This window comes from Mustela lutreola, chromosome 15, assembly GCF_030435805.1.
Source record: "Mustela lutreola isolate mMusLut2 chromosome 15, mMusLut2.pri, whole genome shotgun sequence".
Taxonomy (NCBI): domain Eukaryota; kingdom Metazoa; phylum Chordata; class Mammalia; order Carnivora; family Mustelidae; genus Mustela; species Mustela lutreola.
The window spans coordinates 36,034,281-37,187,713 of NC_081304.1; the positions used below are offsets into that span (position 1 = coordinate 36,034,281).

Here is a 1,153,433-nt window from a genome sequence, read left to right on the forward strand (position 1 = left end):
CCCCTGTTGTGACAAGCAAACATGTCTGCAGACATGGCCACATGCCCCCCCCCCCCCAGGACACAGTTGCACAGTTGATCCTAGTTGAGAACCACTGCTCTGGAGCCTGGATCTGGAGGACGACAACCCAAGTTCAAATTCTGATTGCCATGTGACCTTGGGCAAGTTCCTTTCCCACCTGAGCCTCAGTCTCCTCGTCCAGAAAGAGGGTTCACCCTACCTTCCTGAGTTGTGCCAAGACAGGGCAACGTGAGCTCACTCAGCGCCCCCTTCACAGTGATGCTCAGTAAATTGTAGCTCCCTTTTCTCTGTGGAATGAATTTATCTTGGAATTTTGGTGGGGATGTCGGTTTAGAAAGACATTAAAAGAGCTGAAGATTGCTCTCAAGTCAGAATTTTTTGTCTCAAGGAAGAGGAAGAAACTCTTCTGTAAAACTCTACAGATCTCTCTACCACATCGGGCCCCTTGAGCTGTCCGGCCTCAACTCCCACACAGGTTCTGACTTCTCCTGGCACAGTGCAGCTTTGGGCATGTTAATGGCCTCCCCCATCCCTGCTGCACTCCTGGCCATGGGCCTGATGTGGTTCTGAATCTTGGCTACACCGTAAACAGGCTTGAGGGTGTGCATGGCAGTGGCGGCGGTTGGGGTGGGGGGGGGCACCTTTACTGTTCCAGATGCCCAGAGGCATCAGGCTAATGCGATCAGAATCTCTGTGGAAGGAGACTGGTCCCATGTTTCTTCAAGCTCCCCAGTTGATGTGTGGACACCACCAATGTGCTGCTGGGGTCAAGAATCACTGGTTTTCGAACCGCCTTCTCATGTCTAAGAAACCTCTGTCTAAATCCTCTGCCCCCGTGCTTTTGAGCGCACGTCTGAAGGTTTGGGCCAGTTGACCTTTCCTCTGTCCCTAAGGTTGTCAAGGAGGTGCTGGGTTCAGCCCCAGTTCCGTGGCTTCTGGCCTGGACAGCTTCCTAGCATCTGTAGGATGGGGATAGTGCCCTCAATGCCTGCTTCCGCTGGCCCCTCCCCAACCAGGATCTGTAGAAATGAAAGTTTCAATAAAATGCATTCTAGACACCCAACCACTGCTCACCCAGGACCAGCACCTGATAACACGACGTGCATAGAACCGCTCAGTTTACGTGTGGAGTTGCCCGGACCACGGGATCCCTAGGTAGTTCGGTCACATGTTACCGTGAGTGTTTCTGTGATGGGGTGTTTGGATGAGATGAGCATTGAAGTTGAGGGTGCCTGTCTGGCTCAGTTGGAAGCACATATGACACTTGATTTCAGGGTTGTAAGTTGGAGCCCCATGTTGGGTGTGGAGATTATTAATAAACAGATTACTAATAAACAAATTTTAAATTGGTAGATTGAGTGAGGCAGAGTGCCCTTTCCAGTGTGGGTCGGCCTCATTCAATCAACTGAAGGCCTGAACACGGGCCAGAAAAAAAAAGGGGGGCGCTGGCTGTTCCCTGACTAAGAATTCTTCCCTCCCTCTGGAACTGAAACGAGCTCTTCCTGGTCCGGAGCCTGTGGGCCTTCAGATGGGAACCACATCCTCGCTCTCCCGGGGCCCCAGCTTTCTGACTCACCTGGCAGAGCCGGGATTTGCCAGGCTTACAATCCCAGGAGCCAAGTCTTCAGAATAAACGAGCAAGCATGTGTACACGTGGATGGAGATAGGGGTATAGATACACACCACTGCTCAGCTCCGAGTCTCAGGAGAATCCAGACTCCTGGGCTTGAAGGAAACGAATGGAGATGTCACGGTACAGGTACACGAACAGCACAGAATCGAGCTCTGCTCTCTACGGCCAAACCCAGCCTGGAACCTAGATGGTGAGGTTGGGACTCTTCGGGGTTCCCAGCCTGCTCTCCTGCCCACAGACTCCTGTGTAGTGTCTGGATCAAACCAGCTTTGGGCATGCTGGGTTCATCAGCTTTCCGGTCCCAGGAGTCTGAACCATCTAGAGGGCCACTCCCAGGGCTACCAGCCATGCAAGGGGGGCTCTTACTGCTTCATTCCCTGGGCCAGCACCCTGGATGGCCTCTGGGAAGGCAGGTTCACTGGAACCAAAGGGTATTGAGGCCAGAATTACCCACCGAGCACTCATCGATATGTAATTCTGTAAACCAGGCATGAAGGCAGAGAGAAAGCACCTGAGGCCCCAAGGCCAAGGATGGTGGGGATTTCCTTGGGGTGGCCTCCGGGGCCTGCCACAGAGTAAGCATGGGGCGATACACAGGCCCCGGGGAGGCTGTGGCTCCCGCTATGAAGGGGGACTGGCTGGGGGCCTATCCCCTGGAGGCCATGGTCAGGATGAACCCAGAGAGGAGTAGGGGTGGTAAAGAACAAGACCCTGGGTGGTAGTGCTTGCTTTGAGCTCCAACTCTGACTTGCTAGTTGCATGAGTGTGGACATACCCTTACCTTCCCCGAGTCATTATACTGGGGTGTGGACTCCAGGAGCTCGCGCACGCCCGGTCCTGGAGGAGTGGGGCAGCTGTTCTTGCCCCACCCGAAGGCACTGGCTCTGCTGTGCTACCAGCCTGGCCTCAGTTTCTCCAGAGAGTCCAGGGCCTGTTCCAGCTGCAACACACGATTTACCCCTGAGAGCAGCTGGAGGGAGTCGGAGAGAGGAGGGAGTTAAAATGGCATTGGCAAGATCTTCCTTTTTCGGGGCTCCCCAGCCAAGAGGGGAAGGGGCTCAGAAGGTTGGTATTCCAGAAGAGCCGAACTGTGGCCAGTACCTCCAGCCCCCTGCAGGGCTGGAATTATTTTTATTTTTATTTTTTGGCAGGAGGCTAAATTGCCAGCTCCCTCCCCCAGGCTGAGGTCCTAAATGAGACCTTCCCCCATCACTCTGGCAGGGCCAGGCGCCAGGGATCCCCACAGTTTGTAAATGTAATCAACCTTGAGGTCTCCCGCTTCCACAGGTGCAATTAGCATGCCCATCTGCTAATCCCTGATTAATGATGTTTACAAACATGGGACTCCAGTCCGCTTTGCTGTCGGAGCTGCTCAGCCCCTCCCTCCAGGACCAGAGGCAGGGGTCCTCCTAACAGCACCCCCCCCCCCACACACAAACACACACTACTTTTAGGCCAATGTCCCTCCCTCTCCATCCCCTTCCCCAGGCAGTGGGCAGAGCTGGAGGTCCCTCCTTGGAGCGCCCTGGCCCAACTCTCATTGCTCACAAAGGAGAAGAGGACCCGGAAAGAGCCGGCTGGGAGAGTATGAGGCTCAGTGGTGGGACTAGGATCCTGCTCTTCCCTCTTTCTCCCTGGTTCTGGAATCTCTGGATACAGGGTGGGCTCTCTGCCTTTCTTCACCACGCCAGCTCTGGCTCAGGTGCACACACACATACAGGCCTCCCTGCATGGAGATGGGAGCTCCCCACACCAGGGCGTGCCCCCCCTACCCCCTGTCCCAAGGGTTGGGCTCCTCTGTTTCCAGACAGGGGAACGTTACTACTCAACCCACCTTCCTACTGAGGACCTCGTGGGTCCATGCCCAAAGGTGCAGTAGCAAAAGCAGTTAGAATGCAGATTTCTGAGTCAGACAGTCCTGGGTCCAAACATTAGCTCTGCCTCAGGCCAGTCGCTTAACCCAGTGGAGCCTCAGTTTCTCCACCTGTAAAATGGAGACAAGGATGGTACCTACCACACAGCTCATTGACATAATTCATTACTGGACTTAGGAAGTGGACTTTGCACAGTGCATGGGACACAGTAGGTGCTTAATAATGGGAGCTTTTCACTGTGGTGAAAATGATGATGATGGTAAGATGGTGATGGTGATGATGAAGAAGGGAGGCCTCTGAGGCTACAAAGATGCCCAAGAGCTTCCTCTTCTCCCCGCACCCTCCTCTCTGGGGAGAAGGGCAGGTCCCAGCTCATTACTGGTGGGGGCTAGGGTGGAGGTGTCAGATTGGAATCACTCCTGGGTCTGTTCACAGCTTCTCTGTTTCATTAACACCTCCCTGGTGGTCTTCAGCTCATCCTACTGGGGGAGGTGCTCCAGAAAGTTCTACCTGCCCCTTCTTCAGCCGGAGCTCAGTGTGGCCCTCTCGGAGGTCTGGACTCCCATGCACACAGAGAGGGTTTTATGTGGCAGAGAGGTGGCCACTGGCCAGGAGGCTGTCACTGTCCCCCCCACCCCCATCCCCCACCCCCCAGTCCTGGAGCCCTGGTCAGGGGACACAGTACCTGAGGCTCCCCCTTTCTTTTCCCTCCCCCATCAATCTGTCCCCCAGCCGCAGGGCATCCTGATCTGGACACTTTCTTCCTTTCAAACCTGTGCCTCTAGGTGAGCAGCACGGTCTTGGGTTTTAATCCTGGTCCGCCTTTTCCTAGTGGAATGACTTCTTCTCTAGCACACGCAACTGCTTCTATCCAACAGGGTTACCATCCCTGTGGTGGGGTAGCACGGGGCCCAGGAAGCTGTGAACGCTCAATCATGGCAGCATTGTTGCTTTGCAAACACACCTGCTCTCTGAATTATCTTTCTAAACCGCAGAACCTTGTTTAGCCGCCTGCCGGTGGGGGTGGGGGAGCCGCCACGTTTAGAGAAGCAGGAAAGGGCGAAAGCTCTGCCCCAGTTAATTGTCCCAGTTTCTTCCCCAGACTGGGAAAAGGAATGGGGCTGGTCGGTGAATTAGGACCAGGAGATTTAGATCTTGAGCCCTGGGAAGGCTGCTTCTAAACCAGGTTCCCCCTCCAGACACTCCAAGAAGGATTCTTATGGAAATGGCAGTCCTTCGCCCCCCCACCCCCGCTGTGCCCCCTCAGCCACCATATTCCATTTCGAGGACACCCTTTACCAGCTGTGGGCCAGCCCCTCCCTCCCTGCCCCGCCCCGCAGCTGACTGAGCTTGGCCCTCCCTGCTTTCTCCTGCCACCTCTACCTCTCCCCTTCCCTTCAGACTCAGGGGCTTTTTTCTCCCCCCACTGAGGTTTGTGGGTGTCTGAAGAGAGATTCCATGAAAAGTGTCACCTTTTGTAATTGATCCATAGTCTCAAAAAAATATCAGTGGGCTGAGCAGTTTCCTCTGGAAAGGAGAAACCAAGGCACAAGTCCGCCAGCCAGGAGGGCGGCAAGACGGTGGGGCTTGGTTTCTTCTTGCAAGTAGCCCTTTGACCCCCCTCAGACCTCTGAAAGCCCCTCCAACCTCTCGGAGCCCCCTGCCCACTCCCGTCCTTTACGGAGCCGGGCAGGAATGAGTTTTCCTCCTGTTATATTCCCTGGTGCCTGCCCAGGGCCAGGCACACACAGAAGGTTTAAAAATCACAAATGAACACGGGAATGGGTCCTGAGGTTGGAGATGAGCTGCCTGCCTTTCTTCCTCTGTTGTCAGCTGCGGACAAATCTTAGCACACCTCCAGCTGGCCCTCCCCTCCCACTTGCGGAGAAGGCAAGATGCAAATGGTTCCCCAGCCGCAGCTGCTCTTGATTCTCTGAAACAAAGGAGCTAATGGAGAGCAAGGCGATGCTCTATGGAACCCCTTGGCCCTTGGCCCTGCTGAGACCCATCTGTATCCGGGTCTTGCACAGATGCCCTTCCCGTAATGGGGAGGACTAGTGGTGGGTCAGGCACAGCGAAGGGCTGGATCTTGTTTACATCAGAGTCCTGAAGCCAACACGCATACTTCCAACAGTCTCACTGTGGCGGGTATGGGACCCTGAAGCTGTGCATGTGCAGCAGGATGATGATGGTGATGGGGACAGTGATGGTGCTAACGTTTATCACGTACTTACCATGTGCTAACGATTTTACAAGCCTCGTCTCATTTAATTCTCATGAAGGTTTGGTATAAGCACTGTTACTACCTTTGATTTATGGATACGAAACTGGGGCCCAGAGAGGTTAAGTAACTTGCCTAAACTCACGCGGAGGCAATCAGAAGGGTTTGGAGGGGGTGGGGGATGGAGGGTCGGGAGCTGGGCTTGGCAGGAGAGGACCTCCAGCTCAAGCATCCACCAGGAGGCCTACAGCTGGGGAGGCCAAGGCCAGTCCGCACACAGTCCGCACACAGTCACCCTCCCCACCCCCCTACCACACCCAGCCTGCCCCCCCTGCAATACCCCCAGCCCCTCTCCCTGCTCCACCTCTCCCGAACCATCCCTACAACTCCCCCCACTCAGCTGTGGGGTATATGTCCCAGCAGGGAGGCCAGAATAGGCAGCTTGGAGTACCAAGGGGTGCAACAAAAGAGCCTGAACTCTCAGAGACCCCAGAGAGGTTTTAATCCTGGCCCTGCACCCAAATAAAGGCTCAGGCCTCGGTCAACTTTCTTAACCTCTGAGCTTGGTGTCCTTCCTATAAAAAGGCATCAGTAACTTTTCTCCCAGGGTTGTGCTGGGGTTTGAGAAAAGATGCTCGTGGTACATAGTAGGCCTTCAAGGGCTCTTCCTTGTCCACCTCTTCCTTGCTTCTCAGGGGCCTCCCTTCTGGGTCTGCCTCCTTGCCCTTCCTAGCTTGGGATCTGGAGCCCCTCTCTCAGCTCTGCCTGTTTCTTATGATCTCTGGACTGTATGCATGTCACTGGGGGCTCCCTGTTGCTGCTCCCTTTCTGGGGCTGTGTCTCCATACCCTGTCTGTCCCTCGCCTTGCCTCTCCCCTGGCTTCTGATACCCTGGGGGCTGATCGATGGCAGCCGCTGGTTATCGATTGGGGTGGGCGTCCAAGTGTGGCTGCTGGAGGCCGATATTGATGGACAAGATTGGTGCCTGGGCTGCTTGGAGTGGCAGTTGGGGAGCCTGGGGCTGCAGGGGACGTGGGGCCTCCCCTCCCCTGCCAGGACCTGGGAGTGGGAGTCCTTAAAGCTGCAGACCCCACCAGCTAGGATGTGAGTAGAGGATGGAACAGAGGGCCTCTGAGGACGAAAGGCCAAGGCTTGGCTCATGCTGTCACGTAACAAGATTTATTGAGCACCTACTATGTGCCAGCTGGGGCTACAGCAGTAGCAAGTCAAAAATCAATAAGTAAAATTATATAATGTGTTATGCAAGAAATAGAGCAGGGAAAAAGGGATGGGAGTGCAGAGGTTGGGGGAAGGTGACATTTTAAATGGGTTCCTGAGGGGTAGGGTTCCTTACAAAGGTGACCTTTAAGTAAAGACCTGAGGAGAGGGAGGGAGTGAGCCATTTGAGAGCATTCCAGGTGGAGGAAACACCAAGGAAGAGCAGAGACCCTCTGGCAGGGCCTGCTTAGTGGGCAGTGGGCTCCCAGAGAGGCGAGTCTGGTGGGAGTGAGGTGAGGAATGAGGAAAGCAGGAGGGAAGGGGTGTGAGATGGGACAGGAGCAGGGGCTGTCCAGGGCTTGGGCCAGACGGTCAGGCCCAGGCTGACAACTGCCCCAACTCCAGTCTGAGAGGCCGGAGCAGCTTTCACCAAGGGAAGCTTCTGCAACTCCATGCCTAGAGTTTCACACCAACGTCCTAGGCCCTTCACTGCTTTGTTAGTGAGAGAATGCTCCCAGTAACCTGGTTAGATTCTCTCACTCCCTGATGTACAGCTGAGGACGATGAGGCTCAGAGACATTTGTCAACCTGCCCCAGGACACACAGGAAATGGCAGGGCTGGGATTCAAGTCCAGTTCTGTCCGCCTCCAAAACCATTGCTCTTTCCGTCTCTTTTCATTACCGTCTTAACCATTTTTTTTTTTAAAGATTTTATTTATTTATTTGACAGAGAGAGATCACAAGCAGGCAGAGAGGCAGGCAGAGAGAGAGAGGGGAGGAAGCAGGCTCCCTGCTGAGCAGAGAGCCCGATGCGGGACTCGATCCCAGGACCATGACCTGAGCCGAAGGCAGCGGCTTAACCCACTGAGCCACCCAGGCGCCCCCATTTTTTTTAAAAGAATTTTATTTATTTGAGAAAGGCAGGAAGAGTGTGTGCAGAGGTGGGTGGGGAGGAGCAGAGGGGGAGGAGAGCGAGAGAATGAATCCCTGAGATCATGACCTGAGCCGAAACCAAGAGTCAGACCCGTTCAACCAGCTGAGCCACCCACACACTCCTTAACCATTTTTAAGTATAGAGTTGAGTAGTTTATTCACACTGTTGTGTAAACAGACCTGCAGATCTTTTCCATCTGAAACTGAACAGAAGCTCTACATCCATTAAATAGTGACTCCCTGTTCTCTCCCCCAGCCCCTGACAACCAGCGTCCTGTTTTCTATGTATCTATGTACACGACAACTTCAGATACTCAGACAAGTAGAATCATTTGTTTTTTTATGACCCGCTTGTTTCATTTGGCCTAATGCCTTCGAGGGTCATCCAGGTGGCATGTGACAAGATCTCCCTCCTTTGTCAGGCTGAATAATAGTCCACGGCATGTATATACCACATTTTATTTATCCACATATTGGCGGATGGACGCCCGACTTACTTCCATCTCTTGGCTTGGTGAATAGTTCAATGAATGTGGGAGGGCAAATCCCTCTTTGAGATCCTGTTTTCAAGTCTTTTGGGTATATACCTAAGAGTACTGCTGGGTCATACAGTAATTCTATTTTTTTTTTAAGATTTTATTAATTTATTAGACAGACAGAGATCACAAGTAGGCAGAGAGGCAGGCAGAGAGAGAGGAGGAAGCAGGCTCCCTGTTGAGCAGAGAGCCCGGTGCAGGGCTCGATTCCAGGACCCCAGGATCATGACCCAAGCTGAAGGCAGATGCTTGACCAGTGGAGCTGCCCAGGCGCCCCTCTATTTTTAATTGTTTAATAAACCTCCATATTGTTTATATATTTTATCCTTCTACCAACAGTGCGCATGGGCTCCAATTTCTCCACAACCTCCCCAACACTTGGACTTTCTTTCTTTCTTCTTTTTTTTTTTTTTCTTTTTGAGAGCACAAGTGTTGAGGGAGCACAGAGGGAGAGAGGGAGACAGAGGGAGACAGAGGGAGAGAGAGAATCTTAAGTAGGCTCCACACCTACAGGAAGCCTGATCTCAGGACTCTTGAGATCATGACCCCAGCTGAAACCAAGAGTCAGATACTTAACTGTCTGAGCCCCCCAGATGCTTCAACACTTGTTACTTTCTGTTTTTTGTTTTGTTTTGTTTTGAGAGTAGTCATCCTAATGGGTATGAGGTCATATCTCGTTGTGGGCTTACTTTCTTTAATTACTAGTGGTGCTGAACATATTTTCCTATGCCTGTTGGCCAAGCGTGTATTAACCTTGATGAAGGTTGAAGAAATGGTTATTCAAGTACTTTTCTCAATTTTTTTCTTTCTTTGTTTTAATTCCAGTAGAGTTAATATACAATTTTATCTTAGTTTCAGACGTGCAATATAGTGAGTCAACAATTCCATAATCACCAGGTGGTCATCATGACGAGTGCCTTCCTTCATTCCCATTGCCTACTTCACCCATCCCCCAGGCCTCTCCCCTCTGGTCGCCATCACTTTGCTGTCTATAGTTAAGAGTCTGTATCTTGGGGCGCCTGGGTGTCTCAGTCAGTTAAGTGTCTGCCTTCGGCTCAGATCATGATACTGGGTTCCTAGGATCGAGGCCCATGTTGAGCTCCCTGCTCAGCGGGGAGTCGGCCTTTCCCTCCTGCTCTGCTGCTCCCCTGGGTGTGTGTGTGCACTCTCTCTCTCTTTTTTTAAAAAGATTTTATTTATTTATTTGATAGAGATCACAAATAGGCAGAGAGGCAGGCAGGGAGAGAGAAGAGCAAAGAGCCCAATGTGGGGCTCGATCCCAGGACCCCGGGATCATGACCTGAGCTGAAGGCAGAGGCTTTAACCCACTGAGCCACCCAGGTGCCCCTCTCTCTTTTAAATAAATAAAATCTTTAAAAAAAAAGTTTATTTCTTGATTTGTGTCTTTCTTGCTCATTTTCCCCCCTTTGCTTATATGTTCTGTTTTTTTAAATTCCTCATATGACTGAAATCATATGGTATTTGCCTGTCTCTGATTTCTGTCACTTAGCATTCTGCTGTCTAGCTCCATCCATGTCCTAGCGAATGCGTTCGTACAGTTTTTAATGGGGTCATTTTTTGTTGTTGTTTTCTATTGAGTTGTAGGAATTCTTTATATATTTTGCATATTAACCCCTCATCAGATGATGATTTGCAAATGTTTTCCCTCACATTTCCCCCAGCCCAGCCCATCACGGAGAAAAATCAAATCTCATTAAAGGCCATTGATTTTCCTCCAAAATGCTGTGAGTACACTTTGAGGCTTCTCAATGTTACTGCTGGGCTTCTACCTTCAGCCCCTCAACCGCCACCATAGCTTCCTCAGGGAAATTGAGTAGTGCGCGGCTGGGCGGCCATAAGAGTCTGCTGGAGCCCCCTGCCCACTTCGGGCCTTCACGCCGCTGGACTCTGGACATGGAGCTGGATTCTGGGGAGTGAGTATTTCTCTATCTGGCTGTCCCCTGGTTGCAGGGCCTATGCAGGGGGGGATATGTGTTTCTGTGTGTGTATGTCTGTCCTGGTGTGTTGGTATGTGATTTTGTGTGTCTGTGTGTGTGTGTCCATGGGTGTCAGTGGTGTGTCTTTGTGCACCTGTATGTACTTATCTTTGTATATGTGTGTGTCTATAAGCGTGTGTGTGTGTGTGTATTTGCATGAATGCAGTGGGGGCTGGGGGTCTTGGTTTGCATTTGAGTTCTGGATATGATGCTGCCCATGAGACAGCCAGCCTGGGGAAGAGGAGGGGGCTTGACTTAGGATAAACCCAAGATCTGGTTCTCTTCCCAGGGGCCAAGGGCTGGGTAGGCTTCTGGAGGGGGCACAGGCTTCTTCACCCTCTTCCACTTAGCCCTACAGCCCCTTGTCATCTTGGAAATGGGGCATCGTGGGGAGTTGGTTGCAGTATTAGGTTTGGGGTTTGGGGGCTGGAGAAAAGATTCACAACCTAATGTTGGAGGGAGGTCGTGAATTCTGCCCCCGCCCCTCCAGTCTGAACTAAAAACCCCAGGGGGGTGTGTTTAGAATTGAATCAATGTATATTCATCTGGTGAATCTGGAGAGAATAGGTTAGGAGAGAAGATTGGCAGTGAGGGTGTCAGGGAGGGCATGTTCCCAGCATAACGTCAAATATCAAGGTCAGCCTTAATGGGGAAAAAATGTCACAAACAGGGGCCTTTTGGCTTTTGTGGGGTGAAGTGACTTTCGGCCTGGTCATAGGCTGGGCCACTTGCCTCCAGCGCACCTGCCAGGGCAGGAGGTTAGCCATGATGCCAGACCGGCCTTCTAAACTCTGGGACACAGCTGAGCTACCCCAGGGAGCAGCCTCAATGAGGCCTCTGATAAATTTGGGGGTGGGCTGGTCCCTGGGTATGTGCCCTCAATGACGTCTTGCCTACCGCCCCTACCCCAGTCCTGCAAGGCCTGTCATGTTCATGGATGTGAATGCATGTTCTCCCAGAGGCCTGTGCTGGGTAGCTGGGAGCAGCTCTCCGGGTTCTGGGGACAGGCCAGATTTATGGCGCTGGGAGAAATATTTAGGCCTGAGACAGTTTGGTTGTGTTAATTATGGAAATCTAAAGATAATCTATATTTAATGCTGAATTTTGTCAAATTTGCTAAAGAATTAGGGGAGCGTGTGCAAACAGTGACACTTCAATGAAGAACAAGGTGCAATTAAACTCTGAAATTTACAGTGGAATAATTGGAGAGCATGACAAATATAGTTATCAGCGGCAACTAATTAGGGGTCTGCTCGAGGTTTCTGGGCTTGATTAATCTCGCCTGGATGCTAATAAGTTATGCTGGGCAGCTGATACCATTTGTCGCCTCCTACTTTCCACCCTCTCCCCAGCACACTTGGAGGGTGGGGATGTGGCCAGTTCCTTCCAGGCCTCTGTACAGCCAGGCCTGAAGGGGAGAATGGGGCCACCACAACTCCTATGCAGAGACTCCCCTCCAAGTAAGGATGGCAGGAATACCTTGACCCGCCCGTTCAGGCATCCTGGGCTCTCACTTGAGGCTTGCTGGGATTGGGGGGACAGAGGGTTGGGACTGAGTTTTGGGGTCTAGCTGAGCCTCAGTGGGTCAGGTTTGTTCCCTCCCTATTGACATATAGCCTGATTCTGCCTTTCACTCCACACCTCATGGGAAGGGGCACTGAGCCCCTGACTCTGACCCAAGAGAGATCCATACAACCCTTCCTTGGCCAAACGCCCCCCTCTTCTTTCCCTGCCAGGTCTCGGCTCATGTTCCTTGCTGCTGTTTGTGGTCAAGCCTTAGATCCACGGATCTAAGTTTAAGGCGCACTGGCGCCATCACCCAGCTGGAGTGTGGCCGGTTGATACCCTGGGAAGGGTCCGGCTATGAAGCCTGAACCACCCCTTTCCTCTCTCTGTCTCTCACCTCATCTCGGATTCTGTCTTCTGACCCAGAAACCTCCCTCAAACCTGCTGCCCTTGTCCCTGCGCCGCAAAATCCCATCCTGGGAGTCTCTCTGTGACTAGTTGGCAAGAGGGAGTAACCCGTCAAGATCTCTCCTCTCCACTGCCCACCTTTTGCTCAGAAGTTCTCCAAACTGTCAAGTCCCTCCTCCTGGGGACCCCCAGGGCTGGGGGCATCTGCCGGCCGTGTGCACCGGCCCCATCCTGAGTGGTCCGCCCTCAACCCCTGCCTTTGCTCCATGTCATTTGGCACAGCATGGGGACTCCAGCCGGCAGCCTCAGGGGAGGCGAGTGAATCTAAAATGGGCAGTTAGAGGAACTGCTTCCTTGAGAATGTCCTCAGGGACATTCCTCATCACTCGTGCCCCCTCAAAGCAAGAGTGTGAGTGTGTGTGTGTCATGGAACACTGAGACCTTGATGTGGTTGGTGGAGAAGATGGCTGGGAGGGGTTGCAGGAGGAGGACAGGGGCTTCCAGAAGGCCTCTCCCTGGTATCTGAGCCAGAGTGGTCCTACTCCTGGAAGAAGGCGTCATTGCTTCCCGGAGACTTAGTTTCTCTTCCTGCTTGTGGCCTGAGGAGCTCTGAGATCAGACTCACCTGGGCTTGTGTCCTGGTCTAAGGGGCCTTGGGCTGTTGCCAACTATGTCAAGTCTTGAATTCCTCTTTGTAGAACAAGAATAATTACTTCAGGGCACTGATCCATAGGGTTACCAGGACCTCTAGTGAAAGGCTAGGAGCTGAGCAGGCCCTCAGGGAATGGGACTCCTTCCTTGTCACCCCTCTCCTTCCTTCTCGCCTCCCCCCACCCCCCGCACCTGCCCTTCTCCACCCCTTTCACTCCCTTCTGAATTCCCTGTGGTTTGCACAGTTGTCCCAGTGACTGTGTCAAACTCCTCCACCAGAGGGCGATAGATACCGTGGGCACAAGCAAAACGGACCCAGAACGGGGCGGGGGCATCCTCCTCGGGCCTCCCTCTGCTCTGCAGTCTCTTGGACTTGAGGGCTGGAGGATTGGAAGTCAAGGAGCCTTTTGTTCCCTTTGCGGCACAGATAGCACCGTTCGAGATTTGGGTGAACATTAGAGAACAAGCTTCTTATGTTGGTACATTGCAGCTCCCTTCCCCATCACCACTGCCGTCCCAGGCCCTGAGGGCAAGGCTTAGTTGGCCCATTTTACAGATGCGGAAATGTGTCTTGGTCATTGCTTACTTTTGCAGAAACTGGCAAGTCACAGGTGCAGAATGCATTGGATAAACCAAGGCTTGGAGCACATTTGGCGAGGGTGAAGTGGCCTGGGTGGGGTGGCGGGGAGAGTTGGGACACAAACCCAGGCTTTCCTGACTTCTCAGTTAGCAACTTCTCCTCTGCCCCAGTTTTTCCAATCAATCAAGAACCTGGTCTTGATTGTCACGGTCACAGCTCCTGGTTCTGAGGCAGCTGCAAATGGGAACTTAGGCTTCAGATTCCAGCTTCTAGATCTTTAGGGGCTGTGTGTCTGTGGGTAGATCACGAGCTCCTTGGAGCTGCTGTTTTCTGGAAGATGGTCAGGTGATGCTCAGTCCCTTCTTTCATGGTGATTATGGGATGAAATGAGATGTTGGATGCAGGGGCCCCTCTCCCTTAGGATGGGCTCCCTGTGAACCTCAGCTGGAGGTTCCCCCCAGGGACTCTAGGTTTGTCACTTGGAGCAGGGAGGGGGAAGGCAGATACCTGAAGGTCTTGTTCAGCCTCTCTCTGAGGGGAGAAGAGAGATCCGGGGGTGCCTTTCTTAGGAACCTCCAGCCCTTGCAGCTGCTGGAAGTGATCGGGCTCCGTCACCATGGCAACACGGGCCAGCCGCCTGCAGAGCCTTCCCGTGCCAGCCGCCTTGACCTCACTTAGGATGATTACCTTTCGGCAAATAAAATAATTGTGTTAATAAAGAGGCTGTTCGTCCCCTCATCCCCCACCCCGGTTGGCCTGTTCCCCATCCCTACCCCAGCCCCTGGTTTCCCCCACCCCAATACCCCTAGCCTGTGGGATGCCTTACTCTTAAATAAGTTGTTGACGGAGATCCTGACTGGGTTTTAATTTTTGCTGATTTTAAACCATCTCCATCCTCCCTTTCTTGCCTTCTGCCTCCTTGCCCCGGACGTCTTTGTTTAAGTTGCACAGCTGAGATAATACGACTCTTCCGTCTTCCTTCGACGTGGCTTTGAGCACCCACTGGGCCTCCCAAGCTCACACAATAATAAATTCCACTCACTGTGGGCCTGCTGTGTGTTACAACCTTTACAAGTTCTTTCACAAATGTCCTCTCCTTAATCCCGGTGACAGCTGTGCCAGTCAGAAGAGAAGACTGAGGCCCTGGGAGAGAAAACTACTTCTTTCTTTAAAATTTTATTTGTTTATTTTTAAATTGGAGTAGAGTTGACACACAATATTCTGTTAGTTTCAGGTGTGTAGCATAGTGGTTTGACATCTCTGTGGGTTACGCTGTGCCCACAACAAGTGCGTCTGCCATCTGCCACCACACTAGTGTCATACCACTGACTCCTCTCCCTGCGCTACACCTTTCATCCCTGTGACTTATACATTCCATAACTGGAAGCCTGTAGAAAGCGTTCATTTTGACAGGGCCAGAAACCTGGTCAGGCCTCGGAACTGGAGAACAGGCTCTCCTACCAGTGTGTGGCCAATTGGCCTGGAACATACAGTTCAGCCCCTGGCTGGCCACTGGGCTGGGCTTCCAGGGGGCCAGGGAGAGAGGGACTTAGCCACAGAACATGGAGCTGCACGATGCCTTGTGACCCGCACTCAGAGAGCAGGAGGATGATGGACAACCAGCTCGGGGTGCTGTGGAAGCAGATGTCACGACGGAGACCCCAAGGGGGATGAGGAGGACAAGACTGGCGGTTGGGGGGCCTCTGGTAAGCGGCTGCCACTTTGGCGAATGCCTCATGTTTGTCATCGCATGGGAGGCTCATTATGAGCCCATGTTACAGACGAGAAAAGTAAGGCTCAGAAAGCTCAGGTGAACTTTACCGGGTCACACAGCTGGTAAAGTGCGAGGACAGAAGCCCAGATTTGCTTGACCTTTCTGCCCATGCTCAGTGCTTGTTTTACTCTATCAGGCCGCCTGCCAGGTGTGGGAAGGAGGGGGAAAGAGAGAGGCAGGGAGGGAGAGAAGACCACAAAACAGGCCGAGCAAGCACGGAGCATAGTCACCGTACACGGACGGGGCCGCTTGGATGGTTGATGATGCTTTAGCCACCGTTGGACAGTTTAGGTTCTTGTTACTATACTTGCAGAAGAGTGGTTAACAAAGTTATAGCTAGGAATAGTGTCGGCAGTCTGGATTTGAGGCCCTTCGTAACTGTGAGTCCCAGGCTAGAAACCCTTCCTCCTTTTCAGCCCCTCATTCCCCCCAGAGGTTGTGCCCCAGACAAAGTGAGCGGACTGGCCAAGGCAGGTGGGGGACAGGGCGCACGCCGAGCACACTAGGTGGCGCTCTGATATTGGTCAATCCTCCGAGTGCCGGCGGGCAGGGCCGAAGTCCCTCTCCCTGGACCCAACAGCGGGGGGTGGGGGTGGGGTGGGGGTGGGGGGGGGTACGGCTGGATGGCCAGTCGCTGGAGAGGTCAGAAGCCAGCCTGGGGGGTCGGGGGCACTGTTCCTCCCAGTCATGACTGCTGGTCATTCCTGGGGCCTCAAGCAGGGGGCCTGACACAGTAGCAGTGGAAGGGACATAGGGACCAGAGGGGCTGTGGAAAGGGGACGTGGGGGTGCTGGTGATGGGGTGCAGCTTGGCAGTGTGTGGGTGACCCTGAGCCGCTGGGGGCACGGGGAAGGCTGTCCTCTCATTGACCGCTAAAGCCCAGGCTTCCAAACCCAGGGTCCCCCTAGAGATGGGACTTGCCCAGATCACCTGCCTTTGGACCGTGGGGCCAGGTTCAGAGGGAAGCTGGGGACACCAGGTGTGTGTAAGCCTCCAGCTACTACTGAAGGAAGCCTGGAGAGATATTGGCAAGACATGAGCCCAGGCCCCAAAGACCTGGTGTCCTTCCCATGTGACCGTGGGGGAAGTCTCAGGTCCCTGCTTCATTCTTGGTGACACAGGCATTATTTTCCAAGTTGCCGGGACACACTGAAATGAGGTCATACAGGCACTCACAGCGCCCAGCATGGGGCATCTCTCTTGTCTCCTCAGTTTGTGGAAGTGGCATCTTGGGCTCCTCAGTGCCTGCAGGCTTGGTCAGTTCTCAGTGATGTTGACTGGTTAATGTCTGAGGGTGAAGGCAGCTGGAGCTGCCAGTGTTCCAGAGGGGGCCTTCAAAATCTCACCCTGTGGGAGACCATCTTCCAGAGACTTTTGCCCTCAGATTTTTAGCATTCCCCTCCCCCCCCTTGCAGGCCACTGGTATCTCCCCCCGCAATCTCTGGGGGGAAGGAGGGAGAGGGGCAGACTTGCCTCTGGGCCTCTTTTCCAGGGCTCCCCACTTCCCTCCTAGCTGGTGCAGGTTGGGAAAACTGAGGCAAGAGGGAACCACGGAGACAAACCACAAATCCCTGAATGCTGGTAGGTGTGGGGAGCAAGGGGCTGAATGATGTCCTACCTCCTTGGGGAACTCCAGTGGGGGTGGGAGGTGGAGGGTTCTTCACCCTAAACTCCCAGGAAAGAGGTGTCAAATGGTTGGCCTGAGATCAGCGAGGCGCTTGGAGAAAGGATAGGAAGAGTCTAGGAGCAGTAAGTCGAGGGCAAGGGCAGTGGGGACAGACTTCAGGGGACAAGCATTCTGCAGATGTTCATCGAGAGACTTTATGTGGGCCTAGGGCTCCTATAGGGGCTGGGGGCTCAGGGGACCCAGCCGGACACAGTCCCTGGGGGAGGGTCCAGCAGAGGGTCGAGCAGAATCAGGCTGCTCGAGGCTTGACTCCAGGCACTTAACACCCTGAAGTCCCTGTTTCAGCGTCTGTAAAATGGAGATCAAATGTCTTCCTTGTGGGACTATTGTGGATGTTGGGCACAGGTCTCGAGGGGTGGCACATTTAATGGTGGAAACTGCTGAGCTCTTGGTTGGGACGAGGGCAGTCCCTAGCTCAGAGACTGGGACCGTAAGTAAGTTGCTCACCTTCCTTGAACCGTGGGTTCCTCCTCTAAGAAACGGGTTCACACCATCTGCCCTGCCCACTGCACAGGACCCTGTTGTGGGGCCGAAACCCACTGAGAGGATGCCTGGGAAGGATGCATGTAAATTGTGTGTGTGTGTGTGTGTGTGTGTGTGTGTGTGCGTGTGTAAGATCCCAGAATTTGTGCCCCGTCTACCCTGCGGGCTACCCGAGTGGGGAGAGTTGACTGTGGATGTGCAGTGCCCTGCCGGTTCGTGTCAGGACGTCTGTTCTAGATCACCAGGGCTAGAACTGAGGCCCCGGTGGAGACGTGGAGATGAGAGCCAGCCTGAGAATTTGCAGCATTTCCCCCCAAAGCCTAGGGAATCCAGAAGTAAATCTCAGAGATGGAGATGGGATCACCCCTCCCCCCACCCCAGCTCTGGGCTGAAAGCTGGGCAGGACTGTCTGCTGAGGTCCGGAGGGGTCCTCTCTCCCTCTCTGGGTGTCCTTTTCTCCGTGGACCCTTCCCTGCCAGGCAGAATTCCTGCTGCCTAGCTACAGAACAAAAAGGAAGAAATAATACAGTGGGCTTTATCCCAGAGGTTTTTGATGTCTGCCTCCTGGCTTTTCACATAGATGAGAGGGTTCCTGTCACCTCTTTGCCACATTTTTTAGTGCCTGGGGCTATCCAACCCCTACCTATCCCACCTGCCACCCAGCTGGCTGAATGGTGGCCCTGGCCACGGTTCAGCTTGACTGGGACTGAAGAAGGAAAGAATCCACAGAGGAGACTCCCATCTGAGAGACTTAGGATTGGGGGCAGCCCCCCCCCCCCTCCGCCCCTTTCCGGGGAAAAGAGCTGTTGGAGGCAGTGTGGTCGAATGGGGAGAGCCCGGCTGGTGGGGTCAGGGAGCCTGGGTTCCAATCTCCACCAGCTGGGGGGTGTCTCAGACGAGATGACTGGATGACTGGAAATAGGACTCACCCTAGAGGGTGGACAGGCAAACATGCATGAGATCACCAGAGTGAGGGGCCTTCGACTGTGAATTCTAGCATCCTCGAGAAAAGGTCCCTTAACTGGAATTTGGGCAATTTTGTGCCCCCCCCCCACCATCAGCTGCTTTTCTCAGCTCATTGACTGATGGATTAGGTGCAAGGCATCACAGGAGCCAGCAAGGTGCCATCCAGTTGGGGGATAGGATGTGAGTAGAAAATCCCAGAGTATGCTTCCTTCCCAGGACAGCATAGGAGAAAAGGAGCTCTTCTAGCTAGGGGATTCCGAAAAGGTCTCATAAAAGAGGGAGTGTTTCTCAGATGACTCCAACTGCTTGACAGGTGGAAAGCCTGGGGCCACAGTCAGGAAACTGAGAACAGGCTGCTTTCCTAGAGCAAAGTTTAAGTGACGTGAAGCTGAGCGGGAGTTGTGGCAAATTCCCGGATTATTAAAACAAGAGTGCACTGTGTCAGGGAAGAGCACCGGAGGCTGAATTATTTGGAAAATTACTAAAATGTTCTTTCAAATACCTGGATCCGCTCTGCTCCCTCAAGGTGTCCCACTTCCTTTTTCCTTCCCTTCCAGAATAACAGACTTTAAAAAAAAAAAAAAAATCTCTTCTTCTTCCCCCTCCCCCTTGGCTTCCCATCATGTCCTTAACCCCATTTCCACACCTCCAAGAAAGAAGGTGGCATAAGAGGAAGATTGGGGGGAGGGTGGAGATAGGTGGTCCCCAAACTGTCCTGCGAGAATGAGGAGGGGTTGGATTGGGTTGGAGGTGTCCGAGCCACATTTCATGCTTAGGGCCTTGAAGGCAGGTACCTGTGGGGAATATCCTTTTCTCTGCCAGAAATTCTCAGGTCAAGTAATTTACATTCAACTGGGCTCACAACACTCTTCGTTCTTTTTAGGATACCAAAGGAAGGGGGTGGACTTTGGCTAGCAGAGGTGGAAGAAAGAAGGGGAGGAGGAGGGGGAGGAGGCGGGCCAGTAGCCTGCGGGCAGAGCTGCCCGCTTTATTTTTCTTGTTCCTGGAGCAGGGTGGGAGAGCCTGTCCCTAACCCCCAGCAGGCAGCAGGCAAGAACACAGGCTCAAGTAAAAGGCAACTTGGACCCTTTTCCCTCCCTGCTTCTGGAGCCTTCTCCCTCTGATTCCCAAGGCAAGTCCCCGGGGGACTCCTAGGGGACCCCCTGTGCTTCCCATGAGTTGCACAGGGTTGGGGGGATTTTTGTTTCTTCTCATTTTAGACTGAGCTTGGGACTTCTCATGCACAGTTCCTGAGTGTGGCTTTCATACTCTTTGTGGGACATGGGGTAGGTAGAGAGCCCACATTCCTCTCTCTCCTTTCCTTCTTCCAGAGCCCAGCTGGTCTTGGATGGGCTACCAGTCCTCTAAGGGAGCCTTCCAAGGGCTAGAGCCTGTCTTTCCAAACGAGGTCCAAAAGAATCTGAAGAATTTAATTTCTACATGTTCACATTCGGATCAGTCCTCTCTGAGGTATCACTGCCTTCAGGGGCATTTTTGTTCCTGAGTACCTAAAAGGTCCTGAGCACAGGGACCTGATTTGAGCCTTTTCTCCACCCCTGCAGTCCTACTCCTATTTGGAGTAGGACTGCAGATCTCCCTCTACAAATGGAATGCCTGAGGCTCCTGAACACACTGTTAACCACCAAGGCTGGATTAGAACCCAGCTCCTCCCTTCTCTGATGCAGGGCTCTTTCCCCCGGGGCGTTGTGTGCCCTGCCTGCCCATCCTCTGGGTTTCCCGCTTTCCCCTCTCATCCAAGCCCATCGTCTTGTCATTTTAATGGCCACATGGTGTCCCATCATGTTGCTGATTGTCACTTTGGTCACTCTTGTAGGGTGAGAGGTGTCTGATTTCCTGTGTAATAAATACAACTGCTGCACCTTTCCAAATTACATTTATCATTTCTGTCACCCCCCCACCCCAAGTTTCATGTGTAGGTTCGGGATTGGCGCAGGCTCTGCCTCTCCACCAGGGCTGGGGTGGTGGTTGGTGCTCGGTGTCCTGACCCAGAGTGTGCCCAATGCAGAGCTGGCTGGCAGCCCTCTCTCACGGCAAAGTCACCTGCACCCAGAAGAGCTTACAACCACCCCTCTAGGAGCTGGCGTGCCCTTGTGGTATAGCCTGGACCCACTTCCCCAATAATAGCGAAGCTCCTCGGCATTTCTCGGAGCCAGCACCGCATTAAAAACCAAGGGCTGAAGTGACCCTGAGCATAAATCTGCCTCAAACACTGGCCAGGAAATTTAACATTAGCTGAATGGCCAATGTATCAATAGCAGGCTTAACTCGGAACTGCTAATGCATTTCCCAAAACAGGTAACAAGATTTAGAGACGGAACATGGTTAAATGGTATAACCATAAAGTGTAGTCTTTAGCCATAACGAATCTGTTTGGTCTAAGGCACACATTTTATGAACCACGGAGGGAATTTGGGCAAAGGGATCTGCTGTAGGAAGAGACCCTCATTTCAGTTCAGCGGAAGGGAGGGTTGTGGTTCAGGTGGCGGATGGGGTTGGGAACACTTCTGGGGTGTGAGGCTCTTATGAACTGGCACAGGAGGGAAGCAGAGGACACTGGTCACTGTGGACGGATGAGGAGGGGGCAGATCTTCCCAATTCAGGGGGAGGTGAAGGCATAGAGCAGAAAGGGACGTGCCTGGGGTCAGGAATGGATTCCCGTGGAGTTCCAAGCATCTGAGCCAGGCTGCCTCCTGGTTTTGCAAAGCATGGATATTAATAAGGGTGATTAGTAATCATGACGTGTGAATAATAAGGGGATGGTTAATTGTCCCGGTTATGATGAACAGCAGTCACTGGGAGAGGGTGGGGGAGTTAGAACCCCCGACACACACACACAGTCACATGTGAACTGTTCTTGGCTGCTGCTTCTCCGTCCGCAAAGCCAGCAAGCTAAAGGAGTATTAGTATTTTTAAAAAACGGAACATAAGAAGACAGAATTTTAAAATTCATTTATAATTTCCCTTTATATAATATAAAAGGATATATATTCCCAGTAGAAAATTTGGAAAATACAGAAATACCACGAAGGAAAAAAAAACAGTATAAATATCTTGATGTCTATTCTTCCAATCTTCTGTGTGTACATAAATATAGCCATAAACTATTTTTTAAAACAGAACCAAACACAATTGGATATTCTGCATGGTATTTGGTAACTGCTTTTTTTTTTTTTTTTTAAGATTTTAAAAATTTATTTGACAGTCAGAGATCACAAGTAGGCAGAGAAGCAGGTGGCGGGGAGGGTAGTAAGCAGGCTCCCTGCCCAGCAGAGAGCCCAATACGGGGCTCGATCCCAGGACCCTGAGATCATGACCCGAGCCGAAGGCAGAGGCCTTAACCCACTGAGCCATCCAGGCGCCCCATCTTTTTTTTCATGTGGACTTCCACATCGGATTAGTCTTTGAGAATATGATTTTTTTTTTTTTAATGAAAGGAACAATATTTTGGACAAGGAAGATCCCATTTGAAAAGAAGTACATCCTTTCCTGTCTCTTCCAATTGGAGAGGCTGGGAATCTTCAGGACTTGGGGGAAGGAAATAGTGTAGGGCAGAGTAGCTCAGTGGGGCCCTGTGGGGGGTGCAAGAAAAGGGGCAGTGCTGTGTCAGAGCTTGAGCTAGGAGGAGGAAAGTCTCTTCTGAAAACATACAGGACTTCTGAACTCCAACATGGGGCCCTGCTAGGGAGCTTCCAGACGCCTAGCTGGTGTCCCCATGAGGTAAGGTCAATTTTGTTGTGGCCTCAGAGGTCCTGTTCTCAAGAAGAAGCTTCCAGAGGGAGCCACAGACTCTCTGCCCCATGACTGGGCCATTGGGGAAAGAACAGCTTCTGGTTTGATGGAGATGGGAGATTGAGTGTGATTTCACCCTTCCTAAAAATGGGAAAGCACATAACAACAAATGTTGGCCTGAGCTCCAGGGCTTTCCCACCTACACCACAAAGCTCAGCCCCTTCCCCAGAGCTCTGAGGCCATCTACTGCTATCTCTGCATTGCTTATGAGCCCCAACCCCAGCCTTCGTGGACGGAAGGAGAGGGATACCACAGGACCACTGCTATGCATACTTGGCACTTTGTTAAAACTCTTATACCATTTTCTTTTTCTTAAAGATTTTATTTATTTATTTGACAGAGAGAGAGAGGGATCACAAGCAGGCAGAGAGGCAGGCAGAGAGAGAGGAGGAAATAGGCTCCCTACCAAGCGGAGAGCCTGATGCAGGGCTCAATCCCAGGACCCTGAGATCATGAGCTGGGCGGAAGGCAGACGCTTAACACACTGAGCCACCCAGGTGCCCCTCTCATGCCATTTTCATTCAGTGTTCATCCACTCCATAAATGAGTGTTAGCCACTATCTATTTCATGAGCGGCATTCCCAAAACCTGCTGGCTCTACGTCCAGGCGCAAGGTGCTCCCCCCTCCGTCCTCCATGTCCTCATCTGTCAAGTGGGGCTCTTATAATGGTACATATCTCATAATATTGATGGGAGGAATAAGATGAAATAGTAACTGCAAATCGAGCTTAGAACAGTGCTTGGGACAGGTGCTCAGTAACTATTAGGTGTCCTCACCACTGCTCCTTCCGTTCTGTGTCAGGTGCTGTGGATAAACAGATGACTAGGATGGGGGCACCTGGCTGGCTCAGTCCATACAGCCTGAGACCCTTCATCTCCAGCTTGTGAGTTCGAGCCCTACACTGGGTGCAAAGATTACCTAAAAATAAAATCTTAAAAAAAAAAAAAAAAAAAAAGGTTGGGGGGCACCAGGGCGGCTCAGTCAGTTAAGCACCTACCTTTGACTCAGCTCTAGTCATGATCCCAGGGTTCTGGGATCAAGTCCTGTGACTGGCTCCCTGCTCAGTGGGGAGTCTGCTTCTTTCTCTCTCCCCCTCGCCCTCTGCCCTTCCCCCACCCCCTCTCTCCAATAAATAAAATAAAATAAAATAAAATTAAATTAAATAAAAACAAAGCTAAACAAAAAAAGAGATGACTAAGATGCCCGAGACACAGGTCCTGCTCTCAGGGGGTACAAAATGAGCAGTAGGAAAGCCCTCTGGTCTGAACAGTGGGCTCTGGGCACCCCAGAAGATTGTGCCTCTTTCCGGGGGAGTAGGGTTTTGACAGGCAGCCCCCGGCTGCACCCCCATGCTCGCTCCCAGCTGTGGTTCCCCCCACACATGGCTCCCCAAGACCCGACCCAGTGGGCAGCTTTGTCCAGTCTTTAAAAAGCAAGGCCAGCCCCTCCCCTCTAGGTGCCCTCTGCTGTGGCAGCACGGAGGTTGTTTGGAGAGGTGACAAAAAATTAAAATTAAAGCTAAATTAAAAAGAAGATTCCCATTTCCTCTCCCCATCGCACTTTCCACCTTAATTTTATCGCATCTTCCTTCTCGTTTTATTGACTTTTAGAAGCATTGCCACAAGATTTAGTGTGGAGCAGGAGGGGAGGTAATGAATGTGGAACTCCTCTCGCCTCCAATCTATGCCGCCAGGGGGGTGGGGACTGGGGGGGAAAAGGGGGGTCGCCTCTGGGTGTGAAGTTCCTAGGGGCAGGGACCCTCCAACACCACAGAGCTGGGGGAGAGACCCCCCTAAGGTGGGGGCGATGGTTGCTTTCGGCTTTTGTCCCTTTCCTGGGCCCGTCTCCCAGTGACCCACAGAAAGAGAATCCGTCCTAACTGTTCTAATCCGTGTGGAAAATAGAAATCAGAATTTACAGTCTCCCTGGGCGGGCTTTACAAACAACTCCAGAAATCTCCCCTCCCTCAAACTCCACCCATATTTCCTGGGACGAAGATTCCCCACCCACCAAACAGATCTTTATTTAATTTAATTTTATTTCATGCTCTGTTGGTGCAAGGCAGTTTTTCCTCCTCTCACCACCCTCCTTTCTTCCTCTATTTATTTTTTTGCTGCCCCCCTCCCCAATCTCTACTATCATTTTCACCCACCCACAGCGACGCTGGGTATTTTCTTCTGACCTTAATGGCCCCGGTTTCCCCTCAGTATTTAAGCAGAACAACATAGAGGTAAGTGGCAAATAAACAGCGGTTCCTATTTACGCAGGCAATTTCGGTTGATCGTGGAGAGGCTGCCTTGAAATTAACTCCGCCGCTGTCTGCCGCGGAGGAATGCCGGCTAGGCTCGGAGAGCCACGGGCTCCGTACCTCCCATTACAGTCCTTCCTGGTTATATGCCCAGGTGCCACTAGAGGAGTGGGTGGGTGGGTGTGGAGAGCTGGTGCCCAAAGGGTTTCTTTATTATTTTTTTAACACACCCCTCCCCCTTCTTGGCCTTGGCCTTTCACCTCCATAGGCTGGAGGTTCTCCAGTGTGGTCTTGGCCAGCAGTATCAGAGTCACCAGAGAACTTGCTAGAAATCCAAATTCTCCAAACATCCCATCCCAAAAAACTCTGGAGGCCGGACCCAGCAATCTTGTGTTTTTTTGTTGCTGTGTTTTTGTTTTTAAAACAAAAATAAATAAATAAATAAAAATAAAAATAATTTTATTGAAGTGTAATCATAGACTATGAAATTTACCTGTTTTAAGCATACTGTTCAATACCTTTTGAATAAATGCACTGAGTTAGGCAGCAATCACCCCAATCCAGTTATAGAACATTTCCATAACCCCAATAAAATCCCTAGTGTCTGTTTACAGTTAATCCCTTCCCCACCCCAGCCCTAGGCAACCGCTTATCTACTTTGTGTCTCCAAAGATTTGTCTATTCTGAGAGATCTTTTCAGTCTGGCTTCTTTTACTTAGCATAATGTTTTGTTAATTGTTAACAGCTTCATTGAGATATGATTCACATTACCATACAACTCACCCATTTAAAGTGTACAATTCAGTGGCTTTTAGTATATTCACAGAGTTGTGCACCTTTCACCACAAGCAATTTTAGAACATTTTTCATGACCCCAAAAAGAAACCCTGTACCCCTTAGCTGTCACCTCCAAATTCCCCTATCCGTTTGCCCTAGGCAATCGCTAATCCACTTTCTGTCTCTAATAAATTAGCCTATTCCATGTTGTAGGGCCTGTCAATAGTTCAGTCCTTTTGGACTGCGAATAGCATTCCATTGCATGAATAGGCCACGTTTTGTTTACCCATTCACAACCTCATGGACTTTTGGGGTTGTTTCCAGTTTTTGGCTCTCCTAACAATGCTGTGAAAATTCGGTGCATCAAGTTCTGTATGCCTGACCATAAGAAATCTGCATTTTAATCTGATCTTGCTGAACTTGAGAACCACTGTGCTAGGCCTCCTCCCCCATCTCTCTTCTAGATCTTTCCTGTACTCTCCCATCTTCCTCCACGAAGTGCCCTTCTTCCAGGGGTTTCCTTTTCTCATCCCCCAAGCAAACATTCATGCAGCACTTACTAGGTGTGCCTGGTTTAGGTTAAGGTGGGCCAGAGGCTAACAGGAAAAGAGTAGACGGGCGCTTTCCTCCTTCATTCCCAACATCCTGCAGAGCAGGCCTGGGACCCCCTCCCACTGGAGCCCCTCCCGCAGCTCAACTCTGTCCATCCACCCATGCCCCTTCATAGCTCCTCAGAAAAGCGGAGTATGCTGGACCTGCATGCTGGGTCTAACCTACTTGCGCAAGTGTGATTGTGTACATTTCCTTGACCTCTGCTGCCTCTACTTGCCCAGCGGGTAAAATGGGCACACTAGGGCTGACCTGCAGGGATGCCCGGATCATCACTGGATAGTGTGCGGATGGGGTCTATTGCTCCCCATCCTCAAACCCACTTTTCCACTGAAAAGTAGTTTGGGGGTACTCAGGAGGTCAGAGGGTCGACTTGAAATCGCTCCGGCTTCTACATCCTGCCTTGTCACCTGCTCCTAGTCCTTGGTCCCGCCCTGGAACCCACTGCCACCTCCTCACTTCACCCTTCGGCAGCCGCCTCCAATACCGCCCTGTTCCGGGCCCCTGCGCCTCAGCGCTGCCGGCTTCCCGCCACCCTTCCCGGGAGCTGGAGCCACGCCTGGGCGCGCGAGGCCGTGGGCTCTCCTAAAAAAATTTTCCAAAATACAGGGTCTTTTGGAACCACCGGGTCCAGCCAGGGCTTACCGCGCGGAATGCGTCTCGGCCTGGGATGGGGCCCGTGTGCCTCCACTGACCGGTGTCTCAGGAGCCCTTGCTGGATGCCCAGACCCCCTCCCCGAATGTGACAGTGTCCAGTTCTCTCGGCCGGTTGTGAAACCAGCCCGCGTCCCGCCCGCTGGGACGACGTCTCCATCAATGGGTTCCGCTGCCGGGGAGAGGGTGAGGGTGGTGGGTGACCTTGGCTCTCGCCCCTTGCCCCTCGGTGTTTGTTGCTCCCCTACTCCTTGCCCTTCGGACCCCCTCTCAGGGATCGCTCCTTTTCCTCCCAGGCACCCCGCCTTCCTCCTGCGCTCCCGGGCGGCGAGCAGAGCGCGCGGGCCGCACCTCCCGCCCGGCCGTAAAGCTTCTCATTAGCGTGTTTGTTTTTATTGGACGCACAATCACCGTAATGGGCGCCGGGCGCGCTCTCTAATTACAGCTATGAATATTCATAGCGCGGGGGGGGGGCTCCCAGCGGGGACAGGGAGAAGCCCGGGGGAGACGCGCGCGGGGGCCTGGGCGCCCGCGGAGGTGGGAGGCGTTGGTCTCGGGCGCCCCAGAGCGCAGCTCTGGCTTCTGAGGAGGGCAGAGCCGGGAGGGTGCGTGGGATCACAGCCCCGGCTCGCTTCAGGCGATCCCCGGAGCCCCCAAACCAAAGCACCAACATCCCCCACGCGCAGGGTCTTTTCTTAATTTTCGTTTCTTTTCATTTCGGCTGCTTGGCAAAGTAAGGATCTAGATTTGGGATCTAGGGATGACCCCACCGCACACTGCGGACTCCTTGGCGCTTCCTACTTCCCTGACCTCTACCTAGGTCAGAGGGTTCTCTCTGTCTCTGTCTCGGTCCTCTGTGTCTCATTTTGTTTGGGCTCGGTAAAGGGGAGCGTGTGCCTTGTGAATTAAGAGATTTAGTCACTTGTGGAATGACTTTATTTTATAGCGACTTCCTCCCCGACTGAGTGATGTTGCATGCATTGGTTGTATTTATAACTTAATAGCTTTTCTCAATTTTATTATACTTTTTATGATACTTGTGGCTTTATGGGACTTCATAATTTTTCTCAGATTCATTAAATTCAGCTGAGGGTGGAGCTAATGACAAGAAGCAGGTACGGGATTACAAGACGACAGGCTAGCAGGTAGGGTGCCGCCCACCCTCTCCACCCCTCCCCTCCCCTCTCCTCCACTCCCCTCCCTTTCCCTCTTTTCTCCTCCCCTCCCCAAACACTTGGCTTTTGCTGGCTGCTGGTGGTGATGGTGATGGTGATTGGTCTGTGAGGTGATCTTGGCTTAGTTTCTCATCCGGGGGCTGGGATTTTCGAAGAGAACATACCTGTAGAGCGCCCTGTCCAGAGTTAGCCCACCTCTGCTCATGGACTGTGATCTGACTTGGGTCCTCTCATTCTTTTCAGTGCTAATTCCTAGAACCAGAGACACTTCCAGCCCAGATGGCCAACCTTCCCATTTTACAAGTGAGGAAACTGAGGCCCAGAGAGAGGCTAGTGCAGAATTAGGAACGGCAGACCCTGGTCTCCCTAACTCCCAGCCCAGGCCTCTTCCTTCTGGTGGTCTCTTCTGACTCAGCAACAGCTTCACACTCTTGAGTTTAGCTCCCAATTTCCCTCCTCCTCCCGAACAATACCACCTGTTAAGAGCCTCAGAGAGAGAGTATCATTCTAATAGTTAACAATGGGGAGCACATGCCTTCTGTCCTTGAGTCCTCACAGCGGCCCCCACTACACTAGCTACTATATTTATTTCCATTTTACAGATGAGGCAGAAGAGACACAGTGAGGTTAGAGTCCTTTGCAGTGACCACACCTGTGCAGTCAAAGCTCAGTAGATTATTTACAAATTTTTCCTGATGCCTTTTCTTTTTGTTGAGAGGAGGTGGGCGGGAAAAGCAAGTAGTCTGCTAGGCCCTCAGGACCGGCTCTCTTCATTACTGAGCTGTGATCTTGGTGGAGGGAAGAGGTGGCAGAGGAAGAGATAGGTCAGCTGGGGGTGACCCCAGAGACCCCGCCCCATGTCTCTGTCACTCTGGGAACCTCTGGCATCTAGGAGGGTAGCCGCTACTCTTTGTGAGACAGAGTTCCAGTCCCCAGCCCTGCTCGCAGACTCCCCGGGGGGCCTGCACGCCTCTTCTACGGTCAAAGCTCCAATACACTTACATATGAAGAAATGCTGAACATGGTGGCCAAAGTGTCATCTGATTTACATTCCACAAGATAACACTTCTAACTCACAAAAGACGGTGCGTGTAATTGTGCCTCTCCCAAAAGTCATTTCAAGACTGAGCAAATGATGAAGGTGAGATAGGCTGCATGACATCAGGCTTTCTGTCCCTTGGTTTGTTCCCCGCTGGAGCTCCAGACTGGAGGGTGGTGCTTGGCACACAGTAGGAGCCCCAGCGTCTTTGCTGCTCCACTGATGCTGGAAGGGTATCCCCACGGCCCGGCTGCAAGGGGCCCCAGGGAGGCTGTAGGAGAAACCCCTTCTTGAAACCACACTGCAGAGTCCCTGTGGCTGTCAACGTATTCCATCTAGAGATCATGACAGATTGAGACCTTTGGTGGCTTTGGGGCCGGAGTGCTGGGGCCATGCTGCCCTGCCCCCTGCCCCACCCCACCCTGCCTCTTGTCCCATACCAGCTTTGGTGCTGCACACTGCTTTACTTCCCTGCCCTTCTTCGGGCAGGATCTGCCTCCTTCAGGGAGTCTTCCTGGACTGTACCTTGCCAACCCATAAACTCCTGACCCTGTTGCTCAAAGAGCCCCTCTCGGTCAGAGTCTCCAGACTCTTGGACTGTGGACCTCAGTGGGGGAAGGAGCCCAGGAATCCTTGCAGAGGGACCTTCTGATTCCCACACATGTCTACTGTTGCAGCCAACAGAGATTCAGTCTCGTTTATGTCTATGTTTTTATTTTTTTCCCCCAAGAATATGGTGATGAGTGAAATTAAAATTCCTTTAAAAGTGTGCCTGGATTTACCATAGCTGTGAGCCATTAGGCACTTTCCCAGCTTACAGACGTTTCAAGGTAGAACCACGAGTGTTCTTTTGAAGCTGGTGGGGTGTCCAGTAACTTTGGGATGCTAAGGAAGATCTTTGGAGTCTGGAACGGTGGACGGCCCTGCTTCAGAGGATGCTGTCTTGTTCTGTTCGCACCCGTCTGGCTCACTACTCACGGGGCATGGCCCCGCTGAGATTTGCATGCGCTCAGAAAGCATGTTTGGTTTCTTGGATGAAACTAGCAGAAATGAGCCCTTGGAAGGCAGTGAGTGGAAAGGGTGTGGAGTCAGGGGGCCTGGGTTCGAATCCCTGCTCTGTTAACTAGTGAGTCATCCTGAACCAATTCATGGCCTCTCCAAGCTTCGGTTTCTTCGCCTGTAAGATGAGTGGAATGAAACCCAGCTCCAAGGGGTGGTGATAACTTGGGGGGGGGTGGGGGAATCTTATAAATTATAAAGTGCCAAATCCAGTGTCATGTGGTAACCGTCACCCTTAACGATTTCTTCACATGCATGCCAGGGACACTCTGCAAGGCCGTTGGATGAAATAGGAAACATAGACCAACCAGCCAAATGGAAAATGAACGGGTCCCCCCTCCCCCGCTCCCACCTTGCCGCTCCCCCGCTCCCTCCCCCAGGCTGGAGCGAGAGAGCCCAGCGTGCCCCAAGCCCAGCTCTGCTTGGTGCCTCCATTACAGACCTCAGGTACACGGCCCTCAAGATGCATTTGTAATTTTTATTGTTATATCTTTTAATTTTATTTTGCTCTCCCTGCTGTCTTGAGCAGGGGAGATAGGGAGCTGGTATTTATGGCTGCTCCTGCGACCTACCTCTTAGAATGTATGTATCAGTTAATTTAATCTCTCCTGGTCTTATTTAAACTGTTTTCCTGATTCACTCTTCATTCTCCATCCGCAACCCCTCCTCCCCTCTCTTCCCAGCCTCTTTTCTGTGGCTGTTTCTGGGCTCTGTCCCTTTCTTCCTCCTCCTCCTCCTCCTCCTCCTTCTCCTCCCCTCCCACTGTCTTTTTCCCCTGCTCCCTTCTTTTCTCCCTCCTGCCTTGACTCTGGCCTGAGCCTTTCCAGCCCTGGGTTCTGGAGGGTGAGGAGGCCTCCTACACTGAGATTTGCTACAGTATTTTTCTGGTTTTTCTCTGTCTTGGTCTCTCTCTCTCTCTCTCTCTCTCTGCCCCGGTGCCTGATTGACATTTACAAATTACCCAGCTGAAAGTGTTCAATCCCTGACCCGCCTGTTTCTGTTCAGCAATGAGAGATTTGCAAGCATTTTGTCATATAATTACTGCAAATCCCTTGAAAATTTCCACAACAAGGGCCAGATGAATGGTAATTTGGGGGCCTCCAGCCCCCAGTCGCTGCTGCCAGACCACAACGGTCTGAGGCCAGAAATGCAAACCAGCCCTGCATGTGTGTGTGTGTGTGTGTGTGTGTGTGTGTGTGTACACATTTTGGAGGGGGTTGGGGGTGGTGGTGGTGGTGGGGCTCTCTGGTCATTTTGTTTATTTCCCCTAGAGATTTCTGGGAAAAAAAAAACTTGAACGGCACAGACACACACGTTTCTCCACTTTCTTCCTTGTGGTGTGCCTGCTGTAAAATATTTGGATTGGGAGATTTATTTGCTTTACACGGGTGTATTTGTGCTGATTTTATTGTATTGACTGGGTGCATTTTTTCTGCGTTCTACTACAGTTTTATTGTGTGCCAGTCTCGGGCATACATCACCTGCATTGTTTTCTGCAAAAATTACACCCCGTTTCACTGTGTCTTGATAGGACTTACTACATTAGTACCTAAGTGGGGAGATTTGCTGTTGCCATAGCTGTCTCACCGCCTCTGCCCTCCCCCGACCCCGCATCTGGGCAGCACCAGGCACTTTGGGCTAGACACTTAGGCACTTGGCTTTCTTTGGCTGCGCTGTGGCCCCTGGACCTGGGCTGGGGGATGGACAATGGAGGAGGTGATTGAGTTGGCCATGGGGTCATGTGGTCATGGGGATTGAGGATGGAAGAGGTCATGCCGGGCACTTTGAGGACCCCATCCTCAAATAGGAGGACCCCGTTCATTTGTCTGTGGTTTTTGTTGTTGTTGTTGTTGTTGTTTTGTTTTTAACCAGGATTTGTTAGATTCATCCCTGGAGGGTGTTCGTGGGCCTTTCATGGTCTCTCCTGGGGATGAATGAGCATGATAGAGACCACGAGCTCCTTGCATAGGCATAGGGTTTGCCTGATATCTTATGGGATAGTTGTTCTCCCTAGTTTACGGATGGGGAAATAGTAGCATGGAGAGACTGTGGTGCCTGGCCCTAGGCCACACACCCAGCAAGTGGTGGGTGGAGATTGGAGCCCATGATGGCTTAACTCCAGGGCCTGCTTCTTACCCCTTGTGGAGTCCCAGGAGGAAGGAGGCGTGTACCTGGGACAATGACTTAAGGCAAGGAGGGTTAAAGCTGGGAAGGATCTTAAAGCCATCTTCTCCACCTTCCTGAAAGATAGGGAAACTGGGGCATGGGGCCGTTTGTTGGTGGATTAAGTGGAGGGGCTTATTTTCCTTCTCCTGGGACTGTGTATAGGGTTGGGGACTGACTTCTGTGTTTCTGTCTGATCTGCCTGCCCACTCCATGGTGTGAGAGTGTGTGTGTGTGTGTGTGTGCGCGCGCGTGCGCATGCACATGTCAGGAGAGGGCAGTGAGAGCACTCCATATCCTAAATCAGCGAGTGAGATAGGTCACCCCTGCTGTTCCCCAACGTGCCTGTGGCCCTCCCTCTCAGTTTCCCTACCCTGTGGGGCCTGAAGCCACCTCTTCTGTGACAGTGTTTTATGGGGGGCTAGTGGATAGATTAGGGTCTGCCCTGTTCCCAGATGTCTTCTCATTTGCACCCCCTTGCCCTGGTGGTCTGTGAGCACAAAGGAAATGTAAAGGATTGATTCTAACATCTCAGCCCCTCCCCCCACTCCATACTACCTTTTTTTTTTTTAAGCCAAAGATTATATAATTAAATTAAAAGAAAGTGTGTCTTCTCACAAACTGTATTTCCTCACGGTAAAGTCCCATTTTTGAGGCGAGGTTGTAATATCATATCTAGAAATGTTTTCCTTTGGGTATGAGCTGTCTCTTCCAGTTAATTGTTTCTACCAGCATATTAGGAGCTGGGAAGAGCCGCGCCCCCCTCCAACCCCAGGCAGCACCTTCAGAAGGAAGCTGCTCACAGCACAGGCTGGGGCTCGGCTGAGGTTGGGAGAGGTGGCCGTCCAGGGGGCAGCCCTGAGAGATGCTCTGGTCACGGGGACCCCAGTGGATGGGGAGACCTCTGCTCCTCGGCCCACAGAGCTGCACTCTGCCCTCCTGCACACACCTGCCTCCATGGGTGACGCAACCCCATGCCAGAGACATGCTCGTACCCACAGACATCACAAACAGGGAGGCAGACGAACTGCCCATTTTAGACACTGATTCAGTTATGCAAACAAAGGCACACAGGCCCTTTACATGGAGGGCATTGTTGCAAGTGTGTGTGTGTACATATAGAAGATAGATTATATATATATCTATATATATATATCTATATATATCTTCCTATCAAATTGAAATCAGGTCCTGGCTTTGGAGTCAAGAAACCAGATGCCAGCCTTCTGTGTGACCTCAGGCAACTCCTTTCCCTCTATGGGCCCAGTTCTCTCTCAGTAGGGGATTCACTGGCCCCAAGTCCCTGTGACCCTCCTCTCTCTACTAGGTTGTTTGCTTCTCTCTCAGGCAGAATGTGTCTCTCCCTCTTCCTGACCTCTAGCCCCTGCTCTGTCTTGGGACACTCAATGTGGCCACACTTCCTCTGACCAGTCTCAGTCCCCAAGGCCTTTCCTCCCAATGCCAAGAACCCTGTGGTGTCCAGAGGAGAGCCCAGCACAGGCCATGAGGCTGGGAAAGTAGGCTGTGGGTGAACTGACCATGACTCTTCTTCTCGACAGCTGCCAAGGCCATGAGCAGACAAGCCTAAAATCTGAGTTTGGTCTAGAAGCTGTACGGGGTCTCCTGGGTAACCCCACTTCACTCCTGACCCTCCTCTAAGAATCTCCATGCAGTGGAAAGGTGAGATATCTCATCCCACCAACTTGGAGCAGAATCAGTAAAAGTCCCAAGGTTGGCCAAGGACAGAAACAGGAAGGAGGAGTGAGGCTGTGCAGGAGGCAGGACCCACAGGAATGTTGGGGGTTCTCAGCCAGCGGGTCACTTGCGCCTCCCTTAGGATGAGGTTCTTGGTCAGTTTCCCTTGACCTTGCCAGAAGTGCAAGTAGGAAAGTTCAGGGGCAGGTATTTGTATTTGTGTACTAGATGGATTTATATAGCATCTCCTTCTTGACTCCCCCCTAAATCACACCCTCTGTGGTATGGGGGAGGAAGGAGGAGCTCACGGTGGTAACCAGGGGCAACCCCTCTCTCCCTCCCTCATCCTGAGTTAGTGCCACTGAAGAGCTCTCCAGGGCCAGCGAATCACCCACATAATTATCCCTGGAGGTAATGGGCTTGGAGAGGTGGGGGTGCAGGCTAGGGTGGGAGGGAGCTCAGGATGAGGGGTTTGTTGAGGCTGAGGGAGCAGAGGGATCCGTGGGAGGTGGACAGGGATAGCATCTGGGAGCTGGGCCGGTGTGAATCCCAGCTGCTAAGCCCTCCATTCCCTGCTCCCCTAAGAATCAGATTTGAGGACCAAGTTTGTCTTCTGTTGTGTGGTTTGAAACCTGATATGTGTGTGTGTGTGAGAGAGAGAGACAGACAGACACACAAAGAGAGAGGTAATGAAGGGTTAAATTGAACAAGGGCTTTCCAGGGCTTTCCAGGGGAGGGGGTGATCTTTGAGGATGGAGCTAACTTCTGAACACAGGCCCCAGATTACAAAGCGAGACTGGGGAGCGGGGTCCAATGGCTGGTCTATGTCAGCGTCTGGATGCTTCTCTGCCTCCCGCCAACTCAACCCAGCTCCAGCACAAATTTGCATTTAAATAGAGATTTTTTTTTTTTTTTTTTTTTTTTTTTTTTAATGAGAAGGACCCAAGGGAGCCCCCAGACTATTAAGTTTTCTTCTGGGAGCTGTGCAGAGCCTTCTTCATTTGCCCCTCCGCCCCAGCCTCCCAGCCCTCCTCCCCCAATCGTCATATTATTCTGCGGCCATATATTCTGAGGGCCAGATGAGGCCCGAGCTCTGACAATCTGAGGGCACTTGTGGGGACAATGCGGCTGGTGCTCTTGGGAAGATAGAGGACGCGTAGTGCTCAACCCGATACCCCTTCTTCTTTGTCTGCTGGGGCCTGAGCACCCCACCCTTTAATCTCTCTTTGCTGGCCCTGGGGAGGGGAGGGGCCTGGCCTGGGGGGTCCTGCTGCAGGCTCTGGGCTGTAGGCCTCGATGGCAGAATCGCGTCTTCCTTGTATTGGGCAAGGTGCGTTAATTAGGAGGCCAGAGACCTGGTTTGAGTCCTGGCTCTGCCATTCCCATGCTGTGTAGCTCTGTGTAAGTCACTCAACCTCTCTGAGCCTCAGCATCCTCATCTGTGGAATGGGGCTAACAATAGAAGCTTCCTTCCAGGTGAGTGTGAGGTTGAATGAGATAATGCGGCAACGGGCTAAGCATCGTGTCTGGCACCGGGTACGCCTCCAGTGATCACACTGGAAGATTTGGGTGGAGGGAGATTTTGAGGAGCAAGTCGATGCTGTGGAGAAAGAGAGGGATGTAAGGTTGAAAGATCAGTGTAGTTTCTCCTGCTGCTCTCCTTATAAAGTGTGAGGCTCTCCCTGCTCTGTTTGAGATGTTCTCATCTGTAAATTGGAGATTCTGAGTTAAAACCCGCCTGAAAGGGTTCTCATGAAGGGTAGGTGATCCAGCCAGGGCTCAGGGGCCCCTGGCACCCAGTAGATTCTCAGTAAAGGTTAGCTCTCTTCCACCTTCCTTTCCACAGGGTGGGTGAGCCCAAAAGGTATTCCGGGCACTTAGGAAATGTTTGTGAGGACTGGGGCCAGGGCAGGCCTTCAGTGGTCTGAACCTTGAGAGGAGAGGCCCTCGGGTGCCCATCTGGAGCTTGAAAGCCCTAGATGAGAAAGGAGGCCAGCTCTGCCCCACCTTCCCTCCTCCCGGGGGATAGCCCCCGATGGTGGGGACATGGCTTTGTGTGTTTAGGGGGTTCATGGGAAATGAAGTGTCAGTGTGAGTGTGGCTGACGGCTAAGGAGCTCGGGAGGGAAATCAAGGGAGAAAGGTCAGTTTTGGCAGGCTCCCTCCACCCCTGGCTCCCATTCCTAGTTCCAGGGGAAGGAAATGAGACATGACAGGTCCCTGGCCACCTGGGATGGGCTGAGAGAGGTGGGCATGGGAGAGGAAGTATGGGTGTATTACCTGTTAAGCCCAATTCACTTCTTGCCCCCAACCCCCGATGCTGACAGGCCCAGATGGGTCCTGGCATCTCAACTAGCAGAGTGACAGTGACAAGTTCTTTGATTAGAAAAACCTCTGAGGATGATTCCCCCACCCCCAGACTCCTCCTCTCCCTCTTCCTCTCCTTTCATTTTTCCTCTCCTTCCTTCCCTTCCGCTTCCTCTTTTTCCTGTCTCTGTTTCTATTTCCTTACCTCTCTCTTTAAAAAAAATTTTTTTAAAAAAAGACTCTATTTATTTGACACAGAGAGAGGCAGTGAGAGAGGGAACACAAGCAAGGGGAGTGGGAGAGAGAGAAGAAGGCTTCCCATCAAGCAGGGAGCCTGTTGCGGGGCTCGATCCCAGGACCCTGAGATCATGACCTGAGCTAACCAGGCACCCCAATCTCTTTTTTTTTAATTTTTAAGGAAATAATGTCTCACAGGCAGAATTGAAGAGCCTTTCGGTCAGGCCTGGCTAGCTCAGAACGTGGCTCTGTGAGAATCAGGAGAAGGTGACCCCTTTGGGAAGCTCCAGCCCCCAGCCTGGTGGGGACCATCCGTGGAAGTGGAGGCTGCTTTCTGTGAACGAGGCATCCTTCTGCCTGGTGGGCGCAGCCTCCTAGCAGGCCGTGGCTTGGCCAGGGCGGGGAAGGCTGGACTTCAGCCCTCACTTGTCCCCTTGGGCAGCAAGCGACCTGCATCCCTGCCCCCCTCGGGGGCCCTCCTCTGTCTTGATAAAATTGTGGTACAATTCACATCCATGGTTTGGTATTTGCTCCCCTTTCTTCCTCCATCTTCAGTTCCTTTCTCTTATCTCTTCCCCTTCTCCCGTCCGAGCTCATCTCCTCCCAGAACAAGTCTTACACCTGTCTTTTGCATGTCTGTGCATCTTTGTGGGGCGAGTACAGTTTGTGTGTACCTTACATCTCCTCTTGGGATGAGGGTCTTCGTGTCTGTCTCTGAGGGCTTGGCGTGTCGGAGGTGCTCAGGATCGTGTGACTGGTCTGTGTGTGTTCCTGGGTGTCTCTGTGTATCTCAACTCTCTGGACCCCCAACCATTCCCTGACTGGAGCTTAGAAGGGAGAGAGAATTAGAAGGGGACCTCCAGAGCTTGAGGCCTTATGCCCTCCAGTCCCCTCTCAGTCCCTTCCTAGCCCATTGGGTTGATTAGTTAGAGTTCCTCCATGATACTCCGTCTTCCACAGAGGCCGTAAGAAGGGCAAACTGAGGGCCTGCCTTTCCCTGCCTGCATGAGCCTCCAGGTAGGTCCCTGTCTCCCTCCCTCCCCAGGGCTCCTAAGGCCTCAAACACCAGAGATGCTAGGGCTGGGGCGGGGGAGGGGACAGAGAGGAGGAGGTGAGGGAGACTGCGGAAGCTGGGCAGAGGCTGGCGGCCCCTGGGACCCCTTTCCACAAGGACAGAGGCGGCACCAGCTGCTCCACAGAAGAAATATTCCCCAAAGTCAGAGTGGTCGTCTCGTATTTTAAGTGGTCCTTATTTATCACCATCCTCCTGGGCTCCCTTTCGTGGCAAATGATGATAAAAGACAGCAGTGAGGGGGGCGCGGGGGGCTGTTCCCGGCCGGCCCTGCAGCTGTCGGAGGTGGCAGCACCCGGGGAGGGGCAGAAAACAGCAACACATGGGCACAGACACACACACACACAGACACACACACACACACACACACAGATTCAGCTACGACGATGACATGCCACACAGGCTGTCTGCACACCCGTACACCAGCGACACGAAGAACCGTGAATGTCCATGGTTGGACATGCCCAGATGCAAACCTATACCAACACACAGGTCCGGCGGTGGACACACGCCAGCACGTACTCAGGTTTCACACACGTGCACGCTGCCTGAGACAAGCATGTGCCCATGTGCCTGCCCTGGGGACTCACACACACCTTGCACCCACTGTGTATAGATAGTCGGGACCTTCAGTGGGTCCCTAGGCTTCTATGCCTTAAGCAGCCTCTGTGTGTGCAACTGCAGAGTAGGTCCCTTCCACACCCTGGCAGACGTGTGTACGCACATGCATTCACGCACGTGGATGGGCAAATACGCTCACATCAGATCTCACCTCACACCGTGCACAGAAGGTAACTCAAAATGGAGCATAGACCTAAGTGTAAGACCGAAAAACAGTAAAGCTTCTGGAAGGAAACACAGAAGAAGGTATCCGCGATGTTGGGATAGGCAGAGCTTTCTTGGGTAGAACACGGTGATGGCTGGCGTGGGATAGTTTTAAGCAGGGGCTTTGAAATCAGAAAACTTCTCATTGATCCCTGTTTTATTACATAGTAGGCTGTGTCAACCCTGGCAAAGTTACTTGCTTGCTGCTGGTCGGATGCCCTGTACACGGAAGGTATTAGTCCTACCTGCCTCTCTGGATGCCTGCAAAGCCTGGAGAACTAAAATGAGTGAAAATGAAAATCTGCAACCCGCCAAAGATAGGCTAAATAGAAAAAAAAAATCAGTTTTGTTTATTGTAATTATTCACACACATCTACCTAGGCACAACTCCTAACCAGCAGTCCATGACCCTTACACCTTCCAGCCTAGGTGTGTGTGTTGGGGTGGGTGCGGGGAAGTGGACCTTCTCCCTACCCAGGAAGGCCCCCTCCCTGTCCCACACCTTTCTCCATATTAGCCTCACAGTTGCCAATCAACCTCCCTCCCTAGCCTCAGCCCATTAGCACGGTTCCCTGGGGGAATCTATTTTTTAAAGGTTATTAGCAGATTATTGGTTCTTTATCAACCTCCGGGCCCCAATCTCCAATCTCCCAATGAAGCCATTGTCGCCTAATAAGATGCACTTGATGATCTGGCGTGGAGGTAGTAGAGGGCCCGGTGGGGGTGGGGCAGCCGGAAGGAGGGAAGGGTTAACAGCACGGCCCCAGCCCCCCACCCCCTTGGTCCTCAAATAGCTGAACTACTGTATGTTGTAGTTTTCAACTGCAAATCATCTTTAATAGCAGACATCACGGGATGGCTCATTACATTAAGCTATTTTTCATGCTATCTGCTGTAATATCCTCTAATCCAATGCGTTTCAAATCACCTCGGGCTAAAATAAGAGACATAGCGATGTAATAGCCTAGTGTATTAGTGGGTTAATTGCCCTGTTGTACTCTTTCTAGTAGCTATCTCTGGAATGACTTCTATATTAATTGTAAATTGCTTAATACATTTAACTCCTTGCCATCGCCCCGTCCCCTAACGAAGGAGGCCACTACCCAGTTGCTCCATGGGAGGGTGTGTGTGTGTGTGTTTTGTGGGTGCTCCTTTCCAACCCTGGCCCACCTCTGCCTTCACAGCCCTTGCTGACAGAGCAGGCTTGGAACACACTTCCCAGGCTGATGAGGGAACGAGACGCAGTTACTGAAGGCCTGCTATCAGCCAGGCCCTGGGCTAGGTCCTTTCACCAAATGCGGTCTCCTTGGAGCCTCCTAAGACCCTGAGCAGTGGCAACCTTCTCTCCAGAGGTCATGTGACTCGTTCAAGGTCATAGAGCTAAGACCTGATGAAACTGGATCTGTGGTCAGACTTGAGGGCTCCTAGAACCACAGTGCTTATGAGCGGGACAGGACCCTGGTAGGGCTTTGAATACTATGTCAGCTGTGGTCAGTAGGGTCCTGGGGAGGACCCTGTGGTCTGGAGGGGAGACACACTGCCCTTGACCTGAGGGGGTCCTTCATCTGATGGACGAGACAGAAGCCTCTGTTTGGGGAGCTCCTGTCTGATGGCAGAACAAGATCCCTTGACAAAGGAACATTCCCAGACACAAAGGGGACACAGCCCATTTTCTGGGGAGCCCCCATTCTGATGGGAGGGATACAACCTCTGTCCTGGGGGCTCTTCGGTCTGATGAGGAAAGCAATTTCTGTCTCCAGGGGAACCCTCGGTCAGATGAGGGGCATGCCGGTACCAATCCCACTCATCAACACAGAGCAAGCAGAGATAAGGTACAAAAGAATAAATCCGAGGCCAAGGGAATGGCCATCGCCAATAGTGTGCTCTGAGGATGAGGGCAGACCTGGGTGGGCCCTTTGACGTGCCTGGTGCTTCAGACCCAGACTGGGCAGGGGCCCTCACGGTGGAGGAGTGGGGGGGGGCAGTGAGGGGGTGAGGATGTATGTGTCTCAGCTCAGTGCCTTCCTCTCCTTTCCAGGGCAGATGTTCTCCTCATTTCCCTCTGGGCTGACCCCCTCCTGTGACTGACTGGAGGGTGGGGGGTGCTGCGTGGAGACCTCCTCCTCTCTGGTCCTAGGTGCCAGCAGCCCCCACCTGCTCCCCCTTCTCCAAAGAGGCCTCAGATGTCCTGGGCGTCCTGCATCTCCCCCCGCCCCTCCTGCCCTTGTTCCCTCTGGAGGGAGGACCAGGGGAGATCCCCGAGGGGAGGCAGAGGAACGAGAGAGATCAGGGAGGGGAAGGGGTGAAGGAAGGGAGCGGGGCTAATGCAGCCATGTCAGAACAGAGCCACTGAGATGGGTTAAATGGTCGCCTACCGCAGAGTAGCACTTTTCCCACACACACGCTCGCTGCGTTGTGAGTGACATTCAGGAGGGAGTTACTGGATCAAAACCTATGCACGTTCCGCGTGCTCCCCGCCCGCGGCGGGGCGGAGGGACCCACCCGGAAAGTTGCTGTCGCACAGCAGCCACCTTGTTCCCGCCAGTCCGGGCGTCCTGCGGCCCCGCTCTGGGCTGCGCCCTAAGCTGGACGCTCGTGCTGAGTTTGGAGCGGGCACTGTGGCCGCCCGGTCCCCAAGATAGGGCTTTGGGACAACAGAGAGAGTGAGAACGAAGAGGAGGAAGGGGAAGGGGCGTGGAGAGGAAGGCGGGGGGTCCGCCGAGGGGCCGCAGGCGTGCCCTCCTCGGGTCTTCCCGGTGGCGGCGGGGGGCCGGCGGCGGCTTTGTTGGCGGCCTCTCGGGAGCAACCTTGAGCGCGGGCGCTGCGACAGTGATTTAGGTGCTGGCATTGGAGCGTGAAGGTAAATGGCCACATTTCACCGTCAGAAGGTGAGCCGGCGGCGCCCGCCCCTGCCCTTCCCCCAAGGCCCCGGCGGGGTGCGCGGGTGGGCGCTCCTGCCCACCCTCCCTGGACCCGGCTCCAATCCCCAGGCTGCCGCAGGAGGGATCCCCGTCGCCCCAGCCGCTCCCCTACCCCCACACTCCTCCGGGGTCGGGAGGCTGAGTGCACCGAGAGCCCAGAGCACCTAGGAGAGGGCTTCCTTAGCCTGGCATCCTCCCGGAGCTGCGGGAGGGAAGTTGAGAAGAAGGCTTACAGCCCCGGCACTTTGAGGGCCCTTTGCCTCTGTTGGGCGAAGGGTGGGTGGGTGCTGGCTGATGCGCAGGCAGCTCACATACTCTCCCTTAACTCCTCCAGAGGCTCCGGAGGCAGGGCCTGCCTTACGTCCACAGTGCAGATGTGGAAACTGAGGCTCAGAAGGTTAAGGGAGCTGCTGAAGGCTGTGCAGCTGGGAAGGGGTAAGGAGGCTGGGGGCTCAGGTCCAGGGGACTTTTGAGTCCCTGTGGAGCCTCTTCTCCCCCAGTACATTGCCTTCAAGAGCTCTGGGATCTAGAGGAGAATGCAGGAAATGAGGCGTCCAGCCAACCTTCTGCTGTTTGGAGGTGTGGTTATAAAAATTTACTAAATTAACTAAATATAAAATTAACTAAATTAACTAAAAATTAACCTGCTATTTAAAAAATCCAGAAATGTGGGTGAGATTAGGTAACCCTTCAGCCTGTCCCCTGTACGCTTTTTCTCTTTTGGACCCAGATTTTCTTGCCCCTCCCGCCTCGTGCTGCCACTTGAGCCCACCAGTTCTGAGTCAAGCACATCTGAGAGCAGTGCTGAGATGAGTAATTTATTCACTTTGCTATCTTGCTGAAAAAAGAGAGGGAAGCAGAAAGAGGACCCAGCGGGGAGTATGTGGGCATTGTTTGTGCTGGGGCATAACATGGCAGGAGAGTTCCCAGTCCCTCACTTTCCAGACTTGGGACAGGGCTGTTGAGTGAAAGGGAGAATGGAGGGGAGCTGGGGGAAGAGTAAGTCCAGGGCTCAAGGTCTTGGCCAGGGAAGCCTTCACAGAGGCCTCAAGCCAGTGGACGGGAAACAGCTCCCTGGGTTCCCCCTCTCTCCCCGGGGCAGCTTTGGTTATTATTACCCATAATAGCTGCTTTCTGAGGGCACCTGCTATGTTAGGTATGCCTTTAATCATGCCAGCAACTCTGTGTGACAGTTCCTATTGTTATCCCCATTCTATAGGTGAGAAGACTAGTCCCTTGTTCTAAGACTCCATTGCTGAGAGGTGGTAGAGCTGGGATTGGACCCCGGTTCCATTAATCCTAAAGACTCTTCTGTCTGTAGCCCACTGCCTCACTCCTCCACATCTGTGTCATGGGGGTTGGGAGGGGGCACCCACCCAGAACCTAATGGGAAAGGAAGCTGGCATGTACCTTCTGGTCAGGGCAGAGAGTAATTGGGTGAGGTCTGAGTTCTCAGGTGCTCTCTGGGCTCCTGCTCAAGGGTTACCCTTAACCCTGGGCAGACAAGAGGCAGAGGTGAACAGAAGAATAGGGTCTACCGGCTGTGACCTGAGGGGCTGTAGTTTCTGGGGTCTCAGGAGAAGATGTCCTGGAAGGAGAGAGAGAGGTTACCATTCATGGTCTAAAACACTGTCAGAGGGACCAAAGAAACCAAGCAGACCTCCTATGGGGGTGGAAGGCTGGTGTAGACATCCCAGGGAACCCATCCTCCCTAGGTTGGGTAGGAGTCAGACTAGCCACAGGACCCAGCCACACTGCAGGCTGAAGTCAGGCCCAATCTCAGAAAGTTCTAGTTCCTCAGACCCCAGTGACTATGACAACTTTTACTAGCTATCATTTATTAAATACCTACTATGTGCCAGGCTAAGCCTTCCCTTAATCCTGACCACCCTTGTATGTGGTAGGAGCTATTGTTCACCCCATCTGACAGATGAGTAAACAGAGGTCAGCCTCCTATCAAGCTGCGACTCTCCCCAGTCTGCTTTCAGTGCCCATGGGGGTGGGCAGGAGGGCGGCATGTAGAGAGAGGCTTCCAAACCCTTTTAATCTCAGCACAGGGCCTGGCTCCTGGACGCCCTCCGCAGTTACAGCTGTTACTGGTCTTGGCTTCAAGTGGGCCCTCTCGCCTTTCAGCCCCTTATTTCTGGGCTCGGCTCTGAGTGCCTGGATTCCAACTTCCTACTGGGGTTTCAGGGTATAACCTCTCCCTCCCAACTTTTTCTCAGTCTGCCTCTGTGTCCCCATCTGGCCAGGATCTGGGGAGACACATGTGGGAGAATGTGGGAGCGTGTAAACATGTCAGAGAGGAAGTGGGTGGTTTGAGACGTGTCGCTTGTCCTGAGAAGGAGGCCAGGCAGAGGGCAGGGATGCGTATTCCCTGGAAAGCCCTTCCCAGGGCAGGGTCTGATCCTAGGTCCAGGATTTTCTCAACTCCCACCAAGATTACCCCAACCCCATCACATGGAACAGTCACATGGATGGAAGTGGGCTGTGTCAGGCTAATTTCTGTTTTTTTCATTGGTCTTCACATGGGTGATGAGACCAGGGCTCATCTGGGTCCTCAGCTCCCTGCTGGGCCCACTCTGGTCCTTAGAATCCTTGATTTACCCCATGCCACATTTGTCGGAGATCCAGACTACCGCTGGTCCAACCCGATCTTTTGAGAGATAAGGAGAGGGAGGCACAGAGAAGGAGAGTGATTTGCAGAAGGTCACACAGCGAGTCAGCAGCAGGTGTCCAGATGATGCTAGGGGAGACAGCCAGATGAGAATCTCATAGGCCCTCACTTTGGAGGGGTCCTGAGTATTGAAGGTGCCCCGCCCTCCTATTTCCTGGGGTCTTGTCAGCTTGGGCCCTGGCCCCCGCCTCCCTCTCCCCACATACCAGGCGAAATTGTCTTAATGCAGCAAATTGTTCATATGTGTGTAAGCAAATATCTCCTGAAATTATCTCTTATCACCAAACAGGCTGCGATGCTCACCGGCTGGAGGGCTGGGGTTGTCTTTCAATCCACTGGTGCCGGAGAGGGGGTAGGGAAGGGGGGCTGGCTGACACCAAAAATAAACCAGCGGAGCGGGGATGGTTGTCGCGAGGGGCAGAGCGAAGTTGTCAGGCGGCGAGAGCGTGTGAGGCGGCAGGACGATAATGTGGCATGACACTTCTGAAATGAGCGGCCCGTTGCCATGGTGAGCAGCCAGGAGGGACCGGCTCTCCCGAGGCTGAAATAAAACACGCTTTAAATGATGTTTGATTAGAATTTAGATCATGTAACCGAATACCTCAGTCCTTCTCTTCCCTGTGCTTTTCTGCTTTTCTGCTCAGTTCTATCTTTCTTCCCTCCATCCCCTCCCCTCCCCCACCCCAGGGCAGAGAGAGAGAGACACACACACACACAGGCACACACACACATGCAGTGTGCACACACACGTGCACACACACGCACCCACACGTCCTCCTCCTCCTCCCCCTCTTCTCCTCGGTTGTTCTACACCTTGGCAGACCTTGTTTCAGAAAATCCAGCTCAGAGCAGATGCCGAGGACCCCTGGGGTGGCGGGGGTCAGAGCGCTGGTCTCAGGGTCACGGGTGTGAGTCTCTGCTCTTCTGCACTAATGACAATAGTCCTGCAACAATTCGAATGGTCTAAGCCTCTTGGCTGTGCAGCCCTTTATCCTCCACAAAGCTCTTCCAAATGCAAGCGCACATGTTATTCTCATCACAGCGCTTTGCCTTGCTGCGATCATGCCCATTTTTGAGATGAGGAAGCCGAGAGGCCCAGTGTTTTGTCCAAGGTCACACCTGGCGGGGGTGGAGCCCAGCGCTTCTGTAGGCTGTCCTTTGGACTCTTAGGAGAAAACCCTACAGGAGGAAGGGAGCACAGCCTGTGCTGTCCTCTGGGCCCTCAAACCTTTGCTGGTCCTATGAGTCTGCTGTTGGTTCTGATCTGTGGGAACCCTCTGAAGGACGGGCAGAGAGGTCCCAACCTGATTCTGGAGGAATTTGGGACATGTTTTGTGACTTTCTGGCCGTGTGTCCTGCTTTTTTGGTTTGGCAACAGATTGGTTATCTATTCCTAGTGTTTCTTCCAAAGTATGCTGCTCGTGAGGGGCAGAAAGCCAGTACTGGGGCTGCTCATCACCTAGAGGGGGACATGGAGGGCAGGCTGGCACAGAGAGACATGGCAGAATCCACATCGTCTCGCATCCCAGACCTCCTCTGAGGCCCTGGGCAGGTTATCGGTTTCCTATTTCTGTCTCAAAGAGATGAGGCTTGACCCAGTGTTCATTTTCCCTGCCTGACCAATGTGTCCTGATCGTCTCCCGTTATCAGCCAGTCCACCCATCCATTTGGTCCCATAGCCCTTGTGGACTGTGTCAGCACCAGCTCTGGGCCAGGACTCCTGCCCCAAGGACAGGCCTGGTCTCCACCCTCATGAATGTGGGGCTTTGTAGGCCAGGGGCAAGGTGCCTAAAGACAGACACCCAAACCTGTGCACGCGCACACACACACACAGACACACACATGCATAATCAACCCCCCCCCCCCCAACACACAGAGTCTCCTTCGGTGCAGAGTGTGAAGAATTCCAATGGAGGAGGGAGCAAAGTGCTCTGGGAATGTCAAAGATGGGTGACTCCTTGTGTCTACAGGGGATCCAGAGGGCTTCTCAGAGGAGGTGATGTTTGAAGGAAGAGTGGGAGTTCTCCAAGGGGTCAGACAGCCCAGGAGAAGAGACCTCAATGTGCAGAGATCCACCCTTCCCCAGCAGAGTGGAAACTCCCTGGAGAGACTGTGAGTGTCCCACAAGATTCCAAACTTTTGGAAGGTAGAGACTGAGCCCCTGCACACTTCTCCCCAGACTGGGGGTTCCCTGAGGGTGCGGCAGTATTTTCTATTTCTTTTGTCTGTTGCTCCAAAGAAGAAAGCATTTATATCTTCGTATCTTGTTTGCTCTGCAAAGCTGGGATCCTGCCTTAAATGTGTAAGTGTCTGGCCTCCCTAGTGCAGGGAGTGCCTTCCTAGGGCAGCAGATGACCCGTTATATACAAATGACGTGACATTTACCGAGTACTTATTGTGTGCCTGGCATTGAGCTAAATGTTATTAACTCCTTCGATCCTTACAACAGCCCTTTGAGGTGAATACCAGCATTGTCCCCATTTTACAGATGGAAAAACTGAGGGCCTGGGAGGTGAATTAACTTGTCCAAGGTCACACAGCTTGTAGGGAGGTCGAGTCTAGATCCCGACGTAAGCAGTCAGACTCCAAAGCCCACACCCTAGCCTGAACTCTTACAAATAGATTTTATTTACCTATTAAACCCGTGAGCTCAGTTTCCCCTTGTGAGGTGGGGGAGTGGTACTTGACCAGCAACAGCAACTGCCCAGAGTTTCAAGGTCAGGAAAGAGCAGCCTGCTCTGGGGCCCCCTCAACATGACCTGGTCCCAGACTACCTTTCTGGCCTTGTCTCTCTCAACTCGTCCCGTTCCAGACCGGTCAGTTCTTTTTTTTTTTTTTTTTTTTTTAACAGTATTGTTTGTTTGTTTGTTTTGAAAGATTTTATTTATTTATTTGAGAGAGAGAGAGAAAGAGAGAGAATAAGATAGCGAGAACATGAGAAGGGGGAGGGTCAGAGGGAGAAGCAGACTCCCCGCTGAGCAGGGAGCCCGATGTGGGACTCGACCCCAGAACTCCAGGATCATGACCTGAGCCAGAGGCAGTCGTTTAACCAACTGAGCCACCCAGGTGCCCCATTAATTTTTTTTAAAGATTTTATTTATATATTTGACGGACAAAGATCACAAGTAGGCAGAGAGGCAGGCAGAGAGAGAGAGAGGAAGCGGGCTCCCTGCTAAGTAGAGAGCCTGATGTGGGGCTCGATCTCAGGACCCTGGGATCATGACCTGAGCCAAAGGCAGAGGCTTAACCCAGGCACCCCCAGACTGGTCAATTCTTGCTGTCCTTTCTTCTCCACACCTGGGCAGACTCAGAGTGCCCTCTAGGAGTGCTCTCATTCATCCCCTAGCCAAAAGCCTTTTTTTTTTTTTTTTTTTTTTTGGTGGGCTGAGCTCAAGTTTTCCCCATTCTGGAACACCCTCTCTGACCAGAAGATTATGTCTTAGTCAGCTCGAAGTGCCTTACTGGATACCATGAACTGGGTGGCTTGAACAATAGGAATTTGTTTCTCACTGTTCTGGGAACCCAAGGTCAAGGCACCAGCCTTGACACATGGTGAGTGTGTCCACTTCCTGGCTTGAAGAGGGCTGCCTTCTTGTTGTGTCCTCCCGTGGTGGAGAGAGCACTCTGGTATTGCTTTGTCTTCTTCACATGGCCTTAATCCCTTCATGGGGTCATACCCTGGTGACCCCATTAAGCCTAATTACCTCCCCAAAGCCCCACCTCCAAATACCATCACACCAGGGATTAGGGCTTCAGCACACGGATTTTGGGTGGGCACGGATGTTCTGTCCACACAGCATGTCTGTCATATGTCACAGGGACCCATTCAGATCCCCATGCTGACCAGTTGTTTCCAGATATTTCTTGAACTTGGCCGTGAGCAACTTGAGGAGCAAACTACAAGGCCATCGTTGTGTGCCTGTGTACCTGACAGGAACACCCACCCACGACAGGACCAAAACAGTTTACCCTCAAGGATTCCCCAGACTTTACCCTTCCTCTGCCGCCAGGGGAGTTTCTGTGTGTCATTTTCTTTAGGCTCCAGTTGCTCTGTCCGGGGTAGTGGGTTGGAAGGGAAATTGAAAGAAGCCCAGAAATCTCAGCTTAACTTCCTTCAGAAGAGGCAGAGCATCCCTCCTGGTGAGAGGACAGAAGAGAAGACAAGGGGGAGAGCAAGGAGGGGCAGCCACCTGCAGGGGGCGGGGCTGGGTGAGCCTTAGGGGAGACTGAGGCACCACGGCTGAGCTGCAGGGGGCAGTGGGCGATGGGGGAACAGGGCTCCGGGAAAGGCTACTTCATTTGAGGATTTGGATTTGGATTTTGAGATCCTCAGACCGCATTTCCATGTGTTTTGGCGATGGATCGCTGTTTTCCTCTGAAGACCACACCATGTGTAGACCTGCTTCAGGGAGGCCCGTGGTTAGCTGGGTGATGCTGTGGTTTGGAGACTACACGCCCTGGGGCCAGGAGCTACCTTTCTCTGGATTGTTCCCAGTTCTCAGAGCAGCACAGCAAGGTCAGTGAGAGGAGTGATGAGAAAACTGAAACACTGAGGGGAGAGAGAGAGAGAGAGAGAGAGAAGGGGGCGGTTCTGGCCCTGACTTAGACTTTTAACCCTTGACCTCTAGCCCCACAGTTCTATTGTAGGATGGGGCCACCGTGGCCCTGAAGCTGTGTTTTGTGGGAGATGTAGTAGGTTCATCAGGCTAGAAAATGATTCTATCAGTTCCACTCTGTCTGCGGGGTCAGAGGGGGCCCAGGCCCACGTCTCTGCAGATGTGAGAGTCCAGATGACATGGGACTCACGAGCATGGGAAAGCCCTTCTGTGAAGCCTGAAATGGGAAAACGTGGAGGCTGTTCTGAGCCATGTGCTGAGGGAGAGACTGGGCAACTGGGTTACAGATCATGAGGTCCTGTGGCCGTGAACAACCTTGATTGCATGAGGCACTGTGTCAGCAAGCCTCGCCTGTTAGTGTGTGGGACCCCTTTGGGAAGGGGTAACCTTATAACTAAGAATAACTTTATTTGGGGGTGAGAAGGAAGACTTGGTTCAGCCTACTATGGGAGGGATGGCCAGGGCTTGGAGGTCAGCAAATCTAGTATCTAGGACCCCCAAATTTGGCTGTAGGAGAGCCCTGAAATTTTGCTGTCTGCCTTGGTTTCTCCACTGGTAAGCTGTGGAAGCATGAGCCCATGTTGCTCAGCTCAGAGGATGCCGCGGAACTGGTGGTGATGAGGTTTAAATTAAATGTGCAGAGATCACAAGTAGGCAGAGAGGCAGGCGGGGGTGGGGGGAAGCCGGTTCCCCACTGAGCGGAGAGCCCGATCCGATCCAGGGGTCAATCCCAGGATCCTGAGACATGACCTGAGCCAAAGGCAGAGGTTCAACCCACTGAGCCACCTAGGCGCCCAGCTGGCTCAGTCAATTAAGCATCTAACTTTGGCTCAGGTCATGATCTCAGGGTCCTGGGATCAAGCCTGACATCAGGCTCCCTGCTCAGCGGAGCTCTCCTTCTCCCTCTGCCCCTTCTCCTGCTCATGCTCTCTCTCTCTCAGGTAAATAAATAAAATCTTTATATTTTTAAAAAAAGATTTGGGGCACCTGGGTGGCTCAGTCCTCAAGTGTCTGTCTTTGACTCAGGTCATGATCCCAGGGTCCTGGGATCGAATCCCGTGTCAGGCTCCCTGCTCAGTGGGAAGCCTGCTTCTCCCTCTCGCACTCCCCCTGCTTGTGTTCCCCCTCTCTCTGTGTCTCTATCTGTCAAATAAATAAATAAAATCTTTAAAAAATAAATAAAAAATTTAAAGAAGGGGTGCCTGGGTGGCTCAGTGGATTGGGCTGCTGCCTTCGGCTCGGGTCGTGGTCTTGGGGTCCTGGGATCAAGCCCCGCATCTGCCTCAGCATCCCTGCTTCCCCCTCTCTCTCTGCCTGACTCTCTGCCTACTTGTGATCTCTCTCTCTGTCAAATAAATAAATAAAATATTTTAAAAAATTAAAAAAAAAAAGATTTTATTTATTCACTTGAGAGAGAGATTGAGCACAGAGGGAGAAGCAGACTCCCCCATGAGGGAGGAGCCCGATGCAGGGCTCGATCCCAGGATCCTGGGATCATGACCGGAGCTGAAGACAGATGTTCAGCCAACTGAGCCACCCAGGCACCCCAATAAATAAAAACTACAAAAAAAAAAAACTGATGGTGATTTAAGAAGTCAAGTTTACTGTTCTCATGTAAGCTTGGTACGGATGGGGTCACTGTAACTCTTTGGAGGACTGGCCCATCACAGCCTCACCCTCGGCATTTATGGCCCCATTGGGGTGAGTGTCATTAATGAGATCTCTACAGGGACAGGAAGGGGACCAGACATAGTTGGAATCCGAGGAAAGACAGAGCTGGCAGAGGGGATCCTGGCTGACACGGGCTCTCATCCCTGCTCTTCAAGACCCTGTGGGAGAAACAATTCTTTGTTACCCTCTCTGCTTCTGTCAACTGACTTGGAACCCAGTAATGGAAAGTAATAGTTAAAAAGAATCGCATCTGGGGCGCCTAGGTGGCTCAGTGGGTTGAACCTCTGCCTTTGGCTCAGGTCATGTCTCAGGATCCTGGGATTGACCCCTGGATCGGATCGGGCTCTCCGCTCAGTGGGGAACCGGCTTCCCCCCACCCCCGCCTGCCTCTCTGCCTACTTGTGATCTCTGTCAAATAAATAAATAAAATCTTAAAAAAAAAAAAAAAGAATAGCATCCATTTATTGAGGGCTTAACATATGTCAATCTCTATTCCAACCACTTTACCTGGATTGGCCCATTTCTGCTTCAGGACAATCCCACGCAGAGGGTATATTTTTATCACCACTACAGGGATGCAGAAACCAGAGCAGCTGAATAACTTTCCCGCAGTCAGAGCTTGGAAGTGGTGGAGTCATGACTCTATCTTGGGTGGTCCAGGGGGCGTGCTGAGCTACGCTGTCACGAAGTAATCCTCAATCCTTTACACATCTGAGCATGGCTGTTCAGCTAGAGGGATCTCATTTCCCCCCACATGCTAACTCTAGTGAGAGGCTTTCTCCACTCCCCCAAATGGAAGTCCCAGACTGGAGTTCCCTCGGGCTGCTGCTCACTGCTTACGTATTCTTGGGCAAGTAAGCGCATCTGTAAAATGGGTGAGCAAGCATTTGTTGAGTATCTCTTATACGCTACATTTAATTTAAACCTCATCACAACCTTTTGAGATTGGCTGTATTTCCTCTGGTTTATAGCTGGGGAAGCTGAGTCACAGAGGGCTTCAGCAAAATTACCCAAAGCCACGCTAAAATAGGCTGCAACTGAACTTAGTCTGTCTGAATCTGGAGTTTAGCTTTTTTTAAAGCTACTCTTCATTCCTCAAAGTGTGATTACAAAGCCTCAATTCCTGGGGTGCCTGTGTGGCTCAGTTGGTTAAAGCGACTGCCTTTGGCTCAGGTTGTGTTCCTGGAGTCCTGGGATCGAGTCCCATATCAGGATCCCTGTTCAGAAGGGAGTCTGCTTCTCCCTCTGACTCTTCCCCTTCTCATACTCTCTCTCTTTCACTCTCATTCTCTCTCTCTCAAATAAATAAGTAAAATCTTTTAAAAAAGAACAAAAAACCAAAAAAACCCCACCAAAGTCTCAATTCCTGGGGCGTCCATAAATGTTATGTAAAAAAACCAAACCAAGCCAAAAAACCCAGAAACTGATCAACTGTGTTTAGGGAAGGCTTTTGTCTTCCTCCCTGCCTCCCATTCTTTCTCTGTTTCTTCCCTTCTTTCTCTTTGTTTTTTTTTTTTTAAGTAGGCTCCACGCCCAACATGGAGCTTGAACTCTCATAACCCTGAGATCAAGAGTCACATGCTCTACTGATTGAGCCCGTAGGGAAGGCAATTTTCAATAAGTTAAATAAGTCCTTTGCAGCAGGATGTCTCAGTGCCTTTATTATATTGATATGTATTGGGTCCTTCCCGGAGAAGAGCAGAGTTAGTATCAACTTTTTTTTTTTTAAGATTTTGTTTATTTATTTGACAGACAGAGATCACAAGTAGGCAGAGAGGCAGGCAGAGAGAGGGAGAAGCAGGCTCCCCGCTGAGCAGAGAGCCCGATGTGGGGCTCAATCCCAGCACCCTGGGATCATGACCTGAGCTGAAGGCAGAGGCTTTAACCCACTGAGCCACCCAGGTGCCCCTAGTATCATCTTCTTTGCCATGAAAAATTTTGTTGAGGAGAATCTTGTGGGAGAAAGTTTCCCTGGACCTCATTTTGGGAAATGCTGTGCATCACCCTACTAACAATAGTGACGACAATAGCAATAACAGTAACCCCATTTAAGAGCTCATCACTATCATGTTAGCTATTTCTCAACTGCAATGATGTTTTTCTGTCCATAATATTTAGGAGCTTTTTCAGAAAATGGCCCTTCTCATTGTCGCCCCTCTTGCCCCCAGACCTAAGCACCCTCCTTCCTTTATTGAGCTCAGGCAGTTCAAGCCTGTAGGGGCTCATTATTCTTTGTCCCGGCAGCTCTTCTCACCTCTAAGCCTTTGCCTGGGCTGTGCCCCTCCGTAGTCCTCCTCTTCCTCTCCCCTCCTTCTTGTTCACAAGGAAAATGAAAAAGGCTTGAAGAGGGAAGAGATGTGGTGGTGGGGAGGGGCGTGTAGTGAGATGGGGACCCTGCTGTCCCCTGCATCCACAGCTCACCTCCACAGGACACCCTTCTGAGAGGCTGATGGTCATAGGTTCATCCCATGGCCAAGCCCATGGCTGCACAGGGACTTTCTCCATCCTGTGATAACCTAGTGTCTATTGTATGCTGTGCAAAGCCAAGGAAGGGCTTTCTTTTGGCCTACTGTGTTGATTTTTTTCAAAAACAGGTTTACTGGGGTATAATTTATATACTGTAAAATTTGTCCATTATCATGTTCATTTTAAATTGTTTATTATAATTTTTTACATAAAGAGCACAAATCAGTACACAGAGCGATGATTTTTTACACAGTCCGAACACCAGTGTGATCTCCGCTCATCTCAGCAGCAGAACACCTCCAGCCCCCAGAACCTTCCCCACGCACCCCCCACTGTCCCTCTCCTAACTTCTAACCCCACAGAGGTTTGGTTTTTCAAAACTCACCAACCTTTTCTTCTCCCTTTGTTTCCTTCTTCCTTCCTGCCTCTCTCTGCACTCCCTGGGTCTACTTCAACTTGCCCATTCGAGCTCTCACCCAAAACACACAGTAAGAGAGAACGGGAAAGCCTGCCACATGGTGCCCAGTGAAGCCGTGTGAGGCGGCGTCATGACGGCAAAGGCCTGGACCCCAGACTGGCCACTGCCAGTTGTGAGGCCCGGTGCTTGTGACTGAACCTCTCTGGGCCTCAGTCTCCTTCTCTGGGAGATGGAAAGGTTAAATAAGGTATTTTTACCTTATGCCTAGGAAGTATTAATGGGACGCCTGCTTGAGGGAAGTGTCAATAAGGTTTTGCCGCATAACTACATTTCTTTTCTTCTTCTTTTTAAAAAAGATTTCTTTCTTTCTTTCTTTCTTTCTTTCTTTCGAGCTCGTGCGCGGGTGTGCGCATGCCCTTGTACAGCAGGGGGAGGGGCAGAGGGAGAGAATCTCAAGCAGGCTCCCCACTGAGCATAGAGCCATTCGCTGGGCTCGATCCCATGACCCTGGGATCACGACCTGAGCCGAAACCAAGAGTTGGGTGCTCACCCGAGGGCACCCATAGATTCCCCCCTACGTTTCTTACTGAGATGAGACTTTGTGGCCCTGACGTCCACTGCCATTTATGGAACAACCAGTGTGTATTAGGACTTTGCCTCTCATCTGCGCGGCAACCCTGCAAGGAGAGGTTTCCTCCATTTTCCTCCACAGATGAAGAAACAAGGCCCAGAGAGGTCAGTCCTGAAGACGTAACCTGGTCAGTGCTGAAGCTGGAGCTCGAAGCCAAGGAGTCTGGTTGGCGTGCCCTTGACCCTGACACCTGGGCCAGCCCATATGCACGTCTCCTGCGCTGCGGCCTTCCACAGCCTCCTCAGGGCTCTCTGGAACTTCGAGCCAGGTACCATCTTTTGCTGTGAGTTCTTTAGTCAATCACGGGGTTGCCCCCCTCAAAATGCCGGCAGTCCTCCTGGGTTGAGGTGGAGTTCTGGGGAGGGGAAGCCCACCAGTGCAGTGCCTCGAGGGGACTACCTGGTGGTGGAGGGTTCTAACTGCCCTGGGTGTAGGTGGTGCCTGGGCCTCCTAGAACCATGACCTCCAGCCCAGGGGAGACTCTGAGTTCTGGGCAGGGGTTGGCCCCTTGGGGTGGCTATACCCCAGTCCTGGGGCACTGGAGGAGGGCAGCCCAAACCCTGCAGACCCTCCTTCTGGGGCCCTGTCTTGCCAGGTGGGCTTTTTTGGGGTTGGGGACACGGGGGTGGCCAAGAAGGCCGAATCGGGGGGGTGGATCTCCTTCAGATGGGAAGGGACCAAAGTGGTGTGATTTGTCCTCGAGCCCTGCTGAATGCTCAGTAAACAGCAGGTCACGGGCAGGATTCCTGCTACATTCCCTCCAACAGAGGGAGGGCTGGCCAGGCAGGGGCTGGTCCTGGAACCCTGAGGCCTCCTTCCCACCCAACTCCTAGAACTCCTAAAACTGGCCCCAGGGTGGAGGGTAATGGGGGCCTCCCAGCCTGGTGCGTCAGCCAGCCCCTTCCTTCTGGCTGGGCTTGGTGGGAGTGCTGACGTCGTCTGCCCGCTTGCCGGCCCCAGCTGTCCCTGTGCTGACCTCTGGGTTCCCTGGGGCCAGCCCGGACATCTGTATCCATCTTGCCCCAAACTCTGGAGATTCTGACACATTTCCTTTCATTGCTTCTAGCCATGTTATTTAAAGTAATTAACCTTAATTTATAAATTTTTATATCAAACTGCCTTTTAACTTTTAGAACTGGCAGGAGCAGCCTTATCCCTGGGCTCCTAATAGTTCTCCATTTAATCAAAATTCATCCATCAGGTTCCAGTGTTAAATCATCTTTTAATTGGGAGTTACATTCTGGTTAATAGTTTTATAATTCGCCTCCTCTAATAGTTTTTACCACAGGGATCTCTACTCCATTTTTCCTCACTCTGTTATTGCGGCTGGCGGTTCTGCGGGGATGGCTTAGCCGGGCCCCGCCTCTCTGGCCTCTGCTGGCCACCTCTTTTGTTCTTGGTGGTCTTGTTAAGTTAATCCGGAGAAGAGTTCTTGGGCCTCCTCCTTCCAGGAGCAGGACTGCTCTCCTCACGAGGGGTGGCCCTCTTGCTGCCTGCCGCAACCTTTGGAGCTGTGGCCCCTGTGACCTCTCTCCCAGAGAAAGCCAGAGACCCAGACCTGGAGTGCGAGAGACAGAGACAGAAAGGCCTAGAGAAAGCCCAGAGAGACTCTGTGGAGAGGAAGGAGGGTTCTGGAGGCTGGTGGGTCCAGGCCACAGTGGGCAGGCCAGACCTTTGATGGGGAAAGAGAAGCAGAGGAGTTTGCCAGTGGACATGGCCCTGGCTTTGGCTCTCTCCTGGCTCCACCCGGGGTGGCTGGGGCTGTGGAATTCCTGAAGGCCGGTGGGGAAGTCCGGCCTCGCCCATTCCCTCTGGGCTCCTCCTTCAAAACTGTCACAGAGAAGCCACCTCCTGCCTGCTGGCAGGTCAGGGCCTGGAGACCACGGGATGGGTGTGGAGGGAGACCCCCTGAAAGCGAGGGAATGAGGGCAGACTGAGGAGCATTGTGGAGAAGGCGGAGAGAGGTCCTCTGGTCAGGGAGCCCTGGACTGCGAGCAGACACACCTGTGCTCCCACAACCCACAGGTTTGTCCAGGCCTGAAACAGACCTAGGAGAGGCTAGTGCTGGGTGCTGCCGGGCTGGGGCCCAGGCGAGGGGCCTGTGGGTGGGAGTAGCTGGCGGGGGGGGGTGGTGGAGAGAGGGGCCTGGGAGAGCTGGAAGCTGGGGACCCGGGGCTTGGGCTGAGGCCACAGCCGGGGGCTTCCCTGGGGAAGGGGGATCAGTAGGCTGGCTGGACCCTACCGAGTCACGGCCTGCTGGTTCTCCCTCCTCAAGCCCCTTCAGTTGGCGACTTTCCATCTCAGTGGATCTTAGCCCTGAGTCACCTGGAGTCACCCGGGCGAGGGGAGGGTTTAAAAATTCCAGTGTCCTGGCCTGCCCTCCCCCACACTGTGGGTTTTTGAAAATATTATCCACAAATCCTTTGAGACTTCTCCCTTCTAGAGATGGAATCCAATGCCCTTTCCCTAGAGTGTGTCCTTCCAACAAACAAAAGAAACGCAGAAGTGACAGTGTGCTTTAGCAGGTGAGGACCTATAAGTCACTGTGGCTTTCTCTTCACACGCGCTCCTCAATCACTGGCTCAGGGAGAAGCCAGCTGCCATGTGCCCAGGAGGGCTATGCTCAGATTTTTAGCCCATTGTGGCATTTAAGCCTCATCACAATGAGGATGATTGATCCCATTTTACAGATGAGGAAACTGAAACTCAGGAAGGTTAAGGTACTTCCTTGCTCTGTGTCACACTACTGAGGGATACAGAACCAGCGCTGGAGCCCAGGCCCAGTGACTGCAAAGCCTGGGCTTTTTCATGGGTGCTTGAGGGCTGGGAGAAGTCCATGCTGTGGGCCCTACTTGCTCCCAATAGGACCCTTGACGTCCTTTCTTTTTCCTTCCAGAAGCTGTCACCAGGGGAGAGGTGGGTGTGAAAGTGATGGTGGTAGAGTTAGTGAGAGGTGTCCAGGAGCACCCTGGACCTTGAAGGATTTAGGCTAGACTTTCAGGAAGAACACGGGTCCTGAATGCTCAAGGGGGCTGCAGGGAGCCTTGGGGACTTCTTCACTGGGGCCCTTGGGGACTGTGAGGAGCTAGGCTCCCCTCCCACGCCATTGGCCCGAGCTTGGGAGGAGGGCAAGGGTTGTCCTTTGGGGAGGCAGTGGTGTTGTCAGATGGACCTCTGCAGGGACCCACCAGCCTATATTTACATGGATAGGCCACCTCTCCTTTGGCTGGTGCAACTATTTGGTCAAGTTCACAGGCGCCATATCCTGGAACTTCTACTCCAACCCTCAATGCTTGTGAGCAGCATGACTTTGGACAAGCTGCCTGACTCCCTGTGCCTTCGTTTCCTTATCTGTAAAACACGGAGAAGAAAACCTCATAGGTAGTGTGAGGCTTAAATGAGAAAAACCCTTCCTAGCGTTTAGCCAGGTGCTTGACATGAGAAAATTCAGCCAGCACGTGGTAATCACCGTGAGGAATTACCTGAGAAGGCAAGAGAAAGCAGCACACACCTTCAGTCTGGAGTCCCACCTGGCAGAGCTGAGTGGCCTGTCTAGTTCTGCGTCTCCAATTCTGTGAGATCTTGAAAAAAAAAAATGCATAGAATTTTCCTTCGTTTCCTCAACTGCCAGATGGGACCCAAGTCCTGCCCTCCTCTGGGGACAGAGAGACATCAGTGGCCAGAAATGTGTTACAGGGGCTCTGGGTTGGAGCGACAGAGCCCACCCCTCACCCTATTCACATGGCATCCCTTATGGGGCTCCCCGTAATAATCCTTGTCCTCACCCCCTAATAGTTTGAAGAACCATCAGTTGAACTCCCCTCCGATGCCAGTCTCTGTGCCCATGTTACCAGCAGCACTTGTCAGGGGTTAGCTCTGTGCCCATGTGCAAGGCTGTCCGAAACCTGCAGAAACCTGGGGGCGAGGACGATGAAGGCTCCCTCTGTAGAGAGGACTGCGGTGACTCCCCTAAGGTCGCAGAGGAAGGCCGGCATCCACCTCTTCCTGTCTCCAAAGCTCCATTTCTCACTCCCTCCAGCCTATTGCCTCCCCGCCGGATCCCCATAGGGCCCTCCTGGAAGCTCAGGGTTATTGTCTTTTCTACAAATGAGCAACCACGATGCCCAGAGAGTCAGTATCTTGTCCAGGTCCTTTCCACTGGCAGGTGGCCAGAACTGGGTGCCTCTGACCCCGGTGCCCTGCTCCCTCCTGCCCCAGGGATTCCTCACCCCTGTGGGACACAGAGGCCTTTGGTCTAGTATCTAGTTTCCTGTTTTCTTTGCTACCCTCTGTGTCCCCGAGCAAGCCTCTGATCTCCAAGGTTTCCTCTACTCGGGGAGCTTCGTAACTTACCAAGTTGCTGATGGAACAGTCCTGGCCTGGGCCCGGGTCCTGGGAAGACCTCTAAGGATTGTTGAAGGAGTCATAGTCCCCATAGTGCCTTATCCAATCTTGGCCCTTACCTTTGACACGTAAACTCTCACTGAGCCCATTTCACAGATGAAACAGCTGAGGCTCAGAGATCCTGAGCCGGACCCTGTTGTTCAGGAGCCTGACCTGATGACCAGGGGGCCTGGCCGGCTCCTGTCTCAGGCAGAATGAGAGGTGAGTTCAGGGACAGAGGGTGGGGGAGAGGGCCTGGAACAAGTGAAGCTCAAAGGGGAGCTAGCCCTCAGGCGGTTGCAGGACCCCCTGCGTGTTTGTAGGGGTCTGAGGAGGGGATGGAGAGATCTGCTGGTCCTTCCAGTGCTCTCAGCTGCTGGAGCCAAGCTGGCGTTCCCTGCTCAGCACCAGTGGTATCGGCCGGCAGCTGATCAGCCTCCCTGCCCACTTTGCTACCTTCCTAGCAGGACTGTCCCTGAGCCCAGAGGTGAGGGAGTCACCGCGGGGACAAGGGGGACCTAAAGGAGAAGGGGAGCAGGGGAGAGAGGCTGTTCTCTTGAAGTCTGTGGGCTTTTAGCAGGGCCCATGGGGGTGGGGGAGGTGTTCGGTGCCCTCCAGCCCTTACAGAACAGAGGGTTTCTTTTCCCCAGTGGGTGAAGCAGGTGAGGGATGGCATAAGGAGTGGAAACTTGGAGAAACCCAGGGATAGAAGGAAAGAGACCAGGGAGGCCAGCGGCAGCCTGACCGGACGCTGCAGAAGAGGCGAAACCAGCGTCTTGGGAGTGCTGACGAGGATCCACGGTCTCCATTTTTGTGGGGAAGAATTTGGACTCTGCTGCAGGGAGAAGGTCGAACTTTCCCTCGAATCCCTTTTGGGGATGGGGGGGGGCAGCCTGACATACGAGGCCCTGGTGGGTTTGCATAGATTAGGTTGGGCTCATCTGAACTGTGATTGAGTGGTGACATGGCCTGGAGTCCACTGATGCCAGGTCCTGGATGGGCTGTGGTCCTAGTTATCCTTCTTGGGGGAGAGGGGCATATCCGAGCCCCCTTTTCACCCCAATATCACATAGGGGACTTTCTGGGGGGGGCAGTGAGCGAGGCTAAGAGGCAATGGCAGAGTGGAGGAAGGGCAGGATGCATTTATCAGAGGCCCTCTGGGGGCGGGCATTTTACGTACCTGCCTTTTTGGTTCATCACCATCTGCAGGGCAGAAATTATTGCTCCCATTTTTTCCCAGAGGCGAGTCAGACTCGGAAAGGTTAATTAAATGGCCCAGGATCACTCAACCAGTGAGTGATAGAAAGCAGGATTCGAATCCAAGTCTGGCTCCAAACCTGGGCTCTTCCCAGGCTGTCTTGTGCATGGGATTTGGAGTGGACTTGTGGGGGTGGGGGGCTGGGGCGCAGCTATCCTCAGACTGGGACTCCGGCCAGGCATGGGGGGATTGCCAGCATGCAACAGGGTGGGGAAGGGGGCAGTGAGGTACTTTGTGGTCTCAGACCTGGAGAGCCTCTGCTAGAATCCTGGCCTTGCCCCTGCCCTTAGCTATGTTTGGTGGGGTGGCACACTTTTTCTGAGCCGCTCGTAAATAGATGGAGTGTCTGTGAGGTGTCTTCCAGATGTTTGGTAAGTGAGTGAATGAAAAGGCAACTTAAGGTATGAGGAGGAAGCCCATTTATTCTAACTTGGTTCGAAGGCTGGAATGCCACCTTTGAGTGGGGACAGAGCCCATGCAGGGTCCCATCCCTGAATCTCTGTCCCTCTCAACCCAGCTAAATTGGGGCCCCCCAGCCCTCTCTGCACGTCAGGGGGAGGCCAAAAGACCTAGCTGATGGGCGGTAGGTGGGGGTACACACCGGCGGCCCCAGTGCTGGTGGCTGCTTGTCACCCTATAGCATCCCCTTCCCTTCGAAGTCACCCTGAGATCTCTCTTTCTGCGATAGGTTAGTTGCTGTTAATTAAACCAATTGTTGGACTTAATGCCCATCCCATTAACATGTCTCCTAGACCCATTAATCACCCACCAGTGGAGGAAGGGGATGGGAAGGGTGTGGGGGGGGAATCAAAGGGAGGGTCCTGAAAACAGAGCCAAGTAGCCTTAGGAAGAAAAGGGGCCCGTGACTCAAGCCCTTTTCCCTTTTGGGAGTCTTGGGAGCTTCATTCCAACCTCTGAATTCCCAGAAGCCTGCTGCTTCTGCATCTTGTGAGGTCTAGCTGAGGCCTTTTGGTTGCGATGACCTTTGGGATTTTACCATTCGGCTTCCCTGGACTCTTTGGGGCAAGGGTATTGAGAGCGGCCGTGACTGCATGGGTTCAAGGTGGGGGCAAAGCTCATTCTGGAGGTTGGGAAGGAAGGCTGGACGGAAGTGAGAGTTCCCACTGGAGAGCCGGGGTTCTCCCCTCTCCACCCATATGCATCTGTCCCAGCCCTGTTCCCTCGGCAACCCCTTGGGGCCAGGTGGGGCTCCCCCAACACCTTGCCTCTCTGCTAGGCCGTCCTGGGGGTGGGTGGACTTAGAGGCAGGTGCTGGGCCCACACAGGGATGCTCAGACATCTGGTGGGCCTCCCCCTGGTGCCTCTTTCCTTGCTCGTTCCCTCCCAGTGGACCCTGCTCCCCTCTGGGCAGTGTCAGGGGCCAGCTGGGGCAGGGAGGGATCTCGGGTGGGGCCAGCAGAAGGTGCATAAATCATTATCGGCGAAGACCTCAGCCCTGAGCCGCCGGGTGGAGGCGGCTGCTCACGGTTCAGGCCAGGGCATAAATCATAATTCCCCTACAATAGATCCTTTTGCAGCCGCCATCAGGAAAACTGTGTTGGTTTTATCGATTTTTTGACACGGGGGCCTAGGCAGCGGGCGGCTCCTGAATCATTATGAAATGAAACTGATTAGGAATTCATGGAATACTAAATAAACTTTACGAGCCCGTTGTAAGTTTTTTGATGCATGGGGAGCGGAAAATGAAAACTAATGATATAAAAATTACACAGCGTGCTGAGTATTATTATACTGCTATTGATTTGTTTCAAACTGTACATCAAAATCGAAGAGGGCTGGGGCAGCTCCCGCAGTGAAGCTGGGGATGTTTGGGCTAACCGGGGCTAGAAGACTTTTTTTTTTTTCTTTCTGTTTTTATTTATTTATTTTTTTCTTTCTCCTTCCTCTACTCACCCTGCTCTGAAATCTGACTCCTTTCTCCCCACCCCCATTCTTCCAGGGAAGACTGATGGGGGTGGGCAGTGTCACGTAGCCACCCCCCAGCTTCCGTCTCAGCTTGGAACCTGTACCCTGGCTCAACTTAAATTCCTGGTCCCCGACTGCTTTTTTTCTCTGGAGCTGCATTTTCAAACTATGAGTTTTTTCTTTTTCCCTTCTGCCTTCCCTTTGTGTCTCTGGGGGAGGACGGTAGGCTTCAGGGAGAAGAGCTGAAGATCTTGTTGGCATCTTGCTGTGTGACCTTGGGCATGTCACTGCACCTCTCTGGACATAAAAAAGATTGGACTCCTTAGATTGGGTTTCTCAAAGTATGATGCATTGACCGTCCACATGTCATCCTCAGGACTTGTCAAAATTACGAATCGCTGGGTGCCTCCTTAGATGCACTGACTCCTTGGGAGGAGGATCTGGGAATCTGCCTTTCACTAAGTACCCCATCGATCTGAAGTGACGTGTCTGACCCACTTATCCCTTTGGTTTGTCAGAAGTGGCCTTAAAACTGTGAAAGGTGCCCTCTGTATTAGACAGTTTTTGCTAGTTTATGATGCAGTAAGAAACAATCCCCAAATCTCAATGGCTTACAGGAACAAAGTTAATTTTTTGCTTATGGTACATCTGTGGGTCATTTGTGGCTCAGGTTTATGTATCTTCATTCTGGGGTTCAGACTGAAAAAGCAGTCCCAATCAAAGGCAGGTTATGCCAGTGGCAGAGAGACCCGTGATGTTCTTGAAGTCTTTGCTTGGATGTGGCGTATGTCACTACTGTTTCTATTCCATTTGCGGAAAGGAGTTGTATCCTCAAGTCCAGTGTCAATGTAGCAGAAAGCACACTTCTTTCACGGGAAGCTGGGCACCAAGGAAAGGCCCCAGAGGGACAGGTTGGGAGAGGAGGCTGTGGAGATGGTAATATGTTATACCACACCCTCCTGGCTTGGTCTGGGGTCCCGCGTCTTATTTGGATGGACCCGTGGGGTTTTGCCCAGTGCAATTAGGACTCAAACCGCTGCTTTACAAGTATGCTCATTCTACACAATCACGTGTCTCTGGGACAATGTCCGTGGACTTCTTCCTCTGCCCACTGCAATCCTGGCCTTCCTCTCCGGGGTCCTCCGTGGACATGGCTTCAGCCTTTTGTCTCTCTCTTTGTTTCCTTCATTTCTGCCCCCCTGCTGGAGAGGCCTGTACACCTGGCCCTGGCTCCTCAATGGAACTGCTCTAACAATTAAAATCCTCTTATAAAAAATATCCTTTAACCTCTAAGTTCAGGATGTAAATTTAGATTTTATGTATTGGATTTTCTTAAAGTGGAACACACAGTAGCTTTCTTTTTCACCCGCGTCTGACTTTTTCACAAGAGATACTCATGGAAGTTATCTCTTTTACTAGTGCTGTTCTTAGTATGGCTAAACTTCATATCAGCCCAAGTCTCAGCAAGGTTGAACCCTTGCCCTGGACACATGGTGGGTCATGGCCAGGATCACATTATTGCCTAGCTCTGGGCATGCCCTGAGTGACATTCTCATGAAACCCATCTATACTTGCTGTGCAGAGATCACTTGGGGTGGGGTTGGGGGACCCCACTGCATTGACTTGGGTCCAGGAACTGTCAGGGATATGAGTGGTACAAGTTTGGCCCTTGGGGACCTCAGTATCTCTCTGAGGACACAGAAGCACCCCCCCCCACACACACACTCATACTCAGTATGTGTACACTCTGCATACAGACCTTTTAAGAATTAGACAAAATGGATCACACCATCTCCAGAAAGGACATGGGAGTAAGAATCTCAAGGTTTGAGTTCAAATCTCAGTTCTGCCCCTGTCTCAGAGGCTTTGGAAAAATGACTTTTTTTTTTTTTTTTGAGTCCATGATTCAGTTTCCTCCACTGTCAAAGGTGGATTTGCTTAATTCATCTGAGATTCCTTTCAGAAGATTAGAGTGGGCAAAGGTTAGCACACTGGCACAAATTCCACAAGATATTGATACCTGTATCAGTCCCAGCTCATTTCAGTTTGGGGAAAGAGGCTGATAGAAACTCAAGCTGGCTTAAGCAATATGGTCACTAGTGCAGTGTGATCCAGAAGCTCAGACCACATTATCAAAGATAATGTCTTCTCTCAGATTTTCTTGTCTTTCTTTAGGCTAGTTTCTTTCTCAGTCATGCTTTCTACTCCTGGTGACAAAATGGCTGCCAGTAGCACTGGGCCCACATCCTAATGGTTCAACAAAGAGAGTATCTGCTTCTCAATAGTAACGGTATAATTCTCAAGACTCAGTTTCATTGGCCCAGCTTAGGTCGCATGCCCACTTATGCACCAGTCATGACAGCTGGGGGCAGAGGGAGGATTTCAGGCCCATGGCTATCCCTGGGGCCAGGGAGTGGGTTCTGCCCCCGTAGAACCATACGGTCTCATTGTGGGAGACGAATGCAGGCTTCCAAAGAAATTTGAAGTACAGTTTCAAAACAGAGATTCTGGGCAGATAAATGCCATAGATGTCCCCCGAGGTCCCTGAGGTCGGGGGCAGTAGCGGTGGGCAGGGTGAGGGCAGAATAGGTGAGGCTCTTCTGGTCTAAGTCACGTCTGGAACTTTGGAGACAGCTGGATAAAACCCGAGGCTGGGGTTGAGGAGGGCTTCACATGTCAGAGGCAGCTTGGAGACATCAGAAGAGCATGGGGGTTGTCCGGGGCAAAAGGTGAGAGTGCCCCATTTTTACCATCAGCATCCTCGTTTCTTTGAAAGCATGGTTGGTGCATTGTGAACAATGTGGGGCTCTAAGGATCCACACCTGGGTTCACCTCCCACTCGACTTCTTCCCAGCTGCGACCCTGAGCCAATCCATCCCTGACTCTTGGAGCCCGGTTTCTGAGGATCCAGCGAGAAAATATGAAGTGCTAGCCCCACCCTGCCTCCTAGAAGCTGCTCAGGTAAGACTCGTTTGTCCTCCAGCCTTAGACCTTGCGTGCAGAATTCTTCCGGGGGTTCTCAGTTGGTTTGTCTGCTGTGTTCTCCTCTCTAGTCTTTGACAGAGAGCAGGACCCCCTCACATTTGTGCTTGTTACCAGCCTTGGCGCTGGGCCTGGCTCATGACCTTAGCAAGGAATGGCCATGGGGCAGAGTCATGAGGAGCGTCTCATTGGGCGATCTTCCACGTGTGGAGCCTGAACGCAGCTGGGCCCCATCAGTCTCCACTCTACCCCTCTACTCGTGCTGCCCCGTGTACCGCGTGTACATCCCGTTCCCAGAGTATGGGTGAGCAGCGTGGATTATCCTGTGGTGTTCATGGGAAGACAGGGGAGCAGGTGACATCACATACCACACCCCAAACTAATCATACCATTCACAGGGCTTCTCTCTTCTCTTCCAGATACCACTCTTCCCTTCTTCTCCAGTTCTGTTTCTTTAAAAAAAAAAAAAAAATCAAATTCAAAACCTCTTTTCCTATGCAGCAGCAAAAGAACAGGTCACCTGGCCTCATTCAACCTGCTTCACCCCCTTGTTTGCACTGTGGGTGCAGACCACAGGCTTCTGTGTCCCTGTGTGCCCAACAGCCTCTCAAGCTGTCCCTCATGTTGATTCCCTGAGGCTCAGAGAGGAACGTGACTTGCCCCATGTCACCCAGACCTTATGCAGGGTTTCTCCTGCTGTGCCCCAGGCTCCATTTTTTTGAGGGGGTCTAGGTTTGGCTCCCTCCCATGCCTACTTGCTCCCAAGTGTGGGGGTGCTGTGTAGGAGGGCAGGATTGCTCCTGGATGGCTCCTGTCCTGCTCTTTGGGGTGATACACGGAATTTAGATGTGGCTCTGAGAAGCTGTTCATTCATTCCCGACCGTATCGACTACAGAATTGAGTGCTACAAGTAAGAAGGAGTTTAGCTATTATTCTCCTACTGATTTGGTTTAATGTTTGGTTTATTCTTGTCCCTGCCCCACTCCTCTCCTCGTCAGTTTGACATTTGCATACAGTTTCCCTGCAGTTTTGTCGAACACATGGTTTTTCTGGTAACTCCCTGCTTTGGCTTGAATGATTTTATTCGGGGGAGTTTGGAGCCCACTGAGGCATCTTCTTGCTTCACTACCCTGAACTTTCTCCTTCCACCTGCTGTGGGGAGGGGCACATGAAAAACCGGATTTCTCTAGTTCTTGCCAGGATTCCCGCTGCCTAGCAGGCTTTGAGTGTTTGAGTGTTGGCGAGGGAGGGGGGCAGGGGGGCATTAACCGCCCCGGCACTGGGTGCCCTCTGCCCAGGTACCTCTGCCAGTGCCTCGAAACCCTCAGGGTGCTAGAGCTACCCCACAGTGAGGTCTCTTTTGCCAGCAGGGGTACCACAGCAGCGCTGCTCTACCTCGGGATTTAGGGAATACCTGGTTGTCTTAGTTTGCTCTCTCCCAGAGGCAGACCTCAAGACAAGGATTCAGGTTTCGGGGAGTTGGGGGATATGTAGGGAGCTGACTTCAATCCCACCCCAGTTTTTCCAGGTTGTCCAATATGCCTGACTGCAGGGGATGAGGGAGAGGTCCCCAGGTCACCCACTAGAAGGCTGTTTAGCTGAGAAAGAGCCAGGCAGGACAGCGTGATCTTCAGCAGAAATCTGCAGATTCTTGGGTTCTAACTCTTCTGTGCAGCCGGCCTGAGCTGGAACCAGTGAGGTGGGGGTGCAAGGAGGCAAGGGGAACAAGGGGAGGCCGACACACAGGCAAGTGCCTCAGCAATAGGATAATTAACAGTGACCAAGCAGAGGTCGAATGATCGCCTACTCAGGGATGCCATCTGCAGAAGGCAAGGAACTAGCATGCATTAGACACCTACTGTGTACCAACCCTGGATATATGGGGCTAGAATGCAAGCTTCTTAAAGCCTGGGGCCCATGTCTTATTTCCCGTTATAGTCTCAATGCTCAGCATTGTGCTTGGCTTCTGATCAGAAAATCAGGAATAACAGTAAAAATAGCTACCATTCACCTATGAGGTACTAAGTGCCTTACCTTCATTGTACTGAATCCTTATGACAATCACTCATGGTAGGTACTATTATTCCCATGTTACAGGTGAGGAAACTGAGGCACGATGGGGTTAAATGACTTGCCCAGGGCCAGACATCTAAGTGGCAGAGTCTGGATTTGAACTCAGGTCTGTCTGCCTTTTAAGTGCCCGATTTTCCCCTCCTATGCGACATGTTCCTGCACGGGGATGGAAATCAGAACACAGACGTCCTTGGAAGGTCCTCCAACCTCTGAGGTCCTGTCTTGTTAGCTGCCATCCCCCTCGGCACCCCACCAACCACAAAGAAAAGGAAAAGTCCTTTCCTCCCCCTCAGGTGGCTTGTGGCGGATTACTTAGCGCTTGACATGGTGTGTCTCTGTGTCAGTGTTCCCGGGCGGAATTAAATCAGGACGGGAAAATATTAATTTGGAGTTGGGGATGGAGGCCGCTCCTTTCCAATTACTCTCCACCCCGTCAGGCTTATCCTGGCGCAAACAAGGAAGGAGGCTGGATTAATTGCTTTGGACTCTGCCCCACTCCAGTCCCAATTACTGGGCCGCCTTGGCTCCCAGCGTTATGAAGCACACTGCTGTGCGGGAAATTGTGTGAAATTTTAAAGGATTTTCAGGCGCAATAATGGAGCACAGGATTCGGGCCCAGCATTCGCTGGGCGACTGGGCCCTCTGTGCCTCAGCTGAGGTTAAGCTGTTTGGGGTTTCTTTGTGTATTCACGGATCATCTGGTTAACCCCAAAGCCCACGGCCACCAGAAGCGTTCGGACCCTGACCCTGCAGAGGCAGGGTGGGCTCCTGGAGGACAAGGAGGCCCATTGCCTTGATAATAACACCACTGTCTGAGCCTCCGCATGTGGAGGTGCTTATCCACAACATCTGTAAGCCTCCTCCCTTAAAGTTTTTTCTCCTCTTCATCTTCTAAAGGAGGCAAAGGGGATGAGAAGAGGTTAAAAGATTTGCACAAGATTGCCTTGTGAGTTAGTGGCGAGGTCAGCATCGGAACCCATGTCTGTCTCCGAAGTTACCCTGTTATCTGACACCTCTGTGCCTCCTGCCTCTTCTTCTCTCCCTCCGCCTCCTCCCCCTCTCCCTCCTCCTCTTCCTCCCCCTTCTTCTTCTTTTTCTTCTTCTTCTTCTTTTCTAAAAGATTTTATTTATTTGACAGGAGAGAGATGACAAGGAGGCAAAGAGGGGAGGGGGAGGCAGGCTCCCTGCTGAGCAGAGAGCCCAATGTGGGGCTTGATTCCAGGACCCTGAGACCATGACCTGAGCCAAAGGCAGAGGCTCAACCCACTGAGTCACATAGGTGCCCCTCTGCCTTCTTCTTTAGGATGCATTATACACGTGTCTCTCCCACCACCCCACCCCGGCACTGGAGCTTGCAGGGGCCAGGGAAGTTTCTTAGCCCGTCTCTGCATCTTCAGCCTTTGTCGGGGCCTCTGGCACACAACAAGAGGTTTTTTGAACTGCCCTGAACTTGGCTGTGCACCAGAACTCCAGGATTTGTTAATGGAATGAAGAGGGTGGGCTGGGTGCAACCTGGAGACATCCCCAGATCAGGGAGAACTAGCCCCATTGGAGCCCATCCGGAACCCTCAGGAGGGACAGCATCTCCAACCCTGCCATGTAACAGGCGCAGAGTCCTTCCTGTGTAGAGTTTCTGTTCATCTTCACCATAACCCTTAAGAGATAGTTGGCGACACCCACATCCGAGAGCTATAGAAATGGGGCTCAGAGATGGGAGGAGACCTGTTTGGGGTCCTCCAGCTAGTAAAGGAGGGCCCGAGGTGCCGAAGGCCAGAGCCCCATGACTCTGGTTTGTCTTAGGGCTGGAAAGGCCTGGGGCATGGGTTTCCACACCCTTTCAAGCCATGGCACCTGTGGCTTAAACAGTAAACAAAATTCTACCCACAGGTTCCATATGTCAAGCTAGTAAAAGGGGAAATGCTCTGGTGAAAGAGGGATCCTGGGACCCTGTATGGCTGAGAAGCAGTTGGATGACGAGGACAGAGTTAGCAGAGGAAGGAATGGTGAGATAGAGCCTAGGGACCTGAGCGCTATGCAGCTCGCAAACAGGACTCTGGCGGGGTTCTGCGTGGAAACGGAATCCCACTTGAGTTGGTGGGCCCGAAGAGAAGGACCCTGCAAGACGCTAAGGGTTGCAGGGCAGTGAGGGCGAGGCACGCCATGATCATCATTAGCTGTCCAGTTCTCACCTGTCCCTTTTAGCAAAAGGAGAAATAATTATGCGCAGGGGGTGCCCCCTTGATGGCCATCATTTAGTTTAAGAAACTGGTGTCTCCGCTTACTCCTTCAGCCAGCAGCACCACCAATGGCGGCCTCATTGATTCATGGCCTCCTAGATACAGGAGAACTGTGGTTCTCAAACTGGAGCTTGCCTCAGAATCTCTTGGAGGGTTCATTAGTGCATGGTTTGCTCAGACCCACCCCAGGGGTGTGTACCATTATTTGCGTTTCTAATAGGGTCCCAGGTAACGCTGTTGTCACAGGCCTGGGGAACATACTTTGGGAATCGCTATGGTGGTGTCTCCACCATTACAGCACCTGAGAACCCTGAGCTTCCCCCAGCCCAGGGACCCTCTGAGCAAATGCGGGAAGGATATAGCCAGCTCTGACATTTTGCACTCCCCAAGCCTCCCCTTCCCTCCAACGATGTGTAAGACAAATGCATTTCTGCTGCATCTCCATGGCCCCTACCTGGGCACTTCCATTCCAGAGAGCAATGACGGAATGACAAGGGTTCGATATTCTGACCAATGCCCCTAGATGGAGACCCTCCTAAATGGGTTCTGAGGACACACTCTTGCTTCATCCCCAGCCCCAAGCCCAGAGGGGCCCAAGGGAAGCTGGGCCCTGTCTTGCAAGCCCTTTGCTCCCACCACCGGGTGAGAGAGGTCAGGCAGTGAGCATCTCAGGGGGGCCTGGCAGTGGCGGGAGGGGCTGTGATTGTGGGCTTGATTGTGGCCCCAGGACCTACCCCCCAGCCCCCACCCCATTGATCCGACTCTGCAGGCTTTGCAAGGACTACCATCCAGAGAGCCCGCTTGCACCTGTGTCAAGGCAACCCAATTAGATAGTTTGGTGTTTTATAATTAGGTCCTTTAAAAGAATTCATCGGTGGTGATAATAAGCCATTTAGAAATCTATTAAGCTTTGAGGGTAGTTGAAGGGAAACTTTGTAACCACATGCCCACTTGGGTTCTTTTCTCCCTCTGTCTCTCTTCCTTCTACCTTTCTTTAGTTCTTCTCTCTGCCTCTTCTTCCTGCCCTCTTTCCCCGTCTGCATCCGCAGAGCTCCTCTGACTCCTCCACTGGGCTAAATGCTGAGACCTTTTGATGGCCCCTGCAGTGAGGCAGTGGCACACACTGATTGCATCAATCCTCCCTGTGGCCCTTGGAACCGGATATAATCATTATCCCCATTTGCTAGGCGAGGGGACTAAAATGCAGAGAGGTGGGACCGTCCCTCTGAAGCTCCACGCCCTGAAGTGGCGGAGCCAGAAGCCGAGTGTGGACAGCCTGGCCTTTCATCCCTCACAAAGGCACGCTTTCCTTGGCCTGCATCGCCCTGTCCATCCACAGCCCCCGTCCTCCTTGTTCTAGTGCTCCCACCAAGCTGGCGGAGCTGAAATTTTACAAACCACATTCCTATTTTCCCAGAGTTGGTGCCAGTAGTTCAGAGCTAACTTCAGATGGGTTTGTAATGGACAATGGCTTCTAATACGTTTTGCCTCTCTAGCAACTCTTCCCACTTGGGTTCCTGCCAAGGGAGTGTGGTGGAAGGAGCAGGTTGACTGTCTCTCTTCGCCTCTCCCTCCCACACTTTCTTCCTTCCATCCTCCTTTCCTTCCTTCTCTGTGCTGGACCTAAGGAGCTAAAGATGAATTCAGTCAGCTTCTAGCCAAGGAGACTCCGTGTCTGCGTCAGAGACTCCACCTCCGTCCCATCACCCTGTGTGTTTCTTTCAAAGCACTTATCATCACAGGAAATTCTCTCCAAGATTTGCTCACTTCTTCACTTACTTGTTTATTACCTCTCTGCCCATCAGAATGCAAGCCATCAGGGCGGGGGTGGCAAAGACAGGTCTATCGGTATCTGAATCCCTGGGGCCTGCCTTGGTTCCTAGCACAGAGCAGGACTCAGTAGTTTTGAACCCGATCTTCTGTTTCCTTATCTATAAAATGGGGATGACAATGTCTCCTCTACAGGGCAAAGAATTGTCTCATACACAGCAGGTGACCTGCAAATGTCAGGGCTCTCCCTCCACCCGCCTACCCTCCTTGATAAGCCTTGCAATGCCTAGAGAAGTTCCGGTACTTTAAGAACTCTGACGATTCTTTTTTTTTTTTTCTTAATAGCACAAAGAATTTTTCTGTAAAGCAAATGAGCCCTCCTAGATTTATCTACTTTGGAAATTGGGTGTTTTTGTTTGTATTGGGCTTTCTTAAAGTGGGCCAACTGAGTGTGTATAACTATAGAAACATACATGTATGTATTAGTACCTTGTTACTATAATTCATGATTATGCAGATTCTGAGAGAGCAGGCTCAAATTATGCCTCCTGGAAGCATCACCATGCCTGCAGAGATATAAAAGTCAGACCCAGGGCTGAGGCTCCGGAGTGTGGCTGGTGGAGAATTTGCACTGACACAGACCCGGGGGCCTCCACTTAGTAGTTGTGTGACTGGTGGGCACATTTCCGAATATCTCCAGGACTAACTTTTCTCTACTGTGAGCTGTGGAGGAGGAAATATTTATGTCTATCTTATGGCATAACAACTCTATTAAATGAGGCCATGAGATCAATCATTTATTGAACGAAAGCTTATCGAACAACTTCTATATATGCCAAGCACTGTTCTGAGCTTTGGTGATTCAGCCATGAGAAAGAATCCATGGCCCCATGGGGCTTACAGTCTAGTGGGAATAATTCATGTGAAACTCTTGGAACGGGGCTCAGGGAGTGCTGGCCAGGAAGGTGGCTGTGTATGGAGTGGTTCTGTGGTGACATGGTTTGCAGATCTAGGTGCACGTCTCCTCTTTGTCTGGGAGAAGAGGTACATGTGGCCGGATTCATCTCCCTGTAATTGACCTGTGGTGGGAGATGGACTTGCTCTTCTCTTTCATGAGGCTGGGATTCTTTGTATGTGTATATTTGGGGAATGAGTGGGTATTGGGGAACGTGTGCCATTCAGTGAACAGTTCTCAGTCTTGTTTTAGCTTGCTCCCCGCCCCACCCCCCTTCATGCACAGCTTACTGCCCTCTCTCATATGCACACTTCACCTTCCATGCTCTGGCTCACCCTGTTCCCTACTCCGAGACCACTTTCTTCCTGACTCTACAGATTCCACCCATCCTTCAAGGTCCTCCTTCATGAAGTTGTCCCTGCATTGTCAAATGGGAGGTATCCCTTCCTTGACTCTCCATCTTCCTCCTTTCCATGGCTTGTGTCCCTTTCCTCCCCAATGTCCCTTGACTTGTTTCTGCTACTTGGTGGGGTGTGAACTCCTTCAGGGTGAGACCCTGTTCTGTTCATCTCTGTGTCCTCTGTACCACATCGCTTTACTTGAAGTAGATTCCCAGCAAACATTTCTTAGGCAATTAAACAAATGTATGGCTCTGTGGATTTATTTAGCATCAACAGACTTTACTCTTTCTGGGGGTGGTAGATCTGAGGCAGGGGCCTTTTGGGGAGAAATAACAGCCTTTTTTTTGGTTTTGTTTTGTTTTTGCCTGTGTGCAGAAGCTCCCATGTGTACGCTGCAACCTGCCTCTCTGTGCACTCTTCACATGCGTCCACAGAGCCTGGGCAGTTGTCTTGGGTGTGTATGTGGGGGGAGCATGTGGTGGCAGCCCAGTGCCCAGTGATGGATGAGGGGGGTGGAGGTGACTTTCCCAGGGGAAGATTAGCGCCTGGCAGCTATGATTTGTCTCATGCCCTCCTGTCCTTTTGCTGGGCCCCACTGCAGAGTCATTCATTACAGAGGCCGCTGTCACAGGGCTGGGGGCAGGGGCTGAGCAATGTGTGGATGTTGAGGGGGTTGGACCCCTCTCCCAGAGAGACTCATGCCAGAGACCAGAGCCCTCTCTGTGGCCCTGCAGCAGTGCTCTGAAGTTGTGAAGAAAAGGAACAAGTTGCAGTTCCCCTTCTCAGTTGTACCTACCTCTACACTCAGGCAACATGATGTGATGGGGAGGGAGGGGTGCTTATTCGTTCATTCATTCATTCACTTGGCAAACAATTTCACTAAGTGCCCACCAGACCTTCAAGGAACTCACCATTTCTGAAGGAAGGCGGGAATGTAAACAGGTAGTGTAAGGAGGGTAGCCGTCTGCTGAGACAGGTGTCCTCCAGCCTGTGGGACCGGAGGCCAAGGGAGAGGCCACAGGGGATGGTGGAAAGGACACTGAACTTGGAGGCTGAATACTTAGGCCTGAGTCTTGGCTCTATTACTTTACTAGTGTTATCGGCTTGGATAAATCACTTCACACCTGCTATAAAATAATGTTAATGCTTAAGTTTTTGTGTCTACATCTCTAAAATGGGACCAATGATAAGTCCTCCACCCATAAGGCTGTTTTAAAAGTGAAAATGCTATCAAAGTATTTTTTATATTGGAAGGTACTATATAGATATGTGAGATCATTTCTTTTACCATTCTGCTACCAGGGTGGGGAGGGGCAGGAGGGAGGTGCAGGGAAGCCAGACAAGACTATAAGAAAAAATAATACAATACCCCCTTGTATTTATACAACCCTCTACAGTTTACAACACAGTTTTACACTCTTATATTTCTTGATCCTTACAAAAACCTTGAAAGTGAGGTCAAGGCAGGCATTATTAACTCATTTTGCAGGGCAGGAAGAAGCTCAAAGAGGATAAACAGCTTGCCCAAGGTCACTCAGTTGGTAGGTGGAACCTGGTTATTTCTGATACTCAGGACTTGTGCTCTTTCTGTTTCTACACACCAAGGTTTCTCCTGTTTGGTAGCAACCTCCATTCATCTCTGCTCCATTCCAGGTGGCATTACCCCCACCTTATGAGACCCTCCTTCCATGAATGGATGTAGCATCTTCCCCATTTCCGACACTTCCATTGTGCCAACTCATGACCACTTTTGGACACAGCTGTGCCAGGGAATGGGGGAGGAACAAAGAGGGATCTGTAGGTTTGAGAGTGTTAGAGGGGGAGGAGAGGGCAAGCTGAGATTTTCCAAAAGCCCTCATCCAAACCTAACATGCCAACTGCTACATTTGTATGGTAAGGGGAGGAGAGTGCTGAGAGAAGGAGGAAGGAAAGAAGAGGCAAGAAAGAGAGAGGGAAGTGGAAGTTGGGTTGGAGAGCATGAAGAGGGATTAAGGGGAGGGAGAAAATATAAGAGAATGGGGAATGAGACAGAAAGGAATCTGGAAGACATGAGGAAGGAAGGGGAGAAATGGGGAAGGACTGAGGCCTGAGAGGCTGAGAGGGCGTTGGGGGAGGGCCAGCACAGCTCTGGCAAGGGGTGGGAGATTGAAGGCTGAATCGCAGCAGGCTGTGGAGGAGAGGAATAAGTCATAAACGCTGTGGGAGCAAAGGTCAAATATAGACTGATGGCTCCATTGTTTCCCAGCCTGTGAGGAGGACCCTTTTGGGGGTTGCTAGGATGCTTAACCCTTCCCTGCCCAGGTTTTGATGGTGAGGCTGGCTTGGGGATGCAGAGTGAGAAAAGCACCTGTGTATCAGGGGTGAAGATTGGGGGGCTGGAATTAGGTTTGGACAAAGACCCCACAGGTTTGGGACTCAGTCTTGGGAGAAGGGACTCAAGGGTCCTCTCCACCTCAATTCATAGGAAGAAAATAAAAACACACCAGTTCTCTTTTTCTACTAGTAATAGTTCTCTTTTGCATCCCTGTAGGGGCAGGTTTTCTAGGGGAGAAGAAAATTAGTGGAAAATGGCTCTTGAATAACACCTATCAACAATAACAATGACAATAACAAATAGTATTAATATTACAAAATAAATATTTGCTGTACTATATCATAAAAACAAAATTACTATCAAATAGTATTTATCATGAGCCCATTAATATGTTGTTATATGTGCAGTGTTTATGGTTTCCACTAACTTTAACAAACATAACATGATTTAAATGTGTGTGATTGGCCTTATCAGTACTGTTTGCCACTGAAGATACTGATGCTTGGACTTACCCAAATTATGACAGTTAGCAGCTTTTCAAATCCTAATCCTCGGTCTTTCCACCACTCCACAACATTCCTTGGGCAGTATCACATCCACTATAGAGGGGGAGAAAGATGGATTTTGAGGAAATATTTGGTTGTGAAATGTCTCTTGCCAGTTGGGAAAACCAAATGTAATTTAATCTGTTAGAGATGGGGGAGATGTAAAGTCCGTTTGCGGAATGGGGCGTCAGCACCATGGACAGTTCCAACGCTCGGCTGCCCTGACCCCTCTCGCCAGTCACTTTTCCATAACCCCGATCTTCTTCCGGGGAGGGGTCTATCGCCAGACCCCTTTGGCCCTCCCCTAGAGAAGAGCTGGGGGGTGGGGTGCTGGATGTGGACTCCTCAAGCTCTGTAACCACCCCCTGCACCCCCCACTTCTGCATCAATGATGTATAGACTGACAAAGGACTTAATGCTGTGAATACATAAAGCGGCCGAGGCTTGGGCGGTGGAGGGTGACAGCTGCCCTTTAATGCTTGGCTTTTTAAAGATCATGGTAGAGTTCAGAAAGTATAGTCATGAGGTTTAATGATTTAATGGGGACGACTGGGGAGCAAAAATAGTTACTGCGCCCTGGGGAAAAGTGACTCCTCATACATATTACTTTAGCCTAATGGCCTATAACGCCCTCCCCCCGTGCCCGTGGGGGGAGTCACGCTACATAGCCGCTGTAATACCGAATGGCCTGATTAAATGCATATTAAACAATACTAAATTGGGAAAAAAAAAAAAAGGCAGAGGCGGTGTTAAATGTATTTATTCCGTTCTGTGAGGGAAAGATGTGACTCCTCTGGTGTTGGATGAAGGAGGTCCTCCTACCTGAACTACTTCTTAAAAGATGGTGCCCCAGTGGGATCCCGGGGTAGGAAAAATCTCGGTATTCTGGGAGGAGCTTATGGAGGGAGACACCTCCAAAAATGGGGGGAGATATTAGGCATCAAGGGTCTGGAATGCCAGGAGTGAGTCACCATCTCAAGAGACCTCATGTGGGAGACTTGTCCACAAGATATGGTTTGATTCAAACCAGTCATTTTTTTTTTAAGATTTTATTTATTTATCTGTCAGAGAGCGAGAGAGCGAGAGTGAGCACAGGCAGAGTCAGAGGGAGAAGCAGGCTCCCTGCGGAGCAAGGAGCCCGATGTGGGACTCGATCCCATGACGCTGGGATGATGACCTGAGCTGAAGGCAGCTGCTTAACCAATTGAGCCACCCAGGTGTCTCCCAAACCAGTCATTTTTGAGAGGCTGCTTTGTTTGTAGTCCTGGAAATACTCTGGGATTCCTAAGTCCACCGGGGTGGAATCTTTACCTGTCAACCATTTCCCCACAACGTTGCAACCAAGATCACCAGTTTCTAAGATCTCTGATTAGGCTACAGTGAGAATGCAGCTTTAGTTCTCCAGTGCACCTGGATTCTATAGACCATGAATGTACGTTAGAATCACTTGGGGAGATTTTTAAAATGCCAGTGTCTTGGGGTTATATCTCAAGAGATTCTGACTCAGTTGGCCCTAATGCAGCACAACTATTGGTGTTTTATAAAACCTATCCAGGTGATTCCTGGCCAACCCATTGGCTTGAAGAACATGGACTTTGGAACCAAGCTACTTTGATTTAAATCCTGAACCTGCTATTTTTGACTAGTGTAACTTTGGGCAAGATAATCCCTACGTGCCTCAGTTTTCTTACCTACAAAATGGGGATGTAACAGTACTGATTTCCTAAGGTTGATGTAAGGATTAAGTAAGTTAATGCATGTTGAAGTACTTAGAACAGTGTCTGGTATGTAGTAATTGCTATGTAAGTGATATCTACATTGATTTAACATTTTAAATGTGACTCCCTTGAGGCTCCTATCATAGACTGCAATTCATTAAGTTATTTGTGTATTTATATACGTTATTCAAGTGCCTTAAGGATGGATTCTATGGTCTGTACCTCAGGGATTTTTTTTTTTCTCTTAGGTCCTGAATGGCTCAGGTCCTGTTTGGGACCCAGATAAGTTCATATATTGCCTTACCCAAAAAGAAAAAGAAAAACTTTGAAGCTTGGATGAGGATAGGGTAAGAAAGACAGGAATATAGTTATGTAGAAACCTAATTGCCAGCCAGATTCCGAATGAAAGCTCTGCCTGTCTTCTTGGAATATTTGAAACACTTGAGAGAGAGTACCTAAGTAGATGAGTACTCTTATTTGATGGCTGCTACATTCAGAAAATCTCACTGGTGGGTGAGTATTAAATAGAGCTCTGCTTCTGGCTTCTTGTGGTCATGTGGGGATGGAAGGTACATGAATGTACATTCATCTTTTACTTGCCTATAGGGTAACTTTGTGGAGGTGCAATATTATCTCCAACCAGGCTACTGGTTTGCCTAGCCACTGACTAGGATGCAGTGGTATGGACCCAGAAACTATCCAAGGCAGGGGCTATAGTCCCCAGTGCTCTTCACCTGCTCCTGGAAAGCACCCGCTCTTGTGTGTTGGGAAGAATGAGGCAGGAGTATGGACTGCAGGGAAGATACCATCTTCTCCAACTATCTTCTGTAGCTTTAGATGTGTGATATACAGGACTCTCTTAAAGTGGCTTTTCTAATCTCATCATTAATAATGACCCTTTCCAAGCCTTTTGTCCAGAACAACAGAGCACTGTCCCTCATTCATGTTGCCCTTAGATACCTCCCATCTTGGTTCATCCTGTTCCTTTCATCTGAATTATTTCATGTCCAAATTCTGCCTACCCCACAAAGCCTCTAGCAAGGCTTGAATGCCATCACCTCTAGCAAGTGTCCTCTAATGGAATGGGCTTTCTCTGTCTTAACCACTTTACAGCTTTTATAGTTCCCTCTCTCATTGCCCTTATTACAAACTGTGTTGTGCCATATTTACCTGGGCTCCTCCTGGCTCAACCCCTGTACTATATGGTTCTGGAGGGTATGGGGCCTTGTCTAACCAGTCTGTGTGTGCCCCACTCTCTAAAATCTAATGCAGGATTTATCTCAGAATTGGCATGTATTGTTGAACAGATGTATGGAGAATTGAGTGAATGAGTGAGTGTTCTTACCTATCAAACCTCACATTAAGTAAGAATTCACAAGTAAACTTTCCTAGACCTGGTCAGAAAGGCTTGGAAGGGGTGGAAAACATCCTGTTGGGGGAGTGAATGTTAGAAAGCCCACCGTTCCAACCCTAGACTCTTCCTTTTGGGGGAGGGAAGGGGAAGAGAAAACTGATTGATTCCTCCCTCCTATTCCACAGACACTCCTCCACATACTCACACATTGTCACACACACAGACCTCACTACCTGCCTTCCTGCCTTTTTTCCTCCCTCAACTGAATTTTAAATAAATGCCCATTAAAAAAAAAAAATCCTCCTCTTCCTGTCACTACATGAGCCAGACCCTCCCACCCCCAGGTCCCTGACGCTCTTAGATTTTCCTGCCGCCACGTTCCACCCTGAGCCATGTCTTCTAGTATTTTGCTTTCAAATTGTGTCTCCTGCCATTTGTGCCACATTTAAAATGCTAACAGTACAGAATGTCATTTACAGAACCGGGGCGTTTGCTCCGGAAAATTAATTTGACTTATTCCTTCTGCCTGTTCCTATCTCCAGGCCAATATTATGCTACTCATTCTACAAGAGTAATACTTAATGAATAGGACTATTAATAATGTCAAGGTCCGCGGGGGCCTGGCGGCTAACGGATAGGCGTAGACGGAAGGAACCCATCACCTGACTCCTGGTTTAATGTCCCATGAAAATATCAGGCACTGCAGTGTAATTATGGAGCAGGGAGAGGCGAGTGGATGACGACCCAGAGTTTCTTAAATATTTTTCAAATTAGTTGATGCTTTTCCTTTTGGGGAGGAGGGTTCTTATCCCCCCCCCCCCAACCATTTAAAATTCTGGTATAGAAAAGGGGGTGGACCTGTTTTTATTAAACACACATATACACACACAGGAAAAAAAATGTAAAATACAGAGATACTAATAGCTGTTCTCACCTCAACATGTTGAAACACTATTGGGTATGAGAGAGAGAAGGAGGGCTTAGGTTTTTGTTTAGGGGAAAGAAAAAGAAAAGTAAAATCAGAAAATCTGATTTACAAAGGGTACCCCAGTGACCCTCCTTTCCTTCATTCAGCTCCCCATTTCCCAGTACATGCAGAATCACAGAGACAGAATGTGAGTCCCCTGGTTATCTGCAGGCCTAGACCCTCCCTCCCACTGCACCATCCACTTCCCCCCACCCCACACTGCCCAAAGTCCTGAATACTCAAGGAAAGGGAAGAATGCCTGCCCCTTGCTGTACCACTTCTTTGCTTGAAGCCTGATTTCTTTCAAGTCCTGAGATTATGGCCCTGAGTTGGTCCACATGGCTGCTTTTATAGGAATGGATCAGCAGGAGTGTGGGGGAGGGGAGTGGGGGAGGCCAGGACTGAGAGTGAGAGACTTGGGTGTCAGTCTCATCTCATGTGCAGAGAGGGGATAAGAATATCTGTCATGCAGGATGGTGGTGACGCCATGAGATAATGGGTATGAAGGACCCAGGGCTCTGGCTGGCGCATGAAGGAGCTGATAATGTTAGCTTCTTTTGTCCATTTTGCAGATGGTCTAGTCAAGCTCAGCCAGGTAGGAACTGAGCACCTCTCCTTGGAGCAGGGGTGAATAAAGGATACACACCTCTTGCCCTGAGAAAGATTGATGAGTGGAAGCTTCCAGTGCAGTGGGAGAACTTCTGCCCTTGAGGGGTCCCCATACTCCTATGAAGAAGTCATAGTCCCTACCTTGGTGGTCCCTAGTCTTATGGGAGACTCAGCCTCTGATCTGAGAGAGTTCAGGTTTGTTGACAGAGAAAGAAGCTCCTATTTTGAGGGGCTTTCAAGGAATCATAGTGGAGGAAAGTATCATAGTGTCTATTTTGGCGGGGGGCAGTCTTATGAGAGAGTTCCAGCCTCTGGTACTAGGGGGACAGAGAAACCCAGCTTCTGATTCAGGTGGAGGGCTTCTAACCTAGTTAGGGAAGCTGAACTCCAACCCTTCAGGAAAACTCTAGTCTAATAGAGGAGAAATAGCCTCTGGGAGAGGGCTCCCAGTTTGCTGGTGGAGACAATTCTTACTCCAGCAGACCTCTAAATCTGGTGAGAGATGTCTAATCCTGGCTTAGTAAAATCCCAATCTAATGGTGGAGACAAAGCATGTTTTGGAGAGATTTTAGTCTGATGAGAGTAACATCCCAAAGAAGGTACCTCTGATGGGAGTAGCAAAGACCATCCTCAGGGAGCTCCCAAATTACTGGGGGACACAGACTTCTTGGTCTCAGGGAGTGCCAGTATAATCAAAAAGAGGTTTTTTCCTGCAGTGACAGATCTCCCAGTCTTATTGAAGAGACATAAAACCCACTCTGGGACAGCTTTACCTTGACAGGGATGGTAAGGCAAGTAAATGCAGGCAAACTGCAGAAACTCCAAAGAAAGGGAGACACACACCTTTCGGCTCAGTTGGGGAGAAATCAACCCAAACCCATTGACATGGCAGATACTCTGGGATGCTGGGCCTGGCTGGCAGATCCCCTTCCTACGGCCTATAGCTCTCCCAATTCAGCACCACGGCCAGCGGGGCCATGCTGCGCTCGTCCTCCGCAATTACTTTCGTGCCGGCCAGGCTTCGTGGCTGTAACGGCCCCATCTGCATGTCTCTCCATCCACAGGGACCCTGGACTTGAGGGGCAGGCGGCGAGGGCGAGTGAGAGGCGACGGGGCGCCTCCCTCGCGCGTCTCTCCGTGAGTATCTGTCTCCCCCATGCGTCCGCAGCTCCTTACAGAGGTGTCAGGAGTGTGTGTCAGGGTCTCCCTCCTGCGCGGCTGGGTCAGCTTCTGATCCTGTGAAGAGGAGGGGGACATTTTCCCTACCTCCTCTGCCACTCCAGGGTTAGGAAAAGGGTCAAGGCTTCCTTTTGGGGTCAAGAGGAGCAGGACAGGTTTCTCTGAAGGTCTAGGCGTGTGAGGAAGTGATGTCACTTTGAAGGGGTCATCTTAGTATTCATGTGTTTTGGGGACACTGCGCTGCCGACTAGGAGAGGAATAGTCTCCTTTTAAGTTCTGCTTGCCCTGCTCACAGGGTGGATGTCAAGCCTGGGTCTGCCTCTTTTCTCAAATGCTCCCCTCCCCCAATCAGGAACTGTGTGTCAGGAGGAGAGTCTTAGGAAAATCTTGTGCAGGACACTTGGCTTCTGCGAGGGACCCTGAGGGGCTCATTGTGTGCCAATTTAAAATCAGTTACTCTGTGCCCAGCCCTTCCCCTTCATTTTCTCTCCACTACATGGCCCTTACCATCTTCCACAAAACACCTGTTCATGGCCCCTGCTCCTTTTTGCATCTGAACTTTGGACAAGTTGGTCCAACCAGACCCCTATTATTTTACTCCTCATCCCCCAGCCTCTCAGAAGAAAGATAAAGTTTGAAGGACCTGGACACATAGAGACACCCCCTTCTCCACTCCTGCCTCCATCCTCATAAAAGGCAAATACAGAATCAGCAAAAAGGGGAAAAAAACCCCAAAAGTAATAAAGTAATCCAATTAATAATTATTCTGATGGACTCATCAGAATTCGCAGCTCGGCCAAGGAAAGGGTAGAAGAAGGGGGTCAGGGAGGACAAACGTGGGGGACGCCTTCTTGTTCCTCACCCTCAGGTGAGAGTAAAAGAGCCTCCTGCCAAGTTCTCGTTTTCTCGCTTGCTCCTTTTTTTTTTTTTTTTTTTTTTATGGGGCATCCTGAGTGTAAAAAATATGACTTGCCTTTATGGTGCTCCAACAGGAATGAAGCTATAAAATTATGAACAGTTTTTATGACGGCTATTCGGGGGATGCTTTTATATTGATGGTATACAGCCTGAATCTGTCTTTTTTGCATCCCACCCCCCTTCCCTGGGTGGGGAGGGGAAGTCTGTGTAACTATTTTTCATGCATTTAATATATTAATTATCCGGTAAATGCTCCCCAGGCTGTGCTCAGGACATTGGAGAGTGACAGGTTCTCAGTGAGCCTCCAAAGGCAGCGCATCAGCCTGCAGTGTATTATGTCGGCGAGGTCAGGGTGGGGTTAATGTAACTTTTTATTTGCTGATTTTTCATAGGCGGGAGCAAAGCTGGGATGGAGTGAGGGAGGGAGAGGGAGTGGAGGGGAGGGAGGAGAAGGTGCCAGGAGAGCAGAGATAATGGTGAGGCAGATCTCTCCACCCCCAATTCACCTCTGTCAATGCCAGGAGGTTTGATTCGGGAGGAAAGGAGCCGTGGCCTCTCCTGGCTGGTTCTGTCTCCCAATGACACGCATCCCCGGTGACACTTCTGAGTGCTCCCTCTCTGCATCTTGCACACTAGGATGTGGGCTCAGTTTCACTGCTTGACTCCTCCCCACCCTCTGAAAACAAGACCCGGGATCTGGGGCCTGGAAAAAACCAAAAGGTTACATGGAGAGTGCCTGGCTGACTTGCATTTGCCGTTCTCAGTTGGGTATGTGTACCCAGACACTCGCACATGCCGTGTGGACTCGCGCTCGGGCAGGCTGCCTTTGTCCTGTGGCTCCTGTCGTCCCTCCTGCATTCTTGCATCCAATTGTTATGTAGCGCTCTTGCCCATTCACGAAGCACAGCTTCTGTCCATTTAATAAGGGGAAGAAATGGGTCCCACAGGCCATGGTTTCTCATCTCTGTCATGACCCCAACCGCCTTGTGTCTGGAGTTGTGACACTATCTCCCCTGCAAGAAAGGAAAACCACCAGACAGTCAGCTAGCTCATCACTGCCAGGGCAAGGGGCGGTCCATGAAGCCAAGTGCCAAGGTTCTCCTTGAACCTATGTGTGTTCTGGGTCTTGAGAAGGTGAAGGTTGCTGCTTAGACCAAAAGGGGACCGCTCTGTCCCTGGCTTCTTGCCCCTGCCCCTCCATCTGCCAGCCCCAAGAGGGCAGCACAGCTGGGTCTTCTCTGCTTTTACTAGTCTGTGATCCTGAGTGCCTAACTCCTAGTCCCCCAACGTTTGGAGCCTCCTCTATTCTTACTTTTGTATATTTTTTTCTATAAAAATGTTGTTTTGTTTAGATATAGATTTGTTTCTGTATTATTATTATTTTATTGGTGTAGATAATTTGTGGGTCAAGGCAGCACAAGGGCTATACCTGCCAAACCAGGAGCCCAGGTGTTGAGGTTCAGGACCTCAGCTCTGTTTGGATATATTGTCTGATGCCCTCTTTTCCCTTCACCAAAGAAGGCAGCAAATACCTCTGAGGCCTCGCAGAGGCTTATCCATCCTTGCCCATGGGTGGCACTGAGGCCAGTGTGTATGTGTGTGTGTGTGTGTGTGTGTGTGTGTGTGTATGAAGGAGCTGCATCCCTTTCGAAAGGGAGAAGTGAAGAGTTTGAGACCTAGAAACATAGGGCTGGGGCGCCTGGGTGGCTCAGTGGGTTAAGCCGCTGCCTTCGGCTCAGGTCATGATCTCAGGGTCCTGGGATCGAGTCCCGTATCGGGCTCTCTGCTCGGCGGGGAGCCTGCTTCCCTCTCTCTCTCTCTCTCTCTGCCTGCCTCTCCGTCTACTTGTGATCTCTCTCTGTCAAATAAATAAATAAAATCTTAAAAAAAAAAAAAAGAAAAGAAACATAGGGCTGAGTTCAGGTCCTTGCTCTGCCACTTCCTGCTGTGTGATCTGGGGAGAGTTTCTTCATTGCTCTCAGACCTCTGTTTTCCCTATGGTTATTGGGGGGTAGTTATATTGGAAATGAAGCCTTATGGAAATGTTATAAACAAAGAAGTTAATACATGTCAGGTGCTTAGCTCTGTGCTTGGTACAGACCCTATTGCTGTCTTCGTGATTATGATTTAGATTCTCCTCATGCCTCCTTACCCCTGTTTTCCACAACCCAACCTCTGTGAGGCACCTAGCCCTCCACAGGTGTGCAAATTCTGCATTCCAAGTGGCTATTTCCTCTAAGGCACTTGGTCTGAATTGTGGCATATTGCGAAGAGGTGTGTGGCAATGTCTGGTTATGGTCCAAACATCCAAGCAGGCTTAGCATGTGTGTGCCTTTTTCATCTTATTAGCTAGCCAAAGGAGCAGCATGGAGAGAGCCACCATCACGGGCTCCTAGTGAGCACTGAAGGTGTCACGTGCATCACCTGGTTTTTCCCAAGGACCAGCTGAGGTGTCTAATACCATTAAACCATCTCACCGAGGAGCCTGTGGATCAGGGATGTTCGGTCGATGACAAGCCAGCCTCAGGTCACCCAGGTGGTGAGAACCTGGGTCAGAATTCAAGGCCCCCCTACTCTGAAGCTTGTGTTCTTCCCATTCCCTCAGGCCGCCTCTCGCTCTGTTTTAAAATGATACATCAAACGTCAAACGAAAGCAGTGATAACAATCTGCCAAATCTATCTGGCAGGCACTGGGGAGGGGCTCCCAGGAATGAGATGTTGCTGCCCCGGTGGAGTCTGGAGGACCTGGGGGAGATAAGACATTTAGTAATCCAGGTCGCTGAGGTGTCCCGGCTACTACAGTGCTACTCAGAGCACTGTTAGAAACAACCCAGAATAGTTTGTGCTTACAATGCGTCAGGGCACTTTCCCCAGAACATTATCCCACATAAGCTCATTTTATCCTTATAACCTCACAGGATAGGTACTGTTATTACCTACTGGTCTGTAGATGAAAGAAACTGAGGGGCAGAGAAATAAAAGCACAGAGAACTGGACCAACTAGCACATGGAAGGTTCTGGAACTGATCCTAGAGGTGAAGCTCTTAAGCTTGTAACCTGTTGTGTGTGTCAAAGACCTGCCTTTTCATGGCTCCCTCACCAGTTTGGGATCCTCGTTCCCATTTAAATGTATATACATTTTTGGCCCTTAATTTTTTTTTTTTAAATCTTGGTGCACGTATTTAATGAAGGTGTTTTAAGTGCTGTGTTTCTGATCATAAGAGTTCTAAAAATGGTAGTTAACATTTGAGGGCTTCCTATGTGCCAAGTTCTGTGTTAAGGGCTTTAGCTACATAATCTCATTCAGTTTTCTCAACAACCTCAGGAGGTGGGTACTATGATTATACCCATTTTACAAATAGGGAAACTGAGGTTTTGGGGAGGTTAAGTTATTTGCCCAAAGTTACACAGTAGGTGGTGGACCCAGTATTTAAACCCAGTCTGTCTGTCTCCAGGACCTGAGCTATTAATCCAAAGCTCTTAATAATGAGAAAGAAGCTTGTGGAGTCAAAGGGATAAATCAGCCCCCTGATGCCTCCCTCCATCTCCATCACACACTCCCCCACTCCCTCTCTCCTCCTCAAAGAGCTATGAGGTATGATTTTCCCAGAATCATCTATATTCGTACAGATTTTTTCCTGTGAATGTGATCATTTTGTTGTACAGTGCAATAGCTTCCTTCCACCCCCATTTGATGTCATGTATATTGATCTATTTTTTTCTTTTAACTTCTGCCTAATGTTACACAAAATGGATTCACCCAAATTCTCCCATTGATGAACATATGGATTGTTTCCAATTTTTAAATATTGAATGCAATTGGCAGTGCTTTTCTGAGCATTCTAATACAGGCCTTTTGTGTCCATGTGCTCGGTATCTAGATGTGGAACCGCTGAATAGAACAGAATGTGTCTTTAAAATGTTTATAGCTGGGGCACCTGGGTGGCTCAGTGGGTTAAAGCCTCTGCCTTCGGCTCAGGTCATGATCCCAGGGTCCTGGGATCGAGCCCCGAGTTGGACTCTCTGCTTGGCGGAGAGCCTGCTTCCTCTCTCTCTCTCTGCCTGCCTCTCTGCCTACTTGTGATCTCTGTCTGTGAAATAAATAAAATAAAATCTTAAAAAAAATGTTTATAGCTGTTGCCAAACTGTCCTCCAAAAAGGCTGTATGCTTCCCATCTCCTTGGCATGAATGGCTATCATACATCTTTTTTTTTTTTTTTCATTTTTGCTTAGGTTGATATAAGAAAAAAATCTCTTTGTTGTTTTAATTTCCTTGACTACTGCAGAGACGGAGGAACTTTGTATTTATTTGCTATTTTTTCTATCTTCTTTGCATCTTTACTTTTTACATCTCATCTATGGCTATGCTTTACCCATTTTTTTTTTTTTAATTGGATTGAGGACTTAAAGTTGTGGGTTTTTTACAAAAAGATTTGTTTTTAGATTATTTTTATTTATTTGACAGAGCACAGAGAGAGAGGGAACACAAGAAGGGGAGTGGGAGAGGGAGAAGCAGGCTTCCCGCTGAGCAAGGAGCCCGACATGGGACTTGATACCAGGACCGGGAAATGATGACCCAAGCCAAAGGCAGACACCTGTGGACTGAGCAACGCAGGTGCCCCTAAACAAAAGATTTTATTTATCCATTTTTTTTAGAGACAGAGCATGCACAAGTAAGGGAGGAGCAGAGGGAGAGGGACAAGTAGACGCCACGCTGAGCACAGAGTCCCACGTGGAGCTCTGTTTCATGACCCTGAGATCATGACCTGAGCCGAAATCAACTGTCCCACACTCAACCAACTGAGCCATTCAGGCGCCCCTTAAGTTTTTTTATAACATTATTTTTCTGAGTATAAATGTAACACATTCTAAATGAAGAATATTGGAAACATACTATCATAAGAGAAAACTAGATATCACACATCATCTTACCACCCTGAGATCCATTTTTGATGCATTTTTGCCCCGTTTTTCCCCCCCTAAGCAAATACATGTGCTTCCTATCTCCACTCTTTGCATAGCATGGTATATACAGTCTTATACTCTTTTTCCTACTTGACATTATAAAGGATACATTTTTCTGTGTTACTAAATATTTTATTTTTAAAAAGATTTTGTTTATTTATTTGACAGACAGAGATCACAAGTAGGCAGAGAGGCAGGCAGAGAGAGAGAGAGAAGGAAGCAGGCTCCCTGTGGAGCAGAGAGCCTGATGCGATGTGGGGCTCGATCCCAGCACCCTGGGATCATGATCTGTGCCGAAGGCAGAAGCTTTAACCCACTGAGCCATCCAGGTGCCCCTATGTTACTAAATATTTTAAACACAATTTTTATGTTTGTGGGTACTGATCACATTGACATGTCAAAACTTACTGAGCCATTTTTCTAATTGCTATTTAAGTTGCTTCCAGTTCTTCACTATTATAAATAATGCTACAGTGAACATCTTTATACATAAATCTCTGTCCACAGCTCTGATTATTTCCTTAGGATAGATTCCTTGAAGTGGAATTACTGGGTCAAAGGGTATAAATTTTTAAAGATTTTTGATCCATATTGCCAAATTGCTTTCTAGAAGGGTTGTATCGATTTACATCCCTCTAACCATGTAGGAGACATTCATTTAAGTGCACACTTTATAATTAAAAAACAAACTTTTCAATTGGGAAGTAATTGTATCTCATTATTGTCTTAATCATCATTGTCTCTTGCCCTGATGTTAAACATATTTTCTATACCTCTCAGCCATTTGTATTCAGCCATGTCCATGTGCTTTGCCCACTTTCTCCTGGACTATCTATCTTCATTATTTATTTATTTAAACATTTTATTTATTTGAGAGAGAAAGAGAGAGGGAGGGAGAATGAGCAGGGGGAGTGGCAGAGGGAGAGGGAGAAGCAATCTCCCTGCCTGAGTAAGGAGCCCTATAGGGGGCTGGATCCCAGGACCCGAGGACCGTGACCTGAACCAAAGGCAGATGCTTAACTGACTGAGCCACTCAAGAGCCCTTCCCCATTTTTTAGACAAAGTCTGCTGTTTTGGTAAATGAAATTATTGGAGCCCAGCCACGCCCATTTGTCCTCTCATCGATGGCTGCTGTTATACTACAATGGGTGTGTCTGATAGTTGCAACCAGACCATGTGGCCCACAAAGACTAAAATATTTACTACCTGGTTTTACAGAAATATTTCGCAGAAAATGTTTGCCGACGACCCCTGATCTAAGCAGCGTTGTATGCCACGTTTAGGAATAGCTGCATTTAAAAAAAGAAAACAGCTGAAACTGATGTTGAGTATATTTTACTTAACTCATTCTAACCAAGATATTATCATTTCGACATGTAATCAACATCAAAATGATTAATGAGATGTTTTACATTTTTTTCTACTGTCTTTGGAATCTGTTACGTATTTTGCACTTAGAATGCATCTCAGTGTGGACTAGCCAGATTTCAGGTGTTCAGCACCTACCGATGACTAGTAGCTCACCACATGGAACAGTAGAGCCTGAGAGCCCAGTGGCTTTCCATTTGTGAAGCAGACAATGCTAATATCACACATGTTGCAGGACTTGAATGAAAGCCTGTATGTGCGCGCAGTTTGCTAGGCATTACACACATGCAATGGGTGCTGATTGTAATCATGTGCTGGGGGGGAGTCTAGGATGATTTATCTTACTTGCCACAGGATGGGTAGGGATTTGATAGGCAGTGAAGGTAGTTGTAGCTGAGGACCATTCAGATGATTGACCCCTTCCCAAATACACACACCCTCCCAATTTTGTTTCTTCCCTTCACCGGCTCAGTGTCTCCTGAATAGTACCTGGGCCCCAAGAGGGCAACACTTATGCTCACCCAATCTGGGAGAGATTATTCCATTCATTTCTTATTAATTCCTTCAATTTCCCATCATTTCCCATAGGCTCTGTCTAGAGCCGCCGGAGCTATCTGTCTCCGAGTCACCCTACTTGGTATCCAAGCGGAGTTAAAATTTGGCTTTTGAAGACTTACTCCTTTGTTCATTCATCAGACACATATTGAATAACTATTGTCTACCAGCTTCTGAGGTGGGAGCTCTTATTTCACAAAGCATTTTCTCAAGAGGTACATTTGCGAACAAAGTTTATTGAAATGAACGTGGAAAAGCAATGAGGTAAATGCATTTAGGTATAGAACCACTGTAACCTGAAATCACGCTCTGAGCTTCTTGGCAACCAGTGCAAAAAGGGAAATATATTGGATTGCATCATTTCCAATCTGGGAGGTTGGAATTCTGGAGAAAACAATCGGCTGAGCCAGTTTTGTCAGGGTGAAAAAGTATGCCACTGTTTTTCAAGAGAAACAGACTGTTCCCTGGTATTACATTTAAACAGGCAGGCATCACCCGAGGCCCTGCTCAGGGACTTGGAGCAGCATAATGAACAAAGCCTTCCCTTGCTGATTTACAGCAGGTGCGGTCCTGATCTTCTTGTGGCTGTTTCTTGTATCTGCCCTCAATAAAAGCCGAGGGCACAGCGTGAAAGCTCAGACTCAATGAAGGTGATCCTGCAAGAGGGTAACCTAATGTGGTCCAGGTATGTGGTTTTCTAGGGATTTAGCTGGAAGAAGGAAAGGGTTAGAAAGCCCACTGGAGCGTATGCCCCGCCTGTCAAATCCAGTCCATCCTATTTTCTTGGGATGGATCCTCGTCATTTCCTGCCTCCTCCCTGGTCTGCCTCCGGACTCTCCTCCACCTGGCAGCCTGTCCTCTTTTTAATACACAGACCCCATCATCACCCCCATACTCCACAGGTTTAAAATCCATCAGTGACCCAAGCAGTGGCATTTGGGGTGAATTTGTTTGCTCTCAGCTTGGACATTGTAGTCACTTTTTGAATTCTTTATAACGAGTGTGGATAATGCTCACAAAATCAATAGAAAAAGAAGTCTGGATCAAGATGCCCAGATGTGCCAAGATTCTGGGTAGGGGCGGGGGAGACTATGATTGTTTTCTTTGTTCTCTATACTTAAATGTGTTTTTAAAGTAAAGAAAAAAAAAAGTCATAAATGCTTTCACGTTGCCTGGCGCCCACAACTCCTTGAGCTCTCAGAGCTTCTTTTGCCTAGAAACTACATTTATTAGGTGCCTAATGTGTGCTAAGCACTGTGCTAGGCACTTTAGAAAAATGCAGAATTACCGCATTACCAGGTGTTGGGTCCAGTCCATGGATGAAGAAGTTATAGTTAGAATTACAGAACTTTTGTGGGGTCACCGGTGGGAGCAACAAAGTGTGATTAGAACCCCAGGCAGCATGAAGCCAGCGTCTGAGTTTTCCTTTATGTCACTTTTCTTTTTTAGTGTCGTAAGTGTTCTTACCCTCGTGTAGTACTTGACATATTCTAGGTGTTTAATAAAGGTCTATTATGAGATAAATGTACTTCCTAAATACCATTTCTATGGTAAGATATTTTTGAAATGTTTATTGATCTTTTTTTTTTTTCTCCCCTCATAACCGCCCTTCCCTCCATCCCTCTGGACCATTGCCTCCATGGAGGGCTGGGGCAGGGCAGAGAGTGGAAGTCATGAGGCTTTGGCCTTTGGTCTTCAAACCCTCAAGCCCTCAAGGGAATGGACAGCATTTCCTGGTTAAGAGTTTAGGCTTTGCTTTGCCTCAGAAGATGAAGCCCGAGCCCCGGCAGAACCCTGAGAGCTAAAAGTGCTTGGCTGAGAGGTGGGTCTGGGAAGTTGGCATCTAAAAGGCTTCATGAAGAATCCCATGCCCAGATAAGAGGACTGGGATCACGCATATGCCTTCCATCATGGCCTGGAAGAGCACAGAACTGAAGGCGCTTCTTGGACAAGAAAGAGTGTCCTCTTTGGGGGTGTCTGGGTGGACAGATACCATGGTGGGGTGGGGGGCACCCCCTTGGCCTCAGCACTACGGAGAGCCCCAGTGACTCAGAAGTAAGTCTAGGATGAGGGCAAGAGCGGGAGAAAACCTAGAAATGCCCGAGACTGAATTTTTTTCCACTGCCTGTGGAATGAGGACTCAGAATGGAAATTATATTGCATTAAAGAAAAATAGAGTTTTATCTTACACTTTATTTGTTTTTTTAAATAAACTCCATGCCACACATGGGGCTTGAACTCATGACCCCAAGATTAAGAGTTGTATGCTCTACCGACTGAGCTAGCCAGGCACCCCATTAAAAAAATTTTTTTTTAAAGATTTGTTTATTTTAGAGAGAATGAGAGAGTGCTTGTGCATGAGAGCAGGGAGAGGGGCAGAAGGAGAGGGAGAGAGAATCCTCAAGCAGGCTCCCTGTTGAGCACAGAGCCTGAGGTGGGGCTCTATCCCAGGACCCTGAGATCATGACTTGAGCTGAAATCAAAAGTCAGCCACTTAACCAACTGAGCCACACAGGTGCCCCCAGCCACCCCATTTTTATCTTACATTTTAGGCTGAGTCTTGCGACTGAGATGCTTACTGACTGCCTTCAGCTGGGTATCTGCTTGGGGTTGGAGAAACACATTCCAAGTGTGTACTATTCTCTGAACCTGCAGAGGGAAGCCTGAAGTGTCAAATCACCCGCTGAGGGTGGGGAGGTTCTCTGGCTTTGGAACCCAGAAGTGTGGAAGACATCCTAGGACAAAAGATAAGGAGATTGGTGAATGTTCTCCCCACCAGGAAGGTCTCCCTTCCCTCGTGTGCAGGTGGACCAGAGGGCCCCCTTGTGGGAAAACTCAGGGTTTTCCCTCAGATAGATCTTTCTTGTACCATCATGCTTACAAACAAGAACTTGATTTAGACCTGCAATTCCACACCATCAACCATGATAAGAATGATCTTGGCCTGAAAAACTTTCAGAGCAGATATGACTGGTTGCCCATATCTGCATCATTAGTGCCCTGGTGGACTGTCTCCTTCTGAGCAGCACTGCTCTCTGGGGAACCCTCAAGATGAGTGAGCCATGAAATGGCCACCCGGGGATAAAAAAGTTGAGGGGTATGCTGCGGAATGAAGTTACTTACCAGTGACCCCTTTGCATTTGAGCCTACACCTAACAAGAACAATGGGCTTGCCATGGTTGATGCTTCCAGAGCTTGGGCTGGGGGCGGGGGTGTGGGGAGGAGGAACTCTACCAGTGGGCCAAAAGGGTGGCTGCTGCGTAGTGAGATGTCATTTCCCTGGAAGGTCTGTTTCAAGTTTGAACTCTGCTCCTGCCGGCTTGGGTGAGGCAACCTTCCTCCCCTTTCCGAGCTTTGGTGCCCTCATCTGTTAGAAAGGCCTCCCTCATGTGGCTGTAGGGAGGGCACTCGGGAAGCTCTCTTTGGCTTCCCCTAAGGATCTCTCAACCTCTTCGATTATGGCTGCTTCATCCAGTCTTAGTGGCAACCCCAAGTCACACGTGGAAATACCATTATCCCATGAAAATGGTGTGATTTAATACAATTAGGGTAAGGACAGACTTGGGGGTGGCCACTAGTGGTTATGCTGCAGGGGGCAAGCAAGTGGCCTCTTTACTACTAAGAAGCCCTGGGTGTCTTCCACCCTGGCTGCTTCCCAGGCTGGTGCTAGGTCTTCTGCTTGAACCTACAACTCTTACAAAGCTAGGTATCCCATATTTCAGGCAAACACTTCTATTATGCTCTTCCCCTGGGGTGTGGGGAAGTTGGCCTTACTTGTAGGACAATTCAAAAAAAATTGGCTTTGAGCCTAGGAATCTCTTGTTTTAGTTGGAATTTTCACAAGAAAGCCACTCGGGTGACAGCCTTTCCTGTATGTTGTCTCTTTTGATCCTCAGGACGCTCTGATAAGGTAAGCTGGTGAGCATTATTTTACCTTTTAAATATCTCTCTGTCTTGTCCACATCTCTTCAGTGCCTCTGCTACCTTCCTAGTCCTGGCCACTGTCCAATCTGTTTATTAAGGTATTTTTTTGAGGTATAACATATTTAGTAAAGTGTAAAAACCCTAAATGTGCAGTTGGATGAATTTTTCCACAAATGTGACCACTATCCAGATAGAGATAGAGAATATTCCCAGGTTTAGGGCACCAAAGATTAAGTAACTGATGGGAGTTCAGCCCAGGTCCTGATTTCAGGGTGGTGAGTTCTAGCCCTGCGTTGGGCTCCATGCTGGGTGTGGAGTCTCCTTAAAAAAAAAAAAAAAAAGAATATTCCCAGCTTTACAGCAGGTTCCCTTCTCCTCCCTCATAGTCATTATCCCCCCAAGGATGACAGGGATTCTGACCATTCTTCATATAGAAGTCCTTTGCCTGCTTTTGAGCGTCATATAAATAGATGTGGACAGTCTGTCTTCTGTTGTGAGATTTGTCCGTATGGTTGTGTCAGTGGATGGTTATTTTTCATGGCTGTATACTGTTCCAGCAGGTGGCCTGACCACAGTTTGCTTGCCCTTTCTGCAGTTGTTGGGTATCCTGGCTGTTCTCCACACTTTGCTATTAGAAATAAAACCCACGTCTTTGGGTGGGCCTTATTCTGGGCCATAGGGTGTACTTACATTTAACTGTAATACCTATTACCAAATATTTTTTTTCCCAAAGTGGTTGCACTAATTTGCATTCTTACCAGCAGTGTATCAGAGTTCCAGTCACTTGACATCCTCCCTGACCCTTGGAACGGTCACTCACGGCCATTCTGATGGCTGTGTAGTAGTCTCTCATGGTGGGTGTACTTTGTGTTTCTCCGATGATTAAAGATGTTGGGCCTCCATTCATTTGTTCATTGCAAGTCACAGTTAACGCTCTCACAGAGCACTGGGAAGGACTCCTAACAGACCTTACTGTTTTTGCTTGGGGCCTCTCTAATCTCACCTGCCCAGTATATCTGCAGTGAGTGGTGTTCCTAACATGTAAACTAGATCATGTTTCTCTCTTGCTTAAAGCCCATCTGTGACATTCTCTTGCCTTTTGGTTTTTTTTTTTTTTTAAAGATTTTATTTATTTATTTGCCAGAGACAGAGGGAGAGAGAGCGAGTGAGCACAGGCAGACAAAGAGGCAGGCAGAGGCAGAGGGAGAAGCAGGCTCCCTGCCAAGCAAGGAGCCCAATGTGGGACTCGATCCCAGGACGCTGGGATCATGACCTGAGCCGAAGGCAGCTGCTTAACCAACTGAGGCACCCAGGCGTCCCTCTTGCCTTTTGGATCAAGGCAGGCCAAGCCTCGACCTGTCTGCACCTGCCCAGAACCACTGCCCATCTCTCCCGCTTCATCTAGACCATTCTTCCCCTTACACTCCAGCTGCCCTGGCCTTCTTTGGGCATGTGCATTGTCCAGTTTTTGGCTTTTATAAATAAGCTCATGTCTTTCTCCTTCTCTGCATTCAACACATTCTATAATTATATACTGGTGTGACTATGTGATTGACGGCTGTCTCCGCTACAAGACTGGAAGCTTCATAGGAGGAAGCCTGGCACTTGTCTTGCTCATTATTGTATCTCTGGTGCTTAATGCAGTGCCCGATATATAGTAAGTCCTCAATTTATAATTGTTGAGTGAATAAATATGGTCTTAGCTTACAGACGAAGCGGCTGAGGCTCTGAGAGGAAAGGTGGCCACGGGTTGCACACCTGAGACTAGGAGCCAGGTTTCCTGAAGATTCCTTGCTCTATCCGCTGCCATGCCTCACTGCCTTTGATGAAACAAAGCACTTTCTGGTCACTTCTGCACAATTCTAGTGGAAGGAGTACTATGTTATGATTGTTGTTGTTGCTGTTGTTATCAGCTCCCCAGGGTAGCTCCCAGGAGGTGGTGATGGGGTCTGTTTCACTCACCGCTGGATCCGCAGCACCCAGTACAGTGCCTGGAGTATCAGAGATGGTTAACATCAGTTAGAATGATGGCTGACTATTGCTAACCTTGAAGCATGGTTAGTAAGGACCAGCACAGAGAAAGATGTCAGCACCTGCTAAAAGCAGATGCTACGGGACTGTCTTCATGTTTTCATTCCGTTGGGATTTTTTAAGACTGATTATTGCTCAAATTGGGAAACTCGGTGGCAGTTACCTGGAAATCGGCCACTGGCTAAAACGGCATTCACGCCAACCTCAATCATCTACCGCTTCCTCTGGCTGCACCCAGGCAAGTCTGCTTTCATTTGGCCTCTTGGGAAAAGAGTTGGCTTGTACCAAGAAGCCAGAGACAGGAGGGCGCTCCAAAAGCCACGAGGTACCTACCAAAGAGAATTAGGACTTTGCTCATTGTTGGCAAACAAATTGATGCTGCTCATGGTAAATGGATCTTATTTGCTCACCATCAAGTCTTATCTGCTCATCCAAGCGGGTCTTGCTGCCGTGCTGCTTGGCGGCAGATGGGTTCTGGGGATGGCAGCTCCATGCAAGTAATAAAGTGGCGTTTCGTTTCCAATTGTCTCTCATTGAGACCTCTTGCTAATTCGGATCGATCGTCCTGTAGTCCCACACAGGGACTGACTGAGTGAGGTTTGTCCAGGCCAGGATTTCTATCACTGTCTCAGGATCGGAGTGATTCACACAACAAGGGTGGTCTTCAGCTGCCCAGGGACCCTGTCCTTTCCAGCCAGGGGCCAAGACCTGCGTGTGGGGAATGTGAGGAGACAGTGGAACCAGGCATCTGGACTCTAGATGCATCCCCAGGAACAGGTCTGGAACAGTTCCCGTCTCCCTGTCTCTGCCAGGACCATGGTCCTTTTAAAATTCCCAGTTCCCAGGGGCTTTGGTCTTTGTCTGCCGTAGCAATGGCTTCTCCAGCCTCTAAGAACCGCCCAACTGGGAGTCCTAACGTGCTTCCAGCCGTGTGGTCCCCCTGCTCCTGCTGTGGTCTGGCCCAAGCTCCGGGTGCTGGCCTCCACTCAGGCAGATGGCAGGAAGAAACAAGAGCTCCTTAGTCCTGAGCTGTCTTGTTTTTAGGAGCAGGGAGGGGAGGCAGTAGCTCTGCGGTGTGGAGGGCGAAGCTGGGGTCTGACGGGGAACTGCATACCCCCTCATGCCAGCAGCTGAGCCATCAGCCAGAATCTCTGCTCAGTTCCGGACCCTCTGGAAAGTCCTGTGTTTAAAGGCCCAGGGCCCTGCCTGCCCCTGGGAACGAGGTCAGCCTTGTGCCCCCTCCATCCCCCTTCCTTTCGATTTCTGTGCATTTTCAGTTCTCCTCCTGGTCCTGTCTTTTCTCTCACCTCCCCCACTTCCACAGCCCCATCCCCTCAGACCCATCTACCCCCCAACCCCATCCGACTGCCAATGGAAAAGGCCTGGAAATAATGTGAAATAATATAGTTTATCACCCAGAGGCTGCTGACAGGCAGCGTGGCCACCTCTGAAAACAGGCAGGGAGGCTGGGAGGGCGAGGAAATTATAGGCTGCACAAAGGAGAAAAAGTTAAAGTGAGAGCTCCATAAAAGAAAGTGGAACTATTATGCCGCAAAATGCCAACTCATTACAAAGCGGCCAAATAAGAGAGAAATACGGCGCTGCCTGTAATAGCAGTTTACAAGGGAACATTGTACAGCAACAGAAGAGACGCTGCTATAATTTGCTCTAACAACTCCAATTATCCCTTTTATTGATTTGGCAACACATTTAATAGGAGTAGCCACACCTCTTCTGTTACAAATCATTAAAGGTGTTGAACGGTGTAATTTTAAAATTGTCCTCCTACGGTTGTCAGTATGACAGCATAATTCCCCCTGATTTCGGCTATGTAAACACCGAGGCACGGTCATTTCCCCCTTACAAGGCCAGAGAAGTTGTCAGCCTGGGGTTTTTGTGCAGAAACATCCATTTAATACATATCTTTTTCCCCCAGTCCGCTCGCCTAATTGCAGAGAGCTTTGGTTTAGTTTTTGTGTCCCCCGCCCCCCACTTCTCTCTTTCTCTCTGACGCTTTCCAAGTAGGAGGGTGTCTGTGTTTGTGTGTGTGTGTGATGGGGATAGTGGAGGGAAGGAAATAAACAGGCTGTTTGGCCTTCCCTTTCTTCCTAGGCAGCCTTAATCGCTACTTAAGTCTGGGCCCGCACTTAACATCCGCCTTGAGCGCCCGGCACATCGGGAGGCCGCGCGCGCCCCCAGGAGCAGAGGCGCGCGCAATAGCTCTGGTCAGGACCAGCGCGCCCCCCGCGGCGGAGCTGAGCCGCCCCCAGGTGTGGAAGGAGACCTGGTGGAGGCCAGCTGCGCTGGGTCAGCGCGGGTGTCTGGGTGTCGGGGCCAGGGTCTGGGTCAGGGTCGGGGTCGGGGTGGGATAGAGGCCCACGGGCTGCACGAGGAATCACGGCGTCTGAAGGGCTGCGGGCTAGGGATGCCCCAGCAGGGAGGGTGGCTGGTAGGAGAGGGCATCGCAGAGGGCGGGGTGGGGGAGTGGGAAGGTAGCCGAGAGGCCCTGGACATTGTCGGGAACGGAGGAGAGCGGGGTGGGGTGGGGTGTGTGTGTCCGTCGCCCTCCTCCATCTCGCGTGCGGTGCCCTGATGGAGCCCTCAGTGGGATTCTTATCCTGGGTGGGTCTCCTTCGCCCACCTACCAGCTCCTTGCGGGAGTTTTGTGGGTTTTGGTCACCAATGCATCCCAGTAAGGAGGTCGTCAACAGATGTTTGTTGAATGGACAGGGCAACTGGGTGCCCAGCAGGAGTCCTAGCAAATGTGGGGAGGGAGGGCTCAGGTGGTGGGGGCTCAGGTGGTGAGTAAGGGGCAGGATTGCTTGTTGGGTGTCTGACCCTGTGCCATAAGGTGGGTTGTGTGGGGTAGCTGGAGCAGGCTCATGTCCTCCTTCTCACTCCTAAGACCGCACCCAAACCAGTTCCTGTCCCCTGTGTGGGGGCTTTATCAATGTCTGCCAGGGACCACCTGTTCCTACTAGGAACTATGGGCCCGGTGCTGGGGGGAGGGATGGGTTGCTACTTCTGGTGAGTGCCAGTGGGCCAGGCTTCTAAGCCAGCGTGGGAATGAGGTAGAAAGCCTGCACACACCTACCCTGTGGCCTTGAACTCTGCTCTGAATCACTGGACTTGGACCTAAGCTGTAGGAGGAGGGATTTAAGTTAGACCCAAAGAGTGTTGGCTCTAAGGGCTCCGTGGTTCGAGATCAGGTGACTGGGGACTTTCTGAAGGTCAAGAGAGCTCCATACTCTGCCCTGGGTCAACTGAGGGGCTCTCCATTTGGGGAAGGGGATTGCTGACTCAAGCACGGTGATCACGGAGACTCTGCAGGAGCTGGACCCTCAGCCTTGGCTCCCAGGACTGTTGGGGGATGGGAGGCAGCCCCAGCAGCTGCCATCTCCCTGTCCTCGGGCCACACATCTGCAGACCTTGTTTGCCTTCACGAGGGCCTGGCTCCACCCCACCCCCCAACCTGAGCCTGCTGCACCCATGGAGGAGAAAGCTTAGCTCTCCTTAAGCCCCACTCCCACCTCCTCACAGGAGAAAGCTTTGGGTCTACGGTCTGCACTCCTGCAAGGCAAGGGCGGTGGCGTGTGCACGGAGGGGCGTGTGTGCGCGTCCGTGTCCATCTGTGGCCGCCTCCTTCTTGTGCTCTCTCTAAGCACTTCTGTGTATCTCTGCTCCTGCCTTCCTCCTCAGCACCTCTGGCTTTCTCTTTGTGTCTTTTCCTCTCTGGCTGTCTTTTTGTGCTTTTCTGGGCTTCTTTTCATCTTGGTGTTTTTTTTTTTTTTTTTTTTAATTTTTTATTTTATTTATTTGACATAGAGAGAGAAACGAGAGCAAGCACAGGCAGACAGAGTGGCAGGCAGAGGCAGAGGGAGAAGCAGGCTCCCTGCCAAGCAAGGAGCCCGATGTGGGACTCGATCCCAGGACGCTGGGATCATGACCTGAGCCGAAGGCAGCCGCTTAACCAACTGAGCCACCCAGGTGTCCCATCTTGGTGTTTTTTTGCTCACTGTATTGTCATCGCCGTTTTCATGCTGGCTCTCTCCCACCAGACCGTGAGCTCTGTGGGGGCAAAGACGGACTTTTATCTCCCTGTGCTTACGCGTAGTAGGCACCTCATACATTTCTGTGGAATAAGTGGGTGGGTATTGGACTCTGCCCAAGAATCCTTTTGTGTATGCTTGCCCCCTTCTGCATCTCTGCAAAGCTAGTTTTGTGGCTCTGTTTCTCAGGCCTATGTGTATTCCTTGGGGGTATTTCCCCTCTCCTGGTCCTTGTCTTCAGGTCTGCTGGTGTGCCCAAATGTCTCTCTGCCCCATGCCTGCTGCTCACTGACACGAAGCCCGAAGGGTGCTGTGTGCAAAGCAGGTGTCCTCCCTGGGCGTTCCCATTGGTGAACTGGGCTTCCAAGTCTGCCCCTCTCTCCACCTGAGTGAGCTTCTCTCAGACTCTTTATCACAAGAAGCTGTGACCACCTGAAACTGCTCAGCTCCCTCTCAGCCGTGGATGGAGCGAGCTGGGCTCCTCTCTATCTCCTCTCACCATGACCCCAATCACAGCACCTGCCCTTCTCTAATTGGCCCATGTCAGTGGAAGGGGGAAGGGAAGGCTGATGTCCAAGGAGGAAATCCCATTAGGGGAGCCAGAGCCAAGTTATTAGTGGTTAAGATGTAATTGGAGTTAGTGAATAATCTCATTCGATTCATCCCATATTTATGGCACACCCAGCTGTGTGACCTTGGGCAAGGTGCTTCACCTCTCTGATGAAATAAGACCTCAGTGTTTGCCAAGGACCTCTGGATTTCTGGCATTCTGTCTCTGCAGCTGGAAGGAATCTGTCTCCCCTGAACTCTGGTAACTTGCTGCTGTCCCTCTCTTGGAACAGACTCCAGTCTTGTCTCTGAATGATTTGTGCGGTTGCCTGAGTTCCCCTCCAAAACTCTGCACTTCTCTGTACTCCTTATCTTGCACAGTTAAGTGCCTTGCACCCAGTGGGTGGTTTATCAGTGTTCTGAGTGGGTGACCAAATGATTGCATAAGAAGCGCTGTGATTAATGACAAAGAAATAGAATTCCAAGACCCTGCACTTAAGCAACTCACAGCTGGGTGATGGTGGGTGGGGGGAGGACACACCCCACCCATGCTAGCTTTGTGAACTGAACTGAATTCCGCAGCTTCTTTGTGCCTCTATTTCTTCATTAATAATAGACAAGTAATAATGGCTACCATACAAAGGTTTTATGAGGGCTAGATGAGCTCGTGTGTGTAGTTAACTCCGTGATGCAGTGGTTGGCACTTAGTACATGCACGTTCTTGCTCTTTTCCTAAGTGGAGAAGGGACACTAACCCCACAGATATCAGTAGGAGAGAAATCAGTGCTGGGTGGGTTTTTGGATGGAGGCTGGGCGGGGGTGGGGGTGGGAAGATGCCACCACCACCCCCCATCCCCCCCCACCCCGCCAACAAATTGATTTAGAATCTCCAGGCTTGGGTTCAGAATTCAGTATTTTTTAAAGCTGCCCAAAGGATGCCTGGATGGCTCAGTCGGTTAAGCCACTGCTTTCTGCTCAGGTCATGATCCCAGGGTCCTGGGCTCGAGTTGCACATCGGGCTCCTTGCTTGGTGGGGAGCCTGCTTCTCTCTCCGCCTCTGCCTGCCAGTCTGCTGCTTGTGCACATGCGCTCTCTCTCTCTCTCTCTGACAAATAAATAAATAAAGTCTTTAAAAAAAAAAGTTGCCCCAAATGATTCTGACATGGACAGTTTGGGATACCCTGGCCTAGGACATAACCAAGGTTATACATATTTAAGGTACATTAGAAAATAACTGTTATCTGCTTTTAAGATATAAACACTAAACCTTATCATCTGAATATTGTTTACAAAAATGTACGTGCACACCCTGAGTTCACTTCCATGTCTCCTCAGCTACAACCGGGGGTCATTTTCAGGGTAACACTGCGGTCAGGGTAAGGAAGGATGAGTATTGAAGTGAGACTCGGTATTGGAACTAGAGGGAGAATTTAGTTTGGGTCACAGACATGAAAAAGGTGATGGAGAAAGCGAGCAGGCTGGGGGTTCTCGGCAGAGCTGTAGGCCTTGGAGCAAGTTACTAGCCCCCACCTCCTAGAGCCCCCAAAGAGCTTCTCCAGAGCACCCCCTCACCAGCCTTGGCAGGGGACACAGAAGCTGGAAAAAGCAGCTTTATTCCCTACAACTTGGCTGGGCTAAGGTAAAGGGCAAAGGTAGGATGAGTAACTTAAAAAAAAAAAGTGAGTGAAAGCTTCTTTGTGGAGATTTGAGATGTTTTTGTTTTGAGCATTGCTGGTTTACTGTGTCTGTTACACTTGTCATTACAAAGCTTTGCTTCTTCCACTCAGAGTGATCAGTACATAATGGGTCCCTACCGTGTGCTAACTCCACCCTGTAAGGTACAGATCATTATTGTTTCCATTAAACAGATAGGGACCGAGGCTCAGAGACATTGACCTACTTGAGTTTACATAGCTAACAAGAGGTAGAGCCGAGAGGTGACCCCAGATCTTCTGACCTCAAGGCCTGTGCTTTTGCTTCATGCTTTCCTGGAAAGGACCCAAGCCAAGGGATCGGGGAATTCTCTCAAGGTGGGCTAAGCTCCAGCAGAGATACAGCTGGCTGAGTCTAGATCACTGCCTTGGTTCCCTTCACTGACCAATGGCTCTGGCTGGTGGAAGCTGGGGAGAGAGGACCCACTCTTGGGCCAACCCCATTCCTCTTCTGGGACCTCATACCCCCATCCTTCTCCTGAGTGGCCTCTCTTCAAGTGTGTGCCTGGTGCCCACAAAAGATCTCTCCCCTACTCTCTTCCCCCGCCCTATTCCATTTGACTTAAATCATTCATTCATTCATCTCTCCACCCACAAAATCACTCAGTAAACATTCACCCAGCTTGACAAGGCTCTGGCAGGGGCATCCAGGACTGGGGAAGACCTGGCCCTGGCCCTTTAGGCACTCTGAAGCAAAAAAGGGTAGTGTATTCAATGCCAACACACTGGGGTTGGCACCCTGCAGGAGACACAAGGGCGGAGGAGGAGGAAGCAGCTTCCAGCGAGGCCCTATGAAAATTGGTCTTTTCATGTTGCTCTGGACCACGGTCCAGCTGGAATGGCTAGAAGTGGCCACAGTGTGGCACTTGGGGGACACGGGCCGTCTGGATTTCCTTGAGGATGCCATCTGGTCAGTGGCCCGGACCACTGGCTGCCCTGGGTTACAGGGACCCCACCCCCCCAATCTATCCCTAGTGCCTTTCAGAAGGATTACTTTTGGGCCCCTCGAAATGATCTGTCCTTTGAGAAGGGCTTCTTCTCCTTGTAGGCTGTGTCCTTCCCTAGAATTCTGTTCTTCCGGTGTATATGCCGATGTGTGTGTGTGAGAGACAGAGTCAAGGAGGGAGAGCAGGAGGGAGAGAGAGGGTGCACCTTCTGCATCCCATCTCTGCTTCTCTCCATTGCTGGTCTTAGGCAGTCGATGGAGAGAGCTGGAGCCCCCTTTCTAGGCAGAGAGCCCATCCCTGCCCTGTGCAGGCGCACAATGGCCCAGTCGCAACAGTAGATCCTTCCTCCATCGGGAAGCTTGCAGTCCTGTGGGCAAGGGAGGACATACTCATTTTGCTTGACTTGAGAGCTCCCCTCAGAGCCTAGAAGGAGCCAGGGGGAGGTGAGGCAAGGATTGGTGGAGGAATAAAGAAAGGCCTTAACTGGGAAGACCTATAGAGGAAGCACGGGATAAAAGGCCCATCAATGGCTGTCACTTCTTGGAAGACAAGGACCAGGGACCTTTGGCAAGAGAAAGACTCCACCTCCCTCCCCTCAATGGCTGCATCTCCAGTGCTGGAGGTTAGCTGAACCAAACCAGGTCTAGGCTGTGTCCCCCATCGGCCTGCATGGGTGTGGGGGGAGTTCTGAGGTCTCAAGGCCAAGGGGTGAAGCCGGCAGCAGAAAAGTTTGTGGTGTCAGCCCTTTCCTATCAGCCTCTCCCCTGTCCTGCACAGCCCCCCCACCAGCCCCCACCCCAATCCTCCTCCTGTCCTGCTCCTCCTCCCTTTTCCATTTGGAAGAAGGAGGCTTGCTGTCTTTGTATTTTAACTGTAGCAAAAAGATTAAATTGTTTACGAGCCGGGAGCCTCGGCTGGCTGGATGAGCCGGAAGAGACAAAGATAGACATTCTAATTCTCCCCTGTTCTCCGGGCCTCCGTCCCCCTGGCTGCTGCTAATTCTTTTATCTGCCCCCAACACTCCAGGCATTATGTGCATTCATAAAAAAGGGGGGGGGGAGTGGAGAGAGCCCTCGCCGAAGCCAGCAAAATTACTGTTCTCTGCGCGGATTCTCCGATAGCAATCTCTTGAATGCTGATTACTTTCTCCCCCCTCTCCCGTGCCCCCTCCCCCCTTCCCCAGCACCCAACATAAGTTGGTCTTTAACCCTTTATCTTTAGCAAGCAGAAAGACACGGAAAACATCTCACTCAGTGGGTGGAAAAAAAAAAAAAGCAAGAAAGGGGGGGGAGGGAGAGGAAAAAAAAAAAAAAAAAACCCAGCACGGAGAAGAATTACTGTTATCTTCCCACCAGAAGAGGAACAGCAGAGATAAGGGAGGCCTGAAGAATTAGAAGAAACGTAGCATTGGGGGCTCTAAATTCACGCCGAAGCTGGTTGTATTTGTCTGTCACGGGGGTTCATAATTTTCCGAGGTTGTTTTGATAGACTTATTGTGCGGACTGCATAGAAAACTCATCAGCATTTGTTGCCTCTGAGCATTATTGTCAGAGGTAACTGCGTGTCTATAGACTGGGGGAGATAATGGCTGAAGTAGAAAGCAGATAAAGCCTGGGCCCTTCTCATTAAGGACTATCTCTGCCTCCACAGACCGGCTGGGATTGAGTGACTGGGGCGGTAGCTCAGGGCATACATTATGCCAGCCAAAGCGAAAGGCGGCGGCAGGACCACGGGTAGCCCAGTGTGCGCAGCCTAGAGGGGCTCTGTCCCCAGGGCCCCAGCCTCCCCGGGCACTCGGAGGGCACCCTCAGCGCGAGGGGGTGGCCCAGGGCTTCCCGAGCTGTAGGGGTTTGTGGTACCGCAGTGTGTGTGTCTATGTGTGGGTGTGGGGTTGGGGGGGGGGGAGGGTGGAGGCAGTGCTATGGTTCAGATGAGGTCCAGAGAAGGAAACCTGTGTGCTTGAGGCCTCCCAGGGAGGGAGGGCAGAGCATTTCTGATTCTGGCAGCTTCTACCTTGGTCCATGCCTCACACAGGGAGCCTGTGAGAGGCAAGCTTCCCATAACCCAGACCACTGTCCATGCAGGGAGGTGGGGGGTGCTTATACTCTCTTAGCACTTGGGACCTGTGGGCCTTTCTCTCTCTCTCTTTCTCCTCTCCTCCCTGCCTCTAGCACATTCTTTTGGAGTGCCCATGAGGAGTCAGGGGCTGTAGAATGATGCTGGCGTGTTTTGTGTGTAAACCCATCGGCCATCTTCTTCCCTCATCTACCACGGAACTCCTTCTACCTCCCTCTTTCCCAAAAAAGCCAGTGAAGGGGAGCAGACACATCTAGGCCGAGAGGCTCCCATATGTCCTTAAGCCAAGTCTTAAAGCCAGGTTGGGATCAAGCCATATACGGAGAGTGGAAGCTGGGGTCCGTGGAAGAGGGCTCTGTGTAGCCTGGGATGGAGCGGGGAGCTCTCTCTCTCTGGCCCTTCTCCCATCTGTGAAATTGTGGATAATAATGTCGCCCGCCTCATGAGGTGGTTGTAAGGACTGATGAGAATACTTATTTAAGAAAGTTTGTTAGCACAATGCCTGGATATGCTCAGTGCTCGGCAACCCTGGTATTTCCTTCACAGTTGCTGTCCCTCTGTGTCTCTCAGGCCTGGGGCTTCCTCCAGCATCTGGCCAAGACTTAGGAAGCTCTGGGGAGAGGTGTCTAGGCTGTAAGTGAATGCTTTATCCTTGTCTCCTGCTCCCAAAAAGGTGAGGCCCTGGTGTTTCCTGAGCCCACTCTTCTCAGTTGGCGGATGAGAAACAGGCCCAGAGAAGGAAGGGATTGGCCCAGGGCACACAGCAGGTCCCAGGCAAAGCTGAACAAAGGACAAAAGCTCATAGCTCCTGGGGAGTGGCTTCTGTTTCTGCCTGGGAGGCTGGCCAGGGAGGAGAGAAACCTGGTGCTTGTAGCCATGGAGGGTAGAGAGGACACAAGGCCCTGGCCCTGGCCCCAGGGGCCCTGAACCCATAGCTGAGGCCATTTGGGTCTGCAGCTCGTGTGCAATGATGTGGGCCTGGCCCAGGGATGTGAACACTTTTAGCAGTTGATTGATCTCCTGAGTTTGGTTGGCTCAGGCCAACGGAGAAGAGTCAACAGCACAGGGATTTGGTGATGGGGGACAGGCGGAGGTTGCTGTCGGGTTAGGAGGAGGGGTCCCAGGTGGGGTATACTCACAGGGGAATATGGTCACCTCAGGAGCGCTGGTCACAGAGTCTGCAGTGTGGACAATGGGGAACCACCAGACATGGCTTCTCCTGGTATAATGGAGCCCCAGCATCATCCCACTCACCCCTCCTGGGCACTTGGCCAGAGTCAGGAATGGGGCAGAGGGTAGGTTAAGGGCCTCAGCATCCGTCAAGCACTCCATACATGCCACATGTCCTACCTGTCCTCTGTCATCCTTACTAGCTTTGAGCCTCCTTAATGCCCTAAGAGGAGGGTGTCATCACCTCCAGTTTATAGTGAGAAAACCAAGACCCAGAGAGGCATAGAACAGGCTTAAATCTGGTTCTTAAATCAGAACCAGAACTTGAACCCAGCACTCCCTGACTCCAGAGTCAGGATTTATTACTCTCTATCCGCCCCATATCTTCCTTCTAGGGCCAGCAGGTTCACACACCCTTCCGTCCTCTCTTCCCTCCTTCTTCCTGCTGTTAGGCAACACTAGCCAAGCTCCCATCACTCCTGAGGCACGCTGTTGGGGAGATAATACACTGCCTGGCACTCTAGGACTAGCGGGGAAGACTGCCAGTGTCAGTTAGGAGAGGGAGCCAACATTGTCAGGGTAGGGAAAGGGGTGTCCAGGGGACAATTGAATCAAGACTTCAAGATCAGAAGGCAGGCAAGGTGGTAAGAGCACTTTGAGCAGAGGAAACATCCTATACAAAGACCTGGAGGCAACGAGGAGCGTTGAATGGACGTTGAGCTGGGAGCTGGGTGTGGGCGGTGGGCAGGTTGGCCTGGGTCTTAAATGTCAGGGGAAGGGGATGGGGCCTTATCCAGGATGTTGCTGGGAGTCCCCATAGGTTCCAAATAGCTTGAAACTCTCACCACCTGGAAAGTCAGGCTCGGCCATTGACCCCATCCCTCATCAACCATGCCCTCCTGTGAAAGACTGCGACAACAGAATTTGGCAGGAGGGACAGAATGCCGAGTAGAAAGAACATAGACTCTGGAATGCCTGGATCTCACGGACACAGATTCAGACCTCCACCTCAAGCTTCACGGCCCTGGGAGCCAGGAGTGGAATCTCTCTGGACTCAGTTTTCTAATCTATAAAGTGAAGACAACGTCTACATCACAGAAGTACTGCGAGAATTACCTGAGCATGGCATAATGGGCCTGGCATGTGGCAGCCTTGGAGGGTAGCCATTTCTGCCTCCCTCTCCCCCAACCGCACATGCTGCTAGCATTCTGGCCGGGGCCCGGTAATGTGGTGCCTCTGTTCTTGCCCTTCTCAGGGGCACTCACACTGCAGGGCTCCCCCTCCTTGAGTCCCCAGGAAGTTCTATGGTGTTGATCACTCATTGTTTCCCTGCGTCCAAGCACTCCTACTGCCCTTTCTTGCTTTTGCTGGCGATGACATCCTGGCATCCATCCCGGCCTGCCCTCTTTGGCAGGAGAACTTGCATTTTAAAAATAATTTTATTTTATTTAAATTCAATTAATTAACATATAGTATATCATTAGTTTCAGAGGTAGAGGTCAGTGATTCATCAGTTAGATGTAACACCCAGTGCTGATTGTATCACGTGCCCTCCTTCGTGCCCGTCACCTGCTTACCCCATCCCCCAGGACACCTGGCGTTTGCACTCCGTCCCTGCTCCCCAGCACAAATACCTGTCAGCTCAACTCTGCTGTGGCCAACATCCCTGGACATAGCTTCACCTGCCTGGACCTATGGGCTATTCCCGGACCAGACCATCCCTTGTCCACATTTCAGTTTTGCTCCTTGTGACAGAGCTAGCTTCTGGGCAGTCCTGGCACCTGGAACACCTTAGAGGAATCCTGCAGCTTAGGTAGGGTGGAGGGGTAGATTTAGGCCATGCTGGTGGCCAGTGGGCTCTGAATGAGGCAAATGGGTGGGGCAGTTCAACCCAGAGGAGAGAATTCTAGCGAAGAATCAGGAGACTTGATGGAGCCCCCACTAACTGGCTGTGTGTCTGTGTTAAATCACCTGCTCTCTCTGGGCCTCAGATTATTAACCTGTAATTGGAGATGATCCATCTCTAAAGCCTGGTCTGGCTCTAAGGATCTGGGATTCTATGGGGGAAAGGCCAGAGCCCACAGCAAAGGTCGCAAGCCCCTTCCTCTGGGGCAGTGCAGGGGGCAGCGGGGGAAGCCACTGGCGCTGCCCCCAGCTCAGCCCGCCCCTGCTGGCTCTGGAGACCGCTCCCTCCGCGGGATTTACAATGGGCTGAATTCATTTGCATGACAAAATTGGCTCGGGTATCCAAGTGTTGCGAGAAGACAAGTGTAACATTACGCAGAACAAGCAGCCGGGAGGAAGGTTACCGCTGCCTACAAAGAGGGAACAAGGCGCCCGCCCACCCGCTGCTTCTGCCAACCTTTCATCCGCTGGCAGAGTGAGGGGCTGCCCCTGGGCGGTGTCTGGGGCGGGGGTGGGGGAGGGGAGGAGATGGCACCTGCCCAAGGATCCGGGGTGGGGGGTACTCCTGCTTCCAGTGTCCTCCCACCATTAGGGTGAGGAGGTTTCTTTGCTATTTCTAAATGCCTACACCCTTTCATTGGTTTCTGGGTTAGTTCCTGGGTTATCAACTCTCAGGACTTGATAACCTAAACATTTTCTTAACCATTATCCATGCCATCATCCACTCATTCACTCCCTCCTACATCCATTCCCTCACTCATCCACACATCCATCATCTACCCATCCACCTAGCCATTCATGCACCCACCCTTACCACTCATCCATCCATCCTTCCACATGCCCACCTACCCCTACCCACTCACCCTACACTTACCCATCTACCAACCTGTCTGCCTACTCCTATGTATTTATCCACTCATCATTTTGTTTACCTGCCCATTCATCCTTCCATCAATCCATTCATCCATCCATCCACTCATCAATTCACTCATCCACCCACCCATCTACCTACCTATCCATCCATCCATCCATCCATCCATCCATCCATCCATCCTCCCGTCCATCCATCCATCCATCCTCCCGTCCATCCGTCCATCCATCCATCCATCCACCCATCCATCCATCCATTCATCCATCCATCCACTCATCAATTCACTCATCCACCCACCTACCTATCCATCCATCCATCCATCCATCCACCCACCCACCCATTCATCCATCCATCTATCCACTCATCAGTTTACTCATCCACCCATCCATCTACCTACCTATCCATCCATCCATCCGTCCATCCATCCATCCTTCTGTCTGTCCATCTATCCACCCTTCCACTTATTCATTCATCCTTCCACACGCCCAGCCATCCCCACCCATTCAGCCACCATCATATACCCATCCCTCTACCCATCTATCTGCCCATCCATCCATGCATCCATCCACTAATCCATTCATTAACTCACCTATCCTTCCTTCTGTGTCTCTAACAAAAACAGATATTGGACACTTTTTATGTGTCAGGTAAAGCTCCAGACATTTCTCTGTGCCTCAGGTTCCTCCCCAATAAAATAGGGATAATAATAGCATCTACCTTACAAGGTTGATCCTGGCCCAGAGTAAGTGCTATGTAAGTGTTTTCTACTATTAATCTCATTCTGCACTGGAGATCTAAAGGTAAACAAAACATAGTTGCTGCCCCAGAAGAAAATCAGGCTTTCATGGGGATAGGAGATACCAGAAAATTGGTGTTACAGTCCTGTGTGGGATGTGCTGTATCATAGGGACATATAAGGGACTGTGGCGGGTCAGAGCTGTGACATCTTGTCTCATCTTTGGCTCTGCTTGCGAGGTAGATTGGGGCAGGAAGTATTGTCATCAGTCTCCCTGTGTGACAAGCAAAGAAACTGAGGCTTACGAAGGCCAAAGGATTGCCCATGACCTCACTTCTGCAGAGCCACCAGGACTGAATGCTGTGTCTTCTGATTTGGGGACATCCCAGCAGCCTGGGCCATGCCCTCCCTGTCCCCTTCAAGCAGCCAGATGAATCTGTTCCAAAGCTGACCCCTAGTGCATGAGCAACACCTCGGGGTCCAGATCCCAGAGGAATAGAATGGCTGAGCACTGAGGTACCACTCAGAGCCCCCCACCCATTCTGAGCCCCTAAAATATGGTAAAGAGGGACAGTGGCCAGATGAGATGGGCTAGCTCAGGAGACCAAAATGGGGGAGGGGAAGGTAGACGTCTGTTTGGTCTTTGGAATTGAAGCCTGAGCCGTGAGTTGCTGGCTATGCTGTGGGAGGCAATCCCAATGGTTCAGGAAGATCAACCCATGAAAGCCCAGAGCAGCCTGGTTTGATCATTTGTCATCATAACACTCAGACCTTAACAAGCAGAACTGCCCCTGGCCAGGTGGTCATTTCCTTCTCCCAAAAAGTCTGAAAATACTGGAGAAAGCAGAGTGTGGTAGAAGGAGGGTGACTTTTGGAGTGTTTCAGACCTGGATTCGAATCCAACATCACCTAACGCTATCTGAATGGTCTCAGACAAGTCACTGAGCTTCTCTGAGGCTGGCGTGAAAAATGAGAGTACTACATCTCCATCCCGACGTTCTGGGACAATTAAGTCGTAATCGCCAACACTTGTAATGTACTTACTATGTCTTTCTTGCAACAAACTCATACGATGATATTCTAATTTTTTAAAACCCAGTTTTTATTTTGGAGTAATTATATATTTACAGGAACATTGCAAAGATAGTACAGAGAGTTCCTGCCAACCTGCCCCCATTCCAGAAACACTGGATTGGTCCTGGGCTGCAGGCTCTCTCACAAAATGGTGCCAGTAGAGCCTGGTTCCCAGCCTCAGCATCCACATCCTCCTCTGGTCAGGGTCACAGCCAGGAGCTAGTGGGGAGGCAACTTTTGGAGAGTGCTTTGTACAGAGCGGAGACTGAGGGAGCAATCCTGGGTGGTGACGGTTCTGTTTGGCCTAGATGACTTGTCAGCGCTTACCAGCAGGCACACAGTAGGTACTCAATAAGAATTTTGTTAAATAAAGCATATATGCGTGACTGAAGTACAGGGCATTCGGCTTTGTGTAGAAGATTGAATTTAGGCACTTCTAGGAGCTTTTCCAAATCGCAAACTTGAGAATTCTAAAATGATGGGTCTCCTCTCTGGCCAGGCTCCCTTTTCCCTTGAGAAATGCCAGTTACCTGTCTGTGTCTTGCATACAGTAGGTGCTCAGTGGAGGATACCCATGCTGATAGCTCTATGCACATTTTCCCTCAGTCTCAATTTCATCTCCACTTATGTCAATTTTGTTTTACCTTATTGTGGGTTTCTTGCAAGGTGCCTCAGATCCTTATGGGGAGTGAGTGTGTGTGTGTGTGTGTTGGCTGTGGTACATAAAGGACCCCATGAGTCAATCACGGATGGTAATGATGGTCGCATGAATTGTAGGCAAAGTTGGTGGGAGGTCCCCCACCTCAAGATTCTCGGGGCCCCTCCCCCTGAAGGTCCTTTTTGGTCTGTGTGGTTACTTGGTCTACACACGTGTTAGGCACCACCATGTGAAAGCCCCATCCTGGAGACACTCTACTCTCGGCAGCTCAGCGCCTGGTGGAGTGGTCAGCAGAGGCCACAGCCAGTGACATCAGGCATGGTAAGAGTCTCTTGGGACCTGACCTGGGGAGCTCCAGAGGAGGACACCCCCCCACAATCAAGCATTTGGGTCTCAGTTTGGAACATCCTACCCACTTCTCTCCTTTGAAGTCCATCTTGTCCTTTAAGGCGAACCCTGGTCTCCTTCTGACTGTCCCTCATCTCCTTGTTGTCCCTGGGCAGCCCCAGGCTCTCTCCCCTCCCCACCCCCCCATCCCAGTGTCCTGTCAGCCTAAGTCAGGCCTCCTCAGGCCTCTCCATGGGTGAGTCCGGCTCCTCCCCCAACAAGACAAGAGAGTCCGTGAACAGGAACAGGGCTCCATTTTGGGCTTCTTGCCAGTGCCCAGCATAATCCCCAGCATGTGGGAAGCACACAGATGATGCCCTGCTCTCTCCAGCACATAGCGTTTGGGTGCACAGCTGGGCTCAGCCTCCGCTGGCCAGCAGCTGGCATGGGTCTCAGGTTACTGGTTACAGGGTGCGAATTCCAAGTGGCTGGGCCCAGGAGGATGGGCTAGAGCTGGGAGAGTCAGATCTGGGGACACTACTGGTCTCACCTCTTCTCTGGTGACCCAGAGAGCCCAACAGTGGGCTGGATTGTGTTACCCCAAAAGGATGTGTCCAAAACCTAACCCCCAGCACCCGAGACCATGGCTTTCTTTGGAAATAGAATCTTTGTAATGTAACGAATTTAAGATCTTGAGATGCGGTCACCCATAGGGTTGGCCCCTGAGCCAGTAACTCGTGTCCTTACAAGAAAAAGAAAGAGATGTGAGACACAGAGAAAGAAGGAGGCAGAGGTTGGAGCGAAGCTTCTGGAAACCAAGAGTTGCTGACTGCCACCAGAAAGTAAGGAGAGAGGCATGGTGTAGACGCTCCTTCAGAGCTTCCATAAGAAACCAACCCTGCTGACACCTGCGTTTCAGACTCCTAGGTCTCGAACTGTGAGAGAAGACATGCATGCCCACTGTTGGAGCCACTAAGCCAGTGGGGATTTGTAACAGCACAAGGATGCTAATATGGCCCCTTCCCCAATCTCGTTCCACCCGCCTCCAGCATGACTTTTTGGCACCCTCTTAGGACAAAGAGAGGTCATCACCTACACTTGACCTTCAACACAGGGGCTGCAGGGAAATCTCACAAGCAGCATTGCCCACCCAGATGCTGGCGACTCCCAGCGTGCGTGTCTCTGGGCCTCAGTTTCTCCATCTGATGGGGAATTGGACAAGCTGATTTCTAAGACACTTTCTAGCTTTTAGAGCCATGAATATGGAAGTCAGTCTTTTTTTTTTTTTTTTTTTTTTTTTAATGTTCAACCTTTTCTGTTTCCAGGAGTTGGAGGGCAGGCGGTAGTGTGGGGTGGGCACCAGACCTTTTCTTAATGGTGGTTCTGTGCTCTGCCTCCTCTCTGTAACCCAGACTGTGACCAGGGAGCCTCTGAAACCCTGCAGTCCATTCCAAGCCCACGGGAAACCCCATCCTGATGCCATTTCTGCGGTTGCTTCATTAGGTGAGCAGGAGGCAGGGACACTGCAGAGAGCTGCCTCAGTGTCTGTGGGCTGGAGGGATGGGTGATGCTTGGCAATGACTTTAACTCGAAGCCTTTGCCTCTGCTGAGCCCCCATGCTTTCTCATCTCCCCTCCCTCACCACACCTTACCTACTCTTTACAGGCTCCTGTTATTGCTGCTTGTTTCCCCTTTCCCTGCCTGTGGGCAGGTGAGGGACTGCATCATGACCTAGCAGTTAAAGCAGAGCCCAGCTGCTGGGGTTTGATTCCCCACCTTCTAGCTCTGTGGCTTGAATGAGTTTTGCAAAGCTTCCTCCATTTTCCCATCTGTGAAATGGGGATGAGAGCTCTGTCTCACTCACAGACTCTGTGAGGACTAGCTGAGCTCATGCATCGGAAGAGCTGGGGACGCAGGAAGTTCTCTCAGCAGGCAGCGTTGGCCTTCATCAGCATCATGGTTTTGCTGTCATTGTTATTATTACTTCTACTGTTACAATATTGACGATAAACCGAGCAATGCACTAAACGCTTTATTATCTCATTCAATCCACACAGCAGCCAGAGGATGGGAAGACGGAGGCTCCGAGAGGTCACGTGACCATTTTTAGGTTAGGTGGTCCGTCCACGGCCGAGCCCAGAGCCACATTCCAGGCTGCCTGACTCCCCAACCTAACCTGAACCCTGCACAGCTTTGCAAAGGCAGAGCATCCAGGTGCAGTGGGAGGAAGAAGGAAGCAGGAAGTGAGCACCTGCTGCGATCCTGTGATCAGATTTAACCTTTAGAGCTGGCCAAACTGGCTGGTCTGATTATTCCCGATGAAGGAAGGGGGATTTCAGAGAGGATCGTCAGCGTCCTTACTGTACCTGGTAGGGCAGGCCTGCTACACTGGAGAGATTACACCAGCAGAGCCAGAACCTTCCCAGACTGGAGCTCTTTTCCCTGTTAAGTGTATGTGGGGGGTAGGATCTGGCTGCTCACACCTGCCCTGTTGTGTGACTCCGTGGGTGTGTGAGTATGTGGGAGCAAATGTTTGCCTCCTTCTTCCTACTGACCCCAGAGCAGCTCTGCTCAGCTCTGAGCAGTCTGAGGGGAGTAGCCAGGCTGTGTGTGTGTGTGTGTGTGTGTGTGCGCACGCGTGTTTGGCCAGGGATGGGGGTCTTTGTCTCCTAGGCCCTGTACCCCTGGGAGACTGGTGGTGGTGGGGGCGTGGGGCCACCTGGGAAGGCGCGAGCGCTGGGAGTGGAGAGGAAGGCAGGGTAGCCCATTAATGCTGCCCTCCTGGTGGGGGGAGCAGATAAGTGGCCCCAGGGGGCTGTGCTGAGGACCCTCTAACTAGCTTGTTGCCATGGGGACACTGGCTATGAATACAGGCCTGGAAGTCCAGCTTGAGCCTTCCAACTCCTCCCCTCTCCTCTTGAGCAGGTGGAGACCCCCTGCTGGGGTGTGTTTGTCTGGGAAGGGCCCAGAGGGCCATCCCATCTACCCCCTCTGTTATTTCAAGCAAAGGCCTCCATTCCTTCTCCCATCTCCTCTCCATAAGAGCTCTCTTGGGTCAAGGAAGAAAAAGACTTTCTCTGACTTCCTGGGGAGCAGGGAGCCTCAAGATTTGGGGTTAGCTTCCTGTTTCCTCAGGTCTGGCAGGTAGGAAGAGAAACACCTGTGGTCACACAACTACACGTGCCTTCCAGACAACACTGCCAACTCCACCTGGAGCCCAGACCCCTGCTCGCCCCAGAGACACTGAGGGGCGTGGGACTTGGCCCAGTTTCTCTGACAACCGCCAACTCTCCCATCATGGGGTGTGGAATAAGAAACACTGGGGGGTGGGGGGAGATTGTTAATGTTTTTAATTTTGAAAAATTTCTAACAGTAAATACCAGAGAGAAGTTTCACGAATCCTAAGTGCCCATCATTCATTTACAACAGTTATCAGCTTTGCCCATTTGCCCATCTTGTTTCAGCTGTCCCTTCTTTTTCTTTTTTCTTTTCTTTTTTTTTTTTTTTTCTGGGATAGTTGAAAGCAAATGCCGGAGAGCTGGCTGTTTCATGTGGAAATACTTCAGAATGTACTTCTCACTGATAACTGACCATGCCACGATCACATCTAACAAAATGAACAGTAACCACAAAATGAACAGTGATGACTATCCGAATCTTGATCTAACCTCAGGTCCATCATTAAATATGTGGACCCATGCTCCGCAGGAAAATGGAGACCATGCAGCAGGGGCGGTTCTGGGCTATAGCTGTGGAGTCCCAAGAGAGTGATGGGTGAATGCCTATGGCTTTGGCAGGCGGGTTATTTTGCTTTATGGTGCCTCAGTTTCTCCTATGTCAGAGGAACTTGCCTCTCCCAAGGCTGTTGGGGGGATCAAATGAGATTATATGTATTATATGTATATGGTATGGGGCAGACAGTGGGAACTCGCTAAATGATGGCAGTGATCATGGTGCTTCTAGAGAAAACTGAAGTTCAGAGTGACTTGCCCAAGGTCACACAGCTCAGAGTAGTGAGTCTGGCATGGAAGCATAGATCTAAGTATGCTAGGATGTCCATTCAACACAGGCTCCTCTAACCCCACCCTGACCCCACCCCTGCTCATTACCAGCCCACACTACATATGGAAATAACACAGTGGGTGACTTCAACAGGTGCCTTTTTTTTTCTTGAACTAGTGGGTTAGTCATGGTATAAGCCAAGCTAGTCATGGGATGCCAGCTGACCTAGCTCTAAGACACCTAGAACAAGACACTTCCCCTTCCTGGGCCTCAGTTTCCCCATCTGTACCAGGAGGGCACTGACCTCTGCATGGTCTCCAAGAGGTCTTTCAGTTCTACTTCACTCCCACCAGCGTTAGTAACCCTGGGGATGTGGGGGATATTTGAGATTGATGGAGGCATTCACAGCAGTTCAAGACCCAGGCTGCAGGACTGTGGGGCGGTGGCAAGGGAGAACATTCTATATTGGGGAGCAGAAATGGGATGGCTCAGCTTGAAGTTGAAATTGAAATTCTCCCCACTTTCTGGGTTGTGGGCCCCTGAAACTAACTCTGTGACTTGCCCATTTTAAGTACCATATAGGTGAGATATACTGGTATAATGGATAGAACTAGATAAAAGATCAGCAAGGAAACAGAAGGTTTGGAAAATACTTGAAACCACCCAGGCCTAACAGACACTATTTTTAAATAGCGATCTGCTAAAATATTCTACCCAACAACTGCAGAATACATATTCCCAAGTGCCCATGGAATGTTTTCCAGGAAAGAGCATATCTTAGGTCACACATCAAGTCTCGATAAGTTTAAGATGATTGAAATCATACAAAGTACATTTTCGGACAACAGTGGAATAGAATCAGAAATCAGGAACTGAAGGAAATTTGGAAAATTCATGAATGTGTGGAAAGGAAACAACACAGTCCTAAATAACCAACGGATCAAAGAAGAAATCACAAGGGAGAAGAGAAAATACTTTGAGATGAACAGAAACAAAAATATAGCATTCCAAAGTTTATGAGATGCTAGGAAAGCAGTCCTAAGAGGGAAATTTATAGCTGTAAACACCTACATTAAAAGGGAAAATTTCCCATCAATGGTCCAACTTTCCACTCTACTAGAAGAAGAAGAGCAAACCAAATCCAAAGCAAGCAGAAGGATGAAAATCATAAAGACTGGAGTGGCGATAAATGAAATAGGGAATAAGAAAAAATAGTGAAAATCAACCAAACCAAATGTTGGTTCTCTAAAAAGATCGACAAAATTGACACACCTTTAGCAAGACTGGCCAACAAGGAAAGTGAGAAGACCCAAATTATTAAAATCAGGAATGGATGTAGAGACATTACTACTGACCATACAGAACTCAAAAAGATGACCAAATGTTACGAACAAAGAGCTTCAAAAGAAGCTGTACGCCCTTTCTAGAGATATAGAGAAAATGACCAAGAATGGTCATCAGTAGTTGCTTTTAGGGGGGCAGGAGGGAGAGGAATGGCATTTACTTTTCATTATAAGCCCTCTTGGGCTGTTTCTGTTAAATGATTTTATGGTAGAATATAACATATGTACAGAAAAATGAATAAAAAGAGACGTGCTCAGCTCAGAAATTTATCACCAGTGCAGCACCCATGGAACCACCACCCAGGCAAGAATTAAAACACTGCCTTCTGCCCAGATGCCTTCCTCCTATCCTCATCCACCCCACGTCCCTTAAAGATCGCCACCATCTTGACTTTTATGGAAAGTTCTTCCTTGCTTTCCCTGATAGTTTTGACATCTCTAAACAGTATAGTTTGGGTCAGTTCATGCTTTGGGATTTGTGTAAATCATACTACACAGCAGGACCTCTTTTGGATCTGGCTTCTTGCATTTAACATGATGTGTCTGAGATTTCCCCCAGTCATCACATGCAGTAGTGTGTTCCTTTTCTTTGCCGTGTTGTATTCCATTTCAGGAGTGTACCACAATTAATGTGTCCATTCAACTACTAATGGAATGGGATTTAAAACAAAAAAACCCACATACATGAAGATAAATCGACAAATATATTTTCAATAAAATACAAATTAAAAATGGAACTCCACAAACGTGAGTTTAATTGTCATTTATGAGATTCTCGGTTTCTTTTTCTGCTCGAATCAGTCATGAAGCCAGTGTGGGAACCAGAGAAAAGAGGCCACTTAAAGAGGAGCCCAGGGGGACAAGATCCAAGAGTTATCACGTGCCCGTGGGGTCCTCTCAGGAGCCCTCCTCTCCGATTTTCAGTTTCAAAGGGGGTAAGTCACACAGATGAAGCCAAGACGACTCCGTCCCTTCCACCTGAGACCTGCAGTTTCCCAGTGGAGCGGGGGCACGCCTGCAGAAGCTGGGCAAGGGGCAGACACACGCGTGGGCGCGCACGCACGTTCCGGAGGGGGCAGCGCCGGCAGGCACCTGACCAGCGGGCGAGGTCTATGCGCGGAGTCGTTGGTGGAAGAAGAGGAGGAGGAGGAGGAGGAGGGGGAAAAATCCCCTCATTTCTGAAGAAATGTCCCAGATTAGATTTGTAAATCAAAAACCAATATATAACATGCAAGAATTGATCTGTTTTATATTCCTCAGTTACATTTTTGTGAAGCACATTTAGAAGATTTAGAACGTATTTGCGCCTGCTGGTTGGGCCATTATATGCTTGAGTTCATACATCTATTTGTGAGGCTATAAAACAGGCATCGACTACCATGTAAATTGTGTTCTCCACAATAAATTATATGCATACTTGCAAAAATACATAACTGCCGTGGCTGGGCCAACGCGGCCAGAATACTAATGAGGGCAAAAGTTGCTTTGTCCCTCTCCTCCGGCCTAATTTAGCCTCTACATCAAAAATTATGTAGGAAAAATCACTTTATCCTCTCACTGAGAAATAAAATAGCACTCACGGGCACCCTCATCTCTTCCCACCACCCCCCTTTCCTTTTAACCGAACACCGCCATTTTCATACTAATTTTAGCGGCTGCAGGTTTACCGGGAAGTCAGGTTTAATGGCTGAACCCAAGCTGGGGAGTCGCGAGGCTTTCTGTGCGCACGAGAGGGCTGTTGGAGCTGGCACACGTGCGCGCACACATGTGCACACACATGCACGTGCATACACGGGCACGTTCCCTTCTCCCGATGTGAATTCACTCGGACCGGGGCACGGTCACAACGTGCAGACAGACTCACATGCAGACATGGAGACTGGCCCCAGACATGCCTGCTGCCGACACTCGTGAGCCTTCATCCACGTGGCACACGGGCGTTTCCTCTCCCTGGTGCAGACGTGTGCGCCTAGAGACGCGCTAGGAAGAACTCAGTCCACTTTGGCTGAATTCAGTTCAATCCGGTTGAGTCCAGCAAATGTTGATTGAGCACCTACTACATGCCGCAGACTGCGCTTGGCACGGGGAGTATTGAAATTAAACATTGAAATTAAATATTGAAATGAAAAAAAGACAAACTCTCAGGTTACAGTTTGGGGGTCGTAGGCAGCCTTTTACGCAAATGCAGCAAGTCAGCATGCTGGGGGATGTGGGAAGACTCATGGGCACCTGCTGACACTCACACTGTTCACATGTACATATAGACACATCTCTGCACTCACACAGACATATGCCTGCATGGGGCCTCACACAGCCACCACCCACACAGGCTCACACCTGCCCGCATACCACACACACACAGATGGGCAGGTGCGAGCCATCAGCATAGCCACCTTCCCATTCTTTTTTTTTTTTTTTAAGGATTTTATTATTTATTTGAGAGAGAGAGAGCAGGAGCAAGGGGAGGAACAGAGGGAAAGGGACAAGGGACTCCAAGAGCAGAGGGCCTGACATGGGGCTCGATCCTCACCACTCTAAGATCATGACCTGAGCCGAAATCAAGCATTGGATGCTTAACCGACTGAGCCACTTAGGCCCCCACCACCTTCTCACTCAGTGATGAGTGCCAATGCCTACCTGGCTTCTGTCTTCTCCTTGAGCCTGAATTAATCTTGTCTCTCTGGCTTACCCAGTTCTTTGGGTTTGGTTGCAGTCTGTACTGGAAACAGCCCCTTCCGACACGCAGCTGGCATTGCTCCCACTTCCCCCAGGGACCTCTCCCAAGATTCTATCCTGGAGGAATCCCGGAGGGCTTGCAGAGGGAAGGGAGACACAAAGCAGATCTTGCTTCCATGATCTCACGCCAGTCCCCGACTTGTCCTGAGCTTCAGTTTACCCATTTTTAAAACGTAGCGATTAGATAGTTTCTGAGGCCATCAACCTGCCGAGATCCTCAGTTTGTTGGTGACGCTTGGGCCTCTGGCCAGGTCAGAGAGTCTGAGACAACTACAGACACAGCCCCACCCTGGAGAAGGCTCAGCCCAGCTCTGAGCTTCTTGCACAGGAGGGGTACTAGCCCTGGGGGCAAGACCAGAGGTGGCAGCCTCACGAAAGCACATCCTTGAGAAAAAGAGGGCAGTACATGGTGGAGAAGTCTTGGTGGGGCCAGGACCTGATGTAACCCAGCTCAGATATTTGTAAGTGCCAGACAAGGTTCTAGTGGTCTTTTGTTCTGCCCTCAAATACCTGATGGCTGCCGGGGGTAGAGGAAGGAACTTCAAGGTGATCCAACTGGTAGAACCATCACAGTGGGAATGTGAGAAGAAGCTCCAAAGAGACAGACACACTTCAGTTCAAATAATGATCAGTGTGATTGTGTGATTGTGTGTGTGTGCGTGTCTGTGAGTGTGCTCATGTGTGTGAGTGTGAATTCTCTTACTGCATTCGTAGTTTTCCTGTAGTCCTTTATCTTATCTGCTCCCCTATATCTCATCCTATTTCTTTTTCATACTGTACTATTTCCTCTTTATCTCAGCCTGCTCTTTGAGTAGAAAATACTTTCTTTTTAAAAAGTAAATAGTATTTTTATTGTGGAAAAAGTACTACGTGCCCATGATGAAAAATTCAAATTGGTCAAAGGTGTGTAGTGAAAAGGAGGTCTCTCTCCCTGCCCAGCTCCCCAGGTTCATTGAAAGCTATCAGCTTTGCTCTCCAAAAACAATCACTGTTACCAATTTTCATGTTTTCTTCCGGAAATATAATGTATAGTCAAGCATGTATCATTTCTATCTATCTATCATCTATCTATCATTTTCTCTCTCATCCCCTTTATTTTAACACAAATGAGGGCATACTCTATGATATAATGTTTCCCTCCCCAACCGGTCCCTCAACCTAACCATGTAGCTTAGAAATGATGTGTAAGACAAAGTTTCCCATCAGGCAGCATCTGGCAATGGAATGCATCGTGAGTCCCCAGACAGCAAAGATGCAGGAGCCCAGGCCAGGTGACCACAAGGAGAAAGGAAGTGAGAGAGCTGAGTCCTTGACAGGGGGAGCCAGGTCAGACTCCTGCCCTTTAGGGCTCTATCCCTCAACGAGTTTCTTGCATACAAAGAGATCAGCCCCTGATCTCACTCTACCCTTTTTCCACCACCTCTCGCAGCACCCCCTCACTCACCCTGACCCTGCAAGCTGGCCATGGTCACCAGTGCCTAAAGCTGCCCGACCATGGCTTCCAGCCTTCCTGTAACTGACAAGAACCCCCCAGAGATAGCCTCTTTCTGTGCCAGCCACATGCCACTAAACTCCAAATTAAGAGGCCCAGCTGAGATTTTTCTCTTATTCCACCCATACCCCTGGGGCCAATCCTCTCTCATTTCAGGAGGGGAATGGAACTACAAGTTTAGATTTGGGAAGGGGGGCAGAGGGGGCTCACCACCAAAGCTGGTGCCTCTATGCTCCAGAGAGATGTGCGTGTCCTACCATGCAGCTTAAGACTTCTCCAAAACACCGTCCCCCCAAATCCAATAAAATTGCAAATTTCACTGTATTTCACAATATCCTAAATAAACATGAACAGCATGCGTTTCTCTTCCTTGCATCAAATATTAATCTGCCCGTGGCCAGCGCCCGTTCCCCCGCGTGTGTGCGCACGCTGGGTAAACACCGGGGAGATTGTGATGCCAGACCTTCCCTTCTCTTCCCCAAGTCGAGAGCATGACAAATTTTTCTCCTAATTACACCTGCCACTGTTTGCCTTCTAATACTGTAAATCCTCCATCACATAGTTTTTCAGATTCAGGATTAGGTTCTCTTCCTGTCGTACAAATGATTGGAGGGGGCAGGGATGGGGGAGTAGGTGGGGGGTGGTGTGGGCTGTGTGGCATTGCTTTTGGGGATTTCTCCATGGGGGTCCCTGAGTTGGGCACGGGGCAGTGTTCCCAGGCTTCTGACCCCCTGCAGGGTGCAAAGGAGATTTCGAGGGAGAGGGCAGTGGAGAGATGGAGGGTAGACCCATGCTTGGGAGAGGAGAACCTGTTCGCCCTCGCTTTATTAGCTCCCTGGTTGCCCCCAAAGCCTGGGCATAATAAAAATCCCACGAAGAAGGGAGAGGATGGATGAAAAGTGCCCAGTGCAGTGGCCAGCACATAGTAGGTGATCAATAAACCATAGTTCCCTCCCCCTTTGCTCTATCTCTTGGCTGAAGCCATCATCACCTCTCTCCTGGACCATGAAACCTGCCTTCCCACAGGTTTCCCATCTGGCCTCAGCCCTCCCCAACCAATGAAGCTGTTGTCCCCCAGCTGCTGGAGTGTTCTTTGCAAAACATGAGCTCTTGCCTTGCAGGCCCTGCCTTAAACCCCCATGACTTCCGACCCTGTTTGGATCACATCCAAGCCTGGCAGGTAAGGCGCTCTGCTGCTGGGCCCACCTACATTCTGTGGCCTCATTCCCAGCCCTCCCCATGCCCCCGTGCTTCTGCGCTAGATTGAGGCTTCGCTGCTCACCATTCCCTGCAAGTGCGGAGCCGGTTGCCACTACCATTCCTTTGTTCAGGCCACTCCCTTAGCCTGTTGAAATTTCAGATTTCTTTCCAGCTGTTCATCCCTGATGACAGCCCCTCCTTGAGTCTTTTCCTCATCTCCCAATCAGTATAAATCATGGCCTCCTTTATAGTCTCATAGGGCTTCGCACCTACCATGTTTTGGCCCAGACCTTCACCTTGTCTGTCAGTGGTGTAGGAGGGTCTGTGGGTTCCTTCGAGGAAGGCACCAGGTTTTAAGCATCCTCTGTCCCCTCAGTGTCTCTCTTATTCCCGAGCCTTGATGGTGCAGGGGGTGTCACTTGATGTGTGGCTGCAGGAAAGGAGTTTCCCATTGCCCTAAATGTCTTGACCAAGTCAACAGCCCGCTCCATGTACTACAGGTGAGAATGGGGTCCCCAAGGCCAGCCCCTCCCTGCCTCTAGGAGCAGCCATCTAGCCTGCTGGCTGGTGGAGATAGCATGGGGACCTCACCAACACAAGAGTTTCAACCTCTCAAGACCAAGGTGGCAGAGGAGGATGGAGACTGAAATACTCCCCTCTCCCCACTCCAGTGACCAGACACCCTCCCTAATTTCCCTCCCTGAGCTTGAGCTGGTCTGGTGGCATGCCCTCCCGCTCACCTGTGTGTTTGGAGAGCCAAGCTGTACAATCAACACCCAGATCACTCTTTTTTTTTTTTTTTTTTTTTTTTTAGATTTTATTTATTTATTTGACAGACAGAGATCACAAGTAGGCAGAGAGGCAGGCAGAAAGAGGGGAAGAAGCAGGCTCCCTGCAGAGCAGAGAGCCCAATGCAGAGCTAGATCCCAGGACCCTAGAACCATGACCTGAGCTGAAGGCAGAGGCTTTCACTCCCTAAGCCACCCAGGCGCCCCCAAAATCACTCTTGTGGGCTTTAGCATAAGTGATATCATTGGCCACTTTTGTTTGGTGGGATGGTGCAGAGAACAGCTTTGCCCTTCTTATTCTCCCTGGTTCCTAAAGGCCCTCCTGGCACCAGGGATGTCCCAGTCTATCAGCCAAGGAGGGGACCCTACCTTTTGGGGCTGGAGGCCTAGAGCTGGGCTGAGGAGGGCAGTCTTGGCCATGGTCAGATCTACCCTGGTCAGGTCTCCATCCTTCCAAAGTTCCCTGGAGTTGTTCTCAGAGTCAGCTTGCTCAGCTTGAATAATAAGTGTCCCTGGCCCTGGCCCCGCCCCACGCATTTCACCTTCAAAGGGCTGGGAGAAATTTCCCTAATTAATTAACTCCTCTGCAGCCTGCCCTCCATGTCATTGGGTGATTAATTGTCACTGTGCCTTTAAATCCAGAGGCGGAGGGAAGGTGGGTAGAGTTGGCAGGGGTGGATGCCAGAAGCCGCTGTGCTGGGGTGAGGATGGCCCGAGGGCTTTTCCTGGGGTTGGAGGACCCCTACCTCCACCCCCCTCCATTCCTGTCCTTGCCCAGGGCCTGACTGAGAGGCCCCAGAGTCAGACCACAAATGCATCCGTCAATAAGCAATCAGTGAGTCTCAAATACGAGACTGTGGGAACTGGGGCATCCCGGGAGAGGCAGGGTGGGGGTACCTATCCTAAAGGCTGCAAAACAGGGTAGCAATTCGGGGCGTGGGCTTTGGGGTTGGGAAGAACTGAGTTATAATCCTGACTCTGCCTCTTCCAGCCATGTGATCATGGGAAGAGCTAAAGCCTGAGCCTCAGTGATCTCACCTACAAAATGGGGGCTGGGAATAGGACCTACCTCCCAGGCTAGCTGGGAGGGTGAAACAAGACGAACGCAGGCAAAGCTCTTAGTGTGATACAGGGTATACAGCAAGTGCTCAGTAAGGGTGGTAGCAGTCGTCATTATGAAGGGGCTATAAGGCCATACGGGCCATCCCAAATGCCCAGTGAGGACCTTCCCTCCCCTGACTCTTTTCTTAGAAGCATCCCTGGGGCTTCCCTGTGCCCCACCCACTCCACCTTGTGTGGAGTCGCTTGACCTAATCCCAGCAACAGCCCTCACTTGCTCCATGACTCTGACAAGGTTCTTAATTCCCTAAGTCTTCACTTCCTGATGAAAATGGGGATAAAGCGACCCTATCCTCCTGTGTGCAAGGCACTGGGATACAAACAGGGATAAGGTCTCACCCTTCCTCCAAGAAGTTCCACATGAGGAAAGACAGACGGGAAAAGACATCACTGCAAATACGGTGCGAGCTGTGGCAGAGGAGCATGGCCATTCAGCAGGTGGCAGGCAATGGCATCGAGGGCCCAGCGTGCAAAAGGAGACGACTGGGCGTATAAAAGCCCTCCCGCAAAACCTGTTCTCTTCTCCAGCCTTCCCTTTCCTCTCGTGGCCTTATTTTTTAGACTCTGCTGCTTTTCACCCTATGTCCCAACTTCTGTCTTTTCTGCTGAGCCTGGAAGGTCTGGGCAGAAGGTGGATCCACTCGGGGAAACCCCTCCCCCGCTCAGCTTCGCCCCCCCCCCCCCGGCCCCCATCACCAACGTTAGCTAACATTTATTGAGTGTTTCCTGTTGCCAGGCTCTGGGCAGGTGTTTCCAACAGCCCCATTCGTCAGTGTCAGCCCTGGAGGCTGAACCAGAACCTTAAAAGGGAAAGATTGGGGGATAAGCCCATGTGGGTTTAGTCTGGAGCGGGGAAACCACAAATTGGAAAAGTGGGCGTGGCCACGGAAGGTGGTCCTATCAGAACCTATCAGAACGTGGCAAGTGACCAGCCCACAGTCTCCAGGCCGGTGGCTTTCAGGTGTATTCACTTCATTCACTCATTCACTCATTTAACGGAGCTGTACTGGCCTTGGTCTCTGTAGCAGGATGGAGTCTGGCTAGTCCAGGGCCCACCTCTTCTAACGGCTCCACCCCTATGGACTGCAGAAGTGGCCTTCTGTGGTGGGACTGTGGTGGGACCCTTGGAGTGGCCCGTGTTCCTCCTCCCTGGAGAGGACAGGTGCCCAGGGCTCAAAGCAGGCCCAGATGGATCTCCGAGAGCTTCTAATGCAGCCCGTGTATTAGCAATGAGAAATTAAGTGTGTACTGAGAGAGTAGAGAGGGGGCAGGAACTAGTGGGACAACGGTATTCAGGAAGTCAGGACGCCAGACTTACCCAGCACAGGGCGAATCCAGCAGGCTTCAGAGTAGACATCAGTTTCTTTTTCCCTTATGCCAAGCTGTGTGACCCTGGGCAAGTTACTTCACCTTTCTGAGCATCAGTTTCCAAAGTGGGCAGTGCACAGCTCACAGAAAGGCTAAGAAAAATGTCAGGGTTTGCTTATTTGTTTGTTTTCCTTTTTCTCCCTCTACTTACCTCTTCCCTGGGAACTTCATCCTCATTCCTGGTTCCTGGTAGATTCATTTATTCGTTTGATAGAGGGCTGATTAGGTACAAGGAACTGTTCTAAGCACTAGGGGTGAGAAGTGAACAAACAGAGGAAAATAACTGCCCTCACGGAGCTTAACATTCTGGCGGAGGGAGAAAGACAGGAAGCAGCATCAGGTGGTGATAAGTGCGGTGGAGAAAAAGAGGAAAGGGGGAGGGGTGACAGTGGGTGCGTTCAATTTAAAACAGGGTAGTCAAGGAGGGCTTCACGGAGGAGGTAACATCAAAGCAAACACCTGATTATGTGAGCCATACAAAATTCTGGGGGAAGAGACTTCTGGGCAGAGGGAATGGCTGTGCAAAAGCCTTGATGCCATTTGGGGAGCATTCAAGGTGAGGCAGGGAGGCCAGTGAAGCCAGTGAAATGAGAGAGGGAGGGCATGGTGGGAGGTGAGGTCTGAGAGGAGAGGGCAGGGGAGCCCATAAGGTAGTCTTGGTGGGTCACTGCAAGGACTTTGACTTTGAGAGTAGTTGGGAGCCACAGCAGGGGTGGAGCACAACAGGCATTATTTAAAACTGTAGCTCTCTTCTCTGACTTAATGTCTTTACTTGGCACTTTGTCACCAGTTTTTATATATTTTACTTATTTTGTGGCGTGTCTGTCTTCTTCCATTAGAGTCTCAGCTCCGTGAGGGCTGGGACTTTTTTTTTTTTTTTAAAGATTTTATTTATTTATTTGGCAGAGAGAGAAATTACAAGTAGGCAGAGAGGCAGGCAGAGAGAGAGGAGGAAACAGGCTCCCTGCTGAGCAGAGAGCTAGATGCAGGGCATGATCCCAGGACCCTGAGACCGTGAGACCGTGACCGGAACCAAAGACAGGTTTAACTCACTGAGCCACCCAGGCGCCCTTGGACTTCTTTTTAAATTATTTTTTTACTGTAATAAAATATACATAATACTTGTCATTTTAACCATTGGTAAGGCTATATGATTCAGTAGCGTGAGCTACATCTGCTGTGTTCTGTAACCATTACCATGGTCTGTATCCTATACTGTTTCTTTTCTGAAATCCCAGTATGATTAATGAAATCCCAGTGTTATATTAGGACCAGGTGGACACTCTGGCGCCTCAGCAATTCTCTGCAGTACTCAGTGCCCGTCACAATAAGCGTACTCTTCATCCCCTTCTTTGTTCTGTACTTTTTCTCTGACATAAACTCCATACCCGTCAAACAGTAACGCTCCCTCTTCTCCTCTCCCAGCTCCTGGTATCCCCTATTCTATGTTCTGTCTCTGAATTTGCCTCACCTGGGTACCTCCTGTAAGCAGAGCCATGCAATATTTTTCCTTCTGTGGCTGGCTGATTTCACCGAACGTAATGCTTTTAAGGTCCATGTATGTCGTCGCGTGTGTCTGAGTCTTATTCCTTCTTATGGTCGAATAATATTCCGTCGTGTGTATACGCCACACGTTGGTGATAGCGTATGCTCGGGACTGGCGTGGTGCCTGACTCCTAGTCCATGCTCGGTAAATATTTGTTGAATGAGTGAGAGATTAAATGGAGGAGTGGTGAGTCTTTATGGTTTTGCTTTTGTTTTAGAATCATTGTGTTTGCGATCTTAGAGGAACATTCAAATAGAGATGACAGTGCGTGCCCCTGGGTGTTGAGGATGAAGGGGGCCAAGCACTAAATGGGCCACTGGGGAGATGAGTCGGGGTGCAAAGGGGTTCCTTCTACCTCTAGGCAAAGCAGCTCTACCTTTGCTTCCTTTTCCCGGAGGAGACTAAGTGAGGGGAGGGAGAGATGGTCTTTGGTGGAGATGCCATTTAGAGCTCCCTGATGCCAAGCTGATCTGGCTTTTCTTCTTCCTATGGGGTGCTGTGGGGTGCTCTCTGCCTGTGGAGGGGGGACCAGTTCCGGCCCGCTGGTGATAGTGTCCCTGCCAGGCAGCTATCCTCGTTCTGCGTGTGCTGAGGGTCTGAATGCACCCGTGAGAGGGTCCAGATGTCCAGCCTCATCCCTGCTAATTAGCGCAATTAATTAACAAATGGCTTTGTCTGATGGGAGTCCTGGACTCCTTTGGCGTGCTGGATGAGGGGGCAGCCCTGTAAACAGGTGGTGGGGGCCTATGAGGGGTGGCAAAGGAGATAGGACTCCAGGCTGACCCTGCCTTGTGCAGAGAGCACCCCCTCCCTGAGTGATGTCTCTCTCTCTCTCTCTCTGTCTCCCTCCCTCCCTCTCTGCTGGGCCCAGGAAAGCTACAGTTGGGAAAAGGTGGGATCCAGGATGCCGAAATGGAAGGGGGTTCAGCCAAGCTCCACTGGGGGAGGCCCAAGTCCCACAGACGGAGCTGTATCAGGAACAGGAAGTGTGGTATTACCTGTTGGGTTTGTGGACGAGACCTATGGCTGCTAGGGAGATGCAGCCTCTGCCAGGAAGTCTCCTTCATCTCATGTGGGAGAAGGGCCCTTTCCTGGGAGATGTCTCCAGTCTGATGGTGGAGTCACAGCTGCTTCCCTGGGCAGAGCTCCTAGCCTGATGGGAGAGACGCAGCCCCTGGTCTAGTGGGGGAGTGAAATAGAGCTCTTTGAGTGGAGCAGGGGTAAGCGCCCAAGGAGGGTGTTCAGAGATGGGAAGGCAGGCCAGGTCCTGGGGGATGTAGCTGCCCTAGAAGGAGTAGAGAGGGGCTGAGGACACTCAGGCACATTCTCAGCCAGGATGCCCTTGGCACCTCTTGAGGACAGTGACCTGCAATACTGAGGTGGGACATGGGCAGGCTGGCAAATGACAGAGCACTCCCGTGGAGGAGGGCATGGCCGCGGCTGGGTCATGTCCTGGCACGCAGCAGCCTTGGGGCTTCAGGGTAGAGATGGTGGGGATCCACAGGAACGGGAGCCAGAGGGGTGTTGGGCTGGCTCGAATGGTGGAACCGGAAGGAACAGAGGCTGTTTCTGGAGAATGTCATTATGACCAGCTGGCGCTGTGCAGGAGAAAGAGGATGACCAGGGAGAATAAGCTTGGAGGGAGGCATGTGGGATAAAGTGATGCATCTGTTCAGCTGACCGTTTGCTCTGACTTCTAGAACCACTGAGTCTGAGGTCTGGGAGGAGCATTCAAATAGGGATGATGAGTTATTTGGAGGGTTGGCCAAGGAGCGGGGGCGGGGGTCAGACAGAAGTCAGGAGTCAAGGCAGCCTCAGCACCTGTGCCTGGGCAGGTTCAGTGTTAATAAGTAAGCCCCCGTCCTCAAAGTGTGGGCCATGGACCAGTGGCAGCAGCTCCCACAGCTGGTCAGAACCGCAGGCTCCCTGACCTCACCCGGGACTATCACTCAGGATTAGCATCTAAACAGGGCTGTCCAGTGATCCGTGTGCACACTGGCATTCCAGCAGCTCTGTTCCAGGTGCCATGACTATTTCCCTCATTCTAGGTTGAGGAAACAGGCTCCCTGGTGGTGAGGCAGGCTGGCATGGGGAGGTCAGGTGCTGAACGGACCTGGACTTAAGGCACTCATGAGGCCTCAGGTTTCCAGCGGGAGCAAGGAATGTGTAGTTGTGCGCTGGTGAGTGTTTTAACAGTCGGCTCCCAGGAAGAAAAGTTCTGACTTTTCGCCAATTTCCATGGTGTAACTACTCCCGTGCCTTGTGGGGTTTCGGCTATCAAAACATGGACTTGGGAAGAAATGAGTGTAATCAGCCCTTGTGGGGGAGGAGCTGACCCCAACGTGTGCACGTTTCTTTTCTTAGCCTGAGAAGACCATCAGAGGAAGCAGGACCAACCCATCTGCCCCCAACCATAACCTCCTACCTTTAACCACTTCCTCCTACCTTTAAGTGTGGAGAGGTGGCCAGAAAGACTGACGGACAGATGATGCTATCCTTCTGCATGTTTTTGGCCATAGATGCTATATGTACATGTGTCCCCTTCTTTGGGACAGCATCCATGATGTGGCCTCTGACCCAATCCTAGCTGAATGTCACCCCCCGCCTGCGTGCCTTCCAGCAAGTTCTCTCCCTGGGCATGTAGAGCCAGGGCAGCGATCAGTAGCCAGATCTGCCTGGTTTCCTCCTGATTTCTGCTGGGACCCAGGTTTCCGCGTGGGAGCAGCCTGAGCAAGCAGCCCCATACCCACAGGAGCCTGTCTGTCCCATGCCTCCTGGACCCCCTGGTCTGGGCTGCCACCCCCTCTCCTGAAAAGCTGCCTGGGCAGAGCGTCCCAAGCTCTGGGTTCCAGTTTTATCATTGCTGCTGCTCCACAGTGACCCTAGGAACAGTTCCTGTGCCATTTCCACTCTTAGGTAGGATGCTTTTTTTGTTCACAGGGCTCTTGGACAAACATTGTCTCATCTCCTGACGGTCCTGTGGACAGGTGCTGCGTAGCTGAGGGTGCAGGAGTTTCGGGGCACTAGGGGAATTACCCGAGGTCGACCAGCTGGCAAGAACAGAGCGGTTCACTATAGGGCTTTGGGAACCCCCCCTTCCTGTAGGCTCCTCTTCTCTCCTAGGCCGCCCCCTGCCCACCTGGAAGTGGGTCGGGGACTCTATTCTCTCTGAAGTCTCTTCCAGCTCCAGTAGCCCAGACATTGGAGGTCACGAGGGGAGAAATGCCAGGGACTCTTTAATTATTTATTTTTTGTAGACAAACCTGGAAACTCTGCAGAGTGACCCAGGTGCAGGTGAATGTGTGGGTGGGGAGAGGTGAGTGCATATGTGTTCTGAGGGTACGCGGGTGTGGACGGGTCTGGGTGTGTGAGCTGCATGGGCGTGCCACTGGGTGTTGGATGCTGTGAGCCCAGGGACATGTGGCACGGGAGTGAGTGTGCAGGTGTGTTACAGAGAGCGTGAATGAGTGAGTGTGTATATGTGACTGAGTGTGGCATAGCAGGTGGATGTCTATCTGTCTGTCCGTCTCTCCTAGAACTCCTAACTCTTCCTTCCCACATTCTAGTGCCTGTGGTCAGCCACTCCACAAAGGATTTGTTGGGGTGTCAGAGCTGAACCAGACCCTGGCTGCTCCCTCATTGCAGGCCAGGACCCCCCTCCCGGCCCTTTCCAGTAGGCTGGTGCCTACAACGGGTGCTGGATTAGTGGATGAGTGAGACAATGGGCACATATGGTCCCGAGTGCCGGGTGCAGCCCAGGGCCCCTTACTCAGCGCCACTAGGATTAGACCTAATGAATTGGAAGGAGTTAACAATGCTTCGGGGCCCAGCAGAGCCCAGGAGGCCTGCTCAGGCCCTGCGCTGTGGCCGCCTTTCACCACTGAGGTGTAATCCGCTTTGAAATCAAAGGTGGTACAAAGTATGAATTTAAATTTGACATTTACAGCTCCGGTGAGGTGACGTATTCTGGAAAGGTCTCTTCTTCTTTAAGGGGGCTGGGGTGGGGAGAGAGGAGGAAGCGAGTGGAGGAGAGTGAAGCCATCTGCTCTCAGAGGAAGCCCAGCCTGGCTCAGTCCCGGCCAAGTTTGCCCCATGCCTTGGGCCCGGGGAAGGTCGGGGGGACTTGGGGGCAGCTGGCAAAGAAGTAGGGGAGAGTACAATTCATTCTCCTGCTCTCATTCAGAGGGTCCGCCCAGTGCAGGGCTCCCTTGGTCTTAGAGCAGTCCCAAGAAGACAGCTAAAACAATTCTTGTCACAGAGGTACTTGACCTGATTTGTTGTTCTGTTGGATTTTTTTAAAGTTTAAAAAAAAAAAAAAACTGTGGTAAAATACACAACATAAAATTTGCCGTTGTAACCATTTTTGAAGTGCCCACGTCATTGGCATGAAGGTCACAAAATCATATGACCATCACCACTCTCTCTACTGGTACCTCGCCCCAAGCAGAAAGGCTGCACCCTCTAAGCAGTAACTTCCCCTTTCCCACTCCCCACAGCCCCTGGGTACCTCGGCTCTACCCCCTGTCTCTATGCCTTTGCCTGTCCTAGATATTTCAGATAAGTGGAGTTGGACAACAGTTACCCTGTCGGTGTCTGGTCTCTTTCACTTACCACCATGTCTTCAGGATTCATCTGTGTTGTTGCCTGAGTCCTAACTTTGTTTCTTTCTGTGACTGAATAATATTCCCTTGTATGTCCACACCACACCACGCCGTGTTTATCTAGTCATCCCTTGGTGGACTCTTGATGGTTTCCCTCTTCCTGGCTAGCGTGAATGACGCTGCAGTAAACACCGAGATGTAACTCTCTGGTTGAGTCCATTTGTAACCCTTTGGGGTTCATACCTAGGGGTGGCATTGCTGGGTCATTTATAATTTTATGTTTAACTTTTTGAAGGCGCTCCGAACTGTTTTCCATAGAGGCGGTACCATTTTGGTTCCCACTAGCAAAGCACAAGGGCTCCAGTCATCCTTGCCAACATTTATTTTGGGGTTTCTTTTTTTTTTTTTTTAATTATAGCCATCTTACCTAGGGTGAAATGGTATCTCCTTTCCCTGATGATTAACGGTGTGGAAAATCTTTTCTTGTGCTTGTTTGCCACTTTATGTCTTCTTTGGAATCTGGTCCCATTTTACAGATAAGGAAGCTGAGGCTCTAAACTCCTGGTGTGGTGTGGCATTCTAGGCCCCGGCCCCTTCAGGCTCTCTTCCCTCATACCCCTCCCCTGCATCCACAAGGGACCCCCAAGATCCCCAGACTCCTCTGGAACTCTGATGAGCTCTGGGCCAGACAGAAGGAGAAAGGGGAGACGTCTGCTGTGTGCCAGCACTGGGAGGGACCTTTCCCTCTGGAGAGGTCCCCTTTCCTCCACGCCCCACCATGATGACTTCCTACTCATTCTTCCAATCCAGGTCAGACAGCATCTCCTCTGGGCAGAACCATCCTCCTCCTCTGGGTTCCCAGAGAACCCTGTCCGTGTCCCAACAGTGAGCTCCTCATGGCAGAAGGTGAGCATGGGGTTAGATCCATTTTCAGGGACCTGCCCCAAGGACAAGATCCATGCCCCCTCCATGGGGCAACAGAAGAACACCCATACTTCATGACATTTATTGAGCATGTCTGTCAATATGCCAAACTCTAAGCCAGACCACACTAAACCCTTATATAATTTGTCTCGACTTCACAACAACCCCATGAGGTGGGGACTTTTATTCTGTCCTTCCTACAGAAAGATTCACGTCCTTGCAGGAGGGCGCAAGGGTGTCTGTTTCTTATTGTCCTTACATCTTTGATGGCCAGCTTCTGCCCCTGCCGCCAACCTTCCCTACTCTGGCCCAGGCCTTCTGGATCCTCCTCCCATTTCATCCCATGCCCTGGATTTGGATGGAGGTGATCATCGAGCTTGGTGATGAGAAAAAACTGTCTGTGCCTTTATCCACATGTCGGCCTTAGGGCTTCCCAAGCTTGCCTGTAGGGATTAGCTCTTTTCGACAAGTAACGTGGGTGTTATTCTCTGGTTGTTACAGATGAGGAAATTGAGGCATGGAGAAATGAAGTAACTGGTCCGGTATTGCCGAGATAGTGGGGATGGAGCCTGGCCTCCATTTTCAGATCTTTTGTTCTCAAATCCAGAGCTCTCTTTCTCTAACCAAGTTGCTTCTTTAGATCCAAGAACTGGTTTCATCAACCTGTAACTGACATTTTAAAACACAGCCCCAGCCTTAGGTTAGCTTTCCTCCAGCCCTCAATTTTCCCATCCCTAAAATGGGCATGATGAAACCTACCTCTCACAGCTGTTGGGAGAGGTTATAATGAACGAACAGCATCTCGCATGATGCCTGGCCCGTAGTAGGTGCTCCACGATGACTTCCCCTTCACTCTTCGGGCACATAGCACCCTTTTCTTGGGGGTGAGGTGGGTATGCTGTGGTGGGAAATGAGAATTTCTGAGTTGGGGGGTAGTCGACTGTGTTTGAAGTGACAGTGACAGATGGGTGCGGTGGCTCTCCCAGGCGCCCGGCCAGCCCTGCGGTGCGTGTCCGCCAGTCCCCGGACATTTCCTCCCTCCTCCTGGCCACGATGAGGTGTCATTTGCCGCCTGTCCCTTCTCGTCATCGATTTCCAAGTCGTTAATTAACGGGGCTTGTCAGCTGGGAAGATGAATTCTGTCCTCGGCTCTCGGGGCCTTTTGTTTTGGGATTGTAAATGTTATAGATCTCCCATGATGGAAGGCCATGGGGTCAGGGGGCGCCGGGCTGCCCAGTGGGGGTGGCAGGCCAGGAGAGGAGCCTATGGGCTTGGCAGGACTCTGCTGGCCTCAGACAAGCCCCGCAGTAGCCCTTCACAGTGGCCTCTCTGGTTTGGCTCCCTGGGGTTGGGGTGGGAGGAATAGGGGTGTTTTTCCGTTGTCTAAAACTTGATTCCAGGAGAAGTTATCCTATGCCAAATGGTGTAAATTTGGCTGTGCTCCGGATGGGGATTGGCTGGAGGGGGATACAGAACCTACTCAGTCTGATGGAGGAGACAGCGTTATCCTCCGGGCGTAGCTAGTCTGATGGGGGAGACATATTGTTGTCTTTGGGGAATAACCAGTCTGATGAGGGCGCTCTGGCTTCAGAAGACCCTCGGTCTGATGGGAAGAAGACACAGTTCCTCTCCTAGTCTCCCATAGCACTACCTTGGGAATCCCGAGTCTGATGGAAGAAAGACAGACCCTGCCCTGGGGGAGTTTAAGGCTTGAAAAAAAAATATTTGCAGACAAAGAGCTACTCAGAGCTTGGCTCATCTGGGTTTGGATCGTGTTTTCCGTATCCTGAGGCAAACCACTCCACGCAGGCAGCTGCCTGCCTTCCTTGTGACGACTTAGGGCAAGCAAACAGTTTCACCAACTGCTGAACTGAATTCCAAGTGGGCAAAAATGATTCCCGGGAATATAGGCTTATATCAAAATAAAAGTTGCACATTTGGTTTTTGATGATAAGAGCCCTGAGATTTGTGTTTAAGGAAGAGCTTATCGACTACTGACCCACAGCCACGGAGCTGCACACACATTGAGGAGAACTAGTTTCTCTTATAAGGAGAGGCCGAGGACAAGGGTTGTCATGGGGAGCTGCTCTACCCTGGGGCTCACCATGACTGACGGACTCTGGACCGGAGCTCAGACTTGGCCCTTGGAAGACCCAGTTTGAGCCCCAAGAGTGCTTCTGTCTTTCTGTGTGGCCTTGGGGAATCTTCTCCTGTTTTTGGGCCCTGCTTCCTGTAAGAGGAAGCATGCAAAGGTGTTACGCCCTCTGATGCGGAGGGTGGTCCATGGTACTCGGACTTCTGGCCCTGGTCTTACTTTGGCCAAGCAGTCAACCCTTTTGAGCTTATTTCCTTATCTGTTGATTGGAGGATGGCTCACAATTCTTAGGATGGCTGAGATGGCTAAAGCAGCTGTTAAGACCGTGCTTGGCTCAGTAAGGTAGCTGAAATCCTTACCTGCCCAGGAGACTCGAGGAATGGGATCAAGCACTGCTTTCAGCCCCCTGAGCCTGTGTGTAGACTGCAGTGGTTGCCCCTCCTCCTTCTGATCCCTGGGACTCTGACAGAGGGGACGCCCCCAATATCCACCTGCCGCTTGGCATGGGCAGAGGAGTTTCACCAACCTAGACATTTTGGAAGCTCCAGGCTCCCAGGTTCCTGCTAGAGCTGGAGGAAATGCAGCCTGGTTGGGGCAACCCTGCCTGGGAGGGGTGGGGGTGGGCACAAGAAGCCCCAGATGATGACTTCAGCCTCTGGGTGACTTTGAGAGGGACCCAGAAGGGGAAGTCCTACTGGTGCGGGCTTCCAAGAGCCTGTGCCCTTATGCTGAGGGGAGAGGGGCCCCTTTGCCGTGGTGATAGCCCTGGGTGTGAAGGGGACACATAAACAGCTGCTGCCCACCCTCTCTATCTTATACACAGGTCCAGGACAGCAACCCCACCCTCAGCTTCCCGCTAGAACTGGGGAAGAGGAAGGGGCAGGGTAATATGACTTGGGGGCGGGACTGTTGCTTGGGGACCCAGATCAGTGAATGCTCTCCCAGGGCACGAGGTAGATCTGGGATGAGAGGCTGTGAGCCTTCCCCATTTCGGAGTGATTCCCCAATAGTCCCTTTGGACAGATGGAAAACTAGAAGTCAGGAGCAGTGACTGTGGAATGAGCTTCTGTGGGATGTGATGCTCCCTGTCTTCCCAGGGAGCCTGGTGGGGTGGGCAAGGTGATGGGGACCCCAGCTGGGCAGCCAGAGAGCCAGGCCTGAGGAGGGTGTTGGTGGAGGGCTAGGGTCCCTAGCCCAGCCCTCGGGTGAGGGCAGCCCTCTGCCTGGGCTGTAGGTGTTTGCTTCCATCCTGCAAGGCAGCTCCTCAGGCTCAAGCTTCTCTCCCTCTGTAAATCAAGAGCTAAGGGGCTGGAATCTGGGAGGAGGAGCCGGGCGGGGCGCTGCTGGGGAAATTTACAGCGGTGATTTTCTCCTCCATGTTTGGAGCTGAGGGGGCTGCCGAGTTGCTGCTTTCGCTCCTTATAAATATCCCCAGTGTCCCCTAGCCTGTGCTCCACTTGCCACACATGGGCAGGGGTGAGACTCGTGCCAGGAGGATGGAAGGGGTGAGGCTGGTGATGGGAGGATGGAAGGGAGACTTCAACGGGAACTTCCCAGACCCTGGGAGGGTCAGAGTATGCAGAAACGGGTGACTGCTGGAAGCTGCGGTGTGCGGAGGCTGGGGGATGGATGCGATGGCCCAAGGGGTAGCACTCGTCCATCTGACAAATATTTAGTGGGTGCCTAGTATGTGCCTGGCTCTGTCTGCCAGGTGCAGCGGAGCATGACAGACCTGAGCTAGAGCCCAGAGGTGAAATGACCTGTCGTTGAATAACCCCACAAGCACATCCTCCTGGGGGTGGCAGGCCTGCCTGCCGATTCCTTATGGACGGAGGGGATCCGAGGGAATCCCTGCCCTCTTGTGTCTGGGCCAGGCCTGAGGCCCTGGGAGCCTCCTTCTCTGTCCATGCTGACCTCCAATCAAGGTCTTAATTACGGCTGCCCTCCCTGCTCTGGCCTCTAGTGGTGACATCTTCATATGGCCCCGGACTATCGAGTTGCCTCATTGTTCCTCCCAGTCTCTTCCAAACAAGGCTCAGGGATCCCAACCTTCCATGGGGGTCAAGGCTGGCCCTAGCCAGGCTGGGCTGTGGGGCTAGCCCTGCCGCTCTCCCTCCCACCCCTACTTTTTAAAATGCCCAGAGTTGCAGGACTCAGGAAAAAGACACTTCTTGAGCAGGGGAGGTGAGAGCCGAAGGGAAAGGGAAATCAGGAAGTATGCTAGACCTAGAGACAGCCTGGGGAGGAAATGAGCACCCTGATCCTTGGCTTTGGTGACCTTTCCACTACCTAACGTGGAGGAGGTCACTCAGCCTCAGTTTCTCATTTGTAAAATGGGGTTAAACACACCCAACATAGTCATGAGAATTAAGTAGGAAGGTTGAATTTGTAAACTGAAGGGGGTACATAGTCAGGCGGCATAGGAGACAAGATTAATAAAAACAGACTTGAGCGTGTACCTATGCTGAGCCAGACATCGCATTGCTCAATTCTCACTGGAACCCAGTGGGGCAGACATCCTTATTTTAGCATTTTGTTGGCAAGGAAGCCTCGGTTCAGAGAAGTCCAGCAACTTGCCAGTCTAGTGAGGACTGCAGAGGGAGGGTGGGGCCTCACACATTGGCTTCCAATGCCTCAAACCTCTGTCAGGCAATGGGTGGGCACATGGGGTGCCCTGATCTCACCTGAGCCATGTTTGCCAAGGAGGGTAAGAACTAGAACTGTCTTTTTCCGAAGTATTCTACCTACTTCTACTAGCTAATGTATGTGCCAAGTAAAGAATTCACAAGCACAAGTGGGCGAGAATAGGGAGGAAATCTTTTGCCTACCTGTGCACCCAACCCCACAGTTGCCCTCCTTGGAGACGATCACTATTGCTTGTTTTATCACATTCCCTTCCAGAAAACGCTTATCTGTGTATTTTAGGCACATATGTGTTTATGTGAAGATTTATATATATTTACACGTTAAATTTTTTGCAAAAAGAGACATATGCTAGGGGCACCTTATTTCTAGGAAGAGCTTCCTAACGGTCAGAGCTGAGTGCCCTCATATGAGGGGTGTTTGGGCAGATGCTGAGTGACTGCCTGGAATGTTGCAGATGGCAGCCCAGCATCAGAGGGGACTGGTCTGTGCTTTTGTCCTGAATCTTCCGTGTCCCTACATTCTGCAGCAGTGGACATGAGGTGCGGGGAGGTGAAGGGACCTGATCTGTCTGTGGAAAAACTGATGAAGACCAGGTGGTTGAAAATGATGCTGGGGCCAAGTCCTGGGGGTGATGCCCAGTGGTGCTTGGGTCCAAAATCAAGGCAGGCTGGGGAGGTCCAGCATACCTTGGAGACGATGAGGGAGGGGGGGCAGCATATGTGTCCCCCCTCGCACCCCCCAAACCCACAGCCCTCATGTTTGTTTGTAAAGGCTCAGGCAGGAATCTGCCCTTGTGATCCTGAGGCTTCGGGTTGCAGGGCTCAGAGCTCCCCTGGGGACAGAGTGGGGGCAATTGGCGTCTGACCCCCTAAAACCAGTGTCTCCATTGATCGCCCAGGCAGATAGGGGGCAGGTCACCCACTGACCTTAGGCTTTGGGAGTCTCGGTGGGGAGGGGATGATAGTGCCACAGCTAGGGAATCCTGTCCCCAGAACAGGAAGACCTCAAAAGCATGTCTTGCCCATTCTTTCCCAAACTTTGGTTGTTTGCATTCCCCTTTTATAATGTTGGCCATTTCTGAGTTTCCTCTGTATCTGTAATCTTAAAATGCATACATCTAAAGTACACACCTTGGGCGCCTGGGTGGCTCAGTGGGTTAAGCCGCTGCCTTCGGCTCAGGTCATGATCTCAGGGTCCTGGGATCGAGGCCCGCATCGGGCTCTCTGCTCAGCAGGGAGCCTGCTTCCTCCTCTCTCTCTGCCTGCCTCTCTGCCTGCTTGTGATCTCTCTCTGTCAAATAAATAAATAAAATCTTTAAAAAAAAAAATAAAAAAAAAATAAAGTACACACCTTGATTGGTTTTCACATATGACTTTGCCCTGACCCCACATGGAACATTTCCAGCACCTAGGAGGCTCCTTCTTACTCCCATCCCAGTCAGTACCTTCCAGAAATAACCGTAGACCAGTATTGTCTGTTTTGAACTTCATGTGAGTGGACTCGTCCCCTAGGTCCTCTTCTTTGTCTTGCTCACTTCACTCAGCGAGCATCTTCCTTGTGCGCCCCATTTGTGTCGTTGGGTGAACCGATAGTCGGCCTTTTTCACATGCTGTGTATATTCAGTTGTATTAATATACCACAATGTAATCGTCTAGTCTCGTGGTGATAGACATTTGAGTCTTTTTCTGATTTGGGGCTATTAAATAGTGTGCTGCTGTGAACAGTCCTGTACGGGTCTTTTGGTGGACACGTGAACATGTTTCTGTTGGGCATAGCCCTGGGGAGAAGATGCTGGATCGTGGGGTTTCGCCCTCTATTACTGAGTATATGCAGTATTCTTAATGGACCTGCTGGTTTTATTTATTTATTTATTTATTTAAGATTTATTTATGTATTTGAGAGAGCGTGTGAGTGAGTGGGGGAGCAGCAGAGGGAGAGGGAGAAGCAGACTCCCTGCTGAGCGGTGAGCCTGACACAGGGCTTAATCCCAGGACCCTGGAATCATAACCTAAGCTGAAATCAGGAGTCAGTCACTTAACAGACTGAGCCATCCACGTGCCCCTGGACCCACTTTTATGTAAAATTTCACCTGCCAAAAACTTACAACTTACAAGTGAGTATCTGTCTCACTCAGATGAACTTTTCCCAAAGTGAACACACCTGTGTGACCAGTACCCAGAATGAGAAACAAAACATCATCAGAATCCTGGAAGAGCCCCCCTGGACTCCTTTATAGTTAGTCTCAAACCCCCTCCACTGGGAACAGCTCTCCTGACTCCTAACACCATAGATCAGTTCCGTAAACTTTTTAAAAATGGAGTCACACAGGATTGACTCTTTGGTATTGGCTTCCTGCACTCAACGTGATGTTTGTGAGAATCGTTCAGATTGTAGGTGACATTACTTTTCTGTTTCTCATTGCTGGATGCGACCCCATTGCGCGGCTACATCACATTGACTTTATCTGCTCTTCCCTGGGTGGACATTCAGCTATTACTGGCAGCAGTGCTCCGAAGGGTCTTGGATAGGTCTTGAGGATACACATGACCCTGTTTTTAGAAGTGGAATTGCTCGTGGACAAATTTCTTAGGCTTAAAAACATGAAATTTATTTAGTTTCAAATTCATAGACTTTACGTTTTAAGAGAAAATTTAAGATTACAGAAGAGCTGAGCAGAAAGTGCAAAGGGCTCCCACATGTAACCTTTCCCTTTGCCCATGGTTTTCCCTGATAGTAACACCTTGCGCTGCTGTGGCCCATCTATGGTAGTTGGTCAGCCAGTACTGATGTGCTATTATTAACTGATGCCTATAGTTCATATTAGGATTCTCTATTTGTGCTGTATAGTTCTGTGGGTTTTGCCAAATGCGTAATCTCATCTCTTCACCTTTCACAATATGACATGGAATTGTTTTGCTGCCCTAAAAATTCTCTGTCCTTCTCCTATTTATCCCTCCCTCCCCTAAACCCCTGACAACCATTGATCTTTTTGCCATCTTTATAGTTGCATCTTTTCCAAACTGTTGTATCATTTGTATCATGCAGTGTTTAGACTGGCTTCTTTCACGTAGCAACGTGCATACATTGGGTCTGTCTTTTCATGGCTCGAGAGCTCATTTCTTTTTAGCACCGAATAATATTCCATTGTCTGGATGAGCCACAGTTTGTTTATCCAGTCATCCTTTGAAAGGCATCTGGTTGCTTCCAAGTTTTGTCAATTATGAGTAAAGCTGCTGTATACATTCACGTGGGGGTTCTTGTGTGAACATGTTTCCAACTCACTTGGGTTAATTCCAAGGAGTATGCTTGCTGGATTATATGGTAAGGATATGTTTAGCTTTGTAAGAACCTGCCCAACTCGTCTTCCAAAGTGGCTGTACCGTTTTGCATTCCCACCAGCTGTGTATGAGAGTTCCTGTTGCTCCACACTGGATATTATTAATATTTTGGATTTTTGCCATTCTACTAGGTCATTAATGGCATCTCCTTGTTTTTAACTTGCAGTCCCCTGATGGTGGTCCACATACGTGGACCATCTTTTCATATGCTTATGTGCCATCTCTATGTCTTCTCTGATGAGGTGGCCATTCAAATCTTTTGCCACTTTTTGCATTGTTTTCTTGTTGTTGAGTTTTAGACTTCTTTGTATATTTTGGATACGATTCCTTTGTTGCATATGTGTTTTACAAATATTTTCTCCCATTCTGTGCTTGTATTTGCATTCTCTTAAAATATATTCATTTTAAAATAAAACTTTATATCCCAGCAGTAATGGGGGAAACCAGAATCATTTTCCATGAAAGAAGGGAACCATAAAATAAATAAAATAGAAAGCCCCACGTTATTCCATTCTAGCGAGTCCTGCTACCGACTCCAGAGCTCTGAGCCTGGGACCTAATATTCCTGTTAAAAAAGGGAGCTAACAGTGGTAGAGAGGTGCACGCTGTTCTAGCACCAAACTGAGACTCTCTCCTGGTCAAAATCAGACAGTTTGAAAACTAATCAAAGGAAAAACTTTTTTCCTCTGGGTAAGAGATGTTACTTAATGCTGATCAGTGTATTTCCTAAAATAATCTTTGGGAATCCCTGATACAGTCTACCCCTATACCCCTGCAACTATGCATCCGGTGCTAAAATCCTTTGATCTTTCACCCGTGTGTGCACACCTCCAGTGAATGGGAAACCCCTCCCTTCCCAGGCAGCCTGTCTTTCTAGAGCCAGCTCTAGTAGGAAGCCCTTTATTGCACCAAGCCAAAATCTCTCTATAACTTCCCCCACTGGTCTGACCTCTCCATCTTTGGGATCCCAGGATCAAAACTAATCCATTTGCCCTAGAGAGCCATTAACCTATCAGAGCCTCAGTTCTATGCTCAGCCCTATGCCAGGTCACCAGGGAGGTGGGAAGAAAGAAGCCCTTCTGTTGATTCTACTGTGAATTGTTTCACAGGAAGGTGGGGAGGGGTTGGTATGGTTTGGTCTAGGAATGTCTTAGCATAATTGAAAGGGGCCAGGATCTGAAAGTCTGGGGAGGCTCTGCCAATGGGAGACTGGGTCTTTGTCCTAATAGAATTGTAGGGGTAATCGGACCCAATCTCTTCATTCCCTACAGTTGAAGAATCTGGAGATTAGAGAGGCTGAGATGTTTGTCCAAAGTTACATGATGAGAGGCAGAGCAGAATCCTCTGTGTAGGAAGGACCACTGAACTTGGAGTCCTGAGTCCTAGCTCTGGGCTGGTAAGCTTTGTGGATATTTTACTATGTGACGTGGGATAAATGTTTTTCTTTCTATGGTCTCAGTTTCCCACTTATAGAATAAGGCATTGACCTAAGTGATTTTTGAGGTTCCTTCTGGCTCTAAAATTCTGTGATCAAGGAATTGGTTTTTGAACTTGAAGGAAGGGTAGGATCAATTTATCTGAGAGCTAAGGGCATCCAGATGGGGAAAACAGTACAAGCAAAGATTAGGGAATTAACTGGATGGGACATTTGAGGAGATGAGACCCCAAAGCATTTTAAGTATACAGGAAAGCACTTAGCATGGTATCTGACTCCATAAATCCCTTCTCCTTTCTCTTAGCAAAACTTCCCATTTTTACAGCTCTACCTATCTATTTCTACAGCTCTACTTCCTTAAGTAGAGGATAATATTTTTAAACCAAAGGCCATTCTCCTCTTCTTCCAAAGCCATAATGTTGTAGGTTGGCACATGGTTACCCAGGTAGGGACCAAATTCCCTAGCCCCCCCTTGTAGCTTGGTGTGGTGACATGACAAAGTCCCCACTAATGGGATGGGAATTCAAGGGATATGTTGCTACTTCTGGACCTGGCCCTTAAAACACTTCTTGTGCTCCTCCCACTTTTTCTCCTTCCTGAAAATAAGAAGGAGATCACCAAGGCCTAGTGAAGAAAATCTTATGGAGGGAGCAGTTTCTCCTCTAGCTCTGTGCATCCCTCCTATTTATTCCATTATATAAGAATGTGGTAACCATTTCTGTCTTTTTTTTCCCCCTCAAAGATTTTATTTGACAGAGAGAGAGAGAGAGAATGCACACAAGCAGAGGGAGAGGGAGAAGTAGGCTCTCTGATGAGCAAGGAGCCTGATGTGGGACTCGATCCCAGGACCCTGGGATCATGACCTGAGCTGAAGGCAGATGCTTAACTGACTGAGCCATCCAGGTACACCAACCTTTCTGTCTTTTATAGCAGCTCAGCCTTTTATCAGAACTAACTCAAAGTTTCTTGGTGATCAAGGACAGAGGGGAGACCAGGTGACTTCTGAGTGTTGTGTTTGAGAGTTTCTGATGGCCAGCTTGCTGCTCTCATGAAGAGCTCTGTTGTTTGGCCTTGGAGGATGGCTATAAGCCCATTAAAATGAATGGAACGTCTCTATTAAAAAAAAAAAAAAGATAGAAGGAAGGGAGGGAGTCAGGAAAATACAAGGCAAGTCAAACAGGAAACCAAAGAACTCTAGGGTCACAGAGACCTTAGAGACAGTTTTGTTCACCTGCAGCCCTCCCAGCTGCCTCCTCCTGACCCTTTTACAGAGGTGGACATCAAGTCTCCAGAAGATACAGTTCCAGCATAACTGAAACATTTGAGAGCGGAGGAGGGCGTGTGTGGTGCTGTCCCTGGTGCTGAAACCTCTCCTACTCAAAGTCCTGACTCTCTCCCACTCTGGAACACTGATTCCTGTTAATTTTCTTCTAGGAATTCTGAATCAAGGAAGGGAAAAGGCCGTATGTTGGGAGAGTGGTTCATGGGCCAGGAAGGAGGTCCATGAAAGGGAGGAGCATAGTGACAGAGGCTACAGAGAGGCATAGCTGTGACAGACTCTCAGGTCGAAGAAGAAAGAGTTTTATTTTGACATTGTCTTCAAACAACTACAGTTACCTGGAAAGAAATCAGCCACTACCAACTGTATGTAGCCTAAATATAAAATGACTAAAGAAGAATAAGCACTATGTCTCAGGTGACGCAAAGCTGTGCATGTGTCAGCATGAGCAAGCTAATTCATGTGGGTATGCGGAACACAAAGGGGAGGGGAGATGAGGTTGAATGTAGTTATTCTTTGTTTTTCTTTTCTTGCCTGATGAAAAATTAGCTATTTTTACACTGTCACAGAGCAATCAAAACTGTGATTATGTTTCACAATTTTGACAGCTAGTTTCATGTACTTTAAGTAGTTCTATTGTGTTTTAGACAATTTGAACAATTTGCTCTTCTCTGGAAAGTTAAGGGAGTACTGCACGTGCCTCCACTTCCTACTAAACCTGTGTGGAGAGCAAGCCATCCAGTTGGCATTTGTTGAGCAATGCGCTAAGTGTGTTGTGCATATGAACTCATTTATTCCTCGTAATGACTCAGGAAAGTAGGTACCATTACAGCAGGTGAGGATGCAGAGGGACAGAGTGGTAGGTACCTGGTCTGAGGTTACTAGCTGGTACACGGCAGGCTGGAATTTGAACCAGGTGATCTGGCTCCATACCCTGTATTTTCAGCCTTCAGCTAGTCCAACCGCTGATATCTTACCTGGCAGTGGCAGAATCATACGAGACTTACTGATTTCCAGAGTTGAACTTTCTTCCCCACCATCTCCATGTAGGTCCATCATAGAACCAGGGCTTATTTGCGAAAGGGAGATGCAATGGCAAGGAGTTTTGTGGATCTGCTCTGTGATCGAGGCACAGGGCTGTTCTTAGTGGGAGACCTGGAGAGGAGAAAGTAGAGTTCTGCTGAGACTTGGGCTCCAGCATCAACCCCTCCCCCCCCCGCCCATGCCCCGAGGGAACTCTGGCCAGGGAGGAAGATCCAATTTCCAGACATGGTTGAAACCGGAGCTGGGTTGCCCCCTCATGCTGGCCTCCTGTGTCCCTCCCCTATGTGTGCTGATGTGGAATAGGCTGAGAGCACAAGGGGAAGTATTGTTCCTGCCCCCACTTTGTGTGACCTAGCTCCCAGTGGAGCGTGGAGGAGTTTGTGTAACTAAACTGGGGGTTAAGAGCAGGTCAGCACAGGGCGGCAGCCCAGGCTACTCTCCCAGCAAAGGGAGCCTTAGGCTAAGCCAGGCAGCCCCGTGGGAACAGCAGTGCATACCTGCTGCCCATGCCCTGAAACGGGAGGGCAGCTCAAGCTGCTGGGCGTGAAGGCGCAGACCCCAAACACCCAGCTTCCCTCCTCCCAGCCTGAGCCTTGGGCACAGAGGCAGATCACAGAAGCCAGAACTGACAGGGAGCCTAGAGACAGGCGGCCCCAGTCCCACATTTGACAGGTAGGCAGACTGAGGCTCAGAGAGTAAAGAAGAACAAACACGAGTCCTACACCCTATGGAGTGCCATTCATTCCCTCCTTCATTTATTCAACAAACACCTGTGGAATGTTAAATGTGGACACTATCCTAAGAGGTTAATTAGAGTTCTCATTCAGATGACATCCAGGGGAGGAAACAGAGGCTCAGAGAGGACATGAGATCTTTCCAAGGTAACACAGCTGGTTGGGGACAGGTCTGCTGAGAACCAGCTCAAGATTCTCACCCATGCCCCAGACACAACGAATGTGCATAGGTGGTGCAGAGGAAGTCAGGGGGAGGATGAACCTCTCTGATTCATTTTCCTTTTTTCCTGGCTAATATGACAGAGTCCATTCCACTCAACAATTTATTTGGTGTCTACTCTGGGCAAAGTGCTTAATTGATTCTCTTCTTCTGGGAAGATTTCCAGGAACCAACTAGCCTCCTGCATTGGGAAGTTAGTCCTGATAAAATCTTCCCTTCTTTAATTTAAGCCATGTTCCCATTTGTCATACACAGGATGTGAACACAGCTTGTGTTTCAGGTAGAATTCTTTCCCAACGCAGGATGAGTGAAGGCTGGAATGTGATCACGAGTGGGGAACTGCAGAGGCATGCGCACCCCCCCAGCCCCTGGTGGAGTCAGTCGACGAGGTGGGTGGGATGGATGAAAATGTGCACAGAATTCCACATTTAAGCATATCTTGAAAAGTTTACAGAGAATGTTCATGTATATATATATGAATATGTGTGTGTGTGTGTGTGTGTGTGTGTATAAATATTCATTCTCTCTTATGGTCCACAAAGCAATCCTGGAAGATGGGCATTTTATCTCCATTTCATAGACAAAAAGGTGGGGCCCAGAGGGTCTAAGTGGTTGGCTGAGAGCCACAGAGCTCATGAACCACAGGGATGGACCTGCACCCAGGCCTCTTGATTCCTAGTCCAGGGCTGTTTCTGTGATGCCATGTGACTTAGGTACCTGCGTATGGTCCTAATGGGCTGTGTAGTGTAAGGATGGTGGCTGGTGTGCGTCTAGGGCATTCTTGCAGAGAATGAAATGCTCAGTTGGGCTGGCAGCCCAGTTTCTCCCTCCCCCGGAGGGGGAGTAGAGGTGGAGGAAGGGCCTCCGTCCGGCCAGATGTGTTGGAAGGGAGAGCGAGTTCATGGCTTAGGTTAATGATCCCTGCAGCCCACATCACTAGGTGGTGGGAACAGGTGGCCAAAGCCGGGCTGACCATTTAGGTAATGGGTTGGCTGAGTTCGAAGGCACCGGTTGTCCATTTCCCCTAACCCCAGGAGGTCATATATGGGGTATCTCATCCTACCGTCCCATCTTAGCTTAGCCCCTCATTGGCGTGTGTCTGGACCATTACAACTGCCTTCCCAACTGGTCCCCTGTCTCCAGCCCCATCCAGTCTCAGGCTTCCTCCTTGCTACTGGCAGAGTACTGTTTTTACAGCACAGATCTGTTCATGTTACTTCTTGCCAGAGAATCCTTCAATTCCTTCTCCCGGTGCAGAGCCCCAAGCAGGCTCTCATCATTTAGCCCTAACTCTTCTAAATTTGATCACAAAACTCCCCTTTTTGCACCTTGTGCCTTCACAGAGGCTTCCTACCCCCCACGCCTTTGTCTTTGTTGTTCCCTTTACCTGGAATGCCCTCCTGGTCAGTCTCTGGCATTGATCTTGCTCTCTTTTCAACTCACAACTTAGTTTTTCTTTTGTGACACTTATGACCTTCTTACTTCTGTTTCTGTGCATATTGTTTCCTGCCCTGGACCATGAACTCCTCAAGAGATACCTCATTTAGTCCCTCTGTCTCCTGGCATGTCACTTAATCATGGTAGACCACAACAGGCATGGGCTGGGGGGTGGAGGGTGCTCACAGTGCAGGATTCAGAGCCAACTTTGCCTGAATTCAAATCGTGACTATGCTAATCATTACCTGTATGACTTTGGGCCAGTTGTTTAACATCTGTGCCTCAGTTTCTTCATCTGTCAAATGGGGATAATAGTATCTTCCTCGTGGGATTCTTTGAAGATTAAATGGGGTCATAGGTAGAAAACATTCAGAGCAATGTCTGGCACATAGTAGTCGATAAATTTAGAAATTATAATTTAGTTACATCCATGAGCTAGATGATATTTTACTGTTAAATGAGAATTTAAAATGGTGAGTGAGAACCAACATTTATTAAGCATCCGCTGTGTACCAGGCAGAGTGCTGGGCATTTCCACATGCTTTTCCCCATTCAGTCCTTACAGGGATCCTGGGAGGAAGGTAGTATTCCCATTTTTTGTTTGAAGAACCTGCAGTTCAGAGACTAAGTGATGGGCGAGTCGGCACCCAGATAGGAAACAGTAGAGCCAAAGTTGAACCCAGAACTCCGTGCTCTGACTTTCTTTTTAATTGTTTAAAAGATTTTATTTGAGAGAGAGAGAGACAGAGATAGTGAGAGAGAGCAGGAGCTGGGAGGAGAGGGAGAAGCAGGCTCCCTGCTGAGCACAGAGTCGGACCTGATGTGGGGCTCAATCCCAGGACCCTAGGGTCATGACCTGAAATGAAGGCAGACGATTAACACCCGACTAAGCCACCTAGGTGCCCCTGACTTTTTCTTTCTATCTAACCCTATTGATTTGGGATTCCAGAGGAAGACCCCTGTGACATGATCCCTGAAAAGAGGCATAACCCCCTGTTCACCCCCCAAATAGACATCCTGCCCATCCCCTTTCCAAGGCCCAGCCCTCCAGAGAGCTGTGAATTGGTGCTGAGGTCAAGGTGGGGTACCAGGGTATGGGGAACTTTCCTGAGTCCCTGTGGACCCTCCCTCCCTCTCTTCTGGTCTCCTCCAGTAGCTGAGCTGGGACTGCCTTCTGGGCTCAGCCTGGTGGGCTCCATCCAATTGCAGATGCCACACATCAGGCCTGGGCTCCCAGGAGGCTGCAGGGTATGGACAAGGTGCCTCTTCCAGGAGCCTTCACAGAGGTGCCGTTGGACCACTTAGCCAGGTCCCAGATGGAGGACAGGAGCTCTTTGGAACCTGACCTACCTGGGCTGGAATTCTGCCTCTGGAACCCCACAGCTGGTGTTGGGCAGTCTACTTAGGGACAGAGGGACTCAGTTTCCCTACATTCAAAATGGGGAGAATAATTCATACTCCCCAGGTTGCTGTGAGATTAGTTCAGATGGTAGGCTGAAAGCACTAGTACCTGGCAAAGGCTAGGCACTTAGGAAACACTGGTTTCCTCCCTCTAGAACTCCACCAGGACCCTCCTCTGAGGCCCTTGTCTAATATGTTTCAGAAGGAGGTCTGTCTGTAAGGGCCCCTCCCCCATTGCATCCAGGGAGCCTGTACTGGGTACCTTCTGTCTGAGAACCTGGTCGCTTTAACGGTTCCCTCCAGGTGGGGTGTGGGGAGAGGATTCAGCCTGGCCCTGCCTTGACCACTTTTCTGTCCCCACAGGGTGCCAGTTAACTTCTCCCACAGGCACCCTGGCTGACTGGGGGAGGGGCTGCCCTGGGCCCAAATATAGCTTGTCTGTTGACCAGATTCCTGGCATTCTCACTGTGGATCCTAGGAACCGACCTTATCCTTGCTTCTGTGAAACCTCAGCATCTGCACCCTTCCCCCCAGTTGTGTACCATTTGGACCCCCGTCAGCCAGTTGTTTTCTCAGCTCCATGCTCTAGGGCCCCTGTAGAGATAACATACTTATTCACAGATGGAGAACTTGAAGCTTGGAGAAGTTAAACAATTGGCCGCCCTACTGGGAAGTGCCAGGACTAGAGCCCAAGTCCCTGGTCTTTCCCCACATCCCATTGCCTCTATGGATGCTGGCCCTGAGAGGAAACACTGCAACTTCACCACCTACTTAATGTGGCCTTTGAAGGGCTTTTCTTCTCCTTGCCTAGAACAGACTCCCTTTGGTCCATCCCAGAGAGGGGGAAAGAAGAGGTGATGAGTTCCCTGGAGGGAGGTCAAGAGACTCTGAAAACCACAGTGAAAGGAAACGGCCAGGAACGCTGAATGATTAACGGTGCTGGCTTTGCCCTGGACTGGCCTCAATGGCCAAAACCCCCTGGTAAACATGGAAGATCCTGGAAGAAAGCTGGCTGCCTGTTGTAGAAGTAGAAGAAGACAGGTTAGGGGATGCTTTTCTGGCTTTAACTTGTGTCGGCTTGCTGGACTCCTTTAGTTGCCTGTGTTAACCCTTCATCACACACCATGCATGTATGTTAGGACTCTTGGTTGCAATGACAGGAAACCCTCCTAAAGCTGGCTTCAGAAAATGAGGGGAATTATTGGCTCTCCTAATGGAATAGTGTTCAGGTATAGGTGTGACTTCAGGTGCAGTTTGATCCAGGGCCCAAGTGATATCACCAGAGTCCATCTCTCAGTCCAGTTGTCCATGGTTATCTCCATTCTTCAGCTCCATAAGGTGGCAGAAATAGCTGTTCTGCCCTAAGACAGATACCAGCCCCTAGAGTGGAGAGAAGGGCACTTCCCTCTCCCAGAAGCCCCAGCATTTGATTGGTTCTGATTGGTTTATATGCTTACCCTTGAATCAGTCACTCTGGCTGGAGGTAAAGCTAGGGAGGCAAAGAGTAAATTAATCCAAAGCCCATTCCTGAAGCTGTGGGTAGTACAGTCTCATCAGACCACCCAGGGGAAAGGGAAGGAGTAGTGTCCCAAAGGGAGTTTGGGCTTTGGTTGGAGAATGGGCAGTGAGCTGGGCAGCAATATCCCTCATACCATCTCCCGCAGCAGAGACTAACTGCCCTCCTCAGTCACTCATTGGTTATAGGCTGCACTAGGCATTACCTTGCCTATCTTTCCTAGGCAAGATAATATCTTTTTTTTAAAGATTTTATTTATTTATTTGACAGACAGAAATCACAAGTAGGCAGAGAGGCAGGCAGAGAGAGAGAGGAGGAAGCAGGCTCCCCGCTGAGCAGAGAGCCCGATGTGGGGCTCGATCCCAGGACCCTGAGATCATGATCTGAGCCAAAAGGCAGAGGCTTAACCCACTGAGCCACCCAGGCACCCCTAGGCAAGATAATATCTTAGTGGAGGCAGCTCTCATTTGCCAGGGGTGCCAGAGCTGGGGGCAGCTAAATCTCCTAGCAGCAAAGAGGACTTGGGCAGACCATCCAGTCAGGCTCCTTGTCTTACTCTTTAGACAGGACAGTTAATCCTGTTTTCTTGGCAATGACCTAATTCCCTCAGTGACCCCCTAGTCTAAATCCCCTCCATACTCCTCTGGTTGCTTATAAATGCTTCTCCAAGCTTGGCAGATGTTAGGGGCTTCCTACCATTGACACTGCCCCTAAGGTGGCTCATGCTCCTTCCTGGTCCCCGGAATGGGAACCAACCAGAAAGAACTGCCCTGTACTGGGGTCACCCCTGCAGCAGGAGCAATGTTCATAAGGGGCTGCCATGGACAAGGGCACAGTCCCTAGCCTCCTCAGTTCCTCTGCTTCTCTCCTTTCTCATCTGACCTTCATCTGCTTCTTCAACATTGGGCTTCCTGGAATATCTCCTACCCACTTCTAGTAGTTGCAGTTGAGCCTGCATCCAAGGTGGTCAATTCTCTCAGCCCTTCGAGTTCCCCAGCCCTGGATTCTTCCTTAGGTAGCTGATCCCCTCTGACAAGAGAAGTTAAAGTCAACTCTCTTGCCAGGTACCAGCTGTTTCTGAAGGCCTTATACTCTGCCTTGTTTGGGGACTTTGCTTATCAGGATTTTAAAGATGGCCACCCTACATAAATTTAAAGGACAGATGACAAATGTTTGCAGATATATGACAAAGGGTTAACACTGGAATATACAAAAAGGTTTTATAAATCAATAACAAAATATATGAATGCTGCAATTAAAAAATTGGTCAAAGGGCTTGAACAGGCAATATTACAGAAGACAAAGTAGAAATAGTCAATATGCATATGAGAAGGTGCTTGACCTCACTGGAAATCAAAGAAACTCAAATTAAAGCAGGGACACGGGATCATTTTTTCACTTTTCCAATTGGCAAATATCCCAATAAAGGTATAGAGAAATGGCTACCCTCTTGCCCTGTTGATGAGACAATGGGAGGAGGTCCTGTTGGCTGGAAGGCAACCGATTTCTGGAAGGCAATTTAGATGCCCTTGGCAAGCCTTAAAAATGTTCATAACCTTAGAACTTACAATTAGACTTTTTGGAATTTATCCTAGGGAAACAGTGGAGGATATGCCCAAGGATGTATGTACAGTGATGTTTACCTTATGCTATTCGTAATAGTAAAAAAAAGGGGGGGAGGGAATAACTTAATGACCCATCAGTAGAGAACTAATTCCAATCAATGATAATTCATTCATATAATGGAATCTTATGCAGCCGTTAAAAATGATGGTGGACATCTGCATCCATTGACATCTCAAAAGAGCCCCATTATCCATTACATTAAAAAAAAGTTACAAAATATCATGTAGAATATGCTTTATGCTGAATTTTATACCCACACATGTCCATAGGCCCAGAAGTGTCTGGAAGAGTGTTCACCCATTACTGGGTGGTAAGAATAGTAGGTTCTGTGGTTTGTGCCTTTGGGTAATGTGTGCCACATGACCCTCTGGGTTTGCTACTCACCCCTCTTCTCTTTCTGGTGGAGTTGACTCACCCTAAGGTCGAAAGACTAGCTATGCTCCCAGTGTAGGCTCAAGGGGGTTGACCATGGAGACCCAAGCCAACGTGGATTATTCTGGAGCTCCTGAAAAACACCATTACATAACAAAGCTACCGGTGTAAAACAATCATTTTGTAACAGATTCCTTGTTGGGAATTTGGAGACTGCACAAGCAGAATGGTTTATCTGTGCTCCTGCAAAACATGGGCCCTCAGCCAAGAAGTTGTAGGTGGCTTGCATGACTGGCATCCTCTGGAGAGTTCTTCACATACAGGTCTGACACCTGCAATGACTGGAAGGCTGGGCTTAGAGCTGTTGGCCGGAACACCTGCTCATGGGCTACAGGTGGCTGCTTCTTCAAAAGGAGAGACTCTAGAGTGTATTTCAAGAGACAAAGGTGAAAGTTACAACAGTGCTTCCAAATTAGCCTCAGGAACCATACTGGCATCATTTCCGTCACATTTTGTTGGTTACAAGTGAGTCATTAAAGCCAGCTCAGAACCATAGAGGAGGGACATTAGACTCCACGCCTTGATGGGAAAGTGTAAGATTATGTTGCAGAAGAGCATGTATGATGGGAGGTCTTGTAGCCTCCTATGGAAAAGACAACCTGCCATCAACAGTCTTTCTTCTCTGCTAGATTCAAAGCTCAGAGACATGAGATTTGGAATAGCTGCAGCCACCTTGGACCCATAAAGAGGAAGCCTGTGCATAAAGGCAACTTGGAGGAGAGCCAAGGGATGCAGAAGAGCAAAAATGGGCGGGGGGGTGCAGAGAGAGAGAGGGAAGGTCTAGAGGGCGTCATTTGAAGCCAGCCCCACCCCCGGCTCCTTAGTCCTGGGAGCCAATAATCACCTTATGCTTAAGCCAGTTTGAGCTGGGTTTTCTATCTCTTGTAGAAGAGACAGTCCTAATCAATATAAGGGGATTTTACTAGAATCTTCCTCTCTTTTTTATGCTTTTCCACATTGCTTGAATTTTCTATGGTGAGTCTGTCACATTTTCAGTGTTTTAAAAATTTTAAACTAAACAGCCATCTGTGAGTCATCAATGGCAATGACCATGACTTTAGTAACCCCACATTTTGATCAACAGGAAGACAAAAGTCCTTTGCCTACCATTATCCTTTGTTTGTCAGAATGTGGTATCCACACTCCGATCCCAGCATCCTTCACTAATTCCTAAGTTTTCTTTCTTTTTTTTTTTTTTAATTCCTTAGTTTTCTTTAAGCTTCAGGCACCTTCTAGTTATTCCATTCAATACACAGATCATTCTGACCAAGGGCCGTAGGTGTTAGAATGGACGTTATCATGTGCTGTGGGAGATAACAGAGAAAGAGAGGACAAGTCTCACTAAAATGGAGATGAAGGGCGCATTCCCGGCAGAGGGACCAGCTTGAGCAAAGGCCTGATGGTGAGGCCACAGGGGCTGTATGGTTAGCCTAATACAAAGCAAGTGATTGCAAAACAGGGAGAAGACAGGTTGGAGCCTAAGCTGGGGAGGGAGGGCCTTGGATGCCAGGGTAAGGAGTTTGGACTTCAACCTGAAGATGACAGGGAGGCACTGGAAGGATGCAAACAGAAGTGTCATCCTGAGATTTTGAGATTGGAAGGTATCTCTGACGATGGTGTGGATAATGGACCACATATGCAGACTGCAGTCATCCAAGCCATCAGTAGCGAGGGCCTGAGTTGCCTTGCATTCATATAGCTACTCTGTCCGAGCCCTACCCAACAGCAGGCTTGCCTTGCTGTTTATATCCAGGACCTGTTCATGCAGGGGAGAGGTCGCTCCGGTGCCATGTCGCACCCTTGGTCAGAGACCTTGTGCTGCCAGAGCCCCTTTCCTTGGTTTCCCCAATATACCCAGATCCTGGCTCTAGTTAGGGTAGGTGGGAGGCAAGGGGTGTCCCATATCTTCCCTCATTCAATCCACCTGGCTGTGGAATACCCAGATTAGAAGCAAATCTTCAAATAATAACTTTAAAATATAGTAAATCAAGACCAGCCATCACGGACTACAAGACCTTAAAACACTTGACCTGGATTAGCCCATGTAATACTCTCGGCAACCCTGTGAGGCGGATTCCACGGCCATGTCCACATGACCAATGAGAAACCCGAGTCTCTGCGTCGTGACTGCATTGACGCTGGCGCTGGAGGCCCCCTGCCCGAAGTTGGCCTTCCGTTGGGCACTGCCTGAGGGTTGCACCCCCAGCTGCGAGGAGGGCCTCGGTCTTCACAGCTGGAACGCAGCCGCCTGCCTTCTACGGCTGCTCATGTGTCCGAGCTCAGCAAGGAGGTTCCCTAGTCTAGGAGGTCTCCAAGTTCCACTTCGCCCGCATCCGCACCCCTGGCCAGGGGACAGGGGTGGCGGGGGGGGGGGCAGCTTTCCTGCTTCCTCCTCTCCCTGCCCAGCATTCATTTCACCGCCCTGTCGTGGTCGCCCCACTGTACTAGAAGCTAGCTCCTCTGGGGTCAGGCAGGCAGCTGTCCCTCACTCTGGGGTCGGGATGGGAGCACAGAGCAGACTTGCAATAAAAGGTCGGACGTTGTGCGGAGCCGTGAGAGCCTCCCTGCTTCCCCGCCCGGGCGGCTGCAGGACCTCCTGACTCTCCAGAGGAACGGCTTCCTCTCCCCGGACTCCCCAGGTACCTGCCCCGAAACCCCGCGGAGGTCGGAGGAGGGTCTGCCCCAAGCTGCATGTCTCCTGTCATCTGCCACCACTTCCCCACTGTCTTCGCTTTTCCCAGTAAAGATCCCGTTTCAAAAGCAGATCATCTCTAAAAGAGGAGAGGGGGGTATTGGCGCTGACTCCTAGACCCAGGTGCCCACCCTGGAAAGAACGAGGAGAGGAAGATGGGGAGGGCTGACACAGTCATTGGGCTGGAGGAGGACGACAAAGCCAGCCAGTCGGCTGCCCTCGCTGGAGTCAGGACACTTGGAGATGGGGGAGTCCAAGCAGCCTCAGCAGACGGAAGGGAGCAGTTGTGGCGGGTGGTGGCCCGTGGTCCTTTCGCGCAATAGCTGATCTAATCACTACTCTCGTACGTACCCTGGGAAGCTTTTTGCAGCATTTTAGCACAGAAAAGGGCTGCCTTTCTCTCTTTTGTGGCTCGAGCTGCTATTTAAGAAAGAAAAAAGAAATCGATATGCCTTCTCTGCCTTTCAGTCTTTCCCCCCCCAAAAGGTGTTTCTTTGGGGAAGGGGTTGGGGGGGGGTGGTGAGGAGCGTTTTTGTCATTCATAAGCTGTGGTGACAAATCCTTGACATCATTCGCGGTTCCTATCGATCAGCTCCATCCGCGGCACCAGAGGACAAATAGAAATCATTTGTCTGTCTTGGCTCCCAAACAGCCCGAGACAAAGGGCTCGGCCAGCAATCAGCAGCTGGAGGTATTAGCAGTGGGTCAAGTTCGGAGGTCAGAGGTCAAACAGGTTGTCATCAGTTTCTCACAGCTATCAGAGCAAGGGCAGGGGAGGGGGCAAGTAAAACCCACCACCAACACAGCTGGTTCTTATTAGCCAAATCCTGCCTGCCTGTAAAAAGAGATGGGCCAGCCGGGTCCACACCCACCCCAGGGACACCCTGGGGTGCTGGGTTTCATGGGATGGTGGGGGCCTGGGGGTAGTGAGGGGCCAGGAAGAAAAAAAGCAAGATCTGAGCTCTGCCTGACACTATTCATCCTTCCCTTTCCCAGGGGAAGCCCTGAGTTATTCTGTCCTGGGCCCTGGAAGAGAATGAGAGAGAGAGAGACAGACCTTGGGTTTCATTGGGAGTCTGGGCAAGCAAGTTAATCCTATAAAATTAGAAGTGGCTTAGGTGGTCTGGGAAACACGGGAAGCAGCCAGGAGACAGTTGAGTCATTTTAAGTCCCTGATTACACACCACCTGTTTTGGTTTCTGCTCCCACCCTTGGAAGGAAGAGCCCCAACTCTTAGGGGAATGAATCTAGAAAAAGATACATATGGTAAGAGGAGGGTGACAGATCCAGCCCCAGGGAAGTGACACCCATAGGAGGTGACCTAGGAATGCAGAAGCATGACTAGAAGGGTGACAGCTAACCACCCATTTCATTGAACACTTAGCACCAAGGGTCTGGGCCCACTGCAGGGGTGATCTTACTTAAGCACCAAGAGAGCCCTGTGAGGGCTTATTGGTCCCATTGTACAGAGGGGGAGACTGAGGCTCAGTGAGATGAGATCACCTGTATCATTGATGCCATAAGGGATCCCAGCATGTATCTGAGAAGTGGACCTCCGTGGAACAAAGGAAGGGGGCCCTTGAAGTGGGGGGAACATTGTTCAGGGAATACAAGTGCTCCTGATGGGAACATGGTGGAAGCTGTGGGTTCCTGATCCTACCCACTGCTCCCTTGGCATGTCCCAAACACCCGGGGCCTGTATCGTCTTCTGAAGACAAAAGCACCCAGAACTGGAACTTGCAGCTTCTGAGGACCCCCACTCGGAGAGAAAGGTGACTCAGGAGCAGGGGAGCTGGTCCAGACTGAAGGACAGGGATTGCCCCTACTCACTGGTGCTAAATCCAGCTCTTGGGGGCCAACCATCCCTTCCAGTCATGGAGCGAGCCTGGCAGCTTCTCTTCAGTAGCACAGAGTCACAGAGAGGGCAGGATTCGTGCACCCTGAAGAAGGGTGACTTGCCGCCCAGAGGTCTCTGCTGGAATAGGGATGCTGCTGGAAGCCAGGGGCCTCCAAGAGACCTGGGGACGTGCTCTGATGGAGCCAAGGGGGGAATTCTCTGACGCACCTGTTACTTGTTCCAGCTCTCTGGGGATCTTTAATGAGAAAGAAAGGTAAAGGGGTAATAGGGTTGGGTAGATAGGAAAGTTTGAAGGAAACCTCAGTGATTCGTGGGGGAAATGTCCTTCTGAAACAGGAGCGCTTAAAAAGAACTAAGGGCTCCAGGCGCCTGGGTGGCTCAGTCGGCTGAGCATCTGAGTTTTGATTTCGGCTCAGGTTATGATCTCAGGATCGTAGGCTCGAGCCCTGTGTCAGTCTCCCCACTCAGCATGGGCTCTGCTTGTTCTGCTGCTCCTTGCCCTTCCCACCACACACACTCTCACTCTCTCTCTCAAATAAATAAAATCTTAAAAAAAAAAAAAAAAGACTAACGGTTCTGGCTATAAAATAGACACATGCATGCAAAACCGGTGAACTCTGAATAGGGCCAATGGATCGTAAAAATGACAGTTTCCCAGTTGGGATATGGTGCTGTTTGTACTGGTAAGATATTACCATTGGGGGAAACTGGATGAAATGTACCTAAGACCTCTCAGTGTTATTTCCTACAGTTGCATGCCAGTCTAAAATTATCCCCCCCTCCCCCCCCAAAAAAGTATAAAAAGAGGAAAAAAATAGTATGGAACATTCTGTTCCCTTAACAGATTTCTGTTCTCTGCTGTTCGACAGCAGCAGGGAAAAGCGTGGGCAGAAAAGAAGCCTCCATCCATCCAGAAGCTCTCTCTGTGTAGAAGACAGATAAGAATGGTCTACCTTATATTTAATCACCCATTATTATCCCATTTTTGAGGGGGAAACTGAGGCTCAGGACAGTGTGTTCCTTGGCCTGCGGCCACCGTGGCTAAAATGGCATCCCACTTCCAATTGGCTGGCTAACTCTGAAGTGTGCCTTTTGGGGCGCCTGGGTAGCTCATTCAGTTAGGCGTCTGCCTTTGGCTCAGATCATGATCCCAGGATCCTGGGATCGAGTCCTGTGACAGGCTCTGTGCTCAGCGGGGAGCCTGCTTCTCCTCTCAGTCCACCTTTCTCTCTGCTTGTGCTCACTTGCACATGTTCTGTCTCTCAAATAAATAAAATCTTTAAAAAAAAAAAAAAAAGTCTGCTTTTTCCCTCCATACCCCTGAGTCGGTGGTGTTCTATTTCCAGAGCCCCATAAAGTGTGCTCTCCAAAGGTAGACTTAGCCCAGAAAGCAAACAGTGCCAGTACCACCAAGTATCCATTAAGCCCCTGGCCACCAAGATTATGCAGTCAAAAAACAAAAACAGGGACCCTGTCCTCAAGAATCTGACTTGGCAGAGACCAACACACATAGGGATGAGCTGGGCTTAGGTAAGAGGGACACAAGGGGCAGAGAAGGGGAGCCCTGCAGGGAACAGGTGGAGATGGAGGGCCTCTTGGAAAGGGGCAGCTAGGTCTTTATCCCTGGTTTCTTCTCTATTGTGGTAAAATACACATAACACAAAATTTCTTACTAATGTTTCAGGGTACAGCTCAGTGGTATTAAGGACATTCGTGTCGATGTGTGACCATCTCTGGAACTCTTTGCATCTTGCAAAACGCAACCCCCGTGCCTATTGAACAAAAGCTCCTCCTCTGCCCTCCTCCTGGCCCCCCACAATCTCCCTCTACTTTCTGTCTCTAGGACCTTGACGACGGGCATCATACAGTGCTTGTGTTTGCATGACTGGCTTACTGCATTCAGTAAGGGCCTCCAGGTTCCTCCACACTATAGCGCGTGTCCCTATTTCCTTCCTTTTTAAGGCTGGAGGATCATCGCTTATATAGGCGTACCACGTTTTGCTCCTCTCTTCATCTGTTGATGGACACTGGGGTAGCTTCCCCGTTTTTAGTGATTGTGAATAACACTGCAATGAGTGAGCACGGGTGTGCAAGTATCTCTTAGAGACCCTACTTTCAACTTTTGGATGATATATCCAGAAGTGAAATTGCTGGATCCTATGGTGATTCTATTTTTAATTTTTTGAGAAAATGGGGCACCTATGTCTTAAAGATCATAAGGTTTTGGGTTTTTTGGTTTTTGTTTTTGTTTTGGTTTTTTTTTTTTTTTTTTTTTTTGCTTTTTAAAAAAAATAAGTAATAGGGGCACCTGGGTGGCTCAGTGGGTTAAAGCCTCTGCCTTCAGCTCGGCTCATGATTCCTTGAATGATAAAGAATATATATGAAGGCACGCCTGGGTGGCTCAGTTGGTTAGGTGTGTGCCTTCGGCTCAGCTCATGATCCCAGGGCCCTGGGATTGAGTCCCATATCGGGCTCCCTGCTCAGTAGGGAGCCTGCTTCTCCTTCTCCCTCTGCCTACTGCTCCCTCTACTTGTACTCTCTGTCAAATAAATAAACAAAATATTTTTAAAAAAGAATATATATGCAGATTACTATAACCAACACGTATGTTGCCATTATCCATCATTAGCATGCCAGTAATCCGTATATTGCCTCTTAGCTCCAAGTCTACCATTGTTTGCCCTGCTTTGTGGTTCTGGAGCTAGACCCTGTACGTAGAGAAGTCTCTTATGGGCTGGCATGGTGTTCCGCTCTGTGAGGAGAGAGCTTGAAGGGCACTGCACGGCATGGTGGGAGATGGGGCAGGGGACTTCTCTTCCTGGTTCCTGTGTGCAAGTCTCACACCCAACTGCCAACAGCAAATGGGAGACCCCGTGATGCACCCTCCCATGAGTTACGCGGCACCTCTGTGATCAGGTGCCTGCCAGCCATAGCCTGCCCTCTGTTGTCCAGCTCTGGTTGAAATACGACAGTGAACTTCTCAGAGGTCCACAGCCACACCTCCTCTCAGGCCTTTTGGGGGTCCCTTTTCCAAGTATGTTTCCAAGTGCTCTCTCTCTCTCTCTTTTTAAAGGATTTTATTTATTTATTTGACAGAGAAGGAGAGAGAGAGATCACAAGTAGGCAGAGTACCAGACAGAGAGGAAGGTGCGGGGCTAGATCCCAAGACCCTGAGATCATGACCTGAGTCGAAGGCAGAGGCTCAGCCCACTGAGCTACCCAGGTGCCCCATCCAAGTGCTCTCTTAACCCTAGACATAGTAGCTTCTCCCCAAGTTTGTTCCTTTAGAGATCTCATTTACTCCTCTTAGAACTTAACCGCCTTTCACTGGTCAATTTTTTTATATTAAAATTTCCCCATGTAGTTCCTACCTCCTGATTGGACCCTGACTGATATATTTAATATTTTTGTCATATTTGCTTGCTTTTATTTTAAGTAAATGACACACTGCAGGTGTGAAGTCCCTTTTTATGGACATTTCCAATTCTATCCCTACCCTTTCTCCAAGAGGGAACCATTATTCTGAGTCTGGGTGTCTCCTCCCATTAAGAAGAATGTTTATATGCACTCGTATGTACTCATATATACATATAAGTGGTATACTTTCCATACCATTCTGAATCTTGTTTCTTTTTTTTTAAGATATTATTTATTTATTTGACAGAGAGAGAGAACACAAGTATACAGAGAGGCAGGCAGAGAGAGAGGGGGACGCAGGCTCCCTGCTGAGCAGAGAGCCCAATGCAGGGCCCGATCCCAGGACCCTGAGATCATGACCCAAGATGAAGGCAGAGGCTTAACCCACTGAGCCACCCAGGCCCCCCTGAATCTTGTTTCTATTCACCCAATAGTACATTGTCTAAAACTATTTATGTGCATATATATAGATCAAATTCATTCTTCTTAAACTTTGTAATATCCCATTGGAAAACATACGTCATTAGTTCATTCCCCCATAGATATTTTTCCCTTACAGATACTGTGTCCAGTACTTGGCCCCTTGTAAACAGTAATGTGGTGTACACCTGTGTATACGTAGCCCAGAATTTCTCCAGGGAACATACCTGGAAATTGAATTTTCTGAATAGGTCATAGACTAGATACAGTTTTCAGTGTCATTAGATGCTACTTGTTTGCTCTCTCCTTGACAGTATTTACATTTCTGCCAGCCATATAAACAGCATTGTTTTCCTCACATGTTTCCCAACATTTTGTATTATTAGGCTTCTTAATTTTTCCCAGTGTGATAGGTGAAAAATGGTATCTCACTTTTCTTTTCATGGCTTTAAAGGCCATTTAAAGATCCTCTTCTGTGAACTGTTGGTACTGTTTCTTGCTGTTCCGTTAAGTTATTTGTCTCTCTCTCTCACAGATTATGGGCGTTCTTTATATATTCTGATGGATACCTTGTATATTACAAATATCTCCTAGTAAATTGCCTGCTTTCTTGCTTATGGTATGTTTTGCCGTAGGTAAAATGTAATTTTAATACATTTAAGTAAATCTGTGTGTTATTTTATAGAGTATTCTTATTGGGTCTTTCTGGTTTGGGAAATCTTTCCGTATCCTGACATATGACAATATTATCCTCTAATTTTTTTCCATTTGGGTCACTCAAACATCTACATTTTCACGTTGTGAATGATGTATCACTGCTCTATTATTAAATAGTCTTTCTTTTCCTTAGTGATTAGTGGTGATATCTCTAACATAGACCGTGTTCCCATATATAGATATGAATATGTTCCTGGGCTCTCATTTCTGTTTTATTGGTTGATTTATCTATGCCTATGTTAATTAGGATTTAAAAAAATAAAACGAGCTGCTGTAACAGGAGTTCCAACGAAATTTCAAGAACAAAGTTTCTATTTTATGCACATAATAGAAGGTGTGAGCTCTGCTCCACAGAGCCATTCAGGAGCTCATGCTTGTCCATCTTGGGGCTTGGTCATTCCCTGTTGAAATCTGGGTCATGGCCACATTTGGGTTCCAGTCTGGAGGAAGGGCAGAGAAAACACAGAGAAACCAGTCCAGCAGCTTTAAGAATCATAGTCCAGAAGGGGGAATGTGTCACTTCTGCTCATGTTCCATTGATGACAACATATTCTTATAGTCTCTCCTAACTGCAAAGAGGACCAGAAAATATTCAGCACCCAGCTGGGCTGCCATGTGACTAACTACCGCTCTACTACCATGCAAAAATAGGAAATTGAATTTTGCTGGGCAGCTAACCCCTCCATCACAAACTCTGGCCAGTGTCACACTATTTTAGTTACTATCATCACTTGTTAGCTAGATCCCTTTGTGTTGGCAAATGACTACCTTGGCTCCAAGCATCTTGTCCTTATTCACTGTTCACTGGTTATCTATTACTGCATTATGAATGACCCCAAAACTCGGTGGCTCAAGTAATAAACTTACAAGTGAAGATGGCAGAGCAGAAAGATGACGTCACTGAGCCTTTGAATTAACTAATCCTGCCTCAGAACATCTTGTTGTAGCAATAATAAGTGCCCTTCATAGTTTAGGATAATCTGAGCTAGGTTTTTCTCTTACTTAATAGCTGAAAGCAACCTACCTCAAGATGGACTAAATTATGCTTCTATAGTAACCAGCAAAGTCCCCACAGTTGAAACTAAAAAAGGCTTATTTCTCTCTCTTACTGCTAGTCCAGCCCAGGTTGGTTCTAGGGTCTCTGGCCATTGCCATGCTTGCTCTAGGCCACCAGCTAGTGGAGCAGCTGACATCTGTAGTGTTGACAGTTGCAATAAATAGTAGAGAAATATCCCTGGATGGTGTTATTCCAATAATGAAATGTTCCCTCCTAGAAGTGACACAAACCCCTTTAGCTCATAATTCATTGGCCCCATGTAACCCAAAAGAGACCAGGAAGCACAGTCTATCCTGTGCCAAAGCACTAGAAGTATCTGGTGAACAGCCCTAATGACTATGACACATGCATCGAGGTTTATAAATTTCCCTCTAAATACTGCTTTACCGGCTCCTTACGAATTTTACTTAGGACTTTCATCATCATTCTTAAGTAAACTTTATTTTACGTGTATACTAACCCACGTGTGCACACTCATCCATATACATACATAGTTTCAGATGTATGGAAAAATGGTGACAATGGTACCTAGAAGATTCCCATGTATCCCACACCCCTGTTCCCCTATATCATTATCCTGCATTAGAATTGTATATTTGTCACAGTCCATGGACCAATATTGATACATGATTATTAACTGAAGCCCATGCTTTATTCAGATTTCCTTACTTTTGACCTAATGTCCTTTTTCTGTTCTGGAATCCCATCCAGGACACCACATTATATTAATCGTCATGTCTCCTTAGGCTCCATTTGGCTGTGTTTCTCAGGCGCTCCTTGTTTTTCATGACCCTGGCAATTTTAAGGAGGTTTGGTCCGGTATTTTGTAAAATGTCACTCAACTGGGATTCGTCTGATGCTTTTCTCATGATTAGACTGGGGTATGGGTTTTTGAGAGGGTGTCCACTGAGGTAAAAGGCCATTCCCATCAGAACACACCAAGGATACACATTATCAACATGACTTATCACTGCTGATGTTGACCTTGACCACCTGGCTAAGGTAGTTACCCTTTCCTTCTCTCTTTCCCTATTCTTTGGAGGGAAGTCACCACACTCAAGAAATTAAGCTCCACTTCCTGGAGGGCAGAGCATCTACACAAATTATTTGGAATTTTTCTGCACAGGAGATCTGCTTATTCTCCCTGTTAATTTATTTATTCAGTAATTTATTTGTATCGGTAAGGGCTCATGGATATTTGTTTACTTTGGGTTATAACCCAATACTGTGTTATTTGTTTTGTTGCTCAAATTGTTCCACCTTTGGCCACTAGGAGCTCTCAGTTGGCTCCGGTGTCTCCCAGACATTCCTCCATCCATATGAATTGTTTCCTATTTGGTTACTTTCTTACTCTCTGGCACTGCAAAATGCTCCTGGATCATCTTGTATATTTCCTGCCTGTGTTTTGTCCTAGAAGCAACCATTTCTCCAACCCTTGTTCCTTTTCTTGAAGAATGGTATTAGAAACCAAGATCTAGGTGCCAGGCATGATCGTTGCTCCTGGGATCCTTCTTTCTAGGTCCTCTCAGCTAGCCAAGCAAGGAAATAGAAGTGTGTATACTAACCCACGTGTGCACACTCATCCATATAAAATTCTATATGTAACCATCTGTATTTATAGTAAACTAAGTATAAGTTCATTCAGACAGCTCAAACTCTAAACCATTACCAGGTGGATCATTTTAATCTTAACCCCTTGCTTATCTATAACCACCTACTACAGCAGTCAGAAGTCCATTTACCTAAATGTTCAGTTCCGGCGTACATGTATAGTGGTTTAGAATCATTAACCCTTTCACATCATTTAATTCTAAATATTTAATTAATATTCATTGATTTACTCTTAAATCATGAATTATTTAGAAGTTGGGCTTTTCGTTTCAAGACAGAGAAGGTCTTGTTAGCTCTCTTTCTATGGTGGTTTTCTAATTTTCTTGCTCTGTGGTTGGAAAGCATGTCCTAGATAATGTTGATTCTCTGGAATGTTTTGAGACTTCCTCTGTGATCTAAAATACGTTCAATTTTGGTAACAGTTCCATATGTGATTGGAAAAAATGTATAAATTTTGTACATCTACTCTATGCCATTAAAAACATCATTATGAAAATGCAGAAAGTATACAAATGTTTGAGATAATGTGAAATGAAAAAAAAACCACTAAACACATGCTACGTTTGCAACAATGTAAACTATTGAGGCATAAAAACGAAGACTGGAAAAGAATAAGCAAAAATGGAAAGTATCCACTATTATGGGGAGAGTCTAGATAAAATTTTTTCTCTTCTCAAAGTTGGTTTAATATTGTTTTATTTCTATAATTTATAAAACTCTAAAAAACATTTGTCCCAGAAAATATTGGTTTGATAAGTCAAGAAAAGATGAAAAGTGTTTAATTCAACAGTGTTTGAGACCCTGCTATGTTCAGCACTGTGTTGGATCCCAAGGATCCAGGAATGAGAGGTCAAAATCTCACACACACACACACACACACACACAATCTCACTGCTATCTACCTATCTCTGTACTACTTACCCTGTGAGGCCGATGTTACTGTTTTTATACCCATTTTTACAGAGTTGGAAATTGAGATTCAGAGAGATTCAGGAAAGCAACTTGTCTAAGGTCACACTAGTGACAGAGCCAGGACTCAGGTATGAACTGTCCAGCTCCAGGTGGGGGCTCTTTTATGTAAACCCCTTGTAGAAAATAGCTCCTTTGCAATGCACTTAGTGCCATAAGGATGAGAAAAAATATTATCAAACATCCTCTGGAGGGGGAGCTACTGTGAAAGCAGAAATTGAGGACCAGAAGCCTAAAGTAGACGGGCGGCTAGACTGATACAAAGCCTAGTTGGATGTTTTGTGCAGTTAGATTCTTGTCCGTTGTTCATCACAGGAAAGATCCATCCAACTGCCCCAGGGGTGCAAAACCATGAGGCTGGGAGCTCAGAGCCACTGCCACTCATGCTAGTGGTTCAAGGCGGGTGACAGTTCCATATCCAATTAAAAAATATAATGTGTGGGGGCGCCTGGTGGTGCAGTCAGTTAGGCATCGGATTCTTGGTTTTGGCTCAGGCTGTGATCTCAGGATTGTGAGATCGGGCACCAAGTGCCGAGTCTGCTTGTGACTGTGTCTTCCTCTCCTCCGACCCTCCCCGTCTCAAATTAAGTAAATGAATCTTAAAAAAAAAAAAAAAAATTCCAGTGTATACATTTTGGTCCATTAGTGTATGTCAATACAATATATAAATTTAAAAGGATTATTTAAAGATCAGTAAGACTGGAAAGGTGGAGAAGGTGCCCAGGAGAAGAGCATTCCAAGCTGAGAAAGGGGAATGTGTGAGGCCTTGGGAGAGAAAGGAGCTGGGACTCTGAAGACATTGAGAGGCCAAAGCTGGCCGGGTGGTGGGAGCCAAAGAGAGGTGGAAGCAGGGGCCCTGTGGTGGTGATGGTGGGGGGTGGGCAGGGCCAAGTCATAAGTAAATAAAATAGGGATGAACATAAATGAAGAATAACTGAGTTGCATTACAAAAGCCAATAATTACCTCCAGGCTGCTAACCCCCACCCCCTTCCCCAAAAGTCTGGGGCAGCATAGACTTCATCCCAAGATGCTCTGGGGTGGACCACTCAGGAGGGGCCAACACACCACATTCCCTGATTCCCAGTGGCCATACTGGATTCCTTGCCTGTGGTCTGGCCACCACCCCCCCCAAACCGTGACCTCACCCAGGGGCCAATAGTGTCAAGGCTCATGGCCAGGAGGCCAGCCTCCTAACAGGTGTGAACACCTGCCAGCGCCCAGCCTCTGGCCTTGCTTCTGGGGGGTCTTCAGCGACTTGGGGCGCTGGGAAGTGATGGTCCAGTGAGGTGGTGAGGACCCATCCCCGCTGAGGTGTGTCTATGCCTGGGTGGGGGTCCCGCTGCACTGTAGAGGTCCCTGGGCCAGCTGTGATTCTGGGGGTCTCCGTGTGTGCACCGGTGAAAATGGGGAGGACCCCTGGAGCCATGGGGGGGGGGGGGACGGGCGGTGCTAAGTATGAGAATAACTCATTTTAAGCACCTGGCAGTGAGCCGGGCGCATAATAAGCGCCGCATAACCGTGCGTGTCCTTTCTACCCCGCTACCAATGCTGAGTAAACGGTAACCAGGACAGGACAGGGTCGGTAACCGCTGGTTGGGGACATCCGGGGTGCGGTCCTCCCCCCCCCCCCCCCCCCCCCGCCCCGCGTCCCCATCCCTCCTGCCTGGCCAAGGGCAGCGCCAAGGGCGGCAGCGCAGGGAGCAGCTTTGCCGGGCCGGTGTAGAGCGCCACCCCCACCCTGTGGGGCGCGGGTCCTCCCGAGCATCCAACTTCATTTCCACTTCAATTCTATCAGCGGCCCGGGAGCGGGGCAGGAGATAGGAGACCCTCCCGGCACGAATTAGCCCTGAGATTGCCTGATAGGCTCGGCCCGGCTCCGTTGCCCGCGCGCTTGCCTCCCTGGCTGTCCTTTGTGTCCGGCTGGCCTCTGCCGGCCTTGCCGCCCTCCGCTCTCGCTGCCCCGCCCGCCTGGGTTTGTTTGCATTTGGCCTCATCTTCCAGACCTAGGCGGGCTCGACAGGGACTCCCACCCGCGCAGGGCCAGACAAGGTCACCCTGGGGCTGCTAGGTGCTGCGGAAGCCCCGCTGCTGTCCGCGCGTTGTCCCCAGAACCCCTCTTCCCCTCCCGGGGAACCTGGCCCTGTGTGGGGCCTCCTACAAGCCATCCCATTTAATCTTCCCAAGAACCAGGAGCAGCCGCGAGGAGCAGAGAAAAGGAAACTGAGGTTCGGAGAGGCAAGGAGACTCGCTCAAGGTCACGCTGCACCTGAGTGGTCTGGCCAGGGTTTAGACTCAGATCTGTTCATCCCAGGAGCCTTGGTGAGGGGTGGATCAAGCATATTTACACAGTGGCTATTTCCCCCTTTTTTTCTACTACAAAATTCTGGGGAAATTCAAAGAAAGGAGGCCATGTGAGATTGCGGGGGAGGGGGGGTCGTGGAGGCCCTCAATTTCCAAAGGGGGTAGGGTAATGACTTCTTCTTACTCCTTCTGCCCTCACACCCTCCCCCAAGACCCCTCCCCACTTTCCCTTAGGGCCCCCACCTTCACTCCGGGGTTGACCTGGAAGAACACTTTCCTGTGTTCCATTCAGCTAGACTAATGGCAGAGGCCCAGCTCCTGGCTCTGGGACCCAGGAGATCCCTCTCAGCCCCTTCCCAGGGCCCAGGGGGAGGTGAGGTGAGCCCTGCCCTGCTCCCCACCTCCATTTCCGGGGTGTTGCTGGGGAAAATTTATGCCCCTCTCAGGTTTGGGAACTGATCCCACACTAAAAAGAAAGAAGAAAGAGAGAAAGAAATGATTTTAATTTTTTTTAGGTCCAGAAATGAAGCAGAAGTGAGTAAATTTTAATGAAACGGTGCAAAAATGACATCATTTACTCAGAAATCATTAATTTGTCAGCATTAATATTTCAGCTACAACATTGCCTGTCATTTTGTGCCTGCAATGACTGATAAATCTATAAAAGCGTGCTGCTAATTTACTGAATATTTATGTGCAGTGTCATTTGCAGAGTAAGAATGGAATTTATTTCGTGCCGAGTTCTGCGGGAGAACATTCCCCACAAACCTTCACCCTGGGTGGGTGGGGGAGGGCAGGGGGAGACTCCAAACTTCCTGGAAAACTGGTGATAGGATGGGGACCAAGGGGGACCCCAGGGCTCAGTGCCCCCCAGCTCCAACGCACTTGGGAGGGACTGCCTCACCTTTGCTCTGATGGTGCAAACACTGTTGTAATGCCCTTCCCTCCCCACATCTTGGCAAGTCCAAATTTGACCTCTCCTTCTGGTTCTCTTCTGGGATGTTTCTGGATTCCGCTGCCCCCACACTGCAGTGGGGTGGGGCTGGCCCTTGGTAGAGGGTATGGCAGGGCAGCTGGGCTCTAGGTCCTGGATGAATTATCAGCAGAAGGGATCAGAGAAGAGGTTAAGTGCTGGATGTGGGAGTTGGACAACCTGCATTCCAATTCTGGCTTTGTGAATGGTCTCAGAAATCTGGGTCTCAGTGTCCTCATCTGGAAAATGGGGATGCTACCAGTATGCTTGTAAAGCTACTAGCTGAGGACCTGGGAAGCATCAGCAGCTGCCATTGTTGAAGGAATCACTGCCACAGTCCCTGCTCCCGAAGAGCCCCTTTCCCCATATGGGAAGTAGGAGGCCCTGGGACCCCAGGCCCACAGCCCTGAGAGAAACACAGTCCTCACTGGACTCCTAGCTTCCCCCCATGGGTCTGCCTCCCCAGCCTCACAGGAGAGCCCATCCCCTCTCCCCATGCCCTCTTTGCTTCTGCATGCTTGAATGACTAGAATTCTGGAGTATCTGTCCAGAAGCAGCTTCCTGAAGCCCCCAGATGGTGTTTCCCTGCCCTGCCCCCGGGAGCTCTTTGGTGGTGGGAGGGGGGAGGAAGAGCTGTCCTTTGAAATGCCTCCATTTTACAGGAAGCAAAATGGAGGCTGTGAGAGGACCACCAGAGCCTGACGACCCCTTGTCCCCATGTTGCCATCCCCCATCCCAACAAGAGCACAAATCAGGAGACTTCAAGTTTTGCACAATTTTGCTCAATTTCCTGCCTGAATGGCACAGGGCCTGACCCTCTGCAGGTGCTCAGGAAATGTTCATGGAATCAATAAAGAGCAGCTAAATCTCCCATCTTCTGAGAGCTCTTTGTCTCCTCCCTCCCTCCTGCTCCCCCACACTCCCATCACGGACCAACTCCTGCGTCCTTCTCTGTAAAGTCTCTCAGACTGATCCTTTTACTTTGCCAGTGCTCCAGCGGAGTCCCTCATTAACGCTTACCTGGACCACTGCAGTAGGCTGCTCACAGAGCTCCCTGCCTCCGTTTCCCCTTCTGATGCTGTCAGCACAGAGCTGCTAGAGCTTTCGATGGAGCAGTCCAGAGAGTGCCACTCCCCACCTCAGAGAGCTCCCAGGGCTCCCTGCTGCTGGGGTGGGGGAAATGGCATCCAGCGCCCCCCCCCCCCCCCCCCGCCAGTCCATCCTGCCCTGTTCCTCCTCTTAGCTCTCTCAAAGACCCAGCTCGGTTTTGAATGTAGGCATCCCACGCTTTCCCGTCTCCAGTCCTTTATGCCCCCTCTGCCCATGTCCCTTTATTCCTCATGGCCAAATCCAATCTATCTGGCAAGGCTCATCCCAACCACCCGAGAAAGCTTCCTGATCCCCCTTCAGAAGCAGAACTCCTCATTCCAAGCAGGGCCACTGCACAGGGGGCCCCACTTTCCCTCCCAAACTGGTCCTATCAGCTGGAGGAGGAAGGGCTGCCCATTGTCTGAATCCAGGGGAGGACACGGGACCCGCAGTCAGGGGACCTGGGCTCTCATCTCACAGGGAACCTGTGAGTGGACTTTCCTGTGCCTACTTCACAGATAAGGAAGATGAGGCAAAAGGCTAAGATACCTGCTCAGTCCTCACGCCTCTGCTCTTAGCTCCAAATCCAGTGCTCTTCCTGCTTTCTTAGACCCCCAAGGTCTCTGTGGCCCAGAAGTCCTCTATGACCCTCTCCAGGCTCACTCCCTGCTGAGTCGGAGCCACAGTGACCTTCTGACTGCTTCTTGGACACTCTAAGCTCATTCCTACCTCTGGGCCTTTGAACTTACCGTTCTCTTGGCCTGGAAAGTTCATCCTCATCCTGGTCTCAGCACTAATGTCACCCTCTCACCGAGAGCTTCCTGGCCCACCCAAACTCAGATAGGCTTCTTATCTTATTCTGACACCACATGAATAGGCTTCCACATCTGCGTGCTCCGTGGTGGTGGGAACCTTAGCAGCCTGCAGGCCCAGCGCCCGGCTCAGAGCGGCTGGTGGTGAGATAGAGCTACGCTTTGTTGCCCTGCCCAGATGCAATGAACTCTCATCTTCTAAGATGGGGGGGGGGGGGTGAAGTTTCTGGGGCCGGTGAAGAGGTGAGGGTGGTTGGGGACAGGGGTGTGGTAGGGAGGGGACACCAGGAATAGAAGGTGTAGCCTGCTACCAGAAGCTGGATCCAAGAGCGGCTGAAGCAAGGAAGTGCCCCCCCATCCTTGTCCTCACCATTTTGCCTCCCCCCAGACCCCTCCCCCGCCTGTGCCTCACACTCATTTCCTTCCTGGAGTCAGTCTCATTTGCTTTCCCTAAAAGCTGCTGGAGGAGCCAATATGTACGTGATGAATATTTCATCTCCTGAGCGTGGGTTTGCGGGAGAGCTGTGATCACCTAGGGAGGGAGTGCTGCCCAGCCGTGCCTGGGAAGGAGAGGCCCCGGGAGGGGTGGGGAGGGGGAGCGCTGGCAGTGGGAAGGGTGTCTCAAAGATGCAGATTCCCAGGCCCACCCCCCTGCTCCTGGAGACAGCCTTGGCATTGGGAGGCTCAGAGTGGGTGGGGCAGCTGTGAATCCGGTGCAGACACCTCCCGCCTCCTGGAGCTCTCAGCCCTTTCTTGGCGTTCACCTGTGGCCAGGGCAGACTTTGCCAGAAGCTCAGAGACTCAAGTTGCTCAGCCCGTAGGTTCCACTGGCATGGCAGTGGGCGAAGGTGTGGTCTGTCCCGGTTATGCTATATAGTAGCTTCTCAGCTAAGATCCTGCAAATGACCTCATCCCAGGGACTGAGGCTGGGCAAGGAAGGAGCACACAGGTAAAACGGAGAGCAGTAGGGAAGAACAAGGAACATGAGCAGCCACGCCCTCCTGTGCCCCTCTTCCCTTGACCCCTCCATGGTGCTCTTCCCTCAGCCTTGACCACGGCATCCCTGTCCCCGCAGGGAGGGTCAGCCGAGCTGCTCCCGTGCCGGAGTCTGATGGTCCCAGCTGCCAGTCCTCTGCCCTTTCACCAGTGGAGTGATCTCTGAACTGCTCTGAGCCTCAGTTTCCCCATCTGAAAAAGGGTGTCGGTCACGTGACCTGACAGGGTGATTCTGAGGGGTGAGCAGAGTGCCTGTGTGCACACCCCTACACACGCACACCCACACTCACCCACCCACACACAGTACCACCATTACCCTTCCTCTCGCATCTACCTCCAGCCAGAAAACAAAGGACTATTCATTCCCTCCTCCTTCACCGGGAAACTCTCTCTTCTCCCTGCCACCATGCCACTCCACAACCTTGAACCTCTGCTCCCTAAGGAACTGGAGTTGGGGAGGGTTGGTGATGGGGAGAAAGGCACCTTGCCTCCTGGGCCTCAGCCAGCCCTAGGTCCAGATGACCCTGGCTGTGGACCTCGAGCCCCTAGCCACAACCCTCTGCAGCCAGCTCTGGTCCCTCCCCCACCGGCCAGGAGCAACCCCATCACTCTCATCCCCACCCACCACATTACCCTCTGAATACTCTCATTATACCATTACTAATTAGGGCTGCTCAGCAAATTGGCGGCTGCATTAGAGGGAGACAGTGTGCGGGAGCATATGGCATAATATCGTATTAATGAACACTCTAAATTCAAACCCGGGTCAGCTGCTCGCTTCTCGCCGGTGTCACCCACGCTAAAGGGGGGGGGGGGGTGGAAAAAGCAGTCAACCTTTCCCTCGCTTTCCTTGCCTCTCTCCAAACACACATTCCCCAGCATGGGCTGGGCTGCCGGAGGTTTTTATCATATCTGGCCAGTGGGGAGACAAGAGATTGTGGGGTGGGCCTACAGGGGGCTACAGAAAGGACCTCCCTGTCTGCAGTCATATACAAGCACATGCTTAGCTTGGTCTTGAAAAATAATAATTAATAATAATAATCATAAACCAGGGCACGTGGGCAAGCTTCACACCCGGATTATCTCTCTCTCCCAATCCTTTGCAGGAGGAGCACAAGGAGCGGGGGCAAACTGAGGGCCACTAAAGGTCATCGAGCTTTCTCCAGGTTGGAGAGTGGCTGAGCTGGGGAATCCAGAGGAAAGGGACTAGTCTGAGGAAACTCGGGAAAATCCTGGAACAAGACCCAGCCCTAGGGGCGCCTGGGTGGCTCAGTGGGTTAAGCCATTGCCTTCAGCTCAGGTCATGATCTCAGGGTCTTGGGATCGAGTCCCACATCGGGCTCTCTGCTCAGCAGGGAGCCTGCTTCCCTCTCTCTCTCTCTTTCTGCCTGCCTCTCTGCCTACTTGTGATCTCTCTCTGTCAAATAAATAAATAAAATCTTAAAAAAAAAAAAAAAAAAAGACCCAGCCCTAGCCACACCACCCAGCCCAGTAGCACCCACAACCCACAGAGCCCTGAGGTCAATGGTTTTCCCTGGGGGTGAGGGGATCTGGGAGGTCATCCATGAATTCAGAGACAGGACTCAAGACACAGGCTTCCCTTATTAGTATTTTTAAAGTAAGCTCGGGGCCCAACATGGGGCTAGAACTCATGACCTGAGATCAAGAGTCATGTGCTCTACTGACTGAGCCAGCCAAGCGCCCCCTCCCCACCTGCGCCAGGCTTCCTGGGGCACTGCTGGGAATCCCATCCCCCATGTCCAGCTGAGAATGTGGCTTCTGGAGCTCAAACTGGCAACCCAGGAATGGGCAAAGTTGCTCCTCTCTCTCCTGACGCTGTGGTTAGAGGAATACAGAATGACAAATCCAAGGGCTGGTCGGTGAGTCTTGGAGGGCCCCTCCTGCCTCCCAAATCCTGGGAGGAGGAGGGGAGTGGGGACATATTTGTGAGTGGGGGCCCTGTTGGGGTAGTCTGAGGCCGCCTCCAAGGCTCCTGAGTGGAACGGAAAGCCCCAGACTAAAGCTGCCTTCTCCTCCTTTTCCCTAGCCAGGGGTGGAAGGGGCAGTGCCGTGCACCCCGATTCAGGGTACAAGACACCCTGAGAGGCAGTTCTTAACCAGGCATGAGCTGGAAGGACCTCCCTCTGCCATCCGTCTCTAGGCCCAATGGGGTGACCTTAGCGATCCTCTAGCAGAAGCCAGTTTCCTGAGCTCCTGATTCTTCACTTCTCAGAGTGAAGAGCTATTCCATCCCTGGTGCCTGCTGAGTCCAGACACCGGGGAGGCTGGTCCTCTCAGGCACAAGTCGCCTATCTTGGCAGCTGGTCCTTCTTGCCCTGTTCAAAGCATCCCTTGATTTTGCCTCCCCTGGGAAGCTTTCTCTAAGATCACAGAGTCACTGACATCCGAGAATATCTTAGAGATCCATTTTATGTGATGTCCCCAACTGAGGACCAAGTCTCTCTCTCTCTCTCTCAGAGAACGGAAGAGGGGGGAGAGCCTGGTCAGATTCCAAACAAAACAAAACACCTCCTCCTCCCTCTGCCCTCCCCACCCCTGCTCTGGGAGCCCCATTTCCTAGGATGAGGCATCATTTGAGTGTCAAGTATGTGTATGGGTTCTCCAGGCGGGGAGACAAGATGGATTTCAACTCCAGATGAGTCATGGTGCAGACCTCTTTCGGCACCTTCTCTGGTTTCAGTCTTTGTGAATTCTCTTTCTGACACCCTCGCTGTCTTTCTCACGTCAGGGGATGTGAAGATCTGCAGATGTGCCCTGTCCATGAAAGGGCCACATCGTTGGGAGACCCTTGTCAGAGCACTGGACCCCCCAAGAGGAGGCTCTCCTCTCCCAAGTCTGAGGGGGACCCAGAGTTCCTATCCATGTTTGGGTATATGTGATGTGCGTGTTGGGGAAAGATTAGGGCTGATGGCATCCTGACTTCTTTCGAGGACCCCAGTGGGGAACTGGGGTGAATTCACTTGAGCTCTACCACCCACACTACTGCAGAACTCCAGGGAAAAGTGAACTTTCTGCTTACTTTTCCATCTGTTGAATGGGTACATTAACAGTAGCTTAACCAGGATTGGGGATGCTTCTGTGAAAGCTTGAGGCTGTGGTGCAGCTGAGTACCACCCCCTACCTCCCCATCTGGCTCCACTGGGGGAAAAAAAAAGCAATCTGGACAAGTAGCCACCTCTCCACTGTGCTGTTGGGCAGGGCAGAGTCGGGGACACCCTTCCGGCGCTACCCCGGACTAGCAGGTTGCACAGCTCCTAGGACCAACAGAGGATGTGAGAGCCTCTCACCCCCAGACCTGCAGCCCCCAGGAGAGTCGGCCCATCCCCAGGGTTGGGGGGGCACTAGTACCCCTTTCAAGCAGGGCAAAGGGAGTGGGACCCAGGGAAGGCAGGCCTGCAGCCTTGGCTCCGTGGGCGCTCTGGCCCAGGACCGTCTGCTGGTCTACCCCCTGCACCCCCACTGCCCGCAGCCCTGGCCATCCCAGGCCCACATCACCCTGAGCTCTCAAGTCCCCGGGCATCACCCCCACCTCACCCGCCATCATGCTGTGGTCATAGGATCATTTCCTTTATCTCTAGAACCTGCAGATGAACTCACTCCTCCCCATAGCTCTCCCGGCAGGGGAGCCCAGGAGGAGTAAATAATTGTCACCCCTCCCAGGCTTGACCAGCCAGGCAGAACCCAGGATGGGGAGGGGCATCAAGCCCTAGATGCCAATTACTTTATCTGTCCCCCTCCCCAACCCATAACCACCACCACCACCCACTGCAGCCAGAATCCCCCACCCCTAGGAGAGAAGGTAAGCCCGGGAAGGGTGTTGGCTGGTCTCTGGATTTTAGAAGCAGCTGTGGAGACTTGCCTAGGCCTGGAGCTGCCCCCCACTCCCTCTCTCCAGAGCCAATACTGTAGATCTGTGTTGAGGCTCCAGCTGGGCTGTGCGTGTGTGCGTGTGTGCGTGTGTGTGTGTGCATGTGTGCGCCAAGATTCCAAGGACGTTTGGACTCTTCCCCAGGGAGAGTGGCTGAGCTAGAAAGGAGCTAAGAAGTCATCTTTTTAGAAGCCTGACTTGGGACCAGAGGGTATGGTGACTTGCTCTGGTGACAAAGACAGCAGGACAGAGCCCCAGGTCCGGGTAAAGTGGACTTTACATAGGTAAGCCCTATCGCTAGGGCTCTGCGCAGAACCCCATACTTCCCCCGTTGTATACAGCCTTGTCCCACTGGCCCTAGATCAATGGCCAGAAAAGAAGGACCTGCTATACCGTTTGGGGTGACTAGTGCAAAAGGAAAATGCAGAGCCCTTGTTCCAAATTGTGAAGCCTTCCAAGATGGCGGCAGAAGAGCATCAAGCCATTAATGTTTCTAAGTGCAGAGCCCGGCACGCATATCCCTGCCCATGAACCAGGCCCACTTGCCCTGGACTAGGACCTTGTCAATCTGCTCCCTCGGCAGCTGTGAAGGCCTTGGGGAAAGCCCCAACACACATTCTAGAAACCTCTCTGCCTAGAGTCAGGGTTCTGTAGCCACAGTGAACCTACCACAGCCCTAGCTAGGTGCAGTCCGCCTAGCAACTCCAGCCCTGGGATGGGAAACTGGGTCAGCAAAATCCTGGGTCTGTGCTGACCGCCCCCCCCACCCCGGAACCCGGGGAAGCTGGCCTGGGGGCCAGATGGGATCTGGCTTTGACAGGGGACAGTGGGCACAGGCTCTGGCATCCAAGGGAGAAGCTGCCCAGAGCCCAGACCCTGTGGATCTCAGGGGCAGGCAGGGCCTGGGGCTTCCTGGGGGCTGGGGTGCTTCATGGTTCCCAAGGGTCTTGTGGAGAGCGTGGGCTGTGTTGCTGGGATTTCCCGCTGCGGGTACACAGCATTGCGTGTGCAAACAGTGCCCATGTTGGGTGTCGCCCACGTTCACAGGCTGCATTTGCACTCGCATTTGCACACTCAGAGCCCGCCTGAGTGCGGGGGCTCAGGCTTACCTCCCACCCCCCAGCCAGAGCTGCCCCTGTGGGTGCCCTGGCCTCTGTTGTGGAGGGCATGTTCCTATCCCCGGGCATTCCACATTGGAATTCAGGCCCTTGCCAGCCTGTTCCCTGCTTGCTAACTATAAACTATCTGATTTATATTCATTAACCAGTACTAGACAGCGGCGGGCGTAGCAAACTTCAGTGGGGGACATGCCTCCATCGACAGGCGGACTGCACTTCAGTTAATTAAGGGGCTGTAATTGTCGTCCAGGACAAGGGTCCCCAGGGCACAGGCTTTGTAAATAACTACCCTTACTGCCCCTACCTCTCGCCCTGCCCCTCCCTCCCTCCTTTCCTCCTTCCCAGACCTCAGGAGCCAGGTAAAGGGAGCTGGGGCTGGAGATTAGGGGTGAAGCCCGGGATGGCGGTAGGGGGAATGCCTCTCCCCCATCCCTGCCTCACAAAGGCCGAGAAAGTCTAGGGCCTCAGCTGGGCTGCGAGGAGTCCTGGGCAGAGCATGTTGAGCCTGGGGGCTGGATCATAGCAAGCTGGATTTTACCACCTGGACTGGCTCAGACCAGGAAGGCAAAACCCACCTGGCACCCATGGCCAAACACCCCTCCAGGCCAGTCGTTTATGCTGTCCGTCCTTCATCTGCCTACCTACCCACCCTGGGAGCTCAACCCTGGAACCTGAGCATGGGGCATGCCTTCTGGAATCTGTTGGGTGTTTGGGGGCTTTGGGGGGACAGCAGAGAGCCAGACAAAAAGGAGGGGTCACATCACTAGTGCAAACAAATGGAGGACTTCTTCCAAAATCTAGGGAGGAAGACTTGTCCCCTGTGGGGCTCAGAGCAGCAGGAGAACATCCAGTCTGACAGGGGAGGGAAGTGCAGTCCAGCAGCCCCCACTCTGATGAGAGAGGGTCCCTCCTCTCTAGAAGTTCCTGGTCTGATGTAGAGTGGGGAGCACGGGGTGGTCTGGGAAGACGGAGGTCTGATGAGGGAGGTGTTCATAGCAGCCAGTGTAAATAGCTCTCCTACCGGGGAGTGGGAAAGAGCAGGGTAGACATGGAAGGAGACGGTCTTGAGCAGGGCTTTGGTTTAAGGGACGATCAGACCACAGGCATAGATGAGCTTTGCCAGAAGAGGTGGATTTCTCAGCACCAAGAAGGCCTCTTTATCTGGACGTCTCCAAGAGCCCACTATGTGCCAGGGCTAAGATGCAAATAAAGGCAGCACGTTCTTTGCCCTCCCAGAGAGCAAAGGGATGGGAGACAGTGTGTGCCCACATGTGTACACAGGTCGTATGTGTGCATATGTGTGTGCCGTTTGTGCATATTTTCTAGATATCCGTATTTTAATTTGTGTGTGTGTGTGAGAGAGCGAGCAGGGATGGAAGGGCAGAGGGAGAGGAGAGAGAGAACACCAAGCAGGCTCCACGCTCAGCTAGCTTAGCGCAGAGCCCAGCTTGAGGCTCGATCTCACAACCGTGAGATCACGACCTGAGCCGAAACCAAGAGTCGGATATTCAACCGATGGAGTCACTCAGGAGGCCCTCAGAGTATCTACCGGATGCTTGTCGCATTTCCAGCGCAAGTATTAGGCACAGGAGAAAACAGCAGGCAGGACCATGTTTCTGTCTTCATGGGACTTAGAGTCGTGTCTTTGTGTGCGAGCATGGGGGCATGCGGTACGTGCTCAGACTACTGAGGTGCATGTGCTTGGGGCCCTGAAAGGGAGTTGGCTTTCACGCACTCAGGACTTGAACCAGGATTCCTATGACCTTGCCATCCTACTGCCTGGGGACCGTTCCCAACCAGCTCTCACAATTATTATCCTGTGACATTTGGCACCTGTGATGGCTTCTACTTGCACCCCTCACCCCCCACCCTTAACCCCCTACCCCATGCTGGGACAACCCACCCACATGCATTTTGTTTCAGCCTCAAAAGGTATCAGCTGCCCTTAAATCACTGAGTAATCACCCGTAGGCAACTTAGAATTGATTTTTGTGAATCTCGCTTGCAGTTTGGGGTTCTCTGTATGCCTCTTCCAACCCGTCCCCGGCCTGAACCTCAGGGTTGACTGCAGCCTTTTTAAAGTGACTTTTGACAAGATACCCCAGCAACTCGGTATTTCGCTTGGATCTCTCTAGATAGTCAGACACAGAAGAGAAAATATGTTTCCTTGTCCCTCCCGCTGCAACCCTGCTCCCCCCACTTCCACCTATCAGCCCTTATCTGAAAGAAAAATTAGGGAGTTATTAGGAGTTTCATTAGAGGTGAGCAGGTTGGTAATGAAATTACATTCCAGCTCTTTCTCGGGCCCTGTAAGTATTAAGTGGGTTGATCAATGGTGTTCACACAATTAATTCTGCCTGATTGCTGAGAGTGACTGTATCGACAGTTGGGTTTCACACCTCGAACTTCGTCTCTTAGCCCAAACGTGCCTTCAGGAAGCTTGGAGGGGTCGGGGGAGGGGATCCCTGTCCGTGAAGGCCTTTGTTAACTGCCACATTCAAGCTCAAAGAGGTGATTTTTTTTTTCTTCTTTAAGCTTAAAGGAAATTTAGGTATCATACCAAAAGTAAATTCGTGAATTCTAGACCGGGGGAGATGGCACACATACCCCGCCCTCTTCTCCTGCCTCTTGCTGACCCAGGGGACCAGCATTCCTGGGGAACCCGTGTCCACTCTCAGTGCTCACCCAGGGCAGACTTTCTTCCGGGGACAGGGAGCTCTGGCTTTTTCCCTCCACCTCCCCTGTGTGTTACCCCAGGCTGTCAAGAGAGCCTTCCCTGTATCCTGCTCAAATCTCAGCTGCTTTATTTTAATCCGCAGACTCTTGTTAGGTCTTCAGGGAATATGGAGGGTTGCTGATCTGCCCCTTTGCGAAACAGCTCTACTCGTGACAAAGGTGGTGTTCTTGAAGCTGGAGAATCTCCTGGTGCTGGGACCCTGTCCTCCAGGGAACTGTGTCCTTCCTGCCGCCCCCACCGCACTTCCCCATGGCTTCTAGACACACTGCAGGGCAGGGACCTGGTGCGGGGTGGAGACCCGGTGGTGGGCGGTGGAGGGGGGGGTGCCTAACATCAGGGCTCCCAGTTTGTGGTGGCTCTTCACGTAATTCCAGCTTAAGTCCTACCTCTTCGTAATGTGTCCCGCGGCAGAGCCCAAGTTTAGAAAAATCGTTGGTGACAATGAGACGCTGGGAAAGGGGTAGAAGGAGAGTTTATAACAGAGGCGGCGGCTACATTCTCTGAACCTCACTGAGGGGCGTATGCGGATTTACAAGCACGTTTTCATAAAATCGTTCCAACTGTCCCAGGAAGCATGTGCGCTTTTATCCCCCCCTTTTTAGCAGATGACGAAACTGAGGCTCCCACAAGTTGGGGTCTCACCCAAGGTCCCACCATGTGGAAGTGGTAGAACTTGCAGAGAGAATGCTGGAAAAAATTCCATCTTCCTCACTCAGCTGGGCTCACCCTATTGCCTCAGAGACCACCTCCACCTCCAGAAAACCCTCCTCCAGCACAAACAGAAACAGAAAGAGGGCCCACAGCCCCTGAGCACCCCCATCTCTCACCCCTGCCCACACTGTTTTTCTCAGTGCCACAAGGCCTCCGGTTCTTGCTGGCCTGTCTGCCTGTGTATCATGAGGGTTTCTGTTGGGGCACTTGTCCGGTTCTGACAGCAGTGGGCAAAACAATGGCCTCTGTCCCCGAGCACGGCAAAGGAATGGTTAGCAAAGGAACGCTGAGGAAGAAGAAGATTCAGGGCTCCCTGACTAGCAGGAGATACTGAGTGAAGAGGCCGGCTGGTGAAAGCTTTACGTGAGGAGTGGCCGTTCATCCAGGGGGCTGGAAAAGGAAAGGAAATGGTTATTAGACCCTCCTTCTTTAGGACACCAATTTGCAGACATTTGTGTGATGGGATATTATGAGGCCACCAATAACATGTAGGAACATGGGGACATCAGGCTGGGGCATCCCAGGACATCAGGGGCAGGGGAAGTCAGGATGCAAATAGTACACATCCAGTTGAGAAGAAGTCTGTGCGTGAGACTGTGTCAGGCCTTGGTCCTGGGGCAGATTCACACCCTTCTCGCTTCCTCCTCCTCATAAACCTGTGGGGGTGATCATATTTTTTTTTCGTACACATTTGGAAACTGAGGCTCAGTGTGGCGAGGTGGCTCAGCCAAGAGTGCACAGATAATACCTGGAGAATCTGGGACCGCATTCCAGATATGGGCTCCAGCCCCTGGGGCCCTGAAATGCTGCCCTCTAATGATCATGCGTCACTGGCCAATCTCCTCCACGTCACAAGGTACTTTGATGTTGAGGATTTTTTTTTTTAAGATTTTATTTATTTATTTGACAGAGAGAGATCACAAGTAGGCTGAGAGGCAGGCAGAGAGAGAGAGAGAGAGGGAAGCAGGCTCCCTGCTGAGCAGAGAGCCCGATATGGGACTCGATCCCAGGACCCTGAGATGATGACCTGAGCCAAAGGCAGTGGCTTAACACACTGAGCCACCCAGGCGCCCAGATGTTGAGGATTTTTATAAAAAGATCCACAAATGGGCACCTGGGTGGCTCAGTGGGTTAAGCCACTGCCTTCGGCTCAGGTCATGATCTCAGGGTCCTTGGATCGAGTCCCGCATCGGGCTCTCTGCTCAGCAGGGAGCCTGCTTCCCTCTTCCCTCTATCTCCCTCTCTGCCTGCCTCTCCATCTGCTTGTGATATCTCTCTGTCAAATAAATAAATAAAATCTTAAAAAAAAAAAAAAAGATCCACAACTACTCTCTGAAGCACCTATTAATGAGCCCATTTTAGAGATGAAGAAACTGAGGCATCGAGAAGTCAGAAGGCTTGCCCAGAGTCACAGCCTGAATCCACTCTAGCAAAAGAAGGACTCCAGCTCAGGTCTGTGAAGCAGAGACCTGAAAAGGGGGAGGAAGAGCATTTGCCTGCCTTTGCCTGTCTCTGGTCAAATGAAAAGGGGGAAAAAATCATTTTAAGCAGGTGCCTTGCAGCCTTGCATTTAAGAAAAATGCATGGCATTAAGTTCCTTTAAAAGCTAGGAAAGCTGAACCAAACCATCACCGGGGCTTGAAATGAGATTTCATGTTTTCCCTGTTCTGGGCACTGAGCCATCTGTGGCGCCACGTGCCAGGCTGGTGAGGACCACTTGTTCCTTAGGGGCACCAGGGGCTGGTGGCCGTCCGCCCAGCCTGGCCCAGCCTGGTTCTACCCTGGTGAGTGCCAGCTGCTTGTGGGCACGGCCAAGGGCTGGGCTCAGGGAACAGCCACAGGGGTGTTCTAGCTCTTTGCCGCTCCAAGTGTGGTCCACAGACCAGCAGCATCGCCTGAGAGTTTGTCGGGAAGGTAGTGTCTGACCCTACCTACCCAATCAGAATTTGATATTTTAACCAGATCCCGTGGTGATGTGTCTGCCCACTGCCACTTGGGAAACCTTGCTCTAGCTGAAATCGGAAGGGAGGAAGAACAGCCCAGGTCTCAAGGGCCCAGGATCTTCCCCTGCCCTGGGCTCCCACAGACTCTAGGATTGCTGAAGCCTCACCGTGGGGGGCCCTGGGCATGGTGGGGCTGGGGAAGAAGGGAGGGAGGAGGCCCTCCCCTACCTCAACTGCTGGAGGTACCTGCCGCCAGAGCCAGACAGGGTCGGGGTGGGGGAGTTTGTCTCAGTCAGCAGATCTTTCTGGAAGGAGAGTCAAGGTGCCCCTAGCTCCCTCCCCTCCCACGTGGGGACGGAGTGTAAGAACACAGTGTGCAGGGACTCCGTGGCAGGTGGCCAAGGCCACTGGGTTCACCTTCCCCAAAGACACCACTGTTTCCATGGGCTGGTTCTGTATTCCCAGAGCTGGCACCAGAGGATCAGACCAAGGAGCTGCTTCTCTCCAGAAGAGGGGGAGATCTTGGTCCTCGGCTCCCTGCTGCTGCTGGCCTGAAGCAGTTTCCCTTCCTCTCTGCCTGCCTTTGGACGTTTGCCTCCCAGGCTCCCGCTGAGGCACCTGTCCCTCCTGAAGCACTCTCCAGGCCACCTGGCCCACAGGGCTGGGCCCTCTGCTGGTTCCCCAGGCACCAGCTCCTTAAAGAGACAGCTGCTCTGCATCTCTTAGCACAGTAACCGCCCCACTGGTCTCTGAGCCTGGGGAAGAGTATGAGTTCTAACCTCAGCCCCTGAGGACTGGCTGTTGTTGTGCCCAGGGGTTCCCAGCACAGACACTCCCTTAAATCACATAGGGAGCTGCCCAGCCTGAGCCAGTTAAATCAGAATTTCTTGGGCTAGGTGAGGGAGGGGGGAGGAGGCATCACTATTTTTAAAATACTGACTGGTGTGCCAGCCGGGTCAAAAAGAACCTCTGAGCCAGTGCCAATGAGGAAGCGGGGCCCGGATAGTAATAGCAGCGCATCTGCCTCCCAAGAGAAGGGCTCACTCTGGGTCCACAGAGGGAGCCACAGCCAAACATGTTGGGCCACACAGAGTGGGCGCCGCTCACTAACAGGCCTGCTAACCTTGCAACTGTGTGACCTCGGGCAAGCCACCGGAACTCTCTGTGTGTTTCCTCACCTGTAAGAGGGGGATCCTTGTGTCTACATTACAGATTGTGAGGAGGACGCCTGGCCCACGTAGGTGTTCAAACCACTGTTGCCTGCTAAATGAATGAATGGACGCTTGGGTTGTTCCCTGGGTTAGGCATGGGGCGGTCCGCTTAGTCTTCTAAGATCTGCAAACCAATCCCAAGAGAATCCTGGTTGTCCAAGGTTCTAGAACTTTTGAAAGTTCTCCTGGGAGGGGTGGAGGCAGGGAACCAGGCTGTAGGTGGCTTTCCCTAGAGGGGCAGAGTTGAAGCCCATGTGAGGCCCTAGGATTTCAGGCCAGGGTGTGGGCAAGTTGACAGAATAGGCTTCTCAGCCCTCTGCCAGCCGCCTCCTGCCCCAGCTCTGGCCCACTGGAGCGGCTCCGGCTCCCTTGTGGGAGGGGCTGGGATGCTCACTTTCCCTTCACCCCCTCACCCCTCCCCCAGTCCAGCCAGGGCACCTGTGGGATCATCCAGATGCTGGCTACTGGCTCCTGGGGTGAGGGAGCTGAGCAGCACCCCCCTCCTGTGCAGACCAGGGTGAGATCTAGCCAGGGAAGAAAGAGGAGGGGAGGGACCTCTCAGGTCTGGTGACAGGGAAGGGGCCTCCTACGGGGGCTGGAGGAGGGAAGGGGAGGAAGGGAAGTCCCTCTCAGCCTCCCCCACCTGCAGGCCCCAGCAGGCACCTTTCTTGTGGCGCTCCCATCCAATTTCCTGGTTCTCAACCCTGTCCTCACGCTCTGCTTCACTGCACCTCTCCCCCTCCCCTTGAAGCAGCAGTTCCTGGCCTCCTTTCCTCCTGGTTCCCCAGGTCCCCATTCCTGCCGCTTGTCACCATAACCCCCAGGGTGGCCAGGCCCCCGGTGAGCCAGGGCAGGGCCCACCCTAATCAGTTAATCCATCACTGCTTTGATGAGACAGAATCCTGTGGCTGGAGAGGGTAAACGGACTGTATTGGGGCGTGAAGGGGGCAGGGAGTATCTCCTGGGATCTGAGCTGCCATCCTGGGGCAGGAGGGGGCACTGGCTTGTTTGCCTTCCTTGAGCAGGTACAAAAGAAGCCACAGGGACACAGCCCTGCCTTTGAAGCACGCCTTTGAAACCTGGACTCTTGGGTCTGAGCCAAGCAGGCCCAGACGCCTCCGGTGCCCTTGCCCCCACCACCCTGCCCAGCCCCCCAGAGATGCTGCTTTCAACCTTGGGAGATCAAAGGGGCCTGGCTTTCTCCCCACTGTGTGGTTCAAGTTCTGAGTTGGGGGTGCCTGTCAGGGTGGGATGCACAGGGTGCCCTACAGGAGTTGAAGCTCAAATTTCGAACTCCAAAACCCAGATGCTTCTCGACACCTCGCGGGGTGTCTACACCTGCAATGAACATCCTCTCTTCCTTACAGATACTGTGTCCTGGGGCCCATTTCATAGAGACTTCGAGAAGTTATGTAAACCTATTCATGGAGCCCAAATCCAGGACTGTCTCCCCGCTGGAAACTCCTACCCCCACCATCCCAGAGATGAAGATCACATTCAGCATCCTGTCACCAGCCCTGTTGTATACTTTGGCCCCCAAAGCCAACAGCTCACAAAGGGCTGCCTCCTGCCTGGTTCCAAGTGCACTCACTGCAGCGGGCCTGTTACCTTCTTCCGCCACCTGCACAGGCAGGATGGACAGGCAGCCAGGGCTCTGTCAGTGAGCCCAGTCTCCCTTCTCCTCCAGGCACATCAGCCTTCACTTTGACTTTGTATTTGCCGTATGGCAGCAGGGACTGGAGAGCTGGTCGTAGGGCTGACCAGGGGTACCCAGTCTCATCACTGAATGTCCCCTTAGAATAATGGTGGGCTGGGAGGGGCAGGTCCCTAGGCAGGGACTCAGCTCTCTCTCTGATGGAGAGAAGCAGGTGGAAGAACCCTCCACCCCATTCCATTCTAGCTCTCTCTCTCTCTGTGTGTCACACACACACACACACACACACACGCACGCACGCACGCACGCACCCTACTCCAGCCCTACTCCAGCTCCAACGACTGCCTCTCTCGCCACTCACCTGGCCCTCTCTGCTTCCTCCTTCCTCCCATCACCCTCCCTCCCGGTCCCTCATCTCACTACAGACTACCTGATCAAAGGCAAGAATCTGGGAGCTATTAATGATCTCCGCTTCCTCCTCCTTCCTCTGTTTCCCCTCCTCACCCCTACCTCTGCTCTTCCTGCCAGGACACAAATAACTATTTCCTGAGGTGGAATGAGACTGGGTCAGAGAGGGAAGGGCCTTCCCCATCAGCTCTCTCATTTTACAGTCCAGTGGGCTGAGGCTTGGAGAGAGGGGGACTTTGTTAAGGTGACACAGAGAATTAGTGGCCGAGTTGGGACCAGGGCAATGTTTAGACCTCTGGAAGACTAAATAATGGAGAGATTTTGTTTCTCCCCTGGCACAGGTGTTTCAAAATAGAAGCAACATGAAACTGTAAAACATAGAACTAGTGAAAATTAGTACCGCCCAGTAAAACTTCTTGCAGTGGTGGAAATGTTCTATGTCTGTGCTGTCCAATATGGCAGCCAGTGGCCACATGTGACTCTTCGGCTTTCGAATTGTGGCTGGTGTTACTGAGGAGGTGAACTTTGAGTTGAATTGAATTGAATTGAAATGGACTTACATTCACATCGAAATAGCGGTGTGTGGCTACTAGCTGTTGAATTGGACAGCTCAGAGTTTCCATGGCTTTCTAGATTTTTCCCTGGAAAACTCATCAAAGCTGAACTTTCCTATTTGGGTTTTGTTTTGGTAGCACCCTAAACCCCTCACTCTGTCTGTTGAGTAATCTTGTCCTACCTAGAAAAAAAAACTGGGGCCTGTAAAAGGCGACAAATAGTACAAAGAAAATTCTGTGGGCTGTCAGAAGAGGGACAGATTGCATCCAGTGTGGTAGGGGGACCCCTTGAGGGAGAGCTTCATGAAGGGGGCATTGAAGTAGACCTTGAAGACTGTGGGAGCGGTTTAAGCAAAGGCACAGAAGTAGGAAACACAGGCTGTGAGTCAATGTATCAGGATCAGTATTCAGGGTCCACGTCCATATTCAGTCAATGTCTAGTGCACAGTCTGTATATAAACTTAGCAGGACAAAGATTTCCCAGTCTGAGCTACAGTCTCTTTCACCTTGTTATGTGCTGTCATTATCCAATTTTCCCAGGGGGCTATGGTGGCCTTGTGTGCTGAAGGAGGGCCCCATCTGAAGTGATGGGAAGGGAAGGGAAGGGAGAAGCAAGGGGGGAAGCCATATAGCTGTGAGCTCAGCCCTGGGTCTCCGCACCTGCACCCTAACTCTGGCAAAGACATCATACAGATACTGAGGCCATTTTGAATCCCAGCTGAAAGACTCTTAGCATCCTGAACTCCCCACCTGAGTTCTTTCTCCGAGGTCCTCAGTAACAGGCTTCTATTCCAGAAGAATGAGAGCGAGAAGATTAAACATGCAAGGACAGGGAACAGAAAATACAAATAACCACAAGTTAGTATGACAAAGAAAAAGAACTTGACAGAGAGATGGGCAAAAGATAGGAACAGGTAATTCACAGACAACCCAGATAAATAATTGATGAATAGGAAAAATGATCAACTCTTGACATGTGGTACACTTTGCTTACACAAAGTTATACATCAGATACATCACAAAGCCCGGGGAAAAAAGTATAATCAAACCCATTAGTGATCAGGACCATGTAATTCAACAATACAGCAACATCATTTCACATCCATTCGATTGGCAAAAGTTAAAAATCTGGCAGTATTCATGTACTGATGTGGCGTGCTGAACAATCCAGATGCCTTCAGGAGGGGCCTATGTAAGGGTTGGGAGGTTATAAATTGATACTACCTTTGGGCAGCCATTTGGTGATATCTAATAAAGTTGATGATTCCATGCCCTGTTGTGGTAGACCATCAGCAGTCCCCAGGGAATCCTACCTCCCGAACCCCACCCACCACCACATTGAGCTCTCAGCGCCTGGCCATGAGACTTGCTTTGGCCAATGGGTTATTAGCAGGAACAAGGCAAGCAGCAGCTTAATAAGCACAATATGGCGTGTCCTTGGCAATCCTGAGACCTCTTTGCTGTGGGGAAGCCCAGGGTAGCAACAGGGAGAAGCTAAGTGGGAGAAAACTGAAGAATGTACCTGACCGCGCCACATGTATGGACCCCATTGAACTGTCCCAGACGTCCAGGCTGCCCAGGCTGAGACCCAGAGCTTGTAGAAACAGGTAAGCTGTCGCCACGGGGCCATGCGTGAATGCCTAACCCATGGAACTGTAAGCAAATAGAAATGATGTTGTCTTAAGCCACTAAGTTTTGGGGTGGTTTATGATGCAGCAACAGAAAATAGACCGTCACCAGCAATTCCGTTCCTGGTCATGTGCTCCTGAGAAACCCTTGCATACGTGTGCACGAAGATAGGTACAATGATGCTGATTGCAGCCGCTATCAGTAAGCGAAGCATAAATGGAGGTATAGATCTGTCCTTCAGTGAGTGTAGCAGGGAGCTACGTGTAACAACAAGGATAAAATCAGAACACGCTGAACAAAGCTCCCATGGTGCGGTGGTTGGTGCGGAAGTTTACACACAGGTTGCAAATTGTATGAAGTTTAGAAGCACGCAAACCCATACGATACAGTGCTTATGTATTTATAATGTGTCCTTAGAAGTTTCATGGAGGGATACCTGGGTGGCTCAGTCGGTTAAGCGTCTGCCTTTGGCTCAGGTCATGATTCCAGGGTCCTGGGATCGAGCCCCATGTCAGGCTCCCTGCTCAGCGAGAAGTCTGCTTCTCCCTCTCCCACTCCCCCTGCTTGTGTTCCTTCTCTTGCTGTGTCTCTCTCCATCAAATAAATAAAGACATAGATAAAAATCTTTAAAAAAATAATAAGTTGCATGGAAAGAATAAACCCTAAATTCAGTCGGGTAGGTTCCTCTGGGAAGGGTGGGAGGAGAATAAGCCTTGGGAGAACAGACCAGGGGGTTCTCATTGAATCTATAGAGTTTCATTTCTTTAAAAAGTACAAATCTGGGGGCCTCTGGGTGGCTCGGACCCATATGATGCAGTGCTTATGTATTTATAATGTTTCCCTAGAAGTTGCATGGAGGGGCGACTGGGTGGCTCAGTAGGTTAAGCATCTGCCTTCAGTTCAGGTTGTGATCCCAGTGTCCTGGGATCGAGCCCCCTGTGGTGTCGTGCTCAGCAGGGAGTCTGCTTCTCTCCCTCCCTCTACCCCTCCCCTAGCTTGTGCTCTCTCATTCTGTCAAAGAATAAATAAAATCTTTTAAAAATAAATAAACAAAACATATACATCTGAAATGCTTAGATTCAACAAGGCTGAGCAGAAGATACATGGGCGTTCATTGTATTACTTGTTGTTTTCTGTGTCAGAAATATTTAATAATAAAAAAGATAATTTAGGGGCATCTGGCTGGCTCAGTGGGTTAAAGCCTCTGCCTTCGACTCAGGTCATGATCCCAGGGTCCTGGGATGGAGCCCCACATCGGGCTCTCTGCTCAGGAGGGAGTCCGCTTCCCTCTCTCTCTGCCTGCCTCTCTGCCTGCTTGTGATATCTCTCTCTGTCAAGTAAATAAATAAATAAATACAATCTTAAAAAAAAAAAAAAAAGAAAAGATAATTTACAAAATATGAACGAGGGTGGGAGGCCCTGAATGGTGAAGGATAATTTAGGAGGACATAGAGAGGGAAAGAAGATTCTGATACCTCCTTGGCCTGGTCCCACCACCCCCTTCCCTGGCTAGCTGTCGGTCTGTCTCTGGGTTCCCCAGGTCTTCTCCAGACCCTTATCACAGAGAACCCCCTTTCTACTAAAACTTCAGATAGTGGAGCTGCTCTGCCTGTGGGGTTGGGCGCAGGGGAGCCAACTATTAAGAGTGCCCCTGACCAGGACTTAGGAGGCTTGAGCATGGGTCCCAGCTCTTTCATGACTGCCTGTGTGACCTTGCATGAGGTCTCTCTCTGCCTATTCCTTCCTCTACAGCTTGAGATTCGTGCACAAGATCAGCCAACCAGACAGAGCCTTCTGAATCAACACTTGCCCCCTCACACCCAGCCAAGGAGATGGCGGTTTCTTGGCATTCGGGATGGGAGAGCAGGCATCTGAGGAAACCCCTGGGGGGTTGTGGTTTCCACAGCTGGTTCTCAAAACCCTCCAGTCCCAGCATTGTAGGGGACTTCGGTGTGGCAGGCTCTGTCCAAATTCTCTTAAGATTGTCAGCAAAATGTATAGGGAACATCTGAAGTGTTCACTGTACATGCTTCCTCTTGGGCTAATCTGTCCATCCATCTATCCATTCAAGAAACATTTATTGATGAAAAGAAAAAAATTAATTCAAAGAAATACCTTTTGAGTACTTACTATGTTCCAGCCACATGCAAGGTCCTGGAAAACTCAGCAGTGAACAAAATACATGTAATAAAAATGAAACCACAAGTCTCAAGCCAACTTCTTAGCCCTTTACATTCATTTACCTTTTAATCCTTATAACAGTTCTATGAAGGAGGCACTATTATTGTACCATATTACAGGTGGGAAAAACCAAGGCACAGAGTGATTAAGTGTCTTACCCAAGACCAACAGAGACAAGACGGGAAGTCCGAGGTCCCATGCGGTTAAGCATTTGGCAGCATCACCCTCATGAGCTCTTCTGGCCTCCCACTCAGGTTTCTCTTCCCAGGTTTTCTTTCCACACCTCTCTATACAGAAGAGCACCGTTCTGTCATTCCCTACTCTCCATCCCAACAGGCCTCAGGTGCTTTCTTGGGGCAGAGAGGAGAGCTGTGAGCAGCACAGGGACCAAGCAGCCCTGCCATGTGTTGGGAGGCAAGAAGCTTTGTCTGTTGGGTTTGAGGTGAGAGAGGGCTGCTCAGCTCCTGCACAGAGATGTGAAGGCAAGCCTCTGATTTGCTATGGGCAGACCTCAGAGGATGGGAGGAGCTGTGGCTTCATGGGGGGGTGTGGGGGGTGGGACAGTGCAACATCATACCCAGAAGTCATCAGTCATAGTGTAACTACCATTTACTGCATGTCCAACTGTGATTCATGGGAGTGTTTGACATGAATGAGTCATATTTTAACTTCACAATCTCCCATAAGTTAATAATTACTACTCCCATTTTATAAGTGAGGCAGCTGAAGGGTGCCTGGGTGGCTCAGTCGTTAAGCATCTGCCTTTGGTTCAGGTCCTGATCCCAGAGTCCTGGGATTGAGCTCCAAGTCGGGCTCCCTGCTCAGCAGAGAGCCTGCTTCTCTCCCTCTTCCCCTCCCTTCCCCTCTGTTTCTCCCTCTACTCATGCTTTCTCTCAAATAAATAATATATATTTTTTCTAAATAAAGCTTTTCAAACATGAGGCCACATTCCAAAACTATGCATCTCACAAGGAAATAAGCCACCATGAGTGAGAGTCTGCCAAAACCATGAGCACCAGATTTGGGTCTCTGTAAATCTCATCTCATGGAATTATCAAACAGAGAACCAAAATTACATGTACATTTAACATGTTTAAAGAGATATGAAAGGGAATTAAATATGACTAAAGAAGGTGACACTGGATTGGCCAGGGAAGAGTGTTTGAGGAAAAGGCTTTTAGATAAGACTTGAATGTGGGGAAGAAGACAGCCATGCAGAGATGACAGAGAAGAGTGACCCAGGCAGAGGAAACAGCAGGTGCAAAGGCCCCAGGGCAGGACTGAACTTGGCCTGTTAAGCTACAAAGGACCAGGGTACTGCTGGGGTGCGCTTGAGGGGAGTATGACACAGGATCGTGGTGCTGGGCAGGCTCTGCAGGTCCTGGCTTCTTATTCAGGGGCAGGTAGGAGCCTTCAGATTTTAAGCAGGAGCTCTCCAGGTTCTGATTTGCACTTTTAAAAGATCACTTTGGTCACCGTGTAGGAAAGGATGGTGACAGGGTCCATGTTAAAGCCTAAGATTCCAACTCTAATCATCAGCCAAGGAGGGGTCCTTGAGGAGTATATGGGGAGTACGTGTATGAGATGACGGGGTGGGCTTTGATGGGGACTGTTGCGGGGTAAACTCAGTCCAAGAAGCAGAAAGAGCTTGCTGAACCTGGATAGCCCACTCTGACCAAGCCCCATTGCCCAAATTAATGACTTAATCCGTTGATTCATTGATTCAGTAAAAATGCTGTCAAGTGGGCCAGGTAGTAGGTTACCCCTGTGGATGGGGAGCTGAGGGGCCCAGCCTCTGACCTGAAGGAGTTTGTAGTAAGTAGACAATGATCGCCCATGGGGGAAGGTTTAGGCCAGCAGGAGCCTCGCCGGGAGGAAGGGTGAGAGCCTGTTCTCAAGGAAGGACAGTGTCAGGAGTAATTTCTTAGAGAAGGTGACATGAGCAGTTCCTTTGCCCTCTCTCCCAGGACCTCTGCGTCTCCAGCTGAGACTTCATGTACCTCTGTCTCTGAAAGGCAGAGTGGAGGGTGGTTGTACGTCTCTCCCCGGGAGCCCCCAGTTGGAGGGAGAACTCCCCTGTGGGCCCTGAGGAAGGAGGAGAGGAGACAAAGACTAATGACACTGACCCTGAGCCTTAGATCTGGGCGTCCAACATGTCCATTTCCTTGTTGATGTCAGCAGGGCAGGATCATTACTCCCATTTCACAGATGAGGAAACTGAGGCTCAAGGAAGCTAAGTGCCCGACGACCTCACAGATAAAGTGTAGCTGAAACCACCCTGGTACTAGATGCTCTGTTCCAGTGCTTCCAAGAGGACTGTCTCTGTGTGGCTTTCCTCTGGGCCCACTGCCTGAGCGCACCTCCCCTCTGCTCACCTACATGGCTAGGCAGTGAGGAGTGACAGCCAACCTCTGGCCAGGAGCAGGGAGAGCCAGGGCAGCCTCTCCAACTCCCCATGCTGGGCATCCCAACTTCTCTATAAGTTCCCTGGGAAGAGTCCCCCCGAATGGGGTGCAGAGAGCGAACTTTATAAAATTCTCCACAACCAGCCAAGCGGAACCCATTTTCCCTCACAATGCAATTAACGGCACCAACATTTACAAAATATGATTACAAGCGCTTTGGTTAAGTAGAGGAAAGTATATTAGATAGCAGCGAGGGGTTGATCTTAATGTGCATTTTTTCGAGAGACTTGCATTTTCTTTGTGCAAATAAAGAGGCCCTAAATTCTCCATAGGCACTAAAATCAATGCAGTGGAACCATGATAACAAACACAGGCTCCACTTTTTGCTACATCCCCCAATTAATTAAGCCTTTCACGGGCATGTAATTAGGAACATTAGCAAGTCATAAAATTGCCGTGAGTCTTTAAATTATGTGCTGGCCCTCAGCAATTTGTTTTTAATTCCTTCTGAAGACAATGGCACTGTGGGGCCCGATAGATCTTCCTAGCGGCCTACTGTGCTCTCCTTTATGGTGGGAGGGCCTGCCTGCCTGAGCGCCCCTTCAGAGAGACAGGGTGCCTGGAGTTTGGCTCCAGGGCCCAGCTCTTTCCTTTCTCCTCTTCTTTGGTGTTACTTCTCCCTTAGTTCTCCTTTCTCCCCTCCCTGCTGGTTCTTCCTTCTCTTTGCTGCTTTCTTCTCTTCCCCTTTAGGTCCCCTTCTTTTGCCTTCTCTCCTTCCTCGTCTTTAACCTTCCACTGCTTTCCTCTCTCACTTCCCTCTCCATCTCCCCCTTTCCCTGATTTCCCCTTCCCCTCCCCCCCTTGCCACTCCCCTGGGCCCGGCACCAGGCTCCTCCCGGCCTTTCCCATGATCCCTTGGGAGCTGCTACAGCTGGGCCCCCAGGGCCGCTGCCCTTCCCTTGCCCTCCCACAGGACCCAGCTCTTGGCCCCTCCATTCCCATCCAGCTGTGAAGGACCTCAGAGGTCACCTCGCCTGACCTGCCACCTCCATGATTTGTGGCATCAGCTACACGCCTTGGGAGCCAAATCCTGGAGCTGTCCAGAGGTGTTTGAGGGAACAAGGGGCAGGGGTTATGACCCCACTCCCTCCATTCCTCTAAGAGACGGTGGGATGGGAGGCAAAGCAAAGGGCTGGGGGGTTTGCCCCGCTACAAAGTGCCCCTGAGAGGGTCTGCGCATTTCACTCACCTGCCAGGGTCTGCCCGGGGACCCAAGGCAGTTGGAGAACCCTGCTCCCCATCCTTGCACCTCCCAGACACACCCTGCCCCCACACTGTGGCCCTTCCAAGGCTGTAGTTACTGGCTTTGGGACTTAGTGGGAATTAGATCTTTAATTCCAGGCTTTCTAACATACCTCTTCCCTTGTATCTTCCACCCAAGTCTTCCTTTATCTGCAATCAGAGCTGATTAACTTACCAATCCAGATCTACTAGAAGATCTTGGAGTCTGGAGTGGCACTCCACAGGTCGATTGGCACAATCCAGCCCTCTTCCAAGGTTGCCTGCAGTTCTGAGTTGAGAAGGACTAACCGCTGGCTGGGGCCCCCTTCCCCTTCCTCCATACTAACAGCATCTCCTCCCCACTCCCCAAGATCACTTTGAGAAATCTCAGAATCCCCAAGGTGTTGAACCAGGAGGAGCATTACAAAAGAGCCACTGGGCGCCACACCAAGGCAGAAGCCAGGAGCAGAAAGACATGCTTGCCCAGCAGCCAGCCATGATGACCATCTCTGGTTCATGGCCACTGTGGGCTCTGGGGTTCTTGCCCTTCTCCATCTTTTTCTCAGCTTCCCTTTCACGGAGAACTAGCTCTTGCTCTCTGTAGCTCCAAAACGCAAATAGACATTACCAGCACTCAACAGTATTTGGCCTTTGTGGGCACTCAGGAAATTCCTGCCCCACTGAGGTGGGCAAGGCCATGTGACTTATCTGGGCCAATGAAATGTGAGCAGAAGCGGTGTGGGTCACTTCCGGGTTGAAGTGTCTAAGGGCTGATGTACAGTCCTGCATGCCTCCCTCCCTGATCCCCACAGAAACACTTGCTGGTATGGAGGTGCTGTGGGAGAAATGGCCTGGAACATTCACTTCCATGGGTTCCCCAGACCCAGTGAGGAATTTGCATGAGCAACAGGTAGACCTCGGTTGTGTTAAGCTGCTGGGATTGGGGTGGGATCTGAGGATGTTTGTTACTACACCATAGCCTAGCCTGTCCTGACTAATCCACTGAGAAGAGCCTCTGCCTGGTCCAGCCAGTCTTTCTGCCCAGGCCAGGCTGTGAATTGAGCCAGGGTGGGATTAGTTACCTTTGGGTCTACCGCATCCCCTGCCCAAACCAGGGACAAGTGTTCTTCAATTATAAGTTTTCTGTACTTAGTAAAACAAGTGTTTAATCTATTGTGGCCTGCTACGCCGTCCATGGGCCGGCCTCTGCCTGCCTCTCTGATAACATTTCCTGCAGCTCCCAACCCTGTTTCTCATCCCCGACCCAGAGACGCTAGGCTTCTCGCTCCCTCAACACATCAAGCTGGGCACAAGCCATCGCTTACATGCTGTTCCCTTTGCTGAAAAGGCTCTTCCACTCACATCCTCCTGAGGAGATTCTGCTGACTTTGAAAGTCCTGGGTCAAATATTACCTGTTCTTTTAAGTCTTCCCTGGTTGGTCCTGATCTATGCCCCCCACTAGCACTCTGCAGGACGTCTATCACAGACTTATCCGGTGAACTTGTACTCCCTTGCTTCTCTGTCTGTGCCGTCAGCCTCCCTAGACTGCAAGGTTCTCATGACCCCGCCAGCGCCTCATTCATCATTTGGTCTCCCCTCCTCATGCCAACATGTGGCCAACAACACATTGCCTGACAACTACAATGAGGCCAGCATTTAAAAAAAGAAAAAAAAAATTATTTATGAGAGAGAGAGAACACAAGCAGGGAGAAGGGCAGAGGCAGAGGGAGAAGCAGGCTCTCCACCAAGGAGGGAGCCCCTCGTTTCAGGACGCAATCCCAGGACCCCAGGACCATGACCTGAGTCAAAGGCTGATGCTTAACCTTTGGAGCCACCCAGGCACCGCTGAAGCCAGCATTTTTGATTGCTTACCACTGCCCTGCCCTGGGCTACACACCACACCTTAGCTGAGCTCTCGGAACAAGCCTTTGGTTATCTTTGTTTTACATTCTGAGCCTCCCCTCACGGTCCCGCCCCTCCTCAGTAATACTCGGCTGCTCCTGTGAAGTTAGTGAATGAATAAATGAATTCTGACGGACACACCAAGAAGAGGCCAGGACTTCACGGGACACACCTGTGCCAGCTCACCCCCCACCCCTGTCATCTGCCCTGCTTCATAAACTGCCCAGGGGCTGTGAGCCTGTCTGCAGGTAGTCCGTGTGGACTGTCGGGGCTGGGAGTGTCCCCAGGCAGAATCACCCGGGTTCCTCCACCCCAGCCAACAAACACAGGCATTCCTGGTCTCTGGAGACTTCCAGACTTCCCCTGGGGGCTCCACACCAAGGCAGACAGGGTGTCTCCCGGCACCCAGCTTGGGGCTCTGCTGGACCCATTTTGAGGCAGCTGCATTCCCTCAGGGTGGGGAGCTGTGACTGGGAGCCTGGTGAGCAGAGCCTAACCTTGAGTGTTTTCTCGTAGTCATCTGCAGATCCAACGCAAACCCTGCCGAGAATACGCGGTGAGGACATATATTATACCCGGAGCTTTTCATCTTGCACATGTGAGCTGCCCATCATGAGCCGCAGGTTTTATTCTTGCTGGTGGGACAAAAACCACCTCCCACTGCAGCATATATCAAGGGGAAGAATGTTGAACTTTCTTTGCATTAATATAAATAGCTGTTTAGGCCTCATTCCCCAGCCCAGGACCCTCGGTGCACCTGTCCTTCATCTACTCTGTTTGGCATCTGGTTCAAGTTTGGTTTATTTAGGGCTCAGGTTGGCGGGCTTTTACATATTAAAGGTGCATTTTAAAAGAGCATTTTCTATTCTAATTTGGGGGAGCCAAGCTCTTTAGGGCTTTCGGGAGCGGTGTCCACCTGATTTACATTTCCCCCACTGGAGCTGAGCCACAGACGCACATTAGAATGTAAATAATAGTGATGGATACATGTATCTTTAAAGATCCATTTTCTCGCCATTTTTTCTCTCTTTGCGGGGAGGGGGCAGGCCAGGGAGGGATGGAAGTACCCAGGCTGCGGGGGCAGAGGAAAGCAGGAGGAAGGAAGGAAGGATGTAATGGGTTTCTCCGGAAGGGTGGCTCTGAGGGAGGAGAGGCAGCAGTTCGGGTGCCCGGCTTTCTGCTTGATGTGTTCAGCGAGCTCGGCAAGACCAACCCCTTCTCCATCTGGGGAGAGGCTTCTGTGTCACAGTCAAGCCAGGGGTCAAATAGTGGCTCCAGTGTGACTTTGGAAAATTCACTTTGCTTCTCTGAGCCTTAGCACGCTTGGCGGGCGGCAGGGATCATCACAAGCACCCTCATCGAGGGCAGCCGGGAGGACTAGAGGAGATGACACTGGTAAAACACATGGCTCAGTGCCCCGCACCCAGTAGGCGAGCACCTTAATACACGTGAGTTGTTGGTTGTCACAGTCCTCGACAGTCTTGCATTCTGTCCCCGCCCCCCAGGCCCTGCACAAGGCAGACTCTTAATTAGCCTGCGTCCACTCATCGTCGAGAAATTTACTGGTTTCCGTTCTGGGCTGTGCACATAGCACAGGACCCTGGGGAAAGACGATGACTGGGCTACGGTTCCTCGTCTCTACCTACCCAACACTCCTGCTAAAGTCTCCTGTCCCACCTACTTCTTCGGGTCCCCATCTGAACCGTGCTTGCTCAAGTTTTCGATGCGTTCAGCCCAGGTCCTCCTCTCCCCTCTTCTTCACCCAAATACATCTCCTTCGGAAGCCTTTCTAACTCTCCATGCTGGGTAAGGTGCCTTTCTTAGGGGTCCAAGGTGCCCCTCCCTTCCCTCTGCTGCATTGCTTACCATTGCCCGTGACAACTCTCTTCTGGGTCTGCATCCCCTACCAGAGTGTAAGCCCCAAGGGGAGAGGAACTGTGTCTCTTTGGGCCACCATCGTATCCCCAGCCCGGCGCCCTGTAGGGGCTCAACAGATGTTCACTAAATGAAATGTTGAGGTCGATGCTGTCAAGCAAGTAAGTCATGGTCTCAACAGGCATGGGCGCACGTACACGTTGTTACAGTGCAAAATGCTCTTAGAAGAGTCAGGTGGGTGAGTCAGGAAGCCCTCCCAGAGGAGGGGGCAGTTGTGGGGGGCCTTGAAGAATATGTGGGGGTTGTTCACAAGAGAAAGGAAGAGAATTTGAAGGGAGCAGAGATTTTGACGGAAGAGAGACACAGCATGGTAAGAAAAAGAGGTGGAATTCTTTTCTGGCTCTTGGATCAGGGTGTTCTTAGACACGGGATAGGATGGATCCCTCTGGGGGTGTTTCCCCAATGTGGCACTAGGCAGAGCTCATTGTAGGGGTCCAGGGGAAGGGGAGGCCAGCGGGCAGAGGAGGTGCCATAGCTGGGAAGGACAGGCAGAAGAGAAAGAGAATGCCCACTCCTGAGTCCCAAAAGGAGACCTGGCTTAGGTCTCCAGGGCCAGGGTACACACCCAGTTCCCAGATTCTCAGAGGGGCCAGGATAGCAAAGAGGGAGGAGGCGATGAGAGGTGGGGCCCTCCTGGCCCCAGTTTCCCCAGCCAAGAAGTTTTGGTTGCTGTGATTGTTTCAGAAACCTACAGGAGGAAGCGTGGGGCCTGAGCTCATGAGCCATGATGGGGCAATAGGGACCGTGTCAGAAGCAATGACAACAAAGAGGGGAAAGAGAGTTGGTTGCTGGAGATGCTACCCATCCAGAGAATAGAAAAGTATGGGGAGGGAGTGGCTGGTGGGACATCGGGGACAGGGACGGGTGGGGGGGGGGTGCTGCGGGACAGGGGGCTGGAAGGAGGTTTGATTCTGGCAAGGGCTGGAAGAGGAGAAAGAGCAGGGAGGGAGAGGGGAGGGAGGAGGGATGACGGGAGGCGGAGGAGATGAAGATGTTCTTTCATCTTCTTCTTGGAGAGAAGGGGCCAGGCTGTGATAGGGAGAATGACGGAAAGTCTCATTGGAGCTGTTGGTTTGAAAGAATTTGTCTTTGGAACAAGCTTTTTATCAGTCAGCTTTAAAGATCAGGATTCCTCGCAGGCAGCTCCATCTTCCTCTCCCTGAGTTTCTCTCTGTCTTACCTTCCTCTCCCTGTTCCCTCTGTCTCCCTTCGCAGCTCACTCCCCCCCCCGCCCCCCCCCCGCCCCCCCCCCGTGCTGTCTCTCTCTGTCCGTGCTTTTTTCGGTTCCTGGGGATGCCTCACCATCTTTCTCTGCCCTGCTCACCAGCTTGCTGATCACAGACAGCCCCCCTCAGAATCTCATGAAGCCCCGGAGGCAGAGAGAACCATGGTCAAGGCTACGCTGGCAGAGCCTCTATCCATGCTGTGTGTCTTCTTGGACCAAATCATGGAAACTCTCTGAACCTCTGTCTCCTCCTCTGTCAATGCCATTTTGAATACTGAAGAGGTAGGAAAGGCAGGTATAGTCCTCAAGGTGGTGAGAATGGTGAGAACCCTGAGGCTGTTGGGGAAAGGGGAGGCCCTTAGCAAAGGAGGGCCTAGGAAAGGGGGTGGCCTGCTGTGCTGGCTGACATCCAAACCCTGCCCAGCACTGCCTGTGATGGGGCGGGAGTGGGAGGGCATCAGGGGCCCAGTAAGTCTTTTAGCCGCTCCTTCCCAAATGTAATTTTATTTTTTTTTAAGATTTTGTTTATTTATTTGACACAGAGAGGGAGATCACAAGTAGGCAGAGAAGCAGGCAGAGAGAGAGGGGGGAAGCAGGCTCTCTGCTGAGCAGAGAGCCCAATGCCGGGGCTGGATCCCAGGACCCTGGGATCATGACCTGAGCCAAAGGCAGAGGCTTAACCCACTGAGGCACCCAGGCACCCCACCAAATGTAATTTTAAAACCAACCACTCAGTGATCGATAGATGTAAGGAAGGCCAGCAGATACCTGAGTCCCCCATGTTAGTTATATGCTTTCTTGGGAAATATTAAATTCTTTCCCAAACTGTGTTTCATATGGCCCCACTTTGCTGGGGTGCTCAGTATGCGCTTGGCCCGCACTTGGCCTGCCTAATGCATCACCCACGATCCATCGGAACATATCAAACCTGGAGACTGTCGGTGGGCCAAGGGCATAGCTACAGAACCCCTTTCCAAGCTATACCGGAGGCAGCGGGGTTGGGGCAAAGGTGGATAGGCCCCTCCTGAGGGAGATGCACTCTGGGCTAACCTGCCAGGCCCTGAGCCCCAGAGAGGAAAAGGAACGGAGACCGCCTACAGGCCACAGGTCCCTGAGTAACCCGCTCCCCTGCCCCCCGACCAAGCCAGAGAAAGAAATTGGTCCTCACACATCCCGGCCCCCAGTCATATCACACCAGCAGACCTAGAAGTGGGTGGATGGCAGGAGCTGGCTTAGAAAGGGGGCCATATATATATACATACATATATATATATATATATATATATATAATATCTATGTATATAATATATATATATAATTTTTTTCCCGTGACCCTTGTTTTTTTCCATGACCCTTGTTAAAGGTGGTAAGGCAGACTTGAATCAGAATCATCACAATGAATATAGGGACCCCTGCTATGGGATTTTGTAGGAATTTGGGGCTCAGCTCCAAATACATCGTTAGCAAGTGGGACTTTATAACCAAGAGGGATAGTGGATGGAAAATGACCAAGGAGAAGCCTCAGCGGTGTAGGGGGTGGGGTTCTGGCTAAACTAACCTCTTAGGATTCTTGCTTGAAGACAGGCCAGGGGGGATCAGACATCATCTGAAGTGGGGGGCACCCGATCAGATATCAAGGGCGGCTCTTGCCAAACCGACTTGGCAGGGTTCTTGCTAAAACCAGATTTTACAAGGAAGGGCACAGATGGGCCTCAGAGAAGTTTCAGGAGCCTGACTGCAGTTTGGTCAAGCAAAGAATCTTTGCCAAAAGGAGGGAGGACTCGGAAACAGCGGGGAGCATCAGCAGTGATGGAGTGCTCTCCCCGCGTTAGTGAAGGAGACTTGTGCCCATTTGGCTGAGGGGAGACTGAGGTGCTTGCCCTGGGTCACACGGCAGGTGAGTGGCATCCAGACAGAGCCTCAGCAGGAACAGTGGCTGGCTTGTGGACAAGAAGGAAGCCGACCCAGAGAAGGTGAAGGACTGGGCAGCCTGGCTTTTCTAGTTGCCTCTCCTGGAGTATTAACATTTTCTATTCCCCACCACCTTTATCCAAGATAACCTGGCTCTTACTGGTGCCTTGGCTCAGGGCCTGGAGGATTCTCAGCTTCTGCCAGGGGGTGTTAATGCTAGAACCTTAATGATTTGCTTTTCTTAAGAGGGCTTGAGCCTGGGGTCGGCGGCTCCTTGGTGCCACTAGAAGCTTCCTCTGCCTCCTTACAATTTTGACACAGGGCCCAAGGGCCCCCTGCCCCGGAGGAGGAGGGATCCCATGGTGGCCGGGGTATCAGACCTGAGCTGTGCCCCTCCCTGGGGCCGGCAGCTCCAAGCCAGCTCTGAAGTGCCGGTCTGTACCCCACCCCGCAATGTTTGGGGGTGACCCTCTGAGGCACCCGTGTCCCCTCCCCTTGTCCAACCCTCCTTTCCCTGCTGCCTGGGCTGGGAGGGAACTGCGCTGGGAGGGCAGGGAACAGGCCAGGCTGCGGCTGCTGCGCCCAAGGAGAGGCCTCAATTTCACAGGGCTTGCTCCTGAGTGAGTTTCGCATAAAAGGATTAAGGCGAGAGGAAGTGCAGAGGAAATGGGATGTTGGACACCTTGTTAAAGGGGCTGTCAGGGCTCCCAGAGCGTGGGTGCTAACTCTATTCCCTGCCTCCGCTGAGAACAGGCCAGGCCATTACCTGAGTGATCAAAGATAGGACAGCGTGAGTCAGCGCCCAATGACCCAGGCTGGGGTGGATGGGCCAGAGGGGGGAGCCCCCCCCCCCGCAATCCCCCACCCCTCTCTTTCAGGCTTCATTTGGGAGGGCATTCCAAGGGGTCAGGGAGAAGGAGAAATGGAGGCTCAACAGTCTTCCCACCTGGGATGGGGGCTGGGGGGGTCTTCTGACTTAATGGTGTGCGGATTATCATTTCCTCCTTATCTTAGCACTGAGGGACATTCTTTTTCCTGAGCCCAGGGAATTGGCTCAGTTTGTGAATGAGTCTGATCAGATCAGCACTTTTCCTAAAGAGATAAGGGGGTTATCAGTATGGGGGAAGTACTTCGGGAGAGGGGGTAGAAGGGCCCCCTAAGGACTTGAGGGTGGAGTGGGGGAAGGGAACGTGTTGTGGGGAGGGTCCCAGTGGCCTGCGGGCCTAGGCAGCTCACACACCCGAGCAGGGTATCCCTGCCTGGACCATCCCCCTGCCCACTTAACCCAGGTGGTTCCTCTTCCTTCTCTAGAGGACTGATGGCTGGGTTGCACATTCAGGTCACCTGGGAGACTTCAAACACTTACCCATACCCAGCACCTACTGGGGCGGGATGGAACCGGATTCTCGGGGTGGGGCGGCTCAGATATTGGCTTGATTTCCAAAGCCCTTGTGGTGATTCTCAAGTGTGGCCTGGGTTAAGCTTCCTTGGCCCCAGAAGCTCTCCCTCAGGTCCCCTGCTGGGGAAGATACCTACCCTCTCTGTCCCCTCTGCATCCTAGGGCGTATGTCTGCGAGGCACCCTTACCCCATGGTGGTTTTCTGTTTACCTGTCTATCTAGACCTCCCACCGCAGACTGTGAACATCCTGAGTGTAGGGGCAAGGGGCATGCGCCATTGTTGTCTGGAGCTTAATCCTGTGCGAGGTGGGTGGTCAGGCTGTAGAAAGCAGGACCCAGTCTCTTTCTATCTCTACTCCCTATGAAGGGGCTGATGAGCTAGTGCGCAACTCTGGTAACTGCGCTTTGAGCACATTGCCCTCCAAGATGTGTGGATGTGGACAGAGGTCACAGACAGTCCCTCCTCTTGCCTCTTGCTGGGGGGGCTTCAGAACAACGCCTCCTCTGTTCCCCCACTACTACCCGTTGACTTTTAAATGGGTGAAATGAGAGTTCAAATCAGGAGTTTGCAAACTTTTTCTGTAAAGGACCGGAGCATAAGTATTTCAAGCTGGGCAGGCCACACAGTCTTGGGCATCATAGCGCAAAAACCTCAGGGACACATAGCTAAGTGAGCGGGCAGGGCTGTGCCCCGATGACCTGTACTTACAGACTTACAGGGTTCCCACTTCCTATGATGTTCACACGTCACAGACTTTCTTCTGGTGACTTCTGCAGGATTCAAAAAGTCATTCCTTGCTAGAGACCATAGAAAAATGGGATGGGCAGGCTGGATTTGGTGCTTAGAGGCTGACGTTTGCAGATTCCTGATTCAGAGGATATTGGCGCTGGTGGTTTCCCAATTGCTAGCTTGTTGTTGAATACGGCTCCACACCCACACGGTCCTGAGCTCCCCGGGGCCCCCAGGGCCATGCTAGCTGCCGGCCCCCCCCCACCCCTCCACCCCCCCACCCCCCCCACCCCACGATAAGATAAAGGTGTGTGTGAGGGGATGCAGCCGGGAAGCCCTGATCCCTGCGGGGAAGGGGGCGGGAGCGTGAAGGCTGTGAATCCCAGGGACACACTGATAAGTAATGTGGCTTCACTTCAGGTCATTTCCTGAAAGTCAGATCCACTTTGCACGTAAGGACAAGAGTGGGGGCTTCAGAATTCACTCTGGGGGCCTCCAAATTAAAAGCCAAATAGGATGTAGCTTTTGCTGGGGCTGCGTCTTCATCTGTCAAGAGCAGTTATCTTCACGGTCCTCCCCAGGGGCCTGCTACTGTCAGTCACCCCGCCAGGGGCCCGCATTGTTACCTCCTCCGAATGGCACACCCAGCAGGGGCCTGTGTCCACTGCTGGGCCCAGGATCCCAGTGCTATTCACATGGGGAGGGAGGTGAGATTGGGAGCCCCAGTGGGTCTTTCAAGGAAGCTCCCACTTCTGGCCCAAACTCCCTGCCACTCCCTGGAGGTTCTCTCTGGAGAAAAGGTGGGGGGATTCTCCATCAAGGCCCAGCTCTCTGGGGTAGGGAGGGCCACACTGCGATGCCCAAAAGCTGCCTGCTCCAGCCCCTGGAAGAGGGATGGAAGGGAGGCAGAAAGTTAGACAGTGGCACAGAGAGGACCCTAAGAGCAGGGGACTCCGAATTACCCTCTTGGTTCTAGTCCCAGCTCAGACCTCAACTTGCTGTGTTAATTCGGTCAATCGTATCACCTCTCTGAGTTTCGGATCTTCAACTTGGACAGTCTTAGCAGCCATGCCCCTCTCGGGATTTTGTACATTTTAGGGCTAACAGGAGGCCCCAGAGAGCATCGCAGATGCCTCAGAGTGCCGTTCCTTTTCGGGGCTGTGAATCAGTGTGACCTGCAAAAGACTCAGGGAATAGTGGGTGCCACAGCAGGACAAGTTCACAGGGGCCTGGCTTTCTCTCTGCTCTGTCCCAACAGCTCTCAGCGGGACGAGGCTTGGAAGCTTCCTAAGGGCTGTTGCTTTGTCCCCCTCACGACCCAGAACTCTCACTCGTGTGAGCTCTGGCAAATTCCCCTCTCTGAGCCTCGAGATTCTCCTCTGTAAAATGGAGATAACATCTCACTTGGGCTGTCGGTGCCAAGTCTTGAGGAATGTGAAAGTACTTTGCAAACATCATGGGCCACACGTCATCACCCAGATTTCTACATCCCTGCCTCCCTCCAGCCCCCCACGGGGCTCTCACCCAGTCCTAAGGCCATCATCCCCCAGCCCACCTCAGCCCCAGACCCTTTGTCAATGTCAGAGTCTACCCAAGACTTACTAGTCTTGATTCACTGGAAATGAGGGCTCTTTCCCCACTGATTCAGACCATCCTGGGGGGTCCTCACCAAGCGAGGCCAGGATGCAGCTTCCAGCCCTGTTCTCACTGCCCAACGACCCGGCCCATCACCTCCACCCCCATGCTGTCATCCAAGACCTTGAACCTGGCTCCCCTACCTTGCTGTCTGACAGCCCCATGCCCCCAAAGCTATTGAAGTTGGATCAGGGAGAGAACAGGCCTTCACCCCACCTTCTCCCGAGCCTCTTATTTTTTTTTTTTTTTTTTTAGAATTTTATTTATTTATTTGACAGACAGAGATCACAAGTAGGCAGAGAGGCAGGCGGAAGGGGGGGGGGGAAGCAGGCTCCCTGCTGAGCAGAGAGCTCAATATGGGGCTCGATCCCAGGACCCTGGGATCATGACCCGAGCCGAAAGCAGAGGCTTTAACCCACTGAGCCACCCAGGCGCCCCACCCGAGCCTCTTATTAATGGGTACCATGCCTTCCTGGTTAAAAAAAAATAAAAAATAAAAAATTAAATATTGTTTAAAAACTCACAAGAACAAAACATACTCCTTAGGAAACTTTAAACACAAGAATGTACAGAAAAAGAAAGGAAGAAATGCCCATGGCCTTCCCCTTCCCCTCCACCCCCATCTCTGTGATGTGCCCAGACCTGGCCGTGCGGGAGCCCACCTGGCTCAGCTCCACTCCCAGCTCACAAGCAGCAAGGTGCAGGGTGCTGTGCCCTGCACACAGTAGGTGCTCAGTACTTACATGCCAACAGTCGAGGGTATATTTCCTTGGACTTAGGTATAATTTTGTTGAGAACAGGAGGGGTATAGTTGCCTTGTTCTTGGAGGGCCAACAGGATTGAGATACCATTAGGGGTTCAGAAATCAAGATGGGGAGTGGAATAACTCCATGTCAGCCAAATAACAGTCCTTTAAAATGATGAGATGAAGACAGGGACTCGCAGGCCCCGGTTCTTTTCTGGGGGTAGAAAGTGGTACATTGTCTGTTCCGCATGCAGTTCTCATTCGTCCATGCACTTGGCAAATACTCACTAAATTCCCACCGTGGCCAGCCTCCAGGAGCGGGAAGTGGAATGGGAAGGATGGTGAAAGGAAAGAAACTATTAAAAAGTCAGGACTGCTGACTAGAGGCTGAGTGGCTGGCTCTTTCCGAGGGTGGGCGAACAGTATAGGCAGGACCCTCAAGCTGCCCCATCCTGCATTCCCCCCAACCGTGCTCTGCACCCCCACCTCACCCCTCCCCTCTCCTACCCCTGCACTCTAAAGGGTCCTGGTGGACAGAGAGTGTGGGCGAGGCCCATACTCAACCTCCCTAACCCTCCTTAACCCGTTTACTGTTCCCTTTGCTGATCTTCTCCACATGGCAGCTGGTCTAGCTGCTGGAAGTCTGCTGGTTGGCTCCCGACCCCCAGTGATGCTGGTAGGAGAGACCAGGGAGGTCACTGGTTTGATCTGAGTTAGCCCCTCTGGCCCTGGAAGGTAGGTGAGACAAAGAGGGAATGTAGTTTAGGTTAAAAAACAAATACCTTTGTGGCTGAGAGTTCATGACTAGAACAGCTTGATGGCTGGGCCCAAAACCAGCAAGCAGAGTGACAGGCAGGTCCCAGAACCTTCTGTGCCCTGAAGAAGGCTTATGGTGGTGGGGGAAGCTGCTGTTCCCTCCACAGGCCAGCCTCCTGAGGCTACTAAGTCTGGGGTCTCAGAGAGAGGAACTAGGCCTGGGAACTTCCAGAATGGGAGGGGGTGAATTCTCACTGCATAGCCCCCCCCCCCAGGCCTTAATGTCTACTGCCCCCAACCTCTGCCAGGCAGCCCCATGCCAGTTCAATGCCAGCACGAGGCACTGAGAATGAACAGACGATTAAGTAGGTCCTACCCCTGTGGACCTCAGCAGGACACCAAGACTGTTCAAGGCAGTATGAGCAGTGCCGTGGAGATCGTGTCTGCAGATAGGCTGTAGGCTCAGAGACAGGAACGGTTCCCTCTCTCTGGAACTAGAGAGAAGAAGGGGGTATCAGGAGCTTGAGTAGGAGCTTGCCAGGCAGAGAAGCGGTGGGAGGGCATTCTTGGCAGAGACAAGCATGAGCAAAGCATGCAGGGGTGAAGGGAGCTGGGTTTGAGAAACCATGAGGCCAGTGTACAGAAGTGAAGCCGGAATGCCTATGTTTGAATCCAGCTTCACTTTTGGGCTGTGTGCCTCTGGGCAGTTTGCTTAACCTCTCTGGGCCACCATGTTCTCATCCAATAACAGGTGCTTATAGTAGTTGTAGTAATCATTAATGCGGCTTGCCAGACAATTTTGGTTATCTCCCCTTTCAGGCACAGGTAGGACTGCGTGTTCTGTGGCTCCTGTGGTTAGGTAGGGTCACGTGACTAGTCCAAGCCAATGAGCTATGAGCGCAAGTGTCAATGCTGAGCCTCAATGTTAGCGGGAGAATCTGAGGAGCGCTCTCTCTCTTTTCTTCTGGCACAGTGTGGTGCCCACGAAGATTGTGATGTGGTTATCCCCAGGTCTCCCCAGTGAACCAAGTCCTTGACAATGCACACTGGATACATAGCTTTAGCAAGACATGAGCCTTGGTTGTTGAAGTTGCTGAGACTGGGGAGCTGTTTGTTACCACAGCACAGCCTAGCCCATGCTGACTGGGGTTTGTGACAGACACGTGAGTTAATAGAGGGAAAGCACCCTACACGGAGCTCTGGGACTTTACACGCAGTACAGGGTAGCTGCTAATATCATTAGTGTTGCTGGAGAGGTGGAGTGGAGTGGCCGCAGAAGATGCCACAAAGGGAAACAGAAGGCTACTCATGAGAGTCTTAACTACACGGTCCAGAAGCTTGGGATTATTCCTGGAAGGAGTGGGGGAGCATTAGAGATTTTTTTTTTTTTTTTCTACATAGACCCCATGCTAGGCGGGACTTGAACTCACAATGCTGAGATCAAGACCTAAGCTGAAATCAAGAGTCAGACACTTAACTGACTGAACCACCCAAGTGCCCTAGAGATTTTTTCAAAGTAGAAGAATGACATGCTTTATAGACTGTTCATGCCAGGACCTGGCAAACAGTAGGCATTTAATAAATATATCTTGAATGAATGAATGAAGCAAGCAAACAAGCAAGCTTGGAGGAAAAGGAACCAGGGAGGAGGCCATTTCAGCAACCCAGGTATGCCCTGGTGAGGACCCAACCCAGGCAGGTGCCGGCAGCTGGGTGGGACCCACAGCCAGGCACTGGGCCTCCATGCCCACCCCCACTTGCCCACCCCCAGCCCAGCCGGGGCCGGCAGCTTCGTGGGCTCTGTGGCTGGTGTGCGGAGCGCACAGTGGCGCCTCATAACTCACTGTGGTTATGATGAAGCAGAGCGCTTGTTTGGGAAGACAGCCACTCTGACACCCAGCAGCCCCCAGGGCCATTGCTGATGTTCCTCCTCCACCATCCATGCTCAACATGCCAGCTCCTTCCCCCACACCCTACTCCACACACCCCCCATGGCACCAATCCCCCCCCCCCCCGACCCCATGCACACACCCCTCCGCCTGCCTCTCCGGCGCTGCAGCCACGAGAAATTTATTGCAGCCCCAGACTGCTATGGGCAAATACTAATAAAATGCTGTTTTGCTGCAATTTGTTTAATTGGCCACAGAAGAGATGTCTGGAACATGTGCAGGCTCTGCCCACACCCGCCTGCCCGCCCGGCTCGCAGATGCGCTCTCATCCCTGGGTCTTGTCCCCCTGGCTGTGACCACTGAGCGTGGGACAGCGGGAAGCAGGGAAACAGGAGGAGATGCAGGAGGCTGCTGGGCTGGGGAGGGCAGGGATGAGCCTACCTCTGCTTATTTTTACAACCCTTTCCTGGGCTCTCCACCCACAAACCTCGGGATCTTTGTGATCAGCCGGACTGCCTGGGTTCAAATCCCACCACTTCCTCTTAGCTGTGTGACCTTCGGCAAGCTGCAGAACTTCTCTGTGCCCCCTCATCTGTAAAATGGGGGTGAGAATAACAGCACTGTGAGGATAAAGTGAGCTTATCCATATGAAACACTCAGAGCAATGCCTGGTCTGTAGGAAGCACAAAAGGAATGTGAAGCATTTAGACTGCTTGGTTTCTAATCCCAGCTCTGCCATTTGCCAGCCATATGACCTTGTGCAAATTACTGAAGCGCTAGGGAGCTCAGTTTCCTCATCTGTGAAATGGGGACAATTATTACACCTGCCTCCACTGTCATGTAAAGAGTAAATGCATTAATTGACTTAAAGGGGTTAAAACAGAGCCTGGCATGTGGTAAAGCTACAGAAGTGTGGGGTGTTGCTATTCAATGGACTTGGCAGTAGAGTGAGCTGGTCCTCTGGGCTAGGGTGCTTAGGAAGCCTTTGGAGCTCATGTTCCTTCACTGACGTGAGTACTGACTCAAGGGTAAGTCTCAGCAGTGGGAATTCCCAATGGTAATAAGTTCCACCTCTTTCCCGGTGTTTTGAGGCCACGTGACGTGGTGGGCAGGGTAGTGGAAGACCCTCGCAGAGAGTCTCAGGAGTTGGGGGGTGCACTGACCCTGCTGCAGCTCCTCAGACAGAGCCCCCTGGGGCTGGGCTGCCACTCGTGGGGTCCGCCCAGCCTCCCAGTTGCTCCCCCTCTGGCCCCTGGCACCCACCCCCCAAGGGTGGGCACCTTGCCACCCACCAGATGGCACCACCAGAGGCTGGGACATGGGGGTGGGGTGGGGAGGGTTAGGCCAGGCTATGGGAGCTGGGCACCCAGGTCTTAGGACAGATGGGCTCATGTCTCTTCCTAGCAGGGGATTCCTGGGGACAGGTCCGGAGCAAACCCTGCGCACGACAGAGCTGGGCTTCATGACTTCCCCATGTGGGGGCCAGAAGAGTAACGAGTCTGGAGTCCCCAGGCGGGTTCCTTCCCTTCTCTGAGTCCGTTCCTTATCTGGAAAAGAAGGGCTTGTGCTAGAGGATTTATCTGATAACCCCGGTCCAACTGCTAGCCTGACTCCTGGAGCACAGTGATGCCTCAGTGGGTGGGTTCTTGTGGTTATTATTTCACGACAGACAAAAGGTTGAAACTGTGGCCTCAGGGGTCAGATAACCTGAGCTCACATCCTGACTCTACCACTTTTTGGCTGTGTGACCTTGGGCAAGTAACTTAACCTCTCTGTGCCTTGTTTTCCATCTGTAAATGAACTAATGATGCAAGGTACCCCAGAGGGTGTTGTGAGGAGTAAACAAAACAATATTGGATCCTTACTTTGTGCCCTGTCAAGTAGGTACTATTTTTTTTTTCATTGTTCAGTTGAGGTGAACCCTCTTGCCCAAGGTCTCATGTCCATGGAAGGGGCACTCCGGTGGCATTCTCAGCCACTGTGGTCCAGTGTTCTCCATCTAACCCTGTCTCCCCCTTACCCGGGGCTCCTGGCGGCTGGCTCTCTGCTGCCCAAAAGATGCGTGCATGGATGGTCATGTACACACGCACACCCACACACATGTGTGTTCCATGTGTCTCTGGTAGCCTTGGCCCAGCTGTCTCAGGAACCTTTGGCCAGAAACCAACCCCCACCCCCACCCCCAACCTTGAGGTCATAAATGCTGGGGTGTGACCCTGGTCCCTGGAAGGAAAACAGTTACAGGAGGCCTGAACGTCGGACCCCCCTGGGGTCGGAGTCTGATGGACAAGTTGCTTAAACTGCTTCCCTCGCTGGCAGGATGTGGAGATGGGGTTTGAAGAGACAGCAGCCCTGAGGCATCTTTCTCCAGAGGGCCCCGGGGGTTGAAGGAGAGCCCCAGGGCCAGGCAGCCGAGTTTGAATGCGGGCTCTCCTTCCGGGAATCCAGCGGTGTGCTCTTGGACAGGTAACCTGCTCTCTGTACCTCACTTTCCTTATCTGTAAGATGGGGCTGATGACCACAGGGTCTGCCTCGCCAGGGTGCTGTGAAGGTTAAAACTGAGTTCATCCCTGCCAAGTGCAGAACGGGGCGCAGCACCCAGGCCTTTCCTGTCTTTGGGCCGCCCTATTTCTCCCTCCCAGGGGTGGGTTCTGTGACTCTGCTGGACTCTCAGCCAGCCAGGGCAGAGGCTTGACTCTTTCCAGTGCCCAGGAACCACGCACTGGATGCTTGCTGCTTTGTGGAGCAGACAAGCAGCCTGAGCTGGGCCTGGCCCACCCACGTAGGGTTCCATGGAGGACATTGCCCTTGGCCGGGTCAGAGGCAGCCCTGTCCTCGCCCTGCCTCAGAGAGGGGCGCACACTGCAGCCTGGTCAGGTGCTCTGTGCTTCCCGCCCCTCCAGACTCTTCCCACGGCCTCCTCCCTGCAGCCCCCCCGGCCTCCTCCCTCCCCAGTTCAGGCCTGATCTCCTCAAGCACGCCCCCAGTGTCTCCCCCAGTTCCTGGCCCCCACCAGCCTTTCCCACGCCTCCCTGGGGATGCTCAGTGGAGTGCAGACACCCTTTCTGGCCAAGGCCTTTCCCCACGAGGTGAGAGCCTTCCTGAGGCAGCCTCCATCTCACTGTCTGGAAGAGAATAGGAGACCCCAGAAGGGGGAAGGGGGCCACCTCTCAGGGTCCCGAGTGAAGACAGCGGGACTGGACGGGGGTGGGGGGAGCTGGGGCTCAGGAATTCAAGAAAGAAAGGAGGCAGAGACGCCCTCCCTCTGGGCCCAGAACCGAGCAAACATGTCCTGTCCGCAGCTGGGAACATCACCCTCTTCAAATCTCGGGCATGAAATGGAGTGGGGATGGGGGAGGGCAGAGTCTGACGCAGCCAGCTGTGGCGAGCAACAGCTGGGTACACACCCCAGGATGCATGGTCCCACGCCCTCTGCCAGGGCCCAGCAACTGCCAGGGGGGCAGTGCAGGGGCTCATGAGCTGGGGGCAGGGATTGCTGGAAAGTAGAGGCCTGATGAGCACTCAGCTAGCCCCACAGCCCCAGGCCTCCTCCACCAGGAGGCCACCTGGACTTAAGCAAGGACGCCCTGTCTGGTGACTTTAGGATTTCTATAGAGGCAGCCTCATCTGCCACTCTCCATCTCCCGGGGTGGGCTGCCTGTGTGGCAGCGGGAGGTGGGGAGTGGGTATGCCCAGGCTAGGACAGGCCCCCGAAATGGGTGGGAAAGATAATCCTTAAGAACAAGCCCCATCGAAATAACAAAAAACCAGAAACAAGCGAAGAATGAACATAGAAATTGTGATGTGGCCCTACAGTAGAGTACCATGCATGCTTTAAAATGGAGAGATCAATGTGAGTGACTCTCGGTAGATAATGTCCAGTTTTTAAGGAAGTCACAAAAGAATTCACAAAGTATGACTGCCATTATAATTAGCTAAAAAATATGTGAAATCAAATGATATGTTGTTTAGGACTTATCCATATGTGACAAAACAATAAAGAAAATAAGAACAAAATTAAGGAACTTGGTTACTTCCAGTGAGAAGGGTAAATGTGGTATGTCTAGGAGCTTACACAAACTTTGGAGTTCTGGAAATAGAGTATTCTTAAAGCAGATGTGAGTACAGGGTTACTGTATTATTATGATGATTATTATTATTCACACAGTATATGTATATTCTTCACATTTTTGTACTGATATATTTCTTTTATAATACAAAAGTTAAAGGTTTAAAATGTGTATCAAGAATATTACAAACATTAAAAGACAAAAGTCCAAGTTAAAAAAAAAAAGAACAACCAGGATGGGCTCTGTGACCTCTGTTCCCTGTCCCCAGCGGCTCTCGGCCCAAGTCCCTATGAGGAGTTAAAGGAATCCAGGAAGAGAGAGGATGTTGTCAAGCACAGGTTTCCTCACATTCACTGAGAACTAGCCTCAGAAAACCAGAACACAGGGGCATCTGGGGGCACCGTCGGTTAGGCATCCCAATTCTTGGTTTCGGCTCAGGTCATGATCTCAGGTTCGTAAGACCGAGCCCCACTGAGCATTGAGCCTGTTTGAGATTCTCCCTTTCCCTTTGCTTCTCCCACTCCTGCACCAAGTAAATAAATGAATCTAAAAAAAAAAAAAAAAAAGAAAAAAAAACATGGGGTGCCTGGATGGGTCAATGGGTTAAAGCCTCTGCCTTCAGCTCAAGTCATGATCCCAGCATCCTGGGATGGAGCCCTATATCTGGCTCTCTGCTCAGCGGGGAGCCTGCTTCCCCATCTCTCTCTCTACCTGCCTCTCTGCCTACTTGTGATCCCTGTCTGTCAAGTAAATAAATAAAATCCTTAAAAAAAAAAAAAAAAAAAAAAAAAGTGGAACACAGGTCTTGCCTTCATGGAGCGTACGTATAATGGAAGAGACAGACAGAGGCAAGTTTCCAGGCAGTTCCAAGCCCATGTGGTAAGGACTATCACAGTTGTGTGCAGAAGCTCGCACAGACAAGCGGGGCACCTAACTTGGTAGGGGTAGAGGTCAGGGGAGGCTCCCTGGAGAAAGCAGCACCAAACTGAGACCAGGAGGATGAGGAGGACCTGGCCACGAAAGGACCTAGGGCAAGGAGGAATGTTCCCGACAGAGGTCGGCACTGGCAAAGGCCCGGGGCACATCAAGGAGGGGCATCCCAAGGAGTCCAGAGTTCAGGGTGTCCAGGAGTGTCTAAAGATAAGGTTGGAGTGGTGGACGGAGCTAGGTCACTGGGGAATTAAGACATTGGAACTTCATTTTGAAGACCTTGGAGGGCCTGGAAGATTTAAGCAGAGGGGAGACAAGTTCAAGATCACTCTGATTGCAACGGGAGAGCTGGAGCGGTGGTCCCGTGGGTGACAATGGCAACAACACAAGGCGTCCCTGTTACAGGGACAACACAATCTGTCCCTGTCAGAACTTGATTTTGACCAAGGCTGTTTTCAAGGGCAGTGAAGAGTTAAGGGCCACAGGGGCCGTGCCCATGCTAAACAGGTCAGAGGAGAGGGAGCACCCTCCTTCTTGGGGCCTTGAGAATGTTAGCCCTCAGAGCCAGGGCACTGGGTTTGAAGTCCAGCTGTGCCCTAACATGGGTGCTGTCACCCAAAGGTCTGTATCTCTGCACTTCTGTTTCCTTGTCCATAAAGTGGGAACAAGAATAAGGCTCCAGCTCTCCATCCCCCAGGCCAGGGTGGGATCAACGGATGGAATAGACCCGAACCATCACTGAGAAGTGTCATTCCTTTGCCAGGGTTTGAGGTCCACTGGGCCCTGGTCAGAGGATGTGTTCTAGGGGCTCGTGCTTTTGGGATCAGGCAGACCAGAGTTCAAGTTCTCATTCTGCCATTTCCTGGCCAGGCACCTTTAGGCGACGGCATAACCCATCCAGGCCTCAGTGTCTGGTAAACAGGATGCATGCTCCTGCCCACAGGGTGAAGGAGATCACTGTCTGGGCCTGACAGGGGCTCCGGCACTGACACCCGTGGCTGTGGGAGTGGCCCTGAATCATTTGGTCAAGTTCGTCCCCGCCCCAGATGCCCAAAGGCCCTGGCCATTCTTAATGACCATCCATCTTCCCAGCCTCTCAAGAGATCTTCATTGCCCCCCCACCCCCATCCCTTCCATCCTGCAGCTGCCCTGTAGGGGAGGGGGCCCCAAGTCCCCAGCCGCTCAGGCCCAGATAACACACACACACACACACACACACACACTGGTGGGGACACTGGCCCGCGGAAGCTTCCCAGATAAACGCCGCCTGCCCCAGATAACCGAGGCCTATCAGCCTGTCATCTTGTTCTCTAAAACCACGTTGCTGGTGATAAAAGGATTGTGTGGGGCTGCATCTGCCCGGCCCAGGTGGGAGCTTCTCGCAAGTTTTTCCCCACCCCCCCCCCCCCGCTCCCCCATTAACAACAAATGTTTGGCCCCTTCTGGGACAAATCAGTCCTCCAGTGGCCGGTCTCAGCCAGTCTCCCCACTCAGCTTCCCCGCCCTCTCGCTCTAGCATCCCTCTGCAAGAGGGCCATTTGTCCCCTTTGTTGGACTTCCACAGGAAGCGAGGAGGGGGGCCGACACGGGATGAGGCAGTGGCAGACAGGCAAGCTCTGTTTGGGAGTCTGTGTGGTTCTGAAGGCATGGCGTGCGTGCCCTTGTCAGACCCCGATACCAGCCAGCATTTACCGAATGCTCACCAGGTACTAGTCTGGCTTACTGGACCCAGTAAGGCCTATAGTCTCCTTTGTTTGCATTTCACAAGTAAGGTAACTGAGGCTCAGAAGGTCACAGACACAACCAGTACATAAAGCTGGAATCGAAGACCAGGTCTGAAGGCTCCAAACCCTGTGCTCTTGCCCTCTCTAGATTCTTCCTGAAGTCCATGCCTGCAGTTGGCCATTTCTGAAGCTGGGGGAGGAAGCAGGGGGCTGCTCTCCTAGGCACAAGCAGAAAAGTCTGAGCCACAACTGGAATCTGGCTTTGGGCCGAGGTTACCTGGGCGTGAAGGAGTCCTTCTGCCCCCACCCCCACAACCCGAGGGTCTTCCCGTCTTGGGGCTGAAACGGCCCTGGAGGTCATCCAGTGCAAGGGTCTCAGAGAACGGGTGGGAGACGGAAACAAAAGGGAGAGGTGGTACGTGCCCAGGATCGTCCAGCTCAGTCTGATGACTTTAGGGTCATGCAGTCCTAACTCATGGGAGGCCCAGAATTCTGCCCCAGAATGACTTAAAAAGGGCTACATAGGTCATTCAAGTAGAGCTGCAAATAGAATCTATCTGTAGTGAGGGCCTTTCCATTCTCCCGTGTTAGACAGTCTCCGCCAAGTCCAGAAACTCATATACAACATAGCCACAGGCCCTCAGGAACCTGGAGACGCTGAAAGATAAGCCCAGGGCCGCCCCAATGGGCGCAGGATTTGCACACACTTCCTGGGACACATGCTCACACCGACACTCCCTGACACTCCGTGGGACCCACTGGCCACCTCCCCCACCCCAGACCCCAGGGCTTCTCACTCTTTGCCCCCATCCCTGCCCACACCCCACCTCCAGAATCACACCAAGCCAGGGAGCTCCACGCTGGGCTTCACAAGGCCCTGAATTTTTCATCCTTAAATGCTGGGATGCTCTTGTCTTCCCGCTTCGCCCAAACCCCTTGGTGGAAATGGATGGGGGCACGGAACACAGTTATCAGAAAGATTAAGCCAGGACTTGTCATTTTTTTATATCATGGAGCAGTCAGCCCTACGAGTGATGTCCTCCACTCCGCCAGGATGAGTCCAGAACCTTTAGTGCCAGTAGTAAAAAAGACTATAAAAAACACCATCGGAGAAAGGGTAATGATGAAATTTAACTGCTCCCGATCACACACCTGGGGTCTGCTCACCGCAGAACCGGGGGGTTCGGCCACATCATCCTTTACTGCTGTGTCCTTGTCTCGGAGTTTAAGGTCCTTGCGCTGAACCAGAACGTCGTGTCCACTGGCGAGACCCCAGGGCCCACCCGTCCCTCCCTGCCCTGCCTGGCCAGGAGCACAGAGAGAGGGAAGCCGTGGGGCACACCCCGTCCTGGGAGGCCCCAGGGTCTGTCGGCCTGGCCAGCGAGTCCCTCGGAGCTGGACCCGCGGGGCTCTGTGGGAGTGCTCCAGGAGGCTAGATGATGGCTGGCTCCAGTTTTCTTTCCTCCCTTTCTTCTTCCACCCCTCACCCCTCCTCCACATCACTTAGATGTGCCAGAACTGTGTCACATACAGAATGGCTCCCAGGTTCTCTCATCGCCCTTAGGACCTGGCACTCTGCTGAAGTCATTTCCAGCCATCCAGCCACCCCTCCATCTGCCCCCACAGTCCTGTAGCACACTGCCCTTTTATCACTCCTGGTGCTCTCTTTTAGTACTGACATCCTTCAAAATAAGTGGCTCTCTCCAGCCTCTGGGCTTTCACACATGCTGTTCCCTCTGCCTGGAACACCCCAGGCTAACTCCCACTCATCAGTGCTGCTTAGCTGTAACTTCCTCCAGGAAGCCCTCCCTGCCATTCTCCAGGTCTGCATTGAGCCTTCTTGCTAAGAACTCCCTTGACTCCCTGCATTTTCTCTTCAAAATATGTATCCTCATGGTGTATGGTCATTGTTTGTTTAATTGTAAGGTCTGTGAGGGCCCCTGTGGAGGACACTATTCTGGGTCTGGGGATTTAGTGGTGAACAAAGCAGACAAAATCCCTGGCCTTCTTGAAGGTCATGTTCCAGTCAAGGGAGTACAGCAGGACTGTCTATCACGTTCAAACTTCGTGGACATTCACTAAAGGCGGGGTTGAGTTTAAGCCTCCAAAGGTAGGTGGTGTTCTCCCGATTACAACCAAGAGCCCTCGGGTCCCCAGTGAGGGAACGCAGGGCCACGGCTTAAACCCAGGTCTCATGGGCACCTGGGCTGTGGCGTCTCCACTACTGCCCCCTCCTCGCTCACCTCGCTGAGGCCTCACCAGCCTCCTGGCTAATTCTTAGCACACTAGGCATGCCCTCGCCTCTGAGCCTTTGTACATGCTGTTCCCTCTGCCTGGAATCCTCTTCCTGCTGATAACCTTAGGCTCACACCCTCACCTCCTCCAAACCTCTGCTCAGATGTCATTTTCACATGAGATTCTTCCCTGATACAACTGCACACACACACACACACACACACACACACATACACACTCTCCTATGCTGCATACTCTGTATATCACTTCGGTGTCTATACTTCCTAGAGTGTTAGTTCCCCGAGGCCAGGGGTTTTGCCAGTTCTGTTCATCATCCCACCTAGTACCTCTCCTAGGTGCTCAGTAACTATCAGCTGGATGGATGGATGGATGGATGGATGGATAGGGATGGATGGATGGATGAACTGATGGGTACAAGACACATGGAGCTGAAATAAGGCTGATCTCTGCCCTGAAAAGCAGCAGAGTCCAGCCACAGGAGAGGGACTTCGTCATCTGAGTGGGGGGCATATTCTAACAGAGGTGTGAGCAGAGGAAGCGGCACCCCCAACACCCGTCCCCTCCTCACCTCAGGACACAGCCCTCTTGTGAAACTCACCCTTTCCCTGAACATCCTTGGCTGCCGGTCTGTGGGCAGGGGGTGTCAAAATCGGCCCCGGGGGGGGGGGCAGGTTTGGAGGGGGCTGTGTGAGCTGGACTCTGGCATAGTCTCCCACCTGTTCTGGAGCATCTCTGGGGAATCTGGGGAGAGGCAGAGCAGTGAAAGCACAGGATAGGGCGCCATCCCTTCCCGGGACCGCACCCCCCCACCACCCCGGTTCTCTGGTGGCAGCAGCTCTTGCAAACAGAGCCTGCAGAGGGCCATTCCCCAGAAGCCAGAAGGCTCATGGCCAGCCCAAGACCTCACCCCTGACCCACCCCCCAAGGCCTCTTGAGCAAGTAGCCTTCCCTCTCTGAGCCCCAGTGCTTCCTGTCCTATAAAAGGAGACGATTTGAATACACAAATCACTCCAAGACTCTTCAAGTATGAGCATCCTCCCAAAATGTTTTTACTGAATCATGTACATATGAAAAAGGACACACATATTCAAGGGTTTTTCTCAAAGTAAACACATTCATATGACCAGCACCCCGACCAAGAAATAAAACATTAGGGGCGCCTGGGTAGCTCAGTCATTAAGCATCTGCCTTTGGCTCGGGTCATGATCCCAGGGTCCTGCTTCTCCCTCTCCCACTCCCCTGCTTGTGTTCTCTCTCTTGCTGTGTCTCTCTCTGTCAAAAAAATTAATAAAATCTTAAAAAAAAAAAAAAAAGAAAGAAAGAAAACATTATCAGCTCCCCAGATAGACCCCTGGGGCTCTTCTCAGTTCTTGTGTCCCGCAATGGTTAAGATTCTCCTGATTTTTAACGCTATAGGTTAAGTTTTACCTGGTTTTTTGTTTTCCTTTTTTTTCTCTCTCTTTTTTTTTAAAGATTTTATTTATTTGTCAGAGAGAGAGAGGGAGAGCAAGCGAGCACAGGCAGACAGAATGGCAGGCAGAGACAGAGGGAGAAGCAGGCTCCCTGACGAGCAAGGAGCCCGATGTGGGACTCGATCCCAGGATGCTGGGACCATGACCTGAGCCAAAGGCAGCTGCTTAACCAGCTGAGCCACCCAGGCGTCCCATCTCTTTTTTTTTGAACCACAAGGATCTCATTTCATCCTTTACAAAATCGCTTTTGATTTCAAAAGTATCTGTGGTAGCTGGTCTCTAAGATTACCCCCAGTGGTGCTTGTTTGCTGGTATTCACACTCTTGTGTGGTCCCCTTCCACACTGAATCAGGGTGTTCTTTGTGACCAATATAGCAGAGGTGACAGTGTATGGCTTCTGAGGCTAGGTCATAAAGGGCGTTGTGGCTTCAGCCTTGCTCCGTCGGATCACTACTCAGAGGAAGCTAGTTGCCATGTTGTGAGCCATCTTGTGGAGAGCTCCACGTGAAAAGGGACTGAGGCCTCCCACCCACCACCAGCACCAAGGCGCCAGCCATTGGAGTGCGCCATCTTGGAAACAGATCTTCCAACTCCAGTTAAGCCTTCAGATGGCTGCAGGCCAGGCCAACATATGATGGTAGCCTCAGGAGAGAACTAAGCCAGAATTGCTGGCCAAGCCACTCCTGAATTCCTGACCCATAGAAACTGTGAAAGATACTAAAGTTTGTTATTATTTTAAGCTACTCATGTGGTGGTGGTGGTGGTGGGGGGGTAATTGGTTCACAGCAATAGACAAGGAATGCAGTCTTTGTGAAGCAAATATCCAATGAACCAAATCTCCCAGGCTTTCAGTAACCCTTTACAGGAATCCTTTTAAAAATCATTTCAATGGCATCTATTCCCACTTGAGAAAAGGACCTTTGTTGCGGTACGTGACAAAGACTTGGTTTAGGCTAAGGACTGCCATGATTTCGAGATCCCTCTCTGGTCTGAGGACCATGGGATTGGGCCAGGTTTGGGTTTAGGAACCCATCTCTCAGGAACACAAGCTTGGGGGTCAAGCAGGCCTGCTGTACTCATTCGAATCCTGGCGGCCCTTCCAAAATCCTGTGTGACCTCACATGAGAAGCTGTACTTCTCTGAATCCCAGTGTCCCCATCAGAAAACTCAGAGATGAGGTGACTTGCTCGTAGGTTGTTGCAGAAGTGGAAATCAGGTGTGCCTTGTCACCGCCACACTGGACACACTCAAGAGGCACGGCCCATGGTCACACCACAGCCCGGCCAGCCCTCCTGGGGGTGTCGTGGACGGAGGAGGCTGAGGTTTGGCCCTGTGTGCTGCCGCACACCCTCCTGGCGCACCCGAGCCCTGACAGTGCCAGAAGGCCCAGGTGAGCCTAAGGCTCGTGACAGAACGTGGCGGGACACGGGGCTGCTTCCTCTCCCTCGTTAGTGTCGCCCAGGGGCCTGCACCCTCCTTAGCAGAGGCCTGGGTAACGAAGGCCACAGCCTATTAATTGCGGTGACAGTGATAAAGGAAGGAGAGAGGCCGCTATTTGTCTTGCCCGGAACCTCTCGCATCATTCCAAGATGAATGAAAACTCATTTTCTGCTTTGATTCGGTCTAATTTCTCCAGGCCCCCTGGGCCTCCTTGGGGAGGGGAATGGACTCTCAGCCCCCCGCTGAGAAGGATTTGAAGAGAGGAGGAGGAGGGGTCAGGGGTCACGAGGGAGGAGGACAGGCTTCGCTGAGGGAACCAAGAGCTTGTGGGGGCCAGTGGTTGGAGCATGGATTCGTTAAGCTTGGGCTAGCTGATGGGATTCACAAACTAATCCCGTGGAGGAGGGAATCTGCTTTACCCATTGCACCAGTGAGGCAGGTGGTAGCGGAGAGAATGTGGCTTGCAGGAGGTCACACAGCTGGGAGGGCCCCAGGGGGCTTCAGCAGGGAGGGTCCGTCCAGAACCGACCAGCTCCGGTCACTCATCGCCTTGCCTCCCACCTGGATGAATGACATCATCAGCATGGAAGCCCTTTGGAGGGGTAAGGGGCCTCCAGGTGAGGGAACTTCCACCCCCACCCCGACTCATCCCCTGACCCCGCTCCCAGGGCTCAAGGAGAGGAAAGAGAGGGAAAGGGAATGAGGGTAGACCTTTTTTTGCACCAAGGAGCAAAGACCGACTAAGAGCCTTGTTAGAACAGCAATTTTCTCTTTTGGAAAACGGAGCAAACCAGGCTGCCTGCCAGGACTCCAGAAACTGGAACAGTTGCAATTGGGAGGGAGTTTTAGGCGGTGTGATACCTGAGTAAGAATGTGCGCTCTGTGTTCAAGAGGTTTGGTTAAGTCAGTCTGCTGCTGACTGCTGTGTGACGTTGGTTAAGTTGCTTTGCCTCTCTGGGCTTCGTTTCCCTTATCTACAAAATGTAGTATCCATAATCTATAATAGTGGTGCACCCCTCCTATGATAATCAGTTAGCTTATGTAAAGTAGTGTGTTGATCGCCTCTTTCTGCGGACAGGAGTGTAGGGACTCAGAGAGGCTTGCAGCAGGTGGCAGAGCTGGGAGGCACAACCACGCCTTGCTCACGCCAGAGCCCAGCTCTTACCCTGCAAAATATATAGGAGAAATGAAGCCAGTGAGTCAGGAACTATAACAAAAGTATAAAAGGAGCGTCTACAGAAGGCTGTTCATTCACTGATATTTACCAAGCACCTCCTAGGTGCTAGGCACTCAGAGATAAGAATGATGATGACAGTAACACAAGTGTTATAACAGCAACGTTAATGACAGTAATGATGTGAAAGTCATTGCTGACGTTTCCTGAGCTCCTACTATGTACTTGGCACGGAGCTGGGTATTTTGTATGCAGAGCTCTAGTCCTTATAGTAGTAGAGATCACACTGATTTTATGCACCTGAGTGAGAATCTGAACCCTGGCCTGACTTGGAAAAAAACATAACAACAATGGTGATAGCTATCCTGGTGTGTGATGAGTGTTTTCTAAGTACGGAATGGTTTGCTAAGCACTCCAAATAACATCAGCTTGAGGAGAAGTGACAAGCTGTAGCCTCATTAAGATGATTCATTCACCTGCTTCCAAACTCACTGGGAGCAGAAGGCCTGGCTTTAAGCCTCTCCCTGGACCAGAGGCTGCCTGCAGCGTTAGGCAGGCCCGGGTTCAAATCCCGATCCCACCTCTACTGTGGGAGCTGGGCATGTTGCCATGTCCTTGTCTGTAGAAGGGGAAAATTCTACCCAAACCACAGGATTGTTTTGAACATCTGGAACATACCTTGTTGGGTGGGACTTTTTTTTTCTGCCACCAAATTGTAGACAAGGACATAGCAGATGCACTTGGGGTTTCAGGTCAAGGGATTCTGAGACAGAGAAGCAGGAAAGGGGGAGTCGAGTGAAGAGAAGAGAAAGAAACCAGGAAGGATAGGAAAATGAGATCAGATGGGGGGTGGGGAGAGACAACCAACAAATCAACCCAGAACCAAAAGATTGAGACACTAAGGGACACAACAGATACAAAAATGGAGACAAAACCCAGAAAGAATGAGAAAGAGGGAGATTTATCAGAAGCTGGAAAGATGCTGCCACAGAGAAAGTGAGTCGGAAGGAAAGGGTCCCTCAAGCCACCGGGCAAGGACAGAGACAAAGCTCAGCCGCCCCAACCCTGGCCCCCAACTGAGCAAGGCTTTCAGCCCAGCTCTGCTGCTGAGAACGAAAAGCCTCTTCTCCCACATTCGAATGAATTTGATATTCAATCAATGAAGATTAACTTGCCCAAGGTAAGGGGGTTTTTACATCCGTAAGGAAGTCAAATACGATTATGCAGATGAGAAAATTATCCTGAGACGAAGAGCGGCTCATATATGGTAATTCTGTGCAAGGGAGACTCCCACGCTGATTAGCATATCTTCAGGACCAGAATGAGATGCAGGAGGCGAGGACCCAGCAACGGGCCCCTGGGGGTGGGCTGACCAGGAGTCCCACAGGGAGGAGTTGCACCAAGGTGTCTGCTCCCTGAAGACCTTTTCTAGAAATGAGATTTTTGGGGGCATCTGGGTGGCTCAGTGGCTTAAGCCTCTGCCTTCAGCTCAGGTCATGATCCCAGGTCCTGGGATCGGGCCCCGCATCAGGCTCTCTGCTCAGCGGGGAGCCTGCTTCCCCTTCTCTCTCTGCTTGCCACTCTGCCTACTTGTGATCTCTCTTTCTGTCAAATAAATAAATAAAACCTTAAAAAAAAGAGAGAGAGAGAGATTTTGGTCAGTGAAACTTTGGTCAGTGAAGACCTTAATGAGAGCCTTGATCCTGCTGTGTCCCTTGCAACTACCTAGACCTTGGCTGCCTCTTCTGTCACGAGACAGTGCCCCAGAGCAGGGCCTCTCAAACTTCGAGCTGAATACAAATGGCCCGGAGAGCCTCCTAAGATGCTAATTCTGCCTTCCTGACAAGTTCCCACGTGATGCTGATCGTGCTGGTCCCCTGGCCACACTTTAGAGGGCCCAGGGCGGTGGTTCTAGCGTTGATGTTAACGTGTAGACAGGGCTGACAACCTCTGCCCCAAATGATGCCTGAGGTCTTGAGAAGTCCATGGAGCCGGTCCAAGTCTCCAGTCACCCAGATGCCACAGACCTGGGCCAGGGGCCAGGATAGGGTCCGTGGAAGAGGGGCAGAGGAACAGAAGGTAGCGTGAGTATCCCAAAGTGAGAACGGGCCGACAACCCTGTTCTGGGGCTGCTGGGGGCCCTGGATGGCAACTGCTGAAAACAGCTCTTCCTACATCGAGGTGCTGTATATAGACTCTCCCCAGCCCTTAGGTGGAGAGATAGTATCATTTCCATCTGCCACACAGGAGATGAGGATCAGAGAGGCAAAGTGATTTTCCCAAATTTGAGTTCAGATTGAAACCCGGCTTGGGCTGAGCCCCTAGAGCCCAGGCTCTCCACCTAGCCATTGCCCCCTAGCTCCTGAGTGAGCTCATCCAAGAAAATTAGTGGCTGGACCCTAGAACCTAATGCCTGATCAAGGCAGGGAGTCTCCCCTTGCCTGCTGCGCCTGAATAAGCCTGACCTCACATGGTAGACGGGAGTGTGTGAGGGCTTGGGAGCTCAGCCGCCCTGGGTTCAGATCCTACTTCATGAACTCTGTGACCTTGGGCACATCCTGTTCCTTCTCTGATTGTGAGAAAGACACCCCTCTGGCCAAATAGGGAGGAGAAGACCGCTCCCAGGGTTGCCAAAAGAAGGAGGGGAGGTCAGGTAGCACGCATCTGGCCTAGTGTTCAGATGGAGTCAGTTTTCCCCTTGCGAGAGGACAGAGGCAGGCTGAGCCACAGCTCCAAGATTCTAGAACTTGTGACTCTTTACTTCCACCTTCAGGAGCCCAGAACCTTGGCCGAGGGACCACAGGCTCCTCCTCCACTTTGTAGGTGTGACCAACCCGGTGCTTCCAAGTAATGCATCCCGGCCTGACCCGGGCCTGTCTGGACTGAGTCCAGGCTTGTAACCACAGTGTAGACAGCAGGGACCTCTGCCCCAGGACTCCACTAGGGCAGATCTCCTCTTCCCTCCCCAAGGAGACTGGCAGGACTGGTACCCCTCCCATAGCACGTGTCCCATTGCCTGCTGGTGAGCACAGGTGAAGCCCTTGACTTTCCCTCTGGAAAGGGAGGCAGTGGGGCCTGAGCCATGTCCAGGGAAACTTCTAGCATCAGGCAGCCTTCCTTTCTCCCCCAGAAATTTGCCTCAGATTTCACCCTACATGGGGGGGGGGTGCATTTCTAAGTGGGGCTGAAATCCAGCCCCTGATCTACTTACTAACCAGAAGTGGGGGGTGCCCCCATCCTTACCCTATGCTTCTTTTTTTTTTTAAGATTTTATTTATTTATTTGACAGAGAGAGATATCAAAAGTAGGTGGAGAGGCAGGCAGAGAGCTAGAGGAGGAAGCAGGCTCCTCACTGAGCAGAGAGCCCAATGTGGGACTCAATCCCAGGACCCCGGGATCCAAAATCATGACCTGAGCCGAAGGCAGAGGCTTTAACCCTCTGAGCCACCCAGGCGCCCCTACCCTATGTTTCTATCTCCATCTTGCTCCCCAGGATCTCCCGCGGCCAGCCAAGCTGAGCAAGGATGGGTGTGGAGAGAGGCAGAGAGACAGGAAACAGAAGGGGTCTGCAGTAGTCAAAGTCAGAGCTGCTGGCCGCGTTCATGCTCACGTGTCTCTGTGAATGTGCTTCTTCACTGACGTGTCTGTCAGTCTGTATGGTCTTTCATTCTGTCTCTGGGCCACGCACGTCGGGTACTTGTCTGGGTCCCTGTGTGTGGGTGTCTGGGGGTCACCATGACCTGTGTGTGTTGGAGACATCTGTGTGTCTCTCGCTCTGTGGGTGTCTACCTGTCTCTGATGCATGTCTGGATGCGTGTGTGGTAGTCGGGGTGTGCCCTGTGTACACGTGTGTCTGAACAGGAGTACATGGTATATGGGGGTATGTGTGTGTGTTTGGGTGTGTTGTAGCAGTGTATATCCTGGCGAGACTGGGTACTTGTGTCTACGTGCACTTGTGTGTATGTGTGTGTGTGTGTGTGTGTGTGAATACATGTGGTGTAGAGGTATCTTTGTGTGTTTCAGCATGTGGGGAGTGTGTACATCTGTGTCTGAGTGTCTGCTTATCGGCATCTGGAATTCAGGGCGTGTACTTCTGTGTTGGTGTGGGCTGTGTCCATGTGTGTGAGCACAAGTGTCCGTGCGTGTGTCTCTGAGCATCCGTGCACACGTCTGTCTGTCTGCGCATCTGTGCGGGTCTGCACTTCTCCCAGCATGGCTGGGCCCAGGCCCTGTAAATCCATCAACTCCGCGTGATTTTGTCAATTCTGACAGCTAACTTCAACATGACGACAAATCTGGCCCCAGAGGATATTAAGCAAAGACACATGAGCCTATAATTTTCTGCTTCCACGTGTGAGATGCTATAATAATCAAAAGAAAATGAGTTTCTAACTACCCCCGTTCTTTGTGCTGTTGCCTTCACGCCGGCTGCGCTAATTGAATCACCCGGCACACTGTATCAATGGTAACTTGGGTATTGGGGGGTAATCAGGCGTGCGGGGGGGACCAGCTTGGAGAGGTGCGGGGCTTTTGTGAAGGTCCCATCTGCCTCATGCACCAAAGCCGCCCGCCGCCCGCCCGCATTTGGCTGGACAAGCGAGCGAGCGCAGGGCAGCCCCTCACACAGGGGAGGACCCGGGAGGGGGAGACCAAGGGGAGGGGACACCTGTGCCCAGATGCTGGGGCCCAGGCCCCTGGGTCCCAGGAGGAGAACTGTGCCAAAATAATAAAAGATCCAGACTCTAGAAGTGGGCCTACCTGGGTCCAATCCCAGCGGATGGCCCTTATGTTATTTGACCTCTAGGGCTTGGTTTCCTCCTGTAGCAAATGGGACAACCCCGTCTACCTCACAAGGGCATTCCAAGAAGTGCAAACACATGGATTAAGCGCTTGCGGTGGCCTCAGAGAGAGGAGGTCCTTGGAAGTTGCCGTTACCAAATGTTTACAGGGCTTTCCTGTGCCCTGGCTGGCTGTCTCGTCACAGCGGGAGCTAGGGCTCCTTACCCATTCCGTACCTGAAGAAACAGGCTCAGGGGTGAAGCCACTTGGCCACCCGTGACACAGCTGTCTCTAAATACAGTTGTGTGGGGCACCTGAGTGGCTCAGTGGGTTAAAGCCTCTGCCTTTGGCTCAAGTCATGATCCCAGGGTCCTGGCATGGAGCCCCACATCGGGGTCTCTGTTCAGCAGGGAGCCTGCTTCCTCCTCTCTCTCTGCCAGCCTTTCTGCCTACTTGTGATCTCTGTCTGTCAAATAAATAAAATGTTTAAATAAATAAATAAATAAATACAGTTGTGTGTGGTGATTTGAAGCAGGATGTGTGTGTGTGTTTCCAAAGAGGAAAGAGGAACAGTTTCTGGTAGCTTCTGGAGGTCCTCCCCACAACAGTCCTGTGACTCAATAAAAATAATAAGAGTTGCTCACCCTCGTGTAGCACTCACCAAGGGCATTTATGGTGTACGAACTCGTGTAACCCTCACACCGAGTTTATGAGGTACAAATGCAATTACCTGTTTCACAGATGCGACGACAGCACAGAGAGGCTGAGGGACTTACCCAAGGTCATGGGGCTGGCAGGTGGTGAAAGTGGGCTTCAAGCCTAGGAAGTCTGTCTCCACAGTCTTCATTTTTTTGCCCACCACCAGTTCTTCAAAGAGCCAGCTATACCCCTGCACCCTCTTTTGCCCCTCAAAGTCTTCTATACTGAATCCCTCATTTGTCTCCAAGAAACATCTTCTCTGCCTGCCCAAGGGACCATTCATCTTAAAGTGAGTCTCTAGAGAGGAACGGAAATTCCCCCAACCCCGATGGCCCTGTGCCCCACCCCCGGTCAAGGTGGGAGATCACTCCATGTTGCTCTCTGTTTGCGCTTTGCTTCCAATTAGACAACAGATTTCCTCCAAGTAGCAGCCATGTTCACTGGGAAGGTAACTGGGGGCTACAAAGAGGAAATTATGATAACTCTGTATATGTGTACAGTACTTTACTAGTGTTTGCAAAGCTTAGAGCAGTAGAAAGAGCACAGGCTTTGGAGCCAGACCGGTCTGAGTCCTGATTTTGGCACTGTCACTGTCTAGTGAGGGGTCTTTGGACTTGTTTCTCAACACCTGTAACTCGATTTTTTCAACTAAAGAACTGAAGAAATTTCCCCCTAAGATTGGGAACGAGGCAAGGATTTCTGCTCTTACCACTTCTCTTCCACACTGTACTGGAGTTCCTGGCCAGTCCGAAGAAGAACAAATAAAAGACATATAGATTGGAAAGGAGAAAGACAAACCATCTTTATTCACAGACATGATCATCTTCACAGAAAACTCAAAGAATCAATCCTCCCCCACAAAAAAAAAGTCTTCCCCCACCTAGAACTAATAGGTTTAGTAAAGCTGATGGATACAAAAATAAATTGTATTTTTACATACGAACAATAAAAAATTGAAATTAAAATGGGGACGTCAGGGGTGCCTGGGTGGCTCAGTCAGTTACACATCTGCCTTTGTCTCAGGTCATGACTCCAGAGTCCTGGGATCAAGCCCTGCAGCATCAGGCTCTCTGCTCAACGGAGAGCCTGCTTCCCCTTCCCCATCTCCCCCCCCCCCATGATCTCTCTCTCTATTTCTCGCTCATTCTCTCTCTCAAATAAATAAATAAAATCTTTTTTTAAAATGGGAACATCAGTCCCACATCACAAGATCGCTGAAAGGAATAAAATGAGGCAATGGTTATCCAGGAGTATCTAGCTCACCTGTTTCCTCATCACTTTCTTGAGAGAGGAAAAAAGAAAGAGGCTGGTAGAGAATCACACCCAATACCCACATCCCCTCTTGTCTGTGCCACAACCACCGGGAGTATTTCCAAGATATCCTTAGTAGTTGTGCTGGTTACAAACCTGAGGGCTTTATTTATGTACAAATTTGGGGAGCTGGGGAGGTGGTTCGCCAGAATCTGGAGGCTCCCTAGGAGACATGTTGTCATGAACATGTGATCATTGTCCATCACATGGGCTGCCCAGAGAAAGGACTAAGAGCCACAGCCAGTGTGCTTCCTTCCCTCCCTTCTTCCCTCCACCTGTCCTTCTCAATTTTCTATCATTCCACACTTGTGCTAAGCCTGCCCCAGAATGTACAATGCAATCTAAATAAATCAGCCCAGGGGCACGGGGAGGGCTCAGTGGTTAAGCGTCTGCCTTCGGCTCAGGTCATGATCCCCGTGTCCTGGGATCGAGCTCCTTGTTGGGTTCCCTGCTCAGTGGGGAGCCTGCTTCTCCCTCTCCCACTCCCCCTGCTTGTGTTCTCTCTCTCTTGCTCTCTCTCTTTCTCTCTGTCAAATAAATAAATCAAATCTTTCAATCAATCAGTCAGCCCAGATCACATCCAAAAGGAATCCTACGAGCTCCAGAAAGGACTGATTTGCAACAAAGCCTTTACTGAACTCTCTTGGACAAGCAGCAAAATGAGGAAGGAAATTACATGACTCAACAGACAGCACAACTCTCTCAAAATTAGGGCACCTGGCTGCCTTAGACAGAAGACCATGCGGCTCTTGATCTTGGGGTTGTGAGTTCAAGCCCCACAATGGGTGTAGACATTACTTAAAAATCTTTTAAAAAAAAAAAAAAAAACCTCTCTTAAAATCATCTTTAGTCCTATCTTTCCCCCAAAGTCTAATAGGTCACCATACACTCACACCCCTCTTCCCTTTCTCCTTTGTCTCTCCTGAAACTCTACCTCTACTTCCCCTTGCCACCTCCACTTGCCAACTGGATCAATTCTATCCTTTTTTTTAAAAGATTTTATTTATTTATTGGAGAGAGAGAGAGAGTGAGTGAGAGAGCATGAGTCAGGGGAGGAGTAGAGGGGGAGGGAGAAGGAAACTCCCCCTGAGCAGGGAGCCCAATATGGGGCTCAATGTGGGGCTTGATGCAGGGCTTGATCCCTGCACCCCAGAATCACGACCTGAGCCAAAGACAAATGCTTAACCGATGGTCACTCAGGTGTCCCGGGATCAATTCTATTCTGATCCAGCTTTTGCCGCTGAAGACTTCTTGCTCTTTTTGGGTGGGAAGCTCGTCCACCTCCATATCAGCTCAGGGATGAGCGGGCATTCATTCGGTGGGAGGACGGAGAGAAAGGGGAAAGAAACAGGCAGTTACGCATCCTCTGACACTTTCTCTCCCGCCCACCCCCGGCAGTCTTGTGAGGCGGGTGTACATGAATATTCCCACTTTACTGATTTGGAGATGGAGGTCTCACATGAAGAGATTGATCTTGTCAAGGTCACCCAGAGAGTAATCAGCAGAGGTAGGATTGGACTCTGGTCTGCATGGCTTCAAACGGTGAGCAGGTGACGGGAGAGGAGAAGACGAAATACACCCTGTGTGGGGAGGGTGGGAAAGGAGGCTCCGGCCACTGAGGCGTGGTAAACCTGTGCGGATCTGCAGGTACCACTGATTGTGCGCAAGGCAGGAAAGACTGTGTTTGCTGATTTCTGCACCATAGACACCCAAGAATACCCAAGCATCTGGGAGTGTTAATCACCCTTGGGATGGAAGCTGGGGGCTGTAAGAGCCGCCGGGGGACGGGTGCAAGCGTGGGAGGGAACCACTTCTTCCCATGTCCTTTCTATGCTTTATGAAACTTGAATTGTGTGAATGTGTCAGTTACTCAAAACATAAATTGTTCTTAAAGGAGAATACACAAATAAGTAAGAGAATAAAGCATTATGCGGCAAGTTTCAAAAATGAAACAGTGCCCAGACATTGACCGTGTACCTCATGAGTCTGCAGTGGGTTGCCTCTGGCTTCGGCCCTGGTGGTGAAGGGATGCGTGCGGAGGGTCAGGGAAGAAAGCCCCCTGCGAGGTTGGGGCAACAGTGAGGCCCTCTCAGCGCCTGATGAGTGAGGTCCTGGCAGAGGAGGGGGGGGCGTGCAGAGAGACGTCGGAGATGGGACGGGACATTTGGGCAGTTGGGGCCGATTTGTCGCTCATTTTCATGGGCAGGCTTGGGAATTAAGTGGCATGAAATTGAGCACAGACCAGGGTCCCCCCAGAGACAGGGCAGCCCTCGCCCTGGAGGGGAGAATGCCGAGGGGGCGGGAGTGGGAGGGGTGGCCCATGCCACGCTCCGCTGCTTCTGGGTGCAGATGGAGGGAGAATGGAAGGGGGCTGAGCCAGCTCCTCCTCCCCAGCTCCTCCCTGCCCTCCTCTCTCCTCACACAAGCAGAGGGTCTGCCAGACCCCAGTGTCAGGCTGAAGCCTGGGCTGGCTCCCTTGTGCCCACGGACCCCAGAGAGTTGGGGATGGGGGTGGCAACCAGGCCAGAGCCCCGTTCAGGGGGCTTCTCAGACCATTCTGCTTATCTCAGCGTCTCTGCTGCCATTTTTGCCCAGTGCCCGGAAATGGGGACTAAGAGGAGGCAGAGAATCTACCCTTGCTGCTTCTTGCCTTATTTCCGTGTGGGACAAAGGCATCAGTCCAGGAGCTAACGAGGGCCAGGGGTCCAGCTGGAGTTCCAATAGTATGGTCTGGAGTGAGCCACTTACCGTTTTCTGAGCTTCCATCTCCTTGTCTGTAAAATAATAATAACACCCAGCATATAGATGAGGCTGACCATGTGCTTGGTCCTGTTCTAAGTGTCTTGTTCGTTTGATCTCAGAAATACGTTATTGGTGTACTGTGGTCAGTTACACTCTTGTACAGGTGAGAAAACAGATCCCCCGACCAGTGAGGGATGAATGCAAGATTTGCTGTTTACCCTGCTGCTCCCTCAAGGAGGCAAGTTCACTAAATGAGATAGTGAACATTGACGGTGCGGCACCTGGTCCACAGGTGACCCATGTTGGTCCCCGTCATCCCTGCTGCATTTGTCCTTTAGCGGGAAACAAGGGGCTCGGATGCAGAACATCAGGGCTGGAAGGAATGGTTCAGATCACCTCATTCACACTCGCATGGGTTGGACATGTGGAAATTGGAGGCCCAGGGAAGGGAAGGGACTTGCACAAGGTCACATATCAAGAGGAGGCGGGGCTAAGATTGTCGGGGTGAGTGACCCAAACCCTCGATCTTCAGGGTCCTGAGGACAGTCCCTGGGGCTTTAGGGGCTGGGCAACTGACTTGCCTTTCCCATGAGGAGAGACATCAGCCTGGAAATCTCAATCCTCGTGGGCCCTGGGGGCTCTAAGTCCTCCCTCCTCAGGTGGAGTGAAACCAAGCCACAGCCCTGGTGGGAGTGAGGGGAGTAGACGGCTTCGGTCTGCCAACCTGGACACCTCCTCCTGGGCAGAGCTTTGCCCTACAATTAGGAAGGCTGTGTTTGCCTCCGCGCCAGGCCCAAAAAGCCCATGAAAGCCATGAGGAGCCCTGCAGGTGGCCAGGGGGAGGACAGGCCCCATGGTGCTTAATAGGACCTAATCTCTGCCAGTGTTGTTGGAAATGAAAATGAAAAACAGCCGTGATTTTGTGGTTTAAAAATTAGCATGTGTGCCTACATCGTAAGCCCCTGGCTTGCATTACCATACAGATTTATCCCAGGCCCAGCACGCGGCCAAAATATGTAATTACACACAGGCTCGAGGTGGAAAAGTTGCTCTCCTCTTTGCTATCTGTAGAATATGGATTTTTTTTTTTTTAAATGAGAGAGAGCTCTGGAATTTTGTGAGGGCCCTACTTCATGAGGGACGCTGCCTGTGGTGGATTTGGAGAAAGGGAGCGTCTCAGCCGCATTTGCTGGGGTGCTCATGGGTGTATGAACTTAAGAGCCATCTCCCTGGGCTGGGGTGGGGAGAGAGAGGGGAAGGAAAGACTTGCTATGAAGTACTGCGGGCTCTATGTGCCAGGTCGCATTGGCTGCTCCCGTCTATATTCTTGCCTTTAATCTGCACAGGAAACCAGAAAAGTAGGTATTCTCACCCCCACTTGAAAGATGAGGAAACTGGGGCACCTGGGTGGCTCAGTGGGTTAAGCCTCTGCCTTCGGCTCAGGTCATGATCTCAGGGTCCTGGGATCGAGCCCCGCATTGGGGGTCTCTGCTCAGCAGGGAGCCTGCTTCCCCTGCCCCTGTCTACCTGCCTCTCTGCCTACTTGTGATCTCTCTTTCTCTGTGTCAAATAAATAAATAAATAAAATCTAAAAAAAAAAAAAAAAAAGATGAGGAAACTGAGGTATTTGGTGAAGTCCTGGATTCCAACAAACAACTCCAGAGTCTCTCCTCTTTCCAGCATGCTCCCAACTTCATTAGGCTCTCTTCACCTGACTGATGGCCATAGAGCTAGACTTAAGTCATTGGGAGCAGAAGAGTGGGGTGCGAGATGCAGAAAGGTGGGTCAGTCTTTGACTATGAATCCCGAAGGGGAATTGGGGTCTTCACATGGAGGCTGATGGCAGGAAGAGAAAAAAAAAAAAAAAAAAAAAAAAAACAGAGACCCTAACCATTAGCGCAAAAACTTGACACACAGTAGAGGTAGCAAATGAATGATTGATGGCATAAATGGACCAAAGCCCTAAAATAAAAATCAGTGTCTTTATTCAGGTTTGGGTCGTAGAAAATATCCAGATACTGAGAGTGGAGAATCAATCAATGTCCCAATATGGGATCAATGCCTCAGTGCAGAGTTGGATGGGAAAGGAGTGCACATTCCAAAGTAGGGATCAATACCCCAGGGAAGATTTGGTTGATCAGTGTAATCTGGTAATCAGGGTCCACTTCAGGAATCAGTGTCCCAATAGAGTTGGTTGAGAGGAATCAATGTTCAACCATAGGAATGGGTAAGGGAATCGACATCCCAGTGTCTAGATCAATGTCCCAATTCAGAGTTGGTTAAACGGAATCAATGTCCCAGTTTGAGGATCAATGGCAGGCAGTGATATACGACAATTGGTGTGACAGTCAATGTCCCAATTGAGATCAATGATAGCCCAAGTCCTACTGTAGGAATGGATGGGGGTTCGTGTCCCAGTGGGCACACCAGCTTGCCAGTATGGAAAACAGTACCTGTTCAAGCCCTCTACGCCTTTCTAGGCGGCTTTTCCTTCTCTTATTTGATTGGCACTTACAGTTCCCAGAACTCCCTGGGCCCTTCACCATCCTGTCTAAGTCCTCCACTGCAGAAAAATTGGGGATGGGGTCGGTGTTCTGTCTGCAACTTGGCCCAGTCTGGTTATCCACAGCAGTTCTCCTTGGAGGACTCCTGTTCCCCAATCTGTCTCCAGAGCCAGCTTGCAAGTACGTCCAGAGCTTTCCAACCCAGAAGAGGATTATTTCCCGCAGGAAGACCAGGCCTTGGGCTCCCCAGGGCTGAGCCCAAACTCATAGCAGTGAGATGCAGTCACAACCAGTCAGTTCTGGCCTCATCAGTCGGACATGTGTGGAAAAACCTGTATCCATGTTATTTAACATTATATCTGTCATTTGAATGATTGCTTCCCCCATTTAACAGATGAGAAAAGTAAGGCCACAGAGAAGTGGCAGAGACAGAACTAGAAGCCTGATTTCCTGCCTGCCAGCCCAGCCTTTTTCCAGCTACATCCCCTGCCAATACCACCACCCCCTGCCATAGGTGGGCTCTGGGAGTGTATCACACAATTTGGGCAAAGGGTTTGAAAACATCCCCAGCCCAACCCTTCACTTTCCTACATCTTCCCCGTTACCCTTCAATTCCCAAAAGCTGGCGGGGGTGGGGGGGCAGGATGAAGGCCCCTGTTGCTTTCCAGAGTTGGAGATGGAGCCACAGGGTGAGATGGGTAAGCCCCCCAGCCTCAGCCGCCGCAGGGGCTTAAGGGGAGGGTGTGATTTTTCTCTCGCTCAGACAAAAGCCTGGCCGTGGCATCTGTCGGCTGACTCTTGTGTCTCGCAGCTGCTCAACAGTCAGACCCAAGGCAGGTGCCAGTTTCGGGAGGGAGGGGACACGGACACAGGCACTCACACCCCACTTCCTCCTCTCCCACACTCCCCTGCACATGCAGTCCCTCCTGTTGCCCATCCCACCCTAGGAAACTCACCAGGCACCTCTAAGACCCAGGGCTTACTGGGTCTTAGAAAATCTCCTATCCTTCATGGCCCCACTGCCCTTCCCCCATGTATGTGTCCTGCCAAGCCTGCTGCCAGCACCCTTGGGCGCCTTTGCCCAGCCAAGGAGGAGCTCAGAGGAGGGGGTGTCTGGCAGAAGACAGGACCCTTGTGCCTGGTGGGATGTCTCTCACTTAAGCTACTCTTCCTGGGGCCAGAGGGCTTCCCAGAGACCTCCAAGGAGGCTGGAGGCTCCAGGTCTTCAGAGCGGGGAGGGTGGAGGCCTGATACAGGGGCTCACTGAGATGGGCAGACACTGATGGCAGCGGGGAGAAAGGGAGGGTGTGGTGTATTGACAGACAAAGCAAAAAGAGCAGGGAGCTGTGTGTATCTGCGTGTGCAGCAGTTATCCCTGTGAGAGCGCACCCAGACAAACATGTAGACGTGTTCATACATACGTGTGCACGTGTATACACACACAGCCATGTGACAAGTTGGAAAAGTGTTTCAAATGCCCGAACGCTCAGAACTCTGTGCTCTCCCTGTTTTCTAAAACATTTATTTATTTGTGTACTTATGTATGCAAATTGCGTTACCACCCACGCCCCCTCTGGAAAGAAAAAATGTGAAGGCAGCTGAGACCCCTCCATTGAGGCAGCTAATTGTAAAATCTATTTTATTGTCCACATATATATTTTTTTAATTCTGCGGGCAGAGGAGAGTGTGGTAAGGGCAGTGGGGAATGGGGGTGGTGAGGGGTTGCCCTATTAAGAAGATGATACAGGAGGAGAAGAATATTTCTGTGAAAGCCACTCAGAGGGGGAAAAAATGTGTAAATTTTATATGGAGATGCTTCTGGACCCCTCCCTGGTGCAGTCCTCTTGACCTCTTCCTCCCCACTCCCAATCTCCCGGCCGCCTCCCTCTTCTCCTCCCTGCCTGCCCAGGCTTTGCCTTCCTCCCCACCCACCCCCCCGCCATGCGGCCCCCACCTTTCCCCAGGGCCCCCTCCTCAGATGCAATCCCCCTGCTGTAATTTCTGGGGGAATTGCTTCATCTCGGGTGCAGATATATTTGTGTCAAGGTGCAGCTGCACAGATAGCCTTCCTCTATGCATAGTAAGAGGGTTTCAGAGAGAGAGGTTGTGCCCAGAGCAAGGCCTTATCAGAGCAAGCTGCCTGCCATTTATCTGATTCCCCATCAAATAGGAAAACGGGCCTCAGGCTGCTGCTTCCACTTTCCTTGGGAAAGCCATGGGGGGAATAATAATTTACTCCAATCTTTTTGTTTCCAGCACTCACCTTCAGCCTGACACAGCCCGGGGTCTCTCTAGCACCCCCTGCACCCAGCAAGGCTAGCCTGGGAGTCCGGGGTTGGGCCCTGGGCCCCAAGGGCCCACCTCGAGACGCCCCCCAGAAATGCCCTTGCTGGTTGAGTGGACCTTCATAATGGATTGGCACGAGCTGGAGAAGATAGCCTTTGGCATCAGGGAGTGTAGATGCAGGAGCAGAGAGGCGGGGACCCAGTGGGGAGTGGGGGAGGCTTGGCCTGGCTGCGGGGGGCCTGGCTCCCTTCCCAGCCCCCACACATATGCAGATCCCCCACGAACACTCCGTGTATGTATGTGTGTGTGTGTGTGTGTGTGTACACGTGCATGTGTCAGACTTGACCCTCTGAGCGTCCCCGTAGGAGGACCTACCGATGCCTTCATCTGTGCGTGTCTGTCCATCTGGCTCTCTGTGTCTGGGGCAGAGAGGCCGAGAAGACCGCGGGCAGTTTCTGTTCTGTGTCACAGACTCTGACCTCCCACCTCGGTTCACAATTCCAATAGCCAAGAACAAGCCCAAGATAGGATGACGGGCGTTTGCCGGCAAGCGGGTGGGCAGTGGGCGAGGGATGGGTCCGAGTGGCGCCCGGCGGCAGGCCTCTTGCCTCTCCCTCCCCGGCGGAGCTTCTCCGGGGGCAGCAGGCCTCCCATCTGGTGCAGGAGCTGCAGAGAGGTGGGCGGTGGAGTGGGGGCCTCTCCCCACAGGCTGGCCATAAATCACAGTTATGTGGCCAGGGAGCAGGGGGTGGGCAGAGGCCAGGGAGCAGCCGCAGCAACACACACGGGACAGGGCAGAGAGGCCAGGGTCAGGTGCAGCTGTAAATTGTCACCTAAATGCTTGCAAGCAAAGGCTAATCAGGGCGCTGTGACGGAACGCACCTGGCCCTACCCAGCCCCAGTGGCCATCACGCTTCTGTCTGGGCAAGCATACACACATGCTCACAGATACAAAAACACACCTGGTCATGTCCCGCATGCAGAGCTGGGTGCGCAAAGGGGTCACACCTATACCTGGAATCACAAACACGCATGCACACACCAAACTTACCGCTGCCGCATGCGAATACATAAGTGCGCGCGTGCACATGCACGCACAGCCAGGCAGCTCTGCGCCCACTCATACTCGTTCAGGACCAGGGATGCAAAGATCTAGCTAAGATGCCTCAGCGTATGCATACACACACATGACCGGGCATGCCCAGCGCTGGGCAGCCGGACAGCACAGAGAGCGAGTACATCTTGGAGGGCAAGCCCCCTGCAGGAAAGACACGTGAGAGGAGAGAGGGAGACCTGCCTAGTGGAGCCGTGCCACCCCCAGCCCTGCACCCCGTGCCTGGATTCACTCTCCTCCCAGCCTTCGGAAGTTCAGCCCTCATCTGTCAAGAGCGCACACCCTCATTGGGGCTCTCCCTGCACCCATCCTTTACCAGGATTTTTAAGCACCAACTGTGTTCGGCAGAGCGTACCATGCTAGGTTCTGGCAATAGGATCATCCCCACCGTCCAACCTAAAACCCAACAGAGAAGCGAGGTACATGGACAGACAACGACAGCACTCAGGGTTCCTTGGCTACAAGAGAGGCTAGCCCCGGGCAGTGGGGGCGTGGAGTGGGGTATCCAATACAGTGCGAAGGGGGAGAAGGAAAGCTTTCTGGAGGAGGTCGCATCCCAGCTGAAGCCTGATGACAAGGAGGAGCTGGCCAGGTAGAGAAGCAGAGCGGAGGAAAGGATGTGCCCAACCCCCGCCAGAGAAGGGCAGTGGCAGTGCGTAAATGCTGGAGGGGACGGAATGGACCCTTGACCATGTGGTGGGCCACCCCGTAAGGCAATTTCTCCAGAGCCTTCCTGCCAGCAGTGAGACCTACTGCATTCTGTCACCAGGAGAGAACTAGAAGCTGGACCCAGCCTTCCCAGCAGGTGCCACAGTCAACGTGTATATGGGCTGAGGGCACGGGGCTCACAAGGAGGACTGAGACCGAGGACACTGAGCCCTCCCTCCCACTCTCCTTGCTCAGGCCTTCTGGTTCTACTCAGATTCATTCTCCACTGTGGAGGCTCAGAACTTCTCAGTGTTGCTCCGTGGGTTCCATGGAGCCTTTCCTAGGACCTGGGGGGTGATACAGACAGAGGGTGAAAAGCAGGATCCTGGAACCTCCCATTCTCAATCTAACCAATTATCTGCTTACCCTATTAGATAGACTTCCAGACAGGATCTCATTTGAGCAAAGGACTCCAAGTGTGAAGACAGTTAATCCCTAAAACAAAGTCCAAAGTTAGCTTGGGATTCAGAACCCTCCTCAACTTCTCCTTGCCCAGCCCCACTCCCCAGATGCAGCCTCCTGCTCCCCCAGCCCACCAGCCCGCCACACCACTATACTCTTTCCTTAACTGACTCCTCCCTGAATACCAGCTCTGTTCTCTCTCCTGTCCAGCCACCCTGCAACTCACCATTTTTATTTTCAAACCTTCCTTGAGTGCGGGCAACATAGCCATAGACACATGACCTCGTTTCATCTCCTTTATAAAATTCTGCAAGGTGGAGCCTCATTTTACAAGTAAGGAAACAGAGAGCTTCGGTGATCTGCTCAAGGTCATTGTCACCTTGAGAAAGACAAGGGAAAGGTCATTCTAGGTCCAACCTTAGCCTCCAGGCACAGGATCCCTGCCCCTCTCTTCCTTCCCATCCTACAATGACAACAGAACACGGGGCCTTCTGTCCTCAGTCTTACACCAAGACCACAGCAGAAAAAAAAAAAAAAATGGCTTTCTGGGGGATAAAGTGGCCAGAAGGAGAGGAAGAGGAAGAAGAGAACCCAGGCATCCTTAGAAGCAGAGAGAAGGATAGGCAGTCCTGGCCGAGGACAGTTGTGGGCAGAGGGTGCTTGAGGGTCCCACGCTTATAACTGGAGGCTATGCCTGGTTACATCTTCAGGTGTGTCTTGTCTCCTTTCTTGATGGGGTAGCCTCCTGAGGTCAGGCATCAGTGCTTTAGGGCCGCAGAATAGATGAGAAAAGAGCCAAATCTCTGGGCTTTGGCCATGCTTCTGAACTTCTTAGACCCTCAGTTTTCCCATCTCCTAAATGGGGATGATAGTGTCTGTCCAAGATTGTTGCAAGAATTAAATGTGACTCTGCCAGGAGCCTGCGCATGGTAGATCTTCCTCAAAGACCGACAGCTTCCTCCTACCCCCAAAATCACAGGGTGGGCTGCATGCTGACTGACAGATGGTCATGGCTGGAGGGGGAGCACCACATCTCAGCGTTGCTGGGACTGTAAAGGGCCTCTGGTCTGGGCCTGGCTTGCAGGTGACATGGTGGGGTGAGGGGACAGTAGCTCATTTTCCCTCTTCCTTCCCCACTGGCCAGCCTCTCTTGCTCTAGGAAAGTACCAGGTCCCTTAGAGCTGAAGCAGATTAATAGATCAAGAACATTGGGGCAGACCTCTCCTGGAGGAGTTCATCTGGTCAAATGCCTATCCCCCCATGTCAGGCTGTTCCTCTGCCCATCCCATAGCTGTACAATGGCCTCTAGGGCCTGGGACTTGCCCCCCCCCATCAGCTTCTTTGCTAAAGAAGCCAGCTCAGCCAGCAGCCAGTAGGCACCCAGGTGGGGGCTGTAGCCTCAATCTTCTGCCTTACCCTGCCTCAGAGCCCTGAAGAGTTGAGGGCACCGAGTGGGCACAGGTGTGTAGGGAAGGCAAGGAGGGGTGGGGGAGTGGAGGGGCGAGCAGCTCAGCCTCAAGCCCAACTGGCTTCACCACCCCCCCTCCAGCCCAGCGAGTTTTCTTAGTGTTGAGAAAATGGTCAGCAGCTTGTCACAGTCCACTGGCTCCAAACAGCTCTCTGGAAACATTGTTGAATTTAAATCCAAACACACAGATAGCCACATACATGCCTGTCACTTCTCCTGCTCCTTCCTCAAACACAAACATAGTTATCTCATGGCTACACACACACACGGTGGGATTCAATTCCATCCAAAAGCATTTATTGAGTACCTGTATGTGCCAGGCACTGCAATGACAAATAGCTTCAAGCCCTAAAGGAACATTAAGATGGGGGACAAATGTGGAAAAAGGTCACTCACTATAGGGCAGGGGAACAGGTGCACTTAAGGAGTACAAGCCAGATACAGAGGAAACAGCAATTAACTCCAGGGTCAATGGAGGGCACTTTCTCAGCAGGGTTTTTAAGGATGAATAGGAGTTTGCCAAATGGACAGAAGGGCAAAGAGATTGTCATGATTGCCTGCCTCCTGCCATCTCTGGCCACGCATTGCATTTCTCATCATTTTGCTGATTACGCACTTTCTGTTAGGAGTTTCTGTTACCCCAGCACTCTCTGTGCTGTTCCAATGGCCTGAAATGTGCTTCCCCTCTCCCCATGACTGTTCTTTATTCAACCCTTAAGACTTGCCTTAAAGAACTATCCCTTCCTCTGTGAGAGCTACAGCCCCCTTCTAGGGCTTTGGCCATGCTTCTGAACTTCTTAGACCCTCAGTTTTCCCATACTTCTTAGACCCTCAGTTTTCTCAGTTTGCCATACTGTCCTATATCTCCCCTTTCCTAGTTTTCAACACACGGTGTTCACTTGTTCGCTTCATGAGGGCAAGGACTTGCGGTCCCTCTAGCATCAGAGACGGTACCTGACATATTTCAGGAGCTCGTTGAATGGGTGGGTGGATTGATAATATAGCTGGCTGGCTGGCTGGCTGGATGGATGGATGGATGGACTGACAGAGAAATGAATGGATGGACAGATGGATGGATGGATGGATGGATAGGAAGATGGACGGATAGGTGGATGGATGGATGGATGGATGGTTGGATGATTTGTTCCAGGAGCTAAAAGTAAATGAGAATGTAGGACTGCAGAGGTGTATGGAGTACAAGGGGTGAAGTGGGCGGGGGAGGAATCATGGGAGATAGAAGGGGAGAGGCTGGCAGGAGTGCACACGTGGAAGACCTTTGGCCCATGCCTAGTGCACGTGAGCGTACAGAGTGAATTCTAGAGCATTTTCAGTACAAGACCCCTTTGAGATAATATAGTCCTAACCTTCGTTTGACAAATGAGGAAGCTGAGGTCCAGAGAAGTGGGGCTTGCTCCAAACCACCCAGAGGATAAATCTGTGGTTCGGCTGTGGTTACACACATCCCTGGTTTAGGGGGCACTCAGTCTCTTATACCCCTGGAGGGGTCAGGAGGTGATGAGGCCACGTCACTGGGGCCACTGCTAAAGGACATGTACTGAGTGCAAGCACACACAGCACCTGGGCCTATCCGAGTGAGCGACTGAAACCCACGTCCCTCTCACTCAATCCCAAAGGGCAGGTGAAAGTCTCACTGAGCCTTTACCCTCCACTTCTCTCTAGGTGCTGACCACATGCTCCCTCCTCCTGACAGGCTTCCTCCATGTTGTGGGGGGCAGCGTGAAGTGTGGCCCCCTTGTCCAGCTGATAAGAGAGGGAGGGGGGATCCTGGCCTGTCTGTGTATCTGGGTGGAAAATCCCAGCTCAGCATTGTGAAGGTCCGAACCCTGGGGTCAGGAAGTGGGCACAGTAGGGCTGAGTAAGTCTGGACCTCACGTCCCTGCCGGGGAGCAGAAGAGGGCATAGCACAGGGACTGACAGCTCATCAGGTGACATGGAAAGGAGGGGGCCATACTCCAAAGGCGAGGGGTGCTGTTACCAGCAAACAGGGAAGGGATGCTGAGCAGTCAAAAGTGACAGATGGCCACAGCAGTACTACCACAGGACTGGACAGCTGGGGCCTATTAGAAAGAGTACTTAGAAATAATAATAACAGTGACAAGAGTAATAATAGTTTCGACTATGCCACACAAGTACTCAGCATATATTGTCCCATTTACGCCCAGAATCCAAGACTCAGGTTTGAGGCCCAACTTGGCGATTTACCAGCCCAGAGGAACCCTCTGAACCCTCTGACTCTGTTTCCCATCTCTAAATGGGAAAGAACATAGCCCCTCTTCCAGGAGCTGTTGGGGGCTTCTCTGTCAACTCGGAAAGACAGAGAGGTAGAAGTTCTCGGTCCTCTTTACACACTGATTCCAAGTAGAGACAAGGAATAGGGAGATGCTTGGAGCGAACCAGAAGGTGTTCAAGGCCAAGGAAGCAGCAGGCTGGCTTCCAGTCTGACTTGGCAGCAGGAAAAGGCCCGCCTGGGGCACAGGAAGCCCTGTTCTGGGACCACCCCCCTCCCTGGCATGGCCACTCTCCCCGCCCCCTCTGGAAAAGAGGGTGAAAAGAGGAGTTAATGGATTACAGGGCCAGGCAGGAAGAAGAGAGGATTTTTCATCTTAAAATGTTCTGAAATAATTCATATTTGCTTTGCAGGACGGCATTGTGTGCTTGTCAGCGCTGTAATAACTTCTGGGCCTTTATTTATTGTTTTGCCTTAATGATTTCGTGTTGCTCTGGTGTGGAGAATTTGCAGTGTCTTGTAACACATAATGGCAGAGAAGGCCTGGCCCGGGCAGGCCCTGGTGGGAGGGTGTCATCCCCTCCTGCTCAGCTCCTCCCTCTCCCCCTGGAGATGGCAGAGCCTCCTGCAGGAGACAGCCACGGTCAAGGTCTATGGAAGGTGCTTTGTCCTGGAGGGCCAATTCTCAAACCCCCTGTGGAGCTGATCCTGTAATCCCATTTTACAGAAGTGAAAACTGAGCTCTAGAGAGATTGCAAGGGTTGCCACCTGACTTTGTACAAGCAAGCTAGGATTTATACACGGGGTTGGGAGGCTTCTGGCGGGCTCAGTCCATGCAGCGGGCGACTCTTGATCTGGGCCTTGTCAGCTTGAGCTCCATGCTGAGTGCAGAGATTACTTAAAAATAAAATCCTTTTTTTAAAAAAATAATAATAAAACAGGGTCGCCTGGGTGGCTCAGTGGATTTAAAGCCTCTGCCTTTGGCTCGGGTCATGGTCCCAGGGTCCTGGGATCGAGCCCCGCATCGGGCTCTCTGCTCTGTGGAGAACCTGCTTCCTCCTCTCTGCCCACCTCTCTGCTTACTTGTGATCTCTGTCTGTCAAATAAATAAATAAAATCTTAAATAATAATAATAATAATAATAAAACACAGGTCTGTTGTTTTCCAGCCTTGTGGACAGATCCTGGTGGGTCTTCAATGGTGGGATGTGTAGGAGTCACCTGGGGAGGATTTCTAAAATACAGGTTCCTAGGACCCAACTCTGGAGATTGGGCTTGAGTAGATCTCGCATGGTGCCAGAGGCTCTGTATGTACCCAGCTGCCCAGATGAAGCCCAGCCACATTGGAGGACTCCACTGGTGGCTGAGGACACACTAGTCACACACTTGGACCCTTTTCCTCAGGAGTTGCAGTCCCACCCTCGTCCGGCTCTCTCACAAACATTCCCATCAGCCGCTCCCGTTTGCCTGTCATTCTCCATCCTGTATCACTGAGACCTCGGACTCCCCACCAGACCCCTAGCCCCTTCAGTGAAGCCAGGAAAGGAAGGGGAGGGGAGGAAGGGGAGGGAGGAGAGGCTTTCTTGGTTGCCATGGTGATTCTCCTCCTCCCAGTGTGTGGGGGGAGGCAGTTTCATTGTGAGCCTCCAGCCAAGGCCTGGAGGGAAGCAAGCTGTCCTGGGCAGGGAGGAGGCAGAGGGGTGGCAAGAAGGCTCCAGTTGCTGGGGAGAGGACAAGAGGGGAAGGAGGGGTAGGGAGCAGGGTTGGGGACCCTGGGCCCAGGGCAGCCAGAGCAGAGAGCCAGCCCCTCCAGATGCTGGGGTCTCCAGACTTCAGCTGGGGGGAGGGGGTGTGCAGGAGCCGAGGCTGACAGGGCCTGACGCTTCCTGAGCCCAGAGCTGGCAGGAGCTCCCAGGCAGGTGGTGACAGAGATGCAGGGATGGACGAGACAGCCAGAGGCTGGCACAGACCAGAGTCAGAGCCGCAGGGCTGGGGAAGACCGGGGCTCTGAAAGCAAAGAGGGGATACGGAAAAATCAAACGAAGTGACAGAGCCCTTTGCAGACCCTGGGCTGCAGCCCGCTCCTACCCCTAGGCGGGCCAGGGCTGGCACGGCCTGGGATCCCAGCCTGCTGGGCAGGGCTGGGCTGGGCTGGGCTGGCAAGCAGGATGGCACAGGCTGTGGCTGAGGCAGATGGAGCGAGGAGGGGGCCTGACCCCAAGCCCACCAGGGAATAGCTGGGATTGTCTGTTCTTTGGAGCCCTCCCTCTACCCCCCACCCCCAAACCTCCCAAGCCTCTGGGAGCGTGGCTAGGGAAACGGGAAAGAAAGAAGCCACATTTCAGAGCCAGCGTCTCTACCTCCTCCTGCTCCCTTTGGCTTTCTTTCCCTGCCCATGGCACGCACTGCCTGCTCCCAGCCTGGCTCTGGCAAAGACCAGGATGCTGTGGGGTGCGGAGGGAGCACAATGGGGCGGAGAGGGAGGAGGAAGGACAGAAGCCTGGAGCCGAGGAAAGAGGCTCGGGGCTTGGAGGGGGGGGCGCCAGGCCCCTCACCACCACATGGTCGTACCAGGCTCCATGGAGCACTTTACCTGTATTCACTTACTCAGTCCTCACCACGGTCCCAATGAGTGGTGCTGTTCTTCTCAGCCCCGTCTTACAGATGAGCAACTGAGGCAGAGATAGGGGGAGTGACCACCCTGAGTTAGTGAGCTGGGAATCGGCAGCGGGAGGGTTCAACCCACGAGGGGTTCAAGTTCGTGCTTAGCCCCCTCACTCTGTCGCCTTTTACCCCTCCCTCACATTTTTAGTCTTTACATGTCTTTTTCCTTTTTGCCCTATCTTTTCTGGTCGTCTCTCCACTGAGTCGTTCTTCCCTGTGACAGCACTTTCTCGTCAACCAAGGTCACCATGCCGATGCTACCATATGAATGGCCTTAGGCAGACAGTCATGGGGACGCTCACCTGTGTGACCACTGGGGAGTGCGCTGGCATGTGAGCAGATGTGCATGCCTCTCCACGGTAAGCACACACCTCCATGGGTCTGTGTACACACTCACAGTCCTTTCGCATGTGTTTCCATCGTATGCCCCATACCCTGGGTAGGTCTTGAGTGTTCTCACCAACAGAGCATTAAGTGTGGCAAAATAAACCCAAACAATAGTTGAGCCAGAAAAAATCTGTTTGGCTTTGCAGTAAAGAGCTGCTTGGCATATGGGGTTTTTGGCAATACATTTACCTTTCTAGGTTTAGCTCGGGCTGATGTGACTTCCCGAATGTCTGCGGCTTGGCAGGCCCAGGTTCTGGGTAATCAGCCCCAGAGAACTTGCCAGATGCCAGGTCCACAGCAAGGCACCTACCAGACCCTCTCGCCCATCCTCAGAGCAACATTCGAGGCAGGTCTGGCTGTTCCCATGTCATAGGTGAGGGCCCGAGGCTCAGTGACTTGTCATTTGCTCAGTCACACAGCAAAAGGGGGGACTCGAACCCCAGGTCAGCCTGAGGGTCTGTAAAGCTTGAGTGCCTGCAGGTGGGTTGGTGAGCCAGACATGTGACTTCCCAGGCGTGCTTCATCCGTCTGGAATGCGGCTGCCTCACCGTCTGGTCACGTCTGGGCCCCTCTTCTGCGGCCAGGCTGGTGGGCGTGGATGGGCGGCTATGTGCTCGTGCTGAGCCACTCTCCAGAAGGCCCCACACAGGCTATGCGCAAGTAGAGCTGCGGAAGTCTTTCCCCACTGCTGACGATGAGGGTGACAATGATGGCGCAGATGATACAAACGCTGGACACACTTACCCACCACCTAGACTTAGGCCTATGCATTCCTTTAGCATTTCTTGAATACCTAGTATGTGTCTGACACTTCCCCAAGGCTCTGAGGACAATACAAACAGGAATCAAGCGTGAACCCTGTCTTCCTTCCAATAGCTTAGGAGAAGAGTTTTCAGGTATGGAAATGGCTTTATTATCAGGTTCAAAGAACCTATGCGCTGTAAGAGAACTGCAGATAAGAAGTGAGAGACCACTTCCAGCTTGAGGTATCAAGGATGCCCTCCTGGAGGAAGAGGTGTGTGATGAGGCTTAAAGAGTGCCGATGACTTGTGGCCGTGGAGGAGAGCGGTTCTTGATTTCCCAGGAAGCACAGTCCTGGGCACAGCGGGGACAGCAGCAGGTGGGAGAGCAAGTAGTTCCATTTTCCTGTGGGGAAGACGAGGAGCGAGGAGCAGGGAGGGGTGGGAGGTAGATCAGGGTCAGATAACAGGAGATCCTGAGACCAGAACAGGGAGTTTGGACTTTAGAGACAATAGGGAGCCATCGAAGATTATTGAGTGGGGGCGGGGGACGCGGGGGAAGGCCTCAGGAACTAGGTTTATCTGGGAAAACAAAACCGCAATTGTGAGCAAAGTAAATCGGAATCGTGCATGTATGTCGGCATACGCATACGTGGGCATCCCAGGACATGTACTGATACGAGTGTACGCAAGTGGACAGACCCAAAAGATTTCTATTTTTTTTTTTAAGATTTTATTTATTTGAGAGAGAGACAGAGATAACAACAGAGATAGCAAGAGAAGCAGGATCCCCACTGAGCGGGGAGCCTGATATGGGGCTCGATCCCAGGACCCTGGGATGGTGACCTGAGCTGAAGGCAGGCACTTAACCCACTGAGCCACCCAGGTGCCCCCCAGCTCCTTTTAAATTGTGAATTGTATTTGTTTATTTGAATAGGTAGTACTTTCGTCTGACCTACAATTAAAGGAATCTAAGAGAATACACTGAAAAGTAAAGCTACTCCTAACACCATCCTCCACGATCCCAGTTCCTCTACCGAGAAGCAAGCATGATGGCTGCCTTGGGAGCTTCCTTCCAGAGATGTTCTTAGAGAGAGAAGCAAATATCTAGATGTGCTCTTATTATGCACATTTTTCTACACCCTGCTTTTCTCACTTAATAAGATTAATATCTTGGAGGTTCTTACGGATCGGTACATGGAGAGCTGCCCTGATCTTCTTAACACCAATATACTATTCCATGGTAGTTAGACATCTACATTATTTCTGGGTTTTGGCTCTTACCAAAAATTTTGCAACAAATAACTTTGAATATGTGTCCTTTTCCATATTCATTCATTCATTCATTCATTCAGTAGACATTTTTTGAGTATCTACTATGTCCTGGGCAGCCATCCAGGTGCCAGAGAGAGAGAAGTGACAAAATAGGAGAAAGTTTCCGCCCTTGTTGAGCACATCTTCTGACCTGCATGCGTCAGTCAGTCTGCAGGATACATTCCTAGAGGTGGAATCCCAAATCAAAATGTTTCTGCATGTTTAAATTTTAGCAGATAAAGCCACATTTCCCCCCAGAGAGATTTCTCCAGTTTGCCCCCACAATATAGGAGAGTGTCTGTTTCCTTTCCCTTGACTGACAGAACGTTATCACACTTTTTGATCTTTGCCAATGTAATGTGACAGGTGAAAAATTCTGCATTACTCTTATGATGAATGAAGTTAAACATCTTTTCATATATTTAAGAACAATTTTCAGGTCCTTCTCTGTCAATTTCCTGCTATCCTTTGCTCCTATTTCTTTCAGGTTGTAGATCTTTCTCATATTGATTTGTGGATTCTCTTTATCTATTAAGGAAATTAGCCCACGATATGAGTTACAAATAACTTTTCCCCAGCTTATCATTTGTGTTTGGACTTTGTTTATGGTAGGATTTTTTGAACAGACTTTTTTTTCCTTGTTTTAGAGGGAGAGTGCAAGCAGGGGGAGGGGCAGAAGGAAAAGGAAAGAGAGAATCCCAAGCAGGCCCCACGCTCAGCACAGACCCCAACTCAGGACTCAATCTCATGACCCCAAGATCATAACCTGAGCTGGAATCAAGAGTCGGATACACCCGACTGAGCTACCCAGGTGCCCCTTGGCAGACTTTATTTAAATGTAAAACAGAATTTAAGAAGAATTTTGCCCATTCCCCACTTTGTCTCCCACGGTAAAATGTTTCCTAGGGTTGAGATATGGGCCCCAATAACGTGGTCTTGGATTCCAACCCAGATTCTAGGTTCTAGGCAAAGGAAGGTGATAGTCTTATCCTGTTCCAATGCCGCATCTCAAGAGGTTTTTGGACAAAAGGGAACAAGCGCAGGGAGGGCAAGAAAGAGGGTGAAGAGGGTTGAAATTAAGTCCCATGAGGGATGGTGACAGGACTGTGTCTTTGTGCCTGAAGCAGATTCTCTATGAATATCGTCTTGGGCAATGGGCCTGGCCATATGATACAGAACCTGGGTGGCTCAGTCAGTTAAGCATCCAACTCTTGATTTCAGCTCAGGTCATGATCTCAGGGTTGTGAGATAGAGCCCTGCATCAGGCTTACTGGAGGCGGGTGAAGATTCTCTCTCTCTCTCTCTGCCCCTCCCCACAACTTGAGCATGTGCACATGCATGCTTGCCACTCTGCCTGTAAAAAAAGAAAGAAAGAAAGAAAATTTCCAGGCTGATTATAAGGCAGAGTTGGGAGAGAGGGAAAGGTGTTCCAAACAAAGGGAATAGTATGTATCAAGTTTTTGAGTCTTGAAAGACCTTCCTGTCTTCAGAAGCCCAAAGCAGATGTAAAAGTCTTGAGTGTAAAATGTCAGGGTGGTGGGCAGCCAGGCAGGAGGTGAAACTGACAGCCAGACTTTTAGGCAGAACATACCAGGTTTCCAGATGAATGGGGTGTTGGTGTGCACTAGGATTTAGCAGGCTTAGCAACCTTCTTTCAAAGCCGCGCCCCAGATTGAGAGCTGGAAGAGAAAAGTGTGAGCTATAAATCCCCAGCTCCTCCTGCTGTGCCCAGTGCTGCAGAGCCGGGAGTCTCCACGGCTCTCCAGTCCCACTGCTGCGACCCCAGCTAATCCAGCCTCCTGGCCCATCTGACACACACTTCCACTTAACATTTTGTTAGCGACTCTATAAACGAGCTCTCCCTGACCTTCAATCCCTGGCTAATTGCTGGTTTCATGTACAAGACTAGCTTAATTTTACGTGATAATTACCTGAGAGTGGCAATACATATGGCATTGCATGTTGGAAATGTCAGGCCTGGGAAACTACCAAGTGGCCGTAGTCGGGGGCAAAAGGAGGAGGCAGCTGGGTGGCGGGGGCCTCGGAGAGGCAGCCAGGGAACAAGGCCACGAAGAGAGAGAGGGAAGATGCCGGGTGTAGTCTGAGCTCTGGAGAACCGGGACCCCAGCCTGCAGTAGGGCTCAGAACCCACTGCTGGCGTGGGACATCCAGGGGCACAGACCAAAGGAGCAACTTATGCAATGCTCAGTCACACACACATACACACACACACACGCACACACGCACGCACACACGCATGCACGCACATCATGAACAAGCACCGACCAGATTGGAGGCACCACACATCCACACTCAGTCACCCACTCAACAAAGGCTCATGGAAGACCTACCATGTGCCAGGCAGTGTGTGGACAGTTGGGCTGGTTTCGAATCCCCACTCCACTTGGAAGAAGTTGGAAACAGGAGAAGGGCGTGTTTGAGTTGTCACTGTTATTTGGAGATATGCTCCTGGTATTAAATAAGCAAGACAGGAATGCTCAAAAGACTTGCAGTTCCCAGTAGAGTGTCATCCGATAAAGAATTGGCCCACCCGAACCTAGGTAAGAAGCCCCACAGCTAAGCCAGGGCCACAGCCCGGAGGAAGCAGAGGGGACTCCGCCCTCTTGGGAGTTTACAATCTGGGGAGCACAACCTTGCCAAAGGGGTTGCTGTGCGTGGGATAATTGGAGTCAGGAAAGATGACTCAGAGCATTTAGCAGGTGAACCCACAAAGTCCAGAGCTCAGAAAAGACCTTCTTCAAAAGGGGCCATGCATGCCCCCAGTGTCTCCAGCTCGTGCCTAGAGCAGTCCTTGGCATACCAGTGGTGTCTATACCACAGGCCCTATGCCTGGGTGCACACACATTCTACAGAGGGATGACCTGGGTTCCCTTTTTTCTCATCACCCCAGGGTATGGGGCAAGGCAGGTGGGCTCCAGGGCCCTGGGGTGGTGGGACAAGGGAGTACAGGCTGAGAAGGAGAAAGGGTATCCTTGGCCAGCCAGAATGGCCCTTCCACAGGAGGAACACGTGCCCACCCACTCATGTGCACACCCACTCACACACACACACACACAGGCCACAAGACAAAGCGAGAAGCACACTCTCCAGATTAAGGCAAGTTTTAAAAACCCCTTTTGCCTCCTCACCCATAGAATTGTGGACTCCTGAGCTGTGTTGGAGTAAATTACTTGCTTAATGAGATTTCAATTAACAAAAACAAATTAAAATCACTTTGGTAATTAAGCTGCTGTGAACCTTGCCAGCAGCTCTCCCTCAGACCTCAGCTTTCCATGGGGAGGGAGCTGAGAATGGGGGATCCACTCCACAATGCTGCTGAGACTGAAACAGGGCCAGGAGCTCCCTGCCTTGTGGACAACACCCCAGGAGCCACAGCTTCCTGGAGCCATTCTATGGGCACCAAAAATGTGGGTGGGAGACAGAGGCAGCACAGAGCAGCCAAACTTCAGTTCAAATTGTAGCCCAGCCACTTGGCTGTGTGAGCAGGGACATGTAATTGACCTCTCTGAGCCTCAGTTCCCTCATCTGTGAAATGGGTATAATGATGCCTGCATCATTAGGTTATAGGAGAATTTAGTGAATGAATGCATATACCCCAGAGGCTTTTAATCCACTTTTTCCTTTGTGGGGGGAAAGCCTCTCACAGGGCAAACTTTCCAACCTTGCATTTGCATTGTCCTGAATCCCAAAACACTCCCTCCCCCGCCTCCTTGCCCCGTCCAGTCCTGTTTTTCTCTGTTTAGGTAAGGAAGGATCTACCACCAAGGTCCCCTGGGAGGTGAGGTGAGGATTCTGCCAGGTTCTGTCCCATTCAGGCCCTTATCTTTTTACATCAGAGCCAATAGCTAGGATCTGGGAGTTAGAGAGTTAGGGAGACATTTCTTCTCAGGTGGCCTGGAGAATACTCCTTTCCTGGGGTTACCAAATCACCCACACTTCCTACATGAGCAGCCTAGAGAGTTAGTACAAGTACCCATAGCCACATGGCACAGATGAGAAAACTGGCTTCAGGATGTACCCAGTAACAGTTCTCAGTGCTGGCAGAAGTATACATATTTAGTCTCATGAATTTTTAATAATAAACTTGTAGTTTTAATTTTTGAGTCACTGTTTGCTACCTCCATTCAGAAGAACTGAAACAGACATTTAAATTAAAACAGTATTATTCGGGACGCCTGGGTGGCTCAGTTGGTTAAGTGGCTGCCTTCGGCTTGGGTCATGATCTCAAGGTCCTGGGATCAAGTCCCACATCGGGCTCCTTGCTCGGCAGGGAGCCTGCTTCTCGCTCTGCCTCTGCCTGCCACTCTGCCTGCCTATACTCATGCTCTCTCTCTCTCTCTAACAAACAAATAAATAAATAAATAAATAAGCAGTATCATTCAACGGGGCACCTTGGTGGCTCAGTGGGTTGAGCCTCTGCCGTCAGCTCTAGTCATGATCTCAGAGTCCTGAGATCAAGCCCCGCATCGCATGGGGCTCTCTACTCAGCAGGGAGCCTGCTTCCCCTCTGTCTCTCTGCCTACTTGTGATTTCGCTCTCCGTCAAATAAAATCTTAAAAAAAAAAAAGTATTATTCAAAATTCACAAAAATAAATCCACAATAGATGTAAATAATGAAAGTTTTAAGTGATTTCTTTGATTTTTAAAGTTTGGAACACATACTTTTGAAGTTGTTAGAGCAAAAATAGCATTAAGATTTGGGGATAGATATTCGTGTTACATGAGTGCATTTGATATAAATAACATATTTTATTTATACACACACACACACACACACACCCCACAAATGTTGTTTCCTCTGTGGTGGCTGAAATTAAAGATGGCCTTGTTGTATGTGTTCATTCATTTGTTCAACAATTTTTTTTCGTCCCATGTATTATTTAACTCAACAGCCGCTTGTTTAATGCCCGTGAAGTGCCACAATGAACAAGTCAGGCTTGAACCCTGGTTTCAGGGAACCTGTGTCCTGATGATGAAGATGGACATGGGACACAATGCAGTGAGGTGAAGATTGCAGAAAAGGAAAGGTAGGGCCTTGGAAGCTTATTACAGAAAAGGCAATCTTGGATGCGGGGGCAAAGGGGGAAGTCTGCCGTAAACACTTAATTTTTTGTAATTGGACTAAAAAGAATTTACATGCATACTTTAATGAATCCAAGAGTTTCATAGCTAGTTAGTAATAGAACTGAAAGTAGACTGAAAAGCCTTATGGTTCCCAGGCAAATGATTTTTTTTTTTTTAATCTGACACCAATCCTCTGGATAATTTGAACAGCATCCCGGTCTTGAGTGAGAGACATCCTAACATGGGCAAAAGAAATCGGAAATCTCTGACTGAGATGGTCCCACCATCCATGCATCCGTCAGACCACGGAGGTATCCCCATTCATACATCAATGTCAGATAGAGGAGGTCAACCTTGACATAACTTTGTTAGATGGAGGAGGTCAACATAAACATAACTTTGTCAGATGGAGGAGGAGAGTGTGTGTGTGTGTGTGTGTGTGTGTGTGCGCGCCTGCACAAACACCAAACAGGACTCGGGCTGATGGGTGTCTTAGCCTCCAGTATCTTTGAAGGAGAGGCTTAACACTGCTTGGTCTCAGCAGCTGCACCCTCTCTGCTAAGTGGCTAACCTCTAGGGTGCCATTTCAACCCATGCTGGGAGCCAGGGCCAGGGGAGAACCTCCCAACAATCAGACTCTCTCACTAACCTCACAGCCCAGACCCCTGCATACCCCTCTGCCCCTGGGGATGGGAGAGGACAGGGTGCCATCCTTCAAACACCCAGCTTGGGTGCACCTGGAGATGTCTCCATAAGGGGAGTCCTCTCCCTGCCCAGACTTTACATGGTGTATTTTACGCTGACTTCAGGCAACCAAGGGAGGAGGACACAGAGTTGTACTTTCCAAGTAGCTGGAAACCCTTAATCAATGTTAATTGGTTCTAATTAGCATATGTTAATTAATGATATTTACTACAAATTAAAGGTATGAGTGTTCCCAGAGGGTTTCCTGTTCATCCAATTAGTGCCAATTAGTTGCAATTAACACGTGTAAATGAGATTCCATTGAACCCAAAACAAACAGCACAGAATCTCTCAGATTCCCTTTTGCACCTTTTCAGTCAGCCAAGGAGCTGGGGGTGGAGGGTGAGAAGTGAGGGTGGGAGTGGGCAGAGAGACCCTTAGGCTGACCTGGAGGGAGATAGTGACTCTCTCTGTGTACCAAGGAGGAGAGAAGGAAGAGCCAGGCAAGCTGCTGGACCAGCTTGGCTGCTGAGGCACTGACCATGCTCCCAAGTGCCAGGGGCCATGCCTTGCGCCTTCCTGCACCTGCCAGGACCTAACCCAGTGCATGGCCTGTAGTAGGTGCTCAGTAAAAATTGGCTGAGTAAAAGGTTGGTGCCCTTGCATCGAGGGCCAATCTCTGAAGTCATAAAACTAAAGGATGAATTGATTAGGAAAACGTGTGAAGTTCTCTTCTCCACAAGTTCTTCCCAGGGGCTCTCCCAAGGAGCAAGATAGTATTTCCCTCTGTGACATCATCTGAATGTCTACAGAGATATGACTCTACCACCAGTGTTGCCATTTCTGCATTTTAGTTCCTTTTCCCTTAACCACTGAGGCCCCAACCTCTGGCATGATGGTAACTGGATAGAAAAACAGCCAGAAAGGGCTCCCCGGAACAAGGAAATGCTACTCCAAATTCTTCACTGTGCAGAGCCTTCTGTGAAACTGTGATGTAAGATAAAGCCCTCAATAAGTTTATTGCTAACCCGCTTTTGCTACACCAAACCTTCCCTCCAAGTTGACATTCATCATTTAATAATATTTATTCATCACTGTGTACTGGGCACTATTCCAGCGACTGAGGATAGGGCAGTGAACAAGTCGTCCGCAAATCCCTGCCCCTCAGGGAGCCCATAATCCGTGAATTATCACGGATCCAGGGTCAGACACACTTGGGTTCCTATCCTGGTTCTGCCTCTCAGCAGCTGGGGAGAGGGGAAGGCTGGGTAGAGAATCTATCTGTGCCTCAGTTTATTTCCCTGTAACATGGGTAGAAGAGACCTGTCAGCTATCTTGCAGTCATGTTGTTAGGAAATTAAGCTTCTTCCCTTGTCCCATCTTGGTAGGCGTGAGGCAGAATTTGGAGGTAAGCCACAAGGAAGATAGGAGAAAGGGAAGCAAAACTCCCTCAGAGCCTACAAAAGCAGAGTTTGATTACATTATCTCTATATCTGGATCTCTACACCCAGGCTGGCCACAAAAGTCCCTCCAACCTGTATGTAGCACGCCATAGCTTGTGGCCAGCCCACTCATCACCCCGGGGCAGGGAAGCAACGGGTACAGGGAAGGGAAATGCTTCTAGGGTCATATACAGCTGCCTTGGCAGGAGCCCAAACCCTTGGCTCCTTTGGCACAATGTCCTTTATCCATGGCCTTTCTGAGTGATGAGAGACACAAATGGGGTCCAGAAAGGGTCACTCCAGCTGGCCAGGAGCAGGGACTGGTCCACCCCTGCCAGTACATGCCTGGCCCAAGGTCAACGTCTGCACATCCAGGCTCCCGCATGCCAGCTCGGCCAATCCCCCCGGCCAGAGACCACAGCACATATAGCTTGTGTCTCCTCCCTCACCATCTGGACTCTGCGCCTCCATGGACTCTCAGGCAGGGTGTTTGATGATCATTTTACACTGCCTCAGGGTCCCCTTTATAAAGCCAGAGAGTCTGCCTAGATAGTTCCTAAAACCCTTTCAGAGCTGCGGTTCTAGGATTCTGGATATCCTCCAAAGAATACAGGTCCCACGGCTATAGTATATGCCCCGACATTCACAGCTGATGGGCAACAGAATCAAGCCATCATTTCCCTCTTCCTTTGGGGATCCCTCTCACCTGTAATGGCCTCATGGGTCCCCCCAACGCCACCTCCAGGCCTGTGCCATCACTCTCCATCATCCTCCACCTCCATCCCAACCTTCTCCTGCATAGTGATGAACCACCAGACATGGTCCCCAAGTCACCAGGCCTTGGAGAAAGTTCTCCTTCACTCTGATCAAATCTGAAGTCAGTCTGGAGGCCAGTGGGAGGAATGGAGCTGATTGAGTTTAATAAAAAGAGCTCAGCTGGGCGATCTTCCGGGAGGAGTGTGTGGAAATGGAAATCTGCACTGGGGCTTCCTGGGGCTCTGTATGTCTTTCCTATCACTGCACCCCACCCTGGGGGCCAGCGGGATATATTGTGGGGGTGGGGGTGGGGGTTCTGGGAGCAAGTGGAAAAGACTTTCCTGACTGCCCTTCCTTCCTTCCTTTTATTTTTGGACAACACAGGACAAAAAAATTAAAAAGCCAAAAAATAAAAGCCCCACTCTTGTGTGCCCACCCTGCGCCAGGCACAGCGCTAGGTCATTTACTCGACTTATCTATCCTGAGAGAGGAGGGAATTTGCTGAGATCATCTCCAGGGGCCCTGGGCATCTTGGGCAGGGTCTGGCTAGTTTGGGGACCAATAATCAGACAAACTTGGCCACAACGAAAGGCAGAGCAGATAGGTTGGGGTGAAAAACAAGGAAAGCGCGGGCGGCTGCATCCCTTGGCGCGCACAGACCCCTCCTCTCTCTCCGCCAGAGGGACACAGGCTTTGGGAACCCACAGGGGACATAGACCCCGGGGAGGAGGCTGACACTGGAAGTTTGACTGCAAGAAGCCAGAGGTACAGTGAGGTGAGGTGAATTCTCTGCTCTCAAGGACAAGGAGAGTTGCCTACAAATCGGAGTTGTGGGGGCCCCAGAAACTCTAGGATGAAGCAAAGGGACATCTGCCCAGTGTCTCCTCTTTATCCCACTAATACCTCTTGAGAAGTGATATCTCTCTAAAGCCAAAGTTTCTGCGATGAGGCTTAACATGGCCACTTTGGGTGGGGGTAGGGGGGAGACCTCTGCTCCAGGAGTGTAACAACAGAAAATAATTAAGGTCTAATAAGGTCAGCGTTCCACCTTAACACCTTTTCAGTTCCAGTTAAAACCTCTACTAATTTGCCAAGAAAAGCCAGCCTCACTGGTGTCTTATTATTTGAATCACGTCCTGTCTCTTAATTTAAACGAGAGCCTCACATAAGGATTTTTTTTATTTTAAATTACAATGCCGACTTTCTTCCAGTTGATTACGGTATATGACTCTCTGTTGGAAGGCCATTATTTTTTGCTATGATTTACAAAGCATTTAAAGTGAAATCAATGTAATAAATATTGAAGTATTGTAATAGATAATTCCATATATTTAACTAGAGACACAGCACAGCCCTGGTCTGGGCAGCGGGGAGAGGAGCAGGGGAGAAAACGGGGTGGGAGACTGACCTGGTATTAATGCGAAGGGTGATGTCTCTGCTTTTCTCCTGGATTCAGTTGGCAGGATTCACTGAGTGCTCCCTGAGGTCCTGTACACTGGATGAAGGACTGTGGCGAGTTGTGGGGTGCCCCGGCCATGTCCTCCGGGCACCACAGACTCTGGAGAAATTCCCCTGCAATGGAGGGGACCAGAAGTGGAGAACATCAGAAGCTGTGTGAGAAGCTTGGGGATGGGAAGGGGGTCAGGAAAGGCTTCCCAGCTTCTCCCCTTCTTCCCATTCCCTACTCAGATTCTTCCCTCTCCTTCCCCATCCCCGTGTCCTGTGTTGTCCTTCTTTGGGTGGAGCTCTCTCTAGACCTCTGACTGTAGCAGAGAAACAATGCAGCATTCACAGCCCTGAAAGCTCAGGATGAGGGGGGGGATGAAAGGGGAGAGGGTGCACCAGTGCTCACCTCCTGGGACAGACCCTCCAGCAAAGCGATGGCCACGTGCTGAGCGAATCAGCTTTGCAGCTGCTTGCTCCCTGTCCTCAGGGAGCTGGGTCGGAACATAGCACCCACAGTACAAGCCAAGGCAACTTCCCCAACTGGGGCCTACTTCACCCAGGGACAGGAGCTTTGGTGTCTCTTAAAGGCAGACATTAAGCTGTCCTCCTACCTGCGTCCCCAATTGCAAAAAGTACCCACAAGCAGGTTCCTTTCCAGCTGCCCCATGGGGAGCCCCCTGCTTCTTCCCATTCTTGGAGGGTCACACATCTGCTCCCAGGAAGGCTCTTGCTCCCAAGTTCCTGGATTGATTCAGAAATTCACACAGCACCGGTAAGGGAAGCACACAGGGGGCACCAGCCTGTGGGTTTGTCCCCATCACACACCTCAAGTGCAGGTAATACACTCTGTCCACAGAGCCAGTCAAGTGCCATGGAGGTCTTAATAAAGATTTTGCGGTCTATACGCTGCAGGCTTGCGATGGAGCGTGGCTAGTACGCACGCACGCACACACACACTTGCACGTGTAGCGGGTCTCAGAGGAGGAAGATGTATTGCCCCTTGCCTTCCCACCCCAAGCCTGAACCCAAGCCCCAAGTCCCTAGCTCTGAACATTTTCTACCATAAATCCCAGGAAGGGACATGCAAAGGGAAAGGGAGCAGAGAAAAGAGATTTACAGCAAACTTGCTTCCTGACACCTCTTTGGCCCATCCCATAAAATAACAATATCACCAGATAAATCACACAGAGTCTCGGGAGACCTTACCCTTGTCCTTGTGGGGTCTTTGGAGGGAGTCAGTGGGTCATGGTCAGAGGATCGTACCCAGCTGGGTTCTCCTTGGCAATATCAGCCCTGTACAGCATGGGGCAGGGGTGTGGGGGGGTGACTCAGGTCTAATCCCTGGAGCATTGAGGGGAGGGGCTAGAGAATAGGGTGAGGGTAGAGAGCATTGGCTGTCATCATCCAAGAGAGAATGTGGCATGAGCAAATCCCATCTCAAAACCCTAGCTGTGTGACTTTGAGTTAATTACTTAATATCTCTGGGCCTTGATTTATGTCTCTGTAAATGCAGGCCATAGACTATCCCCCAGACAGGATATGTATGAGGAGTTATCAAGAATAATATACCTCAAAGTTGCTGGCATACACTCAGAATGTAGTTAACTATTGGAATCACAAGTGTTTTCCCTCCGCTAAGATGCAAAACCCCGTGGCGGTGTTCCCAGCAGAGGGGATCAAATGTTAGCCCTCTCCAGAGAGACACCAGGCTGCCCCCAACCTTTGGCTGTTGTTTCCATGTTTGCCTGCGATATTGGAAAGGCAGGGCTCCCCGTTAACTCACAACGTGACTGTGAGCAAGTTTCTTCCCATCTCTAGGCCTCAGTTCCCCACTTGTAAAGTGAAGGGGTAGAAAACACTCGGTCTTGGGGCACCTGGGTGGCTCAGTGGGTTAATTCGATGCCTTCAGCTCAGGTCATGATCTCAGGGTCCTGGGATCGAGTCCCGCATCGGGCTCTCCGCTCATCAGGGAACCTGCTTCTCCCCCCTCTCTCTCTCAGCCTGCCTCTCTGCCTACTTGTGATCTCTCTCTCTCTGTCAAATAAATAAATAAAATCTTTAAAGAAAAAAAAAGAAAACACTTGGTCTTTAAGGTCCGGTCCGACATCACATCACCAACAATTAGGACCGATTCCCAGTGGGCACTGCAGCCAAAGAGGAGCAGGCAGGACGGAGGCTAGCCGTGAGGCCAGATGAGGTGGGCATGGGCATGTCGGCTGGGAAGAAACAGTCACCACTGTGTGGGAAGGAACTAAAGGATTTCAGCAGGTTGGTCATCGCAGCCCTGACCATCACGAGCAGGAGACCCCCTGATTACAGCCCAGAGCACCGGTCTGTGTCCATGGCCTCCTACTGCTTAGCCTTCAGCCTGAGGGAGGGCTGAGTTCCCAGAGGTAGACCTAAGTGGGCAGGAGGCCCCCTCCAGCTTCATCCCACACACGTGGGGAGACCTGGGCTTTCCTGTATCAGGGTAGCCCCCCCCTCCTCCAAACCCCAGCCCCCAGCCCCCAGCCCCCAGCCCCAGTCTGGCTCCCCAACCTCTTAAGCATCTCCCTAGGAGTTCTTCCCAATCCTCTGGCCCCAGCATTCCCTCCTCCTTTCCTTCCTCTCCCTTCTCCTATCCCAGGTCCCCTCTTCTCCTCTCCACTGCTGCTGTGTGGCTTTATTTTTCCTCCCTCTTCTTCCGCCCCCCTCCTTTGTTCCGTTCTCATCCTCCTCCTGGTTCTCCTACCTGCTCCTTCCTTCCTTCATTTTCTTCCCTCTGATTCTCGTTCCTGGAACCAAAGGTGCCACTATCCTGAGGGAGTGACTCCCTGGGGGGCTGGGGAGCTGGAACAGGGCGTGCTCTGGCCTGACCGACCCCCCACCACCACCCAGGGTCTCTCCAGCGGCAGGAGGATCTGGAGTTCACCCGCAGGGCAGCTGTCAGCCGCTCCAGAGACGGATGAGTGAACGTGTAGGGGGTGGGGAGGCAAAGGTGCTCTGGAGGGAGCCATCTTCAAATAAAAATGTGAAAGGAACATGCGGGATGAAATGATGGGCTGTTTTATAGTAAGCCCTGCCCAAGGCACCTCTGCCCTAAGACCCAACCGTCCTGCCCCTGTCCCTGGCCCTGAAGTTTCCCTCAGCACACAGGCCCATCAGTGTCCCCAGTCCTTTGGGTAGGCCAGAGAGCTGGAGACACCCTCCCCACGCACACACACATACACACAAGTCCCCAGACCGTTGCCCCTCTCCCAACTTCCCCATCTTCCACTGAGGGACGGGGATGATAGGGAACCCTGGCAGCCTGTTCTCAGAGTGATGTCTGGGCTGATGAGCGCCCCAAGGCTGGCAGGCCTGTTAGGAGGCCTTTGTGGGGGAGGAGGGAGGAGAAGGGATTTTCCATTCTCTAAGCAACTGGATTACACAGTCAGGAGATCAGGGAATAACTTGCTGCTTAAGCTGCCTCTTCACAGCCCAGCCTCTGCCCTGGCTCTCACCCTCCCATTCTCAGCAGGGATCTTAACCAGCCTAGCCTTGTCTGCTTTTGAGTTGTCTTTTTCATGGTCTGAGTCAGCCTTAAGGGCAAAACCAAATCTCATCTCCTCCTACCCCTCAGAGCTATGACCCCACAGAGGAGCTCAAACGGGACCAGCTTGCCACTACCTCCACCACCAACCCTCACCTTCCATGAAGATCTCAGGTCTAAAGATGGATCCGGAGAGTGTGGCTCAGAGAGGTAAAGTGACTTGTTCTGAGTCACACAGCAAACAAAGGGCAAGGTTTCCAGACTATGGCAGGATTTATGGGAGCATGTTCTCTGCAAAGTGAGACAGGTCTATGCCAGGGACTGGAAGGAGCTCTGGACTCTGATGTTCTTACTAGAAGGAGGTTTACTCCTGAGCTTTCCTGAGCCCCTACCATGAGCTTTAGAGGGGTGGGAGCCCAGCTCCCATTTGGTTACTTTAGGACCAGACCAAAGCAGGTGGTGGAGGGGAGAGGAGGTGGGAAGGAGATTAGGTTTAAAGAACGCAAAGCATTAAGATTTGGCTCTATCCTTACCACTAACTTGCTGTGTGGCCTTGGGCAAACCACCTCCCCTCTCTGAGCTTCAGTTTATCTTCTCTGCAAAATGGCAGTAACTTCTCTTTCAAAATTGTTTTGCAGGTACTGGAAGAGATCAGGCTTAGCACCTGGTATCTACTAGCTGCTCCAAGTAATGATAGGAGCAAGACTGTATTTCCTTTATCCTGAGCTGTGCCCACTCCCCAGAACAAGGAGCTCCACTGCACATTCGAGCAACTGGTTCTTCCCACTGGGAGGGCAAATCCATCATGTTCAGCAAACTAGTGCCCCACCCCGTGTAAGGTTATTGGGGGGTCATGCCCCCACACCCTGTGTCCACTTTCTAGAAAGAGGCCCAAAGATCCCCACCCTAGCTCCATGTGGCACCTTAGACGCCTCTTGCTGACAAGAGGGTCATCTCTGACCTTCCTAATGGCCGACGTTCCTGCCAGCCAGAAAATTCTATGATCCTTTGACCTCTAAAAGCCCTGTCCTGCTAATGGTTTTATGATCTTCCCTAGGCATCCTCTCTGTGCCCTCCCTAACCCCCAATCCCCTTTCAGTAGGTCCTAGTCAAAATAAACAACATTTATGACCAGAGCAGGATTCAAGGTCTGCATTGCAAACAAATGCGGAGCCCTTTGAAGGTGCCTGGGGAATCCATCACATCCTGGGGTGTGATGCTCCCCAGGCCCAAGGGGAGGTAGGCCCTGGGAAGGGGCGCAAGCGTGGGAAGCTGGGCTCTAGCTCTGCATAGACGATCTGAAGATCCTGTGCGGTGAGTGGGGCTCCCTCCCTAGCAACAGGCCTGCTGTCAGTGCAGGGGAGGTGAGGGGGAAGGAGGAAGGGTAGCTGCTGGGATCAACCACCTTTAGCACCGTATGTGAAGGCCTCTCTGGGGGCCAAGACCTGACTTGGCATGTCAACAGGGGGGAAGGAGACAAAACAAAAGAAGGGGGGGGGGAGTCAAGAGGCAAATGGAGAAATAGCACACGTGGACAGGAGACGTTAAGCTGAAACCACAAGGGTCTCAGGCCCCATCGCAGTGCCCACCTGGCACACTGGAGCAATTTCCCTAAAGAAGACTTGTCGGGGGCACCTGAGGGCCTGTCAGTTAAGCATCTGCCTCCGGCTCAGGTCATGATCCCAGGGTCCCGGAATGGAGCCCCATGCAGGCTCCTTGTTTGGGGAGTCTGCTTCTCCCTCTCCCTTTCTCCTGCTCTCTCTCTCTCTCTCTCTCAAATAAATAAAAGCTTTAAACAAACAAATAAATAAATAAAACTCGTCCAAACACCTTCAGGAGAAAATCAACCCAGCCGAGCCTGTCTCATCAGCCAGCTGGTGGAGCTGAAGAGAGAGAAAGAGTGGGAAAGCGAACCAGCCACGGCTGATTTTCTCTGGGGGCAGGCACCCCAAACATCAACTCTGGGGAGTGATAGCATAGAGGCAGAAATGGAGGCTCTCTGTCTAGAATGAACCCTCCTGCTCCACCACCCCCCAGGTGGAAGGCTGAACCCCTGCCCCTACTCTCGTCATCACTCCCCAACCAGAAAAAGGGCCCCCCAGGCTGGCAGCCCATTCTGCCCAGCTCTGCCTTCCACCTGCCACGTGGATAAGACACCCCAGCTGGGCTCAGCCTCCTTCGGCAGGTGTGGGGCTGCAAGCCGATGTGTTTTCAAGGGGGGCTGGCTCTGTCTGGTGAACGGCTGTTGGAGAATATTAAGGTAGGATTCCCAAAGGCCCAAGTCTGACAGCAGCTTTCTAGGACACGAAGCTCAAGGCTTTCTTCAGCCACCTCGCCAGCCTCTAGAACTGGGGCATGGGCCGAGGGGTGGCTGTTCCCAGACTCAGAGCTGGGGGAGGGAGAAAACATTCCCCCACCCCAACCCTCTGGGGGCCTGTGCCTTAACATCTACCCTACTAAAAATACTCTGCCACCCGCCAAGTTGGGTGGGAAACTAGACATAAAATATGGGCAGGTAGCAAGGTTTCTATCACAGTGATCAGGCGCCTGCTTATAGTATTTGCATATATGGCATATAATTAATGTTTGATGAGTGAGGGTGTGAGAGATGGGGCATTAGAACAAAGATAGAAGGAAACAAAGAGACAACTGGAAAGGCGGACGTGAGTTTTTCCAGGATAGGTAGTTTGCTCAAAAATTTTCCTTCTTGGGGCGCCTGGGTGGCTCAGTGGGTTAAATCTATGCCTTTGGCTCAGGTCATGATCCCAGGGTCTTGGGATAAAGCCCCACATCAGGCTCTCTGCTTCCTCCTCTCTCTCTGCCTGCCTCTGCCTCCTTGTGATCTCTGTCAAATAAAAAAAAATAAATAAAATAAAATCTAAAAAAAAAAAAATTTTCCTTCTTGGGGTACCTGGGTAGCTCAGTGGGTTAAAGTCTACCTGTGGCTCAGGTCATGATCTCAGGGTCCTGGGATCGAGTCCCGCATCGCATCAGACTCTCTGCTCAACGGGGAGCACGCTTCCTTCTCTCTCTCTGCCTGCCTCTCTGCCTATTTGTGATCTCTGTCTGTCAAATAAATAAACAATTTTTTTTTTTAATTTCCTTCTTCCTAAATGGAAAGAAGAGTGATTTTAATGGCTTTGTAGGATCTTAAGTCAGTGAATCAGAACTTTCAGCAGAGTGCCCTGGTGCCCTGAATGGTGCTTTATATATTAAAAGGTCCTCCAGAGCACAGAATTTTAGGGCTAGAAGGGCCTTGGAGAGTATCTAGGCCAGTGGGTCTCAGCATTGGTTGAATATAGAATCACCAGGGGTGCTTTTAAAAAAATAAGATGCTGGGCACCGCCCTCCCCCCAAGAGAGTCTGATCTAATTGGTCTGGGATGGATCCCAGGTGTCTGTATTTTTTAAAAAGCTCCCCAGATGATTCTACTGTGTACCCACCATGGCTGAGAACCACAGGTCAGGGCCAATACTTCACTTTACAGAGGCAGAAAGTAAAGCCCAGAGAGCAGGTTACCTAAGCTCACAGACAAGTGGCAACAGAAACAGGACCACAGAAGCCACTCAGGTATCCTGACATTTAAATGAGCAAATATAAGATTGATCTTCTTCTGGAGGCATCCCTAGCTGCAGAGACCAGCTACGCAACCCCTTGTCCCATCCCCTGGGGTTTCATGTTATTTTCATCAGAGGCCAGGCAGGCTGGCAATGTTGACCCTGTTCCTTCTGGCCTTCCATTCTGGAGGCCTCAGGGCTCATACAGGGCAAACACCCAATTCAAATACTGTCCCCCAGGTCTGGAGCCTCTGAGAATAACAAGGCAGCTGGGACACTGTGGCCATATGGAGCTTGTCAATGGACACCGCAGGTGTAGGAGGACGTGTGTACAAAGGTGCTCACGTACACAGATGCACACTCAGGTAGGAGCCTCCGTACAGAGGTGCTCGCATGTGAGAACACTTGTATCTGTGCATGTAAATATCACATCTGTGTAATGTAAATATCCACCCATGGGATGGTCTGCATGTTCACAGCAGCATCCGTTTACAGAAGGGTGGGAGACCCAATGTGTCACTCTAATATGCGGGTGTGTGTGTGTGTGTTGTCGTGTACATGTGCATAAACCTGGACCTACACTTATAGCGTCAATGTTTACACCTACCAGTGGAGGCCCACCTGTGACAGTGTGTGTGTGGCCAGCCAGCCCTGGAAATATGTAGGACTGGCAGCCTGTGGGTGCAGGGGGCAGGTTTACATGGCGAGAGAAGAGGTGTTTCTACTGCTTCCATCACATTCCTTCAAGTAATCGCTGAGAAATACATGCATCCAAAAACTCTATCTTTCATGCTTAAATATATCTCGGTGTATATAAATGAAACACGATATTGTGCCAGCTGAGATACTACCCATTAATATTGTTTATCATTGATAGGATTAAATAACCCATGCAAGGCCCAGTAGCATTTCTTACAATTTTATTTAACACTGTTTCCGCCAAGTGGCATTTGGCAAATTCCGACCTATACACTTCAGATGACTGCAACCAGTGCATAATTTGCAGACCTTCATAGACAACACATAAGAAGTATAAGAGAGGAGGGTCCCCCAACATTCTGACCATCCCCATCTTTCTTTGAGCTGACTTGTTCCCTCTGCTTCCCCAAACCTGATTAAGACCCCGCCCTTCGCACTTCCCTAGGAGGTCCCTGCCTGTGACTTAAAGACAGATAACATGGAGGGTGAGGATTTGGGGTAGGGGAAGAGATAACACTCTAAGCCCAGGTCTCTGGAATGTCTCTGCCCCTCCCCGGTCTGGGTCTGTCAGAGGCAGCCCCAGCCCCAGAATGTGTTAAAATCGGGAGACCAAAGGAAGCATTTTTATAGGTTCTGCAGACCCTCGGGGTTGACTGACAAAGTTATTCATTCAGAATGAGGGAGAAAAAGGGCACTGAACTTATCAAATTAGTAGTAAACCCTTCATTAAAAGAGTCACAGAAATGCTTCTTTTTTAAGGGGAAGCCGTTATCATCCCTTGAGCCCAAATGAGAACCAACTCCAATGTAGTTAGGGGCCTGCCAAGCTCTCCTTTCAAAATGTGTGCCGCCCCCTGGCCTAGGCTGTTGGCTAAATTATGGATGGCCTGAGGGAAAAGAAAACTCAAGACCTGGGAAGTCCAAACTTGGAACATGAGCAAGAAAATGGCAGAACCCCAAATGAAGCTCACGGAGGCCGAAAATGCGCCTACCCAGCCATTAGGCAGTGAAAAGAGGTTGCATTTACTTCCCAAAGCTGATGAATAAATGGAATTTGTAGGTGTCCCCACAGCTTGCTAAAGTCTTCTCAATCTCCCAGGAACCAGGGCCAAGATCCCACGTGGAACATCCAAAACGGCTCTGTAGGATCTCTGTTTACCATCCCCAGGCTTCATTTTGGCGTGGCACCAAGACTGAGCCAAGGAACTCCCTACACCTGCTTCCTGTGTTCTAAGTTTCTCCCATTTCTCCCCTACTGAGATCCCCAAGGCCTGTAAGGTAAAGACAGCCCAAAGGAGTTGAAACAGCAATTCACCCAGCCCTGTTCCCCAAATCCTCTGCCACCCACAATGAAGCAACCATCAGAGCTGTGTTTCCATAAGCCCCCGGCCCCTTTCCACCAGCAGGGATATCAGCCAACCTGCTTGGGGGACAGCTGCTTGCCGGCACCAAAAACGTATTAGACCATCTTCACATCACTGAAGTCAAGAAGTTGGCTCTCCAGAGCCTGATGTCGTGGGCTGCTTCCTGAGTTAAATACAGAAAAAGAAGTTTCCTAATGTTTGGATTTAGAAGTAGGAATGGTGAAAAGCACCCATCAATGTTTGTGCCTCTCCCCAACAAAGACACACACACACACACACACACACACACACACCCTGTCCATGCAGACAAATCGTAAATCATCTCCGTGGCTGAACATTTTAGCGTTCAACAATATTCTCGGAGGTCCGAGGTTTTCGGGCAAATCCCAGGTCTGTGCACAAGGACACTGCATAAATCCCTCCCCTTATGAAAGGCCAGTCTGAGCAGATGGGACCAGTCTTAAGTAAACGGCAGAGCCCTCCCTCCGTCCACCTCAGGAGGAGCGGCAGGGGGCTGGCCCTTCCAGCCCTGGAGAGCAGAGTGGCCGAAGCTGCTGGTTCTGGGGCTCATGCTCATATCCCCAACTTATCTCTCAGAGGGAATCGTCCATTTGACCACACAATCCTCTCCCGCAAGGGGAAATCAGACCTTGAAGTCAGACTAGAGGAGGCCTTCGCAGACCAAGTGGTGGGCAGAGTTAAGAAAGCAAACCTGACTGCTGGAGAGATTGGCAAGGGCTCGGAGGAGGGAGAGGCAAAAGGGCCCCCCTCGTGCCTGGTGGCTCTGCACACTGAGTGTGGAGAAAATAACCTCATAGCTCCTCCACTTTCTGATAATCTGCTTCATTAATATTTATTAAACAAAAGATTAAAAAAAAAAAAAAAAAAGGAAAGGCCAGATAATTAAACACCCAGTGGCGGTAGAGGATTCCTCCACTGTGTTCTCTTGCTGGCCCCCCACGTGCGGCCCAGGCCAAATGTGTGCACTGTGCCATCTTCCTCTTCAGCCCTGCCCATCTCCCCAGGTGTGTCAAGAAGACAGGAGGCTGGTGGTTGGAGAGAGAGACAGACCCGGGCGCCCCAGGTGCTCACCAGGAAATGCACGGACTGTGAAATTACACCAGGGCTGGGCAACTTACCACTAAACCGGAACCCTTGGGATACTGAAATAATTAACTTGCTAATCAGCTACACCTTGCTCTTTCCTTTCTTGCTGGAAAAAAAAAAAAAAAAAACAATCGCAGATCGCCTTCACATCAGGTTCTTGTGTCAGTCACTTGGAGACAAATGATGCCTGAGAAAAAAATACACTCTCAGCCTCCACGTAGACTGTAGTGGGTCATACTGAGTCAGGCCTCCTCTTCTTCCCCACCCCTCCCACCAGGCACCCCGGGAGGCACCCAGACACAGAATGTTTCTGGAGATGCAGGGTGGTTTTTTTTGTTGTTTTTTTCTGTCCACACCACAGAGCTTTTCCATCTCCGCTAAGCTCTCTCGCTTTCAGCCCTCTTTAGCCTGCTTGCCGGCGCTAAACAGCCAAGATCCATGTGGAGAAAGGAGGATTGATTAGAATCGTAATAATAATCCCTGGCATTCGTCTGGCTTTAGCATTTACAAAATGTTTTCACACATTATCTCATTCGGTTGGAGCTGGAAGGGACCTTAACAATCGCTTAGCCCAAGGCGGATGAGGAAACTGAGGCCCTGGAAGGTTAAATGACTTCCCCAGAGGCCCCAGCTATGGACAATGTGTGGTCGCCCCCCCCCCCCACCGTGTTCATTGTCTAGAGGTCCAGTGCTGCCTCTCCTCCCCTGAAAAGAGGAAAAGAGCATAATCACCACTTTGGTCCACAGTGGTTACAGACCAAGAAATCACAACCTTAGAAGAGGAGGACCTGAGAATGAATAGAGCTCTTGGAACTCTTAGAAGAAAGGGTTTGGGGGGCTGGGAGTAGGGAGACTAGTCCAAGTCCTGAATGGCACACATCCATTAACACACTTCCCTTTCTCTCTTTGTCCCCTCATCTCCCCCTTCTCTCTGGGTTCAAAAATATGAACACTGTGCAGTTTGGGATCTAAGGCTTAATTCAGCCATAGGTCCCAGGAGGAAGCGGGGAGTGGGGCATGTTTCTCGGACTCCAATCTGGCACCTCCACTCCCAGGATTCTCAGCATGACGGGCTCACGTGTGCATATGTGTGTCCACCCAAGACATTGGATTTAGCAGTGAAAAACAGGCATCTTGATCCTTTCACAGATCAGATGATTTGCAAATTAATAGCTCTTTCCCCCCAAGGCTCTAAGGAGATGGGGAAAAAAAAAAGATTTCTGGTGAAGAGAGGGAAGAAAAGGGTAGAAAAATATAAATCGGGGAAAGAAAGCACAATGACAGTGGGTTCTGTAGGAAAACACTTCCTCGCCAAGGTGCGCGTGTGTTTGGATGTGGGTCTCTGCTTTTCCACCAGGCCACCTTGCCCCCCGGTGCCCCAGCCTGTCGGAAAGGAAGCGGCTCCTTTGTGTGTTCATTTATTTCTAAGCCCAACTCTTTTCCCTCTAAAACTCCTTCTTCTCCCTGTTGAGCTGACCATGCTTCTGGATTTATGAAGAGAGATGTTTTAGCAGAAATCCCCCAGAGTGTCCCATCAGCCCTAAATCCCAGGCCCGCTCACCCCCCCAAGACCCCATGACACACAGCATGCCAACACGGCCTCCTCTTGCCTATGCATTAGCCATCCATTGTGGTAACCTGACATCTCTCACACATAAAACCGTAAGAGAGAAATAAAATATCTGTCTCTTGGCGAAAATAAAGCTTTGCCTCCCTCCTGATGTATAGGATATAAAATAAAGCCGCGGCTTCAATAGTGGCTTTTCCTTATGCCGGAGTTGCCTTTGCACACACGGAGACAATGAAGACCGATGGTTTGGGACGAGGCCCAGCCTCCTGGGGCCGCCTTCACCCTTTTTTATTAGCACGTCTCCCGCGGCCCCATCTCTCCCCACCTTTTTCTTTCTTCTTCACTTTCTTTCCTTTCGAGTTTGGATTTGCCTTTTATGTGTCCTTCTCTTTCTTTACTCTGGAACTTTATTCCTCTTGTTCACTTTCTCTCTACGGCCTGACAGAGACAGGGAGAGAAGAGCCAAGTTTCTCACCTTCTCAGACATGCCCGCCATGTCTCCCCGCCTTCCCCCTTCCCAGACCCCTAGCTCTCTCAGGACTGCCAGCCCCTATGACAAATTTTGCTGTTACTGCTTGGGGATTTGCTTTGGTCAAATGTACAAATGTTCCCAAGGGACAATTAAGAATGTGTTTAGTGGGGGAGGGAAGTGGATTTTCTTTCTTTTTTTTTTTTTTTTTTCCCCCTGGGGAGCTTCCCTTCCCTTCTCCTTCTTCTCCCTAGGCTAAGTGGTTTATGGATCTCAGCAATTATTTATTTAGCCTCGGTGGAGGGCAACAGAGCAGAGCTGCCACCTCAAAGAGGTGACAGTTGACATTCACCTCCCAAACCCAAGCCTCGAAGCTCCATCAGCAAACCAACTGTGGGGCCTTGGGCCCTTTCTGGCCAGCTCAGCTACCAGGGAGTTGATCCAAGACCAACACCCTCTTCCCTGCCTCTTTCTCCAGTCCTGAGAACTGAGGGTGCTGTGGGAGAAAATAGGAGGGTTCCATCCCCATGACAACACACAGAACTGGCCCCCTCAGGGTCACTGAGACGGGTCATCTGTCTGCCCTCTCACACACTTGACATTGCATGCTCTCTACTTTTTTTTTCCCTCCTCTGTCCCCGGGAGGCCTCACTCTTGCCAGGTGCACTGCTCTTTTCTGTGCTTCTGTATCTCTCCACCTGTGCATGAGTGGGTTTGTTTCTAGAAGCTTCTTCCCATCCTTGCTGTGGCCTCATCCCTTCTGAAGCTTTCCCTCCTACCTACCCAAGGCTGCTTCCCAGCCCATTTGCAACTTCACCTGCTCTATTAGGGGCTGCAGAACACATCCCGGCCCCAGGAAGGCTAAGTCATGACTGAGAGGAAGGGGTGCAGGGGCTGGGCTCCTGGGGAAACAGCAGGGAAGGGGGAACTTTGCTGTTGCCCGAAGGTGGGGCACATCCAACAGAGGGGCAGTGGGTGGCTTCTAGTCTCTGAGATTGATGAAAGACTTCCGTGTGTACGTGGACAGTTCCTGGTCATCTGCAAGATCAGGAGATCTTAATGAATACAAACATGGAGAGGCTGGTGAGGCAGCAATATCTATTGAATCCTGCCCCCCCAAAGGGGAGGGGGGCTTAGAGCTGCCAAGTCCAGAAAAAATTTAAATCTCAGTCCCAAACATGGTTAGTTTTGGGGGTCTTTCCCCCACATCTTTGCTATCTCTCCAGATATCTGCAGTGACCACTACCATTAGGTAAGGGGCGAGAGTCAATTAGTGAGAGGATTAATTACTCTGAGGCATGAGCCCCGTTTGTCTTCCTTACCGGGTGTGAGTGTGTGTTCAGACGGAGGAACACGGGCACGCACCCAAATACACATTGTTGTCACGCCGTCTTAGACGTTTTATTTATTTGTTGGATTCCTGCCCAGAGCCGCTTACACGCTTTTCCACGGGCGCTGAGTCGCCCACCAAACACGCCGTCTCCTTTTCTCCCGCCTACAAACGCAACTGTCACACACGCGCGCGCACCTTCCAGTCCCGCCAGATGTCCCCCCAGCGCCTGCAGGGTGCCCGGTTGTGCGTGTCTCCCCGCCGGCTCTTACATTGCTGGGTATCTTTCTGGGGCTCTTCTGTTTCTCCTCCTCTACTCCTCCACGCATTTTCCCCAATGCGTCTTCCCTCCTTTCAGCCCTGCTTACTTTTCGGCATTCCTTTTTTCCCAATTGGTTTTCTGTCCTTATTCCCTTTCCCTGTCCCTCTCCCCTTACTTCCCTCTCTCTCTGTCTCTCCTGCCTCTTCCACTCACCCTCTCCTTTCTGCGTCTACCCACACCGCTCCCTGCTCTGCGGGGCTGCGGCACTGCCTTGCATCTGAGACCGCCACGCTTGACCTTCCCCCCTTTCCAAGCTCAGGGTCCACCCCCGCCCCCAGTCCCGTGGGAAGCCAGCCTTGTTTACCCAGACGCTGTGCACACCGTGAAGCCCCAGCCGGATGCTGCCCTTTCACGGCCTCGAAGTCTCCCACCCCCTCCCATCCCCAACTTGGAAACTACTGCTGGGGCAAAGTACACAGCGGTGCAAGGTGACAAGCCCCCACCCCAATTTCTCACCTTCCACATTGCACTGGCCCAGGGATCTCAGGTCAACTCCCCTAACTTGGGTTTCTTTTCCAGGGGAAAAAAGGGGGTAAGACCGACCCCCCTCCCCGCAGTGTGATTCAGGGGAGACAGTGATATTAACTGTAAAGTGGTGCACACAAGTAGGTCATTTCCAGGAGTGAGTGATGGAGTGAGAATATGGCAACCTGAATCAGGAGCAAAAGCAAGAGGGAAAGGAGAGAGAAAGATGCAGGATCAGATCCTAGGGCCCAGGACCAAAGTCTACTGCATTGCATCTGCTGCATCAGTCTACGGAGTCTGTCGGGAGTTTATGTGGCCTATCGGACCCCTCGAGAAGACCCGCTCGCTCCCTCCTCCCTCTCCCTGCACCCACGAGGCTGGCAGCCCCCGGTGCCTGAAGCCCCGCGTTGTTAACCGCCTAGAGTCTGCTCTGTCGCAAGCGCCTTCTTCCACGGCCTCTCCGTGCTTTTCTCGGGGTGGCGGGCTGCATAGGAAACCACTGGGTGAGCAGAGGAGCCGCCACGGGCGGTTGCCGCTCTCGCATCTACAGCAGCTGAAGGTGCCAGGCCAGCTCTGGTCCTTGGGCCACGCAAGCCACTGGGCAACATGAGGGAGCAAGGCGATCTGGGGCCGAGAACTACGGAGATCGCGGGAGGAAATCGGATGCAGGAGAGGGCGCCATCAATCCCCTCCCCCCAACAGCAGGGCATCTGGGGAGGGCTAGCAGAACCCTTCTGCCCCCAGTTCACCAGCAGGGTGCTGCCTCTCAGGACCCTTAGGGCGATTCTTAGAAAGGAAATTTCCTATTGTGAAAGACATTTCCTGGCCCCTCTGGGGCCTTTTCCAAGAGAGCCTGGGCGTGAGGCGGAGAGGATTCCGTGGCCACAGAGGGCAGACTCTGCTGGGAAATTGATCTTCACAACATCCCGCCTAGAGCTTACTTGCCCTAGGGGAAGTGTGTGTGGCTGTGGGTCTGTGCTGCTTGGAGGTCCTTCCATAGGAAAGCTCCGTGTACTTCTGGCAGTTAAGTGTGGCACTGAGGATGAGAAGGGAAGGTTGGAGCTCTTTGCCCAGCAGCCATTGGTTTAAAGGCAGAGCTGAGAGCTGAAGGAGCTGGAGAGGTGGCTAATTTGGAAAGCGGCGTCAGTTTTCTCTCCATGACTGTGCAACCAAATACATTTTAAAATAAAAACTCAATGGAAACGGGGGAAAAAAACATTAATAGAGTGTGCTGTCGCAGTGGAGGCGTTAAATCTGGACTTGAAACCTATAATCGAGCCAAGAGGCGTGCCTAGAGCTGCGCTCCAGGACTCCCTGGTAGACGCTGGGGTTGGTCCCCGCAGGCGGGTTTACTGAACCATCTGGACACAGGGCAAGCAGAGCCTGATGCCCCAGAGCCGGCGTCCCGTTCTCGTCCTCAATTCCCCTACCGCGTGGGTCTGCCCGCAGGGAGGGGTCCTCTTTCCACCATGTCGAGGTCCCAAGATCACAGCACCCCCAAACGGGTGAAGCAGCCCCCTCCTGTCCACCGGAAAGAAGGCAGCGGGCCTTGGGTTCAGGAAGGGCCCGCAGCCGGGTCCAGCTGTCGCCCGGTAGGTCCCCGACAACTGCCCTCCACCCCCGCGGCCCCTCTGCTTTGCATGAGAAGGAGCCCAGCTGGGACGGGGGCGGGGGTTGAGCCACTCGGGACTCCGACGGCTTTAGATTCCAGAAAGGGGCGGTTGGGTCGAGGGCGCTAGCGGCGAGAACCAAGACAGCTGGGGGCGGAGGGGGGGAGCATGGGGACCACTTGACTGGACCAGCCCCTCCGCGCGGGTCTCACTCAGCGCAGGGGGCTCGGGAAGCACCTCGGGCTCCGGGAGGAGGGGAGGGGGTCCCCGAGCCAAGCAGCTCCTAGCGCCTCCGCGGGAGCTGGAGTACTGGCTAGGGATCGACTCGCTCCTCAGAGCTTCTGGTCAGCAGCAGGCGCACAAAAACCTAGTCGGATCTCGCGAAGTCGGCTGCTGGGTTGGAGAACCATCCTCCCCATCTTACTCCTGACCTGAGCGGAGCCCTCAGAGAGGCCCACGGAGGGGGCTGATTCGAGAGAGAGAGAGAGAGAGAGAGATAACTAGTCTCAACACTCCGCCCGCCCCGCAGCGGGGACCCCCAGCCCAGGTGTTTTTGGAGAGGGTGCAGAGAAGATGTTAGAGGCCCCGCACCCAGAGGTCAGGATGGGCGGAGCACCAAAGAAGCGCACGCGGGACCTCGGCTTTGACTTCCAATGAAAAGGTGATGTAGAAGGCAAGGTGGAAGATGCTGGCGGCCTCGGGGTTGCAGGGTGGTTCGGGCAGAAGCTTGAAGGCAGTAAAGGGGCGTTGGCAGAGCCCTAAAACTCCACTTCCGTTGAGCGTAAACCAAATTTTCTGTATCGGCTTCCCGGTTCGTCCGAAGAGGGTATTCCGTTTGCCGAGAGCTGGATCCCCCGCCGGCTCAAGTTCATCGCAATTACGTTTCAGCGCGCGTTTTTCCCAACTTAGTCGCGGGCTCTTGTGTGGGATGTCTGAGTGTCGCACCATGAGTGGGATCAGAAGGCCAATTCCAAAATACCAGCTAGACCTGGCTAGCCACCCAACCTTATTTTCTTCCACACTAAGGTTGAATTCGCCTTCTTAGCACACACTCCCCGCCCCCAAGCAAAAAAAAAAAAAAAAAAAAAAGAGCAAAACAACACGGCCCGCCTTGCCACCTTCAGACCTCAAGAGAAATCCCGGTTTAGCACAGAAATGGTGCTATCAAAACGGAATTCGGTATTTGACTGGCTTTAATCCAGGAAACCAGAGTAACTCTTGGAGACGAGGATTCTCAGGACCCGGACCTGAACTCCGCCTTTGGAATAATCTGCCTCCAGGCAGTGGTCCCGACGTTATATTTGGGATTAGGGAAGTAAGAGCTCCCTGAGGAGAGAACTACAAGGGGGTATGGTCTGCGGTTTGTGTCCGGAAGGTGTTGATAGCCCGGAACCTGGAACAGGGGAGGAGGAGAAGCCGAGCCCACTCAGCCCGTACGTTGCACAGCCGAATCCACTGCAGCCTTTCTGTGGGGCCCCAGACGTCCCTGCTCCCAACGGCCACTACCTCCACCCGCCAGCCGCCACTGATGCCCTGCGGTTTCCCGCCTAGTCGTTTGTTTTTGTATGTAAAAGGTGTCTCCGGATCACAGTTTTCTCACAACTTCTCGCCGGGGTTGCAACTCCTCACCCGTGGCGCTTCCCCACCCACTCCTTTCCCCCTCCCGAGTGCCGCGCCTCCGGTCTCCCCCGCCCCCATCAGGAAAGCGCCGGAATCAACTTTCCAAGACCGCGCTGCGGAAACAGACACCCAGGTCTCTGGGAGACCGAGACCCTGTGGACTTTGGATGGACTGGGGGAGGAGGAACGGAGGAACCAGAGGAGGAAGATCCTGTGGCTCTCCCTCCCCCACTCCCGCTAAAACGCGCGCTGTGCTCGGGACAAACTTCTAGGCCAAGAAAGCACGAAGAAGGGAAAACAAAAACAAAAACAAAAACCAACACCCGCTGAATTGCAAAGTCAAACAGTTCACAAGGGCTCCCGGACCCAGCTGCACCCGAACCTTCAACAAGGCTCCACCTTGGATTAATCCCACCTTCCAACAGTACTCTGCCCTCCGCCTGCGCCTTACTGCCGCGCGCTCTCAGTCCTTCCCATCGAAACCGAGGCCTTACCGGAGCAGGAGGGGCTCGGGCACCTCGCTGCCCGCCGCCCGCACCGCGCCGGGCGGCGGATGCGGCCGCCACTGATCCTCTAAACGCGGTCTCCCGGCACTCTCCCCGGCCGGGGGATGCAGAATGGTTTACAGAGGGACCGCGAGCCGCTGATTGGTCGCAGGCTGCGGTGACGTCGGCGGGCGCTGCATTAAGGCGAGGGGGCTTCCAGAGCTCAGCCAACAGCCAGGAGCAGTGACCGAGCCGCTGGAGCTGGGGAGAGACGCGCCTGGGCGGCGGACTGGGCCAGGAGACCAGGGACAGAGGGACGCTTGTCCGGGGACAGCCAGCAACGAACTGCGGCCTGGGCGGCGACAGCAGCGGCCCTTGCTGAGCTGTTCCAGCCGCACAGAACTGTAGCTGCTGCACCAGGACGTTTTTTCCAAGCTCTCCAAGCTACTCCCCCTCCCCCCGACTCCTCCCGCTGCAAAAGAAAAAAAAAAAAAAAAAAAAAAAAAAGGAAGGAAGGAAGGAAGGAAAGAGGCTAGAAAGGAAACCCAGATTTGCCACCACAGCGACAAAAGGGGGAAAAGGAAAAGAAAGTCCAGCGACTGTGGGGTTGGACGCAGGCCCCCGGAGCGCGGGCCGAGCGATGCGGGACTGCGCGCACAGGCGGCCGAGAGTTGTGACTGGAGCCACGATGCACGGCCAGGCGCGGTGAGGAGCCAGACCGTTTCACCTCCCTGAAGGAGTCCGGGAACAGGGAGGGCCGTCCTGAAAACACGGAGGCCGCCAGGCAGGCCACGGGCCGAGGTGACGGGGCTGGGGAGGTGGGGAGCAAGCAAGCGCACCTGGCTGCGTCCGCCTGGAGTTGTCCCTCTGCGTTCACGATTGACACAAACACTTCTCCAAACGGGGGAAATTTAAGCAGCAACAACAATCAACAACGAGATCTTCCTCCTGCCTTCCCCTCCCTCCCTCCCTCCCTCCTCCCTTGGCCTACCCCCTCCCTCTTCCCCAGGCCCGCGACGGGCGCCCTGCGAGTCCGGACCCGCTGCGCGATGCCGGCAGTGTAGGATCCAGAGCTTCTCCACTGGTTTTGTTCTTTTCTTTAAAAAAAAAAAAAAAAAGAAAGGAAGGAAGGAAGGAAGGAAGAAAAAAAAAAGAGGAGGGGAAATCCCGGTCGGTGGTAGGCAGCCTGGTACACACACACCCGCCCTCACACCCCGACAAAAGCAGATGCACTTTGACTTCTGACAGCTCTACCTCAAGCCCAAGAGAACTCCACGGCGCTTTCCCTGCAACCCGAGCTCGCTGCGTCCTCCTCTTCTTTCTCCGAATCCGTTTTATTTATTTCGGTTCCCGTCGCCGATCTCGGTGACCTTCACTCCTCCGTGGGCTCTGGGCAGAAGAGTTGCGTTCTCGCCTGCCCAGACTCTTCTTCGCCCCAGGAGCTGCGGCGGCGCTGCTGTGTCCCGGGGCCCTGGGACTCCCAGGCTGCACAGTCCACCGAGGTGCCCTCTGCTCCCCATCAGCCTCATTTTCACCCCCTTTTGATTTCCTGGTGCGGGTTTTGGCTTGCACCCCCAGTGTGTCTCCTCTTTTTGGAGGGGCTGAGGAGCTCTTGCTGAGGTCTTCGGGAGTCATCCCCTAGGCTCTACCTGCTCTTCTCTCTCCCGGCCTCACCCGACCAAACCAAAGACCATGGTGCACTGTGCCGGCTGCAAAAGGCCCATCCTGGACCGTTTCCTCTTGAACGTGCTGGACAGGGCCTGGCACGTCAAGTGCGTCCAGTGCTGTGAATGTAAATGCAACCTGACCGAGAAGTGCTTCTCCCGGGAAGGCAAGCTCTACTGCAAGAACGACTTTTTCCGGTGAGTACTTCCCTGGTGCGCCTCTGCTGCTCCCTCCCCGTGGGCTCTTCCCGGCCAGCTTGGGATCAGAGGTCAGCGTGGCCGAAGCAACCGTGGTAGGAGCAGCCTTGGAGAGGGCAGCCAAGTCCCATGGGCACCCGCCTGTTCGCCAGCTGGCGCGCAGTGCGCAGGGGACGCGGCCCAGCTTGCGTCTTGGAAATTGTGGGTCCCGGCTTAGCTGCACGTGCCTGGGGAGAAAGGGTGTGAGTCCGCTTGATCCCAGAAGCCCAGAAGCCCCTCCAAGCTTAGAAGGAAGCAGCACAGCCCTAGGACGTTGTAACCCCAGCTCTGTCTTTACCGGGCTAGATCCATGCCACTGCCTTTTCCTCTCCAAAAGGTCTTGGGGGGAACCGCGGAGGCTTTTGCGTTGGAGTGTTTTGAGTCCCTCGCTTTGGCGGCGAAAGGGAAAAACTCTGCCCTAACGCCTATGGTGCACATTCCAGGGTGTTCTTGAAACCCCGACTGGCTTCCAAGCGCCGGCCTGGGCACAGTGAACCACGCCTGTGAAATGCCCCCAGGACTCCAGCCTCCGGGAAGACCTTTTCCCTCGGCTTCCCGGCTGCTGGGTTGGCGGGAGTATCTGCCTCCGCCCAACGCGAACCTCGGCTTTGTGGCGCAGGCTCCGCTAGGAGCTCTCCCAGGCACTGCCCGCCATCCCCTTGCCCCACCTCCCTGCCGAAAACGGGGAAAACCCAGGCCCGGCTCTTGTGAGCCGGCAGACTTCTCCAGACGCCCTCCCTTCGTTTAGCATTTTAATGTATTCTCTCGAACGCACTGTCTTGCCACGAAATCCACACAAACAGGAAAGTCAACCGAGAAGAAATAGGAGCAAATGCGAATTTTAATTCCTCTGTACTGGTTTGAAACCTCCCAGTTTACTCGGTTGACTTGCTCTCTGCTCTCCTCTGAGTTTTTGGTGACCGATCAAACTGGGAGTGGGAGTGAGGGTGCGAAACCATCCGGGTCGCTTTGCTCAGTGGCCCAGAACGCGCTGCCCCAGGAAGCGTGTCTCTGATTGCGGGGAACCATGGAGAAAAGCGCTGTGAGGCTGATATCGCCGGGAGGAAGCGCGGGCTGAGCCTCTGAACCTCGGCCGGCCGCGCCTGTTGTTCCCAATACTGGCTGGAGCCGAACCCGAGAACAGCGAACGGTGCCAGCTGCCAGCGGGCCCCAGAGGCCTGGCTCCCGTAAAGCGCAGCACGGCATCTAGTGCCCCGCGGTGGCCAACCTGCCCGGCTTTCGGCTTGAACGTGGTGGCGGACCAGCGGCAGCGGGAGGCGCGCTCCGCGGCTGTTTCTCTACCCGCGGCGGGACTGGACCTTGCCAACCCTCAGCGTATGCGCGGGTCCTTTTGCAGTGAAAGGTGACGCTAGGAGAGAAAAGCGGCGCTCGGGACGCGTTTACATGGAGCTCTGATTAGATTTTGAATGTTCTCCGAATCTAACAGGAAAATAAGTGCCTCCCTTCCCCTTCCAATCGCCGCCTTACCGTCTTCCCAAGGCGCTCTTTTCCTCTGGGACAACCCTGGGCATGAGGCGGGGGTGGGGGCAGCTCAGGCCCTTCGCTCTCTCATTCTAACCATGTGTCTGACTTTTCACTGGTGCCCCGCGCCCTCTCCTGCCTTCTTGACGGTTCCATCCGCTGTCTCTCCTCATTTTTCCCCTTCCACCTCTTCTTCCTCCACTTTCTTTTTCTCTCCTTCTCTGTCGTCTTTTTCCTGGCCTCCGTTCTCCCCTTGCCCCTCACCAACTGGTCCTCTCCCATCCCGCAGATGTTTCGGTACCAAATGCGCTGGCTGCGCGCAGGGCATCTCCCCTAGCGACCTGGTGCGGAGAGCACGGAGCAAAGTGTTTCACCTAAACTGCTTCACCTGCATGATGTGTAACAAGCAACTCTCCACTGGCGAGGAGCTCTACATCATCGACGAGAACAAATTTGTCTGCAAAGAGGATTACCTAAGCAACAGCAGTGTCGCCAAAGAGAACAGCCTCCACTCGGGTGAGGCCCCAATTCCCAGCTCGTTAGGGGCGGGCGGGTCCTGGGGGAAGAAGGCCCTGTGAAGCCGCTGCTCACCTGTCCCTTCCCTCTCCTCAGCCACCACGGGCAGTGACCCCAGTTTGTCTCCAGACTCCCAAGACCCATCACAGGATGATGCCAAGGACTCGGAGAGTGCCAACGTATCGGACAAGGAAGGGGGCAGCAATGAGAATGACGACCAGAACCTGGGCGCCAAACGACGGGGGCCGCGCACAACCATCAAGGCAAAGCAACTGGAAACTCTGAAGGCGGCCTTTGCTGCTACTCCCAAGCCCACGCGCCACATCCGGGAGCAACTGGCTCAGGAGACTGGCCTCAATATGCGTGTCATCCAGGTCAGGGCGTGGGCATCCCACTCAGTCCCACCCAGCATCCAGACCGACATGGCTCCGCTAGGCCAGCACCCAGGCCAAGCTGGGGAAACCCAGCCTCAAGGAGGGGAGTGAGTCCTGGGAGGCTGGAGCAGGGAGGACTGGAGAGGCCCAGACACATCCCTACCCTGGTGTCCTGTGCTGTGCTGCCCCGTTGCGGAGGGCATCTGGAAATCCCTAGGCTCCCTCCATTTCCCAGTTTGTAGCCGGTGATGGTCTTGGCAGAGGGGGAGGGATGGGGAGCTCAGCCTGAAGCCAGAGGAGGGGACATCGTTGGATGCCACTAGGGAGTTGGGACCCTTTCTTCTGCAACACTCACCTTTGGAAGGAGCCCAGAGGTCTCTGAGCATGCCAGAATTAATCAGTTCCACTGACTTCTCCACAACATAGATCTCCCTCTGTGTCCCCCACCTACTTTGTGGGTCTCTTACTTAAGTTAGAAAAGCCCCAGAGCAGAGAGATGGACATCTTCTCCAGAGAGAGATGGGGCATCCTGGTTTGAAAGGGGAGAGGCCCCGGGCTGGAGTCAGCTCAGGCTCTGGCAGTCTAGAGTGGAATACGGAGGCGAGGTAGGTATCTGGGCATCTGTGCCACTGTGTTGTGAGGACTTGGGGCTGCATGTGATTTGGGCCTCAGTATCCAGCCCACAGTGAGGTGAGTGGTTCACTTGCGGAGGCTCTGCAAGGATGTGCTGGGTGTGCCTGGAGGCTGAGTGTGCCAGGGAACACATATGCAGGCTGCCTTCCAGGGGAGGCCTTGTAGCCCCTGGGAGGCTGTGCCAACCTGCAGTGAATGGAGGGTTGCATGTCTGTGTCCTTGTCAGTGAGAGGCTGTGGACAAGTATATTTTGCACTGGGAGATTTGCATGGCTGTGAAAAGGAGATTGTGGGTTTTGGTGTCACTGTCATTGGTAGACCGAGCGTCAACAGGAGACTGTTTAGTTCTCTGTCACGATCATGCCGGGGGAGGGAGCTGCCAGGGACCGTGAATGGGAAGCTGTGTGTGTCCAACACTATTTGGGGAGGTTGTCTATGTGTGTAGAGCCCCCAGGAGCTGAAACTGTGACAGTGTGACTGTTGGAAACAACTCCAACTGCTTCACGTTGGGCAGGGAGGCTTGCCCAGGTCCCCAGTCGGGAATCCCGTATATCATTGGCTCTGGGGCCGTCTTGCGCGGCCCACTCAGAGACATAACCCCCACCCCCACCCCCCCACACACAACACAACACAACACAACACACAACACGCACACACTTGGGAGACACGAGTCTTGCTAGCGGTTGGAGGGGTTCGGGACCATCAGCCGCGCACCCGAAGTTGGGGGGAGGGGAGGGTCTCCGGGGGCCTCACCTCGCCGGCCGCGTGTGTGCTTCAGGTCTGGTTCCAGAACAGACGTTCCAAGGAACGGAGGATGAAGCAGCTGAGCGCGCTGGGCGCCCGGCGCCACGCCTTCTTCCGCAGCCCGCGCCGGATGCGGCCGCTGGTGGACCGCCTGGAGCCAGGCGAGCTCATCCCCAACGGGCCCTTCTCCTTCTACGGAGGTGAGTGTGCTGCCGAGTGGCAGGGAGCGGCCAGCCGGGATTGGCTTCGTTGGAAGCGGGTGGCAGCGCGGGAGGCGCTCCCGGTTTTCTTTAGAGGAATGCCGAGCGGGAGAGAGGTGGAGAAGGCTGGGGAGTAAATCAAGGGTCGATAGTCGGCACCGAGTGCTGAATTCCTGACCGTGAAGGAGGCGAGTGGGCTGGTAGGGAGCAGCTCCAAAGTTTGCACCAGGCAGCCCCCCTGCTGCCAGCCCCGCAGGGGAGCCCCCCAACAGCGAGTTCCCCCTATTGCCTTTCTCCTCGTTCCTCCTCCGCCCTGACATCTTCTTCCCTGCTGCTCCGCAGATTACCAGAGCGAGTACTATGGGCCCGGGGGCAACTACGACTTCTTCCCGCAAGGCCCCCCGTCCTCGCAGGCTCAGACGCCAGTGGACCTGCCCTTCGTGCCGTCGTCCGGGCCCTCCGGGACACCCCTGGGCGGCCTGGAGCACCCGCTGCCCGGACACCACCCGTCGAGCGAAGCGCAACGGTTCACTGACATCCTGGCGCACCCCCCAGGGGACTCGCCCAGCCCAGAGCCCAGCCTGCCCGGGCCTCTACACTCAATGTCGGCTGAGGTCTTCGGGCCCAGCCCGCCCTTCTCATCGCTGTCGGTCAACGGCGGGGCGAGCTATGGGAACCACCTGTCTCACCCCCCCGAAATGAACGAGGCGGCCGTGTGGTAGCGGGATCTCGCACAGTCCGCGGAGTTCGTGGTTGTACAGAAATGAACCTTTATTTAAGAAAAATAGAAAAAAAGAAGAAAAAAAAACCCATAAAAAGCAAGTCACCCCCCCCCCCCACACACACACACACACTTCCCTCAGCCTCGGGGACCATTTTCCGTCTGGGGAGTCCGGATGGGAAAGGGGGACAAGAAACAGGATCCAAAACCGCCTGGAGGCAGAACTGAGATCCATGCGCTGGATGGCGAGGTACAGATTTGGGGCTCCCGAAGGGAAATGCAGACCTCTCCCCATCTTCCACCTGGACCCGGATGTGGGGACAGACGCCCCAAGTGTGCACGCCCGGCTGGAGGACGGCACAGGAACACCCAAGGCGGCCTCGGGGACGCTCGGCCAGTGGTGACGCCGGGAGCCGCAGGGAGGGAGGCGGAGAGGCACAGCCGGTTGAGGGAGGTGGAGCAGCCCGGGGCACTCCCGGGCTAGCCCGGAGGGTTCTGGCTCCGGGAAATGTCTCACTAGTGTTGTCTCAGTGTTCAGGAGCAGCGACAACAAACTCTTATAGCTTCAGAAACGCCGACCTGCTGTGCATCAGGTGGGACTATATATATATATTTTTTGTCTATCTGGGTTTTTGGTTTTTTGTTTTTGCCAAAATAGCAAAATTCTAAATGTAAAGCCCTCAGTATCAACTCTTCTACCTTCACAAAGCTCTACACACACACAGATACACACAAACACCCTGGATAGTATGGTCTCCAGCCAGACCTCTCAGTAAAATGACTTGAACATCAACTGTACAAGAAAGTATTCTACCTTCACACATACAAAAAAAAAAAAAAAAAAAAAAGTTAAAAAAAAAAGACTATTGAACTAAAAACAGTCAACTGTTTACGTATAATGTTAAATTCAGGAGTTCAGTGTTTTATTAATATATCCTGTTTTGAAACCTCTTGTTCAAAAACAAAATGTTTTGAGCAATCAACCAAAATTGTTCATTTTCTTTTCCTGTAGATGTTCTGACAGATTTGCAGGGCTCGCAGCTCACTGTGCTAGTATGTAAAAAGGTGTTGTTTACACAAGGCAAAGAGAAAACATGATATTCAGACACTTGCCAAATAGAATAATTATAGCACAAATACTGTAAAGGTGCCTAGCACCACAACCTGAGAAAGTGTTAAAAAAAAAAAAAAGTGTTACAAGGTTTAAAAAAACATCTTTGCTAATTTTTAGTCCTGTTGAACATTCATGGAATTGTTAATATGACTTATATAGACCCACACAGGTTTTATTTTTGTGTCTTTAAAATAAAAGTCCAAAATATTTAAATTTTATGGTCAAATATGCAGTCAACAGCTGCTACTTTTTTCTTTATATATTAAATTTCTCATATGTCTTTTATTGTTCTGATAAACCTAAGCTTGTGTGACCTCCAGTGCATATTAGACCATTCACTGTATGAAAGAAAACATGTTGAATAAATTTGTGAGTTTTTAATAAAAATAGAAAATCTGATGTTTAGATAATTGGTGTGTTATTTGATGTTTTAACAAGTAGAGGGGAGGCTGGTGGGGAGCTGAATGGCCCCTCAGAAGCCAGGAGGAAGAGAGGCAGGCCTGGGATATCTTTTTACCTTGGCTGTGGCTGAATCCCCTTGCTAATGCCAGCCTCGCTTTTCTCCGTGGCTTCCTGCTGTTATTAACTACGAATTTGCATTCTGTGGCTTTAACTGATATAGTTGAAGAGAGATTTGCTGATAAGTTAATATAGAATTTGAAATAGAAATCAAATCCAGGGCTAAAAATGAGTGTTCCCAGTATGATTAGGCATGAGATCTCATGCACTCTCTATCCCCCATTCTGCACATTCCGAAGGTGGGACTTGTGAAAGTCAGTTACCTGTAAATATATAGTTAGAGGTGGTCCTTTTCAGTTTCAATTCACTTCCCATAGATAATCCTGCTCTTTAATTTGACGGTTTAAAAGATAATGTAAAATAGTTGTACAGTACAGCTAGAAATTAAATACTTTAATCCTTTCAGAGAACTGACGGTGATGGTGAAGGAGTTGTTTTACAGTGTTTGTTACATTTGAAATTTCCCAAAGGGAAAACTATTTTGCCTGGCACAAGATACATACCACCTTTCTCTGACAGATGAGCAAAAAATAACCAATATAGAAATCAAATTTCATCTGGGAGCTGCCAATAGGTTCTGAAAAGTACTTCAATCTCTCCCAAGCCTTCATTAAACATGGAAGGAATTTAAATATTTATCTACTATGGAATACGTGTGTGTTTAATATAAGATGCTATTAGAGTACCAGAATTTCTAGATTTCAGTCTGGATTATTTATTTCGTTTTAAAAATCGAAGGTTTTACATTAAATGGTATGCGATTTCCAATGTCGTTTTCATATTTTGTTAAGATACAACCAAGTGTATCTTTCCTGCAGGGAAGGCTCTAAAATGAGCAATATTTCACCACATCCATATGATGGTTTGTCTAATGGGGAGGACTATCAGGAAGGAACCTGACAGTGTTCTTTCAGAAATCCAAATTTATGAAATACGGAGAGACTTTTGAAACTCCTAGCTTCTGCATGCAGCACAATTCTTGACCTGCTTTTACGCAATCCCTGGATTAGGTGTTTTTGCCCTTTTAGCATGTATATACATTAAATCACAGCCAACTTATTCATTATAGCCACCCCCTTTAAAGACATTCATTTAACTGAACGGGAAGCTGCATTTTCCTATCAGGGCTGCTGAATTATTTAGCAGCTTTATTGTGGAATCCGGTACTTGTTAAGAAGCGTTTTGAGTTGGGCGCTCAGTGTGGACTCCTTTCCTCTCGCTGACTCCGTGGCAGCGTAACAGTCTTTCCCTGTTGAACCCAAAGAAATACCTGAACAGGTGGCAAAGCTTAGCAGTCAGATTGGGAGCTGCCTGAGAGGAGGAGGTCTAGAAATATCAGGGACTATTCTTCCTAACAGAGCAGCGCTGCCCACCTCCAGCCCTAAGGTGCAGAGAAGTGCAGCACCATCAGCGGGCAGCCCGCTGTCTGAGAGCTCCCAGGAGAGGCTCAAGGGCCACAGGGAGCACAAACTATCCCCTCCCTCCGAGAAGGGCAGTCTCCTCTCCAGCTAGGCTTGGCAGTTACCTTTCTCCCTGCGGCCATCTTAAAGCTGCCACCTCCGTGCCTCTGCCATCTGCCCTCAGGGTTCCAGCCTGCCCTGGGCTAGGGAGTTGAAGCTCACCCTCCCAATTTCCCCAGGCTGGAGGAGACTGGGGGCTGCTTTCAGTCAAGGTCAGGAAGAACAAGCATGGAGAGCCAAGACAGACATTGGCAGTGACCTGGGACAAGGGGATTGATGCGTCTGAGAAGAGAGGCAGGCAAGAACCTGAGTTCCCTAAACTCCTGAAACACCAGGTCATAGGACAAGATGATTGGGACAGTGGTGGGGGGGTGAGGGGGTAATCTAATGTCACCCCTGCCCATCAGCTATTCCTACATCTGTCTCTCACTTTGCAGCCCATAGGTAGCAGGCAGAGAACTGCGAACCAGGAGACCCTCTGACCAGCTCTGGAGAGGACTATTTTTTTGGAGAATGCTCCCATTTATTCCCATCCCTCTGGTCATCAAATCTGCTTAAGTTTCTTGTAGGAGGCACAGTCTTTGAAATATCTTCTCTTGTAGTTCACCCTCCATCTCCAGACCCTTTCCCAACAGGAAACCCCTCCTTGAACACACTAGAATGCAAGCAGGGAGGGCCTCATAGAGAGAGCATTTAGGAGGGTGCTTCCCTGCCCTGTGCCTCAACTTCTCTCAGCTGCATATTAAGTCTTAGAATTCTTTCCTCTTGCCTCCCCCCAACCCTTAGTATGGGGTAAGAAAGCAGGAGGAGCATTTTGGGGGCCCTGGGATGTGTGTGACTGGAGTAGAGTAGCCTTGATTCCTTCCTCCAAAGGCTTCCCAAGTCAGTGGGGACCAGGATAGAGAAGGGAGAGTAGGTAAGCAGAACTTGGGCATTTTCTGCCCAGAATCATCCACCAGTGTCCTCTTTACTTGATGGTTTAGAAGTGGTCTCTGAACTATCTTGCCTCCCTTTCCATTTTCTTCCTTTTCTTTACCCTGAAGGCAAGGATTCTAAGTACCATTGTTCAAAATAGGAAGGGAAGAGGATTGGAGGAGGTAGTTTCCTAAATGCGGATAGAAACATTTTGTCCTTTGAAGCCCAAGGCTAAGGCTCCTGTTGCAGCCTGAGGGGCCTGCTTTGCTCTGCCCCCCCCCCCCCCCAAACTGCAGGCACCAGACTGCAATTACAGGGGATGTGTTAACAAAAACAAACAAACAAAGCTGTTTTCTAGCCTGAATTCTCTTACTGCTGGCAAAAAAAAAGCAGTTTTCTTTTGCCTTAGTCCCCTGTTTAGGGTGCTTCCATCCTAGCACCCCTCTTTCCCTTTCATGTTTGAGGGGGTCTCCCCTATGATGGGTTCTCCTTCCCCTTTGCAGCCACCTAGGAAGGGGACATGAAGCAAACCTCACTAAAGTGATGGCCTCTCATTGCTCTTGACCCTGAGGGCATATTAAAACTGTGAAAGTCAGGGACCCTCACTTCTCTTAAATTCTGCAGGAAAGCGCTGGTAAGCTGAGAGTTCCTAGGCTGTTCAGCTGTGGGATCCAACTGGCCCGGAACCCTTAACACTATTTTCTGGACTCTTTTTTTTTTTTTTAAAGATTTTATTTATTTATTTGACAGAGAGAGATCACAAGTAGGCAGAGAGGCAGGCAGAGAGAGAGAGGAGGAAGCAGGCTCCCTGCTGAGCAGAGAGCCCAATGTGGGACTCGATCCCAGGACCCTGAGATCATGACCTGAGCCGAAGGCAGCGGCTTAACCCACTGAGCCACTCAGGCGCCCTTTCTGGACTCTTTTGATGCAGTTTCTGTTTATGGGGTTCTAGGTTACTACAGGTGACCTCAAACAGATATTGGAAGGATAGACCACTTTGAACTCACCCTTATCATCCCCTTATTGCTGTTTGTGTTTACAAGTTTGTCTGGCCCCCTGGGCTGATCACTTTCTCAGGAGAGAATTTAACTTACTCATCTTTGTATCTCATCTAGCAATGCCTGCCACACAGCGGGCAGTTAAGGAATGCTTCATAAAGGGATTGTATCTTTCCGTGTGGCTGGGTGTAATTAAACTGATCCTATTAAGTCTTTATATTCTGAGTCTCCCTGTGCCCCTCTAACGGTAGACGTTGAGGTTTTCTGCATCTGTGCACCAGTTTCAAGTGTCTAAGTATGCCTTCACCTTTGAAGAGATATCAGTAATGAGTGTATGAAGTAATCACCACCACCCCCTTTTCCCTAAGACAAGGCTACTTGGAGAAACCACAGAATTGATCTTTATTTATCAACAGTTGGAGCGACTTCTAATTATTCCTATTAATAACGACACCAACAGTTTGCCGTACAGTTACACATGCACATCCCTGACATAGGTTTCTTAAATCCTGAACACCACGGGGTCACAGGCATGTGCCTCGCCCCCAGACTCCTCCTTAAATGCCCAACCTGTTTTGGTCCCAGTCTCTGTGTGCCCCAAAGCGCACCTGAGGCTGAAGAATCTTATCGTTTACTCCCTTCTCTTTTTCAAATCAGCCACCATAGGCCACGGCCACCCCACACTTTATTTCTAATCGAATCTCAGACAAATCTTGAAGCATATTTTATGCAAGGGGACAAGGGCCGCGCGCACTGCAACGTTTGTTCAGCGCGAAAAGAGGCCACATGCCCTCGCGCGCTCCCGGACCTCCCCACACACCCCCTCCACGCACGCGCACGCGCGCCGGGACCGCGACAGTCCCTACGGCCTTCCACGCGCTTCCGCCTTCTTCCTAGCAACGCCCGTAGTGACACGCAGGCTCCGCCCCCTCCCGCGCGCCTCCCGGAAGTGGCCCGCCCCGAGCGAGAGCCGGGTTCTGCGCGGTCCCTGGCTGTTCTGGGCGCTAGTCTCCCGGCAACAGGGCCCCGCGGGGAGAGAGCGTCCAGGCCGGGGCCGCACACCGACGAGCGCCGCGCGGAGCGAGACCTGGTGACGATGGCGGGACCGCTGGCGCTGCAGCTGGAACAGTTGTTGAACCCGCGCCCGCGCGAGGCGGATCCTGAGGCGGACCCAGAGGAGGGTGAGGCCTGACTGGGAAAAGGCCACGTGCGGAGCTGTGGGTCCGGCCCAGGGCAGACCCGGGCGGCGCGAGCGGGGCCGGCAGCTAGGCCTCGCCGCCTGGCCTACTCGGCTGGCCCTGGCGCAGAGGAAAACAGCCTCCCGGGAGGGTTGCCCCGGGCCCGGGAGGTGGGCTTCCGCTTCTTCCTGACCCGCTCGCTAGACTTGGTGCTGGGGAGGGCGGAGCATCCCGGCGACTCAGGCTTCAAGGGCTGTTGGAGGCTTTAGGGTCCGGTAGTTGGCTGTAAGTAAAGTTATCTTTCAGAGTGCCATTACTGGTATTGAGTTAGACATGAGAAGGGCGTCTCAGCTGTTTTTTAAGTCGGCCTGCCCCTAAGAACTTACTTGGAGATTGAAGGAAGAAGTGGGATTCCGTGGTGCTGTTTAAGCCTCCTTAGGCCTCAAGACACTTGCTCAGGGGCTGACAAATGAGACTGCTGCTCTGTAAGCTGGTGTTCAAGGTCTAGTTGGGAGTAATCCCGCTTTAGACCTGAATCAGAGAAGTGTGAGGAAGAAAGAATAAGGAAGGATAAATGTGAGTGCTGGACCGTGTCTTAGGAATATCAGTTGAAGGAGCTGGGGCTGTTGAGCCAGGATAAGCAAACTCCCTTAGGGATGGGATGGAGTGAGGAGAGATGGTGGACTTACCATATTTGAGCGACTGTCACAAATGGAAGAGGAATTCGGTTCGTTTTTATGATCCAAGGCATAGAAATATTTCCTACTAGTTAGTGCAGAGGTCAGCTTTCTGTTCAGGAACAGCAGTAAGGTAGTGGTCTTATCTTGAGAGGTAATGAGTTTCCTCCTTCTGGAAGTTGGTTGGGATTTTGTAGAGTATGAGTTAAAAGGGTTGGATAGGGTTACCATTAAAGTTCCTTCTAACGTGGAGATTCTGATTACTTTTCCCCCTCCTCTACAGCCACTGCTGCCAGAGTGATTGACAGGTTTGATGAAGGGGAAGATGGGGAAAGTGATTTCCTGGCGGTGGGTAGCATTAGAAAACTGGCATCAGCCTCCCTCTTGGACACAGACAAAAGGTATTCTGGCAGGGCCACTTCTAGAAAAGCTTGGAAGAAGGACCATTGGGAGCAGACTCTGCCAGATTCATCTGGTAAGTAGACATTTGCATGGTACTTCCTATTTCTTCCCTACTTTTTTAAGGTTAAAGTTGTGTTTTTTTATGGGTTTGGCTTTTTTTTTTTTTTCTTTCGATGATCTCTGCAAGACTAGTCTGTGTACCCCCACTTACTGTCCTAGGAGACACCATGATTTTCGCAGCACAAAGGACATTAAGAGGTACTTAATTTCAGGTCATAAGCAATCTAAAGTTCAGAGCTATTAAGTTTCTGTAATCCTTATGTTTAGCCTAATGGTTCACCCTAAAATGGAGAGAAAGGCAGTGCATATTAGATATTGGAGAGGGCTATGTGTTGAAAAAGAATTACATCTGATGGACATGCTACTCATGGATTTTGACCCCTTTCCTTTGGTTTTTCTAGTCTTGCATTGGGTCACTGTATAATGATAATAGGTGAAGCTCGTTTTTTGCCATTGTAAAAATAGCATAATCCTTCCCTCTTCCCTTCAAGAGCCTTAGGAGGATGTGAGGACACGAGCTTATAGGGAATAAGGGAGGGACTGGATATGGTGATTACTGAGTGCATGCCATCTTTTTTTTCCCTTTAGAGAGGTGCCATGTTGAGAATCTATGGATAAGTATAAAAGAAACCATCATGCAGGTCTTGATACCCCTGATTTGGCCCTTGGTATAGTTCTGGGGGCTCCTAATAAGCTCATTTCACATTCTTTGTCTAGAGAGTGATAAAGGGACCAATCATGAGACAAATGTTATATTTATTGGCCTTTCACCATACGTCAGGCATTGTGGTAAGCTCATTAAGTGCTTAGAGACTGGAACACAGTAAGCTTCAAAGGATGTTGTTACTGTCATCATTATGTGTATCATTTCATTTGGTACTCCAGTAGTTTATAAAGTTGGTAGTATTTATCCCCATTTTACAGGTAAGGAAATTAAGGGACAGTTTGGTTATGTAACTTGCTCAAGATCATACAGCTAGTGAGCAGAAGAACCAGGATTCAAATAAGGCACTCTGACTCCAAGATCTATACTCTTAACTACTATTCTATGAATATACCTTAATCTGAGAAATGGCACACATTTAAAGAACTTAAGTGATTAATTTCTGCTTACTATTTTTGCACTTGTGGTTTTTTATTTATATTTTGACAGCCCTCTGTATGTCTTGAGTTTATATAGTTCTTTAAAGCAGTACTGAGGACCTATCACATAAGCTGTTACTTATTTTTATTTATTTTTAAATGTTTTTAAATTTTTTTTAAAGATTTTATTTATTTATTTGACAGAGAGAGACAGTGAAGGAGGGAAGACAAGCAGGGGATAGCTGGAGAGGGAGAAGCAAACTCCCCAGTAAACAGGGAGCCTGATGTGGGGCTTGATCCCGGGACGCTAGGATCATGACCTAAGCCGAAGGCGGACACTTAACGACTGAGCCACCTAGCCGCCCATTTGCTTATGTTTAATCAATAAAATTATAATGTCTCCTTCACATGAAGCCAGTTCCTCACCTTTTCAGGAGAGTTAGATGTATCCTTTTCCATATACTGTGTACCAGTGACACTCTAATGATAATAATGATATGAATGTTGGCATGCATATCTACCACTCCCACCAGGCTGTGAACCCCTCCCCCCAGGTATTAACATTCTACTTGTCATTTCTTAGCTTTTTATCTATACCTGGCTCATAGTAGGTGCTTAATTTTAATTTTAAATTTAATTTTAAATCCCTTGCCCCACACTTAAAATTTCTCCCTTCTCTGGGTTATCAAAACTTTGTCAAGTCTTATCTGTGTTACAGTTTCGAAGGGACTGTTTTTCCCACTAGAGCCTTTCATTAAGGTGAAACCCATGTTTTGTTCATCTTTGTTTTCCCTTTAGCATTTTAGAGGTAGTAGATGTATAATAAATATTTGAATTGAATTGAGTACAATAATAAACTTTATTTTTGATGGATGCTATAGTCCTTTATTTGAAGTGAAAGATATGGCCAGTGTTTGTCTCAAAGTGATGTCCATCTTTTTTCCTTCTTTCTTCTTTTGTTTAGACCAGGAGATACCTGATGAGGAAGAGTCTGGAGATGGAGATTCAGAGGGGCTGGGTCTGGAGGGATCCGATGAGGATGCCATGAGTGCTGCTGAGGAAGAAGAGTGTAATGATGACAGGGATAGTAGTCTGGCCTGGAAGAAGAGCCAAAACCGCGCTCAGAAAACACCGGGTTTTAGTGTCCAGAGCATCAGTGACTTTGAAAAGTTCACCCAGGGAATGGATGACCTTGGTAGCAGTGAGGAGGAGGAAGATGAAGAGGAGGAGGAAAGTGGCATGGAAGAAGGGGATGGGGAGGAAGACTCTGTGGGTGAGAGTGAGGAAGACAGAGCTGAAGACAGGAATAGTGAAGACGACGGTGTCGTGATGACGTTCTCTGGTGTCAGAGTTTCTGAGGAAGTGGAGAAAGGAAGAGCTGTGAAGAACCAGATAGGTTTGTACATGGTTTTGCTGTCGGCCTATTTTTCATAGTGTCTGCTTTTGATCTCCTGCTTGTGTGTTTTGGCTGTTCCCTCAATCCTGTGTCCTTCCAATTAATTTGTGAAATGCCTCATCTACCTAGAGGCCTAAAGCTCCATTCTTTTGTGCTTAGCCAGTCATTTCTGCACTGAGCTGCTTGGCTGGTTCTGTCCTAGTACTTTGGCAGCTGTGGGATATTGAAGAGAAAACAGTTTTCTTTTCTCTTTGGACTTAAGCATTCCCTGTCTTGTATAGCAAATATTGGCTTCCAAGATAGTGAATTTATTTTTCCTAATGGCGAGTATTTTCATAGTAAGAAGCTGTGATAAAGCTGTGCTTTGTAGAGACTGGTGTGATTTCCTATCCCCCCAAGTCCCCAGCCCAAGAAGATTTTGTAACAGGAATAAAATTCTTTTTCCATTCTCAGCACTGTGGGACCAGCTCTTGGAAGGAAGGATCAAGCTACAAAAAGCTCTGTTGACTACCAATCAGCTTCCTCAACCAGATGTTTTCCCTATTTTCAAGGACAAAGGTGGTCCAGAATTTGCCAGCGCACTAAAAAATAGTAAGAATACTTATGCCAGTTGGGGATACTTAGAACCACTGGGATACATTGATGTACATTGTATTTGTAGCACCACAGAGATGAAGAAGAGAAGATTTGATTTTAGTGATAATGTGGTACAGCATAGTTTCTACCTTTAAAAAAAAAAACTCAGCAATATAACTCCTATCAAATGAGGACAATTTTGATTGAAATTGGTTGGGTACTTGAGTCATGTCTATTCCAGTTTTCTTTCTTTTCTTTTTTTAAAAAATTTTATATATGTACTTATTTGAGAGTGAGAGAATGGGGCGGGGGGAGGAGCAGGGGGAGAGGCAAGCAGACTCCCTGCTGTGCATGGAGCCCAATGCCAGCCTGACCCCAGGAGGCTGAGATCATAACCTGAGCAGAAGTCAGGAGTCAGACGTTCAACTGATTGAGCCATCCAGGTGCTCCTGTTCCACTTTTCTCTTACCTGCCTTCACTTTCCTCCTCCCCTTTCCTTTGGCTTTCTGAGTTACTTCTTTAATGCTCAGAGAATTCTTATTTGCAAACCTGCTGGTATAGAACAAAAGAGAAAGAATGGAGAATGGTTGATTCTGTTCATTTTGGTAGTATCATGCTTACAGGATGCTTTTGGGGGTTTGTAGAAAACATGCTAAGATGTTCTTATTTATATCTCTCTTTGGGTTGCAGAGGGAGGGAAGGTGATGACTGCAGAGGGAGGAAAAAGTTTAGGGAGAGAATTGCTGAGCTATAAAGCCCAAGAATTGTAGAAGAGGGATTTAGAAATTGCTTGGTTTGCAGTCCCCTTATTTTACAGATGAGAAAACCAGGGCTCAGAGAGAATGAGTTACCCAAAGTTCTAGAGCTCACTCATGCAAAGCAGACCAAGCTCCGGCTTTCCTGCCTTACTGTTGAGAAGTCTTTCTTCCATACCACCTAGCCCTCTGTGGGCTGTGTGCTGTGTGTCCAAGGGCACCAAAGGATGGGGGCAGAGGGAGATTTGGGCTTAGTGCACTGTGGTTAGAATTGCTATTCCTTATTTGCATGGGGAGACCTAAGTGTTTTCATTTGTTCTTTAAAAAAAAAATTTTTTTTTCAAAGATTTTATGTATTAGAGAGAGCATGCACAAGTGGCAGGGAGCCTAGTGGGTGGGCAGGGGAGTGGCAGAGGTAGAGGCAGAAGCAAACTCCTTGCTGATCAGAGAGCCTGATGCAGGGCTCAAGCTCAGGACTCTGGGATCATGACCTGAGCCGAAGGCAGATGTGTAACCAGATGAGCCACCCAGGCGCCTCAAAACTTGTTTTTTATTATATTGTGGAGTTAGAATTGAAAGGAATCTGAGGAGGACATCTGCCTCCAGGTAGAATCACCTCAAACTCCGAAGTAAATATGTAGGATTTCTTGTGGGAAAATACCTGCTTTTTTTTTTTTTTTAAAAAAAAAAAACAAAACATGGACTCTGCCACACATGGGGCTTGGACTCACAGTCCAGAGATCAGGAGTCGCATGCCCTACTGACTCAGCCAGCCAGGTGCCCCAGAATATCTGCTTTAAATAGGAATTGCTTCCTAGGGTCCAGCCTTTAGATTTTATGTCCTGCTGTACTTGAAGTCAGGAACTCTGCAGATATTGTGAGCATAAATCTTTTATATCCCCTCCATTAGTTTTTCTCCCTTCTTAACCTTAAATAAATGATGGTTGGCAGTTTTCAAAATTTTTGAGATTTTTGGGGCACTTAACTGCTATTTCCTTCCTTCCTTCCTCCCTCCCTCCCTTCCTTTTTTTCTTTTTTTACTCTTTTTTAAGTAAATTCTTTGCCCAACTAGGGGCTCAAACTCACAACGCCAAGATCAAGAGTTGCATGCTCTACTGACTGACCGAGCTAGGCATCCCATTTGTCTGCTGTTTTTAATGCCCTGCTACCCTAATTCTTGGTATGCTTTGGAGTGAGACCTAGACTGCTCTAGGTTAAATGTCTGAAGTATTTCATGAGGAGACCTTTCCCATCTTGTTATTACTCTTCTTCTCTTCTTGCTTGATACTTTTCTTTCCTTTTTTTGATTCATCTTAAAATACTGCCTTTTTTTTTTTTTTGATTCACCTTAAAATACTATTTTTTAAAGGGTTAGTCCATGTCAGTTAGACATATTCTTGGGTACAAGTTTCTTTAGCTACTTTAGTATTATTTACTTTTTTTTGCAATTGTTCTGATCTTCTTATTCTGTGTGTGGGGCGGGAGGGGAGGGTTGGTACTTAACCAATTCTCTCTTTGTCTCACTAGTAAACTCCAGTTACTGTGACAGATGTCTGTTATTGTCTGACAGGGTGGAGGAGGGAGAAGAAAAGCATGTTTGTTTAGTGTCACATATTCTAAGATTGGAGAGTATTCTAATAAGTAGCATTTCTGCGCACCTAAAGGGTGGTTAATTTTTTTTTCTTTAATATTTCTTTTAAAGATTTATTTATGTATTTGAGAGAGAAAGCATGGGGCGGAGGGCAGAGGGAGAGGGAGAGAGGGTTCCAAGCAGACTCTACGCTGAACGCAAAGCCGAGTCTCTCAACTCTGAGATCATGACCTGAGCGGAACCCAAGAGTTGAACACTCAACTGACTACGCCATCCAGGCATCCCTAATGTTTTATTTAAGTCATCTCTGCACCCAGCCAGGGGCTCAGAACTCATAATCCCAAGATCAGGAGTTGTATGCTCTACCAGTTGAACCAGCCAGCTGTCCAGAGTGGCTATTTTTTGTTTGTTTTTAATCTTCTTATGACAGTATGACATAATATGTTGTATATCTCCCTGTGTTGGTAAACAGTTTAAGAAAAACTGGGCTGCATTACTCAGGATACACCATTTATACTATGTTACAAGGCTGGTATGGAACCCAGCCAGAATTTGTACTGACCCCAGAACACGCACTGGAACTTACGGTCTTTGATTAAGTTTCTTGTCAGTTTGCTGGGTCTTTGTTTTGTTTTGTTTTAAAAACTTTATTTATTTATTTGAGAGAGAGAGAGAGAACATGAGAGGGGAGATGGTCAGGGAGAAGCAGGCTCCCTGCTGGATAGAGAGCCCAATAGGGCTGATCCCAGGACCCTGGGATCATGACCTGAGCTGAAGGCAGACGCCCAACCAACTGAGCCACTCAGGCGCCCCAGTCTGCTGGGTCTTAAAGGAATTAAAGTTATACCACCTGGCTTTAGATTCTATCTCAGTAGTGGATTTACTTAGGTGACTTTGGGCAGGTTACTTAACTTCAGAGCAAGAGGGCGATAGTATGGTTGTGAGGATTGAAGGACAACTGTCAGTGTAAGGCATTAGCACAGTCTCTGGCACATGGCACCCCACAGATGTTAGGCATGGGTGTTTTTCTGTTGATAGAGGCATTTGGTAATGATCACCCATGTGAGTGATGGCCATCAGTGTAATGACCATCACCCCCACTGTCTTCAGTGTTTTTTGACTTTTTATTAGTATTCAGATTCCTGTATAACTTGAATTAAGCATTTGTTCTGGGAAGTGCAGTATTACATTCTTTAATGCTTATAATTCAGCTTTTGTCTTATAACTATGAAAAGATGACCAGAGATTTCTGTAAAGTTTTTCCGGCGAGATAAACACAACACCAGGCAAAGTGGGTGCAAGGCAAGATTTATTAAAAACACTCTACGGCGAAGTTTCAGGGCTCAGGAGAGGGAGAGCCAGGAAAGTTATGCCGGGAGGAGGTGGGCACCCTCAGGCGAGGTTCCGTGACTCTGGAAATCAGAGTGGCGGAAGTCGCGCCCAAGGCAGGGAGAAGGGGGCTTTTAAGGGGCCTCGACGGGAGTTCAGGGGTCTTCTGGCAAGTTTTCCTTATTTGGATTTTTTGCCTGCTCATCAGGGTCCCATTGGTCCACTGGAACCCGGGGTGGGGGTCTAGATTCCCGCTTGTCAGGGTCCCATTGGTCCACGGGAGCCCGGGGCGGGAGGGTTTTCAGATTCCTGCTTGGGTCTTTGTTCTCCTGTCCGAGCTCAGGTTTTGTGGCGGGGACTTTAGCCATCTTAAGTAGCCCTTTCTTTCTGCCAGCCCAACAATTTACTTGCCACCAAAGCTAGCTTCTACCTCCTTGAAGCATTCAGTCTTTCCTTGAAATATTTGCCTTTGGCTTTGGTGACACTAGAAATGCTGTTTGGGTTCTCATGCCTCTCTGATTTCTTCTGGTTTTGGACTCCTTTTATCCTCTCAATGTCCGTTTCCTTTCTTGTGGGATCCTGTTCTGGGTTTGTGTTTTCTCGATCTCTTCTCTCTTTGTCACTGCTGTTTACTCTCATAGTCCTAAAATAGCCTCTAAAGAGGCAGGGTTTAACCACAGTACACTGATGAGCAGCATGCCATTCTAACGTTAGTATCCTAAACTCTCTTTTTGAGAAACTACGTAGGCTTCCCCAGCGCATGTGCACTGAGTTCTCAGTCGCCTCACCTTGGTGTTACATGTTGGTAATTATAACTCTTGAAGTGTTAAGTAGTTTCAAAGACATTTTTTGATATTTTAGTAGTTGTTTAAGTGGTAAGTCATGAAGTAACCTTAGCAAAATTAGGGGATTTTTCTGTGCCAAAGGCATTTGGCTTACATTTCCTCTCTGTTTTTCTTTTCTTTCTTTTTTTTTTTTTTTAAAGTTCTATGGGCCTAGGAAGCCGATCTTTTATGTTGGTGGCAGTAGTGTATAAGGAAGAAGGGAAGTTACTTCAGAAAACTGGAGCATGAGTTATATAAAAATTGTCATGATGGACTATATCAAACATATATATAAAAGCATGGAGAATTGTGCAGTGAACCCACTTGCCTTTACCAGTGAAGCAGTCGTCAGCTCCGGCCAGTCTTATTTCATCTGTATTTATACTAGCTCTCTCTCTACTTCTGGATTAGTTTGAAGCACATAGTAGAGATTCTGTAATTTTATCAGTAAATCAGCATGTATCTCCAGAAGGGTTTTTTAGGGCCACCTGGGTGGCTCAGTTGTTAAGCGCCTGCCTTCGGCTCAGGTCATGATCCCAGGGTACTTGGATTGAGCTGGAAGCCTGCTTCTCCCTCTCCTACTCCCTCTGCTTGTGTTCCCTCTCTTGCTGTGTTTCTCTCTGTCAAATAATGAATAAAATCTTTAAAAAGGGGGGGTGTTTAAAATCACAATACTGGGGCGCCTGGGTGACTTATTTGGTTAAGTGTCTGGCTCTTGATTTCGGGTCAGGTCACGATGGCAGGGTCTCAGGCTCCCTGCTCAGGGGGTAGTATACTTAGGATCAGCTCTGTCTCCCGCTACCCCTCCCCCCGCTCATGCATGTACGTTCTCTATCTCTTTCGCTCACTTGCTCTCAAGTAAGTCTTTAAAAAAGAAAAAGAAAAATATCACATTGCTGTTATTTCACATAATAATATTAACAGTGATTTCTTAAGCATAACTGATTTTAATGGATGGGAGAATTGAGAGAGCATTTCTGTAACAGGTGCTCTCTACTATCTTTTTCAGAGTTTGCTCTATAGCTTTAAATGAAGTGATTAAAGGAAAGCCAAACTTCAGCCATAATAAGTTGACCTTTTAGTGAAATGCATGTTATTAATGTATTTAATGAGATGCATTACAAACTGCAGTGAGCACCATGTTTCATTACAGGTCTAAAATGCAGTATCATTAAAGACCTTTAATAGAAACAATGGTTGACATTTTGCTATTTCCCATAAGCAAAAGAATCCACGCACATAATATAATGTAATATAAATATAGAGGAAGTGTTGAGAGTCTTTCCTTGCCTATGAGTATAAAAAGAAATTCCACTATTAATAAATTACATTGTATTTGCTCTCCTCCATCTTGCCATTTCTAGTTCATATTCACCCTCTCCTCCCTCTGTGGCTCTTTTCCCAGTCCTTCAAGAATTCTGACTTGAATAGACTACAGTTTTTGTTTTTTTTTCTAAAAAGACACTATTTTTTTAAAAGATTTTATTTATTTATTTGACAAAGATCACAAGTAGGCAGAGAGGCAGGCAGAGAGAGGGGGGGGGGAGCAGACTCCCTGCTGAGCAGAGAGCCAGATGTGGGGCTTGATACCCAGGACCCTGGGATCATGACCTAGGCCGAAGGCAGAGGCTCAACCCACTGAGCCACCCAGGCACCCCTAGACTACAGTTTTTAATGCTAATTTGATCTTAGCACCAGTAGACATCTTAAAAATAAGTTTTTCTTTTCTTTTCTCTTTTGGTTATTTATTTTGAGGGAGTGCAAGCAGGGGGAGGGGCACAGGGAGAGAGAATCTCAAGCTGACTCTGTGCTGAGCGTGGAGCCCAACACGGGGCTTGATCTCATGACCCTGAGATCCATGACCTGAGCTGAAATCAAGAGTTGGATGCTTGACTGAGTCACCCAGGTGCTCCTTAAGAATAACTTTTGGGGCACCTGGGTGGCTCAGTGGGTTGAAGCCTCTGCCTTCGGGTCAGGTCACGATCCCAGAGTCCTAGGATTGAGCCCCAAATTGGGCTCTCTGCTCAGCGGGGATCCTGCTTCCCTTCCTCTCTCTCTGCCTGCCTCTGCCTCCTTGTGATCTCTGTCTGTCAGATAAATAAATAAATTCTTTAAAAAAAAAAAAAAGAATAACTTTTTAAATTTTGAGTTAATCATGGGCAGTCATGGAGTTTTTATAGATAATGTTTCGTATTATTTACAACAATTTATTATTTATTTATTTATTAAAGATTTTATTTATTTATTTGTCAGAGAGCACAAGCAGGGTGGAGCAGCAGGGAGAGGGAAAGGAAGGCTGAGGGAGAAGCAGGCTCCCACTGAGCAAGGAGCCCAATGCAGGGCTCAATCCCAGGACCCTAGGATCATGACCTGAGCTGAGGACAGACGCTAACCTAGAGAGCTACCCAGGTGTCCCAAAATTGAACTAATTAATTAATTATTTATTTTAAAAAGACTTTTATTTATTTATTTGACAGAGAGATCACAAGTAGGCAGAGAGGCAGGCAGAGAGAGCGGGGAGGCAGGCTCTACGCCGACCAGAGAGCCCGATGTGGGGCTCGATCCCAGTACCCTGAGATCATGACCTGAGCTGAAGGCAGAGGCTTAACCCACTGAGCCACCCAGGCACCCCTCTTTATTTTTAGAATAGGCAGTAGATTCACTGGGCTCAAAATGCAAAAAATACCAAACTCTCATATGGAAAAAATTTTGTTTCCTCCCCTTGTGCTACTCAGGAATTGCTACCAGTTAGTTCCCAGTCCCATAGACAACTAGTATTATCAGTGAAATTCTCTCCTTTTTAAATTATTTAGCTGCCTTAGGTGACAAATGCATGAACATCTATTTCTGTGTTCTCTCATTTAATACCTTATGGGTTCAAGGCAGAGTTTTCACAAATGATATGTCGAACCCTGAAACATTCTTAATTACTTGGAATAAATTTAAGTATAGCTTGGGACAGAGGTATTTGCAAGCTTCGCCTTGTGTAGCATTGTGTGGGATTAAAGACCCTCATTACTGTAGACTTCATCTAGCAAAAGTGATATAAGATCAATCTTTTTGTTTTAGCCAGTGTCTCATTTTTAAAAATATCTTTACTATTTTAATTATAAAATTATGTCATGCTTACTTCAGAAATTCAGAAAATACATAAAAGCATAAAGAAGAAGATAAGGATTACCTGCAGTGCTACTGCCCAGAGGTAACCACAGTTGTCATTTTGATGAATAATCTTTCAGACCTTTCTCTGTGGTTACACACACATACACATGCTCCTTTGGGGGGTGGGGAGGAATATTATAAATATGTACTATTTTTAAGCTTATTTTTCCTACTTAATATTTCATTTCACATCTGTTTATTTAGATATACGTCAGCATTTTCAGTGGCTACAGAATATTCCATTTTATAGATTTACTGCAGTTTATTTAACCAGTCTGTATTGATGGATGCTTAGGTTTATTCTGGCTTTTCACTTTCATAAAGCATACCTTGTTAACATCTCTGTACAGACATATTTGTGCAGTTTGTCTAAAAGTAGCCCTTCGATAGAAATATAATGTAAACCACATATGTAATTTAAAATTTTGTATTAGCTACATTAAGAAAAAGCCTAAGAAAACACATAAAATTAACTTTTAGTATATTTTATATTTTATTTAACCCCATGTATCAAAAATATTTTAACATTTAGTCAGTGTACAAATATTAGTGAGGTATATTACGTATCTTTTTTTCATATTGAATCTTTGAAGTCCAGAGTATAGCTGATGTTTACAGCTCATCTCAGTTTGGACTAACCACATTTTGACTGCTCAATAACCACATATGGCTAGTGGATACTCTATTGGACAGCATAGATCTGTATTTCCTGGAAGTGCAATTGCTGGGACAAAGGGATTGTGCCACCCTTTTTCTTTAAACTTTTGGAATACATTGCCAAATTGGTTCTTAAAAGAATTGTAGCAATTGAAATTCTCATCTGTGACTGTTGTTTTCCTACTCTTCTGCTACCTCAGAGCATTATTGATCTCTTATTTTTCCTAAACTGTAGGTGGGAAACTAAGGCAGTCATTTTATGATAACTTTCTGTTTGAAATTTACATAATACCTATTGATTTAGCATTAAAATATATGCTGTGTTTTTGTATATTTATTAGAGAATGAGTTTTGTGTAGGAGGATTTTTGGTCCCTGTTGAGCTGCTTATTACTTAATTTGTCCAACCTGGTTAATTGGCACTTACATCTCTGGATCACAGAGCAAGTGCTTTTCCAAAGTAACTGAGTGGTGGGACCAGGAGGAGAGTGTCAGCTTGTTACCCAATGACCACCTGCCTTGAAGAGACAAGTCCTTGGTCACAGAGCTGTGGAAGCATGAAAACAACTGCAACCAGTCTAGTCAGAAAATTTGGATTATTAGGGGGCGCCTGGTGGCTCAGTGGGTTAAAGCCTCTGCCTTCGGCTCAGGTCATGATCCCAGGGTCCTGGGATCGAGCTCCGCATCAGGCTCTCTGCTCAGCAGGGAGCCTGCCCCCCCGCCCCCTCTCTCTGCCTCTCTGCCTACTTGTGATCTCTATCTGATTAAAAAAAAAAAAAAGAAAGAAAATTTGGGTTATTGGTTTGAGTTTCTTAGGAACTAGACTTGTCTTTGGCCACAGAAGCAAGAAGCCACCCTGACTTGGAGGAGCTTGTCTTGCAGTGGTTCCCTAGTGGGATTAGCCGACTGCTGTATTCATGGGAAAGCCGTGTGGGTCATCCTGTGTTGTCATATGTTAATAAAAGATCTACTGGAACCAGGAACTAGGAACTAGGAACTTGAACTACACTAAGAACATTCTTCTTCATTGAGTGGCCCAGGAACCATGACTCTGAACACAGAGGAAACAAATCTAACTCTCCAGTTCTTCCTTCTTTATGTGGACGTTTAATTAACCCACTTTTAACTATAGACAGAGTGGATCTGGTGTTTAAACTTACAGCATGGTCCCTACCTGTAGTCATTTGCAGCAGTGTTTAATGGTGAAACTAGCTGTGTGCTCTGGAGTTTGAGGGGAGGAACTTGCTGGGTCCAACTCGGGGAGAGACGGTACAGTACTGAACTGATGATAGGCAGTTTTAGGGATTTTCAAGTTTTGTCAGAACTTGATTTTTGCTTTATGCTCAAGCTTGAGAACCTAACCATTGCATAAGATACTACTCTCCTTTATTACTGTTATTCATGTCTTTAAAACCTGTGCGTAAATCACTTTATTAATATCGTACAGGAGTATAGTAAGAGTACCAAGGCATTCCAGAAGACAGCAGTAACCCTTTGCCTTACAGTTAGTCTCATTCTATTTCTGTTTTATTTCTATAGTTGTAGGTAGTTTATTTATATCTGTTTCTTGATTCATTTAGTCTCTGGTCTGAAAGATGAGAGTGCTACTGACAGGCTAAGTAAGCTGAGAATTGACCATTGAATTTATTAGCTTCATGGTGGTCAGCTGTGACCTTGGTGAGCAATTTTGTGGAGTGGGATACAGGCCTGACAGGAGTGGGTTTGCATGAGGATGGGAAAAAGGGATTTGAGAGAGTGAGTGTAGACGGTTCTTCGTAGGGATGTGGCTTTGAAGGGGAGCAGAGGGATGTGGCATTAGATGGAGAGGGATGTGGAGACAGAATTGTTTTGGTCATTTTGATTATTTTGAGACATGAGAAGTAAGCTTTGTATATGTTGATAAGAAAGGTTTATTTGCTGGAGCAATGTCCTTGGGTAAGTAAACGGACATGGGACCAGTGCACGAGAAGGGTGGCCTTTGATAACAGTGTGCACAATTTAACTGTTATTGACAGTTGGGAAGGTTGTCTACAAATAGACACCAATAGGTAGGAGTCTGTGAAAACACTTTTTTTTTTTTTAAAAAGATTATATTTATTTATTTGACAGAGAGAGAGAGAGAACAGCAGGGGGAGCAGCACACAGAGGGAGAAAGAAAAGCAGGCTCTCTGAGCAGGGAGCCTGATGTGGGGCTCAGTCCCAGGACCCTGGGATCATGACGTGAGTTGAAGGCAGACACTTAACAACTGAGCCACCCAGGTGCCCCTGAAAATACTCTTTTGATAGTTCTATTTTCTTCTAAATAGAAACCAAGGTCATAAATTATGAATGAGGAATAGGGGATGAGATAGCAGATATTTGGAGGAAAACATACACGGTAATCATCCCATTTCTTTCTGCTGCAGTTTTAGTCTGCCCTGCCACTACCGACCAGGAGCCCAGTGCTTTACCCCTGCCTTGACCCCTGGAGTTGAAAACCTATAAATTGCATGCATAGTGTTATTACCATGTAAATAAGGTGTAATAGCCAGGCAGGGAAGAACTGGAGAGTTACACTTCTTTCCTGTGTGTTCAGAGTCATGGTTCCTGGGCCACTCACTGGAGAATGTTCTTACTGTAGTTCAAGTTCCTAGTTCCTTGTTCCAGTAGATCTTTTATTAATAACCCTGCATCGGGGGCGACTGGTTGGTGCAGTCACTTGAGCATCCGACTCTTGGTTTTGCCTTGGGTGAAGATCTCAGGGTCTTGGGATGAGCCCTACCTTGGGCTCTGGGCTCAGCGGGGAGTCTGCTTGAGATTCTCTGCTTTTCCCTCTCGCCCTCCCCCTGCTTATGTTTGCATGCACTCTCTCTCTCTCTCTGTCTTTCTCAACTAAATAAATAAATCATTAAAAAAAAAAAAAAAAAGACCCCTGCATCAGCTGCTTAAAACCATGCTGTATTTTTGTTTGCTTCACATTCAGACTACTAATCTATTCTGTCATTTTCCCCTTAGGTCTCTAATCCCTACCCCTACCACCCCCACTCCATAGCTCAGTTTTAGCTCAATCTTTTTCCCCCCAAACTTTAAATCATGCCATCTTTTCTAGTGTGTTTTCCTAGTTTGAATTGATTGTTTCCTGGGACTAGTGCACAGTTGTACCCCTGGAAATTTCTTTTCTTTTTTTCCATTGCTCTTCTTGGAGCTATTTTTGGGCTCTTTTGTCTTCCTTAATCTCAGTTTACTTTGTCAGTTTGTTGCCCAAAAATGTGTAGGGAGTAAATTATTTGAGTTCTTTTTTTTTCTTTAAATATTTTATTTGTTTGTCAGAGAGAGTTTTAGGCAGTTTTAGGGTTTCAGAGTTTGCGAGCACAAGCAGAGGGAGAAGCAGACTCCCAGCTGAGCAAGGAGCTGGATGCGTGCTCGATCCCAGGATGCTGGGATCATGACCTGAGCTGAAGGCAGATGCTTAATTGACTGAGCCACCCAGGCACCCTTGTTTGAGTTCTTGTAGATTTGAAAATACTGTGCCTTCATTTTTCGTTGATATATTCTTAATTGATTGGGTATAAATTTCTAGATTTCTGGTGACTTTCCCTCAGAATTCGAACGTACTGCTCTATTCTAGTTTGCTGTTTCTGTTGCAACAAATTGCTATAAGCTTGATGGCTTCTGACAGCACATGATTATTTATTTATTTGTTATTTTACAGTTCTGGAGTTGGTAAGTCCTAAAACCAGGGCATCAGCAGGGCTGTGCTCCTTTTGGAGGCTCTAGGAGAGAATGTTTTCTTGGTATTCCCAACTTCTACGAACTGCCCACATTCCCTGGCTCATGGCTCTGCTCCATCTTCAAAATCAGTGTCATCCCTCCACCCTCTCTCTTTCTGACCCTGACCCTACTACCTTCCCCTTACAAGGACCTCGTGGCTACATTGGGCCCACCTGGCTAATTGAGGATACTCATCTTACCTAGACCCTTAACACACGTCTACAAAGCCCTTTCGCCATGTCAGGTAGCATATGCACAGGTTCTGGGGGTTAGGACGTGAACTTCTTCGGAGGGCCATTCAACCTACCACGTGCTCTATTTTCTTTATCTCAGTGTTTTTAGTGAGGAGGCAGTTGCTCCTCTAAGTTACATTCCTTCGTGGATGGCTTGTGTTGCTCTCTGGAAATGTTTAGGAATTTTACTTTTGGTTTTCTCAAATTGCCTGAAAAGATGTCTAGATATGGGTCCTTCTTCATTGTGCTGAGTGCTTCCTGGACCTGCCCTGTTTGCCTTAAGACTGGGTTCCTTCAGTTTGGGGAGATCTCTTCTAATATTTCTTTGATTAATTTCCTTCCCTCTGTTTACTCTGCTCTATTTTAGATACTAAACCTAGGTTAGGATTAAGTTGTGTCTCTTAGGTGTTTCTTGTCTAGCATTTTCCATCTCTCTGTGATTTTCTGTGTCTTTCTGATTTCCAGTTTTTCTTTTTTGGGGGGGGTTATCATTTTATCTGTGAGAGGCCCTTTGTTTTCTGAATATTCCTTTTCTGTATAATTAATGTATTTAAGTATATTACATATACTTACAAATTTTTGGTTTTGTTTCATATTTATTCTAGTTCCTAAAATTGTTCTATCTCCACTAGCTTTTCTGTTTACCTTGGAATTTTTACTTTTTTTTTTTTTAAATACTTTATGTATTTTTTTATTTTTATTTTTTAAGTAATCTCTGCACCCAGCATGGGACTCAAACTCATGACCCCAAGATCAAGAGTCAACCAACTCTACCAACTGGGCCAGCCCCCTTCCTCTTTTAAATTTTTACCCAAGTTTTATATGTATGTAAAGAGTCATTTTATAAAGCATTATAGGAAAACCAATATCTACTGCCTATGTACCACTACTCCCTTGCCAGAACCTACTGTCCCAAAGCAACAATTTTATATATATCTTTTTTTTTTTAAGATTTTATTTATTTATTTGACAGACAGAGATCACAAGTAGGCAGAGAGGCAGGCAGAGAGAGGAGGAAGCAGGCTCCCTGCTGAGCAGAGAGCCCGATTCGTGGCTCAATCCCAGGACCCTGGGATCATGACCTGAGCCAAAGGCAGAGGCTTTAACCCACTGAGCCATCCAGGCACCCCAATTTTATATATATCTTTAAGATTTATTGATTTGTTGGAGAGAGGGAGAGCATGAGTGTGCAGAGGGGAGGGGGGCAGAGGGAAAGGGAGAGGGACTCGAGCAGACTCTGCACTGAGTGTGGAGCCTAACCTGGGGCTCGATCTCAGGACCTTGAGACCATGATCTGAGCCGAATCCAGGAGTCAGACATTCAACTGACTGTGCCACCTAGGTGTCTTAAAGCAGTAATTATATTTTTAATTGTTTTGTTGTTTTTTTTTGGAATCCACGGATTTCTCTCCATATCTCTAATGAACAAGTTTTGTTTCTACTTCATTTTTCAGTTTTGGGCATTATCTATTGGTGCTTCATTATGAAAAGGAGGATTTAGCTCTTGTTCCTCCTACACTCATACACAGTTTCTATCCCTTCGTGGTTGTATATTATAATTTGGTTAGATCAATAGTCCGTATTTACATTATTATGTCTATGTAAACACCATTCCCAGCTGAACCGTGTACTATATATACTATGATTATTTGTCCTTTCCCACACATCATTTTGTTTTCTAGAGTTAATCATTGTTACATTTCTGTTTGTATTGTTTTCTGTGCAGTTATTTAAGCCCAAACTTTTCTCTAGTTGTCTACATTTCCCTGCAAGATTTTCAGTTGCGTCAGATATTCTGCCGGTTTATTTTCCTGAATAAGTCTGTTTCAGAGGCTTTTGACCTGCTCTAATCTGGACTCTTCACCTTTTCTGGTGCCCAGTTATGATGCTGGCATCTCCCTCCATCATCCTGGGGATTACCTTAGCTTCTCACTTCTGTGCATCTCCTATTCCAGGATCTTTCTTGACTTAACTCCCTTATTTTGGAGCAGTATATCCGTTAGTAGTTTGCTGAGAAATGGTGCAGGAGATGTAAACTGTTTTGACCTTGGTTGCTGAAAATGTCTTTATTCTGTCATCATGATTGATTGTACAGAATTCTATATAATGTAGAATTGTGTATAGAATTCTATAAAATATTCCTTTGCCTTCCACTCTCTGAAGTTACTCTTTTTTTTTTTTTAAGTTTTTATTTATTCAATTGACAGAGAACAAGCAGGGGGGGGGAGAAGCAGACTCCCCGCTGAGCAGGGAACCCGACACAGGGTTCCATCCCAGAACCCCAGGATCATGACTGTAGCCAAAGGCAGATACCCAACCAACTGAACCATCCAGGCGCTCCCAGAATTGCTCTTGATAAGTCAGAAGCCATTCTGATTCCTGATCTTACTGTTTTTTCCTCCCCTTTTGGAAACTAGGGACTTCTCTTTGCGGAATTCTGAAATTTCATGATGCTGCACCTTGGTGTAGATCTGTTTTAGCCACTGCGTGGCATACTCGCAAGACCTTTTTTACCTGGGCACCCATCTTTTAGTCCTGGAAATTTCCTTGAAATTAGTTTGTTACATGATTTCCTCTCTGTTTTTTCTTTCTCTTTTTGGAAGACATGTCATTTGATGTTAATCTGTCCCTCTGATTCCCTTCTTTCTTCCTCTTCAATTTTCCATTCTCTCTTTCTTTTCTTTTAGGAGTCTACCTTTTTTTTTTTTTTTTAGATTTTATTTTTAAGTAATTTCTATACTCCACTTGGGGCTCAAGTCACACATTCCATTGACTGAGCCAGACAGCTGCCCTGGTTCTACTTTCTAAGACACTTCCTCAGCTTTATTTTCAATCCTTCCATCGGGCATTTTTATTTCTTCTATCATTTCAATATTATTTCTCTGAGGATATACATTATACATATTTTCTTAAGTGTTCTTCTTACATAGTTTGTTCCCTTCATGCTTTTTTTTTTTTTTTTAAGATTTTATTTATTTATTTGACAGAGAAAGAGATCACAAGTGAGCAGAGAAGCAGGCAGAGAGACAGGAGGAAGCAGGCTCCCTGCTGAGCAGAGAACCTGATGCAGGGCTCGATCCCAGGACCCTGAGATCAAGACCTGGGTGGAAGGCAGAGGCTTAACCCACTGAGCCACCAAGGGACCCCCATGCTTTTTTTTTTTTTTTTTTAAGTTTATTTTTTTTCCAAGATTATATTTATTTGAGAGAGAGAGAGAACATTAGCAGTGGGAGAGGCAGGGGGAGAAGCAGACTCCCCGCTGAGCAGGAAGCCAGCTGTGGGGCTGGATCACAGGACCCTGGGATCATGACCTACGCAGAAGGCAGACGCTTTCCAACTGAGCCATCCAGGCACCGCGTTCCCTCTTTGTTTTCTTTTCTCTTGTTTTAACCCCTGTATAACATGAAAGATGTTTTTCTTAGATGTTTGGTAATCATTTCCATCTCTTTTGACTTTTAAGAGTAGGGTACTAGGGTGCCTGGCTGCTTGTTGGAAGAGCCTGCAACTCTTAATCTCAGAGTCAAAAGTTTGAGTCCCACGTTGGGTGTAGAGATTACTTAAATAAATAAAACTTAAAAAAAAAAATAGGGTACCAAAAAGTCGATTAGAAGTTTTATATGTTGAGATAGGGCTCTTTTCTGTGTTTCCCATTGTGAAGTGATCTGTGTGGGCCATATTTGGGAAACCCCAGTGTCAATATGTTTGGCTCTTTGCTCTTTATGGGATCATAGTAGCTAGAGGAATGCCAGCATTCTAGTAGGCGGGCAGGCTGGGGGTCTGAGCATTCAATCTCTGGACTTCAATTTATTTCCTCTGTTTTTAATATTATGGCCTTTGCCCTCCACTCTCTGGTGTCCTCTTATCTAGAGACGCTCTATGTAATTCTCTTCAGCGAATAAAGCTCTCAGCTTCTGCCTGTGGGAAAGGTTCTGATATACTGACTGCTTTAGCCCCTTGCTCTCCTCTTCTAGAGGTGCCCAGCACTGCCAGTTCCTGAATCTCCTGGGGTTTTGTTCATGGACCATAGGGGGACTGCTTCTCACTCTTCTTCACTGCTAACACCAGAGTCAACCTGCTCAGGTTTGTTATGTCAGTTATTAATTTGTCTGCTTTTTAAAACCTGGTTTATTGAGGTATAATTGACATACAGGAAACTGTATATGGACCATCTCATGCTTCCCATTAAAGCCACATCCCTAGAAAGAGTTGTCTGTATTCATTATCTCAGATCCCTTTTTCCTGGTTTCTCATGAATCCATTCCAGTCAAGCCCGTATCTACCATTCAACTCAAACTGCTTACTAAGGTCACAGATGTACCCCCCCCATGGCTCCTTGCTAAATGAAATGTTCAGTTCTTAATCCTCAGCTTGCTTAATCTGTCAGCATTTGTACAATATGACATGTATACACCCTTGAAACCGTTATCACAATGAAGACAATGAACATATTCCTCATCCCCAGAAGTTTCTTCAGCTTCTTTATAATCTTTCCTTCCCATCCCTCCCTGTCCCTAAGCAACCATTAATCTGTTTTTTGTCACTTTAGATTAGTTTGTGTTTTCTAGAATTTTATATAAATGGAATCCTACAGTTTGTACTTTTTAAAAATCTGTCTTTCACTCAGTATAATTATTTTGAGATTCATCCATGTTTTTGCATATGTCAGAAGTTCATTGCCTGTTACTGCTGAGTGCTGTTTCATTAGATGGATATACAGAGTTTGTTTTGGTTCCAGTCATCAGCTATCACAAAGTTGTTGTGAACATTTGCCTGCATGTTTTTATATGCATATACTTTCATTTCTCCTAAGAATGGAATGGCTGAGTCACATGGTTAGTGTATGTTTAACTTTTTTTTTTTTTTTAATTATTTCTGTTTTTTAAGTAATCTCTACACTCAGTATGGGGCTCAAACTCACAACCTTGAGATCAGGAATTGCATGCTATATTGACTGAGCCAACCAGACACCCCAGTATATGTTTAACTTTTAAAGAAACTGCTCAGCTGTTTTCCAGAGTGTTTATACCATTTTATAATCCTACCAGCAGGGTTGTGTAAGAGTTCCAGTTGCTCCACATGAATATTTGGTGTGGTCATTCTTTCTTTCTTTCTTTTTTTTTCCCCAGATTTTATGTATATATTTGACAGAGAGAGAGAGATCACAAGTAGGCAGAGAGGCAGGCAGAGAGAGGGGGGGAAGCAGGCTTCCCACTGAGCAGAGAGCCCGAAGTGGGGCTCAATCCCAGGACCCTGGGGTCTGGATCTGAGCCGAAGTCAGGCACTTAACCAACTGAGCCACTCAGGCACCACTGGTGTGGTCATTTTTTTTAATTTTAGGGATTTTTTTTTTTTTTTTTTTTTTTTTTTTTTTAGGTTTATCTGAGAGAGAGAGAGTGAGCATGTGTGAGAGAATACAAGCCAGAGGAGGGACAGATGAGGAGGGAGAAGAAGAGAGAGAATCTCAAGCAGACTCCGTGCTGAGCATGGAGCTAGACTCAGACCTCCATCCCATGACCCCAAGACCAATGACCTGAGACAAAACCAAGAGTCAAGACACTCAACCACCTAAGCCACCCAGATGCCCCTAGGCATGCTAATAACTAGATCATTGACTTTTTAGCTTAAGAAACTGAGTTGCTGTCATCTGTCTTATACTTTGTCATCTTTGTGGGTTTATTCCTTTAAAAGTTACTTAAATCAGTGAAATAGAATAGAATCAGAAATAGACTGACACAAATCTAGACAACTGACTTTTTATAAAGGTACAAAGTCAGTTCAGTGAAGGAAGGAAGGAAGGAACATATATTTGCTGATGTCCAGCAGAACAACTTAGATGTTTCAACTAATGGTGCTACAACAATAGCATATTTATTTGTTAAAGAATGAACTACAACCTGTAGCTTATACTCTGTACAAAAATTAACACAAAATAGATCAGTGACTTAAAAGTGAAGCAGAACTATAAGGTGTTTCGAATAAAACGTGGGAGGAAAATCTTCATGACCTTGGGTTAGCCAAAGAGTTTTTAGATATGACATCAAAAGTGTGATCCATAAAAGAACAAATTGAGGGTTGGGCTAACTCAGAATTCAAATCTTTTGCTCTGTGAAAGATGTGTTCACGGAATGAAAAGACAGGTTACAGACCTAGAGAAAATATTTGGAAATCGGACACATCTAACAAAGGACTTATGTCTAGAATATGTGAAGAACTCTCAAAACTGAAAATAAAAGGGGGACAAAAGATTTGAACAGGAACTTCCACAAGAAAAGTAAATACTGGCAAAGAAGCACATGAGAAGGTATTTAACGTAATCATTAGTGTTGAGGGAAATGAAGATTAAAACCACAATGAAATTCCACTGTATACCTATTAGAATGACTAAAAACAAACACCTAACAACACCAGGTGACACCTAGGATGCAGGTCAATCAGACTTGCAGACAGTACTGGTGGGAATGCAAAGGAGTACTGCCACTTCGAATGAGAATTGAGTAGTTTTTTATGAAGTTGAACATACATTTGCCGATGTCCAGCAGAACAACTTAGATGTTTACCATAGAGAAAGGAAAGCATATCTGCACACAGAGAATTGTATATGCATGTTTCACTTGATCTTAGCCAAAAGGCCGAGAAGCAATGTATATGCATGTTTATAGCAGCTTTATTTACCATCATCAAAAAATAGAAACAGCCCAAATGCCCTCCAGTAGGCACATAAATAAATTGTGGTACCTTATTCAGCAATAAAAAGGAGCAGACTTGATAAATGCAAAAACGTGGATGAATTTCAGTGGTCTTATGCTAAGTGAAAGATGCCAGTTTCAAAAGATTATGTACTTTGCAGTTTATGTTGCCATTTTGGAAAAGATACAACAGGGATAGAGAACACATTGGGGGCTGGCAGAGGTTCCAGGTGGATGAGAGGTTTGACTGCAGAGGGGCAGCAGCCCTGTTCTCTTTGTTCTGGAAGTTTCTGTTTTCCTTCGAGTGTTTCCCACCTGTTTTTCCATAGTTCCACTGAACTCTACAGCTTGGCTTGATTGTGGACATTTTGCTTGGATTGAGGGGGTGACGGGGGGATAGTTGTGTGCTTATTCCCAGATAAGTCTAGGAATATTTCTTATGGTAATGGATACATGATACAGTACTTCTAGGGATGGAGGAATGGGCTACATCAACCTATAGTGTCATTTTTTGCTTGAAAAATATATCTTTGGTACTAAAACCTTACCCAGAAGAGAATAATAGATTGCACAGAGCTTCTAGATTTTGATGTGGGTTAGAACTGAAAAATGAGATGTCTTTAAACTCTTTTTCCTTCTCTCTTTGAAGTGATATAATGTGGTTTGGACACTCAGAGATTCCTGAGATTCCAGGTTCTGGTTGATGATTTACTGCAAAATTGCTTATAAATTGAAGTAGAAAATGTTTTGCAGACCTGGCAGCTTTCTGGCTTCACACCCATTTGTCACCCAGCATTTCCCTTTGTGTATAGAACAAGAATTAATTAGGCTGCACTGCAGGAAAAGTTTATGGCTATAATTTATATAGGATGAATTTCTTTTTAAAGAGACAGCATTGTTTTGTTATACCTATATACATATAAGTGTGTATATATATAAAGTGATTTTTTTCTCTTAAAGCAGCATCTGTGTGCTTCCTGAGTAAGCCTTCATTTTTCTGCTTAGTGCAAGACATTGGTGGACTAGATGCTTTTATAGTGATTGCTTTCTGATCAAACTGTTGGTTTTCTGTTTCTTGTTTTTAAATTCATTGTGTGCTAGTGAGCGGTACTCAGTTGTAAGTTTGCATTTTAGACATCGGTCAGACTCGTCTGGTTTCCAGAGCTTTGTATTCTTTTGGTCTCTTCGAAGACTTAGGATTCTGTCTTTTTTTTTATAGGGTCTTGCTCATTCAATTAATGTTTTCATAATCAATGCAAGTCAGAACTTGCAATTTGTTCCTGATTTGCACATTAAAGAGCTCCATTAATTAAGGATCCTGGTGTTTGGCATGTTCCCGCAGGATCTGTGCATTATTTACACGGTGAAAGTGCAAGACGCACGCTTCGCAGTTGTAGTGGCAATTGCAGTTAATCCTGCTTTTTCTCTTTCTTTCTTCTTTTTTTCTTTTTTGCTCGTGAATAACAATTAATTCACAACTCATTGAAACTCCTAAGGGATACATTGGACCAAAATAGGAACAAGTGATCCATGAGGGGGCCACAGTGGAAGAGTAGAAAGTAAATCCTTTGTTTAAAAGGGGAAAATCCCCCTGGAAGACACAGAGAATTTATGTGTTTGGTTTTTGTGGGTTATTGCACTTGGCTGCATATGAGAGGCATAATGGCATTAAGTTGTAATTCTGTTTACTCTGATTTTGCAGATTTGTTTCCTCTCTGTAATAATAGTTGTACTGATAAATGAAATTGCCTTTCAGAACCCAAATGACCCCAGAGGTTTAGACAGACATACCCCTATGCTTATGTCAAGTAAGCTGTTTCACAATATTCCTATTTTTAGTTGCTTTTTCATGGAATCCCTTCCCGGAGTGTTTGGGTTCTGTTACCATTTCTTTTGGAAGCCGAGTCTAAGGCCAAGGTGTGTAAGAGGGTGTAAAATGTTTGGAAACCTGAAATCAGATCACTGGTTCAGCAGGTTCCTCCTTTCTGGTCTCAGCCATGGCTAATGCTTGTCTATTCCTGATGCATTTTTCCTAATAGTAGCTAGTCTGTCTTTAAAAATACTATGAGAAGCTGCAAAGGATTTTCAAGAGTGGAGACTTTTTTCTCTGATATTTACGAAACTTCCTAGGGATTTTGTGGGACTTAATTTGCCCTTATGTTCTTCTGCCACGATAGATATAAGTATATAAAATCCATATATATCTTTATATAAGTATGTGTATATATAATATTCACTGTAAAAATAATAAATACAGTATTGACGTATGTAAAGGAAGAAGTAAACGTTTTCCCACTTTCCCAAATCCCTGTACTTTCTTCTCAGAGAAAACAATGTGAGGTGTATTCTCCCAGACACTTTAATATGTATATATTTTCTTCCACTAAATATATTTTTTCCACTAAGTTTTGGTGGAAGTTTGATGAGGGGAGGGGATGGGAAGACCAGTCTGAGAAAAAAAAAAAGCTATACATTTGCTTAAGAATTATCTTAGAAAGAATCTGAATGTCGTGATACCTTTAAGACATAATTCTCTGTTGATTATTATAATTGTTGTATTTATAGTCTTACCCCAAATAAGTTTCTCCATATGATTTGCTTTGAAAGTTTATTGTACTTGGATTGCACTTGATTTTAGTTTGAATTCTTTGGTAATTTTTAATTAACTTTCATATGATATTGTTTGTTTTGCTTGTTTAGTTTCAGATCTGTCACATGCTGTTTTTCTTGAGGCATTTGGATAAATTAGCCTTTGGATAATACCTAAAATGCTACTATTTTGAGAAGAGTTTCTAACTAGCTATTCATACAAGGAAAATTTTTATTATTATTTTGTAAAGAATCTCTATGCCTGGTGTGGGGTTTAAATTTACGACCAAAATCAAGAGTTGCACACTCAACTGACTGAGCCAGCCAGGTTCCGCCCCACAAAATAAAAGGAAAATTTTTATGTATAGACAAGCTGTGTAGACGGTCTTAAAGATTCTTACATTCTCAAGATGGTACATGAATGTTATGTAGTGAGGGTTAGGGGGAAGGGCAGAGACAGACGTTCTAACTTAAGTTCTAATTAGAAAGCATTCCTGGTGTCCTCAGTAAGACTTACATGGTAAAAGAATATGACTGAAAAGAAATCAAATGTGATAATTTGAGAATCAGGATGATCAATTTACTTCCATCTCAGTATTTTCATTGTGTACGTACAATGTCAGATGCCCTTATTCTTAGAACTAATAAAAATAGCTCTTGTTTGGTCCTCATGCACTTCTGTCCAGGCACTGTCTGTTAAGTTGTTCACAAATGTCTCTTTTAGTCCCCACAGCAGCCTGTGAAATAGGTGCTAATACTGGCACAGTACATATGGAGACGTGAAGCCTTGGAGAGGCTTAAGGAACTTGCATACAGTCACATGTTGGTCACATGTTCGTTAGAGGCAAAGTCAGTGTCGCTACTGGGGTCTGCCCCACTACATAACCTCTGCTTTTGGCCATACCACGAAACCACTGTGCATGTACTTTAACTCTTTTGTCTGTTGGGTTTTTTTTTTTTTTAACATTTATTTATTTATTTATTTGAGAGAGTGCTCCTTTGAGCTGGGAGGAGGGGCAGAGGGCAAGAAAAGATCCCAAGCAGACTCTCGCATTAGTGCAGAGCCCACCGACCCCAGGCTCAATCTCTGAGATCTTGGACTCTGAGATCATGACCTGAGCTGAAATCAAGAGTCAGGCACTCTACTGAGTCACCCAAGTGTCCTGCTTTTTTTCTTTTTAAAGAATGTATGACGGTGTTGGAATAATTGCCAGAGCTTGAAGAAGTGAAGGCAGGAGCAATATGGAGATGAAGTTCATGTAAAACAGGTTTAGAGTGAGTAGTAATTGTATCCTTCAGTTTTTCTAAGATCTTTCCCCCATATTGCCTTTCAATAGGAGAGCTAGAAGGGCCCTGGAGCTCAGCTGATCTACTCCCTTCTCCTGTAGGCAGATAAGCCTTTTTTTTTTTTTTAAAGATTTTAATTATTTGACAGAGGGAGACACAACAAGAGAAGGAACACAAGCAGGGGAGTGGGAGAGAGAAGCAGGCTCCCCGCCGAGCAGGGAATCCGATGTGGGACTTGATCCCAGTACCCTGGGATCAGGACCTGAGCCGAAGGCAGATGCTTAACGACTGAGCCACCCAGGTGCCCCAGCTTTTTCTTAGATGATAGAGAAACCTGTCAATAGGCTTTTTTTCTTATTATAATGATGATAATATTCCTTAAATAAAATCTGGTAAATGGCCAAAACAAATGTAAAGAAGTAATCTTCCCTAATCCCAGCAGCTCGAATTAAGTACTTTCAATACTTTGTTGTATGGCATATATCTTTTCCGATTTTTTCCCCACTATGAGCTTGTAGTTAGAACTAAAATGGAACCGTATTCTATATTCTGTTTAACAGTCTGTTTTTTTTCCTACTTAACAAAGATTATGGATATTTTTCCATGTCATTAAATATTCTACAGAATTCTTTTTTTTTTTTTTTAACATTTCATTTATTCACTTGATAGAGACACGGGGAGAGAGGAAACACAAGTGTGGGGTAGTGGGAGAGGGAGAAGCAGGCCTTCTGCCAAGCAGGGAGCCCAATGTGGGGCTTAATCCCAGGACCCCAGGATCATGACCTGAGCTGAAGGCAGACGCTTAACTGAGCCACCCAGGCTCCACTCTACAGGATTATTATTATTATTATTATTATTTGAAGATTTATGTATTTATTTACTTGACAGACAGAGATCACAAGGAGGCTGAGAGGTAGGCAGAGAAAGGAGAGGGGGGAAGCAGGCTCCCTGCGGAACAGAGAGCCCGATGCAGGGCTTGATCCCAGGACCCCGGGATCATGACCCAAGCCACCCAGGCGCCCCTACAGGATTATTTTTAATGGCAGCGTAGACTTTACATCATAGGGATAGTTTAACCAGTTCTTTATTGTTCAAGATTTGGATTGTTTCCATGTTTTCATTTTCATAAATAATGTAATAAACATCATTGTTACTAAGTCTTTACTTACATCCATGATTATGTGTTCTAAGGTCATGTGAAATTTTAAGGCTTTTGATCTGTATTGCCAGATTGCCCTCCAGAAAGGTTATATCACTTTACATTCTGATCTTCTTTATATGAATATCAGTTTTATATGAATATCAGTTTGTTTTATCCTTGTCAACACTGGATTTTGTAATTTTGTTTCATCTTTGTCATTTTGATAAATGGAAAATTTATTTTAGTTTTATTTGTTTATTTTAGTTTATTATATTTTGCATTTTACATTTTTTGGATATTTATACTTCCCAGTGTTTAATGGGGGTAAACACTTTTTTCCTTACATTTATTGGTCCTTGGCATTTCTTTTGTGAATCACACAGGGGAAATTTTAAACTAGTTCTGGGGATAGACGATTTCCTTATCAATCAAACTTAAGGCCACCTCTAATTTCTCCTGCCTTTGTTTTAATCTGTTTCTCCTTGTTTGATTTTCTGTTGACAGGTAGAATTCTACCTCAGAAGACCTTTTTGTGTTATTGTATATGTTTAATTTTAATTATTACTTTTGTTAATAGTCATGAAAATGTAGTTTATAGTAAAAATACATTTTTTCAAATAGTATTGTTCCCCCTCCTCCCCAGTGGTTCTGAAATGTAACATGGATTGTGAGTCTTCTTTTTCCCTACTGTAGATGGCATTCTTCAGAGGTAACCATTTTTAGCAATTTGGTGTGTATCCGTCCAGATACTTTGTCAGTTTAAACTTTTTTTAAACCATAAATGATAGGGACGCCTGGGTGGCTCAGTTGGTTAAGCAGCTGCCTTTGGCTCAGGTCATGATCCCAGCGTCCTGGGATTGAGTCCCGTGTCGGGCTCCTTGCTTGGCAGGGAGCCTGCTTCTCCCTCTGCCTCTGCCTGCTATTCTGTCTGCCTGTGCTCTCTCTCCGGCCCCCCTCTCTGATAAATAAATAAAATCTTTAAAAAAAAAAAAAACCATAAATGATATCACACTTTATCTCTTCCCATGTTAATGAATATAAATCTACCTTTTATTTCTTTTTTTTTTTTTAAGATTTTATTTATTTATCTGACAGACAGAGATCATAAGTAGGCAGAGAGGCAGGCAGAGAGAAAGGGGGAATCAGGCTCCCCGCTGAGCAGAGAGCCTGATGTACGGCTTGATCCCAGGACCCTGAGATCATGACCTGAGCCAAAGGCAGAGGCTTAACACATGAGCCAACCAGGCACCCCTACCTTTTCTTTAAAACAAACAAACAAACAAACAAAAAAACCCTTGACTTTGTTTTCTTTTTCTTAAAGTATTTTAAAGTAAATTACAATCATCATGCCAGTTTGCCTCTAAATACTTATGTAAGTGGCTCTTAAAAAATGAGAATTAGGGGCGCCTGGGTGGCTCAGTGGGTAAAGCTGCTGCCTTCGGCTCAGGTCATGATCTCAGGGTCCTGGGATCGAGTCCCGCATCGGGCTCTCTGCTCAGCAGGGAGCCTGCTTCCTTCTCTCTCTCTCTGCCTGCCTCTCAGTGTACTTGTAATTTCTCTCTGTCAAATAAATAAATAAAATCTTTAAAAAAAAAAATGAGAATTATTTCTTACATAACACTGTTGTCTCACCTAGCCAAATTAATACTTCCTAATGATCCTAATAATATATCTACTCCATATTCTGATTACTTCAGTTGTCCCCAAAACTATTTTGTAGTTTAGTTTATTCAGAACAAGTTCCATTTATAATAATCCTTTTCAATAGCTGCATAGAAAGTTATCTGGCTAAACTAATTTAACCAGTCCCCTGTAAATGGGCACTTAAGACATTTGCAGTTTTTACCAGTTATAAACAATGCTAAAAGTAATGTTTTTTGTACCTTTCTCTTTGCTTTCTTATCTGATTATTTTGTTAAGATTAATTTCTAGAAATGGAATAGTAGGGTCAGGTGGTATGCATGTGCAAACCTTTGATACATTTTCCAGATTGCTTTCTGGATATGTTGTGCTAATTAAACTCTTATCAGTGTATATGGAAAGTGCCCCTTTCCTCACATTCTTGCCAGCATCAAGTAATATCAGAAAAATACCCCATTGTTTTAGGCTTCTTTTTCTTTTTCTTTTTTTCCTTAAGTGAGGCCAAACGTCTGTTCTGATGTATTTGGCTGTTTGAATTTTGGAGACTGCTGATCCATTTCTTACCATTCTTTTTTTCACATTAAGTAAATATACCTTCATTTTGCCTTACCAGGACTGCCTTCTGTCTATATGTATTTGGGCTTTTATTTTCCCCACTTCGTTTTTGCTGGTGTGGGAACCAAATTTGCACATAGCACTCTAACAGAGCCTGACTAGTACTGTATTTTGTTTTAGTTTTTGTTTTTACCATGTAGTGGTGTTAGAGGGGGAGGGCAGTTTTGCCTTTTTTTTTTTTTTTTAAGATTTTATTTATTCATTTGAGAGAGAGAGAGAGTGAGCCAGCATGAGCAGGAGGGAGGAACCGAGGGAAAGGGAGAAGCAGACACCCCGTTGAGCTGGGAGTCTGATGTAGGACTCGATCCTAGGACCCTAGGATCGTGACCTGAGCCAAAGGCAGACATTTAACTGACTGAGCCACCCAGGCGCCTGTGTTTTGTCATTTCTTATAATTGAAAATGTCATTGTACTTTGCTTTCCAGATCGTTTTGATACCTGACTGTTTAAGAATACATTAATGAACAATATGTAGTTCTTTCTAAAGCTTGTAGTAGTGTTCAGTTTTTTTTCTTAGTATAAGTACAGTATAATAGTACCCACTTCTGAGGAATTGAGAGGATTTAAATGACTTATGTAATACAGATAAAGTGCCTAGGCTAGGTCCTGCCACTTCATGGGTTCTTCATGATGACATGATGTTAATAGTGATAGTATGGTCTTCTCTTAGGCTGTAGCTCTATGGCTACTGTGTGTGTTTCTCCTTCATAAAAGGGTTATGTAAATGATTACCAATACTATACTTCTTCAAAGATTTGAAATGCACATAAAAGAGCACGCCAAGAAAATTATTACGTTGCCGTAATTATTCAGTTATTCATTCAGCAGCCTGCCTTTTGCCAACACCAGGCATACCAAGGTGAATTGTTCACAACCGTTATCTCAAGGAGCTCATAGTAAGGTGTGGAGATAGGTAAACTACTTCCAAGGCATAAATATTTAAGTGTTTTAACATGAAAGCAACCTCCCAAAGTGTTTTCATTTGGGGTAAGCATTTCATAATGCTGTATTTTTTAATTTTATTTTATTTATTTATTTGACAGAGAGAGAGAGAGAGCACAAGCAGGGGGAGGGGCAGACAGAGGGAGCACAAGCAGGGGGATGGGCAGACAGAGGGAGGAGAAGACAGAGGGAGGAGCAGGGAACCCTATGCAGGACTTGATCCCAGGACCCTGGGATGATGACCCGAGCCGAAGGCAGTCCCCCAACCGACTGAACCACTTAGGCACTCCAATAATGCTTAGTCTTACTAATACTAAAAGAAACACAAAAGCGATCTTATTTTCTGAGCTTCAGTTTATCCATCTAAGAGGTAATGATGATTGTGTCTTCATGTGAGTGCATTGTAATGTTTGTAAGTTCTTAAATCTGGTAACATGGTTTTGAGACTCTTAGGAGTAGCCTATATATGTTAACAGTTACAGGAAAAAGTTAAGTTTGATTACTTTGCTTTTGTTAACAAAAATTAGCCTGATGAGGATACATACTTGTTGAAGTTCGTGAATATGTAGTTCACATTTTGTCTGGTTGTCAGCATTTACCTTTGGAAATGATAGTGTAATTAGATGTTCTGCCATGTGGCAGAGGCATCATTTCTCTGGAACAAACATATATCTGTAGAATACCTTTTAGGGCACAGGTGATGGGAAGGCAGAGTGACAGGATGAGGTCTCTGCTCTCAAGTAGCTTACAACTAGCGAAATCAGACGTGGTACAGTATGACAAGTGCTGTAGCAGTGATGTGAATGATGCTGAAAAAGGAGTGATCAATTCTGCCTGGGAATCCCCATTTTGCAGATCCACTCTATAGAAAGAATTTGGACATTTAGGTTAGGAGTAGTTTCATTGCCTAAGAGGCTGTTTGTCTAAAGGCTTTTTAATAAGAAAGGATCAGGCTGTTTTATATGAAACAAAGGGTTACTTGGATTGTGGTTCTAATTTTATTTTGAGTAGGTTTTCTTCAAAGTTTACTTTAAATTTTAGTAATATTTTATTATTACTTTTTAAAGCTGGGTTTTTTTGTTTGTTTGTTTTTTAAAGATTTTATTTATTTGTTTGGCAGAGAGAGAGAGACAGTGAGAGCAGGAACACAAGCAGGGGGAGTGGGAGAGGGAGAAGCAAGCTCCCCGCTGAGCAGGGAGTCCAATGTGGGGCTTCATCCCAGGACCCTAGGATCATGACCCAAGCTGAAGGCAGACATCTAACGACTGAGCCACCTGGGTGCCCCTTAGTAATATTTTAAATTATAAAAGTAAAATATGCTTATAAAATATTCAAACTGGCCAAAAGTACATCAAATAAAAATGAAAGTATCTCTTCTTTCCCTGGGTAATTCTCATTAGTTTAAACAATTACTTGTAAATAACCTTGGGTTTTAAGCACCTCATATTCTGAGCACTTATTCTGTCTGTTCAAAGAGGAAAAATACATTTCCTTTTTTAGGGAAGTACCTCGGAGCAATGGAGGTTGTCTGGGGCCTGTGAAGTGGAAGGGAACTATAGTGGATTTCGGGAAGTACATTGATCAGTTAGATTGCTGTGTCCTATAGGGCTTTTTAAGGATTTATTGACATACTTCATCAAGGTATTTGAGGGAGTATTCAGGGAAACCTAAGAAGTTCTGCAGTTCTTTTCCCTTTCTTATAAATTCATGCCTGGTCAGAAATTACAGCTTGAGTGGGATGTCCCTCCACAGAACTCAAATGCACGCTATCTATCATGTTACTTAGTGTGGCAGTAATGTAAAATGGTAAGGATTTTTTTTTCTTTTTGCTTCTTTCTGTGAGAGGGCTCACCCAACATATTTTATCATATGCTTCTTCATCTCTCCCTTATTTCAACTTCCACTTACTCCCCCAATTCCCCACATCATTCTCTTAAGAGAAAAAAATAAGTTTTGTCCACCGAGTCCTCTTTCTTACTTGATTTAATATGTCTTGGGTTGAATGTTTCTCACAAAAACACTTTGCATTCAGAATTAGCCTATCAAACCGTTTCCTCCACAGACTCCCCCGTAGACTGCATGCCTTTCACTGTGATGCCCCCTGAGGTATGGAAACCCAAGGCTGCTTTTGGCTTAGCCATCATGATTTTAGAATATCAGTCCCCATGCTCTGCTTTGAAAAGTTATCCTGGTGGCTATATTGTACCATTAAAAAAATTCTGCTTTCAGTCCGCGGAACCAGCCAACCAACACACGGAGCCAGAACTCTTTATCCTGTTCCAGTAAAACCACAGTCCTCATAATAACACATTCACTTATCCGAATCTGGGAGTCCACAGGAGCACACACCCGTATATGTGTATGTGTACACAGATGTATACAGATGCTTGCTGGACACACATTGGGGATGATAGCAACTCATCCATACGGTTGGTGTTCGGGAATTTGTAACCTGCAGTACTCTTTCTTACTGGTAACACCATTCTGCTTGGGGAATATAGAACAAGCCCAAACAGTAATACTGACAGAATTCGGAATTATGATACAGTGGAGCCTTCACGTAATTCTTTGTTGAAGAAGTTAGGGCCTAAATGTTAAGGCTTATTGTTATTCTGAGTTGATAATCTCTGCCTTGCTTTAATAATTTTTCCTCATGCCTGGGTAGCCCGCGAGTTGCACAATAATCACTCACACAGCTTTGTAATCAATGCCCAAAGTAATAGGATTCCTCTGGCCACCGGCAATTAATAAATTTGTGTCTTTTTTAAAACACTAGCAAGTCGGGCCTGAAATACGACTGACTGGCTCTCCTCATTTGCATATTTATTGCAGTGGAAAAATTCTTACCAGATGATTGATGCTGAGCCTGCCTCTTGAATTCCAAGCAGCACATTATTATGAAATGAAAAATGCCGGCCATACAGTTGATTAAAGTTGAAGACAGTGGAATCGGTGTTTTTTAAGATTGTGGGAGAATTAAAGGCATATTTTAATAGATGTTGACAAGAAGTGAACTAACAAAAGCAAAGCAAAGGATTTGCTTGAAAAGATTTAATCAAACGTCTTTCTTGGGGGATTAATTGCCGGGGATGACTAGTGCAAGTGGCAGGCTTGTGTGGATTTGAATGAAAAGTATTGTTCTCAGGCCAATATATCGTGTGTCATTTTGACCTATAGTTTAGCTCTGGTTCTAGAGTTACTTTTGAAGGAGAAAAAAATGCTCTTGTAATCTATACATTCTACTTCATTGTATTTATCTGGCATGATAGGAATGTGGAAATTTATCTTTGCTTGTACATAAACTATTGTATGTTTTCATGTTTATTTTTAAAAAACTGTATAGATATTTAAAAACTGATAAGGTAAGCTTTATTTTTGTTATAAATTCACTGTCTGCGTTCCCCTCCAATCCCCTTGCCAGAAGTTATACTTATTGGTTTATAATCTAATTAATGAACTGTGCCTATGTCCAAACTTATTCTCTGCCTACAATTTTGTTTATGTTGAACAACCAAGATGAATCAGGGAGAAAAATAAAGCTGTTAGGTGAAAATGGTTTTTAGATTGGTGACATTTTATATATAGAATGCTTGCATATGGGTAGCATGTAAATGAATACTTAATACAGGAATCTATGAATACTAGTTCAGTCCTAGCACTGTCGATCAGTACAAGCAGAGCCTGGGATTTTCACCATGTGAAAGACGATGATTTTTTTGATTGTGATGTACTTTCTATATCTCACAGCATTTAAAAATTAATGAAATTCCTTAATATATAAAAAACATGTTTATTATTTTTCACCTAAATTCTGTGAAATAAGCAAAGGATTATCTACATTTTATAGAGGAGAATATTGCAACTCAAAAATTAAATTGGTCTGCTCAGTAAAATGACTAGTTAGTAATAGTGTCAGTTAGAATACAGGGCTCCTGACCTCTAGTAAAGCACTCTTTCCATTGATTCTCTACTTGGAAAATTATTCCTAAAGCCAGTGCCCGGATGCTGAGGTTGTATCTTGATAATATGGTGAGGCATATGTCCTTCTTAATCTCCTCTTAAGGGAAAGGCCTCTGGAAATGGACCATGTAGGACAAAATAAACATATATATCCTTGACAGTCTCCATTTGTTTTGTGGCCACGTGCCAAGAGGGAGAGAGAAGAGAGTGTATGCTTCTCTGCTATTTTTTCAACTTGTAACTGACAGTAATTAGGAGAAAAATGAACGGTGAATTAGAAACTGTTGGTTCCATTCTCTTCATTTTTCATAGGGTTAAACAAATAGAACTCAGTCCTATATGAATGATAAATAGAAGTTGGGTTTGGTTTGGTTTTGTATTTTGGCTGAGAAGAATCCGCTGTTGGAGCTGAGTCTCCAAGAGTCTTTCCTCACTCTTGTCAGATGTGGCTTTGAGGAAGCTTGCTGTATCCAGGAAAGCATTGTCTGGTCTCTTCAGATTTTACATAACATCTCAGTGGAAGGAAATGTGTCCCTTTTCTCAAAGAAATGAGAATTGCATTCTTTCTTCTATATCTCTTTATAGGAAGCTGTCTGAGTGTTGGGGATTGGTGACTTTACTTTGATAAACATTTTTTTTCTTTTTCTTTTTCTTTCCTTTTTTTTTTGTGTGTGTGAGTGTGTGTGTGTGGTTAGAAGCACAGAATTGCAGATTTCATCTCTGGTAGGTCTCTTGACACTTTGATGCATGGTGGTGCTATCCCTGAATGGAGCTTAAATACTTCAGGGCTACTTTCTGACTGGGTGAAGGGGTGTATAAAATGAGAACATATGAGAGAGTATTAACAGAAAGGCACACTTTGATTTACTGATATTGGCTCTCTGCTTTCTTGTTGGATTGATATGCTGTCTAATATATCTGCAATGGATTTTTTTAAACTGACTTGAACAAAATAAAAAGGCTTGTATAGCTACTTGAAAGTGGCCCTTAAAAGTAGTAGTCTTTTCATTGTATGTTTTCACAGTTCTTGGTTCTGCCACATGTGAGTCACATTATGACTTGTTTGCTGGGGATAAGCAGCTGTGAACATTATAGACTGCTTTGCAGACTGGCGACCCCCCCCCCCCCCCCCCGCGCACATGGTTCCTGATTTCCTGGTTTACCTCAAGGATACATGGAATCTACCGGAAGTAAGGGACGGGCATCTGCTTTTCTTCTTTTGAATTTTTTATTGCGGCAAAAGAAACATGAAACCTAAAATTGACCTAACATAAAATTTATCCTAACCGTTTTTTCCATTTTCAAATTTATTTTGAATTTTCATCCTATGTAGTTAACATACAGTGTTACATTAGTTTCAGGTGTATAATAGGGATTCAAAAATTTACCCTAACTATTTCTAAGTGTATAGTTCAGTAGTGTTAAGTATATTCACACTGTTGTGTTACCAATCTCCAGAACTTTTCTGTCTTGTAAGAGTAGAACTCTATACCTGTTAAACAGGCCTCCATTACCCTCTCTGCCAAGCCCTGGTAACCCCCATCCTACTTTCTGTCTCTGAATTTGACTACTCGAGGTACCTCCTATAAGTGGAATGATATAGTACCTGTCTTTTTATGACTAGCTTATTGCACTGAGCATAATGTCTCCAAGGTTCATCCCTGTGTTATAGCCTGTGTCAGAATTTCTTTTTAAAGGGTGAATAACATTCCTTTTTTTTTTTCCTGTTCTTTTTGACTAGGCTCAAGATTGAACATTATAGATGATTTTTTTCTGCACAGAGATGAACTGGGATGGTAGAATTATTCATTATGCCCTGCTTTGGGAACACTTAAAGTTTGTGGTTCTTTTTTTTTTTTTTTTCCAATTGTGTTAAAATATGCATGACATAAAGTTGACCAGCTTAGCCACTTATAGAAATATAGTTCAATATTTTTAAGTACATTTGCATGGCTGTCCCAGTATCCCCACTGTCCATCTCCAGAACGTTTTCATCATCTCATTCTGAAGCTCTGTATCCATTAAACAGGAACAGGTGTCCATTCCCCTCTCCTATCCACCCCCCCTGCCATTGTTCAGCTTTCTGCTTCTGTGAATGTGCCTGTTCTGTGTCCCTCATGTAAGTGGAATCACACGGTACTTGTGCTTTTGTGACTTGCTTACTTAGCGTAAGATTTTCAAGGTTAGGTCTTGGGAATTTTGAAACCTACTTTGCAAATGCAAAATTGGTTTGTGGTTTCACTTTGGAAAACATGGGCTCTCTTTCTTAAGATACAACCTTTTCTAGAAAAGGCACTAAAAACCATGGTTAACGCTGACTGAAGTTTGTGTGAGCTGAAGTCCCTATGGAATATAAAGTAAAAATGAATGTAGGGTTTGCTAAGTGAAAGTAGGGGCATTTGTGAGAAGGTTACAGTTATTTAAGGGAAAGGGGGAAGGTGTGAGAGAAGCATAGCCAGAGATGAATGGACAGCCATTACTGATAATAAGAATGGAAAATCACCCGATTTAGCAATGGATTAAATATATAGAGTAAGGGCACCGAAATGTCAGTGATCGCCTATGAAAACACATTAAACGGAGAAAATCAGACAAGGGAGAAATATTAGGTAGGAATAACAAAGTTCTGTTTCTGACATGGTGTATTTGGAGGAGTGATGGAGCATCCATGTGAAGATTTTCTTGCAGTTGCTGGAAATGTGGAAGCTCGATAATAGGAGAGGCGTCTGAGTGCTACCAACGCATAAATAGTGATTATCGGTGTCTAGTTAGCCCCTTTAGCAGGATTAGGCTGATAAAGAAGGTAAGAGTTCAGTTCTCAGAGGGCCAGTTTTTATCCTGAAAGTTCTTAGCCATAGTAGACTATACTTAATCCTGACCTGCTTGATTACAAATGCATGCTGTTGGCTCTTTAGAGAACCAGGTAAGAACATATTCTCAATGCGCAGAGTTTTAATACACAATTCAGTACCACAAATAGGAAGTCATTAACTTGGGGGTTTTCGTACGTGAACAACAACTTTTCATAGGAGAATGTGTGGAGAAATTGTATGTATGAGGTGGCAGCTCAAACCAGAGGCAAATGAGATCTCCTGAGGGAGGGCGATGACGGCAGCAGCAACATCACAGTAGGGATCCCAGGACAGAGCTGTGCTCTTCAGGAGAGGAGGGATTGCTTAAGGAGTTGATTGATAGAGGGATAATCCAGGAGGTCGGTGGGTTACCTGTAGAAGCTAACACCATAAGGAAAAACTATTGGTTATGATGACAGGCAGGGTACAAGTTGGTCAATCTTGCTAAATTTAAGAACTCAAAATTTATTGCAGAGCCTTTCCTACACACTTTACATATGTTACCTCACTTGTTCCTCACAACGAGCCTGTGAAGTGGGCACTGGCATTATTTCCTTTCAGGAATTCTGTGTTTCAGAGAGTTCTTAGGCCCCAGGTGCCCTTTGCCTACCCCCAACCCCTGCCAGAACTGCCCAGGAGTCATGAGTTACAATCATTGCCTGCTTTGAAGAATTGTAGATAATTTATTGTTCCTTCTCTGTGCTTCATTTCCCAGGTCACAAGGCCCTTAAAGCATTGTTGAGGTCATTGGCAGATCTTCAGGAAGAGTTACTTTTCCAGTACCCAGACACTAGATATTTAGTAGACGGGACAAAGCCCAAAGCAGAAAGGTAAGGAAGGAATGGAGCTGTGGTGTTGCTTATTTTAATCTGGGTAGTTACCCATCATTTTTGAAAAAGAAAGCCAAATCATCTGCAGGCAGATATCATACTTATTGTTAGTAGTAACAGAAAGACCTTCTTATATTTACCTGGTGGCCAGAATGGCACACAAATTAAGAATTAGGTTTTCCTTTTTTATATTTACTTGTGCCTGCTTTTCTTTGTGGGCTTCTGCAAAAGGCTTGCCTTTTCGTCTTTAAAAGAAAAAAGAAATTAGGAGATGAAAGCTCATTTTTAATTTTAATTCTTTTTAAAAAAATAATGATTTTATTTATTTATTTGACAGTGAGAGAAGGAACACAAGCAAGGGGCTGGGAGAGGGAGATGCAGGCCTCCCGCCCAGCTGGGAGCCTGACGCAGGGCTTGATCCCAGGATTCTGGAGTCATGACCTGAGCAGAAGGCAGGTGCCCGACACCTGAGCCATCCAGGCGCCCTTTAATTCTTTTTTAAAAAGATTTTGTTTGAGAGCAAGAGAGCAAGTGAGTGTACGAGTGGGAGGTGTGCAGAAGGAGAGGGAGAAGCAGGCTCCTCAATGAGCAGGCAACCACATGTGGGACTCCATCCCAGGACCCTGAGATCATGACCTGAGCTGAAAGCAGGCACTCAACTTACTAAGCCACCCAGGCGTCCCTTAATTTAAAAAAAATTTTTTTTTTTTTAAGATTGTGTTTATTTATCAGTAGGGGGAGGAGAGAGAGAGAGCACAGGCAGAGGGAGAAGTAGGCACCCTGCTGAGCAAGGGGGTCAATGCCGAACTGGATCCTCAGACCCTGGGGTCATGACCTGAGCCAAAGGCAACCGCTTAACTGACTGAGCCACCCAGGTGTCCTTTAATTTTAATTCTTAATTAATGTTTATGCAGCAGTTTGTGCCAATACCATGGAATTGCTGGTCACAGCCATCTCCTTTTCAGTGAGGGAAGAAGTAGTTATTTTGAAGGATGGAAAATTTTCAGAAAGGCATGGAATATATTTAAACATGTTTACTTTTTCTGAAGTTGTCACATTTGATGAAGGATTTCCACAGAACCCCCCTACCCACCCACCTGTTTTTTGAGCCTGCTGTATATGGTGCCTGCTTGCTTTTTTCCCTTTGGGCTTATCCTTTGCTCTATTTGTTTTTAGTTGGAGGGACAATAGTAAGCTCACATTTATTGAGCACCTACAATGTGTTGGGGTCAGTAGTCCAGTGAGTCTAAGTGGCTTGCTTGATAGAGGCTGTATTACTTGATCCGGACAGTTGCCTTTATTTCAGTGTAGTTCCCGTCCTCTTGCCCACTGCTTGGAGTTTCCTTCACATTCAGCTCTTTTCCTTTGATTCAACTAATATTATTCTGCTTTCCTGAACAATTGGTTACAGGGAGACACATTTCCTTTATTGATTTGGGGATTAAGGTCATAAAAATATGATTATGTGTTTAAAGACCATCTTGTAACAGTATAGGCCTGGTTCATATGCATTTCTAATAATGTTTTTACAACCTCATTTATTTTTACGGTTTGCTTACCTTTTAAAAAATATTTCTAAGCCAGTAGTTTTTATATTTATTTGAAAAGTTACATGAGTTTTTGATTGAGCTCACGAACATTCTTTTCAAACAAAAAAAGCCATCCTCCCTCCCATCTGTGGTGTTTTTTAAAATGTAGACAGAATAGGGAAGGCCTGGGGTGTTTGGGTTGTCTCAGTTGTTAGGCATCTATCTGCCTTCGGCTCAGGTCATGATGCCAGGGTGCTGAAATCGAGCCCTCCACTTTGGGCTCCTTGCTCAGCAGGAGCCTGCTTCTCACTGTCTCACTCCTCTGGCTTATGTTTCCTCTCTCTCTCTGTGTCTCTCTGTTAAATAAATTTCAAAAATCTTTAAAAAAAAAAAAAGAATAGAGAAGGCCTAAGTACTCTCAACTTCATGTGAGCCTAGCTTTTTACTTGGGTGGTGTTTGTGTACATTGAACTTAATGTGCTTATTGATTTTACAGTGAGGAGGAGATTTCCAGTGAAGATGAAGATCTATTAGAAGAGAAGAAGAAGCAGAGAAGGGCCCCACCAAAGAGGAAGCTGGAAATGGAGGAATATCCCAGCTTTATGGCAAAGCGTTTTGCTGACTTTACAGTCTACAGGAACCGCACACTTCAGAAGTGGCATGATAAAACCAAGCTGGCTTCTGGAAAACTGGGGAAGGCAAGTATGTGTGTGTTTGTATGTGTGTGTGTGTACATGGGTGTAACAGAGTTTGTGCCAACCTGAAGCAGTTTAAAGACATTGGAACTACAGCTCATTGATACAGATAATGTCATGATGTAATAGTAATCAGTCATTTCTACAGAAAAATGTACTGAACTCCTGCCATTCAGTCCTGGGATTTTAATTTTATTAGAAGGAATATTTTGGTGACACCTGGGTGATTCCGTTGGTTAAGCCTCCAACTCTTGATTTCAGCTCAGGTCATGATATCAGGGTAGTGAGATCTAGCCCCGTGTCAGACTTTGTACTCAGCATGAGTCTGTTGGGGATTCTCTCTCTCCCTCTGCCCCCTCCCCCTGCTTGAGTGCTCTCTCTCACGTGCCTGCTCTCTCTCAAATAAATAAATAAATAAATAAATAAAGTTGTTTTTTGTTTTTTTTTTAAAGAATATTTTATTTTAGAAAATTATCTTGTAAGTGTTCAGATGTTTGGGAATACAAAATACTGAAAGAAGTGGATTTTTCAACAGTTACGGAAGGTGTGAAAGTTAATCTCTGGGTATAGGAACGCCTTCAACTAAATTTTATTTTTTCCATTACAGCCATTCACAAAGTCAGTCTGTAACACAAAGTCCCTCTGAAAGGAGGGTTGTCTATTTCTTTGCTGACACAGAAAGATAGAGAAACCAATGTAGCTGCCTTCAGCATAGACTTTCTGCATTATCTGACACTGGTTAATGTTGTTGCAGGGTTTTGGTGCCTTTGAACGCTCAATCTTGACTCAGATCGATCATATTCTGATGGACAAAGAAAGATTACTTCGAAGGACACAGACCAAGCGCTCCATCTACCGAGTTCTTGGCAAACCTGAACCAGCAACGCAGCCTCTCCCGGAGAGTTTGCCGGGACAACCGGTAAGAGGTCTGGGATGCTGGGTGATTACAGGGAGCAGTTTCTGTGAGGTTCATTAGCTGAAAAGTCTGATCACCTGCTTGTAGGTATTACCCTTGGTATAAGGAGTTCATGAAAGAAAGGGGAAAAAGCACTACTTTACTAGATTGTAAATTAACTAGAAACTGAGAGTTTGTGGGAGGAGAAAATTCTTTTAAAATGGAGCTATTATTAACTTATGTGTAGTCTTCTCTTATTTTTGAGTTTGACGTGAGCCTGGCAATGGAACCATTCGTAATCCAATTTTTAAAAATTCAATTTTAGAGCTGCTTCTCTAGCAGTATCAGTATGGAAGGAAGTGTGCATTTTATGTCAGACGTTTAGATACTATAGAAAAGGATCCATATCTGGAGCACATTCTTTTGTTTAAAGAAACATTTATTTATACAAATATATACTTAATAATTTTTTTCAAAGTTCAGAAGAATTTAAAATGAAAAGTAAAATTCTGCTTCTTCGATTACACCAGTGTTCATTTGTAACTGTAACAAGACATTTTCTATTCATATAACTATATATAGATATAACACATGCATATATAGAAACATGTTCTGTTTTTTTCTAACTAAATGGGATGATTTGTGTGTTTATATAAAGTATTAATACACTATATAAAATCTTAGTATTTTTTTAATTTAATTTTTCCTGGACACTTTTCTAAATCATTACATAGGGATTTTTTATCTCATTTTTCCCAGTACTAGGCTATGGTGTATTCCATTGTAGGCGTGTACTATAATTTATTGAAACAGTGGCTGTTTATGTTGTCTCCAGCTTAGAAACAGTGCTATAGGAAACATTCATGAGCATTTATAATACATGTATTTGTGTGAACATATGGATAGATTTCTCAAAGTGGAAATGTCAAATCAAAGAGAATACACATATTAAATCCTGATAGATGTTACTGAGGGCCTCCAGAAAGGTTGCATTAATTTCCGTTTCCATAAGTTCTGTTTTCTGGTACTGAGTGTTGCCAGGTTTAGAGCTGAAAAATGGAGTCTTCTCATTTTAATTTTCATGTATTTAGTTAGAATGAGATTAAACATATTTTTATATGATTATTGACGATTTTTTGTTATTTTCATGTTGAGTGCCTAATTAATGTCTTTGTCCACTTTTTTTATTGGACTATTTTTGTTCTTTAGTTGTAAGAGCTCTTTATATCTTAAGGAAAGCTGCTTTCCTGTTCTACACTGTTATACTCATTATTTGTGGTGGCTACATTACTTTGATTACTCTTTGGATTCACTCCTTCTAGGAGGTCCTTCCTCAAGCCCCTGCCAATGCCCACCTGAAGGACTTGGATGGTGAAATCTTTGATGACGATGACTTTTACCACCAGGTGTGATTTTTACACTGTTTTCTTTTGTTACAGATCAGGTTTTAGCATTTCAAAACCGCTCATAGAACTCTCTGACCAAAAGGTGGCTTACTTTGGAAGGAGGATAGAGTCAGAGAGTTAGAACTGCTATCTTTAAGATCGACTTACTGTGTAATTCTGAGTCTGTTTTGGTTTTTCTTTTTTAAGAGTTTATTTTTTTTAAGTAATCTCTACACCCTGTGTGGGACTGGAATTCACAACCTAGAGTCTTATGCTCTACCAACTGAGCCAGCCAGCTGCCCCTGTTGTGCTCCTATGTTGTATTTTTCCTTTTGAAATGAAAAACTACTGCAACTACTTTGTTAGTCACTGCAGAGTGTGAAGTATCTGTAAAAAAGCTGCAACTTCCTTGAGTCGGGAGGTTTATTTTTTCTCAACCATTTTTGCTAATATTTATAGAGGATTTTTTGTTAGTTGTTTGGTTTCTTGTCCTGTTGCTATTAGATTGGGATGTGGAGCTAAAGGGTTGGACTCCCAGAGTCCTTGAACTGCATTTCTGGTTCTATTGCTTATTAAGTGTTTTGCCTTTGGGGGATGTGTGTGCGTGTGCACGCGTGCATGCATGCATGCGTGTCTGTTCACATCAGTTAAGTATGTATTGAGATTGTCTGCTACTATTGATTATAACAATAATGTAATGTTTTGAAGACAGAATTGGTAGAGGTTGAAATGTGGCCCAGTTTTGATATCTCTTTCCAAATGTACGTCCCGTCCCCCCCCCCCCCCCCCCCCCCCCCGTCTTTCCCTGACATTATTCTCTGCTGGCATGCTGCTCTTTTGTCTTTTTTTTTTTTTTTTTTTTTTAAGATTTTATTTATTTACTTGACAAAGATCACAAGTAGGCGGGGGCGGCGGGGGGAAGCAGGCTCGCTGCTGAGGGACCCTGAGATCATGACCTGAGCCCAAGGCAGAGGCTTAACCCACTGAGCCACCCAGGTGCCCCCATGCTGCTCTGTTTAATGATGCTAGTGACTGTAAAGGTAGACTAAACATTTGTGCTGTTCTAGAGAACTAAAATAATTTCCTGTAATCCTGGGTCTCCTGATAAGCCATACTTAATGAAGTGCGCTTTGGGATGTACCCTTTCTAGCTTTGGAGAATCAAGGATGCTATTCAGCAGTGACACACCAGCTTTTGTTTAGCCATTATTTATCAAGATATTCTTTTTTTCTCAGCTGAATTTTTAGCGTGTTGACTTTTGCCAAAGAATTTGCAACTGCTTGTTGAAGGTTTAGCCATGATGACTGTATTATGTATTTGGTATATGGAGGAAAGAATATGGGAAAATTACACTGTGAGGCCAATAGAACAGGTGATTGTGTACAGGGGATAACTTTGAGTCTTTGCCCTAAGAAGAGAAATAATCTTTCTATTCACTCTGGAATGTTCAATGAAATTATTGCCATAAGTGAGCCTTAAAAGTAATGATGAGAGGGTATAGGAAAGAGGATTGGTGTGTCCTCAGGTATTCCTAGTCAGAGGTCCTGATTCTTTTTTCCATTTCTTCTTTATTATATCCATTTGTCAGAAGAGTAGGGAACTCTATTTTGTTCTAGGGTGTCTAAGGAAGTACCTGATATGGGATATTAATGCTGTGTAATTGTGTGAGATCATGGGAGACAATCAGAAATGCTCCAGTCTTCATTAATTGAAGTGTACATTGTTCGATGGAAAGTGCATCATAAATTAAATAGGCTTTATAAAATTAAACAAATTACTGAGGAGAAGTTGCTTCCACTGGCAATCCTTAGTCTGAAAGATTTTTTATTTTTTTTATCTTTTTTTTTTTTTTTTTTTTTTTTGCCTGGAGGTCTGTTTAAAAAGAAGTAGCATTACTTGATTGGCCCTTCATCCCAATTAATAATTTTACCTTCGATAAATTTTGATTTCAGAGTTATGACTAGTCACATCTTAGCTTTTCCCCTTGCTGGTTAATTGGGGTGCTGGGGTTAATCTAAATTAAAACTTAAACTAATAGAGGTCAGCAAGGCAGCTGAAACACCTGAGTGAAACAAATGGGGCTGCCAGGCGCAACTTTATCTTGGCTGTTTCCCAAGAGGGAAGTGGCAGCAAATTGGAGTTGTTTCAGCCTTCTGTAAAGGTGAATGATGGGTGACACTTGTTAATGTACAGCCGCTCCGGAAGCATTCCAGATTGCTTTGCTGCTGTACCAACTGCTGCCATCCATGCACAGTCAGTAGGAACTGGACCAGTTGCCAACATCTGGCAGCACAGCAAGGAATGGGTGCAAGTCTTGAAACCCCGCAGATTCTAAATATGGTGCTTAGAACTGTGCAGGCTTTAATCACTTACCACTCTTTGGCAGCGGGCTACGACAGCTTATCCTAGCCTCGTACATCACATCCCGACATCTGCTGAGCCTTGAGGCAGCTGCACATTCATTTTCTTTTCTTGCCTTTTCTCTTTGCCTCCTATTCCTCTTCTTCTCCCCACTCCCTCCCTCCCCGCATCCCCCCACCCCTCCGCCTCCCTTCAGTTTTCCTCTCCCTCCCCAATATACTTCTTGGGAGAGATGATCTGTAAAGATTACTGCTTCATTGTGTGCAAGTAATTGTGGTGATGCCAGGCCCTTGACAGACACAGCGCAGCACCTGTTCTGCTGACCTGGTTAATTTCTTCTGTTGAGTGGGATTTGCCCGAGATTGGAGCTGAAGCCAATTCAATGATAAGGCTAAAGAAAATGGCTGTATGTTTTCTGTCACCTCCCAATTAAATTGGCTTCATAAAGTGCTTTCCTTTATTTGTCAGGGTAGTAAGCCTGAGCTAAGTGTTGCATTCAGAAGTGGTACAATGTATTACAATGGGCCTGTGAGTTTTCATTTGTGTTTTTTTTTTATGTGGTCATATGGAAGTGCTGGGTGGTGAATATAATACACTTAGCCATTTTTTTTTTAAACCATACTTGAAGCCAGACTCTTTGGGTCCATGTTTTGTAAGGAAGAGATTATAGCCACATTGAATTTTAATGTTTCATTGTAAGGGTTTAAAGGCTTACTTGGTTAATTCAGGCTGTGTAAATGCCCTAACTACTGAGAATGATATTCAGGGTCACAATACCCAACATACACACACATTCTCCCTCCCCCTCTCTCTTTCCCTTTGTTTCATAATGGGCCTTAAATTACTGTAACTTTCAAAGTATATCTGTATTATTTAATAAAGGTACATATATAGGTATGTACATGTGTGTATATATATACATAGAGAGAGGTATCAGATATCATAAGTAATCATAATTTTTTGAGCTGAAAAGAACTTTACAAGAAACTGCATCCCTGAGAAGTTAAGTAACTTCCTAGAAGCCATATACTAGATGGCAACACGAATACTTGATCTCAAGACTTTTTAGACCAAGCCCTGTTCTTTCTGTACCTTTATTTCTTCACTATTTCATTCTTGAGCCTTCAAAAGACTTCACTATGGTATTACATCTTTCAGTTTGTAAATAGGCTTCATTTTATTAGAACCAGGAGAAATATTATTTGTGTTAGTCATTTTTTTTTCTTAGAAGGCAGATGATTTATTGAACTCCTGTTACTTAACAATTCTAATGAAAAAAATTAGCTTTATAGTTGTGCTACTGGTTTGTTTGGAAACTGGAATTGCTGAAAGCTTGAAGTATACCCAGTGGGAAGATTTTATGAGAGAAACTGTTGACCTGCTGTAGGCATTTCGGAGTTTCCCTCTCAAGTGGAATTAGTTTGCATTTGGCCTATTTCTTGTCAAAGCTCATCCCTAAAAACAATTTCACAAAATAGGAAGGTTGTAAATGACCACAAAGGATGAGCCATTCAGAAACGTTTTCAGTATCTGTTTTTCATTTTCATTATCCTATTTGCTGAGTTCTATGAGCTGTGTTAACTATATGACTGTGTAAGGTTTTTCTTTTGTTTCGACTTGATTTTTTAAACCATCAGTTAATCTTTGACTTGAAAAGCCTGCATTCTTAAAGATTTGAGGAAGGACTAACATTTACTGAACACTAGTTATGTGCCAGTTCCTTGGCTTAGTAGATCAGTGCTTGACATACATCTTTATTTAATCCCTACAAGATCTCCAGGTTGAGATACGACTGCACTTAGCAATGAGCAATAGAAAGTGACTGCTTTTATTCTTTTCATATCCCAGACCTCGGACTAGTTTCTTGTTAGTTCATGAGGTATTTTGTTCTGAAAGGACTAATTGAGCTTAGATATTGATAAATCGATACCTGGATTTCTAAGGGTTCATTAGGATTTTGTATGTTGCATCTAGCTCTGTTTAGTTTTGATCTGGTTTGTCCTGTCACTTTGAATTTAACCAGGAGTGTCTAGAGAAAGGGATAATAGGTTTTGCTCTTTCGATGACCACTTTGATGGGTTAAATTTCTCCTTTCACATGCCATCAGGGCATGGCTATAACTGACCTTGCCACATGCTGGACTTAGACATTTGATAATGCCATAAACAAGTAATTACTAATTCAGTGAACTATTAAAAGTCGATAATGTTAAGAAATAAGGAAGAGGCAAGCTTTCTGACAAGGTGGTTTACTAATTAAATTGGTGAGTGATTAATATGGACAGTTGATGTGATGCTTTAATTGCATACATTTAGATCTCAGTGTGAATAAGATGTTTCGAGCCATTCCTGTGGTTAATGCAAGTATCCTTACTGTTGGCATATATCTTTCCAGTGGTTCAGTTGTTGGTTAATAATATATTTTAAAGTTTGATTTGAACCTGTTCCTTTTAATTAGTTGTCAAAAAACAGATACCTTCTGGTTCAAAGCAGTATTTCATTTTTATTTTGTTGCTGTTACTTGAGATGTGGGTTGTTTCTTAAAAATTTGATAAAACTTATTACATGTAGCCCTGTATGATGATTTTAGAGAGGATATAGATATGTAGTACATAAACTTGAAGTTTGAAATTATGGCAGAAATAAGGTTTAGGTTTCTTGAGGCATAGTAGAGGTTTTAAAAAACAACAACAACAACAAAACAATCTGGGGCATCTGGGTATCTTAGTTGGTTGAGTGTCCCGCTCTTGAGTTTGGCTCAAATCATGATCTCCGTGTCGTGAGACCAAGTGTTAGGTTTCGCACTTGGGCAGGGAGTCTGTTTGGGATTCTCCCTCTCCTCTGCCCCTTCCCCTGTGTTTTCTCTATCCCTCTCCCTCTTTCGAATAAATAAATAAATCTTAAAAAACAAACAACAACAAAAACAAACCAATAACCAATTAAACTCCAGTTTTAATAGTTACAAGATTATTTTGTGTACCACATGTAAGAATTTTATTTGAGATATATTCTAGCTTCTGTGCTAGAATGTGTCAATGTTTAGACCCAATTTCAGCATCAGTATTGGCATTTGACTGCTAGCATGGACTTGCCCTTGTGCAGACTGCATGGGGTAAGAGACCCAAAGCCGTATTTTAAACGCAAGGTCCAGAAATTTCATCCAACAGTCGTGTCAAGGGAAAGTACACGTGGCTGGCCCTCATTTCTTTCAGTTTCCTCACTTTAAAAAACATCAGAGCATGACTTCAGTACTACTACCTCATTTAACAAAAGTAAACCTCAGAACAAAGCCTGAAGCAGTACATTTTATGGAGCCAGCTAGGAAAGAGATAAGAATTGGCTTAGAAATGTTAAAGAAACTTTTTCAAACACAGGTGATACCCTGGGAGTATGCTAGGCAAATATGTGGCCAAAATTGCCTTTTCTATACTAATAAGCACAATGTCAGCCGGCTGAGTATAAATCAAACACAGGACTCCAGCAGTATTTTAGTGGCCCAGTGTGAAGATTTTGGTACTTCTCAGGAATGGGGAATGCTACCTGTTCCCTAAAGTAAATATGATGTCTTCTTATTAAATCATGCTCCTTTAAAGTCAATGATAGGGAAAATGATTTGGCGTAGAAAGGAGAGGTTAGATAGCATCTTTGAAGAACATCAAGGCCAGACTGACTTTTTGCGAACTGGAGCCTAAAGCAAGTACATGACTAGTATAGGATCACCCCACTTAGTGAGTTGGGGCATGGAAATCCAAGAATTCTTGCTCCTGGTTTGATTTTCTTTCCAGCATATTAAGCTGCCCTTTGATCTGACATGTTTGAAAATCCATTTGAAAATTTCCTTTTCAGAATAAATCTGTTTAGGATATTGGACGTCCAGTGAGTATATCTGTTTGCACTCTGACGCTTTTATGCAGTTATGAACTTCATTCAGTTAACACTTACTATACCAGATGCTAGGTTTATAAAGACAGAATCCCTGCCCAAGGAATTTGTGTCATCCCAAAAGGAGTGAGATTCTCTCTTAATTTGTATGGTCACATAGCTTCTCCTTAAGAGTGTGACTTCATTAAAACTCGTGTGGAGAGGGACGCCTGGGTGGCTCAGTTGGTTAAGTGGCTGCCTTCGGCTCAGGTCATGATCCCAGGGTCCTGGGATCAAGTCCCACACCGGGTTCCTTGCTCGGCGGGGAGCCTGCTTCTCCCTCTGCTTCTGCCTGCCTCTCTGTCTGCCTGTGCCCCCTCGCTCTCTCTCCTTCTGTCTCTGACAAATAAATAAATAAAATAAAATAAAATAAAATAAAAAACTTGTGTGGAGAAAGTAAATGGTGAAAGAGAGTAATTGGGTCCTTGATACAAAAACATACATGTAGTTGTCTGGTGTCTGCACTGATTAACATACCAGTTTCTCTCCCAGCATATACCTGATCTGATTCCCAAAGTCATTTTCTGTAACTTCTGAAAGACTTTAAGAGGGGTGCCTGAGTGGCTCGGCCAGTTGAGCGTCTGTCCGACTCTTGGTTTTGGCCCAGATCATGATCTCAGCGTCCTTGGATGGAGCCCCTCTTGGGGCTCTGCACTCAGAGGGAGTCTACTTATCTCCTTCTTCCTCCATCCCTCCCCCAGCTTATGTGTGAGGGCACATACTCTCTCTCTCTCTCAAATAAAGAATGAAATCTTTAAAAAATAAAATTAAATAAAAGACTCTAAGAGATGTTGTTTGATATAAACTCTGGATAATATAAAATCCCTATTTTCTAAGAATGTAGTAATTGTTACAAGCTCGATTGCGATGCCAGTAGCCACTGAAACTTACTTCAGGCTAGCAGAGCCTTCATGTTGGTGATAGGTATTAGAGGGTTCATTTAGCTATGGCCTGCTTTTGTGTATTTCTGAAATTTTCTATAACAGAAAGTTAAGGAGAAAAAAAGCCTTCAGATTTCTATCTTCCTTGCATCATTCATTCAATAAATATTTGCCTGCCTGCTGTGTCTGAGTAACTGCTATTTTAGGCTGTGCTGTGCTATCTAATGCAGTAGCTGCTAGCCACGTGTAGCTATTTAAATTTAAGTTAATTAAAATAGATTACAGTTAAAAATTCAGTTCCTCAGTCATACTGGCCACATCTCAAGTGCTACGTGGCCACATGTGCTAGTGGCTACACTACTGGACAATGCAAGTATAGAACTTTTCCTCATCATAGTTCTTTTGGAACTCTGTTAGGGGCTACGACAAAGGCAAGTTTTGTTGTTGTGAGCCTCCATTCTAGCTTAGAGCTGGGATGAAAAGGGAAATGTATAGTGACTGTATAATAAGAAATTCTAAAACTGGGTATGGGTGAAGGGAATACTAGGGTAGGCATGGGATGGTTGCTATTTTTGTAGGAAATTCAGGGCATAAGGCTGTTCTTGAGCAGAGACCTGAAGGAAATATATTGCAGCCATGCAGGTGCCTGGAGGAAGAGACTTGGGGACAAATGGAATGACAAGTGCAGAGCCTCTGAGGCACAGTGGAGAGTGGGACGCTGTAGGAAATCCAAGGAGGCCAGTGTCTCCGGAGTGGAGTAGCAAGAAAGAGTGATATGAGAAGAGAGAAGAGAGGTAATGCAGGGCCAGGTACTATAGATCTTTGTAAGCTACTGCGGCACTGTGGCTTTTATTGTGGCTGAAATGGGAAACCACTGAAGGGGTTTGAATAGAGGAGTTGCATGATTGGACTAATATTTCAGAAGAATCTCTCTGCTGGCTCATGTTGAGAATAAACTGTAGGGGGTAAGGTGGCAAAGACAAAACGAGTTAAGAGTCTAGTGATAATCAGTCAAGAGATGGAGGTAGCTGGGACTAGGGTGGTTTGCAGGGAGTGCTAAGTGGTTGGATTCTGAATTTTTGTTCAGGGTGAACCGACAGGATTTGCTGTTGGATTTAATACGGGATGTGGAAAGAGAGGAGTCCAGGATGACTTGAAGGTTTTTGGCCTGAGCAATTGGAAGGACGAAATTGCCATTTACTGAGATGGGGAAAGCAATGAGAGAAGCTAATTTGGAGGTGAAATCTGGAATGTAGTTTTGGTTTTATTAAGCTTTTTTTTCCTCTGTGGACCTGTTTTGGCTTTAATTATTTTGATCATCTATTACATTAATTTTAGATTACCTCAAAAACATTCATTTGGAGTTCTTGAAGAGGTTAATTCTATCTGTAATTTTGGGGTTCATGGGAAGGTCTGGGCTTGACTAAATTTGAGAACCACCAGCATATAGATTATATTTAATACCAAAAGGCTGAACGAGATTACATAGAGAATGAAGGGAGAGAAAATAGAATTGATTCAAACCCTGAGACCTGGGACATTCAGACATTTAGAGGTTGGGCAGATGAAGGGCAACCAGCAAAGGTGACTGAGAAGAAGCAAAGTAAGTTAAGAGAGTGAGGGAAGAGTGATTTCCCAGGTTCCATGTAAAAGTGTTTCAAGAAGGAGGAAATATAGTATCATCCTGATACCCAAACCAGACAAAAGCAGCACAAGGAAAGAAAATTACAGACCAGTGTCTCTTAGAAATATAGATGCAAGAGTCCACAGAGTACTATTGACTCAATCCAGCAACATATAAAAAAAAGATTATGTACCATAACCAAGTTGGATTTAACCCAGGAACACAAGGTTGGGTTTAACATCAAAAATCAATTAATGTTAATACACCATATCAATAGAATAAGGACAAAAACCACATGATCACCTTAATAGATGCAGGGGGAAAAAAAATTAACCCTTTTGTGATAAAAACACACAGCTAAAAAAACAAAAAACACCACCACCAAACAGGAAATTGTGAATAGAAGGGAACTGTTTTACTTGCTAAAGAACATCTATGAATATTCATTTTTACCTACTCAGTGGTGAAAGACTGAATGCTTTCCTCTAAGATTAGGAACACGACAAATAGTCTATGCTTGCCACTAACACTTAACATTGTACTAGAGGTCCTAGACAGACAGTTAGGCAAGAAAAAGAAATAAAGGCATCCAAGCTATCTCTTATGTGCAGATGGCAGGATCCTATATATATCTTATACATAGAAAATCCCAAAGAAGCCACCAAAAAACTATCAGCTAATAAACGAATTCAGCAAAATTGCAAAATATATCTCCAAAAAATCAATTGTGTTTCTGTGCACCAGCTGTGAGCAATCTGAAAAGGAAAACTCTTCTATTTATAATAGTATCCAAAAGAATAAAATACTTGGGAATAAATTTAACCAAGGAGGTGAAATATTTGTACATGAAAAACTAAACATTGTTGAAAAATGGAAAGTCATCCCATGTTCATGGAGTAGAGGAGTTAATATTCTGAGGGTGGCAGTACTCCCCAAACTAATCTTCACATTCAGTACAATCCCTATCAAAATCCCAATGGCCTCTTTATAGAAATTGATAAACTGATAATTCATATGGAAATGCAAGGGACCCAGAAGAGCCAAAACCATCTTGAAAAAGAACAATTGGAAGACTCCTACTTCCTAATTTCAAAACTTACTACAAATCTACAGTAATGAAGGTGTTACAGTACTGGCATAAAGTTAAGTATATAGATCAGTGGAATACAGAAATAAACCTTTACATTATGGTCTGTTGGGTACGGGTGCCAAAACAATGCAACAGGGAGTGAACCATCTTTTGTCTTTTCAATAAATAGTGCTGGGACAAATGGATATCCATCCACATGTAGAAGAATGAAGTTGATGCCCTCCCTCATACCTACACAAAAAATAATTCAAAATGGATCACATACCTAAATGTAAAAGCTAAAACTATAAAACTTTTAGAAGAACACATAGGAGTGAATCTTCCATGAGCTTTGGTTAGGACTTCAAAAGTGCAAGTGACAAAAGAAAAAAAATAGATAAATTGGACTTCATTGAAATAAAAAATCTTGGTCCTACAAAAGGTACCTTCAGGAAAGTGAAAAGACCTACAAATATTTGTGGGAGAACATATTTGCAAATCATATGTCTGGTAAGAGACGTATCTAGAATATATAAAGCACTCTTACAGAAGGTAGAGTATATGGTACTCTTACAGGTAGATACAGTGGAAGCATGTGGAAATTATCATTTGGGTGCTTTTTTTGTTTTGTTTTCTTATACTTTATGAATTAGGAAGCCATGAGTGAGAAGATGTGGCAGGGGCTGGAGGTTTGAGAAAGGAGGAGGTATGGCAGAGTCCCCTGACAGAGGGGAAGAATGAGTGGAGGGGAAACCTGCCGGGGAATTGTCAGGTAGCACCGAAGATCCATATGAGCTCATGCTGATGACTTGCGATGGGGGAGACCAGTTCCCACAGTCTTGTCTTTCTCTCCAGCCAGTTTAGCCGCATGGATGCAGGTACTGAGATTTAACATGCTTGGGGATTTTGCCAAGGGAGTGCAGGCACATAATCCCTTTACCGTGTTTCTGAAGTTTAAAAAGTTAGGAAAACTCATGGTTTTGTGTTTTGCTTTGTTTTGGTTAAGTTTGTCAAACTTTTGTGGTGGCAGCATCTGATGTAAAAGGTCATAAAGCTATTATAAACCTGTAAGGCTTTATTTATCTCACCTAGTGGGGATGGTTCATACATTTTGCTGCAGAAATATTCATGTGTTTGACGTTAGGGTGCCATCCCAGACTCTGCTGGGGCATTTGTATTTTATACACTGTCTTATCCTCCTAAAATGCTCAAAATTCTGAATTCCAAGACCCATCAATCCCCAAGGGATCTGACTCTGTTTGACAAAGGGATATTACATCTTTCGAGGAAGTTGAGAGTGTATACCAGGAGTGATTATCCTGATGGACTGTGGAGTCACTGCCACCTGAGGAAGGAGGGAATAAGCACATGAGGGGAAGAGGCAGGATGCTGCAAAGGTCTCAGGATCAATGGGTTATTGATCTGGTGGGGCCGAAGAATTATTGGAGTCTAAATGCTAGAAGGAGAATGTCGGAAAGACAGGGAAAGGTTTGTTTCACTGGGCTTTTCATCCCTACAGGACATCATTACAGAGCACAAGTTAGTACTACCCTTCTGGTTTCTTCCTTGTGAATCCTTTCAGTAAAATTTTCTCTAGTTCTGAATGACTTCCTCCTTATTCTTCCAAGACAAAAGATACATTGTTTGATGCCATGTAAAAAAACATTGCCCAGGAATGCCCAGAAATAGTCAGTGACTGAGCTGGGGTCCCAAAGGATAAAGAAAAAAAAGGACACATACCAGGACATCCATCTGGCAATCGAGGGGCAGAATACTGGAAATGGGGACTGTTGGAAATTCTGAACAATAGAACTCTCTCTCTGTACATTGTTACTTTAGTATGGATTAGGAAGAATGGCTAAATGCTGTCACTTGATTTTTATAAAATTGTTTTTATTTGTAAGAAAAAGGAAAGGCAAATTGTCAAAAGAAGAAGTTCTTTAGTATTCGAATGCTTAATTCTTAACCATGTCTGCACACATCAGGGCCTACCTAATACTGATGGTGATTTACTTACATTCCCAGTTAATAATTAGACATTGGGAGACATTATATATCATGCCTAATGGAATATATGGGATCTGATGAGAAAGTTTTCTGTTTTGACTAATAAATTTTAACCCAAATGGCCAAGCCTAGTGAAATATTACGGCCTTTGAAATATTTTAGAACTTGTGCAGAGAAAACAATGTTACTTTATTCAGTGAATGAATTTATCATCCCTTCGAAATTGTAGGCCTTACTTGGCTCTCACTCTGGAGTGGAGGCATGGTGTAGCACTGAATCAGAAAGTGGAAAAACTAATCAAATCCTTAAACACCAAAGTCAGCGAGGCAGAGTCAGGCTGACTTTTAGTGGTAGCCTCCAGGTATACATTTTCTTATTTTAGTAACCAAATGTGGGTTATTTGTAACGTCAGCGTTAAGATGCTTCTTGAATTTTATTCACACCTCCTGATTTCTCTCCATTCTTCTATTTCTCTTCCTGTAATTATTGTACTTGCCATTGCAGAAGCTAGATGCTGTTCATCTCTGATCACAAGATCTAGAAGAATGCTGGCTACATAACTCGTTTTAGAAATGGTTTTGAATAAGCGCTGTGTACAAGGCAGAGTGCAGAGTTCTGTGGGAGGTGAGCATTTGAGTCAGACTCTACCCTGCCTTCGGGATGCTTACAGCCAGGTAGACGGGATGACAGAAATACAAACAAACCAACATGGTTGGTGAAGAGGTATGAAAGAATTAAGAAGAGAGAGAAATTAATAACAGTTTGGAGGAGTTCGAGAAGGCTGCAGGGAAGAGGAGATGGCATTTGATCTGGCCTTCAAAGACGGATTGAGGGGCCCCTGGGTGGCTCAGTGGGTTAAAGCCTCTGCCTTTGGCTCAGCTCATAATCTCAGGGTCCTGGGATCAAGCTCTGCATCGGGCTCTCTGCTCAGCAGGGAGCCTGCTTACTCCTTCCTCTCTCTCTGCCTGCTTCTACCTACTTGTGATTGCCATCTGTCAAATAAATAAAATCTTAAAAAAAAAAAAAAAAGAATGAGATCTTTTAATTCATTTGGATTTTTTGTTTTTTCTTTTAAAGATTTATTTATTTTAGAGAGAAAGAGGGAGCATGCATTGGATGGAGTGGGGGGGGAGAGAGGAAGAGAGAGAGAATCTCAACCAGACTCCCCACTGAATGCAGAGCCTGACAAAGGGCTCAATCCCATAATCCCCTGGAGCCAAAATCAAGAGTCAGATACTCATAAAGAAGATGTGATATGTGTTGTACACATACATACACAGACACATAGAGTGGAATACTATTCAGGCATTAAAAATGAAATCTTATCATTGCAACAACATAGATAGAACTAGAGGGTATTATGCTAAGCAAAATAAGTCAGAGAAAGATTATTATCATGATCTCACTGATATGTAGAATTTAAGAAACAAAACTGAGGATCATAGGGGAAGAGAGGAAAAAATAAAACAAGATGAAAACAGAAACAAACTATAAGAGACTCATAGTCATAGGAAACAAACTGAGGGTTGCTGGAAGTGAGGGGCAACTGGGTGATAGACATTAAGGAGGGCACGTGATGTAGTGAACATTGGGTATTGTATAAGACTGATTAATCACTGACCTCTACCTCTAAAACCCATAATACATTATATGATAATTAATTGGATTTAAATTAAAAAAAAAGTCACACACTCAACCAACTGAGGCACCCTGTTTTTGTTTTTTTTTTTTTTTTTTTTTTTTTTTTTTTTTTTTTTTTTTAAAGATTTTATTTATTTATTTGACAGAGAGAAATTACAAGTAAGCAGAGAGGCAGGCAGAGAGAGGAGGAAGCAGGCTCCCTGCTGAGCAGAGAGCCCGATGCGGGACTCGATCCCAGGACCCTGAGATCATGACCTGAGCTGAAGGCAGCGGCTTAACCCACTGAGCCACCCAGGCGCCCTTGTTTTTGTTTTTTTTAATTCAAGCTCTTGGAATAGGTTTTTAAGAAGGGTAATTTTTTTAAAAAAGATTTTATTTATTAGAGAAAGAGAGTGTGGGGACTCGTATCTAGAATACATAAAGAACTCTTACAGCTCAATAATAAAAAGGCAACCTTATTAAAGAATGGCCAAGGCTTCTCTGAGTAGACATTTCTCCAAAGAAGATATACAAATGACCAGTAAGCACAAGAGGATGTTCAACCTCATTAGCCATCAGAGAAATGCAAATCAGAACCACAGTGAAATAATACTTTATACCCACTGGGATGACTGTCATCAAAAAGTCAGACAATAACAAGTGCTGATGAGGATGTAGAAAAATCGGACCTGTCCAGCACTGCTGGTGGGAATGTAAAATGATGTACCTGCTTCGGAAAACAGGCTGGCAGTACCTCAAGGTGTCAGACCTAGAGTTACTATGTAACCTAGCAATTCCACTCCCACGTATTTACCTGAGAGAAATGAAAGCACCTGTCTGTACAAAAACTTGTCATGAATATCCATAGCAGCGTTATTCTTAATAACTATGAGGTGGAAACAACTCTGATATCTCTCAATTAATGAATAGGTAAAATATGGTGTAGCTCTGCAGTGGAGTATTCAGCTGTAAAAAAGAAGGAAATACTGATATATGCTATAACATGAATAAACCTTGGGACTTATGTTAAGTGAAATAAGCTAGTTATAAAAGACCATAAATAGTATGATTGCATTTTATATGAAATGTCAGGAATGGGCATATCATAAAGATAGAAAGATTAGTGATTGCTTAATCACTAATTGTATTGGAGTTTGTGGGTCGGGCTTACTGGGAATGATAGCTAATAGGTTTGGGGTTTCTTTTAGTGGGATGAAAATGTTCTAAGATTAAATGTGGTAGTGATTGCACAACTCTCTGAATTGACCAAAATACACTGAATTATATACCTCTTGCATGGGTGAATTAATATAGTAAGTGAATTATATCTCAATAAAGTTGTAAACAATTGCTTGGCATTATCAGCATCAAATCAAAATAAGTGTTGTTGTTGTTATTTCTAGGGTGTTACCATGTTTGTTTGTTTGTTTTCAGGAGCAGGACAATGTAAGGGCTTTAATCAATATATCCTTGAACCTCCTGTCTTTTTCGCCTTTGGACATTACAAAATTACTCAGTGTGAATTTGTAGACTGGCAAAATTTTTCAGAACACCTATAGTGGTCCCTCTCCATCGATCCACAGGTTATATGATCCAAAACTTTCAATGGATCACTGAAACGGTGGATAGTACCATGCCCTAAATACACATTTTTCCTGCACATACATACTGTGAATAAAGCTTAATTTATAAATTATGCAGAATAAGAGAATAACAACAATAGCTAATAATGAAATAGAACACTTGTAACAATATACTATAATAAAAATGTGAATGTGGTCTTTTATCTTATTGTACTGTACTAGCCCTTCTTGTGATGATGTGAGATGATAAGATGCCTGTGTGATGAGACGTAGTGAGGGCAATGACGTAGCCATAAGACATAGCGTCAGGCTCCTGTGGACCTTCTGAGGACCCATCAGAAGGAGTACCATCTGCTTCTGCACCGCAATTGGCTGTGGGTAACTAAAACCAGGGTTGAGGCGGGACTACTGGATAGTCTGGACATTGCCAAATAAATCCTGACATATTCTTCTTGGGTCACGTATTATCCAAGATATGATAAAGCGTTACATTGCTGAGAAGCTTTGGAGGGCAAAAACTTCCAATACTTTATTTCGGTTTTTTTTTTTTTTTTTTTTTTTTTTTTGACAGACAGGGATCACAGGTGGGCAGAGAGGCAGGCAGAGAGAGAGAAAGGGAAGCAGGCTCCCTGCTGAGTAGAGAGCCCAGTGTGGGGCTCGATCCCAGGACCCTGGGATCGTGACCTGAGCTGAAGGCAGAAGCTTTAACCAGGTGCCCCTTTATTTAGGTTTTAAATAGTAGGTTTATACTACTGTTTTATCACGTTCAAACATTTATCAGATCATCTCTTGACTTCCCTCACAGTGGTGAGGTGTGGGCCTTCCTAGGCTTTCTGCCTCCACGCTTCCCGTTCTCCATACCCCTGGTGTACTTACTGTCATGGTTTTGTGAAAAGTCAGTTTTTATGATATTACGACTAAGTAAATGTACTATGATTATATTTCCTTAGATGCTTGTTTTTTCCTAGAGCTAATAATGCCTTTTTCAAGATCCGCTTGGTGTTCTGTATATCTCCTGCTGTTTTTCCCCCACACAGACCAAATGCCTTGAATGCATAAATTAACCTATCATTTCCCCACTCCCTCTACCTTTTCCAACCCAGAGACCTCATTTCTAGGGCTCTCCGGACTCTTCCTCTCTGGAACAGTTGTTCTTTGTGCCTCCGCTGTCAGTAGTCTCAGGGCCTGTTTTTGCTGCTTTCCTGAGTTGGACCTGTTTTCTGACGTCTCACGTCTTCCTCCTTCTTGTCACACGCGCTTATGTTACTGAGGCACATCTTCCTGTGAAGGGGCGCGTGAGGAGTAAACCATTGAGTCTCTTTACACGCATGAAATGTCTCCGTGTAACTTGCATACTTGGTTAATCCTTTGTGTGTGGAATTTGAAGTCGAAAGTCCTTTTCCTCAGAATTTTGAAGGCATTGCCCTGCGGTCCTCTGCTACTTGATATTGCTACTGAAATGTCTAGTCCCACTTAGTTTTCATTTCTGAATATGTAGGGTGACTATATAATCTCTTGCCAAAACTGGGACATTTGAGGTACTAGCCTGAAAAAGAATACTAGGACAGCAGGCGTAAATCAGGACTCTCTGGGGTAAACTGGGACATACGGTCACCCTCTTTATATGTGACCTATTTTTTCTGTAAGCATTTAGGATCTTCTCTGTACTTCCAGTGTTCCACATTTCATGCTGATGTGTCTTGGGAAAGGACTTTTTTTCATTCATTGTACTAGATTTTTTCAGGCTCATTCCTGTCCTTCGATTTGGGAAATTTTCATTACTGTTTCTCTAATTATGTCCTCCTAGCCTTTCTTAGTCAGATGTTTGACATTCTGGATTGTTCTCTAGATTTTTTTCTTCTCTTACAAATAAACAAGGGTCTGTTATCCTTTTGCCTTTTTGTTTTATAGCTGAAGGGGTTTTGTATATTTCTTTTCCAGTTTATTGAAATTTATTTTTTTCTGTTTTGTATTTAATTTCTTGTTTTACTCTTTACTCACATCCTCCTGTTCTTACAGGAATATATCTTCTTTTCCATTCTTCTTTCTTTCTTTTCTTAGGTTTCTTTTGTTTCCTTTGTTGTTCTTTTGGGTCCCCTCTTCCCTATCTGCTTTGGTCTGTTTGAGCCTTTCCGCAGATGCCAGTGGTCCTTAACTCTCTTCATATTTGTAGTAAGAAATTCAGAGTACCTCTGAAACCTGAGCAGAGCTTTTTGGCTCCTTTAACTATAATTGCTCTGTGAACTAACATCTTGTTTGGAATAGTCTTCAAATGTCAGAACTTGGAGATATTTTCTGGGGAGTGGAAGGATCAACCATGCAGTTTCTCTGCTCTCCTGCGTGGGAGATTTTGTGTCAGGGTGCTGGCATTCTGTTTGTAGGGTAAGGGAAGCAGGCAGAAGTTCCCAGGGACTGGCATGGCACCTTTTTCTTTTACCTCATTCCAGCCTCCTGTGCCTCAGAGCCATCTCTCTGGAGCTTCTGGGGCTCAGTTTTTCCAGAGAAGAAAACTTGTCTCCCTGTGAGGGGGTGGGGGAAAGGGTAGAGTCACTTGTGGGATAATGGAGAAGGCCCAGTGGCGCTGTCCCCTCCCACTTCTCCCTCTTTGTGGTAACTGCCACTGCCAGAGCTCCTCCTACAGGGATTCTGTGGGCCTAATTAGTTCCACCCTCACCTTTATTCCCTCTGGGCACTTGGGTGATAACTGCTTTTTACTCTTCCGTCTCCTGACTGTCTTTGAAAAATTTATGAAAATCTGCTCTCATTAACTCTCCCTTTCTCTTCTTTCTCGTGGGTTAATACATTTGTTTTATTCCTCTCCTGTCTTTTAGAGGGCTTGAGAAGGGAGAAGAGATAAACTAATGTGTTCAATCTGCCATTTTTAACTGATTCTGGCGTGCATATTTCTAGACAAAGTATTATAAATGCTGATTAGATGCTGAACAGTACCATCAGCGCTATTCCTCATGTATGTTGTTATGGGTTAAGTAGGTTTTTGTGGGCTGACCTGGAAACCTAACATCTATGATTTTCCCCTGGAACTAGAGAAACAATCAAGCCTTTGTGAGCTGACCCTGGGATTAAAACAGACTAGAACAAAAATATTTCACGCATGTCTCCATTTTCCGAGTCACAAAGAAAATTAGAAATACTACATCATTATTGTTGAAAAGAAAAAGCTCCACTAACTGTAACAGAAACCTGTATTTAATAGAAAAGTTTATTCATAAAGTTAAGCTATAAAAATTGAACTGAGAAGCAAAATTAATTCTTCAGCAATATTCCTAAAGCTTAGTTTTTCAGTAACTTTTTTGAAAGCAGTTTTCCTAATTAAATTAAAACCCAGTGATTGTGTTAGCTGTGGGAAATAGCAGTAGCCATGGGAATAGTTGGTTTACTTGTATTTTCTGGCTACTTTTTTTTTTTTTAAGATTTTACTTATTTGTCAGAGAGCGCAGGAGCAGGGTAGAGGGGCAGAGGCAGAGGGGGAAGCAGGCTCCCTGCTGAGCAGGGAGGCCGATGTAGGGCTCAGTTCCAGGATCCTGAGATCATTCGGTCAGATACTGAACCGAAGGCAGATACTGAACTGACTGAGCCACCCAAGCATCCCTTTTGGCTACTTTCCTTTCTTTCTTTCTTTCCTTTTTTTTTTTTTTTTAAGATTTTTTTAATTTATTTGACAGAGATCACAAGTAGGCAGAGAGGCAGGCAGAGAGGCCGGCAGAGAGAGAGGAAGGGAAGCAGGCTCCCTGCTGAGCGGAGATCCCAATGCAGGGCTCAATCCTAGGACCCTGGGATCATGACCTGAGCTGAAGGCTGAGGCTTTAACCCACTGAGCCACTCAGGTGCCGCCCCCTTTGGCCACTTTCTTATTCCTACCTTGCATGCAACAGGATCTTCTGCCTCACTGGACTGAATAAAGTAGACTTGGCCAGATTGACCAGTAAAACCACCTTCCTTGTTACAAATGACTAAGGGTAGCTGTGCAGGGCACTTGGGTAGTGAAAATGAAGCCCAGAATATGGAAAGTACAGAGAGAAAATGCTGCACCAACTCAGTGTTTGAATGGAGGGACCACTGCAAACGTAACAGACCCACCATAGTCGTGCGGCTTCAGTCTTCGGGAAGGGCATATGGGGCTTTCTTGCCGAGGATCACCCCTGTTGTGCTAGGGCAGACTCCCATGAGCACTTGCTCCCCATGGTCCTGACAGCCCCAGTCTCAAGGGATCAGAGGCGATTAGGAAAGCCAGGAACCGTTGTTCCAATCTCTTCTGTGGCTGGAACAGGTAAGGGCAATGAGATGTAGCTGCTTCATTATCTCCCGACCCTTTTCATATTTTCTTTCCCTTCTTTTTCTTCTCTTTCTTCTGTTTTCCTTATCAACCTCTCCTCCTTTCCACCACCGTCACACACACACACCCCAGCCATGCTTCTGACAGAACATTGACTAGGAACCAGGAGCCCATTTTGGCTCAGCCTTCAGGGCAGCTGTTTACAGAGTAGCAGTGCTACACGGGTTTACTGTGTCGTATGTCTGTGTAACACTGGATTTGGATCTTGTATTTAGCTGCCAGAAGTGACTGTGATGAAGTAGGAGAGATAAACTGATAGATTGGCTGCCAGAAAGATGTTGGGAATCAATCAGATAAACAGTGTAGAGAAATAGCTTGCTGTTTTCTAGTGATAATAAACCAGTGGCCTCTGGTCCCCGCATTTTTAAACGTAATTGCTCTAGTAATAATGTCCAAAATAAGCAAATGAAGAAACCTCACAGGAGGGTTTTTAATTGTGATTGAAATATCCTTTTCCCTTTTGCAGTAAAGATTCATCTTCTATGGAAATGAACATTTCTATAAATTTGTTTTACTTCTTCCAGTGCCTACTTACATAAACAAATGAAAATCAGAGAGTGAACTACCTTCATAGAAATTTGTTCCTCCTCATCTATCCTCCCACAGACGTCAGCTGTTTAAAGTGGTGAAATATCTGTATTGCTACTATGCCTCGCCTACAGAATCATTACTTTTTTTTTTTTTTTTTTTTTTTGAAACAAAATTTAAAGTCCAACCTGTTTAATTGACAGATGATGAGCAGGATTATTTTAGTGTGTCCCCTTATATTTCTCTCAGACTTTTGGGATTTCAATCTCTGTTGCTATTTCTCTGCACACAGCACTTGTATGGGAGAGATGTATCCAGTTTTATTATCACAATTTAAAACTCTCCTCCTTTAATGTTTAACCTTTCTTTATTCTTAAGCAGGCCCCACACCTGTCGTGGAGCTCAAGCTCACGACCCTGAGATCAAGAGTCACACGCTCTACCAACTGAGGCAGCCAGGTGCCCCTAATACCTAACTTCTCAATATTACTTCTCTTCACCTAGGACTTTAAGACCCAATGCAAATTCTTAAGTCTGTGTGAAAGGTACCGGTTTACACTCTGGTTGTGTGCAGTGGACCGCCCAGGACTAAGAGGAGAGTAGGAGAGTCATTTAGGGGGGCCTATGGAGTTCGTTGTATGGGACGAGAGACTGGTTCTCTGTGTTGTATTTGCAGTCCACACATATGACTTCTGTCAGGATCCCTTTTAAAATTGTCATGGCTTTGACTGTGTTGGTGTCATATGTGGTTAAATCTCTTCATAGTAAGCTTGGGGGAATACCAGCCATGGAAAGCAAGAGAATGAAGTTCGCACTTTTAATTATATGTAATAAAGGCTTTTGCCTGAGGAAGACCTTCCTGACTATTGGAGGTTATAGGTCAGAAGTTAACCATGTACCATTATCCTACTGGTGAAGCTGATGCATTTTCCTTTTTGCCATACAGCCTTTCCCACCTGACCTTTTAAAGATTCTCCATTGGTGTAGATGAGATGGACAAAACTAATCATAAAAACAATGAGGGGAATGTTGCACACTCATTGATCCATTTGAAATGAACTGCAGTACAATAAGTCTTCCAAATGGACTTCTGTTCTCAGCTATTGCTGTAGCCACCTTTTTAAAGATATATAAATATGAAAGGGTTAATGGGAATTCAGTCATGCTCTTGCCACTGGGTTGTCCCTTATTGATTGTAGTTTTAGAGCTGTCACGGTGCCATTCAGAATTCCTACTGTGCCCTTTTAAAGTCACTTGGTGCTGGGAGATGATAAATAAATCCGTCGCTTTCCTTTTTCCCCTAGCTCCTTCGAGAACTCATACAACGGAAAACCAGCTCCTTGGATCCCAATGATCAAGTGGCCATGGGAAGGTAATTTAGATATGGCTTTCTGTTTGTACAAGCAGCCTATATAATAGTTTCTCCCTTTGAGTCCCCTTAATTCTGCCTCAGAGGCAGCGATTGGCTCCGTAATTGTAAATGTTAAGCAACATTAAAAAAAAAAGTTAAGCAAGACAAGGTGATGGAAATCCTATACCTTGCCTTAAGAACAGTTGAATAAGAGATAATAAAACACCTATGTCTTTGTTTTAGGGTTTGTTTTTCAAAGTCCTTCTTATGGTCTTTGCTCCCTCATTTGGGCTGTGATTGTATCTATATCGGTCTCTGACCGCTGGATAAAAAGCAGCCACCCAAATGTGTGCTCTCAGCTGTCAGAATGTGGCACTGTGCACAACAGGTTCCTTGCTCATAGTTGAATCTGCTTTGTTCGAATCTGCCCTAATTTAGACCTCCACCCCTTCAGTAAAAGCCTCAGCACAATTAAAAACGGAATGTGGCAGCATTACCCAGATGTCAGGGTAGAATGTAAAGTAGTGAAGGAAGGCTCGTGTGTATGCTTCATCCTGTAGTTGGAAAATAAAAAGGGCATTTAGAGTGCTACCTAATGAATAGTGTACATTTAAATAGCCATGAGCCATAATTTGCAAAAGCGTGAAAGGAAACAAAAGCTGCAAGTACCAGAATGGGATTCTGGGCAAAGCAGCATTTTGAGAACGCAATGAAAAATTTGTGTTGATGAAATAATTTTATTTGAGTAAAACATTATTTGGGTTTAAGGATAGGATATTGTTGATATTTTGTGTATCTCTGGAATGCTATAGAGAGCTGTTCACTATAAATTTAATGTGACACAGCAAATTGCATGGTGATTATATTGTACATTTATCTGACTTTACAATAAAATAGATTATGGTAATTAAGATTATATTAAGATTACAGTAATTGGATTTCCCTAGATTATTTTTTTCTGATGTTGAGTTTTCGTTGTATAAATCAGGTAAGATGACTAACTGTTGCTGTTTCTCTTTTTTTTTTTTTCCACATTTGTTCATAAGAGGAATTTATGAAGATTTTTCTTCGCCAATATCCTTTATTTGAAAAACTAATTCCTTTTCATCTGAAATGACTGCAGAATATGTGACTCTTGTTTGGATCCTGATTCAAACAAACTAACTGTAAAAGTGAGATGATCCAGGAAATTTGAAGACTGACTCAGTATTTGGTAGTAAAGAATTACTGGCAACTTTTTTTGTAGGTGCGACAGTCGTATTGAGACTGTATTGGGGGGAAGGAACCCTTACCTCTCAGCAGCACATTCTTAAATACGACAGATGAAATGAAAATTAAATACACAAAATGGCCGCAAAACTAATGTCAGTGGTGGGTAATTACAAAAAAATTAGCAAATATTGGAAAGTGCTAGAAAAAGCACTTGGTATTAACAAAGGGAAAATTGAAGAATTCCTGTATTCAAACTGAACAGCAGTTGTAGTGTTAGTAATAGAACATCCTGCACAGCTGTAAAACATTGAAAGCAAACAGCTCTCTACTCAGTTTGCTGGCTTTTCCTGTGGACTGCAAGATTTAGTGCCTGTCACAGGAACTCTAGATACTAAGGAGCATTGTTAACCAAATTCGCTGTAGAATTTCCCAGATGCCATTTGTTTTTTTCTCATTGCACAAATCTTCTTCAATTGATTAGTCGCTTTGGCCCCAGACTATCTTGAGGAACTTGATGTGGGTTGATGATTTCTTTCCGCAGTGAGAAAAATTCCAGTTTGTCAATAAGTATTACTATTTCTGTTAGTGATGATACATAATATTGTTTGTGAATTTCCCAGGCAGTGGCTTGCGATCCAGAAGTTACGAAGCAAAATCCACAAGAAAGTAGATAGGAAAGCCAGCAAAGGAAGGAAACTCCGGTGAGTTACTTTTTAGAAAAGATTTTAACATGTTACAGCTCTTACATTTTGGCTGTTATGTCAGTTCTATATGTCTTCTGATGATTCTGTTTTTAAGGATCAGAAAAATAACAAAAACAGTGTCTGTGGCTTTTGGGGGACTCCATTTTTCTTACTCTAAAATGGAAATGCGTAGTTCAGTTCCTTTTTGTTTTGCTGTTGTAAGGGGATGGGTTAAATAACACCTGCATTTTCCTGAAAGAAAAATAAGAAGAAAAGAAGATAGTTGAAATTGTCTTAGTTTTTTGTTTTGTTTTGTTTTTTGGATTTTTTTTTTTTTTTCTAGAGCGAGAGAAAGCAAGAGTGGGGAGGGGAGAGGGAAAGAGAGAGAACCCTAAGCAGACTCTATGCCCAGCCTGGAGCTTGGTGTGGGGCTCAAGCTTACGACCCTGAGCCCACGACCTGAGCTGAAGTCAAGAGTCACATGCCCAACTGACTGAGCCACCCAGGCATCCTGAAATTGTCTTAGTTTTAAAAAGTGATTTCTACAGAACAGTACAGCAGTTTTACTTTGGATGCTTGTTTAGAATAGGATTATATTGGTCCATTTTCATGAGGCCATACATGTATACACTATGCTAAGAATATATAAATGAAGGATTCCAGAGAATGTTAACAGTGTGCTTAAATGAAATGAGAAATACATTTTTTTAAAGATTTTATTTTTAAGCAATCTCTTCACCCAACATGGGGCTTAAACTTAAACCCTCAGATCAATAGTCACACACTCCACCGACTGAGCCAGCCAGGCTCAGTCCAAGAGAAATAGAATTTTTATGAGAAAACAGATTCTGACTATAAGAAACCTTCAGTCCTGTATATGTTGTATATGTATGGTATACAGATAGGTAATATTTTATTTTATGTCTGTTGTGTAGTATCATTTGCACAAAGCCTCCTGTCAAAGAAACTACTTATAATTGAGGTGCACATGGAAAAAAAAATCTTCAGCTCATTGTGTTATGACAGTTTAGGCAGATAGCGAATTCTGCATCCTTATTAGAGACTGCCTGTCATTGAATTCCCTTTAGACAGATGTGGATCTGTCTCATATTTAAGTAACTTCAGAGAATCAGATTTCACAACTACTTTAACTGATCTGTTTTTGTTTTTAACAAACTCACCAGGAAATAGGTATTTCTCTCTAACTTTGCAGAAGTGCAAAGCAACTTTTCACCATCTTTTTATTCAAAGTCACTTTCTTAAATCTCAGGCTAAGTTGTTATAATTTGTTTAACTTTTTTCATATTTGGAATTTCCATGTCTTCACACTTATCCAGGTTTGTTTTTAGTGGGATGGTTAAGAGCATAGGTTCTAGGGCCAAACTTACTCTTTAATGTTGAGAACAGATTTTTCCCTAGTGCTGTGCTTTCAAAATTGTAGCTTTATGAGATGATAAATGTTCTCTAGAGGGAGAAGCCTGGAATCCTGGGAGGCTTGGGTTCAAATTCTGGCTCTGGCTGTATGATTTTGGTTGTTCTTTTATCTCTGTGACTCACTTTTCTCATTTACTAAGTAGTATAATAATCCCTACTTCACAGATTTGGTTTGAGGGTTAAAATGATGTATTAAATGTCTGATACATAGTAAACATTCGAAAGTGTTAATTTTCTTGGTTTCTCTTGTTTACCTATTGGTATTGCTGTTGCAAATATACTATCTTCAGAAGAATTGAGAGAGGACAAAATCCCTTCTCTACATTATTGTTAGGAATTTTATATTGGGGCAGGTACCTACATGTGTGTGCCCCTTGAGGGCAAGAATTGTGCTCCCTTCTTCTTTAAGATAACTCCAGCCTTTTATTAGTCAGCCAGAAGATGTTTTTGGATGATTATGTCATTAAACTTAACATGTTCACCAGGTATGGAGAAATGGCTATACTCTTAAACATAATGCAGTGTAAGAAGCTGGGTGAATGTTGGAAAAGGGAGTACTTCTCTAGCATGGCAAGTTACTTAGGAGAACATGAGTCTGTTCTTTCCCAAATCAAAACATACTTACCATGGTTATTATTTATGAAGTTGAAAGAAAAAAAAAACAGGATTTTGTTTTAATAGTAAGTTTTTTTCTTACATTAATTTATTTTCTAAAAGATTTTATTTATTTATTTGACAGAGAGCTAAAGGGGGAACAAAGAGGGGGAGCAGGAGAGAGAGAGAGAAACAGACTCCCCACTGAGCAGGGAATCCTTACATGGGACTTGGTTTTAGGAACCTGGGATCACAATCTGAGCTGAAGGCAGATGTTCAACTGACTGAGCCACCCAGGCATTTATTAAACTAACCTCACTAACCTGTTCATTAGAGGTTTGGTCACTGCGAGTATATATACCTGGTTTTATAGCATTTTGATAAGTGATTTAGAGTCACACATGCCTATAAATCCAAAGACATTTAAAGTCTTATTCTGGCAACAGGCAAGCGAGAGACAGACATTCTGTTTAAATGGAGCTAAACATTAAAATGTAAGGCATGGTTAATTAAAATTTTAAAAGGAGGGGCAGCTGGGTGGCTTAGTCAATTGAGCTTCCCACTCTTGATTTCCACCGGGGTCATGATCCCTTGGGTTGCGGGTTTGGGCCCCGAGTCAGGCTCCCTGGTCAGAGGGGACTCTGCTTGGAATTCTCCCCCTCTGCCCCTCCTCCCTGCTTGTTCTCTCTCTCTCTCTCAAATATATATATATATTTATTTATTTATTTTAGTCCAAATAAGATTCCTTCTGAAGTTCAATGAACCGTATTGGGTGCCATGTAAGACCCATTTTGCCCTTCAGGAGTGTGTCCTCAGGAGAGGGTAGCAGTGGGGTGCTTGGCTGGCTCAGCTGGTTAAGTGTCTGACTCTTAATTTTGGCTTAGGTCATGATCTCAGGGATGTGAGATTAGACCCCCACACTGGTCTCCACACTGGGTGTGGATTGTGCTTAAGATTCTCCCTACCTCTCCCTCTGCAACCCCCTTCCTGCTCACCCATGCGTGCTCTCTTTCTCCTTAAAAATAAAAAAAAAAGGAGAGGGCAGCAGGCACAAAGCAGATGCTGTGTGGGAGGCCCTGTGGTGGAGGTTCTCCTGGTGGCCCGGTCACCTGAGTGCCCTTGGGGGAGCGCAGGCTGCTCAGGAAGCCTGTGTCTGAGACGCCATCCACATTCCACACTAAGCAGACTAGAAGAGTCAGCCCAGTGAAAGGCCACAGAGAATAATGGTTTTAAAAACATAGACTTGAGAGTGTACGTGGCCATTTTGGAAACTGTGATTTAATTTGTTTTGGCAAACACTTAAAATGCATAGGGGGGAATGGCAGTAGATAAGGCTGTGTCAGTAGGTGAGTGCTAGGTCATGGCCATGCTAAGAATTTGGGCTTTATTCTGTACACTGTAGTGAGTCATGGAAAAACAAAGGAAGACTGAAGAACTGTCACAGAGTGAAGGAGACATCACAAGTAGGTACAGTTTGGGGTCCTAGATTGGAGCCTGGAAAAGAAAAAGGACACTAGGATAAAAATGGGTGAAATTTGAGAGCTGTGTAATTTGGATGGTAGTATCATACCTGGGTTCACTTCCTGATTTTGATAATCACACTGTTTATGTAAACTGTTAATTCTAGAGGAAGCTGGGCAAGGGTATTCATGAACTCTCTCTATTATTTATGTGGTTGTTCTACAAGTCTAAAATTACTACAAATTAGTTGTTGAGTTAAAAAGTTTGGGACTGCGGTTCCTGGGTGGCTCAGTCGGTTAAGTGTTCGCCTCTTGATTTTGGCTCCAGTCTTGATCTCAGGGTCGTGAGATCAAGCCCCATGTCAGCTCTGCACTGGGCATGGAGATGACCTGGGATTCTCCCTCTCCCCACCCCACCCCGCGCCACCCCACCAAAAACAAGTTTGGGGCTCCACACTGGGCTTGGAGGCTACTTTAAAAAAAAGTTTTATTTTATTTTTTAGATTTTATTAATTTATTTGACAGAGAGACACAGCAAGAGAGGGAACACAAGCAGGGGAAGTAGGAGAAGGAGAAGCAGGCTTCCTGCAGAACAGGGAGTCCGATGCAGGGCTTGATCCCGGGACCCTGGGATCATGACCTGAGCCAAAGGCAGATGCTTAACAACTGAGCCACCAAGGCACCCCTTGATGAATGTGAGGAATGTGGTCAGAATGAGAGGATGGTCTTTATTAATAGCAATAGTGATCACATTTATAAAACTCTCACTGTTAGGCACTGCTAAGCAGTTTATGTGCAGAGAGAACAAAAACCACACTCTGGAGCTTCCTTGTCCAGGTTTGAAACCTGACTCTGCTACTTACCGCCCCCTCCACCCCACCAGGGACCTTGGGCAAATTAGTTTACTTCTGTGCTTCAGTTTCCTAACCTGTGAAACGTGTATATTCCTAAAAGTCCCATCTCAGAGGGGTATCAGATTAGGTGAGCTGATTCCTGTAAAGTGTTCTGAGAAGGGAAGCAGCTCACACAGCCTGCACAGAGGTGGGAAGTCACAAATTTGGATTTGAGCTAAGTGGTCTGATTGCAGAGCCCATGCTTCTGACCTGTGGCCTGTTCGTTTCTCTCTGGGCAGGACTTACTGGCCTCTGCAGGCACCAGAATGACATATTGGAGACATTAGTGTTCTGCCCCGAAGGATTAAACAAGTGGCCCGGCTAGATGAAACTATTATAAATAACATCCTTAAATGAGACCTCAGGAAGAGCTGATAGATATGCCAGCTGTCATCACCGATACTGGGTTCCACTAGTGAGCAGTTCTGCTCTTTGTTTGCCATGAGTTGGAAAGAGAAGATTTCCAGAAATGTCATAGCACAGACGAACGATCATTTAAATGATAACAGGTTAATGGCATCAGCCTGGTCAGACTGGACATGGCAGCTTGTTAGTTGGATGCTAGAAAATAATTTATTTTTAGAAAAGGAATATTTGCGTTTGGGGAAATAATTATCGCTATTGATTATTTTTACTTAGCATTATATTTAAGTAGATTTGATGATGATTTAATCAGAATTCATAATGTAAGTGAATTAAATTTAGTCTTTTAGTAACAGGATGTCTTACTGTGTTTGTCCGTTCTTCTTCAGCAAAATACCATTTATCTTTTCTTAGCATGGTTGTTAAAAGGTGTTTTAATACTAAAACATGCATCCATCCTCAGCAGCACTGAGATTAGATGAAATCTATTGCATTAAGTACACATTACTAAATTGTCTTTAATGTGATTACTTCTTAGTCTGTCTTTCGTCATGCTGTTAATAGTTATTGAATATATTGTATTAAAATGTAAAGGTATTCCACATAGCAGCACCATCCAATAAAAACACGCATTACATATGTAATGTTAAATGTTCTAGTGGCCACATAGTAAAAGGAATCAGGTGGACTTAATAATATATTTCACCTAGGGACGCCTGGGTGGCCCAGTCAGTTAAGTGTGTGCATTTGGCTCAGGTCATGATCCCAGAGTCATGGGATCCGGCTCTCATCGGCTTCCCTACTCAGTGAGAAGCCTGCTTTTCCAGAACTCTGCCCTTCCCTCTGCTCATAATCTCTCTCTCGCTCGCTCGCTCAAATAAATAAATAGTCTTTAAAAAATACTTCATTTAACCCAATATATCAAATATTATTACCCAGTTTTTCAATAATTTATTATTTTAAAATTATTAATGGTATATTTTACGTTCTTTCTTAAATCCTGAATCTTCAATCTTCAAAATCTGGTGCACTTAACTTGGTCCATCCACAGCAGTCAGACTAACCATGGTTTCAGGGGCCTACATACGTAACGGCACATGGCTAGTGACTACTGAATCGGATAGTACATCTATGGAGTAGAGCTCATAGTCTTTGTCCAGAGAGTGGATTATAAACCTCTCTTTGGATACAGCCAAGAATAGTGTTCCTTTTTTCAGATGGGCACCAAAGTTTGGTGAAGCCTCAAGACATTAAAATGCATTTATTAATAATACTTATGCTTTATACTTAAATTAAAAGGTTATGTGACTATTTATATTCTCATATATTAACATAACCTTTGAGAGGTTATTTTGGTTCAGTCTTTCAATTTTTAATATGTTTATCTTTGGATTCACCAGCAATTTCACATTTTAAAAAATTTATCCTGAAGATATATGTAAACAAATATGCAATAATTTATGTATAAGAATCTTCACCTTAACACTGTTTGGTACTGATTTTAAAGGGGAGCAGTCTAAGCTCTGGGTACCTGGGTGGCTCAGTGCGTTAAGCCTCTGCCTTCAGCTCAGGTCATGATCTCAGGGTCCTGGGATTGAGCCCCACATCAGGCTTTCTGCTCAGCAGGGAGCCTGTTTCTTCCTCTCTCTCTCTCTGCCTGCCTCTCTGCCTACTTGTGATCTCTCTCTCTCTCTGTCAAATAAGCAAAGAAAAAAATCTTTAAAAAAAAGGGGGGGAGCAGTCCATATAAATGCCCATTAATAGGAAATTAAATAAATTATAATACATTGAAACAGTGGAATATTCTGCAACTATGAAAAAGAATAAACTGTGATATGGTTCAGTGGGGAAAAGTGTATAATGTAGAATATCAAGTATATTACAACCTCCCTTTTATGTGAAAAATGTGTTAAGTTTATATTTGTCTTATATATGGAAAATGCTACAGCCACACTTAACAGTTTTAGTTAACAGTGATTATTTCTGGGGATAGGACTGGAGGAGCCTTGTCAGTTTTCTATACATTTTTGTATTTGAATATTTTTTTATAAGAATTGTATATTACTTTCTATAATTAGGAGGTAGCAGACATTTAAAAAAAACACGTATGCACAGAGTTTTTGTTTTTGCATCTTACGAAACGTGAAGAATGGGAAGCAATATAAATGTTCAAAAATGTATTATACTGGGACGCCTGGGTGGCTCAGTTGGTTAAGCAGCTGCCTTCGGCTCAGGTCATGATCCCAGCGTCCTGGGATCGAGTCCCACATCGGGCTCCTTGCCCTGCAGGGAGCCTGCCTCTCCCTCTGACTCTGCCTGCCACTCTGCCTGTGCTCTCTCTCTCTCTGACAAATAAATAAATAAAATCTTAAAAAAAAAATGTATTATACTATTTCCACTCCTGGGATTGTATACAGCTATCCAGATATTGTTATGGGACATTACTTACAATGCTGCTAAGTGAAAAAAAGAGAATACAAAATTGTGTGTGTGTGTGTGATATTTGTAAATAACAGGATTACTATGAAGACAGACTAAGCAAAATGTTAACAGCTTTCTTTAAGTAGAGGAACTATACATTTTGTGTGTGTGCTTTGTTGGTTTCTTTTCATATTTTCTATAATGAATTTATACCTTTTCTATTACTCTTGTAATGGGGGAAATATCATCACTATTACTCTAAAATTCATTTGTTAAAAAAAGGATAAAATTTGGGAGGCTTAGCTGTGGGTGGTACCATAGAGAATCAAATTACTCGATATGTGTAAAAATGTTTGTAATACTGTAAAGCTAATATTATGTACGTGAAAATATCATATTTTTGTTTGCAGATAGAGTTCTGCCCAAGTAGAATTTTGTGGGTTTTTAAAAAGATTTTATTTATTTTTTAAGTAATCTCTACCCTCAACATGGGGCTGAAACTTACAACCTGGAGATTAAGAGTCACACAATCTACTAACTGAGCCAGCCAGGCACCCCCACCCCCAATAGATTTTTTTTAGTTAGAATTTTATAATATGCGTATTGTCATACAGCCTCTTCTGTTATAATGAACAGACGGGCTACCTCCTGTGGATTCTCTTTGGGTAGAATTTGGTCCATATAAGGTCATATGGTTGTTCAGCTCCTTTCATTAGAGGATCTCAAAGCACTTTGTGCAGAAATACCCTTTTTTTTCTGTTGGTGGGAAATGGAAGTGATAATTTAAATTTCCATAACACCGTGACTTGAAGAGCTAAGGATCAAACTTGTTATGTCTCAGATGTACTCCTTCATTTAAAGATGGGTGAAATGAGAGCCTGGATCTAGTGAATAGAGATGATGTGGAATTCTAGAAGCCTTTTCTGACTCAGGGAACCAGTGCTAATGAGTGATGGTGATGTGAGGCATTGTATTCGGGTGTTGCACCACTACTGTGCTTACTACTTTCTAGTAATGACATAGAAAAATGATTAAGATGTACTTAGAAAGAAAATGGAGTACTCAAGTCCTCCTCCTCTTCTATCTGGAATAAAGTTTAAGGGTTAGTATATTGCTCAAGGGCACAAGAGTGTCTACTCTTTTTTGAGACTATGGTATAAATGGATCTGTGTCAAACTACTGTCATTTACAATGTGCTTTTATAAGACTTTTATTCTGTTAAGGGAGATTATTAAGGGAAAAGAGGGAAATACATTTGTGATTAGTGTGTGCTTATGAATTGTTCTCCATTCCACTCTGGAGTCATGCGTTCCTATGATCAGTTCTGGACTTTATTAACTCATGGAATGTGTTTCGTTTTCTGGGTTAATAGTTACTAATGTCACTGCCTGTTTGTTTCCTGCTTTATTTAGGTTTCATGTCCTCAGCAAGCTACTGAGCTTCATGGCACCTATTGACCATACTACAATGAATGATGATGCCAGGTGAGTAATAGATTAATTATGTGTCTCAAATGGCTCCATGACAGCTTGATATTGACCTGTTCTACAGCCTGTCGCCCTCTCCATTTCTTCTTATCAGTTAACCATTTGTCATTGACATCATAGTAAGGGTCCTTGTCACTTTTCTTCACCCCATAATTACTGTAGAACCAAACCAAAATTTCTGTGAATATCATTGCTGCCTCCGGTGGTTTTTTGTTCATTTTGCTGTTTGGTTTTTAAACTTTAGCCACCTGCCAAGGCATCTAGGCCTTTCTCTAATATGGAAAAATAGGTCAGGACAGTGCATGTGCATGCTTTATGTGGCTGGGGGGTTTTGTGCATATGCTCTCTTTTTTAAAATGTCTCTATAGAGATTGTCACTCTAGAGATGTGTGTTATGTTGTGTTTGTTCAGGCTGCTGTTGAGGACATACTCATTTTATAAACTGAAACAAGACAGAAATGTATGGGAAAATATCTCCTTGTAATATTACAATTAATAGCCATTTTTCAAAGACTCACTTCTTCTGTATTAGCTAGCATTCTAGCATTCTACTACATTGTAATATTTCCTTATTACTTATTTAGCCCTTTCCTTCTCTTTCATTTATTTGCCATTCATTTATATCAGTATGAACTTTTGCTTTCCTACTTTATTCAGTGAATTATAACCTATTACTGTCATTATTTTTTATTTGAAATTGTTCTATGTAAATGGAAGCTCTTTCAAGCTGGCTTGTGTCCTTTTGGGATGTCTCCATTCCTTGAGTGTGTTCTTACTTTCTGGCACAACAGGGTATTCTAGGCTTGTCTTATAATTTCCCTGTTTCAGCCCTGGAGTCAGTCTTTCTCCAAGGAGCCCTGATTCCTTTTTGTGTATTGTGGTATTTAGAAGCCAAGATCTGTGTGCTAAGGGTGTTCATCGTCATGGCGTTTCACTGTCCTAGGCGCTGTCAGTGTAGGGAGCTGGGAAGTATATGTGTGTTAAATATACACACATGCAGGAGAGAGCCACTTGAGGCATCTCTGACCGTTTACTTTCAGTCCTTTTACCCCCCCCAATTTTCCTAGACATTTTATTTATTTATTTATTTATTTATTTATTTATTTATTTTAATGTACTCTGCACGCAACGTGGGGTTCAAACTCATGACCCTGAGGTTAGGGGTCACATGCTCCACTGACTGAGCCAGCCAGGCATGCCTCCTTTCAGTCTTTATGAGTTTCCTTTGAGAATGTTCTCGTTTTTCTTTAAAATATAATTAAAATTACATTCTATGGGAATTTTTTCTTTAAATATTTGTATAGTGTAAGCATTTTAATGTCAGTAACAACTCAAATTTTACATGACTTTATAATATTTTTATATTGCTTAGTTAGTCATTCACTACTTGTTGGACATTTAAATGATTTTTAATTATTGTAAATAATGCTATGGTAGACATTTGTAAACATGAATTTTTACCAGGTGAAATTGCTGGTCGTAGGGTAAGCATGTAAGGGTTTTGCCAGCTTTATATTTCAAAGTTCACTTACTCTTTTTATTTGAGAGTATTTGATCTGCTACTAAACTTCATCAGATTTTCTGTCCTGGCCTAAAAAATAGTAGATATGCAGGTTGAGGTGAACATATGATTACTTCTATTTTGTTTGCTTTTGTTTAGTACTTTGAGTGCAAAAGAGCATATGGAGGGTTCTGAATAATTTGTACTCAGAACGTCGTGACTTCACATGCTCTCCTGCACTTTGTGAGTGATTGCCTTTGTCCAGCTGGGGGGTTTTGTTTGTTTGTTTCCACTTATTTCTGGATCTAGTGTGTTTTTTTGAAATTACAGAGTAAATTGAGTGCAACTTACAGTCCCTGTCAGGACAACGTGGAAGATTATATCAAAGGAAAGGAAAACTAGATGTTCAAAAATGAAGACAAACCATTAAGGAAACATTATTACCCCAGGCATAAAGTGTGAAACCCAGTATATTATTGGTGGCATCTACAACTTTTTGTCCTTTGTAGTTAGGATTATTCTTGAATCACCTAATATCCCAGGGGCACTTAGTTTTCCTGAATCTTATTTATTCACTTAACAATCTCTGAGGGTTGCTACCAAATGCTAACCAAAGATGATTTAAAACTGAGTGTATTATTTAGGATTATGTTGGACTTGGTCTGCAAGAATCTTAAAACCTATCTACAGAGATATGAGCAAATGAGTTTATTTTTTGACAAAAACTTTAGGGGTAGCATGCAATTATTGGCAGTGGTTTCCCCTTCTCAATGATAAAAGGGCGAACTTCTCTTAGTCTTTCTCTTGTGGTCCCAAGATGGCGGCTGCAGTTTTAGCCATCAAACATGTTCATGGTAGGAAAAGAAAGTAGTGTCAGATATATCTGAAAGTAGAGAAAAGAAGTAGTGTCAGATATATCCTCTTTCTTTTATCAGAAAAGTAAAAGCTTCCCCAGAATCCCCTCCAAATGTTTTATGTCTCAATTGTTAGAACTGTGCTACCTTGCTACTTGAGGTGGAGGAGCAGGCAAGGGAGAGGGGGTTGGGAATGTTTGTTGGGTAGTAGTCCTTCTGCCATTCAGTGTTTGTGGGGGGAGAAGGCTGTCCCTTGTAGACTGATTGCTTATTATCAGCATTGTTCTCCAGCTTGTTTAGCCCACTTAAAAAGGAATTTAATAAAATCTTGTAGCTGGAGAACTAAGCATGTGTTTTTCTACCGTGCACTCTATTCCCATTGTGTTTCTTAAGGAGAAGAGGCATTTATCCACATTATTGCTTGTGCTCCATAGTCTGAGTAAGCCAGATTAACTGTGGATGGAGGAACTGGGCATTTGCTCTCTCTGCTTTTAGTATCCAAACTCTCAGGGCAGAATGAGGCAGTCATAGACCTCTTTTGTTTTTCTTTAGGTAATTCCATAATTGGTGACAGTCGGCTACTGTGTATTTTGTCTCCTACTTTGTATATCACAAAATATCACTGAGGAATTGGAAACTTTCATAGTTAAAATATCTTATTAGTACATAGTACTTTTCCTCAAATGAATAGTTTTGGTTTTGCTAGGTTACAGATTTGTCATTCTTGGTGTGCATATATGAATAGAGAATGTTTTTATGATTTTAAGATAGACAAGAACTTTGTAAGCATGACACCAAGGCCTGCAGCCATAAGGAAAAATATTAATAGATCTGACTACCTAATCGCATTGAAAACAAAGTGTTAAGTAAATGACAGACTGGCAAGAAAAAGTTCAATATGTGACATTTTACTATGTAAAATACTATGTAAAGACTTTTTACAAGTCTCAAGAATCCCAATAAAAATAATGGGCAAAATATGTCAACAAGCAAACTTAGAAATCATTAAAAAAAAACTCATATAGCTAAAAAAACAAAGACTGTCTGTCAACCTCATTAATCAAAGAAATGCAAATTAAAATGAGATTTCATTAAATTACAAAATATTAAAAGATTGGTAACCTCCTGTGCTGATGGTGTGGGGAAACAGACACTTCCATGTACCATTGTTGGGAATGGAATTGGCGAAATGATTTTGGAGGGCTATTTGGCAATGTGATCAGGATTTTAAATGTATACTTGGGCGCCTGGGTGCCTCAGTGGGTTAAGCCTCTGCCTTTGGCCCAGGTCATGATCCCAGGGTCCTGGGATCCAGCCCCACATCAGGCTCTCTGCTCAGTAGGGAGCCTGCTTCCCCCTCTCTCTCTGCCTGCCTCTCTGCCTGCCTCTCTGCCTACTTGTGATCTCTCTCTCAAATAAATAATGAAATCTTTTTAAAAAATATATACTTGGGGCGCCTGGGTGGCTCAGTGGTTTGGGCTGCTGCCTTCGGCTCAGGTCATGATCTCAGGGTCCTGGGATCGAGCCCCGCATCGGGCTCCCTGCTCCGCAGGAAGCCTGCTTCCCTCTCTCTCTCTCTCTGCCTGCCTCTCTGCCTACTTGTGATCTCTGTCTGTCAAATAAATAAATAAAATCTTTAAAAAAAAAAATGTATACTTATCTGATGACTCAGAAAAATCTACTTCTAGGAATTGACCTCAGGAAATAAATATGATCTCATGGGTTATGAGACTGATAGGCACATCTGGGTCCATTCTCAGCAGGGAGTCTGCTTGAGGGATTCTCTCTCTCTGCCTCTCCCTCCCAGTAACCCCCCCAAAAAATACATTTTAAAAAACTACTTCAAAATGAATAGATAAGTAAATAGGAAATGTAGAACAAAACAAGAATCTTTGTTGTAACATGGTTTATAATGGAGAGAAATAAACAATCCTAGTGACTTCAATAAGCAACTGTTAAATCACAGTAAGATCATTCGTTGAAATTATAAACAGCTGTTAAAGGATGAAGTGACACTGTATTAACATAATGTTCAGCTACGAAATATTTTTTAGTATTATATATTATACATATAATATGTATTTTATATATAACATATACATATTATAATCCACATTTTGAGTAAATAGGTGTATAGGATGGGGGGAAAAAAAGTGATATCTTTTAAAAAATGCATTATACTGTCAGATTTCCAGGTTATTTTGTTAACTAGAAAAAGAAATGTTGCTTGTAACATGATCAACTTGTATTTTGACAGTAGAGATTAAACTGGCATATATATACACATATGTAAGTGTATGTTACAGTGGTTAGGGAAATGTCTGGGAAGACTACACATCATAATATTTACAATGTTTACTTGTAGGGAAGGAATGACATGAGGGAGGGGGTGAGGGAGGCTCAGTGTTTTGTTTTTTATGCTTCTAATTTGGTCCAATCTTTCGCCATATATTCATAGAAGTTATGTCAAAAAAAAAGAAGTAGTAGTAGTTACATTAAAAAATAAGATGCTCTGAAAAAATGGACATCAGACTCCACATACTTACTGCTGGCTGGAGGGGAGTAGAAAATACAATTTACTTTCTAGCTTCTGTATTTCCATAGTCTTCCAAATTTTTCTACAATTAAACTGCTTTTTATCAACAGGAAAAAAAAGATCTTTTCAGTTTGAAAATTATATATATAATACACAGAGGAAATGGGAAGGTGGTGATTATTTCTGTATTAAAGTAAATGAATGAAAGCTCTCTTCCTTATGGTTTCCGTCCTATGGGCCATATGGATAAAACTGGTTTTTTAGTACCCGGCTAGTGTCTCTTCCCATTACCCTCTGCCCCGCCCCGCCCTTTTTAAAAGATTTTATTTATTTTTTTGACAGAGAGAGACACAGCGAGAGAGGGAACAGAAGCAGGGGGAGTGGGAGAGGGAGAAGCAGGCTTCCCACTGAGCAGGGAGCCTGATATGGGACTCGATCCCAGGACCCTAGAATCATGACCTGAGCCAAAGGCAGCCACTTAACGACTGAGCCACCCAGGCGTCCCTCTGCCCCCCTTTTTTTTTAATCATGGTAAAATACACATACATTTTCTAGCACTTTAGATTTCTTATTTCCAGAGGTAGCTCCACCTATGGTTCCTACCTTAGCCAGGTCTGCAGAGAGAACCCTTCCTCTTTGTTCCTTGGTTCCAGTGTATTGTTCTACACATGCCTAAGTTCCCCCAATGCTTAGGTTTTTTGGAGGAGAAGCAGGACAGAATCTGAGTGCTCTCTACTTGTTCTTGAATCCCCAGTTTGAGCTAAAATCATCCAATTGGAGCTAAAAAAAAATTTGTACTTGGTCAAATTGAATTTAAACTGGAACATAGTTCTCATTAAGGGAGAGAAGAGAAGAGATCTTTAACATGAGGTATTAAAGTACCCTAAATGGAGAGAGAAGTGCTATCATCTTTAAAAAGGGGATGGCAGGGGGGCGCCTGGGTGGCTCAGTGGTTTGGGCTGCTGCCTTCGGCTCAGGTCATGATCTCAGGGTCCTGGGATCGAGCCCCGCATCGGGCTCTCTGCTCCGCAGGAAGCCTGCTTCCCTCTCTCTCTTTCTCTTTCTGCCTGCCTCTCTGCCTACTTGTGATCTCTGTCTGTCAAATAAATAAATAAAATCTTTTAAAAAGGGGGGGGGGATGGCAGGGCGCCTGGGTGGCTCAGTGGGTTAAGCTGCTGCCTTCGGCTCAGGTCATGATCTCAGGGTCCTGGGATCGAGTCCCGCATCGGGCTCTGCTCAGCAGGGAGCCTGCTTCCCTCTCTCTCTCTCTCTGCCTGCCTCTCCATCTACTTGTGATTTCTCTCTGTCAAATAAATAAATAAAATCTTTTTTTTTAAAAATGGGGGATGGCATCCTCATTTTGTTTCTCCTGTGATGTGGTCTGTATATTGTCTGTTTAGTTAATTTCTGCTGATACATACTCTTTTCTCATGCTAGGAATTTTCTTCAAGCCATCTCTTTTTTTGTTTTTGTTCTTTAAAAAAAAACCCAAAAACCTTTTAAATGCAAAGTTTCCAGTTTGTGTTCCCATGTTTACCACATTTCCTTTTGGGAGCCTTTCTTTGTAGATAAACTTTGGATACTAATTTGAATGCCTTTTATGTGCTTTCAGGTTGCCTATGTTAGTGACAGTCTCATGGAACCCCTGATACTTGATTTGTGCTGGGCCAGTAGATCTTTACTCCATCCATTAGGAGGTGGGCGGGTGGTTTCTACTGCAGACCTGCTGAACATTCCCAGTATTGAGAGAAAACCAAAGAAACCTCCTTTCTTTGCCCATGTGTTACATGTTTACATGCAAGGAAGGAGATTACCAGGAGCCTAAAGATGATCACTGACTTGGCCAAGCCCTGGATACTCTTGGCTCAGGGCAGCTCAGCTCCAGAGCGGCTACTGTTTGACCTTTGGAGTCATCTTTGCTAAGGGGGCACAGTAGCGTGTGATACTACTACAGAGACAGGGTTATCAGGGAAGAAAAGGCTTGTTGTCTGTTGGAGAGAGAATCCCTCTAAGCATCTTGTTACCTCCAAGAATAGGTCAGTGTTATATTTGCGTGGTTAACAGGATTGCTGTTCACTTGTCTGATGGCTGAAGTTAATCTAAGCTCATCAACATTTTAGAAACATTGCTTACTTTACATGGTGTGACTCCCCTGGGGTACTTTTAGACCAGAGAGAGTCTGAAATAAAAATTCAGGTGATCTCTTATTATGGTTTTAAACAAATTTGGAGGTTGTGGAAATAATCATCTGGGGGGTTTTTGCCTGTACTTTTGAAAGACCCTCTGAGGCAAGACTTTTTCTTTTTCTTTTTTTTCTTTTCTTCTTTTTCTTTCTTTATTTATTTATTTGACACAGAGAGAGAGATCACAAGTAGGCAGAGAGACAGGCAGAGGGGGAAGCAGGGTCCCCATGGAGGAGAGAGCCCTATGCGGGGCTCTATGTCAGGACTCTGAGATCGGTACCTGAGCCAAAAGCAGAGGCCCAACCCACTGAGGAGGCACCCAGGTGCCCGGAGGCAAGACCTTTAAAGAAGTTAATTCTTCCTCATTTGTTGTGTTGATGTAGGTCAGAGAGAAAATGCTGGTGTGACAAACAGGAGAAGCAAATTCTAAGACCTCTGAGACAGGTCAAGATATGTTCCTAACTGGTGGCAGCAGCCTCAAATTTGGGAATGGAGTCCACGTGGGGGCTCCGTGCACTCTGTGGGCATGGCATGCTCCTCCCCAGAGCATTTTGGCTCTTGGCTGGGTCAGGGTGTCCTCGCGACAGCTTGCGGCCGCGAGCCCAAGAGCTGTGGTCCACCGCCCATGCACCACTGCTTCAGACTGCATCTCTTCTAGAAACCCAGTTCCTAGACTATCCGTTGTGAGGCTAGCTTATTGCATTTTCCTTATTACAAAAATGCTGGCAGTATTAGCACTTTATAGGTACCCCATTCCTTTGCAAAGAACTTAAAGAAATTTCTCTACAGAAACAGTAAGAATTTCCATATTGGCTCTCCATTTCCCCCTCACCCCCACTATTAAAAAAAAACAAAAACAAAAAACCACTTTCCCACTCCTTCTCTGAAGCTGCTAGCATTAAAAAAGAACAAGGAGAGGATCCTTTAATGATAACCACTAAGCACCAAATACATTATTGTTTTACATCTGGAGTTTTAGAAAGGAAATGTACAAAGGTAATCCAGCCTTGTAAAGTGCTTTGTCAACATCACTGCCATGTTGTTCTTGAGGTGCCTTGGTATAATAGAATTCATGCAGGCAATTTATCTTCGGCTTGCCATTTTTGTGTGTGGGTCTACACCCTTAATATGGGCACATTCTGCCACTCTCCTGATGATAATCTTTTCCCCCAGTTGGTAATCCAGAGGTTAACTTAGGCTGTTTTCGGCTCCATTTGCCTCCTTTACTCCTTTGTTTAATAGAGGTGTGCACCGCATCATGGTGAAGTATTCTGGTGTAGTTGCTCGGCATTTGAGAGCACATCAGCTAATAGCACATCAGCTAATAATCCCAGAAGTACCCGCCACAGAGCATTTGTCGTTGGTTTAAAAACTTGCAAGCTAGAATGGTTAAGATACAGATGCTTTCTCTGAGCCTTCTTATCTCCTAAAAAGACACAGGTCATTCTGACAGGTGAAACAAGTCTGGGCAAATATGCAACATTGATCTAATCAGCAGGAAGGAGAGCAATATTTTCACTGGTGCTGCCTTTTACCGGCGTCATTAAAGGCTCGCATTACTCTTTTATTAGAAGTTCCCTCTCTTCCTTATCAGATTACAGAATGAACATAACTCACAGCAGTGATTTGATCTCTTGTTAAAGAGGATTACAGCTTTGCATTAACTCGGATTGACACAGTTTATAATTCGCTTGTTGATACTCAGGCGGGCGGCATCCCGTGTTTGACCCCCCAGCAGTGCTGAGGGGAAAGGACCCCCATATATCATCATTAAAGATGGCGTCCAGCACAGAGATAGGAGGCATGGGGCCTTCCTCCTCCTCCAGTAATGTCAGAAAGGACAAAGGAAACATTCTCAAGTTCAAAGCTGAGATGTGGGCCAGAGTGTTAAAACTGGATTGGAAACTGTGATTGTTTCTTCTGTTTTTCCTGATTTGCTGCTGTTCGGTCTTACACAATTCTGGTGAATTTGCATTCTTAAATTGAAGCCTTGGTTCCAAGCAGTATGTAGAGTGATAAAAGCACATCTTCTAGAAGGAGACTGTAGATGCTGAACAGATAAATCTTTCCTCAAAATGGGGCTTCTTGACTAAAGTTCTCATTTCGGTTAAATTCCTATCATTTCTTCAAAGGATTGTGAATCCCCCCCCACCCAAAAAGGATCTTTCACATTCTTTAAAGTGGATGTAAATATTTCTCTTAAGGACTTTACTGTTTTTAAGTTCTGGCATTTTATTATTACTGCCTTTTAAAATACAGTATCATAGAATAATGTATTAATCACAGCCAAATATCCTGCAAGTGGGTAGGCAATAGCTAAATGTTTTTTACCTTAATTTAGATTAGGTCCTGCATTTCCCACAATGATCACTGAGCCAACGTAAGGTTGCTATGATATGTAGACCATTTCTGTTTCTAAGTGCCTTCATCCTTTGCTCTGAGTTATCCACCCTAAGTCTGCTATCCTGTACCCTTCATGTACCTTTTTCATAATCCTTAAACCACTGAAGTGGTTGACATTATCTTCCTTTTATGATAAGAATACTGGGGCATAGGTGCGCCTGGGGGGGCTCCAGTGGGTTAAGCCTCTGCCTTCTGCTCAGGTCATGAGCTCAGGGTCCTGGGATCAAGCCCCGCATCGGACTCTCTGCTTGGCAGGGAGCCTGCTTCCTCCTCTCTCTGCCTGCCTCTCTGCCTACTTGTGATCTCTGTCAAATAAATAAAGAAAATCTTAAAAAAAAAAGAAAAAGAATAACATACTGAGGCATAGAGCAATTAAGTAACTGGCCCAAGTTAAATAGCAAGTAACTAATGGAGCTGGTCTGTGCATTTGGGAATGTGAATTCAAACCTGCTGCTGTTTCCAAAGCATCAGCAAGCTTTTAGAAATGTCTAGAATGATGTGCCAGAGGGAAACTCCTTCTCCCCATCTTCAATATACATATAAGAACATTTTCTTAATTAAAAATTTGTTTTGGGGGTGGGCAAGAAATACTCATTTGGATTAAAACAATTTTTTCTTTTCCTTTTCTTCTTTTAAAATAGAGAAGCTTTTTAAAAGGCTGGGGGTTGCCTAACAAGTCATTCACATCTTAGTATGAATCACTGAACTTCCGGACCTGCTCTTATGCTTACACCGTTCATCTGATTACAAAGACCCTAAACTTTATAGGCAGCTTTGAAAACCAAGTTAGAGTATTCAGGTAGCTTGCCCTTACAGTTCTCCCTCTGCCATATTCGGGTACTTGTCACCTTCCCTTAGAGACAGTATCTTCTTTTTTTTCCTGTAATAAAAACAATACATGCATATGGAAGGAAATTTAGAAAATACCGAAAGGACAAAGAAAAATTCATCTGTTATGTGCTGTTGAGATTGAATGTTAATACTTTATGTTTTCTTGCAGAATTTTTGTGTGTATGTGTTTTATAAAGGTCTATATCTATTTATATATATATGTTTGAATCCCTTTTCCTGGTTAACTTTATGTTATAAGCATTTTAACACCATTAAGTTTTTTTAAGCTATTATAATAACTTTATAATATCCAGTTATGAAATACTGTTGGACATTTAGGTCGTTTCTGTTTAAGTAATACTGCAGTGAACATATTTGTACAGAAGTCTATATTTTAAGTCTTGCTGTGTCTTTAGAATAGATTCTTAGAAGGGCAGTTCTAGGGTCAGGGGTGTAACTTTCTCATGATTCTCGATCAGTTGTACTAATTTACATGCCTCTGCTCCCTTGCCAGCTGAGGCTTGTCATTACACCTTTAGTAATATGGAGGGTTATGTTTCAAAAGTATTTTCTGTTTTGATGTGCTAAAAGTTACTTACTTTTTTGTAAGTTGATAACAACTGACAGACACTTTACTGACCTACGCTGTGTTAGGCACTGAACTAAGTATCTAATGATTATTTTCTCATACAATAGTAAACTTGAAGAGTCCATGTATTTTTTAATCATTCATATTTCTGCTTTATCATTTCATTATTTTTCTTTTGGGTTTTAGTTTTGCTTTGCAATTTGTATGAATTTTTTTTGTTATGGTTATGTGTTATGCTTCATATTTTTTGAAGATTTTTTCCCATTTTGCTTGCCTGTTAATATATGTTCAATGGTGTGTACTGACTGTCTCTCTTTTTGAGTCAAACTATTTTTTATACTCCCCACTTGGACTGTTGCACCAACAGTCTCTTAACCACCCAGTCTGATCTAATCAGGTGTGTGTGTCTTGCCAGGTAAGACCTTCCTAGAACACCGCTTCAAGCATGCTAGTCCTCATTGTCTATAGAATTGAACCAGTACTCTCGACCCTGCGCCTCAAGGCTTTGCTCTCTTTGTCCCCTCATCATGTTTCAGTATGCACCCTTGTGCTGGCCCCACAACACCTACCCCCCAGCCGCTCCTTGTACTTTCCTCTCTTCATTCTGCTTACTTAACCCGCTGTCTCCTCACCCCTTCCCCACCTTGGTCCCTGCCTGTTGGGATGTTCATAGTCTTTGACAACACCAGCCTTTCCTGGGAGATTCCCCATTTCACTGAGCTGGGGGGCTCACACTTCCCTGAACCCCTACTTTATTTGTTCTCCATTAATGCTATTATTTATTACAGCCCACAGAAGCATTGATGGGGGTTTTCTTCTCACTAGAACACTAAACTTATGGGGCCCCTGGCTGGCTCAGTTAGAGAGCATGTGACTCTTATTCTCCAGGTCATGAGTTTGAGCCCCACATTGGGTGTAGAGATCACTTAAATAAGTAAACTTTAGGGGAAAAAAAAAAGAACATTTAACTTGTAAGTCAAAGTAGTGTGTATATGTTTACTGTAATCCCATATTTGGCTTTGTATCAGAGTTTAATGCTCATACATTTGGAATAATTTATTTTTATTCTAGTTCTATCTTGCCTTATTGTATAACATTTTGGTAGCACGAGTATTATTTGCAAAACCATATAATGTCCAGCTGATGTCAGGCTCTCAAAGATAGAGAATTTTGCCCTGGCTCTCAGATGGCATGATGCAGAGGAGGGTTTCCTCTGTGACTTTGTCTCCTTCTTTACGAAGCCAAAATAGTCCTTGCTCATGAGAGTCTCGAGGACAAAATGTTCTTTTTTTTTTTTTTTTTTTTTTTTTTTTTTTAAAGATTTTATTTATTTACTTGTCAGAGATAGAGGGAGAGAGTGCAAGTGAGCACAAGCAGACAGAGAGGCAGGCAGAGGCAGAGGGAGAAGCAGGCTCCCTGCTGAGCAAGGAGCCCGATGTGGGACTCGATCCCAGGGTGCTGGGATCATGACCTGAGCCGAAGGCAGCTGCCCAACCAAAGAGCCACCCAGGTGTCCCGAGGACAAAATGTTCTTTAAAATTTTTTTGTTTCTGAGGACTATTTTAAATGTAATCTGTTCAAAAATCTAAATAAAGAAAATGTATGTTGACACATGGGTAAATACTGTATCATCCCTTTGCCTTCAGCACAAAAATACCCATTTCTGTGCAAACCTGAAAAAAGTTGGCTGTAAGTCTTCTGTCTGAAATGTCTTTAAAGGCTTTCAGCTTATAAGTCTATTTACAGTTTGCTGGTAAGACTGTTTTTGCAAACAGTCCTATAAGACAAATGAACAAACGTTTTTGCCTCTCTTACCGAAATCTCCAAATCCTCCAACTCCGCTAATAACCTTTCCCCAGCTCCCCTAGCACCCTGTACCTGTCCAGATCGCATACTGTGCTCGCTGCCTGGTCGTGCCCCTAGTTAGCTATGGGTTCCCTCTCCAAACCGAAACACGACACCCCTCAAGCGCCAGTTCCATATTTTGTTCTTAGCCCTTGGGCATGTTGGAAGAGCACCAGAAATGAGGAGTCTAGCTCTGGGACTTCTTGTTTCCAACCCTTTACGTAGAGAGTTTTTGAGGTCATTTTTATGGAGGATGAACCTTGGGAAAAGATCTTTCACAAACACTCTTGAATTTCTATCACTTCCAAGAACACACACCATGAACTTTGTATTCCATAGGAGGTTTCCTCCTGTCCATGTTGGCTGTGGGATCTACACTGGGTCTGTTTTCTGGTGGCCTGCCTACTAATTATTAGTTACTACGGAAACAAGGAGACTGTAGACAGGGCTCTGCGATGACCAGTTACAGCTTAGATTGGTTTTTCGGACTGCTCTCGGGATTCGGGATTCGTGTGGTTTAAGAAGAAAACAGTGTAGAATGAATTCTGGACGTGCATTAGCAAGGTGTAACAGTCCCTGGTTACCTTTGTTATTTTTAGTGTGGATAGTAAGTGTCAAACCAGAAAAGAATATTTAGATAAAGGGCATTGCCTCATTGTAGTTTGAGTTCAAGGTGCTGGGATGAGCAGCATCTGTAATGGGAAGCTATTACTAACTACCCTGGAAATGAGGTCTTGAATGAGCCATAACCACACCTTGTGTTTTATCCATTGTCTCCCTCTGGGGAGCAGAACACTTTATAAACATTAACTCTTTTACCCTCTGGGCACCTCCACTTAAAAGGTAAATAAGACTGAAGGCTCTTTCTTCTCCAATATAGATGAGGCAGCATCAGCCCAGTGAGGGAAATTACTTGATCAGAGGCAGGGGAGGCTTAGTAGCCTGAGGTGTTTGGAGTCCCAGCAGTGGACCTGGACAGCATGGCTGCCGCTGACACCCAGGAGACTGCCGCTCTGTGTGGTTCCCCTTTCTGCTTCTCAGCCTGGTGGGGGCTGGGCCTTTGTCTCACGTGGAATGTGAGATGCTGCAGAGACTCACGCACGATTGTTCTTCAGCGCTTTGTGCTCCTTTATAAGAAAGAAGAAATCGATACACATTTTCTCCTACACGCACTTGGCAGCACTACGCACTTGGCAGCACTCCGCCTCCTCGCCTACCTCCCAGGCCTACTGGGGAGGCACAGCTATGCAACAGAACAGATCCCACCAGCTGCCTGGGGCAGAGATACAAACTATCATTTTGCACTTAGCAGTTAGGCTTTTTAAAACCAGTCTTCTCGCTGGCCAAGGTCATCAAACTGCTGGCTTTGGTGACTGGCTGGTGACCCAGCTTGGGGGAGATGCCCTGTTGCAGACACCCAGAGGCGTCTGCAGGGTCCTGGTTACTGCTCCTAGGGAAAGCTGACGTGGCAAATGTCTGGGACAAACCTTTTTTTTTTTTTTTTACCCAAATTTCCCATTTACAGAGAAGAGGAAAAAGTAATTCTTTGAAGGATCCTACTAGAACCCAAAAAAGATTGACAGATGGAGGGCATCTGCTTTCATTTTATCAACTAATACAAGTAAACTGTTCAAGCCAGAGCTCCATCTCAGGGTGTATTTTATTTTTGAATCAGAAGATGGGGTATGGATTAAGCACCTAAGTGTGGGACAGTGAATGATGAAGACTTTGCTGTCATTATTAATGGGTGGTGGTTTAGGTGACAGCCAGCATAGCCTTACAGGGCCAGAGGGCACAGTGCCTAGGTGAGGGCGTCAGAGCCCAGCCATGGTGCTTGTTAGAGCTGAGGGCATTGATGAGATTGCCAGGGGACGGTGGGAGAGGCCAGAGAGGAGGGCAGAGAACAGAAGCTAGAAGATGGTCTACACTCCCGGCCAGGAGGAATATGAAAAAGACAAAGAGGGAGGAGGAGCAAAAGAGAGCACAACATCCTTGCACCCCAGGGCAGAGAGTGTCAGGACTTGGGGGTCAGCAGCTAGGAGCCTGGCCCTGAGGGCCCACTGGTACCTTATACCCCTCCTTCAGGGTTGGCGCCTGGCCTTTGTGTGCTCCCTGGTCACACTCTTTTTGTTGGGAGTTGTACGGGGCTTTTCTAGTTAAACAAGTTCTGCTGATCACCAGGAGTCATAGAAACCCTTGCCGAAACTGTGGATTGCCAGTAAACACCTTCACTAATTTCCATGTGTTCTGACTCCCAAAATTAGGATTTCAACTGGAGCTGAGAGATGAAGCACACGCTGCCCCCCCAGGCACTGGGTCGCAGGGCAGCAGCCTTGATAGGGACACAAATGTAACTCACGTGTCAGTCTCCCCTTCAGTGCGGTTGGAGGAAGTGATTCACGTCTAAGCAGTGAAGCATCCCCGGGCTTTTAACAGGAGCTGTGAGAGGGGCTGCTGTTTGAACAAGGAGCTTCATCTTCCTGAAGCCAGCAGTCACAAAACCGTAAACACAACACCGGCCAACTCTATTGCCGGGATCGCGGGGGCCTGACGTTAATATTAAACATCTCCAGCAAGGCAGAGAGCTCTGCAGCCCAGCCACAGAATAAAAATAAATAAAAATAAAGAGAAAACCCTGCTAAAAGCGGTGAGATGATTTGTCGTCTTTCCTGAGCGAGGCCATTTGTCTTCTCTCGCATCAAATCTGTTATAAAACAGTCAAACTGTGAAAGTGGAAATCATCCCAGGAATATGGAATATTAATGCACAGGAAGGGAGGCCACATCCCTTTTGTCTACAGTGCCAGTGTCGTCTCCCATCCCTGGCCACCACCAACCCTTTTAATGCTAGTCCACCAAGGTAAATTATTTTTCTTTAGAAAAATTTGAAAGACTTAAAGCTGGTGGTAGGGATGACAGAAGTTTCAAGTATTTGTCTTCCTTTGTTTGAGCAAAGTTGAGTGTAGCTGACTTAGGAACCAGGAAGGAGTCTGAGCGAGGAACCCTGTGTAGATTCGGCCCTCGTGCCATCTCTCCTGGCCTTCTTCCCTTTCCTTACTTTCCCGAGCCTTTCAGTTCCTTTGTTTGGGCCCTCAACCCACTTTTCTGAACATTTATAAATCTCCAGTCTGTCTGATCTTTAGGAGACAGGCCAGAGGCCATATGTCACCATCTGTAATTTAAAGCTGCAGAGCTAAAAGCATTTGCAGAGGTTTGAAGGACCTAGTTCTGACCCGACCAAAAGAGTGAATTGGAACAGACCTTCTAAAGTCTCCTTCAAGCACGGGGAAGATGGTGATGAGAGCAGACACACTAGGTAATTTACGGGCGCAGTTTGCTGGAAGCCAAGCCACTGGCCAAGGCCTTAGAACTGGGTCGTGTACTGCCACCTCGTGGCAGATTCGGGCAGCTGCTTGGAGACTTGCCTTGTCTCCAGATTAGGTAATTAGCCACGGATGTGGGCATCCTTCGAGTCCTGTCTACTTTGCTCTAACTTGATCTGTTAAGAAATAAGTCCTAGGTAAGAGAAGGCTGCTTTCTTTCCTTTTTACCTCATTTCTTGGGTGCAAGGGGAGGGCCGTGTATGTGGGGGCGGGGGTTGGTATGGAATTGTGATGAGATTTCAGGAAAGGAGCCTGTGATCCACTTATTGTTGCCAGGGGATGTTGGGAGGAGAGCAAGTAAGAGTTAAGTGCTGACCTCCTGGCTACCTTCAGGAATCCTAAATTTTCCACTGTCATATCCTCTATGTTGTCCTAAGAGCTGCATGTATCTCTTCCCTTGGCTTGCGTCCCTAACAGTCCAGTCTTGGAGACAGGTTCTAGCACATGTCCCTGCCTCTGATGTTGTTCCTGGGACGGGTTAGGGTTTACCCTCTGCCTCAGCCCCCAAAGAGCACAGGGCAGTTGCTTGCCATGTGGATTGGTATATTTCCCCTGCTAAGTCACAGAAGCATTTCTCAAGCACCTTTGTCTCACCTGTAAAGTCACTGATACAGGGTAGAATGGCTCTGGGTCAGAGAAAGCAGAGGGAATGAAAGATTAAAGGAAGGTACCATCTTGTGTCTCATGTTTTGAGGAGCTGACCACAAAGCGTTTAGAGGGTCAGGCTCCGGAGGGTCCCTTTGTTTGGGGTCAGTGGTGTGTGTCTAGCGAGAATTGGCAAGATGTCTTGTTGCCAATCAGGGAGAGCCGAATCCCCGTGAGGGCAGGGGAAGTGTGCGCCGAGGGCAGTGCGGGGAGGGAGCCCCGTCCTGCCCACTCTGGACCAGCAGGGCTGTGCTGGGCAGGGAGGGCGCAAGGACCTGAGCCTTGGGGCCTCTCCCGGCTTTGTCTCAGCGGGAAGGAAGGGGCTCTCTGCACCTCGTGAGGAACAGATCTGGTTCGGAACAGATCTGGTTCTCAGAGGGCCTCCAATCATTGAAGCGTGGCTGCGGGACGAGCGGTCCGTGGGGTCTGTGTCTGGGCTCCGGAGGGCCGGTGGGCCTCAGCGTCCGGCCAGCCCAGCAGGCGCTTCTCCTCTCGCTTGGGCCTTGCCGGCTGCCCCAGAACCAGATGAGGCTCATGTGGGGCCTTCAGGGGGCTGGTGTGAGGTGGGGGCTCCCCTTCATCATGTTTGTCAGCCTCCGCGGCTCTAGGAGGTCAGCTCTTCCCAGAACACAAAGGTGAGGGAAGGCTGGCGGCGGTAGCATCACCAGTGACTCTCCAGTGCAGGTGTCTGTCACCCGAGCCCCTGCCAGTCCATGGGAGTTGCTGTTCCTGTGCTTCCTGCACTGACCCCTAAGGATTTGGGTTCGTGGGGATTCCAAGGTGGGAGGAAGCTCTCTTGTGTGCTCCTGCATCCTGTGGTTCTCCCACGGCCACACAGGGAGCCAGTGCCAGGCGAGGGGTCGGGGCACGGGCTGTGTGGGGACGGGGCCGGTGCAAGGAGGAAGGGCCACAACGCACCCTGGGATGTGTCTGGGTACGCAGGAAGAGCCCCCCCACACATACCATGAAGCAACAAACGAACAATTTCAGATTAGTCAAGGTCAAATGACGTGTGTGAGTCTAATCTGGAGAGCAGCACTGCGGTCTCCAGCAGCCCGTTCGGAGGCCCGGCTCACAGCCCCGACTGCAGCACTGGCTCGGAGAGTGCCCTCTGCTTTGCTCTCTGCCTGCCTCTGGCCATGGGGACAGGTGGATAGAGCTCGGGGCTGGCTCCGCAGCTTTGGGGTCTGGGGACAACATAGTGCGCCTCCTGGCCCCGGGTGCTGCAGGCCCCTGACCTGGTGAGTTGAAAGGCCGCACAGATCCTGTACAGGTGTGATGGGCTGCTTTGCGCCGACTGCCCCGACGGCAGCAGGGACGACTCTTGTTTCTGTCACAGTCAGTGGGAGGAGCACAGGAAGAGCTGAAAGGAGCGGGGGGGGGGGGGCACACTTGAGGCTGCAGTCTCCCTTGGGCGCTGCCTGTCCCCACCTCACTGGGCTGCTCCAAACTCGCCCTCCGCCCCAGTGACTGCACTCTTTGACCCTCTCTGCTGCCATACTTTGAGTCTCTTCAGAAAAATCAGGTCATAAATAAGCCAAATTCTAACACACACACACACACACATTCTGTCTTTATGGAAAATGGCTGCTAATCCATGATCATTTTTTTTCCAGAAACAGGTTTTATGATAATATAGTAAAAATATTAAATTAGAAAATGCCTCACTAAGGGTTATAAAACCTTACTACACTAGAGATAGGTAATTATCCCCTCTACAGCCTAAATGACAGTTTAAAAGAAATAAAAATGTTAGTGCTCATTACTTGCTTTTGTAGGTTGCAATAAAGGGTAAGTTAAATTTTAATTCAAGGAAGGGCCCCTGCTATCGACCTTCTACCTTAGGTCCAAGTCTTGTTAATTACTCCGTAGGTTATTCTCCTGCATGATACGGACATTAATACATTTTCCACAGTGGACATTCCCACTGGCCAGTGAGGCCGGGAGTGTGGGGGAAGGGTAACCCGGGGGGAGGTGTTTCAGCTCAGTGATTCAAATCTTGATTCTTGAAGTGATAGGGAGCAGGAATTACGCTTTTTTTTTTTTTTTAAACTAAGTTCATTATGCATAGCCTTAAGGGGACCTCAAGTATTAAACTATACACTTACCCTAGAAAATCAGATGGAGACAAGGTTAACCTGAAGGATTGATAGTTGAGCTTCTCTGCATGGCTAAATCCCGGTTAGGAAGGATGGTGCGGAGGGAGATGTTCCGAGTGGCAGAAGGCAGTCCAGCCCTCTGTCCCATGGTGCCTTTTTATCACCCAGTTTTATTTTTAGTTTTGTTTTCCTCGGGATGGGGAAAGGGATGTGGACAGGCTCCTTTTCTGTGAAAATGCCTTTCCCTTTCCCTCAGCACTGACACCATGTCACGTGCGTGTGTGCGTGTTGGGGGGAGGGGACGCTGTGCTTCGGGCCCTGAGTCTTCATGCTGGGGTATGCAGAGACTCCCCGAGGGGAAGGGACATACACATTTTTTGGGAATCAGTTCCCAGCTGTGTGCTCTTACCCCACTCAGGGTAAGAGTGGGGCGGCTGGAGAAGGCACCTAGACCGGGGTCTCCAGTCTCACCTCTCACAGCGCCCCCCACCCACTGAGCAACCCGCCGTGCCCCTCCTCTCTCTGACTTGAAGGGTTCCCACCCAGGCACCGAGCGGGGGCGTGCCTCACAGCACTGAGGCGGGCGGGAATTGAGAACAGAGGGCACCGGTACTAGGTGACAAGGCCCTGTGGCTCCGAGGGTTCCAGGGCTTTATTTCCGACAAAGCTGCAAGACAACCTAATTGAGCTGTCAGCTGGCACATCATTAAAACAGTTTTTGGTGGTAGATCACTATGTGATGTTGGGGGGCAGGTAATTCAGAAGGAATCAAAAGAATTGGGGGACATTGCTGTCACAAAACTCCCCTGTCCCTGTCTGCTTGTCCATGTGATGAAGTTTCTCTGCACTTGCGTCTGCAAAAACCAACAGAAAAAGCCTGGATGCTGAGCGTTCTTTCATTCTGGAGATAAATACTGTTCACCATGAGTGCATGACTGGCCCCGTCCATATTATGAAGACGTGCAGTTCCAGCAATGTTTTATACAGTTACCGTAATAAATTTTCACCAAAATTATAATACATTTTATTTAACTGTTGTTGTATATGTCTGTTGTATCCGGATAATAATTGTGTAATAATGACACAATCCAGAAGTATTTTTTTAATTACTTAAAGCCTTACGGTGTCAAGAAATGAAAATATTTTTAACTTCTGAAATTTCATAAAAAGTGTTTCAATTTGCATACTTATTTTTTGTGGCCAAGAAGTGTAATAGGGTGATCAATAAAAGACTTTCAAGCATAAAACAATTAGGACAAAAATCTGTAGGGAGAAATCAAATGGAAATACAAGTTTAAGAAAGGAAAGAAAGCTGTAAAATTGCCAAGTAGAAGAGTATGTTCATATGTTATTTAAATGAACGATGATCGGTATCAAGTCAGAATGGCGCGAACATCGCTATCGGGTGCTTTACAGAAGAAATGAGCGAGTTTTATTCCAGAAGTTAGTATTCACAAGACTCTGATAATTATGTCCTTTGTGACTAGTAAATTTATTGAGAAAAACTGTGTGTGTGAGGGGGCTGCTGTAGTGGTGTTGTAGAACTCTTGCAGGAGGTGGGCAGACAGATGCGGGGCCCGGGCTGCGGCCGCGTTGCCCCCTGCCCACCCCACAGGCCACTGCAAAGAGCCTCTGCAGGGAACCATGTGCTGGAGCCGCACAGAGCAGACCAGTTGGTGCTGGGGGTCTTCATCCTATAGGTGATTTTGGGGGGTGTGTGGTGTCCCGTTGGGGCTAAGAAACAGCAGGGCGAGGGGGGAACGGGAACATCAGTTGGAGGCTGTCACCTTACTCTTGGCCAGCGATGGTGAGGCTAGAATGGGGGGGGCTAGGTGGGAGCAGGGGAGTTGAAGATGCTGTGGGGGTAGAGCCGGTCACTAAGGAAGACCCAGAGCTGCAGTGACATTGGAGGTCTTAGATTGGAATCATCCCTTCCTCTTAGTGTTTGTGTGTGTGTGTGTGTGTCTCTCTCTCAAACTGTTTTAAAAGATCCAGACCCCTCAGCCTTCCAAGTTGCTTTGCCATGAACAGCTGCATATGTTTGTCAGCTTTGTCCACCTGAGTGTGAAATGATGTTCTATCAAAACATGGGTTTCAGCATTTCACTCGGCGCTCCTGACACGTGAACCCTGCTGCGGCCGGTAACTGGCGCAGGGCCGGGTGCTGAGCGGAGGCCCTTGGTGGCAGTAATGACGGGGGCCGGGCTGGCGAGCGGGGCCCTCACCAGCCCACGCAGCCCTAAAGCCAGACTGTCCTTGTCCCGGCCGCTCTCCCCTCCGTGCCGTTTCATTGTGTGTGGAAATGACCAGAGAGACTTGTGCTTATGGGCAATTGGCCACCGTGAGATCCCAGGAAGCTCGCGCTGGGCCCAGCTGTCCTCCGGGTGATGGAGCTGGTGATTTGGAAGCCTCGGCCTCTGGAAGTGAGGCCGCCTGCCTCTTGTTGGCCTCTGGTCCGAAGCGCCTTCCACCCAGCTTGTACTTGTGGGCTGGCCAGTGCAGGCTGGCAGGTGTGCATGGCCGGAGGAACAAAAGAGCCGAGCTCCAGGTGAGGCTGTGGCCCTTGTCTCTGGGCCACAGATCTGGTCCACAGCTCAGGGGCAGCTGCTGGCAAATTCTTGGGTAAAATCTCTGTGATCATCCTGGAGATCTGCTATTTGCGCACCTGCACTTCTTTGCCTGCCTTGTGGTCCCCAGCAGGAAAGGGTCAGGCTGCATTCTGGGCACCTGCGATTTCTTTAGGATTTTTCCTTTTCTAGAAGTCTTAATATGCTTCTTTTATTGCTGGACTTCCTCAAGATGGTACCTCTGTTTCCACATACCACCCTCGCAGGATGACTTCATACACAGACTGAGAAGTTTTTGTGTTGCAGCCTTGTTAACCCGAAATAGCTATTTGAAGGGTGGTGGTTTGGTGTTTTGTTCTGTTTGGAAAGTCAGATTTGCTGAAGATGGCTCTCGAGTAATGAGGGCACTTTTATAAGCCTATTCTCTTAGCCAGCATGTCAGGCTGTCTTTTAGGGTGAGCTCTTGAAAGTATAAAACAGCTTTCTTGTGGGGTCATTCCCTGGCTGGCCCTCGACCATAGCTGTGTGTGCCTGGCCTCCCTCTGTGGGGGTTAGTGGTGCGACCTTCCTGCAGGGGCAGCTGTGGGTCACCTGCCTTGGCTGGCCCTGTTTCCTCCGTGGCTCGCCACCCTCCTCACATCTCCGCAGGGGGGATCTGCGCTCTCTGCGCGCGGGACCGTGTTTGGGTGCTCCCATGACCAGGGCAGGAGAGACCCCAGCCCACCTCTTTTGATATTTCCAGGCCTTGACAGAGAACGTGGGCTGGGTGGGTTGTTGCGTGTGTGTGTGTGTGTGTATGTCACTTGACAGCAGAAACAGAGGTTGGAAAGGAGACTTTATTTTCAAAGACCCAAGACCCTGGCATACTATCATTTTCTGAATTTCGAAGTCCAGCTCTAGAAATAAATTAGCCAATCGAATTATTTATTAGATTGAAAATAGATAAAAGGGGCCAGGGGAGTGGGGGAGAACCTTAGTTCCACCACCAAACAGCTGCACATGTGATAGTAATTGGAATCTTGTTGCCAGGTCATTTTCATTGTTTTTCAAGTACTGCCAAGTCCAAGAAAATGTATGAAAACTAAATCATATCCCCCTACATCCCATGTCTGATTGAATCCTCCTCGTCGTGCGGCAGTCTCATACATCCTATTAAAATATTCAATCTTGTTTTCTTACTTGAAGAGCCTGTCTGTAAAGGGCAAACTTATAGAAAACTCATTCCCTGGAGACAGGTATCCAGCCACACCGGACTATTTACATATTTTACTATTTGATTGGCTGCTTCTGCGTTTTACCTTCCTTTATATTTGTGAGTAAGGGCTGTGGGATGCATTTTTAATTACAAGGTCGTGTTGGCCATTGAAGAAACCAAGGGGACATTTCCTGGCTTCTCAGTTCTTGCTGAACCTTGAAAAGGGAACCAGTGTATTTACCAATTTGTTTTGTTTGTCTTCTAGGACTGAGTTGTATCGATCTCTTTTTGGGCAGCTCCATCCTCCTGACGAAGGCCAAAGGGACTGACCGCACCCGCCACTCTTGCTACAGGCCCGAGGCAGGGACCGGACACACGGACAGGCGGATACACCATGCGCCAGCTTGCCAGCCCCAAACATGGGAAGCCATCAGCCCATGACTTTGGGCTAGTTGGGAAGTCCTGGGCAGGTGGGGGATTTAGAGCACGTGCCTAATAAGACCCAGAAAGCCTGGAGTCAAGTGTGCATGTCCCCTGTGCTTCCGTTTGCTGGGGACCCGTGCCCCACGCTCGTTCACCATCACAAATAAACCGTGTTGTTACGGCCATGGCCATGCGCATGATGTCTTAGCACGGAGTCAGTCAGCTTGAGAGCTCTGGTGGAGGGATAGCTTTGTGGAGGACGGTTTTCACTTTCTTTCCAGTCACACGGCCTCCTCTCACGATACAAAGTTCGTGGAAGCCAGGATGCCGCTTACTGGGCAGGTCATGTTTGGTGATGGCTCACTGCTCCGAGGAGCAGGGAATCCCCAGAAACCTATGAACTGTGCCCAGGAGACTCTGTTACTTGGAGGCATTCGCCTGTGTGTCACAAATACAGCTCCCTGACTTCTTTATCATTTCCTCCTCTTCGCCCTGTAGATTTCTTCCACAGTCCTTTTCCAGTCTCACCATTCCTAAATCACTTTATTGAGATGAGCTCTGGTGTAAATCCAGCAGGAGGAAATGATTCACTTGTTTTTCATGCAAAGGTCAAAAGCTGGAAATTAAATCCCCATAAGGGGGATTTATTGGCCTGCTGTGGTCAGTATGCAATGAAGATTATCTCGCATAAGCAATGTGTGCGTCCGGCACTCGCTGCTGACCGCCCCCGGCTCCTTTGCCCACATCTTTACATGGAGCTGTGGAATTCGAGAAGAAACCCGCATTCAGTTGTGGTGCAGAACTAGTTACTATTGTTAACGTCAGGTTCTGATACTGTTCTGAAATGTCAGAACCAAGTGACAGATTTGGGTACCCGGGAGTCCCACCTGTCAGACTGCCTCAGTGTGTGGGGGCCATGTGCCGGCCCTAGAGGCAGGGCTCCAGATGCAGCGAGTCCTGCGTGTGATCGGCCTCATGGTGTGGTGTGAGCGTCAGAGCGTCTGCTGAGCTCGAGACGGGCCGGAATGGGGGAGGAAGGTTTTTCCATTTCACATTAATTGGACCTTGGTATGTGATGATTTGTTTCTCTGGTCTCAGTACTTACCTCTTGGGCTTGACTGTCAGGGAAATGTTTAATTTTCAGTGTTATCTCCAGCTACCCAAAAGATCAATCAACAGGAATAGAGTTCCCCCACATTTACTCCCTTCAAAATGATCACTTTTTAAAATGGAGAACATCCAATCCTGTCCACCTAGCCTGAGGAGCCTGAATCGTGCACATTAGAGCAGCAGTAAGTAACCTCCTAATATGGGACTTCCGGCGAGCCTGCCGCTAACCTCTTTCCTGAAGAGATTGAATCTTTGCCACAGTCACTCTTGACCTGATAAAGAAAAAGATTTAAACAGGCACTTCAAGATATTTGGAGTCCAACGTGTTTAATTAAAATGAATTAAAATCAGGAGAGATGAGAAAGAACAGAATTTTCAGTAAAGAGAGGCTTGCATTTTAAAATTCAGAAGACCAGCCTCCTTCCAGCCAAGAATAAATTGGAAACTATTTTAATTGACACGGATACTGCAATTCAACTGTTACTAGAAAGACAGATTAGTTGATTGATTTGCATTTTAATAAAACTAATACTTTACATTTTGGTAGCTAATGCTGATTTTCAAATGAGGTGAGAACTGTTATCACGAGTTTCCATCCAAGGCCCTTTTTCAGTGTTGACTGAAGCATTCCTCCCTTTTGTGTGGAGTTTGCTTATTTTCTTTTTGCCCAGCTGACTACTGCACACAGGAAGCCTGGGAGCCACCGACCTCAGAGAGCTCCCAGAACGCTCGCTGCGGGGAGCGGGGGCCTGGCAGCGCCCCCCACCCACCATGGGCTGGGAAGCAGGCAGTGGGCCCCTCTCCTCATGACAGAGGACAAAGGCTGCTTTCTTGCCTTAGATTATTTTATACTAACAACTAACTACAGCAAAGTAGAAGGGACAGGTAAGAAGTCCTGGCCAATATCCTGTCACCCAGAAATACCCACCTCTCGGTGTTCACAGTTCAGTACTCCAGGGCCGTCTTTCCTGTCAGGGCAGCTGTGGTGTGGAGGGGCCCTGCCTCTTCTTCCCCCACCCCCGCCCCGGGGTAGCTGCCGGGGGAGACTTTGTTTTTACTTTAGACTATTTGAAATTTTCTACTCAGTCTTTTAAAAACAATGAAAAAAGAAAATACTCAAGTGGGCACACCTCCCCCTCCACCTAACACCCCCCCCCCCAGTTGGAAACCACTGGTAGGTACATGGTATCCTGCATGTTAATATTAATAGTTTAGTGAAAGAGGGGCATGTGACTGTGGAGCTCAGGTTTGCGAGTTTGAGACCCACGTTCAGTGTAGAGGTTACTTAGTGCAGAGCCGCCTGGCTGGCTCTGTCGGTTAAGCGCCTGATCCTAGATTTCAGCTCAGGTCATGATCTCAGGGTCCTGCGACTGAGTCCCATGTTGGTCTCCGTGCTTAGCAGGGGGTCTGCGTGACATTCTCTCTCCCTGTCCCTCTGCTTTCCTCCTACTTGCGTGCACTCTCTCTCTCTAAAACAAATCTTTAGGGGCGCCTGGGTGGCTCAGTGGGTTAAGCCTCTGCCTTTGGCTCAGGTCATGATCTGGGATCAAGCATCGGGCTCGCTGCTCAGTGGGGAGCCTACTTCCCCCTCTCTTTCTCTGCCTGCCTCTCTGCCTACTTGTGATCTCTATCAAATAAAATCTTTTAAAAAATAACCTTACAAAAAATCTTAAAAAAATAATACAGTTAAAGATTATTTCCATGTTTTACAGATACCTTTTAAGTCATTTAATTGCTAACTAAGAATTCCATTTGGGGCCTGTATCTTTAGCACTTAGCCAGTAGTTGAACGTTTAATTGTTAACAACTATTTGCCATTATGAATAATGTTACTGTCTAACATTTGTGCATAAAGCTCCTTTATGGTCTTTTGAAATAATTATTTTTCAGGGCACCTGGGTGGCTCAGTCGGTTAAGCATCTGCCTTCAGCTCTGGTCATGATGCCAGGGTCCTGGGATCGAGTCCGGCCTTGGTGCCCCCTGCTCAGCCGGGAGTCTGCTGCTCCCTGTCCCTCTGCATCTCCCCCACTCGTGTGCATGCTCGCTCTCTCCCTCTCAATAAAATCTTAAAAAAAAAATTTTTTTTTTGGCATATATTTTTAGGAATAAAATGGATCAGGGGAAAGAAAGAGTCCGACGGTTGGCAAGGCTCTTGATCCCTATTACGAAGTCTTATTTCAGTAGCCTGTCCACTGCTGCCTCGCCGTAGGCCCTGTGGTTCCGCAGCAAAGGGTGTGGAGAGGCAGAGAGAAGACTGGCCCAGGAGCCTGATCCCGGGGTTTCTTTCTTGCCCCCAAGGGAACACTGCAAATCAGCATCCTCCTCTGGGAGGATTAAAGAGCTGCGGCCTGTAATGTGTTTGAAGATGCTCCCATGAAAGATGGAGAAACAGGGGCGCCTGGGTGGCTCAGTGGGTTGGGCCGCTGCCTTCGGCTCAGGTCATGATCTCAGGGTCCTGGGATCGAGTCCTGCATGGGGCTCTCTGCTCAGCAGGGAGCCTGCTTCCTCCTCTCTCTCTACCTGCCTCTCTGCCTGCTTGTAATCTCTCTCTGTCAAATAAATAAATAAAAATCTTTAAAAAAAAAAATTTTTTTTTAAATGGAGAAACAGAAAGTGACACCATCATCTCCCTCTTCGGCCCCCATACCTTTCTTTGCCCACTGGATGGAATATAATCTGCTCCACTCTCCCCTACAGTTTTAGGCTCTTGCTGCTTTCGGGGTCTTCATCCTGGGGATCCCTCAGGTGGGTTTCCCTCCCCTCCCGTGGCTGTGTACTCCTCCTCGCTGCTTGTATGGTCCTTGCTGGGTAGCCAGGGCTTCCAGGGGTCGCCACCAGGGGTATCATTCGGAAACCCTGAGAACCAGCAGAACACTGAGGATAGTCCTCTGGAAGCCAACCGGCACCACACTCCGCATACCCAGTTTAGAAGCATCGTTTCCTCTCAGAGGTTGGTTTTCCTGGTTCCCCTGTACTTGCTAAGAGCTCTCCCACGATCACTGCCTCTTCACCTCTCACCGTTTCACCAGAGGGAGCTGAGTTCGAGGCACTGAATGAATCCAAACATGACACTCATCATCACCCTTGGAACCGCTCCCCAGGGACATAGCAGTCACTGTGTCCATGGAATGTGGTGATGCCAAGATCCAAGTCTTCCTGGGCCAGACTCAAGAATGACACAGCCACCCGTCTCAGCAAACTTTGCAGACAAGCCAAAGGTCAGGAGGCTGGCAGGCCGCGGGTGTAGACCCGCAGCCGTGTCAGGGCCGGGCTGTGGGCCGCCCCTCTGCGACGCCCTGCCTCTGTGGCCCTGTGTCCCCGTGCTTACTGCACCCAAATCCAAGCAGCGAGCCTCATCTCAAGCCGATGAACCTTGTTTTCTACCTCAGTCTGTGTTTTTACTTTTAAATGTAGGTATGTGCTTGGGTAGTGGGGGCCCTTGTGTGAGGAATTAATTACATTGCGCTTGCCTAGTCGTCGTTTTAAAGCTCATCTACCTCATTTTCTTTCCATCTTTCTTTACTTTCCCTTTCTTCCTAACATCCCTCAAATAATTGCTCCTTCTCTGTTGAGTCCAGGCGGTGTGTGTGTGGGGGGATGTCCCTGTCGCCCTGCAGATTTGTATCCCCCACCCCTGCGCACAGCTGTCCCGGCCACGCCCCTGCTCTGGACAGGAGGGGGGCGGAAGCGCAGAGGGGGTGCCCCCACCAGCCTCGGGCTCCACCTGCGCCCTACCCCCCCCCCCCGGTTGGGGGGGTGTTGGGGGGCGGGGGAGGGTGTCTGCCTCTAGAGTGCTGCTGCCCCAGAATTTATATTCCTGGGAAGTTTGCTGCTTTTATTTCCGTTGGTTCAGGGTCCTCCGTTCATTTGTCGAGGTCAAAGACACTGAATTCTCGGGAGAGAAAATTTAAAAACTTAAAAGCAACAACCAACCAGCCACCAACAATCCCGCATCGCTGATAGGGTGGAAGAATATAAGGTCCCCAACAGGCACCGTGACAGTAACACATAAGGGTCCCTGCTCAGCCCCCCACCCCACCTTCCTGTTTGTGACTGGATTGGAAATGAGCTGGGGCGCTCTGGCAGGCGCCTGTCAGTGGTGAGGCCCTTCCTCCTCCTCCTCCTACTTCCCCTCCTCCTGGCCTGTCCTTCCCCACCATAGGGGCTGCTGGGTTTAGCTGGGGCCCAGCTTACCGGCTCCTGCAGAAACTTGGGGGCACAGCTTAGTCCAGGAGTGGGGTTTTTTTACTTTTACTTTCCCAGTAAAGCCCAGATAGGAACAGAAGGTGAGGTGGAAAGAATCCTGGCCTAGAAATGAAACCTGCTAGGGTTTGACCTTGGGGAAGCCGGTTAACCTTGGACCTCCGGCTCTACTCAGCAAAATGAGGCTCAGCTGCGCTTCTCTCCTGCCGCTGTATCCAAGTAAAGGCAGCTGCGGAGACTTGGGTTCAGCAAAGGCGCAAAGATGTTCACGTCCATTTACGCGGCCGTCCTGGACCTCTCACCGTGTGCCAGGACCTGGTGGAGGCTTAGCGAAGGGCTGTGGGAGCGGGTGACCCAGTCTCTGGGTGCCCGTCTCTTCCCCCGTGCTGGAGAGCTCTGCGTGCTCCAGCTTGGGTCTGACAAAGCCCTTAGCGCCTCCGGAACCGGCTCTGTTAATTCTGGCGGGCACTCCCGGGAGGCCAGGCTCCCAGCTCCTTTCCAGGCTTGGTACCACTTTCCAAGGTTCTAGCTCCCCCAGGTGAGAATGCAGCCTGGCAGGAGGGCACTTCCCCGTGGCCCCGCAGTCTGGTCCAGAGGGCTGCCTCCAGCGACCAGGTGCGTGTTTGTAGGCACGTGTGGCTGATTCCGGAGCCCGAAGCAATAAACCCGCTGCCCCGTGATTTCTGCCCCTCTGCAGCCTGGGCAGCGTGGAGCTCCCAGCGTCCCACTTTCCAGTGGGGGTTCTGCGGCGCCCAGGAGAAGACTCTTCTAGCCCTTGCTATGTCCAGAACATCTAAACCAGTGCTGCCCAGTAGAACTTTCTGGGACGATGGGGCTGGAACTCTTATCATTCTGCACACACTAGTCATTAGCTTTGGGCCCTTGCAGTGTGGCTAATGGCTTACTACGTCCAAGAGCTCAGGTCTAGACAAGTTATCTCCCAACCATTTGCAAGTCACAGCAAACACCAGCATTGAAACGGGAGTCCGCCGTCAACAGATGGGGCAGCGAGCCCTCCAGCGAGCCCTGGGACAGAGCGGCCCAGTGTCTCCCTTCGCCCACCAGGTACGGGAGCACAAGGGCCTGCTTGAGATTTTGGGGTGGCTGGGCCATGACCTGGGGTACAAAAAGGGGCAGTGGCTTCCTGCCTGGGTGCCCAGAGTGGCAGGGGGTTTCCTGGGCTTCTAGCCTGGCCTCACCCCTCCTCCTGAGGGATCAGGCGAGGAATGGACTCCCCGCTGCCTTCAACTCTCCAGTTTGACTCTTGTGTCCTTTAAAGTTGTAGCGCACTGCACTTGGTTTTAAGAGCTAAATGTAAGGCTAATACGGAACACTTTAAATGTGATAACTCCCGAGTTCACATTGTTGGAAGAGATAAGCAGTAAGGAGCAGGTGCTTTTGAATTTACTTATCAGCATTTTAGCAGGCTCCTCGCCTGGCCTCACCCCCCACCTGGGTGCTGTGATGTTCCCCGAGGATCTCGGGAACCGAGGCTTCCCCAGGCCCTGGGCCCACTGTTTCGTGGGCTGACCTTCTGGTAAGGTCAGGCCTTTGTTCCCAGCGGGGTGCGCAGCCCAGGTGTGCGCACTTACCGGGCAAGGCTGGCGATGGGAGAGGAGCTCCCAGCTGCCACCTGGGGACCGAGCGCCTCCCCAACGCCATGACCGTGACCTCAAGACCTTGGAGCCCTGTGGAGGGGTTGCGTTTTAGAGGCACATCCTGATCTTCCTGAAGGAGGGTAAGAGGAGACAAAAGGAAGCCCTAGTTCTCCGTTACATAATTAAATGGAGATTTCCCTTCCTGAAGGAGCAAAAAGAGGCCAAGGACAGCCTAATTGAAACCTCAAGATTGCTTCTCCAAGAGTGGCCTGAACAAGTGGGCCAAGGTAGACTGCCACCTCTGGATGGCCGGATGCCCGCGGGGGACAGTCTATTTGGCCCGGGAGCCTCCCCTCTGCTTTCTGTTGGGAGAGGCCCCGGGGCTCCCTGGGCCAAACAGAAGAGCCCGTGCAGGAGCAGCCTGTGTTCTGGACCCTCCCCATCGTTCTGGTGGCGCGCTCCTCCCCGCAGCACACAGGGCTCCAGGGCCGTCACCAGTGCTGGCCTCTCTCCAGCCAGACTGGCTCTTCTGAAGTTGTTCCCTTGCAGAGAAGTGATGGTAAATAGCGGTGTTTTATTAATTGCGGATACGGCTGCTAATTCGAACCCAGGCGTTTGCTCCCTCTACCTGTTTATACACTTGCTCCAGAGTGGAAGGACTTTCTCCTCTCTCCTTCCCTCTCCCCCACCCCCCAGATGAGAATTTCAACTTTAAGACAAACAACTTCATTTACAAGTGTGTCTCTAATTAGCTGCAGAATTAGGAAAGCTGAGTTTTCCCCCATAGATCGGCTAAACCCTCGAGGGAGACTGGTGGAATAGAGAGAATCGCATTTCCAATTATTTTGTTGAATTGCTAATTTAGTTATTGTGCCTGGTGTAATTGTGATGGGTATTGGGTGTGCAATTCAATTTGTTTTAAATATTTGTGGGAAGGCTGATCAGTAATGGAGCTGACCTATTTTGTGGCCCAAATTGAGGAAAAAAAGACTAAAACACAACAGCCACAAAGATATAGTTTGTTTCCATTTTTATTTTGATCTCTCTCATCCCTCTTAAGACCATTGATGCAACAAAAGGATTAAATTAAAAGATGACAGCACTTTGATCTTCTCCCTTTGAAAGCTCAACTGTCCTTGGTAGTTTAGTATGCAGATATTTTAGGGTAGAGTTTTAGATGCGTCGCTGTCGCCGGAGTTGAGGACTTCCCGCCTCCCATAATTGCATTTCTGTGTGTGCCTAGCCGTGGTTTGGGTGTGTGACTTTTGAATAGTGAAGAGAGTCATGGAGGTAGTGCCTGCTGCCAACAGTGCAAAGCCATCCCAGTGCCGGGCGGAAGTCCATGTCAGAGCCCAGAGCCCCTGTGGTCAGGAAGGCGCCTTCCCTGCACTGGCGGTGCGGCTCCAGGGGCCAGTAACCAGGATCCCCACCCAGGTGGCCCTTGCCTGGTGCTCTGCCAAAAACAAGCCCGGCTGCTGCCTGGTTGCAGGGTGGAAGGGTCTCTGCCTTTGTGACAAGCGTTAGGCGTGTGGTTCCCGGTTCCCTCCCTCCTGGCAGTGAGTCCAAGGGGAGCTCCTCGCTGGCCAAGCACAGTCTGGCTACTTTAGGGTCTCCCCACAGGACTGAAGGCCACAGAAACCGTGCAGGACCCCAGAACAAGGAGCCTTCTGTCCTGTTACTCGGAAATTTGTGGGTAAGTGCCAGGTATCCTTACGGACAGGATTGCTTGCCCGTGACCGAGCTCCTTATCACCCCCTATGCCAGGCTTTTTGTGCGCAGGGAGGGTGTGGTTGGGCTAGACCAGGGGGTGGCAGACCAGAGTAGATTTTGATGAAAGGTAATGATAAATAAGATGTGTCATAGAAGCAGCTGTTTTAATGACTTTGATCCTAAAAGGATCATTTTGTAACTCAATTAAATTTGCCAGGGTAGGGGCACCTGGGTGGCTCAATGGGTTAAAGCCTCTGCCTTCAGCTCAGGTCATGATCCCAGGGTCCTGGGATAGAGCCCCGAATCAGGCTCTCTGCTCAGCAGGGAGCCTGCTTCCTCCTCTCTCTCTCTCTGCCTGCCTCTCTGCCTGCCTCTCTGCCTACCTCTCTGCCTACTTGTGATTTCTCTCTTTCGAATAAATAAATAAAATTAAAAAAAAAAAAAAAAGTTGCCAGGGTCCATTTCTGTGCTTAGCTGCCCAGTAGAAGTTTAGACTTCACGATTCGCATGTGGGAGCTCACAGTGTGCTGGGTGGGGTGAGCTTCGGACACAGGCAGTCTTGGTTCTCTGGTCCCAAGATCCAGCTGGGTCCCGTGGGAGGACAGGCAGGAAGACCATCCTCTCCGGAGCCATGCCATGAGCTAAATGTGAACACTGCCCCGGGTGTCGGGAAGGATCTCTGCAGGGAGAACTGTGGGTGCTGGAGGAGGAGCTGTGGACACCTGTGCAAAGGCAGGAGGCAGGCATCTGGGTGTTGCTGGTGAGGTCCGTGCACTCCTGCCCTTTGCGGGTTATAGACTTTCACAGTTTTCATGGTGGGGTGTGATTTATGTACCATAAAGTTCACCCACCGCAAATGCCCAATTCTGTGATTTCTTAGTAAGTTTCTGCAGCCATCAACCCACTTGAGTCTAGAACATTTTCATCAACCCAGCTCATAACTCCGTGCTGGTGTGCCGTTCCACAGGGTGGCTGATCTGCTCTGTGCAGCTCAGGAGCTGTCTTTTCTGAGTGTCTCCTGTAGGAAGAATCCTACACTGTGTTGCCCGTGTGCCTGGCCTCTGCCACTGAGCATAAGGTTCATCCCCATCACAGCCCACATCACTGGTTTGTTTCTCTGGACCGCTGCGTCCTCGCGCCGTGGTGCCACATTTGGTTTATCTGCTCACCCAGTTAGGAATATCCGAGTTATCTCTGCATCTCGGCTCTTATGTGCAAAGTCGATACAAACAAACACAAGTCTTTGCGGGACATGTTTTTATTTCTCCTGGATAGATACCAAGGCACGGAATAGCGAGGCCATATGATAAACTTATGTTTTACTTTTTAAGAACCTGCCAGACTGTCTTCCGAAGTGGCTGTACCACCTTGCGTTCCCACCAGCACCGTGTGAGCGTTCCAGTTGCTCCACATCGCTGCGGATACTTGTTATTGTCTGTCTTGGGGTTCTTTTTTTTTTTTAAGATTTTATTTATTTGACAGAGAACACAAGTAGGCAGAGAGGCAGGCAGAGAGAGAGAGAGAAGCAGGCTCTGCACTGAGCAGAGAGCCCAATGCGGGGCTGGATCCCAGGACCCTGGGATCATGACCTGGGCCGAAGGCAGAGGCTTTAACCCACTGAGCCACCCAGGCACCCTGTCTTAGGGTTCTTACCATTCTAGTAAGCAATGGACTCTAATGGCTTTAATTTCTATTTTCCTAGTGACTGACAATGTGAGACAATTATCACGTGTGTATTAGTCATCCATATTACCATATTACCTTCCTTGGTAAAATGTCTATTCAAATCTTTTGCTCATTTTTTATTTTATTTTTTTAAAAGATGTATTTATTTTAGAGGGGGGGGATGGGAGGAGGGGTGGGAGTGGAAAGGAGAGGACAAGCAGACTCCCCACTGAGTACAGAGCCCGATGCAGGGCTCAAACTCACAACCCTGATCATGACCTGAGCTGAAATCAAGAGTCAGAAGCTTAACCAACTGAGTTTTGCTCATTTTAAATTGAGTTGCTTGTCTTATTGTGTTATAAGAATTCTTTATATATTCTTAATGCAAATCCTTTTTTAGGTAAGTTTTGCAAATTATTTTCTCCTAGACTAGTTTTGGTACTCTTCTTATTATTTATTTATTTATTTGACAGAGATCACAAGTAGGCAGAGACGCAGGCAGAGAGAGAGAAGGAAGCACGCTCCCTGCTGAGCAGAGAGCCTGATGCGGGACTCCATCCCAGGACCCTGGGTTCATGACCTGAGCTGAAAGCAGAGGCTCTAAGGAACTGAGACACCCAGGCGCCCCTCTTTTTTTATTTTCTTAATGCTAACTTTTGAATCACAAATATTTTTAATTTTGATGGTGTAATTTATCAATTTTTTTTTCTATTATCACTTGCATTTGGAGGGTCGTATCTAAGAAATCTTTGCCCAACTCAAGGTCACAAATATTTTCCCATCTGTTTTCTTCCAGAACTTTTGTAAAGTCTTAAAGCCTACATTTTGGCCTATAATCCATCTTGAGTTAGTTTTTGTCTATGGTGTGAGGGTCTAAAAATATAAATTTGCATATGCATATCCAGTTGTCCCTGTACCCTTGGTTGTAAAGACTATTTCTCCCCGCCCCCATTGAATTGCCTTGATTCCTTTGTCAAAAATCAATTGACTGTAAATGTGAGGATTTATTTCTAGACTCTTAATTTTACTCCATACTATTTGCCTGATTTTATACTGGTGGAAGTTTTGAAAATGGATAGTTTAAGTCTGCTAAATTTTTATCAAAATTTTTTGGCTATACTGGGTTCTTTACAATTCCATATAAATTTCAGTATAAATTTATTAATTTCTATAAAAATGCTTAATGGGATTTTGATAGGGATTACATTTACACCGTAGATCATGTTAGGGAGATTTGTGATCTTAACAGCATTGAGTCTTCCAATCCGTGAACATGGTATGTCACTTTATTTATATTCAGTTTCTCTCAATGGTGTTTTATAATTTTCAGTGTACAAATCTTGCACTTGTTGAATTTCTTCATTAGTATTCTACCATAATTGATGCTATTGGTTTTTTTTTAAGATTTTATTTATTTATTTGACAGACAGAGATCACAAGTAGGCAGAGCAGCAGGCAGAGGGAAAGAGAGAAGCAGGCTCCCCACTGAGCAGAAAGCCTGATGTGGGGCTCGATCCCAGGACCCTGAGATCATGACCTGAGCCAAAGGCAGAGGCTTTAACCCACTGAGCCACCCAGGCGCCCCAATTGATGCTATTGTTAATGGATATTTTTATAGTTTTATTTTTGGATTGCTCTTTACTGGTATATAGAAAGACAATTGATTTTTTTTTTTTTTTTTTTGTATATTCATCTTGTACCCTGTGACTTTACTGAATATGTCTACTCTCATTTTTAAAAACCCATTCCTCCCCTGGAATCCTGCTCTCTGTGAATGAAGATAGTTTTAATTCTTTCTTTCCAGTTTATAAACCTGTGATACTTATTTATTTAGCAGTTATTGCACTGGCTAGAACTCCCAGTATGATGCTGAGTAGAATAACAAGAGTCACTCTTGCCTTGTTCCTGATTTTAGGAGGGGAAAAGTAGTCAATCTTTCACTATTAAGTATGATGTTAGGTTTGTTTTTTCTAATAGATGCCCTTTATCAGGTTGAGGAAATTCCTTTCTTTTCATAGTTTGGTGAGAATTTTTATTTAGAATGGGTGTTAAATTTTACCAAATGTTTTTTCTGCATCTATTGAGGTGATCATGTGGTTTTTGTTTTTTATTAATATGGTATATTACATTAATTGATTTGGATGTTAAACTAACTTGGCACTCCTGGGACAAAATCCCACCTGGCTATGATACATAATTTTTTTCTAATATATTGCTGGATTTGGTTTACTAATTTTTTAAAAATATTTTATTTCTCTATTTGACAGAGATCACAAGTAGGCAGAGAGAGAGAGAGAAAGGGAGGCAAGGAGAAGCAGGCTCCCTGCTGAGCAGAGAGCCCGATGCAGAGCTCGATCCCAGGACCCTGGGATTATGACCTGAGCTGAAGGCAGAGGCTTAACCCACTGAGCCATCCAGGCACCCTGGTTTACTAATATTTGCTAAGAGTTTTTGCATCCATGTTCATGAGGGGTATTGGTTTGTAGTTTTTCTTTCTTGTGATGTCTTTGTTTGCTTTGGTATCCAGTTAATACTGGCCTCAGAGAAAACTGGAAAATGTTTTCGGTCTTCTGAAAGAGTTTGTGGAAGATTGGTATTTCTTCTTTTAGATATTTGATAAGAAAATTAATCAATGAGGACTTCCAGGACTGGGCTTTTCTTTGTGGGAAGATTTTTCATTATTAACTTGATTTCTTCACTTGTTTTAAGGTCTATTCAGATTTTCTGTTTCTTCTCCAGTCAGTTTTTTTTTTTTTTAAGATTTTATTTATTTATTTGACAGATCACAAGTAGCCAGAGCAGCAGGCAGAGAGAGGGGAAAGCAGGCTCCCTGTGGAACAGAGAGCCCGATGCGGGGCTCAATCCCAGGACCCTGGGATCACAACCTGAGCCGAAGGCAGAGGCTCAATCCACTGAGCCACCCAGGTGCCCCTCAAGTCAGTTTTTATAAATGGTGTCTTTCTAGGGATGTGTTCATTTTATGTAACTTGTCTTATTGGTATAAAGTTGTTTATAATATACCTTTATAATTCCTTTAATTTCAAAAGTATCACTAGCAAGATCTCTTTCATTCCTGATTCTGGAAATTTGTGTCTTCTTTCTTCTTGTTTGTTGATTTCTGTTGATCCTTTCAAATAACTGACTTTTGGTTTTATTTATTGCTTTTTTTCCCCCTGTTTCATTAGTTACCACTCTCATCTTTATTTTTTACTCCAGTCTGCTTGCTTTGGGTTTAGTTCTTTTTTTTTTTTCTTCCCAGTTTCTTAGGATGAAGTTTAATTTGCTGACTTCTCTATTTCTTCTTTCATTTACATCTGTCAATTTTTAAGATAATCATGGTATTTTATTCAAATGTATAAATATTTACTATGGCCTTGTAGTGTGTATCTCTTGATTTCTCCTCTAAGTTCACTGTCCATAATGTTCATCACACCCAGGATGCTGACCTCTAGCTACTACTCTCTCACTAGGATGATCAACCCTCCTGCTTTGACCAGGACATTTCCATGGCTTTAAAATTAAAAAAAAAAAAAAAAAGGTAATTAAAGTATAGTGGATATAAAATTAGTCTCAGGTGTATACACAGTGATTCAATGAGTGCATTACAAAATGCTCACCACAATAGGTGTATTAAAACATTATTGTCTGTATCTCATTGTGGTTCACTTTGCATTTCTCTAATCATTAGTGATATTGAGCATCTTTTTATATGCTTGTTGGCTCTTGTCTATAATCTTAGGAGAAGTATCTATTCAAGTCATATACCCATTTTAAAATCAGGTTATTTAGGGTTTTGTTGTTGAATTGTAGAAGTTCTTTATATATTCTGCATATTAACCCTTTACGAGATACGTGATTTGCATTTACTACATATTTTTAAGTCCTTTTCTTGGTGGTTCCAGGGATTACATTACAGTCTGTTTGAGAGCACTGAATCCTAACCACCAGGGATATTTGAAATTAATATAGATCAATTTTTCTTCCCTTTGTGTAGTTGTAATATTTATTACATTTATATATGCTATAACCCCCCAAATACAAAGATATAATTATTGCTTCATGCAGTCTTTTTATTTGTTTATTCAACTGTGTTTTCCTTTTTTCAAACTGAAGTATAGTTGGGCTGTCCAATTCTGTGTCAGATAGGAAGGACGCTGGGATTGAGGTTGGTGTTGAGGACAGTAACTACCATGACTTCCAGTGCTTTGATGAAACCTCAGGTGTGAGACCTTCTGGCCAAGCGCCTGTGATTTCATATTGTTTCAGTGTTTGCTGTATCACTGGCAGTTGCAGCTTTCTGTAAGTTTGCTGTGGCATATGCAGATTCTACAGAAATTAGGATTCCATGAAAGATTTTGAGGAAATGTAGAAGGCTGTTATCTCTGAGTGCAAAGTGATTTTAGAATGTAAAGAATTTCTTTGGGTTGAGTTCAGTTGAAGTTTGTCACTGACCTGTTTCTGAACTACAAAATGTGAATATTGGGTTATGGAATAGTTTCTCCTGATAAATAAACAACTAACAAAAAAATTGAAGTATAGTTAACATACAATATGTTTTATGCAATCTTATCTATTTGCCTTTTCAAATGCCTATGTATTTCTTTGTGCAGATTCAAATTACTGCCTGGAATTATTTCTTTATAGCTTGAATGATTGTCTTTAATATTTCTTATAAGGCAGGAATCCTAGGAATAAATTATTGAGGTCTTTTTCATGGGAATATCTTTATTTCACTTTTGTTTTGTTTTGTTTTTGGAGCATCTAGGTGGCCCAGTCAGTTAAGCATCTGACTCTTGATCTCAGCTCAGGTCTTGATCTCAGGGTCATGAGTTAAGCCCCATGTTGGGTTCCACACCCATCATGAAGCCTACTTTAAAAAAAAAATTTTTTTTTTAATAATTTTTAAGTAATCTCTATACCCAATGTGAGGCTTGAACTCACAACCCTGAGATCGACAGTCACGTGCCCTATTGACTGAGCCTGCCAGGCAACTCTCATCTTTGTCTTAAGGATAGTTTTGCTGGGGACTCTTGTGTGGCTCAGTTGGTTAGGCAGTTGCCTTTGGCTCCGGTCATGATCCTGGAGTCCCAGGATCAAGTCCCGCATCAGGCTCCCCACTTAGCAGGGAGTCTGCTTCTCCCTCTGACCCTCCCCCCTCTCATACTCTTTCTCTCTCTCTCTCATCCTCTCTCTCTCTCCCAGATACATAAATAAAATCTTTTTTTAAAAAACTGACGCAAAGACAGGATAGTTTTGCTGGATACAGAATTCTTGTTTGACAGGTTTTTTTGTTTCTTTGTTCCCCCCCACACACCCTTGTAGCACTTTGAATATATCAACCCACTGCCTTCTCGTTTCCCTTGCTGTTATTTGTCATTTGGTTTTTGTTTTGTTTTTCCTCTTTATGTGATAGTTCTCCAGCCTCTTTTAAGATTTCCTCTTTGTATTTCAACAGGTTGGCTATAATGTGTCTAGGTATAGCTCTCTTTGTGTTTAACCTCCTTGGGATTTATTGAGCTTGGATCTGCAGGTTGTTGTCCATCATATTTGGGAAGTTTTTAGCCATTATATCTTCAAATATTGTTTTCTGCCCCTTTTTCTCTCTCTTCTGCTTCTGACATTCTCAGCACAAATAGATCAGCATACCTGATGTCACCTGGGTCTCTCAGGCTCTGTTCTTCAGACTAGATGATTTCTCTTGCTCTATCTTCAAGTTTACAGATACTTTCTTCTGCCTTCTTGAATCAGCTATTTAGTCCCACTAGTTAATTTTTCATCTGTTATTGTACTTTTGAACTCCTGATTTTTAAAAGTTGTTATAAATATAACATAACCTAAACTTTATCATTTCACAGTGTTAGAGTACAATCCAGGGGCATGAAGTGTATTCACACTGTCACACAGCTATCCTCACTGTCCCTCTCCAGAACTTTCTCATTATCCCAAACTGAAACCCCACACCCATAAAATGATAACTCCCCATTTCCTCCTCCCTTCAGCCTCTGGTAAGCACTATTCTACTTTGTCTCTGTGAATTTGACAATTCTAGATATATCATATAAGCGGAATCATACAGTATTTCCTGTTTTTTGTCTGGAGTGATGTGTCATTTAACATGATATCTTCAGGGGCGCCTGGGTGGCTCAGCGGGTTAAAGCCTCTGCCTTCGGCCCGGGTCATGATCCCAGGACCCTGGGATCGAGTCCCGCATCGGGCTCTCTGCTCAGTGCAGAGCCTGCTTCTCTCTCTCTCTCTCTGCCTGCCTCTCTGCCTACTTGTGTTCTCTATCAAATAAATAAATAAAATATTTAAAAAAAAAACATGATATCTTCAAGGCTTATCTCTATTAAAGCATATATTGGAATTTTATTCAAAATTTACTTTAAAAATTTCTTTAATACCTGAAGTCTTTATCTGTTACATTTAACATCTGGACCTATACAGAAACAGTTTCTATTGTCTTTTTTTTTTTTTAAGATATTTATTTATTTATTTATTTGACAGACAGAGGTCACAAGTAGGCAGAGAGGCAGGCAGAGAGAGAGGAAGGGAAGCAGGCTCCCCGCCGAGCAGAGAGCCCGATGCGGGCCTCAATCCCAGGACCCTAGAATCATGACCTGAACCAAAGGCAGAGGCTTTAGCCCACTGAGCCACCCAGGCGCCCTATTGTCTATTTTTTTTCTTATCTGAGGATGGGTTATGCTTTCCTGTTTCTTTGAATGTCTTATGATTTTTTTTGAAAATTGTACACTTCGTATAACATCGCAACTATGGTTTCTGACTTTTCTCCCCAAAGGCTTTTGTTTTTGTTTTGTTTAGTAACTTGACTAAATCTGTGGATTCTGTTTTCCCTATGATATGCAGAAGCTAATGTCTCTGCTCAGTTTTTCTTTTTAAAAAATTCTTGTTTTGGTGTGCCTGGATGGCTCAGTTGGTTAAGTGTCTGCCTTAAGCTTGGGTCCTAGTCTCGGGGTCCTGGGATCCAGCCCCGCATCAGGCTCTCTGCCCAGCAGAGAGCCTACTTCTCCTTCTCCCTCTGCCTGCCATTTTGCCTATTTGTGTGTGTGTCCTCTCTGTCAAAAACATTAATAAAATCTTTTTAAAAAAAATAAAAATTATTGTTTTGAGGCACCTAGGTGACCCACTTGAGCATCTGACTCATGATCTCAGAGTCCTGGGATCAAGCCCCACATTGAGCTTCCCACTCAGTGGGGAGTCTGCTTGTCCTTCTCCCTCTGTCCTTCCCCCTGCTTGCACTTTGTCTCTTCCACAATAAATTAAAAAAAAAAAAAGCTTAAAAATTTTTTTTAAAAATTCTTTTTATTTTTTAAAATTTATTTTAAAAGTAATTTTAGGGGTGCCTGGGTGGCTCAGTGGGTAAGCCTCTGCCTTTGGCTCAGGTCATGAATTCAGGGTCCTGGGATCGAGCCCCGTGTTGGGCTCTCTGCTCAGCAGGGAGCCTAATTACCCCTCTCTCTCTACCTGCCTCTCTGCCTACTTGTGATCTTTCTCTTTCTGTCAAATAAATAAATTAAATCTTAAATTAAAAAATAAATAAAAGTAATTTTTATACTCAATGTTAGGCTTGAACACATAGCCCAAGATCAAGTGGCATGCGCCTCTGACTGAGCCAACAGGTGCCCCACTCATTCTTATTTTTAAGTCTAGCTTCATAGGTATCACCCTTGTGACTAAAGGTCAGCCAGTCACCTGATGGTCAGCCAAAGTTTGGCTTAGAAACAGCTTCAACCGGGATGCCTAGGTGGCTCAGTTGGTTGAGCAGCTGCCTTTGGCTCAGGTCATGATCCCAGGGTCCTGGGATCGAGTCCCACATCGGGCTCCTTGCTCGGCAAGGGAGCCTGCTTCTCCCTCTGCCTCTGCCTGCCTCTTTGTCTGCCTGTGCTCTCTCGCTCTCTCTCCCTCTGTCTCTGGCAAATAAATAAATAAATAAACTCTAAAAAAAAAAAAAAAAAAAACCAGCTTCAACCAAATATCCAATTTTATTGCTTGCAAGTTCTACCTTCCACAAAACACAAGAACATGAATCCAAGTCAGCCAAATTCTTTGCCACTTTTTAACAAGGATCACCCTTCCTCAAGTTTCCAATAACACATTCCTCATTTGTGTTAGACTCTTCATCAGAATGACCTTTAGCATCCGTATTTCTATCAACATTCAGTTTGCCATCACTTATGATTCTCTAAGAAGATGGAAGCTTTTTCTCTAGTTCTTTTCCTCCTCTGAGCCCTCACCCAAAACACATTTAAAGGTCTGTTCAGGGCAATGTAGGCTTTTCCTCCAAACTTCCAAACTCTTTCAAACCTACTTCAACCTTTTTAGATTGGTTACAGCACCTCACTCTTGGTATCATTTTTTTAAAAATTGGCTTTATTGAGGCATAATTGACATACAAAATTGAAAGACATTTAAAGTGGATATTGTGGTAACTCGCTACATAGGTACATTGTGAAAGGATTCCTTCCCTTTAGTCAATTAACACATCCATCACCTCACTATTCTGTGTGTGTGTGTGTTATGTATGTACACAATTTCTACCATCTTAACACATTTCCATTATGCAATACAGTGTTACCAACTGTAGTCACCATGTTATACCCTAGATCTTCAGACCTTATTCATTTTATCGCTGTAAGTTTGTACTCCTTTCCCAACCTCTCCCTTTCCTGCCACCCTCACCAAGCCCCTGGCAATCACTTTTTCCCCCTCTATGTATGAGTTTAAGGTTTTTTTTTTTTTTTTTTTTTTTTTTTTTAGATTCCACATACAAATGATACTACACAGTATTTGGGTCTCTGGCTTGTCTCTGGCTTATTTCACATAGCAATAATGTCTGTAAAGTCCATCTGTGTTGTCACAAATGGCAGGATTCCCTCCTTTGTCATGACTGAATAATATTCCATTATATATGTGTGTATCTCACATCTTCATTATCTGTTCATCTGCTGATGGACACTCAGCTTGTTTCCCTATGGTGGCTATTGTGAATAATTCTGTAATAAATGAGGGAGTACAGATATCTATCTCATCAACATTATTTTCATTTCCTTTGGATATATACCTAGAAGTGGGATTAGTGGATCACTTGGTAGTTCTATTTTTAAATCTTTAAGGAAACTGCATACAGTATTCCATATGCATCAATTTACATACATACATATCATTTAGAATGATCCTATTCATCAATTTACATTCTCACCAACAGTGCACAGTGTTCCTTTTTCCCCACATTCTCCTCAACACTTATCTCTTGTTTGGGATTTTAGCCATTCTGACCAGTATGAGGTGATATCTCACTGTGATTCTGATTTGTATCTCCCTGATGATGAAAGATAAACCCACTTTCAGGTACTTGTTGACTATTTGTTGGTCATCTTTGGAAAAATGTCTATTCAGTCCCTCTTTATTTAATCAGATTGTTTATCTTGCTAGTGAGTGGTTACGTGTTCTTTATATATTGAGGATATTAACCCTTTATCAAATGGATGATTTGCAAATATTTTCTTTCCCCTATAGGTTGCCCTATCATTCATTCTGTTAATGGTTTCCTTTGCTGTGCAAAAGCATATTAATTGATGTAGTCCCACTTGTTTATTTTTGCTTTTGTTGCCTTTGCTTTTGATGTGAAATTCAAAAAATCATTGTCAGGACTGATATCAAGGAGCTTAGTGCCTATGTTTTCTTCTAGGAGTTTATGGTTTCAGGTTTTACACTCAAGTTTCTAACCTATTTTGAGTTGATTTTTCTTTTTGTATGGTATAAGGGTTTGTTTTAATTTTTTTGCATGTGGCTTTCTAGTTTTCCCAACACCATTTATTGAAGAGACTATCATTTCCCCTTCTATATTCTGGGCTCCTTTGTTGTAAACTAATTGATCTTACATGCCTGGGGTTGTTTCTGGGCTCTCTGTTCTGTTTATTGATCTACATATCCGTTTTTATGACAATGCCATAATGTTTTGATGATTGCAGCTTTGTAATATAGTTGAAATTGGGAAGTATGATGCCTCTAGCTTTGTTCTTCTTTTTCAATATTACTTTGGCTATTTGGGGTCTTTTGTGGTTCCATGCAAATTTTAGAATTATTTGTTCTATTTCTCTGAAAAATACCATTTTAGTAGAATATTTTGATAGGGACTGCACTGAATCTGTAGATTGCTTTGGGTAGTACGGATATTTTAACAATACTAATTCTTCCAGTCAATGAACATGGATTATCTTTCCATTTATTTGTGCTTCAATTTCTTTCATCAGTGTCTTATAGTTTTCAGTGTCTTTTATACACTGAAAAAAAGTGTTTACTCCTCCAGTAAAATTTTTCCTAGGTATTTTTTTTATTCACTCACAAAAGGGATTTTATTTCTCTAATAGTTTATTAGTGTATAGAAATGCAACTGATTTTTGTATGTTAATTTTGTATCCTAAACTTTACTGAACTCATTTTTTTTTAAGATTTTTATTTATTTATTTGACAGAGATCACAAGTAGGCAGAGAGGCAGCCAGAGAGAGAGGGGGAAACAGGCTCTCTGCTGAGCAGACAGCCCGATGTGGAGCTCAATTCCAGGACCCTGGGATCATGACCTGAGCTGAAGGCAGAGACTTTAACCCACTGAGTCACCCAAGCACCCCCGAACTCATTGTTCTAAGAATTTTTTGGTGGAGTCTTTAGCATTCTTTATATATGTGTGTGTGTGTGTGTGTGTGTGTGTGTGTGTGTGTATGTATGTATATATCATGTCATTTGCAAATGGAATTTTACTCTTTCCTTCCCCATTTACTTCTTCCTTTCCAATTTAGATGCATTTTCTTTCTTGCCTCATTGCTCTGGCTAGGACTTCCAGTACTATGTTGAACAGAAGTGGCAAGAAGGGGCATCCTCATCCTTAATCTTTGATCTTAGGAAAAAAGCTTTCAGCTTTACATTGTTGAGTTTGGTGTTAGCTGCGGGCTTGTCATCTATGTCCTTTATTATGTTGCAGTACATTCCCTCCGTATCCAGATGCTTCCACATGTTTAGGTTTGTTAACAGCAGCACCGTTGTGGTTTTGTTTTTTGGTTTTTTGTTTGTTTTGTTTTTTGTCTCTGTCCATTTGGACTGCCACAACAGAATGGAAGTCTGAGACTAGAATGCCAGCATGGTCAGGTGGGGGCTCTCTCCGGGGTCCCTGACTTCACGTTGTCTCCTCACATGATAAAAAAGGGAAGGGATCTGTCTGGATCCTCTTAGAAGGCAAAATCTTATTCATGAAGGCTTCAACCTTATGACTTACTCACCACCCAAAAGCCCTGCCTTCTAATATAGATCACTGGCGGAGGCTAGGATTTCAACACACCCAATTTTGGGGACATTCAGACCATAGCAGTCCTCAGTGACACTTTTGCATTGTGTCCATGTAACTAGTGTCTGGAGACAATCCCCAGATTTCTGCTCAGGTGAGGGGGATGGTTCCTTGAAAGCTTTATGAGGAAGATACTCTAGAGTGATGACCGATCCTGTATCTTATGGGTGTGAGGGAGGGTTAGAACATGGAGAACCCTAACATATATCGAGAATTTGCTACTAATGTCCATCTCTTGATTTGTGTTAAGGTAATTTTTCAAAAACCCCTTTGAGCTCTTTGTTATTATCCATTTTTCACAGATTAAGGAGGCAGGAACTTTTCCAGAGAACAGGAATGAGAGACCAGAATATTTGAACCTGGCTCAGCTTATTCCAAAAGTGTTTTTTTTTTTTTAAAGATTTTATTTATTTATTTGAGAGAGACAGTGAGAGAGAACATGAGCGAGGAGAAGGTCAGAGGGAGAAGCAGACTTCCCATGCAGCTGGGAGCCCAATGTGGGACTCGATCCCGGGACTCCAGGATCATGACCTGAGCCGAAGGCAGTCGTCCAACCAACTGAGCCACCCAGGCGCCCCCAAAAGTGCTCTTTTTTTTTTTTTTTTTTTAAAAGATTTTATTTATTTATTTGACAGAGAGAAATCACAAGTAGGCAGAGAGGCAGGCAGAGAGAGAGAGGAGGAAGCAGGCTCCCTGCTGAGCAGAGAGCCCGATGCGGGACTCGATCCCAGGACCCTGAGATCATGACCTGAGCCGAAGGCAGCGGCTTAACCACTGAGCCACCCAGGCGCCCCCCAAAAGTGCTCTTTTAAGTGGCTCTGAAGATACCCACCTCTGTTAGCATGGACGAGAGTATTGTTAGCTTTTTCCCAAGTCAGGGCCTGGATGTCTGTCATCCTTTGTCCCTTCTCACCCCAATCCTTCCTGCTCACTCCAGACCAGTCGTAGGTAAGCATGTTTGGGATTAGGGCCATCATTCAGCCATCTCTGAGCTCCAGTCTATTTCCTCTCCTTATGGTGCCCAATGGGTAGAGCCCACTGGATGGTTCCAGGTCCTCTCAGAGCTGAGACACCATTATCCTCTCCTACTCCATCTTTCTTGTGCCTCTCTCCCCTGCCCTCACCTCAGGGAATCTTGTTTTTGAAGATTTTGCCTACTGCATTTATGATGTCCTGTTCCCATTATTTATTATCATTAACTATCTCTTGGAACTTCTGGCAAGCAGGCAGTGGCCAGTACTAGCTGGGTTGGCAAAACTGTCATCAGAAAGACAATGGCATGATGAGCCTTAGCTGCCTGAGGCATACCAGGGATCCGAGTATTAAAAACAGCTGACAGTTGCTTATTATCTCTATGCCTCCTGGGGTGGCCTGGCTGACTATCCTAGGGGATCCCAGCTCACTGACCAAACACATGGAGCCGCACTGGAAGCTAGACTTCTCAGCACACATGGCAGTGGTCTTTTCATTCCATTGGGCTGCTTTCTAAATTTATTTTTTTTTTTAAAAGATTTTATTTATTTGACAGAGATCACAAGTAAGCAAGAGAGGCAGGCAGAGAGAGCGAGAGAGAGAGAGGAGGAAGCAGGCTCCCTGCAGAGCACAGAGCCCGATGTGGGGCTCGATCCCAGGACCCTGGGATCATGACCTGAGCCAAAGGCAGAGGCTTTAACCCACTGAGCCACCCAGGTGCCCCTGCTTTCTAAATTTTTGTACCCAGTCTTCTCCCAAACCAACCAAAGGCTCTCCACTCTCTCCAGGACATGTCGTCTTCCTTGGCCTTGGCTTCCTTTTCCATCTGGAAACCATTCTCTGCCAGGAAGCTTCAGCCCTTAATTGTCTGTACCACTCATGTGGCCCTTAGTGCTTTCTGCCTCACTGTATGGATCAGGCGGGCTCAGCTTTTGGCTTGGGAGGAGCCAGCCCAAGGAGCCCGCATTTGAGTTTGCCTCCCAGGTCAGTTCTTCTCTAGGCCTCTCACCAAGCCTTGCACATTGGAGGCAGCACAGAACGCATCCTCCCTGTGATGGTATTAGGCACTTGTCTTCATCACCGTGTCCGTGTTTGTCAGTTAATCACGGAATCCCTGAATGTTTTAACTTTACTTATTATCCTGGTAATACCAGTGGTGGTGGTAAATTTTCTTTCGTTGAAAAGAAGGAAATATCACTCCCCAACAGAAGAAAGCACTGGATGTGTCAGGAAAGTCCCTGGAGGCAGGAGCAGACCCTTTCCCCATTTGTCTTGCTGACCTTCCCCAGAACCACCAACGGGTGTGGGCTGAGAGCAGGGACACTTCAAGTTCACATCCTGGGATCTGGTTCTCCTCTGCCTGTTTAGGGAGGAGGGAAGGTGGCCCACGGCGTCGATGCCGACTGGGACTCCCTGCCCACGGAATACGACATCTGGCGGCAAAGAGTAATTTTCCCTCGGGTATCCCTTCTTATTACTCTAAGAACATTCACCTTAGGGTGATTCAAATGGATGTATATTTACAACATAGTATATATACATATAAAATAAATATATGTAAAACATATTTAAAATAAAACATTTTATTTTAGGAAAAAACACCCTTTGCTAAACATCTCCAGGAGACCAACAGATCATTCCAAGCTTAATACTCAGCAAAGGCCAATGCCTCCCTTCCCCGCTGTCTGTGGCTCCTGCCTTTCTTTGCAAATGTTGGGCGATTGGTGTTTTGTTCTTTGCTTCAACCACATGGATTTACAGACAGAAACTGAGGCAGAGGGTTGAAGGCACACAAGTAAGAGATCCCTGCCCTTAGTGCCTTTTTGTGCCCAAAGTTAGCATTCAAAATCCATTAAGCAGCTAAATTAGTAAGAGAATCCATAACCTTCCCATAAAACTGGCTTGAGTGAGCTCTGAAAATGATTCGCTATTCAGCTGGCCCAGAAAACCCCACAAAATCGTGCAAACCAAGAGGTTCCTTCTAAGAACACCCCAGAAACTGCCCAGGCCATCCAAGGGTTATCTGAAAGCCCCCAAGTCTCTGAACGTCACTTTGCAGGAGCGCTGCATGCGCGCCATTCTGTCCCTGGAAGGGCTCCACTTGCAGCAGTGGGACAGGTGCTCCCCCTACCCCTGCTGAAAGCTCCCCTGCTCAGTGGAACATGGACGAGGTAGCTGGGCACGGGCTGAAATGACAAACAGTGACTCTTCTACAAATGTGGACATTTATTTCAACAAAATGTGAAAAGAATACATTTGACTGATGCTCCTTGCTCATCAGGGTATGTGTCCGTCGAGTCTCAATGAGACCAGTGAAGGCTGCTTTGTGAACGAAGGGACTATGGCAATCTCAACTCGAGCAAGTCTTGGTCAGTACATCATTTCTACTCCTCCGAGCTCAGTAACCTTGCACATGGAATGGTCTGTGGCTCTTCCCGGCTGCTCTGTATGACAAAGCCCTGTCCAGGGGAAGACCCACAGGGAGGCGCTCTGGGGACGGGGGAGCAGGCCATGCAGGCTTCTAGAGAGGAACCGTATTCACTTACTGCATCATCATCATCTGGTCAAGGGGGAGACGTAAACTGAGTGTGACCCACCTGCCTCTGGAGAAACACCAGGGCAAACAGAGGGGTTTGTGGAATTTTACTAATTATGGAAAAAAATCAAAGGCCAATCCAGTTTTTACTTAAGGTGATACCAGCAGGAGTGGATGCCTCTTTCGGGACTGAACGTGGTTCCCACCTCTTCCTGCCCTCTCTGGTGGTGCTGAACGCTGGCACCTTGCACCAGGGCCGCCTGACCGAGGCTCTGCACACCAGCGGGCAGCCAGTGACGTAGCCCGCTCCCGGGGCCACCTGCACAAGCACTTCCCAAGGAAGGGCGGCGGGGCTCGTTGTGCGCAGACTCTAGCATTAAGGCTCAAAACTGTAGCGTGTACAAAAGTATTCATACCACCGCACTAAAATGTCCTAGTGATTCATTCCCTCCTTGGTCATCAGGGACACGTGCAATTAGCTGCACCATGAGAACCGGAGGCTACACCAGCCTTGATCACCTGCCACTCTGGCTTTAGGGACACCAACAGGGGAATCCATAAACTCTTTCCTCCTCGGGTAAATGGGTTGTTGAAAATAAACTGTCTCTACCACTGATGCGGAGGCTCCTGCCGCTGGCCAGGAAGGGCCCAGTGAGCCCGGAAGACAGCAGCACCATGACAGAGTTGTAGATGATCTTAAGGTCATGTGGGTTCTCTGTTCCCTGGAAGCCTGCTCACACCGGGGAAGGCCAGTCCCTGGTGCTTAGGGCAGAGATGTCACCAGGGTCCCTTTCAGCAGCTATGGGGAGACAAGCTGTGCCTGCTGCTTGCAGACACCCCAGGAAGAGACGAGACCCAGAAGGAGGAGGGACGTCCGCTGCTAGGAGAGATGCCCTGGATATAGAGCTGAGTGACTCTGTAGGCACTAGTAACCTTTTGTAATGATCAAAGCTCCAGGCTTCATAGTTAAGTTATAATAACCTTCCAAGTCCTAAAAAAGAGAGACTATCTGGCCCACACCCTCGTGGCAAGAATAACTACTTATCGGCAAAGGAGAGGGCCATCCCCCAGGCTCCGCTTTGGCCCCGCTCAGTCTGCTGGACCTCCCACGAGGCTCCCAGCAGATCCAACAGTTGGGTTCGCAGGGACATGCAAGGTAGTGGTCGGTCAACCATCTTTCCGTTTGTTCTGAGAATCAAACCCACAGTTGAGGCCCCTAAATCAACAACAGTGACTCGGTCTTCTTCTTGGATCAGGGTTTTGCCCTCATCTTGGAGGTCCCAAGGACCTTGAAGATTTCACACTCCACGAAGAAGAAACAGGTACCTTGATGTGATTAAACTGGGAACTATTCCTCTCCTAGTGCGTACCGGGCTGAACGTGAAGGTAAAAAACAAAACGATGGACTTGAGGCTTCCTCCTGGGCCCAGCCCTCCTCTGCTGCCTATGGCTGCAGGCTCATGGGGCCAGGGGTGAGGGAGGGCTGTTGACTGCCTGACCACAACTCCCACTTCCCCGGGCTGGGGCCCAGGAGCTGTCAGGCCAGGAGCAGCAGTCCTGCTTTTGTGTAGTGAGACCTCATGGTACAGGCTTGTACCCTTCATTGCCTTCGCAGGTCCTGGCAGGGACAGAGGGCTGTAGTCACAGATAAGGTAATAAATACTGAATGGGATGGGTGTGACCGCTGGGGGCTTTGTGACCCTATATCCCAGTATGTCATGCATAACCTGAAAACGTTCAAGGGGAAGCAAAATGCCACCTGGATTCCAGTGCTGGGTCTCCTGTGCCTTCTCATTAGAGTGGTTTCAGCTGGAAGAGGCAGATCTAGCCCTTTTCTCCAGAGGCAAGGCCGGGATGGGCAGGAGGCTCTTTCTACGTTGAAGGGGAGTCCATCGTGGAGAGGATCCGCACGATTTCTGCTCGCTGTGTGGGTGAGATGTGCTGAGTCATGTGGACGATGGAGTCCATGGCAACCTCGGGATTGGCCTGCACCAAGCTGGGGAGGAAGAGAGGGGATGGTGAAGGAGAGAGCCAGCAGTGTCTAGATGAGGGGAGCTTATGAACTGTCTGACTACATGCTGACATTTTGGCTCCCACCACACCTCATTTCTCTTCCTACGTGGAAAAAGTCCCCAGCAGCAACGCAAGTACGAGATGGACGTGACATGTTTTGCTATATCAGAAAGTAAGGAATTACTTAAAAACAAAACAAAACAACAAAAGCATTGGGGGCATGTCATAAAGAAATTGGAACTAGCACAAAGGTGTTTCCACTGGCTAAATCTGGGACATTCTGGGCACCGAAGAGTGTAATAAAGAATTGCAAATTATTAAAAAAATAGAAATTCATTATTGGTGTAGATTAATGAATACCTACATGAATGGAGGAAGACAGAAGACTTTTTGCTTACAGGAGAGCTGGAGTGAGGACTGGGGAGGACACAGAGTTGGAAAGTTATCCTTCTGTAACCTCGCCGTAAAGACTGGATCAGACAAGAGCCCTCCTTGGATGCTAGATCTGGGTGGAAATCCTGATGAGGAACAGGAGATCTGCATGGTTTTTAAGCGTGTCCCCAGAGACTGACTTGGAGCAACGGGGGAAATCAGTAATGATGCAGTGGAGAAACTGAGTAACGCCTTGACCAGGTGATTCTAACACCAGGAAGGGCAGATGACAGGCTGTCTCTGCATGTGGTACCCCATGAAGGCAACTTCACATATGTACTATTCCACGGAGAACATATAACCTGAAGCTAACCATGAGAAAACATCAGACAAAATCAAAACGAGCAATGTTTTACAAATGGTGGATCAGGGGTGCCTGGGTGGCTCAGTCATTAAGTGCCTGCCTTCAGCTCAGATCATGATCTCAGGGTCCTGGGATCAAATCCCACATCGGGCTCCCAGCTCAGTGGGGGGTCTGGTTATCCTTCTGCCCCTCCCCCTGCTTGTGCTCCCTCTCTCTCAAATGAATGAATACAAGCTTTAAGAAAAATGGTTTATTAGATATAAGCTTCTATCAATGTTGGGGCGCCTGGGTGGCTCAAGTCATGAGAGTGAGCCCCACACGGAGGTCTGTGCTGAGCGTGGATCCTGCCTGGGATTCTCTTTCTCCTCCTCCTCTGCTCTCTCTCAGAAAAACAAAAACAAAAACTTCTATGAATATTAAATTTACTAAAATCCGTCCTATTGTGGTTACATAAGAGAACATCCATATTAGCAAATACACACTTTAATATTTGGGGTAAAGGGCCATGATGGCCATGACCTATGTGACTTATCCTTAGCAGGTATATGGGAGCATGGATCTGTGGGAAAGCAAGCACACTCAAGTGATAAAGCAGATGGGGTAAGCTGTAAAATAATGGGTCGATCAGGGTAGAGACTTGTCTTCTGCACTGACATTTACAAATGTCCCCGGCTGCCTCCACCCCCCTTGGAAGGAGAAAACTGAAAACTCTTGGCTCAGGAAGGGAGGAGGTAGTTTCCCACGACGCTGCCATGGCATCAGCTTTTCTCACAGAATCCTTCATCCAGTCTGAAGATCTGCACTTGGAGCTAAGAGTTGGGCACAGTGAACTAAGCCTTCATCTAGCAGAGATTACTAAGTGCCCTAGAGACCAGGAGCTGACAAAGAACAGTGTTTCAGGCTCTATTTTTATTGGACGGTCAACTACAGTGGTCCCAAACAGAAAAAACCCACAAAGATTGTAAGGTACCATCTCATGTTTTTTTTTTTTTTTTTTTTTTTTTTAAAGATTTTATTTATTTATTTGACAGAGAGAGATCACAAGTAGGCAGAGAGGCAGGCAGAGAGAGAGAGAGGAGGAAGCAGGCTCCCTGCTGAGCAGAGAGCCCGATGCGGGACTCGATCCCAGGACCCTGAGATCATGACCTGAGCCGAAGGCAGCGGCTTAACCCACTGAGCCACCCAGGCGCCCCCATCTCATGTTTTGTTCTTAAATCTTTGCTCCTTCCAAGGAAGCGAGCCCAATTTCTCCTACAGAAGTCCCCCGCTGCGGGTCTCACCTGCGGATCTGCTTGAGGACATAGTCTCTGCTGATGTATTTGATGTTCTCCTCGATTACTGAGCGAACGCCGTCTTCCTCGGTCAGCTGTTTCTCCAGCCACTCCACCAGATCCTTGTTATTGTCCCACACATAGGCCTGCAAACAGACGACTCTTGGTCAAACACCTGGGGCCAGGCCAGGCCGGACACCCTGATTGTTCACGATCTGGAAAGTTCATTCCAACAGCTTGCTCACTGTAAAATAGTTGGTCATGGTTCTCCACTCTAGCTGGCATTGTAGTGGAAAGAGGCCCCAGGATAGGAGCAGTCCTCATTCTCTTTCCTTCTTTTGGTTCTAGATGCCTCTTGGGCCCCTGGAGGCATCCGTACTCACAGTCTGACTCAGGTTCTATCATTCCAGGGCTCTACCTATCCCTCAAAGGCTGAGAGAATGTAATCAGCTTATGGATTTGAGAGAAACAGTTAAAAGCCCAAATTGTTTAGTGAAGTGCTGATTGAGGGGTGCCTGCATGTGACTCTTGATCTTGTGGTTGTGAGTTCAAGACCCATGTGGGTATAGAGTTTAAAATCAACATGTGTTTAAAGGAAAAATTAAGGCGTGCCCAGGTGGCTCAGTTGGTTGAGCATCAACTCTTGATTCCTTTTTTTTTTTTTTCCTTAAGATTTTATTTATTTATTTGACAGAGACATGGTGAGAGAGAGAGCACAAGTAGGGGGAGTGGGAAAGGGAGAAGCAGGCTTCCTGTTGAGCTGGGAGCCCGCTGTGGGGCTCGATCCCAGGACCTGAGCTGAAGGCAGAGGCTTAACCTACTGAACCACCTGGGTACCCCTCCACACTTGATTTCTGCTCAAGTCATGATCTCAGGGTCATGAGATCGAGCCTGGCACCCAGCTCCATGCATGGCGCAGAGCCTGCTTGAGGGTCTCTCTCTCCCTCCTGCACTACCCCCCACTTGTATATGCACTCTCAATAAATAAAAACTAAAAAAAAAAAAAAGAAATGTGTCTTTTCTGAGGAGCTCTTAAAATATGTCTCTAGGCCCTGCCAGGCTGGCAGAGGAGTTGTCTGGTTGGGGAAGTGTCAACAAGGCACAGAGGGGGAGGTCTTGCCGCTAGGGGAGAGCTAAGAGGTCAGAAACCGACCCCCCATTTTACTTTCTATGAGAATATTCCAAAGGGGCAAGGCGTCTGTAACCCTGAAAATCTCAACAAACCACCTTGTGCCTCCTTTTTTTCAAGATCATTTAGCTGAGTATTTCCTAGGTAGTTGACTACATAATAATTCAGGAGTGTGTTAGAAACCTAACAGCCTTCTCCTTGCTCTCTTCTCCTCTCATTTTCTTTACAAATCATTTAGGAATCGTTTTGTTAATGGTTTCCGGAAAACCAAGTACCACCATTAGGGCTCATTCATATTTATGTCATTTTGTTTGGGTAATTAAACACAAAGCTCGTCATTTAAAGGTGCGCTATCCTTCTCTGTTATCACTAACGAAGTCAAAGTCAGAATGACAATGAGTTGGGCGCTGTAATTTAATAGGTGGGTGCATTAGGGACTCTCAGAGGCTTTGAGGCTTGAGCTGTGGCTCAGGAAACCTGTACACAAGCAAGGCGCCTGAGCCATGGCTGCCGCTTCAGGATCCGTGCGTGGGGGTGGGTGGGGTGTGAGGGTGGGGTAGGGGGGTGGACACTGTCTTTTTCACACCCGTCAAGGGCAGTGGGGTGCGGTTTTCTGACTTTCTGTTTCATGCCTTCAAAAAGAATGCTTTCTCGCAGATTCTCACTTGCTCATCTCTGACTTAGCTGGTGAGTTAGCTGTGACTCCTCGCTTACTACATCATGTGATTGACTTCCATAGTTCGAGAAATTTTTACGCAGTCCTTCACAGTTGAAGGATTAAGGAGCCCAGGATTAAGGGTCAGCAGCGCGCCCTTCCTAGTTCTGGTATGCAGTTCTCTTTCTGGCCCCCAACATGGCTGCTCTGTTTGGCGTAGTGGCTACGGAGATGGGCTCTTCTCATCAGGGTTGGGATGGCCAAGCGGGTGTCAGCCCCAGCCCCGGTCAGGACTGTGCCACCGTCCCCATGGCAAAGGGCAGGGAAGCGTCTGGTTATGGAGGAAAGGAGGTGCTACGTCAATCTCTATGGACAAAGTCGGGGGGTGGTGATGTTTTCCCCATAATGCGGTGGTCTTCTCTCTGGCACCCCAGCACTTGTGCACCCCACTATGGATTGGACACACTGGTCCTCTGACCCGCTGCCACCGAACTCGGACCCTTCCAACTTTGTCGTCGGTGATTTAGACTTCTTCACAGGTTGAGGATTTATGCACATGCCCTCACTTATGCAGATTTTGGGCGTTGGAAAAAATAGTGAATGCTTCTTGGGTTTCAGAATGGGAAAAAAAAACAAAAAAACAAAACTAGATTTACCCAAGAATCCCAAAGCCTTTGGTTTAGGAGAATATTTAATACTCTTATTAATCATTTTTAATCCGTTTGCTTTTAATTAAGAAACAGCATGATGCTTTCCTATCAACATATGCCAGGGAGCAGATTAATTGTGGCTTAAGATAACTCTCCTTGATTGGTGTAATGTATTAGCTAACGAGATGCCTGCTTCTAACGGCCCTCAGACACTATGCTGGAAAGCCAGCTACCCTCTAGAGAGAACTCTTCTGCCTTCCCCTCCCACAGCCACAGAATATGCTAGGTGTTTAAATGAAACATTTAAAAAGTTCCTAGACAGGATTAAGGCAACACATTCCAAGTTTTGGAATTGTTGCTCTAAAATCTCCTCTTTGAAGACATGGCTCCACGCATGAAAGATCTGCTGTTTGCTCAAAATAGGACAACTGGATGACAGCCACTGAGCCAAAGCTCAGTAAAGTTTCCCTCCCGGCGTAGTACACCAAGGCGAAGTGGTCACAACTCCTAGTTGACAGCACCTGGAGCGAAAACAAACAAATGGAAGCATCCACGGTGCCAGGGGGTTTTCCTAACGGGCTAGGAGGGTTTCAGGTACGCCGAGGCCTAACCACATGCACCGGGAACAGCAAGGCTCCCAACCAAGGAGTTAGGGAGGCTATGGGTCCTTGTCTGCCCTCCTAGAACAGAGATGTAAGACTCATCATTCCAGCCATCTGGAAGGACAGGCCAACCCTATTCCCCGAAAGAAAGCCATTATCATTTTCCTCCTTAAAATTATAAAATCATGGCTTCCAGTGTGGATTTTAAAAGCCAGTGTGAAATGCTGGGCTGCTAATCTCATGACAGGCCTGGGCTCATAAGTCACCTGCCTCACACTCCTCCCAATCAGAACATTCTAATACCAATAAAGTATTGATAGTTAAACATCACAATGTTGGCCTTACAATACATGTTCAGCGGATGCTTTATCTTTCTCTGCATCAGTGGATAAGTATCTCAGGCACTACGCCATTTCACTAATTGTATGTAGTAATTAGTCTATCGCACAAAATCTAAATGACCTGTTTAGAAAGTTTCCTTTCAAAGTATTGGATAGCTGTTAAGTCCTCCTTATTCAGTGTACAGGAGGGCCAGAGAGTGACCAGGGCACAGTCTGATGGATGTGAGTCCCGATTACCATGCCCTGTAAATAACTCATCTTGTGGGCTAGCTGGAGACCCCTCCAGCAATGTCATTCTTTTTTTCTGAGGCTTTGGAGTAAAACAGCAAACAGCCATGTGGGATGGGGCGGCCTGTGGACCCCGTCTCCTCAGCTGGCTCCAGGCGCAGCCCTACCCGGGGCCAAAAAGTGTTTTCCAGGTTCTACCTTCCCTCCTCCTTCCCAGGCCTGAAATTAGAAGTCTGGTGTACAAGACTTGTCCAGGGGTAGCTTGAGGCTGGGTTTTGGGGACTAGGGAAATCCAACAACAACCCTATCAATGGTGCTTTTACCTCTGTCATCCTTATAAGGCCTCCACTGACTGACCATCTCGTTTGGAAATCCAGAGTAAGAGTGAAGGGGTTGTGAAGGGTCTGGATCGTAAGAACATGCTGGCACCCCAGACTGTGGGCAAGTCAGAGCAAGTCGCATCAGAGGACACGTACTGAGAATGGACCGTGCCCACAGCTCCCGCCACAATCAGGAAGTCACACATCTGTAGCTCTTAGCTCAGCACACATCAGAGGGTAAACTGAGCTGAGAGGAGCAAATGGGCATCATTTGAGTGTTTACTGAGTGCTAGGCATCGGCTTCCATGCCTTCTTTATCATGTCATTTAAAACTCACTGGATCCCGTGAAAGAAACATTATCTCTATTTTACAGAGGAAGAGACGAGGCTTAAATAAGTATCATGTCCAAGCCGGCCAGGCTGGGATGTGCCATGTTCGTGGCATTCTGAATACCATGTTCTGCTCTAGGCCCCACGCCACGCAGAGTCTCATCTCAGTTGTTACTACTGAGGCTTGGTGGTGGGGGGGATCAGTCTTTGAAATACCACATACTCAGACTGTGGGTCTGAGAATCAAGACCCAGAACCTACACACACAACAGATGTACACCGTGTTCCTATGACCCGACTTAAACCCAAGTTCTTGGTACCATTTCCGGCGAGCTGCAGTGATGCTCTGCTTCCGTCTGCAGTGAAGCCCTGAACCATAAACCTTACGATTTCCTACAACAGGACTGTCCCAGTGGGTTCCAACAGAGTCCTGTGACTCCTGGGAACAGATTCCTCTACGGGAAACAAAAGACTTGCCTTGCTAAGTTATAGAGCATCACGGTGTCTTCAAATTTCCTGTCCCTCAATCTCTTTCTTCAGGATTAAGATTTAAAAGAGAGAAACAAAAACACAAATTCTCTGGGACATAACACACAGCATGGCTCATAGACTCCTATCACCAAACACCTTTCCCTGCTAGTAACCGTGGTGAGGATCAGAGGGTCACTTCCTGGTGTAAAGCCAAGGTCCAGACTCTGCCGGTGTTTGCACTTGAGACCCCGTGCACAGTATCTATCACTGTTTGAAGAACCAAGGCATGTGTGTATGTGTGTGACATTTTTAAGGTTTGCAGCCAGTCCCCCGTACAAAGCTGCCTCTGTGCCTGCCCTACAGAGGCCACACCGACGGCTTGTGAACTGTGCAACACTTTCTTCTCTCAAGGGCGCTACAGATCTTATCAGCGTCCCCGCGCTCCACTCATCCTGCTGAGCCTACAGAATATGGAAGGAGGTTTCAAAGCCACATCCTAGCATCACTGCCCTTCCTCCCTCCTCGGCTGCCCTCCTGGACTAAAGAGCTCAAGAGAATGTGGTTTTCTGTGGATGGGAGGGAGGGGATAGCCTTAGTGCCTGGGTAGGGTTGGCTCCCAGGGCTTCAGGCAGCCTCCGCCTGCCCTCGGGGACTGGGGCTATCTCTGGCACTGACTCCCAGCTAGAGTCGGTACGTACGTAGCCCACTGTTCTCCATCTCTTAGAGATGGCAAGGACCTGCTTCTCTGGACGCACCGTCCCCTGGCTCTGGGATGCTAAGGAACCACTGAAGGGCCGAGCCACTCACTTCATGTTCGGAGAGAAGCTATTCCTTCTCCTCATCCTTGTGCTTACTGAGGCCGTGCACGTCCATTACTGACTAATGTGGTAGGAAGGCGGTGCGGGCCTCTCCTGGCCACACACACACACACACACACACACACACACACACACTCCATTTACCTAGCCGGCCACTCTTAACTGTAGAACAACCTCTTATTTTACACTTGCGTGACTTTCAATGCCAACTTCCACTAGAAGCTGCCAGTAGCCACTGACAAAATTGTCTCACTCAATTATGATGCCACAGACTGACCTTAACCTGAACCAGGTGTCACATAAGGCTGCGCTCGCCCGCTGCACATCTGAAATATTTATCTAAAGAAGCTTTTCAGTCGTAAAGAAGTGGGGAGGCTTAACACAGAGGTGAATCTTAGAAGCACCCAGATTCACTGGCTTTAACAATGACGGCAGATCTTGGGAGTTCCTTCTTGAGAACAGTCAGCAGAGGCGTCAAGCAACGCTTTGCAGGAAGAGGCTGAAGGGCCGGCCCTCCCTCAGCGCGCTAACCCAGGAGGCACCCAATGTTCTGACCAGAACAGCCACCAGGAAAAGACAGTTTCGGCACATAGAACCAATATTCTGATAAAATAAATATATGACATGTATGATTTACTTTTAACCCATATAATAACTACCAATAAAGGTCCATTTCTTTTTCTTAGTGTAAGTAAACAGAAAAATAAAAGTTCCAACTCCTTCCTCCCATCCTCTCATGGACTGTGTTGTGTAGCCTATAATTCCAGGGGCAAATGCTGGTATCTGGTCAACCTGGGCTCAGACCCATCCCATCTTGGGGCCAGAGCACCAGGGACAAGCTCACTCACTGTGTGGGGAGGAAACAGGGCTCAAGCCTATAGGCTTCCCTTCCACTTTTGCCTTTAGAGGCCTAGGGGTCCTCACGTTGGGGTTAAGGAGCAGAGCACAAAGGCATCTACCTACCTTCACAGTTCCCTCCACCTCCACAAACCAACGCCGTAACATGGCCTGGATCTGACCATCGGTCAGCTCTGGGTTGGCATTGTGGATTTTCTTTTTGACCAGGTCCTCCAGCAGGAGACGCCTCAGTCGCCAGTAGAAGAAGGTCCGGGATGTTTTCCAGTCCAGGATATCCTATGTTCAGATAAGAATAAGCTTAGTCACCTCAGCCCTAATCCCTGCTCAGTGCCTACTCCAGAGGGAGCTCCACAGGCACAAAAACCTATTCTTTAGCAAGCCCTCAGAGGCTTGACACTGGCCAGGACTGTAGCACCTGCCACTGTCTCCCCAGCTCAGAGCTACAGTTCCCTACCCAGAGCACAGCACATGGCCAAGGGCCTCACTAATGTGAGCTCCACCTGTGCCTGAGATGTTCTGGGAGGACCTGTGACTCTCCAGATGATGAGACAGTGAGGGACTGGTCTGGAGCAGAATGGCTCCAACAACTTGCACACAGATCCAATGTGACTTGACTGCTGCTGGAACCCAGGCACCGGGTCCGCAGCCTGATAACCACCGGAGCAGTTGTTCGTAGAAGAGGGTCATGAGACGCAGTCTCCCACCAGTGAAATGGAACTTGCCTTCTGAGGAGTGTAGAGTCATGTAAATCAGAAATTGTTTTGGGATAACAGATAACACAAAAAAGGGAAAAGTCTCTCCAAGAAAACCTGAAAATGGTTTGATTTGCACCAGCTGTTTTAACCCACCCCTAACAGCTTTCTACTTGCGAGCCAGTGTGTAGGAGACACATGCCCGCCGCTCGCAGGGCTCTGACATGTCAGGAGAAGTGGCAGCCACCGTACTTACGTTAATAACACCCTTCTCCTGCATCCGGCCCGGTGTGTCGTGCAAGTCAGCAAACTGCACGGCTACCTGATGGTAAATGGGAATTAGGAATTCCTCCCGCTCCTTCAGCTTGTTTTCCAGCTCCTTCCGCTCTGCTGGGCTGAGCTCTGGGGTGCCTGCAATTAAGCAAACCTGCCCGTCACACTCTGTGCTGACCCGGAGTCTCTCTTCCGCGGTCACAGGAAGCTCGGAAGCACCCCTCCTCCCTCTGTGGCCTGGCTCTCCGTGCTCTTCACCACCGCTTTACTGAGTAACAGAACTCTGTGAGATGCCAGACTGGTCCTTATCTTGCCATGGGGAACCCACATGTCCTCCTTTTGCTGTGGAGGTCACAACTATAAAAGCAGGCACAGGAGTCCCTTCTCTCCAGGTCCTTCTCTGAGCGGGCACCAGCAACTGCATGGGGGCCCATGTCTCCTGCATCGTCTTACAGCCTGATGGCCAGGCCCCTCCTTCCCACACATGATTCCATGCCTGGGCCTGACTGACCAGCATTTGCGCAGCCGGACCATTCTGCACGTGGGACAGGGGAGGGGAGCAGTCCCTACACCTTGAGGTCCAGACCAGCAGCGCCTTCTCCCATGTCCACTCACCCAAGGACTCCTAAAGTGGCAGCTGCTGTAACTGCACAATCTCTAATCTCAGGCTGGAAAACTCTTTAACTGACATCAGTAGCATATAGTCTAATGAGAGCCAGACCTGTGTGTCTCCTGCCAGCTCAGCAGATTAGATTAGCCAGCTTCCTAGTCAACACCTGGGCTCCTACTTCCAGAGCCAACCCCTGACCAGACTGATAAAGACATTCTAGTTCTTAGGCTAAAAGTGAAGGAAGAGGGGAGAAGAGAAAGCTAGTTCGCAAATCCCATCTGGACCACTGAGCTTCTAAGCACACAGCACCCTCACTCAACAGATTCCTCTAAGGAATCTGGAATTCCCTGTAGCAGGGAGGACCCCTGCCTGCCCGCCCTCCAACCCCCCCGTCTTCAATCAGTGGTCTCCCAGTAGAGGTGCTGCCATGTTAGGCTTTCTTCCTAATTGCTCTCTGAATGGGACTTGTAATCAATACCACAAATTTAGCTGCCTGCCTAGTAAAGAGGAGTAAGTCTAGCTGAAGGAGCTATAGGTGACAGCCCCTGGTGTTGGCGACAACCTGAAATGCTTTGTCACCAAAGCTGACAAATAAATACATGACCACAGGTGATGGGCTGGAGAAGAGAAAGGTCTATTTCAAGCATGTCTGTCTGGGAACAGGCCTTGCTCTTTATGCCACTATGAATCATATGACATAAACAGCCTTGGGCTGCTGAGTGAGCCGTAAGTATTCTAGATAAACACATGTTAATAGAACAGGGATGAAGCCACAGCACCCAGTTTTATGAGGTTTTTTAGATGCCCACCTCCACCTCCTTTTTTTTTTTTTTTAAACCCATCACTACTTGAAAACCACAAGGAAGAGAGCTGATGGCTATGTCTTCCTGGGCGCTCCCATAGAGGGCAATCACACTGGGGCCCTAACATGCAGCAACCTTCTCTCCATGCCATGCAGAGCAGGGTTGTGGGATAAGATGAAGGCCCATCCATTCTGGGGTGGATCTGCCTAAAGAGCCGACGGGAGGAGCGCCAACTGATGCCTTCGGAGATGAGACTATCTCAGTAGTCTCCTAGACAGGGAAGCAAACATTTTTCCTTCTCTAGTAAGAGGAACTGGGGCAGTGAAGCTGGGGCAGGAAAAACAGAAGATGAGCCTGGCTGCCATAAAAAGCAAGAAAGCACTCAAGTGACTGACTCAAGTTAAAAGGACACAGGAGCCAGTTTGAACGTATTCCCACTGGCCAAATCTGGGACAGTCTGAGCATCAAATTTATCAAAATAGGATGATGATATTAATTACCAGAATATTTATGGAATGAAATAGCCTGAGAGTCCATTCTAATATAAATAATTAAATGGGGGAAAAGGGAAGGGAAAGTTCTCCCTTCCAGCAGAATAATAATTAATAGACATAGAAGGAATGATGGAATTAGAAAATCACCATTTTGAGGTGCCTGGGTGGTTCAGTGGGTTAAGCCTCTGCCTTCAGCTCAGGTCATGATCTCAGGGTCCTGGGATCGAGCCCCACATTGGGCTCTCTGCTCAGCAGGGAGCCTGCTTCCCCCTCCCCCTCTACCTGCCTCTCTAACTGTGATCTCTTTCTGTCAAATAAAAAAGAATAAAAAGAAAAGAAAAGAAAATCACCATTTCACCACCATCACAGCAACTGATTCTGCCAAGAATTACCAATGTGTACTAAAAACTACTGGGTGAGAGTTTGATGAGGAATGGAATATTTACATCATCTCAAAGTATCTCCTCATAAATTATAAGTGAACAAAACCTTAAACAAGTAATCACAATTACCATCACCAAGAATAGGACAACCTGACATATGCCTCCTGATATGATGTCCTGACCATAAATAACACTCGGCAATATTCCTGCCAAAAATACATTATCTGGATTTAACCATGGGGAAATACAAAACAAACCTAGACTGAGGACCATGCTACAGAATAGGGGCCTGAGGTATCTGGCTGGCTGGGTTGGTAGAGCATGTGACTCGATCTCAGGGTTGTGAGTTTAAGCCCCATGTTGGGTGTGAAGATTACTCAAGAAAAATCTCACCCCCCCACCCCAAAAATGGTAGCCTGTATTCTTCAAAAAAAAAAAAGTCAAGATGATGATAGACTAAATAACTGAAAACAGGCCACAGTGTGTGGTCTAGAGTTAGATCTCATATCTGAACAACAAAAATCAAGTCTGTAAAGGATATTATTGGGACAATTGGTAATATTTTGATATGAATCATGAATCAGATAGTAGTATTGTTATCAATGTTATAGTTCCTAATGTAGATAAGTGTCTTGGGTTATATAAGAGAAAGTCTTTGTTCTTAGAAACATACACTAAATACTTTTGGATAAAGGAATACGATGTCTACAAATGACTATCAGAGGGTTTGCAGAAACTGTGTGTGTATGTGTATAGAGTGCACAGGCAAGCACATGTACATGAACACACAGAAAATGATAATGCAAATGGGACAAGATATTACCAACAGGTAAATCTGAGAAAAAGGCATCAGAAGTCCTTTGTACTATTCTAGTCACTGTTCGGTGAAACTGTATCAAATGGAAAGTTAAAAAATAAGCCAAGCTAAAAAAAAAGTTTTTCCTGGCTCCCTGATGCCAAAAATCAGAAGCCAAAGTTAATATTTGTGGGGTACAGGGCACCATTCTAAAGTGCTTCGTATCTATTAACTCGCTTAATCCTTACACAACCTCAAAGCTGGTATTCTTGCTGTCTTCATCTTACAGGTGAGCAAACTGAGCCACTGAGAATTTATGTAACTCACCAAGGTCACAAAACCAGGAAGGGGCAGAGCCAGGTCTCAGGTACAGCAGTGTGGTACCCTGAAGACTTGGGGCAGAGGACAAGGAAGTGCTTCAGTAGCAGAATCTCGTTCATTTCAGGAAAGGCTCAATGATGATGGCAGATGGCTGGCTGATACAGCCGAATTTCCATCTTAGTCCCATTCCATAACTGATACCAAGACAACGCTTCTAACAATGCCTGCTCTGTAGGATCAATTTCCTGGGCATGTCTAGTATTTTTAAGATTTTATGTATTTATTTGAAAGAAGATACAGAGCACGAGCAGGGGTAGAACAGACTCCCCACTGAGCAGGGAGCCTGATTCAGGGCTTGATCCCAGGACCCTGGGACCATGACCTGAGCTGAAGGCAGATGTCCAACTGATTGAGACACCCAAGCACCCTGTCCTAATTTTTTGGTAAACATTGATCATATTTACCACATTACATTTAAAGTGTCTGTTTATGAGATTACTTCTTCAATCAGTCACGTCTGTCAAACCATTTCTTTATACCCCAAGTCCCTAATACAGAGTGTGGCCTATAGCATTACTCACTAAATATTCCTCCTCTGACTTTCTTTACATTCCACTTGATATGAACAGTGTCATGCAGATTTGGCTGCCCTGTTTCAGAACACCCAAATGAAGTGTTGTTACATGAGGCCAGACCTGGTTCCTTGACTGCCAGGGTGAAACAGAAATGTTTACTTCACTCTGAGTAAGCAGTCATCTCTCTATCAAACAAGAAAGCAGTGACTTTAGGCTCATTCATTACAGTGATCCAAGAACTTGTCCTTCTGATGCTACTGGGGAGTGTTTAAAAGTTCATGTAGATGGTTTCTGTGACATGGGACCTGACAGGCACAGCCTTTCTCTCCATAGCCCTTGCCCCCCTCCCCGACCTTGTTTTCCACTCTTTAGTCTAAGGCGGCCCATGACTTAGAAATTATGCACACTTCTCATGAAGGGCAGAGTGCTTGGTGTCCTCTGTGAGTCACCTGAATGCATGTTTTACTCCTTAATCAAACAGTACATCTGCACTTGGGAGAGCATGCTGTTCACTCTTGGGTTGTAGCAATAGGCCAGACTCTAAGTCTGGAGCCACATTCAGGTGCGGTGCTGTTCAGGGAGGGGACCAGTTGTGCGGTGGGACTACAGTTTTGCAACACTTCTGTACTGGTTGCCAAGCAGTCACGGTCCTGAGCACTGTGAGCAATCACTTCCCACCCTGGGAACTCGGGCCACTCTTGTTCCCAACACTAAAACCTGCTGGGTCCCTGAAACCTGCTGGGCAGGCCCAAAATTTGAGGGTGGCTCCTCGTGTTCCTGTGAGATCAAATGAACACCGTAGCAGTTTTCCCAGCCAGGGATAGGGGATGGCAGGACCAAGGATACGGATGAATAGGAAGTTCCAGACCTTTAGAACATCCTCTCTCTGGGTAAACAACCAACACTATGCTTATATATGTGTATACCTGTACCATATACAATGCATACCGTTTACTGAGCACTTACTATGTACCAGGCACCACACTTACTGCTTTCAGGATCACACAGCTTGTAAGTCACCATGCACAATTCAGACCTAGGTCTGGCCAGCTGTTAACACTGCTGCCAAGCTGCAGGCCTCAGTGTCACTGAGCGCTTTCCAAGTAGCTTCATATACATCACCTCTAACCCTTTATAACAACCCAACCTTACAGACAGGGCATCTATTTTACAAATGAGAAAAACCAAGGCTCTGAAATGTAAAGTTACTTGCCCAAAGGCATCCAGCTCTTATGTAGCAAAGTCAGGATTTACACTTGGTTATCTCCAAGGCTTGTGTTCTTCCACATGAAATGGCATCAACAGCAGCTCAAGCAGGTGTCCTGGCAGTGGCCACAGATGGGCAGATCAGCTGGAGAGTTTAGTTCATTGTATGAGGAAAATAGTTAAAAGCACAGCTCAGGGGGCACCTGGGTGGCTCAGTAGGTTAAACCTCTGCCTTCAGCTCAGGTCATGATCTCAGGGTCCTGGGATCGAGCCCTGCATCAGGCTCTCTGCTCAGCAGGGAGCCTGCTTCCCCTCTCTCTCTGCCTGCTGCTCTGCCTACTTGTGACCTCTCCATCAAATAGATAAATAAAGTCTTCTTTTAAAAAAAAAAAAGCACAGGGGCGCCTGGGTGGCTCAGTGGGTTAAGCCGCTGCCTTCGGCTCAGGTCATGATCTCAGAGTCCTGGGATCGAGTCCCGCATCGGGCTCTCTGCTCGGCAGAGAGCCTGCTTCCCTCTCTCTCTCTCTGGCTGCCTCTCTGTCTACTTGTGATTTCTCTCTGTCAAATTAATAAATAAAATCTTTAAAAAAAAAAAAAAAAAAGCACAGCTCAGCACTGGGTGCAAAGGGGGAAGACTTCTGGGCTTAGGAGTACAGCATCCTGGAAACAAGGTCTTGGCTTTACCAAGTTGGAGGGAGAGACAGGGCTGGCTCCTGGACTAACAAAGGTCTTGTCTACCCAGACAAGCTATTCCAGAGCTTTAAAAGAGTAACAACAAACACCTGCAATGATGGGGCACCTGGGTGGCTCAGTGGGTTAAGCGTCTGCCTTCAGCTCAGGTCATGATCCCAGGATCCTGGGATAGAGCCCTACATCGGACTCTCTGCTCAGCGGGGAACCTGCTTCCCAGTCTCTCTCTGCCTGTCTCTCTGCCTACTTGTGATCTTCATCTTTCAAATAAATGAATAGATTTAAAAATCTTTTAAAAAACAAAAACAAACAAACAAAAAAACCACCTGCAATGCTCTGGCCCTCCTGAGACTAGGAAGATCACAGAACATTCCCCCAAAGTTTGCCTTGTTTGATTCCTTCCTTAATGCCTCTGATCGCAGTTCAAGACCTGCCTTTAAAAAAAGCATCAAAGCAAGGAACAGAAGTAGAGGATGTGTGTATTTTAAAAAGCACATGAGAAAGTTAAGGATATGTGTGCTTTAAGTTGGGGGAGAAAAGGTTTGCTAAATTTTATTTTCTAAAAATAAAAGGCTGCTCTTAAGCTAGTTAGATCCTTGTATAGCACACTGAAGGCCCCTCTCTCCTTGTACAGCAAAGCAGCCAGCCCTGGTAATGATTTAGGGGAGATTAACAAATATGTCAATGTCTATTTTCTGCTTAATTTAAAAGCGGCGTCTATAAAGATTTTTGACTTCTGAACCCTGTTCTCCTGAAAGAAAGAAGGTAAGAATGAGGAGGGGGATAAAGAGTGATTATCCTATCATCGATCGTTTGTCAGGAGCATTTCTTATTCACTGGACTATTGTAAAAAGCTAAGCTCTCGATCAATCCTGTAAGCTCCCTGTACAATTAAATATCTTGGAATGGTTTTCTTTCTTTTCTGGCCAGATTGCAGGGCCTCAGGGTTTTTAGGAAAGCAAGTCGTTGTGTGCATGTGCGAGTGTGTTTAAGAATATGCTACAGGGAGGAAAGTCATTCTTTTTCTAGAATCCTACTTTAGGAAAAGGCTGAAATGGGAGAAGAAAGGTAGGTTACTCCCATCTCTTCCCTCCCAAAATAAAAAGTCCCCATGAATTCCTAAAAATCCAACCTTAGAGTTAAAAACACTTTAAAGAGCTGAATCCAGAAGGGCAGTACTAGTCTGATCAAATGAGAGCTGTTACTGTGCTAGAAATGTTGAAGTACCTCTTCTCTCCTTTAATCCTTATAGATGAGAAAACCGAGGCACTAAAACGGGGCAGTAACGTGCCCAAGGCTTTGAAGCTAGGACACCGTGGAGCGGGGATCTGGGCTTAGAGACTCTGGCTTCTGAGCCCATCAGTTTTTATTTTTAAAATTTCCCCCAGAGTGGGGTGCACGGTTCCTGGAAGTATGGCAACAGCAGGTCGACAAGTGCAGTGGATGGGAGTGAGCTCCTCTTCGGTCTCCTACTTCCAAAAATCCATTTAATACATTGTCCTCGGATAGAGGGCGTATCAGATATTAAACTGATGAGAAAAGATACTATACTTGATCTTAGCCAAAAGGCCAAGAAGCAATGTAGAGCCAATGCCCTTTAAATGAAACAAGTTAAATTGACCCACAAGTGTCCACAGGGCACTGGCCTGTCAGGTGTTCCCAGGGCCAGGATATAATGAAAAGCCACATTTCTCCTCCATGGGGTCAAAGCTGGAGAGAAGCTTCCGAGGAGGGAGCTGATTTCTGTAGCAGGAGGTGTTTTTTTTAACCTAGCCATGACTCTGAAGGAGGGCAGGAGGGGAGCCTCACCCTATGGACAGGCACATCACATCCCATGGTGGAGGATTTGGGGTGAGGGGTGAGACCTTCAAAGCTTAGAATAAAAATCAGGCTGGTAGGCTGAAAATTCTCTACTCAGCCAAAGGCACTAGGTGACCTTGCAGAAATCTCTTTTCTGTGCTCAGTTTCTCATTTATGTAACAACAATCCTAAGCTGGTGAAGAGGGAAACTGTTTTATAAAAGAATATGATATTAAAGTGCTTTTTATTTTTTAGTTATACTAAGAAGCCTATGTAAATTTAAACCCAATTTCAACTTTTATGGGCCCTTCTTCCTTCTCTTAAGAAAGCAATTTGCTTTGATTGGTTAAATACTTATGAAGCTAAAGAAAAGGATGAGACCACCCTCCTCACTCAGCTCCAGAATATCTCAGATAAAAGAACACACACCCGTACCTCAATTTTGAGACTGAAAAATCAGCATAAAAAAGACTGGAATCTTATTAAGAAGTACAAACACAAGTAGCTGTTTAAAAGATCTGTGTAATCACATTTTCAACGTTAAAAGAAATTCCTCTGTAAAGATGGTAAGATAGGGAGAAAAAAAAAAAAAACCTTGCAAAACGATTTCTGTATCCATCACAGGTGTGCCTTTCTTTACACAAAAGCATTCTGGAAAAACTGTGTAAATCAGATCCTGTTTTAAATGCCTTAAGGGAGCTATTTAGAAGGAACCCTGCAGTGAATCCTTTGGTAAAGCAAATAATCCTTTTGTAATGGGAATAATTTCTCCCAATGTATCTAGTTTTTTTTTTAAATCCCATTTTCATATATCTGCTTTTCTTCAAAGGGACCACACCTATCTAAATATACAGCTGCATTTGCATATTGATTTTAATAGCAACCCTCTCTGGGATGTTTAACCGTAGGTTCCTTGCAATGGTGTTAGTGCTCTGCTGTTCGTATTTTTAAAAATCATTACAGTAAACCCAAAGATTTCCAAATAGGAATCAAAGAATCTGTTATTCCCCCCTTCAGCCCTGTGCCCCCATGCAGACAGTCCACATAAGAGTCAGGAAGCCGCACAGAATTCTCTGAATTCTCGAGGCAGTTAAGTCTCAAAGTCTTTACTATTTTCCTTTCCTTAGTTGCTCCTTTCCCTCCGCCAGCCCGACCCCCTGCCCCTCCAGTTCTAGCAGGTCAAGGAATGGGGCTCTGGGTCAGCTGGGGACAGGCGAGGAACAGGGTCTCTCAGACATATTCTGATGACAGCCCCGAGGCAGAAAGAAGCTTAGGTTCAGTCCAACAAAATGCCAGCCAGGTCTCTCCATCTGACAGAACTGTGAACCACTTCTTCCTGGGATGAGGCAAGCCCAGGTGCTTTGATAAATACAACCAGATGAATGGAACAGACCAAAAGAGCCCCTTCTCCTCCCCAGAAAACGCTGTCACTGCTACACCATATTGCATCAAACCAAAGAACTTCTGAATCAGTGTGATGAGGTGGGTGGTAAGCTGCTGCTCATTCAGGGAAAGAGGCACCTGTCTACCCCAGGGCCCAGGGCTTGGACGGCGATGGTGCCAAGTGAGGACACTGTGTGTTCAAGAGGTGACTGGGCAAGAGGCCACTTCCCACGCATTAGGACCAGAACTAATTTCCCTTCTGACTTTGCAGGCAAGGATGCTGCCTTCTGACTCAAACAAGCAACTCTAGCTCTTTTCAGCTTACAACATCTTGAAGATGGACACAACTGATGGAAAAGCATACATAGCTCAGGTACTTTGATCACTTCTGCCAGAAAACCAGCTTAACCCCTGAATCCCCTTAACCCAAGGAAGTGTCCTTTTCCTGTTATCTGGCTGCTTAAAAGAAAAGGCTTGGGAGGCAGGCATTCCCATAGATGTCTCCAGGCACATTTACCCTCACGGGGTAACAGCAACCCTTCTCTGGTTAAATACTTATGGGAAGCCACAATACTCACTCTGCCCCCAGGAAGCCTTGGGTAGAGGGGTATGCTGGGCAGAAGGGCCAGGCATGGAGCAAGCACAGTGCCCAGCCAGAGCTGCCCTTGCCTGTGTCAGACCGTCCCTCTCAGGGCTCCATGTGGGAACAGCTGGGCTGCTGCATGGCAGGTGCCCAGCCGGCTGGGAAGAGGCCCACGTTCGAAATGTGTGTCTGGAAGAGTGTGTGTGTGTGTGTGTGTTTCAGGAAGTAGCTCCTTTGCCTAAAGACTATTTGTGTTGAGGAAGAGGGATGGAGGGGACCTTATGTTTGCTTCATACTTGGACTAGACAGCTCTCTCTCTCAATTGATATATCATTTCCTTCTAAGCACAAGGCAAGGGTAAGGATCCAGGAGAAAATCTCAGGTCCTGGCATCAAGACCCAAGGCCAGGAAGGCCATCCTACCCCACACCCACTCCCTACTCCTTGCTCGCTGAGGAGGTAAGGATGTCAGGGAGACATGAAGAAGGCTGGGGCTCTATTTCCAGAGAAGAAATTCAATTTCCTTAAGGGATCCAGACTGGTAGGTTGTTATCTGTCCTGCACGGACTCTACCAAGCCTGTTCTAAGAATCTGGCAGTGTTGGGCGCCTGGGTGGCTCAGTGGGTTAAGCCGCTGCCTTCGGCTCAGGTCATGATCTCAGGGTCCTGGGATCGAGTCCCACATCGGGCTCTCTGCTCGGCAGGGAGCCTGCTTCCTTCTCTCTCTCTCTGCCTGCCTCTCAGTGTACTTGTAATTTCTCTCTGTCAAATAAATAAATAAAATCTTTAAAAAAAAAAAAAAAGAATCTGGCAGTGTAAGACCATGGTATTTGGCCTTTTATCACATTTCTTTATCTCTTTACCTCTATCAGGAATATGTGCTGTTTTCATGCTTTTTGATAATCATGAACTACAAACTAGTAATTCACCTTCTACCCAAACGAACTATATAAAATGAAGAAAGGTCAGTTTTTAAAAATAAGAAATCTGAAAGAGATTAACTGTTCAGAAATTAAATATTACTCATTATCCTTGGAGAATAAATCATAATTCTGTTTTTGAACACAGTCAATCTGCTGTGCATTGGTTCATCTAAGTGATCTGACAGCGTGCTCCCCAGTGTAGGGGCCAATCTGGGAAGAGATTGGGAACATAAGGTAACATCCACTCCTACAGGCTTTCTCCTAAATCAGATTTTTCTCAGTGGAATTGGCTTTAGACAACAAAAGGAAAGAATTCCTGTTTAATTTTGTTCAGACTCAGTACTCAGCTGAGGTAAAATCTGGGGAAATCCTAAAAAAGTAGAACAAAGGAAACCACAGTTCCATTCTGGGCTCTGATGTACATTAATTTGTGTCTTGGATGATTTAAGTCTTCTTTTGGCCTTAATCTCAATCTGGAAAATGAGGTCATTTTCACCCACTTTGTGAAAAAGCATCATGGCAGTCTTTGATTCTAGGCACTGATTGAGAAAGGAGCCAAAAGCCAGAGCAAACCCCAAAGGAGCTGAGTTCATAGCATGTGCTGTTCCACCCCCGCTGGCCCGTGACCCCACAAACACACCTAGTATGTGTGATCTTCCTGAAAAACCGCAATTGCCTGAGGGGCATGACCACTCCTATTTCTTTCGTATTTCTTTTCCTATACCACTTGTTCCAAAAGGAGACCTATGCCACACAGATACCAAACGTGGCTGTCCGCTTCTTCTAATGATTAATGTGGAAAAGAAACGATGCCAGTCCCCATGCTTGAAACATGTTTCATAGATTTAAAGCCAACGCACATTCATCTGATCTTCAGAGTGGCTGGGTGGGGGCGTTATCCCCACTTCTGGATGAAGCAGCCAATGTTTGGAGGACTTACAACAATTTACCTGCATGCAACCTAACCGAAACTTGTACTGATTTTTATTCTAGATCCACTCTTGTGTTCCTGACCTGCCCTGGGCCAGAGCCTGCTTCCCATTTAGCAGACTAAGGATTCTTTCTCTAGTGCCAATTTGGTCAAGGTTAAATAAATACGGTTTTCTTCAATGCAGAGAGGAAATTGATAATGAGATGATTTGTAACAAATGATTAAACGGCCATCGCTTGGGAATCTCCTCCCTCTCCCCTTCCTGTATTTCAAAAGTTAAAAGGTGCTGGGTGAAGGTGGGAGCGATATCACTTTCAAGAGAAAGAAGCTTCGGCCCCACACCCCTCACCATCCAGCGGTTCTGCAAACAGATGTCAGAGAGGATCCCTCTTCCTACCACCCAGTTACTCCGAAAGGATGATAACAGCCATTGGGGGGTTAAAAAGAGGCAGTGAACCCCCAGTTAATGAGTAGGAATTCAGCAGGCAGTGTAAGATAAATGGAGCTTTCTCTGCTTCTGCTGGAGTCAGCATGAACTGCGGCCCTGCGGCTTGTTTGTGGCAAATGGAGTGCGCGAAATATCAAAGGGCAGTGATCCAGAAGAAGACCGACTTTGACAAATTTTAAATTGGCCAGAAAGAAAACCAGCAAAAAAGGGGGGAAAAAAAAAAGAAAGAAAGAAAGAAAGAAAGAAAAAATGGGGAAAAAAAGAGAGAGAGAGAGAGAGAGAAAATTATGCAATTCACCGTGTCCTGCAATTGTGGCCCTGCTACCTTTGTACAGAATTAGTGGTAAAAACAGCAGCGAGGATTGCCTGATGCTGGGAACAATTATGAGCCATCTAAGTGAGATGCTTATCAGTGGCTGAAGCTTTTAGAGCTCTTTCTCTATACAGTCGTGAGTAACTTGCTCTGGAGCTGCAGTTACTTTAATTAAAGTGTATAGGGTTGGTCAGAAGTAATTATCCTGTTTGGAGAAGAAAGAGAAAAACACCACTTCAACAATTCTGGGTGGCAATAGATTTTAGAAACAGCTTTGCCAATTCTCATTGTATGTGTGCACTTCCCATAAAAGGATCAGGCCAAGATGGGTTAGAGTTATTGGCGGTTGTTACCTAATGGCAAACAATGGGACGCACACAGGGTTTATTAGAACCCCAGTCACTGTGCTTGGCTCAGGGCTCCAAACTGCTGGGATGCACAGTCTCCAGAGTGCAGGCAAGCACTAGGAAGTTCTTGTGTCTCTACATGGTGAGCATATAACGAGTCTGCAAATGGTACTGTATTAACTAAGTTACTATTTGAAACATAAATGAGCTAGCATCTCTCCTTTTTATGCATTCCATTCACGGAGTTTCACTACCTTCTGAAGACAATCACTGTGTTCCTTTAGAAAAACAAAACCAAAACAGACCAACAAATACAAGAACCTCAAGCAATTATCTTCACTAACACATCTTGGGGCTAGATGGGAGATCTGGGCAGAGAGAGGTGTTTTAAAGGAACTGAAACTCATCCAGTCTCTGGACTCAACTCAGGGCTCCCAGGCTTGAGTCCTGCATGCAAACTGAAGCTCTCAGAAAACAAGCAACGGCGTTGTGGCTGGAAGCATCACGTGCGCAAATGTGCCCAGGACTGGGCTACTGCCGCCACGGCCTCTGTGCGGAATCACACAGTGGGCATTCTTTACTTCTGTTTCTCTGGCTTGGGAGGGCCCCAGAACACCACCTGGCTAGGTCTTCAGCCTCTCTGTCCCATGACACTGACTCAAATCCTTCAGAAATGAGGCGGGCTTGTCCAAAGACACAGACAGAAACAGGGCACTGAAGCCTAGGATATTCTCTGCCTGATTAGCCTGCTCCCCAACAGCAATTTCTAGCTAATCATTCTTTACAAGGACATCCACAAGGCCAGAAAGATGAGCTCTGTGAATTATAAGAAAATACCAGAAGAAAACTTGGGTGACTTTTGCTTTTTTTAGGTCCCACTTTCCCTCCTACTATATACACTATTTCATCCTACCAGGGCTCTTACCATATAGAGGACAGTAAAATAAAGATTATCATGAATTTGATCAAATGCTTCAGTGCCTCCTCCTCTGGCCTATGAATGCACTCATTACAAATCAGCTGAATGGCTCATTGATTTGCCAGGAGGACAAGCAGACATACCCAATCGCTCAGCCAAGCGAATGTAGACTGGATCCACCCGACGCATGGTTTTCACCAGATCCTTTCTGCGGAATTTGATTTCTACTGTCCCCTCTGGCTCCAGAACTGATCCCCTGGATCAGAGAGAAACAAAACAGAAATAGAGGCACTTTAAAGGAAGGAGACAACAGAATGAGGCCAGTTACAATGTGCAGACCAGGAAATAGCTTCATTATGGTTTTGGCCACCCATGGCTCACAGAAGTAACCTCAGGGGGGAAGAAGGCATCAGAAAGTGTCTCAGTGGGCTGTGAAAAAGGCCAAGCAAAAGCAATTAAAATAATTCTCATGACCATACCAGTCTACTTCCATCTCCAAAGAGGAATCCATATTCCACCATCTATAGCCTTAGTTAAGGGTAACAGGAATCACATATTTTTCCAGGGGGCACAAAAAAGATGATGTGGGCACAGTGGCAGGGGAACAACCTCCACACTTAGTCTGTACAATGAGGGATCGATGCTGATTGGTCCCACACACAGCTGTCAGTTTGCTGGCAGGACTCCCACACATGAGGCCAGGCCAAGCAGGAGAGAAAACACTCGGCCTACCACTACAGAGCGGTCTCTAGTTTCTAGTGTGTGCTGATGATGTTCTACTACCAGGAACTTTACTCTAGACAAATTAAAAAACAACCACCACCACCTTTTACACTTAAAAAAAAAATTATAGCTAATACTTACTATACACATGGCATTGCACTAAGTCCTTACATATAAAGAGGACTTATCTGTGATCTGGTGTCAGATCAGGGGCTAGATTTGGATTTAAAAATAGTCTCTCAGTATGTACTGCTGGCCTAGGGATTTCACCATAAAACTACTGGGCTCTCCCAAGCAGCTATTAAGAGTAGAAGGCTAAAATCTTGGACAAAGAGAGAAACAGGTCCTCTAACAGAATGATGGGAGGCAGGAATTGGCGTGGACAATGCCAAAGAAACACAATGTGAAATTTACCTATTTTGGAACGGGTTGAAAACAGATTGTGGAAGGAAGCTGAATGTGGTCTGTTTTACTTAAGTATTTTCAAGGACCACCTCCCAACAAAAGCCTTGGACTTTCTCTTGCGGTTCTCTGGGTGCTGTGAGCACGGTGTTCTCCAAACCTCCTAGGAGGCCAGAGTGAGAAGCTCTGGGTTGAAATCCCAGAACATGGCTGCTGTGGTGCCCCTCAGTGCCCAGCAGCTTGGCCCACAGACAAGCAGCAGCAGTTCAGGGCAAGTAAGACCGCTCCAGGTTCCTCGTCAGCCAAGGGCAGAGCTGGGTTAAGAGGCTAGAACTCCACAGACTAAGAATTTAGTCCTTCCACTCCGACTCGCCTTGAGCTCCCTCTGTCACATATCTAAGAAAGAGACAGTAAACAGGCCTATGTGCACAACAAATGGGAGAGAACCCTCCAAGTCTCTCCTGGTGCCTGGAATAGAGGACGTCTTGGTAAAAGGATCTGGGCTGAGGGATCACACTGGGAAAGCCTGACTCCCACTACTTTCCTCCTCGTCCTACGAGACACTATTTGGAATATCTCTTTTTCTGACCATGCAGCCTGCTGGGAATAGACAGATTCAAATGAAGTTCTCTTGGTTCTAATGTTCTCCAGGAGGAAACCAAACGTTAGAGGATCCCTAGGGACAATGAATGGAAATCAAGAAGAAATGCTACCTGCTCTCTCGGTCAGCGTACATTTCCATGTGCCGGGGGTTGATGGTGGGGTCGATCACAACCCAGGAGCCCCCCCGGAGCTCAGCCTGGGGAGGAATGTACACCATCACTGGCTGGGAGCACTCCCGTAAGCTATCCACGATGTAAGCACCGAACTTTAGCACTTGATCGTACATATCTGTGGAGAATGAGACAAATGAGAAAGTGTGAAACAGTGCTTCCAAATATTGTTCATGTCATGGCACACACAGAAAATAACACAGGTGACAGGCCGAGGGGTTCAGCTACCCCAGGTCCTGCCCTGCCACCCTGGAGACTGACAGGATGGGCATTTCCACCTGTCCACAAGACTACAGGGGATCTTCAGAAGCACAAGAGAAGGGTACTGTCTTTCACAAGACACAGTGTGCAAGCCTGACGGATTGCCTATCCACTTGATGGCCTTTTTGAATTGCTGGATTCAGGTCTCATCACATTAATTCACACTTGCTCTACAAATGCTGAGTATTTTTCATGTCAATATGTGATCTCTCTCACTACATTAAGTTTTCTGAAGGAAGGAACTATTCAAGCTCTTCTCGAATCTTCTCATGATACTTAGAATATGCTAAGCTCTTAAAATGCGCAGCTAATGGAAATGGAGCCTTCAAAAATTTTATCTTCAAAAACCACATCTCTTCTCCTTGTATTCTCAATGTCTTGTCCGGTGCCTCAAGCACACTTAATGCTCAGTAAGCATATGTTGAAAGAATGAGCACACACTCACTTTGGAAGGAACATCACTAGAAAGAACAACAAAGTCCTTAACAGTTGCATTTTTATCAGGGCATCAGTGAGAGAAAAAAAACACCTTAAAATATATATGTAGTTAATGGCAATATCACACAGCCACATAAATAGAAGACCTACCCCCCCCCCCCCCAAAAGAAGACCTACCTCTTCATTTGGCTCAAGATTAGCACACTTTGTAATCCCCCCAAGGCCAGGAGCAGCCTGAAGAAAAGGCACCCTGGTGCGTAAGTAAAGCAAGTCCTTGGAAAGTACGGCCAGTTATTACTTATTTCCCAACAATTTATGGACTTCTTCCCATCTCCTAGCTCTCTGAAGTCTACACAGGGCCAAAGTTTTAGGTTTATGATTCCAGATGTTTAATGACCACTTTAGTGGAACCACAATGGCTCCTTTCTAAACACCAAATAGCAGGTTCAACGGAGTTCAAACCTTCCTATCAAAGCAAGGATCTCAATTTGGAATAAATCAATTCTGGAAATCCAAAGCAAAGAAGCATTTTTCAGCAAGTTAAGAGCAAACCCAAATAGAAATTGCTTTCATTGTAGTTACTGGCAAATTAAACTGCCACCTTCTCCAAAGTAAAAATGGCTCTCTCTATACAAACCATCAGTGAACATAGTTCACCCCAAAGTATGTGCCTCTCTCCATTGCCGGGCCTGGACTCTCTGTGATGACTTCAGAAACTCCAAAAACTCAGAAGTTGCTCCAAGGAAAAATTCCCTTCTCTATGAGGAATGTGTATGGTCACATACTCTGTATATATGATCAGAGCAAAGACATTTATTCCTTTGGGAGGAAAGCAAAGACCAAAAAAATTTACTGCTAATTACACAACTGCTGTATGAAGAGCAGGGAATAAAGGACTTTAAGCGCTTTACGCTAATTCTGCGGTTATGAAAATAATTGCTCAGTTCAAATTATTTTAACTAAATTAATTCTTTAGTGGATATTTCAACCAGTGCTACATAATAAAATAATTGTGTAATTAGCAGTACATTTTTCAGTGCTGCCAAGAGTACAGTCTCAGTCTCAGAACAAGTAACAGAAAGGAGTGGCCCTCAGTGGTATCGTGCATAAAGAAATGGAAGGTGATAAAAGGAGAAAGCAAAACAGTAGAAAACAGCACACAAAGTCATCCTGTGTGGAAGAGGAAAAAGTAAGGTAGAGGTAAATGAAGACAGTTTCCAGCCTCTTCCCTCACTTCTGTTTGTTGAAGATATATCTATACTGAAATCTGACTGTACTACCTATGATGAACAGATCCAGCCCCCAGAAAGCAAGGATGGACTTTATTTGAAATGTATGCCCACTTATTTAAGTTCTAAAAACTCAAGTTCATAGGATATGCAGTTTGTTTGGGAGGAAGCTGAGTGTGTATGTACCTTTTGCTGTTGGGAAATGAACCTTGGTCTCTCCTTTTCATCCCCATGGCTATTCTGCTGTGTACCTTGGAGCATGATTTCACATACACACACAGATGACTTGTTTAATCATCAGATAGCCATGTTCTCATATCCATGTTATAGGTGAGTAAACTGAGGCTTAGTTAAATAAGTAAATAAAAAGCAGAGGTAAAATTCGAACCCAGATCGCTTGGGTCTGAAGTCCACTTTCTGTGACCTCATTCTCATTGGGAGGGAAGAGTATGAGGCCGAGGAAACCTGCTTTCCAGCATCTGACACAATGGCTGAGTAAAATAAAAACCAGAAGAGAGACTGGAATAAATGACTGAAGATTTGTAAATTTTGTCTGGATTTTTTGTTGTTGTTGTTTAGAAAAGTCAGAAATTGTACTGATGACCCTACCAACTATGCGAAGGGCTTGGATCTGACTGCTAAGCAATTATCTCCAGGGCCCATGACTGTGAGGAGTGAAGGGGCATCAGGCTTCATTAAAGCCAACAAGCTTGGGACTGAAAACAATGCCTCCATCTAACCTGCAACACCAACACACCCTCAATCCAACCATCAAAACACCCAAAAAGCAACAAAGGCTGTTAAAATATAAACGGACACACACGAAACAAACCGTACAAATAACAAGCTCCACGACAAATCCCAGCAGCCCCAAACCACCCTCCTGAAAGGCAGGTTGATGCACCTGGCAACACTCTGACACGCATTTGTCTGAAATCCCCTCTTTGAGACAGAGCAAAAGCACAGCCAAGAGTAGCAGGGGAGAGTGTATCCCCAAGGGTTTAGGATAGACATCAGTCTAGGGAATTTTAAAGCTATGTATAAGCTTACTCTCAATTCTCAGGCCATGAGAAAGGCAACTGAGAATGGAAAATACTGATAGGTTCGTCAGTGGAGAGGTGGGGGCTTGGCACTTCCTAAGCACTAGGAGCAAAGCACATCTGCATATGCTCACACAGCCTTTCCAGTGTGTTCTCAGCATCCAGGCGCCCACCCTGCCTAGGGACTTCATTGTTACACAACACGGATAAACCGTGGCAGCCACATGTACCAAACAAGGGAGCAGGCTGGTAGGGTGTTTCCACAGTGCCCCATACTCTGGAAACTGGAACAGATCTTATTGGCTTAGGGCGAGATTATCCGTTAGAAGCTGCAGACAAACATTAGACATACACAAGCTGCATATACATAGCGTGTCCCATCATTCATTATGGCCGGCTGACACAGTATTTCGACAACCAAGTAATCAGAGACTTTAAAATAGACTTTCATTCCAGTTAAAGTTTTCAATAAATGTTTTTTTTTATTGTTATTTATAACCTGTCCCAGGAAAAAATAATACGTATAACATGAAAAGCCAACTGAGAGTGACCCTGTAGCACCAGCAGTGAAGCAGCTTAATATCACTGGGATTTGCATTGCTATCAAGCTATTCATGCTGAGGCTGGGACCCTGGTGCTAATTTCTAGTAAATTTCACGCTTGATGTCTCCCTGTTGTGGGTCATTGCCGGTTCGTCTAAATAAACTGCTTCCAAATGGCTCTTCCATCTAAATATTCAGCCAGTTTTTATAATTTAATTTTGCATTATGCTGAATAGCCTTCCGGCCAGATAGAACTCATTGGGAAAAAAGCACCAATACCATCTTGACATACTTTTATTTATTTATTTATATTTTTACTGCTCGAATTAGACCTCCTAGGCTGACTAGTAAAGAGTTTTTTTTTTCCCTCCACTAATGTCAATTTTCAGCATAGCAAGAGCTGTCTCTAATCTTTTCCTACTCATTACACACAATTTTGGAGTCATTTTACCCACAGTGCAGTCGGCTCCTGGCTGTGTGTTTGTGTGCACTGAGGGATGGCATAATTGTTTATTTTCCCTCCCTGCATAATCCCCAGCCAGTATTGAAACCAAAACTGCAAACATCTCCCCAAGGGATATGGAATGACTCTCAGCTTAGGTCCCTTTACATGAGATAATATGTAGAAAACATCCTGACCTGTATGTAAATGTGAAAGGCGATGTTCTTCCCCCTCCTACGTTCACACTGATCTCTATCTTCCCTAAAGCTTATTTATCTTAAGTGATGTGTGAACGGATGCAGCAGCAACAAAATTCAGAAGGCAGAACTGGCCCTGGTCTGTATCGGGCCAGTAACTCATTTTTGACCAGGGGCAGGGGAGAAGGGGGATGGGGGAAATTATTGTTTAATGGGTACAGATTTTATGTCAGGGATGATGAAAAGGTTTGGGGTATATTTAGTGCTGACGGTTACGTAACGCTGTGAATATATTTAATGCCACTGAATTATACACTTACAGATGGTTAAAATGATAAATATTATGTGTATTTTGCAGCAGTAAAAAAAAAAATAAATAAACAACTCCTATCTTAACTCTTAACATTTCTTGTCACAATAGTCAAGGACAACTTCAAAGCAGATGGCATGTAGGTGGCTAATAACTTCCTATACAGTCTATTCTAGAGATGTTCTAGTAGAGCTGGCTTGGTCCTAGGCTCTAAACTCTGCCAACTGTTATAGGAAGACAAGACAGATTTGCGTTCCTCTCCCAGCTCTGTCATTTTTTAGCTTAATGATCTTGGAAAATTTACTTAACCTAAATCTCAATGTCTGTAAAACGCCGATAAATAATATAGCTTACCCCTTAGAAGGGCTTGTTGTGATGATTATGTACGATAATGCATATAAAATGGTTAGCAGGGTTTCTGGTGAAAGGAGCTCAACAAATCTTAATTGTTGTTGTTATTCTTACATGGCTAGCAGCCAATATGGGCCTGAGCCAGAACATGCGGCAGTTGAAGCTTTTCCTACAAGCAGCAAACTTCTGAACTCTGGACTCCTTAGGACAAAAGATCCAGGCTGGCTTACTCCTAAGCAATGTCAGGAAGAGTGAAAGCTCAACAGCCCTTGGGAAGAGAGGTAACTAAGGAGTACTGGCATTGCCTTCTCTAAGTCTTAATGTAAATCTTTTGTTGTTGTTGTTTGTTTTTTTAAGATTTTATTTATTTCAGAGAGCAGAGAGAGAGAGAGAGAAAGCCGTGTGCAGGCACCCATGCACAAGTTGGGGGGAGGGGCAGAGGGAGAGGGAGCAGCAGACTCCCTGATGAGCGGGAAGCCCAATGTGGGCCTCAATCTCAGGCAGAGGGGAAGGCAGTGGCTTAACCGACTGAGCCAACCAGGTACCCCGCCTTAATGTAAATCTTACAGCTAAGAAATCTGGGATCAAGTGAAATTGGATGTTAAACAAATCTCACATATATGAATGAAAGGGCTTTCACGCACCTCCTCCGGGGGAAAAAAAACACTTCAGTATAATATACTCTTTGAACACTGCAGTATTTTGTTCAAAAACTTTTTCTTGACTCCTTGAGGCAATGTCTGTCTCTGACTCAGTTTTGTTTTCTCAGAAGTAGCTAGCAGAGTTCCTTGCGCATAGGAACTCAATAAAAATGTGCAGGATTGACTTGTTTAACCTATATTTTCAACATCGCACAGCATTTTCACTGATTTATTCTCTTCATCATAAAATAATCCACCTGAGAGTCTATAAAAGTACATAAACATTAATTTGCATGTACAGTCCAAGTCTCCCTCAAGAAAAGTGCAAAATGTGGTAGTTCTCCAGCAAATATGGGCAAAGGGGAACTTTGCAGCTTAAAAAAAGAAAAGAAAAACCACCTTAGTCTTCCGTATTTTGCCAGGGAAGCCTGGTGGTCCAGGGCTTTCCCAAGCCAGATTAAGGGAAAGTTAATTGGCACAAGGCTCTAACCTTTCTCCACACACAGCTGATAATCTATAAAAGGGTAACTGTCTCAGGCTTCTCCTCCCTCGGAGAGGGAGGTGCTCTTGCCGCAAGCTATTTCTGGGTTCACTGTTTCACATTTTATAAATCCTTATCTCTAACCACTCTACTCCAACATTGCCAACTCCTCCCTCCTTCCATTCCCCTAACTCATTCTATTACTTCAGAACCCTGAGTTCTCCCCCAGTGAACAAAGTTAACATTGATCAGTGTATTCATCCCCTACTGGCAGGTAGTCTCTGGTCTCCACATGGTCATGAAGCTCTGGCCATTGGAGAGAGAGCTTCGCTGCTATAAGAGGGAGAACAGGTTTTTTGGCTCTCCTGAACCATCCACAGTGGCTCTGCACAGGGAGGATTCTCAGTAAATGGTAGCTCCCTACATCACTAAGCAATTCCCGTGGCACAGAACAGAGCCTGTGTGACGATGGTTTAATATGCTGGAGCCACAGGCCCAGGGCTATTGCTGGATAAGAATAAAATACACCACAAATTACCACAAAGAACAGCTTCTCAGACAGAATTTGTTTGTTTTCTTCTGGTGAAAGCTAATTTCAGTATCTACCTTGGTCACGACAGAGCATTAGAGCATTAGCATCAACAAAGAATATGCCGAGAAAAGAGGGACAGAGGCTAGCACAATCACAGTTCCCCAGACCATCAGAACAGTCTATCGTTCACCTGTGAAAGCTAAATCCACAACAGCAGCCCATCTAGATCACATCAGTAGACTGTTCTGAAATTTTGCACCAAACTGAAAAGCACGCAGTATTTTCTCCACTCAAGTTGCAACTCAGAAGATTTGTTTCAGAGAAAGTATAATCCCCAAAAAGCCTAGCGTGACGGGCTGTAAGGATACCCATTGGTTCTGCCCAGTATAAACCCTCCCTCCCCGTCTGTAAAGTTCTGGAGAAACAGTTCAGCCCCTCCAGCCCAGAGCCAGGCCAGTTACCTTTCATTCCACCAGAGAAGCCTCTCCAGTTGGCAAAGACCATCAGAGGCAGCCCTTCACGGTTGAAGTCCTTGATAGCCTGATAGGTCTTAAACGCAGAGTCTGGGAACCAAACCTGGCCAGCCTGCTGGATTATCTATTGGGGAAAGTCAAAAAGGAAGACACAATTAACAACAGAGTTTGAGGGGGAATTTCTGCAAGGTGAACAAGGTTTTACCTGTTTACTTTAAAAACCCAACCCAACCAACCAACCAAAAACCGCTGTTGTTCATCAAGAAGATCATCTTTGAATTCAAAAAGAAGAAAGGATCATGGATCTTTGACTTTGTTGAATATTTCTTTTTAGTCCTGATTATACCACCACTCCTCAGTCAGAAGGAGGAAACCTTACTGCTTCTAATGGAAGAATGCAGTCTTGAGAATACTCATTGTAGACTTCCTGAAGGCAACGTGAAGTCACTCAACTACACTAGTCCTCAGAACAGTCCTAACTGTACACAGTCTCCAGTCCTCTCTCCTCTGTGCTTAGTACAAGCTTTCTCTGGACTATGGTTGGTCAACAGACACCTGATGTGACAATGCTGAGTAACCTCTTTCCTGGTCTTTCCCACCCCTCATCTTCTGACCCTTGTCAGGATGTAAAAAATATAATCTACTCTTTTAAAACAAAGATGAGTCGTGGTGTTCACATTTGCCATTAAGGCAGACTTCTTAATTCTAGAATAACTCATCCATGTGTATGTTCAGAGAATCTGGGACCAAAGAGCCCGCAGTTGCCTTCCAGAAGACTACCTCCCCAAGGAACCCAGACTGTTCTCTAGCATCAACAAGACCACTATAAAGACCTAAGTAATTTTTCAGTTAGAATTTAGCTTGTAGTCCATTTAGAGTCATCTTAAAAGTGAGCACATGGTGGTGTGCAATACCCCCAGTACATCCACAGGCTGTGCAGAAAGGAAAGCCAGCTCCGAGCACAGGAGCACAGGGTACTTGAGGTTACTGACCTTGGCTTCAGAATCCAGGTTTGCAGGATCGGCGGGGATACTTAGTTCCACTGTTCGGGTTTCTACGGCAACTACTCCCACAGGTATTCCTCCTAGCCTACAAAAAATGAGCCAAAGAAGAACTGAAAGCATGTAAATAGTACAGTTGGTCATTTTTTTTCCAGACCTATATCAAAAGATTGGGGTGCATGTGGGGGGTCTGGAAACTGCAAATACAGAGAATGGGGAAATCTGACTCTTCTACCCTCAGAATCACTCCTGTCCTCCATCACATAATCAATTCAAACCAAGAGTTGTACCAGGGGAGCTTCAGCATTTAGACCCAACAGGCTAGATGTGTGTGTGCGCACACATATGCACGTACGCACACATCTTTTTCTGTGGATCCCAAATGACATTTCTCAGCTCACTCTGGAGCATCTCTTTGGTGAAGACAGAGGGAAAGGGTCTGAGAGGTGGGAGGTGCCTGAAATTACACTGGGCAATACAATGAATCCCATATACCCAATACCCATCTTCACTAATCAACTCCTGGCCAGTTTTGTTTCATCTTCATTTCTAACTACTTTCCCCTCCGTGAGTCCCATGTTATTTTGAAGGAAATATTAAGTGTATAATTTTGTCTATAAATACTTCAGCATCTGAAAGATAAAGACCACTATACTATTATCACAATAGTAGTTTTATTTTAATAAAAAGTCCAGAGTATTTTTTTTTGGGGGGGGGGGTTGCGTAGGTGTGTTATGGGGATGATGAAAAATATGTGCCAAGGGTACAGAGGTGGTTAAATAAGCCCTCAACTTTCTCTTTCACTGGAAAAGAGCAGTAGCACAGGGATAACCTGCAGTCATTACTCTTGGTGAAACAGGTGATCTGTATTGAAAGTATGCATTTAATCGCCAACATATGTTAATTTAAAAAAAACTTCAGGAGCTCAAAGCCTCTGCTGCACAGATGGTGCACGATTCCCTCTCAGCTTGGTCCTCAAAAAGATTTCCTGGTAAAAATCAGGAAGAATGGGAGAGAGGGGAAGTGGGGGGAGGGGTGGCAGTAGCTGCAGGTACAGGGTGAGTCAGTGAGTCTTTACTCTGGAAAATGTGATTCACTCTTCACTTTCTCAGCTGCATTCCTTGGGGCCGAGGCTGGGATGGGTTATAGTCTCTCATTCCCCCAGCATCTCCATAACAAACTTTTCCATGAAGGATGGTCTTTGGTTGTCACACTGGCTACTGGAAATGTATTCTTGTCATCGCAAGAGGCCTGACAGGGGCCTGAGTGGGGACCACCCACCCCCTTGTCACTTGCCTGCACTGAATCAGAATCAAAAGCCCTCTAGACAACCAGACAACGAGCAGGAGGTACACAGGAGGGTTTAGAAATATTTCTGTTCACAATGATTAACAATCCAACTGGAAACTTGTAATTGCAAAAGCCACCCTAAATCGGTAACTTATAACTTATATATTAGGGCCCATGTGACCTAATAAAGAACATCTTTATCCGAGTATTACAGTTATTTATTGAACTTGAAAACAGCTCAGAACAACTTCTGTTTTCTATTATACTTCATATAAATTTTATCAGGCTAGCACATGAAGATGCTACATCTTGTTTTATAGTGTGTCCCTGGACAAGGTGCCATGGAATAATAAAAGACAATTTACAGCCAATAGCACACATATTCCAAACATACATACCAAAGATGAGTTTTGGCAGCACTTACAGTAACAATCCCAGAAGAATACATTTATATTTATTTCTCGAAATGCCATTGCTTTTGAAAGAAGCTAGCTCCATTTGTGTTTTATATACTTGTGAGCATGTGTATGTGTTTGAAGTAAGAAGCCCAGAACTCATCAGATGGAAAGAAAGGAAGAAGTCAGAGTGAGTGTTGCAATAAACAATGGCAGAGCTAACTAAAGCCAAGCTTGACTGATCTTGCTCACAGAACAATCCCTTTTCTTCCAATCATAAGTGTAAAGCATTATTCTCTTGTTTCCCGTGGGAGGATCTTAAAGACTTTAACAAAGGTTTCGCTTTCAGAGGCTTAAAATCTGTCACGTTTTTAACAGAAGGAAGACTGAAGCAGCATAGGTAACAGACAAATTTTCAAAAAAGTTGGTCTGCATGTGATGTCAGGGCCCCCCATAACAAACTGATAGATCCTGGGTAGGAGGGCTCTCTCCCTAGTGCACCCCCCACCCCCACTCCCAGTAGGAATTTTATGAGGCACAAAGAATAGTTCTCCTGGGCCCCAGAAGCCCCAGAAGCCTGTGGTGAGGGTAGAAGACCTGAAATGCGAGAGAAAACGGGAGCTAGCCCCTGTGAGTTTTGGTCTGGGCTGGCTCCAGGCCTGACTCTTACTCAGAGTCACAGTGGAAGATCCTGTCTGTTGGATTCGCCATCTGATGGCTCCTTGTCATTGGCAGCATGAGACATGCTGACCTGCTGTACTGAGAGAACCACAAAGCCTAGAATTATTTTCAAGGCTAGAATCTAAATCTCAACCCAATGTGGCATGTTTGAGAATCTTGAGCAGGTGCCACTTTTCACCAAGATAAGGAAAACTGATTGCCCCCGAGAGGAAGGTGAGCTCCAGATGTGGGTCCCTAGGGCAGCATGTCTCTGCAGTGCAGAACGAGATTAAGATCAGTCTTGGCAGGTGCTCGTTACAGCGAGTGCTACAGATTATTTCGTGCAGAGCTGGCTGTTGAGTGAAGCACTTCTTAGAGTGGGTATTAAAATTTAATAGAAACTTCAATTTCCCATTTGAAAAATATAGGTAGCCCGGCAAATCTATTCCAGTTTATTTTACTCATTTCTGTTTCAGGTAAACTTTTTTCTTTGCAATTCAAATCTGATGATAAGCCAGTATCATGTGCATTTGCTATACTTAAATAATCTTGATGCCAGGAAGGAACTTCTTCTAGGTTACATAGATCTTTGGGTTACATGGCAAGGTAGATGAGTCTGATTCATTTGTCACCTTCCTTGGAAAGAAAATGGTCTTTGGGGAAGGGGAAGGTCACTAGTGGGCTATGGCTATTGTCTTTGGGCTTTACAGCCCTCGAAGAGCTTTTCTTTCAGTGTTGTAAAAAGGAAATGTCAAAACCAGACTTCAGATCAAACGCATCGCTGAAGTGACACAGTAAATGACGATTGGGAACCAGTGCTCCAGTTATGCTGCCTTGGGCATGACTATAATTCAATATTCTTAGGAAGTTTAGACAAAGAGAACATTATTGGTTAAAAACAAAAACAAAAACAAAAACAATGACGACGACCACCACCATAAAAAAAAAAACCCACCTGCCCCCGCAAATCTCTATAGTCATGGCCTGTTCCTTTCTTGTTTTTAGTTGGGAGGAAGAAGAGCTTCCAAAACAGAAGAGCTCTTACCTGGCTCTGCCAACCACCACAGTCTGGGCCCAGGGTTGCATGATCTCCGAGAAAGATCCATAGTCAAAAAATCCACTCAACCACTGACCTTTCTGGGCTACAGAAGAGAAAGAAAGAGAACAAAGAGAGAATAAAGACCATCAATCTATTGAAAATGCACTGGAACTGGCAAATCTGAGGTTGGATGTGGGGGATTGTTTTGGGGAGTTTGCTGTTGTTTTTAACCATATTATAATAGATGCAGGCGTTAGGCAATGAATGCTCATCTGCCTTCAGACATCATCTCCTATTTCATTTGCTAGTCTGCATAAAAAGAATCATTTATCAGCAAAAGCATCATTTATTGTTAAACGATGGGGTTCAGCTAGCAGAGAGTTTGCATGTTTTTAAATAAATAACTTTGCTTTTTTCAAAACACTACAAACATTTGTCAAAAGGCAGCCAAGTCATTAAAGTGTTTTCAAAATGTCTATTTCTATTTTAAAACTTAGCTTACAATTTTGTTTGGTTCCATTGGCTTTTTAAAGTGGGAAGCTGAAGACAGCCAATGATAACTATTAATGATCAGATAAGGACCCAAATTTGCAGAAAAGAAAAGGGACTTGGCTTCTCTGTTAGAAAAGCAGAAAGATACATCCACTTTACTTACAGCTGAAAAAGTATAATCTTCCTATAAGAAAGGGCCATGCCCATATACTCTTGACACACAGCAAAAATATAATGGTTAAGATGCACACACCTAATGTCATTAAACCTCCCCTGAACACAGAATTTCCTTCATTGGCAAGACACGTAACTTTGGACATCTTAGGTTAAGAAAAAAACTTTTGTTCCACAGGTATCCGTGTTTGACCAAGGCCCCATAAAAGCTTCTGCAAATAACTGTTTCCTAGCTTGCCCCTCAGCTCACGGTTCCTCAGTGATCCTTCTAATTTGAACATCGCCCTCCGCCCCCTAAAAACTCAAGTCCAAAACCAATTAAAAGTGGAGATCCGAGCAAGCTAACCTCTGCTGACTTAAACAGGATGGAGAGTGTTTTATCAAGACTAAATTTGTAATTACTGTGTTCTACATTCCTTGCCTCTATGGCCCCAGTGTAAAATGTGATCATCCATTTCAAAATTATCTCTCTATCGTGAGCCCAAAGCTGATCGTTTAGATTCTGGTCTCGTGTTGGGCGTCAGTTTGAAGAATATCACAGCACTATCTCCTCTAATAAATGACTTTAACTTTTCACCTAGAAGATATCTGCTTTAACTTATCACAGGGAATCATCTGCTTTCTTTAACGCTTCCACTAAATTAAAATCTGAAGTCACTCGATTTGGGAGCGAATGTTAGCTGCAGAGACAGCAGGATGAATTGCTAGGGAGTCGATGAAAAAATATTATCCAAAAAACCAGAAAACTTAGTTTATCACAAATTTCATTTTATGCTGCAGATCTCATTAATAATGGCCGGGATAATGCCCACCTACATACACACACATCTGTTCACCCCATGAAAGAGGGCTCACATTCTGATGAAGGTTCTAAATCAAACTTCTAAGTGGATCAGGATACTGAAATCTTAACCTCATATGCTTGGGTCATTTTATGATTCTTACTTCAATAACAATGATTTGGAACAACAATGGAAAGACTTTCTTCTTTAAAAACCCTTCTGGCTTGGGGCGCCTGGACGGCTCAGTGGGTTAAGCCTCTGCCTTCAGCTCAGGTCATGATCTCAGGGTCCTGGGATGGAGCCTTGCATTGGGCTTTCTGCGTGGCAGGGAGCCTGCTTCCCCCCTCTCTCTGCCTGTCTCTCTTCCTACTTGTGATCTCTGTCTGTCAAATAAATAAATAAAATCTTAAAAAAAAAAATTTAAAAATTAAAAAAAAAAAAAAAAAAAACCTCCTGCCTTGTGTGTCAGTTGGGGGAGGGGACTCACTGGTGGGCCATGGCTGGTGTAGTTAGATTTCATCCCCCAACCCCCAAAGAGCAGGTTGCGTTCAGTTCAGATGTAGAACTCAGAAGCCAGCTAAGATATACCCCCAACCCCCTACCATGATTCCCAGGAGAAGACTCACAGAGTCTTGTTCTGAATTCTCCTAGAAAAGTCCTGGATTTTAAGGCCGACAGGTATCTTACGATCACAGTTCTTACTGTAATCATGGCATACAAATGAGAGATAGGGATTATGGTGATTTTTCTGGGTAGAAAAACTAGTTTTATTAAAAGCAACAAGAAAAGGCATCAAAGACAACAGGTAAAATTTTAAATTAAAATTCCTCTGGTGATTTTTCTGTACTATCTGTAGTTGTGCTATAGATTAAGCCCCAATTCCTAAGTAATAGCTGTGTGACCTTGCACAAATCACTTAACTTCTCTGAGCTTGTAAAGTGGTAATCTCTTTTTATCTCTGAGAAGTAGTAAGCCCAATAAGATAATGTATATGGAAGTGCTTTGCAGCCCCACCTAGCTCAGAGTGGGTACAGACAAAGGTTTAAGACTCCCTTATGCAGACTTCTTTTTTCTTTTAACAAAATCAGTGACTCTTGGGATGCCTGGGTGCCTGAGGGTTAAGCATTTGCCTTTGGCTCAGCTCAGGTCAGGATCCCAGGGTCCTGGGATCCAGTCCCACATCGGGCTCCCTGCTGAGCAGGGAGTCTCCTTCCCCCTCTGCCTGCTGCTCCCAGTTGCTTGTGCTCACTCACTCTCTCACTCTTGCTCTCTCTCTGACAAATAAATAAAATCTTAAAAAAAAAAAAATCACAGTGACTCTTAAATTTAGTGAATTATCTTCTGCACTCACTTTCTTTGATAGAGTTGCAATAAACATGTGAAAAAGAACAAACACCCTCTCAAAAACCCTGAAAAAAATAGATTCAAAATGTAGCAGGGGGATTTGGAGCTTCACAAAATAACCACCTGATAAGTAAAATTTGTTAAATCAGCCTAATAGACCAACAAACAAGAATGTACATTCACCTTACCTGGAGCCCCTACTTTTTTTCTGTTGTGTTTTTGTTTTAAAAATAGGTAAAATCAGCCATAAGACAGATTGATATATTAGATGAACATGGGGGGAGGGTTTGTTCTTACCTGATCTATTTATAAATTTAAGAGTTCTAGACAATCTCTTAATGAATAATGATCTTATAAGGTAACCTTACATTAATAACTAAAGCAAGTACCAGTACTTTCACCAATATCGTAAGAAAAGAAGGGTACACGCAGGATGGATGCTTGGAAATAGCTTGCTGAGAAGAGTGTAGTCACGTTCCACCCTGGAGGGTCAAATATCTTTTCTAAAACTGATCTGATTAATCTCTGTTTACATAGACTAGACGGTCAAAGATTCTATGCATTTACTGCTTAGATTTAACTGTTTTAAAGTCTTTGAACCCATTAAGTAATAAGTGCTTTAATAACAGAATTAACAGAAGAAATATATTAGTTACTGCCCTGCATGTGCGTCAGTGACTGACTTATACACCTAATTTCATTTGGTTCTCATTTGTTCTTGAAGGATTTTCCACCTTGATCTTCAGAGAGCTGTTTTAAATATATGTCTCACGTACTTGTCACGTACTATCGCGCAGGAATTGGTTAGTGATTAAATGGAAGACTGACAGCCCGAGGGCCAGGGTACTAATGGACCCACCAATATATACCTACTTGGGTGAGGTCGGCCTGCTAGCATCCATCGAGGATCATATGGGGCCTTCGTGGGAACAAACTCGATGATTCTATCTATAGGATCCTTGGAGTTCAAGAGAGGAACTGAACTGCGCACATTCTAAAAGGTGGTTGGGAGGAAAGAGCACAGCAATTAGTGAATAGCAGGCCCAAGGTCCTGACTTAGCCATGATCGTTACAAAGACAGTAGGGACCAGAAACAGAATCATACCCGTCTGCCCCAGCCAACCCCTGAGAACATGGACAGGTCTCAAGTCTCACGTAGGAGTCTGGCAAAAAAAACCCCTGTATATTCTTGCTTCTTGATTTCCAGGTACCCACACTTTATGGGAGGCTTCCTGGGGGATGGATAGCTATTACAAAGAAAAAAACCCACAGTGATCTGAGCCCAGATGGACCATGAAGGCTTCTGACTGGGGAAAATATCAGAAAGGGACCTAACCGATGAAATCCAAAGGCAATTTAAAGTCAGAAGCCCAAAGATGGCTGCAAGAAAAAGAAACCGGTAACTTGCAGAGGAGTATTTCATAAAACAGTTTCTCGACCATAAAGAAGAGACCCCAAACACAGAGGCCGTGTGAGCTGTGGTGGAAAGGCCGGGTTCTGGGGGCTCTCTCTGCTGGATGGGAAGGGCTCACCTTGGGCATATAAGACAGCCAGTGCAGGACAGTGAAAACCCCTTCAAAGTCATCGCAAACGATGTTGTGGGTCACCCCATTGTTGTGCATAATCTGGATGCCCCCAAGTTGGTTATTGGAGGTGTATACTTCCCGCCCAAGGACCTGGAGAGACAAGTAGGAGAAAAGGCATTTGTCTGTCTGACAGAAATAAAGGCAGAGTCTATTTTGTGACTCTCACTAAAATGGGTTCTTTCCTCCACAAGACACAGATTCCATCCAGCCTCTATGTGTTGTTCGGAGGGACTGTCTGGACCTTTATCTTAAAAAGAAAGCTGAGAAAATAAAAAGGCTTTTTTTTTTTTTTAAACACAATACTGTTGCAATTCAAAAACCAGCAAGCCTCTCCCTCTCTCAACTAGCTGCCACAGACAGCTGTTAGCATACTTTAAGTCAGCTAGAACTGTGGTGGGGAGCAGAGGCTGTGACCCGGAAGGGTGGGCTACCCCCACATCTGCAGGCCAGTGAACTGCTGCACATATACACAGAGAGGAAACATGCCGGTCTTCTGACAATCTTTAGTGACAAGTCTCACTTAAATGCTGTGAGGTTTGGGTCCCTAATATTTTAAAAGGATTACTTTCCCCCCCCTTACATTTGATTTTTAAAGCTGGTCCCCACACACAAGTCCTAAGGCTGGCAAAATCCTGAAGCAACTCATCCATACATGAACCCTGGAGTCTAAACGTCTTTGTGTGCTGGGTGGAGCGCAGTGATTTATACCCAAGCCTGCCTCTCCTCTGTCCTTCTCTTCCAAGGTTCCAGGAAATACAGAGGGCCTCCATCCCTGGTGTATCCCTGGAGGAGTTTAACCCATATGAGGTTGAAAGGCACGTGCAACTGGAAATCACAAAGTTTCCTTTAAAGAAGGAGGAAAAAATACAGGAAGAAAAAATATTCATAGACTTAGAAATTGCAGGGTTTCTTTTTCCCTAGAAGACTGGTTAATAATTTCTTTTAGGGAGGGAGGTTTTCTGACCCAGCAATGGAAGCTGGGCAGCCTGATCACTGACTATTGCAAACTGCTGAGTGTGTAGTAATTGCCAGTCATCTGGGGGTAGCCCTGGAGAGCTTGAAGCAGTTGTGGAGCACTTACTGTGTTTTACCTTTTCTCTTTCCTCTCCCCTCCTCCTTCAGAAAATAACCACTACACAAATTTGCTTCCTTAGTAGCTTTTATTCATTTTCAGTCTCTGGGAAGAATCTAATAAAGGGAAGACCAGCAAACTCTACCTGTATATTCCTATCTTGCCCCTTCCTGATAAGAGCTTTGAGATGTTTCCCCCATGCTGGGTCAGCCCCGACATCAAGTCTCTGCAAAGGATGAGGAAGTTGGCGACCAAAGTCATCACCTCAGTGTGACCCAGCTGGCCTCCACTCCTCTTAACTTCAGTGAGGCAGCGAGGAAGAGACTCTTCGGAAAGGAATATGGAGAGCAAAACTGCTTTCCTTGGTGAGGAAGTGCAGAGAACCAGTCTTTGCAGACAGCCCTGAGCTGAGCAACACACCGGCAACTCCTCTGAAGGAGCCCCAGGAACAGGGGAGACCGAATGTGACCACTGGGCTCCCCCTCCTCCTCTCAGTCTGTCTTTAATCTCAGCCCAGGCACTGTGGCTCCTTTCTCATTCTCCTGCTGTCTCTTTCCATTTGCCCTCTCTCTGACTGATACACTGATCTCTCGGTCACTCGGCTTTCTGCTCCACTGAGTCCATATTACTAATAACACCTCCGCCACGGCCAGTTTACCTCATGAAGGCAGGAGCACATCATTACAAAATAAACTCATAACTTTGACATTCTAGCAAATACACGCCGTTTGTTATTTTGATGGCTTTAGTCTTTCTAACAGGCAGAGGGCATTACATACCTGTTTCATTTATATCTTTAAATGTGTGCACACATGTATAGTCACACATGCATCAGGAAACAAAACGGAACAAAAAACCAACCCAAAACAAATGCCCAAAGCAGTCAGTTGATGGGGGGACCCTGGTGGAAGCAAAACCCCTGTCACTCAGGGAGGCCATGCTCCGATCTGGCTCTGGTTTTATGGACGTCATAAACCCGATGGCCCACAACTGGTCCTTCTGGGACAGACTGCCTCTCTGCCAGAAGTCATTCAGTGTGATCAGCAGTATTTTTAATTATTAAAATAAAATTGGAAAGGGGGAAAAGAAATAAAAAGGAGACACTGCACTGACCCTGAATATCTGATGTTCACAATGTGTGTGAGCCAGGAACTCCTTGCCGCCTAGAAGAGAGCTGGGGCCGCTTCCTACTCAGAAAGATGGTTTTCTTTCGTTGGAAACACTATTTCTAGTACTTTATTAATGTCCACTTGCTTAGAACCTCACATCCTTCCAAAATGAATGATGGACAGAAGAACCAATCTTGGCAAAGGGACCAAAGTGGACCAAGAGCTGCTTGGCTGTTCAAATACACCTTCCTCACACATCTTTGTCCTTCATTTCGAAAGGCAAGAGCATCCAGAACTGGCACTACCCTTGGAGGCTCTGCCACTTGCCCATTCCACTCCATACTCCTATAAATTAACAGGAGACAAACTTGGTGGGAGCAAGAGTTTAATCACCTAGGACATCTTCCCCTTACAAGCAAAACTCAGTTTCTGACGTGTTGGCGTTGTTCTGAAAAGGTAGTGTTGATTCAGAAAAAAGCCTCACAAGGGCTTACCACAACCGAGGACACCATCTCTGGACTAAAGAAATGTTTGTCATGTGAGAAAATTCATTTACTTCGAAAATTAAAAGGAAAAATTATAGGTTAGACTAATAGAGTCTCCAAATGGCTCTCTGTGACTGGCCTTATCTTAGGGGGTAGGGGCGGGGAGGGAAGGACACGCAGAAATGAAACCTGCTTCAGTAATCACAAACAAATGCTAATAATCATAGCTACTTTACAGTCGGTGAAGAGAAAGCAGGAGCCTCCAGTTCATCTTCAGTGACCGTATGCCTGGAGCATGCACCGGGAGAATGAGGGTGCACACAATAGCTCCTGATTTACAGGGGTCGTTGCTGACTCAAGTGGTTTTAATGATTTTAGAATACTTCACCACAAAAGCTCCAACGAAAGAAGCAGAATCTGGGCGAGGACCAAATCCATTCTGCCTAACTCTGAAATGATCACGCCAGAGCAGTTATGCAAACCCTGATCGGCATCTAGGAAGGCAAAGAGAAGAGCCTGACAGAGGCAGGACCACTGTTTTATGCTTCAGTATTGCCCTACCAACCTTTCACAGAAAAATGGGGAGGTAAACGAGCCTCACTGACTTAGTATTTTCATGAAGGAGGTGAGCTTTGTTTGTCAGTTTTTCAGCCGTGACATAGCTATACAAATCCAGTTGCTGGATTTCCAGCTTTCCCAAATTACTTGTCTCACATCTTCTACTGCGTGATGCAAACTTTTTATCTTCCCATCAAGCATCAGTAACCATATTTAAACACAGGAGCCACTCCAAGAGGGGTGGCTTCCGAGGCCCCACTTTGTTGGTCCCCAGGTTTAGGTGGAGACGCAGAACCATAAAAGATTAGGAGGAGGCAGCCCCTCAGGGCCGTCCGCTAAAGAATGCCCACATGCACAGAAACTGAGCAAGGGGTGACTTGGAGGGGAAAGAGGATCTTCATCCACTCGATATAAATGTAAGCCTCATCCAGCTCTCCATTCATTGCGGGGGGCAGACCTGAGAATTAAGGGCCCCAACTAAAAGCCAGCGATTAGCAGAGACACAGTTGTTAAAGGCTCCACCGAAGATGCAACACGGCCTCTAGAAATTTCGAGATACATAAGAAGTACAAATGAACGCAGTCATACATACATGCTAAGGCTGCTGCTGCTGTTGCTGCTTATCTAGAGACACCGCAGACAGCTCAGGTTTACCACAGCTGACAGGCAATGAAAACAGGCTAATATACCGCCTGCTCTCTCCCTTAAATCCCTTTTTGGAGATCAAGATAAACACGTTCTTCCTTTCCCCAGTGCTCCAGACGTTTGACTGAAGTGGCAGAGCATTGTGAGGTTTTGTGCAAATGAAATCACTGTGTAATACTGAATGAGTATAGTATTTACTTGTCAGGATATTTGTCAGCACAGGCATGGAGATTTCCAAGTTTCAGAGATGCAACTTAGCTCAATTTTTTAAGAAAAACTGCCTTTGTCCTGATAGACACATTAGGTTGGGGGCCTTTAGACTTACAGGCAAATATTTGCAATCGTGTGCTGAAGATGTGAAAAATAATGATGCATATCGGTGGAATAAAAAATGAAATCTACTGCTGCTTTTCTCCCTTTAGCCAATCTTTCCCCCCTTTAAACAGTTCTTGGGTCAGGGCAAGCTTCTATTTAAAGAAGCAGGAAGTATAAAATTCCTCTTGCATCTAAGAATTTAGGCTACACAAACTGAGTCCTTGCTGCAATCCTACCTCTCCTTACGGTATTTCCATCCTCAAGAGGATGTAAGGCGGGGTTTTGTACGTTTCCCGGGTTATTATCATTACTGGACTTTGTTCATGATTCTAGATATTAAAGTCACTGTGGGATCTGTCAGGTTATGGATAAAGGTTTGGCTAAGGCAGAAAGAGAGATGGGAAAAAAATAAGTGGAAGCAGGAAAAAATTGGTAAAATAGGGACAAAAGAAAGGAGGAAGAATGAGAGAGGAAAAGGGAGGGGGGAGAAAAGAGGAAGGGAGAGGAAAAAATGCAATAGCTCATCTACTCTGCTGCTAACACCCTCCTCTCTGACCTGAGAGGACTACATTTTTAAAAGCTGACAAGTAATTCAATCTCCAATTAACAATTTTAAGTGGTGCAGCACATATTACTGTGTAAATGTTTCTCCAGGAATATATCCAAGGGTGAATGGAATTAAATCTCTAGGGAGACAGAACTGGAGCCTATGCAACCAAGAACGTTTGGGGGTTCCCAAAACAGAGCCTCTTGATACACGGACTAAGGGTTACAACTCCCTCTCCCCTCTTCATTGCCACTTGTCACTGGCAAACTGGAGTGCTGGTTGGCAGCTGGTAGTCTAGGACTGGGGATCGAGAAGGGACACAGTGAACTACTGCTGGCACAAGATAGGAGAGCCTCCAACCTGAGCCCAAACTGGATTCAAGACCATCCACTGCAAGACCAAAAACCTCTCCACACACAGCAGTATTATGAAGTGATTGGGTCTGCTGATGGGTAAACTGGGAGTAAAGAAAGGGACAGGGCAACCAGTGATGGGGAGAAGATATACTAAGGGGAGACTGAGATATAGGCCCCTGAAAGACCTCTGCTTACTGAGGAGTGGGGCAAACAGAGTCATGAGTTAGACGCAGAAGGATGACAAGGATTTGAAGGTGGACTATGTGAGGAAAGAAATGCATTTTTAATGTTATGGGGGTAGAGAAGAGCCATATGACTGTTTGCCTGTCAAACGTATGAGAAAAGGCATAGGCTTCCAGAGTGAAAACTGATTGCCAAAGAGAAATCACTTCTCTCAGGGATCCAACAACTGCTCACTGATCTATAGACTTGAATGTATTGAAAATAAATTGCTTCCAAATATGGAAATTTTTATTAAAAAATCTAGTTTATTGAGGTATAATTTACATACAGAAAAATCATTCTTAGGTGTAGAATTTTATGAATTTAGACAAATATATACACTCATACAACCACCATCAAGATTACCTCAAAAGATTCCCTCTAGGAGGCGGGATCAAGATGGCAGCACAGGAAGATTATGAGTTCACATCCTCCCACGAACAAATCAGAACAACGACTACATATAGAAAAACTATCTCTGAAAATGAACTGAAGACTAACAGAAGAGATTTTATACAACTAAGAATATAAAGAAAAAGCCACATCAAGATGAGTGGGCAGGGTAGTATTAGGTCTAGTCAGGACTCACACCCCTGGCACGGTGACCTACAGTGGGAGGGGTACTGCAACTACAGAGGCCCTCCCTGAGGAATAAGGGGTCCCGGCCCCATACCGGGCTCCTCAGTTCAGGGGACCTGCAGCAGCAAGCAGAGCTCCTATAACATCTGGCTTTGAAATCTACTAGGGCTTATGTCCAGGAGGGCAGCAGGAAACAATCTGTACATGAAGGGCTCACATAATTTTACTACCTCCAAATCCCAGTGTAGAGGCAGTAGATTGAAAAGCATGGGAGTTACATGTGAAGGAGATTCACTGACTAATTTTAAGGCATGTGCTAGAGGGGCAGAGATCTGCTGGAATATTCTCCAGGGAAGGAAGCATCAGCAGACACCAATTTCATCCCCTCTTCTACCTAGATGGCCCGGTAGCAGTGAGAGACAGTTCTGACATTCTCCATCTCCTGTGCTAGCACTACTCACCACACTCCAGCATTCACCCGTAGACTCCTCATTCCCCCCAATACCAGAGTAAAACCCTGAGGGGCCAGCCTCACACACTAGCAAGTCTGCACTAACTGTGCTATTGGCTCCAAAGGATAGACTCTACATAAAGACACTTTTTAAAGATGAGGAGATAAAAGTGATCTACCTAATACATAAAAATAAACACAGAGAGTTAAGCAAAATGAGACAAGAGAACACATTCCAAATTAAACAGTAACATGAAAATCTCAGGAAACGAACTAAATGAAATGGAGATAAGCAATCTACCAGATAAAGAGTTCAAAGTAATGATCATAAAGATGCTCACTAAACTCAAGAAAATGGAAGAACACAATAAGAGAGAGAAAATATAAAAAAGAACAAATCAGAAGAATACAATAACTGAAATGAAAAATACACTAGAGAGAATCAATAGCAGATTAGATAATGCAGAAGAGTGGATCAGCAATGTGGAAGGTAAGAGTAGTGGAACCCATACAACGAGAACAGCAAAAAGAAAAAAAGAATGAAAAAATGAGGATAGTTTCAGGGACTTCTAGGACAACAGCAAGCATACTAACATTTGCACTGTAGTGGTCTCAGAAGGAAAAGAGAAAAGGAAAGGAACAGAAAACCTATTTGAAGAAATAATGGATGAAAATTTCCGTAACCTGGGGAAGGAAACAGACATCCAAGTCCAGGAAACACAGTCCCAAATAAAATGAACCCACAGAGAGCCACACCAAGACATAATACTATACTATACATCACTATATTGATTATAATACACTATAATCAAAGTGTCAGTAGTTAAAGAGAGAATCTTAAGGGAAGTAAGAGAAAAATTTATTACGTACAAGGAGACCCCCATAAGGCCATGAGCTGATTTTTAAAAAATTTTTATTTTTATTTTAAAAATTACCATATAATGTATTATTTGCCCAAGGGGTACAGGTCTGTGAATCATCAGGCTTACACATTTCACAGCACTCACCATAGCACATACCCTCTCCACTGTTCATAATCCAGCTACCTATCCCTACCACACCCCCCCCCCAACAGCCCTCAGCTTGTTTCATGAGATTGAGTCTCTTACAGTTTGTCTCCCTCCTGATCCCATCTTGTTTAATTTTTTTCCTTCCCTACCTCCCACAACCCCCTTCCCTGCCTCTTAAATTCCTCCAATCAAGGAGAGATCATATGATAACTGTCTTTCTCTGATTGACTTATTTTGCTCAGCATAATACCCTCTAATTCCATCTACACATGAGCTGATTTTTTAGCATAAACTTTACAGGCCAGAAGGGAGTGGCATGATATATTCAAAGTGCTGAAAGGGAAGAACTTACAACCAAGAACAGTTCACCCAGCAAGGTTATCACTCAGAATAGAAGAGATAAGGGGTTTCCCAGAAAGCAAGAGCTAAAGGAGTTCATCATCACCAAACCAGGCTTAACAAGAAATATTAAAGGGACTTTAAATGGAAAAGAAAAGGCCATCACTAGAAATAGGAAAATCATTAAAATTATTATAAAGGAAAATATCTAACTGGTAAACGCAAAAATATGGTAAAGGTAGTGGATCAACTACCTTCATAATTAGTATGAAGGTTAAAAGACAAAAGTAATAAAAATCATCTAGACCTACAAGAGAGGTCAAAAGATACACAAAATAGTAAGATATATGGGGCGCCTGGGTGGCTCTGTGGGTTAAAACCTCTGCCTTTGGCTCGGGTCATGATCCAGGGGTCCTGAGTTTGAGCCCCACATGGGACTCTGCAGGGAGCCTGCTTCCTCCTCTCTCTCTGCCTGCCTGTCTGCCTACTTGTGATCTCTGTCTGTCAAATAAATAAATAAAATCTTTAAAAAAAATACACAAAATAGTAAGATATAAAAGATGACATCAAAAACATAAAATGTGGGTTGGGGGATGGAAACGCAGTGCTTTTAGAATGCACTTGAACGTAAGTGACCATCAACTTAAAATAGCCTTATATACACAGGATATCATATATGAACCGCATGATAATCCCAAACCAAATATCAATAGTAGATACACAGAAGATAAAGAGAAAGGGATGCCAATATAACATTAAAGAAGTCACCAAATCATAAATCAAGAGAGCAAGAGAAGAGAGTAACAGAGATGATCTACAAAAACATCCAGAAAACAATCAACAAAATGGCAATAAGTACATATCTATCAATAATTACTTTAAACATAAATGGACTAACTGCTCCAATCAAAAGACTGGCTGAATGGATTAAAAAAAAAAAGAAAGACCACTTATATACTGCCTACAAGAGACTCACTTCAGATCTAAAGACACACACAGACTGAAAGTGAAGGGATGGAAAAAGATATCCCACACAAATGGAAATAAAAGAAATCTGTGGTAGCGATACTTATGCCAGACAAGATAGACTTTAAAACAAATACAAAGAAGGGCATTTCATAATGGTAAAGGGATCAATCCAACAAGAGGATATAACAATTTCAAATATCTACACACAAAACATAGGGGCACATAAATAAAAAAACAAATATTAACCAATATAAAGGGAGAAATTGACAGTAATACAATAATAGCAGGGGACTTTAATACCTCACTTATATCAATGGATAAATCACCCAGACAGAAAAATCAACAAAGAAACGGTGGTTTTGAATGACACATTACACCAGATGGACCTACCAGATGTGTGCGTGTATGTTTGTATGTGTATAATATTCCATTCAAAACCAGCAGAATACACATTCATTTCAAATGCACATGGAACAGCCTCAAAGACAGATCATATGTGAGGCCACAAAACAAGTACCAATAAATTTAAGAAGACTGAAATCATACCAAGCATCATTTCTGACCACAATGGTACATACTTGAAATCAATTACAAGAAAACTGGAAAAAAATACAAACATGTGGAGGATAAACAACAAACTCACTACTAAACAACCAATGGGTCACTGAAGAAATCAAAGAGGAAATAAAAAAAATACCTTGAGACGAATGAAAATGGAAACACAACATTCCAAAATCTACAGGATACAGCGAAAGCAGTTCTAAGGGGGGTAAGGTTCAATAGCAATGTAGGCCTACTCCAGTAAACAACAACAACAATAAAACTCACATAACAACCTAACGTTAAACCTAATAAACTAAAAAAAGGACAAACAAAGCCCATGATTAGTGGAAAGAAGTAAATAATAAAGATCAGAGTGGAAATAAAATGAAACAGACTACAAAAACAACAGAAATGACCAATGAAACTAAGAGCTGGTTCTTAGAAATGAAAACAAAGTTGATAAACCTTTAGCCAGACTCATAAGAAAAAAAAGAGGCCCAAATAAATAAAATCAGAAATGAAAGAGAAGTTAAAACCAATACAACAGAAATATAAAAGATCATAACAAACTACAGTGAATAATTATTATATGTCAACAAATGGGACAGCCTAGAAAAAATGGATAAATTCCTAGAAACATACAATCTTCCAAGACTAAATCAGGAATAAATAAAAAAATCTGAACAGACCAAATACTATTAATGAAATTGAGTCAGTAACCAAAAAAAAACTCCCCAAAAACAAAAGTTCAGGTCCAGATGGCTTCACAGGTGAATTCTACCAAACATTTAAAAAACAGTTAATACCTATCCTTCTCAAACTATTCCAAAAAATTGAAAAGATTACTCCTGAACTCATTCTATGAGGTCAGCATTACCCTGATAACAAAACCACAAAGCAACACACACACACACTCTTACAGGCTAATATCCCTGATGAACATAAATGCAAAGACCCTCAAAAAACAAAAAAAAAAAGATTAGCAAACTGAATTCAACAATACATTAAAAGGATGATACACCATAATCATGTGGGATTTATTCCAGTGATGCAAGGATGGTTCAATATCTGCAAATCAATCAGTGTAATACCCCACATTTAAAAAAAAAAAAAAAAAGAAGGAAGTATAAAAATCATATGGTCATCTCAATAAATACAGAAAAGCATTTAGTAAGAATCAATACCCATTTATAAAAAACTCTCAACAAAATGGGTATAGAGAGAACATACCTCAACATAATAAAAGGCACAGATAACAAAACCATACCTAACATCATACTCAACAGTGAAAAGCTGAAAGCTCTTCCTTTAAGATCAGAAATAAGATAAGGATGCCCACTGTCATCACTTTTATTCAAGATGGTACTGGAGGTCCTAGCCACAGCAATCAGACAAGAAAAAGAAATAAAAGGCATCCAATTTAGACAAGAAGAGCATACCTCTTTATTGTCATGATCTGCAGATGACATGATACTATAGAGAAAATCCCAAAGACTCCACCAAAAAACCTGTTAGAACTTGGGCACCTGGATGGCTCAGTCCATTAAGTGTTTGCCTGTTTGGCTCAGGTCATGATCCCAGAGTCCTGGGATCAAGCCTCATATCAGACTCCCTGCTCAGCAGAAAGTCTGATTCTCCCCTCTCCTCTGCCCTTCCCCCTACTCCTTCTTTCTCTCTCAAATAAATAAAATCTTAAAAAAAAAAAAAAACTATTAGAACTAATAAATTAATTCAGTAAAGTTCCAGGATACAAAAATAATATATAGAAATTTGTTGTATTTCTTTCTTTTTTTTAAGATTTTATTTATTTATTTGACAGACAGAGATCACAAGTAGACAGAGAGGCAGGCAGAGAGAGAGGTGGAAGCAGGCTCCCTGCTGAGCAGAGAGCCCGATGTGGGGCTCAATCCCAGGGCCCTGGGATCATGACCTGAGCCGCAGGCAGAAGCTTAACCCACTGAGCCACCCAGGCACCCAATCTGTTGTGTTTCTATAGACTAACGATGAACTAGCAGAAAGAGGAATTAAGAAAACAATCCCACTTAAAACAAAAAGAATAAAATGCCTAGAATTAAATTTAACCAAGGAGGTGAAAAACATGTGCTCTTAAACTGTAAAACACTGATGAAAGAAACTGAAAAAGGCACAAATAAAGGACAGATCATCTATACTCATGGACTGAAAGAATTAATATTGTTAAAATGTCCACATTAGCTAAAGGAATCTACAGAGTCAATGCAATCCCCATCAAAGTACCCTATCAAAATGGTATTTTTCACAGATTTAGAATACATAATCCTAAAATTTCTATGAAACCATGAAAGACCTAACTAGCCAAAGCACTCCTGAGAAAGAACAAAAAAGCTGGAGGTATCACACTCCCTGATTTCAAACTATGTTACAAAGCTATACGTAATTCAAGATTATGGTATTGGCACAAAACCAGACACAGATCAATGGAACAGAATATAGCATTCAGAAATAAACCCATGCTTATATGGCCAATTAATTTTAAATAAAGGAGACAAGAATATACAATAAGGAAAAGACAGGCTCTTCAATAAATGGTTTTGGAAAAAATGGACAACTACATGCAAAAGAATAAAACTGGACTATTTTCTTACACCGTACACAAAAGTACACTCAAAATGGCTTAAAGACTTAAATGTAAGACTAGAAAGCATAAATCCCTAGAAGAAAATATAGGCAGTAAATTCTTGACATCAGTTTTAGCAATATTTTTTTGGATTGGTCTCCACAGGCAATGGCAAGAAAAGCAAAAATAAACCAATGGAACTTCATCAAACTAAAAAGGGTTTGCAGAGTGAATCAAACCATCAACAACATGAAAAGGCAACCTAATAAATGGGAAGTATTTGCAAATGATATATCCAATAAGAGGTAAATATCCAAAATATAGAAAGAATGCACGCAACTCAGTATATAAAAAAAAGAATGATCCAATTAAAAAACAGACACAGGACCTGAATAGACAATTTTCCAAAGATGACATATAGATGGCCAAGAGGCACATGACAAGGTTCTCAACATCACTAATCATCAGGGAAATGCAAACCAAAACCACAGTAAGATACAACCTCGTATCCATCAGAATGGCTAGTATCAAAAACAAAGAAAAAAGAAATAACAAATTTTGGACAAGGAGGAAGAGAAGAGGGAACAATCATATACTGGTGATGGGAACAAAAATGGGACCAGCCACTGTATGGAGGTTCCTCAAAAAAATTAAAAATAGAATTACCATATGACCCAGCAATTCCATTTCTGGCTATTTAACCAAACAAAATGAAAACACCAATTCAAAAAGATACATACACTCCTATGTTCATTGTAGCATTATGTACAATAGCCACAGTATGGAAGCAACCTAAGTATCTATCAACAGATGAATGGATAGTGAAGATGTGTGTGTATAATAGAGAATTACTCAGCCATAAAAAAAATCTTTCCATTTGTGATGACATGGATGGACATTAAAGATACTATGCTAACTGAAATAAATCAGAGAAAGATAAATGCCATATGGCTTTATTTATATGCAGAATCTAAAAAACCAAACAGACTCCTGAAAACATAATGGTGGTTGCCACCATTGGAAGTGTGTTGGGGGGAGGGTAAACAAAATAGGGGAAGGAGATTAAAAGGTACAAACTTCCAGTTACAAAAAAAATAAGTCATGGGAATGTAATGTAAAACATAGGCAATATAGTCAACAATATGGTGGCTGCCAGGGTGGCTCAGTGAGTTAAGCGGCTGCCTTTGCCTCAGGTCATGATCCCAGGGTCCTGGAATTGAGTCCTGCATCGGGCTCCTTGCTCAGGGGAGAGCCTGATTCTCACTCTGCCTGCTGCTCCCCCTGCCTGTGCTCTCTTGCTCCCTGACAAACAAAAAAATAGAATCTTTTTAAAAAACCCAATATGGTAACAACTTTGTTAAGATAACTGGTGGTAGCTAGCTGTATGGTGGTGACCGCTTCATCATGTACACAACTGCTGAAGCACTTATGTTGTATGCCTGAAACCAGTATGATACTGTACGATAACTACACTTGGATTAAAAAAATTTCCCTTATCTCCTTTATAATCAATTCCCTTCTTCCCTGTGTTCTGCCTCAAAAGTTTTACTTTCCTATGATGTCTATAAATATAAATATACTACCTAGTATTTGGAGTCTAGTTTCAATTAGTGTAATACATCTGAGATTCATTTATGCTGATATAGGTGTCAGAAGTTCCTTTCACGTGACATAATATTCCATTTTATGGAAGTACCACAATTTGTTCATCTGTTTGTCTCTTGGTGGACATTTAGGTAAGTGGGTCATCTCTGGTTTGGGGATATTATGAATAAAGCTGCAACTGACATTTGTGGACAGGTTTTGGTGTGGATGTATATTTCATTTCTCCCAGGAAGAGAACTGCAGATTGTATACAAAAATTTGTCTTTTTTTAAAAAGGTGCCAAACTTTTCTTTTTAATTGGAATACAATTAACATACAGTGTTGTACCAGCTTCAAGTATACAATATAATGGTTCAGCAATTTCCTGTATTACTCAGGGCTCATCTAGATCAGTGTACTTTTTCTTTTACTTTTTGCCTATTTCACCCATCACCCCCATCAAACTCCCCTCTACAAACCATCATTTTGTTCTCTGTAATGAGTCTGGTTTTTTGTCTTTTTTCCTTTGTTCCTTTGTTTTGTTTTTAGATTCCACATATGAGTGAAATCATATGGTATTTGTCTTTCTCTGACTGGATTATTTTACTTAGCATTATATCTTCTACATCCATCCATGTTGTTTCAAATAGCAAGATCTCATTCTTGTTTACATTTTTTCAAAGTGGCTGTTCCCTTTCACATTCCCACCAATATGTACAAGAGTTCCAGTTGTTCTGCATTCTCATGAATACTTAATATTGTCAGTTAAAATTTTCCTTTATTAAATACATTTTTTCCTTTGTTTTAGTGATGCCTAATTGTGGTTTTAAATTTGCATTTCCCTAATGATAAGCAACCTTTCATGTGCTCATTTACCATCCTCCTATCTTTTCTGCTGAAATGTCTGTTCAAATTTCTTTAGAAAATTAAATTAAACCCATTTTTAAATTTTTAAAATCTTTTTATTTTTTTTTTTATAAACTTATAATGTATTTTTAGCCCCAGGGGTACAGGTCTGTGAATGGCCAGGTTTACACACTTCACAGCACTCACCATAGCACTATACCCTCCCCAATGTCAATAATCATTTTTTAATTTTTAAAAGATTTATTTATTTTAGAAAGAGTGAGCAAGCGTTGGCATGCAGGGGGCAGAGGGAGAGAGAGAATCTCGAGCAGACTCCTCACTGAGCGTGGAGCCCAACATAGGGCTCCATCCCACAACCCTGAGCCCAAATCAAGAACCAGATGCTTAACTGATGGAGCCACCCAGGTCCCCCAAATTAAAGCATTTTTAAACTGACTGTTGTTTTCTTATAATTGAGTTGTGAAGAGTCTTCACATATTCTCAATAACATTCTTCTAGCAGATGTTTTCAAAAGATGGAAAGTTTTTTAAAAATTCCAGTGGGTTTCTGACGAGGACAGAAGACATGAGGCTGGTGTGGAAGGCAGAGGGCTGTGTGACTGACCTCCTGGGCCCACCGGGGGTGAGGTCAAGAGTTCCATGCTCGCCGGGGCCCCATTTCTCATGCAGTAGCACCAGCTGTTCATCCCAGCAGCCTTTTTGTTTGTGTTTTCTTATTTACATAGGGTGGGCAGCGATTTTATTTTTTACCCTTAGAACACATGAAAAGCCTGTTACTGTCTTTCAAGGCTAAATGTGAAGCTCCATGAAAGCAGAAATCATCTTTGTATGCCCACAGCACAAGAACAGAACTTTACACCTAACTGGCATGCAGTAAATGCATGTGAACTGCCATAATGCTTAGTGCTCTATAAAAACTCAGCTTTGATTTATATTTTCAGCAAGTTGAACTACTATAAGCAAAAGAAAACTTCCATATTAGTGTTATAAATGTAGCAGCTTTCTTAAGCAAAATGAGTGGTTCAATTTTCCCATCCTTTAAGTTTTCCCCAGTGCAGACATTGGGTTTTTCTTTCAAAATTCTCTACCTGAGCCTGAATTAAGCTAGTAACTCTATCTAATATCAAGCCATATTATATTAGGGTTGCTCTACTGAGCTGTATAAACCTGCTTTATCTGTTGAGAAAAGGCATATTTTATCAGTGGGTCAGATAGAAAATGAAGATACTCAAAACTTGATTATATGTTCCAATGGTCTTCACTTCTCATATTTGAACTGTATGCTGTTAGTGAAATTTGGGTGGGTCCTTTTCCTTAATAACACTGATTTGTCAATTTCTCTTATGAACATACTATTTCAAAAGGCTTAAATTCCACACACTGAGACATTATTAAAATTAGGAACCAGTCAAGAATCAACCAGAAAAACTCGACGCTTGGGCATGGTAATCTGTAGTTCAATCTAACCAGCTCTTAAAGCTTCTCCTTTCATAATTCAACACTCCTGACTGTGTACATTAGCTGATTAGATGTATGAAGATGGCCAGTGAGAGAGGACAGAGCTAGATATGGATCCAGCACAGGGGACATTCCCTAGAATGACGAACAGCCAAGGAGCCAGGTTTCTAAATAGTCTCATTTTCTGCGTCTTTATCATATTCACAGAGCAGCCTGTGCACAGCCAGAGCCCAGGTCTGTCTTTCTCCTAGGAAAGACTGGAGTCCTTGCATTCCTAATCTACCAACGTGTGCAGTTCTTGCACTTTTAATTTATGAGTGTTTGGGGGGGGAACTCTCTGACTTGGGAACATATTGGCTCGGTCTAATGCTTGGAGATTATTAAACTTGGAGCTATGCTCCACTATCAAGTCTACAGATCTTTTATTTAGAAGATATGGTGCTCTAAATGCACAAAGAGCTCCCTGTCACCTTCACATTAAAGCCCCTAGTGCCTGGTAAATGGAATTATATAGCTGTCATCTCCTTTCCCCAAAGTTTTAAGAGTACAATGGGCTCATTTTTTCACACTCCATCCCAGCTTCAGAACTAAGAGACCTACTTTGTATTGATTTAAGGTCTCTGAAATAAATAAACCTGCTTCACCGCTGTGATTCACAACAAATTCATGATACACTATTGCATGATATATTTCAAGCTCTTGCTCTGGTTCTCTTTTTCCTCTGGTGAGTGATGGGGGAGGTGGGAGGTAGTGGGGAGCTGCAAAGCTGACAGCCTGATGGTTATTGGAGATGGCTGCTGACTGCAAATCCAAGAACAGACACTGTTGGAGGAGCATGGTTCTTTTTTTTTTTTTTTTAACTGGGGGCCAGGGGTGAGAAGCTAATTTACTTGGGTTTCAGGCTGGGACTGGGGAGAAGAAAGGTTAAAGGGAGAAGAGTAGGGTAAATGGAATAGCAAAGCTTCCAGTGAACACTAATTTGCAAAGACAGAGCTATGAACATTTATAGAAAGAGAGAAAGGTGAAGAAAATCCAGCATAAGAAGGTCTAACATATGACTGCCTGAAAAATGAAGAAGCTGATCAGCTCTACCTATGGGATCATGCTCACAGTCCTACAAGGGCACTTAGCTTGCGTTCAGGGACAGTGTTTTGTTAGAGGCAGAAAGTGCCACGGAGCCTGCGAGACAGAGGCACTTCTTCCCTCCCAACACTCAGAAAGCAGCACAATCCTGGAAGTTGAAATGGACACTCTGGAGCTATGGCAGAGAGATGACAAAGGTGCACATATAGAAAGTGAGCTGGAGGCTGCTCAGTGAGGTGAGAGGGTACTGATTCTAGGATTTTAGATTTGGTTTAGATTTTAGATTTGGTTGCGTACCTCAGTCCACATCATCTTTACTGATTCCTGAAATAAGTACTACCTACCATTGGACCCAATGAGTTTTAACTAGTATCTAAACACACAGACCCAAGAAATCATTCTCTGTGTATAGGGTCAACAAGGCCAGTGGTGGGGAAACAGGAGATAATCAGGCTCCAAACGCTTTATGGGACACTATACAGCAGACCCCCAACATTCTACAGAGTACTTTCAAATGGTGGAAGTTTGAGCTGTTTCTCCTGTAATCCTTCATTTCAGTTTTGGCTGGCAAGAATGTTATTTATGAAACCAGTTTCCTTTCTATCTTTGGATAGCATTTTCATCTTTGCTGTGTTTGTTCTTAAGACAAGGCTAGACTCTGAAAGCAAAGTACATGGTTACACCACCACACTAGGAGCTGCTTTGCTAATTTTGAACACTATTTTAAAAAAGGAATTGGCCTGTCTATGCAAAGGAACAGGCTGTAGCTAAATGTAAGAAAGAACTTCATATAGATGAAAGGGACTGGCTCATAAAGTACCGAGCTCCCCTTCAGCTGGGTTTTTTCAAGCAGAACCAAATGATTATTTGGCAGTGGTGTTACAGAAGAAATTCAAACAATGGTTGGGTGGTTGGGCTTTTGAAGATCTTCCACTTCCAATAATTATAATTCTATGGCCACTTGCTGTCGTCAGTAGTAGCAGTACTACCATAACTACTATGTGGCATTTATTTTTCATAATATGGACAAGAAATGAGATGAACACATTTTTCAGTAATTATGCTTTACAACTCCCATTCCTAATCTTGCTACTATGTAGTAACTTCACATATCACTAATATGTAATCTACCTAGTATATAACACCCTTATATGTAGCAACTATTTTAGATCCTACCCACCCTCATCCCCAATCTACCCTCCCCCTGCTCCAGCCTAACATAATTTCCTGGCTACAAATTAATATACATCTTCACAGCATAACAGAGTACTAGAAATTAAAGAGTATTTCAGATCAAGAGATCCTCTGGTCTTCATCTTGAAGTGGGAAATGTGTTTTGTAAAGAGGAAACTGAGACTGAAATAGATGAAAGCCCAAAGTTACTTACCTAATAAATGGCAGGGAGGGGAATAATCAATAGTTTCTATTTGCTTTTTTTTTTTTTTTTTAATCTACAGATTTTGTAACTTCAAGAAGTTTGAGCAAATTTTAAGAGGCTGTCAAACACGGCAATTCCTGAGTCTGTATTTAAAGCCTCAGGCAGGGACGCCTGGGTGGCTCAGTTGGTTAAGCAGCTGCCTTCAGCTCAGGTCATGATCCCAGTGTCCTGGGATCGAGTCCCACATCAGGCTCCTTGCTCAGCGGGGAGCCTGCTTCTCCCTCTGCCTCTGCCTACCATTCTGCCTGCCTGTGCTTGCTCTCTCCCCCGCTCTCTCTGATAAATAAATAAAACCTTTAAAAAAAAAAAAATAAAGCCTCAGGCAGTGCTTCAGAGCTTTCACTTCATCTAGAAGTTCAGTAGTCTCCAAGCCACCATACCTACACAGATCTCTCTAGTCAGAGGCAATGTCTAAAGGAGCTCTAAAGAGAAATTCTACCCTGCAAGATCTCCAAACCGGACGATCAGGCTGAGGGCAGGTCACAGTGATTCCCTAATGGAGTCAAACATACCTGAAGAACCAAGGTGAAACACAAAACAACTCCTTGAGGAACTACCAAACCTGAGGAACATCAAATGAAACATAGACTAACCCCCAAAATGGGGCCAGGTTTGCCCATTCCATGTGTGCGTGTTTGTGTGTATGTGTGTGTGTGTGTGTGTGTGTTTGGGGTATGGGGGAATAGGGCTTGAAAACCAAGATGTGCCCATTGCAATCCTTTCTGAGAACTCATTCATAATGCTAAAGCCAGGCTTACTCAGAAAGGAAGCTCAAATGCCCTCTTTAAAGGGAGAGTGATCCCATCTGGAGCTTCCGGAGTACAGGGACTGTCTATTGTGAAAATAGGTAGTTAGGGACTTTTAAAAATGCAAATTGCTGGTCTGATCCTTAGAGTGATTATGGGCTATTGTAGCAACAAGTCCTTGGGGACTCCTGTAGACAGATGACTGACACATATACTACCCTATCAGGACTGAACATGGCGTCTCTGACGTTAATGGCTTTCCAAAGTGCGGTGATTGTCTTTAGATAACATCTATTGGGAAAGTCAATACATGAATGCACTGCTACGGCAGGCACTGACACCTAACATTTTCTTAAAAGGAATTTTTGCTCTCAAAGGATCAGAAAGTAGAGAGAATGTTGTGTTTTTATTTCCTTTCCAGGGCCTGAATCATGAGTTGCAACAAGAAAGGACTCCATATTCATCTCAGGGACCACTGCAACAATGTCAGTGATTTACCTGTATCAACACATTTAATCCTCACAAGACCTGGTAAACAGGTACTGTTATTATCTTCATTTAACAGTTAGTACAACTGCGACCCAGCAAAGTTATTGTCCCAAGGTCACACAACTAGTCGGTAGTAGAGCCAGGAATTAAACCCATGTAGCTTGGGTCTAGTGTCCATGCTTTTAACCATTCCAGCTCTTTAAGTTACATGAAAGTTATAATGCTCACTCATGGTGAGAGCCAAATTATCTTTCCTTTTTATTTATTTATTTATTTATTTTTTTAAAAAGATTTTATTTATTTGACAGAGAGAGATCACAAGTAGGCAGAGAGGCAGGCAGAGAGAGAGGAGGAAGCAGGCACCCTGCTGAGCAGAGAGCCCGATGTGGGACTCGATCCCAGGACCCTGAGATCATGACCTGAGCCGAAGGCAGCAGCTTAACCCACTGAGCCACCCAGGCGCCCCTCTTTCCTTTTTAAAAAAAATTATTTTCATTTATAATTCTTTAAAGTAATCTCTACACTCAATGTGAGACTCGAATTCGTGATCCCAAGACCAACAGCCACATGCTTTACTGACTGAGCCAGCCAGCCAGGCACTCCTCTCTCCTTCCCTTCTTGAGCCTCCATGACTCTCTCATGTTGTGTGTCACAGAGTCACGGGGGAGTACAGAGAATATACAAGTCCCCAGTCCCACAAGCTCATGGGAGGAACTCGGATATTGTATCTGACAAAATGAGCAACAACTTCACATTTCACATTGCACAGACACATAAAAATATGTTTGGAAACTAAGATCCAGAGAAGGACTTGTATCAACTCTCAAAAGCAAGGTTAGAATTAGGGCCCTATTGGCCTAACATATATAGCCCTAGCCACACCACCATCTAATCTCTTCTTTTCCGGCAGATTCAGTAGAGACAGGGTAAGGGAGATGAGATTATGGGAGTTTTTTTTTCCCTTAAAGGAGAAGCTTTAAAATGTCACATATCAACTCCTGAATCTAAAATCCATCTATCACAGCCATTGGCACATGCCTACCTCCACAGACAATTAGGATAGGCTATAAATTGCAAATTCTGATTTGTCTGTGTATATTTCACCAATCTGGGGGATGGACTGAGAACTAGCAGGTCTCATTTATATCAGTGTTCCCTTACAATACTCGTCCTTTGAGCCTACCCACCACCTAATGTCATGTTCAAGATCTTGTGTAGAAACAGAGAGGAGTGCTGGGGTAGGGGAAGTAAATCTGAAAGTTCCTGGAAATATCCAGTGGCACCTTGACTTAGGAGTTTATGACTAAAAACTGTCCCAGCCCTATAAGGGTCCATCTCACCAGTTCCCGGAGCAGACAGGCTGCTGTCTCTGCCAGACTAGCATGACACCCTTCAAGCCAGCTAGTCTGTCCCATCCACCAGATCTGTCTTACCACTCAGTGAGGTATTCTAAGCCATCTGCCACCTACAGCCTACAGTTTGTAGAGCTAGAAACCCATGATCTTCTACCTTGGGTGACATGAGATAGCAGACCCTTGGAAGCCTCTCTGAGTTAGGTCATCATGCCCATGACATTTGCACAAAAAGGAAAATGATCAGACCATCTTCTCTTCTCAGGCTTTGTGGACACTAAACACAGGGGACTGAACCCATCTTGAATGAAATTTGGGGGAGACATGGAAATTCATGTTCTCATGCTGATTTAATCTCTGCCTATGGAACCAAGTCACTTTACCTCTGTTTTAGTCTTCCCATCTGTAAAACAGCCCTGACACCACTAGCTCACCCCAGAAGGTCGCAAGGAGCTAGACTCATGTTCTTGATTTTAAGTTTCAAATAAAGTCATCCAGACTGCTTCTAATGACCAGTCCACTGTCTTTAGTTTAAATGGCAAATCTGCTTCTGCGGCACTTAAAAAAAACCAGATACTGCACTTCTCAACTTGGTAATATTCTCAATGTTTTACAAATAACTATGGGCAACAGAGAGCAAGATAGACAAGAAAAGAGATTATACAAATACTGAGGCAAGGGTAAAGGGATAAAAATACAAATGCAGGAAGCACTTTCTGGTTTTGGAACAAAAGACACAGTGGCAAAGGATGGTGCCCCTGAATAAAATGTGTAAATGTACAGTAAAACCACTGAAAGTAAAAAAAACAGGAAACTGCCAGAATATTATTTTTTATTTGCAGGTTACTACTGTTGGCTACAAAGAGAAAACCTTTAAAAAGTAAGAGTCTTTGGAAGCAAAAGGTAGGAAGGTCTAAACTAATTAAAAACAGGTCGGCTAACGACAGGCAACATCACGTGTGCACTGAGATGGAGTGTGGCCATAAAAGCTTGACGCATACATGCAATGTATTAAGTTGGGAATGTGTGTCTCTCCAGCTTCATATCTATTAAAGGAACAAACAATTTACATGTTGCTGTATTACAGGAATATGATAGGTGGTGTGTCAACCCTTTCTCTTTAAATTGAACCATGTTAAGTCAAATCAGCGATGGGGCTTGGGGGTGGGGTAGGGAGGGGAGGAGAAAAGCAGGGAGAAAGAAAGTTCCAAAAAAATCTCTGCCTCAGCAAAAGTTTTCATTAAAATTTTAGACAAATGATCCCTGTGTCCTTCTCCCTTGCTGCCTGGGGCTCCATGCTATTTCTATGCAAATAACAACCTCGTGGTTTATATCTTATTATTTCCACTGGAGCTGCAGCGACATGACCTGAGACGTGTAAGAGCTGGGGGCGGGGTGGGGGGGATTTGGAGAGGAGAGAGAAAGAGAGAGAGAAAGAGAGAGGGAGAAAGGGAGAGAGAGATGGAGTGGGTGTTCACTCAAGTGTGAAAAAATATTGTCAGGAGTGAGCGTCAAGAACAAAAAAAAATTGCAGGGATAACGTGTTTATTTCAGTCCCCTCACCCCCAACCCCCACCATACCCCCCCTTGCAAACCGGCACCTTTTAAAATTCATTGGGCATCAGGCGATCATGCACAATCCATCTGCTTTCACTTTATCATTTGCATTTCATGCCTCCTGGCTTTTGATGTGCTGATACTTTGATGCAGTCAGGAGACGCGCATTATCATTATTTCAATTTTCAAAGGGGTCAACGGGATCGGCACTTGCACACACAGATTTCTTTTTTCCTACAACCTCTGCACACCCCCTCCCTTCCTATTCTTCACCCCAATGTTTAACATAAAGGATGAAGACTCAAAAAGGTGGGGGTCAAATGTTTACAGTCTCAAAGCTTGCATATACTACCTACATTTCCACTTTGCACAGGTACACGCACACCCGAGCAAAATGGTTAAGGCTTAAGGAAGCTCTACAGTGTTTTCAGACACACACAAAGACTTCCTCACACATGGATACTCAGGGAGGCATACAGAGAGAAAGAGAGGGACCTAGAAGCAAGATACAGACACAAAGAGAGACACCAGCACTCACCCAGGAAGAGACTCGCCCTCAGAGTGACCTGCACACACCCACAGAGACAGATTCCTACAGAAAGAAAGGCAAACAGAGATGTCGAAAGCACCACTTATACACAAAGACAGAACACGCAAAAGGAGTGAGTCGGAAGAAGCAATCTAAGCGTACAGCTTCCGTATAGTGTCCTTTTTCATCCTGGATAGGCGAAGGGGCACACAGGACATTCTGAATGAATTTGCATGAAATCGGGTGTCTTCCAACAACATGTCTATGTACTGAAGAGGCACTGACATGAAGACAGTGAAGCAGGCAGGGCAGGATTAGGTAACCTCTATAACTTGATCTCTCCCTTCAGCTACAAATGATCACATCCTTCTGAAAAGGAGCATTGTCTGGTAAGTTACGGCTGCAGCTTTCCCTGTCTTTCCCCCTGCAACTACACTTCTCCTTCAACAAGCAGCCCTGCAGGCTACGAAGAGGGGGGAACATAATAAATCTGATCAGAACAATTCAACCAGATTTTAAGAAAAATTCCCTAGTGCTTTCTTTATGGCACAAATGGAAGGCAACTAGCAAGTTTTTACCAAAAACCAACCAAACAAAAACCCCCAGCAGCAGCAAAAGCACCTTTGCTTTTTGTATTACTCTTTGCGTATAACATATTATTAGGAAGAAAATAAGAAAACGTAATGAAATACATTTCAGAAATTAGCTTTTTGCTAAGGGGAAAGGATGAGAACATTAAGGGAATACATGTGTCTTTTTAAAATTCTACCCTTACAGATAGTCACACCTACAATTCTTTTCTATAGTCATCAATATCTCATCCTAAGAAGGTATCCAAAAGAGCAACTTGAAAAAAAATAAAATAAAATAAGATTCTCAGCAGTTACTCCCACAGTAATAGTCTCCTTTGTAGTGGCAGTTCCCAATCTTTATTTCTAAGCCACTTCCCAAAAAGGGAGCGGGGTATCCAAGTTTGCCATTGGTAGTTCTGCTTTTGCCTTTACTTGGAGGGAAAAGCAAGGATACAGACCTCATATGAATGTAGAGAGCAAACTGATCACATCAAACGATTCTCCTCATTTCTGACAGCTCCAAAAGCTAACTGGACCAGTGGATATATCAGCTTTTCAAAAAGGAGATAACAGGACATTTGATTCCTATCTTTCCCCTGGAAAGTCAAGGTTTGAGAAAGTCTGTGCAAGTCTAGTAAACCCAGTATCTGATATAATTCAGCGTGCATATAACTCAAGATAAATCAGCAAATCATGTAAGAAAGACGAATAGGGAACTGAAGTTGTAAAGAGGATCAACACTTTGTGCCAGGTACGATGTACTTTTACTCATGTTTTCCCATTTGATGTCCACCATATCATTTAAGTGTGTAAATTATTAGCCCCCTTTGACAGACAAAGAAATCGGAGGAGCTGAGAGGTTACATTAGTTGTACAAGGTGAGCCAGCCGGTCCTAGACTATTACATATTCCTGGCTCTGGAGAGAAAATAATTTTCCTATGTCTCCAGAGAAATCAGAACTACATCGCCTTTTGTACATCCAGGTATTCTTAGATAGTTTTCACTCTTACAAGCAGTGACCTCACAAACTTTTTTTCTTCCCCCCGCCTTGGAAAAGCCCCAATGAGCTCGGATTAAAAAGGCACAAGATTTTCTTTCCTTCCTTCCTTCTTTCTTTCCTTCCTCCTCCCTCCCACCACCCTTTCTTTGTTAGGATTTATTTTGAGAGAGAGAGGAGGAAGAGAAAGATGATGAGCACAGGGGAGAGGGGCAGAGGGAGAAAGAGAAACCTCCAGCAGACTCCCCACTGAGCACAGAGCCTGATGCAGGGCTTGATCCCACAACCCCAAGATCATGACCCAAGCCAAAATCAAGAGTCAGACATCCAACTGACTGAGCCACCCAGGCATCTTGCGTAAGAATTTCTTCTTCGGGCATGATAAATCTCTGTCATACTCTTTTCCAGCAATCCATCCAAGCTTCTGTCCACCTATCTCTCCATTCAGTATTTACCAATTACTTCCTCTATGTAAAATGGACCACTGTTAATTGTCCTTTTTAAGAGGTACATTCACAAATTTCTCAGAACATTAAAACTTGATATTGTCAATACGTTCAGAAGATGTTTCAGAGACAGCTCCGCATCTGGGAAGAGATCTCTTCACTTATTCATAGATGAGAAAAAGGGAAGGAGAGCAGAAAAAAAAAAAGCATTCAATTAATTCTCTTTCTAGAAAGACACTAGAATGTAAATCCTTCACAGCATGAGTTCTATATGGTTTGTTCATGAACATATCCAAAGGGCTTGGAACAGTGCCTGGCACATAGCAGGTCCTTAAATTATTTGCTGAATACAATAAATGAATGAATGAATAGGTAAGCAAGGTGACGGGCAGGAAAGATGGAGGGAGAGGGAAACAAGATTGAAGGAGGCATGGCCTGAATGGCTTCTCCTCAATCAGGGTCTTGAATTAAGAATTCACAATCATCTCCAAACAGCTTCACATACTTCTCCCAGACCCTAGAAACTTACTTTGTTGAGGGCCCCAGCTCCGGTCAGAATTAAGTGAGAATTTTCAACCTGGATGGTTCTCTGTCCCAGCCGGACAAGGTAAGCCCCAATCCCAATGGCCCGGCATGTAACCTTCAAAAAGAATAAATTCAAAAAAAAAAAAAGAAAGAAAAGAATAAATTCTACATGTCACATATTTATGTCCCTCCCCCGCTGTAAGAACTAAGGCACAGATGTATAAAATCCACATTAACAGAAAAAAAATACTGCTTTTTGCAAAGTTTGATTAATAATATTAAGCCTCACAATTCCCTGGTAAAGAAAAGATGGTACAGAATTCGATGAATGATTCAAGTATTAGACCCTTAAAGGTTCATAGGCTCTTTACTTCTCTTATACTTTTGCCCGTTTCACAGGTGGTTGGCATCTACACTAGAGGTAAGAGGAAAATTAGTTAAAAAAAAAAAAAAAGAAATTCAAGCTGTTATAGGTATGTTAGAATGCTTAGAGAAAAAAGTTAAAGGCTAAAATGAGGTGCTAGGTTTATCTGGGATATTCAATTATTTACATTAGGATGCAGAGTGAAAATCAAATAATAGATATATAATTTTTAAGAAATGTTCTCATTTGGTACTGAATAGCAGAGATGGGACAAAAGTAACTCCTAGTCACACAGTCGGTCCTTCAAAAAGGTCATATTCTGTTAAGATTTACCAGGCTGATGGTGATAATCTCATCATAGGCCAATGAGGATTCTCCAGCAATCATTCCAGAGCCCCGAAGATTCTCTGCTCCAAGTCCCTCTTCCTTCCCAATAATATCAGTTATCTTGTACCTAATGGATACAGCCATGCCAAATTATAAAGGTTAAACACAAAAGTAACAATCCATTTAAAAACAGTAATAGCCATTCAAAGGCTGCTAAAAGCATCCTGCAAGCTTATTTAAAGCCAGAGGTCTTATATACTCTTCTTGTACTTTTCATTCAAGCATCTTTCCTCCTTAGCTTGGTGCCTATTCTTGCTGGAAGCAATATAGTATAGCAGAAAGAGCAAAATCTGAAATTAAGTAGACAGGCTTAAATCCCTGCTCTGACACATGCAGCCATGTAACTCTGGAGATAATAGTAACTTCTGTAAAATGGAGATAATGTCTACCTCTAAGGGTTGACATGAGTGTTAAATTAAAGCAACAAAGAAAGGGCTTGACACATAGATGGCGCTCCGATTTTAGAGGCCCTGTCTTACTTTCTAGAACAAGTTTCTTAAAAGTGGGGTCAATGTAGATCTCCCTATAATCAACAGTAGCCATTAAATCAACAATTTTAGATAAATGTTACAAAGGAATTAAAAAAAAAATTCAGAGGCCGAGTGAGAATGCTTAGCCCAATTTCTCAAGTCAAAAAATCTTTTCTCTTTTCAAGACAGGACTAAGAGGAAGATCAAAACAGTACATGCCCATTCCTGCTCTTTCATAAATATCATGTGCATACACGGAGGGGTCCTGGCTCGAGTGTTCTGGAGGGGCAAGTGGAATGTGTGTGGAAATGAAATACTGGCCAAGTTGTCCAGAAAGCATCCTGTGAATCCAGTGGGAGCCACTCATCTGTCTTCTTGGCAGGGGATTTGGAGTGATAGCTAATAATGGGAAATGGGAGATGGGGAATGCAACTAATAAAAGAAAGGAAAAATACAAAGTTGGAAGTAGAGATGGGCGTATATTATTTACTGTTCTGTGTGTATCCAGAAAGCTTGGCACTGGGCATAGTTTAATAAATTGAAATAATAAATATCCCACGGTGGCTCTTAAAGTACTTTTTTACCCTTATAGTTCTCTGTTCCCTTCTTTCTTTACTTCTAACCTTCTACCAAATCCTTCCCTTTGCCCTTGCCTTTGGCCTCTGGCTTTGCATCTTTACTTCCCAGATTCCCTTGCATTTCTATTTTTAGCCTCTCCTAGGAATTCTCCAATTCTTCCTTTTGCTCTGTATCTAGGCACTAAATGCTAGAGGTACGTTGCAGGTAGGGCTAATCTCCCTTAAGGGGTTAATAAGCCACAATAATTGGAGGGGGGGTTTAATGTGTCCTTTCTGGAAGGCTCACATGCCATGCAGTCACAAACAATCCTGGGTCCAGTCAGCCTTTCCTGCAAAGCAGATCTTTTCCCTCCTAAGGACTGCATAGTGCTTCACAGGGATTCATGACTTAAGTGGCTTCTCCCTTTGTATTACATGAAAAAGAACACAAATTTCCGATTTTCTCCTCTATGGTCTGAGTCTTCTAGTGTTCAGACTATCATTTTTTGAAGCAGTACTAAATTTAATGTTATTTGTAATAAAAATCTTTGTATAGTATAATACAATCAACAAAACACATCCATAAATATATATGATTTTTGATCCTCACAGCAATCCAGTGTGATAGGTAATGTCCTCTCATTACAGGTAATAGTGGCCAGGATTTTCAACTGCTTACTATGTACTCAGTCCTGTGCTAAGGGCTTTACATATATTAATTTACTTGATCTTCATTTTATAGATGAGGAAACTGTAGCTGAGAGAAGAAAAAGGACTTGCTAATTTAACAAAAGCAATATGCAAAATCAATATTTTTTAAAAAGATTTTATTTATTTATTTGAGAGGGAGAAAGCATGAAGCAAGGGAGAGTAGAGGGAAAAGGAGACTCCTTGCTGATGGGGAGCCTGATGTGGGGCTTGATCCTAGGACTCCCGGATCATGACCTGAGCTGAAGGCAGACGCTTAATGCACTGAGCCAGCCAGGTGCTCCACAAATTAACAGCTTCTTAAAACATCAGTTATAAAGAGTTAAAAAATACAATGGGGAGGGGGAATCCCATTCAGAACAGCAAGAAAAGGTGCAAAATATTTAGGAATAAACATTTTAAAAATGGCAAAACCTCATTATACCCACATGGTGCACCACAGTGCTTCCGGTGTCAAGGTGAACTTCCAGGGATACTGTGGGATATTTTGAATACCTGAGAGAAACACTATGATATGGAGTACCTGTTGGATTCCAGGTGAACTACTAGATTTAGGTAGTTCATAATTAAACATTAGATAATACTACATTCCTCTGAAAATGTCCTATCTTTGCAAAGCTGGGTTTTCAGTTTCTGTGGGAAAAAAAAAACCAAGTTCTGCACAAAAAATCAACGCAGAACAAGAAATAAGGGTGGCTACATCCAAGATTAATCTAAGTCTTGAGATTTCGTATAGATGCAGATATCCTGTTAGTAAGTAACTGTAATTATTTAAAAAATTTTTTTAAAACCCTTTTCATTTATGTATATGATACCTCCCAAATAATTATTGTTAGAGTATAAGTACTTATGAAGTTGTTTGGGTCTGACTACTTAATAAACAGAAATACTGGGTATATCTTTTAGCCCAAAGGTGCTAACCTTTACTGAGGTTACTGAGTCAGTAAGGGTGTTATGAATCAAGAAAGACTGGGAACTTCTGGCATAACCTATATGAAAAAAAGCAAAAAACTTTAGAAGATACACCTCAATAAATGGAAAAACATATACCATGTTTCTTGCTGGCAAGAGTTAATGTTATGAAAATGTCAGATCTTCCTAAATTAATTGATAAATGTAATATAATTTGAATTAAAATCATTATGGAAAGTTTCTGGTTATTAAAAAAAATGAGCCTAATATAAAAAGATAAAAATAGCTAGTAAAACGCGGGGGAAAAAATTAACAATGCAGGGAAATCTGCCCCATTAGAATAGTTAAAATAGGGGCACCTGGGTGGCTTAGTTGGTTAAAGCCTCTGCCTTCTACTCAGGTCGTGATCCCAGGGTCCTGGGATCAGGCCCCACATTGGGCTCTCTGATCAGCGGGGAACCTGCTTCACCTTCTCTCTGCCTGTCTCTCTGCCTACTTGTGATCTCTCTCTGTCAAATTAAAATAATAATAATAATAATAATAATAATAATTGATCTTTTAATCTTATTTTATTAATTGACAAAATCAATATTGGCAAGGGTACAGAAAATTAAGGGGGAAGAACAAACTATCAGGTATTTCTGGTGGGACTGCAGATCTTGGGAGGGCAATTTGAATTTATCAAAAATATATTTAAAACAGCCATTATTTTTAGCCAATAATTCCACTTTTAGAAATTAGTCCAAAGGGAATAATGAGAGAGATTCCTAAAAGTTTTTATAAAAATAAACAACATTTAGGGGCGCCTGGGTGGCCCAGTGGGTTAAGCCTCTGCCTTCAGCTCAGGTCACACTCTCAGGGTCCTGGAGTCGAGCCCAGCATCGGGCTCTCTGCTCAGCAGGGAGCCTGCTTTCCCCCTCTCTCTCTGCCTGCCTCTCTGCCTCCTTGTGATCTCTGTCAAATAAATAAACAAAAATCTTTAAAAAGCAAAACAAAAACAAAAAAACATTTAGCCCAGGAATGTAGCAGTAAATAGTAGGAACAGTCTGAATGTTCAAAAAATATAGATTTATTTTGATAAATTATTATGAAGCCATTAAATATCATATTTTTATATAATATTTTAAGAATATACAAAATTTCCCCCAAAATAGTTTTTAGTGAAAAGAACAAATTACAAAAGTTTTTCCATTATGATTCTGATTATGTAGAAAGGAGGCATATATACACAGAAAAGGCAGCAAGAATATAATATACATTAATAGTAGTTATTTCATCTCTCAGGATGCCTGGGTGGCTCACTTGGTTGAGTCCGACTCTTGATTTCAGCTCAGGTTATGATCTCAGGGTTATGAGATCGAGCCCCCATGTGAAGCTCAGTGCTCAGTGGGGAGTCTGCTGGAGATTTTCTCTCTCTATCTCTCCTTCTGTCCCTCCCCCTGCTTGCATTTTCTCCCTCTCTAAAATAATAAATAAACCTTCAAAAAAATTACTATCTTGGTAGGATTATAGCTGATTTTTATTTCTTCTTCATAATTATTTACAATTTCCAACTTTTTTTCTAAAACGAAGAAATATTTTAAACATAATTTAAAAACCTCCCATCAATCAATAAGTTCTTTCAGCTACTGAGTAGTAGAGCTATGATTCAAACTTAAGACTCCCTGATTACATAACAAGCAATCTGGATTGCTCTTCAAGGTCATGATCAGCAGGACAGTGAGGAAGAAATGATCATATTCTCCTTTCTCTAATCCATGGCCAAATTATTCTATGACATATATACCCACCTGGATTCTCCTTCGTCCTCTACATGCTCACAGTGGACAGAGTTGAGAGCACTGACTCTCTTATAATCCTGAGGGGTCAGATATAAATATTTGTATCCCTGTGAAGCACAAATAGTTTTTAACTCATTATTTGCTATCAGCACATAACCAGAAGACACAGCAGAGCATGCACAACACAGCTCCCAAGCTAACTTTAAATTGCCACATGGCTAAAAAAAACCAGTAGTAATAAAATAAAAAAAAAATTGCCACATCACTTCTTTAAGTTTCTGACTAACAGAATACCAGCAATAGACAGTCCTCCTTTGAAAGGTGGAAGGTTCTTATTTCTCTAGTCACTGACTATCCTTGAAACAAGATATCTTGTAGCTACAAATGCAAGTATATTCCATCCATTTCATTTTCATCAGGGTTAAAGGGTCATTTTCCAATCTTTTTGTGACACCTCTATTAAAGACATCAGCACAAAATTAAAGAACTGTGTGGATTACTATTCTTTACTTTCTCAAATTCATAGTTCCATCAAAATATAAATGGGTAAGAGATCATTGAAAGGATCACAAAACTGGAAAGGTAATATTAAAATCAGAACTCTATGCAGTGATAATCACCAGTGAACACTGAATTCATGCCTTTTGCTGTTTTCAGTAAACTCATAATTCCTATTTACATTTAAAAAATCACACTAACTTTTCATAATTATTTATGTTTGCAATACATCACACACTCACAAGGTAGGGTTATAGAATACATGTGTTTAAATTACGTGAATTAGTCATGCAGTCAAAAAAAATAATAAAGTAAGCAGAGGAGACGTTTTAAATACTGTGAGAAATTAGGCCAGTGTTCAACTCAATGAATTTCACCCACAGTGAGCACAACACGGAAGAGACATGAATCTGCCACTGAATTTGTGTGACTTCTGACAAGAATCTTATAGTGCTGAGGATCATTATTATGTCAGTTACCATGTCTTTACTGAGTACCTCTTATGGGCAAGGTACTGTTCTAGGCACTGGAAAAATAGGGATGAACAAAACCGACAAAATTTCCTGGCCTTGTGGAACTTACGTTCCAGTGAGAGAGATGGAAAATATACCAATAAATAAAACATATACTATTAATGAGAATAATGTTTCAGGAAAAGAAAAAAGAGTGTTGCAAGAGTTGAACCTTTAGGAAGGAGAGCCCAGGGAAGGCTTCATTGAAAGTGGCATTTGAATAAGGTCTTGAAGAACAGAAGAAACAAAACATGAGGCTATCAGGATGGGGTTGGGGTTCGGAATTCTAGGCTGAAGGAACTGTAGGTGCAGAAGCATGGAGACAGGAGTGTGCCTCATGAAGTTCCAGAAAGAGTAAGCAGGCCTGTGGAGCTAGCATGGAATGCGACTGTCCACAGCAAGAAAAGAGGGCAGGGTGGTACTGTAAGGCCAGGCTATGTAGGACCTTGGCTTAAAATTCATGTAACATAAAACTGGTCATATTTTTTTTAGTAAGCTCTACACCTAATGTGGGGCTTGAACTCATGACCCTGAGATCAAGAGTCATATGCTCCACCAACTAAGCCAGCCAGGTGCCCCAAAACTGGCCATTTAAAAATGAACAATTCAGTAGTTTTTAAGTATATTCTGATGTTGTGCAACCATCACCACTCTCTGATTCTAGGGCATTTCCATCACCCCCAAAAGAAACATAGTCACCAACAATTTCCATACACTTTTAATATGAATTCTACTGAAGTATAATTTACATGCAATAAAAGTCACTGATTTTAAGTACTGTAGTGTGATGAGTTCTGGAATATAGATGCTTGGGAAATCACCACCACAATCAAAATAGAGAATATTTCCATCATCCCCTGAAACACTCTTACATTTAAAAGATGACTCAGTGAAGGAAACGGGTAAGGAGCAGATAGGAAGATAAAAAAGGAGACCCTGGGGTCCTAGAAGCCAAGAGGAGAAAAATATTTCAAGGATGAAGAAATGATCAACAGTGTCAAAGGCTACTAAGACACTGAAAAACTCAGATGAAGACTGAGAGTCGTGACAGAATTTCATAGTGTGGAACCCACGGTGACCCTGACAAAGCAGCTACAGTGGGCTGGTGAGGGTGCGAACCTAACTGAGGGGGGTTCCAAAGGAATGGGAATAGAGTATCTGGAGAGAGCAGGAAGAGACAATGCTTTTAAGAAGCTTTACTGTCAATAAGGATACTGAATGGAGGGCTAAGTATTTGTGAACTAAGAGGTAGATTCAGTAGAGGGGAAAAAAACCCGATGATGTAAGAAGGAAAGGGTTAAGTGTATAAAAGGAGTGACTGGCCTTAGATTGGAGCAGGGACTGTTCATCCAAAGTACAGGGGAGATGGCAGGGAATAAAGGCACAGATGTAGACATGTGGGAGCTTGTAGATGCTCTCTTCTCTTTTCTTGTTCCTTCTATTTCCTCAGTGAATTGAAGAGCAAGGTCATCCGCTAAGAGGGAGGATGGGGCAAGAGGGTTTTGGAAGTTGAAGGAGAGAGGAGAAGATGTGAAATTGTCATTCAGGAGGTTCGCAAATGAATTTAAAGTAAGACCAGTCTATAGCACTGGATATTTCTCTCTATCAGCGTTCAGCTATGCAGGTTCACGTATGTGAGTTGATGGAGAATATTGGATTTAAACAAGGTTTTTGTAAAGAGACAGAGTAAGCAGAAAGAGGAAAGAACCAAAGGAGTTGAGGGTGTAGGGAAGATGGTAATTATACAATTATAATGATTAACCTATGACTGACCATAGAATGTAAGCTGAGGATGTAAGGAGGATGGAGGGGTGGCAAAGAAAGGTAGGGCTGAAATTAAGATCATGGGGAAGAAGAGATTCAGCTGGGGTGGAGGACAGGAAGTCAAGGATTTATGAGGCTGGATTATGGGATGGATCATGTATATGGATATAGAAGTTACCAAGAATTATAACAGGGCTCATTGTACAGGAGTGAGTGACAATATGCCGGCAACTGAAACATGCAAAGAATGAGAAGGAGTGACCAAAGTGGTGGGGACCTCTCTGATAAGTGGTGGTGTGGCACAGTCTGATGCCATGAGACTCAAAGATGGGCATTTTTCAGAGGGAAAGGTGGGTGAGAAGGGTCTGGAAGTAGCAATAAGGCACAAAGAAGCCCCTCTTTCCTCTGCAGGCTCAGCGAGACAAGGGAAAGAGAGGAGAGAGAGATCAGTCACTCTGTAAGAGGGCTACAGGGAAAGCAGTATCTTCAGAGGATAGGCAGATTTCAAGAAGAGAACAATCAGAGAAGAAGCTGAGGATACAAGAGCTTTTGTAAATGACTGACCATAAGTCCTGGAAGCCCCAGTGGAAAGGTTTAAAGATAGATATTCCTGGCTTAGCATGTCTCATGCTGAACGCGTATCTATCTCCTCTAGTGTTCAACCCAAGAAACAGCAATCTACTTCCAAGCTAGAGGGAAAAAAACAGGTGAATATACTAAAAGACAATTTGTCTTTTATGGTTATGGCTTACTTGTAACTGTTGACTTTTGAACCGAAACCTCTACCTCTTCCCCAACCTCTTTATTTGTGTAGACACATACACACATAGAGCAAGAGAACCATACATTGTCTTGCAGTTTTATCTTTGCTTAGTCTGTACCTTGTAAGGATCCTCAGGATCTACCCAGGCCACATGAAACATATGACGAATTTCCTCTGCCAGTCCAATTCTTGCTCCACTGTTGGCTGCCACAAAGATGCGTGGGATACCCTCGGCCCTGGCAAGCTCAGAAGCTCGGAGAAAGAGCAAATCCTCCTGGGGCCCGAAGGACCCAATTCGGTATGTGATGTCATTGCCAATAACAATGATATCTCGGCTTTCTGGGTATTCAGGACTTTTAAGGGTCATTTTCCAAGCTACCATGCCAATCTGCAAAGGCACCAGAGAAACAAATAAATAGAAGCTTCTTACATGCAGAATTTTTTTCAAGTTCCTTGAAGGTATCAGACTATACCTTAGACACAGCCTTCCTGTAAAGATACGTAGTGGTGAAGAGCCAAGTTTCCTGGGGAAACTAAAACATACATTCTAGCATACTTCCCTGGGTTGTGGTGAGACTAGCTGGTTTACTAAGTATTGCCCAGCTGTTTCAATCTGCTTAAAGATGGAAAAATCAAGTCTAAATGTACTCAAGATACATGTGGAAGAATGCCATGGTGCAGGGAATTAAATCCCAAACTCCCTGACTTCCTACCCTGTCTACTAAGACACTAGCTCCATCTTCTCTGAGAGTCTGTCTGAGAAACTTCTTACACATGTGAGGAGAGCAGAAAGAGAATCACCTGTCACGAACTATACCACTTTTGTGATCCTGGATCCTTTTACTATTCTCTAGCATTTGACAGGAGTAACAGCAGCATTCTTGACCAGCTTGCTTTAGGTGTCTTCCATTTCTGCAAGAATTCACTAGAGCTCAACACTACATGCTTGTAAGCAACTCTTGCCACTTTCTCCCAGCACCAGAAAACCAAAGCACGCAAGGAACGATATATGTAAATCTCTACTCTCTGTTTAGGAGCATCTGTCCAGCCACAAAATAAATGATGTTGACTCAGAAGGCAGGGGTGACATGTCTCTTCCCAAACCCTCCCAGCCCTCTCTTCTTTTAATCCCCTTCTATATGAGATCTAGTCAATCCTTCTACTTGTTTATTTGCTAGTTCCATTTCTTTTCTATTCACTCACACCCCAGTTACAGCAGCAGTTTTTCATGCCTGCCTGTCTGTTTCTCTATACCCGGATAAGTAATGTTTTCCATTCTTTTTTTCCCCCCCATTTCTTTCTGGCTTCCCCCACACTCCCACCCCCTCCACTCGCTCCCAAACACAAAGCCTACCAGATGAACGAGCATTCCTGGTCCTGCTTAATGGAGCCCAGCCACATCTGCAGCCTTGGTCCCTCATCCCCAGGCTGCTGCATATCACCTCATTGGGGAGCTGGCCATCAAGAAGGGCCATTAACAGATGTAAATAGCAGCGTCCCTGGAAAGCCACATGCATCACCCAGACTCAACCGGGCCAGTGATCATAAGCTCTGAGTACACATTCCTCAATCCAATTGCACATCCACTATAATCAGGCTGGTCGAAGCTTTCCACACAGCTATTTGTGATTCTCAGCATTATATATATATATATATATATATTTTTATATATATATATATATATATATATATATATATATATGAAACACCCACAGATAAATATAAGCTATTTAATATATCATACCATTGGCCAAATACAAATCAAAATGGATATAATACACAGAAAAAAATCCAATCACCTTCTGAGATAAGGTATTACTCTATCTGCTCATTAAAGACACAGATAGGAAGGAGAAACAGATCTTCCAAAATATAGCACAGAGAAACTGCAAATATCGGGATAACTTTGGTCATGGTTTTTAAGAAGCTGGCTAATATAATGCCTGTGTGGGGAGAAATATTTTACACCTGCTTTCCCACGTGGCCCTCTAACCTAACATCTCTTTTGTTTCTCAGGAAGGAAAAGCTATTTCTTCTAAATGCATTTGTAGTTAGGAAGATTGGGTTTTACACCAAATTTTATGATATATTAACCTTAGCCACCTAGGCTAGAAGTAGCTTAGAAACAAGCCTTGAAGAATCTACTTCAGCATTTGCATGCTAATGCAAACATTGTGTCTGTGTGGCACTGGGCAAGCAAATAATACTCTTTTCTTTTGTTATTACCTGGGGACTCTGTGTCACTTGGGTAGTCAGTTCAGCAATTGGCTAGGTCATTATGTTTGCAATATTGACTTCTAATTAGGTGTCAACACAGCAGCACCAAGAACACACTACTCTTTATCAATGTCTTTCCAAAGTGTGTTCCTCATCGACCACCTCCCTCCTCCTTTAACAAGTACCATTATAGAAGGGAGAGTGCTATCCAGTCTTCGTAGAGTCAGATTCCCTAAAGCAGAGATTCTGTTTTGAGGAAGCATAATGGACAAACATGCAAGAAAGCACCTATTGCTCAACTTATACTGAAATTTAGATTTCATTGCTATTTGAACAATAGGGCACATAATGGAGAAGATGGGCTTTGGAGTCAAACTAACTTGGATCCGTATATAGGTCCTATCACTTGCTAATTGTGTGAACCTGGAAAAATAACTTCATTGAGCTTCAATGTCCCCACATACAAAACTAACAATGCCTATGGGTTTGACAAATCAACTATTCCAAACAGTAGTCTATTATATTGACTCCAACATACAAAATTTGCCCCTTCTCTCCTCTCAATCTATTCAAATCTTACCCATTCCAAAAAGATTCATTCAAATTCCATTTCCTCAGTAAAGCTTTGCCTAGCCTCAAGTGACCTCTTTCTTCTCCGATCTCCTACCTTAGTAGGAGAATTCATGTAGAGAATTCATTTGGTAATTAATCATATATTGCCTAGGATCGTTTTTTAGCTTGCCAGCCTAAACCATTATATCATCTCCTCCAGTGCCTAGCAGGGTCCCTACACATAATATGGGAGTAATAAATATTTGCTGGTTCTATAGTCATTTCATTTTTTAAACGATTCTTGGAAAATAGTCAACACCAAGGGCTTAGAACACTGTCTATGACTTATCTCTAGGGATCACAGAATAACAGTCCCAAACATCATTCAACTATTTTATTTTTTTAAAAATAACAAGAATAATAGCTATCATTAAGTGAACATCTATCACATGCTGTACTATACTAATATGGACAAATACTGACAAGAGTTAAGAGGTTAGTCTGGGGAATGTCAGCCTATCTTGATCCAAATCTCAGCTTTATTCTAGTTGTGTAATCTTGGACCAACCATTTAACTTCATATAGTCTCAATTATTCCAATCATAAAAAGTGCTCAGATTATTAATTCAGAAGCATCTGTTATTATTGCCACAAGAAAACTAAGATATAGAGGAATTAAGTAACTTGTCCTTATAGCTAGTATGTTTATTTTTTAAAATATCATTCACATAATTGCCTTTACTAGAGAAATTAAGGAAACATGTTCCAGACTAGTGCCACTGCAGTTAGTGGAAACAATATGGAAAGATGAATGTCAAATACAACACAAACATAAATGTCATTTACACCTAAATGCAGTGTGGTATTCTGGAACAGAAAAGGGCATCTGAGGAAAAACTGGTGAAATTCAAAACAAAGCCTGTATTTTACTTATTAGTATTGTACCAATGTTAGTTCTAAGTTTTGATAATTATATTACGCTTATGCAAAATGTCGACTTTAGAAAAATCAATGGTTTCACTTAAATACATTTTAACATACCTCTTTCAGCAGAAAAGATCATTTAAGCAAGAATAATGTAAGAAGTTAATATTAGGTTATGGGAACTCTCTGTACTATCTTTGTAATTTTCTGTAAATCTAATATATTTTAATATAAACAGTTAAAAAAAATGTCATGATAAAAACTTTTCCCTCTTCTGGACGGAAGTATACTGGCTAATAAGGTCATCATTAGTATTCTTTGCAGCCTTACAAAATTATAGGTATGAAGCCTATAAATAGCATATTAAAATATCCATGATATGATACTAAATTTAAGGAAGAGGTTTAACAAACTTGTCTATATACCGTAGTAACCATGAGACTCAAAACAGCGTGGTGGTTAAGGGCAGAGACTCAGAAGCCAGATTTGGTCAGATTTGGAGAATGTGAATCTAATAGAATCTGACTCTGACATAATAGAGACTCAGTCAGTTTTCTAGCCACTGCAGTATGTTACTGACCTCTATGTGCCTCAGCTTCCTCATCAGTAAAATGGGGTAATAATTACCTCTCCTATAACGTTTGTTGTAAGGATTAAATCCATGGTAAGCCTTGGAACAGTATCTAGCACATAGTAAGGGCACAGTAAGTGTTACAACACTGTATCTAATCTACAAAATTTTTAAAAAACAGCAAAATGAGATGGTAATTATTTTTGGAAAGATGGGATTGTGTGGGTCTTTTTTTTTTTCTATATTCTAAATTCTCCTTAATGTGTTTATAAAATTATCAATGTGATGTAAGTTTAAAAAGGAACTAAGAGAAGACCACGGAGTGGTCTCTTCACTGAGTGACAGGTATGTGAAAATTACTGTCCCTACTTTAATGTACCATAATAAAAAAAAACTTTTTTAAGGGAAAAATAGTTCACCAGCCTAAGGATTTTTCGCACTTTATAAAAGCTGACTTTAAGTCTTATGGCAACAGATCATATTTATATAAAGTTAGAAGGAAAGAGAGAAACACATGAAAATTAAAAATCAAGACTCACCTCGAAGGGAGAAGAATATCAAGAACTGCCTTAGTTTGTTGAGGCTATCATTTCATTTTTAAAAATGAAATGCTCTGCAGTGATATAGTAGAATGTAAATATATGTATATATAGGTTTATACAATATTAATATCTCTACCTGAGAAGTAACTGCTTCAGTGTTTTTCTGGTCTGATGGTTAAATACATATTTATACTTTTAAAGTCAATATTTGTACAATAGACAAGAACAGTGCCTATCAGCTAAATACATATTTAGGACTGTACCACATGTATTACAAACATGTACTAAAATCGAAAGCTTATATTTATACAGAGCCTTTCATCTTGAAGGGGGCTAAAGAGCTTTACAAACATATGTACATAAAAGGACGTTTGCACTGATAGGCAGGCAAGGTATCAATTCACCCACTCTCCTAAGTCTTCCTACAAGCAGCCCGGGATAGGAACACATGGCGTCAACAGATGCAGGTCTGTAACAGCTGCAAAGATGTGTAACACAATAATCCACCTTGTGACACACAGTCATTGGAAGAGGGCTTGCAACTCGAGAATAGCAACTGCTCTCCTTCCACGCAAAAGCACCACGGCCACTTCCAGCTTTGTGTTTTTAAATTATTCTCTACCAAACTCAACTAATCACTTGACAAAATTGAATTTGATACTGGAAATGGTTTCTGAATGCAAAATACTTTCTGTCTGATGATGAGAAGTAGGTTGAGAAACACTTCCCCTGCCCTTGTTAGATTTAGAGAGAGAGAGGGGCGGGACGGGGGTCACAACATTCAGGAGAAATGGTTCAAAATATGCTATCTAAGAATAGCTTGGTCTCAGAGGATTGGGTCATTACTTCAGAAGACAGTCATATTCTCCCCCTATTTAATTGGGACACTAAGTTTTTCAGTCAAATTACTTTACAGAGATGGGTCTATCTATATTATACACACAATGGAGATTTTATGTTGAGAATTCTGCAGTCACTATAAAAGCATACACAAGTGTGACAATGTGGTTAGGAATGTGACATTCACTGAATTCACCTAAGCCCAAATTGCCTAGTACATTAACTGAAAAATAAAAACCATAGGAAATTCCATCGCTGAATTTCCTTGCTCCAGCTTCTCTCTCTCCCTCCAGTGCTTTGGTGTAGGTGACACCCAGGGAAAATGACACTCCGGGCCTGAGGGTGGCAGCCTAAGAGGGCCTGCCAGAGAGGGTTTCTGGCCCAAGGAGGTTCAGACTCGGGCTCTGTGGCACGTGGCCATGGCCATGCATGAGCTTCTTTCCCAACCACTGACTTACGAAGTGGTTCCAGCCACTTACTGCCAATTATGTTTTCATTAATATAGCCATAAATCATTTAAAAATATGTAATTTCAGATGGCTTTTGGTAACAGGATGTTCTGATTAGCAGGTTTCTTAGGTTTAGGGTTAACAACCTAAGCTAATTAAAATGAAAAAAGGGAAGAGGATCAAAAGAGTTAGTGTGAATAAGTGAAGGATGAGCAGAAATAAATGCCTGCCTTATGCAAGTTCTAAGGGAGAAAATATTTCTTTGGCCACAGTCTGATTCTGGAATAAACACACACAAGTGAGGGAGGAGGGAATGGAGAGGAGAAAGCAAGCAGAAGAGAACAGTCTTATTTAACTGTTTTTATGTGGGTAAAATGATTTGTGCCACAGTATTTCCATAAGAAGTGGGACCATTATTTTCCTGTAGAAACACATTTGGTTTGAAAAGTATCACTGGACAGGATGTGAAAATCAAACCGAATGAATTATTCACAACCCCCGATCAGAGGTGATCATTATTTCTGATGCTCCAAACAGTGATTAGGATTCTGCCCTGAGATGTCATTTTCTCGCTGAGTAACACCAGCGACACAGAAAGGCATTATCTATCTATCTATCTATCCATACATGTATTTTTTCTCCTGGGAGGACCTTGGTTTAATGTTACTATAACAGATACTAAAAACATGACAATATTAACATTTATTCTGATGGTGCCCATAAATGTCATTAGTCTGACACAAAGTGTCAACACTAATCATGACCCAAAATTAACACCAAAATTGACATCAACATTAATTGTACTATCAGTGTGAACAGAATGTGCAATTGCACACATCCATACACACACACATGCACAATTTCCAAAGCTGCTGTTACTACAAAATAAAATACTAATATTAAGCTCAAGCAATAAATTTGAAGGGAAAGCTAAGGGGCAAAAGAGGACGGGATGGTGTTTTTAAGAATGTAAGAAGCATCCATCAACTATAGCTATGCTGTGGGAAGCAGTAAAAGAATATCTTTGCCATGGTTGCCTTTCTTCTATCTCCTCATTTTGAGTTCAGCTGTAATAGTATTTTTCTATGTGGACTTAAATATAGGTTAGACTTTGGCTGATACGTTAAAGCTTTATTTTCCATGATAATGTCTAAAAGTTGAAATTTTCTGGCAAAGCCTCCAGTAACTATTGTTTCACTACTGCTAATGCCCCAGGAAGAGGACCATCGTACAAGGCCCTGAAGCAGCAATACAAAGAATTCTAGAGCGTTAGAGCTGAAATGGACCTAAGCATTATCTGCATCATGAAGATGAGAAAACTAAGAGCCAGTGAGAAATAATCTGAACTTGAGTTCCCTTATAGATACATAATAAAGTGTTACCTACCCCCCTTTTGTTTTTCTTTGTTTTTTAAAGATTTATTTGCTGATTTGAGAGAGAGAGAGAATGCACACTTGCAAGTGAGCATGACCAGGAGGGGTTAGAGGGAGAGAAGAGAGATTCCCAAGCAGATTTCGTGCTAAGCACAGAGCCCAATGTAGGGCTCGATCTCACGGCCCTGAGATCACAACCTGAGCCAAAACCAAGAGCCGGATGTTTAACCGACTGCACCATGCAGGTGCCCTAACCTCTTTCTCTTTTGTATCTTGCATGGAATATTAAATCTTCACTTTTAGTTAGATACTATAAAAAAATAATTACAATATTAACTCATGTTAGAATTTCACGAAAAAAAACATATCTGATAGAATAGTAGAAAATACTGTATGGGTGTTAAAATGTGCCTTTTTAAACCACAAGGCAATACGATATTTGACATAATTTGTGCCATTCAGAAAAACCATGCTGAAAAAATGTCAATGCCTTTCCATATTGTATTATCTGCTAGATATCATATTCTGTTGCCTAGCGTTGTATGATCACATAAAAGAGCTGAAAACAATTTTCTTAACAGCTGAAAAACTCTCTTTTTCATGCTTGGATAATTCAAAAATGGCTGAACAAACTTACCTCAACCTTTCGAAAAAGCGATAAAAGGGTAAGAAAAATACCATTTTTGGAGCAAAAAAATTTCATCCCTGAGGTAATTTCTTGAAAATATTACTGAAGATTAGAAACAATAATTTTGAACAGGGGAATTATCTCTCCCTGCAATATTTATAAACATGAGGCTATAGTAATTTTATGCATATACACACAATGCTTTTAGTAAACATACCAATTTAAAGAAAAAAAAAAAACATGAAATAGAGCACATACCAGTCGGTGGTATTTGAAAATGGAGCACAGGAGTAATTGGATGATAAGGAAATTAAGAAAGCTGGCCGACTACAGTTCAAGAAGGCTGGCCTGTTAATCACATAAACAGATGTCGAACTCTGATGCTCCATGCTACACCTCATCCTCTGGTATCATCTGTTGCTTTCCTGATGTTCATCATTGCCTATAGTTGGAGCTGTAAAGTTGCTTGACATAGGGTACTATATCACATCCTTTTTCAGTAAAATCTTAAAACTTAAAGTGGGTAAAAATGCTGGCAATTACCTTCTTTTGTTCAAGGCTATCTCTAGGACTGACTTTTGAAGGGGACTGAGGAGCCCTCCATGAGATCTGCGGTAGTCGGCCAATGGATGCTTTAGGATTTTCAGTCAGTCGAATTCATTGGGCCTTTGTTTGCTAATAATGAAAAGAGTCAAATGAACTAATCCACCTGTTGAAAAGTCTCCAGTACATAGTAATCACTCAGAAGGAATTCTAAGAAAAGTTCTATGCGAAGTAAATAGGTGATGGCGATTAAGGAAGGCACTTGTAGTGAGCACTGAGTGTTGTATGCTGAAAATAACACTACGCTCTAGGTTAACTAATTGGAATTTTAATAAAAATTTGAAGGAAAAAAACAAAGGATATGATCCCAAAAGAACAGTGTCAGAAATTCATTAGAAGTTATTTCGTGGCAGGAACATAGCTTTCCAAATTAGACTCAATATTTTTTTCTTTCTTTCTTTTTTTTTTTTTTAAGATTTTATTTATTTATTTGACAGAGAGAGATCACAAGTAGGCAGAGAGACAGGCAGAGAGAGAGAGGAGGTAGCAGGCTCCCCACCAAGGAGAGAGCCCGATGCAGGGCTTGATCCCAGGACCCTGGGATCATGACCTGAGCCGAAGGCAGAGGCTTTAACCCTCTGAGCCACCCAGGCGCCCCAGCCTCAATATTTTTCTAATGAGGGGCTCAGTTCTGGTTGTGAGGATTATTTTAAACAAAGACTCATAACCAAACATGCTCACTTAGAAAGAGGGTAAAATAGTAATTTTAAACAGAACTATCTTAACCACATATTTCATAACCTGTCTTTTTCTGTACTTGAAATTCCTATCTTGTTAAGCCTAAAAGGATTAAAGAGGATTAAAGTGTGGGGTTTCTTTTTTTTTTTTTTTTTTGGAAGCCCTTGATGAAAAATAAGACAAGCACAAATTATGAATGTTTACATGTAATCAGCGGTGTGTGATACTTTTCTGCAGAGGATCTCAAAGCACTTGCAAACATTTCCCCATCTTCAGCGATAGATTGGTGGCAAGGACCATTAGTCTCTTTTCATAACTTGAACAATCAGTGCACAGACCACGGTGCTGTTTTTCAGATCTGCCTTCTTCAGGTCTATATCAAAGCTCACCTTCAGCATACCGCAATACAAATATGCCTCTTCTCCAACACATATCTAAAAGATTGACACGGACTCAATTTCTACACCCAGCATGAAAAGGTAAACTGATTTCCAAAGAATGAAACAAAAGCACATCCAAATTAGCTTCACATTCATGGAGCTATTCTGAGGTTAAATTGAGTAAAACAATATACAAAAGTCTAATATTAAGCTAGAAAAATATTTGGGTTCTGTGTGCATGAGGAATGGACTGAAGCCCACTAACATACACACACTTCTCCAGTCACAGTTTCAAAGAATAATAGGTTCCACTAGAATCTGAGTCCATGAAAACCCAAACAATTCCTTTGAGAGCATAGAAAACATCAACCAACTGAATTCAGACAGAGGCTTATGGTGTTTTTTCTAAAATAAGAGGTCCTTTGGGTTAAGCGCTCCAGCCTAAAAACTGTCACAATAGATCTACTAATTAATTTCTTCCAATCTTTTAGGCTTCTATAAGCTTACCAATTTCTTTTCCCTACTAACTCCTAAATTTTTTTTTTTGTTTTTATACTCCGATGAGAGATTTCAAAGGATTACAACAACGTAAAAGTGAGAAGCAGTGTCAAAATGATAAAATCTGTTTAAGCAGTCAGTAGATGCAGGGGGTTTTGTCATATCACTCTCCATGTTTTTCTATAAGTTTGAAATATTTTATAATACAAAAATTACAGACATTTACACCTTGCTAAAACTGAACATCAAAACGTTGCCAACAATTAACTATGGGCAGGGCTGAGCAGTTCTAGAACCAAATTCCTAATTCCCACCATCCCTACCCTTCCAATCCAAGAGCATAAAAGATACCAGTCATGATGGCAAATCAGTCTTTAAACTTTAATCTACACTATTTTTTCCCTCCTCAATCACCCTCTTCCTAAAAAAACGTTTCCTATAAAAATATGTAAAGCAATGATACAGTAAGGTGTTCACCAGATCTCTGCCTGACAAGTTATAAATGCAATCGCATACTGGAGGAACACCAGGCCAAGCCCACCATACCAACTGAAAAAAAGGGGTTAGAATACTACTGGATCTGCCTCACCACAGAGGGCAATTCCAGAGGCTTGTCTAAATGCCAAGGTGCTGAGAAGGAAAAACCCTGACACCTAGTGCCCATCTGAAGAAATGAAGCCTGGCAGTGACTACAATTCTTAAGCGTGGTAGTGTGCGCGAAGGTGATCATCAAATGGCATTCAATTTGGAATACGCTTATCTCCCAGAAAAACTTTAAGGAAAGAAATTAATACCACGCAAGAATTCCAGTCCTTCCTTACTGGTCCTTTTTGGAATTCACGCCCTGTGCCTAATTATTAAAACTGCTTCTAAACCGAGACTCTTCTCATCTCAGTTACTCATTACGACAGGAGAGAGGAGAGGGAGGGTCTGTGTTGTCAAAAAGCCCACATGCTGAAAAAGTAAGGAAAACAAGATGCTACTTTCTGTCCACACCAGAAGTGCTACACAAGTTGCCTATCACATCTTTCCATCACTGCCCCATTTAGAGATTCATGATCTGGTTCACACAGGAGTTAAAGGAAATATAATAAAGGAATATTAGTGACATTTCAGAACAAAAATACCCCATGGTCTCAAGGAGGCTAGTGTTTTCTTTGTCCTATACCAGGCAAAGTTAAGTTGTTCTCTGTCAAGTCCGTTACCACCTTTGGCTTGATCTTAGCCTGAGCCTTTTAATAACAGGATTTAGCGTGAAAAGCAGCTGCAGTGGATTGTGAACTGTTACTCGAGATGTTCCCACCTGCAATTACAGCTTCCACCAAATGATCAAAACAGGTTAGCAAACTGGCAGGAAAATGAAAACAATTCCTCCAAAATTGAGAAGCAGTAAAAGTAGAACGGTTGGTTAGCAGCATTTCCTCTGCAACCAGGCTCAACAGCACACATTCATCTAGCTGTGTATTTACATACGATGCCCATCACTGTAGCATCATAGCCGCTAGAGCTGAAATACGTTTAGTCCATGTTGCAATCACATTTTTCACAATTTTCATCTTTACTTGAAACTATTAAAAAAAAAAAAAAAGCCCTAGACAACTCATCTTTGGAGCTATTTGCAAGTAACACAGTTCACAGATTTGGTCTACATCTCTTTTATTCCTACTCTAAATTCATACTAAATGCAATGCCATTCAAACCTGACAATGAGAAAAATGTGTTCTCTTATACTTGCATCATGAATAAGGTGGCATGCCTTCAGTTACATCTTTCTTGATGGGGAAGGGACAACTAGGAAAACAGAGAGGAGAAAGTGGCTAACACCACATCAGAAAATCTCTCTTTCGTGTGCTTTTAACATGGGTACAATGTTCAAAATGCAGGTCACATCTCTGCTGAAACAGCCAATATTCTTTCTCAAATGGCAAACAAGTTACCTAAAACTAAATGGAACTCAATTGTTCCAAGTCCTGGTCCCATCACCATCTTACCTATTTACTGTCCTGGGGGGGAAAAAAAAACAGGGAAGAAAGCCTGGCCACCCATACAGTCGATGGTCTGATAAGTACAGGTTTTCTCCGTTTGATTATGGGGAAAAGCATCTCGATTCATGGGGGAACTCTGCAGGAAGCTCTTGTTTTACCTTCATTCCTTATATCCATGTGCTAGGTTTTAAACTCAGCAACTCCAATCCTTCAAAGTAATGCAGTATCCCCACAATGATGACCTGGTAGAGCCGTCACCTTTGGAGAACACCACATTATGATGATTTAATGTCCATGTAGCATCAATGCATTTACATGGAGCCTTGGCTCTCAGAACATTAACAGGTCAATTTTTTATTCCTTTTTTAATAAAACTATTTCTCAAGGCTCTGTTCAGATGCCCGTTCTCTTTGGGATAGGACAGATTTGCTCCAAATCTCATCAGCATGAACTCTTTTCTTTCCCTTCACATCACTCTCAGGGTAATACAGAGAGTGCCAGGTTCATGACAAACTTGTCTCTTTGGCCAAAGAAAATTAAACTGCAAGAGCTAAAAGTCAACTTGCTCTGATAAAACTGGGCTCAGCATGAGGAAATACATCCCACTGACACCTCGTCATCTCTTAGGGCCAGCTGTCCCTCAGAGTTCAGAGGGCTGAAACTCCTTTTTTAGATTGGTCAGTTTCTCAGCGGACATGCACCATTGTATGCGCAAGCTACTGGTAACGGAGCTTGATACTAATACCCCAACTTCATTTCTGTTGCGCAATGCCCTATAATCTAGCTACAGCCACCGACTGACTTCACCAGCCGTCCCGGGCATTAGTTACTAAATGCTCACCAAAGAACATCAGTCTCACTCCTCCTGATTTAGACTCAGAAACAGCAAGCTAACCACTCCACCTCAATCCAAGTCAATCCTTTGAAGAAAAGGAAAAGAGAACAAAGAAAATAGGCAACTAAGGAGAGAAAAGAGTAGAACAAGAAGGGAAAACCAACAAAAAGCAAAATAAATAAATAAAAACAAATTAAAAAATTCAAATACAATCAGATTTCTCGATTTCAAGATTATTAAAGCCCTGGGCAAAGAGAAACATCAGGCCCCCAGACTGACTACCGCGCAGCTGTTTAAGACATCCCTTTTCCACCCAAGTTTGTTGGGTCTTAAAAGGGTTAAAAAAAACCTTTAATTTTTTTTTTATTCGTGTGTGTGTGTGTGTGTGTGGTCTTTGGGTACAGAGTCCCGTATAATAAGACTATTTGTATTCATACTGGCAGAGTAAACACTACATGTTCATGCCCAGGCAGCTCTGTGCTTGTAATTTCAGCAAGAACAGAGCTCTGTCCCTCTGGGACTTCACTATTCCCCTAGTCTCCATTCGCTCAAACACAGAATGAGAACAGAGAGAAAGCAGAAGAGAAAGATCATGGCAAGAGGTTTCACATAGCAGTGCTGCTAGCTTTCACGTGGCCAAAAATCTCATTTTTTTGTTTTAATTACATTAGTTAAAACCCTTTCTCTCCCAGCCCCATGTTCACAAGGGTGCCTTCCATTCCTAAAGACTACACTGTTGAATGAATCAGAATGTAAGTCTAGCACAATGAAGCTTTTCTTTGCTGTTGAGGGGCTCACTGCAGAGAAGCTACCCCATGCACAAACCTCTGCTTCAACTTTGTGTGTTAACGAGTATATATCTATTCTCGTCAAAATTCTATGCATCTTTCCTCCTTCACCTCTTGCCTTTGCTATTTGTTGAGGCGGTAGATTAGAAGGACTCCTGGAGTCTGACATTCTCCATCTGGTCCAATGCTTGCATCCATCTTAATACCAATTCATCTACTTTTGGCATCCATTGGTGTACTTACTGAAACAGCACACACCTTGTATATATACAGTAACATTTTTTGAAAAAGATAGTGCACAAAATGGAAAATACCACATATCACCTCCAAAGGTCTAGTCTACCCAGTCTGTTTATGAATAATACCCAGGTAAAGATTACTCTTTCTACAGAATGAGATTTATCTAGGGATTCTAACTAAGGTTGAAATAAAAACCTATCCCTTTTTAGGTGTATTACTTTTGTTATTTGGATTATAACTGCACATTGAAAGATTAGTAAAAATCAGGACGAAGAGGACCATAGGCCCTCGGGCAGAATACAACTTTATATCATTATCAACAGTGTACCATAAGAGAAAGGATTCCAATACCAGAAAATGCATTCTTAGATAACTATCAGAAATGGGCTTCTGCTACTTTCTTTTATGTTTAAATCCCTGGTTCTGATTGAGTCCCTTTAAGATTATATTTACCATGATCGTAACAGCATCAGATCAATTTACCCAAGCACAGAAAACATGCCAAAAAAGGTATACTAGTATACCAAAACAATATTTTAACTGTTTTTATTGTAGATGAATTTCAAAATTTCAAGTATATACAAGAACAGAGAAAACACTCTATTCTGATGGATATATTATCTAGCTTTGATTAATAACTCATGAATAATCTTGTTTCATCTATAGTCCCACACTCACCCCCCATTACTCTGAAGCAAATCCTAGACATTGGATCATTTCATCTGTACCTATTCTAAATAGGTATGTCCAACAGAACACATCACTCTTTTTTAGAAAGCAAAACTGTAACATTTACATATAAAAAATATTATCACACCTAAAAATTAATAATTCCTTGATATCCAGTCAATATTCTCTCCCCAAAGACCTCTACCTCTACCGTGCTACCTACGTAGCATCTAAATTAATGCTCTTTAATGACCACCTCCATGGAAAGCTGCTACCAGTGGTCACAGAGATAAGGAAAGGGGGAAGGGAACTCAGCTACTTGCCTCATTTCCTCCTGGAAGCCTGTTCATGTGGACCAGCTGACCTTGATCATCCAACACGAGCTCCGTATATGTCAGCATGTCAGAAGGCAGGGGTGGTGATGGAAGGAATGCCTGAGAGGACATAGACTCCCAGAGTTTGATCAGAGACTAGCAGAGGAGAAAAGTTTGACTCATCAGTGACAATGAGCAATTCAGCATACACAAAAATAAATGCTAAGTTTTAGTCATTCTAATTTTGCTCTTTCCTTTCCCAGTGTTCTGCTGAGCTTTGAAGCATTAGGCCAAATTCTACAGCTCTCAGTCTCAGTTAAAAAACAGATCTGTAATTATTTTTCACATAATGTTTTCACATGTCAAAAGCAGGCACTTTTCCAACAAAGTCAAATTGCTGATTGATACTGAATCAGCATGAGAGCATTAACAAACACAACAGACCTAACAAACAGACCTGACCACCACCCCCTCAGGAAAATTAAAATAAAAAACTAAATAGCATTAATCCCTCTTTTTTAAAAATGGAAGAAAAATGGAATAGAAAAATGAATAAATAAATAAATAGAAAGAAATCCTTAGCCTCTAGGAAAAGTGATATGACAGTTAGCTAATAACAAAGAAAACCCAAGAAGGCAATAATAAAGTTTCTACTAGCGGTTCAGGGGAAGTATCCTCTTTCTAATGCCTTTTCAGATCTATCGGCCCTCATGAAGGGTATAGGACTATTTGTAAATGTGCAGATCAATTTTGCTCAAAGCTGAGAAAATAGACACACCAATCCACTTAAAAACCATTATAATTTTCATTTCTAACTTCTGTACTAAGAAAACAAATACCTCCTGAAGTGGCAACTAGTTGTTTCTTTGCTTGTCTCAAAGCAACATTTAAAGGCAATATGATGCATTTATACCTACATGTTCCAATCACAGTGTTTATGTCTATTCTATAGGGAGAATTATATAGAATGACATTTCTATTTATAGTTCCGACACTGGGGAACAGAACCAAAACTCAACTTGTAGGCTAATAATGCTGGTAATACTAAATGAAGATAGCTATGTTTCTAGAGAGAGAACTTGTAAACAAATGACTACATAAAGGAAATCTCTTGTACTTGTGACTAATAGAGAAATTACAGACAGTCTATTTACCAAGGCCACATATATTACTTTATTAAAATTCAAGTGTGGTAATACTGGTAGTACTGACTAGGAGATGTGGAAAAATCTTATATTCATAGATTTTTTTTTTAAGGACAAATTCAATATTCTTTTGATACTTTGTATGTTGCATTTTCTGCTGTGGATGTACTTTTTTTGCCTTCCATTGATGGAAGAAAAATCTGCAGCACAGAGATGATTCACCATACAGATCAAAGGAATTTATTTTCATATAAAGGATGAGAATCATAATGTCGTATTTTTCTCACACTAGTTTTTATTCAGCTATAATATATCTCCCACAAAAGAATTGATATGTTAAACTGTGCATCATGAACACTATATCCATTTGTATATGTTATTGGTATTGATTCTCATCATATTAACCTAGGCTATCAGCTAAAGACCTGGGTTATCTTGGAAAATAGGAAAAAGAGAATAAGAGTTTCAAATCTCTTTTTTAACATCCATAATTTGATTACGGGCTTAGGAGATACATACCCAAACATAACTCCTCACACAGGTCATTATAAATTACCATCAGAAGCATGCTATCTCAGTTTACTTTCTTCTACTCAACAGAGGCTTCTATCCTCACAATTCCCCGTTAATTCATAAAGAACTACCCAATATTGGAGTTGGCGGTCACCAAATCCCAAACGAGATAGAAATGAGAGTAGTGTTAAGATATTTCCTGCCCTTTGTGAGTGCCCCCATTCCAGGCTAAGCTGCCTTCAGGTAGCCCCCTTTACCTGCCGAAACATCTCTGGGATATCATATATGTATGTTGTCCCCAAGGATTGTGCCTGGAATCTCTTTGATTGAAGCAGGTCTTTGGTGACATATGGAGTGTTGATTAGCATTCCATGCAATGGTCCCTGTTTATCTCCATATGCCTGAAACATGATCTGCAGGAGAAAGAGAATGGCATGGGGAGTTAACAGACAGAGAATAAAATCAGCTGCCTAGATGGGCTTTTCTCATAGATGTTATTTCTTGAAACACATTTTTGGTGGGCTGAGTAGCTAAGACATGCCTTTACACATTGGGTAGTGTTCTCACCTCTCTACAGATGATCCAACTCCAAAAAACGGTATGAAACCAATGACACACCATGGGTTGCTCTCGATTTTGGATTAGTTGAAATCAACAAGAAAGCACAGTGTAAATTTCACATCTCAGAGACAGAATGACAATGCTTGCCTTCGAAAGTGACTTGAATTTCATATACTCAGAAATGAAGTATGTCAGCTAATAAGTCTGAGCAGTCCTCATATTTAAGTTGAGAAACAGCTATGCACTGAAGAGAATTCTGCTCTTTCCCCAACAGCAGAAGGCCAGGTCAAGGCTCTAACCTATTATCTGTGCTTAGTCTACTTGATTAGAAGGTGCTTTTTAAGTGTTATTAGCCACAGAAAGGATTCAAAGATTTCTGCCAGAAATGGATTTCAGCCATCCATCTAGCTAGTCTGTTCTTGTTAGCTCATAAGATATAGCCTATAGTAAAATAAATGTTATTATATATATTCATATAATACAGATATATATATTTATCTCCCCAATATACTATGTCCACAACTACTGAATCGCTCCTGCAATACCTATATTGTCACATAAGGAAATAGCCACACCAGTTTTTAATCACTTTAACTCAAACATTTCTAGAAGAGTACTTCATACTCCATTTATTTAGGTAGTTTTATTTGCTTATGAATATTTACAAGGGATGCCATTATTTCAATTCAGTTAATCTCTATTGAGTGCCCAGGTGCTGTATGACACTAAACTAGGCACTTTATGCACGAATACATAAAATATAGACTCCCAACACAGTGAATACAAATGTGGGAAATAAGGGTATGCATGTAAACCCACATATCTATTCTGATCTAAAATAGATAAGCTGGTCTAAAATAGATCATTAAGGAACAAATTTGTGAACATAACATATAGGCTTAACAACAGAACTGAGTACTTTCCCAAACCCTGGACAACATTTAGGTAAGTGAATCCTTAGCCTCCTCCCTCAGAGGAACAAGTATATTCTACTGACTTGTCAGTCAGGTCCTATAGTGGGCAAAAATTGTCTTGGGCGGCTTACAACCCCAAGAAGGGAGCTTCCAGTCCTATTCCACATGACTAATGGTCAAAGTCACTGGGTAGGAGGTAGAATTAGCAATGTCTTCGGTAGAAATGGCAATGTTTTAAGAGAGCAAAGTGTTAAGTGAGGTCAGTGTGTTAGAATAAGAAAATTGGGGACTCCTAGGTGGCTCTGTCGGTTAAGCCACTGCCTTCGGCTCAGATCATGAACCTGGGGTCCTAGGATCGAGGCCCGCATCAGGCTCCTTGTCCAGCAGGGAGCCTGCTTCTCTCTCTGCCTCTGCCTGCCACTCTACCTGCTTGTGCTCTCTCTATGACAAATACATAAAATCTTAAAAAAAAAAAAAAAAAAAAAGAAAATTGGACTCAGAGGAATTAAACTGAATCAAAATAAGAAAAATGAGTAAAAGCAGCAGGTTCTTGCTGCTTCTGTCTATTAGCAAAGACAAGAGCCATGGGTACAGAGTTTGAGACTCACTTTTGCCAAGGTGGAATGAAGGGAGGCTGGTCATTAGTTAAGCAACATAATTATGTGGACTGAGAAAAGGGACTGGAGAAAGCCCTCTAGGTAGACTCACTGCTGATGGGAATTTAAAATGGTAGGACTACTTTGGCAAACAGTTTAGTACTTTCTTATAAAGTTAAACATACCCTTCCTGTGACCCAGTAATTACACTCTTCTATATTCCCAGGAGAAATAAATATGTATCTACACAAAGACTTGTAAATCAATGTTCTTATGGCAGCTTTATACACAGTAGCCCAAACTGGAAAACAGTACTTCAAATGTCCATCAAGAGGTAAACAAATAAAAATTTGGGTACATCTAGGGTATATCCATAAAACAGAATACCATTCAGGGGGCACCTGGGTGGCTCAGTGGGTTAAAGCCTCTGCCTTCAGCTCAGGTCATGATCTCAGGGTCCTGGGATCGAGCCCCGCATCGGGCTCTCTGCTCAGCAGGGAGCCTGCTTCCTCCTCCCTCTCTCTCTGCCTGCCTCTCTGCCTACTTGTGATCTCTGTCTGTCAAATAAAATAAATAAAATCTTTAAAAAAAAAAAAAAAAAAAAGAATACCATTCAGCAATGAAGAGGAACATACCACCCATTGTCTACCCAACATAGATGAATCTCAAAAATATTATACTGAGCAAAAGAAGCCAGATACATTGTACACAGTGTCTAATTTCATTTATATGAAATTCTAGGACAGGCAAAACTTACCTATAACAATAGAAAGCAGATGAATACGGTTGCCTAGAGCTGGAGCTAGTGACTCTATCTTTGACTCCGCAGAAGAAAATACGAGACCATTTAGGGGTATGAAGATGTTCTCTATAATGTCTGTGATGGTGGTTATACAGGTGTATACAATTTCAGAATGAAGTATATACATTAAATAAGTGCATTTTATATGTAAATTGTATCTTAATAAAGGTCATTTAAAAATGTATACTTTCTCCCTTATACTACACTTGGAAATCAACTGACATAGGCAATGGATTACCCAAATCTCTTCTCCCACTATGACTGGCTGACAGCTAATAACATAAAGACTTTACCAGGCAAATGAAACAAAATGAAGCTCAAGCCAGTCAACCTTGCTTCTTGTTGTCATAAAAAATAAACGAAGTGCTGAGCAAGAGGTTGAGGGCAACGGATGCTACTGAATGATCAGCTAGCTACAATAATTCCACTTTCTACTATAATGGACACAGGAGTTAAAAATGGGTAGTAAGTATATGGTTTACAAGTTCATGAAAACATGTATATATTTTATATATCATACACTTTTCCCCAGGAGCCATCCACAGGGCTTCTCTTGGAAAACGATCTCTGATCCTATAAGTCTGCTCCCTTAGAACTTTATACCTGTTTTATGATAGCATAAATCATAATCATACTACAGAGAAACTAGTTATCTGTCTTCTTCCCCCTGATGTAAATTTCTCAAGAGTAGAGATTAGTTTTTATCTTTGAGTCCATTATTGCCTGACACACTATAGGTGGTCAATCAATGTTACACCAATGAACAAATGAATGAATGATACACAGGGTTCTACATTATTTTAGATTTCCATAACGACTCACTAGAACAAAAACGGGGAGGGGGGGGACAAATTGGCAATAAGCATCAGGCAGACATTAAAAGCACCAAAGCAGAGCAGAAGGCTGTTCCTTTTGTTGCTTTCTTCCTCTAGCCAGGGGCTCTTGGGCCCCTCAGTGGCTGCTGGACTCCCTCAGCTGAAGAGCCTGAGGGAGACCTCTTCCTTCAGGGCTTCCTAATATGCAGGACCCAAGGTCATAGGGGTTTTCCCTCAGGCAAAAGGTAGCTCACTCATTCTTTCAGATACTTAATGAGTGCTTATTCTGTGCCAGGCATAGGACTAAATCCTGACTGAAGGTGTCTGAGCCTTTCATGCCCTTGTGCCATCATAAGCCAGAATGAGGGAAATCTAAGAGCTTTCTAATGAAAGAAAGGAAAAAAAAGGTAGTTATGAAGAACAAACGTATTTACCAAAAACATTAAAATCTCAAGTGGCCATCTTATTTTTCACAAGAATAGACCTGCCTTAAAGCCATTGTAGAAGTTAATTAAAAATATCCCTGACCACGGAAAGCTTTGACTGAAAATGTCTTTAAGGTTGTCCTGAAAAACATCAAATGCAGCAAAAATTATTGTATACTCTTTCTCTTGCTCACCCCGTGCACTCTTGTGCTCACTCTCTCTCTCTCTCTCTGTTTTAACTGTTCACTTCTCACTGGATAGATTTCTCTGGCCATCTAACTGGGAATCAAAGCACAAAATGAAAGGTCACTCTGACAACTATCCAAACTCAAATTTTTAAAATTCACCTTCAAAATACTGGCAAAAATGTCTTCTCTTGCTGCTATTCCTGGACTTAAAAGGACATAGATAAAAACAAGAGACCTACAATCTCTTCCCAGTACCTAATACATAGAACAAACAGAGATCTTGGCATACACACACTGGAGCAAGGCCATCCTTTAACCAGAAGAAATGCACTTCCCAAGTTTAGGCCAAAAACCTAAAATAACATCCTGGTTCTTAAGAATATGTGAGCCATGGCATGGGGCACCTGGGTGGCTCAGTAGGTTAAGCCTCTGCCTTCTGCTCAGGTCATGATCCCAAGGGTTCTGGGATCAAGCCCCACATCTGGCTCTCTGCTCACCAGGGAGCCGGCTTCTCTTCCTCTCTCTGCTTGCCTCTCTGCCTACTTGTGATCTGCCAAATAAATAAATACAATCTTTAAAAAGAAAAAAAAAAAAAAGAATATGTGAGCCATGGGCAAACCAATCTAAATCCAGTATCATAGCAAATGGCACAAATATTTAGAAATGAAGGTGGTAACCTAGATTAAGAAGAATTCTCTAACTCTTAATCTCAGGAAACAAACTGAGGGTTGCTGGGGGGCTGGGAGGGAGGAAGAGGGTAGTGGGGTTATGGATATTTGGGAGGTTATGTGCTATGGTGAGTGCTGTGAATTGTGTAAGACCAATGAATCACAGACCTATACCCCTGAAGCAAATAACACATTATATGTTAATTAAAAAAAAAAAAAAAGGAATTCTCTATTATGACAGAATCAATCTACTGCAGAGTCATCCTCCATTTTCACAGTCTTGTTTTTCCTACCTGAAAAGGTGGTTAAAGTTTGCTACTTTGCTCTTTTATAGATATATAATACACCGAGCTCTTTGAAGGAAAAGTGTAAATGGAATAACAATGGGTAAATATGATAAAGTCATGGCTTGACATTGTTCAAGCTATTATATGAAATTTTCCTTTTTTAAAATGAAAGTTGGTGACACACTTCAACAATTCTCTTTTCTTTCCTTCCCAATGAGTAGACTATCTGGGCTGAAAACAGGACAGATCAGACCAGACCAGACCATACCAGATAGTTCAGGTAGCTCAAGAGCCCTCCTAAAAAGAACCCTAAATTGCAGAATTACCTCTGGAATCAGGTTCACTTGGCGTCTGTTAGGGCTCATCAGTATGTAACAACACAGGCACATCTTATAAGGCAAATGAAGTTTTTCAAATTTATGTGACCATTGCTGACAGGGGGTAACTCCCTGATGTAAACCAATGGGAAACGTGAATCTGCATCTTCCATAACAAGGACAGGGAGCTCATCTTTAGGACCCAATCTAAACTCTGGGGAGCCTGCTTGACCACTGTACCTGTGCTGTCCTGGAGTCAGTCACCTCTTTATACAAACTGATGTCCAAGTAATAGCCAGACTCGTTGGTCAGGAAGAGGCGGATGGGAATTGCTTTTCCAGTTGGCGTCAGGCGAATGTTGATTTTCAGTTCTGCCTGGAGGACACGTAATTTCCACAGCCGACTTCCATAGCGCATTACCATGCTCCGCACAGATTCCTCAATCTGTCACAGACACATCACCAAGCACAAAACTTAAACACTTTGTAACTAGAACCTGTTTTCAGGTCTGCCCATCTTTGGGAAAAAAGGGATGGAAAAAGGTGCTGGTTTCTGGAGATGTGGACTACATGTATTCCTTATGAAAGGAACGATAATTTCTCCCAACCCTACTCTTGCTTAGAACAAGTCAGGGACAATTTCATGCCAGCCCAGCATGGGAGTGGGGTTCTCTGGCTCACAACACCCAAATCTATGCAACTCCCTACACCTTTCCCAATTATATTCATATTCTCTATCAAAGATCTGCAATATCTAAAATTACAAGCCATGGGATTTAAGAAAAAGCCCCAAATAAGAATAAAATCTCTAGTTAAACAGCTATTAAGTAGCATTTATATGCATGGTAACTATGTTTCATTGCACTTACAGGACCTTAAATCATCATAGCAATTACCACCATGAGCTTTTTCCAATACAATTTTATTAAACTTAATAATATATGCTGCTTGGTAAATTGCACAAATTAAAAAGAGGCGATTTGTAGGTGGGGCTAGAATGCTCTCTCTAAACAGAGCTCTGAACCTTGGTCATTGCCAAGTCCAACTGCGATTTAAGTAGATGAGGCAGATGTTCCATAGTTTCTCTAAGGCTTATACAAAGGCAGCTTACTGCTCCTAGTTTTCAGGTTTAGACAAGCTATTTTAACCAAATGGCCTCAGATGGGATTTTTCCTTGTTGATATTCTAAAGTGAAATCTTGTTTTCCCAATACAGCTGTAGACAGCTAGGACATGCTACTCAAAATAAATGTTTTCTTAAATGAAGTATATTTCTAAAATGCTTCTTCAACTTAGAAAATATCAAAAATATCTTCTACCACACTTCTCTTATGGTCCTTCAGAAGTATGTGCTACCCTTGCAGTCTGTTTTGCTTCACAGAATCTTAGATCAGAATGGATTTCGAGGGCAACTGGGTGGCTCGGTTGTTAGGCGTCTGCCATTGGCTTGGGTCATGATCCCGGGGTCCTGCATTGGGTTCCCTGCTTGGTGGGGAGCCTGCTTCTACCTCTCCCACTCCCCCTGCTTGTGTTCCCCCTCTTGCTCTCTCTCTCTCTCTGTCAAATAAATAAATAAAGTCATATAAAAAAAAAAAAAGAATGGATTTCAAAGAGCTGACTTGCTTGTTAACCTAAAGGTATCATCTGTTCTTTTCTTGAGGTTAAAAAAGCCAACATTCTCTACATAGAGGAAACTGACAGCTCTCTATGACTGGAAAGGCATAGTTAGGGTGTATGAGTATTTAGAGTGGAAGCAGAGAGGCAGATATAAAAAAAACTTACTGAGAAATGGTAAGTCAAATCTGAAAATATATATAATTATACAGCGACCTGGCCATGTTCTCAGATTCTAGCCTCATCAGTCCCAGAATGCTTAGGAGACCTTTACCTAAACTAGATGATGAAACTTGATACTCAGTGAGTGGTCCTTGATTTTCTTGATAGGCTAAAGCAACCTATCAGTTGTTTCGGAGTCTTGAAGAAAAACAGCAGAAAATGATTTTTCAGGTTTTAGACAGTTCAAAAAAGCAAAAGTCCATGCCTACAAATGATCTTGAGAAAGGGGGATACTTGATTCTCCTAACGAAATTCCACAATACCACGGCAGAACAAGGTTAGAGGGAATACAAACAGAGAGCGGCTTGTATTTATTACACCTGGGATAGAAGGTCAAGTACAGAGTCACCCTGTTTTCCTTCCCTAAATTATATGGAATGGATTTTAGAATAGAACCTCAGGATAGAAAACATACATAATACATGTGAAAATTCCTTATCAAACAAATCCCCTCCCTGTGGAAAAATACTTAAGATAAACAGGTTAGACACATTGGTAAGGTGCACTGCCTCACTAAGGCCACCAGGTAAGTAACATTTTGTGCAAACCAGCAGCAGTTTTGCCAAAAGGCCCAATAATATTGAAGTTATTCCAGATGAGAAATCCTAGGGAATTATATAAAAACAGGACCACTGCGATGACAAATATCATGGAGCAGATACCAATGGATTAACAGAAAGGGATTTTATGTTTTTGTACTCCTTCCCAGCAAGATAACAGCATACCATCTTCTGTTTTGAGGTCTGCTTTCAAGGGCTATATCAAATTTCTGACACCCTCTGGAAACCCTGTCTCACAAGCATTCTGTAAACCTTAAAGATTAAGGGCTCAACTAGCTGACCAAGAGTACCCGTTTCCAGGTCCAAGTGAAAATAAATATGGATGAATCTCTCTGCTTGTGTTTGGTGGTGCTGGAAGAGAAGCTAAGGAGAAATGTACCTTTGATGGGTCCATGATGACTGTGGGCACAAAGTTGAGGAAGATGTGGTTGCAGTCAGTGCGAACATTTGTATTATTAAAAGCAACTTCCAACTCATCCATGGCTTCTAGGAGCAGCCTCTCTCCTTCATTTTGTAGATATTCAAAAGAAGCTTCCTATGCAAGAAGAAAATCAACATCCATGTTAGTGTGTTGCAGAAGAGTCAATATCAATAAAGAACTGGCTACTATAATGACTTGAGTAGTAATATATCATGAATCATAAGGCACCTGCTTATTACCTTCCTCCCTAGAGTAGCTCAACAACTGTGGGTGTTAGAGGCAGGCAAAGGTCAGATAAAGAGCTTCTGCCAGCCCTTCCTCCTGCCCCCTAGCAAGCCATTTCCTTCCAATAGTTGGACATGCTGGGCATCCCCAGAGCTATACCTCCAATAGGATTACATTTCACATATGACATATGGCATATGGAGCAGTTTAGAAAATAAATCTATTTGGAAAGTGAAAGTTGGAAAAGGGTATAGCTTTGGGATGCAGTAATTAACATGGAGGGAAGTGCCTTGCTATACACAGAAACTACCCTGTCTAGATGGGCTTACAACGGGGCCAACTCTAATTTTATCTTCTATCGTCACCTAACTCTAGCTGTGATTTTTCCATTAAGACGCTTTTGCTCTTCTCAAGTGAGTGCTTTCATGCTTCTACTACCTAAAAAAAAATTTTTTAAAGCCCCTTATAATATGGAATATTTATTTGCCCTTTATAATATGGAGTATTTATTTTTGTGAGAGAAAGGACTGTCAGACTTCTGCTGGTTACTGGAGAGTGGGAAGAATGAAAATAATGATTCAAAAAATGATTTAAAACATGAAAACCTGATTTTCAACAATGCCTGCTTCTCTGCCCCTTCCCTCAGGGATGACTTCGCACCAAAGTACAGGACCCACCTTGGTGACTAGATCAGAATGTCTGATGATTGCACGCACGAAGAACCTGTAGTCTGTCACTTCTGTGCCCACTTCCACCTTGGCTGCCCCAAGATACAGGTGCATCTTGTGATTCGCACATGGAATGGCAGTAAGGTCAAAATTTCTCATCCGGTTCAGCTCTAACTGGAAAGCTAGGGCAGGCTCCAGGTGACGATAGATACGATCCTCCTCAAACTGAGCACAAAAGTGGAAAACAAAAGAGCTCACAAGAGGCAGTTAGAAAATTATATTATGAAGAACATGTAAATAGAAGAGATGCTTAAAAACAAACATAAATGATCATGCGCAAATAAGCAACAAAAATGAGCTACATTCAAGGATAATGCTATAGCTTATGTAAGATTAGGGACTAAAGTGCCTATTTACTTCCCAAGCTTTTATCATTTATGCTTTTACAAGCAGTGATGCTCTCCATTAAAAACAAGTCAATGAAAACACCAATTCCTTCAACTCCCACTGCATTACCGTCTATACAATTCATTTTTTATAATTAATCACAGAGTGCTTCATATTAATATCTACTTCACATACTGGTGTTTTGGGTTTACCCAAATGTTTACAGGCAGGGCTCGTTTTATACTCTTATTTCTGGCACCGTACAGATGACACAGTAAATACTCAACAAATAAATATCATCTAGTTTTTTAAAATAAAAATATTTGGCTTTGGAATATTCACTATCCCTATAGATATATTATTATTTATCTCTCTTTTTTTTCTTAAAGTTCAATTTACATTTACTCCATGTTTTGCTGAAATAAAATTGTTCATCCAGTGCAGATGTCAACTGACTGAATGGAGGGGGAGATCCAAAGCCAGTTACAGGAAGAAACCAATGCGGTCTGAAATTCTGTATTTTAAAATTGAAAAACAAATGCACATAAACAAATGCACATAGACTTGGGTATAAATGAACTGCTGCCTGTGGGTGACAAGAATACTACTAGTAAGTATAGCAGTGCTTTAATATATCATTAGGATCATCCTAAACCATAGGGAGGACTGTGAGAAGTTATCGCTTTCTCCGGATAGCTCAATACATTTGATTGTTTCCTAAACCAAATTCTTTTAGAAAGGAGTCTTCTTTAGTGCCAAGACACATATAAGGCAAGGGAAAGCACAAGTTCAGTCAGAGAAAGGAGAATGGCAAGAAGAGCACATGACAAAGATAAGTCACTCTTGGGTTTTTAAGAACAAAATGAAGATTAAAAAAAAGGGGGGGGGCAGGAAGGAAATTAGTCCTTACCTTATCCCTTGCTCGGAAGGTGAAAAATTTAGGAAATTCTCTCTGTGTAAAAGAAGGGGAAAATGTTTCAGTCTTTCATGGATATGACTCTTTGGGGATAAACAGTCACGCATCTAGGAGGCCATTCCTAGAAAACATGCTCCTTACCTAAGCTTAGCCTGGGGAATATGAATGATCCTCTGGGTAACTACCACTTTGACCCCACTTCCAAATTTGAAATCACCACACTATCACCCTCACTTTAATAGCTATCCTCTCCTATGGGAAAAAAAAATTAGTATTTTTTCATCTCCCAAGTGAAAAAAAAAATCTTTCCAGGTTTTGCTTTTGGCATAACCTGGCAAATAAAACCAATACACACTTATGCGGCAGCATTTCAACAGTAGTTAAGAGACTGATTTCCCAAGTTTCTCCTTAAGAAACTCTTAAAATGTAAACCAGCCAGACAGCACAGGATCCCCAATCCATGTTTTTTCCACATTCGCTCTCAAGTCAATAACTCCAAGGGTTTAAACAATAATACTTTAAGACAAAGCAAAAGCACAAGATGTTACTTTGGTCACTACCACTTTATGTATAAGAGAATGGGACGGAACTAGTGAACTTGTAGTCATTAGGTCTTACTGCTCTTTTGCAGGGCATTACACAACAAAGCAACCAATTTCCTAGAACCTTATTAATTAACAAAGATGAATTCAATTAGCAGAGTCCATTAGTTTCTGAAATTTAACTTATTAACACCAAATACCCCTGCTTCTCGGATGGGAGACTCTACTGGCAGTGTTGGAATCAAGTCATTACTATTTGCCTCCATAGGAGGTTTCATTAGGTATCTCCTTCATTATGAGTGCAATAATCAAACACTTACTGGTACAAGGCAGACAGACCAGGACTAGCTAGCTGCCTAAATGTCCCTCAATGAGCTTTAGGAAGCATGAAGGAAACATGAACCAAAAGCCTTCTAGGTGGCAGGAGCTCTTACGTGCTGTCCCACCAAACACTTTCAAAAACCTCTCAGGTAATAATGAGGACTTATTCTATAGCTGAGGAAGCCAGGGCCAGGTGATATGCCCAGGATCATAAAACCTGAACATGAACTCGAGTCTCTCTGATGCCAGAGCCCACACCCTTTCATTTCTACCACTCCATTTCAAGTGCAGGACACTGACTTTCTACTCTTGTCATAATCCAAATTCCTTATTCAGAGAACTTCTCCTTAATGAGATAAAAAAACAAATTGGGGCTTTAAAGGGAAAAAAAAAAAAAAACAAAACAAATAAAGCAAAACTCCTGCTGAAAACTTGTGGTTCCTGAATTTACTGAGAGCTTCTTGAATACCTTCCACAGGTATTTACACCTCACACCTTAGCTAAAAGCTTATACAGTCAATAAATCATTTTACATTTCCTTGGCATTTTGACTGTAAAACTGCATTTAACAGGCTTCTAGGAGCTTGTTTAGCAAGCCCAGGAAATCCCCTGTCCAGGCTTGGGTCTTTAAAAGCCCTTTGAAAGTGGGTTTTACACAGCACTGATCTTTTACTGATGATGTTTTGTTCTAAATAATTCCCCTGAATGATAGTGAAGAACATGGGGATGACTTCAAGGTTAAGCAGGAAGATGTTCAGCTGAATTGTCAGTAGATTTCATGCTCATGGCTTTATTTAGCCTCGTTTTGGTTTTATTCTTGAGAGGTATGGCTTTCAGAGCATTAGCTAAAAAAGCAACAGAGGTCCAAAAAAAAAAAAAAAAAAAAAAAAGAAAAGATAATAAAATCTTTCCATGCAATTTTCGGAAAGAAGAGTCAAGAAAAGTGATAATAAAGTCTCTTAAGCATACATCCTATTCTGCCACAACTATTAATTAATTAAAATATTTATTTAGTGTACCATTTATTCAAATGTGTATATATGCAGGATCAAAATAATTTTTCTTCAAAAACCTCGTAATCATAGCCAAAAAACACTTGTCTTTACTACTCAGCCAATTAAGAAAATTTGTAGTAATTGAAAGTCATGGGGAAAAAAAAACAGTCTGAATTTACAACAAATAATAAAAGAAGCTAATTCTTGACAGAGACAGGCAAAGACTACGAAAATAAAAAAAAAGCAGTTTCACTAAGTTTAAGAAAAAGTGCTATGAGATGATACAGGCAAACTTTTTTTTTTTTAAGCTTTTGAGCAAATTTTTAGTTCCCTAGTGAGGTCCTCAATTTAAGCGTGAAGCGTTCAGAACAAGAGATGGCCAGAAGTTCTGTGCGATGAAACACCAGGATTATTGAGTAGTCCTTGGAAAGCTATACAAGTTCTGAACACTTTTATAGCAAGTCACTTCTTTCAGTGCTCAAAAATTCACAGAAAGAGAAGAAGAAATGCAGAAGTCTGGACCTATAGTTGTAGTAAATTCCTTCACCCTACCTCATCCTTCCAATTTTTCCACTAACAGCATTCATGCTTATTCCATCACTAATGTAATTGCTTCCCAGGCATTCTAGTAGTGTTATGGGCAAATATCATAATTGAATGTACACAAAGAAAAACCCTCTTAGTGTTCTGGTACCAAAAACCAAAAGAATGCAACATTTCTCAGGAAGAAATTATACCCCTGCTGTGTTCTAATCAGCCAACCATCATCAAGACAATCAAAATAATTTGCCTAAATTAGCCAATCAAGACACCCTGCAAATCAGAGAATGTGAAAACCTGCAACAGAAAACATCATAGCTGATTATGATACTAATAATCGTGTTAAAAACCTAATGAGATGAAGAAATTGGAAACTTGCTGGTGCAATTCTCTTTTACCTCAACATGCTGAGAACTAATTATATAGACTGTAATTAAAACAAAAACCCAAACCAAACCTTTTGAAAAACTAACAGTTGATCCACTAGCAAATAAAACTATCAATTTTTTCCCAGCTTCATTGAGATATAATTGACATACCAATTTTTTTTTTTTTTTTTAAAGAAATGAGCTACTAACCATGATAACTATTTTTGATAGTGAGTTGGTTCTTCCTTCAGGCCCAAATAATCCAAACCATTTTTTTTTTTTTTAAAAGATTTTATTTATTTATTTGTCAGAGAGAGAGCGAGTGAGAGCGAGCACAGGCATACAGAGTGGAAGGCAGAGTCAGAGGGAGAAGCAGGCTCCCTGCGGAGCAAGGAGCCTGATGTGGGACTCGATCCCAGGACGCTGGGATCATGACCTGAGCCGAAGGCAGCTGCTTAACCAACTGAGCCACCCAGGCGTCCCAATCCAAACCATTTTAAAGCGGGAATGGCTCCTAAAAAACTGGTAGAACGACAACTATCTCCTAGGAGACTTGTAGCAGCATTTTAAAAATCTCATGAATCTTTGCTTCAAACAAGAAGCAAAAGGACACTCAGATGCAAAACTGATTTTAGAATCTTATCACCGTGTTTGGACCTAATGCTCTTGTTTAGGTTGCAAAGGATCAGAAGAATCCTGAAAATTTGTATTTTAGTATCCTTAACAAAACTGCACTGAAAAAAATGATGGCAAACTTCAAAAAGCATAATACTTACATCCCAATCAAACAGCACCTTCTGCTGTGTTGTTTGGAACTCTAGATCGGAAATTCGAGTGAAACTAAGAGACTTAAGTAATACTACATAAAACTGGAGAGCCTATTCAGCTGCAGAAACTCAAAGACCCTGTTCTTTGGCTTTAAAGGCTTCAATAGACATATTTTTTAACATGAAGGAGAGATTTCCAAAAATGGGTCTGTTTTCCCTCCAACTTTGTTTAAATATTCATGTTAAGCAGTTATTTGCATCCTCTTTTGGGCACTTGATTTAATTAAAGGACAGGGAAACAGTGTGGAGACCCAGTCTCCTCACTAATGGTGGACAGGGCCACCTCAGAAAAATACATTCCCCTATTCTAAGAAAGTCTCTAAGAGACTAAGGCAGCAGCAGACTCCAGTGCTCCGCTCTCTGGGGACTGTGGCTATTAGACAAGGAAGTTTTCGCTGGCATCTGCATAAGCCCCTAACAATTTACAGACTCTCTAGGAATGTCTCCTCCGTCTGGCCCTCATGGGCTGGTTCTGGTTCTGAAGCAGTCAGAGGACCATACAACGGCACAGCAGCCTCTTTCCACACCAGCCAGTGTTGTCCCTGGTAACCTTCCCCGTCTCCTTGCCCCCTCATGTGCACCTTCTCTCTTCTATTCAATAATATAGGGATTTCACAGTGTAGAACAGGGGAGGCTGCATACATCACAGTGGATTACCAAGAAGCCAGAGAGATCAAGGGATTCATCTCTAACACTCCCAGAAAGCTTCCTCTTTTTCACACTACACTAACTACGGGGCAAGCACACATCAGATGACATGAGAGAGGCTAAGCATCCTTCATGAATGGCAAGCTACCACCAGCAGAGGATCTCACAGCAGTACCATGAGAGTGAGCCCTGGATTTGTATGACTCCTGCCAAGGCTTCCTGGCTATTGCAGATCCTGGATGGAGCTCAGTAATAGTTGCCCTTGCCCCCTGCATAACCACTAATCATTTCTAAGGAGCCCAACATAAAAACACCCCCAACTCCTCTGTCATTCAATTCTTTGGAGAAAATCCAGTCCACACCTAGACCTTAACATCTTCTACCTCCTAAAGCAACATTTCCCCCACTCGTGACAAAACACTTGATAATTTAACGGATTTCCCACTTGACAAGCCACTATAAATAGGAACTGGACAATGATTCCTGGGGAAGACCAGCTGCTGGGCTTAATTCCTAGAAGATTTTGCCTATACATGTCCCTATTTAACCTATTGGATGGCACAGAGAAAGAAGAATGTTTTAAAGCTGTAGATACACTCTAGGACATGACACAGATTCAGAGGTAAGAAAGTACAAAAGAAAAATAATGCCCATGAGAATTATTCGCTTTGGCTTTTTGAAGTTTTAATGGAGGGTTTTAATTTATCATGGAATGCTTATTATACAAAACCAGTTACTGTGCTATAGACATGAAGACTCTGTCTGAACTATTAGGGAAAAGGAAAATAATTTTACAAGTTCACTATTATTTCCTGGACTATTATATTACTCCAAAGTCAATGAGAAACAAAATACCACATTAAGACTTAAGAACATAGCCCAGGGGTCCCTGGGTTGTTCAGTCAACAGTTCAGTGTCTGCCTTCGGCTTAGATCATGATCCCAGGGTCCTGGAATCATGCCCCACATTGGGCTCCCTGCTCAGTGGGGAGCCTGCTTCTTCCTCTTCCTCTGCCTGCAGCATCCCCTGCTTGTGCTCACACTCTGTGCATGAAATAAATAAAATCTTAAATCAATCAATCAATCAAACCTAGTCCAATACTCTTCCCTAACCCAGGTCTCAGCTCTGGCATATCTACCTTAGTTCTGGTCAGCATTTCCCAACCATACTATTTATTCATGGGCTTCTATATTCTATCCCAAGTATCAATTTTATACTCTAAGCTCCTGACTTTTCTTCCTAAAGCCCCAGGGTTCTCTTTAAGCTCCTCATACTTCTCCACTGTCTCCAGTTTCCTATCAAAAGTTATTGATTGATACATATCTGCATTCCGCTTGATTTCCTGACATCAATAACACAAGGGAATTGTGTAGTCCACAACATTTCCTAAAGCATTTCAGAGTATCTTAGCTCTTTAGCTTGAAGGATAGTCTGTCTTGTTTCTCTTTAGACTAAACCAAGAAGGTGAACTGTGAGAAGGAAAACAAAATGTCAAGTACTACAGATCTAATAAACAAAGTGGTAAAAGTAATCACACATAGGTCCTTGAATTTAGAAAGTCCTTTCCAGAATCCCAAATGCTAGCTTCATTATTGCAAATGAGTAGTGCTTAAAAACTAACTTGATTATCTTAATTGTTAAAGCAAAACAAAACAAAATTCTTATCAGGAAAATTAAGACTTCCAACCTAATATCTTCTAGAATCTTAGAAAATGAAATCCTGATTGCAAATTGGATTTTTGACCTTAGGTATGATCATGGATATACCACAGTTTAGATGCCAGACTATTCATTCTCTTTTCAACAAAATTGTTAATTTTATAAATATTGCCAGTTAATTTAGATAAATGGGAGAATAAGAAATTTAATGCTTAATTTTATTTATTTCCTGTTCCTAGAATTAACATAAGACAAAAACACCAACTTGGGTTCTGTTAAAACATTTTAAGTAATAAATGAGTATTTTTCAGAATTGAGAATTGAGAATTGTCCATAATGGAACTGGAATCCAACTTTGGTAGAAGTCAAGACCCCAAAGTACAACCGGCAGTTGTTGTTCTTCTTCTTTTCTTTTTTTTAAGATTTATTTATTTATTTTAGGGAGAGAGAGGAAGAGCACGCAAGTGCAGAGGGGAGGGATGGGAGAGACAGAAACCCAGGCAGACTCCGTGCTGAGCTTGGAGCCTGACAGGGGGCTCGATATCACAATCCTGAGATCACCACCTGAGCCAAAAGCAAGAGTTGGATGCTTAACTGACTGTACCACTCAAGTGCCCTTTAATCGGCAATTCTTCTTCCTTTTTTTTTTAGATTTTATTTATTTGCCAGAGATCACAAGTAGGCAGAGAGGCAGGCTCCCGCTGAGCAGAGAGCCCGATGTGGGGCTCCATCCCAGGACCCTGGGATCATGACCTGAGTCGAAGGCAGAGGCTTTAACCCACTGAGCCACCCAGGCACCCCTTAACCGGCAATTCTTGATTAACGAGTCTCTAAATTCACTACGTACACAGAAGAAATTACTAGTTAGTTCCTGCTTCTTCCTTAGTCATCTGGATAAACACAGATGTTCATTCTTAACTTTTTCTCAGATGATACTGAGAATTCATTATAGGCTTAAAAAAGAAAAAAACCCCAAAAAACAAAAAAAAAAAAACACCACCAGCTTGAACACACCTTACCGAAGTGGAAGATTCATTTTAACACTTTCTAAAACAAGAACCAAACATCAGGTCAGCCCTTCTAAATAACTCACACATGTTCTATATATTTAAATAATCAGTGGCAAACAGATAAAACAATAAGTAATCTTTCATTGTGGTTCCTTTTACTTACATGAAATCTCTGATCCACCTCACAGTTGACCTGTTTTCTGAAATCCTTTCAAATGAACGACAGAAAAGAAGGAAAAACAGAAGCTGGCAATCAGTAATAAAATTAAAAACGAATTAAGTAATAAGTAAAAGGCAATGAGTTAAATTAATTTTTCCTGATTAAATTTATAGAATGTTATCTATTTGCAAAGACTCTACACATAAGTATATGATTATATTCCCGTATTTTATTTTTATAAGTTCTAGCCGCAGCATAAGACACATTGGGGAGGTATCATTCACATGCCAGTACCTTTTGTGCAACCAGGAAAGTAAGGCGCCGTATCCCATGCTCAACCAGGGTAGCTTTCTACAAACAAACATGTGAAAGAGAAGACAGATGAGATCTCCATTCATCTTCAATTTTATCCCACTTGGTCTTCATAAAGCTCTGACAGGGTAAGAATCCTTTTTGGATCTCTACGTCTTACCTCAGTACCTTCAACTTGCAAATAAACAAATCTCAGCCTGGCTCCAATGGAATAGGTTTCAGATATTAATCTGGACAAAACTGAAGGACAACTTTGTAGGGAAGGATCTTATGAAGTCACCTAAATTCTCTAAAGACTGATTTACCTCAACGTGGAGCTTAACACAATTTCTGCTCATAAAATCATACCTGGTGAGCCTGTATTCAACTATGAAGATTAATAAGGATACAGAAGCTAAATGTAATCCAGTAGAGGGAAAAGAAGAAATTCCCATAAAACAGAAAGCTCAGGTGTTACACTGTTATTTCCAGATATTACCCATCATCAGATACTGCACTCCTAGAATTCAACATAACAAGTCCTGACCTTTTACCCCCTGCTTTACATGAAGGTTTTTTTGTTAAGATTCTCTTTAAAAATCGGTAAAAGCAAATGTTTAACAGGCTTTTAAACTTAGTGGTTATTTACAGCTACACTTGGCAGAGGCAAGCAGTACATCAGGAGTGAAGAGAGACCAGTGGTTTCAGACCCTTCCATAAGTCTAGGGCCTTTGGATCTAAGCCTCCTCTATACTGTACAGCTCACTTACCTCCAAAGTAGACATGAAGAAGCACGTTAATAAATTAAGTAAGAGACGTGCTTTTAAAGGTCCCTAACGAAGAGGAGCTACATGCAACAAATAGAAAGGCAATTCCACCATCTGAATGGCCTGAGAGAATATACGAAGAATACAAACAGAAAAAAATATGTGGACTTTCACCACCTACATTCAGGCTTTAGTTTGATCACGTTCCCTGCTATAACTCGAACCAAGAGCTATGTTCCTAAGTCAGTCCTTAGCTTTCATGATATTATGCATTTTTTTACAGCCAAATTAGCTTCCCCTTATAAATAAGCACATTTCTGAGCCATTGTCCTCCTACTTCTCTATTTCTACTATGGCACTGCTTAGTCATAAAATTAACAGCATAAATAAAAGATAACTGGCAAAATTATTTTTCTAATATTAAATCCCCAGGCCAAACATGAATAAATTTTGGCTTAATAACATTTAAAAATGCTCTGTACTGGCATCATACCCATTAGTGTAAATAACCAAGTATTGAACTAAAATAAGAAAAAACTGTTTTAAAAGAACAGAGCCGAGTGGGGGCTGTAGTGGTTATTCATCTTTCAGCATGCCCAGGAACAGAAACATTTTTTTTTTTCAACAACACCAACAAAGAATTCCACTACAGCCAAGTCCTTCAAAGACAAGCATCAATAGCTATGTTCTGGCAAGGGAAGAAAATAACTTTAATAATGCCATGATTTAAAATCAAAATTGTTATTGCTTTTAAAATTCCACAAGTGGCTGACAATAACAGCAGAGCAACAGGATTCTGATTACATTGTAATAATGCGGGTCTCACAGCAAGTCCACAGCTATTACCCAGCGATTAGGCGTCAGCACCTGGAGAAACTCCATTTACACTGACTACTTCAATCTCCTCCACAAGTCATTTACAAATATATGATCCTAATTTCTATGAGAGAAAAAAAGACATGCTGGGACTAGAAGATTATTTGGACAATTTGGATCAACCTATTTGATAGTTTAATGTGTGCTTAAAAAAAAAAAAACTTTTTCTGAACTGCTAGGAGCATGATCAAGAACTGAAAAACAAAACTAGTTATGACTTCAGTTTTTTTTTTTAATTGCTTTTCCTCCCTTTTAATTTTTTTATTTTTTTCAAAACAAGGAGGTGAAAAATGCCAAATATTCATAGATAAGCACAGTACCTGATGCAGTGAATAGCTTTTCTAGGCTTAGAATGTCAGCACAGTGTACCCCCTAGCCTTCCAAAAAGCCATATGCAAAAATGCTGGATTTCTCTGTGCCTCAGTTTGAAAGTTCGGTAAAGGAAAAAGTCAATTTCTTATTGCCAGTTAATGTTACAATTATATGTAGTGAAAATAAGGAAACTGCTTCTGTAAATCAACGTGTAATGGTTAGAAGATCTGGATCTGAGGGTAATAAAAAGCTTAAAGTTGAGGTCAGATCAATCAAATATAGGCAATCAGTGCCTCAAAACCTGGGAGGAAATGGTCCTAGATCATTTCATCAAGCAGTACAGTCAGCAGACGTTACCTTGGTCACTGGTCTCAGGTTAATCTGAGGCAGTCACTAGTCCCAGACAAGAAGGAAAGTAAATTTCTAAAGAAAAATTCCCAGGCCTGTACCGTACCTTCACTTCTGTGAAAGTACCTTTTCCTTGTGTTGGCCAACTCGTGTTGGTCTCCCAGTCAGTTTATGGGTGTGAGAGGATAAGGGATTAAATGCTAAGACTCATGTGAAACACAAAGTGACCATCTCTTCCTAAGTACCTACCATTAGAATGGTACCATTCTAATGATACCATTAGAATGCCTATGGCACTAACTGTTTACACGGAGAAATCAAATTTTAAAAAACATCTCCTGACTTCTTTCTTTATAAAAAGCATGACGAGCTAGGAGTTCTCCATTCAAAGAAAACACATGGGTTTTTCTTGTCATGAAGGGCAGCTTGTCAAGAAGAGGGGTGGTTTGGCATCTATCGTGTCACAAGGATCTAGAATTGCAGGTTATTATTTGAGCATGCCTAACCATTCCCTCCAACTAGACTATAAGCAACTTCAGGGCCAAGAATGTATTATTTACTAAAGCACCCAAATCTGTGCCTCCTAGAGCTGGTATCACAAAGCCTCCCCTCCTTCCTTCCTCTCCTCCTGCTTGTTTTAAGAGCTATCTCAAATTTTATCTTTCATGAGGACTTCTTTGAGTAGTCCTCACTCAAATGTATTTTTCTTCTTTGCTTTTCTAACTGGTCAGCATACACTTATTAGCAGTCATAACACTTTTAATTTATAAAGAACTTCTATGTAAATGCTTTTCATTTGCACCTTATCACAATCCCATGGGGCTGGATTAGTCAGGAATTACTCTATTGTACACGGGGGAAAGCTCAAGCTCAAGTCAATTAAGGCCCCCTGATCACCTGCTGGTAAATGATATAACAAAAACTAGAATTTAAGGCTTGTCACGTCAGGTATCTCGAGGGTGAGAGAACCATTGCTGAGTGGGAGAATAACTTGGTAAGGGGCATTCTGGATGTCTAATTTTGTGGAGCTGAGCAGAATGGAAACTGGGAGGAGAACGAGAATACATGTGGATCGCAAGTAAACCTGTTGCTGTACCTCGGATGTGAGGCAAGAGTTTATACTGGAATGATGGTGGTCCAGAATTAAGAAATTGAGAAAGGGTAATAGACATGGCAAAGAAAACCCTCACGGGCCTGGTGACTAACCAAGATAGAAATAAACAAGCATAGATTGTGGGTAGAGGGGGTAGATCAATGGAACAGCAAGGAAAGGAAGAGGTCAATGATTTCTGAGTGACCAGGAGTAAAAGGTTGGTTATTTGGGTTTGTTTTGTTTTTGGAGGGGAAGGTGGGGGAGAATGAGGGGGGCTGGGGGAGTCATATAGAGGTGAAGGAAAAAGATGGAAATTTCGGTTTAAACTAGGATGTTTGATGTCAACACAAGATATCCCAGGGACACAAAATCAAAAGGAGGATAGAAGTGTAACTGATATTTTCAAGGAAGGGGAGGGAAGGACACAGAAGGAAACTCAGGAGAGTTTGCGCCTGGACATGTGGAGTAAAGTCACCAAAGGTAAATAAATATTCAGCAGGTGAATGGAACTTCAAGACAGAGCTCTGGGAAAGATTTAGGAACACAACTTACTTTCTTTAAAACATTCTGAACACTTGAGGTCTATATTTCTTGACATAAGACATTCATTATGTACTATTAAATCACTTTGGAATTTTACCTCTATAGGCAGAACTATGTAAAAGACATAGCAATTAACAGTGATAGGCATTGTAAGTAGCGACTGATTAAAGGGTAGATAGGATACACCAGCAAGAAAGCGGCCACCATCCATTTCCTCCCAACCAAGGACTTACGTTTTGTTGGGTAAACTCTCTGAACATAGCTGCCAGTCCATCATCCTCAATATCACAGTCAGTCTTGATAGCCACATTCAGAATGTGAATTGGTTCATCCCTAGGGACCTTAACTCAAGAAAAACCAGACAAAGAAATTTAGGAGGCCGGCTAATACAGAGGCAGAGAGAAGTTACAGCACTTGGTAGAACACCTGAAAAAGAAATATACCCCATGGGACATTCTGGTTTGCCCACGAGTATGAATAAGCAAATTAAAACCATTGCCCACCATCCACAACAGAGAGTAAATTAAGTAAACCACCTAGTTTTTCAAAGATAATGCAGTAAAGGCATTAATTAGAGGTGGCCTCAAATCTTGACTTGACATGAACTTGAAGGCCACTCAACTTTTTCACCAATAAAATGGGAATGAAACCATTGGCCACGTTTCTTCACAGAATGTAAAGCAATATGAGTGAAAGAAGCCATCTGAACATATTCCCACATACGATATTTCCTAACATGTATCAAATCGTGGAAGTATCAAACCAAGGAGAAATAACCTCATAGAGAAAAAACAAAACCATCTGTTCACTGAGAAATGAAAAGGGATTTAATACAAGGGTGACAAAGTTTTAAACAAAATGCCTCCTTTTTTCCTGCTATCTAACGTCTACAATTCCCGGAATACTACGAGAGCAGCATTCTGTGAGCATAAAAGCCATGGCTAAGACAGCAACCACAGCTCAAGACTTCAAAACAACATTCAGAAACTCAGAGGCAGCTGCAATGGATCTAGCTGAGCCCATTTGCTATTCTCATTATGGATTCCAAAATTAACACAGTTTTGTTTTTTTTTTTAAGTTAGAATTTATATTCCATTTGCTCCCCAAAATACTTTGATGAGGCATATAAAATTAAATAATACAAAGCAGGGTGAAAAGATGAATTCTTCCCTGTAATGTTCCAAAGCCAGAAAGATAGCATATACTACAAGTCCTGTGTCTAAAGTAACAGAGCAGTTTCCCAAAGGGCACACTATACCTTGTCCTCATCATACAGAGACGTGTGACCCGCCTCAGGGAACGTGGGGCTTTGGGGTGGAGAATCACAGAAGCAGCCCATCACTTCATCAAAGATCCTGAAAAATACCAGGGAAAGACCCACCATGAAAACCCAAATGGCAGTAAACCTAAGTGGCAGGAAACGAATGCTGCCACTGCCACTGCCAGCCCAGTCCACAAGAAGAATCTATCCCACTCAGGCTCAATAGTCAACCGACAGAATCACCAGGGGCTCGAGGTGACGTGCAAAATTTCACCAAGTGGCAGAAATTAGGAGGATGGATTGTTTAAACTTTAATAAACAATATGTATTTTTTCTTTGAAAAAAAGAATGATCTACAGCTTTTTTGTTTTTTTCATATGTAAGCTATAAGCACCGCTGTCATCATCGGTCTTAAAGTAACAGAAAGAGCCTGGGACTAGAGCAGTGACAGACCAATGTAATTACCCCTCCCCCTAGGGTAATGCATCAGTATACATCAAGAGATAGATGCTGAATGCATTTAATCAAAAGATGTATCGTCTCTGCTGGGGCTCACTCTGGTGTTGTGTTTAATTTCTCCTGACATTTCACTCATCACAGAGCAGACAGCTTCTTCTGTTAGCTCCTAAGGAAAAGATGGTTTTTGTTTGTTTCTCTTTTTCTGACCAGGCTCATATAACAAGTAGAGGCTTGTAGAGTCTGAATAAGAAGTAGAAATGGAAGAACATATACCTCTCCAAGGACCTATACAGCAAGGGCTGTATCTCCTTAACTGGCTCCTGGCTATTCTCGGGGCCTTTATTTACTTGGCAGAAATCAGAGTCCCCAAAACAGAGATGCCCATGGCTCCCCTTGCACAGACACAGTTCCTCAGTGTCTTACCTGACAAAATCTTCGAAAGTCCGAAAAGAGACCATTCCGCCCATCCGCTGACATGGTGGAGTGAATGAGTTATCCAAGAGCACATCGCTGACACTAGCTACGTGAGTCATGCCATAGTGGTTGAGGTTGGAGGAGAAGGACATTCTAAATGGTAATTCAATCAAGTGCATTAGATAAGGAAAACAGAAATAGGACTGGGAGAGTAACAGGAGAAAACTCTGAAGTAGGGTCAGGTTGCAGAGCAGATTTGGTTTTTTACCCACTATGGATATGACTGTCTTTGATGGATTCGTATGATCCCTTTCATCTGAATTTACCCCACACCTATTGATGCTATTTCTAGCATCCCAAAATTTCTCCAAATAAAAATCGAAGGATAGTCAAGAACTGTGTGACAGTTTTAATACAACGAAGCCATGATACATCTAATGAATGAATAGGACATAGGGGTTAAAAACCATCCTGCATCTTCCCCTTCCCTAAAACATTCCCTCTTAAAAAAGGAAGGAAGCAAGCCAAGTGGGTTGTAACTAGGCAACACTTAATCTATTAGAACTCCTAGAGAAAAATGCCTTAAGTAGTCACAGATACATATATGCATGTATAACAACAACTAAGTCATTTGGAATAGTTTAGTAAGGCATTGTAGAAAACATTATTTATCATATAGAAACAAGTCACAGTCTAGAAAAGGAGCTTTACTACGTTATTTACTTCTTCCTTTACTGGGCTGATGGGGATAGCAGTTATAAGGAATAGAGCTCCTCCCCTTTTGAAAAAGAGACTTTTAAAAACTCGAAACAGCAAAATTTCCTTTTTTATATTTAAATACTTCTGTATCAAAGGAAACATATCTTCAACTGAAAGCCCTTAATAAATCCCAGCAAGAGGCAAAAGGGCAGAGCGTGGGTCTCAAAGTATGTGTAAGCATGACAAACAGGTGCTAAATGGAGATGCTCAAGGAGAACTAAGCTTTCAGTCTACTGCACCTTGGCAGTATGTACCATTACGTCATACTGGGAAGTTATTTCGAAATGCCCAGTCGGGGCAGCCTGTTCGGAAGGACCAAATAAGGCTTGCCTGACATGATACCACCTTAGTGATCTGAAGCAAGTTCAGAGCAAGGCAATGACACCTGAATTTTGGGGAGCTGCTCAAAAATCTCCTTGAAGTGCAGCACCTGCCATGCTGCAGGTGGGAGAGAGGCGGCAATGGAGACTTAAGATCTGGGTACAGACTGTACTCTATTCAAAGTGTGATTATAAAAGGCAATGGAATTTTTCAGGGGATGGGAGTGCTGCTCACACAGACTATAAAGACTAACACTCCAAGTTTTTATTCCTTTGGCAAATGATGACTATGAAAAAGGCACTTCGTCTTTTTGACAGTACTAGAGAATGGAAAGGCAGAGTGGGAGAGGAAACAATTGATACCATGAATGAAACAAATAAGTGAAACACACATCAAGCAAGTCTTACACATGGTGCTCACTAGAAACTGGGATTCGGAGTTGTATGAACTCAGAAACGCTACCATCCTCTTTTCTAGGATCACCAAATATATTTACTAAAGGAGCAAGTTTGTGAGGCATTGTATCTTTTCTACCTGCCTGGCATTCGACAGGAAAGATAAAAGGGTTCCAGATAGCACTTAAAAGGAACTCCCTCTGAATAAGCTAAGAGGCTGCATTTGTGGCAAACATGGGGTTAAGTGTCTTTTTCACTCAACTGAACCCCAGGGGAAACAGCCACTATTCCGTTTCCCCTTCTCCTTCTCCTTCGCTCAGGGGCCAGGACATAGCTGCCCTCGCAGGCAGGAATGAACCAAGCCCACTCTCCAAGGGCAGACACAAAGACCAAACCAAAGCACTTCCCTTTTCTCTCCCCATCCAAATTGGACTCTAGAAGCTATAATCAGCTTCAATTACTTAATACTGAAAGGGAGAGGAACAAATTAAACATAAAGCCTATAAATATTTCAATGTATAATTGATCATCTACAAAGAGCTCGCCACCCACTTATTACTGCTTTGGCATTTTATAGATTCAACTCCAATCAGCACAGCTATCCTCTCAAACTTGCATCGTGTTGCCTTGCTTGGCTCAGAAGCAGGAAGAACTCAAAATACCAAAATGTGTTATGTTGGCCTGGAAACTTCTTCACAGGACCACACACATCAAAACTTAAATACACTTTCCGAAGGTTAATCTCATGAGTCTGAAATAAAATTAGACTCTCACATCATTGTAACACTTTAGAGAAGTAGCTGACAAACTAATAAAGCTAACAAACTGATAAAACATGAGATCAGCTATTCCTGCGTTTGCATTCTTCTTAAAAGGAGAAGCAAACTCATGAAACTAAAAAATGAAAAAAATTGTGAACAATTTGCCAGGGTAGGAGTAACCTTAAAGGCTTCTCCCCTGAATGCCCCAAACTAGACAGAGACTATAGTAGAAGAAGATGTTTACAGCAAAGCTGAACATCAGGCAGACAACTCCCCTATCATTTACAGCTAGATGGCTGGTGGGGGGGCTTCCTCATACTGAGGCTTTTCAAGTGTTGCTTTTTGAACAGCTGAAGAAAAGCTGAAGACATGTTTTCCAAAGAAAGAATAATTTAGTATGTCCAAAGGGGAGCTGAGGACTCCCTAGCAGAAGACAGCATATTACTTGTCAAACATGGTGTGATATTTTACCCTGATTTCACTATTCTAAGTTACAAAAGAGGTGCTTTTAATTGGAAAAGAAACTAAACATACGGTACCTGTTTAGCGTGGGGATGTTCCCTCTGTAATTAAACAACCACAGTTAGTTACTGTTCGGTTAGTGAAAGCCATAATAAAAGAATTGTCAGAGCAGATCCAGACTGGTCAGGAGGCGCTCCAGTCTGGCAACTCTGACATTCAGCAGACATAATTAAGTGCTCATTACCCTTTAACCCCCAGGGCACCTCCAAAGAGGCAGGCCTCCTGACCCAACTCACCACAGCAACTGTTGATGGCAAGGGTTGAAACAGGTTTACCATGGATTTTTAAAAATAGCTCTATTACAAAAAGTAATGCAGTATAGTGATAAAACGCAGCCTCACAAAAATTATTTTAGGCTATAGGGATGTGGTATAGTATCTTAAGCTTCAACATGAAATGTCATTCTTGACAAGATTCTTACAGAACCTTCTTTCTTGCTCCTGTTGTACTGAAAATTTAGTAAAGAACTCCAGAGAAGCTGATTTCACAGCCCCTCCCACCTCAATTGATTATCTAGGCTATGAGGTGGACTCACAGTCTCCTCCAAAGAAAAGTAGCCTGGAATGTGGATTCCCAGCTACCTTTTCTAAGCCCCTTTACCCATCCATGCTCCTCCTCCCACAGACCAGGGAGGCGGTAAGAGGAGGTGGTGGTGCTGGTAACGGGTGTGTTCCACACTCTGGGAGCTTAGAAAAAAACCTGAAAATCCTATAGGAATGTAATGATAAACACTTCTATGACTAAGCGATATACTTTGTTAAAATTAAGTAATTTGTACTTTTTTAAAATTAAACGATCTTAGGGTGATAATGACTTTTTAATATTGTTGCAATCACAAAAACTGTAGGCCTCAATTTGGCCAGCCCTAGGGTTTCCTGACCAAGAATGTACCAAAATCATGAAAGAAAGATTAGAGTAAGAATGGAAACTGCAAAGCAAGTCTCCTGCATTCTCTTTGGGCTTTGCCACCAAGGCTTTCCCTCCCCTCTCCTTAATTTGACATAAGTCATTTCCTCAACTTAAAAAAAAAAAAAAGTCTTTATTTTCAATGTGAAAAGGGCAAAGTTATACTTATCACTCACAATTTACCATAGTACTATAAGGGCAATATATATATATATATAAAAGAGTACTATAAGGGCATTGATTGGTTGATATCTTAACCTTCCAACATTCTTTTATCAGCATTTAATCACTGTTGGGGTTTTCTGGCACACACAGGACTTAATGGGCAGAACGTAGTGGGTGGTGCTGATGATATGTGGGAAGGAGGAGAGAGGGAGGAAAATGATGCACTTTCCATGGCAGTGAAAGGAGCAGAATAGACTGAGCTGGTCATATAAATAAAAAGCTGTGACATATCACTGCACACAAACTGTATACCTCGTGTGATTTGTGAGTAACAACGCTCTCTGCATCAAACCTGTATCACGCAGCAAATTCATAAGGCAGCAAGAGCAACCTCTGAGTGCAAAAACCTGCACCTTTGCTGTTTGGATTCTTTGAGCCTCTCATTCAGGGGATCGGGTTTCATTTTATAAGAGCTCCTTAGTCACAATGCCCGGTAGCCATCCTCAACAAACAAAAAGTATACACAGTTTCTAGGGCAGAGGGAGTTGTAGCTAAGCAGAAAACAGTAAACATGAACAAGAATATAGGAAAGTCTTCCTTTTCAGATAACAAGGATTCTAAAGAAAGAAGCCACCCGTACAGCCTCCTACCATGAACCTCAGGAGTTCAGAGAGAAGATTCCTACAACCAAAGCAATCTCAGGTGCCACTCATTCAGGTTTCTGGAATTTGGAAACCAATATCATCTCTCTCAACTGATAACCAATTTCTTAAATGAGTAAAGTGGTGCCACCATGTCTATAGCTGCACCATAATCCCTTCGAGAGTCTTTACAGGATGGGGGCCAAGTTTTCAGCCCAGAAGAAGCTGGACTGAAAAGATCTTCCCCAACAAAAAGCTGGCCCTTCTTCATCAGCAACTGTCAAAGCTCTCTTAGGGAGCCCCCTGCTGCTGTGTTACGGGAACCGGCACCATCTACACAGCATGGGGTAAGAACCAACATCTTCAGTGTTTAACAGAATGGCCCCAAATCATTCACAGGAGACGTGAATTTAGATGCAGCTTATCCTCTTGGGCAGAATAAGAACCTGTGGGGCTGCACAGGATATGAGCAGGGAAAGAAGGATCAACTCCATCACCAGGTAAATACTTAACCATGTCCACAATGATCATCTGTATATTTTGTTGCCCTAGACAGGGGCTCTTTGCTCAGTTTAAGAATGTGACCATTGTGGGATCTGCACTACTGTGAGACACTAGAAAACTAGATCCATGGACTGCATAAGGATGAAGAACCAAGGTAGAAACTGTATAGGAGTCTAATATTCCATTTATAGAGGTTTTAATAAAATCAAATCTACCATATTTCACTGCATAATCATCATGCAAAAACAGCCAAACTGCTCAACCTCTGGTAAGGCAGGCAACTGCATTTTCAGGTACATACATGGTATAAATTCATTTTTTCTTTAAGATTTTATTTATTCAACACGGAGAGAGATCACAAGTAGGCAGAGAGGCAGGCAGAGAAAGGGAGAAGCAGGCTCTCTGCTAAGCAGGACCCTGAGCCGAAAACAGAGGCTTATCCCACTGAGCCACCCAGGCACATGGGGTATAAATTCACTTCTTATTAGACATTTGCTGCTTCAACTATCAGAAGCACTTATCATAATGAATCTTTATTCACAGTGTTTTGATAAATACTGGAATCATTTTCCTTCCAGCAGATTAGCTCCATTTTACAGATGTGATAACTGAGAAAGCAAAGGGAATGTTTTCCAAGGACACTGCTTCAATGCAATATCATAAACCAGATTCTAGACCTAGTATTTTCTCATCTCTGTTCCTGAGGCTAGCACTCCACATCAATACAGACTAAATTTAAAGAAGGACAAGAGAAATCCTTTGAATTCTGAGGTTCTTGGCATTAAGTCACCTCTGATTTTATTGATCTGCCTGCACAGAATGACTGGAGAGCCTGCTTCAATATGAATGCAAAGTCAGAGTTGCTGCCTGCTAGCTGAACCCTCCTTATTTAAGGAATACTGACTTCTGTAGCAGTCACAAGTTCTCTCAGCCTTTTACCATCCCTTCTAGCTGGATTTCATTTTGCTCGATTCTAGCTGGCCCTACATAAATCTTTTATCATATAAATATGCTCCCAATTCTTTCGCCTTCTAACTTGGGGGAAAAAAAGACCCTATATGAAAATGATGGGGAGGCATGCAAAAAAGGCAGTGGTTACATCAAGCTGTGATTGAAAGCCAATGTAGGGCAAATCTTTTGAAATAAGGCAGCAAAGCAGAATCAGAAGAGGTTGGCTGAATAACCTCCTAGCAGTCGCTAACAGCACTACCATAGAAGAAAGAGCAATTTGGCTGGCTGTGACCAGTGGTGGTCTCCTTGTGTGACTGTATTTCTGCAGGAAAGTCCAAGTGCTGTAAAGCACACGTGAACCACGCATTTCTACTGGCATCTCTGCCACCACCTCCTTGCAGTTCAGATACCCCAATTCCACTGCAGAGGTTTGGTTTACAATAAAATGATCATTGCTTCATTCATTTGCAGCTCCTTCACAGCCCCTTCTTTGCTCTGCTGGAAGGTTTTGCTCTTTTTGAAACAAGTACGCCAACAGAGCGACAGCATATTACTGTTGCCTGCTGTATAATTAGCTACAAACCCACAGCACAAAACTACAGGGATTTACAGGTGCCCCGGATTCTGCTTTTCCTTCCCCCTGGAATCAGCTAGTCTTCTTTGACAAGAAGGGACCTTGGGCTACCCTAATGATATATTGAGAGTTTTAAACCCGGCTCTCCAATCTTACAAGTCTAGAGTGCCAAAATAACAAAGCAGAGACTAGAAGCTGAGCCACGGATACAGGAAAGCACTTTGGTAAGCACTTAAACCTGCTGAGAATCTTCTCTTCTGCCAGATGCTTGCATCTTATCAGCAGACTACCCTGAATGAAGGAAGCGAGCACTGCAGGACTTTATTTATTTATAGCTCATTCTGGCCTGCTAACTACAACCAAGTGCTCCCACTGCTAAAAAATGCTACAAGTTGGATGACTTTTGAGTGCCTCAGTATGACCCAAAGAACGCCCTAATCTCTGGGTGTCGGAGATTATCAGAATTCTCAAGAATGGCAGCAGGATGTTCAGGAGTCACATGGAAGGCTTCTGATTTCTAAACTTCCTCAAAACCATCTTCATAAAAAGAAAGTCCACAGGCCACCCACCGACAGCTAAACACTGAAGGTGCCAAGTAGCCTAAACTCAGTCATGAACAAATCATGTGCCATCAAGGGAGAACACAGCCAACCTCTTCTGGATGTGAGACATGTGAAACGGAAAGGGCTTTGATTAAAACATTTTAACATAGAAGGCCAAGTTCACAAGGAGCAAACAGTAGAGAAGATGCAATGCAACTTGACTCAACTGAAACGTGGATTTCCATCTAAGAAATAGGTGGAAATAAACACCAATAGGTCCTCACCCATTATACATGTACAGAAACATACAACAAAGTACACTTCTATCTCCTGCATCAATTTTGATGCTTCTTATCTGAATCACAGATTAAAAGTTAAAAACACAACTATATTCACTAATATGTATTACTTATGAAAATCATTTGGAGTTTTAAATTTCACAGTCCCAAATTATCATAATATACATAGCCAAAGAGTTTATGGGATAATATTTTACATGTGTTTGTATGAATATAGCTATATTTAAAAGACCAAATATGTAGACTGACTAAATAACTTACTTGTTTTGAGATTATTCTGAGTTACTTAAATGTGCCCAAAGCCAAGTGAAATCCTAAACGTCAAATGATTCTGAGTTGTCAAAAATAAAGACGTTCAGAACGATGCTTTTAACAAGATTTTTCATCACCAGCACCAGAGAGTGACCAACTAGGGGTTGGGGATGGAGAAGAAAAGACAAATACACACACACACACACACCCTAGGGTACTAAGCCCTGAGCTTCACTGGAGAGCAAGGATGAGAACAAGGAGCCCTGAATGATCTAGTCTGAGCTCAAGGATCAACCCATGCAAAATATTCGTTGAATTCACCAAAGAGTTGGGCTGAGGGAATCTTAGACAAGAGAAATAAATCCTTAAAGCCTGGATAATAATAAACTGTTCTTTTAGTGCAGACCAGGTGTCTTTTTTTTAGACCAGCTGTCTTAACTATTCCTACACCAAGAAAATTATTGAAAAAAACTCACTATTTTAAAGACAATTGCTAACTGGTAGCAAGGCGTGTTTAAAAAAACCACAAGAGAGACTGGCTGGCTCTCTTGGCTGGCTCAGTCTGTGGACCATGCAACTCTTGATCTTGGGGTTGAGTTCGAGCCCCACACTGGATGCAGAGATTACTTAAAATCTTTAAACAACAACAATAACAACAAAGCCCCCCAAATCCCCTTCCATCCAAAAAATTCTCATGCAATTGGGAAGAGCATTTAAGTATCAGAAGAAACACAAACACACACACATAACATACATTTATAGGTTTTCTATTATGTTTAAGTCAGGAAAATCTCCACATTTTCTTCTCAAATGAAGGTAATTTAAGAAGAGAAGGATCTATCTATACCAGGAGCTTCCCTGACTGAAGCTCTAATAACTGGATCTTCTGGTGAACAAGAGCTGGAGATGTCAAGTAAGCTGCAACTGCAGCTCCCAGAAAAAAACTTACAAGTCTTGGGTAGAAGATCAGGAAGATAACACACCTTGCCTTGACCAAGGCCTACCTAGCAGGAAGGATGATGCAGAGAGTCAGAGAGGTTAGCAAAAATCGGTTCAGTTATCTTTTTCTTTTCTTAAATATTGAGCAGAGTATTAGAAAAAAGCTCACTGTCCAATTATACTGAAACATACAGTAAGTAAGCGCCAAGCCAAAGTTTCAGTCAAGCAAAATGAATAAGCACTAGAGATCTACTGTACAACATTGAACTACAAGTCAACAGTAACATATTGTACACTTAAATATTTGTTAAGAGGGTAGATCTCACATTAAGTGTTTTTCCCACAGTAAGTTTTAAAGGTATTTGAAAATGTCAAGCAATACAAAGTCCCACGTGTGCCCAAAAGGGTATCTTCTCCCTTCTTAGAGGGGGCTCCATTCATTTGTAATGGAATTTGCCTGTTTTGCCTGCTTCTCTAAAAATCAAAACATGTCCCAATGGCATGGGTCTTCAATTCAAACAGTACCTAAGGCATTTTTCAGAAAAAATACTCTTACTGTCTTCAGTTTGCAGAGAGCCGTGTTTCATCCCAACCCACAAGAGCTAAATCACTAGTCAAATATAAACTGCAGGAATGGAATTCCACCAGGTGACCCTGTACACAACAAGAGACTGTAGTCTTGCTTTGATAGCACTTAGAAAGATACTTGCTTCTAAGGATTGCTGGACAAATTTAGTCTACTTCAAACGAATGTCTGAGTAGGAATATGAAAACCAGGAAAGAAAATGCAAAAAAACTGGCTTAAGAATGGATCTGTTTTCTCCCCCAAGAATTTTTGGTTTGTTAACCCTAACTGGGAAAAATACTATAAAATTCTGTTTTGCATTGATAAGTAAAATATGTATATTCATATGCTTGCTATCTGTGCTCATTGAGTAATTTTTAAAGGATGCATAAGATACTATAGTAGAATACCTACAGTATAAGGTGTGGATAATTCCTGTAACTACTAAGAACAAGAAACGTAAGAGGTTTTTGTTGCCTTTTTTTAAATTTTTTTAATCCATCCCAGGGGCACTCCCATTGACATAAAATAAAGAGGGCTCAGTGTGATTGTCCTAATTAATTTTTGGTCTAGAGTTGAGCAGTCTATGTGGCTAAGAAGTGCTTATAATACAGCTAATCTGTATTGAGACACGCTATAAGTATAAAATACACTCTAAATTTCTAAGACTGAGTAGGAAGAATGAAAAATATCTCATTAATAACTTTTTACTACATACTGAAATGGTATTTTGAATATGATGGGTTAAAGAAAATGTTTTTAAAGGTAATTTTATCTGTTTCTTTTTAAGTTTATTTATTTATTTGACAGAGGGAGAGTGAGTGCACAAGCACTGAGAGCAGCAGGCAGAGGGGGAAGCAGGTTCTTGGCTGAGCAAGGAGCCCAATGCAGGACCCCAAAATCACGACCCGAGCTGAAGGCAGACACTTAACCGACTGAGCCACCCAGCATGCCTTATCTGTTTCTCACTACCCTTTTAAATATGGCCAACTAAAAACTTAGAATTTAACATATGTGGCTTGCACTTTATTTCTAGTGGGCAGTGCTGGCCTAGTTGTAGTAATCCTTAACTGCAGGTGCTTGTCACAATTTTCAAAGAGTGGTCCCCTGGAGTTTGGTTCAAAATGAATTAGAATCTTGGCAGTCAGTATTTTAAAAATATTTCCTAAATAATTCTGATAATCATTAATCTAGAGGTTAGTGGACATAAGTGTGTCCTTGAGCCTTATGAGATTGGGAGTGGAACAGATGCTGGTAGATCATCTCCTATAACTTACTTCTGTAGAATAAAAACCAGTATGCTCACTGCCTGCTTGTTCAAAACAATAATAGGAAAGAATGATAGTACTACAGTTGGGAAAAAAGTTGGAAATTGCCTTAAAACTAGTTAAAATTAAGAGACCCTGGGGTGCCTAGGAGGCTCAGCTAGTTGAGTGTCTGACTCTTGCTTTCGGTGGGGGGCCACGGTCTCAGGGTTTTGGGATGGAGCCCCACATGAGGCTCCATCAGCACATTGAGCTCCATTGAGCACAGAGTCAGCTTGAGATCCTCTCTCCCTTTGCCTCTCCCCCAAGGCTGTGTGCACTCTCGCTCTCCAAAGTAAAAATAAACAAAACCTTTAAAATTAGAGGAGACCTAGAATTCTTTGGCCTTTTATAAAGAATTTGACAGGCCTTTGTCCCTGGTTCCTGGGAGAGAAATTCTAAATCCCTGTAATTTCTCAAAAGAAACAGAAGTATCTTCATTATTCATGTGCCCCTTGGATTACGTCTGAGTTTATGCTAAGAGATGAGATAACTCAGCCCAGGGGTTGCTCACTAGAAAGACAAACCGTGTGATTAGAGGGTTGGGGGCTTTGAGCCAGCTGGACCTCTGTGGAGGGGAGAGGGATTAGAGATTGAGTTTAATGTGATCTGTGATTCGATCAATCATGCCACTATAATGAAACCCTGATAAAAACTCTGGACACTAAAATTTAATAGAATTTTGTGGTTGGTGAACATATAGAGGATGAGTATCTGAATCCAAAGGGAAAAAACAGGAAAGCTGTGTTCAGGACCCACGCAGACTTTATTCCACATGTTTCCTCATTTGGCTGGTTCGGATCTTGTGTCCTTTCTAATAAAACTATGCTCATAAGTATAGTGCTTTCAGAATTTTTAAGTTGTTCTAGTGAATTATTATGCTGGATGGAGTCCTGGGAACCCCCAAGTTTGTAGCCAGTTGCTCAGAGGTGCAGGTGGCTTGGGAACACCACTCGTGGCCCCATCTCAAGTAGGGATCGTTTTGTGAAGGATTGAGCCCTTAACTGGTGTTATCTGATCTAGCTCAAGGTGGTTAGCTTCAGAACTGAACTGCAGTACACCAGCTGGTGTCAGAATGAGGTCATAACTTCAAATTGTAACAAAAACATTTGTTAAGAAAAATATAAAATCTTATAAAACTAAATTCAAGTAGCAAATGTATAATTCAGTGAAAAAGCTATACTCTATAACTGAATATATCACTCGGTGATTAAATCTGATAGCACATTTTACATTCCCAAACTAACAAAAGGACTTAGCTTTAAAAGGACATTAAAGCAATTTCAATATTTTTCTGGTTTTCACAAAGACTATTTTACCTTTCCTTTTTTACTTGTCCTTCTCTTCACCTTTATATCTATACTACTAGTACCAGTGCTACTACTACTAACAACAACTACTACTACTAGCAGTTTATAATTTTATATACACACAACCAAGGAAGACCGGAGAGAGAAAATGGGATCACAGCCCTGTTCAAGTCTGGTCTTTATCCACAGGGATGTGTATACCTCAGACATTGGAAGGGACAAGCATCCAAGTTTTGAAGCCGTATCAGGAATAACCAAGATTCATATCCTTGAGATGGAAAGGTGAATAAGATTTCTTAACAAACAGTTAAGAGGCATTTCTCTCATTTTCCTTCACCAAACTGGACACGTATCCTCAAATAAAAGGTAGGACAGGGAGAGCAATTCAGAAAGACAAGGGGAGCAATGAGGAGGGAAGGAAATCAGAAGCAGCTGTGCAGCCTGACTACAAATCACTGCCCACAGGGAAGAGGTAGTAGAAAGCAGGAAGAAAAGGAGAATGTCCTGAGAATCACAAAGAGCATTAAGTATAGCGTGTAGTTCCCTACAATTATTCAAGGAATGCAGGAAAAGAAAGAAGACCGAGTGCTGAGCCCATGTGTGCCGTGAGCACTTCGCCGCTCGCTGAAGGACAACCATTCGTTTCTAGAAAATGAGATTCTGAAATCCATGGAGGCAAAAATGTACCGAGATATGCTTGCTAAATCAAGGATATATGCTTTTCTCTGCCAGCCATGAGGTATTTTTGAGGTAGAGATGTGAAAGGATCTTCTGAGACAAAGAAGAGAAGTACTTTTTCTGAAGATGCCTCTGCTCGGCTGCTGACCTCTGCTGGATCAACAGTGGCATCCAGTGGCCAAAAGTCTCAGCACAGACTTCTTTGTCTCTAGGAAGGGTTTCTATTGCTTTGGGTGAAGTAGCAATTCAGAACAAAACCATTTCTGTTGTCTATAACCAAGGATCCCCGAAGACACAGTACTTTGTAATAAGAAGTGAAGAACCAAAGGCCATAAAGAAGAAATGGAGGGGGGCTGCTTAAGATTGGCTGTGGTATTTATATTTCCTATGGTATTACTAAAAAGAATGAAAATACAGGAGGGGATAAACGTATGTGTGGGTGGGATTCCTCGGTTTTCACTGCCTCAGAATACTTTAAAAACAAATCAGTGTACAAGATAAAGTATTTTCATCTTAAAACCAAAGAAGTACTGAAACAAATTTCTGTATATACATTTTATTTCCTAAAGGGCTTAGGAAGGGAAAAATAATGGAATTAGCATGGCTTAATTATACCGTTCAGTCAAATTTCAGTTTCCTTCTGAAGTGTGATTTTTAACACCTGATTGAAGTTTCAATTAACCTATAACAAATTTATAGAAAAGCATTCTAGCCGAGTTCTTTTTTTTTTTTTTTTTAAAGGTAGGCTCCAACTCGTGGTCTGAATTCATGACCTTGAGATCAAGACCTGAACTGAGATCAAGACTCAGATGCTTAACCAACCAAGCCACCTAGGCGCCCCCACCCAAGATATTTTCATGTTCCAATTGTTTGACTTAAACTGCTTAAAAAAAAGAAAGAAAGAAAGAAAGAAAGAAAGAAAGAAAGAAAAAGTGATTTTCGGCAAGATTCCAGCAAATAAAATGCCAGTAAATTCTGACTTGAAAAAAGAAAAGAACTATATTTCCTCAGTGACATAATACAAGGAAACACAGATGATGAACTAATCCTCAAATTTTTATGTTTTTTAAAAAGGTTATATTTATTTGAGAGAGACAGAGGGCACACACACACATACACACTCGAGCACAAGTGGCAGGGAGGGGCAGAGGGAGAAGCAGAGTCCCTGCTGAACACGGAGCCTGATGCGGGCTTGTTCCCAGGACTCTGAAATGATGACAGGAGCCAAAGGCAGCTGCTCAACCAACTGAGCCACCCAGGCAACCCTCAAATTTTTATCTTAATTAGACTGTACTCCATCTCTCCAGATCAACAATTAAAAAAAAAAAAAGTGGGTACCAAGAGGCTCTTCTCTCATGATTTAAATTTGTTCATTTTCTGCTCTATGTTTCTAGCCAAACCCAAAACCACATGGAGCTGGTGCATACATTACTCCCCTTAACTCCCCTGATACATCTCTGGCTGGCTCAGATGCACATCCCAGTTCAGACTCACCTGTTTGGATGAGATGTGGGCAGCATGAACTGAAATTCCACCACACAGGTGTTGTCCTTAAGCTGGCGATGCTGTACACTGTTAAGTTCATAGGCAATATAAGCCCTTCGAACATAAACCTGGTTAAAAAGTAATCCTCAGTAAATACACTTGGAAAACAGAAACTAAGAGATGCTTAGCCCAGGAAAAGGATAGTCCTGAGAAGAGGAATGTAATGAGAAGAAGGCTCTGAACATAAATAACTTGCTTCAATTAATAAAGCTCAAGTCTTAAAACTATACCCATGACTACAAACGGAAATAAAACTAGCCCGCCTCTGCTGGACATCTCTGGCTGGGCCATAAACCTTTCAGACTAACCCAAACTCAGGAGAAGTTTTGATCATTAGTAAAAGCGAGCATACAGAACTGCAACCATTAATTCATGGCGCACAATTATTTCAACAGAAGATAAAAGCAAGTGGCGAGACAAATGAGAGGTACTGGTTCTGAGCCACCTGCAGAGTGAGAGCAAAAGACAGAAACTATTTTTGTACACTTCAACTCTCTGACTATCCTGTATCTTTGTCTTCCCACTCCCCTAAATTATTTTAGATTACTCATACTCCCCAAACCGTAGGCAAGAGCGGTACGACATAACATGACATGATGATCTCACACATACTAACTTGACTCAAGAGTTAAAAAACACAGCAACAGGCTCCGTCACAGCAAAAACCATCAGTCTGACCTTGTGCACTTTACAGCCAATTTGCCAGGCACATGAAATGCTGCATGGGATTCTATCATGGGAGGTACATAAGGAGACTTCTCATTAAGTGATATGAAAGTACTCTAAGACACTTAGATACTTTTAAAATTTGGTATTTAGGGAGTAGGATACATTACAATCTATCCACAGAATACAAATAAAAAGTAAGCCAAAGGAGCTTGCAACAGATTGTAGTGATGCCGTGTTACATAAGATCATCTAAAACACTCCTCTTCTTCATCTTCAAAAAAACATCGACTTGGCAATTTTACAGCAGTATTCAGGGCCTGCAAGTTTTGTGCTTAATGAGGTAGAGTGCTGTAGTGGGAACAGAAAAGGCTTTGAGTTGGCCTGATCTGGATTCAAATACAAACCCTTCCACTTATTATCTACATAAACATGGACAAGTCTCAAATTCAGTCTCACTTTCTTTTTACTTCATGAAGTAATGGTAGGGTTAAATGAGAAAAAGAGTAAAGCATATTAAACACACACAGCTCATTCAGTGTTAATACTTTCTTTCTCATGACAAAATATTTCCTAAGCGCTGCCTGAAAATTCAGACGATAATTAAAATCTCTCTTTTTTGGCCCAAATCACAAAAATGGTACATGCTCTGGTCAGCCATATGTTTTTTCACTTATTATTTTTTAGGGAATCCTGATTTATTATGAAATGAGTGAATCCGAATTATCTGGAAAGTAGAGACTATTGAAAAATGCTGGCAGCTCTTTTCCTGTGACTGGAGCCCAGAATGGTGATTAGTTCAGCTGAAACACTTGAGTAAAAGCAAGTGTCTGTTTCAGAGGGAAAAAAGACTCTAAAACACCAACCTTAAGGCCAAAAAAAAAAAGAACTGATACAATACCAAGTGGACAGAAGAAACCTGCTAGAAACCAAAAAAGGTCACACCGTGTTACTATGAAATCTTACCTCCAGAGCTGCCATCCTCACTACCTGGTTGCTGTGGTAGAAGAAGTTTGGTAGGACGTCAAAAATAGACGTTTCAGACAAGATGAGTTTCTGGAAGGCACAGAGACAAGCTTAAACCACTACATCCAAAAGAGAACAATATTTAATTAGTATAATACTTAATTAGCATTTTGAAGCACTCAGAGTAACCCAAGAATTCTGTCTACGAGTGTCATGTATGAAATTTACCTTCTTTGTGCTCCAGCTTCCTTAGCCACAGAATGGGGAAAATAATGATACCTAACCTCAAGGGTCTGTTGTGAGCATCAGAAGAATTAATATATGTAAAATTCTTAAAAGTAATACACTAACAACACATTTATTAATGACCATAATTAATATCCTTCCTGACATATATTCGTACTCAACCTCTCAAATACTGTCTCAATCCTCCACTATGGTAAACCACAGATTAGGACCCCAGTTGAAACCCTCTATTTCAGCTCTGAACCAAATAAACAAGAACATCCTTTCCCCCTCTCTAGGTTCCCCAGAAGGAAATCTGACAGAAAGCCTGAAGACTCCCTTGGCTGGACAGAACAGTATTACTTATTTGCAGGTAGAAAAATAGAATGTCATTCCTGAGAAAATGATGTTGTCAAAAAGTGATAGTCAAGATCCTTCCAATTAGTAGTAAAATTATCCAATACTATTCTATAAAAGTGGCTCTGTATATAGCTTAATAGTAAGCATTATAATAAAATGAAATTTAAATGACTTAAGTAATTTTGTCCCTAGAACACTAACAACTACCTATTTACACAACGAATTCAAATACCAGACATCAACCAGTGCAACCACTTAATTCTAGCCCAGAATACTTTCTGGATAAAAAGCACAAGAGGTAAAGACTTCAACAGGACACGTCTATCAAGGCTGGTCTATTGGATTTTTAAGCTCAACCACAATTCCAATAGCATTTTTATGAAAAAAAAAAAATTGTAATTATACATCATTTTAAAAAGTCAAGGCATGAAACCTCACTACACAGAAAATCAAAATAGATCGATTAATTAAATCATGCTTAGGAATAAAGAGGACAAGAGTGCACAATGGTAGAAAAGGACTACATGTATACCTGTAAGTTCTCAATGCAAAACTGATGTCCGTACATGTCAATTGCTGAAAGGAAGATGGACTCTACTTGGTTATGGCGAAGCTCATATGACGGCAAATGGGAGGCAATAAGAACCTAGAGTGAGAGCAAAATAAGAGGGATAAGTTCCTGAGGGAGTGATTATTCTAGCCTCCTATTAGGCAGCTCTGATACAAAAGCAATAAATATAAATCTGTAAGTGCAGGCATCAAAGATAAAACAGAGACCAAGTAAAACAACTTCTAGGTCCTGTAACATAAAGCCAATGCCACCAAATACTGCATCTCGGTTGACTCTCACCATGATTTGCGTTGTGGGCAATTGCGTTGTGGGGGGGCAGAGGGAGAGAGAGAGAGAAAACAGCTTCAATCAAGTTCCCTCAGTGCATGTGATTTACCATTGCAAAGCTGCTAGTCCTGGGGACTGCATGACTAGCTGTTAATTGGGAATCGGGTCTGGCAGGGAGCAGCTGTGGGGAAGGTGGAGGCAACAGAGCTGGGCTTCTGCAAATCTGAAATAGGAGGACTAGCGAAAGCTGCTCTGACAGCCCCAGGTATTTGGTTAGTATCAAAGAGAAGGTGTCGGGATGTAACACCAATGCATGTGGGGGCAGTGTCACAAACACACAGGGACACGGTGGGACCTGAATAGTCTCAGCAGGTCACTGAGAGGTTCAATAACTTTGAGTAGCTCAGTGACATGGATACAATTGTGGAGAAAGCAGAAGGTCACTGAACAGCTTCAAATGCCGCTTCCTTTTCAATGCCCATGCACTGAAACACAAAGGGAGCGCCACTTCTTGGCTTCCCTGCTGAAACCTTTTGGAATGGAAATGCAAACTACAGGGTGAAACTAACCGGACTTCTCTAGGGTTGTTCTGATTGCTAGCACCTCGGATTCATTGCATTATCTTTCTGCTTCCCATACTCAATTTTTCCCTACACACTTAAAAAGTTTTCACCTGCTTCTAAGCTCTCTTTGGGGAGCTTAGCTTCCTTTCCTCCACATGACTCTGGTTTACTACTTCATGGCTCCTAGCAAAGGCAGGAAACAGTAACAGAATTTTATAAGGGGGAAAAACACTTCTATTTCAAAGAGACTCAATGTTAATGTTTTCCTTTCTCTTTAAAAAACATATCACATGAAAACATTTGTTCTGAGGGCAATGAGAAGACATATGTAGAAAATTGTTTGATCTTTGTCAGGTGACAGAGTAAAAGCTCACTATTTCTACGACCACCCAATCTATGAAAACCATTTCTCCTTCCAGATAGCCAACACGTGTCCTTACCTGGCGTGCTCGAAGTGCCACTTTGGCATTGGTGGTCTTACTGAGTTGAGTGAGCTCTGTAAGGATATTTAGCAGCTCATCGGTGAGAGTAGGGTCCCGACCGCACAACTGGTCCTAATTGTTAGTGTGAAAAAAACATATACAAAACCACATTAAAAAGAATTATGGCTAGAACTCTGAAATAGGAAAAGAGGACAAAAACAAAGTGAACATAGCTAGATTAATGAGAAAATGCAAATTTGTTGGGATGCCTGGGTGGCTCAGTCAGTTGAGCCACTGCCTTAGGCTTGGGTCATGATCCCAGAGTCCTGGGATAGGGTTCCACATCGGGCTCCTTGCTCATCAGGGAGCTTGCTTCTCTCTCCGCCTCTGCCTGCCTCTCTGCCTGCTTGTGTGCTCTCTCTCTCTCTCTCTCTCTCTCTCGGACAAATAAATAAAATCTTAAAAAGAAAGAAAGAAAGAAAATGTGAACTTGTTATTTTTATCCCAAACAATGTAGTCAAGAAGATTCCAGAGGAAGCCACTGCTAAGGAGAAACCTAAATCTCTCAGTCATTCGTATTCAAAATCCTAGTGAATTTCTTCACAAATCCGCACTGTACTTTTAATGTGAAGAAAAAATCATCGGAGACCATTTAAAGGGGTCAGGGAATTCGGAGTAAAACATAACAGATGAGGCCTCAGAGTTTTAAGAGGTTTTAAATAATATGGGGACTAAAGGCTTTCCTGTTTCCTCTCCCACTTTTGGAAAGAAGGCAGAATAAGGCAACAGGAACCACTCCTGGTGGTTTTCGTTCCACACACCAAATGTTCAGCATCCCAGGAGGGTGCAAAACAGAAGCACAAGAACAAATTATTCATTTAAAAACACACACTAAATAAAAACACCATCTCATATGCTGACAATTCTATACCCAAAATCATTGATCCTTTTGCTATGCCAGGAATCATTCCAGGATAACTAAACATGGTGAATCCTTGGATTAGAGGGAAAAACCAAGTTCCTACTATACAGTCCACAGGTTTATTCAATTAGGTCCTTCCTAATGAAACTCCTAAAAGTTACAAAAAAAAAAAAATTTTTTTTTTTTTGGGTTAAGATTTTATTTATTTGACAGACAGAGAGAGGCAGTGAGAGAGGGAACACAAGCAGGGGGAGTGGGAGAAGGAGAAGCAGTCTTCCCACTGAGCAGGGAGCAGCCCTATGCGGGTGTCAATCCCAGAACGCCAAGATCATGACCAGAGCCGAAGGCAGACGCTTAACAACTGAGCCACCCAGGCACCCCCTAAAAGTTAAAATTTCTTAAGAAAATATCTCTATCATATTTTGAGGAAAATGTTTTTTCTTCAGTGGAATATTAATTTATTCCCTAAATTCATCCGTTATCCACATAATTTTCACTTAAGCCGAGAAAAGTGCAGATGCGGTTTTTAGAAATGTCTGTCCTTTTCTGAACTTTACAGAGCTATTTATAGAAGTTCCTCACACCACATATAAAATATACATATTTACACCTAGTTCCTCTACTTGGAGTTTGAAATTAACTGCCTTTATATTGTAGTGAATTTTTATTCTCCCTCTACTACCAACAGGATATGAAAGATGACCAGATCCCTGAAAGGCTTGCTGTTGCTGCCTTTTGATCTTCTTCCTACCCTGATTATCAGCGTCTTCTCTGAAGAATCTCTATGTCATACTTAATTTCCTCATCTAGGGCATACTCTTGATAGTTCCCTACTTGCCTTCCACATCACAGGGTAAACAGTTCTAGAGTACTCAGCATGACTATGCTGGGAAAAAGGCTTCCCAAACATTTTCTTTCTTTTTTTAAAAGACTTTATGTATTTATTTATTTGAGAGAGAGTGTATGTGCAAAGAATCTCAAGCAGACTCCATACTGAGTGCAGAGCCCAGTGGGGGCTCGATCTCACAGCCCTGAGGTCCTGACCTGAGTCAAAACCAAGGGTGGAACACTCACCCAACCAGGCAATCCAGATTCCCTTTCTCAAACATTCTGAAACATGAAATACTTTCTGGTTCTCCAATCCACCAACCAGAAGTTGCTCCAAGAGTCCAGAGTTGTAAAACACATGATGGGATTTATAGTTAAGGAAGTGCAAGTATTGTTTTCACCTGCTAATCACAGGTAACTCACTGATTGGAGTGGGAAGTTCCACCTGTTTAGTGCAGGGAATTCACTGACCTGAGAGGGGAGGAGAGAAGCAGCTAATAGGTGACTATAAATCCAGGGTTCAATTGAGCATGGAGTCAGAGACCAGAGGGCCTCTCCACCTACTGCAGGGCATACAAAGGAGGGAGAAAAATGCAGCTAAGTTGCATCTTTTGTTGAGAACAAAGGAGCAAAAAAGAATTTCAAAGGAATACATAAAATGACCAGGGACAGACCACAGGAAGACAGAAGAACAGACAGGAAACAGCAGATAGGGAAACCAAGGCAAGTTTTTCCTATGAAATCCCTCTTTTCCTAATATTCCTAATAGAGAAAAATATTCCTTTCTGAGGTTCTTACTGCATTCATCAGAAAGACCCACTGAAAGATCTAAAAGCCTAACAGGTGTCCTCAGTAATGAAACTCAGCTGCTCTGCAAACAGCCAGACTCAAGTCTCAACATCTAACAACAAAATAAAACACAACAAAATAAGAACATTAGCTACCTACTTTTATCAGACACAACAGCTTTGATATGGAATGTTTTCCCTTGAAAAGAAACCTAGGTTTACCTTTTGAGATGAAACTAAAATATATACCCAAAAATGAAGCTATCCTCTTGTCTAACTATAGATCCTGTTCTAACTTAACACAGAAAACCACCTTTTTTTAAAAACCAAAAAAAAATTTTTTTTTTTTTTTTGGTCTCCTCTTTCCTCTATAAGTAGAAGGGGGTAGTAAAAAAGAAACAGTATCCAAAAGAAAAGTGAACTATGGAGATTTTTAAAAAGTAACTGGGAAGTAATTATTCATTCACAATCACCAGCTCACAGTCCTCCTGGGCTCCTTGTAATAAATAATAAAGTACAGAAACCAAACCTTCTTGTCCCAGAGGGACAAGAAGCAGCAAATACAGTATCAATAAACCATTACCTCCATTAGTTTATCCTGATTTGGATTTTCCATTCAAATACTATTTTCTCCATTGTCATCATGAGTACTTAGTAAAAGACTGACATTAGAAAATCACATATAAGATAACCTTCTCAACTTTCTCTTGTCCTTGACCTGGACAATGTTCAGGTCCTAAAAGAAACCGCCAGGGACTAAAGGCCATTTTAATAGTTTATGGCCCTCTAGCCTAGAGACAGCCTTCCAAATGGGAAGCCCCAAATCATCACCTAATTCTGGTGAACACTTTGTAACAATGACATTAAATAGTGACTATGTCAGCAGATGTGTTTCCTCAATATAAAGAGGTTCTTTTAATGAGCCTACCTGCTGGTTCTGGAATTACAGGTTACTTGCATAAATTTGTAGGCCAAAGTTAACAGAATTATTCAGTAATGGTTAAGACTGGTATCACACACTTACTTCTTATATTTACTCTTAAACTGGATGATGGCTAACAACAGGGAATATTTCAGATTTACAGAAATTTAACGAGCATGCTTAAGTGTCAAAACCATCCAAGTTATGCAGCTGACTGCCAGGACAGCCCAACATAATCCAACTTGATCTTAGCATCCTAAGGCAATTAAAAACCGACTGTGACTGATGTGTAATGCTCTCACGACACTATTGCTCAGGTGGGTGAGGCACTAACCCCCAAATCAGCAATGGACTAGTAATTTCTTCCAGTCACAGGTGGACTTTTTGACATTCCAAGGATGTCATGGGACAGGTTTAACAAGACATTGTTAATATCACCCTTGTTCAGTAAACTTGGGTTCACAGAGAATGACGACTTCCTTGTTTACACACTGGATAAAACTATTTGCAGTCATGTTAAGAGGAAGAAGGCAAGGCTCCTCATCTAAACCAAATCAGAGGCTCACAGGCCCCAGCATTACTCATGAGGAGCATGGTTTGTATCATGTTCATGTGGACCATTCCAGAAATAACAAATAAGTAGTGAGGGGAGGACTACTCACCATCAAGGTGGCTGACTACTGGATACTTCGCCATCTCGACCGCTGCTACAAGGATGTTGATACTTTTTATTGGTGCCAAACTGCTTAATTTGGCTACACAACCTCTTAAATAAGGGCACCTAGGTGGCTCAGTTGGTTAAGCAACCAACTCTTAATTTTAGCTCAGGTCTCCATCTCAGGGTTGTGAGATAGAGCCCCGTGTCTCATTAAGACTCTTTCTCTCCTCCCCCTGCCCCTTCCCACTTGAGCTCTCTCTTAAAAAGAAAAAAAAAAAAATCATAATAACCTCTTAAGTAAAGCTTTCATAAAAATAAATTTGGTCTTCCAGCCTTCAGTTTTAATCAAGGCACCATGTTCCTCCAAATGGACAAAAAAATGATGAGACTAGCATTTTACTTGGTATTCTACTTTCCAGATAGGGGGAAGATTAGAACAAATTTGCTCCAGAGTCCTTGAAGCAAGTTAGTACTAGGCACTATGTTAATACATGCCTGGAGGCGATGAGGGCTTCTTTGGAGCAGCCCACATTTTCTAACACTGATTCACAGAAACCTGATTGTCTTGATCCCTCCCTCTAGGTTCAAAAGCCCAGAAATCATCATCTAGCTCAGCAAAGCACACCATGAACAATTCTACTTCTAGAAAGCAAAGATTGAAATGCCGGGCACATAACCATCAATCAGGAAGCCAAGGTAAGCAGAGAAAGGGGAAGTGGTAGAGAACACAAGCTAGGGAATTCAAATGCTACCATGTGCAGGTGATATCTGTAAAAGACAGACCTAGAGAAAGAGTGAGCCAAGCCAGTAAAATAGCTCTTACCAGCCACCAACATTAATGCAGACATGGGGCGGGGTGATGGCTGTGAGACCTGACCATTACCAGGGAAGGAATGAGGAGACCCACATCTGGTATTCAGTAGTATCAGGTCAGAAGGGAGTACCTTTTGAGCTCTCGTTCCTGCTGCATAGGACATGGCTAGCTGACCCTCAGCTCGAGCATATCAATTAACTTCTTGTTTTCCAAATCTCTAGGATAAGATGAAAGCAGCTGATATTTCAAAAGAAATTCAATGATATGAAAGCCTACAGATCCTACTTTGTTTACTGAGTTTGGGTTTGTTGTTTTTGTTTTAAGAAAAATGTGAAATGCCGAAATAAAGAGAAGGACAAATCCATCTTTCTGGTTCACATCTTCAACCTTTTCCTCCTCCTCTTCCTCCTCCCTCTGACTCCTCCGCATCCACCCTATTCATCCAAACCCAAATACTAACAATAGCTCTTTTCTCCAAAGAGCTCAGCCTGTTGGAAAGAAAGTTGGGGCACTATCCATGCAGGTAAGAAGTAATCAGGATGACAAGGTGGGGAAAAAAGAACAGCAGCAAGTCAGAGTCCCATTGGCTTCTGCCTGTCCTGACTGGCAAAAGCAAAAAGCAAAGCCTCAAACCAGTTCTCTGACAGGGCCCAACGCCTCTGCAGCACCCCCCGTGTAATTACACACTTGAGTGACTGGACTCTGAAGAAAATTGAAGGCCTGAGCTCCGAACAGCTGCCATTTTCTCTCTCCATCACACCAGCGTGATTACTTGAGAAATGAACAGCCCCGGCTCAAAGCTACTCCAGAATTCTCAGAGGAAATATGGCTCCGTGTTCCAATAATGAGATTCTTAAGGCAAGCGTTACTTACAATCACTCCGCAAAAGGAGCGAGCCGAGCCCCTATATCTTACAAATTAGAATTTAAGAAACCCAGCGACAGTCTTGGACGATCATTACTCTTCTGCTGCTCCAAGGATTCTGGGCTTTGGTCTATTTTTAGTGCAGAAAACTGTTAAGTCCTTAAAAAGGTAATCATAATAAAATGAAAACTCACCATCATTAGCTCCCTAAAAAGGCAAATATGCCCCATTTTAGGTCCAAACTGAGAGATTCTTCCACTCCCTCATTACCCTTTTTGGCCAGAAAGTCTGGTTTTATCCAAATGAAAATTAGCAATCCTTGTATTGAAATAAAAAAAACAACAAAAACAGTAACAACAACCAACTAACTGGTCAGAGATTTCTTCCTCCGTTTGACGGAGAAAAAAAAAATCAGCAAATTGCCATAGATAAAAGCACTTCTTTGTCAAAACCCGTCACTTAGGGGAGTTGAAGTATTATATAGTGCTGATACATATTTTTTCCTTTCAAATGTGTCTTCTGATTTCCCCACCATCTAGCCATTCTAGGGTAGCAAAGGTAATGAACTCTCCCTATAATTACATGTTTTTAGAAGTGGCTATTCTAAAAAAATGTTATATCCTTGAGAGTTAACCAGGCTAGGCATATATGAAGTTGTGGCACTGCTCTTAACCAGAAATGTGAGCTAATTAGTTTCCCTTTATTCTGAACTATGAAATAAAAAACCACAGTGACGATTTATAGTTTTATTTTTTTTTCCCTCCAAGAAGAATGATGGAATCAAGGTACCAAGAATGCCAATTCCACAAAGGAACAAGCGAGGAAATTCTAGGAGTGAAAGGTACTTTGGTCCCCCAAAAAGACCAACAGACAGTAGCCAGGCAGTTAATTGTTCATGGGGTAGGGACTCTAAGAATAGTCCTATTGTTCTCTGATTCCTAGAACTAACTCAACTGGAAAACTCTAGGAGTGAAGGACTTACAAACCATCTTTTAAAATCCTTAAGTTCAAAGTCCACAGAACTTTTACCCATTGGTCAAATGTATATTAATTCTAATCACATTTACTAGTCTCACCTCTATTTGCCACTTTCTACTAATTCTCGTATTATGTGGTTATGGGGACAAAAGCATATATCCATTACCAGTACAAGAATCTGAGCTTAGGGTTCCATGTAAGTAAAAGAGAAAGGGACCCAAAGAAGTTGCAGAGTAAATTTAAATTTCTTTGGTGGGAGGGGCAGTACTGAAATTTTAACACTACATTTTGTTCTTAAGCTTTGTTCTTAAGTTTGGGGACTTAAGAGCCCTTGCAGATACCCATGGAACAAACAAGAGTTATCATGACAAAGTATACTGGCTAGGGGCGCCTGGGTGGCTCAGTGGGTTAAAGCCTCTGCCTTCAGCTCAGGTCGGGATCCCAGGATGCTGGGATCGGGCTCTCTGCTCAGCAGGAAGCCTGCTTCCTCCTCTCTCTCTCTGCCTGCTTTTCTGCCTACTTGTGATCTCCATCTGTCAAATAAATAAATAAAATCTTAAAAAAAAAAAGTATACTGGCTAGGTAAGAGTACATTTTAAAGCTACTGTCACAAGTGACAGCAGGAATGGGGAAGCACAAGGCATCTCTAAACAGAGTCAAGAGATCAGAGTTCCTATGTGTGACTCCATACACAATAGCCAGAACAATCCTTTCCTGACTACGGCAGGTTCCTTCAGGTCAAGGACAGAGGGAGAGGGTAAGAAAATGGTTCACCGACAACCCAAGCACCACTCATCCCCCAATTACAAAAAGACAAGGAGCTTTTCCTCTGACCACAGAACCTCAGGAGGAGAAATGCTTTCTTCACATCAACCATCCTTACAGGTTTTGAAAAACGGTACTCACGATAAGCATTGTGACCAGAAGATTCTTCTTGGTGACTTGGGCATGAGAGAAGATATAGTTCAGTACAGTGTTCATGTCACTCTTGTTCTCTTCTCGAAGGGCGAACACACATTTGTCGTAGTGACCTGCAAGCAGCAAAAAGAACTGGTCCTCATCCATTGGGTGAATTTTCACAGTTACCTGCTATTTTTTTATAGCCTTCACCTGATAAGCAGTGAGAGGAAACATCCTAAGAATTTTCTTGGATGAATTTGTACAGAATTGGCAGTGAGGTTTAGTAAAAGAAACGCTGGACTAGGAGTCCAGCAATCTGGTCTAAGATGGGGGCTCATAACCTAGCTCTGTTACCAATTTCCTTTGTGCTCCTTGGCAAATCACTTTACCTCTCTGAGTCTCATTTTCATCCTGCCCCACCCACCCACCCACCCACCCCCGCCCCCCGCCCTCAAAAGGAGTGGAGGAAAAGTGGGTCTTAGAGTCTGGGTGGCTGGTGATAATTCCAACCCCCATCCTTACTATAAACTCACTCATTTAGCTTCCTGAAATGATTTCCTTAGCAGAAAGGGTTCTGCTGCTTAAAAAGCTTGATGATCTTTAAAGTCAGCCCCCAGCTTAAGTTTCTGGTTTCATGTTTGACTCACTGAAAATGTTTCACCCTACCTATAAGGAACAGTTTTAGCTCAAAAATAAAGACCATACTAACCTGTCAATATCTACAAGAGGGGACAGTTGCTACCTCTGAAATCAACATTTTTCCCCGTAAATACATGAAACAGCTAAGCAATGCCTAGGCTTCCAAATCCAAACTAAGGCAGAGATCAAGGAGAACCCTGAATTAAGTCAAAAGGTCTGTAGGGAGGGTATGGTTATGCATATTTTCACTGGCCCTTCATAATGCCACCAGGGGCAGGTTAGTTCTAGCCAGAAAAGCTATGCTTTGCAACAGAAGCATAAGCTTCAGCTGTACTATAGTGATATCCACCATGGGATACAATATCAGTTCTTCAGAAAACAGCTTACCTCAGTAAAGGAGAATTAGCGTTCAAAAAGTCTCAAGGTCAGAATTTTATGAAATCGTGACAACACTAAAGGATTAATTACCTCAGTTCAGATTCCATGTTAAGTTACAAACCAGAACAGTTCGACTGTAATACCATGGATTCCTAGAATACTGAGCACATTCAGTCAGGGTTAACTTGGCTGTGTTTTAAATATTAGAGACTGACATGAGGTGTTTTGTTTTGTTTTGTTCCCCAAAATGAAACTAAATGTATTTGAATAACAGTGGGCTACAATATTTAGGAGCTGAAAATTTCCTACAAGACCCATTGAGAACAAATAGAGGCCATTTAAGAAATGGTTGGCCTATCCATATTCATACTTTCTCCAACCAAGACAGCTGTGAAGAGACAACAGAAATATGTCTTGGTAAAGGGATTTACTAGGACCAGGAGAAATAAAAAAACTATTTACCCAGGGAAGAGACAGCAAAGACCCTAAGCAGAAAGAAAGCAATGATACCAACTTATCTTTTTAAAAAATTTTTATGGCGAAACATATATGCAGAAGAATAAACACCCTGGTAACTACTATCTATCTAATAACATTTTTAATGATCTTTGAAGGATCCTACGTGCGCCCATCAGAAATAACTAAGCTGAATTTCATGTTACTCATTCTTTGACTTTTCTTTTCCTTTTTTTTTTTTTTTTTAAGATTTTATTTATTTATTTGAAAGACAGAGATCACAAGTAGGCAGAGAGTCAGGCAGAGAGAGAGGGTAAAGCAGGCTCCCCGCTGAGCAGACAGCCCAATGCAGGGATCGATCCCAGGACCCTGAGATCATGACCTGAGCTGAAGGCAGCGGCTTAATCCACTGAGCCACCTAGGCGCCCCTCTTTGACTTTTCTTTAAATTTATTCTATTTATCTCTCAATGTTACATTCTTGAAATTTATCCTTTTGTTCCTATGTGTAACTTGGTTCATCTACTTTCACTGTACAGTAATCCATTGTAGGAATATACTAGAACTCAATTATCTATCCTACTTATCTAAGTTCTAATTGTTTCCTGTCTTTTTTGCTATTATGAACAATGCTACCACGAGTAGGCCTTATACGTAAGAGTTTCTCTAGAGTCTTATTATCTAAGAGTAGATTGCTAGGTTGAAGAGTTTTTCGTGGTTTTTTTTTAAGATTTTATTTATTTATTTGACAGAGAGATAAAACCAGAGAGCACAAGCAGGGGGAATGGCAGAGGGAGAGGGAGAAACAGGTTCTGCACTGAGCAGGGAGCCTGATGTCGGGGGCTTGAACCCAGGACCCTAGGATCATGATCTGAACCAAAGGCAGATGCTTAACCATCTGAGCCATCCAGGCACCCGGTTGAAGAGTATTTTAAAAAGTTCAACTCTATTAGGTTCTGCTGAACTTTTCCAAAGTGGCTTGTACTTTGGAAATTTGCACTGTCGCCCATAGAAGATGTGGAAGATACTGACTTTTTAATTTTTGCCAGACTCATTTTTCCTCACATTTCACTAATTACTAATGAGCTTGAACGTCTTTTCATACATTTATGGATCATTTGTATTCCCCCTTTTGTGAATTATCTTTTGCCCATTTTTCTATGAGGTTGTCCTTTATTAACACCCTTTGTTAGGTGCAGGTTTTGTAAATACCTTCTCCCACCTTGTGGCTTATTTTTCAGTCTCTTTTTGGGATCTTTTCATGAATAGAAGCTCTTAAGTAGGGTCAAAATAATCAGCTTTTTCCTGCATAGTTTGCACCTTGTGTGCCTTCTATGACAAAATCTTCCCTACCTTGAGGTCATGAGACTATTCTCCTAAAAATTTAGTAGTTTTGCCTTTATAGAACATGTTTAAGTCTTTAATTTTAATTCATCTGGAATTGATTTCTGTGTATATGATTTAAGGTAGGGATTCAATTTCTTTTTTGGTTTTGTAAATAAATAAGACATTGCAGTAGTATATCATTTCCTGAAAAGTCTATCCTTTGCTCATGATCTATAATGCCTGTTGTGTTATAATGTAAATTTTCATATACGTGTGGACCTATTTCTACGCTGTTAATTCCATCAGTCTATTAAGCTGTCCCTACACTAGTATCACAATCTCTTCATTAATATGAGTTTATATTAACTCTTGATATTTGACTGGACAAATCCCCCACCCTGTATTTCTTTAGAAGTGTCTTGGTTATCGTCAGACTTATCTTTCATGCACATTTTAAAATTAGCTCAACAAATTCCATGGATATTCCCTACTAGGATTTTTGCTGGAACATCGACAAATCTATAGATGAATTCAAGGAGAACCAATACTTTGTAAGTATATATTAATCTAAGACTGTGATATTTATTTAGATCTTTATTATTGTTTACTCATTATAATTTTCTTCCAAAGAGGCTTGTACATTTTTTGTTAGACTTATTCCTTAGTATTCCATATTTTGGGTTGCTATTTTAAATGGCCTACTTTTCTAAACTGCTCTTCCAAACAACTGTTGTACTATAGAGATATACAAAATTCAAACATATATTGGATTTTATATATTGACTTTTGCATTTGACAACCTTGTTAGACTTTAATTCTAATAATAAATATGTGGATATTTTGAGGTTTTTCAGGTAGACATCATATCTAATAGTGGCAGATATATTCCCTACTCCTTTCTAGTTCTCACAGCTTTAAGTGCTTTTTATCTTACTGCACCAGCTCATTTAATATGATGCTAAACAGCAGTGAAAGCCAGTGCCCTTGTCTTACTTCTACCTCAAAGGGTATGCTCTCAACAATACTTTTAATTTTAACAGTATGCATAAAATTTCCTATGGATTTTTTTCTGGGGGAACTTCACATGTTTAAAAAAGTTCCATTTTATTCATCATTTGCTAAGAGTTTATTTATCATGAATGAATATTAAATTCTGTCAAATGTTCCCCCCCAATATCTTTAGATGACCATGGTTCTTCCTCTTTGAATCTCCTAGATGATAAATTATAGTAGTTGGTTTTTCCAATATTAATCAAGCTTGCAGTACTGGGATAAAGAAACTTTGGTTGTGATGTATTATTTTATACATTGATGGATTTAGTTTGCTAATTTTCACTTGAGTATTTTTGCTGTTTACGGGTGATGCAAAAGAAAGCAAAACCTGTAAGAAAACATGAAGTAGTATTTCAAATTCTATGATGTTTCACTGCCACCTTGTGGCAAGAAGCAGTATCAGCAGCACGCCGCTTTTAAAATCCCAGTTTCACATTTAGAGACTTTATACATCATTTAATGAAGCTCTTCAGAGAAAGCCAGGGATAAATTCCACTGAAATGATACACTGAAAAGTAGTGGAAAATCTGAGCCCTTTTCAGATGACTGTGGCTCAATCCGTGGATTAGCTGCCAAGAGGCAAGCTCTTCAGATAGAGTTTTTCAATTTCAGCCTGGTCATGACTCAACCAACTCTCGCTAAACAAGGTCAAGATGACATCAACAGGGAATACTAATCTCTACTAGAAAAATTATTGCCGCTCTTTCCCAGAAGCACTACCAGAGTCACAATCTCATCAAACTGTTTTGTTACCCTTTCTTGGGCACTAGTGGGATATGGAGGTTTAGTTTTTAAGGAAAGGGTGACAGGAGGACGAGTTTTGTTCATGTCCGGGTGTTAGTGACAGGGAGAACTGGCTCAGCGGCTGCACAGTCCTACAGGGAAGCCTTTTCAGAAACACAGTCCTCAGGAACAGGCTTACCGTTCTGGAACTGGGTCTCTACTCGCAGATACTGCCGCAGCAGATCCATCACCACAGCCTTCATGTGGCCTCGGATGCCACTTCGGTACCTAGGCAGCCGGAAAAAAAGTCTCCACTGAAAAACCCTACAGACCGACATGATTAAATAACAGACTATTTAAATAATAAGCCCAGAGTCCAGGTTCACCTTCTAGATTTTTTACTGCACCGTTTTCCCTCTAAATTCTAGAACAGGGCAGGGGCCAGCCTAAAATCAACTAACTGGATCAACTTAAATTCTAAGCCTAAGATATCTGAGATATCTGTCTAGACAAGGTTTTTTGTTTTTGCTTTAATTAAGAGAGAGAGGAAAAAAGGAGGACAAAACAACCCCCCCAAACCACTTGCTAGCCCCACCTAACAGAACTTGATTCAGTTCCCACTGCTAAGTAGAAATGATCACTACACTCCTGAAATGGCTAAGGGCTATCTGAAAAATTTATGAGCATCTCAAAGTTGAAAATGTTCTGTCAATGTTCCTCCAGTCCAACAGTTGGCTCCATAAGCTGAGAAGAATGAATGTTGTACTCAACCCTATGCCAGAAGAAAAATCGGGAGTTTCATCAAAATTGCAAGGAAAAAGAAAGCGATTGAAATTTCTGTGACTTAATACTCAACAGAATGATGCAGACTAGAAAGAAGTCATCAGGAATATTTTAGCTCACAATTCTAAGATGTAGAAGATACAAGGTATTTTCTAAGATACAAGTGCTAATTTCTCTAGTCAAACCTGAGGTAAATCTCTCGGTGACCACTTAGAAGAAAGGAATCTTTCTTCTGGAGTTACATGTAACTACCTCTGTACCAGCTGGACAATGCTCTGGGTGTTCATGAAGAAGACTTCCCGCTCAGATTTCCGGTTCAATGTAGCTGCATGGCTATCTAGGATGTTGGCAATCTAAAGCAGAAAAAAGAGGAAAAAAATGAACCCAACCCAACAAAGGGACCCAAAGTATTAGCCTTTGTAGGATCGCCACCAGTAATCTCAATTATAACATGATCACGTCTATCTTTAATGTGTTGGGAATAGCTGGATGTTACTGGGCATAGTTTTAGAGGCTTGTGTTAAATGAGCAACTTTTATTTCTTTTCACCCTTTCCCAGATGAACTAATGAGTGTATCACAAAAGCTAACACCCTACCAGAGGCCCTTGATAGGCAGGATATACTTATGGTCATGGTCCGTACTTTATCCCCTACTTGCCTAGCTTAACTCCCTAATGTAAATTAGCAAAGGATAAGGAGCATGCTGCCAGTGTGGTAAGGAAGTCACTGCTAATAAAACTACAAATATCCCTCTACTTTACATTCACAAAATTCCTCTGATTAGAGCACAGGCCCAAGAATAAACCTCTATGAAATACATCGCCAATAAGTTTTCCTCATAACCACAAACACTTTACATTTTACATCTAGTACTTTTGTTATTGGGCTTATATCCTGAGACACTTTTGTGAAGGGCACAACACTCAAGACTTCAAAAGCACAAGCTCCAGAGAAAGGATCCAACCAGGAAGGAATCTTAGAACGTGAACTCCAGAACTGGTAGCTATGAGAAGAATGAATGTTGTGTAGTAGCTAGTAGAGAATGACAGTGTCACTCTCTAAATACCTGCTGGCTGGGAAACTGACAGAGGACTGATGTGATGTTGCTAGCGTACTGAGCCATTTCCTTCTTGATAGACTTCTCCACGTTGGGGGGAATACGGCCAGAGACACTGGTCATGATATCTTGCAATTCTAGGAGGGGCAAGGAGGGATCTCTGAGGGTCTTCATCAACCGCTCTACCCAGTCTTTTACCTGAGAAGAAAGTAATAAAGTAAGATCCAGACAAAATTAACACAATCCCTCAAATAAAGTGATACATCTGAATTCAGTACCATACAGTATTTACTGTGAAACTCTAATACAGGCATCTAACACTGCCCTTTTTCCCTGGTTTAAATCCCAATTAAATGTGAAGTCAGTAACACAGATAAGCAGCAAGGATTTAAAGACTTCAAATCCCATAAACCATGGTCTCAGGCCAAACAACTTTCTTTCCCTCCCTCTAAATCCTCATGTGATTTTTAAACTATCTTGGAGAACAGGTACCCTATTTGTACATTCTTTCCCCAACAGAAGTGATTCGTACCCTGCTGCTAAAAAAAGGATCTGGAAGGCAGTATCCATTCATTACGTTGACCAGATTATCCAGGACATAGTGGAACACTCGATGGAGCTTCTCGCCTCTGAGGGCCGTGCTCTGGATCCGTGGTAGACTACCCGTGTGAAGCTCAGCCTGCCAATGCCAATGAGAAAGCAAGTCACCCACTACCTTCTATGCAGCTTACACACACACCACTACAACTCAGATTCATCATTCACAATCAAGAAGTCCCTTTATCGTATGCAGCTACAAGGAGAGAAGTCAGTGGACAGAGTGTCATGAAGAAATCATAGAATCTTAGCATTGTAGTAATTCTTGCGAAGTCTAATTCCATAACACTACAGGCACAAATACAAGGCAGGAGATCAGAGGGAAAGCAGCTTAAGAAAAGAAAAGCTTAAGAAAACTAAGCACTGAAATCATCTGCCCCTCCAAGCTACCCCTACCATGTAATCAGCTCTTGGAGAGCAAAATTAAAAGTACCTTCCTACTCACCTGTTGGACTTTGCTGGGGTTGTCCAACTGCATTTTGGCTATTACGCAGCCAGGGTCAAGAGCTGCTCCAGGCCGTTTGACATAATGGATACAGCCAGACTCTGCAGCTGTTAAGGTCATTACCATCTTCATCACCTATAATGAAAAAAATAAAATTAGAGTTTACCCTCTCTTTACACAGATGAATGATTTAGAGAAGCTAGTTTTTCCCTCAGCATCTAAGTCATACTAGCTCTAAATCAGTCCAGAAAAGTGAGAAACCTGAAACCTCCAAGAGCACACAGGAAGGCAATTAGAAAACGCTCTCAGTACCTAGTTTTAGGGATTAAGGACAGCTACTAACATTTCTTATTTCTAATGTTGAAACTGATTTTGCCATAGTTTGTGTTTTATTTATTTTTTTAAGATTTTATTTATTTTTTTGAGACACACACACACACACACACACAGTGAGAGAGGGAACACAAGCAGAGGGAGAAGCAGCCTTCCTACCAAACGACGAGCCTGATGCAGGATCCCAGGACCTTGGGATCATGATCTGAGCCGAAGGAAGCTGCTTAATGACTGAGCCACCCAGGTGCCTCTGTTTTACTTGTTTTATTCTTAGACTGATTAACGATTTAGCCTCCTCATACCCATGGATTTAGGTGCTCAGTCTGTCCACCTCAGATTCCCATGCCAAAACCTGAGAGTCATTCTTTACTCCTCTTTCTCCCTAACCCAATTACTGAGGCCAGCCAAGGACCTCTTCTAAATATCTCTCAGAAATATCTTCCTCTCTTGCCATCTCTTTGGTTTAGGCCCTCACCATGTCTGGCCTAGAGTACTTGAAAAACCTCCCAGCAGAATACCCTACCTGCTACACATCTTCAACAAGGTCACTAAATGCAATCATTCTAGAGTCCAAATCTCAGTGTGTCACTCTTCTGTATAAAATCCTTCAGGGACTCCTCACTGCCTCCAGGACAGTAGCAACATCTTGGTATGTCTCATAAGGTCCTTAATGACCAAGTTCTGATTACTTATTTAGCATCTTGGCTTGCCACTTCCCATTTAACCTTAGTCCATTCTCAAGCAGTACAATATGCCCTTGCAGTTCCCTAAATATACTACACTCTCTTCTGTGCCTTTGCACACTTCCCTTTCCACATTCACCGTGCCCTTCTTCACCTGGTAATACCATCTACCTTTCAAAAGTAAGATCGAAGTCCTCTCTCTTTCAGAAGTCCTCCCCTACTACCCATCACATAAACCAGCTGCACCCCAATCTGGGTTAAGTGGCCCCTGAACTCTGTGCTTAGCTCACTCAGAATCCATATTTCATTACTTGTCTGTTTTGCGGCCCCACTCCACCTATCATATTTCTTTTCTGTATAACCTGCACTTAGCATGATTCCTGACTCAGTAAGTGCTGCTGCTCAGTATCTATCTTCGGAGGAAAAGATTGCTCATCTGTCAAAGAAAAACTGTGAGCTTCTTGTTATTTTTATTTATTTTTAAAGATTTTATTTATTTGACAGAAAGAGACCACAAGTAGGCAGAGAGATAGGCAGAGAAAGAGGGGGAAGCAGACTCCCTGCTGAGCAGAGAGCCTGATGTAGGGCTCGATCCCAGGACCCTGAGATCATGACCTGAGCTGAAGGCAGACGCTTAACCCACTGAGCCACCCAGGTGCCCCTCTTATTTGTTTTTAAAATTGTATTCATAAGCCAATTAAACAAACTAATGCTTTTTACTTTCTATTTTCTATTTCTTTTCTGTTACTCTTCAGTCTTAGTCCACCCCAGCACACACTCTTCCTATCTTCCCTCCCATACTCTGAGTGTCCCGTCCCCACCCTGACCTCAATCTCAGCGTAGCACTGGCCAGCAAACACATGGCCTCCATCTTCCACAATGTACTGGATTAATTTCCCAGCAGAAGGCGAGCGCAACACAGAAGGGTCATTTTCCTTCTCAAACACACAGGTCTTATTGCCGATTGTGATGCGATACCTAGGAGATAAAGAGGAGTATGTAAGCCAATAAAGCACCTTGGGTTGTAAAAGAGAATGGTAGAATGATGTCAATCTTAAATAAAAGAAAAACACAACACATATATACACACACAGGCCAAAACTGGAAATTTTACCTATATATACACACAGACGCACAGAACACTCATTTTCTCTTTGTTGGCAATGCCATGTAACCAAAACTTCCTTCAATACGGGTCAGGTTAAATAAATTATAGTACAACCATACAATGGAATACTATATGACCATTAAAAATAATAGACACCTCTACTTAAAAAAAACAAACATGAAGATGATGACAATAGCAGCTTTCTTGAACTCTTACTTGAACTCTTACTATGTACCAGACAATGTTCTGAACATTTTACATGTACTAATTCATTTCACTGACACAACAACACTAAATGACTGATGGTAAAGAGGCTATAATCTATGTTATATCTATAACAAATCTATAATAAAAAAATGAAGTGCAGAACAGTGTCTAAGCGTTATTTTTATTTGTGAATGTAGTCAGAAGAAAAACACAGTATGTACATATACACAAATTACACGTATAAAACTTCTGCAAAAATAAACTGTTAATGGTGGTTGCTTAAAGAGAGGGAAACTTATTTTTCATGGCCTACTCACACTGGAGGGGCAGAGAAACAATGTTTTTAACTGTAAACACTTTTGTATTCCTAAAATTTTTGTTAAGTACATGTACTCTTTTTGTTTAAAAAAGAATATCCAGGGCGCCTGGGTGGCTCAGTGGGTTGATCCGCTGCCTTTGGCTCAGGTCATGATCTCAGGGTCCTGGGATCGAGTCCCGCATCGGGCTCTCTGCTCAGCAGGGAGCCTGCTTCCATCTCTCTCTCTCTCTGCCTGCCTCTCTGCCTGCTTGTGATCTCTCGCTGTCAAGTAAATAAATAAAATCTTTAAAAAAAAAAAAAAAAAAAAGAATATCCAAAAGACCTTGAAAAAGCCCCAGAGCTAGTGACTACCGAGAAGGAAGGTTGCCACAAAGACCAGCAAATGGCCCACACACAGCCCCTTACCTATCCACTTCCTCCTTCATGTACGTGGTATAACTGCTGCCATCATAGGACAGGAGCAGCCCTCCATCACTCAGCCGATGCACATCTACTTCTACACACGAACCATTCATGATCACCACATAGGAGTTAGGGGACTGCCGCGTCACCTGCAGGGAATGAGAACCAGAAGGGACAAGTCAGTGTGTCCCTTCCAGGTGGAGCCCCAGGAAAAAAAAGACACTACCTCAAAAATATAGGTAAGAAACATCTCCCAGAGAAGAAGGTGCTCCTAGCATCAATGTCTGTGGGCAGGGCTTAGTCCTGCTACAAGCTAATAGGGCAACCTTAGATGCTTTCCCCTAGTCTGGTTGTTCTCTGACTCCTATGTCACATTAAAGAACACTGAAACATTTTTATAGAAACATCAAATACTACTTTAGGCTACTGACACAAATAATGACAGCAATTTCACCAATACCCTACCCTGAAGTAAACCAAACATTTCCCCCATCCCTTAACCTAAAGAAAGCAAGCTAACAAAGAAAAACAAAAAGTAAGGTGTAGTTTTCTGTGGGGTTCGGCATACCTTAAGTACATATTTGACTCCCCCATAGATAAGTTCAACATCTACTGTATTCAGAAGCGTATGCGCAGGAAGGACTTGACCCCTGAAAGAACAAAAACATAAGTCATATTTACTTCTAGAAAGTTCCAGAAGTTTGTCAGGAAATCTCAAGGTTATTAATGGTAGCACTTCCTGGACTATCAAGACTGGAAACAGCCTAAAGGACCATCAGTAAAGGACTGATACATGAATTACGAAAAGGCCCTATAATGAAAAATTATACAGTCATTAAAAAGAAAGCAGAAGGCTTTTATGTATATATATTTTTTAGTTTACTTATTGATAATCTCTATACCTAGTGTGGTGCTTGAACTCATGACCTTGAGATTAACAGTTGTATGGTCTACTGACTGAGCCAGCCAGGCACCCAGAAAGATGGAGGCTTTTATGTCCTAATACAGACTACTCTCCAAAATACACTGTTAAGTGAAAAAAGCAAGTGAAATTGTGAACAGTTCCAGAGTATGCTACCATTTGTGTTTCTAAAAAAATAAGGGGTGGGAAGAAATAAATATTACATGTACATGCTTATATAAATTTAAAATATGTCTGGAAGGTTACAGAAGAACTGGTAACATGAGTTGACATAGTGGAAAAAATTAGGTGATCAAAGAACAGAGGTAAGAAGGAAATTTTCACTACCTTTTTGTGCCTTTTGAACTTTGAACCATGTGAATATATTACTTGTTATTAAAAATAAATAAAATTGGGCACCTGGTGGCTCAGGTTATGACCCTGGACTCCTGGGATTGAGTCCTGCGTCAAGCTCCCAGCTCCATGGGGAGTCTGTTTCTCCCTCTGACCTTCTCCCCTCTCATGCTCTCTCTCACACACACACTCTCTCTCTCAAATAAAGAAAATCTTTTAAAAAGAAAGAAAGAAAATTAAACTTTAAAAAAAAGAGAGAGAGAGAAATGCCCCAGTAAAATCAACCCCCATCTACTGTTATCAACTGGGACTTCATTTGAAGTAGTAAAAGAAAAAAAAAAAAATTGGCCATGGCTGGGTTCAAGCAAAAGGGAAGGCCATTGCCTCGGAGAGAAACATTATCAAGAAAGACTTCTCACAAGAGAAAGAGGGAGTGAGTGATAAAGCAAGCAAGGCAAGATGTTAATAACTGGTGAATCCGGGTGAAGAATACATAGAAGTTGTACGATTCATGCCACTCGTTTTTTGTTTTTTTTTTTTTTTAAACAAATTACTTCAAAATACAAGTTTGAAAAATAAATAAAAAATAACTAACATTAAAAAGATGAAGGGAAGTTTGCAGAGGAGATTACGCATGACACATATGTACACTGGCAGGAAAGCCACTTAACTAATTTAGAGATTACATGGTGAGGAACAGATGTAAGTAAAACTTGACTGGTAAAAAAGGGGTCAAAGTATATAGGGAGTTGAAAGTCACACTGAGGGATTTAGATTTAATACACGAGGGTAATGTGAGCTGTTGAAGGTTTTAGTGCATGAGAGCAACACAATGAAAGATACCTATCGTAAGACTTGAGTAACTGTGCAATCTCAGTTCAATTTTTAAAATTTTGCTTCTCCCTTTCAGACACCTTAAAAGAAAGCTGATATAAGCCTAACAACACAGAAGGAAATAAAGTGCCTGTGATTAAAGTGCTTTAAAATGATTAGCCCTTTGGGCCATTCCTCCAAGGACTCAAAGGCAGAGCTTAGTCTCTAGAACCAGAGTTAAAAATTAGTTTAGCCCCATATGGCCTGGTCCTCTAGTTGCAAGACTCATGAGGTCATCCTGAATATCACCCTCAATTATGAATTTCTGAAAGGTGTTACAGGTAATATATGAAATATTCAGGGTTTGATTCTAGAGAGAAATACCAGATTTTCATCACAAGGGTGGGTTTCGAGAGATTTAATACTTGTACCGGAGAAAATGCTTATTTTAGCTGAATTCGTTTTTAAAAAGCAACCCACTCTGGGGTACCTGGATGGCTCAGTTGGTTGAGTGCCCAACTCTTGGTTTTGGCTCAGGTCCAGATCTCAGGGTGATGATCTCATGGTTGTGAGATCAAGCCCTGCATTAAGCTCCCTTCTCTGTGGGGAATCTGCCTGAGATTCTCTCCCTCTGCTCTCTCTCTCAAATGAATGAATGAATGAATGAATGAATGAATGAATAGCAACCCATTCTAACTGTGGTAGAAGTTAATTTCTAGAATCTAAAGTTAGAGTCCCCAAATAATTTGCCATAAAAACTTCCACAACGGGGTCACCCGGGTGGCTCAGTCAGTTTAGCATCTGCCTTCTCAGGTTGTGATCCCAGGATCCTGGGATAGAACCCTGTATTGGATTCCCTGCTTGGCAAAGAACCTGCTACTCCCTCTCCCTCTGCTTGCTTGTGATCTCTGTCAAATAAGTAAATAAAATCTTAAAAAAAATAACTCCCACATCAGGGCGCCTGGGTGCCTCAGTCAGTTAAGCGTCTGACTCTTGGTTTCAGTTCAGGTTATGTTCTCAGGGTCATGAGATTGAGCCCCAAGATGGGCTCCGTTCCCAACAGGCGTCTGCTGAGATTCTCTCCCTCTCTCTCTCTGCTCCCCCCACCGCACTTGCTCTCTTTCTTTCAAAAAAAAAAATCTTTAAAACAAAACAAAACAAAACCTCCTGCATATTTTCTCTCCCCCACCTCCATGATCACCGAGTAAGAGGTAGCATTCACACGCTGGCAGGAATAGAGAGAAGAATAAATCGATCTTTGAAGCAGGACTATTGGTTAACATGCCCATGAGAAACAAAGCCTACCTTTCTAAGGAGTGAAGGAAGTTGGAGATGCTATTCCGCAGGCTCACATCTGCCACGTGGAGAGCCCCACATACAACTCCCAACATGGTGTCAGGTCGCTCTGCCTGAAGGAAAGAAAAAGAAGGCAGATCAAAAGCATGGTCACTTAGCACCATGGCTCCTCAATTTAAATCAGGTCCAAATTCGCTCTGAAGCAACAGCTAGCATTGAGAACCTCTATCCTTATTACTCAATTGATATTTGAGATAAAAACACATTAATTTTAGAACTTGAATAGAGGCAAGGGTGCATAGGTGGCACAGCTAAGCTAAGTGTCTGACTCTTCGTGTTAGGTCAGGCCGTGATCTCAGGGTTGTAAGACTGAGCCCAACATTGGGCTTCATGCTCAGTCTGGAGTCCACTTGAGATTCTCTTTCCCTCTTCCTGCCCTCCCTGACTTGTGCTCTCTCACTCTAAAATGAATAAATAAATCTTTTTTTTTAATTAAGATTTTATTCATTTATTTATCAGAGAAGAGAGATGGTGAGAGAGGGACCACAAGCAGAGAGAGCATGAGAGAGAAAAGCAGGCTCCCCACTGAGCAGGGAGTCTGAAGTGGGGCTTTATCCCAGGACCCTAGGATCATGACCCAAGCCAAAGGCAGATGCTTAATGACTGAGCCACCCAGGCACCCCTGAATAAAACTTAAAAAAAAAAAAAAAAAAAATTGAATAAAGGCTTCATTTGAATAGAGATAAAAAACACCTTTTTCTCTATTCTCCCTAAGGATTTCCACTGAACTCATCAGAGAGGAATTCAAAAACAAGATTTTGTCATAAATGAATTTAAAAAGGTACAAGGATCTGGCTAATGATAATCTCAAAGAAATATGGTACATAATTGAAATTTGGACCTTCAGATAATTTAGATGAATCTAAGGATTTTACATACAGTCTTATTTAGAACAGCCCAGTGATTCAGAAACAAGGGGTAACTGCTGATTTAAATGAGACCCCCTCATCAGGACTTGATAGATGGATGTAAAAGCTGGTAACTCTGAAGCAGACTTAACATCAAATGAGGACAGACGTATTTCAATCCCTGGATGCCTCTCTTCAGATACACCCCTGGAAGTAATACTAGAACCCATAAAATGACCAGGTAACACAGGCACGAGGACTCCATGGTGCTAAAATTACACTGACTCCTAGTTTTTTTCCAAGTAGATCAAGCATCATTTACATTAGAATCAAATACATTTTCTCTAGTGACATAGACTGATCACACAACAACCCTGTAAAAACCCAGTCCCCAAAGCTGTTTGGCAAGTGGGAAAACACACACCTGTACTTTCTCTGCTATCAGTCTGTCCAGCCAGCCAGTGTCTATTCTATTCAGCTGAAAGCTTTCAGTCTCCAACAATTTGATGAGGTATTCAACTGTAGTTCGAAAGTCGCCCCGAATAGATAGCTCCTTCAAAGCCACCACCATGTTTCTGGGAGAAGAACAGAAGCAGATCTGTTTCAGCCACAAACATATACATGTTTTTCAATCATTTTAAAGAATCGTTTCGATCTTTTGGAGTCTGAGGAGGGACAAACAAATGAGGGTGCACTTGTAAGTGTGCTTATTCACATGCATTCCAGACAAGGGAGTCTGTAAGTCAGTAAATTTAGGAGTCCTGAATGCTATTAGCATAAGAGCATCAGAAAATCACACATATCATTACGTAGAATACAGAACAAATTATGTGCAAACCACCCTCCGTTTTCACTTATTGGGTTTCCATCGTTTCTGGCTACCTAGGATTAGGGTATAATCTTTCCCTCCTTACACCTTATTTTATTAAAGTATAATTTACATATAATAAAACATTTAAATATACTGCTCAGTGTCTATCTTGCACGGGGTAGGTTCTTACTTCCACAAATATTTAATTAGGTACCTCGGAGACTCAAAACATTATTAGACTCATAAGGGAAAGAGAATATAGATACAATAACCCTTTCAAAATATATGGCAGAATATCATAAATGCCAGTAGAGATATAAGCAAAGTGCTGGAGTAGGTTTAGGAAGAGAGAAAATCCCCCTCCCCATGGTTTCATGAAGAATGTGGAATCTGACATGAGATAAAAGTACAGGCGGGATTATGACTATGACAGGAATATCATTCCAATGGTCCAGGCACTCCCTCAGCCTAGAAAATTATTCTGTTTCTCACCTCCATCCTCTTCTCCACACCCTCTTGGCCTGGCATATTCCTATATGCTACTCAGCCACCAGTCTAGAGGTCACCTCCTTCAGGGAAACCTTCCCTGACCCTCTCTCAGCTGAGTCAGCTGACTCAGCTGTATGTTCCTGTAACACACTGATGTAATCCCACTATCATAAACAACATTTGCTACACTGAGTTTTGTCACTTATTGCCCGTCTTCCTGTGGACTAGAACACTCCATTAAGACAGAGATTTTTAACCTGGGTCCTCATTATGTTGCCATCACCAACAGATATTAAAAAAATATCTGATGAATGTAGTGAATAAAAGAATGGACAAAGGAAATAGCAAGAACAAAGAAAGAGGGACAAAAACATGGGTTATGTTCAGGGAACATTATGACTGAAGCAGAGGCTATGAGGACAGGAACCAGTGGCAAAGCCACTTAACGAACAAATATTGACTGAGTACATACTATGTTCAGGGAAATCAATAGCAACAAAGCATGCATGGTCCTGTTCTCATGGTATCTGGATTACCATCTATGGAAAATAATGCTGAAAATGGGCAGTGAGGCTATTCTGGAGGATAAGAATATGAGCACCAAGCTGAAGAATATAGATCTAATGTTATTTAGAGAGGAGAAACAAACTGAGGTGAGCATGTTGTCAAGAAGCAAGCTTATTATAGAGACCATGTATGTCTTAAAGGTTTTATTTACTTATTCATCCGAGAGACAGAACATGTGAGTGTATTCAAGGGTGTGAGTGTGGGGAAAGGGGAACAAAGTGGGGGAGGGGGATCTCAAGCAGACTCCCCGCCCAGCACAGTGCATGACGTGGGGCTCGATCCCAGGAACCTGACATCATGACCTGGGCTGAAACCAAGAGTCGACTGGGCCACACAGGCACCCTTGAGACCATATTTTCAATGTGCTGAAAGTTAACCCAGTTAGCTTTACACTGTAGAGGAATATACAGATCAGGTCAGAAGGTGAGAAGCAAGGCTTCTGAACCATATTAGAGGACATGGCCTGTAGAAAATATTCAGCAGTCTCCTTAATTAGGACTGGACACCTAAATATCATCAGAGGCCTCTCTGGGAATGGGAATGAGTAAGGCTGAATGGGTGGGGGCTGGATGAACAAGAGAGTTCATGTTTCCTCTAAAAGCAGCAGCCATACAAACAGCCTCAGTTAACTTCTGCCAAGTGGAATATAAAACCACTGTTGTCATTATCATCCCATTTTTAAGAGAAGGCAGAAATCCATATATCTATTTCAATCTCCCAACTTTTAAATACTGGCAATTTTTTGAAAATTAACACTCTGCAAGCCAATCAAAACACATCTGTGGCTGTGAGTAGTCGGCAAGCCACCAACTTGTAAGCTCTAGTGTAAGCTTTCTTCACTTTGGCAAAGCAGGATATGGCTGCGAAAGAAAAGGGCAGCTTTATAACAGATGGTTTTACTGGTAGTGTTACTTTAATTCTGAAAAACTTTACTTCCAATTTTGAATAAATCGGAAGAACAGAAGAGAGCAAAACAGAGAAAAATTAAGAGTTCCCTACTTCTAAATAAGTTATTAAAAAACCAACATTATTGGGGCGCCTGGGTGGTTCAGTTGTTGGGCATCTGCCTTTGGCTTAGGTTGTGATCCCAGGGTCCTGGGTCCTGCATCGGGCTCCCTGCTCGGCAGGCAGCCTGCTTCTCCCTCTCCCACTCCCCCTACTTGTGTTCCCTCTCTTGCTGTGTCTGTCAAATAAAAATCTTTAAAAAAAACAAAAACAAAAAACCTCTCAACATTCTTAATAAATACTCTTGATTACACAGTCCGTGTGTTTAGTTTAAAGGTCAAAGAAATGGTTATAAATGCATGGTATAAGAAAACAGACAATGATGGGGCTCCTGGGTGGCTCAATCGGCTAAGCGTCTGCCTTTGGCTGAGGTCATGATCCCGCAGTCCTGGGACTGAGTCTCACGTTGCGCTATTTGTTCAGTGGGGAGCCAGCTTCTCCCTCTGCCTGCCACTCCCCCTGCATGTGCTTGCTCTATCTCTCTCTTTCTCTGACAAATAAATAAATTAATTTAAAAAAAAAAAAGAATATAGAAAAAATAGTAAGTACTAGTTCAATTTTTGATGGATATTCTAAAATATCTGAAGTGTAAATTATCTCCTAGAGCCCTACTTTTCAGGAAAGCAAAATTAATTTTAATATTTTATGTTTAATTAATAAATAAAATTAATATTCAATATTCACGTTTAATATATTTATATTTGATGTATTTATATTTTATATTTATTATATTTATATTTAATATATTTATATATTAGTAACACTATAGACAAGTTACATGTGTACAAGCTGTGTGTACAGTTCATAGTACACCGAGGACTCTTATATAAATAATGTGGAGAGTTCCCTTATTCGTTTTCATGCAACAAGCAGTTTAACTTTAGTATTTTAAATTAAGACTGTAGGCTGCTTCAAATCTTCCCACCTAGCCATAAACCCACTTCATCTTACCTAGGATAAGGTTTGCCAGCTAGATTTTATCTAGATGGCCAATTTTTCTCTAATTCTGAGAAGCTGTAGTTACCCACTCCCTCAATGTGAAAAAAAGATAAATCTAAAAACAAACAAACAGCCAGCAGTGGACACTGAAGAAAAGGGACTACACATCTGAGTCCTAAGTTTTGAAGAAATTTTGAGATTTAACTTTGTTTTCAGAAAAAAAAAAAGACTTTCAAAACCAGTACATTAATTTTTTCATCAAATTCATAACTCTAGTAATGTACATAAAGGGGAAAAGGAATAAATTTTATCTAGAAACTAGACATAAGCCTTCTGTTCTTAAAAACATATATAGCTATGTTTCATAACTATTTTGCATTTTTAATGTATGTAATTTCACAAGCAAATAAATGGTCTGGATCAGAAAAAAAAAACTTAAGCCTGTAGGGCATTTACAGCCATACCTTTATTTGGATGACAAATAACAGATCTTATCTATGATTTTATATGGTGCCAAGCTCTTGGTCAAGAATCTACCCCCCCAAAACACTATTATTTCTCTGGAAAAATGTGATTTCTTTAAAGCAATCAATTTTACAAATTTATCAGAAATATGTGAAATCCTTGAAGAAACTCAGAATGGAAAACCATCTGCCAAACACTGTGTAATTGAACACAACATGAATACAGGGACAACTGAAGATGTGTTTCTTCCAAAACATTGTCCATATCAGTACTTCTGTAGCAGAAAAATGATTCTCATTCCCAAGCTCATACCTTCACAGATTAACACAATTTTTTTTTTTTAATGCAATCAAAGAGGGACACCTGGGTGGCTCAGTTGGTTGAGCAGCTGCCTTCAGCTCAGGTCACAATCCCAGCGTCCTGGGATCGAGTCTCACATCGGGCTCCTTGCTTGGCAGGGAGCCTGCTTCTCCCTCTGCTTCTGCCTACCACTCTGCCTGTGCTCGCTCTTGCTCCTCTCTGACAAATAAATAAATACAATCTTCAAAAAAAAAAAAAAAATGCAATCAAAGGTTCTTATACTCACGAAATCGCTTCCTCTCTGTTTTCTCCCCAGGAGAAGCAGTGACCAAACTGAGAATCAGCAAATTCATGAAGGCCCCCTGCAGCAGCAACACTGAAATAACCCCAAACGTTCTTATTGCTACGGAAATTCAGTTCCTGAACTGTTCCTGAGCTGGGCTTAAAACCCTGTTAGAGAATGAAGAATAGGAGAAACCATAATATATTTCTAAGGAAGAGAGCATTTATATATTCATTGTTTAGGCTCTGTGTTAATCACAGAGGGAAGCAGAAATGATGCACAAAAATCAGAAAGGCTCGAGAGCCAACATTCAGGACTACAGATCCAATGAAGACTCGATAATGACAGAGTTGGATGAAATGGTCAATGAAGCAGTGATCACTTATTTGTCTGCTTGGCTGAGACTTCTGTAAACTTCCCTCTCCAGAGGAAGTCCCAAGATTCTTACAGAAGCAGGTCTTCAGATACCATATGGATATTAAAATTCACAAGGAAAAAACAAAAATGTGAAACTTATAAGTGATGAGTTACCTCATCTGGATTTTCACTGGTGATCCGAGCAGCAATAACATGGCCCCTTGGACAAGGAACGTGAGCAGAATTTTCAAAATCAATGGGAGCATCGCCCCAGGGAGATACCCCATACATCATACGAATATCCTTGATTCTGTATAGAGGGATCCCCATAGCAATCTGAAAAGAAAAACATCACTCATTTTTTTCAAGGGTATTTTCCTTAAAATGTGGAGGTTAACAGATTACTTACAAGATTTTTCATTTTAGTAGCCACCACCTACAATGTTCTATTTTTGTTGCAGCCTGTATTCTACAACAATCAAGTAAGGAACCCAAGTTGTCTGTGTGTCTGCTGACATCACTCCATTAAGGGAACAGGATTAAAATATATAATGGGAGAGTCAGCGTACATGACTATCCAAGAAGTTCAGACAACTGAAAAGTCCTGTGTCATAATTATTTCATAATTATTCCCACAAACCACGGAGAAAGTATATAAATTTTTTGTACTTAATGGGAACCCAGAAGGCACTCCCATTGTGGGCAAAGAACATGTTCAATACAAATGATATCAAACCTCACCATTGGCCATTACTGCCTCCCATAACATTTGTTTCCTGGGCCGAATGGAGAAAACAAGATTAACAACACGCACTTTAAACAGTACAAAAATAAACAAGTGCCGCCAGAGTCTTGCCAGGAAAAACATTCACCACCACTCTGCTTCATTACAGAACGCGAGTAAAAAAAGGAGAAGAGGACAAAGTCATAAGGTTTTTTAAAATTAAATTAATTGAATAAAGCAAATTATTTTAAAAATTTCTTTCTAAAATATGACAGTTTCTCCCAAACAAGTCTGGCCTAAAAAACATGGTAGTACTACTAGATTTGTGCCACATCAGGAAAACCAACCCACACATCACAACCCATACAGCATGAGATGAACACAAGATGAGATTCTAATAGGAGGTGCTTCTCTCTTAGCAGACACCAGTTAAACCCGTTTCTCAGGCATCCTGGACATTCAGAACTCCTGCAGGCAACTCACTCAGCCAAGATCAGGGTGATTCACCTGGAGTTGTGCTGCGGGGAGGTTGACATCAGCCACCATCTCTGTACAAGGATGCTCCACCTGCAGCCGAGGGTTCAGCTCCAGAAAGTAGAAGCTTCCATCCTGGCTGTAGAGGTATTCCACAGTCCCAGCACTCACATAACCAACCATTTTGGCAAGTTTCACTGCACACTTGAAGAAGAAATGTAAGTCGACATAAGTATATCTCAATCTTGACCAGTTGCCAGACCACTGTAGCCCCTCTCTCTCTCCCTGACTCAAATGTTCACCGTTTTTAAGTGCCTCCAAAGGCTTTGAGCCACACAAGAGTAAATTTCACTCTCCCTGATTACTAAATAAGGCCCGTAAGACATGGATGGCAAACTCAATCCAGAGTTGGGAAAACCGTTTCTCAATTGGGATCACAGGCAACCTCACCCTCTCAGCTGTAAGTGTATGCTGGCAAAAAAAAAAAAACCCCAAAACCAAAAAACACACCACCATGGCAGACTATTCAGGGTGTCCTGGTTTTTAGTATTCCTAGTAATCATCCCAGAAACATGGCTGTCCAGCTATAGACTAGACTTTGTAACCTCTCTTATAGCTAGTGACTCAGTTTTGACATACGTAATGTCAACATTTGTGAGTAATATGCATAAGCCCTCAATCAGGTTTGGAAAGGAAAGTACTTTTCCTCTGTTCCTAGTTTCTCCCTTTCTGTGTTCTGGAACACAGTCACAACAGTTCAAGTCAGTTTCCACCATGCAGATGAAAACATACTAAGAATGACAGAACAAAACAGAAAGAACCTGAATTGCAAGATGGCCTCAGGAAGCAGAACTGTCCTACCAACCCTGGAGAGCTCACCTCAGATTATGATGGGAAGGGAAGAGAAACTTCTACCTCATCTAGGCCATTTTATTTTTTAGATCTTTTATTAAACTGCTTAACCGGTCTACTAATCAATACAGAAATTATAAAATACAGGTAGGATGCTACTATTTAAAAAAATTAAAATATGGGATGTTAACTTAGCAACAGAGTAGTGGGTGGCAAGGAATCAAAGTGGGTAGCTTGAACCAAATCAAGCAAAAATCAAAACAATCAAGTGTTTGATTCCAACAATGAGGTTAGGGCCTCATTGTTAGGCATAACGAAACATTCGGTAAGCTGTTTTCCATAATAAGTTGGACAGCAGATAACACACCAAATAAGCCCTAAGAAAAAGTTAGAAAAAGCCAGACTATGAAAAAACCAACTGCTTTTGTACCCCAAAACCAGGTTAGATTTTCACCCTAAAGCAACCCAGTATCAAAGATCAACTAATAGAGGAAAACAATGTATCTAGAAATCTTGGGAGTATGGTTACTCCTATTCTGAAGCTGGCTGGATGCAAATAATCCAGAAAACTAAATTTTGAAGGAACTGTATTTCTAAACATACCACAAACCTGGCCTTGAAAAGCCTATGATTGATAATGGGAGTAATATTTGTGACTCCACTCTTGCACCGACTCTGCCAAAGAAGGCATAGTCTCCGAGGCCCAATCACAGAGAAAACTCAAGGAGGAAGAACTTCACAGGGAGCAAAGCCAGGTACTTCAGGGATGATGGGCTAGGGATTTACCGCCAGAGAGCAGAACCAGAGGCAGAGAAAGGGCTAACTGAAATCATCACAATTCCTGCCGAGAAGGATCTGCTAACTGCTATGGGCCAATGATTACTGTATATTTTTCATTCTTCTTTTTTTCAAATGGGAGTTATCCTGTTCATATTCCACCACTGTATATTGGGTAGATGCTGGAGGGAGGTGACCAGGGGTAGATAACTTGTATTTTTAGGCCACTGGCCCATGAAAAGCCACATGAACATTTAATGCAGAGAACTGTACATGACCTAGAGATCTTGGACTCCGAGCTGACTGTAGTAACTCTGGACTGATGAGACTTTGGGCTATCTTCTTTGGGGAAAGACTAAGAATGCTAGTGAGAAAGTACAGTGAGAAAAGGGGTGTGAAAAGATAATGGGTAGCTGGAGGAGCAGAGTGAGGCAGATTATTAAATGCCCTTCAGTGATTTTTCTGTGTGTCATTCATCTAGTAATAGCATCTCCTCAATTTCAGCTGAGTAAATGGCCACCCAGTTAGTGATTACAATTCCCAACATCCCTCACAGCTAGGTGTGATTGTGTAACTGAATTTTGCCAAAAGGATATGAAAAGAAGTAGTAATGCGGGTAACTTCTAGATCACATTTTTACATGCTTGTCCTCCTAGTCCTTTGTCTCCTCCTCCCACAGGCTACAATATGAACCTCATCTTGTGAGGAAGCTTTAATCATGAAGATAATAACACCTTAGGGCAAGGGTTGGCAAACACTTTCATTAAAGAACCAGATAGTAATTATTTTCAGCTTTGTGGTCTATGGAGTTTCTGCCACAACCACGCAACTCTGTCACTGCAGCAACAAAGCAGCCAGATCAGACATAAATCAATTAGTACAGCTGTGATGAAGTAACTTTTTATTTACAAAGAAAGTTGGCAGGTTGGATTTGGCTAAGAAGCTGTAGTTTGCTGACCCTGTTCCTAGTGAATGGCAGAGCAATAAACCCTGGTATCAATTCATCTCACAATGATGGTGAGAATGAGAAAGAGAATTTATATCTTGTTTAAGCCACTGAATTTTGGAGGCCTCTTTTTTTATAACAGTTAAAGAATGATTCTTAATAAATTCACACAGTGTAGGAATTAAACTTCTAACACAGATGACCATATATTTAGCTTGTTTGAAATTCATGAGAAAAGAGATGGAAAATATATTTCCAGTAAGATGACTCAGTCACTATTCCAGAAAAGATCACGTTCAAACCCATAAACTACAACTGTTTCCAAGGGATCCAGCAAGACTGCTGATTCTTTTCTACACAAAAATACAGAATATATAAACTTTAGAGATGTGTAGAGGACCTTTCAAGAGGTAATGGATTTGAATAAATACATCTGAAGATTCAAAGATAATCAACTAGAAAATGGAATTACCCACTTATCATGAGCTTGTTGGGAAAAAAAAAAAAAAAAATCAGGGGTGCCTGGGTGGCTCAGTCAGTTAAGCATCTACTCTTGGTTTCAGCTCAGGTCATGATCTCAGGGTCTTGAGATTGAGCCTCATGTTGGGTTCCATGCTCAGTGCTGAGTCTGCCAGATTCTCTTCCTCTAGGGGTGCCTGGGTGGCTTAGGTAATGATCTCAGAATCCTGGGATCGAGCCCTGCAAAGAGCCTGCTTCTCCCTCTGCCCCTCCCCTTGCTCGTGCCTTCTCTCTCTCCCAAGTAAATATATAAAATCTGGGCAAAAAAAAAGACTCTCCCCTTCTGTCTGTTCCCCCACTTGTGCATGTGCTCTCTATCTCAAATAAATAAAATCTAACTACATATATATAAAACAGTAAGATTTTAAAAATCCCAAAATTTCCTTTCTTTACCTCTACTCAAAATAGTACACTAGGGACACCTGGGTGGCTCAGTCAGTTAAGTATCTGCCTTTGCCTCAGGTCATGATCCTAGGGTCCTGGGATCAAGTCCCACATTAGACTCCTTGCTCTGTCAGAAACCTGCTCCTCTGCCTGCCGTTCCTCCCACTTTTACTCGCTTTCTCTCTCTCTCTCTGACAAATAAATAAGATCTTTTAAAAAAAAAAGTACACTAAATTTTTTTCAAAACGTGAAATGATTGAGAGCCTGAAATGTTTAGAGGGAGAACAGCAGAATCATTTGTCCTTTAGGAAAAGGATATAATCTTATCAATTATCTAGAACCACTGTTTGAAATTTCACTATTTGCAGACTGGTATAAGAACTGAAGGAGCAGTAGTCCTGTTTAAGGAAAAAAAAAAAAAAAAGACAGCTTTTCATATACACACCTGTTCCATATGTTCAAATACTGCTGGAGTAGCAATAGCAGCAGGTGCTTCCTCAATAATCTTCTGATGCCTGCGCTGTACAGAGCAGTCACGGCCAAAGAGAGAGATAGCATTGCCATACTGATCTGCTAGGATCTGTACCTCCAGATGACGAGACTGTTTGGCTAGTCTCATCACAAATATAGGAGACCCAGGGACTTCAGCTTGAACCTACATTAGGAAAGGAAATAAAACAAATTCTTAAGTGGTAAGCATTTTTTTTCCATTCTGATAAGCTGCTTCAATTTCAACAGGCAGATGCCTAGAAGTGTCAGGGACCACGTGAATTAGTAGGAGTACAGCAATGAATAAAACATAGTTCATGCCCTCATCTATCTTTAAGATCCTACATTCTTTGTTATGTAACCAGCACTACTTGGTGATTAGGAAACACAGGAACACCGATGTGTTACAAAAGTGAAAAAAACAAAATAGTTTGAAAGACACACACACAAATCCCACAAAAGGGTAAAATCCTGCCATCAACTGTAGACAGCCAAATGAACACCCTGCTCCAGACGAGGTGCTTTCTTGGTTCGCATTACATCACGGACAGTGTTGTGCTCAAAGGACTTGGATATTCAGCACTGGGGCACACTGTCACCGGAGATCGAGTTCTACCCTGGCAGGTGTTTTCTTGTAGCACTTTTAAAGATCATCCAATGTTTTCTGGCTCCCACTGCTTCTACCGAGACGTCATGCTATTGATCATATTGTTACTCCTTTGCAAGTAATCTTTTTATAGCTGCTTTAAGATCTTCTCTCTTTTTTAAGATCTCTCTTTTTTTTTTTTTACGGGGGTGGTGAGGTAGCAGAGTTACTCCAGTTATCTTAGATGTGGTTTTCTCTGTATTTGTCCTGTGGGGCTCACAATATATATTTTTTAAATCTGTGCTTGGTATCTTTCCTAAGTTCAAGATAATTCTTAGCCATTATCTCTACAAATACTGTTTCTGCTCCATGATGTCATCAAATATTGCTTCTGTTCCATCCTCTCTCTCCTCTTGAGAGTCAAAGCCCATGATGTTAGATTGTTTCACTGTATCCCATATGTCTTTTATGCTGTTTTGCTATGTAGCAAGTCTCCCCAAGACTCAGGGGACATCATTGCTGAAGACATCAATCATTTTATTTGCTCATGATACTGTCCTCATCTGGACAGTTCTTCTGGACTTGCCTGGGGTCACTTGTATGCATATCATCACCTGGTAGTTCAAGTGGGGTTGAATGGTCTCACTCAAATGTCTGGTGACTTGCGCTGTCGGTGGAGAGATCCAGGGAGCCTTGACTGGAACAGCTAATCTCTATAGCATGTGGACTCTCATCCTCCAGTGGGCTAGATCAGGCTTCTTCAATGCAGCATTCCAAGAGGGTGAGGGCAGAAGCTGCAAGACTTCACAAGCTCTAGGCTCTAGAATGTACACGACACCACTTTTGGCACATTCTAATGGTTTAAGCAAGCCACAGGGCCAGCTAAGACTCAAGGGGTGGGAAAAGAGATGCCACCTCTTGATGAGAGGAAAGGCAATCACATTGCAAAAGAATATACATACAAGGATGGGAGGAGTTATTGCGGCCATCTCTGCAAACAATCTACTGTGGTCCACCCTCTGGCCACAATAATTCATATACCTCCCACATGCAAAATAGACTCACCCCCTCCCAAGACCCCCAAAGTCATCCAATCATGGCATCAGGCTTGACGTCCATTTTCTCATGAATCATGTCCAGATGCGAATGAGACTCCTTGGGAGCAGCTCCTCCAGGTGCAGTTTCTCTTGATCCAACGATCTGGGAACTAAAAAGACAAGTTATCTGCCCCAACACCCCCAATAATTAATGATGAGATGGGGAAAGGATAACTGTCAAAGATATTCCTGTTCAAAGAAGAGAAGATGGGAAGTACACAGCAGTCACTGTTCCACAGTGACTCTGAAATCCACATGGGTACAGCTTGGGCTCCTTGACTATAGGGACAGGGAAATTTTGTTAGGGTCCTTGTTCTGCAACTAGGGAGTGATCTCCCTAATCCATGGCTCTTCTCTGCTTTTAGCTCTGCCCTCTTCCCAGCCCTGTTCTCTGACAAATCTTTTTATTAGAAATGACTGGTATTTACAGCTGAATAGCTTTCTCAGTCTGCTTCCTGTTGATAGAAGTTGAAGACACAGAGCCTCTATGAAGTTTGAACTACCCTTTCAGACCCTTTGGTATAATCATCAATACAAGTTTCTTGAAAATGTTGTGGGTTTCCTACGAATCACACTGGGAGATTTACTCCTTGCCCCAAAAGATATCTCTATACTTTGGGCATATCTCTATACTTTGGGCATATCAGGCTGCTGTGGAATAACACCTTTAAGATTCTCTGAAGCTCTTTCCTGTTAAATGAGAGGGTAATCTACCCAGGAGTATCTTGAATATTTCTGAGACCTTAAAGGATCTCACAGGTATTCTTGACTTGGCCTTTACCCTGAGGTCATTTTTTACTTTGAGATTCTTTTGCCAGGTGGAGACTGGGAATGAGAAAAAGCTCTATTTTCAAACTCAACAAGCTTGAAACACCTTCATTAGCTCATCTCTCTTATATAGTTCCTTAGCATAAGTAACCAGAAGGAATTAACAGATGCTTTCAACACTGTCTAGAGATTTCCTTAACTAGGTCCATGAGTTCATTAAATACATTATCTTCCAAGTTACCTCAGGCAATTGTTCCATCATTACAGAACACGTGTTAACCTTTTTGTCAGACTCTACTAACAATTTCCTCACTGCCTATCCAGGCTCCACTAACAGTTTATTCACCATTCCATTCCTCTGGGCTTCATTAACTATCTCATCATTTTTTCAGCCTCCACCTATGAGCTAGTCTTAAAGTCAATGTTAATTTTTTTGTTTGTTTGTTATGACAGCATCACACCTTTGGGGTATCAATTTCTGTGGCAGTCACCCAGTGATGCCTGACAAACCACCATAAATTTAGTAACCTAGGACATTGACCATTTTATTTTTTTGCTCACAGCAATTTGAGCAGGGCACACAGTCAGGTAGCTCTGCTGATCCTGGCCAGGAGCTGCTCATGCAGCTGCAGTAATCTGGCAATTGGACTGGGGTAGGATGGTCTAATAGGGTCTCACTTGTATGTCCCAAATACAGTGCTGTCAGCATCCAGGTCTAGGAAGTCTTAACTGGGACTACTCATCTATACATCATGTGGCCTCTCTTTCTCCAAAAGGCTAGAGTGATTTCTTCACTTGTCAGTCTGAGGCTCAATTCAAGAGGCAAGGGCAGAAACTACAAGACCACTTGAGGTTTAGACGTCAGAACTTATATACCATTTCTGCTACATTCTTTTGGTTAAAACAGGTCACAAGGCTAGTCAAAATTCAAAGAGTGGGGGAGGGGTCTTTCTTGGTGGGAGGAAAGGCAAAAATCACAGGGGTGTGTATAGAGAGATGGGAGGAGTTATCATGATCATTTTTGCAAATAATCTCTTACATGCTCTCTTCTGTATTTTTCATCCTTTTGTTTCTTCATGCTTTGGTCTGAATTTTCTTCTGAGCTATCTTCCGGTCACTAATTCTCTCTTCAACTGCATCTAATACACTATTAAACTCTTCTATTGACTTATTTTTATTGTATTTTCAGTTCTAGAATTTGTTTCTTCTTTAGTTTCCAGTTTTCCAACCAAATTCTTGTCTTTAATTTCCTTGGATACATTAAGTATAGTTACTTCAAAATCCTTGTCTGAAAGATCCATTATATAAACTCTCTGCAGGTCTGTTTAAAACTGACTTCTATTTCTCTTGATTTTCAGTCATGTAATTTGGATATGCCTGCTTACTCTGAAATGGTATTTGATAACAGCATTTGAAAGATTAAAAAAAAATAATTTGAGGTTCTGGATGTTATTAAATGTGCTTCTTTCTGGTGGATAGTGACACCACCACCTAGAACCCCTTGCTTGAATCAAAGTTTGAGTATCTTGAAGCTGAGATTTAGTCCCTCTGAAGGCTGGTCTATTTCCAGTTTATTTTTACTCCTAAGGTATAGTGTCTTTAAGATCCCAACCTAAAATCTGGGAGATTTTTGCAGGGAACCTTCCTTAGCAAACTCTAAAGGCTAAGTTTTGTCCTTTAAGTCTTTGACTGTTGAAAACTCCAATCAGCTTTTTAACTGCTTCTTCTCAAACTAGAAGATATCTCTAGGAAAAAAGTGGCTTCAAATGCCACCTCCTCATGTTTCCTTCTTCTCTTATACTTTAGCCCCCTAACTCTTCACTGTCTTGAAAAGTCTCTAATGCTTTGAAATAGACTTTTAAAAAATTTTTTGTCCAGCTATTCTAGTTTGTTCTCAATGGGAGGATTGGTTTGTTATTTAGTTAATCATTATTTGAACTTGAGGACTTTCACGTAAAACTTCCTAATCTTAGTGTTCTAGATTCTTCAACTATTTGATTCCACAGTAATAAGTACTTTTAAAATATCTAAAGGAGTTATATTTTTTTAAAAAATTAAACTTTTTTTTCTTTCACTTCTAAGAGTGAAAGACCTTTTCTTTAGACCCCACGAGGCATTGATCTACTTATGAAATTAGGTAAAATACAAAAGGTATACAAAGAAAAAGAAGGGTAATATTTGAATTCTGACATTCAAAATAGGACAGTGCAACAAAATAACACCTATCAGTTTGCTGTTGAATGGTCTTTAGAAAAAGAAAAAGGCCAAATAGAAGGTGGCTAGAGACACTAGTAAAGGGTAATGCAAAGTAAAAAATGCTGGGAAAAAATAAAAACAGTGGGAAGCTAAGAGAGTGAAAGGCCAGAATGTGTCCCAATTTTCCTTTTTCTTATTCCTCTTTTTCTGGTAGGAGAAAAAAAGTGAGTCAAGTATGTGAGGGTAGCTATAGGGCAGTAAAGAAGAGACGTGTGTCTCCAAATTATCTCTCTAAGATTCTGAAACAAGATCATTTTTTTGGCCTTCACAAGTAACTTCTAGTCTGGCCACATCTCTTGGCTGCAAATCAGAGGGTTAGACAGAGATTTGAGGTTTTTTTCCTAGCCCTCCTCAGTTATAGGATGTGGACCTGCCATAGGGCATCTGCGTGTGGTGGCCATGCAGCACAGACTAGGATGTAGACTGGGGAGCTGGCCAGGTAGATGGGACACACAGCAAAAACTGCAGAGCCTGCAGCCAGTTTGAACTAAAGTGAGGTAAAGTCAATCAGAGAGCCTGAGTCTGGCCAAGCCAAGAGCATCCAGATCAGGAGTTAACCACATACTTTATTTACAGTGCCAGCAATAGGGGAACACAAAAATGTAGAAAGGCATTTTGACTCTTCCCTATCACTATGAGGTCCTATGAACCACTACACTATACAGGGAAGAGCTATCTGAGAAACTGAGCACTTCTACAGAAGAGTGAATGACTATTGTTTGAGTTTCCTTATTGAAAAAACCTTACACTGAACTGGACATCACTAATAAGCAGATAGGAGCTAGAGAGAAAGACTAGAGTACTTACAGACAAAATTAAAAATTAAATATTTTCTGGACATCCAAATTATATAATGACTTATTATTATCTTTTATTTTATTGAGGTATAATTGACATACAACATTAGTTTTTGGTGTACAACATAGCACTTTGTATATATAGTGTGAGTTAAATCATGTATCTCTGATATACCTGTAAATTCAATCAAACAAAAACAACTTGTATTCTACCTGTCTGAAGAGGTTGGGGAAGTCATCTGCATTGTTGACTTTTCTGATTCCTTTCCCACCTCCTCCTTCTGAGGCTTTGATCATCACTGGATATCCAACTTCCTCTGCTGCCTTCAAGAACAAGAGAAAAATGTATTATTATTAACAGTGAAGGAGAAAACTGGCACCTTCTTCCTTTAAGAATGCTGTCATTGGGGGCATCCGGGTGACCCACTCTTGATTTCAGCTCAGGTCATGATTGAGCCCCATGTTGGGCTCTGTGCTCAGCACGGCATCTGCTTAGAATTCTCTCTCTCCCTTTCCCTCTGCCCCTTTTCCTGCTTGCATTCTCCCTTTCTCCCTCTCTCTCTCTCTGAATAAAAATAAATAAAATCTTAAAAAAAAAAATGCTGTCATTGGTAGGTCCAAAAGTAGTAAAATAGAAAGGTCCTAAAGACATAGGCCAAAAAAAAAAAAAAAAAAAAAAAAAAAAGTAGCAACATAGGTGAAAAAAGAAGTCTTAACAGTATTTGTAGCATTAGGTTGAACCAAAATAAAGTGACCATTTTTTGTAGGTTAAAAAAAAAAAAGGGAATTGTTGAATACTGGCATTTTCATATTGTTCAACTTAAGACAATCCTGTATACATCAAAAAAAACAAAAACAAAAACAAAATAAAACTACTTGTTTACGGGGCACCTGGGTGGCTCAGTCAGTTAAGCACCTAACTCTTGATTTTGGCTCAGGTCATGATCTCAGGGTCATAGGATCGAACCCTCATGTCAGGCTGCATGCTGAGCATGGACTCTGCTTGTCCCTCTCCTTCTGCTCCTCCCCCTGCTTGCACTGTCTCTCTCTCTAGTAAATGAATAGATAAAATCTTTTTTAAAGCTTATATATCGTTTTTAAAGTTTATATATGATTATGCATGCATTCATACACCCACATATCAGGGTATTGAAAGAAAAAGTCTAGAAATACACCAGTGGTAATTTATAAAAGGAAGATGGGTAGATATACTTCCACTTTTTACTGTATTTATTTCTATATTACTGGAATTTCTTATAATATATAGATATTCATGTATTACCACTAATTTTTATTTTTAAAAAAGGTGTAATAAGTTCACTTAGTAAAATGCTGACAGCTTCTGACAACAGAACTCTCATATATCCAGAAGTTATTTTCTCACTCAACTTTTTATAAAAGATAAACATAACAAGATACTAAAGTACTTTAAAAATTAGGAAAACTAATTTTCAACACATACTCATGTGGTTTTTGCATTCATGACATTTAATAATGATCAGGTAACAATCCTAAAACTTTCTAAAAATTATTATGTATCTGTTAAGGAGGGAGGTAGTTAAATCAAAATATGTCCATCTATTAGAATACTATCAATTATTAAAAGGGATGAGGTGGCTTTTATATGTAACAATAGAGAAGATGTCTAGATTGTATTGTTACGGCAAAAGTAGAGTGGGGAAAAGTTAGCCAAAATTTAGAATAACTAAGTCATTCCTTTGTCGAAACATCCCAGTGATTTAGTTTCCATCATAACAATATCTAAACATGTACCAACAGAAAGAAGGGTAATTTCAAATGTCGAATTAGTTGATTATGCACAGTTCCATCTCTTCTAAAATTCTCTTGGCTCTAATCACCTCTAAGCTTATAAACAGAGTTAGCCTGATGAAACAGTGTTATAAAAGCAAGTTATTTCTGAGTGATAAGTACCACAAAGAATCAGCCACAAGTGTGGAAAAACTTTTAAAAAAATAGGGTAGTCCATAGGATGTCAGTAAGAAGGTAGGTCTTTTAAAAAGATATGAAGGCTCTAGGCACAGGTCATCCACTTAGAATACTTTTTTAAAAAAGATTTTATTTATTTATTTGAGAGAAAGAGTGAGAGTGAGTGAGAAAGAGAGAGTGAGAAAGAGAGAGCACGAGGAGGGGGAGAGGCAGAGGGAGAGGGAGAGGCAGGCTCCCCGCTGAGCAGGGAGCCTGATGCGGGACTCAGTCTTAAGACGGTGGGATCATGACCTGAGCTGAAGGCAAAAACACAACCAACTGAACCACCCAGGTGCTCCTATTTAGGATATTTTAGAAGAATTTTAATATCATAAGGAAAATGCTTATACCTAATAAAAACAGGAAAAGAAACTAGGATTACTAAGCAATATATATATATAGATACACATTATATATATACATACTGAGAAACTAATTTTATACTTATAATAATTATAAATATGGGAATCTATTAATAAAGATGATCATTTTATGATAACAAACTATGAATCAAAAAAGCCTGAAAGAAGATGCATTAATGTGTTATGAATATGTATCTATCTCTAGATGGTAGGTTTATGGGTAGTTTTATCATCATTTCTTTTCTAGCCTTCTAAATTTTCTACCAGAAATTTTTCATTTAAAATTATGACCAGGAAAAAAAGGAATTTTAATTGATGAGCAAAATAGCTAGTTCCTTACAAAGGGCTTCTACTCTTTGGCAAATGATAGCACATAGAGTATAGCGTTTGCAATTCAATTAGAAATATTAGTTATTCTTATTAAGGAGATTATAAGAGGCTTAACTTGAAATGCAAACAAAAGAGAAAAATTAGTTGAGCATTCAGTTTTCCTCTTGAATTTATAACACACAAAGTCAAACACGAGTAGTGTGTTTTTCTAAAATAGCCTCTTTCATCATCTACTTGGAAGCATGCATAACTGACACTTCCAACTATTTAAAAAGTGAAAGGGGAACAAACAGGAGAGAACGATAAAAGAAAGAACCGCAATGTTGGAGAAAGGATCTCCTTTTGCATGGGTTCCTGTTGCTACAAGGATGGACAGAAATTAGACACTTCCAGCCTCTCTTGGCTCCCTCCCTCACCCCTCCCCAAGGGAAAAAGTGAATTGTGTGATTGGTCAGTTTGGAAGGAGGAACTGAGCATGCACAGCTCGACCTCTTCCCCTTTGGGATCAGCCCACTGCACAGAACATATGCTCTTTGTCAGTTCTCAGTGACAAAGAAGCTGGATGGTAAAAGCTCTGTTCCTGCAGAGGAAAGTATGGGGTTACTCAGCACCGCCAGTACCCAGTGAATGAGCAGGCAGAACTCAGATGTTCAGTTTACACATCTGATTGTTGCTACACACTGAAGCCATTTTCACCAACCTATCTGTAATAAAGCTGACATTTCTCTGTCTGCCTGGCTTCCTGGTTCTGAATTTAAGCAGGGGAAAATGTGAATTGTTTGTTACTCCTTCCCCTACCCCCACCCCCACATACACACACTAACAGGTGGTAGAGGGCAGAGTTGGTAGTCCCTTAAAGCTGAATTAGCCACCTAAGAAATGTTCTGTACGGGGGGAGCAGTTTGCTTCAAAAAAAAATTTAAATTAGGGGTGCCTGGGTGGCTCAGTGGGTTAAGCCACTACCTTCAGCTCGGGTCATGATCTCAGGGTCCTGGGATCAAGCCCCGCGTCGGGCTCTCTGCTCGGCGGGGAGCCTGCTTCCTCCTCTCTCTCTCTCTGCCTGCCTCTCTGCCTACTTGTGATCTCTCTCTGTCAAATAAATAAATAAAATCTTTAAAAAAAAAAAAGCTATAAAAAAATTTTAATTATTTTTGTTAAATCTAGGTCACTTCCTTACTCTATAAACTATATCTCATGTTCTTACAATCCCAATGCCATCACAGGTGTATATCATGAACCAGCCTTCAAATTACTTTGTGACTCTAACTGGTCAGTTGAAAGACATCACTCCCTAGAGTTTGTAACCTACCTTCAGCCCATCATCCACATCCTTCACATAACCTTTTTCATATAATTCCTGGGGAACATTTAAGATACGTTTTGAAAAATCATTTTCATGCCAGTCCACACGAAGACCTGTAACAGATAACAGTGACTTGAAAGCTGCTATAAAAGCTTCTGATTTTGTCAATTTTCTGCTATTCCTTCTTTCAAATGCTCTCATATTTTTCCAAAATTGAGGGTATATGTGAGAAAGAGGGATGCCACAAAAGCCTCATCAGTCCCTGGGGTTAACGGCACTTAGCTCTGCAGGACCTGGCAACTCAGGTTCTGACCCTAGAAGAAGCCAAGAGAACAAACAGGGAGCAAACTTGTAAAAATGCAAGGACCTACAAGACCAAAAAAACAAAAAACCCATGTCGGACTTTTCACAGCAACTCCACAGGCAAAATACCTTCGTTTTGTGTGTTCAGGCCTGCTCCAGGGCCAGAGGTCTGGGAAATAATTCAATCTTTATGAGCCCTTGGAAATGGAAATGGCGGTTTTATTGGCCTCAGCAGAGTCATGATTCCATGCTCCCTGAACGTCCCTGTACTCAGCCACAAGGGGAATGCTACAGTCTCTCCATTCAAACAAGAACAAATTCAAACGTTTATTTTAAACTGTTTGACCCAGCAGTTCTGGAGAGGATATTGCAATCCCCCTGGAGAGCCAGAGTAACAAGAGTTCAAATCTGTTCAGCCTCAAGACAATGGTCATTCCCATTTGAAAGAGCTTTTAGAGTATGTCTGCTCCCTTTGCTGGAGTACTAAAAAAAGGCAAGTTCATACTGCAATCAGCTATAATGATTCACATGGCACTCTTTAAGGGATTAGTCAACTATAAATCATTTCAAGAAAAATTTTATTCTTCTGTATGCCTGGAAGAAAGGTTTATTATTGCCTTCATTTTCTGCATCAAGGGCAAAGGAGAAGTTGAATGGTATTAAACAGGCAAAGCAAATCACCAATAGATAGTGGGCTGGCATTAAGAAAACACTGGCAGGCAAACATTTGAATAAGCTGGTTTTAGGTTTTTCTTAGTGATCCAGGTCACCCCTCAGACAGGTTCAAAGGCCTAATTCTGCCTAAGTCCACCTCTGAAGAAGATTCTAGCCTACCCAGAGCAGATCCCAATCTACAGAACCATGTGAGTTTTCCTAGAGTTTCTCCAAATTCCAATTAAGTCCCCAGATCACTTAAATCACAGCTTAGCATCTATGCATCTGGTATAAAATTTATATTCCTAAGACATCATAAAATCACAGGTATATTGATTAAGCTAGGAAATACAAGGTACCAGAAATCAACCTCGATTCTATTTCTTATCACATATCAGAATACAATTTTTTAAATTTAAATTCAATTAGCCAACATATAGTACACATCATTAGTTTCACATGCAGTGTTCAGCAATTTATCAGTTGCATATAACTGCCAGTACTCATCACATCATGTGCCCTCCTTTATGCCCATCACCCAATACACTTAAAATAAAGACTTAAGCCACAGTCCCAAACATCATACTGAGATTTTCCGTACTTCAAAATACAAACAAGAAATAGTTTCTTACCACTGCCACTCCAGGGAAGAGTCGGGATACCTGCAGTTTGAGCCACTATGGAAGATGCAATCTTATCCCCCAAAGCCCACATGGCCTGGCTTGGAGGACCTAAAAACAAGAAAAGAACCATGACTGCAATATTCTGGCTTCATCTCTGTCACACAGATTTTGTCTTCTATGTAATTATTTTTGTATTTGTCTTATCTCCCCTACATTACATATTATGGAGATCATGATCTTGATTAGGGGGATTACTATGTTATGACTTATCTTTGTACCCTTTATAGAACCTAATGTAGTGAGCTCTTAAGCAGAGTTCGGTATGTACACTGAATTAAATTCCTGAAAAATCTGACTTTATCGTTGTTCATGATCCAACTTCACCAGGTTATAAAGGTCTTTTTTTTTTTTTTAACCAATCCTAAAATAAGGACTAAAAAGTTTGGGGTTCAAGTCTGAAATGTGCCCTCCTTGGTCTTAGGGGAACCCAAAAGGAAGATTTATCTTTTTTTTTTTTAGGGATTTTATTTATTTATTTTGACAGCAAGGGGGAGATCACAACTAGGCAGAGAGGCGGGCAGAGAGAGAGGGGGAAGCAAGCTGCCCACTGAGCAGGGAGCCCAATGGGGGAGCTCGATCCCAGGTCCCTGAGATCATGACCTGAGCCAAAGGCAGACACTTAACGCACTACCACCCAGACACCCCAGGAAGATTTATCTTTAATAGGGTTTACAATACATAATCATCGTTGTGGAAGATCTCTGAGATAAAGAGAGAAACCCTTTGAGCCATATACTCTTGATTTCTCTCTCTGCTATATAGCACAGCAAAAAATCAGAAGAAAAGGCTCTCACTTACAAGAATGTTACCTATACACTAAATGTGAAGGTGATGATTCATATTTAAGGGCACAGTGCTAGGGTATCCTAATACTCAATTATCTCTGCTACATAAAAAAGGCCCTTTCTCCACATATTTTCTTAAAATTAAGGGCAAAGTTTAAAAGGCCAGTGTTTTGGAAATCAGAGCCTTTTCCATATATCATGGAAAAGAACCTGAGGACAGAAAAGACAATCAAAATGAAGAAAGGTAAGTAGGATGTAAGAAATAAGGAAGAGAAAAAAAAAAAAAAAAGAAAAAGAAATGAAGAAGGTTACTCTGAGAGTTGTTAACTGATGAAAAATAAGAGCCCAGTGCATGTTAAACAGAAGAAAAGCAGAACATGGAGTGGAACACAGGCAAAACTGACAGAACCAGAAAGACAGGAAGAGTATGTCAGAAAGGCTTACCCATGAAGGCGATGCCATTTTTCAAAAGAAGTTCTGGGAGCTTGGGATTCTCAGAAGCATGACCCCAGCCAGCCCACACTGCCTATAAGGGAAGATAATATGATTTGTTCTTAAAATTCACACTAAAAAAAACCATGATAAACTGTGTTACTCTCTACAAGACTCGCCCTACTCCATGAGGTACAATAGCTCCACAAGATCCTAACACTTAATTCAGCTTCTATGCTTGATTCTTGGCAAACTTTTTAGAGAATAAAAATAAGCAGTCCATTATGGCACAACCTCTGAAGAGGTCAAAATAAGTTGAAGTTGATATTAAGATTCAGCTAGTCTTGCTGCTCTTTAAGAAACTCAATGCATAGCCTTTCCAGTAGACTCTACAGAGCCCTTTCTAGAAATATTGGTTTTCTTTCACAGATTCAATTACTTTGTCCACCCAACTCCACATTTATATCCAGTGGTTATATTGCCATATAAATCTCTAGTTTTTTTCTCTCTGGGCTTTAGGACATTTACCCTAAATTTCCTAACACAATATAATAGAGAAGAAATAATCTGCTTCTATATCACCATATTCTGAGCTAAGAATATTCCACTGGAAACAGGAGCTTTTACTTACTTGAGATAGTTTGAAGGTGCAATGGATAACTTAATCTCTGAAAGACACTTACAAACCTTCTGTCTGTATTATATTTATTTTACTTTGACTCATTCATTTTTTCCACCTCTCTTTTCCCAATCTGTTATATCCCACATTTAAAAAAAGCTTTTATCAAACTTTCAACAAAGATGTTTTATATAAAATTTTAAAGTTCTTCTCTGGATAGCCTCTTGCATTTAACAGTCAGATGGCTAAACCTGGTTTGAAAGGACACGCTGGCATCTCTTACTTGTACTGGAATCCTTTTGGCAATATCAAGAATTAATTCCACATTTGCATAGTTGTTGTTGTTTGGTCCTCCTGGCACCGGTACATAGTGATCTGCCATCTTAATATATTCTGAAAATGCAAGCAAATTAACAGACACACGATTTATTTTCAGAAATGTAACAGAAGAGCAAAACGTTGTAAAGGACAGATACCATCACAGGTAACAGGACAAACTGCATTAACAGGGTTAAGTCCCAGGACCACTTAGTTAGAGGTTCTGACTTTATTAAGTCACGGGCACTAACATGTGCTAATGTCATATTCAGGAAGCTCTTGTACTAAAACAGCTGTTCTCAAACATTTCATTATGTAACCTTTGAGAAGGGTCTTTAAGATCTATGTATTAAGGATGACATGTCACTTAGAGACCCCTGTACAATTATTCTATTCTGATAAAAAGTTTCAATCCCGACACCTTTTATCTCTTACACTATTCTCCAAGAAAGCCCTTTTTCTGGTGTAGAGCCCAGACGAACTGGGAAAAGAGGGTAGAGCCTAAAGAAAGGTTTGTAGACTAGATGAACAGGAAAGGTCAGTTACAGGCAACTAGAAAGTGCTGGAAGAGAGTTGATCTGGAATGCTGGAGATGGCAGCTATTTGAAAGACATTGTTAAAAGATAACTTCTTTCCCTCCCTGCATTTTTTTTTCCTCAGTATTCCCTGACATCTCTCTCTTCCCACTCTGGCAACAAATGTAGTAGACCACTACAGCGCGCAGTAACTATACTAAGCAGTTTACATATATTATGTAATATTCAAAAATCCTAAAAGTGATAGGTATTATTGTCACCTAGTTTACAGGAAATTGGCTTGGAGCAGTCAAAGAACTTGCTCAAGGTCCATCTCTACCATATTTATGTTTCTTCTATCTTGTTATTAATTTTTAAAGGTTTCACGTCCTTCCAAAAAAAAATTCCAAAGATACAAAGGCCTGAAGTTTGTTCAAAAGAAACAGGTTTTTTGTTCTCTTTGACAATAAAAGGGAAAGCATGTGAACCATTAACAAAAATTAGGTAATATATCAGGATGTAATACTATTTTTTAACAGCTGAAATCACTTATTGTCCCACCATTCAGAGATAATCAGTTTATGATTTGATGTACTAGAAACCATAAACTGTTAATCAATCTAACAATATATTGTGGGTATCTTCCCATACATGATAGAGAGATATTAATAGATATTTAGTATTTTAGATATATTTAATATACACTTGATATTTCAATGGATATCTACCATTCCAATAATGTCACAACAGCTGATAATTCATTTAACCACTAACTTATTGTTGAACATATGGGTCATTAATGATTTGGAAAATATTAAAATAATGCAATGATGAATATCCCTGTACTACTGTCCAATTATACCCACAAGATACATTCCTAAAAATACAACTACTAAATCAAATGGTATCCACATTTTCAAAGACTGAACCACATTAGACTCTCATTAGCAACATGGGTGACAAGTTATCTGTACTCTAACCTATATTAGATATTATCACTCACTTATTTATTTATTTATTTGAGAGAAAGTGTGCAAGAGAGAGCAAAGCGGGCAAAGGGAGAGGGGGCAGGGAGAAGCAGCCTCCCCACTGAGCAGGAACCCTAACATGGGGTTCCATCCCAGGGCCTTAGGATCATGACCTGAGCCCAAGGCAGACACTTAACAGGCTGAACCACCCAAGTGCCCCTTATCACTCTTTAAAATTTTACTAGTCTTATAAACTAAAAAATCCCAATCGACCATTGTTTTGCTTTACATTTGATTACCATTAGTATCAAATTTTTCCTTGTATATTTATTGTTCCTTTCTCACTCTTTTATCAACTACCTAATTCATGTTCTTGGTTCATTTTCTACTGAAGGGTGTCATTTTCTCTATTATAGGTAGACACTCTTTGCTGCAAAGTGTTTTTCCAGATTACGATTTGTCTTTAACTTTTTATTTGCTAAATAAAAATTTTTATATAGTCAAATCCGTCCAACTTTTCTACTGTGGTTTAGCCTTTTCTGAAGTTCCATAGCCGTGGGTACAGAAAAGAAAGTTACATTAATTGTTGACCTACATCACACATGCTCATGAATGTACTACGGTCACCAACCAGCAACAGTTCAGAGTTCTACACCAATCAGTTTTCTGGTATCACTACTGCAGACATGAAATTCCCTTTCATGCCCTGGTAAGTAGAAGAAAGCATTTTATCTTATCCACACAGCTTGGACTTCTCCATTGTCTCCTGGTTCCCAGTTGCCGTAATTACCACAAGAGAATCTATTCTAGAGAATAGTCACAAAGGAATAAAACTCACCTCAAAAGAGAACACTTGGTTCTTTAACAGAGATTGCACTAATCATCCACATCTCCAACTTTCCCAATAATGAGCACAACATAAAAAATATGCAACTGGGGGGCGCCTGGGTGGCTCAGTGGGTTAAGCCGCTGCCTTCGGCTCAGGTCATGATCTCAGAGTCCTGGGATCGAGTCCCGCATCGGGCTCTCTGCTCAGCGGGGAGCCTGCTTCCCTCTCTCTCTCTGTCTGCCTCTCCATCTACTTATGATTTCTCTGTCAAATAAATAAATAAAATCTTTAAAAAAAAAAAAATATGCAACTGGGTTGATTATTACCACCCTCACTGTCAAGCATGCCTGCTCCCCCCAACTCCAGGTCTCAGATGATGAAGTCCTCTCCTCATGTGAAAAACCAACTCTTCCATCTAAGGCTCCTTCTTCATAATCTTTTAAATTACAAAAGTAATGTGTGTTTTATACTGGATTCCTATGATGACTGCACAATGGTACAAATGTACTAAAACTCATAGAAATGTGAACTTTTTATGGCATATAAATTACATTTAGTAAAGGTACTAAAATAATTAACATAATAGAAAGGTTAGAAAAAAGGAAAAATTATCCAAAATATTAATTCCTTAATTCAATAACACTAGTATTATAATCCTTTCCAGAGATCTAATTTTCAAATAACTTTTAAAGAAATTATAAAATTGTATAAAATCTTTTTTTTTAAAGATTTATTTATTTATTTATTTGACAGACGGAGATCACAAGTAGGCAGAGAGGTAGGCGGGGGGGGGGGGGGAAGCAGGCTCCCTGCAGAGCAGAGAGCCCAATGCGGGGCTCGATCCCAGGACCCTGAGATCATGACCAGAGTCAAAAGCAGAGGCTCAACCCACTGAGCCACCCAGGCACGCCAAAATTGTATAAAATCTTTGTAAAAAAGTTGAAAAAAGCAGAAAGAGAAATAAAAACACCCCAAAATACCACCCTGAAAGACAACTAGTATTGCTGTTGGTATATGCCATTATCCCTTTTCCTGACTATAGGCAATGTATTTTTTCCCTATTATTGTATCACCCTGTAGCTAACTTTTTTCTTTGCAATAGTGATGGACAGACACACTGTCTGTTCCCATGATCCCAGTTTCTAGGTCTTTATACCTTAAGGAATCCCCCTTTCCTTGGGTGTGACCAGGATCTATGAGTTGTTTCTAGCCAAGAGAATATGGCAAGGACAATAAGAAAATACCTGATCTTACTAAAAGGCTTTGCCTTGCTGGCTTTAAGGTAGCAGGCAGTCATTTTGGGATGGCCCACATGACAAGGAGTCAAGGGTAGTTTTTTTGCTAATGACTGGCTAAACATTCAGGCCCTCAATCTGATAGGCCATAGAAAACTGAAAGCTGAGTTTGAAAGTAGATCCAGCTGGGGCACCTGGGTGGTCAGTGGGTTAAGCCTCTGCCTTTGGCTCGGGTCATGATCTCGGGGTCCTGGGATCAAGCCCTGTATTGGGCTCTCCACTCAGTGGGGAGCCTGCTTCTCCCCCCAACTCTGCCTGCCTCTCTGCCTACTTGTGATCTCTCTCTCTGTGTCAAATAAATAAATAAAATCTTAAAAAAAAAAAAAATAGATCCATCTGAGTTTGAAAGTAGATCCATCCCCAAGTCAAGCCTCAGACGAGACTGCAAACCCAGCTGACAAGTGACTGCAGTCTTGTGATAACCTGAAGCAGAAGACCCAGCTAATAAGACATGCTCTGACCTACAGAAACTGGGAGCTGCTGACTGTTGCCAAGTTTATGGTAATGTTGTCACACAAAATAAATAATGTAGCAATATAAAACTGCATTTCAGACCAAGAAATCTAATTCCACAACATATTTTTTTAATGTCTGCATGGTACTTCACATTATTAGTGTTGCACATTTTATGCAACTAATGCACCCATGTTGGACATTTAAGTTACTCCTAGTTTCACATTATTTAATTTTTTTAAGATTTTATTTATTTATTTGACAGAGAGAGAATGAGAGCACAAGCTGGGAGAAAGAGGGAGAGGGAGAAGCAGGCTCCCTGTTAAGCAAGGAGCCCAATGTGGGGCTCCATCCCTGGACCCTGAGATCATGACCTGAGCTGAAGGCAGAGGCGTAACTGCCTGAGCCACCCAGGCATCCCTGTTTCTCATTACTTTAAATAACACTACAATGAATATACATCCTTGTATGAATACATCTACCACATTAGACTTTTTTGTTCCTCAGAATAAAAAGCAGGAAATATGCTTATTTTTGTCCACTTGTGCTCTAGTCTACACCCACTTCCGCCTCCTCCGGGTCCCTGTATGCCTCCATTCCTTTCCCTCTTTGGCTCCTTCCTCTCAAATGCTAAACAGTCCCAAGTCTCTTTTACTCTTAAAAATAAAAATCATCAGGACACCTGGGTGGCTCAGTTTGTTAAGCCACTGCCTTCAGCTTAGGTCATGATCCCAGGATCCTGGAATCGAATCCCGCATCGGGCTCCTTGCTCAGTGAGGAGCCTGCTTCTCTCTCTGCCTCTGCCTGCCGCTCTGCCTGCTTGTGTTCTCTCTCTCTCTCTCTCTCTCTGACAAATAAATAAATAAATAAATAAATAAAATCTTTTAAAAAATAAAAATAAAAATAAAAATCCTCCATTGGAGAAGGTATGAGCTATGGTGAGTGCTGTGAAGTGTGTAAACCTGGTGATTCACAGACCTGTACCCCTGGGGCTAATAATACATTATATGTTAATTTTTTAAAAAAATTATAAAAAATAAAAATCCTCCCTGACCCTTAATTTTTCTTTAGTTACTACCTTTTCTTCTTCCCTTCTCATTAAAAATTCTTTAAAAAAAAAAAAAAAAACAAACTTGTCTGTATTAGCTATCTCCATGTAACTTTCCACTCATTCCTTAACATCTTGTATTAGTCTGCACACTCACATTGTTCCACTGGACTATTCTCAAAAATGCTACCAATGTTTTCTATTCCTACTTCACTGGATTGCCAACTCATTTGGCCCTTCCTTATGGAAATTCTCTTTTTTCTATCTTCTGTTTCTTCTGTCTCCAGTCATCTGTTCTCAGCACTGTTTATGGGCCAATCTTCCTGAGTCTGTACCTAAAAGTTTACTCTTCTATAAAATTTCATCCTTAGCCCTGTTTCTCTTCATTTTCCATCAGTTCTTTGGGCGGGGCAGGGGTAGTGTTAACTACTATATGTTTGCTGATAATGTAGCCTCTTAGTTTCCAGCTCTCATTATTTCTAAGTTCTGGAAGGATATATTCAACTTTTTACAGGATTTATAAGATCTGCTTATATCAGAAGTACTCCCAATCTCATCTGTCCACACTGCAAAAAACCTTCTTCTTCTGGCTCCATTATTATTTAGCTCTTGTTGATGATCCTATCATCTGCCTAGTCAACCAAATTAGAAACCTAACAGTAATAATCAACTCTTCCCTCTATCACCATATCTTGCCAATTTTACCTCCCCAGCCTCTAAGCCATCTCAGCCTCATTATGTTCTGTAGCACTGCCTTCCACAAATGAATCTTCCAAGACGCTATACAAATTGTCCATCTAACTGCTATGTTTCAAGCAAAGAAAAAGTACCTTTAAGAGATACACACTAAAATACTTACAGATGAAATAATATATCTAGGATTTGCTTCAGAAATTATGTGTGTAGTGGGGAGGTGAAAGTACTATTGAAACAAGACTGGCCACGAGTTGCTGCTGGATGATAGGTAAATGGGAAGGGATTCATTGTACTTTTCTACTTTTGAATTGTTAAAAACAACAACTAATCCATTCAAAATGCTAACCCTTTAATGTCTAACACACAGACACACCACACACACACATCCCTAAAAAATTTTTAAGTCTATGCTCCTAAGGATGAAAATCAGGACCCTTCTTGAGAAATAGTAGATCACATCTTGTACTTTAACAAGTATACCTGTAGTTTCCAGCAAACCATTGTGTCATGCCTTCATACATTTGCATAGACTGTTCTTTCTTCCTGCAACACCCTGCCTGGAATGTCCTGTTGATTGCTTCACTAACTCTTGCCATTCTTGGCTAGGCATAACTTCTTTCAGAAAGCATTCTCTTAACCCTGCTACCAAAAGCAAAGGTTAGAGGTAAGATGCCTCAGCTCTGTTCTCACAGTACCCTGTTCATATTTCTTTTAGCACTTATCTCACTGTATTGAAATTATTTGCTTCCTAGAACAAGATTACATTTTATTCACCTATGGGTCTCCATATTCACTGAGTAAATGAATAAATGAATTAGGAGTACCAGATAGAAATAGATGGGGGGAAAAAAAACACAAGGTAGTTTAATGTTTATTACAGACAATTTCATCTTTATAACTATACTGTGAATTAGACATTATGATCTTCCTTTTACAGATACAATTGTGGTTCAGAGAAGTTAAAGGGTCAAACTAAATGATTTCACATAATAACATATGCTTTTCAATAAAATGGTACCTTATCTGTTTTTAAATAAGATGATATAATAATCCCTACTCCTTAAGAATAGTCTTAATATCATAGTCTCAATAGTGAGAGAACATACACAGACCAAAATAGGTTTAAAAAGATAGCTCTTTAAGGAACTAATGCTATCTGTGGGTACTCTACCTTAGAGATTATATTTTAGTGATAAAAAGTACAGAGAGCAAAGACTAGCCATACCCTCTCACCTATACTAATAGTCTTTATCTACAACTCTCAGATGGAGGGCCATCTGAGGAGAGAGAATATGTAGAAAAGTTGCAGGATAAAACCCACTTGGGTCCCTCAAGAGGGGGAAAAAAAGAACCTTAATCCTAAGATTCTCTAAAATTCAATGTAGCTTAGCTTAGGGAAATAGCCATTTCCTTCCAAATCTTTCTACTTACACATGCTAAAGTATGTAGCTTAGCAAATACTTGACACTAGAAGAGCATACACCTGGAAACTGCAATCAACACTGGTTAAATTTCTACTTATTTTTACTTAGAACACAGGAGACTGTGTTGAGGTTCAATATAGTAGAATCACTTGTATATGCCTATTACTGACACTTTTTTTTTTTTTAAAGATTTTATTTATTTATTTGACAGACAGAGATCACAAGTAGGCAGAGAGGCAGGCAGAGAGAGAGAGAGAAGGAAGCAGGCTTCCTGCGGAGCAGGGAGCCCGATGCAGGGCTCGATCCCAGGCCCCTGAGATCATGACCCGAGCCGAAGGCAGCAGCCCAAACCACTGAGCCACCCAGGCGCCCCTTACTGACACTTTTTAAAAGAGAAATCCTTGGGTTTGGGAATCCTCCTAAGTTAATAGACTCCTACTTAAGACTTTGCTATTCCAATCTTTATGCTCAAGGGTGATGCTTTCTTTTCTTTTTTCTTTTTTAAGATTCTATTTATTTATTTGAGAGAGCATGAGCACAAGTGGGGAGAGGGGCAAAGGGAGAAGGATAAGCAGACTTCCTGCTGAGCAGAGAGCCCTACACAGGGTTCAATCTCAGGAGCCCTGGATCATGACTTGAGCTGAAGGCAGCAGCTTAACCAACAGAGCCACCCAGGCACCCAAGGGTGATGCCTTCTTAATGCTAATCACTCACCTGCATTGGCTTTCAGGTCTTCAGGTGTTACCATAACAACAAATCGGATTGCACGTTCATTTCGAAACATCTCATAAGACCATCGGCGGATAGACCTCATGCATTTCACTGCTGCAATGCCATTGTTGGCGATAAGAACCTGGGAGAGTGGTGGGATGGGAATTGGAGAAAAGTAGAAAAGGCAGGCAATGACAAAGGAGAAGAAATGAGACCATTTCTGTAGATCTCTGGCTTTCTCTGGAAAGCCAGATTTTCAATTAGGAATTTATGTTGCTAGTCTTGGCAGTTAGGAACCAGCTCCCACATGATCAAGGGATATTTTAAAATGTTAGCTAAGCAAATACTTTAATATGTGCCAACTAAAAGTTATGCTTTCTATCTTCATTTCTTGAAGGGGGAAATTCACAATTTTTCAAATCTTGTGAGTTTGTGAATTACTCTACCATACCTGTTAGGGGAACAGAAGACAAACTTCAGAGGGATGATGTATTAAGGAATGGAGGACGACTGAACAGCATAATGTCATGCACTATTCTCTGTTATACTGAACAAGGCGCAGAGCTCTGAACACATGTAAGAACACTGGCACCAACCACTCTCTCTCTCTCCCCAAAATGTTGAGCCCTAAATGCCTTAGAATTGTAGAGACTGCCTTACAAAGAAGGGTCACAAGAAAAAGAGAAGAATAACCAATGATCCTGAGACATCACTGTAAACAAACCTCTCGACCTGTCTTGCATTCATGGCCCCGGGATAAGAGCGGCTGGAGGTAACACCATCTGTCTTTATTGGAAGATTAACAGAAGCACGCCATTGGAGCAACACTGCTAAAGTGGGAGTATAGGTCCCCACGCTTTATTCTTATAATCACCTCCATCTCTTTCAGCCAAGCTGTCCTGCCAGCTCGGACGTGGTTTAGATAAAAGGGACACAGAATTACTCCTAATGTTTCAAAATATTTGTAATCTCTTTAAGTATTTCATACGGTATATTCCCTCTAAACACCTCAAATATCTGCTGGAAGCCATTAAATCACAGTGCATCAAACTATTCAAGCCTTCTGTTCTAATCCCTCCACTCCCTTAGCTCTCACTCCAATGCAGTGACATATCTCTTCACCACTACCCCACAAGCTAATCTGTTTCTCAGACCCTCTCACAGTGGGGCAGCCCAACCCCATAAAATCGCAGGACCTTTTAAAAAGAACCGTTTGACCACCACTTCAACTTTTTAATTAGCTCTGCCTAAATTATCCATGGTAAATACATAGAAAACAGTGAAATTCACAGGACATCATGGAGGCAGAGAGGTTAATTCTGCACAAAGAGGCAGTCTCTGAAAATCCAAATGCCGGTTTTGAGCAAATCTAGATGACGAGTCTAGGCATTGAATCTCATGAGCTTTTGAAAAAAATAATTCAGCAAGTTATAACTTACCTTCTCAATCACTTTATTCCCCCCAAAACGGGTAACAAATTCTGCTGGAGAAGCTACAGTGAAATCTCGCTGAGAGTCTATTTTCTTTCGGTCTCGACCTTGCTTTACTAGATGCAAGCCAGACATGCTGGACCTGTAAAAATAGAGAAACCATGGAAGTCTAAAGATAGATGGAATTTTTTTCACACCATCTATCTCCCCTGGAAATCTGCTTTTCACGACCATACTTCCAACAGCACCCTTGTGAAGACTGCACATGTACAGATCACATACTTTTTGAACAAAGAGGAGAAGAGAAAAAGATCTTTGATTATGGAAATTTAAGAAAAAAAAATTAAGTGTTCTTGGATAATATTAAGGCTTACCAACAGATGCCATCACAAAGAGACAGGTCAAGGACAGGATGAAATGAGATGGTAGAGATAAGAGACTGGGAAAGCTGAGAAAACAGCAAGGCTCTCGTTGGATTACGATCTTTGCACACAGATGACCTTCATCTCTGTATCTCTAGCCTCCATTTTTCTTAGGAGGCTAAACTTTTACCTATCTACTAAGCGTTTTATTTGTGTATTACATAGGTATTTCAAAATTAGTAACTCCAAAACTAAATATAAGGCAGCATAATAGATTGTATTTCAATTACAAGACATTCCTCCTTTTAAAAAAAAAAGAAAGAAAGAAAGAAAGAAAGAAAGAAAGAAAGAAAAGAAAAGAAAAGAAAAAAACTTTAAAAAATATCTGAAATCAGGGGCGCCTGGGTGGCTCAGTGGTTAAGCATCTGCCTTCTGCTCAGGCCATGATCTCAGGGTCCTGGGATCTATGGGACCTATGTCGGCCTCCCTGCTCAGTGGAAAGTCTGCTTCTCCCTCTCCCTTTGCCTCTCCTCCCCAACTTGTGCCCATGCTCTCTCCAATAAATAACTAAAATCTTTAAAAATATATATATCTGAAATTGATGTGTATCTTACAAGTGATGGTGTGCTTTATTTAACTGGCAGTATTTTTTTTTTCTGAGTGGCACATACCATAATGGTCCCTTAACAATCAATAGTGTGTTCAGGATAGATGAAAGATGCAGTAGAAACCCAGGCCTGCGGTTAAACCCAGACCCACCCGCTTAATAGCTCCAATGACATTAAGCAAATAATTTAACCTTGCTCAGCTTCAGTTTTCTCTTTGCAGAATACACATAGTATACAATGTTCTGGTTATTTACCTACTGTCTCTCTGCTCCAAGCTCATCTTTTTATTCTCTGCTCTGTGACAACAGAGCTAAGACTCTGCAAACCTGTTTAGTTCTACCAATGAGAAGGCAGGATGGTAAGAATAGTGATTTCATTCTTGTTTTCTAGCTTTTATCATCAGTGCTCCACAGTAAGAGAGAGTTAATTCTGGCCTCTAGCATCTTTCAACATTCCTGGTGAGAGCCTCACTGCATCCATTAGAGGTACAAGCAGCAGCAGATTATGGCTCCTTGGCAGAGTCCCAGCCTTGCAATGCTCACTCATCCTCTGGGCTACGCCTGGGCCTATCAATCAAGGGTTTGTCCAGCCAGGCTTCCACCTTCTCTGAGCACCAGCTACTCAAAGCTCCCTCTCAGAGGTGCAAGTACTGGCCCCCATGGACCTTCCTTCAAACTCCTACATTCTGGTAACCCCACCTCTTCCTTTTTGTTCTCCCATCCCTAGGGGGTTGGTAGCTGCTTCGTGGAAGTATTAATTTGAGGCTATTTCAGAAAACACCCAAGTCACCAGTCCTCATTATTGAATGTCCACTGTTTATAAAACTTAAGGCAGTTACTCTTTCCCTGACTGGACCTTGACTGACAGACCCTCTTGAAAAGGTGTTTTGGGGGTTCAATGAGGTAACAGCTGTTCAGTGGACAGCCGTTTTCTTATTCCCACCTTTTCTTCCTTTCTCCTGCACTCTGACCTCTATGCTGCAATAATTTCTTTTCAACATATGGGGCACCTGGTCGGCTCAGTCAGTTGGATGTCTGCCTTCGGCTCAGGTCATGATCCCAGGGTCCTAGGATGGAGTCCCTCATCAGGATCCCTGCTCAGCAGGGAAACTGATTCTCCCTCTGCCTGCCACTCCCCCTGCTTATGCTTGTTCTCTCCGACAGATTTTAAAAATCTTTTTCTAAAAATTTATTTTCAAAATAAAAGGGTATAATTAAAATCTTCCCACAAATACCAGGTCCAAATAGTTTTAAATGATAAGTTTTATCAAACTTGTAAGGGCAGTAGTCTACCAAATATCCAGACAATAAGAAAAGAAGTTAAGGGGCGCCTGGGTGGCTCAGTGGATTAAAGCCTCTGCTTTCCGCTCAGGTTATGATCCCAGGGTCCTGGGATCGAGCCCCATGCCGGGCTCTCTGCTCAGCAGGGAGCCTGCTTCCTCCTCTCTCTCTGCCTGCCTCTCTGCCTACTTGTGATCTCTGTCTGTCAAATAAATAAATAAAATCTTAAAAAAAAAAAAAAAGAAGTTAAACTCCTCAGCTAAAGTAACATTAATACCAAAACTAGACAAATATGTCATGTAACAGGAAAAACCAGATGCATTTTATTCATGACTACAAACGTAAAATTCCTAAATATAAGATTCTAAATAGTAGAGTACTGGTGCAAGGATAGGCAAAATATTAGTAAAAAATATTACTCCATGACCAAGTTGAATTTGTCCCAGGTATGTGAGGCTGGTTCAATTTTATTTTATTTTATTATTATTTTTTTTTAAAGATTTTATTTATTTGTCAGAGAGCGAGCGAGAGCGAGCACAGGCAGACAGAGTGGAAGGCAGAGTCAGACGGAGAAGCAGGCTCCCTGTGGAGCAAGGAGCCCGATATGGGACTCGATCCCAGGACGCTGGGATCATGACCTGAGCCGAAGGCAGCTGCTCAACCAACTGAGCCACCTAGGCGTCCCGAGGCTGGTTCAATTTTAGAAAAATCCATAAATGGCACCTGGGTGGCTCAGACAGTTGAGCATCTGCCATCAGCTCAGGTCATGAACCCAGTGTCCTGGAATCAAGCTCCTCATCAGGCTCCCTGCTCAGGAGGAGCTTGCTTCTCCCTCTCCCTTTGTCCCCCTTCCTCTGCTCATGCCCTCTCTCTCTCAAATAAATAAATAAGAATCTTTTTAAAAAAGTCCATAAAGGGGCACTTTGCCCCTTTATGAGTGGCTCAGTTGGTTAAGTGTCTGCCTTCAGGTGAGGTCATGATCTCAGGGTCCTGAGATCAGGGCCCATGTTGGGCTCTGTGCTCAGTAGAGAGCCTGTTTGTCCCTCTCCCTCCACCTGTTGCTCCCCCTGCTTGTGCTCTTCCCTCTCTCTCTGTGTCAAATAAATAATAAATAAAATCTTCAAAAATAATAAAAAATCTTTTTAAAAATTTAAAGGTCCATAAATGTAATACTCTGTTAGATTTCCCAGTAAGTGCAATAAAATGAAAAAAATAAATAAATAAATTAGAGGCATTAGGATTGCAAATGAGGAAGTTAAACTGTCATTATTTGTGAGTGATATAATCGTTTACAGAGAAAATACAAAATTTTTGCAAATATTAGAAATGGGAGACTTCAGGCAAGTATCCAGATAAATATACAATAACTCCAAAAATATTACATAAAGAAGACTGTAACAGATTATAAATTGAAAACATATCATAAAATTAAAACAACTGAAGTTATATGCATTTCTGGAAGATACATATAAACAAAAGAGTATGCTGAACGTGTGATTAAGGAAAACAATTATGTGCGTGAGAGATGCCAGGAAGAAGCACTAAGGAGAGATCACATAGTTAGATGAGATGACGGCCAGGGACCAATCTTTGGTCTAGGTGGTGGGTTTTCAAATTCTTTTCACATTATTTTTTTAAATGATCCAATAACTGACCAAATAAATAAATAATAGACCACAAATGGACCAATGAGTGTGCCAGGAAGGAGTATGTTACATAATTCTATACACCTAAATTTACACACGCACACAAACACACACACTCCTCAGAGATCAGCTGTAAGTTACTTAGGAAGGGACCAAAGGGAGAGGTAAGTTATAACTTAGAATCATTTATTTTTTTTTAAGATTATATTTATTCATTTAAGAGAGAGAACATAAGCAGTGGGACAGGGAGAAACAATCTCAATCTCCCTGGTGAGCAGAGAGCCCAACGTGGCGCTCAATCCCAGGACCCTGGGATCATGATCTGAGCTGAAGGCAGATGCTTAACTATCTGAGCCTCCCAGGCACCTTGTAACTTAGAATCATTGCGGAGCTGGGGAACCTAAATGGCTCGGTTGGTTAAGTAACTGACTCTTAGCTCAGGTCATGATCTCAGGGTCATAGAGCCCTATGTCAGGTTCTGCACTCAGTGGGGAGTCTGCTTGAGATTCTTTCTCTCCCTCTGCTCATCCCTCAGCCTCTCGCTCCCACTTGCTCTCATAAGGGCACCTGAGCGGTTTTGTCAATTAAGTGTCTGACTCTTGATTTTGGCTCAGGTCCTGAGCTCGAGCCCACATCAGGCTCTGCGCTCAGCAAGGAGTCTTCCTGAGAGTCCCTTTCTCCCTCTGCCCTGCCCCTGACCCTAAAATAAATAAATAAATCTTTAAAAAATAAAATAAAAAGTAAATCTTGAAAAAAGAAAAGAATCAATAAGGAGCTACCTAAGTTTAAGATAGGAAAGGAAGCAAAGCCTTGATGAAATTACAGTGGAGAAGGGACTGGTCATAAGATTTAATCAATAGTGAAGAGTGCTCTGAGAATAAAAGAGAGAAAAACAAAAATCTGTCTTACTGGGGAGCTTGGGTGGCACAGTCAGTTAAGCATCTGCCTTTGGGTCAGGTCATGATCTCAGGGTCCTGGGATGGAGCCCAGCATTGGGCCCCCTGCTCGGCAGGGAGTCTGTTTCTCCTCTCCCTCTGCCCTCCCACCCACCCCACCCCCACTCATGCTGGCTCCCTCTCTCTCAAATAAATATAACATTTAAAAAAAATTATTTATTTGAGAAAGAGAGAGAATACAGGGTGGGTGCCCCAATAAAAAAAAATCTTTAAAAAAAAATCTGGGGGCGCCTGGGTGGTTCAGTGGGTTAAACCTCTGTCTTCAGCTCAGGTCATGGTCTCAGGGTCCTGAGATCGAGCCATGCATCATTGGGCTCTCTGCTCAGCAGGGAGCCTGCTTCCCCCTCTCTGCCTGCCTCTCTGCCTACTTGTGATCTCTCTGTCAAATAGATAAATAAAATCTTTAAAAAAAAAACTTTAAAAAAAAAAAGAAAAGAAAATCTGTCTTACTTTTAATGAAGGGATCCTTACATAGTTACATTCTGAAGTAAGGCACCATGCTGAAAACAAGGGGATCAGGTATAAAGACAGAATAGATCTCAAAATCTTTACCACTCATCTATCTTTTCTCAGGAAGCTATTAGAGAATGTTGTCTTCCAAAAGGATAGAGTAAACCAAGAAAAAGGAAAAGAAACAAAGGAGCCAATAAAGAGAAAAAAAGGGATTCCCTAGATGAGAGTTCAAAACAGAGGACAGATTATTCCAGGATGGATGCCTCCACGAAAATAGATCACCTGTTGTATTTACCCACAGAAAAACAAAACTTTGGGTGTGTAATATCTATGTATGTTTTGTTTGCACATGTATGTATATATATGATTGTTTTATATATACATATACATATATATACACACATATATATAAAAGTAAAACAATGTGATATAAAATGTATTTATATACATAAAAATCATTATATATATGCACACACATATATACATATATATACACACATAAAATAGCTCAAAAGCTTTTTAGTTATTTGACACTCAATGGAAGTTCTGCTTGGTTTTCCCCCTAAAGGGTGAAAGAGATCAAGTGAAAAGGAAAAGGAAAAGATAATTGTTCTAGAGATGAATCTTGTCAACTCAGGGTTTATTGCTTGTTTTGCGTTTCCACCAAGGTCCAGTTTAATTTTCAGTTAATATTTTTCAGATTAAGAACTCTAAGACTGCAAAAACAAACAAATAAAACAGACATTGGAGGAGCCCTTACTGACTGCTAAAGGCCATCATTCCGGTCATTAATGTTAATCCTCTGATGAAGAGGTACAGATCTGCAAGAGGCTTGAAGAAGGCCAAAAAAGCCTGACTAATTTCCCCCTGAGCCCCAAGTTCTACGGGCAGGAGGAAGAAAGACCCCAGGGGAGAGAGTGTGGCACCCTCCACAACTCCAGTCTGGCTGCCCACCGTCTCATTCCAGGGCAATGGCGGCAGGTACCTTTCCGGGCCCCAGAGACACATTTTTTAAAGAAGTTTTCTCAAAACTACCTTCCACAGGATGTTCATACTACATAAAAACTATGCAGAATTGATATCTCCCTTTGCAGCAGAGGAAGAGACTTCACTCTTAAAAAACCAGCCCAAGCCGGGGAGCAAATCTGGTACAGACTGAGTGAGATCTCTTAACGAGAGAACAGCAAGCACAGCAAGTTCCTCCCAGGGGTGCTTGTTTGCAACGCGGTTAAAATACCACACACGTGCATGGGTAGCTTTGATTCAAATTCTGAGTATAAAAGAAAGGTTTAGAAATCCAGGAGCAAATATGGGAGTTTTTATTCCTTTCCTTTAAAATAAAAAGGTTTCTTACAGATACAAAAAATCATCAAATCAAATTTCCCCTAAGTTCCAGGGCTTAGTAGTCAATGTCTTACTGGTTTTTAAAGGAATATATGGCCCAAATACAGCACCCTAAAACTTACCTTTGAAGCATGTAATATCTCATCTCCTTAATTTCCTCTGCAGAACCCTCCATATCAAGATGGCAAAGGAATGGAAGATTTTTTTCTTCAGGTTTCAGCCTTGTAAACACAAGCTGCAGTCCGTCCTCCTGTTGCAGGTGCTTAAAACCCAGGAGGACAAGAGATCCTGTGCCTTCTGCCTACTTCTTGGCCCTGCTTCAGGCAGATGGGAGTATTCCTGATGGCCTCAAACTACAGTCATTTTGTCTATTTAGTTCCCAATTTCTGTATTTCCCCACCTTTCCTCCTTTTTGTATTTTCTCCCTCAACCTGGTTCACACAAAGAACTGGTTGATTTCCCAAGGGGACTAAGAGGAGAGGGGGAGGAACATAAAAGCTTGTGTAACTAGAAGACAGATCTTAGCTCTGCACTAACCACAGCAGACATGTTTCAACAACGGTCACTTTCTTCTGACAGTCACCAGAGAAAAGCTCCACAGCCTCTCCTGGCTGCCAGCAGCATATGACAGGGAGGGCCCCGGGCAAAAAGAAGACAACGTTTATAAGGACAACTAAGTCAAGAGAATAATGGGGTCATGAAATCCAGAGGGAGGACGACAGCACACAGTCTAAGTAGGTAATTTCTGAGATCCAATCAAAACAAATACTGATTATCAGCCTGCAAGAAGGGGGAAAGCAGGTCAGGCAGCAAAGAAAGCAAGTAGAAAGGACAGGACATGCCACTATGAAGAAAATTTGAATAAAGTGGGAGCCACAGTTCTAATTTTCAGGCCAAAGTAGTGATACATGCATGCAAAAACCTTTTTTAAAGTAACAAAATCTGAGATTTTCTTCCTGCAAACTTGAAAGTAAGAATGGAGCTCGGACAAATGGGACATAGAGAAGATGTGCACAAAATCCTTGAAAGGAAAAGGGGCCCAGAGAAATATTTTAGACACAGAGGTCTAACCCAGATTAAGTAGGGAAGGAAAAAACCCTGCCTAGAAAGGCTACTGGGAAATGTATATTGTTATAAAAGCAAATGTGCCAGAGATAGATCCCTTAAATTAAATAAACAGTGGCTGAATAACAAAGTCTTACTTCAGCTTCTAATAAAACTGACCTGAATGCGATATATTCAGGTTTGTAATGGGAGAGACTCCTTGTAATGGGAGAGACTCCAAATCTAGAATCTATAGAATCACAACTTCCTATGATAGGTCCTCGGGAAAAATATAATTCACCCAAGTCACGTGGTAACTGGATTTATGCACCACAGAAAAATTCTTTCCCATCAAAATGCTGGATAAAAATAGTTAATCATCTGATGCCAATTATGCTAAGAATCTATTAATCTTCCAGAAAAAACCTCTAAAACAGAAGTGTACAAATAAACTGGAGCAGACATAGAAGGTAAATGATCAAACAGAAAAGAAAGGATTAAGGCAAACAAACCCTAATCCTTGGGACACTCAGATGACCCAACCAGAAAAGACTCAATCAGGCCACTCAACATGACCACCAGTCGTAACAGAAAATTTGCATCCCGGGTCGCCCTCTGGTCTGCAGCACTTCGCATCATTTCTGACACGCTATGCCAGTGTCCGATAGAGTTAGTCAAGTTTACTTTTTCCTTTGAACAGCCAAGCTGATGCAGAGGGCCCTCCTATCTTTAGGACTCTTCAGAATAATGTGTCTCAAAAATATAGCACACGGAGATCTTTGTTCAGAACAATACAGTGACCACAGATGCAGAAGCAGTTTGATTTTAAACACATCTAAGTGTCTCCAGATGTAGGCAGTTCCCAAAAGAGAATCATGCTCTGCCTGTTATATAAGGTCAACATCCAAAAAACAAATAAAGCCCAGAATATAGAGTAAAGCAGGCTACTTGGCATTCGATTATATCAGAAAAATACACTAAAAAGGTACACTGAATGATTGAGTTTGTGCTCCCTTTTGCCAGAGGCATCTTTCTAAAACAACCAAACACTAACACAGCACACCCAGATCCAAAAACAAAGCTTGAATCTCTCATCTTTTGTGGATGCTGCTCACCATCCTTCTGTAATATTAGAGCACAAGAAATAAAAAAGCCACATTCATTCCTCCCAATTCAAAGCATCCCCATTTTCATCTACGAACAGAGAGTGTCCAAAGTAGACACATACCTGGCACAACATCCAACTAGAAGCCCACAGTGATCCCAGCATTGTAACATGCCAAGCACCAAGGATGACGTAGCGGTTTATCCAGCAGACAGTGATGCATGAGCTGGCGTGATTGCAATGCCGGCTGAGTTACACTGCAGCACACACTGCGAGAGACTGTTTTACACTGTGCTGTTCCAGGGAGAGAGAGCTTGGATCAAGGATAGTCGTCTTTTGCAGATCAACTCACCAGATATAAAAAGCTGTGGACTCTAAATCCTGTGTTTCTGATCTATATGCCTGTCCTTGCAGCAATGCCACAGTGCCTTGAAAACTACGGCTTTAGAGCCAAGTTTTGAGACCAGGTAGTGTTAAGTCTTCCAACTCATTTTCGAAAACTGTCTATTCTAGGTCCTTTGGGCTCTCATATAAATTTTAGGATCAGCATGTCAAACTCTAGAAAGGAAGAAAAAAAAAAGCCTGCTGGGATTTTGTTATAGACTGTGAGTTTATAGATCAGTTTAGGGAAAATTCCCATCTTGACAACACTGAGCTTCCCAATCCCTGAACATGGACGGTCTATCCATTTATTGATGCTTTTAGTTTCTCTCAGCAATTTTTTATTATTTTTATACTCAATTCTTATACTTCTTTTGTTAAATGTATTCCTGAGTATTTTATTCCTTTTGATGCTGATCCTGAGTATTTTATTCCTTTTGATTATTTTAATTTCATTTTTTGCTTATTGTTAGCTAGTATATACAAATACGATTTTTGTATATGGGTCATATAGCTTGTGATCTTGCTAAACTCACTTTGAAATTTTTTTAACCTTATTGAAATATAATTCACATAACATATATTTCAGCCATTTAAAGCATGTAATTCAATGGTTTTTAATATGTTCACAATTATGAACCACCATCACAATCTATTTTAGAACATTTTCATTACCCCAAAAAGAAACCTCCTAGCCAACAGCAGTCACTACCTATTTCCCTGTAACCCCTCCCTGTTCTAGGCTACGACTAATCTACTTTCTTCCGTATAGATTCTTGTTATTTTACATAAACTAAATGATAAAATACATGATCTATTGTATTTGGCTCCTTTCACTTAGTGTAATGCCTTCAGTGCTGTAGCAAGTATTCATACTTAATTTCTTTTTAAGGGTAATTAATTTTCCATTGTATGGATATACTATGATTTGTTTATCCACTCATCAGTTGATGGATATTGGACTGCTTCCATTTTGTGATGATTATGAATAATGATGCTGTAGACATTTGTGCACAAATTCTTACGTGAACATGTACTTTCATTTCTCATAGGTATGTAACTAGGAGTGGAATTGGAGGATCATATGGTAAATACTTAGTTTTATAAGAAATTGCCAGTCTTATGCCAGACTGGCTGGCTCAGTCAGTGGTAGAACATGTGACTCTTGATCTCGGGGTTTTAAGTTCAAGCTCCATGCTGGGTGTCTTTAAACAATTTTTTTTTTTTTTCAAAATATATCCAGAGTAGTTGTATCATTTGCATTCCTTCCAACTTTGTACAAGTGATCCCATTTCTCCATATTCTTGCAAACATTTGGTGTCACCAACTAGTTTTTATTTTAGGCAACCTGATAGGTGTGTTTAGCTCATTGTTTTAATTTGCACTTTCCTAATAGCTAATGATGTCAAACATCTTTTCAGGTTCTTATTTGCCATCTGTATATCCTCTTTGATGACATTGGCCTCCTTGTAATTTCTCTCTTCTTACTGAGAATTTTATTTATTGATTCGCTGTTGTCATACTTTAAAAAAATTCTTTAGGGGCGCCTGGGTGGCTCAGTGGGTTAAAGCCTCTGCCTTCGGCTCAGGTCATGGTCCCAGGGTCCTGGGATCGAGCCCCGCATCGGGCTGTCCGCTCCGCGGAGAGCCTGCTTCCTCCTCTCTCCCTTTCTACCTGCCTTTCTGCCTACTTGTGATCTCTGTCTGTTAAATAAATAAATAAAATCTTTAAAAAAAAAAAAATTCTTTAAACATGTTTTTCTTTGATTCTCTAAGTGCATTTATAATAGCTGCTTTGAAGATTCTATCTGCAAAATCCAGCATCTAGGGACACTTGGAGACAGTTTCTACTGACTTTTCTCCCTAAATACTGGTCACATTTTCATCTTTCTTTTCATGTCTCATGATTTTGTTGAAGCCTCAACATATCAAATAACGTATTGTAACAAGTCTAGATTCCGCTTTCTTTTACCTATGAAAGTTGTTTTGTTACTATTATTTCCTTTCTACATCCCTTCCTTCCTTGGCTTAATAACTTGCCAGGGCAAAATCTGTGAAATCTGTCTACCCCTAAGTATGCAGCCACTGAGGTTCTCTCAGCTTATTTTCTTTATATTGCTTGTTCTTACGTTGAAACCTGCCTTCACGATCTCCCAGTGATTAGGCAGGGGTTATGTTTAAACACCTGAAGCCATTAAGGCTTCTGTACTCTGTTCATGTGTCTGTGTGTAGGGTAGGGTAGCACATTCAAAGTTCAGGGCATTTTCAAGTCTGCTCTGGCTTTTACTTCCTACTGGGTGTTATCATGTCTACTCTGTGCATGCACACAACCTCAACCAGCAGTATGCTTGCTCCAACTATAAAACACCTCAGTCTAGTACAGCCACTGGCCCGCTGGACACAGCCAAGGCCAAGATAATCGTTTCCACTGACAACAGCAGGGGTCATGGGCATCATTCACCCCCCAAAGTGACTAAGCTCCCTTCAACCACAGCATCAAAACTGACAGTCCACCACTGGCAAAATCTCTACACCAACCAAACTCAGGGAAGGGAAGGGGAACAGGCCTAGGCAAGAACACCACCAACGCCTCCTGTTCTTACTGAATTTCAGCAGTTTTTCAAACAACCCTTTCTCAGATTGTTGTATGCCTTTTGGTTGATCTCAAGGCTGCTGAAATGGTTTTGTCAAGCCTAACAGCTGCTTTTTGAGTTAAGGATTTATTGATCCTTACTCAGCTATAACTGGAAGTCCTGCCTGTTTTAGTTTTGAGATGTAACTTCATACAATAAGGATCAAAAATCTTAAGTACACACTCAATTAATTTTACATATGTATATACCTGCATAACCAAACACTCCATTAAGATACAGAATATTGGGGCACCTGGGTGGCTCAGTGGCTTAAAGCCTCTGCGTTTGGCTCCTGGGATCCAGCCCCACATCGGGCTCTCTGCTCGGCAGGGAGCCTGCTTCACCCTCTCTGTCTGCCTCTCTGCCTACTTGTGATCTCTGTCTGTCAAATAAATAAATAAAATCTTTAAAAAAAAAAAAAAAAGATACAGATTATTTCCAGAGTCTCAGATGGCTCCCTTTCCAGTCAACATCCTCCCCAATATAAACACTATTCTGAACTCTTATCACTACAAATCAGTTTTGTCTGTTCTTGAACTTCACATACATAGGGTCAGTCTGAATGTATTTCATCAATACAGGGTCTATGAAATTCATCCTTGTGACAGACCAGTAGCTTGCTCATTTTCACTGCTGTGTAGTATTCCATTGTGTGCCTATCCCATAATTTATCTATTCTACTACTGATGGACATTTGAGTTTTTTATGACTCTTGATCATATTCATCCTTGTACTTGGTTTCTGGTGGACAAATGCATTCATTTCTTTTGGGTAAATACTTAGGAGTGAACTTGCTTATTGATAGAGTATGTGTATGTTTAACTTTAAAAGACACTTTAACTTTAAAACTTTTAACTTTAAAAGATGTTGATAGGGCGCCTGGGTGGCTCAGTGGGTTAAGCCGCTGCCTTCGGCTCAGGTCATGATCTCAGGGTCCTGGGATCGAGTCCCGCATCGGGCTCTCTGCTCAGCAGGGAGCCTGCTTCCTCCTCTCTCTCTCTGCCTACTTGTAATCTCTCTTTGTCAAATAAATAAATAAAATCTTTAAAAAAAAAAAAAAAAGATGTTGATAGAGTATGTGTATGTTTAACTGTAAAAGATACTGCCAGGAGCGCCTGGCTCAGTGGGTTAAAGCCTCTGCCTTTGGCTCAGGTCATGATCCCAGGGTCCTGGAATCGAGCCCGCATCGGTCTCTCTGCTCAGCAGGGAGCCTGCCTCCTCCTCTCTCTCTGCCTGCCTCTCTGTCAACTTGTGATCTCTGTCAAATAAATAAATAAAATCTTTTTTAAAAAATTTTAATAAATTAATAAATAATAAAAATAAAAGATACTGCCAAATAGCTCCCTACTTTTTTTTTTTTTTTTTTTTAAGATTTTATTTATTTGAGAGTGAATGAGAAAGAGAGCACAAGACCAGGTGGGAGAAGCAGACTCACTGATGAACAGGGAGCCAGATGTAGGACTTGATCCCAGGACTCTGGTATGATTACTCAAGCCAAAGCCAGATACTTAAACAGCTGAGCCATCCAGGCACCCCCCTCCAACAGTTATCTAAAGTGGTTGTGCCAAATTACATTCCTACCAGCAGTGGAGGAATTCCATGTCAGTCTTTCAATATTAACTTTTTTTTAAAGATTTTATTTATTTATTTCTCAGAGAGAGCGCAAGCGAGCACAGGCAGACAGAATGGCAGGTAGAGGGAGAAGCAGGCTCCCTGCTGAGCAAGGAGCCCAATGCGGGACTCCTCCCAAGACGCTGGGATCACGACCTGAGCGGAAGGCAGCCACTCTGAGCCACCCAGGCATCCCAATATTAACCTTTTTAATTGGAGTGGCACATAATCCATTAGAATCTTAATTCACAAATCGCTGATGATCAATGATATTGAACACTGTTAATAACTTACTTGCCATTTGGATATCTTCTTTTGTAAAATTCAAGTCTTTTCCTCATATTTCTATTGGGTTGGAATGTCTTTATAAGACATGGAAATATCAAGGAAATCAACAGGATGAAAAAGCAACCTACTGAATGGAAGATGATATTTGCAAATGACGTACCTGATGAGGGTAATTACAGCCACAGTATACAAAAAACTTGTACAACTCAACACCAAAAAACCCCAAATGATCCAATTAAAAAGTGGACAAAGAACATGAATAGAGATTTTCCCAAAGAAGAGATCCAGGTGGCCAACAGACCGGTAAGATCATCATCAACATCACTAATTATGAGGGAAATGCAAATCTCAAAACAATGAGATTATCACCTCACATCTGTCAGAATTATTTTTTTTTTTAAGATTTCATTTGTTTATTTGACAGAGAGAGAGAGAGAGAGAGAGCGTGCACGCACGTGAGCGTATGCACCAAAGCAAGGGGAGCGGCAGGTAGAAGGAGAAGCAGGCTCCCTGCTGAGCAGACAGCCTGATGCAGGGCTCAACCCCCAGGACTCTGGGATCATGACCTGAGCTAAAGGCCGACACTTAACTAACTGAGGCATCCAGGCACCCCTACAATGCCTCTTATTATAAAACCAAGTATTGACAAGGGTACAGAGAAAAGGGAGCCCTTGTGCACTGACGGGAGGAATGGAAAATGGAAAAACAGTATGGAGGTTCCTCGAAAAATTAAAAATAGATTGAAAATTTTAAAAATAAATTAAAAATAGAACTACCATACCACCCAGTAATTCTACCTCTGGGTATTTCCCCAAAGAAAACAAAAACACTAATTTGAAAAGATATATGCACTCCTATATTCACTGCAGTGCTATTTACAGTAGGATAAGGAAACAAGTATCCATCAACAGAAGAATGGATAAAGAAGATGCGATATACATCGACAATGGAACATTACTCAGCCATAAAAAAGGATGAAATCATGCTAATTGCAATGACATGGATGGACCTAGAAGGCATTATGGTAAGTGAAATAAGTCAGACAGAAAAAGACAAATACCTTATGATTTCTCTTATATGTGGAATCTAAGGAACAAAACAAATAAAACAGAACAAACTCATAAATGCAGAAAACAAACTGGTGGTAGCCAGAGGGGAGGAGATTGGTGGGAAGGGCAAAATAAGTGCAAGGAGATTAAGAGGTACAAACTTACAGTTACAAAATAAATAAGTCACAGGGATGCACAGGGAACAGAGTCAATAATCTGTAATTACTTTGTATGATAGATGGTAACTAGACTTATGGTGGTGTTCATTTCATAATATATACAAACACTGAATCACTATGTTGCACATCTAAAACTAATGTAATATTGTACATTAACTATAGTTCCATTAAAAAGAAGACATTAAAATACCTTTTTCTTATTGATGTACAAGATTCTAGAAGCAAGATATTTTATTCTGGTTTCACCAACTGACAAATGGGGGGGGGTCCAATATACTGAGGAAAAACAAGTGAAAAACTAAATGACATATATAGAGAGTTCTATAACAACCACAAAATACACATACATTGCAAGTGCTATAAAACCTTATCAAAACTGACCATATGCTAGGGGTACCTGGCTGGCTCAATCGGGAGAGCATGTGATTCTTGATCTCAGGGTTGTAAATTCAAGCCCCCACATTGGCACAGAGCTTATATAAAAATGAATATAAATAAATATAAAAGAAACTGATTCAAGTGAGTCCATAAAGTATCAACAAACTTCAAAGATTTGAAATTACCTAGAGTATATCCTCTGAATACAATGGATTAAACTAAAAACCAATGACAAAGATATTAAAATAGGTCCAAGTGGTTTTACTATATAGCCAGTGTCTTGAAATTAAGGACTCCATTTCGAGATAATTTTGGGTCAAAAAAAAAAAAATCACAATCAAGTTGAGCAAAATAGGTGGAGGCGGTCAAAAGGTACAAAGTTCCAATTATAAGATAAATAAGTCCTAGGGATATGATGGACAGGATGGTTACCATGGTTAACAAATAGTGTATTACTATATATTCGAAAGTTGCTAAGAGAGTAGATGTTAAATTTTCATCACAAGAAGAAAGAAAAAAATTCTAACTATGTGTGGTGATGGAGCTTAACTAAACTTATTTTGGTAATTATTTCATTATATAAGTATATAAGTTTTACATATATATACAAATATATAATATATAAATATAAAATCTTTATGCTATATACCTAAAACCAATACAATGTTGTATGTCAATCGTATCTCAAAAAATTAAAAAGTAATCACAATGAAAATAAGAAAATATCGGGACTCCTGGGTGGCTCAGTTGGTTAAGTGGCTGCCTTCAGCTCAGGTCATGATCCCAGCGTCCTGGGATTGAGTCCCACATCAGGCTCCTTGCTCTGCAGGGAGCCTGCTTCTCCCTCTACCTCTGTCTGCCTGTTCTCACTCTCTCTCTCTCTGACAAATAAATAAAATATTTTTTTAAAAAACGAAAATATCTTGGGACGCCTGGGTGGCTCAGTTGGTTGAGCAGCTGCCTTCGGCTCAGGTCATGATCCCAGCGTCCTGGGATCGAGTCCCACATCGGGCTCCTTGCTCTGCAGGGAGCCTGCCTCTCCCTCTGACTCTGCCTGCCACTCTGCCTGTGCTCGCTCTCGCTCTCTCTGACAAATAAATAAAATCTTTAAAAAAAAAAAAAAACGAAAATATCTTAAACTGAATGGTAATAAAGATATGTCACATCAAAACTTGGGGGAGGGGCGCCTGGGTGGCTCAGTGGGTTAAGCCCGCTGCCTTCCGCTCGGGTCATGATCTCAGGGTCCTGGGATCGAGTCCCGCATCGGGCTCTCTGCTCAGCAGGGAGCCTGCTTTCTCCTCTCTCTCTCTCTGCCTACTTGTGATCTCTTTCTGTCAAATAAATAAATAAAATCTTTAAAAAAAAAAAAAACTTGGGGGATATCAGACTCCTGGGTAGCTCAATTGGTTAAGTGATTGCCTTGGGCTCAGGTCATGATCCTGGAGTTCCAGGAGGAGTCCTGGGTACAGGCTTCCTACTCAGTGGGGAGTCTACTTCTCCCTCTGACCCTCCCCCATCTCATGCTCTCTCTCTCTTAAATAAATAAATAAAATCTTAAAAAAAAAAAAAAAACTTAGGGGATATAATAAGATGAACTGATGAATGGATACAGAGATACAGAAATGAATAGGTAAATAATAAAGCAAGTATAGAAAATGTTAATGGTAGAATCTAGATGATGAGTAAAATCTAGGCGTTCTCTGTAAAATGCTCTCAACTATGTTATATGCTTAAAATTGTTCATAATAAAATGCTGAAAAAAAACGTGAGATATAGCTAAGGATGATCTTCGAGGAAATTTGTAATCCTTAGTACATAGCTTAGAAAAGAAAGGGCTGATAATCACCTTTGTCAAAAGACTAGAAAAAAAAAAATTAAACCTGGGGTGCCTGGGTGGCTCAGTGGGTTAAAGCCTCTGCCTTCAACTCGGGTCATGATCCCAAGGTCCTGGGATCGAGCCCCGCATCGGGCTCTCTGTTCAGTGGGGAGCCTGCTTCCTCCTCTCTCTCTGCCTGCTTCTCTGCCTACTTGTGATCTCTGTATGTCAAATAAATAAATAAAATCTTAAAAAAAACAAAAACAAATTAAACCTGAAGGAAGTATAAAGAAGAGAATAAAGAGGACAGCAGACATCTGTGAAAGAGAAAACAAATGTACAATAAAAAAAAAAGAAAAGAAAGTTGGTTCTTTGAAAAAGTCAATTAAACTAATAAACTTCTATTAAGACTTACTAAGAATATGAGAAAATGCAGAGCACGTGGGTGTGTCAGTCAGTTAAGCACCTGCCTTCTGCTCAGGTCAAGATCCCAAGGTACTGGGATGGAGCCCATGTCAAGCTGCTTCTCCCTTTCCCTCTGTGGCCCACCCCCGCCACCCCGCTTGTATTCTCTCACTCTCAAATAAATAAATAAAATCTTTAAAAAAAGAAAAAAAAGAGTAAGAGAAAATGCTAGCTCAGTATCAGGAATGATGAAGAGGGAACTCATTACGAAGTTTATGCCAATAAATTTGAAAATTTGAATTGATAAATCCTTTCAAAAATAATTTTCTGTTCCACCCAGAAGAAAAAGAAATCTGAACTATCTTAATCTACTAAAAAGACGGACTATATATACAGAATTTAAAATACTATTACCAGGCGCCTGAGTGGCTCTGTGGGTTAAGCCTCTGCCTTGGGTTAAGTGAGTTAAGCCTCTGTTATGGTCTCAGGGTCCTGGGGTCAAGCCCCGCATTGGGCTCTCTGCTTAGCAGGGAGCCTGCTTCCCCCTCTCTCTGTGCCTGCTTCTCTGCCTACTTACGATCTCTCTCTTTCTGTCAAATAAATAAAATTTTTAAAAATAATAAAAAAATAAAAATAAAATACTATTACCTTTGTGACTGCCCCTGACCAATCTTACTATCTCTCCCTCGTGTTCAACAAATACCTATTGAGTGCCTACTATATGCTATAGAAAGTGCTGGGTATACAACTTCAAACAAAACACCTATGATCTCTGCCTTCATTTTAGTTACAGTGTGATAGAGACAAGCAATCAAATAAATATGCCAATGAAATTGTGATAAGTTCTTTGAAAGAAGAACAGAAAGAGTATGAATAATAAAAGCAGTCCTCTCTGAGGAAGTGATATTTAATCTGAAGCTTTAAAAAAAAGGGGGGGGGACGCCTGGGTGGCCCAGTTGGTTGGACGACTGCCTTCGGCTCAGGTCATGATCCCGGAGTCCCGGGATCGAGTCCCGCATCAGGCTCCCAGCTCCATGGGGAGTCTGCTTCGCTCTCTGACCTTCTCCTTGCTCATGCTCTCTCTCACTGTTTCTCTCTCAAATAAATAAATAAAATCTTTAAAAAAAGGGGGGGGGGTCTCAAGTAATCACTGGGAGAGTAAAAGAGAATCCAGGCAGAAAAACAAGCATGTGTGGCCCTCAGACAGGAAAGAATGGCACACCAGAGGAACAGAAAGACCAGTATGGGTGAAGAACTGTCGTTATAATGAAGCTGACAAGTCAGTCAGATCATTCAGGGCCCCAGGAAGTCAAGCTAAGAGTTCTAGTATCTTCTGCTGAGTGCAACAATGGAAAATCAGGAAGCAGAGAATCCAGCTAAGCAAGCATTCTAGAAGTCCAAACAAGAGTTAACGGGCTAAGGCTTAAACTAAGGTGATGGCAAGTGAATGTATTGAAGTAAATATTGGAGACAGAATCAACAGAACTGAAGGGCAATTCCCCAGGTTTCTGACTTAAGTAGAGTGACCAGAGGCAATATTTATAAGTCAGATAGGGAAGATTACAAAAGGATCAAATTTTTTGAGGATGGGAGAAATCAAGAATTCAGGTCTAAGGGGTGCCTAGCTGGCTTAGTCAATACAGCACACAACTTTTGATCTCAGGGTCGGGAGTTCAAACCCCATACTGCACATATAGCTTACTTTGAAAGAAAAAGTTCGGGTCGATTCACATTCTAGTAAAGACTTCACATAAACAGTTGAACGTATGGGATGGATATCATAAATAAAGGGAGTCACTGACATATAGACAATAGCAAAGGGAAGAGATTGTATAGGAAGAAAATGTATACCACATGAAAGGAAAAGAAGGTCCAAGACCAAGCAGGACTAACTGTTGGAAGTAACATGAAAAAGGAAGAGCCCTGGACTCCTGGGTGGCTCAGTCCGTTAAGCATCTGCTTTTGGCTCAGGTCATGATTCTAGAGTCCTGGGATTAATTCCAACTGGGCTCCTTGCTCAGTGGGGAGACTGCTTCTCTCTCTGCCTACTGTTTGTGCTATCCCTCTCTCCCTCTCTGCCAAATAAATAAATAAAATCTTAGAAAAAAGAAAGAAAGAAAAAGGAAAAGCTTGCAAAGGAGATTAGAGAGAGTACCGGGGAACAGAGGAGGAAAGATAAAAAAGCATAGTCTTCAGCAGAAAAGAGAAGGAGTGTGTTTCAAGGAAAAAGTAATTACCTGTACAGAGCTATTGAGAGGCCTGAGGATGAGAACTGAGAAGTACCCACTGAATTTAGCAATATAATAGTCACTGACGATTTTTAGTGTGAGCTGTTTTAGAAGCAGAGTACAGACTAGCGCAGCTTGAAGGAATGAGAGACAAGGAAGTTCCCAGAACTCTTCCAAAAATGTTGGCCATGACATGGGGCAATTACAGAAGTGGTCCAAAGGGAGTATGGCTATCAAAGAAGGATTTTATAAAGACGGGAGTCAGAGAATGCCTGAATGCAAATGGGAATGATTTAGTAGAAAAAAAGATACTTAAAATGTAAAGAAGAGGGACGCCTGGGTGGCTCAGTTGGTTGAGCAGCTGCCTTTGGTTCGGGTCATGATCCCAGCGTCCTGGGATCGAGTCCCACATCGGGCTCCTTGCTCAGCGGGGAGCCTGCTTCTCCCTCTGCCTCTGCCTGCCATTCTGTCTGCCTGTGCTCGCTCTCTCCCCCTCTCTCTCTCTGATAAATTAAAAAAAAAAAATTTTTTTTTAAAAACTGCTTTAAAAAAAAAAATGTAAAGAAGAAGAGAAAGGAGAAAGGATGTTGAGAAGTCCTTGTAACAAGAAGGAAACATGAGAATATGAGTGAATATACAAGTAAATTTGAAATTAAGTGTTGGAAGGAAGAATTTGTGGTGTAACAGAAAGTTAGAAAATAGGACACAAAGTTACAAATTCAAAGTATGTCTAGAAGGGACAGGGGCTAACTTAAGGGGGACTTACGGTTTGAGGACAATGGAGAAAGAATGCAATTGTTGCTATGAAAAATGAAAGGCCGAATAACCAGAAGAGAAAAACAAAATAGCAGAAGGAGTAAGGAAAATTTCACAGCACAGATTGCATTCAAGAAGGATCCTTAAAAGTGATGACCTGAAAGGATGAATGGAATTTCAACGGTCAGGGCAAGGGCATTCCAATAAGAAAACATAGCAGGGGAGGACAAGAGAGAAATCCTACTATGCCCTCAAGTAACTGCTTTATTTTCTTCCTTGCCATCAACTTCTTAAAAGGGTACACACTGTTGACATTACTATTCCTTCACCATTTATTCCCGACTTAATCTCTTGCCATCTACTAAACTGTTCATTCCAAGATCCTCTTGTGTACTAACTCCAGGGCTTTTGCTCGGTTTTTTATCTCTTAAAGCTTTTGCAACACTGTTGGTTACAGGTTACATCTTCCACCTGAAAATGATCTTTTCCTTGGTTTTCCTGCATGTTCCTTCTAGCTTACAGATCATTTTCTTTCTTCTTTTTCCCATTTCCTTCCATCTCAAACCAGAGATTTCCATAAGACACATTTCCCTTCTACCTATAAACTCTCCCTCACAGTGATCTAATCTACCTGCACAACTTTAATTTCAATGCTACAAACATTTACTAAGCATACTCTAAATGCCAGGTACTGTTCTAAACTCTGAGAAATTTCTCAGCTCAGGTTTCATATCAGATTCACCAGGAGAGTATTAGCATGTAGACTGTTGAGCTTAGTGACCAGAAACAGTCATTTATGCAGTCTGGAACAGGTCTTCTTAAAGCTCTACAGATGACTCTGTTGCACAGCCAAATCTAAATACTGTTTTCCATTTTATATATGTCTTTAGTGTGACAGGCAAGATGCTTAATGATCTCACCTTTTTCTTACCTGCCTCTTCTTCAGCGACACTCAACACCCTATTACATTCTGGTAATACTCAGTGACCTACAATCGCCTGAACATGCTAGATATCTCAGTCTGGTAGCTTTGCACATGTTGCCAACCCTACCATCACTAGTGTTCCTGCTACATATATGTACTTACGTCTGTTGCTTGCCGGTTTTCTCTTTATTCCTTTGAAACCCAGTTCAAACAAATCTGAGACATTATTAACCCTTACAGATCTCAACAAGCCCACCATAGTAATGATGAAAACTCTTTGTATTGGAAATATTGTTAAGAACCCGGCACGATGTTTGGCTAGACACCAAAATATACTACTTGTAAAAGGGACCAACTGAAGTAATGCTAGATGAGTAATGCTAAGGATGATCAGTTTACTATTCAGAAAGATTCCAATGGTCATGTGGGGCTTATTATACTGACGGGGGAAAGAGACTGGAGAAGAGCTAAAATACCATTGTGATAATCCAAATAATAAAAGAACAATGGCAGTAGCAATGGAAAGAAGGGCATGGATTCAAGAATTACTGAACATGGATGGCTGAGTTGATTAAGTGTCTGCCTTCGGCTCAGGTCATGATCCCAGGATCCTGGGACTGAGCCCCACAATGGGCTCCCCTGCTGAGCAACTCCCTCTTCCTTTTTCCCCTTCTCCCCGCTCATTCTTTCTCTCTCTCTAATAAATAATAAAATCTTTTAAAAATTTATTAGGGTATAGCATCAATAAACATACCTAATTAGGTGTGAGGTGGGGAGGAGAGAGGACTCTCACATAACACCCATATTTCTGGGTGGGGAGACGAGAGGAAAGGCAGTGTTGTTAATTAAGGTAGATCAAAAGAGAGGATGTAGCCCAAGAGAAGAAGGCTACAGCCAGGAAGTTTTGCAGAAAATCAACAATTCAGAGGCATGTGAAAAAAGCCAACCCTATTCAAGAACCTGAGAAGGAAGGGTCAGAAAGGTGAATTGGGAGAGAGTGTTAATAAAACATAAGAAGTAGTTGGAAGAATGAGTGAAAAGTCAACACTGTTAAATCTGCCCATGAGGAGGTCACCAGTGAGTTTTCTAAGCGTGGTTTCAGAGAAGTGGTAGGAGCAGAAGCCAATGGCAATAGAGTAAGAAGCTAATGAAACTACCAGATGACAGTAGCAAACTGAGCTGGTCCACTGTTCTGTCTAAAAACACACAAAAATGATGATAAAATAACAAAAAAAGCATAAAGACATAAGAACAAAGAAAATGAAAGAGGAATCCCCAACAGATACAGGTGTCAAAAAATTGCAGAAAACAGAAAGTGGATGGTCAAGAAGTAACTACCTCAGAGACCAAAGAGCCTACTATAGGAAAAGCCACTTAGAAAAAAAGGATGATTCCACTTTAGCACACTGGAAAAGCACAGGAATTAGAATCTTCCAGTAGATCTCTCTTAGCAAGAGTGAAGACAGAGCTGAAAACCAAATAAAATCTGTAGCTTGCTTTAAAGTATCGTACCAATGTTAACTACTTAATTTTAATAAATATAGGGTTGCTAGATAAAATACAGGATGCCCACTTAAATTTTGCATTTCAGGCAAATAATTTTTTACGAAAGAATGTCTAATGCAGTATTTGCAGCAATTTTTTTTAATACATCATTTATCTGAAATTCAAAATTAACTAGGCCCCATGTATTTTTATTTGCTACATCTGACAACTCTAGATAAATGTATTATGATTATGGAAAATATTAATAGTAGTGGAAGGTGAGTGAATGATACATAGGAACTCTGCTAAGTCTTTGTAACTTTTCTATAAATCTAAAATTATTTCAAAATGAAAAGATGAAAAAAAATGAAGCTTACAAAGACTTTTAATGATGTGAGAAAGTGCAGTTCTACGAAAAAAGCAAAAAACAGGACTGTGTATTCATTATGATATTCATGTATGTGTTTTTTAATGAAATTTATCTTTATGGGGTAAAAATCACTAAAAGAAACATCAAATATTAATAGCAATTATCACTGGACAATCATATTCTGGATTGTTTGTATTTCTACATGCTTTCTGGATATCCAACTTTTCTATAAGTATATATCTAACAATTTTAAAATTTTAGAGTAGTAAATGCAAACTTTACTTGTAAATTTATGTTCACAGAAGAAAGGAGGGGAGAAATGTGTGGATTACACTAGAAGAATAAAAATAATAAACACTGTCAAGTGGCCATCCTAAGCCCTACTTACCATATTCATAATTTCATTTCTACAATTAGCTACGTTTACAGAACAAACTCTGGGAAATTATAATACGTACACAGACAGCTCCTGTTTTCTGAATGGAAAGAGTGGGTGGGAAACAGAGCAAACTATTGCCTTCAGAGAAAGAGTAGCAAGTTGCTGATCTCATAATGACCTTCTCTGTCTACTCACTTCTGAGGCACCATGGCAACTGGGAACCTCAGAATATCAAGGAAGGAGCATTGAGAGGAAAGGGGTTGGAAAGCTGCTGGGGGAAGGGAGAAAGCTCAGGAAAGCTGAATGAGAAATGTGAAGAAAGCCAAACCATAAGAACACTCACAGGCCCAACTACAAGCAAAGCTATAATATAAACTCAAAACTAGAACCAAAGGCCTGGAGATAGATGAGCCAAAGATAGGAAGGAAAAATAAAATTTCCTACCTTCTCAATAATGGTTATTCTTAACATCTAAATTATAACACTGACACTATATGTGTACTATAATTAAAGCCTTTCAAATTTCAAATTCAAAACTAAATATCTAAGTTTTAAATGCTAAAAAAGACTTGAAAAGGTTTTTCCTGTCAAAAAATTTTACCTTATGAGAGCATTTCTTCATAATAAATAATATCATATTACATAGTATGGCACATTTTACTTTTCCAAAAGCTTCTGCAGATATTATTTAACTTCACCTCTATTATTGGATTTAAACAGAATCACTTCAAACTCAGGAGTTTAAAGTGAGAGACTAAAATGGAAAGAGAATTTCTTGCCAGGTTAAAAACATACACAGCTAAAACTAAAAAGCTTTGTCTTTCATAGCTTTTGATCAAATCACACTGTAATTTATAATGTCCACTTTAATTTTGATTATAAAAATCATTAAAATATCATTTGTGCAAGACTACATTGCTTTGCTATAAGTGCTATAACTGTAAAAAATGCAAAGTGGTAAATTATCCTTTACTTTTGCTTCCATTTCTCTCTATACCACCAAACTCTTACCAGTAGCTATATACTTTCATGACGGCTAGGCACTGTCACAAAAAAAAAAAAAAAAAAAAAAAAAAAGAGGGGGCGTGGCAATACAATATTGGGAAATTTAAGAGACAGAATACACCCTTGTGGTCTTAGATTGGATACTGTTTGGATAAACCAGCATTTTGGAGTCAACTGCAGAAACTGGAATATGGTGTGTATAGTAAAAGAGATGAAAATTTATTGAAATAGAAAATTGGGAATTATTGACCCCAAAAAAGTACAGATTATAAAACAGTGTATACAGGATGATCCCATTTCAGTAGAAAGAGATGCATATTTTTATTATATGCATATATATATTATATGCATCTATATATGCATAGAAAAGGATCCAGAGGGACGCCTGGGTGGCTCAGTTGGTTAAGCAGCTGCCTTCGGCTCAGGTCATGATCCCAGCGTCCTGGGATCGAGTCCCACATCGGGCTCCTTGCTCCGCAGGGAACCTGCTTCTCCCTCTGACTCTGCCTTCCACTCTGTCTGCCTGTGCTTGCTCTCACTCTCTCTCTCTCTTACAAATAAATAAATAAAATCTTAAAAAAAAAAAAAAAAAAAAAAAAGAAAAGGATCCAGAAGATTAAACAATGGTATTAGCAGGAGTAATTTCTGGGTGGGGGATATACAAAGCTTTATTTTTGCCTTCTTGTGTTTTGTTTCTAGGTTTTTTTTTTACTGCTTCTCTCTTTTTTTAAAATAAAGATGTTATTTATTTGGCAGAAAGATCACAAGTAGGCAGAGAAGCAGGCAGAGAGGGAGAGAAGGAAGCGGGATCCCTGTTGAGCAGAGAGCCCAATGCGGGGCTTGATCCCAGGAACCTGAGATCACAACCTGAGCCAAAGGCAGAGGCTCAACCGACTGAGCCACCCAGGCGCCCCTTTTTACTGCTTCTTTAATAAAGCAGTATTTAGAAATATATTTTCTTTTTTTTTTAAGATTTTATTTATTTATTTGACAAACAGAGATCACAACTAGGCAGAGAGCAGGCAGAGAGAGGGGGAAGCAGGCTCCCTGCTGAGCAGAGAGCCCGATGCGGGGCTCGATTCCAGGACCCTGAGATCATGACCTGAGCCAAAGGCAGAGACTTAACCCACTGAGCCACCCAGGCGCCCCTAGAAATATATTTTCTAATTTCAATATTTTCTGACTTCTTTATCTTTAAGGATTTTATTTATTAATTTTATTAGAGAGAGAGAGAGAGAGAGCCTGCATGCAAGCAGAGGGAGGGGCAAAGGGAAAGGGAAGAGAGAGAATCCCAAGCAGACCCTGCACTGAGCAGAGCTCAACAAGGGGCTTGATCTCACAACCCTGAAATCATGACCTCAGCTGAAACCAGGAGTCGGATGCTTAACTGACTGAACTCCCCCAGGCACCCCTAATTTCTCTTTTTAATAAGGTTAACAATTAGAGGAAAACCACTCAAAGAGAACAAAAGCGCATCTACTACACCCAAGGTTCCAGTTTAGCATCGTGACTGACAGTATGGGCTCTGACTGGATTCAATACACAGTTAGCTGTGTGACCCTGGGCATATGATTTAACCTGTGTTTCAGTTCCCCATCCATAAATTGTGGAGAATGGCAGTACATTATTCAGCTCATGAGGTTGTTGTAAAAATTAAGTATGGTACTCCACATAAAGAAGAGCAGGCATCTAGCATACAGTAAAGCACTTGATGAACTTATCAATTATTACTATTATTATTCTAATTAGTCACTGAGAAAACAAGATTGCCATTTCTCACAGATAATGTGAAAAATAAGATAGGATGTAGCAGCAATACATCAGCTTTCTCTCTCACTATTCTTGTCCCCTAAATTTCTAAATTCCCTTCTTAATCCAAAGGGAGCAAAAGCTGAAAGCCTCTCACAGATCCTCTCAGAATCTCACCTCATTGCTATTTCCTCTGTATCCGATGAAGGTCGATACAGCTCTATAGGTTTTTAAATGCCAGTATAATTAAATGTACAGTGTTCTATTAGTTTGGGGTGTACAGTGACTCAATAATTCCATTCATTATTCAGTGCTGATCACAGTAAGTATATTCTTAATTTCCTTCACCTATTACACCCATCCCCCCACCCACCTCCCTCTGTGTTTTTTTTTAAAAGTCTATGACCAGGGGATACCTGGGTGGTTCAGACAGTTAAGCGTCCAACTCTTGATCTCATCCCAAGGCACCCCATGCTACTTGGTTTTAGATGACCTCTAGTAAACACCTCTTAGGAATGCACCAGCCCCTTTAATCTACAAGGTCTGTAAAAGATTAGATTATTCATTCAGGAAGGTAATCTTGAACTCAACCAATCTCTAACTCTGGGTTCAAAGAGTGAAAAAGAATATCTTAACCAGTATCCTCATTTTCACAGATGTGGAAAATGAGTCCAAAGAGGTAATTTTTATGAATTATCTGTAGTCACATATCTAATTGGTGGCAGATGCAAGAATAGAGATCTCTCCAATATCAAGTGAATTTGACTCAATTTAAATTAACCCCAAGGATACTACATCCACAAATGACTTAGAAATGGATCAGTGGAAAACATGTGTTCTATTTTGGAACATTTGGTAGCTGAGAAGCAGGCGCAAACTCCTCCCCAGGCCACTGAACACACTTCAATCCACTGCTTCTCCATGAGCTATTGGCATGAGTTTTGCAACAGTAGTGATAGCAAGAAAATTCTCAGGCACTCATACCATAGACCACACAGTCTTTGCAATAAGAAACATTGACTTTGAGAACAACTTGGCAACTACAGGCTGCCTTGCAAATCATTGGCTGAGTTTCCTATAATGGTGTTTATGTCACCATTGCCAAACACAATTTCCTAATCCAATGAATGGACAGTTTGTTTCACATGGTCTCAGACTGGACAAATTTCTCAAGCTGCTGTGTGACTTTAAGGATTTAGATTTAACCCAGTCTTTCTCAACAGGGGCATTATGACATTTTGAGGACAATTCTTGGCTATGTGAGATTATCTAGCATACTGAAGAAGGTTTAGAATCATCGGTCCTCTGTCCTTCAAATGCAAGTGAACAGGAGTAGACCTCCCTCATCCGTGGTTCCTCACATTCCAAGGTTTAATTTACCCACAGTCAACCGCTGTCCAGAAGCAGATGACCCTTCCCCTGACACAGCATGAGAAGGTCAACAGTAGCCTAAAGCTATGTGACAATGCCTACATCATTCGCCTTACTTCATCTCATCACCTAGGCATTTTGTCCTCTCACATCCTCACATGACTGATAAGATTGATGAGAAGGGTGAAATTGGTATAATGTGATTTCTGAGAGAGAGAAATTACATTCACATAACATTACAGCCTATTGTAACTGTTCTATTTTACTATTAGTTATTATTGTTAATCTTTTAACTGTGCCTAACTTACAAATTAAACTTTAACATAGGGGGGCACCTGCCTGGGTGGCTCAGTGGGTTGGGCCGCTGCCTTCGGCTCGGGTCATGATCTCAGGGTCCTGGGATGGAGCCCCTCATCGGGCTCTCTGCTCAGCAGGGAGCCTGCTTCCTCATCTCTCTCTGCCTGCCTCTCATCTGCCTGCTTATCATCTCTCTCTGTCAAATAAATAAATAAAATCTTAAAAAAATAATAATAAACTTTAACATAGGTATATACGTGTAGGGAAAAAACATAGTATATGTAGTATTCAGAACTACCTGCAGTTTCAGGCATCCACTGGGGTCTTGGAATGGATCCCCTGTAGTTCCACCAGTCACAACCTTCACACATTTACAAAGACCTCAAAGGGTAAGATATCACCACCAGTACTAGCCTTCAGGTCAACCATTAAGTGAACTATAAAGTTATAAGAAATATTTACATAAAGACTTGACCTCTAAAAAAAGACTTGACCCTTTTTATCTGCCACTAAATACTGCCCTCTATTCCCCTTTGAGCCCAGAGATTAGATAAAATCCTTCATTCATCAACTCCTGAAAACCAACTTTGGCTGAAATAGCTAAATAATTAAGACACGTTTGTTGTTAGGGAAATAGAGTAGAAAAGTTACTGAAATGGAATCAGGGCACCTGACTTTGAATTTCAGTTTTCTGGCTATTCACTCTTAGGCAAGTTATTGCCCCTCTTTAAGCCTTAGTTCTCTCATCTACTTGAAGAAAAGCTATTAGGCTACATTATTTCTCTGGTTCATTGCAGTTCTAGGAATCTATGACATAAAACATAATTAACTGGCTTAACTCTTTTCTTCTCACCTCCACATAGCTTAAAGGGGTGACCACCAACTTACTACCTCATCGTTCAGAAGCAAGGACCCCAAAGTCCCAGGAGAGTCACATTCAGCCAGAGCCAGTGTGGGATTTTACTATACAGTCTATATCTTGAATATATTAAAAGAAGCTTAATTATTTTATGATCCATCAATAATAGAAGCACCGAGATAATAACACCAACAGCCACTCTAATTAATGTTTATCTCTGCCAGAACTATCATCTCAACCCTGGCTGTATATTAGAATGATCTGGATAGTTTTAAAAAAAAAGAAAAGGCCCCAGCTCCAAATCAAGCCAATATCAAATGATTCAGAACCTTTGGAGATGGCGCTCATTTCTTAAGGCCCCACCAAGTGATTATGACATACAGTGAAAACCAAGAACCATTAATCCAGGCCCTTTATTTCAAGAAATGCAAAGCAAATGACCAAAGGTCAATATATCTCATACTGTTTGTATAATCAAACATCAATAAATAAGAATAATCCAGTGTTAATATTTACTGACATTCTCAATTACATGTAAAGAATTCCATTTTTAGAGAAAAAGGACAGGTCTATAATCACCCTTTGCTCCTGCCACAGGTTGTTATTGAGGACTGACCCTGCCAGAAATAGAATATATCTTTTTTACATGATAAAGCACTTCAAAGATAGATTACTATAAATTTGCCCAATCCTGCAAAAAGTCCTATCACTCATTAAGATAGTTATGACATTAGTCAAAGTAGTACAGAAACCAAATTCCTCAACCTCTCACTGACTAGATGTCACTAAAAGACCAAGTATGTAGAATGAACAGGAAAAAGCTGAGAGGAACGTTTAGGAAAAGACACTTTGAAAACTGCACTTCCAAAAAAAAGAAAGAGAGAAAGAAAAGAAAACTGCACTTCATACAAAGTACATTTATTCATCAAAGCTTCAAGTCCAGTGATGCAGGAAAAGGTGGCACAATCTTGGCTAAAATTATTCTTGCTCTTTCCAGAACAGAATCAGTGAAACCAAAAGGTCATGTTAGATAAAGAAAGCATTAAATTTGTCTTACCTCATGTGTAAAGCCAAGCCGTCCTGTAGGCTGGAGATCCCCAAATCAGAGAGTGTATCTGAGCCAACAGAAGCTGGTGATAGAGAGCCCTCCTTCTCCTCCAGCAGATCCAGCTTCACCAGGCTGCTAATTTCATCCTCTGAGTTATCTTCAGACACAGAACCAATTATGAATCGGGAATGCTGGTTCAGCTCCATAGGTTTGCCCAAGGGGGATGGTTCATCCATTATTCCTTCAAAATGAGCTCTCAGAGCTATGAGGAAAATGAGGGAGAAAAGCAGGTTATGGATAATAACCTATATCAAAGGACAACCATAGATTATACCTAATGTACTACAGCTGGCACTTGGAAGCAATGTGTAGTTTGAGAACTAGTTTCTTTGGCTATTCTATTTCACAGCTTCTGTTTTCTACAAGGAAGGAAAATACAGATCATGATAACCATGCCTAAAAAAAAATTAAAATTAGCTTCCTCTTCCTCAAAGGAATCTCTCTCAAAAAACTATAAGCCAAAGGGCACCTGGGTGGTTCAGTCATTAAGCATCTGCCTTTAGATCAGGTCATGATTCTGGGGTCCTGGGATTGAGCCCCGCATTGGGCTCCCTGCTCGGCGGGAAGCCAGCTTCTCCCTCTCCAACTCCCCCTGCTTTTGTTCCCTCTTTCACTGTCTCTCTCTCTGTCAAATAAATAAAATCTAAAAAAAAACAAAACAAAACTGTAAGCCATTCCCAATCTCTTTATCAATTTGGTAATGTCCAAAAAATAATTATGATCAAGGGAAAGACCTCTGCAGTAGGTGAAATCTGATACTGTGACTGATACTCATCTGATACTCATGATACTGTGACTTCAGTTGTCAGTACTGGGGAGAATGCAGGAAAAGATTTCCAGAGAGTCACGGTCATTTCAGACTAGGTATTTAGAGTCAACTATATAACTATCACCTCATTCCAACAGTACACTGACAGGTTGTGAAGTCTACAGAAGTGTATTTTTATGTAAATATATACACATAAAATATACTGACATTGATATATATGCCGACATTGAGATATACATATATATATGTGTGTGCTTTAAATTAAACTCCAGATAGGTTTTTAATGTTGTTGTTAGGATTTTATTTATTTATTTGACAGACAGAGATCACAAGCAGGCAGAGAGGCAGGCAGAGAGAGAGAGGGAAGCAGGCTCCCCACTGAGCAGAGAGCCCGACACGGGGCTCAATCCCAGATAGGTATTTTTTTAATAGAAAAAGAAAATCTTTGTCCTGTTAAAAATTCACCCAATAACATCTGCTCTTGGCCCTAATGTGCTGACATCGATAAGGAGAAAATGAATGTAGTATCAAATTCAAGATCTCTACTTAAAATAAGGGAGCAGTCTCAGTAAGTATTAGTTTTCTAGGTATAGGGCCTTATTAGTCAGAATTAAATATTTTGGGGCGCCTGGGTGGTTCAGTGGGTTAAGCCTCTGCCTTCGGCTCAGGTCATGATCCCAGGGTCCTGGGATCAAGCCCCCACATCGGGCTCTCTGCTCAGCAAGGAGGCTGTTTCCCTCCACCCCTGCTTGTCTCTCTGCCTACTTGTAATCTCTGTCTGCCAAATAAATAAATAAATAATCTTAAAAAAAAAAAACCAGAATTAAATATTTCCAACTACTAGCAAACTAATTAACAAAGACCAGAACAGTCTACAAGAACAATAAAAAAGTCTACAAGAATAATAAAAAACAAAGCTAAAAGAAACAATATTTATTCTGTCATTCAAAAAATCCTATTAAGAAAACTCTTTAGAAATACATGTCAACTTAGTATTGAACCTCTTGCAGCCTAGCAACTTTAATTTAGAAAGCAATATTCCCAATACTGATTTCAAGGCGCTGTAAGAGATGGTGTATCAATAGACAATAAATTTATATTAATAAATAAAGTACAAGAGTAGGTAAAAAGCAGTGTTCTTTGACACTAGATAACAAAACATCAAGATTTTAAATGTATGGGAAATCACCATTAAACATGTTAAAATAATAAGTGCACCACTCTTATGCTATTTGTGGATCAGAGTTTATTCATATACAAAGAAAAACAGTATAAATGATAGAGCAGTAGTTCTCAGAAAGTGTAGTTTCCAGACCAGCAGCATTAGCCCCAGCATCACCAGGGAACCTCTTTAAAGTACAGATTCTGTACTTTAAAGTCTCTGCCTTCGGCTCCGGTCATAATCTCAGGATCCTGGGATCAAGCCCCACATCGGGCTCTCTGCTCAGCAAGGAGCCTGCTTCCCCCTCTCTCTCTGCCTGCCTCTCTTCCTACTTGTGATCTGTCAAATAAATAAAAAAATAAAATAAAATAAAAAGTACAGATTCTTGGGTCTTACCACAGAGCAACTAACCATATCAGAACCTACAGGTTGGGACCCAGTAATCTATATTTTAACAAGTCCTAAAACTCTGAGAACCACTCTGCTAGAAGAATAAAAGAATAATAACAAATTGCCAGGAATGTTTAAAAAAAAAATTACTTCTAGGTATTTCCCAAGAGTGAGTTAGAGATTACTTCTGTTAACTTTTATTTTAAAAAAGTAGAATCAAATATAAAAATAGCATGCAACAGGAAAAACTTGACATCTAAATTTACTATACATTCCTCCCTTGGAATATTAGGTTTCTTTAAAATAATTTTTAAATGTCTCCAAATTTTATTAAGATAGTCACTTCCAGAAAGCAAAAAGAAAACCAATCATTTAAAAAGAGAAAAAAAGGGAGAGAAGGACAAAGTGAGGGAAGGAAGGAGGTAAAATTCTAACAGAGCACTCTGAAGACCACCATCAAAAGGTACAGCAAAAAAAAAGTCTACTTCTTTCACATTTTAGATCAGTAAATAATCAAATTAAAAAAATAATAATAAGAGAAGACTCCCATTTTCTCCCACCCCCCACAGAATACCAAATTCCATCTCTACTAACACAGAAGATAATGGTTGCCTTCTTTACAGGAGAAATAAAGCATTCAGGGGCATGTTCTAGTTTATAGTCTGAACTGAAATTGGGTGACTACACAAAAAAATAAAATTCATGAGAAAAGAGTAATTCTCTCGGAGAAAGACAACTATCATATGATCTCCCTGATATGAGGAAGTGGAGATGCAACGTGGAGGGTTAGGGGGGTAGGAGAAGAATAAATGAAACAAGATGGGATCGGGAGGGAGACAAACCTAAGTGCCTCTTAATCTCACAAAACAAACTGAGGGTTGCTGGGGGGAGGGGCATCGAGAGAGGGAGGTGGGGTTATGGACATTGGGGAGGGTATGTGCTATGGTGAGTGCTGTGAAGTGTGTAAACCTGGCAACTCACACACCTGTACCCCTGGGGATAAAAATACATTATATGTTTATTTAAAAAAAAATTTTTTTTTAAAAAAAGAGCGATTCTCTGATTCCATGGGAGAAGAAGAAATGACTAATAAATAAATGAGAGGCTCCATAAGGTCAACCTCAAATTTTTCTTTCCTAGCTAATAAGAACATGAAGGCAGCCTTCCTTCAAGTGCTGCAAAGATCAGAAGCAGCTCAGTTGTCAGCAGCTTGAGAGCTTATCTACCAACCAGCAAATCTACTGAATGGTATCTTTGGGCACAAGCTTGCAAAGCACCAGAAAAGAGAGGTCACCTATGGAAAATCACTGAGTAGCTCTCCACTCTAGAAGCTAATCTACAGCCCGTCCCATTTCCATTGATTCTAGTCCTGAATTAAAGAGAAAAGGGGTTGGAATACTACCACTGTCAGACCATTCACTTCAGACTACCCAACCCCCTAAACCTGCCTATGTTTTTTTTTTTGTAGAAGGCAACTTTTAGCATGAATGCCTATGGTTTAATATTTTAGCACATGAACATAAAATTTTTATCATACTGTAAACATGAAAGAATATTATTTGTAACTGACCTCTTATAATTCTTACTGTCTGAGCAGATATCCACCTCCAAAAAGAACTAGGGAAAAAGAGAGAGAGTTGAACTGTTTGTTTTAAGAAACCCAAATTTTAGCAATTCCTGTTTTGCTCAGAATTCAAAACTGATAGTACTCAAAGTATCATTTTTCTGATCAAATCTATTATTTAACTTGAAGCATAAAGTTCAGTTGTTTCACTATTATTTATTCAAATCTATAAATCAAAAGCATTACATAAGGACTTTGTTTTCATGGGAATGTTAAACAATAATCCAAGCTTACCATTTCACAAGGTGCCTTTTCCAACTGCGTACTTCGATGAACATATTCCAACCCTATGATATCCAACATTTCATCAAAAAAGAGGCAGTGGGGAGGCACCTGGGTTAAAGCCTCTGCCTTCAGCTCGGGTCATGATCCTGGGGTCCTGGGATTGAGCCCCACATCGGGCTCTCTGCAGAGCAGGAAGCCTGCTTCTCCCCTCTCTGCCTGCCTCCCTGCCTACTTGTGATCTCTGTCTGTCAAATAAATAAATAAAAATCTTAAAAAAAAAAAAAAAAAAAGAGGCAGCGGGGAGAAGAGAACCACTAGATCCCTTGGAACTTAGACTCTGATTACATTTCTAAATGGATATACCCACATAGAAGGTTGGAAACCAGGAAGGGGATAGATCTTGCCATAAAATTAAACTAAAAACTAAATCTAAATCCCTTTAGGGGGCGCCTGGGTGGCTCAGTGGATTAAGCCGCTGCCTTCGGCTCAGGTCATGATCTCGGTGTCCTGGGATCGAGCCCCGCATCGGGCTCTTTGCTCAGCGGGAGCCTGCTTCTCTCTCTCTCTCTGCCTGACTCTCCGCCTACTTGTGATTTCTCTCTCTGTCAAATAAATAATAAATAAAATCTTTAAAAAAAAAAATAAATAAATAAATAAATCCCTTTAGATCCCTAAAACTCTAAAGGATCAAGAAGTCTCTAGCAACTTCCCAAATCCTAGGTTTCCTTCCATGCCCAACAATTTAAATGTATCCAGGGTAAAAATTCTCAACTTCACTTATGTATAACAATCACCTGTGGAGCTATTTATTTATTTTTAATTTGTTATGTTACATTAGTTTCAGGTCTGTGGAGCTTTTTTTTTTGGTGGGGGGTGATCAGGCAATTTATTTATGATGGCAGCTAGAAGACTCCATGTTTAGTAGTGTGGGTGAGATAAGGGCTGAGCCCATGCCTTCTGCTTCTCCTTGGGATTCCTGGGAGCAAACTTCTCCTGCAGTTTCTTCCACATTTCTTTATTCATTTCCTTAAACTCTTCCAAGATGTCTGTGGACAGGATTGGCCTGTACTCTGGGGACAGGCCAGTGAGGCTCATGTCTTTGGGGTGAGGGTTCTTATATCTGTAATAGTTTGAATGGAGTCATGCTAAGCTCTCATACCTCTGATCACAGGCCTCAGGCTCTACAATCTTGAGTACCCTTTCCCTCCAGAAAGGCCTGTGCTACTTCTGACTGTTTGGTCTCCTCCACTGGCCATTCCTCACAGAGTTTTAGGAAATGCCGGCAGGCACTGGCCTCCATTTTGGATCACCTCATGGTGCTTTTTAAAAACATGTATGTCTAAACTCTCCCCCAGATCTACCGAATCAGAATCACTGCTGGAGGCCCAGAGATCTGAATATTAAGTTCCACAGTTGACTGACACTGATATATATCCAGGCTTGAGAACCACTGGTACAGGATGGAAAAGAAATCTAGAACTTCTAAGAGAAGACTTCAAATGAATTGGATTAGGGACAGGGCAGACATGTTACCTGGGGAAACAGGATTTACCCAATTATGTAGTTTAAGCTAATATTATCCTTAAATACAACTGTGGTAGGGAAGGCAGGGGTGAGAAGAGGAAGTAGTTTTGATCAGATGCAAACAAGGTGCAGTGGAGCTGGAGTTAAACCCTAGGACTCAAGATCAAATTCTGACTTTGCCAAATATTGGCAGTGCAAACTTGAGTGAGTCACTTAACATCTCTGATTCTCGTCATCTGTAAAAATAAATAGGTTATATGCTACCTTAGGGGACTGCTGTGAAGCTGAAGAGTATATGAAAGTATTCTGTAAACTATGTACTAGACCAGTGTTTTTCAAACTATGGGTTACCACCAAGCAGAATACTAAGAAATACATTTAGAAGGTTGTAACCAACATTTTAAAAATGAAGGGGCGGGCGCCTGGATGGCTCAGTGGGTTAAGCCGCTGCCTTCGGCTCGGGTCATGATCTCAGGGTCCTGGGATCGAGTCCCGCATCGGGCTCTCTGCTCGGCGGGGGGCCTGCTTCCTCCTCTCTCTCTCTCTCTGCTTGCCTCTCTGCCTACTTGTGATCTCTCTCTGTCAAGTAAATAAATAAGATCTTTAAAATAAATAAATAAATAAATAAATAATAAAAATGAAGGGGCGCCTGGCAGGATCAGTCAGTAGAACATGCCACTCTTGATGTTGGGGTTGAGAATTCAAGCCTGGCATTAAGAAAATTTACTTTTAAAAAAGTCATTAGGGGGGCGCCTGGGTGGCTCAGTTGGTTGGACGACTGCCTTTGGCTCAGGTCATGATCCTGGGGTCCCGGGATCGAGTCCCACATCGGGCTCCCAGCTCCATGGGGAGTCTGCTTCTCCCTCTGACCTTCTCCTCCCTCATGTTCTCTCTCACTGTCTCTCTCTCAAATAAATAAATAAAATCTTAAAAAAAAAAAAAAAAAGTCATTAGGGACGCCTGGGTGGCTCAGTTGGTTAAGCAGCTGCCTTCGGCTCAGGTCATGATCCCAGAGTCCTGGGATCGAGTCCCACATCGGGCTCCTTGCTCAGCAGGGAGCCTGCTTCTCCCTCTGCCTCTGCCTGCCATTCTGTCTGCCTGTGCTCGCTCTCTCCCCCTCTCTGTCTCTGATAAATAAATAAAATCTTTAAAAATAATAATAATAAAATAAAATAAAAAAATAAAAAAGTCATTAAAGGGCGCCTGGGTAGCTCAGTGGGTTAAGCCTCTGCCTTCGGCTCAGGTCATGATCTCTGGGTCCTTGGGTCAAGTCCCATGTTGGACTCTTTGCTCAGCAGGGAGCCTGCTTCCCCCTCTCCCTGCCCTGCCTGCCTCTCTGCCTACTTGTGATCTCTCTGTTAAAAAGTCATTAAAAATGAAATAGAACAGGGGACACCTGGGTGGCTCAGTCAGTTAAGCGTCTGCCTTCAGCTCATGATCTTGCTTCTCCCTCTAGTCCTCCCCACTGCTGGTGATCTCTCTCTCTCTCACACAAATAAATAAAATCTTCTAAAAAACTGAAATAGAACAGAAGATGTTAAGGGTACACTGTACTTTATACGGACGAATATTGTTTTTTGAATTTTTGTATCAGTTATATGTACATCAAAAAAGTCTTAGAGCCGGGGCGCCTGGTGGCTCAGTGGATCAAGCGGCTGCCTTCAGCTCAGGTCATGATCTCAGTGTCCTGGGATCAAGCCCCGCATCGGGCTCCTTGCTCAGTGGGGAACCTGTTTCTCTCTCTCTCTCTCTGTCAAATAAATAAATAAAAATATTTAAAAAAAAAAAAGGTCTTAGAGCCACAATGAATTCTTGCTCTCTTGGCCCCTCCACTTTATGCTCTCATTAGAGAGCAAACACAGTGACTTAATACCTAGACCAATGATTCTAAAACTTTCTTAGGTCAAAACACTATTAGAAATCTGTGAGCTCTCTGCTCAGCAGGGAGCCTGCTTCCCTCTCTCTCTCTCTGCCTGCTTCTCTGCCTACTTGTGATGTCTGTCAAATAAATAAATAAAATCTTAAAAAAAAAATCTGATAAAAGTATGGACTTTTTCCTGACAAAAATGCACCCTCACACAAAATTCTGCTTGCATACAAGTTTAGGACCCCTAAAGTCTTGCCATGAATCAGGTTAAGATCCTTCTATCTCTAGAAAGAAGACAAAGAATCAAGATGATTTCTGGGGAAGGGTCATATAGCTCCTGTCTTACCATCTCCAAAAGAAGGCCTTTCCCCAGAGTGGTAGTACATTCTGCTTATCCAAATAAAACTTTTCTTCATTAGATCAAATTGTCAAATTCTCCTTCATTTAAAAAAAAAGTGTTTAAAACGTTCTTGAACTTTGTTAGAAACTCCAGTCTATCTGCAGAAGGCTCCCAAACTATACCCTATGTGCCTGAAAATGAAATAAAGCTAATTATAGCTAATGTACTTATTTAAGAGTCAGCTTGCATTTCACCCAGGGATATTCCTCTAAATAAAACAGAACAGATTTTACCAAACTTATTTAAGATGTTTCCCTTGAACTCAAGTGACGTCATCTTCCAAGTGATTCTAATAAAGAGGCATCAATTAGTTTTCATAGCCACTGATAAAAACATCCAAGCTGGGGACACCCGGGTAGCTCAGTCAGTTAAACATCTAACTTCGGCTCACGTCATGATCCCAGGGTCTTGGGATCAAGTCCCACAGTCCCACATCAGGCTCCTTGCTCAGTGGGGAGCCTGTTTCTCCCTCTGCCTGCCTGCTTCTCCCTCTGCTTGTGGGCTCTCTGTCTCTGACAAATAAATAAATCTGGAGGGGAAAAAAAAAGTATCCAAGATGAGACATGTCCTTACCTTTTAATTCATAGTAACTTCATTTAAATTCCTTTAAAAACAATCACTCAATTTGCCTTTTTCATTTTTGTCATTTTACTGATAAACTTTTAAATGGATTTTAGTATTAATTCAATAACCATGAGAGATTTTTTAAAACCACATATTATTTTCCTACAAGTTTTAAATTTTAAAGATTTTATTTATTTATTTACTTAGAGAGAGTGTATGCATACAGAAACGTACAGGTCCCTGAGCTGGAGGAGGGGTGGAAGGGGAGAGAGAGGGAAAAGAATCTCAAGCAGACTCCAAGCTGAGCACAGAGCCCACCTCCGGGCTCAATCCCACGACCCTAAGATCATGACCTGAGCCAAAGCCAAGACTCAGATGCCTAACCAACTGAACCACTCAGGTGCCCCAAGTTTTAAACCTTAAAACAACAAGTACTTGAGTCTCTAAGTGAGATGGCTGATGTATACTAAAGGATAAAACAGATTTGGTCCCTAGCAAAAATACTATAGCTACCTAAAGATACAGACAATAATAGTAGTATAATAATTGCTTCGTGTAGAAACCCAAATAGAGGGCGCCTGGGTAGCTCTGTCGTTAAGCGTATGTCTTCAGCTTAGGTCATGATCCCAGGGTCCCGGAATCCAGCCCCGCATCAGGCTCCGTGCTCCGTGGAGAGCCTGTTTCTCCCTCTCCCACTCCCCTTGCTTGTGTTACCTCTCTCGCTGTCTCTCTGTCAAATAAATAAATACAATCTTAAAAAAAAAAAAAAAAAAAAAAGATAAAAGAAAAAAAAAAGAAACAAAAAAGAAAGATACTTTATCCAAACTTGGAGGTAGTAATGGTGAGGACAAGGATCATGGAAGGTTTCCCAGAGCGGGAACACATTAATGATGATGAAGAACTGGGATATAAAAAAGGACAGAAAGGAGCACTCCATGCAGAAGGAGCCATCAAATAAACATCCAGATGGTAGAATACAAAGACTTATGAGGAATACCAGACCTGAATGGCTTCAAGAGTTAGAGGTAATTTCCTTCAAGAGCCAGCTGGAGACTTTTGGGGTTTGTTTGTTTGTTTTTAAACAAGAGTATATTTCCTTAGGGTAAAAGAGTCAGAGAAAATAACATTGTGTAATTGTCTATTCTATTCTTCATTTCTCAGGCCAGGGATAGAGAATATTTTTCATGGAAGAAGCTGGTAAAAGCTTCCGGATCTTTGGGGCACCTGGGTGACTCAGTGGTTAAAGCCTCTGCCTCTGGCTCAGGTCATGGTCCCAGGGTCCTGGGATTGAGCCCCTTATGGGGCTCTCTGCTCAGCAGGGAGCCTGCTTCCCTGGCCTCTGTCTCTGCCTGCCTCTCTGCCTACTTGTGATCTCTATCAAATAAATAAATAAAATCTTTCTTTTTTTTAAAGTTTCTGGATCTTCCAAGAAAACTTTAAAGAAGACTTGCCAAACTTCTGGATAAAGATGGTAGGTTGAACACATATCCATCTTGTTCCCGCCTAAAATCCTACTAAAAAAAAACAAAAGTAAAGGGGCCTCTGAGTGGCTTACTCTGTTAAGCATCTGCCTTCAGCTCAGGTCACTCAGGTCAGGATCCCAGGGTCCTAGGATTAAGCTCCACATCCTTGGGTTCCCTGCTCAGTGCCGAGTCTGCCTCTCCTTTTGCTTCTCTTACCCACTGATACAGGTGCTTGTGCTTTCTCTCTCTCTCTCCCCCTCTGCTCACTCTCCTTCTCGCTCTCCAATAAATAAAATCTTAAAAAAAAAAAAAAAAAAAAAAAGTGGGGCACCTGGGTGGCTCAGTGGGTTAAAGCCTCTAGAAGCCTTCGGTTCAGGTCCTAGCCCAGGATCCTGGGATCAAGCCCCGCCATGGCGGGGGGTGGGGGGGGTGGGGGGGGGCTCTGCTCAGCAGGGAGCCTGCTTCCTCCTCCTCTCTCTGCCTGTCTCTCTGCCTACTGTGATCTCTGTCAAATAAATAAATAAAATCTTTAAATAAATAAATACATACATATGTAAAGGAATTTTTAAAAAGGTATAATTCACAAAAGACCTCCATCTGCTTCCCAACTGCCCCTCTCCCCGCAAAGAAAGTCAGGGGAGACAACAGCAAGATACTTTTCTTGGAAAGCAGATGGAAACATGATAAAGGACTACACAAACCTGGGAAACTAAATCATAAACCATCTGTGGTAAACTCATAATCAATACACTTTATATCAAAGAATCTTGAAAATGTTCAGAAAATGAAAGTGAATGATGGAGCTAAAATAAAGAGGATCTGGTTGAAATCCTGTTCAAGAGGCGTCAGATGCTTTGATTTTCTTCTCAACTAGTAAAGCCAGGTGCCAGCTGTTCTACCGTCCTGATAAAAGACTGGAGAATTATTCTCTAGAGAGGGTTAAACATGAGGTTTCTAGACTGGGGGATACCAACAACAGTAAAGGGGAGAGCACCATGTTGAAAATGAAGAAATTAAGTAGGCATATTGAGTAAGAGCTTCCAGCCTTCTTTCCCCAGTTTTCACCAGCCAGGAGGGAAGTAAGAAGATCCTTCTTTGCCGAATCTAACTAGACCAAGAGAAAAAAGATCTCAAAAAGTAACACTGTAGTTCACTAATTAAGATGCCCCACTTGGGGCACCTGGGTGGTTCAGTGGGTTAAAGCCTCTGCCTTCCGCTCAGGTCATGATCCTGGGGTCCTGGGATGGAGCCCTGCATCAGGCTCTCTGCTCAGGAGGGAGCCTGCTTCTCTCTCTCTATGCCTACTTGTGATCTCTCTCTGTCAAATAAATAAATAAAATCTTTATTAAAAAAAAAAAAAAAAAAGATGACCCACCAGATCACCCTATACGAAAGTTAATGGTCTGGGCACCTGAGTGGCTCAGTTGTTAATCGGCTCAGGTCATGATCCCAGGGTCCTAGGATCGAGTCCCATATCGGGCTCCTTGCTCAGCGGGGAGCCTGCTTCTCCCTCAGCCCCTCTCCACTCATGCACTCTCTCTCTCAAATAAATAAAATCTCAAAAACAAAGAAAAAACCTACTACAAAGCTGCAGTATTAACATAAAGACAGATATATAGACCAAGGAAACAGAACAGAGAGCTGAAAAAGAACAGGAGCTTGCCATTTGCAGCAACAGGACAGGCTTGGAGAGTATAACACTAAGTAAAATTAAGTTAGAGAAAGACACGTACCATATGATTCCACTCACACGTGGAATTTAGGAAACAAAACAAATGAATTTTAAAAAGAGATAAATAGGGGCACTTTAGTGGCTCAGTTGGTTGAGCATCTGATTCTTGGTTTTGGCTCAGGTCATGATCTCCTGGGTCCTAAAATCAAGCCCAAGTAGGACTCCAGGCTCAGGGCACAGTCCTCTAAAGGTTCGCTCCCTCTGCCCCTCCCCCCACGGTGCTGGCTCACCTGCAAGCTCTCTCTTTAAAATGAATCAATCATTTTTTTTAAAAGAGAGATAGGGGGCACCTGGGTGGCTCAGTTGATTAAGCGGCTGCCTTCAGCTCAGGTCATGATCCCAGGGTTCTGGGATTGAGCCTCAAATCGGGCTCCCTACTCAGTGGAGAGCCTGCTTCTCTCTCTCTCCCTGCTACTCGTGCCTGCTTGTGCTTTCTCAATCTGTCAAATAAATAAACAAAATCTTTTAAAAAAAAGAAAGAGACAAATAATAAAACAGACTCTTAAATACAGAGAAGAAGCTGATGGTTGTCAGAGCGAAGGTGGGTGGGGGAATTGGTAAAACAGGTAAGGGGGATTAAGAGTACCTTATCATGATGAGCACTGAGTAATGTTTAGAATTATTGAATAATATTATACAACTGAAACTAATATAACATTGTATGTTAATTATACTTCAATTAAAAAAAGAAGGCCCAGAAATAAGCCCTCCCATATATGGTCAAATGATATCTGACAAGGATGCTAAGACCATTTAATGTAGGACAGACTTTTCAAAAAATGGTGCTGGGAAAACTGGATCTCCATATACAAACAAATGAAATTGGACCCTTCCCTAACACCATATTAAAAAATTAACTCAAAATGCATCAAGGCTTTAAAGTAAAACCTAAACCAATAAAACTCTTAGAAGAAAGGACAAAAGCTTCATAACATTGGATTTGGAAAAGATATCTTGGATATGGCACTAGGATATGAGCTAGCTTAACAAAAGAAAAAACAGACAAATTGGATTTCTTGGAAATTTAAAAAAAAAAATTGTACATCAAAAGACACTATCAGGGACACCTGGGTGGCTCAGTTGGTTAAGCAGCTGCCTTCGGCTCAGGTCATGATCCCAGCGTCCTGGGATCGAGTCCCACGTCAGGCTCCTTGCTCAGCAGGGAGCCTGCTTCTCCCTCTGCCTCTGCCTGCCATTCTGTCTGCCTGTGCTCTCTCTCTCTCCCCCTCTCTCTCTCTGATAAATAAATAAAATCTTAAAAAAAAAAAAAAAAAAAAAAAAAAAGACACTATCAACAGAGTAAAAAGGCAGACCCAAAAATGGGAGAAAATATGGTAGGGGGTCGAGAGTGGTTGGGTTATGGACATTGGGGAGGGTATGTGCTGTAAAGTGTGTAAACCTGGCGATTCACAGACCTGTACCCCGGGGGCTAATAATACATTATATGTTTATAAACAAATAAAAAATTTAAAAAAAATAAAATCTTAAAAAAAATAAATTGATACTAAAAGACACTGAAAAAAATGGGAGAAAATATTTGCAAATTATGTATTCAATAAGAGATTAATATCCAGAATATATAAGAACTCCTAATATTTCATTTTTATAAGATTTTTATTTATTTGTCAAAGAGAGAGAGAAAGGGAGAGCGAGCACTCACACAAGCAGGGGGAAAGGCAGGCAGAGGGAGAAGATGGCTCCCCACCAAGCAAGGAGCCCAATGTAGAACTCGAACCCAGGACCCTGGAGTCATGACCTGAGCTGAAGGCAGACGTTTAACTGACTGGACCACCCAGGCATCCCACCAGAATATATAAAGAATTCCTAAAACTCAATCCCAATGGGAAAATGGGCAAAGGACTTAAAATGAAATTTCTCCAAAAAAGATATATGAGTGATTAATAAGCACATCAATATGCTCAACATAACTACTCATCAGGGAGATGCAAATCAAAACTACAATAAGATACCAACCCATACCCATAAGGATGGCTACTCTCAGAAAAGCAGAAAAAAGTGTTGGCATGGACGTGGAGAAACTGGAACCCTTGGGGACCATCAGTGGGAATGTATTGTGGTACAGCTGCTAAGGAAAACAGTATGGTGGTTCCTCAAAAGATTAAAAGTAGAATTACCATAAAATCCACCAATTCCACTTTAGATTTATACCCCCAAAAACCTGAATAAAGGCTCTCAAATGTATATCTGTAGATCCATGTTTATAGCAGTATTACTCATAATAGCTTAAATACGGAAAATGCCAAGTTTGCACCGAGGAATAAATGGGTAAGTAACATGTGATATAGACATACAAAGAAATGTTATTCAGCCTTCAAATGGAAGGAAATGCTGCAATATGAAGTATGGATGGATCTTGAGGACATTATGCTAAGTGAAATAAGTCAGTCACAAACAGACAAGTGCTGGATAATTCTACTTACATGAGGTACATAGTCAAAATCATATTGACAGGAAGTAGAATGGTAGCTGGCAGGAGTTGGGGGAAGCAGAGAATGGGGAACTATTGTTTAATGGGTACAGAGGTTCAGTTTCACAAGATGAAAAATTTTTAGAGATGGGTGGTAGTAACAGGTACACAAGGTTATAAACATATTTAATACTGAACTGTACATCTTTACATGTATTACTCATACGTTAGCAACTAAGGATTTTCAAATAAGTTTATTAAAAAACTTTACCAAATTCCATGCCACTCTGATACCTTATTTCATATCTGCCTGAGCATTTAAGTAGACAAAAGGTAAGTCATTCACTTATCTCTTACTCTGTGTTACTGTATAATTGACTATGAGTTACCTCCTCAATAAAGCTGGGAAAGTTATTATCTCTTCTGATTGTTTTAGATCCACCACCCTCAATCCCACACAATGCTGTGTAAACACTAGGCCTTTGCTGGTTGAGTGTTCCCTAGGAATTAAAATGAACACTGGATTTACAAAACCAGGAGACAGAAGCCACATGCTTATTTCAAATATTATCCCCTATAAACATTTAGAGGCCTCTAGGTAAAAAGCCATTTTGTGAATTCAAAAAGCTCTGGGATTATGAACCAATCTATCCTTATTTTTTTTTTTTTTTTACAAATTTTATTCATTTGACAGGGAGAGACCACAAGCAGGGGAAGTGACAGGCAGAGAGCTAGGGAGAAGCAGGCTCCCCGCCAAGCAGGAAGTCCAACACAGGGCTTGATCCCACGATCCTGGGATTATGACCTCAGGCGAAGGCAGACACTTCACTTAACCCACTGAGCCACCCAGGTGCCCCTCATCCTCATATTATTTAATAGAACATTCAGAAAAAGCGGGAGCCATGATTGAAGTATGTCAGCAGCCTTCCAGAGTCTCAAAGATAAGAACAATTCCTTCCTTGAAGAAATATTGCTTAATTTTTTTTGCACCTCTCCCCACTCCGCCAAGTCCTCTGGATGTATTAAGGCAGTGTAGGTTACATTACCCAGCAGAGATGGAGAAATTTATAGGTTAAAACAGACATTTCTGGGATGCCTGGGTGGCTCAGGTCATGGTCTCAGGGTCCTGGGATTGAGCCCATATCAGACATTCTGCTCAGCAGGGAGCCTGCTTCCCCTCCTCTCTCTGCCTGCCCCTCTGCCTGTGATCTCTGTCAAGTAATAAATAAAATCTTTAAAAAAAATACAAAAAACAAAAAAAAAAAACAGACAGACAGACATTTCTAATCCTCTTGGAATTACAGCATCTTTACTTTTTTTTTTAAGATTTTATTTATTTGAGAGAGAGAGCATAGTAGACAAGGAGAGCGGGGAGCCGTAGAAGAGAGGGAGCCTGACACAGGGCTCCATCTCAACCCTGAGATCATGACCTAAACCAAAGGCAGACGCTTAACCCACTGAGCCAGGCAGGCGCCCGGAATTACAGCATCCTATGTGGTTTTAGGGAGATAGTTTTTAAGTTGAAAATAATGAAGAACTCTGAAAATTTAGTTGCCCTGTGATGCATTAGGTTAGATGATGCAGTAGGTTAGCCTATAGTTGGAAGTCTTCAACAGTAGTTATCAGATAAAAACTCTCATAATGAGTAGAAAACTGGACTAGAAAATTCCTAAAGTAGGAGCACCTAGGTGACTCAGTTGGCTAAGCATCCAACTCTTGATTTCAGCTCAGGTCTTGATCTCAGAATTGTGAGTTCAACCCCGGGGTTGGGCTCGTGCTCAGTGGGGCATCTGCTTGGGATTCTCCCTCTCTCTCCCTCCGCCCCTCCGCCTCCTATGTGAGTGCACTTTTTCTCTCTCTAAAATAAATAAAATCTTAAAAAAAAAAAAAAAAAATCTCTAATTCCAACAATTTTTATTTTACTTCTTTCTTCAACCAAGACTATTAGGATATTAGCTATCAAAAAAAATTTTTTAAAAGAAAGAAAAACACTAGCCCCAGACCTGTTAAACCAGTCTGTGTGACAGGTTTAAAAAAAAAAAAAAAAAAAAAAAAATTCCTAGTCATTGACTGAAAAGGAAATAGAATGTTACATAGTGATCTACACCTGAACCAGTTCACAGCATTTAAGAGAGGTCAATATCAGATGAGAGAGTTCTGAGCCTAGCTTTCAAAATGCCAGTTCTTTGACATAACCTAGTCATTATCTGAACTGTAAGTTCATTAATCCAAATGCCATCATTTCCCTACCCTTCCTCTCATTTTAAAACAATTAAATCTTATGCTCGATGTTATTTCTATTCTGCACTGGTGATTCAAAACAAAACTTGTGGGGCACCTGGCTGGCTCAGTCAGTGAAACGTGTGACTTGGGTGTAGAGATTACTTAAAATAAAATCTTTAAAAGCAAAACAAAACTGCAACACAAAAACACAGGCAGATTTGTAAATTAATACTATGCCATGAACAACTTTCATATGATCACTTTACAATGTTTAATTATTTTTGGATTCACAACAGTCCTCCTGCAATTAGAAAAAAGGAAACTGAGGCAAGAGAAATGGGAAGAGTAGCAAGTAGGCACCCACCTGGACAATGCAGCTGCTATCCTACTCTACTGGACCACAATACTTTCCTTAAAAGCACCTGTCATGGGGCATCTGTGTTGCTCAGCCAGTTAAGCCTCTGCCTTCAACTCAGATCATGATCCCAGGGTCTTGGTGATCCAGCCCCATACCAGCTCCCTGCTCAATGGGAAGCCTACTTCTCTGTCTCCGGCTTCCCCTGCATGTGCTCTCTCTTTCTCTATCAAATAAACAAATAAAATCTTGGAGGGGGGGAGTGCCTGTCAAGTAACACAGAATTCCTCATCACAGGCATCCAAGGCATCCCCCAAAAGAAGCAAATCAGAATTCCTACTCCCTGAGGAAGAAGAAACCAGGTAACCCAAGCATGCTTCTTAGTCTGCACTTTGGCTTGGGAAAAAAATGAATGGAGAGAGTCAAGGGGACCAACTTCTGAGACTGAAGACCAAATTATTAGGTTTATTCCACCACACGCTGGGAAATTATAGAAAGGCTGCTTAAGTAAGCCTTTCTATAGTCCTAGGGTCTTTTGATTTCCATTCTAAAGTTAGAACCCCAAACAAAAAAATATCTGAAATTAAAGTATTTCCCCTACCTCAGTAGTTATATTCTTACATACTTCTATAAAACCCACAAGGCCTACAGAAGTCCCTGATATTTACAGCTGATTCCAAGTGTACACTAGTGTCTACTTTCTCGTCTTCAAATGCAAAATAATGTTGGCGCTGACGCAGGCAGGGCCTTCACGCACATTTCCCTGGGAAATCGTTACTTTCACATAACACTTTACTGCGTTCTATCTCCAATAGCCTCCCTGGATCAGTACAGCAAACGGGAAGGAGAGTAACAACAGGCGTGTACATCTACTACGTCCCTCACAGAAAACATAAAATCCTGGGAGCAAGAACTGGCAAAGGAAAACTCGCCTGACCCTAGGTCCCTCCACGGTACAAAGACAGAGTAGCCAGGGGCTCTGCACCCCACACCCCACTCTGCGAGAGGAAGACGACTTTCAATGCCACTGGACCTAATCCTCAACGTCCCTCTCCCACGTGGGTCTTCCCCCTCTCCCGAGCGCCGGGTCGGATTGGAGAGAGGTCTGGAAGGAATCAGCCCACGCCAAGGCTGGGGAGGGGGATGGTGGCCAGCTCCCGGCAGACACCCCAGTCCCTCCTTAGAGGCCCTGGGCTGTTCGACTCCCAGTTCCGGGGTCTGAACTCCCACCCCCCACTCCGGGACCCTAGACCCCTGTGCGTCTGCCCAGAGTGGGTACTCAAGGGCCCAGAGCCGCGGAGAGGTCCGGGCTGCCCCGCACAGGTCCGGACGAGATGGAGCCCGGGCCGCGTGCGGGCGCAAGATGGGAGGCGGCCCTCCCGCTGCCACCGCCCCTCCCCGTGCCCCGGGCCTCTCCAGGTCCCGGACTACCGGCTCTAGGGCGGCTCTCACCTCACCTCAGGGCGGAGGCGTCCGGGGTCCGGCGGTGCCGGGCAGCCCCTGTGCAGAGGCAGTGCTGGGCGGGAGGAGACGCCAGGAGCTCCGGCGATGGCTGACAGGCGCGCAGCACCAGGCCGGCCCGGCTCACGGGGAAGGGGCGGGGCCTCACGGAAGGCGGCCCCGCCCCCGCCCCGCCCCCGCCCCTGCCTCCCACCTCAGCGTGCGAGCACCATGAGGTGACTACGTCCGGGGTTACTCCGGGCCGTTCACCTCCGACCCCGCTGCCGGCTACCGCGCGGTCTGGCCGGCCTCGAGGGGAGGCGCGGGCCCCGAGGGCCGGGCGACAGCCAATGAGAGGGCGGCGTGGGGCGGGGCGACGTGAGGCGATGCGGATGGTCCGAGCGCCGCTCTGCCATTCGGGGCCCAGCGGCGAAAGGGCGGGCGGGTTCCGGGCGGTCGCGGCGCCCCCGGCTCGGCCTTCGCCGCCCACTCTGCCAGGGGCGGGGGCGGGGGCGGGGGCGGGGGCGGGGCCGGCCGGCCTTCTCCTCCCCTCCCGCGGAGAGGTGAGGTGAGGGAAATGGCCCCACGTGCACCTCCCAGGAGGTAGAGAGGCGCCGGGGGCGCAGAAAGTGAGGGGCCAGCAGGCCTGCAGCACGGGAAGGGAGTCCAGAACCAAAGAGGACTGAGCGGGAATAGGCAGTGTTCTGGCACGCAAAGACCTTACCATTTTCAATACTAGCCCCTTGAAGAATTGGGCACTGTACCCATGAATTGCCCAGGATCACACAGGCTGGTTTCAGAGTTGGTATAGGCTAAAGAACCCCTATTCTGGAACAACACCACCAGCCCCCTGGCTAGCTCAGCAGCTCCAAAGCAGCCCTCCTCAAAGGATTTTGAGGTGCAGGATCCTGGAGCATTGAGGGGAAGCCTCAGCAAAGGAAGCTCAGGAAGAAGGGCAGAATGCCAATGGACAACAGTCCCTTCTGCCTTGAGCAGGTAAAATAAGAGGACAGTAAATTCCTGATTTCTCGGAATGGAGCTTGCTTCCCAAACTCCATTGTAGTTACACCAAGTCATTGAACAGGAGCCAACCAATTTCTCTAGCTTCGCCAGTTACTTCATAGTAAGACATTCGTGGTGGCTGTTGAGAAGTAACAGTAACAGGAGAGAGTCCCAGTTTATAGTACATTTCTTGGGTGGAAAAGAAAGAAAATTGCTTCAGAAAAGTGGGGTGAGTTTAACCCCCTACAAGAATTTAATGAAGTACCCTGAGTACTTTCCTGATCTTTACACAGGCTTGTGCTAAGGGTCTGAAGAGGTACGGTGAATGATGATTTGGTGGGAAGAAGTTCTATGCCAGAGGGCGAAAAGTGACTAGGGTAGAAGTACACATTCAAGGTCAGAAGTTCCTGGGCAGAAGCAGAGGCAGAAAGATGAGAAGATTGAGCAACAAGAATAATATTCACCTAGGACTCATAATATCTTGGTGGTGGCTTCTCTGAGTTTACCAACCTACTTTAATAGGGACTGGAACAGAAATTTGGAAAGATTTGGACTTTACAGAGCAGTGAACTATTTATATATTTATAAATATATATATTATATAAATTTAATATACTTAATATATAAATATATATTTATACATTTCACATTATATATAAATATAAATATGTATATTTATACATTTCACAATAACTGTGACATTGGATGCATCTGTCAATGAACAGATATGTTAACTAGAATTTTTAAATGATACAAAAAAAAATTTTTTTTTTAATTTTTGGGGGCACCTGAGTGGCTCCATTGGTTAAGTGTCTGCCACAGGTTATGATCCTGGGGTCCTGGGATCAAGCCCTGTGTAGGGCTCCCTGCTCAGCACGAAGTGTGCTTCTACCTCTCCTTCTGCTGTTCTCATTCTCTCTCTCTCTGTCAAATAAATAAATAAAATCCCTAAAAAATAATTTTTAAATTAAAAAAACTTTTTAAGATAATTGAGCATAACTTCCTGGTTTAACAAGATGTTTGGCTTGACTGACTAGGGGGGAAAAAAAGGCCCCAAGAAGAGGGAAGATTTGCCTCTCTCTAGTAGTGCTCTCTCAACCTGGCAGGAAAAGACTTCGGAAAGAACTAAAAATCTTGAGACTGCCTCTTTTACTTTTCATATACCTTTCCTATTTCTTATTAAATAATAGGAACTTTGCCCCCAAAGTGTTTCTTAGTGGTGTTGCTATTTACCAGCCTTAGGAGCAGTGCAAAACCAGGGGGCCTTACTCTCAGAAACTGTCCTTATGTGAAATTTCAGCAAGCCCTTATTCTGCTTTTGTCCTCACTGAATATTGGAAGTAATTGGGCCCTGAGAAGAACCAGCCAAGGAAAGGTCTGATGAAAGAACTATAGTGGAAGAAAACAAAGGATGAATTAGAACATCCCCAGACTGCTTACATAAAGGTCTAGTTATCATCAAATGTTAAGATAAATGGGCAGAGAACTACGTCTTTAAAACAATACTTCTACAATTCCAACAGCTCCTCAGCGCTGTGTTTGGTGCGTGCCACAACCTGCCCATCTCTATATGGGCTCTTCAGAGCTGTTCCCTGAGTTCTTGCCACACAAGCCAACACATCTGTAAGAAGCGGAGGAGGACAGCCAAAGGGTGGAGAGAACTTACTATACAAGATTAGCAGGTGGAAGAAAAGAGAGTGAATGGAGTGACACACTTCTAGAAGCTGAAACTAGACGGCTCTCATGGGCTGAATTGTGGTCCAAAATTCATATGTGAAAGTCCTAACCCCTATTACCTCAAAATGTGAGTTTACTTGGGGATAGGATCTTTAAAGAAGAAATTAAAATTTCAAATGGGGTCATTAAAGTGGGCCCTAATTCCAAATGACTTGTGTCCTTATAAGAAGAGGAGGTTAGGACACAAGCACAGAGGGAAGACCATCTGTGAATCACAACTGATGAAGCACTTACCAGGATGGTGGCTCTTATGCTGGAGAAGATGGTCATCTACAAGACAAAGAGAGAAGCCTCAGAAGAGACCAACCCTGCAGACACCTTGATTTCGGACTTAGAGCCTCCAGAACTGTGAAGAAATAAATTTCTGTTGTTTAAGCCACCCAGTTTGTGGTACTTTATTATGGCAGCCCTAGAAAACTAATATTAAAACCCTCTTAAAGATGGTCTCTCACCCTACTGTGGGGAAAGTAAGAAGACTCCCAAGCAGTCTGTCTTTAAGGTGATGGCAATCTAGTTAGGAAGACAAAACTAAACACCAAAACAGTGTCCATGTCTTGCTCCTTAGATGATAGCCATGTGGATTTTACAAAAGCCACAGATGGGAGAGGATAAATTCTTAGAAATTAGTAAGCCTTCAAATACATAACAGTATGTGGGTCGATGTCCAAGCCATTCTGGCACTTTATTTTCCACTCTATTTTAGTGTAGGGCAGTCTTTCTCAATGTTCCACTGACCACCTGAAATAGAATCACTAGGTGCTTGTTTAAAATTCAGATTCCCAGCCCCACTGCAGACTTTTTAAAGCAGCAATTATTCGCCCTGAAGTTTGAGAACAATAGTTTAGGGTTTATCATTATTGTACCCTCTTGGCAGCCAGTATCTCTGTAAAACAGCCTGTGCCTCCTACATTTGCACTTCTAAGACAGGAAAGTCTCAGGTCAGGCCAGAGTTAAACCAAGGGAGGAAAGAAAATGCCTTAATAGGAAAAGGAACCGTGAAGAGGTCCCTATCCCGGTGGTTGCCCCTGGTTCCAAATTCCTTAGGTAGCAAGCTCAATAGAGGATAGAGGAAACAATGGGTTGTATTGCTATGCCTATTCCTATCTTTGCTGATGCTAGCAAACTCGTTCCTCCTCCCTCTTATTTTCTGAATCCTTCTAGTCCTTGGAAGTCCCATTTTCTCTAAGAAGAACTCTTTTACTTCTCCAGGTTCCACTGATCTTCCTCTCCTCCGTATTCTTGTACCAATCTGGTCACCACCACATGGTTCAGCATTTATTAGGCTACCATTTTTTTGTGTGTATGTTGGTTTTAGCTCTCCAATTGAATTTTAATAATCTTAAAGAGAGAGCATTTCTTACAGTTTGGTACTCCCCTCTGTAGCTCTTGGAGTAGGCTAAAGTATGGATATTAGTAAGTGCTTCACTGACTGAAATAAAGATTAGCTCAGTACCTGAGAGGCCACTCTGCTCCTGATGTCTGCTTATCCGTCTTCATGTCACCTCTGGGAGGCAAAGATGCCAGTAGGCTATTTGGCTGCTTTATAGATGAATAGACTTCATCAAGAAAGTCAGCGCCTTGACCAAAATTGTGGCTCCAGTTGTGAAATAAGGGAAAAAGACATAAAGACCTTATCTGAACACTAGGCTTCTTTGCTCTGGTCAGCCATTCAGGTTTGTCCAGAGTGAAGTCCCTGAGGGAACTTCACACCAGAAGGTCAGAAAATGTCCCCAGGGAAGTCACTTTATAAGTCTGGTCCTGATGATGAAAGGTAGAATTACACAATGAAGGACAGAGTTCATAGTGGAGACTCACCACAATGTTTTCACATGGACACTTGGGTTTTCACATGGATACTTAGGTTTTCACAAGGCATTTCAGTACTCCCTCCCTCCTTGTTATTTAATCCTGAATACCTACTCCCTATCCTTAGTTGGTGGTTACCTAAGCGGTTTCTTCCATAACACCTCCAAGGTCTTTTTTTTTTTTTTTTTTTTTTTAATATTTCTAAGTCCTACATACCTCACAACTAAACAGCTGACGTTTAAAGAGCCCTTTTATCTAAAGGCAGGAAAATGGACAAGATGACTCATTTAGGTCTTGCCCAGTGCTAGGATTTTCACATTTTATATTGATCAGCTTTACTTTTCTATGACCTCACTCTCCTGCAAACCAGTGAAAATGTTCCCCATGAGTTTACTTTCTATTCCTGTCCTCACCTCCTCTTCAGATTTTTCCAGTATTTCCATTATTCCTTACACATCAGACGAGGCTTTTTCTTGCATTTCCACTTGTCTACCTCAACTACCCCCACTCTTCATTGTATTATTCTGTATGCAACACAATAAATAATAAAATACAACATTAGTAACTTTTGTCAAGCCTCTCCTTTCAAGGAAAAGTGAGCCATCACTCAACTACCTTTCATCCTTTTCTTCAGTCTTAAAGTTTTCCTGTATTATAACTTGGAGCAGAAGATTTCGCAATATTCCTGTCCTTTTTTTACTTTCACCTCTGATCAACACATCAGACCAGCAGGTAGAAAGCCAAGTCCCCAACACAAGCCTTGTTCATCAGTGGACCTGCTATCTTGCCAATATGCTGAATTTTCTTAATGAAAATGAAAAGGAAGAAAGGATAAGGGAAACAAAAAAATGAACGAAAATAAAATGTAGTTTAAACCAATGAATGGGGCATCTGGGTGGCTCAGTGGGTTAAAGCCTCTGCCTTCAGCTGAGGTCATGATCCCAGGGTCCTGGGATCAAGCCCCACATCATACTCTCTGCTCAACGGAGAGCCTACTTCCCTTCCTCTCTCTCTCTGCCTGCCTCTCTGCCTACTTGTGATCTCTGTCAAATTAAAAGAAAGAAAGAAAGAAAGAAAGAAAGAACTCTAAAAAATTTTTTAAAAAAAAATTAAAATCAATGGGGGCGCCTGGGTGGCTCAGTGGGTTAAAGCCTCTGCCTTCGGCTCAGGTCGTGGTCCCGGGGTCCTGGGATCGAGCCCCACATCGGACTCTCTGCTTTGCAGGGAGCCTGCCTCCTCCTCTCTCTCTCTCTCTCTCTGCCTGCCTCTCTGCCTACTTGTGATCTCTGTCTGTCAAACAAATAAAATCTTTAAAAAAAAAAATTAAAATCAATGAATAGGGGGCCCCTGGGGAGCCTAGTCCATTAAGTGGCCGACTCTTGATATCTGCTCAGGTCATGATCATGATCATGATCATGATCTGTTCAGTCCTGGGACTGAGCCCCGCATCAGGCTCTGCACTCAGTGGGGAGTCAGCATGGGATTCTCTCTCCCTTGCCCTCTGCCCCTCCTGGCTCTCTAAAATAAATAAATAAAATCTTTTAAAAAATCTTTTTTTAAAAGATTTTATTTATTTATTTTGACAGAGAGAGATCACAAGTAGGCAGAGAGGCAGGCAGAAGGAGAGAAGTCAGCTCCCGGCTGAGCAGAGAGCCCAATGCAGAGCTCGATCCCAGGACCCTGGGACCATGACCTGAGCTGAAGGCCGAGGCTTAACCCACTGAGCCACCCAGACGCCCCTAAAAAAAATCTTTTTAAAAAAATAAATCAACTAGGGAGTGAAATGGCCATAATAAACAAAACAGCATAGTTTTGGGAGTCAATATAGGCAAGCAGAAATGAGAACTGGCAACCTAAGCCAAAATACGTTAAGAGCAGCAGGGACTTGTTCTATATCATAAAGAGCTTTGGGCTCTTTAATCAGATCTTGACTCTGTCAATAATTAGCTGTGTGACCTTGAGCAAATGAAACTGAGCCTCAGTTTCCTTGTCTGTAAAATTGAGGTATAATAGCTACCTTGGAAGGTTGTATTTTGTATGAAATGTTATAGCCAAAATGTAAAATCTCTAACACAGAGCTTGGAACATAACAAGCTCGCTGAAGATACTGCTTCCCCTTTCCCTTCTGTGCCTCCTTCCATCCCCTACAAGTGCTCGGTATAAGAATAAAGTATCCTATGGATGCTCACTTCATTCAGGAATGACTATGTTATTAAAATCACCACCCCACTCACCCGAGGCCCATATTCCCAGTAACAGAGCATGTGATCAGAGAACTAGCAATCATTTGAATCCTTTACCCTCATTTGGATGGAGCAAGTAAACAGGAGAAGTGACTGTGGCCTGGGCTTCTGAAAACCAGCTGGAGGATCAGCGGGCTGAGCCCTGTTCAGTCCTATGATTGTACTGCACTGAAGAGGCTCTTTGGCCTCTTTGGCAAGGACATGGGACAGCAGGAACTTTCATGTACTGCAGACAGAAGTGTAAACGGGGACAACGTCTTAGAAAAGAGTTTGGCATTAAATAGTAAAGCTGAACATACCCTGTCTACCCTATAACCCAGCTTCCATTTCTGAATTTATACTCTGGAGAAACTTTTATATGTGCCCGGGAACATTGTTAATTATGACCCCAAACTGGAAACAACCCCATGTGCCTCAGCAGTAGAACGGGTATATAAATTGTGAGGCATTCATACAATGCACTATTACAAAACAAGTAGAGCGAACAAACTGTTGCTCCATGAAGTATGGATGAATTTTACCAGTACAGTGTTGAGCAAAAAAATCCAGGTAAAAAGTATGTTTCCTGCTATACAGAGTTCAAAAATAGGCAAAACTCGTGTGTGGTCTGGATAACGGTTACTCCTGATAGGAGGTAGTGACTGGGAGAGGTCATGAAGAGAGGTAAAATCCATTTTGTGTTGTACATAATAAACAGTTTACTTTAAAAAACATAAAAAATGATTACATTTATTTAGGTTCAAAGCAGGCAAAAATAAAAAAATCTATTGTTCACTATTTTTAAAAAGCTTGGGTAAATAATGATTGGGAGGAGGGAAAAAAGTGTAATCACTTGTATATCACAAGAAGATAAACAGCTTGGGGCACCTGGGTGGCTCAGTGGGTTAAAGCCTCTGCCTTCAGCTCAGGTCATGATCCCAGGGTCCTGGCTCTCTGCTCAGTGGGGAGCCTGCTTCCCTTCCTCTCTCTCTGCCTGCCTCTCTGCCTATTTGTGATCTCTGTCTGTCAAATAAATAAATAAAAATCTTAAAAAAAAAAAAAAAAAGAAGATGAAGAAGAAGATAAACAGCTTATAGGACAGTGACGATGTTCAATTTCTACATTAGGGTAATGTTCAATTTCTACATTAGGGTAATGGCTGAATAGGGTTCCCATTATTATTACTGTTATTATTAAAAATATATTTATGTTATATGTACTCTTCTATATGTGTGATGCATTCCACAATAAAAGAATTTAAAGGAAACTAAACCAACCAACCCCAAAGCACACATTTTTTAAAAGAAAGAGAGCAGAGCACGGTATTAAGATAATAATTTTCGAGCTTAGGAGGCCTTCAATTCAACTTGTCTAACCATTTCAAGAAACTGAAATAGAGGCCAGAGAAGTTAAGTGACTTACCCAAAGGGATTCAGTCAATTACCGAGCATAATCTAGAACCTAGGTAAACCTCCTGGCTTGTCAAGTGCTCCTCCCACAGACCCACCCTGATTAATCCATCCAGTCCTAGTTTCTTTTTTATTTTATTTTATTTTATTTTTTTTATTTATTTGACAGAGACACAGCAAGAAAGGGAACACAAGCAGAGGGAGTGGGAGAGGGAGAAGCAGGCTCCCCACTGAGCAGGGAGCCCAATGTGAGGCTCAACCCCAGGACCCTGGGACCATGACCGGAGCCGAAGGCAGACGCCTAACGACAGAGCCACCCAGGCGCCACAGTCCTAGTTTCTAATTATCTTCAAGTCACATCTCTTATCTGCACAATTAGAAAACTCACCTATGTTATAGCCTTTCTTTTTTTCCTTCCTAAATTAGAAACCTTTGCTGTGGGGAAAGGAGATCAGGGGAGATAATCCTCTCCCCTACAAATACTCTAAACACTTCGAAAACCAGTCAAAATATCTAGTAGTATAGAAAGAGACACAGATATTTTGCCTTGTTAATGCAGCTCTCTTGCTTTTCTGTATCCCACAGTATAGCCACACCAACACACAGGCTGATTTTTAGGCTTTTGAGACACAAAGGAAAAGGGAAGGGTCTGAAAATTGATAAAAGAAAACTCTTCCTCTTTTTCTTTGTCCAAGCACAAGGTTTCCTTTGGGAAGAGTGAATTTTTCTGCCACCTTGTGACAGAATGACAATAGTGAACCCTAGATCCGTTTTGATCCCTGCTCCAAAGGGGCAGCACCGTAACGTGGCATTTGGAAGGAAAGAATCTACAGAATATTTCAAATAAGCAGAAGGGGGGTACTGTCTGATATCATAAGGGAGCAGAGAGTCATGTAATCATGTTAAGGAAATTGTAAGGAAAAATCATGAAAGGCAATGAAGCCCTTTATTCTTTCCCCTAACAACCTGCCCTGCTAAGAGAATCAGGCAGTTGTAGGAGGGAATAAAGGAATAAGAGAGGGTTGCCCTGGGCCAATAGAGATCTGAGGCATTTAGCCTCCCTCCACTCAGTGGCCTTGCTCCTCTATTCCTTTACCGCAAAACACCTTGAAAAAGTTATGTACACTACTTCAGCTTCAATTCCCTCTCAGCCCTCTCAGGCTTCCGCCACTCCGCTGGAACTGCTGTCACAAGCCTGTCAGACTCACTGGTACTGTCTTTATTCTACATAACCTCTCTGCACTTGACCACCTAATTCCTTCCCAGGAAGACTCTTCTTTATTGGCTTCTAAGCCATCCACTCTCCTGGTTTCCTTAGCTCAGATGTCACCTCCTCGGAGAAGTCTGTCCTGACCACTGTAAGTGTAACCTCTGCCGGATGTCCTTCACCTCACCACCTGTTTGCTGCTCCACCACAACTACCATAACCTTTAAATTATCTTGTATTTGCATTTGTGTTTTATCATTAGCCCTCTGCACTATTTTCTTTCCAGTTATATTTATTGTCTGCTTCCCATCACTTCATGTGAACATAGGCTTGGTCTGGCTCACTGCTAGAACAGCGGCTGGCCCACAGTAGGCCCACAATACTTTTGAGCAAAAGGGTGAAAGGCACTGTGACTGAATGCTCAGCCCTTCCACATTTTGGGCAACATGCTGTCCTCTGGCGACATCTCTTTCCATTCTGTTTCCCCATCAAGATTTCCCCTGAATTAAATTTAGCCAGATTTCAACCTGAATTAAAATGCCAAGAAACAAGGTAATATTTAAAAATATAATTTGGGGGCGCCTGGGTGGCTCATTGGGTTAAAGCCTCTGTCTTCAGCTCAGGTCATGATCCCAGGGTCCTGGGATCAAGCCCCGCATTGGGCTCTCTGCTCAGCGGGAAGCCTGCTTGCTCCTCTCTCTCTGCCTGCCTCTCTGCCTACTTGTGCTCTCTGTCAAATAAATAAATAAAAATCTTTTTTAAAAATTTCTAAAAATAAATTATAATTTGACTCAGATCTCATGAACTCCCTCATGAAAAATCCCTTGAGTCAAGCTCCCTTCACATCATTATCAGAGTGTCAGGCTCCAAGACCTTCTTATGCATAGCCAGACCTATGTTGGCTCCAATGAAGAAAATTTAGAGTGAGTAGAAAGACTGCAGAGGTTCGTGACTTCAGCAGCAGATCTGCGTAGATCTTCATTTCTGGGGGCACCTGGGTAACTCAGTCATTTAGGCGTCTTCCTTCAACTCGGGTCATGCTCCCAAGGTCCTAGCATCAAGCCCCATGTCCCTCTCCTACTCCCCCTGCTGGTGTTCCCTCGCTGTCTCTCTCTGTCAAATGGATAAAGAAAATATTTTTTTAAAAAGATATTCATTTCTGCTGTATGATCTGTCTAGTTATGCAATCACAAAGTCTACAGAGTGTTACACTAGATGTAAACTCTCTGCTAAAAGTTAGAAAACTCTTCAACAATGGTTATCTGTCTAGGAAAACCTTCCCAAATCAAAGACAGTATCACTTACCTAGTGCAATAGCCATGGCAATGTGGTCTACTCGTGGGTGTGAAAATTTGCAAAACTAGGTAGATACATCTAAGCTAAAGTTTATATGTACAGCTGTGAATAAATTCTAGAAATTATGATCAGAATTCTCCAGTTAGAGAGGAGAAAACAGAGATTCAGAGATGTCAAGGAATTTTCTCGAGGGGATATTAATAACAGGGCTTATGCTGGAACTCAAGTCTATCAGTTCCTAGTCCTGTACTCTCTCCAGTGTAGTCCACTAACTCATTCGGTCCTAGTTTCCTGCTCCATTCTTTTTTTTTTTTTTTTTTAAGTTTTGTTCCCTCTCTGTTTCTGTCAAGTAAATAAATAAAAAAATTAAAAATAAATTTTAGGGACGCCTGGGTGGCTCAGTTGGTTAAGCGGCTGCCTTCGGCTCAGGTCATGATCCCAGCGTCCTGGGATCGAGTCCCCCATCGGGCTCCTTGTTCGGCAGGGAGCCTGCTTCTCCCTCTGCCTCTAGCCTGCCACTTTGTCTGCCTGTGCTTGTGCTCTGTCTCTCTCTCTCTAACAAAATTTAAAAAAATAATAAATAAATAAATAAATTTAAAAAATAAAGATTTTATTTATTTATTTGTCAGAGAGAGAGCACAACTAGGGGGAGTGACAGGCAGAGGAGGAAGCACGCTCGCGGAGCAAGGAGCCCAATGCAAGACTCAATCCCAGGACCCTAGGATCATAAGCTAAAGGCAGATGCTTAATAAGCTGAGCCACCCAAGCGCGCTCTATTCTTGAGTCACTTCCCTTAATAGAAATCTCTACATCTCTTTTTTTTTTTTTTTAAGATTTTATTTATTTATTTGACAGAGGGAAATCACAAGTAGACAGAGAGGCAGGCAGAGAGAGAAAGGGAAGCAGGTTCCCTGCTGAGCAGAGAGCCCAATGCGGGACTCAATCCCAGGACCCTGAAATCATGACCTGAGCCAAAGGCAGCGGCTTAACCCACTGAGCCACCCAGGTGCCCCAATCTCTACATCTCTTTATGTCAGTGAATAAATCTATGTGCTCGTGTCAGCAAGCATGCATGTGAATGTCTACGTGTCCATGTACAAGTGTTTGTAAAGCATATCACTGGGTGTTTATGTCCTTCTAGGGAAACCTCTAAGTAATTACAGTTCCTTATGTCGGCACCAGCTATGAAGTCGGAGGAAGACTTTTTGAGTCAATCATTAACAAGCTCATTTGGTCTTCTCCCCAATCAGCTCTATTCCTAGGTCTTCAGGAAATGGGGCAAAAATAATTAGGGTGGAACCAGACTCTCCCAGGGTCAAAATTCGTTCCAGGGCAGTGCAAGCCCCTAGCAAGAAGACGAAGGGGCTGTGAGCATGTGCTCCAGCTAAGATGGATACCATCTTGGTCTTCAGCCTAATCATTACGTCCTATGATGTCAGCAAGAAAGGTAAGTACTTCAATAGTCTAGTATCTTAGAAATCCAAAGAAAGACCTAGGATATGGGGGACTATTCTACCAGATTGAGATACAGCCAATACTCAGCAGGTGATGATTTAAAGTCATCCCATGAATTTTCTTGCTTCTAGGTAGGATTATAACTTATTTCAACTCAGAGATAGCTGTTCCGTGATGAGAATTCTACCCCCCCTTCCACACTTTTTTTTTTTTTTTACGATTTATTTGAGAGAGTGAGAAAGAGCATGAGCCGGGGGAGGAGCAGAGGGAGAGGGAGAAGCAGACTCCCCTGGAAGTGGGGCTCTGTCCCAGTATGCTGGGATCATGACCTGAGCGTAACAGACTGGCCTCCCAAGTGCACCCCATGGTGAGAGTCTACAGAAAATGTGACGCATTCTTCTGTCTTATTCATGTAAGGAACATTGAAAGTGCTCTCACTGTTAGATGGCTTTCTTTACCAGAGGGTGCTGTCACAGTTTCAGTATTATCAACACCTACGACTCCCAAATTCATAACCCTCATAAGACGCTGTCTTCCTTTTTTAAGGTAGCACATCCAAACAGATGGGGTTGCTCTTGGGTAAGGAGGGGTAAGGGGGGCGGGTAGGCTGGAATGGCACCATTTGCTGCTCTCTGATAACTGTTTATTTAAAACATGCTTTTTCAAGGCGTCCGAACAGTTCATCTCTAAAATTAGCTAATCAGAGTTATGGCCAAACAGCTAAAGGGGCAGCAATAACAAATTTAATGGATGAAAAAGACTCACAACATCCTGTGAGTTATGTGCCAAAAAGCATAAATAATCTAAGTCCTTGGTTCCATGGAAACCTGAAGAGACCTTGTTCAGAGTTACACTGAACAAATTTTCAAAAGTTCTAATATAAGAAGGCAGATAGAACAAGAAGGAAAAGAGATAACAAGCAGCGTTTGAAGGATTGGGTTGATTAGTCTTTTTATTAATTTATAATTCTGTTTAACTCGCATTCACCTTTTTCCCCCCTAAGTGTAATGGATTGGTACTCAGTTTTCCTTGTACAAGGTTAACTCCTACTTGTATATATATATATATATATATATATATATATATATATATATATTATTTTTTTTTAAGATTTTATTTATTTATTTGACAGAGAGAAATCACAAGTAGTCGGAGAGGCAGGCAGAGAGAGAGAGAGGGAAGCAGGCTTCCCGCTGAGCAGAGAGCCCGATGCGGGACTCGATCCCAGGACCCCGAGATCATGACCTGAGCTGAAGGCAGCGGCTTAACCCACTGAGCCACCCAGGCGCCCCCCTACTTGTATATATTTAAAAAAAAAATTTTTTTTTTTAAATAGTGTTTGAGCTGCCCCATTGCCAGCTTGATGAGAAAAGACTGCATTCTTCTGCACCCCCCTCTCCAGTACCTGGAATTCTAAACGTACCCAATAAATTGTAAGTCCTGACCTTTTTCCTCTTTTTGTTTCCAGGGCTCAGAGATAGCAGCTGCCATGTGGAACAGCTGCCTGGGTTCTTCCCAAAGGATGCGAGAAGAACCGGGGATGTGCTCACGCAAGGTAGGGAATGGGCCCTGCCTGAAAAATCACCTTGCCATTCTAGAAAATCTTTACACCTAAAAGAGGACTGTCTTCCCCAGTTCCTATCCCAGATCTCGAATATCCGATTTTAAAGATATGTATCCCCTCCAGAGGGTTTCTGGAAACCAATTTTTAAATTAATACTTATTAACTAAGACATGGCTGTACCAATCAAACAGCTGAGGGCAAAGAAAGAGAAGGAGGCAGCGTGTAACCCTCTCTGCATTGGAGAAGACAACCTCGAAGCTTTTCCCTGGGCTGAATTTACTGCAGACACCTATCTTCATGAGACCCATGGCAGGAAGGAGGAAAGGCAGGGCTTCTACACTTAGGACCAAAACCAAATGTTGAGGAAGAAGTGAACTAAAGAGAAGCAAGTACAGCAGTGGAGTTTGTTTTTTAAGATTTTATTTATCTATTTGACAGAGACCACAAGTAGGCAGAGAGGCAGGCAGAGAGAGAAGAGGGGGAAGCAGGCTCCCTGCTGGGCAGAGAGCCCAATTCGGGGCTTGATACCAGATCCTGAGATTATGACCTGAGCCAAAGGCAGAGGCTCAACCCACTGAATCACCCAGGCACCCAGCAGTGGAGTTTTAACAGGGGTCACGAATGGAAGATATTCAGCTGGGTACCATTCAGATTAACAACCAGCTTCATTTTTCTATCTGGCTTTTCTCCTTCCAGAGGCTCAGGCACAAGCCAAAATGTCTACCTTCATTCAAAATCAGACTGTGGCTACGCTGCAGTGCTTTGGGTCTGGGAGCAAAGTCAAAGTCAACCTTGTGTATTCAGAGAAAGGGTCAAAGGTCAAGCAGACTCTGAAGAACCTGAGAGTCATCGCTGTTCCCCGCAGAAACAGCACTGCCTCCCCAAAGTGTCACTTAACCTCCACAACCAAGTTTCAGACTGGATCCCTTCTCACAGGCCAAGGTGAGACTGGAAAATGAGATGGAGATAGGCACTGACTTTTAGTTGACATCCTTGAAGCAGGGTGGGGCTTAGTAGTAGCTACGGACTCAAGGATATGGATTATCCTCTCCTTGAGCAAACCTGGGTCTTCTCTGAAAGTCAGTTTTGTTTTGTTTTGTTTTAAGATTTTGTTTATTTATTTGATAGACAGAGATCACAAGGAGGCAGAGAGGCAGGCAGAGAGACAGAGGAGGAAGCAGGCTCCCTGCTAAGCAGAGAGCCCAATGCAGGTTTCGATCCCAGGACCCTGGGATCATGCCCTCAGCCGAAGGCAGAGGCTTTAACCTACTGAGGCACCAGGCACCCTGAAAGTCAGTTTTTAATCTCTATGGGCCCTCTAACCCTGACAATGCTGGGATTTTCATGTGATTTCCATTTCTGATGGGTCTTCTTTTGATAATGGTTATTTGAATTAATTTTGAATGCAGACAGTAAAATATTTAAACAGCACAGATTTATAGTGAAAAGTCGGTCTCCCTCCTACTCCAGTCTCTCAATCTTCTAGTTTTCTACGGAACGCTATTACCAACTTGCTGAATTTCCTTCCTACTCTGAGCACATATGAATATACATATCATACCATACACCCCATTCTATACCTTTTTTCCATTTAACAATGTATTGTACAGGTTGTTGCATATCAGTATGTATAACTTTGTCTTATTCAAAAATTGTACAGTACTCCTTTTATATGCCTGTACTATATTTTTTTATTTCCTTAAGGAATCTCTAAGCCCAACATGGGGTTCAACCTCATGACCCCAAGATCAAGAGTCCCATGCTACCACCTGAGCCAGCCAGGTGCCCCTGTACTATAATTTATTCCACAAGTTCCCTATCGATGGATATTTTGGTTTCAAATCATCTATAAACACAAACAATATTGCAAGCAATGACCTTATCCATTCTTCTCTGTGTACCTGCAAGTTATCAACCTGATGAAATTCCAAGAAGTAGAACTTCTGCATCAAAGGTTTGCCAGCTACTGCTATATTACCCTCCATCCCAGTGATTCCATTTTGCCCTTCCACCCAGGGAAGGAATGCCTGTTCCCCCTAAGCGGCTGGGCAATGGTCCTTTTTTTTTTTTTTTTAAGATTTTATTTACTTATTTGACAGAGAGAGAGATCACAAGTAGGCAGAGAGGCAGGCAGAGAGAGGGGAGGACACAGTCTCCCTGCTGAGCAGAGAACACCCGATGTGGGGCCTGATCTCAGGACCCTCAGATCCTGACCTGAGCCGAAGGCAGAGGCCTAACCCACTGAGCCACCCAGGCGCCCCAGGGCAATGGTTCTTGACATCAGGTGAATTTCTCTGTTCTACCCTCCTTTCCTCCCCCTACCCATTCTTTCTGTCAAGCAGATTTTGGCAGTTTCCCTTTATATACAGGCAATTCCCTAGATGCTATTGCTACACTGCTGGAAAAATAAAATAAAACTTGACACTTTTAGAGAAACTGGGGAGTTCCCAGGCAGAATAATGGGGGGGAAAAAAAACTTTAAAAACTACAGTATGTTTAGAGATTGGGAAATAAGTGGATAGATTCTTGGGATGTGTGGTATAGGAAATTATATATCCTCGCATGGTATGAATGTTTTTGTTCCCTTTATTGTACTTTCTAAAGTTCATATGGTAACAATTTGTGTGGGGAAGAAAAACAAACTCTTATTAAAAACTGAAAAAATTCTGACAGCATGTGGGGGTTTTGGTTACCCAATAAGAAATTCAACCAGATTATTTACCTAACACATGACACACACACCCCCGGAGTCACCCCCTTTGAAGCACCAATGGCAGGTGTCAATATTAGTGAATTTAAGTCACTCTGGAGTCTAGAGCACTCTGTGCAGGATGGATTTTTCTTGGATATAGTGCTATGCATTGTAGGAGTCCAGACAATTAAGGACACTAGTTCTTAGAAATTTGGGACAAGGGAAACTGGGTGATTAAAGAGGTGGAAGGATGCCAGAGATCAACCTGACCTAATTCAAAAATTTGCTATGGGCACGTTTCTTCCTCCTTCCTTCATGGCATGGTGGTTGGTTCCTGAATGCAGAATGTAAGCTAATACCCAGTACTACTTGAGCTGTGCAGAGATTAAATGGATGTTTGTTGGCTAGTTTGTGGACCTAATCAACATTCATGACACATTTCTATGGAATAATGATGAATTCCAAACAACCAACTTATGAATGGACTTTTGAAATATCATTCCATTTATAAGTTTGAAACTTCCCATTCTGAATTTAAATTTACACTGAATACCAGGATGTGAGAGATACCAAGTAGCGTAGAAATACAAATTAAATAAATTGTCAAATACACAAGGTCATAAATGAGATGCCCTCTGAAAATACCACACTCTCAGTCTGCACAAGAGGATGTCCCAGAAGCAATCAGAAGACAATTTATGAAAATGTTCCCAGAGCAAAGTAGGAATTTGAAACTGGAAGGATGATAATGTACTACAACAGTCATCAGAAGATGTGGGTCAAAGGGCACCTGGGTGGCTCAGAGGGCTAAAGCCTCTCTCTGCCTTTGGCTCAGGTCATGATCCCAAGGTCCTGGGATCAAGCCCCGCATTGGGCTCTCTATTTAGCGAGGAGCCTGCTTCCTCCTCTCTCTCTCTCTCTCTCTCTCTCTCTCTCTCTGCCTGCCTCTCTGCCAACTTGTGATCTCTGTCTCTCATTTAAATAAATAAAATCTTAAAAAAAAAATAAAGAAGATGTGGTTCAACATGGAATGTAGAAAAATGTCAGATGGAGACTATTTGTTACTGTTTATGGAATTAGGTCAATGAAAAGATCTTCTATTATAAATATCCCCAAATTTCTTTCTGGTGGACAGAGATGATTCATTGGGTCTTTTTCACTTATGGTATAGTTTATACCATCTAGTTCCTATTGCTCAGATTCTATGTAAATCTAGAATTTCTTTTTTTTAAAGATTTTATTTATTTGACACAGAGAGAGAGAACATAAACAGAGGTAGTGGGAGAGAGAGAAGCGAGCTTCCTGCTGAGCAGGAATCCCAACTCCGGGCTTGATTCCAGGACCCTGGGATCATGACCTGGGCTGAAGGCAGACAGCTAAAAACTAAGCCACCCAGGTTCCCCTAAATCTAGAATTTCTAATTAGATTTCAAAAGAATGCATATGTTTAGAACAGGGTACCTAGAAGAAAAAAAAATCCTACCTGATCTGTTTGATGGATACATTCTCCTATGTAAGTTTTTTTAAAGATTTTATTTATTTATTTGACAGACAGAGATCTCAAATAGGTGGAGAAGCAGGCGGGGGGAGGGGAGCAGGCTCCCCCGCCGAGCAGAGAGCCTGATATGGGGCTTAATCCCAAGACCCTGGGATCATGACCAGAGCCAAAGGCAGAGGCCCCAACCCACTGACCCACCCAGGTGCCCCTATGTAAGTTTTTTTAAATGTCATTTTAGTATATAGATTAGGCTCCTTGGAATTTGATTAGTGCAAACTGATTTTTTTTTAAAGATTTTATTTATTTATTTGACAGGCAGACAGATTACAAGTAGGTAGAGAGGCAGGCAGAGAGAGAGGAGGAAGCAGGCTCCCCGATGAGCAGAGAGCCCAATGCGGGGCTGGATCCCAGGACCTGAGATCATGACCTGAGCTGAAGGCAGAGGCTTTAACCCACTGAGCCACCCAGATGCCCCATGATGAGTGCGAACTGATTTCCCCATATGAAACTAGGGTGTAGGAGGAGTAACATCAAATGAGTGTTTATTCTGATATTAGTTATCCTCTCTGACAAGTTACTTAATTTCTCCAGTGCTCAGTTTCTACAGCTACAAACCAGAGATTTGACTAGATGACATTATTTCTACATATATAAAGGGAGGTTTAGATCGGAAGCACAAACTCAACAGCAATATGTAAGGCGACTCAAATAAGAGCTTTCAACCTGCTGGTATTAGTACAGAATAATCTCCAAGGGAGATTTCCACTCAAATATACTGTACCTAATGTTCCCTATTTAAAATACATTATTTTGTAATAAAGCAAAGCATCATCTGCTAAGTTATTCATTTCATAGATTTGGAATTTGTACATCCCCTGAAAGGGGGGCATTCTTGCTCAAATATCCTTAGCCAACAAAAAACTAATATTGTAATTCCATTGTCACTGGGAATGCAGTGGTTCTATTACAGATGTGCTCCACCTTAATGCTCAGTTACCTAGCAGATGAGACCTAAAACACCTGCCAACATAGATGGACATTAATTTCAAAGTTTAGGCAGAACTGAAAATACACTGACAGAGGAAGCCTATTAAGGAGATTTTGAAACAGTGGCTCCCAGGAGGTGGGAAGACATGCCACATTGAAATACCATTATCCCTGTGGCTCGAGGGCACAGTTCTACTAGAGGATCACTAGGTTTTTTCCTTTTCTTTCAATCATAATATCATTCAGTGTGCAAAGTGTTTTCACACCTGCTTCCTCATTTTTATTTGTTTCTGATCTTCTTTTTACCCCCTGTGAAATACGTAGGCCAAGAATTACTTCATTATAACATCTTAGAAATAAGGAAGCCAAAATACAGAGAACTTCTATGACTTGTCCAAAATGGGATTTATCTTCCATCTCATCTGTCTCAGAAACACGTATGTTTTTACTTCAGAGAACTGACTGGCACCATACTGGAAATTACTTCATATAATTTCCTTGTTTTTCCTTTTCAACCTGTTGGCTCTCTATCTCTGCCTATCTTTGCCAACACTGTCTTCCTGATTAAACTAAAGGCAGGAACTATTTCTTCCTCTGTAATTTCACTTTCAGTGCCTGGTACTGTGGCTGTTGGCCTCTGAAGTCAAGAACTACCATTTCACATGGACTTAAGACTTGGGAAAGTAATTTAGACAAGTCAAGTAGGACTTACAGACCTTGATTTAATAAGCAATGATTAAGAGATCATTAGCAACAAAATACGAATCAGTGTCTGAATTGGATTAGGTCAAGTCTCAAGCTAAGTGAAGTTAGTTAGTTAGACTATGGCTAGAATCCAACTGTGTCTCAAGACTTCCACAGCTGGTTTGAGCCGTGAGCATCTTTCATTTGGATTTCTGCAATAGCCTCCTAACAGGTTTCTCTGCTTTGACCCTTGCCTTGCTACAGTCTGTTTCTAACACAGCAGTTCAGTGATCTTTTTTTTTTCTTTTAAGATTTTATTTATTTATTTGACAAAGAGAGAGAGAGAGACAGCGAGAGAGGGAACACAAGCAGGGGGAATGTGAGAGGGAGAAGCAGGCTTCCTGCTGAGCAGCGAGCCCGATGTGGGGCTCGATCCCAGGACCCTGAGATCATGACCTGAGCTGAAGGCAGATGCTCAACAACTGAGCCATCCAGGTGCCCTGGTCCTTTCAAAACAAAGCCATCCATCACTCTTTCTGCTCAAAACCTTGCAATGTATCCCCGTTTTTGTTTTTCTTTTAAGATTTTATTTATTTATTTGACAGAGAGAGACATAACGAGAGAGAGAGAGAGAGCGAGCGCACACAGGCAGGTAGAATGGGAGAAGGAGAAGCAGGCTCCCCATTGAGCAAGGAGCCCAATGTGGCACTTGATCCCAGGACTCTGGGATCATGACCTGAGCTGAAGGCAGACGCTTAACTGACTGAGCCACCTAGGCATCCCTGGATCCCCATTTTAATCAGAACAAAAACCAAAGTCCTTACACTAGCCTATGAGGCTCCTGATACAGGTCTGTTTCCTTTAGAACTTTCCTCATCTCCAACTACCTTGTGTTCACTCCATTCCAGTCTCATTGCCCTCCTGGCTTCTCCCCTAAAACCGTAACATGTCAGACAGACTCACTCTGCCTCAGGGCCTTTACCAGAGCTGCCCCTTCTGCCTACATCACTGCTTTCTCAGGCCTGTGCTTAGCTAATCCCCTATCTTCTTCAAGCCTTGCCTCACTTCTCATTTTCTCAAGGAGACCAGCTTGCATTGCTGGTTGCCCAGCCACCGCCCACCTACACCCCCAGACTGCTCCCTAACCTTGCTCTGGTTTTAGTTTGTTTTTGTTTTTGTTTTCAGTAGCACTTGCCCCCTTCTAAAGTAAAATAAAGTTGGGGCGCCTGGGTGACTCAGTTGGTTAAGCGTCTGCCTTCAGCTCAGGTCACGATCCCTGGGTCCTGGGATCAAGCCCTGTGTCAGGCTATCCCTGCTCAGCAGCAAGTCTGCTTCTCCCCCTCCCTCTGCCTGGCACTCCCCCTACTTGTTCTCTCTGTCTCTCAAATAAACAAATAAAATATTAAAAAGAAAAAAACAAAGTTTACTGTATTTACAGTTGTCTGCTTCTCCTTGTCCCTGCTCAACCCTGCTTCCGCCTTCCTTGTCCCCTTGCTAGAATGTATCAAACAGATATATCCAAAGTACTGAAGCAGTCCCTGGTACTGAATGGATATTCATTTACAAATATTTACTTTCTTGGGACACCTGGGTGGCTCAGTCAGTTAAGTGTCTGCCTCCGGCTCAGGTCATGATCCCGCAGTCCTGGGATCAAGTCCCACATCGGGCTCCTTGGTCAGCAGGGAGCCTGGGTCTCCCTCTTCTTACCACTCCCCTTACTTGTGTGTGCGTGCGCACACACACTCTCTCTCTCTCTCTCTGACAAATAAATAAATAAAATATTTAAAAATATATATATTTACTTTCTTAAATAAAATATTCAAAGGGGGTCGCCTGGGTGGCTCAGCATGTTAGGTGTCTGCCTTTGGCTCGAGTCATGATCCCAGCATCCTGGGATGGAGTCCTACATCAGGTTCCCTGCTGAGCATCACCCTGCCCTGCCTTTGTGCCTCCCCCTGCTTATGCTCACTCGCTCTCTCAAATAAGTGAATAAACAAAATCTTTTTAAAAAATTTACTTTCTGGGTTGCCTGGATGGCTGAGTCAGTTAAGCATCTGACTCTTGATCTCAGCTCAAGTCTTGTTCTCAGGGTCATGAGTTGAAGCCCCATGTTGGGGACCATGCTGGGCAGAGCCTACTTAAAAATTTGCTTTCTGGGGCGCCTGGGTGGCTCAGTGGTTTGGGCTGCTGCCTTCGGCTTGGGTCATGATCTCAGGGTCCTGGGATCGAGCCCCACATCGGGCTCCCTGCTCCGCAGGAAGCCTGCTTCCCTCTCTCTCTCTCTCTCTGCCTGCCTCTCTGCCTACTTGTGATCTCTGTCTGTCAAATAAATAAATAAAATCTTTAAAAAAAAAATTTGCTTTCTGAAAGAATGAAATTGACAAGGCGCCTGGGTGGCTCAATTCTTCAGTGTCTGCCTTAGGCTCAGGCCAGTCCTGGGATTGAGCACCACATTGGGCTCCCTGTTCAGTGGGAAGCCTGCTTCCCCCTCCCCCACTATCCCTGCTTGTGTTCTCTCTCTATCAATCTCTACCACTGTCTCTTTCTCTGTCAAATACATAAATACAATCTCTAAAAAAAAAAAAAGAATGAAATTGAGGAGCGCATGAAGCTGGGTGGTCTCTCCTTCCTCCACCTCTCTTGCTTTCCCCAAACATCTCTCAAAGAAGTTGACTTAAGACTTCAGTTAGATAGACCTGCAGCAAGCATTAAAGCAAATTATGGTATTTCACATTATTCCTTGGACTTTGGAGCCAAGTTTTTTAAAGAAGGAAACTTTCAACAGTGTTACACCCTCCGTCATTATTATTACGGTCTTAAAAATGATAAACAAACACGATATGGTCTACTCCTTCACTTTGAACCTACATTAGTCAAGGCCTCCTTGGGGATTTAATCCATATCTCTTATTATTATCTCTATCCTCATTTACTTTTGGCATATTTTGTGCCTACTCCCTAAACCTATGGACAGATCAATGGGGCCACATTAGAAGTTTAATATCAGCTCGGTAGAAATAGGGTTTCTTCAGGTAAAACAAAGGCAGGATGACATTTTCTCAGTTGTTTTTTTCATTGTTTCTTTCTTATTTTATAGCTTTTTTACCAGGGATCTCCCGATGTAAGGTCTATGTGGTGATGAGGGCTGCACTGGAGACTTTTTCTACCACCGTCCCCTCCATATCTCCTGGGAATACAGAAGGAGAGAAAACTACAAGTACTGATGATTTTTCTAGCCCTTTGAAAGAAGGTACAGAATAAATAGGGGTGAGACAAGAATAGAAAGGAAAAGAAACACTTTTAGCCTCAACATGAGTTTGGGTTTTCTAGGATTTTCTGGGAGGCTGAGAAATTACATGGATTTTACATCAGAAAATCATTCCATTTCTTCTCTAAACAAGGTCTCAGCAGTGTATGTAGTTTGCACTATTAATAATCTTTTACCTCCTTTACACAAATGAGCTTGTGGCCACTTTTGGGGACAGAATGAATCATATTTGTGTGGCGGGGATTCTAGCCATTGTGTGTATAGACGGACAACATTTAAACACTAAGTATCATCACAATGAGGACAATAACCAAGTACATGCTTTCATCTGCACTGTTTTTAGGAAATGGCTCTCCCTAAATTGGTCAGGACTTGAATTCTGTTTAGCTTACATCCCAGTTCTCATGGGAGAGATGTAAATATAAGATTACTAATAACAAGATGCATGTAAGGCATTTATCCCTAAGTTTGCCTTTTGACCCAAAAGAAATGCCAAATCACCTTTGTTCCTCCTACTCCACACTACAGTCAAGCGAAGCACAGGAAAGGTGGTTTTCTGATCCCACAGAGTATGTCTGTCTGAGCACAAGGGGAGAGACCGAGAGGGTGCTGCTGGTGAAAGACAAGTTCAGAACTTCTTGCGTACCCATCCCCCTCCTCCCCTGAAAGCAATGCAAGAGTCACTCCTACTTGATCATGGCCAATCCCAAATCCCAGGGAGGGTGACTCCTTGGGAAGAGGCTGAAAGGTGGTTAGAGCAGAGCCCATGAGGCCCACCCCACCCCTGACTCTGAGTCTGAATTGAAAATTCAGCCTATTGTCTCTGCCTCAGGCTGGACCCCTGTTAGTCTGGGGATCTAGAGGAACTTCAAGTCAGAGTATCAATCTCTTCCCTCTCTCAGGTTCTCTCTTCTCCTTCTTCTCCTCCTCTCTCTCCTTTTAGACACAGATGAGAACCTAAAGAAGAGGCAGAAATGGAGCATTGTGGCCAAATTTCTAATTGCTATCACCCTGTTGTTGAGTGGAGTTGCCATTATAGTGTTTGTCATTTTTGAAGTCCCGTGCCCTGTAAGTCTGTGGATGTATTGGGTCCCTGGATTTGATCTATAAAGACTTTCTTCTGGGGCTGCCTGGGTGGCTCAGGTAGTTAAGCACCTAACTCTTGATCGCAGCTCAGGTCTTGATCTCAGGGTTGAGAGTTCATGTCCTGCATTGGGCTCCATGCTGGGTATGGAGCTTAGTTTAAAAAAAAAAAAAAAAAGTTTATAAAAACTTTCTTCTTCTGTTCCAGAGGCAGGTTCACATAATGAAAAAAGCACAGACTTTGGGGTTTGGATAGAACTACCACTCACATTCACTAGCTGAGTGGCTTTGAGAAAGTTGCTTGACTTTTCCAATAAGATTTGGCTCATCTGTTAAATGGGACTAATGATATTTTCCTCTTATGGTGCTTTTGAAGGTTAATTAAGATCCTGAGTGAAAGGCACCTGGCACATTGGTGTAGCTTGCTGAATGTGAGTTCCTGACCCCTGCTGTACTTGGACATTCTCTACAGAGGATGGATCCAATGAGACAGAGTGTTTTCTTTAGAAATGACACTTTTCTTTAAATGATCTGACAGGAGGTTTGGAAGGTAACCAAATGCATACCAGCTACCTAAAATTAACACCAGTCACTTTTTTCCTTCAGAGTCAATGCCGGGGAACCAGAAAACTATGCCAAGGCCAGCGGTTATGGAGAAGGCAAAGGAAGGCAGGCCAGCAACCTGGGGCAGCTGAATCCCAGCTTGAGTCTCAGCCCAAGAAGGAAAGTGGTCTCTGTATGGTTTATGTCATTTGCTTGGAGAAAATGAGGTTCATATATAAGTGCTCTTTCAATTATGAAGTTTCTTTATCAGTGTTTCTTTTATGTGTCAGGAAATAGTCAGGTATTTGTATTACTGTTTTATTTTCCTCACATCAGCCCAGCCTTAACATAATAGAGTATTTATTGAAAATATATTATTTCTGAGACCCAGCTATAATCATTCAAAATGTCTAGAGTGGGGCCAGGAAACTTATTTTTAAAGATTTTTTAAATAACCCTAAGTAGAGGTGGATTTACTGTGAAATTAATGACGTTTAGGGCGCCTGGGTGGCTCAGTGGGTTAAGCCACTGCCTTCAGCTCAGGTCATGATCTCAGGGTCCTGGGATCGAGTTCCGCATCGGGCTCTCTGCTCAGCGGGGAGCCTGCTTCCTCCTCCCCCCTCTCTCTCTGCCTGCCTCTCTGCCTACTTGTGATCTCTCTCTGTCAAATAAATAAATAAAATCTTTAAAAAAAAAAAAAGAAATTAATGACGTTTAAACTTCAGGACCCACGGGACTTGTATGAAGCTTGTATTAAATTTTGTATTCTTCAAATTCATATTATTTTTCTTAAAATTGTCTTTTTCTTAAAATTGTCAAAATGTCAGAGTTCAGAACCCACAGAATATGTACCCATCCTTGCCCCTGGTTAACTCTTACAATGCCCTGCAAAGTTTGAATAGTTAGCCAACTAGCTTCTTTCCTTCTGGCCCTTGGTTTCCCCAAGCGTCCTAAGCTCATGTTGCCCTTTGGTGTTTAAAACAGACACAACACCACTGTTACAGCGCAGATCCCTTAAATCCAGTCTCCCTGTCAGAAGTGTGCCTTCTCTACAACATCCGCAACACTCACTAAGATGAGGCCTCCAATACTTTCAAAATTAAAGGCGGCGAGGGGGGCACCTCAGTGGCACTACTGGTTAAGTGACCAACTCCTGGTTTTGACTCAGGTCATGATCTCAGGGTTGTAAGATTGAGCCCCGCGCTGGGCTCCTCACTCAGCCGAGTCAGCCCGAGATTCTTTCTCTTTCTCCCTCTCCCTCCATCTCTGCTCCTCCTCCCTGCAGCTGCACTCTTTCTCTAAAATAAATGGACGAATAAATGAAATATTTTTGAAAAATAAAATTAGGGGCGCCTGGGTGGCTCCGTGGGTTAAAGCCTCTGCCTTTGGCTCAGGTAATGGTCTCAGGGTCCTAGGATCGAGCCCCGCATTGGACTTTCTGCTCAGCGGGGAGCCTGCTTCTCCCTCTCTCTGCTTGCCTCTCTGCCTGCTTGTGATCTCTCTTTCTCTCTCTGTCAAATAAATAAATAAAATCTTAGAAAAAATAAAATTAAATTAAAGAAGGAATCCACTTTTGCAGAATTAGAGCACTGAGAATGGGTCTCAAATGAGACCCATGATGATCCAGTCCAGGATGGTATATGCGCCTACTCTTTAATTCTGTGTCGGCTGCACATATCAATGCACAGTACACGGGAAGCTGAGTGGGTTCTGGAGATCCAACACACAGAATAGTGGTTATGGTCAACAAGACTGTATTACAGACCTCAAAACTGCTAAGAGACTAAATCCTAAATGTCCTTACCACCAAAAGAACTGGTAATTATTATGACATGATACAGGTGTTAGGATAATAACTATATTGCAATATATAAATGAATGCAGTTGGGCACCTGGGTGGCTCAGTTGGTTAAGTGTCTGCCTTTGGCTCAGGTCCTGATCTCGGGGATCCAGTCCCATGTCAGTCTCCCTGCTCAGTGGAGAATCTGCTTTTCCCTCTGCCTCCCCCCATCCTTGTTCATGCTCGCTCACTCTCTCTCTCTCTCTCAAATAAATAAAATCTTTTTTAAAAAAATGTATGGAGTCAACATGCTATACACAAACTTACACAATGTTATATGTGAATTATATCTCAGTTTTTGAAACCGAAGCATAGCACTCTTTCTATCTAGCCACAGCATCAGAATATTTCTTATCACACTGTTCCAGGTATCCAATGCCAATTTATTTGTCATCTCTGGTCTAGGTTACTATTTTCTATAATCTGGTTTCTGCTAATATTGGATAATGAGCTCATGTAAATTGGTATGATTTAATCACAGGACGTATGTTTAGTTCTTTACTCCACTCTGCCTTATCATTTCTACTGAACACTGGAAGAAATAGGCCTGAAGGGGAATAAAAAACCAGAATTAGAGATAACGACATAGTAGCAACACTGATTGAATTCCTCCTACCAACAAAAGAAACTACCAAATCATAAAAGAATTGATAAAAAGAATAATGAGCAACTTTATAGACATTACCTCATTTGAGCCCACAAAAACTGTGGGAGGTAGCTACAGCAGGTATCCACATTTTATTGATACTTAAACTGAGGCTCAGAGAGGTTGTGTAACAACAGCTGGTAGAAACAGAAATGAAACCCAGATCTTTCATTCCTTACTAAAATTTTACTGAAAGCCTTCTATACATCCAGTTCCTTACCTTTAAGAGGGTCACATTCTATGTTCATAATTTAAGCCTTTAGAAAGAACACAGAAAATCAGATGGGACGTGGAATTAGATACACAAAGAGTAGAACAGGATTAGTAAAAAAACATTTGGTCCACAGAGACTCAGATCTCCATCTCTTTTCAAACATAGTGAGACTGTGTGGGTCGGATTCAAGAAATGAAACAGAATCCCTGTACTAAGGGGATCCACAGTACCTGCATACCCAGCGCCTTTTCCATTCAAGGCAAACGGGTCAAGCAAGGGGTGGATGGGCTCTTTGCTACTGGGTTATAGGGTCCAACCAATTGTAGGTTCTCATGCATAAATAAGTGTACCTTGCTGATACTTTCTGTGTAAATACAATAACTTTTCCTAGAATTTCTGGATAACAAAGAGGCAAAATGATATGTACTTGGAATTAAATGGGGTTGGTACATGAAGGAATACCCATGTGCATCCTCTTTATCACTCATTTCCTTTCAATCTCTAGGTTGGACAAGACGCTCCCAACTCCTCAAGTCCAAGGAAAGCTGCAAGGATCACTATCATCCACGAGACATACTTCTGAAAAGCTCTTCTCTGCTTCACACATTGAATGAAGGATACCGCACTGTCTTTTCCCTGTTATTAACCAATATTGGCAGGTTCTTGTGAATTCACTCATTATTTTCAGCAGGGACATTACAATCAAACACTATGCCAGGCCAATTTAGGAAGAGCCTGGGCTTAGCAGTCAGGCTTACCTTCATGCCACTACTACTGTCTTAGCCACATGCCTCTGAGATTCACTTCACCCATCACGGAAAATGGGAATCTTTGCATCCCATCTAATGAGAACAAAAAGTCTTCCCTCTGAGCACTATGAATGGACCTATTGCTCTCTTTGACAAACGGTTCACACACAGCCTCCAAGGAGCAAAGCAGCCACTGGTGTGGCACCGTTTACGAGCTCCTCTGTCTCCTCACAGCTGAATTCACTCCGACTGGCTCTCAGCGGGCTGAGGGTAGGGGTTCCTGTTTTCCCAGGCTGATGTTCTAGCACTTTATGATTTAGCCTCTGCCCTACATGGAGCTATCCACACACTGGTGAGGGAAACATGACGCTAAGCATTCCAGAAGTCCAGACTTCTGGACTTTTATGCAGTCCAGAAGGGACTGCATACAATATGAGGTTTCCTATAACTCACAACTCTTCAAGTGGGCCTGATATTACACCCTAAACCACAATGTGTAGCTGCATACATTTTGAACAAGGATTCTACACAAAATGATGATGGATGATTTTTCTTACAGAGGCACACTCTGAGTCAAGTCTGACCTGCTCAGGTGAGAGTTTGGCGAAGAAGCAGAAACAGCGGTTGTTGAAGGAAACAGGTTAGGAAAAGGGATTGGCAGGTGGGATAAGACTCGTCCTGCTCGTAGTATTAGAGTCTTGAAACCATTCCATTTCATTTTGGCAAGAAGTAACTGTCACTGATTCTGTTTTCTTAGTTCTCTGTAAAAACCACATATGGGAGGCGCCTGGGTGGCTCAGTGGGTTAAGCCTCTGCCTTCGGCTCAGGTCATGATCCTGGGGTCCTGGGATCGAGCCCCACAGCGGGCTCTCTGCTCAGCAGGGTGCCTGCTTCCTCCTCTCTCTGTGCCTGCCTCTCTGTCTACTTGCGATCTCTGTCTGTCAAATAAATAAATAAAATCTTGAAAAAAAAAAGTGTTTAAAAAACCAAATACGGGTTGTACCCTTCTTCCTTTCCCATCAGGTACTGTCCCCAAAAAGTGGTTCTAAAAACTATACCAACAGGGGAAAATATCTTGCTCCAAGCCCCAATTTATTATCAAGCTAAGCCTGGAAGAGATGAAATAGATACAAAGCATGGAAGATGATAGTTTTGAAATACAGGAGGTGGAGAGGACAGAGCACTGGGGGTGCCATTTGGATAAATGAGTATATTATTTCACCTCACACGGATTCACAACATTGCCTCCAGTTTATCCTGCCATCTGTGGTTGGGTCTAACCATGATATGGGGGGGGGGGGAGCTTGCTCCTTCCCAAGACCACTAAGGAGGATGATTACAAACATTCTATACTTCGAAGCTCTTGGTCTAGGACTGATGCCTACATTCATCTCCACCCTTCCCAGCTTCAACCGCCACAGAATGTCCTTTAATCCAGAAACATGAGGTTCCCCAGGAGATGAAAACTGTGGCAAAGTTTACATTTCTTAAATCTTCTGCAAGACTGTAATTTGGGTAACATTTGTACTGATTTTACAGAAATTCACTGAAGGAATCAAAAGTGTGTATTTTAGGGGCACCTGGGTGGCTCAGTGGGTTAAAGCCTCTGCCTTCAGCTTGGGTCATGATCCCAAGGTCCTGGGATCGAGCCTTACATCAGGCTCTCTGCTTAGCAGGGAGCCTGCTTCCTCCTCTCTCTGCCTGCCTCTTGCCTACTTGTGATCTCTCTCTCTCTGTGTCAAATAAATAAATAAAATCTTTAAAATTTTTTTTAAAAAGTGAGTATTTTGCTTTGTGGACAACTTGTTTCCTCTGATGGAGCATTTTCTGACTCCCTAATTAGTTAACAGTTTTGAATCCCACATTCACTTACTGGTAGGGGATTTTCGAAAACTGGGAGACTGGAGAGACAGCAGAAGGGAAGGGAGAACTCTTACATGGAGTTTGGGATGTGAACTTTTAGCCTGCAGATCCCTTTACAGCAAGTCACAGTTCTCCCTGTCACCACCATAGACTCAGCCACAGATTCAACTTGATAAAACAATTTCTAAGGAGTGCCAATTAGTCCTCTGGGAAGTGACAAGCCAGCAAGATTTTTATTGCAAATTTATTCTCATTAAGTTACCACACTTTGTTTTTTGATCATTAAAGGACATTCTCATTACAACAAGTTTTAGGAAATGCTGGAAGGTGTAAAGAATAAACGAAAAAACAAGAAAGAAGGGATCCCTAACCCCACCTTCCAAAGATAACCACTGTTAATACTTGGATGAATCTCTTTATAGACACTGTAAAGACACGTTTCACAAATCACATCATATTCTCCATACCATTTTAAACCTGTCCTTTTTTGTTTAATACATTACTGCTGTGTTTCCAGTTGGCACAAGTAAGGTTTTTTTTTAAGATTTAAAAAAAAAAACTTTAAGTAATCTCTATGCCCAGCATGGGGCTGAAACTCACAACCCCAAGATCAAGAGTCGCATGCTCTACTGACTGAGCCAGCCAGGCACCCTTAAATTTTTCTTTCTTTATTTTTTAAGAAATCTCTATACCCAACATAGGGCTTGAACTCATGACCCTGAGATTAAGAGTCACATGCTCTACTGACAGCCAGCCAAGTGCCCCCAGTTGGCACAAATTTCAAGTTGTGCTTTTTTTCCAATTCTTAGCATTGAGAAACTTGGAAGTCATTCTATCTTTTTGAAAGGCTTAAGTCACCCTAAAACTTTCTGATAGGCCCAAAGATTAAGGTGGGTAATTGCTTAGGACAGAAAAGGCACATTCACAGGAACCCTCTAATTTAAACTCTTAAAGGTATTGCTGAATCACTTTAATTATTGCGATTGTGTGTTAAAAGCATAACTTTCTTCAATATAAAGACTTAAAATACAAAACAGTTTTATATTCTGTTTTGCCATTACTTTATTTTTTAAAGAGCATTGCTTTTTTTTTTTTTTTTTTTAAGATTTTATGCATTTATTTGACACAGAAAGATCACAAGTAGGCAGAGAGGCAGGTGGTGCTGGGGGGGGGCGGTGGGTAAAGCAGGCTCCCTACTGAGCAGAGATGTGGGGCTCTATCCCAGGACCCTGAGATCATGACCTGAGCTGAAGGCAGAGGCTTAACCCACTGAGCCACCCAGGCACCCCGCCATTTCTTTATTTTTAACCTGTGATTCATTTATATACATGTGATCTCAAAAATCAAAGCAACCGAGGATAGTCTGGACTTCTGAAGGCCTGAGGAGGACATTAGCATCCCTCCTTTTCTGGGTTACTAATCAGAGAGAGGACTTAAGGATGGTTCTCTCCTAATCATCATCTACCCCTATCCTTCTTATTTTAGAGCCTCTTTGAGCAGTGTTCAGCAGATTCTGACCCAAAGCACTTTCCCTATGTTTATGCCCAGAAATAGACATTTTCCAAGGAAAATGTACTTATGTACATTTGCTATATGTACTTATGACTAGAAGCCAGGAACCCTTCTTTTTTCTTTGGACAGGTTGACAGTCTTATGGCTCCCCCTTGCCTCACACTCAGATGGGATTTTATTTCTGGAGTTCACACATCCTGCCCCGATTTGGCAATTACCTCTTTCTGTATACTGCCTTAGTCCTGAAGCCTGTAATTGCTGTGTTACATTGTATACGTCTATATTACTTTGAACCTGACAAAGCACCATGTGCACAGCAGACACTCAGAACATATGCTGATAATGTCACTCCACTAAATGGATAGCTGAGGGGAGCATAACTGACTTCCTAGAAGAAAATGAGGTAAGCTTTACTTTAAATCAAAGCTGCTATTGGTCACCAGGTAAATGCAAACCAATGAGAGGCCTTCCTGGAACTGTTGGTAACACTTGGATTTATCTCTCTGGACTTATTTTTTTCCCTCTCTCTCATATTTCTTTATCCCTTCATCTTTCTCTTCTTGTTATTCTAACACTTTCCTTTTTCCTTTTCCTTATTCAGTGACCTGGTGTACCAGTCATCAATACCAGAAATTTCCTTTAATCTGAATTCCTAGAGAACTTGGATCTGTGTCTATATTTAGATTCCAGGTCCCCAAAGCCTTTTTTCTAATTTTCCTTCATGTGGTAGAGTGTAGCAATGGGCGCACCTTGGGCTGGAATATACAAACTTTTGTCAGATGCTTGTAGATTTGCGCCACCCAGTGGCCAAAGTCGCTAACTTCAGCCTCTAAAAAAGTGGGCAAAAATAAATGAAAATAAGCAAATGTAAACAAATGTGAAGTCCATTATGTATTACTGGCCCAAAGGGGGAAAATACATACATAACAGCAAAATTCTGTCCTATTTTAAGTCTATTTTCTAAAATTTAAAACGGGATGCAGAAGGATATGTTCAGAAGTATAGTGTCATGGTTTCTACAGAGTGAGTTGATGTCCGGAAGACTCTCCAAGGATTTAGTCAGGTCATGATTGCTCCCTAATGTACTAGAAAAGAAGAATAAACAGTGCGACTTATACTACAAAGTCCTCTAGAAAAACCAAACATTCAACAGAAGAGACAATGAATTTGAAGACTTATAAACTATATACATTATAATACCAGATAGCAGTTTCTTTTTTTTTTTTTTTTAAAGATTTTATTTATTTATTTGACAGAGAGAGAGCACAAGTAAGCAGAGAGGCAGGCAGAGAGAGGAGGAAGCAGGCTCCCCGTGGAGCAGAGGGCCTGATGCGGGGCTCGATCCCAGGACCCTGGGATCATGACCTGAGCCGAAGGCAGAGGCTTTAACCCACTGAGCCACCCAGGCGCCCCAGCAGTTTATTTCTTTTATGATGAATCTTCCTGGGCGGGGGACGGGGGTAGTGCCTGGGTGGTTCAGTCAGTTAGGCATCTGACTCCTGATCTCAACTCAGGTCTTGATCTCAGGATTAAGACTTCAAGCCTTGCACTGGGCTCCAGAGCCTACTTTAAAAAAAAAAAAAGTTAGGGGCACCTGGGGGGCTCAGAGAGTTAAGCCTCTGCCTTTGGCTCAGGTTGTGATCTTGTCAGATAAATAAAGAAAATCTTAAAAAAAAAAAAAAAAAAAAAAGATGATTTAGATTTTTTTTTCCCCTAGGCATTTGTGATGACTTGATTGTTTGGTTTGGTTTGGTAAATATTTTATTTATTTATTTATTTGACAGAGAGAGAGGCACAGTGAGAGAGGGAACACAAGCAGTGGGAGTGGGAGATGGAGAAGCACGCTCCCCCCCAAGCACAAAGCCTGATGCGGGGCTCGATCCCAGGATCCAGGATCCCAGAACTCTGGGATCATGACCTGAGCTGAAGGCCAACGCTTATCGACTGTGCCACGCAGGCGCGCCTCCATGTGTTGAAGAGAATTGCAACATGCACGGATAGCTAACCTCCTGGGCCTGTTTTCCATTAAGAAACACAGAGCAGCCAAGGGTAAGCCATAAAGTACATTTGCCCAACATTTTCACTTGTCTAAGCACAGGGAAGATGAACTTTGGCAGAACAGACAGTCCATGTACCAGAGCAACATCTCTTTAGGGAACCATGGCCTCTTTTTCTCTCTGTTGTGATGCCACTGTTTACCCCTTCAGCTCCCTCCTTCCTATTCCGGTAGGAAATAATCTGATTCCCATACCCTCTCAATGAAATCCTTTCCCCTCCACCTGCTCATTCTTCCTACTGGATTAAGTTTCAACCTTTGTCCTCTAACTGTAGATAGTAGTAATAGCTAACATTTCAAGCACATCTGTTATGTAAGAACAAAAGCTTTGTCTTCTGCTAAAGTAACATTAGGAAAACAAATAGGTTAAGGAGCATGTCGCTGGCCTAAACTACCACGAGGGCCTCTATCTCCCCATAGTTGCTCTCTTGCCTTTCTTTAATCTATACGCAGTTCTCCACACTGTAGCCAGAATGGGCTTTTCAACAATGCAAATTTGATCGTGTTACTCCTCTGCTAAAAAAACAATCAGTGGCTTCCCAATGCTATCAGGATCAAGCTCCAAATCCATAACAAGATTGTTAAAGCCCTGAATAGTCTAGCCTATCTCCTTCTCCAGTCTCATCTCCCCTCACTGTTCCCTTACTCTAGCTTCGGCCACAGTGGGCTAGCTCCCTTCTTTCTTGACTCAGAGTGTATGTTGTTCTCTGTGGCTCCAACACCATTTCCATCCCCACACCCCACCTTCCCCTTCCTTTACTACTCTTTGCCTATTTAATTCCTACTCATATTTCAGATATTGGCTCACAGAGTCCTCCCTGACTTCCTAAACTCCACTAGGTTAATAGTGTAAATTTCATCCATGGAATTCACCTGTTTGTAATTGTTCTCCTGTGGCATTTGACGGAGGCCTCTCTCATAGAGGTGAGCTACATTGAGAGCAGGCACTATGCCTGTTTTAAACATTGTGTCCCTAGACCCGGAGCTATGTCTGACATGAGCAGGCATTTCCTAAGTAACTGCCCTTCACGAAAGGTGATACAGATGGGGGCTGAGCTGGTTCTCTTCCCGGACTCTTTTCCCTTCAAGGTTCCCAAATCCTAGAAATTTATTTTTCTTTTTTTTTAAAAAAAGATTTTATCTATTTTGAGGGAGGGGAGAGGAGAGAAAGAACATGAGCAGGGGAAGGGGCTGAGGGAAAGGGAGAAGCAGACTGCCCACTGATCAGGGAGCTGGCCACACGGGCTGGATCCCAGGAGCCTGAGATCATGACCTGAGCCAAAGGTAGACTAACCGACTGAGCCACCCAGGTGACCCAATCCTAGAAATTTATAATAGATTTTCTCTGTGTACTCCTTCTACTATGAGTCATATCCTGGCCCCCATCTCACTTAGCCCTCTGAAGGAACTACAATTATCTGCATTTTATGGAGGAGAAAAGTGAGGGATAAACCACTTGCCCAAGGTCCCAGAGCTAGTAAGTGACAGAGCTCGGATCCCAGTGCAGGTCGATGACCTCAAAATCTCTATACTCTTAACCACCACATATAAGCCCTGCCAATTTACATCTTTCATTGATATTTCTCTTGACTGGTTGACCTCATCCTTATCTACTTCTTTTTATTAGGAGGATCAGCCTTTTGTGATACAAGTTGCAAAAATTTTTCTATTTTGCCACTTATGTTTTGACATTGCTTAAGGTGTTATTTTGTTTGGCAGAAATTGTGAGCTTTGTGTAGTCAAATTATTAACCTCTGCTTTTATGCCTTCTGTACTCTGAATCATAATTAGATTTTCCTTCCTGTGCCAAGATGCTAAAGGAGTTTTCTCATATTTTCTGTTTTCAATTTTTATATTTTTATTTAAATAATTAATCCATTTGGAGTTTATCCCAGTGTGAGGTACAAATTGACACTTATTTTTTTCCCACATGGTTATTCAATTGTTTACACCATTTATTGAATAGCACACCTTTATTATATACTAAGTTCCTATATTTATTTTGGTTTTCTTCTATACATTCTATTCTGTTACATGCTTGTATAATTTGTACTTTTTCTTTTCCCCAATGAGCATTTTTTTAACTTTTATCTTTGGTTCTCTGTAGTATTTGGCATTGTTGACTAATTCATCTTCTTTGATGTACTTTCAGTGCTATATTGCTAGGTTACTGAGTAGGTGAATAAAGATGTACTTATGGCACTAGTAAGCCAGGGGCAACAAAATGTTAATGATGAAGATATAATCTCAGAGGTCACCACAGGAAAAAAATCATACATTTGTTTGGCTGTCCCTACACATACTTCATATCTTGTAATACTTTTAAGATTAAAAAAAATTTTTTTTTAAGATTTTACTTATTTTAGAGAGAGAGAGAGGAGAAGCAGAAGGGGAAGGAGAGGGACAAGCAGACTTTGTGCTTGGAGTGGAGTCCCACATGGGGGTTGATCCCATGACCTGGATCCCATAACGTATCACATGACCTGAAACCAAGAGTGAGAAGCTTAACCAACTGAGCCACCCAGACACCCCAAAAGAATATTTTTTAAATAAACTCTACACGCCACGTGGAGCGCCAACTAATGACCCTGAGATCAAGAATCATATGCTCTACTAACTGAGCCAGACTGTAGCTTCAAAAATTTCCACCAGTTTGTGCTAATTCCCTAATCTGCATATCTGATCTAGACCTCTCACCTGGACATCCTACAGACCCTCAAACTCAACATATCCAGAACAAAATCTGCCCCTTCCCCTTCAGGTCCGCTCTTTGCCTGAAGGTCCCTCTCTTAGCGAGTAGTCCCTCTAGTCAACTATGCTGGACATTGGAAAATCATTTTTAATTTTACCTCTTATTTATCGCTTTCCTTCCCCTAATTAATCGCTAATAAATATATAATAAATAAAACACATTTTATTTATCAATATTATTATATTATTATATAATGTTAACAAATTAATAATTAATATTATTAACAAATAAAATAAATATCTAAATAATTTATCTATAATCATTAATTATATAATTTTATATTAATATATATTTATATATTAATAATATATTAATATAGTATCTATAAGATATCTATTAATATCAACAATATTGACATTAATAGATAACATTATTAATAAATTAATAATTAATAATATATTAACACATATAAATAATATTGTTAGTAAATAAAATAAAGATTTTATTTATTTGAGAAAGAGAGAGAGAGCATGAGATGGGGGAGGATCAGAGGGAGAAACAGACTCCCTGCTGATCAGGGAGCCCAAGGCAGGATTCGAACCTGGGATTCCAGGATTATGACCTGAGCCGAAGGCAGATGCTTAACCAACTGAGGCACCCAGTTGCCCTAATTAATTGCTTTTTAAACACCTTAAATCTATTTCTTCTTCCTCATCCTTATTCCAATTATGCTAATTCAAGCTCTCATCACCTTCTTACTTAGACTGCTGAACCTCCTGGCCTTTCACAGTTTGCTATTTTCAGTCCACATCACTGCCAGAGAGATTAAGGTCTAAAACTCAGATGAGTGATAACACTGCTCCCCAACTCAAAATGCTTCACTGGCTCTCCATGGCCTTTGAATAAAGTGTCAAACCCACTATGGTCTGGCCTCTGTCTACCCGTACGGTGTCATGTACAGTGGCCCTTCTTTCTTGTGCTCTGTACTCCAATCATATAGAGAAGCTGGCCACCCTCCTTCATGCTTCTGTCCTTTGAATAATTTGTTCCTTCTGCTTGGAATTTCCTTCCCACTCTTTTCCAAGACTTAACTCATCACTTCCCAGAGACTTACACTTTAATTCTCCCTACAATTGACTAATCTCTTCTTGGAGCCCTTAGTGTACCCAAAACATCTCTATTACAACACATATTATCTTGTATTATAATCATTTTCAGGCATATCTGTCTTCCCAACTGAACAGTGAGCACCCTTTTTTTTTTTTTAAGATTTTATTTATTTATTTATTTGACACAGAGAGAGATCACAAGTAGGCAGAGAGGTAGGCAGAGAGAAAGGGGTAAGCAGGTTCCCCACCAAGTAGAGTCCGATGCAGGGCTTGATTACAGAACCCTGAGACCATGACCTGAGCTGAAGGCAGAGGCTTTAACCCACTGAGCCACCCAGGCACCCCTTAGCATCCTTTTTTAAAAAAATATTTCGTTTGTTTATTTCAGAGAGAGAAAGAATGTGAGCACATGAGCAGGGGGAGGAGCAGAGGGACCAGCAGACTCCCTGCTGAGTGCGGAGCCTGCTCTGGGCTCCATGTTGGGCTTGATCCCAGGAACTGAGCCGAAGTCAGATGCTTAACCAAGTGAGCCACCCAGGTGCCCCTGGACAGTGAGCATCTCTTTGAGCGCAGAGACTATTTTATTAGTTCTTGAATCTCTAGTACCTGGCATAGTCCTTGTCCTAGAGTAGGGCCAAATAATATTTATAAGGTAAAGGAATGAACATATACGAATGTCCTAGAAGTGGGACACCTCAGTGGCTCAGTCGGTTAAGCATGTGCCTTCAGTTTAGGGATCCTGGGATTGAGTCCCACATGGGGCTCTTTGCTCTGTGGGGAGCCTGTTCTTCCCTCTGCCTGCTGCTCCCTGTGCTTGTGCTCTCTCTCTCTATGACAAATAAATAAATAAGATCTTTAAAAAGAATGTTCTAGAAGTTTCAAATAAAAAGATATGTTCTGGGGACTCCTGGGTGGCTCAGTGGGTTAAAGCCTCTGCCTTCGACTCAGGTCATGATCTCAGGGTCCTGGGATCAAGCCCCACCTTGGGCTCTCTGCTCAGCAGGGAGCCTGCTTCCTCTTCTCTATTGTCTGCTTCTCTGCCTACTTGTGATCTTTGCCTGTCAAATAAATAAATAAAATCTTTAAAAAAAAAGATATGTTCTATAGTTTGACTTGTAGAAGACTAGTAGGCTATCTGTCAGAAGGACTTTCAGGCTGTTTTACAGGCTTAGAAACCCAAATTTTCCACACAGAGAGAATGGTCCCATTATTTAGGAGCAGATTCATACTAACCAAGCTTATATACAAATTTAACAATTTATTAATTACAACTAGTAATACAATTGTCATAAGTACAAAAATACTATTTTATGTGTAACTAGCCTATCCTGAACCTGAAGATAAGCCTGTATGGGAAGATACATTATTCATGCATAATTGTTTGCACACTCCATGGAAGAAATAAAACAAACCTAATTATAGAGGGGCAAAAAAAAAAAATCTTACTCTCTTCATATATAAATTACAGGTAGACATATAGTATATAAACAGATAGCTATCTGGCATATCTGTAGTATTAAAACTTCCCGGGGGGGAAGCAATTCGGAAAAAGACTGTCTAAAAGGCTCCTTAGGGCTGACAGTAATGGTAAAAAGCTTGAGGCATACTAGTTTAACTCCTGTACTGATTCTTTCTTAAGGAATCAGAATTAGCAGGGTTAATTCTAAAATTCAGATGTTTGATGGCATTAGGCAGATATGTGTCTCTATAATATCAGAGCCTATAACAGGGTGATTATGCATGAAATTCATTGGCTAAGACACTTTTCTTTGAATGGGCACTCAGAAAGTCAGCTTCCATTGGCTTCAAACCTTCCATTACTTCTTGAATGACTCATTTTCTTTTTGGATATACTATACATACTCAGTATTTATCGGGGGCCAGTCCATTTCCTGGAAAATCTTTACATATCTTGGTTGGGATTCATCACCTTCTGAGGTTCTATAAAGTAGTGGCTACAAGTTGGAGACAGAAGTCTGAATCTCTACTATGCTGCCTGTTTACACTCTAGTGAGCATCAGTAAAATGGGAGTAACAACACCTCCCTTAATGGGTTTTTAAGGACTAAAATGAGAAAACATATATAAAAAGCCTTGAGCAATAGCTACTTTTAGTACCAAATTGGGATGAGAGCTCTGTTGTGTCATTTTGAAAGTGTGTTTGTGTGTGTGTAAATGCATGATTAAACACTAAAGACTTGGGGGCGCCTGGGTGGCTCGGGGGGTTAAAGCCTCTGCCTTCAGCTCAGGTCATGATCCCACGGTCCTGGAATCGAGCCCCGCATCGGGCTCTCTGCTCAGCAGGGAGCGGGCTTCCTCCTCTCTCTGACTGCCTCTCTGCCTACTTGTAATCTCTGTCTGTCAAATAAATAAATAAAATTTAAAACAACAACAGCAACAACAACAAAAAAAAAACCATTAAAGACTTGGGATGCCTGGGTGGCTTAGTTGTTAAGTGTCTGCCTTCAGCTAGGGTCATGATCCTGGAGTCCTGGGATCAAGCCAGGCATTGGGCTCCCTGCTCAGTGGGAAGCCTGCTTCTCCCTCTCCCACTTACCCTGCTTGTGTTCCCTCTCCCGCTGTCTCTTTCTCTCTCTGCCAAATAAATAAAGTCTTAAAAAAAATAAAATAAATAAACAGTAAAGACTCAGAGAAAACTGTTGTCCTTGGCATGATGGTAGATTCTAGAAAATTAATAAAGTGAGTGGACAAACACTAAAAAATGTGTTTTGTTGTGTAAACATAACCAATTACAGTCATTTAGGGATACAGCTTAACATTTAAGTCCTAATTATCATGCAGCAGAGTAACAATTACATATATCATTAAATATGCATCGGATTAACCTCGTAAATTTTATTTGATTATAATAGTAAAGTACTCATTCTGTATGGTAAGGAACAGTCTTATAGTTAATTGCTCACAATGCCTACGTCTGTTCACTATTTACATTAAGTAAATGGGACACGGGCTCCTGAGTTTGCTCTGCACTGGAGGTAAAGCTGGATTATCCATCCTTGATTGCAACTATGCATTTTTTTCTGTGACCTGTGAGATAAAGTACACTTCCTTACTGATGTATACCAAGGTACTAAAGAAGCAAGCAGCAAAAGAAATTCTATTTAATTGCTCAGTCTTCTGGAAACAGGTTTCTAGTAAGTAGATATGATTCAAATAATGAAAAAAATTCTAATGTGGAGCACTGCCCCCTACAACTTCTAAACAAGCCCCAGGGTCATCCTATGGAGCACTTCTAGAATTAGAAGTACAATTATAATTTATTTGACCCCCACCACGAATTAAATATTTCATATATGTATATAGTCATATCCTCACAAAACTCTTTTGAGTTAGTTATTATAATTTTCATTTTACACATGAGGAGAAAAAAGGCACAGAAAGGGGCACCTGGGTGGCTCAGTGGGTTAAGCTGCTGCCTTCGGCTCAGGTCATGATCTCAGGGTCCTGAGATTGAGTCCCGCATCGGGATCTCTGCTCAGCAGGGAGCCTGCTTCTCTCTCTCTCTCTGCCTGCCTGTCTACTTGTGATCTCTTTCTGTCAAATAAATAAATAAAAAATCTTAAAAAAAAAAAGACACAGAAAAATAATAATTCACCTAAGTACTTGAGGGTGGTAAAGGGTAGTAGTTAGATTTTGTAGTTAAATTTTTTGGATAAACAGAAGCCACACAGCAACAATACATTCCTAGTTCACCTAATGTTTTGGATTCTATCCAAAGCCTGCCTAATGACTCGGGCAGATATTCTACACTTTGTATAGATCAAAAAGAAGTCATAAGGAAGAGGGAGAAGAGATGGGTAGCAAAAGCCTGAATTCATGGACACTCTGCTAAATGGCTATGGCATTATGAAAATCCTGACATCTGTTAACTCTTCAGTTTGAAAGAGTCAGAGGCATTTTATTAGTTACATTTGGTCAGATCTGGTTTTCATTTCATTCTGGCTGTGCTACCCCATAATTAGCTGAATTGGGGCAAGTGGTTTTACCTTTCTGAGACTTATTTTTCCTTTTTTGTAATGTAGGATCTGCAGGACCCTTTAGGAAATTTTTCCCCCTCTCATTCACCTCTGAGATCTTTAGGGCCCTTTTCCTTAACGCAGAAGCAAGCCAGACATGCCACCATGTGGAGAAATGGCTATATAGACCTTACATTTCTGTAAATAGATTAGCAGGAGTGCTTCCACCTTTCCTCTGCAGAATGGTCCTAGTTGAGGGGGATCAGGTTAAATAAGCAGTCTAGGAACCTTCTGCAAAGAAAAGGATTGATTCCTTAACTCCTTGGACGAGGGTGGTCACAAAGAAAGATAAAGAAGAGTGGAGTATGGGGTGGGGGGGGCAGTGCAGGAAGGAGGAAGGAATTGGTCTCGAATGTATGAGGCAGCAGCAGAACCTGGGGAGGCTGGAACCAGTTCCGAACTGGGCCACAGGGGAACCCTGTGCTTCTGGGAAAGTGACTTCATGTGTGTGAACTCACAGAGCTGTGAGCTAAGAGCTGTAATCCTTGAGGCTCTCGCCTTCTGTGGAGTGAAACCCTCTCTTCTGAGCGCATCATAGGAAGATACCTTGCCTTGAAGAGCACTTGTAATTGGCAAAGGACTGTGCTCTAGGACCCAAATTTCTGGCTCACTTTCATGCACTAGTTATACCTCAGAGCTTAAAGGAGAAGAAGTTGAAATCCAGAAGAAAGCATAGACTTTTACTCTCTGTTTATATCTATTTGTATACCAAACAACAAAGAACCACCTCGGTTAGAGGAAAAATAAATATCAGATGAGATAAAGTTTATAAACTCTTTCAGCATTCAGGACAAGTGAGTAAGCAGAAATGATAGAGAATCATTTCCATAGGAAGGGAAGCTTAGAAACTACATTTCTGATTCTAAACACAGCAGCTTAACAGTTGAAGAGGGGCTGTTGGGATATTCTGGACTCAGTCAATGGCAGCTACCTTACAGACCCTGGCAGTAGGATACAATTTTCCCTACTGGGTTTCAAGTTCAAAGGCCAACCTCCTCCATTAAGAATGGAAGGGCCTGGGGCACTGGCTGGCTCAGTCAGTTAGGCATTTGACTCTTGATTTCCACTCAAGTCATGGTCTCAGGGTCGTGGGATCAAGTCCTGCATGGTGCTTGGCGCTCTGCAGGGAGTGTGCTTAAGATTCTTTCCTCTTCCCCTCCCTCTGCCCTTACCCCCTTGCATGTGCTCTATCTCTCTCTAAAAAGAAAGAAAGAAAGAAAGAATAGGAGGGCTTGGAGAATGTGATATCAATTTGTCCTGAAGGTCAATCTTCAAAATATTAGTTCAACATAAACTGATCTGGGACATTATTAAGGCAAATTTCTCTCTTAAGATGTTTTTTTCAGGGGTTCCTGGGGGCTCAGTTGGTTAAGGTGTCCCAGTCTTGATTTCTGCTCAGGTCATGATTTCAGGGTTGTGAGATCAAGCCCCATATCAGGCTCTGTGATGGGCATAGAGCCTGTTTAAGACTCTCTCTCCAAGGATGCCTTGGTGACTCAGTCAGGTAATCATCTTTCTTCAGCTCAGGTTATGATCTCAGGGTCCTAGGATGGAGTCCCATGTAGGGCTCCCTGCTCTGTGGGGAGTCTGCTTCTCCTTTTCCCTCTGCTCATGGTCTCTTGCTCTCAAGTGAATAAATAAAAAAAATTTTTTTTTAAATATTCTCTCCCTCTCCCTATGCCCACCCCCTTTTCTCTCCTTCTCAAACAAACAACAAACCTATATATATCCCTGTATCTATCTATCTATGTATTAAAAAGATGTTTTTTAGATTCCTTTATAGATGTTTAGAAAGAGGAGAAAGAAGGTACTTGGTCATCTCTGCTATGACAAGTTAAGTACAAAGTGCTCTGGAAGCATATCGGAGAGTTACTTAACCCAGAGTTTGGGGAGAGGGTGCAGTCATGAAAGATGTTCCTGAGGAAGTGATGTCTCTGTTAATTTAAAGTGGAGGTACCTTGGCCTGAGACATTTCATTCTTTTTCTTTTTCCTTTCCTTTCCTTCCCTCCCTTTTTTCCATTCCTTTTCCCTTCTCTCCGCTTCCCTCCCTTCCCCTCTCTTCTCTTCCCTTCCCTTTCTTTTCTTTTTAGAGGCAGAGAGAGGTGGAGGTTGGGGCAGGGGGAGAGGGAGAGAGGAATCTTAAGCAGGCTCCAAGCCCAGCATTGAGCCCAACGCAGGGCTTGATCTCACGACCCCGAGATCATGACCTGAGCCGAAATCGAGTCGGACGCTTAACCAACTGAGCCACCCAGGCACCCCCAAACTGAGACATTTCTGAGAGTGAAACAAGACAATATTACTAATTGTAAGGGACAACAAGAATAAACCAGGATTTTACTGAACAAATTGAGACTTCTGGTTACTCTATTTATAAATCATGTTCAGGTACTTGACCTCCAGTGAAAGCAGGGATCTCTTCACTTTTTACTTTATACATTTTGCCTAAGTGACTTTCTCCATACCTTTGCCTTTACTTGCTCATTTCACAAATATTTGTCCAGGATGAACTTATGGGCACAGAAGTTACAAAGAAGAAAGGACATAGTGCCTGCCCTCATGCTCTGTCTAAAGACACACATCCAAAGAAACAATTTTAATACAAGTATACAACTTTCGTCCTGGCCTTTCCTCTGAGCTCTTACATCTATCATTTCCACTCAGATTGCAAAACACAAGTCCAAAACAGAACATTTAATTTCTCCAAATCTGTTCTTCCTGTAGCTAGTCTTAAAATTGATGCCACTATCCAATACACTGCTAAAGGCAAAAGCCTTTAGCAGATGAGATAAAGTTTATAAAGTTTATAAACTGCCCTAAACAGTGTTATCCTTCTTCTCACTATGCATTTTAATTTCTCCACCTTTCTTAAGCACAATGACTAAATTGGGGCTTAGAATTCTAATGAGGGCCCAAGATCAATTGAAGCAGAAGGGTAATTTTCAAGTGTTTAAATGCTATGTTTTTAACAAATAGATCCCAGTGTTAATGTGGGATTGTTTTTTCCAGAATAGTACAACATTGATGATTCATATTCAATTTGTTGACAATCATGACATCCAGATCTAGATATATGCCCTAGGCTGTCTCAAAAAACTTCAGTTTAGGTGAGAAAGACATGAAGATAAGTCCTCAAGAGTCTGACCCTATCTCCTCTTTGTGAAGAAGGTGAGTGGTTGCAGATGTGTAAAGGTGTAGGTGAAAGATCAGTGTTGATTGACTGTTGAACAATGGCTGTATAAAAGGACAAGTATTTCTTTAAAAAGTAACTTTAATGTTTCTATCATCTTATTCTCCACACAGCTGCCAGAGTGATCCTTTTAAAATAAATCTGATTACCTCTCTCACCACACACTAAGGAATCTTTCATGAGCCATCTCTGCAAGGAACCTACTCTAAAACATTTAACATTCAAATCCACACTCATTGGCAAAATGTTTTCCAAACTGGTAAACCCTAAAACCAAATCTCCTTCAGTCAAAAAAAAAAAAAGAAAGAAATTTGGTTATTCCTTTGCTCTCAACCCTTGTGAGGTACTCTACCATATCTCCCCCCAAATCCAAAGTCCAACCGTGGCTTACAAGATGATGCATGATCTGGTTTCTGCCTGTTTCGCAACTTATTTCACTATGTTGCTGTGCTGAAGTCACACTTGTCTCCTTACTTCTTCCCCAACAGGCCAAGCAAGTCCCTATCTCAGGGCCACTGCAATTCCTCTTTCTCTTCTCCTAGTTTCCCTCTGGAAATCCACATGCTGCCTCCCTTAACGATTAGGTTTCTGGTTATGAACTCTTTCAATTAGGAGGCTTCCCTTGTCTACCTCATCTAAAAGACCAGGCCCACATCACTCTTATTCCTTTATTCTGATTTATCTTTTTTCCCATAAAACTTAACACATTACCGGGGAATTACCTCTTATTTAGTAGTATGTGTATTGCTTCATGTCAATCCCCCCCACTATGGTATGAGGCAGAGACTGTTTTGTTTGCTGCTGAGTCCTCAGCACCTAGAACAGGGTCTGCTCTTTAAATATTTGTTGACGAAATGACGAAATAGACTTTCGGGATACAGCAAATGTAAAACTACGCTATAATAGAGCTACCGACATGATGCATAGTAAAATGTCTGGAAGAGTATACCAAAACGTTAACTGTTTAATCAATACAGTGGGAGCTGGGGTGAATTTTCGCTTGTGTGAATTTTCTGATTATTTTTCAGAACGAATTTGTAGCCTTCATATATTAACAGATCAATCAAGAGGCCACACCAGCAGAAAATGCAAATGAATTTAAAGAGAAGTTGGGCAAAATTTATGAAAGACAGACTTCTAAATAGATGTAGGAGCCTCATGGGGACGATAACCACGGCTTCAGTGCCCTTCCCCACACTTCCCAGCCGTGTGTTCCCAAGTCACTCATAAGCCAGCCGAAATGTCTTCACCTGGAAAATGGGGACAATAATAGTGCCTACCTCATAGGTTGTTTTTGAAGATTCAATGACACCATGGATGTCACCTCCTTTGTAACAATGCCTGGCATGCAATAAATACTCGACAAATGGTAGCTATTACAGTAATTAGTAGTAGTAATAAGAGATGCTGGGACATACCTAGCCCTCAAGATTGACATCAGAGTGGACCACCACATCCTCTCATCATTGCGCCTCAGTCTGGGCCCCTGAAGCCCAAAGAGGGGATGGTTCTTCCCAAAGAAGAGAATTTCCACGTTCCAGAAGCGTCTGAATAAAACGTACCCTGTTTACCCTCACACCGTTCAGTCAGTCTGGTTAATCCACGAGCCCCACTACAAGACCCGCTCGGCCTCGGCTGCCTTCGCGGCCACAGGGGCGGGCAGGGGGGAGTGGGAATGTTAGAAACACAAAAGCAGGACGGTACCGGCCCGCTCCACCTCACCGCGCTCTGGAGCGGATCGAACGGCGGCGCCACGCACTGGCAAGCCTCTGGCGACCGGCAACGCGCCTCACGCCAAAGGGACTGCTGCCCGGACTCAAGTCAGGCAGGCTGCTCCATCCGCCCTACCCCCCGGGCCTCAGCCAGAGAACAGCGGCGGGCGCGCGGCAAGGCCCGGGCGCGGGCCGAAGGCCGAGGGCCGAGGGCCGAGGGGGCGGCAGTGCGGGGCCGCGAGGGCCGGGGAGGGGCGGCGGCGCGCTCGCGCCTGGGCCGCTCGAGAGCGAGCACGTACCCCCGGGCGCGCGCGCGGCTGGCGGCTCCTCGGCGCGGAGGCGGGGGACGCGGCGAGGTGAGGCACGAGGTGCTGTGGGGCGGGTGGGGACGGGGCGCGAGCCCCTCTAGCGGCCGAGGGGGTGATGTGGACGGCGAGGGGCGGTGGCGACAGGGGCGGGCTGCGGACCCCGGGCTCGGGGGAAAACGCGGCGCGCAGGCGGGCGAGCTGGCGGAGCTGGGCCAAGCCGCGTTTGGGGGAGGGCGGCGCGGGCTCGGCCTGACCCGTCCGTCCCGCCCCGCGGCGTGCCTAGCGCGCCCCGCCCCCTGGGCGGCCCTGCGCGGCCCCGCGCGGCCCCAGCCCCGGGATTCTTGTCTCTGCGGTGGCGCGCCTAATTACGCTGGGAACAGACGCCCTGGTGTCTTTGCTCCTGACCGACGTTACTTTTCGAGTTTTCAAGTCGGCCTTACACACTAGGTAGTTCACCTCCATTTTGGAGCTGAGGCCGAACTGAGACTCAGGTAAAATGACTTGCCCAAGATCATACAGCTTAAGGAACGAGGTGAGGAGCTCTGCTTTGTCTGCAAATCTCCAAACCCTACACCTGTCCCCTGCATCACAGCGAATGCCTGTCTTCCTCGTCCCAGTGGCTCTGAATTTGGCAGATTAATTTGGAGCTACCACCCATCCTTTCATGAACGTCAGTGTCAGAAATGTCTCTCGTGAGAAGAAAGGAGAGGAAGAAGAATCTGCTTATTGGAATATTGTGCTTATGATATGGAATGTTTATGCGTTTTTTACTTAACCATCTCTTTTTAAAAAATGATTTCTTTATTTATTTGAGAGAGAGTACGAGAGATAGCATGAGAGGGGAGAAGGTCAGAGGGAGAAGCAGACTCCTCATGGAGCTGAGAGCCCGACGTGGGAGTCGATCCCAGGGCGCTGGGATCATGACCTGAGCTGAAGGCAGTTGCTTAACCAACTTAACCCAGGCGCCCCTTAACCATCTCTTTTAACCTTTGTTGAAGTGTCGCTGCTGCTCACTACTTTTAAGACATGTGCAAGTAGCAGTCTTTCAGAACTTCACTTCTTCTTTAAAAAAGCAGCAGGCCTGAAGGTTGTGAAGAATTGGAGATATTCCACATACAGTAAGCGGTACCAGAGTAAATGAGGAAAGTTCAGCAAATTTTGGCTTTTTTTAAAATTACAGAGCGCATAATACCTTTTGCTAAACCCATTTTTCTTCAGAGACTAACTTTTCCTGGGACTAGAGCAGGGGGAGAACCATTCCTATCCCAGCCCACTTAAGAAAAGACAAGTTCATTGATAGCCATGTTATCTGAATGTCATATAGCCTTAAGGATGAATTATACCCCAAGCTCAGAGTACCTGGTGGAAGAAGTCACTCCAGGAGAACTAAAGATGAATTCACCTTTTGTGAAATTAACATTTGTCCATTACGTTTTCTTTATTGAGTTCTTTCTCTGTGTTTGGCACTTTGAAGCATACAGATGTGTATTGGATAGTAGTCCCTGCTTTCATTTACTCTAGATATGGGAAAAAATATGCATTCAGAAGTAATCCTCACAAAGTAGAATGGGATGCCAGAAAAGAGATAGCCAAGAAGCTGTGGGACCATAGAAGGAGAAATGTTTTCTTGACTTAGAGTGAAGTATGACTTCATTTCTGCCTTCAAGAAAATACTTTATACTGTTGTTTAAACATTAAGTATTTGTTCAAAGAGTAAGTGACCAAACGTTTGTCGTCATAGGGTTCCTTGGTTTCTAGTAATAGAAGGTCATTCGTATTAAAGTATTATTAGAAAGATAAAGAAATGGGAAAAAAATCCAAACAGTTGGGCCATCCTTGGGGATGAGGATCTCAATAGCCAGAGCTCATGGACCAAATTCTTTGATTAATGAATGACTGGGTTCCAATTGACTTCTGTCCTTGTATGTCTTACACAAGATTAAGATTTTTCTTTTATTGGGGCATCTCGGTGGCTCAGTGGGTTAAAGCCTCTGCCTTAGACTTGGGTCAAGATCCAGGGTCCTGGGATCCAGCCCCGCATCAGGCTCTCTGCTTACAGGGGAGCCTGCTTCCCCCCCACCACCCACCCACCCCGCCCCCTCTGCCTGCCTCTTTGCGATCTCTGTCAAATAAAGTCTTTAAAAAAAAAAGATTTTCTTTTTTAAAAATATTTATTTATTTGACAGAGACACAGCAGGAGAGAGAACATAAGCAGGGGGAGTGGGAGTGGGAGAGGGAAAAGCAGGTTTCCCGTTGAGCAGAGAGCCTGATACAAGGCTCAGTCCCAGGACCCTGGGATCATGACCTGAGTGGAAGCATATGCTTAATGACTGAGCCACCTAGGCGCTCCATGATTAAGATTTTCACAGGAGATCTGGCTACTTTAGCTATAAGGGTGAGGTATACAGTACCTACCAGAACCATATGAAATGTGGGTGAGTCAGTTTCTCAAGGGAAAGAGGGTTAAGGAGAGAAGTGATAATGCATAGAGAAAAACAATTGTTGCTTGTTAGAGGTATGTAGCCTTTATAGAGAGCCAGGTACCACTGTGTCTTATTTATATGGATTTTGATATTTAATCTTAATAAGGACTTAGATACTATTTTTCATCCCCACTTTACAGAGGGAGACACAAGGTTTATAAAGACAATAATAATTGGGGAGCCTAGCTGGCTCAGTCGGAAGAGCATGTAACTCTTGATCTCAGAGTCATGGGTTCGAACTCCACATTGGGTGTAGAGATTACTTAAAACAGGGGCACCTGGGGGGTTAGTTGATTTAAGTGTCTGACTCTTTTTTTTTTTTTTTTTAAGATTTTAATTATTTATTTATTTTTGACAGAGAGAGACACAGCGAAAGAGGGAACACAACAGGGAGGGTGGGAGAGGGATAAGCAGGCTTTCTGCCAAGCAGGGAGCCCAATGCAGGGCTTGATCCTGGGACTCTGGGATCATGACCTGAGTCGACGGCAGAAGTGTCTGACTCTTGATTTGGGCTCAGGTCATGATCTTGGGATCCTGGGATCCAGCCCTGTGTCGGACTCTGTGATCAGTGTGGAGTCTACTTGAGATTTTCTCTCTCCCTCTGCCCCTCCTGCTGCTCTCCCATACACTTTCTCTCTCTCTCTCTTTAAAATAAGTACATCTTAAAAAAAAAACCCATAAGACAAAATTTTTAAAAAGATAAAATAATTTGCTTAGCATTACAAAGCTAGGATGTGGTAGCTCTGAATATGTTGCATTGTCTTCTCTGCATCTTGTCCCTTTGATTTATTTTCTGATCTATATACCACTTTGGTTTGTTCACAGGGGTCATCAAACTTTGGTGTATGTGTTGGCCAGTTTTGACATTTTGAAGAAGCGCTGCATTGAGGAAGATCAAAGCAAGACTGTTTGCAAATTTTAGGGAATGGACCGTTTGGGTTCCTTTAGCAGTAAGTATAGTGGGAACAAGTCCCAGGTGAATATTAACAGCAAACTCAAGTGGAAGTTAATCAAAGAAGAAAAATAAGCACTTTGAAGTTAAAGCCCTGTGAATCTAATCCTAAAGGAATAAGAATATCAAATCAAAATAAAATTAACCAATACTTAATTGATTGCCCACTAAGCACATGACACAAACATATAATCCTAGGTCTTGTAAGAAAACTATGCTCAGGCATAATATGATTAACCTACAGTTTAATTTAAGAAAGCAGTTGGATTTCTCTTTAGAACCAATAACACATTTTAGATGTCTTGATAAAAAATTAAGTAAGTGGTAGAACAAAAGACATGCTTCTCTACTCTTTCCCTTTTAGGGGGAATTTGTGCTCTAAGAGTGAACCACAGTATTATAATAGTAATGCAGAAAATTATGCTGTGTATGTGAAATAAATTCAGGCAGCCATAGCTATGGAGAAAAAATACACTGCCTTTTTTTTGTTTCTGATGATAAGAGATTTGGCAGAAATAGAAATTCTATTGTTAGATGTTAGTAGTGTTCCAATGAGAAGAAACAGAAAGCCACTTTTTAGGGTATTTCCTTTTCACCAATTTCTTAAAGAACCTCATAGTTACTCTCTCATCACACATATCTATATAAAGTTAGGACAGAATGAAGTCTTCAAAACCTCTAGTTCAAATCTCTCATTTTACACATGGAGAAAACCGAAATGAATTTTCCTGATGCTAAAAATGTAAACTGAAACCACTCTCATTCCCTTTTTTAAAATACAAAAAAAAAAATTAACTTTTTATTTGGAAATAATTTCAAATTACAAGAAAGTTGGAAGAATAAGAATCATACAAAAAATCCCCATAAGCCCTTTATTAACTTCTTACTCCGTTTTTGTGTTTTGTTTCTCTGTAAATATATAGACTGTATATAATATGTATTTATATGTTCTTTTATGTGTAAGTAGATATGGATACCCCCCTTTTTTTTCTCCAGAATCTTTTTTTTTTTTTTTTTAAAGATTTTATTTATTTATTTGACAGAGAGGAATCACAAGCAGATGGAGAGGCAGGCAGAGAGAGAGAGAGGGAAGCAGGCTCTCTGCTGAGCAGAGAGCCCGATGCTGGACTCGATCCCAGGACTCTGAGATCATGACCTGAGCTGAAGGCAGCGGCTTAACCCACTGAGCCACCCAGGCGCCCCAGAATCTTTTTTAATGGTAAGGGACATATATCATGGTCCTTTACCCCTAAGCATTATAGTGTTTATTTCCTGAGAATAGGGATATTCTATTTCTTAACTTCAGTAGGGTTACCAACTAGTAAATTTAACATCAACATGAAATAGATTTATCCGATCTGCCATCTAGTTCATTCAGTTTTGTAAGTTGACTCAGCAATGTTCTTTATGGTGTTTTTTTCCTTCTAAGACAGGACACAGTCAGGAGTCAGGTCTTACCTTAAGCCTTAAGACATTAAGTCCGGGGGCGCCTGAATGGCTCAGTGGGTTAAAGCCTCTGTCTTCGGCTCAGGCCATGATCCCAGGGTCCTGGGGTCAAGCCCCGTAATCGGGCTCTCTGCTCAGCGGGAAGCCTGTTTCCTCCTCTCTCTCTGCCTGCCTCTCTGCCTACTTGTGATTTCTCTGTCGAATAAATAAATAAAATCTTTAAAAAAAAAAAAAAAAACCTTAAGTCTCCTTTTTTTTTTCTTTAAAGATTTTATTTATTTAAGAGAGAGAGCATGAGAGGGGAGAAGGTCAGAGGGAGAAGCAGACACCCTGCAGAGCTGGGAGCCTGATGCAGGACGACTTGAGTGGAAGGCAGCGGCTTTAAACCAACTGAGCCACCCAGGCGCCCTCTTTAGCCTCCTTTAAACTGAAACATTTCCACAGCCTTTGTCTTTAGTGATATTCACACTTTTGAAGAAGACAGGCTTTTCCTCTCTCCCCCTTTTTTAAATTGAAGTTTCTTTTTTTGTTGTTGTTTTATTGAGGTTTGTTTGGTCTTGTTCTACACCTCATTGGTGATAATCATCTTGAAGACCCAGTTATGGTGTCTCTTTGAGTTCTTCACTGTATAATTTGTATTTTTCCCTTGGGTATAAATTTTTAAAAAAAGTGTAAGGATACACTTTCAGGCCATTAAGTACCACATTCCTCATCAAAATTTCTCCCAGGATTTAATATCCATTATGATTTTCCCTTAATCCAGTCTTTAATGTCATGCAAAATGATGATTTTTTTCAAATCCAGCACTCTCCACATTTCCTGCTTAGCACTTACAGAATTATATATGTTATACAGCTATATGTATTACGTGTAATATATATAATACATATTATATAATTTCTTGATTATTTAATCAAGAGACCAGTCTCCCTTATTTCATTGATGTATTTATTGTAAGTGTGGACATGCGAATTCCTATTTTTTCAAGGGTTTATAATTCATTATCATACTTATTTTGGTTCTCAGATTGTCCCAGTTTGACCTCTGTAATCTCCTTTATTCTGGCTCCTACGTCCTTAATAACACCAATCACTTTTTTGAGCATCTCCTTACCTTTTGGCCGCATGTTCTGGGTACATCTCTTATCTTCCTTGCCCCAGCCCTGGAATCAGCCACTCCCCTGAGGAGCCTTGGTTCCTTTTTTTTTTAGATTTTTATTTATTTATTTGACACAGAGAGAGAGAGCACACAAATAGCGGATAGGGGGAGCTGCAGGCAGAGGGAGAGGGAGAAGCAGGCTCCCTGCTGAGTTAGGGAGTCTGATGCAGGGCTCAATCCTAGGACCCCGGGATCACCAAGCAAGCCAAAGTCAGACGCTTACCCGACTGAGGCATCCAGGCGCCCTGCCCTGGTTCATTTTAATGAGGACTGATATTAGAGACCAAGATCTGGTCATTGCTACTAGCATGTTTTGTATCTTGGCTCTTAGACCTACAGAGCTGTGAAATATCTGTGATACATGCTATGTACATATACACCAACATACATACATATTTACCCATACATACACTTGTAAGAAATCGTGAGTTCCCATTGATACCTCCAGTTCATCTTCATAAGCTTTTTTCTTGTTTTGCTCCATTCCTTATTTGTGTGTCTTTTCCTTGGTGAGAACCTTGACACCCAACATCAGCACAGTCTTCTAATACATCCAGAATTGTGTCAGAGTTGCTTTTCACATACCACTACATGAAACAGACCTCCTTCAGCAAGTTCAGGATTTGTTAGCATCATTGAAGACTGAAGTTATATTGTTAAATGTCCATAAGCTGTTTAGACTTTTTTTTCCTTTTTAGTGTGATTATAGTATTCTTTTGAAATACTATTAAGTTCATCTGTTCATACTGCTTTCAGTTTTTCCTTTCTATATTTACTAATTCAATTTTTTAAATTCAAGGAACATAACTACACTTCCAAAAGCCAAAACTGTAGAAAAAGATGTATTTGGAGAATTGTTACTCCTTCCTATGTCTCTTTCACTCCATTCCATTCCCTTTCCCCCAAACCCTTGTAGGTAGCCAACTTCATTGTTCTCTAGTTTAACTGTCCTATATTTCTTTTTGCAAAGATAATCGGACACACCTATGTTTGGGGGTTTTCCCCCCATTTTGTACAGGATGAGGTGAGCGCATAGCGCATGCTATGTGCGCTTTTTTTGAAAAAAAAATTTTTTTTCACTTAATAGAATCTTCTGGAAATACTGTTTTAGTTTGTAAAGGTTGTACTCATTCCTTTTTTTTTTTTTTTAATAGTTGCATAGTACTCCATTGTGGGGGTACTCCATAGTTTGTTCAACTACTCTCCAGGGCTTGGATATATTTAGGTAGTCTTTTTTAATGCCAGGTAATGTTCTAATGCATTCCCATCAGCAGTATATGAGAATGCCTCTTTCTCTACATTCTTACTTAAGAAAGTATTATTAAGACTTGGAGTTTTTGCCAGTCTGATGGGTGAGAAGTTATATTTCTGTGTAACTGCCTCTTATGAGTGAAGTTGAGTGTCTTTTCATATGTTTAAGGGCCATTTTTTTGTCTTTCTCTTTTTTTCTAATTATCTCTTCATTTCTTTTGCAATAGGATTTTTGTTCTTTTTTTTCTCCCCTCAGTTTTTAAGTTTTTATCATTGTATATTGGGAACTTTAGCCCTTTATCTGTAATATGCTTTCAAATATTTTTTTATAGCTTATTTGCCCTTTTATCTTGCATATGGTGTTTTTTTGCCAAGGAAGTTTTTTGTTTGTGTTGTGTTATTAATTTTTCATTGCCTTTAGATTTTGAATGATGATTTTTTTTTTTTAAATTTTTTTTTTTTTTTAAAGATTTTATTTATTTATTTGACAGACAGAGATCACAAGTAGGCAGAGAGGCAGGCAGAGAGAGAGGAGGAAGCAGGCTCCCTGCTGAGCAGAGAGCCCGATGTGGGACTCGATCCCAGGACCCTGAGATCATGACCTGAGCCGAAGGCAGCGGCTTAACCCACCGAGCCACCCAGGCACCCTGAATGATGATTTTTTAAAAAACCTTTCCTTACTCTAGAATATCTTTGTGAAGGATAGTTTGGCTGTTTGGCTGTGTGTATCAATAGGTATGTTCAACAGTTCTAGTTCTAGAAAAATACATATTCCAAGGAACACAACAGCATTTTTCATAATAGTGAAAAATCAGAAACAACATAAATGCCCACCAGTAGAAAACAGATTTGATTAGTTGTTCTCAACCATACGAGACCCCATGTTTTCCTTTTATAATATTTTTAGAGCCCATTTACTCTTTGGAAACAAAATGCCTAGATAATATAACACATCTATACCCATGATGTGAAAGAAACAAATAATAATGCCCTAACTATAATACAAAGGATAAACAAAAGAGAATAATGAACTAATGTACTTTATTATAAAGTAATATGTATCTCAATATGTTTAGACACGATTTCAGTAGAAGACATAATGACTTAAGTAGTCAGATGCTTGCACCCATATGTTGAATCACTGTGAATCTTACTACAAAAGCACAGTGATTCATGTGTGTTGTATTGGTGACTCAGAAATCCCACAAGCTTGAATAACTCTTGGTAAAGTTCTGAACAAAACAAGATATAATCTCCTGTAGAAGTAGATGCAGTTGCCTTCCTGGAAAATTCAATATATATTAAAACTGTCAAAAACATTTTGTTTTATAGGTAACATGGAATTGGGTTCTCGGTTATGTAATTATGAACGGGTTTCTCACCAACTTTGAATGTCTGGTAGGATATTTGAAAGTTGTACAGGACATGGGTCACTTCTTTGTTATGTAGGAATGTCTTTTTTTTTTTTTTTAAGATTTTATTTATTTATTTGACAGAGATCACAAGTAGGCAGAGAGGCAGGCAGAGAAAGAGGGGGAAGCAGGCTCCCCACTGAGCAGAGAGCCCCACACTGGGCTGGATCCCAGGACTCTGGGATCATGACCCAGGCCTAAGCTTAGCAGAGACTTTAACCCACTGAACCACCCAGGCTCCCCATTGTGTAGGAATGTCTTGAGCCATGTAGGGCATCTAGCAACCCTGGTCTTCACCTGCTAAATGCCAGTAGTACTCTCTAGTCCTTGTGGCAACAAAAAAAGCATTTCCTTAGATTTCCAAAATGCCTTCTTAGGGAACAACTGTTAGGTTAGCTGATGGGTACAATGGAATATTATTCATACATTAAAAGGAACAAGGAAGATGTACATGTAAGGTCATGAAGGATATTGACAGTATATCATCAAGTGAAAAAGCCTACAAAACATTGTGTATAGTATCACTTTTATTAAAATATGTACATACATATCCATTGAAGAAAAGCTGGAACTCAAAACATTAATAAGGATGACTTTATGCTTTTGTTGTCTAAAATTCTTAAAACTATAAATTGGGTTACTTTTACAAAATAATTACTTCTTGATGTAAGGGTTTAAAAGCTCTTTGCTTTGGTCAGTGATGGATATTTTTCTTGAGGAAAGAAAAACAGCTTATATCATTAAAAGGATGTAAGGAAGAAGGTAATTTGGTAAAAATTGTCATCGGGCATTTAATTTAAAACAACTTTGTTCTTCCATGTCAAAATTTAAAATGGGAGAAGCGGGGTAGTTGCTGTTCTATATACTTATTTTGAAGCTATTGCCAGGATTATGTTTCTTTCCCCTGTTGTCTTCCTCCAGGTCTTCATTTAGAAACAAATGAAAAGAAATTTTTAAAAAAGGAAACAACTGAAAAGAACAATAATCATCACTTGAAGGAGGGAAAGGTGCCCTGAAGAGTGTTTCTTGGGCTTTAGGAAGGAAAGTGCTATTACAGAATGTGAGAAATCCTGCCTCAGGCCAAGCAGATTAAATTCTTTAATCTACCTTCAAAGCCTGTGTTTTCTTAGACTCCTGCTGTTCAGGAGCCTAACTCCTCCTGAGCAACTTCTCTAGGTTGCCTTGGCTCTAGAGAGGCACACAGTATCTGTTTTTTGTTTTGTTTTGTTTTTTAATCACTTTAGACAATTTAGATTTTACTTCTTGCCTTAATATTTTAGAGACAATACAGTAACAATCATTGAAACTATAGGAAGGTGAGCTAAACTCTCTACTTACCATGAGAGAAAGGGAGCTTTCCTGGGTTTAAGTCTCAACTCAGATATGTAGTAGGATATTGCAAACAGATACTTAAAAGAGTTTTTCACCCCAACTTTTTATTATGAAAATTTGCAAACTTACAGAAAAGTCGAAAGAACGGTACAGTTGGCCACTACCTACATTCAACAATCATTAACATTTGTCACATTTGCTTTATCTAAAAATATATGTGTGTGTTGTGTAAGTATGTGACATTTTCTCTCCTGGAAAAATAACTAGGAGGGAAAGCTTATGTTTGTAAATTTCTCTGCAGGGGTCCTATCTACTTAAATGCCATTTATAGTAGTAGATCCTACTACAGGAAGGAACAAAGCTGCCTTGAAAGAAAAATGTAGTTTTTGTTTTTTCTTATTTAGAATGAGCTCATCTTGTCTCCAAGACAAGCTGAGTCTCCTGCAGAGCTCACCACCTATGTAGTTATTTGCAGGTTTTCACCTTCTTACCCTTTGGTAATCATAACATGTTTTTCTTTCTGTTCTAGATGATCCCTCTGATAAGCCACCTTGCCGAGGCTGCTCCTCCTACCTCATGGAGCCTTATATCAAGTGTGCTGAATGTGGGCCGCCTCCTTTTTTCCTGTGCTTACAGGTAACTTTTCCATTACACAGTTCACCAGTGAAAAGTTGGGGAACAGAGCAGTTGGATGACATAGACTGTTGAATATTCTACATCTCTATATCAGCTTAATGCTCAACATTGCTTTTGTCAGATTTAAAGTATTGAGACTAAAGGGACTGCTGGTTGGCTCAGTTGGTTGGGTGTCTGCCTTTGGTTTGGGTCATGATCTCAGAATCCTGGGATTGAGCCCTACATAAGGCTCCCTGCCCAGCGAGCAGCCTGCTTCTCCCTCTCCCACTCTCCCTGCTTGTGCTCTCTCACTCTCTGTCAAATAAATAAATAAAAACCTTTTAAAAAAATAAAAATAAAGTATTGGGACTCTGGGAAACAGAATTGGAGGATTATTCCTTTTGGTAGCACCAATGACACTGTTACTGAAGAGTGATCTTTGGGCAGGTGACAAGGGAACAAGTCATTCTGTGGATGATGATAGTAATAATACTAATGACAAGTGCTAACTTTGTTGTCGAACACTCTTTTGAGTAATTTGTGTAAATTAACCTTTAGTTCATCATTATAACCCTATGAAGTAGGTATGATTAGCATCCCCATTTTATAGAGAAAACTCAGACAAAGAGAGTTTGCTGAAGGTCACAGAGCAAATACCATATTTTATTGGATCCAAGATGCTATTGATTGTAAGAAGCATCCCAGTTTTAAAAATGACAAGGGGCTGATGGAAATTTTAATACCCTTTTTATTATAAGATGAAGCCTCATTTTAGAGTTTATAAAATATGGAAAAATACACATTTTAGATTTGCCTAAATATTTTAAGTTTGGAACCAGGTTTCAAATTTACTCTTAGTCTGATTCCAGGGCTTATGCTCTTTTTTTTTTTTTAAAGATTTTATTTATTTGACAGACAGAGATCACAAGTAGGGCAGAGAAGCAGGCAGAGAGAGAGGAGGAAGCAGGCTCCCCATCGAGCAGAGAGCCCACTGTGGGGCTCTATCCCAGGACCCTGGCATCACGACCTGAGCCGAAGGCAGAGGCTTTAACCCACTGAGCCACCCAGGCGCCCCAGGGCTTATGCTCTTATCCAAAGAGGAGATGTCCTAGGAAAAAGTCAGTTTTTCAGATTATTTTTTCCTCTGTGAGGGCCACTGAAGAGCTGTGATCAGGTATGTTAACCATCCGGTTGTGGCTGCAGATAAGATTAAATGAATTCTTTTTTTTTTTTTTTTTTTTAATTTTATTTATTTATTTGACAGACAGAGATCACAAGTAGGCAGAGAGGCAGGCAGAGAGAGAGAGAGGGAAGCAGGCTCCCTGCTGAGCAGAGAGCCCGATGCGGGACTCGATCCCAGGACCCTGAGATCATGACCTGAGCCGAAGGCAGCGGCTTAACCCACTGAGCCACCCAGGCGCCCCAATTAAATGAATTCTTAAAAACTCATCCTAAGAGTAGAGTACCTCCAAACCATCTTTCATCCTATAAGAAAGCGTTTCAGAAAGAAGCTTTTTGGTAACCTACTTTTCCTTTCTTTTGCAGTGTTTCACTCGAGGATTTGAGTACAAGAAACATCAAAGTGATCATACTTACGAGATCATGGTAATGGTGAAGTTGCAGGGAATTTCCGTTCATTTGTCAAGTATTGTACTGGGAATATCTTTTTCTTTCATCTTCAAGTATCTCTTTCCCTTTTCTTTCTTCCTCTTCTGAATTAGGTAATCTTTTCCTAGTAAGTGTTTTAGGGTTTTATGGACCTACTAAGTCATTAAGTCCAAAAATAATTTTATATACTCAGATTTTTAATTCAAACTTGGAAGGAATTTGAAAGTACTTATTGAGGGGCACCTGGCTGGTTCAGTCAGTAGAGTATGTGACTCTAGACTTCGGGGTTGTGAGTTCAGTCCCCATGTTGGGGGTAGAGTTCCCTTTAAAAAAATTTGAAGGTTAAAAAAAAAAGGACTTGTTGATATTTACTGATATAACAATAAGCGGTACACTGCATTTTAGGTTCACTGATAAACATACAGTAAATGTGTTGTTGCTGTTGCTGTTTTGGCTAATGATATTATTATGTGGTTCATGTGGGCAGTGGTGAAGTTTACATCCTGCCTTGGGGAAATTAGTTACCCTCTGAGGGTGAAGTTGTAAAATGACATTGAGTGAATGATATGACAGACTGGCTTATAGGCCAGAATAAGACTTGACTGGAACCTGATTGATTGCTGCTGCCTCTAAAGAAGGAATGAGAGGCAGGTGTTGGTAGTATCCCTTCCAAGCTCTAGTCAGAGGAATGGGCACTTTATTTATTTATTTAAAGATTTTATTTATTTATTTGAGAGAGTGAGAGAGACCAGGAACAGAGGGCAGGGGAGAGGCGGGTAGGGAAAGGGAGAAGCAAGATCCCCATGGAGCAGGGATCCCACTATGGGACTCCTAGGACCCTGAGACCATGACCTGAACTAAAGGCAGATGCTTAACTGACTGAACCACCCAGACATCCCGAATAGGCACTTTAATAAGCCAAAATGAGTATCTGGTCTGCTTGGCAGGTGTATATATCTTCTTAGAGATAGTTTTGTCGGTTACAGAAAATAACAAGGCACCAAGTCATTTTCTTACATTTGGCCTTCCATTCAGTTTGTTTTTTGTTTTTTGTTTTTTTCAGGAAAAAATACTGGCTGGGCATTTTAACAGTAATAATTTCACATTGTGAATTAATCCACTTATACTTGTGTTAGTTTTCTTTGCTCCCACAACAAATTATCAAAAATTAAGTGGTGTAAGATTACACAGATTTATCGTCTCACAATTCTGTAGGTCAGAAGACCATTAGGCTTACCTGCTTTGCTGCAGTTCCTATAATGTCAAAAATGAAGGTGTTGCCTGCCTGGGCATTTATCTAGAGGTCCCGGGAGAGAGTCTTGATTCTAGTCTGCTTCTGTTCTCATTCAGGTTGTTGACAGAATTCCCTACCTTGAGGTTATAGGACTGATGCCACTCTTCCTTTATTGGCTGATGGCCAGGGCTTGCTCTCAACCTCTAGAGACCTCCTTTCTTCATCCTCAAAGCTAGCAGGGATCAGGAGTTCTTGAGGGTGATTGAAGAAAAATGCCTGGAGTCTTTCTGATCTCTCTTACTTCCTTTGTGCTGAATCTCCTGCCTCCATTCCTCTTATTTACTTTTTCAAAGACTATTCATTGATTTGATGGAGCACAAGCAGGGGAGCAGCGGGCAGAGTGAGAGGGAGAATCAGGCTCCCTGCTGAGGCTTGATCCCAGGACCTTGAGACCACAACCTGAGCCAAAGGCAAACACTTAACTGACTGAGCTATCCAAGTGCCCCCCTTCTTCTTTAAAGGAAATTTTATTGGAGTGCCTGGGTGGCTCAGTTGGTTAAGTGTCTGCTTGTGGCTCGGGTCATGATCCCAGGGTCCTGGGATCAAGCCCTACATCAGGCTGTCTGCTCAGTGGGGAGCCTGCTTCTTTCCCTCTGCGTACCACTCTGCTTACTTGTGCTCTCTCTCTCTGTGTCAAATAAATAAAATATCTTTTAAAAAATAAAGGAAATTTTATATAAGTAATCTCTACACCCAGCATGGGGCTTAAACTCATGACTCTGAGATCAAGAGTCACATGTTCTTCTGACTAAGCCAAACAAATTCTCCTCTCTTACCTCCCTTTTCTACTTTTAAAGCCTTGTGTAATTTCATTGGACCCACCCAAATTAATCTAGGCAGCTATCCCTATTTTAAGATCAGCTAATTAGTGCCTTAATCCCATCAGCAGCCTCCCCTCATAGTAATATCTAGTTACTATTTGATTGAATAATCAGGGGACAGGAATCTTGGGGGTAAAGGGGTGCATCTTTGAAATTCTGCCTACCACAGTGCCGTAATATATCTACTTCAGTTTGTTAGAAGTTTAGAAAGGGTGAATTAGCATCTCTGAGTCTGATTATTTGTGGGGTCCTGTTTAAGATGAGTTTCTGGGCCTATAATGCTGAGAGTCAGATCCTGGTCCATAATTAAAGAAAATGCTCCTTAGAGTTCTTGGCAACCAATGACTAGCCGTCCCCTCCTTCTCTCTAAACACCTTCAGTCTTGTAGTTTCTCCACTAATTATAAGATTTGGAATAAGATCTTTTTATATTAGACTTTGTTTTAGAGAGCAATTACAGGTTTGCAGCAGAATTGAGTAGAAAGTCAAATTTCCCACATATCTCCTGCTCCAACACCTGTATAGTCTCTCCCATTAACATCCCTCATGAGAGTGGTACCTTTGTTTTAACTAATAACCTACATTGACACCTCATTATTATCCAGAGTCCCCATTTACATCAGAATTTACTCTTGGTGTTGTATATTCTGTAGTTTATACAAATATATAATGTCATGTATCCACCCTTACAGTATCCTACAGAATAGTTTCATGGCCCTAAAAATCCTCTGTGCCTTGCCTGTTCATCCATCCTGCCGCCCCCCGCCCCCGGCAACCATTGATCTTTTTACAGTTTCTACTTTTGGTTTTCCCAGAATGTCATATAATTGGAATCATGCAGTATGTAGTCTTTTCACATTGGCTTCTTTCACTTGGTAATATTTATTAAAGCTCCCTCCATGTCTTTTCATGACTTGATTGATCATTTCTTTTTAGCACTAATTAATATTCCATTATTTGGACATATCACAGTTTATATTTATCCATCCACCTACTAAAAGACATGTTGATTGGCTCCCAAGTTTTGGGAATTAAGAGTAAAGCTCTTACAAGCATCCATGTGCAGGTTTTTCTGTGGACATAAGTTTTCAGCTCCTTTGGGTAAAAACTAAGGAGTCCAATTGCTGATCACATGGTAAGGTTGTTTAGTTCTGCAAGAAACAGCCACACTTGTCTTCCAAAGTGGCTGTACCACTTTGCATTCCCACCGGCAACAAATGAGAGTTCTTGTTGCTCCACATCTTCACAGCATTGAGATCAGTGTTCTGCATTTTGGCCATTCTCTAATAGGCATGTAGTGGTATCTCTTCATTTTGATTGACATTTCTCTGTTAGGATGTGAAATATCTTTTCATATTAATATTTTTTTTTCTTTTGTCAATTGCAAAATGAATGAAGGGTTGGGGAAATGTGGTCAAATTATGTATGACTTTGAGTTCATTTCACCAATATATCAGATCTTCAGAAAACTGAAGATTCTTCCCAAATTCACACAAAAATGCCTAGAACCAGAACACAGATTTTTTTCCTTTGAATTGTTTTCACAATTCCTTAGGTTAATTCCGTATAGGCTGGGTAGGTTGATGGTTAGCCACTATAGGAAAACTGTGCTCTCTCTAGCTGTTCTGGGCACCGTGTCTTCCGCATAATCCTGAAGGCACTTAGTTTCACTCCAAGGCCAATTAAGTCTTCGGATTACATCATCTTTTTCTCACATATTCAACACACATATGAGCACATTTTCAGAATTCTGTCTTTTGGGGAGTTTTTGGAGGTTACTAATACTCTCTTTTTTAGGGAAAGAAGAATCCTTCCTTCTGTAGGAATGATGACCAAATTTTGGCTTTTTACACATGAAGCCACTAGAAACTTCATTTTTCTTTTTCTTTCTTTCTTTGCATATGAAGCCACAGAAAACTTTAAATGGTTTTTTGTACTTTTGTCATCTCACAGTGCTGTATTTTTGGAAGTTACTCATGCTGTGGTGGGTGGTGCATTAATCAAGAATTCTTGAGTTCTGTGCCTTTTTTTATCTTATAATTCTTAGAACCTTGAACAAGTCAAGGCACCTCTTTCTGCCACACCCTTTATACCAGTGATTTTAAACTTTAGTGCCTAAGAATCACCTGGTAGCTTCTTAAAATTATAGATTCCTAGTCCTTATTCTTAGAGATTCTGGTTAGTAAGGCTGAGATTGGGTCCAGGAATTGAACAACACTGATTAAACTTTAAGAAAAACTCCCTTATGCCCTTTTTTTTTTTTTTTTTTTTTGGTGTAGAAAGTCTTTCTTTCTTTTTTTTTTTTTTTTTTTAAGATTTTATTTATTTGTTTGACAGACAGAGATCACAAGTTGGCAGAGAGGCAGGCAAAGAGTAGGAAGCAGGCCCCCGGCTGAGCAGAGAGCCTGACATGACACGAGGCTCCATCCCAGGACCCTGGGATCATGACCTGAGCCAAAGGCAGAGGCTTTAACCCACTGAGCCACCCAGGTGCCCTTGTAGAAGGTCTTTCTTATTTATCTCACAGTAAAGTTGGTGAGGACTAATTAATTTCCCAAAGTACAGTTTTAGAGATAACATAGGCTTTTTAACTATGAGTTTTATATTATTTGTATTTATGCTATTTACCAGATTATTATGAATATAGACTTAGACAGAATATATGACATAGACTTCTCTTTTGGATCTCATCATACCTCATGTGCTGGTCATATTCATAGTATGTAGTCATACATACTGTGTATATGTTGCTTATTAAAATGTGTTGCTTATTAGCTTATTAGTATAATTTCACAAATCATGGACATTTTTTTTCTTTTATCATCAACCAGAGGTATAACAATTGCTAAATGACTATGTAATCTGAAGGTCTCTCCTGTTCCCTTTTTAAAACAACTTGTAGAAAATTTCAAAAAACCAAAATTTTATGTATACACTAAAATAGAATATGTTTTAGTTATCTGTTGCTACCTAATAGCTACTTCAAAACATTGTGGCTTAAAATACCAACTATTTTATTGTCTCCCATAGTTCTGCGGGTCAGAATTCCGATTGGGCACAGCGAGGGTGGCTTTCACGTCCACATGATGTGCGGAGAGGCTAGAAGTCCACTGAACCTTTTTCATACTTCTGGTACCTCAGAACAGCTTGAATTGGTTGGGAGACAGCTGGAGTTTTTCTTTTAAAAGATGTTATTTATTTGATAGCCTACAAGCTGGGGGCAGAGGGAGAGAGCATCTGACGCAGACTCCACGCTCAGAGTACAAAGCCCAGTGTGGGGCTTGATCTCACAACCCTGATACGGTGACCTGAGCCTAAACCAAGAGTTGGCCACTTAACCAACTGAGCCATCCAGGCACCCCCAGTGGGAATATTTTAACTGTCCTTAGCACTCCTCCCTCTCCCTAAGGCTATTCCACATAGTCTCTCTGGCAAGGAGGTTAGGTTTCTGATATGGTCATTCAGGTCTCCCCAAACCACAAAAATGGAAGCTGCCAGGCCTTAAGCAAGTCACAGGTCCAGCCCGTATCAAATGGAACAAGATTGCACCAGGATGATTCTGAAAGTTAATGGGGAGCTACCATTGTAATCCAACTACTACATATAATACAGTGTAATAAAGTCCCATATACTTGTTACTAGCTCTTAAAATTATGAACTCATAGCCTATCTTGTTTCATCTAAACCTCCACTTCTCCAGATTATTTTGAAGCAAATCCCCCAGACATTTTATTTTTTTCTATAAATGTTTTACTAGATCTCTCAAAAATTTAATTCAAGTCACTTTTTTCATTATTCCCCAGTCGTGTCATAAGAGCTTTTTAAAAATATCTCTGCTCTCTTCTCTACCCCTGAAAATAATTACTGTTCTGATTTTTATCACCATAGATCTGTTTTGCATATTCTAGAACTGCATATAAATGGATTTATACTGTATGTACTCTTATTTCTGGTGTCTTTCAGCATACTTTTGAGATTCATGTTGTGTATAGTAGTTGATTCCTTTTTGTTACTGAATAATATTCTGTGGTATGAATATGATAAGTGTTCATTCTGTTGATTGGACACCTGGGTTTTTCTTTGTTTTTATGCTATTATGAATAAAGCTGTTGTGAACTTTCCTGTATAAGGCTTTCTGTGGATATACGTTTTTTGTCCTTGGATAAATACTTAAGAGTAGAATTGCTTGGTCATAGAATAAGTGATTACTCATAATTAACTTTTAAGGAAGTGTCACAGAGTTTCCTAAGTGGTCGTAGTATTTTACACCGCTGCCAGCAATGAACGAGAGTTCTGATTGTTCCCTGTGCTTGCAAACTTTTGATATTGTTGATTTCTTCATTTTAGCTATTATGGGTTTCATGAGTGTGTAGTGGTATCATAATTTTTTTTAACTTTTACAATTTAATTGGGATATAAATAAGGTCCATACATTCCAATTGGTTGCTTCTTACATGTTTTCTGTTCTGTGGGTGTTTCTCTCTACCTATCCCCCTTCCCTCACTCTTTCTCTTGTTTCTTATAGTTTATTTGATTTTTAAAAAAAACATAAGTTCTCGGGGCGCCTGGGTGGCTCAGTGGGTTAAGCCGCTGCCTTCGGCTCAGGTCATGATCTCAGGGTCCTGGGATCGAGTCCCGCATCGGGCTCTCTGCTCAGCGGGGAGCCTGCTTCTCTCTCTCTCTCTCTCTCTCTGCCTGCCTCTCCATCTACTTGTGATTTCTCTCTGTCAAATAAATAAATAAATAAATCTTAAAAAAAAAAAAAAAAAAAAAAAAACATAAGTTCTCTGTCTTACAGATATTAGTACAGTGTGAATTTTGCTGTTAACATGTTCTTTGGTCTTCTCTGTTTCCTATAAGTTGGTAGTTAAATATAACAGCTATCTCAGATTCATTTATGATCATGGTATAGATCTGTTCATCAGGGATTGCAAAATAGTTATTTTCTAACCTTAGCACTAGCACTCCTTTTTTTAAAGAGAGTACATGCACAATAGGGAGGTAGGGAGGGAAGAGGGGTGGAGAGAGAGGGAGAGAGAAAATCTTAAGCAGACTCCATGCTCAGTGCAGAGCTCGACACAGGGCTCTATCCCATGACCCTGAAGTTGTGAGTCAAATCAAGAGTCAGTTGCTTAAGCGACTGAGCCACCCAAGGGCCCCCCAGAACTCTTTATGAATTAAAATAATTCTATAAAAAGAAATGTCTCATCTCTGTGGTCACCCTGAGGTAAAGTTTGTACAGGAAAGCCAGGATAAATACCTGATTATTTCCCTTTATTTACTAATTTTGAAAATTTGAGTTGGTTCCCTGTTTTTATGTGTTTCAGTTCTTTGCAATTATTATCCTTGTTAATGCTCAAAATGTTCCATCTTTGGTTAGTGGGAGCCTCTACAAATTGGCCTCTGCATCCTTTTGACATACCTGTACAGGCTTTGAGAGCCTCTTTGCTTTCCATTATGACAAAATGTTCTAGTCTCATCTGTTATATTTTCTGACTTGAACCTAGAATCAGGTCTTTTTTTTTTTTTTTTTTTTTTTTTTTTAAATTTTTATTTGACAGACAGAGATCACAAGATCACAAGTAGACAGAGAGGCAGGCAGAGAGAGAGGAGGAAGCAGGTTCCCCGCTACTTTTGAATACACCTTTGAATTAAAAACTGCCAAAAAAAAAAAAAAATTACACTGTTTTCTGGAGTGTTGGTATAGTTATTCTGAGGTCATTGTATGCAGATGTCTTATGGGATAAAGCAAATAAGCAATCTTGCTGGTGTCATTGGGCAGTGGGATTTCTGGCCTGGAGTTTAGAAAGATACAGATATAACATCTATGATTACGTAAAAACTGGATAGTCTTATATTTGAATTGAAAGTTTTAGTAGGAACTTACAATGTATTTTGTCTCAAAAGAATAATTTCCTAACACTGTTCGATGAAAAAGACTAGAAATAACGACCAACCCAGTAGCAATGAACACTTCTAACGCCCAGTACGCAGTCACTAAACACTATCTCCCGCTAAAGGAAACAGGGTTCTTTGAAGAAAAATCTGATTTGGGGCACCTGGGTGGCTCAGTGGGTTAAAACCTCTGCCTTTGGCTCAGGTCATGATCCCAGGATCCTGGGATCGAGCCCCACATCAGGCTCTCCTCAGTGGGGAGCCTGCTTCTCCTTCTCCTTCTGCCCCTCATTCCCACTCAAGCTTTCTCTTTTGCTGTACTCTCTTTCTCAAATAAAAAAAATCTTAAAAAAAAAAAAGTGAGAATGACAGTCATTTGAATTAGCACTGCATTTCAGGTTGCTGGGTTCCATTTCGACATCTGTTCTTAGGCAAAACTTTTTCCTCCTTAGACCTCAGATTTTCCTGTTCTTGACCCCAGCTGGACTGCTCAAGAAGAAATGGCCCTTTTAGAAGCTGTGATGGACTGTGGCTTTGGAAATTGGTAAGAGCTTGGTGTTAAGGTTTGTCATGCCCTAGGGGGCTTAGAGAAGAAGGTGCTGTTGAAGGGTAAAGGGAAGAGCTTCAGAAAGAGGAGTTTTGGTTGGGGGGGTACATATGTTACTTCTCTGTTGACCCATGACTTAGAGATTTGTTCTCTTCCATTCTGCATATTATTTTCCATGGCCGAAATGCCTCACAGAGATACGGTATGTTTCATTGTCCATGACTGGGCAGTTCTAAAAGGCCACCTTGGACGGATCAACACAGGGAAGGTTGGTTATATCTTTCTGAATACTGGGGAAGTTTAGAGTTAAATAGTCATTGCTCCTTTCTGAGTTTAGGAATTTTTCTTGACTGTGGATACCCTCACCATTTAAGTGAGTCAGACTTTAGGTAGATGGCCATGGCTTACTTGAGACTTGAGTTTGGGAGACCTATTCTTCTCATTCCCTGTTTTTAGCTTGTAGATAAATCCAAGCCTGGCAGAACTGAACAGCACTCATTGCTGTTGCCCTAGGAGGAAGTGCCGCTTAATAATAATGTTACCACTTTCACTTATACTTTTTTGGGAATACTTTCACACTGATGATTTCATTTTGTGAAATAGATAGTAAGGGGGGACATTATTAAATTATATTTCTTTCATGAAGAATCTGAAGCTTAGGGAGTTAAGATCATTTTTCATGATCATATAGCTTATTAGTGAAGGATTCCTAACTAGATTCTCTCTGTCGTGACTTCCTAGTATAAGTAATCTCTCCTGGTAGTCATAGAATATACTGTGCTACCTCCATTGTGTCCAGGGCCCTGAAGGAGGAAGCTTGAGTTCAGTTTACATATGCTTGTATTTATTCAGCATTTAGTAACCATCATAAAGTACTATAGGGAATACTAAAGAAGACAGAAAAAGTGATCACTTGTGAGGAGCTTGCTAGTCATCTTAGGACTAGTTTTACATCTTTTGCTTGCCATTCTCATGTTCTAAAATGGACGAATCTTCCCTGTTCCCCTTCCCTGTTGGTAAAGACCACAAAAAAAAAAAAAAAAAAAAAAACCAGAGACTACTTGTCTGTCAACTGTGAGTAAGACACTAAACTTGATGAGGGTTGTAGAGTTAAAAATTATGAGATGTATCCTGCCCTCAAGAAGCTTTTAATCCATTAGGGAAATCAAAATATATATATAGGGATGATGGGAGTACATGAAGCAGAGCATAATCATGCCTTAGGAGATGGGCAGGTTAAGTACTGGAAAGGAGAGAGGTCAAGAGGGAACTTGGCGAGCTTCCTCTCCACTCCTCCATCCCCGGGCCTTAGGACTCAGAGGTCTGGAGTACAGATTCTGGCTTTGTGCACTTATGTGTTTTATTTTCTCAAGCAAGTTTCATAGTCTCCTTGGGCCTCTTTTTTTCATCTGTGAAACTGTGAAACTACGTGGATAATACTAGGATTGACTTACACATGTTGTGAATGTTCTGGCTTAGTGCTTGGCCTGTTATTGGCACTGGTAAAGATATGTTTGTCCATGTTAAATGTTCTGTAAACTATAAAACATGATGCAAATATAAAACTGTACTTATGTACATTTTGACTGTTCTGAAGTAGTTTATTATAGCAATTCTTTCCCTCAGGCCTAGCCCACATGGAAATTAACAGATTTTTTTTAGTGATGTTCCTTGTTTTAGTGAAAGGAAAGCACTTTTTGGATATCATTTCTATATCTTGGAATAGCAGGATCTGGCACACCAGATTACACCAATGTTAGTTTTCTGTTTCTCTCATCGTTCAGCTGATACCTTCATGAGACTGGTTCGGAGGCATCAAATTCCAGATATTTATTTAGATGGGACCTAAAATATGGAAAGAATAAACCATGTTTTGACCTCTTTGTATAAATGGTCAGAGTTCTCTCTTTTGCTCACGATCCTAGGCAGGATGTAGCCAATCAGATGTGCACCAAGACCAAGGAAGAGTGTGAGAAGCACTATATGAAGCATTTCATCAATAACCCTCTGTTTGCATCTACCCTGCTGAACCTGAAGCAGGCGGAGGAGGCAAAAACTACTGATACAGCCATTCCATTTCATTGTAAGTGCCTCCCTGTATTGCTGAGAGATGCTTAGCTCATCTTCAGGCCCTGTTGCAGGAGCAGATAAACAGTGGTCTGGGCAACTGAAGAGCTTATGGAAGATGGGAGGAGTTGGCATGGCAGTTACTGAGAGTCAGGGCTATAATGGGGCAGGGAACAGTCAGAGTTCCATACTGGAAATCCCAGTGCCCAGAAATGGTGTGTGGTCCCACCCACTCTGAGGCTTAGGAACATACCAGTGTTCGTTAATGCTTTTGTGGATAAGATGTCCAGATTGAACCAAACTTCCATGCTTTGGAGGGTTTACGGTTGTAGATACGAATTACTTAAGAGAGTCCAGTATTTGATTCACTATTATTAATCATCCTGGTGTTGAGCCTAAGAAGCAATTTGTTATTTTAGTTCAAAGCAATTTAGTTATTTAGTTTTGGTAGTAATAGTGAGCCTTTTTTTAATCTCCTGTGGCTAAGGAACTCCTGGGTCTTCTAACAAAACATAACTAAAACCATGATGAATTGTAAATGGACATCTTGGCTGAATGACTCCCAGAGCACAAATAATGAGATAACGAATGTTTTCTTCAGGCCACCCTCCCCTCTCCGCCCCTTTCCTCAGACTCTGTAGAAACAGTTTCAGAGCTGATTAACTTAAAGCCTGATGATACCTATTTGGAAAACACTTTGGATGGTAGCATTTTGTTTTCAAATCCATTAGATCATTTGTTCCTCATAGCAACACAATGATATAGGCAGAAGAAGTGCTTTTGCTTTGTACATGAGGAAACAGATTCAGAAAGGTTAAATTATTTGTGCCTTATGGGACTAGAGAATATTGGAGCTGGGACCCAGTTCCAGCTAACTTCCAAATCCCCTGGTTTTTTTTTTTGTTTTGTTTTTTTTTTTTGCTTTTCAGTTGCTTGAGACTTGTAAATTGTTATCAGACGTAAGGGGTAAGGAAACTAAAGCAGACAGGGTACATGCTTATGTTCTCTGTAGTATTAAAGAGAAGATACTTGGTTTTCTTATGTTAAGAAAGCACAAATTAGGGAGCCTGGGTGGCTCAGTGGGTTAAGCCACTGCCTTCAGCTCAGGTCATGATCTCAGAATCCTGGGATCGAGTCCCGCATCGGGCTCTCTGCTCAGCAGGGAGCCTGCTTCCTCCTCTCTCTCTCTCTACCTGCCTCTCTGCCTACTTGTGATCTCTCTCTCTGTCAAATAAATGAATAAAATCTTAAAAAAAAAAAAAAAGAAAGCACAAATTAGAAGGAATTTCCCCATTTTATTTAGAGAATTCCCTCAGTCTTAGTTTCCTTTTTAAGAAATCAGTCTGTTTCCATAATACTTTATTTTTCTCACTTTTCTCTTTATAAAAATGTTTTGAATTTTATTTATTCTCTCAGACACTTTTTTTTTCCAAACAAAAATATTTCAGAGTATAAATGAGGACTATTTCTCTGTCACTTTTTCATGCCAGTATTTTATTAACTAAGAACCTAAATTCTTCCAGCTACAGATGACCCTCCGCGACCTACTTTTGACTCCTTGCTTTCTCGGGACATGGCAGGATACATGCCAGCTCGAGCAGATTTCATCGAGGTAGGAGAAACTTGTTTTTGTTTCACATGAGACTCATATCTTTTGCCTGTAGGTTCCATACTGCTAAAAGGACATTTTTGAAGCACTGTGATTTATAGAGCCTTCGGCAGCCACATTTCCTTCTATTTGAGTGCTTTTTCTCATTCATAGCATTTTCACATATAAAATATAGAAGTTTTCCGTACCAAGAACCTGTTTCTTAAGTTGCAAAGATGTTGGCTCTCACTTCCTCAGTTGATATGGGGTTTCTGCAGTCTGGTTCTCATTCCACCCCTTAGGCATTTCAAAGTTGTACAGTATTGGGTTGGCAAACTTTTTCCATTAAGGACCAGATAGTAAATATTTTTTGTAGACCGTAAAAAGTCTCCGTTGCAACTAAACTTTACCATTACTGTGCAAAAGTAACATAAATAATGTGTAAACAAACGAACATCCCTGTGCTCCAATAAAGTTTTATTTACAAAAACAAGCAGTGGGCTGAAATCTGTCCATAGGCTGTAGTTTGCTGATCCCTGTTCTGTATTCACAAATACATAAAGCAGGATGAATGTGTATAAAAACTCTATGTTCCTCATTCATCCATGGAGTTAAAAACCATGTGGAAAGTAATTATTAAGTCTCTTGATTTATCATTGGATCCACAATCACAATGCTCCTGGAGATAATTTGAAAGTGTAGCAAACTACAAATAATTTTGACAGCCACAGGCAGGTCGCATTTTGTTTCTGGCAGCTTATACTGTAGAGCTACCCCATAGACAGTGCTCCTGTAAATTGTACTGCGTTGAATATGAACAAATCTACCTATTGAACTATATAAGCAATATCAAATAAATATCAAATAAAACCCTCAAAAGGTAGTGAAAGGTAAATTAATTAATGTTGGCAGTGTTCTTATCAAAATACTTGATGACCTATTCAGAGATTTCTGTTTAGATTTTATGAACAAATTACTTTTAATTTTTAGAACACTAAGTTTGGACTCATAACTTTCTCATATTTTTGTTGTCTCTACTGCCTGAAAACCTCTCAAACTTTTTCTGATGATGATCTCTTTCTTACAGTAATATCCTGACCAGGTACTACTCCATTCAGTACTTTTTAACAAGTGTTTGTTCATTTGTTTCTTTTCTGTTTGCTTCTAAAGCATGGCTACTGTGAAGGCATTACTCAAAGCTGATGAATTTGGGGTGGGAATTTTTTTCCCCAAACAGGAGTTTGACAATTATGCAGAATGGGACTTGAGAGACATCGATTTTGTTGAAGATGACTCTGACATTTTACATGGTAAGATTTTATTTTAGCACAGGTTTTTATTGATTGTAAAGTGTGTAGTGACACTGTGTTGGGTGCTAGGAATGAATGAAAGGATGAGTAAAATATGTTTTCTGCTCTTATGGGACTCAAAACCTGGTGGGATAAGTTGTTGCATTTACCTGTTGTTGTGTTTAATAACAATGAAAAAGGTCATTTGTGATGAGTGTGAGAATGTGGATCATGTAATGGTAGTTGGTATCCCCGTCTTGGACTGTGTGATCTTCCTTTTGGCTGGGGTAAGCCTACACTGAAGCAGTTGGTTGAATGCCTCTCTCTGCCTCCTTAGATAGAAGGGAGTCTGTGCAAATGCCTTGGAACTTCAGTAGCAACTGATGATAATAGATTTTCATGCTAGATGTTCACCATAATTTGTTAACCCCAAATTTCTCTTAGAAGAGAAATAGAATGGAAGTTCTTCAAGCATTTTTAGACCAAGACTGGGAATTTCTTCTTTCTCAGTACTGTTGAATTCTTGGCGTTTCTGAATTCTCACCTAAGATTAGCCCTCTAAGGATTTATGTCCATTCTTGTGTTATAGCATAAGTAGTTAATGCCAGCAGAGTTCTTACAAGTGGGAGGTTAGACTTTCATTGAATCTCTTGTTTTCCCCCTCTTCCATTTACATTGAACTATCTATTTAAAATAATCCCTGATCACCTTTTGTTTTAGTCTAGAATCGAATGTGATACAATAGGTGAATAATGCCTCCTTGGATTCTCCTGTATTTCCCAAACATTTTTGTTGTTTCTCTAAAACCTGTATCCCAGGCAGGAAAAGCATGTAGAATTCTTGTGGAATTGTAAGTCAAGTTTCTATATTGCATTAACTGATATTCTGTCACTAAGAAGGGCACTTGATTCTTCTCTCCTTATAAGCGCTCTTTAGGTATTTGTTACACCAGATAGGGGACTGAGAAAGTCCTCATTAAAATTTTACCTTTAGGATTTTCTGTCGAAATATTTCTTGAGCCGTTTTCTTCACAAAATTTCATTCCTCCCCTTTTCTCCCACACAACTTTAAGGAAAGTGGAAGTGACGCAGATGCTACTAAAAGAGGAAAGCTTGAAAGCAAACTACTTGAGCATTCACTAGATAGACTATATATGTTCAGTTTTCCACATCAGCCTCCTCTTTTCCAGCCCAGTAACTCACATGCTGGTCCTTCTCCCCTCTGAGGGCGGTTCCTTGACTGCAGTGTGCGGATTGCTGCTTGGTATCTGTCAGCGCACCAGCTTTAATTAAAATGCTATTGTTTCCCGACTTGTAACGTTCTTATTCAGAATTCAAAAAGAAAAAAAAAGTAGCTCCATAAATATCACCCTTTTAGATACTGTTCGAAAGTACCAACTTTCAAAAGTCAGGATTTTTCATGTCAGTAATGGCTCCCAGCCATGTCAGCGACTTGCCGAAATCACTTCTTCCCAAGGTCTTCATCCCTCAGCCTCAACATTATCAAGAAAACGGTGGTAATGGTTGATATTTTATTTCACTCTTCATTCTTTGTAGAAGCAAGAGTTGCAGTTTCTTCTGGTACACTATGGTCCTTTCTGTAACTAAGTAGGAACAACAGGAAAAAATCAGAAAGAAGCTATTGATTAGCAGTTTTTGTTTCACTTTTGTTTCAAACCTAGACCATACTTCAGTTTGTGTGCTTCCTACAATTTATACAGCCTTGTAAGTTGCTTGATTCTAGTTTGAACTAGAATCAAGCATCAGTTACTGTTACAGCAAACAGCTTTAACAGAATGTGAATAGTAAGCCCTGCCTTCCTTTTCCCTCCCAGTCTTAGTGGCAGACTGTAAGATGTTCAGGTGGGTGCTTTTTAAAAGATGTTAACATTTGCAAGAGATATCACCATGCTTGAGATCAAAGGGCTGACTTGCTGGTGCCACAAAAGGAGGCTTTGTTATGGTCTAGAGTTCTTATGTAGCTCTTCTCGTGGCATGACCCACTGTCCAGTGTGCCACGTGTATGGTCCCTGAGCTGAGCACTTTCTCCCAGAATACTCAGTGAGGGGGAGGGCCTGGGAGCCCACTCCCAGTGGCAAGAATTTTTCTTGCCAGAGATGCTCAGGAAGGAATGAGAAGGAGCTTTCTGAGCACACCTAGAACAGAGAGGGACACATATTTTATGCAAATTAGGACACTGATTCTACTTCAGGCTTCTGAGTCACTGTGTGATCTTGGGTAAGTCCTTGCAATCTTGCTTGCTGGTTTGTTTTGTTTTGTTTTTTCCTGTGTGTGTCCACTGCCAGTAGAAGGGGTTGATTAGTCAGAATGTGAGTGTCTCCAATGAAAGATGATATGTAATTGAGATTGGTGTTATTACCATTCCATTACACCATTATACTCTTAATATTACTGGGTGTTAATAACATTCCTTTTATGTTCCCTCACTTTATAGAACTACTGCAAGGAAACAAACTCTTTGGCTGGGTTTTATATTCTGTCCTAGGGCTGAAGCCACCAAGCTCTTTTCCTCACCCAAAAGTTTTGCTATGATTCATGGAATTTGTCTAATATGAGGGGTTTGAATGGTCCATTATAGAGGCCTGGGATACAATGGAGGGATAATTGATTGCATTCCAGCCATACTAGAGGCTTCCAGAATGGGCCTGGAAAGGATATTGCAAGTGAAGCAGTGTCTGAAGAAGAAAATAAGGAAGTTCTGGGATCCTTAAATGACACACTGTGTATTTATTGAAATAAGCAAAAATTACTGGTTCAGAAAGAGTGATGCAGAAGACTCTTGTGTCCTGGTATATTTGGGATCTCAGTGTAGATGCACAGTAGTGTTCCTTTTTCCTGTGGGCCATCCCTCCCCAATGTGCTCTCATTTGGGAGAATCGCTTGTAGATTTGTGGGATCCCTTTTCCCAGAGTTTCACAGGTTCTGAAACCCTGAGAATAGCATTTTCTAATCATCACTGTCCTATAACCTAGGCAAGCAACAGGCGTTGTGTGCTCCTTCCTGTGTGTTGGGTTGGTGTTTTCAACACTTCATGGGGTTGCCCATTAGGACAGATTACTCTTCCTCTATTTGGAAAGCTAATTTTAGCACAATTTCTTGGCCAGTCATGGATACTCCCCCACCTTTTCTTTTTCTTTTTCTTTTTCTTTTTAAACTTCTTTGGCTCATATTGTCAGCCTTTAGATGATTGAATGGTTAGTAGACAAGAGGTCCGGCGTTGTTACTGTGTATACTTAGCTACCCATTGGCAATACTCTTCCCTGTAAAGGCATGTAAAGCATGTAAAGTTTTATGCTTAGGACATTTTATTTATTTTTCAAGATTTTATTTATTTGTTTGACAGAGATCACAAGTAGGCAGAGGCAGGCAGAGAGAGAGCGGGGAAGCAGGCTCCCTGCGGAGCAGAGAGCCTGATGCGGGGCTCGATTCCGGGACCCTGGGATCGTGACCTGAGCTGAAGGCAGAGGCTTTAACCCACTGAGCCACCCAGGCACCCCTGCTTAGGACATTTTAGACATAAATGCTATTAGTAATAGTAGCTGATACTTACAGCCCTTACTGTTTGCCAGGTACCATTCTATGCCCTTCACACATGTGACCTCATTTATTCCTCACAGAACTCTTTGAGCTCAGCATTATTGTCATCATCATCGTCATCATCCATCTCCACATTTTATAGATGAGGAAACTGAAAAATGGAAATATCAAGTACCTTGCCTAAGGTCATATAACCTGCTAGTGACAGAGCTGTCTCTGGGATCTGTGTTGTTAATATTGCACAATATCGATCATCTTTACAGTCTTGCATTTTTACTGCTGGGTTTTTTGGTGTGTTTGTGAGATGTCACGTATGTTATCCTCTACAGCTTAAGCACACTGCGAGAAGTAGGGGTAGATATTTTCCCATTTTTCATTCAGGGAAGCACACAGAGGGCTTAAGTGACTATGGGTTGCTACTTGCTAACTTTAACCATTAGGTCACTTCATCATCTCTCCTTCCCAGAATTAATTGTGTACATCTTGACCAAAAGCTTTTGGGAGAAATGACTTTTAAAAAGCTTTGCTTCTGGGGAATACCTGAGTCACAGGTTTGTGCTTGTGTGTTTGCAGTAGGGGGTTTGATTGGCTTCCCTGCAGTTAAGGTCTCTGAGTTGGTTTTCTTGCCAAGCGAGCAGTAAGTGCCTTCTGTCAGGAAAACAGAGACATGTTGCCAGCTATTTTGAACAATGTTAGAAATACACTGCAGTGGGAAGGAACTGCCTCTGACTTCTGCCCACTTCTTGAAATATTTTAAGGCCAACCGTTTAGAAACTTTGTGATTAGTCCCCAGTGTAATCACACGGAGACAATTCTCCCCACCGAAGCTGAGATTTCAGGAGTGAATAGGTTATGGGTGGTTTTGGTTTGTTTGTTTTTAATGATTTCTGGTTCTTTGTTTGCCCGCTTTCCTGGAACTTCCAGTCACTTTAAGTAGAATGTGAGCCAGTGATTCTCGTTCTTTCAGTGTCTGCCTTCTCATTTCTGTTCTGCCTGCTGTGCTGTGGTCCTCCCTGGGTTATTCATGCAGTTAAGATTTTATAATCAGTTGCTGCTATCTGAGTGTGCTTTATAAAGAAAAGAGACAGCTTCAAATATGCATTTTCCTCTGGGAGAATTCCAGTTCTTCCATTTGTTTCTGTGTGTGCCTTTCCTTCCCCTTGTTCTCCAGAGCCAGTTGCGCAGTTCAGACTATTGAAATGATCAAGCAGTGGAACCAGTATTTATTGATTTTTTTTTGTAGTCTCTTCAGTTTTTTTTTTTTTTTTTTCTTGTGTGAAGTCATTCCCACAAAAATCTCAGGAAACAACCTGATAAGTTAATATCTTAGAAAAATTACAGAAATACGTTTTAGAATTAGCAGTAATTTCCACTGGATCTGCAAGTCATTTTTTTCCCCCTGTTGAACTCATCTTGTTATTGGATAGGTAAATAAGATATAAAACCCACAAAGAGCTTGGAACATGATAAGTACTCAGCTTGTATTAGCTGTTTACGTAGTTCTCCCCCCCCCCCCCTTCTTTTTTGGCTTCTCCTGCCTTGAACTGTTGACTACCTAATTCTGTTACTCATCTGAAATAGAATTAGAGTCCACTGTAAAACTTGTGTTTGGTTAGAGACATATCCTCTCCCCCCTGTTCGTACCTGCCTGTCCCACCACACAGACATTTCAAGTGTATCTCCACCAGCACAGCAATCTAGAGCTTATCATCCCACAGCAGGGTATTAGAAAGCAGTGGGGGCATTTCATGATACCTGGGCTTTTCTATGGAACAACCCCATACATCCAGAAAGCACTGACTTGGGATGCCTGGGTGGCTCAGTCGGTTGGGCTGCTATCTTCGGCTACGGTCCTGATCCCAGGGTTCTGGGATCGAGTCCCACATCAGGCTCCTTGCCCCACAGGGAGCCTGCTTCTCTCCGCTTCTGCCTGCTTGTGCGTGCTCTCTCTCTGACAAATAAATAAACTCTTAAAAAAAAAAAAAAAAGAAAGAGAGCACTGACTTATAGAAAGCGTTCTGCTACCTAAAAAAATGTTTGAAAACTGTTGTCTTAAATCTTGAACCTGATATTCTTGAATTATTTTTAGTTGTGGACAGTTGTGAGGAAAAATAAAGCAGTGTTGTTTAAATTTTTGAACTTACTGGATTGCCTGGGTGGCTCAGCCAGTTAGGTGTCTGTCTTCGGCTCAAGTCATGATCCCAGGGTCCTGGGATCAAGTCCCACATTGGGCTTCTTGCTCAGCGGGAAGCCTGCTTCTTCCTCTCCTGCTCCCCCCTGCTTGTGTGCTCTGTATCTCTCTCATTATTAATGACTTAATAAAAATGAATTGTATTTATTTATTTGAGAGAGAGAGCAATAGTGAGAGAGCAGGAGTAGGGGGTGGGGAGAGGGAGAACCAGGCTCCCTGCTGAGCAAGAAGGCCCCCACTTAAACCGGGACCCCAGGATCATGACCTGAAATGAAGGCAGATACTTAACTGGCTGAGCCACCCAGGTACCCCTAAATAAATAAAATTTGGAATTTACTAGAAATGAACAAAGAAAACCTATAGTGACTAATACTTTTTCCTTTATACTTAAACTTTAAAAAATAATGCGTCCATTTACCTCTTCAATTCGTTCAGTTAGAATTTATATTATTTTTATCTCAGACTCAAGGCAGAATGGCCTAGATTAAGTATTCCTGGTCATTTCCCAGGGATTGAAGTTATATACATATATAGTGCATCTGCTCATAGCCCTGCGTGTTAGGTTTTGGTGTTCCTTCCTTCTAATCTGAGACTATCCTGAGGGCAGGTGGCAGTGAGATGCACAGTAATGAGTCAGCATGGAGTGTCCAGAATTTATTTCTATCATCTTGTCAGTGATACCATACTGATAGTGCCTCAGAGTTGTATGTTGCTCAAGTTCTGTTGTTTTTATATAGCAAAAGAAATTCATGATTGTAATGAGCGATTGTGTACTGTTCTCTTGCTTGATAGGTTGCAATTTTTTTCCTGCTTTAAAATCTAGTTTCAGGAAGCAAAAGTGTGGGTTTCAAACTGTTCCATGGTGGTACCCTCAGGCAATACTACTGGGAAAGGTAGCTGGAGGTAGAATAGAGAGAAGAGGTTCAGCTAAAGCAGATCTAACTTGTCTATTTCAAATAAGAACCTATTTGAAAATAACGTTTGAAAGTTACTATAGGAGAACATGCAAATCTGTGTTGACTCATTGCCCCCATGGGTTAAACTTAAATTTGTATCTCACATCCTTCTTTTTTTTTTTTAAGATTTTATTTATTTACTTGACAGACAGAGATCACAAGTAGGCAGAAAGGCAGGCAGAGAGAGAGGAGGAAGCAGACTCCCCGTGGAGCAGAGAGCCCGATGCGGGGCTCGATCCCAGGACCCTGGGATCATGACCTGAGCCAAAGCAGAGGCTTTAACCCACTGAGCCACCAAGGTGCCCCTCACATCCTTCTTGTGAGCAATGAGATTATATTGCCTTTTTTGTTTATCAGTATTACAGAGGCTTTAGGCTCTTATTTTGATTCAGTGAAGCTCACTATTTTGGAAGACGTGATTGTCATACAAAATAAAGTCCTTGCTGCACGGTTGGGGTGTTAAATTTTATTACCTAAAATCTGAATAACATATTTTAGTTTTTCAAAGGACACGTGTCAGGTCATTATGTTGTGCTCTAGAGCTTGTTTCTTCTGTGAATACATTCAGTAATTAAAACAAAACCCGTCAGGGGCGCCTGGGTGGCTCAGTGGGTTAAAGCCTCTGCCTTCGACTGGGGTCATGATCCCAGGGTTCTGGGATCGAGCACAGAGTCAGGCTCCCTTCTTGGCTGTGAGCCTGCTTCCCCCTCTCTCTCTGCCGGCCTCTCTGCTACTTGTGATCTCTGTCAGTCAAATAAATAAATAAAATCTTTAAAAAAAAAAAACTCTCAACTTACACAAAGTCTAAGGAAATAAGATGTTATTGAATAGTTGCAGAATCTACTGAAATCATAAAATTTTAAGATTCCATCAGAATCCAGGTTGCCTGGGTGGCTCAGTCTGTTGGGCATCTGCCTTTGGCTCAGGTCATGATCCCAGGGTCCTGGGATTGAGCCCCGCATTGGGCTCCCCGCTTGGCCAGGAATCTGCTTTTCTCTCTCCCTCTGCCCCCTCCCCCACTTGTACTCTCTCTCCCTCACTCTCTTTCTCTCAAATGAATAAATAAAATCTTAAAAATATATATATTCCTTCAGAATCCGTGGATTATAGTTAACAACGGTTTGTGTAGCCCAGTGCCAAGTAGTCTTCATAGTTTCTTCTTCTTCTTAATGGTAGGTCTTTATTTCTTAACTTTAGAGGGGCTTCAGATTATAAAAAGCCTGTGGGAGTTGTTTACTTCTGAGGGGTTTTTTTTTTTTTTTTTTTTTTTTTGGTATTTTTGTTGTTGTTGCTGATTTTTTGTTGTTGTTTTTTGGTTTTTTTTAAATTTAAACACTCATTTCATTTTTAGTTAAGCAAGATTTCTCTACTCACAGAAAAAGTAAACATGTTGGACAATTTCACTGTCTTTCCTACTCCAAGGCTCTAGAACCAGACTGGGTTTGGATCCCTGTTCTGTACTTAGCAGCTGTGTGAGTGAGGGCAGATTGTTTCATGCGCATGGTGTATAGAGCGTGTGAACGAATGGCAGGAAACAAGACTGGGAAGATAGGGAGACTGAAGGCAATAAGGGGTTTTGTATAATATGCGAGGGTTTGAACTCCCATAAGTGGATGGGAAGCCACTGAAAAATTATCAGCAGGGGAAATACATCATCAGATTATACTTAAAAACATTACCGTGGTACCATTTGAAGGCTTGAATTGGAATAAGGCCTACCTTATTCCTAGAGTTACTAAAAAAGTACACTCAGTGATCTGGTGAGACAGGATACCCGAGCTGAGGAATAGGATTAGGAACAAAGAGGAAGAGATGAATTCAAGACAGACTGAAGCATTCAGTATAGATAAGATTCACTGACTGACTGGATATGGAGGAAGGGGAGGGAGCGTCAAGCTGATTTTTTCTTCTTCTTTTTTTTTTTAAGATTTTATTTATTTGACAGAGACACAGCAAGAGAGGGAACACAAGCACAGGGAGTAGGAGAGGGAGAAGCAGGCTTTCCACCAAGCAGGGAGCCCGATGGGGGGCTTGATCCCAGGACCCTGGGATCATGACCTGAGCTGAAGGCTGACACTTAACAACTGAGCCACTCAGGTGCCTCTTCAGGCTGATTTCTGTCTTGGACAACAGTTTTGGGAAAGAGGTCGAGTACAAGTTTGTAACTGAGGACCGTGTGAGTAGAGATAGCCAGGTAGGGTCTGGAGCTTAAAATAAATATGTGGGTTTGAGATTATATATTTTGATAGTACTTGGAAGCATAGGAGTGGATGAGATTACAGGAATAAGGTGAGGGGTAAAAAGAAAGATGAGAACAGAGCCCTGAGGAACTCTGAAGCTGGAAAAATTGGCCAGGGAAAGAAAGAGAACCAGAACTATTGTATTGATGAAACCTTTTGCTGTCTGTGGTTTTTTCCTAATTCCCCATGTCTTGAACATGAAGCTAAAGCCAGGAAAGGACTGGGACATGGGCAACAAAGCAGAGCATATCTTGGGGGTTGTTAGGCCAGTTAGTGGAACTTTTCGCTACTGAATGCAAGACCATCCCCTAAATACTTGTTGCTCCCCAACTACACAGTGCTCCTCTGAGAAAATGTCTCTGCTGCCCCTATTTCACTTCAGTCTTTTTTTATAATGTCTCCTGAACTTACTCCTATGAGGTTATAACCCCAGTCAATATTCATTTTTATGACTACTATAATAGATGCAGTTTCTAGCCCGTGTATGACCAAAGTTCAGACTCCCATTATATGAAACCTGGTAATATGCGTAACAAGGCATGGTCAAAAGAGGTGTTCAGTAGAAAACAGAAATTGTTACCTTTAGGGTAATGCCATATAAATATATACATAGGAAAAAAGATCTCTCTGATTTACTGTCAAAGAAATTTAGTATCCTAGGATATTTTTGTTTCCAAGAGACAAATTGCCTAGACCAGTGAGTATGGAATAGTTAGCAATATGAGGTTCAAAGTTTAAGATAGTTTGGGTAAAAGACTTATTTTTGTCTAGACTTTATATCTGTTTGTGTGTGTTTGTTTGTAGCTCTGAAGATGGCTGTCGTAGATATCTATCATTCCAGGTTAAAGGAGAGACAAAGGCGAAAAAAGTAAGTACAGAAAACCATCCAGCCTTCTTTCAGGTATGGACTATCGACCACATATAGCCCATAAGGAACATTATACTTGCGGCTCGTCTTGTGACCTTGAGAAAGACACTTATCTTCCTTGGTCCTTAATTTTTCCATCTGTCAAATGCAGATAATAATACTTGTCCTTTTTTGTTTTGTTTTGTTTTGTTTACTTCTTCTTTTCTTACCCTTTCTTGATGTTATGATGACCATTGATAATATGGGTGCACTGTTTTAAGGAGAAAAGGAACAAAATAAATTCAAGGTGTTATCAAATCATTAAGCTTTTTTTAATGCTTTCATTCTAACTGCTCATTTTTTAATGAGAAGTCTTATCTAAAAGGATTTCAAAGAAATTCTGAACAAGTTTCAGACAGTCTCAGTTACTCCTCCTTTTTGTGGCAGAACAAAAAACATATATTCAGACTGAGAAATTATGGATCCCAGACCCACTCTAGATTACAAAGACTGTTAACAGTTCAGGGAAGGGTATGCAGGATGTATGAGCATGTGTGTGTGTTATCACGGTGTTACAGACTAGAAACACAGTGGCATCACAGTAAAAAGAGAGGAATAGGACTTGGGAGGCACTCTTGTGGGGCCAAGATGTCACCTAAAGTAAAGCGTGCCTAGAGTTAGCTTTGGAGAAGTGCTGGAGAAGATCACTCAGTGGCCCCTGTGAGGGGTGTCATCACTCGTCTTGCACACCTGCAGTGTAAGAGCAGAGGCTCCAGACACAACTCTGCATGGTTTACCTAAATACTGTTTTTGCGTAAAACACAGAATTCGAGCTAGATATTATCGTGGAACTTGGGTTGAGGATGCTGTTAGATCTTATGTTGAGGCCCTTGTGTTAAACAGGCACAGTAAAGCGTTCTGTGAATGTACACAGGTACAGTTTTAAATATTGGATGTATGATCTTGGCGCCCATTTATGGTTTAGCCGTTTCCCTGAAAAGACTGTTTTCAAATATCAGTTCCCTGAATTGAACAGATTAATTCTTATGACAGACACAAATTCCCCCTTCTGTTTCATTCCAGGGTATCGACATGTTTTCAGTATTTTTGAGTGCTCATTCATTCATCCAGCAAATAGTTACTGGGAGTTATGTTCAAGGGGAGGAAAAATAAATGATCTTTGAAAGCCTAAAATTGTGTTAGCAGACTCACTACCCTCTAGAACTTTGTGGGGAGTGACGTCTTTGAACCTTAGTATTCTTCCTCATAGTGTTTCAGATGTGTAATAAAAGCTGCATGTGGGAGACATTATTAGATGTGGAACTAATTATAATATACATTATTGTGGTTTTCATCCTAGAATTATAAGAGACCATGGATTAATCAACCTTAGAAAGTTTCAGTGTAAGTATTAGCTGCTTTCTTTATTTTAAAAATTTCTTCCAGCGTTATTAAACAGTCTTCAACAAATCATTTATGGCAGTAGTTCTTTTTTTTTTTTTTTTTAATCTCCACACACAGTCCGGGGCTTGAACACATGAACCTGAGATCAGGAGTCACATGCTCTACCAACTGAGCCAGCTTGGTGCACCAGCATATCATATTGGAAGCTTTAAAAAAATTCTGATGGCCTGGGTATCACCCAAGACTAATAAAGTCAGAATCTCTGAGGGTTATTGCAAGAGCATTTTTAGAAAATCTTCAAGGCAATTCCGTTACATTGTGAGAGTTCAGAACCATTAATGTATCATCAGCACTTATATGATAATTCTTTTTTTTTTAAAGTAGTATAGTAATTGCAGCATGAATATTAATGGATCATTTTCTAGAACTGGGTAGGAACTATATGTTAACATAACCTTGATCATCAGGTTGTTAAACATTTTTATGGGAAAAGCAACCATCATTTTGCATAAGACATCTAGTATTGTATGATAGTAAAACTATAATGACTTCTAAGTGAATGCACACTTTGACCTTACTATTTTAAATATTGGAGATACCTGGGCTGAGCAGAAAAAGGCCCTGTACTTTTTCTTCTTCTGTGATGTAGAGTTTATTCAGCAAATAAGAATGATAATCTCAATGATTACAGTATTTATATAGAAATGTTACAATACTTGTATGTCACATGTGCTTCTCATCCTAGTTGATAGAAACTTATAGAGCTTGACACTCTGTGCCATTGTAGGGTCCATTTCAGCCAGTCACCGGTTAAGTGTTTTTTAATACAGTTATGATCATAAATAAGTATGTTACATCTTTTTTTCACTTTCTGATACTCTTTTTCAAGTGATTGTGGTGTTTTGAAGATGTACCTCTTAATAGTTATGTAATATGTTGTGTGTATGTAAATAAGTATATAATATGCTAAACTTTTATTATTTAGCTTATTTTTAATTTTTTGAATCATTATAATCCTGTGATGAGTTTGTGAATAAATCTTTATATATATTTAGAATTTTTTTAAGGTAGGTTCCCAGAAGTGGACTTAATAGGTCAAAGAATGTGATCATTAAAAATGCTTGACCTGCACTGCCAGATTGTTTTCCAAAAGATAATTGTATAAATTTACATTCCTTCTAGCAATGGATGATATTGCTTGTTTAACCTCATCCTTCACTGAGGACTGTGGGTTTGCAAAAATAACTTAGGATCAGATTTCCATTGCCCTTTCTATAGACAATTATTGGTCATATTCTGGTAGCCACAGTAGTGGGTTCCTGTGTCTGAATGCTTGGGCTTTCAGTAATTGGTCAGTAGCATTTTGACCTTTACTCATAGTAGATCCTGACTCATATAAATTCTGTTCTCAGCTGGTAAACAGAAGTGAGTTTAGCCTGATTACTTTAATTGTATTTTGTGCGTAAGAGCTGAGAGGAGGCCCTGTTGCTTCACAGTGTTGTGCCAGAGGTTTCAATTGCCATTATACTGAGTGTATGTGACCTTAATATTGTAGGCAGAGGGGTTTTTTACAACAAATTTAAAGTTTTTACTCCTAATTCTTCTGTACTATCCATGTAGGGAGTTTTTGTTTTGTTTTGGTTTGGGGGTGGGGGCTGGTAGCGAAAATAATTGGTCTGTGGCTGCCCGTCAAGTTAGCACCTGGAATTTGTGGATAAGAATGTCTCCCTCAAGGGAGGAGATTGAGCTGAGGAGATGACTTAATCTACATAACTGTCATAATGCAAAGCTTGTATCTATATTCCAGAAGTGAGCAGAGCTGGCTTAGTTACTTTAGCTCGTGTACTCACCTAGTTTCAGCCTAGTCCATCTGACTGAAATGACCAAGTAGCAGTTCTGGCTACTCCAGCCTACCATGTACTATTGGCAGGTTTTACTCCTTATCTTCTTTGCCGATGCCACTAATTTTTTTTTTTCTACTAAAAAGTAGAAATTGGATCGTTAGTAATCCTCAGAGTTATTGACTGTGGCTACCCTGTGTATGTGACCATTAAGATGGACTATAGTTATCCAAATATAACTCCATTAGTAGTAAATTTAGTTGTGATACTTAGTTTGGAGGAAGGCAAAATGGCCCTGATAGAGAGTGAAGAAGTAAATACCTCACTTGAGGCTCTGTTGGTAGGGACATTTCTCATGAGGCATGAAAGCTATCACACATTTTTTTCTAGGCTAGTCTACCTCTTCTAGATGGATTATTGTGTCTGCATTTTCCTTGTTTTCCTGCAGAAGTTAATACTAGAAATTTTGCCCAACATTGTTCCTAAGAATACATGATCTGCCTTTAATCATCTTTCCCATTACTGCCAACAGTCCCTGCCCCTGTACAGATGACGAGCCTGAGGTGTGGAGGTGATTATATTATCATCACCAGCGTGCTTGGTGATGCAGACGGTCTTCCGTTCTCCAGGGAGAACAACATCCTGTGTGATAGTCACTGTGATGCTCTTATCTTAAGGATTAGTGTTTTGCATTCTTGGCTTTCCTGTTTGCTTCCTGTCATGGGTAAATCAGTCATGTGAGGTTAGGAATGGTTCCTTCCAATTAACTTCTTATAAAAGAAGCATAGAGAACTTAGAGATTTTTATATTCTCTATGGCATGGTTGTGCTTTGTTTTCACTGTAGTAATGGAACGGCGGTATCCCAAGGAAGTCCAAGACCTTTATGAAACAATGAGGCGATTTGCGAGGATAGTGGGGCCAGTGGAGCACGACAAGTTCATTGAAAGCCATGCACGTAGGTTCTTTTTAAGCCTTGCGCAAGTATTTGTATGTGTGTGTTCATGTAAATAGGAAGGATAATGGTATGTTTTAGGTAAGGTTCTATAAATAAATAAATGGGTATTTTTATCTTTTCTTCCCCTTTATTACAATGAACTAAATTTGGGACTTTGGGGGTGGACAGAAGAGGCTAAAATAAAAAGGCTAGTAGCTTTCTTTTTTCCCACCAAAGCAGTAGTTTAGTAGTTTCTTCCCCCACTTTATATGTAAATTATAGGAGTTTTCAAATATATACAAAGATGGAGATGATAGTATAATGAACCCCATGTATCCATCACCCAGCTTCATCAATTAACACATAGCCAATCCTATTTCATTTTTATCACCCCCTCTTCTCTCACCCTCAGCTGGATTATTTTGAAGCAAATCCCAGACATCAGATAATTTTGTTAATAAATATTTTAGTATTAAAACTAGTTTTTAAGGGCTCCTGGGTGGCTCAGTGGGTTAAGCCGCTGCCTTCGGCTCAGGTCATGATCTCAGGGTCCTGGAATCGAGTCCTGCATCGGGCTCTCTGCTCAGCAGGGAGCCTGCTTCCTCCTCTCTCTCTGCCTGCCTCTCTGCCTACTTGTGGTCTCTCTCTGTCAAATAAATAAATAAAATCTTTAAAAAAAAATAAAATAAAATAAAAAAATAAAATGGGGACAGAGTTGGATGACTCATGGAGATAGTACTTCCATCATTTTCTCTTTTTTTTAATTTTAATTTTTTTTTAAAAAAAGATTTGATATATTCATTTGAGAGAGAGAATGCACAAGCAGTGGGGAGGGGCAGAGGGAGAGGGAAAAGCAGACTCCCTGATGATTAGGAACCTGATGTGGGGCTCAATTTCAGGACCTAGAGATCATGACCTGAGCCGAAGGCAGAAGCTCAACCATCTGAGCCACCCAGGTGCCCCCATCATTCTCTCTCTCTCTGTCTCTCTCTTTTTAAAAAAATATGTATATTTTTAATTCCTTAAAGAGTTAAGGAATTAAATTCAAGCCCCCACAGTGTGGGGCTTGAACTCACGACCCCACAATCAAGAGTCCCATGCTCTATGGACCAAGCCAGCCAGGCTCCCCAGTACTTCCACCATTCTTTTGCCTGGCTTTCTGAGAGACCTCTACCCAGTTACCATTTAATTTTTCACAACAAAAAAATTGAAGTTGTTAAGGCCTACACTTTACGGTAAGCTGGACTGGGTAGCTTAAGCTACACCTTTCATCACAAGTTTTATGTACTTGACCCTCAAATTTAGTTCTGGGAAAATGCTTTACCAAGGCTCTCACCCTGTTCCCATCATGAAATATTTCTTGCATGGCATTGTAGGCATTTCTCTGAGCCAGGTTGATTGTCCTCATCAAGCACCCTGTTTGGTTGGCATTCTTCATGTGGTTTGTACTGGTGACTGATCTTTTACTTCCTGTTCCAGTTTGTGTCATTCCAAAGAACTACACCCCATGGATTGTTCAGGCTCTTCCTTCATCCTTTTTTTTCAAAGTACTCAAATTTGAATGTTCTATCACATAATAATCCAAGCAGTTGCAACCTGAGCTATGCACTCAGAGGAGGCAGAAATCTTTGGTTTATGGAAAACAATGCTCTTTTGTTCCTATAGGAGAAAAGCTGTAAAGAAACTATCTGGGACTTGAGCACAGAGCTTTTGTCCTTTGCTTCCAAAAGGACCATATCAAGTACTAGCAGAGGCAGGTTTTATAAAAGAATTTGGTTATGTGGATAGACCTATTAATAGAGGATTAATAGAGTGGGGAAATTTAGTTGTTTAAAAAAATTATATTTGTTACTTCTGTAGCTAAATGAACTCAGCTGGTTCACCGTGTTTTCTGGGAGATAGTTCCAGCTGCTTTTTCCAGTTGGGGATGGCAGTCAAAAGATGGCTAGCTTAAGTTTTTCTCAGCTTTTGGGTAAAATTTCTAGTGAGACATTACAAATATATAAGATTCCTCAAATGGAATTCCCCAGTCTTTTATATAAGGCAGAATTACTGAAAATACTCAATAGCAAAGTGCTCATTGACGATGATTTTGTTCTCCCAACTTTTCTCCTTCATTTCTTCTTGGGATAAACAGTGGAATTTGAACTCCGAAGGGAAATCAAGAGGCTCCAGGAATACAGGACAGCAGGCATTACCAATTTTTGTAGTAAGTATGCTTAAGCTACACATTGTATCAGGGGGAAGGTGTCTTCTAAACACATAGAGGAAGTCTCTGTTTGAGACCATGTGGATTTTTTTTAAACAAGCTTTCCCTTTTTGGAGTGAGTGTTTGATCTTTCCAGTGAAGTCTTGTCTGTTTAATCCTTATAAATGCCATGATAATAAAAAAGTGATGACACAAGAGAGAGAGATGATGAGCTGCTTTAGATTCAGGAATCTGCTGTGGCCTCTTAAAAAAAAAGGATTTTTGTATTCTAATTTTTAGCATCGGCCTTCCAAAATTTTGTGGTGCGTGGTCTGATCATTTGTATTAACTAAGCTTCAAATGGCTCTACGTGCATACATCCCAGTTACTTGAGGTAGTAATAATAATTATATTAATAACAGCCAACCTCAAAATAGCAACAGTTTATCATACACCAGGCCCTATGCCAAGCACTTCACCTGGATGGTATCACTCGATTCTCATAACAAACTTAGGAGATAGGCAGTGTTATTTCCACGTAATGAAGAAACAAGGTTTAATATGGTTGAAGAGATACATGTAATAGAGCCAGGATGTAAGGGAAGGCAGTGTGTTACAGTAGTTAAGAGGTTGAGGTCTAAACTTGCACAGGTTGTGTTTGGATTCTGGCTCTCCTGTTTATCACATTTGTAATTCTGTTTGGGTTTCAATTTTCCATGTCTCTTAGAGTTAGTTAAGAAGATTAAATTAGAGGGGCGCCTGGGTGGCTCAGTGGGTTAAGCCGCTGCCTTCGGCTCAGGTCATGATCTCAGCGTCCTGGGATCGAGTCCTGCATCGGGCTCTCTGCTCAGCAGGGAGCCTGCTTCCCTTCCTCTTTCTCTACCTGCCTCTCCGTCTACTTGTGATTTCTCTCTGTCAAATAAATAAATAAAATCTTTAAAAAAAAAAAAAAAAAGAAGATTAAATTAGAGATAATGCATGAAAACAGCCCAGTACCTGGCCCACAGTAAATGCTCAATAAATGAGAGTTTCTTTTGTTTTGTGGGAAAGATCTTTAGCATTCCCTCCTTCCTATTGCTTGAAAGCTATCACCCACTACCCATGAGAAGTAGTCTTGTTCAGCCTAGCATAATGGTTCTTTATTTTTAATGATGGAAACCATTTCAAAATGAAATTTTACGTAGAGCCCTGGTCTGTAAATAAAAGGAAAGTGGAACTACTTTGAAGCCTGTTGGTGCAGATCCCGTATAGAACCCAGGACCACCTGGTGTACATGGTGATATCTTTGCTCTTCACAGGAACCCTTGAGATAGTTTCATGGAATCCTGGGGCTTTATGAACGTGGCTTAAAACTCACTACTGTAGGGACGCCTGGGTGGCTCAGTTGGTTAAGCAGCTGCCTTCGGCTCAGGTCATGATCCCAGCGTCCTGGGATCGATTCCCGCATCGGGCTCCTTGCTCAGCAGGGAGCCTGCTTCTCCCTCTGCCTCTGCCTGCCATTCTGTCTGCCGCTCTCTCCCCCTCTTTCTCTCTGATAAATAAATAAAATCTTAAAAAAAAAAAAAAAAACTCACTACTGTAGTTACTTTGGAATCTGTACACCTTTGTTAACGTGTAGAAAACACCATACAACCTTTGTTTAACAAGACACTGATACCAGGTTTTGATTACCTGCTATTGGTTGCATCTGGGAAGGAGGGGAAAGGAATTGCACTAGTCAATGAGGACTTACCTTTGTTCGTCATTTAATCGGTTTTTATTTTTTATTTATTTATTTTTTTTAAAAGATTTTTATTTATTTATTTGACAGAGAGAGATCACAAGTAGGCAGAGAGAGAGGAAGGGAAGCAGGCTCCCTGCTGAGCAGAGGGCCCGATGTGGGGCTCGATCCCAGGACCCCAGGATCATGACCTGAGCTGAAGGCAGAGGCTTAACCTACTGAGCCACCGAGGCGCCCCTTTTAATTGGTTTTTAAAGAAGAGTGTATGCATATAGCACTTGTAACTTTGAAAAAATATAGAAAAAAGAACAGGAAGCAAATATGACCATATTGTAGTCATCTTTGGAGGGGTGGTGGAAACATAAGTGACTAACTTTCTTTGTATTTTTCTGTTTGGGGAGATTTTGCCTCCAAATTTCTTAAAGCTGGGAAGAGAATAAAAAATTATTTCTTGTCAAAAAAGGAATTTCAAACTAAAGGAAATCACGTTGCTCTTTAAAAAAATAATTGTGGGGAGCACCTGGGTGGCTCAGTTGAGTATCCAACTTTTGGCTTTGGCTTGTATAATGATCTCAGGGTCATGAGATCGAGCCCTGTGTCGGGCTCTCTACTCAGTCAGCACAGACTCTGCTTGAGATTCTTTCTCCCCACTGTCCCCCATCCATGATCTCTCCCTGTCTCTGAAATAAATAAATAAATAGGGGTACTTGGGTGGTTTAGTCAGTTAAGGTCCAACTCTTGGTTTCGGCCCAGGTCATTATCTTACAGTCTTGGGATCAAGCCTGGTGTCCTGTGCTCAGCATGGAGTCTGCTTGAGATCTCTCCCTCTGCTCCTCTCCCTGCTCATGCTCACTCACTCTCTCTCTCTCTTTCTCTTAAATAAAGAAATCTTTAAAAAAAAATAAGTAGGGACCTCTAGGTGGCTCAGTTGGTTAAGTGTCTGCCTTCAGAGTCCTGGGATCGAGCCCCACGTCAGGTTCCCTGCTCAGCGGAGAGCCCGCTTCTTCCTCTGCCTGCTGCTCCCTCTGTTCCTTCTCTCTCTTGCTAGCACACTCTCTCAAATAAATCTTTAAAAATAAATAAACAAATACATACGTAAATAAATATTTTAAAAAAGAAAAAATAAGGGCGCCTGGGTGGCTCAGTGGGTTAAGCCGCTGCCTTCGGCTCGGGTCATGATCCCAGGGTCCTGGGATCGAGTCCCGCATCGGGCTCTCTGTTCCGCGGGGAGCCTGCTTCCCTCTCTCTCTCTCTGCCTGCCTCTCTGTCTACTTGTGATCTCTGTCTGTCAAATAAACAAATAAAATCTTAAAAAAAAAAAAAAGAAAAAAGAAAAAATAATTGTGGAAGCAATCTTGTTTTCTTTTTTTTTCCTTAAAATTTTATTTCTGGGCCGCCTGGGTGGCTCAGTGGGTTAAAGCCTCTGCCTTCGGCTTGGGTCGTGATCCCAGGGTCCTGGGATCGAGCCCAGCGTCAGGCTCTCTGCTTAGCGGGGAGCCTGCTTCCCTTCCTCTCTCTCTGCCTGTCTCTCTGCCTACTTGTGATCTCTGTCTGTCAAATAAATAAAATCTTTAAAAAAAAAAATTTATTTCTTTATTTTGGGGGGCTGCTAAGGGGGAGGGAGAGAATCTCAAGCAGACCCCCCACAGAGTGCAGAGCCCGACACAGGGCTTGCTCCCAGCCCTGAGATCATAACCTGAGCCAGAACCAAGAGTCAGATGCTTAACCGACTGAGCCACCCAGGCGCCATGGAAGCAGTTTTGTACAAGAAACCCCAAAATGGCAAACTGTTTGCATGTCGGTTAGAAAGCCTTTGAGTTAGTTCTGCTGTGTTGTTATTGCAGTCACGTTCTTTTCTCCACCTTCAGGTGCCCGAACCTATGACCACCTCAAGAAGACGCGGGAGGAGGAGCGCCTTAAGCGCACCATGCTCTCTGAAGTGCTCCAGTACATCCAGGACAGCAGTGCTTGCCAGCAGTGGCTCCGTCGGCAAGCCGACATGTGAGTGCTTAGTCCAGAGAGCAGGAGTGGCTTCTCGGGTGCTCTGGCTTTTATGTGTAGTTTCAGATATTTCCATGGGTACCCTACCCACGTGGCAAAGTAGTAATAATTGGGTAGCTAGAAAAACTCAGAATTCTAATCTTAGCCATCTGTCTCAGAAACACTGCAGTACTGATAGTTTTGAGAAACATAGCTGGCCTCCTAGAATCCTACTTTGCTACTTTGATCTTCTTTTTAAAAACAGTAAATTTCTCCACCATGCCTCCTCTTTCCACCCCATTGTCTATTGGAATGATTTCCATTGGCAAATCATGTCGCTGTCCTTTCCCCATGATTAGTCTTCATGATGTTCCAGACTAAGAGCTCTTCTTAACAAATCCAGGCGATTTCTTACACCCCATAGAACAGATCACCCTTCCTGGTTAGTATAGTGGGATATGCTGTAAAACAGTACCGTCTGTCTCTATATCCATTTAAAGTAACCAACCTGAGGCACCTGGGTGGCTCAGTCAGTTAAGTGGCTACCTTTGGCTCTGGTTATGATCCCAGGGTCCTGGGATCAAGTCCCACATTGGGCTCCTTGCTCAGCAGGGAAGTCTGCCTCTCCCTCTCTAGCTGCTTCTCCCCCTGCTCATGCTTGTTCTTGTGCTCTCTCTCAAATTTAAAAAAAAAAAACTTTTTTTTTTTTTTTTAAAGACTTTATCTTTCAAAGAGAGAGAGCATGGGGTGCCTGGGTGGTTCAGTGGGTTAAGCCTCTGCCTTTAGCTCAGGTCATCAGGCTCTCTGCTCAGCAGGGAGCCTGCTTCCCCCTTTCTCTCTGCCTGCCTCTCTGCCTACTTGTGACCTCTCTCTGTCAGATGAATAAATAAAATCTTTTTAAAAAAAGAGAGCACATAAGCAGAGGGAGAGGGAGAAGCAGGCTCCTGGCCAAGCAGAGAGCCCCAAGCAGAACTCGGTTCCAGGACCCTGGGATCATGACTTGAGCCGAAGGCAGCTGCTTAATTGACTGAACCACCCAGATGGCCCTCAAATATTTTAAAAAAAAAAATTTAAATAAATAAACTAAGCAATCTGATAAATGACACGCAGGCCCACACGGGCTTTTGAAAATTGCCTTCTTCGGTGTGACTTAAGTTAAATTCCTCTTCTTTGTTTTAGTGATTCTGGCCTGAGCCCTTCTGTTCCGATGGCTTCAAATTCAGGTAATTCTTTTTCAGGCTGGAGCAAGTCTTGATTGTGAAGTTTTCATTCTAGGGATTCATGCAGTAGTCTCTTACCCCTTATAGAAGGAGGGTGCTTAGGCAGAGAGGTAAGTAAGTGTGTTATCCCAATTTATAAACATCAAGCTTTCAGAATTTTCATGGCCAGATAGGGATTATCTTCTGGGTTTGAGTACAGAGCAGGGGAAGAAGGAGCTCCAGAGGGGTGATTTCTGTAGTGTTCACGAGCAGTTAACTTTACCACGATTTTGAGATTTGTCTCACAGATCACTTAAAGTCTTTGTATCCTGAGCAGAAACACAAGGATTTCTTTATAAGTTGGAGATATGAGGTATTTCTGTTTGTTACCTTTACCTCTTTGGGTATGTCCTCTATTTTGAGATTAGTTTTCAGAGCAAGCTTAAGCCATATGTTATCTGCTAATCCTCAGTGCACTTTGAGGTGATATGATTTATAGAGCTCCGATCCAAATTGTGGTGTTTTTTTTGCCAGTTCTCTTGTTATTATTCACCCCTGCTCCATATGCTACATTAGCCGCATTCCTATATCAGAACATACAGACCATGCCCCTGTAGAGACTGGACTAGTCAAAAAGATGACCCATTTGCAGTTTTACCATTCTTCAGAAGCTTAAAACAATAGATTTGTGATCCCATTTAAAATCTCTCAGATTCAGGATCTAGACAGAGCCTAGAAAAGGGTTCTTTAGGGCTACTTTTTTAAAAAAAATTGATTCCCTTGTTTCAGGTGATTATTTCTTAACACTTAAAAGAGAAAAGAGAGTCTTTTAGAGAGTAGTCAGGATAGCTAAATCCAAATTATATTTATAAGTTTCTTACTTCTAACCCTGCCCTCTGAATCTAGATACAGAGATACAAATAATAAAAATATAGAACAGTGATAATTAATAATTTGGTATTTGCGTTTTTGAACCATCTGTACTCACTTATTCTTTGTTGCTTCCTAGGCTGGTGTTAGGCTTCCTCACCCCCTATATTTAGGTTGGGAGACCCGTTGTTCTTCTTCATGCTCTCCATTGCTCCTAAGGCAGTGCAAAGTAGAAAGCCTGGATCATTAATTACAACCTAGCCTGCAGTAACTTTGGTGAGGTACCAAATGATTTTAGTCTTCCTTTTTGAGCATTTAGGGGAAGGCTAAGCCTGTTGGTTATGGAAAGGCTCTTATCCCCTTGTTGAAACTGCAGAGAAGCCTGTTTTCTCTCAGAGCGGCCTATAACAGCCCCTATTTCTCCCCACCTCCTAAAAGGCAGCCCCCATAAAACTTGTTAATATGTTATTCCACATTTTCTTTTGCCTAACTTAGCCCACTTATCTTCCAACTGAGCATTAATTCCAATTATGTATTTAAAACAAAAGCAAAAAATTTTGCACATGAAACTTTCTATCCTAGGTAGTGACCTCATACTTGGGTTTCTTTCTCAGTATGTGAGTTCACCCCAGCTTCTGGTTTGTCCTATAATGGCTCATTGTTCCTCTGTGTGGGTCTTTCAGGTAAACAGGGCTTCTTTGGAAGGAACAGATATTCCCTCACATAATAAATAAGAAGGGCCTTTTGCTGGCCTAACAGTCTGCCTTTGATCTGAAGGCAAATGGTACTTGGTTAATTGCCGTGTTTGCCTCGAGCTCCTGGCAGAGTGCTGAGGCCTGGGAAGTGTCTCTCCTGTGGAGTTGTTATTTCCATTCATCAGCTGTCGGGGTGGGCAGCATATGACCTTTCTTCACTGGGTGACATCTGGGCTTTAGAATTTAGCATCTTACTGGGTTGAAAAGAGTAGCACTTGGGTTGCTAGGGTATGTGTGATTGTATATTTTAGCAGAGCAAAGGGCACAGGAATTACCACTTATATTTTCAGGTGAACATTGCGGTGCCCACGTTGCCAGTTAGATTGAGGCCTGAGGTGATGGGTAGAGATTTCTTAGAGCTGGACATCATGACCTCATTCATACCTCACTGGCCTGGCCACAGTGGACTGTGTTACTTCATACCCGAGGAATTGTCACTCCTATGAAATGCATACCTTTTTCTCTGTCTGTAGGTCGACGAAGTGCACCACCTTTGAACCTCACTGGCCTTCCTGGCACCGAGAAGCTGAATGAAAAAGAAAAGGAGGTAACAAAATGACGGAGAGCTAGAGGAGAAAGAGTGGGATTGATGATACATAAATCCTAGTAACGGCAGCTGTCATTTACTGAGCATTACCGTGTATCAGATACTGTACTGAGGGCTTCATACGAATGAAATTGTTTAACTCATATATGAAATACCTCATATATGAAAATGGTTATTTCCTGATGGAGTGGCCATTTTGATGAGCTCTACTCTACACTCACTCCATCACTATAACCATCACATAAAAGATTGTCCCCACAGCATGTATGTAGCCATAAAGGAGGGACTTCATCATCACATAGAATCAAGGACTAATTTTAATTAAAAATGCCATGACCTAGTTTTCTTTTCCACTAAAATCATCAGATTTATCTTCATATTACTTTTGGCTGTCTCAAAAATTTAAAGCCAGCCTCAAAGGAGTCATCCTCAAGCATTTTCAAAAAAATGTCCCTAGCTCTGAAGTCCATTCCAAAAGAGAAACCGTCTTCTGTTCCTCATGCACTCCTTTTACCGTTCCCAAGATCAGTCTCCCCATCTGCCACTCCATATCATTAATTCAGGTCAGATAGTAAGGGGAGTCTTGGAGTAGACTTGTTAGTCTTTAATTTCAGCCACAGGAACAGTAAAGATTAGTTTGGGAATAGAGAGGAGTGTATGTTCTAGTTCAGCATTGCTGAAGAAGGTCACAGGCCTTTCTAAGTCAAGTATTGAATGGCCTGGAGTTTCAATCAGTTTTATCCTTACCCACAAGCAGTGACCTCTCAACTGCTCATTGCCGTGGGGTACCATGGCAGGGGAGCTGGGACTGAGCCAGCTTTCTAGATTTTTAGCAGCTGAAGTAGCCTCTTTGCAAGGTCTCTGTCTCCTCCTTCAAAGTAGGAAATGTAAACACAAAATCAGGGACCAGTGCTTTATGCTGATACTAAAAATATTGTGATTCAGGCTTGGGAATCCAGGTATCTGTACCCCCGCCCCTACTGTGCCCTATGGCTCTTCCCTGACTGGCTGTGTTGGAATGTGCTGGGCCGAGAGCTGTGTGGACCCAGGCTGTTCCTCAGGACACATACTTGTGCTCCTTGACAGACCCAGGTGAGCCGGCTGACATGTGCTGAAGTCGCTCCCAGCATTAGACTCTGGCTTTCTCTTCCTAAGTGTCTGTCGTGAGGAAGGATTCTCTCCAAGAAAGAGACTAAATGGAATGTGATCCAGCTACCCAGCAGCTCCTATAAATAGTTGGAGGTTGATGTCACTTTTTTGAAATTTTATTTTGGCTATACCTACTGGATTAAATTACGAGAATGACAGATGTTAATGTTTATTAAATTTGTCGTGTCTTGCAGCTCTGTCAGATGGTGAGGTTGGTCCCAGGAGCCTATTTAGAATACAAATCTGCTCTATTGAACGAATGTAACAAGCAAGGAGGCTTGAGACTGGCGCAGGCAAGAGCACTCATCAAGATAGATGTGAACAAAACCCGAAAAATCTATGATTTCCTCATCCGAGAAGGATACATCACTAAAGCCTGAGGCTCTGAGGGCCTGGGATCAGAAATCACAAGTTTGGAATGCGGTGGGCCGAAGGACAGCACAGGCGCTCTGGAGCGTTTCGTTGCTGAGCTGAATTCTCATTGTAAAAAGAGAGGAAGGACAAAGGGAACCTTACGTTGTATTAATATCTCCTTTCTTCTCTACCCTGCTTTAAAACACTCCTGTTGTTGGTGTTGTGCTGCAGAGTTATGTGCTAGATAAGCTATTATTAAATGTGAGTGGGCCTTTATTCCCAACACCTCTTGTAACTAAAACAAGAACCATAGTACCTCCCATCAGAGTGTCGGTAGAAATAGAACTGAACCAGGCTGTGGTCCCAGGAGTCCAGCTCAGATCTTTGTACTTGGAAGGCTGGTTTTCTGATTATGTTTTGCTTTCAAACATTACAGAAAGATCTAAAATAAAGGGAAAGGTTATAGAGCATGAGAAAGCTTTTCTCTTCCCTTCTGAGGATTTTTTAAGCTGACGACTTAACGTTTATGAGCAAATGGGAGGAAAAAAAATCTCTCCGTGATGGTCTTGTCCCAAACTACGTCTTTCCCTTTTAATGTTTGGCTTTGTACTTTGCAGTCTGTCTAATGTGCAGTAGACTTTTGAGGAGGTGGCACCGGATATAAAATGTCTCTGTTATTTTTAGAATTAATGGATTAAAATGTTTTGCTACTTAATTTGTGGGTGTGTCAAGTATTCTGGTAACTAAAGCACACTTAGGGTGTTAAATGCCCGCCTCATCACGCTGCACTGTCTCTGCTAACATGTGTGTCCTGGCGTCACCCTGTTCTTGCCCTGGGTTTCCCAGGATTCCAGGCCCCTGAGGATGGAGATGACACAGCTAACCTCGGCTTTGCTTGGATTGAGACCTGAACCCTAATTTCTCAGTGGTGACAGGCTAGCCTTCAATAAAAGCTACTTTTAAAACAAAAGTAAAGCAGTTTTGTATATGGGACTCACTAGGTACGAGGGTGAGTAACCCCACCACATCTGAAACTTGATCCTCAAACCTTTCCACAAAACAAGAAGCCAAACGTGGAGTCATGGTTATTCCATTTCTGTTAGAAGCAAAGTTTTTTGTAGAAATAACTTCAGAATCTGCAATAAATTGCCTCCAGTAGCTGAATGATTCTTTAATTCTTTCAGTATCCAACGTATCTAATTCAAATATCATATGCTTTGTTGGAAGTATTTGCTCAAACTTTTTGACTCCTGTAAATATGCATGCTTATCTGGCAGTTGCAGATGAAAAGGACACTCAGGATCTGAGGGAATTAGAATAAAAGACTTCAACCTTGAAAAGAGGTGGCCTGTGGAAATTCTGTCTTTTCTTTGCATTGTCATATCTCTCAGAAAACAGGCTCTGTCATCACCATCACCCCTACTTGGTTATAAAGGGATTGCCTCTTGTTCCTGAAAGGTAATTGCTGTTCTAAAAATCAGGGATGCATTAGACACCAAGGTTAGGTGGTGTCCCTGATAGTCCCCAAAGTCCTTAGTCTTGATTAAGGAAGGCTCCCTGGGAGAGGTGAGCTCTTTAGGCAATGATAGGATTGAGAGGAGAGAGAAAGAAAGTGGCAGATGGAAGTGGGAGACTGTTGCAGACATAGTGGGTGGAGGATGATGTGGAGGCAGCAGTGGGAGTGAGGAAAACGATGCCAAAAGGTTCAGTTGGCGAGGACACAGAGGGCAGCTGGGGTAGTTAGGAGTGAGCGGATGGGAGGACAGTCTGATAGAAACCTTGGAACCAGCTGAACTCCGAAAAAACTGATGGGGGTGGGGATCTAGATTTGATGAAGAAAATGGCATGGTTGAAAACAGAAAAATAAGGCTGTAGGGGCGCCTGGTTGGCTCAGTCGTTGAGCGTCTGCCTTCGGCTCAGGTCATGATCCTGGGGTCCTGGGATGGAGCCCCACAATGGGCTTCGTGCTCAGTGGGAGGCCTGCTTCTCCCTCTCCCTCTGCCCCTCCCCCTGCTTGTATTCCCTCTCTCTCTCTCTCTCTCTCTCTCTGACATTTAAATAAATAAGATCTTAAAAAACAAAAATAAGGCTATAATTTGAAATGACTAGATTTTAGGAAGTAGGATTATTACTGTAGCAAGCACAACTGTACAAAATTTATGACCTAGACTCCCTGGTAGGTTTCTCAGAGATCAGGCCATATTTGGGGTAAGGGATACTCTAAAGTCATTGAGTTGCCATCTTTTTGCACTTAAAATAGAAAATCACTTGCTGATACTTGACGAGGTTGGTACAAGTACATTATTTCCTTCCATGTTCTTATCACCAAAGGAGGCCCATCTTGTTACTCAAAATTCAGAGCTAGCAAGGGCCTTAAAAGTATATTCCATCCTTCCCCTTTGCTGCTAGACAGAGTTCACTATTAACCACCTATACTAATCGAGGTCTCTTTTTGTCCATATTCTGAAGAGGAGGCATTTACTCAAATTCAGTGACTTCAGTACTTTTTGCTGTCAGGAATTTTATTGCAATTTAAAATTAAAGGTTTCTGGGGCACCTGGGTGGCTCAGTGGGTTAGTTCCTCTGCCTTCAGCTCAGGTCATGATCTCAGGGTCCTGGGACTGAGCCCCACGTCTCTGCTCAGCAGGGAGCCTGCTTCCCTTCCTTTCTCTCTGCCTGCCTCTCTGCCAACTTGGGATCTCTGTCCAATAAATAAAACCTTTAAAAAAAAAAATTAAAGGTTTCTGCTGGGATTTTAGGTATGTCCTTCTCTGCCAGGGGTGGGAAATAGAGATCAAATTTCTTCCCATGTCATGACCCTTTCAATGCTCAAAGATCTAGACTGTGTGGAGACCAACTAACTCCGTGGGTTATCTCTTTTGGGGTTCCAGTTTTCACCTTTTTTGTTTACAATACCCCCTCTGCACCACCACCCCCCAATTAAATCTAAACTCAGCTAACTAACCAGTCCTTGCTGAGAGGTGAGGACAGGCTTCCTAGTTTTGAGTCATGAAACCAGCTTGTGGTTAGCCAGAAAGGAGCGAAGACCAATGACATTGATCAACAACAAAATTCCAGTTGGTGAGTCATTCCAGCTTTAGGAACTATGCAGATAGGTAATAAGAGAACTAAAATAGCCAGTGTAAAGGATCAGAGACCCAAGTTGTAAAGAGAAGCTTGGAAAAACTCATCTGGAACACTCTTCCACTTAACTCTGGGCGAGAGAGTGGTACTGGTTCTAGACCGCATCCTGGAATATTGCCCATCCATTTTTTTTGTTTGTTTTTTTAAAGATTTTATTTATTTACTTGACAGAGACCACAAGTAGGCAGAGAGGCAGGCAGAGAGAGAGAGGAGGAAGCAGGCTCCCTGCTGAGCAGAGAGCCCGATGCGGGACTCGATCCCAGGACCCTGAGATCATGACCTGAGCCGAAGGCAGCGGCTCAACCCACTGAGCCACCCAGGCGCCCTTGGCCATCCATTTTGAACGATGTCTTTGTCAGTACCTTCCAGATACACACTGTATTATGGTTAAAAAAAGCTTTCCCACAACGCCTATGTACCTGCTTTTTCATTTGTCTGAATTTATCTAAAAATTAAAGTTTGGTTCTGGAAGTACTGATCTCGAAGTTTTCTTTCCTTTCCAGTGTGCTTAGCCAGATGTGGTTCACTTCTCCCTGACCTCCCATAAAGGGACACAGCTATTCCTGTAGACTTGTGTAAAAACTAAGACAAAGACTTCCTCTTCAATCAGACCCAATAACTACCTCTTCTGAGTGCGATGTGAGATGGAGCAGGATCTCTGATTGCCCAACAGGGTCAAAGCAGCCTGGATAGGATAGTAATAGGCATGCCGACATAGGCATTTAATTTGTGAGAACAGTACTTGAGTATTTAATGAGTATTTTGGAACCTAAGTGGCCTATTGAAGTATGCACCAGAACATAGTTTCCTGCTTTTGAGGTGTTGGGAGCTGGGAGGTGGGGACAGGTGAATCATTTGAGACAAGCTGGGAAGGCCAGTTTCTAAAACTAATGGGATTTTTTTTTTTTTTTTTTTTTTTTTTGGTTCAGTTTTGCCAGTTGCCTCAGCTTCTGTCAGTTGAGATGTGCTATGATAAGAGTATCAACTGCTCTTTGATTTGACTGACCAGGCTTACAAGTCAAGAGACAGGTATTTAAGGGAAGGGTGACTGTCTTACATCTGACATTAAAAGTCCTTTGTCAGGATGAGTTACTTGCTTGGTATGTATTGTGTACTGGGCCTCTTTCCTGTTAGGAGCAGGAATAATGGGGAAGTTGAGATAAGAATCCAGAAAGTGACCATCAAAAGGTTTAAACCCAAAACAGAGTTACCAAAAAAACTTTTTTTTTTAAAATTTAATAGATGTACTTCCCTTTGTCTTTTCTGCAAGCCCTGTAGTTAACCTTTGCCAGCCCAGACTTGTTTAGTGTCTTTCAGGACTGTATAATTAAGGCTGAGGCACTTATTTTCTACTTTGGAGCACAGGAGGTAGATTTCTGTGGCACCACACTAATTATTTGGTTGAATTAATCTCTCATTCTTAACCAAGCAACACTTTTTCTGGCTTGTTCTGGTTTCCCCTGAGGTCTTCCATGGTAGAAAGCCTCCAAGTAGAAGCTTGCTAATCATCCTGCCCTGGGCCAGAGTTGTGTTCAACAGAAGTAGCATCTTAGGAAATATGGAAAGGAGGAGACCTCATAGTTGTTTTAAGAAACCAGGGCTTTAGGGGCACCTGGGGGGGCTCAGTGGGTTAAGCGTCTGCCTTTGGCTGAGGTCATGATCCCAGGGTCTTGGGATTGAGCCCTGCATTGGGCCCTCTGCTCAGCGGGGAGTCTGTTTCTCCCTCTCCCACTCCCCTTGCTTTGCTCTCTCATTCTCTCTCTCTGTGACAAATAAATAAAATCTTAAAAAAAAAAGAAAGAAAGAAAGAAACCAGCACTTTATTAATCAAAGTAAAAATGTTGAAATGCTGTCATCTTATCACCCCTCTTCAGTGAACTGACAGCCAAGTGCCAAGTCATCACACTTCCAATACGTGTCACCTCCTTGGAGAGCTATCTGCCAAGTATATACTCTGTTTCTGAAATTGTTTGCAATGACCTAACCTTCTCTTTTCTCCCATTAAACAATAGATAACTTCTGATTTGGATTTTCCCCTAGTATCACCCCTCATTTAGGGAATTCCTTAAAAACATAAAAATGTATTATTTTAAGAAATAAAAAATTAATGGGACTTGCACTGAGAAGCTTAATTTTAAAGATTTTATTTACTTATCTGACAAAAACAGGAGAGGGAGAAGCAGACTTCCTGCTAAGCAGGAACCTAATGTGGGACTTGATCCCAGGACCCCAGCCAGAATCATGACCTGAGCTGAAGGCAGACACTAACCGACTAAGCCACCCAGGTACCCTGGTGCTTAATTTTTTAATGTTCCCAGTCAGTGTGTCCTGTAAGGAAACATACTGAATTGGGGGGGGGGGGCACCTGGGTGTCTCCGTTGGGCCTCTGCCTTCAGGTTCAGGTCATGATCTCAGGGTCCTGGGACCCCCCTCTCTCTCTGCCTGCTGCTCTGCCTACTTGTGATCTCCATCAAATAAATAAAACCTTAAAAAAAAAATACTGAATTGGAGCTAAGTGTCTTGTGTTTTATGCCCATTTTCAATCTTAGAATGTTGTTTAAGATGAGAAGGGCAATTTCCAGGGCTTTCCCCCCAAAAAAATATTGAAATGGATTGAAGAGTTCAGAAATGCCATGAAGAGGGGCACCTAGGTGGCTCAGTGGGTTAAAGCCTCTGCCTTCGGCTCAGGTCATGATCCCAGGGTTCTGGGATCGAGCCCCCAATCCCATCGAGATCTATGCTCAGCGGGGAGCCTGCTTCCCCCTCTCTCTCTCCTGCCTCTCTGCCTACTTGTGATCTGTCAAATAATTAAAAAAAAAAAAGCCATGAAGACACTAGCTCCCTAGTACAAGGGGCCTGAGGAGTGGGTGGACTGATCTGAATTCTCCATAGAGGGGGAGGGAGCAGCAGGGTTCCAACCCTGTCCCCATGGGAATTTGCTGCCTGCTTTGGAGAGGTAGAACTGTTTTTCCGTACAGTATCTTGTTCAAGAGCCTCTTTTTAACCAGGGGCAGGCCGCAGCAGAAAAAGCCACTCTACTGGGGATAGGAACCAGAGCCCTTATTTTTCCCCAGAGGAGAGCACTCTGATATATTTTTACCAGAGGGTATTTACCTAAGCTTTGGCCACAGATTTGTGACAGCAACGTCAAGCTTACCTGGCAGCCCTCCTCCCCAACCCCACGAAAATCTTTGCCTTGTTTCGGGCGTGCATGGTTTCAAGATTCAGGACACCTGTCAGATCGAAGTCAGCATAGGTTTAACTTCATAATGCAAAGCAAAATGCTTTTGAGAGCAAAATCTCCCAGGAGTGCCTCCGCCCCCAGCAACTGCAGAAAAGAAGGCGTCTGTGGGAGAGAAGGGTGGCTATAGACGTCATTGCATCTTCCAGATCCCAGCTGTGACCTGGCTCAGAGTTTTACAGTTAAAAATAACCATGGCTTAGAGTTGGGGGAAAAAGTAAACTGTTGGGTCTCCATGGAAACTAGGAGAGGGATAAAAGCAAGCCATGGATTTCCAGCAGATGTGGCAAGATGGGGTGGATATAGGCCTTGGAGCTTAGAGGCTTTCCGGTGAAAGGGGATACCCCTGATTAGCATCCAGGATGTAACTACACATTGCTCCAGGGCTCTAGGGACACGCTTTGCTGTCAAGATATGGTTGCAACTATAGTCTGTATATCTTAGGTCTGTTGAAAAATTGAGGCATCCAACTTCCTGTAACAGAGATTTGCTACTATTTGACAAAGCAGAGAGCTGGTGAACAACATAGTAGGTTAGAGAGCGCCTTTTTTTTTTTTTTTTTTTTTAAGATTTTATTTATTTATTTGTCAGAGAGAGAGCGAGCAAGAGCGAGCACAGGCAGACAGAGTGGAAGGCAGAGTCAGAGGGAGAAGCAGGCTCCCTGCGGAGCAAGGAGCCCGATGTGGGACTCGATCCCAGGACGCTGGGATCATGACCTGAGCTGAAGGCAGCGGCTTAACCAACTGAGCCACCCAGGCGTCCCTAGAGAGCCCCTTTTAACCCATCTGGGAACCTCTGCTACCCCCTCCCCCATTCACATTCCACTCTTTCATTTACAAAGTCAAAGGCTTGGCCTAAGTACCAATTTATAACTTAGAGGGGAAGTCTTCAAGCTCTTGAGTTGACATGGACATTTACTCCCCTTGAGTGGGATCAGGTTTTTTTTGTCTTTGATGTTGTAGTAATTATGCAGAATGGCATAAGTTACCCCGGATGTACATGCACTCCAATGTTCATAGCAGCAATGTCCATGATAGCCAAACTGTTGAAGGAACTGACATGCCCTTCAACAGATGAGTGGATAGAGAAGATGTGGTTCATATATACAATGGAATATTACTCAGCCATGAAAGGATAAATACCTACAATTTGCATTGACATGAATGGAACTGGAGAGGATTTTGCTGAGTGATGGAAGTGAAATAAGTAAAGAAAGACAATTATTGTATGGTTTCACTCATATGTGGAACATAAGGAGCAGTGTGGAGGACACAGGGGAAGGGAGGGAAAAATGGGAAGAAATTGGAGAGGGAGACAAACCATGACTCTGGACTCGAACCAAACTCAGGGTTACAAAAGGGAGGGGGATGTGGGATGGGGTAACCAGGTGATGGGCATTCAGGAGGGCACGTGTGGTGATGAGCACTGGGTGTTATACACAACTGATGAACCCCTGAACACTACACCAAAAAATGATATACTATATACTGCCCAATATAACAACAACAACAACAAAAATCTAAAAAAAAAAAAAAAAAAGTGGATCTCTTAGCAGTTCTGGTATTTTTACTACCAGAGGTGATTAACTCACTCTTGGGGGGAAATATCTTATTTCTTCATTTACCATTCCTTAAAGTTTTCTTTAAAATCAAAAATTTTGGGGGCACCTGGGTGGCTCAGTGGGTTAAAGCCTCTGCCTTCGGCTCAGGTCATGATACCAGGGTCCTGGGATCAAGCCTCACATTGGGCTCTCTACTCAGCAGGGAGCCTGCTTCCCTTCCTCTCTCTCTGCCTGCCTCTCTACTTGTGATCTGTGTCTGTCAAATAAATAAATAAAATCTTTAAAAAAAATAATAATGCAATCTTGGGCAAGTTTCTTAATCCCTCATGTCTAATGTGTGGTTGATAATACCTACCTGACTTAGTGTGATGAAAAAGAAGTGGGATAATGCACCTGGCACCTCCTTTCTTTTTTCCTTCCCATCAGACCTTTGATATTTTCATGCAACTCCAGGCAGGTATGAACAGCGTTTGATTTTCCATTACTACACAATTCATACTACGCTAAAGTCTCACAGAGGGACAGTAAGATCTAAAAGACAAAGAGCAAATGTTAAAACAGGCAAATGTGCCTTTTTCAAGGACGTTTCTTTGGAATTCTCATCACTGTGCATCATTGTTAACTGCCCCAGGGCTGAATTAAGGGCAGAAAACTTCAGACACAGATATTAAATGACCTAGTTATCATGGGTATGTTGTAATATTCCCTTATATAATGCCTACCTACCTCAAGAAGCTTGAAGTCAGGTTACAAAACTGTACATACACTATTGTAACTATATAAATAAAACTAAAAAATCATGTATAGAAAAAAGACCAGAAAGAAAAGTTGCTAACTGTTGTTTTGGTAAGGTTGTAAAATTATGGGTGATGCTTTCTCTCTCTCTCTTTTTTTTTTTTTTTTTGGTAATGTGACATTTCCTTATTAATGGAAAAATATTTTATGAGAATGATGAAAACTAAAAATAAAAGTTTGGAATATTCTACATGTAATACAATTAGTTAATCCTTATGATAGCCATATAAGGTGGTATCTTACATCTTACAAAATAGCACAAGCCTTCAGCAAAATCTGTAGTAGATAAAATTGTGTGTGTGTGTGTGGGGGGGTTTAAAGATTCTATTTATCTGACAGAGAAAGAGCAAGAGAGCACAAGCAGGGGGAGCGGCAGAGGGAGAAGCAGGCTCCCCACAGAGCAGAAAGCCTGATGTGGAACTCGATCCCAGGACCCTGGGATCATGACCTGAACTGAAGGCAGACTCACAACCAACTGAGCCACCCAAGAAAATGTGTGTTCTGGGTCATCCGTCCTTCTAGTTCTTAATCTTAATCTTCTTAATCTTCTCCTTATTTATAGTTTGTTTTTTTCCCCCAGATACCTGGTGTCCACTGCTCTTCTCCAACATGTCAAAGGACAATAAAGATTTACTTCTTTAGGGGATTTGCATTTTTATAGTGATCAGTAGTATATACTCTGGAATTAGGAGCATTAGCAAGCAGGTGTTCGAAACATCTGTGAGCCTTGGGACCTGACGGCATCCGGAAATCAGACTTCTGCAAACTTCTGTAGATCAGAGGAGCCTTGATCACAGCTGTTTCCCAGTGCTGACAGATACATGAAAGCTGTTGCCAATTTGTTAACCAGAGGCAATGATACGAATGGAAGATGCAACTGTTCTTTCTAAGGGACTCATAAAGGTCTGATTAGCCTAATCTAAGGCATTGCCCAGGCAATTAGGAGAACATTTTTGGAAAAGCAAACTTCAGAAGCCAAGCAGAGTAGAAGTTTCTACCCTCTATTTACTGCATCTAATCAGATCAGCTCTCATTCTGCACTCAAGCCCCACTGCTGTCAGGCACTGCTTGTTCATTCAGACGTAGTCAGGATCAACCACCCCTTCGCTGGGCATAGACAAGTCCTACTTTTGTAGCAGATGGCCTCTAAGATGTATCTGCATATAACATAGTTTTATAAAAATATCTGTGTACAGTCTAGTAATGTGCTGTCCAGTAAGGCAGTCACTAGCCTCATGTGGCTATTTAAATTTATTAAAATTAATTAAATAAAAAATCCAGTGTCTCAGATGCACTAGAGCCACATTTCAAGTGCTCAGATGCCATGTGAGGCTAGTGGCTACTGTGTGGGACAGTGCAGATACAGAACATTTCTATCACCCCAAGTTCTACTGGACAGTCTAGAAGGTAACACTTTCAAATTGCATTTTTGTAGAGGCATAGGTCAGCCTGCACTTAAAGGTGTAAAGCACATCCTGCCCACCGGCATATATGTAATCACTAAATGGTCTTACAGACTTTAGCACTTCTTTCTACTTTCCTTATTCTCTAGATCTTTGCACATACATCACACTCAACACAAACTCTATTTTAGCCTGCCTTCCTCCCTCCTTTTCACTGATGAGGATAATGGTTCTTAGGGTAGACTTAGTTCCTATAATGCGTGAAAATGCCCAACTCCTTGTTACTAACCAGAGCTGTACTGGAAACCTGTCTTGTGTAACAAACAAGCTTGAATCCGAAGAGGAATGTGTCTATTTGTGTTGCTGAGTCATTGAATTGACTGAGGAAGGTCTGGGGGGCGGGGGAGAAACGAAGCTGCATACGATCGTTTCTATTAGAGTTTTTGCTATTTCGGTGTTCACATGTCAAAATAAGTCACTAGACAAATTGATGGTGGAGCAATTTAGTGCCGGAAAAAATGCCTTTCCCAGCAAGATTTGAACTCCTAGTTGTTTTTTCTTGAATCGGATTGTTTTGTTCCCTTGCCGAAAGATTAATTTTGCCGAATTTTAAAGCTTTAACTCTCCTCTTTAATGAAAGCAAAAATAAATCTCTCCAGTCCAGGCCTTTTTAGCTCCCATACGATTATCACTAAAATGCCTTCATGTTATATTTTTGTCTGGAAAACAGAACTTTTAGACATTCCTGCACCCACGGGATGACTCTGAATCCCGTCAGAGATCAGGAAGAGCATGAAAAAGCCTCGAAGCTTTTGGTTGAAGATACTGGGGAGATGTAAAGCCTTTCCACCCCCTCCCACCGCGCCCCACCCCCTCCCCCCAAACCTAGGACTACTGTTTAGACTGTTGAGCAGTTCGATGCCAACGATTTACAACGGTGAGGAGCGGGGGCTGGTGAGTAAAGGGGCTGGGCTTGGTCAGGACTCCTAAGTGTCTGACTCACTGCAGAGCCTTGAGGAAGTCCTTTATACCTCCCCCCTCACCTGCCAGGGCAGGTCGTGCTCAAAAAGTCCGTTCGCATCTACTCATGTTACAGATGGGCAAACCTAAATTTGAAAAGCTCCTCACAGTGACACAGCAAATAAGCCCTCCGCGAATCCACGGGTTCAGCCTGGGCTTCGGACACGCTGCAGCTCTACCTGGGAGGCACGGTTTGTGGATCCGGTGTTTTGAAAGTCCGAGGGCACCTGCGGGGTAGGGTGGTGGGTCGGCGGTCTCGGGGCCGGCAGAAGATGGCCATATCTGTAGCTACTTTGGAGTCTCGGACGCACTAGCCTTCCAGAGTTTCTAGAAACTGCCTGTACCCTGCCCAAGCAAATTCACCCAACAGTTGCCGTGAGGTTTATTTTCCCTTTACTCTTTGGTCCCAACTCCTGGGCTCTCCCGTGCTGGATATAAGGTGGGGGTGGGGTGAGAGGCGGTGATTAGTCACTTACTGCAGTCTTCACACCTTTTATATTTGTATTGTCGCCTTGCCTTTAACCCTCTCGCGTCCAGGAAGTACCCCACTACGCCACCCCTGCGTCTCAGCCCCAACGCTGAAGTGGCGACGAGAGGGGTCGTATATTGTGAAACACATGAGGAGACTCCTGGGGCGCCGGCCCGAGGGGCGCCCAGAAGAGTAGGGGGCGCGCCCCGCGGCTTGGCTCGGCGGCCAACGGAGCAGTGCGCACGCGCTACGCCCGCCGCTCCGCGCGTTCCCCGCCGGCTCCCCCCACCTCCCCGCAGCGCTCCTCCTGCGCGGAAGCCCCTCCCCCGCCCCGAGGGGCCCGCCCCCCGCTCGGGAGAGGGCGGCGGGGCGCAGGGAGCGTGCGCGCGGCCCGCCCCGGGCGCGGGCGGGGGGAGAAGGAGGGGCACGCGCGGCGGGCAGCCCGCAGAAGCCGGGAGCCGCGCAGGAGGACGGAGTGCCAGTCGCCGCGGGGCCGAGCCGGTAGGGGGCCGCGGGCCCCGGCGAGGACCGGGGCGGGGGGCGGAGCGGGCGGGACTTGGCTCTGACGCGACTCTTGGGGGGACACTGGCGGGACCCGGCGGCCGGGGCCCCGCGCGACCCTCGTCTCTGGAAACTTTTTATGCCGGCCCCCACACCTGCTCTCGGGCGGTTCTCGCATCCTCTGGGCGGCCGGGAGGGGCGAGGCCCGGGGCACTCCTCCGCGCCCCCTCCTCGCCGCCCGACCTCCCCGCCTCGCCGGCTGTGGGTGCGCGCCCCCCGACTGCGCCCTGGTGCGACCGACGCCCCGGCCCCGCGTACCGGCCCTCGGGCTCCTTGGCCGGCGTCCTGTAGGCTCCCCTCCCCTCCTCCTCCTTCCTGACCCTCTGCACTCCGGCCGCGCCACGGTCTCTCCACCTCCTAGCCGGCGGTCCTCATCCACTCGCTCCGAGCCTCTCGAGCTGTCGGCGGCCCTTTGCATCTTTCATAGGTTTTTGGTGCATTGATAGAAGCAACATGACTTTCAGCAATGCCAAGTATTCAACTTGAGTGTTTCTCTGCGGTGGTAGATTGGGGTGCACAGTGCTAACGTGTCTCTCTATTTCTCCTAAGTACCCTCGCTTCAAAGCAAGTTGAGTTGTTTGTGAGAGGAGTCGCCTGCTGGAGCTGCCTTAGTGGATTGTATAACTATATTTTATTTAGGTGGATGTTGCCATTGGTACCAGCCAGTGTTATGGTAACTGGGCGTCCCAGAGGCAAGGGAAGGAGGAGTGACTTACAATTGCAGTTTTACTGTCTAGGGATTAAAAAAGAAACAAACAATCTACCTTGTACTTTTCATCCAGCAGGACCTCAAGGCATTTGGCAAGTGTTAACTAGCCGTTCTTTGTAGTTTTATAGGAGGGGTAGGCAGAGAGCATTGCCATCCCGTTTTACAGATGTAAAAACAGAGGCAAAGAACCAGGTCCTGATTCCTTACATTTACAGAAGTAAAATGGAATGTTGGAACATCTTCCCTGAAGTTGTACAGATCAGTTAAAAGTCAAAGGCTGGGGCCAGGTGTCAGCAGCCCTGTGCTTGAGACTGTCAGCTCTGTCACAAAGTTAAGTGATTCTGGACAAGTCACAGCTGCTCCCTCTATGTTTCCTGTTGTTTAAAATGAGGGGAACAAAGGTGCTGCCTTCTTTGCAAAGTTGTGTGTGTGTGTCTGGAAGCTCCACTCCCTTGAGCTGCATTTGGTGATTGTTAGTTGTTGTGGACCCATAAAGGCACCCATTCTTGGGCTCCCTTTAGAAATGCAGAGAATGAGGTGCCCCCGGAATGAATAACTGTCTCTTCTTTCCTGGGGACACCTGAGAATTCACGTCAGGGACAGGCTGAGGCAGGAACCCTGACCCTGGGTGGGGGAAGAGGGTTGTAGGGTGGAGGTAGGAAGGCGCCCTGCACAGGCGGCTTGACACATGGGCCCTATTCCTGCCTCCAGCTCTGACTCATCTTCTGACGCTTGGGGGAGGAGAAGGTAGATGCTTGATATTTTTGGCTTTCCCCCATAAAGCAGGAGACGGTTTCCTTCATTCCAAGTCGTTTTAACGTCAGTGTCAAACGTGTCTATGCTGAGTTCTCATCTGAAATCTTTCATATTGGTTGAATGCAGGTATGATTTCTATAATATTCCCTAATAGAACGGCATAAATGTGTATTCATATAAAATATACTGGTCAGGTGTATAAATCCAGGAAGTCCCTTAAAACTTTAGCATGAAAACCTTAACTTTTTTTTTTAAACCTTAACATTTTTAAATGATGGTCTTTAGAGAGGAATGTGTGTTCGGGGAATTCCTTTGCATTTGGGATTTGGGTGGATTGAAAATGCTCATTAATAATCTCTGTAAAACTTAGAACTTTACAGATAATGTTAAAGCCTTCTTTTTAGTTTCTTTTCCAAAAGTAGCTGCTGTGTGTATCTTTATCGATTCGTGTGTATCCTCTTAGACTTTTCTAAGCATTTTTATAATATCTGCACAAAGCGATTTTTTAATTGAAATGAATAATAAAATTAACCAGTCCTGTTCGTAGAGATTTGGCTTCTGTCTAGAACAGGTAGCATGCGTTTTAAGTACAGCTGGTTGTAAAGGTTCATTACCTCTGTTGCATAGTAGTATTTCTCAAGATGATGGGCAAATGACCCCTTCTTAAACAGCCTCAGAGCACTTCAATCATTAAGATCCTAGGTGTTACTCTTGGTTAAAAATGAAAACTTTTCCATTAAAGAAATTTTCTAGGACTACTAGTGTCTTTATCTTAGAAGGAGCAGAAGGCAGGGAGAGTTGCTAGAGCAACAGCACCTGGGTATAAACTTACAGGGTGAGCATTTAAGGTAGTAGCTTTATTTATGTAAAGCTGCTCTGAGAAACAGGGAAGTGTTAATGTGGATGCAGTTCAGATCAGTACTTTTCAGGAGACACGGGAGTTCAAACAGAATTCACATCAAGAGTTTATATATTAGAGGACTTTTGCCATGCTGAAGGCCCAGTGTTGAATATTGGGAGGAAGGCAGATAAGGTCCCTGAAAATTGATGAAACTGATAAGTTAATAGTGACATTTAATTTTTTATTTTTTATAAACATATATTTTTATCCCCCGGGGTATAGGTCTGTGAATCGCCAGGTTTACACACTTCACAGAATAGTGACATTTAGAGAGGAAGTATTCTTTCCCCACATTGGCCAGAACTGTAATGGTTCTGAATTCCTGGACGTCAACATTTCACTTACTTAACTTCTTTATTACGAATTGTAACACACAGGAAAGCGTATAAAACAAATGGATAAATTAATGATTTAAGAATGCACAGCTGTAGAAGGTCAAGAAGCACCTTCCTTCCATACTTTCCCAAGGACAGCCTCTCCCCTCACCCCAGAAGTAACCTAGCTTCATTGTTGTGGAAATCGCTTCTTTTCTTGTCTCTCGTTTTCCCCCCTAAATATTAATATCTAAACAAGTTTCATTTTGTCTGTTTTCACCTTTATGCACATGGAATCAAAGTAGGTATCCTTTTAAATACTTTTTTGGGGGGGTCAACAACGTATAAGTGTGTGTGTATACATGTGTGTATATAGGAATGTACATACATGCACACAGTTTTTTTAAATTCTTGCAGCACAGTATTTTTTTAAAGATTCATTCATGTTGTTATCTGTGACTGTAATTAGTTCATTCTTGTATGAACGTAGCACAAATTACCCATCATCCGCTGATGGATAGCTGGGTCGTTTCTGGTCTGGGGCAGTTAAGAACAGGGCCTACAGGTGTGTTTATCTGCAGCTTTACTAGCTGATGCCTCATTTCCAGAGTGGTTGGTACCAATTTACATTCCTCCCGTGGTGTCAGCCTTGAATTTATAATTCATTGTATTTGTTGTTGAACCACAGTATGTTTGGATATCACAGTATGTTTGGATAACCACAGTGTGAATGAATGAAGTGGTCTGATCCCTGGGCCTTTATGTACTAGTGTATTTATATATACTTACAGGTTTAATTGTATGGGTTGGACCAACATGCTACCTAAAGGGCAGAGATGGTTTTCCACTCTATTGGGTTGACAAATACCAAAGAAAAATTCTTCCTTTTTTTTTTTTTTCCCAAACAGATGTGTAGTTATAGGAAAATTTAAATATGCAAAGTGAAGAATAAAAGAGTCTAGTTACCTAGAAGTCTTATTTTTTTTAAAGGATTTTTTTGGGGGGGAAAAAAGAGGATTTTTTTAAAGTTTTTTTTTTTTTTTTTTTTTTTTTTCTTAAGTGTCAGGCATGAACTCACAACCCCAGCATCAAGAGCTGCGCAGTCTTCCAGCCAGACGCCCCTACCTAAAGTCTCATAAAGGTTTTGGGTGATTCCTACTTCTGGGGCCGCTCGATGCCTTGATGTGGTGATTTGTGTTGTGCTGGTGAATGCCTGCCGTGTGCCCAGCCCTGAATGTGTAGGCCGGCAGCGCAAAGTTTTAGTGTGTGGTGTGTGCAGGAACCCAGGCCAGTCCTTGTTAGAGGACCCTCGGAGGACCCTCCGAGAATGCTCGTGTGCATGTGCGGGTCCTTTAGGAGGCGCTGAGCACAGACCAAGAAGGCTCCTCTTTCCCTGGCTTTTCCAGAGGAACCACAGCTTCTTCACTATGGGAATAAAGTACTCTTTTACAGTCTTTAAAACATACTTTTCCCCCAGTTTTCCTTAGTGTACCATAGTAAAAGGAGTTAAAACTGGGTTTGAAACAGAATTTCTGCTTTTGAGGAGGCAGTTGCCAGATTAACTCTAATTGCCTGTGTGTGGTGTTGTAGCTGGATTTAAAGCTAGGTGTGTTTGGAGTGTGTGCGGGGGAGAGACAGGTGGGAGGAGGGGAGAGGGGGAAGGGAGATAGGAGAGGCAGAGGTGGCGGGTTGTGTCAGGACAGGTATTGGCTGAGTACCTACAGTGCCTGGTATTTGCTCACAGTTTGCTTCTGTCCTTGCAGTAGAATGTTCTGCAGTTCTGTAGGTTTAGAAAATACCCTCAGGGCTATCCCTTTTCTTAGCTGGAGGGGTAAAGGAAGAATAATCCAAAGACTGTGAGATTTGTAGTTCTTTTTAAATTTCTTCTGTAAGGTATCCTAGAAAATGGTTATGTGCTCTGTTTTCTGGCTTTCCATAAATCATGAGTACTTTCTCACTTATATATTAAAGTCTTCTTCAGATTCTCTAAAATAGTCATAACTTTAAAACCTACTTATATATAAATTAAAAGTTTAAGGAAAGGATCAAAAGGAGCATCAGAGCCTCTTAATCTGAGTGATTGCTGGGAGAAGTCGTAGTTGTGTTCTCTGGTATCCCTTGTGGTGGGCAGTAGTAGTTGGTGGAAGAGCTCCATATTCCACCTGTTACCGGGAAGGGGGCAAAGTGTGGGTGCTGAGTTCGTGGCCATACCGGCCACACAATGTCACATATGCCCACGGCCTTCCCACCTTGCCACTTGCTGTCCTCGCTCTTAGCACTGACCCAATTTTAGCCACCTCTACTATGGCACCGACAGTTTGGCCAGCTTTCCCCCCTGTCTTCTCGAAGTCTCTGTGGACAAAGGGGCCCTTTTGAAATTCACATGTAACTGCTGGTCTTAACTTCTTTGTCCCAGAATAGTTTCAGTATCAAAAGCCTAGGGCAGCGGGTCTTCTTGACTCTTTAGTTCTTTGAGTGTGTGGATAACACAGAGGACTCTTCAGGTTGAGCATGCTGCTTCTGTTGAACTAGTAAACATTTCTGTGGCAGATAAGAGCCCATGAAGCACCAGCCTTCCTCCACTGAAGAGAGACACCCATGAGGTGAGCTTGCTTGAAGTTTTGAGGAAGTACTACTGGTAAAAATAAAATCCAGGAGAGGACTGTCAGCATTGCAAGTCACACACAAATTTGAAATCAAAATTTATAATTAAGAATTTCACTCATTTAGCTCTTGTGCTGCTCTGGTGTCCTTGCCAAGTTCTCTTACCAAATCAGCTGTGAGTCTGGCTCCCATGTGAGGAGCAGGTGCAGGCCAGAGCCTGGAGGGGGCGTTTGTGTTGACGGCCATTTGTTGTAGTTAATTTCTTCAATTCCAAATAATTTTTATTTTTAGAAATTTCAATCATATACTGGGGCACCGCCTGAGTGATTTAGTCGGTTAAGTGTCCAACTCGATTTTGGCTCAGGTCATGATCACAGGGTTGTGATATTGAGCCCCACGTTGGGCTCCGTGCTAGGAGTGGAGCCTGCTTGAGATTCTCTCTCCCTCCCTGTGTCCCCCTGCTCGTGCTCTCTCTCCCTCCCTCTCTATTTCTCTCTCTCAAAAATAATAATAAATGAATAAATAAATAAATTGCATTCATATAGGAAATTACAAAGAACAGGGGTGCCTGGGTGGCTCTGTGGGTTAAGCCTCTGTCTTCGGCTCAGGTCATGATCCCAGGGTCCTGGGGTTGAGCCCCGCATTGGGCTCTCTGCTCGGTGAAGAGCCTGCTTCTCCCTCTCCCTCTGCCTGTGCTCCATCTCTCTGTCAAATAAAATCTTTTAAAAAAAGAAAATTACAAAGAACAAATTTTTATCATTACCACCCCAAACTGGTCATACTCTCTCTCTTTTATTTAAAAAAAGCAGGATGAGGATTATAAAGTTGAATCTTCCTTGGGCCCCTCCCCTTCCTTCCCTACTGAGACCACCATGCCCCATGAATTTGATAGGTTTCTCTCCAGCCCACTTGATTTATTTTTTTTTTTTAAAGATTTTATTTATTTATTTGACAGAGAGAGATCACAAGTAGGCAGAGAGGCAGGCAGAGAGAGAGAGGAGGAAACAGGCTCCCTGCTGAGCAGAGAGCCCGATGTGGGACTCGATCCCAGGACCCTGAGATCATGACCTGAGCCGAAGGCAGCGGCTTAACCCACTGAGCCACCCAGGCGCCCCACTTGATTTATTTAAATATCTGTTTATTGTGCATTTTTGATGAATGTCAGAAGGACACAAATCTTCAATAGCCTTTAATTTGCACTGTAACGTAAATATGTTGTATTTAGGGGACGGAACTCTTCCAGGGTTAGAGGTTGTACATCATTTCACATGATTCTTGCCAAAAATAGGAGACGTATTTTTTTTTTTTTTTAAAGATTATTTATTTATTTATTTGACAGAGAGACATCACAAGTAGGAAGAGAGGCAGGCAGGGAGAGAGAGAGGAGGAAGCAGGCTCCCTGCTGAGCAGAGAGTCCGATGTGGGACTCGATCCCAGGACCCTGAGATCATGACCCGAGCCGAAGGCAGCGGCCCAACCCACTGAGCCACCCAGGCGCCCCTAAGAGACGTATTTAATGTTTTACAGAGTTTCAATAACCTGGTTTAAACTTTCAGATAAAGATGATCCAAAATATAAATTAAGTGAAACTTGTTTTCATATTGGATTATGTCTTTTATTTTTTAAGATTTAATTTATTTATTTGACAGAGAGAGAGATCACAAGTAGGCAAAAGAGCAGGCAGAGAGGGGGAAGCAGGCTCCTCGCCAAGCAGAGAGCCCGATGCGGGGCTCAATCCCAGGACCCTGAGACCATGACCTGACCCAAAGGCAGAGGCTTAACCCACTGAGCCACCCAGGCATCCCTGGATTATGTCTTTTTGTTTGTTTACTTTTTTGTTTGTTTGTTTGTTTGTTTTTATGGAGCCCAGTATGGGGCTTGAACTCACATGCCTGAGATCAAGACCTAAGCTGAGATCAAGAGTTGGATGCCTAACTGACTGAGCCATGCAGGTGCACCAGTACTGGATTATGTCTTAAGTCCAAGAAACTACTGTATTATTTTGTTTAAAAATAATTTTAAAAAATGTACATTTGTGGAGTTTATTTCACTTATTCTCCTACAAATTACAGTAAATAATATTTATCTTTTCCACAGTAGCTTACTTATTTTTTAAAGTAGGCCCCATGCCCAGCACGGGACTTGAACTCAGGACCCTGAGATCAAGACCCGAGATGAAATCAGGAGTCGGACACTTAACTATCTTAGCTGTCCAGGTGACCCTTAATATTATTTTAAATTATTTTTGCAGAGATACTTGCTAGAAATATAAATCTTTGAGCCTTTATCCCCGGAAATCCTGATTATTAGGTCTGAGGTGGGGCCTAGGAATGTGCATCTTAACCAGCAACTCATGTGATTCTCATGCAGTGGTTATTAGGTCCACACTTTGAAAATATTCCTTTGCCATAAGATGATGGCTTTGGAACATAATTTCAACCATATGTTTTCTGTAAAGGGCCAGGTAGTAAATATTTTAGGCTCCAGGCCACACAGTTTCTGCAGCAACTACTTAACTTCACAGCAAGAAAGCAGCCATTGTTAATGTGTAACCAGTGAATGCAGCTGTGTTACAATAGAGCTTCATTGGAACATTGTCATTTTTTTTTTTTTAAGATTTTATTTATTTGACAGATCACAAGTAGGCAGAGAGGCAGGCAGAGAGAGAGAGAGGGGGAAGCAGGCTCCTTGCTGAGCAGAGAGCCCGACGCGGGGCTCAATCCCAGGACCCTGAGATCATAACCTGAGCCGAAGGCAGTGGCTTAATCCACTGAGCCACCCAGGCGCCCCCATGAACACTGTCATTTTAGTTCCATACAGTTTTTATATGCCATGAAGTGTACTGTTCTTGTGATTTAATTTTTAGCCATTCCAAGCTCATGGGCTGTATGAAAACACTTGGCGGGCTAGACATGTCTGCCTGCCGTGGTTTGCCAGCCCCTGATGTGTACCAGCGTAGAGTGAGGTTTGCTGGAGTGTGAGGTTTGCTGGCCACGACCACATTCTCATAGCATGTGAGTAACAGTGATACAATCTGTATAAATTATGCTAATATAGTAACATAAAGAATTGTCATAAAGAATTTTGTGTATTTTCTTATTGTATTAGACTATTTTTTCAGGAGACAATGAGAGACAAGGGAAAATACTTCAGGAATCTCTGCCTTTGCACTGCCATTTAGTTCAAAACTTGATTCCTCCCTTTGCTTTAGGGGGCCCAGGCACCCAGTTGGCCTCAGAGCGTGGTAGGGCTGCTGTCCCATCAGGGAAAGGGTATGGAGCTTCGTCAGGGTCTCTTCTTCTAGTTAACCAGACTCACTCTGCTCAGAAACTTACGTGGGTAATTAGATGTTTTTGATTTATAAAGACAAGTGGGAAATTAATTTATCAATACTTTATAAGTGAAGTTACTTTGCTATGAAATCACCAAAAATGTGGAATTGGGTCATGGGTATGATACAGAAATCCTTGTAGGGAGAAGGTTGAGGCTCACTGCTTGGGGTTTATGGGTGTTGATGCACGCAGTCAGACAGTGGAGTAAGTGATCGAAGGTTGTCAGCTATTCACTGTTGAGCTCTTAGTCCTCTGAACTTTAAAAATTCCTATTTGCCTTCCTTAAAGTCATAATGAACTTTTTTTTTTTTTTTAAAGATTTTATTTATTTATCTGACAGACAGAGATCACAAGTAGGCAGAGAGGCAGGCAGAGAGAGAGGGGGAAGCAGGCTCCCCGCTGAGCAGAGAGTCCGATGCGGGGCTCGATCCCAGGACCCTGAGAACATGACCCGAGCTGAAGGCAGAGGCTCAAACCACTGAGCCACCCAGGCACCCCCATAATGAACTTTTAAGAGATCTCATTTATTTAAAAAAAATCTGCATTTTCTGAGATTTCATAGTCTTGCCTCTCAGAGGGTGGTAGTGACTTTGGCAGTTTTGAGGCACATTTTTAAACTATTTTGGGTTTAATTGTTGTGTGTGGTTTTTAAAGTACTCCGCCTCTAGATGTTCTGACCTATATAAATCAAAGTTCACTGCTTAAACAAGAATCTATGATTCATATTTAATTTTTACCACTTCTTGAAGATTTTGAAGTATTTACATAGGCTCTGGCACAAATTGGTTTTTAGTTGTCACCAAACAAATTCAAATGTGATTGTGGGATTTTGCCAGCATTTTCTTAGTTTAGGCTTATCAGATTTTTCATTCCCTAAGACCATCTCATACCTCATAGCAGTTTAGGATTTTTTAGATTCGTATCCCCATTATAGATAAAGCACAATGAGATTGACCTTGTGTGCCTTAATTTCTTTTCTTTGCAGTTTTTGTTTTCTTCCTCAATGAAATGGGGACATTTTGGTAGTTTTTCGATCAGTTGACCTGTCGTGGTCAGATTGTATGACTAATCAACAAATGCACAACTCATGTAAAAGGGGTTCCGGTCCCAGTGGGGTTCCTACTTTTTTTCTATGTATAGTCTGGGAAGGCCTCTTCACCTCCATTACCTCTGTTCCTCATCTGGGGACCATGACAGCAGAGCAGTACTGATCCACGTGAGGCTGAGTGTGTTCATGGAGCGTCAACGAAATACGCACTCGAGTTTTTTTTTTTTTCCCAGCAAGTCCTGTGGGACAGCCTGAGGCTAATCGATAGTGATGCTTCTCCACTTTCCTGTGTATAAAGATCACCTGCGACATTGTTCACTGTGGAATACCATTCCATAGGTCTGGGATGGGGCCTGAGATGATGCATTTCTTTCAAGCTCCGGGTTGATTCTGCTGCGTCTTGGATCACACTTGGAGTAGTGAGGGGTTATAGAAAAGGGTTTGTGTTCTCTATTTGGAATCTGAAAGTAAGAAAGCTCTTGAATGTCAAGAATGACAGTATGTCCTTTTTTCTTAAGATTTTATTTATTTGACAGAGAACACAAGTGGGCAGAGAGGCAGGCAGAGAGAGAGAGAGGATGGGAAGCAGGCTCCCTGCTGAGCAGAGAGCCCGATGCGGGGCTTGATCCCAGGACCCTGGGATCATGACCTGAGCCGAAGGCAGAGGCTTAACCCACTGAGCCACCTAGGTGTCCTTAAAAATTTTTAATAAAGATTTTATTTATTTGAGACATATATTACTAAAAAAAAATTTTAATAACGATTTTATTTATTTATTTATTTATTTATTTGCAGAGAGGGGGGCATGGCAGAGGAAGAGAGAGAAATAGACTCCCCGCAGGGAGCCCAACAAGGGGCTCAATCCCAGGACCCTGAGATCATGACCTGGGCTGAAGACAGTTAATTGACTAAGCCTCCCATAAATGGCGCCCATAAATGGCAGTATGTTTTAAATGGACTGGAGAAAAAGCATGATAGTATCATCTATGAGACTCCTCCCTGAGAAACAGACAACTCTGTTTTTCAGCCCCATTGACTGTTTTACTTTGCTTTTAGCCTGTGCTTTCTCAGAATTGCTAAGGTACCCACTGTTTGCACCCCTCATTTGAGTCACTTAATGTTAGTCGATCTCCCATTGTTATATGTTATTCAGCTGTTTTATAGTGTATCTTGTTATCAATTTAGGGTGATAAAATGCTAGCACAGGATGATGGTTTATGTTATATCTTTAGAGCCCTTTCTAGCTATTACTGCATAGTACACCATTCCAAACTCAGTGATGTAAAAATAACCATTTTTATTTTGCTTACAGATTCCTGTAGAGGTCAGGAATTTGGACCGAATGTAGTGGGGACAACTTGTCTTTGCTCCACAACGTCTGGGGCCAGTGGTGGGACAGTCAAAGACTGTAGGTGACTTGATGGCTGGGAGCTAGAATCATCTATTTGTCTTTACTCACATATTTCGCAGTTGATCCTGGCTACCCACTGGGACATCAGCTGGGCTCTCTGGACCACCTGCATCCGACCTCACCCCATGGTAACTCTGTTGAACTTCCTCACAGCATAGCAGCCGGGCTTTAAGAGCAAGTCCCAAGACAGCAAGGTAGAAGTGTGTGACATGTTTATAATCTAGCCTCAGAAGCATTATTTCTGCTGTACTCTTTGGTGGAGTTGGTCACATTGTAAGGTCAAGTGGGATAGGAGATATTATGGTCATTTGTGGCAAAGACCTTTTCCCACAATCCCCACATCACTTAGAGTAGTGTTGAACTCAGTGAAGACTCTTGTGTGAATGAGTGGCCAGTAGTTTTAGTACCTAGGTGGGTGAGGAACAAATTCAAAAATACAGTTCCTGATATGAACAGATTACCCTGATACCCCAATAAATAAGTGCTTTCACCTTTTATAGTTATTAACAGTCTCTTCTCAGTATTCTACTTCCAACATGGGAATCTCTGAACTTATCATATGGAAGTAAACTTGTGGAAGTCTGTGCTTCTATATATATGTCACCATAGGGCCATACTTTGTTCCTTGCTCTCATCAAGTGGACTGCCTGTGTCATTCTTGGGAGTGTGGTGTGTTCTTCGTCCCGCAGCTCGTTAGTCTTAAAATGACTCTCCTTTGTTAGGCTCAGCTCATGGGACGGTGGTGCACATGAGGACACTGAGGACCGGTCCGGTCACAACTACACAGGCAGTTGCTGTACAGCATGTTATGTGTCACCCTGTGGAATATCTGTGGCCAAACCAGAACGGGGACGCTGTCCTTAGCTTTATGTGTGTTTTATGTTTGTTTGTCCTCATCCCAGGACCTCTCATATCAGTTCACTTATGTGGTGGGAAAAGCAACCACAACCCCTCCTGCAGAAGTAAGATGTTGAGGTGTTTTAGCCAAATTTTAAAGCTTTCCAGAAAAGCAAGAACAATTTGCATCTTTTCATTTTAATACAAATATAACTCAACATTTGTTTGATTTTTTTTTTTTTAAGATTTTATTTGTTCAGAGAGAGGGGGCGTGAGCAGGGGGAGCTTCAGGTAGAGGTAGAAGGTGAAGCAGACTCCTTCACAAGGAGCCCTATGTGGGACTTGATCCCAGGACCCTGGGATCCCAACCCAAGCTGAAGGCAGATGCCCAACTGACTGAGCTACCCAGGTGTCCATATGAGTTTTATTTTTTTTTTTTTTTTTTTTTTTTTTTTTTTTTAAAGATTTTATTTATTTATTTGACAGAGAGAAATCACAAGTAGATGGAGAGGCAGGCAGAGAGAGAGAGAGGGAAGCAGGCTCCCCGCTGAGCAGAGAGCCCGATGCGGGACTCGATCCCAGGACTCTGAGATCATGACCTGAGCCGAAGGCAGCGGCTTAACCCACTGAGCCACCCAGGCGCCCCATATGAGTTTTATTTTTAAGAGTTTTAATTTTTTCCCCAATGGAACATATTTCTGATTTAATAATGAAAATTAATGAGAAAAGTATCATTTCTTTATGGCAATGTAGGCTAACATGCTCCTGTTTTAAAAAGGGTAACTTTATCTCGTTCTTAAACCTTATTTAACAGAAAGAGAAAATGTGATTATATAGGCTTTTCAGGTATTAAAAAAATAACAGTGTAGGCTTCAAGTATATACTGTGTCCTTCTGAAATTGCTACAGCTAAAAATAATTTAAGTCATTTTACATGGTCATTTCTAGCATCATTATGGCCATTTTCTGCGTATTCAATGTGAGAAGAGAGAAAGCAGTAGGTAGAATTTCAGTTTCTAACTGTCTATTCTAGTGGTCATTTGCTAGGATTTAAAAAAAAAAAAGTGAGAAAGAAAACTAGCCTCCATGGCACTGGGATGAACGCTCTGAGTGCATCAGGACACCAGCTAGTAGGTCCAAGGCTGCTCCCGTACGGATGCCAGTGCTAACTCAAAGCCGGTGTCCACATCCCAGGGCTTCTGCAGTGCAGGGAGCAGTCATGTGTTACCAGATTCTGCATCGAGATTATGGGCCACTTGGACACTAATTCTGTATCCTTTCTTAGCACTTTAGTGCTTTCATCATCTGCAAGATGTTTCTTAGAACTTGGGGGAAAAAAGTACCTCTCTGGGGTTGCTTTAGGCCAGCTCCTCCTTTTTGTCTTGCAGCCCACCCCATCCCGTCTTCATTCTCCTGGCCAGGAAAGTGTTTTTTCCCTCCAAGTAGTAAATGCAGCTGTCAGAGCAACTTGGAAGGACTGAGTTGACCACCATGGACAGCGACATGAACTTGCCTTGGCACTGCCTCTGGTCATCTTGGAGACACGTGTGCTGCCCTGGGTGTGGCGACTCAGAGAGTACTTTGCTGTCTTGGAGCCCTCAAACATGCCTGTCTTTTACTCCGCTAATACAGTCCCCTCTTCTGTCCTCTAGTACACATTGACTAAGATGATTTTGACGAACTTGGGATGTCATACACATGTATTCTTTTCTCCTTTATGATCAGAATCTCCTGGTCCTGGCACTGGAGCACATTAGGGCTTCTTGTGCCTACTGTGGAACCACCCCTTGCTGAGGTACTGCTGCTCTCAGGGCGGGGCCTGTGTCCCGGATGGTATACAGGTCTGTGGCAATATTTCCCTATTCTGGGCGACAGGAGAAACCGAGTAGCTGAGCCCTTTTGGGCTTTTCTTTAAGCAGCATTCAGCCCCGTGTTTCCTGGCAGATCGAAGACCCCTTTCCCGCACCGTAGGTGCTAGCTGCTGGTATCACAGTGCCACAAGGCAGGCAGTGAGGACACAGCCAGTCCCCACGGTCATGCTGAAAGGCAGCGTGTGGGCTTGAGCTAGGAGCCCAGACACCTTGGGTCTTTTCTGGTTCTGTTGCGGATCTTCTCTGAGTGGAAATCATCTCACCCTTTCTGAACCTTATAGTTTCCGATCTGTAAAAGGGGTCAGGAGTGTTTGTCAGAGGAGCATCACTAATATTTGTGCCCTCTGCGTGCTCTCTGGCAGACGCTGTAGTTCGAAGCTGCGGAGCCAGCTCCGACAATTTGCAGCAGGTTTGTTGGCATGAGACTGACTAGCAGCAGCAGGGAGGGAGCATCATGTCTGTCTCACTTGGATTCTGCCCTGAGGACTCACAGTCTGTTTTCTCTGCAGTACCAAGTACCTTATCACTGCCCAACAGAGGAGAGTTAACGGAGTAAGTTAGGCTTCCGGGCCATCCATTATTCACCCCTGACGACACTTGGGCTGCAAAGACCAGTGAGTCTGGGACCTTCACTTGAGGAGGGCAAGTGGCCTCCCAAACAGAACGATAATTTGGGAGACCACAAGGCTGAATTACTATTAGTTAGACAGTGACTCAATAATCTGGTTGGAAATTTGATCAGCATCTTCCAGATTTTCCAGTAAGGAGGGAGTTCTCACCAGCAGTTTGAGAGCCCAATTTTGTATTTATCAGTGACTTTGCCTTTTTCTTTTCTTTTTTTTTTTTTAAGACTTTATTTATTTATTTGACAGACAGAGATCACAAGTAGGCAGAGAGGCAGGCAGAGGGAGAGGAGGAAGCAGGCTGCCTGCTGAGCAGAGCGACTGATGTAGGGCTTGATCCCAGGACTCCGGGATTAGGACCTGAGCCAAAGGCAGAGGCTTTACCCCACTGAGCCACCCAGGAGCCCCTATCAGTGACTTTGCTTTTAAAATCACTAGGATTGTGCCAGGGAAAGACTTGGAAGTGGCATGAGACTGTGCTCTGCAGCAGGAAGGGATGTTCTCCTCTGTAAGTTCTGCCCATTTCCACTTCCATCTAATGCACACATCTGCACATCTCTCCTTAGGTGACTGCTTCCTCTTCCTCTTCATGGTGTGATTTCACCTAAATACTGCGGTGTGCTGCTGTCCGATGCCGGTCCCCCAGAGAAGGCTCTAGCCTTGGGTGAGGCAGCACCCTTTAGACAAGGGCCGACTCTGGGGTGGACTAGCGACTTATCAGGGCCAGCACTCTGAGTGCCTCAGTCGTGAAGCAGGGAACTGGTGGCTCACCCCAGCGTCGACCTCTACAGTGGTTCTCAAAGTGTGTCCTCTGACTGGCAGCATCACCTCAGAAATGCCAGTTCTTGAGCCCCACTCTGAAACTCTTAGGGTGTGGTTCAGAAATTTAACAAGACTCTGGTGCCTGCTAAAGTTTGAGAACCACTGCATTATGAAGCTATTACTGTTTCATTTATTTTTTTATTGAGGTGGAGTTGATGTATAACATGTTTCAGGTATACAACATAATGATCTGATACTTACATTAACACAAAATGATCATCACAATAAGTCCAGTAATATCCATCACTATGTAATTACCAATGTTTTTTGTAATGAGAACTTCTAATATATATTCTTTGCAGCTTTTGGATATGCAATACAGTAATATTAACTTGTACATTACATCCCTATGATTTATTTTATGACTATAGGTTTGTGTCTTTTAACCTCCTTCGCCCTTTTAGTGCCCCCTCCACCACCTCTGGCAACTGCCAGTTTGTTTTCTGTATTGGTGAGCTCATTTTCATTTTCTTTTTAGATTCCACACATAACTGATAGAATATTTTTGTCTTTTTCTCTCTGACTTATTTCACTTAGAAAAATGCCCTCAAGATCTGTTCATGTTATCTCAGTGTAGGATTTTCTTATGACTGAATAATATTCTCTTGTGTATATACCACATTTTCTTATGTGTTCCATCTATCAGTGGCCCTTAGGTGTTTCCATGTTTTGGCAGTGAACATTGGGGTGCATATGTTTTTTCAAGTTAGTGTTTTTGTTTTCTTCAGATAAGCACAGGGCCGTGGATTGCTGGATCATATGGTGGTAGGGTTTTGTTTTGTTTTCAGTAATCTCTACCCTCAGTGTGGGGCTTGAACTCATGACCCCAAGATCAAAAGTTACATGTACTGAGCCAGCCAGGCATCCCTGGTAGTTCTATTTTTAATTTCTTGAGCAACCTCCATATTCTTTTCAGCAGCAGCTGCACCAGTTTCCATTGCTGCCAGCAGTGCAGGGGGCTTTCCTTTTCTCCACAGTCTTGCCAACAGTTGTTATTTCTTGTCTTTTTGTAACAGTTGTTGTAACAGGTATACAGTGATATCTCACTGTGGTGTAATGCACTGATTTAAAGATGTTGAACCATTCTTGCATCCCTGGAACAAATACCCACTTGATTGTAATGTATGCATCTTTTGATGTATTGTCGAATTTACCTTACTAATGTTTTGTTGACGATGTTTGCGTAATGTTCATCAGGGATATTGACCTGTAATTGTCTCGTGTCCTTGTCTGGTTTTAGTATCAACATAATCCTGACCTTGTGAAATGAGTTTGGAAGTGCTCCCTCCTTTTTTATGTTCTTGAAGACTTTAGAGAGGTAGTATTAATTCTTTAAATGTTTGGTAGAATTCAGTGAAGGTGAGTGGTCCTTGATTTTTGTTTGCTGGAAGGTTTTCGATTTCTGATGCAGTGTTCTTTTTTTTTTTTTTTTTTAAAGATTTTATTTATTTATTTGACAGAAAGAGATCACAAGTAGGCAGAGAGGCAGGCAGAGAGAGAGGAGGAAGAAGGCTCCCTGCTGAGCAGAGAGCCCGATGCGGGACTCGATCCCAGGACCCTGAGATCATGACCTGAGCCGAAGGCAGTGGCTTAACCCACTGAGCCACCCAAGCGCCCCACTGATGCAGTGTTCTTACTAGTTGTTGGACTATTTTATTTCTTCATGATTCATTCTTGGCAGATTGTATGTTTCTAGGAATTTGTCCATTTCTTTTGTCACATTTGTTGGTGTATAATTGTTTATAGTAGTCTCTTATCCTTGGTATTTCTTTTTTTTTTTTTTCTTTTCTTTTTTTTTAAAGATTTATTTATTTATTTATTTGACAGAGAAAGATCACAAGTAGGCAGAGAGGCAGGCAGAGAGAGAGAGGAGGAAGCAGGCTCCCTGCTGAGCAGAGAGCCCGATGCGGGACTCGATCCCAGGACCCTGAGATCATGACCTGAGCCAAAGGCAGCGGCTTAACCCACTGAGCCACCCAGGCGCCCTTATCTTTGGTATTTCTTTGTGGTATTGGTCATGACTTCTCTTCTTGCATTTCTGCTTTTACTAATTTTTTTTTTTAAGATTTTATTTATTTATTTGACAGAGAGAGATCACAAGTAGGCAGAGGGGCAGGCAGAGAGAGAGAGAGGAGGAAGCAGACTCCCTGCTGAGCAGAGAGCCCGATGCGGGACTCTATCCCAAGACCCTGAGATCATGACCTGAGCTGAAGGCAGCGGCTTCACCCACTGAGCCACCCAGGCGCCCCTCTGCTTTTACTAATTTGAGTCCTTTTTTTTTCCTTGGTAAGCCTAGCCAAAGGTTGTCAATTTTATCTTTTCAGAGAACCAACTCCTAGTTTCATTGATCTTTCCTAGTGTCTTTTTAGTTTCTATTTTTTTTTTAAAGATTTTATTTATTTATTTGACAGACAGAGATTACAAGTAGGCAGAGAAGCAGGCAGAGAGAGGAGGAAGCAGGCTCCCTGCTGAGCAGAGAGCCCAACATGGGGCTCGATCCCAGGACCCTGGGATCATGACCTGAGCTGAAGGCAGAGGCTTTAACACACTGAGCCACCCAGGTGCCCCTAGTCTCTATTTTATTTATTTTTACTTTGACCTTTGTTACCTCCTTCCTTCTAACTTCGCTTCATTTGTATGTCTTTTGCTAGTTCCTTGAGGTTTAAAGTTAAATCCTTTGAGAGGTTTTTTTTTTTTTTTTTTTGGTAAGATTTTATTTATTTATTTGACAGAGACACAGTGGGAGAGGGAACACAAGCAGGGGGAGTGGGAGAGGGAGAAGCAGGCTTCCCACGAAGCAGGGAGCCCGATGTGGGGCTCGATCCCAGGATGCTGGAATCATGACCTGAGCCATGAAATGTATATGTTAAGTCCATCTGGTCTAAGGTGTTGTTTAAGACCGATGTTTCCTTATTGATTTTCTGACTTGGATGATCTATCCATTACTGGTGTTAAAGTCCCTATTATTACTGTACCTCTGTCTGTTTCTTCCTTTAGGTCTGTTAATATTGATTTATATTTTTAGGTGTCCTGATGCTGGGTGCATAATTTTTTAAAAAAGTTTTATTTGTTGGGCACCTGGGTGGCTCAGTGGGTTAAGCCGCTGCCTTCGGCTCAGGTCATGATCTCGGGGTCCCGGGATCGAGTCCTGCATCGGGCTCTCTGCTCGGCAGGGAGCCTGCTTCCTCCTCTCTCTCTCTCTCTCTGCCTGCCTCTCTGCCTACTTGTGATTTCTCTTTGTCAGATGAATAAATAAAATCTTTAAAAAAAAAGTTTTATTTATTAAAAGATTTTATTTACATATCTGACACAGAGCACAAAGCAGGAGGAGTGTCAGGGAGAGGGAGAAGCAGGCTCCTTGCTGGGTAAGCACCCCCCTCCCGCCATGATGCAGGGCTGCATCCCAAGACGCTGGGATCATGACCTGAGCCGAAGGCAGCAGCTTGACCTACTGATCCACCTAGGCGCCTTGTAAAAATATTTTTAAGTAATCTCTACACTAGCGTGGGGCTTGAACTCACTACCTTGAGATCAAGAGTCACTCTGCCGACTGAGCCAGCCAGGCACCTGTTTGGCTCATAATTATTTACAAATGTTATATCCTCTTGTTAAATTGAGCCATTTATTGTTACGTGATGCCTGCCTTGTCTTATTACAGTCTTCATTTTAGAGTCTTTTTTGTCTGATGTAAATATAGTTACTCCAGCTTTCTTCTGGTTTCCATTTACATGTAATATCTTTCTCTGTCCCATCACTTTCGGTCTGGGAGTGTCCTTACATCTGAAGTGAGTCTCTTGTAGGCAACATATAGATGGGTCTTCTTTCATTCAGCCATTTTGTTGTTTGTTTGAAGCATTTAGTCCATTTACATTAAAAGTAATTAGTGATAGGTACATACTTATTGCCATTTTGTTCAGTTTTCTGGCAGTTTTTTTTTTTTTTCAAGTTAGTTTATGTAGTATATGTATATGTATACATATACTACAAGTATATGCAGTTTATTATATGTTAGATTGTATGTTAGAAAATGAGTGGCGTAAACACTAGACATTTAGTTTGTTATTCCACAACAGAAATACACAGGCATTTTAGGAATAGCATGATGTCTCCATAAGTCATTGGTGCTCCAGACTCTGTATTTTTTCTTCTCTGCTATTTTTTTTTATTTTTTTCTTTTTCTTTTTTTAATTTTTTTTATTTTTTAGATTCACAGACCTGTACCCCGGGAATAAAAATATATGTTTCTGGCAGTTTTGTAATTCCTCTGTTGCTTTGTTCTCTAGCTCTCTTTGTGATTTGATTTTGTGGTATGCTTAGATTCCTTTATCTTCTGTGTACCTACTGTAGGCTTTTGCTTTGTGGTTACCATAAGGTTTACATGTAACAAGTTATAAGAATCTATTTTAAGTTGATAACCTGAGTTTGAATATATTCTAAAGCTCTATAGTTTTACATACATCCCTGATTTTGTTTCTGATGTCCCATTTTTTAAAGATTTTATTTGAGAAGGAGCAAGTGGAGTGGGGGCGGGGGAGGGAGAGCAGAAGGAGAGGGAGAATCAGGCTCCCCACTGAGCAGGGAACCAGATGCAGGGCTTGATCCCAGGATCGTGACCTGAAGCAAAAGCAGACAATTAACTGAGTGAGCCATCCAGGCGCCCTATTAAGTTACTTTTTAGAGAGTGCATGTGTGAGTGTGGCGAGGGGGAGAGGAGAAGCAGACTCCCTAACGAGTGTGGAGCCCAACTCAGAGTTTGATCTCAAAACCTTGAGATCATGACCTGAGCTGAGACCAAGAGTCAGGTGCTTATCGGATTAAGCCTCACAGGTGCCCTTTTGATATCCTATTTTACATTTTTTGTCTTTTATATCCCTTGACTAGTTATTGTAGTTACAGTTATTTTTATTACTTCTGCCTTTTAAGATTTTAGTTGTTAGGGGCACCTGGGTGGCTCAGTCATTAAGCATCTGCCTTCTGCTCAGGTCATGATCCCACAATCCTGGGATTGAGCCCCAAATCACGCTCCAGGCTCAGCAGGGAGCCTGCTTCTCCCTCTCCTATTCCCCCTGCTTGTGTTCCCTCTCTCACTGTGTCTTTCTTTGTCAAATAAATAAAATCTTAAAAAAAAAAAAAAAGATTTTATTTGTCAGAGCACGAGCAGGGGTAAGGGCAGGGGGAGAGGGAGAAGCAGACTCCCTGCTGAGCAAGGAGCCCAATGAAGGACTCCATCCCAGGACCCTGGGATCCTGACCTGAGCTGAAGGCACCCCCTTAATTGAGCCACCCAGGCATCCCTATAGTAGCTTTATAAGTGATTAATCTACCACCTTTTTATATTATTCTAAATTTTACTATATTTACTTTCACCAGTAAGATTATCCTTTTATGTGTTGTCCTGTTACTAATTAGCACCCTTTCTTTTCAGCTTCAAGAAATGCCTTTAACATTTTTGCAAGGCCAGTTTAGTGCTGATGAACTCCTGTAGTTTAAAACTCTTTCTCCTTCACTCTTGTATGATGGCTTTGCTGGGTAGAGTGTTCTTTGAAGTGCTTTCTTTCACTGCCTTGAATATGTTGTGCCACTCCCTGTGCGCCTGCAGAGTCACTCAAAAATCCGAGTCTTATGGGGGGGGGGGGATTCCCTTGTATGTAACAAGTTATTTTTCTCTTGCTGCTTTCAAGAGTCTCTGTCTTTTAACATTTTAACAGTTTAATTATGATGTGTTTTAGTGTGGGTCCCTTCAGGTTCATCTTATTTGGAACTCTCTGAGCTTCCCTGGGTGTCTGTTTCCTTTGCCAGCCAGATTAGGGACGCTTTCAGCCATTCTTTCTCCAAATACGTTTTTTTTTTTTTTTTTTTTTTTAAATTTTATTTATTTATTTGACAGAGAGAGATCACAAGTAGATAGAGAGGCAGGCAGAGAGAGAGAGAGAGGGAAGCAGGCTCCCTGCTGAGCAGAGAGTCCGATGCGGGCCTCGATCCCAGGACCCTGAGATCATGACCTGAGCCGAAGGCAGCGGCTTAACCCACTGAGCCACCCAGGCGCCCTCCAAATACGTTTTGTGCTCCTTTCTCTTCTCCTCCTGGGAACTCTGTAATGTGTATGTTGGTCCCTTTGATGTCCCGTAAGTACCTTAAGCTGTCTTCACTTTATTCTTTTGTTGTTCTGTTCTTTTATTGTGTCAGGTAGTTCTGTTGAAACACTCTAGACACTCTAGTTAATTTTTCAGTTCAGTTAGTATGTTCTTTAGCTCTCTGATTTCTCTTTGGTGCTTTCTTATATTTTCCTTTTTTTTTTTTTTTTTTTTTTTTTAAGATTTTATTTATTTATTTGTCAGAGAGAGAGAGAGAAAGCACACAAGCAGGCAGAGAGGCAGGCAGAGGCAGAGAGAGAGGCAGGCTCCCCGCTGAGCAAGGAGCCCGATGCGGGACTCGATCCCAGGATCCTGGGATCATGACCTGAGCCGAAGGCAGCGGCTTAACCCACTGAGCCACCGAGGCGTCCCTCTTATATTTTCTATCTGTTGAAGCTCTCACTGTATTTACCCTTCTCCCAAGTTCAGTGAGCATCTTTGTGACCATTATTTTGAACTCCTCAAGTAAATCACTTATCTCCGTTTAAGGACTTCTGAGATTTTATCTTGCTCTTTCATTTGGAACACATTTTTCTGTTTCTTTATCTTCCTCTACTTGGTGTTTGTTTCTGTGCATTAGACAAAACAGCCACCTTTCCCAGGCTTGAAAGAGTGGCCTCAGGTAGAAGATGAACCTTATTGTTCAGCACTGCCTTTGTTTTGGTTTTCTCTAGAAACTTTGTGACTGTCCAAGCAGCCTATTTTTAATGGCTCCCAGTTGTTTCACGTGTGACAAGGCCTGTCAGGATCTCACTTAGCAGCTTTTAATATATGCACATAAACAATCCTGTGGGGCTGCAAGTGTGAGTCTCATTGGCCAGCAGAGCCTGGTCATCTAGAGGTGTCTCCCGGGCAACAGTCACAAAAATCAGGATACCAGATGGGTGTACAAGTTCCTTTCCAGGAGATAACTGGAAACTTGGAGTGGGACAGAGGGAAAGCACAAAGATGGCGTCCCCTGGCTTTGGTCCCTGGAGTGAACCTAAGTAGGCCCCCAGACGTGTGCCAAGGCAGAAGCGTGCCCCTGATGCTAAAGCTCCAGGACAAGCAGTAGGCTTTTTCACAGAAAAGGTCTGTTTCAGTTGTCTGGCTGTGCAGTGCCCTTGGGGTGGTAGCCAGTGAGAACGGTCTCTTCATTTGTTAGTCTCACGTGTCCTGGGACACCAGCCTTGCTGACCCCCAGGGCTGGCAGTCAGTAGGTGGGCCCTGGGTGGCAGCCACCAAAACCAGGGCAGACACATTGGGAAGCTCCACTCTGGGAAATACTGGCTTTCTGGAGAGGACTGTGCAGTGGATGCTTACATCCCTGTGTGTTTAGTTAGAAGCCTGCCCCTCAGGCCCCATACTAGAACTATTTTTAAAGCTTTTAATAAATGTTAAATATGAACATGTCCTAGGAGCCAGCCCTTCCACTCCTAGGTATTTAACCAAGAGAAAGGAAGGTGTGTGTCCACACAGATACTATACATGAATGCTTTATGTCATGTCATGCATCAGCTTTCCCAGGAATAGTCTCAAACTACAAGCAGCCCAATTTCCCTCAGGAAGTGAATAACCCATGATGGATGTGGGCCAGGGAGTAGTACTCAGCAACGAAAAGGAGCCGACTAGTGGCTGTGTGCAGCAGCACAGGGCAGTGTCAGAATAATTATGCTGAGTGAGAGCTGGGCCAAAACCAAATTCCTACGTGAGGATTCCAGTGTAGAAAGTCTAGGAAATGTAAAAATATGACAGAACATCAATGGTTGCTTGGCAGTGGGGCTAGAAGGTTTGGGAGGGATGAATTAAAGGAGCATGAGGAATCTGGAGGTGGGGAGGGATAGCTGTATTATGTCGAGTCACTGTATGTCGAGCACATGCACAGAATTCGACACTTATCCCGACGGACGCTTGGTCAGATGGTGTATGAGCTCCTACGTCAGTCACGTCTCACCAGGCCTGTAAAAAATCTACGTGTTTGAGTGTGATGGTTACCTGGGAGAAGCGGAGGGGTGGGTAGGGAAGGAACACGTTTTAGGAACGCTTCCCTAACCGAAAAGCTAAGAGATCCCGTGTGGGAGGCGGATGCACTCCCTGAGTGCCGCCCGCCGCCGCTCTGGTAGTTGGCGCCCGTGGAGCTCCCCCTGCAAAGATGGCATCCCCTGGCTTTGGTCCACTGAGCCTTCTGAGCCATCTGTCCTACCGCACGGCCCTCCACCCTGCTGGGTGGACTGAGGGCACCTTGGAAGACACTCTAGCTTGTTCTGCATCCTTCTCAGGCTCTGTGAGCAGTGTCTTACTGCATTTCCTTTGAAAAATGTGTCTTTCTTACAGCCAGAACTGTACTTAGAGTTGTTACACCATGAGTTAACACAAAGATGAGACTCAGGTTGATACTGCTTACTGGCACATTCTTTAGTTAGCCTGCTTTCCACTTGCTAGTTTTATTCTAGTCAAACGCAGTTTAGTAATAAAACCCAGGAGGAATGCTTTAGAATTTCCTGATTGGCCACATTGTTGCCTCCTGTCTTTCTGCAGATCTGATTTGTAGCCACTGTGATCAGCACTTCCAATTAGGACTTTCCAGATCCTGACCCAGGACTGCGGAGTAACCAGATTCCTCACAAGTGAGTTGGCTCCAGCCCCACCTTTGTCTATGGCACTGAGGGTGTTCTTGTCCAACTGCAGTCATTTCGGGGGCCCCTACGGCACCCTGGGTGGGGAGGACCACATTGCCCAGCAGGCCCAGACTGTGCAACAGTGTGAGGAAGTGATTGGTCTAAAATCTCAAGAAACCAGTATTTTCTATTTTGTTACCAGTGTCCTATATAGACATTATTAGAGAAGAAAGATCTTCAAATATTAAATTGAATTTTAATTCCAGCATGCATCTGAAGCTAATGGAATTTGTCCAGAACTGAGAATTGGCTGAGGATGGTAATGGTTTCGTTTAACCACACCCAGGTTAACTAAACTGCTCATGTTCTTAGACTAATATATTTTTAAAGATTTTATTATTTATTAATAAAGTAGATTTATTAGATTTTATTAGAGCATGCATGTATGAGTGGAGGGAGGGGCAGAGGGAGAAGTAGGCTTCTTGCTAAACAGGAGATCCTGGGATCATGACTTGCGCTGAAAGCAGATGTTTGACTGACTGAGCCACCCAAGTGCCCCTAGACTAATATATTTAAAAAAAATTAATCTCTGGGGATGCCTGAATGGCTCAGTTGGTTAAGCTGCTGCCTTTGGCTCAGGTCATGATCCCAGGGTCCTTGGATCGAGTCTTGCGTCGGGTTCCTTGCTCAGCGGGGAGCCTGCTTCTCTCTCTGCCTCTGCCTGCCACTCTGCCTGCTTGTGTTCTCCCTCCTTCTCTCTCTCTGACAAATAAATAAATTAATGTTTTAAAAAAAGATTTTATCTCTGCAGCCAATGTGGGGCTCAAACTCACAACCCTGAGATCAAGACTCACATGCTATACTGACTGAGCGAGCCAGGTGCCCAGTAGACTAATGTAAGATCATGGCCTTCAAAGTACCTGGGATTATTGCCATGGAAATGCCACAGCATGTTACTATTTATCAATTGACTGATTTATGAATGATGTATTGCAGAGCTTGAGAGTATGGGGCCAGTGGAGGGGGCGGTGTGTAGAGGTAGAATCTTAAGCAGGCTCCATACCAAGCACAGAGCTTGAAGCAGAGCTCAATCTTATGATCCTGAGATCACAATCTGAGCCAAAACCAAGAGTCAGATGCTCAACTGAGCCCTGTAGGCACCCCTTAGCTATTTTTTTTTTTTTTTTAAATAATAAAGAGCTGGGCACCTGGGTGGCTCAGGACATGATCTCAGCCCCACATTGGGCTCCCTGCTCAGCAGGGAGTGTGCTTCCTCCTCTCTCTGCCTGCTTGTGAACTCTCTCAAATAAAATCTTAAAAAAATAAAGGGTTAAGGTGACCGTATTTCTTGGCTTTTCTGTAACTCATTCTGAATTCATTATCTTTTCAGTTTATAAAGGCAGCTCCTTGAATATATTACCTAATCTGGTATCATTTTTATACCTTTGTAAGCTCTCTATGTCTAGAATTAGGTTTAGGAAAATGTAGTGATCATAGCTATTGAAGTAGCCAACAGGTATATGAAAGAACATGGCTCTAGAAGCGATCAGCTTTTCTGATTTCTTCCTAATTACCAAGGAGCACTACTCCCCCTTCAATAAGAGCAAGGCCCTGCCACATTGTTCAGGAACCAGTTGTGCATGTTTCTGAGTTTAGAATTATCTCAAATAGGAATAGGATGACTATTTCCAATTACACCTGTGCTTTTTTAAAGATTTTTTTTATTTATTTGACAGAGATCACAAGTAGGCAGAGAGAGAGAGAGGAGGAAGCAGGCTCCCTGCTGAGCAGAGAGCCCGATGCGGGACTCGATCCCAGGACCCTGAGATCATGACCTGAGCCGAAGGCAGCGGCCCAACCCACTGAGCCACCCAGGCGCCCCTAATAGGGAGCTAAGTTTTAACATTGATTTTATATGTCAAAGTCTTAGGTTACTCTTCCTGTTAATCAATAGAAAATGATTTAGTTTACATCCTTGAAAGAACTCTATTATAGAAATGAAGTTTTTTTTTTTTTTTAAAGATTTTATTTTATTTGACAGATCACAAGTAGGCAGAGAGGCAGGCAGAGAGAGAGAGGGGGAAGCAGGCTCCCTGCTGAGCAGAGAGCCCGATGCGGGGCTTGATCCCAGGACACTGAAATCATGACCTGAGCCGAAGGCAGCGGCTTAATCCACTGAGCCACCCAGGCACCCCGAAATGAAGCATTTTTAATCCTTTTACTTTCCCCTTCCACAAAACTAGAGAGGGCCGTGATGAGTCCAGAATCGGGAGCATTGAAAGTACTGACAGATCCCTGTGTTTTTCAGGAAGGAGAAGGTGATTCGGATTCCTTGGTGGAGGAAAACTCAACCCTCTGGTCTTGCTTCCAACGATGCAAGTGTGATCGCTAGCATCTTCATGAGCTCCAGAGGTCACAGCACACTTCCACGGACTCTAATGGCCCCTCGGATGATTTCTGAGGGTGATGTAGGAGGCATCGCTCAAATTACCTCCTCTCTCTTCCTGGGCAGAGGCAGTGTGGCCTCCAACCGGCACCTCCTTCAGGCTCGTGGCATCACCTGCATCGTTAATGCTACCATCGAGATCCCCAACTTCAACTGGCCCCAGTTTGAGTATGTTAAAGTGCCTCTGGCTGACATGCCTCATGCCCCCATTGGACTGTACTTTGACACGGTGGCCGACAAGATCCACAGCGTGAGCAGGAAGCACGGGGCCACGCTGGTGCACTGTGCCGCAGGGGTGAGCCGCTCGGCCACTCTCTGCATCGCTTACCTGATGAAATGCCACAGTGTGTGCCTGCTGGAGGCCTACAACTGGGTGAAGGCCCGCAGGCCTGTCATCAGGCCCAACGTAGGTTTCTGGAGGCAGCTGATAGACTACGAGCGCCAGCTCTTTGGGAAGTCGACAGTTAAAATGGTACAGACGCCTTATGGCATAGTTCCAGACGTTTATGAGAAAGAGTCCCGACACCTGATGCCTTACTGGGGGCTATAATGCCACCAAGGCCTGCATCAGCAGCCCCTTGAGCAGTACCAGCATCTGCTGCACACCGTCTGTTCCCCTTTTCACCTTCTTTTCAAATGGTTGACTTTTGGTTCTCCCTGAAGTGTTTTTTACACTGGGTGTTTATTTTAAAAGATAGGGCGGGAGGGGAAGAACACAAGGGGAATGCATACATTGCTAGTAACATTTTTAAAACCAACATTTTGGAATAGCGTTTATGAAAATCTTTAACTGGCTTTTAATCATTTTTAACAATTTGAACAGTTGAATAAACTGTTTGGTTCTGCTGTATTCTGAATCCCATGCCTTTAGGCATCATGGCAGGTCCAGGAGGAGCTCAGTGCAAAAATCACTTTGGGTCCTGATTAACCCTCTAGAAACCAGCTTTGCCCAAGGCTGCCGACCAGACAAATGCTTAGGGAGGATTGATACCAGCTTCAGTCTCTACTGGATTAGCCCTACTCTTTCCTTTCCTATTATTTAGTGACTCTGTAAGTTAAAAAGCTAAACCTTTATTATCTAGTTGTTAATTATAATGAAATCTGCTGCAAACACCCTCTCGGAATCATTGTGCCCCAGGACTATATTAGCATTATTTTTAATAAATATATCTGCATAACACATTAGAATTTTTACTAAGAATGTCAGGGTGTGTATGTGTATGCGTGTGTTGATGCTGGAAGAAAGATGCTCTCCCCTACATTAAAATACGGTTCCTGTGACAACTATGAATGCTATTTAAACTAGATCTCCCAGCTGAACTGTGTCAATGTTTGACCTCCCTGCAAATGGACAGATTATTAATACCCTTCACCGTGCCATAACAGTGGCAAAACAGCAAAGTGTACACTCTGATAAAACATACCGTTTTCAGTTGTCTCTCAGTAACTGGAATGCCCCAAAGCCACGAGTCTTCCATCAAAGACCTTGCTGAACAAAAGCTGGGCTTCTGCTGGATTATTAACGAACACAAAATGCCCTAAGCCAAACCTCAAGTGCTAAGCAAATAACAATGGCTTCCTTTGTTGGAATTTAAAAATGACACCCAGTTCACTGCTCCTAATAAATATGACAACATACCTCGTCAGGGACTGGGCGGCCCTTTCCTCGGTTCGCCCCTATTCCACACTCCCGACAAACTCCTGGGAGCCAGGAGGCTGCCCATGCTTGGTCACGATGCTTTTACTTCAGCAGCCAGGTAGGTGGCAGCTTGCTTATTTGTGGAATAATTTTCTAGATTTTTGCCCGATTTTGGCAAGAAGCCATAAATGTAATGCCTGTGGTTACATGTTTACATATATTATATATTCTGGATCTTACCTGGTCTGTGGCAATGGTTTCCATCCAAATTCTACCTCGTTTCATACCATTTACTTCTATAAACGTGCACCATTGTCTAAATAAGAAAATTAAAATGAAGTTAATAGTTCGATGGGAAAATCAGAGGAACCCATAAATGCTACATCAGCACATGGTCAAACATCAGTCAAAAGAACAAAACAATCCATGACTGTGGAGGCTGTGGTTTCCCTAGGATGAAGGCAAACTGTAAGGCTTGTAGTCTGTGGACGAGAGTTCAAAAATAACCACTGTACTAGGGGAAGGGAACACTTGGTGACAGATGTTCTTGGTAGGAAAATTTCCTGCAGAAATCCTGGCCAACACCATGACTGGGACATTAACTAAGCATTCTTAGTACTTAAGAAGCCTAACACCTTTGTAATCTAAATGTCAGAGCTTATTAGCTGCTCCCAAAGGGAGGTGTGTGACCTAGAGGGTGATGGGGGATTTCTGTAGTGATCCCCAGCGCCAAGCGAGCACTGCAAATTTCTCTATTGTGAAGGTCCTATAATCTTACCAAAGCTTGAGATCACACGAGTCATCAAATAAAAGGAGAAGGCATCTTTAACCAACAAAAATATGTACGTGCATACAAAACTATTCAAATAATTTAAAAGATGAAGCCCATAGTGCTAACTAGGAGCCACAGAAAAAATAAAGCACTGCCAGTAGCACACCCTGTGCCTCCACCTCAAGTGTGTCCAGACAAAAATTAAATTACAGCCCTAGAATGGTGAAAAGCAAAATACAATACCAAAGAGAAGAGCGCTGACTAATCGCCACTCAAGCAGTGGGGCTGAAGCCGCCTGCACCATTCGCACTGCGGAAGTAAGTAACCTTGGTTACTGTTTCCAAGGACACTGGACTCTTGGCTAATCAGAGGCGAGGTGAAGTGGAATGCAAGGTGGAGCCATGGGAATAAAGCTGTGCACACAGCGTCGGTGTCTACTATCCCACGCTCCCCACGTCCTTACTGGGGGCACGCGAGCGTGCACCGCTGTCGCTAAACAAGCTGCTCCGGGCTGGGACAGCTTCCACGGCCAAGGCTTCCGGGTGACGTCCGCTGTCTCCTCCTGCACGTGGGGCGACTACACCCCTCATACTTGGTAAGGCCAGCAGCATTCCTAGATTCTGGAATCTAGGAATGGAACCATCCTAGTTAGCAGGTGAACATACTTTTAAAAATGTCATTGTCATAGGCCACTGCGACGACAGTCCATATGGCATTCCCCCAAACTGTCTCAGCAATGTAAAGTCTAACTGGGAGGCACGCCAGCAAAGGCAGTCTGTCAGCCTGGCCTCTTAAGAAGGTAAAGACAGGTCAGTGGCCTGCTTGAATCCTGGTGCCATGAGGAGGCTGGGTGCTGCTCAGGCTGACACGGAGCACAGAGGCCTCAGGGAAGCTTGAGGAAGCAGCCCCCTCGTGTGGTTACTGCCACTCTTCGAGCCCCATGGAGGACAATGGCCTTGAGGGTAGTAACTTAGCTGTGAGAGCTGGAGATGAATGTGGAGAAAAAGAGAAAAACAGATCCACCTCCTCATTTGTCTGCACTCGAGCACAGCAAGGGAAAGCAGAAGTGTCAATAGGAGCTGTTCAAGAGAACATTCTGTACCTCTCGGAGGAGATGGAGGCTAAAAAGGATAAGATGGAACAAAACAGAATCCCTTCTAAAGTTTTGTCCTGAGAAGGAAAAACAATCTAATTAGTGATGTAAAGCAGCAATTTTATAGACAAAACTAACTTGTCCAGTTTATAAATAAAACTAACTGAAGCCAGAGAGCCTACAATGTAAAACACAAAACTCAGAATCTCTTCATAAAGCACAAATTTCACAAGTCAGAGGAAAATATGTCCTAGCTTGGCCTGTTCTTCCCAGGACTTCACAATCCTTAACGATTTGGCTTTTTCTCTCCCCACTGATTTTATCCATTCAGTTTAAGTGGCAAAGAAAATTCCCCACACCAGACAGCGAGCATGAGCCTCTTCCTTCTAGAATTCCATCTATTTTAGAACCCTTTTCTTCCACTGCTTCTATGTCCTGTACCTCCACTGTAAACAGCCATCTCACTGCCTGCCTCAGTAGGCCACGAGCTCCAGCTTCTAACCAAACTCATTTTCAGGTCCCTCACATAGATACTGCCAAGTCAGGTAGCAATGGTCCCTGTGCCATTGTTTCTGGAAATCTGGACAAAGGCCACTGCAAGGAGGTTTCATCCAGCTGCCTTTCCAAATCTCATCTGAACAAAAGTACCATGTTCACAGTCTTTGAGGAAGCAGAAAACCGAAGTTTTCTGTGGAGGCTCTTAAGGGGAAGGCTATTCATCCGACAGATGAGAATCTGGGCCTCTGTCAGAGCGAACATTCAGTTCATTGCAAAGTGCCCCGGCATATTTGGAGGAAAGGCCGTCTTGAAAATTTAGAGGGTTATAAATGAACAAAAGCAGAACTGGTTCGGTTGTGAGAGTAAAGTTGGTGAATCCACCCTCACCTACCTGCCCTTGTCCCACGGAGACGAGCAGTTTTTCTATAAAAAGAACAGCTGCATCACAATTTCCCCTTTTTATTCATTTCAGATATCAACAAATTAAATGTGGGTAAGTGCCTTCTACCACACAGGGCAACGGTGTTCTAGATGTAAGTAAGCAAGCACTGGCTCAACACATGCTCGCCAGTTCTAGGCCTATAACAACAACTGACTTTTCTTCAAACATCAGTTCTTCACAGTTTCAATACTGCAGCAGCAAGTTATTCCTCAGAGAAAGAAAACTGTGGTCCGTGTCTTCAAACATCTTACCAGAACTAAAGGTAAGTTAGCAAACTTCTGGTACCACGTGCAGTCTGGGCAAGGTGATTTTACCTCAAACCCCCAAGACTGGCAGCGGGACCCCGGGGGACAAAGGGCATCTGTAGGAAGGACTGGGAACCCGGCAGCTCCTCTGTCCCCGCTATGGCTTGGGGAATCTTCATACAGCTTCACGGAGGTGCACTGCACAGTACCTGCATTCTGCTTCTGGCTTCCCGTCACCTCATGGGGTGTGATGGGGAAAAAACAAAACCCAGTGGGTCCTTTGTTGAGGAACTTTTCAGAGCAGATCAGGCAGGATGAGGCCAGGAGGTTTTGGTTCAACACAGTTGATCCAGAAGTTGGCACAGCTGGCGTGATACTGGTGTCCTCCATATGCCAGCTTGAAACTGTCGGTTTCTGAGTTGAATGCCTGCCAAAAATAAGCAGAGATGTGGGGCGAGTCAGGCTGCGTCGGCATCTAAGCATGGCTTAGCGACCCGCGTGAACACTGCTCCAGGCCACAGGCTGAGGCCGCGTGGCACACACACAGCCTGAGCAGGGAGCTACAGGAATTCAAGTGAGAAAGTTCTTTGCTGCTAATTAAAAGTCTAAAAAAATCTTTACCACTAAACCCAGTTTTAGCACAAGAAGGCCAAATCTTTCACAGACAAGGCAGACAGAGGCTGGGCGGGGGGAGGTGTTCATTATATGGGAACTAAAATAGCTAAGGCTGTGGCTGACTTTTATCCCTCACTGTGCCGAAGGAAGCCTTCCCCTAGGCTGGCCTTTAACTATACTTGCGATCCCCACGTTTCTGGGACTGATTACAGTCCTCTCATGGAAAAAAAAAAGACCGAAAACTCTCATGGACTAAGGCCACTGGAACCTGATAACTGAATCAACGTAATTAAAGTGTCAACCAGGTACAGGGTTTGTAAAAGAGATATTAAAGCACTTAAGAATTATTCCCAGACAACTAATGCTTGCAGGTAAGTCCCACTCAGCCAGTCCTACCCTTGACTCCTTGGGGGGTTTTTCTAAAGTGCTACAAATAATAAACAAAACTCTGAATCCCTATTTGTTTTTGTCTGATAACTGCCAAATCCTGCTGCTCTTTGATTTCATTCTCTGTGTCACAACTTCCAGTCTTCCAGAAACTGCTCAATCTGTTACCTTGTTCATCACAGGGAAAAATGCCTGCAACACCAGAAGCCAATTATGAGCTACAAGCGTGCAAACAAGACACAAGCAGATCCACACAGACGCACTAGTTGGTTAAATCAAACATTATGGGAACAGACATGACTCGGGAAACGATTCACGATCAGAACAGTTCAGGATGACAGTGGAATCATCGGATTTGCTTTCCACACTCAAAATTGAGATGGAGATGCTAAGATAATGTGTGACTGGTTCATACTTTTTTAGGATGTTCTTCTGCAGGCTTCTCTTCTTTCTGAAATAATGTTGAAACCATAAGGTCAACAAAATTCCCAGAGCAGGGCCTCATGCCTCCAAATAAAGCCTTCTGGGTTTACCTCCTCTCTTCCCCACCTGGCTGTGCTCGGGGCACTGCGGGCACAGCGCAGACAGCATTGCATTGCCGGGAAGGGAAGACCTCCCCCCCTTCACGCAACCTCTCCCCCCACTGCCCTTTTGTAGAACCGATGTCCTTCTGTGGTCAGATTTCAGGGCTTCATCAAAATGCCCTCCTGGGGTCATAGCCCTGGTAGGGGAGGGGGCCAAACGGGAAGGGGTCCCCGGAGGTCATGTGAGGGAAATGCTTTGCCAGCTGTAGGGGAAGGCGTGTCACTTACCCGGCTTCTGGAGTCCACATTTAAAAGACACACCCCACATGCAAGTTCCTGAGCATTTTTAATCCCAGGCCGTAGCATACAAGAGGAGAAATCCAGTGAATTTTCATCAGGCTGTGAGGACAGGACAAATGGGTAAGGAAACAGCAATTCCAAATGCTGCTGGCTTCACTCCCTATCACTCATCCCCAACAGGTCTAAAAGCAAATTAAGTCAATTTTGATACCAACAATACAACTATTCTATTTCCCGAACATTTACTGGGGACCCGCTCTGTTCTAGGTGTTAGGGATGCTAGGATGAGTGAAAAATAGTCCCTGTCCTCTGAGAACTCACAGTCTAGGGTGGGGGCCAGGTGGGTACCAGGCAATACTGCCATAATAGCCACACTAGGGCACATGGGCTGGGGGGGGCGGCACTTCCTCCAACAAAAGGGAAAAAGAGCCCGATGGCAGAGGATGCTTCCTAGCTCTCAGAAACATCCTGGCTGAGTTTCAAGAGGTATAGGCTAGGTGAATGGGATGGGAGGGGGGAGGCAAGAGGGGCGACGGTATTTATTCAGTGTAGATAGAACAAGCAGCACAGGCAAAGGCCTCTAAGGAGGAGACTGGCTATGGGAAGAAATCTAGGGGGTGGGAGCCAAGCTTATGAAAGGAGGTGGGAGATTGAACTCTAGCATGAAGGCCTTGGAAGGAGAGAAGAGACTTTACCTTGGGAAGCCACTAAAGGTTCTAACTGGACCATGACAAGATCAGGTCTGTATTATGGACAGATCCCTCTGATTGCAGTGTTAAGCAATGAACTGTGGATGGCAATCCTCAAGTTATGGGCCTCAGTTATGCATTATTTTAAGTGATCCAGGAGACAGCTAGTGAAGCAAGTTAGAACTGGGGAAGCGACAGTGGGGGACGGAGACATATGGTCACGTGAAAAAGCCTGGGTGATGTGTGAGATGTGCAAGAGGGGGAGAGGCCCTGGGCAGCCAACAGGATTTACAATAAGGCACATGAGAGGATGCACATGAGACCCACCTTTGGGGCTGGGGGTAGGAGTTCAGTTTGGTGGGACATCTGGCTGGCTTAGCTGGTTAAGCACCTGCCTTTGGCTCAGATCATGATCTCAGGGTCCTGGGATCAAGTCCCACACTGGTCTCCTTACTCAGCAGGGAGCCTGCTTCTCCCTCTCCCTGCCTCTCTCCCTGCTTGTGCTGTCAAATGAATACATAAAATCTTAAAAAAAAAAATTCAGTTTTGTATATGCTGACTTAGAACTGCCTGTGGGGCAGCCAAGTTCTGATGTTACATAAGCAGTAAGACACATACATAGTTCTAGCACTCAAGACTGTGAGATTTAGAAGTTACCAGCTAGAGAGAGTAAATATAAAGACAGCTATTATCAGTCAAGCCCTTACTTGCTACATGCCACACTAAGCTCTTCACATGCATTATCTAATTTCTTCCTTACAACAAATCTATGAAGTATGGCGTATAGATAGCCCAACGCTTAATATGGCAGGTTCCAACTTTGGAAAGCTATTAACTTTTCTCTTTCCTTCCTTCCTTCAAATATATATATATTTTTGTGGGCAGCAAAGTAAGATTTATTGAGGGACAGCAAAGTGATAGTACAAGGCTCCCGGGGAGGAAGGAGATCCAAAGGAGTTACCCCTTTTCTGTAAAACAATTTATTTATTTAAGTGATATCTACACCCAACAGGGGGCTTGAACTCATAACCCCAAAATCAAGAGTCACATGCTCTACCTACTGAGCCAGCCAGGTGGTCCTGGAATGCTCTTCACTTTCCTTCCTTCCTCTCTTTCTCTCTCTCTCTATTTTTAAAGTAGGTTCCATGCTGCCTAGTGCGAGGCTTGAACTCACAACCCTGAGACAAAGATCTGAGCTGAAATCAAGAGTTGGCCACTTATCCGAATGAGCCACCCAGGCATCCCAGAGTTCTTCATTTCTTAAAAGTTAAACTACATATCTAATATATGAACTTTTATGCAATCCCACTCCTTGATATTTATCCAAGAGAAATGAAAACATGTGAACCAAGTCTTGCACAAGAAGTGTTCACAGTAACTCTACTCAGGTTAGCCAAACTGGAAATAGCATGTTTCTAGAAGTAAAAAAATGGATTAAAAATCCATGGTATATCAACACAATGGAATAGTACTTGCTGATAAAAGGGATCAAATTGATAAACACAACAATGCAGATGAATTTTTAAAAGATGCTAAGAAGCCAGGCACAAGAACATATATATACTATGTAATTCTATATAAAGTTCTAGAACAGGCAATTCTATGGTGATAGAAGTCTTTGGAAAATAGATCAGTGGTTATTTCTGGAATCAGATCACGGCAAGAGAGAACTTTAAAAGGTGATGAAAATACTGCATATATGGAGGGGGTGTGGGCTTACATGGCTAAATGCAGTTGTCGAAACCGATTTGACTATGTATTTAAGATCTGTGCATTTCACTAAGTTATCCTTCAATTAAGAAAAATACTTGAATTTTAAAACCAGAACAAAACAAGCAAAAAGAAAAAAAAAGTTTCGGAAGAGTTGTACTTTTTTTTTTTTTTTTTTAAAGATTTTAAAGTAATTTCTACATCCAGTGTGGGGCTTGAACTCACAACCCTGAGATCAAGAGTCACATGCCGTACTGACTAAGACAGCCAGGGGCCCCAGAAAAGGTGTATTCTTTTTTTTTTTTTTTTTAAGATTTTATTTATTTACTTGACAGAGATCACAAGGAGGCAGAGAGGCAGGCAGAGAGAGAGGAAGGGAAGCAGGCTCCCCGCTGAGCAGAGAGCCCGATGCGGGGCTCGATCCCAGGACCCTGGGATCATGACCTGAGCTGAAGGCAGAGGCTTTAACCCACTGAGCCACCCAGGTGCCCCAAAAAGCTGTATTCTTAATGTGAAGAAGTTTTAGATATGCCTAAATCAATTTATTTTGATTTTCTGTGCCCCAGCAGAGATTTCTCAAACTTGGCACTACTAACATTTTAAGCTGGATCATTCTTTATTGTGGGGCCTATCTTCTGCACTGGAAGTGCTAAACAGGATCCCCGGCCAATTTGGGGGCAAAATTGCCCCCCTCTTCCACCGTTAAGAATGGACTTTCCGGGATGCCTGGGTGGGTCAGTGGGTTGGAGCCTCTGCCTTCGGCTCGGGTTGTGATCCCAGGGTCCTGGGATCGAGCCCTGCATCAGGCTCTCTACTCAGTGGGGAGCCTGCTCCCCACCCCCCCCACCTGCCTCTCTGCCTGATTGTGATCTCTGTCTGTCAAATAAATAAATAAAATCTTTAAAAAAATGGACTTTCCAAAGAGAGAAAAAAAAAGCACACATCCATACAAATACGTATACACATAGAAACACACACACGCATGATCTTATTATATAAAGACTGTGAAGCAAAGTTTACCAAAAGTATAGCAGACAATCATCTCTACTACAAATTCCAGAGTCACTTGATTCTCACAGTGCTTTCTCCGAAAGTGTTTGCCCATCTCTCTCTGCCTGCCTCTCTGCCTACTTGTGATCTCTCTCTGTCAAATAAATAAATAAAATCTAAAAAAAAAAAAAATTCAGAAGCAGGTTGTACTATTATTTGTTTGCTGTCCAGTTCTGTCATCTATAAAACGATTAACGATTTCACTTGTCCTACCTTCCTTTCTCAGTAGCTGCTGGGACCCTCAGAGATATATAAGAAGTTCTCTGAAGTGCTCTAAATGATTATTAAAATTATTTATTTTGACAAAATCGAACAAGCTTTTTTAAGAGGTTAAAAATACAGTAGCCCTCTGTAATCTACATTATAGATACTTACCATGTTACTACACAAGGGATATTTGAGAAATAATTAGAATCTGGGAAAAACCAATCTTGAAATCAATCCAATTAAGAAAAGCCCTTTAATATCTGCTTGCCAAAGGCATAAAGAAAGCAAATGAAAAGGTCATATTGCAATCTCCTGTGAAAAATCACAAGGCTCTTCATAAATTACCCTGTGGTCAAATTAATCTTTTAAATGATAACATTAACCTTTATAAGTACACAACTATAAGCGGGGGGAGGGGGGTTGTTGTACTTAGCAGCAGTGTGACATGGATCCGTGGCCGTAGTTGTTTAAGAAGGTATGCCCTCTACAGGCCATTTTAGATTGAACATCATCTACATTTACTGGCAAGTGTTTCATGTATTTAGTAAAGATTTTAAAAAAGTAGTTACAGTATAAATGACCTACATACAGTAAGTCCCAAAATGAGACTGGGATATATAATCCTGAGTCTTTAGTCAATAATAAACAGCAAGAAAATCATTATCAAAGGAGAGTTTGGTAGTAATTAGTGTTCTTTCCAAATATCCTCACTATAATTCTTCTGGGCAAATAGCAGGATGGGCACTTCCTAGCCCCTGAAATGATGCACAGCCATACAGCAAGCAGATCCTTGGCTACACGTGTCACTTCTGGGAGGAAGTCATGTTCCCTTGACCCTCTCACAGTGATCAGCTATGTTCCATGTGGTGGAGGCTTTGTCACCCTAGGTCCCTGAATGAGAAGGACCTTCCACAAGGACCCCTCCAACTTGAGATGGACATGTGGCAGGAGCAACACAGCTCTGTGGTTTTACATGACTAAGACGGTGGGGGGAGCTGTTCCCATAGAACAAACCCGGCCTAGTTTGGCTAATATAAAACAATGATCTAAACACAGTTCCACAAGTAATTCTAGACTTTTGGCTTGGATTATAATGTAACCATTTTGATTCTCAGTTTCACTGTTTTGTCTATTTTTTCCTACTGCTGCCCTAACAAAGGAGCAAAAATTTAGTTGTTTAAAACCTAAGTTGGAGGGCAGCTGGGTGGCTCAGTGGGTTAAGCCTCTGCCTTCGGCTCAGGTCATGATCTCAGGGTCCTGGGATCGAGTCCCGCATCAGGCTCTCTGCTTGGTAGGGAGCCTGCTTCCTCCTCTCTCTCTCCCACTTGTGATCTCTGTTAAGTAAATAAATAAAATCTTTAAAAAAATAAATAAATAAAACCTAAGATGGAGTTCTGGGTGGCCCAGTTGGTTACACAACTGCCTTTGGCTCGGGTCATGATCCTGGGGTCCTGGGATCGAGTCCCACATCGGGCTCTCTGCTTGGCAGGGAGCCTGCTTCCTCCTCTCTCTCTCTGCCTACTTGTGATCTCTCTCTGTCTTTAAAAAAATAAATAAATAAAACCTAAGTTGGAGTTCTGGGTGGCCCAGTTGGTTATACAACTGCCTTTGGCTCAAGTCATGATCCTGGGGTCCTGGGATCGAGTCCCACGTCGGGCTCCATCTGCTCTGTGGTGAGCCTGCTTCTCCCTCTCCCTCCTACTCCCCCTACTTGTGCATGCACACTCTCTGCCAAACAAATAAAAATCTTTAAAAAAGAAACAAAATAACTTAAGTGTATTCTCTTATAGTTCCGGAGGTCAGAATTCTAAAGTAAGCCAGCAATACAGCATTCTTTCTGGAAATTCTAGGGGAGAATCTGTTCCTTTGTCTAGTTTCTAGAGACCACCTGTATATTCCTTGAATCATGGTTCCACTTTCTATCTTCAAAGCCAACAGCACAGAATCTGCCGATCTTTCTCTTTGGTTCAACTGTCATACTGGCTTTTCTCATGCTCACTCTATGCCTGATTAAATTCCCCATTTAAAGACCCTTAACTTAATCACATCTGTCAAGTTCCTTCTACCACATAAGGTAATAAATTCACAGGTTCCGGGGATTAGGACATGGTCATCTTTGGGTGTGTGTGTGTGCCTTATTCCATCTACCCTCTCCCCTAACGTCAACTGAGGATAGCCATGCAGAAACATAATGAAGATTCGATCTCTAAAACAATGTGGGAAGGGGTGCTTGGGTGGCTCAGTGAGTTAAACCTCTGCCTTTGGCTCAGGTCATGATCTCAGGGTCCTGGGATGGAGTCCCACGTTGGGCTCTTTGCTCAGCAGGGAGCCTGCTTCCCCCTCTCTCTCTGCCTGCCTCTCTACCTACTTGTGATCTCTGTCAAATAAATAAATAAAATCTTTAAAAAGAATAAAACAATGTGTGCACCGCCAAGATGACAAAATGCTACCACTATTAAAAATAATAGTTGCCATATAAAAAAGTAATAGTTGGCAACTTAAAAAAATTAAAAATATCTTTATTAAAATATTTTAATAGTAGCTATTATTAACTACTAGTTATTAATAACAACTAATAACTATTACAAATAATATTTGCCATATAAAAAAAATAGTTGGCAACTTCCGTTGCCACAGCAACGGGAAGTAAGAACTCGGAAATTCACTGCATACGCCACACTGAAAGGAAGCCCCCAAGAACCTGCTCTATACCGAGGGTGACAAGGGAATCAAAGCCTGTGGGATTTTCAGCTGACTGGAGGTTAGCAGAATAACGGCCGGTCTCTTTCTATAGATTTTATGGATCCATTTTGATTTCCAGGGCTGAGTCTTTCTTTGTTCCAAACCTACTGCACTTCAACTTTGAGGTAACAATTCACTCAGCTCACTGGAAAGCAGGGACATTTACCTCCTGAGAAACACCCAGCGCCTTCGCTATGGGCGCGGAGACGCGCGCGCTCCCACCACAAGAGGGAGCTCTCGTCCGTGCGCAATGAACGCACCGAAGCTTGACAGGGGAACTTCAACTTCAGTAAATGGCAGGGAGCCGCAGTGATCGCGTGCTTTGCTTTCCTCAGCCCAAGCACTACTACTGTGATGGAGCCCTAACACGCTAGGCCCTTTTCCCTCAAGAAAGGTAATACAGCTGCTTCTTGATGGTAAGAGTTTCATGATGTCTTCATGGAAGAAACAATCTTTTTTTTTTTTTTTTTTAAAAGCATCCTGGAAGCTGCCATGGACACAGTAAGAAGAATGGACTTTTGACACTCATGATATCAGGGTTGTGAGATCGAGCCCTGTTTGGGGCTCCGCACTCTGGGCAGAGTCTGCTTCCTTCTTCTCCCTCTCCCTTTGCCCCCCGCCCTCCACTGGTGCTCTTTCTCTCAAATAAGTAAATCTTTATTTTTTAAAAAAACTTGAGAGAGAGAGAGAAAGAGAAAGCGCACACAAACAGTGGGGAGGAAGAAAGAGTCTCAAGCAGACTGCACTGAGCACGGAGCCAGATGTAGGGCTTGATCTTATGACCCTGAGATCATGACCTGAGTCCAACCTAGAGTTGGATACTTAACCCACTAAGATGCCCAGGCCCCCCCTGCAAATAAATCTTAAAAATAAAATAAAATAAATTAAAATAAAATAAAATAAAGCTAGGATGTGCATTCAAGTCCCTGATTTGTCAGTTTCAGGCAAGGTTCATCTCTGAGCCTTAATTTCTTCAGCTGCAAATGGGGATGATCTTACTGACCTCAAAGGACTGTACAAGGGTTAAATGAGAATGAATGTAAAGCATACAGCACGATGCCTGACAGGTTCTGGGTACAAAATAAACTATTATATTACTGGAATCAAATAGGACTATGGCGGGGCACCTGGGTGGCTCAGTGGGTTAAGCCCCTGCCTTTGGCTCAGGTCATGATCTCAGCGTCCTGGAATCGAGCCCCGCATCGGGCTCTCTGCTCAGCAGGGAGCCTGCTTACCCCCCTTCTCTCTGTCTGCCTCTCTGCCTACTTGTGATCTCTCTCTCTGTGTCAAATAAATAAATAAAAAGTAAACATTAAAAAAAAAATAGGACTATGGCAATTTGGTTCATTAAGGAACTTTAAATTCTACCTAAAATGAAGCAACTATGAAGAGTTAAAAGCTTCCTATACAACCTCAGTCCTGCTTCTCTCTAGTAATGAGCTCTCTGTATTGTCTCCCAGCCAGAGTCCCTGGAGTTTGCAGAGTTTTGTTCCAACCAAACTATACAGATGTTGGTTTGGGTCATTTACATTCACATATCTATTTTTAGAGTCAAAGTTCCTTTGCGACAAGTCCTAGCTCATACTTCCTCTGGAGAATGCCTACTATTCTTCATGCAGTTTTACAGACCAAAGACCTACTAGTTACCAAAAGGAAATGACATGGTATAATCAGGAATAATAGCCAAGAAGAGGAGGACTGTTTTTCTCTCATACCTAACTAGGTGAAAAAGGCACAACTGGGAAAGCATGGGTAATTAGAGGAAATGAAGACTCAGTTGAGTTCATGTACAATCCACATGCATTCCTGGGTTCTCTAGCTGCAGACTAATTAATCCCTATACAGTCAGCCCATGTCTAAAAAAAATGTTAGGTAGCATCACTCACTAGACATGGATGGTAGATATGGAGGTTCCTCACGGGAGCTTGATGAGAGGACATAAATGACTGGCAACTCTTCCCATTACCTCACTTTCTGCCACACTGACGGATTTAGAATCATCACATGTGAACAGGGCAACATTTCCCAGGTTAGATGGGTAACCAGAACCAACAAGTGTTCTTTGAGATCACAAAAGCAAATTCTATAGCTTTTTTTTTTGTTTTAAGTAATCTCTACACCCAACGTAAAGCTCCAATCTACAACCCCAAGATTAACAGTCACATACTCGGGGTACCTGGGTGGTCCAGCGGGTTGGGCATCTGACTCTTGGTTTTGGCTCAGGTCTCAGGGTCCAGGGATCAAGCCCCGCATTGGGCTCCATGCTCAGCAGGGAGTTTTTTTAAAGATTCTGTCCCTTTGTCCCTCCCCCTAACTCACATGTGTACATGCTTTTTAAAATAAATAAATAAATCTTAAAAAAAAAAAATGGGAAAAAAAAAAGAGATGCATACTCTACCAACTGAGCCAGCCAGGTGCCCCTCTATGGCTTCTCTAAAAAGGTCTGAACAAAATTAATCCTTGGTATAAAAAAAATCAGAATAGGGATTACAATCTCTGAATGGGATGATGACAAAGAATGAGCACAAGGAAACCTTTTAGAATGATGGGATATCCTGTATCTTTACAGGCACATTAGTTATTTGGGTTAAGCACTTGTCTAAGTTCCTCAGTGGTTTACGTAACACAACTTATTGAATGCTATAACAGATTTTTGTATTTACTAGAGGAAGGCAGGCAAGAAGGCCTGGAGAAGCTGTCCAGAAGGCAAGCCTTTCTCACAAGCAGCAGCTGTAGCACTGGGGGAGTCTAGAAGTCTGAAAAGATGTACAAGGATGAAAGTGGCTTCCACCTCATTCAGTGACAGTGGCAACCTCAAGAAGTCACTACATGATAGCAACCCACGCCAGGGTTTGCCTTGAATATCTCTGGCGCCAAACTGAAAAGAATGAATATATAAGGAGCTTGGTTAAGGCAATTGGTCTTCCGTGATAATTTTTCTGCAAAGAGCTCAGGACAAGGACAGATGCTTCGTATCACAGCCATCTTTTTCTACCAACACCAGGAGAGAAGAGATGAGTAGCTGATTTGAGGTGTGTAGGGGTTAATAAAGATTTTATTCACTTATTTATCTAGAGAGTGCACACACAAGTGGAGCTGGGGGGAGAAGGAAAGAGAGGATCTTAAGCAAGCTCCATGCCCAGCACGGAGCCCAATGCAGGGCTTCATCTCATGACACAGAGATCATGACCTGAGCAGAAACCAAGAGCCAAACTCTCAAATGATTGTGCCACCCAGGTGCCCCTGACTGGAGGGTTTGTACAGAAATCCAGTTTTCAAAACATTAATTAAATGAGAAACTGACTTCCATCAAAACAAAGAATGCTATAATCTAAATGGAAAGGGTGAGGTTATTATTATTACTTTTTTAAGATTTTATTTGAGAGGAGAGTGAGAAAGAAAGAAAGAGAAAATGAGCAGGGAGAAGGGAAAGGGAGAAGTTGACTCTCTGCTGAGCAGCGAGCCTGATGCGGGGCTCACTCCCAGGACCCTGGGATCATGACCTGAGCCAAAGGCAGCAGCTTAACTGAGCCACCCAGGTGTCCCACAAACTAGTCCTGGGCTACAAATGGGGGAAAATGTACAGGAAATAACTTAACTTTTTCTATCAAGTTGCTGTTAGGAGAGATGCCTGGTGTTTCACCTCATTAACTCAGATGCTAAGTAACAATCATCTTTCCCCAGAAAGACTTCTGCACATCTCTGGTTTTCCCCATCCAGTTTGCCCATTTCAAGGAGGCAACAGAGGATAGTGGCTAAAAAGCAGACTTCTGATTTTGAGACTGAACCCAGGTGATATCTTGGTGCCTCAGTTTTTCACCTGTGAAGGGGGGAGAATAACAGTATCTATCCTTGAAAGTTCTGTATTAAGTACATTAAAAAGTTAAGAGTTAAGAACGGGGTACAGTACATGGTTAGCGCTCAGTAAAAGTCGGCTGATGATGAAGAAGATATTCCCGCTTCATCTGGTTCACATAAGCATAATGTTAGGAAGCAAAAGATGGCGAATTAGGACAGACCCAGATGCATACTGATCTCCAGATTATAATGTTTGGTCTTAGACATCTTGTTGCTATAAAACATGCCATAAATGAGTTTTGATGTAAGACTTAAGACCGGTGAGAGAGGCTCAGATGAAGCAGAGGTAACATTACAGTGAACTCCAGAATAAACAACCAGTAACATGTCCTTTCCTGTCCCACAGCCACCCCTGAATATGTCATCAGCTAACTTATTTGGTATGTAGCTGGTGCTTAGAAACATTAGAAAACCCAGGGTTTCATCACCCAAACACAATCCTCGTGCTGTTGTAGCTTAGTTCCTTCCAGTCCTGGAGTGACAGTTCTGTGTTATTTCAAACTTGGGGCTCCTTTTTTAGAGCAGAGCATCATAATATGAAGATTCACAACACAACTGACTTGACAGATCCTCTAGACTTTTACAAAGAACAACTTGTGCATTTAACTCTTTTTTTTTTTTTTTTAAGTTTTAATTTATTTATTTGACAGAGAAAGACACAGTGAGAGAGGGAACAGAAGCAAGGGGAGCGGGAGAGGGAGAAGCAGGCTTCCCGCAGAGCAAGGAGCCTGATGCGGGGCTGGAGCCCAGGATACTGGGATCATGACCTGAGCTGAAGGCAGATGCTTAACGACTGAGCTACCTAGGTGCCCCTAACTTGCCTTTTTTTGTGAGCTTGTATTTAGAACCGTTGCCTTGGGACGTTTTCCTGTAAGTGAAACTGCTGAGCCAAACTACTCGGAATGTAAGTGCTTCCATTCACTTGCCTTTTACTGGGTGTTTATGCAGTGCCTGGCACCGTGCTTAGATAGAGAACAGAAAACAAACAAAATGTGGTCTTGGTCCTTGTCCTCAAGGGGTTCACAGACAGAGGGGAAAGTATATTGGTGATATCAATTTATAGTTCCTAATAAATTCCCTAAGGAAGAGTTCCCATTTTACCACACTGACCCCATTAAGATTCTAAGAGGCAAACCGAACAAAATCTGGGTTTATTAGTAGGTAGAAAATGAAATCTTGCTTGGGTCTGAATTAATGTTTACTCATTAGCAGTGCCTCCCTTTCACGAATCACTTTATGGTGTTGCTCAGATTTTACCGGGATGCTGGTCTAGTTCACATCTACTTGCAGGTTTTCTTTACAGATCAAAGATGTGATCCAACCATCCATGTGCCCTGCTGGGCTACTTCCCAGTTCTCGTTCAGTCTGTTTTCCCACACTCAGATTAACTTCCACTAACTTGTACTTGGAGCTACGCCATTTGGCCTATATGAGAGGTTTCAGAAGAAATGACTCAGTGAAACCTACTGCTTTATTTGCTGAAAGGAGGTTGAAAATAACATAGGTTATATTAGTTTCCTCTTTATAAAAGCCCACAAAAGAAATGTTTTCTGGTATCAGTACCGGAAAAATTATGTATCTCCCAATAGTGGATTTATTTTTATATTATGACCACAGTGAATCATGGAACTCATCATGTCTTCTTTATGTCAATTCCTAGAAAGGGTAAAGTCAACTAACTACAGCTCACCACTAGCGAATGCAAGCACTTTAAAAGCACACACTTTTGTATACTTAACTTCATTCCTGGCTTTATTTTATCTCCACTCCTTTCTTTTTTCCCTGTTTCATTTTCTTATCTACTTATTTAAAAAATTGAAACCTGTTATTAACATTATGGGGTATAAAAATGTGTATCTAGTTTGAAAAAAACTGGTAGGTTCAAAAGGGTATAAAACAAAGTACAAAGTCCCACCAAACACTGCATTAGAACATAAAGAAAGAAACAACACGGTCTGGCTTTTAAGGAGCAAACAACCTAGCCGGCAAAAACCAAGCAAACACACAATTATCAACAGGCGTGTTAAGTGCTCAGACAGAGAGAATGTGCTGTGGATACACACAGGAAGGGCATCAAATTCAGACTGAAGGGCTCTATGGGATACTTCTGGGAGAGTCCAGAGGGAAAAGAAGTCTAACATAGGAAGAGGCAAAGGTAGCCCAGGGGATGGGAAAGGCCTTAAACACTGAGCTAAGGAGTTAAAACTTGATCCTGAAGACTATGGAGAGCCCACTGCAGGATTTTAAATGGGATTTAAATGACATAACCAGACTTGAATTTCAGAAAGAACGGGCTTCGAGGGTGTGCAGAACAGATTGATTGGGGATAACAAAATGAACCAGCAACTCTAGCTATGTGGTCAGAAGTGATAAGGACTGGAGTGATTTAATATATTAAAAAAATATATGTAAGAATGCTAAGATTTTTTTTTTTGCCAAACTCAATAGATTTAACCTCTTGAATTCAGGTTTCTATAAGTATTTCATATCACCAAATAAACATAATTTATCTCTTCCTTTCAAATATTTATACTTTATTTCTTATTATACTGGCCAGAACTGTGTTTTTTTAAAAATAATTACCTAAACTGTATGATTTTAGGTTATAAATTGAAAAATAGCCCAAGGGAACAAAATAGAGATTTTGGAAATGATTTAAACTCTTTAAGAACTTAATATTACAAATCAGAAGCAAAATAACAATGGTGAGAAGATCTGCTGTTGAAGGCATGTTGTTGGGAGAGCTGGTATCCACCTGCCTATCAGCACAGTGCAGGAAGGACCGCTTCCTACCCCATGACGGCGGGCCCACTCAGATGGGTCACACACTTACATGTGAGGAGGAGAGAAAGAAAAGAAGAAAATGGAATAGCATATTTATTCCAGCTGTGGAAGGAAGATAAATTTCTGACTATTGTGAAATAAAGGATATTATCAGAGACAAACTGAATAGGCATGAATATATAAAAATAAAATAGTTTTGCCCAATGAAATGGAAAACGAAGGGAAAATAGAAGATGACGAAAATAACTGTATAAACTTGCCAGTCTACATCTGTGTGTATATATAAATCTATTACAAATATGAAATATGTAAGGTCAATAACATATTTCACCGAATAGATGGTCAAATAGTCAAAACAGATAGATGATCAATTTACACATAAAGAAAATAGAGTAAATTATCATTAGGAATACTGCACAGCCTCTACAAAATGAACGAAATATAAAAACACCTACGGGGGCGGGGTGCCTGGCTGGCTCAGTCAGTAGAGGGTGACTCTTGATCTCAGGGTTTTGAGTTCAAGCCCCACAATGGGTGTAGAGATTACTTAAAAATAAAGTCTTTAAAAACAAAACAGAACACCTTTAGGGACTCACTATGCACTTGCTAAATGAAATAGCAGACAAACAAAGCTGGAACATAGTGTAAAGAAAAGTATACTTCTATGTTGTTGGAAGCACTGCCCACTAGCCCAAACTCTCTAGAAAGCCACACAATAATATATATATGAACACAAGCGTGTGTGCAAACACACATTCCGACCTTGTAAGTTCACTTGGGGGAACTATATCCCTGGAAGGGTGAGTAATCATTTGTTTAATGATATTCAGAATGGAACCATTCATAACAGGAAGAAGTGGAAATAATCCAAGGGCCTACGAAAGTAAAAAGACTAAATGAACCACAGGACGGCAGCAAGATGTGTTGCCCAGCGTTTTAAAAGGACACACATGGGGCCATAGGGAACTAGAGGAGCAAGCAGAGGAATACACAGCAACACTCTGCAAAATGAGGGTCTGTGTATGTGACAGGTGTGGATGGAGGGATGCGGGCAGGGCTCCCGGCTGGCTCCAGCAGGAGAGCGTGCAACTCTTGATCTCGGGGGTGTAAGTCTGAGCCCCCTGTTGGGTGGAGAGGTTATTTATTAAATAAATAAAATTTGAAAAAAAGGAAGCAGCCCCAGGATGTTGCCAGAGCAGATGTTTTCCTATGCTCTGGATTTATGTGGGCAACGCCAGTCCAGGGGCTGTCGAGGAGCCGAGCTGGGGCCTTCGGCTAACTGTACACTGATCTCCTTCCTTGAATGTCCCACAATCCAGGAGGCACCTCACCTTCACCCTGCAGAAGGTGCTGCCACAGGGGCATACACGTCACTTTACTGCTGAGGTTTCTGGCAAGGAAAGCAAGTGCTAAGCACCGAGCGGCCTTACCGTGAGCGTGGCCAGGGACATGAAGCCAATGAGGTTATTCCATACTTTATCGATGTCCTTCAGCAGCTGCTGGAGTTTCTCACTGCACACTGCGGTGGCCTTTATGCCCAGCTCTACGCGCTTGGTCACTCTGTACACCTCAACGACACCTGGAGGGTGAGAGGGCGGGGTGAGGGCAGGAAGTGCAGAGACGATGGGTAGCACAGGGTCGCACTACCACCTGCTGGTGTCTTTGTGGGAAACGTGGACTGTATCTGCACAGAAGTGAATGGACTACTCCTTGGGACCAGTCTACACAGTGTTGCAGTGTAACTTCCTGGTAAGAGCACGAATCACAGCTACAATACCTGGGTTCAAATCCCAGCTCTGCCACTTCCTAGCTGTGTCACTCTGGGCAAGTCACATAACCTCTCTGGACCTCACTTTCTTCATCTGTAAAATGGGGATAAACCCACTTCCCCAAGGAGGACTGAATGGGTTAATACTGTAAAAGGCTTAGAGCAATGCCTGTAGAAAAAGAGACACTATGCAAGTATTAGCACATTTTTCCTGGCTTCTTTGTAAGTTCATCTGTTTAAGTTTGGGAAATTCCATTAAACTGGGATTGAACATTCAATGTTTCCCATTTAAAATGGGAACATCAAAAGCCTAAAAGAATCTGATTGTCAATATCATCACAAAGTAATTAAGAAATATCTCACTTCTCTGAATGCCCAATGATTTACAAACTCTGTGGCTTCATTCTTCTTTTATATCCACTTAGCAGAACAGCACATGTGCTTCTCCTGTGGTCTCTGAATTGTGGCTGAATTCTTCCAGCCAGGAAGAAAGGTGCCAAGCTTCTTCACTTTCTAAGGACAGCCACCAGACACATCCCCAACTTTCCTCCGAGCCTCTAGAAGAGAGGACTGGAGGAATTACAGGTGGTCCTCAGATTTGGGCATCATCAGCTGAGGTACAGCGCTTTGCTTTTCCTCTTCCTTCCCCAGAAGAAGGGCAGGAAGGTGCCAGGGTGGGGTGGGGGCACAGTTCTGAGAAAGGGAGGCCAGGGAAGACCTTACTCAGAAGGTGACACCTGAGCAGAGATCTGAAAACAACTAGGGTCCAAGACCAGTGGCTCTGGTCACGGGCCAAGTGTAAACTTCAGGAGGAGAGCAATACTGAACTAGACAGAGGCTGGGGTCCCAAGCTGGACTGAGACATTTAATAGCTGAAGACAGGCAGGAAGGTAAGGAATTGTGATGTCAATAAGGGGCAGAGAGGAAGAACCGACAGAGCATGGTCAAGGTAAGGCATTAATTGGGGGCCCAAGAACTTCACTGCGATCAAGAGTTGGATGCTTTACCAATGTAGCCACCCAGGCGCCCCCGCAAGGGTTTCATGCTAATGCCTCATCTGGGTCAGATTCTTTGATAAACCAGTAACACAGACCCAGTTTTACACTGGGATGTATGTAAGGACTGAGAAACTTCACCATAGGTACCTTAAGTTGAACAGTTGTTTCTGTGACTCAAGCATCTTACCTAGAAAGTCATATGTAGCTTGAAAGATCTACATTAAAATACTTAACATAAGGGAAAACTGAAAATATTGTGAACTTCAAGATTCTGAATAAGTAAAACACAAAAGAACATACCTAATAAATACTCCATGCCTTGAGCTGACTGGATTACTTCTGTGCACACACAACTACTACTGATTCCATTTAAAGTATCATTTGCCTTCTTAATGACCTACAAGAAACAAAATCATACCACCTCATATAATGGAGAATAGTAACCACAAATCAATTTCCTATTAGTAGAAAACCCAATAGAGAAGCCAGAGGGCTGAAAAAGCATGATGGGCTGATAGATGTATATGACTCCACAGACCCAAATCTGAGAACTTAATTTTAACCTTAAAGAAACAATTCTCCGTTTCTTTGGAAAAGAGAGAGGTTCTTAAGTTTAAATGCTATTTTAATTTAGGCAGCATTAATGATATCATTTTGCTATTTTTTTAAACACAGTGATAGGTGAGGGCACAAGTGACAAATGAACCAGTGTTTGCTATAGTAAACGTGAAAGAAGCCTCCCTTATGATGTGTGACTTTCCATAGAGCTGCCCTTTGCATAAGGCCATTGAGGGAGGGCTCTCCTCAGGTTTTCCTCTGTCCTTTCAAATGAACCACAGAAAGAAGGCAAAATGGCACAAGACAGCACTTACATGCATGTGAGCACCATAAAAATGACATACTCACATCTAGGGCACTCCCCAGGCATCTCTGCCATTCATACGCGTATCTCTCATTCTCCTGTGAAATTTTAAGAACTGGTTAAACTGGGAAGCCTGGAATCCTCTGTGATTTCTGTCCATTTAAAAAGCACTGGAAGACTTTCCTTTTTATTAAAACCACTCTACTTCAAGCACAGTTTACCTTTTGAAACCACTAATGACTATTCAAAATTATTGATATGTGTAACTTCTGAGCCCTGGACTTGCGAATCTGAGAGGTATGTTTTGTAGCAGCTTCCCTCTATTAATGTTGCCTCATTTGTTCTAGTAATAGCAGAAACTGCTTCAAAGGTGCTAACCACACAGATGTTTTATACAAGAGTAAACAGTAACCCACCGGCAGTCCTACAGCTAGGCCAATAGGCACCAGAATGAATGACAAGGAGGGGCAGGGCGGAGAGTTAAGAGCATTGGCTATAGGAGAAAAACAGCGTGGGACTAAGACGCAGCCAACTAAGATCCGGAAAGTTCCCCCCCTCCTCTATTTTGATGTTTTAACATTCGCTAAGTCCAAAATGATAAATTCCAAGTGCCCAAAGAAAACTTCCTTCAAACACTTCCCTCCTTGTGAAGTCTCATGAATCATTTCAATTTTAGGGTCGCTGAAAACTTTCAGCAGATGTTGCACCTGCAAGTATTTTTATCCAGGGCTAATGCTGCCATTCTCTCCCTCTAATTAAATATTTTATGTCTGGTTCCTTGTGACCTTCTGCCCTTACTTCCCCACAAGCATTTTTTCTTGAGGCCCTCAGTGCCTGGATGGTCTTAGATGCGCCCCCTGGAGGAAACTCCCTGACTCACCTCCACCTCTCCTGTCAGATCTTTGTACTTGTCACGGATGACAGGCAGGGCTGGCTTCTCACTCAGAGTGTTGGAACGGTCTCTGAAAGGCTGCTCCAGAGCCGGAGAGGGAGAAGAACGGCTTATTTCTTTATCGCCAAGGCTCAAACTCCTTTTGTGTGATCCTGGAGAAGTGGACAGCACAGTCAAAGGTTCTCAATACTCAGCTTAATTCAAGCCAAGGCTTTTCCTTGCTATGAGACCCTCTTCTTTAGATGCTTATGCCACGAAGCATTCAGAAACACAGTCCTCGTTCATTCTTCTCTGGCAAGCTATCCAGGTGTATCTTGGAGACAGTGTGTGTTTGGCTCCAGACCATGTCAATAAAGCAAGTATTGCAATAAAGAGAGTCAAATGAATTTTTTTTGGTTTCCTAGTGCATGTAAAAGTGATGTTTACCCTACATTGCCATCTGGTAAGTGTGCAATAAATAGCATTTTAAAGATCAGTGCATAAGAATTGGGTTCTTTTCCAGTCATTAGTCATGGGTTTGCACCGAGCTCCTCCCTACTCTCAATCCAACAGAAATCAATGATACCTTCAGTCAGGATGGGCTTAAGTAGAAGTAGAAGGGGCACGCTTAAATGCCTTTGGAGAGCAGGCAGGTCAAGTAAATGACTGAAGTAGGACAGCCAGAGACAAGAGGTGGTGGGCCTGTGACACTGGGCCAGCATGTCCCATCTGTCAGAGTGCTGCAAAGTGCTACTCAGCACACTGGATTGTCAGATGGGGACATACAGGCCTAGTAGTGCCAGATATGACAACTTTTCAAGAAAAGCTAGAAATCCAGATTGTGAAATCTCATGATTCTTATCTACTGGCAACTGTTCCACCCATTAAAAACATTCTGGGGCGCCTGGGTGGCTCAGTGGGTTAAAGCCTCTGCCTTCAGCTCAGGTCATGGTCCCAGGGTCCTGGGATCAAGGCCCACATCGGGCTCTCTGCTCCACAGGGAGCCTGCTTCCCTCTTTCTCTGTGCCTGCCTCTCTGCCTACTTGTGATCTCTCTGTCAAATAAATAAATAAATAAATAAAATCTTAAAAAAAAAAAACCACAACACATTCTGTGCAGACCAATCAGAACAGTTCTGCAGACCAGATGCAGATCCATGGCTACCATGTTGCAGTCTCTGAACTAAAAAATACAGTCCACAGCCAGGAAGTAAGAGCAGAGCTAACTTGCCCACAAGTGGATCAAATCCATTTTCCTCGCTCATTTTTTTTTTTAAGGTTTTTATTTATTTATTGGAAGACAGAGATCACAAGTAGGCAGAGAGAGAGGGAGAAGCAGACTCCCTGCCAAGCAGAGAGCCTGATGCGGGGCTCGATCCCAGGACTCTAGAATCATGACCCAAGCTGAAGGCAGAGGCCCAACCAACTAAGCCACCCAGGTGCCCCTCCCTGGCTCTTTGAACACAACTCCCCTCTAGCCAACACGCTAATGAACAAGAGACTCTGTGCTATGTTTGTTGTTAGCCCCAAAAGCAATTATCTGAGGGACACTGGCTTGACTTCAGTCTTGTTGCAAACCTTTTTTATATCTATCTATAATCGACCCTGACTTCAGAGGCTGCAAAATCTACTTCCCCCTAAACCAGAGACCAACTTTTTATTCGTATGAAAGAACATCTATCGCCTTAGTGGAAGAAACCACCACAGTACAATCATGGCCACTGATAGCTACTCACCTTGAACCGAGAGGTCAAAGGTCGCCAGCTCACTTTTGATCATTTCTTCACTGGATTTCATTTTGCTCTGTGAATTGGCCACCAAAAAGTCAAATTTGCTGATTTTGGGCTTTTCACTTTGAAACTCTCCAAAGTCATCTGAACACTCTTTGGGGGTGTCATGAGAAGTGCTGCTGGAAGCTGGGCTTGGGCAGGTAGCCTCTTGGCTCCGTTCCGTTGTCGGCAAGTCCTGTCTTGTGAAATCTTTATAGTCCCCGCTTTCATATTCCTTTTGGTCACTGGCCTGAGGAATGACATCTTTAAAACTGGAAAAAGCTGGGAAAGCAGTCTCTGGAAGAGCATCTTCACTTGCGAAGGTTGTTACTTTGGAAAGAGAGGTCATGGTGAGGTTTTCGGAACTGCCAAAGGATGTCTCTTTCTTTTGAAGAACTGAGGCAGCTGAGGAGGACCCGCTTCCTGCTGAGAGGACAAATGGAGAGAGTTTTCTGCCCTGAGACGCATCATCCCTGTCTGACCAGTCATAGCTCGTAAGTGCGCTCACTGCAAAATTGCTACTGTAGGTTCCAAAAGCAGCATATTTTAAGTCCTCTATATCTGAAAGGGAAATAAGACCCCACAATTAGAGGCAAGCTCATGATTTAGGTAATGCCCTAAACTCTGCAGAAGTAAAATGTCTAGCATATTTGATTAGTTTTATATTATGTTGAAGTTAACTAAATTTAGAGCTTGTACTAAAATTAAAGGAATTGGGCTGTAAGATCTGATCTTTAAAAACCCACATTAGCTTTAAGCTGGCATTTATATTTAGTTACAAAGAAGCATTTTTTTTTTTTTTTTTTTGCATGTAAAGATTACTATAAAAAGACAGAGGAGTACCATCTACCAATGTATGACATGGTTCGGATCACTTAAACTGCTCACTTATAAGCTTTAAAATGTACTTACAATACTCCCTGCCTAAAACTGGGCCCTTTTATCTTGACTTGGTTGGGAAATGTTCCTTTAACACATGAATGTTATGAAATGTACAAGACAAACTACTTGAAAACTGACAATTTCTCAAAAGTAAAGTAAGGCAAAAATAATGTTACCTAACTTTTAACCAGTTCTTAGGAGTCTCTGTCTCAGGCAACATCAAGGGTAAGATTTTAATGAAGCAGTTACTTACCTAATTGTTATTGTCAATATGGACGCCACACTGCTGTGATGGAGTATGAGGGGGGAAAAATTAATCTAATCTACTTTAGCCTCTAAAAAAATAGAATCAAAGTTCTGGGTCCTGGGTGGGTTTCTGTTTCTCCTTCAACTATGTACCAGCCCCTCTTTTAAAAAAAAGAAGAGAAAAGAAAAAAGGAAAAGAAAGAAATGCTGGGGCAGAAGACTCATTTTATAAGCATTCTTAATATATGTTTAAAAATAATTTAAGACGTAGAGAGAGAATGTAAGGTTTTAAGTAGGCTCCATTGCCCAATGTGGAGCCCAATGTGGAGCCCAATGTGGGGCTGGAGCTCACGACTTGGAGATCAAGACCTGTGCTGAGATCAGTTGCCTGACCCTTAACCGACCAAAGCACCCAGGCCGCCCAAGAATGTAGGTTTTTGATTTAGACAGATCTTGGTTCAACTCAATGGTGCCACCTACTGCTTGTGTGACACAACGCAAGTTATTTGACAGTTCTTACAACCTTGGTTTGCTTCCCTGTAAGCTGAGAAGGCCATGGCCTGGGAAGGGCTGTGTTGTGGCGCTGGAGGAAACACGTGCAAAGGACCCGGCTCAGCGCCTGGTGAGCAACCCGTAAGGGCCGGATTGGCACAGCATCGTTGCCGCCAGCCTCCACCGGACATTTAGTTGCTGCTTTAGGGCCTAAAATGGAATTATTTCGTAGTACAGATGAAATGTCAACTCCTCATTGTAATGGTCCTAACTAGGGGAAGTTTCTTGCTTGCTTTCAAAGACCAAAAGCCACCGAGGCTGAAAACCGCTGATGTGCGCCCCCCACCCCCCCAGCATGCCGGCCGTTCAGTCTGGCCAAATGTCATCTTAGTCTTGGTGGCCCAGCCGGACAGCCAGGTGCAAGGCTTCCTCTCTCTCACAATGGCAGACATGGCTGACAAGGCAAATGCTCCACAGTTCTGGGATCCAGGTTTCCCTAAGTTGACAGGTGACCCACACTAGGTTGCTGTGTCTTTCGGTTAAGGGATTCCTGACATTTTCACAGCTCTTTGAAGGGTATACTCCAAACCTGTCTCGCCTTCTCCTTTAACTCTACTAGCAAAAGGGCACTAAATTAGTAACAGGAGTGGAAAATCCTGGATTACACAAAAGGCAAACCAGCAAAAAGTAGATAACTTCCACAGAAACATGTATGTTAAACGTCTGTGGTGTAAATGGTCCTCTTCAAATCTGGCTTGTCGAACAGGAGGGGGGCAAAATATTCAGATGAGAAATGTACAGTTTAGAATGATTAAAACAAGGCTTCAGGCAAAATGCTTTCTTGGTGTCTGGCTGCAGTGCTTTGTTCCTCCCAAAGATTGAAAGGGATCAGGAGGTGCCCTGACTCAGAGAGGGGAACTGCCCTGAGGCAGGTGCCTTAGGACAGTTGTCTTCAAGGGGTACATGCAAAAAAAAGTCTCACAACAGGGTATTTGTTATTGTTAGATGCTACCAGAAAGCTTTTTTGGGGAAAATGTATTATGAACTACTCCAAGAATCTCATTTACTACAAGGGTAGCAATTTTAGCAGTCTTCCTAAAGACCAAAGGCAAATTTAATGAAAACTTAAGCTCTAGTTCAAAAACCACAACCCAGTTGTTATGGTAATAAAAAGACCCTTTTGTGCAATTCTGCAGTAAGAAAAAAACAGGTGTTTAAAAAAAAAAAAAAAACAACCAGAAATGATTGTATTATAATCAGGTAAAAAACATTATAAGCAATAAGGGAAAAGCTTATTAGCTTTTCAGCAATTAGCTGAAAAGCTTTTAAATATTCTTATAATACTACAGATCTTCAACAAACCTTACTTTTATTAAAAATGAGAGGCATAGCATTTTGTCTTTTGGAGTAACTCATGGAAATGACCAAATGAAAGATTAAAAAAATTTATGATAAAAAAAAAGATGAGGGCACACCTGGGTGGCTCAGTGGGTTAAAGCCTCTGCCTGCGGTTCAGGTCATGATCCCAGGATCCTGGGATCAAGCCCCGCATCGGGGTTCTCTGCTCAGCAGGGAGCCTGCTTCCTCCTCTCTCTCTGCCTGCCTCTCTGCCTACTTGTGATCTCTGTCTGTCAAATAAATAAATAAAATCTTGAAAAAAAAAAAGATGAGTAAATATACAAGATATGCCAAAATCCAGCTTGAGGTTGATTTTAAAATTTTACTTTTGCTTATTCATTGGCTACTAGAGTATAAAAAAAAAAAATTACTGAAGTGCAATGCATCTGAACACAAAAGGAAGCACTAACTGACTTAGGTAAGGAAGATGAGAACACTGTCTTTCTAAATCTTTGCATTTATAAGTAATATAAAAACTGAGTAGTATTTCTTGGAGTGGGGAATATTTAGTAAACCATTTTCTAAGAAAAATGTGGTAAATCAGTTCACGGAGGGTAGGTTAAACCAAGAAAAGTTCTCATTTCCCATGTTAACAATTCTACCTTTTCTAAGCAGTTAAATTACATGTATTACTGTATGATGGTTTTCAAAATATTAAAGATGCTGTGAGACCTGAAACATCAGTGATGGAAGCCCTGTCTGGAAAAAATGATGTGGAATAACCCACATTTTGTAATCACTGAAGTTTCTATAGATGGGTTTTCCATTCAATAGCTGAATTCTGACAATTGCGGGAGAAACAGGAAAAAGAAAACAGAGAATGGATGCAATAAAATGAAAAGAGAATCACTACTGCATTTCTAGTTCTCCTGAAGAGCTCTGTGGCTGTGCTAGGTTGAACAGCAATTGCACACAGATAATAGGCCAAATTGTGTGCTGTAATACAGGTGTTTGTTGGCAACCAGGAATGTCCTATTACAAAGGCCAGGGGAATGAACTAGGCGAGCTCCTTTCCATCATGGAGCTCAAATCAAAACATGGATTTCTTGCTTACGCTGGCAAGTAACCCTAGCAGTCTCTTCCATAACTTCTATTCAAATCCCCCCGGAACAGATGAAGACAAAAACAAGGTATTTCTTGGAACAAAGAACGTGAGTTGCCATTACATGACGCGAAGGCCATACTGATTTCCATGGAAGTTTTCTAAAGCAGTAAGCATATGCCCAGGTGATTAAGTTCCTGGCTTTTGAGAAGGGAGCTTAGACAAAGAAGAAAAGGATACATGCGCGAAGTCTATCATTCTTCAGGGTTTTGTACAGCAATAAAAATGTTCAGGGGACTAAGGAAGAAATCTCTTTTAATTTCCAATACTGATTTAATCCAAACTTCACTTACCAAAGCAAACCATGAAGTATTGATACATCTCAACTTCTTTCCACCCCTGACACTATTCTACCTTCACATGATCTATTAACTATAGAACTTGGGCTGTGGCTTAGAAGTCTCAAATGCTTGGATAGTTGTTCAAGAAAAGAGAATGAAAGTGACCACACTGTGAGTCTGACAGGCAAAATGCTGCGGTCTAACTGCCTTCTAGTGTTCCCTAATCTGTCTAGAAACCTCCCATTCTTTCTTTGTCCTGACACAAAGAAATCTTTGGTGTAAATGATACCCACGCTATCTGTAAGCACCCCCAGATTTCTGTGCCAGTACTTTAAAGTTCAACAAAGAAAATCAGCTATTCTGGAGATATGTGAAGCCCGAAGAGGCTGGAAGGTCAAGGAATGGTGTCAGGCTTTACAGCTGACTCTTGAATGGTATGGGTTTGAATTGCACAGATCCATTTATATATGGATTTAAAAAAAACAAATAGAGTTTAGTACTGTAAATGTATTTTCTCTACCATGTGATTTTCTTGGTAACATTTTCTTTTTGCTAGCTTACTTTATAATACATAATATATCTAGCATACAAAACAGGAATTAACGGACTTTATTTTATCAGTAAGGCTTCTGTAGGCTTATTGTCAAAGTAAGTAGTAGGCTATTAGTCAAAAGCTGTATGTGGATTTTTGGACCGCACTAGGTCAATGTCCCTAACCCCCATTTTGTTCAAGGGTCAACCATACAGGGGGACTGCTCATTGTCATCATGAAAAATCAAATCTCATTAAAAAAACCACCAGATGAGCTGTAGGTGGGACCTTTTGGCCATGCAAGGGAGAGGGCAGCACCTGGAAGACCCTCCTATGCCCGTGACCTTATAATGCTCTCAAAGCCATTGGGCCAATGCTTTCCAAAACAACATATCAAAAGAATTCAACTGATGGAAAAACAAAGCTAGAAGAAGCTCTTTAAAAAAATAATTTGAGGGCGCCTGGGTGGCTCAGTGGGTTAAGCCGCTGCCTTCGGCCCAGGTCATGATCTCAGGGTCCTGGGATCGAGTCCCACATCAGGCTCTCTGCTCAGCAGGGGGCCTGCTTCCCTTCCTCTCTCTCTGTGATCTCTTCCCTTCCTCTCTCCTACTGTGATCTCTCTGTCAAATAAATAAATAAAATCTTAAAAAAAAAAAAAAAAAAAAAAAATAATTTGATTTTGATATATTAGGATTTAGCCCAGCTTCACCGATATGTCAGTGTCCCCTTCATGTTCATTTGCGACTTCATTCTGCAATCACAGAATATGATTGCAGAATATGAATACACTTGTATAATTTCTCAGGCAGAATATGAATACACTTGTATAATTGCAGAATATGAATACACTTGTATAATTTCTCAGGCACTGACGTATGACTTCAAGCAGTAACTGTATTACTTTACTTGGCATAGGAGTAAACAGAACACATCATAATTAAAACGTAATATATTTATCCAAACACAGTAGTCTGAATGGCAGACTCAGCTTTTCTTTGAATAATTCCAAACCCCAATATGCAACTTTTTTCCTTCTCAAATGGCCTACTTCAGATACTGTGAGTGATCTCTCTGGAATCCTATTCAAAATCCTCATCTTTAATGGTTTAATTTCCTGTCTATCTCAAATTTTTAAAGAACAAAGAACTAAAATCTCAAAGTATAAGGAAAAAAATGTCAACCATGGAAATAATCCTTTTTTCCCAAGATTTTTATTGGTCTTGGGTTTGTAATCTAAAAAACAGTAATATTCCCAAGGTTTTTTTGCTATTTATATACTCAAAAATGAAACAAATATTTTCCAAACTTAGCATTCTCTTATTGCTAATTTTTGTATGTCTTTCTAGGATTATTTTCTTAAAAAGGAAAGTGGCTTAAAGCTTAATTTGAGGACCTCCCCTAAAGCTGTTTTAAGAACTTGCTTTATGGACTCTGAGTTAAAACAAAACAAAACAAAACAAAACAAACAAACAAACAAAAAACCCAAAAGACTCAGGGTGGCTTCACGAAACATTCTGAAGCTGGAAAGATAACATGCTCTACAATTAGAGCCCGAGTGCCATTTCAGACCCACACTGAATTCAGTCCTGAAGACATTTTGATATTAACACTGAACACTCCATTACAGAGATTATCAATTTAAGCTCAGTTTGCATGCACTGTGCTCAGAAGTCCATCTCAATACTATTCCATGATTTAAGTTAAACTTACAGATATCTAGTTATTAACAGATGTATTCCCTGTCCCCAACACTCAACTCTTTGATCTATTTCCTCAGCCGCTCCCTCTTTTCACACCGTAACTCCTAGTGGAGACAGGCTCTGTCATGTTTACTAAGCGGTAAGACCTACTCTGTTTTTTCTCACTAGAAGAAAGGAGTAAACTTTTCCTATTACATAGTGTAAGGTTAAAATTACATCTTAATTCAGTGCCATGTTGAAAATTTCTATCAATGGAATTATAAGAGGGAAAGGCTAAGCCAATACTTTCTTAGGAGAAAGGTATTTGAAGAAAACAACAAAAGGGAAAGGCCCTCTAATCACAGGAGATGCTAGAGCTTTACACTTGATACGGACCAGATATTTCTCTGGTCTAACACTTAAATAGTACAAATTACACACATCCCCACACTTTCAAAATATGCCAAAGAATTATTTATTAACATAGGACTTACAGATCACAAAAGAGAGTGGTACAGAAGAGCTGGAAAAGAAGTCATCAGAATAAGCATGCAGATCAGTATTTGCAGAGGAATATACCAAAGCAAGTTCGAAAAGGCACATTCACACAGAAAATGTCTAAATTGAAAAAAAAAAAGACATCAGAAAAGCAGCCAAAAAAAAAAAAATACTAATAATAAGGCGCTGATTAAAATACAACGATTTTCAATGTCAAAGAAGAGCTACTTTACAGGTAGGTAGGTAGCTAGCTACAGAAGTCTTGCTAACCCTTTGAGAGTGTCACAAATGAGGGTAAGCTCTTGCTGCCAACAAAACCAGATGATCGAAATGACTGCACATCAAGATGGTTCCGTGCCAGAGAGATTAAATTTGGTGGTGGGGACAAAAGCAGCCTAGTTGAAATTATATGCAGCAAGGGCTCAAAGGGTTAAATGTAATAGTATGCAGAGAAATCAGGCAATGTTATTAGTATTATCTACCTTCCATACAAAGAATTATAGCAAGAGTTAAAAGAGACAGTATCCCCTTCAGAGTTAAGTTGGGGTTTCTAAACAAGATTAAGGACCAGAGAGAGAAATCTATTAGTTTATTCTCTTTTCATCGGCTCACTTGTTATTTCTCCAACAAGAAGTACCTTTAACCCTCAAACTAAGAGAGCAAGAGATACTGTGGTCAACGTGAGGTTAAAGTCAAACCAAAGTGCACTGAAGAGGTCCCTGCCATTTACCTTCGACAGTACATGTAGGCAGCAGTTTTGCTCAACAACAATATAGCTCATGGGTCAGGCATCAACCCCTTTTCCAACCGCTCTAAAGGGATACTGCTCCTTTCCGACAGGCGGTTTACAGGTCAAAAAGAGGAAACAATCTGCTTTTAAGAATATCCGCAAACTTAAGAGACTGGCTTGAACATTACAGGTTCCAAGCTGAGAATGTTCCAAACATACATAAAAGAACACGAGCACAGAAGATTATTTTAACAGGTCAGTCAGAACAAGCTTGGTCACAAGAACCTGCCCCTCCCCAAATAAAATGAAAAAATTTTAAAGGAAGGAAAAGAAAAAGATATCCCAAACCTGATTTAGAGTCATCTCATAAAGACATCTAGCTTGGCACTACGAAAGAATATAGATTCACTTAAAAAAAAATAGCTTCTAATTCATAACTTCAGAGTTCAAAAGGCTAGTATACATGTCATGAGATTTTAAAATAAAAATCAAATATTTTTCAAAAAACAGAGCACTTTGCAACCGACTACTGTGGCTCAAGCAGCTCATACAAAAAAGAGAAACAAAATCACTCTATCAAACAAACAGCAGCAAAAAAAAAAAAAAAAGGAAACCATCTGAGGAAGAAATACAAAAAAAGGAAGTAGACAGTTGGGCGCAAGGAGCTATGCAGAGTCTGCGACCCTCAGACAATGCCCCAGCCAGCCAGCTGCCATGTGACACGTATCCTCTCTCTGAGAACCTACTCCTGATCCAGCACACTGTTTAAGAATATCTTCGACTACTCCAGCAGCCAAAGGACAGAGGAGGTTTTGTTCTCTGACTTACCATTTTGATATATGCAAAAGCCATAATACTTTGACATTTCTGCCACAATCTGTAAACTTGGAAATGTCTTGTATGTCCCTCTCTAGTTAAAACACAACAAACCCTTCGAATGTATAATATGTTTTCTAGAATAATATAGTAATACTGAGATAGTTCTCATTATTAAAGGCCACAAAATGGGTTTATCTTTCTATATAACATATCAAATAACAAAACAAAATAAAAACGAGGACACTTGGGAATCTAGTTTTTATGACAGGAAGCTGGACTACAGAATAAACTGCTACAAGTAAATCCATATAGAATTTAGAGAGGGCTCCTTGTAAGATGTTTTCAAACATTTTATGAGAAAGTTAGTAGTTACCCTATTCTACCATCTACAGATTTGTTACAATTTAATACTTCCAGCAATAGAGTTCACACCGAACACTGTACCTGAATTCCACTACAACTCGTGCCCTCCTCCTTGCCAGACTCTGGCACACACGACATCCAGACAAGCTCTTTCCCTCCTCCCTTGTGGAGATGTGGCAAACTGCAGTACAACCGGCTAGACATTTTTACTTTCTTGGCCTACCAAGAGTCAGTTTCTGTAAACTGAACAGAATAATATATTGGTAGCTGCCAAACAGACCCAAGAGAAGAGAGAAGGAGAGGGAAACACCGACCTCACTCACCGAAATAGAGGAACATTACTGACACTGCAGAAGTCTTTATAAAAAGTCCTGGTGATGTAGGATTCATTCAGCAGTGGATTTTTATGTGCCTCTAACACCAAGTTCGTGTTTGATTTTGAAAATAAATTAATCAATCCAATCTAAGTTCCATGGTATTCAGGGGATCCATACATCCAAATACCTACAGAATCAACTTTAACACTGCTTTAATGGGATTGGCAATGAAGAGGTTATTAGAAATTCATAAAGGTTAAGAGCCAGAGCCTCACTCTACTGGAAATTGGCACCCACCACACCATCTTTGAAATCTACATCACCATCACCAGAGTAATCTCACCAATTCCTCACCTGCAGCAGGAGGATGCTGGCCACTAACTGTTGGTAAATCCAAAGAGCTATCAGACATGACATGCTTAAGATCTCCTCCCACATCAGCCAGTTTCATGTCAAACTGAACAGAGAGTGCGTCTTCAGAGTCCTCCTTGCCAACACTGCTGCCACCAATGGAAGGGAGATCCAAGGACTTCACCGAAGCAGAGTCTTCTTTGGTGTGTCTGAAAGCCACGGATTTCTCGCTCAGGGATTTGTCTGAGTTCATGGAAGAAAATTTACTGGAGTGGAAGTCAGCAAAATCATCGTCACTTTTTCCTGAAGGAGTGTTATCTTTCATTTCTTCAACACCTAGTCCAGATCCTTCCAGAGAAAGTTGTTTGAAGACATCATATTTGGTAGACGCAGCAGCTGAGCCCTGTCCCATCTTCACTGCACTGCTCGAGCTGCCAGGCAGAGGTACAGGACTAGCTTCCTCTTTAAGGGCATCGTATTTGTCATCGGCCTTTTGCTCAGCTGAAACAGAGCTGTTACTGAAAGCCATAAAATCTGCAAAGTCATCCTGCTCCCCAACAGATGCTGGACTAGAATATTCTCCAAAAAGGTTGAATTCTCCAAAATCATCAGCCAAACTAGACATCTTCGTGGTTGCCAATGCTGTTGTGGCTGTAGCGGGCACTGCTGGCTGTGGTCGTGTGGAAACGGCTTTGGATGCACTAAACGCAGCTGAAAAAGACAAGGGTTTCTCGCTGCTGCAGTTAACTGAGGAAAACATGTCTAGATCTGCTAAGTTCAGAGGGTTTTTCACTTGTGTTTGTTGTTTCTGTTGTATAGCTCCTGAGGGGAAGGCCGCTGGAAAAGTTTGGTCTTTTGTTGGTGGTTCTAGTGGTGATAGACTGTCGGCAGTTTTAAAATCTGTGAAGCCATCATCTGTGCCTGCAGATCTGAATTCTGCAAAGTTTTCCCCTGAAAGAACAAAAAAACACAACATAGCCAAATAAATAAAAATGCTGAGCTGAAAACCACATGGTGCACAGCATATTAAATTACAAGCATACTTTTAGAGACTTTTCCCTCACTGGCTTGACATTATTTAACCATGCTGAAACCCTATCAAAACATCTCTTTGGAAACTACACATCTGTTTCCACACTGAAGGTTAGTGATACCAAAAGAAATACGAATCAAACCGAGAGCACCTAACAGCCGCAGTTTTATTTGCTCATCTAAGTGTGCTGGGTCTCCTAAGGCCAGGTCCTTCAGCTGGCCAAAAGCGCAGCTCTCGGGGCTTCAGGTCACTACAGGTAGCCAGCACAGCACACAAGGGAAGAAGAAAGAGGTGCTCGAAGTTCCTGACGAGAGACACGTTGAAATAATGATCCCTTAAAGATAAAATGCTTTACATGGTGATCAATCAAGGCAAAAAATGTCACAGATATCAGTGAAATACTATGAAAAATTCTGCATCTAATATTCAGAATGTGAAACCCTTTGTTCATCTAGGCACTTTAAGCATATTCTTAGGTATCACTGGTCTTCCTCCAGTATATGGGGGCATTAATTGGAAGGGAACTTCAACGAAAATTTTTCAAAAGGTATCTACTTACTTGCAAAGCATTCTAGCTAAGGACACTTTTTTTTTTTTTTTAAAGATTTATTTATTTATTAAAAAAAGATTTATTTATGTGAGAGAGGGAGAGAGCAAGCAAGCAAGCGAGCGAGCGTGTGTGCTCATGTGAACGTAAGCAGGAGGGGCAGAGAAGCTCAAGCAGACTCTGCCCCGAGCAGGGAGCCTGATATGGGGCTGGATCTCACAACCCTGAGATCATACCCCAGCCCACGCCAAGAATTGGACACTCAACTGACTGCACCAACTTGGTGCCCCCTGCTAAGGACACATTTTATTTTACTTTTTAAAAAGATTTTATTTATTTAAGGACACATTTTAAAGTGGTAGTTTTTCTATACCCTACAAAAAATAAGCTAACCTCATGGAAAAAAAAATTCTGAGTACTTGGGCTATTCTCGAAATCAGCCATCCCACTAAACCAATCAGTGCTTGTTCTTATTTATTAAAATTTAGAGGCATTTAAATAAGTACCAACTGCATTATTAAAAATTTCAAAGGATAGGATTTAAACCTTATATTGTGCTACTCTGAGGAAGGATTTATTGAAAATTTTTTTGTTATCGTTTTTTAGAGAAAACAAGTACAATGAATTTTCAGTAAAAAATTAAATAGACTCAATTAGGATGCTGATAAAAATCTAGACCCATGATTCTATCTTTTTTTTTTAAGATTTTATTTACTTATTTGACTGAATGAGAGAGCAGGAGGGCACTAGTAGTGGAAGCAGCAGAGGAAGAGGGAGAAGAAGCAAGCTGCCTAATGAGCAGGGAGCTTACCCCTGGAGCCCAGGATCATTACCTGAGCGGAAGACAGTTGCTTAACCAACTGAGCCACCCAGGTGCCCCTAGACCCATGATTCTTTTTTTTTTTTTTTTTTTTTTTTTTTTTTTTTAAAGATTTTATTTATTTATTTGACAGAGAGAAATCACAAGTAGTCGGAGAGGCAGGCAGAGAGAGAGAGACGGAAGCAGGCTCCCTGCTGAGCAGAGAGCCCGACGCGGGACTCGATCCCAGGACCCTGAGATCATGACCCGAGCCGAAGGCAGCGGCTCAACCCACTGAGCCACCCAGGCGCCCTAGACCCATGATTCTAAATAGAGTTCCTTTATTATTAGAGTAACATTATCACTCATAAGTATGAGGTTAGGATGCAGATGATCTTAGTTTTTCTAGTGGTGTCTAAAGGTCTTCCCTAAAATCTACTAGGTTTACCAAATAATGAAAACCAAAAGATAAACCAAATATAAATATAGCTATACCAACATCACTTATTTGGAAATGTGAGTGCTATTTCTGGAAAGTTATAAACTAAAATAAAGGCTTTAATTTCTTTGTCCAGTTTAAAATTCTGTTTGTCCCTAAAAATGAGATATAGAAACAAATGAGCTATTAAAGTATACTTCAGAGGCGCCGGGGTGACTCAGTGGGTTAAAGCCTTTGCCTTCAGCTCGGGTCATGATCCTGGGGTCCTGGGATTGAGCCCCCCATCGGGCTCTCTGCTTGGCCGGGAGCCTGCTTCTCTTTCATCCCCTCCGTCTGCCTCTCTGCCTACTTGTGATCTCTCTCTGTCAAATAAATAAAATCTTAAAAAAAAAAAAAAACTGTATTTCAAACCAAAATCTAATTCTTAAAACTGTCATTAAAATAAAACAAACTTTAAATATATTGTGTTTGTAACATGATATATGCTTTGATATATCATAAGAAAGCATGGAAAAAAACAATGGAAGCTGATTTAATCAATTCACCAGCATAATTCACCAACACAAAGAAATCTACTTAATATTATCAGGGAAATTTTAGAAAGAGAGGAACAGCATTCAAAATTTCTGTATTTTATGTTTTTAAGACATATGACTAATAAAACTAAAGTCAATTTCACAAATTGACAGGAGAAGCATATGTAAAACTTAAAAAAAAAATCACCCACAATTTTGGATAAGTATGTTACCGATAATACTTGTATCATTTTTGTAAATGAAAATGTAACAAGCAGCCAATTTTGTCACAGTCTAAATTTTTGATGTGCTACTTTGAAATATCTGTGAAATTGACAAGTTTTGCTTTGTTATTTTTAAAAAGAAATCACCACAGCAAACTAAACTTACTGATGAATTGTAAATATTTTCATTAGAAATGGAAGCTGGGTGAAAGGTTCAAAAAGAAAGAAAAACAGGTGGGTTTATAAGCTCAAAAACAAAGGGAACTTTGGGGCAAATAAATTAGTTGCAACTTCCATATCAGAGGATACATTAATTCTCTGAATCCTCATAAATTCCCCTCTCTACTTGTCACTTTTTAGGCCCTGAAAACATTTCAAAAGAGGTCACTTGTTGCTAAAACTTCAATAAGAAGGGTCACTTCTCCATACAGAGTATTTTCCTCATCTCTTTAAATTTACAGTTTAAACTGTAGTAGTAGGAAAAAAGGAAATAATATTAATCTGTCACTTAGTAACCTATAAAAACCACAGTTCTGAACACAATACTACATGATTTTTCATAAATTCTATGATACTAACATACTTGATGCATTCAGGCCACTGTATGTATGTATCTGACAGAAAGAGAGAAATCACAAGTAGGCAAAGAGACAGGCAGAGAGGGGGAAGCAGGCTCTCTGCTAAGCAGAGTGCCTGACATGGGGCTTGATCCTAGGACCTTGAGATCATGACCTGAGCCGAAGGCAGAGGCTTAACCCACTGAGCCACCCAGGTGCCCCTGGGCCAATGTATTTTTAACGAGAACAGAATAAAATATATTCTCCTAAAATGAACAAAGAGTTGGCAGCTCTACCTGGAACTCTCTAACTCTGAGTTAAAGTTAATACAGGAATGAAAGCAAGCCAGCACACATGGCAGTAACAGTATGGGGTTCTGTTACTACAGTTCTCTAAGAGCAGCACGAAGGTACTGCTTCCATTCTGATGGCACCACTGTCTTTCCCAGGAACAGTACACCTATGATAAGATCTTTACTACCACCCTAAGCAAAGAACTCTGATATTAAACCTTGCTCTTTACTCCAAACTCACCTTGGCCTGAGAGGTAGGTGAGGAAAGCACTGCTGGGAGTCAAACCCAACTAACAAGCCCAAGTTCCTCTAGGGTTTTGCGGATTTTTTTTTTTTTTTTTTTTTTGCGTTTTAAAAAGATTTATTATTTTAGAGAAAGAGAGCATGTGACTGAGCAGGGGGAGAGGGAGACAGAATCCTGAAGTAGACTCCCGGCTGAGGGCAACCCCAGGACAGAGATTGTGACCTGAGCCAAATCAAGAGTTGGCCCTCAACAGACTGAAACACCCAGGTGCCCCAAGTTTCCTCTAAAGTTTATCTTTGTACTCCTAGTGCTTAACACAGGCACTGAGGAAAAAAGTTATTACATCCTAAAGGCTAGAATGAAACAAGGAAACACTTTTGGAACCTAACAGCTATAAGAGAGAGAATATTTTTAGAATTGGTGGGTTTCTCTTTTATAGATACTTAAATAGTACATTAAAAAATTTTTTTTAAAGATTTATTTTTGCAGGCGCCTGGATGACTCAGTGGGTTAAAGCCTCTGCCTTCAGCTCAGGTCATGATCCCAGGGTCATGGGATCGAACCTGGTATCGGGCTTTCTGCTCCAAGGGGAGCCTGCTTACTCCTCTCTCTCTCTCTCTCTCTGCCTACTTGTGATCTTTGTCTGTCACATAAATAAATAAAATCTTAAAAAAAAAAAGATTTATTTTTGCAACAGAGAGGGAGAGAGAGAGAGTACACAAGTGAGGCAGGGGACAGTAGAGGGAGAGGGAGGAGCAGGCTCCCTGCAGAGCAAAGAACCTGATGCCGGGCTCCATCCCAGCACTCTGGGACCATGACCTGGACAGAAGGCAGACACTTAAAAGACTGATCTACAGGCACCCTAAGAAGTACACTTATTCCTTGAACTTTCACACATACATTACCTTTCCTATTATCTCCTCTCACTTCCCCTGCCCACTCCCACCCTCTTGGACAGAAGGGTGAGAACAAATGATTATCAAAGAATGTTCCAAATTTGAGCACTCAGTACACAAACGTAGAATATGGATGGCACTGTACTCAGGAAGAAATCCTCCTGAGAGTATACAGATATCATAGCATGTGCAGCTAAACTTGGAAGGACATAATGGATTATGTCCATTATGGATTATCTATGGATTATCTAAACCCTACATATCAGGTTAGTTTTTAACCACAAATACAACTTCCAGTCTTTATACATATGGCTCTCAAACTATCATTCTATATTCCCTTCTACTCTAAGCCCATCTATAAATTCCTCTTATCTTATTAAATTATAGCCAATTCTGAAAATCTTAAAAAGACTGGTTGCTACTTTTGCATAGTCCACAGACTGAAAACAGTTCAAGTTCTTGTTAAACATTAAAATAAAGGAGACCAGTCAGAGCCCTCCATTTGATACAGAAGTCTAACTTGGCTTGAAGGCTTCCAGTGAAAGAGAACACACTAGATTCAAAAGAAATTGCCTCAGGGCGCCTGGGTAGCTCAGTGGGTTAAAGCCTCTGCCTGCAGCTCAGGTCATGATCCCAGGGTCAGGGGATAGAGCCCCAAATGGTGCCCCACATCGGGCTCCCTCCTCAGTGGGGGGTCTGCTTCCTCCTCTCTCTCTGCCTGCCCCTCTGCCTACTTGTGATCTCTGTCAAATAAATAAATAAAATCTTGAGAAAAAAAAAAGAAAAAAGAAATTGCCTCAATTGGGGGTTTGCCCTTAATTTTAGAAAATAATTTCCAATAGCTGAACCATATTTTGCTTCTTATAATTTGTAGTGGCACAAAGCCAAAAAATCCTCTTACACATAATATAACAAAGATATGTTCAGAAGTATCACTGAAAGAACCATGATTCACATACCTGTACCCCTGGGGCAAATAATACATTATATGTTAATAAAATAACTTAAAAATATCTTTTATTAAAAAACGAGGGGTACCTGGCTGGCTTAGAGGAACATGCAACTCTTGATCTTGGGGCCATGAGTTCAAGCCCCATGTAGAGATTACTTGTAATCTGTGTAGAGGTTACTTAAAATAAATAAATTAAAAAAAAAAAAAAAAACCCAGAAGTAATTTATCCATTTAAGGAATCAAAAGCTTACCTGAAGATTTACTCTCTGCTGTCTGTTCGAGTTCTCTGAAAGCACTGTATTTATCACCAGGCTCTGTGATGAAAAGACAAAAAGTCCATTAAGTTTAGGAATCTTTAAAAAAAAAAAAAAGTTTAGGAATCTTGATATTAAAACTCAAGGAAGTAAGTAAGGTAGATTGGATTAGTCATACATACTTGACACATGGTGTAAACATTTTATACATTTCTCACAAAAGGTCACCACTAAAATGGGTTTACCTTCATAGGTTTATGAATTGACAATGTGTTTTTACCTCCAAATGGAATAGTATTTTCAGAGGACTTCTCAGTTGCAATTCCTTTAAACACAGCATATTTATCCATCGAAGCTGATGCTTTAGTTCCAGGAAGTGGCATCAACAAAGAAGGGGCACTATAAGGGAAAATGAAATGTTTCTTAATGACAAGAACACTGAATCCTTCCCTTATCATCAAGTAGAAGCTTAGGATTGAAATGGTAAATAGGTACTACCTGGTTAAAACTCATGGCTCCTTGCTTTAAAAGTTAGAAACTATTTATATTCACCACAGAAGGGAGAACGCTCTTTTTTTTTTTTTTAAACATCCTTTTTTCTTGGAAAAATATACTGACACACCACCCATGTGATAATTCTTTGCTTGATTATCTGAAGAGGGGTCAGACCTACACTGACCATCTAATCATCTCCGTAAGCCACAAAAACAGTTGGAATGGCACTGGGAATAGATTCTCTTAGAATGATGACCTCCTAGAATTTTAACTTAAGGTCCGTAAAGTGGCAAAAGTGAACTGTTCCAAATATGTACACCCAATATTTTAGAGTAAATTCTGTTAACCTTAATGTAAATTATTCTTTGAAATGAGTTCAGACTGCAGAGGTAGAATAGTTAAGATAAACATCTGTTTATGAAATGTTCAGGCCAAGATGTAAATTGTTCTTATTTGATCTTACTGCATTGCTTACTGGCAGAAGTTCACACATCTGATAAGCAGCAGTAGAATTAATACAATTTACATTTTTACAAGGATCACATCAGCGCTTCCAGAAGCTATCTTTGTAGCAAAACAACATTCACTTAAAATTAGATAAAGATACTTTTGCCTGTGGACATATTTCTCGCTGGATGGAAAAATAGTGTAATGAGTACTATCTGTGTGGGTAATTCTTGGATGGCTTAAACACACACTATAAAAGCACTGCCCCCCCTTTTTTCTTATCACACCCAGACAGCTCCCTGGAAGAACAACTTTACATATGAATGACTACGTTCCACCACTAGTTTGTGTCATTCAATACCACACACACAAGTTATATAAATGGATTTCTATTGAGTTCTTTGCCCTGAAGCAAAAATCTTCCACAGTCATTTAAATAGTCTTATCAGCGGCCTACAAGCAAGGTAAAAAACCCAGCTCCCGCACGTGCATGCTAATGAAGGTCCACAGTGCTATAGGACTTAGTGCTATGAAATATTATAATTTCACACCTCTACCAAACAGCTGCAATGTATTTGATCTTGACAAACAGGTCATCATCTATACATTATAGGTGGATTTTTTAAGCTCCATAAACAATTAAACTACAACTCATTGAGCAGAATGTTACATATAAATAAAAGTAATTAATGCTTGAGGGGGAAAAAAATCACAAAGTTGAACAACCTATTTGTTTTTCTTGAACTGCCAACTTCAGTTACAGCCTTGTAAAGCCCACTGGTAAGATCTACTAAATATGACCTATAATTGATTTTTATTAATTTTAAAATTATTTTCAGGATTGGAAAAAAATAGAGGACCTTCAAGGTAATGAAATACTGATTGAAGTTAACAAAATAAAATTCCACTCAAAAAAAAAAAAAAACTTGCTGACTCAGACTGTAATATTTTGCATATTACAAATGAATAATTCATTTTAATTATCTGAAATTCTTAGGGGAAAAAAAAACCAAACTGTAATCACCATGACAGTGTTTAGGCCAATTACATAAAGTATTTATCTATTCCAAATATGAAAACTGTTATTTCTACTCTTTAATATTAGTGAAAGATACTCAGTGAGAGAGGTACATTCTTTTAATAAGACGAGGCATTCTGTTGAAAGATAAGACTTAGAATTTGGCCACCAAAAAAAAAAAGTATTTTGCTTTTTCTCCGTGTGTCCATTTGTTTTACACTCACTGCATGTGGCTGTCATTGATGATTTTACTGAGTTGCTTACCCTGTTAAATGCAAGCCTGCTAAACAGGCTTGAGTCATGGAAACTTAATCAAGGCAAAAGGGCCCACAGTGACCACCTGGCCGAGTAGAGACAAGCCCTCTGCTGAAAACATCCACAGGCCCTAACAGACCAATGGGCTATTTGGCAACATCACTAAATAGGGAAAATTCCATTTGTGGCTACACTACCCCACCTTCCCCCTTCAAAAATAGCTCCCATGGGGAGCCTGGGTGGCTCAGTGGTTTAAAGCCTCTGCCTTCGGCTCTGGTGGTGATCCCAGAGTCCTGGGATAGAGTGCCCCCCCCCCCCCCGCCCCCACGGCAGGCTCTCTGCTCAGCGGGGAGCCTGTTGCTCCTCTCTGCCTGCCTCTCTGTCTACTTGTGATCTCTGTCAAATAATAAATAAAAATCTTTTAAAAAATTAAAAAAAAAACCCATAAATAAAAACAGCTCCTATCCACTGCCTGGTGGTCTCTCCTTTGCACTCCAGCCTGCTGCTCCCTTGCAGTGTATTCAATAAATTCTATTTCCTTTGTTCTGCCTGGGGGGAATCCTTTCACCCCCCGTACACTGGCCTCCACCTGATTATCACCTCACATTTGGGGACACCCCAACCCCAATATGATCGGACAGACACCACACTAAATACTGTCACTTAAAAAGTAAAATGAGGCTAACCAATTCAAAACCCCTCCACCTTAATCCTTTTTGAACTCTTTTATCCTTGGTCTGTGGTGTTTCCTGTTCCAGGCTCCCCAGTGCTGGCTCACAGTTAAGTATTTTGGGAATGGATAAATGAACGACACTGCTGACTTCCACATTCCCTTTCATGCTGATTCAAGTGCTATTTCTCCTCTGACACTCAGTTCGACACTGAGTCTGACCAATTTCTCAAGCGCACACTTTTCAGTGCCTGACTCTAAACCCAGAGTACTTTCATCATCTCATCATAGGATTACTATGGCAGTTGAATTTACCCCACACAGTAGCCGGGATCCCTTTCCTCAGGCCACTTCTTATCTCTAAAATACTTTACAAATTACGTCATAAATCATAAGCCATCCCACATTGGTGCTGCCCTTAACTGAGATTTTTTTTTTTTTTTTTCACAGACTAACAGGAGTCTCCACCCCAGCCTACTTCTAACACCTTACTTGGCTTTTCATCTTCTCGGACAAATAATGCCCATTTTTTGCTTAAAAGTGCTGCCCAAGGGGTGTCTGGGTAGTTCAATCCTTTAAGAGTCCAAGTCTTGGTCTTAGCTCAGGTCTTGGTCTCAGGGTCCTGAGATCAAGTCCTGTGATGGGCTCCACACTGGGTATGGAGCCTGTTTAAAAAAAAAAAAAAAAATGCTCACCTAGCCTTAGCCATTTATATCATCATTTAACAAACAACCCTTTAAAATAAACTCATAATATGGAATATAAATCATAAACTAGGGAATTCATTATACAGGTACACACACACACAAAAAAAGACTGAAGGACCAATTCTAAGAGAATTTTTTATCAGATATAATAAATACCCAGATAAAACTCAGCTTCTTTATAGCAGGAACTGCATTTTCTGCTTTTATAGTTCTGGTGCCTACCCCAATGTCTGGCATATAGCAGATGGTAAGTAAATGTTTTTCAATGTGTAAATAAACAATGAGTGTGGATTCTTAGACATGAGCAAAATGTTTTCATGTAAGCATGGAAGTAATCAAGTCAGAACTGAAAAAAAAAAAAAAGCCTACAGAGTATGACTGTGTATGAAAGTAAACTATTATGTGGAGATAATGCCACACAAAATTGCTAATATCCCATGAATCTTGGACTAGGCCAACATCTTAAAGCTTTCTATGCCCAAACTTCAACTTCACCCACTAAGGGTTTTTTTTCTTTCCCCGGAGGAGTAAACCACTAATTTGGTTTATAACCTACATACTGCAACACCTTCATTCAATAATCCTTTATTTATTTATTTTTTTAAAGATTTTATTTATTTATTTGACAGACAGAGATTACAAGTAGGCAGAGAGGCAGGCAGAGAGGAGGAAGCAGACTCTCTGCTGAGCAGAGAGCCTGATGCGGGGCTCGATCCCAGGACCCTGGGATCATGACCTGAGCCGAGGGAAGAGGCTTTAACCCACTGAGCCACCCAGGTGCCCCAATAATCCTTTATTAATTACATAATATTGCTAGGGACTACAAATATTGCCAGGAAAGACCTTCATCAAGTACAATAGCCTAGTAAGGGAAACAGATAAACCAGTCATCGGGGCCCAGACATCTATGAGGCACCAGGGCAGTAAAGAGGGAGGGCCCTCATCTTTGAGGTGCCAACTGATGCAGAGAGGTTAGTAAACACTTCCTATGTTAAACTGATTTTTGAAGTAGAACCAGAAAGAACTCTTGAGAGAATTTCAGATTGAAGAAGGGTAAAGGTCAGAAACCTGAAAAAGTACGGTCAGTGCAGAGTCCTCATGGCACGGCTGGAGCATAAGCTGTGGGGGAAGAGCAACGGTCGAGAGGACAGGCAGGGGCAAGAGCACATCCAGCCTTTTTCCATGCCAAGCAGAGCTGACAGAGTTGGTGGTGGTAGAGGAGAGAGCATGGAACTAAAGATAAAGGACATGTTTCTGATTTGGTGACTGGATATGGTGACCTGATTCACCAAGGAAGGGAACAGTGATTTTTAACACATTTTTATTTAGCTTTGAGTAGGAAAACACTGAATCTAATGTTATGCAGGTAACAGCAGATGCCCTGGGTCATTCAGGTAGGTTCTAGAGAGTAGAGCATATATATTTTGTTTGAAGGAAGAGACAGGAAAAAGAAGTATTATTATGTATCTATTGGTTAACTGTGTGCCACTGTAGTGGGTTTGGAAATCACTGTTATTTTATAGTCCCACCCTTCAAATGTTTCTCCTCTGTGGCACTTATGGTTACCTGACAAATTCTTAAAATCAGGATAATAATTCTTTTCCAAATCTGTTTTTTAAATTTTTAAAAAAGATTTTATTTATTTATTTGAGAGAGAAAGAGAGACAGCCAGAGGCGGAAACATAAGCAGGGGAAGTAGAAGAGGGAGAAGCAGGCTTCCCATTGAGCAAGGAGCCTGATGTGGGGCTCGATTCCAGGACCCTGCAATCATGACCTGAGCCGGAGACAGACATTTAACAACTGAGCCACCCAGGCACCCCTCTTTTCTTAATTTGTAGTTACCTACAAAGCCTATCCCTTAGTTCTTGTTACAGTGTATACGCAGGAAGCATTAAGAGATAATCAATTGGTTAAAATGGAAAAGATAAATGATACTGCATAAACAGGAACGTAAGAGAAATGGTAAACGTATCCAAACAGAAACAAGTTCCAAAAATAACCAGAGAAATTCCTAACTGCTTGCTCAAAGTCTGGTATATTCTACTCTATGGAAGAAGTAGTATCTAAAAACTTTTTTTTTTTTAAGGTTTTATATATTTGAGAGAAAGAGAGAGAGAACAAGGAGGGTGAGAGGGAGAAGAAGCAGACAACCTTCTGAGCAGGGAGCCCAATGCCACCCAGGCACCCCTAAAAACTTTTAAAAAATAATGGAAAGGTGCTGGCAACATATTGAGTCAGTTACCATAACCTAAAAGTGAAGCTAGTACACAAGCATTACAGAAACAGTTATGTAACTATATATGCAAAAAAATGAACAGAAATCTGAAGGCCTAAAAGTCACTGATATCAAACATAAAGGAGAAATGAATAAATAATCACATTTAGATTTCTGAATTATTATTTCTGTGGAAAATCAACAGCATGTTATACTGTAAAAATATCATGTTATGTGGCCCTGTCTAAAAAACTTTTCAACAGCCAACGACTTGCTTCTGATAAGAGAACATGAAGTCATCACCATACAGGTACACTCGGCTATAATCAGGTTTATTTTTATAATCAGGTTTATAAATTTTACTTTTTTAAAAGATTTTATTTATTTGAAAGACAGAGATCACAAGTAGGCAGAGAGGCAGTCAGAGAAAGAGAGGAGGAAGCAGGCTTCCCGCTGAGCAGAGAGCCTGATGATGCGATGCGATGCAGGGCTCAATCCAAGGACCCTGAGATCATGACCTGAGCTGAAGGCAGGCGCCCCTGTAATCAGGCTTATAGCACAGGCAAAGAAAAAAATATTGGCAAGTGGTGTGTACTAGGAGGAAATGGTAGTGCTAAAGTTTTGGGTGGACAATGTGGAGAAAAATTTCAAGGGTAAAACAATAATAAAGAGAGAATAATCAAGGAAAGCACGAGAGTAAGAAGTCTTAACTTTCTTACATAGGCTTCTCACTATAGATGCCCCTTTCTCAATTATTAGACACAATGTTAACTATATCCAACTGTTTTTTACCTGTTTCCATGCTGGGAATTACTTGTTTTTGAAGAAGCAGGCAACTCCTGGAAATCAGTGAATGAGTCATCAAGGGAGCCTGACTTAGAAGCATCTTGAAAATCCTGGAAGTCGTCTTCTTCTGGTTTTACCACCTACGTTTATAGAGGACATTTAAATAGAGAGATTGAATTGATACAAGAGTAAATAACAAATTTACAACTGTCAAACTCAAAAACTACCTTTTAAATCTCCCAGTTTAGGTACCTAAATTAGGTAAGCATGACTATCTAATTTTAGAAGAACACACTTTAGATATAACACAACTCCAGTATCCAAAGCAAGAATCTGTCTTGTATTTTTTTATTGCGGGGGCAGGGTGGGGTGGTGGGAGGGTCAAAGGGAGAGGGAGAGAGACAGAATCTTAAGCAGACTTCACCCCCAGTGTGGAGCCTGACACATGGCTCAATCTCACCCATAAAATCACGACTTGAGCCAAAATCGAGTCAGAAGCTTAACTGACTAAGCCACCCAGGTACCCCCGTCCTGTATTTTTAGATACAAGACAAGAACTAACTTTCTGGCAAACGAACTAATCTACACAATTTTAAAATAGCTGAATCATATGTGCTATGAAGTGTGTAAACCTGGCGATTCAAAGACCTGTACCCCTGGGGCTAATAATACATTATATGTTAATAAAAAAAATTATAAAAACAGCTAAATCACATTTATTACTGAGAATCTGCCATCTTTAAAAAACATTTTATACATGATGTGAATTACAAAAGTGATACAAGCTTGATATAATCCATTAAAATATGTATAAAATCAACAATGAACACTGACTCCTAATCACATGCTCTGAAAGTTAAGAACTGTGAACAGTTCACTTGTTTTACAGAAAAATGAGCTTATACTACAATTATAACGTGGACATTTTTTGCATGTTGTACATGTAGTAGTTCATTCATTTTAATGATAAAATAGTTTACCACTATATGGATGAAGCCAAATTTATTTAACCTTCCTTCCTCTGAGGGACATTTAGTTATTTCTAACTTTTTACTCTAACAAACAATGCTGTGAAAAATATCCTTGCATATTTTTGTTCATCTGAGTTACTATTTCTTTTTTTTTTTTTTTAAAGATTTTATTTATTTATTTGACAGACAGAGATTACAAGTAAGCAGAGAGAGAGGAGGAAGCAGGCTCCCTGCTAAGCAGAGAGCCCGATGTGGGGCTCGATCCCAGGACGCTGGGATCATGACCTGAGCCGAAGGCAGAGGCTTCAACCCACTGAGCCACCCAGGTGCCCCTGAGTTATTATTTCTATGGGACAGATTCCTAACAGTGTGACTGCGAGGTCAGAAAATACAGACATTTATAATTTGGGTAGCTATTGCCAAACCTGCCTTCCAAGAAGGCTGTACCAGCAAACCATTTTCCCTGACACTATTATGTTTTCTAAACTTTTTGCTAATCTGAGAAGTGAAAAATAAATGGAAACATTTGAATTTCAGGTTTAGTAGCTCTTCCAAAAGACACAGTCTAGGAATTTAGTTAACCTCATTAAGCTTGATGTTTAAAATGAATATACTAAAAAGAACTATATAAACTTTTAGCCAAAATTCAAATCCCTTAAGGTGCAAGAAATTTCTTCATTTTTTTAAAACAATGAGAAATTAAATTTTGTATTGTTTTACTACTGTTTAATTTTCACCTCCAGTGTCCATTATAATACAACAATCTTCTCTGCATCCTTGGAAAAAAAGCTGTCCAGATTCACCTTCAGGGATTATTTGGAATATACACAGCTTCTCCACTTACCTGATTTGCAGGGTAAGATGACATGAAGCCACTAGAAGCCTGGGCTGCAGCTCCCCCAACTGGTCCAACAAGGTTAATGCCCATAACTGGCTGTCCGAGGTTGAGGGGTATGGAGCCTGCAGGGCCTGAAGACATCCCAGTTGGCTGACTCACCCCAGTAGGCAAAGTCATAGGAAAGCCACTTAAAGTTGGAATAGGAGCGGCTGGAAATTGACTTAAAGCATCAGGACTCATGGCAGGAACACCCCTCTATACAGAATAGAAGGAAAATGGGAACATTTTAGGGGATTGCAAACCACATACAATCTAAATTCAGCAAAGGGAGACCTAAATATACAAGTAGTTCTGAAAGCTTTCCAACCGGGAGTTCCAAAACTCATGAATTTGATACAAGAAAATAACTTACAAGGTCATGTAAACCTAGTATCAGGCAAAGAAATGGTTAACACAGCTCAATGGTGACACTGTACTCTCTGACAAGTTCAGATGATTCATTATAATCGAATCATTTAAAATGATTTTGTATTATGAGAAAAACTGCTACCAGATCAAGAATACTTTATATTTAAGGAATTTTAAACAAGGCCTTCAAAAACAAGAAGCGTAATTTCATCTATTACTGAATAACTTTCAAGTTCAGAAAGGGTACAGTTAGATCAGAGAATGTTAATACACTAAACAGTCTTTAAACAAAGGAATATACTGCTAGAATGTGCATATAAAACTATACATTTTGAAGTACTGTATCCTAAAAATAATCTAAATTTTGACATACAGGAAGTTCTTCAACATTGTAGTCAATAGGATTTATATTGAAAAGTTTTTGCTCTAACTTAAGAAACAACATCTACCTGTGTTACCGCTATCATGGCGAGAACAGTATAAAGCTCTTCCTTAGTCAGTCTGCCAGGTGTAGTTCGATTAGCTAAGGCCCATATCTGTCCAAGAGTTTCCCTGGGAAGTCCAGACGACATCAGAATGGGATAAAGTTTAGCAGTATCTATTCCAGTTGGAGTCATTGTGATTTCTAAAATTTTCTTATAGGCATCTATCAAGGGAAAGACCAGATTACAAATGTAAACATATTAACGGTGACTGCTCTTGGTTGCCCTTGTTGCTGACACAAGAATAATCCTTAGTCAAACTGCTTTAACAGAACCGAAGCCATGTCAGGGTTTGAACTGCTGTAAAGATTATTCAAGCAGAAATATCCAACATAAAAAGAGAGTCTGCAGCTTAGAAGACAGGTTGGAACTTGGTCCCAAAGATGAAGATTTGGGGCTAAGAGTCAGAGAAAGTCTTAGTGCTCAAGAGAAGACAGTAACGATACTAAGACAGAGGCAGTATCAACAGAGCTGTAGAGTAATGGTGGTGGGAAGAGTCTGAAAATAGCAGAGGGGAGGCGAGAACTATACCAGTACCACCTGTCTCCTCCCCCAGTGGGTTAGAGGCTCTGAGCAAAAACAGCACTGGGTAAGGTACTACGGGAATAGAGCCTTCAGAGAAAGCAACTTTCAGTTAAGTTGATAGAGCAGAATACATGTTTGAAAAAAAAGGGATGGGAGGGCTCAGTGGGTTGGGGCCTCTGCCTTTGGCTTGGGTTGTGGTCCGAAGCTCCTGGGATCCAGTCTAGTTTCAGCTCTCTGCTCAGCAGGGATCCTGTTTCTTCCTCTCTCTCTCTCTGCCTGCCTCTCTGCCTACTTGTGATCTCTTTCTGTCAAATAAATAAATAAATCTTCTTAAAAAATAAATAAATAAAAAAGAAAAAAGGGAAGGGATTGCTGAGGAATTTTTCCACAACAAATGGGGTTTCCAAAGGACAAAATGAGAAAGGTTCTTAGAGATGAGGTTGCCATATAAAATAAAGGATGTTAATATCACACGGGACATACTTTTATACTAAACAGTTATTTAGTATTTATCTGAAATTCAAAATTGAATGGATGTTGTATATGATATTTGCTAAATCTGGCAATCCTACTTAAGAGGCATTTTGGAGGATGACAGTGGGTAGGGCTAAGGCAGACAGAAAAAAAAAATGTTTAAAGCAAAAAATTTATATCCAGGATTTAAATATGGATTATAGGTTAGTAGGCTGGCTATAAAAAACACATATTTTGGCTAGGAAATAATGTGTGCATGTATGTTTGGAAGGAGGGAGAAAGAAATACAAGCTGGCAGAAAATGGAAGGAACTCAAAATATACTGGATCTGGGTTCTGTTTGTTTGGCTTGAACACAGAGAGGAAGAAGATGCAGATTGTCTAATGGGCACTTGGAAGAAAACCTACTTTTATGCAGTTTTCAGGGATTGGCAAAATAGAGCAAATCACACATGTTACAATATATTAAGACCCATTAACACATGCTGCTATAATCGTCATTACTGTGGGTGCATCAGCCACAGCTCAATAGAGTTATTTCCTCATAGCAACTGAATGCAATCACAACATATGCACCTAAGGGTTTTTTTTTTTTTTTGCTCAGCAGTAAAAATATACCTAAAGTAAAAAGTAAACACCACCTTCCAATGTTGAAAAAAATGCCAGTTGGTCTTTTAGTTCACATTTAAGAAAAAAGATTATTTATTTATTTATTTGACACAGAGATGCAGCAGCAAGAGAGGGAACACAAGCAGGGGGAGTGGGATGGGAGAGAAAGAAGTAGGCTCCCTGCTGCAGGGCTCTGATGCAGGGGAGCCTGATGCAGGGCTCTACCCCAGGACCCTGGGATCATGATCTGAGCCAAAGGCAGACGCTTAACAACTAAGCTACCCAGGCGCCCCTTCATATAATATCATATATCATAAGACAAATATACTTTAAAATATAAAATCACCATGAGTTCAGAAAATTACATTAAATGTATTAGTACTACTTTTTTTTTTTTTTTTTTAAAGATTTTATACATTTATTTGAGAGACAAAGAGAGCACAAGCAGGGGGAGCAGCAGAAAAGAGGAAGCAGCAGCCTCCCCACTGAACACTGAGCCTGACGTGGGACTCAGTCCCAGGACCCTGGGATCATGACTTGAGCCGAAAGCAGACACTTAACCAACTGGGCCACCCAGGCACCCTTATTGGTACTATTCTTGAGAGGTTATTAATAATCTATGAAATAAAAATATCTTTTAAAGCATGATAAATCTAAGCAAAGCTTTTAGAAATAAAAGTCTATGATGGTCAATAAAATATTAATGCAAAACATTTCTCCCACATTTATATAGCTATTTTACATATAAGGCTATCTTAAACATCAGATCTTTTAAATTTTCTGTACTTTTTCAGAAAAAAATAAACAAGAAAAATATTAAAATTCCTTCTGCATATTTTGTAACCACAAGAGTAAATATCCACAACTCTGTTTTCAACACTTAAAGTAAAATATCCAGATGGGAATGCTGGACAAAGCAGCTTTCTTACCTGGAACCAAACTCTCATTGCAAATCCAAGGAGGCATTCTGGGCTGAACGGGATCCTGTGAGGGAAATACTCCCACACCTAGGAGATAAGAGACGTTATTTAACGTACCTAACAATCCATGCAGAAGATGGGGAAACTGCCCTGAGTCACCCTTTTATATAAGAAGAGTGCTGGCCGAAGATACTAAAAAAAAGTCACCAATACGATTAAAAGATTTGGTTTCTAAACAACTCTTGTACATTAACTATGTCCTAAAGAGAAAGCAAAAAAAACTAAGATGTACCAAACCAATATTCTGAATCACAGGAGGCTTGCAACATTTCACATGTATTATAAATTAAAGGAGAAAACATAACATCTGGTAGTTTAAAAATTACACACGTGAAAAAAATGTAATTGCTCAAGCTCTCCTTGCAGCTTTTAATAATATTTCTTTGCAAAGTCTGATTTTTTTTTACCTGAATATGATGACACTGCTGCCTTAGATGTATAGGATTTTTAATTTTTATTTTGTTCAGAAAAATCCTCTAAAAGTTTGTCTCCTAGGCCACGCAAATTCTAATTCATCTCTACAAGCTGAGTTTATAAAAACTTGGATTTTTTTAGACAGCAGTGTGCATGGTTTATTTCAGAGAAACAAAACTATTTCTCATTGGTGACTTTTCCAGTTAAATTTTAACTTTCAACCTTTATGGAAGAACAGAAAGTGTAAGACGGGAAAAAGAGTTTTTATAAAATAAAAGGAAAAGAAATTTAAAATGAGGAAGGATTCTGATTTTGAAAAACTGGTTATCACAAAATTTTTAAAAGGAATAACTGTGCCAAAAGAATTCAGAGCAAAATCGTAGGGGTTAACTGGAGAAAGGAATGCATTAGAAGTATTTTAAGCAAAATACTGATTAGCAAAATCAAGCAGCATTCATTTGAAGATTAATGCTTAAGGTGTTAGCATTTGAGCGATATTTGGTTAAATCAACTTTTTGCTGAATATTTCATGAGCTCACCACTCTCTTCAATGGACAGGTTTTGGTCTGAAGTCTTTTCTGCCTCTGTAGTGGTGGTACCACTTACACATCCATCTACAGCACCCCCGTTTTTGGTCGTTAAACTGGGATGGTTCTTACTGGAACCTGGGCCTAGGGCTTTGTGCCCAACTTCAGAGGTATTTAATTTAATTTGTTCCTGCCCAGACGTACTTATATCACAAGATACGAGGAGCTTCTCCTCCAAGGAAGGGCCTAAACAAACAGCACGAAGGGTTAATTTGTATATAACTGCAAATTTGTTTTCAACCATCCATTTCCATCCCCAGATTCTCAAGGGTAGGCCCTGCCACACATAGTGTAAATTTTGAAATAATTCAATCACTACACATTTGTATAGGACCTGAAAGACTTTAGAGCTTTTTAGAGAACTTAAATATCATTACCTACTTCAGTTCTCAAGAATTCTATGGGCTGGCAGGTAGAATGGTAGAGTGGAAGGGGTGCTACTTCTGGAGACCTACACAAGATAGAGACACTTCTACTCACTACTAGGGGGCCCCTGGCCAATCATGTCATCTCTGGGTGTGTTTCTACATCTGCCTATTGAGGAAGTTTGGACTAAGTATATGTCTGCTAGGATCTATGTCTCAGAAATGAAGGTTTAACTGTCCCCACCCTCCCCATCTTTTCACAAGTGCTAAACTAAGGTAGGTTTAAAGATTTGTCCAAGGACACACTGACAATAAATAAGGAACCCAGGCTTCTGACCCCCAAGTGCTCTACCACTGAACCAGAGAGAACACTTTCTAAAGTGAAAGTAACTTCACTTTCATTTTAGAAAGTGAAATATTCTAATATTGGTGATTTTCTCAATATTGGCGATTTTCTCAAACAAGAGTACTCTGTAGAAATCTATTTGTTTTTAAAGTTCAAAGATGGTTTAAATAGCTCCTTATTTAAGAGCAAGGGTTTTAAAACATTTTTCTAGAATGTGAGGCCCCCAGAATTAAAAAATCTAGATTCTTATTTTAGTGAATTTGAGTAGTAGTCATACATTCAGGTACATGTTTCTTTACCAACAACAGTGTATCATTTTACTTACATAAGAGAAATAAATTACCCAAGATTATCTTAAGAATGGTTCCATTAATATTCTAGGAGTTACCTGCTTTCTGTACATTGTATGAGGCTGCAGCAGTAGAGAAAGAAGGAATTTGCCCAGGGACACCATGTAAGGCAAAAGACACTGGAATCTGACCTGGAGGGAGAGGCTGTGCTCCAGCCTTCTGTGTATGCAACTGGCCAAGTGGGGTGGTGGGATGGAAAGACTGAAAAGGCTGGGAAGTGGAAGAAGGACCACATGTGGGCACTTCAACAGGCCCCTGCATAAAGTCACTGAATTCTTCTTCATCAAGAAAGGCAGATGATGGGGAGACAGTTTTAGTAGAATGAGATGATGTGGGATAATCTGCAAAATGGAAAATGGCAATGAAACACACGGAAATGAAAATCAACAAGGAAAAAAGAAATTAAGATGTAGTACAATTCCAAAAGAATATACTGAAACATGAATAGCAGAGGTGAACAAGAACTAACATGCAACGAGAGTCAAATGGAATTATTAAATGAATGAAAAACACTTCGATGTCTATTTACACACAATTTTTTTCTTTCAAAAAGCAATTTTATAGGTATTTCACATTTTGTTCAAAAACAAAAAAATTTAAACTCAAAATTCCCTTCCTTCTTTTATTAGGTTCATACCAGTTTTGTCCCCGAGACCACTAACAGTTTACATCAAAGTGGTGATGACTTTTGACACCCAAGTCAGTTGTTTGGATAATATTTCTCACACCAGTATGTGCCACATTTTAGAGAACCTACCTCCTTCATGCTGCTGAATACATTCTGGACAGATATGTACTCTGATGATTAAATTTCATTATGCCAGTTAGAAACAATGCATAATACATTCTTGTCATCTTAAATATACCACGCCTAACCCATATACTTTGCATACATAGTTCACGTCAGTGAAGTTACCACTTGAGGAATGAAAATTACAGAACATTGTAAACAAAATACTGAGGTGGTACCGTAAAAAGCCAAAATCAGGACACCATAAAGTGCTAAGTCAAACAACTCAAAGGTCAATTTAAGATGATAAACCCCAACTGAGGACTATGTTTAAAAGATCTTTGGCTCTAAAGTCTATACATCATTGCAGCTCTTTACTGTTAAATGTGAGGTTTACTTATGTAATAAGCCTTGCCTATAGGGACTTCATTTAATAATATTGGTTTTGCATCTTCACATTCTTTTTTCAAAATCCAAAAAATTTATTTTAAATAAATCAACTTTTAAAAACTAGAGTCACACACAGATACACAGATGAAGGTAAGTAACATCAGCCCTGACTATCTCTAGCTTTGCCCATCCATCATCCACAGCCAGCTTCAAACTGAACCATGTGCCTCTCAACCGGCCTTTTTTGTTGTTGAGGTATGGCTAATATATATTATATAGTTTATAATTGTATAGTTATAACTACATATATAACTACATAGTTAACATATAACTACATAGTTATACAGGTAGTTATAACTATATAGTTACATAGTTTCAGGTGTACAACACAGTGATTCCATAATAGTATATACACTGTGAGATGATCACCACAATAAGTCTAACTACCATTTGTCACCAGTTACAAAAAAATTTTTTTCTCTTAATGAGAACTTTTTTTAAAAAATATTTTTCATTATTTATTTGACAGACAAAGATCACAAGTAGGCAGAGAGGCAGCCAGAGAGAGAGGAGGAAGCAGGCTCCCCGCCGAGCAGAGACTGCAATGCGGGGCTCAATCCCAGGACCCTAAGATCATGACCTGAGCTGAAGGCAGAGGCTTTAACCCAGTGAGCCACCCAGGCCCCTCTTAATGAGAATTCTAAGCCAACTTTCAAATATGCACTATATATTGACTGTAGTCCTCACGCTGAAGTTTGAACCTCTTGACCACCTTCACCAATTTCACCCACCTCCCATTTTCCTCCGTCAATTACCATTCTATTCTCCTTCTTTTATTTTGTTTTTCAGGTTCCAGGCACAAGTGAAATCATATGGTATTTGTCTTTCTCTGACTTATTTCACTTAGCCTAATACCCTCAAGGTCCATCCATGTTTTTGCCAATGGCAAGATTCCATTCTTCTTTATGGCTGAGTAGTAGTCAGCCATATCTTCTTTACCAATTCATCCATCAATGCACACTTAGGTTACTTCCATACCTTGGCTATTTTTAATAATGCTACAATGAACATGGGGTGTGTATATATTTTATGAGTTAGTGTTCTTATTTTCTTTGGATAAACACCCAGTAGTGGAACTGCTGGATCATACGGTAGCTCTATTTTAAATTTTTTGAGGAATCTTCAGTTTTCCACAGTGGCTGTACCAACCTACATTCCCACCAACAAGGCATGAGGGTTCTCTTTTTCCCACATCCTTGCCAACATTATTGTTTCTTGTCTTTTTTTATAATAGTCATTCTAACAGGTGTTAGGTGGTATCTCATTATAGTTTGCAATGTGATTTGCATTTCCCTAATGATTAGTGATGTTGGGCATCTTTTCATGTGCCTGTGGACCATTTTGTTTGTCTTCTTAGGCAAAATGTCTATTCAGATCCTCTGCCCATTTTTTCTCATCAGATTTTTGTTGTTGTTGTTATTGAGCTGTATGAGTTCTTTGTATATTTTGAATATCAACCCTTATGGATATATGATTTGCAAATATTTTCTCCCATTCAGTTGGTTGCCTTTTCATTTCGTTGATGGTTCCCTCTGCTATGCAGAAACATTTTAGCTTGATGTTGTTACACTTGTTTATTTTTCTTTTGTTGCCTTTGATTTTGGAATCAGATCCAAAAAAATCACTGCCAAAACTAATGTTGAAAGTTTACCACCTATGTTTTCTTCTAAGAGTCTTATGGTTTCAGGTCTTACATTCAAGTCTTCAATCCATTTTGAGTTAATTTTTGTGTATAAGACAGTAATCTGGATTCATTCTTTTGCATGTGGCTGTTCAGTTTTCCCAACACCATTTATTGAACAGACTGTCTTTTTCTCACTGTGTACTCTTGCTTCCTTTGTCATAAATTAATTGACCATATATGTTGGATTTATTTCTGGACTCTCTATTCTGTTCCACTGATCTATGTTTCTGTTTCTATGCTAGTATCATATTGTTTTGATTACTACAGCTCTGTGATATACTTTGAAAATCAGGGTATGTCATGCCTTCAGCTTTCTTCTTTCTTCTTCTTTTTTTTTAGATTTAAAAAAAAATTTGTTTGACAAAGAGAGAGATCACAAGTAGGCAGAAAGGCAGGTGGATGCCGGGGGAAGCAGGCTGCCTGCTGAGCAGAGAGCCCAATGCTGGGCTCCATCCCAGGATCCTGGGATCATGACCCAAGCCAAAGGCAGAGGCTTTAACCCGCTGAGCCACCCAGGTGCTCCCGATTTCTTCTTTCTTAAGACCACTTTGGCTCTCTGAGGTCTTTTGTGGTTCTACACAAATTTTAGGATTGTTCTATTTCTGTGAAAAATGCCACTAGAATATTGATTGGAATTGTCCTGAAATCTGTAGATTGCTTTGGGTAACATGGACATTTTACTCATTCTTCCAACCCATGAGCACAAAGTATCTTTCCTTTTTTGTGTGTGTCTTCTTCAATTACTTTCATCGATGACTTCAAGTTTTCAGTATACAGGTCTTTCAGCTCCTGGCTTAATTTATTCCTAGGTTTTTTATTCTACTTGATGCAAGTGTAAATGAAATCGTTTTCTTAATTTATTTTTCTGATAGATTGCTGTTAGTGTATAGAAGTGCAACATATTTTTACATATTGATTTTGTATTCTATAACTTCACTGAATTAATTTACTAGTTCTAACATTTTTTTGGTGGTCTTTAGGGTTTTCTACATGTAAAGCTTCTTCACATTTTTAACTACTTTAAATTGCTTTAATATTTACTAAAGTCTAATGCCACTGGAGCAATCTTTTTTAAAAAAGGCTCTCATCTGAAAAATGGGGATACCACGTGCTTCTCTTCTGGACACTTCTCTTTTGGATTCATAAAATAGAATCTTCATTGCTTCTAGGTTTTATGAAAGATGCAAAATGAATATTCAAAACTGTTGTCTTATTTAATTTTGTTTAAAAAAAACAAAAAGCTGGGGTGCCGGGTGGCTCAGTGGGTTAAAGCCTCTGCCTTCAGCTCGGGTCATGATCCCAGGATCCTGGGATTGAGCCCTGCATCCCTGCATTGGGCTCTCTGCTCAGCAGGGAGCCTGCTTCCTCCTCTCTCTGCCTACTTGTGATCTCTGTCTGTCCAATAAATAAATAACATCTTTAAAAAAAAACAACAAAAAAACCCAAAAAGCCATGACCCAACGAACTCCAACCCCTCCTAAGAATGGTTACACAAGTATGGATTTAATTTTTTTTTTTTAAAGATTTTATTTATTTGACAGACAGAGATCACAAGTAGGCAGAGAGGCAGGCAGAGAGAGAGGGGGAAGCAGGCTCCCTGCTGAGCAGAGAGCCCAATGCGGGACTCAATCCCAGGACCCTGGAATCGTGACCTGAGCCAAAAGCAGAGGCTTTAACCCACTGAGCCACCCAGGTGCCCTGGATTTAAGTTCTTAATTTGGGTTCTCAGACCAGCACTGGTAGAAAATGGTAATAATGGAAAACTGAGAGCTACTATGAGTATTTTTTAAATGGACCCTATTTACCAGAAGTAAGTCTGCAAATGTTAAACCAATGTTTCTTTGCATTTGACTGGAATTATGTTAATCTATGTGTCATATATATTTTGGCTTATAAACTCTCAACAGTGATATATATGATTAAGAAGAGTATAAAATTATGTGATGGTCTGTATATTCCATATCTTAAAGTAAACAGTCGGTGGGGGCAGGGGTATTAATAGATGTCTTTGGTGGGTAAAAGGTTGGAAACTTTTTTAATGTACTTTATGTTAAGTCCCTAACTGGAGAAGCTCTGGAAACTTCTTGAGCTTGCTTCAAAAATCTTTTTTTGGATAAGCACAGAGCAAAATTAACTAGAAACAGCTAACTGCATGCATGTTGACTGAACTCCTGAGACCTCTTAAATGCCAAAACAATTTATTATTTATCAATGAGGTTGTCAAACTACACCTAGTTGTCGAAAGAGGGCGTTCTATATGGACAGAACAGTGTTTGCCCTAACAATGACCATTCATCGCCAGGTTCTCCTCCTTCTAAGTTCGACACAGGTTCCAGTTTTAAGCATTCCAATATTTATTTTTCAATTACTTCCTAAGTAGTTATTTAGCTTATAATTTTCATTTTTATTTACGTTTTTCCTTTCTGAACTCATTCTGACTGCTACATCCATTTTCTTTTCAAGCTTGCTATATATCTTACTTTGGGGAACATCTGGAATGAGAATCTGAGTATATAATCTATCAAGTGAATTTAATAAGACAGAGTTAAAGCTGTCCCAGAAAGAACTGGTAACTGTGCCAATGTTATATTATTCCCTACTGATATCACCTACAAAAGGTACTACAATACAAGGGTCTAAGGAAAGTTTATCAACGTAATATATGCCAGCAGAAAAGAGTACTTGGTTGGCTGAATGATTCAACAATTCTTCATCTATTAATGATATGCTATTCTTAACCCCCTATACATTTTAAAACATCCAAATCTTTATTCAGCTTGAAGGATGAGATGAGCAGTGACTCTCCACACACACATAATGGTCAATTAAACACACAGAAAATCACCTTCCAATAAAAGGAAATTTTTACAGTAAAATTACCTGGTTTCTTAGGGTGTGATGCCGGAGTAGGGTGCATCTTAGCATCTCTGGAAAATCCATCCAAGTTTCCTTTTATGGCTTCCAAAGCATCATCTCTACTCTTCTCACCTGTCTAAGAGACAACAGATATATGCATATATCTTCACTTATGGCTCACTTCATCCTAGATCCTCCCAAACTGAAAGTACAGATATTTGTCTGTTTTCAATATTTTTACCACAGACTTCTGATAGGGAATTCTGCAAGTCAGAAAAACACTGACAAGTGTGTAAGTATACAAGTGCATAAAAAGACAAATCTATAAAACACAAAAATATTAAAGGGTTCATTTATAAATACTTCAGGACACAAATGATATTAAGTATCCTATATTAATATTAAAATCAATTATTAATCTTCCCAAGAAAAGATCACGAACATTCCAGTGGTAGTAAAAAAGACCTGAGATGATGATGGTTGATATCCCATTCCGTTCAATAATAGTGTCTTACAGGAAAAGAAGAATTCTCACTTTTAGACCCAAATGAATCAACCATAGCTTCAGCTTGGGCTGGTGCCCAGGTGACAGAATCCCCTGAATGAGTGAGAGGCACACACAGGGCGAAGGCGGGCTGCGGTGGTGGAATAGATTACCTTCGGTTTCACACTACTCAGAAGTCTGAGCTTCTGCTTCTGCTCTTCAAACTGGCGTCTTTTCCTTTCTTCTTCTAAGAGCTTCTGTTGCTGTTCAAATCGTTTTCTGAAGGAAAAACAATCTAGTAAAGAACTAGCTTCAGAGATTAGCAACTGTGTTATAGTCATACTTCTAACAGTTTCAGCAAGATCACCTTATACTTCTAGAATGAAAACCCTCACTGCTAATTATATCTGATTTTCTTAAGACAATACTATTTCCCCATTAATTTTGAAATATACAAAATGAGTCCAAAAAATGATTTACCTAAGTTACAGATATGAATTTATTTCTTTTCTAATTTGCAAAAGAAAGGGACAATTTTTTGCATTCAAAAATAACCTCAAAAAACAGCCAGGGAGGTAGACAAAAAAGGAACTCTGACTTGGGAAGGCAGTGTTGTACAGGAGAAAGAGCAATGCTTGGGGCATCAGGAGGCCTACATTTGGGTCTAGGCTTTGCTAGTAACTATTTGATGGGGGCTGACAAGAAACTGCATCCTCTGAACTGTATTTTCCCTAAATGTAAAATTATAGGGTTGAATTAGAGGATCCATAAGGTTTGTTCTTGCTTAAAACTTATATATAAAAATATATTGCAAGTATCTTAAATGCGACACGACTGTACTGGTTTCAAATCTGCATTAAAGAACTGTTCTTAAAATAGCAGCTATCATGCGTCTTTATGCTTGATTCCTGAGGTCTCTTACTGTTGCTCTTCAGCAAACTGCTTCTGCATGTCTGGAGTGTACTGTGGGCCTGGAGGACGCATTCCCAGGAAAGGCGTTTGTCCCAGGTAAGGCATCCCTGCTGCTGGCATTGGGCCCATTGGTATTCCTGCCTAAAAGAAACAAAGGCTTGAAAAAACGTAATTCCTCCTTTTTTTTTTTTTTTTTAAGATTTTATTTATTTATTTGTCAGAGAGAGAGAGAGAGCGGGAGTGAGCACAGGCAGACAGAGTGGCAGGCAGAGTCAGAGGGAGAAGCAGGCTCCCTGCGGAGCAAGGAGCCCGATATGGGACTCGATCCCAGGATGCTGGGATCATGACCTGAGCCGAAGGCAGCTGCTTAACCAACTGAGCCACCCAGGCGTCCCCACAATTCCTCCTTTTAATTGTTACACAGGAAAACAATGACTTCCATAAATTCTTACCTAGTGTTTTTATTAATGAACCATATGATTTTCTTTTAAATAATAGTCAAAAAACACAGGCTAAAAATGGAAAGCTCCCCTTACTATCTCATCCCTTTCATTTCCTTGTTTCAGAGGTGCCCAATGCTAACAGTCTGAGGGCGTGTGTGCTTGGAAGCCCATATTCTGGTCAGTTCACTAACCCATATTCTTTGAGAAGTGGTATCATATCTTACATGTCTTTGTATTTCCAGCAACAGATTAGAGCTTGCCATATGGTAGTTATTCCAAAGATGAGATTAAACATGCTTTCCCAGTAAGTATGATAGGATAATAAATATTTTGATGTTTATTATCACAGGCCTGATAGTCAAACTTCCACAGAAAACAAAATATATTCAATCAGCAATAAGTGATATAGCAATACCACAGTATAAAGTTTATTCAAGCATTCAGTAGTAAGAATAGTATTACACAATAGCTAGTCACAAAATCTAATGTTAATAATGATTATGAAGACACTGATAATGATGAAAATGGCTTATTTTACACTGAGTGGAAATTCTACTTCTCAGCCTTCTCCGACAGGCTTCCCTTCTCTTCCCTAATGGAAACCTGGCTGTCTCTGGAAGCGTTCTCCTTTGGAGACTACTGCTTCTCTTCCACATTTCCTGTAACTAAGGGAAATATTCCTCCTTGCTTCTTCTAAACCTTTTATCCTCTCTTCCTTCAAAAACCAAAATACATGCATCTAACTACTTTAGTCACCCAAATTGCCCAGTCTGTTAATTTGAGGATGGTTACTTTCAGTTATAGTGGATGAAGGATGTGTTTGTAATAATGGTTAACTCCCCGACTTACACAAACTTGGTTAATGTAAACTACCAAAATTTAAATTACTTTAAGGTTAAGATTATTTTCACACTATGGGAATTAATATAGTCAGATTTTTATCTTTACTTTTTTTTAAAAAAAGATTTTATTTGTTTATTTGACAGAGAGAGATATAATGAGAGTAGGAACATGAGCAGAGGAACTGGGAGAGGTAGAAGCAGGCTTCCTGCCAAGCAGGGAGCCCAATGCGGGGCTCCATCCCAGGACTTTGGGATCATGACCTGAGCCGAAGGCAGATGCTTAACGACTGAGCCACCCAGGCGCCCCAGAGATTCTTTAAAAAAATAAAATAAAATAAAATAAAATAAAAGTAAAGATTTTATTTATTTATTTGACAGAGAGAGATCACAAGTAGGCAGAGAGGCAGGCAGAGAGAGAGAGAGAGAGGAGGAAGCAGGCTCCCTGCTGAGCAGAGAGCCCGATGCGGGACTCGATCCCAGGACCCTGAGATCATGACCTGAGCTGAAGGCAGCAGCTTTAACCCACTGAGCCACCCAGGTGCCCCGATTCTTTACTTTTAAGTAATCTCTACACCCAAGAGGCTTGAACTCAACCCTGAGATCAAAAGTCACATGCTCTGCTGACTGAGCCAGCTGGGTGCCCCATTTTTAATGTTTTTTTTTCTTAAAAGATTTTATTTATTTATTTGAGAGAGAATGAGAGAAGAGAGAGAGAGATAATGAGAGGGGGAGGGTCAGAGGGAGAAGCAGACTCCCCACCAAGCAGGAAGCCCGATGGGCGACTCAATCCTGGAACTCCAGGATCATGACCTGAGCCAAAGGCAGTCGCTTAACCAACTGAGCTGCCTGGGTTTTTTTTTTTTTTTTTTTTTTAAACAACACTAAGATCTTGATTTTAGATCAACATTTAAGATCTTGTTTTTTTGTTGAAGAAATCATGTTAGGGTTTTCCTCAAAGTACTCCTTTTAGAAATTATCAAAAATATCCCCTCATTCTGAACTTTGAAAAAAGTGCACCTCATTGAAACAGTAGGGGATTGTTTTAAGGCCTAGAAATAATATAATGTGGGTAAAGCACCTAGAACACTGTGTAGCATATATGAGTAAATAGCCGTTATTATAATTATTAAAAACTATACTGACGAAGTATAATTATACTGATAAAGTAATACACTCTCAAAAACAATGATGACCCCATTTTTTTTTCTGGAACAAAGTAGGATTCTGCAGGCAAAAACAGAGTCAAAGCAACTAAATAAGAAAAATGAACACTTCATAGTTATAATATATGTATCATTTTATTGTGTTGATGCCATATGCCAGCTATATAAGTAGGCACTTACATACACTATTCTCAATATATGTAAGATCCTTAGAATTAGAGATATTTCTGATAACAATCAACAAGAATACCTTAATATTAACACTTATGAAGCTCCTCATATGTCCCAGGGACTTTTCTAAGGGCTTTACATATTATATTAATAGACTTAATTCTTGTAACAAAATGAGGCGGAAGGTGCTACTATTATTCTCATTTTATAAATGAGGAAATTGAAGTACAAAATAGTTAACTACTTTATTTATTGTGGGTAAGTGGCAGAGCCAGTATTAGAACAAGGAAATGTCTGGTTCCAAAGTCCATGTTCTCCACCATTAGGCCATGCTGCCTCTCCAATTACCAGCTACCACAGATTCAGACTTAAAAACAATTATAATGTGTTTTGTTGTGTGTTTATTCATATGATCAGTCATATAATTGCTCAATGAAGAGTAGCAGCTTGGAAGGCTTATGAATGGTTTTAGGACCTTACAACGGGAGTTACAAATAATTCATATTGGAATTCTAACACTGTCTATTCTAAATTTTGGGTGAGGGTGGCAATGTATACTTACTTTTAGTCACGGTGTGGTTCTCTTGCTGCTAAAAATTAGCACTGTAGTCCTAGGATTACATTTATTTATTTTTTCCAGATCTACTTAAGTATAATAACTAAATCAATTTCCTATTTTTTCCAGCTTTACTGGGATGTAGCTGACGTAACACTGTGTAATTTTAAGGTATGCAACCTGTTGATGTGATACACTTATATACTGCAAAATAATTACCACTGCAGTATTAACACCTCCATCATGTCACATAACCACCATTTCTCTCTTTTTTTTTTTTTTAAAGATTTTATTTATTTATTTGACAGACAGAGATCACAAGGAGGCAGAAAGGCAGGCAGAGAGAGAGTGGGGCGGGCAGCAGGCTCCCTGCGAAGCAGAGAGCCTGATGTGGGGCTTGATCCCAGGACCCTGAGATCATGACCTGAGCTGAAGACAGCCATGCAGGCATCCCTCATCATTTCTTTCTTGCAATGAGGAATTAAGTTCCTTTTTAAATTGACTTAGTTTGGGGCACCTGGGTGGCTCAGTGGCTAAAGCCTCTGCTTTCAGCTCAGGTCACGATCCCAGGGTCCTGGGATCAAGCCCTACATCAGGCTCTCTGCTCAGCTGGGAGCCTGCTTCCCTCCTTCTCCCTCTGTCTGCCTCTCTGCCTATTTGTGATCTCTGTCTGTCAAATAAATAAATAAAACTATCTTTAAAAAAATTGACTTAGTTTACTCAAGCACATAAAATGCAACCCCCCCTCCCAAAACCCTACTCAACTCATATAGGTCAAAAGATCAGACATTCCACAAAAATAATAAAGAATGAAACAAGGCATTTTCTTGCACATTGCCTTCCTATTTACAAAATTCTGTTCTTCAAGAAGATTCAAGCTTGCTGAATGATATTTTGTCTTTCTCCTACTACTGAAAAGTTACTTTATACATTTATACAGTTTCTTAATTCATTCTTTTGAAATCTAGATATACCAAAAGGTCAAAAAATACTAAACTTTAGTTATATACTGGGTGGATCACATGACAAAAGAAATAACTCAGAAATCTGAGATGTATCCAAAAAACTGCTAAAAACACTAAAGATAAAGAAGTTCACTCACAGATGCAGAATACTGAAGGCTACTGAAGACTTGAGTAACTGGAGAGACAGGACAGACTAAAAAAGTAAAAATAGCACTTTCAATCAAAATCCCAACAGATTTTATGTGGAATTTCACAAGATTATCTTAAAAATTCATACTTCAAAGGAAAGAAATATGAATAGCTAAAATTCTTTAAAAGAAGATCCACACAAGCAGTTATTAAGGCTTATCTTGGGCTAGAAAAATTAGGACACTAAGATAGTTACTGATGCAGGGATAGACAGAGATACCAGTGGGATAAATAGAAGGGCTCATAAACTAACCCAAAGCATATAAAGAAATTGGATAGTGTAGGAGTAATCTTAGAAATCAATGAGTAAAGAATGGGCTACTGATAAGTGATTTGAAGACAACTGTCTACTCAAATGGAAAATAATAAAATTAGAACTTTAGACTCATACTGATACCAAAGATCAACTTCAGATAGGTTTAATAAGAAAATACAGGAGAAAAATCTTGCGATCTCAGAGTAGGACTATATCTAATGAGACATAAAACTCAAAACCATAAAAGAAATGATTTATCCATCTGTCTTAACTTTTACAACACAGGACGCTACCACCAAAATTAAAAGACAAACCAAAGTATAGGAGGCGATAGTGGCAACACAAATAACCACAAAGGCAAGAACCCAGAATATACAATGAACTCTCAGAAATCAATAAAACTAGAACAAACAGCAAAAAATTGGAAGCAACTTAAATGTCCATCAACCGAAGTATATATACTCATGCATTGGAATACTACACAGCAGCTATATGAACAAACTTGGCTTCACTTTGTAACAGGGATAAGTCTAGGGGAGAAACAATGTCCAATTAAAAAAATCAAATGCAGAAGGGCACACAATCTAGAAAATATATAATGTTCATGAATATTCAAACATGTAAAATAGTAGAAGTATAAGAATACAAACGAAAACAATAAGCACTGAAATTTTTTTTTTAAGGTTTTTTTATTTGACAGACAGAAACCACAACTAGGCAGAGAGGCAGGCAGAGAGAGAGGAAGGGAAGCAGGCTTCCCGTTGAGCAGAGAGCCCAACGCAGGGCCCGATCCCAGCACCCTGGGATGCTGACCTGAGCCGAAGGCAGAGGTCCCAACCCACTGAGCCACCCAGGCGACCCCACGCATTGAATTTTTGATAGTGATAACCATCTCTGGGGAAGTAGAAGAATGGAATTATAACTGTTTTGTTCAATTCTTTAAAAAAATATAAGACAAATATGGTATGTTAAAATTTGATAAAAGGATATGACTATCTCATAGAAAACCCTGAGGAATCTACAAAAAAAAATCCTATAATTTTTACAAAACGAACATACCCAAATCAATCATTTCTATATATTAGCAATGAATAGGACACCGAAATACAGACACAATGCCATTTATAATTACTCAAAAGAATGAAATGCCTAGATGTAAATCTAACAAAACATTTAAAGAATTTATATGGTGAAAACTATACAATGCTGATGACAGAAATCAAAGACCTAAGTAAATAGACAATATACTGCTCATATAATGCAAGAATCCACATATTAAAGATGTCAATCTCCCCCAAACTAATAAAAAAGATTTACCATAATTCCTATCAAAACTCCAAGAAGACTTTTCATAGATACAGACAACATTATCCTAAAAATGAATGGAAAGATAAAAGAACTAGAATAGCTAAAATAATTTTGAGAAGGCTTATCATATAGCCACAGAGATTTAATGAGTAATCAAAATCACCCAACAAGAAAAGTCCTGGACCTGATGGCTTTGCTGGTAAATTCTGACTAACATTAAAAAACAATAATAATAAACAACTTGACTCCATGAAAACCTTAAATATTTGTACATCAAGAAACACTATCCACAGAGAAAAAGGAGCCCACAGAATGGAAGACAATATTTGCAAATCACACATCTGATAAGGGATTAAAATCTAAAATATATAGAGAACTCTTACAATTCAACAACAAAAAACTCAATTCAAAAATTGACAACAGACCTCAATAAACATTTCTCTAAAAAAGATGTATAAATGGCCAATAACCACATGAGAAGATACTCAACATCATATTTTGGAGAAATGCAAATCAAAACTACAATGAGACACTACCTCACACCCATTAAAGCAGCTATTACCAAAAAAACAGGGGCACCTGGCTGGCTCAATTGGTAGAGCTAGAGCATGCAACTCTTGATCTCAGGTCATGAGTTCAAGCTCCATGTTGGGTGTACAGCCTACTTAAGAGAACAAAAGCAAAAACAACAACAACAAAAAAACAGAAGGAGGGTAGTTTGGGGAAGATGGCAGAGTAGGAGGATCCTGAACTCACTTCCTCCCATGGACACATTGAGAAAGGAATTACATCTATGTGACTAACTCTGAAAACAACCTGAAGACTGGCAGAATAGACCTTCCACAGCTAATTACAGAGAGAAGCCCACATCAGAAAGTGTAGGAGGGGAGCTAAATGAAATGGAGATAAGCCATATGCCTGATAAAGAGTTCAGACATGGTCAGTAATGGTCACAAAGATACTCACTGGACTTGAGAAAACAGTGGAGAATCTCAGTGAGACCATCAACAAAGAGCAAATATTAAAAAGAACCAGTCAAGGCTAAAGAATTCAATAACTAAAATTTAAAAATACACTAGGTGTAATCAACAACAGATTAGAGGAAGCAGAAGAATGGATCAGCAATCTGGAAGCCAGCTTAATGAAAGGCAACCAACCTGAACAGCAACAACAACAAAAAGAATAATAATAAATGAGAACAGGTTAAGATAACTATGCAATAGCATCAAGCATAACAATATTCATTTTATAGGGATCCCAGAAGAAGATAGAGAGAAGGAGGCAGAAAACTTATTTGAAGAAATGATAGCTGAAAACTTCCTAATCTGGGGAAGGAAAAAGACATCCAGATCCAGGAATCAGAGAGCCCCCAACAAGATAAACCCAAGGAAGTCCATATCAAGACATACAATAAATAAGAAGTGGTGATAAAGAGAGAATACTAAAAGCAGCAAGAAAAAAGAAAAGCCAGCTGATAGCTTTATGGGATTTTCCTTGTACAAGGGACAGCTGATACAATGTATCAGCTGACTTTTCAGGAGACACTACAGGCCAGAAGGCAGTGGCATGATATATTCAAAGTGCTAAAAGGAAAAATCCTGCCAACAATACTCTACCCTGTAAGGTTATCATTCATAATAGGAGAGATAAAGAATTTCCCAAATGTACAAAAGTTAAAGGAGTTCATCACTAAACCAGCCTTATAAGAAATGTTAAAGGGAATTCTTTGGCAAGTAAAGGCCACAATCAGGAATAAGAAAATGATGAAAGGAAAAAATCTCACAGGTAAAATGCAAACATATATTAAAAGTAGTTGATTAGTTACTTATAAAACCAGCATGGAGGTTAAAGCACAAAAGCAGTAAAACCGATTATATCTATAAAAATTAGCCAAGGGATTTGCAAAATAGAAGGATGTAAAGTATGACATCATATACATAAAATATGGGAGCAGGAAGTAAAAATTTAGTGCTATTAGAATGAGTTCAAACTTAAGTGACTATCAACTTAATACAAATAATTCTTAATACAAATTAAGTTCAACTTAATAGACTGCTACAGGCATAAGATATTATATATGAACCTAATGGTAATTACAAATAAAAAACCTGTAATAGATACAAAAAAATAAAGAGAGAGGAATTCAAACATAATACTAAAGGAAGCCATCAAACCACAAGGAAAGACAGCAAGACAAGAAGGAACAACAAAAAAAAAATGACAAAACAACCATAAAGAAGTAAGAAAATAGCAATAAGAACACGATTATCAGGGCACCTGCGTGACTCAGTGGGTTAAAGCCTCTGCCATCGGCTCAGGTCATGGTCCCAGGGTCCTGGGATCAAGCCCCGAATGAGGCTCTCTGCTCAGCAGGGAGCCTGCTTCCCTTCCTCTCTCTCTGCCTCTATTTGACAGACAGAGATCACAAGTAGGCAGAGAGGCAGGCAGAGAGAGAGAGAAGAAAGGAGGCTCCCCAAGCAGCGGAGAGCCTGATGTGGGGCTCGATCCCAGGACTCTGGGATCATGACCTGAGCCGAAGGCAGAGGCTTTAACCCACTAAGCCACCCAGGCGCCCCCATAATTAAATGTAAATAGACTAAATGTTCAAACCAGAAGACATAGGGTGACTGAATGGATTAAAAACAAGACCCACAACCTATATGCTGCCTACAAAAGACTCTCTTTGGAGCTAAAGACACATGCAGATTGAAAGTAATAACAGAGAGGTGCTTGGGTGGCTCAGAGGGTTAAGCCACTGCCTTCAGCTCAGGTTGTGATCTCAGGGTCCTGGGACTAAGCCCCGTATTGGGCTCTCTGCTCAGCAGCTTCCCCCTCTCTCTCTGCTTGTGATCTCTCTCTCTCTGTCAAATAAATAAATAAAATCTTAAAAAAAAAAAAAGTTTACAGTAAGGGATATAAAAACAGTTACCATGCGGATGGAAGTGAAAAGAAAGCCAGGGTAGCAATACTTACATCAGACAAAACAGACATTAAAACCGACTCTAACAAGGGACAAAAGGACAAGAGGATATAAACATTAACAGTATCTATACACCCAACATAGGATACATACATAAAACAAACATGAACAGACATAAAGAGAAAAACTGCAGTAATACAGTAATAGTAAGACTTTAACACTCCACTTACATCAATGGAGAGATATTTGAATGACACATTAGACAAGATGGACCTAACAGATATATTCAGACCATTCCATCCCAAAACCGTGGACTACACATTCTTTTCAAGTGCACATGCAACATTTTCCAGGATGGATGACATCTTAGTCCACAAGTCTCAACAAATTAAAGAAAACTGAAATCGTATAATGCATTTTTTTCAACCATAACAGTATGACACTAGAAATCAGCCATAAGAAAATATCTGGAAAGAACACAAATAACATGATATTAAACAATAAATGGGTCAACCAAGAAATCAAAGAGGAAAACTCAAAATACATGGAGCCAAATGAAAATGAAAACGCAATGTCCAAAATCTTTATTTATTTATTTAATTTTTAAATTATTTTTTAAAACAATTTTATTTATTTGACAGATCACAAGTAGGCAGAGAGGCAGGCAGAGAGAGAGAGAGGAGGAAGCAGACTCCCCGCTGAGCAGAGAGCCTGATGTGGGGCTCGATCCCAGGACCCTGAGACCATGACCTGAGCTGAAGGCAGAGGCTTTAACCCACTGAGCCACCCAGGCACCCCCACAATGTCCAAAATCTTTGAGATGCAGCAAAAGTTGTTCTAAGAGGGAAGATTACAGCAATACAGTCCTATCTCAGAAAAATCTCAAATAAAGAACCTAATCTTACACCTGAAGGAACTTGGGGGAAAAAAAAGCCCAATGACACAAGGAGTTGGTTCTTTGTAAAGAAAAACAAAATTGATAAACCTTTAGCCAGATGCGTCAAGAAAAAAAGACTCAAATAAATAAAACCAGAAATGAATAAGGAGAAATAACAACAAATACCACAGAAAAACAAATGATTCTAAGAGAATACAATGAAAAATTATATACCAACAAATTGGACAACCTAGAAGAAATGGATAAATTCCCAGGAATATGTAACATTCTAAAACTGAATGAAGAAGAAACAGAAAATTTATACACAATGATTACTAGCAATGAAATTGAATCAATAATCAAGAAAATTCCCCCAAAACAAAAGTCCAGGACCAGATGCTTTCACAGATGAATTTTACCAAACATTTAAGGAAAAGTTAATGCCTAGTCTTCTCAAAAAACAGAGCAGGAGTAAAAGCTTCCAAATTCATTCCACAAGGCCATCATACCCTGATACCAAAACTAGACAGACACTACAAAAAAAGAAAACTATAGGCCAAAATCTCCGAGATACATAGACATAAAAAATCCTCAACAAAATATTAGCAAATCAAATCCTACTATACATTAAAAAAATCATTCACCATGGTCAAGTGGGATTTATTTCAGGGATGCAAGAGTGGGTGGCTCAATATTTGCAATCAGCATTGATAAATCACATTAACAAGAGAAAGGACTGTGTAATAATTTCGGTGGATGTGGACAAATCATTTGACAAAATACAATATCCATTCATGATTAAAAACTCAACAAAATGGGTTTAGAGGGAACATACCTCAATACAGTAAAATCCATATATAAAAAACCCACAACTAACATACTCAATAGTGAAAAACTGAGAACTTTTCCTCTAACACTAGGAACAAGACAAGGACATCCATTCTCACCACTTTTTTCAACATTTCAACATTCCATGTACTGTAAGTCTCAGACACAGCCATCAGACAAGAAAAAGAAATAAAAAGCATCCTAAATGATAAGGAAGAAGTAAAACTGTCTGTATTTGCAGATGACATGATACTATAAATAGAAAACCCTAAAGATTCTATCAAAAGACTGTCAGAATTGACAAATGAATCAGTAAAGTTTCAGGATACAAAATTAATATACAGAACTCTGTTGCATTTCTATACACTAGTAATGGAAGTAGCAGAAACAGAGATTAAGAAAACAATCCCATTTATAATTACACCAAAAGTCATAGAATACCTAGGAATAAACTGAACGATGGAGTCAGAAGACCTATACTCTGAAAACTATAAGATATTGATGAAGGGGACTGAAGATGACACAAACAAATGGAAAGACAGCTCACGGACTGGAAGAATATTGTTAAAATACTCATACTACCCAAAGCAACCTACACATTCAATGTAATCCCTATCAAAATACCAACAACATTTTTCACAGAACTAGAACAAATAATACTAAAATTTGTATGGAACCACAAAAGAGCTTGAATAGCCAAAGCAATCTTCAGAAAGCTGGTGGTATACAACCCCAGATTTCAAGATATACTACAAAGTTGTAGTAATCAAAACAATATGGTACTGGGGCATCTGGGTGGCTCAGTGGGTTTAATGTTTGCCTTCTGCTCAGGTCATGATCTCAGGGTCCTGGGATTGAGCCTGGCATTGGGCTCCCAGATCAGTGGGGAGTCTGCTTCTTCCTCTTCCTCTGCCCCTCCCCCTGCTCATGCTCTCTTTCTCTTTAATAAGTAAATAAATAAAAATCTAAAACAACAACAGCAGCAACAATAATAATAATATGGTACTGGCACAAAACTAGATCAATGGAACAGGACAGAGAGCCTAGAAATAAATCCATGCAAATATGGTCAATTAACCTACAATAAAAAGACAAGAACATACAATGGGGGAGAAAACAGCCTCTTTAACTAACGGTGCTAGGATAACTGGACAACTACATGCAAAATAATGAAACTGGGCCACTTTCTCACACCTTACACAAAAATAAACTCAAAATGGATTAAAGACCTAAATGTGAGACCTGAAATTATAAAACTCCCAGAAGAAAACACAGGTTGTAATTTGACACTGGCCATAGAAATATTTTTCTAGATATGTCGCCTCAGACAAGGGAAGCAAAAGCAAAATTAAACTATTGGGACTACACCAAAATAAAAAGCTCCTGTACAGCAAAGGAAATCATCAACAAAATGAAAAGGCAACCTACTGAATGGGAGAACATATTTGCAAATAATATCTGACAAGGGGTTAATATCCAAAATAATTCAGTATCTATTCAGTATATATAATGCAACAGCAAAGCACAAACAAGGCGATTAAAAATGGGACCTGAATAGACATTTTTTCAAGGAAGACATCAGATGGCTAATGACACATGAAAAGATGCTCAACATCACTCATCATCAGAGAAATGGAAATCAATTATTACAATGATATCACCTCACACTGGTCAGAATGACTAAAATCAAAAACTCAGAAATAACAAGTGTTGGTGAGGATGTAGAGAAAAAGGAACCCCCATGCATTTTTGGTGGAATTAAAATTGCTACAGTTACTGTGGAAAACAGTATAGAGGTTCCTCAAAAAATTAAAAATAGAATTCCATTATGTAGAATTCCACTACTCGGTATTTACCCAAAGAAAATGAAAACATGGGGCACCTGGGTGGTTCAGTCAGTTAAGTGTCTGCCTTTGGCTCAGGTCAGCATCCTGGGGTCCTGAGATCAAGATCCGCATCAGGCCCCCTGCTCAGCAGGGAGTCTGCTTCTCCCTCTCCCTCGGCCCCCAACTTGTGCCCATGTTGTCTCTCTCGCGGTGTCTCTCAAATAAATAAATAAAATCTTTAACAACAAAAAAAGGAAAATAAAAACACTATGCACCCCTATGTTTATTGCTGCATTATTTATAATAGCCAAGATATGGCAGCAAACCAAGTGTCTATCCAAAGATGAATGTACTCCATATATATACACACACACCCCTACACACACATAATGGAATATGACTCAGCCATAAAAAAGAATGAGATCTTGCCATCTGCCATGACACAGATGGACCCTAGAGAGTATAATGTATAAGTACATATAATACTCATTATACTTATAATTATACTTATTAATATATATAATGTATAAGTACAATGCTAAGTGAAATAAGTCACTCAGAGAAAGACAAATACTGTATGATTTCACCCATATGTGGAATTTAAGAAACGAAATAAGGGAACAACTGAAAAAAAAAAAAAAGAGAGAGAGAGAAAGAGATAGAAAAACCGAAAAACAGACTCTTAAGAGATCTAGCATGTGCAGATGGAGGTGGATGAAAAAAAAGGGGACCAAGAGTATACTTATCAGGGCAATTGGGTGGCTCAGTCATCAAGCTCAGGTCATGATCCCTACATTCTGGGATCCAGCCGGAATAGGGCTCCCTGCTCAGCAGGGAGCCTGCTTCCTCCCCCTCCCTCTACCTGCTGCTCTGCCTACCTGCATGTGCTCTCTCAAATAATAAATAAAATCTTTAAAAAAAAAAAAAAAAAGGAAAGAGTACAGTTATCTTGGTAAGGACTGGGTAATGTATACAATTGGTTAAACACTATATTGCACACCTAAAACTAATATAACACTGTGTGTTAACTATACTTCAATAAACAACAACACTGCATTCTACGGTAGATTCTTTCCAGCTCTTTTGTGTCTTTAAGATATACATCCCTAGTATATTCTTCCTGGTATATTCTTCCCCTACTGCTGTTTGTTTTGGACACATTACTTAGGTGAGTAGAAGTAACTAATAAATGCCACTTCTGAGAGGAAGCTCTAAACATTGTAACAGGGTCTGGCCATCTCTTTTCCTATGTCAGGGATCTGGGATATCCTAGGATCTCAGGGTCTCAGGATAAAGAGAACATGGATTGGAGTCACAGCCAGACCACAAAGGACACCCATCACAAATGAAAAATAAACTGTTTTCTTTCCTTTTTTTTTTTTAAAGATTTTTTTTTTAAATTTGCCAGAGACAGAGAGAGAGAGAGTACACACAAGCAGGCAGAGAGGCAGGCAGAGGCAGCGAGAGAAGCAGGCTCCCTGCCGAGCAAGGAGCTCGATGCGGGACTCGATCCCAGGACCCTGGGATCACGACCCAAGCCAAAGGCAGCGGCCCAACCAACTGAGCCATCCAGGCATCCCAATAAACTGTTTTCTTAAGGCAGAGATTTTGGGATTGCTGTTTATGTAACATAACCTAGTAAAAGCTGAGTAACATGGATTTAAAACCTACAAAAGCTCAATTTAGTCCCATTTCTTTTACTGGAGAGGAATGAAGAATGATTCCAGAAGTTCTCTCCAATCTTTACATACAGAACAAAAGCTTTATTTGCTTATATAACTTCAACACGACAATAGTTTCAACTTAAATTCTGATCATAAATGCTGACTATTACTTATTTATAAATTATATGCATTTTTGCAAATACAATGTGTTACTGTACTAATATACTGTATACATAATTAAACACAGTCATAGAAAATTTTAAATAATTGGCAAAAACAAAATATAGGCCATTATAATACTTATTAAGAGTAAGTAAACTTTTTTGGTTCTGGCTTATTTGTGAAGGAATACATTTATTTTAAGGACTTATTCATTTATTCTAAAGAGCCAGTGCAGGGGGTGGGGCAGAGGGGGAGAAAGAATCTTAAGCACACTCCATGTTGAGCATGGAGCTCAATACAGGGCTTGATTCCATGACTCTGAGATCACAACCTCAGCAGAAACCGAGTTGGACACTTAACCAACTGTGACACCAAGGTGCCCCCAATATGTTTATTAAAAAAAAAAATACTGTAACACTTTGGATTCAGCCATTCAAAGACCTGACTCCTGGATTCAGTTTATTTGGCTACTTGGTTTAAATGGATATCGTAGCTAGAGAAGATAATTTACAAAGAGAGATCCAAAATGGAAGAAGCCCATCTTATCTTAGTGCTTACTAAATCCTGATATTATTAATTTCATTCACCAATTCTAAAAGCAAAATGTAACATTATTTGCTTTAATCAGTCAACATCTCACCTGCTCTCACTCATCAGCCCTCTAATAATTCTCCTTCTATCTACTTTTGCCCTCCTCTCTCCCTCCAATCCTTCTCTAGTCCGTAGTCAGGATGACCTTTCTGAAATACAAATCTGACTATATCACTCCACTGCTTTAAACTATTCAATTGAGAGCGAATTCAATGTAGAATTTGTATAAAACAGACTTACTCTGTTTAGGTTCAAATTCTGGCTTCTGATGCTCTGTGAGCAACTTCACAAACCTGTAGATTCCTTCTCAGAAAAATGGAGATGCCACCTCTTTAAAAAATTATGAGGATTAAATAATTCAATATAAAGAAGGCTCTAAGTCTTCCAAACAATGACACTGCTCCTTTTCATGAGAACAATGTTATTTCTAACAATACTTCTTCATGGCATGAGGTCCCTGAACTTTCTAAGATGTCATTCTAAAATTCTTCTAAGCCAGTAATTAAATAAAGTAGGCACCAGATTTTCCTTACATGACTTATCTTGTTTTCTCCCCCAACTCCTATGAACATATCTTTATTTTATTTTGAAGGAAGCCACCTGAGATGCAGACATTTATTTCCAAATAGAACATTAAGCTCCTAGCATGTAATTAGTATGTAACACAAAACAACGAATAATAACTTTGTAAACAATTGGTTAAAGAGGCAAGTACCTGCATGGCAATTGGTCCTTGGGACATTTGAGAACTATAATTCATTCCTATCATGCCTTGCATATTAGGCTGCATGACAGAGACCATAGGAAATCCTTGCTGCTGCATCGGCATCAGTCCTGCTGAAAAACAAAGGTGTCATTAAAGTCAATTTATCTATCTATTTATTTATTTAAGATTTTATTTATTTATTTGACAGACAGAGATCACAAGTAGGCAGAAGAGGCAGGCAGAATGAGAGGAGGAAGCAGGCTCTCTGCTGAGCAGAGAGCCTGACGCAGGGCTCCATCCCAGGACCCTGGGATCATGACCTGAGCTGAAGGCAGAGGTCTTAACCCACTGACCCACCCTGGCGCCCCAATGTATTTATTTTTTACTTAAAAACTTTTTTTTTTTTTTTTTTTTTTTTTTTTTTTGAGGAAGAGTGTACACATGCACATGCTCTTGGCAGGGGCAGAGTGGGCTCCACACACAGGGCAAAGCCCAACATGGAGCTTGATAAAATGAGCCCAAGATCACAACCTGAGCTGTAATCAAGAATCAGATGCTTAAACAACTGAGCCACCCAGGTGCCAATAAAGTTAATGTATCTTAAAGTTTATTTTCTTAAAACTGTAAGTACATGAAAGACTTGTTACTTGGGAGGTAGCACAATTTAGTGGAAAAAGCACAGGCTGTGGCGTGAGACAGACTTGAGTACAAACTCCAGTTCCATCATTTACTTAGCTATGCAATCTTGGGCAAGTTGTAAAACTTCATCTGTAAAGTGAAGATAATAACCTTTTTACAGAATTTTTGTGCATACTTAAAAAATGGACAGGATGGCCTAATTGTGGTATTTGGCCTTCAGGAAGGACCCCAGCAATTTCTGCGTTTTGGTACTCATTCCCTTGTCATTCCTCCCATACTGAATAGGGCTGACCAGTACAACCAACAGGATATAGTTAAATGAGTATGTGTAACTTCCAAGGCTGGTTTCTTCTTCTTCTTTTTTTTTTTTAAGATTTTATTTATTTATTTAAGAGAGAGAGAGAGAGAGAGATATCACAGGTAGGCAGAAAGACAAGCAGAGAAAGAGAAGGAAGAAGGCTCCCCCCTGAGCAGAGAGCCTGATGAGGGGCTCAATCCCAGGACCCTGAGACTATGACTTTGTTACATTTATGTTTGTTCTACTACAAGGAGCTTTTAATCAAATTTTAATTTTAAAAAATTAAAAGTCCAGTAAAGTATACTGCTTTACCTTGTGAGTTCTAGGAACCTTAAAGGTTATTTAAACACAATTTAATCTCATAAGCATGAACATCCATATTTACAAGTACATTAGAAGTAGCATTCACTTATTCATTCAATCACTTAATCAAAGATTTGAGGGCCGAATCCTCATCAGGCACCATTCTAGGACAAACCAGGTCCTTACCCTCATGGAACTTACATGTTTTCCCTCTTGCCCCTTTGCACCTAAAGCTTTGTTCATCTGGATTAGTTTTATTTAATTTTTCAGTGGGTAACTCAGGCATCTGATACAACATCTAAAGGCATGAAAGTATGCACAGTGAAAACTCTCGTCTCTCTCTTGTCTCCTGTTCAACTACTACTCATGATCTTGTGGCTACTCTTGCTGTCAGCTTCTTGTATATGCTTTCAGTTAATCCATGCATAATTTAAAGGCTTCTAATGATCAAAAAGTCCACGCTAACATACTTTGTAAAAAGAAAAAAAATATCAAAAGCAATTCCAAATTCCAGAAGAAAAAATACTAGGCAAGCTTTTGGGCTCTCTTCTTGCTCCATATGAAGATTTTTACTTGAAAGTTTTACAAAAATGCAAAATCTTGAGCCACAATAATGAATAACTCTGTAACACCCTCCTAAAGAACAAAAGCTCTCAAACCACTCGCTCTAAATCTGGGACACATCTAATTACAGATAGCTTAAATAATGCATCAATGTCAGCACAATGAAAATAATACAACTGACCCTTGGAAAAATTTACCTGAAACTCAACCTCCATCATTGATTCCGACTGGAGACAAAGTCAGTATGAGCCACTGACCACCTGCTACTGAGCCGCTCTTTATCTTTCATTCTATTGGTGACCTGGGAGTCTCTGTTTCTCTAGCAATTCTACCATAAGCAATCAACACTGGCTTTGTGAGAAGGGACGGTTGTTAGAAGCAGACTGGTATGTGTCCGGGGTACAACGAAGAGGGTGTGAGCAGAAAGAAGAGAAAGGCAGACATATTCTTTCTTCAGTGCTATGTCCCAGTGGCACAGCTGCATGAATCAAGATTGTACCCCTTTACTACAGTTGCCCTAAAGATACAGCTAGAATTGATACTGGTAGGCCCTTGTCTGAAACAGAGAGAAGGGATATACCCAGTAAAGAAACTGAAAAGAATAAAACTGAGACTTAAGAAATAATTTATACTGGGGAGTCTGGGTAACTCAGTGGGTTAAAGCCTCTGCCTTTGACTCAGGTCATGGTCTGAGGGTCCTGGGATGGAGCCCCGCATCGGGCTGTCTGTTCAGCAGGAAGACTGCCTCCTCCTCTCTCTCTGCCTACTTGTGATCTCTCTCTCTCTGTCAAATAAACAAATAAAATCTTAAAAAAAAAAGAAAAGAATTTATACTGCACCAGAACATATGATTTCTTACAAACATAAGACCAAATTCATATAGAGAAAACATGGTAATATAAAATAATTAAAGGGGTTCATTTAGTCATTCAACAAACACCCACAGAAACCCTATAATCTTCTATCAGTATGTTGGGAGCTGCAGATACCGATGAGCATAAGGCAGACAAAGCTTCTGCCCTATGGGGCTAACAATCTAGAATTACACAATTTTTTTTCAAAAAAGATTTTATTTATTTGACAGAGATGACAAGTGGGCAGAGAGGCAGGCAGAGAGAGAGGAGGAAGCAGGTTCCCTGCTGAGCAGAGAGCCCGATCTGGGGCTCAATCCTAGGACCCTGGGATCATGAGCTGAGCTGAAGGCAGAGGCTTTAACCCACTGAGCCACCCAGGTGCCCCTACAATTACACAATTTTTGAGAAAAAAAAAATTTTTTTTTGTATTTTGGGGTAATTTTTGAGAAATTTTAAGAATAGCAAATATATATATATATATATATTTTTTTTTTCAAAACTAGGAAAATTTTACTCTATTTGGCAGCAACAAGACTTTTTTATCCACTTTATTCCCAAGTTCAGAAACATGACAGTGCAAAGTTTAAAACTTCAGCTTTCACATACCTTGAGGGGGTCTCATTCCACCTGCAACTGGAAACATGAAGCTGAAAACAGAAGAAAAATATCAGGATTTTAACATGTACAAGGATTTCAAATAAAACGTAATTTTTTAAATAAACAAAAGAAATGTAAACAGGGTCCTGACATTTGTTCTATAATAGATGGTATCAACACAGAATGAACATCTGTAAGACACATGCATGCACAGGGAGAATATTTTTGAACTAGAAAACAGAAGACCTTGAAACTGGTCCCAGTCCTGTCATTGTGTGGCTTCTCTAGATTCCAATTTCTGCATCCATAATATGGGAAGGCTAGATTAGATTCAATTCAGCGAACATTTATTGAGTACCTCCTACATGGAGGAACTGAATCAGCTTACGGTCTTGTTGAAGACATGCTTGTAGGCGACTAACTCTAATGTCAGAGAGAACATGCTAAGTGCTGGGAGAAGTTCAAAATACTAACAGAGATGAAAAGAAAAACATTAATTTGATAGAAAAAGATTAATTTGTTATCAAATTGGTACAACATTTAAAGGCATGAAAGTATGCACAGTGAAAACTCTCGTCTCTAATTTGTCACCAAATTCATCTTTTTCTATCAAATTAATCTTTTTCCTTCCAGAAGGAAGGTAATAGCTCAGGGAGTTTTGTGAAGGCATCTTTTAAGCTGAACCTCAGAGAGCCTTTCAAAGTCACACTGCAGTTTGAGAAAAAGCTGAGGGCAGAGCTGTCTGTCTAGAGAAATGATTTAAGGTTGACTATAAGATACAGAATTAGAGAAGCAGACTATGGAGGAACTTTTATTTTCCTTTGAATACTATATGAAGGCAGAGATCATTAACTGTGATAAAATACACATCCCCAAATTTTACCACTTTCACCACTTTTAAGTGTACAGTTTGTAGCATTAAGTTCACTCTTGATGTTGTACAACTATCACCATTATCCATTTCTAAAACTTTTTTATCATCTCTAATAAAGACTCTATACCCATTAAAGAATAAGTCCCCATCATTCCTTCCCCCAACCCTTGGTGGTCACTACTTTTTGTCTTGAATTTGCCTATTTCTAGCTACCTTAGATTAAGTAGAATCATAGGATACTTGTCCATTTCTCTTTTTTTTTTTCCAGAATTTTACTTATTTATTGGATAGAGAGGGAGAGAGAGACAGCGAGAGAGGGAACACAAATGGGGAGTGGGAGAGGGAAAAGCAGGCTCCCTGGCTGAGCAGGGAGCCACATGTGAGGCTCCAACCCAGGACCCTGGGATCATGACCTGAGCCAAAGGCAGATGCTTAATGACTGAGCCACCCAGGTGCCCCAATATGTCTGTCCTTTTTTTTTTTTTTAAGATTTATTTATTTGTCAGAGAGAGAGCAGAAGCACAGAGAGCTGCAGGCAGAGCAGGTAGAGGGAGAAGCAGGCTTCCGGCTGAGCAAGGAGCCCGATGTAGGACTTGACCCCAGGACCCCGGGATCATGACCCGAGCTGAAGGCAAATGCCCAACCAACTGAGCCACCCAGGTGTCCCATACCTGTCCTTCCTGTATATGGCTTATTTCACTTAACATGTTTTCCATGTTCATCCAAGTTGTAGCAGGTGTCAGCATTTCTTTCCTTTTTATGGCTGAATAATAAATACTCCATTGTATGCACATACCACATTTTGTTTATCCACTCATCTGTTGATGGACACTTGGATTGTTTCTACCTTTTGGCTATTGTGAATAATGCTGCTATGAACATTGATTTACAACTATCTGTTTGAGCCCCCCTGTCAATTCCTTTGGGGATACACACATACATCCATACACACATACACACACAACACCCCATCCCCAGGGGTGGAATTGCTGGGTCATACAGTAATTGTGTGTTTATTTTCTTTTTTTTTTTTTTTTTTTTTTTTTTTTAAAGATTTTATTTATTTATTTGACAGAGAGAGAAATCACAAGTAGGTGGAGAGTCAGGCAGAGAGAGAGAGAGAAGCAGGCTCCCGCTGAGCAAAGAGCCCGATGCGGGGCTTGATCCCAGGACACTGAGATCATGACCTGAGCCGAAGGCAGCGGCTTAATCCACTGAGCCACCCAGGCGCCCCGTGTGTTTATTTTCTGAGAAACTGCCAAACTGTTTTCCACACCTTTGGCACCATTTTACATTCTCACTGGCAATGCATGGGCTCCAATTTCTCCACATATTCTCCAATACTTGTTATTTTGTGTTTTGTTTTTTTTTTAAACGATAGTTATGCTAAGGAGTATGAAGTATTAGCTCACCATCATTTGATCTGCATTTCCCTGATGTCAGAACTTACAAGTAGGGATTATTTCTAAGTGAAATCATCAGAAATGTGGTTTAGGTTTTTCAAGGAACCAGGGTAAAGCAGAGAAGATTTGAAGCAAAAAGAATCAGTCAAGAAACTACCACAATAAACTTAGTAAGAGGAAAACAGCCATAACCAGAGTGGTGGGATTAGAAAAGAAGTGGCGAATGAAAGCTATTCGAAAGGAAGCAACAAGAGCACTTGGCAGTTGCCAGGATGGAGAAAAGCAGAGAAGAAGCAGACAGAGCTAAAGATGATGCTGAGAATTTGGAGCCTGAGCAATGGCAAGGATGGTGATATTGTTTCCTAAAAGAAGGAACTGTTGAGTAGGTTTGGCAAGAAAGGAGGCAGGAGTGAGTGCCTCTTTGAGGAGCAATCCAGCAGGATCAAAAAAGTAACTCAAGCTCAGGAGAAGGGTTTAGATCAATCCAGCCAAGATTTTATTTTTTAAAGATTTTATTTATTGTAAGAGAGAGCACAAGCAGGAGGAACGGCAGGCAGAAGAAGAGACAGAAGCAGGCTCCCCGTTGAGCAGGGAGCCCGATGTGGTGCTCAACCCAGGAACCCTGTGATGATGACCGAAGTCAAAGGCAGACACTTAACTGAGCCACCCAGATGCCCCTAGCTAGGTTCTTCTAAACAAAGGTAAGAAAAAATAATAAAATTATGCCCTGGTTGTGGATGAAATAGCTAAGGGAATTTGCATATTTAGGGAGAAGACACCAAAAGGCAACTTGGAGAATTCTTAGGATGCAAACTGAGTAAGGAATGGCCGCTGAAAACCAAGAGAGTTAGTAATAACTTAGAGTGATAACTAAGAAAGGACCACATTTCAGGAAGAAGTAGTTACCAGTATCTAATGCTTTAGAAAAGGTGATCAGAATGAGGATTAACAAAAAAGCTGTTTCCTGGAAATTCTGATCTTTGAGTAAACAATGTCAAGAGGACTCTGCAGGGAGAAAGGTTTAGGATAAAAAAGATATACTTAGGGGCGCCCCGGTGGCTCAGTGGGCTGAAGCCTCTGCCTTCGGCTCAGGTCATGATCCCGGAGTTCTGGGATGGAGTCCCACATTGGGCTCTCTGCTCAGTAGGGAGCCTGCTTCCTCCTCTCTCTGCCTACTTGTGATCTCTGTCTGTCAAATAAACAAATAAAATCTTAAAAAAAAAAAAGAAGATATACTTAGTAATTGATAAAATAAAGTTTTTGAGGGAATGAGATTAACAAAGGAAGGAAGCAAAAAGGATCTGCGTTGAAAAGGAAGAGGGACTTCTTTCTATGAGCCTAGAGGGAAAGAAAATGGGACAATTCAAGGAAGAAAAAGACTGAGTGGGAAAGACTCAATTTAGGAGTTAAGTATCTATCTGAAGGAGGTTTCGGATAATCTTTAAAGAATCTAGTGAAATCCAGGAATTATATGCCAAACTTATGTGCTCTTGCATTTTTCTATTGCCTAATATCCTCTTCTCAGGAAAAAGGCTAAAAACCAACCTTTAGGGTCTTCTAGCTCTGAAATATTTTAAATTAAAAACAAACAAACTGTGTAAGGTGGTTTACAAAGTTCTAGTTGGATATCTATCTAGTTATATGTGATTTCTAGCTCTGTAGAGGATTTGAACTATTAGCAATTCTACTGCTGACAAGGAGGCCCATGCCCAAAGAGAGGCTTCAGTAACGAACAGCTTTTCTGAACTGCACACAAGATGTATTAGCTAAGCTGTGTTACCTAGATAAGATGTTTAAACTGCAAGTTGAAATTTAGTAGTATCAATTTTTTAAAAAGCCAGTCACACACAATGTATCAACTTGTCAAGACTTCTCCAAATAGTCTTAGAGATCACAATTACCAATATGGCTTAGTGGCTAAATAAAAACTAGAAACTCAAGTTATATTTTCTTTTTTTCCAATTCAGCCATAAGTTAAGTGTAAAGTTCTATGCAAACCCCTTCACTACCCTGTCCTATTTCCCCCTCTGTCAAACGACACAGAACTGCAAGTTTGCCAAGGTCCCAACTAACATAACCAAATAGACAAAGGATGTATAAAGGCTACCTTGAAAGCCAATAAAAACTATATTAAGAATATTACTGACAAACATGATTTATTCCAGTAAGCAACCCAAACTAGTGACCGATGCACCTTTCATATGATTCTCCGGAATATTTAGACAACTAACATCAACAATCAGCTAAGACACTGATAAGACAGCAAAAGTTTGGCAAAAAACAAAACAAAAAAAAAACCCCAAACCCAAACATTGGACAGCAAGATGACCAATGCTTTAATTTCAAAGGTAAAACCACTATTTATTACCAATATGTGAACACGAAAGCAGAACCGGGAGGTCTACTTGTCACATGTCTATCTGGTTCATCCTTCCCTTTCAGTTACCTTTGCTAACACTTCGCTTCACAGGGATGGACTCCAACAAAATCTCCTCAAGCATCTCCCTCCTCCAGACTCTCAAACTTCTAATACAGCTTATAGAGCACAGGTGAGGTGTGTCTTCCTAAAAGACCATTTGTCTTTTTTTTTTTTTTTAAAGATGTATTTATTTATTTATTTATTTATTTTTTAAAGATTTTATTTATTTTACTTGACAGAGATCACAAGTAGGCAGAGAGGCAGGCAGAGAGAGAGGGAGGAGGAAGCAGGCTCCCTGCTGAGCAGAAAGCCCGACGCGGGGCCTGATCCCAGGACCCTGCGATCATGACCTGAGCCGAAGGCAGAGGCCTTAACCCACTGAGCCACCCAGGTGCCCCAAGATGTATTTATTTATTTATTAATTTGACAGACAGAGATCACAAGTAGGCGCAGCGGGTCGGTGTGGGGGGAATCAGACTCCCTGCTGAGCAGAGAGCCTGATGAGGGGCTCAATCCCAGGACCCTGAGACCATGACTTGAGCCAAAGGCAGAGGCTTAACCCACTGAGCCACCCAGGCGCCCCTAAAGGACCATTTGATAAGGCACTCCTGGCATTAAAACTATTTAGTGATTTCCCCTTAAGTTGAATTGCCTTACTTTATATTCAAGGCCCCCTCCAGTTTGAGCACAACTTTCTCAGTTTAGGCTCACAAAACTCATCTCCCACTTAGGGCCACGATCCATCTGGCCTTACCTACTGTTCCCTTAATGTTCAGTAGGCCTTCACATTTCTTATGACAGTCCCTTGACCCCTTCCTCTTCCTCCAAATGAGACCCAGCTGAAATACCTCCTTTGCTTTCAATGTAGCTTAAAGCCACAAATATTTATAGAATGTTTTCTATGTTACAATGTACTAGAAGCAGTGGGAGAGGCAAAGATGAGGAAGTCCTTCAGGAGCTTAGAAAAGAGAAGGAAAAACATAGACAAGCTCACAAATGAGAATATCCCAGAAGGACAGAGACTAATCAAGATCTTCCAATTCTTTCTTCTCTGCAGTACTTGTCTCAAAAAAAAAAAAAAAAAATATATATATATATATATATATATATATATATATATACTTATCTCTTGGGTAAATTTTGTTCTTTATATAACTCTATCATTTATTTGAAAGTAGCCTAACCAGGATATCCATCAAAAGTAGGCTAATGTTAATGAAGCTGGAAAAAGCCATTGCTTTTTGTTTAGTCTCTTAGAACAGGAACAGTATCTAAGAAATATGGTACCTTATAGTTCCTGGATTTTCTCCATTAAACACTGAGAAAGGTTGCCTGCCTTTCTCTTCCTTCCCTTAAAACATACCCAGGCTATCATAATGTTAAAATAAAATAACCTTGTAAAATAAAGGTTATTTTATAATAACCTTTATAAAATAAAGGTTATAAAATTATAAAATAACTTCCTTATAAAATAACCTTGGCCCTCACCACTGCTCTCTAAAAACTGTAATATTTTTTCTGTATCGAGTATACAGCTTTTCAGCCTCAGAAAGTTTCCAATATATGTAACATTTACCATACATTTTACAAGGTAAGGAACATTTAAAGCACTTTTCTCTCCCATATATCCTCTAGAGTTTTATTTATTTATTTTTAAAAGATTTTACTTATTTATTTGTCAAAGCACAAGCAAGTGAGCACACAAGCAGGGGGAGCGGCAGGCAGAGAGAGAAGCAGGCTCCTGCAGAGAGGGTAGCCCAATGCAGGACTGGATCCCAGGACCCCAGGATCATGACTAAAGCCCAAGACAGCTACCAACCTACTGAACCGGTTGGTAGGGTTTGAGAATTCGATGTTACTCCAACCAACTTTTATTTAAAAAAAAAAAATGAATGTTCATGGACTGGTGACATTAAAACACTGTAGACTAAGGGGAATGATCCACTCAACTTTCTGCAGATGAGGTCCTCCCCACGCACAAAAAACAGAAACCAAGCCAAACCACTGAAAGAAAATCCACAGGCCTATAATACCAAATTTATATTTTTTCAGAACTTAGTGCCATAATTAATCATATACTTGATCAAATTAATGCCACTCAAGAACATTTTAGAAACTGTCATCACATAGAGAAAAGGGATTATATATTTGTCTTCTGCAGCCAGAAATTGAGATATCAAGTATTCATGAAAGACTCTAATGAGACAGTGTAGATTAGAAAACACAAGTTTTAAATCTAAAGTAAAAGATGTATCAAGGAAATAGGAAATGGGGCTGCACACAGGTGGTTCATTCAACAGCCATAGCCCTTTTCCCCTGGCATATATATAAGCACTTGCAGGAGGTGGTAACTTTAAAGACTTTACACTTCTTAGTGTTCCTGATTCCAAAATTAAAACACTGCCTATGGAAACACCATCACTTTGCTTTCCAAAAATAATTTAGGATGCTTAAGATGAAAAGCTAATTTTATCTTCAAATGTGTATGTACTATGTGTTGGTTAACAAAACAAACTCAGACTAGGTCATTACAGGAGTGGGGTGAAAACTTCCCCGACTAAAGGATTTCCTTAAATGATGAACTTGCCAAGTTGCAGACGTTCTTCTTTATCATTCTGGATATGAGAACAACGGCAATTTTTATATGACAGAGGACAGAATCATTTAAGGACTAAGTAAAAGTCTGGAAGCTTTGTTCTAATAACTGCGTAATTGTTTAACAGTGATTTGATTTTAATAAGGTGACAAGTCTTAAGAGTTACGTCTACAAGAACTTTATTAATTCAAAGGTCTCTAGCTTTTCCTGCTGTTTCTTTTGTGTTGCTGAGGTGATAAAAAGGACAGGACATTCTAAACGGGGGAAGACAAATAGTGCACACACAACAAACACACACACCTTGCAAACGGCTGTTCAGTTTTGTGGCCAGATTTTTCAGAGCCTTCACTACCCTAACCCTGGTCAAGCCCGGAAAGCCCTGGGAAAGAGAAGTCTGGTCGCTCGGGCTCTTAGAAGCGAGAGGTCGCTTTCCCCAGCCCCGGCCAGGTGCCAGCCCAGCCAAGCGGACCCTCTCCTCCCCGCACTGAGACGCTCTCGCTTGCTGCTCGGCCCCCGTACCAGTGCCTCTGAGCCTGGGAGACAGGAGTCGGGCGCCGGGTTTCCCCCACCCCTCGGCCTAGGTCCCCGGAGGACCCCCTTCTCCTGTAACCCAGTACCAAACGAAAAGGGGTCGAAGCGGGCGAAAACCGCCATAACCGCCACACAACCCTCGGCCCCGCGGGGCCTGCCCTGGGGCCGTGGCCCGGCTCTTGACACTCACCTGCCTCCCCCGGCGGCCCCAGCCCCGGCTCCCGCGGCCCCACCGCCGCCAGCTCCCGCTCCCGGCCGCAGCGCCATCTTGCTCCGAGCCGGCCGCCGCCACCTTACAAGCAGCTGTCAGCTGAAGACAGCCACTTCCGGGGCGAACGCCAGCCCCTCCACGCCGCGGACTGGGCGACGGGGCGGAGCCGTGCGCCCACGTGACCCCCCGCGCCCCGGGGAGGGGTAAAGTGGCGCACCCTCGTCACGTGGCCCGACCGCAGCCGAGGGTACTGCGAGAGCGATTCTAGTTCTGGGGTTGCCCGGGCGGCCCAGGAGAGCTGATTCATTCTCTGACGAGGGTCTCGGAGGGACCGGCTGGGGGCCGAGCGGCAAAGCGATGTCCTTCGGTTTGAAAAACCCTCATGTTGGCTGGTGGAAAGAGGAGAGCGAATCCTGCTTTTTAAAACTGCAGTGATGGTGTACGGGTATTTTATTCTTTTTACACGTAAAGAATAGGTGAATCCTGGACCCTCCTTTGATAGCTTCACAGAGCTGATCCGTGATCACTTTTTTCCCGAGAACTCGGCAGCTTCCTCTCGGCACCCACCCCAGAAGATGAAGGTGTTTACAATTCGGTAAAGCAGCCTAGCTCAAGTAAACCTATAACCCGTATACAAAACTTTCAACGTGCACCATTCATGTGTTTGGTTCTGCCATCACGCTACCCAATAATCCCTGCTTTTCCTATATTTACAAGCAGGGGCAAAATGGTGTTTGGAAAACAGTTCATTACTCTGAACTTATCCCGATATATAATGTCACATATATATAAAATCTGGGCACATTTTTACTTTTTTCCTTTACTCGAACTACTGTAAGTAAAATACAAAAGTCCAAGGTTAACCTTCTCAAGCCTTCAAGCAGTTTGCTTATTAGCGAGTAGTGGATTAATTATAATTAGTTTTATCTTTCACTCTAGCCCCAAGGCTTTTACATGGAAACCATTTGTAATAATAGTTATCTTTTATTGGGCACAAATCACTAGTCAGGAACCATACCGATTTTTTTCAAATCTTCAGTGTCCCTAAGAGTGAGTATTGGCATTTTGCGGATGAGAAAACCAAGGTTAAAAGATGTTGTAATTTGCCCCGCTCATAGGGTTGCAAAGCAGCAGCATCAGGATTCAAACCCAGTGTTTCACATAAAAATCCTTACTCATTTCATTAGCGCAGCTGCTAGTGAATAATTCAATTATCATGTATTCTCTTCTCACAACGGTCTACTAATTTCATTTCTCTTCTTTAGGTGAAACTGAAATTTCTGTAGTATATAGTCCCAACTGACATAAAAGTGCTAAATTCAGTATTAATCCATTGACAAGGCAAGTTAATACTGGTGTATATAGCCACTGTTATTTAAGGATGGGTAGTTACACAGGAGAAAATACTAAAAAGAAATAAAGTCAAATGAAGGGAGTGTTTTTTCAGGATCACAGAAGATGTGATCTTGTTTCTGCCATGATACTTTGTTTTCCTTTGCCTGTGGATTCCTACATCTGCTAGACTCAGCACAGGTCAGCCTTCCATGGTGTCAGGCGCCATCCTCTGATGCTTCAGCATCTTGGCATTATGTCTAACACGGCATTTGCCTGCCACACTATTTGTTCCTTTACTCTATACCCACCACTACGCTCTAAGGGCACAGACTATGTTATTAAGCCTTGTATTCCTAACCAAATACATCGTGTTTGTTTAAGGAATATTTGGCATTAATTTATAACATGGCAGGCACAGAGCTAGGCACTTCTGATACTGGGACATAGTTGGTTGTTATTACTCCCAATCTCACACATGAAAAAACAGAAGCTCTGAGAAATTAAAGAACCTATTCAAAGTCGTAAAGCTTGCAAGAGGTGGCACCATCACAACTACCTCCAGGATAAACAGAGTCAAGGATCTGTTTGCAAGAACAAAGAAAAATCACATGCTTGTATTTGTTTTTTTTGCACATGTAGTAAAAGTTCTCCTTTTACATAAATTCTGAAGCTGAACAATGTGTTTCACTTAAAATATTCAAGTTGGAGCCTATCTTCCCTGACATTAGAACAAAAGGATGAGTATAAAGGAAATTAATGTTTTAATTCAAATGCTACTAAGATTATTTATATCCCAGTATTGTAATAGCATTGATAATAACTACCATTCATGTCAGGTGCCATTCTAAGTACCTTACATGTATGAAGTAAACATTTTTTTTTAAGGCAGGCTTTTTTTTTTTTTTAAGATTTTACTTAATTCGTCAGAGAAAGAGCGAGTGAGTGAGTACAGGCAGGCAGAGGCAGAGGGAGAAGCAGGTTCTCCACCAGCAAGGAGATATGGGACTCAGTCCCAGGATGCTGGGATCATGACCTGAGCTGAAGGCAGCCACTTAACTGACTGAGCCACCCCGGTGTCCCTGAAGTCAATTTTTTATTCCAAATGTATAAAAACTAGCAACTAAGAACAATCTGCTAACAGTGAATAGTCTCCATCACTGTGTAAGCGGAACTCTTTACCTTTGGCAGAGACCGGTTTCCTAAATGGATGCAGGGTCATAAAGCCTCAGGAAAGACAACCTGTAAGAGAATGCAGCCTCAGTTGTATCAAGTAACAGGAACATTCTTTCTTATCAGGATAAAGTGTTTATCGGTTTTTGAGCAAAGTCATCTTGAATGGAAAGAGACAGGAAAGAGCATGATTAAATGATGGAAAATTGAAGTAAGAAAGGGAAAGGCTGACCATAATCTTGTAGCTGCAACATTAGGACGTAGGGTATGAGATGAGCTCTTTTACCGATGAGGTATAAGGATATTTAATAGACCAAAGAATTTAAAATTCTAGGGAACTTGAGTAACCAGCCACAAAAGAGGCTCTTTGTTGTGACTCATACCACAAAAGGCCATCAACAAATTAATAGTAAAATAAAGCAAACAATAGGTATCTTCTTGGTAGACAGCCTGTGCTGCTGCTTGTCCATTCAAAAAAAAAAAAAAAAAGTGAGGGTGGTGTTGAAAAGGAGCACTTAATCTCAAGGCTTTATTTTAAAATTTGGTTCCAGATGCCTCCTCACAGCATATATCACACCTTCCTTCACACTGAAGGGAAAAATCCTTCAGAGCTCACCACATTTGGCTGTTGTTAATTTTAGCAAAAGCTTTTGTTCTTCTATAAGAAGTATCTCTCTGCATTCACACCACAGAAATGTGAATGAATGTTATTTCCATTGTGTCATCATTTAAAAGTCACCTATAAATTGAAATTTGACATGATGCATTGATAGTTTAGGATCATTTTTCATCAGTCCCACTTTTTTGTAGTTGATTTCAAATGTTACAGGTGATTACAGGATTTCAAGTATTTCATGAAAACAACATTCATGCTGGGGTCATTAAGTTCCATTTCTGATACAGTCTTTTAAAAAGTCTGCTTTTAACTTTTGTCTTCCAGAGCTACTTTCTTCTTGCTGTTCTGACCAGGGACCTTTTTCCTGTGACAAGAAAATTAAAGAAAGTTGAATCCAAAATTCTAGATATATGTACTTTCTAAAGCTCTGCCGTTTAAAAAACATTTCCTAAAACCTGTCTAATCAAGTATATGAAGCACTAGGAACATGAGGATGCATTAGACATGGTTTCTGCCCTTTAGGAAACCACAATCACCTAAGTGAGACAGAAACTTATCACCGTAAACTCACTACAACCTGGTATAAAAGATGGAGTCTGACTCTGACATTACTAATAGTAAGAGCTCACATTGATTAAGCGCTAGATACCGTTATAAGTGCTTCTTATGTATCAGCTCAGATAATCTTCCCAATTTAGGAAGAAGACTCTAACATTACTCTTATTTGACAGATGAGGAAAATGAGGCAGAGCGGTTGAATAACTTGCTGATCATCACACACTGATAATAAATGTGAGATATGAACCCTAACGGTATGATTTTAGAGTTTAGTGAATGCCATTAATTAAGTTAACGGAGGAAAAGGAAGAATGTTGGGAGAAAATAACTAATGTTTGCATTCTACAATTTAGTAAGGCAAAGTTCCTGGATGTATACTAACTTATTTAATCCTTAACCAACCTTGAAGTAGCAGAGTTGGCATGATTTACGTACTTATTTCTATTATACACAAGGGGAAATGACCTGTCCAAAGTCACACAGGAAAAGGTGGTATGAGAGCCAATCCTCTGACTTCAAATCCAATATTTCCCTCCATTCTATCAAGCTGAGTTTGAAGTGACTGATGTGAGGTCCACAGGCAACAGGATTCAGGTTTATATGGAAAGCTAGGCCTGGACATATGGACATCAGAGTTCTCAGCAAGGTATGGGTAGGATCATTAAAGGACCATCTAGAGTAAAAGGGTAAGCTGGAGTTGGATCAAGTGTTGTTTATGTGCTCTATAGAGAAGGCTGGCTTTTTTTTTTGACAGACAGAGATCACAGGCAGGCAGAGAGGGAGGAGGAAGCAGGCCCCCTGATGAGCAGAGAGGCCAATGTGGGGTTCAATTCCGGGACCCTGGGATCACGACCTGAGCTGAGGGCAGGGCCTTAACCCACTGAGCCACCCACATGCCCTGAGAAGGCTGGCTTTGAAGTGTGAAACAATGGAGATGACCACAGCATTTCAAGTGGGGGGCTGAAGTGACAAGATTTTTATCAAGTGTCCTCAAAGTTTAAGTGCAGCTAAGTTTAAACACCTCAAGTGTAAATACTACAAACTTATAAAAATCAACATCCAAACTATAATTCTTTAAAATATTGTTGTTTCTTATTAAAATTCAACATAGCCCCATCTTAATACTATAGAAGATTTCTGATTTTTTGTTAAAACTTTCATCAGCTGCTGGTCAGTGCCTGAGGAGATTAGACTTCCAATTCTAGCTTTAAGATCACAGACATAGTAAGGTTCTGATGAATACACAACAGTTCTGATACAGCCGCAAGAAAATGTCTAATGATGGGCACCTGGGTGGCTCAGTGGGTTAAGATGCTGCCTTCGGCTCAGGTCATGATCTCAGGGTCCTGGGATTGAGTCCCACATCGGGCTCTCTGCTCAGCAGGGGGCCTGCTTCCCTTCCTCTCTCTCTGCCTACTTGTAATCTCTGTCAAATAAATAAATAAAATCTTAAAAAAAAAAAAAGAAAGAAAGAAAGAAAAAGTCTAATGAGAAAGATCAGGTGTCCAAGCAGGGTGACCATCTCTTACCAACCCACTGATTTACGTGTCAGCCAGAAACCGTTGCCACAAAAAAAAAAATTCAAATAAAGAATGTTCTTAATACTAAGAACTAACAAAAATGAGTATGTATAGACACAATTAAAATTTTTAAGCTTTCAAATGATATATTTTTAAGCCTGTTGCATTTATTCTTCCCAAGTTATTAAAGCTTAAAACTGCACTAAACTTTGGGACACTGTGTACACTCTATATCCTTGAACTTCTCATAGTCAATACAAAATGTCAAATAAGACTCTTGTTCCACTTAGAAGGAAAGTGCATGCCAGTTTTCATGACTTTTTTCACTGTGTCCCCTCCATATCCCTAAATTTTACCTATACTTAAAGATCGTTCTAATTCCTTGAAGCTTTTTGTAACTATACCAATTAAGAATATTTGTCATCTCCAAACTTATATTTTATTTAAAAATTATTCTCTAATGTTTTTTAATGCATACTAATCTCCTTTCCCTGACTTTAAATGGGTCTCATTTTAGATTCATTCACATACCAAAGCACCTGGCAGGAGAAAAGGTACTTGGTAAATGCCTACATTTTATATATATTATATACAAACTGGTACTGGTAGAATTTGAAGAGTGTTATTTTCCTTAAATAGTGTAAAGAGCAGTACAGGTTAGCATTGTCTTGATTCCCTCTATTAAAAGATAGTCCTGTGTGTATGCTAAAAAGAAAAAGAAAAATCAATGCTTTAACATCCTCCTAAAACTCAGCTGAACAACTACAAATTTGCTCAAGTCATACTTTCTAGAGGTGTTACAATGTGCTTCAGGATAAGCCTAAGACTACACTGAAATCCTGCTTAGAATGGGGAGCTTCAGGGAAGATTCCATCAATGTGAGTTAAGAGCTCTCACCATCTCAGCAGTATGTACTGATGTAGGCTGTGTAGAGCTGGTGGGGAGTGCAATATTAATTCAAAGTGAACTGAAATCATTCTTTCAAAGATGGAAAAAAAACAGATCATTACAAGATCCCAAATCACAAGCAACCTAAAATATATTACTTTTATTATATTCTATAACTGACTGAACCTATCAATTCTACCTCAAAAAATTCATCCTAGGGAGAAATAAAGCCTAATATAATCATATGACAGAGTCAACAGTCACTTTTCTCGTATATACTTACCGTTTATTCTTAGCCTTTTCTAAGAAATACTTTGGAGTTGTACTAATGCTCTCCCTTTCCAATGGCTTCTTAATCATCTTTTTCTTTTGTTTGCTGAAAATTATAAAAAGAGGAAAGAATGAAATTCAGTAGAACTTACCTGAAAAGAGTGTAAGCTAAAACTAGTTTTGATTGTTGATCACAAAATTAGGTGGCACTACAACCACTTTAAAATGCTGATTACCCAACAGCATTTAGAGATAACCCCAGGGGATTATAAATTTGATCAATTTTTTAAAAAGGTATTAACTATAATTAAAATATGTCCTGTATCACACTTAGCTCCTGTGCCAACAAGCATTAAGGTTTGATTTGGGGCAATTAATGGCTTTTTATCAGTTTTATGAACTAAAATAAATTCTAAGCTTATTTCACTTATATTGAGTAATTTTTAAAAAAATCGGAATACTTAACATTTCAAGAATGAAAAAACTGACAAGGAAGACATATTCACAGGTATTTAAAAAGGAAAAATTTTATCTTAGAATTTCTAAAAGTAGTGGTATTGCTAGAACTGTAATTTCAAGAGTGTGAAAGCAAGAAAGCATATGTGGGGGGAAAGGGAGAGAAAGAGAGGGGGAGATCTAAGTAAATTAAAGATTATACCTTAGTAGTTTCTGGAAACCTTTTATGTATTCTGGCACAGGACATCCAGCCTGCTGTATAACATTGGCAACACTGGAAAAGGAACCCATAAACATAAATTTATATCTGATCAAATTGATGTTTACACACTTAAACCCTCTGTAAAATTCAAGAGGAATGAAAACTACACATATGAGAAAGTAATCCAGTACAGTGTTCTGCTATAAATGATCACCAGATGTAAGAACACTGGATTGCTGAGAGAGGACTGTCTGCTAGACTGAAATTGATGTGCTTGCTGATGAGTAATTTTACCTAGTAGCTATTTCTGCTCAACATTTACCAAGCCCTGAAAAGCTAACCCAATCCTGGATGAAGACACTAATCAGAAATTATTAGATGATAGAGCTTACTATGCACCTGGCACTGTCTTAGGCTTTTTACGTGTAGTGACTTACTTGATCCACTCAAAAACCCTTCACTAATTAAATACTATCCTTATCCTCCTTGCCTGGATGGAAAAACCATGAGAGGCATGGTTATGTTGACATGGAGGTCATTAGATTCACATGCTTGGAGTTACTGAGGAGATGGAAGTCAATCTAGACTTTTGGAATAGACTCCCCTACACATGAATGTGTAAAAGTCTGCTGAAAGGATACCCAAGGCTGATGACAAAGCCAAGGTTCAGAAGGCACAAATCAAAGTCTTTGCCAAAACTGATAAACAGATCAAAGTACAAACAGCCTTTGACCATAACTCAATTTCATTTGTTAGAAATGCAAAGTACTATCAATTATCACCAGTCTAAAATTACTGGAGGCAGCCAAAATGTAGGAAACTCAGCTTTTATTTTAAGATCTATGATGCTGGGCTAAATTAAGACCCAAGATTCTAAAAGTGCATGTGTTACCCAGGCTTCAAAGAGCTACAACTGAATAATATGGGGAGTGTGTTACTGAAACAGATTTCCTAGGACTAAATATAAAACTCCATCTGCCCAGAAGAGTAAAGAGAAGGATGCACCAGGGTAAGGGATAATTTTGACTGGGCTAAAGAGACTCGGGTTAACTTTATTAACCAATCCAAAAACTTCACTATTACATTGCCAGTAATATTAACAAATGGCTATTGGGAGAATCCTGTGAATCTGAAATTTAATAATGAACATTCCATTATGAATACTTCTAAATTCTAGTAATGAAAGGGCAAAAACAAAGCCCTCTGATTTTTCCTTTAGTCACAGCTAAAATCTGGTTGACTAATGCTATAACAGTATTTGGGACTTGTCCATTTTAACTGTGTGTGCATACAAGAACATAAAGTGGTCTTGCCATCTTAATAAGTTATTTTTCCTAATTTACCTTTAAAAAAAAAAAAAAGATTTTATTTATTAGAGAGAGAGAGAAAGAGAGACAGCAAGAGAGGAACACAAACCAGGGGTGTGAGGGCTCAGCAGGAAGCCTGTGTTGGGCTCAATCCCAGGAACCTGGGATCATGACCTGAGCCGAAGGCAGCCGCTTAATGACTGAGCCACCCAGGTGCCCCCTAATTTACCTTCTTAATAATGGTTTATCATCTTCAGTGAAAAATGTAACAGCTTTTCCTTTATGCCCCGCTCTTCCAGTTCGACCTAAAAAAAACCCCAGACCATAAAAAAACACTTTTCTGGGGGAAAGGAAACATCAAGATTCACATGTAAGTCACTGGCTTTTCACTAAAATGAGCACTACAAAATGAGCACGTATGAACGGAAGGAATAAGTGCAAGACAGACGAGTAGTGCCGAGGCGTCAGTGGGCAGAGGGGTAAGCAGCAGGAGAGAAAACTCACCTATCCTGTGGATGTATTCCACTGAGCTGGTTGGAAAATCATAGTTGATCACCAAGTTCACACCTTTAAAATCAATCCCGCGGGCCAGCAAGGCTGTACAAATAAGAACCCAGATTTTTCCAGCTCGGAAGCTGTGGACTGTGTTATCTCTCTGGTGAATAAAACACATATTAAATATTTTAGTACTACTCTGGGAACAGAAAACAAGTACTTCATAAATCCCATGCCAATATTTTAAAGTTTAATAGTTCTTTACCACTTTGAAAATATACACTTGGTTTTACCTGTTGCTGTGTTCTGTCTGCATGAATAACATCTACATTAATACCTTCATATATGAGCTCATGAAAAAGTTCTTTAGCCCTTTCGATGGACTGAACAAAAACAAGAACAGGTGGATTGAAACCCTGCAAGAAAGAAGGCATAAATCAGCACATATTACCCATAATCAAGAATACAATCACAGGGGGCGCCTGGGTGGCTCAGTGGGTTAAGCTGCTGCCTTCGGCTCAGGTCATGATCTCAGGGTCCTGGGATCGAGTCCCGCATCGGGCTCTCTGCTCAGCAGGGAGCCTGCTTCCCTCTCTCTCTCTCTCTCTGTCTGCCTCTATGTCTACTGTGATCTCTCTCTATCAAATAAATAAATAAAAAGAATAATTAAAAAAAAAAGAATACAATCACAGTATTTCATATGATTTTAGTTCATAAAAAAACTCAATTCAATTTAGTGTACCTTTTATTGCCAAATTTCTCAGTGGTCTATATCTGCCTCCATCTTCTTCACCATCCATTCTCTACACAACTTGACTCTAATTTCCACCTTGCTAATTCCAACAACCATGTCTAATTAATCCCCTTTACCTTTCTGTAATGACAGATGCTCAGTCCCTAGAACAATCATCTCTTGGCTTCTGTGCCTCAAGATTTTTATATTCCGCTAAAATGCAGTAAATTTTATTAATTCACTGTTTATCCTAACTGTGGATATTCCACCAAAGCTTAGTCTTTGGTTCTCCGTTCTCTCAATATAGTCATTATCTTAATATTTTAAATATAATCTCAGCTGCCCTCTCCAAGCAGATGATTTTTACATTTCTATCATCAAACCCTACCTCTTCCTCAAACTGGCTTTCTCTATTTTCAACTGCTCTATTAGGGTTTAACCTTTTTAATCTTGGTTTACAAGCTCCCCTTCTGAAATCTAATAAAGCTGAGAAGCTTCCTAATAGGCAACCATTCATTCACACAAAATCTAACACACAACTTCAGAGGGTTCACAGACCTCCTAAGGCTAGATAGAAATCCCTCATGTATAATCTCCATGTGAGTATCCATGTAAAAAGCCTTAAAATTTCCTAGTGCCAAATGACACCTTTAAGAATATTAATGAAACAGGGGCGCCTGGGTGGCTCAGTGGGTTAAAGCCTCTGCCCTCGGCTCAGGTTATGATCCCAGGTCCTGGGATCGAGCCCTGCATCGGGCTCTCTGCTCAGCAGGGAGCCTGCTTCCTCCTCTCTCTCTCTACCTGCTTCTCTGCCTACTTGTGATCTCTGTCAAATAAATAAAATCTTAAAAAAAAAGAATATTAATGAAACAAATGTATATGACATTGTGTGCCAAGCACTATTCTAAGTACTATGTCTGTATTAATCATTAATACTAAAATAATTTTATGAGAGAGATATTATTTCCATTTTACAGATGAGGAAGCTGTGGGGTTAATTTGCCTGAAGCTAGAATTCCAACACAGGTTGTCTGGCTCCAAAGTTCAAGCTCTTAACCACTTCTGTAGTCACCAGGTACTTGCAAACACCTTTTCCTTTCATCCTCCCAACTATTCTTAACATTCCACCATTGAGGCTGTCACCCTCATTTTCTCATTTATTTCCTCTTCACCTCTAACCAGCCTAATTTAACAACCTGCTGACTGGTTTCAGTCTCTTGCCATTACATTTTATGTATCACTATTTAAGTAATTTTCCTTAAAATTCTTCGAATGTCCAGTGGTTTCTCTTAACGTGACCCCCAACTTTCCTGTCTAACCTGATCTTCTTTAATTCTCACCATAAACTCTTTGCCTTAAATAGGTAACCTCTTCATGAGTCTCTACACCCACTGTGTTTCCCTCTACTGCTTGGAATATTCCAGCTGCTCCTCCAACCATCAACTTTTCACAGATCCTTCCAAGGCCCAGATTAGCAGCATCTCCTCCGGAAGGCTTTCCCCAACTGATTAACTTATGCTACGAGGGTGCTTAAGAGAAATACTCTATAGCCTCTTATGACACTTTACTGCAAACTATGTTAACACAAGTCTATTTCTTTTATCCCCTAAAAAAGACTAAATTCTAGGGGCAGGGCTCAAGATTTCTATTTGTTTTATTTTCCCCTGCCCTAACCCCTCACAGTTAACTTCTGATTATGGCTTCTACTCAATATTTACTTAAGGTATAAAAAACAGAAAACCACACTCGGTGTCTTAAATTATTCTACAATGCTCCTAGAGTTCCAGAAGAAACCAGCAGAGGGACTGGGGGAGATTAAGGGAACCAATACAAATGGAGATGTGGAAAAAGGAGGCTTTTAGGGCATCAGGTAGGTTTTTTCCTAGCCTACCCTGAGCTAGAACAGAAAACTTACCATAATCTAAGTGGTGAGTCTCTCCACTTGGAACAAAAGATGACTCAATGTTTTCAAGAATTTACCTCTAGATTACTACATATGCTATAGGAATAGTCATATAAGATTTAATGAACTTCATCAAAATTCAAGAAGATAGCCCAAATATACCTTTTTAACAAGTTCTCTCATGGCCAGAAGTTTCCCAGTCTCAGACCCAACAAAGAGAAGCTCTTGTTCTACAGTTTCTACTGCAGAATTCCTGAAAAAGAAAACATACTTTGCACATTGCAAGGGCCAATTTTTGCTTTTCCTCCCAAATTGTAAATAAATGAAAAAATTTACACATAACCCCAACAGAATCAAGTTTTCCGGGACGCCTGGGTGGCTTAGTTGGTTGAGCGGCTGCCTTTGGCTCAGGTCATGATCCCAGCGTCCTGGGATCGAGTCCCACATCGGGCTCCTTGCTCGGCAGGGAGCCTGCTTCTCCCTCTGTCTCTGCCTGCCACTCTGTCTGCCTGTGTTCGCTCTCACTCCCTCTCTCTCTCTGACAAATAAATAAAATCTTAAAAAAAAAAAAAAAAAAGAATCAAGTTTTCCATTGTCATAAGCATTTAATCATTTATACTTCAATATGAAGACAAAGTTACTTATTTATTTTAAACCTAAATTTATTTAAATAATTTCTACACCCAACATGGGGCTTGAACACATCATCCTGAGATCAAGAGTCGCGTATTCTGGCTGAGACAGGCAGACACCCCAAAGTTATTTTTATTTTTTATTTGTTTTTAAAAAGATTTGTTTGAGAGAGAATGTGCATGCATACACAAGGGGAGGAACAAAGGGAAAGGGACAAGCAGACTCCACGTGGAGCCTGACTCAGGGCTTGACCCCACAACCCTGAGACCCAACCTGAAACCAAGAATCAGATGCCCAACTGACTAAGCCACCCAAGTGCCCCCCAAAGTTATTTTAAAATGTTTTATTCTAATTATAAAAATGCTATCTAAATAAAATTTGAAAAATATGGAAAAATGTAAATAGTAAAACAAGTTGTCCATAATTCTACCATTTTAGAATAAATTGTGATGTTTTGTTGTAGTCTAAGTCATATATTTTCCTGTATCTAATTATTTACTTAAAAGAAGTTTCTAAATATAAAATTACTGGATAAAAAAATGAGAATATTTTTAAGGATATTACAGGTCTGAGTTTTTCTTAATGATTAATAAGAGTTTTTTTAATAGACAGTTGGGGGTGAGCCTTAAGACGTTTTATAAACACTAATAAGATGCTGTAGTACAGGGGTGCCTGGGTGGCTCAGTCGGTTAAGCATCTGTCTTCAGCTCAGGTCACGATATCAGGGTCCTGAGCATGAGTCCCATGTCAGGCTCCCTGCTCAGCAGGGCGTCTGCTTCTCCCTCTCCCTCGATCCTCCTCCCCGTTTGTGCTTTCTGTCTCAAATAAACAAACCCTGTTTGTGCTGTCTCAAATAAACAAAATCCTTAAAAAAAAAAAAAAGTTGTTATAGTACATTACACTGCACCATAAATATTTTTTTCCCTTCTGTCTTCATATTTACGGTGTATTTGTTCTTTCCTTTTATAAACAGAAGTTTTAAGTTTAAAGAGTTTAAAGTATTTTTTATTGTTCCATTTGGCTTCTTTTTTTATTTAATATGGTATTTCTAGCACTTTTTAAAAAGAAATTATTTATTTGAGAGAGACAGGAAAAAAGAGAGAGGGAGCACAGAAGGAGAGGGAGAAGCAGGCTCCGCTAAGTAGGGAACTCGATGCGGGGCTCAATTCCAGGACCCTGGGATCATGACCTGAGACAAAGGAAGACACGTAACTAACTGAGCCACTAAGGTGCCCACAAGCACTTTTTCATGTAGCTATAGTCTTCATACTTATCATTTCATGGGTCTCATACTATTCTATCACGTGGCTATATTATACTTTCCTAACACACTATTCTACTAGTGTACACTCATTTAGTATAAAATCCTCCCCCCCCCCCAAATTTTTAAAAAGGATTATAAATCAACCGGCTCAGTAACATAAGCTTTTTCCACTATGGTCCTTAATTAAGCCATCAAAGAAACTAAATCTTCTGGGTGGCTATACAGTTCACGTCACTTTGTGGATAGATGGGAAAAATCAGATGAAAACAATGACAGAAATATTAACATGACAATTTGAAAAATCTCAATTTGGATTATTCTAAAATAGAAAATCCTTAGGGTGCCTCGGTGGCTCAGTTAAGTGTCCAAAGCTTAATTTCAACTCAAGTCATGATCTCAAGGTTTTAAGATCGAGCCCCAGGTCAGGCTCTGCTGTGGGCATGGAGCCTACTTAAGATTCACCCTCTGCCTCTGTCCTTCCCCCTCATCTTTCTCTCTCTCTCCCTCTCTAAAAAAAAGAAATTAAAATGGAAAATCCTTACTCAATCTTGACTTTAAAGAATACATGTCTTTCAGTAAAACTTTCCCTGTTATTAATCTAAGGCCAAAACAACCTATCTCCTTGAGTGTTTAAAAAAAAAATAAAAAAGACTTGTATTAAAAAACATCGGGGATAACAGAGAATAACAATTATTATTACCTTGCTCCAATGGATACCGTAATGACATTGTCCAGGTTGAGTTTGCACCACTGCTCAACATCATATGCGAAAGTTGCACTGAACATAGCTCTTCTGACCTTATGGGATGTGCAGGCCAGGAAAATGGAAGCCAGCTGGTCTCTGAACCCAGTTTTGCCATCTTCAAACAGTTTGTCTGATTCATCTACTACCAGCCATTCTACACTGAGAAATAACATAACAACTTGTGGGTACTGAACTGGAAGACCCAAGACACTTCACTGAACTGTAGGGACACATGAAGTAGTGGTCAAGCCATTATGCTACTTCTGAGATCTACACATTATACCAGAAAAAGGTAAAAGAAAAATCAGCAGGAAAAGGTAAAAACAAGATAAACATAAAGCAATGTTCTATTCCTTTAGCCTCAAAGAGATGAGATTCCATTAGCAACAACAGAGCTTCACATAAACCTTATAAACTCCATCACCATTGTTGAAAGAAGTGAAAACATCTAGGGGAATTCTGTACTAACTGCTTATCAGAATGTGTAACTTTCTTCCAGACCAGATGGTAACATTCCTATGAATTTGATGAAAACCATTATTCTTAGCACCAACACTGACTGAAAGCTGGCAGATAGCAAGCTCCAATGGGCCATAATATAAGCAGTCGAGGACAAAATACAATCAACTAAATGAAAATACACAAGAGATTAAAATATTATCTGTACCTTGTTAAATCTATTCCTGGAGGATCTTGCTTTAATAAATAGATTAGTCGATTTGGAGTAGTCACAAGAATATCTATAGGAAAAACAAATGGTACACGTTGCAAAAGCAAGGTTCATCTCTCTTAAACAAGGGAATTAAGGTTCCTGAATGTCAGTGAAGAACCTGAAGAGGGGAGAGGAGGGGCAGGTCATATACTTGCTATTTTACTAGACCAACCCCACAAAAGTTCTTTCTTATTTGTAAGCTAATATATGTACATATTTTTTAATCCATCATAGCACAAACTACTATATGCTTACTCTCTTTTTATTATGTTTGATCTGCCTTCTCAACTTCTAAGAGGCAAGAAGACTATAATACAGCAGTGTTATTTTCAAGTGTTTAGTTTTTTGGGGGAGGGGGAAGTCCTTTCTTTAAATGAAATTTTACTCAGAAACTCAAAATGAAAGACAGGTAAAAGCTGATTTCCTAACTGATACAAGGGTAGGGATGTAAGCCATTCTTATCTGCAGAGTATTTCCATGGCAGATTAAAAATCAACAGTATAAAGTAGGGTTTCTCAGCCTTAGCAGTACCGCCATTTTGGTCTAGATAACATTTTGCTGTAGGCAACTGTCTTGCGCATTGTGGGATGCTGTTACCTCTTCCTACCACAGGCTAGTAGCACCCCAGTTTTGCTAACTTCAAGTATCTCCAGATACTGCTAAATGTCCCTGGGGTGGTAGGTGAGGTGGGGGCAAAACTGCTTCTGGATGAGAATCACTGGTATATATTTAAATAAGTACCAAGTGGGAGTGAAGAGATCTCTTTCAGTTTCTCTAAAAACCAAAATAGTTGTATATATGACTACACTTTTAACAACTCCTAGGTGGCAGTTAAGGATATCTATAATTTGCAAATCCCTTACATGCTCTGTATGTCAAACATGAATCCCTTACCAAACTTCTTAGATGATTTAGGTCCAAATTTCTTGGCTGCCACTGCTGCTTTGTGGATCATGTGTATCCTGAATCCTGTTCCCTCGGAGATTTTTACTAACTCTCTGTGAATCTAAAATGGCAAATGACAAAAATATTAGCTGCTAAGATACTTAGAAAAGATCTTGTTTACATTATTAAAATAAACCTATTACCAACCCATAAAGAACTGAAATTAAACCTATAATACCATGTGCACTAACCTGGAATCTCAGCATTTTGCAATCTGTTACATACTGTTTTTGGAATACAGTGCTATTAGAAAACTGTCTCAGGCTTGGCACGTATTCTTATTAAGCACGTTGGAAGTGTGAAGCAGGTCACTGTGTTAGTTCTTCTTTCTCAAAAACTGAGATAAGGTTATGTTTTAAAGACGGACTATATATTCCGGGAGCCTCAGTTAGCCTCAACTTAAAAGATCTTAGAGCATTTGCCAAAGACACATCGTTAATGTTTAAATCATTGTTTTAGAAAACTATAAAATGATTCAAAAAACTTGCCCACGTGTAGTAAGTTATAGAATAGAGTAAGATATAGTACAGAATATTTGCCTAGGCCAAAATACATGGGCCTTACTCTTTTTGAGACCCTTTTGCTACCCTCAAATAAGAAATGACTAAAGGAAACATCAAATACATCCTCTTTCGAAGCTACATGTCATACCTGGTTGGCAAGTTCTCGTGTTGGTGATATAATCAGAGCTCTAAAGCCTTTATTTGTGGGCTGTTTTAGTTGCATCAAAATGGGAATGCTAAAAGCCAAAGTCTTTCCAGATCCGGTAGGAGCAGAAGCCAGAAGTTCTCGACCCTAAAAACAAGGTATGTTAAGTATAAGGTAAGTACATAAACTTTTCAGAGCCTGGTTAAGTAATGCAACCAGCCACAGAAAAAACATAATGAATATAATCTTTCATATTCTCATTGCTTGTCTAACTTTTCCCATATTTGCTTTTCTAATATCATCTACCCCTGCCACCAGTGCCTCAAAGGAGTTTCTTTTCTTTTTCTTTTCTTAAAGATTTTATTTATTTGATAGAGATCACAAGTAGGCAGAGAGGCAGGCAGAGAGAGGGGGAAGTAGGCTCCCTGCTGAGCAGACAGCCTGATGCTGGGCTCGATCCCAAGACCTTGAGATCATGACCTGAGACGAAAGCAGAGGCCCGACCCACTGAGCCACCCAGGCGCCCCTCAAAGGAGTTTCTGACTGCTGCCACCAAACATCACTTGACCTGGGTAAAGAATATGGGTAACTAAAATGCAAAGATAATTCAAAACCTCAACTATTTCCATTATTCTCTCCCACCAAACTCCCTTATCAAAGCAAAATTAAACCTTTTCCCCCTGATATCTGTACTGCTCAATCCCTAGGGATGGTTTTAATAAGTAACAGAATGGCTACAGATAATAAAAAGTGGCAATAACTTGAGTGACAATAATTTATAGGTGACAGTCTTTCAAAACATCACTATGATTTTGAGAGTTTTAAGCTGAAGTTGTAACAGAAACAATCTTAGATGGAAATTAAAAGCAAATTTACTATTACGTGAGGCAACAATATCATTCAAAGGTATTCTTACAGGACACCTGTGTGGCTTAAGCTTCTGCCTTCAGCTCAGGTCGTGATCTCAGGGTCCTGGGATCAAGCCCCGCACTGGGCTCTCTGCCCACTGGGGAACCTGCTCCCCGCCACCCCTGCGTACCTCTCTGCTTATGTGATCTCTCTCTGTAAAATAAATAAATAAAATCTAAAAAAAAAAAAAAAAAAAAAAAAGATATTCTTACTTCAGTTCCCAAAGAAAACAAAAAGAACTAGTATGGATGAAGATGTAACTCCTATCCTTTGGCTACATGGGACAAAAACTCCGCTCTCATTAGGACAAGAAAAACCTCAGAAAAATTTAATTTTCAAAACTCTAAGTTAACCCATGCCTCTACCAACAGTAGATAAACTCTGGTATTTTCAAACAAGAGAATATTACTCACAGACAAACTACTATAAATGTGTGAATCTCAAAAACAATACACAGTGTGAGAGAAACCACAAATTAAAAAATAAATAATGGATGATACCACTTACATGACATTCTATAGAAAAGGCAAAACTAATGCATGACAATAGAATTCAGACCAGCAGTTCCCTCTGGACAGGGGTGAGGTGAGGACTGAATGGAAAAGGTACAACAGAATTTTCTGGGGTGATAGAAATGTAACACGTCTCCTTTGGGGTTATGGTTATATAGGGTATGCACTGTTGAAATCCACTGAACTGTGAACTTACAATCTATGCATTTCACTGTATATAAGGCATACATCAATTACAAACAGTACTGGGAGGGGGAAGTCAGGCTACGTGCAAAAATTCTGTATTTCTGAAATAGTTCCTAGGAATAATAAGCTAAATCACAGATGAATAAACAGAACATAGTCCCTATCCTCAGAGGGTTTACACGCTAGTATAATGTAAAAGGTAAACACAACTAGTCTAACTACACAGTAGTATAAAGGGCAAGATAAATGTTGCAAACAAAAAAAGAACACACTAAATACCTTGGAGAACTGGTAATAGAGAAAAGAGTGTTAGTAAAAGAAAAAGATCACATCTAATTGTAGTGATATGAGGCCCTAGGCATGTGAGATGGACCTTATAAGCAAAGGTAGGTTTCAATAGGGAGAGATAAGGTAAAAAAGAAGACTTCATACACAGGGAAGAGAATGAGCTAACACATAGAGGAGGAACGTTAGAGGCATTCTAGACCTTCATACTCACATGCAACATAACTGGAATGGCTTGCATTTGGATTGGTGTAGGCATCTGGAAGCCTGCATCCAGAATGTTCTGAAGCAGTCGAGAACTAATTTTATATTCTTGGTCAAGTTGCTGAAAGGTAGCAATTGGGTCAGGAAGATCAGTTCCCTGGACGTGAATTTTATGTTTATTCCGGAAGAAGTTTATCTGAAAAGTGAGATAAAGAGGTCCCCATAGATATGGTCACATACATTGTCAGATGTTATAAGGTAAAAGTAACAGTTTCTAGGATAAGCTTTAATAACATGAAACTTTCTGGTTAAATCCCAGGCCCTAAAAGGTACAGATATTAGATACACTTCATGCCCTTTCATAGACAGAAGACCTTCATAACAATAAAACCTATCTATGCACTTCCTTGCATTAATGTTGTCAATGACACGAGTAATGGTTATTTATATTAATGTGCCACGATGATAATCATAACTTAGAATTTTATATAAGTTTCTACAAGGCAGACATTGAATCCATTTGGTTTTTTTCTTTATATTACACTTAGCACACAAGTGTCAAAACTTCTTGATGATTTACTCTACACTCTGTTTATTAAAATTGAGGGCCAAAAGCAGAGTCCAGGGCTGATTTGGTTTATTTTCCTATTCTGTGTGAGTGACAGCCAAATTCTGGATAGAGGGTTATTGAAGGGAGCTGAACAATACTTTTCCAACTGCAACACAGCAGGTGTGCAGCAGACATGACAATGATGTGTTTGTTATTTCTTCTGTATTCTACTCCCCCAAGGTATAACATAGATTTCTTAAGAATTGTAAGTCTTGGGGCACCTGGGTGGCTCAGTCTGTTAAGCATCTGCCTTTGGCTTAGGTCATGATCTCCGGGTCCTGGGATGGAGCCCAGAGTTAGGCTCCTTGATCAATAGGGAGTCTGTTTCTCCCTTTCCCTCTTGACCTGGCTTCTGCTCTCGATCTCTCAAATAAATAAATAAAATCTTAAAAGGAAAAAAAAAAAAGCATTCTAACTCTCAAATCCCTGTCAGAGGAAATCTTTCTAAACCAATAAGCAACCTGCTCAGCAGGGAGCCTGCTTCTCCCTCTCTCTGTGCTGCTGCTCCCGCTGCCTGTGCTCTCTCTCTGTCAAATAAATAAAATTGTTTAAAAAAATGAATAAATGAACCAGTGAGCTTAACAAAGAGGAGAAAAGGGGGCAAATTTTATGTTTATCAAGGGGGATAGGATTATTTAAAAAATTTCATTCCAAGTAAATCATCAATCTTGGAATTTGGACAGGTCAAAAATTCACACTATATATTATATGAGAACTGTGTGTATACACACACACACACACACACACACCCCCCTCTTTTGACCTGTTCAAGTTTTAAGATACTTTCAAGAACTTTAAACTTAAGGGGTGCCTCAGTTGCTTAAGCATCTGCCTTGGGCTCAGGTCATGATCCTGGTCCTAGGATCGAGCCCCACTTTGGGCTCCCTGCTAAGCAGGGGAGTCTGCTTCTCCCTCTCTCTCTGCCCCTACTCCTGTGCTCTCTCTCTCACTCACTCTCTCAAATAAATAAATAAATAATCTTTAAGAAAAAAATTTTTAAACTTTAAAATTTTTAGCCACAGCGCAAATACCTGATTTTTCATTAAAGTGATATCTAAATGAATATAATTAATCTTCTATCTTCACAAAACTATATTCACTTTTACCAAGAGAATTACCCAAGGACAAGGAAAAATTCAGTAGGTCAGAAAAGCAACTGGGGCTAAGACATTTTTCTAACCTTTTCTTTTCTAAGATTCTCCAACTTTCCTGAAGTTAGCTTCTTTTCTCTTTTGATTTTTTTATCTTCAATCTTTGCTTCCACAGATGATATCCACTGTATAGTAGAACCTTCTTCTTGAGAAGTAGTTTCTAAAATATATGTTAAAAAATTAAAAGATTTTTAAGTGCAACATTCTTGAGAGTAGCAAACAGGCCATAACATCACACTAAACAAAAGTAAAGTACTAACTAATACAATACAGAAAAGAAAATAAAAGGAGGAATAACAATTGGAAAAGGAGAGGCAAGTTCCCTGTTGGTAAAATCAAAGCTCTGAAGCTCATTCTCTTCTTTTTGTCCATTATTTCAGCTGTGTGATATGTAGAGGACTGTGTACTTGAAAACAGTAACAGATTAAACTGAAAATACTTAATAGATTTCAATAAGGCAGTTGGCTTTTCCATACTGAACCAGTTATAAAATAAGTATGATGAAAGAATAGATTTCACTTATATAGTGATAAACATAGCACAGAACTTCAGGACTAGTCACTAATATAAAGATAGCAATTCTCACTAAGCTATAAATTAGTTCAATGAAAAGTCATGGCAGGACTGTTTTGGAAACCAGACTAGCTGACCTGAAAAGTACACGTGTAGGGGGCGCCTGGGTGGCTCAGTCAGTTTAGCATCCAACTCTTGGTCTTAGCTCAGATCATGATATCACGGTTGTGGGACTGAAACCCAAGTTAGGCTCTGCACTCAGTATGGAGTCTGCTTCAGGTTCTTTCTCCCTCTCCCTTTGCCCCTCCCCACTCACACTTTTCTTTTTTCCTCTCTCTCTAAAATGGGTAAAATAAAATCTTAAAAAAAATAATAAAGTTCAAGCGGCAAAGTAAATATGTAAGAATAACCTTAAAAATTCTAAGAATAAGCAAGACCATTTCTGATATTTCTTTAAAATTTCTTTCACTTCACTGAGGTACCCCTGATATACAATATATTGCATTTATTTAAAGCATACAGCTTGAGGAATTTTGACATATGTATACATCTATTATATCATCACTACATTCAAGTTTATTTTCATCACCACCCAAAATCTCCTTGTGGCCCCTTGTAATGCACTTCTTCGTCCCTAAGCAACCACCTATCTGCTTTTTGTCACTGTAGATCAATTTGCTTTTTCTGGAATTTTATATAAATGGAATCATGTAGTATATACTAAATTAAGTTTGGCTTCTTTCACTCAGAATAACTATTTTGAGATTCATCCATGTTGGACCATGTATCAATAGTTACCTTTTAATTTAAAGGTAGTATTCTACTGTATGGCTATATGCATTGTTTACCCTTCACCTACTGAAGGACATTTGGGTCATTTCCAGTTTTTGCTACTGAGAACAAAGCTGCTATCAACACCTGTGTAGAAGTCTTTGTGAGGACACAGGTTTTCCTTTCTCTTAGGTACATTCTTATGGAATACGTGGGTTATATGGTAGGTGTATGTCTTAACTTTAAAAAAAATCCTCTGTCAATTTCTACTCTGAAAGCCTCTGGAATTTTAATTGAGTTTGATATGCATTGATTCTATAGATCACGTAAGGGAGAAAAGTTGACCAATCAAAACATGGTATGCCACATTACTGTTCTATGCCACATATGTGCTACATTATAGTACATATCTGTGTGTTTCTGGTTGCCCAACAGTTGAATCCTTTTCCAGAGTTTGTGGCAGGTTTTTGTTTTGTTTTGTTTTTCCCCTAATCTTGGTGGAAGGCTTTATTAAAGTCAGGGAAGTAAAATGTGAAACACTGTAACAGCAAAAGTGTGGAACTGAAGTCAATGTCCATAACACATGGACTTGTCAAGTCAATTACAGAACATTCTTATAATGTATAATGGTATGCTACACTATGATTCAATGAAAAAAGCACTGGACTTCCTACTGATACAATGTTCCTGATGGACAGTTCTAAAATACCTAAACCTAAAATAAACTTATTGGTTAACTCTGAAATTCCATTTCTAGAACTTGTTAAATCCATTATGGAATGTATAATGGGATATATTTAGTGTTAAGATGAAAAAGGCAGGGCACTGCCTACTGATTCCAAACAATCTCCAAGATATGTGTGTGTGTGTGTGTAGTGGAGGAGGAGGGAAGGTTCAGAATAGAACAACACATATTTGTATGCTATGGTTCAGGTTTTTTAAGGGAGGTATAAATACAGTGAATAGGTATCTTTCTAAAAATATTTAAGAAAGCTGGCTGGTTAGCTCAGTTGGTTAGAGCATGGTGCTAATAAAAATATTTAAGAAAATGATTAACAGCAGTAGCCTCTGGAGAAAAAAGGGACTAGAAATAGTAGGAAGAAAACTTGCTTTTTACCACTTTATAATTTAAAAACAGGGTGTAAGTATTTACTTTACTGAAAATGGCAAATGGAAACTTAATAGATAAAACAAAGTAAAAGATCAATATCCCTAAAGTACAGAAAAAAACCCTGTGAAAAATAGGTAAAGAGTAAGAATAGACAATTCACAAATGCTGAGATGTAAATATCGACTAAAGCATATGAAACCATGCTCAACCTCACCAGTTATCAAGAAAATATAAACAAAAATTAGTTTCATTCATTAGGTTGACAAAGAATTTAAGACCAGTACTATCCAGCATTGACAGGCGTGGGATGTCATTTTTCATTATCTGTTCAAAGACAGAAGCGTGCATACCCTTTCGGCCAGTAATTCCACTTTGGGGATGCTAATTACAGAAATAAGAGGACCTGTACAAAAGGATATATACACAAATATCTATCTGTATTGTAACTATATTTGTAACGGCAAATATCTAGAAACAATCTGAATGCCATTAACTAATGAATGACAGAATACTGTCTGATTTGTAACCTTAAGCCTGTATTATTTTTGTAATTAAAAAGGAAATAAAAAGGAAAATAAACCCCAAGAACAAACCTGATAACATCATTTTCCTCTTTTTCTTGTTCTGTTCCCTCTTCTTTTCAGTTAGACTCTCTTCTTTTTTCTCTTCATCTTGAAGCTCCTGATGAGTTCTTGATAATCCACACTCACCTGGGACAGACTTCTTGTTTCCAAAGAAGTCCAGTCCCTGCAGAATCTCTGAAGAATCAAAATCATGTTTCCTTTTTCCTACCTAAAACCCAAAAAATTTAAAATGCAATCTACTGACAGACTGACATTGCTTTCACCCAAGCAGTACTGGCAGTAGGGGCATGAATCTAATAACTCCCCTCCTTTTTTTTAACCCTTTCACCAAGTATTTGTTGAGCTGCCAAGTGTGTCTGAGTAAATGAAATATAAGACGACAACTTTTCTGACCTTTTCAAAGCAGTAATAATCATGAAAGCAATTACCATCTATATGCTTATTAGCGTTAACACCTACATGCTGTCAGGCAGACTTCTAAGCTTGCTTATATATATTAAATTACTTCGTCCTCCGACAGTGCTAGGGGGTAAATAGCGATATTACACGGAGGACATTGGGAGAAGGAGAGAAGTGAGTTGGGGGAAATCAGAGGGGGAGAGGAACCATGAGAGAAGGTGTACTCTGAGAAACAAACTGAGGATTTGGGGCGGCGGCGGTGGGGGGGGGGGGTTGGGTGAGCATGGTGGTGGGTTAGCATTGCATGGGGCACTGGGTGTGGTGCATAAACAATGAAACTTGGAACACTGAAAAAAAAATTACAAAAAAAAAAAAGTAAAAAAAAAATGGATATTACAGATGAAAAAAATCAAGGCATTAGAAGGTCAAATAACTTATTTAAGGTCTCCAAAGTTGTAACTGACAGACCCAGTACTTGGACCCAAATAATCCGGCTCCAGAGTTCAGACTCTTAACAACTACACCTACCGCCAGAGAAAGGAGAAACAGACGTGTTGCTCAGTATCAGGGTTGATATTGAAGATTTTTCCGTAACTGGGCCCCAACTAACTTCTCCCGGTTTATCATTCACCCACTATTTTCCTATATAAGAGTCTCCATTTCTAAGTCACTCTTCTCATTGGTTACTTCACATGTCATGAGGTTACAGGAATAAAAAGACCCATGCCCACTAAAGGTATATGTATATGCCAAGCCAACTGGGTACACTACAGTGAAAGAATCTGTTCTCTTCATTTTGGGTTCATTCTGTTTTCGAGATTCCTTCCTACCTGTTTCAGAGAAAAAGGTCCTTTTCGAAAGGATTCTAACTGTGCTTTGAATAAACTAAAAAGCGGGCAGGGAGAAGAATTCTGTGCTAGGCCCACCGAAGTCTACAAAACAAGGGTAAGAGTTCACTCCAAAGGTAGGACAGGACCAGGTAGGTCTGCGCACGAGCCCAACCGCAGAGGAACATGTCCCACCACTAGGCCACGGTCTCCTACTGCCGGCTCTCCCAGAAGCCAGGTCATTCTCTGGCTCCTGCGCCTCGCAGTTACTCGGGCTTCTGACTTCTACGTACAGTACCTGGAATCGCGCGGCGTCCGCAGAGAAACGTTTCACGTCGAACTTGGCCCCCACGCCGAGCCGGCGGAAGAGATCGTGAGCGTCCATTTTTACCCAGAAAGCACCGCGGTCCCACGGCGCCTGCGCAGAGGACTTCCTCCCGCAGAAGGTCTGGGGCCGGACCGTGGGCGGAAGTGGTTCTGGGGGGCGGAGTCTGGCGGCTGTGAGAAACCGGACGGTTTTACCCTGTTGTCATTTGTTCTTTCACGAAATATTTATGAAGATCCTCTTATGCTCGGCACTATTCTGTACTGCGGTGAACAACACCTTAAGATTCCTCGCCTGAGGAAACTTAACATTTTAGTGGAGACAAAGATACTGTTAAGCAAGATCATTTCTGAAAGAGGAAAGTGCTTTGAAACAAATAACGGTGTTATTGATAGAGAAAGGATGGGCATCCACTTTGAGGTTGATTAGTCAGGTCCATTCTGGAGAAGTGATATTTGAGCTAAGAGAAGGCAGCAAGCCTTTCCCACATCTGGGAAATGGCATTCCACAAAGAGGAAACCCATAAGAGGGGGAAAAGTTTGGAACAGTGAGGAAGTAGAAAGAAGGCCAAGGTGACCAGAGCCAAGTTCTAATGAGGAAGTGTGGTACAGATAAGGTTGAAGGGGCAAATAGAAATCAGATCCCATAGAATCTAATAACAAGGTCGTGGTAAGGAATTTGGGTTTTAATCTAAGCTCACTATGAAGGTATTAATTTATTTTTGTACTGAGAGAACAACATAATTTAGCATATCACTAAATATTTATTTTCTTCACTGTATTTGTACTGTAAAAAATTATTCACTCAGGCATTGCCTCTCCCCATTCTAGAATGAAAGTTTATGAGCACAGGGATCTAATTTTCTTCACTGCTGTATTCCCAGTTTCTGCGCACTCTTCCATAAGTATTTGGTGACTGAATGAGTGAATGTTTTATAAAAGTTTACTCTGGCTATTTGGGGAATTAATTGTAGAAAGGCTAAGAGTGGAAAGAGGGAAGCTAGTCGAAGTAGAAAATTATGATGTTGGCTTGGTTTAGGGTGGGTCTCTGTGCTGATGGAAATGAATGGATAGATTTGGGATAATATTTGGAGGTGGAGCTAAATGCACCAGATCGATTTTAAGTGGAGGTGAGGGAAAGGCAGGAATCACACAGACCACTCCTAGGTGTTTTGCTTAAAACTCCGGGTAGATGGTATGCCATTTACTGAGCTAGGAACCATCATGGAAGAACAGCTTTTTGGGGAGGATGAGGCATGGGAGTGGTGGTGGTGGTGGTGAGGAATCAACTGCTATGTTTTGGACATGGGAAGATGCCTAGCTGATGTGATATGGAGAAGTCCAAGCAGGCAGTTGGTTCTATAAGTCTGAATCCCAAGGGAAAACGTCAAGTCTGGAGAAATAAATTGAGGAGCTGTCAAAATATAAATGGTACAATGGAATACGATCTAAAAAGCATTTAATTTAGAAATACTTTAAATAGTGTGCGTAATTCCTTTACATTCAAGAAAAGTGTGGAGTAAGTGCAGGATGGGAAATGTAAATCTCTTGTATTCTCAGGTGGATTCAACTCCTGATTCCCTCTCCTAGTGGGAGAATCTTGCTGTTCCATTTGTGTCTACTCTGAAGAATAAGTATTTTTCATGAAACACAGTCCCTAAGTGAAAGCCCCAAGTGCTTCACCCGTTGCTTCATAAAAACAGCTTATCTCAACATGGGAGGAAAAGAATTGACTTAAAGCTTATTAGGAAATGAAGTGTTGGCAGTTCAGCACATAAATATGGCCACAATCATGTATAAAATCAACATGTTTGAAACCACAACTACCAGACTTTGTAAGTGATTTAAGGAATTTCCAAGAATAATTCTACTTCATGAGTTTTCTTCTCTTTATGCGCTGACTTCAGAACCCAATCCCTATGTCAGTGGTGACATATCTAAAAGCATGATCATGTGGCCAACAGACACATGAAAAGATGCTCAACATCACTCATCATCAGGGAAATGCAAATCAAAACTGCAGTGAGATCCTACCTTATACCTTTCAGAATTCCTAAAATAGAAAACACAAGAAATGAAGTGTTGGTGAGGATGTGGAGAAAAAGGAACTCTCTTGCACTTTTGGTAGAAATGCAAATTGGTGCAGTCCTTGTGGAAAACTGTATGGAGGTTCCTCAAAAAATTAAAAATAGAACTACCCAATGATCCAGGAATTCACTACTGGGTATTGACCCCCAAAATACAAAAACACTAACTCAAAGGGATACATGCACCTGTTTATAGCAGCATTGGATGGAGCTAGGGAGTATAATGCTGAGCAAAATAAGTCAGTCAGAGAAAGACAAATACTACATGATCTCACTTTTATGCTAGATTTTAAAAAACAAATGAGCAAAGGGAAAAAAATCAGAGAGATAAGGCAGGAAACAGACTCTTTTTTAAATATATATTTTAAATTTGGGGGTATATTTTTTTAGTTAAAAAGAGTTGCATGCTCTACCAACTGAGCCAGCCAGGCACCCCAACAGCCTCTTAACTATAGAGAACAAACTGATGTTAACACAGGGGAGTTGGTAGGGAAGGGGGATGGCACAAATAGGGGATGGGGATTAAAGAGTAAACTTGTTATGATGAAAAAATAAAATAAAACATAAAAAAGCATAGTCATGAAAAGGCAATCACTTAGAGATATTGTGTGAATAGAGAATAGGAGGGGACTCAGGACTGACCCTTAAGAATACTCCAATATTTAGAGATCAGGTAGAGGAGGATAAACCTATATAAAAAAAAAGTCTGAGAAGAAGCAGTCAGTGACAGAAGACAAGGAACATTGTATTACCAAGGCCAGAAGAAACTTTCAGGAAGAAGGTAGTGATAAGCTGTTTCAAAGGCTGTTGAGAGGCTGAGAAGGTTACTTGTGACCCTGATAATATCAGTTTTAATGGCATGGTGGATGGAGATGATTGAATTGATAATGGTAGTGGGGGGAAACTGTGATGAAGCCAACCCTTTACAAAGGTTTAGCTGAGGGCACCTGGGTGGCTCAATCATTAAGCCTCCAGCTCTCAGTTTCTGCTCAGGTCATGATCTAGGGTGGTAAGATCACGCCCAGTGTCAGGGTCCACAACCAGAGTCTGCTTAAGACTCTCTCTCCCTCTGCTCCTCCCCCATTCTCTTTGTCTCTCTCTCTATCAAATAAATAAACAAACAAACAAACAAATAAATCTTTTTTAAAAATATTATTCTGGATTATATTAATAATCCTTCACACCTCTGTTCTTGCAGAGCAATGAATTGTATAGAATGTTGAGTGTATGCTATATATTTTACTTTCACGAGCATGTAGTTGGTGTTAAACAAGTCTGAGTTTAAAGACCTCCCAGCCTCTCCACCTAATAGCTGTGACTTATTCAAATTAACCTGTCCAGAACTCATTTCCTCATCTGTTAAATGAGGATCATGAGACTTACTTCAGGATTCTTCTAGAATTAACTTAGGCTAGTAGGCAATGGTGTATAGTGCAAAGAGCATGAACTGGGAGTATCAGAAAGACTTATAGGTGAGTCTAGTTGTAGTTACTGATGTGATAATCTTAGACAAGTTATTTCACTGGTCTGTGCCTCAGTTTCCTCATTGGTAAAATAGGGATTATACAATTATAATATCTACCTTGAAGGCTAGGAATAATATGATTGTTCACCACATAGGGCTTAACATGGTAGAAGTGGGTCAGGATACTATATATATACATTTCCTAATATAGAGAGATTATAGCCATTGAATAAAGCATTTGGAACAAAATCTCATATACAGTAGGTGTTTAGTAAATATTAGCTCTTTCCCATCTTTTGGCCCTTTCTCCTAGTTGAGTAGCTCTTGACCCTCACTGCACAATAGAATCCTTTGAGGGGCTTAAAAAACAAAACAAAAGATGGGGGGTGCCTGGGTGCCTTGGTTGGTTGAACGTCAGACTTTTGTTCTTGGAGTGATGAGTTCAAGCCCCACACTGGGCTTCACTGGGATCTTACTTAAAAAAAAAAAAAAAAAAAGAAGGAAAAGGAAAAACAAAAGAAAACAAGGTCCCAGAAGTTCTGGTTTAATTGTTTTAGTGTAGCAGGCCTATAATCTCTGAAAGCTTCTCAAGTGATTTTTTTTTTTTTTTTCGTCAGAGAGAGAGAGAGAGATCACAAGTAGGCAGAGAGGCAGGCAGAGAAAGGTGGTGGGTTAAGCAGGCTCCCTGCTGAGCAGAGAGCCTGATGCGGGGCTTGATGCGGGGCTTAGATGTGGGGCTTGATCCCAGGACCCTGACATCATGACCTGAGCCAAAGGCAGAGGCTTAACCCACTGAGCCACCCAGGTTCCCGTCTCCTCAGGTGATTCTAATTGCAGTCAGGGTTAAGACTCACTGCTGGGGTGGAGGGAATGCGCACAAGGCATGAAAGTGGGTGGGAGATACAGGCTTCCAGTTATGGAATGAGTAATTCATGGGAATAAAAGGTACAGCATAGGGAATATAGTTAATGATACTATAACAGTGCTGTATGATGACAGACGGCAGATACTCTTGTGGTGAGCATAGGGTAACACGTAAATTTGTGGAATCACTATGTTTTATACCTGAAACTAACATAATATTGTGTGTCAACTATTTTCAAGAAATTTTTTAAAATCATGAGATGTGAAGAATTTAATATATATATTTATTTATATAGGTAACATATATTAAAATATCTAAAGAAATATTAATATATGTAATATAATCAAATACCTTATACATTCATAGTTCAATCAAGTAGATAACATCTGGTCTCATTATGTCTTAAAATACCAGTTCCACTTCTTTTCTCTTTATAGCTCCACACTTTATTCTGAACATTTAAAGTAATCAGTATGTATTTGCCAAATTAGTGAACGTGGAGAAATAGGAACTCTCATGCACTGTGTTGAAAATATAGGAATTTGTGTTAAAAACATAAAAATGGGGGTGCTGGGTGGCTCAGTGGGTTAAGCCTCTGCCTTCGGCTCAAGTCATGATCTCAATGGGATTGAGCCCCTCATTGGGCTCTCTGCTCAGTGGGGAGATTGCTTCCTGCCCCCCCCACCCCGCTTGCCTGCCTCTCTGCCTGCTTGTGATCTCTCTCTCTCTCTCTCTCTCTCTCTGTCAAATAAATAAATAAAATCTTAAAAATAAAAACATAAAAATGATTCAGCCACTGTGGAAAAAAATTTGTTGGTTCCTCCAAACACTAAACATAGAATTACCATATGACCCAGAAATCCTACCCCTAGATACATAGCTAAAGTAACTGAAAACAGGTACTTAAATAGCTACTCAAATATATACAAATTCATAATAGCACTGCTCAAAAAAATTAATGAATAAATTTACATTTAATGTTTGAAAAAGTAATCACTGCTAGAATTATCTTCTTGAAGCCCAAATGGGACCATGTTGTTTCCTTTTATTTTTTAAGATTTTATTTATTTATTTATTTGCTTGTTTGAGAGAGAGAGCATGAGCAGGTGGAAGGGCAGAGGGAGAGGGACAAGCAGACTCCCCGCCAAGCAGGAAGCCTGATGCAGGGCTCAATCCCAGGACCCTGAGATTATAACCTGAGCCACCCAGGTGCCCCAACCATGTAGATTCTCTGCTTAAAAACCTCTCATAATTGCCCATTGTCTACTGAATGTAGTCTGTACTCCTGTAACTTGTATGCCAGGCCCTGAGCAATGCTTCTCCTTCCTCTCAAGAAATAGGACACACTCCCATGAATAATTTCAGCTTGGGTTCAGCTCCCTCCCTTCCCCCTCTTTACTTACCAGCCATATGACCTTAGGCAAGTTATCCTCTCTAAGTTTTAACTTTATCTTCTTATTTTGGCTTTGCTTCTTCTAACTCAGAACCTTTGTGTGTATTTTTTCTTTCCTTTTGGAATGTCCTTTCTCCTTTTCCTCCATGACAAACTCCTTGTTTTATATCTAAAACAAAACTCAGTTTTATATCTCCTCCCCTCTGTGAAGCTTACCCTGAACGTCCCCTCCTTGACATAGTCTATCTTCTTTCCAGAAGTTCTCATGCTACTTCATAAATACCTCTATTTTAGCTCTTTTCTTGTTGCATTGTAATTATGCTTCCACATCTATCCCACATCAGACTTTAAGCTTTTGGGGGGACTGGGCCTGTATCTCAGTTATTCTCATATTATGTTTGCTTGGCATGCAGCCTATTTCATATTAAGTGCCCAATAAATCTTGTTGAGTTAATGAGATGAAATAAAATAGACAAATATCCCTGAAATTGCCAACCTTGCGGATTTATGAGTGGACCTATGTCTTTTGCTTGGTGCTTTGTAATAAATTGGGGTTGAATAAATAAAGTCAAATGGAAATTGTTGGACTTCTATCAATTCTGATCTTGACATGTCCAGGTGACTCATTAAGGGACCATTTCCTCTTGGGAAAAAAACAAAACAAAACAATTTAGAACCATTGTCAATAAAAGTGGCAAGGAAATTGAATCATGTTTTGTATAACTGGAATTTCTCCAAAAACCAGTATGGTCTGACTGGTAGACACACATGGTTTCTCAACTGTAGCAAGTGAGAACACGAAGTCTGGACAGCACTATAGTAGGAGCTACTTGGGATATCTTGTTTTTATGAACAGCGTGATCACACCATGCCTTAAAATTATGTTTTTTAAAATATTTTTTTTCTTCTCCACTCCCCACCTATCATACCCCAAACTTTGTGGTTGTTGTTTTCAGTGTGCTTGGCATGGACAAGGGCTTATAATACATAGAAGGATTGGACACAGTCCTTGCTCTCCGGTAACTTCAAGTCTAAGGGTAGAGAGCTCTTTTCAGACAAAGCAAGAAGATTCTGTAGGTACAGTAGTGTAAGTTATAGCAGGTAAGGGAGTAGCCTCTTTGTAATGGCAGGATGGCACGGGCTTTCTGGAAAGTTAGGAAAGGTTTATAGAGGAGATAAAGTTGGCCGACCCTTAGACAAGACAGGTCAAGTTATTTTAAGTAAGGGGAACAGAAGCAACAAATATAAAGAGGTATGAAAAAAAAATCCTGTTGTGTTTGGGGATCTGCTAGTGGTTCAACAAAGCCAGAAGTGAATAAAAACAGAGAACAAACTCGTGGTTGCCAGAGGGGAGGTGGGTTGGGGGACGGGTGAATGGGAAGACTATACTATCATAATGAGCATTGTGTAACATATAAAGTTGCTGAATCATTATATTGTATACCTGAAACTAATATAATACTGTATGTTAATTATACTGGAATAAAAAAATAGAAGCTTAGTGCAGAGATCTAGTGGTTTGTCACACAGAAGAAAGTGATCAGCCTATTACATTCTAATACACCTCCTCTAATGAACCTCAAGTGTAAGGCTATCCTAGAAGTCGTTTCATTCTTTATATCCTTCACAGAAATTTCATAGTTGGGACCAAAATAAAACAAACAACAAATCTTTTTGTTATCAATATAAAATATATTAAATTGCCCTACTTCTGGATGGAAAGACACATGACATAAGTCACTTATTAACATGAGGTTATAAATTCTAATTATGAAGAAGTTCATATGAATAATTTGCATGCATTTGTATTAATTTAAGTACAAAAGGTGGAAGCAGATAATGAAGCAAAAGATGGAGTTGGATGGTGGGTAATGACTTGGTTCCATGTCCATTATAGGATACCAAGGAGTGTTGACTTGATCTTGTAGGCACCGAGCCATTAAAGGATGTTAACCAAGTGATATAAATGATTTTTAATTTTACAAGATCACTCTAGCAGCAACATGGAAGGGAGGCAAATCTGAAGTCAGAGACCAGAAGAATATTGCTATAGTTAGTCTAGTGAAGGGCTAAGGCAGTAGCAAAAGGGAAGAGGTTAAAGGGGCAGAACGGAGGGACAATAAGGAGGTAACATTGATAGGAATCCCTTAGTGACTAGATGTAGGCAGATGGGTAGAGGGAAAAACCTAAGATAACTTCCATGTCTCAAATTTCTGTGACTGAGTGAGGATGGTTCTGTTTGTGGAAATGGAGAATATTGGATATATTGGCTAGGTTTGTGTAAGGACAATATAATCAGTTTAATTTTGAGTAGGCTGAGTTTGAGATTTTTGTGGGATACCTGAGTGGAGTTTCTAAAGGTCATGTGGAAATGGGAATTATTTCTTTGCAAAGGGAACTAGAGACTTCTAAATCACAGCTTCAGGGGCTTAATTAAAACATAAGTTGGGGTGGGGGAAGAAAAAAAATAAAAGTTAGGGAGACGGTGATTGGAGAAAGATAACAAATCAGCAGCCACTCACACTTAGATGAAAATCTCACTTTCCCTGGAGCTAAATTTTCGATGTCCAATTCTCAAGATTCAACAATACTATAGCAGGTTAGAGATCCAAATCAAGGGGGTACCTGGCTGGTTCACTTGGTAGGGCATGGACCTCTTGATCTCAGGGTTGTGAGTTCAAGCCCCAAGCTGGGACTGAAGCCTAGTTGAAAGGAAGGAAAGAAAGAAGGAAAGAAGGAAGGGAGGGAGGGAGAGAAGGAGGGAGGAAGAGGAAGGAAGGAAGGAAATCCAAATCAAGTACTGTAAGAAATCCAAATTTTTATACTTTTTGTACTTTTTTTTTTGCCATCAAGAGTCAACGGAGTGACTTTTCAGTCTTTAATGCAAGTATAATGCGATGTAAATGCAACCACTCAAATACTCTTGTAAGCAGGACAGAATTCAAGTAAATATCACCAGGACCAAAGCTGACCTCACGGTGGCACTCCAGACTTACCAGAATAAAGGCCTCTGGAATCATGTCACTAACATGTAAATGGATGGTCCCCATTGAAGTCAAGAGTTGGCATAAACACTAGGTCCATAGACTCCCCAGTCAAACTTCCTGGGGAGAATTTACAGGGGAGGATATGCTTTTCTGATTTTAAGATTTTATTTATTTGAGAGAAAGAGAGTAATTGAAAGAGAGAGAGAGAGTGCACACGCACGAGCGAGGGGTGGTGCAAAGGACTCTGGGGAGTCCAACCCCAGAACCCTGTGTTCATGACCTGAGCCAAAGGCAGACTGAGCCACCAAGACACCCCTGCTTTTCTGGTTTTAAATCAGCTCTGACCTCAGGTTGAATCAATAATTATAGGTGTATAATGTAGCAGAAGGTAGCCATCAAAAACAGAAATTCCATCAGACTTTACGACAAAGCAAAATAATATCCACATTATCCGTTTTAAATAGCTACCATTGATCGGTGCCTATTGTAGGCTGCACACAGGTCTGGTACTTTGCATATTAGAAGGGCTCACTGAAGCCTCACAACAACCCTATGAGATTAATAATTATTCTTGTTTTTCTGAAGAAGAAACTGAGGCTCGAAGACGTTAAGTGGCTGGCATCTGAAATTTTATAGATAGTATGCAACCAGATCTGAACCCAATCTGTGTGATTCCAAAACCTGTGCTCTTTAAGCAAGTCTGCATTCCTTCATCTTAGTGATGCCAAGATAAGAGCAATAACAAATGAAATGTGGTTTTCTTTGGGTATAGATGTTTGGCACGAGGTGATTTCAGGGATACCCTATTTAAGGGGGTCTGGTGAGGACCCCTGTTGTGAATCTGAAGCCTCTTCGTGAAACTCTTCCCCACATATGAGAAACATACAAGGATATTTAGAGTCACACGTGTGTCCCACAAGGTACTTATTAATTACAAAGAGACAAATGATAAATTTACTGTAGAGAATCCTTGTGGACACTACGTCAACAAAACCATAAAAGTATAAATGATTCAGCAAATGTGGTAAAATACCAATATTTGTGCCATAAAGAAATTCTTTTCCTTTTATAGTGGAAAAAAAGAGGGGGGACAAGGGAGGATTTGTTGACATCAGTCAGCAGTGGAGCAGAGGAATAATTTCTATCTTTGATCTTCATCTGTGAAAGCTCAGATCCCACAAAGGTTTCCAAATGAAACATTTACCTTTTTAAGGGGTAGAGAATTATTGGGGAATCCTAGACTCTATATAAAGGAAGACTCCCAAAAGAAAGACATAAATAATAAAACTCCAGAATAATGGTTTTATACTGACCATAGACTACAGAGGTGGGAGTTGGTTGTCCTGACTTCTACAGTGCTTAATCAAGAGTATCAAATCATATTTATAAAGCATTTTTAAAATGCCTTACAGACTTCAAAGCTGTAAAGCTTCTCTGCATCTCTGAGCATTCATGCCCACATTTTGTGTATTCTTAGTCTAAGATAATTACCAATCTGCCTACTTTTAAAAGAACTATTCTTCTAGTGAGAAGGAAATGGTGTCTGAAGAGCTTTTTGTTCAAAATGTCGGTGTTTGCATGATTTACAGTGTAATTAACCAGCCTTGCAGCACCAGCAAACTGGCTCCCCTCACGATTCATCATGTTCCCAGTGACTTCAGATCATCAACTCTGCTGGGAGGAAACCCCTCCTCCTTAGTGATGTAAAAATATTATGTCACCCCCATCGACAGAATGTGATCTATCCTTATATACCTATTGTTTTTCAGATCTAAGGGATTTTTTCCTTGATTATTTTTGACACTACCCTTGGTGCTAAATATCTAATTAAATACACACATACAAAATCTAATACTACTTAAGAAGAATGTTGTCATTCAATAGCTTATAATTTCTAGGACACATTTGTTAAGATATAATTGTGCAGCAAAAAGGCATAAAAGTCTAGTAGCCCAGAATCTAACGTAAGAATATCTATATGGATAAGTACATAATGAATATTATCATAAAAATGACTTTAAATCTCTACATTAAAAACTTATTACCTCTCTAAAAACTTCAAAAGTGTTTACTTTTGGCCTAGTAATCCTACTTCTAAGAATTCACCCTAAATTTATACCTCCAACAATATGGAAATACGTGGGCACAAGGTCAATTATTGCTACACTGTTTGTATTTGCAAAATATTGGGAACCATCTAAATGCCCATGTAGAAAAGAGTGGTGGAATCAACTTTGGTACAAGCACATAGCAGAGCACCTATGTGAGAAAGAATGTGATACATGTCTGCAAACTGATATGGAATGATTTCCAGGGATATACTGTTTAATGAAAAAAGCAAAGAACAGCAGAATATAGTATGCTACCTTTTCTGTAAGGAAAAAAGGGGGGGGGAGTGAGAAAGTAGGCATGAGCTTGCTTTTTGACCAAAAAGGAAAACAGCAAAGATAAACCAGAGACTAAGAGACTGGTTATTTACAGGAGGTGGGTGGGAATGTGGCTGAAAGGGTGAAGGGTGTGGATACTGAGAAGAAGTTGGAAAGTGATGTTTTTCCTGCATGTTACTTTTTGTACAGTTCTATCTTTTAGAGCCATGTTAATGATGCATATATTTAAAAAACACATATACACACACAACTAGGGGAAAATCCTAATAATGGAATATGAACAAATCAACCTAAGTTTTGAATGAATAATATAATGACACTGAAATGCAGGTGTGGTGGGAGGGAAGGGGAGATAACTCAAGCCAAATAATTTGAGAATATATATTTTTAATTTTTATTTAATTTTTATTTTTTTTTAAAGATTTTATTTATTTATTTGACAGAGAGAAATCACAAGTAGATGGAGAGGCAGGCAGAGAGAGAGAGAGGGAAGCAGGCTCTCTGCTGAGCAGAGAGCCCGATGCGGGACTCGATCCCAAGACTCCGAGACCATGACCTGAGCCGAAGGCAGTGGCTTAACCCACTGAGCCACCCAGGCAGCCATGAATATATATTTTTTTAAACTATATACTCTCAGACTAAAGGAAAAAAAAAAAAGAACTATAAAACCAACAGTGGTTGTTTTTTGTCTTTGTTTGTTTTTGGTAGCAATTCTATAACTACTTTCTGTGTATTCTGGGGTTGGGTAAATAAGTAAAAATATAATAGACAATGGGATTCAAACTTCTCACTGAAAGAAAAGGGGTACAAATAGGAAGAGAGAGAAGAGTGGAATATATCCTATAGTACTGGATTAGAATTGGACAAGACAGTATGAACTCATGGCTTTTTTAAAAAAGATTTTATTTATTTATTTGACAGAGAGAGAGATCACAAGTAGGCAGAGAGGTAGGCTCCTCGCTGAGCAGAGAGCTGAATGCGGGGCTCGATCCCAGGACCCTGGGATCATGACCTGAGTTGAAGGCAGAGGTTTTAACCCACCGAGCAACCCAGGTGCCCCTGAACTCATGGCTTTTAATATAGATAGATATGGGTGTGTGTATATATGCATATAATTTTTATCCCTGTCTACTGAGAAAGTGCAGAAGCAATGATACCCCAGGAGCAATAAGCACACCTAGAACCCAGAACATGGTTTCTAAATTCCATTTGCTCTTTGGTGAATTGCCTGATTCCAGAGCTAGAGCTGGGAAAGAATAAGTTTAATGTCATATTATGCCTCATATTAAGCTGCTAAGTTAGCAAATGCTCGAAGAATGGTGGGATATGTCCAGATGATAAAGAGTCATACTGAGGGGCTCCTGGGTGGCTCAGTGGGTTAAAGCCTCTGCCTTTGGCTCAGGTCATGATCCCAGGGTCCTGTGATCAAGCTCGACATCAGGCTCTCTGCTCAGCAGGGAGCCTGCCCCTCCACCTACTTGTGATTTCTGTCTATCAAATAAATAAATAAAATCTTAAAAAAGGGGTGCCTGGGTGGCTCAATGAGTGAGTTAAAGCCTCTGCCTTCGGCTCAGGTCATGATCCCAGGGTCCTGGGATCGAGCCCCACATCAGGCTCTCTGCTCAGTGGGGAGCCTGCTTCCCTCTCTCTCTCTGCCTGCCTCTCTGCCTACTTGTTCTCACTCTCTTTGTGTCAAATAAATAAATGAAATCTTTAAAAAAAAATCTTAAAAAAAAAGAGTCATACTGAAAGTCTCCTACCAGCCAAATCTGGGACAATTAAGCATAAAAATAAAAATGATAGTAATGCATTATAACCCATGGAATAAAATAAAAATATACAAACAAATAAATAAGAAATGTGTGAGAAGGGAAAGTAAGTCTTTACAGTAGAATGTCAGCTAATATATGTGCTGCCAAAGCGAACACTAGAATGTCAGCTAATAAATGTATAAGGAATGATGGGATTAGAAAAATCACTATTTGGCAGAATTCATGGGTGTCTCAGTTGTTAAGCTTCTGCCTTAAGCTAAGGTCATGATCCTAGGGGCCTAGGATTGAGTCCCGTATTGTGCTCCCTGCTTGGCAGGAAATCTGCTTTTCCCACTCCCATTCCCCTGCTTGTATTCCCTTTCTTGCTGTGTCTCTCACTCTCTGTCAAATAAATAAATAAAATATTTTTTAAAAAAGAAAATCATGATTTGGCAACTATCATTGTAATAATTGAATTATTAGTGGGTGATTTTTAGCTTTGCCAAGCTAGTGGGTGAAATTTGGATGAGAAACAGGATATATACATAGTCACAAAGTATGTTCTCACAAGATATTTATTAATTACAAAAAGAAAAGTAGTAAATTATATAGTGGTAAAATATGAATGGGAAATCTTGGTGAGAGGTGTACAAGAATACTTTTGTGCTGTTTTTACAATTTTTGGTAAGTTTGAGATTATATAAAATTTTTAATTATATAAAAATTAAAAAATTAAAAGGAAGTGGTATTTAAGGAGTTTCCTAAGCTACAGCAAGACAAAACTGTCATCGATGTATAGTGAGTTGATTCTGCCTGCCTCCTTAGCAGAATAGCTTATGAAAAGCCATCATTTGGGGGTAAGGGAGTAGTGCGAGGTCAAAAACTCTATTAGATGTTTCCTGAACAAAATTAATTTTTTTTCTTTTTTTAAAAGTTTTTACTATATTTTTAAAGTAGCCTCTACCTACACCTTACATGGGGCTTGAAATTACAACCCCGAGATCAAGAGTTGCATGGTCTACTAACTGAGCCAGCCAGACATCCTTAAAAGTATTTTGTTTTTAAAAAGATGTAAGTCTGTTCAAAGAGAGTTTTTTATAGCAATTTTTAAAACTCCCTGTTATGTACCAGGTACAAATTTATTTCTAGTTAGTTAGTAAAAAAAAAAAACCAAACAGTTGGATGAAGATTTCAATCCCAGGAGACCTAAGAATCAAAGATATCAAACAGTAAAGGAATGGAATAGTTTCTGTTCTCCTCCAAGATGGTAAATTTAAATAGAAATTTATGATTATTATGGCAGTTATAAAGTTTTCATGTGACTGATGCATAGTCATACTCCAAAACTGTTTTTTTTCCTATTACATACTATTCTATTACATATTAGTAAATATAAGATCATTAAAAAGAACTGTCCTGGGACACGGGACCCTGAGGGCCTGAGGAGCCCACTGCACTTCCAAATGGTTTGAACTTTGAGCCTCTTGTAGTCCTGAGGAACAATTTCACTTTCCTCAAGTTTATGACACCCGAAACTTCAACAGTTGGAGGTTTACGCACTTTGGGACCAGTCAACACTGTGCAGAGTTCAAAGTGCTAGGAGGCAAGAGATCCAAATGGCTTTCAATGGAAAGACAGAGACAAGCAAATTAAAGGAGAATTTAGAAGAATGGTTAGACAGCAATTACAAGATTTGGTGGAAATGCAGAGAGGAACTTGATACCGATGACTATGAAGAAACCAAAAAGGAAACTGCAGCAACTAAGTGAATTTAATGATTTACTGAAGAAAATTATGCCTGGAAATATGACTTCGGGAGATGAGCCAAGCTGAATGCAACTGGCTAACCAGGCCTTTTAAACCCCAGAGGTCATCAGATTACTTGAAAGAAACAAACAGGTCAGCTTCAGACAAGGTTAGCAGAGATGGATAGAGATCTCGTGGTGGTAAAGCTGGAAAGAGGCCTCTACTCTCAACAGAAAGGGGGAGATACTAACAGCTCTCAGGACATGTGGAGGGAAGCTGAGTACAGATGGCGAGGCCTTCTTGTCAGCAAATGCAGCTGCTCTACTTGGCCAGTTTGAGAAAGTCTCTCCAGACCTTGGCTCTGGAGACAAGGTTCTTGCATTGGCAAGCTCTGAGGTTGAAAAAACAAAAAAGGGACATAGTGTGGAAGCTTGGTACATGGAGTACATTTTTGCTGCAAATGGCCATTTGTCTTCTAGGGATTTCGAATCATTGCAAGGAAACAGAAGATTCTTGAAATGCATTGGTACCCTAAGAAAAGGTGACAGAAAAATATACTCGTGGTTTCTGTTCATACCCTTCGTTATTGTGCTTTGTGTAGGGCTGTCTGTCTGAGTGATCCTAGACTTGTTGGGATTGGGGACCCATTAGGCCTTATTCCTTATGTCTTGGGGGTTTGAGAAAGAACAGAAAATAGTTTCTCTGCTTATGTTTATTAAGCCTCCTTGTTGGTTTTTGTTTTGTTTAAAGCCTCCTTGGTTTTTGTTTGTTCTTAAGATTTTATTTATTTGAGAAAGAGAGAGTGCTCTGTCCTGATATGCATGCAGTTCTTGATTTCATCAGAGCAACTGCAGGGAACCCAGCTTTGCAAAGATATGACACCAAACCATGATCCACCTCATACTAGAAGGTGACAAAATTTCTTTTTTTTTTTTTTAAGATTTTATTTATTTATTTGAGAGAGAGACATGGAGAGAGAGCATGAGTGAGGAGAAGGGCAGAGAGAGAAGCAGACTCCCCGTGGAGCTGGGAGCCCAATGCAGGACTCGATCTCGGGACTCCAGGATCATGACCTGAGCCGAAGGCAGTTGTCCAACCAACTGAGCCACCCAGGCATCCCAATTTCTTTTTTTTTTTTTTAAACATTTTATTTTTAAGTAATCTCTACAGCCAATGTGGGGCTTAAATTTACAACCCCAAGATCAGGCTGTACTGACTAAGCCAGCTGGGCACCCCCCCTTTTTTTTTTAACTCTTTTTTTTTTTTAAAAGAAGTTCACATAATTAAAAAAAGATTTATTTATTGGGGTGCCTGGGTGGCTCAGTCAATTAAGCATCTGCCTTCAGCTCTGGTCATTATCCCAGGGTCCTGGGATAGAGCCCCACATTGGGCTCCCTGCTCAGTGGGGAGCCTTCTTCTCCCTCTGCCTGCTGCCTCCCTGTTTGTGTGCGCTCTCTCTCTCTCTGTTTCTTTCAAATGAATAAATCTTAAAAAGAAAGATTTATTTATTTGAGAGAGAGGGAGAGAGTGGGGGCCAGGGACAGAGGAGAGAGAGTCTTAGGCAGACTCTATGCTGAGCACAGAGCCCAACATGGGGCACAATCTCACAACCTCAAGATCAGGAACTGAGCCAAAGCCAAGAGTTGGACCTCCAACTGACTGTAAGACCCAGGCACCCCATCCCGTAAGTTCACATAATTTCTAACAGATGTTGAGTTTCACTGTGATGCCCTTAAAATTTTAAAATATTCTATGTTTCTAATAAAGGACATCTATGAAAAACCCCAGTAAATATCACACTCAATGGGGAAACACCTGAGAGCTTTCCCCCAAAGATCAGGAACAAGACAAGGATGTCCACTCTCACCACTGTTATTCAGAATATACTAGAAGTCCTAGCCACAGCAGTCAGATGACAAAAAGAAATAAAAAGCATCCAAACAGGTAAGGAAGAAGTAAAACTTTCACTATTTGCAGATGACATGATACCATACATAGGAAACCCCAGAAGACTCCACCAAAAAGCTACTAGAACTGATAAGTGAATTCAGTAAAGTCATAGGATATAAAATCAATGTACATAGATCAGTGGAACAGAATAGAGAGCCCAGAAATAGACCCTAAATTCTATGGTCAACTAATTTTTGACAAAGCAGGAAATAATGTCCAGTGAAAAAAAGACAGCCTCTTCAACAAATGGTGTTCGGAAAATTGGACAACCACATGCAGAAAAATGAAATTGGACCATTTCCTTACACCACACATGAAAATAGACTCAAAATGGATGAAGGACCTCAATGTGAGAAAGGAATCCATCAAAATCCTGGAGGAGAAAACTGGCAGCAACCTCTTCGACCTCAGCCGCAACAACTTCTTATTAGGAACATCGCCAAAGGCAAGGGAAGCAAGAGCAAAAATGAACTATTGGAACATCATCAAGATCAAAACCTTTTGCACAGCAAAGGAAACAGTCAACAAAACCAAAAGACAACTGACAGAATGGGAGAAGATATTTGCAAATGACATATCAGATAAAGGGCTAGTATCCAAAATCTATAAAGAGCTTAGCAAACTCAACACCCAATGAACAAATAATCCAATCAAGAAACGGGCAGAGGACATGAACAGATATTTCTGCAAAGAAGACATCCAGATGGCCAACAGACACATGAAAAAGAGCTCCACATCACTTGGCATCAGGGAAATAAAAATCAAAACCACAATGAGATACCACCACACACCAATCAGAATGGCTAAAATTAACAAGTCAGGAAATGACAGATGCTAGCGAGGATGCGGAGAAAGGGGAACCATCCTACACTGTTGGTGGGAATGGAAGCTGGAGCAGCCACTCTGGAAAACAGCACGGAGGTTCCTCAAAAAGTTGAAAATAGAGCTACCCTAAGACCTAGCAATTGCACTACTGGGTATCTACCCTAAAGATACAAACGTAGTGATCTGAAGGGGCACCTGTGCCAGATGTTTATAGCAACAATGCCCACAATAGTCAAACTATGGAAAGAACCTAGATGGCCACCAACAGATGAATGGATAAAGAAGATATGGTGTATATATATACAATGGAATACTATGCAGCTATCAAAAGAAATGAAATCTTGACATTTTTGACAACGTGGATGGTACTAGAGGGTATTATGCTTAGCGAAATAAGTCAACCAGAGAAAGACAACTATCATATGATCTCCCTGATATGAGGAAGTTGAGATGCAACACAGGGGGCTTGGTGGGTAGGAAAAGAATAAATGAAACAAAATGGGATTGGGAGGGAGACAAATTATAAGAGACTCTTAATCTCACAAAACAAACTGAGGGTTGCTAGGGGGAGGGGGGGTAGGAAGAGGGTGGTGGGGTTATGGACATTGGGGAGGGTATGTGCTATGGTGAGTGCTGTGAAGTGTGTAAACCTGGCGATTCACAGACCTGTACCCCTGGGGCTAATGATACATTATATGTTTATAAAAATTTTTAAAAAATTATAAAATAATAAAGTAAATGTACAGAAATCTGCTGCATATTCTATACACTAATAATGAAGCAGCAGAAAGAGAAATTAAGAAAACAATCCCATTTACACTTGCACCAAAAATAATAAGATACCTAGGAATATACCTAACCAAAGAGGTGAAAGACCTGTATTCTGAAACCTATAAAACATTGGTGAAAAAAACCTGAAGATGACACAAAGAAATGGAAAGCTATTCCATGCTTATGGACTGAATGAACACATATTGTTAAAATGTCTATACTACCCAAGGCAATCTATAGATTTAATGTAATCCCTATGAAAACACCAACACATTTTTCACAGAACTAGAACTAACAAACCTAAAATTTGTGGGGAACAACAAAAGACCCTGAATAGCTAGAGCAGTTAAAAAAAAAAAAAAACAAGCAAAGCCAGAGGTATCACAATTCTAGACATCCAATTTATATTACAAAGTGGTAGTAATCAGTACAGTATGGTAGTGACACAAAAACGGACACATAGATCAGTGGAATAGAAAGCCCAGAAATAAACCTACAATTATATGACCAATTAATCTTTGACAAAGCAGGAAAGAATATCCAATGGGAAAAGATAGTCTCTTCAACAAATGGTGTTGGGAAAACTGATCAGCAGCATGGAAAAGAATGGAACTAGACTACTTTCTTACACCATGCACAAAAATAAACTCAAAATGGATTAAAGATCTACATGTGAGACCTGAAACCATAAAAACCCTAGAAGAGTGCACAGGCAGTAATGTCTCTGAGATTGATTGTAGCAACATTTTTCTAGATATGTCTCCTGAGGCAAATGACATATACAATAAAAGATTAGTATCTAAAATATATAAAGAACTTATACAACTCAACACCTGAAAAACAAGGAATCCAAATAAGAAATGGGCAGAAAACATGAACAGACATTTCTCCAAAGAAGACATCCAGATGGCCAACAGACACATGAAAAGATGTTCAATGTCACTCATCATCGGGGAAATGCAAATCAAAACCACCTTGAGATATCACCTCACACCTGTCAGAATGGCTAAAATCAAAACCAAAACAAGTGTTGGTGAGGATGTGGAGAAAAAAAAAAACCTTCTTGCACTGTTGTTGGGAAGTTCTTGCAACTGTTGTTGCACCAGCAAACTGGTGCAGCCACTCTGGAAAATAGTATGGGGGTTCCTCAAAAAATTAAAATAGAATTACCTACCCTAAAATCCTGTAATCACAGTACTGAGTATTTACCCCCCAAATACAAAAACATTAATTCAAAGAGATATATACACCTCTATGATTATAGGAGCATTATTTACAACAGCCAAAGTATGGCAGCAGCTCAGCTGTCCATTGATAGATGAATGGATAAAGATGCTGGGATGGTAACAAATACAATGGAATATTATGCACCCATGAAAAAGAATGAAATATTGACATTGGCAACAACATGGATGGAACTAGAGAATATAATGCTAAGTGAAATAAGTCCATAAGAGAAAGTCAAATACCATATGATTTCACTCATATGTGGAATTCAAGAAACAAAACAAATGAGCAAATAGAAACACTCTTAACTATAGAGAACAAACTGTTGATTACCAGAGAGGAAGTGGGTAGTGGGATGGGTGAAATAGGCGATAGAAATCAAGGAGTGTACTTGTCGTGATGAGCACTGGCTTATCTATGGAATTATTGAACTATAATAATGTTATATATTGTACCTCTGAAACAAATATAACACTGTATGTTAACTATATTATTTTTTAAAAATAAATAAATAAAATATTCTATCTTCCTCCATAGGCTTGCTGCTATGGTACCCTGTGGTGCCTTGGGACACAGTTTGAGAACTATGGATCTAACACAGAATTATTTTCAGGGACAATTATTTTGAGGGACAAAACTCTTGAGGAAAAATAAAACCCAGTTCTCATATTTTATATTACTTAGTGTGAATGTTAACAAATTGTATATGAAGTTAGTATTTTTATTCATTTATTTACTTATATTTTTTAAAAGATTTTATTCATTTATTTATATATATTTATTTATTTACAAGTGCACCTGTGCATGAGCAGAGGGAGGAGCAGAGGGAGAGGGAGAAGCAGACTCCCTGCTGAGCCTGACGGTTGGGGTTGCGGGGGTGCACGGGGGTGGGGGGAGTGGTGGGCGGGGCGCGGCTTGATTCTGGAACCGGGGATCATGACATGAGCTGAAGGCAGACACTTAACCAACTGAGCCACCCAGGTGCCCTGACATTCCTTTGTGCTTTTAAAGTCTGATGTGGTTCCCTGAAATTAAGATGTTTTTTAACTTTTTTGAACACATTATTATAGAAAATATCTTGTTTGTATTGCATTTGAGTTTTGTCTTGAGGAGGATAGGAAGCAAACATTTATCTCCTAATTGTGTACAAAAAAGAAAAAATGAGACACAGAAGAAGAGTTAAGCATCACGCAGTAAAAAATTAGAAGGCATCACCTACTTATCTGTATTATAAAAAATGATGTTAGGATCTTAGTCTCTAACCATCATAGTTCTTTTCACAATAAGGTGATGATATGAAACAATCAATAAAATTTTAAATGCCCATTTTTATAATGATTTTTCTATTAAACTCAGTATATGTGGGTTTTTTTGCTCAATAATTTAACTCTTGATTCTGACTATGCTGACACAGTCAAAGTAACACCAGCCTTGGGTATCTCATGAATGATGTGACTGACGTATGCTTAATGACAGAGGAGCAAAATGTTCACTGTTAGATCACTCCTAGAGCCATGATAATGAGTTTACTTTGATTAGTGTGACATCAGAGTGTATTAATAGCATGAAGAACCAAGGAAGTTTCGCTTCACTGGGCTATCATCATTTTGATGGCAGATTGACCCAACAAGCCTGGGATTCTCAGAGCACTGAGTAAAAGAACTCCGAAGCATCTTCACAAAGCTATTCTGCAGCCCAGACTGAGATCTTCCTTGGGGCCTCCTTTATTCTAATTATGGAGAAATTATAGAACCTTGCCTTCGACAGCCACTTAGCTCCATGTCGTCCCTTTCTTTTCACTTTTCAGTTTGAGTACCAGGGGTTCTTTAGGATAGAAAGAAAGGCATTTCCCTGGGTCCTTGGGGAAAGCAGGGAAATCTAAGATAATCCCATGGAGAAGTGATCTTTTATAGATTCAAATGCTAGACCTATTGTTGTTCAAGTGTCTTGAACAATTGTCTCAGGACTGAGCCATAGTTCCCCATCCAAAGTTTCATTTAAATCATGATGAATTGGTTGCAGAAAGAGGATGGAGAGGAATGTGAAAGGGTTAGTAGAACAAAGAACCATAAATCATCTCTGGTGCAGTGAGCCCCTATCATTCAGCCTGTGGGCTTCTTGTCAGAGGAGCTACAGGGAGAAAGAGAAGAGGGATAGGGTCTTCCCACTGTGGGGCGGCAGTGTCCCCCAAACTGGGAGAGCCACTTGCTCCCAACCAAATCCTTCCTGAGGTTATTCATTTATTCATTTAGGGAATGCATGATAGGGACAAGGACATCTCCACTGTGTAGTATGTACTGTAGTCCAAGCACCCATGCTAGATGCTATTGGAGTGGGAGGCGGAAGGGAGGGGGGCCGTAGGACCGAGATGGATAAGATACAGGACCTGTCTTAGATTTATTAGACATGTCTATGGCAAGGACTCTGTCCAGCCCTTAGCATAAACACTGGTCCGTAATGAGGGCGTGCCTCCCTTTGTAAAACAGATGGATTTCTGAGCCTCATTAAAGTCAATTTCCATCCAGCGATTCTCCTCTACATTCTCCATAAAGCTGTCCGTATTCCTCTCGGTTGGAATTCGCTTCCTCCTCCCTCTCACATTCCTGTCATCCTCTCTTTGCGTACATACCGTATCTCCGTCAGCAGGCCTTTTGGAGGTCACCGTCCTAGGGCAGAAAGTAGAAAAAGCCTGGGCTTGGAGCCAAACAGGCTCAAAATAGAATCCTGGCTCCACGACTTATCAGCCGCATGCAATCTGGGTTAGTTTCTCAATCTCTCTAAGACTCACTTACTCCTCTGTAAAATGGGAATAAAACTAGTTCCTATGTTTAGAACTTTGTGACGATGAAACAAGATACGGTGTGTCGCTATTTAGAAAAGTTCCTGGAATATAATAAGAAGCATTTGGGAGCAGTTTGTCATTACTGTTAGGTGCTTCACAGGTGAGGACACCAAAGCTCATGAAGCTTCCATAACATAGCTGCATTATAATGGGGAGGAAGTATGGCCCTGCTCTCTCACATTCCTTTCTTGCCATTTACGATGTAGACAACCCTGAGACAAATCATTTCATTTTTCTTAGCCTTCCTTTCTTTGTGTGTGCAGTGACGACAATGGTGACTTCAAACATCCGTCCCACTGCTTATATTATGAGGATTAAAGGAGATGATGGATGTGAAGAGCTTGGCACATGGGATGCTCTCAGAAAATTGAAAGCCACTATTTTTCACCAAAAGTCACCCAGATGACAAGTGGCGGGACCTGGATTTAAATGCAATGAGTTGGACTCCACCAACCTTGGGCTTTTCATTAGAAAAACTCACTACCAGCTCCCTCGCTGTCTGAGCTAGAATTCTAAAGAATTAACAGATGCAATGAACATTTAGAAGGCTTTTCTCAAGTGCAATAAAATGGGTTTATATTCCTCTTTTGATGACTGCTTTACCTTATTTCACAAATAGGTATTCACACACCCATAATCTTGAACTAGGCTTTCCTGTCCTGATCAACTATATATATGTCTTATCTATATATATGCATATACACATAAATTATGTATGTGTGTGTGTGTGTGTGTGTATTTAATATAGTTTTTTCCCCCCAAACTCATAGAATAGCCAGCATCTCAAAGGAACATACTGCTGACTTCCCAACTCACAGAAACCTTCAAAACACTTACCTTTAAAAGAAACCATCATCCCAGGGAAAGCATTACAGGGATTCTCTTGTGAGGAGGACTAGGATTAAAACTCAAGCATGTGAGGGTGTCTGGGTGGCTCAGTACGTTAAAGCCTCCGCCTTCTGCTCGGGTCATGATCCCAGGGTCCTGGAATCGAGTCCCGAGTCGGGCTCTCTGCTCGGCAGGGAGCCTGCTTCTCTGTCTTTCTCCCACTGCCTCTCTGCCTGCTTGTGATCTCTGTCTGTCAAATAAATAAATAAATTCTTTAAAACAACAAAACAAAAAACCTCAAGCATGTGGAATGAAATCCAAACAAAAAGGAAAAGCAAGGACTTGCCTTCTTCTTCCCAGAGAGCCCTGCCTTGCAATACTGCCCCTCCCTGTCCCCAGGAGGGGCGAGAGCCCAGCCAAGGGTCAAGGAGTGGTGACCAGGGTAGCAACAAGGGCAACAGAGGGAGGAGACAAAAGAACAACAAGTGGAAACGGCTGGCTGAATGCCTGAGCATGTTTCTTTGCTGAAAGAGAATGGCCCGACAACCGCTCAAACTGGGAGAGGGGAGGGCAGAGGGGAAGAAGACAGCTAATGGATGGGGTGGCCCAGCAGGGGTCAGAGGTCATGAGGGCAGTGAGCGAACTAATTGGCGACTCTGTGCATATTCACTTTCTGCTTCTAGCCTACAGCTGGGTCTTGAGAGAAAGCCCTGGGGTTGAAGCGGGCTTTATTCATCAGCCAAGATTTGAAGCTGACTGGAGAAAAGCAATGAAACTGAAAAGTGAGATAAGGACCCTCTTTTTTTTTTTTTTTTTTTTTTTCCTCCAGGATCAGCTGACCAGGAACAGCCTTCTGCAAAGAAAAATGCTAGATTCTACTCCATCTGACCACTCATCCCTTCCTCCTCACCTCCACATGTTAACTAGACATTAGTTAACTAGAGTGTGTCTCAGGACACACTCCCGACGGGAAAGAACTGTAGACACCTACAGTTTAGAACACAGATTATCAGAGTGAGGCCTGGCTTTCAGGATCATCTGACACCGCTCTCATGTTTCATACTGAAGGAACAGGGGACAGCACTTTGCTCAGGCTCACAGAGAGGTAGCAGAAGGGGGAGCAGAGCCCCAGCCTTCTCACACTGTTCAGCGATTTTCTATCACATTCTTCGCAGAAACACATTAACTTTGAAAACTTGTACGGACGGGTATTGCTAACAGCCGGGGCTAGAACACTAGCAACCAGCTCTGGGGCCTTCAGAGGGTGACTTAGCATTGCAAAGCATTAGGTGGCCCATCTGTAGAAAAAGAGGGTTGTTCTATGGATTAAATGAGGCAAATGCATGTAAAGCAAGCACGTGCTTCAATAAAAGTTAACTATTACTATAACTACTGCCATGACTTGAGAGCCCAGGATAGACTGGGCTTGCAATGATAAGCATGAAGCCCATTGCACACCCATCTGTCCTCCCCTGCGGTCTCCACGGCAACCTGTTCCACCATGGAACTCCTCATTCCCCCTCAGTTAAGAGACTTCATGAGGATCAGAGGGAAACTGGGGAGACCCGTCTGAACTTTCTGCAGGCAGATCTGTCCAAATTTGGATCGAGCGGACTTGCGGTGAGTCAATACATGCTGAGGCTGAGGGCTGAGAAGAGCGCCAGGCACATGGAGAGGACTCACTCAAGCTGGCTTGTGGTTACTATGGATGTTGTTACTGGGGAGGTGGGTAGCTCTTTGTCACTAGAGGTTCAAGCGTGAAGACTGGCTGACCTGTGGTCAGGAACGTTGTCAGGGAGCTTCACAGATGGGAAGGAAGTTTGGCCAAGATGAGGTCTGAGCTTTGTGAATTTTCTTCGTAGCCTTTTTGCCTACCTCTTTCCCAGAGCTCTGAAGCAGACCATCACTCTGATACCATTACATGTGGATTCTGGAGCAGGTTAAGAGATGAAAATACAGGAGAGATGTGGACCTTCTATAAACAATGGGCTCTCCAACCCCACCTGGGACTTTACATTAGGAACATCTGGAGTCACAGAATGCAGACCATGAGCTTCAACCCCAAATTTATTTACTTTTCCTTTTTTAAAAAATTTAAATTTAAATTTAAAATTTTTTTATTTTTTATTTTTTTTCCTTTTTAAAAATTTAAATTGAATTAATTAACATACAATGTATTACTGATTTCAGAGATAGAGGTCAGTGATTCATCAATCCTATGTAATACCCAGTGCTCATTAAATCACGTGGCCTCCTTAATGTCCATCACCCAGCTACCCCATCCCCCCAATCCCCTCCCCTGCAACAAAACTGAGTTTTTTTCCTATGATTCAGTCTCTTACGGTTTGTCTCCCTCTCTTCCCCGATGATCCTCTGCTTTGTTTCTAAAATTCCACGTATGAGTGATATCATATGATAATTGTCTTTCTCTGATTAACTTATTTCGCCGCGTGTAATACCCTCTAGTTCCATCCATGTCATTGCAAATGGAAAACTTCCATTTTTTTCTTTCTTTCTTGTTTTTTTTGAAATATGGAACGCTTCGCAAATTTGCGTGTCATCCTTGTGCAGGGGCCATACTAATCTTCTCTGTATCATTCCAATTTTACTATACGTGCTGCCGAAGTGAGCACCAAACTTTCATTTTTTGTTTGCTGACTAGTATTCCATTGGTTCAACCCAAAATTTAACTTTGAAGCTCCCTTTGGTCACCTGTTTTCCCACTTCATTCATTCATTCATCATTGAAGTACAACTTACAGACAATAATATGACAGATCTCAAGTATTCAGCTCAGTGTGCTTTAATAATTACATATACTCATGTAACTTTCACTTACAGCAAGGTATAGGACCGTCTATCACTCTCTTTGTCCTTTCCAGTCAATCCCTTAATCCTTCTCTTTTCTTTAGGCAACTCCTTCTTCTATCACCCTTCATTCATTTTGCTTGTTATTGGATTCCACACGCTTTTGTTCTGGCTCCTTTAAACATATTTTTGATATTCATTCACATTGTTCATGACTTAGCTGTTTACTCCTTTTTATTGAATAATACTCCATCGTATGAATATACCACAACTTATCTATTTTTTTGGAATAGACATTTAGTTTATTTCCAGTTTTTGGCTGCTATGATTATTCTTTTTTTAAAAAATATTTTATTTATTTATTTGACAGACAGAGATCACAAGTAGGCAGAGAAAGAGAGAGGGGGGGAAGCAGCCTCCCTGTTGAGCAGAGAGCCCAGTGTGGGGCTCGATCCCAGGACCCAGGGATCACGACCCAAGCCAAAGGCAGAGGCTTTAACCCACTGAGCCACTGAGGTGTCCCTCTTTTTTTTTTTTTTTTTGCTATGATTATTCTTATATATTTTCCTGAGCCTCATTGCATTTATATTTTAATTATGAAACAGATACAGAGCAGTTTAGAGAATATTACAGATACTCATGTTTACTTCCCGTATTTAATAAAAGTTAACATTTTGCCATAGCCCGTTCTTTTTTGAAGAAAGTTTATAGATTTAGTTGAAACCCACTCTGTATTTCTCCCCACTCTTCTTCACCCCTCTCATACTTCACCAGTATCCACTGTTCTGAGGTTGGTTTGAATTCATTCTGTGGTTTTATGTATTTAAGAATATGCATGTATGGCTCGATCTGTTTTCATCTAATGTGGTGGCCATTTGGTGGGCCTTTTCCATCCAGAGGGCCAGGTCTTACTTCTGGGAAATTTTTCTTGGATTATTTATCTGAGCATTTCCTCTCTTCTGCTTTCTTGGTTCTTTCTGGAACTCCTATAATTTAGATATTGGGCCTCCTGCATTGGTCTTATTTTCTCTCCTATTTTTTTTTCTCTTTGTCTTTAATTCAACTTTCTGGGAATTTTCTCAGCTTTATTTTCCAATCAATTTATTAAGTTTTCCATTGAAATTGTCATATGTTTTTAATTTCTTTTTTTAATTTTAAATTTCTAACTTTTTTTTATTCCTCAACTGTTCATTTTAATGTTTCCCCCATCTTGTTCTATGGATGTAGTAATATCTACTCTTACCCCTCTAAGAATAGTAATTACAGTCCTTTTATTATTTGTTTTGATTTTTTTTGTTTGTTCTTAGTTTTCTTTTCCTGCTTAGAATCTGTTTTCTCCAGGTTGCCTTTTTCCTGTTTCTTTTCGTCTTTATTGTCTTTGTTTTTTTTGTTTTTTTGTTTTTTTAAATTTTTTTTAAAGATTTTATTTTATTTATTTGACAGACAGAAATCACAAGTAGGCAGAGAGGCAGGCAGAGAGAGAGAGAGGGAAGCAGGCTCCCTGCTGAGCAGAGAGCCCGATGCGGGCCTCGATCCCAGGACCCTGAGATCATGACCTGAGCCGAAGGCAGCGGCTTAACCCACTGAGCCACCCAGGTGCCCTCGTCTTTATTGTCTTTGTTAAGGGTCTTTCCTTAGGAGTCTGGTGATGCTAAATGTTCACTGATATTTAAACATGGGGCACTAAAAAACTGAAAGTTCTGAGTTTGAGATTATGGTGCTCACTTGGCTGGGCTGGGCCATGTCCTTGGGGGAACCTGATGTCAGAAGTACCAAGATTTTCCCCTTGGACTAGTCAGAATCCTTTAGAAGCATTTCCCAATGCTTTGCCTTCCCGGGAAGGAGGGTACAGGCTCCCTTCACTTTATCAGGATTTACTATATAAACATTCACTTAATTCTCTTGTTCTGTGAGATCACAAGTAGGAAGAGGAAGGGGGGGGAGCAGCCTCCCCGTTGAGCAGAGAGCCCAGTTTGGGGCTCGATCCCAGGACCCAGGGATCACGACCCGAGCCAAAGGCAGAGGCTTTAACCCACTTGCTCTCACATTTGTCTGCTTTTTTCTTTTCCACAGACTCTTTTTTTTAATCTCTTAAAAGTTCTGGCTGCATGAAGCAAGAAAGGAAATCTAGGAACCTATTGGCTTTTTAAAGATTTCTATTCAGTCTTATTTACCACTCCATCTTCATCCTCATTGCCCGAGGTATCTGGTAGACCAAATTGGGTTACTTCCCCGTTCTCTCCACTTATAGATTGAGATTCAGCTTTCTTTGGTTTTCTGAGTCAGTTATCTCCCATTTGTTTGCTTTCTGGCTTCCAAAGTTTTAGTACTATAGCCTTCTCTCCCATTATCCTTGTGAGTTTATGCCTTTTATAAAAAGAACCTGCTGTCATCTTTGTGAGGTTTTTGGAGAAATGGCAGAATGCTCAATATGCCACGTCTTTACCGGAAAGTCATTTTTATTGTGATTTTAAGTCGCATTTCTCAAAATACTGGTGAGGTCAAGTAGCTTTGCATTTGTTTCTTGTCTATTTGTGTTTCTTTTTCTGTGATCTGCTTGTTCATATTCTTTGTGTATTTTTTCTCTTAGATTGTGGGTCCTTTTTAAAAAATAGATTTGTTAGAATGTCTATATAACCTGGTACTCGCCCTTTGTTAGTAATATTCTTTGAAGACATTTTCTCCTACTTTGGAGCTTGGCTTTTCACTTTGTTGTGTGTTTGGTTTTTTTTTTCCCTATTTCAATATAATATAGGGCGCCTGGGTGGCTCAGTTGGTGAAGCATCTGCCTTCATGTCAGGTCATGATTTCAGGGTCCTGAGATTGAGCCCACTGTTGGGCTCCCTGCTCAGTGGGGAGTCTGCTTTTCCCTCTTCCTCTGCCCCTCCCCCCACTCTTTTGTGCTCATGCTGTCTTTCTCAAATAAATAAAATCTTTAAAAAATAAATAATTAATATATTAAGCACATTTAGTATATTAAATCTCCATTTTAATATAGTCAAGTGTATTCTTGGCTTTTAGGGTCTTACCTAAGAAATCCTGCCCTACTCCAAGGCCAAAGAACCCAAAGCCTTTAAGTTACTCCTTATCTACGGTGTAAGATAAGAAGGTAATTTTATTGTTATTTTTACATATTGATAATCAATTGTTCTAGCATCACTTATTGACTATCCATCATTTTTCCAGTCATCTGTGATGCCATTGCTGTAATTCTTAAATGCATGGGTCTATTTCTGAGCTCTCTATTCCATTTCATCGCAGTTACTTTTTGCTTTCTGTGTCAGAATCACACTATTTTAATTACCATAGCCTTATTAAATTTTTCACTTGTGGTAAAGCAACTGCCTCATCCTTCTTCAAAATTGTCTTTATTATTCTTGGCTCTTTTCTGTCATATTTTAGGATTAGCTTGAAAGTTTCCTATACACAGATATGGCCAGGTTGAGATTGTTATTGGAACTCAATTGAATTTATAGGGCAATTTGGGATTTAAAAAATAATATTGGGTATTCCATCCATGAACATAGTATATTGCTCTATTCATTTAGACCTTCTGACTGTCAATGAGGTTTTATAATTTCTCCATTTGAATCAACACTTCTTTTATTAGATCCATTGCTAGTACCTATATACCTTTTAGTTTTTGTACATATGGTGACAGGAACCCTTAAAGATTACACTTTCTAATCAGTTCTTGCAGGTATATAAGAATGCTTTTGATTTTTTGATATGCTGAGATTGAAATCAGCAATCATAATTCTTGTGATAGTTATGATAATCGGTGTATAAATCTCCTTGGATTTTCTATGAAGACAATCATATTGTTAACAAATAGCAACTTTATTTTTTCCTTTACAATCATTATACCTTTTATTTCTTTTCTTGCCTTGTGGCATTGCCTGGAATAGCCAGTAGAATATGGATGAAAGTGGTGAAAGTTGATAGATGTTAGTTAAAGGAGCATGTCACCTTTACTATGATATGTCACTAGAGCTGCTGGCTCTGAAACTATGCTGTGCCTGGTGGGTCTGTACCAGCAAAAGGTATATGTCTTTGGTATCTGAGAATAGGCATTTTTATTCTCACTTAATAGACAAAGAAACAGAAACTCAAAGAGGTAAATAACTTGCTTAAGACCACATAGCTAATAAGTGGAAGATTCAAACCAAAATCTTCTGATTCACAGTGAAACGCTATTTCCGTGATTCCAAACTTCCTTCTGTCTCCCTATCTGTGCTAATGTGTCACCTTTCTCAGACAACACACTGCATCTTAAAAGAGATTGTTTCTGAACAAACAATGCTTTTACCCAGTTAGATGCCTCTAATAGTGGGAGTGTTGGGCAGATACTGTTTTGCCTAAACAGAAGACTTGTCCTACTTATAACTTAACAAAGAAATAAAAAAATAAAACCTCACAGACTCTTAGAGTTGAATGGCTTCTTTTCCAACCTCCTATTTAATGTAGTTATCCCTATACCCCATAGCTGAAATCACCCTCCAGCCTTTACCTACTGCTAGGGTAGGTTTGCTTCCTTGACAAACAGTCGAATAATGGTCGTGTGGATCCCCACTCTCCCCACAGTCTGGTCCAGAGAGCAATCCATTTTCTCCTCTACATTATACCTCTTCAAGTATTTGTTCTCCTTAGATCTTCCCTGTGAGACTACCCATCTCTAGAATGTTTGCTATTGTCTACATGAGATTATTTCCAGACTTTTCACTATTCTGATTATTCTCGTCTCCATGCTTTCCAGTTGCTCACTGTCCCTCTTGAAACTGACACCCAGACTTTAAGGTGGGGTCTGATTGCAAACAAGTGGGGCTCTTTTGTCACATGATCTGGACACAGTCACTTCTATTGATGCACTCTAGATTTTTGTCTTCTTAGTAATTATGGCACATTGCTGATTTAAGTTTAGGGTTCCCCTTTTGGCTTTTTTCCCATTTCATCCCCTGTATCCTTTCCTGTAGCACTTCGGAGCTCTCTAGGTCAGGGCAAGGTCTGTGGGGAGGCAGCTAGGACAGAAATCTACTCTGTGACAGGGACAAAAGGGGAAGGATCTGCAATTTGGAGGTTGCCAACAGGTAACCCAGAAACACCTGATTAGTCAGGAATAGGTGAATTCATTTGGAGCTGCTGTCCTGGTACAGAATAAAAGTCAAATTTCAGAGCATCAGTACTTTGAGATTTTTGCTATAGAGTTTAAATTTCTTACAAGAAACCAGAAATCTCATGATTTTTTAAAAACCTTCTTAAGAGGGGCACCTGGGTGGCTCAGTGGGTTAAGCCTCTGTCTTCGGCTCGGGTCATGATCTCAGGGTCCTGGGATCGAGCCTAACATTGGGCTCTCTGCTTAGCAGGGAGCCTGCTTCCACCCCCTCTCTCTCTGCCTGCCTCTCTGCCTACTTGTGATCTCTCTCTCTGTCAAATAAATAAATAAAATCTTAAAAAAAAATAAAACCTTCTTAAGAGATGATAGAAGAACCCCAGGAAGGGAAGGGACAGCAGGAATCAGAGTTCTCTGCTCAGCTTTATTGACAGGCCAGAAGGTTTAAATGAATAGAGCAACATACCATGTTCATGGATGCAATACCCAACATTGGTTTAGTGGGGTTATCATCCATCTATCCTTCTATCTAACACAAATGAATTTCAGCAACATGCCTTTGAAATGGAAATTCTAGCTGCCCAAATCTCCCTTGCTCCTGTCCTGTTTACAAACCTGTACTTACAAATCAATAAGCCTCCTCCTACCCCAATATATGTTCCTTGTCTCCACCAAATAGTTGTAATTTTGCCTGGACAGTATTTACAAGGACAGCATCATGTGACTCCAGTGTTGACAATACAATAGTGAAAACTGCAAACATGAGATGGCAGGAGGTCTCAGGGATTGTGGCTGAATTTGACGCATTTGTGCTGGTAACAGCCTATGTACCTAATGCAGGCCAAGGTCTGTTACGCTTGGGGTACTGGCAGCACTGGGATGAAGGCTTTCGCAAGTTCCTGAAGGGTTTGGCTTCCCAGAAGCCCCTTGTGCCATATGGGGACCTCAATGTGGCTCATGAAGAAATCGACCTTCGCAACCCCAAGGGAAACAAAAAGAATGCTGGCTTCACTCCACAAGAGCATCAAGGCTTTGGGGCATTACTACAGGCTGTGCCACTGGTTGACAGTTTCTGGCACCTCTACCCCAACACAGCCTATGCCTATACCTTTTGGACCTACATGATGAATGCTCAATTCAAAAATGTCAGTTGGCACCTTCATTACTTTTTGTTGTCTCACTCTCTGTTACCTGCATTGTGTGACAGCAAGATCCATTCCAAGGCCCTGAGCAGTGACCACTGTCTTATCACCCTACACTTAGCACTGTGACACCACCCCCAAATTACTTTAAACCTGGGAAATGAGCCCTAAGCTAGCTTTAAAAGTTAACCTTCCCAAACTTCTTTAAAAAAAGATATAGATATCTGCACTGTATTTCCTTCTAAAAATATAAATCTTTCAACCAGGCTCTTACTAATGCTTTTCTTTAAACCCCCAGTTTTTCTTTTCTTTTCTTTTTTTTTTTTTTTTTTTGCCTTAAACAAAAACTATTGCTGACTTCCTTTGAACTGTCCACATGAAAACAGAGAGCCATAGTTTCAAAGAAAAAAAGGTACCTGTCATCCATTTTCTAAGTACTAAGTACTTGATACATCTTAACTCTTTTTGTCTTGGCAACAATCCTTTGTGGTAGACACTATTATCATTGTTTTACAGGTAAGGAAACTGAGACATGGAGTTTAGGTGTCTGCCCAAGGTCATTCAGCTGAAAGCCGTGTGTGGGATTGGACTCTGGCAGCCCCTTTGTGGTGTCTGGGCTCTGAACCACCATAGGTGCTGCGTCTTTAGATGGGGAAGGGACCTGCTGTGGATGCTCCATGCATGGGACCTGCAGCTTCAGACCTGAGTTCCCACCCTTGGTTCCTTCACCAAATAATTTCCTGTAGTCATAATCTCCAGCGAAATTCCTTTCCAAGGGTAGGATCTTCCAGTAGGCTTCAGCCCCTTTATAGATGAAGAAATGTGAGCTCTAAGTGTTAAATCATGTCCTCAGGGTCATGCAGGCTATAAGTGACAGAATTAGGATGTGAACCTAGCTCTGGGTGACTCTAGTATCCCCTCAACTTCCCTTACACTATAGTGTGTCTACTGTGGGACCATCTCTTCAGAAAGAGCCTAGACACTCTCAGTATCCTCTTCCATAGGGGATGGAGAATGTGGGGGTGGGGGGCATTCTTCAGGAAAAAAATAATCACTGTGATCATTATAATCAAAAATCATCTTTGTCATTATTATTACCATCTTGTTAAAGGTCGACCAGTATGCTAGATGCTACAGTCTGGGAAGACTTTTCACGCCTCTTTGAGGATCTCTGACCTTTCATCATTGACCTGGCAGAAGGAAGTTAAAGGGTAAGTAAGGCTTCAGCAAGTCCTAAGATGGGTTTCTCCATTTCTTGAGCTGATTGGCTGGATTAATTTACTGTTTCTCATATACCATTCTCTGGTCTTGCATTCAGATCAAGCATAAATGTTTGCTTTCAGAATGTGAGTCAAGGGCTTGATTCCCAGAGAACCACAGGCTGGTGTCTGGGATCACTGGGCTATGCACATTCCTGAGCACACATATGTGTATGGACACACGTATACACGGCATGAACAAGCACACACACACTATACCACCACGTTCGTGGCGAGCAGTTCCTGGAACCAAGGGTTGCCTTCAAGTGAGCGGCTAGTGCATGGGGCTGCAGTCTCCATTCCGGGGGACATTTGTATGGCCAGTCCCACCAGCCTGTGGTGGGGTGGAGCCTGCTCTCTCAGACGCATTCCTGGCTGGGACAGTCCTTCCAGAGGTGTATCCAGGGTCCTTTCAGGCCTTCTCAACACATCCCCTGGTCTGGGACTTGCAGGTCAGGCATTATAATGCCCACTTCTCAGCCCCCAAGGAAGGGTCCCGGTGCTCTCTGCTGCCCCCTCTGGCCAGCCGTCCTCTTGCAACAATGGAGGGATGCCTTCTTAGGTCAAAAGGGAAAGCATTATTGCTGCTCTGTGGCCAGGCAAACAAGCCGCTGGCTTTGAAGTCCCAGGGGGGATGTGCTCAGGCTGGAATGGGGAGTCTGAAGGCGCTGCCTCCCCCAAGCCTGGCTGTGTTTGTTAACTCCACCCTCCCACCCAGGTCTGCTGCATTTGCTGTTTCAGTGGGGAAGCCGGAGGAGGGAGGCCTACTCCCCGGGGTCCTCAGAGGGCTGTTTTCAAGTGTTGCTGAGCCTGCGGGCCTACTTGGGAGCTGAATGCAGACTAGGGGCTGAGTCCAGAGGAGGCCTGCCAGGGAAGTCCCTGCCCTTCGAGGCAGTCAGCTGGGGGTGTGGCCACGGGCAAACCGCAGAATGTGCTACTTTCCTTGGGCCATGTTTTTATTCAGGTGGCATCAGGTAAGAATGAACAGCAGGGGAAAGACTGGAGGGAGAAAGAGGCACCTAAAGGGAGCATTGGTCCCTTCAGTGGCCTCGGGCCCGCCATTGCCACTTACAGAGTCTCCTTCTTCCCTTCCCCCTTTGACCACCAAAGGAGAACAAGGTGGCCATTTTGCCTTTCCCCATTCTGCTGTGCCTCTGCCTCAGAAGCTACAGGTATGACCAGAGACCCTGCCCACCTGGCCCCTCCCCCAAGCAATAAAATGCACTGAGTGAGGACCTCTGGGGGGTGGGGAGAAACTTCTGGAGAGTAGAAACCTGGGTAAGACAGTGCTCCCCCGGGCTGGCTCTCTGGGCTTGCCTCAGGATTTCACTGCGTTCCAAAGCAGGTTTATGGCCTTTCAGGCCTGGGCCACAGGAAACAAGACAAGGGATCAAGCATTATTATTAACCGGTTCAATATCCCATATGAATATTGGCCATGAACAGCTTCCCCTGCCCCTGCCTCTCTCCTCATTCTTCCTGCTCTACCTCCCTTCTGAACTCCTCTATTTGCTACATCCAGATGTGCACACTTCTGCCAGATTCTCCCCTCCCCATAATGCCCCTCTCCAGTCTGTCGCTGCCTTCTTGCCCCTCCCCCCAATATCACGATTGAGAAAGAGCTTTTTGATAAGACCTGGAAATCTGGAGTTATAAATCCTTCTAGCACAGCCGCCCTATCTCCATGCTGATGCTTGTGGTGCCACAGAAAGGAGGCTCACCTGCTTGTGACCCATCCCCTTCCTCCCCGGCATTCTCCAATTGTCCTCTGCAAACATGGGCCAATGAGCCAATGGGAGGTACCTGTCTCAACAGGTGTGAGCCTGGTCTCACTTTTCTACAGGGTGATGGGGAGGTCACCCTCTAGCCCACCCGCTCTGGGCATACCTGTGATTGTGGAAGGGCGGCCGAAGCCATTCTCCTTTTGGTTCCCCCTTGATTACAGCGGTGCCAGGCCAAGCCCACCTCAATGGCTTTAGAAGTTTCCAGGTTAGCTGCTGGGTGCTCTGGCTACAGCGCAGGAAGTGCTTGTACTGTCTGGGAGGGTAGCTTTCCCTGCTAAGCCACAAGCCCCTTGAGGGAAGAGAGTGTTTCTTATTTGTCATTGAATCTCTATGCCCAGCAGACTGCGCAGAACACAATTACTTGGTAAAAGACTCAGAACTATCTGGTAAATTGCTGTCATACTCATCACCAGGAAATATTTACTGGGGGAGTCTCATGTGCAAAGGCCCTGCTAAGCAGGAGGCAGCACAAGGATTAATTAGACATCATTCCCACTTTCAGGGGCGTGCCCCGGAGTCAGGGAGACCTAGAAGAGTTCACTTGCCAGGAGGTCACAGGAGGGAGCTGGAGCTGGGAGCCCAAGGGAATCTGCTTTGGTAACCAAAGTTTGACAAAAAGTAAACTTAAGCAGATAACCCCAGACCCAGACCCGGTTCACTGGGAATCTCTGCATATTCGGAGTAGAGATATTAACTCACTGGCTATCTGCCTGTCTAGCTTTTTCCTGTGTCATGTCAGTGTCCTCGTCTCAAAAAGGTGAATAAAAGTAAAAAAAAGTAGTGTCTCTATTTGTAATGAATTCCTTAATCTGGTAGCCTGGGCACAGAGGAAGTAAAACTTGCCCCCACCACATGTTAGGTGGGCCTTGCGGTTTGGTTTGGGCTCCCCATGGATCTGCAGCCAGAGCTGCCACTGCCCTCAGGAGGAAGGAAGGAGGAGGTGCAGGTGTCAGTCTGGAGTTCAGCTCATCCTAACCCACCTTAATGGGGTGGCTCATCCGTGCTGGCCTCGAGAAAGAGAGGCAACGATAATGGGAGTGTAACTCCTCTTCTAGAACAGGCGATGTATGTCTCTGAGAACCTGGGAGAAGAAGGACAGCAAGCTGATCTCTCGGAATCCGAGGGTCAGCCCAGATGATGGGAGAGGCTGTTGCTGTAGCAATGCCATTGTCTCATCATGGTCACCCTCTCTGCTTGGAGGGGGGTCTAGCATCATGCATGGATGGTGGGGGTATCATCAATGGATGACATTTTCTGCACAGCTCTTTTGGGGGGGTGCTTCTGAAACTGTTTCTACTGAAGCCCTGTTAATGGCAGAAAAGAGCAAATTTGCGCTTCACAAGCAGTGTGGGGTTTCAGATAACTGCAAACAGGAGATTTCTTTGAAGCCCCATATTTTATCTCAAAATTGTGTGCAAATTTTGCACCATGGTCATGCATTTGCTTTTATATAAAAAAATGCAGTTACAATTACTTATTTCTGAATAAAATTGATGCTTGGAGAAGATGAGCTGTTTTTCCTAAGGCCTTTTGTACTCCCTATGGCTCACTTCCCTGTGTCCCAGTTTGTGAAGCATGCCTTTTTTTTCAGACCCATAAACACACACACCAGATTCAGGGGTACCATCCTGAAGTGGGTCCCTGACATACTTGCATGGCCATGCCCTTGATACCAAAACACTCCTCTGAGTTTGTCCTATGCTGCCCTGGCCACATACTCTTCTGGACTGACCCATAGGATCATCCCTTCCCTTCTGGACTTATCCTGGTTCTTCTTGCAGGATCTGGAGGTCAGGTGCCCTGTAACACTCTTCCCCAAATATCTAGGGACAGTGGCTCTAAACCTTTTTGCAGTGTCCTTCACCAGGAATGGGCAGGGCAGGCAACATCTGCGTGGGATCCTGAGGGGCTTGAAAACAACTCCTAAAGTGGATACTTCAGTACCTAATTACCTAACGGGCTAAGAATTGCCCTTGTGCCCTTGGTAAGCTTTAGCTCTGTACCCCACCTTGCTTTCCCTGACACATCTGTTCCGTCTGTAAAAGGGAACCAGGAATCAAGGCTGCTGTTCATCTGACAAGGTAGAAGCTAGGTGATCCGAAGTCCGCTGTACGTTGTTATGGATTCAGGATATCAGTAGTTTTCAGATTTTAAAAAAATACAGCCCATTGATTTATTCATACCTGCATTTACACACGTGAAATAGTGGAGCTAGAACAGTGACCAAGAGGGACATGGTCCGGGCCTCTTTAGGGTGACATGGCTACCCTCAGACCTCTGGAGAAGCCCAAGCTTGTTAGAAAGAGGACCAAGCCGTTTGTCTGGCACCAGTCAGACCAATATGTCAAAATTAAGTTCAACTGGTGGAAATCCAGAGGCACTGACAATAGGGTGCACAGAAGATTCAAGGACCAGATCTTGATGCCCAACGATGGTAATGGGAACAACAGGAAAACAAAGCACATACTGCCCAGTGGCTCCTGAAGTTCCTACTCCACAATATCACGCAGAACAAATTTTACTGTGCAGAGATTGCTCACAACGTCTCCTCCAAGAACCGCAAAGCCACCATGGAAAGAGAAGCCCAGCTGGCCATCAGAGTCACTAATACCAATGCCAGGCTATGCAGCCAAGAAAATGAATAGACAGCTTATCTTATGTACATGTCATATTTATGTTAATAAAACCATAAAGCTACAAAAAAGAGGAACTTACAAATGGCAGACAGAATTAAACAAATAATCTCCAAGGAAGCGAAAGAACCTCAGAGAGGGCCGGCCCAGGGTCTTCTGCAGCCAGCTAGCTGCTCCTGCCCCGGAATGTTCTGTCTGGAAGGATAAGTACACGAATAGCGGGTTCTGGACTACGTCAGAGGTAATGGCGGATTTACCATCCGCACCTTCTCCTATGAAGGTAAGAAAACATAATACAAGATTCTCCTCCAAGTCCGCCTGCCTGCCCAGCTGTGCCAGAAAAATGCACCAAAACCTGAGTGTGCAAACACACTTGAGAGCAAGGAAATTCAGAGTCTCACTGGATCTTCACTTTGAAGCTGCAACACTTAGTAGCACTGGAAGTCCCCCATTTCACAGATATACAAACTGAGGCCTCAGAGAAGGGAAACAGTTCCTTGGTGCTCCCCTAACCAGACTGAGATGGGGTCACCAAGGGGGTGGGTAGGAGTAGAGCCGAGGAGGGTGTGACCCTTGATTCTGATGAGCAGTGCTGGGTTGGAGGCTTCCAGCAACTTGCCAGACAGACCCCCACGGTTCTGGAGACACTGGTCACTGCTCCTTATCTTCCCTCCCCATGACAGGTGCAGATCTGATGGCTCCTGTGCAGAAAAGCTCTGGGCTCCAAACCTCAGCTCCGAGCTCGTGCAACAATGGACACATGGGCTTTGGAATGTATGCAAACAAGCCATAGCCCTGTCTCCCTCCTCCCCAAAGACTGACCAATGACCCCTCTGCCAGCACCTGGATTGTTCCTAAGACACCCAGTGTGGCTTTGGCGACTGCCTGACAAAAGAGTGTCACACTTTTCTACCCTTCAGTTCTGCAGTATCTTCATCTGAACCTGTGCTACCACTTACAGGGGAATTCAACCAAATTTGGACTCAAGTTTGGGTGTCTAGCTAATCATGTTTAGGGTCACCTACCAATGACATTAGGGCCTCTAGGAGAGTCCCTACAAAGTCTGTGAGGTCTGCTAATTACACCGCGAGTGAGGAATGTGTTTATTCCTCCATGGGGCAAAGATCCCCCAACTCGAAGTGACGCTGCCACATTGTGTAACCAGGAACATGGGCTGTTGCTGATGTAAACACATGGCCAGGGCCAGACCTGCCAGGAGCCCAGTCTCCTTTTCCCAGAGGTGTTTCTTATGAATGGTTGTGCCCAGTGAAGCAATTTCCTGCCTTGTAAACTTCTGCCCAGCAAACCACATCTCCTATCTACCGCTGCCCGGCTCTGGGTCATAAAGCAATTCCCCAGAGACCAATCTGAGCCTGATCAAGAGTCCTTGAGTAACGAGAAAATTACCTTCCACCTGCAGACGTAATGACAATTTGCAAGCTAGTGGCTTTGCAGTTTCTGAACGTAAACATCACATGTCTTACCCCATGCCTTCCCTCTGCTCATCTGAGATGTGGGGTCCGCATATTTGATTTTCAGACTCTGGTCCACTCCTTGGAGGCACTGGCTGGCTAGTGACCCATTACCTTGACCTGAGGACCTTGCAGCCTGGAGAACATATTTCACAGTGTCAGATCATCATTTACAGAACCAGGGCAAGAGAAGTTCAGGCAGGTGTCCCAGGCATGCAGAAGACAGAAGGTCTGGGCTCAGACAACACTGGGAACTCATTGATTTGGACACTCATTTTGCATGTTGTCGTCCCTCGATGTGGAAAGTCTCCCCCACGCCCCCTCCATCTGGTGAACTGGCACTCATTCTTTATGACGTAGTTCAAGTGTCTTTCAAAGAACCTTCTCTGATTTCTATCTAAATAGAATTGCTTCCATTGTCCTACCACTCTGCCTTCTCACACCTACACACTGCAGTTTAATCACACTAATTTGTCTGTCTCCCCTGCCATGTTGAGAACACCCTCAGGGCACATTGGAACCCCTGGTACCCACCACACTAAACTGGCTCAAAGTCAGTGTGCAAGAGGTTTGTTGAATGAATGAGTGAATGGGAATCTATGACATGTCTCTCCACCATACTTAGATGCTTTGGGTAATGAAAATGTGCAAAGAATATAGTTAGAGGAATGAAGACCTAGGCTGGGCTTGTGAAGAAAGGCATAGCCTAGGAGTTCCATGCTTGAGAAGGTTGCAGTCTGGTCATCTTCCCATGGCCGACAGGAATATTTGCAGATGGGGTATAGAGATTGGGCCCATGGAAATGGGTTTGTTGTTGGTTTTCCTTCTTGAGTGCCACAGTCAGGAGTCAGAAGGGGTTCCAAACTGGCCTAACTAGCCCTAGTTAACTACTACATTAGCCATGAGACATTACCTAGGACCTCCATTTTTATCTATTTCCTCCCTTATCCCCATTTATAGAAGTAATAACTGTGAGGAATGTCTGGGTGGCTCAGTTGGTTGGGTGTCTGACTCTTAGTTTTGGCTCAGGTCGTGATCTCAGGGTCCTCAGGGAGGAGCCAATGATGATACACAGACATACACTATGCCTGGTGTGGATGGGTACTAGGACGAAACAAGTATCTAAGAAAGGGGGTGGGGAAGGAGGAGGATTCATTGGTCAAGGGATCCCTGTGAGATACTGTATTTGTCTCCTGTGTCTGTCTGAAATTCCAGAAATATGTTCTCTCACGGTTCTGGAGGCCAGAAGTCCAAAAGCAGTATCACTGGGCCAAAACCAAGATGTCAGCAGGTTGTACACCCTCTGGAGCTTGTAGGGAAGGCTCTTTTGCCTGCCTCTTCCAGCTTCTGGTGGAAGCGTCCCCAGACCTCGCCCCCGAGGTCCTGTTTCCTTCTCTACAGCATCCGATCTCCCCCTTCCCCTTCTCATGAGGATTCATGTGACCACATTTAGGGCCCACTGGATTATCTAAGTCTCCCTAAATTACATCAGCACAGACTTTTTTTTTCCTTTTAAGGTAACATTTACAGCTTCCAGGAATTAAGATCTGATATATTTGGGCATCATCCTATAGCCAAATACAGAGACTTTGCCACAAACCCAGAAGAGAACTTAAGGTGATAGCTTCTTTTGTACAACTTTTTCAATTAAATTTCATGATTTTAATTGAATGGGTGGCTCAGTCAGTTAAGCGTCTGCCTTTGGCTCAGGTCATGATCCCAGCATGCCCTGGGTCCTGGGATCGAGTCCCGCCAGGCTCCTTGAACAGCAGGGAGTCTGCTTCTCCCTTTCCCTCTGCCCCTCCCCTTACCCCCGCTCTTGGTTGCCCTCTCTTTTTCTGTCTTGCGAATAAATAAATATTTTTTTAATTCGTAATTACTTCTCAATATGTATAAATCAAATTACATTGCTACATGCCTTAAGCTTATATAGTTTTATATGTCAATTATTTTTCAATAAAACTGAAAGAAAAAAAGTCTTATCCCTAAAACAGATTGCCTTGCCCAGGAAACGTGAATGGTCAGGAGAAAGGTGCTTGTTTCTCAATCTTCAGGAAATCTGTTTTCAGCAGGAGCCATACTTGGGAGAAGCTTGACTTAATAAGTAAATGAAAAACTTATGCTCACGTTTGTATCACGGAAGCAAAGCAACAGGCTACCACTGTAGTTAGGGTTAACCATTCACCCACTTCTTTGTTCGTCTAATAAACATTTGCTACTGCCGTATAAAGTTGTGGTGGAGAGCTCAGGCTGGAGGACAGTAAAAATCTAAGTTCAAATCCTGGCTCTGCCACTTACTAGATGTGTGATCTTGGGACGTCCACTTAGGCTCTCTGTTTCCATATCTGCAAATAAGGTTGTCATAAGGATGAAAGGAGATGCAGGGTGCCTCAAGCCCTTTGTCTGGTATAGAGAAAATGAAATAATTGTTCATTATTAACCTCCAGTCTGGGCCCCAACCCCACTGTCCCTGACTGTCTTCCCCCGACTAGGATCTAAGTTCTATGAGAACAGAGAGTTGGTGCTTTTTGCTTTTTTTTTTTTTTTTAAGATTTTATTTATTTATTTGATAGAGATCACAAGTAGACAGAGAGGCAGGCAGAGAGAGAGGAGGAAGCAGGCTCCCCACTGAGCAGAAAGCCTGATGTGGCTCAATCCCAGGACCCTGGGATCATGACCTGAGCCAAAGGCAGAGGCTTTAACCCATTGAGACACCCAGGTGCCCGAGACTTGGTGTTTTGTTCACCAATTGGACCCCATCCTTCAGCACTTGACACCTATTAGGTGCTCAGTAAATGTTGGAATGAATGAATGTGTGCATGTATGTCATGGAGTTTACTAGTCAAATGTCTGGAAAATGACCCAGTGTCCACCTACCACTACCACAATCCCAAACTCCTCAAACTTCAGAGGAAGGATCAAGTCATTTTTTAAATTATTTTTAAAGATTTTATGTATTTATTTGAGAGTGAGGGAGAGAGAGAGAATCTCCAGCAGACTCCTTGCTGGGTGAGGAGCCCAACATAGGGCTCGATCCCAGGACCCTGAGATCACGACCTGAGCCAAAACTGAGTCAGACACCCAACCAACTGAGCCACCCAGACATTCCTCACAGTTATTACTTCTATAAATGGGGATAAGGGAGGAAATAGATAAAAAATGGAGGTCCTAGGTAATGTCTCAAGAGTTGGACACCCAACTGACTGAGCCACCAAGATGCCCTGAAAGTGACCCTTTTTTCCATGGTTTTCCTCCCCCATGCCTAGAAGAGCATGCAGCACATAGTAAGTACTCAATAAACATCGGTAGGATGAATGCTTGAATGTCATTTTCTTGCCCCTGGAGAGCTCCAACATCGCATCAGGGTCAGATGATAGCAGGCACAACCCCATGACCTGCTACCAAGTTGCTTCCTAAAGTGCCACTTTAAAGAATATCTGAGGTATGGGGCGCCTGGGTGGCTCAGTGGGTTAAAGCCTCTGCCTTCGGCTCGGTTCATGATCCCAGGGTCTGGGATGGAGCCCTGAATCAGGCTCTCTTGCTTAGCGAGGAGCCTTCTTCCCTCTCTCTGCCTGCCTCTCTGCCTACTTGTGATCTCTGTCTGTCAAATAAATAAATAAAATCTTAAAAAAAAATAAAAAATATCTGAGGTAGAGTCTATGGTCTGGCAACCCTGTCTCATTTTCTACAACATCAGTTGCTATTTCCTCCTTTGTTCAGCCCCCAAACCTAGCAACCGCCTTCAGCGCCTCCCTTTCTCACACTCTGCGTGCAAACCACCAGGAAATCTTAGTGCCTCCAAATCATCTCCCTTCAAGAGGACATCCACAATCAGACCACCTCTGTTCATCTCCACCACAACCCCGGCTCACCTCCACCACCACCCGGGCTCTCAGGCGGACAACAGCAGCAGCTTCTGGTATTCTGCTGTCACTCTTGGCCTCTCCCTACAACTCAGCGGCCAGAGGGATCCTCTGAAAACAGACATTCCATCTTGTCTCTGCTCCGTTCATAACAGACAGCTTTCAGCTCCCTCAGGGTAAAAGCCAGGTCCTCACGGCAACTTACAGCAGTCCCTTCAGGTGGCGACAAGGCCCTCTGTCACTTGTTGTCATGCCTCACACCTGCTCTCTTCCCTGACCCATAGTTCTGTCACTCAGCTCCAGCTCCTCTAGCCTCCCTGTTGGATCTTTCCTGGTTTTGTCATCACGCACCATTCACAGTTACTGCTTGTCTCCCCCACCACAATGAACTGCAGGAGGAGAAGGACTTTTTTTAAGTAATCTCTACGCCCCAAGCAAGGCTTGAACTCATGACACCGAGATCAAGAGTCACACGCTCCACCGACTGAGCCAGCCAGCCCCAAGGGGGGAAGGATTTTTATGTATTTGATTCATTGATGTATCTTCAGGGTTCATAACAATGGTGCTCGGCACACAAGGGTATCAGTAAATATTTCTTGGATAAATAAACGAGAGACATTATTGTGGACTAGAGGATGTTTCCAAAAGCAAAGGGATACGCGAAAGGTCTTACGGTAGCTCAGGAAATCAGGCAGGTTTTCCTTATACTGGAATTTGTCTTAAAAAAAATTAGCTTTCTCTTTTTTTTTTTTTTTTAAAGATTTTATTTATTTATTTGACAGAGAGAAATCACAAGTAGATGGAGAGGCAGGCAGAGAGAGAGAGGGAAGCAGGCTCTCCGCTGAGCAGAGAGCCCGATGCGGGACTCGATCCCAGGACTCTGAGATCATGACCTGAGCCGAAGGCAGCGGCCTAACCCACTGAGCCACCCAGGCGCCCCAGCTTTCTCTTTTTATACCTTTTCTAATTGAGACTAATTGAATATAATTGGCTTATTAAGGTTGTCTGCATAATAGGGCATAGAAGAGAAACCTGCCTTTTGGGAATGCAACAGTATTAAGAACATTAAATAGGTGAAGACTGTAAAGAAATATCTCGTTTGTGTTGTGGGATCTGTTGGCGTAAACATACACATGCAGACTGTGGGAAAACCACTTTGATGATTCCTGATGGTAAACACCCCCCACCTTTTGTTCTGCACTGCTTTCCCTTAGAATGTGTTTCCTCTCTATGAGCACAGCACTGTACACGCACCCAAGAAAAAATGGTCATTCAGGTGTGTGTGAAGTCCTGCATACCCCAAAGATTCATTTAAAAAATACGGTCATGTTATAAATCTTGGCTGACAATCTAATATTTGCCTAGTCGGAATGACCTCTGCACCATAACTGGGGGTAGGGAGAGGGGGCAAGAGAGGGAGAAGGAGGGAGAGGTAGAGGAGGGAGGGGGAGGGGAGGCAGTGGAGAGGGGGAGAGGAAGAAGGGGGAGCTGAAGTGGGAGGGGCAGGCTTTATACAATTTGCTTCAGCAGATTACAGCTTCTCATGAATATTCAGCCAATATGAATAGTGAATGAATATTCAACACCCAATTGTTTGAGGCAATTGGGGTGTGTTTGAAGTTTTATTTATTTATTTATTTATTTTTAAAAGATTTTATTTATTTATTTGAGAGAGACAGTGAGAGAGAGCACGAGCGAGGAGAATGTCAGAGGGAGAAGCAGACTCCCCAGGGAGCTGGGAGCCCGATGTGGGACTCGATCCCGGAACTCCAAGATCATGACTTTAGGCGCCCCTAAAGGTCATGGTCATGTCCTATGGCACTGCATTGGCCATCTTATGTTTGGGAGATTTCGATGGTGTAATGTGTTTGAATGAATTCCTAATTCAAAGGGGCCACATCAGCCCTGAGTTTCCTTGGGAAGGTGTCTGCTCCTGTTTTTTCCTGACCCACGCCATTCGTTGCTCTGGGCAGTCCTCCTCCAAGGCCCCCACCCACCTTTGGTCTGGGCCCCCTGGCTCTCACACTTCCTGCAAAGTCACCACATTTTACCTTCTTCTTTCCCTCAGGAGACAAAGACTCCCCCCAGTCAAGCCTTCGCCCTCTCCTCAGACCTCCCACCCGGACTCATCCTTGGTTCCCTGCTGGATTTGCCATGTACCACAGAAAGGAACAACATCAGTTTCCCAGGAATTTGGTGGTTTTCTTGACCAAGCATCAAATTTGTGATAAGAAATATCTAGAAATAGCAACAAAGCCCAGAAGCCTGCAGGAGAAGGCCCCGCGGGGTGACAGGATACTAAGGCAATGTAGCAGGCACAGACGCCTCCAAGGGCTGGGCAGGTATCCACTCATTTACTCCTCAAACAACCTTATACAGGAGGAACTATTATCATCACTCAATTTTATGCAGGAGGACAATGAGGATGAGGCTAAGAGCTGGCGTTAGAGATTCTAATCAAGGCATTCTGGCTCCAAAAGGAATATCAAAGACTTGCCCCCCCACCAGCTGGGGGCCAAGAGCTGGGATTCCCTGGGTGTCTGCATTGTGTTCTTATCCACCTGAATCTAGCAGCTAACCCCCCAGTTATCTCTGCTTCGGGTGGGGGATACTCCTCTGTTCCGCATGGAATAGGTTAAGGCAGGTCTTCATTACCGATTTTGTTCCTTGTCCATGGGTGTTAAAATGGTATCTACTTCCCCGGGGCTCACCCTAGAAAATGACAGCAGGTCATGGAAAAAAGAGGTCCATCGGTCTGTTAGTCTAGGCTCCAGGTATATGGAGAGAACGTGGAAATGTCAGTGGAATGGGATGGATGGAATGGAGGAAGAATGGGGGTTTTCAGTTGCAAGTGAATGTGCGGCTTGGAGAATTCCACATCAAGACTATGTGGTGACCCCCGTGCCCCGCTTAGAGCCAGTGGAGGAGGTCCCTGCTTTATTCAGAAGGGAGGTGCTAACCTTGCCAGCATTGTTTCCTGTGTGTCTTGGTTTCTATAGGGTTTGGTTAGAAAAATCCCCAGACATGCCCCAACCATCCATCCTTGCTCCTCTCAGCCGCCAGCTCTGCCTCCATTCTCTTAGATGAATAAGGCCTTTCTGGAGGGGGGGGGGGTCCTCAGGGTGATTGCACCAATGCAAGATCTAAATCTGTCAAATGCAGATACTTGCTGTCCCAGAAACAACATGAGTCCTGATATAGGGTTCCAGCTGAGGCTGGGGCTCGAGGCCTGTAATCTGTTCTTCAAACTCCCAGGAGCCATCTAATAGGACATCCCAGCTAGTGACAGGGGATCTTGGTCTCTCTTGGCCTGTGATGCTTGGCCTTGGCCCCCACTCCTCTCTACCCAGCCTTGAGTTTTCTCTTGACCCCTCTGGCTCCAATTACATTGTCTAGAGGAGCCAGGAACCAGAGGAAGTTGGCATTTCCCTATCTAGCCATCCCTGTCCTGGGCACCCAGCAGAGTAGGCTCTCCTTAAATCTGCACAGCTCTCTGTGAAAAGCATCTTCCCCTGCTCTGGGATTTTTAAAAACCTGTTGCTTAGGGCCTGCTCAGCAGAATTCCCTGGCCCACACCTTGCCTGGGAAATACTCAGACGAGAAGCAAGAAACCACACGCGGGTAGGGTCTACGCTGTACAAGAGGACACAGCGAAGTGGATGGATACATCCTCTTTCTTCCTGGAGTCAACACTGGATTATGATTTCACTGGGTTGGCTTTTCACTTTCTGGACTGTTTGTGCTCACTAGCGTCCTTGCCAGAGGGGGAAACCCAGGCAGGAGGCAACACTCACAGGATCCCGTTCTCCTAGTGACTAATGGTTCTACAGAAGGAAGGAAAGCCTAAGGTGAATGGTCAGGAGGTGGCGGAAAAAGTTACCCACAGGGTTTCCATTCTTCCTGCTTTTTATCAGTTCCTATGACCAAGAGTCACCAAGAGCTGGCTCTGTTCCTTCACCATGACCTTCACCTAGGACTTCACCTTCACCTATGACCAAAGTGTTGCCTCCCAGTCTGGCCAGAGCCCCGTGGAGGGGCTTGTGGAGGCTGGTTGGGGGAATCAATGCTAACCTTAGTGGTACAGCCGGCACGGAGACACTGGGACACGCAGCCACGAGCCCAGTGGAACACATGGAAAATTCCAAGGGGAGTCGAGGCCAGGGGTTCTTGGTGGAACCTTGGCAGAGGAAGCATCAGAGACAGAGATAGGAGACTCTGGGCAGTGATAAAATAAATGGTTTTAATGGGAGGCTTTCGGAGAGGGTGACGCTTTCCTGTGCTATCAAGCAGCCAGTTTTCCTGCCTTGCAGTATCTCGGTGGTGGGCTGGCAGAACCCCCGGGCCCCACCGGAAGCTAGGATATTAGTCTGAGGCCATGTTCAGCCCCTCCAGGATCCAGAGCTGTGTCTCCACAACAGGAGATTGGGAGTCAGCTGGCGGTCAGTCCCACACAAACATCCTGGTGTCTGTCCAGGCCTGAGGGAAAGGGGCAGGAGCTTTCACTTCCGACTGGGGCTATTCCTCCAAGGGGGGGTGGGGGGAGAGGGGGCCAATCACTTGGAAAATTCAACTCTGACCTTTACAAAGAGAACTAATAGACACTTCAGTATTATATACAGGGCTGGGGGCGGGCGGAGGGAGCGGAGGGGAAATTGCACTTAATTACAGTAGGTTATAGTTTACACCCATTGGAGAAATTTACTTCTTCAAAAGAAATCTCAAGATCAGCTGGGATGGGGTTGGGGGCGGTGCGGGAGGCTGCTGATATTTACAGTGTGTTTGGCTCAGTTCAATAGCACGTGTCCTCCTCATTTCAGTAACAGATTCAAGTTTTTTTTTTCGTATCGGTTTGTTCGATGAAAGAGCGCGACGTCAAGACAGCATTCTCTCTTCCTCCTCCGTGGTTTCTCGCCTCCCAGCCGTGGGCCGGATGGGAGTACCTGCCGTCTTGGGAGAGGCATGGCGACAATACTGCATAGAAGGGGAGGGAAGTTGCACTCTGGGCTGCGCCTCCCAGCGGGCTGTCCTTGTCCGAGGTGCCAGCAGGATGGCAGGTAGGCAGGGACCTCTCTAGAAGGTGCTTGTCAGGCCACTGGCCTTTTCCGTGACAGCTGCCCGGAGGGGGATGGTGTAGAAAACAGGGTCCTTGTTGCTGTGCACAAAGTTTAAGTGATGGGTGGGCATCACCAGGCTTGGAGGGGGCACTGCAGAGAAAGGAAAGAGAGCTCAGCGGTGTGTATTCAGCAGGGACGCCACTCTTTTGGCTAGTCCAGGGGAGCCGAGACCCTGTTCAGCCCGCTGCGAGCTGAGGACCCAGTGCCCGCTCGGTGCCCCAGCGTTGGTCCTGAAGCACGCTCCCTTTAGGGAAACTCCCGAGCCAGGTTTCCCGGCCACTTCGAAGGCAGCAGCAAACTGCTTGCAGACCTTGAAATAGTCATAACTCGCTGACCTTTGTCCTCAAGTCAAGCTTCTATTTCTGGGAGTGTGTGGTTGCAACAGCAGCTGGATGGGAGCTCTTGCCTCTTGTGGAAGTAAGGGTCCTCTTCCTAACACCTCTATGGGCAGGGGTCCCCTAGACCACTGATCCCCACACTTTAACGGCCCTATGAATGCTGGGGAGCCTGTGAAAAGGTGGATTCCGATTGAGTGGGCTTGAGGTGGGCCGAAGCACCCGCCATTTCTAAACAGCTCCCAGATTGGGCCAGAGCTGCCGATCTACTTAAGCACATGAGAAAATCGCCACTTGCTCAAACAACCCATCAGGGAAGGCATTTGGGAAGCTGTGAAGTGCTTTCTACAGGCTTGTTCCTATTAAGACAAGAACTCTGATGTGAGACTTCCAGGTGGGCGGGGAGGCGGGGCAGGAGACCCCAGAACGGATGGAGAAACCCACCAAGAGGAGTCATGCAGCCCCTTCCTGGGGCAGCCTCTCCTTCCAGAACCTTGGACCTCATTCATTTCGGCTGTCATGGTACATCATTCCCGTCCTTTTCTCTCCAGGAAGACCCTTCCTGCTTCCCTCTGTCTCTTCCTTCCCTTTTACTTGTTTTGGCATCTAAAGGGAAAGTCTTCTCTGTCTTTTGGCTTAATGGCTCCTTCTCTAAAGACTGTTCCTTCAAGGCACCTGGGTGGCTCAGTGGGTTGAGCCTCTGCCTTCAGCTCAGGTCATGATCTCAGGGTCCTGGGATTGAGCCCTGCATCGGGCTCTTTGCTCAGCGGGGAGCCTGCTTCCCCCTCTCTCTCTGCCTGCCTCTCTGCCTACTCGTGATCTCTCTCTCTCTGTCAAATAAATGAATAATCTTTAAGGGAAAAAAAAAAAAGACCGTTCCTTCAACACTCAGGAGCTTACATGTGCATAAATGTGCGTGTGCACACACACACACACACACACATGCACACACCCCTATTATTACTACTAAAGGCCTATTTTCACATTATTATCTCATTAACCAGTGCTCCCAGCCATACTCCTGTACAAGGTTGCCATTACGCCCATTTTACAGATTAAGAAGACAAGCTCCAAGAGCGAATCATCCACAGTTTCAGAACCAGGACAGTGTAGAGACAGATTCAAAACTGGTTCTGGGTACCCTTGGGCACGTGTTCTTTCTAGTATGCTCAGAGATGAAAAGTCTTCTCCTAGCTTCGTGTTCTTAGTCGTGGCACTCTCTCTGTGCCTCAGTTTTCTACCTGGTGAAATGGAGGCTGCTGGGGAGTCAGGTGAGCCAACACATGGGACATGCTCAGAATTAACACTGGGCTGCGCAGGGCGCCCCAGCCCGTGAGCCCTCTGTCACTGAGCTGTGCATTCATTGGAGAGGACATGTTCTGGCCCTTTTAAATTCTTGAGGCCCTGGTCAGGGTCCTCTGATACCCTTTGCCTCCTCTTCCTCCCACCACCCACCCCCACTTTTGAGTCTCTTTACTTCCCACTATCAGCCTTTTTCCAATTTTCAGATTTCAGGTGAGGAGAGAGAAAATGGCTTGTGACCTTGCAGGTTTCAATAGAAGAGCAAACAAGAAGGGCAGATAAGGAGACGCCAGCGAGATTCTATGACCTGTCATTAGGGATGGGCTTCCCAGCTATCAAATGTTTGCTCACATAATAAAATGGTGGCAGAGCCCTAAATGTTGTCAAAAGCACTAGAGTTATTTGTCCCCTTCAGAGTCTAAACACAAACAGCTGATAAGGGGTGCACTGGGGTCCCTCAGAACCAAGGCCTGGCACAGCCAGCCCCGCGGAGGCCCTGGCCAGAGGATCTCTGAGGGGACCCTCTCTCTGAAAGGGGTGGTGGTAGCTGGGGTGACAGTTAAGGACGTCCTCACTCTACAGGGGCTGATTGCCTATGGCAAGAGCTAACGTTTCCTGAGGTCCTACTGTGTGCCGGGCTCTGCGCTAAGTGGGGGCTTTACACTCAGCCTTGTACTGGATCTATATTGTACATGCATATATAAAACAAAATTCCAGGTGGAGATGAACACTCTGTAGAAAAAATACACGAGGGGAGCCTGGGTGGCTCAGTTGTTAAGCACCTGCCTTCAGCTCAGGTCATGATCCTGTGGTCCTGGGATCAAGCCCCAAATCCGGCTCCCTGCTCGGCGGGAAGCCTGCTTCTCCTTCTCCCACTCCCCCTGCTTGTGTTCCCTCTCTCACTGAGTCTCTCTCTGTCAAATAAATAAATAAAATCTTAAAAAAAAATACACATAACAGGTTAGGCTGATTTGAAGGAAAAGGGAATAATTTACACAGGGCAATCAGGAGGGGCCTCCTTGAAGTGGTGACATTTGAGCTGAATGAGATGAGGGAACAAGCATGCCAAGATGTGTATTATGGAGTGTTCAGGGCAGAAGAGACCATAAACCAGAAGCCCTGAAGTAGAATCACGTCAATCCTGGCTCAGCTGCAGCTGGCTGGAAGAAGAAGGGGGGTTGGGTCTGCAAGGGGCTGATCATACTGGGCCTAGGAAGCCTCCATTTCAGCTTGGTTGCAATGGGAAGCTACTGGAAAGCTTTGTCAGGGCAGGGGTGACATGACTGGTTTCCCCCTTTAAGAGATAATTCTGACTGCTGCGTAGTGAGCAGACCATAACTACTATCGTGGGGCAGGAGTGGGAGTGGGAAGTTGGGGGCACTGGAGGGAATCAGTGAGGGAGGGGGCTGGACTGGTGGGGAAATGAGAAGCGCTCAGATGTGGGATGCATTCTGCAGGATTCCTGCACAACTGGAACCATTTTTGGAAATGGGGAAGCCCAAGGAAGCAGTTTGAGTAGGGAGAAGTAGAGGCAAAATGAAGAGCTCCTCTTTTAGCGAGGCTTGTCATGTCAAAGATGCGGCAGATTTGCAAATGGGCACTCAAGGCAGAGGTCTGTACTGGAGACAGAACTACTGGATCCATCAGTGTGGACACCCGATCCAAAGCCAAGGGACTGGAAATCACCCAGGAGTGAACACAGTAGGGAATGAGCGCGAGCATCCTCCAACAACTCAATGTTGGGGAGACAAGCTGCCAGCTATGGAAATGACGAGTGCCATGGTGGGGAGGACCAGGAACGGTCATTGTCCTAAAATCCAAGTGACAAAAGGCAGGCGTGATCAGCTATGTCAGAGGCAGAGATGGAAAGTTACCCATTGGTTTGACAACATGGCTGTACTAGTGAGCTGGACAGGAGATGCTCCAATGTCATGTGAGGACCAATGACTGTCAGGAATAGCCTCAAGACAGAACTGGGGCTGAGCAGGTAGAAACAGTGGACACAGATAACTCACTGCTCTTCTTATGAGATTAGATTCATTATGGTTCTATTAATTAAAAGTAATGATGGGGCACATGGGTGGCTCAGTCAGTTAAGCGTTGGACTCCTGATTCTGGCTCAGGTCATGAACTCAGGCTCATGAGATCAAGCCCCATGTGAGGCTCTGCGCTAGGTATGGAGCCTGCTTAAACTTCACTCTCCCTCTCCCACTGGCCTTCCCCTGCCTTTCTCTCCCTTTCAAATAAATAAATGTATGTATGTATGTATGTATGTATGTATGTATGTAATGATTATGCTTCCAGTTTTACTGATGAGAGGAACTGAGGCCTAGAGAGACTGTAGGTAACTTGCCCAGAATCTCACACGAGAAAAGTCTGTGCTCCTCAACACAAGGAAGATGACTTCCTTCTACCTTCTGAGTATGGCCACTGGAAAATAAATACCTTTTGCCATTTATAGTCTTCCTTCCAAAGCTTGAGAGACACTCAGGGTTACCAGCGAGGGAAGGTCAAGTTTGCCCCAGCCGCCACGGGTGTGGGGTTTTGAGCCAAGCACTGAGCTAGGTATCTTACAAGACACACCGTGTTTAGTCTTTTTAATGAGCCCATGGAAGAGGAACCATCATTTTCGTACTACAGGCGAGGAACCTGACGCTCAGAGAGGCTAGGACTTTTCCCTGAGGTCACACAGGTAGAAAGTGGTAGCATCTCAGGAATGCCAAGCTGGTGCTCTGAATCATCACACAGTTCCTGCCTGACCACCACTGGAGGAGGCTGGAACGTGGGAAGCTGCCCAGGATTTACAAGAGGCTGTCTGCCTCCTCCTTAGCAGCCCCCTGACCTACCCGTGCCAGCTGGAGGGGGGAGGGGAAGGGGTCTTCTCCTGACCTCTCTGTAAACTGGGAAGTGGAGCAGTGGGTATAGAGGCTGCGGAAACAGGACTTGGCAGGCAGCCAGTCCACACTTGTTCTAACCCATGTCAGTGCTTGCTGCGGTCCTGTTCCAGACTGGCAGGGCCCTGTCTTACAGGAGCTTGGGCACAGCTCCACTCAGATGGTAGCTCGCCAGTATGCAGGGTTGAGAAGGAGGGGGAGGCACACAGAGCTACAGGAGCTGCAGATGAGAGCAACCCAGCCCAGAGGTTCCTGAAATGTGATCCACATGGCCCCAGGGCATGTCTGTCCTGACGATGAAAACACTGTGACCAGATCAGATACAAGTTCAAATCCTCACTGGAGCCTGATGCCTGCATAAACCTGGGTCACTTTTCTGAGTGTTGAAAAAGGCGCCTGTGTGGCTCAGTGGGTTAAAGCCTCTGCCTTCGGCTCAGGTCATGATCTCAGGGTTCTGGGATCTAGCCCCGCATCATCAGGGCCAGGGGTGGGGGGGTAAGGGTGGGGGGGGACTCTGCTCAGTGGGGAGCCTGCCTCCCCCTCTCTCTCTGCCTGCCCCTCTGCCTACTTGTGATCTCTGTCAAATTAAAAAAAAAAAAAACCTTAAAAAAAAAAAAAAAGAAAAAGGGATAGGAGAAGATGAGTGTGGTGGAATGGATTTGGAGAGAGAAGACCAAAGTCTGGGAGTCCAGCTCCAGATTTATCATCTGTGTGAGTTTGGCCAGATCCCTCCCCACCTCTGAGCCGCAGTGTTTTGCTCTGCAGGTTGGGTGTAAAAAATATCTACCTTGCAGAATGGGTCGGAGGTTTAGCTGGGAAGAGATAAGAATGATGAAGCACTTGTTGCTATGCAAATGAGAGGCACTCAAAAAATGCTAGCTCTGAATTCATTCATTCATTCACTCCTCCATTTATATTTTCTGAACATCTACTATAGTCCAGGCATTTGGCTAAGCACAAAGGGCTCTGGTGCTTTGAGAGGTCCTTTCACGATCTGCTTTTTTCCTGGGAGTCTGGGAGTCCAGGGATGAGAGCACATCTATGAGTCAGCATAAAAATGGGAAGCATGTAGACCAAGCAATGAGTCAAATTTTGAAGGAGTCGATAGAAGGCATCTCCTAAAGGATCACAGATGGAAAGCAGCAAGAGGGAAGGACTTAGCACGTGGAGTACTTGACCATGTACCAGCCATTCTTCTAGGCATGTGAATATCCTGTGAGACAGGGTTAGGATTTTCCCCATGAGAGATGCAGAAATGGTCCTGCAGGATGAATTAACTGCCCAAGGTCCTGTGGCGGGGCAGGGAAGGGACTGGGGTGAATGCAAGTCTGCTGGCTTTTCCCAGCATTCTGTGATGCCTCTCAAGAAGGGCTACCCAGGATGCGTCCCTTGGCCTGGAGCATCTGTGCACCCTAATGGCCCCATTTCATGCACACAGCAGTCTACGAAAGATTTGAAGTCTGGCCTTGTGATTTTTAGCTATTGAACCCAGCCGTTCCCCTAAAATATGGGACCAAGGAATCCTCCTGTCCTTACACCCTGCCCAGTTCCCAGCAACGTTCTTGAAACTTGTTTTGTTAAATAATACTTTAGGACAAGGAAAAAGCAAGATTGTACCACATCTCTTTCAGCATTCATTCTGATCCTTTGCCTGGGGAACAGATTTGGTACAAAATTTTCTTTACCTTGGTTCTTTCTGTCTGACTGTACCTTTACCCTCACTTCCCCATCCCCCTTCTCCTTCAGTTTGGAAGAAGAAAGTTGACTGACTGGGATACCTACGGGGGCTGAATTTCATGCTTGTTTCTGACTGTTAAGACTGCGATAGCAGGGGCGCCTGGGTGGCTCAGTGGGTTAAAGCCTCTGCCTTCGGCTCGGGTCATGATCCCAGGGTCCTGGGATCGAGCCCCACATCGGGCTCTCTGCTCAGCGGGGAGCCCGCTTCCTCTTCTCTCTCTGCCTGCCTCTCGGCCTACTTATGATCTCTGTCAAATAAATAAAATCTTTAAAAAAAAAAAAAAGACTGCAATAGCAGCAAAGGCTTGGGTGTTTTTGAGACGGAGATCGCAAGGCCAGTCTTGCTTAAATGGAAGGAGTCCAAGATTTAGAGTCAAAGCCCAGAGTCTGAAGGTCCAGCTCTAGAACTGACCAGCTGTGAGACCTTGGGCAGGTCACTCTGCCTCTCTGAGCCTCAGTTCATTCCTTTGTACCAGGGAAGTTGCAACAGAAAGATGATGATATGTTCACGAGAAGTATAAACCTACAGGGCTCTGTGCATAGTTTGATCCTACATGTGAACAACCTTCTCATCACCCCAGAGATGAGGCTACCGCCAGACTCCTGAACCACCCAGGGACTGGGACAGCTTCCTGGTGGTTCTGGAGGGCTGTTCGTGCAGCTTCAAGGTCGGCTGGCCACTCTGTCCAGCGGAGGGGAGAAGCCATTTGCCGGCCAGTGCCGCGTCTCAGAGAGCGTCTCAGAGAATTTTGATTAAGAGACCATTTCCTGAATTCAGAGGGCTTGTTTCAACAAGCAAGCATCAAAGTCAACTTGGGAAAGACAGGAATAATTAATCAGAGCCCTGTCTAGGGCTGACCAAGTGGCAGATGGATTGATAAACCTTTCAAAGGGGGAAGGTATTCCCAAGCAGGGCTGCTGCGCATGGCTGGTTCCCTGATTGAGATTTGTGAGCACAGATAAATGTTTTCCCTGCTCACTACAAAGAGTGGGAAATCGCACGGGAGTCGAAGGGCAGGGCCACGGGGGGTGTCCTTTCATCTTCCATTGGGTGAGAGAAGAGTGGCAGAGCCAGTCCCACACACCTCCTCCCTCTCCCAACTCCAGAGCCCAGCTGCCTAGGCCATGTGTGGACCCTAAATCCACACGATCTCATCGAATCCCTAGGACAAGTCCATGTTATGACTCTCCTTTTAAAGATGAAGAAATGAGGGCTCAGAGAGGTCAAGGTGGGCAAACCCAGGAACAGAACCCACCTGCTCTACCATACTGTGGGACCAAGAGGAGATGTGGGCAAAGGGAAGAGCAGAGAACCTGAGCCCATGAAAGCACATACTTGGCAGCACATGGCATTGGAGGAGGTTTGAGTCCCAGGACTCAGAAAATAGACCATCAACAAGACCAAACCCTGCTGAGCGCCTCTGACATGAAGTTCAAGGCTGTCACCTACTTATCTAGTAATCAATAGAGGCCAAACAGTTCCCACGCTGCAGAGACCCCAGCTCCTAAAAGGTCCTATTGTATTAATCTGGAACTGTCGTGTGTGTTCAGACACCCTGTCCTGTTTCCTTACTCTCCGTGTCCCATGGCAGGGACAAGCCGTAGGGATGAGCCCTGTCTTTGGTTGGGTTTACTGCTCCATTGGCTCTCCCTGGAGGTGGGAACCAGCCACCCACTGAAAGAGTGACGAAGCCTCTGGATTCCCCACTTTTAGTGCACTGCGAAGTAAATTCTAAATTTCTTGATAAAACACCAAGTAAACACAGGCCCCTGGAAGGCCCGACTGTGCACTTGGGAATCTCCATGGGTTGGGAGAGTTGGGTTACTCTCTGGAATTTGCAGTGTTTCGGGTCCAGCCTGGGTCCTGGATGGGGTAATTGGTCTTAATACTCTTTTTTTCCATTGATTAATTTGTGGAAAAGCCTCAGGCATCCCTTTTGCAAAGCAAGAAATGCTCTAGAGGGCGTGACTGTCTTGAGTTGCCCTTGGAAACACCTTTTCCATGGATCACCGATCAATCCATGGGAAATACTCAGTCTCAATACTTAAAGGCTCTGTGTAATCCAGTCTTCAGCGGATTATCAAGCCCTGGTCATTTAGTGTTCTTGCTGGGGAAGCTGATGGAGCAAAAAGTCCTGTTAGCAGGTGGCCCATCTTCTTTGCCTCTGACCTCAGGGACTCCTTTAGCAAGTAACCAGGAGCCTGGGAAGGACCAGGCTCAGGCCCCACGTGCCACCCTCTCTGCACATCACTAGCCTGGGTCGCGGCCCCCACCACACTTCCTTTGAGCACTTACCTGTTTACTGGAGGACATGTTGGTAAGCGTACTGATGCTGCTCGTATCCGTGACCACCATCGCAGACGGAAACCGGGAGGTGTGGGAATACTGGGGGGGTTCCTGCTTGTGAGTGTACACTGGAGAAACAGAGGGAAGACAAAGTCAAGACCACTTTGGTATGACCACACAGGTATGTACACAGCTACAGACCTACAGACCCCGCCCCCATCCCACACCATAAGCTCTTATGTCCTGAGGCAGAGAAGAGGGGGCAGGTGCTGGTGATGTTTCAGAAGGCAGCCTGATGTGGTCAAAAGAATGGCCATGTGTTTCAATTCTGGCTCCTCACTTAAGTCATGTCACCTCAATTTCCTCATCTGTAAAATGGGAATGATAGCTGTTGTAGACTGGAAAACATCACATGGAAAGTACTTTGTATCCAAGACACAAACAGTTTTGCCCAGCGTCTTGTTGATGGTAGTGGATGGCACTTCTGTTCTCCTGACTTTTCAGTTAAATGTTAGATGCTTAACATCAACAAATGGGCCTTAGGCATATGTGGTGCATCAGAGATTGTAAGTCAGAAAAAGTTCTAAGTAGCCAGCAAACATAAACGAGTTGGCCAGCACAAGCTTATCCTATCTGCCATGACTCAAGAGCCAGGTCTTATGCAAAGCAATTACAAATTGATTAATAATTATAATTAGTCATGGGTATAATTCATTGTATAATTCTGGGTCGTTCCAATTTGCGCTAAAATGACATCATAGGTCATATTATGATGTCACAGGAAGATGAAGGACGACAGACAAGGGGAGGCTAGATCAAATAAAAGCTTTAGGAGCAGGTGACTCATTTTTCAGTTTTTCCAGTACTTGTTTCACCAAGTCTAGAACTTTTTGACTCATGCGATTTATCCATTAGATTCATATAAATTCCAAGTCACATGACCAGCTAACAGAAGCATGGGGCTGTTTGGCCGTGAGGGAGGGAGCAGACTATTCTATCCACCACAGCATCTTCTAGAGGGTGACGGGGTAAAGGTCACTGCCTGCCACTCCAGCCGGTCCTTCCTGTGGAGGGAGGCTGACTGCTGCCTGGTCCTGGGGCCCCCAACTAGGCCTCTGCAGTTCATAGGTACTAGGGACCACTCTCTGACAGTCCCACCTGGGCCTGGCAAGGGGCAGCGACAAGCCTGGGCATATTATCAGGTCCCGAACAGAAAGGAAAGTGGGTATGTGCGGTCCCAGACTCTGCTACAGGTTATGGCAGATTTTTCCAGAAGCCACATAAAAAAAATGTGATTGGAATGTGAGATGGTGCTTGGAAACCAGCTCTGCAGGCCTGAGGAGGGGAGAGTGCCCCGAGGATAGAAGAAGGGTGAGCTGTGCAGCCAGGGGAGAAACAAAAACCCTCTTCCCCATTCCTGCCTCCTATTAAAAAGTCCCTTAATAAATCATCACCTGCATTTCTGTAACTCTTGTGTTTACCAGATACAGTTCATACCTAGTCTTATTTCATCTCCATAATCACTCTCCATTATTTATCTTGTCTCCATAACCTCTCTACATTCCATTTTATGGATGAGGAAATTGAGGCTCAGAATGGCTAAGAAACTCTACCAATGGCTACACAGCTGGTAAGCCTCAGAGGCAGGATTTAAATCTTATGTTTGTCTGACTCCAAGATGATCACTCTATTCCAGAGACTTCTCGGGTGTTCCTCTGGGACCCTGCCAAACTTATAGGCCAGGGGCTGTATCCTGATCTGGCCAGAGGGCTGGCTGTGGGCCTGGGGCTCAGGACAGAGGGCAGGGATACAGTGGCTGGAGTGGGTGGGAACTAACTGGTTGAAAGACAGGACATGAGAAATAGTCTGGGAGTGGGGGGGCGGGTAACGGCAGAAGCACCACTATTCTTTTTTTTTAAGATTTTATTTATTTGACAGACAGAGATCACAAGCAGGCAGAGAGCCCGGCAGAGAGAAGGGAGGAAGCAGTCTCCCCGCTGAGCAGAGAGCCCCATGCGGGGCTCGATCCTAGGACCCCGGGACCAAGACCTAAGCTGAAGGCAGAGGCCTTAACCCACTGAGCCACCCAGGCGCCCCAGCACTACTATTCTTTATCCAAGATTGCAAGGAGGTGGTATTGTCCATCTATGTCCGTGGTTCTCGATTAGAGATGTCTGAGGTGTGTCAACGGGAGAGCATGGGGATTCTAGAAGATTCTTCAGTTTCAGAGAACACAAACTGCATGCCTACTCTTGTCATTTGGTAATGACTACCTGGAATTTTAGATTGAGAGGGCTAAGCTGAGGCTCATGGGGAAAAGGGTCTGTGGTTGCCTAGCAAGATCGTCCATGGGTGCCAACCCTGCTCTCTATCTCTAGCTCCCCTTTACACGTAGGCTCAACTGTCCTCTTCAAACCTCCCCCAGGAGTCATGGAGGTAGAGAGTAGGTCTAGAAAAGGCACAGACCACACAAGGGTTATGTTGAGGAATTGTCTGGGTTGATAACAGGTAGGGAAAAGTGACCAAATCAATTCACTTCCAAGCAAGTACAGATCCAGAGAGGACAGAGGTGGGCTGCGTAGGGCCCTTGGTGGTGCCCGCCCCACTCCCTCATCTCCCCTGCCACTCCGCCCCATGTCCTTACTGTGGGAATTCTGCAGCTGCGTGACGGCCGCCATGAAGGGCTGTTGGGTCATGTGGCTGCCGGGGCTCTGCTGCATGAGGGGCTGCTGGTGAGGGCTGTGCAGTTGCTGGGAGAACTGGACAGGCTGCAGGGCCGCCAGACTGCCGGCCACACTGTTGATGACAGGGACGCTCTGTGCTTGGGAGGTGTTGAGGCCTGTGGGAGCAAGAGGGAAAGATCAGAGGTGGCTTCAGGGACGCGGAGAGGCGAATGCCCCGGCATGGTCACCGACAGAGTCCTGCCATGCGCCCGGCACGGCTGGGCCTTGAGTGAGAGATTGCCTGGGAAATGGTTTTATAGATCCATTCTGCAGACAAAGAAACTAAGGCTTGGAGAGACTGACTTGCTCCCTCACATTCCAGTGAGCTGTGTGTGGATGGAATTGGGCTTACACAGATTTGAGGCCTGAGAGTCATCCTCCCTAACTTGGCTCTCTTGAGGTTGCCAGGACCCTGGGAAGGCGGCCTCTCACTGGCCTGCTCCCTCCAGACCTGACTCTTGAGAGAGGCCTACCTGGGTGCCCTGAGCTCAGGCAGCTTAGTGCAGCCACTCAAAGGCACATGTTACTACCCAGACTTGTCTGCCCAGCAGAGGGCAGGAGTGTTCAGGAACTCACATTTTGATTAAAAAAACCAACCAAAACCGAAAAACCACCACCACCACCACCAACAACCTGCACTGTCCTAGGAATACGAAGCCAGAAGACCATCATTTAGCGAACCGGTGCAAAGACCCCGGCAGAGGTCAGATGCTCCTTCTCTTGACTGTAGCAGAGAGGGGGGAAATACCAGACCTCAGCCCATCTATGAAGTGGACGGATTTTATCTGGCGGCACAGAGCTTATGGCTTCAAAAGGTCCAGGTAGTGGGAAGAGGAAGTTGTAAGTTAAAGGCTGGCCGTTTATAGGGTCTCTTGCCATCTTTCTGCTCTGGAGGGGTCAGGCCTCTGTGGTCCTGTTCTGTGTCTATATCCTCTTCAGAACCGGGGCCAGCGCTGCAGAGACTGGGTCCCTGGTCCACACCCAAGCCCCACCCCCACTCCATGTACTCCCTGGGCGGGAATCTGGAGCAGACAGCCAAGCCAGGGTGGGAGTGGGGATGAGAGGATCGGGGCAAGATACCCCAACCTCTTTCCCGGGGCTGCCAATGTTCCTTTGAGCTCGCTTTCTGTGAAACGGAGGGCAGGATGGGATGAAGAAGAAAATCCAGAACAAAGGTCTCTTTCAGGCAAGCGTGGAAGCGACACCTAGAGGGCCTTTCCTGAAATGGAGAAGGTTCTAGAAGCGGGTGTGTGGGAAGTCCTCTGTGGAGATAGCAAGAAGACCTCAGCTGGTGCTTACTCAGGGCTTTAGCTGATACTGTTATCAGAAACCTAAAAGGCGAGGACCCCTGAGCAGAAGTGAAGGGAGAATAAGCCCCCTCCTGGGTCTTCTGGGGAGGGGAGCTGGGGCCGGGTCCTCTGATCCCATACAGACTAGCACTATCTCCCATTCCCTAGAGGCTCAGGTACCCAAGCCCCAGTCTCACCTGATATCCTAATAGATCCTGATTCCCTCTCCTACCTTCCCCTGGGGTCTCCTGGGAGGCCCCACGGACTTCTACCCTCCCAGGCTTATTACTGCTGCTCTTTTGGGAAATCTCTGCCCAGAAGAGCCAATTTCCCTGATGGGAGTGGATGACATTTGAGGGCACGGTTCTAAAACCTGCCTGTGCTTTAGAATCATCTGGGGGAGCTCTTTAAGAAATATACATTCCTCTGCCTCACCCAGGACTTCATGAGTCAGAGCCTTCAGAGGTGAGGCCCAGGAATCTTATTTTCAACACAGTCTGTGATCCTGCTGTGTGCCTCAATTCCAGGATCGAGAGCCACTGATGTCATTCTAGCTCCCACGGAGTGTGACTCTTGGCCTTTTCACCTGTTTTCTGGGCACTGGTTCCTGCCTGAGAAGCATGTTGTCCATCCAGTGGATGAATAGAGAATGAGGGGTTGGCAATGCCAACCAAGTACTTTGTTACCACTTCTGCCTGGGGCAGGACCCTCAGACTCAATGGGACAAGAGCTAGCCACAGAAGGACACCTGCAAGCAAGTCTTTGGCCTGTCACTCCACTGGCTAGGACCACGAGTTTCAGCCACGTTTTCTGGGGTCCTCGCCATTCTTCATACCCCCCACCAAGTCCAAGCACACACCTGCACATGCACCATGAACACACTTCTAAGGCCAATGTATTCTCTGCAGATTAAGGATACAGCAAGGTGGCAGAGAAGTCTGGGTGGAAGAAATCAGGAGGAACAAAGCTGAAAAAATATGGAATAGCTTCCGGGAAAATTTTAGTTCAGAGAGTGCCTGAGAAAATATTAAGGATTGTGTGTCAGCCGAAGCTTGATGTGCGAGGAAACAAGGTAAAGTGGAATGGTTTGTGTATCTTTTCGGTTGTGGAAATAAAGAGGTGATAAAAAGAGCTTAGACATGGGTCTTTTAACCAAATCTTCTAGAAGGCAAGCAAGCTGGTTTTAGGTATCCTAGCTCACTCTCAACTCCTGCTGTTAGTATGGTTACCACATTTCTATGAAAAGGCAGTGAGTTTAAAAATTTTTTATTTTGTCAGTCCTCTAATAGCTTCTCTAGTCCCATTTCTCTCTGCAAAAACAAAAAACAAAAACAAAACAACTGCATTTGCTATTTCAATTCCTGAGCAGCTGAGGACATGCTCAGTAAAGCTGCATACCTGCTGTAGGTCTAGCCCAGTTCTACCTTCCAACAGCACATGAGCCACTCTCTGCAGAAGTGATCTGAGTAGCCACCTTGGCTAGAGCTGACTTAGAGAGGAGAGAGAGAGAGGAGGAAAAGGCAGGAACAAAGTAAAGAAGTGCAGGCACTCGATACAGGGAAGCCACAAGGACAAGGGGGTGATATCAGCAGAGAGAAGGAGAGCAATGCACCATTCGATCTCTCCCGAGACTTCTCGGGAAGACTTCCCAGGGTCAGGGTGATGACTTGGCCCGTGCTGCCATGATGGAAGACGGAAACAAACTGACTACTCATCAGCATTAGAATTCTGAGAGCAGCATGCGACCCTCCTCAGCATTTCCTGATCTGGCCCATCCCTGAGGGGCTAGAGGTTCCTTGTAGAACAAGAGCCTCCTAGAGCTGGAAGGACCCGATCCATGCCCCATCTTCCGGTATGTTTCTCCTTGAAGGATCAGAGATGCTCCTACAGTTTCCCTTGGGAGTTTTCACTGTATTTTCACCACTGGCCAAAGAGCTGTCCCATGACCACACCAAATTCCCTGTTTAGAAGGAAGCCCATCATTGCTCCATCTTTGCCGGCAAAAAGAAACATCAACATCACTTCCTGGAACATCTACCACATCCTTACAAGTAGAAATGAACACGAGACAAAAGTACAAGCTCTAATATTACATACTCACACTTTGCAGATTTACAAGCATGTCTCTATGCACTGTTACTGGATCACCTCAGCAACCCATTTTACAGATGAGGAAACTGAGCCTCATTAAGGTTAATGATTTGCCCCAGGATGCACGGCTGGTTAGCCGTGACCCAGATTCAGTGTGACTCCATTGTTCCTCTTTCTTTAGGTTAAACAGTCCAAATATTGTTGAGGAGAGAGATAAGGAACTAAACATAAGCAGAATCAAAATCGACAAGCAGTGGGTGAGTTTGAAGGGAGCTTTTTATAAACCTTTTTTAAAAATAAGATTGATTTACTTCCCACCCTTCTTCTCCCTTCCCCCTAGGTTTTGTGACCAAGAACGGAGCTTACTTTGTGCAATGGCCATGACTCCAGAGAGGGGGGTCATGATGAGGTTCTGAGATTGCTGGGGATTATGGTGGGACAGGCTGTGGATATTCGTCAAGGTGCTGACAGGGGGCAAACCACCTCCGGAGACGGAGATCTGCTAGAGAGAAGAAACAAAAGCAAGGTGAGTGGGACCGGGACTGCAAAGACCAGTATCCAAAATGACATGGCTCAGTAAGTCCTCGGGACAGCTAATTCACCCACTCATTCATTCATTCATTCATTCATTTGTTCACCCACACTCTCATTCATTCACCCACACTCTCATTCATCACTCATTCATTCACTCATTCACTTACTCACACACTTTCATTCATTCACTCACACACATTCACTCACTCACTTACTCACTCTTTCATTCATTCACTCACACACATTCATTCACTCACTCATTCACTTACTCACACACTCTTTCATTCATTCACTCACTCATACACACTCATTCATTAATTCATTCATTCAACAATTACGTAGCATCCACTGAGGCGCAGGCACAATTTTAGGTGCTAAAGACCAAAAAGCAAAACACACAACCTGACCCTTATGGTGCTTCTGTCTGTTGACTACTTTGAGTTACCTGCCTGCCTTAGGGATTCTTCTGCTCCCGGGTATTGTGGGACTGTGGCTTGCTCAATTTGGAAGTATCCTCTGTTTTGCTCCATGCCGTCTCTCTTACTGGTGCTAAAGACATGTGATTGCTGAAAGTGATGACTGAAATCTGCCCGAGTGAGAGTGGATTAAGGACTAGGCAGAAGGAAAGCTCTCACCATTACAGACTCCACTAAGTACCACTCATATGTTAACAGACAAACTTCACTGTGGTTCCGTGAGGCAGAAACTTCATGGTAGATCTGTATCAGGTAGATATGGTATCAGGTAGATATATCACTGTTTCACAGAGGAGATACGTAGGTTGCCTAAGATCTAATAACCCAGCAAGTAAGTGGTATTCAAACCCAGGTCTGCCTGACTCTGGAAGTCAAGTCCTTACCTTTTACAGAGGATCTCTCCTTACCCCGCTCCTGCCATTACTACTAAGGGTTGGGGGAGATCAGCCATCATTGTGCTTCTCTACCTTTTCTGAATCTCCACTATCTATGAACAATTTTCATTTTTTTGGTCAAGGAGCTGCTATCTTAATGACAAAGCTACTAAATGATAAGCCCTGGGCCCCAGGGGCCCCCATTCTGTGGCAGCATTATATTTTAATGACAGATGAGCAAGAGACAGCTACTAATTTTAATATGTTTACTACGCACATGGCCACTTTGCAACCTTTCACTGGGGATCAAATACTTTTATTTATTCCTTATAGTGTCTTTTCCTTATTGATTTTCCTCACTTTTCCAAGGTATGAAGGCATCACGAGCCCATGTGCTGATAGGATCTCTTCCTTGCTAGTACTAATATGTGTACAGGTCTTATTGCATTGGTTAGAACTTTCTAAACAGTATTAAACAACTGTCATAAATGTGCTTGTTTTGATTCTGATGTTTTCCAAAATGCTTCCAAAGGTTCCCCACTAATTATAAGAATTTATCAATTTTACACACACACACACACACACACACACACCCCTTCAGATGCACACAAGCACATAATTTGCTTTTTTTTGGTGATAAACTAGTTTACTATTTATAGTTTTAATAATTTCTAAAATTATTTTTAAGAAAGGATGTCTCGGGGCACCTGGCTGGCTCAGTCGGTAGAGCATGTGACTCTTGATCTTGGGGTTTTAAGTTCAAACCCCACACTGGGTACAGAGATTGCTTAAAAATAAAGTCTTAGAAAGAAAGAAAGAAAAGAGAGGGGGGAGGGAAGAAGAAGGGAGAGAGATGTCTCCTGACATTCTGAACTACTCTAGATGTTCTTGATGGTATCAGGACTACTTGGAGATACTTTAGGGTTAGAGTATATACAATCATGTCTGAGTAGTCCTGTTGCCCTTCTTCTGGAGTTTGTCAAACGATAGGTCTCATACCAGCACCTGGGTAAGACACTATCTCCTGCCCTGACCTTCTGGTCAACCCCATAGCTTCCAAGGTTAATTTGAAAAAGAAAGAAAGAAAAAAACCAAACGGGTTTGTTTGTGTTTTTTTAAAAATGGGCATCAAGAAGTCAGTTGGGGTTGGAGCCAGTTTGGGGGGGGGGGTGTCACGTGACCAAGAAGGAATTCTGACCACATCAAACAAGAGAGAACCAGCCTGTTCACTGGGCTTGTTTTTCAAAATGTCAGAGTCATTAAAAGAAAAGAAAAGAAATCAGTAACCTGCCTTCAGACTTCCTTTGGGTAACGTAGTCCTTTGGAGAAAGTCAATGAAGTGACAGTAATCTCTGCCATTTCAATGTTTGATTTTAATGGTGAAAGAGAAACACAGATGTCAACCATGGCTTTAGAGTCTGTCAGGTGCTTACACTGATTGTCCTCAACAGATAATGACACAAGTAAGGAGGGCATTCTCACCACTGCCCCTACGTTACCAATTAAGACTGATCCTCCCAACAGTGGACATACCAGCTCTGCGTCACTTGACTAGTCAGTGAGGAAGCCAGAATTCACACTCAGTTTTGCTCAAGTTCAAATTCCTTCCACTTACTATTTTTGGGTAACCTTGGTCAAGTTCCTTCCCACTCTAAAACGCAACCAGTATTTTCTACTTGCCTCTGGAACTGAAGGAAGCCAGGAGCTGCCTTCATGATTCTTACATGATAATTCGCTGTGTCTGAATTACATGAATGCTGCCATTTGCAGTTCGCCTACACTAAGTGCTTTACTGTGTACAACCTACAAGGTTGGTGTTATTACCCCTACATTGCAGACATGGAAACAGAGGTTGAGAGAAGTTCAGAAATGTGCTCAAGTCATGTTGGTGTTGAAAGCAGGCCATCTGCCTCTAAGGCCTGAGCTTTGATACTGGGAAAGTATCCAGTATGTGTGTTTTAATTATTATTATTATTATTATTAAGTAAACTCCATGCCCAATGTGGGGCTCAAACTCATGACCCCAAGATCAAGAGCACATGTTCTACCGACTGAGCCAGCCAGAAGCCCCAGTATGTGCTTGTTTGTTTAAGATTTTTATTTATTTATTTGAGAAAGAGAAAGCATGAGTCAGAGGAAAAGTGGAGGGCAAGCAGACTCTGTGTGAGCACAGAGCCCGACACAGGGCTCGATCCCACGACCCCAAGATCATGACTTGAGCTGAAACCAAGAATCGGACACTCAACCAACTGAGCCCCCCAGGTGCCCCCCAGTAGGTGCTTAAAAAAACAAACAAACCACAATGTTCAACACACACAAACTGCAACCCTAAATCTGGCCAGCTTTTTGCCTATGCCCTTGGGTTCAGGAGAGGGAACAGACAGTGCAAAGGAAAGCTCACGTGGACCAGCAATATTTCCAAAACTGATCCCCGGGGGAAGATTTTGAATTCACATCCTAGTGAACGTCAGTACACAAGAGACTGCCACTCCTCGCCTGGGGCTTACCCAAAGAACCGCCGCACTACAAGCCATCCTCACACCAATCCCACGAGGCAGGCATGATTAACCCCCATGTTACAGACGAGGAAGCGGAAGTTAAGCAACTTCCATCCTATCACTGATAAACAACTGAGCCCAGGATGTGGACACATAGGTTCCCTTGCCTGCGTTATTTTTAACCATATTCCACTCCTGCCTTGGTGGACTACATTCTGGGATGGACCTGTTATATATTAACAGAAAACAGATTCTTGCATTTGGGCATCCAGTAATAGTGACATAACATGTAAGCCAGGGTGTTGGAGACTAGCAGAAAGCTGGTCCCCACAAACAAGCTTCCAGGTGTTTGCTAACGTTGAGGTGTGCTCTCTTGGTCAATCATCAATCCAGTAATATGCTGCCCATTAGGGGAGCAGAACAGGAAGCAAAACGCCTGTCTGCAGCAGCCCCGGCTTGGGATGAGGCCACTTGTCTCTGAGGAGAAAGAGCCGGAGGGTCTGAAGGGAAACCCCAAGGGCCTTCAAGCAAGAGGAGCGGAGACCTGGAGGGTTTCGTGGGCTATGTCTCCCATAAGCCCCCCTTCTCCAGAGCAGCTTGGGCGATCCTTACCCCTAACCTGTTTGGGTCTCCAAGAGACTCACAGAAACTTGCCTGTGCCTCTCTCATTTGCACAGACTGCTACAGGGGAGAGCAGGGCGTCTGCACAGACCACAACCCAGGCTACCCCTCCCCTTGGAAACTACACACTGTTTTTCCCTCCAGGGAGCTGGGGACTCAGTCACCTGTGACTCACCATTCCTGTGTTGCCTACACAGTGCACACGTCAAGGTCTGAAATGACATCTGCTCCCTGTCCCCGTCCCCGTCCCCCCTAACCCCCCCCCCCCACCGCTCCAGCCCCCACCTGCCTCTGGGTCAGACACCTTGAGGGAGTGTGTGCAGCTCCGCCTTGAGCGTGGAAGCTGGGAACCAGCAGCTCCTCCCCCACAGAAACACAGAGCGTGACCCAAAGAATAAAGTTTTCCATTTCCTGCCCTTACCGGTGTCGTAATGCCTGTCTCTCTCACCAGTCGTGCTCCCCTGCCCTTGTGTGGCTAGAGAGTGAGAGCCTTGTCAATTCAAAGAGTCTATTCCTCACCAAGTGTGCTAAACTTACATCTGGGTGTGGGCTGTGGGTATGGGGGACACGGACATCCACATCACGCCACCACGGCGTTTCTCAACTCTATGACATGGTGCAGAGTCTTAACTTGTTAGCACACTTGCCCCCCCAAGCTACTGTATTGTTCTCACCCCCATTTTATAGCTGAGAAAGAAAGACACAGACTAAGAGTTCAGTAACCCGCCCAAGGCTACTCAGCTATTAAGTGCGGGAGCTGGGATTTGAACCCTGGTCCCTGGAACTTCAAAGTCGGTGTTTCTCACTGGGCAAGCACTGCCCCACCCCACCATTCTGTGCTGTGCTCTTCCGTGAGGTACATCAAGAAGCTCAAGAAGCTTCCCTCCATCCCTACCACCCTTTAAATCCTGACTCAGTTTCTCTCTATGCCAGCACCTGGGGACGGTGAAGAGAAAGAGGGGGCTTGTTTCCAAGTGAAGTCCTCTCTGAGGTGAAAAGACTGGCTTTGGAGGCCTTGGTGGGGGGTGGGTAAGAATGAACATTTTATCAACGCAAATGTCTTTGGCGGGCCCCAAAACAAACAGGGTCCCACCCGGCTTGCTCCTTTATGAGGCATTCAATCAATAAAATGAGAGCAGAACTCTGTCAGATTTATTGGCTAGGTTCAAACCGAACACCTCTTCTACCCGCCAAAGGCTGGGTCACCGGTCCTACCTTTCCGTTCCAACTCTGGACAGCCCCCATTTTCCCCGAAGGGGCTACAATGGCTCATTGTTTGAGGCAGGCCTTGTGAGAAGTTGTGTTTGTTTTGCCTCTTATCTTATCAGCTCCAGAGCGACAATGGCCCAGGTGTACTCACCATTTTACCATCAGGTGAGAGGAGATTGTGGCCAGGGTCCAGACTGGCGGGAGAGACTTGCTGTAAAACGGACTGGCTGGTCACCATGGCGCTGTTGCCATGGTGGCTGATTGTTGAGGCGGAAGTGACCTCACTGTTCCCCGGCTGGCTGTAGCGGACGCCTGCAAAACAAGACGGACCCCACAGCAGCCGTGAGTGCCCCCAGGGCCTTGGAACACAGACTCGGCTCCCCTTGTTGGCAAGGGTGGACGCCAGGAAGGCCAAGTAGCCTTCTCCTCCCCCCGTCTGCTCACAAGAAACACTGGCCATCTTTCTCTAGGTTAGAGGTGGCGTGGGCTTGACTTCAAATTCTAGAATGTAAGCTCCCCAAGGGCAGGGCATTTTTGTCGGTTTTGTTTTGTTCATGGTGGTATCCCTAGTGTCTTGTCACTTGGTAACCACTTCATACATACCTGTCAGAGGAAAGAAGGAAGAAAGGAAGGGAGCAGGGAAAGAGGAAGGGAGGGCAGGAGGGAGGAAGGAAGGAAGGAACTCCAATGCACGAGAGGATTCCCCTCGTTGTTGCTTTAGCGTAATTGTTTCAGGATTTAGGTGCGGAGATTGGCCTTCTCTTCCTGGTAAGAGTATTTCTTTTACTCTTCCAAATGCCTTCTAGAAATGTTTTCCCAGCACTCATGGCAATGTGGAGCCTGCCAAGTACGAGCAGACCCATTCTACAGAGAGGCACTTGCCCAGGGAGGACCCCTGCATGAGCCATAGCAGAAGGCATCCATCGCTGCACACCATGGTTTTGGCTGAGACAGAGAGGCCCCTGGGGGGACACAGGCAGAGCAGGACAGGGATGTGGGGCTGCGGCTGGGAGTCTTGGGCTCTGTAATTCACATTCCTCTGATGGGGTCCCATCTGGCTGGCTTCCCAGGGCCCAGGGGAAGGTGCAGCCACCAGGAGGTGGGGCAGGGAGCACATCCTGGAGGGATGTGGATGATTAGTCTGCAAGGGAGGGGAGAACCAAGCATGCTTATAGCTTCACTGCTCTGACTCTGCCTCTTGCTCAGGAACCAAAACAGAGGTCTGCGCTCAGAAAGGCAAAAGTGCTGTGCAGAGGTGGCCTACAGAAGGAAGGAGAAAGGGGGTGGGGGGCAAAGAACCCGGGCCCAGTTTGCAGGGTCAAAGTCTCGCAGGATGTGCCCAGGAGACAGCCAAAGACAAAGCTGGGGGGTCTCCGGGACACCTCACCTAAGCTCAAAGCTGATGGAGACCATGTTCTTGTTTTTCACTTTGGATTCAACAAAAAGGTTTGAGGGACCCTGGGTCTACCTGCAAGGTAGGGAGATGGAATGCTCTCGGCATGCCATTGCTTGGAGAGGTGGGCCAACTGTCTGGCTACAATTCTCCATCTGCCAGCTTTCCCCATATTAACTCTGACTGTATGAAGGACACTGGTTCTGTTGGTCTGTCTCCCGCTGCCCTGCTTCCTGCTCCCCCAGGGCCCCACCCTCCCGAGGAGGCTACAAAGCCCCCCCTCCCACCAGGAGCCTCCAAATCACTAACACGAAGCTTGCCAAAAGGAGACCCAAGCCAGTTTTCCTGGCACCATCCAAAGGACGTTACCCAAGGCTGATATGACCCAGAGCCATAAGGGACTAGGAAGAAAACAAACAAATGCTAAGGCAGACTTCCAACCTTCAAAAGCAATCTGCCTGACTCTGAGCGGCTGTGTGTTCTACGGACCTTCTTCTATTGGTGGTTGTCCTCATCCTTTGATGCTTGGGGCTGCTGGTGGGGGTGGCAGTGGGACAGCATTGGAATTTGGTGGTTATTGGTCTAGGGCACTCCACTTTGGGGGGAACAGGAGCCATAATGTTAAAAGGAGGAAAGGCTTCCCTGCCTCCAAACCAGCACCCCTTGCCTGGTCCTGCCCATGTTCCTCCACAGCCACCTGCAGTCCCCAAAGTCTCTCTACTCTGCCCCACTGGGTCACATTAGGTTCTTTTTCTCCACTCACATTTCCCACTGGACTCCTGGCAGGGTGTGTCCCAACAGCTCCCAGTGCTGTTATGCAGAAGAAGAAAGATGTGTGCCTTGTGAGCTCAGGAGCCAGAGCAGATCCCATGGAAAAGAGGGAGGCTGGTTTTACATCAGCAAGAGAAAGAGATTTCTGACAAGGAGGGACAGTGAGGAAGACCGTGGGCTCAGGAGCTAGAGAAACTCGGGCTTGATTCCTGAATTTGCTCTTTGGAGATGATCTTGGGAAAATGACTTTTCTGTCTGTGCCATAGCCTTGTCTCATACGATGGAGGAAACATATCCTTAACACAGTGATCTCGAGATAGGAGAAAATATCTGTAAGTCTCCTAGCCTAATGCTAAAAAGGGGTAACTATAGGTGGGGAGGGGACTAGTATGGAGAGGGACCCCAAGGTACCTGTCCTAAGACTCTGGAATTCTAGACAACCCGGGGCAGGTGCTAAGCACCCAGTGGAATGACCTGTCCTTGGAGAAGGGCTCCCCAAGGATCCTTCCCTGAAGAAGCCCTGAGGTTTTGCTCTGGAAGCAACCTGGGAGGCAGGCCTGGCCTCTGCTGCTCTCATTCTTTCCTTCTGGAGGGACTGGACTTCACCCTGTTTTCTCCGACTCCCGGGCCAGCTATTTACCTCCCCAAGATGCTCTGCTCCGGAGAGCGCGGTGATAACGCGGGAGTCAGGTGTGCGTTCCTCTCCCAGCCCGTCCCCGCCATCGATTCAGCCTCAAGTCAAACAGACTCCGGTTGTAGCCTATTTAATTTGGCCGAAGGAAGAGGGCCAGTCCTCTGATGATCAAATATGGGTCATGGAGAGGCTTCTCCCCTACTGCAGGCTACAGAATTATTTATTTAAAAATAATTAACCAAGGATATCCACAGGAAACAAAAGCCTCCTTTTAGGAAGGAGCCTGGCAGAAGGGGTGTCGAGAGCCATTTGTTAGAACCCCAGCAATGTAGCCCGAGGCTGCCGTGGTTTTTAAACCTCGTTTTCTTGCCCAGCAGAACTTCATTCTAGGAGAAATGTCAAGGTGGGGCTGTTGTGTTAAAAGACCGGTGGGCCTAGACCTCTGGATAAGAGGGAGCATCGGGAGGGAGTTAGGGGATCCCTCTTTGATCCCAGCCCTGCCTTCAGTGTATTGGGGGAACCCCAGCTTCCTCACCTCTGAGCCCGCTGGGAGAGGGGGCTGCTATCACCCCCTGAGTGTGGTGGGAGTGAGGCAGGGGGCTGCTCGCCCGTTCCTGATTCACCTGTGACCTTTCCGACCCGTGCTCCTCTCCCCAGGAGTCTGGGAATCACTCTGGGCCCAGAGAAGGTGGCTCTGGGATCAGGCAGCCGCCTGAAAGGGCGCGTGGAGGGGGAAAGTGTATCACAAGGTATCTGCTGGCGATGCACCAGAAATAGTGTTCTCGTTGGAGGAAGGAGAGGCCAGGTCCTTGGGTATTTCACAAACCCAGAAGAGCGCTTCAAAGGAGAAGGAGCGAGGGGGAGGCTCTGGAACCCAGCAACCTGGGCTGAAATCCTGGTTTTACCACACATGCGCTGTGTGACCTTGGGGAAGTGACTAAACCTCCCTGAGCTTCAGTTTCTTTGCTGTTTAACAGTCTCTGCCCCTTAGGTCAAGACGAATGACCTTAAGAGATGTGAAAGTCCCCAGAAACTGCCTAGCACATAACAATTGCTCAAGATACCTCAGCTCCTTCTACCTTGGGACCATCTTTGTCTAAAAGATGTTTTCAGGAAGGCTGAGATCACAAAACTTGACTGAGCCCCTGTCACAGGCCAGGTACTACACTAGGGCAGTAGAATGGCCTCTCCCCTTCTTCCTTTACCTCCATGAACTCTGAACGGGAATATACCACCAGGGCTCTGGTTTAATACGACTGACTGAAGATGCTGAGTCAATAGCCCCAGAGGTCCCCGGAGGTCCAGAGGAGACAGACAATGCCAGAAGGTGGTCTTCTACCTTGCACTCACTTCCTGGCTCAAGGCACTCACTGGCCACGTCCCCATTGCTGGTCCTAGGAACCACAGCACGTTGTGTCCAGCAGCCAAAGTCCTCCCAGCTAGAATCCAGAACCATCCCTGAGGTCCTGGGGAGGAGGTGACCTACTTCACCTGTTCCTAGGCCTCAGGATCATGGGTATGGGGCTCTTTCTAAATTCCTGATGGCATGTGGGACAGAGACAACACATCCAGTTTCCATGCAATACGACCGGTCAGAAGTATCAAGGCATGACGGAACTCATGGTTCCAGAAGCCAGCATCTTCACACTCGGCTTCCTGTGCCAGCACCCTCCTACAGGGCACTCTTCACTTTGCTGCAGCCAGGGATTTCTTTCCGAAACAAACTCGTACCATGTCATTGCCCTGTTTGAAAATCCAGCATGGCCCCTCACTGCCTCCTGTAAAAGCCACAACAGCAAGGACTAGCAGAATCAGGCCTTTGGGACTCCAAGCACCTTGGCTGTAGCCTCTCACACAACGCCCCCATACAGCCATATCAGAGCACCTGCTGTCCGTCATGTTGGCCTGTTCACCCCCTGCTTCCATGCCTTTGCTTCTGCTGTTCCCTCTGCTGGGAAAGCTCTTCCCTTCTTCTCCATGTCACATCTTTTTTGTTAAGAGGGCTTAATGTCACCACTTCTGTGAAGCTCTCCTTGATTCATCCTGGTAGTTACCTGCTTTGCCCTTTGCATTTTACACACAGTTGAGAACCTTACAGCAGGAGTCCGTCCCCTGGCACCATAATGTTCCTTTGACAGGGTACTTCTCTTTCCCTCTTAAAGGAAGGCATGGCTATTTACTCATTGTGGCATCCTCAGAGCCTCACAGAGAGCCTGGGACTGTGACTATTTACTGAAAGAAGGAATGAGCCTTCAGCTGCTTTGAGCAGGCATGCCCCAGGACAAGAGAGCATCCCTTCCGGCGGAAGGAGAAAATGCAGTCAGTCCTACGGGAATGCTGGTGTTAAAAGCATGCATCTGTTCCAATTCTATTGATACATTATGGAATAATCTGAATGCAACGTGAATTTCCCATTTGAGGAATCCAGAAACCTGCACCCAGCCAAGCGGAGCCACAGGGGAAAACACTGAACACATTAGTGTGCACGTGCACACGCAGACGAACACACACACCCCCTTCAAGCCTCTACCAGCTACCAGCAGTTCCCTGCATGGGCTATCGGCCACCTCCACCCATATCTGGAGTTAGAACTTTCCCTTCAATTTCTGACAGTCCTCCGCCCACCACCTCATGGGAACTCACAGGCTGAAGCCCTTGTGACACCTGCTCCCCTTTGCAAACTTTAGGGCTCTTTCAAGGTAAAATGCCATATATTGTTGCACTGAAACACTTCCTAACCAGTTCACAGGAGTAAAACTCTGCTCATCTTTTTATTAGATTTTTATCTCTTCAAAGGGTGTTCACTGGAGAAGTTTTGAGTAGTGTGTCCTTAACCCCATTCCCCCCCAACCCATAAACCTCATGGTTTATGCGTGACTTTACAGAGCACTGTGGTTTTTCTGACGTCAATGTCAGCTTCTACAGAACTGGCTATGGACCTGTGTTTGAGGCCAGATACAACTGCCTTGCAGGAGGACCTGGGAGAGGACCCACTCAGGGTGTAATTAACCACAAGGACTTTTCAGAAACCTGTGCTTCAGGGGGCGGGAACTATAGCTCCCTGAGAGCTTCTAAAAACAGCCGGAATGCCACAATTCCAGAAATCAACAGGCCATCAGCATCGAGACACTTGAAATGAATTCTCTCTGTCTCTCTGCCTTGATGATCCTGGGCCGGTCAACTTGGGCATCTCGGCATTCTTATCTACAAGATGGCCGTATGGATTTTCCTTCCTCAGAAGCCAGAATACTGAGTGAGTAAAATAAAGTGAGAGAAGCACCGGGTTTTCCAGGGAGAGAAAAAGCCGGGCAAACAGAAGAGCCATGTCAGCCAGGGAAACATGACCAGAATTGCTCTTTTATAGGAAGTGGGGGGAAGAGGGGGGTGAGGCCTCCTGGGCAATTGTGAAGCTTGGCTTGTCCCCACGTGGCCTCTGGCACTGAAGCCAGGGCCCCCATTTTCCTGGGGTCTGTGAGTTGTACCCAGAATCTGGTGGGATGCCTTTCACCCTTGACGTTTCCAAGCCAATCTCCCATCCCTGATAATGCAGGAATGTTCCTCCAACCGGTGGACCTTTGCCAGCGCGAACGAGCGTCCCAGCCACCAACAGAGTAAACATTACTCAACGGGCCAGGGCTCTGTCACACACATTCTTCCCGTGTGTTTCTAACCTCATGCAGAGCACAGCCCAACCCTGTTGGGTCGAGAAACTGGGAACTTAAGCCCAGGCAAGAGGGAGCGTGTGAAGGAGAAAAGGAAACAACCCTGTCCATCAATTATGGGCAGACAGAGCTGTCTTTGCTATGACGCCAGAACTCAGGGCCGGGGAGGGGGTCAGGAGGAATCAGGTCAGTCCCGATGGGGGCCCGGTAATGGTGTCCACAGCAATCCACTCCCCCTTTTTCCACATGATTCCGTCTTGGGAACTTCTGAGACGCTCATCTGGGATAAAAGTGGGCGCACCGTTCCCCGCTGTGTGACTAGAACTCCAGCAACGAGAGCTTTCCATACAGGAGACAGCCCTGCTGCCTCAGTGTCCTCATCGGCGACACGGGACTCCTGCCAGTTCCTAGTCCTATTTCCTCCTCTCTGGGCATCAAGATTAATGTTTGCAGAGAGTTCAGGAGATTAAAAATCTGAAAGCCTGAGAGGAAAAAGCTGATGTAAGATGAAAGCAGTTCAAACACTAGGCTGGTTTCAATTCCACATCGCCTTCTACCTGAGGTGGCTCGGTGAGGAGGCCGGCTCGTAAGGGCAGAAACACAGACAGGCCCGCGGGGACGGTAAACACTCTTGAACTCAAGGAGTAAAGTGGAGTGATACTTAAGGGAAGCCCACAAACTGGTTTTCTTATAAAAATCAAAGCAGAGGGAGCCAAGAAAAGAAAGGGGGGAAAAAAAGTCGTTTTCCATTAAAGCATCTGGGCTGAGAACAGACCCTAACGTGTACAGAGCGCCTGAGAAAATCACACATGTGGGGAGGTAGAAGGGCAACAGAAACTTTGCCTGTCCTCCCCATGAGGCCCGCTGGGCCACCCCGCCAGGTCCTTACCCCAGAGTCAGTGGCTACAGGTAAACATCAGACAACTGGCAATGAGCACTACAGCCTAGAGTCCGTGGCTACAAGTGAGAGAGGCCAGGCTAGCCCTTGAGAGCTCAAGAAGTCCTCACCTCTGTGAGTGCCCTACACATGCTGCTCTCCGTGTGTCCCAGATGCCCATCTGACAGAATGGAAAACTGAGGTTCAACGAAGAAGAGGTTATTTTCACTACCTCTGGCTCCTTGTCTCCCCTCCAAAGCTGACCCTTCTTCCTCTTTCCTGTAGACCCCGAATCGATTCCAGGTACGCTGGGCTCCATCATGAGCCACCAATGGTTTGAAATGGTTTTGTTTACTTGTTGCTTGGCTGTATCCCTTGCTGGAATGTACATCCAATGAGGGCAAGACCTTGCTTGCCTTCTCCACTGTGTCCTCAGCGCCTTGCACAGGGCCTCGCCCATTTATTTTTATTTTCATTTATTTAATGATTCCATTTTTATTTATTTGAGAGAGAGAGAGAACGTGCGTACACAAGCAAGGGGAGTGGCAGGGGGAGAGGGAGCAGACTCCCCGCAGAGCAGGGAGCCCCGTGCGGGACTCGATCCTGCAGGACTCTAGGGTCATGACCTGAGCCAAAGGCAGACGCTTAACTGACTGAGCCACCCGGGCGCTGGGAGCCCAGCCATGTAGGCACACAGTAAATACTGTTGGAACAAGCAGCTGATGAATGAATCACTACGCTCTGGCCCTGTGCAGGACCCACACTGCCGGTCTGCTGAACAGAACGGTGGAGAAGTGGGAGTGGGAAACATCTCTCCTCTAGATCTCCTGGTTTTGCTGAGGTTAGTGGGAGCCATGCCTCTTGAAGAAGGGAGAAGGGGGAGCAAGAGAGGAGGAGAAAGAGAGTAAAAGATCATCAAGGTAGATATAGCAGAGACATGTTTGGGTGACTTGGTGTTGGAAGGCCAGAGGCTGGTGCACAGTGGTGTAAGTATCACGTATGAAGCAGCAGAGATCTTGGGCAGAGCTCTGCCTGGTGTGAAAAAGGGCCAATGGGGCACCTGTGGGGAGCCTACCCATTCCTGATTTCTTGAGACCTAAACATAACCCCCATTAGCTGCTTTAAGGGGGACGGGAATGGGTGCTTCCATAAGCACAGGATGACCATTTCTAAATGTTTGGGGCTGTGGGTGGGAACCCAAATTTAGACTCACCCTGTGAGAACCCAGTATGGAGCCTCATCGGGTGACTTTGAGGAAGGATTAATTAATGGGAATTTGCTGTGGCAACATGAGTCACTTAAATGCCTTTTTCTCCAAAGGAAGTTGGAGTAAAACTGAGAAGGGTTAATGGTGGACATCATTAGGGTAAAGGCAGGGAGGACAGACAGAGCCCGGCTGTAGTCTGGCTCCTGGGGTCTCTCTTCTCAGAGGCAGCCTTTGCGGGGAGGGGTAATGTGGCTGCAACAAAGGCCCCTGGGCTTGGCTGGCGAGGAGAATGATGATGCTTCTAGTGGGTCTGGGCAATGGGGGAAGGCTATAAAGCCATCAGCAGACTGAGCCACTAGGTGTCCACACAAAAGTAAGGTCCTAAAAACAGACATCTGTATTGTGACTGAAGGGCTCATAAAATTGCCTCAGAAAGGAGAGGTTTTCCACTGCAACCTATTCATAAGCAGAGCCCTGCTGGGAAGTGACACCCAGGGAGAAGATCCTTTGAGGCCTGTCAAGTGTCGGAGCCGCCTCGTTATGGGCACTTGCCTGGCCAGACCCCAGCCTCTTCATCACCGCTGCCAGGCATCATCACCATCGTCATCATCATGACAGATAGCCACTGGTCACCATCTCCTGGACCCCAGTCCCAGGCAGCACCAGGTGTCACTCACCGAGGCTTCAGAGGTTGGATGGTTACTGGCTTCCACTGTCAAGGAGCACTGGCAAAGCACTCAGGGAGCGCCCCCTAAGGATAGCGGCAGCTTAGAGCCATCTTGCCAAATGACTCTGATCTGCACAACGTCCAGTCCCTTTCCTAGACCTCAGCTTGCTCAACAAAACCTCAGGAAGAGCCACACTAGCTCTCTTCTTGCCCAAGGGATGTTGGTAAGAGATCATAAGAACTAATCATGTTGGTAAGAGATCATAAGAACTAATCTAGCAGAACATTAAGCTAGTAGAACTAAATCAAAAGAGCAGACTTAACTAAGCTTGTAAACTAAACTAGTAGAAACTAAATGAGAACATTAGGAGAATGAATACTCCTGCTCTTTGAAAACTTTCTGGTAGCATTTAATGTTGGATGATGTACGTGCATGTGTGTGTATGTGTGTGTGTGTTAGGCTGTATATGCTGGTTAAGCAGCATCAATGCAGACAGTGCTGGATGATACTGTTTCTAGGAAAGGGAACACATGCTTTAAATAACAACATACTATGTTATGTAAAATGAAACAAATACCACTCGCTCAGTTTAAAACTGAGAAACAGATAATAAAATGGGATTTATGCATTCACCTTTTTGGATGTGAAGCCCTCCCTGACAGACCTCATCACTGCAAGATACACAGAACCTTGGCCCTATGCCAGGCACCAGTTGTGGACCAGTGGTGAAGAAAGCCCACTGAGGCTCAGACGCTGGTACGGCCCAGAATTCTACCATTCAGAATACATACACAGTTCTAGAGCCTTCCAGAGCAGCTCTGTTGGCAGACAGAACAGCCTTACTTGGTTTGTTTCTTTTCTTGGACACGTAGGGATACAAACCCTCTACTTCACCTACCAGGAGGATTCTCCAGGAGGAGGAGCAGATCCATCTGTTTCCATCTGTAAACTCGAATGTTTCCATTCATGAAATATGTTGAGATATATTAAGCAGTTATTTTGTGCCCACCCACCATGCAAATTGATGTTACGCAGATGAGAGATGTTATTTAGAGGTTTCCCATCCTCGCCAAGCAAGAACTCACAGGGCTTTATTGCCAGCGCAGTCCAACAGGTGCTGGCCAGGAGGAGGCTCCCTGCAGCCCCCAGGGCCAGAAGGCCTGGGCAGGCGGGCTGCCACTCAAAGGCCCTGAAAGTGTTAACCTCCAACAGGGATAGGTGTCTCGTTTCCACCCATTATAAATCTGTTTATTGTGACTGGCCCCACCCAATTTGCTGGTGCTGTAAAGCTCTAATGGTCCCTAATAAAGGTGGAAGGATTGTAAGAGCACACAGTTCCTGAAATGGGGAAGGAGCAAGGGAGAGGGACAGATGATGAACTTAACAATAAGAGATCACAATGGCCAACCTTCCGCTGCTGCGTCGTCCCAAGACTCCACAGGATCCCCCATCTCCAAATAATAATCTGTCAGACCCAAGAGGTCCAACACTCTCATTTGTCAGAATCCCTAGGAAGTGAAGCAATTGGCCCAAGGTCATTCCAATCATGGCTCAATCATGGCTCTGGAGTCTCTGGCCCTTCTCTCCGCTGCCTCACCTCTCCCAGCTCAGCAAAGGGCCATCCAGACAACCATCAACCCCTTCACGACCCTCCTGTTCCATCAGGCCTTGCAATACCCAGCCCTGACTACAGACCTCCACATCTCTTCAGGAGTTTGTTGAAACTCCCCATGCCTGACGCCCCCCCATGCCAGGTTTTGATTTTAAAAAGGAGACATGCATGCTTTTAATGAGCTTCCCAGATGCCTTTTATGTGGCCTGGGAAGGAGATGTGAGAAGCCCAGGTCTTGCCAATACTGCGATGTCATGGTTTCTGATGCCTCAAATGAGAAGCAGGGCTCCTGCACAAGAGAGACTTCCAGGGTGAAACTGCCAAGCTACACCCCTGTCAAGAACCCAGGGAAACCCAGAGCTCTTCCTTCCTCTCAAGGCCTGGAGGGCTCCAGAGCCAATAACACCTGGTTGTGGATCATCCTTAAGACGCTCAACAGCCCTCAGGAGGTAGGTACCATGATCCCTAGTTCACAGAGGAAGAAACTGAGGTTCAGAGAGACCAAGTAACCACCAGACAGTGAAAGAACCACAGATCAAGCCTGAGCCTCTCTGGGGTGCTACCACCCATGACCCAGATACACCCTTCTGAGTGTGGTCCGGGAAGGGACTGCTTGTAGCCTGTTTGCCTCAGGGGGTGTAGACTTCCCTCCGGAGCATCATTAAACACCAAAAGAGATCTGCTCCGTGTTCCTCCAACCTGAGAAGGACGTGAGTATGGGTCCTAAGAAAGTTGGTTCTTGGCTTTCTGAAAGCATCAGAGACCAAACTTCATCGATGACCTGTTTGTCTGGCCGCTGCAGCCGGAGCGGAGGGCAATGGGCAGCGGTCTAGAGCAGAAGCTGGCTCACAGGTGTAGGGGAGGAGCTTCCAGAAAAATCAGCCCTCTGGAGCTTCTGAGGTTTCCCGCATTCACTGCAGGGGGTGTGCTCCCCCTCCCCTTCCTGCTGCTCTTTTCACCTTAAGTTTGGGGGGGCTTCCCTCCTAAGAACAAAGACCATTAAGTTTCTCAGACCAGGCTTCCACCGAGGAAGGACCACACCCCCTCTAATTGGCAGATTCCCGGGGCTAATTACTCACAAGCAGGGTGCTCACGCCTCCCTGAATTAAAGGAGAAAAATGCCCTCCAGGAAATTCAGGGTCATCTTATGAACCTGACCTCCTGGCTACATGGTCATGAGCCTCTGCCCCTCCCCATGATCCTTGGCGCTTCCCCACTTTTCTCTTCCGGTTTAGTGCATTTGCACTACATGCCTATTGTACCGGACATGGCCCTGGAAGTCTGCTATGGATGTCACAGGGCAGTCGTCCTTGGAAGAATAAAAAACAGTATTCTACGAGGGAGGCCAGACTTCGCCGGCCGCAAACACCAAGATGAGTATCTAGTGGAAAACACTCAATTTGTCTAAAAACCTGGGGGCGCCTGAGTGGCTCAGTCAGCTAAGCATCTGCCTTTGGCTCAGCTCACAATCCCTGAGGTCCTGGGATTAAGCCCCACATCGGGATCCCCACTCAATGGGAGCCTGCTTCTTCCTCTCCCTGCCACTCCCCCTGCTTGTGGGTGCATGTGCGCACTCTGTGTGTCAAATAAATAAAATTTAAAAAAAAAAAATTCTCTAAGGGTTAGGACTGGAAGACCTCCAAGAGGAAGGGAGGGAAAGGAGGGGGGAACCCCAAAACAAGGCTGTGCAAGATATGGCATTAGCTACCATTTATGAGCACCTGCAATCTCCAGGGTGTTTCCATACATTATCTCATTTAACCCCTGTGGCATCTGTATGACTTGGTGTCCCCATTGGACAAATTGAGAAACTAGGGCTTAGTGATCACAGAGATTTGCCCAGGGTCACATAACTCATAAGTGGTCAAGTTGAAGGTGGAATTCAGGTCTTCCCCGACAGCCTGTGATTCTGTTGCTAGATCATGAAAGCAAGTCCACAGATCATCTTCAGTGTGTATGAAGCGTCTGGGTTACTGATGGTCAGGCGTCTATGGCACAGGCTGGGCAATGGGATTTTTAGAAGCTCCTTAGTTGATTTCTAAGGTGTGACAAAGTTTGGGAACCATCATCCTGGAGTGGGGGTCAGCTAACTATGGCCCACACTCCAAAGCAGCCTGTTTCTGTAGGATCCATCAGCTCAGTGTGGTTTTTACATTTTTAAATGCTTAGGGAAAAAGTTAAAAGGTATTTTGTGATGTTTGGAAATTATAGGAAATTCAAACTTCAGTCCCATAAATCAGGTGTTGCTGGAAGACCCTCACATTCGCTCACCTATATATGGTCCAGAGCTGCTTTTATTCTGCAGAGTCCAGCAGTTGTGAAAAGAGACTATAGTGCCTGAAAAGTCTAAAATATTTACTGTCTAGTTCTTTCCAGGGTAAGTGTGCCAACCCCTATACCAGATCACTAGAATAACCACAACTGAATGCTTGACTTGACCTTATTGTGGGGTTATGTTTCATTCATATCTACATCTATATATCTTCCCCATTTGTGCTTGTACTTCTCCTTGAAAAGTGGGTAGAGGCAAAATGCCAGATCTTGGGCCTTCATATCAAGAAGTTCGCTTCAACCTTCAACAACCAGGGCTCCAGGGTGGTTCCGTCTGTTAAGCATCTGCCTTGGGCTCAGGTTCTGATCTCAGGGTCCTGGGATCGAACCCCAGGGCAGTCTGTCTCTTCCTCTCCCCCTAACCCTCCCTGCTGCTCCTGCCCCTGTGTGGGTGTGCTCTCTCTCAAATAAAATCTTTAAGAAAAAAAAAAAAAACACAGATTCCAAGGGCACTTCTCCAGGAACCTGCTGGCCAGGGCTCTGCCCTTGTGGGCAGCTTCCTTCCTCCTTCGAGCTGATTGGAGACAACAAGGAGTCCTTGAATCATTTAAGGGTCCTTCAGGGGGATGATTAGGCATGGCCCACCGGGCTGCCTACTGCGATAGCGCTCCCGTATCTCCCAGCCTCTCTGTGTAGTGCCTCTGAGCCCAGCCAGCCCGCAGCCAGGTGTCTTTGTATGCAGACCAGGGTCCGGCCACAACTATCAGAAGGAGGTTACCAGCAGAAGCCTCTGAAGGCTGGGCCTCTTAATCTCATTAATATCCTGATTGTCTTCCTCAATCTAGTGGCAGCCCATGGGGTGGTACTGCAAGATAAACGACCTTCAAATTTAGCAGATAAAACGACCAGCAGATAAAGTCCCGACTGAGGAGAAGCGCTCAGCTCCTAAGTGTTGGTACCAAAGTGTTTCCTGAAGTACCAGATGTTTCAAGGCAGGATTTGTTTCTTTTCTGAACTGCAATGATCTATTACTCAGGGACAATGGGGCTTATTTGCCAGGGGGACCTTTGCTGTGGAGATGAATATTTTTACAGCCGCCCTCATAAACCCCGCCCCTTGTCTGCGGGGGCCCCGGGAGGGGGCGGAGCTCCAGAGGGGAGCTGAGGTGCCCAGGCTGTCTCTGGGCCCCATTAAGCTGTTAAGGCATTTAGTGCCCCAGACAGGGCTGACTACAAGGGCAGTTCAAATCCCTACCCAGATGGGGCTGGGTTCATGAAAGAGGAGGCTTGAATTTCCTGCTGGGGCAGGGTGCAGAATCTTACTTGGTCAGGGGCAACTGCTGGGGGTGGGGGCAGGCGGGAAGCAATAAACCAGCCAGACTGGGTGACCCCTCCATCCTTGGCCCAGCTCTCCTAAAAGCCTTTTTGTCATTCAGAGGGGAGCAGTAAGAATGTGGGAGAAGAAGGGACTATGGGAGTAGTGTGTGTATGTGTAGTGTGTATGTTTCCATGCCTGCTAAGTTCTTAGCATCTGCATAATGCAGAGAGATAGTAAGCGTGTGACAGTTCTAAACCTGTCTGCCACTTACTAACTATATGAACTTGGGCAAATTATCTACCTTCTAAACCTCTCTCCTTCCTTGACTGTAGAATGGGGGTGTGGGGACAGAAGGTTTCTACCCTTATAAGGGGGCTGTGAGGTTTAACTGAGATGATGCATATAGGCGCTCAGCCCAGGGCCTGGGACCCAGGAAATATTTAATCAACACTAGATGTTATGATTATTCACATGCAGCCATAACCCTTCCATTGGGCACTTTGGAGATTTCCTCCAGTCCTACCAATTTCTGCATCAGGGAGAAACAGCAGCAACCACACAGATATCCTGGCCCAGGGTTCGATTTGTCTAAGACCCAGGCTTCGATTCTGGTGGGTGACTTGGGGAAGACCAAGCAGGGGAAGTGGGTAGCAGGATTCAATGGGTTTCAAGCTCTGATCTGACCACTGGGCCAATCAAGTCCACCCTGGGCTTGGAGAGGGGGCAACAGAATTCAAAGGGAGGCAAGAGAACATGGCCACAGAAATGAAGTCCCCCGTGTAAAAAGGCTGCCAGTCAGGGTATCCAAAGATTATTCTGAAAGGGCTCTCCCTCTCACCTCTGTGTCTCACTTTCTTTCTAGGAGGATGAACCTCAACCTCCCCAAAAGATGGTGTAAGAGCGAGGACACAACATGTGGGGTGAATGAAGGCTGATGAGGTCTTTCTGCCCCTCGCTGGCAAGCTGTCCAGGTGAGTCTGCTGCAGACTGGAGTGGAGGCTACACGGAGCCCCACAGCTCATGCAGCTGGATCCCTAGCCTTGGCCCAAGCATCGGCTTCCCTTGCAGGCCAACTTCCTCCTCCTCCTTCTTGAGCCAATCAATACAAGCACCTGTCTCCAACCAGTCCCTTTCCTTGCCACAGCCCTGCTCTCTGACCTTTTGGGGGCCTTTCTCTTGATTCCGCTCCAGAATGGAGATGGGGCCATCACTCCGGGCCTCCTCAATGGCCTCAGAATGGGCTGTCATGGGGCCTCTAACCAGGGACAGCTCCTGCTGGCCAGAGCTGGAATGAGGGGGGGGCGGATTGCAGATAAAGGCCTTCCAGGCTGAAGATAAATGGCTGCCGGCAGCCCGCTACAGTAACTTCAGGCCCCCAAGAAGAGCAAACAAAGGGTGCCCCTGTGACTCTCCCTGGAAAGATGAAGGCCCATCAGCGGCAGCCAGGCTGGTTCAAAGCCCCAACTTAATTGTCAATTAAGCATGCATAAGGGGGACAAAGCCATGACAACCCTGGGCTGCATGCTGGTGCGTGATTGTAAAGGCGGGAGGGGCAGCCCCCGAAAACAGCTGATTTTGCTGACAGGGTGTTTGTGGGGCACCTTGTAACCAATCAGCTGCTGACAGAGGCAGAGTGCTCCCCCTGCCACTCCTATTGTGCGGGACATTCCAGCCCCCGGGTCACACTGTGGTCACTGTGGGCCAGTGGGACGCAACCCACCAACACTGGCCGCGAGACCAGGGGCTCGTTAGAAATGGGATGCTCTCTTCTCCAGGAAGAAGGGTCAAGGGGAGGATGGGTTTCTCCTGTGCCCCCGGGGGCTCCTGGCTCACGTGTGGGGGGGGTGGCAGGAGAGCAGAGTAGGGGCACTGGGGCCTTGTCTCCCTGCCCCCCACCCCAGGCTCAGCCTTAGAGGGTACTAGGGCTGACGCTGACTCTGGGTCTTGGTTTCTCCCTGGCCCCCCACAGAGCTCTTTTTTTTTTTTTTCTGTGTCCAGGTACATTCTGGGCTTGGCTACAGGCCATACCAATAGGAAGCACATTGCCAGGCTCTGCAAACCGTACGCAGCCCACCCTGAGCCCGGAGCTCCAGCCTGCTGTCTGCCGAGCCTGGGGTGTGTCCCCTGGAAGCCCCAGCACAGTTCACTGCTACCCCTGCAGCCTATCACACCTCCCAGCGTCCTGCACCCCAGGCGCATGTCACCGCCTCTTAGGACACGATGCCCCCGGGTGTGAAAGTCCGAAGGAAACGGATGACTGCTGCCTGCCTTTCTTTCTGCGGCTGCTTGTCAAAACCGCAGTAATAATGAGAGTCGTCACCATTTATTGGGAAAGTGGGTGTTTACACGTTCTCTCATTTAATCCTCACGTGGGCCCGATGAGGCAGGTCCTCTTTCTTTGTTCTACAGACAGGCAAGTCGGACCTGGAGAAGTGACATGACTGGGTAACCCTGCTGTTGTGGGGATCAACCTGGCTAGCTAGGGGCAGGATTCAGAACCAAGTCCAGAGAACCCCCTCTCTGGGGATGCACAAGGACTGCCACGATGAGCCCTGAGTGAAAATTCAGGCAGAGGGGAAGGCGGCCACATGAACACACACAGTGTCCCCTAATTATTGCTCTATAAACAGGAGTCCCTCCCTAGAAACACACACGAAGCCCCAGACGACAGCCTTGGGCCCTAGATGGTTCTGTGCATTCCATGCCAGCACGATGCCTTCCCAAGGAGACGAGAAGCTTCTGTGGGCAGGACGCACACGCACCTACGTGGTGCTGAGTGGGAATCGGCAGGCCCGAGTTCTAGGCACGTCTGCCACCCTCGCTCTCTTAACTTGGCCAAGTTACTGCTTTGTTTGGGTCTCTGTTTCCTTCTTTGAAACTCCTCCCAGTTCTAGGATTCCATGATTTTTTTCAAAGACTGAGGTCTGGTCGGCGGACCCCAGAGAACCCACTCCAGGGGAACCATGCGTCTCAGGACCCCGATCAGAGGGCTCTTGGGCTGTATTTGGCATGCACCCTGCTCAGTTTCCAGTACCTGCCTGGCTCCTCTGGCCCCGCTCTGTGTCTCCTGTCAGTATACAGAAGGCCTCCGCCAACGACCCTGTGGTGACCTCACCACAACCCCAGCTTGTCAGAAAGCTGCCCAGCCTTTGTTCGGCTTGCAGGCTCCCTGACTTTGGTGTGGAGATCACAGGTCCCAGCACAATAGCCATTGTCTTCTCAATAATGCCCCTTGCCCCAACCACGCCCCCCACCGCTCCAGCCCCTGCTCCGTGGATCACCGCAGGCGGGCAGCAAGTGCCCCAGTCATGCTCTGTGCTGGCCACATGCCGTTTGGTCTGCCCTCTGAACCCTTGCTTTGGATTTCCGTTACGGGATGGACTTACTCTGCCATCAGGCTAGTGCTCTTCAGAGGTGGGGCAGCAGGGGGGAGAGGGGGCTTCTTGGCCTTTCAAGAATAACCTGAACCTTTTCCCTGCGTGGCCGAACCTTTCCCTTCTGCAGGAGTGGGGTTCCAAGAAGGCCTCAGGCCTGGCCAAGGTACCCAGACACCCTGGAAGCAGTCATGTGGGAGCAGTGTGTGCAAGAAATGCTTGGCAACAGCCCAGCTGGGCCCCCCACCACTGAGGCCAGCCCCAGACCTCAGACCGCTCCTGGCAGCAGAGCAAGCAGCTGGCAGAGTTGCAAATGAGGCCTGGTTCTCCCTTAGCAAACCCTTCCCCAGAGCAGGGGGCAGATCATGCCATCCTCTTTCTACATGGACACCAAGCCAGCCTCAGTAAGCACCCTCACGCTGGGCTGGGCAGCCAGCTTTCCGGGAAGGACTAAGCCCCTGGGGGGCGGGGAGGGGCGGGGCGGGGAGAAGTGCTCTGCCTCAGACCAGGCCTGATGCACCACTCAGCATATAGGGGCGCTTTCCCACAGTGACGATGTAGGCTTTGGGCGCGACAAGCCCAAACCCCGTAGCAGAGACGCCTAACTCAGGCTGGGGGCCCAGCACAAGGCAGCGCACAGTAGGGACTCAACCAGTTTGGGCCATCTCAGCCCTGCAAAGCTGTCAGGTGAGATTCTGCACTAACTCTGGCAGAGCACCGAAGCCAGCAAGAGACTGCCAGCAGAGTGGCCCTTCCCCACAGGCCTCTGGGCTCCCCCTGCTAGGGCTGGATGGAGCTCCGGCATGGGATCTGGACGGGGTAGAGGGGACCCTGTAGTTCAGATGTGGAGTGCCAATAAAGCAGCCTCTCCCATCTCATCGGACTGTTGCCCTGCTTTGCTGAGTCAGCAGCCACCCAGGGAGAAGAAAGGAGACCCAGAGAAAGTTGGGGAAGAGGGACTCCCCAGAGTCTGAGCAAGGACTCAGAGGAAACCTGAGTGCAGCCACACACTGTTCTCCCAAGAACATTCTGGCCACGGGAGCGGGCCAGCTCTTGCACCGTCCTGCCATTTCCTCCTCGGGAAAAACCTTGCGCCAGCCCAGACCGGTGGGGAGAAGCAGGTTGGCTGGGCCTCCGAGGCACTGGGGCCTGGGCCGGGCTTACCTGGCAGCTTGTTTGGAGGAGAGGCACCGGGCTGGTGGTGGGGAGAGCCGTGGGAGAGCAGGGGGTCCAGGCTGTGCGTCTGGCTCGAGCTATAGGCGTCCATGGCCAGCTTCTGCCGGAACGCCTCCTCCTTCCTGCGGTTTGCAAACCAGTTGTAGACACGGACCTCAGTGACCAGGTTGGAGCCCAGGCCGTGGGCTTTGGAGGGGGAGACACCTCGCTGCAAACATTCTGCCCTGAGGATGGACGGGGAGGAGGAAGCAGGGGAAGAGGGTGAGTGAGAGCAGCCAGGGGGAGGCCTGCTGGTCCTTGGCCCCAGACACAACATCTCAGTGCTTCTGCTCAGGAGCGTGAAGAGGCCAAGGACAGAGGTGGGGCCTGGGGAAAAGCCTGTTCTGAGAGAAGTCCAGCCCATGGAGTTATCTGGCTGGAGTAGGGCCGAAAATGAGCCGCACAAGCTCTGTGTCCCCGGAATGAGAGGCTCAGGCCTCTGGTGTGGCTCCCCACACAGAGAGAGCAGCCAACGGGCAGGTAATGCAGGGAGAGGGTCCAGACAGGGCCTCTTGATATCTTATGTTGTGACTCTTCCCAACCTACAAAAGGTGAAATCTTTCGCTAGCTCCATCTGAACCCCTTCGAGGGACTTCTGTTCGTTTAGGGTTCAGATAGCCCCCACAGGGTGTCAGGGATGCCATATTCCTTATGTGCCACAGGAATCCTCTTCAAAGGGCAGGCTGGGAGTGGTGAAAGGAGGAACAGAGAGGTGCATGGTCTCTAGCTTTATCACTGCTGGCCAGGTGGGAGAGGGACTATCAGACACCGCTGGGGGCTGGGGGTGGGCTTCTCATTAGCAGGGGGACAGAGCACAGCATGGGGATTCTGTGACATGTCCTTTCTTGGCTTCAGCTCCCTAGTCATATCCTGTTGTCAGAGCCAGCCCAGCCCAGAGATGGACAGAGAGCCCGCAGGTCTTGGCCAGAGCAAAGACCAGACTCATTATTATTTCATTTCATTTCATTTCATTTATTGAGAGTCAGTACAAGCTCTCGTACAAGAAAGGGGGGAGGGGCAGAGGGACAGGGACAGGGACAACCTCATGCACACTCCATACCCCGTGAAGAGCCTGACATGGGCCTAGATCTCACGACCCTAAGATCATGATGCCTGGAGCTGAAATCAAGAGTCGAAAGGTTAACTGACTGAGCCACCCCGGTGTCCCCCACCTTTTGCAGACCAGACTTTTTAGGAAGTCAAAGTTAATGGAGTCAGGGAAGATGGCAGGAATGAAAGAAAAAAAAAAGATATCCCAAGGATTTCTAATCATTTTCTTTAAAATTATATGTGGTTGTTAAGATACAGAAGAATTCTAAGCAGTGTGGGCAGAGTGCATTGGACAGATCTAACCAATTCTTTTCCACCAAGTTTCCTCCTGGACCAGTAAGTTGGTCAAAGCCAGAGCCAGTCTCTGGCTAAGGGACCATTTTTCCCTGGTCTGCATAGAGGTCAAACACTGGTTCTTGTCCTACTGACATCTTATTTTTGAACCAGCAACCTCCAAATTATCTTCCCTACAATAACAGCTCATCGTTTAAGTACCCCTTTCCTCACAATCAACTCAACAAAGCGATGTACACTTCTTATTTCTCAACTCTAGGCCTTCTCAGGGTCTTTTTAAGGTTAACATGGGTCACGACTCCCCGGGAGGAAGAATGCACTTGAAGTTTCTCAAACTTATTTTTTAATAGTGTGAAACCAGGGTTCCATGGACCACACTTTGGGAAACCCTGCTGTAGCCACACTTAGCTGGATAACCAGTACTTCAATATCCCAGCACTGTAGGGATGGATCTCAGGTCCATGTGCTTGCCCGCCTGCTCGAGTGAGCTTCTGGTGGTGTTACCTGTTGCACTCCTCCACTAAGGCCTCCCTCTCTTCCTTGCTGGGGTTCTTTTGCCGGTCGTAGGCCTGGTACAAGATTTGCTGGGATGCGGGCCCCCATTTGAACCGGTTGCGACGCATCTTCTTGTTGGCGGGCTCAGAGCAGGCATCATCGGACTGCCCAGGCCCCTGGCTCTGTTGACTGAACTCTGGAAAGAGAAACAGCAGCTGATCCTGACTGCTTTTGTCTGTCATATTTCCAGAACTCTGGACTGTCTGGTTGAATTCTGAAAAGAGAAAGGAGTAGATTTGATAGGGTCTGTAGCCTTCACTTGGCAGACAGACAGACAGATAGACAGACAGACAAAAACACCTTTATTCCTCTCCCCTAAGCTTTGCCATCTGCCATTACGACGTGTGGGGCCATGGGGTTCAGAGGGGAAGCCCACAACAGGCCCCTCCACCAAAGCCACTGCTTTCCTTTCTCTGAAGGAGCTCCCATGTGGCCCAGCCCTTGTCTGAGCGGCAGTGTGTTTTCGTCGGCTCACTGGCCCTCAGACATGAAGCAAGCCTCTGAACCCTGAACTCTTGTATTTTGGTGTCCAGGAGGATGAGCTCAACCAAGTCTCAGGTCTAGAGGTAAAGGGCTCAAAGATACAATATGCTCTTCGACCAAATATTCAGAAACCAAAAACAGCTCTCCCCAGCACTCCTCTCTCCTCATGCATCCTAGGCGTCTACCTTATGATGTTATCCCCTCGGAAAAACCCAAAACCTGTTCACTATTACTTAGGAATAAATATAACTGGAATTTTAGAATAGAAAGAGAAGAAGCTCTCAGATTTCGGATAATTTCACACAATGTGTGTGTCCGCGCGCGCGCGCGTGTGTGTGTGTGTGTGTGTGTGTGTGTGTGTCCAGGGGTCCATGTATGAGGGAAACAGCCCAAGAAGGAAAGGTCTTACGGATCTGCCTCACTTTTGACAGACAGCAAATGCAGAAGACTGCAAACACAGGACCTTTCTAGCAATGGCATTTAATGAGTTGAAGAAAGATAAATGTAGACAAAGCGATGCTCCCCGTCAATTCCCAGGATCTGGGTACATAGTGACCCTCAATACATTTTTTTGTTGAATGAAAGAATGAAAGGTGGCAGCTCACCCACTGGGGACACTCTAGCCCATGTGGTTTAAATGAGATTTACTATTCACTTGTGAGAGAAGAGAACTTTTGTTTTCGTCTTAGAACTACACGAACCAGGGTTCAAAGTCATTAGTTCCATTTTACAGATGAACAAACACAGAGGCCAGCCACCCTGCTGAGCAAGGACACATGACAGATTCAATTCCTAACTGCCAGTCCCCAGGTTTTGGACCTTGATGTTTTTCTTTCTTGATTCCTGGAGTCACTTCTGCAGGAGTCAGAGGCAACTTGATCCAAAATTCTCCAAGTTTCAGAGTCAGGCCACTATTTAATGCTCAAATTCCCTCCACGACACCCTGCCACGTGGTCTTCCAGTCTACACCCCTCCAGCGATGGGGAACTTACTACCGGTCTAGGGATCATTTTCCATTTTGGCCCATCCTTGGGAACAGTGGGCCTCTAACCAGCCTGAACTTGGGACTCTGCTACAGGCCGTGCTGGGCTTCGTCTGAATGGTTGCCAACTGGCCAAGTTCTAAGTAGTGTCTGACCTATCCCTGGGGCCTAGGATTTGGGTCCTACCCACTCTGGAGGATTCTCAGGCCACTTTCGGCTCCATGTTCAGTGATTCCCAACAAGTGCTTCAGACACTTCGAGAGAAGCCCTGCCCAAGCTCTGGGCAGGAAGCCACTGCCTCAGTTCTGGCTAATGGAGGCCCTACCCAAGTCACCTAACTCTCCCCACCCCCGCCCTGCCTGTTTCCCTGCCTGTGGGTCAGGATGATGATGGGGACCCACATTTCTAGGGAGGCCTTGTTTTTCCAAGTGCCTCCACACCTCTTACATTACTGGGTCTCCATGGCCACCAGCTCGTACAGCCACCTGAGGGAGAGCAAGTGGGGGAGGAAGAAGTTCCTGTCTCAAGGTCTCCTCTCCTCCTTCTGGCGTCACCAAGAGTAAGAGGCAAGGCCAGTAAGGATAATCCTGAGGACCCAGGAGCCACAGGAGGCTCTTCCTGTGTTTCCCAAATACAGATCATGACAATGAACGTGTATTGAGCCCCCGGTATGGTGGGGTATCCAAAAGGTCCATCTAATTCTCACAACATCTCCATGCAAGAAGTCTGGTCTTTTCTGTTTTATAGCTGAAGAAACTGAGATTCAGACTGCTTATAGGAAACTGAGATTCAGACTGCTTATAGGACTTGCCCAAAGTTGTATGGATGTGAGGCACGGGCCACAGCCCTACAGACACGACGCCTCCTTAATCAGCAACCTTTGCATCGCCTCTTGGTACAAACCAAACCCAAACAATACATCCACAAACCCATCACATCTGACTTGGGTGGAGGTAACAGAACTGACTAGTTTTGTCTGTGGTAGGGGTGAGGCTCCCTCACAGCTGCCCAGAGTTTGGGGTGGCCTCTGTCTGAGGGCTGCCTTCTGGGGAGGCAGCCTCCCTGCACGCATGCCCAAATCGGCCAGGTTGCCTTGACTGCAGGTGCCTGGAAACATCTGGGCTCTGCCCACCTCAGGGCCCTAGCCTCTGGAGTTTTGAAGAACTAGACTTTGATCCATCCTCCAGCCACCACCATCTCTCCTCCGCTTCCTTCTAGATCAATGTGGGGGAAGCAGGGAGACAGAAAATGTTCTGGTTTCAGCAGCCTCTTTATAGGCTCAGGAGCTAGCTTGGACAAGCAGATTCTCTACATGTGCATGGGCCCATGAATATTATCACTGATATCATTATTCAGTTTTCAAAAAAGTACGTCTTTTTAAATGCTCCCCCTTGGTTTGGGGGGTAGGGAGGAAAAATGAGACAAGATGGGATCGGGAGTGAGACAAACCATAAGAGACTCTTAATCTCACAAAACAAACTGAGGGTTGCTGGGGGGTGGGAGGGTGGGGATAGGGTGGTGGGGTTATGGACACTGGGGAAGGTATGTGCTATGGTGAGTGCTGTGTAATGTCTAAGCCTGACGATTCACAGACCTGAACCCTTGGGGCAAATAATACATTAAATGTTAATAAAAACAATTAAAAAAAATAAATGCTAACCCCTTTCTCCTTTCACACGTTCCATCTCACTTGCTAATTTTTATCCCATGCTTGTGTATCTTGTATTCATCCTATAAGAATTGGGTCCAATGCCACCTCCTCTAGGAAGCCCTCTGTGATATCTCCAGGCAATTTAGCAATTCCTCTGCTGCCCCTTGTGTATACCTTTATAACAGCTCTTAGAAAGCGACAGTCATTATTTACTTAAACATGCCATCTCCCCCATCAGGTGGTAAACCTCGGAAAAAAGAGCCTGTGCATCTTACAGCCCAGGACAGTGTTTGGCACCGAATAGATGTTCAAATAATATTTACAGAATGAAGGAATGTTTCTTAAGATTTAGATCTCATGTGGCTTTAAAACAATAATGATTTTAAAAATCCCTTGCAGGGGGAAAAAAAAATCCCTTGCAGGGATAGTCTCATCTCAAGCATCTTGAGAAACTTTCTGGGACATGTGTCTTTTTCATAGTTTCTAACTGGCCTTTCCTGGATCTCTCTGCTTTCTGAGAGATCCACTGAACACAGGGAGGCAGCTCAAACTGGAGATGCCACATGAGGCTTGGACTGGAGTGAGGGCAGGCCCAAGAGTTCTCTGGCCTTCGGAGACTGTGGATCCTGAGAATGTTCTCAGACTCTCCAGGAATCAGAGAGAGTTGCTCCATGTCAGAAACACAGATTCTTAAAGACCTGTGTGGTGAATCAACCCAGAGTTTAAAAGGGGCCCCTTCTCCTATGCAGCAAAGACCTCTGGCTTTGCTGCTTCTCATCTACCCATTTAATGCTTTCAAAAGACAGACACCCTAGGAGATGGAGGTCTAAAACCTTTCCCTCCTCCAGGAAGCCTTTCCGCCCACGGGCACAGAGACAATGAATACTGAAACAATCACTTCAGAGCACTGTATGGCAAAAAACAAGAAAGATTTTTTAGAAAGTGGACATTCAGTGAGAGGGGGAAAAACCCAACCCAGAAAGTGGTGGAAATTAGTATCTTGATGAAGAGAGAGGAGCCCATGGCCCAGAGGACAGTGGATGGGAAGAGTGGAAAACTCATACAAAATTTTCCTGGGAAAAGGGCCAGATCAAAATAATTAAAGATAATGTAAAAGCATATTCTCCTAAAAATAAAAACAGACCATCATTCAAATGCAGTTCAAACTTCCCTATGCTTCAAAACAAAAATCTCTTGGTATTACTGAGTGGAAGAAATCTTGGGACAGAAAGGAAATTTGGGGATAGAAGTGGGAATGACAGTAACTGATTGGTCAGTGTCCCAAATGGAGACACTGCTGCTATGTCCTGATTTAGCCAGAGCGGCTTCCTCATCAGACAGGGTCATCAGCTGAAGTCTCAAAACTGTGTCGATATTGACATATGTCTGGGATCATCCTAAATTGCTTTGGGATGAGAGTGCTCCCGCTCCTGGAAACAGGGTTGAGTTCTGACTGTATCTGTATCTACAGCTATCTTCTGTTTTGTACATGCTCTCCAGAGGGGAGGAAAAGAACAGTATTGGTGATCAACAGGTATGGATGGCTACAGGACATCTTCCTTGGGAACTCTGATCTGTGGCAAGGGGAGCTGTTTGGTTTAGTTTGGGGACAACAGTCCACTGTTACCTACTTGGTTTCAAAGAGAAGGATGCTGGAAGCGGGGACCAGAAAATTCAATGTACATTGCACATACTAATGGACTCATCAAGCCAGCTGGCTGAGTAGTAAGGGACCATGGAAGAAGAAAATGATGGAAATCAATCCGCTGTATGGTAACTACGAAAACCAAATCCACCTGCCAGCTTCCTTATATCTGCCAAATGCTCCGCAGGCCTTCTGGATGTAGAGGAAACTGAGGCATCCCATAGGGGTCAGAGTTAGGGAAAAGGTCACTCCAGGTTGAGGTCCAGGGGGGATTAGAGCACTTACGTCGGAGGATCTCTCGTTGCTTTCGGACGTACCAGGTGTAGAGGGCTGCGCGCTTCTGGGTCTTCATGGGGGTGCCCTTGTTGAGATGCTGAGAGAGGTGGGACTGGTTGAGACCCGTGACATCGACCACTTCCCTCTGGGGGATGTTGTGTTGCTGCATGTAGCCCTTAATCATTTTGGCAGCCCTCCAGGGGTCCTCACTAGACAGATAAGCAGATGGTTAGGATTTTGGTGGAAGATGTCTGGGTAGAAATATTCCCTTTTTAGGGCTTTTACCTACACTCTGTGCAAAACCCTGATCTTCACCCTCTTCTCCATCTGCCCAAGTGACATCCAGGGGAGAGAGGTGAGGCCAAGACAGAACCTAAAGGAAAGGGAGACGAGAGCTCCTATACAGTATACTCAGTCCCTGTCATCGGAGATCAGGAGGATAAAGGTGACATCTTCAGGGATGGGAAGGCACTACCAGCACTCCCTTTCTTTAGCAGAAAGAAAAGTTCCTATTTTATTTTGCTTTCCTTCATTTTCCTGGAAAGTGAGGGACGGGAAGGCAAAAGGCCTTCCGGAAAGTGGAGATGCCATTAACTTGGGGCTGGGTTGGCTGATCCTCCTGCAATGACAGGGGGCAGCACCGGTCTGGAATTCCAGACCTTTGCCACATTATTTCCTTTCTGAGTAGGTGTCTCAGTTTTTTGTCCTGTAAAATTGGAGTGAAACATTTGTGTCCACCTCCTGAGAAGCAAGGAGGACTTCTCAGTCAACTGTTAAAGTTTTCAGAGTTTCAGAAAAGTTTTTAAGAAATACAATGATGTTCCTCCCAGAATGAAGAATCCCTCCAGGGAGGTAAGGGCAAGTTTAAAAACCAACCAACCCACCAACCAAACAAACAAAGAAAAAACAACCCTCCACAGCCCCACCTCCCAGATGAAACCTAATAGGGATGGATAATTTCAAATCAATTTTTGAATAAGATATTAACCATCCCAAATGCCATGGTTTCTCCTATTCTTACCCTGACCCTATCAGGGAAGAAATATATCTGGAAGGCAATGTTTCTCATCAATTTCAATCATGGGATAAGAACTTGATTATACTTTTCATTTCTCAGAAACACAGGTACGCAAAAAGCTTTTCTACAGCAATGTACTAGGGTTTTTGAAATTTATTTATTTAAAGTGCTTTCAACTTTGCCAATATATTTTCTTGCTTATTAAATAGGTGACTTCAAAGTGAGAGGTGTCACTTAAAACAAGAAATTTTTAAAAATGAGGCACAATATAGAACAAAAGTATTCACAACACATATCCACATATACTATTTGATAATTATATATTTAACTTAAAAAAAAAAACGAGTACCCCTTTACTAAATGCTGAGGTGTATAATAGTCTGATAGAACATGGAAAAAAATGAAGAAAAAACCTGAGTTTGAAATGAAACAATAAAGAACGTGTAAAGCAGAGGATAAAACAGAGATACTGTTGCAGATGAAATGGTCATTTCTAAATGGTGCCTATCACATGGCAAAATTTATTTTTGTTTAACGAATTTAAAAGTGTGTAAGTAAACATATTTTGTAAGCGTCTGAATAACTGGTTATTTTAACAAGTCTCTGATATTAAATTCATGAGATCACAGGCTTTAGCAGAGATGTTTTGAAAGACACACTTTTAAGATTAATTACATATATGTCAATACATTTCTCAAGTATTTATAAAGGTACATCCAAGTGATGAAGCATAATGACAAAACAAGGGCAAAAAAATGCAAAAACGCAATCCATTTCACACACGGAAAATATCCACACGACGCAAATACCCGTGTAAACATCAGCGATCATTTTAACGCTTGTTTCTGGGGAATATTTCCATAGATATTTTTAGGGTAGAAAAACACTTTCAACAGATACAATTGCTTTGGAACTTAGAAAACGCCTTTGGATTTTCAAAGTTAATTGCTTTAACAGATTCTTTGACTCTCTTCGTTTTGTTTAAATTTCTTTACCTATGTTCATTTCGTGCGCCTAGGAAACCTAGGAAAATAGTGTACTGTTCTAAGATGGAAAGGTTCTGTGGAAAGAATAATTAGTTTAACAACTGGGAAGGTTAAGAAAAAAACAAAACAAAACAAAACAGGGAAACCCTACAAACTTGAGCAAACCCTTCAGCCCAGTATTTCATGACAAGAGCCTCGGGGAAGATGGCGTAGTTATACCTTTACAGCTCTCTGACCCCAGAATTCACCTGTATTCACCGGGAGGACCCCAGAGAGCTAGTTACGTCTGTCCACCTGAAAATACAGCTTAGATCGAGAGGTTCCAAACCCCGACAAATACACGGATCCCGAGAAACACGAGCGGCCACTGTGCTCGGAGCGCAGGTGTCAAACGTGCGACCCCGGTGCCGGGAGTGGGTCCAGCACGCTCCTTTTCAAACAGGGACTCTGCTGCCCAGGAGCAGGAAAGCCCTGGACCCCCGTACAGTTCGCCCCAAGCTCCTTCAGAAGCCTCAACTCTGGCTTCCTTCCTTTCCAAACGCCCGGGTTTCCGAGGCGGCTCCAGCGCGGCGCGCGGGGCCAAGCAGTGCGCCGTCCTGGACCTTTCCTTCTTGCCTTTCCCTTCCAGGAGTCCTGAGTCCAGCCAAGACACTTCTGTTCTGTTCTCTCCACTTTACCGGAACAGGGTGGGCAAAAAAGGGAGTGCTCGGGAGCCGACCGTGCAGTGACCTGGGAACCGCTAGCAATTTCTTGAAAAATTACTTTAATAAAGTCTGAGCACTCCCGAAGGTGGGGGAGGGAAGGCGGCACCCGCCTGGGAAAGGAGGAAAAACCGTGGGTCTGTCCTGCGTCTCTACGTCTCCAGCCGGGTGAGGGTCTCTGCCCCTCGCCTTCCTCCCCATCCCGCCGGAGCCAGGCTGCGCGGAGGGCACAGGGCCGAGGCCCGGTCTGCAGGTGCGCACCGCCCCGGGGCGGCCTGGACAGCCCAGGTTAGGCGCCGTGGGGCCTGGCAGGGAGCGCCCCGCAGCGCTGAGCGCGTGCACGGGCAGGAGCCCCGCGTCTGCGTTCGGACTTCCTTCCCTCTCTAAGCCGCGTTTACAACTTCACCAATGAATAACCCGCCTCTCTTCTCAACCTAATCACGACTCTTTGTGTATCTTTCTGTTGATGATTTATAGAAATAAATTAATAACACCCTAACTCCACGTGCTGCCGTTTATGTTACATCTCTGCTGCGTCCAGCCCAGCTAGGGGCTGGGTGCGGAGGGGGCCCTGGGTCGCCTCGGGCTTCGCAGAACCTCCCAGAACCCCGCTGGAAGACGCACGCTTGCGGCCAGGTGGATGGGACTAGGTCCCGCGGGTTCCCGGTGGCCGGCGGCCGGGAGTTCGGTTAGACTGCCCGGCTCTGCTCGCCCTCCAGGCCGCCCTGGAGCCCCAGCGGCTCCTCTTCCGACCCCTCACCTTCCTGCGCCCGAACTCAGGCGGTAACGAAACCGCCGCCGCTCGGGGGAACCGCGAGGGAAGAATCTCAAACCTACGAACAGCAAAAATACTTCGGAGGGGAAAAATCTAGAAATCCCCAATTATCTTTGCTAGAGAGTAAGCCGCTGGGTCCCCAGATGGCAAATTCAAATACAAGGTCACATTCCACCCCCAAACTGCTGCTGCGGGCGGGACGCCGAGGCTGCCTTACTCGGGGCGCGGCTTTGGTTCCGGCCCCTGTCCTGAAATCTTGGCGCTGAAGGGTCCGAGGCCACACAAGGGGCTCGGTCCTAAAGTCGAAGGGCCGGGAGCGACGTGCGGTCTAAGGGAACCGCTCGGCTCCTTGGATAATTAGTAACTAGCTGTCAAAGCCCTAGGCCGGTCGGGGAGGCCCAGCAAAAGATCCCAGGCCCGCCAGGCGGCCCGAATTCCGCGAGGACGCCGGGATGTCGGCGGCCTGATCTGGAAACGCCTCTCTTTCTCAAAAGGCCACCAAATCCGCTGCGAAGGCGGTCTTAGCCGCACTTGCCCTGGCTTCCTTAGATACGTGATCCTTTTGCCCCGTGCGGGTCCGCCCCGGCCCTACAACAGGCAAACGTTTCCTTCTGCAAATCTAACCTGGCCCTGGGGATTCCGGATAACCCTAGGGCCTTGCAGGGGCGCTGCAGATGGGAGTGCCCGCCAGAGAGCTCGCCCCCCCCCGGATCCCGGCCCCGGGCGCCGCCAGTCCCTCTGCAAAGAACAGCAGGACGCGGTACCGGACGCCGGCCCGCGTTTCGCGGGACGGGAGAGGCGGCACGCGGGAGAAAAGCACGGCCTGGGACCTGTGCGGGCGGGAGCCTCTGCTCGCGGGAAGTGGCCACTGATTCACTGCACCCACTCGCACCTCCAGTCGCGCGAGCACACCTCCCGCCCAGAGCTCCGCCGCTCCGGCTCTCCCAGGCCCGGAGGGCCCCTCGGGTTCCGGGCGCTGGCCTGGGAAAGGGGAGATGGAGCCTCGGGATTCAGGACCCTCCGAATGCGGCACTGGGAGGGGTCCAGGTGTTGGGAGAGAAGCGGAGCACCCCCCGGGGGACTTCTCTGGTGGAAAACAGGGTCCCGGGCAGCGTCACTCAAGCACAAGGCCCGGGCTTCAGGGGTTGGGGCGCGTACTCCCCACCTCGGTCCGCGCCTACCTGAGCATCCGGTCCACCTCCGCCCGCTGCTCGGCAGCCTCCTCGGTGTTGAGCGCTTGCAGCTCCTTGAGGATGGGAGGGGTGTCATAGTCGTCCCCGTCTTCGGAACCCTCGTCCCCAGACAAGCGGCCCTTGGCGTGGCCGTTCGTGAGCGTATGAAAGACTGGCTTGGTGTCGGGGTCGGCCCCGTTCCCGGGGGACAGGGGCAGCGTCTCCAGCTTCACCCCGAAACTCGGGGATGGCAGCAACTCCTCTAAGGCCTGGACCAGCACCTCCTTGGTGACCCCGGAGCTCAGCAGGGCGCTCAGGAGTTCTTGCTGGAGCGACGTAAGCTTGGACACCATTTTCCAAGGACAGAAAAAGAAGGGGGTGAGGGGGTGGGTGGGTGCAAGAGAGGAGGGTGGAGGGGAGTTTCACAAGCGAACCCCAAGTCCAGGAGCCCCCCCACCCTTCAGCCTCCAGACACCTGTTAACTCCCCGGGGTCCCGGAGTCTCCTCCGAGAGGAGCCAGAAAACTTCTAACTTGCCATGATCGCCACCATTAGGCCATATAAGATATGCAAATTAGCGGGGAGGGCCCGGCTTTCGGCAAGATGCAAATAGTCGTGGGGAGGGGGGAAAGAGAGAGAGGGAGAGCATGTGGGGGCAGACGTGGAGAGCTGGAGACCCGGGCCGGGAGCAGGGCTTGCCAGGGTCCATTGTACTCACGCTGGGGGGCTGAAGACCTTCTTGTACTGGTTCTGTTTATCAGCCAAACTTTAGCTGACCTTTGGACTTGGTAAGCAAGCAGCTTGCAGCCTCGGTATGGGAGACTCCGGGGCTTTTCCAGACGCTGCGGGTCCAGGTTTAGTCTGGAGAGAAGAAACTGCACTTCAGGGGTGCAGGTGAGAGCTGGAGGAAGTTGGGGTGCCCTTGGAAGAAGGAGACGGAGGAGGGTGCGAAGAGTAGAGAGGCCTTCCGACGCATCCCAAACGACGCAGGTGGTGGGCAGGGACAGCCAGCGGGGCGAGGAGAAACTGCCCCCTAGGGAATGGACGCGGAGACTCGGAGGAAACGGGGGTGGCAGGCGGGGTGAGTGCGGATCGCGGCGACCCCATTTAGTATACCCGTACTATTTTGCAGACCCTAGGCCTTCCCCAGAGGAGTTTGGAGGTTTGGATTCGCAGAACTGCCGGCCCCGAGAGCGTAGGCGACAGGGAAGGAGGCCCGGAGAACCCTTGGGAGGAGGCCCCCACTAATTTATGGCCCGGGGAGCAGCCAAAGTTGAGGTCCTACAGCCGCCAGGCTGCTCCAGCACTTAGGTCGTCCAAGCCGCGGGGGAGCTGGCCGCCTAGGCCAAGCTCTCCTGTTTAAACCAGAATATCAAAGCGCCTCTGCTTTTCCGGCGAAACTAGGATTGCAGGGCCTCCTTTCGAACAGTGAAAGCAAACCTTGGCCTGCGGCTGCCTGGAGGGACAGTGGGAGCCGCGTGTCCCCCGGCCCACTGCCTTCTGGTTTATTCGCAGCTCCAGGACCCAGCGGTTCCCCAGGCCAAGGACGGAGCTCCTCGGAGGTGAAGTCAACCAAGGCAGTGGCGGGAGGGAGCCGGCGCCCACGAAGCCGCTGAGGGAGTGAAGATTTTTACCGCCCTCGGCCTGGGTCTGGAAGGAAGCCCGAACCTTTCAGTTCTATGGGAGTTTCACCTGCTTCTCCCTGTCGGTGTGGGAAGGAAGGAGGCCTGCGGCGCCCCTGGACCTACATACAGGCTGGCCCTGACCTGCAGTAGAACAGGGCAAGGAGCTTTTTAGGATCCACAGTACACCCATAGCTCAGGAAGGCAGAGGAACCCCGACCCTCTTTAAGCCTCAGTTTTCTCATCCGTGAAATACTGATGGCCAATAGTGCCGGGGGAGGGGCGTTGTATACATCGAATGAGACCACCTGTGAAACCCTTGGCTTAATAATTGGTGTTCACACTTTTCAGTCTGGTAAAGGGAGGAAGCCAGTTCCCAGTAGAAAAAGCTAACCCCTGGGGCCTTAGCTTCTCAGAATCAGGCAGATCCAGAGCTGGGCCGGGAGCGGAGATTAGGGACAAGCATTCAGAATCAGCAGGGAATTTGCAAAGGAGCTTCTAATCAAATTCTCCTACCATTCCCACCTTTAAAAGACAATTAGGAGGAAGTTCAGTGAGGGGGAAGGAAAGGTTGGTGGCTCTCATCTGCTTGGTTCTGGATGAATCTAGGTGTGTGGGAGCTGAAGTCCCAGGTGGTACTGACTGCGGAGAGTCTGCCTCTCTTAAAGGGTCTGCTCCCTCCTGGGACGTGTGCTGGGAGCCAGAAAGAAGGGGACCACTGTGCTCCTGTAGCCTTGAAGAAGGCTGACACTATCTCACATTCTTTCCTTGAGAAAGGAGAAATAAGTTGATGGAAACAAGGGCCCTTCATTCCACCCTGTTGTCTTTTAGTTTGTTGTGACATACGGCAGGTCCTTGCCCCTCACAATTCGGCCCAATGGGAGAACATTCTCTGCCTACTGAGCTCCCCTCAGCCAGGATAATGAAGTGTTGAGAGTAAATGTCCCTGGAGAACAATCTCTTTTTCTCTGTCTCTCACTTGCTATCATGATAGAAGCAGTCAAGTGTAATGAAGATCAGTTTCTGTGTTCAGCTGGGAAAACCCATTAAAACACCAGCAGTCACTTCCCTTTCAACAGCAAAGCTTTGATTCGTAGTTCCAAACTACTGAGCACCAACTCTGACTCAAGCTTCCTTGTCTCTCAAAATTCAGGTGTTTGCAAACCCATTCTTTCTCCCTCTAGCCCAAGCCAGTGAACGTACAGGAAGTTTCACCTTGATAGGGAAATTTCCTACCAGTGTCTGGGTATATCTATAGTTAGTCTGGCCGTCTGTATCCAGCAACTTCCTGTAATCCTCTGGCTCAGACCTACCTTGAATATGCTACCTGGTATAATAGGGGGGCTTACTAAGTAGGGGCAATTCTAGATCTGCCCCGATGCAATACCTACCTCTTCATATGGACATTTAAGAAGAAAAATGTAGGGGCACCTGGGTGGCTCAGTGGGCTAAGCCTCTGCCTTGGGCTCAGGTCATGATCTCAGAGTCCTGAGATGGAGCCTCTCCACCCCCACCCCGAATCAGGCTCTCTGCTCTGCAGGGAGCCTGCTTCCCCCTCTGCCTGCCTCTCTGCCTACTTGTGATCTCTGTCAAATAAATAAATAAAATCTTTTAAAAAAAGAAGTGTAAGTATCTCAGCAGACAGTCCTTCAGGATTTTAGGATGTAGGTCATAAATGCTAATTGAGTTACCTCCTAAAATCCTTTGGTTAAATATCCCCCAAATAGAGGAAACAAGACTATCGTTGAAATACTCTGTGTTTATGCTCCACCCAGGCAAAATGGTGATGAACTGATACAGTAGCCTCATTTTAAAGGTGGGAAAATAAAACATAAGACACTTAGAGGTATCTGGCAGCTCCTGCAGTAGGCGAAGGGCCGGGACTGGGGCTCAGAACTTGTGAGCAGGGCATTAAGATGGAAGAGGAAAGTCTCCAGCTTTTACTGCATTGGCAGATGGGAAGTTGCAATCGGGGTTCTACGAGGCAGAAATGGAGGATCCACAGCAGAGAAATACAGAGTAGATGCAGAAATCAAACGCACCTAAATGTAGGTCTCAGATCTGCTTAACCAGCGCTGGGACTTGGGCAGGTTACATAATCACCCTGACCCTCAGTTTCCTTCTGTGGAAAATGATAACAACACACCCTGCTGGGTTTTGTGTGAGGATTAAATGAGTTAGTAACTGTGTGTTCCCTGAGGGTGACCTGATGTGCTCTCCCATGTTCAGGAAGAAGCAGCAGCACATATGAAAACAGGCAAAGAAGTCAAGCAGCTGATTCCTTTGAGGTCTTTCATGATAAGCTTTTTTTAAGAGTTACTGAATTTGAAGAGATTGTATTAGGTTCTTCTACTGAAACAATGCATCTGCAGGTCAAATCTCAAGATTTGCTGTGGTAAATGCGGGCCTTATTGTAAGATCATTTTAAAAATCCAGTTGGCTCAAGACTCTCTGAAGGCCTGAGCACCATCTTGGAATTTCCACAGAATAGTAAATGTGGTTCCAGGAGACTCACCTCTCCTGTAACTTCATAGTGTAAGTGATGTTCCTTTCCCACTCTTGGGCGCACCGTCTTCCCCCCACTTCCGAATGTCTGCTTAGCTTGCCGCGGGGAGGGCCTGGTCCTCTCCACCAGCTGCTGCTCCATTCTCCAAGGCGCTCCCGTTGATCTGGCAGCATCTAGAAGGCCTCGTAGAATCATCTCTAGAGTAAATGAAATCATCTCTAGAGTAAAACATAAGTGCTGTTCTATCCTGGTCTGAAGGGGCGTGGGGGCTTTGCTGTTACCACAGCCCAGAGAACATTCTAGATTGCAGGGTTAGAGTCTCAGGTCCTAGTTCTGGATACAGTACTCCTTTCTGGAGGACTCCTCACCTTCCCAAGGGCTTTTGGAGAGCACTCCTCTCAGGGCTTCTGATTCTGCTTTTGAGAAATGGCCAGTTAGCACCCTTACCCCATAAGATGTGAAGGGATAGCAGAAACACGACTGGCAAACTTGAAATTTCTGAAGATGAATGATGACATCTATGGGGTCTTATATTTTTCTATTTGTATGTTTCAAACTTCCCATATTTTTTTCCTAAGTCTCAAAAAGTTCATTGACAGTCTGAGCTTGGAAACATAGCGTTCTCATGATGCCCGGTCATGATGGAATGAAGAAGAAGATTGCTAGCAGACTCCTCTGTGTGGGCTTCATGGCACCCAACCAGGAGGAAACAGCATATTTCCCACAGGACCCCAATAAATTTTATGCTAAAAGATGGACATCAAGATGCTACTTAGTTAATTCAAAGAAAATAAAGACCTCCCCAAAATGAGAAAATTTCTCTTCAATACTCTTTAATGAATTCTCTTACTCATAAAAGCACTTATTGAGAAAAAAAAAAAAAAGCAAGTTAGTCCACACGACCGTTTGATTTCCCTAACTCTTCTATGATTTGACATCTAAATGGTTTCATAATCCCAGGGTGTCCACTTCCAGGCCTTTGGGCAGGTGGCTTATGACCTCTGGCAGGATCTCTATGGGACTCCAGAGCAGTCCTTGAAAACCTGCACCACAGACTGGAGGCTCCATGAGAGCAGGGACTGTCTCACTTCTCCCTTTCCAGTGCCCAGAGAGGGGCCTGGCAATCTCGCATGCTTAGTAAAATACGTGTTGAGTGAATGAACAGGTGATCATCTCTGGGTGACGCCATTAAGGAGGATCTTTGTTCCTTTATGTGCGCAGCTTGATTTTCCAAACTATCAGCCATGAACTTGTAGTTTAAAACGAAACATCATTCCTGGATGCGAAAGGGTATACACCGTGTGAGTCCATCTCGTGAAGTTAAAAAGCAAGAAGTAGGGGCACCTGGGTGGCTCAGTGGGTTAAGCTGCTGCCTTCGGCTCAGGTCATGATCTCGGGGTCCCGGGATCGAGTCCCGCATCGGGCTCTCTGCTCAGCGGGGAGCCTGCTTTCTCCTCTCTCTCTCTGCCTGCCTCCCTGCCTACTTGTGATCTCTCTCTGTCAAATAAATAAATAAAATCTTTAAAAAAAAAAAAAAAGCAAGAAGTAATTCTGGTGATAGAGGCTAATATGGAGGTTGCTCCAGAGAAAGGGGGACGGTGTGTTCACAGGGATGGGCTACAAGGGGGCTTTCCAGGGTGCCAGGAAAAGTGCTCTGTCTTCACATGGGAATGGTGGCTATGTCACCAGGCTACACACCTCAGACTTCTGCATGTTGTAAATTGTAACTTAGTGAAAAGTCAATTAAATAATTACAAAGTGTAAGATGTGAACAGTGGCCATCTCCCAGTTGGAACTGGATGTCTCCCAGATGCTGTGTGGCCCTGGAGACTCTCTTCCTTCACTGTGTATCGTTTCTCACTATTAAAACCTGTATGTTGGCATATTCCAGGGGCCTGGCCCCTTTTCTCTAGAGGGCCAGACAGGAAGCATGTCAGGCTTCGAGGCCATGTGGTCTCTGTCACAACTACTCCCATCTGTTACTAGCTGAGACATCAATGACTAGGTGTGGCTGTGTTCTGATGAAACTATTTAAAAAAAACAACTGGCCACTGCATTTGGTCCATGGGCCACGGTTTGTCAATCCTTGGATAAAACACTTCTGCGGCTAGAAATCCAAAGATCTGAAGGGAACTTGCGGTCATCCAGAATCACAGCCTTTGTCTGTGGGTTGGCAAAGCAGATTCAGGAAGGAGAAATGACTTTCCCAAGAGATACACAGCGCGTTGCACTGGAGAAATCCTAGCGTTGGAGCCGCAGACCAAGGTGGGTGTAGCTTTGGGGTAAGTCACTTAATTTCTTTGAGTCTTCATATTATCACCATATATGGATGGTAATAATAATGGAATCAATACCTTACAGGGTTAATGGAAGATTTAAATTAGATAACACAGAACACACCTTGTGTGGGGGCTGGCACAAGCAGGGCTTACCTTCAGTCAAGGGCTTCCTCAGAGGGCATGGCTCATGGCCTCCCTCCAGACCTGCCTCCCTGCCTCTCCTCCAGATGCACAGCTTCCAGTGTGAGTTCACGGACAAATCCTACCAAGCACCTGCCTGCCACCTGTGAAGTCCTCTGAGGAGAGCTGTGAGCTAATAACAAATGATTACGGGGAGATCTGAAATCCCATCAACCCCAGCCCTCGGCGTTCTTTCTAGAAATCTCTTCCAGCTCGTGCTTTTATTTCCCAAACAGGCCGCTATCAGATGATCTTTGCCAGGGTAACTCCTAAGGGTTGAGGAGATTTCTCTCATTTCGATTCAACAACTCACATCCTTCTACAGGGTCATTTTTAGAAATAGGGTGTTCCCAGTAGCCCGTAAAAGATTAAATTAAAAATTAGCAATCTAGTATGATATTAAACTAATAAATACTACACCTAAGCATGGAGAGCCTTTACTACAAAGCGATAATCTATTCCTCCTCCTCCTCCTCCCACAGCCATGAAAAGGGATTGGCAGTGGGCCCGGCACCCGGCAGGTACTCCATAAACATTTGTAGAAGAAACGGTGTGGGCTAGGGTATGGTATTGGAAGGGGGGGGGAAGAGCAATAATATTTACGAAAATTTCTTGGAATTTGTTTTCAGATTAATATTCAAATAAGTGTTAGTGAGGTGCCCTTGCTCTGTTCTCACCTTTACTTCTCAGAAACTATGAGGTAGGCAATATCATCCCCGCTTTAATGACGAGTGAATGTAAACTCTGAGAGGGAGAGTTTTTGGTGGCCCAGGGGCCCACAAATGATTAAGGGGCAGATGGGACTTGAAGGGTGGACCTCCTAATTCCACGTTAGGTGCCTCCTTCCTGGCTCTTTCTGGCAGCAAGTCCCCTACCCACCCAGACAGAGGAAGGAGCGCACAGAAGCACCTGGGATGGTCTAGTGCACAGAGAGAAATCTTGTGATTGCACGTGCAAGAGAGAGAGACAGCAGTCTTTCCTGTCCAAGGAGATCTCTGGCATGTGAAGAACTGCGACATTTGAACAGGGTTTTATGGTGTGCAAAGAGCTCTCTCCTTTCATTTGATCCTTGAGATCAAACGATGCTCAAGACAGTCCCATAAAGAAGGCAAGACAGCCAGTACTCTCCGAGATTCACAGATGAGGAAGCTGCGGCTCAGAGAGGAAAAATGACCCTGGGAGGTGCCAGAAGCACCATCTCGTGGCCCAGGTCTTCTGCATCTAGGTGCTATGGGGCTGTGTTTGTATAATGACACGATGAGCACAGAGGGTGTGAGCCAGAAGAGAAAGGCAGGATCCTCCTATTTCCATTCCCAATGTCATGCTTGAGCGATGGAAAAGCTGAAAGGGGGCTGGGAAAGGCCTGGGTGCCAGGAAAGGCCAGGCTCTGAGTCAGGAATGGCTACCCGCTTGGTGCTACCCTGTGCCTCCCCACCACCTTTATCTCCCCTCCTCCCATGGGAGGCCCTGTGCTTGCTCTGTGGAGGGAGTGCTGTCTAGAGAGGCACCTGGGGCACGAGGGTGACCACTGGGCCGCACACTAAGGATGGTACTCTTTAATGCTCTGGTGACTAGGCACAGTCCCTGCTCCCAGGCCTGGGGGTAAAGAGCACTGCAGGGTTGCTGAGTCAATGTAGCAAACATTTACTGAGGCCCCCGCTATGTGCCAGGCTCTGCGGTAGGTGTCTGGCCACCGAGAGGAGCGAGAGTCAGTGGGAGTTATTTACATAGTGGGAAAGAGAGAGACGTGGAAACGCCTCTATTTCCAGTTAGGATGGAGGGGGCTTTATAATAGGCCCGGCTGATGGCTTTACATAAAAGCAGTGTATGCTCTTTACTCCTCATCACAGCCGCAGGAATCGGTATTATCAATTCCTACTTTTAGTTTTCTCCCTGATGCTCGTAGAGCTTGAGTTGCAGAGGACCTGCTGTTGCTCATGGCAAGTTGAAGGTCAAAAGCAGCACGGCTGGCCTTCTAAGTTCGGTTCCAGCTACCAGCTGAGGGGCGGATGCCCCAGGGGGATCAGCCAGGGGCCTGGAGTCGGGTTGAGCTGGGTTGGAAATCTGTCTCTGCCACTTCCTAGGTGTGACCTTGGGCAAGTTGCCACTCTGACCTCCGTTTCTTCATCTAGAAAAAGAAAACAGTGTAGAATTTGTCAGGAAAGGAAGAAGACAAAAACCGTCTGGCACAATTAATCAGTAGAAGAAAACATTGATAATTTGGGGGAATTTTCGGGGAGCCAGCAAAGTTCAGTGGGGGCTTAGAGCCCTACGAGGGTAAGTTGGATTTCAACAACAAGGAGTCACAGAGCATTTCAGGCAGAAATAAGTGCAGAGAAAAGGCTTAAAGCCCAAACCAGATTCTGCAACCTCCCTGAAAACTTGCTTTAGAATTCAGGAGCTGCAGGAGCTTTCCTGATGAGTTCTGTCCCTTCTAACAATTTCCTGCCCCACCCCCCACCCCCAACCTTCTGGGATCAGCTGAGGGCTCATTCCCTTAGGAAACCCCAGCTAACTCCGGAATGAGTTCAGTGGTTCTGAACCGGAGGTTGGTTTGGGCCTCTTGGGGAGATCTGACCTTGTCTGGCTGGTCTGGCTTCATGGATATGCTTGGGGTTTAACGCTCTGTAATCTTAATAATCTTACCTTTGAGTTTCTGTTTTGTAAGGCTGCTGCTGGGACAACGGAGCTTGCCTCAGGGGCTTGGAGCCTCAGCTCACTACATTCATGTCCTGTCGCCTCCCTAATTTTCTGGGATGGAATTTTAGCTTCAGCTTCTGCACAACCCAGTGTCCTTGGCCCCGCCAGGCCTCTCTGTCCCTACTCCCACCTGAGAGCCATCTCTGCCTTCTGTGCCTTTCAGAGACCTGACTGTGGGCACGGTGGGGGAGGGGGGGCGGTCCCCAGAGGGAGGGCTGCATTTTCATTTATCTTGATGTGGCCAGGTCCTGAGGCAGTGTCGGCCCATAGCAGGTTCTCGGTACCTGTTGACTGGACTGACCAGCAGGGCCTGTGAACCTACCTTCTCTCACGTAAACCTGTCATGTTGTGTCTGCTGGAAGCATGAAACCACCTTGAGCTCCTCTGAGGTACTGCAGGATTCCGTTTGGGCTCCTCTGAGTGGATGGCGAATAACTGAAGCCGTGGAACGGGAACTCTCTCCATCTTACAGCCCGTGGCTGGCACCCTCCCAGGCTCTGGCTTACCAACCATCTTCGCTCTGTGCCCATTCCGCCTTTCTGCCCACCCGAGGCCCAGCCTATGCTCACTTATTCATTCAACAAACATGTCATGCACTTTCAGTGGCGGGGGGAGGGGAACCTTGGGAGTTTAAAGATGTTAAAGAGACAGCTCCTGCCCTTAAGGAACTGGGTCTGGCCAGGGGGTCAGAGAGTGTTCACAGTGGCTGTGAAATTAGCCTTCATTAGATCAATGACAAAAAAAGAGAAGAGAGCCAATCCATGACGCCATTTGTTTGCTCACCCAGCACCTGTGTGGGGCACGGTTCTCAGGGGTGCAGCAGTGAGGAAAGCTGGGGAAGGCCCAGCCTCACAAAGCTCTGCGTCCACCCACCAAAAGACCAGGGAGTGAGCAGACACACAGATGTGTTGCAGGTCTGAGGACTGTCCCCTGTGCAGAGAGGTCAAAGGACAGCAAAGTGAAAGGGCCCGTGGGAGACACTTGGTAATGAAGGGTCTTCCCAAGGAAGACTTTTCAGGTAAGGGACCTAGTGCTGAAAATGGAGCCGGGCAGCAGCCCCGAGTGTCCAGAAGCCCCCTCTGAGCACAGTCAGAGGCGCTGATGGGCAACAGGAATGAGCTGAAGGAAGTGCTAGTTTTTAAGGGGCTTTTTCTTAAAGCGGGCATCGTAAATGGGTGTCCCCATTATTCCTCTCAGTTTAGCTGGAAAGGTTTGAGCACCTCAATCCTACAATCTGTACTGAGTGACTAATACACTTACTACAGGTGCCTCTGTATGAACACTTGATGCGAACAGGAAAGTTAAAAAGGCCATGGAATTAATGCAAACATGAAAGTAAGACCTCGTGTTTTCATCCCGTCGTGGCAACGGACCACCTCGGGTGCTCCGCTCTGGGACCCCTGTTCTAATGCATGCGAGTGCTATGTTTTGTAGCTGAAAACCTGGCTAGAGGCCACCAGATGTCTGCCTCTCAGGAATTTTTCAAGATCTGGAAAAAAGAGGAAATTGACTGGCGGCATAGAATGAGAGAAAAGTTCAAAGGAAGAAAAAGAGGATAATGAAAAAAGAGAGAAGATTAATACAATTTTAAAGGCAAAGGAGGAAAGATAAGAAGGAAGGAAGGAAGGAGTGGGGAAGTGGACAGGTAAAGGGTAAAGGGAAAATGTCCCCAAGATGCCACTGGATAGAGACGGCGTGGACACTCTCGGGTTGGCCTTTGCCCAGACCTCTCAGCGTTGTAAGAACGTCTCGTCACAGTCCGTAGGCTGGACCTTGGCCTCTTTCCACACATTTGGAATCACCGGCTAATGAAGTGGATATTGTTTTCTGGTCCTTCTCTCTTAACCCTATGGCTAGTTCCCTTCCGTGGCCTTCACTTAGCAGCGGTGTCAGGAGTGATGGAGAGGCTGACCTTTTCCCATCATTGTCCCACACACTTCATTAACTCCTGCTTGCAGCTGGAGATGCCCATCATTGGTTAGGCAAGCTGATGGGTTCTTCAGAGAGCAGAGGAATGCACAGTTTCCCAGAAAGCTCCTGACCCAGGGCTTCCCTCCTCTAGGACATGGGAGACGATCTTCCGGTTTATAGAGCTAGCAGAACAAAGTCATGTTGGAAGGTCATGAAAAGAAAGCCCTGAGCACTTTCTTTCTTTTTAGAATCTTGTTTCAAAGACAAAGGATTAAGACAAGGCACTTCAATGTGGACCTTACCAAAGAATAAAAAATACTATATAAAATTATACAGAATGAAAACTCAAGCAATGCTCATTGAATGCTTATTTTGCTTTTGATCTAGCCCTGGGCCAGGAGGCATGCAGTTATTTGTTGAAAAAAATGAATGGTGCATTTTAACAATAATCCTGTGAAGTAAGAGCATTTGGGTGGCTCAGTGGGTTAAGTATCTGCCTTCAGCTCAGGTCATGATCCCAGGGTCCTGGGATTGAGTCCCACATCAGGCTCCCTGCTCAGGGGGGAGTCTGCTTCTCCCTCTCCTTCTGCTGTTCTCTCCACTTTTGCTCTCTGATGCTCTCTCTCTCTACCAAATAAATAAATAAAATCTTTTTTTAAAAAGATTTTATTTATTTATTTGACAGACAGAGATCACAAGTAGGTGGAGAGGCAGACAGAGAGAGAGAGAGAGGGAAGCAGGCTCCCTGCTGAGCAGAGAGCCCGATGCTGGGCTTGATCCTAGGACCCTGGGATCATGACCTGAGCTGAAGGCAGAGGCTTTAACCCACTGAGCCACCCAGGTGTGCCAATAAATAAAATCTTTAAAAAAAGTCCTGTGAATTATACAAGGTGGTAGTGTCTTCATGTAACCGAGGAGAAAAAGACCGAGGAAGTTAAGTGCCCAAGTGACAAAGTCCTGTCCTCCATTGTCATGGGGGCCCTGCTTCCATGCAGTCCTTTGTTTACCTTTGGGAAAATCTGTCACTTGCCTAGATGCTGTGATGAAGTTATTCCTCTAGTCCATGTATGTTGTACATCCACCGGAAGATGGGCATGGGGTGGGGTGGAGAGCTGCAAAGCTGGCCCCTGCCCTCAGGAATCTCGCAGCCCAACAGATGCTCTAGAGCCCAAGATGACCTCAACGGCCTCCAAACCCACCATCTTTATCCACTATTATCTTGCAGGCCTCATTATTAAACATGTTTTAATCCATGTGAGTGTTCACTTAAAAAAAAACACCTTTATTTCTTTAAATTATAAAACTCATAAACATCACCATAGGATCCAATAATTCCACCCAAAAGAATTGAAATCAGGGTCTCCAAGAGATACTGGCACATGCGTGCTCACAGCGACATGATTCCCAACAGCTGAAAGGGGGAAGCAAGCCAAGTGTCCATCAACGGATGAACGGAGAAGTAAAATGGGTTTCATGGAATATTATTCAGCCTTAGAAAGGAAGAAAGTGTGGACACGTGCTATAACATGGATGAACCTTGTGGACATTATGCTGAGTGAAATAAACCAGTCCCAAAGACAAATGCTATATTATTCTACTTCTATGAGATGCTGACTATCGTCAAATTCATAGAGACAGAAAGTATAATGATGGTTGCCTGGGGGCGGGGCGGGGTAGGGGGGGAGGGAATGGGGAGTTAGTGGTTCATGGGTGCAGTTTCAGTTTTGCAGAGCGAAGAAGTTCTAGAGATGGTTGTTGGTGATGGTTGCACAAGAGTGTGAATGTATTTGATACTGCTGAACTGTACACTTACAAATGATTAAGATGTATACTTTTAAAAACCCAAGCAGGATTTCTGATCCCTTCTTTTCCATTGTGTACTCACTCCTTGAGGGGTCATCGAGGGGTGTATAATCTGAGTGCATAGGCACTAGGGGCCCATGGCTGGGACTGAATTTCCATTCCACTCTTTACTGACTGTGACCACGGGCTTGAGACTTTACCTGCATGAATCTCGGTTTCTTCATGTGTAAATGGGTACACTATTATTGTCAGGACTTAAGAAGAAGAGTGGCAGGTGCTTGGCACCTAGGAAACAGACAACAAGGGCTGACTGTGGTTGTCCTTCTCTGGAAGGTTCCCCCATCACCTGTGCTCTCTGAGCAGACAGGGCTCAAGGAAGCCCACAGCAAGGGAGGGGAGGGAGGAGCTTCCAGGAGGTACTATGGTCACACTTGCCCTGTGTGTATCATCTTTCCATAGAGGGGCTAGCTAAGAACACGTGATTAAGAAGGCATTATCTTTATCTTTCCAGCAATCAGGAGAAGCTGTTATATACAGATGTCCTTTTCAAAACAGCAGACCCTCAGAGTGAAGACTCATCATGTAAACTTTTAGGAGGAGGTGACAGCAGAATCCAGAAAATACCAAGGACTCAGGTTATGTGGATAGATAACCATAGGGGGCACCTGGGTGGCTCAGTGGGTTAAGCTTCTGCCTTTGGTTCAGGTCATGATCCCTGGGTCCTGGGATTGAACCCTGCGTAGTTACGCAGTCCCTGCTCAGTGGGGAGTCTGCTTCTCCCTCTCCCCCTTCCCCTACTCGTGTTCTCTCTCCTCTTCCAAGTAAGTAAATACAGTCTTAAAAAAGAAAAAAAAAGGTATGGGGGTAATGGAATAAGTGTACCACTTGGCATCAAGAAAACCGAGCCCAGCTTTTGTCTTAAGGCTTTGTGTAACCTTGAGTCATGCATACTATAAACTCTTCGACCCTCAGTTTCTTTGGCCCGAAAGTTGGCATCATATTGTGTATCATATAAGATTAGTATGAGGATTAAGGTAAAGCAGTACACAAATGTGCTTTGCCAACCAGAAAGCTCTAAGCAGATGCAGATGATGATTAGTGATTTTTTGTTACCAGCGGATTTGTGCCCACGTCCTGCCATAGGCCAATACAGTAATGGAATCTTGTTTTGTTTTCCAGGAATGGAAATAACTTGCTTTTTTTGTTGTTGTTGTTCTTTGTGATATATAACCATTCTAAAAAATTAAGGCAAAATAAAAAAGTGCCAGTTTCCTTAATCTCAAGTGCTGTAGATATTTTTTCATTCTTACTTACTGATTTAAAGATATCTCAATATATTAAGTGAAAAAAAGGTTTCAAACATTTTTATAGTGCGATCCTATTTATGGCTTAGGAAGTACTAATTAAGTATCAGTGATGAGAATAAACATACGAGACACTACATTAAGATCATATGATCTTTTGGGCTTTAATAATTCTGAAATTCTGTCAGTTATTTCTAAAGAGCCTTCCTGTATTTAGACTGGAATAGGGTTCTAGCGAGGACCTGGGTTCTACATGGGTCAGATGGGGTTAATACAGTGTAAATTCATGGTTTAATAAAGATTAAATTAGATAATACACAGTGATGTCACAGAGCAAGTCTTCAATAAATGTTAGTTGCTATTCTTGCCAATAATAATACACGAAAGTAATTTTGTTCTCTGCTTCTGTCAAAGCACTAGCTGACTACCAGTGGATAATTGATCTGACTAACCTGTGATTACCTGAGATGAATAACAGAAGGTTTTAGGAAGTAGGATTCCCAATTTACCAGGTGTGAAGGTAGAGCAGAAGAAAGGATGATGAAATGAAGACTCTTTGAAGGTCTGGAGTGGCAGATTTCTAACCTTGGAAGGTCAGGAGTGGTCCTGGGACTTCTAACTTGGGGTGACCCACTGTGGCTTCCCTGGTCTAAACTTGAACCACTATCCCTGAAATTTCATGTGACTTCCTCTCCATCTCCCCATCCAAAGCTGCTTGAGGGTTACCCCCAGATTGGCTCATGTGTGAGGAGGGAGTACATTTACCTCCTTCTGCTGATGACAGAAAATTTCTCATGTGAACCATGTCAAAATTTCAGAGCAAAAAAAGTTGGCCCATTTAATCGACTTCTAAAGTCTTTCCTACCACTGTCGGATAGAGGGTTCATTAAATATTGTACACGCAACACTTGAGACCAAATAAGAGGGATACGTACTGGGTTTCTGAAGTTTAAAAGTTATTTTTTAAAACAGCATTTGCTCCCACAGGGCATTTTTTCTGTATCAGGGAAAAGCTGTTAAACACACACACACACACACACACACACACACACACACACACACACCCTGCCAAGTTTTCAGTGAATGGTGTACTGGGACTTTAACCACAACAAAAAATGTGTCACCTGTTAGGTGGTCTTTGAGGTTTACTTTCTAAAAACTGTTTTGAGGAGCCGCCCAGTTTTGGTTTTGGTTTTTCCCCTCTGATCACTGCTCACTGACTAAGGACTTGAGGCTGTTTACCCGAGGGAGAGCTTTAGATATGGTTATTTGTGTGGCATTGTATCGGGGCCCTCAAATATTTGCCGGGAGCTTTGGTGGAAAATGTCTAGACCAGTGCAAACACTGCAGGCCCCAGAGAAATCCAAGAGGCTCAAAGGGACCATTCAAGAAGCCCCACTCTATCCTGCCGTCACTACCGGGAAGCCTTGGTCATGGAATCTTGGTCAGCCTGTGTGAGCCTGCGGACAAGACTGGAAAGGGTCCACGTCGTCGAGGAGAAGATCCCGATTTCACCCCCGCTGCTTCCATTTTTCCTAACAGGGATGGGGCAAAGCCACAGGAGCACTGGCTTCCAGGCCTAGTTCTGCTCCTCACTTGCTGGGTCACTTGGGGAAGTCTGTGCCTTCTCTGAGCTCTGGTATTATTCTTTCTCAAAGCAACATGATCTCAAAGGTCCTTTTCTTCGGTCCTATCTGTCTGTTAAGAATCTCCTAGTTCCAGGGCACCTGGGTGGCTCAGTGGGTTAAAGCCTCTGCCTTCGGCTCAGGTCATGATCCCAGGACCCTGGGATCGAGCCCCGCATCGGCCTTTCTGCTCGGCAGGGAGCCTGCTTCCTCCAATCTCTCTCTCTGCCTACTTGTGATTTCTGTCTGTCAAATAAATAAACAAAAATCTTAAAAAACAAAACAAAAAAACCTCCTAGTTCCAAGACTTGAAAAGATTCTGAAACATGCCCAATGTCATATTTAGAGCAAGAGACTCCAAACCCATCTCCCCTTGGTACCAGAGACTGGTCTCCTTGCACCTTCCCTCTGCCTCCGGGGCTAATGTTTTGCATTTTTCACAGCACATCTACACAGCCTGATTGGGAAGACAACTAGGTCAGAGCAAGCTCGCTTTTGTGAGAGGCCCCAAATCCCTTGGTGGCAAGTGTGTGGCTCAAAACTAGGTGTTCTGACTCAAAAGAAACCAGGGCTTTCCCCACCTCACGGTATTACTTGTACGTGTGGTGGTGGACCTATTTTGTCAGAATTTTGGATATCACCTCCCCTCAAGGTGGGACAAGGCTGCCACATGTCTCTCCCCATCTTGCTGTGAATACACAGCTTCCCCTTTCCTTCCTCAACCTTGCTTTTCCTGCAATCTCTCCCAAGCCCATGAATGGTGATCCCATCTTCCGACCAGCTCATGCCCCAAACAAGAACTCATCCTTTTCTCTACTACCTTCATCTAATCCTTCAGCAAATCCTGCTGGCTCTTCCTTCAAAATAAACCCAGAATCTGATCGCTTCTTGGCACCTCCATCAACATCCTCTCGGTCACACGAGACAACTTTCACCTATCGTTGTCGTCTCTGGTCCTTCTGTTCCTGTCCTTGCTCCCTCCAGTCTATTCTTTGCTCAGCAGCCAGAGGCATTTTGTCAAATCAAAAGTAAGATCGTGTTCTTCTCTGCTGAGAAGTGTCTCAATGGCATCCCTTCTCCCTCTGTGCAAAAGCCCTACATGAAGTACTTGACTCCAGCCACAGGGTCTCCTTGCTGTTCCTGGAACATACCAGACACATTCCTGCCTCAGGACCTTTGCACTTGCTATTTGCTGCCTTGGGACACTCTTCCCCAGATGTTAGCACAGCTCACTCTTCATCTCCCTCAGGTCTCTACTGAGTTGTTGTCTGCTCTAGCATCTAGAGCAATGCCTGGCACTTAGTAGGTCTCAATGATGTTTTTTGAATGAATGAATGAAACTTCTCTGGTCCCTGACAGTATTTGAATTTCAGCCCCGCCAGGGCTCATCTTTTCGTGATCTGCAGAACAGATCATAGTTCCCCCAATCACCTTGCCATTCTTCTGAATTATGATTCATTTATCACTGCCTCTTCACCCAAAACCCAGCTCCTACCTAAAAAGTTCTCCAAAGAGGCTTGGGTGACATGCTGCAGTCATGGGGGCTGCTGACCTAACCCCACATTCCGTGAATTTATCAAAGGACATTGACTCCAGTGTCATCCTGGACTCTTCCAGAAGACAGTGCCTTCGTGTACCACATTCTCATTTTTAGGAACTGCCCAGTCACTGAAGGTCAACTTCAGCTTATTGAGTATTAATTATATAGATGTGCGGGAAGTGCTCAGCCAGTAACAAAAGGATGAATCAGGGCACAGGAGAAATCCCATTACAATGTCCCTCTTCTCCCCCTCTCTGAAGGTAAGTAAATACCTTTAAAGAGCCCCTGAATTTCTGGGTTGAAGAGAGGGCAGGAGCAAAGGAAGAAAGGCAAGACTGTTCATTTTGTAATTTGCAAGGAAAGAAGTTTGAGATATTTAACATATAATTGCCATTCAAAATTTCTTTATGGGTAAAGTTGCTGATTAAAAACAAAGCCAGTGCTCCTACTTTAAAACTGCCGTGCAAGGAGGGTCATGGTTCTCCAAGAACAATAGCAAAACCAACCAACCCCAGCCCTCCTGTCAAGGGATAGTCATGTTTGCCTCCATCTACCTGAAGAGTCCCAGACTGTCTCTGGAGACGTATGTCATCACGAAAGTTACCCGCCACTGAGAGGAAGAAGTGAAACTCACCTACTAGTCAAGCCCCAAGTCAACACTGTTGAATCAGGGGTGAGAACAGAGCAGGCAAATCTGGGAACAACCTTAGAAGTGGCATCAATGGCCCAGCTAGAGTGGGCCCCAGAGGTCATCTGGAGAGACCTCGGAGGTCTTGTGCACACGGACAATGCACACGGACAAGCTGAGGTTCAGAGAGGAGAAGGACTCCGGGTCACATGGAGAGTTGGTGACTGGAAAGGAGCCAGGGCTCTCCCACCGTGAGCCTCCACCAGGGGCTACGTCCAGGGTTCTCAAATGACCTTGTGACCTGTTGCTCACATACTCTCATTTTCCAGTTGAGGAAACAGAGACCAGTAAGGCAGAAAGAGCAATGAGGCCAAGGAGGGCTTAGGAGTCCAAGAAGATATTTAGAATGGACCTTTGCCCCTTCAGATTCTCTTGAGTTTATGTAAGTGGGACTTCCAGTTCTTTCTGTCTTCCTCGCCTTCAATGTCACAGTAACTTATACATCAGTTTCGTCTAGTCCTGGAAGAAATGGCCTTGTGAACTTGAAAAACAATTGCCTAAATGCACTGAACCAAGTTAGTTTCTTGTACTGTCCCTTCTGTTCCATGCCAGTGTCTCTGTCCAGAAGTGGGGTCAGTTAGGTCGGAGCAGGGGGCCGAGGTACACGGACTCCCCCAGAGCCACATTTTGGCAATGAGAAAAAAGGGACACCCAGGACATTCTCCTCAGAGCGGACAGTCCCCGTGTTCTGGGCATACAGCAGGTGCTTAACAAATGGCTATTGACTTGCCTCATTAGGGGCGGTGCTGGAAATCCTTTTCCAGCTGCTGGAAACCACAACTGACCAACAGAAGGGCTTCTCGATACTCAGCTCCACTCTCCTATGTCCAGAATTATAGTCAGAATTGTGCAATGGTCAAGAGACATGGGTGTTTTGAGTCTTACTTTCAGGGCCTTGAGCTCTCATTGGGAAGTCAGTTCCATCACATGTGATTCAAACTGAGCAAAATATAAGACATTTGGCACGTGAGACCGTGGGACCTCCGCAGGATTGTGGGAGCGGACGTCACAGCAATCTTTTCTCCATCACTATCCGGTAAAAATAATAGCTGCCTTTCTTTGACCAGTTATTGTACTTACTCCTCAGCATATGCAAAGCATTTGACAGGTAGTGTCTCATTTAATGGGCAAAACAACCCACCGGATTGGTACTAATATTACTCCCTTGCCCAGGGTCATGGAACTATAGTGTAGAGGCAGAATTTGAACCCAGGTCCATCTTGCCCATGCTCAGTCTTCTGCCCCACGCTAGGCCTCCGTGTGTAAGAGGTTTCTTGAAATATTATGCCTCCAAGACCTTTTGAACTCCCCTCATCCCAGGCGACCATGTGTGGCCCAGTCCAGCTGTTCTCACTCACCTAATGGGGTCCAGATGAGTGAGAAAGAAAGGGGAACTGCTCGTAACCTGTGACCCATTTGCTTCCACCCCAGCTGGGAGGGAGTGTCACAAGCAAACCCTGTCACAACATTATCAGTCAGGTCGAATAAGTTGAGAACCCCTGTTCGTGGTCACCCCGTTGCCCTGTTCCCACTTTGCCCAAGCTCTGCGTGCTTTCCTGTGTTTGATCTTGCTTTCCTGAAACCTATCTTAAATGACAGGGACAAAAATCACCTCTAAAGCTTGAGGAGCTAACCCGCCTCCATGTATCAGGAGTCTCCTGAGTTCTGAGTTCTTCAGGGTACTCCCAGTACCTAATGCCTTTATTTTGTCTTAAGCGGGGTGGGGGTAGGGGGTTCAGACTTGGTGGGTGCGCAGTCGCTGCTCCACCTTGTGGTTATTCCTAGGAACTGCATCCCTCCTTCCTGTTCCCTAGGCGTTGAGGACAACCAGCCTTCTTCCCATAGGTGCTCGGTTTCCAATCCACCCCTCCACTCCCGCTCTTACACTCGCTCAGACAGTCTTCCAGTTTCATGTGGAGGTCTACAACCACAATTACCATCAACCCCACGCCGCTGCTGCTATGACTGTTACTAAGGCTTGCGATGTGCTTCACTCAAGGGATATTATTTCAACTGTCTCATTTAATTCTCCCAACAACCCTTGAAGTGGGAAATATCGCAATCCCTATTTTACAGACTAAGCCTTGGTGGTTTCCCTGATCGGTCAGAATTCCCACTGCTTCGTAAGAAGCAAGTCAGGACGTGAATCCAGATCGTCTGACCCCAGAGCCCATGCCCTTGACCACTCTGCTAAATGGTTGTCCAGCGAAAGGAGGTAATGTTGGCTTTGGAGTCAGGGAGAGCTGGGTAACCAGGCGAGTTAGTCTCATCTGTAAAATGAAGTGTCCAGTCGCATGTGTAGGATTCCTTTAGGATCACATGAGTATAGGAAACATGTAACAGAGAAGCTGCCATAATTCACCGGACTCCCAGGGAGCCTAACAGACCTTCCGTCTTGTGACTCTCCTCCCATAGCCAACAACAGGTGCTTTGCATATATTTGTAGCATGACCCACTCTCCACTCAGGCCCCCATATAAACTCCCTGCTAATCACTTATTTGTTTGTTCACTTGTCTATCGCATGATCATGAAGCACCTTGCTATATGCCAGGTATCACGCTCGGACCCTGGGGTATTGGAGGGTGAGGAGAGCCCTTGCAAAATGTACCCGGGTGGCATTTTCCATGTGCAGACTCTTGGGCGTGCAAGGAGCAGTGTGGACAAGCAAGGCACCTAGCATCTAGTGAGCTTGCAAAGAAAAGCGAAACAAGGACATTAACAACTAGGCACAACAAAGATTAACGTCTTAAGAGATCGGAGAATGGATAAGCGAAAGAAAGAGAACTCCTATCAGAGAAAGAGAAATCCCACTGGCGGGCCCGATCAGGCAGAGTGTAGTAGGAGCACCGATAGGAAGGAAAAGGCAATAGCCGCAGGTAGCTGCTGGAGGGGCATGACAGGTCATCAGTGCCTTGTCCTGGAGGCACCAAGTCTTTCACAGTACTTTCACTGGAGAAGGGGACATTCAAAGTTCTTTAGGACCAAGAAGGGACAGATGAGTAACCAAAGGGAAGCTGCTTCCCCTACATGCCAGGCACTGTGCTAGACTGCACTCTTCATTAGAAGGTAAACCAGCAGTATCTACCGTGGGAGTCAATCGGTTAAAACAAGAGGAGCTCTGCTCAAGGCATATATATGGGAAACCCTCCGTGCATGTGAGTTACCCAGCATTCTTTCATGCAGAGGGGCCGAGGGCAGTGCTGAGGACACACTGGTGCCCCAAACAGATGCAGCTATTAGGCTTCCTCTGTTCCCAAGACCTGCTGGAATTCCGGCCACCATACCCCGAACCTGTAAGTCAAGTGGGTGTTTCATGAGCTTATGAATTTTTATAAGATTCTATTTTTGCAATTTCGTGCAACGCTCCAGTGCCATGGGACACGTCAGCTCCTGACCTTTCAGTCGGCAGGGCACTTCCCATCAACAGAGCCATAAAAGCCCACCGGTTTTCTCCTTGGCATATGAATTTGTTTGGTGCTCTCCCTCTGTCCTTCACCATTTGAATAGTGATGTCATATTCCAATAGCCTCTCACCTCTGCTGAAAAAGACCTACCGGTGATTCCCTCCTAGGTGCTCAGCAATCCCCAGGGGGGGAAGTTGTGGTTTCCAGCACGGAGCAGGCATCATGAAACCGAGAGAGCTGGCGGGTGGGGAGGAGGAACGGGGAAGGGGGAGTCACCCAGAGGTAGAGGAGAGAGAAAAACAGCCCTGTGCGCTCGTTTAACCTCAAGTCAGTGGCCAAGGCAGGTTTTTTTTGTTTTTGTTTTTGTTTTTTACATTTTTTATTTCTGAGGCCTGTTTTTAAGACATTGGTGTAACATTCAAGGAAATAGAGCTAGAATAAAGCCCCCACCCATATTTCCCCCTGAATCTAGGCCCAGAGATTTGTCTCTGGGACTGCTTTCAATTTTTACAATATTCTAATGGAAATTATAATCACACTGTGGATTTTAATTTGAAGTGCTCCTCTTTTCCCCTTAATGTTGTTTCAGGAAGGCCTTTCCTGCAGGGCTGCATCGTCTTCATGCTTCTCATGGGGACTCTTGCATCTTGGCTCATTCCTGAGCCTCGCCGCTCCAGGGGTCTTGGTCCTTAGCAATCCTAGGGATGAGTGGGACAGTCACAAAGTCTTTGGTTCAAGCCTTGGATCTGCCGTGTGCTAGCCATGTGACCTGGATTCAGTTCCCGCCTTGTGCTCTGAGCCTCAGTTTCCCCCTGGTGCACAGCCACTGTGAGGTTTTAGAAGCATGTTGAGACCTGTCAGAGAATTTCTTCAACAAAAGGCAGCTGTCAGTAGAGAACTATTGTTGGGTAGCTCTAACGCTATAAGGAACATCAGTTACAAAGGTCCTTCTCCTTTTGACTTCTCTTTTGGGGAAGAGTCCCAGGAGTGAGATTAGTTGTCCCAAGGGTATCAACATTTCTGTGGCTTTTGATGTGCGATGCCCACTGGCCTTCTAAGAATGCTGATATCAGTTCATGTAGTTATTGGCCATGTAACCCGTTTTTGACACAAAGCTAGCAGCCAAGGGAAGTCTGGGACAAGTAATGTTAGTCCTGTAGTTCGGCAATAATCAGGTTCTTTAAGGAACCAAAATGCAGCAGTCAGTTGGTGGAATTTGGATAATGGAAGTCAGGAATTTTCTAGGTGGTATGGGACTGAGGCGGGACCTAGTTCCAGACTAACCAAAGGCAGATAGTTGCCATCTGGGGTGTTCCTTAAAGCTTGGGCTTGGGGAAAGCTCAAAGTACTCAATAGCAAAATGTGACTCTTCCCAAATTTATTTCTAGTTTAAAGAATCACGAAAATGAAATTTCTGCTGAAATCTTGCATGGATAACTAATGTTGCTAGTTCTTGGGAAGTTTGTTAAATTGTTAAAAATTAGTGGCTCTACTCTTGTCTTCTTGATTTGCATAAAAGCTGTTGCTTTGCTGGGTTTTAGAGTTCACTCAGCCAAACAGTAGACCGTAGTGCTCGAGCACTACCTTTCCACGTGGAGGGCGTGCGGTTGGGTGCTGGGATATTTTCATTCACACTTTGTGATCTGTACCGCCCCCTCTGCAGCGGCGCGGAGAGCAGCCGTGGTGGGGAATTACTTGATCTGGGTCTGGAGCCTGGTTCTCTCATCATCTCACTGTGTCATCTGAGGCAAATCACGTTCCCTTCCCCCAAACTCTGAGGGCTTGGTCTTTGGAGACTTTTTGCTGTGGTGGCTGAGGGGCTGATGAGAATATAGCCCTCGGTCTAGGGTCTCCTTACATGATTCTTCATTCCTAAATGTGAAGATTCTCTGATTTCCCCGTCCAAGGGCTTGACTCTGCTCTGTCCATCATCCAGCTGTAGGGTCGTATAGCCCCTACAGGAATCCACACCCTTAAGCTGAAGACGTTAAATTAGATAATAGTGAAGGTCTCTGTCTACCTCTGAGTTCCAGGACAGATTTAGTGAATGTTGGAATTGATCCAGGAGACACAGCTGGGCACTGAAAAGGCTTAGGGGACTATTTCTTTTCTTCAATCTACAAAGATGATAACTGGAAACAAACCACGTATCCAGCAGTAGGGGGTAGTGAAGTGAATGGTGGCATGTCCGCACCATGAAGTGTTTTTGTCACATTAAGAACATGAGGATTTGAAATAATGTGGGAAAAAGACTTCTGGGATAATGTTCAGTGATAAAATCGAGTGTAATGTAGATGTGCCTATGTATAGAGAAAAAAAAAAAAACTGGAAGGAAACACTCAAACGGCCTACAGTGCTTTTCTCTAGGTATCCAGAATTCGGGTGATTTTCTCTTTTTCAACTTTTCTCTATTTTTCCAAATTTTACATAATTTATTTCTACTTTTTTTATAATCTGAAAAAATATTTTCACTCAGGCTTTATGAAAATTTTGAAATTTTATAAAAAATAAGATACTAGGATCCTAGATGCTAGGAATCAAATTACCCCCACATTTCAAACTTTCTTGTATTAGGAAGCAATGTAAGAATTGTCAATTATAATAGTCAAATAAATGTGTGAAAAAATGGGTAAATATTCCCGTTTTTGACAAAATAAAACAGGATAATACATGGAAGAGTTTTTGAATGGAAGCCAGAGAACATGGGTTCAAATCCCAGTAGAATTCTGGCTGAATGATGTTGGGTATAATTACTATTTCTAACCTTCAGTTTTTTTTTTTTTTTTAAGATTTTATTTATTTATTTGAGAGAGAGACAGTGAGAGAGAGCATGAGCGAGGAGGTCAGAGGGAGAAGCAGACTCCCCACAGAGCTGGGAGCGCGATGCAGGACTCGATCCCGGGACTCCGGGATCATGGCCCGAGCCCAAGGCAGTCGTCCAACCAACTGAGCCACCCAGGCGTCCCTAACCTTCAGTTTTTTTATGTTATAAAATGTACCTCTCAGGGGGCACCTGGGTGGCTCAGTGGGTTAAAGCCTCTGCCTTCTGTTCAGGTCATGATCTCAGAGTCCTGGGATCGAGCCCCACATCGGGCTCTCTGTTCCACAGGTAGCCTGCTTCCTCCTCTCTCTCTCTGCCTGCCTCTCAGCCTTCTTGTGATCTTTGTCTGTCAAATAAATAAATAAAATCTTAAAAAAAAAATGTACCCCTCAGGATTGTTGTGAGGCCTAATGAGACAAGGTCTGTAGAAGTCTCCTGTAAAATGCTAAGTGATATACGGAAGGAGAGTAACTAGGGGAAAAAAGGAGAAGGAGCCCTTCTCTAAGGAAAATTGTGTGTGTTTCAAACCATGGGTCCTGAGCCATTAGTGGGTCATAAAATCAATTTATTGGTTCATGAAGAAAACTCGTTTTTTGTTTTTTTTTTTTTTTTTTAAAGAATATAAATAAAAGTGCCAGACCATGTTGCAAAGTAATGTCATTGTTTTGGGAAATGTACATACCAAGTTCTGATGTAAAACATATTTCTCAGTGCCCTAAGTGCCTAAGATGATTGGGAAGGCCTAGAAAGTAGGTCTGTTGCTTCAAGGTCAATAGTCATGGGAAGACCAGAATAGCAAAGGCTCCTTTCTCTAGTTCAGTGCACGAAACTCAACATAATTGGTGTCTGGTGGCTTGAGTCCATTTCAGGAAGAAAGGGGAAGTTAAAGAGAGGATGGTCTATTCTACTATATGATATAATTCCGTATGTATCATGTCCTGCTGTTTGTAAATGCTTTAGGGCTCAGGATACATCCCTCCTTCCCTCTTTGCAAAAATTATTTATTAGGCACCCAATGTTATGGACTGAATTGTGCGTCCCCCAAATTCACCTGTTGAGGCCCTAACCCCCATATGACTATATTTGGAAAGAGGGCCGGTAAAGAGGTAATTAAGGTTAAATGAGGTCTAAGAATGGGGCCTTAATCCCATAGGAAGAGTGTCCTTAAAAGAAGAGGAAGAGGCACCCAGAATATGCGTTCACAGAGAACATGCTGCGTGAAGAACGCGGCTTTCTAAAGCCAGAGAGAGGCCTCAGGAAAAACCAAGCCTGTGGACGCATTGACCTTGGGTTTCCAGTCTGCAGAACTGTGAGAAAATTCACTTCTGTTCCTTAAGTCACTCAGCCTGTGATATGTTGTTACAGCAGCCCTAGCAAACTAACACACCCACTGTATGCCAGGTGTGGTCTCGGGTCTTGGGGGATCCAGAGATGCAAAGATCAGGTCCGTGTGATCCTGGAGACCAACAGCCAAATAACCGCTTTACAGTGCAATATGTTAATTAGCTCAAGGTCCAAAGGCACGCAGAGGTAGGTCAGAGGAAGAGTCAGGGCCAGCGTCCCGGAGGAGGAAATTCTAAAGGCTTTAAGGATAAATTTCATTTCTCCTATCTTCTGATACCCTTAATAGCAGATCAAAGCACAAGTCCCTGATTGGGATACCTTCATTTCTGATTGCCAACTCCTAATACCCCATAGCAAAGGGCCTTCCATGGGAGGATACCTGTGATGTCTACACAGAAAGTGCAATGGTCTTAAAGGGACATATCAGGGGAACCACCCGGAGGCCCTCATGGGGACCCTCAGGGCTAATGGAGCTTGTGGACCATGGGGAAGGTGCAGGATGGAGACAGAGCTCACAGAGACACGACCCTGATTCTCTATGCACAGGGGGTTAATTCTTGCCCTCTCGACACACCGTCCTCTGTAAGCCACGAGGGGTTTTTCTTCATGAGTACTAGGTTCCCCCTGGGAGGTTTTTAGCTTTAGATGGCAAAGCTTGGGACCACTTCCAAATTCCTGCTCCAAATCTTTCTTCTCTACCTAAAGGGTCTGCAAGCTCTCTCTGTAAAGAGCCAGATGGTCAGTATTTTTGGTTTTGAGCACTTGACAGTCTGTCCGACTACGGACTCTGCTGCAAACGCAGCCGTGGTTAATATGTAAACACATGAATGTGGCAGTATACCAAAAACATTTGATTTATGGACACTGAAATGTGAATTTCAAGGGGTTTTCACATGTCATGAGATGTCATTTTTCCTTCTTTTTTTTTTTTTTTTTTTTCCCCAGTCATTCAAAGAATGTACAAATCACTCTCTACGTATAGGATATACAAAAGAGCAGGGTGTAGTTTGTCCACCCCTGACTTGGTTTTTCATGCATTTTTCATGAATTTGGTACTTTTTTCTCCCCAGATGAATTCAGGGAATCCTAATAGTACCAGAGAAACTTAAGGACAGTTGAGTCTGCTTTCGATAGCTCTTGAGTTTTCATAAATTGTTCAGAAGGCATTTTTTTGTCTTATTTTTTAATTTTTATTTTTTAACGAGTTTATTTATTTATTTGACAGACAGAGACCACAAGTAGGCAGAGAGGCAGGCAGAGAGAGGAGGAAGCAGGCTCCCCGCTGAACGGAGAGCCTGATGTGGGGCTCAATCCCAGGACCCTGAGCTCATGACCCGAGCTGAACGCAGAGGCTTTAACCCACTGAGCCACCCAGGTGCCCCCATTTTTTTGTTTTAAAAAGATATATCTACTTAAGGCGCCCAGGTGGCTTGGCTGGTTAAGTGTCCAACTCTTGATTTTGGCTCAGGTCATGACCTCAGGGTCCTGAGACTGAGCCCCACATGAGGCACTACTCTCAGCAGGGAGGCTGCTTAAGAGTCTCTCTCTCCCTCTGTCCTTCACCCTGCCTGTTTTCTCTCCCTCTCAAATAAATTAATTTTATTTATTAAAAATATTTATTTATTTGAGAGAGAGCAAGAGCACAAGGTGGGAGAGGCAAAGGGAGAAGGAGAGAGAGAGAAGCAGACTCCTGCTGAACGGTGGGCCCAGTGAGGGACTCGATCCCACAACCCTGAGATCACAACTTGAGCTGAAATCAAGAGTTGGATGTTCAGCCAACTGAACCACCCAGGAGCCATGAGAATGTGCCAAGGGATTTTAATAAAATAATTACTTTAATAATATTTATATATTATATAGCTATATATAATATATATTATATTTTAATAATAATATTTTAATAAATGCACTTAAAATACCCTAGGGGTATTTGTACAGTGACTTTGGGGCATCCTTTCCTCTAGCGGGGCCTTAGTTTCCCCCTTTGTAAATGAAGGGGCTGATTTCGGCAAGTGCTCAGGTCCTTCGCTCTGAAGTCCCCACCCCCTTCTGGCCACACCCCACGCCCATGCTGAGCATTGCAGCACTCCTGCATTCTGCCTCTGACCATGCACTTGAGGCCTGTGGGAATTTGTGGCACTCCGCTCAGTTTAGCTGCTTTCCTCCTGTTAATCTCTAAGAGAGAAAAGCATTAAACATACAGAATTGCAGAGCTGGGCCATTTGCATCTTTCTTGGCAATAAAACTGAGGGGCTCCTTCAAGGAATTTCTTGTCTCATCTTTGCCATCTTTCCTGGCCTATTTGAAGAGCCACTTGGAGAACTCACTGCTAGAGTTGGCATGCCCATCGCCGTGGGGAAGAGTGCAGACCCTGGGTCCCCATGCAGCGCTGGGCTGGCTCAGGGGAGCCCCTGTTTCTCATGCAGGAAGTGACCAGAGCCTGGGGGCCCTCGACACTGTTCATAGGCCACCTTCATTGCCAGTGAAAGAAAAATTCCCCGGGGCGATGTAATTAAATGTAGATGAGATTATTACTGGAACAAGTTTTTTCCTCCCCACCCCCCTTTTAAGAAAAACAAAACAAAACAAAACAGGTTCATGGAGTCAGAGTAGCAGAATGAAGGGGCTCTCGTTCTAGAACACCATCAGATAAAGGGATGAATACAAACAGGCAGATGGTCAGCCTTTACCACAATTCCTCCCTCTTCCCACCACCAGCCGAAGAATTCAGGTATCCACAGGCAGTCTGGGACTGTTTCTAAAAAGCAGGTGGGCTCAGAGAAGCCAGAGGGGCCGATGTCTACACCAATGGAACTGGACTGAATGATCCACTCTGGCTCTGGTACTGAAGCCTTGGTGGCCTCTGGGGTGTGTGGGAGGACGGGGTCTGGGCTCATGAGTGAGCATGACGGAGGGAGGCTGCCTTTTGAGTTTCGCTTGAAGACTCTAGAAAAAATATCCTTGGCATTAGTCACCAGAGAGGGAAGTGACTACCTTGCAAGGAAATAGAATCGAGCTCTTTCTCTGCGGTTCACCCAGGGAAATGACTGGCCCCTCCTTTTCTCGTGCACCTAGGATATCATGTACTTGGACAGAGCCTCACCACACCCACATGGTGTTTCTTGTCTGTAGTTTCTTTTCTTTTCTTTTCTTTTTTTAAGATTTTATTTATTTATTTGACAGAGAGAGAGATCACAAGTAGGCAGAGAGGCAGGCAGAGAGAGAGAGAGGGGGAAGCAGGCTCCCCACTGAGCAGAGAGCCTGATGCGGGGCTCGATCCCAGGACCCTGAGATCAAGACCTGAGCCGAAGGCAGCGGCTTAACCCAATGAGCCACCCAGGCGCCCCTTGTCTATAGTTTCTTGACTGTAGTTTCTTATCTGAGCTTTGAAAGTCTGGGTCTTCCCTTTTTCTTTCCTTTTCTTCCTTTCTCTTTTCTCTTCTCTTCCCTTCCCTTCCCTTCTCCTCTCCTCTCTTTTCCTTCCCTTCCTCCCTCTTTCTTTCTTTCTTTCTTTCTTGCTTTTTCTTTCTAAGATTTGATTTGGTTGTCAGAAAGAGAGAGAGGGGGCACAAGCAGGGGGAGCTGCAGGCAGAGGGGGAAGCAAGGACCCAAATGCAGGACTTGATTCTGGGACCCTGGGATCATGACCTGAACCCAAGGCAGATGCTTAACAGACTGAGCCATCCAGGTGGCCCGAATCGCTTCCATTTTGAAGAACAAAAAAACCTAGGCAAATTTTCTGTCCATTGTCACCCAATGTAACTGGGAACAAACCTTAGTTTATGTGCCAAAACATGTGTTCGCTGGAGTCAGAGTACCTTTTCTCTATTTCCACAGAGAGATCTGGAAAGATGCATAGGGTACTTGGATTCCTCTCTCTGGTGTTAAACTTCTCCTCTGATTACACTTCAAAGGACAGACTTTTGACTTGAAGCAACCTTGGATATCATTCATTCATTCATTTGTTTATTCATCATAAAGAATTTTCTGGAGACTTCTGGCTAATGAGATAGGCTAACATGGGTTCATTTCTCTAAAAAGTCACAGACAATCTGGATTAAGTAGAACAAAAAAAAAAATTTCTCCAAATACATTGTTGAGTTTGTAAGAAAGTAATAAAGAGGAAGATTCAAAGTGTGAGGGCCCAGTAAGCTACTGAGACCCTGAGGGCTGACAGGGGTCTCAGAATCTGAGACAGGTGCCGAGGTGTCGGAAGCTATGTTTTGATACTTAAAGGGCACAGAAGAGAAACTCTGAGGACAGGGAGAGGTGAGGAGGTGGGGTAGATTCTAAGAGTTCCCCTGTTCACAAATGGGAACTGGAAAACTGCTCCCGATCTAGGGAATATACAAGGAGCCTTAATACCCTCCTGGGACAGTAGGTGGGGGAAGAGACACCACAAAAAATAGACTGTGTCCTATGTCGGTGTGGAGTCTCAGTTTGTAATATCCACGTGAGGAAGTGTAAAAACCAGTTTAAACCAGTCAAATCACCAGAATCCTAGAGGAGGTATATATGAAATGGCCCAAAACATAATCCCTTCCAAAGATGACCCTGTGGTGAAAGTTACCAACTGTGCTAAGAAACTGTCATGAAGGAGAGTAGGTTCCTACAAGAAGTAGGAACATTAGTACCCACAAAAATTGCAGATAATAGGACATTCTAAAAGCAAATGTAAGATATGTGGGTTGAAAATATTTATTGTGGTAAAAGGTCAAGAATGGGATGCTAAAAATGAATCAATTAATCTAAAAAAGTGGAATTTTCAAAAATAAAAAATACTGTTGGCTGGATGATAGAATAGTTACAAACAGAGAGAGAACTAGTGATACACAGTATGGATCTCAGGAAGTCACCTGAAATGAAAAGTGCATAAATAAAGAGATAACACATCATGGAAGGAGGCTAGGAGACATGAAACAGAGACAGAAAGTTCCAACATGCTTCTTTTTTTTTTTTTAATTTTTATAAGATTTTATTTTTATTTATTTGACAGAGAGAGACATGGCGAGAGAGGAAACACAAACTGGGGGAGCGGGAAAGGGAGAAACAGGCTCCCCACCGAGCAGAGAGCCCAATGCAGGGCTGGATCCCAGGACCCTGAGATCATGATCTGAGCCAAAGGCAGAAGCTTAACAACTGAGCCACCCAGGAACCCCGAACACTTTGGCCACATCGTCATCTACATTGACCAGGGAGTGGTATTTGTCCAGGGTGAGATGATCTGGGTGCCCACCTCCCTGCAGAGCCTGATCGACATGGCCAAATAGAGGGGGAAGGCTGTACCTTGCACCGGAGAGGGGACATGGTCATGAATAAACAGTATTTTAAACTGGGTGGGGGGAGCCCCAACATACTTTTTTAAAAATTTTATTTTAAAATTTATTTTATTTTTTAAAAAGATTTTTATTTATTTACTTGACAGACAGAGATCACAAGTAGACAGAGAGGCAGGCAGAGAGAGAGAGGGAAGCAGGCTCCCCGCTGAGCAGAAAGCCTAATGGGGGGCTTGATCCCAGGACCCTGAGATCATGACCTGAGCTGAAAGCAGAGGCTTTAACCCCCCAAGCCACCCAGGCACCCCCAACATACTTTTAATAGAGATTTTGAACAGTGTCTGGAACAAATGTAGAAATGGCAATATTTAAAGAGATCCTGATTTCCAACTTTGAAGAGGTATGACTGCTCAGGTTAAAGGAGTTTTCTGAGTCCTGTGCAAGACAGACCAAACAACTATATGCTCAGACACATCAGATTAATGAAGCTGCAGAAATAATACAGACCAAAGCAAAACAAAACACAAAAAACCCAAAAGGCCAGAAGCTACCAGAGTTAAATACAAACACATTTCCTTTACAGGAAACACAGATTGAAACAAGACCTTTCATCAGCTACCAAAGGGGCCAGAACACAGTGGAAATAGTCTGCAAAGGACACAGGAAGAATAACCATCAATACAGAAATTAATCTGACCCAGCTGAAGTACTATTTAGGGGGGTGATGGCAAAATAATGGTATTTTCAGGCAAACACAGAGTTTATCTGTAACAAACCCTCACTGAGAGGGTTACTAAAGGACATGCTTCAAGAAGAAGAGACCTGAGCCCAGATGGAAGGAATGGTGTTGCAAGAATCAAGATGAGATAAATTAAATTAAATATGTGTGTGTGTGTGTGTGTATGCATACTACTATATTTAAATAATCCCTTGCCATAAGGTTTTTTTTTTTTTAAGATTTAGTTTATTTATTTGACATGCAGAGAGAGAGAGAGAGAGAGAGACCACAAGTAGGCAGAGCAGCAGGCAGAGAGAGAAGGAAAAGCAGAATCCCTGCTGAGCAGAGAGCCTGATATGGCGCTTGATCCCAGGACCCCAAGATCATGACCTGAGCCGAAGGCAGAGGCTTAACCCACTGAGCCACCCAGGCACCCATGGCCATAAGGTTTTTTAAAAGTAATTTGGTGGGTCTGGGGGCACCTGGGTGGCTCAGCGGGTTAAAGCCTCTGCCTTTGGCTCAGGTCATGATCCCAGGGTCCTGGGATCAAGCCCTGCATTGGGCTCTCTGCTCAGTAGGGAGCCTGCTTCCTCCTCTCTCTCTCTCTCTGTGCCTGCCTCTCTGCCTACTTATGATCTCTGTCAAATAAATAAAATTGAAAAAAAAAAAAAAAGACTCCTTTGTTAGCTCATGGTCACATGACTAGTATGTGGAGGAGTCAGAATTCAAACAAATTAAAAAATAAATAAATAAAGTAATTTGGTGGGTCTAAAAATAAAATGAAACTAAAGTACTAAGACACAATAGGGATAAGTTAAAGTGTTCTAAAGTTTTTATACTATGGGGAAAGAGATCAGAGGTATTATTAACTTTATAGTTATTAAGACAAGAATTTGTGTTACGATTTTTTTTATTATGTTATGATTTTAAGGGTTCCCACTAAAAGAAGGAAAATAAAATGTAAAGCCTTCAAACAAAGAAAATACAGTCAACTTAGTAGAATGAAAAAAGAAAGGGAGGGGGAAGGGGAGAGAGAGAAAAAACAAAAAGATAAAAAGAAAACATTAAGCAAAATGGCAGAAAGAAGTTCACAAATCACAATGACTCTAATTGGGTGAAAGCTGAAATTTCTGAACACACACTTGATGTCAGGCACTATGCGATGTGTGGGGGATACAAAAATAGATAAACTATGGTTTCTGTCTTCAGGAAGTTCAGGGTCTCCTTGGGGTAGGGGTAGGGGGAAGACAAAGCCGTGATAATAGGCTAAGTGTCTAGACAAAGAGAACTAAAGAGAGGGGCTCAGCCTCCAGCTCAGCCTGTAGGAAGAGGGTGGAGGAAGGCTTTCTGAGTTTGGTGAGGCTTCAGCTGAAGGATGAGCAGGAAGGCAAGGCAGACAGGAAGGGTGTACCAGGCAAAGGAACCACATACCAAAGCATACAAGTGGAAAAGAAGGTGGCACCTCATGGTCCAATCTTCTGTTATGGACGAGGAACTTGAAACCCCGGAAAGGTAAGGAGACTGTCTCAAGGTCACTCAGCTGATTAGTCAACAGAGCCAGGATTCATACCCAAGACCCCCATCTCCTTTTCCACTCCCCTTTCTACTATACCACAGTGCTTAAAGTTTGTAACAGGAGGCTTGGTGACCATGCATTGAGACCACACCCAACTTTGAAAATGAGCTACATCCAAGTGTGGGGACTGGATCTGTCTCTCTGGCCTATCCTGGGCTGGGGCAGAGCCAGGAGCTTGGTAGCTTCCTGGGCTGAGCAGCCCGTTTACCCCAAGGAAGCCATGGCACCCATGCCCAGTTTAATCATTAACTCCCAAGTTCACAGGGTTGGAGCTGGAATGCACAGAACCTGGGGGGTGGCCTGGGTCTCCAGGGAGCTAAGGGGAAGATGGTTCTTGAGATGCGAAGGGACCAAAGTTTAGAAGGGGGTCCTTTGTCTCTGAATGGATCTACATTTGAGGCTCAGGAAATAGGACTCATGATTTTTCTATTTTGTTGGAGTTTCACCATCATCTTATTAGTTCAATTTCAGGATTCCCTTTTAGTGTTTAGAAGATACTGTAAATCCCTCTGCTGCAGCCCTTATATAGCATGGGAATCCTTTAATCATCCATCTACTCCATACACTGTGGCCTCCAGGAGGGCAGTCTTCGCTCAATCTTTCATCTCAGTGACCTCAGTGCCTGACACATAGTAGGTGCTCATTAAACATTTGCTGACTGGTTGAATAAACAAGATCCTAACTCAGCCTACAGGGGTTCCGAAGCATACATCTTTTTTGTTTTCATGTTCACATAATTAGAAGAAATGGAGAGTGATTTTGCATTAGTTCAAGAGAAGTTCACAGACATCCTTTGAGATACTCTGTGGTATCTTAAACTATCACAGAGCCAAGATGAGGTCCACTGGTTGGAAAGAGATGGAATGTTCTTAAGGTGCTCAGTCTCTCCCCTTTATCCCTCCATGTTTGGATGGCATTCTTGGGAGAGAGGTGCTATTCAAGCATGCAGTGAAATTTTATTGAGGAAACAAGAGCCCCATGGAGGTCAAATTCCACCAGCATGATAAAGACAACCACTCCTTATAATTTCGGAAAGCTGCAGCCAGTGGTTGGAAAGCCTGCATTAGCTGGAACATCACCAAGCCCAGAAGGCATCTCTCAAGACACTTCGGGGTCCTACAGAAGAAAGCTCCTGCTGGAAGGTGAGGTGCCGCTGGGGGCACGATTTCTGTTAGCCTCCCGTGAACTTGATTTTCCGGATCTGTAAAGTCAAGGCAGTCCCACCTCTTCTTCACAAGGCACTGGGCAGGAGGAAGCGGAACGGTGCCATCAAGCCTTTTGCAGCTAGAAGATGCTCATTTGCAGCGGAAGGACATTCTCTTTCTCCTGAAAGTAGGAGTCCTGACCCTCTGTAGCATCAGAGGGGAGCAAGTAGGTTCTGCTCTTAGAGGCCATGGGACTGGGGTCCAGCGATTCAGCCATCCAGTCTGGAAGGGGAAGACTCCCTCTGTGATGACTACCAGCTTAAAGTGTAAACCCGTGCCTCTAGTGCTGCTGTCGTCGACAGCACGGGAAGTCCTGGGAGAAGAGCCTCCCCTTGTAGGAACAGTCGCTCGCCTGGAAAAGCCAGCTTGCGTGGTTGGAGCAGAGCCAGAAAGGCTGACTCTCGCCCTGGCCAATTCTCTGGCACGCCAAGGTCCAGGAGACTGGAAAAACTGGCCAGCGTCAGGGGTCCTCCCCTGTACCAGCCTCTGGGTTCCTGTTCATCTCCTGGTTGGTGGCCCATAATACAACCAGTTTGAATTCACTTCTTTCCGCCACCTGTCTCTTCTCAGAGTTCTGTTGATTCTAGCACTCAGTGTTGGTTAGGTTGGGGGGGGTGGTGGTAAGTTAATTTAGTAAAAACCCAGGCTTGGATTCCTCCAGCTTCTCTCCTGCCCTTGGTCCCAGCATCAGTCTAGAGCAAATCACCTTGGCAGGGATTGGAAGACCCTGAGGTGCTCTGGTCATCTGGTTTCTTCCCCTTTTGCCTTTCCCTTTCTCTCCCCTGCCCCAAAGAACTGAAATGAAATGAGAAGTAAATTACCAAGGGAGATCCTCTCCTGGGGCAAATTTCCTGTCTTTGCTTATGGGCATGGAGACCCTGAGCGGGGAGGCTGGCTGTTGACTCTTCCAGAACCTGCCCTGGGGTGATAGGTGCAGGCTGTGTCCTCGGCTTTTCCATGGGGTGTGGGGTGGGGATTTAAAAAGTGAAGGCAGAGGAGGAGAGACTGTACAGGAGACCCCAAGGGCCATCCCTATGCCTCCACCCAACCCTACCCGAAACTGTCAGTCTCCACCAAGCCTCAGAGAGGAGAGAGAGAGAGAGAGAGAGAGAAAGTGGGGGTGGGGAGAAAGAGATGGAGGGGGCGAAATCAAAGAAAATTGCAAAAGTCAATGGCCTGGAACTAGAGGCAGCCTCAGCAACTGCAGTGTGACTTTGATTCCCCTATCATAACCCTGAATTAAAAATTCAGGCAATTATCTGCATGGCTTCCTTCTGATTAGAACGAGCCGGAGCCTCATTAATGCAACAGCACAGAGGAAAGCCATTAGGGTCTGTGAAATGGAATGTTTCTCTGAGAACAGGTTCCGCTTGATGTAGAATACCCAGCAAAAAGAAATTTCACACATTTTTGAGCTCAGAGTCACAGGACGGGACCCTGCTTCAGGGCTGCAGACCCCGCCACGGTTGTCCCTTTTCAGCAGGCTCTGGGTGAAAGCCACCTTTGTTTCCCAGCCTCTCTCTGGCACCTCCGTCCTCTGGAATCGTGTGGAGGGAGGAAGAGGGGGGTGAGAGGCCAGAAGGGACCTCCTGGCTGCTCCCTTTGCTTGGTCCTAGGACACCGAGGAGGCCTGGACGTGGGGTCTCAAAGTCCTTGAGCCATGAGGAACCCCAGAACTTCTTGGGAGTTCACTGTCCTCCTTTGCTAGAAGAACTAGGCGCAAGCTTGTCGGGAACCACGAAGGTCCAAGACTCCAGAAAAGAGCAAAGTATCTGCATGTCCCCAACAGTCTTGGTACCTTCCTGACTCGTGTGGCAACTTGGGCATCCCAAGGCCATCCAAGCAGGATCTGGTGAAGCTGAGCCAGCCTTGGGGGCTTGTTGCTTAGGAGAGGGTGAAGGGTTGGAGGTAAGGAGGGCACCCTTTGTTCATTCCTTCCTGTGTAAGATCTGTGCTCTTAGAAGTGCAAATCTGCTGCCCAGCGCCTAAACAGGGTGACTGTCCCTACCGCAGCTGACATTCGGAAGCTTTCATGCACCCTCTTTTTGGGGATTTCCCCAGGGTGCGGCTTCCTTCTTCCAGTGCCTGTGGATGACTTCCAGGGGCAGCCAGGAGCAGTTTCCCAATTTTCTTTGCAGCCCTCATGAGGTCAGTTCTTGGGAGGACTGGGCTTGATCCAGAAGTACTGTCTAGATTTTCTTCAAGCCAGTGGCTGGGACTTGGGCTCCCTCATTTCGGACAGCTGGGCATTCTTCTAGCACAGGGATTCTCGGGGCGCACCAAATGTTGACCCTTTGATAGACATGCTCGGTAGGAGGCCAGCTAGTCTTAACGCGGTGAGAACTGATAGAGGTGAAAACGCTTTTGTAAAAAGAGTTTCGTTCAATAGGATGCCAACCAGGAAAATGTTTCCTTCAAACTGTTTGAGTAAGCCACCTGTTAACTATTCAGCGTCAGGAGGGCCCCGTGTCAGTGGTGTCGATGCCAAGCTGTAAACACAGGTTGCTGGTCGTCAGGTTCTAAGGGAGTCAACGTTTAACTACTGTCATTTGGAGCAAGTGCGCCCCCTGCTGCACACCAGGGAACCTAGGCCACCTGCGGTCTATCAGGTTTTCGAGATGTTTTCAGTCACATCCCACATTAGAAGGGTACATTCCTGGTCACCGGGGAGTTTTTATGAAGCATGTTTTCAATACGGCAGACAGTTTTATGGGTGAAGGCTCCTAGAGTTTACCTCACCCCCACCCTCCCCCCAACACAAACAAGATGCTTGGTGATTCAGTTATGTTCCTTGCAGGTTCTGGGCAGCCGGTCTTTCCAACACTTTGCCCTCACTAGGCCAACATGCCACAAAGTCAAATGCAGTGACTACAGATGACCCCTGTGTAAAGGGCTGACCTAAAGGCCCCTGAAGTCTTGGGTGAGGGGAGGTATCTCTCTAGGCTCGCCAGCTGGTACGAGAGTGAGAGGAGCCGGCCAAAGGTCAGGAATGTGGGCCTTCCGGAGAGAAAGCTCGTCCGCCAGCCCCACAGCCCAGGCCACCTTCTGCCTTGGGAAGGGATCGCAGCTCAGCCCTGAGGACCTTGTTACTGTCCATGGTATTTCTCAACAGTTTAAACATAGACGCTTTCCGATCAGATCATTCCTTTCTTCCCAAGATAGTCCGGGTCCCACCTTTGTGACTTGTCACTCCTTATTCATTCAGCAAATATTTTCTGAACAACTATTGTGTGCTAGACATTGTTCTAGGAACAGGAGCGCCCAGCATAAAGCAGACGAAGGCTCCGTTCTGGAGCGTGCATTATTTCTCTCCTGTCAGATTAGGATCGTCTCTTCCGTCAAACGTCCCCTATGAACGTTCCACCCGCACTGATGTTCCCTTCAGCTCATCTCTCCTCCAGCTCCTTCATTTTTGGAAAGATATACAGTGAAGCTTTGCCTCCTGGAAAAAGGGTCCTGTCTTCTCTTTCTCTGGTTTGCTATCAGAACAGGAGGTGGGGAAGGCAGGGAGGAAACTAGCATGTCTCCGATGGGCTAGAGACAGGAACACCCTCGCCCTCACTGAACTCCTGCAGTCTTTCTATTACTGTCGCCATTAGAAACCAGGGAAACTGGGGCTTCATTTAGCTAAGAGCACCTGACCAAATGGTGTCCTTGGGATTTGAACCCTGACCAGTGTAGCACTGAGGCCTGTACTTTTTTTTTTTTTTTAAATATTTTATTTTTTTTTAAAGCAGGCTCCATACCCAATGTGGGGCTCAAACTCATGACTCCAAGACCGAAAGTTGCATGCTCTAATGACTGAGCCAGCCCGGTGCCCCTGAGCCCTAGACCAGCGTGAGCATCCCTGACGTATTGTCAGTGCGTAACAAGTACAAGGAAGGGAAGAGCTCTAATTCTCGGAGAATGGCCACACACAAGATATGCTTAAACTCCTCCTGTCTATTGGTTTATAAATCCTTCCTTTGCTACTAACTGGGGGACAACAGGTACTTCCTTTGCCCTTCCTGGGGCTCTCTGTAAACTGAGCTTAGACACAGGGTCTCCCGGGTCTTCTCCAGCTCTGATCCTCTAAGAAATAGAATCTCAGGGAGCCTGGGGGCCTCAGTCATTAAGTGTCTGCCTTCAGCTCAGGTCATGATCCTGGGGTCCTGGGATGGAGCCCCGTGTTAGGCTCCGTGCTCAGCGGGAAGCCTACTTCTCCTTCTCCCTCTCCCCCTGCTTATGCTCTTGTTCTTCCTCTGTTAAATAAGTAAATACAATCTTTAAAAAAAAAAAAAATAGAATCTCCTACACGGGATGGTAGAGGGCAGGGAGAAATCAAGTGACTTCACCACATCAAATCTGATTTTTTTAAAAAGATTTTATTTTTTTATTTGACAGAGATCACAAGTAGACAGAGAGGCAGGCAGAGAGAGAGGAGGAAACAGGCTCCCTGCTGAGCAGAGAGCCTGATGCGGGGCCTGATCCCAGGACCCTGGGATCATGACCTGAGCTGAAGGCAGAGGCTTTAACCGACTGAGCCACCCAGGCGTCCCTCAAATCTGATATTTCAAGAGAGCACGAAACACTGCGTTTGTTCATCCAACTAAAATTTCAGCATATACTGCATATGTGCCAGGCCCTGGCATGTGCTAAGGATACAGACACCAAGTTTTTGAAATACGTCCTCACCCTATAATGCGTGTAAAGGGAAAGACAAGCACGACAAGAAATGATGATGATAATAATTATGACTAACATTTTACACAGAACTTACTCTTTGCCAGAAACCATTTGGAGCACTCGGAATCCTTTGAACTTATTTCATTCTTTCCAGCCACAACACAGTGGGTACTACTTTTATTCTGACTTTACAAGAGAGTAAACTGAGGCGCGAAGAGGTGTGTGGTCAGAGCTATCACGAACAGTAGTTATACACAACAAGGACTTACTTACAGGACCTGAGCTGCTGAAGTTACGACAGGCAGATGTCGTGCAGCATTCACTGGTGGTTTTATTCTCTTGAGATTTCTGGAAGTCCCTGTCTGACCCCTCTGCCATCTGCAGTCAGTGACACAGGGCCCCGCTGGAAATGCAGAAATCTGCGGCTGTGAAGTCACTCAGACACAAGACACACTGGGTGAGTTAGAGCCGGTTTTCCTGCCCACAGAGAGGGAAGGGAATGCTAGACCGCCCTGAGAAATGGGGAACAAGACCCCATTCCTCCTTTGGGCCAGATGCCCGTGAGCTGTGGGATCAACAGCCGGTGTGCATACCAGAGGTGTCTGCCATGACTCTGCTGAGTTATTCCCGGGGCAAGGCCCTGGGTTCGAGAGCAGCTGGAGGTTGCACAGGTCTAAGCCCTGAGAAGGTCCCCTTTGGCCTGCACAAGGAATGCCCATCTCCCAAGGAGGAGCATGGAAGTCAAAAGAGGGTCCCTGGGCTGAAGAGTCCTCTAGAATGGGAACCAGGAGAAAGGCTGCCTGGGGGACCAGCATGGCAGGTGGAGGTCCCATGATGGCCACAAACAGGCAAAGGGGCCTAGAGACCAGGATGGGAACTCCTTGAGGGCGAGAGGGTGGTGGTGTCTCTGTCTGCTTAGTTCACTGCTCCAAACTGTGGGCCCGGGTCATGTAAGAGAGGATCAATCAATAGTTGTCAAGTGAATGACCTTAGGTGGGCCGCCTCTAGAACCAGGCTCTTGAGTTTCTAAACCTCAGCTCTGCCTCTTAGTACTTGGGTGAGTCTCTTCTCTTCTCTGTGCCTCGTGTATAAAATGGGGTTAAAAATGGTGCAGGTCAGTACTGATCTGAGATCGAGAGAGGGACACATAAGGCACTTAGTGTCTGGCCTAGCACGGTGAGTATCGGCTCTTAGGACTAGCCGATGGCCCGCCCTTGCCCTGTACCTCTTTGCTACATTAGGTACCCCCGGTCCTGAATTCAGACCCAACCTCGATTCGAGGACTCCAGAATTGGCTAAGATGGGATTCCCATGACCAATGGATACAATGGAGATACAATGGAGAGTCCTGAGAAAAATTAAGGTAAGCACTTAAAAGAAAAAGAGTTACTTTTCTTGCACAATGGATTTTGTAGGCTGATAGTCATATAGTCAAGAAGAGTTTAAGCCTATACAAATTAGATGTCCTGGAAGACCCTTCCCAGCATTTGAAATTGAATCGGTCTCTGGCAGGAGAGAGGACAACTTAACTTATTCACAGGACAACTTAACCTCTCTCCTTGTCTTTCTAGAAAAGCACAGTTCTTCAGGTGAGTTACCATTTGCAAGTGCTGCTAACAGAACTGAACTTTAAGGTGAAGAGGATAAGTTTAGGGAACAGAGCTCTGTTTTTCCCTTTCCCTTCCACTTGCTCCTGCTCAGGTCATGATCTCAGGGTCCTGGGATCGAGCCCTGCATCGGGCTCTCTGCTCCGCGGGGAGCCTGCTTCCCTTCCTCTCTCTCTGCCTGCCTCTCTGCCTACTTGTGATTTCTGTCTGTCACATAAATAAATGGAATCTAAAAAAAAAAAAATTCTCTTGAAGGTGAGTGATAAATAATGTCATTAATTTGATAATTTTTATTTTTAAATTTTCTTTATTTGTTTATTTTTAAGATTTTACTTATTTGACACAGCGAGAGAGAGAAAGGCAGTGGGAGCTTGAGCAGGGGGAGCAGCAGACACAGGAGAGGGAGAGGCAGGCTTCCCGCTGAGCAGGGAGACTGATGCAGAACTCGATCTCAGGATGCTGGGATCATGACCTGAGCCAAAGATAGACGCTTAACCAACTGAGCCACCAGGTGCCCTATCATTAAAAAAATTATCTGGATTTATCTGGCTTCCTGCTTGTTTAAATGTGACCAACTCTCCCATTTGCATAGGGTTGTCCCCATTGTAGCACTGAATACCCCCTACTCTGGGAATGCCGATGACCAATCAAGCAGACTTCCAGCTCGAAAAAGTGCTTTAAGATTTTTTTTCTTTGGGATGGACGAGGAAATGTACTTGTTTGAAATCAGAAGAGGCCGTCTCCCAGGAAACAGATTCCCACTCTGCTCACCCTGCGAAGGGAGGCGCTCCCTGCTGGGAATGTATGATTTGACCAGGAGGAAACAGGAGGGCGCTGAGAAGACTTGCAGACAGGGCCACCCAACGAGTCTGCAAATGCGTGTCTTGGCATCTTTCCTATAATGTCCCTCACTTTGGGTGGGGCTCTGAATCCTCTAACAGACCTCTTGGGACAGCGCCTGCATCCCCGAGTCACCATCAAGTCTGCATCTAGAAAGCCGGTATATCCATGCAAGGGAGCAGCCCAGCATGGGGGTCCCTCAGGACACGTGGAGGGGCTGGCCTAAGCCTCCATAGATGTCCCTTTTCCGGGGCGCCTGGGTGGCTCAGTGGGTTAAAGCCTCTGCCTTCAGCTCAGGTCATAATCCCAGGGTCCTGTGATCGAGCCTCATGTCGGGCTCTCTGTTCAGCATGGAGCCTGCTTCCTCCTCTCTCTGTCTGCCTCTCTGCCTACCTGTGATCTTTGTCTGTCAAATAAATAAATAAATAATCTTAAAAAAAAAAAAAAAAAAGATGTCCCTTTTCCTCAGACCAAAGGTCTTTTGCTGTTTTTGTGGTGTCCGCAGACCTTATGGGATTGGTCCACTGCATACAGGTTGACTTTCTGGTCATAGAGGATGCAGTACAGCCCGTTTCCACACCCCATAGGTGCCTGTGAGGGCCCACTGGGGCTGTGGGCATGTGGCTTTCAGGTTGGATTCTTGAGGCCACAGTCCTTCTGTGGGTCTCTCATGAGATTGCTGTGAAGACGCTGGCTGGACTGCATCTGAAGGCTCAACTGGGGCTTGGAGCTTCTGCTTCCAAGATAGTTCATCAAATGTCTGTTGGTTGGAGGCCTGTTTTTCACCATGAGGCTCTCTCTGTAGGGCCTCTTGAGTGTCTCCCTGACATGATAGCTTCCCCTGTGGAAAGCCATCCAAAGGAGCAAGAAGGAAGCCACAGTGCAGCTTAAGACCCATGAAGGCACCATGAAGAGTACGGGCTTTGAGTCAAATCTGAGTTTGAAACCAAGCTTACCTCCCTTCCATTTTCTGGGATCAGGGGCAAAAATGATCATCTCTGAGCCTTAGTTTCTTCATCTGTAAAATGAAAATGACAATAGTAATTCTTTCAAAGAGTTATCATTTAAATGAGATGACCCATGCAGGGATAGACTCAAATTGTATGGGCCTTGACACCTTCACAACTTGACAGGGCCCTCTTTAAGAAGGGTGAATGCAAAATTACAAGTATAAGTTAGGTACAAAATGAACATTTATTTAGAATTAGAAATGCCAAAAAAAAAAGCCACACATTTTAAAAGCTGATAAATATCACAAATATCACAAAATTCAGAGAAATGACAATTCAAAATAAAATCACCTAAACATACTTCTTTTTCTTTTTTTTTAAAAGATTTTATTTATTTATTTGAGAGAGAGACAGTGAGAGAGAACATGAGAGGCAAGAAGGTCAGAGGGAGAAGCAGACTCCCCATGGAGCTGGGAGCCCGATGCGGGTCTTGATCCCGGGACTCCAGGACTGTGACCTGAGCTGAAGGCAGTTGCTCAACCAACTGAGCCACCCAGGTGCCCTAAACATACTTCTTTAAAATACCTTCTTTCTTACATTTTTTTTCAAAGATTTTATTTATTTATTTGACAGACAGAGATCACAAGTAGACAGAGGGGCAGGCAGAGAGAGAGAGAAGGAAGCAGGCTCTCCACGGAGCAGAGAGCCCAACGTGGGGCTCAATCCCAGGACCCTGGGATCAGACCTGAGCTGAAGGCAGAGGCCTTAACCCACTGAGCCATCCAGGTGCCCCACTTTCTTACATTTTGATTGCATTCTTTTTGATCACTTGTCAACATGACAAAGATTTTGCGAAGTTTTCCCGTAGTCAGGGGCACCTGGCTGGCTCAGTCGGTGGAGCGTGTGACTCTCAATCTCAGGGTCATGAGTTCAAGCCCCACATTGGATATAGCGATTACTTAAGAATAAAATCTTTAGGGGTGCCTGGGTGGCTCAGTGGGTTAAAGCCTCTGCCTTCAGCTCAGGTCATGATCTCAGGGTTCTGAGAATAAGCCCCGTATCAGGCTTTCTGCTCAGCAGGGAGCCTGCTTCCTCCCTCTCTCTCTGCCTGCCTCTCTGCCTACTTGAGATCTCTCTCTGTCAAATAAATAAATAAATAAATAAATAAAATTTTTTAAAAAAAGGAAAGTGAATAAAATCTTTAGGGGTACCTGGGTGGCTTAGTTGGTTAAGCGTCTGACTTCGGCTCAGGTCATGATCCCAGGATTCTGGGGTTGAGCCCTACATGGGGTTCCCTTCTCAGCAGGAAGTCTGCTTCTCCCTCTCTCTCTTTCCTTCCCCTTGGGTGTGGTCTCTCTCTCTCTCTAAAATAAACAAATAATTCTTGAATAAAATTTTTTTTTTTAAGAAAATCTTTAAAAAAAGGGGGGGTGGTTTCCCTAGTCAGAAGAGATAGAGAATTTTGTCTTTCCTCAGCATGGCTGAGTAAAATCCGGCTCTCATTCCCAAGAGTTTATTACTCAGCTTCACAACTCATTGTTCAACATGCTAGGCATTTTTTAGGATTGTTGTCAAATGCAGAAAACCTCCATCAGATTTAATATAGGAGCTCAGGGCTTCAAGTGTTTCTGTGGGGTGAACTGAAGGCACCCACTACCCAGGGCTGTTGGGGAGGTCTGTGTAAGGGAAGCCTGGAAGCTTCAACTCCCCTGGGAGCACGTATGTGCGGAGCAGGTGCTAAGGAAATAGGAGAAGCGTGGACAACTCTCATCTTCCTACTCCAATGCCGCAGGCAAAGTCAGGGATTTCTTGTCCTCCCTGCCATCTTTTCCAGAAGCCTCTCCAGCGCCCCTGCCCCAGAAGGCAGGGACAAAAATACACCCCTGGGGTGAGAAGAATACTGGGCTCAGAATGAAAAGACCTGGATGCCTGGGTGGCCCAGTCAGTTGAGCATCTGCCTTTGGCTCAGGTCATGATCCCGGGGTCCTGGGATTGAGTCCCGCATCCAGTTCCTGGCTCACCGGGGAGTTTGTGTCTCCCTCTGCCCCTCCCCCCACTCGTGATATCTCTCTCTCTCTCAAATAAGTAAAATCTTAAAAAAAAAAAAAAAGAATGAAAAGACCTGGGTTTGGGTCCTCTTTTGTCACTGAACTGTGGGACTTAGGCAAATGACCCCACTTCTCTGTGTGTCAGTTTCTCCATCTCTGAGATGGGCACAGTGAGGCTAGTATCATGCGGTGTTGTCTATTAGCGGAAGAATATCCGCACAAGGGCTTTGTGAATTACAAAGCAGTTTCTTATGTTTCTATCTGGGTGCCTAGAAATTACTGAGGAATCGGTTTGGACACTCTCCAGTGTTTATGAGCATCTTATAGTCTTTGTTCTCTGTGGTCTAAATGAATTGGAAATGCAAACTGGACTTTAATCAAATTTGGCATCAAAGACCGGGACAGCAAAATTATCCACTCTCTCCACAAAAAGATACTGGGTTCTAGCTATTGCTATATTTGTGCTAGAGATGGGGAATACCAAGATGCAAGACACAGTCTTGGCCCTTCGGGCATGTAGCACAGGGAGATGAAACCCCAGACCGACATCTGGAGGATGGGTTCAAGCTCCTGTTAAATTTACAAGCTTGGCCTCGCTGTGCCTCAGTGTCCCCTCTGCCCACAGGAGTAGCTAACTGCCAGAGAAGGGTGTGGACACAAAATGAGTGAGAGCCGGCACATCTTGGAGACGACCCGGACAGAGTCATCAGAGGGTTGCACGGAGCCCTGCTGAGACTGGCTGTTCTTGGGGATTTTTCAGGAAGCTTTGAAGTGCTGCCAGGATGAGGGAGGCTGCCCATCCTGGAGGTGCATTGGCTTGTAATTTATTCCTCCACGTGGGCTCTGGGGCTCCAGTCTCATAAGTACCTTTGGCTGCTCAGTGCCATCCTGGAAGATGGACAGCAGGAGGGGGGCGGGTGGAGGGGAGGAACCTCTAAATTAAGAAGGTCCTTGGGAGTGACTGGCCTACAGACATGACTGAGTCCCCAAAGTTTCTCCCCTTAAAGCATAAATATTTCCAACTAAGATCACAGACTCCCTCCTCATAAAAATCAATGAAACCACACAGGAAAATGACCTCCCGCTTGACTGCACCAGAGATATCTCAAATGGAGTCCCTTCCCCTCCCGCAGAAGCGACTCTGGAGCCCCGAATCTGAAACCCAGGTGCTGCCATGGGTTTCAGAAATCCGCGGGGGCCATGTGACTATATGTCTTTTGTTTTGCTCTGTTTTTGTGATGGCTTCTGTGTAACCCCTGGCTGGGCCTCTTTGGGCAAGGTAGGCTCCCTCCACCCCAGTCTCCTCATCTAGTACAGGAAGGGGCTAAGGCTCTGTCTGCCTGCCCCGCGGGGGAGGTGACCCGTCAAGAGAACCGGCTGTGCAAATGCTTTGTAAGCCCTACCGCTTCTGACAGGTAACAGCTCTTATTACTAAAAAATAAAAGCACAGTAAAAGCACCAGTCCTGCTTGTGTTCTTGTTATAGCTTCTCATGCTGGAAGTGACAAAAAACCTACCTCAAACTGTCTTAAACCACAGTTGATTTATGTAATTAAAAAGGATGGATTCAAGTGAGGACCAGATTCAATGTCACCAAGGCCAGCTCCTCCCCAGCCCCTATAAGTGACTGTCGGTGTCACATCTGGACAAGATGCCATCCAGAGGAAGGCAGGTCCTCCCCCCCAGCTCCTGTTAAAGAGAGATGGAGGGAGAGGCAGGAGGATCTCTTCTTTTTCTAAATTCAGTATATGTGTTCGATTTCATTAGCTCTCTTTACACAGCCAGGGGATCAGCTCTGCTGACGGGCGGAAGAGAATCAAGGGCTAGCCCTAGACCTGGGGGCAGGATCAAGACACCGACCAAACCGCATCTGGAGGAGTCACTTTATCAGAAGAAGAGTGAGCCAATGCCAAGTCACACAAACATCCAACCAGTATAGCCTATCCCCCTTTAAATATCCACACTCGCTTGTATCCCCACAATATACCTTCAAAAATCTCCACTCACTATAGGAACACAGTCAACCTCTTCTCCCCAAGAGGATATAGTCTGATTCTCTGGGAGGTTTGCGGTCCTCATGTGGGGACCCGCTGTGGTCCTATAAGGTCCAGTGAGGCTAAATGGTAAATTTAATCCCAACTGATGCACTCGGTTAACAGTAATGGAGGGAGAAGAGGATGCTTGCGGAATCACATGGACATCCTTCCTTGGCAGCAAGTACCTGTCCTTCCCGATGCTGTCCTCCAGAAGGCTTCCCTTTCCTCTTTGCCCTCTGTGGCCCCTGCTTGTCTCTTTGGGAAAATCCCTTCTATGTTGTCCTCCACAGACCATCTGACAAGCGCATGGAAGCCCCCCTTTGGTGGGCTGCACTGTTTTCTCAGCTCTCATCCTGCTGCTGTGAGCTCTGGAGTAGAAATCATTATCATAGACCATTGGGACCAGGTTTGAGGGTTCTCTGGCAAAATGATGCCCTTACAAAGTGAATGTAATCCTTTCCAATGGAAGGTTTATTTTCTTCTGGGGAATGCCATGGATCTTAACAAGAGTCTGGGATCTTACCATGTCCTAGTCTTTGAACTAGAAACTGCCTCAGGACAGCTATGGCCTTGTAACAAGTCCAGGTGCGCTGGCCATCCTTTAGTTTCTATCTTGGCCTCTATTTGAGAATAATTTAAAATAGCAGGCTAGGTGGGGATGACTCACAGAACTACCCCCTTCCTCACAGTGACAACAAAAATAATAGGAGCAACATGTACCGATTGCTTACTATGGGGTGGGCACTGTTCTAAAGGCTTTATGTGGACAGTAACTCACTTAAACCTCACAGCAGTCCTATGTGACAGGAACTTTCCCCCCTTTGCAAACATTGGCCATGGAGCAATAAAGAATCTGCTCCCAAATGACGGAGCAGTGATGTACACCCAGGCAGGCTGGTTCCATGGTCCTAGTGGACCACTAGCAGCTGTTATTTGTGACTTCTGGCTACCTTCTGTTGCACCCCCCCCCCCCCCAAGGAGCGTGTTGACTTCTTTGTTGGAAGAACCTGCGGGAGGGTCCTGAGAAGGGATCTCTCCCAGGCCTGAATCTTCTTTCCTGCTTGGTGTCTCTGTTCCCACTATGGAGCTTCTTCTAACTTTCTTCTTCTAAGTAACTTTCTTCTGCCAACTTCGATTTGAGGGCACAGAATTGAGATTGTCCTGGACTCTCCGACAATTTAACAGCAGACCATCAGCAAAAAGACAACTCTTAGCAAATCTGTATTTTTCTCCCTCTCTTACTTTTGGATGGATCAGGTTCAGTTTAATCTAATTGTTCTTGGAAGACCCTGAAGAAGTTACCAGCACACCCTCCAAAATTTGAAATTTTCTTACAATATCTTTTAATGTTAGAGCCTCCAGAAACACACAGTATGAGTCTCAAGGCTTCACAGGCAGCAGGTTAACTCACTGTTACTCTAACATAAAAAAAAGAATTACTAAATTCTTAGATTAGTTCATTCCTTCACCCAAATCTCTCAGCTTAGCTTTGTAACATCACACTAATGGTATTAGATTCTGTGTTGGTTAAGAATCGTTTGGTTGTGACTCAAACACTTCAGCAGAAAAGAAATTTGTTGGAAGGCTCTTGGGGGCTCAAACTGAATTATGCTTGAAGACTTCAACCAGGATCCCCTTGGAGGAGCTTCCCGGGCAGTGCTGCACTCAGTGCTCTACTAGTTTGCTCTCTGCCCAAGATCCAGTTCCCAGGCAAGGAGCATCAGACCGGTCAGGCTTGGGTCACTTGCCCACCTGGGGGTAGGGAGGCCCCACCAGACTATGCTTGGTGTAGAAGAGATCACTCCAATCAAGGAAACAAGGTTGCTATTTGGGAGAAGTGGATGCAGAGTGGTCAGAATCCAACACACTTCCCTTGCCCCCAGCAACACTGCACACATGGCTCTGTAGCTGTCCCTGCAATTCAGAGCTGGGAACATGCTGGATGGAGGTCTGGAGGGAACCTACAGCAGCAGTTAGGTGGATGTTAAGGATGATGATGAGCGTTCCCAGCCCACACTTGCCCTTGATGTCACCTTCAGGGACAGAATTCCACACTGGATCTGATTTATTGTGGTAAGACTTGGGCCTTTAGGGGTTAAAGTGTAACAACACAAAATTTTGTTTTAGTTGATGTTAGCTTTTGATGTTAGCTTTGCTTGTTTATTTCAGGTGTTTGTGTCTAAGGGGCAAATACAAATACATTTCCCTATCAGCATGTAATTGTGCTCTCAGGAGCTTCTCAGGAGCTGGTGCTTCGTTCCCTTACTCATTCGCTGATCTAACGAATCATGTAATGGATATTTACTGAGCACTTTGGTCCTGGGTACCATTTAAGAGCTAGAGGTACTATTTAGGTACCAACATGGGTGGCATAATCTCTGTTCTGGAGGCTTGATGTCCAGGTAGTGACAGAAGTCGTAGGAATATTTCATTCTACTTGGAAGATGATCCAACACAAAGGCTCTGAAGTCAGACATACGATAGTGCAACACTGGATTTGGACCCTGGCCATCTGACCTCAGACCAGTTACAGACTCTCTCCAAACCTCAGTTTTCTCATCTTGATAATGGGAATAATGACAGCTCCTGATTCAAAGGGTGGCTATTCTCCTCAAATCGATCAGTAGATTTCATGTAATCCCAATCAAACTCCCAGCATTTTTTTTTTTTAAATGGAGTTGAGGGGCACTTGAGTGACTCAGTGGTTAAGTGTCTACCTTTGGCTGTGGTGGTGATCCCAGGGTCCTGAGACGGAGCCCCGCCTATTGGGCTCTCTGCTCAGTGGGGAAGCTGTTTCTTCCTCTCCATCTGCCCCTCCCCTACTCATTTTCTCTCTCTCTCTCAAATAAATAAAATCTTTAAAAAATTGGAAGTTGATAAGCAGAGTGAGTCTAAAATATATAAGGAAATAAAAAGAGCCAAGAATAGCCAAGACACAAGGATGCAGAGAAAGGGGAACACTCCTACACTGTTGGTGGGAATGCAAGCTGGTGCAGCCACTCTGGAAAACAGCATGGAGGTTCCTCAAAAAGTTGAAAATAGAGCTACCCTATGACCCAGCAATCGAACTACTAGTTATTTACCCTAAAGATACAAGTGTAGTGATCTGAAGGGACAGGTGCACCTGAATGTTTATAGCAGCAATGTCCACAATAGCCAAACTATGGAAAGAACCTAGATGTCCATCAACAGATGAATGGATAAAGAAGAGGTGGTGTATATATACAATGGAATACTATGCAGCCATCAAAAGAAATGAAATCTTGGGGGGGCACCTGGGTGGCTCAGTGGGTTAAAGCCTCTGCCTTCGGCTCAGGTCATGATCCCAGGGTCCTGGGATCAAGCCCCATATTGGGCTCTCTGCTCCGCAGGGAGCCTGCTTCCTCCTCTCTCTCTCTGCCTGCCTCTCTGCCCACCTGTGATCTCTGTCTATTGAATAAATAAATAAAATCTTAAAAAAAAAAAGAAATGAAATCTTGCCATTTGCAACATCATGGATGGAACTAGAGGGTATTATGCTGAGTGAAATAAGTCAATCAGAGAAAGACAATTATCATATGATCTCTCTGATATGAGGAATTTGAGAGGCAGGGCAGAGTGTCATGGGAGGTAGGGAAGGAAAAAATGAAACAAGATGGAATCAGGGGGCAGACAAACCATAAGAGACTCTTAATCTCAGGAAACAAACTAGGGTTGCGGGGGGGAGGTGGGGAGGGAGAGGATGGTTGTGTTATGGACATTGGGGAGGGTATGTGATATGGTGAGTGCTGTGAAATGTGGAAGGCTGATGATTCACAGACCTGTACCTGTGGGGCAAATAATACATTGTATGCTAATTTTAAAAAAAGAATAGCCAAGACAACATCAAAGAACAGAGCTAGAAGGGTCACACTACCATATATCATGATGGAAAGCTTCGCAGTATGGTTTGGACTCAAATATAGACAAAGAGACTAAAGGAAGAGTCTGGAAATAGACAGATGTATATAGGTCACTTAATGTATTAATTTATGACAAAGATAATGTTGCTGAGCAGTGGGGGAAAGATTTAGTTTTTTGGTAATAATATTTGTCCTTTTATGTCTTGCCTATCTCAGAGTGTCTTCAAGATTCATTCAGGCTCAGCATGGGTCCAAATTTCATTCCTTCTGAAGGCAGAATACTGTTCAGTTGTGTGCATATACCACATTCTGTTTATCCATTCATCCCCTGGTGGACATCTGCATTGTTTCCAGCTTTTGGCATCTGTGAAACATGCAGTTTTGCATTTCGGTGTACAAACTTCTGTTCAAGTTACTGTTTTCAATGCTTTCAAGTATACACTCAGAAGTGAAATTGCTGGCTCATTTGCTAATTCTGTGATAAATTTTTTGAGGCTCTGCCATCCATTTTCCACCATGGCTGCACCCTTTCACGCTACCATCCATGTTGTACAAGATTTCCAATTTCTTCACATCCTTGCCAACACTTACTTTTTGATTTTCTTTGTTTGTTGTTTTTGATGACCGCCATTTACTGGGTGTGACCAAGCTTTTTTTCTTTTCAAGGTGGGGGTGAGGGTGAGAGAGAGGGGGGTCCATCCCACAACCCTCAGACCCTCAGATCACGAGCTGAGCCAAAACCAAGAGTTGGACACTTAACCGACTGAGCCACCCAGGCACCCCATGTGCCAGTTTTTTAAATTTATTTTTTGTACTGCTAAATGAGTGTCTCACTTTGGCTCATCATGGTCACTGGTCACTACACTATGAAATCTAAATTAATATGTAGTGGGCATTTGCCCCATAATAGTCACTGAACTGAGTAATTTGTCCTTACTTAATCACCACAATAGTAATTATTTTGGCAAACACTTAACTGAAATATAACATGCATACAGAGAAGTGTGCAAATCCTAACTGTACACACTGATGCATTTTCACGAAGTGAATTAACCTGCGTGGTCAGCACCTAGAGCAAAAGCTAAAAAACGACCCTCCAGAAATTCCCTTCGTGCCCTCTCTCACTGCTGCCCAGACCCTCCCTCCCCACCAAACCCTAGTAGAAAGCCATGAAAACTAATACCTTGACTTTAAACTCAGAGATTAGTTTTGCCTGGTATGACATGGGGCTTTTAAAAAAATATATTTTATTTATTTATTTGACAGAGATCACAAGTAGGCAGAGAGACAGGCACGAGAGAGAGGAGGAAGCAGGTTCCCTGATGAGCAGAGAGCTCGACGTGGGACTCGATCCCAGGGTTCTGGGATCGTGACCTGAGCAGAAGGCAGAGGCTTTAACCCACTGAGCCACCCAGGCGCCTGACATGGGGCTTTTAATTGGCATTCTCTGGGAGATAGTGAACTTGAGCACTATTTTCATACATTGATTGGCTGCTTGGAGATCTTCCTTTGGGCAGTGTCTGTTCAAATCTTTTGCCCACTTTTCTATTGTGTTATCTTCCTTTTTTCTTACTAATTGTGAAGGTTCTTCATTCTGGAAAATGAGTCTTTGTGTATCATATATTACAAATATCTTTTCTTACTTGCCTTTTTCACTCTCTTTATGATATCTTTTGATGAAGAGAAGTTTTCGATTTTAATCTAGTCTGGTTTACTGTTTTTTTTTTTTAATTTAAAAAGGTTTATTTATTTATTTGAGAGAAAGAGAGAGAGAGAGAACAAGCTGGGAAGCAGGGCAGAGGGAGAGGGAGAGAAGTCTTAAGCAGACTGCCCTCTGAGTGTGGGGCTCGATCTCACAACCCTGAGATCAGGACCTGAGCTGAAACCAAGAGTTGGGTGCTTAGCTGACGGCGCCACCCAGGTGCCCCAGTTTACCCTCTTGTTTTAGTAATTAGTACTTTTTTTGTTCTATTGAAGAATCTGCAGTCCTCCAAGGTGATGAAGACATTTTGTTTTATTCTAGAGTATTTATGAGTTTTTCTCTTACATTCAGATGTATAAGGCATTTAAATAAGTCGGAATATATTTCCAGGTATTCTATGAGGTACGGATTTGAGATTCTACTTTTTTCCATACAGATAGCTAATCAAAAATGAATTAGATTATGTATTTGGCCCACTCCAAATACTGCCTCCTTTCTGAAATAGTCCCATAGAAACCTAGTTAGAAATAACTAATTATTTTTAATGAATTTGATACATATTTTTTGCCCATCTAGTATTTGCTAGTTTAGCTAGGTTGTTAAGGGGAGGCCTCTCTGAGAGCGGACACTTGAGCTCAGATCTGAGAGAAATGACGCCAGCCATGGGCGGAGTTGGGGAAGAAAATTTCCGGAAGAGGTCAGGGGCAGGGAGGTGCAAGCCTGACATGGTCGAGGAACAAGAAGGTGGCCGGTGGAGCTGAAGGATGATGTTCGAGAGGTCGTGAAGCACAAGATAATTCTCAAATGTGAGATCGAAGGAAAGACAACCAGACTGGTATCACCACAGGACGACCAAGCCATGCCTAGAAAGTTTGAGGAAAACTGTTGTTCAACCTGGAATTCTTTCCACTGAGGGTGAGTGCAGAATGAGACTTACAGACTTTCAGACTTACAAGACTTTCAGACTTAAAGAACTCAGAAATTTTTACCTATGAAGCACTTTCCTCAGGGTTTTTACATGGCGGTCTACTCCTGTGGGGTGAGGACAAGAGGAGGTAGGAGCCTACCCAGGAGGACGGTGAAGCCAAGTGCCGCTGTGAGAACCGTGCCTCTCCTGGACAACGAGTGGTTCAGAATGGAACAGGTCTGGAAGAGGTTTTTGAGTATTTTTAGTTTTTACTTGTGCTCCTTCCAATCCATTTTCTACAATGTTGCTCAGGTAAACTTGGTAAAATTTTAGATACTTCCCCCTTCAGGTTAAGATCCTTCAATGGCTCTCCATACATGTCAGGATAAAAGCCAACTTTCAGTGTGATATGAAAGGCCCTTTGTCAGTGACATCTGCCCATCTGTCACCACTCTGGATGGCCACTCATACCCACTCCTCCAATCGCTGATCTTGTTACAGACTTCTTAGAGCTCTCTGCCGTAGTGAAACCTTTGTAGCTACGGCTCTCTCTCTGTAAGGAAGCTCTTCTTCCCCTCCTTTCCCTGGAAGATTCTTTCTTGTGTTTCAAACTTCATCTTCTTGGGGAAACCTTGTGCTCTCCCACACACCACTGGCTGCAGTGCCCTTGGTTTTACCCCATGATTTCTCTATGCTTCTCACCTCCAGTACTAATCTGCCTTTTTCATTTTTTACTTGTTTATCTGTTCTCCTCACTAGCTTATAACCTGGAGAGTAGGGACTGCAGTTTTTTTTTTTTTTTTTTTTTTTTTTTAAATATAGTCTTCATGCCCTAGCATGGAGCCCAACATGGGGTTTGAACTCATGACCCTGAGAGATATACCTGAGGCTGAGATTAAGAGTTGGAGTTTTACCAAATGAGCCACCCAGGTGCCCTGGGGATGTATTTTAATCATTGCTGAAGTCTCTCTGATGGCTTCTCTGTGGTCGGACTTGGGTGAAACCTCAGCGGCACTCGGGAACTCTGAGTCTCAGTTTCCTCACTGGCAAAACCATGTGGTATTTTGATCTGTGGCACCAGCCGCACAGACAGTGCCCAGTGAGTTGTGCGGAATGAATCCGTGCAGATGCTCAGAGTTCCCAGGACAGTCGCTTCTCAGCAGGGGAGTGAGGATGACTCACTTCAATCAATCTTGATTCCTCCCTTTCCCTCCCAAGGAGGAAGGCTCAGCTCCCTCTCTTAAGACCGTTATGCCTTGAGGGTGGTGGTGGGGAAAATCTGAAAAATGCAGCCTCTTTTCTTTTTCATGTTTATCCATGTGTTGACCTGAGGAATTCAGGATATCTCAGAGGGCAAAAATTTCCCAAACATGTCATTGTCTGACCATTCTTACCAAACTATCCAAACATGGTGTTGCTTTAAGACCTAAATTTTCTTAGACGTGGATGTGTTAGTTATAGACTGCCTGGAGGAGGCAAAGGGATTATGTACCCACTCTGCAGATGGAAAAACTTATCAACTTCCCTGAATTCCTCAGAGTCCAAGGTCTTGTGTACTTTGTTAAGAATCTTCCCAGAAGAGGGGCGCCTGGGTGGCTCAGTTAAACATCTGCCTTCAGCTCAGGTCACCATCTGGGAGTTCTGGGATTGAGCCCCACATCTAGCTCCTCAGTGGGGAGTCTACTTCTTCCTCTGCCCCATCCCTATCCCTATCCCTACCCCTGCTTGTGCTCTCTCTCTCAGATAAATAAATAAAATCTTTAAAAAAAAAAAAGAGTCTACACAGAAGAGGTCCCCAGCACCCCCACACTCAGTGTTTTTCCTCTCCCTCAGTTAAATTAATATTTCCTTTTTTCTTCTTATGGTGGAGACAGCATCCCCGTGGGGCTACTGTGGCAAGAGAGTTGACCCTTCTCAATGTGTTTATAAGACCTGGAGCAGAGTCACAGAAGGGACTGTGAACGGGTACATGAAGATTGAAGCAGCCTTATTCATAACAGCCAAAAACTGAAAACAACTCAAACGTCCACAAACGGATAAACAGGTACATGAAATGTGGTATGTCCCTACATGGAACATCAGCAGAGAAAAGAATGAAGTGCTGACACGCGCTACAATAGAGATGAATCTTGACCTTATACTCAGTGGAAAAAGGCAGACACAAAAGACCACATATCACAAGAGTCCACTTTTTTTTTTCTTTTTGAAAGATTATTTATTTACTTATTTGACAGACAGAGATCACAAGTAGGCAGAGAGGCAGGCGGAGAGAGAGGAGGAAGCAGACTCCCCGCTGAACAGAGAGCCCGATGCAGGGCTCCATCCCACGACGCTGGGATCATGACCTGAGCTGAAGGCAGAGGCTTAACCCACTGAGCCACCCAGGTGCCCCATAAGATTCCATGTTTATGAAATGTCCGAGGAGGCCAATTTATAGAGACACAAGGCAGGTTAGCGGCTGCTTAGGGCTGGGGGTGACTGCTGGGAGCAACAGGGAGTGGCCCCGGTGGGTGCGGGGTTTCTTTTGGGGGTGATGAAAATATTGTAAAATTCTGCACTCTTGGTTGCACAACACTGTGAATTCACCCCAAACCACTGATTTGTACACTTCAAATATGTAAATTGTAGCTCAATAAAGCTGTTAGAAAGACACAGATCTAGAGAAGAGTTGGGGTGGGCAGAAAACAGAGACTGGATTGTGCTTTCCCATCAATCTCCTCCTGCAAGCACTCATTCTGCTGGAGAAAGAATCAAGATCCTAACAGTGGGTCTGAGACGGATTTCTGACCATCAGGCCTTCCTCTCGCCCCCCGTAGAGAGGAGTTAATTATCAGAGTGGGCTCTAGCTGGGTCGTCTTTAATGTTACCATCTGCAAACTACTGCTAACTTTTGCGTTTCCCTTTCCTTTCTGTCTTCTCCTTCTCAGGGACCCAGTTTTCCTAGAAGTAGACCAGATGCACCACAAGTTGGATCACAGAACTAGGGCAACAAATCTCTCTAGAAAGTGTGTTAAGTACAACACTGATTTAGGGAACAGTGCCCTGAACTTCAGGTTCACCTTCAGCGTTTCTCTGCAGGAAGCTCCAAGGATGGTCCCTTCCTGTAGAAAGCTCATGATCACCTAGGGAGGTTGGCCAATTCATGTCAAGAAAGAGCTCAGGATGCAGGTGTTTCTGCTTTTTCTTCTCCATGAGGGAGTAAACATGAGGCTGGCCAGGGGACGTCAGCTTGGAAAGAGGCACAGCATCGACCTTCACGTGTAAGCCACCAAGTTTTGTTCGACATGTAACATTTCCTTTTCTTACAAATGCCTATCTATGCCATTCTCTGTCAGATTGAACACAGAGACTGTATTTCTCAAAGTAATGCAACTCCAACTTACTTTAAGTGCAAGGAGGCATAGGGCAAGGTTACACTCAAGCCATTACCAAGAAAGCAAGAGGGATTGCTGGAGTCTTCCAGCACTTGCCTTGATTACTTGGGATGTGATCAGGGCAGGGACAGCTGGATGCACACAGTGGCATGGGGCAAACGTGGGAGTAAAGGGTTAACTGTCAGGGTTAAAATTCAGGACACCGTTTTAATTTGAATTCCAGATAAACAACAAGTAATTTTTTAGTGTAAGTGTGTTGTCCCATGAAATACGTATTTGTTTGAAATTCGAGTTTAATTGGGAGTCTTCCATTTTTATTCACTGAATTTGGACCCTGGAACACACTGCTACACTGTAATTGTCGTGATTGTGTTGTAATAATCGCTGGCTTGTTTCCTGTTGCTTTGAATCTTTTGATTCCTCCGAGTATGCCGCCAAAAATTCTAGTATCCGAAAAAGCTGAGAGCCACTGAATTCCCTATTCATTCTGGAAAGTCTCCTCTGATTAAGACTGACAAATAAAATTCAGGACACCCATTTAAATTTGAATTTCAGATAAACAAGTAATTTTTTAGTGTAAGTGTGGTGTCCCACGAAATACGTGTTTGTCTGAAATTTGAGTTTAATTGAGAGCCTTCCATTTTTGTTTACTGAATTCGGCAACCAGACCTTTGAGTCCCTTGGCAGCGTGATCAATGCAGCCCCACTAAAGGGCTAATGTTTTGCCCTGTCCGCCATCTAGTGGCCACACGAACAAGGCGGAAACCAGGAAATCGCTTGAAAACAGCAATGCGAGAAAGTTGAAAAGAAGCACCTCGGCTTTCATCTTTAAGATTCTTTAAATTTTTTTCTTTTTACGTACTTCTTGGGATGATCCAATCAACAGCCCAAAGTGTCCACCAAATATCTGAAGTCCATGTAAGTCATCCCAGGTTTAAAGGGCAAGACCCACCCCCGCCCACTGCCTGAGACCTTGGGCTTCCCCATTAACACATAAATGCGAATGTGCAGCCTTGTCCTTGATCTGCTGGGGCTCCTAGATTCCTAGTGATTGTTTTATAATAAGCACGTGGCTGCCAGCAGTATCGAGTATGATATAGGTCAAGCTGTTGTAATCTTATTAAACCCAACTGCGCCATAGGGAGACACAGGGAAACAAGTATTTCCTGTTTGCTGTTTACCCAGGGGTATGCGGTTGAGTGCCAAAGGGAGCTGGTACCATGCTGTGAGCCTCTGGGTGCACGCTGGAATCACCTGGGGTGTTTTTCAAAATACCAATGCCTCTGCCTTCCCTCTTTCACCTCCCCCCTACCCTTCCTTTCCTCCTCTTCTACTTCTTCTTCTTGTTCTATTCAAATCACGGGAGCTATGCATCTGCATGGCCTTGCTTTAAAGTACTACATTACACAGCCCTGCGGACTTAGTAAGAGAGGGACCTGGAAATCGGATTTCCCTTTAAAGCTGGCATATTCTGGGGACAAAAATCTCTCCTCCTCAGTATATCCACAGCGGCCTCTCCGCTTTGTTTTGTCTTGTTTTACAGAGAAGTTTGAAAGGCACAGGAGCTTCTATGTCTCCAATTTTGTTTCTGTGATTCTGTGATCTCATCACAAAAACTCATTATGAAATGATACAGAAACTCCATTTGCAATTTAGCCCAGAATAAAAGCTCAATTTGTTCTTTGAATAGATTTTAGAATAAACCGAGAGGGAGTTCTGTATAGAAATTTATTTTCAAGCACCCTCCAAATTGACAAGGTAGCTCTCTAATTATGACAGTAATTGTAATAAAAATGATAAAAATTGCCTGCAATTTATCGAAAGTCTCTTATTTGTCGGATATTAACCAGGATGCTTTACATGCATTATCTTTTTTTAAACTCTCAAAGCAACCCGGGGGGCTGGGGACCAGATCCCCATTTTCCACACAAGGAAACTGAGGCTCAGAACCCATGTTTCCTCAGATGACACAGCTGGGAAGTAGCAGGGCTGTTTTTCACAGCCAGCTTTGTCTGATGGCAAAGCCTTTGTTCTTCCTTCTCTGATATTGTGCCAAGGCTACAATGCACGGTTCTGCAGGTGTCTTTCCCCTCTAAGCCCCTCTTGGGATGGAGAGGTCACTTCCAAGTCCCGCCCGCGTCCATGACCCTCAGGCTCCAGCCACCCTTGCCCAGCGTTTTGAGGTACTTGGAAGCAGGTTTTAAAGATGACTCCCTTCCTTCCGGCTGGCTCAAGGAGTCCAAAAGCAGTTTTCATTTTTTAGGACACTTACCTTTGAGGAGCCGAGTCGCCGTGGGTCTTACTGGGGCTCTGGTGATGATATTCTAGGCTCTCCTTAAGGATCTGTGGAGGATGAACAAGAAAACAAACCACCATTTGCGAAATGGGGAGCGGAGATATTACCAACACAAAATCTGTATTTCCGAATCAATCCATTCCTCACGCCTCAAGGCCCCTCCGGCTGAAATGATGTCTCCCTCCCTCCTCTGCAAAGCTGTCGGTGACCTCCCTCTGCTGGGGGTCCGTGAATTGCTCCCTCCAGGCTCCCAGCTCCTCTCGCTCAGGCCTCTGTTCTGCTCTGCACACTCTGTCAGAGGCAGTGGGCCGTGGGGTGGGTGCAGACACATTTCTTCCTCTAGACTATGAGCTCCTTGGGCTGCACAGGGAGGGTCTAGACTGGTCAGACTTCCCCAGGGAGTGTGTGAATGTCCAAGGAGAAGTGGTCCCAAGGCACACGGAGCAGGCAGCAGGCAGGAAGGAGGTAAGCCTTTGCTAGCCTTTGCTTGGGGACCCAGGAGGGCATGAATGCCTCTTTAGGGAGGGCTTTGAAAATCCGTACGATGTCGGGGAATGGTACATCTTGTCCATTTTACAGCCTGTGGTTTTTCTGAGCACCCTAGATTTTCCTGAATACCTTTAGCCTCTCCTTTGTGACAGTCCCCCAGCACCGCCCCCCCCCCCCCCCCCGGCTGTCAGAGGACAGAAAACACTCACTCTTTCATTCAGCAAGCACTTCTTGAGAGTCTGTTAGGGGCAGGGCTCTGTGCTGGGTGCTGGGGATAAAACGGGCAGCTCTCCATGGCTCCTACTGCCATGAAGCTTACAGACCAGGGAAACGGCTTATGATCACGGGGACTAAAGTGTCCAGTACACCATGAGCTCCATGAAAGTACAGATTAGGTTATATTTCCTTCTTAACATTTTCAATTTATTTTATTTTTTAATGGATTATGTAATTCACACACCACAAAACGCGCCCTTGGAAAGTGGGCAATTTGAACCGTGTGGTATATTCGCAAGGTTCTGCAAAACTCACCGCTGTGTAATGGCAGAACATTTTCATCGCGCCCCAAAAGGAAGCCCATCCGCATTAGCCATCACTCCCCATTCCCTCTGTCCCCAGTTCCTGGCAACCACCAATCTACTTTCTATACTGTGGGTTTGCCTTTCCTAGACATGTCACGTCAATGGAATCAAGCCATACGTGGTCTTTCGTGTCTGGTTTCTTCTACGTAGCATTGTGTGACCAAGGTTTGTCCGCCCTGTGGCACAGATCCGTGTTTCAATCCTCTCTATGGCCAACAAACCCCTGATACGAATATTGCACATTCTGTTTCGTTGGTCATCACTGGCTGGACGGCTACGTTTCCTTTCGCGTCTTGTGCCTCCGCGTTCCCCTTTCTCTCTTCCTCTTTCTTCTTGCTCTCTTCTCCATTCCTCCTTCCTTCTCTTGTTGCTGCTTCCCTCTCTCAGATGCTTCTGAGTCACCGTGTGACCGGCGCTGTTATTAAGGATCTGATAAAGGCTCCAGCCTGAGATAAATTGAAGAGCACCAATTTTTTTTTTTTTTTTTAATGAAAGCTTTACTTGAAAACAGATTTAGTTTTGCTGAGAAGTTATGAAGATAGTCCAGAATTCCTGTCTCCCTGTCGCGTAGTTTCCCCTACTGTGACCGTCTTCTGCACAAAGGTGCATTCCTTCTAGTGAAGGACCCAGGCTTGTTACAGAACATCAGCTAAACTCTATCCTTCACTCAGATTTCACTGGTTTTCCCCCAGTGGCCTTTTCCTGTTCCAGGCTCCCACAGAGACTTTAACTGCCATGTCTCACGAGGCTCCTCTGATCTGTGACGCTGTCTCAGGCTTCCCGTGTTTTGGATGACCTTGAGAGTTTTGAGGGGTACTGGTCAGGTTCTTTGTAGAATGTCCCTCCGCTGGGGTTTGTTTGTTTTTGTTTGTTTCTTGGGCTTAGACTGGGGCTATGGGTTACAGGTGAATAAAGGCATCACTTTGAAACTTCTGTGAGAAGCCCCACGGCTAAGAAGTAAGACCAAATCGGCCAGGATTACTCAGAAGAAAAGAGAGAGAGAAGCTTTACTTTTGAGGCCTTGAAGTGATAAAAGTGGCATATGGAAGGATCCCCGGGCCCCTTCCCCAAAGAGTTGTATGTTCCCTGTCCCACAGCGGTGAAGAAAGCCTTTATCCGGCATGCAAACCCAACTGGACATTTGTCCTTTCTCTCCCCTTGGTTCTACCGTGTGCTCTTGGGAGAGACAAGCCCTCTTTCTGGGTGTCCATAGAATCTGGAAGTTGGAACCAGTGACCTCCAAGGCTTCTTCTTGCTACAACATAGGAGGAGACTAGAGGGCTCCCTTGTCTCCTCAACACTCAGCACATTCCTCAGTAGGAATCCCTTCTTTTCCATACGGGTCTCAGGTGGCTGGAGTCACATGACAGACACCCCCAGACCGCAGCCCCACCCAACCCCATTTTTAAAGCTTCCTTTGCAAACACCAGAAGAAAACAAAACCCAGAAGCTTGCCACAAGGATCTCCACGCTGAGGAATGCAGTGAGCCCCAGGATGGCAGTGCCCAGAGCAGGACCCCTGTCCCTGGCTGTCCCCGGTCCCCTGCTGACACAGCACAGGGGCCAGAGGGATGAGGGTCACAGGCAGCTCCACACACCACACGATGTTGGAGACTCACCCCAAGAGGCTGTTTTGGTTCAACAACTCCTGTAGCTCGACTAAGTTAATCACTGATGACAGGAGATTAATTTATAACCGGACAGCAGACAAGATAGTTCAGGCTTTGGCGGGATGGCACTGAACTGTGGCATGGGGCGTCACGCAGAAGAGGCCCGGTCTGCAGCTCGGTGTGGAGGCTGAGGGCTTCAGCTGTGCACGGCTTCCCAGAGGCCGGCTGGACAAAACAGAGAGGGACACTGTGCCAGGGACTCTCCTCTCTGAGCAGATTTGCTGGTCATAGAAGACCCGTCCAGGGGCACCTGGGTGGCTCAGTAGGTTAAGCGTCTGCCTTTGGCTTGGGTCATGATCCCAGGCTCCTCCCTACCCAGCAAGCCTGCTTCTTCCTCTACCTCTGCCTGCTGTTCTCCCTGTTGTGCTCTCAATCTCTCTGTCAAACAAATAAATAAAATCTCAAAATAAATAAATAAATAAATAAAGGAGACCTGTCAAAACAACAGCTGAGCTTATGGGAAACGTCCAGTGTGAAAAGTCCAATTAGGAGGGAGTGTCAGCCTGCCAGCGCAGTCCGGGCCCATCGGCTAAGCCATATGGGACAGGAGGAGAGGAAGGGGACAAGTAAGGAGATGGATGGAAGGTGACGGACAGGGGCGGAAGGCCAGCTGGGAGTCCTGAGCAGGGTGTAGGGTGAGGGGTGCTTCCGCAGCCTCCAGCGCCTCGCGCGGGGACAGCACCTCTCCAGCGAAGGCAGGTCTCTGAGGACCAACCCTCCTACCCCACCTGCATCCCCTCTGTCGTTCCCAGCATGACCAACCCCATTCTGGGGCCAAAGAAGATTGGAAGGAATCATGATGTGCAGACTCCTCTGGGGCCTGGACGTCATACTCTAGACATTGCTTTTGCAACAAGTAAAAAGACCCTTTCCTGCTGCATTGGGGCGCACGCGGCATCTGCGGGGGGCTGCCGTTCCGCCAGGCGCGGCAAGCTCGTGTTTCTAGCCGGGACACTTTGGCGTTCTGAAGTCAAGCCCGTTGGTCAAGGAAGCCCCTGGCAATCCAGCCCTGGTGGCACAGGGTGCCGGAGGCTAGTCCGCGAGACCGCGGTCTCGATAGAGAAAGAAGGTAAGAGAAAGCGAGAAGACAAATGGGACCAAAAATAGGAAAGAAGCCAGATCAAAAATGGGGGTTGCTGAAATGCAGGCTTCCCACCCAGAAGCGTTCTGGGAGAGCGGCTGAAACGTGAGTGACTTATGCTTGATTGCCTACTGGGAGCCCAGCCCTTGTCATTTTGATTCAGTCCCTGCAGTCTCCTGTTTCTCTGTCCGTGTGTTCCTTCCACCCAGAACACCCTCCTCTCCAGAACCTAGTTCCTATTTGCCAAGAGCCAGCTGAGGCATCATTTCCGCCCGAAAGTCTACCAGGAACCTTCAGGCTGGACCTCGGGGTTCTTCTCTTTGGCGTCTAAAGTTCCTTACATCTATTGCAGCAACATCTGTGTGTTCCCAACCCTGACAGGCAACTTAGCATCACTTGGAGGACCTTGTTAAAAATATAAATCCTGAATATATATATATATAAATCCTAGATGCCTGACTCTCTTGGGACAAGGCTTGGGAAGTTGTGTTTTATTAATCCTCATGAGTGTGTTAGATGCCAGGCCAGGGCTGGGTAGCTCTCATCTAGTCTGTGTCCCCTGGGTCTGTGCACAGGGCTTAGATCATGGAGACCACATGCCACTGGGCCCAGTCATCCCCTAGGTCTGGCAGGAAAGGATGCAGAAATATAAGACGCAGGCCCTTCAGCTCAGATTATTTCTGTCCATTCATTGCTCCTGCCTCGGGCCCCAAACGCTGTCCTAAGGATAGAAGAACAAAACCCAACACAGCCTACCCTCACGTAGCTTATAGGCTAGTTGGCAGACAGAGGCAAATCCCATCACCTACACATGTGTTATTGCAAAGTACAATGTGAGTGTTCTAAAGGAAAAGAGAAGCGGCTCAGAAACCCTATAACAGGCACTCTGGCAAAGGCCTTTGTTGAATTATAAAAAGAGACACACACCTCCCTTTGAACTGACATAATCTCACACTGAGAACCAGGCTTGACTGGTGAAGTGTAGGCTGGATTTAAGTCACCCTCTCCCCTCTATCTCCCCCAACCCTCCAGCAGTGGAGCACTCTTGCACAGTGAACAACCTGGACACCCTTCTGTTGTGGCCCTGCTGCAGTCTCTAGCAGAACGTTCTGGCTTCTTGGCTCTCCCTTATAGCTGGAAGAGTCCTTTATCCTAGAAGGAGATAATTACATCTTCTACAGGCATAAATCTGTTTGGACATTTAGAGAGGAATTTATATGTAGTTTCTGGAGGACTGGGTGTTTTTCTTATCTAAATTGAAAAGAGGATTCTTTTAAATATGATCCAAGAGTGTTCTTTCATATGGTAATTAAACACACTCTGGCTGATAAGCTCTAGACTTGGCATAAGGTTCAAAGCAGAAATTATGTTCAGATGAGGCACAGGGATGTTTTTTGATCTGATTTGTTTTTAGCTGCTGACACTGGGATAATTTTGGCTTCTGTGTGGCAGGAGGCCTCAGAAACCTGGGAAAATGAGACCTTTTGGAAGAAAGTCCAAAATACCTAGAAGGGATGGAAGGGCGCTTGTTACATTTTGGAGCTAGGACAAAGCAGCATTCTCTGGTGGAAGAAAACTCTGGTCACACGCTAGCCGCAGAGGATCTGAGCTGGAGGGGCCCTTGAGAGGCACCGTGTCCAGATCCTTCTTTCTGCCAATGGGGAAACTGAGGCTCAGAGAGAGCAACTGGCTTGGCAGTGGGCGGCAGAGCCAGGTTGACCCCTGCTGCTTCTGTGGATGGCCCACGGCGTCCAGCAGGAGGGTGGTGTGAGCTGACTGGGTGGCTGTGTGTATTGGAGACAGCGAGAAGGGGGGAGGTAGGGCTGAAGACAAGGAATCTTGCCACAGCCAGCATGGCCCCTCCTCTTTCAGATGCAGGACGCTGCTCTCCCTGCTTCCGAGGGTTAGGGGTAAGTGTCGTCTACAGGAGAGGACACTGGGAACTGAAGTAAGGGAAGACGGAAGTCACCCAACAGATACCAGAGAGGGCACGGTGAGCCACATGCCACGTGGCTGTTTCACCAGGGGTGGTAGTATTCAGTCTGGGGTAGGGGAAGGTTGGGTGCCCGAGTGACATCCTACTTTGGACACCGTATCTTTCACGCTTTCAGTTGTGAGGACAAGATGGGCTAATGGGTGCTCGGTGAAGGGTGGCATCTCTCATTGGAGAGCCTGCTAAGGAAAGGGGTAGGGGAGGGGCCCCTCAGCGGTCGTGATTTCAGGAGGTACGACTCTCCCATCTCACAGGTGAGGAAACAGGAGAATTTCCTGCCTGGAGTCATACAGCTTGAGAGCAGTGAAGCCAGGCACTTCCGAGGACGTGCCTTAAGCTCCGAGCCAGGCTATCTTCTCTCAGACTCAGCATAATTTTTGCCTGCGCCAGCTGCCGGCTCCTTTCCTTGCCTCCTGGCCCTGCCTCCCCTCCCCAGAGGACCTGCAGCAGACATGATCCCCAAATTCAAGTGCATTTGAGTACAGATGTGGTGCTTTGCACACGAGCCCTGACTTTGGCAGACAGATGTGTTGGCAGTTCAAGCATTGGAGAATGCTGGAAATGGGAGTCCCTTTCCCAAAGATGAAAGATCGGGGGATGCTGTGGGACATACCCAGTGTTGGTTTTACTCCAGCTTGTTTTCCAAAGGCCCAAGCTCCACCAGCACGCTAGGGCCCAGCTCTGATTCAAACTTAGGAAGTCGGCACAGACATCTCTAGCCGAGGGCTGCTCCTGCGTGGCCCCTGCGTGGTCCGGGCCCTCTTTCCTTCTCTTGTCTCCTAGTTACTATGCTTCTGGGGACAAGGAAGGGACAGTTCCGAACAAAGGCCTTCATCAGTTCTTTTTGTGAAACTCCTACAGATTGGGTAACTGACAGTTTTTCATCAATACCCACTTCTCTAGTGAATTTCAACAAGCTCGAACTCCTAAAAAACAAAACATTTTCATGCCCTGTGAAGGGTGTAGGTAAATGTGGAACGATCAATTGAAAAGATGAGCATTTCTAACTCCTGAGGGCATGTGCAGGAGTCCCGACCAGGCTGGGAGTGAGGAGACGGAAGTTTCAGTCCTCATTCCTTCTTGCTGCCTGTGTGATCCTGGCCAAGTTGATTAACCTCTCTGGTCCTCCATGCTTGCTAAGGCCTGTTTCACCATTACAAACATGGAAAGAAACCTCTCGGGAACATAGTTCCTTTCCGGGGGTGAGTTTTGCACATTCAACCCTGGCCACTGATACTTGATGAGTTTGGAGTTTTCTCTTGGTGGGAACAGGGACAGGTGTTTAAAGCAAAGACCTGAGTTCTTTCCAACTGCGGCCCTAAGTCGGTGGGTCTGGGAGGCCAATCAGGCTGTAAAATCATATGCGGTTTACACTGTAGAAATAGATCCAGTTTGCTTAGAATAAAATCCTGGAGGTAAAGTGGTGATTCCAAACTCCACTGAGTTGCAGCCTTAGAACTAAGAGCCAGACCGTGTGCTCCGAACACTTCAGCGGACAGGTGGGGAGGCCCACAGTCCACGAAGGAAGTACCCCAGGACTCCTGGAGAATTTGAGACAGAACCAGAGCCAGAACCTAGCTAGACAACGTCTGGCCTAACGCTTGTCCTCTCTGTATGAATGAAAGCCAATTTAAAGAGTAAGGGATTATAAAAATCACCCTATTATCTTAAGAACAGCTTTAATATATGTAAATACAGGCCCAAAAGATTTTTATTTATAGTTGCAGTTTAACACAAATCCAAACCCTGCACGTCCTCAGACACCACTATGGACACTCGATTTGCATTTCCCGAAACCACCCTGAGAGCAACTCTGAAATAAATTAAAAAGAATGGTCAAGCCTGAATGCACACCGAGGTTTCCATGTGCTCAACTCAGCAGATTCAGGTATGACCCCTACAGAGCTTGGACTCTGAACGGCCACTAACATTCTCTACGCTCAATGACCATTTCACACAATGAATTCATCTGTGTAATTGTGCTTAGCTGTCCTGAGATTAACTCCATGTTTGCATGAAGATCAAAATGCTTACTTTAAAAAGTTTGGTTTTCTTCCATTTCTGCCTTATCTGGGGAGGTAGTCATGCTTGGAATTTCCTGGGCTTTTCTTTTTTAAATCTCTCAGAGGGATTGAGAATGTGAGAGCCAGTAGTAGGGGGTGTGGTGTCTTACTTACCTTTTATTGTCTTTTTTTTTTTTTGAACAACAATGGGCACCCGTTCTTCCCTGTGTTGATGTCCTCTTGTCAAATGCAACCCAGAAAATCGGGATCTTAAAGTGGGGAATGGCATCCTTGCTTGCTTCCAGCCCTAAATCTTACACTAGTTAGAATGTGATCTAGAATTCTGCTTTATCAGAAAGTTTTCTGCTGCGTGAGAGTTGACGTGCAGTAAACAGCACATACCAGAAGTGTACATCCTGATGGACTTTGGTTAACGCATACACTTCTGCGTTTGTCATCCTTGGTAGGGGAATATCCGTTCTGGGCTCTTCCAAGGCTGGGCCGCTTCCAGGTGGGGCAGAGGCCGACATCAGGAGTGCTGAGAAGGTGGTGGCGTGATTGGAGTCAGAAGGCCTTATTTTCTCCGGGTTCACCTGGCTGAAGCTCTGGGAGAAAACGCTGGCCGGCACACTGCACTTTCGCTCACAATGGGGATCGGCCGGGAACGGGAGACGTTTGAATGGGGTGGGGTGTTTCCACTTAATCATTACCACTGCTGACATCAATGAAAACCTGCATGGGCACCCACAATGAGTGGAAAGGAGGCCAGACTCTCGGGAAGTATTGTGATGAGGTCGGGGACACAGAGAATGCAAAACCGAGCTGGGCTTGGATTGCGGCTTCAGTGCATGGTTGTTTTTTGTGGTCGAAGTGTGCAAACTGCCCTAGCTATTTCCAAACAACTTCAGGAGAGGAATGGTTGGGTTTTCCAGCTCCCCAGTGGGTGCCCTGGACACAGGCAGCCTTGAGAACAAATATGTCCTGTCCAGAAATAGGAAGTCAACTATTTACTTATGCAAGCAATGCTATAAAAGGGCTTTATAAGGTGAGTTGCAGCTCCTGAGCTTTGGACTGACCCCTGGATTGGTCTCAGAAGGCTCCTTCCGGAGGAAGGAAGGTCCTGAAGCTCTCGGGTTGAGCACTGGATCAAACAACAACTGAAATCAAGTAGAACCTCCCCCATCTAACAAGCTGGTGAGCCCAGGCAAAACACCCTCGAGACAGCTTCTGAACGAAGATGTCAATATCGCCATGTCAACCTGAACCAGCATCACAGCCTTTCAAAATTTATTTTGTGAAGTTAAGAAAAAAACTTTTTTTAAATAAAAATCACTTTCAAATCCTATGATTATTGCCTTCACCCCTTCCTTGCCTGCCCCCAACTCTCTCTCTGAGCCCTTCACCTCGTCAACCTCCTTTGACAAAGCCATAGCCTTGGTTCGATCTGACGCAGCTCACTTCACGCCTGACCCCACATAGCTGAACCAGGTTCTAGAAGAACACGCCATCATGCTGGTGGCTCACACTTCAAACTCACGCCCTTGAATCTCAGGAAGCTCCTTAGAACTGCCGGGTAGTTATACTGTAGATCCCTGGTCAACGTATATTGGCATATACGTATATTGGCATGGCCCATTCAGTATTTGTCGAATGAATGGATTGAATAAATGAATGTTATTTAGGGTCCTATCTGCACTAAAGCTCCTCTTGCCTGAGTTTACAAGTGGATTTTATTTTTTAAACTTTTTTTTTTTTTTTTTTGAATGAACACTGGCCTTAGACCTAGAAGGCTCACATGCCACTCTCAGCACTGCTGCCTACTAGCTGGGTGATCTCAAGAGAGTTATGTTCCCTCCCCAGGACTCAGCCTTTTCTATAAAATGAGGTGGATGGACCAGAAACGCTACCAAATAGAGAGTCTCTTTAGATGGAGGTCAAATGAGTAATCTAAGGTTCCTACCTTTTAGTGAAGGTCACAGATCCGTGATTCTTCCTTGAGCCCAGCAAACCCACGGCTGGGTGTCATTTGGAGAGGAGTGGGGTCCCTAGCATTTAAGGGACCCTAAGAGAAACGCTTGCCAGAAGACCTTGTCTCTTCTTTATCGGTCTCTGATTATAGCTTCTGATCCTGTAGCTAGAAAGAGATTGCAGAGTAGGCAAACCTCTCCTGGTTCTGAGCAAACTTAAGGGGGAGTATAGTGGAAAGGTGGCGTTGGACTGGGATTTGGGTGCCTGGATGGTTCCCAATCCTGTCACTGCTCATCAGCCCCTGTCGGGCCTTTGATTTCTGGTCTGTAGAATGAGCGAATTAAAGTTCACTAAGCTTTATTCTGTCTTCCACCACTCCCTGGCCCTGGTGGTGTCTTTTTGCCCTTTTTAACTGGCCTGGCCTGTTTCAGATCAAAACCGGCATAGCATTAGCAAGGTTTAGGATGGAAACACCAAGGTCTTTGATGGAAACACCACAGAGCAGGACTTTGGAATGGTAGGAGGAAAGGAAAGGCGTTGATGGTAGAAACACCTGCCCTTGAGTCGAAAACCAGCTGGGCGAGTGACCACAGACACAGGAGATCTCCCCACGCACCCACCATTCTAGAATATTGTACAGCACGTGCCCCCAGTGTGGAGTAGAGTAGACAGCTTGGATGGTACGTGAGCAAATCATTAAACATGAATCAAAACTTCTAGTGTGAAAATCATGTTGAATTACTTAGCTCTTAATCTTTCTGATTCCTTTAAGGGGTCTGTTGCTGGGCGAGGGTATTTTAATAACATTCAAACCTTTGCTAATCAGTCCTTTCCTCTCTGGCAACATTCTCCCCCAGTCCTCACTTTTTATTAAATGGAGAAGAAACAAGGCTGAAGCTCAGAAAGCTTTGCCAGTCTAGAATTTGGTGATATTGTTTTGCTTTATTGCATTTATTTTTGTGGATAATTAATGGAAAGGGATACTATGTTCCCATGTAAAGTCATGAAAAATTTATCTTAAAATAGATGCATTTAAGTTTAAAAAATTGAGTTGATTTCTCTTTAAATATTAAGTGATAACGTATAAAGTCATGCCCTTTATGACAACATAGAGCAGATGCTTCCTAGGATTTGAGGAACACTGGTGGATGGCATTCCCCATCATAAGATTGGGGGTTGGTTCTCTGGACATTATAATAGTGCTTCATTTAAATCTAGTAAGTAACTCAGCTTCAGGTATCTCTTTCTCTCTAAGTAGACTCCATGCCCAGCATGGAGCCCAGTTGGAGCCCGAACTCAAGACCAAGACCCAACCTGAGATCAAGAGTCAGATGTTTAACCAACTGAGCCACCCAGGTGCCCCTCTTTTTTTCTTATTCTTTTCTTTTTAAAAAAAATTTTTAAAAAGATTTTATTTATTTATTTGACGAAGAGAGAGATCACAAGCAGGCAGAGAGAAAGGGGGAAGCAGGCTCCCTGCTGAGCAGAGAGCCCAATGTGGGGCTCGATTCCAGGACCCTGAGATCATGACCTGAGTCAAAGGCAGAGACTTAACTTACTGAGCCACCCAGCCAGCCCAATTTTTTTCTTTTTAAATAAATTTTTGCCTTTTCCTGATCACTACTGTATAAGACTTGGAAATATAGGGAAACATATAGAACAAAAGGAGGAAATATAGAAAAACCTGTAGACTAGAATGAGAATTCATTCATTCATTCATTATCTGCTCAGAAATAACCACGCCTAACACACTGGTAAATTTTTCTTTCTCAGTGCACTCATTTTTCTTTCTCAGCTATTATTATCATGTATGTATTTTATTTCTGTAGCCAATTTTATTTCCCTAGTATTATAGTATAAGCATATCTCAACATCACTCAAAACTCTTTATACACATTGTTTTAAATGGCTGTCAGGTATTTAACATGGAAAAGCCCCACGCTGGATTTAACCATTCCACAGCTATTGGGCAGCTGTGTTGTTTCCAGTCTTGGCCATGAAAGTGTTGTAAGGAGTGTCTTTATAAATATCAGTGTATCTGCATTTTGGATGGTTTCCTTAGAATAACCACAGAAATGGCATTCCTGTGGGAAGATTTTGAAGGCTTTGGGATAAAGCCAGACTTTTTAGTGGGAAGATTTTGAAGGCTTTGGGATAAAGCCAGACTTTTTAGTGGAGCCCGGAAGTACTTAGATCTGAACCCATGTTCAGTGGGACGCACTCTGGTTTGTGTGTGCAAGGTGGGGCTGTTCCTGGGAAGAGCTCAGCCTCTGCCACTTTGGGCAAGTTACCCAACTTCGCCACCTCCTGCTGATACAGGTATGACCAGTCACTCCCCAGGAATCCAGGAGCGAGCGTTCTTCATATCTAGGCTTCTGAATGCCCGTATTTCAGCTTCAAAAGTACACACATCATTAACTTATGTGTTTCTCCCTTTGTGTAAAGGAATGAACAGCAGTTTTCTGGAAAATTACTTGTCGCAACAGCCTAAAATGCTCTTTTGTAGCTGAGCTGGGCAAGGTTTGAAAACAAATTGCTGACTCTCCGGGGAAGAGAGTAGATGGCAGGGCTCATACTTTCTTGGTGTCCCCTGTGCGTGTGCCCCAGCTGTGCTTAGCATCTTATGGAAGCTTCCAAAACAGCTCTCCCCAAAGTGCATTAAAGAGATTGCTGGCTCTGCAGGAGGCTAGTCTGTGTGCCTTGCAAAAAAAGGATTCTGTTGCTTAGAAAAGCCCGTGTGGTTCAAAGTTAAACGGATTCTTTCAGAGCTTGGTTGATCTGATGTTACTCACGAATCCCCCAGATGGAGACATGATAGTCAGCATTTGCCAGGCTCACCTGACGGCAAAACCCTTTCTCACACATCTCATCAGACGAATGTTCTGAAAAACACACTTCGAGAATCATTGCTGACAACAACTGTGCAAGATAATGTCTGTCCGTGTCATGTACAAATGAGGAAACTGAGGCTCAGATAAGTCGATCAGGGTGGTCCAGTTGGTGATTCCTGGCCTTGGGATTTGAACCCAAGGCCACCTGACCTTAAGCCTGGGTTTGGTTTCACTGTCCCCTGGGGCGCAGAGGGTAGGAATCAGGGTGCCTTTAAGCTAAGTGCTGGGCGCATGAAACTGGAGGGTGAATGCGAAATCAAGCTCAGAGTTGGGAAGAAGATCCCATGCTGCGTGCATTGGTCCTGGAGCCCAAGTTGATGGAAACTGATGCAGTCTTAAGAAACCAAGGAAGTGGGGAATCCAGAAAGCTGAGGTCAGTGGAAGACAGATGGGGTGAATTCCAGGGGCCCTGCTATTAACACTTCATGGATCACTTTCTTATGGACTCAGCTGGTTTACGAGGGTGGTGGATTCATCTCTTGTGCCAGTGTAAGGTGGAGAGCAAGAAAGGAGCATTACTCTGTTGTGCTGTGGTGTGGAAGAGCCCAAAAGACTCCTGCCTTATTACCAGCACCTCTTGATTGTGTTAACTGCTCCCTGCCTCCCATGATAGGCTCTTCCCTTGATTCCTGTCTCCCCTGTGGGCTCGGACCTTTTCCTGCTGGGGCTCTGCTCTCGAGCAGCTGCAGGCCTACGGTGTGTGCACTTCACTGACCTCAGAGGTGTGGAAGAGATGAAACCTGGTAATGCAACAGCGTCATAGCCAGAGCTCTTCCATTCCACGCATTCAACAAAAATTCACACGCTGGCATTGTTCTAGGCTTCCGGTGTATTAGGAAACCGTCCAGACAAAAACCCCCTACCTGTAGGCATAGTCATGCTAGTGCGGGAGGGAGATGATAAACCAGATAAGAAAAATGTTAGATAGTGATCAGCAATAAGGAAGAAAAGGGGACAAGAGCAAGGTGGGGGATGGAACAGTAGGGGCTCACATTTTGGATCCGGACAGCCAGGGGGACCTTACCGAGAAGGGGCTTTCTAATCCCCGCATCACCCTTCGAGCTGGGAAGGGACCCCACGTGTGCTGTACCTCTAGTAGATGCCAAACATTGCACGTTTGTATATGCCGTATGTATTTTTTCCTTTTCAATGTACAGATGAGTAAAGTAAAGCTCAGAGAAGCCAGGTAATTTTTCCTAGGTCACACAGCCTAGGTATGAAAGAGCCCCCAATACACTGGAAAGCCCATGCTTCCTCTGCAAACCCACACTTTCTTCCTGAAAGAGCTAACCAGGCCAGGCCCCACTGACTCACTTTAGAGGGAAGGAAACAGATGCCCAGAGAGTCCTAGGTAGAGGTCAGGGATGCTGCTAAATGTCCCACATGCAGAGAATAGTCTCTGTAACAAGGAATTACCCTGCCGCAGCCGTTGGTCGGAAGGGTGGAGGCAGAGAAACCAGAAGCAGAGGGAGTCTTATACAAGGGAGGTAGGCTCATGGCCATGCTCCGCTCACCACCCTCCCAAGGCTGCCTGTCTTCCTCGAGTGGGTGCGGAAGGACAAGGCCCTCCTGGCTCTGCTCCTGCTCCCTGTTTCACCTCCTGGTCCTTGGAGCCTTGCCCCTACTTTCCATCGAATGTCACCTTTGCAGATTCTCATATGAAGCTGCAACCCGGCCCAGGGCTCTCCGTGCTCCTCCCGTGTTAGAGGCGTCCCCACCCCACCGACGGCCCGACACGAAGTCAGTTACTATATTCCTTCCTCTTCCCCTGGGGGAAGACCCACAGCGAAGGCATACTGGTTTGGTTCACTGCTGTACCCCACTGCCTGGTGCTCAAAACACATTTGCTGAAGGAGCGAGTATATCCACATCATACCGGCCCTGACGTGCTCCTCTCCCCATGCCTGTAACCCGAGTCATGAGGCCACCATCTCATCGGGAAACCGAGGATCATGCTTGGGCCTTCCCTTTCTCCCTCTGACAGCTTTACTGAGGTATAATCCACATACCACACAATTCATTCACCTTTCGGTAGCTTTTTCAGTAGCTTTTCCTAATCAGGTGGGTATTTACCATGAGACACCATCAATTTTAGAACATTTTCCTTACCTCTCCCCTGCAAAACCCCATAGGGCTTAGCCATCAGCTCCTAGTCTCTCTTGCACGCCAGCCCTAGGCAGCCAATAATCTACTTTCTGTCCGATATATGTGCCTGTTCTGGATGTGTCGTACGAATGAAATCAGACAATATGTGGTCTTTCGTGATCTTCTCAGTTAGCATAATATTTTCGAGGTTCCTTCATGTTGTAGTACGTATTAGTATTTCATTCCTCTTTTTACTGAACAATGCCCCATTGCATGAATTTCATCTTATTTATCCATTTATCAGTCGATGGACATTCAGATCAGGTTTTTGTGAGCCGTGGGCTCCCTCCTGCATCCCCAGAAACTGCCTGGCCACTTCGCGCCCGGAGAACCACAGTGCCTGCCACCTGGGATCTCTCTCGAGTGGGTCACCCTCACTGTACACCAGAATCACAGGGAGAAGGAAGTTCAACGTCCCAATGCCCAGACTACACCCCAGACCCATTACAGCAGCCTCTCTGGGTGGTGGACCCAGGCATCAGCCTCTCTCCAGCTCCCAGGTGGTCACAAGCACAGCCAACTGTGAGAGCCACAGTGTCTCTGTCTAACCCCTGCTTCGAGCTGCTACCTTAGTGCAAATCTGGTGGTGTCACTACACTCTTCCTGAAAGCCCCTTATAGCTCCCTGTGGCTCTCAACAAAATCCCAAGTCCCCGGGAGACACACAGATTTCTGGGACCTCCATCCGACTGCCACCCGGTCCTGCCTCCTACCCTCCCTGACTCATGTGGCCCCACAACTCCATGCCTTTGGACACACCAGTCCCTCTCCACTGGCTGCTCTCTGCTCTCCCTGGGGGGTGGCTGGGCCCCCTCCTCCACACGGACTGTACCACTGTGTGTCCGGACCTGTCCAGGAGCCTCTCCAGCCCAGAGCAAGTATATGATACATGTCTGTATCCTCCAGCTGCAGGGGCCTGCCACACAGTAGGTGGGTTTGTCGGGTGGGTGGGGCAGGGAGATGAATGAGAGAGAGAAGGCCTACTGGTCTCCGGGGGAATGTGAGCGACCTTCTCTGTTACCTGACCATTCTCTTCCAAATTCCAGCACGAATCCTGAGGCAGCCAGTTGGCTGTGCCCACTGCGCCTCCCCGACCAGTGAGGGTCACGAGCGTGCGTCCCCGCTGTGGCCATGCCCACCGCCTTTTCCCCTCCTGGACCTACCTTGCTTCATTCCCTCGCTGTGGGCCCAGTGCCAGCAGGTGTTGGCAGAAAAGGGGGGACTGGGAGTGACTGTCCTTCTGCAGCTAAAGGCAAAGGGCCCAACCTAGATATAAATCATGTAAATCCACTTTCAAAGGGCTGGAGTGGAGTGGAATGTCTCTCATCCCTCTGTTAGCCATAAATCTTCTGGCTGGGGGAGGTAATTGTCCTGCTCTTGAAGAAGCTATAAAGGGGGGGGGCATTAGCAGTTGGCAGGGCAGAGGCTATAAGTGGCCCTCTGGGTGGGGCCCTGGCTGTGTGCCCTCTGCTCTGCTGAGCTCTCCTCTCCTTCTGCCTGGCATGGCTGTGCATCTTGGGAGGGCCTGTTGGAGGGCTCCACTTCTTGTGCTGGAGGCTTCCATGGAAGGCCTCCCTTGCCCTGTAAATAACCCAGCTCCTTTCTGCTGCTCAGCCGTGTGGACGCCACTTCATTTCTGGCAGATGAGGAGCACTGTAGAGGGAGTCCAGCTCTGCTGTGTGACTGTGGGTGACTGAATTCCCTCTCAGGGTCTTGGTTTGCCTTGAGGTGAGGAGGTGAGGAGGGTGGGCTGGCTGATCCCAAAGGGCCGCTGTCAGCTCTAATGTCCCAGCCTGCCCTCCCGACAGCAAGGCTGTATGAACGTCTTTCTGTAAGGGCCTGAATTATCAGGAAAACCACGGTTGGGAAGACCAGAATCAAACACAACAAAAAATAACAAGCCAGAAATCACTCCTGTCTGTATTTTCCTTTCTTCTCTATCTGGCCTCAAGGGAGCAGCAGTGGAGAGGGACACAGCACTGAACCAAGGCATCTGCAAGACCTGAATTCAATTCCCATTCTGCCCCTTACGGGCAGTGTCATTTGGGGTAAGTCATTTTTCCCTCTGTGGGACTCAGTTTGCTCATCTGTGAAGTAGGCTTATTTCACACTTCATTCACACAGGTACTTGCTTAGTGCCGGCTCTTGTGCCTGGCCCAGGGCTTGGTGGGGGAGATAGAAAGATGGATAAGACACAATGCTAACCCTCAGGCTGCTCACGGTCTAGTAGGAAGTCGGCCAAGCAGAAGGGCAACCGCGGCGATAGGATAACGATAGGATAAGATCACAATAAACGCTGTAACCACAGCTAGCGTTCATTTACGTCCTGTTAGTGCTCTGTGCTCTGCTAGGGGCGTGATCATTTCATTCCCTCCCGTAACAACCCTGTGAGCACGGCAAGCGTCCCATGTCACCGGTGCTCAGGGAAGGTGGACCAGAGGAAATGGTGTGTCTGCTGGGCCCCGAAGCGGGTATGGGAGCTTCCTGGGCAGACCCTGAAGGGCTGGGAGGGAGCATGGGGACTGACCAAAGGCCTGCACTTGCCTAAGCCTGCATGGCTGGAGCCCACTCAGGGGTTGGGCTGGGGAGGGGGCGGGCAAGCCATGGGAAGAGCTTCGTGAGCAGCTGTGTGGAGGATGAGCTGAGCAGCCAGTGAGAAAGGTGAGAAGCCCTCCAGACCTGCTAGTGGTGGGAGTGCCCTCTTTGGAGGCTATTGTCATAGTCCCTAAGGGCCTGGGCTTAGGGACCCATGGTCAGAGGGGATTGATGGCCGTGTGGGTAGAGTGATGGGGCTAACGATTGATGACGCTAATGAGATCCTCCTGGAAAGGCAGAGTCCTACAGCTTGTCCCTGTTCTAGCCTCAATCTCATTCCCAAAGTGACCCCCACCCCACTCGCCATCTTGGCTGTCAATACACTGACTGGCACTAGGAGAGAGGGGCAGATCAGGGAGGAGCCTGGGAAGCCTACCACAGCCCTGAAGGAATAGAAGCAGGGAGGATCTGAGCAAGGAGGCACGTCAAACCCAGGGGAAGGATGGTTTGATTATGAAAGCAGTCCTGCAGAGGCGATCCGGAAAACATCAAGGTCCATCTCTGCCTCACATCACACATCCACGTAAGATTTAACCTCCACTCAAGACTCGCATGTGAATCAACAAACAGTTGGAGTACCATGTCCAGAAAGAGACAACTGGTTAAAATGCGACCTATTGCTATCTTATGGCCAGCTCTTGAGTCATTAAAATCATGTTTTAGGGCACCTGGCTGGCTCAGTGGGTTAAGCCTCTGCCTTCGGCTCAGGTCATGATCTCCGGGTCCTGGCATCAAGCCCCACATCGGGCTCTCTGCTCTGCGGGGAGCCTGCTTCCCCACCCCGCCCACCTCCGCCCCCCCTGCCTCCGACCCCCCCCCCCCCCCGCCTGCCTCTCTATCTACTTGTGATCTCTCTCTCTGTCAAATAAGTAAATAAATGAAATCTTAAAAAAAAAATAATCATGTTTTAGGAGCACATTTAATGCTTACGAGAGGTTATTAAGTAAAACAGCAGACTACCAAAAGGGACATAGGTTATGAGCCCAGTTTTGGAGACTGATTTCCACAACATACATGGAGGAGTTTCACGTGAGTCCACGTGGATGGTGCGCGCTCACACGCCTGCGCGGATCGCTAGCAGTGGGACTGGAAACATGCCAAAATGATAATAGCTGTCACTGCAAGTCATTTTTACTTACACATACCTACTGGGGATTTTCGCGAAAATACTGCTGTGAAGACTCATTGCTTTTATAACATGGAAAAGAGATAAACGTTACATAGAAAGTTAATCTATGCTGGCTCTAATATTAAAATAGTGTAAACACTCGGGTGAAAGAAAGTGCAAACAAATCTGGGGAGCGTACCTCAGGAAGGCTGGAAATCCAGTTGCCCAAGGAGCTCAGCGTTTTCCCAAGGCCCCACCACGAAATGACCAAATAGGACTATTAATGCAGCTGGAACCTGACCGAAACTTGCCCTTCTCTGGATAGGAGAGACCTCTTCCCTTGTCCCACAAGATGGTCCCAGCTGCCAGGGCGGGTGTGTGTGTGTGTGTGTGAGTGTGTGCAAAATGAAGTCCGCTGTTAGCGTTTTTTTCAATTTAGATTTATCTCCTATACGATTTTCTTAAACATTTGATGTCTTGAAGTTACTGATATATTGGAAGCTAGTATGAGACGATTATCAGAGCCGGTCCTGATTCTGTATTTCACTCTACTAAGTCTCCCATGTAACCATTTCCGTATGCACTGGTTCTCAAAGGAGTGAAGGCTACAACAGCCCGAGTCTCTGGTTTTCACCTGTTCTCCAGGTGACTCTGAAACTCGCCCGCTGGTGTTGCTCTAGCTTACGTGCTGAACGTAGTGGGTCTCAAATTGTGCTGTAATTATAATCACTCATGCAGATTTTATTTTATTTTTTATTTTATTTTTTTTTTTTTAAGATTTTTTATTTATTAATTTGACAGAGAGAAATCACAAGTAGATGGAGAGGCAGCCAGAGAGAGAGAGAGGGAAGCAGGCTCCCTGCTGAGCAGAGGGCCCGACGCGGGACTCGATCCCAGGACCCTGAGATCATGACCTGAGCTGAAGGCAGTGGCTTAACCCACTGAGCCACCCAGGCGCCCACTCATGCAGATTTTAAACCTGCTCAGGGAACGACGGCACCTCAGACCAATAACTCGGATTCTGTTGTTTCTAAAGTTCCGCAGGTGATTCCAATTCAACCAGGTTTGCGCTTAGAGCTCTCTGAAATCGGGGGCTAGGGCAGAGAAGCAAGACTAGAGTGCGAAGGACTTTGTGTGTTCTCTGTCTCCATCTGCTGGCTGTTCTGCCGCATTGCCATAATTTACCTGTAAAAGGGCGGGGCTGCTTGTACTTTTAAGAACATTGGCCACGTGAATTAAAGAACCAAAAAGAACGGAAATGTTTAAGTAATAAAAATAGCTACAGAATGTATTCTTGTATATAAGAGGATGGTTTAAGTTATAAATGCAGTAGGATAACCCGTTTAGAATCTTTTCTGCTGTTTCAAATTAAAAGCAGCCATAAATTGTTAACAATTACCATTAAAATTAGGCATGTTGGACCCCATCTTTTGAGTACAGTGAGTCATTTCTGAATGAATGGCCTTTTTTTTTTTTAAGATTATTTATTTATTTATTTGTCAGAGAGAGAGAGAAAGAACGAGTGAGCACAAGCAGGGAAAGCAGCATACAGAGAGGGAAGGAGAAGCAGGCTCCCGGCTGAGCAGGGAGCCCAATATGGGGTTCGATTCCAGGACCCTGGGATCATGACCCGAGCTGAAGGCAGATGCTTAACCAACTGAGCCACCCGGGAATCCCCGAATGAATGGTTTTTATCCATTTAAAAAATATATTTAGTGCTACTATACCTGGCGTCCTGTCGGCTATGGGTACCTAATAGTAAACGGACACAGTCTGTACACTGAGAAAGACACTGGGAGAGAGACAGAGGTCTGTAAAAATTATTATTATAGAATTTTGAGGGAGTGCATGTTCTGTGAGTTCCATACAGATTTATGTATCCACGACAATAAGGATTCCAAACGGTTCCATCAACCCCCAAACACTCCTTCATGCTTCCCTGTAGTTCAATGCTTCCTTCATCCCAATCTTTAGCAAACACTGATTTGCTTTTCCTAACTAGGGTTTTGCCTTTTCCGTAATGCCATGTAAATGGTATTGTACAGTTTGTAACATCTTGAGAGAGGTTCCCTTCGCTCAGCATAATTTTCTTTCTTCTGCTTGCTTTAGGTTTCTCTTGTTTTTCTAGAGTTTAAATTTGAAATTGAGATTATTGATTTGAGAACTTTCTTCCCAATTTCTCATGCTACAAACTTCCATCAAAGCCCTAGCTGCATTTTGTGCATTTTGACATGTAGTATTTTTATTTTTGTTCAGTTTAGATTATTTTCTAATTTTCTAATATTGTCTGGGACTTCCCCTTCGATCCAGGGTTTACTTAGAAGTATATTCATGTCCAAGTATTTAGAGATTTTTTTCCCCCAGTTATCAATTTCTGGCTTAATTCCTTTGTGGTCAGAGATCATACTGTGGATGATTTCAATTCCCTGAAATTTGTTGAGATTCATTTTATGGTCCAGAATGTGTTCTATTTATTCTACTATTGGTTATTGAGGAAAGAGTAAGTTTCCAACTATACTTGTATGCTGATTTGCCATCTCTCTTTGCAATTCTACCAGTTTTGGCTTCCCATAGTTTGAGTATTTGTTGTTAGGTATATGCCATTTAGGATTCCTATGTCTTCTTTTTGTGTTGACCCTATATTTCTAGTGTCTTTTTTTTTTTTTTAAGGTTTTATTTATTTATTTGACAGAGAGAGAGATCACAAGCACGCAGAGAGGCAGGCAGAGAGAAAGGGGGAAGCAGGCTCCCTGCCGAGCAGAGAGCCCAATGTGGGGCTCCATTCCAGGGCCCTGAGATTATGACCTGATTTGAAGGCAGAGGCTTAGCCCACTGAGCCACTCAGGTGCCCCTCTAGTGTCCTTCTTTATTGCTGGTAAATATCCTTGCTCTGAAGTCCATTTTATCTGATTAATATAGCTACTCCAGCTTTCCTTTGATTAATATATGCATGGTATATTTTTCTTTTTGTCCTTTTATTTTTAAACTACACTATTTACTTAAAATGGTTTTTTTATACATAGCAAATAGTTAGGTCTTAAGGGGTTCTTCTTCGTGTTTCTTTTTCTTTTTTTTTTTAACATCTTGCCAATTTCTCTTAACTAGCATAATTTAGGTCTTATGAATTTCATTGTTGACATGTTTAGATATAGGGCTACTGTTTTATTATTCGTTTTCTATTTGTTCTCTATGTTTTTTATTCCTGTTTTTGTCTTCTGAATTAGCTGAATATTTCTTTGTATTCCATTTTAAGTAACTGATTATCTAGTGAGTTTTTTTTTTAACTGTATCTTTGTGTGATTTTTAAATGTGGATTCTTTAGGCATTGCAAAACACTTCACTTTTCATACTCTGTTTAGGATTAACATTTTATTGCTTCCAGTGAAGTATAGAAATCTTACTACCATACAGATCCCTATTCCCTACCTCTTACAATTTTCATATGTACTACATCTGTATTTGTTAAAATCCAATCAATGTTATGGAAGTGAAACTTATATTATACATGTTATAATGGACTCAAGATGGGGAAAATAATCAATTATATTTATCCAAATAGTTCCCATTTCTGTTGCTCTTTCATTCCCAAAGTTTCAAATTTCCCTTTGGTGTCAGTGTTCTATTAATAAAATATTATCATATTAAGAGGTCAAATAAGAAAACCCAGAGAGAGAAAGCAAGCAATGGTCATCCCTTGCTGTGGGACGATACTTCCTCTGGACCAAGAGAAGAGCTCCCTCCCTGTAGTTTTGGCTGCCAGAGTCCCTGCCCCAGTGGGCTTGCCAAACGGCTGGTGTGAGGGAGGAGAGAAGCTACAAACAGGATTTCCCTACTCTCTGACCCACGCGGCCCTCTGCCTTTCCTAAAGCAGGAGATAGAGAGCTTCTGTCTTTCCATCTGCATCTGGTCTGTAGGTCCAGGTCTCTCTGTCTGCTAGGAGTCCAGGCCAGGAGAGACCAGAGCGGGGAAATGGCAAACTTAGGGCCAGTTTGGTGGTGCTCCGAGTTCTCCTGTCCCTCCCTCATGTTCCTGTTTACTCCTTCCCTTCATGACAACTGCATGTGGGGGAGGAGACAGAACCAGGATGGGGAGAACAGGAAGGAGAGAGAGAGGGATTTGCTTTTAACAGACAGAGGTGTGGATTTACAAAGGTTGGAAAAGTGCTTCTCTGGGGCACACTAATTTAGGGAGAAATTCTCTTTTCTCCCACAGTGTGGTGGCTAAAAGCCTGATTCCTTGGTTTGAATTTTTGCGTTCACTTTTCTAGATGAAATTTAGAATCATTTTGTTGTTTAAAGAAATCTTATTTTGATGGAAATTTAAATTTGTAGATCTGAAGAGAGGTGATCTTTTTATAATATCAAGTCCTTCCATCTAGAACATGGTACACCTTCTCTTTCTAATTTCTTGTTTTGTGACCATCGAAGATTTTTTTTTTTTTTTACCATCGAAGATTTAAAATTTTTTTTTTTTTACAAAATATTTGCTTTGTTTAAACTTATTTATTAGTAAATTAAATTTATTTCTTAATTGGCTTTGTTTAAATTTATTCCTAAGTATTTTATTTTGTTACTATTGTGAATGGAATCTTTTTGACATAAAAAAATTGCATCTGTTGCTGGTGAGGATGCGGAGAAAGGGGAACCCTCCTACACTGTTGGTGGGAATGCAAGCTGGTGCAACCACTCTGGAAAACAGCATGGAGGTTCCTCAAAATGTTGAAAATAGAACTTCCCTATGACCCAGCAATTGCACTACTGGGTATTTACCCTAAAGATTAAAACGTAGTGATCCAAAGGGGCACGTGCACCCGAATGTTTAAAGCAGCAATGTCCACAATAGCCATATGGAAAGAACCTAGATGTCCATCAACAGATGAATGGATCAGACAGATGCTTCTTCCCCAAGATCCCACTCCAGTGATTTCTCTCTAATGAGACAGACATTCAAGCCCAGGAAAGACATCAAAGAAAATTGTGTTTAACACCAGCTCTGGGCCAGCTCCAAGCCAGAGGCTTTACTTCACTTCACTTAACTGGCTTACGTGACTTACCCCTGACACTCTGAGGTACCCTTATCCCCAGTTTACAGAAGAGAGGTCAAGTAACTTGCCCCTGGATGTGGTTATTAAGTTTTATTGTTGTCCTTTAAAGCTCAGGTGTAGTTCCAAAGCTTGTGGAAACTGATCTGTAATTTCTCACTGGCCCTCAGGGATGGGTCATGAGGCAGAACTAGGGAAGGCGTTACAGCTGTCCTATTGAGTCTCTGGCCTGCCACAGGTCTGGTCCCTTCCCTGGCCTGTGGGGACCTCAGGGAAGGATGCAGGGCTGCGTGTGGCCAGCTACCAAGGTCCCGGGGCAGTGCCTCTCCCGCAGGGCTGGATTCCGCTTCCCGAAGCAGCCCAGGTAACACCTCACCTGAAGGAGCAGTTGGGAGAACCCAACTATTTGTCATCACGAAAATTCATGGTGTGTTGACAGTATTTCTGCCTAGTGCTCTGAAAATTCAAGGAAAATACGTATTTGACATTTACTGAGTACCAGAAGCTATGCTAAGAATTTTCTACGCATTAACTCATTTACTCATTAGAATATCCCTATGAGGCAGAAACTATTATCCCCATTTTACATTTTCTCCCCTTAGAAAACTAAGGCACAAGAGGTCCATAGAAAGCAAGCCAGGACCTAAGCCTAGGCTCTTGACCACTGCACTGTATCAACGAAGTGAAGACCAAACGAACCAGAGGAGCTAGAACTCAGCGCTCTTACGTTGGAAAGACAGTGAGGTTCCACTCAGGGTCTGCATTCATGCACAAATGTCAAAACCAAGGAAGCCCTTGCCCAGGTATTCCATGGAAGGTTTCTGCTGCCCTGTAATCACCAGAGGACATCTGTTTTCCCATAAACAAGTACCACAGAAGAGGTTATAATGTGCACCTTCCTCAAGTTCTAAAAGTGGGTAGAAACTCGTGAGTTTCTTTTAGTGGTCACAGAAAAGGTTCAAAAGTTAAGTGAGGTGTCCTAATGTGGTCAGTTTGTTATAAAAAGATTCTAGTCATCTGTCCATGGATGACCCTTTCTCCAATTTTCTTTAAATATCAAAAAACAGTTCAGAACTTGGCAGTCTAAATGGAAATTTGGAATTGGAGCTGGACTTTCTATTATTTCTGCATCAGACTCAGTTCTAACTCTGCATCTTCTGTGTGGCTTCCCTTCAGGATGGCAGCTTTCCTGGGGCCCTGAGCATCTGAGGGTGTTCTGGCCCCTGGGGTGCCACAGTGAGAAGGAAAAGTCAGCAGCCCATCCAGACCAGGATCTGTACCCTGGATGTCCTGAGCTTCTAGCAGCGGACCCCTGGTCTTTCCCTGCCTATGGATACACTAACATCTGGAGACTGGGAAACCTTTATGGAAGTGAAAGTTTTTTTTTTTTTAATGAGATTTTATTCAAGATAAACAAAGAACATATCATCAAATCAAATCATTCAAAATCTTTTTACAGATATTTTATCAAGAAACTCACCAGTGAGAACCCTCCAAACAGTGGCTAACTATGCCACATTTTTGCTTTTATGAAAGTGACAGGTAAATGAACTGCTACTAAGAATGTATCCCTTCAAGAGAAAGAGGGAGGTTCTGAAAGTCATCATCCGATCAGCACCAGAGCAGCAGAGGTTCAACTTGGGCCCCATGCCTCTGGAACAATTCGTGTCCAGAATCCTCCCCAAAGAAAATCTAATTTAAAGAACATTCTAGATGTTTTTACTGTACCTGTGGTCTATTTCTTTGGAAATCAGTTGGTATTCTACCAAAGGAAAAGCAGGCCTTCAGGTACTGGACTCCTCTGTTCCCCACACTGCTTGGGTAGTACTTCCTGAGCAACCAGCAACACAGTAGAGGGAAAAGAGCAACTTAGGGGCAAAGGAGAAACACGGAGGACATATGCATGCCATGTGTTAAGTAACAATAGTTAAATAATGTATTGCCAAACCCCATTCTATGTATCTTGATTCTTATTTATCCCAGATCAAATATAAGTACAGAGACATTTTATTTATTTATTTATTTACTTTTAAAAGATTTTGTTTATTTATTTGACAGACAGAAATCACAAGTAGGCAGAGAGAGAGGGGGAAGCAGGCTCCCCGCTGAGCAGAGAGCCAGAGCAGGGCTTGATCCCAGGACCCTGGGATCATGACCTGAGCCGAAGGCAGAGGCTTTAACCCACTGAGCCACCCAGGCGCCCCAGTACAGAGACATTTTAATTGGTTCTTTTATGTATCTAAATTCCTACCTGAAATCAATTCTTAGAAACTGCTGGAGGCAAAGAGATGAATGCAAAATTTAAATGTAAATAATTCTTTGGTGAGAAGTGACTTTTGTAACTGCTTAGACATGATTGAAATATTATTTAAAAACCTTTCTTTCTAACCACCTAAATTAAATTAAATAGTTCTTTTTTAAGGCACAAATTCAAAGGTGGCAAAAGCACTATCAGGTGAGGATGGAGGACACCCCCCCCCCCCAAGGACACCAGGGAATGGAGACAGAAGTAGGTGTTACGGCCATGGTGAGACAGAAACAGGCCTAGCCGACAGCCTCTGTGTGCCGGGGGTCAACATGTCCGGGAGTGGGTTATGGGGAGATGTGGAGAGGCTTCCAGGCTTGGTACTGGGGTGCTCAGTGCAGTAGCTATTTACCAACCTGGAAGGAACTTTCCAGTATTTTCGCAACGGAAGCAGCTCCACCAGTGCAAACTGGCTGAACACAAGCTCTGTGGGAAGCTTTCTAGAAGTGCAACTTGATCTGAAAACAGAGGAGACTGTGGGCACGCTATTTTTCATTAGTTTATTATAAAAGCAAAACAATTCCCAGAGATACAAGACACAACATCCTAATCTCTAAATTCCTTTGTGTTTTGTTTCTACCTTGTGAGGCTAAACGCCCTTCATGACCACCCGATCTGCTCCATCCGCACTCAACCCTGTCTCCGGGCTTCTGCCACACAGGTCAGAGGCTCCAGCAGCCTGTACCGTGGCCAATGCCATGGAACCACTCTCTGAGGTGGCTGAGCCTTTCAAGGAAAAATTTCAGTAGATGCTAACCTATTCTAAATAAAGGTGAACAGGTTGTTTCTGCCCCTAAAACTAAATCCTGCATATCTAGTAGTCAAGCTTACGTCTTTCTATTACCACCTAACACTTAGAAGTGTGGCAGACTATTCACCGACTTGTTAATTCTGGGATCGCTACTTGGGATCCAGACGAGTCAAAATAAATGGTGAGGATATCTTCTAAAAAGCCCATGATGGCCCTCCTGGCAGTGTCACCGGTCAGTGCCTGGATACTGCTTACGTGCTCCAGGGCCCTTCTGACCAGCTGGCCTCTTTCATGCGAGCTGTGGGGTGCTCCGGGGTCCTCTCCCTCTGCTCCTGATTTTAGAAACTGTAGGATAAATGACTGCACCATGTCCCCATTCAATTCAAGAGTTTCTCGGATGCAGGGCAGGTCTGAGGCACTGGCCAAGCTCAGGAGATGAATCAGTGCCTGGCAGATCTGGGTCCGTAGGCTGGCACAGTACTTGAATTCCAGAAAGTCTGTGGTGTCTTCACTCTTCTGTAAGGCAGTGACCAATGCGTTCCAGATCTGAGCGTACTGGTCAACAGAGCCATAGTGCTCTCTCTTGCTTGGGATGGAAAGGGCAGTGGCGGATCTGATGCGCACTTTGAAATTCTTGCATGATGTTACAACCGATGTCAGGGCGTTGTAGGCCTGGGAGGTCCATGGGGCTGTTCCTAGAAAGAACCCACTGGCACTGAAACCAGCAAAGGCTTAGACATCAACGGGGGAAAGGGAGTGGGTAGAGGAAGCACACACACTAGTGCTCAAGCTAATCACTATGTTTTCACTTAATTCTCACACTAATCCTAGAGGATTAGGGTAACCAGTGGGATTACTGGGATAACCACAGGGTAACCAGTGGGATAACTGTGGGATTCTGGGGAAGGTGCCGAGTACTGACTCCCAAACTTCTCATTTCCCTAAACAACCTGCTGCATGCTCAGGGCCTCTGCTACTTGCTACTTCAAATGGGGACTCTGGCAACCATGACAGAGGCTTCTTCTCTGGGAAGAGACTGTCCTGAGGGCTTGGTGGGTGGAGTACAGACTGAATTATAGCCCCATTTGTTCTCTCAGTCAGGTGCTTCTGAGCAGAGCACACACTGCACAACTGTATGCATATTCTTGTTCATGCTGACAAGAGTATTTTATCACCCAGATTAGCATCCAGGCACGGCTGTGGACATAGCCAAGTCATGCATTTTATTGCATAGAGAAAGAAAATACTATCTAGGCAGTGACTGGGAAACAGAATACTCAGATTAACCAAAGGTACAACTTCTTAATTTTGAGAAGATATTGCCCCGATTTCTGTCTTCTCTCCCTTCCTGATGGTCTCAGGTAGTTAGCCTGCTTTCTTCCTCCTCAGAGCTACCACTCTCCACTCCCCCACTCCATTGTGAGGGTGTTGTTTTTCCTTGAGATGGGCAGCAGCATAGATTTCATTTTCCCTAACTCTCCTAGCTCCTCTCAACTTCTTCGTTGCCTTTGAAGACAGGCAAGCAGACATCTACCTTAACGAGCTCCAACTCCGCAGGTCACTTGAGCCTATTTCCTCCATGGAAAAGCCGAGAAGCTACTTCTCCACTAGCTCCCTTTTATTTTCTTAAGTAAGTTTATTTGTTTATTTATTTAAGTAATCTTAAGTTTATAAGTTTAATTTAAGTTTATATGTTTATTTAAGTAATCTCTACACTCAATGTGGAGCTCGAACTCATAATCCTGAGCTCAAGAGTCACATGTTCTTCTGACTGTGCCAGCCAGGCACTCTCTGGGTGGGAGTTCTTGATAATAAAGGGGAAGCAGAGCCAGATTTCCCTAACCTGATGCATGCTCTGCTGGTCCAGAATGGATTTACCTCCTCAGTAACACGTCTTATTTCAAACCTCGTCACAAAGACAAGTGTATAAAGCAAATGCTGATAAGGAAAGTGGATGGGATTTGGAAGCTACAAGCCACACGCCTAAGCAGCTGTTAGCCACCAATTCTCTAGTTCGGTACATGGCAGGTCACTACTTAGATGCCCTCCTTCTATGCTGCAGCCAATGGCTCACATGGGATTTCTGATTTCTACTCTTTCTTCCATGCCACTTTTTTTCCTTCTTTTTTACCCCTGTTGTTAAAACAACATATGCTCTTGTAGAAAATTTAGAAAGTGAAAGCAGAAAAAAAATTCTACTTATCATCCCCTCCAAAGGCAACCACTGTCACTAATTAGACTAATTTCTACCCAGTCCTTTTTCTACCCATTTATTGAGATCATGCTATTGAAACAATTTTATAACCTGTTTTAATTTGCTTAACATCATACTTTCCCAGATTATCAAAAACATTTTGTAAACATAATTCTAAAAGATCCCTTTGAGGGGCGCCTAGGTGGCTCAGTCAGTTAAGTGTCTGCTTTTGGCTCAGGTCATGATCGCGGGGTCCTGAGATTGAGCCCTGAGTTGGACTCCCTGCTCAGTGGGTAAGCAGGGAGTCTGCATCTCTCTCCCCATCTCCCCTTCCTCTTTGTGCTCTATCTCAAATAAATAAAATCTTAAAAAAAAAAAAAAAAACCTTTGAATATATATACTATGATTTATCTCAACCATTCCCCTAAACTTGGGTGTTCAGAACATTTCCATTTTTTCCTAATACTGTGATAAGTACCAATGTAAGGAACATCATAAATAACAAATAGGCTGGTGGGGCGCCTGGGTGGCTCAGTGGGTTAAGCCGCTGCTTTCGGCTCAGGTCATGATCTCAGAGTCCTGGGATCAAGCCCCGCATCTGGCTCTCTGCTCCGCAGGGAGCCTGCTTCCTCCTCTCTCTCTGCCTGCCTCTCTGCCTGCTTGTGATCTCCGTCTGTCAAATAAATAAATAAAATCTTTTAAAAAAAATAAAAAATAAAAAATAACAAATAGGCTGGTATGTGTTGTCCTAGGGCCCTCCACCAGAGAGAAGAGGGAGACTTTCTTACCTAACGGAAGAGCAGGATTTTTAAATACATTCCCCATTGCATAACAGGCATTCCACCGGACTTTCATGGCGGCCTCAATTAGAACAGTAGAAATTAGGGCCTGGATGGACTCCTCAATGATTTCAGCAAACCTGGGCTTTTCTATATGAGACGGCTGCAAAAAATGAAGCAAATTTCCAAGGGCCCGGACTGCATTGCTTTTTACCTAGAAAAAATGTAAAAGAAAAAGAAAAAGAAAAAGCATTAGAAATCTGCTTTGCCAAAGAAATGTTACAGAAAGTTTATTTTCAGCTTTAAAAAACCCAGGAAGTCTTAATGCCAATGAGACAAGCAGACCATAAAGGTGTAGCTTCTTGGAACGCTGTAAAGACCTAGTGTGGTGAACAGCCTGTGTTCCCGGGAAGGTGAGGTCCTCTACAGCTCCTCACCGGTATCTTTAGATTAGACTTCAGAGAGGTGTGTCTTCCTCGTTTTGCAGAGATGGCGTGGAAGACCCAGGGGCAACATAGCAGAGATGGCTTGGAGCAAGGGGAGAAGAGGTGAGGTTTCAGAGTTCCAATCCCGTACTTTTGTATTTAAGAGTCTCAACTTTTGTAACCTACTAGCATCATCTGGGGAGCTTTCTTTTTCAGAAACCAATTCCCAGGCCCGAAGTCCAGAAATTCTGAACAAATTAGTTCAAGGCAGGGCTCCCTAGGTTTTCAGAATCACCGTGCTCAATTAAGCACTTGGTGTGGGTCAAGTGCTATGCTAGGTGCTTCAACACAAGCATCTCCGAGGCCGCTGAGGTAGAGGTCCTGACTTCCATGTTCAAGATGAGGAAACTGACCTTCAGAGAAGTTCAGCAATACACCAAACATCACCCAGTTACCAAAGGGCAAGCCAGGGTTTGAACCATGTCTGCCTGACCCTAAAATCCATTTCTATGCTTTCAACGTACTAGTCTAACAGGAGCTATTCAAAGCCAAGAGCTGCTCATCCTTCTGACTTACCACTTCTACTTAAAAGATTTTTTTGGAAAAACAAAACAAAACAAAGGCAGATTAATATTAAAGCGAACGAAAACAGATTACAAGTGGTATTACAAACAGCACTCATGTTTTTCAGGACACAGGAAGACAGGAGAGAAACACATCATACCCTGAGTACTCTCTCGATCACCTCTGAACAGGAATAGATTCGGTGGAACAAAATCATAATACACTAGTATCTACCTGAGAAATACCAGTGCTGTGACTCTACCTTGTCTTTATCCCTGGATGCTTCTATCGCTGATCGCAACATCTTCAGGAGCAGGAGACCAGAGAACTCTTCCTGGAAACTGGGGTCTGGTGTCTCCCTATTCCATCCAAAACAGGCAAAACATGTTGAAAGGCAAAACCCAGTTGAATATACACAGATACACATACTCTCACTTAGTACAACTATAAAAAAAATTTGGGAAAACAGCTCAACAAATCTGTTCAGATTAAATCAAGAACTTAGAGTTTATACCCTTTGCCTCAGTGGGTCTACATCTAGGTATGCGACCAAAAGGTGTATCTCAGAATAAAGATTTCATGCACAAAAATGTTCACTGCATATCAAGGCCTAAAATAATGCAGATGTTCAGTAACAGGGGATTAAATAACCACTGCCCACTGATGACGGTGTAATAGTAATTCACATTTATAAAGCTGGAAGAATGCTCACACACGTTCTGAGAGAGAGCTCAGCAATGAAGAGCAGGACGTGTGAGGAGCAACCGCTGCCTCCAGGGAGGGGAGCAAGGTAGGAACGAGGCTTTATACTGAATACCTCTTTAGTATCATTTGAATTTTTTTTTAACCTGTGAATATAATACTTTAAAAAATTACAAATTTGACATTTAAAAAGTAGTGCAGCGAATACTATGGTTCTGTACTTCTACTTCTGTATCTTCCATAATGTGGATATATAACTTGTATCAGAGACAGTATTAAATATATACACACACACAGAGAGAACAACTTGCTAATCTTTTTTGGGGTGCGGAGAAAGGGAGAGAGAGCATCCTAAGCAGAGAAAGAATCCTAAGCAGGCTCCACACCCACACAGAGTCCAATGTGGAGCTCCATTCCAACATGCTAAGCTCAAGACCTGAGCAGAAATCAAGAGTCAGATGCTTAACTGACTGAGCCACCCAGGTGCTCCACAACTTTCTAATCTTAATACTTGAAGGAATATAAAAACAAAACAGGAAGACTGACTACACAATATGGGAGAATTACTGTTAGTTTTTTTTTTTTTTTAATAGTAGTAATCAAAGATATCCTCCTGGGTCCTCAGCCTCAGAAGTCACGCACGGGAAATGAGCTGAGTCACCTACATGTTGACAATCAGAGTATCTGTCAGGTTGCCCAGGGACCAGGCTGCTTTGGCCCGGACGTTCAGAGATTTGTCTTGAAGTGACATCAATATTGCATTTGCTGTATCTGCAACAAAAATGACATCCTAGAAGATAAAATGAAACATGGTAGTTACTTTACGAGCTCACACGGCTGCCTTGCAATTCTGAAATTTATTTTCAGAGAAAGATTTATTTATTTACCACAAACTTCCACTTGAACAATCAACATGTATTTACTCAATTTGCTGCTCTACTGTACTATAATTTGGACCCTCACTCAAACCCCAGGGGAGGGTCTTCCATGATTTTGGTATGCGCCATGCACACCCAAGGAGCCTGCGGATTTTGCCTTGTCGAACATTTTACAACCTGGTCCATGACAGTTATCAATGAATTCTGTGCTTAGACTGATTTCCACCTTGGGAAATGATGTTGACAATGAAATGCATTTCTGGAAACGTGGCTTATTCATTACACACTTCTCAGGGTGATAAATGTCCTAGGTAAGACTGAAAGAGAAATTTATTTCCTTCTTAGTAACAATTTTATCAGCTTTCTAAGTTATTACTATCGCATGGTAATGTCCCATTTCTTTTTTTTTTCTTCAATTATTCATTAATTTAAACATTACCTGGGCACTCAGGGTCCTGAGCAGTACAGGCATTACTATATTTTAGCAACAATTAAGGAAACCAGATTAAAAGCAATGTTATGTCTTTTACCGTCCAGCTCTCTATCTACCCAAACCACGAGCACACTGACCCATCACAGGCACTGAAGGGCAGTGCAGACCCACACTGACCTGTCTGAGACAGGGGAAAAGCACATAGACTCCAAGGGCCCGTGAGGTCGCCGCTTTCACTAATCGGTTCTTGCTATCGTTCAGCCCAAGCAGCATGGTGAGGCACAGGATCTGCCTGTCGCTCTGCAGTGGGAAAGGTTGGCAAAGGGAAAGTGAGCTTGAAAGAACTAGAAGCCATTGTCCTTGACAGGTGACTGTGACGCGTCTGTGTCTGAGTTCATATTTGGGAGCAGAACACAACTGAGATCTGGAAGCTACCTTGGCAGAGAGCAGAGGTTCACTTCGGACCCATCAGGGGAGTGTCTGCACACAGAGCATCTGTGACCTTTAACCTTTACCACTGTGTGAACTCGGTCACTGTATTCTGCTCCTTCATGAAAGCTAAGAGCAGACACAAATGTCACTGGGGACTAAAGAAGGGGAGCCTCCTAGACACCCCATGTGGTGGGCACCAGCCAAGTACAGTCACATACTTCATGTTACTCCTCACGTAGTGCCCATTTTATAGATGATAAAACTCAGTTTTAAAGAAGTTAAGATCATCAGAGAGGTGGAGAGTGGAAGAGCTGGGACTTACACCCAGATGTAAGTAACTTCCGGCTTCGAACGCTTTCTGAAACATCTCTGACTTCTGAGCCTCTCCCCCCACTTCCGCCACCCACCCTCTAAAGTGCACGGAGGAAAGGCTCTCCCAAGACGTTAAGATTTTAAATTTTAACCCCGCCCTCTCTCCATACTCAAGTAGACTGAGCCCCCTTTTCTCCGAGAGCATGATGAATACTGGCTCAAAAAGAACAAGAATCTGAATCAAACTAAAGCTCTGATGCTCGAGGGGGCTGCTTGGGGCTGAGGAAACACTCCTCTGGTTACCGGCAGGCTGCTGAAGGCTTCGGGCAGGATGGAAGACAGGGCATCACAGGCGCTCGCCTGCAGAGTCGGGTGCTCAGAATTCTGCAGGGCTCTGGGCAGAGGGCCATTCAGCATCATAGTCCAGAACGTCACCACCTGGAACAGGGGCACAGTCAAAACCGTAGCCCAAGAGCCAAAAGTGGAACCAGCTCAACGTGAACACTACCACAGGGGGCCAGAGTAACGTAACATCCTTCTATAAAGCAGAGGCTTTCTCTAAGTCTTCTGCTAGTCCTTCCACAGCAATGGAAGGGGCTTCAGAAAATGACAACTGCATCCTTCCACCTTACTGACCAGGGACCGGTCTGCTACAGTAAGACGACCGGAGAAGACAATTGTGGGGAGGAGGGGGAAGATGATGGTAGTAAAAGCAGCAGCTGCCGGCACCTCGAGCCTTCCAGAGTGCGTCTCACGTGCCAGACGCTGCTCTCAGTGCCTCACACAGATCTACACACTGCAGTCCTCAGCACAACTAAACGAAGTATGTGTCATTATCTCCACTTTCACACAAGGAAACTGAGGCACAAAGACATGGTGTAACTTGCTAGTGGGCGTCAGAGCCCAGGGCCCAGAGGCCTGTGCGGGAGTCCAAACAGCGTGGGATCCAGAGGCAGATCCTTCAGCGGCCGCTTCCCATTTCTGCAACCTCGGTCAAGTCACCAAACCCGCCTAAGTGTCGGCTCCTCTTCAGAAGAACAGGGCAAAGTTGTCTACTTGGCAGAGTCGGGGTGAGAGTAAGACGTAATGCTGGGTGTGAAGTCCCTCACACATGCCCAGTGCATAACGGAGACTTAAACTGAACAGGGGGCTGCTGTGAGCACAAGGAAGAACAAGCTCACTTTGAAGCTCTCCAGGTAGGCACCCGCAGAGTACCTTGAACAGTTTCCTTCCCCTACTTTCTAAAAACCCAGGGATTTCATGTCATTTGCCAATCTGTTCGTGGCTTGGTACCTCTTTCTGCCCCATGGATTTAGTCCTAAGATCTACCATGTATCCCACAGCCCAGTTCTGTCCTCCCCTAAATCCCAACTCCTAGAAACCCAATCTGGGTCTCTCCTACCCCAAATGAAAGACTGCGGACAGAGGTATGCTTGCCAGTCTCCAAGATGACCCACAGTGATTCTCGCCTCCTATGTTAAGGAGGTGGCCCTCCGTTCCCACACTGGCTGGGGCTGACCTGTGTATCCAATAACAGCCTGTGGAAATGACAGTTTGAGATTTCCGAAGTGAGGTCTTAAAAACGCCACAGCTTCTGTCTTGTTCTCTCTTGATTCTCTTGCTGTGGGGGAAGCCAGCCACTGCATCTAGGGGACACTCATGCAGCCCTCTGGAGAGGTCTTCGTGGGGAGGAGGGAAGAGGCCCACTGCCAAAAGTCAGTGCTAGGTATGTGAGTGAGCCATGATGGAAGAAGATCCTCGAACCCCTATCAAGTTCAGTTAATGGCAGCCCCTGCTGGCTTCCTGACCGCAACTTCAGAGACCTGAGCTAAGCCACTCCCAATTCTTGTGCCAAAGAAACTATGTGAGAGAATGTATATTGTTTTAAGCTGCTAAGTGTTTTAGATAATTTACTACCAGCAACTGATTAGTAATATAGCAAGGGTATCCTTTCCATACAGATGAAATAACACCCAAGTGTGAACAGATGAGTCTTGCCTAAAAGTCACTGACAAGCAGGGGGAGAAGACTGGGTGCAAACTCAGGTCTGTCTGAGCAAATCAACTCATCTCCCCGTGAATGGTGACATTTCACCTTTAGTGGCAGTCTCGGGAAAGAACTAGGAATAGGTATTAATTTCTTGCAAGGATGATGGAAATTGCAAAGGGAAAAGAAGAGGCAGGTTGAGGACTACAGGAGAAAAACCCATCACTTGTGGTAGGGTCATATGTTCCTCACTGGCACAGTATGGGGACAGCAGAAACAACTAAGATCTCAGATCTTTAATGGGAACCACAGGGGCACGGTGGTGAGGGCGTTAAGGGAACGGACATCTGTTGAGCACCTACTATGCGCCAGCACCTTTACATTTCAATCTTCCAATAGTCCCAGGAGTTAAAGATTATTATTCCTCCTTATAAGGAAACTATGCTTGTACATCCATTAATGATGCTCCCTCAATTTGATCTCCTGTCTTCTGATTCCAAATGCTTGGCTCTTCCCATCATTCCAGTCTGCCTCTTGGGCAGGATGAATAACCAAACTAGGTTTTATGTGGAAGAAATGCTATTTCAGTTGCTGGCTGTATGTTATGTATAATGTGACCACACAATGAACTGCAAAGAAACCAAAGCGCACATAAATCCTATTCGTGGTAGTATCATGTCATAATAGATTATAAACTAGTTTTTGACACTGGAAGGAGCCTTATCATTTACTTTACTTTATTACTGAGTCTCAAAACTGACTGAAGTACTAAGAAAAGAGAAAGCCGTGAACTGAGACGTACTCACCAAGGTGACTGGCACTCTCTGATCAGATGGTACGGTAGAGTCTGGTTTATACTGTTGAATTAAGCCTGTACCCAGTTCTTCCAAAAGCTGCCGAGGTAAAAGAAATAGATTATCAAAGCACAGTATGAGAATTACGGAGGTAGAAAACCTCACTTGTTTGGAGATGAATGGGGAAAAATAATTTCCAACTGAATTTTCTCTCCTTTCTCAGCAACTGCTATGCAAGAAGTATGCTTTCAGGAACAAAAGCACCAGAAATATATGGTTGATTTATTACCAAATGAATTCTTCGGGTTTTTACATTAGAGCTGCAAATAAAAGAATGTATGATTTTCCCTACCTGAAACCTCCCTCCAAAAGAAACCTCAGAATGGACCGACATGTAGCAGAGGGAAGAACATAAAGGAAGAGAAGAAAGCAGGTGGCTTTTCATGAAAGTTACCTTTGCTCCATGAAGCTGAATGGACGGATCTGCTTCCCCCATGCATTTGCAAATCACCTCTCCAAGTTCCATCAAGTACACTTGAGCCATTGAAAAGTAACCTCTGGCCAGATGAGCCAACACCTGCAAAGAGAAGGGACGAATAACCCCCAAGACCTGAAGGCAGTGCGGGACTGCAATATCCAGAGGTGTGCTCTAACATTACAGAAGTCGCTCACACTTAACACGGGGCAGGATTCTAATGCTGAAGGAAATGAACAACTGCGATCTGTATTTTATGACTGAAGTCAATTAACTGTGTCATATAATCTCAGGGTGCTTTATAATTTATGAAATATGTTTCACTAAGATTGGTGATATTATTTACGCCTGGGAACAATTTGCTGAGGCTGGGACTCGTGGAATACTTCAGCTGAAGGAGGGAGCTAAGGCTGAAAAAGCTGGAAGTTTCCATATTCAATATCAAACCAGACGACTAGCAGCAGAGCGCAGAACCAAACCCATGTCTAAGATCACAGCTGAGCACAGAAGAAGGAAGTATGTTAACCTAGCTTGTTTTCTTCCTTTGAAGGAGCAATTATTTTGTTGTCTCTAAGCAGATGGAAGATGAAAGAGAAGTTACGGAGAACTGCACATTTACTTAAAGTTGCAGAAATCAGAGACAAACTGTACAATTTCTTTCAGAATTACCATATAATCTAGCGTTCCCACCTGTCACATAATAGAGGTGACTAAAACGGCTTGCAACAAAAAGGCAGGCATCTGACATTTAAACCAAGTCTTCTCCCAGCCTCAGCCAAAAACAAAACAACAGAGCTCTCACACCTAAAATGCAACTCCCAGTAACACCACTGGCCCGTGGCTCGGTTTTCCATTACTTTCATGGACTCGCTCCCCACAACCCAACACCCTTTGAAAGCAGAATGATTTCTTCCATTTCAGAAACAAGGAGCCAGAACCTTCTACCTGTAAGGCCTCCAGCCGCATGGGGGATGGTTCGTAAGTGCTTCCTCCAGCAGAGCCAGCATCGCTACCCGAACAGGAATCCTCCTTGGGCAGCACAACAGTGGAAATGCAGAGTCGGATGAGCCAGCAGGGCTCTGAAGATCCCTTTGGGGAGCTAACTGATGCTTCCTCCAGAAAGGGTCCTGAGGGGGCTTTTTTGCACCAATCAGGAGTGCTGAGGTGGGGAGTCACTGAATTGCTACTGCTGAGTCCGGAAGAACAGGGCTGTTGTAAGAGCAACTGGACTTCAGGTAAAGGTGCGTGAGTGGACACGATGGCTCCCAAGAGAGTAAAGCTTGACACTCGAACATTTACATCTGTCAAAGTTAGTGGGAATTACTATCACTGTGGGATCACAATTACCGCCGCAGGCAATGAAGAATTAGGGCATCCTTGGTTAACCTTCATCTAATTAAACCTCTAGCCCTAACTTCCAGTTTAGAGAACTACACGGGACAGAAACAGTAGTTCAACAACCCTGTAAAGAAACTATCTGGCAATAGGGTGGTTGGGTGATGGGGAGGGTATGTGCTATGGTGAGTGCTGTGAACTGTGTAAGCCTGATGATTAAAAGACCTGTACCCCTGGGGTAAATAATACATTATATGTTAATTATATATATATATATAAAGAATTCAGAAAAAAAAAAAAAAGAAACTATCTGGCAAACTGAGCATGTGAAACGTGCTGGGAGACAACTGTCTGGGACGCATCCATAAATCAGCGTGGTGAAAGAAAGGAAAGGCTGATGGACTGCTCTAGATTAGAAGCCACTACAGTGACAGGATAATGACATGCAGTGCACGAACCCAGAATGAACCCAAGTTCTCACAAAAAACGAGGACAGATTCTTTGAGACATGGGGAAATTTGAATGTGGAGTAGATTTAAGATGATACTATGAAATCAATGTAATTTTCTTAGGTGTGAGAATAGTGGTGTGTTATTTAGGAAACTGTCTTTATTCTTAAAAGATGCATGCTGAGGTATTGAGGATGAAATATCATGTCTGTAATTGACTTTTTAAAAGTTGTTTTTTAAAAATTTTTATTTATTTGAGACAGTGAGAACATGAGCAGGAGAAGGGGCAGAGGGAGAGGGAGAAGCAGGATCCCCACTGAGTGGGGAGCCCGAAGTGGGCTTTGGTCCCAGGACCCTAAGATCATGACCTAAGCCACCAGTAGGCACTTAGCCAACTGAGTCACCTAGGCACCCCTGTAACTGACCTTCAAATGGTTCAGAAATATACATATTTATACGCACACATGTATATTCACTTACACAGATACACATGTGCGGAAACAAAGCCAACATGACAAACATTACCAATGATTAAGTCTAGGGAGAGGTACGCAGATGTCCATTGCACTATTCTTTCAAATTCCTGTGGGTTTGACCATTTTAATAGTAAAAATGCTGGAGGACAAAGCCAGACGCTTGTCCCTTCAATCTGCAGATGAAGAAGAACTGGAGCAGGAGAACGGGCAGGGCACTGAGCCCAAACACTCGGGATGTTTCAGTCTTACTTCTGCCACTAATGTGATGAGAGACTCCAAGGCAGGATTTACCTTTCTGGGTCCCGTTTTACACACTGGCGAAAGAAGTGAATTGGACTTAGTTTGCACATCATGACCTCTTTAAGCCTCATAAAAATCTCATGAGGTAAGTCTACTTCTCCCTGTTCGGGGGAAAGGAGGCTCTGACAGGGCTGCGATTCTGAGATGGCAGCAGTGGGAAGGGGCTGCAGACCCTCAGCCTGACTCCAGGTCCATCAGCCCTCCCATGACGTCACAGAAACATCTGCCACCTCCTTCAAGTACTAGAAGTCAACACTGAACAACTTAACGTACCAGAATACGGTCTGATCCTAAAGCTTGCAAGCAAAAGAAAAACTACTGTTCTCCAAACAAGTGTTCTAGCACATGTGTATTATGTGTGGGAATAAGTCAGGAAACAGCAAGAAATAGGACTGTAGCCAGTGGGGATTTGAGGCTCTGGAATTTTATCCAAACCTCAGAGGAGATAATGTTAAGGAAGTTAGGTTTTATATTCCAGTTTTTCTTTCCAAAAAGAGGATGATGTCTATGTGACTCTCCATCCATCCTTACTACTGGGGCTTTAGGGTCCAAAGTGGGTTTCTAGCAATGGCTGGTTTCCCCGAAAACTTGAGAATAAGTAGAGATATCCTAGAGCTACAAATATGCTTTAAATACTTTTAAAAATAATAATCTAGATTTGATTGATATAAAAAAGCAATTGACTTTAAACTACCACCAACCTTTGTGGCGAATATAAGGCTTTATCTGGTTCCAGACTTTGGTCAACAGGCTGAGTTTTAGACGGTTATATGGTGAATTTGATACTAAATTTGCAAGGCACTGCAAAATACAAGGATAGCCCATCAGTTGGTCTGATTAAGCCACAGCACAGACACAAACTTTACAGCATTTAATTAAAAAAAGAAAAGTCTTCATAGTCATTTGAAAATCAGTCTTTTTCTTTTTTGTTCCTTTTTTAGGGGAATAGCATTTGTATTCTCATTGGTACAACTTAATACTAAAAATAGGAATATTTTTAGTAAATCATTTACTTGGACATACAGAAATTGTAGGTCAGATCAAATAAGTAGGCACAACAGTATAGCTTTAAATAAAATCATCAGACTTCCAAATAGGGTATCATTAAATAAAATTAGTACTTCGTTATATTCTTAAGTCAAATTACTTTTGGACAATGTAAAACATACAGAATTGAAACAAGACAAAACCCCTCCAGAACCTATGGATAACTTGGCATGCTTACCTTAATTATTTGAGTAAGGGTCTGTGAGGACGACTCGGCCACCAGCGCTAACAAAAGACATCTGTGCAATTCTCTAATGCTGGATGCAATCATCACAGAAAAGGGAGTGAAAGCCCTTCGGTGGTCACTGGTATCTTCAGCAACAGACAGAAACTGCTTTGAGCCTTCCAAGATGGCAGATAAAACTTGCAGAGCACAGGCACGTGTCTGAAATTTCAGGATGATTCCCATCAGTTAGTTAATAATCAGGAGTCAAATCCCCTTCTTGGGGTACCTGGGTGGCTCAGTGGGTTAAAGCCTCTGCCTTCAGCTCAGGTCATGATCCAGGGTCCTGGGATCAAGCCCCACATCAGGCTCTCTGCTCAGCGAGGAGTCTGCTTCCTCCTCTCTCTCTGCCTGCCTCTCTGCCTACTTGTGATCTCTGTCTGTCAAATAAATAAATAAAATCTTAAAAAAAAAAATCCCCTTCTTCCTAGTTTTGTTTTTAATTTTGGAAGTATTATGGATCATTTTAACTAGGAAAATAAAGGCATTGGGATTATCTATCAGGTCCTAAAAGTAGCCATGAACTAGGCCCCTTGCACCTCCACTTTAAAAAGAGCCTTATATCACACTGCTGTTAGGTTTTCTTACAGTAAGGAACGAGTCTAAGCTACAGAACCATACAAAAACCTGAAATCATGAACATGAGAATAACTTAAAAATTAGAGGCCTGGTTTATTCGAGCACAAGACCAAGGGAAAAGAGAGTGAAATATAGCTCATAGGGCAGAAATAAAATACATGAGTCTAGAGTCCGTTTTACATCAAACATGCTGCTTTATATGCTCTCCTGAAGCATCCATGAGTGCTCTAAGTTAATTAAACAGGATATTAGAGACTCTGCATTCAACTTGGCAGGCATCATTTGTGATCCAATTTTTCAGAAACACTCTTAATGTACAGAAATGAACACTGCCTGTAGTGAGCCTTTGATAATCAAAGAAAGGAAAACCATTAATCGTAGCCTGACAGATGGAAATGGAAGTATGTGCCTTTTTGCCAATGGCCAGCTGCACTTGTCGGAAGATTCAGGGCAGCAAGCTTGTGTTTCTAATGCTAAATATGACTTTCACTTGGTACTCAGGATTTTGTGGTACTGAAACTAGGGAAAGGAAAAAGAAAAGAAATAAAAAGAGAGCCAATTTAACCAAAATGGAATATAGGTGATAAATGTAGGACTAATAATGTAATACTGTACCCTCTCTGGCCAGTCCCCCAAAATACCAAACACTGTCAGATAATTTTAAAATGGAGACTCATCATTATAATTCGAATCTAGGGGCACCTGGGTGGTTCAGCTGGTTAAGCGTCTGCTTTGGCTCAGGTCATGATCCCAGGGCCCTGGGATTGAGCCCCATATTGGGCTCGCTGCTCAGCAGGGAGCCTGCTTCTCCTGCTGCCCCCACACCCACTCGTGCTTGCTCTCTCACTCTCTCTCTCCTTCTCAAATAAATAAAATCTTTAAAAAAATAATACTTCTAATCTAAGTATTTGCTCATCACGCAGTGTATCTGAGTTTGGTGTAAAAAAGGTTTTCTTGAAAATCTGCAACTGTATCATCTCTGCGTAACAACGAGTAAATCATTTTTGCATGCCTCTTGTAGCGTGGACTCAAACAAAAAACTGAAAATTTATTGCTTTGAAAATAAATGTGTAGTAGAACAAAATGAGTCTTTGGAATTAAGCACAATCACTGAATTTAGGAAGATGACAATATATTAGGAAACTGTGTGTGTGAGAGATTGCTCATGAGAAAGAATTCACGCACAAGTCACAAGTCTGCTCATCCAAGAAAGAACTAGATCAGGCGCTGGAAAACTTTTTCTGTGAAGGACAGTAGCACACACTTTACAGTTTAGACTTTGTAGGCCCAAGAGTCTCTGTTGCAACCACCCAGCCACAGCAGCACAGACACTAAAGATTAAATAGGAATGTGTTCCAATGAAGTTTTACTTATAGACAATGAAATCTGAATTTCATTTAATATTTACAATCATGAAATATCATTTAAAATAAAAAATTTAAAAGCATAAAGCTATTCTCAGTTCATGCATCATCTAAAAACATACTTTGCCAACTCCTGAGTAGATGGCTGGTCTGAACTGAAAAATGTAGATGTTATGCTAAACCTCCATTCCTTTAGATAGTAATTAAAAACCATGATTCCAACAGCTCACAAATAAACTATAATGAAAAGCCAAGTTGTGGAGAGTCATGAACTGATGTTCAAAAGTTAAAAAATTTTAGCTCAATTAACTTTGGTACCCTATAAGGGAAAAAGTATCCATGACCATCAACAGATGAAAACAAAAGTAATGTCACTGAAACGTATCACTGAGATATAAACTCTGTATAAAAAATTGATACTATATCAAATTATACTTCTCATAGTTCTGATTTAATTTCCTTTAAACCCCGTTTAACATATCTTTGTTGCTAAAAAATTCTACTTATGACACTGAGTTGTTCAAGTTCTGCTTCACTGACTCTTACATCAATATTTAATAAACTGTTGACCAGTTCTGATCAGAAATGACTGATCAGTTCTGACCAGTTCTCCATCAGAAATGACTGATGTGCAAGCAAACTGTAAGAGGTGCAGCTCTCCAGAGAACTCCTTTTGTTGTTTTTAGTATCTGTTTACAATGATGGATGAAGACTTTTCAGTCAGATAAGCATCAGTGTGCTCCATTTCACCAGCGGGGGGTTTCACTTCCTTGGACACGCAGTCTTGTTCAAAGGTAATGAAACTGCCCTTTCCCTATCTTGCTACCTACAGATGCAGCAGAAATGTTTGCTACGGTAGCTCAATCAGTCCTTATGTTTTCTTTAAAAAAAAAAATAAATAAATTATTTATTTAAATTCAATTAATTAACATACAGTAGATTGTTTCAGGGGTACAGGTCTGTGGTTCATCAGTCTTATATAATCCCCAGTGCTCATTACAACACATACCCATCTCCAATGTTTTACCCTGTTACTGCATCCCCCCAGGCCTCTTGCCTCCAGCAACCCTCAGTTTGTTTCCTGATTCTCTAGTGTTCTCTTAAGTTTGTTTAAGTTTAAGTGAAAGTTCTCTTAAGTTTGTTTCTCTTATGGTTTGTCTCCTTCTCTGGTTTCATCTTGTTTTATTTTTTCCTCTTCCCCTATGATCCTCTGCCTTGTTTCTTAAACCCCACATATCCTTTTTTTATGTTTGTTTGGTCAAAATCTTTCTGGGAAGGTGATAAAGAAGTCACTGCTGGGAGTGGGTAGCAGGGAGGTTTCGATGCACGTGGCTGTTCCCTTCTTTGGCTTTGTCCCAGGACTGATTATTCTGCACAATTGTTCAAGGTTACTTTTATTTGATTGCATTCCCAAAGTTGGCTGCCTTTAGGGTGGAGGCATTTGAACACAGTGTCAGGGTCTCTAGATCTGGAGATACCCAAGCCAAGGTCATCTGTATCTTGGTTGGCCTTATAAGGAAAACCTACGTCTGTAATAGTTAAAAACTGGCTTTATTCTCTTTCCTATTTATGCTAACTATTACTTTAGAGTTTGATTTGTTTCTCCATTTCACAGTTCTCCAAAAGAGAAATAAATAAACATCATGGAATTTCAAAATCAGAATAATTCTCAATGTACCAAGAAGAAAGTATACCCTATAGTGTGTTCCTTAGATCAAGTCTGGATAATAATCTAACCCCACTATGGACCAAAATATTCCACTGAGTGTTTAAGCCTTTTTATTTTTCTTATTTTCTCACTTTTTATTTTTCTTATTACAAATACCATGGCAATCAACATTTTCACCAAAGGGAAGGAAGCACGGCTGCTTCAGTGCAGCTCAGAAGGGACACTGGAGTTTTAACCCTCACTGTGCTCAGGCTTGAAGCAAGCCCTGGGCAGCAGGCAACCTCATTGTGCTCTCTCTCAACCTGTTAGGCACATGAGCCCACTTCCTATCCTCCTGCCTGTCCAGCGGTTCGCAAGTCGGAACTTAGGTTGCTATTAGGGAGAGCTGTATTCAGATGAGATCAGGTATGGCAGAGATAACAATAAAGATGTGTAAAGTTCTTCTTCCTGGTATCACGTGAAAATTTAAATGCTCTTACCTTCGGAGAAGGATCTTTTAACGTAAGAGTCATCAGGGACACGGACTGAGGGCTGCCAAGCTCAGGTGTATCGGGAACAAAGGCTGACCAGTAGCCATAAAGAACTTTTTTTTCTATAGATTTTATAGTAGAAAGAAAACAGGCTAATGCTCCTTGGCGAACTTTGGCTTGGTAAGACCTACCCAAGAGAAGGAAGACAAAGTCTTTTAGTAGTTTTTAAAAAATACAGACATGAAAGTCTGTTTATTTTAGCCAACTCAAATGATACATTCAACATTCCGAATAAACCCTAAGGTAAAGATGCCAATGTGATAATTAAAACAAATATTTTTCCATCAAAACACATGAAAGCAATTTGTTTATATAACAAGTTAAAAAGTTGACAATATAAAACAACTAGACAGAAAATAAAAGGGCAACAGTTTGACATCAGGAAACTAGTGTTAGATATGCAACACTGCAGAGTGTCCCTTCATCCAGCAAACTCACCCAGAGTACATAAGTACGCTCCAGGCATTGGGCTGAGGCCGACAGACATGAAGCCCGTCCGTGCCCCCCACAAGCTCACGAGGGACAGAGACAGACAGTTAAGGAGATAACTGCAACACAGCATGATCAATCCTAAGGTGGGAATAAGCCCACGAAGTAGGGACCTAAGCCAGAATTGGGGGGGGGGGGGAGCATCAGAAAAGGCTTCTCAGAGGACATGACTGCTGAGCTTGTACTCAAGAGGAGCAGTGGTTAACACGACAAGGAGACAGAAGGGGGGGGAAGTTCCAGGCAGAGGAACCACATGTATAAAGGCCCACACAAATGAATCTTCAAGTTCAATCCTGTCTGTCAGTCAGCTTTTTAAGCAAAGTTATAAACTTACAAGCAATGGAGATTATAAGGCATAACAACATAACAAAATACTACTACCTCATTTTACTCTGCATGCCTCCCTCTGCGTCGGAATAGTCAGACTCACTACTGCTGACCCTTTTCCAGCTGGCAGAACGGATGGGCGGGGAGAACAGGTCTTTCCCGGCAGCGCCATCTCCCTCTACGGGCAAACTCTGGCCTCCCAGGGTCGAGGAAGAGGGAGTGTTCCCCTCACGCAGGTGCTCTCTGCCTGAGGCAGCGACGGGGGCTACCTCTCTTTCACCACTGGATTCTTCTTCTTCCTCTTCTTCTTGCTGGATTTTCTTCGATTTGACTTTTGATTTTTTCTTTTTATTCTGATTGTAGGAGCAAATGAACACGTATATATGATAGCTACTGGTACCTGTTTCATTTAATAATTACTAAATATGTCTCCAAAATGTAGTATGAGGAAAGAAGAGAAGAGAAGAGGAAAAAGTGGCACTTCCCCCTCTGGGTGTCTGGGGCTATGCTAAGGGCTTACACACACCCCACTGGACCACGGGAAACAAGGCAGGAAGTGTGTGCAACAGAGCCACGCTTGGAGCCCAGCTTTATATTCTACCCCCGTGACTCTGAGCAAATCACTTTGCCTTCCATTAGTTTGACCTTCCTCACCTGTAACGCCACCTTTCCTGAACAACTGTGAACGCATTCAACCGCAAGAGAATGCGAGTACAGAAAAGGACGTGGGCGACAATTTTCTCCGTTCTCCCAGATAAGACATGTAGCTAGGGCCACTCCAGATGTAGAAAAGAAATGCTAGCCCACCACATACAATGCATGTTTTAGGGCACTGGGGCTTTGTAGGTATGAAGTAAAAGCCTTTCTCCTACTTCTTTCCAAATGTCTTTGGAATATGTGCCATCCTTTGCATTCTCAAGGTCCCTGACTTTGAGGAAGGAAGGTCCTCGTCCCTTCTATTTCGGATTATTAATGTGGCTCCAGACTCACACCCTTTTACTTGCTACTGTAGTGATTTTTCTAAGACGTGCATCTGATCACCTCACTCCCCTATATGAGTCTTCATCTCTATATCCTGTAAGATAAAAGCTGACTCCTTAGCGTACTGTATAAGACCCTTAGGATGTGGCCTCTGCTACCTGCATGTCCCAGCCTTCCTCTGCACGCACCTGACATTCTAGACTACTGGTTGACAAATGGGCTACGCGCATGCTCCTTCTCTATGCTTATGCACTTTGTTTCCTCTGAGTAAAACTCTTTCCTTTCTTTTTGTACTTTACTCATTCTTAAGTCTCAGTTTGGCCACCACATTTTTTAAAAAGCTCCCTCTAGAGGCGCCTGGGTGGGTCAGTCATTAGGCATCTGCCTCAGGCTCAGGGCATGATCCCAAGGTCCTAGGATCAAGCCCCGCATCGGACTCCCTACTCTGCGGAAAGCCTGCCTCTCCCTCTCTCACTCCCCCTGCTTGTGCTCCCTCTCTTGCTGTGTCTCTCGGTCGAATAAATAAATAAAATCTTAAAAAAATAATAAAAAAATAAAAAGCCCCCTCTTACCCCTCTATTTGGATTGGGTACTCTGATGCGATCCCAGAGTACCCTGTGAATATGCTGATGAAAGAAATCACAATACCGCATTGTAGTTGCTTGTTTATCCACTTTCCCCTTCTCTTCCAAACTGTAAAAAGTAGAGTCTATATCCTTAATGCTTAACATAATGTCTGGGATGTAGCAGATGTTCAGTTAATGTTGTGTAAATCAATGAGTGAAAGAATTTCTCATTATAAGCGTTTGGTAATTAACACCTGATACGTTTCTAGATGAAGTACTCTGGCTCACGTATCTGTATGTTCTCAGTTTTTCAACATAAGGGAGTATAAGGGATATGGCAGCTATATGAACAGGCTGGGAAACTTGGTAGTCGCAAGAGAGACCTACGATATTTACCAATCAGCCTTTTATAGAGAAAGTTGGTTGGCTTGTGGTCTCGAGCATTTGGGGAATGAGGATGTGTGGCTTCAGGTATAAAGTAAACATCCATTGTTACATCTATTACGCTGTCTAGAACTCTTAGAAATATAAGAGACTTGAACTGGTGTTTTCAGCAGTCTGATGAATTTAAATTTACTATGCTAAAAACCCTAAACTGAAATCAAATTCAAGGTGAGCCTTTGGCACAAGTAGTGATGCAAATCATATAAAACACATATAACAAGCAATTAAAGGCAATCCACAACTTAAGCCTAAGCAGACAAAGGCATACCAGAGTTGGTCGGGAAGTGCTGGATTCAGGTTGCTGTGGTTTGACAGGTGGTCGCCCGTCGTACTGAGGAAGTAGAGTCGGGTATAACACCGTGGGCAGCTCTATGTTTAGTCCCGGGAGTCCATGAAACATAGATTTCTAATAATGATGATTAAGGAGACACACACACACAGAAAACTAATCATAAAACAATGATTCGCCATGTTCTGGATCACATCAATGAACAGATTAATGTCTAGAAGCTTATTAAGGAAATTAAAATGGACAAAAAATTGATACCTTGGTGGTTTAGGGGTTACAGAAGCATTTAATTTCATCTGGATAGATCTATCCTGGCCATTAGGTTAGACTTGATTTTAGTTTATTTAATCATGTTTTTTATTAATTTTTAAAATTTTTCCAATCTGTTTTATCCAATCCTTTGATCCATAAGTTTTTAACCAATCTATTGTTCTTTTTTCACTTACGCATGTCTACACCCAGCTGTTTGTCTATTTGGGTGACGGGACAGGGAAGAATTTGACGTTTTTATGATTATCAAGCTAAGTTACCACACATGGCTTTGAACCGAGGCCACTTCCTGGCTGAACTGAAAGGTGAGTCCCCAGAGAAGCTGATCTGAACTTCCCACTGACCGGCAGGCTCAGAAGCCAAAGGATGCATCCTCCTAATGTGATCCTGACTGGCCTGCTGACTGCATGGGCCCAGAGCCAAAGGGAAGCTCTGGTTCTTCTTTCAAGTAAAAACAGGTTTGAGATGATCTAAAACTAAATTATTTACAGATCATAACCTATTCCTTTCCTAACTTAAGATTCATAAGTAAAGTTGCAGAATTTTGATATATTTACTTAAGGCAAGTTTTATTGTTTTCAGTTCTTAAGTATGCTTGTATATGAACATTTGAATGATCTTTCCTAAAATATAATACCCTAAAGCTAGCCTTAGAGTGATGATGTGAAGTGGTTCTTTTGCCTGGGGTTTAAGGAGGAAAGATACCATAATGAGGACTTGGGTTTAAACAGGCAACACCTCACCTTTAGCACAGCCAGCAGAGCTCCAAGTTCCTCAGTCTGTGTCAGTTTCATCTTGCCTCCATTTAGAAGAGACTGTATACCTTTTAATGCATTTTGTAACAACTAGGGGAAAGAAGGGACAAGTTTAAAGGTAAAGGAAATGTAGTTATCCAGGGATCAACCTTCTAGCACCACTGAGGCTGGAAGAGAAAAAAATCTCTAGATGATGAAAAAAAAAATTCAAAAGGAGAAAAAAAAAAAAAAATGAAGATCCAGAGGAGAGAGATCTGATGAACTACTACTAATTATTTTCTAGAAGAAAAGAGTGCTCTCACGGAGGAGTGGTCTTATCCTATATGTTTATAAGCTAGCACGTACAAATGGTGAGCAAGAGAAAAAGAAAAAGAAGAAGAGGTGTGTAGTGGAAAGAAGGTGATAGGGATGGAAAAGTAGCAGTGAAGATGGGAAGCGGGGAAGCTCTCTGATGCACCAACCTCACTAGTTCTTAAAAGCAAAGGCATGTGTGGGGAGCAGGTTTCCAGAGAGCAAGTCTGATCCAGATTAATCTTCTGACCAGCATCCTCATTAAGAAATACCATCCTGAAGAAATACTACCCCCACGGAGAGGATGTGGACAACAGCCTTTTTCTGAAATAGTGGAAACACTCAAGAAGCTTCCATTTCCCCCTGTTCTGAGGACTGTGTCATCCTCAAAAGGTCAGAAGCTGACCCTCTGTGGCATGGGAAAGTCACCCAAAGTAAAGCAGGTGTATGCCAAGCACTGTCAATGCTGTGTTTCGTAGACTGCTCATAGGGCCCTTACAGGGTAATTGCATCATCTGTCCCATTTCAGACAGAAGGAACAGGGAAGCTCAAGAAGTTCAGTAACTGGGCCAAGGTCTCCCAGTGACAGCAGTCAGAATGCACGAGGTACATCAACAGGTACTGAAGAGCTGCCCTAGAAATATTCACTTTAAAAAGGAGACAAAGGGGGATGCTTGGGTGGCTCCGTCAGTTAAGCTGCTGCCTTCAGCTCAGGTCATGATTCCAGGGTCCTGGGATCAAGTCCCACAACCGGCTCCATGCAGGGAGCCTGCTTCTCTCTCTGCCTCTGCCTGCTTGTGCACTCTCTCTCTCTCTCTCTCTGATAAATAAATAAAATCTTTAAAAGAGCGTGTGGGTGGCTCAGTGAGTTAAGCCTCTGCCTTCGGCTCAGGTCATGATCTCAGGGTCCTGGGATCGAGTCCCACATCCGGCTCTCTGCACAGCAGGGAGCCTGCTTCCCCCTCTCTGCCTGCTTGTGATCTCTGTCTGTCAAATAAAGAAAAATCTAAAAAACAAAAAAAAGGAGATAAAGCTGAAAAACAGCATATTTAATATGACCCCACTTGAAAATTATAAAGTTATGCTCATTTACACACAGAAATAATATCTGGGGGCTCATAGAACAAACTGTTCCAAGTGGTTATATCTGAGCAGGGAACTATGAGGAACTTTCATCATCACAGATCTGTAATTTCTGATATGTGTCACTCAGAATTTAAAACATGTTAATAAATTGTCATATTTCTATCAGCTTTTTTAAAAAAGAAATAATATTGCAGATACTGTTGAAATCCACTCTCTTCCATCTAAAAGATATGTACAAAGGGTGCCTGGGTGGCTCAGTTGGTTGGGCATCCAACTCTTGATTTCTACTCGGATCATCATCTTGGGGTCGTGACATCGAGCCCCAAGTCATGCTCCATGATGGGTATGTGAAGCCTGCTTGGGATTCTCTCTCCCTATATCTCCTGCCCTTGCTTGTACTGTCTCTCTCACTCTCTTTCTCTCACTAAAAATAAATAAATAAAATGACAGTTACTAGTCTGAAATTGTATTGCTTTTATAATCAGGAGAAAAAAAAAACACTTTTCTTTAAAAAGCTTTAAAATTGCAAAACAAAATAAACAGAAACTGTCTTGTAATTTAAACCGGAAAGATACAATGTCCATCTTTTTAAGTTACAAACATCATGCATGCCTAATATCTCTCAACAAAACTAATTTGACAACCAAATTATACTCTTTAGTAACAGCCTCCGTTCGACTGCTGCTTCTAGACACATCTGTAACATTGACAAGATCAGTGGTAGCCCCACCTACCATGCAAAATGTGATATCATCCATATCAGATGATTTTGGAGACTGTAAAGTGGTCAAGAAAGCCTGGAAGCAGATATTTGGGTAGGGCTCCTCCAAGTACGGCTGTCCCGGCACACTAAAACACATATAAAAAAGCAATGCAAACTCAGTCTCCTTTGAAATGGGACTTGCAAAAGAGTAAGAATTTAAAATAGCAGTAATACAGACCAACAGAGTTGGACTATGCCTTTGGATGAAACTGTATTGAGGAAGAATGTGCATTTTGCGTAAATAACTATGACTAGGAGACAGCACAAGGATGGAATGCATAGGAAGGAGGAAGAGTGGTTTCTATAGGGAAAAGTTACAGAAGTCTGTAGTGGAAGACCAGAGGAAGAATTCCTTATTCTGCTTTTCAGGGTTTAGAGGGAAGTAACGCAGACAGGTCCTGTCAAGCCAGAGGCACACAGCTGAGCCAGCCCGGCACCCACCCTAACAACACTGCAGTATAGAGACCAACAGCAGTTTAAGTCTGTGCTCCTCATTTTTCATTGCAGACATCTACAACTGGGTGGCCGGGATGGGTGCCAATTTCTTAGAAGAAACTGGTTTTGACAGAGGCCTCAACAAAGCTTAAATTCTTATGACTATACTCTAAAAGATTTAATATGGTTAAAATTTACATCAACGGAAAACAAAGCCTTGGCATATGGCACACGGACTCCTTTTACCCTATTTTAGGGATAAGGTCCTAGTCTAGTTTTTCCTTTATCTTTTCTATAAGCAATATCAAAATTAAAAGTAAACAATATAAGATGATCTTATTAGCAAAGAACATGAGAATCACACAGTAGGTTATTTTTCTAAGTTGGCTCTGGTTTCAGACTGATTGAACCACCCACAAAGGGCCCATGAGAAGCCCTGTCTTACCGCAGCTGGGAGCCGTGAGCATCCACATACCTGAGACACAAGTTTGCCATACAGTGCACGGCAGCTCTCCTGACTTCAGGGTCGGGCTGAGCTGAGTCACTCAATGTCATCAAAATCCCACTCTTGCCCAGCAAGTCTGGGAGGTACTAAAACAAAATAACAGCTAATGTTGGTCAAAGAAAGCTTCTAGGAAAATATTACTCTTTAGACAGATGTCAGTTTTTAAACTAAAAGGCAGTTAAGTTCCACAAGACTAGCTGCTAGGTAAATCTTCCAGATGGGCATGCAAAGGTGTGCCCCAAAACACCAGGGGGGATCACCACTCCCAGCCTAGGTAGTTGCTGAAGCTCTTCCGTCATGGGTACATAGCTGAAGGGTAATAATAATAGTAACAGAGATTAATAATAATGGTAATGACATTCACTGAGTGCCAAGCACTTCACGAGGACTGTCTCACTTCATCCTCAGAGGAACTACTGTACACATGAAGACACGAGGCTCAGAGTCGTTGAGTGAGAGCTGCTCAAGGTCACACGTACCATGAATGATAGGACCAAAACCTCAGAACGGGCCTGTTGCTTCAGAGCCTGTGTTCCTAACCTTTTGAAGGAAAGAGAGAACACAGTTGAAACTACCTTTTGACATTTTGAGCCATTGCAGTAAACCAGAGCTGCCAGGGCTTGAAGGATTTCCACGTGTGTCCAGGAACTACACTGACGAAGAGCAGAAATAGCATAGCCCAGCAGGAAAGCCAGGTTCTGCTCATCCACAATCACCTATCAAGACAGGAAAAAATATGCATGATTTAACTGGTAAAAAGATATCTTTATCCTTTCGGACATGTATGCTCACCTGAATCAAGCTATGAAAGACAGAACACATATGCCCATCTTTCTGGTGTCAAAAAGTTCAGCTCTGAAGGCCCTGCAAGTCTGATCATGACAAGGCCTTCTCCTTGCCCCAGGGCCTTGCTCATCACCTCCCCCTTTATTCCCTCCACACAAAGGAGAACCTGGCAAAGACCTTGTAAATTTTTCTTGACACCGGCAGCTATAAATACATTTATATGTGTAAGACTCAATCCACTAAAATTGCCTTCTACATAGTAAATGCTCAACAAATACACTGCGAATATGTATGTCTGCTAAATAGCTACTATGTCTCACTCTGATGTGGGGAACAGGACAGGAAGACGTATCTTTGTCCTCAAGGAGTTTATCATCTTGTTGGGACAAAGCTGGTTAATCGAAGTATCAATTCATGAATAACTGAAATAACCTGTCATCAAAAACTAGGAAGTCGGCTAAGGGCTGTAGGTACCATATGTGATCAGGAATTTTTCCAACTGCCTGAATTACAAAGGTAATATATCTGACAACAGTAAACATTCAGAAGGTACCATATCAGTGTGAAAAATTCTAAACTTGAAAATAGACTCATTTCATTTAGGAAGTCACACGTAGCAGACACTGCTTACCTATCAGCATTCATCTCCTGTCTCCTGCTGGCAGAGTACTGATTTTATTTGGTGGCTCATCTCTTGCACATGAGACCTGAGGGTAAATCCCAATTAGCTAAGACAGTGGTCCTCTACTGGGGGCAATCCTATTTCCCAGGGAAATAAGATTTTTTTATGGCAGTGAGTATAGACATTCACAATTGGGGGGATGCTACTAGCTTCTAAGGGAGAAGATAAGAGAGATGCTGCTAAAATCCTATAATGCACAGGACTGCCACCCACAACTAAGAATCATCCAATCCAAAATATCAATAGTGCCAAGATTAAGAAACTTTGACATAAAAGTTGAGCTGCACATTGTAATCATCTAGGGAGCTTAAGCCCTCCAGGTGATTCTAATATGCAGTCAAGGTTGACCCATGGTTTAAGCCACTCATGGTAAACCATTCCCCTGATCAGAGGGGTGTAGAGGGGGTTTCATATGACTTAGGTCTCTCCAGCCAAATATCAGGGGAGGTCTGATGGAGACTGTGGGGGACAAGAAGCCTCGTTCTTAAATCAAAGGAACACAAAACAAATCATTCTTTTGCTTCTGCAGGATGTTATTTATTTATTTCACATGGGAGGCCTGGAACTGAGGCCACCATCTTGACTGTAAGAGATATGGAAAACCCATACAAACAGTGAATGAAAAAAATGCCATACGTTTCTTCTTATTAAGTGCCCCTTGGGAGTTCCTCCCTTGGGGGTTGTGACATGAGATAATTAAAAAAATTTTTAGCTATTCTAGGTTGGTTTTTCTGTTTCTTGCAGCCAAAAGAATCCTAGATTACATAATACTAATTGTAAATTTTATGCTAACTATATTCATGTACTCATGTGGTATCCTATGGTAGGTAAGAGCCGCAACTTCTGAACTGTTTCTAAAAAGATATGAGATTTATTTAGGAAGTTAAGAAGGTTCTGGAAAGAGGGGAACCATAGTACAGACCTTGATATAAATAACAGAGGTCTTTTCATCTAATGTCCTCTTGCTCCCAAGCTACTTCTTATGTTTTATGATGAACAAAGTAGACTGCAAAAATGGTAGCTTTCGGAAAGGGGGATAAATATTGGTAGGAAAGAATCAGGGTATTGTTTTAACTTTTTCTTAGATATATCTTGGTCAAATACATCTTCCATAAAAATTCTAAGACCTGGAGGCCTCAGTGCTATTGGTTTCTTGAACCAAACAGAAAGGGACACCTCTCATGGACAAACTTCTGGAACTGAGCAGCATAATTTTTTTGGTCAGAATTATATTTAATATCATTCTTAGTAAGGAAGTGCTTCTTGCAGTTTCTCAAAAGATCAGCCTATCATACCTAACACAAATGTAGCATTTCAAAGGTTTAGTTTATGATGGATTCTAAGGTCATACGTGTGATTACCTGTAATCTGTTAAGTAAATGGTGGATAAGTTGAGACACTTTGCTGACAAGATGATTCTGATTAAGAGGCACCAGTCGGCAAGCTTGGACTAGAAGAGTACAGACATCCTACCAAAAAAAGAAGATAATGAAAAGGCAATATGCCTATTAGTCAAGTGAAGAACCACCCCCCCACCCCCCACCAAATATAGCCAAACAGAAAAATGAAAGTGAATGTTCACACTCAAAATGAGGAAAGATGAAATCTGAAGTAGAAACTCAGAAAAAAAAAATTAAATGACATCACAGAAATATGATGTCCTAAAAAAGTATAAGACTCAATGTGGTTTTGGTCAGGCTGACGGCTCCAGAGTCTCCACATATGTAGAGACAGTGCAATTAAATAACCAAAGAAAGGCCTCCAGAATGTGAAAGTACACAGTGAAGTTAAAAACACCAAAAAGTAAACAGACACATGAAAAGATGCTGATCACCACTCATCATCAGGGAAATGCAAATCAAAACTACAATGAGACATCACTGTACATCTGCCAGAATGCCAGAACGGCTAAACACAAAACACAACAACAGGTGTTGGCAAGGATGTGTGGAAAAAGGAACCCTCATGCACTGTTGGTGGGAATGCAAACTGGTGCAGACACTGTGGAAAACAGTATGGAGGTTCTTCAAAAAGTTAAAAATAGAACTACCCAATGGCACTACTGGGTATTTACCCAAAGGATACAAAAACACTAATTCAAAAGGATACATGCACCGCTGTTTACAGCACCATTATTTACAACAGCCAAGATGTGGAAGCAGCCCAAGTGTTCGTCCATGGATAAGTGGATAAATATGTGGTTTAGATATCTATAGTGGAATATTACTCAACCATAAAGAAGAATGAAATCTTGTCATTTGCAATGACGTGGATGGAGCTGTAGAATATTATGCTAAGTGAAATGTCAGTCAGAGAAAGGCAAACACCGTATGATTTCACTCATCTGTGGAACTGAAGAAACAAAACAAACAAGCAAAGGGCAAAAAAGACAAGAGAGAGAGACAACCAAAGAAATAGACTCTTAACTATAGAGAACAAGTTGATGGTTACCAGAGGGGAGGCACGTGGGGTGATGGGGGAAATAGGTGATGGGGATTTAGGAAGGCACTTGTGAAGAGCACTGGGTGATGTATGGAATTGTTTAATCACTGTATTATACACCTGAAATTAATATAACACTGTATGCTAACTATATGGGAATTAAAAATATTTTTAAATAAAAAAAAATAGAACTCATTCATTCCTATCTTAAAAAAGAAAAGAAAGTAAACAAATCATATTTTCAATGCCACTGGGAAAATCAGGAATGGCACCTGGATCAATTTATTGTAAAATAAGGTAATTCTTCAAAAAAATAAAGAGGGCAATCTATTTGCAAATCACACTATTCATTCATCCACTGATGTTTATTGAATTGAAAGGTTTGGAGCACCTACTATGTGCTAGGTAGTGTACTAGATCTTTGGACTCCAAAGATGAACATGTTCCTGAACTTTGAAAAGAGCTCATAGTGAGGAAGACAGAAATACTCATAAATAATTAAAGTGAATTAAATGCTGAAAGAATTAACTGCAAACTCCATGGGGAAATGGTAATTAGGGAGGTCTTATGGAGGTGATTTTTTAAAAAGATTTATTTATTTTAGAGAGAGAGAAAGCACAAGTGGGGGTGGGGGGTGCAGAGAGAGGAGGATTGAGAATCCCAAAAAGACTCTGTGCTGAGTGTGGAGACTGATGTGGGGCTTGATCCCAGGACCCTGAGATCATGACCTAAGCTAAAACCAAGAGTAGGACACTTAGTCCACTGCTCCACTCGGAAGTCCCACGGAGGTAGGTTTTTTTGTTTTGTTTTGTTTTAGATTTCATCTATTTACTTGACAGAGAATGAGAGGGGGTGGTCAGAGGGAGAAGCAGACTCCCTGCTAAGCAGGGAGCCCAAATGTGGCATTCGATCCAGGAAGTCCAGGATCATGCCCTGAGCCAAAGGCAACCAACTGAGCCACCCAGGTGCCCCTCACGGAAGTGATTATTAAGCATAATCTGGAATGATCTGAAGGATGACTAAAATCTGCCAGACAGACAAAGCAAAGAAAGATACAGCAAGCAATGGGAATGGAGTGTGCAAAGACCTAGAATACCAGTAGGTGTGAAACACTAGTAGATGCTGAGGAACAGCAGCTTTTAAATGACTGCACACAAGGCACAAAAGGAGAAGGGACAGGAGACTTCAAAGGCACATATTTTTGATTAAAAATATATCAAATTATAATAATAAAGCAAAAGGTCCTAAGTACCTCCTTAATTCCATTCTGCTCCCTGGGGACATACACTATTATTTCATTATAAACGCTTCCATTCGTTGCTGTGAACTCTTCACCATCTATAAATGTATGTATTCTCTTAGACACGCTCCTCACTCAACATGTCATACTGCAACGAACTGTTCCATACCCTGCTCTGATCATCTACCAATATGTATTGAAGACCTCCCCAAATCAGAGCTTTGCCTTTCGAATAAGATTTTTTCCCATGAAAAAAAAAGACCACTCTAGTAGTAGAACAAAGAATGGTTCGGAGAAGAGCTAGACAGGAGGCTGAAGAGAAGTTTGAGAAAACCAGTGGAAGAGTTCAGGAGTCATCTTGCCTGAGGGCTTAAGGCACTGCAGTGGGAGCACAGAAAAGGGAATAAGAAATATTTATGAGATGGAATCTGAAGAATCCGCATTGGGTAAGATCTGGGAGGAAAGAGAAAGCACCAGTGTGACTTGGCAGACTGGCATGTTTCCGTGAGCTAGGGCATGGGATGGGCTGTGGATACAGTTGTCTCCAGAGAAAATGTAACTTCGTTTTTAGGAACTGTCAAGTTTGAGGCACCTGTGAGCACCAGAGGCAGTGGTATGACTGGGTCAAGAGTTCTGGGAGTTCAGTAAGTAGAACTTAGAGTAGAAGACATCATGGTCTGATGTCTGTGAATATTATTATTACTCTAAACAGGAGGCAGATAGGGAAGAGCTAGCAGGAAACAACATAAAATGGCAGGGAGCATGGGACAGCCTTTGCTCCAACTCTACCTCTGCCTTTTGCCAGCAATATGACACTGGATCTTTACGTGCCTCAGTATTTTTATCAGTAAAGTAGATCTACTACTACCCACGTTGTAAGATTCCTCGGACCGTACACCATAAAGTACAGTACATGATGATGGTCTGAGTACCAGGTCTTCAATAAATGAAGAGTGAATTTTATATGGCAAAGTGTTCTGTGCGCAGGGAGTGGAGCGGTGCGACCAGAGAGGACACCTGCAGTGTTATCAGAGCAGAAGTCATGAAGTGGGGTTTTAAAGATGCGAGTTTGCCAAGCACTGCAGGATCTTCAGCTGGAGGAGAGCAGAGACTGCCGCGGTCGGAGGGAGCCTGGGAGCCTGGAGCTAAGTAACGCGTAGCGGAGCTGGGAAAGGCCGGGCGCGGCAGGCGGGAGCTACCGGCTGGGTCCCTGAGGCTGGAGCCGGGGCCAGTAGGCGCGGCCCGAGTCCTCCCCACCCCGCACGCCGCCTACCTCCGGAGCCACGCCGCCGCCCTCGCTGTAGTTCTCAGAGATGAGCTGGTCGAAGAGCAGGTGGATCTCGGTCCGGGCGGAGCTGCTGTCATCCGGGCGCAGGGCGCAGAGCCTGGCCGACAAGCAGCGAAATCCACTGCTGCGCTCTGGTGGTGGCTCTCGTGACACTTCGCGCCCGGGAGAGCCGGCGACTTGTACGGCCGCCATCTTTCCTAAGTAGGACAACAGAGAAACACTTCCGGGGTATTCCCGGCTCCGCGCGCCAGTTCCGGAAATACTTCTTTAGACCGGGTCCCTCTTCGGAGTGCTTTGAGAATATTTGTCAGAAATTAACTTGGAGGGTTTTTTGGTTTTGTTTTGTCTTTGTTGTTGTTGTTGTTGTTGTAGCTTTACCTCCCACTTGTCTTTGAGTCCTGACTGAAAAGTGGGACTCTATTTGTCCTTCTAGAAAGTGTGTTCCTGGACAGGGCTGACGTGGCTATTTAGTACCAGCGTTTCAGAAGGGCTGGAGTTGGAGGGGCGGTTGGTGGTGGGAACGGCAGAAACCGCTGTTTCTACGACAGCCTTGGATTCTTCTTATATCGTGTGAGAGCCTTGGATTCTTACCCAGGCACGAAACCACCCTGTAAATAGAGGGTACAAGTCCCAATGTTCCTTGCAGCTGGCTGTGCATCCTTCTGAGAAACTTGCGCTTCATTACACAAGAAAAGAAATTTGGAAGTTCAAACTGAGCCATGTAAAATATAACCTGCCTACGGGTGACCTGGTTGAGATTGGACACCCCAAGATTTCCTGTAACCTTAAAAGCAAGAAGCTGGAAAAGAAAGTAGCTATTTTTTTTAATTTTATTGTAAGGTTTTATTTATTTGACAGAGAACACGAGTAGGCAGAGAGGCAGTCAGAGAGAGAGAGAGAAAGGGAAGCAGGCTCCCAGCTGAGCAGAAAGCCTGTTGTGGGGCTCCATCCCAGGACCCTGAGATCATGACCTGAGCCGAAGGCAGAGGCTTTAACTCACTGAGCCACCCAGGCGCCCTGAAAATAGCTATTTTAAATGCTGTAAATGGTTTTTAGTCACCCAAGAGGTGAAGGCATGAAATTAGCATTTGGTCATGTCTTGGGTTTTTGAATTATGCAAATAATAGAGCAGATGCTCATCAGTGGTTCTTAGGAAAACCTCAAAGTTACCCGAATGTACTTGTTTTATCCTGAGACTAAAACACTTGTGTTTAGCAATAACAATTGGGGACACGCTTTAGAAGAGTTTTGTTTTCTGAAGACTTTGGGTTTTGGGAAGAAATACTAATTTTTTGTTTGAATTTAGATGTCATTGTGCTCATATATTATTGCTTATTCTTGGGATGTGTGTATGTGTGTGTTATGTATTTGTGTGTGTTTGTGATATTCAAGCATTTGCTCAGGGAATATCAGGAGCTGAGACCTAGACACGGAAGCGCTAATCTGATTTCTCCCAAAGCAGAACCTTAGATGAGGTTTATATGACTGACTTTTTCAGGAATGAACAGGGAAGAAAGGAGAATCAGTACACATATGTACTATTGAATTGGCCGTTGCAAAGAGTGAATGATTGCTCAATCCTTAAGATTTTCTGAGAAGCCTTATGGAATGTTCTCAGACATCCCCCGACCCATGCCAAGGAATGTAAGAAGGAAGTATATAACTGTCAGCCTTTGAATTCTGTTGTCAGGCATTACCCTCACCACGTATCAATTCTCCAATGCTTCTCATTTGAGCATGTCAATGGGTAGTGGTTCCTGCAGGAGTTTCTGGTTGTACAAAAAAGCCCTGAGGCAAAAGTGAGAGGTATGGGGCACTAGGGTACAAGTCCAAGGCAAGTCTCTGATTACCTTGTACTAAACTAGTAGATCCCTGACAGAAGCTGGTTGCCATAGCGATGATTAAAACAAGAGTGTAAGGCCAAGAGTATTTGAAGGAGTGCACGAGAGATATCCAACACTGGGGCTAGAAGAGCATGAGGCCTGGTCATCACCACAGTGGAGGTGGTGACCTAGACTGGAAAGGATCTGGGTTCAATGTGGCTCATCTTAGGTTGTAACATGGATGATCCATGTTATTATTCAGGACTGAATGACCCAGGAATTGTGAAGTGCACCAATACTGCCGGTATCTGTCTTTTAAGTCTGATGGAATATGCCCTTGCAGATGGCAGTATGGTTTCTACAAGGAAATGAACATTCCTACCCTTTAGTTATCACTAACTGAAGAAAACATACATCACACTCTCAGGGAGGACTTGAGGGCCCCCTTCCTTGTCTTGTGTTTAGATGATAATCCCCAAACCGTGGAACTTAGAGCTTGGCAAAAGTTCTCCCAAGAAAATCTCCTCACACATCCTTACTCCTCCTCACTCTCAGTATTTTTTAAACTTATAGAACCTTGGGGCCTTGAAGATGCTAAGCATGTTCACAGCCATTTCGCTTTATAAATTCTGCATAAAGTGATCTGGAGCCCTTCCTCTGGAATATCACCTCTTTCATATTTTGGAAATCGTTCAAAACTTAATTTTTATCATCTCATTAGAATTCTGGATCATTCTAAATGAAGTAGGCTTTACCCTTTACCCCTTCTAATTCACATCCTTGTTTATTTCCTTCAGAACATTGACCATAATGTGTAGTAATCTTCTTTATTGTTCTATTATCTATTTCTTTCTCTAGGAAGTGAGCTTTGTTAAGGCATACATCCTGTCTGTCTGGTTCACTATTTTATCCCTAACACTAGCATGGCACCTGAGTCATGGTAGACACCTCCCAATACTTACCAGTGGAATGAATAAATTCATTCAGCGCCTCCTATTTCCCATTGGTTGGTTGTTGTGAAAATCAAATGGGATCTTTGTGATACTTTGTAAACTATAACGTTCTATAAATCTTAGCATCCAAGTGAGGTAGATACTGTTATTTTCCCTTTTTGCAGATTTAAAAAGTTTAAATGGCTTAGAGAAAGACAATTTAAAGGGTTCAAATGGTTTGTCAAGGCCCACACAGGCAGCAAATTGGCTGAAATCAGACCACAAACCAGGCCAGTTGCAATAATGAAGAACATGGACAAGAAATTGTAAGTCTATTTTTACCTCCCATCTTTTGTAATGGGGAAAACCAGAAGAGAGGGGCTGGCTTTCAGGATCCAGATGAGCTAGGATAGGCTAGGAAGGAGAATTGTCCTAGGCTTCAGTTCTAGATTCCATGAAAATTAGTACTAAATGCCATCATCCCATCTATTTGATAATCATAACAATCGTAGTTAACGTAATTGAATGTTTTCTGTGCCAAGTACTTTACATGAACTAATTTCTTTTGTCCTTGGAGCTCTATGAAGTGTATATTGTCATACAGATCAGGAAACTGAAGGACAGGAAGGTTAGGACACTTGCTGAAGGTCACACAGTTATGTGGCAGACCTGGGTTTGAAATTCAGAATTAAAATTCCTAACTACCACACTATAATGCATAGGCTCTGGAGTTGGACATGGGATTAGAGGTAAGACCCTGTGACTTACCTGCCATATGATTTTCAGCAAATTACATAATCTCCAAACCTCAGCATCCTTATATATAAATAATAAGCATAGTCACAACGTGGTTGTAAGGATAAATTAGATGATGCTTATGGAGAATATAAAACAGTTGCATATCAAGTGCTCCACAAATGTCACCTGTCTCCCACCCTGTCCACCTCATCATCACCCTTAACCAAATAACCCAAACAGTGTGGGTACTGTTGACAATGATGATTTATTAAAAGAAATGACTCTTTCCCCTTCCCCACCACATCTCTTGTAATCTCTACCCACAGACCCCCATTTTCATCTGTCTTCCTGGTCAAGGAGTTCCAGTTGTATCTTTGAAGACAGGAAGTGTTGAGAAATTATTAGGGAAGGATGACCTTCAAGATGAGTCTTCATCTGAAAAATGGACCAAAAAATTATACATGAGACCTGCTGTTTGGGGGACCTGGAATGACAGAATGCAATCAAGAGGGGATTGTTCTCAGTTTTGGGAATCAATAAGCACCTGAAAGAACCAGCAAGGCCAAAAGCATCCCAAGGATGTGGCTGAATTGGACAAATACTATATTCTGAACACAAATGGGTTACTTGTAAAGTTTATGTTGATTCTATTGTGTTAGTTATTATGTGGACTAATAAATACAGCTTAGTTTATAATCAAGGCTGAGTCATGGTAGCTTTTCATTATGCGTTTTCATTTGATGGATATATAAAATAAAGAAACGATCATGTGAGGACCCTGAAATATTTCTACAGGAAAGGGGTTCTCATAGGTCAATCTGGTAGTGTGCATCAGAGGTGGAAAATGAACATATTCTTTGGTCATAAATTATAATTCTTAGAATTTATCCCAAGGAAATTAATAAGGGCATATGCACACATTTAATATTCATTATAACCATATTAATAAACAATGAAATATTAAATGTGTATTAATGGGGGTTACTAAATATATGAGTATATATGGTGGACTTCTACAAGGCTGTTAAAGAATATTGGTATTGTTCAAAGTTGTTCACTTGCTATTTCTAAGTGAAATAATTAAGAAATCAAAATAGGCATAAGATCATCTCATTTCAATATATATGTTATGTATCTGTGTGTGTGTTTAAAACATGCACCAGAGTATTAAGCACCTATCATTTGGGGATGGGAGATAATGTGACTGGTTTTTATGTTCTTTTTGTTCAAATAAATAATCTGATTTCTTTCCTGGATATATGATGAGCTAGGATAGTGAAATTATTTTAAAGGTTTGGAAGGCACCATCCTGTGATAGATACTTCTTCTTGGGAAGGGTGTGAAGAGGGAAAGGCCACAGAGAGACAGGTTTCTATCCCACCCACTTCTGGGAAGTCCCATCAGAGCCAGCCAGCCTAGTGGGAACAAGGTTTGAGGAAGCAGGGAGGGCCTGATGTTTTTACCTGTCCTTAAACTGCAGCACAGACATGGCCACACCCATTGCTGACGCACCTCTCCCCTAGGTCACAATCCCAGTCGCCGCTGCAGACCTCAATGCAGGTGCCTGCATTAGAACAGACTGGCTGAAAAACACCCGGCTTTAAGCACAAGTATCAGAGAGGACAGCCCTTGACTCATTGAAAGAATCCGTTCCATTTTTGTTTTCCAGTTGAATAAAAAGAGAATTTGTAAATAGTTACTCACAGAACAACACTCATTAACATCTTACACATTACCGTTTAAAATGATGCATTCACATGACCACAATAAAGTAAGGCCCACTTTAACGAAGAGTGTAACTGTGTTTGCAGAAGAGAAGTACAAAGAAGTCCCCTCAGATGTCCCCACTTCCCTACTCTGCAGGGAAATGGGCAGAAAAGAGGAGATTCACATCTACCAAATGCCATCAAGGGTACCTCGCAGTCACCCTGCGCAGTGAGTCTGACTAGTCTCACCTTACAGGTGTGGCAGCTGGGGTGCACAGAGGTGAACTGCCCACTAGTAGGTACAGAAGTGGAATTCAACTGACACCTGCCTGGCCCCTGGGCCAAGCTCCCTCTGCCATCCCACTTGGTGAAGTAGATCTTGACATGATGAGCATATCTCCAAATTTCAAGAGGTCACTCCTGGCCTGAGTGGAGCCCTGCCCCCAGGTTCCCAGAGCCTCAGAGTTAGTCTTTGAGATCAAATGAAGTAGGTCCAAGAAACTGGTGAAGACCATACAGAAGCTTCAAGGTAAATGTATGCAGAGCTCTGGATGAATATGTGCTGTGGTTTTGCTTCTGCTCAGCGATTATCAGGAGTTTCTCTACCTGTTTCTGTGTCTAGACTTCTTTGGGCCTTTGTTCCTCACGGGTAAAATGGAGCTCTTGGATTGAGCAGGGAAAATGAAGTTCATTTTCCAGTGTCAGTCCTGATCCATAAAGATGACTCTCTGGGGGTGCCTGGGTGGCTCAGTGGGTTAAGCCTCTGCCTTCGGCTCAGGTTGTGATCTCAGGGTCCTGGGATCGAGCTCCACATCGGGCTCTCTGCTCAGCAGGGAGCCTGCCTCCCCATCTCTCTCTGCCTGCCTCTCTGCCTACTTGTGATCTCTCTCTCTCTGTCAAATAAATAAATAAAAAAGATGACTCTCTGATGCTGTGTTGAGAGGGCTGGCACCACCTGCTGAGAGGGCTCAGGCTGGCACCAAGCACGAGGCTCGGAAGGAAGAGAATGCTATCTAGCACTGTAAGACTGTAAGAACGGGCCCGGTGGGGTGTCTGCCATATACTTGCATCCCTCAGAGAAAGTCAATGCGATCCCTCCATGCTGCTATCCACTGTTGTTGATTTGTGGTGAGAAGATTCAAGACGTTGTCTCCACTCATAGCTGTTTGGTCATTCAGTAAATCTGTTGATTTCTTACAAAGTGCAAAGCATAGAGCTAAGTTATTCAGAAAATATAAAGATATAGAGTCATTACCTTAAAGCAGCATAGAGTCTAACGATGGAGGTAAGTAAGTCTTGTGTTGAAGGCACAAGAAACAGGGCAGTGTGGACAAGTGTCCTGAGAAGAGGTATATCCAAAGGAAAGGGGGTTCAGAGGAGAGAGGACATTACTTCCAGTAGATTGACTAGAAAAGGTGAGTCTTGACGTAGAGGAATCTTTTAAAGGCAGAATTCTCTTACCAGAGAATTACTGGTAAGAGTTCACAAGGGGAGAAATGTAACTGGGCCTGGCATAGGAAGAGGCATGCAAGGCACTTACAGCACAAAGTTTAAGGGGCACATGCACAGCCCTGAGAGTGAACATCTCCTTAAATACGGCACCCTGGGTGCCTCATCTCCTCACTCCTTGGCTGAAATACAAGGAATACGGGAAGACTGGCAAATAAATACAAGGCTTGGGAAGTAGAAGGGGGCAATTGGAAGTCAGGCAGGAAAAGTAGGTGGGGGGTAAAGTTATGGGGCCAGATCTTGAGGACCTGAGGAGTTTGGGTTTCACTTGCTAGAACAAGGGAGGGATAGGACTGTAGTTCACTTAAGAGAATTATTGTGGCATAAGGGTATAGAATGGACCAGGGTTCCATGAGTAAGCAAACCTCAGAAGCAATCCAGGGTCAGGAAGTGCTGTCAGGAAACCACACGGAACTGTCCCAAGCAAGGGGTAGTCAGGGCCAGATGGGCCATGTGGCAATGGGAAGTGGAAAGGCAGGAGCACATGCAAGAGACAATTTCAAAGAATGGACAGTATTTGGCAACTGGTTTAATGTGGGAGAGAACAGCACAGCAGAGAGAGGATTAGGAGTTGAAGCCAAGAATCTTTAGGGAGAAGTAAGAGCTCCAGCAACAATAATCCAGGAGAGAAGAAAAATCCGAGGACTGATGGAGTGGCAAACAATGCCAAGTGCTGCAGAGGTTACAGACTTTTGCTGTTGAGGAGGGTCAAGAGATGTGCCAGCAGATCCTGGGAGCGAAGTTTCTGAAGACTGATGGGGGCAGGAATGGTGACCATCTTTAGGAGGCAAAGGAAGGAGTTGTGGGGAAAGTTCGGGTAGAGAGTTAAGATTGCTCCTTTGAGAATGTTGGGGGTAAAAGGAAAAGCAGAGATTAAGATGATTCCCATAGAGCATGATCAGGAAACTATGTTCTCTTGTGACCTGATCTATTTGTAGCAAGAGACCAAGAAACCCATGGGGGAGAGAGATGCTGGGGAAGATGGCGGGGGGCTGATGAAGCAGCAAGAGGGAAGAGTGGAGAGTCCAGTGGAAAGGAAGACCCAAGGAAAGGAGGGGGAAAGAGTGGAGGCAGAAGGAGAGAGGTGCTGCAGTCAAGGTGGCTCCTGGACTAGAAGATCTGTCCTTCTTGCCTTCCTTCCCCCCACCCCCAGCGCACACCAGTCCCTGCCGGCCCACTTTCCAGCTCCCTCATGCAGAGAAAGGGTTGCCTTTTGCCTAGACTTACCCAGAAGTTGCCGTGGTCTCACCGCAGCCTGGAGCTCCTGTACCTCTGAGCTGAGGGTGAGGAGCATCGCCAGGAGGAGAAAACCCCCCAACTTCATGTTGCCTTTGGAAGTCTTCGGTAAAAATGCAGCAAGGCTGAGGACAGCTGCAATTTATGCTCTCCCGCCCACTGAGCTAGAACGCAAGCCCAGGGGTGGGACTAGGCACGTGAGAGCCTGAGCCCTGCCCAGAAACTACGTCTGAAGAACTCCCGCCTGGTAGGTCTTCTGAGGAAGGCCTTGTTGCCCAAGCCAGTCCTAGCCAAAGGAACTCCCTCCTCTGGCAGATGAGTAAGATTCTCCCAAAGCAGGAAAGCTGTGAGTGACAGAGAAAAGGGTGGAGTGGGGTGTGGGGGGGCACTAACTTATATTATGTACTTGATCCACGTGTTCCTTTTGCAACACAAGCAAATGTCTCCTCTAGGCCAGGCACCTGCTAGGCACAGATACAGCCTTATAGAAATTCCAACCTAGGAACTGGGCATTAGCCAAGGTGCAGCCCCCTGTCTCACTTCTCTGTGCCCTGCTCTGGGCCCTAGAGCTCTGGTACTGAGGACATGGAGAGTCAGGAGAGCCAGCAGGGGTGCTCCTAGGTCACCTGCTGCTGGGAAGGAGCCCCTCCGCCCCCCTTAGTCTCCTGTCTTGGTCTGATTTAGGCGGTTGCGGGGGTCTTTGCCTATATGAAGTACATCCTTTTATGGCCTAGAGTTTCACTTCATCTTGCCCACTTTCTTTTCTGAGAACCCTAACTCTCAACATACATGCTAGGTTCTTCCAGAATGTTTCTCATCAGGCAGCACAGAGTGGGAGGGCGGGGGCAAGGTGGCTGCTGTAACCAGCCAGCTGGGGAGGGAGATTTCATTTCCTCCTTCTTGTAAACACTCCTAAGCTAGACCAATGATTTCCTGAAACCTATACTCCCACTGGTTTTTTGGAAGAATACACCCTCCCTCCCCAGAGACAGTGCGGGCAGAGGAAGGCATGTGTAACTTCTGGCCTTGAGCATCGTGTCCCATAAGATGTCTTATTGGTAACGCGGGATAAGGATGACTGGGCTACTTGGGAATGGTAGGACGAGTTTGCAGAGTCTTACACCTCTGGGGAGAGGGCTGACTTCTCTTTGGAAAGTAGAGTCCTTAACATTTCACCAGGGGCCCTGCTTCCTAATTCTAAGGCTATGGAAAGAGACCCTCCCTATCATGCTTCCTTTGTCACAGTTCCTGAAATGCCACCAGTGAGAGGTCTTTTGGAAAAACACCTGACATCATAAACTGCTAGTACCCCCCGGGTAGGTTAAGAGGCCAGTTATAGGCTATTCATAAAGCAATTTCGCAAACTGCTTCAACTTGATCCTGCCTATCCCAGTGCTGAGGTTGGTGTCCAATTTCTGTAACAGTGTCAGAGCCAGAGAGAGATATTTGAGAGACCCTAAACACTGAAAAAATGATAGTGATGTTCTCCCCCATGTAATTCCAAATTTTAAAAAATGTTTCAACCGGAAATAAAAATCTATTTTGAAATAATTTTGAAATTTCAACAAAACTCAAATGTGTGTTGAAATTAAAACTAGTTTCTTTTTAGATGTTCTTTTTTCCTGATTTTATTTTGGGGGCCCTGTTTTGCCCCCAGTGTCCTAAGCACATGCTTTGTTTGTCCTTGGGGTCACTCAGAGCCGAGCAGGGCCTTCAGAGCCTGGGCAATGGGGTCCAAGCCTGCCTCCCTTCCTCTTGGCCCTGGCCCTCTGGGCTGCTTTGATTGCTGCCCCTTCCCTGGTACATCACACTCCTGCTCAAGCTGTTCCTTGAACTTGGAACACCATTTCCCTTTCTTTCCCTGCCACATCTCACCAGGCTCAGCACAAACCTCACTGCCAGAACCCTCCACAACCTCCACCCCCGGGAGAGGTAACTTTATACTTGTTTGGTCATAGCACTTCGTACCTTATATTTACAATGATCTATTATTATTTTTACATTTCTTTCCTGAGACTATCCTGATGGTGAGGATGAGGGAGTGGTCTTATGTATCTTTTGTCTTCCAGTGATCAGCATTTGCTGAGTTCAGTAATTATTAGATGAACCCATGATATGGGCAGTGATAAATGAATGGGCGTTTTGGCTAAAGGATGGGGACAGAGAGAAGAGCAGGAAAGCAGAAGGGGTTCTGGAGCATGTGATGGAGAATGGGTCTGAACAGGACACGTAATGCATCCTTTAGTTGCCAGAATGGAAGTCCCATAAAAGCACCAACAGCAGGAAGGGCACGGTGTTGAAGCTGGATAAACTTCCATTTGAATCCTTCCATGTGGCTATCTCCTGGGTGTGTGCGTGGGCAAATATTAATGAATGAAAAAACCGCATTCGGTTCTTGGAAAAAGCTTTACTGATCTCTGACTGGGTCCCATGCTGGGTACTAAGTTCGGGGTACTAAATGCTGGGTACTAAATGGGGTGTGAGCAGGGTGGACTTCCTCTTACAGAGGAGGAGGTAAGCACTCTACAGCACCCCGGCTGGTATGAAACAACGAAAATAGTCTGCTCATAGAAGCGAATTTTAAGCCAATGTCATCTGGCTTCCCCAGGCCTACGAAGTGGGCGTGCCACTTGACTGTGCTGCCACTCTGCCACAACCCCCACCCCCGAAAAAAACAGCAACCTTCAAAGGGTTCCCCAGTTACGGTTCTTCCTGTTTCTCAAACTATAGGATGGAGGAAATGTGACCATTCCAGAACCCTAAGTTCAAAATCAACCCCAAAAAGCTAGATTTTCTCAGTTGCAAATTTGGAATGCTGCAGGAGAGAAATGGATCGTCCGATTGCTGATAATATAAACCAAGTTGCTGAGGGCCCTGCGTGTGTGTTTGGGGGGAATGTTCAGGGAGCCATTGTAAGCAGCAAGCCCCCGCACATGGTTTCCAACACAGACAGGCACTAATACTGCCATTTTACAGATGAGGAAATGGAATCTTGGAGAGGTTTAGTAATATACCAAAATAATATGGCAGAACTAAGATCAAACTCCAAAGACTGTACTTAACTGGGACATATCACTGTCAGGCTCAGTCCAACTGCCTAGAAGATAACTTTGACTTCTCTCTGGGACACAGATAAATAGGTTTGTATGGACACAGCAACAGGCCTAGTGCTAAGATTTCATACACAGAACACAACCACTTTGGGCCAAGCTGTTTGCTACAGTGGATTCTGATGCCCATTCAGGTTAAAGGTGGGGCTCACCCACATAAAGCTGTGACTGTGGGGGCGCCTGGGTGGGTTAAGCATCTGCCTTCAGCTTGGGTCTTGCTCTCAGGGTCCTGGGATGGAGTCCTGCATCAGGCTCCTTGTTCAGCCAGGAGTCTGCTCTCTCTCTCTCTCTCCCCCTCTGACCCCCCCCCCCCAACTGCACATTCTCTCTTATTCAAACAAATACAAAAAATCTAAAAAAAAAAAAGAAAAAAAGGAAAAAACCTGTCGCTGTGATTTTAAGAGAGTTGAGGTACAGCAATAGGGCCCTTATTTCTGGCTGTTCACTAAGACCAATGCAAGCACTGCCTAGCGCTTAAGACAGAGGACTCTGGGGTGTGACAGATCCAGTTTGCCTCTGGCTCTGCTGCTTGGCAGTTGTGTGATCTTGTGAAAATTAATTGCTCTTTCTGAGCCTCACTTCCTCAACTGTAAAGTGGGCGTATTAATTCCTACTGCATTGGCCTGTTGGGTAGATTAAATGAACACATATGGAAACATATCTATTCCTGGAAGAGTCCTCAAAACAACAAAAAAAGCAGCTATTATTATCATTAATTTCTATGAAAGGGAATGTATGTCTTTCTCTTCCCAATAGCAGGGCACGTACAGACAGCCCGTGCAAAAATGTATCAGTTCCCCAAGGAAATATCACAAGAGAAAGGGGAATCGGAACCTACCCATATTTTATTCTACTGGGAATTATCAGCTGAACCATCAACACCATGAAGCTGTCAGCACAACAACTTTATGTGGGTTCAGGATTCCCATCTGGAGGTCAGGAAACCTAGCATGGAACCAAGTTTTGCCTAATGAGGGTCAATGAAGTCACAATCTAATACCATTTCTCCTCAAAGTGCTAAAGAGCACAGCAGTTGTGTAGAAGGGATTGTCCCCATTCAAGAGTCCTTGCTCCAAACAAAAGCTACTTACCAGCAATGCCTTGTGAACACTGACCTGCTCCAAATCCCAGCTCTGCCTCTCCCTGGGTTCTTCGATTGGAGCATGAGACTGAAGGTGAGGTCATCTGGAGAGGATAACATCTGGTCCCCAGGAGAATATTAAGCATGTGTCTTCCTGCCTAGACCTCTGTGCTGTGTCAAATCTTGGTCACATAACAGGCAGGAGTCTGCGCTCAGGAGCCTGGCCGCCACCTGGGTCAGATCCCAACTCCACAGCTGTGCGACCACCCGTGGACAAGTTACTCAACCCCTGGGAGGCTCAGTTTATGAGAATAGTACCTGTCCCACAGTGTCAGGGGTGAGAATGCAACGAGATAATTATGTTCATAATTCAGCACCATGTCTGGAAGACAGCAAGCACCCCATAACGGTTGCTGTTTCCAGGATCCGTGATAGTATTATTCAAAAAGGAATTCTTTTTTTAAAAAATATTTTTATTTATTTATTTGATAGACAGAGATCACAAGTAGGCAGAGAGAGCCGGGGGAAGCAGGCTCCCTGCTGAGCAGAGAGCCCAATGCGGGGCTCGATCCCAGGACCCTGGGATCATGACCTGAGCTGAAGGCAGAGGCTTTAACCCACTGAGCCACCCAGGTGCCCTCAAAAAGGAATTCTTGCTTATAACTGAGTGTACCTAGATTTAAGCCTCAGACTGTGTGACCTTGAATAAGTCATGCTGTTGTTGTGGGACGCAAGGGTCCTCATTGCTAAGAGCTGTTGCTAGAGCAGGAAGCTCACAAGTACCCCCGTCCCCCTCCCCCCCCAGTTTGAAACCCCACTGATGCGAGCACTTCTGCTTTACACGGACAGTGGCGTATGCTTCTCCTTTAAATGAAGTGAGTTCTGTATTACCGGTGCTCTTGAGAATGCCGGAGCAGAAGAGGCCCGTGGGAAGGGGCTCTGGAAAAGAGGACAGGGGCTGAGATGCCACCCTGGGCTTCCTCTTCAGATACAATGTCTTGTGCCCCTGCCTTCCCCACTCTCTTCCCTCCTGCTCATCGTTGTATCATCCTTCTATCCAGCTTCTCGTCCTAACACAGGCAAGTGGTGGCTGACCGGACCTGCCAACCGCCTCACCGGTTTGGAGGGCAGCCCCTGCAGCTCTATGTGGAGAGTGGGGAGGGCTGTAAGGGGGAGGACACCCCCCATGCCACGTTGCTGTGTGGAGTTTCCTTGGGTGACAGTGCAGATGGGCAGAGAGGACCTGACATTCATGCACTTCTGGTGACTGAGCTGGGCAAGGGTATTTGGAAGCTTAAGCGCTGATATGGGCAGCTGACCTTTCTGGATTATACAGATCCGTGTTTAATATTGAATAATGGCGTATCTTCAAATAAGCTCTCTGAGGCCAAGTAAGACAGTTTCTTCTGCCTAATAATCAAGACTGCTGAAGACCAGAGGCCACTATTCTTCTGAGTTTTATTTACTTAAGTAAATAAACGATACCCCACGTGAGGCTGGAACTCATGACCCAAGAACATGAGTGGCATGTATCCTCTTCCGACTGAGCCAGCCAGGTGCCCCAGAACAGAGACCACTTCGAATGGCAGAGGGAAAGGGGATGAGCATCTCTGTGTGCCAGATTTTACAAACATACACATATCTAAATTGGATCTTATAGATACATATTTTTAAGTAGTATATATAAATTGATCTTTAAACTGGTAGATATGTATATGCTATCTCCATCTCGTTTTAAAAGCAAAAAGTACTCTCAGAATTTATCTCTAATACACACATGGAAAGAAGTCACTCCCCACTCACTTCCTAATGATTCAGGTCCTCCTGATCGAAATCCCAAGCTCTCTCCTCCACACACACACAGAGTTCACACCTTTTCCTTACACATTCCCATTCACTAGATTTTAGATCCAAATATTAATATTGCAGGTCTTAGAACCTAGTCTAGGAGTGGGGACTGGTAACCTCTCACTTCTCCCCCAGGCTCTGCAGAACTACTTAGAATTCCTCATCCGGTCACGCTGCCTAAAATGCTAACAAGTAGAGATTTCTTTGGGTAAATAAGCCTCAAGCCACATTCAGGTGCAAGAAAAAACCCCATATCTGAGTATCACAACTTTTCCCCTCCTTCCACCTTATATAGAATCCTTGGGGTTTCTTTCTTTCTTTCTTTTCTAATTTTTCGAGCCTTCTTTTTATTACATCTTCTCAGAAACACTGACCTGGCTTTTATGTAGAAGTTTTCAGTCTTCCTTTTGCAAAGCTGTTTGGAAGAACACTCATCTTGTAAGGGGGGCTCTGTGGAAGGTCTGAGTACTATGCAGCCTTGGCCACAGTCAGCAAGGTCAGCCTCCTTAGGGGTAACAGGCGGACCCATGGCTCCTTCTTGAGAAGGTACATTATAGTTCCCAGCTTCCCCCGCAGTGAGCTATGGCCATGTGACTGAGTTCTAGGCAACCCAATGGGAGCAGAAGTGACAAGCACCACTTCTGGGGAGAGGCCCCTGATCACCCCCTCCCCACCACATGCAACCCTGCATTCCTCCCTTCCACCTGCTGGCCTGAAGCACACAGACAAATAATTCTGGGGTCCAAGTCCTGAAATTGGTGAATCAAGATGGAAGGCGCCTGGTCCTCAAATTACCAGCTGGAAAAAAGCTGTCTGCTGTTGCAGATGACACATTCTGGATTTCACAGCAGGAAGGAGTGACCCTCAACTGAGAGAAGCCAGTAAGACTTGGGGGTTTACCTGTTGTTGCAGCTAATTAATGTAATGTGAATTCTAAGTAGTCACACACACCCCTTTCGACAAGTGAGTTTGACTTCTTTCTTCTCTCCAGCCTCTCCTGCTCCCAATTCCTCTCTCCCAACTCACACTGCATTCCTAAATGGAGAGGCTGGCCACTTTTTGAGATTTCTGATTTTCTGAAGTCCCTATTGATATTTTGTGAATAGTATTGGTGGCGTGGCTATAATGGAACACTACGTTCTTATTGCCTTTAAGGAGTACCAGCCCAGGCTGCCATTCAGATGTAATTTCATTTCTTCTTACAGGCTGGGGGTGCTTGAGGACTTTGGGATGATACTATTGTACAGTGTATTGGTGTAGTGGAGGGAATATTTGTGAACCCTGGGATTTTGGGGAAACTGAGAAAGTGAAGTTCAATGAAGAAGAAAAAAAAGATAGGGGGACACACACTTTAGAGTTGGATCAGCTTGAACCAGGCACAGATCACCAGATCATCAGTGACTTTCCATAGCACAGATCCCAGCAGCTGCTTCCCTGGGCAGCATCAGGGGGCATTTAAACCTCGGGGACATTGCAAGCCCCTGTCAGGGGAGATGGGACTATTGTCGCAACCCAACTTTACAGGTCCCTCTTCATCTCTCAGTTTCCGGAGGGATCCAAGACCCATAGCCAGTATTTTAGGGACTGTCTAATCAACTCGGCAGAGAGAGGTTGCATAATCAATCCAGGTCTTTCAAGCTCTTAGTTTCCCAAATGTTAATCAAGTTCCTGTAACAAGTCACTAACCAAGTGTTAGGAAACCTTCCAGTGTCTGTTCCTAAGGCCCTAATACTCTCAGCACTTCCCATGTTGGGAGAGTAGCAAGTACATTGGTTGACTGCAATGAAATTGCCAGACAATACCCATCCTAATTTTTATTTTTGGAGGTAGTGTAGTATAAGAAAAAAGAGAGGGTTGTGGAGCCACTCAGATCTGGATCTAAAAGCAGGCTCTACCACATCGTAGTAATAATCGACCACATCCTTGGCAATTCATCTCGGAGGTTTCTTCCTTACAGATGAGAGGCTCAGATTGTTCCACTCATGGGGCTATTTTTTTTTTAAAAGATTTTATCTATTTATTTGACAGAGAGAGGTTACAAGTAGTCAGAGAGGCTGGCAGACAGAGAGAGGAGGAAGCAGGTTCCCTGCCTAGCAGACAGCCTGATGCGGGGCTCGATCCCAGGACCCTGAGATCATGACCTGAGCCGAAAGCAGAGGCTTAACCCAATGAGCCACCCAGGCACCCCTAATGGGGCTATTTGTAAGGATTAGGAAATAACGTAGAGAAAATATCTAACACCTCATAACATAGTATATAAAAGATTTTCCTTCTCCTGTAAATGCATTCCTTAACCTCAGCTGGGTTTCAAAATCCCAAAGCTAAGAGTCCTTCTTTACAATCTCTGCGGAGCAGTAGAATGATGAACAGGACTGCAGTGCAGCTGTTGTTACCTTGGCATGCTCCTCCAGACTACCAACGCGTCCCTGAACCACCCTACGAGTTCCCGAGATCATTTACTTTGGGGAGCGCTGGCTTCCTGCTCCTGGTACTCTGTGTGGGGCCTCGGGGGCTCCAGGGTGAGGTGATGCTCAGGCTACAAGCGTGTCCTGAAGATTCTTTTGCAGACCAGCAACTGCCAGCCAGGGCGGGGTAAGGACTGGGAGTGAACGAACAGACCTGTGTGCTTCACACCAGCACAGATGTGTGTCTGGGTGTGAGACAGAAGCTAACTTGTTCACACCCATGTTCTTTCCAGCCCTTGCTGAGGAATGATGTAGTAACTTAATGATATTTCCTTTTTTGTTTTAAGACTATTTCCAGCTTGTTCAAGGTTTGCAAATACTTCTTTTTATTTTTGAAGATTTTATTTATTTATTTGACACACACACACACACACACAGATTACAAGGAGGCAGAGAGGCAGGCAGAGAGGGGGGAGGGGCAGAAGCAGGCTCCCTACTGAGCAGAAAGCCTGATATGGGGCTCAATCCCAGGACCCTGGGATCATGACCTGAGCCGAAGGCAGAGGCTTAACCCACTGAGCCACCCAGGTGCCCCAAGGTTTGCAAATACTTCTAAAGCAAGATCTTATTTATCTGTCTTCATAGTCTTCTAGACCTGGGAGATTGAACACCTTTTCTAATTTTCACAGGGGCTAACACTGGCCCCACCTGCAGCCCTGTTCTCTTTCTCTCTGTCTCTGATGGGCCTGACGCCCATTGTCTGGGTAGGGCTGAGCCTCTAGCCGGTCTAGGACACAAAAGCAGGACTTGCTGCTCTTACCATGGTCTTGGGCTGGCGAGCGCACCTGGCTGTGTTGGCCACTGACACAGGGTTGCTCTACACGCAGTCCCAGTGTCCTCAGCACTGTTCCACACAGAGACCTGCCACCAGAAAACGAGAACTATGAAGCCTGGTAGGAGAGCAGGGGAGGGCTCTGAGGGGACTTATAGGTTTTAAACTTTTGTTCAGTTCAAAATATACAGATATCTACATAGTTTGTACTATTATAAAAGTAATACATTTTCATTTTAAAGAAAGGTTTTATTTATTTACTTATTTATCGAGAGAGAGAGAGAGAGAGAGAGAGAGCACAGCAAGGGGAGCAGCAGGCAGGAGAAGCAGTATCCCCACTGAGCAAGGAGCCTGATGTGGGACTTGATCCCAGGACCCTGAATCATGACCTGAGATGAACACAGACGCTTAACCAACTAAACTACCCAGGCGTCCCTACACTTTCATTTTTAAAAGGCAAAAACCACTCAACTATATAAAGAAAGGTCAGTTTCCCTTCCCCCAACCCATCAAACCTACTTCCCGGGAGGTATCTACTGTTGCCTGTGGCTCCCTCCAGGATTTTCTCTGCGTTTTTATAAATATAAACACAAGCCCATCAATAACATACATATACACACACATAAAATGTCAGTAAACATTTGTTTACTAAATTACAAATATGTAGAGTGAGAATACAATTTTTTTTGGTATTGAAGGATGTCTTCATTAGGCATTTACAATATACATCAAAAGCTTTCAAATGTACAATTGGTCACGTCACTTTTAAGAATTTATCCTAAAGAAATATGATTTCAGGGCACCTGGGTGGCTCAGTCAGTTAAGCGTCTGTCTTTGGCTCAGGTCATGATTCTGGGGTCCTGGAATGGAACCCAGAGTCAGGATCCCTGCTCAGCGGGGTGTCTGCTTCTCTCTCTACCTTTTCCCCTGTTCATATTCTCTATCTCACTCTCTCTAAAATAAACAAATAAGCAATCTTTAAAAAAAGAAATATGATTTTATTCAAGGATATTTATCTCGTACCTGTTACTGAACATCAACCCCCAATGACAGATTTTCTAAGTATAACAGGACAAGGTATGGAAAATATGGCATATCTATATATCGGAAAACAATAAAACCTTATTAAATCATGTGGTAGAACTGTGTTTACTGATTAGAGCTGATATATGACATCACATTTGTAAAAATCGTATACACAAGCTCATTTTTAAAATTTTTGTTGGTTTGTATGTTTATCTCTATTACTGTAAGATCTTTAAGGACACAGACCTCTCCTTAATTGTTCTTCCAGCACTTAGCACAGTAAGAGGTGTGCAGTAACCATAAAATAAATCTCTATCCATTGTGAAATCTGCAAAAGTGTGTGTGTGTGCATGCACATGTGAATTATGGAAACATTTATTTACATGTTAACGTGGTTATCAGGTGATGGGTTGATGGACAATTTCTCTTTTTTTTTAGTAGCATTTCTGTATGAGCATGCATTACTTGGATAATAAAGTAAGAAAAGAAGTTCCTGTGCTCAGAAAGTAGAGACACTTGGGGCCATGTCATGCTTTTCCCTCAGGAATGACAAGCTTGAAAACAGAGACCATAGGTATTAACCACCCGAGGAAGAGATCTGTGGACAGAGCTAAGTAAGTGTCCCTGGGTTCTGTGGGATTTGGGGATCTGGGCAGGGTTGGGGGCTTTTACCTGGTTCCTGGGCTGGGGAGCAGATTTGATGATACCCTCTCCTGATAGATTGTCCTCCATCCCTCACAGTTTTGGTCACCTTAGCAGAGAACCACACAGACTCCTGACATTAGAAAAGACTCAGTGTGTGCAAAGAAGGCTCAGGTGGGGGTATGTGGAAGCAGGTCTGCTTCTATGTGGTATATAGTACATAATGGAATAGGATGTGAAACAGGACATAATGTGAAAATAAGTCTAAAGCGGTATATTTTTAGAAGAAATTGAAATAATATTTACCCAACCTTGAATGGTGATTATCTCAAGACGATTCAACTATAGACAGATGTATCCCTTTTGGTTTAGTTCTCTGACCATTATAGGTTTTGCAAGAAAAGTGTAACTTCAATAAAGAAAAAAAACCCAAATTTAAAACTGGAGAAAATTCAGAGAAATAAGCTTCAGGTTTTTGGCCAATGCTGTTGATCAGCAGGAGAACAGGAGAAGATGGATTCTGTGCTCACCAAGCCTTTCCTGTGCATGCCAGTTGTGCAACAACAGAGGTGTGCGGGGGGCATAGAATTCTGATTTAAGACACGAGGACATAGGAGTTCAGAGAACATAACTGACTTGCCCACAGTCAGGACTTATGAGCGGTGGTGCTGGGGTTGGAACCCAGGTGGCCCTGGGCTTCAAGTCCATTTTGACTAGAGACCTTCTCTGTGATTCCCCAGCTCACAAATGCCCATGTGGAGTCAAGTATGCCCTCAGATTGGTTCTGCCATGGCTGTATATGTCTGAGGGGCCAATGTGACTTTTGGGAGGCACAATGGGCTTTTTTTCCAGGGAGGGGGAAGAGTGAGCCTTCAGGACAGGAATTCATAAACACTTGAGGGATCATGCCATTCCCAACCTCCCAGGCATCCGTTGCCTTCATGATTCCCACCGCTGCACCTACAAAGATGGCGTCCTCCCTCCTGGGTGTGCAGCGTGGCATTCTCCGCGGTGTGGTTCCCTCTAGCCAGGGAAATGGTGCTACCGCTCAGTCTCCTGAGCCCCGGTGCCTCCTGAGATCTCTTGTGGTTTGTGACTCTGTCCCAGATGCATTGGCCACAGCCAACGTCGGCGTTTTCCAGGGGCTGAAGTCCAACATATGGCAGACTCCATTGCTTTCTCTTCCATTCCTCGGGGTCAGTGGGAAAACGTACCACATCCTTAGAATGGCAGTGGAGTACAAGGCTAATCTGAGCAGAAGTCACCTTGTATCACCCATGCTGTAAAACCAAGCGCCGTAGCAAAGCTATTAAAGTTACCAGGTCAGACTAGATCCCTCTGGCAGCTTAGCCATAGCCGAAACCCCTTCCCTGGCAGCAAGGCCAGTCATGTGTTTCGGGGCTCAAGTGACCATTGAAACCAGGATCCTTTGGGTTCAAAGCAACGTCTCCTCCTGTTTAAGTGACTTGGCTGACTTTGCTGTTTTTACTTCTAGTCACATATCAGGATCCAGACCTTACTTATTAACAGCTTACGGATTAGGAAACCATATTGAACAGGAAAGGAAATCCTGCAGAGAGGGCAAAGGTTTGGTCTGGGACACTGATTGATGGCAAAGTTGGGGGGACGGGGAGGGTGTAGCTTGTCCAGGGACTTCTCAAAACGCTCTGATGCAGCTGTGCAGAAAAGTGGCTAGGGAAATAGGAGTAGGGTGCCCCCCAAAGAGCGAGTCAAACTAAAGAGAATGTGCAATCAAAGCCTTTCTAGCGGGGCTGGGAGTGGGGCCACCCTGCTTTGCACCCCAGTGGTGAAGCTCCAGAGGGAAGTTGCGTTAAACGCCTTTCGCCTGCAGGGGGAGCCAACACCCGTGACTGTCCATCCGCGGTGACACCGGCATCCTGGCTTTGGGAAACCGGGCTAACATGGGTGCAAGCTTGCCCCGGGTGAGCCTGGCTTTAAAAGCCTGAGGGTGGAGGGGAGGAATGTCGGAAAGCGGTCAGGCCCGACCGGAGGGGAGGGAAGGCTCTAGGTTTCCCGCTCCAGGCTCATGGCTAGCAGATGGTTTAACCCTGCATAACATATTCTCTGGTCTGCAAGAACTTGCCGCCAAGGAGCTCCTCTCCTCCTGTACCATCTCCCAGGAGAAAGAAATCATCTCTGCCACGATTCTGTCAGCTGAGCCAGCGGACAGACTGGCCTCCCAAAGTGTCTGTTTCGTCTCCAGGGTAGTTTCCTTGTTTGGAATGTGGAGGTTCTTACACAAAGAAAACCCAGTAACTGAAAAGTGGGGATTGAGCCCTAGCAAACACACACCAGGTCACCTGAGAGTCCCATCTGCCCCTTTCCAGGTTTTGTTTCATTTCCTTCTTCTGCACAACGTGAATTAAATTTGCCTCCTTTTGGGGAAAAAGAAGGGGAAGAGAAGGGGACCCTAAGACTCTTCCCGTTCACCCCATCCCCCCCCGCCCGCCCCCGAGTTCTACCACAGAGTGGCCCACGCCTTGGCAGTCACGGGTTTCTTGAGCACTTATGCTTCACTAGACACTTATTCCAGACTCAGGCGTTTCATTCAATCCTCCCAAAATGCCGTCACACAGATACTACTTTCTGGGTTTCACTGATGAGGCAATGGAGGATCATAAAAACTAAATATACTTCCTCCATGTCAGGACAATGTGTTGAAATCAAGTCGAAACCTCATGTGATGTTACCATGTTTTCTGTTGCCTCATTCTTTTCCCTATTGTTGCTTTTCCTTACAAAGGATCCGCGAGGGTCAGGGCCAAATACATTATGACGTTAGATCCTGGGATCCCCACCACACCTCTCTGAGGTGGGCGTCACCCCATTCTGCAGGTGAGGAACCTGAGGTGAAGTAACTTGGCCTGAGCCCCACGTGGGGGAGCTTCGGAGGTGGGATGGGAGGGCCCTGGAGCCCTGCCTCCCACTTGGTCAAGGGCAGCCCTGGGATAGATCCTGACCCTCACTGTTTTCCCAGCCACCAGCAATTCATGGGTCTCTTAAAACTGAGGAGCCACTGTTTCATGTGGGCATGAAAATAAGGAGGGGGGGGGCCTGGGTGGCTCAGTGGGTTAAGCCTCTGCCTTCGGCTCAGGTCATGATCTCAGGGTCCTGGGATCGAGTTCCGCATCGGGCTCTCTGCTCAGCAGGGAGCCTGCTTCCTCCTCTCTCTCTCTCTGCCTGCCTTTCTGCCTACTTGTGATCTCTCTCTGCCAAATAAATAAATAAAATCTTAAAAAAAAAAATCAGGAGGGCCACATTTTAGCAAGAGTTATCACTGAGACATTGCTTAGAACAGCACCAACCAACCCGACAAGCAGAAAAAACCCCACATGGAACGTCCCCTAGAAGGTGACCTGTTGAGGTGATATGGGAGGTTCTAAATGGTGGCATATAATAAAGTCCATAAACTAAATGAGGAAATGTGTTCAATTAATTTATATAATTAAATATATTAAATAACCTCACAGCTGAAGGTACAACAAAACTTAAGTTACAAAAAAGTACTTACTGGGTGACTTTGGGGCTAAATATAATAACAAGTATTATTAATACTATATAAATATGTATAATGCATATATGTTGTGCACATGTTCTTTTTCTGGGTAGCCAAAATGCTAGCAATATATGTGTGTGTATGTGGAGAGAGAGGTGTCCATCCATGGTTTCTGATTTTTTTTTTCTTAATAAAGATTTTATTTATTTATTTGACAGAGGGAGACACAGCTAGAGAGGGAACACAGCAGAAGGAGTGGGAGAGAGAGAAGCAGGCTTCCTGCCAAGCAGGGAGCCCAATGTGGGGCTCCATCCCAGGACCTTGGGATCGTGACCTGAGCCAAAGGCAGACGCTTAATGACTGAGTTACCCCGGCGCTCTGTTAGTTTCTGATTTTTATATAAGAAGCATTACTTGTGGGGGGAAAAGGGGAAATGAGAAAAGGTCTTTCAAAGGGGTCTTTAATAATGAGACTCTGGCACAAGACCCTGTGGTCCATTTTCCTCCTGGGAGGGCAAGAGTGGAGGGAGAAGCCCCAGGAACACACAGGGGGGACTGTCCCGTTTCTAAGCAGCAGCCCAGTGTTAGAAGGGCCATGCAGGGCTAACCTTGGGCACACCTGATTTAGGGAATGGAGTCAGACTCCTGGTCTTCCCTGCACTGGGGGCTGGGGGAGCAGACCTGGTTACAGCCCTTCCGATGCACCGTCTTCCAGCCCTGCCATCCCATTATGTCCTGCATGGGTGCTCACAGATGCCTGCCAGGACAGATTCATCAAAAAGCTTCAGTCTCAGGACCCAGTGCTAGGAAGGGGCCAAGGCCAAGAGCGAGCAGAGCCCTTCCTAAGAGGCAGTGTCTGCAATTTGTCCTTCTAATGAATTACATAATTTATAATGCGCCTACTCCCGCAAAAAAGTCACTATTTCTATAGAATGTTGTACCTTATGGGACATTTTTGCAATGTGCGTGTGCATGACACGATGGAGATGATGTTATTCTGAGAAACCCAAATGCAAATGAGATGTCAGAATTTGTTCAAAATGTTGATCAAGTCCAATTGTGCCATTTTAACCACAATTTGAGAAAGTATTTTGGAATGTTTCAATAAAACAGTGATAAAGAGGGGCTCCTAGGTGTTTCAGTCGGTGAAGCATCTGCCTTCAGCTCAGGTCATGATCCTAGAGCCCTGGGATCGAGCCCTGCACTGGTATCCCTGCTTAGCAGATAGCTTGCTTCTCCCTCTCCCAGCTCGTGCTCTCTCTCAAATAAATAAAATCTTTAAAAAAAATACAAAGCTGTTTAACAGCACCACTGGGTCAAAGGGATTCTACAACTGCCATGCAGATTGCCTATCCTTTTTCACATGTAACAGTCCTTATGGGCCAGTCTGAACATATACATCAAATGCCTTACAGCTGTGCTGGGCGGCAGGCTGAATGGAGGCTTATCAGTGGATCTGCAAACAGAGACCATGGTAATGACAGGAGAGGGCCGTGGCTGGACAGGGATGCGATGTGAGAATGGTAGGACCCCAGACATTCTGATTTCTCGCCATCTCACGAGGGTGATGTTTCCTCTTGATGAAAGCTGTCTTCAGAAATGGGGCATATCTGGCTCCTAAGCTCCCAGGGTTTTTTCCCCACTACACCCTGAGTTCTTGTCATTGTGCCTGTGATCTCACTGGTTTGTCACAAGATTCCTAGGACATAGGAATTCTTAATCCCAATTTATATAAACTGAAGCTCAGGGAGCTTGAGCAATGGACACGAGACCACAGAGCTAGGAAAAGGCAGACATGATATCTGAACCAAGTCTGATTCCTAAAGAAAGATTTGCAAAGAAGCCTCTTCACTACTGCTCCAAGTCTCCATGGAGCCGGCCATCGTGTTCACCCTCGAGCCAGAACAATGTAGGCGGCCTCTGGACAGCCATCATCTAGCTCACACCGCCATGGCCTCCTCAGGATGGGGTTGTGTGTGTCCCCACAAAGGAAGGGAGGGACGCTGTGGAGGAAGTCCAGCCAGCCAACCAGAGGGGAAACCCCACTGGTTCAGGGCTTGCTTACTCCAGCTGGGCCTCTCAGAGAAAAGAAAAGAACACACCATATGCAAAGATGCTGGGTTTTCTATTCTTCAAGTTGCTGTGCCCTGAGAATATGAATGAAGAAAGTTGCAGAAGTGGGCAAATGGTAGCTCTTTAAAGGCTTTATGCAAAGAGGCAATATAGTGTTGTAAAGAGTGATCTGGTTTTTCAAGTTAAAGAGACCCTTTATTAACAGATCCCATCATCTTTCTGAGCCCCAATTGCCATCTCCATAAAATGAGAATGACACTATGACTTCAAAAAGATGTAATGAGGAATGAAGACACCCATAATTCCATCTCATCTACTCTAACTACGGCGGCCATGTATAGTTTTCTAGGTGGTGCACTCCACAATTATATCTGGTGACTGTAAATGGGATTGTAATCCATCCCCGACTTCATTCCTGAAGTGCTACCCAGGCACAGCCTCCACCCAAAGGGAGGGGTACTTTTTCCTTATTAGGATAAAGGTGTCATTTGTTTATCAAACCGAGCACCCATTGGACTCCACAGGAAGGGGCTTTTTTTCTGTCTCCCACAGAACCATCATTTGAGCTAGCTGTAGTCTCCATCCAGCCTGTCATGACTTTCTGAATTCCAACACAGGCTGTTCCCATGCAAACTTCTCACCCTCTGTAGATTTGAGGCTATGGTTTTCCTGTCTGGAACCAAGCTATCTCTTTGTACAAACTGGGGAACAATTGTTGGCATGAAAGCCTAATGAGACTCTTTATTCTGGGAGTAGGATGGACACAAACCCTGGCAAGGACAAGAGAAAGGAAAAAAGCCTTTAATTCATCCCTTTAAGAGAAGGGGCCTTTGACAACCTGGGGTTTTGGTCTTTTCTAAGCCCTTGGTTGCAACTGGGATTTCAAAGTACAGCAGGACTTGAGCGGTCCAAGACCCCAACTGACTGTTAAACTCCAGTTGGTCACTAGCACCTAGGAAAGCAAGAGCTGGGACCCAGAGCCGGGGAGAGAGGTGGCAGCCCCTGCTGTTGGGGGCCAGGTTTCCAAGACTTGTACATGTCATACAGACCCAGGCAACAGGGGAATGCATGGGGTTAGCAAGCCCTTTTGTAACCCTGATCTGGTCCATAAAATGAATAAATATTATGCTTCTCTGTTCAAATATAAGCGAGGATGGCTGTAAATAATAACACAGGCTATCATTTAGTGGCCTTACGGATTCCATTAGTCATGATGTTGTAGGTGTGTTGGATACTAAAAGTTCAGCAGTCTTATGAGTGTCTTAACGTTTCTGGCATTTTAAACAGGTCCTTATGTGCAATTTGGAAATATGTACCTAAAGCCTTATACATAGGCAAGACCCTGAGCTTTTTTTTTTTTTTAAAGATTTTATTTATTTATTTGACAGAGAGAGATCACAAGTAGGCAGAGAGGCAGGCAGAGAGAGAGGAGGAAGCAGGCTTCCTGCTGAGCAGAGAGCCAGACGTGGGGCTCGATCCCAGGACCCTGGGATCATGACCCGAGCCGAAGGCAGAGGCTTTAACCCACTGAGCCACCCAGGCGCCCCACCCTGAGCTTTTATAAAGACTTTCTATAGGCCTGAAAAGAAGAGACACAAAGTCACCACAGCCAATAAACAGCAGAGCCTAAAGCCAAAAGGATGTCTGTCTGACTTCAGACTTCTGGGTCTCTACCTCCACGTGCTGCAAATGTTCCCTACTGACCAAGAGAACCTCAGAGAAGGGACATATGTAGCCCCAACCCCTCACCTGTTTCTTGGCTACCATTTTTTTCAAGTTTTTTTTTTTTTTTTAATTTGACAGAGAGCAGGGACAGGGAGGAGAGGGAGAAGCAGGCTCCCCACTGAGCAGGGAGCCCCACAAGGGGCTCGATCCCAGGACCCTGAGATCATGACCTGAGCTGAAGGCAGATGCTCCACCAACTGAGACACCCAGGCACCCCTCTTGGCTACCATTTTTACTGAGTACTTACACCTCCCAGGCACTGGGCTTCTTAGTAGCCCTATCTTGTTTAGTCCTTAGAACAACCCTGAGGGGTATGGACGATTATTCCCATTTTAGGATGAGTAACTTGCACAAAACCAGAGCTCTAGGAGAAGGAGGGGGCTGGGTCAGAATGAGGTTTGTGTGACTTCAAGTCTCCTCACTACACTACACCATACTATAAAGCATCCAAGGTTCTATGGAGCTCGCGGCCATGTCCTCCCGTGAACCAGAATGATGATGGCAGCCCCAGGAAAAGCTGCCCTCAGTCAGAAGCCCCATGACCTTCTGTCGCAGCTCCTTAGGATGGGGCTGTATGGGTCTTGCCCTGGGGGAAGGAGAGGAGTGGATGTCGGGGGAAAGCCCAGTCTGCCAGGCAGAGATGGGAAACCCCACAGGGACAGAGACTGCTTGCTCTAGTTGGGCTTTGCAGAGAACAGGAAAAGATCTGAGCAGGAAGGAGTGGTCCATGTCTTGGCCATGAGATTGAGTCAGAGTGTGGCCAGCCACCGAGACACCAGGACACATGCTTGTGGTCACTCTATGCAAAGATGCTGGATATTTTTTCTTATGGTTTCACTGGTTTGGAGGAAAATGCAGAACCACGTGGACAGTGTCCCCTCTTTCAGGCAGCATCACGTGTTTTCAATGTGGAGAGACTAGCTTTGTCATTTATGAACTGCTTAATAGGAGATAAGCACATAATCTGAGATCCAGTTTTGATACACTTGAAATGCAGATAATAAGATTTCCTTTGGGAAAGTGTTATAAAGATTAAATGGAAAAATGTGAGATTTACAGATATTTCTACCTCGTCAGCTCCAGCCAGTACTGCCGTCTGTGATTGGGTAGGTCACACATTGGACAGTGACAGCTGGCAGATGGCACCAAGGGGGCTGGTGCCATCCCAGGCTTTGCTCCTGAGCCAGGCACCCAGACTCTGCCCTGCCTGAGGGGCAGAAGGATACCAACTGTGAATGCAAGTGGGGACACTCGGAGGTATGATTGCCCCCTGGTGTCACTGTTAGAGAGAAATCATAGCAAGGTGAACAAAAGGACAAAGAATTTGGTTCATTCCTCAGTTTCCTCATCTGTAAAATGGAGGAGAGATGGAATGCATGGGGTTAGCACCTAAACCTCTCAAACAAAATCATATATTAAAAAGACCTGCCATGGAGAGGTTGTCAAACATGCATGTCTCCACTCTTTCCCCACTCTGGGGGGTGCGAACCCATTGCAAAGGATTACTGAAACATTCCCTACAAACAAGTAAATATTTCACGAACATAACTGAAACTTTTAAAATTGCATTTGATTTAAAATCACAAACTTCCATAAAAGGATTCTTGCCAAGTAGAGAAAATTAAAAATATATCCAGCATTTTGAAGTTTACTGAAGTTTTTGAGAAAGATAATGCATCCTCACAAAATCAAATTAGCAATTTATCTTTGACTTAAAAAAAAAATGTATGCCCTTTGAACCAGCAACAATACTTCAGGAATGTTTCCTAAAGAAATAGTCACATACACACAGGAAGGTTTAGTTCCAGGGGAATCCTTTGATAGCAAAATATAAGCCTACAAGTCCATTGGTCAAGAATTAGTAAGCAAAAATGTGCTGTATTCACAATGAAAATGCTTTGAAGCCTTTGGGGGAAAGAGTTGTGGAATTATTTCCACAGCCATGTGAAAGAGTTCACTACATATTACTGGGCATAAAAGCAACAACAAAAAAAGGAAGTTTAAAAACGTGGAGTGTGATGTCATGATCATTGGGCACCACACCCCTTGGGGGTATGTGTGTGTATATACACACACACACACACACACACATATATATACAAACACATATATATATATATATACACACAAACACATATAAAATTTGTTATTATTTTTGTATATTTTAAAATTTTATATATATTATAATATATGTACTTTATATATAATATATTAGAATATATATTATATTTTATATTTTATATATTTATACATAATATAAAATATAAACATAAAATATATATTATTTATATATAAACACATATATTTATATCTATTTTATAAATATATAATAGATATGTCTATTATAATAGACATATCTATCATATATTTATATATTGTATATAAATATATATGTAATATATAAAGATATTTTATATAATATATAATATAAAATATATATTTATAGGTATATTTATATATTTACATAATGTGTTTATATGATTAATATTTATATGTAAGATATAAATATTAAATAAATATTTATATATTTATATTCTATTAAGTTTTATTATTTATATATTTATATATAAAAACTTATATATGTGTGTGTGTGTGTGTATATAAGCAAACCTGTAACTATACTTATTTCTTGGTAATGAGATTACAGGCACATTTTGCCATCAATCTGTTCTGTTGTTTCTGGTATATACTCCTTGAGAAAAATGAAAAAATTTTCAGGATTCTCATACTTGAAAATGTCGGGAGAAAGGGCCCCATGACCAGCTTCTCCCTCCAAAGGGCAAGAAGGCAGGGAGACCTCAGCATGGAGGTGTACTTCTCCCCATTTGTGGGCGACCACACACCTGTGAAAGTTCCGAGAGCACCAAACCTCTAATTCTCCTGCGACAGGAGGGCTGGAGGAAGTCAGGACTTACCTATTTGAACAGTGGGGGAGCGGATGTGACCAGGGCCCCTGCTGAGGTGCTGGTGTCCCTTCCCACAGCACATGACTCCTCTGCTGGTGCTCACAGATGCCTGTTAAGAGAAAAGACCCGGTTAAAAGGCTTGAAGTCTTATAATTCTGAAATAATGATTTTAAGTGCCTTTATGATATCATTCAAAAACTATCAATAACCTAGGAATGAATCTAAGTGTGTGTAGACAACTACATATCACTAAGGAAAAAATGGAAACGTGTTAATAAATAAGGGGATATGCCATGTTTATGGGTTAGAAGACTTCCTACGCTAAAGATATCAGTTTTCCTCAAACTGAAATTTAATATACAATCCTGGCCAAAACCTTAAAAGGATTTTTCATAAAGATACATGAAAAGCTAATTCATGATAAACTGAATCTAAAACTTACATGACCGTTCCAAAAAAAAAGAAAGAAAGTCAAGAATAATCAAGATAATTCTGAACAGAGTTGCAGGATTTGAGCTACCTTTTACCAAGACTTACTATTATGTGTGGCAGTAAATGAGACTGTGTGGCATTAGTGCAAGACAGACATACAGACCAATGTGAAGATGCATATGCCCAGTCTCTTAATTTATGGCAAAAGAGCCCCTGTAATACAAAGTGGGATAAGGTCTTCTCAGTAAATATGGGTGGAATAAATGAATTATTCACATGAAAGAACAGAACCTTTTCTCCTACCTCACATCAAAACACAAAAATCTGTTTCATTTGGAACATGGACCTAAGTGAAAGGTAAAGCAATAAAGCTTCTTACTCTAGCAAATTGCTTTCATGGTCTTGGGAGAAGCAAATATTTCTTTTTTTTTTTTTTTTTTAGAGCATTTCTTTTTTATTTATTTATTTATTTATTTATTATTATTTTTTTTTATAAACATATATTTTTATCCCCAGGTCTGTGAATCACCAGGTTTACACACTTCACAGCACTCACCAAATCACATACCCTCCCCAATGTCCATAATCCCACCCCCTTCTCCCCAACCCCCTCCCCCCGGCAACCCTCAGTTTGTTTTGTGAGATTAAGAGTCACTTATGGTTTGTCTCCCTCCCAATCCCATCTTGTTTCATTTATTCTTCTACCCATTTAAGCCTCCATGTTGCATCACCACTTCCTCATATCAGGGAGATCATATGATAGTTGTCTTTCTCTGCTTGACTTATTTCGCTAAGCATGATACGCTCTAGTTCCATCCACGTTGTTGCAAATGGCAAGATTTCATTTCTTTTGATGGCTGCATAGTATTCCATTGTGTATATATACCACATCTTCTTGATCCATTCATCTGTTGATGGACATCTAGGTTCTTTCCATAGTTTGGCTATTGTGGACATTGCTGCTATAAATATTCGGGTGCATGTGTCCCTTTGGATCACTACATTTGTATCTTTAGGGTAAATACCCAATAGTGCAATTGCTGGGTCATAGGGCAGTTCTATTTTCAACATTTTGAGGAACCTCCATGCTGTTTTCCAGAGTGGCTGCACCAGCTTGCATTCCCACCAACAGTGTAGGAGGGTTCCCCTTTCTCCGCATCCTCACCAGCATCTGTCATTTCCTGACATGTTGATTTTAGCCATTCTGACTGGTGTGAGGTGATATCTCATTGTGGTTTTGATTTGTATTTCCCTGATGCCGAGTGATATGGAGCACTTTTTCATGTGTCTGTTCGCCATCTGGATGTCTTCTTTGCAGAAATGTCTGTTCATGTCTTCTGCCCATTTCTTGATTGGATTATTTGTTCTTTGGGTGTTGAGTTTGCTAAGTTCTTTATAGATTCTGGACACTAGTCCTTTATCTGATATGTCGTTTGCAAATATCTTCTCCCATTCTGTCAGTTGTCTTTTGATTTTGTTAACTGTTTCCTTTGCTGTGCAAAAGCTTTTGATCTTGATGAAATCCCAGTAGTTCATTTTTTCCCTTGCTTCCCTTGCCTTTTGCGTTGTTCCTAGGAAGATGTTGCTGCGGCAGAGGTCGAAGAGGTTGCTGCCCGTGTTCTCCTCAAGGATTTTGATGGATTCCTTTCGTACATTGAGGTCCTTCATCCATTTTGAGTCTATTTTTGTGTGTGGTGTAAGGAAATGGTCCAATTTCATTTTTCTGCATGTGGCTGTCCAATTTTCCCAGCACCATTTATTGAAAAGGCTGTCTTTTTTCCATTGGACATTCTTTCCTGCTTTGTCGAAGATTAGTTGACCATAGAGTTGAGGGTCTATTTCTGGGCTCTCTATTCTGTTCCATTGATCTATGTGTCTGTTTTTGTGCCAGTACCATGCTGTCTTGATGATGACAGCTTTGTAATAGAGCTTGAAGTCCGGAATTGTGATGCCACCAACATTGGCTTTCTTTTTCAATATCCCTTTGGCTATTCGAGGTCTTTTCTGGTTCCATATAAATTTTAGAATTATTTGTTCCATTTCTTTGAAAAAGATGGATGGTACTTTGATAGGAATTGCATTAAATGTGTAGATTGCTTTAGGTAGCATAGACATTTTCACAATATTTATTCTTCCAATCCAGGAGCATGGAACATTTTTCCATTTCTTTGTGTCTTCCTCAATTTCTTTCATGAGTACTTTATAGTTTTCTGAGTATAGATTCTGTGTCTCTTTGGTTAGGTTTATTCCTAGGTATCTTATGGTTTTGGATGCAATTGTAAATGGGATTGACTCCTTAATATCTCTTTCTTCTGTCTTGCTGTTGGTGTAGAGAAATGCAACTGATTTCTGTGCATTGATTTTATATCCTGACACTTTACTGAATTCCTGTATAAGTTCTAGCAGTTTTGGAGTGGAGTCTTTTGGGCTTTCCACATATAGTATCATATCATCTGCGAAGAGTGATAATTTGACTTCTTCTTTGCCGATTTGGATGCCTTTAATTTCCTTTTGTTGTCTGATTGCTGAGGCTAGGACCTCTAGTACGATGTTGAATAGCAGTGGTGATAATGGACATCCCTGCCGTGTTCCTGACCTTAGCGGAAAAGCTTTCAGTTTTTCTCCATTGAGAATGATATTTGCGGTGGGTTTTTCATAGATGGCTTTGATGATATTGAGGTATGTGCCCTCTATCCCTACACTTTGAAGAGTTTTGATCAGGAAGGGATGTTGTACTTTGTCAAATGCTTTTTCAGCATCTATTGAGAGTATCATATGGTTCTTGTTCTTACTTTTATTGATGTGTTGTATCACATTGACTGATTTGCGGATGTTGAACCAACCTTGCAGCCCTGGAATAAATCCCACTTGGTCGTGGTGAATAATCTTTTTAATGTACTGTTGAATCCTATTGGCTAGTATTTTGTTGAGTATTTTCGCATCTGTGTTCATCAAGGATATCGGTCTATAGCTCTCTTTTTTGGTGGGATCCTTGTCTGGTTTTGGGATCAAGGTGATGCTGGCCTCATAAAATGAGTTTGGAAGTTTTCCTTCCATTTCTATTTTTTGGAACAGTTTCAGGAGAATAGGAATTAGTTCTTCTTTAAATGTTTGGTAGAATTCCCCCGGGAAGCCGTCTGGCCCTGGGCTTTTGTTTGTTTGGAGATTTTTAATGACTGTTTCAATCTCCTTACTGGTTATGGGTCTGTTCAGGCTTTCTATTTCTTCATGGTTCAGTTGTGGTAGTTTATATGTTTCTAGGAATGCATCCATTTCTTCCAGATTGTCAAATTTATTGCCGTAGAGTTGCTCATAGTATGTTCTTATAATAGTTTGTATTTCTTTGGTGTTAGTTGTGATCTCTCCTCTTTCATTCATGATTTTATTTATTTGGGTCCTTTCTCTTTTCTTTTTGATAAGTCGGGCCAGGGGTTTATCAATTTTATTAATTCTTTCAAAGAACCAGCTCCTAGTTTCGTTGATTTGTTCTATTGTTTTTTTGGTTTCTATTTCATTGATTTCTGCTCTGATCTTTATGATTTCTCTTCTCCTGCTGGGCTTAGGGTTTCTTTCTTGTTCTTTCTCCAGCTCCTTTAGGTGTAGGGTTAGGTTGTGTACCTGAGACCTTTCTTGTTTCTTGAGAAAGGCTTGTACCACTATATATTTTCCTCTCAGGACTGCCTTTGTTGTGTCCCACAGATTTTGAACCATTGTATTTTCATTATCATTTGTTTCCATGATTTTTTTCAATTCTTCTTTAATTTCCCGGTTGACCCATTCATTCTTTAGAAGGATACTGTTTAGTCTCCATGTATTTGGGTTCTTTCCAAACTTCCTTTTGTGGTTGAGTTCTAGCTTTAGAGCATTGTGGTCTGAAAATATGCAGGGAATGATCCCAATCTTTTGATACCGGTTGAGTCCTGATTTAGGACCGAGGATGTGATCTATTCTGGAGAATGTTCCAGAAGCAAATATTTCTTAGATATTCTAGAAACATTACTGACCATGCGAATAGATAGATAAATGGGATTTCATTAAAATTAGGTACTGTTCCTCATTGAATGACATCATTAAGAGTGAAAAGGAAAGTCACATTGGAAAAAAAATGCTAACACATACATACAACAGACAGCTTGTGTCCAGAACCCCTTACAAATCAATAGAAAAATGGGCAAAGGGATCGAACAGACACTTCCCAAAAGAGAAAGTTGCAAATTAAAAATAATGTCAGATTCCAGGAATTTATTAATTGTGCAGGCTGACATAATCTCCGAATCACACAGAACAAAAGAGCGTATTTTACGAGAGTGGGACTAAGGGGAGGATTGCAACGGTTTAGTTATGTAATCGGGGTGGTAGCCGTGGGTATGGAAAGGATGTCAAGGAAATGCTGGAAAAAGAGTTGACAAAGTCTGGTAATTGATTGCATGGTGGAGGCCAGGTGTGGCAAGCCAGCCAGAGAAACCATGCTTGGCTGTTAGCCCATTCGTTTCAGACAGTACAGGGAGGAAGGAGAGAAAGCAGCAGGCAGAGAAGAAGAAAAGTAGAAATAGTATTAGAGAAGCCACAGCAGAGTTTTAGGAATGAGAGGATCCTAAACAATGTCAGATACTGCAGAGATATCAAGAAATTGACATGTCCACCAGGAAGGTGTCAGTGTCATTGGAGGGGGTGGTGTGTGTGTGGTGGAGGGAGGCATTGGTGGTGATCATAATGGTGCTGGTGAGGGTGGCTGAATTTATCCTGTAAGGCCTCAGGCGTGACTGGTGGCAAGGAAGGAAGACACAGAAGACAGAAGCAGGGTTCAGAAAAATTTGTTCTTGGGCATGAGAAGATGTATTAGGTGATGGGGAGTAAGGAGGGCACTTGATGGAACGAGCACTGGGTGTTCTATGCAACTGATGAATCACTACCTTCTACCCCTGAAACCAATAATACACTCTGTTAACTCACTTGAATTTAAATGAAATCTAAAAAACAATGACCAGATGGATCTGTTTGTAGGTAGAATGAATGGAGAGATCATGGAGGCACAGAGTAACTGTTGGAGCAAGGTCCAGCAGGAGTTGAAGGCCAACAGAATGCAGCTGGAGAGTCTGGGCATGGCAAAAAAGGAGGGAGAAGGTAGGCAGGCACAGAGATACCAGCGTGATGATGGGTGGTGACAGTTAAAATGTGGCAGTTAAAATGTGCTACTGCTGTGGACTGTTCTCCATGTTTACCCATCTTCGCTTCCGTCCCCTCTTTCATACTGCACGCACCCAGCCCTAGATTGCCCACTTGGGACTCTCTTGTTCTAAGACAGGTGGGGCTGGTCTTTGCCCGGACTTATCCACTGCCCGGAGCCCTGTGCCAAGGGTGAGGAGGGCTGCCAGGAGGAGACTCCCAACTTCAGGTAGCTAGTGGAAGACATCATTTGGTGATAATGCAGTAAGGCCAAAGGAGACGAGATTTACACTCTCCTGGACAGGGAGCTGGGCCAGAGTTCAAGGCCACCATCAGCATGTAGGAGCCTTGAACTTTGGGCTCTGCAAAGTAGCCAACTTGGCTGGGGGCAGGGAACCAACACAGACCATATGTGGTTTCCAGAAAAGTTCTTTGAAACAAGGGGAATATCTTCTCAGGGGAATAAAGAAATCTATCAGAGAGATCGAAATAGATTAAAAGCCAGAGAGAGCCAGAGAGGAGAAGGAAGGGGAGAGAAAATGATACAGTTAGGGAGGACGAGCGGTAACTCAAAAACATGTGATTTAATGCCACAATGGAGGCACAACAAGATTAATTTGTTCAAGGAGACAGAGCTCCTAATGGGATTCAAACTTAGGTATTTGGGGCTTCATATTTCATGGTTTTTTTCTACATTGGGACCTCAGTCTGAGCACCATACTGCTTTTATGATACCGAGGAGGACCGCTGGGAAAGGTCCTCACCAGGAGGGGTGTCAACAGAGGCTCTTTTCTCCAAATGCTGCCCAAGAAGTAGTCTCAAGGGAAGACTCTGGTTGCTGGATGCTACTGGTTGCTGAGCACAGTGCCATCTGAGCCCTGGAGGAACCACCTGCATTGCAGGGCTTGGGGGCCCTCTGCTACAAAACCATGGCGGGCACACTAGGTGTTGCAGTGTCTATGCTAGAGGTGCACATCTCCCTCCCTTCCACCTGCACTGCAGAAGCCGAGCAGAGCCAAAGCTCCCGGTGCTGGAAGCCAAACTATTCTCTTCCTGAAATGCCTCTCTAGTGAAAAGCTTCAGTGCCATCTGGCAAAGGAAAAAAATGTTTAAAGGGTCCAGATCTATTTTCACCCAAAAGCCTACAAGGATGAATTTGGAGGCAAGAAGCAATAAAGCAATAACTGGCATAGACAGTTTGTGCCGTTCAAGGAATTCGGCCATTTCGTTGAAGTTGTCAAATGTACGGCAGAGATAGTACGGAGAGTTCCCATGTACCTCTCACCGGGTCCTCTAGCGTTAACTCAAACATAACTATGGTAGTTCCATCAAAACTAAAAACAAAACAAAACAAAACACAACAAAAACAAAACAAAACAAAATCAATATTGCTACTAGTCAAAAGGACAGAATTACTATTACGAAAGTGCTATTAACCAAACTACAGAATTTCTTTGACTCTTACAAATTTTCCCACTAATGTCGTTTTTGTGTTCCAGGATCCAATCCTGGGTACCACATTACACTTACCCGTCACCACTCCTCACTCTAGTATGTGACATTGCCTTAGTCTCCTCTGGCTCGATATTTTGTAGGACAGCTGTCAATAGGTATCTGTCTGATGTTTTTCTCCTGATTGGACTAGGATTATAGGTTTTGAGAATACCAGGAGACAGAGCCCTGGGGCCAGGAGTGGCTGGTGAGTCCCACACTTATGTGGCCTTGCAGACCAGAACTGAGAAGTTAGAACAGTAGAACATGAGAGACTTATTAATGTTCAAAGGAGAGACATCCCTGGAAATATCAAGGAAGATGGGGAGGCAGAGGATCCGTAGAGGAACCAGCAGAAGGATGCATGATAGGCAAGCCAAGCATTGGACTTGGCACAGGGCGCAACACCAGGGGGCGCTATTTCCACAGACTGCAATGTCTGGGCTGACCCTGGAGTTGGGCAGTGCAGCAACCCTGAGACTGTGAGCATACATGTGAATGTGCCTTTGTCTCTCCACCCAGGCTGTGGGCTCTGGGACACTGAAGTTGTGCACCTGTTGTAGACATCGTGGTAGAAAAAGGAAGGAGAACATATCCAAGATCTGAGGGCACCGGGCTCCCAGCTTAGACTGCCAAACGCAGGGAAAAGAAGAGAGGGCACATCCCTGAGCTTATACAGCTACACAGACTGCCCATCAGCCCTGGGTTAGCCTCTTCCCATCACTAGCTGGAGATAACCTCTACCCCAAGGGCTCCGTGTGGCTTATATTTCTGAGATATGCCCACCACTCTGAAACAAGCATCCAAAAGGCCACAAGAACCCAATTTTTATAGAACTTGCTTCAAGTTCCCTGTATACTTCCCAAGTTTTCAGAAAGTCACAAATGTAAATGACAGTCAGTGAGCTGATGCAGATCATCAGCTCACTGCGGACCTCTGTGGCTTTCTTGACATGACCCTATAAAACATCTGACCCTAGAACAAGGGAGGACTCATGACCCACTGTTTAAGGGTCAGTCCCTAAGCCTCAGGAATTCTTGGGGTTTTCCTGGCAGAAGAGCGGTGACTAGAATTGCCTTCCAAGCACCAACTAGTAGTCAGTTCTGAGTCCTTCAGGGGAACATTGGAGCCAAGGCAGAGCCATAGAGAGGTCCGATTTCAGGTCTCAACTAAGGCGCTCAGTGCTGTGTGTCCACGCAAAGTTATACCTTATGAGTGCCTAGCTAGGGGGATGCTGTTTCCTTCTCAATCTAAATGCAACTGCATTCTTAGTTAAAGTATTCTTAACTATCTCTGCCATGGCCTATTGATTTCCTTCCCCTCCAGAGCATCAACCCCATAGGACTCCAAGCAATTATATGGCCTACTGATCTGTAGACCCCACAGTCACCCATGTGGAAGTTGAGAAGCTCTCTTCTTCTTGGACTCAAGAGGGAAGAACCTAGTGTCAAGGAGAATTGATGTTGCAGCTTGAGTTCAAAGGCAAGCTGGAGGCAGAATTCCTTGTTTCTCAGAGTACCTCCGTCTTTTCTTTTATAGCCTTCAACTGATTGGATAAGACCCACCCACATTATTATATCTGCTTTACTCAAAGTCTTCTTTCTCTGATGTACTTGGCCAGCTGAGTTATTTAAAGCAGTCTACAGTATCACAGCATAGAAGGAGCTGCTCCAATGATACCTGTGCAAGGAGAAGGGTTCTCTTTGCCCTTAGCTGAGTAGATAGACCCAGATGAGTACAGGTACCTGGGCTTAGAAGATGTCGGTAAGAAGGGACTGGGAGGCAGGATGTCTTCTTTGCCCTGTTAGCATCTCCCATCATCTGAAGGAAGGACCCTCCCACGGGCCACTCAGTTAGTATGTCTTCACTGAGATTGATTCACTTCGCTGATTATAGGAACTCCTGCACACAGCTTAATCACAATGAGCCAGGGTGGATAGGGTTAAGCAAGAGTGTATTCAGAATAAAGGTTTTATAAATGGAAGCTCCAGGCAATACTACCTGTAATCCTCAGAAATCAAACATTCGTTGTCTGAATAGACATCCCCAGTGCTATGGCTCCAGATGTAGAGAAAGGACCAGTCAGGAAAGGACTACAAATTTGCTCATTGTACTTTGCTGACTTGACTATGCCCAGTGGATTTCAATCCACCATGCTTGGCATGGCAATGAAGGCCCTGCAGAACTGGCCTGGAGCTCCTGTTAAAGTCTCCTCCAGTCCCCCTATGCCGATACTGTGCCTCCCTTTGTGCCCCACCCCCCAGGCCATTGCTTACTGGTCCTGCTTCCTGGACAGTTCACCTGGCTCCTGGCCTACCTGAGGACCTCTGCCTCACCCCTCAGCTTCCAGCTCACATACTTTGCACCACTTCAACACTTTCCTAACTTCTTGGACAAGAGCTAATAATTCCCCTTCTGCTCCTGCAGAGCTTTTCACAAACCTCTGCCATAGCCCCAGGCAGGTTATATTATAATTACTTACATGGGTCTGTCGTGCAGAACTTGCTTTGTATGTGCTCTTATTCCAACACCATGCACAGTGTCTTGGTGGCCACCAGCAATCAATAAGGCAGAAGAGACCTATCTCAAGGATTTTTAATCAGTGTCCTGAGAACCCAGAAACATGGTCATGTGTCTCAGTTGAGCAGTTGGAAACAGCTGCCTCCCTCCCTAGGAGGAAGGTTCTTTATTTCTTCCCATGACCTTTCTTAGGTAGGACAACTACCAGCTCTTCTGCTGTTTGCAACCAACTGCTCTTCCCCGGGACTTTTGCAGACTTCTCGTGTAGAGGATGGTGGGGGGAGGTGGTGTTCCTTTCGCTCGAGATGATGACTGTGGGCTCATCCTTCACCGATGAGCAGATCACCAGTGTCCTTGCACCCATTTCTCAGACAACAATCCTGTGGATCCATCCACACATTTACGGTAGTATTTCTTATACTTTCAGATTGCGGTGTCCCTGTACTACATGATGATTGTTGTAGAGTCAAGGCTCGAAAGAAATCTATACCTCCTCAGAGAAGATACCTATTCTGTCCCCCATGACCACAACTGCAACAAAATTCACTACACAGAGGCTTGGAAAGAGGACATCTATATGGATATAATGAAGGTACCTCATCATTGAAAAGTGTTTACTACCTGCTGTAGAGATAGGGCCTAATTCTGTGAGATTCCCATAGGTCAAAGTTTGGGTTACCTTTCTTAATCTCCCCCAAGGCTGGTTGCTGGAAAGCCCTTAGGAGACTGACCTGCTGTACCAAGTCTGTAAGACCAGATACCTCCAACCTCCCAAAAGGGAAAGCCCCCAGGATAAAAGTGGTGTTTAGCCTCACATCAGTACATCTGGCATACACACAGAATCCAGCCCAGCTTATAACCATCCATTAGGAGAGAATGCATCTGGGCTGTGCTGGGCGCATGAATGGTACTGAGGAACTTCTGAGATCCAGATGGTAATCTGGCTCCTTTATTCCATGTCACTATTCCTAGTGATGTGGAGGGAGAATTTTCTATCTGGTTCAGATGACTCTTCAAAGAGCTAAAAATGCAAATCAATTTATAGTTGGAAAAACTGTTAGACAATCTCCTCATCACTTGATGGTCATCAGTCAAGTACCTTGGTACTTGAGGTCAGGGTACCTTTGAGAATTATGTTCAAGGAATTTCTCATGAGTGTCAAAAGTGAAGTCTATAAAGAAGTTGTGGTCCACATATACAATGGAATGTTATTCAGCCATCAGAAGGGATGAATATCCACCGTTTGCATCAACATGGTTAGAACTGGAGGGGATTAGGCTGAGTGAAATAAGTCAAGCAAAGACCATTATCATATGGTTTCACTCATATGTGTAATAAAAGGAAGAGCATGGAGGACCACAGGGGAAGGGAGAGAAAACTGAAGGGGAAGAAATCAGAAAGGGAGACAAACCATGAGAGACTATGAACTCTGGGAAACAAACTAAGAGTTGATGGAGGGAGGTGGGTCAGGGGATGGGGTAACTGGGTGGTGGGTATTAAGGAGGGCACATGTTGTGATGAACACTGAGTGTTATATGCAACTAATGAATCATTGAACA

At 44.6% G+C, this 1,153,433-nt stretch overlaps 11 protein-coding genes, 6 long non-coding RNA genes, 2 other non-coding genes and 3 pseudogenes across 63 annotated transcripts; 11 read left to right on the forward strand and 11 right to left on the reverse strand.

Annotated features, from left to right (window-relative positions):
• Positions 1-242,994: 242,994 nt before the first annotated feature.
• Positions 242,995-271,286, reverse strand: LOC131816406 (uncharacterized). 4 transcript variants are annotated; one of them, XR_009348058.1, is made up of 7 exons: positions 271,109-271,232; positions 263,262-263,335; positions 262,179-262,285; positions 252,955-253,118; positions 245,931-246,048; positions 245,171-245,258; positions 242,995-243,763 (listed from the first exon to the last, which is right to left on the reverse strand). It is a non-coding gene; the product is annotated as an uncharacterized LOC131816406 (long non-coding RNA). The 4 variants fall into 4 exon arrangements; XR_009348056.1 differs by having other exon boundaries at positions 262,179-263,335; positions 271,109-271,286; XR_009348059.1 differs by having other exon boundaries at positions 242,995-244,933; positions 262,179-263,335; positions 271,109-271,286.
• Positions 271,287-271,301: 15 nt separating this feature from the next.
• LHX1 (LIM homeobox 1) lies at positions 271,302-279,182 on the forward strand. Of its 2 annotated transcripts, none has more exons than XM_059149094.1 (5): positions 271,302-272,961; positions 274,772-274,998; positions 275,095-275,372; positions 276,783-276,948; positions 277,291-279,182. In XM_059149094.1, the coding sequence occupies exons 1-5, from the start codon at positions 272,792-272,794 to the stop codon at positions 277,668-277,670; spliced, it is 1,221 nt and encodes a 406-aa protein (XP_059005077.1). In that variant the 5' UTR covers positions 271,302-272,791; the 3' UTR covers positions 277,671-279,182. The 2 variants fall into 2 exon arrangements, with proteins under 2 accessions (XP_059005077.1, XP_059005078.1); XM_059149095.1 differs by lacking the exon at positions 271,302-272,961 and adding an exon at positions 272,999-274,363.
• A 4,417-nt stretch (positions 279,183-283,599) lies between these two features.
• Positions 283,600-382,476, forward strand: AATF (apoptosis antagonizing transcription factor). The gene is made up of 12 exons (XM_059148123.1): positions 283,600-283,856; positions 284,814-285,005; positions 287,040-287,471; positions 287,925-288,062; positions 322,775-322,889; positions 324,915-325,116; positions 325,868-326,032; positions 327,331-327,414; positions 348,644-348,711; positions 350,523-350,603; positions 359,163-359,234; positions 382,132-382,476. The coding sequence occupies exons 1-12, from the start codon at positions 283,772-283,774 to the stop codon at positions 382,193-382,195; spliced, it is 1,698 nt and encodes a 565-aa protein (XP_059004106.1). The 5' UTR covers positions 283,600-283,771; the 3' UTR covers positions 382,196-382,476.
• Positions 382,477-407,110: 24,634 nt separating this feature from the next.
• Positions 407,111-692,847, reverse strand: ACACA (acetyl-CoA carboxylase alpha). Of its 9 annotated transcripts, none has more exons than XM_059149708.1 (56): positions 692,331-692,847; positions 632,282-632,328; positions 628,340-628,592; positions 598,331-598,463; positions 596,895-597,033; positions 588,918-589,027; positions 588,028-588,109; positions 586,748-586,846; positions 585,165-585,271; positions 581,391-581,501; positions 575,630-575,839; positions 571,740-571,910; positions 570,683-570,844; positions 570,155-570,318; positions 565,717-565,867; positions 564,394-564,497; positions 561,589-561,670; positions 561,024-561,169; positions 559,812-559,962; positions 557,969-558,103; positions 557,459-557,605; positions 556,936-557,124; positions 556,121-556,221; positions 555,285-555,373; positions 550,519-550,643; positions 542,857-542,970; positions 541,548-541,661; positions 540,431-540,520; positions 538,748-538,866; positions 527,641-527,664; positions 524,875-525,018; positions 523,990-524,086; positions 522,965-523,072; positions 518,796-518,852; positions 518,505-518,549; positions 511,426-511,467; positions 510,138-510,353; positions 509,194-509,349; positions 506,661-506,864; positions 501,105-501,260; positions 499,199-499,345; positions 484,222-484,491; positions 480,576-480,673; positions 476,085-476,205; positions 475,392-475,502; positions 449,895-450,038; positions 449,236-449,356; positions 445,577-445,673; positions 442,178-442,274; positions 441,174-441,309; positions 434,189-434,366; positions 432,494-432,606; positions 418,811-418,965; positions 417,968-418,138; positions 411,470-411,606; positions 407,111-409,436 (listed from the first exon to the last, which is right to left on the reverse strand). In XM_059149708.1, the coding sequence occupies exons 1-56, from the start codon at positions 692,366-692,368 to the stop codon at positions 409,313-409,315; spliced, it is 7,152 nt and encodes a 2,383-aa protein (XP_059005691.1). In that variant the 5' UTR covers positions 692,369-692,847; the 3' UTR covers positions 407,111-409,312. The 9 variants fall into 9 exon arrangements, with proteins under 9 accessions (XP_059005691.1, XP_059005697.1, XP_059005699.1 ...); XM_059149714.1 differs by lacking the exon at positions 692,331-692,847 and adding an exon at positions 646,574-646,720; XM_059149716.1 differs by lacking the exon at positions 692,331-692,847 and adding an exon at positions 646,569-646,716.
• On the reverse strand, positions 426,095-426,286 carry LOC131817299 (U2 spliceosomal RNA). Its single transcript, XR_009348482.1, has one exon. It is a non-coding gene; the product is annotated as a U2 spliceosomal RNA (small nuclear RNA).
• Positions 633,254-634,663, reverse strand: LOC131816767 (ubiquinol-cytochrome-c reductase complex assembly factor 2-like; annotated as a pseudogene).
• On the forward strand, positions 655,887-674,357 carry C15H17orf78 (chromosome 15 C17orf78 homolog). Of its 3 annotated transcripts, XM_059149739.1 has the most exons (8): positions 655,887-656,090; positions 658,486-658,682; positions 660,159-660,245; positions 660,951-661,196; positions 669,211-669,363; positions 670,325-670,449; positions 671,071-671,185; positions 674,211-674,357. In XM_059149739.1, the coding sequence occupies exons 2-8, from the start codon at positions 658,625-658,627 to the stop codon at positions 674,288-674,290; spliced, it is 864 nt and encodes a 287-aa protein (XP_059005722.1). In that variant the 5' UTR covers positions 655,887-656,090; positions 658,486-658,624; the 3' UTR covers positions 674,291-674,357. The 3 variants fall into 3 exon arrangements, with proteins under 3 accessions (XP_059005722.1, XP_059005720.1, XP_059005723.1); XM_059149737.1 differs by lacking the exon at positions 674,211-674,357 and having other exon boundaries at positions 671,071-672,589; XM_059149740.1 differs by lacking the exons at positions 669,211-669,363; positions 670,325-670,449.
• A 54-nt stretch (positions 692,848-692,901) lies between the features above and the next one.
• TADA2A (transcriptional adaptor 2A) lies at positions 692,902-744,136 on the forward strand. 3 transcript variants are annotated; one of them, XM_059149734.1, is made up of 16 exons: positions 692,904-692,980; positions 696,241-696,365; positions 703,496-703,602; positions 705,127-705,186; positions 713,651-713,742; positions 715,671-715,828; positions 717,336-717,424; positions 718,638-718,710; positions 728,437-728,500; positions 729,840-729,883; positions 732,570-732,680; positions 734,797-734,868; positions 738,436-738,568; positions 739,727-739,770; positions 741,845-741,918; positions 743,262-744,136. In XM_059149734.1, the coding sequence occupies exons 2-16, from the start codon at positions 696,341-696,343 to the stop codon at positions 743,445-743,447; spliced, it is 1,332 nt and encodes a 443-aa protein (XP_059005717.1). In that variant the 5' UTR covers positions 692,904-692,980; positions 696,241-696,340; the 3' UTR covers positions 743,448-744,136. The 3 variants fall into 3 exon arrangements, with proteins under 3 accessions (XP_059005719.1, XP_059005717.1, XP_059005718.1); XM_059149735.1 differs by lacking the exon at positions 692,904-692,980 and adding an exon at positions 693,272-693,464; XM_059149736.1 differs by lacking the exon at positions 734,797-734,868 and having other exon boundaries at positions 692,902-692,980.
• Positions 728,670-755,308, reverse strand: LOC131816768 (uncharacterized). Of its 3 annotated transcripts, none has more exons than XR_009348171.1 (6): positions 755,076-755,308; positions 751,723-751,898; positions 742,989-743,144; positions 741,827-741,897; positions 740,735-740,830; positions 728,670-728,750 (listed from the first exon to the last, which is right to left on the reverse strand). It is a non-coding gene; the product is annotated as an uncharacterized LOC131816768 (long non-coding RNA). The 3 variants fall into 3 exon arrangements; XR_009348170.1 differs by having other exon boundaries at positions 755,062-755,308; XR_009348172.1 differs by lacking the exon at positions 742,989-743,144 and having other exon boundaries at positions 755,062-755,308.
• DUSP14 (dual specificity phosphatase 14) lies at positions 754,758-783,198 on the forward strand. 3 transcript variants are annotated; one of them, XM_059149742.1, is made up of 3 exons: positions 754,758-754,776; positions 779,493-779,581; positions 781,881-783,198. In XM_059149742.1, the coding sequence occupies exon 3, from the start codon at positions 781,972-781,974 to the stop codon at positions 782,566-782,568; it is 597 nt and encodes a 198-aa protein (XP_059005725.1). In that variant the 5' UTR covers positions 754,758-754,776; positions 779,493-779,581; positions 781,881-781,971; the 3' UTR covers positions 782,569-783,198. The 3 variants fall into 3 exon arrangements, with proteins under 3 accessions (XP_059005725.1, XP_059005724.1, XP_059005726.1); XM_059149741.1 differs by lacking the exon at positions 754,758-754,776 and adding an exon at positions 755,407-755,555; XM_059149743.1 differs by lacking the exon at positions 754,758-754,776 and adding an exon at positions 757,188-757,206.
• Positions 783,199-786,463: 3,265 nt separating this feature from the next.
• On the reverse strand, positions 786,464-872,256 carry SYNRG (synergin gamma). Of its 14 annotated transcripts, none has more exons than XM_059149718.1 (23): positions 872,074-872,256; positions 864,070-864,110; positions 860,815-860,933; positions 845,349-845,479; positions 844,600-844,705; positions 843,967-844,078; positions 838,261-838,563; positions 837,114-837,347; positions 836,110-836,187; positions 833,541-833,737; positions 832,690-832,938; positions 830,881-831,014; positions 824,562-824,680; positions 824,279-824,341; positions 817,533-818,480; positions 807,808-808,401; positions 806,082-806,245; positions 805,246-805,299; positions 804,640-804,736; positions 803,004-803,152; positions 788,522-788,632; positions 788,125-788,160; positions 786,464-787,134 (listed from the first exon to the last, which is right to left on the reverse strand). In XM_059149718.1, the coding sequence occupies exons 1-23, from the start codon at positions 872,148-872,150 to the stop codon at positions 787,003-787,005; spliced, it is 4,248 nt and encodes a 1,415-aa protein (XP_059005701.1). In that variant the 5' UTR covers positions 872,151-872,256; the 3' UTR covers positions 786,464-787,002. The 14 variants fall into 14 exon arrangements, with proteins under 14 accessions (XP_059005701.1, XP_059005706.1, XP_059005705.1 ...); XM_059149723.1 differs by having other exon boundaries at positions 807,808-808,263; positions 860,815-860,936; XM_059149722.1 differs by having other exon boundaries at positions 807,808-808,266; positions 860,815-860,936.
• A 2,844-nt stretch (positions 872,257-875,100) lies between these two features.
• Positions 875,101-897,008, reverse strand: DDX52 (DExD-box helicase 52). Of its 2 annotated transcripts, none has more exons than XM_059149732.1 (15): positions 896,855-897,008; positions 895,340-895,538; positions 892,381-892,511; positions 890,601-890,786; positions 888,498-888,641; positions 887,796-887,907; positions 886,857-886,929; positions 886,145-886,348; positions 883,710-883,800; positions 881,205-881,327; positions 880,921-881,071; positions 880,646-880,721; positions 879,110-879,181; positions 878,465-878,557; positions 875,101-875,579 (listed from the first exon to the last, which is right to left on the reverse strand). In XM_059149732.1, exons 1-15 carry the CDS (start codon positions 896,939-896,941, stop codon positions 875,522-875,524), a joined length of 1,800 nt encoding a protein of 599 aa, XP_059005715.1. In that variant the 5' UTR covers positions 896,942-897,008; the 3' UTR covers positions 875,101-875,521. The 2 variants fall into 2 exon arrangements, with proteins under 2 accessions (XP_059005715.1, XP_059005716.1); XM_059149733.1 differs by having other exon boundaries at positions 895,340-895,504; positions 896,855-897,000.
• Positions 897,009-911,431: 14,423 nt separating this feature from the next.
• Positions 911,432-912,176, forward strand: LOC131815620 (protein LZIC-like; annotated as a pseudogene).
• Positions 912,177-922,530: 10,354 nt separating this feature from the next.
• On the reverse strand, positions 922,531-922,637 carry LOC131817137 (U6 spliceosomal RNA). Its single transcript, XR_009348346.1, has one exon. It is a non-coding gene; the product is annotated as a U6 spliceosomal RNA (small nuclear RNA).
• A 6,045-nt stretch (positions 922,638-928,682) lies between these two features.
• On the forward strand, positions 928,683-929,390 carry LOC131815621 (DNA-(apurinic or apyrimidinic site) endonuclease-like). Its single transcript, XM_059147409.1, has one exon. It carries the CDS (start codon positions 928,683-928,685, stop codon positions 929,190-929,192), a length of 510 nt encoding a protein of 169 aa, XP_059003392.1. The 3' UTR covers positions 929,193-929,390.
• Positions 929,391-934,364: 4,974 nt separating this feature from the next.
• LOC131815680 (large ribosomal subunit protein eL32-like) lies at positions 934,365-934,750 on the forward strand (annotated as a pseudogene).
• Positions 934,751-945,084: 10,334 nt separating this feature from the next.
• On the reverse strand, positions 945,085-996,667 carry HNF1B (HNF1 homeobox B). 5 transcript variants are annotated; one of them, XM_059147488.1, is made up of 9 exons: positions 996,156-996,667; positions 991,504-991,703; positions 986,407-986,671; positions 984,508-984,743; positions 965,709-965,869; positions 960,212-960,344; positions 956,387-956,581; positions 953,752-953,870; positions 945,085-945,277 (listed from the first exon to the last, which is right to left on the reverse strand). In XM_059147488.1, the coding sequence occupies exons 1-9, from the start codon at positions 996,497-996,499 to the stop codon at positions 945,257-945,259; spliced, it is 1,674 nt and encodes a 557-aa protein (XP_059003471.1). In that variant the 5' UTR covers positions 996,500-996,667; the 3' UTR covers positions 945,085-945,256. The 5 variants fall into 5 exon arrangements, with proteins under 5 accessions (XP_059003471.1, XP_059003473.1, XP_059003470.1 ...); XM_059147490.1 differs by having other exon boundaries at positions 986,407-986,593; positions 996,156-996,666; XM_059147487.1 differs by having other exon boundaries at positions 960,212-960,347; positions 996,156-996,666.
• LOC131815681 (uncharacterized) lies at positions 965,841-982,158 on the forward strand. 2 transcript variants are annotated; one of them, XR_009347810.1, is made up of 3 exons: positions 965,841-973,197; positions 980,832-980,940; positions 981,968-982,158. It is a non-coding gene; the product is annotated as an uncharacterized LOC131815681 (long non-coding RNA). The 2 variants fall into 2 exon arrangements; XR_009347811.1 differs by having other exon boundaries at positions 965,842-971,608.
• Positions 996,668-1,049,065: 52,398 nt separating the features above from the next.
• On the forward strand, positions 1,049,066-1,053,312 carry LOC131816650 (uncharacterized). Of its 3 annotated transcripts, XR_009348134.1 has the most exons (3): positions 1,049,066-1,049,291; positions 1,049,386-1,049,520; positions 1,051,158-1,053,312. It is a non-coding gene; the product is annotated as an uncharacterized LOC131816650 (long non-coding RNA). The 3 variants fall into 3 exon arrangements; XR_009348133.1 differs by having other exon boundaries at positions 1,049,066-1,049,595; XR_009348132.1 differs by having other exon boundaries at positions 1,049,066-1,049,520.
• A 2,317-nt stretch (positions 1,053,313-1,055,629) lies between these two features.
• Positions 1,055,630-1,064,113, forward strand: LOC131816700 (uncharacterized). Its single transcript, XR_009348147.1, has 2 exons — positions 1,055,630-1,062,655; positions 1,063,238-1,064,113. It is a non-coding gene; the product is annotated as an uncharacterized LOC131816700 (long non-coding RNA).
• Positions 1,064,114-1,081,308: 17,195 nt separating this feature from the next.
• HEATR6 (HEAT repeat containing 6) lies at positions 1,081,309-1,113,374 on the reverse strand. Of its 4 annotated transcripts, none has more exons than XM_059148367.1 (20): positions 1,113,144-1,113,374; positions 1,109,550-1,109,657; positions 1,107,296-1,107,436; positions 1,106,691-1,106,806; positions 1,105,752-1,105,866; positions 1,103,629-1,103,730; positions 1,102,595-1,102,732; positions 1,100,390-1,100,688; positions 1,099,469-1,099,646; positions 1,095,333-1,095,539; positions 1,094,809-1,094,908; positions 1,092,493-1,092,848; positions 1,091,527-1,091,649; positions 1,091,085-1,091,171; positions 1,088,596-1,088,730; positions 1,087,726-1,087,848; positions 1,086,903-1,087,027; positions 1,085,798-1,085,894; positions 1,084,556-1,084,760; positions 1,081,309-1,082,304 (listed from the first exon to the last, which is right to left on the reverse strand). In XM_059148367.1, the coding sequence occupies exons 1-20, from the start codon at positions 1,113,348-1,113,350 to the stop codon at positions 1,081,697-1,081,699; spliced, it is 3,570 nt and encodes a 1,189-aa protein (XP_059004350.1). In that variant the 5' UTR covers positions 1,113,351-1,113,374; the 3' UTR covers positions 1,081,309-1,081,696. The 4 variants fall into 4 exon arrangements, with proteins under 4 accessions (XP_059004350.1, XP_059004351.1, XP_059004352.1 ...); XM_059148368.1 differs by having other exon boundaries at positions 1,081,309-1,082,268; positions 1,113,144-1,113,373; XM_059148369.1 differs by lacking the exon at positions 1,113,144-1,113,374 and adding an exon at positions 1,108,138-1,108,213.
• A 3,523-nt stretch (positions 1,113,375-1,116,897) lies between these two features.
• Positions 1,116,898-1,121,273, reverse strand: LOC131816676 (uncharacterized). Its single transcript, XR_009348141.1, has 3 exons — positions 1,121,094-1,121,273; positions 1,118,115-1,118,215; positions 1,116,898-1,117,086 (listed from the first exon to the last, which is right to left on the reverse strand). It is a non-coding gene; the product is annotated as an uncharacterized LOC131816676 (long non-coding RNA).
• Between the last annotated feature and the right edge of the window lie 32,160 nt (positions 1,121,274-1,153,433).

Coding starts and splice junctions, on each gene's coding strand:
- LHX1 (XM_059149094.1), top strand. CDS start 272,792: ATGGTGCACTGTGCCGGCTGCAAAAGGCCCATCCTGGACCGTTTCCTC. Junction 272,962..274,771: donor TGCAAGAACGACTTTTTCCG/GTGAGTACTTCC, acceptor CCCATCCCGCAG/ATGTTTCGGTACCAAATGCG. Junction 276,949..277,290: donor GCCCTTCTCCTTCTACGGAG/GTGAGTGTGCTG, acceptor GCTGCTCCGCAG/ATTACCAGAGCGAGTACTAT.
- AATF (XM_059148123.1), top strand. CDS start 283,772: ATGGCGGGACCGCTGGCGCTGCAGCTGGAACAGTTGTTGAACCCGCGC. Junction 283,857..284,813: donor TGAGGCGGACCCAGAGGAGG/GTGAGGCCTGAC, acceptor CCTCCTCTACAG/CCACTGCTGCCAGAGTGATT. Junction 327,415..348,643: donor ACGATGACTTTTACCACCAG/GTGTGATTTTTA, acceptor TTTTTCCCCTAG/CTCCTTCGAGAACTCATACA.
- C15H17orf78 (XM_059149737.1), top strand. CDS start 658,625: ATGGATACCATCTTGGTCTTCAGCCTAATCATTACGTCCTATGATGTC. Junction 660,246..660,950: donor CGGGGATGTGCTCACGCAAG/GTAGGGAATGGG, acceptor TTCTCCTTCCAG/AGGCTCAGGCACAAGCCAAA. Junction 669,364..670,324: donor TTCTAGCCCTTTGAAAGAAG/GTACAGAATAAA, acceptor CTCTCCTTTTAG/ACACAGATGAGAACCTAAAG.
- ACACA (XM_059149708.1), bottom strand. CDS start 692,368: ATGTGGTGGTCCACTCTGATGTCAATCTTGAGGGCTAG. Junction 550,644..555,284: donor AGAGACCCAGTTCCAGAACG/GTAAGCCTGTTC, acceptor TGCTGCTTGCAG/GTCACTACGACAAATGTGTG. Junction 418,139..418,810: donor AGGAGAAGGGTGTTATTAAC/GTAAGTACGGTG, acceptor ATCTGAACATAG/GATATCCTGGACTGGAAAAC.
- TADA2A (XM_059149734.1), top strand. CDS start 696,341: ATGGACCGTTTGGGTTCCTTTAGCA. Junction 713,743..715,670: donor GACTGTGGCTTTGGAAATTG/GTAAGAGCTTGG, acceptor TCACGATCCTAG/GCAGGATGTAGCCAATCAGA. Junction 729,884..732,569: donor CAACCTTAGAAAGTTTCAGT/GTAAGTATTAGC, acceptor TTTTCACTGTAG/TAATGGAACGGCGGTATCCC.
- DUSP14 (XM_059149742.1), top strand. CDS start 781,972: ATGAGCTCCAGAGGTCACAGCACACTTCCACGGACTCTAATGGCCCCT.
- SYNRG (XM_059149717.1), bottom strand. CDS start 872,150: ATGGCGCTGCGGCCGGGAGCGGGAGCTGGCGGCGGTGGGGCCGCGGGA. Junction 838,564..843,966: donor ATCACACCCTAAGAAACCAG/GTAATTTTACTG, acceptor TCCATTTTGCAG/ATTATCCCACATCATCTCAT. Junction 788,161..788,521: donor ATGTGGACTCCAGAAGCCGG/GTAAGTGACACG, acceptor ACATTATTTCAG/AAAGAAGAGAAGCCTGCAGA.
- DDX52 (XM_059149732.1), bottom strand. CDS start 896,941: ATGGACGCTCACGATCTCTTCCGCCGGCTCGGCGTGGGGGCCAAGTTC. Junction 890,787..892,380: donor AGAATCTTAGAAAAGAAAAG/GTTAGAAAAATG, acceptor CTCACTTTTCAG/ATAAACTTCTTCCGGAATAA. Junction 881,072..881,204: donor CAGACAGAACACAGCAACAG/GTAAAACCAAGT, acceptor TTTATTCACCAG/AGAGATAACACAGTCCACAG.
- LOC131815621 (XM_059147409.1), top strand. CDS start 928,683: ATGAGATGGCAGGAGGTCTCAGGGATTGTGGCTGAATTTGACGCATTT.
- HNF1B (XM_059147487.1), bottom strand. CDS start 996,499: ATGGTGTCCAAGCTTACGTCGCTCCAGCAAGAACTCCTGAGCGCCCTG. Junction 986,672..991,503: donor GCAACGAGAGATCCTCCGAC/GTAAGTGCTCTA, acceptor TTCTCTTTTCAG/AATTCAACCAGACAGTCCAG. Junction 984,744..986,406: donor TTAGTGGAGGAGTGCAACAG/GTAACACCACCA, acceptor GTCCATCCTCAG/GGCAGAATGTTTGCAGCGAG.
- HEATR6 (XM_059148367.1), bottom strand. CDS start 1,113,350: ATGGCGGCCGTACAAGTCGCCGGCTCTCCCGGGCGCGAAGTGTCACGA. Junction 1,109,658..1,113,143: donor GCGGCGGCGTGGCTCCGGAG/GTAGGCGGCGTG, acceptor TTTTTTTGGTAG/GATGTCTGTACTCTTCTAGT. Junction 1,107,437..1,109,549: donor ATTTACTTAACAGATTACAG/GTAATCACACGT, acceptor CTGTCTTGATAG/GTGATTGTGGATGAGCAGAA.